Source organism: Equus caballus, chromosome 31 (assembly GCF_041296265.1).
Source record: "Equus caballus isolate H_3958 breed thoroughbred chromosome 31, TB-T2T, whole genome shotgun sequence".
Classification (NCBI taxonomy): domain Eukaryota; kingdom Metazoa; phylum Chordata; class Mammalia; order Perissodactyla; family Equidae; genus Equus; species Equus caballus.
The window spans coordinates 19,053,529-20,030,000 of record NC_091714.1 but is presented as its reverse complement, the minus strand read 5'-3'; the positions used below and the strand labels follow the sequence as shown (position 1 = coordinate 20,030,000).

The 976,472-nt window shown below is 38.5% G+C and overlaps 4 protein-coding genes, 2 long non-coding RNA genes and 3 pseudogenes across 41 annotated transcripts in view; 7 read left to right on the top strand and 2 right to left on the bottom strand.

Annotated features, from left to right (window-relative positions):
* Positions 1 to 51,255, top strand: part of GRM1 (glutamate metabotropic receptor 1) — a 374,689-nt gene extending 323,434 nt beyond the window's left edge. For 4 of the 14 annotated variants that reach the window (XM_070256560.1, XM_070256561.1, XM_023633061.2 and 1 more), the window contains exons 7-10: positions 2,928 to 3,054; positions 14,311 to 15,241; positions 40,588 to 40,672; positions 47,546 to 51,255. In XM_070256560.1, the coding sequence (XP_070112661.1) occupies positions 2,928 to 3,054; positions 14,311 to 15,241; positions 40,588 to 40,648 (1,119 nt within the window). In that variant the 3' untranslated portion in view covers positions 40,649 to 40,672; positions 47,546 to 51,255. The remainder of the gene's footprint in view (positions 1 to 2,927; positions 3,055 to 14,310; positions 15,242 to 40,587; positions 40,673 to 47,545) is intronic. The other 10 variants (XM_070256554.1, XM_014738217.3, XM_023633060.2 and 7 more) reach the window with 3 other exon arrangements.
* Positions 51,256 to 90,160: 38,905 nt separating this feature from the next.
* On the top strand, positions 90,161 to 91,544 carry LOC100066009 (elongation factor 1-alpha 1 pseudogene; annotated as a pseudogene).
* A 42,777-nt stretch (positions 91,545 to 134,321) lies between these two features.
* RAB32 (RAB32, member RAS oncogene family) lies at positions 134,322 to 156,661 on the top strand. The gene is made up of 3 exons (XM_023632882.2): positions 134,322 to 134,710; positions 150,922 to 151,199; positions 155,028 to 156,661. Exons 1-3 carry the CDS (start codon positions 134,467 to 134,469, stop codon positions 155,175 to 155,177), a joined length of 672 nt encoding a protein of 223 aa, XP_023488650.1. The 5' UTR covers positions 134,322 to 134,466; the 3' UTR covers positions 155,178 to 156,661.
* On the bottom strand, positions 154,741 to 236,237 carry LOC138921693 (uncharacterized). Of its 3 annotated transcripts, XR_011434492.1 has the most exons (6): positions 219,023 to 219,208; positions 185,251 to 185,367; positions 171,079 to 171,354; positions 169,357 to 169,463; positions 168,884 to 168,962; positions 167,884 to 168,577 (listed from the first exon to the last, which is right to left on the bottom strand). It is a non-coding gene; the product is annotated as an uncharacterized lncRNA (long non-coding RNA). The 3 variants fall into 3 exon arrangements; XR_011434493.1 differs by lacking the exons at positions 167,884 to 168,577; positions 219,023 to 219,208 and adding an exon at positions 154,741 to 154,845 and having other exon boundaries at positions 185,251 to 185,369; XR_011434491.1 differs by lacking the exons at positions 167,884 to 168,577; positions 168,884 to 168,962; positions 169,357 to 169,463; positions 219,023 to 219,208 and adding an exon at positions 236,123 to 236,237 and having other exon boundaries at positions 169,575 to 171,354.
* Positions 194,184 to 366,840, top strand: ADGB (androglobin). Of its 12 annotated transcripts, none has more exons than XM_023633002.2 (36): positions 194,304 to 194,478; positions 222,585 to 222,747; positions 227,913 to 228,005; positions 231,812 to 231,883; positions 233,680 to 233,889; positions 244,675 to 244,814; positions 247,524 to 247,610; positions 259,173 to 259,384; positions 263,421 to 263,561; positions 265,709 to 265,803; positions 270,825 to 270,999; positions 274,022 to 274,112; positions 278,587 to 278,716; positions 283,067 to 283,100; positions 283,973 to 284,156; positions 284,567 to 284,630; positions 288,056 to 288,158; positions 290,227 to 290,368; positions 291,671 to 291,785; positions 295,183 to 295,350; positions 298,041 to 298,176; positions 298,801 to 298,938; positions 300,757 to 300,850; positions 301,985 to 302,119; positions 302,909 to 303,062; positions 305,059 to 305,246; positions 309,871 to 310,055; positions 319,576 to 319,775; positions 321,756 to 321,867; positions 341,680 to 341,852; positions 348,451 to 348,627; positions 349,385 to 349,487; positions 352,433 to 352,645; positions 359,396 to 359,486; positions 360,187 to 360,370; positions 365,785 to 366,840. In XM_023633002.2, the coding sequence occupies exons 1-36, from the start codon at positions 194,405 to 194,407 to the stop codon at positions 365,968 to 365,970; spliced, it is 4,962 nt and encodes a 1,653-aa protein (XP_023488770.2). In that variant the 5' UTR covers positions 194,304 to 194,404; the 3' UTR covers positions 365,971 to 366,840. The 12 variants fall into 12 exon arrangements, with proteins under 12 accessions (XP_070112633.1, XP_070112631.1, XP_070112632.1 ...); XM_070256527.1 differs by having other exon boundaries at positions 349,385 to 349,568; XM_070256528.1 differs by having other exon boundaries at positions 348,448 to 348,627.
* LOC138921636 (calcium-independent phospholipase A2-gamma-like) lies at positions 343,894 to 345,027 on the top strand (annotated as a pseudogene).
* Positions 345,034 to 346,546, top strand: LOC111771423 (calcium-independent phospholipase A2-gamma pseudogene; annotated as a pseudogene).
* Positions 366,841 to 378,940: 12,100 nt separating the features above from the next.
* Positions 378,941 to 659,635, bottom strand: LOC111771392 (uncharacterized). 6 transcript variants are annotated; one of them, XR_011434324.1, is made up of 6 exons: positions 659,505 to 659,614; positions 520,731 to 520,833; positions 392,758 to 392,942; positions 391,491 to 391,595; positions 390,568 to 390,690; positions 381,499 to 382,188 (listed from the first exon to the last, which is right to left on the bottom strand). It is a non-coding gene; the product is annotated as an uncharacterized lncRNA (long non-coding RNA). The 6 variants fall into 6 exon arrangements; XR_011434327.1 differs by lacking the exon at positions 520,731 to 520,833 and adding an exon at positions 427,095 to 427,188 and having other exon boundaries at positions 659,505 to 659,604; XR_011434328.1 differs by lacking the exon at positions 520,731 to 520,833 and adding an exon at positions 427,095 to 427,556 and having other exon boundaries at positions 659,505 to 659,593.
* Positions 659,636 to 730,832: 71,197 nt separating this feature from the next.
* Positions 730,833 to 897,549, top strand: STXBP5 (syntaxin binding protein 5). 5 transcript variants are annotated; one of them, XM_023632926.2, is made up of 28 exons: positions 730,833 to 731,451; positions 732,720 to 732,817; positions 759,364 to 759,445; positions 762,466 to 762,566; positions 782,883 to 783,017; positions 784,522 to 784,585; positions 791,580 to 791,663; positions 800,639 to 800,762; positions 812,425 to 812,503; positions 830,212 to 830,366; positions 831,577 to 831,649; positions 834,212 to 834,359; positions 834,572 to 834,639; positions 834,907 to 834,947; positions 835,815 to 836,035; positions 836,545 to 836,723; positions 840,763 to 840,888; positions 842,804 to 842,955; positions 850,389 to 850,454; positions 853,570 to 853,629; positions 853,732 to 853,779; positions 866,931 to 866,981; positions 872,795 to 873,034; positions 875,890 to 876,259; positions 876,563 to 876,728; positions 882,311 to 882,422; positions 889,819 to 890,039; positions 891,807 to 897,549. In XM_023632926.2, exons 1-28 carry the CDS (start codon positions 731,302 to 731,304, stop codon positions 891,846 to 891,848), a joined length of 3,456 nt encoding a protein of 1,151 aa, XP_023488694.2. In that variant the 5' UTR covers positions 730,833 to 731,301; the 3' UTR covers positions 891,849 to 897,549. The 5 variants fall into 5 exon arrangements, 3 of the variants coding, with proteins under 3 accessions (XP_023488694.2, XP_023488698.2, XP_023488695.2); XR_002805193.2 differs by having other exon boundaries at positions 730,954 to 731,451; positions 876,682 to 876,728; positions 891,807 to 893,808; XM_023632927.2 differs by lacking the exon at positions 853,732 to 853,779 and having other exon boundaries at positions 730,954 to 731,451.
* The last annotated feature ends 78,923 nt before the right edge of the window (positions 897,550 to 976,472 follow it).

The following is a 976,472-nucleotide window of genomic DNA, read 5'->3' as shown; positions in this document are numbered from 1 at the left end:
GTAAAGGATTTAGAAGAAAACATGAATGTCATAAGATAAATAGAAATACAAAAAAATAACAAAATGGAACTTATACAATGAAAAATAAAATATTTAAGAAATAATATGTTAGTGGATGGGATTAACAGGATATTAGACATTATAGAAGTAAAGATCAGTGAACTTGAAAACATAGCAATAAAAAATAGCCAAATGAGGCACAGAGAGGGAAAAACAAACTTAAAGAAATGAACAGACTCTCAGGGACTTGCAGCATGCTATCAGGAAGTAGACCACAAGTGCAGTTAGAGACACAAAAGGACGGGAGAGAGAGACAGGCCAGGAAAAAAAAACATTTTAAGAAATAATGACTGAAAATTTTTCAGGTTTAATTAAAATGTAAACCCAAATCCATGAAGCCCAACAAATCCCAAAGAAGATGAATGTAAAGAAGACATTATGTTGTCACAAATGGCCAGATTTCATCATTTTTTATGGCTGAGTAGTATTCCATTGTGTATATACACCACATCTTCTTTATCCATTCGTCCCTTGATGGGCACCTAGGTTGCTTCCAAATCTTGGCTATTGTGAATAATGCTGCAGTGAACATAGGGGTGCATGTATCTTTACGCCTTTGCATTTTCAAGTTCTTTGGATAAATACCCAGCAGTGGGATACCTGGACGGACCTTGAAGGTATTATGCTAAGCGAAATAGGTCAGAGGGAGAAAGTCAAATACCATATGACCTCACTCATAAGTAGAAGATAAAAACAACGACAAACAAACACATAGCAATGGAGATTGGATTGGTGATTACCACAGGGGGAAGGGGAGAGGGGGAGGGAAAAAGGGGTGATTAGGCTCACGTGTGAGGGGATGGACTATAATTAGTTTTTGGGTGGTGAACATGATGTAATCTACACAGAATTTGAAATGTATTACGATGTACATCTGAAAGCTATGTAATGTTATAATCCAATGTTAGTACAATAAAATAAATTTAAAAAAGAAAGAAAACATTACAGTGGCTAGCCTGGTGGCATAGTGGTTAAGTTCACATGCTCTACCTTTGTGGCCCAGGATTTGCAGGTTCAGATCCTGGGCATGGACCTACAAACTGCCCATCAAGCCATGCTGTGGTGGCATCCCACATACAAAATAGAGGAAGATGGGTACAGATGTTAGCTCAGGGCCGATCTTCCTCACCAAAACAAAAGAAGAAGACATTATAATTAAATTGCTAAAACCAATGATAAAAAGAAAAATCTTGCTATCAGCCACAGTAAAAAGGTCTGTTACATACAGGGGAACAAAGTGAAAATTAGAGCAGACTTCTCATCAGAAACTACATGTGAGGCAAGAAAGGAATGACATCTTTAAAGTATTGAAAGAAAAATCAATTTCGACCTAGAATTCTATTCCCAAGGACAGTGGAATGGCATGAAGTGCTGAGTGTAAGAAAAAAAACTGTCAACTTAAACTTCCATACCAAGTGAAAATATCTTTTCAAAAATTCAGTCAAAATAAAGACTTTTCAAACAAATAAAAGCTGAAAGAAGTCATAATTCTCAGATCAGCACTACGGTAAATGTTAAAGAAAGTTCTTCAGGCAGAAGAAAATTATACCACATAGAAATTTGGGTCTATACAAAGAAAATAAAAGCACCAGAAAATATAAATATGTGGCTAAACATAAAATATAATATGATTTTCTTATTTCAAAAATTTATTTTAAAGATTATTTAAAGCAAAAATAATAATTCATTGTGGGGGGGGTCATAAAATATGTGTAAGTAAAATGTGTTCAGACAATAACCCAAAGGATGGGAGGAGGAGATGAAAGAATATTGCTTTAGGAGTCTTACATTATGCATGACGTTGTGTAACATTATTTGAATGTAGACTCTGGTAAGCTAATGGCACACATTGTCAACTCTACAGCAATTGCTAAAGCAAAACAAAGAAGTTTATTTAGCTAGTATGCCACTACTGGGGATAAAATGGAATTCTAAAAAGTTCACATTAATTCAAAAGAAGGCAGAATAACAGGAAAAAGGAAACAAAAAACAGATGGGACAGATAGAAAAAAAGAAAGAGATGATTGACTCATATCCAACCACACCAATAATTATAATAAATGTAAATGTACCAAACACTTCAAGAAAAGGCAAAAATTGTCAGACTGGAGATGAAAGCAAGATCTAATTATGTGCTGTTTACAAGAAACTCACTTTAAAGGCAGTGTGTTTTGATGTTTACTTTTGTATTGTGTAAGTGAAATAGTGCTTGCCAAACAAATTGAAAATGGGAGAAAGTTTAAACTGCTCAGATAATAAGCAATTCTTCAGTAATTTTGGACTAGTAATTTTTCTTCCAACAATTTGTGTGATTTCTGGAATTCACAAGAGCAAGTCACAAGGCCAAAAACAGGATTATTTCTTAGCCCTCATTCTGTTTTCAGATACATAAAGTTGCTCAGACTTTCACAACTACAACAAAAATTTCACAATTCTTCAGTTTTTATGAATTATAAGGTTTTGTTACATAGGAACTTTTGTGATTAAACATTACTTGCTCTTTCAGAAAAGAAAAACGTATTTTTACTTTTCTGAGAATAATTAATACATATTAATATAAATAAGGATAAAATTCAACTGTTTCGTTTTTTAACTCTACAAAAAATAATGTAGCCAATTCCCTTTATAAAAGAAATTATTATTGAAAAGCCTCCAGATCCAGCATGGAATGAATTGAAATTCACATCTGAACTTTAAGGTCATCAGGTATATTCCAATCCATGTACTTAAGGTTCCTTGCCATATAGAGTTTTTTGAAAAGTTACCCTTTTTCTTTTTATCGTAATATGAAATCACATCCTCATCTGAAATAGAAGACTTTCTGGAGACATCATCTTTAAGGCATATGAAACATCCCTGTGTTACAGGTCATACGGAAAGGAGAAGTGAGTTGCTGCTGGATTTGTACGGGCTGCAAAGAGAATGAATACGTGCAAGATGAGTTCACCTGCAAAGCCTGTGACTTGGGGTGGTGGCCCAACGCAGATCTAACAGGTAGGAGCTCCCTCACTTGTAAACACTGTCGCCAACTATTGACCTTTCCAGTGTGCCCAGTGTGTAGGATGTGAGCAATTAGCTCATGTCTTTTTCAATATTTACTTACGGTGTGAATTTTTTAATGCTCATGTCAAAGAGTACACAGAAACTCCTTATAAGCTTTCCATGATCTATATTGAAAGGAAAGTTCATTTAAATCTAAATGAAAGTGTATCAAAAGAGTATTCTAGTATACCAGTTGTCTTCTGTTTTTCAGTTTTAAAATTTTATTTGAACATATTTCTAGTCACTTTAATTTATGAGGTGACATACATTTATTATAATTTATTATAATATATATTTATTATATATATTATATAATATATATATTATAATATATATTACATTATTTATTCATTTCTTGAACATCTATGTATGAGCCACTATTGCAGGCCCCAAAGGTACAAAGATAAATGGAACACAGCCTCCAATTTTATTGTGCTGAAAATCTACCAGGGAAGAAACATGGAAAAAATACATAACATAAAATAGTTATTAATATAATAGAAACCTTTATAAAATGTTGTAAAATTTGTTAGGAAGACAAGGAGATGAAAAAAATTCCAGACAGAGTAGAGAACGTAAGAAATGTGAAAGCATATAAAGCATATAGTACATTTAGGGAAAATCGTGGAACAACTATATGATGTTGGTTGGCAAACACTAGGGCCTAGTAGAGAAGTGCTCAGAAATGAGTCTGGATGAGTACACTGGAAGTGGATGGTAAAAAGCATCTGCACGACCTTTTCCTAAGAGTTTGTATTTTGACTTTCAGCAGAGGAGAACCATTGAAGGATTTAAAGTGGTGAATAACCATCATGATGTCTGTGTCTCAGAAAGATGCCCCTGGCAGCAATATGGATGAGGGTAGTGAGACTAGACTATAGAAAGATGCTGGGGAGCCATTGCACTGGTCCAAATGAGTAATTTCGTAGAGTGTGGATTAGGGCAGCTGCAGCAGAAATGGAGAGGAATAAATGATTGCAAGAATGATTTACTAGTAAAATCAATGGGACTCATATGGATGGATTACATGAGTTTGTAAGTTTCCTAAAAGGCACCTTTCAGATATATGAGTTTTGTTTTCCACAGACCGTGGTTCAAGCTAACACAAGAGAGGTGTTTCACAAACACTTTTCAGAAATTTTAATAGTAATAGAGCCATAGAGACTTTGTCATCTGAGTAACCTAATTCCTCCTTTGGGAAAGAGGAAGCTGACACCTAGAGAGGCAGACTTGTGTGCCTAAGGTCATGAAATTATTTAGAAACAGAACCTCACTCACTGACTCCTGATCCTACACCTCCCTGGTGTTGTTGAAAATCATTAGAGAGGGTAATGTTCTTGATGGTTATTTACTTTTTGACTTACACCCAAATTACAGTATAAAACAAAGACATTGTGTATCTTATTCAAAGCACACCAAAAGTGACTGGGTGAGTAGAACCAGGTCACATAATTAAAATTATACTTATTAAGTGAGAGTACCTTGTAAAATGGTTAATCCTGTTAGAAAAAAATTAGTCTGAGTATCAGAAAGTTTTTAGAAATCACCTAGTACAAAGGCATTTTGTAAAGAAAATGGAATTAGATCAGAATAGTTTTGAGGGTACAAAGTGTATCTCACTCATCTTTTTATTCTTTAGCTGAAAATTGGTTTTCAACTTTAATCTGCCTAAAAGTTACCCAGGAATTACCCACCTATGGAGATTCCCACAGCCTAGTTCTGAGACTCATCCTTCGAGAAACATTGCTCTCTGGCTCATAGCCTGGTGCCTTGAACATACTAGCAACCTAATAAATGTTGTTCTATCAAGAGAATTAGAAAGAAGAAGGGACCGACTGAAGTTCCTCCAGGTCAATGCAGCTGGTTAATAGAGAAGCTACTACGAGAATCCAGGGGTTCTGTAGCTGGGTCTAATGCTCTCTCACTATGCCATTTATCTCATGGTTGCATGCAATGGACTGGCATGGAGAAGCTTTTCCAACCTCTTTTTTGGACACAAGCCTCCTTTTGCACTCATGTGTGTCTCTCTTCACATCTTTATCCTCCTTCATAGTGTGTGTTTCCTGCTGGGCTTTTTATCTTGAGTGAGAAGGTCCCCTTTGATCACCCACTGTGTTTGGGGACTGGAGTGGACTTACTCCTCAGTCCTCTCTGCTATTTGACTGAGATCAGAGCTGACTAGGAAGAGGTTCTCTCTCAGGTTCATCTGAGAAATCAGAAGTCCTGGCTTTGAGTTACAAGAGTTCTTCTCTTGTCTACGTTTTTTTTGAGGCTTCCCCAAACTTTTCTTACTGCTCCATTTTCACCTTAATTTGAGCTTATCTCATACATGAAAAAGAACTTCCATTCTATCTTAAAACATTAAAATACAAAAACTTTCTTAAAAGATCTAGTGTGTTATAGTAATGGAATTCAAAGTCATATATTTTATTCCCCAGAGATCTTCCATTGTGGGTAGGTTGTCTGCCCACTGCCAAATGATCACCTCCATTGATTAGGGCTCTTTGACTTAGTAAAGAATAAAAAATATCCTCCTTGACTGTAAGTAGATCAATGGTAATGCAATTATCTTTCTAAAGAATTTAGTCTACTATCACCCATCATATATGTAAAAGTCACTTTGACATTCAAATGAGTTGAGCCAAGCAACAACTCAAACTGCCTTTATCCAATAACAACAGATAAGTGGCTTCTTTTGGATCATATATCCAAGTTATTTTGAGAATCTTACGTTTAGGGTCTTGCAGAATATACCTCTCTCATACTAATTTCTACTTGGTTTTAATGACGCCTATTGTTTCTCCCTCCCTTTGAGTCTTATACATGAAGAGAAAATGAGATTTCATTTGCCACTTACTTGGTGCCGTGTCAGGCTCAGAGCGAGGGCGCAGTACACGGCAATGCGCTGTTGGTTGTTACCATGGTAGCAGTAGTTGTGAAAAGAGAAAACCCACAGGCTCAGAGTACCAAAAATCAGCAGAAATGCTCAGAGGTGTAAATGCATTGCCTTTAAGTAGGTGTTTTGTTTTCATGGGTGGATTTTTTTTTGCACTGAATTTTTAGTTAAAATAAGAAATTATTCTTTGGGAAATTATTCTTTGGTGTTTATTACTGAAGGTAGAGTTTGTTACAGTATGCTTAAAATCATTTTATGAAATAGCTACTTTCCATATATGCTCCAAAGACTCTAATATTAATGAATAAAAACATGTTTATAAGTGAGTTTTTATTTTCATTAGAATATGTTGGGTTTTAGCTATGAAGAAAAATTGGTATATTTCTTAGAGGAAGTGCTTTATGAAGCTGTTGATAACTTTCTTATATTTTCTTTTTGGAAAAATGCATATTTTAATTCAGCATTAAAATTCACACTTTATTTCTTATGATGCCTAAAGAGGGATCTCTTCTGCTGTGATACACAAGTTGACAGTAGTTTAACAATTCATGGACCAATTATATGAAATCCAGTGCTACTTACTGCTTTTAAAAAGTCAATTAGTATAAAAGGATTCCTCAGAAAGCCAGTCAATTTTATCATTAAAAAATACGAAGAGGGGCCAGCCCGGTGGCACAGCGGTTACATTTACACGTTCTACTTCGGTGGCCCAGGGTTCATTGGTTTGGATCCCGGGTGTGGACCTATGCACCTCTTATCAAGCCATGCTGCAGCAGGCATCTCACATATAAAATAGAGGAAGATGGGCACAGATCTTAGCTCAGGGCCAATCTTCCTCAGCGAAAAAGAGGAGGATTGGCAGCAGATGTTAGCTCAGGGCTAATCTTCCTCAAAAAAAAAGTAAGAAAAAGAAAAAAATAGGAAATGCTGAGTTATAGAAATTAACTAATTTAACTATTTTTCTCCATCCTTACAGTTGCTGTGACCTCTCATATTATGTACTCATTTATCTAATTTTATATTAAATACTACCACCTGCTTTGTGCCAGGCATCTTTTTGAGAAACTGGGGAGATGTGGGTGAATGAAACAAGGTTTATATCCTGGGGGAAGTGCTTCATACGAAACTAGACATGTAAACAGTCAATTATAATATAAGTCATATAGCAGGAGTATGTGCAAAATATTGTATGAACACAGAGAAAAAAGCAATTATTTTTCCCTGGGAAGAGAAAAGCCTTCACAAAGGAAGGAATATTTGAGCTGAACATTGAATAATATATAGAATTTCACCACGTAGTTAATTAATATTAATGTAATAACATTAAAGAAAGCATTTTTGATGAAGTCTTATATAATCATAAAATATTATTGTAAATGTTATTAACTGTCCCAGGACACTTTGGGTAGAATAATTGTGGCCCTTGATTTCTTGATCATATTAAATTTTCTTAATAAAAAAGAAGTTCTATATTAACCCTATCCGCCTCCAATGCATTTGGATCTTACACGTGAGTCAATATTTGGTTCAAAAATTAGGAGTAACCCCTGGTCCTCAGATCAGAGTTATTACCACTTCTCTTGGATTTTGCTCAGTAATTTGTAATCCACTTGAAGGAAACTGACTTGTCTGGTGGTTCTGGGTTCTCTGGGGTAGCTCTAACCGGGGACACCGCCAGGTCCTTAAGTTCTCAGGGCTTTAGATAAGGTACGCACAACTCCCAGAAAGCCTTCTCCTTCTGGCTGCTGGGGGTCAGGTAGGTTCCAGACACTCTTCACCACTGGTTCAAGGTAGCCCCCTCTCTTCCAGTCTTGGGGTACCAATCACATCTGGTGGTTGGACAACTCTTCTCCCTAAACCTCAAAACAGGACAAAAAATGCATTACATTACATATATGAACAATATAGATATTATAGCTATTTCTTCAAGATATTAAATCTAGTGCTTCTCAAATTTAGGATGTTGAAAAAAACGAAAGAAGAAAGGAAAGGAAAGAAGAAAAAGGAAAATAAAAAAAAACCTTTTATGAAGCTTATTCAAAACGTAAATGAGCAGTCCCAATCCCCAGGGCATTCTGTTCTGGGTGGTCCTGGGTGGGCGTTGAAAAGCCTGGTTTCCACACAGGGAAACGAATCTAGGATCTTCACAAGAGATAAGCGATCATAGTGAAGTTGTAGGTGTCTTGTTTCAGGATGTTGTTATGACAAACTGCTACTGTTACAACACAAGAATACTCATATCCCCCTCTAGCATGAGGATGTTTTTCTTCATTTGTGTGTAGTACACCATGTAGGATGGACTTAATTTACAGCTAGTCTTGGAAGACTCTATGATTATCTATGGAGATGGCCGAGTATCTGTCTTTGACTCTTGGCTACATTAAGGGGATTGAAATTTATGATGTGCAGTTTGAAGTTTGAAACTTCACTGGTGAAAACCAAAGCCGGTTTGTTTACTGATGGATTTCACCTGGCATATTTTATTAGACAGACTGATTTGGCTATACGGCTTGAGGTTGATAAAAAAATCTTCACTAGGAACTTCTGCCTTGAGCTGTCTTAAAGCCAATGTTCATGGTGCAGATTTTGGTAGCTCAATCCACAGGTGAGGTATGCCCTTGTGGGAATAAGGATCCTAGAGAGCTTGCACCTGGATATCTCTTGGTCCCTTGGTGCTTACGTTTCTACTACATGTTTTGCCTTTAAGTAAAAGCATTATATGAGTACATTCTGTGAGCCTTCTGAATCCTTTCATATATCCGAACTCGTGCAATCTTTGCATATTCGAAGAGTACCATTACTGGAAAAGTTAGTGTAACATACCTAATGATAGCTTGATATACATGAATTATCGAGTTGGAGTAATTTGTCTCTAGTAAAACCTAGGCTTAGGCAAGTACTTATTATTAGTAAGGAGTAAGGAGAACATTAAAGACAAACTCAGATTTGTATAGCTTTAAATCAGTAAAGAAGAAAGTATGAATAAGCAAGAGTATACAAAGGAGAGTATGATATATACAAGAATCTTCTTAAGACCATCCTGTACAGAAGACCATTGTGTAGTCATCAGTCTGCTCCAAGGGTCTTGGGTTAACAGTCAACTTCCATGGATCTTCAGCTTCTGCAGGCTCTCTGCAGAACCTCAGTTTAAAATGACTAAGGGGTGCAATCTTCAGCAATATTAAGGTTCCTTTTTGCTTATCCAGAGAGTTGGGAAGAAGATAGCCTTGGGTAATTTAAATTCATGAATAAATATTCAAGTGAAAATGTCCCAATATCACTAGATTGGTAAGTTGGAACATGCTAGCTAAGACCACAAAATCTAGTCTATTTTAACCATTGTAAGTATTGTGGCTTTTCAACAGGGGAAAGCTTCAATCCTCCAGAAAATAAACACACTATTTAAAGTGGTACATATTCATAAACCACAGAGGCAGACAACAGTATACAATCCATTTGCCATTATTCAAAGTGTCCTTTTGCAATTATATCAGTCAGTGGCCCTATCTTTACAATTTTTCCAGATTAATTTAATTACAAATGAAGCAGGAACTTGCCATATCTGCTATCTTGGAAATATTTTCCCATTAGTGTTTAATTTTTGGGCTAATTTGTCCCTACTCGGATGAGTTCTTTCCTTTTTTTTCCATCAGGATTTTATCCAACATCTATTGGATATTTTATCTGGTGCTACCAGATAGCCATTCTGGTTTTATCAGATATTATCCTCATGGATCTTGCAACACAATCACTCTGGCATTTTTTTTAAGAATCTATTTTCCGGCCAGATTTTTTGTATCTATAATTGAATCCTTGAACTTCTCCATGGATTTGTTATTACTAATAAATTATTTGCTGCCAGCTGACTGCTGACTCGTCAGTTTAGCGTGATAATCTCTATAATATTTCTTTTATATTTCTGAGGTGTTTTTATAGTGTCTATAGCTTTTACAGCATCTTTCTTATTGTGAGTCTCAACCTTTATGGCAGCAATTATTTTATATAACATCAATATATCAAGAAATTAATATTATTTTTCTAAGAGTGCCTGAAGATCTTTTTAAAAAGTTATTTCTATATGATGTTAAATAAGTGAATTATTCTGAAAGCATACCAGCTATTAGTTTATGTATCTGCTCTTTTCTTTTGACGATTTGTTAAGCCACAAGAAGACCATGATTCACTTATTAGAAAACTTTAGATTGTGGTCAAGTATTGCATTTTATAATACTGACTAGACTACTTACTGTGTATTAAACCTAGTAGTTTCCCTTTTTATCTTCACTATAAGTAAAACAATATTAAGTCAAGATTTAGTACTGGGGTGTTAATCATTACCTCCTGGGTAGGGACACTGCTTGAATGACATCAACTCGATTCTGAGATTCTCCACCATTGATTAATGTTTCTAGAGCTGCTGCATTATGAGCATCACATCAGTGGGTAGTAATATGGAAGGGGAAGTAACAACAATTCATAATTAGCTAATTAACTAGTAGAGTGTTGGATGTTTCTGTTAATAGTAGGGATTTATTATGTATGGTAACGTTAGACTTAAACACCTTGTACAAAACCTAAAGATATTTTGAACAATTTAGTTTATGCCGGCAATTATCCTTAGGAGAGAAGACTAAGCATTGCCTATTGAATTAAGAGGTCGGCTCTATTGAGTGAATTAGTTATCTATTGCTGTGTAAAAAATTACTTCAAAATTCAGTAGCTTAAAACGGCACACGTTTATTATCTCTCTGTGAGTCAGGAATATTGGCACAGTTTAACTGGGTCTTCCACTTCATCATCTTTCACGAGACTAAAATCGAGGCGTCAGCTAGGGATGGGGTCTATTCTGAAGGCTTGATTGTGGAAGGGTCCACTTTCAAACTCACCTATGTGATGGTTGGCAGGAGGTAATCCTCAAAGATTGTTAGACTGAAGGCTTCAGTTCTTTGCTGGTTGTTGGGTGGGGACTGCTCTCAATTCCTCGCCTTGTGAATCAGCAACACGGCAGGTCATTTCATCAGAGCCAGCAAGAATCTGCTACCAAGATGAAAGTCATTATCTTATGTAACCTAGTTTTGGGACCAACACCCCATCAACTCTGCTGTACTCTATAGAAAAGAAACAAGTCATAGGCCTTGTTCATACTCAAGGGGAGAGGATAACACATGGACACGAATCCCAGGAGGGGCATCATTGGGGACCATCTTAGAAGCTGTCTACCATAATGAGCAATGGTTCTTTGATATGTGCTATGCTGTTGAGTTAATACGTCTAGATCATGGTGTAGCATTTTCATATATATATACAAAAAAGGAAAGATTTATGATAATCTAGGTGCCTAGGACAAACTGTGTGCTTATGTGCTCTGTTCCAATCCATCTTCCTATTTCTGTGGAGTTTCATCCACAGGGATTCTGAGACAAAAGCTATTTTTTGGATAATTTCCTAAATTATACATAGTGTAGATATTTTCATGACTAGAGCAGCTATAATTTGATCATGTGTAGGAACTGTAATATATCTTGTCTGGAAGTAAACCTACTGATTAAATTTATGGGTTTTGTGCCACAGAGAATAATGTATTCTTCCAATAATAATCTCAAAATACCAGTTATAGGTTGGGGCATAAGATTGTTAAAGATTTTCACTAATTGAGTGGTTTTATTAAACCAAAGTATCTGATGTTCTATGAATAGTGAGATTATTGGTAGACATAAAGTCACCTATATCAATAAGAAAGAGGTCATGCTTCCCTTCCTAGTTCGGAAGAAAGACAGGGAGTTCTTGGGTGCCAGTGTCTCCCATGGAGTTGTCATTGGACGGATTTTAGGTAGTTGTCCCTTTTAATTTGAGCTAATGTGGGACATTGGCTTTTTAAATGGTACTTCTGTTTGTGTCTATAGTTCTTTTAACAACGGGCTCCCAAATCATAGAATAGAGGTCTTTTTAGTTGTTTTACCCAAAGATATATAATTATATTGTTTCCTAGCTTATTTAATCTCTAAATCTATCTGGAAATGTATCGGATATTTTCTAAGTTGATAATTTTACATTTTAACTCTTTTTTTCTGTTTGATTCCCCTAATTCAGGTCTGGGTCTATTTACAGAAAAAGAAGATATAGTCCTTATGTCAGCTGTTGAGTCTGCCTTAGAATTGTTTGAAGGTTTTCTAAAGTCTTTCATCTTTCTTTAGTTTATAATTTTGAATAATATAAATACAATTTCAAATCTTTCAAATTTCAAATATAAATTTGAATCTTGACTAAAGAAAAGCTTCTGAAATTTCCTTATGTAATGTATTTTTTATTTTTACTTTTTAAAATTTTATACCACTGGGTTATTTAAATTTTATCTGTGGCATTTAAACATTTTCCTCCAGGAGGCTAACAATTAACTGAATTAATTGGTACATGTCTATAGTGCAGGACAGCGAATATCTAATAAAAATCCTAAATTCTGCAGATAATATTTTGCCTGTATCCCTGAAATTTCAGAAAATTATTAATTATAGCTCTTAATTTAGTTCCAGACCAGGGTTTTCATTCAACTTCCATATTTCTGACTTATATTCTAGAAATTCAAACTACGGTACTCTTTTCTAATGAGAAGTCTGAGAACAGAATATCTCATTTACAAAACCAGGTAAACTTGCATAGAAAAAGAGAAATACAAAGAGGGTAGCTTTCAGAAGTTTACAAGGGCCTTGACAAAGCCTACATTGGAATTGGAATTTTATTTAGCAAGCTCCGTATCCCAGTTAAAGGAGCTGAATATTGACTATTTAGTAGTTTAGTCCCTAGTTTGTCCACAGCATCTCTTAAATATTTTAATTTCTTGATTGTGTCATATCAAAAGTCCCTTCTAAGGGTCATTGTTATACTAAATATCTATCTATCTACCATCTATCTAATCATCTTTCTAAACTTTATCGAGGAAATGAGAAGATTTAGGATTAAAATCTGACTTTCCATAGGAGGCCGAAGTTCTTGCAGGAAGAGGTTGAGACTTTGACAGAGACAAACCCAAGAGACACAAGGGAGCGAGGCCACTTTGATCAGGCAGGAGTGAGTGCCTGGGAATGGCCGGTGCTCATTTTTATGAGGGAGTCTGTTTCGGATTGGCTGATTATCAGAAGCAAGGGCTGACAGCGACTGGGTGGCATGGGGGGAGCTGCTGTTGACTAAACAGGTTTAAAACAGGTTCTGATGGTTCCTTATTCCCATGGCTGCAAAACGATGAAACTCTTCCTAAATTTATGGAAATATTTTTACTCTCACAATTTGGGAAATATTGGCCCAGACCAAACACAAAATCCTGCGAAGGGATTGTCTCCAGGACCGGACCAAACTCTCTCTGTCTCTGAAATACAAAACAGGCTTTGTTCTCCAACTCTAGGGAAGGATAAGCAAGCTTTTAAGAACATAGCATCTCCTCTCCTTTCAAGAGATGGTGAGGGGAGCTTTCATCCTTTCTCGGTATGTCTATTAGAAGCTGATAACTCAGACCCTCATATGACACATACAGATCATACTTGACTGAAGGGGGGATATTTAAGGTGAGTAATATAATATGTGCTAAATATGAAAGTGCAGCTTCTTCTAAAGAATTCGAATGAAATTTATGTTTACAATACTCTGCTGGCCAAAAAATACTTGTCTTTGGTCTGGACTTGCCTCTAGACAATAGCCACATAAAAATAAAAATTCTGTCAGTTCGTTTCTTACTAACTTATTCCATTACATTATCACCATTTAACCTTCACTGGAAACACAGTTTTAACTTCCTTCTTTTTCTTTCTTTTTCTGAAAGTGTGGAATCAAATTCCACCCACAGAGTGGCATCCATTTATAATGCTGGTGTTGAAAGGAAAGATTATTTTTATAGGTTCAAGTATGTCACATTAGGTTTGTGATGAGATTAGGTTGGGAACATGATTATCCAGGGAAGACAGTGATGCGTCTTTATTTGTGTAATAGTGATTTCTTATTTATTTTTTTGGTGAGGAAGATTCGCTCTGAGCTAACATCTATGCCAATCTTCCTCTATTTTGTATGTGGGATGCCTCCACAGCATGGCTGATGAGTAGAGTAGGTCCATGTTGGGGATCTGAACCCGTGAAACCAGCTGCCAAAGCTGAGCGCTAACCACTTGTCAATGGGGCTGGCCCTAGTGAAGCATTTTTTAAAAGCATTAAGATAACGTAAATCATGGAAGATGCAAATATAGCTACGTCTCTGCTAACTAGTAAGCGTTGTTGTTATTGATCAGTAGAAATCTTGCAGTCATTCTAAAACTATTTTTCTCATCACAGGCTGTGAACCCATTCCTGTCCGCTATCTTGAGTGGAGCAATATAGAATCCATCATCGCCATCGCCTTTTCCTGTCTGGGCATCCTTGTCACCTTGTTTGTCACCCTCATCTTTGTGCTGTACCGGGACACACCAGTGGTCAAATCCTCCAGTCGGGAGCTCTGCTACATTATCCTCGCTGGCATCTTCCTTGGTTATGTGTGCCCTTTCACTCTCATTGCCAAACCTACCACCACGTCCTGCTACCTCCAGCGCCTCCTGGTTGGCCTCTCCTCTGCCATGTGCTACTCTGCTTTAGTGACCAAAACCAACCGCATCGCACGCATCCTAGCTGGCAGCAAGAAGAAGATCTGCACCCGGAAGCCAAGGTTCATGAGCGCCTGGGCCCAGGTGATCATTGCTTCAATCTTGATTAGTGTGCAGCTAACCCTGGTGATAACTCTGATCATCATGGAGCCCCCCATGCCCATTCTGTCCTACCCAAGTATCAAGGAAGTCTACCTTATCTGCAATACCAGCAACCTGGGTGTGGTGGCCCCTCTGGGCTACAATGGACTCCTCATCATGAGCTGTACCTACTATGCCTTCAAGACCCGCAATGTGCCCGCCAACTTCAATGAGGCCAAATACATTGCATTCACCATGTACACCACTTGCATCATCTGGCTGGCTTTTGTGCCCATTTACTTTGGGAGCAACTACAAGATCATCACTACCTGCTTTGCAGTGAGCCTCAGTGTAACGGTGGCCCTGGGGTGCATGTTCACTCCCAAGATGTACATCATTATTGCCAAGCCCGAGAGGAACGTCCGCAGTGCCTTCACCACATCTGATGTAGTCCGCATGCACGTTGGCGATGGCAAGCTGCCCTGCCGCTCCAACACTTTCCTCAACATTTTCCGAAGGAAGAAATCGGGGTCAGGGAATGCCAAGTGAGTTATCTGACCTGGGTTCACCTCCTGCTCTCTCTCTCTCTCCCTCTCTCTCTCTCTCATTCTCTCCATCCTTTCTATTTTCTTCTATTTGTCTAAATCATTTTCTTCCATTCCTCCAATGTTTTTCACTTTCTAATCTTTTCTCTTTTTTCAAATCTCACATTCTGTTGCAGTAGGAATGTAATTTTAAAAGTCTTTTTTGTTTTCATTCTTTTGGAAGAGCAAGGAGATGAAGCAACAGCCAGCTAAGCATATTCTTATCCTTACCTAGAAGCTGCAGTTTCTATTCTGTCAATAATTTTTTCCTTTCACATGAGTCCTCCCTCAATGGAGCACCAACACATCTCTGGGGTCTGGGTGAGAGATGTAAACTCTAGTTCTAATTTCTTGTTCAGACCATTATTCTAGAGCCACATCTCTACTATTCTGGGGTGCAGAGGAAGAAAATTAAGCCCCTGGGGAAATTTGATCATTTCAAAATTTGACTGCCACTGAGCACCAAGTATGTCCTAAAGCGAGTTCCCTTAAGCAACTGTCTTACCATGACCCTCTTATTTATTAAACTTTAATGTATGTTTTAATAAAGACAGTCCACAATGCTACACATGAATTGAGCTCTCTCTACTGCAAGGCCACGATTAGAATGGTTTCCTAGCCATAAAACACCCAAGGAAACAAGGAATCAGATAAAGCTGATGAGCCCCGAACTCGAGAGTCAGTAAACATGAAGGTCCAGATTATTTCTATTCTGGTAATTCTTCTGAGTAGTTTGTGTAATAAACATTTTCCTGTCTTCTTCCTGACTCTGTTTTGCAAGGCAGCATATGTTAAAATTTGCATGTGTCATCTCTTTCTAAGACGCATGAAAACAAATTTCATGTAACATCTACAATTTTAAAAACGGTAAGGATGCTTGGGGTTCTAAAGGTAATTCTATTATCCAAAACTTAAGCAATTTTATTCATTAGTAGCATTAATTCTACTTTTTGAAACAATCCTTTGAGTGAAGAATTTTAATAGTAATAATTAAAAATATACATTGTTTTACAACTATTCCACCCACCTGAATGAGTCAGCAGGGTAAGGGGGATGGGTGTTATCCTCCACCATTTTGTAGGTGAGGAAACTAAGCCACTGTGCATTTGTGTGACTCATAAGTGTAATTCCACTTAGCCATTCTTTGCTTAGGTCTTAACTGGTACAAAATTTCTCATCTAACATATGTCAAAAATTCTACATTCCTTAAACTTCTGGGTTTTGTATTTTTACTTGCCAAGCAGCACCCTAGGCATTTTTTTACAGAATCATATAATTGGTTTGAAGAACAGGTGAAGGAATCTATGGGAAAATATATTTTTAAAATCTGTAGAGTTATTATTTCAAATAAAGACCCCTAAATTTTTGCAGTATTAAGGATGAAGCTAATAATTTATGCCTACTTTTTAAAGCTATATCAGTTTCAAGTTCTTCATAAGATGCTGATCATAAAAGTTGCTTTGTCATCTTTTTTTCCTTGCCATGGCTTTTCATGCTAGCCAACATCCACTTAGTAGCAGCCTCCTGGCAGGGAGTTATCAGCAAGCAAAAAAGCAAAACAACAGGAGAAAAAAAACAAAACAGAGCACAGTCACAGAGTCCAGATGTAGAATGGTATCATAGCAATTTTCATTAAGAGGGAAGGAATGAGCGGAGACAAAATGAAAAGAAAGGAGAAAACACACTTCAAGCTGGAATGTTTGCAGAGGCTAAGAGATTTCCCTTATCACATCCCATATGGCTTTATGAAGGCTCCGTTCCATCATCCACCATCATCCAGCTCCACGTTTCTAACTTTTCTCCTTTTATTATGTTTCTTCAGAAAGTTTCATATGATTTTTAGTCATGGGTCAATTCTGAAAGATTTCTCCTAACCATTTAATGAAAAGAGGGGACCTATGTGATAAGTATAACTTGTGTTGGTACCTTGGAATATGCATTTTTGAAAGCTCTCTCAGGGATTCTACAGACAGACAGACATGGGCACCTGTCCAAGAGAGCAGCGACTAGTGAACAGTATACAGCGCTTGCTGCTGGAGTCAGCTGACGTCACGGTAACAGTGCTCAGCCCTTCCATAGCAGCCGGGCATTACTGTACCTTCTGATCAGCTTCTTACACCTTCCACTGCTTTCCTCGTAGGCTGAGAATGTTCCCTTCACTGTTATGAATTTAAAAATTAATTTCATTTGGGTTCCTGCTTTTAAGAGAAAAACCATCTTCTTCTAAACTGAATTTACTGTCTAGGAAGTGCTGGTTTTACCAGTAAACTGCTTATCTATTAGCTGTAATTTATCAAGCACCACCATATTTTTACAGTAATCATACACTTCTAATTAATAATTATAACATGTAGCTTTCTTAATATGATCAGTATCTTCTCCAAGTGTACCAAACAGCTGAGCTGAACTACAGAGGGCATTTGAAGCTAAACTTCTGTGGAAAACAACCATTTATTTACTCATTTTTCTCATTTATTCTGCTGCGGCTTCTCTTCTAACTCTCTACGAAACTGTAATTTTAAAATGTAACAATAATCGGAGTGCCTATGTTTTTACCTTTTTTATTGACCTTTTCTGTTTTCCTGGTTTGTCTCCAATGTTACAGAGACCACAAACAATCTAATATTTTCTATAGCAACAAAAATCTAGAAGAGTTTTGCCAAATGAAGCAAGGGCTGAGGACTCTGGAGAACACATTACCAATGAGTTTATTACCACTCTGGATTTGTGATTCCTGCATTTACGGGCACTGAGGGCACTCAGCAGCCTCATATGCAGCTATAAACACAGAGCAGATGCTGTAATGAAGAGCTTCCAACTGCTCTATCTGTTTGAGTATGATTCTGAGGAGTTGCAAGGCCAACTACCTTCTCATAACAGGCTGTTTTGGAGATACACAGGAGGGTAAAAGTTGTGTGTCTGTTTTTCCATAGTTTACTTCACTTTGTTATTTTACTTTTGCAAGCCAAATATCTGACACAACCAAAGGTTTGGGCATTTGCTTTATATTTTCTGAAATGTAATTTAGGAGGAGTTTAATCAATAAATTGGATGTTGGATTTCTTGAGTTACTTATAGTTACAAGTCCTGTTAAGCATAAGCCTACCCTGGAAGAACAATAGAATAGTATAATTGCCTTTGACATCTCTAATTTCTTTAACTGTTAATGTATTTGAATGGGAAAATATTCAGGCTTAACGTAATATAAAGATGTTGGTAAAATTCTCCTTCTTGGCAATAGAAAAAACAAGCAATCCATGGAAATTCATAATTAAATAAATTATTTAGATCCAAATTATTTATCACTTCCTTTTAAAGCAAAAGGAGTTAACATTATGCAACTGAAAAAATAAAATATTATGCAAATGACATGCTGCCGTAAAAAAAACCAGGTTATATCAATGATTAAATGTCAAACTAACATTTCTAGTTATTTTCTGGATAAATAACCCCAATGAGTGCCAAACAATTTGGTGGTACATGGAGCTGAAATGTGACAATGTGCTCCTATGACCTTTTGCATTATAACTGTATGCAAAACTAAAAACAGTTACAATCACTGAAAAAGTCATTGGCTTGATGCAAGGAAGTAGTTTTAAAACATAGGTTCCTACGTAAATAGACTATTAGGATATTCCTGTGATTGTTTCTTACGCATTCGAAAATATGTTTTTATTGAGTGCAAAAGCTAAGTGAAACATTAATTGAAAGATGTTCAATGGAAATTTTCTTCTTGGTCTACTAGACACATTTTTTGTACACCAGTCAAGCCTGCATCATTAGTGATTAGGCCCTGGGTAAGCATTTTAATTTGTCTTTCCTCCTTTGATTTTGAAAGGAAATATGATAGTGAGCCAATAGATAATCACAATCAAACAGACAGAACATATTCTCTTTCACAGAAGGAACTCATTCACTATTCTACCTTGTAAATGAGAAAATCTGTCATTTTGAAATTATTTTTCCCTTAGTCATACAATAAATGGTCTTAAAAGTTACTGTAATTCTTCCTTTGACTTTATAATAAATATCAGAAGATTTTATTGAAGTACTTGTCAGAGAATTTTACTACTTGATAGTAACATTTATGGAGGATCGAGCTTTCATTCATTCATTTATTCACTCAATCCTTGTTTCAACAATAAGCTTAAAGGCACTTAAATACTTGATATGATGCTAGATAATATTCAGGATAGAAAAGATAGAAGAGGCAGGCACTGACTGCACCAGTCTTGCAATATAGTAAGGGAGATGCTCAGGAATATAACTATCTAGTGGGTTAGATGCCATAATAGGGGACCAGGAGAACATTTTGAGCGTCCAGGAAAGAAAGACATTATGCCCAGCCAATGGAAAAGCATCTGTGGAAGAATAGGGAAAGATTTCTTAACAAAAGTGGCATTTGAACTTGACCTTAAAGAATGTTTTCAACAGGCGAAATCATGCTATGATGAGACTTTTTCACATACAGAAAATAATGTAAGTGAAGATTCAGAAATATTAATGCACTTTCATGCCATGACATGAAATCTGGTATGAATGAAGTAGGTGGAGAGGTATAGTGGTGGGTAAATTTGTAACTGCAGAAAGAGGACAGATTATAGATGAGGATCAATGTTCTAAGAAGAAATCTGGATACTTTTTATATAAACCACAAGTGCATTAAAGATTTTTCTGAAGTTTTATGATCATGTGTAAGCTTTGTGGGAAGAGATTGTCTATAGAAAGACTAGTTGATAGAGTGCTACAATAGTCCAAATAACAGGTTAAAAATAAGATCTTTAAACTAGAGCAGTGGAATGAAAGTCAAACCCATGTATGCATATGAAACAGTTTTCTGAGCTCGATTCATTAGAACTGGAAAGGTTTGGGGAAAGGTAGGAAGGAATAAAAAATAGAATACAACTCTGATGATTTTAACCTGGGTGATTGGAAAAACGCAGCTACCATAAAAACAGATAGTGACTACAGGAGTAGGACTGGGGAGATGTTGAAGGGCTGGGTTTCCACCTTCTCGAGTGAAAATGCTGCAAAGCATCCACATAGAAGCATCCACAAGGTATCTAGAAACTTGTCAGGAGCTCAAGAGAAAGGTCTGAGCCAAAGCTCTAGATTTGAAGGCTCAGTTGTCAGAACGTTTAAAGTGGCCCAAAGAGTGGTTATGACATGAGACAAGAAGAAAGCAGGAGGAAGAACATTAGAGAACACTTGTGCTTAAGAGATAAGGTAAATTAGGAAAATCTGAAGGCAATTAACAAAATATAATCAGAAGGAATGGGGAATCAGGAGGATTGAGTATCATGAAAACCAAAGCTGTGTCCTCGTCAGCTTGAGTTGCCGTAGTAAAATCCTGCAGACCAGGTGGCCTAAACGACATTTGTTTTCTCACAGTTCTGGAGGCTGGAAGTCCAAGATCAGGGCGCCAGCAGGGTTGATTTCCGGAGAGACCTCATCCTTGGGTTGCAGGCAGCACCCTTCTAGATGAGTGCTCACATATTGTCTTCTCTGTGCAAGCGTGAGGGGAGAGAGAAAGAGGGAAGACGAGGGAGAGAGCTGTCTGGTGTCCCTTCTTATGAGAATACTAATCCCATATGAGGTCCCCACTCTCATGACCTCATCTAACCCTAATTACCCCCCACAGGCTCCACCTCCTGTACCAGCACACTGGAGGTTAGGACTGCGACATCTGAATTTGAGGGGGACACAAACATTTGGTCCATAATAGACTGTTTCAAGAAGACAAAACTTGGGATCTTTGGGATCCCCAAGGCTGGAGACTCTACGGTTAACCTTGACTGTTCTCAGTGGTGTGATGTGGGTAGAATTTCTGTTGCAATAAGTTGAGCCATATGGCATTAAAGGAATAAAAAGTTTAGACAGCATTTAAGGAGGCTGGGGAAGAGGGAGGCAACGTGTAATTGGAGAAATTTAAGCTTGCTTGTAATATCTGAGAAAGGAGGCAACACAGAAAGAAAAACTGAAAATATAAAAGAGAAATCATCTAGTTCATGCTCAGTAGCCTGACCCAGAACTGTGCATTACAGTAGGGCAATCTGACACTGACAATTGTGACAGTGGAGCGCCGCCTCTAAGAACACGCTGGTTTTAGTTAATGCTTGTTCTCACTTAGCTACACGTGTGTTGTTTGACATTAAAAACAGAATGAAAACATCAGGCAGGGAACTTATAGGAATTTTAATTAAAACATGAAAATACAACTCTTACTTTTGATTTTATCAGACCTCTGGACTTACAAACATTGATTGTAAGATTTGAGAAGGGATAAATGAGGGAAAGTCTGAAAGTACTGTGTACTTTCCTGGAATTTTTGCTGGAGCTAGAGGATTTGCAGCTCAGAAGTAGAGGTTGCTTGTAGCAGAAAGAAGGGCATTGTGTATCCAGAGCCAGACGTGGTGGGGATGAAGCAGGTACCTGCTAGAATGGGCTAGAATTCCTTGGATCTTTCCCTGACAGCCAGTTGCAGTGCCTGAGCCTGACAGCATGAGGATTTTGTTTGAGGTAAAGCCTTATGTCCCTTGATAAACCAAGCCAAAATGCCTTCATTCCGTGAAAGATGTAACACTTTATCACCTAAAAGTGCATTAGCTATAACTACAATGAAAACAGATAAGTAAGTTGTACCTGAAGGAGTCGCTGATGTGAGAAGCCGCCCAGAGAGGCCACGGGACTAAGTGCAGGGAAAGGGTGAATGACATTAGGTCAAGAGAGGATGGACACCACTTGCCCCCCATCAGGTGAGGCAAATTTGCCATCACCATTCTTTCCTGGTTTCTTCCTCTTGTAAATAGTATACTCATTCTGCAAATAACACAGAAATGGCCACTTTTGTTACTTATATTTTACATTTTCAACTTCTATACTGAGACCATGGGTCACAGATTATGCTACAGCTGCAAAAAGAACGAAATTCCTTTTGAATATAGGTCATCCTTTGTATTTCTTTCAAATTCAAATAAACTTGCATGACTGATACGTATTCAAGTTCTCAAACAATATTTTATCCTCATATGTTAATAATATGTAGTTTCTAAACTGAACGCAGACATATTCTATATAAATATCCATCACGGTCCAGGGAGGTACATATTACAGCATTGTGCAAATAAAGAAACTAAGGCTTGAAAAGTTCGAGGCTGTTTTTTTTTTTTTTATTCTGCTGAGGTCATATTGGCCTATAACATTGTGTAATTTCAGGTGTAAATCACTATATTTCAGTTTCTGTATAGACTGAATCGTGTTCACTACCAATAGTCTATTTTTTATCCATCACCATACATGTGTGCACTCTTATCGCTTTCACTCTCTCTCCACCCCCTTCCCCTCTGGTAACCACTAATCTGTTCTCTTTGTCCATGTGTTTGTTTATCTTCCACAAACGAGTGAAATCGTATGGTGTTTATCTTTCTCTGTCTGACTTATTTCACTTAGCATAATACCCTCAAAGTCCATCCATGTAGTCACAAATGGCACAATTTTGTCTTTTTTTATTGTTGAGTAGCATTCCATTGCATATATACATAGACCACATCCACATCTTCTTTATCCATTTATCCATTGATGGGCATTTGGGTTGCTTCCACATCTTGGCTATTGTGAATAACGCTGCGATGAACACAGGGATGCATAAATCTCTTTGAATTGTTGATTTAATTTTCTTTGTATAAATACCTAGTAGTGAGATGGCTGCATCATATGTTACTTCTGTTTTTAATGTTTTGAAAAATCTCCTTACTGTTTTCCATAGTGCCCACATCAGTTTGCATTCCCACCAGCAGTGTATGAGGATGCCCTTTTCTCTGTATCCTCTCCAACACTTGTTATTTCTTGTCTTGTTAATTATAGCTATTCTGACAGGTGTGAGGTGATCTTTCATCATACTTTTTATTTGCATTTCCCTAGTAATTAGTGATGTTGAACATCTTTTCATGTGCCTGTTGGCCATCTGTATATCTTCTTTGGAAAAATGTCTGTTCATATCATCTGCCCATTTTTCGTTTGGATTCGCTTTTTTTGTTGTTGAGTTGTATGAATTCTTTACATATTTTGAAAATTAACTCCTTGTTGGATACATAATTTGCAAATATTTTCTCCCAATTGATGATTGTATTTTCATTTTGTTGATGGTTTCCTTTACTGTGTAGAAAATTTGGGGCTGATATAGTTCCATTTGTTTGTTTTTTCTTTTGTTTCCTTTGCCTGAGTAGGCATGGTATTTGAAAAGATACTGCTAAAGCAGATGTCAAAGAGTGTACTGTCAAGGTCATTTTTATAAAAGAAAGAAGTGGAACTAAAATCATTGTTTTCTGGATAAAGTCATTTCTTTTTATGGCTCTAATAGCTGTTTATATTTGTTTACCTCAGTAATGTATTTTTCATTCATGTGTCCAATAAAACCAAAAAGGCCTGGTGTCTGCCATCAAGAACATCATAGTTTATTGTTATAACACACCATCACAATAAAATCAGGTGAGTGAAATGATAGGAGATGGTATATAATGTGGTGATCCAGGTGGATGGGTAAATTTAGAGTCGGAACTTTGAGTGTAGGTGTGTTTTTTTTTTTTTTGCAAGGTCCCACTCTATATAATGGATGTTATTTCCTGGTCACCTGTTAAATGAGTGTAGCCCAGCGCCTAGCACATAGTAAAATCTCAATAACTGTTAGCTAGTGACATTCAAATTACAAAAATAGGGGAGGGTATATGGAAGTTCACATGCTAATATAAAGCTGTGCATTGTACCTTCATGTAAAGAGACTTCTGGAAACTGGGTATATGCATCATCATTATTATCAGCTCATAACAGCCCTGCGATGAAGGCTCGAGGAGCTGTTGAAGGTGGAAGCATGCAAGTGTTACTCTGTGTGACATGTGCGTGAGGAAGGACACCCTGTTTGACAAGGCTTGGCAACCTGTCTGTGCTTGGCCACAGCTAAAGAAAGATGAGGTCATTTGCATTCCATCTGTTAGCCTCAGTGCCCAACGTTACCTACTCAAAAGGGACGCAGGCCAGGTGAGCACTGTGTTTGTAAAGCTAGTTCAAGAGCACAAATATTAACAGCTTGCAGAAGGAAGAAAATAACAAAAAAGTACCAGTGGATTTGGAACCTTCAGATCATGAGAACAGAACCTATATGGTTATGAACTAGACCTCTCTGGCTGCAAATTACAGAAGCCAAGTTAAGCTAGCCTATGCAAAAGAAATATATAAGAATATAGAAATATATAAGGAATAATTCCAGGTATCTCGTGGTAACAAGGTTCGGAATGCTTCTAGGCTTCATGGGGTACTGGGCTCCCGAGGAGAAAGGCTCCAGGCCTCCATGCCATCTCCTGTCTCCCTGCATACCTCCTTCATGTTCTCCTGATAGATCTGCTTTCTCCATTTCTTGGGCCCTCATGGTCCGTCCAAGGACAGCCATCCCAGCGCTCCTGAGTTTACATGTTGTTACAGGTCCAGCTGCCCAGAGAGACTGCTTCAACCCCCTCCACCAACGTGGTTCTACATAACACAGAGAGAACCTGATTGGCTCAGCCTGGCTCAGGTGGCTATCCCAAGTCAAGTGGTGATGGACAAGGGTGGAGTCACAAAGTATAAAAGTGTCTTCCAGAGACCCATCACTCCTGTCGCCCGTGGGTCGGATCAGGCAGGCAGTTCACAGAGAAGTGGCTGCAACTGTGACATGAGCGGAAGCCCTGCATGTGTCCATACCCAATAATCCCAACTCCATTCCAAACCCAATCCTTTCTTCCTTGGCTTCTGAATAAGTCACTTCTAAGTACCAGCATTTTTTATTTAGAAGAGTTGACATAGAGAAATTACAAACTTACAAGTGGCTAGAATGACTATTATAAATCCCAGTAGATATGCCAGGAAGAAAACGCTTTAGCTTTGATATAGCATTTATTATGAAGGTATGAGGCATACACTTAAACAGATTTAAAAACTGGAAATTGTCTTTGCTAATTTTTTTTTCTTTTTGTGAAGAAGATTGGCCCTGAACTCTCATCTGTTTCCAATCTTCCTCTTTTTGCTTGAGGAAGATGTTTGCTGAGCTAACATCTGTGCCAATCTTCCTCTAATTTATGTGGGATCCCACCACAGCATGGCTTGACGGGAGTTCTAGGTCCACGCCCAGGATCCGAACCCGCAAACTCTGGGCTGCCAAAGTGGAGTACGCTAACTTAACCACTACCCCACCGGGTTGACTCCTTGTCTTTGCTACTGTTATAGAGATTCCTAGGTATGCAGTGCTTCTCAGTTGCCTCAAGATGAACAAACGGGGGGGGGAAGGTTTTCTTTTGCTTTTTAAAGGAAAATAGATCATTAGGACACTGTCTTCTGAATGAATTAAAATACATCATAAATTATAAGCCAGCAGAAATATATTATTTATTGTTAACATTGGCTAATAGAATAGGAAAAGAAAATCAAAAAATTTTTAATCAAATTAACCCAAAAATGTGTCTATAATTTGATTTCATTTCAAAGAGGGAAGGGAAACCTCCTATACTTGAAGGCAACCTGACGACCGCTCTGTGCAGATTACCTTCAGGATAAACGAGGAGTGTGCTGCTGACGGAATTAGGCTGAGCCCCTGGAGATGCTGCTGCACGTGTTGAAAAACAACTGCTTCAAGTAAATCAATAGCAATAAGAAATACTTTCTTTTCCCTGATTTTCCAATTAAAAAAGATACACTGTTATCTTACTCCTCGTAAACGCTCTCAAACACTGTGGGAATTAACCTCATTGTCTGCTTGATCGAACTCTGCACTGCTGATGCTATTTGGTTTAGATGCTTGTAGGATGGTGGTGGGGGGAGGAAAAGTGTTAACAACAATAACGAAAATGAAGACCCGCATCATGAAAGTAGAATAAAAGAAACACGACCGTGGGGCAGCGGTAGGGGCGAGGGAGCAGAAAGCATGGCTGTAGATCTGTCACCAGGCAGCCCTGCGACTTTAGCCATTGATTCTGACAGCGTCTTACTGCAAGCGGTAGTATTTCGAGGGATTCTAGCAAGGTTTCATAATTTAGTCCTTTGTTCACGAAAGAATACGGAGGGCTTACTATTTCACAAACTGTGGACAATTTCTGGTGAAGAAATATTGCGTGGTCTGGGACCTCACAGAACTTTGAGTGAAGTGGAGGACACCAGCAAGAAACCTGACAGTGACAATGTGACAGGTGAAGTCCTGTGACGAGGATGGAAAGCATGTTCAGGGGCATATAGCAAGGGTCTCCAGTACAGAGTCAGGGAGCTGTAAACAATGGTTCCCATCAGCTGGAAGCCAGACCAACAGTGGGGGAAGGTACAGACAGGGTATTCTAGGCAGAGGACCACTATGTGAGGAGATGGGGAGGCAAGAGAGACCACAGCATATTAGGAAAATGGAAAAGAAAAGATTCCCTTAGGGCTGACGGTAATTTCCAATAAGAAATAGTTGTTTAGCTCCGAATGTTTAAAGCTAAAAGTTATTCCAGGGCTAATCCTACTGTAAAATCACTTCTGTTCTGGTAGTTGGAACAGTTTCAAGGACTGGTGCACACCTTTTAAGATTGGGAAGAGAAGCAGGAATAAACAAATGATTTTCAGCCCCTAATGTGTGCCATGCGTTGGGACAAGTGCGGCAAACACTGCGGTGAACAAAACAGATCGGGCCTCTGTGGAAATTGAAATCTAGCCAGAAGACCAGACACTGAACAAGTAATTACAAGTGCAGTGAGTGTTTTTGAGGATAAATACAAGGTGTTACAGGAGTGTCACTAGAAGGATCTAACCAGTCCCAGTGCGTGGAGACTGGAAACGTTCCCAGGAAGAAGCATTATTTAAGCCAAGACTTCTGAAGGAGGAGAAGGCATAGCTAGGAAGGGAAAGGGGCTACTGGGGTAGAGCAGTTGAGGAATCAGCGGTAAAGGCTTTGAGCAGGAAAAACCCTGATGGCTGGGGGAAACGAAGTCGATCCAGGATGGCTGGAGGTGAGAAGGAGGGGAAGTGCGGTGAGAAGAGACTGGGAGGGTCAGCTAAGACCGGGTTACACAGGACCTAGTTAGAGGTCTTAGGAGCTTGGATCTTGTCTTCCGAATAATGGAAAGCCACTAAAGTCAGAAAGCAAGGGTGCACTGTGATCAGTGAATTGCACATTTTAGAACTAGTACCCCACCCTCAGTGTGGAGGATTCATAGGAGAGCAAGAAGGGAGGCTGAGGCTCTGGGATAAGGCTGCTGCAGGGTCCAGGTGGGAGATTCTAGTGGCCTGACCTAGGGCTTTGACAGTTGGGGGTGAAGAGAGTGAACAAAGAAAAATACTTATGAGGTAAAAATAAAAGTAACAGTAAGATTGCTCAAAAAATTCAATTTTAAGATCCACCTAGAGTCAGCAGAGATATGCAATCATCTCAAGCTTGTTTGGCTCCAAAGCCTATAATATTTGAACAGTTACCAGATTACACGTATTAACGCATCTACTACTTTGTGTGTAGTTCCAAATATTTTTAAATTTCAGGAAAATTTACTTAAACTAAAGTCTTCAGTATTTGTTTCCCAGCTTTAGCTTTTTGTCCATTTCAAGGATTCCTAATATCTATATATTGAATTTTCTCTTGCTAACTTCAATATTTAGACTAATCCTTTCTCTCTAATCCTTTTTATTCTTTCATTTTGTACCCTTTTTATTGAAGCCTAATTACATAATTATAGCAATATCCATAGATATTAATGGCAGTTTGATACAATTTATATAGTTATGTAATATACCCATGTAACCAACATACAATCAAGATATAGAGCATTGCCATTTCCCTAAAAAGTTTGCCCATGTCCCTTTCTGATCTGTTCCATTCTCCATCTAGAAGCAACCACTCTTCTGATTTTTATATCCCCATAGATTAATTTTACCTTTTCCTGAGCTTAATAAAAATGAAATTGTACGTTAGATATTATTTTATGTCCCCGATCTTTCACACAGATTGAGATTTATCCATGTTCTTGTATTGATCAGTGTTTATTCTCTTAATTGCTGAGTAGTGTTACATTGTATGAATATACTAAATTTTATTTAATCTATTCTGTTGCATTTAGGTTGTTGGGCATTTGGGTTGTTTCCAACTCTCACTATTAAAAATAAAGCTCAATCAACACACAGAAACTAATTTTTGTGGACATATATTTTCATTTTTTATAGATACATGCCTAGCAGTGGAACTTCTGGATAAGGCAGGTGTATGCTTAACTTAAAAGAAACTGCCAAACAGATTGCCACAGTGATTTTTCCATTTTATGCTCCTACCAAAAATATATGAGACCCATTTTGTCTTTATACCATTTTATATTTCAGCCATTCTAATGAGTGTGTAGTAGTATTTAATTACAATTATAATTTGCATTTTTATGATGACTAATGATCTTGAGAGTCTTTTTATGTACTTATTGCCCATTTATATACCTTTTTTTTAGAAAAGTCCATCTAAATTCTTGCCTATTTTTGATGGGTCATTTGTAATTTATTATTGGTTTGTAGGGCTTTTTGTAATCCTGATATGAGTTCTTCGTCACATGTCTGCATTACAAATATTTTTTCTCAGTCTGTGACTTGACTTTTCGTTTTCTTGGTGGTGTCTTTTGATGAGCGGAAGATGGTAATTTTGATAAGGTCCAATTTGCTATTTTTTCTTTCATGGTTAGTGCTTCTTGTGTTCTGGTCCAGGAAATCTTTGCCTACGCCTAAGTCTCAAAAAATATTCTCGTATGTTTTCTCCTAGGAGCTTTATAGTTTTGACTTTTACATTTAGTACTGTGGTATATCTTGAGCTAATTTTTATGTACGTTGTAAGGAAGGGATGAGGGTTCATATTTTTTTTAAATGGAAATCCAGATTTCCCAGCTCGAAATTTTGAAAAGACTTTCTTCCCTCATTGCATGACGCTGCTGCTCATATAAAAATTAAACTGACCACACATGCATAACCCCAAGTATGGACCCTCTATTCTGTTCCATTGATATCTTTATCTATCTTTATGCAAATACCATACCGTCTTGATTACTGAATCTTTATATAAAGTCTTAAAATCAGGTAGGTTAAGCCTTCTGACTTCATTCTTTTTCTCATTATTGTTTTGGCCAATCTAGGTCATTGCCATTATTCAAACTTTCATCATTATGCATGATATTATCTCCAGGTTTTTCACAGACGCCCTTTATCAGGTTGAGGATATACCTTTACACTCCCAGGTTGCTGAGAAACTTGTTATGAGTAGGCACTGGATTTTGTCAAATTCTTTTTCTGGATCAATTGAAGTATCGTGGTTTTTCTCTTACTCTGTGAACATGGGGAAATATGGTGAATTATTATCAAATACTAATCCAATCTTGAATTTCTGATATAGATTCTCCTTTGTCCTCCTCTAATAGTCCACAGGAAATAGAATCTACTTTGTCTGATATTGATGTAGCTAACAGCTTGATTTTGAGTTAGCGCTTGCATGTTATATCTTTTCCCATCCTTTGATTTTCACTTGTGTCCTTACGTTTAGGGAATGTCTCTCATAAACTGCACATAGATTTAGATTTTGTTTTTTAGTAAGTCTGATTTTGTTGACTTTTAATTAAAATATTTAGTTCATTCACATTTGACATAATTGCTGACATAATCATGTTTATATCTATTATTTAACTATTTTCTACTTGTGTCACTGGAATGACTACTTCCACTTGTGTCCTATTTTCTCTCCTTTCTTACTTTCTTTGGATTCATCTATTATTTTAATATCTAATTTTCCCATCCATCAAGTTGTGACATTTATATTTTTTATTATTCTTTTTATAGTTGCCCTAGAGATTACAATAAGTAGTCCCTAAACTTTTGCAATCTCAGATAAATTAGTATAGTAGTTTTATCACTTTTGAAATAAGGCAAGGATCTTAAAACACCTTAATTGCATTTACTTGGTCTCAACTTTTGTGCTGTTTTTGTCATGCACTTTAATTCCAAACATATTTTGCATACTGTTTTACATTACCATTATTGTTTTGCACAATCAGTACTGATATATTCCCATATGTTTTTCCTTTATGTTGTATTCCAATTATGAACTGAGCCGATTTGAGTGTGTATTTTAGTTTCGTAAAGCTTGTTCTGCTTCACCTGGTGCATCCTGCTCCGATGGTACAGCTATCCAGGGGTCCTGACTAAGAACTGGGTTCCAACTGTTTACGGGGTCCTTCATTCTTTAAATGTCTAACTCCTTTTTGATTCTTAGTGCTATGAGACTTCCAAAAACTTTGCTGACTTTCAGCAGCATTCTGCTTAGCTTTGTATCCTTTGCTTTGTGCAGCCTAAAATTTGCAAAATTCTCTAGAGGAAACCCACCAAGTGTTGGTCTCACTTTTCATTACCTCCCTCTTTCCAGGCTCTTGACTCCTCAAGTCCTGGCTGCCTTGGAAGACTTGGACTCAAATCTTTGTGTCTATAGTCCTGTGAATTTATCAAGTTTTTCTCGCTTGTTTACCTCTTAGTTAAGACCTTCTGCTTGGATTCTCAGTCTGTTCCCCTGTTGAGACCGAGAATCATCAAATGTCCCAAGGGAAAAAGTAGCCTGAAGATTATCTGCTTACCTCTCTAAAGTTCTCTTCATGCTGACATTGGTCTCTTGGATTCTGCTTGCAATGACAGCTTCCCAATATCTTTAAATGATTTTTAAAGATATTTTATCTCTTTTTTCTAGAGATATTTGGTTTACCCAAAGGTGTTACATCTTAGCTGGAAGCAGAAGTCCTCTTACACCAATTTTATTATCTCTCCTTCCCCTTTCTCGATAGGCTGTGATATGACCAAGATTTCTTTCATGGCTACGGTGACCATACTTCTAATACTGTGGAAGACAGTGTATGGTAACCGCCTGTTCATTTCTTCTTCACGTTTGATGGGTGGTGACATGAGGATATTAGTGCCTGTGTTTAAAGAGAAATGATAGTATAAAGTAAACTTCAGTAGAAACATATATCTAACATTGGTATTAGAGCTAGAGCCAGGAATATCAGAAGCCTCACAAAATTCTAGATTTAAGTGATCTGAGTCCTTTCTGTTTCCATTACACATTTAATTCTAAGCTTTTACCAAAGTAATAATTTAGTTTTTCAAAACATCCTGAGGTGAATGTTTTAGCTGTTGGCAAGTTGTTTTGATCATCTTTTTCTCTCCACCTTTGTGATAATTCAGAGTAAAAGAATAAAAAGATTCATTTTAGTAGTTGGTACCTAAAGTCTATCTGGAAACACAGCAGGATATTTTTCTCTTTTATGTAACTTGTGATTTTTTCTAAGGTTGACCTTTTACTTTCTCATTAGTAAAGATGCCTATGTGTTAGAAGAAATATTTAAAATATACGTACAATAAAGCAATCTAGTTACAGCCTAGAGGCTAAATGTACTCAGTTATAGAATTCGGAAATAAGAAAGACTTCAGTACTAGTTTGCATACAAAATATTAGTACGAATTTCCCAATTCTATAATTTCTATTTGATGTATCTCCTTAGTAGCTCCTCATCTATTTTAATATATATTTTTAGAATTTTTACTTTAAATCTTTTTTTCAGCAAAATAAAATATATTCACAGTTCCCATGTAATACTTTAGTTTTCTGGGGTAAAGCTAAGAGGAGAGAGAATTTTACTCCTGAATTACACATTGCGCTAAATTTCTTTTTGTAATAGCAGTTGCTCCTTATTTTTAATATTGAAAAAGTGATAAATATTCATTGTGGGCAATTTGGAAAATATAGGAAAGCACAAAACAGCTAATAAAAATTACGTACAATTCTACAAATATACAGAGAAAAACATCATTAACATTTTTACATGTATGTTAGTTTTTGCACACACAAATACATACATACATAATTTTTACCAATTTTTTACAATTGAAATTTCGCTGGAGATTTTATGACATGCAATTAGAATTAATTTAGGAATTAGTATTAAAAATAATAAGTGCTTTGGGGGCTGGCCCCGTGGCCGAGTGGTTAAGTTCGCGCGCTCCGCTGCAGGCGGCCCAGTGTTTCGTTGGTTCGAATCCTGGGCGCGGACATGGCACTGCTCATCAAACCACGCTGAGGCAGCGTGCCACATGCCACAACTAGAAGGACTCACAATGAAGAATATACAACTATGTACCGGAGGGCTTTGGGGAGAAAAAGGAAAAAAAAAATCTTTAAAAAAAAAAAATAATAACCGCTTTGATATCCCTGCAATTACCAAAGTGATGAAGCAGCTGAGGAATATTTCTGGCTTATTTTCATATTAGGAATATTTCTCCATTGTGTTTTGTTTATCTGATCATTCATTCAACTTTTACTATAAATAGGTGACCATGAGTCTTTGTGTACCCAGGAAAGTCTCAGTTTATTCTTTTTGTCATGGCATAATTTTTAAGAGCACTTCCTTTATTCTTAAAAATAATTGGTTTATATGAGAAATTATATGGTTTACTTTTATTTCCAAAAATTGGGAGAGGTAAAAGGGGGATAAGGTGACACATAAGGGCAAGTCACAGGGATCTCACCCTCTGATCCGTGGCCTACTTACTGTAGGAGATGACAATTAATGTCACTAACATATAAGAAGAAATGAAAAGTATCTCAGGAGAGATGCAAAGACATGATATACACTGCAACGGGGTCAAGAGCTTGATAAACATCTTAGAATTCTGAAGGAAATATGTGCCAAATTTTGTGAACTTTAGATTCAGGGAAAAAGATACTATTTTACAACCACTAGTTTGGTAAAAATTAAGAAATCTGGGAAGAAGACTTTTGCTTCTTGGTAGAATGGCATAGACGGTAGCAGAAGAGCTCCCACAAGAATAATTGGAAAAGCAGTATGAAAGATAAAAACTATTTCTTACAGTATCAGGGAGCTGCTGAAGTGATGAGGATTAGTGAGACTAAGATATTAGAGAGAGGAGAGCTGAGAAGCGAGCAGATGATTTTCCCTGGGGGCTTCTGCCAATTCTGGGCACTGGCCAGAGGCTGACAATCCAGGCGTGGCAGCCAGAGTCGATGGAGGGAGGCAAGCAGAAGAGATCTTGTGGCCACATGAGGCTGAAGAGATAAAGCTAAAGCCATGAGAGGTTTCAATGCATGTCCAGCTTCTCACTTAAAATATTTGCTGAGGTCTGCAGTTGGTGGGTCAGAAAGGTTAAAAGATAAGCCAGACAGCTCTGACATATCGAATCTATTTTCATGGAGTTTTTCAATGCTGAGGAGGCAGACCTGCCTGTGGAGAGAACTAGAAAACACTTTTAGCAATTACATAAGACTGGACTGACAAAATTGAAGACTCAAAGTTGTTCAAACACATGGTCAAAGTTCCCATTAAGACATTTGCCTAATTCTGAAGTTGTGTGTGGTAGGAGGCCAAACTCTAAACTGAAAATCCCTGAAAAGCTGGCCAGAATCTCAGGGTCTCTTAGTGCTGAGAAGACAGAGGGCCATCAGATGAGACGGACTAGTGTGCAGCCAGATGATCTGATGGAAGTCCTGAAAGGACATGGCCTACAGTAGATGGCCTCCCATACAAAGTGCAAACTAACTTCAACTCAGCTCCATTCCTGACAGGATTCAGTGGATCTGTCCCCTCTACTCAGCAGAGAAAGTGATGAAGCAACTCTAGCAGAGATAACACCATCTAAAGCCTCTGCAGAATCTTATTCCATATTCATACGATGTCCTATCTGATATAAAATACGTTTAGGCATGGAAGAATCAAGACCACGTAACCAAAGAACCAAGGGGAACAATTAGATTAGACAATAGAAACAGACCTACAGATGATACACTGATCAGTGTTGGAGGATGTTAGAAAACCAAATCGTTATTCTGAACATCGATAAAGAAAAGAGAAGAATCATCCATTTGAACTTTACCTCAGTGGAACCAAGTAGCTGATGAGGGGAAGTTCTTCTTTAGTAAAGAATCTAGTTGACAAATGCAGAAGGAATGATAGAATTATATCACTGTTTTGTAATTTTGTAATGAAATAATTGAACTACATAAGGATCATCAATGACTGCTAAAACCGTTAGCTAAAGGACTAATGGGAGTTTTAAAAAGTGTGCATCAGGCTGTAACACCTGAACCCACTGATCAGCCTTAATGTGATCAATACCCAACCCAGTTTATGTGCTTCCTGGTCTGTGATAAAAGGAAGTAAACACCACTCCTGAAAACTATTCTCCCGATACGATCCGTTATGAATCTGACCAAGCTTTCAGATCTAACGGTCAACTCAGAGGAAATATAGGTTCCAGAGAAATATGTTAAATGACACTACAGGGACTCAATCAGTAAAAATCCATAATCTGGGAAATATAATCAATATTTCTTCAACAAATAGCAAGCAAAAAGGAGAAGGCTACAATATAGATTTCAAAGACTTAAGAGACTTGTCAACAAAATGCAATGTGCAGATCTTGTTTGCATGCTGATTTGAAAATCACAAGTAAAATAAAAATGTGTGAGACAGTCAGGAAAACTCACATAGTGACTAATATCAAAAAATTTAATATCAAATATTAAGGAATTACTATTAATGTATTTTAGGTGTGATATTATTTTTTCCTTTTACTATAAAAATGTGTACTGATATTGTAGGCATATATACTGAATTATTCATGGATTGAAAGCCATAATGTTTTAGATTTAGTTTAAAATAAATAAATGGCAAGTATAATTAAAACAAGATTCACATATGTATATTATTACTAAAGCTGGGTAATAGGGATTTGGGAATTCATTTTAGCATTTACTTTATGTTTATATATTTTTGACAATTTTCATAATATAAAGTCAATTTCAAAGATGTCCGAAAAACAGACAGAATTGGAAAGAATAATATGAATTCTCACATACTAGTGTAAATTGTGCAAAGCACTTTGCAGAGCAATTTGACAATACATAAGAAAGACGAATGCGTATTCACACAATCCACCAATTGTACTTCTAGGTCCATACCGGAGAAAAACTCTCCCATATGTATGCAAGGAGACACAATCAAGAATGTTTATTGCAGTACTGCTTAAAATAGCAAAATGTAGGAAACAATCTAAATGGCCATCAGTAGAAGAATTGATTATATTTTTGTAGTTTGGTATTTATTCAACTTAGTTTAAGTAAACTAGAGTTATATCTGTTAACATAGTACTTTGAAAAAGGCCAAATTCCTGAATTGAAATACAGTACGATGCTATGTACATAAAATCTAATAACATGCTAAACTCTACCATATATTATTTATTAACACATATGAATATGCATGTTGTAAAAGTATTAAAATATGCCAAGTGATCCTACACATCAAATTTTCTCTTGAAAAGAAGAGGATTAGTATTAAGAATATTATGCAGGGGGCTTCAAATTTAAACATAATGTTTTCAAAAGAAAGAGTACTTTAATAAGGCAAAATGTTAGTATTTGACAAAGCTATGATGCCAATTAAACTGAATTTTATGAAATCATTCTCTATAGTCTCTTATTAGCTTAGAAATCTTTAGAATTCAGAATTTTAAAATAGAGCAATATTTTACATTTATATGGAAAAATTGCATTGTGTGTTTATATAAAGAGCCTTACTGTACTATGTTAGCTGTGCATGTGCTAAAAGGAAGAGTGGAAGGAATTACCGTTTACAGAGGGCCTACATGTACCGTCAGAGCTCCATTCTCTAATCTGAGGAACCAACGTCAAGAAATAAATATTTAAATTCAAATAATAGAAAAAACTACATTTGGCTTTGGAAAGCAATCAGGGGCGCAAATTATCCTATTTATCTGTAGCAACGACAAAAAAAGATAGACCATACTCTGCTAAAGTGGTCTTGAGTGGTGCTGTCAATCTTTATGATTACTTTGAACAGCTGCCATATTATTTCCATGGTGAACTGCCCACCTGGAATTGTATTGACCATTTCATCTTTGCTAAAAGTAGGCTTACCTCCAAACCTATCACAGACATGCAACTTCAGGCACAGCAGCTAATCTGACTCTGTACTCAGCTTTTACCTGCTCTTGACATATCCATTCAATGTCACTAACTTTGCCCGCAAAAAAAAAAAAAAAAAATCCAGAGAGAAAGCAGTTTATTTTCTACCAGAAGTTGTTGAAATTCTTGAATAAGGAGAGTAGCTAAACTCCATGAGTAAAATAAAGTGAAGTTTGAGATATTATGAATTATCTAATCTAAATACTCACTGAGATTTAAAATATTTGTGTCTTGTCTCTGCCTCTCTTCCTCCATCCTTCAGAGGAAGGGCACTTGTGGATGCCTTAAGCTGGGATAGCATTTTGCTGGTTGGAAGCATTTTGACATGTACTAGTTCAATAATCCTTCTTTATGGATGAAAAAACCGAGTCTGAAAGAGGCAAATGCAGAGTTGGAGAGAGCCCGGTCTCCTGAGTCCTTGTCCAGGGATCTTATCGCTCCTCTATAATGAGTAGAACTTGTCTGTAACAACTTCTCAAGTTCGTGTAAAGAATAAGTCCCAGCATAGAAACTGATGGGTGACCTGCTGTAAAGAAGATAAGACATTAATATAAAGTCATATGGAACCAAGTACACCCAAAGAGAGAATCTCTTGTTTAAAGGAAAATTATTTGGTGAATGGCAATAGATGGGAGAAGCTATGGACAATCCGTGAGTTTATAACAAGCAGTGACTCTTTACAAAAAGAAGGGAAGAAGGAAGGAAGGAAGAAAGGAAGGAAGGAAGGAAGGAAGGAAGGAAGGAAGGAAGGAAGGAAAGAAACTTTGCGCTTTCAGAAGAAATTAAAGAGGCATCTTTCTAAGGAAACTTCTCAGGTTTCTTTAAATCCACAGTTTCTGCCAAAAGATTCAAGCACAGATTTGGGACTTATATTTGACAAGCCCCCATATGCTCCATTTTCCCTCCAATCTTTTACTCTGGCTTGCCGAATCTGTGGCTGGTTGAAGATGTGGTTTTGCAGTTGCTAAAAATACTCTTAAGTCAAGCTCCTTCTCTCAGTTTTTATTCAGTTGGCCACTCTGGCATCAGACTTTTCAAGGTGTGGTCTGTAACCTTTAATAAACCACTCCTTTCAGAAAAGTAAGGTTTGTATGCGTAGGTCATTTACATTTCATTTCAACCCAAAGGGAAAATCAGAGACTAAAGAAATGACACCCTGAAGGAGAAGCTGTCATTTTTTTTCAACTATTTCAATCAGTAGTTAATTAAGGTGGCTTCGGGATTGCTGAGAGTGACTCTGTGAAGTTCGACTGTCAACATGGCTGAAACCCCCAAAGGAACCACAACTGTCCACTAACTGCAGGAGTAATTCCAAGTCAGCAACAGAGGCCACGGACCTCCCTGATCATTCCAGGCATGTCACACTCTGTGCACCTCTGCTAACATCAGCATGTCGGGTCTCTAAGCTGTCAATATGTTCCCGTGGTCTTTATCATCATACATGTATTCCAGCAGACAGGACCAGCTATATCATTTGCATGGCCCAGTGGAAAATGAAAACATGGGGCTCCTGGTTGAAGATGCAGAGGGAAAAATGTTAAAGGTACTAAAATATAAAGCCTTTTCCTTTCTTTTGCTGTCTCTCTCTTGACCTGTCATGGTATTTTTTTATTTGCCGTTTAATGTTGTGCTCCCTTGCTGGAGGTACTCGCCCAGCAAGTGTAGACCTTGCCAGGCGTGGTAGCCCCAACTCGGAGACTCTGAGCACGGGACGCCCTCAGGCTGCCAGGTTTGCCTCCAGCCAGTCACTGGGCAGATACCATGGGGAAACTGAACCAGGCATCTCCCTTCCCACACGCCTGCTGCTCCATCTATGGTAGACCGGTGACCCCCAAGGGTATTGCAACATCTCAGGGCCCCACAAGGTACCTGCATGGAAGATGGGTGAGAGTCTTGCTCCTTCAGTATTGCCAGCCAGATGCACAGTGGCCCTGCCGGTTCAAGGAGGAGACAGCCACGACCATTCCCTCCTTCCAGATGCTGCGGGACACATACTCCTGACCCTGACCCTGGTCCAATCTTCCCGCATCCATGACCAGAGGCCCCTGCCAGAGGCAGAGGGTGGCCTTGCTCCTTGGAAAGGGGTGGGTAGTGGAAGCCTGCGTGTGATCAGGTCCCAGGGGCCGGGGAGCACAAAGCAGAACATCCAGATGTCCAGGGAAGTTGGGGAGACAGGACCATATGTTAGCTGAGGCTACAAGCCCCCAGTGCATCCTCTTTTTTCCCACGAACATCACTTACAAAACCCAAATTAAGTGATAAAATGATTAGGAATTTCAAAAGGATGACCATGGAGCACTAAACCCCAAGTGCAGGGCCGTTCTGATGAGGGACCCAGCCTGGTCTGTCTTGGTCACAGGGCTGTGAAGCAGACCTGCCAGGGTCCTGGTCCCCCAGCACCATTGAACAGGTCACATCTGGACATTATCTATAGGTTGAATTAATTAGAGGATTCAGGGGGATGCCATCAGTTTAGCAAGGCAAAGCCAAACACTTTGAGTGAATTTTCTGTCTTCTTTCATGAGAAATGAAGTTGTTTTAACATCATTTGACAGGTTAAATGTTCTTTCCTACTGATAACTTCATTTATATATTCAAACCTCATCCTTTTATTCCTGGCCATCTACTTGCTAATGTTTTCATGATCTTTGTGGACGTCTTGAATGTCAAGGATCTATTACTCTGGCAAGTTCAAGAGCAAACATTATCTCTTTGTTTAATTTTCTTAAGTAGACGGATTATTGCAGTAGTAATGAAGTTACACCCAGGCGTTTCAGGTATTTATCTCTGGATGAGGACTCCAAATTGTCCTGGGTAGATCGTGTACTTTCAAATGTTGATTGAATGGCCAAACTTGGTAGAAATACACATATGGATCAATTTTATTTTTTTCTCTCTTACCTTCAACTGTGCCGTGGAAAATCTTTTGTCTCACCTTCTACATTCAGATCAGATTCCTTGTTTTCAGGTATTAAAAAGTTATTCCCGTGTATTCTTGTTTCAAGCTTCAAACTCACATCTCTCCTTCCCAGTATGTGTGAGGCCTCAGCCTGAAACACTTGGGATGGGAAGAGGCGTGGTCTGCTCCTGCGATTCCTTTGCCTTCTCCCTATTCTGAGTTTCCCCTCCTCTGTCTGCTTTGATGGGAAAAAGAGATAGGAGAGATGGCAAAGGCCTTTGATTTCCCCGGAGCTCTTATGGTCCTCTTCTGATTAACACTGGATAATTGTCACCAGAATCTTAGAGTAGGTGGCCCAACGCTGATTCATAGGGAACATTTGTGAGTTTTTAGGGAGCCCTAGAGGTGACTTCACCACTGCAGGGTTCCCTAATATGGGAGATTTCTCCCAATTCAACCAACGTCATTCACGCCACCTATAGCACCTGCTGATGGTTCACCTTTAGCATCTTGTTCCTGAAATTCTTTTCTGTGACTGGCAGCCCTCCTGTGTGGAACGTCAGCAAGATGGCTTTATCCACCACCTTCTGAAGTGCCACTTAACTCATGGGAAACCCACTTATCCTCACTCCAACAGATGAAGGAAAGGCCAACTGCCCGCGGCTGCCTCATTAGCCTTGTCAGTTCTAGTCAGTGCTCTTCTCGCCTTAACCAGATCACCCTCTGTGCTAGATAAGGAGACCTCCAACCAGGGAATCCAATGACACTCTCCTCCTGTGGCAGATTCCTCCAGTCTCTTGCCACTCCCCTTCTCTCCACCATTAGATGCATTCCATCTTGTGAAGGCCAAGTGATAAATGTGACTTTCTATGAAGTGATAGCAATTCTTTTATGGTAACCGAATATGGGGGAAATTAGCAATGCAATTAAAAGACACAGTGTAAGACTTAAATCCATGAACGTCCTTTAAGAGGGGTGGGAAGATTCAGAGTACATCAGTGTGAGTGGTGGTGGAGCCCACTGCCACCAGGAAGAAAGGGAGATGTCAAGAGTGGAGGGAAAGAGCCAATTTGGGACAGACACACACACAGCAGAAAAAGCATCTGCCACTTGGAAAGTGATAGTCTCACAAGGGAAAAGAAAGAATGCACTCCACTGTTGTGGCTTTCAGAAATGAGCCTGGCAGTACAAGGAAGATATAGGACGTGGAGGTGGAGATGACGTGCAGAAAGGCTCAGAAGTCAGACCAGGCCCCGCTCCAGGCCCAGGCACCACCTGAGTGGTGTAATCGCCATATCTGTGCACATGTATAACCACTCACTCACTGGGTGTCTTTTTCTTTTCAATCTTCAGGAAGAGGCAGCCAGAATTCTCGCCCACCAGCCAATGTCCGTCGGCACATGTGCAGCTTTGAAAACCCCCACACTGCAGTGAATGTGTAAGAGAAGCTGCATGGAGAATATAGTGGTTTGCCCCTTGCTTTCTCTCTCCTGGGTTTTTCCACTTTCTAACACGGAAACAGATGTGGTGCATGCCTTCAAGAAGGAGGAACCATTTACGTGCCATGGTTTGCACGACTGCCTTAATTTGATTGTCCATCATTCTTAAAAGGACACTGTCAAGTTGTTAGTCTTTTTGCTTTCTTATGCTTCGATGCAAGATGCAACACCTTTGCTGATTCTGGAGATTCGCTTTTGTTTGTGACTCCCACTCACAGCTCGAAAGTGAATTTTCCCCCTTCACAAATTTGTCAGCTTCTCTTTGGCAAACACAGCTCTTTCTTTTCTTTTCTTTTCTTTTTTTGCCTTTTTTGCTGTTGCACAAATGTTTGAAATGATCCGGTCTGCATTAAAGGCAAGGCCATAACTTGAACTTAGGGAAGGGTTCCATAATGTCCATTTGAGGGGGTGGGCACCAGCCCGAGCCTCTGCTGGGTGCCCCCTACACCCCGGGGAGCGCAAAACAAAAGTTTTGTGAGTCCCACAAAAAGTGAGCTTTACAAAAAAGAAAAGTAGTTATTTTCACAGAATTCTGAGTGCTTTTATCAGATTTTCCCCATCTGATAAAAACGGTGCATGTTTGGTCCAATTTTTGACCTTTAGATCTTGACAGTGTCTCTTTAAGTGAACAAAAGAACATAGACCATGTTCGATTCATTGTGCACGGAGTCTGTGGTCATTTTCAGCTGTTCCTTTACAGCCCTTCAAACTCCTGGGAGAGTCAAAGGTACACATTCCTGCAGCAGGAGGGAGCCCACTGATGAGGTGTCTGTGGCTTGAATAGCTCTTCAGATGAGAAGAGCCCAATTTGTTCAAATGTTTGATACTGAACCTGGTCATGGGGGCCAGTGACTGGGGCCACAGTGTCTCTTCGCTTCACTCAGTGGAGTGCACTGGGAAGTCTGTGTCCTGACACTCCCTTAAAGAGCCCAGATAGAAAGCATGTGGTCTCAATCAAATCATGCTGACTCTTAGAAGGAAAAATAGGGCAGCCATGCCAGTATGTTTCAGGTGGTGGTTGGGAGGCCTCTGTACATCTAGATCAGAACCACTCTAGTCTGTAATTCTTCCAAGTCAAAAGGCATTGAGTGTTTCTTGCACCATGGATTGAGTGTGACCAAGGACACGGCAAGGAGACCCTGATTATGACAGCTGCTGGCTGCCTGTCAGAAGGGATTGATGGAAATAGTAGATGTGCTTGTCTTGTCATGACAGCATGACCAGAGAGAGAAGAGAGTCACCTAACATTTCATTCTTAAAGGTGAGTGCCTAAAAGCAAAAGCAAAGAGTGAAAGAGGGTACATCCTTGAGAGGTGACAAGAATAATGCAACAATTAACAAAGCTAACAGGTTGATTGTCAAGAACTTTCTAAATAGGATCCATTCAAGCTTTCTTTCTGGAGATGACAAAAGATCAGGAAGAGATTGGTAGCTTAAAAACTGTGCACCATAGCCCAAGACTGGCTATTTTTAGCCTTGGTTGTTCCTGGGGGAAAAAAATGATATGCTCTTTCTGTGACCTTCAGTTCCCACAGCTTTTGTGAACAAGCCCGGCAAAGGGACTAGGGATGGAAATAAAGTTGCCTACTGGACCATTATGGTCTGCCTGGATCTATCCTGCCTCTGAGGCATAATCCCAGCAGAGCAAGGCAACTGCCCTGTGTTTCCAGGGCGAACTGGGGAGGACTCCGGGTAGAGCTGAAGAGCATCAGATGACTTGCTATGGAAATTATAGGTCTGGCAGCATGGAGCATAGAAGGAAAAAAAGGACTGTATATTTAGACTTTGTATTATTGTAAATTTCAACAAGCCAACTGGTTCTCTGAGTAGCTTATGATGAGGTCAGAATCAAACAGAAGAGGGGTAAAATTCACAATGATATTCAAGATTTAGTATCAGCAGAAACGACCAAGTTCTCATGTAATCAAAAAGATTGGTCTTCAATAACACATTCAGAGATTCTCTACCTTACAACTGGTGGCGAGTCAAAAAGGTGAGAAATTTTATGAAGCTTAGATAGGCTGCCAGAGAATATATACTGAATATGCAGATTTTTCCAGGAAAGCTTTCAAGAAGTGGAACTGGAGTCAGTGGGAGTCCTTTGTGTTGAAAACTAACCTGGGGTTGCCTAGAAAAACAGGAGTGGGACTCAGATGGTTTCAAATAGTCCTCATGCCTGACATTCTACATGAATCACTACTCTCTGCATCCTGTACCAGCTCGCTGAAGCAGGCAGATGGGAGAGAGTTGGAAGGCACATCTGTGGCCTTCCTTTTGGATTGTCTCCGTTGGGTTGGGGCAGCCCCACTCCTTCCTTGCAAGGTCTTATATCCCAGCTGTAGCTGTAAGGCCGCAGGAAATGCCAGCAAGCCCATGGCTTTGGTTTGTTTTCTTAACTTGGTGAGCCATTCTCTCCAGGCTGTGACTCAACAGCATTTCCTGTTGCCATTTGCATTTTCAGAGAAAACAAAGGCTAACCTCCTCAGTTCCAAGGCATGAGTCTTCCCTCCATTCATGAAGGTCTTGCCTTGTCTGTGGGCTCTCTGGATGCCACCCTTATGTCTGTTGTGAGGCTATTAAGCCTAGTGGCAAAGAATTGAATTGGACATAAGGGAGACAGGTGTTGTGTAAGCTTTTCCCCTTAGGCAGCTTGTGCAGGATGCTTCCCTCCTGATCTCAGACACCCACCCACTGTTATTCCCATTTGAGACCTCTCTGGAGCAGACAGCAGTGTACTCTGCAGATGTAACTAGTACTTATTGAAACAAATGAAACAGACAGGACCACTTGGAATGCCAAAGATATACTAATCTGTTTACACCACCCACTTCCAACTATTCTTTCAAGCGCTGTAAATACTGGGTTTTCTGTTTGGGAGGATTGTGATGCTTATTTAATGAAAGAAAAATCAAAGCAAGATGCAAGCTGTCGTGGCTGGAACGGCCGCCCCAGGCCTGCTGAGCTCTGCACACTATCAATGTACATCATCCTCTGTGTATCTAGTTCCTCTCGGGCCTAGCAGCGATTTCCTCCAACGTCAATATCAAAAAATATATTCAGCCACCCGAGGTATTTACACCAAATGCTACTGAATTTGATCTTCAAATATGAGATTGTTGTAGGCGTGACGTCTGTCTTTTGAAATTAGAGCAAGAAGCATGGGGTGCAGTGTGACAATTATGTGTTGTTTCCAGACCAGGTTGCTTTTCCTAAGGTTAGGAAACCGAGTAAAATTAAATAATAGAAGAAAGAAGTGGTGGCTGGTGGCTGAGACATAAGGTATTCCATTATCCAGGATTAAATAAAAGTCTTATTTTATAGTAATATTGCATTTTCATAATGCATTTATTCCTTTTTGCTGCCCCATATTTTATACATTTTTTTCTTCTGACTATTACAGCAATAGGTTCCCAACATTTTCACACTAAAATAGTTATTAAACCTTCACTGGAATCTATGATAGTAATTGGACTTTTATTAGTGGCCACTGTAACACAAAACAGGCCTCTTAGAATTTAGTTACACTTGTATCAGCACACTTTATCATAACAGCATTTACATGGGTTTAAAAATAGTAGCACATAATCTACAAAGACATGTTGGTTCAGTCTAAAAACAATGCGTAAAGCATGTATAGATTCATGGACCAGTCAAGCTGTCTATGAACCACGGGTTAGAAATAACAATCCAGAAGGACCAAAGTTTATACTCTGCTGCAGTTTCTATGAAGTGATGCATTTCTTCCACTATCTCTCGTTTTTAGGAAACAGTTTATTTTGTCCTTGGGAAAAAAACAAGGTTAATCTAATGTTCTTAATATGATAAGTGCCTTGGGGCATTAGAACTGCTTCCTAATTAAACAGTACTTTACAGCGAATCTGGAGCAAGACTCTGAGGGGAGGAAAGCTGATAATTTTGGCAGTCAGGGTGAAAATCTCTTATCACATGAATAAAGACTATATTGTATTAAAACACAGCTAAATTGTGATTATATCTGTCTGTAAGGTCACTAATAATACCTTTAACATATGGAAGTGCATGAATTAAAAAGAGGCCCAGGGGCCGGCCCAGTGGCACAGCAATTAAGTGCACACATTCCACTTCTCCGTGGCCCGGGGTTCACTGGTTCAGATCCCAGGTGCGGACATGGCACCGCTTGGCATGCCACGCTGTGGTAGGCATCCCACATATAAAGTAGAGGAAGATGGGCACAGATGTTAGTTCAGGGCCAGGCTTCCTCAGCAGAAAGAGGAGGAGTGGCAGTGGTTAGTTCAGGGCTAATCTTCCTCAAAAACAAACAAACGAAAACCAAAAAATAAGTAAATAAAAACAGGCCGATATACAACCCCTGGACAATGAGGAAAGTAACCCAAGTGAGGGAGAGAGTGAGTGAAGTCAGTCCCAGGAATATGAGGTTGCCGTTTTGCTAGCATATGAAATGTTTTGTTGGGCTGTCTGCGTCTGCTGGTTGACTTTGATGACTAGCTGTCAAGGGACTTGTTTTTTAAACACACACACACACACACATACAAATAACCAAATAAAGATACAAGACAGCCTTTTAGTTTAATATTTTTTAATGAGCATTGAGGGGCAGGCATTTGGGAAAAAAAGGAAAAAGTATTTCCCTTACACTTGAAAGGACTGCAAATCTTTGAGGTTGAATGATATGGTAAAGCACATTTAAGCAATGCAAGAGGCAAACAGGAGATTTTTACTTTCTGGAAGAGGCATACGGAATGTATAAAGAGAGAAACAGGGTAAGGAGAGTGGGGGATGGAGGAAATTGAGAAAGACGAAAGTGGGAGGTAAGTGTACTTAGAATTTCAAACTCAGAAGGGGATCTATGGATTCTGGTCTTGCTTTGGCTGGCTGGTTGACACCCAGGAATACCACCGTCCCATGCTTCACTTTGATCAACTCAGAAGAGAGTCAGCTACCCTAACAAGATAGTGTGGAAGCTGATAAGTCAGTAATTTATCATTTATAAGCACTTATACATTCTCAGGGAATATATTAAGCATATACTAAGAGAAATATTATTTTTATATAGTAATTTGGAGATGATATTTTTCTTAGACGATTAAAAATACAGCATAGATTATCAGTTCTATGGAGGAGCTACTTAATTTCCCAAATGATGAGATTAAAATTTTAGCCGTTATATTTATTTTAGAACCTTTATATCCTGAATTTTCTACAATATATATCAGAATTCTTACAAGAATCTGTACTTATTTGGCTCACTTCAGTTTCAAGATTATAAAATATAAAATAAAACACATTACCCTCATCGTAAATGTAACACTCACATACAATTTCTGAAATATCCATTCTTATATGTGCAAAATTATTAAATTAACCACTATGTTTTAACTATTGATCATTTTCTATATTTTTCTAAATAAAAGACTATGCTATGGAACAGTCTATTTCACAAGTTCCCAGGAAAAAAAATGTTCATTTTCCCTATCCCTTTTAATGTCACAAATGTGTTATTATTGTGTTGCTTTCTCGTTGTTTTCATGGATACAGAGGGAAAAAAACTCCTAAAAAAAGAAGAAGAAAATTATTTCCTGATTTAAGTATTAACAGTGTTGTTATTAATAGTCTGCTATGGCAAGGTACCACCATCTGCTAAACATTATACAGAAAATGAGCCGAGTCCAAAAGTAAGACCAAAGTTGGTACAACACACAGAATAGAATCTGTAGTATACGCACCCAGTACATCTCATTTTCTTTCTTCTTCTTCAGAGAGATCTTCATTCTCTTTGCCTGGTTTTATGAGGGTCCCACGAAGAGGAAAGTTGATAAGGCTGGAGGATTGCTGGGGTGCTGAGGTTTTTCTTCATCGAGGCTCAATGAGGAAAAGATCAGGGAGGGTCTTTGTCTCAGCAACTTCAGCTTCGCCTGGGTCTTAATTTTGTCTCATCTGCCTCAAACTATGCCCGGACTAAAGCAGGATATCATCTGTATTTTGTGGGGCGTCTGGTTCATTCTCCTTTCAGACACACCTAGTTAAACATTCCCAGTGTGAAAATCCCACGCCAGCTGGTATGAATCAGGGCCTTTATGTGAATTGTGATCCATTCTATGTGTCAGGAATAATGCTTTGAAATAAAAAGAAAATCTAGAGTTATGAAACATTTAAATGGAGCATGGGTCTGGGATTTTCTGTCATCTGCTTTTTTTTCTCTTCCGTACAGGTGCCATGTGCATGACCATGCAGCTCTGGTAATAGGAAATACCTGCGTATCAGAATGGGCAACTGAGAGGGTGTATTTAGTAACCCACAGGACAATGAAACTAGCTTTATATGTGGGTCTTAATTTGTCCCAGGGGCTAAGAAGAATGGGAGGCAAGAGCTATAGTCATGTTCTGTTGTCCATGTGTAACTAAGATTTTAATTTTAATTTGTTTCCTTCATCAATTTTGGAATCTTTTAAAGCCTTGCAGCAAGCAATAACGTTGTCGTTGCCTTAGTGTGTATGTGTCTGATAACTTTGTGAAATCTTAGACCTAAATGAAAACAGCTACTTCTCCAACAGTCTGGTTTTACTCCCATACAACTTTTCTCAGGGTCAAAGTTTCCCGCCTTGGCTTAGGTGGATGGAATCACGGGCTGCAGCTTCAAAGGGAACCTGTGGTCGCTGCAGCTTTGGGCATTTGATATGTAATAAGGAGAGGTTGGGGGGTGTGGAGGACAGGCATATGGTTGACGGGGGAGTCAAACTGCATTGTGATTTCTGTGTATTTTATCCTGTGTGCATGATATATCTGTAAATAAATCCATCTCTATTTTATTCATAGTTCTAATGGCAAGTCTGTGTCATGGTCTGAACCAGGTGGAAGACAGGTGCCCAAGGGACAGCATATGTGGCACCGCCTCTCTATGCACGTGAAGACCAGTGAGACGGCCTGCAACCAAACAGCCGTCATCAAGCCCCTCACTAAAAGTTACCAAGGCTCCGGCAAGAGCCTTACCTTTTCAGATACCAGCACCAAGACCCTTTACAACGTGGAGGAGGAGGACGCCCGGCCGATTGGCTTCAGCCCTCCCAGCAGTCCCTCTATGGTGGTGCACCGACGCGTGCCCACCGCGGGCAGCACCCCGCCTTTGCCGCCCCACCTGACCACAGAGGAGACCCCCCTCTTCCTGGCCGACCCAGCCATCCCCAAGGGCTTACCCCCTCCCCTCCAGCAGCCGCCGCCGCCGCCACCGCAGCCGCAGCAGCAACCGCCACCTCAGAAATCCCTGATGGATCAGCTACAGGGAGTGGTCAACAATTTCAGCACCGCGATCCCGGATTTCAACGCGGTGCTCTCAGTCCCCGGGGGTCCAGGGAACGGGATGCGCTCGCTGTACCCGCCCCCTGCGCCCCCGCAGCACCTGCAAATGCTCCCACTGCAGCTGAGCACCTTCGGGGAGGAGCCCGCCTCCCCCACAGCAGAGGATGAGGACGAGGACGACAGCGAGAGGTTTAAGCTCCTCCAGGAGTACTTGTATGAGCGGGAAGGGAACACGGAGGAAGATGAACTGGAAGAGGAAGAGGAGGACCTGCAGGTGGCCAGCAAACCGACCCCAGAGGATTCTCCCGCCCTGACGCCTCCGTCGCCTTTCCGCGACTCGGTGGCCTCTGGGAGCTCGGTGCCCAGCTCCCCCGTGTCCGAGTCGGTGCTCTGCACCCCTCCCAACGTGACCTACGCCTCTGTCATCCTGAGGGACTATAAACAAAGCTCTTCCACCCTGTAGGGAGGAGGCGTCCACATGGAAAAGCAAGAGAAGCCCGGAGCACCAGCAGCTCCGGAGATGAGCTGAAAGCTGGGAGGATAGGCTGGGGGTGGAGGGCGAGTCAGGAGGGAGGAACAGAACGTTGCTGCTGCCTTAAGTACGGCCGGAGGGAAAGATGCTGTACTCTGCAAGCAAGAAGTGATCCAGGGGAAGATTCCGATTCTTGAATTACTCATAGCCTTCTCTGGGAAGAAAGGGAATTCTGACAAAGCACAATCCCATATAGTATGTAACATTTATTGCAAAAATAAATAAATAAAATAAACAAAAGTAATCTCTTTTGGACAGTTGTGCATAGATAGACATGCCCACACACACTTGGCCAGTTTGGGAACGGATAGCACATGAGGATGATCCAGGGGAACCCTTAGTTCACCTCATGGTATCCATGGTCTTCCTCATGAGCGTGGTGGAGCCAGAGCAGGTGGGTGAAAGGAGGGCAGGGATGGAACCACCCAGAGAACAGACGATGGGACCGCAGCTCATTTCTCCCAAGCCCTTCTCTCTACTGGGCCCACAGACTCCTGGTCTTCAGGAGACACGGGAACTGGTCAAAATAGGGGCCTTTCTTCACCCACTGCACCCGATCCAGTGCCAGCCTTGCTGTCACACTTGAAGAAAGGTGCACGGACACCCTGCTGCTCTGTGGTTTCCCTCTACTGAGGAAACAGGAATACGAGAAAAATATCACCAAGAAGTGCTTCATCAGGAGTGCTAAGGGAAGATGGAAGGAGGGCAAGACAATGCATAAGCAGGATGCTTTGAACAAAACCGGTCAGCACAATCAGCTTCCCAAATTTGATACTCGCTTATTGGTGATTTTGGAAAAATGGCCAGAACAAGAGATTGCTTTGAGTGGCAGAGGACCTTTTGTGGATTAACTTGTGTTTGTGCCAAGGGGGCTCTCCTTTGCCCTTCAGTTCAAGAGAACAAACCAAGTGGCAAAATCGTTACCTTCCATTTACTGTAGCAAATAATACTTACCAGTTGAACTTCCAAGATGCAGTATGTGTATTTGGTGCCATTGTTTCTCCTATGTACTACAAACAAATCCATCTTCGAACTTAATGGTGTACGCATAGCAAAAGTATTGGTTTAAATGACAAATAGTTGTTTCTTTTTGTCGCCGAAGTCCCTTTAGCTAGCGAGTGAATGTGTCCTGTGTCCTTGTATACACGTGGATAATAAAATTTGTGCAATGTAATGTCAATCTAACTGCAACTAGAAGATTGTCTTTCCAATATAGTATAGATATTTTTATGTTTCAATAATGTTTTATATACCATTGCCACCAATATCTCCATGAGCTCTTTGAAGATTTGAGTACTGTGGGCCAATGCTTTCCATATGCTGCTCGATGGTCCTTCCTCTTTTAAGAGGGAACTTATTTTTCAGGTATTTTATGATGTTAATGATGGAAATACATTATTAATGAAGTGGTTTGAAAATTTGTTATATTAAAAGTCCCCAAAAACTGTGGGTAACCATAAAAAGATACATTTTATAAACTTGCATACATCATTATTAAAACATTAGATTGAAATGACAGTATTCAGATTATCTTGCATTACTTTAATTTTTTTTAAATGATTTTCCAAAGCTACTTAAGCTCCATGTGCTTAAAGCATATACTAACCTCTAAGTTTGGTAATAATTTCTCAAATTATTTATTCATCACCTTTTGCTTTCTTTTAATTTCTATTTACATATACTTTTATTTCTATATTTTCACTGTCATAACTTTTCCTTATATTTTTATTTGCTGTGTGTCATATCCATGTCTATGTAATATAGTTGTTTCATTTTTGCTCTCTCTTTTTACGCCCAATAAAAGAGATTTTTCTTGCTGTTTTGATTTCTTCTGTTATTGATGGAATGAATCTTACCCCCTTAAATATCTTGTTTATGTCTTATGTTACAGTCATATCTTAATATGCTTCCTTCATGTTGAAATGTTGATTTCTCAGCTAAAAACCACCTTAGAATCTTTAAATACCTGGTATATCATTTATTCAGATTTTGACATCAACTCCAATGTTTGAGACTCATGTTTTTTATGTCTTCCCATATTCTACTGTCAAGTTTAGTCAGTTCCATATCAAGAATGGACTGCCTTTCCTTTACAAAATTATTTTATAACACCTTTGGTAGAAAGACCTCATGACTGAAACGTGGATTTCACTTCCATATTTTCATTGTGATAAAGTAGAATGAGGAAAATGAATGGTTCCAATGCTTCATAGATGGTCTACCAATCGGCAAACTAGCAAGGCAAAGCATATACCTGTTATTAGTGGATCATGTTTTTATCTTAATGCCACAAACATGTCCTTGCTATCACAGGACTTGTGCATTCAGATTTTTTTAAAGTAAGAATAGGTGAAGAAAACTGCTTCTACTATTCAAATAATATAAGATGTGAGTTTGTTTTGAGGTTTTCGTCTGAAACATTTGGCAAACACATTCAATGTTGATCACATTATTACTCTGAATGCCTACTCTTATGATTCAAAGTTTTCCTGAATATAATAGAGTATTAGCTCTTATATCAAAATTGGAAATGTACACTTATGTACCCTCTACCAGAAGGGCAGAAACTCTTCACCTTAACGTATGTGCTTATCCAAGTTGTTTAGCTTCTTGTAAAAGTGTTTTCCTTTGACTCATTACTGCCTTTTGTCAAATAATCTTGATAATGCTGTATAATAAATATTTTCTATTTATTAAATGTGTACGTCCCTTCTTTGCACTTTGTAAGAGTTACAAAAATAGAAATAGATTGGTATAAGAAATGATGGCAATGGTTTGATTTTGCTCAGAACATGTCGTCGGTGAAAGCTGGAGAGTACCACACAGAATCTACAGACCAGGTAAGTGACAAGGTAGAGAACAGTTTGATTATGAGGAAGGTAGTAACTCAAGCTTGAACAGCTTGAAATGAAATATAAAATTTACATTTTCAATGCCATGGCAGACATTGTCATTCACCTTTTTGATAGAATGTGTAAGGCTTGACAAATTCCTGCATGTCCAGCAGAGCTCTAGACAGAAGCATCTGGAAGCCCCCATCTTCCTTTCTTTGTTCCCTACAAGGCTTTTCTGTCCTTGGCTCACACTGCAGGGGAACTGGTTTCTTACCGTGCTGATATCCTCCTGCTCACCCCAAGTTCTACTCCCCTGCACTTCAATGATCCTCAAAACAAGGCAGCTTCTTTCAGTCACATCTTCTGGCATCAGATGCCTGCAAAGTAAGGCATCCACCAAGGGTCATTCAAAGAGAGAACATGGTGGTACAAGGGCCACATCCACGAACCCCATGTTCTTAGATGGTAGGAGCAAGCTCCATAAAGGAAGACTGATGTTGAAGAAATTACCAGAATCAGGGCTGACACAGTGTTTCTTCCTTGTGCTCAGAAAATGGAATGAGAAATCATGAAATGGGAGCTTGGTGTCTCAGGAGGAAAAGTCATAAGAGAAAGAATGAGAAACTATAAAGCAATAATAAAAAAAGGAAAGGATAATGTTTCAGGTGTGTGGTCCAAAGATGCACCTATATGTTATGGTAAGTCATAAGGGCTTCCACTTAGAAAGTCCAGAAGCTTCACCATAAGGAAGACATTTGGAGAGGTTGAGCTTGGGATCCAGATACCACAAATGATGTATAAGTAACTTCCCCAATTATTTCTACAGAGATTAATCTTGAGGGAATCAAAGAGAGGGGAAGCAACGTTTTTATTAACCTACTCTGTGCCAAACATTTTGCTAGGTTCTTTGCATTCATTCTCATTTAATCTTCCCAGTACTACTGCCATATGGATTTTTTTCCTTTTTTTTGGTGAGAGAGATTGGCCCTGACCTAACATCTGTTGCCAATCCTCGTCTTTTTGCTTGAGGAAGATTGCCACCAAGTTAACATCTGTGCCAATCTTCCTCTATTTTGTACATGGGATGCCACCACAGCGTGGCTTGATGAACAGTGTGTAGGTCCACATCTGGGATCCGAACCCGTGAACCCAAGGCCACCAAAATGGAGCGTGCAAACTTAAGCATCACGCCACCAGTAGGCCCCCATATGGATATTTTAAGGAACTGAAATAACTTACCCAAAGTGTCTCTCAGCTCATAAACGGTCCGGCAGAGATTCAACCTCCATCCTAAGCCCGTACAAAGCCTGGGAATTCATGTTCCAGAGCCCAGGAGAGTGTGTGGGAGTTGGTATCTGTTATGACTACTCCTCCTTTTGTATTTTCATAGCATGCTATTCGTATCCCCTACTGCATTACACTTTACACGTCTCTTTCCCTCAACAGATTGTAAGTTCCTTTTTGCTTGAGATCCATTTTTCTTTCTAATTTCTGAGCCTTCAGGGTAGAAATGCTCAATAAATGTTTGTTGAGAAAGTAAATGATTATTGTTAACACCGTATAGTTTTCCCAGTTCAATTCTCTGAAGATTTATTCCCAGATCCCTATGGGGTCCAGAGTTCTGCATTTCTACCTACTGATCTTGACTCTGCCAACTGGAACAACACATGTTTTCATTGTGAAAAACAAGCTCTCCTTTTGGCATCAGAAAGAACTGTCCCACTGGGCAGCAGGTCTGCCTCTCCTGCAGAAAGGGCGGGAATACTCAGTGTCGGTTGAGCGCGGCCGAGGTCCCGCAAGGCAGTGCTCGATGAGGGAAACAGCGCCCTCTGCAGGAGAATGGCGGGTAAGACCTAGACTGCGGAAACGGGACAGTTTAAGTGAGGGCAGAGTCATCCAATGGGAAAGCACGGACAGGGGGTTCCTTCCTTGCAGAAGTACATATCTTTAGACAAAGCAGAAGCCAAAACCAGTCACCAAGGCTTGGGAACCTGAAGGAAACGGAGAGCCTAGTTAGGGAGTTGAAGCAATGACACTATTAAACGGGAAACTGGCTTGATTTCCTCAGGACAGCTTGGGAAGCAAGGCTTATAAATTAATAAACAAGAGAAATGAAACTTAAGAATGAGGATAACAAAACTTAAAAGGAAAATGATCATAAAATCATAGAGTTGGAAGTAAATTTAGAAGTCACTTAAGCTCTCACTCCATTTAGGATTCTATTCCCGTGTGTCCTGTTCCTCTACCTGTGTCAGGTGGGGCCAGGTGAGAAGCCACCACCAACTGCGTAGGACATGGAGAAGGGCTGGGGGTACAATGCCTATTGCCTGCCATTGTGCACAGAGAGAGGCGCTAGCCCCGGATACTGGGAAAGAAAGTTCAAAACTACATGGTTAATCCACGAAGCTGGCCAGAGAATAGAACTAAGGCAAAAATCCAGAATGAAGGTATCTGAGGAACCAGGAAAATAACAGGTAGGACCAGCAAGGCATGCAACAGGATGGTCGATGGTTGGAATTCCACAGGCAAAATGCTGCGGCTGAACTGAGCTTTTGGTAAGACCCACAGACGCTCACACGTGTGGCCTGTTTTATTTTAAGGAATGGGATGGATTTAGGTGATTTTGGCCCTTTGCGTGTATATTTCCAGAGAGTAAGATCTTGTATTTGATAAGGGAAAGCTTTAATTGTTAGAAAAGTCTTCATTTACCGAACTAAAATTTGCCTTTCTCTAACTTTTGCTCTATCAGAGTTCTGCCCTTAGGAAAAAGTTCAAACAAATTTGGTCCACTGTGCTCACGACTTCCCCTCAACAACTTGAATACAGCGATTAGACCATTCGTTGGTGGTTTATTCTTCAAGACAGCTCCACTTCCTTTAACTGTTATCTTTGTTATTAGATTCCTAAAATCCTAATCAGGCCATGGTCAAAATTCCAATTTTTTAATATCCTTTAAAACATATTGCATCCAGAAGTAGACATAAGACCACACAAATACTTTGACTTTCTTTAACCATTATTCTAGCGTTGCTGCCTAAGATTGTGTTAATTTTGTTAGCAGTCTTGCCACATGTTGAGCTCATGCTTAGCTCAGAGCCAACTATAACCCTTAAGCCATTTGCATATGGACTGCAGGAAATGGATATGAATGTGAATATTTTATTAGGTTGGGTTTTCCCAGAAAGATTCTTAGAGGAGAGTGTGAATACAAATTGTGTATTGGGGAAGAGATCCTCGGAAGCACCTATAAGACAGTAGGGAAAGGAGGCAGTGAAACATAAGCAGCCAATATGGGTGCTTACCATGCAGGTGATCACTGTGGAACTCAGTCCTGCTGGAGACTCTGGGAGACAGTGGAGAATGTGCGTCATGATTGTCCCCACTTCCCAACGGGCAAGGGAGTTGGGAGCATTTAATCACCAATTCCTGTCTCAGTTGAGGGCTGCTGGGGAGGGAGGTGCATGTTAATTCCAGTTACTTCCAGTGTGTCTCATATCTCCAGTGAGGCTCCGATCTCTAGAGAAAGCCCTCAGGCAGATGCCAGCAGTTGGAAACCCAAGAGCTGGCCTGTATGAGGAAGGTGAGTGTTGAGAGTGGCAGGGCACCAATAGTATCTGCTATGGTGTGTGCCATGGAGCTAGAGAGAGAGATAGGTGGATAGATAGATAATAACTTACATACAGACAGATACACACACCAGTGCAGATAAAGATACGAAGACAAAGAGCTGTGGAAGGCAAGGCACAGGTGTATTGGAGGGCTTGAAGTGAGAACGGTTCTTCTAGAATCAACCAAGAGACCACTGTTTCTTTATAGCAAGAGAAATCACAAAAGAAAAAGTGCAACCAACTGTCCTTTAAATAAATTTGTTATTAGCCTCTAGATTCTTTCTTTGCAATGATTTCTTAAATGGTGTCATTTTATTTTAAAGATTGGCACCTGAGCTAACACCTGTTGCCAATCTTTTATTTTTATTTTTATTTTTCTTCTTCTCCCCAAAGCCCTCCTAGTACATAGTTGTATATTCTAGTGTGAGCACCTCTGGTTGTGCTATGTGGGACGCCACTTCAGAATGGCTTGATGAGCAGTGCCATGTCCGCACCCAGGATCTGAACCAGTAAAACCCTGGGCCACTGGAGCCGAGCATGCGAACTTAACCACTTGGCCACGGAGCTGACCCCTGTGTCTCTTTTACATAAAAAAGTAATAAAATGCATGGTAGAAATTTAGAGAATTAAAGAAAAAAATCTATAGTCCCATCCTCCAAATATTAACATTACAGATTTTTTTTTATAATTTTTTTTTTTGAGGAAGATTAGCCCTGAGCTAACATTTGTCTCCAATCCTCCTCTTTTTGCTGAGGAAGACTGGCCCTGAGCTAACATCTGTGCCCATCTTCCTCTACTTTATATGTAGGATGCCTACCACAGCATGGCTTGCCAAGTGGTGCCACGTCTGCACCCGGGATCCAAACCCACGAACCCCGGGCCGCTGAAGCGGAACCTGCGCACTTAACCGCTGAGCCACCGGGCTGGCCCCCAAGAGATATTTTGATTTGTCCTTCTAATGATTCTCATGCAAGTAAGTTTGGTTTTAACAGAATTAGGATCATCTTTCATTTATAATTTTTTTCCTGCTGTTGTCATTTAGCATTATGACCTAAGCAAGGATTTCTACTTGATTAGAGCTGAGCAATCACCTGCTGATGGTGTTAGGCAAAGTTTCCTATCCCCATGGAATCTGAATCCAGGCACCCTTTTGGGGAATAATTTATGCCTGGTTCTCAAATGAGGTTCAATTATATAGGCGCAGAGCTGATAGATGGGAGGGTCCAGTGGCAGCCAGGTGATGGGGAGGGGAAATAGGTGACTTGAAAGGGAAAACAAATGAAGTCATGAGAAAAGAGAATGAAACCTGGGAAAGAATCAGGCGTTGGGTGGAGAGGGCCAGTGTGGCTCAATGGCAAGAATGGATCTCTAGGGACTTAACAAGTCTTCCGGTCCTCACCCTCTACCCTCCTAGATAAAATTTAGAATAAGCCACAAGAAAGGGCAGGGATCGCCTTGTAGGCCAACAAGATAAGCCCTGTAGATCATGAGGGTCAGAATGCCTGTTTGGGACAGCTAAACAGAAGGCCGGCCTATAGCAGTGTGCTGAAATGGTACAGGGGACGCCAATAGCAGAGATCAGAGCAGGTGGTACTGAGCTCTTAGCAACAGCAAGGGAGAGGGCCTCAAAGGATGTTAGCGGTCAAGCGTGGGTCAGTGCCACCACATGGGCAGTCCCAGCCAGGAGCAGAACTGGAAAGACGGCTGTGGAGAGACGTAGGGATCCTCCATAGGAACGAGTGAAGGAACTGCAGGCAACAACCACAGGCAAAGCATCAGGCGACATGGAGGACGGCAGAGGTGCAGGCTGCGTGCAAATTATGTGAACGGCAGCGCTCTCCCTTCAGACTGCACAGAATTGGGAAATGCTAGAGTATTTGCCTTCTGGCGTGTTGGGCTTAGGGTAAATCATTAAAGTGAGTTAATTAGTATTCACAAGCTAAAAGTATTAAAAGCACTTCTTACTGACATTAACAGAAATACTCATGAAGTTCATTATATGGAAATCTTGTAATTTATTGAACAATTCCCCTATTGTTAGACACTTAGATTATTTATAATTTTTGAATCTTATAATAGTGTGAGAAATTACTTCACACCAAAGGCTCGTGCTACATATATTTCTTTAGGTTGGTTTCCAAGATTATGTTATCAGTTATTTAATAATAATTGTTATTTATCCCCTGACAAACAATATATATTTTGCATTATATTTCACTCTGTAACATCCTTTAAGATAGGACTTTTACTTGCAGTAAAAAATATTTAGAGTAATTATTACATTCTATGTTCTGCAATTTAATAAATAGTATGCCATTCTAAAGTAAAATGTTTACTGGGAATTTCTAAAAGGGTCACTCTTTTTTTTTTTAAGTAGGTAATTATTATTTCCAAAATTTTTACTAAAAGAATTTAGAATGAAAAAAAAGTTAGAGAGGGAATGACCTTTCTCCTCAAAAATGTGAAAAATTTCATGAGTAGATACAAAGATAGTTAGCAAAATTCCTAATGGTTGCCACCTACAATTATAAGATTAAGATCAAAATTGTTCAAATGTCACTAAAACTTCAACATATTAGCTACCTTCTTTAAATAAATTCGGCTCAACAGACTCAATGTATCTAAATGTTTCTTTCAATGAAGTGGCACCTCTGGTTTAGGGGGAAGATGGCAACATATTTGAAAGAAACCTACACTGGAAATTTTTAGCTGTACCCAAAATCAGCTATTTGGTTGTGAGTAAGTCACTTAATTTCTTTAAGCCTCAGTATTTTTAATGTCTAAAATAACGAATTTAAATTATACAAAATAATAGTAAATGTATTAAAGACTTATTATGTGCCCCTACACCCCAGCATTGTATCCTTGATATTGTTTAATTTATACAGCTGTGTGAAGGAGTTGTGAAGTCTGTATTAATCGGGGTATACTAGATTGTGCTACAGTATCAAGAAAAGGCAGGAGGGAGGGAGGAATAGGAGGAGGTAGAGAGAAAGGGAAGAAGAAGGGGAGAATGGGGGGCAAGATGGAAATCTCAGTGTCTTCATAAAGCAACATTTATTTCACGTGCACATAAAATCACGTGCAGGTTGGGCCACTGTCCTTCATCACGGTAGCAACCCTAGCTAGGCCATGCGGTCTCAAAGTCACAGCAGCAACGGAAACGCGTGAGCTGGAGGTCTCTACAAGATGTGTGTAAGAGCCAGACTGGAAGTGGATGGCTTCACATCCACCCACGGTTCCTTGGATCTAGAGCCAGTCACTTGTCCCCCGAAATCTAACTGCAAGAGAGGCTGGGGAATGTAGTCATCTCAATGCCTAAGGACAGAAATGGTGACCACATTTCATGGCAGAAATATTTAGCACAGATTTTTGTGACCAATCCTTTCCACTTATCAAACCCACTGTGGTGGGAAAGAGTGCCATCAGGCCTTCAGGGAGGGCTCTGCCACCCCAAGAAACTAGAAGTGACTTAAAATAACCTTAATCCTTCCATCATGGGGTGTTTAATTTACCATAAGTAGTTGTGATGGAGGGAAGCACTTTTAAATGACTGAAAACATCATTAAAGTTCCTAAATTTCTTATAATTTTTAACTAAATACAAATTAACTTTTCTTCCAACAGCCCAATTTGTTCAATAACTAGTTAAAACATTATGAGATGGGGGTGTGTGTGAAATTCATCCATCCACAGGATTATTACAGAGCCCGAGACAGCATGAAATCCTTTTCTGTGAGACAAGACTCGTAATTAGCGAGCAGTTTCTGCTCATTCAACTGGTAATATCTGACTTGATAAAATACAATCTATTTCTCCTGTAGAAATAGGTATTATTTATTACTTGATTAGATACATTTCATTTCTCCCATAAAAAGCATACTCTGTAATGGAGAAAGTGGCTACAGCTTCCCCAGCAAAAGTGAACCTCAGAGGTGCCGGGCCAGAGACCCAGACAGAGGGAAGTTACGAAGTGGCTCCGACCACTGACTCACGTTTGCAACACCAGTGACTCCTGTGGGTCAACACGACTGTTCCCAAGACACAAGGAGGATGTGATTTACGGCATTATTTAATTCGCTTCTCTGATTAGCTTCTCCGCTGCACAGATATTCAAAAGAATTCCTACCCATTCTCAGAGGTAGTAAAATCTGGTCAAATGTTTTATTATTTCAGCCTGTTCTACCTTCAGAAAGACTGTTGATCCTTTTATGGCTTCTTTTTCCCCCCCAGGTTTGAATCTCTAGATCTGAGGTCTGAAACCCCAGATATTATCCACTTTCCATTTCCTATCCGACTGTTCTAAATTTCCCTAAATATAAAGGCTAAGCTACAGAAAAATATGTGCTCATGAAAGATTTAGTTTGCCCTGATTATCATCTTGCTGTTTACCATTTCTGTTGGCATAGGCAGGTAAAACTGAATGACAAATTTCATTTTTCTCTGGCTCTTGTGTATGTTAAAATAACGATACTGCAGAGCGTTATGTATAATGTATAAAGCGGTTTCACTTCAGATCAAAAGTATGTGTATTCCTCCTCCTTACAACCAACATAAATACGAGACGTTTTAATTTTACCTCCAAAAATGTTTATCAAAAGCTTAAGAAACACCATTTCTGTATATTTAAAATTTAAAAAATATTTTCGAGCTGATTCTGCTTCAGTCACAGTCTAGAAAGAGTCCTGAACCGCTGCTGAATGTTAAAATAAACTTCACCCCCATTGCCAACGTAGAAGGGAGGAGAGGAAATCACAGGATCACTCAGATATTGGAAATAAAGTCTGAAGGATCAGTGAATTTAATTCCTTAGCAAATACCATTGTTCTTTATATTAAAAAGTAAAGTTAGAAAAGGGTATTTATGCACACACCACTGCCCAATTTGACCACATAACTGCTCAGAAAGTTGTAGCAGTTTCTTCTAGAGATGTGAGATAAAATTTCAACAGCTACTTTGTTGTGTCATTTAAGGTTCTCAAATCCTGGGGGGTTTTTTGAGGAAGATTAGCTCTGAGCTAACATCTGCCGCCAATCTTCCTCTTTTTTGCTGAGGAAGACTGGCCCTGAGCTAACATCCGTGCCCACCTTCCTCTACTTTATATGTGGGGCGCCTGCCACAGCACGGCTTGAGCAGCAGTGTGTAGGTCCACACCCCAGATCTCAACCAGTGAACCCAGGGCCACCGAAGCAGAATGTATGAACTTAACCCCTGCGCCACCAGGCCAGCCCCTGAGATTAAGGTTCTTTTCTTTCCGGAGAGCTTTATGTTACAAATGGGCATCATAATATTTACACATTTAGTGGTTTGTTACTAAGAATCAGGGGACTGGATAGGAGCTTCACAATCTAATGATTTTCAACTGTGCTTCTTCCAGGAGAAGAAAACTCACTGTTGGAAAGAGACAACCGGTGTCATGGAGGTCTTTCAAGCCCTCAGGTTTAGATAAAATCAGTTGTCAACAATGAATGTAAAACATAGCGGAGTCCCTCCAAGGCAGGGGTTTTTAACCCAGGCTGTACTTTACAAGCGCCCAGAGAGATTAAAAGCAAATAAAACATACCTGGGCCTAGTGTCTCAGTGCTTCTACTATGAAGCCAAGTTTGAGAATCACCATCTTAAGAGTCTGTGCCTAGACACTGGATTAAAAAAAAAGAGGAAGAAGCAATTCTCAAGAATTGTAGAAAAGTCTATTTAAAAAAAATTCCTGTTCCTACCTATAATCCTGGCTCACATTTTGTATATCAAACTGATAGCTCACCCATCATGGCCTAGGAAGCCCCATAGAACGGAGGAAGAAAAGCTCCATTAAACATTAAACAGGAACTCTAAGGAAATGAAGAATTTTCTTCCCTCATTTTTATTCCTCTTCACCTGCCAACCGGAACTAATATCCTCCAACAAGAGCTGGGTTTAGACTGAATACCGAATAAGGCAGTGTTGGAAGATGAACTTTACGTAGCCTCGACAGCAACAAAATCACTGGTTTTATTCTTTCTATTTCCCTCCCCATAAAGAGATGCATACATTTTTCTCTTAATCTATGTTCCACACATGGTTCTTGTATTATCTATGAAGAATCCCATACTTGATTCATTAAGGAGCCGGTTATAAAGAGCTGACAGAGAGCCAGGCATTGCACTCTGCTTTAAGAGTTCACAGGCAATTCCAAATCTAGACACGTTTACAAAATGTCCAGGAACACAAAAGTGGGAGTGGCCAGTTTTGGTGCAGTTCAGCGCCTTTCCCCTGCTCAGCAGGCATGACCACCACTGCCTGCGTCTGCCGCATTGTTAGCCCAGCTGGCTGTCCGGACGACAGAACCGTGCAGCAAGAGGCACTGCAGTGGGTCCATAATTAGACCAGGGCTTATCAATATTTTCACCTCCCAGAGGACCTTGCACATATTAATTGCCCAGTAAATGCCCAATCAATTAAAAAAAAACAAATGTTGAATTTCAAAGGGAGATTGTCTTCAACAGTTTCTTCTTATTCTATAACCATTAATAATAGAGGAAATGCAGAGATTGTCAATTTAGGTGGCATTTATTGCTTCTGACACCCACTTTGGAATTGTGGAATTTTCTTACTCTTTTGAAAGAAGAAATATAATTGGGATCGTGGGTCATGGCTGGTTTGGTTTGTGTGTGTGTGTGTGTGTGTGTGCATGTGTGTGTTATACAAGACCTGTCCCAGGTACTCTTGAGACTATAAATATGAAAAAAAAGAAGCCACAGCATCAGGAACTATAATAGACATGTACATAAATGATGTCATTTACTTTATTTTTATTATATTTATTATTTATTATCTCATTTGATTTAATCTTTCACAACGACCTTATGAGTTTTGATATTACTTTTTCTTAGATTTGTAGCTAGATCTTACTCCATAAACTCATTCTCTTTTCTATAGTAGAATTTTCTCCTCCCAAAATTTGTGTGTAAAAACAGAATATCAAGAGTATTTTAATGTTCAAACAGTTTTGGAAACCCTCAGTTAAGCAAAGTTAAAAACACTTCCTTACTACAGAACATCTATGGCTTTTAAATGCAATATTCATTGCAACTCTCTGAGAGTGATACGTACACAATGTTCACTGGGTTGACCATGGAAACTCTTGTTAAGATGACTTCTCTTGGGGACACTGTCTAAGGAGCAACGTTATGTGAAGTATTGCTCTATACTATACTGCCCTCAAAAGAGAGTTGAATAAATGCACAAATAGCCATCTTAAAAGCAGAATGTGGTCAGTGGTCTCAGAGAGGTAGAAAGAAGCCAGGACAGTTCAGAGCAAATAAAATACCTCCAGCTACTAGAGTAGGCTGCCCAGGAAATGTGACATTTAGACCCTGTCATCAGTGGAGTCAATTTCCTCCCAGGACCCCACACTCCAAACCCACTGATTAGCAACCTTGGCTTCAATTTCGATGCCCAGGAAGCTCTAACAAATGCTAATATCTGGGCCCTCCTCCCACAGAGCCTGATTTATCTGTTGTGAAGTATGATCTATACATCAGGATTTTTAAATTTGCCTAAACCTTTGAGCAGTCAAGGTAGAGATGATAGCTGTGAACCTCGGCAAAATGTGTCCCTTGCCTTACCCACAATAAAGAACTGATGCTTTGTCTGCAACAATTCTCATGCCACTCCTCTCAGCTGTTCCCGTAGCCAAAAGCCATGAACCAGGGGTAGGTTGTAACCTTATTTATATCTGCACCAGTGTTGCAGATGCGAGCAGGGTCTCCTCCTCCTTTCAGATTTTCTCTCCTGAGCTATGCCTCACATTTAAAATTAAGGCTACTGAATCATTTCAGAATCAGGATAATAGAGTCGTTAACAGCACAAGCTTAGTGTCAGATTGCCAGAATTCAAAGATATTTACTAGGTTTCTAAACTTAGGTAAGATACCCAACTTTTCAAGCCTCAGTTCCCTCATTTGTGAAGCAGGGTTAATAACAATACCAATCCTTATGGAGTTGCTCCCAGGATTTTTACAAGTTAATCCTGGAAGCACCCAGAGCAGTGCCTGGCACATATTTGTCACTCATTAAATGTTAGCTGTCATTGACATCATCAGCATCATCATCATTTTATCATTTTTTCAATTACCTCACATACCTTTCCAGAAATCAGAGACAGCTTGTTGGGAGCGTGTGAAGACCTGGGGGCTCCTTAGGGATGCAGGATATCAGGCTCCACTCCAGGCCTGCGTTTCTCAAGGTGAATTGCACACACATTCAAGTTAGAGAGGCACTGCTCCGGGTCAGGGGTTCTTAGCTTTGCTGCAGATTAGGATCACCTGGAGATCTTTTTAAACACCACCTCAGACCAACTAAATCATAATTTCTGGGGATGGGACCCAGACATCAGTATTTTTAGTGTCATCGGTGATTCCAGAGTGCAGCTAACATTGAGAAACTGTGATTTAAGTCTATAGATTATCGATAGCCTCTAAAATCCTCATTTTAGGCCAGCCTCTCCCTCCCTTTCTCTCCCTTTCTTTCTCCCTCCCTCTCTTCTCTCCTACTGATGCCAGATTCTATTTTCCTTTCCCCATTCCTCTGCTTATTCTTCCCTCAAACTTGCAGATTCTGAGCTCTAACTTCATAGGTGATAACTCCTTTGTTATTCCAAACTCATTGGCCCTTTGCGACTTCCTAGACGAGTGCCCACACCTGGGATTACCTTAATTCAGCCTGTAGCCTCATCAGCATCACCTGCATTTGCATCCGTTCCCACTCAAATCTGCTAAAGGGAAGGGTCTATTTCTATTTTAACTCCTAGTAGGTGAACATTTCTAGACATAAAAACAAACGAAACCTTTATTTGAAAAAGAAAGTTTGTCCAAAACATAACAAGCAGATGGATTGTGACACCCAATTTTTACAGCTTTCAGACTTCTTTTTCTTTCATGATCACATGAGATTCTCACAACAGCCCTTTAAAGTATTCTCAGCCGCATTTTGCACTCAAGTAAAGTGAGGTTCAGAGGAGCAAAATGACTTGCCCGTGTCCTCAGAGCTAGGAAGTGGCTAAGCCAGGTCTTAAACACTTGCCTTCTGGTATATTTAAGGCTGTTTCTTTCACACCGTGCTCCAAGTCAGAAGGTCCAAAATGCGATTGCTAAGTCAGCGTCAGGTAGCGCCAACTAATGAGAATAAAGTGGGAGCTGGGCTTGCCTCTGTCTTTGCCTAATTATGTCAGATGCCTAGCAAGACCCGCTTCTGTGGATTAGAAGTTCTACACTAGACAAAAAATAGAGATCCAGGACTTTGAGTGTCTATTTTTCTTCAGTACCCTTCACTCTCTGCATTCAAAAACTTACCAGTCCGTGGTCAGGCTTCTGTAAAAAAACCACTGCAATATTTGCCCAGATAATGGGTTTCTGGCAATGCCCTTGACGTGAAGTGTACCTGTTTCCCACAGGCTCACCCAGCTTGCCACCACTCACTGAATGCGGTTCAGGAATAGAGGGGAGAGGAGGGGGGGATAACTGCATATAACAGAAAAACAAAACAGGCACATAATAAAATAAATAAATAAGTAAACAGCATCACTTATCTCTCAAGAGCATTGAATTAAGTGATAAAGCGCCACTGAAAAAGAAGCAAACCATTCCCGCTCCAAAAACATGCTCATTGCATTTTTCATTTCATTCATCATATTCTTCAGCTCCAGAATTTCTGTTTAGTTCTATTTATTGTATACTTGAAATTTGCTGAGAAGGTAGATGCTAATATTCTCACCACAAATGAAAAGTAATTATGTCAGGTGATAGATATTTTAATTACATGGATGGGTGTGTTAATTACATTGATTGTGGCAATCATTCATTTCACAATGTATATCAAGTTGTATCAGGTGTATCAAGTTGTACACCTTAAGTACACACAATTTTTATTTGGCAAAAAAATTAAATGCAGAACAGTATGTCTATAATTTATTTTCAGTAAAACTAAAAGTTTATGGTCATTTACCCATAGATACATACTATTTGCATAAAATAATGGTTGCCCTGGAGAATAGAAATAGGGAGTTATTTATTTTTATCTTTCCTCTTTAAATAAAAATTGTATATCAAGTTGGGGGTGGGGGCACAGACCAGAGGTTTACTCACCAGTCTGTCATGCTTCAAATAAAAACTACTCTTAGTACTTTAAAAAAATGCTAGCTTCATGATGAATGCCATTTTGAACACAGGCCACATCCAACTTTTTACAACATATGCACAAAACACTTATCAACACAATGCTAGGTACTTCTAGCATTTTATCGAAGCCAAATGAGGGTTTTAATGAAATGAAAGGCTGGGAGAATTTAGTTAGACATAGTCTCAGTCACCCCTTTATAGCAATAGAAACAATGTCATCTGTTTCTCTGTTCTAGCATAGCTTGTTCTGGAACAACGTGGGTACATCTGCACCAACCACTAGACTGAGAGAGACATCAGGAGGGCAGGGGCCATGTCTAACACATCTTCGTGTCACAGCAAAGCCATGTTCAGTGTTTTGCGCATTGTATACACACATATTAAATGCTGAGTACTTTTAACTGAATTGAAAAACATTGACATGATTGTAGAGATTTGTTGTCTCCGTCCCAATGCCTAGAATAGCACTTGGCACCAAGTGAGCCCAGCATTATTAATGAATAAATAAACATCTGACTCAGTGAATGAATACATGAATTTTTAAAAAAGTGAGTGTGCTTTCCAAAAAAGCTAATTTATTTAGCAAGCTCTAGGGGATGGGAGGAACTAAGACTCGTAAAGTGAAAGAGCAGCCATCCTATAAATAAGTGAATAAGTTTTAGCCTAGTTATTTCTGATATTTTCTAGACATTTGATTGCTACATCTCAAATATTCAAGTTTGATATGTTTGGGACAAGGGTATTTCAGACCTTCAAAGTCCCCCTCTGACAATGATCAGGAATGAATGCTTTTTAGCTAGTACTGCCAGAATTTTCCAAATGCTTATATTCCTTCATGAGCAGGATCCTGAAGGAGAAGGAAGCATCATGGAGCATTTTGCAAATGCTAGGCATTTGAGTATGCATCTAGCAAAGCCAGGATCAGAGCTGGACCTTTAATAAATCCATAAAGTATTTTTGTTGAAATACTATTCTTAAAATACTACTTAGTTTTTGCATAAGCAACTAACATACTTGAATCTAATTGAGCCTCAGCCAGTTTTCAGGAATTATGGGGGATAGAGGAACAAATTAAATGACACTATCAAGAAGCAAGCAGATAAATCCAGATTGTGAGACATTCTACAGGAAACTGACTTAGTTTCTTCAACAAGTTAAGGGCATGAAAAATAAAAAGGTACAGGATACTGTTCTAGGTTAATATGTCTTACTGCTAATGATGACCTAATGCTACTTAGGTCATCACGATTTAAAGAAATGGGTAAGTCTTTTAAAAGACTTTTTTTCTGGATAATTGAAGACATTTGAAAATGGGCTGGAATATTGCATGATATCAAAAGTTATTGTCGACTTCTTGTTTCTGGCTCTGTATACAAGGAGCTTGGAAGTCCCCCGCCCCACCCTGACAACAAGTAAAACGAGTAAAAAGTTGAAAAAATTTAAAACCACTTGTGAAAGTCACAGTCCAGAGGCAGAGGCTCACTAAAGGACAGAGACCTAATCACAGGACTGCAGAAGGCTTCCCCTCCCCCACAGCCCAGCACCACATCACTAAAGTCTTAGGTACAGCAGCTCCTCTTACCCCACGCAGCATGTCTGGCTATCAAGAAAAAATTACAAGGCATATAAAAAGGCAAGAGACACAATTTTCAGAGACAGAGCAAGCATCGCAACCAGACAGGGCAGAAATGTTGGAATTATCAGAGCGGGAATTTAAGACAACTATGATTACTATGCTCTACAGTACTATGATTACTAAGAGCTCTAACAGATAAACAGCATGTAAGAACAGACAGGCAATGCAAGCAGAGAGATGGAAATCCTAAGAACCGAAAGGAAATGCTAGAGATCAAAAACACTGTGATAGAAATAAAGAATGCTTTTGAAAGGTTTAATAGCAGACCGGACACAGCTGAGGAAAGACTCCCTGAGCCTGAGATTATCTCAGGAGAAACTTCCAAAACTGAAAAGCAAAGAGAACAAAACAGAACAGAACACCCAAGGGCCGTGGGATGACTACAGAAGGTGCAACATATATGTAATGGACGTAGAAGAAGGAGAGGAACAGAAGAAACAGTTGAAAGAATAATGACTGACAATTTCCCCAAATGATTGTCAAGACACAAAACCACAGATCCGGGAAGCTCATAGAACACCAAGCAGGATATATACCCAAAAAAAGACACCTAGGCATATCATTTTCAAGCTACAGAGAATCAAAGATTAAAAAAAAATCCTGAAAGAAGACAGAGGGAATAAACATCTCACCTAGGAAGGAATAAAGATAAGGATTGGATCCAACTTCTTTTGAGAAAAGTGCAAGCAAGAAGAGAGTGGAGTAAAATAAAATGCTGAGAAAAAACCCCACTGACCTAGAATTCTGTATTCTGTAAAATAATCCTTCAAAAGTGAAGAAAACATGAAGACATTCTCAGACAAACAAAAATTGAGGAAATTTGTTGCTGGTAGACCTTGTCTCACAAGAAATGTTAAGAGAAGTTTTCAGAGAGAAAGAAAATAATACAGGTCGTAAACTCAGATCTACATGAAGAAAGAAACAGCATCAAAGAAAGATTAACTGAAAGTAAAACAAAAACGTGTATTTTTCATATTCTTAATTAAGCTAACAGATTGTTCAAAATAATAATAGCAATAATGTATTCTATCATATAGCCGTATATATCCATATATACGCTTATATATAAATGAAATGGATGATGGCAATGATACTAGGGACGACAGGGAGAAATTAGTGTTATTTGATTATTATAAGATACACATCTGTGAAGCGGTGTGGTGTTAATTGAAAGTGGACTTGGATTAGTTGTAAAAGCATATTGCAAACTCTAGGGCAACCACTAAAAAAAAAGCTTGAAAAAGAAGTATAACTGATATGCTAAGAAAGGAGAGAAAAAAGAATCATATAAAATGCTCAACTAAAAGACAAAAGGCAGAAAAAGTGAACAACAAAATAGGAACAAAAAACAAGGATAACAGAAAGAAAACAGTAACAAATATGGTAGACATTAACCCAACTATATCAATTATCACTTTGAATGCCAATTGTCTAAACGTACAAATTAAAAGACAGAGATTGTCAGAATGGATCAAGAAACATGACCCAACTATATGTTGTCTGTAAGAAACCCACTTTAAATATGAAGATACATAGATTAAAAGCAAATGGATACAGAAAAAAATATACCATGCTAACACTAATCAAAGGAAAGCAGGAGTAGCTATATTAATTATGACAGAGCAGACCTCAAAGCGAGGAGAGTTATGAGGGATAAAAGGGCAATACATAATATTAAAGTGTCAATTCTCCAAGAAGACATAACAATCTTTAATGTGTATGCACCTAACAACAGATCATCGAACTACATGAAGTGAAAATTAGTAGAACTTCAAGGAGAAATAGATGAATTCACTATCGTGATTGGAGACTTCAATACCCCTTTCTCAGAAATGGACAGACCTAATAGGCAGAAAACCACTAAGAACTTAGCTGAACTCACCAACACCGTCAGTCAATTGGATATAATTGACATCTATTGACTACTTCATCCAACAACAGCAGAATACACATTCTTTGCAAGCTCACACAGAGCATTCACCAAGATAGACCACATTCTGAGCCACAAAACATACCTTAAAAAATTTAAAAAGAATAGAAATCATATAATGCCTGCTCTTAGACCATAATGGAATTAAACTAGAAATGAATAATGGAAAGATAACTGGAAAATCCTAAAACATGTGGAAGTTAAACAACACACTTCTAAATAACACACAGGTCCAAGGAGAAATCTCAAAGGAAATTTAAAATATTTTGAACTAAATGAAAATGAAAGTACAAATTATCAAAATTTGGGGATGAAGTGAAAACAGATCTTAAGGGAAATTTATAGCATTGAATGCATATATTAGAAAAGAAGAAAGATCGAAGTATCCCATCTTAAGAAGATAGAAAAGGAAAAGCAAAGAATACCCAAAGTAAGCAGAAGAAAAGAAATAATAAGAATTAGATCAGAAATCAATGAAATTGAAAACAGGAAATCAATAGGGAAAAATGCCAAAACCAAAAGATGGTTCTTTGAAAAGATCAATAAAGTTGATGGCCTCTAGCCAGGATAACTAAGAAAAAAGAGAGAGGATACAAATTACTAACATCATAAATTTAAGAGGGGACATCATTATAGATCCCATGGAAATTTTAAAAAAAATAAAAGAATACTATAATATGCTCCACATCACATGTCATCAGGAAAATGCAAATTGAAACAACAATAAGAAACCACTACACACCTATTAGAATGGTCAAAATCTGGAATACCAACAACAGCCAATGGTGGTGAGGATGTGGGGCAACAGGAGCTGTCACTCATTGCTGGTGGGAGTGAGAAATGGCACAGCCACTTTGGAAGACAGTTTGGCAGTTCCTTTTGAAACTAAACACACTCTTCCCATAAGATCCAGTAATCACACTCCTTGGTATTTACCCCAAGGAGTTGAAAACTTACGTCAACACAAAAACCTGCACATGGATGTTTATAGCAGCTTTATTCATAATTGTCAAAACTTGGAAACGACCAAGATGCCCTTCAGTAGGTGAATGGGTAAATAAACTATGGTACATTCAGACAATGGAATATTAGTCAGCATTAAAAAGAAATGCGCTATTAAGCCATAAAAAGACATGGAGGAATGCATATTTTAAGTGAAAGAATACAATCTGAAAAAGCTACATACTATATGATTTCAATTATTTGACATTCTAAAAAAGGCAAAACTACTGAGACAGTAAAAAGATCAGGGGTTCCTGGCTTGGGGCAGAGGGATGAACAGGCAGAACCCAGGATTTTTAGGGTAGTGTAAATACTCTATATGATATTATAATGATGGATACATGTTATTATACAACTTTCCCAACGAGTAGAGTACACAGCATCAAGAGTGAACCCTAGGGTAAACTATGGGCTGTAGTGCATCGTGATGTGTTAATGTAGGTTGTAACAAATGTACGATGTCAATTGTAACAAACATCCCACTCTGGTGCGGGATGTTGTTAATGGGGGAGGCTATGCATGAGTCGGGGCAGAGCGTATATGTGAGATCTCTGTACTTTCCTCTCAATTTCGCTGTGAACCTAAAACTGCTCTAAAAAATAACATCTTAAGAAAAAGTTGTATTAGGAGAGAGAATGGTATTGTGGACATGCAAGTAAAAAATATCTCTATTTTTAGTGAGGTGCATTGAAGTACATACTGATGAGGCGACATATTTAGAACATACGTTAAAAATAATTCAAAAATAAAATAGAAAAAAGAAACAAAGTAAGAAGCAAGTGTGGAAAATTCTGATAACTACTGAATGTGAATGATGATAATAGGGGATAATATTCTTTATATTTTCATGTAACATTTTATTTAATGTTACATTTTAACAACAAGAAAACAGTTCACGGTAAAAACTGAGCCCAGAGGTATAGCTCTCCCTGAAGGTGATCAACTTTATCCAGATCTTGTTACCCTTTAAGAGTTAGTCTACATATCACTGATTAGTTTGCTGTATTCTATTTATGAGACCATGCCATCTACCCTGCTTTGTGCTTCGCTTTTTCACTTGTCTGAGGGACTTCATAACATTATATGTAGAACTGTATCGTGCTTCTTAATGTCTGCATGTGATTCTATTTCACAGACAGTATTAATGAATGTTGCTTTGTCTGTTCGCATGTATGATAGTGAAATGACTTCTGGGTTAAAAAAAAAGTCAATGGAAATGTTTTGTCCCACTCTCCAATGATGCATGCCTGACCAAGGGAGCCGGAAAGAGGCCTTTTAGCCCCAAGCCCATCACTAATGGGAAAACTGACACGTTTTCATTCATTCTGTCCCAGTCTTTCCCGACCCATAGAGACTGAATGCCACGTGTACATGGGTATGCCTGGGTATCTGATAAAATATTTTTTCTTTTCAAAATGAATGAGATAACGTTACCCAGTGATAACAAGGGAAAATATTGTCAGAGGAGAAAATATATATTTTCCCAAGCTGAAAAGGATATAACTCTAAATGAAAGATCAACTTAAAAGAAAGAATTTGTGTTATCCAGAAAATTGTTGATACAAAATAACTTTGAAAGTGAAATACAGATTTTTCCGAGGTTTGTAGCCAAAATAAGAAAGATAAAGCTATGATTCTAGTTTGACTTTCTCTTTCTTTTTATGTTCTTCTAAGGTAACAGTAATCATTGTTAAAATATTTTAAAGTATTAAATTATTAAGTAATAAAAATGATAATTAGGGGCTGGCCCTGTGGTGTGGTGGTTAAGTTCACACACTCCACTTTGGCAGCCCAAGGCTAGCTGGTTTGGATCCTGGACGTGGACCTGCACACTGCTCATCAAGCCATGCTGTGGCAGCATCCCCCATACAAAATAGAGGAAGATTGGCACAGATGTTAGCTCAGGGCCAATCTTTCTCACACAGACACACACAAAAAGATAATTGTTGGGCCAGCACTGGTGGCCTAGTGGTTAAGTTTGGAACGCTCCACTTCAGCAGCCCAGGTTCCGTTCCCCAGCGCAGATCTACCACCACTCATCTGTCAGTGGCCATGCTGTGGTGGCAGCTCACATACAAAAAGAGGAATATTGGGAACAAATGTTAGCACAGGGAAAATCTTCCTCAGCAAAAAAGAAAAAAGAGGAAGAAGAAGAAGAAGAAAAAAATGATAACTGTTAAGGTTCTTTTTCAAGAAAGAAGATTAAGCAGTTAACTGTAAAGGCAATTTACACTTTACAGTTTCAATATATTTACATTCAATCAGGAAAATGATTAAATGACATGTAGGAATTCAAGCAGAAATAATAAATTATGAAAAAGTTTGTTTTCCTATCTCCTGGTACACTGCTATATGGAATGATACAATTGATCCACACTATAAAGCAAAGAAAAGGAAAGGAAGTAATGTCAGCATGAGGGCCAGATGGACTAAAACCAGCACCCAGAGTCCAAGTGCATTTATTTTCAGAGCATTGGTAAGGGATGGGATGGAGGAAAGGTGAGGCCTCCCTTTGGTCTCTCAGGTCTATTTTGGCTCACCAGCTCTATAAAAGCTACTTAGCAACTCTAGGTACTTAAGAGGAGCTGAACAATCTCTCTACATCATGTCTATGACTCTGAAAAGTGAATCTGGGAAATCAAAGTCATAAATCTCTTTCTAACTGCCTTCCAAAGGAAATGATTTCTCAAATGACTTTTATTGGAATCGTAAGTCCAACAAATAAATCCAGAGATACCATTAAGCTTCTCAAGTTGGAAATAGAAAAATGGGTTAAAATATTAGAGCAGAGAAAACAGAACTATCTGCTCCACTTTTTCAAAGTCCTAGTTAATGTTCCTGAAGCCAAGAGGATGCCCTCCAGTGTACACAAAGCATCTTTAAATACATTATCCCATTTGAACCTCACAGTCACACAAGAGATAAACAGGGAAGGTAATTTAAGACCAAAGAACTCATCAAGTATTTTGCCTGAGATCAAAACAATAAGTGAATAGAAAAAAATCAACTTTTACAGCATATCCTATTTGTAGGCATCTGAAGCAACATTCAGAAGGATAAAGGTAAATTACATTCAGGTTGATTAATGTCCTATCCATCAAAAAGGCTTGATTTATTGCACTGTTCTATCAACAATATTTTTGTTGTTCAATACAACTTTAAATTGTATTCTTCATAATTTAAGGACAGTAATTAAGTACAAGAAGCCAAAAGCAGGAATAGAAGAAGCAGGTTTCCTAAATATTGATCACTCTTTATAATATTCCAACATAAAGAGCTGGAGCCAGCACTTTAGATCCACAAGTGGTCTAGTTTGGTAGTCTCTTAGGGGACTGGGAGAGAGAAATCCTCCCAGTCATTCTTCCTTCTTGGTATTTGTTCAGCCAGAAGAATCCAGCTTTTGCATATAGACGAGAGTCCATATGGGTCAGAGTCTGGTGGGGAGACAGAAACCACATCAACTGTGATGGACTTTGTCTGTGTGAGCTTGGCTGGGCCACAGTCCCAGTTATTCAATCAAACACTAACTTAGGTCTTGCTGTGAAGGTATTTTGTAAATGTGATTAAAGTCCATAATGGGTCAACATTAAGGAAGGGAGGTTAAATCTGAGTGGACCTGATTTAATCCATTGAAAGGCCTTAAGAGCAGACCTGACGTTTCTCTGGTGAAGAAGAAATCCCACCTATGGACAGTGAGTTCGGCCCATGCCCAAGGGTTCCCACCTGCTGTTCCTGACAACTTGCCCCACAGATTTCAGTCTCGCCTCATCAGTCCCCACATTCATGTAAGCCAATTCCTTGGAAATTTTCTATATATATATATATATATACTGGTTCTACTTCTTTGGTTGCTCCTTGTCTCATATACCACTTATTTGAACAGTGAGAATTTAATACAAATAATTGTTAACTAGGGAAAAAAATTAACTGAGCAACTGAAAGGGTAAAAAGAGAAAGCTGAGGTATTACAGGGGTAGCAACTGCAGGAAGCAGCTACCACCTCTAGTGCTCAGGGCACAAAGGAAAGAAAGAGAGAGGTTGGAATTATTAAAATTTAGAAACTTAGAAGATCGAGCCTGCGGCCTGGGACAGCCCTCTGAGGAGGTGACAGGTGCTGGTGTCTCTGAGTAGGCGTTGCAAGGCTGGTTTGGAGAACAGAGAAAAACTGAGAATTGGTTTCAGCTGCTGCTGCAGGAAGGCCCTGCTACTGCCGGAGTGAAGACGTCAGGATGAGCGATGCTCACCCGGAACCATCAGCGACGGGCAGGGAGCAAACAGGAAGGGGCGTGTCTGCTCTTTCCCCTGCAGCCTTCCAGTCCCCTTATGGTGCTTACTAACGAGGAAACTAACAAGGGTCCAGTTGGAAAAGCAAACATATGGTTTGCATGTGATGCAAACACTCAGAAAGATAAAGGTAAATTAGACTCAGGCTGATTAATTTCCTATCAATCAAGAAGACTTGATTGAATGCATTGTTCCATCCTGGCAGGTAGATTTGGCCTTGAGAGAAAAATAGCTTAATAAGTGGAACAGGGTGTACATATTGCTCAGAATGTAGATATGAAAAAGTTATGTTTTCCCAAAGAAGAGCCAAAAAAGCATATGATTGGACATATCTGTGGCACACTACTTCTTAAGTCTTTCACTTTACAAATATAGCTCAATCGAAATCACCTACTGCCACGTTTCATTCTTTTAAAAAGCAGCCACTCAAATCCTCTTCTGCTTAAAAGCTCGCTTCATATTCAAGACCTTGCAAGCTCATTTTCACCTCTATCAGTCCACTGGAAAGTCAGCAATAATCACATTAATTGCCAAAACACTTTTAAAAAATACTCGAGCAAATTAGTCTTTGAATTGGGTCTGAAGTGGGGACAGAGTAGGAGTAAATTCTCTCTACTTAGGGGTTATGCAGTATTCCAACTGCGAGTAAAAAGTGCTAGTAGGAATAGAAAGTAGCATGAAAAAGTGGTAGATATTGTAACGCAAGAAAAGATGAAAGACGGAGACCAACTCAACACAGAGAATGAGGAAAGGAGGGGAATCTGGATCCCCCTGAAGTTGTTTTGTTTTTAGCAAAACTAGCCTAAGGCAATAAAAAAACAAAAACAAAAATAGGTCATTCATTGTAGATCATAGGTGTTTATTGCACAAACACTCCTGCATGCCTTCTGCTCTCACCTTAGAAATCAACCTGAAGTTTCTTGAAAATGCCATGTTTGTTTCATGTACTTATAACTTTTGACAAGTTCTGCCTTCTGCCTGAAATGCCTTTCTTTCCTCATCTTTTGATAAACAACTTATTTAAACTGCCGGTCACGATTCATAATTCACATGTGTTTTACGTAAATATTGTCTCTTGGAGTCACGCAGCTTGACAGCCTTCCTCCAGGCAAAGGACGTGCTACTTTCTTTCTTCCTTCCTTTCCTTTCTTCTTTCTTTCATCTATTATCTATCTATCTATCTATCTATCTATCTATCTATCTATCTATCTGCCATTATTAGTCAGCTAAGGCTGCTATAACAAAATGCCACAGACTGGTTGGCTTAAACAGCCGAAATTTATTTGCTCACAATTCTGGAGGCTAGAAGACCAAGATCAAAGTGCTGTCAGGATTGGCTTCTGGTGAGGCCTCTCTTCCTGGTTTCTAGACGGCTGCCTTCCTCCTCTGTCCTCACATGACCTCTTCTCTGTGCACACACTGAGAAAGACAGATCTCTGATGTCTCATCCTCTTCTTATAAGGATACAGGCCTTATCAGACAGAGCCCTACCTTTATGACGTCATTCAACCTTAACTACCTTCCTAAAGGCCCTATCTACAAATATAGTCATGTGGGGGCTTAGGACTTGAACGTATACATTTTGGGGAAAACAACTCATTCCAAAACTGTGTCTATATTGAAGCCCTTGCTATTTCATGTCTGCTTACCCCTTGAGCTTGATTTCCTTATGGTGAAAGACTATATCTTATATATCTTTGTTGCATGTTAAAGATGGCTGCAAACACTTTGACATTTCTACTGATAGCTGGGATTTATTTTTCCTCCCCTTTAATGTGGGCAGGCTCTGTTACTATTTTGACCAATACGTTAGAGTAGAAATAACATTGTTTCAGGTTCCACTATAAGCCTAAGAAACTAGCAGCTTCCACTTCCTGTGTTTTGTAACAGTTGCTCTTGGATCCAAACCCCCAGAATATAAGGAAGCCCAAGTAGTACCAGGAAAGAAACCACATGGAGAGAAATAAAGGCCCCCAGCTGACAGCTCTGACTATGCTCTCAGCAGACAGCCAGCACCAACTTGCCAGCCAGCAAGTGCACCATCTTGGAAGCGATTCCTTGAGCCCAATTGATACCAGGTAGGGATGAATTGCTGGCAAATCTTGATCAAATTACACATTTTTAGCAAAATAAATGACCGTTCTTTTAAGCTACTAAGTTTTGGGGTGGCTAGCTACCAATAGATAACCTTCCTCCCACTATGCGCATGTTCTCTGTGCTTAGCACAGTGTCCGAAGCATTTTGAAGTTAACATTTCATGTATAAAGGATTAATGGATATGCAAGGTCCCATGCAAGATGAAATGGATGTTACAGACATGCTTGATATATAGTTTTGCAAGCTCTGAACTACTGGTCTAATAGGAAATATGACATATATACTATTACAATATAGATTAGAATAAGTGACCTAAAAATTAAACCAACAAAATGTTATGGTGCACTGTAAAAGAAAAACACAAAACAGAAGTGCATACTTTACGAATCTTTAGGTTGCAAGCAATAGGAAACCTGACTCAAACAACTCAAATGATATAGGAAATTTACTGAATAACATAAATCTAAAATCCTGAAAAAGGGTAGGCTTCTGGTCAGTCATGGTCCAGCAGCTCAGCAATGTCACTCAAGACCTAATTTCTCTTGCCTTCTCCTGCAGTGTCTGCTTAAGCCTGAATTTGTATTCCTTGTACATAACAAGATGGAAGGAGCAGCTATGGAGGGATTATATGCTTCCTTTCTAATTTCCAAGAGAAAAAGAATATCTCCATCAAAGAATAATGAAGCTACTTTCTCAGAAGCCCCCATCAAATCTCCTAACATCTCAGTCGTGTGCTTATTCATCAGCCAACCTCTATGGCCAAAGAGACTGAGTGTTCTTGTTGATTTAAGTCAATCAGAAACTAGTCTTGGAGGAGGCCTATGGACTACGTGAGGGAGGGGTGAGTGTTTTAACCAAAATAAGAATACTAATACTAGCATAAGGGAAAATGGATGCTAGATAGTCAAAATCCTCAACTAACATATATTTAGAGAAGATGTGATATTTTAGATAGGCTTTGAAGAATAAGTGTATATGGGGAGGGGACTGCTAGTGAGGGGGACAGCATAACCAGAGCTCGGTGTGAGGAAAATACAATGAATATGAAAGAAACATCAAATGGCGTAGTTTGACAGGAAGAACAGAGGGATGCTTAACCTGGAAAACACAACTCATGAGAGATTTATTTGTGGGTTTTTAGGTATTCTTGAACCCTCTAAAATGATGTAAAGAATGTCAGGTTTATGAACAAATGGGCATCATCCTGGGGGAAAAGTCCATAGATTATTAAGCGTGTGAGTAACAAAGAACAAACAAAACAAAACAAAAAGTAACAATGACTAGAACACAGCAACACATTAGAAAATTCCACTAGTGACCTAGGGCCACACTGAGTGCTAATGTGGAAGCTCTTAAAGGCCAGGGTAAAAGGTTTGCACTTAATTGAAAGACTGGCAAGGCTCCTTTAAAAAGCAGATTGGGAGAATTAGCTGATTTGGGTGGATAATAAATTCAACATTGTCTACCGATTTTAAGTGCTGGTAGAACAGTGTCTAAACAGGAAATTGGAATGGGGAACTGAGGTCCTGGGTAACAAGTGAGGTTGAAGATACACTGGTGGAAGTTTAGAAACAGAAGTTAACATGATTATTGGCATGTAGATACAATCAAAACAACAGATTCCACCACATTCTTTTATTGTAGCTCATGTTACTGTTACAGCGTTCAGTTCTTGAGTTCTCACCCAAACTTAAGTTCTTTCGTCTAATGAGGGCAGTGTGTAGGGAAAGGAAATTGGCTCAATGGAATTCATTTTCCATTAGAAGTATTTTTCTTCATAAAAATTCAAGTTTAATTCCCTACTGCTTTTCAAAATGATACAGGGGCAGTGAGTCAGCATGCTTTTCTCATGGGATTCTTAGCTCCCCAACAGGGCAAATGTCTCATGATAATGCCTATTAATTTCATGAGGTCGTATGGTTTATTAAATGACTTTTTAAACCTATTAGGGAAAAGTAGATCTTATTGTGGGGAAAAACTTCAGATTTGATATTCCAGGTTTTCTTTCCAACTAATGGTTAAGATTTGAATTCGATTCAATCATTCCTAAATAGTTTTGTACAGTAATAAATCCTTCAACTGGGTAGGCAGCAATGCAGATAAACCACTGGCAAGTTAGAGTTGGAGGGAAAAGGAATAGTATTATATACTATTCAGTGACATTCGGTTACAATCATTCATGTGAAACTGGTTATAATTGCTAGGTAATAAATGGATTTGTTCTACATTAGGCATTTAGGATTTGCCTTTAAATAGTAATTAGCATAAGTAAGTAATTTCAGAGTGTTTATTAGTGAATAGTTGTGTATTATTGAGTGTTTGCAGAATGACATATGATTTGTAAGGAAAATGGAGAGCAGCAGTGCGTTGAATAAATAACAGAATTTTAAAAGTTCTTTTTTTTAAGCACTATTTGATTATTACCCCAATACCTGAATTTCATCAGCTTCATTCTTCACTTTTACGTATTCTTACAATATTATATCTTATCCTTACAATAAGAAAAAAGACTTTAAAACCTGTGGTGCATACAAGATGTTAAAATTTTCACACACGGTCTTCTAGGAAATTCTGTGAATCCCCAGTTTACTCTTGGGAGAGTCCAGATTAGCTCCTTGGTTATTGATATGCTATATTACAGTATTTAAGGTTCATTTTTCTCTTTACTAGCATCTACTTTATAATGGAAATCTTTTTATAGGAGGTTTTTCAATAGTTTTGTAAAACTATTATTTCTCAGTTCTTTCTCTCTCTTGTTTTGTTTTTCATTTTTACAGTCATAGAAAGACAGTAGCGCTTTGAAACATAATTCACAATACATATCATTTGTATAGCAATCTTATAACAAGAAGACTAGCAAAGAAAGCGGCATCAAGAACATTAATCAAATTGTGATATTATTCACTTGGGCTTAATGAGACAGCTATCCAACTCGGTAAACTGGCAATTTTAGGATGCTGTATGAGGCTGTGGCTAGCCTTGTGAGAACTGACTGCATCTTACACAATAGATTCTTTATCTCTGAGAAAGTCACATCATTAAAAAACACATTTGGTTTTAGTCAGTTTTATTTACTGGCATCTCTGGACACAGCCACAAATGCAGAAGCTAGCTTAAGCTGCATTTCTAGTGCTTTAGAAGACAAATCTTCCACTATTGGCCACAAATGGCATGAACCAAGATCAGATAATAACAGAGGAAAGAGTTTTTATACAAGATAGATAAAAAAAAAACTTTTAAAATGCATTTATAACCAAGCCTAACAGCTAACGACAGGGATTTCCATCAGTACAGTAGCTTTTGATTGTAAGGCATAGGTTCCTTAGAATGATGGTTTCTACATGCCCACCCACAGACCCATTGGGTTTCACAGAGTTTCTGTTAGTCTGCAGTAAAATAAATCAAATATGGGCAGCACAATAAATTTATCATACTATTAAATTTATTTCGTTCAAAGGAAAGTTTTTCCACTCCAAATGTATGTCTTTCAAAAGTTTTTGGTGTTAAAACAGTTTATATTATAAAATGACAATAAAGATGATATGGTTTTTTGGTTTTGATTGCGTTTTTTTAATTAAAAAAATTGGCACCCCTATACTTATCCTCCTCTATTTTTTTTGAAACTTTGCTTATCTACAGAATCTTAAAGTTTGGAAACTGCTGAGCACCGAGATCCCTAACAAGCCCTCTGAGATCAGCTATGTCCCGCTGCGCTCCACTCTCGGGCAGCCCATTTTCAGTGCACGTTTACACAGAAACACCACGTGATCTTACAGAATATCCTAAACCATGGGAGAGACATGCCCTGGGCAACAAGTTGCTTCCCTCTGGCATTCCAACTGCACTTCTAACATTAGCACGGCCGTCAGAGGGGTGGCTTGTCATCTAGGCTGGCAGATCGGTGTGGGAGATGACCTGGATTAGAGACAGGGGAGAGAGAAGGAATCTACGTCTGTCTCCATGCAAGGACAAAACTGTCTTAATTCTGATTACTTCACTTAAATTCTTGCCTTTCATTTACAGAAAAACATAACAGGATGCAGAAAGCCTTTGTGGTTTGTTTATGGTCTCACAGCTAGTGGCAGACCCAGAGTTCACAGATGAAAACTCTCTGACTTTTCTGAGTCTCAAGTGACTTCAGCCTTTAAGAAAAGGATCTGTCTTGGGACGATTTGGGGATTATCTGCTGAGGCAGACAGATTGCAAACAATTCAAGAAAATTTTGTGGGGATTGTGAACAAGGCACCTGACATCACATTATTTGTGAAATGTGATCCTAATATATTATTTCATAAAATAATCCTTGATCTACCCACCCCATGAAATGTTTTGCATTAATTTGTAATTTGCTATTCTGTTGGAGATAACACATTCTAGTCTCTCTGCTTGGTTCCACATGGTTAAACGACTCCTTCAGTTCACAGCTATTTTTTAATTAAAGGAAATGCATGCTTCCCTCTGGCCATGCTTCTCAACTCTGAGAAAAGTCATCTAACTGAATCAAGGCAAGATTAGCACATTTTTCTAAGGAAATTGTGTTTGGCATGTCTGTGGCTAACTGACTTATTCTGACTTTTCCAAGACAGAGGATGCAGACAGTTTGGAAAATTTTCTGAAGAAGAAACCAGTCAGGGAACACAGGAAAATAGATGGAACATCTTAAAGCCATCTCCTCACCCTGCCCAATAATATTGGTGCTGGGCAATGGAGTAGTGTTTGAGCCATCCTGTCGAGGGTTAAACCTGAAACCTGCTTTAGAATAAGATTTGGATTTATTCATTTTATTTCCCATTGCTTTCCTCAATACCTTTAGTTTTCTTTTCTCCCACAAAATATTCCAGACATTATTAATTTGTGTTTTTAAAGTCTTTAGATTGTTATTACACTGTTGGCCATTGCACTTTAAATCCAAACAGGCCTTTATAGACGTCATTGCTATTCTCAACAAAAGTTGTCTGTCTAGATTTTACCTTGGTTGCAAATATCTTTAAAAATCAGCCTTAAGAATAAGTCCTTTTATTTAGATTTATACTTTTGCCTTGAGCATTTCTTTTATTTCACTTGCCCTGAGGGAACTTTTAACGAGCAACCAGTACAATATACTTGCTACTGAACCCCTGTGAGTTCACGCTCCAGGAGATTGTAAGTTTGACATTTTATTTGACTTTGAATCTGAAAGCCAGGAAGAAGGGAATCTTGCGAATGTTGTGGGAAATAGAGTGTGGGATGTGGCTGCCGTGGAGGCCAATGCTGATCTCGGGATTAGTCAGCTTATTTCAATAGGCCAACCTATCAAATAAGAGGAATATGTTTGAATATTTGGAGAAATAAGAACTTTGAATGAAGAACTCTAAATACTGCCTGTCTGTGTTAACTATTCTTTCTGGGGGAAAAGGGAAATGAGACATTCAAAAGAGAGTTGCTGACTGTGCTGTATAACTCAAAATAACCAAAATACTCTATAGTTTCATTGCTGCATCCCTGGAGGGTCCCAAGAACAAGACAGTAACAGAAGGAACAAGAGGAAAAAGTACTCTGTACTTGAGGAAAATTGGGGGCCCCAGCTGCCCTCTCTTGGGAAGTGAATACTGTGATAAGATGACTATAAGCCATTTTGTGAATCAGGCTCAGCTACCCCAGTTCCTGTCTTCCCCAGGTCCTTGCAGCTAGATCTAGGTTCAGCCTCAGGACTCATTCCTGAGCCAGTCCTAGATGACGGAGGGCATGCAGCAGGAAATCCCATGGTCCCTGTCCAATGGGATGTGCAATTGAGTCAGAGGCTTCCCTGTTGAGTTCTGTAGGTTCCAACACAATTGTTGGGCTCCCACATCTTCCTCAGTGTCCATGGCTGCCTCCCCATCAAAGCAAAGATCTGGGCTCCTGAGAAGAGTCCAGTGATCCTGACCTCCCATTTGGTGCAGGGTCTGAGTCTAAGCTACTGCCTCGAAGTCCGCTCTGGACTCTGCCCAGCTGCCCTGCCTGGTGCTCTAGCCCCTTTGGAAAAGGAGAGTCCTCTGTCTCCTTCCTCTTTGACTTGTGCCTTTGTGTCCTGCCCTTCCTCTGTTACCAGGGTAGAGGAGCCAAGAGAAGAGTTTGTCTCTCTACCTCCTGCCAGCTAGTGAGGAGTCCACCGAACATGAACAACAAATCTGTCACCAGCACCACCTTTCAAGAGCCTGACCTCACCTAGACCTATGGGACGCAGCATCCCAAAGTGGCTAATAGTATAAGCCACAGCAGCAGACTGCCTGGGTCCAAACCTCTGATCCATCATTTGCTAGAACTATGACTTAGGACAAGTTATTCAACCTAGCTGAACCTCAGTTTTCTCATCAGGAAAATGAGGCTAATAACATACTTAACTCTTTGAGTTGGTATGAGAATACGGTAAATGCTCAGGAAGGATAAGCTATTATTATGTTGCTTATCTAGTCCCATACTCAGTACGTCTGATCAAATACCTCCTTTCAAATTTTTGTGATTATTTAGAGCAACTTTTAACAAAGGAGTATGGCAAGAATTGTGTTACCATATTGCCTAGCAGCCTCTTGAGGCACACAAGGAGATGACTAGAGATAACTGCAGTTTGGGGGAGTAATGCTTTAATTTTTACTTTGTAAATTGACTTTTTTTAAGAAGTTTGAAATAATATCAGACATACAAAAAGTAGCAAGATTACTACAAAGAAATACCAATATACCCATTATCCAGAGATCCTTCCAAATTTTGCCAATTGTCTCAGTCATGTCTTTAAAACAAAAGCACCACTCCAGGATCTCATATTGCACCCACATGTCATGGCTCTCTAGTCTGCTTCAGTCTGGGGCAATTGCTCAGTATCTCCTTGACCTTCATGACCTAGACATTTCTGGAGCTGCATGGCATTCCTTTTGTAGAGTGTCTCTCAACATAGGTTTGTCTAATGTTTCCCCTTGAAGTGAACCAGATTGTGCATTTTTGGCAAGAATATCTCAGAAGTGAGGTGATGTTCTCATTGCTTCCTATCAGGTGGCACCTGATGCCAATTTGTCCCATTACCAATGGCAGTAATTTGATTTCTTGATAAATATAGTGTCTGCCAGTATTCTCCTCTGTAACATTACTCTACAATTAACAAGCATTTTGTATGCAGATATTTTGGGGCCTTGCAAATAATCTTATTTTTCAGCCAACTTTCATCTATTAGATTTAGCATTTACTGAATTAATTATTACTATAGTGGATATAAGTGACAATTTTCTATATTTTTATTATTTGATATTAAATTGTAAAAAAAATAGTTTCTCTTAACTCTACTTATTTATGTATACTAGTTCAATGGTTTATAAGCCATCAATATGGATATTTATTTTCATGCTCAAATTTTCCCAGATTTGGACAGTGGAAGCCCCTTCAGGCTAGAAAATGTGTCCTTTTAATCTGTTTTCTTCATTCATTCTTCACTTCCTTCCTTTTTGGTGCAAGAAGATGTTCCAAGTTCATTTTCTACTTTCCTTACCCCAGATTTGAATAAGCCATTTCTCCGAGAAGGCTTGGTTCTTTTAATGGAAAGGAGTATGTAGGAATCAAAGTCTGGATGTAAGGTAAGTTCATTGATACTGGGGATTTCACGTTTGACTTGTGCCTTTTATTTATATTTTCTATTAAATCTCTTATTCCATTCTACACCACAGAGTCTATGGTTCATTTAAATCTTTCTCTGTTCCATAGTTGTATTTATTTGTCCATAGGTGGGAAACCTAGCTCCATCATCCTCAATATATTTATTTGCTCAATCCCCTATGTAGGTGTGGGGGAGCAAAATTTGCCACCCCAAAAAGTGTCTCTTTGGCTTGATTATTTTTAAGAACAAAAGACAAGAAGAAATTTTGACCTTCTCCCTAACTGCCTAAGAGAATTTAAGATAGAACGTCTGTTTCAGGAAGCTCTCCCCATAGATAACTGTAGCATAAAATGAACTAGGTGTGGTAGACTGGTAGGAACCTAGCACGGCCCATTTGAACAACGTACTCTCCATGTTCCATTGTCTTTGCAAGGCATAGTAAACATTTGTTTACCAAACATTTGCTTTTCCATCTCCATGTGAATTTCCTTTTTCCCCTTTGGAGTCCCAAACCACTACCCCCAACATCCTCTTTTGTCTTTACCTGAAGATGATATTTAAGGTGGTGGCTTTGGCCATTTAGGCAAGTTCTTCAGTTTTTCTGGGTTTCTTCCATGTATACATGTTATTAAACTTGTGTTCTTTTCTCTAGTTATTCTGTCTCACATCAGTTTAATTCTTAGACCAGTCAGAAGAACCTAGAAGAGTAGAGGAAAATGTCTTCCTCCCCTACATATGCAATGTCCCAGCTTACCAGGTTCCCCTCATCTCCCAACTCTGATACATCATCCTTGTACAGATACACAGACACCATTACTGGCCCTGCCTAACATCAAGGAAAGAAGAAAGGAAGAGAGACAGGGAGAAAAGAAGAAAGAAAGGGAAAAAGAACATTAACAGAATGGTCTTAACTTGGTCATGGTTTCAATTGCTACTTATATTATTTAAGATATTCCTAAAATTACTGTTAGATTATACTTTTGTTGATGATTCTGCTCCTATGAAATTTCTGTGGTTTCAGCTTTTGATTATTATTTTGTTTCTCTCACATTCTTTGTCATGACTGAGTTCTAGCCCACTGAAACTAATAATGGGAGGGACAGGCAATCAATATGGTCATGGGCCTACATCTTGGACCCTGTACTATGATTGATAGCTCTAACAAAATCTTGTAGTGTGTGTGTGTTTGGGGGAGTGGGTTGGTGAGAGAGAGGCCAGGAGCAGTTTCCCAAAGGAATAGTGAGGTCTATTTCCAAAAGACGGAGGAAAGATGTGTGTCCCCTCTTATCAATCCACATCTCTCTCTTGATTAATTGTGATTGTCTCCCAACTGGTCTTTCTACCTTTGACTTTCTCTGAACTTAGCTCTTTTTTACTGGAGACCGTGCATTGTCCTCCATTTCTCCTCCACAACTCTTAGTCCAACTTTGCCTGGTAGACATCTCCATTATATCACTAATGGTGCTAATTTGAATTGTCTCCTTACCAAGAAACACTGAGGTTTTCTAGAGCAAGAACCATTTGATTCATCTTCAAATTCCAAGCCTAAAAATACCAAGTATTTAGTCAGTGCTTAGCAAACATTTGCTGAATAATTATATTAATAAATTTGTGAGACCAATCTAAGGAAGATAGTGTTAGATATTGTCATCTCTTCTCTTTTTTTCCTGCTTTATCTCCCCAAATCCCCCCAGTACATAGCTGTACATCCTAATTGCAGGTCCTTCTAGTTGTGGCATGTGGGACTCTGCCTCAATGTGGCCTGATGAGTAGTGCCATGTCCATGCCCAGGATCCGAACTGGTGAAACCCTGGGCCGCCGCAGCAGAGCGCGCGAACTTAACCACTCGGCCACGGGGCCAGCGCCTGTCATCTCTTCTTTTATAAGTTATTTTCTATAGTTGATTATTTTGGGGAAAGATTCAAGAATCTGCACTTTTAACAAGAGCCCCAAGTGATTCTATTCAGGTCACGCTTTAAGAAAAACTGAAATATGTTTCCATGTCCTTGATTTCAAGTTTAAAGAGAGCACTTCATTCTCCAGTGCACTATTAGAGTACTTTTGCGAGCATTACAGGCACTAAATGAATTATGTATTTTAAAAGGAGCTGAAATGCAACCTTAATTACCTATTGGCCTTCCTGGGATGCAAATTCACAGAGCATTATTTTTCTTCTACTCTGTCATGTATGCCCCTTAGACACTTCTTTACGTTCTCCCAAAGAACTGTTTATTACCTATGCACTTCACAGCTGAATATAAAATGAAATTTCCTGTCTCTAAGAAACATGGATATACTGTTACTCTTGATTTATAAGAAGTAACAAGGAACCTTTTAGGATTGCAGGATTGTAAAAGCAAGACAACAAATCCAACCGGCTCTCAAAGTATTGGTACCTAGAGAACATTTACAGATAATGTAATCTTGTATGCTATGCACAGGACTAGAAAAATGGAAAACATGTTTTTGTTTCATGGCATATTTCTCTTTTCCAAGTACTCAGGGTCATATTAATATGTTATATGCTTTCCTGCACAGCTGGATTGCTTTATATCCTTTCTAACTGAATAATCCCATGAGGAAAACAAAGAATCTTTCCCACTTCTCATACCATTTGTTTAATAAAAAACTGAGAGTTGTGAAAGTTACATATGAATTTCATATTCTCTTTGTTCAAGATGATCTACAGTGGTTGTGTTTGAAGAAAAATAAGAAGGAAAAACTTCCCTGTTTATGTCTGTGATCTCTACAAGTGTGAGCATGTCAACTGGTGACAGAAGAATTTGTACTTCTTCCCTAGGGGAGCATCCACTCTGGATAGAGAGTGGGGGTCTTCAGTGGCAGGGTCTCACCCCAGGCCAGATCAACCAGGCACTCCACTTGTTGCCACACTGCTTAAGTGGCTGAAGTTGGTGAGGTCAAGGGTTTGGCCTGCTACTTCAAAATCCCATTTCTCTCCTTCAGACACAGCCGGCCTCACTGCATCAGTCACATCTCATTTCCACACCTCATCCCAGCAACTGTCTGCTCCACTTCACCTGTTGGCCTTTATCTGTTGTCATTATGTTGTATATTCTCTAGTCTTGTCTCAAGTCTCCTCTTCCCTCACATCATGGCCTTTGCACACTGCACTTTACAAGAGAACCCCAGGGCCCTGAGTAAGTGGGCCAGACTTTCAAAGTATGATGCTCATTTGTCAAGAGGACTCTGAGCCACACTTCTCCTACCCTGAATTACAGAAATAAAAGGACATCATCACAGATGAAATTTGTGAATCTCTCTTTTTCTCTCTCTCCCTCCTACTTTGAGGGAAAAAAAGGGGAAAAAAAGTTAGACCAATATAGTGAAAGGAAGAATTTTTCTTAAGTACGTCACAATAGAAAAAGTAGAAAAAAACCACGTATACACGAGTAACAGCTACTCTAAAAGTGATTCATATGGTGTATCGACATTTCCCAAATAATAACAAAAATTGACTACATGCACAACATTGATAGGATTTTTAATGTCAAGCAACACCAATGCGAAGTGAAATGGAGAGATGAGCAGCTCTGAATCAACAGATTACTCTCTGGATAGTCCATTCTTCCAAGGGCTTCTCTGCATTAGTAGCTATGGTTTCAGACTCCAATTATTCCTGAAATTCTCTGCCTGTGCAAATATATATTTATCCTCAGTCATCAATTTATTCAGTAAAATGCTGTATACACATGGTTACTGAGTGAGTATGTTTAATCAGTGCTCACAAAAGTAGCAGAATGTGGCTTCAAGCAGCAGTAATGTTCTCAAGAAAGGAATGTGCAATTAAGAAAGTTCATGAAGAACAACACCGACAAAGTACACTTTCATAGTTGAGCACACCTATTCAACCACGGCAAACCAGCTAAGCTGGTATTCAACAAACAAAAGAGAAAGAGTCTGGGCTACATTAGTCTTAACCCTGCTGACTTGTTTTTCAGAGACCAGGCTATGCCACTGACATGCCTCAGGGGAATTAGCAATGTAACTGCCCCTTAGTTACAGTGCTCTGTCATAGATCAATTTTCACTTCAGAGAATTACGCTGGCAAATGCGCCCTGGAAGTCTTATTTCTCTCTACACTTCTGGAGAGTTTCCCTTTGCTATTCTAAAATAAACATTTCATCAGAAAGACAGACCAATGCTGTTTGACTATATCAGAAAAGCCAGAGCTGTCTAGGCTCTCTTCAATTTGATGTCTGTAGAAGTGGGGACATTCACAGAGCGACAGGGCTGGAAGAAATTTAAAGGAAGCTGCTCACCATGAAAGAGGAGGAGAGGAAATTCTCAAAGCTCAGGTTCAGTGAACAAGGAAAGAAAGACAGACGTGTTTTCTTGGGGTGAGAGAGGAAAGGAGTGAGTTCCTTGTCTCTTTCCAACTCGGATCTCAGATCATATTGTTGCCCAGAACGCCTCTAAATCAATTAAAAGACAACCTCTCATAGTAGATTTGGGCAAGATTTCCTTAATGAAAGGAAGTGGAGTTAAAGCCAGCTTCACCACTTGCTCTGTAACCTTAGGCAAATTTCTTAACATCCTTGTACATCAGTTTTCTCATCTGTACAATGCAAATAATATTAATATACAGTTACAACATAAAAGTTTGTTGTAAGGATTAAAGGAAAGAATGTGCCTAAAGCTTCTATTCTTACTCAGACTTTTACTTTTTTGATTGATTGTTTTTCAGTAGAAATAAACATAAATTATTTTTTTAACTGAAATTCATTTGACATATAATGTGTAAATTTAAGCTGTATGACATATTGATGTGATACATTTACATATTGTAATATGATCGCCTTTGTAGCAATACCGACACCTATATCACATTGCATAATTATCACTTCTTGTTTTAATGACTTTTTTAATGTTTAGGCTTAGGATTATAACTATCAGTTATATTACTAAATTATAATACTGTCATTCTTTTGCTTCTCTTCAACAGTAATTTCTGCTAACAGTTTGACTTTTTCTATCAGTTCTTTCTCTACTAATTTGTTTAAGAAACCAGAATTGTAAAAAAATTAAGAATTGATAAATTTGATTTTAACTTGACAATTTGTCTTACAGAGGAAAACCATGTTTTTGGTGCATGCAGGGAAGGACAGATAGGGAAATTAATATTTATTGAATGCCCTCAACCTTCACTATATTTCTCCCTGGTAGGTTTTAAAATTTCCATTCATAGTGAAAAAAAGCATCAGGGATGTAAAATAACATTTTTAATATATCAACAAATTTTAAACTTTTCAATTATAAGAACCTTTTAAAATATATAAAATATTACAGACTACCCCATAATAATAGTCATAAGTATATTTGTTGACTGAGAAAATACACAGCAATAATAATTGAGTATAAATGTATAGCGTATAAATCACAATTGGAGCAAAATAAAAATGAAAGAAGTGGGTTGATTATTCTTATTAGCCTATAAATTGTGATGTATACATTAGTCCACATCTTGGCTCCTTGCAATAACTCTATGGACCTCTAGGGTGTCTTAATCAACAGTTGGAGGAACCACATACTGTATAATCCTTTCTCATTGATTGTGTAACACGTTTCACAGCAGTCTTTAAGCATTTTCAGGTATTTGGTTTTTTCACTGTTTCACTTAGATTAAGTTTACTAAAAATATTATATTTATATAAATAGGATTTAATAAATATAAATTTAATGGACATTTTCACTGTCATTAAAATAAGCACTTGCTCACTTATCTAGAGTATGTGTGTTTTAGGGAAAAGTTTTTGTGAGACCCCACATTAATAATGAGAACTTACTTTTATAAGGCATTGAGTAATAATTGCAGAACGAGTATCAGTCAGAAGGTTATTTTTAAGAAAGACTCCTTCCTATTCTAGTCATGATAATATTAGGAAATAAGTAGGTATCACCGCATTGACTCCAAAGTCATAGTCCTCTGCTCATGAGTTTCCTTTGTTTGAAGGGTCTTACAGGTCTGAGAAGAACTGGAAATCTCATCCCCTCTGCCTCTATCTTAGAGCCCTGCTCTTAACACAACACTCGAGGGGGCCGCCTCTGTCTTTATTGCATAGAATGATTGATGGTGATGACTTTCAAACACCACTTCCCCTTTTTTGGTTTGGAGCTAGTCAGGCAAAAACAAATTCTAGTAAAATACATAAAGACTGTAAAACTTCTTTTACTTTTGTTCCTTCCATTTTTATAATTTATATTAATAGAATATAAAAAACAGAATGTAATAAGATTTCTTGTACCATGTTTTCCTAAAAGCAGTTTACAAAATGCATACTTTCAGAGAACAAGGCTGTAGTGTCTTATGGAAAATGACAATATCGTTCTGACACACACAGAGTAGACTACCTAACCATGGTACAATTTACTAAGTTGGAAACCGTTTGTTTTTGTGATGAGTTTTCCACCAGAACACAGATGTCATAAAAAAAAATCAATGAATTTAAGCCAAAATGGGAAAGAAAAAGATTCATATCATATTGCCATCTTTGAACATGTAGATTCAGGGAAGTCTATTGCTACTGGCAATCTGATCTACAAATGTGATGGGATCAACAAAATAACCATCAAAAAATTTGAGGATGAGGCTTCTGAGATGGGAAAGGCAACTTGAAATATGCCTGGGTCTTGGAAAAACTTAAAACTGAGTGTGAATATGACATCACCATTGACATCTCCCTGTGGAAACTTGGGACCAGCAAGTATGTGACCATCAATGATGCCCCAGGACACAGAGACTTTATCAAAAACTTGACCACGGGCAACATCTCAGGCTGACAGTGCTGTTCTGATTGTTGCTGCTGGTATTTGTGAAATTGAAGCTAGTATCTTCAAGAATAGATAGACCCATCAGTGTGCCCTACTGGCTTACATGCTAGTTTTGAACCAACTAATTGTTAATGTTAACACAACGGATTCTAATGAGCCACTCTACAGCTAGAACAGACATGAGGAAGTCAGCCCCTACATTAAGAAAAGTAAAGGTGTAACCTCAACACAGTAGCATTTGTGCCAATTTCTGGTTGGAATGGTGGCAACATGCTGGAGCCAAAATACCTTGGTTCAAGGATGGAAATTCACTGTAAGGATGGCAATGCCAGTGGAACTACACTGCTTGAAGCTCTGGATTGCATCCTGCCACCAACTTATCCAACTGATAAATCCTTTTGTCTGTTCCTCCATGTTGTTTACAAAATTGGTGGTATTAGTATAGTCCCTATGTGCTGAGTGGAGACTCGTGTTCAAGATCAGGCATGGTGACTATCTTTGCCCCAGTCAACATGACAAGTAAAGTCTGTTGAAATGCATTTTGAAACTTTAAGTGAAGCTTTGCCTGGGAAAAATATGGGTTTCAATGTCAGGAAAATTGTCTGTTAAAAATCTGTCGTGACAATGTGGCTGGTGACTTACCAATGGAAGCAGCTGGCTTCACTGCTCTAGTGATTATCCTGAACCATCCAGGCCAAAACAGTACAGGCTATGCACCTGACCTGGATTGTCACAATGCTCACATTGCTTGTAAGTTTGCCAAGCTGAGGAAGAAGATTGCTGATCCCATAAGAAGCTGGAAGATGACCCAAATTCTTGAAATCTAGTGATGCTGCCATCATTGAGCTGGTTCTTGACAAAATTACGTGTGTTGAAAGCTTCTCTGTCTATCTCCTTTGAGTCATTTTGCTGCTCATGATATACGGGAGACAGTTGCTATGGGTGTCCTCATGGCAGCAGACGAGAAGGCTGCTGGAGCTGGCAAGATCATCAAGGCTGCTCAGAAAACTCCTAAATTAATATTTTCTAGAACACTTCACAGTCATGATTAGTTATGGAAGTATGGCTCAGAACTGTTTCATTTGGCCATTTAAGTTTCATAGTAAAAGACCAGTTAATGATATAAATGCATTGCCAAGCATTCAGAAGGAAAGAAATGTTTTGTCCACCATTTTATTGTGTAGCAGTTTTAAGTTGTTACATTTTAAAATCAGTACTTTTTAAATAGGAAGAGCTTGACCAACATCTGTCATAGAATTTTGAGACTCATTAAAATGAAGTTTAATGATAAACCTGTGTCTTCTTTTGGTCAACACCAAAACTTCCCATAGAATTTCTCAGGTAAAAGACTTAAGGGAAAAAGCTACCAGTGGTCTATTCCTGGTGCTCCATTTGCAGAAACTTGATGGATTTGATATTTCAAAGTCAATCATCTTCAGGTCAGAGACTGAAGTGGTATTTTCTTGTCCACCTATATCTAGTAGAAAGGATTATCTCTTAAGCTGATTTAAATACTCAGTGAAAACTTATGGGAGCCATATGTTATTTGCAATACTTCACCTTGCTTGGGATAAAAAAGCAAAGAGTAACTTGTAATGCTTTGTAAGTTACCTTATAAGAAGGTCAAAGTTCTGCAATATCAAAAGCTATGTGTTATACAGAGAATATAATTTTATGTTGTTCTATCAATATTGAGTAAACTTGGTGCAATCTCTTAAACTTATTTTCCCAGTTCTTGAATGCATTCTCACATTTACAAATAGTGCAGTAGAGTTTGTTAAAACACAAGAGTCTGAACAATAAGGGTTAAAGGTTTGAGGAGCGGCCTGCTTCTAAGAATTAGTTGTGTCCAGTTTCTAAGAAAATAAAGATACTGAAAATTGAAAAATAAGAACTATTTTAGAGCTGCTTTTCTTATAAATGTTACAATAAGTTGTTGAGGATCAAGGCCTCTACCATAAATAAATAGAAAAGCTGAAAAAATTTGTTTGATACCATTGAAGAGATACCAAGGCAGCCAAGACTTCAAGAATTAGGATCCTGGGGCTGGCCCGGTGGTGTAGTGGTTAAGTTCGTGCGCTCCACTTCAGCGGCCCAGGGTTTGCAGGTTTGGATCCTGTGTGTGGACCTATACACTGCTCATCAAGTCATGCCGTGGAGGCATCCAATGACAAAAATGGAGGAAGACTGGCACAGATGTTAGCTCAGGGACAATCTTCCTCGCGAAAAATAAATAAATAAATAAAGACTGTAAAAAAAAATTAGGATCCTGGTAATCATTTAGCAATATATACACAAATATCGAATCATTATGTTGTGCACATGAAACTAACATAATGTTGCATGTCAATTATACCTCAATAATCATCATCATCATCATCATCATCATCAGGTCAGCTCAGGGACACTAAGACCCTCATTCTAATAGCAGGATAGAGTTTCTAAGCTAACTAACTTCATTCAGCAAAAGTTTTACCAATTTTTCAGAAGTGCATTAGTAAAACATGTATACAGTTAACAGGATCCTGGAGTAACATACATAATGCATTTTTAAGCACTTTAAGGTAGAGAGGTTAAGAGGACAAGCAGACATGGTGACTAAGATGTTAGCAAGCTGAGTAGACACTGCAGCAATCTTGTGGGATCATAAAAACAAAAATTACGGTTCAGGGCCAATCAAGGACATTCTGACCTCCATTTCAGAGCCTGAAAGGTATATACTCTAAGGATAAGATCCAATCAGAAATAGATTAATCCTCACCAAGTGAACTCCAGCTCTGAATCTTATATGTCCTGCTCCTTCTCTAATAGCTTCCTGAAAGCAAACTACACCCTCTGTGAAAAAAGACACTGTCAACAAGAGCCTCAAATTATTTGCAATTTTATATACCCATTATCTAGCATTCAATCAAAAATGATCAAGCATGTCTAAGGAATAATGGACCAAAAAACCAAGAGGAAAAACAGACGTTAAAAACAGATCCACAATTGATATAGGTATTGGAGTTATCAGTTATAAACATTAATATAATTGGTTAATATGTTCAAGAAAATAAGAGGACAAGATGGAGAAATTCAATAGAAAATTGAAATGTATGAAAATACTCTAATGAAAAATACAAAATTTGAAAATACAGCAAATGACATAAACTTTTTAAAGGGGCAAAAGTTTAATAGTAAATTAGATGCAGCAGAATTGAGAATTCTGAACCAACAATTGTCACTAGAAAATATACACATTAAAGCATGACCAAAAAAAGAAGAAAATATCTTACGTGACCTATAGGAGAGAGTGAGAAAGCCTAATAAATGTGCAATTGGAATCTTAGACAGAAGGAAGAGTATGAAAAGGCAGATACAATAATTGATAAGATCATAGCCGAGAATTTTTTCAAAACTTAAGAACAATGAGAATCCACAGATTAGAGAAGCTCTGTGAACCCCAAGAAGTATAAATCAAAGAAAAAACTGTACCTGGGCATATTATATTAAAATTGACAAAAACCAAAGGTAGAGAGAAAAATCTTTAAAAGCAGGCAGAGGATAGCAAAAACCACATTACCTTTAAAAACAGAACATTAGGTCTGATGCCTGACTTTTCCACAGAAACTATGGAGGCCTAAGACAATAAATCGTTAATTTGAAATGCAGAGAGGAATTAGCTGTCAACTTTGTGAAAACATTCTTCAAAATAAAGGCACATCAAAGATACTTTTAAGCAAGAAAAATTGGGGAGAATCATTACCAACAGCCTCATACTTAAAAAAAAACTTCAGGGAGTTCTTGATGGAGAAGAAAAATCATTACATTTGGAAGAGCAGAAATAGATGACAGAGTGATGAGAAATATACAGAATAGATGTAAATAAATATTAGAAATATAAAAATAATAAAGGCTTGTAGGATTTAAAATATATAAAAAGTTAAGAAGCATTCAAATAACACCAAGTTGGGAAGGAAAATATGGAGTTAATTGATGTAAGATTCTTGTATTGCCTGGGAATTAGTATTTACATTTTTTAAACATTCTACTCTAAGAAGTCAAGAAAGTATGTTATAATGTCTAGGACAACAACTCCAAAAGGTAAACCAGTTAATCAATAAGTCAAATGAAACAAAAATAGAATGAAAAGAATGATACAAAGAAACCAAGAGAAATACATCCACAATGGAGAAGCCGGTATTGACTGAACCTGTACAGTCAACAATTATAAAAGTTGGGTAAATTATATTAAAATTATTGGTGGTTTCTGGATAGCAGTTAGTAAAAGGCTGTGATGCTTGATAGAAAGAAACCCTACGAAGAGAGCCTCATGTTCATCCTGGCTTTAACTCGAGGGCATTTCCAAACTGCAACTTAGGTATGTAAAACCCAATAGAAAGCAATTGTCTAAGTGAGCAGAAGGAAAGAGAAACTGAATCTTGGCAATGACAAGGAACTTGGGACTGTGGGCCACAATATCGCATGAGTCAAAACAGCACAGAAAGAGCAGGAAGAAAATCTAAATTAAAATTCCTCTCAGGGGGCAGGCCGAGTGGCACAGCAGTTAAGTTCTTATGTTCCACTTTGGTGGACCGGGGTTCGCTGGTTCGGATCCAGGCTGCAGACCTATGCACTACTTGGCAAGCCATGCTATGGCCAGCATTCCGCATATAAAGTAGAGGATGATGGGCACGGTTATTAGCTCAGGGCCAGTCTTCCTCAAAAAAAAAAAAAAAGGGAAAAAGAGAAAAACTCTTATTAGGCCCTCAGATAATTTCTAAGCTGAGAACGTACAGGGTAAAACTCTGGGAGGTGTGGCAGAGAAAAGTCACTGGGAAACTAGAGAGTCGAGCAAAGACGAGATCTCATTAGGTGTGGACAAGACGTTGGTATTTGGCCTAACAAGAGTGGAGAGAGCATGAGGAACACAATCGGGTTGAAATGAGACTCCAGAAAGTGCATGTATGTAGAGTAAAATTCAGATCTTAGAAGTAGAGGCACAATTAAAATAGGCATGCCCTACAAAGCCTAAAATCTAGCATCAATGATGGCATACAAAGGTGACATACCAGTAGTCAAGCTGCCTGAGAAATAAAACTTAACACTCTTCAGAAGAGTACAACTTAATCCATAAGCTCTATACTAGATTGTCCACAATCTCCAGCATCCAATAATTATTAGTTATTGAAGTTTCAGGAAAAATAACTGATAGTTAAAAAAATACAAGTCAGCAGAAGCAGACTCAGAAATGAGCATAGTACTGGAGTTAACAGAGAAGGGCTTCAAAATAACTGATTAATGTGTTAAGAAAATAGAGAAATAGATGAAGAATTTCAACACAAAATTCGAAGCAATAGAAAAATCAGTGGATATTCTGGAAGTGAAAATATTATATCTGCAGTTTAGAATTAATTGGATAGTTTTAAACTCAAAAAGGACACAACAGAAAGCAAGATTAGTAAACTGAAAAACACTAATAGAAAATATGCAAACTGAAGCAAACAGAGTAAAAGGAAAAAAATAAACAGAAAAGAACAAAAAACCATATGTGTAACCAGAATCATATAAAGAGAGGAGAGAACAAGACAGAAGCAATATTTGAGAAAGCAAAGGCAAAACATTTTCCAAATTTGATGAATGACTTGGATCCCTCAATCCAAGAAAATCAGTATTCCCCAAGTAGGATAAAAACAAAGGAAAATACAGCCAGGCATATCATAGCGGAATTGTTAAAAGGAAAAAATAAGAGATGGAACACAGTAAACAAATAGTAAGAAAGTAGACTTAATCTCAACTATATCAGTATTTAAATTACAAGTAAATTGTCTAAATATTATAATTAAAGGACAAAGATTTTCAGAATGGATAAAAGACACAATATAAATACAAGGACATATGAAGCTTAAAAATAAAAAACAATAAAATATGACACGCAAACACTAACCAAATTAAAGCTAGCTAATATTATCAGACAAAGTATTTTTAAGGTAATATATATAACTAAAGAAGCACTTTTGTCTGGCATACATAAACAACTGCAAAAAAGCAGGCAACTGCGTGGGAAAAAAAATGGGAAAAGGTTTGAAGAAGCTTTTCACTTCGGTTGACCACTTGGCCACTAAACACAGGAGAAAGTATTCGACATCATTGGTCATCGCGGAAAAGCAAATTAAAACCACAAATCACTATCACCACACACCTACCAGAACGTCTGTAACGAAAATGTCTCATGATACCAGTTAGGGCAAGGATGTTGAGAAATCGGAACTCTCGTAAACTAGTTAGACGATGAAAGAAGAAAAACTGAAAATGAGCTGGAGGGCAGGTTTACTTTAGCCACAGCTGGCTGAGCCTCCCAGATGTTCTAAATCAATACTAGCATTATACTGGAGGATTTCTTTTTTTAAGGATCTGATGTTAGATTTAAGAAAACATATATATATATACATTCATTAATACACATATTTGAATATATTCAAATATATAATCCAAATATATATTCAGATGTATATTCAAATATATGTTATTCATGTATGGAAATACAGATATATTTAAGATAAATATTTAGTGATCTTTATTTAGTGTTTGTCATACCGTGGATATGTTCATTGTCCAACAATGATTTCCTTGTTATCATGAATCCCAGAGTAAATAATCCCCTGAAGATTGCTAAATATACTTCCTAGAGATTTAGAAATTGGGATGCCCCAAATATGTGGGCCACAAAGCCTGATATCCTATAGTGTGTGTTTGAACAAGACCTGTTCCTCTCTAGAAGTGTGAGTATTTTGGAAATGCCAGCCTTGAAAACATGGAAACGGTCTCTTCTCTTTGAAGTGGAGAGAAAAATTGCAGTTTGCAAAGCATGATATTTTGCCATCAAAAAAAAAGGAATTTAATATGTTATTTTCTTATTTCAAAGCTAAAGTTGTTTAAACTTTGTATGTTTAAAATCTCCTCAAATTTTCCAACATTCTGGGGTCATCTTCCTTTAATACCCAATAAAATGACTTGATACTTCATCTCAACTTTTGTGAAAACTCTAGCGTGCTTCTTAAAATTTCCAAAGGCTTTCAGGAAATCTTTACATTCTCTCAGACATGTCACACTTTTATTACTGTTCTCGCTGAATTTTTGGTCAGCCCCTTCAGCATTTCACTTTCTCTCTCCTGCTCTGTTGGCATAGCTGTACTCCAAACCAATCATCTAGTCCTTTCCTCTTTTCCCAGGGCACTGCCAACATAAGTTTTACTCAAGACTGGGTAGTAGCATTGCACAGAAAAATATTTTAAAGTAAGTATTAGACGTCCCTGTTCAGAAAGGTGGCATGGGCTCTCTAGTCATTCTCCTTAGACCTGATTTCCTGCTGTGCTGTTGGTTGCCTTCTTTCTCCCAAGGCCCCTCTATAATCTTCCAAACCTTTTCTCTCCAACAGCCGAGAAAACAATCCCCAAATACTTACTACTCGATTACAGAGAAACACGAATCTCTTGTGTCTTCTTATTTTTAACTCATCACAACCAGTCCTGGCCAAGAGGAGCCTCCAAACACATGGACCTCTGCAAAACACACACACACTCACACCCACATGTACATTCAAACACTCACATGCACACCCCCCACATACACACACACATATCTAGCATAGCAGTTTATCCACAGGCTAATAAATCAGGGCTTCTCCTTTCCAGGATCTCACAGGCCTTGAGAGAGATGTGTAAAAAAGGAATTACATTTCTTTGCAGGAGGAGAGAATAGGGAGATAGAGGTTCCCCAGAACTAAATCTTAAAGGAGAGGTAAAGTAGATGACCTACAAGTAAGTGTGATTCTAGCAAGGGAATTCAGAGAAAGACAGTGACCTGAGAAAGTCACCTTGGTATCAAAGACCATGACTTGTGCTGGACATAACTAGTAACCTGAAGTTACCGGAGAACAGTGTGTGTGTGTGTGTGTGTGTGTGCGCGCGTGTGTGACATTTGCAATGAGACAGCCAAGTACAGATATCCAGCAGGCATCCCGAAATAAAGGTTGGAGCTCAGAAGAAAGATGCAGACTGGAGATCATCTTCTGAAAATCAGGCTTTTCTACGTACAAAATCAGTCACCTCCTAAGTCCTGGAGCAGTGTACCATTTAAATGCCTTATCTATATAATTCCTTATATAATATAATGTAAGAACACAAATAGACTGATCTTGAAAGCACAAATTTGCCGGTAGTAGAGTTCATCCAGTTAGGCTGATTCTGCAAACAGGTGAAAATCATTTCTGTCATTAGCAATAATGTTAAGGCAATGAGCCTTGAAAATATAAAACTAAAGCCCTAAGGAGGACCTAGAGGATTACTTCAACCACTTTTTTTTTTTTAAAAGATTTTATTTTTTCCTTTTTCTCCCCAAAGCCCCCCAGTACATAGTTGTAGCTTCTTTGTTGTGGGTCCTTCTAGTTGTGGCATGTGGGACACTGCCTCAGCGTGGTTTGATGAGCAGTGCCATGTCCGAGCCCAGGATTCGAACCAACGAAACGCTGGGCTGCCTGCAGCTGAGTGCACGAACTTAACCACTCGCCACGGGGCCAGCCCCTATCCACTTCCTTTTTTTTTTTTAAGATTTTATTTTTTCCTTTTTCTCCCCAAAGCCCCCTGGTACATAGTTGTTGTGGGTCCTGCTAGTTGTGGCATGTGGGACGCTGCCTCAGCGTGGTTTGATGAGCAGTGTCATGTGCGCGCCCAGGATTCGAACCAACGAAACACTGGGCCACCTGCAGCAGAGCGCGCGAACTTAACCGCTCTGCCACGGGGCCAGCCCCCCACTTCCTTTTTAATAAGAGAACTTGAATATTGTCTTATATAAAATATAGCTTTATTTCAGGAAATCATCAACTGATTCATTATAACATAAATATGTACAACAAAATTGCAAGCATTTATAAAACTTTCCAATAGCATGTGCATTATTTAATTCTCCAAAGTATTAGAATCTTGTTTCAGATATAATTTTTTATAATAAAATAGTATTTCCTTTTCAAGGTTTGATACAGAAAACATTTTGTAATTTCTTTCCAATGTATTTTTCCTTTCGGTAGCAGAGTACTTTTTTTTTTTTCCCATTCGCAGTGCCTTAAACATCAAGGTTAAACTATGGAACTCAAAATTTTCATAGAGGAGTGATGTGAGCACAGTCTAAAACCGAGTGGCTGTTGTTTAGTCTACTTCATTTGAGTTGTTATTATGACGATAGTCTTTAAAACCAGAGTTTGTTAAGAGAGAAAAGGATTTTGTAAATTTTAATAGTTTTCCTTACACATAGGAAGAAATAATTTCATTCTCAACAGACAATTTTACTATAATTCATAGGTAGAAAGAAAAGCAAAATGAAGTGTGTAAGAATTCACACTCATCTAGGAAGGAAGTAGAGAACTGAGAATTTTGTTGGGAAAGAGGGGAATTTGGGAGGGGTGAGACCAAGGTTTGGATGCTCACAGAGTGAGTTTCTTCCCACCTGCCCTGTACTCTATCTCAGCAGGGCTGGTGGCAGAGCAAATGGGATCAATGTAAATTTTTTGAAACAGAAAGCAAGCAATATAGACTAAGGAAAAAGACAAAACAGAGGAAGAGAACTAATGTCTACAGTTTGATGCCCTGGGAGCACTGAGTGGCTGCTGGGGTGGCCAGGACAGAGCAGAACTGATTGTATGGTGTGTTTAGGATGAAATGGTGTGTTACGTACGTTTAAAAACAATTCGGTCTTCACTCAGGGACCTCCAGCTACAGGAAGAGAACAGAAAGAGAACAAGAGAGAAAACCAAATTACTCCGGCTTCCCTGGAGGTTCTGGAGACCAGAGAGACAGCAGCATAAAGATCAGCCCCTCTTAGGACACTGTAAGATAATATAACTTGTTTTTCCTGGCCCCTCGGTGGGTTTTGGGGAAGAAAGGGAGGGGTTGAGGGTAGGAAATTTGAGTTTTTATTGACTGATTTATTTTTCATTAAAAAGTCTTATTTTTTAAAAATAAACTTCATTTTTAGAAGTTTTAGATCTGCAGAAAAATTGCTAAGATAGTACACAATGTTCTCATGTACCTCACATCCAATTTCCCCTATTATTAACACCTTCTTTAGTGTGGTACCCTTGGCACAATTAATGCACCAATATTGGTAGATAATTATCAACTAAAGCTCATACTTTATTCAGATTTTCTTAGTTTTTACCTAATGTCCTTTTTCTTTTCCAGGTCACTATGTCTCTACTTAACTTTTTGAATACGTAGAATATATTGGTAGTAATTTTTTTAATGTCCTTGTCTGCTAATTTTATCACATGTTTCAGCTCTGGGTAGATTTTTATTAATTTATTTAATCCTTACAATAACCTTATGAAACAGCTTACTATTATTATTATTCCTATTTCACACATAAAGAAACAGAGGCATAGAGAGACACTTGTCCAAAGGCACCTAAGTGATGGGGCCAGGCCATGAGCCCAGGTAGTCTGGCTTCATAGAAGTGAATGCAGACAAAAAATTTTCTAGTTCAAATTATCTTAAATATCTTACATTTCAGGTTCTCATTGTTCCAAGTTTCAGAATTCCTGGATCTCAACAAAGAAATGGAGAAAAATGTGCCTCTGGCAGTGGTTTCTGACATAGAGAGCAATCAGAGCTAGTTTGAGCCTGACATTCCGCTGGGTAATTACTGCCTCCAGCCTTATCTGTGAAGTGAAGGCAATGGACCAGCGTGTCAATAAGGTCCCATCCAGCTACAGCCTTTGGAAAGTCAATGATAGGATGAAATGCAAGTCTTTGTTTTGGACACTCTCAGGCAAGATCAACTCAGGTTACGGCAACTCAGAAACTTGTGTTGGTCTTTGTCTCTAAAGAATTTTGGAGAAATTATTTAATTTCTCTGGGCTCCATTTGTTTGTGTATAAAATGAACCTACCTTGTGTGGTCATTGTAAGGATGAAAACAAATATGTATAGAATATTTAACATGCTAGTTTCCTTTGTCCATCATCATTATACATGGAGTAGTCAGAAGACAGAAAAGACTCCTTGTAATCCTCCTCAGCCTGTGACTTTGTTAAAACAAAATCCAAAAACGATAGAGATTTCTCTAAAAAATTTCTAGTGATAAAATCATAGTAAGTGCAGTGCTGTGATCTCCAGGAAATGCTGGTCTACCATTGGCTCACTAGTCTATATGCCAAGGACCTTCAACAGCATCTGGAGTCAAAAGAAAGCACTAGCAGAAATATCCCACTTAGAAACATTACCTTCCGTGTCCCTCGTTCTGGTTATTGGAAACGCCTTTAGATGGTCAGACTAGCTGCCATGACACGGATGGTCTGTGGATTGACGGTGAAAATGTGATTCCTTTCAGGCCTAGCCCTGAAAATTCCTTTAATTTATAGGAACTCCTCTTCTATGATGCAAACAATCCTAGCCTAGGTTAAATCTTTTGATTAGTTATATGTTAGCATAACTGTGTTAATATAGTACTGCCCATCCTAGGAAGTGGTTTTGACAGATGCGGGAAGTGGGGGAGAGAATTTAGGGCATCTGAGGACAGGAAGAGCCATGCACCAACAGAGCCCAGGCTCCCCAGTCTCTAGTGACCCTTGACATCACATCCCACATGTCCTTGCCATATCTTTGTTATAAGTGTTGGAGGATTCACTGGCTTTGGAAACTTCTAGAAACTCTTGCCCATAAATTCTGAATGTTACTGGCTTTAATACATCTGCTTCCTGGGGAAAACATGGATTCTGTTATAACTTAAGTTTTCCAGTATTCATCACTTGAAATAAAACTACTGTTTTTGTTTTAATATCTGGGTGATACAGGTGGGATTTTCTTCAAAGGCTAGTAACAAAAGAATAGATCTTTCTGACTCCACCTCGACGCTGAGATGACAGTCCTACCCATTTGAAAACAAACAAATGAGTTGGCTGAGCACTATAGGAATATAGGTCATACCTGATACATTTCCTTTCCTCTGGGATGTCAGAAGGAAGGAATTTCAAAAGATGACTCAAGTCATAAACAAAACTACTCCCCAAGAATTTGAGAGAAGAAAAATCTTGCTTTTTACTATCAAAGAATGCTGATGTTAAGAATAAATGTAATTTTACTATATAAAGTTTAGTGACTGTAATTTCACACCATAGATTGTTTAATTCTGCTCGGTAATCAGGATTAGAAGAGAGGAAGAAGTCTGTCTAATGGGGTTGGAGGAAGTCTATACAATGTTGATAGGTACTTACTTCCATTCAGAATCAGAACTGTTAAAATTATTTTGCTGTTTCTTGATCCTACATGAAGCAGCAATAGAGAAGCCCAACTGCTTGAAAGAAGCAGGCTCTGCATTTATTAATCCATACAGATTTCAAATAGCTATCAGATTTATTGAAATTCTAATCATGCTCCAGAAGACACTGTGTAACATTTGAAGAAGATCTACTCGTTTAAATGACAAGCAATGTATGGAAGGGAAAGGATCAATCTAAGGCTGGAATTTTGTACCTAGTTCATCAGAAGTAATCTTTTCACAAGACAGGCTAATGAAAACTGCAGCAGAGGAAATGGGTAGCATGAAACATTATCATTTTAAAGTCTTCTCATAGTTATGCATAGAAAAAGAAAAAGGAAAAAGATTCTTGGGCAGAGCAGATGGCTTGACGCACACTACGAGTGATTTGTGTACACACAGTTTAAAATGACAATCTTTATTGTTCCCTGAACATGGCTTCTGATGACAAAAGCAAAGTCAACAGGCTTATAAATATGCAGAGGTGTTAAAAGAATTTTATAAATGGAGATTGCACTTCATCTATTAAAAAAACTCAAGGTCATTCCTCACCATATGTCATAGAGATACTGGCTTTGTTGATAGATGAAAAGTACAATCTGGAGAGAGATATGAGACAGCAGCCTCCAACTTCCAAAATAGTCATAAAAGAGGAAATACTGAGGGACATTGATCTTTAAAAAAATATTCTGGTTACCATTAGAATGAATCAGCCCCAGCAAACTCATTTCTATTTCGAAAGACAAAACCAAAAATATAAAATAAAATACAATTCTGGGGGCTAGTCGGGTGGTATAGTGGTTAGGTTCGCGCCCTCTGCTTCGGCAGCCTGGGGTTTGCCGGTTTGGATCCTGGGCGTGGACCTACACACCACCAATTAGGCCACACTGTGGCCTCATCCCACATACAAAATAGAGGAAGATTGGCACAGATGTTAGCACAGGAACAATCTTTCTCACCAAAGAAAATAAAATTTTAAAAATTAGAAAATGAAAACGAAGAAACATCCAGCACAAGAATGTTGCAGAGTAAGTGTCTGATGGTTTTTAAAGATGGTTTTTAAAGAGAGCGTTCAATGGGAAATTTTGAGGATATTTAGAGGAAAAACCAGGTATAAGACTGAAGGAAGAATTTTTTTTTTAATTAATAAGAACTAAACTATTGGGAAAAAGTAGTTAATCCAAGTCTGCCCATAAAGTGGAAGCACTCTTTTTTGGGGGAAAGGAAAGGAGAAAGTGAAGGGTATAAAAGTGTGGCTATTTTAAATTCCAAATAGGGAAGATAAAATGTATTCAGTAAAGATAGCAGAAAACCAAAATTGCATTTCTCATCCATCTTGTGTTCAGTTAAAGGAAATAACCAGAGAATTCTAGAATAAAAGGGAAAAGGATAAAAGAAAGCTAGAGAGAGAAAGAAACACTGGGAGGAGAAAAGCCAATAGCGGTCTGCTACTGGACACCAAAGGGGCCAAAGTCACATCACAGACGGTGCTAGAAGATCAAAAGGTGGTATGTCCTTTGCCTTGTTACCACATGGGGAAGTTGGAAAATAAAAGGCAGAAGCTTTTCACACTTTGCCTATTCTTACCCAATGTATGTCCACAGAAAACAAGGGTATCTACTTCTGTCTTAAATGTAGGAACTCCTGGTGCTGTGCTACAGCCTGCAAAGCTGGCATGGATTTAGGCTTGGGGCCCCAGAATCCAAGTGATGATAACGCATGCGTGATCTGGATGTCTCTTTCCTTCAGAGACGCTGCAGAGATGGAGTTGTGGTCTAGGTTTCGGGGACCCATGAGCCCCTTGACATTGCATGCAAATTTTTGTTTTGCATTCTTCCTATGCATTTTTCCGGAAAGAGAGAGCACACTCGCATCAGTTTCAGAAGGGATCAACCAAAACAAAACCTTAACAACCACCGAGGTGTAAAATAAACCGAACTTTGTACGTAAAGCAGGGGAGAAGGTAAGACAATGGCTACGCACAGACTATTATGCTAAATTTATTGACTACCTAGCTATCTCAGGCGTTGTGCTACAATCCTATATTGTATTCCTCAACTTATAAATGATAAAACTGAGGCCTGGGACAGATAAAAAACATGTCAAATGTCACACAACTGATTAACTATTGAGACTCTCAACTTAGTCTCCTTCATAATTATTGATGTCTCCTGGGCTTTGTCCTACTGCCTGTCTCATTTTGCCAACTTTGGGCATTCTCTTCCTCTGACTTTAGCTGTTATCTATGTGTTGATAATGACCAAACCTGTATTTTGAGGGCCAACTTCCTCCCAGGCTCCCGGCCAGTAAAAACAACTGCATTGGAGATTTCTTCTCTTTTCAGAAGACCTCAAATTGTTTGCTTTTCATTCAAAATGACACCATTTTCCTCTAATCTTCCCTTTAGAAGCCTCTGGAATCATCACTAACAACTATCTGTTGCACAGAAAGAAAAATTTAAGAAAAGAACTGAAGAAACTATTAAAAATCTTTGTTGCTTATCTGAAATTCAGATTTAACTGGATGACCTGTGTTTTGATTTGCTAAATATGGCTACCATATTAACTTCGGCATTTTCATGGTCCTTTGTCAGGGACTTTGTGGGTCTTTTAATTTCATACTAAAAAGGCATCTCCCACAGGCTTCACTGGGAGCCATGTTTGCCAACAACCTTCATCACTCATGGCCTGAAGTGCTCAGGTCCTTCCTCTGAATCACCTCTAGCTTCACTGCTGACTCAGCTTCTGGGTTTCCCCTTACCTAGCTCCAGTGCCCACTTGTTTTCCCCCTACTGACCATGGCCTGATGTCCGCACTCAGGTGTTCTTCCACTCACTCATATCTTGCATTAAACGGCTTCTAAGTCCATTGCCCCAGACTCTTCTGCTACTCCATACCAACCTACAGCATCCCAGCGAAACCTAGTGATGACTGCTCACAAGACTGTTAGAATTGTGGCTGGTTCTAATTGTTAGGGATCTGTCTTTGTGTTGGACTTAAAATGTTTTCCCTGAAGCTCTGACCTCTTTGAGTTTCCATAGACAGTTTGCTCTGGAGAGTAGAGAAATGTCTCATGCACTTTGGTATCTCCAGTACCTATGACAGTGACTGGCACATGGAAAGTTCTCATAAATGTCTGCTGAATAAAAACAAATACTCTTGCCTCCAGAGCTACACTGTGTAAAGCGAATCTCTTATCCATGCTCAGTTTTTCATGTGAACAATGTTATAGAGGTTTGCATCAATCTTATCCGTTAGAGGCAGGGCATTCCCAGTTCCTTAAATTATGTGTCATCTGAGAAGGAGTGTACCGGGGGCAGAAGAAGCACTTGACAAATGTTTGCCTATTGAGAATTTATCCATATTTAATTTAAAATGGCAAATGTTGAAATGAAAACTTAATGCTAGATATAGCTTTAAAAGATACACACATTACTAGTGGGCATAGGTTACAAAAAATTAATGGTCAAATGATCATCGTATCCCCTAAAAATATATACCAAGCTAAACCTTCAGTGAAAAGGAGACTTCACAGAATATGTATTGCCTAGATCTTCTGAAAATGCATGTGTGTGGGTGCCAGCCCTGAGGCGTAGTGGTTAAGTTTGGGGTGCTCTGCTTTGGTGGCCCAGGTTCATGGGTTTGGATCCTGGGCATGGACCTACACCACTCATCAGCCATGCTGTGGCAGTGACCCACATATAAAGTAGAGGAAGATTGGCACAGATGTTAGCTCAGGGCTAATCTCCCTCAGGAGAAAAAAAAAGTGTGTGTGGGTACAAATACACAAATATGTCCACAATTTGAGATACCTTAATTTTGAAATACAATACTCCAATTTTTGTGCTATATTTTTGAAAAACACCTTCAACAATTCTCAATCTTATTGCTTGTGAACTCCTGTGCCCACATGAATTATCTAGATATAATTAGCCTCAACATTTAACGTTACAGGAGAAAGTAATCCAGTATCCTTTTTTTATGAAACACATTTTTCCATTTTCTATTGAAATAATTAGCCAGAGAAATGATTGTACCATCTATTGTTGCTTTGCAATGAGATCTATAGAGAAAGAAATAAAGGAGGAGGAGAAACCAATGATTCAAACTAATAATTGGAAGAAAAATTATGCTAGAAAATGATAGAGGCACATCCAAGTGCTAGATACACTTTAATTAGGTTATTAAAAGGGGAAGCAACTGTCAACATATCTTCAAAATTGCATACTTTCCTTAAGCTCACCTACTAAACTGAACAGTTATATTTCATCATTTATAGCAAGTAGAAAAACAGCTTTTTTTTTTTAATTATTTACACTATTCTTTTTCTACATTTGAGTAGAATGAGCAACTTAACACTTTTCTGCCTTTTATTTAGAATGCACACTAGTTTCTAAGATGCCATATTGCTTCTATATCCTCTATTCCAATCTGACTTGGGATTCTATAAGAGTCTGTCATTTCTATGGTCTGAGCAATATGAGTGGGGGAAGAGGAGAAAGACGCAGACTCTACATTAACATTTGCACATGGCTATACTACAAAAACATGGCTAGATTGGTGGCTACAGAAAGTTCTGACATAATTAAAAGGGGATTCCTCTCAGCAAGATTCCCGGAGGAGGTCTGTCTTAAACACATAAACAGGGAAAAACGCTGAAGAAATTTGGTTGCATCTTGCCCTTAATCAAGGGCTTCACCATTAAAGACAAGAGTTTCTGAATAGAGAGTCCTGTTTTAGAAAGTGTAAATACATATATCTGTGTTTGGTGCGTGTGTATATTTATACAAAGAGGGAGAGTTTATGCACCGCCATGTTGGTATCAAACCATACAACAGCTCTGGGAGTAACAGAGAGATTCTGCGGTACATGAAATTCTTTATGTCCAAACCTTTCAGGCTGCTACAACAAGTGCCATAGGCTGGGTGGCTTATAAACAAAAGACACATTTCTCACAGTTCTGGAGGCTGGGAAGTCCAAGATCAAGGTGCGGGCTGATTCAGTGTCTGGTGAGAGCTCTCCCCCCGGTTCACAGCCCGCCATCTTCTCACTGTGTCCTCACGTAGTGGAAATGGGAGAGAGCTCTCAGGGTCTCTGTTATAAGGGCACTAAGCCCATTCGTGAGGGCTCTGCCCTCATAGCCTAATCACCTCCCAAACGCCGCACTTCATAATACATCACATTGGGCGCTAGGATTTCAACATATGAATTGTGGGGAGACACAAACATTCAGCTCCTAACAGTCTTCTTCCCAACAAACACAATAGCCACTGTGTGTCAGAATGATGGCGTCTCTACGTTCTAGCTGCAGACCGCGTGTTTATTTTCCCTGAAGAACTAAACGGCAGTCCCCTTGCTCCTCCCCTCGCCAGCACCTCTGTTCCACTTGCTATCCATTTTCTTCAATAGAAGATTTGAGGGGAATCGCTGGAGTAGGTTATAATATGTTGCCAGAGAAAAGGCTTCTATTTTAAAAGAAAAGGGAGATTCTGCTGGCTGTACGATACTCCAGACAAGCTGCTGTTTAGAAGGCAAATCTATTGCTCCTGCCGCCTCTAAACATATCTGGAAGACAGCTGTGGGAGAAAACCTCCTGTACTGAAGATTTTTCTCTTCCTGAGATAGATTGTGTGAAGAATGGCCAACCTCCCGCAAGGAAAAGGCAATGACGAACCCGTGCCAGAACCCTCCTATGGGGAAAAGCATTCAGGATCCAGTAAAATGGAAGATACGATGCCCTCCCGGGCCATCATAGATGATGGTGAGATTTGGATTGCCTTCCTTCTCATCTGCCTCTCTGCTGCAGTGTCAGAAGCCAGAAAGCCCAAGATCCGTAGGATTTTCTTTGTTTGAATTGTAGCATTTGTTCAAACTGTATCTCTAAGCCCCTGATGGAGCTACTAAAAATAATATGACTCCTGAGACAAACCATGAGCAATACTGTGAACAGAGCTACGGGAGATGGAGGAGAGAGTTTGCAGCTGAGACTTGAAAGAGAAGAATCAGTGAGGGAGACAGACCAGAACGGAGGGGAAGAGCTGATAGAAGAAGCCCTCCTCTCTCGCCCAGTTGTCTCCCATTTTGTCTTTTCCACAGAAAAAAGGAACAAGTTTCAGAAACATTCACAGATATGTAAGAGATTCTCTGAGAGCTGTCCTTGGATAGTTTAAAATGAAGAAAGAACAATGTGAAATAATTCTTAAAGTAGAAAAATAATATCCAGGGGACTTGGACAAGACCATATTTATGAAACCACAATTTATTCTTATAAATGGGAAAAACATATTAATTGCAAAAGGTTTAGTTCTGATTGAAACAGTTGATGATGTCAACAACCAAAACGTTTGTCCTGGGACTTAGTTTCACAACTTCTGAGAAGTAGAAATAGTCTAAATAAATTATATTTATTTAACTTACTTATTTAACCCCAGCCTGGGTTCTCCTTAGCACAGAGCAGTGAAACGGAGCCCTCAGCTTTTCATCACATTGGGGCGGTTGAGAACTGTAGTGTGTCCCTCATGTTCTTTGCGGGTAATTATCAATGAAGCTCTAAATAAAGAACACTAACCATCATTAATCAAGCATAACCCAAACCACTTAAAATAGATGGAATTACTTTGGCAATTGGCACAGAGACATTAGAGGCTCAAGCTGGAGGTGCCTGGGTATCACTTCCTGAACTCTTCTCGGGGGAACTAATTCAGAGGATATTAATTCAAATGGTTGTTGGAGTTAATGTAATTTGGATGATTTTGCAGGTTAAAATAATCTTCATTAAGGTGATTTAATATTGATAGTTCAGAAAAGTGCAGAAAAAGGCAGCCTTTTGCATCCAAGTGAACAGCATTGACTTTGAAGGCAGTTTTCCTAGGATTTTAAAACAGAAAAATAAGTGCCCTCACCCCAATAAATCAATTGCAATCTGTGCCTTAAAATATTTTAACCAGGGGCCAGCTCTGTGGCATAGTGTCACTCTCCACTTCAGCGGCCCGGGGTTCGCAGGTTCAGATCCCGGGCATGGACCTACACACTGCTCATCACGCCATGCTGTGGCAGCATTCCACATACAAAGTAGAGGAAGATTGGCACAGATGTTAGTGCAGGGCTATCTTCCTTAGCAAAACAAAAATGTTTTAACCAAAAATCTACTCTGACTATTGTGGCAGCTATCCCAGAATCTCCTGCAAGGATTTAATATTCATTTTTATATTGTGTTGAGGTTTAATTTGATATAATTGTAGGAATGCTTCTGTCTTCCACTTCAAATGCTGCTCCATGAATCACCTGTCCAACATTAATAATAATAACTATTATTATTACTATATATAGAAAAGGAGTGACCCACATTTCCCCAGACACTGAAGATTGATTTGTAAGTCAGTGATCTGCTGGTAAGGGATGAATGGCATGCTCTGCTCTCAAAGCATCAAGTGAGAGTTTCGGAGATCATCACAGAGCAATAAATCACTGACAGAATTGGACAGCCTCATCTGAATCTGGTCACCTCTCCATCCTCATTTCAAGAGTAGAATTAGCGGTACATTGGTTCAGGAAGCACTATGTTAAGTGTTAAGTTTTGGAGAAGTGACTGTTTTCTACACAGCTCAAGATGACCTCACAAATTCTGGTAAGTGAGAAAGGGGCTACCTCTGGCCCAATCTGGAGTGCTTGTCCAAAGCAATGATATCAAATTCTGCTTACTGGTGAATCCAGTGAGAAACTTTTCCATTTGCAAATAATCTAGATATCTCTGGACTTATGGCCCATGAGATAAGTTGTTTTATTTCATCTAATCTCCAAACAACGCTAAGGTCTGGAGTCTGCCTTCAAACACACTTATACCTGCTGTGGAAGACAAGGACAAAATTAAAAGGTCAAAAGTTTATCAAAATGTATCCAGATATTCTGGCAAGAAAATGTGGATCTCCAGGGGAGGGTAGAAGGCCTGAGACACGCCATTGGCTTCTTGGGGAACTGAATCTGTAGGGAAAGGAATGGGTGATTTTTTGCTTAGGTTGAAACACAAATCACAATAAAGTCAGAATGTATAAGCCATCGTGCATGCTAAAAAAACAAATTAGACAGAGAAAATGTACATTCCAGTCATTAATTTCAGCAGCTTTTTAGAAGAGGCTAACCAGAATTTTTTTTTTTTAAAGATTTTATTTTTTCCTTTTTATCCCCAAAGCCCCCCGGTACATAGTTATATATTCTTCATTGTGGGTCCTTCTAGTTGTGGCATGTGGGACTCTGCCTCAGCATGGTTTTTGAACAGTGCCATGTCTGCGCCCAGGATTCCAACCAACGAAACCCTGGGCCGCCTGCAGCGGAGCGCGAGAACTCAACCACTCGGCCACGGGGCCAGCCCCCGAGGCTAACCAGAATTTTATTTAACAAACATCTTTAAGCACCTGAGCCATCTACTGTGGTGAGCTCAGTTCGGTGGTAAGCTGAGAAGCAGAGGGAGCAAGAGCATAAAAAGATTAATAACTGAATTCTATCAATATTTATCAAGTGCCGTATTAGAGAGATGCTGTGGAAATCCGCTACATGGAACCTGAGTCCTGTGACGACTCACAGGAACACCGGAGGTTAACAGGTACTGTCCATGTACCCCTGCCGGGAGCTGGGCTGCCTATCTGCAGCGAGGGAAGAAAAAGGAATGTTTGCAAAGCTGTGTAAAGATCTTTTGTTGAGAAATCATGCATGCTTGTGTTTTATGTTTCTATAAATATTAGGGAAAAGCTTGTCCCTTTGTAGCTCAAATAAGGTAATAGGAAATTATAATTGGATGCTACCATGGACTCCCAGATTCTTTCCAGAGGAAGGTAAATAGAAGTGACGAGAACACCCTCTCCCTGCTGGAATTACTAGCGAGCTTCTCTGTGGGTTTTGGCTGCAGACTGAGGATTAAAACTCTGCCTTTTCCAAGGCAGCTGCACCCACCTTGAGGTGCAGAATCTCACCTGCAGCAGAGGCTGAAAACATTGCGGGGACTGGCTGTGGGTATTTAGCATCATGGGTAATGGTGAATAAAGGGAGAATATAGGTCTTTGGTCTTTCTTCTAATGTCCTGCAATTTCTATCTCATCAAGATCCAAAAGAATCCAAGGATGGTCTTGCCCACGGGTGGCACTTAACGAGAGTGATGTGCCTTCTAGGATTAGAGGTTTACAAAAATGAATAACAGTCCTTGTCCTTAAAGCACTTTCTTCTAGGGACAGAGTCAATAAGCATCTAACAATAAGGCCAGATAGAGACGTAGAGTGGAAAATCTAGCAATAACGGTAATAACACAAAGCAGAATTTGGTCATGGTGAAAAAAAGGAAAAAAGAAAAACATCATTCTGTTAGGAAAAAAGGAAGAGATTACTTCTCAGACATTCGAAAAACAATCAATGAGCAATTACAGTGCATTGAAATTAAGAGTTTTTTCAATACTTAGATATTACCAAGAGAGGTACAGAAACTAGAAAAGAAGTTCTAAAGGGGAAATAAAAGAAAAATAAAATAGGTTATTTTCTAGCTATACTGCAGTGAATAACTGAGTAAGCCATTCTGCCAGTCAGTGCGTTCCTTCTCCCATCCGTAAACCCAATATAAGAGGGAAAACAAGCTGGAAATAACCATTTCCTTCCTATTCAATGGAGAGTCTTATGAGGAGGACTGAGCTGTTTGCAACATGATGTTTTGGGCTCTTCAGCAGAAACATAGATGAAAAGGCATTATATTATTTTAAGCAAGGTGCTGAAAGAGGCACTAACACACGCAAAAAATGTTGTTACACTGGTCTGTGTATCTGAGATAGGAAAAGAGATTACTCTGCTGTATCCTGTTTCTTATGAACCACTTGGCATTAGCCAACATTCCAGGATCTTTGGAAGTTGAAAATACACTTTATAGAAGTCATAATACTCAAGGCTATTTTCTTAATTTCAACAAAGTTGTCCGAAACATTTCAAGTTAGGAGAAAGTTATTTCACTATAAGAAGGCAGTAGGTTAGTCGGTGGAGGTATAATGAAAATATTTCTTATCCTCAAGAGGCCAACAGAGATGCAGCAAAGTCGCAAGCAAGTTAATGTAGTGAGATTCTGTAGTAGACACAGGTACAAATGGATGTCACAACAGAGGAGAAAAAGCAAATAAATCTATCAAAGGATTCAGAAAAGAGTTTACCAAGGAGGTGATATCAGAACTGGATTTATAGGCAGAATTTGTAGTGTATAGGTTACAGGGCAAGGGCAGACCGAGCATAAGAAATAGATATAAAAGTTCAGAGCTATCAAAGAAGACAGAGTGGTGAAACAGTCAACGTGGCAGGGGCTTAGATGGGGATGAGCAGGGGGATGGAAGCTAGATAAAGGACCAGTGATCTTACTGCAAGGATCTCCTGTCCTTTATTTACATTATTCCTTTCAGGGTCCTCAGGCTCTTTGTTTTTTGTTTTTTCTGAGAATAACTGCATAAGGACTCTTTTTGGCTAAGATTTCTCAACTGCTCTAGCCTTCATGATAGACTGAAATGATGTCCTCCATATCTAAGCATCAAAGAGCATGTATTTATTTCCCTTATACACAGCTCCCCTGACTTCATAGTTTGTCCACATGCCTAATTTCGAGGTGATTAATCTGACACAGAGAGCCATAAACCACTGAATGCTAATTGCTCATACCACCTCCCAGGGGCTTCGTCACTGCATATTTACAGCCGGCTCTCTGTTTAACAGTTTAGCACATATGGAAAACTAGTCACAACAGAGAGATGGGATACTTAATTTTTAGACTTGAAAGTTTACACTGAATTTGGGTAGAACAGAATGTTAAGAGGTCACAGAGAAGCTGAGTTTTCCTGCTCTTGAGCTGTAAATGGCACACTATCTAGTGTTAGCTGGCTCATAAATGCAGACCCTTGATCAAAAGGGACTTTATGTCAACACACTTGTAAATTACCCTATTATAGAATGCCAGGGCTGGAGATAATTCAATAAATTTTTATTGAGTGCGTAATATGGTCCAGGCTCTACTCTAGGAGATGAAGATGGAGATACAGCAGCGAGCAAAAAAATATCCCAGCTCTGAAAGGCTTACATTCTAAATGGAAGAGACTGCCAAGATGTGCACACAGACATACTTAAGTACATACAACAGGGAAAGGGGAATAGAGAATGATGAAGGTATGAATGCTCTTTTATATTAAAGATCAGGAAAGACCTCCTCAGTAAAGCAACATTTGAGGGACGACCTAATGTGTGGGAATACGCCAAGTAGCAAGAACTAAGATAGTGTGTTGTGGGCTGTTTGAAGTGTTGGAAAAGAGCAAGGAGGCTGATGTGACCGGAGCAAAGTCAGAGAAGGGGAGGGTGCTGGAGGGGAAATGGGAGCAATAGCAGCATCCGGATCACATAGAGCATTGTAGGTTTTGTTAAGGACTTGGATTTTGCTCTGAGTGAGAAGTGGAGCCATTGAATGGTCATGAGCAGAGAAAAGGCGTGGTCTAATTTATGTTTCAAAATGGACTCTGATTCGTATGGTGAGAAGAGATGATGGGGGACAAGAGTGGAAGCATGAAGCTATCGCAATAACTCAGGGAGACTTAGGTGGTTTCATCTAGGGTGGTGGAGGCGATGTATAGGAGATGAAAGATGGCTTGATTGTGAATCCATTTTGGAGTCATTTAAAGAGCTTGAGGGCAGGGCTTTTGTCTGCTTTATTCTCTCCCGCATCTGCAGCTTCCAGATCAGTACCAGACACATAGGAAGCACTTAGTAAATATTTTTAAAATACTAAATGAAGCAATGACTAGTGGATTTGATGTGGGGAGTGGGAGGAAGAATGGAGTCAAGGATGGCTCCAAGATTTTTGGCCTGAACAACAGAAGAGTAGAGATGACAGGATGAAATGGTGAAAACTTTAGAAAAATAAGCTGTGTGGTGGGAATTGAGAGTTTGATTTTGGTCATGGTGAGGAGGTGGGTGGATATGAAAGTCTGGAGTCAGAGCACAGGTCAGATGTAAAATGTGAGAGTCAACAAAGGACAGACGATATATAAAACCATAAGACTGGATGATTTCACTGAGGAAATAATGTAGATTAAGAAAAGAACAAGGATCCCTGAGGAACACCACCATATTGTGGTATCAAGGATGATGGAAAATAACAAAATGAGTCTGAGAAAAAATAAGCACAGGAAGAAAAGCACCAGAGAGTGATGGCCCAGCAGGAAGAGAATGGAATGTGTCAATAAGGAGGCTCCTCAGCTGTGCAAATGCAGTGAGCGTTCTGGTGAGGTAAGAACTGAGTTGACCAGTGGACCAATCACGGGAAGATTACTGCTATCCTTACAACAGAGAATGGGAGAATAAAAGTGGGAGAATTATCGACAGCTTTTGTAAATTATCTTTCTATAAATGATAAAAAAGAAATGAAACAAGGTTGGAGCTGGAGGAGAGTGTGGGGTCAAGAGAATGCTCCAGCAGTGAGGAAAAACCTGACGACCTAACAGAGAGCACGATGGAATTCAAGGTCAGCTGACAATACAGTATTTCATGAGTAATACAAAATAAACATTGAAATAATAATCCTTTGAATCTCATAATCCATTTCTACTGACTTATGTTCTTACTGAAACAAAACTGACTTAGGCATTTGAGGATTAGTTCCCTCCATCCCCCTAATTCTAAGACGTGGTCTTGCCGGCGCAACACCCAAAACAAACAGCGTTATCACGCCCCGCTCCTCCTCTTTCTCAATCTTCTTCCCCCTATTTCCTCTTCATTAATATATGTCAGAACTGAATGGTCCAGCTGAGTTCAAGTGATGAGGACATTGGTCACCAGTCTTTCGCTCATTCCTATTTTAGCAGTTTTGCATCTCTGCACCAGCTGCCTCCTTTGCTGGGGAGATGACCTCTCCTCCAGACTCTGCCTCTAGGTCCTTTCACTCAGAGACAGAGCAGGCTTTCCTTAGTTACTACTCTTTGACAGAGAGAAACCTCATATTTATCAGCCAGAACCAAAAGCCTGAGTGGTGGCTAAATTTTTACGTAGTTTTACAGACTCTAGTATGAAGGATGAACTATATAAAGCCAAGTAAATTGCTATGAAAATTTAAAAATTCATGCCATTATTATTTCTGAAACACTGTCAGCGGAGACACCTAAGCATATTAATTGGAATGGCTCTAGAAAATAAACTTATCATGCAAAAAAGGCAATAAACTTTAGGATATTTGGGAAATTAAAATCTAATGAGAAAGCATCTTCAATTTAATTCACTTCACTGAAGCTTACCTGGTGCAAGATGCTATGAGGGGCTGTGTGAAATATATAATTGAAAGAAACTGTTCCCATCATTCAAAAAGAAAAAAACAAAAACAAGAATCAAGTACATGATTATTTACAGTAACCCACAACACACACACACACACGCACCCCAAATTAGTTATTTTCCAAATACTGGAAGCATTTTCACATCCAGCATTTTTGCACAGCTATTCCAATTTCTTGAGGTACCGTTCCTCCAATTTTCTGCCTTTGAAATGCTGTTAGTCCTACAAGGTTCAGCTTCCTGGGGATTTGTGGGTCTCTATAATAGGAATTAACTCCTTCTTCCCCCCATTTTGCAACTGGACCATTTTCCTGTTTATAAGTACATCTCTGCTCACCCCATCAGACAGTGAATACTTTGAAAACAGGCATTATGTTTTATTATTCTGTGAATCTTGGATAGCAGTGTCTATCCAAGTGCCTGGCCCATAATAAGAACACGATATATTTTTGTGCAACTAAATTGTTTCATAGATCATCTTCCTGAGAAAGCTCACTCAAGGACAAAAAGCCTACATAATTGCTGGCGTCCTAATAACATCAGCTAGAATTTATTGGACTTATTCTATACAAGCAACTATGCTCAGCGTTACATATACAGTATGTCAAATCTTTACTTTAATCCTTACAAGACCCCTTTGAGATATGTGCTATTAAGGCTCTTTTAAAGATGAGAAAGCTGAGGGTCATAAATGTTACCTAGCGTGATTGGGGTCCCACATTTTCAAGGGGCAGGTCTGAATCTAGTCTAGGTCTGAATCAAACTAGACGTGAATCTAGTTTTGTATGACTCAAAGTCTGTTCTTTGATCAGCTATTCAAGCTGTCCTAGTTCCCATCCCCCCTGAAAGCCATCTACCCCCCACCCCCACCCCGCCACACTGCAAGAGGCAGGAGGAACTCCTCATTTGTTGAGTGCTTACCCTGTGCGGGCATTGTGCAACTGCTCAACCTGTTTTATTTCATTAGATGCTTCCAAAACTTCTATGGGATAGACTTAAAGATGCTTAAAAAGTGTCAGCAACTGTTCAAAATAGTCTAGCTAGAAATGGCAGAGCTCAGATCTCCTCCCCGGGCTGTGCTCCTAACCGGGACACCATAATAAACCTTTAAACAGGAAGGCCTGGTTGAGGCCTTTCCCCCTCCCTTCTCATAGCTCGAGGCATGCCTTCCCTGGATGCAGGAGAAACAAGGGTCTGGTCACCAATTACAATGTGTTTTGGGGAGTTTTGCCCTCACCACCAAGCAATTCTCTGACACCAGCTGGGTGTCCTACAATTTAACTCAATCCTGACACCTTCTACCCAGAGATAGTGTCAAATCCTGCATGTTAAGGGCTCAGTGCCACAAAACTGCCCTCCCCACTTCAGATGCCAATTGTAAGCCAAGGCTGTCACCTGTGCTTCTGACCTACTGACTATACCTTTTTCGTTTGAGGAAGACTGGCCCTGAGCTAACATCCATGCCTATCTTCCTCTGTTTTATATGTGGGATGCCTGCCACAGCATGGCTAGACAAGCAGTGCATAGGTCTGCACCCAGGATCCAAACCGGTGAACCCTGGGCCAGTGAAGCGGAATGTGCAAACTTAACCGCTGCACCGCTGGGCCAGCCCCTGATCTACTGACTATGAATTGGAGGTTCTAACAACCTCCTCTTTGGGTTCAATTAATTTGCTAGAGTGACTCACAGAACTCAGAGAAACATTTTACCTATTAGATTACTGGCTTCTTATAACTCAGGAACAGCCAGATGGAAGAGAAAGATAAGGCAAGGTATGGGGAGAGCTCAGAGCTTCTGTGCCCTCTCCAGTTGCGCCACTCTCCCCTAATGTCCACACATTCACCAACCAACTGGGAAGCTCTCCTAACCCTCTCCTGTTGGGTGTTTAATGGCGCCTTCATTACTTAGGCATGGTTGATTAAATCATTGGCCATTGGTGACTGAACTCAATCTCCAGCATCTCTCCCCTCCCAGGAGGTCAGGAGCAGAATTGAAAGTCCTAAACCTCTCATCACCTGGTTGGCTCCCCTGGCAACCAGCCCCATCCCTAGGTGTTTTCCAAAAGTCACCTTAATAACATTACAAATGACACCTTTACTGCCCTTATCACTTAAGAAATTCCAAGGGTTTAGGAGCTCTGGGCCAGAAACTGGGACAAGACCAAATAAATATTTCTTATCATAAATCATAGTATCACATGAAGCCTGTCTCCTGGGGACTTCCCAGGCACCCATGGGGGAACCTCTGGGAGATTCAACCCAGAGGAGGGTGTCCCTCTTTGCTACTGAACCAAAGTGAGTTTGCCTCCTGGTGAGCTAAAATCAGACTCTCCACCAGAAGGAGTTGTCACACAAAGTAGGGTTTATTTGCAGCAAATAGGAGACCATGTGGAATCATTTCCAAAGTCATGGTTCTCCCTGTGCACAGCAAAGCAGGGGCCTTTTATTTCAAATGGGGAATGAATATTCAACAGAGGGAGGTGGGTGTTTGCTGGTGCGGTCTCAGTTGTTGCCTTTCAGCTCATCAGTGTGGGCCCTGCTCTTGCGGTGGGCTGTTCTGGTTCAGGGTGGTTAGGGATTGCATCTCTTAACATAAAAATGAAACAAAAAAAAACAATTTGGAGAAACAATTAAATGCTTCCGAAACCTCCCTTGAGTTCCTTGGGGTAATTAGGAGGCGACATCTTGAGTTACACACCTCGACCTCCTCCCCACTGCAAGTCACAAAGAAACTGGAACTTTCTCCCCTCAGTTCTTTCCCCAAATTCTCCACCTCTCTTTACACTGCTCCACCTGCCCATAGATTTTCCCTCTATGCTGGTTTTTCAAATTTTACTCTTGCTTGATATGTCAAATCAAACATGCAGACACTGCCCCTCCCACTGTATGTTTTACTTGGCAGGGAGCAAGTGGGAAGTTAGGATGGGGGTGAGTTAGAGCGAGGAATTACTGCCCTCAACCAACACAGAGAATGCTCTAATTGTCAATAGTGACCCATGCCTAACGAGCAGAATGCAGAAAGTTGGGACTAATTTTGAAAAGTTGGATGGAGGAGTAAGGGTTTGAACAGGACAATAAAAAAGAAGTAGGATTTCAAACTAGGTGATAGGCAGGACACACCTGGAGGGCAGAGTGAGCCTGAGATGGTGAGATAATACAGGGACAGGAAAAGAGATGAGTCACTGTTTGCTAGTTGTGAAGACTGATGACAGAAGGAACAGCATGATATGAGTAAAGGCTCAGAGAGCAGTGAACTGATTCACATGGAGAGGAAAGAGCACTGAGGGCCTGGATGCTCCTGTTGGAAAAAATAATCTTTGCACCCTCTCTGGTTTCCAAACAAGCAATTTAAAACATGTTTTACTCAATAACAATCCCCCTTATCACGGAAGTTTTAAAGAGAAAAGGCTATCTAGCACCCTTTATATAGCTTCTCGTCATTTAATAGGTCAAATTATTAAATCATTTACTGACAGAGACTCACACTTATGCTAATGAATCTCCACATTTTTTAAATCTTTCCTAAACTGAAAAATGTTTGAGATATTTAAATATTAAGACATGGTCAAATCTTGGGGGCCGGCCCTGTGGCCGAGTGGTTGGGTTCACGCGCTCCACTTCAGCGGCCCAGGGTTTCGCCGTTTCGGGTCCTGGGTGCGGACGTGGCACTGCTCATCGGGCCATGCTGCGTGGCGTCCCACATGCCACAACAAGAAGGACCCACAACTAAGAATATACAACTATGTACTGGAGGGCTTTGGGGAGAAAAAGGAAACATTAAAATCTTTAAAAAATAAAAAGACATAGTCAAATCAAAAGGCAAAATAAATTTATTCCAAGTGATCACAGTTCAAAGCTTGGACAAAAGAACTGTCCTGCAAGTTGCCAGCAGGCCACATTTTCAGAAATTATATTGCTTGTCATTTATATGAAAGATGCCCTTTAAAACTATTCTTACTCATTCACTTTTCTTTTACTTCAGAGATGTACAGTTTGGCTTTTTAAAACACGTTTTAATAATGTTCTGGAGTAGGATTTCTCCTTTGAGCTCGATGGGATTCATTTGAATCAACATTCTAGAACACTATGAAGTGAGGGGGTTTCTGCTTCTTGCAACTATTCAGACAACACCTGCCTGCATGTTTAGGGCTTAGCAACATCTTTCACTCTTTTCCCTTCTCACAGCTCAGGGTCGCATTCTTTTCTCTCCTCTTGATCTGCTCTGTAGTTTTCTGTATTTCAGTTCACTTTTTCTCTCGTGACTTAGAAATAAAATTCAACATTCTCTGTGTTCCACTGCTTCCGATCGTTTCTTCCTTTCTGTTGTAGCGTTTCTATTGCTTTTCTCATAGTTCTGTGGTGAAGTACCTCCTATAAGCCCTTCCATTAGAGCACCTAGTTAAATTACCTCCCATGTAAGTATTGAGCTAACATCTCTGCCAATCCTCCTCTTTTTTGCTGAGGAAGATTGGCCTTGAGCTAACATCCATGCCCATCTTCCTCTATTTTATGTGGGACGCCTACCACAGCATGGCTTAACAAGTGGTGCATAGGTCCACACCCGGGATCTGAACTGGTGAACCCTGGGCCACCAAAGCGGAACGTGTGAACTTAACCACTGTGCCACTGGGCCAGCCTCCCTCCCATGCAATTTCATGTTAATTTGTCTTTTATCCACTAGACTGTGAGTCTCCTGAGAGCAGGAACCAGACCTTTTATCTTTGAATCCTCTCTACCTGGAACAGTTCCTGTCACCTAGGAGGGACTCAAAAAACACTTATAAATATTTATGAATCTGGAGCGAGAGGACTTAGATTTCCTTGTCTCCCTGCCATTTACTCACTTTGTGATATGGACAAAGCATTTCACCTTTTTGACTTTCCTCATATTCTCTTATTATTTTATCAATTGAGATGGAGCCATGTAAAGTGCTTGATATATTGTAAGGTATATATGCAAGCATATTTACTGCGTTAACTCTAAGGTTTGGTGTTGAAAATGACATGGGGGGGATACTTCAAACCAGTGGTTTCAAACCAACGGGTTCTCCATCTAGGACAATTTTGGCCTGGTGGGAACATTTGGCAATGTCTGGAGGCATATTTGGTTGTCACATCTGGGTGGGTGTTGGCTACCGGCATCAAGTGGGTGGGGACCAGGGATGCTGCTAAACATCATATGATATACAGAAAAGCCCCTACAACAAAGAATTATCATCTGGCTCAAATTGTCAATAGTGCCAAGGTTCAAACTTAAAACCTTGTTTCAAACTTAAAAACGTGATAGGTAAAACACTTTCTTTAATTATTTACCAATAGACAATTGTCTGAGTTTTAGCTTTTTTATACATAATTGGGGAGTACCACATTAATGTATTTATAACTGTTGGAATAATTCCCTCTCTCTCATAATATAAATGTGTTTGCCTACTCTCTGTTTAGTCTTCTAGAAACAGTAATCTACATATGGGAGAAACTTCTGGTTTCCTGTCCTTTTAGGCACACAATGGGCTTATGCTTTCCTCTCTCCTCTATACGTAGACAGGCCTTCTTGACTAGTTCTAACCAACGCCTTGTGAATACAAGTCACAGGTGTTACTTCAGGGCCAAAGCGTTTAACAGACAGTGCAAGACTGTCCAGTCCTCTCTAACCCTGGTTCCGTGATTGTAGAAGCAGGGGTTGTGATGGCAACACCACAAGATGGAAGCAGCCTGGATTCCAGGGCATCACACGGCAGACAGCTGCCTAGAGACCCTCCCAGATCCACACCAGGTTTTACATGAGCAAAAACAAACTTTTTGTAGGTGGAGTGACTGCAGTCTGAGGGTTGTTTATTAATGAAGTTTAATTAGATTTACCTGGCCACTACACTAATGAAAGTGAGAATAATGGTTGCATTGAGTACTTTATACCAACTTGAACAATTCCTGGACTAGAACAAGCCCTCAATAAATATTTTAATGTCTAATTGGTGGAAGAAAGGAAAGGGAAATTATTGACCCAGTATCCTGCTTTTCAAAGTATCTCTGTCTAATTATGACAAATATACTAGTTCTGGTCTCACGGTTTTCTTTTCAAAGATCAGAGTCTGGAAATTGTGACTAAGGCATTTTGTAACATATAATCCTTCCACCCCTAACATGCATGTAAATACTGTGTCCTAAATCTTGAAACCCCCTTGATCTTCCCACTGACTTGAAATGCCATAACCACATACACTGAACTCCCCACTACTGAGACGTCATGGTCTTTTGCTAAAGGAAACTTCTAGGTAAATTAGTTATGAGTTCCAGGACATCTTCAGTCACTGTTCAGCAGGAGTGAATTTGCAAAGCTTGCCCTCTTGCGGCCAAACAGTTCCAATCCACAAATGGTTACACCTGGATAATCAAGAGAATGGTCTACTTGTTCCCTTTAAGCTACCGACTGATGGGGCTGGAATCCACAGCACTGCGGAGAGAAGAGACTGAACTTTTCAAAATATATTTAAATAGATAGCAGTTTAAAAATATGACAATAACACAGGCTGAAATGTGCCTTCCAAGCCATTTCATTCTATGTAAAAGTCTCCATCAGACCGTGAAGATATTCCCATTAAGACATGGGAATCCAAGACGTGTAATATTCACATCTTCTCAAAGGATGTTCCTGAATGGTTCAGAGAAAAGAGGCATTTGTTAGATATTCTTTCTCCTATCTTTTCTATTTCCTTTAAAAATGTCAAGGCTATTGAATAAACACTGCAATGACTAGTTTAGACATGAAAATCATATTGCAGATAAACTGATTCAAAAATGCCCTTTGGTGGCTTCAAAGAGGATATTCAATTCAATATAGGAATCAGTCATAAAATTGTTTACTCTGCATTTTCTGGATGATCATGTCAACCAGCTCTGTGAAGAAATAATTAAAAAGTGCATCGTGCCCCCACACAGCGTAGGGCCTCCACAGAGCCTGAAATATATAATACAATCTCCTATGGAGGGAGAAGAGTATTTGAGATTATAATTGTATTTGGCTCTATGATCTCATGAATATTAGATTATCCTGCACAATGAGGAAACAGAAGGCATTAACGAGAATCATTCAAACTGGCTGGAATTTCATTTATATTTTGCCAAGCTGTTCTCCATTAACTGATGAAATTTATATGAAATTAACATAGAATTACATTCAAAATGGTTAAATAAGAACACATAACCTATGGAAAAATATTATAAAATTTAATTCTCTGACACATTTAAAATATTTAATACATTTATAACTACTTAAAATTATGCTAATAGGGGCACTTTGTTCTTTTGCTCTTAATCATGTTACATTACTATCGACACTTTAAAAAGCGAGAGGCTGATCATTTAAACAGATGGGCACACAGAAAACACACATACACAGCAAAGAACTTGGCAGAGAACACAGTACTAGGTATTTAATAGATTCTTAAAGTAAGGTTGAGTTTTAGCATATTTTATGCATTTGTAAAATGTACTAAATATTACCTATATATCACTTTGTGCAGAAAGCAGATCATATATTTTAATTCCATTTAAAGCTGAGAAAATGGAGATTGGAGAGGTTGGGATCTCCTGGAATCAAACAAGAAATGGTAGAGCCAGAAATTGGGCTCACCACTTCCTCCAAATTCTATGCTCTTTTTCTATTCAAAGACCACAAAGTCGGCCCATGGATGAAGCCAGGATGTGAATCCAGTTCGTGGAATAGTCTAGTGCTCATTCAATATTCATTCATCAAATTTTTAATGAATACCTGCTATATAGCAACTGAGCGTTGATGTCCTTATAGTGAAGAAGACTAAGTCCCTGCCCAGCTTTGTAATGTAAAGGGGGACACAGAGTACCAAATTCACACCATAATGCAGTGCTAAAGTGACCAGCAGTGCACAGGATGCCATTGGAGAGGGAAAAAAGGGCATCCTTCCTAAGCTTGGGGGAAGAGGAAAGAGCAGGTGATGTTTAAGCTGAGAGCTGAAGGCTATTAGGAGCTACTCAAAGGAAGGGAGAGGAAAGGGAGAATTCAGAGCAAATGCCCCAAGATAAAAGAGAACATGGTATCCTAGAAAAACAGGACAAATTTCAGTAATGAGGGGGATAGAGAGAGTACTAGTGGAGTTGTTGAGAGACAAGCGCCATCTTACAAAGTGTAGACTTCAAACTGAATTTTGTATGTAGTTACTGACTATTTTAAAACAGAGTTGAGCTATGATTTGATTTGAATTTTAGAATATCCTTCTCCATTCTGGGTAAACACGGCAGATTGAACACATGTGTTTATCTCCACTTGCTACTATAACTCCAGTAACATGACAACAGCTGAATCTGAAAAGTTAAAATATCCAAAAGATCAAATAGACTGAGAAAGGAGATAACAGGAAATGAGAAATTGCTACAAATATTTTGAATATGGAAACCACACAAAGAGTGGTAACTGACATAACACAAATGAGAATGCAGAAATCTAGGCACTTTTAGGGGAGGCGCCTACAAGAAATAATGTAATTCATAGCGCAAACCTGGAAAAACTCAGGAACAAGAGATAAAGATTCCCTTGAAGACAATGGTAGAGTTCTAAGGTAGACTATAAACAGTTTAAAGTTAGTTTAACGTGACTTTAAAATTGAATTACTTAGTGAGATCCTCTCTGCAATCCTGTACAGCAGGTTACTAACCAACCACATGCCTATGAAATATATCAGGTCTATTATCAGGAGAAATTACACCAGAGAAGACACTAAGCATGGTGAATGAAGGGCAAAGTGCCATCCTAAAAAGAGGGGGAGTGGGTGAAAGTCTGTGTGCTGAACATTGAGACTCCCACATTCTCTGACTACTAACCAGGCTTCTATCTCTCAGACAGGAGGCTGGAAAATAATTTCTGGAAACTTGAGCAGCCAAAAAAAAGCTCTACAGATCTCCCATGCAGTTATCTTACAGTGAAATCCACCAGTCAATAATCCCTGCCCACACCCATAGAATTTCAATTAATGATAGTGTCTCACTCTTGAAACAATGAAGTATCGTTAGGTGTTTATAGCCTCCAATATGTAAGACACAGACATAATAAAGAAAAAAAAAAGCTCCAAGAGAAATGTAGAAAACAAAATGAAAAATTTAGAAAGAGAGGGAGAGGGAGAGAGAAAAATCAATCAATTGTTCAGATGGATATGAGAAAATATTTCTTTGTTTAAAAAGAAAATGATGTTTTTAGGAAAAAGACAAAAGAACAAAGAAGAGTTCTCAGAAATCAAAAATATATGGTTGCAAAAAATTCAACAGGAAATCATTTAGAAAGAACCAAAAAAAAGAGAGAGAGAAATATAACATAAAAGTGATAAATTGGATTATCTTTCAGAAAATATTTGCTCCTTTTCCCTACAGAGTAGACGATATTTTTCCACTCCACTGATCGTAAGCCAGGGCTACAAGGCCAAAAGAATGTGTGTAGATGTGACAGTGCGTTGTTCCAAACCAAAGTCTTACTAGGCACTTGAGTTTCTATTTGCTTTCTTGAGCATCTGCCATTTGAGAAGCTGCTGGTCCAAGGAAAATGAGAAATACACGGAGCAGATGACCCCGATCAGCCAAGTCTAGCCGACTCCAGCCAAGCTATGAAGAACACCGGCCAACTGCAGACTGGTGAGCAGGAAAATAAATGCTTGTGTTTGTGTGACACTGAGTGCTTCAGAGGTTTGTTGTACAACTTTATTGTAGCAATAACCGACAAATATAAGACAAAAATATAAAAATCAAAACAAACAAACAAACGAGACAATCCAGAAGTTTAAATAACCAGCCAATAGTAGTTTCAGAAACAGAGAAACAAGAAAATTAAGGGGCAGAATTTAGAAAAGAAATAATACAGGAAAAATTTCCAGACTCAAGTGACATAAATTTCCATATTAAAAGAGCCCCATGAATACAAAAGTTCCATGCCAAGTTTTCAAAAATTTCAGAATTTTATGAATATCAAGAATATCCTTGGATAAAGAGGATATCAAGAATAACGAGGACACAAACTTCCAGACAAAATCAACAGTTTACATATGAAAACTTGTCAGTCAGAATGGCATTGGACTTAATCAAGCAATGCTGAAAGCAAAAATTCAATAAATAAGTGCTTTTGAAATTAAAATTGAGAGGGTTAAAATTCGAATCCAGAATTATATAACTATTCAAACATTAAACAAAATGTGAGGGTAGAATAACAGTATTTTCAGGCATGTAAGGACTCAAAAATGTTTACTTCCAAAGCATCTTTTCTCAGAAAGCTATCAAAGGATATGCTCCAGTAAGATGAGATAGACTTGGGATCCAAGAAGTCAGAGCTCCAACATACAAAAGAAGTGAAGAAAAAAATCCAGAGTGATGGCAAAGGAAAGTTCCAGAACAACAGCTGTGCAGTCAGCCTAAGAGCTTTCAGTCCAAATTAGAGAAAAACCATGAAAAGCTCCAGGAGGAAAATCTTCATGGAAAATAATGGAGGTAACAATTTACCTGATATATATACCTGACACCTTGTGAGAGATTTTATAGATCTTTTCGAGAGTTTGGGGAAGATTTCAGAATAAGGACCTAGATCATAAAGCAAAATGTGAAAAGAGACATTATTACTTACAGGAAAAATCAAGATCCTTTTGAAGTACTGTATTTTCTATCAACTACATTTGCACACATATATTTTTTAGCTCATAGTTGAATTGTGCATGTCACATGTCTTAGTTTGAATTCCTTCAGAAGTTGATCTGAAGACAACATTTCAAGTGTAAGTGGTTTATTTGAGAAACAAAGGAAACACCTGCAGGCAAGAGGGGAGGTGAAAAGAAAAAAAAGGATCTCACAAAACAAGAGGAAAACCAAAAAGTAACTTCAAATTGTCTTCCAAACGCCATAAGGCTTCATACCACATAAATAATTTTAAAACCTACGTTTTTCACTCAACATTATATTTTTGAGATTGCCCCATGTATTCACATAGTATGTTATGTCCTGTATGTTATCTCACTATATAAATAAATCATAGTTTATTTGTTCATTCCTCTTGATTGAGGGATGATAAAGTTGTTTCTACTTTTTCCCTGTTACATTAATGATGCGATAAGTATTTTTGTATATGACTTCTTGTGACTATTCGTAAAAGGCTGTGTTTTGCTTTTGTTTTTGTTTTTAATGAGGATATTGGATTATCAGATGTGATGGTTAATGTTATGAGTCAGCTTGCCTAGGCCACTGTACCCAGATATTGGTCAAATACGTCTAGATGCTGCTGTGAAGGTATTTTTCATATGAGATTACCATTTAAATCAGTAAGTTTTGAATAAAGCAGATCTCCCGCCATAATTTAAATGGGCCTCATGGAAACAGTTGAAAGCATTAAGAAAAAGACTGACCTCCCCCAAGAAGGAGGGGATTCTGTTAGCAGACTGCCTTTAGACTTGAGTTGCAACATCAACTCTTTCCTGGGTCTCTATCCTGCCAGCAGATTATAGACTTGTCAACCTCTACAATCATGATGTGAGTCAACTCCTTAAAATCTCTGTCTCTTTCTCTCTCTCTCTCTCTCTACACACACACACACACACACACTTACATACATATACACATAAATACACATCCTATTGGCTCTGTTTCTCTGGAGAACCCTAACTAATACATTAGGCATGTGCACACATAACCTTACTAGATATTGGCAAAATGTTCTACAAAATATTCTAGGAGTTTTACATTCTCATCAGCAGTTATAAGAATGCTCATTTCTTCACATCATCAGCAGCACTTAATTTTGTCACACTATAATATTTTGGACCAATGTGATAGTTGTGAAATATTGTCTTGTTATTTTAATTTGCATTTTTTTTATATTGCTATTACTAGTTGATTTAGAAACTATTCATATATCCATTTGGTCACTCATATGTATGCTTCATAGTTTTCTAATTTTTTAAATAAACGTTTTTATTAGTGTTCATCTTACATAGAGAAAAGTGCACAAGTCGTAAGTGTACAATTTGATGAGTTATCACAAAATTAACATCTCCAATATCACCATCATCTAGGATCTAGAATCTAGATTTTAAAAATCTAACATTGCCAGAACCCTAGACTATGCAAGTGTGTCTTATCTTTTACTCTCTTAACGGTTGTTTTCGGGGAAACTTTTTAAAATTTTATGTAATTCAACTTAGCATATTTTCCTTTATAACTAAGAGTTTTCGTGACTGTTTCAAAAACTCTAACTTATCCTAAAATCATAAAGATATCTTCTTATGTCATGTTCTATAACAGCGCTGTCTGAAACAGAGCTCCCATATGATCCAGCAACCCCACTTCTGAGAATGTATCCAAAGGAAACGAACACAGGATATTGAAGGGAGGTCTGCACTCCCATGTTCATTGCAGCATCATTCACAATAGCCAAGATATAGAAACAACCTAAGTGTCCATCGTTGGATGAATGGATAAAGAAGAGGTAGTATACATATACACAATGGAACATTATCCAGCTGTGAGAAAGAAGGAAATCTTGCCATTTGCAACAACATGGATAGATCTTAAGGGCATTATTTTAAGTGAAGTTAGTCAGACAGAGAAAGACAAATATTGTATGATATCACTTATAGGTGGAATCTAAAAAAGCCGAACTCATAGAAACTGGGTAGAATGGTGGTTACCGGGGCGGTGGGTGGGGAAAATGAGATGTCAGTCAAAGGGTACAAACTCCTAGCAATAAAATGAATAAGTTCTGAGGATTTAAAGTATAGCACAGTGACTATAATTAACTATACTGTATTATATATTTGAAAGTTGCTAAGAGAGTAGATCCTAAATATTTTCATTACAAAAAAAATGGTAGGGGCCAGCTGGGTGGCACAGCGGTTAAGTGCGCATGTTCCCCTTTGGCGGCCTGGGGTTCGCCGGTTCAGATCCTGTGTGTGGACATGGCAGCGCATGGCAAGCCATGCTGTGGTAGGCGTCCCACATATAAAGTTGAGGAAGATGGGCATGGATGTACACTCAGGGCCAGTCTTCCTCAGTGAAAAGAGGAGGATTGGCAGATGTTAGCTCAGGGCTAATCTTCCTCAAAAAAACCCACAAAAGGTGATTATGTGATGTGATGGAGGTGTCAACTAGTGCTTTGGTGGTATCATTTTGCAATATATAAGAGTATCAAATCATATCATATATCTGAAACTTACACAATGTTATATGTCAATTTTATCTGAATAAGGCTGGGGGAAGAAAAGAAATTTTTGCAATAATAGAAATGTTCTTTATCTGTGTTAACCAACACGGTAGCCACTAGCCACATGTGGTATTGAGCACTTAAAATGTGGCTAGTGTGACTGAGGAAATACTTTAAAATTTTCATTTAATTTTAATTAATTTAAATTTAAATTGCTAACATTTGGCTAGTGGCTACCATATTGAACAGAAATCATTCAGCTATGTTCTCAGATATACTAGAGTTCAACCAGAAATCAGTAACAGAAAGAGGGCTGGGAAATTCAAAATATTTGAAAATTAACATACGTACAAACAATCCATGGGTCAAAGGAGAAGGATCAAGATAAATTTTAAAATATTTTGAACTAAATGAAGGAAAGCACAATTTATCAAATTTTGTGGGATGCAGTGAAAGCAGTGCATAGAGGTAAAAGTATAGCATTAAATTCATGTTTAAAAAGATATAAAACCTAATATTCTACCTTAAGAAACTAGATAAAGGAAAGTAAATTAAACCTAAAGCAAGCAGAAGGAAATAAACAATAAAAATTGGAGCAGAAATCATTAAAATGGAAAATAGGAAATCAATAGAGAAAAATCAGTAATGCCAAAAGCTGGCTCCTTGGAAAACAAATCTGTAAAACCACACATCTAGCCTCACTAACCAAGGGAAAAATAGACAAATGACCAACATCGTAAATTAAGAGGAATCATCACTACCCAGCTCAGGAAGAGAATAATAAAGAAATACTATGAACAAGCCTATGCCCACAAATTTGATAACATAAATGAAATGGGCCAGTTCCTTAAAAGACGCAAACTACCAAAACTCACACAAGGAGAAACAGATAACCTGAATATCAATACTAAATGGATACTAAAGAAATTGAATCATTTGTTAATAAAATTCCAAAAAATAAAGCACCAGGCCCATAGTTTCACTGGTGAATTCTACTAAATACTTAAGGAAGAAATAATACGTTGTCTCCTACAATCTCTTACAGAAAATAGAAGCAGAGGGAACAGTTCCTGTCTCATTCTATAAGTCCAGAATTATTCTAACATCAATTCCAGGTAAACCGATATAAATAAATGATTGAATAGATGAATAAACGGGAGAGAAGAGATAAATCTACTGTGTAGAAGAATTCGAAATAATTTATGTAGAGATTCTGACCTTAGTGGGGGTGGAGCATAACTCCCCACTCCTTAAGTGTTGGCCGACAGAAAAAGGGCATTAGGTCAAAACTAAGAACATCTAAATAAAGTACGGAATTCAGTTAGTTTTATCAATTATTGGTTCACTAATTGTGACAAATGCAGCATGCTAATGTAAATATTAGCTACAGGGGAAACTAAGTATAAGGTACATAGGAACTCTCTGTACTATCTTTGAACTTTTCTGTAAATATAAAACTATTTTAATATAATACTAATGAAAAGTTTATTAAAATAAAATAATAGGCATATGTTGAACATTTTCTCTCAAACACTGGGTTGCTTACTATCTCCATTTTTATTCAAAATTATATTGGAAGTCCTAGCCAGTGAAATAAAATATGAAAAAGGAATAAAATATATAAAGATTAAAAGTAAGAAAGAAAATACGTTTCTGTACACAGAAAATGTAATTCTATAAGTAAACTTTTAGATTTATCAGGGTCATTAAACCTAAATTCATTCTACACAAATTAACTTTATTTTTATATACCAACTACAAACAATTCAAGACCTCTTCATATTATTAAAGGATATTAAGACCTACATAAATGATAGACATACCATGTCAATATTTTTGAAAACTCACTGTTTTCAATTCTCTTCAAATTGATCTATGGATCCAAAGTAATTCCACCAAAACTCTTAGAAGGTGTGTTTATGAAAATTAAGATGCTGATTCTAACATCTATGTGGAAAAACAAATCAACAAGAATGGCTACAACAAACTTGAAAAAGAACTACAGAATGAGAGGATATGATTTGCCAGAAAAGAAGACTTATAATAAAGCGACAGTAATTAAGGCAGGTAAGAATTGGTGCAAGTACCGACACATAGACTAACGGAAGAGCAGAGAGAGAGCAGAAACAGACCTATTCTTACCTGAGCACTTGATTTAAGACTAAGGTGGTCCTGCAGAGGCATAGGAAAGGATGGTCTTTTCAATTGCTTATCCATGTGGGAAACAAGCGAAACTTGACACCTACTTTCAATATTCCCCTGAGAGTAGGCCTGCTACTTAGCGTAACTTTTATTCTTCGTTCAATGATTACTCACTAAATGGCATTTTCCAATTCTATTTTCTTCATGAAATCTATATCTAAAATTATCTCATTTATTTGGTCGTTAATTATCTATCTTGCTTCTACTACAGTATAAACTCTGTGAGAGCACAACTGTTATCTACACCGTTCATCATTGTACTTGGAGTATCTAGAACATTTCCTGGCACAATCGTAAGCTTTTGAATAAATAAATGAATGGATAAACCTGCCAGGGAAATTTGGAGTGAAAAGAGCAGGTAATCCCTGGATCCAGCCCTTGAATGATGAGGAGGAGTTTACTTGGGAGAGCCAGGGGTGGGGTGATGGTTTGCAATGTCTTCCAGATAGAAAGCGTAGCAAGTACAGAAGGCGTAATAAACGTGCGAGAGAGCGTCACAGCGTGGCTTTCCAAGCAGGCCATTCCTATACGTAGTAAATGGAAATGTTGGTTTAAAAGAGTCTTATTTTCACAGTCACAAGTCTCAGGTTACTCGTAATATTTTCTCTTCATTTTATCTATGAAAAAACTTGTTTCCTCACTAAAATAGCCCCGGATTCTAAGACTTGTCCATTCTCCCTACCCAACTCTCAACCTTTTCCACTCTAGCGCTGCACAAGCAGACATTGTTGGGTACTTACTTACACTCCTTGGTGTTATTTAAATCAGTGGTTCTGTAAGTCAAGTTTGCGCATAATGTTTGCCAGTTGTTTATTTTGTTTTGTTTTAAATACAGCTTCTTGGGCTCTCCTTTTAAAAGATTAAGACTGAAGGTCTGGGTAAGTTAGCTAGCTAGCCCCCCCGGGTGCCTTAGTCAGCTTGGGCTGATTTAATAAATTAGCATGGTTACACAGTGGCTTAAACAACAAACATTTCTTTCTCACAGTTCTGGAGTCGGAGAAGTCCAAGATCAAGGCAGTAGCTGACTGAGTGTCTGGTGAGACCCACTTACTGGTTCATAGGCCGCTGTCTTCTTGCTGTGTCCTCACATGGTGGAAGGCGTGAAGGACGTTTCTGAAATCTCTTGTCTAAGGGCACTAATCCCATTCACGAGAGCTCCACCTTCATGACAAGCACCTCTGGAAGGCCCACCTTCTAACAGCATCACACCGGGAGTTAGGATTTAAACGTACAAAGTTTGGGGGGACCCAAAATTCACTCCGGAACATCTGCTGAGTCAGATGCAAAGCAAATGTGGGAACTTCCGAATTCTAATCTTAACCCTTGCTAACCAAAGTGTGGTCCCCTCAGGGCATTCACATCACCTGGGAACTTATTTGAAATTCTGAAACTCAGGCCCCACCTCACATATACTTAATCAGAACGGCCACTTTTACAAGATCCTAGATGATTCATAAGGACTTTTAAGTTTGAGAAGCAAGCACTGGATCCAAACCACGGTGCTCTTAGACCCACAGCAACTTGTTTGAAATGCAAATTATCTGGCTTCACCCCAGATCTACGGAATTAGAACACCACTGGGTTTGGGCCTAGTAATCTGTTTTAACAAACCCGTAACTCTCAAGTTGGAGAACCGAAGGTCCCAAGCTGGGACGATTTCTAATTTTAAATCATTCTCATATGGTTTTTAGAACCACAATTTTATTTCTTATGTCAGTGGAAACCTGGGAGGGTTAGAGAAGGAACCCATAAAAACCCATGGTAATTACTATGTATGTATGGGACAATATCCCGCGCGATGGCAATCATCAGGATTGGCTCCTTCCCCAAGCTGGAGAGATACTGGAAGCTCTCTCTGGTTGAGTGAACATCAAAGCCATATGCTGGTTGGCCATAAAACTTCTTTAGAGATATATCTGTGATTTTCCAATTGCTATTCTAGAAAAGGTTTTACTCCCACCTTGACTTCTAAATTTTCAAACGCCTCCACCTCTGAAAAACATTTTTCAACGACTGTCAGAGTGAGGAGAACAGGGTAAGCAGCTGCTTCAGTTTAGGAAAGCTATCAGAGCCTACCAGCCCCAGGTGTTTCTAAATATTACGGGGGGGGGGGGGGGGGGGAGGGCAGCCCTCGATTTTATAAACACAGCCAGCAAGGTAAGGCTTCCTATCTTTCTTCTTTAAAATAGAAGCCTCAGTACCAACTACTACTTTTCAATTAGTTCCCAGGATTTATCTCAGAGCCTCGCCCGGATGAAGGTTTAAAAAGGCTTTTTGGTGTGTTTGTTAGGGAAGTACAATAAGATCGTTTTGGAGACCCTGCGTCTTCTTCCTAATACTTCTTCATTTAAATACTAAAGTGTTATCAGCCTTTGGTCAATTTCAGAGTCCTTCTGCCACTCCTTCCACGGCTTCCACAGTGGGCCGCCAGGGACGCATCAAAAGCCGTGATCTCTGAGTTAACTCTCTCCGGGCAGATCCAGGGGAGGAGGTTGAGGCCCAGGCCAGCGCCTTCCGGGCTGGGGCGGCCCCTGGACCAGCCCCTCCCGCCCCTCTGCGCTCCGACCCCGGGCTTCCACCAGCCGGCTCAGCGCCGTTTCAGGCTGACCTCCAACCGCCTGGGCTCCGGGCGGCTCCCCGGGGCCAGCAGGGGGCGGCCGGGCTCCGCGGCGCCGCCACCAGGAGGGCGGCCGGGATGGGAGGCGCCCGCGTGCCGGCCGGCCCTCCCGGAGGCAGGCGGGGCGGGGAGCGGCCTCGGCGCGGTCCTCCCCGGCCCTGTCCCCGCCCCGCGCGGGCGGCGGGCGGCGAGCGGCGGCCGGTTCCGGGTCCTGTGACCGGTCAGGCGGTGTCGCCGGCGCGGCGCGGGGGACGGCGGCCGCGGGGTCCGAGGGCGCGCTGGGCGGGGGCCCCGGCGCGGAGCCAGGGCTCGGCCGACAGCGGCGGCCGGCGCGAGGGGCCGGGGCGCATGGCGGGCGGCGGCGCCGGGGAGCCGGGCCGGGGGGCGGCCGCGGGGCCCGAGACCCGCGAGCACCTCTTCAAGGTGCTGGTCATCGGCGAGCTCGGCGTGGGCAAGACCAGCATCATCAAGCGCTATGTGCACCAGCTCTTCTCCCAGCACTACCGGGCCACCATCGGGGTGGACTTCGCCCTCAAGGTCCTCAACTGGGACAACAGGACGCTGGTGCGCCTGCAGCTGTGGGACATCGCGGGTAAGCGGGCGGCCGCCGGGAAGGGGGCGTCCCCGGGTGTCCCAGCCGTCGGGAGAGAGCCCGGGGCGGCTGGGCACCCCTCCGTCTCCTTTCCTTCCTTCCGTCTGCTCTGCCTGAACTCGCCTGCCTGTGTGCGTTTGGAAGAAAGAGACTGAACGAAATAGGGAGAGGGCAGGGGACGTGGTCGGGTGGACTCCAGTGGGATCCGGACAGTGGAACGGGCAGTGGGAGTGGAAGAACTTAAAAAGCAAGACAATCAAATGCATAAATAAATAACCCTGGTCAGATGCCTCTGCGAAGTCTCCAGAAAGCCCTCTTATTTTTAAGAGATGGAAAGGAGGCCCTCTTCCAGCGCTCTCTCGCCTGACAGGAGGTGAGAGAGGCAGGGGGGCTTTTCCAGAAGTTTTAACTCTGAATGCTAACAAGCTTATCATACACGAGGAAGAGTTAGAGGGAGGAGGCGCTCCTCTCCCTCACCTTTAACATTTCACAGATGAGAACTGAAGTGGAGTGTTTGAATAACTTACCTAAAGTTACACTCCTAGTCAGTGACACAACCAGGCCTGACAGAAAGCAGGTTCCTTTTCAGAATGTTTTTCGTCACCCACTTTGGATCTGAGACCCTTCTTTGTGGGGGAAACTCCATTCTTCAAATACTATGCTCTCATTCTAAATCAGGCCACCCAGGTAAAGATTTGGGAAAGCTTCTCTTGGAAACTTATTGCCCCTTCCTCTCTCTGTAAACCAACCCCTGGCCCCACTTTTGGTCCCTTCTTCCCGAAAGATACTGTTTCCCTGCCATTGGCTTTCGATTGTCAATTTGGAGCATAATATTCCTCTTTGAGGGGGTACGTATTCTTCTTGTTTTAATTTATGAAAACTTGAACTCTGGCTGATGCAGTGGGTGGGATGTGGGCATTTAAAAAGATGTTAACTTCTGGAAAGTTTAAATCTGGAAGTGGTACCAAAAGTTACCCTGTTCAGTTATTATCCGTGTTAAGAAGGTCGGTCTGCAATAGAGCATTTAGATGCGAGCATGTTCAGGGCTGGAGTGACAGACTATCCTTCATCCTACAGATGCATCAACCGAAGATATGGTCACCAGCTGGAAGCAGAGTGGGAGGGGACACAAGTCTGGCTGTTGGGTAGCGCTCTTTTCATCAACAGCTCATTACATGTGAAAGCACCTATTAAAAAATTATAACCTATATACTCATTTATTTAAGAGCAGACTTCTCGACCTCAGATATGAGAATAAATTTATGTACGTCAATCTCTCAGAGAAAGGGTATAATCAGCCTTGGGCTCAACTGTTTTTTTTTTTTTTTTTGCTTACGGAAAACAAAAGTTCGTTTGAAAAGTCATCTTTTGAAGCCAGAGGCTTCTTTCAAAACACTTCCTTCTGTTTCGCAGAACACTTAGAACAGTAGGGTTGCTTCTTGACAAAGTCCTGGGCTCTAAAGGTTGCTTTACCATGTGGTTGTCCTTCTCCAGGAAGCTTCAGTGTAGCCGTGGGTTTCCATGAAGATGATTTTAAACCCCTGCCTGGGGCGTTGTTGATTTTGCCTTATTCTTCGTATAAAATAATGTGGAATTTAGCTCTTACATTGTGATTGGGTCCCACTTCAGGCAGGTAAATGAGTAAGCATAACTAGATTTTTATGGCACAGTTGTGTCTTTAAGCTTCAAGGAAAAATGCTTCCATTTGGACACTTGGGAAAGCAAATCATGAATAAGAGTTTTCCTCCTGGGTATCACCTCTTCTCTTTTTATCGTTCAAAAGACCTGTGCAGCCAGGAAGGGGACATGTTGAGTCTTTACCATACTCTGGTGTATATCTGCTTGGATGGGATGTCCTTGCACTTTTGCCTAAATTCAAAGCTTGAACTTTGCAAGGAAGGAAAGCAGAACCTTAAGATCTCCCAAAGGGATCGTTAGATGGATGTTAGATGCCATTCAGCAAGTACACACCAGCAGTTAACAAGATTAGAGGTAAAGTTATGAGGTTACTGGAAATTATTAGGCTCATCTTATAAATAATGTTTTCGGAGACGGGGTCTCATTATGTAAAGAAATTGAGAGACCACTTGGCTTTAACTTAAAGTTTGGGACCTCCATCGTTAACTATGTTTGGTTTGAATATTTGAACTTCTAGTGAATCCTAGCTCATACCATTTGAATTAAGTAGGAATGATGTAATGAAGGCAAATTGAAGGCCACTCCAGAAAGTTCCCCCGCGGCTGAACATATTTGCCTTATGTAGTAACAAAGTTGCATCAAATTTAATTCTCAAAGGACAGAAATATTTCTTGATTGCAAAACAGTGGGTGGAGCCAGCCTCTTAATAGGACTAATGTAAGGTGTGGTGTTATTACTAGTTAATTTTTTTTGTTGTTACTTTAGAGATGGGAATGGTAAAGAAATTATGTGGACTCTGTATACTTGAAGACGTGTCATACTTTGGCGAGTGGGGCAGGCATGAGCTGTCCAAATGTTTTCTGTAAATGTCGCCAAGCAGTTTAAGCTAAACTCTTCAAGTTTAGAACCATAATGTCTCTTGGGTACAGGCCTTACGAGTCCTTTCTCATTCTATCAAATGAATGTAGCTTTAAAATACAGATGCTTTTACTGCAATTTTTGTGTTAAGTGATTGCTGTCTCTTAGTTCATACCTGCTTTGAGACTGCTTCTCAAAACATAACTTGAAGTCTGATAAAATTTTAAAGATAGTTTAATAAATGCATACTAAATTAAGATGTAGCGAGAGATGTCTATGACCTTCCTTTTAATGCATGTTATAGGTGAAGTAATATTTGGCTTATTTCCTGTTGTAAGCTTTTTAGCTGCTCTAGAATTTTCCAGGTAGGTTGAATGGCTGGTCTAAGCCAAATCTTAAAAAAAAAAAAGTTTGTCCATTTAGATATCATTTAATCTTGATGAATTCATTGAAGTGACTTGTTTTTGTAGGGAGGCAAAATTTTACCTCTACCCTCTTAGAGTTTTCAGCTGGGTCTGAGAATTAAATAGATGCAAGACAGATGAACAGGAGAAAAGCATACAAATTTATTTAATATAAGTTTTATGTGACAAGGGAGCCCTCATAAGGCAAATGAAGACCCAAAGAAGTGGCCATTTTTTTTGCAATTGAACAAAGAGAGGCAATTGTGGAAAAATAAGTAAACTATATGAGGAGGCTAAAGGAAGATGAGAGTTGTTTTAACGAGGTTTGTTTGTACAGAGTTCTCTTAGCTCTGACTCCCCATCTCTGCTGGGTGAGAATGTTTCCTTCCTCCCATGTACAGAGAACATCTTTCACGTGGAAGTTTTATCTATACTTTCTGGAAAAAAAGAGGGGAGAATGCCCTTCCTTCACCTCCTGCTTTCAAAGTGCCTTTAGTTCAAAGTAATCCTTAAAGTGACATTTTTAAGGGTGGCATATTCTGCTACCCTTCACTTTTTAGGATCAAAATTTCTTTATAAAAATCTGAGCAACAATCCTTTGGACCAGAGAAAAAATCGAGTGATCTGCTCTGAAGTTCATGTAAATGTTATTCACCAAAGCATAAAATCCATGCTTAGAAGACATTGTAAATGATATAAACTATACTTAGATTGACTTTTTATTTTTTTTATTCCCATCCTAAATTAGAATGTTACTGCTGATTTCCTTGTTCCATCTTGCACATTGTTAATTACCATACCTAGCAGTCTCTTCTTGTCTTTCAAAGCTCTCCTCTGACCCTTGATGAGCAAGAATCTGGAATATGACCTCTGATGCTTTTTTGACCTTCAAAGTATGTGTCAGTCAGGGATTATTATTATTCAAGTTTCTTCTAAAGATCAAGAAGCAGTGCTTGGAGGAATTAGTCTATGTAGTTATTTGTAGTCTGTCTTAAACACTGAATACTATGATAACTTTCTTAGTGCTTATTGGTGGCCAGTTACTTAACTCATTTAAAGGATTTTTTCAATCTTTATTACATATGACTCTTGTACAGTCTTGCCATCCTCGGTCTTATTCAGGCTCAACTACTGTGCTGAATTACAAGCAAAGCCTACTGTCCCATGTTACGTCTTTAAATCTTCCTCAGTTTGAGTCCTGAGACAGCTTTGGGTGCCTCAGTCTGGACTGTGCATTCACAATTGCCCGGGCAGGATGGCCAGCTTAACAGGGTTTTTATGTTACCACACATGGAAATTGCCCTGATAATGATATGCCCATTGCCTTTCCTTTTTTTGAATATGTTAACATTTTTAGTTGCCTCCATGAGCCCATGTAAGCTGAAAGATGCTGAGGTTAACCATATAGACAATGGTGCATTGATAAGAAATATTAAAACTTGACTTTCCTCCCAGCCGTTTGCCTGATCATTCTACCGTTTGAGTTGAATTACAGACATTTAGAGATCCCATAGTCTAAATATAGAGAGGTGTAGTAACTTAGCCAAGAAAACACAACCACTGGCACTGTCTCATGACTCTGGATATCAAAACAATAAGCTTTTAAGAGTATAGCAGAGTTTTGGTTCACTGATGTCAAAACAGTAGCATTAACTCTTGTCTAAATTTTCAAATATTCTGATCATCCCTATATTAGAGCTTATGATTCATATTTTATACCCATTGTAGTAATTGCCATCTCTTTATGTTATCAATCCAGAATCTCCCATTATTATGCTCCTCTTAATTATGAAGCATGGTACTTCCAAGATAGACACTTTTAGGTTGGCTCCATCATTTTTTTGTGTATTCTGAAAGACTTTTTCCAAACTGTGGAGTTTTCTGGAGATGAGACAGCCGTTTTATTGGTATCTGGTTGCAGAGCACACCCCAGAAAAGCAAGGTCATAATTACAGTTGTTTGCCTGGTCTACTCTGTGATCTCACTAATTAAGCCCGTCAGCCGTGCATTATTCCAGAGATGCAGTGTTGTTTTCAAATATATTTCAGGAGAAATTTTATACATCATGTATATGTTATCCTGACCTTCCAATTTTCTTAAGCTTTTGATATGGAAATTTCAGTGATTCTTATTCTATTTTAAAATGTGCCCAGGATTTTGCTTTCATGCGGGTATGAAGAGGCCAATCTGTCAGATGATTGCCATTGAAACGACAGTTACACTTCCCAGAAGGAGGGAGCCCATGCAGGGTCACATGGGGAAGCACTAGGGTGGGTCAGGAGGCAGAAGGAACAAGAGGAGAGCACAGGCTGGAGCCTTATTGTGTTTTTTGCACGAAGGAATGGGTGAGAAAGGAGAGGCAAGCTGAGCAAGCTTAGAATTGGATAGCTTGAAAGATGTCGGTGGGTCCTGGGCTACAGGCATGGTCCCTGGTTGTCCAGTACCAATGGGGTGTTTTAGATCACCCTACGTCAGGAGAATCACCCTAAATCAGGGCACCCTATGTTTAGGAGAATAGTGCCCTGGACTGCAGGAGCCTGGTTAAGGAGGCACGTGAAGGTTTGGACTGGGGATTGGTTGCTTTGCGTATCAAAGACGTGCTCTCAGCAAGTTGCTGTCTCTAGGAATTAGCTAACCCTGGGAGAGGCAGTCCCTCCCCTGGTCTGCAAGGCCTCAAGATGTCAAAGTATCCTAAAATAGAGAAAACAAAAAAACATGCTTAATACATTTCCTAGGCACTTAGTAAAATAGACTGAGAGATGAGAGAAAGTGTTCTGCCAAAGAGGAAAACTTTGAAGGCCTTACATTTGTAGCTCAGGAATGGCACATCCTTGAAATAGTGCGGATTTCACACTTAATCAACACTTAAGTAATAGAGAGTGGGCTAAGTGACAAGTTTAAGTTGTTTTACGGTTGTAGAGACCTTTTCCTGGACAGAAAAACGCAGACGTAGAAATGTGTGGAGATTTCTGGAGGGTAAGATAAAAGATCAGGAAAAGGGTGCTTTAGAATTCCATTCAGTTATATTTTCTGAAGAGCTTTTTGCACTTTTTACAGTTGAGGAGCTAGGAAAATATAATTTCTTCATTCTTTTGAGAGAGACGAACCACATAAAAATAAATAGAGAGCGGGCATTTAGTTTAAGGATCTCTGTTAGTCTTTCTAACTGACAGATGACCTTGCATTCTCTTCTTCCCTGTTCTTTTCTCTCACTTCTATCCAGATATTTCCCTTAAGCATCTTCTGCAGTAACTTTTTATTGCTTTTTGAAATGAGGCTAAATATGTTGGGGCTTTTTAGTCTGATTCTATGGAACCTCTTCCATCAGACTCGCCTGAGGTACTTAAAATGCGGATTCTTTGGCATCAACTGTATTAGTAGATTTGGCCTCATCTGATAAATGTCCCCATATGTCATGCTCTAACAAGAGACAAGTTAATTCTCTCACGTAGTGAGTCTGTGGTTGGGCAGGCCAAGGCTGGTGAGCAGAACCATGAGGTCTTCATGGACCAAAGCTGACGTTTCACCACTAAGCTGTTCCTTGCCCGTGTTGTTTGTCTTTGTGGTCCAATCCAATGGGCATGTCTTGCTGCAAGGGCAGCTAGCAAATCTAGAACTTTTGTTTTTAATTGGACACATTGCTTCGGCAAATAAAATTATGCAAAGGCATGTTGGAGTAGACAACCAGCAATCCCCCATTCTTATCAAAGCAGAATTCCTAGAGGTAGTACCTGGAAGTTTGCAATTTACCGAGCACTGTGGGTGATCTGATTGTAATAAAGTAGGGAGCGGCTGTTCTGTCCTTGGCTTTGCTGCACCTGCCAATAGACCCATCCTCTCACCGCACTCCAGGCGTCCCCACTTTCTGGGACAAACCTGCTCTCCCCAGGCTCCCTCACGCTCACCTTCCATGACTCTAAGTTCCCTTCTGGTTCCACATCACCTCCTCCCCGTCTGTGTGGCTATCCCAAGAGCCTCACTTGGAGGGAAGTATGTGGGGACATGAGCATTATGACTTTGGACACAAATCAAAAAGATTTGATTTTACTCCTTTGGTTAAAGTCAGCTGTTTTTTTTGACCGTCACCACAGGAGATGTAAATAGCTGTGTAGACAGACCTTACAGAGTGACCTAAGTACCACAAAAGCCTGGCTGTCTCAAGTTAGCAAAAAGAAAATTCCAGAGTCTGAATTGGCATGTGTCTGGGAATAGGTAATTTTGAGGACTGCTTAGTCGTATCACTGCTACCATCTCAGAGAAGTTTATTTTCCTTTAAGTTTAGGTATTTTTAAAATTTTTTCAGTGTTTAGTTTGTTACGTGTTTGCTTGACAAACAGATTTAATCTCAATCTTAAAAGGTGGTGGTATGAGTAAAAATGATGCTTTGTACGTGATTTAAATAACAACTGTGCCTGTCTTTCCCTATAATGCTTATTTTTCCAGGTGAAAATATATTTCCAAATGTAAGTATAGAATCCCAGAGTTGGAAGCTTTTGGTCACTGACCTTCTCATAATAATGGTTAACATTAATTAAAAGTTGTCTTCTAGTCACTGTCATTCACTTTGCTTTTATTCTCATTTATAATTACATTAATTTGGAGAAATGGGATTTATTCCCAAGTTACAGTTGAGTAAACTTACATTCGGAAAGGTTAAGGGATTGGCCCAGAGTTTATACATCTATAGCTTGTCGAGTTAGGGCATGGATCCAAATATTTCTGACTGCAGAGGTTTAACTGTTAATGCTATTGCCTCTCTCTCATGTATGATAAACAGGAAAACCAGATGATTGAATGGAATTGCGTAAAATCGTGTGACTCCTTTTGCTTTCTTAGCAGTACAGTATTAAACTATGAAACTGAATGCAAGTCAAATCCAAACTCAGGTGGTGCTAATTTGATGCGTTATCTTTTAAATCTACTTTATCTGAGGATAGTACGCCCACTCATTTTTTGGAAAATTGTACAAGCTGACGGGCAAAAACTTGGACAATTAGCAAGACAGTCTGTTTTAGTTACATTGCTTTATCGGTTAGTATTATGGTGGTTCTTTAATGTAAGAAATTGTTTTACTTCTAACAATGCCTATAATTTTAGCATGTTAAAGGGTAATGCTGGGGCAAGTTTATCATGGCTTGATAAAGTACGTATAATGAGTCTTTAAATTAATGCCCTAAAAATAGCAAAGTGTGTGTGGCTACCAATTGTAGCCTCTTGCATATAAAACCCAAGACCCATTATGACATCACATTATTACTGATATTGAGTTAAAAAATTTTTAATGGATAATTATCCTCTTAGAACCAATGACTCAACTTAAAATATATTTTGACTGGGTCTTGAACTATCAGCCACACAAGCTTGTTAGGAGTGCCTCAGCTGTGAAATGCACAGTGAGATTTAAGGATTTTGTTTTAAAGGACTTTCCGTACACTGGCTAAAATCTATACATCTTCACCAAATCACCGTGAGTAAGAATATGTAGCTCAGTGGTTCTCAGTGGGTGGAAGGGGTAAGTGTTTATACTTGGGAAACTAAGCACCAATTGTCATTGCTTTGATTTATTTTTCAGTGGGAAATTTTCATTTTGAGTTTCAAACAAAATTGAGACATTTAATGCCACAACTAGTAGGACCCACGACTAAAATATACAACTATTTACTGGGGGGATTTGGGGAGATAAAGCAGAAAAAAAAAGAGAGACATTTAGATGATTTATCAAATGGGGGCATGAACATAAAATATTGAGACAACCATTAAAAAGCTAACCAAAAGCAGTGATTAAAATCATAAGAGAAAGTGTCTCTGGCCTGTGTTTCTGATAACAGTACAGAATGCAGTACTTTCCATTTCAAATACGAGGGGAAATACTTTCCTTTTGAAAATCTGCATTAGTTATAAAGAGATAAGGCAAACTATTCTGTGGTTTTCTTTTCCTTAATTGGAATACATGTTCTTGGAAATACATTAATTATATTGTCTCAACTCCTTTTCGAAGTAATTAGTGTTGAATACTCCCAAATATTAGATAAGCATTTTAATCCTTCTGCCAACGTTATGTACCTTAATGTTCTTCCATTTGGGTATGTAAGAAGTCCTGCTGCTTTAAATATCTTTAGAGCCTAGATGACTAGAACTCGGGTCTTTTTCTCCTTTCTCATTGCCAAGATGCCAAGTTATAATAAAAGTTCCCTCTTCTAGAGAAGGAAATAACACATCTTCTTAGAGGATAAAACATTTTACAGTCATTTGGAATATGCTGGCGATATGTCCACAGCAATATGGATGAGAAAGTCTCGCTCTAGAATCTGGGTAAACTAATGCATTCAGCAGTGGGGCATCTTCCCTTGGCTGCCAGGTAGAGCACTGGCGGGGGTAGAGAAGGGGTTTACCTTTTTTAATAGGGCTGTGCTATCTGTAAGTCACTCCGAGGCTGATGATACTGCCCTGGATCTCTTTGAAAGCACAGGGACATATGGAGCAATGTGTACTCTGGAAGATACTCTGCTAACAGATCGGACAGCACGTTGGATGACAGGTCAACCTAGGAAATTGGAGTAATTACATCTCCCTGGGACTTTGTTTTCTTATCTATAAAATAAGAGAGGTTGGACTAGATGATCTTGGGTGTCTTCTTCTGGTTACAATATTGTCCATTTAAGTATTTTGTCAGGAAAGTCTGAAAATGGCCCCCGCCCCTGCGGTAAGAAATAGCCGTCACATTGATCAAAGAGGATGGTGTTGCTTGGAGTTCTTCCACCTGCCTGAATTTCTCCTTCTATGGACCCAGTAAGAGGAAGATTCCCCCAGGTTCTCCTGAATTTCCATTTTGCTGTTAGCCTAAACTCCACACGCACGTGCACTCACATACATATACACCCACATGTACCCACACCCACACCCCGAAACAAATGCAGCTGTCTTTGTATGTAATCACTGCGGACTTTCTCCTCTACCCAGTCCACTCCTTTCCTGGGACCCAATCCAGGGGCATTCAGCCTGGCAGGAATTTCCTACATTTTAGTGATGTGTTTGTGGAAAGTAGAATTCCAGAGTAATAAAGATTTCTTGGATTGAGATTGGCTGCCTCCCTCAGAGATTATACTTTATATTTCTTGTCTAAAATTTTAATAATATGTGTAAGATTCTGTAGAATTCAAATGCAATTCTAGCTTAAATGCGAAAGTGTTTCCCATTACTTTGATTCTTAGCCCTTTTTTAAACCTCAGAAGCGCTGACTCCTGATGTGCTGTGAAAGGGGAGGTCGTAGGATGCATAATTCTCACGGGGGTGACTCAGAACACGCCTGAGAAATTGCATCTAGAAGTTCCATGTGAAGCCGTTTAATCCACTCATGGGAGCGCAGCTCTGGCCAGGCTGACTGCCCATGGCCGTGTGCCTTGCTACGTCCACCCTGAAGGTCACAGTGTGGAAATAAAGGAATAAAGACAGTTTATGAAGATACTGCATTTTCAGGACTAGTTAGCATTTGAATGGCATCTTTTGGTAATGTCTTTCAGAAAGACTAAAAAGATTAGTTTGTATACCTCAGTAAATAGCTTCCCCTTGTTTGATACCATAATATGCTCTTCATATCTCTGATCGCACCTAACACGTTGTGGTATCAGTTTATATATTTCCTCAAACAGACTGTAAGCTCCTTAGGAGAGGGAATCATATTCTTGTTTCATTATTTGTACCCCTATCCAGCACCATGTACAGAACTTGGTCCGTGGAAGGAACCTAAAACCTATTTTTCTGGAGAGATCAGATCTGAATATGAGGTAAAACGAGATTTGGGAGTTGTATCAGTCAGGAAAGGCTAGGTTATGTTGTGGTTCCAGTGACATTAAAAGTCTCTGTGGTTTAAAATCATTATTCCCCAACTCTTTCTACGTGACCATAGTAGGAGGCAGAGGTGAGGTGGGGGTGGCGTGTGAGCGCAGTTTTTCCTTGGAGCCGCCTGAAGACCCGGGCTCACAGAGACTGTACCATCTTAGGATGCGGTCATCTCGGAATTCGGGTTCAGGCCTTGCTGCAGCAGGAGAACACTGGCAGCTAAGGGATTCTGCTTGGAAGCGACACTTCTGTTCACATTTCATGGGCCAAGAGTAGTTTCGTGGCCACTCCTAATTTAGCAAGAACAGAAAAATGTGATCCTCTATGCATTTCAAAGTGAAGGATAACGGACTATTCATGAGCATTAGTTTTGTTTTCCACTGGAGTTTTTTGTTTTGTACAATAATGAGGGAATAGCTAAAACTACCCAGGGAGAAAGCATAAAAAAGATACAGGATGCAACTCTTCTTCTAGTAGCAAAAGTAAATTAAGTTTAACAAGAGAAGAGCTTAACATTTGTACGTATTTAAACCTTCAGCCCAGTGGCATAGTGGTTAAGTTTGTACACTTTGCTTCAGCGGCCTGGGGTTTGCAGGTTCGGATCCTGGGCGCAGACCCAGCACCACTCATCAAGCCATGCTGTGGTGACATCCCACATAAAATAGAGGAAGAATGGCACAGCTATTAGCTCAGTGACAGTCTTCCTCACAACAAAAAGAAAAAAAAGGTAACCTTTGAAACCACTTAGTTAAATCTAGGTTTCACCTTATTTATGTGTTTGGAGAACAACTCTTCATTATGTGTCAAAATTATTATTTTAAATGAATCCATCTTGTCTTTCTCCACTTCCTAATTAAACTTAGTGTGTTTTAGAAATTTTTGTTTCTTACTTGTTTTTACCAGTTCAGGAGTATCTCTGAAGCACTAACAGGTCACTTCAGGATTTTTTTTTCCCCCAAAGATTTGCCTTGAGCTAACATCTTGTCAGTCTTCCTCTTTTCTTCCCCCTCCCTAAAGCCCCAGGGCATGATTGTATATCATAGTTGTAAGTCCTTCTACTTCTTCTATGAGAGCCACTGCCACAGCATGGCACCTGGCAGCTGGGTGGTGTGGTTCCATGACCGGGAAGCAAACCTGGGCTGCCAAAGTGGTGAAAGCGCCAAACTTTAACCACTAGGCCATCGGGGCTGGGTCCAGAATTTTTAAAAAAGAGATTACAACCTCAGTAAAATAGGAAGTATGTTTTACTATTCTTTTTGGACAATAAGCGATTTTCCTAAATGCATGGGCTTTGGCCTTTTCATGCTGGATTATTTACATTTGATCCCCATTGCTGTCTGGACTCGATGATTGCAGAATCTTTAGAAAATCATTTTGACATTAAGGTTATAACACATCTAATCGAACACAAACTTAAACTTCAAATTGAGAGCTGGAAGGGTCTTCGATACTCCCTAAAGATGTCAAAGACGGTTGGCTCGGTTAGGCAGAGAAAGCTCCTGGCCTGAGGTTCCTTGACTGTTGGGTGTTTGGTGTTTGCTTCTCTAGCACCGTTGTACTTTCCTCAAGTTCATTTTCTTCTGCAAACTTTTCACCACTACAAGTTTCAGCACATGACTAGCTGATAGTCTAAGGCCTTGCCATGTTTATTGGCACCATTTTGAAAAGGATTCTCAGGCTTTCATTATGCAATACATTTATGGAGCACTTACTAATACTCCTAGCTAACATTTATTCAGTGCTTGCTGTGGACCTGGAATTTTACACGTTTTGAATTTGAAGTACAACCTACATACACAGACCTTAAGTATATGCCTTCGTGCATGCCACTTCCATTTCAAGTTATGGACTATTTCTAACCCCCAGAACAGGAATTGTCAAACTTTCTGTTAAGATCCTGATAGCAATTATTTTTAGGTTTTGTTGGCCATTTACTCTCTGTTGCAACTACTGAACTCTGCGGTTGTAGAATGAAAGCAGACAGAGATGACACATCAATGAATGAGAGGGACTGTTTGCCAATAAAACTTTATTTAGCTGGATTTGGCCATGAGCTGTAGTTTGCCAAACTCTGCCCTAAAAGGCTCCCAGATAGGAATTTTACATATAACCCTCCCAGTGATCATCTGAGGTAGATACTATTTTTTTATAGCTTTATTGCAGTATAGTTGACATACAATAAAATGTACAATCTAGTAAGTTTTGACATATGTATACACTTGTGAAACATCGCTATAATCAAGAGTGCAAACATTTCCATCACCTCAAAGATATTTCCTTTCGCCCCTTTGTAATCCATCTGCCTGCCATGCCCAAGGCAGTCATTGATCTGCTTTCTCTTACTAGATCGCTATAGTTTTCATTTTTTAGAATTTGACATAAATGAACTCATAGAGTCTTGCTCATTCGCCCTCTGGTCTGGCTACTTTCACTCAGCATAGTTATTTTGAGATTCATCTATGTTGTTACTTTTATCCATAGGTTGTTTCTTCCTCCTACTGTTAAGTTGTGTTCTATTGTGTGGATATACCATAGTTTGTTCTTTGCTATGTGGATAGACATTTGGGTTGCTTCCAGGTTTTGACATTTAAAAGCAAATCAGCCATAAGCATTTGTGAACATGACTTTGTATGAATATGCGCTTTCATTTTGTTTGGGCAAATACCTAGGAGTGGAATGCATTGGTCGTATAGTAGATGTATGTTTAAGTTTTTAAGAAACTACCAAATTGTTTCCCAAAGTGGTTGTACTATTTTAAATTCTTATTCTCACCAGCAGTGTATGAGAGCTCCAGTTGCTCCACATTCTCACCGATACTTGGTATAGTCAAACTTTTTAATTTTAGTCATTCTTGTGGGCATGAAGGGGCAGCTCATTGTGGTTTAAATTTGTATTTCCTTAATAATTAATGATGTTGAGCATCTTTTCTTCTTCTCATTTGTCATTGTATGTTCTTTGATAAAGTGTCTGTTCCAATCTTTTTGCTTGCTTTTTTATTTGGATTTTTTATCTTTTTACTTTGAAGTTTTGAGAGTTCTTTATATGTGCTGGGTAAAAGTCCTTTCTCAGATATGGGATTTGCATTTTTTCTCCCAGTTTGTACCTTTTCTTTTCATTTGCTTAACAGTGTAATTGACGCTATGATGAGTTGCCATATTGTGTGGTTGTTAGAAAGCACACTCTGATGTTGAGACTGTAAGGGAGTTTTCAATCCTAGCTTTGGAACCTAAAGAAAATTAATTGATATTTCTAAACCACAAGGTCCTTCTCAAAAATTCCTTGTCATACACATTTCTGGTTTTCGTATGCTTTGCTAGGAAGTTTATATGAGTCTAAATTTGAATATGATTTAGTATAATTGGTAGAAATATTTTTAGGGATTTATAAATGATTCAGTAAACAAAGCAACAGTCACGGAAGCTTGAGAGCGCTTTCTAACTTGTGGATTTCTGTACTTTTACTGACTTGGGACCCTATCCTCTCTTCTAAGTCACAGGGATAGTCCAAAGGAATGCTTTCTTATAACTATGCAATAATCTTGTAATCTGGACTATCTGAATGAAGCTAATTTCCCTTGTTGCCGTAGTCATTTCATATTTAATAATTAAAATTCATAAAAATGGAAGTCGTTGGTAGTGTGTGCTCTCTAGTTAAAATTGGAGTTGGAACCACTTGATTGCATCTACCTAGTCTTTTTGCAGAATAGTGATACTGATTTTGAACAGTTGGCATATCCTCTGTGATTATTAAATGTATGTTTATGGAAAATTGTATGATGTTAACTTTTTACAAATGTCGGCACTGTGACCAAATAAACTGTATACTTGGCTGATCAGATTCACATTACCAATAAAATATGAGTATGATAGTGGGGTTTCATATGTGACCATTTGTTATAATAAAATTCAGACCCCTGGGGGCCAACCCGCTGGTGTAGTAGTTAACTTCGTGTGCTACACTTTGGTGACCAGGGGTTCACGGCTTTGGATCCTGGGGGCAGACCTACACACCACTCATCAAACCACACTGTGGTAGCATCCCCCATAAAATAGAGGAAGATTGGCACAGATGTTAGCTCGGCGACAATCCTCCTCAAGCAAAAAGTGGAAGATGGCCAACAGATGTTAGCTCAGGGACAAGCTTCCTCACCAAAAGAAAAAAATTCAGACCTCTGGACTATCATAATATAGCTTCAGATAAGCCTACATGAGGAGTTGTCACAGAACAAATGAACTTTAAGTTTATCCACTTAAGCTTGACTGTTGTATTCTTCCATTATTCCATTAAGCAACATCTAAAATTGTATGATGGCATAGTAGAATTTGGAAAAGAAAGCATATTAATTTGGGGGTAGCTCTTCATTTGTGACTATTAATAAAATGTAGACAAAGCATGTGTTTCATCATGTGTTTTAGTAGGAAAGTGCCCTAATGTTTTTATCACTGGTCAGAGAGTTATAAATCTTAGATTTGTCTTGATTGCCAGTCATCTTTCCTTAGCACTCTAGTGGGCAACTTGACAGACTGAAGATGCAAGATTTAGAAGTCAAGGCAACTGCAAGATAGCTCAGAATGGCTGGCATCATATTTCTGTAGCACGTGGGAGTCAGAAGACTCAGGTTCAAGTCCACTCTTCCTTAGTTGGTGCTGTGTGCTCCTGGCAAAGCAGCTCTGTGTTTTCCTGTCTGTCAGATGAAGATAAGGGTCCTTCCTGTGTCAAAGAGTAGTATGATGTCAGATAGTGAGAGAATGCTTTGCAAAGTCCTATGCGGTGTGTTAAGCAGTAGGTTTTTTCCCAAAGTATATAAAATGTTGAATTATTTTAAAACTACAGTGATATTTGAAGAATTCTGTAATTGATCCTTCTTTTCATAACACAACCAGTTGTGCCACTTTTTGTTCTAAAATAGTAGGTTTGCATATGTCTGCCTCAGATGAGAGGAGTCTTCGTATTGAGTGGAGAGCGAGTATAGGCTAGAGATGGGAAGGAAAAAAAACATGAGCTCTTTATGTCGTGTCTAGTCCTAATCTTTTTGACTAGCGTTTTACCCACTATGCTTATCTGCTTCCTGCAAGTTTCATTTTCTTCTATTCTTGTCTCTTCTTCCCTCCACTCCCAGTTTCCTTTTTTCTGTTAATACTTCTTTTCTCTTAGACCAAGGCGGGTGGAGGAGGAAAATGGTAGCTTTTAAGAACTGTAGCTTTAAGTACTGTCATCTTGATGTTTATGGAGAATGTGTTGTACATGCACAGAACATAGAACTAGTTAAATATGTACTCAGACCATGTGATCAGCCCCTTCTGCAGTGTGGGTTGTAGTTCTGTGCATATGTCCTTAATACTACCAGTATCTGTTGTTATGGAATGAGAGATATGTGTTTATAACATTATTCTTGGGTTCAGAGGGGTTATATCGAAGTATAGACTCTGTCTGAATTATGGGTTTTTCATCTCTTATTATATTTATTTCTAGGGCAGGAGCGTTTTGGCAACATGACCCGAGTATACTACAAAGAAGCTGTCGGGGCTTTCGTAGTCTTTGATATATCAAGAGGTTCCACGTTTGAGGCAGTCTTAAAATGGAAGAGCGATCTGGATAGCAAAGTCCATCTTCCAAATGGCAGCCCTATTCCTGCTGTCCTCTTAGCTAACAAATGTGACCAGAAAAAGGAAGGTGGCCAGAACCCTCCCCAGATGGACCAGTTCTGCAAAGAACATGGCTTCACTGGATGGTTTGAAACCTCTGCAAAGGTGAGAACGGCTCTGCTGTTGACTTGTTAATCTGAGCTGTAACTATTCGGTGTTTAGATGGGTCTGTGTGCCTGGTCCTTGGAAGCCTAGTGTGGGTGTGTTTTAGCTTCTTTCAGTCAGCAGCAGGAAGGCTTCCAAAACTGGTTAGTGGAGAGGTGAATAGAAGGGTAGATTTTACATTAAAATAAAAATGAGCTATGATTTAGAGCAAAGGACAGTGACATTTTCTGTGAATTTGAGTCTTTAAATGAAGCATTTCTCATGCAACTGGAGTTTATGGGGAACGAAGTGTGTTGACAGGCACAAGCATTTTTGGTTTTTACAAAAGGCTTACCGAGCTATAGACACATAGATGCGCCTTGTGAAGATACCGGGCGTGTGCAGGACTAACAAAGGTGTTGTAAAGGTCAGAGAGAAGTTGTAGTCAGATGATGTTTGAGGAGTTTCATCTTAACTGTGTGTGACGGAATTTGAACAAGAGGAAGAGGTGTCAACATTTGTGACATGCTTCTTCATGAATAGTAGAGTGGGAAATTTTTCTCTCATTCATTTTAGGAAGCTGGGTAAAATGTTTTTTGCAGAAAAAGAAAAATTTAAGTTGACTGTTGAAGAATCCTAACAGTTTAGATATACAAGAAGAAAAAAGTGAAAATTACAAGCACAGAATTTTGAGGGCGAAGGGTACTTCTTTATGTGCATTGAAAGTTTCACCTTAGAGATCAGATGACAATCAGACTTATGTAAGAATGACGAAAGGTTTGAGAACTTCTGTGGTGACAAACGCGAAACTATAATTTTTTTTTCCTCTAAAGTTTGCCACCTGGGCTAACAACTGTTGCCAATCTTTTTTCTTCTTTTTCTCCCCAAATCCCCCAGTACATAGTTGTATATTTTAATTGTGAATGCTTCTAGTTGTGGCACGTGGGACGCCACTTCAACATGGCCTAACGAGCAGTGCCACGTCTGTGCCCAGGATCCGAACCAGTGAAACCCTGGGCCGCCGGAGCAGAGCGTGCAAACTTAACCACTCGGCCATGGGGCCAGCCCCTCGAAACTATAAATTTGGTGTAATCTTAACACAGGTCCAGCTTTTAGGATGCCTTCTGTGAATTTCTTGTATATATTTTAAGAAAGTATTGTTCTTCCAAATCACCCACTTACTACTTTTAGCTTACCAGAAACCCACCCAAAAAGTGGAAGGTTATTTGGTGCCACTGATGATCAGGATAATGAAAGCAAAGCTATGAGAGACCGCACAAAAGAACTACTTGGGAAATACTGAGTGATGATGGAATGATTGGAAAAAATAGTGTCTGCTGGAGGCAGAAGTGTTTACTCCTAAGCTAAAGGCAATTTGTTTGAATAAACATATTCCACCATCTTCAAATTTAGTTTTATAAATGAAAGTAGAGGTGGAAAAGAGATGAAGCCCAGAGGTGCTGCACCAGCACTTAGACAAGAGGGGAGAGATCACAGAGGAAAGGGTTCTTATAGGAACTTATTGTGGAAGCCATGCCGTCTGCTATGTGTGTGTCAGGTGATTTACGTTACTTCCTGTCTTTGCTGGAAAAAAATTAGTAGGTATGTGTAGATGTTCATTAGAGCATGAAATCTGGTGGAAGAGATGTATGTATTACAGATAAAATTTCCTCTTTAGGTTTTATTTGAGTTAATCATTTAGGTAAGAAATCCAAATTTGTCCCCAGAATCGAGAGGAAAGAGTCGTAAACGATAGTATCATGTGACCTGTAGCTTGAGACTGCGTAAGTCTCCAGTTTTGTTAAATTTATGAACGGGGTTACATGTAGAAGTAAGGAGGAAACATTGGCTAAGAGTAAAAGTTTCAGGTATGCTGTGCTTTCCTGTAAATGTATTAGAAGCACCATCTGCAGAATTTCCTTAGTAATAAACCAAGATGTTCCAAGAGAATAACAGTAATATAAAATTCAGGTTAGACATTTTAGTCAAGGCTTAAAGTACTGCCTAAGTGTCACCAAAACCTATACTTCTGAGCTGGCCAGCAGCTTCTTTCAAATCTGATTTTTGCTTGAATTCCAGCGATCTGAATTCCAATAGGAATGTAGCTGAAACACAGTTTTGATTGCATGAATTTTATCTTTTTACTCTTATAGCAAATAATAGATTTCTAATAGGAAAAAGTGTGACTAATTACACTATAATATGGAAATTTCTGTCCCTAATCGATTGCTACTAAATGCGTTTAGAGAACATTATAATTATTTATATAATGGGGATGGTGGGGGCTGAATGATATTTGGACATTCAAAGATCAATACTGTAATTAAAGTGAACACTTACCTTGAGAGTAGAGGCAAAAAGCTTGTGCTGATGCGGGAAAAAATGCCTGAATAAATAGCACAGGGCTCACTCACAAAGTGATGGAGACATGTCACAAAGCCACAGGAGCCTACTTACAGTAGCTCCAAAATCTAAGACCATTTGAGCAACAAAGTAAATAATATTGTAATGGATTTAATTCATAGGATAAAATAATAGCTCATGATATGAATAAACAAATGAATAAATAAATGGGAGAGAGGTGAAGGCCCTTCCTAACAGTAGAATTCCAACCAATAAAAGTAGAAGGAATGATGGAAGTAGAAAGTCACCATTGAATACCACAGTAATAATGGTTTTAGGGAGAATTAATTGAAGCTAAAATGCTAAAATGAGTGGGGAAAAAATATGGTGAAAAACAGGATATTTACATATTTGTACTTGCCAAATGCAAAGCGAAAAACAGTAACTTTTTGGGAGAGAAGCCTCACAGACCTGACTTTAAGCAAATGTGCCTCCTCGTACACTGAGGGCAAATCACTTAATGTCGTATTCCTGCCAAAAATGCATAATTTGAATTTAATGATAAGGAAACATCAAACAGACCCAAACTGAGGGATGGTCTCTGGCCAGTACTCGCCAGGAGTGTCAAAGTCATGAAAGACAAGGAGACTGAGGAACTGTCCCAAATTAAGGGAGACTGCAGAGATGGGACCACGAAATCCAGCTGCTCACCTGCATCAGCAACGGGACCTTGAGACGGTTGGTGAAATGTGAATAGACTGGAGAGATTAATGCTGGTGCAGTGACGTTATCTAATTTCCTGGTTTTGATAATTGTGCTCTAGTTAATCTCAGATGTTGACGATTGAGGAATATGGGTGAAGATAGGAAGAATTTTTTACTATTTTTGCAATGTTTTTGTACATGTGAAATTATTGAAAAATGAAATGTTAAATACTCATTGTGTATTTAATGACAACTTATAAATCAGTCACACACATGTAATAGCTGCTGATTCCTTAGGCTATCCTTAGTGGACATCATGCCAACAATGTTGTTCCAGACTAATTTATACATGACAACTAAAAGTCATAATTACTCAGAGATGGGGGAGCAACATGTTGTATTTATCATATTTGATGTGGCCTGAGCCCTTTGCCGTTTCTCTTCACAATGTATCCTGGATACTTGAATTAGATGTTCAAGGGCAGAAATTTTTTCCTTTTAGTGCTTTCATTCAAGTGCGTGGCAACCCAGAGCCGGGTGAAGATTCGTTTTCAACCACAGAGATAGTTCTTTGAACCTGAGTGGCAAAGTTTAAAACCGGAACAGCAGAAAGGATGGATCTGTGTAAAAAGAAGAGGGGTCCTTAGCCGCATTACTCGATAGCATTGAACTCAGGGAGCAAGCACTTCAGATGGAGCTGATCAATGCCCCCTCTGATGAAGTTCCCCAGTTCCCGTTAATGCTCTTAATGTTTTCTCCTAAGAATTAATCCTAAGACTTGGTCCTGTTTCTCATATTACAGGATAACATAAACATTGATGAAGCAGCCCGGTTCCTAGTGGAGAATATTCTTGAGAACTACCAAAGCTTTCCTAATGAAGAAAACGATGGAAGCAAAATTAAACTGGACCAGGAGACCCCGCCAGCAGCGAGCAAATCCCAGTGTTGCTGACATGACTCCTGCTTCCCTGGTGCGGAATGCAGCCTGACTCGATGCCTCAGTTTGGAGCCAATTCCTGAGAATGGATTAAAGGTGGCGGTTGTGCTGCTCTGTGAATCTTCCCAGGGCTGCGCTTTAAAATGAATATTCTGGTTATTTTTCAGATCATATAAATCTTTCGCCTTTTAAAAAATAACAGTGATGGCTCCCTTGGGAGCCCAGCTGAAACAGGGCATTTGGTGAAGTGGTCCTGCTGGTGGCTCCATACCTTAATGCAGGAACAAACACTGAGGCCTCCATTCTTGTTGCCATTGTATTCATGAGAATGTTTACATCCTTTTAAACATCTTTTTAAATGAGGGTTCCTCAGGATTTGGTACAACTTCTAGGTTGTAGCCTTTAGTGAAAACACAGAGGTGTTAATAAAACTCACCTGCAGTCTTACAGTAATTTTATGAGTCTATTTTTGTCTCCATATTCCATCGTCACTTTCGAGAAAGGCTTTTAGACTCTGTTAGCTGCAGAAGGCTCGAAGTTCCTGTTTAGCAATTTTTTTTCTATTCCAAACTTTAGCACTTCACGTAAAATTGTTATCCTTAGATATTATAATTTAACTAGTCCTAGCTAGTGTGGCATGTGGTTATTCCACTCAAGCACATTCAAATTACCCTTCCTAATTACTCAAGGAGCACTGACACCACGCTAGTGTTCTGGATCTGGTTGCTACCAGTTGGAAATCATATAAATGAGCATTTGTTCTCTCTCTAGTCCTTTCTCTCTTCTTCCTGTGTGTTCACGGCTGTAACTGAGGTCCTTGTTGATATTACTGTGCAGCTCTAACTGGAGCTGGTCTTTTCAAATCTGAGAGAGTTTATTTCAAAGCACATACAATTAAATCTGAGTTGCTACAGTATGCATCGTGAAAGAAAGTCATGTGTGGTTTTATATAAAGTTTTGGACACAAAGTGTAACACATGAGAAATTTAAGGCAGGCTCACAATCTTCGTATCACGGTTTCACCCAATTAAGGAAAAGAATAAATGTTTTGACTGAAACTTTTAGTTTGAATTAATATAGTTCTAGAACGTTAATATGGGGTAGACTTTTCTGCCTCAGGAAACTTTGTTCACTTTTTCCTCTTATTTTTAAGAGACTTAATGATATCGTGTGAAAGGTTCAACGTATCTTTTTCAAAGGAATTTTAAAGGTGTTTGTCACGTGATCCAAAGCTAATGTGAAATGAGGCATTGGCTAATTTTGTCTTATATGTTAAGTATGAACTTGGATAGGAAAAATCCGTGCATTTTTTGAGAACAGGACAAAAACTAGCAAGGAATTGCATTTGCTGTGACAGATGAGTTCTGGGAATAAATAGTAGTTGTCATGGGTCATAAAACCTAGCTGGTTCTTCTCCTTAAACCTAAGCCTTGGCTAGGAATCACAAATGTGTTTATATGTTATATACTGAAGTAAATAAACTCTTAAACTTCTCTGGACATGTGTTCTCTGTAGACTCAGGCTTTCTGAGTTTAAGGGGTAGAAAGAAGACCCTTACTTAGGTAATACTTATCATTTAATGTAACCCCTTTTAACTTGGTGACGACAATAATCCATAACCAATCTATAAATGAAAATCTGGGGTGAGTTTATTCTGAGGCAAATGTGAGGACCATATAGCCCGGGGGCCTTTTTTCCCCAAGGAAAGAAGGGCACCAAAGAAGTAGGGTGTTCAGAGTGGTTATATATCCTCAAAGAGCGTGTATCACATATGATTGAAATGTCCCTTTTACAGTAGTCACAAGACTGCTCTGTCAGCACAGCAATTGATGGACACAGCAGGAGACACGTCTGTTGTCTGGAGCTGGGCGGTCACAGGGTGGGCACAGCAATCAGTTCCTAGCCTGGGGAGAGATGCTCATCCTTAAGGAAATGCCAATGTGGGGGAAGTTGCACTTTTAAAGCCATTTTTTCTTGTTTTGGGGACATAGCAAATGCTTAAATCAGACATACAAGGCATGCTGAATGGCCACGTCAGGCCCTTTTGGAAAAACAAGGTCAGGCCGAATTAGGTTTACACCAAATGACTTCCTCCTATACTCCAGTATAACCTATTGCTTGCCATTTATCTGTCAACTTTTTAAAAATATTGCATTAAATCTCGCTTTCTAAGAAGCATGTGTCATACTCTAAAATTTTCCCTAGACAAGGTACAAAGTACAACTTCTTAACCTTTTTTTAATTCCGAAGTCCAGTAGTGTAAATATTATGAAATGTTGGTGCCAAAACCAAAATGTTGTAAAGCTTATTTTAGGTAGTCACTGAAAGAGACTGAAGTTTGCTTGGAATCTTCTTTTTTTATATATTGACTTTCATTTTTATGGGAAATTCATTCTGTTTAAGTTGATTTAGCAGTGGATTCAAAATCAGGAAGGTTGTACTTTCTTTGCCCATCTTTACCATATTTGTTATCTTCTCTGAGGATCAGCACATGGTACCATAAATACTTGTTTCTCAGTAAACACTCAGGGTTCTGTGTGTCCGTGTGACAGAGCTCATACTATGTATCATTTCGTACACATTTCCTATAGTTTTGCTTTCCTCCTAAATTCTCAGTACAATTTGTTTTTGTAACTTGAATGTAAAATTTGAATTTAGGATAAGCTATGTAAATGGTTAAAGAAAGAAGTGAATACTTTGGCTTCCTTATTCATTAATTGCTTAATGAAAATTCCTGAGCCTCACTTCAGACTTCCTAAATTCACTTTCTGGGGATGGGGCTCAGAAATCCGCTTTCAAAACTATCCAGTAATGTTCATTTGGAAAACCCCCTATAGAAAATAGCAATAGTTAAAGTGTTTAGTTTGAAATCTATGGTATTAGACAAAACATGAACGTTCTTAAAATATAGCACTTTTCTTTCCACTTATAAGTCACTGTTATTAAAAAGTCTGAACACCTTAAACAGTGGACAAGCAGTATAAATTTGCTTTTATCCACTGACGAAAATAGAAGCTTAAGGTTTCTGACAGGCTGGACGAACCTACAAGTATTGTTGATAAAACTGGCCAGCCATTTGGAAAAAGGAAGTTGTATCTGTATCGCACTTATCTGAGTTCCCCAAAATGATACAATCTGGAAATTAATAACTTAGATTTAAAAACAAGAAATAAAACTGCCAAAACTTAAGCATGTATGGAAAAAATTTTGACATTAGGCTAAAAAAAATCCTTTTTTAATCCCCAAATGCTTCAAGCCAAAGAGGGAAAAAATAGATATGTTTGGTTGCATCAGTATATCTTGTATAGCAAGACAATATAAGTAAAATTATAGCAAGCAACAGAGAAAAAATATTTGCAATCCATTTAGCTGGGTGAGGATTAATAAGGAGGATGAAAAGCTCTATAAGACAATGAGTAAAAATGGGCAAAGAATGTAAAACCAGCATTTTGCAGAAGAGGCAATTTGTGCATCAACTCTTAATAGCCAGGAAACCTAAAAAAAGTGTCATCAGATTCACAAAAAAAATATGAGTTTGATTGTATCCCTGATTTTGGTGACCATATAAGAAAACAGATATTCATAGTCTGTTGTTAACTAGATTTGCTTTGATAGATACTTCTAAGCTGCTCTCCCGCGTGACTGTGCTCTTTACGCTCCTGGTCCATGTCTTGCCAAGAAGGGGAGCTGCAGTTGTTGGGGAAATATAACTGAAAACGAAATCTCCTCCCAGCCCAGAAAACCTCTCTACAAAAGGAGAAGAGAAAGAAAGCAGTTTTATTATTGAATAAGCACGAAGCCAGAATGTGGTCATCGCAACAATGGTAATTGGTCACTGGGGTGACCATCTGTGTTAGCCTGTTGGCTTTATCCAAAGGAAAAGCAAACTTAAATCTTGATGGCAGGAGGTCGTTTTGTAAGTTGGTGTGAGGCTCCCCCCAAAGTCTGGCTCCTCCCCTTCCACAGAAACTAGGAGATAGGGGCTCTATGTCCCTTTATAATGACGTTTCAAAGAGATGGTCCCTGAGAAAGCTGGTGAGAGGCTCATTTAGCTTTAAAAAAGATTTACATACATATCAAAGAGTCATAGAAAGAACTTGCAAGTTTCCAAATATAAATACTCTCAGAAAAGGGGCAGGAGAGGGTCGGGACAGGGAGAGTCACTTCCCTTATTTTCAACAGGGAGAATTAAGTCTTGTTTTTCATTTGTATTTGTCCTTTCTGTCAACGCTGGGTAAACATTTGCCTACGCATCCAAGGGAGAATATAGAGAAGCCTGTTCTCGGGAGCATGGCTTGGGGATACATGTGAAAAAAAAAGAATTGGCAATCTAAATGCTCATCTGTAGGGGCAAAATAAAATGGACAATTGCATACTCATACAAGGAGATACAGCAGTACAGTAACATTTCCATAAAAATACGTATTAAGAATTTAAAGGCTGTGTGAACCATTCAGAAAGATTAATGCCAAACTCCTGATTACAATTGCCTCAGGTAGGGGCTAGAATTGTGGATGCTGGTCACGGCCGACTTGAGCTTTTAAGATAATGTTTACATTTTTATGATACAGTTCGTTTTACACCAGTCAGTATGTTTCCTACGCTATCCCTGAAATGAACAGGAGCATTCCCATTTGCAACATAATACTTTAAAGAATAAAAGCGGCTTTGAATTAGCTTTACTTTTTTACGACATTTAATAACATCACCTATGATTTTTCCCTTCTTGGATCTTTCATATATTAGTTTACTTGCTAAATCAGTTAACCTTCCTAAGAACAATAGCTGGAATTAGTCAACTCAGAGTTAAAAATGGACATCTGCATTTGCGTGGGGTGAATTTTTGTTGCTGCCCACTCTAGCCAGTGTTGAAGAATAGACAATCGTGTAATTTAAAGAAGAGGCTTTATATGCATGTGAAACCATATGAACTACCCATATCTTTCATACAGCACTTTGCTTTGAAAGATGAATACATGAAGCCGCCATTCTCCTTGTTTCTGATTCTCCAAGTAGTGTGAGCATGGTGGGAGGAGGAGGTGATATAAGCTAGAGTTACATATAAAATGCTGCTAGAACAATGTACATATCAGGAATTCAATCTACTGCCACCGAAAAGTCACCTGAATACCATCTGGTGTGGTCCTACCAGGCCATTAGCATCTCCCAAATCAAACCCAGTGTCTTTCACTATTCTTCCTACTGTCAAACCTGCTCTAGAGGTTTAAGAATGTATATACTATAAGGTAAATAGGTTATGTATATGTTCACTCTAACATGTAGTGCTGTCTTATAGTAGTATGGTTATTTTGCTGATTTTTTTTGAACCACATTAAATTTATAGCTGCCATTTGCCTCCCTTTATGAAAACTTTGCTGTGGAGTCTAGTATGGCTTTAGTCATGCTGTGAAGTTGTGATCTGAGAGCGTACAGAACTTTAAAGAATACAGTGATTGCTTTAAGTGAAGTTTCATAATAACATTGATTGAACTTGGCTTCAATTTCAATTCAACATACAGCTTCACTGTCTATCTGTAATCTAAAGAGGAAATTCTATGGATTTGTTTTCTTTTATTGATTACAAACTGATACTTGTTAGTGCCAAGTTGATTCTGACTTCTAGCAACCCTGTGGACAGCAGAGCGGAACCCTGCCTGGTCTTTCTGCACCATCCGCTCCCCTTCCAGGGCTCTATCGGACAATGCTCTGCTGCTGTTCACAGGGTTTTCATGGCCATTTTTTTCAGAGGTGGCTGGCTGGGTGCTTCTTCCTAGTCTGTCTTAGTCTGGAAGCTCCTCTGAAACCTGTCCACCATGGGTGACCCTGCCGGTATTTGAAATCCCGGGGGCATAGCTTTCAGCATCACAGCAACACGCAGCTGCCACAGTGTGACAACTGACAGACACAAACTGAAATAATTTAGTGCTGTAAAGTACTGTAGTACTTTCATACTGGTTTGATTTAGAATGATTTTAACAGCTGGGAGCAGAATCTAATTTTTCATAGCATAACATCTTTAACAATTGAATATATAATTTCGACTTTTTGTACTACTTGAGCCTATTTCTATCCAATCCTATTTAACAAGGTGATGATTTAATGATAAATTCACGGTGTGTTGCTAATGGTGTGTAATATGTGTAATAGTAGACTCTGTACAGAAATGAATTATGGTTAAAATAGGAACCGATAACAGGATAGATACATAAGCCATTCCTCAGGTATATATAACGCTAAGCATATCATGTTCTGAAACAATAGTCACTGCTAACCAGAAATCAATTTATGTTTAAGCATTTAAAGACCTATTGCAGTATAAGATGAAGACGGATTGCTAAATCAATGTTAAGTTTAAAATATTGTGTTCTGATATTTTAAATTTATCTATTAAAATATTTCAGTGTTTTCTCACCATACATTTTTATGTAACTATAAAAGGAACATGAAATAAAAACTTCACTCTGTAGCAGACTTTTAAGGCATTTCACAACTCAGTGAAGGGCCCCAAAGAGGAATTGACTGCCTGTGAATTGTAAGATAGCTCTAGGATGAATCAAGCTAAGCTGAATGGAGAGAATATGAAATCCACTCCTGTACCCAACTCTTTTAACTCGTTTAAGACCCTCCTGAATTGGGGTGCCAGAGTCTGATGTGATAACTAACCCTTTACTCAATGTGGTGGTCATGCATGGGCGTGAACTACCATCGAAATGTCAGCACCAAAATCCTGTACTGACAATTCAAGGGAGACGACTAAAGGTGTTCTCCTCTCCTTTAATTCCCCATGTAATATATTAAATCAGCAGATGAAGAAGGGGAGTTGATATTTTATTTTCTCCTTAACGAGTGGGACAAGCTTCCAAATGCCTACTTTTAGTAGTGATATTTTTGGAACTGCACATTATAAAAGAGTTAGTCTGTCTTTAACCTTTACTAAATGACATATTTGTAAGTACATTTTTAAAGCCTTCTTGTTCTTTTCAAACCAAGGTTAATAGTGGACTTGAAAGAGAAAATGAAACAGGTCTGTCAAATGAAATTACCCATGAGCTTCTCCACCCACTCAGTCAGCTTTATTAGGGAAGAGATTTTAGCCAACTCTCACTAGGTCCTTAAGTGTAATTTTTTTTCTGTTCCCAGCCTCCCAGTTTTAAATAAAATATCCAATATGTCATGGCTGGTTAACACTGTTCTAACATTTGTTTTAGAAGTCACTTTAAAATTTTGGAGTTTATTATTTCTAAGACAGCATTAGTATAAACCCTAAATATTGGAAAATTAATATCTCTTTAAAAAAATGAAGTAAAGATGAGGTATTATAATTGAATTTAAAATCATTGTCCTATTTCATAAACATGATCATTGGCTTCTTAAAAAGCATTTTGGTTTATAACAAGACCACTTGAATTTTTAAGAGAAATGACATTGTTAGCTATGTCTCAACTTTATAACCAGATCAGAATTTATACAAAGATATCAGAAAAAACAAGTGGAACGAGAGCCAAAAGTGATGAACACTTAACTAGAAAAATTTTCCCAAGGAGCAGCTATATAACTCACCATATTTCCAAGAATTTTTTAAATGGAGCAATTGTTAAAATACAAGGGATAGATCAGAATCAAGAACTTGGGGCAGGTACAGTCTGTTACGAGTTGAATTGTGTCCCCCCAAAAGACCTATTGAAGTCTTAACCTCGGGCACCTCAGAGTGAGACCTTCTTTAGAAGCAGGGTGGTTGTAGGGTAATTAGTTAAGATGAGGTCACGGTGGAGTAGGGTGGGATCCCAATAATATGACTGATGTCTTTATAAGAAGACGGTCAGGTGAAGACACAGATGGGGAGAATGCCTTGTGAAGACAGGGCTGGAGCGAAGCATCTACAAGTCAAGGAACACTGAAGATTTCCAGTGAACCACCAGAAACTAGAAAGAGTCAAGGAAGAATTCTTCTACAGGTTTTGAAGGGAACATGGCCCTGCTGACACTTTGATTTCAGACTTCTAGCCTCCAGAACTGAGACAATAAATTTCTGCTGTTTTAAGCCACTCAGTTTGGGGTACTTTGTTACATCAGCCCTAGGAAATGAATACACACCCTAACATCAGCTCTTCTTTGATAGGTCAGAGAAAGGAGTAGATGTGTTGGAAAAAAATCAGAAAAATGAAGGTCAAATTTGAAGCAGAATAAGAATAGACTGCTAAAAACATGATAATTGATACAGAACGCAAGACTGCAGAAAGAAATGGAAATAAAATTTTAAAACTATCAGAGAAAACAAGAGGGAGAATTGGCAATGGAGATTTGAAATTGGTATGCTCAGAATAGGCTAAAACAAAGTGAATCATAATTTGAAAATAACAGGCTGGGCAGAGACATACCAGGGCAAGGCAAACAAACCAAAAAAGGGCCCAAGTGTCAAACCAGGTGAATACAGGGCAAATAGCACTGAATGAGACACAGGAGAACACGTTATTACAGCGGAATCCACGATGAGAATGTAACAATTTTAAACGTTACACAAATGGGCTTCATAAAACAAATTCTAGGAAGTAGTAGGGGAAAAAATTGTAGTATGAGACTTCGATTGAACTTTCCTCAGTCAAATGTGAAATAAGATAAGATAGATCCTCTGCAAACACGCATACTACCTCTGCCAAAGGATATATCTTATTTTCCAGTAATCATCGAGAAAACTACAACAAAAGTCACTGTGGACTAGCCATAAAGAAACCTCAAATTCCCAAAGAAATAGTGTTTACAACATTCATCACAAAACAATAAGGTCAAAAACCAGCAGAATGCACACAATCAAACCAACCAAAGAAAAACTAACCCAGACATATATCTCAGGCCAAGAAGAAAACTGAACCCAAAATTGCAGAATATCTAGAAAACAACTATGACAAAGATAGCATATATAGAAACCACTGAGCTGCAGATAACAATGCCAAAATCAAAATGCTTACTCCTAAAGGATTGGAGAATAAAAGTGAATGGAATAAACCTTCAATACAAGAATTTAGAAGACCAGTGAAGGAGACATTAATGCAAACAGCAGAAGTTTATTTACTAGAAAACATAATAATTATTGTAAAAGTTTTTTGGAGGTAGAGGATAAAATAGGTAAAACTGAAAATCGCAGTAAAAAGAAAATAATCACATTTACATGAGGAAGTAAAAGAATCCTAACTGAAAATTTTGCTCAACACTGTGAAAATAAATTCAAAGGAAAACATAAATTTCCTTAACTGCCCCAGGGAGAAAAATAATCTTAACTTTTATATTTGAGAAATAAGTAGTCAAAAATCTCATCTTTACCTAGCCCAGCCCTCCTTGTAACTACAATCCCTAAAAAGTATACCAGCTCTAGAATATATCCCATGGAACTCAATGAAACATTTGAGGAATTCATCTTCCCAATGCCATTTAAACCGTTCCAAAGTATAGAGCAAAGGAAACTTCATTTTAAAGGAAGTTGGGTTTGAAGTGTAACAAATAACTTGTTGCTTGACTAAAGTTGAGCAGCTGATGACAGTGACTTACCAGCCAATTCATGAATAGCCTTTGTCATACTGTAACCAGAGCAAGACTAGTTACTAGTGATTAAGGGATCTGAGAAGTCCTGCAAGGTAAGTAATTTTGACAACGCAAAGAGAGTCCCAAGGGCTGTAAGGAACACTGATCTCCTGAACACCCAAATTTACATTATCACTGTGTTGGAGTCAGAGGAAGGGAGTGGACCTTTCGTAAGTGGAGGGAGGAAGCAGGAAGCAGTCTCTATGAACTCCATGACATCAATCTTCCTAGTGCATTATTATCATCCCAAACTTACTATTAAGAAAGAAGCAACACACTGTTGTGAGTTCATCTGTCCATAAATACATATTGATGCTCTCAATCATCAAAGAAATGTTATTTGCTAGGAAGAAAGCCCTTTATAATAAAAATGAGCAGAACATGAAGTTTACCCAGGATTAAAAAGTATATATACATGAAGCTAGCGTAATATTTATACTGAAATCTGACAGAGTGCACAAAAATAGCAAACTAGCTGCCAACCTTAGAGCAGTGCAAAAACCCTGTATAAATAATGAGCAAATGAAACCTACGGCCCAATAAAGATCAGTCTAAGATACCCCCGCTGGTCTATACAGTTGTTTACTATGAAGATTATTAGGAAAGGTATTAATGAAATTTGCTTATTTAGTAAAAGCAAATCAAAAGAGGACAACATGATTTTTCCATAAATGCTAAAAAATAATTATATAAAAATTAATACAACTTTCGAAAAATAGGAATAAGTGGATATTTCCTGAATATGATTTTTTTTAAATTTAGCTATTGTCCTCAACAGTTAACATCCAGGGAAAATACCAACAATGGTGATGAACCAATATATCTGAGATGCAGGGAAGAATTAAGATAATTTTATTTTGAAAAAATAGTATTTTCCCTGGAGTTGAAAAATTAAATGACTTCTATAGCAAATATCCTGTAGGAAATGTATGCACTCTCAAGCACGTTAATTGGTTACTTCTTCAGCAGGTTCCAGCAAACTAATTACATTCTCTGCAAGCAACCATTAATTACTGACAACACTAGGTTTCTTAATATGAATTTTTTGTGATTTTTGTTCAGCTTCTCTTTTTAGTATGTACCAACGTCTATTCTATCATGTTTAAATATCTCATAACTAATGATTATGAAAATAATTTTACATATTAAAACAATTATTAATAAATATCCTTTAAAGACAGAAATAGATTGAGAGTTAATACCAATATTAGGAGAGTATATTTAGGAAAAAAGATTGTGTCCTTTTTAAAGCTATAAGTGTTTATAAAAACGTACTATGATGCAGAATAACTATTAATGTAATGTTTATAAAAATTTAATATGAGACTGAGTAGGTTATTGGCAAGGAAAGAGATAACTCTTGGTTCGGTAGCCTTTTTTCCAGCCTCGGTGACACCTGATGATTTTACCCTTGGTCAAATCCTCCTTGAAGCACTAACTCAGGAATTGTGAGGAGTGTGCCTACAATGAATCCAAGATAAATAGGAATCCAACTGAGGACCGTGTAGGTGACTGAGCAACTGGACTTCACCATCAATATTCTACATGAGTAAACGATAAGCAGTGCTGAAGAAGCAGCCATGTGGAGGCATAGGGTCTAGTAACGCAACTCGGAAGGGGAGCGCATGAGTAGGTAGGAAGCTAGGAAGCGAGGCTGAAGGGTTTCTGAGAGGAGGTGGAGCGCACTCGCTCAGCCGCCTCCCTTAGGATCCTGTGATCCTAAGGCTGGGATGTTGAAAACTCCCTGGGGGTTACAAGCCCACGGTCATGCCTTTGTAAGCATTCTGTGTTGTTTATCCTATATCCTTTCTTACAGCTACGTAAACTTGAGGCTGAATAAAGCATATTTTTGTCTCACGATTTCTCTATTTGAACCCAAGAACATTGCTGTTCGTAGCAAAAGGTTTCTCAACCGCAGACTTCTGATCATTGCAGAGTTGTTCAATTTTCTACTTAGTATTCCTAACATTAGCCAACTATCCTTTAAGAGCTGCATTTACGTTTTAGTTTTTTGATTCCATTTAGGACAAGAGTCCTTCAAGAAAAGTTTCCTCTTGGGAAATCTTCAAATCGTTTCAAGATAAATTAAAAAGAGAATGTTAACCTTGCTCCTTGTGGAAATGAGGGGACAAAACCCCCAAAATCAAGTACAATGACATCTGTAATAGATGATCTTGAAGCAAGACATAATAAAGAATCTAAATAATAAGAAAAAACAAGTCAGGATAATACCAAGTATTCAAAACATATTTTTTCCATTAATCAAATTTGTTGGGTTTTTTTGTTTTATTTTTTGAGGAAGATTAGCCCTCAGCTAACTACTGCCAGTCCTCCTCTTTTTGCTGAGGAAGACTGGCTCTGAGCTAACATCCGTGCCCATCTTCCTCTAGTTTATACGTGGGACGCCTACCACAGCATGGCTGCCAAGCAGTGCCATGTCCATGTCCGCACCCTGGATCCGAACCAGCAAACCCCAGGCCGCCGAGAAGCGGAACGTGCGAACTTAACCGCTGCGCCACCGGGCCGGCCCCAGCCATTAATCAAATTTGAAAACAGAACGCTAGAATGTTCTAACCAGACAATTTTCTAGTTTTGAGTCTATGGAAACTAAGAATTTAAAGGACAAGGTCATTGAAAAGGTTGGTATAGGCTTCCAATGATTTTCAATAGTTGAAGAGGAGAATTTGTTTAGACTTTCCAAAGTTATGAATTGTAGTAAAAATTCTTTCTAGAAGACGTTACTGAAGAAAGATTTTTTTTTTTTCTGAATTGCATTTTTCCGTGCAAAATAATTTTTTAACTGTTAGTGATATTGTGTACTCCTCTGAGTCTTTCAGGCATTTGGACATGCAGGAATATTAAATTTGAAAGCATGGCACATTAATAAATTCAATAATGCTTCTGTTTTACATACTAGCAGAGAGATTTATAGGTCTCACACAGAATCAACACAGTGAAAGTGTCTGAAGATATGTTTACGGAACAGAAAATCGCAAAGAAAAGTGACGTGAAATTGTCACTGACAATAGAACAAGTATACTGGAAACTAAGAGAGGTTTAAAATTTTGTTAACATTCTTATGATCAGGAAGTAATTATAGTGTTGAGTAAAGTAATATTTACTGACCACAAGTAGAAAAACTGTGAGCCATTTTTATAATTTCTTTTTATTCAAAGACAAACCATATGACAAACAAGATGTTGGAACTGCCTGTTCTGAACATATATGAGATGTTTAGAAAGATAGAATAGACGCTATTACATGTGAAAAATGAATATGAATAAAAACTACAAAAAAAAATTCCTTGTTATTAAGTAGCATAAAGGAAGCTTTGCTTGCAGAGAATGTGATGAGTTTGCTGGGACCTGCTGATGAAGCAGCTGAGGTAATATGCCCGGGAGTGCATATATCTCTAACGTGATATTTGCTACAACATCATTTATCATTCCACTCCAGAGAAAATACTGACATTGATGAGGAACCAATATACCTGAGATGCAGATGAAAATTGAGGCAATTTTGTTATTTTGAAAAATACTGCTCCTTGTTGCATTTCAAGGTCCATGGGTTAAGGAAAAAGTTTTCTCCAGGAATAATGTGATATGGAAATGCAAGAAAATGTTAGAAGTGAGCATTAAGGGTAACAATCTACATCTATTTCTAAAACTATTCTGAAAGCATCTAAGTTCATGATACAGCATCGATGAAATAGCATCACCACCATAAGCCAAGTCTTCAAGTCCAGAAATTGTAGGGGAAATATATGCATACTTTAATTATTATTTGAAAGAAAAAAGGATCAATGTCGTCATCATGGGTATCCTATACTGGACAGGCTAACTGAAAAAAAAAAAGAAAAAAAACATATATATATATATATATATAAAGAGAGAGAGAGGAGGACCATTCCACTAACCCCAGTTGAAATGAACCTCAGTTTAGCATCACACATTGTACTAGACAGGAACAACCCAGCTGCTCGTGGTATTTGTCCTTAATCTATGGACTTTGAAATGGAACAATGAACAATACTTTTCAAGATAATGAAATAGTTTCTTTGCACTACAAAACTTCTAAAATTTGACTAATAAAATAAAATTATGACCATTGAATTTTTGAAAAGATTTTATATTTACTTATATATACCAAAAGTTCCTTCTGTGATGATGATAAAGGCTTAGGTCATTCCATGTTCTGCTGAAATGAGTATTCTATACACCTCTAACTGTAAGAAAAATAAAAATAAAGTTGATATTAGCATAAGAATAGTCAGACAGATCAAAGGGTTAGAAAGTCCAAAAATTAATCTAAAAGCATGTGAAAATGTATTATATGAAGAGATGCTATGTCAGAACAGCAAAGAAAATTTGATTATTTAATAAAATGTGTTGGGATAACAGAGGAGTCACCCTGGGAAAACATTGGATCCCTGACTCTCATCACTTATCCAAATTAATTTCAGATAGATTAATAATTTAAATTTAAAAATTACTAAGATAAAACATGCAACTTTTAAAAAATCTTGCAATTGGGAAAACTTTTCTAAGTATGACACAAAGATCATAAAATCTGATACATTCAATGACACAAAAATAAAGAAATACATTGCCAAAACTCACCATAAATAAACTTGAAAGATAATCCAAGAAAAGTATTCCATATTATAGTTAAACTGCTACTGTCTTTGACTTTTAAAGAACTCCTACAAGTCAAAAAGAGCAGCAACCTAATAGAAAAATAAGCAAAAAGAACAAGCAGGCCCAGTTAACCGAGGAGGAAATACAGATGACTATTGAACAGATGAAAAGATGTTCAAACGCACTCACAAAAAGGCAAATTCAAAGCTACACTAAAATATCATGTTTTGACTATTAGACTGGCCAAAAACTACAACAGTGTGGCAAAACAGGGTCTCATAATGCAGAAGAGAAAGCAAATTCACAAAATTTATATGAAGAACAAATGGACAATAACTATCAAAATTACAAATGCCATTTACATTGCATGTCCACAGTGCCATTTATCCTACAGAAATGCTTGAACATAGGTAAATTTATTTCATGTTGCAAGGATATTCGTTGGAACAATGTTTATAAGAGCAAAACAATTGGAAATAATGGATTAGAAGTAGAATGGTACCGGGGTATTACTTTCATAATCCGATAAAATCATGGATGTAGAAAACATACAAATCCTTTATATAGGAACATAATTTTGTAACTTACTGAAAAGTGCTTTGAAAATTAAGTGCTAAATCAACTACAGCCTATTTGGAATGGTAGAAATAAAAGCTTATGCAATGTACGTCCTTGATTCAGCAATGAGAGATCACTTATTATTGTGGTGGTTGTTTTTATTACGTGCCAAGAACTGTGCTGAGTACTTTAAAAGATGATTTCACCTGCTTTTAATAATGTGTGCCCCTAAAAAGACTTTCTAATGCCAGTGACGCTACATGTCTTTTTCAAGAAATCCTTTAAGACACACAGACACTCTAATAACTGCTTTCTAGATTATGATCCTTACTGTTACTGAAATTCTAATTTACCTTCTGCTCTATAAAATAAAAATATCACCTCTGCTCCAAAAAGAGTGGCTGGCCCTTTCTTTGTCAGTCCTCACGCAGGTGAGACAAGCAACTCTGAGCCCAGCCCTAATTTTGGGAAAGCAACAGACAAGTAAAGACAGTCGAGTAGTCCCATCCTCCAGTCATGACTACCCAAACCACACCAGAAAGGTAAAAAAACAGATTCCTGCTTCTGAAGAACTTAAAAGACAGAAAATTTCAAGTGACTAAAAAACAAAGTATCCTCCCTTTGTATTTGTATAATACAGTGCTTAATAATTTAGAAATCCTCTCTGATGTCAGCTAAGTCTGAATTCATTTTAAAACTGGATAGATTGATCTATAAGTCAGTAATTCACCGCTGGTTAATAAACTGGCGAAGCCCACTCAGGCTTGATTACAAGGCAAAGGCTTACTCCGTGGTCAGAAAGAGGGAAATAAACACAGTCAGCAATTACTATGTGGCAGGCACTATTATTTTAAAAGTGTGTGTGTGTGTTTAATCCTTACTCATTAAGAAGATACATAACATCAACATCCTTATAGTGAGAACGCAGAGGCTCAAACAGATTTGTCAAAGACAATTCAGTATGTGGCAGAGTCAGTTATGATTAACTCATTCATTTACAAATTCACTGAAAGATTACAGCTATTGCAATTGTGAAACAAACGCAGCTATTATAGCATTGCGTCAAATCTGAGATATTGTGGAACACATCACTATTTTGATCTTCCTGTGAAAAAATATAACTTCTCAAATCATAACACAACATACCATAACATAATGTAGCATATTATCCTCTATCAAGTTGCCTGTGAACGAAAGTTTAGAATAGCAGAACGGTCCTGACAATTTGATGTTTTATGTCTTAATGACAATCCTTCAAAAATTGATCACACCAGCTTCTTTTTGTCTTGGAATTTCTTTCTTCTATTCTGAGGGCTGCAGTTATATAAGCAGTCTCTTTTTATGTATTTCAGTAGCAAGATGTAACAGTTTCAGCTCCGTGTAAGTGTCTTCTTCTCTTAGGTACAATAAAGAACTGGATGGCTGGTTATTTAGCAAAAAAAAAAACAAAAAAAGAAAGAAATTGTGGTTATTCCTCCTGTGACAAATATTTGCTTCATTAATATCAACCTGATGCTTGTTGCTATTGCAAAGCATGTTTTTAGACACACAGTAACTTATTTCAAAGAAAATTATGCTATAACCTTTTTGAATACCTATTAAATAGCAGTCAAATTCCACACACTTAATAACAACAATCCATAAAACTCGGATATGAATGAGGAAATCACCTATGCCTGTGACCAAGTACTGTTATGCTCACGCAATGACAATCATGTCGTGTTTCCTGCCTGCCTGACAGCAACTGTAAACTTCTTCAATTGTAAGATACATCCAAATTTCAAGGATTTTAAAATGTTAAAAAAATATGTCTTGAAACATATGAAAAATATGTGTCAAACACTATGCTAGGAACTGGGACTACCAAGAAGTAATAGAATCTTGTCCCTCATGCCGCTCACTGTCTAGTGTGGGCAGAGAAGTAAGCCAACAATTATATTCAGTGTGATGATAAAAATAATAACATACATTTATATAATTCTTTAATACATACTTTATATGTGCTAATTTATTTAATCCTTACAATAATCCCATGAGGCATGTATGTGTTAGAGGTACGAGCCTGTCTGGACACCCAGGAAAGGTACCCAAACTGTCCTGTGTGTGTAGAAAGCCTTTTGCATGAGGTGCTACACAGATGTGAGCAGTGGAGGAGAAGGGAAGAAATAGAATTCCAGGCAGCAGCACTCCGTAAGCAGAGTCAGGGTCAGAGAGAGTGGACACGTGAGGAATACCCAGGGTGGAATAGTAAAAGTATTGTGGCTCATGGGACGAGTCAGGAGCAAGGTTTTTTGTGCCGTAACAAAGAGTTTAGACTTTATCCTACAAATTGAGGACTGCTATCACTGGATTAGAGGGAGCTGTGATTGGGATCAGAGACGCCAGCCAAGAAAACTATTTCAAAAAATCCACATAAAAATAAGGACTTAGATTCGGTGAGCAGCAATTTGTGAAATATTAAATACTAATATTACAGAGGTGAGGTCAGCAAAAACAGTTGAGCAAGGAAGTCCAAAGTTCTGGCCGTCCACAAAAGGAACAGAAAACTGGTAAAATTTTGAGAATTTACTTTTCTGAAGCCCTGGAATTTGTTCAAAGGCTTATAGCAACCCAGGGAGTGCTTACTTAAGAACAATGGCTGAATCTCAGTATAAACAGCAAGCTTTGTTGCATTGTCATTTATCCTAGTCTCACTCCTTATTCCCAGCTCAGAGGCAGCCTTGAAAATAACAGCCTGTATTCTCAGTACTAAAAGATGCAGACACGACTATTTGTTTTGACTTATCTGATGGTTCCCTGGAAGACCATCTCAAAAGGCTAGTCATTATTTTACCTGACTCCAAACTGGCTTAGTACTAAAACTGCTATTTGGGGACTTTTGTCTAAAACATTAACAGGCAAACATTTTAGACCCTGCTGCCTGAAGCAATACATAACAGTGGGGCAAATGATAGACTATCCAAAAAGCTTGGGAGGGAAGCCTGAGGAATGAGGCATCTATAAAAATTTTGCAAAGCTCTGACAAATTCCTAGAAATCTAGAAACCCACAGATTCCCAAGACAGTGTGTGTCTGTTCAAGAGAGAACTGTAAAGCCCATAAGCTCTCACCTCTAGCTCTTAAGGTTCTGTGGAAGCAGAAGGTAAAGGCTAATATAGAGTTGTAAACTGCTGTGGTTTAGTATTGAAGGCATACCTCTTGGCAAAGACTGGGAGATTTTGTGGTTCCAGGCATTTAATGAAATCTCTACTCAATTATTAGCTGATCACTAGCCTAAGAACAGATATTTCAGGGGCCACATGTGACAAAGGATACATGGTTTCCAGAGTTAGTTCAGAAAATTCATTAAATAAGCAAACGACAACTACAATAACCAGCAACTTCAACAAGCCTAGGTGGGGGCTGGGAGAAAGAGAAATTGATTTCCAGAGTTTCCCCATTGTAATAGTCATAGTGTCCAGTTTTCAACAAAAAACCCACAATGTATGCAAAGAAACAAAAAAAGTATTCCTGAGGAAATTTAGACATTACACTGTTGGACTGTCTAGACAGACTTTAAATTAGCTGTTTTAAATGCATTCAAAGAGCTAAAGGAAACCATGCATAATGAACAAAAAGAAAGGATGAGATGGATGGCTCGTGAAATATAGAGTAGAAATAAAGAGTAGAAGTTATTTTTTAAAAAAATAAAAAATCTGGAATTGAAAAGCATAAAAAGGATATGAAAAATTCATTAGAAAGACTCAACAGCAGATTTGAGCAGGAAGAGGAAAGAATCAGTAAACTCGATAATTGAAATTACTGAGCCCAAGAAACAGAAAGAAAACAAAAAGAAGAAGAATGACCAGAACCTCAGAGACCTGTGGGACACCATTAATCATACCAACATAGGCATAATGAGAGTCTCAGAAGGAGACAAGAGACAGAAAAGGGCAGAAGGAATACGTGAAAAAATCATAGTCCAAACTTCCCAAATTTGATGAAAAACATTAATCTACACATCCAAGAAGTTCAATGAACTCCAAGTAGAATAAACTCAAAGAGACCCATACCTAGACATATCATCATCAAACTGTCCAAAGAGAAAGACAGAGAATCTTGAAAGCAGCAAGAGAGAAGTGACATCACACACGAGGGATCCTTGATAGGATTAAGTGTTTTCTTACTAGAAACCATGGAGACCAGAGGCAATGAGTTGACGTATCAAAGTATTGAAAGAAAAAACTTTTAACCAAGAATTCTATATCTGACACAATTATCCTTCAAAAATTAAGAAGAAAAACACATTCCCACATAAAAACTGTGAGAGTTTATCACTAGCAGACCTGTCCCATAATAAATACTAAAGTCATTTGTTTGCTAGAGTCATTCAGGCTGAAATAAAAAGACATTACACAGTCAGGCAAATTCACGTGAAAAAATAAAGAACACTGATAAAGATAACTAACTGCCTAGGTACATGTAAAAGACAGTATAAATGTATTTTTTTTGTTTGTGATTCATTTTTCTCTATTTGATTTTAGAGACAACTACATAAATCAATAGTTAAAAATCTGTGTTAATGGGCACACAATGAATAAAGATGTAATTTCTGACAATAACAGTAGGAAGACTGGGGGAGCGGAGATACATAGGAGCAAAGTTTCTATGTGTTATTGAAATTAGGTTGGCATTAATCTGAACTAAAGGAGAAATACAAAATCTGAGTGAACATATAACAAGTAGAGAGATTGAGTTAGCAATCAAACAACTTCCAAAACAGAGGAGTATAAGATCAGATGGCTTCAGTGGTGAATTCTATCAAACATTTAAAGAAGAATTAATGCCAATCTTTCACTAATTCTTCCAAAAAAGCAAAGGAAGCGGGAACACTTCCTAACTCATTCTATGAAACCAGTATTACCCCAATGCCAACGGTAGAAAAAGGCATCACAAGAAATGAAAACTAGAGACCAGTAGCCCTCATGAATAAAGATGCAAAAATCCTCAAAAAAATACTAGCAAATCCAATCCAGCAGCGTACAAAAATAATTATACACCATGACAAGAGGGATTTTTCCTAGGAATGTAAGATCGGTTCAACCAACAAAAAAAAATCAGTGTAATGCACCATATTAATAGAATAAAGGAACAAAAACACATGACCATCTAAATATATGCAGAAAAAGCATTTAACAAAATCCAACACTATTTCTTAATAAAAACACTCAACAAACTAGGAATCGAAGGGAGCTTCCTCAATCTGATAAAAGCCGTCTATTGAAAACCCACAGCAAACATCATGCTTTTTTTTTTTGTACAGCATGTTACTTTGATACATTTATATATTGTAATATGATTGCCATTGTGATGATATTTATCACATTACATACTTATAGTACAATATTATTGTCTATTTTCAATATACTGTATATTAGATCTCTATGGCTTATTTAGTACTCATTACAAGCTTGTACCCTTAAACATCATCAATCTTACTCCCTACCCCCATCCTCTGGTAACTGCCATTTTTGTTTTGTTCCCTTTTTTTATTTTTTTACAGGTTTGACTCTTTTACATTCCACATGTAAGTGATATCATAACAGTACTTGTCTTTCTCTGTCTGACTTATCTCTCTTAGCATAATGTGCTCAAGGTCCATCCATGTTGTTGCAAATGGCAGGATATTCTCCTTTCTCATGGCTGAATAATATTCCATTGTTCACATATATTACATCTTTTTTATCCATTCGTCCATTGGTGGGCATTTGGATTCTTTGCATATCTTAGCTATTGTGAATAATGCTGCAATAAACATGAAAGTGCAAATATCTCACGGAACTGCTGTTTTCATTTCCTTTGGGTATGTACCCAAAATTGGAATTACTGGATGTACGGTAGATCTATTTGTAGTTTTTTGAGGAAACTGCATATTGTTTTCCATAGAGGTTGGAGCAAACTTCATGCTTGAAGGTGAAAAACTAAAAATTTCCAGAACAAAAGAAGTATGTCCACTCTTGCCACTTCTGCTCAACATTGTTCTGGATGTTTTAGCCAGGGCATTTGTCAGGAAAAAGAATTAAAAGGCATCCAGATTGGAAAGGAAGAAGTAAAATTATCTTTATTTGTAGAAAACATTATCTTATGTATAGAAAACCCTAAAGAATTCAATAAAAAACTAGTAGCTTTGGTTTCTAATAAACTAGCTCAGCAAGGTGGCAGTATACAAGATCAATGTACAACATACAAAAATTAGGTGTATTTCTATACAGCAGCAAGCAATATGAGCATGAAATTAACAAAGCAATTTCATTTAAAATACCATCAAAAATGAAGTACTTAGGAATAAATTTAAACAAGGAAGTGTAAGATTTGTACACTGAAAACTGCAAAACATTATCAAAAGAAATGAAAGAAGATCTAAGTAGATAGAAAAACATCCTGTGTTCATGGATTGGAAGATCTAATATTGTTAAATTGACAATAGTTCCCAAAATGATCTCCAGATTAAATGAATCCCTATCAAAGCCCAATTGCCTTTTTTGCAGAAAAGGATAAACTGATCCTAAAATTCATATGGAAATGCAGTAGACACCAAACAGCCAAAACAATCTCGAAGAAGAACAAAGTAGACGGGCGTACACTTCCTGATTTTACCACTTACTACATAGCTATAGTGATCAGGACAGTTGTAGAGTCTTAGCACAGAGTCATAGAGTAGGTTCTGTGAAATATAATCAGTAAATTCCTCTATGCTAAACACAATAATACATTTGATGAGATATTTAAAAAACGAATTTTCCAGTAAGTGGTAAATGCTAATGAAAAAGAAAACGTTAAATCTCAAATTTAGTTTGTAATTTAAAACTTTGTATATTGAGTCTGCTGATATAGGAGCATACCTGCTCTGATATTTGAACTGTTTACCTTTATGAAAAAGAAAAATATATCTGTGCAATTTGCAGAGTTCAGCATTAAACTGCAAGTATGACATTGTGGCATCTTTCTGTTGCTATGGGCAAGTTACTTGAATGATTTCAACAGATTCTTGAACTGAACAGAAATTGCTTCTCACTCAGTTATAATTTTACTGTGCAGAGGCTAGAAATTGGAAATAAATAATGAAAGAGGTCACCCAGGTGCACACATTTAATGCTCCGTGTGGGATGCAGCTGATGATTGGAGGGCGAAATATGACGTAGTGATGGAGAGATCTCGCTCTATGATCTGAAAGACATTCTGACAGCTCTGACTTTAATTTCACATAAGTAAATGGGGAAAAAGCCTGTCATGAAGGAACAGATATGCTTGTTAAAGTTGTGCCTTTAAAGTTGCACTCTACAGAAAGAAGTAAACAATCCCCAACAAAGAAAAGCATAGAATGCGGACTACAATCTGAATATGAATGTGGCATTATTTGCCACATAACTAGCGTATCATTGAGATAAATATTGAAGAAATGACATATAAAATGTTTTTCCCCAAAAAATCTTTTATGTAATCCCTAGTTTTATTGTTAAGAAGAGATTAAGTGGCTTAAAGATGGTCACGATTTCTTTGTAGCTCTCTCCTTGGAGTGTGGTGTTTCTTTTGCCTCCATCTGAATCCAGTTTGGCCCCATGACTGCTTAAGCAGTAGCTTATGGCAGAAGTGACACCACACCAGTTCCAGGCTTAGCCCTTTAGACGACTGACTGGCAGCCTTTGCTTCTGCCCTCTGGGAACGCTCGCTGCTAAAACCCTGCCTCTCAGAACCTAGCTGCCATCCTATGAAAAGCCCAAGCCACACGACGGGCCATGTGAGGTGCTGTGGTCAATATGCCCAGCTGAGCTCCCAACCTTCAGCTTGCATCAACTGGCAGCCATGTGAGTGAGCCATCTTGGATGCTTCAACCCAGTAGAGCCACCCAGTAACTGTCGTCCCAGCTGGCATCCAGGACTAGAACTACCCACGTTTCCCAATCAACATACAGAACTTTGAGGAGTAAGAAAATGATTGTTTTAAACTCTTGGATTTGTTTGAAACTCTTGGATTTGGGCTGGATTGTTATGCAGCAATAGATAAAACAATCATCTTGCATAAAGATGTATTTTAAGTTGTGTTAAAAGTTAGATGTCACAGATGGCAGAGTGAATAGAAGTACTAGTTTTAGTAAACTTGACCCACATCAACAGTTGGGCCTGTAATCTAATGGTCTCCCCAGAACTTCCTCAGGGAAGTTTTAGCGATTCAAAAGACTGCCTTCAGACCCGATCTCTTCTCTAAAACCAAATTTACATTCCACTGGGTCCTACACAAAAAGTGTGTGAAAGATCTCTCAGTACGTCCAAATTAGCACATTGAAAATGCTCTCCCTTCTCTAAACTTCACGCAGAGACAAGACTTTTACTTAGGATTTATTTTTAATAAGACGAGAACAGAAGAATATTAAGAATTTAAAGAGTTTTTCCATTGAACTTTTATGTTGTCATTGATACGTTTTTAAAATAGATTAAAACAAAACAAAAGCAAGCCACCCCCAAAGACCTAGTTACCCTAAAGAAAGCTTTAGATTCCATGAACGAGGAATAGAAATCTCTGAGTTAATTTTTGAATTTGGTTTCTGAGTCTTTTGTCAATATTTGTCAGAATGAATTAGTGGCATAAAATTGAGTTAGCTTGTCTCTTTCAGGTTGTTAAATTTTATCTCATATCCCAGAGTTGAGTTAAATGTCAACACACATTTGTGTGGATTGACAAAACACATTTTCCAATCTAGTCCGCCAAGAAACACAGTGCACTTGGAGTTAAAACTGTCTTCTGGACATGGCTTTGAGGAAACACTACTAGCTGTATAATTTTGAGCAAGTTGCCAACACACTTTCCCCTTATTATCTGAATCAGTAAGAACAGAACGATAACCACCCTTGCCCTGTTTACCTGGAAGGGCTCTTCTTCAGAATCAAGTGATCATGTATAGATGAGCATATTTAGGGAGTGGGAAGCTGTTTTTAAACTAAAATTGTCGTATTGTTATTCTTGATAATTGTGCTTCTAGTAATAGTATACTTTTTTCTGTCAATTCTGGAAACTATTTTATTACGCTTTTCTGGGGTCCAAAGCTGACCATTTTTTTAGATTGTGGTATCTTTGCTTGCTTTGCTCATAAAGGCCTATGAAGTTAACTAATATTTAGCTGGGACATAAACCATAGCAGGAATATTGGGGAGAGAAGAGAAAAAAAAATCATAGAGACACAAAATAAAAACCAAGCTGACAATGTCAAGCGTTTAAACCTCTAACAAAAAACCTCCTTTTTTTTCTATCTCATTTCAACCCATCCAGGACCTATGCTTTCTAGATCCTACCTCCAATTTACTGTTCATCAGCTCCTAATGTCCTCAGTTTCTCTCCACACCCAGCTTAATTCCATGGTTTGTCATTATAATCATATCTTTGCATATGCCATCATTCCCTTTTCTCTCTTTCTTTATATATTTCTCCCGGAACCTCATATACATGGAATTGCATAGTAAACACTATTGTATCTTGCTTCATTCACTAAGCCTAACGTTTTTGTGATTTATCCATGTAAATACCTGTAATTCATTCCTTTTATTCCTGAATGGTATTACTGAATATATAGCATTTTGTTTATTCTGTTGATGGACATTTAGGTTATTTCCATTTTTTGCTATCATGAGTAAATCTGCTGTAAACTTTCTTGTACCAATCTTTGTGTGAACATGTGTTTTCATTTCTGTTAGGTAAATACCTAAAACTGGAATTGCTGGATACTAAGATAGGCATGTGTTTATAAGAAACTGCCAAATAGTTTTCCAGTCATTTCCTATCATCAATGACTTAGAGTTGTGGTTGTTTGGCATCCTCTCAACATTTGACATTTGTATTGGTTAGTTTCTGCTTCATAACAAATGTCTATGTAACTTAGAGACATAAAATAACCCCGATCTGAGCCAGCTCATTGGAAGTGGATGGTGTAGGATAGCCTCATTTGTATATTTGGTAGTTACCTCATTGTCACTGGGATGACAGGTGTGACTTGGCCTTGTGTGTTTCACAAGCTAGTAAGGACTCATCCACATGGCAGCTAGGTTACAAAATCAGCAAGAGAAGGCAAGTGCCAATACACTTTCACTTTTCAATGCTCTGCTTGGTTCATGTTTGCTAATCTCTCAGTAGCCAAGAAAAGTCAGGCAGCTCAGACCATATTTAAGGGGTGGGGAAACGGACTTCACCTTTAAGGGGATGAACTGAAAGGCACATTGGAAAGGAGTATTGCTACAGGGAATAGCAAGTATTTGAGGCCTTTTTGCAAGCTACTGCAAGCTCGCCTTTGACCATAAATCATGTATCTTCTCGTCACATGAAAAATATAATCATTCTCATCCCAGAACTCCCCAAAATTTCATTTCAATAATGGCATCGGACTCAGAGTTGAGGATCTAGTTATCTAAATCAGATCCAAATGCAGATGAGTTGGCAAGAAGTGTGGTAATCAAGGGTTAGTCAGGGAAGCAGAGCTAGGATGAGTGTGGCTGAATAAGGCATTTCTTACAGGATTTAGACCTTACACAAAAGTGAGAGGAGATGGAGTAAATGAAAGGGTCGTTGGAGGATCAGGAAAAGAGTCGCTGATGAGTCTACCTAAAGTGCTGGTGCAGGACGACAGGTTAGAGCTTGCAGAGAAACTTGGGAAACAAGCACATCCAGCCACTGCAGTAGGACCAAGAAGAGGAAGCTCATGGCAGGCTCTATGGGAAGTCGCCACCTTTGCGTAGCCACCATCTTTTCGTGTCCACAGCCAAGCATCTGATGAAAGAAGTGGGGCTGCTGTTGATTAGCCTGTAAGATGAGTTTGACGATTGGGCAAAATGAGGTCGTCTTGTGACCCAGTGGATACATGAGCACCTGTGTGGCACTAAATCTGACACTGACAAGCTTTTGAGAGTAACGGCCGCTGTTTCCTGTATATGCTTTAAATCATATACAAGTTCCTCTTTTGGCCAAATCTGAAACAGAAAAGGAAATTCTGGGAAACGTAGTCCTCAGTTTGACCAGGTTGACATAAAATAATCCAATATATTATAATTAGTTTTATTTTTTAACTTCAGAATTGTAGTAGAACTGTATCTACTCACTGTATCTCATTGGGTTGTAATTTACACTGCCTTAATAACTGTGCTTATTGACCATTCATACACCTTACCTTGTAAATGTCTAAGTTTTGTGTCAATTTTTATTGTTTGTTGTTTTTTATTATTGAATTTTAGAAATTATATAGTCTAAATACAAATCCTTTGTTGGGTAAATATATTGCAATGCTTTTACCCCACTGAGACTTGCCTTTTAATTTTCTTAATAATGACTATTTTTGAACAGAAGTTTTTAATTTTAATGAAGTTCAGTTTATCAAACTTGTTACTATGGTTAGTGATTTCTGTGTTCTGGGAAGACCTGGAATACTCTAAGCTTGCAAAGATATTCTCTAATATTTTCATTAAGGGGTCTTTTAGATTGATTTTTTCTGTTTAGATCTACATTCAGTCTTGAGTTAATTTTTGTATAAGGAGTGAGGGGTGGGTCAAGTCACATTTTTTTCCATGTAGATATCCAGTTATTCTGGTACAATATGTCGAAAAACACATATAATCTTCTCTGTCCACATTAAATTTCATTGGCATCTTTGCAAAAATAAAATTACCAAATTTCATTGTATATGTACCTATTTCTAGACTTCCTCTTTTGATTAATTGATCTATTTTTCTATTCTATATAAATAATTAATTTAGCTTTATAATAATTCTTAAAATTATGCAAATCTTTCAAATTTGCTCCATTAAAAATTTTTTAAAAATCATTCTAGGGCATTGGCATTTCTACATAACTATCGGTACCAGATTGTTAATTTATACCAAAAAATAAACTGCTTGAGTCTTGACTGGAAATACACCCAACCTAGGAATTTTTGGGAAATTGACATTTTTATAATATTGAATCTTCTAACCTACGAATTTGATGTATCTCTCCATATACTTGTCTTCTTTAATTTTAACAATAAAATTTTCAAGTAGACTCCTTGTACAGCTTTTGTTAAATTTATTACTACATATTTTTTTTGCTGTCATTGTAAATGGTATTGTTTTTAATCCCCAATCCCCACCTCAATCTATTGTCAGTAGGGCAGTCAGACTATTATTATTAAAATGAAAATTAGATATTGCCACTTCTTGTTTCATAACCAACAAATGGCTTCTTCTATCAAGCATAATAAACACTGAAATAATTTTAATAGCCTAAAAATTCCTGCATCATTCTGCCTCATCGCCTACCATTCTTCCTCTTGGTTGCTCTCTAGCACCACATGGACCTCCTTGCTGTTTCTCCAGATTCCTCCTTCCTCAGAGACATTTCATTGTTATTTCCTTTGCCTGCAACAGTCTACTTCAAATATATGCGTGTGTCCTTCCTTGATAGTCTTCAGGTCTCTCCTCAGATGTCACTATGTCACCATACTCCTGACCACTTTATGTGAAATAAAGCTGACTCATTCCCTCAGTATCCCTGATCCAATTTATTTGGATGACCTTACATTTTCATTTATCTGGACTGGACATGCGAGCTTATGCCTGTTGACCTGACATCCCATCTAGTTTTCAGCTCCTTTTATTTAAAAAAGTGTCCCAATTTGGACAATAAGTTATTTAGCACCCTACCCTTATCCTGATTCTTTTTTCTTCATGGCACTTATCAATCATGTGTCATATTGTACATCTGCCTGTTTGTTTGTTTTTTTCCTAAAGATTGGCAACTGAGCTAACAATTGTTGCCAATCTTTTCTATTTTTCTACTTTTTCTCCCCGAATCCCCCCAGTACCTAGTTACATATTTTAGTTGTGAGTCCTTCTCATTGTGGCATGTGGGACGCCACCTCAGCATGTCCTGATGAGTGGTGCCATGTCCACGCCCAGGATCTGAACTGGTGAAACCCTGGGCCGCCGCAGCAGAGAGTGCGAACTTAACCACTGGGCCACGGGGCCGGCCCCAGCCTATTTGTTTTGTTTTATAGCTCCCCTAAAGGGACTGTAAATTCCATGTGACAGAGTCTTTATTTTTATTATTGATTGATTGATTTCCAAACCTTAGAACATCACCCAGCACCTAGTACTCAGTAAATATTTGTTGCATTAAGTAAATAATTAATAAGTGTCCTAGCTGAATGACTTTGGAAAGCCACTTCTGCCTTTTGAACTTCTGTTTTTTCATTTCTCTGTAAGATGAAGCCCTAGATTAAAGGAGTCATTACGCCATTCTAGCTCTACAATCAATGATTGCTTGTGAAACCTCACTCCTTTCCGATACAAATTTCATTGAAGTTGACAGCTGCTCTGTGTAGAGGGAGAACACCAGAGCAATGATTTTCATAAGCTAGAGTAATCATCTAAAGCAATAAAAGACATTGTTCTAAAGTGGGATTTCATCTAAGCAGCACAGATTGATTTAAAAATAATAAACAAGGGGATCTTACTTGCAGGGAGACTCAAGCATAAATCTTTATTAATCATTTTCTGACTTAATTGAGTTTTTCCGTACATTCTTTTAATGTTAAAAAATATTTATATGGGATGGTTAAAGTTATTTAGGGAATTCATCTTATGATGATGACCCCCAAATTTCTATCTCTAGCCCAGACCTGTGCCCTGAACTCCAGACTCGTATCTCCAATTGCCTCTGTGAACTCTCTGCTTGTGTTTCTAGGTGGCATCTCAAACCAAACGTGTTCAAACCTAAACTTCAAATTTCCTCCCCAAACCCCTGCTTCCAAAGTCTTTCTGATTTCAATGATGGCAGTTCCATTCTTTTAGTTACTCAGGCCAAAATCTTTGCCATCATCCTTGATTCCCCTTTTATCTCATACCCTAATCTATCAGCATATCTTTTTAGCTATACCTTCAAATACACCAGACAGACCAGTTCTCACCTTCCTACAGTTTTACCCTAGTGTAGGCAATGTTGCATTTCTCTGAATTACCACAATAGCATTTTAATTTGTCTTCCCATCTCCTGCCCCCCTCATCCTTCAACAGCCACCCACATATATTTCAACAAAGCATCCAGAAAGGTCATTTTAAAGCCTAAATCAGATCACGCCACTTCTCTGCCCCAACTCCTCTAATTGCTGCCATCTGACTCAGAATAAACGCCAGGTTCCTGGAAGGAGCGTATAGGATCCGCTCTCTGTTGTCTCTTTGACTTCATCTTTTACTACTTTTCTCCCTGTTCTGTTTGTTCTCCTCAAGGTGGCAAAGAATAAAAAACATACCCTCTTACCTCAAGAAATTACTTGCTATTGACCTTGCCTAGAACACTCTTTCCTCAGAGCTTGCGTGGCTGGATCTCTTACACACTTCAGGGCTCTCTTCAAGTAACGTTATCAGAGTGGCCATTCCTGTGCCCTTGACATAAAATAGCATGCTTCCTCCCTAGTTCCCACATTTCCTACTTCCTATGTCCTACTTCCTTTTTCCTGCTTGGTAGGCATCCCCATCTGACAGCCCGTAACAACATGATATATTTTTTGTATCTTTATTGTCTCCTAGACGTGCAAGTTCATGAGGACTAGGGCTTTGTCTGTTTTGTACCCTCTCTACATCTCTCTATGCCTGGAACTGGGACCGAAACATAGTATCTGTTCAATAAATACTTGTTAAATGAAAAAATGTGTATCTATTTATTAGATAGAACTTTTATTATCCAATACTTTTCTTCCTCTTCCAGTCTTTAACTTTAGCTCCATTGAAAAAAAAAAATGACTCCTGATAAAGCAAACTTTTTTAAATGAGTTATCTTTAAACCAATGTGCATTTTTAAACTGTGTTTTTTAAAAACTTGCTTATGAAACTGAAAATATGCACAAATACAAAAGGTGTCAAATGTCCAATCACACTTGTAAACATCATCCTCCAGTTGACCAACGCATGTTTGGAGTGTAGAGGGATGGCAAGTTTGCACGTCAATCCTTCTGAGCTCTCAGGAGAGGAAGGGGCTGGCAGAATCAGAGGTATTCTGATGCTTTCTCACTTTTCCCGGTGCCACGGTTCACTTCTTACTGTTTTAGTTCTGCAAACAACCCACAAAGTGCAGGCCCTGATGTTACCTTCTAGCTGTTCAGAGTTCTCCACTGCAGCGCCCTAGTCAAGACTTTCCCGGCCAAAATGCTCTTTAATCCTGGAGGTGCTGGGAGTGATGCTAGCACTAAAGAGGATCTGGAACTTCATCTAGTTCAGCCCGAAATTTTCTAAGTGAGGAAACTGGAACTCAGAGAGGTGAAGTGACTTACCCGAAACCACTCGGAGCTGGTCCTTGAGTCAGGCCTCCTGTTCCCCATTGCTGCTCGTCTCCACTGCCCTGGATTTCATCAGTCTGTTATTCACATTAATTAAATAAAGGAACGAACCTAAAAGTCCAACAAGAGGACAAGGGTTAAGCATAATCCTATGATGGCTTACTACACAGCTACTAAAAATCATGATGTAGAAAACTGTTAAATGACATGGGTAAATATTGGCAACATAGCTAAGTGAAAAAAGTCAAATAGCGTAATCTCAATTTTATAAAATATTGTATGTATGATGAGAAGGCTCTATACATCAAAACATTATCAGTGGTTATTTATGGAAGATGGGATTAGCGGTTTTTTTACTTATCTTTATACTTTTATAATTCCAAAATTAAGGCTTTTATAATAAAAGAATATTTTAAACTTTTCATCTGCACAACATTTCTGATTAGATTTAACATCTGCATTTTTAAACAGTAGGATATATTTATAACTATTAACTTTTCTTGTATAAATAGCATGCATAAGATATATATGAAATATGAACGTGTGGAAAATTGAACGAGCTTCATAGATGTAAAGAATTACTAGAAATTAACTCTGAAGAGAGAATGACTTGTAACTATCTGAATCAGATATATAAGGTGAAGGATTTGGGGGGAAATACATACCTTATTATAATCATGAAGATTTGCCTTTTTCTTTTTGATTCTAATGCTTTAAAATTATGCTTCAAATTAGTTTTTTTAATCTCCTTAAAAGTCTTGAAACTCTTTGAAGCCCTCATAGATCATCATGATGCAACATTCTGCTGGGTTTTTCTTTGCAAGTTCAGTTTTTGCCAAGTTATTTTAGGACTTTTATATAGATATATAGGGGTGCTTCATAGGAGAACACTAAATTTTGTTTTGCTTTGTTATTGTTTAATACATGCATCTCAATCAATCTTCACAATAATCCACTTATAACCATTTTTTAGATGAGTAAACTGAGGTTCAAGGAGTCTGAATAGCTTGCCTAACATCATCCTTCTAGTACGATGGAGCTAGGTTGAAACCCAAATCTACGTGTCAATAAATTCATGTGATGCTGTCTGTACAGAATCTTTTTGTTTGTTTGTTTGTTTTTTGCTGAGGAAGATTGTCCTTGAGCCAATATCTGTGCCAATCTTCCTCTATTTTATGTGTGGGACACCACCACAGTGTGGCTTGATGAGTGGTGTGTAAGTCCACGCCCAGGATCTGAACCGGCGAACCCCAGCAGCCAAAATGGAGCGTGCGAACTTAACCACTACACCACAGGGCCAGCCTCTGTACAGAATCCTTTAAATTAATTTGGTGGCATTTCTTTGTACAGGTGAGAAAACAGGGAAGTTAACCCTAATGTTCTTTCATCTCCTCTTTCGCTCTTCCTTGGCCTCTCAAAACACATCTCTCATGCTCCAGAACTTCGTGCTGCAGAAGTTGCCCAGGTCTGCTCCATGGTCCACATCTGAATTACCTGTGTCCCTGCCTACGTGTCCTTGACCTCAGCTAGATACTTATTTCCAGTCAAGCACACTGAGGACATCCCCTTGGATATTCCAGTGTTTACTTCACATCCTTCCTATAGCGTTCATTGCATCGTCTTGTGAGTATCAGTTCTAGTTTCTGTTTGCCTCACAAAATTATGAGTTCTTCAGGGGCAGAAACCAAATCTTATTTGTCTATTTAGAAATTCCCAATGCAGGAGAAGCCCTGGTGGCTGAGTGGTTAAGCTCACGAGCTCCCCTTTGGCCGCCCAGGGTTTTGCCAGTTTGGATTCTAGGCGCAGACCTCGCACTGCTCATCAAGCCATGCTGAGATGGCGTCCCACTTAGCACAACTAGAAGGACTTACAACTAGAATATACAACTATGTACTAGGGGGCTTTGGGGAGAAGAAAAGAAAAAAAAAAGATTGGCAACAGATGTTAGCCCAGGGCCAATATTTAAAAAAAAAAGAAAAGAAATACACAATGCAACAAATTAAATCTCCAGATAAACTAAACCTCCAGATAAGCACAATTAAGTGAAAGTTACAAAAGAAACCAATCATTCTTATTCATTGTATATGATGTCAGCACCAAACAAGGCAAAATTCACAATGTCTTGTGGCTAATTAAAAATGTAGCAAACGAGGAAGAAAATACATCCCACCAGGAGAAAAAATAAATCAACAGAAACTGACCTAGAAATGACATAGGTAATAAATTTAATAAAGTCGTTAAAACAATTATTATAACTATATTTCATATTTTTGAGATGGCGACAGCCATCCAGTTTCTTAGTCCTGATAATTACTATCTCCCTGAGCCTCTGCTAGACCTGAGATAGACCTGTCAGTGCATTCTCTTCCACTAATGTCCTGTCCTGGTTTCCCACAGGTCAAAGTTGAATAGTTGCACTGCAATTCCATGTCAGGGCTGTCAATGCTCCATCTATCACCAGTGATGGCTCCTCATTACCTGTTGATCAGTCCCAAGCCCCATTTTAAGATTTGCCTTTTAACTATGACTTAAATCAATTTGATTATGATGCCCCTGAGTATGGATGTTTTCACGTTTATTGGGCTGAGGGTGTATTCAGTTTCTGGGACTTATAGTTTTTATAAAATTTGGAAAAATTTCAATTATTATTTTTCCATATAATTTTTTCCCTATTCTCTTCTTCCAACCTCCACCCCCATCCTCCCTGCTCATTCAGGGACTCCAGCTACACATGTATTATCCATTTGAAGCTTTTCCACAACTCTCTGATGCTCTATTCTTCTTCTATTTTTTCTTTTAGTCTTTTGTCTGTATATTTCATTTTGGATTGTTTCTGTTGCCATGTCTTCAAATTCACTAATCTGTTCTTCTGCAAGGTCTAATCTACCATTAATCCCATCCAGTGTATTTTTTCAACATAGACATTGCATTTGCAGTTTTAGATGTCCTTAAGATGAACTTAGTATTCCATCTTTCTTCCAGCTTCTTGAAAACATGGCATGCAGATATAATAACTATATTAATGTCCTGTCTGCTAATTCTATCATCCATGTTTTTGCTGAGTCATTTTCAATTTGTTGATTTTTTTTCTCCTTTTTTAAGGGGACATATTTTTTTGCTTCTTTCTATGCCTGGTCATTTTTATTGGATATCAGTCATTTTGAATTTTACTTGTTGGGTGCTGGATATTTTATAGTCCTATAAATTTTCTTAAGATTTGTTTAGAGAAGCTGTTACTGACTTGGAAATAATTTGATCATTTCAGGTCCTGCTTATAAGATTTGCTAGATGGGGCCAGTGAAGCATTAGTGTAATGTGAATTTTTCACTGCTACTGAGGGGACAAAAATTCCCATTCCCTGTGAATTATGAGGTTTATCCAGTCACGTGGGTGGGAACAGGCACTATTTTCCTGATGGGAACAGGTCCAGTGTCAGCTCTGAGAAGGTTGCTCTTTCTAATACTTTCACGTGGTTCTTTCCATGGCCTCAGGGCATTTCCTCACTTTTATCTGCATGTGCAGATCAGCACGGACATTCAAGGCCTATTCTCTGAGGGTCTGCTCTCTGTGCCACTCTCTTCCACATACTCTGCTCTGGGAACTTCAGCTGCCTAGCCCACCTAGACTCCAGCTTCATCCCCAAATCAGGGATGCTTCAGGCTGTGCCTGGGTTCCCCCACCCTGTGCCAGGGCTTTATAGTAAGCTGGGACAATTATGAAGCTCACCTTTTTCGTATTCTATCTCTTGGGGATTCCTGCCTTTCATTGCCTTATAGCCAATGTCTTCACATATTTCATTCAGTTTATTAGTTATTGCACGTGAGAAGGTAAATTCACTTCCTGTGACTTCATCTTGTTTGAAGCAGATGTCTTCCCAAATCTCATTTTAGAGTCAGCTTCCTAGAGTCATACCTAATATCCACTGTTCTGGGCCAGGAAACAGACGCTCACGCTCTAAGATGTGCACGCACGATGTTTACCAGTGTGTTCTCAGTAACATCTCTGAGTGTAAGGCAAGCAGGATTGGGTGGAAGAAATTAAACTGCAATGCTGTTTAACAGAGGTCTCCACCAATAATAAGGGAGCTCTAGAGAGAGATGGACCTTTCAGAGTTGTCCCAATTATACCTCTGCCCTCGCACACACTAGTGAGATGCAGGAAGCTCTCAGGGAGAAAGCAGAACCTTGGTCTGCGTGAGGGAGCTTCCTCTAGAGGAGTGAGCGCCTCTGTCCAGAAGGGAGATCTGGATTATTACCACTGCATTCACTGCACAGGAGAGAATAATGCAGGTTACTTTGCATCCTGATGGAGTGTTCTATTACAATCAGGAAATCTATTGCTTCCTATTGAAACAGCGTATCAAAATGGAAATTATTTTTTGGCTAGTATCATGAAAATACCTTATTTCCTTATTTTCCCAATTTTTAGGAATCTCTACTTCAATTTTCCTTCCAAAGACAATTAAAACTATAAGTCAAGGTTTTCTACCCAGAATAATGAGGATTATTCCAGCAGGGACAATTGGTTTCGTATCTGTAGGATCCAAATCCTCCGTGATCAGTGGACTCTGAAGAGACTGAACATGAGGGGACAAAACTGAATCTAAGTTTCAGTTAATAATGATATTTTCAATGCCACATGGTAAACATTTATCTGGACTCCCTCTGTTTGTAGGAGGCAATGTAGCAGACTTAAGAGTGTGCACAGGTATAAAGTTCTAGTTGTGCAAGTTGAATAAATTCTCGAGATCTGCCATACAACATTGTGCCTACAATTCAGAAAACTGTATTGTACACTTAGAAATTTGTTGAGAGGTGGCCTTGGGTTTGCAGGTTCAGATGCCGGGTGGGGACCTACACACCACTCGTCAAGCCATGCTGTGGCGGTGTCCCACATGCAAAATAGAGGATGATTGGAACAGATGGCAGCTCAGTGACAATCTTCCTCATCGAAAAAAAGAAAAATTTGTTGAGAGGGTAGATGTCATGTTAAGTGTTCCTCCCACAATAAAAATAAAATAAAATAGCTCACATTTACATCCTGGCTCCACTCCCTCTGGACTTTGGATTTGGGGCATGTCGTTATGCCTTTCTAAGGCTCACTTTCCCTCTCTATAAAATGGGCTGATTGTAACATCTCACAGGGTTGTCATCATTGAGAGAGTCAGAGAGAACACGAATACTGCAGAATAATGTGGTTATAAAGAGCGTGGATCTGGTGCCAGACTGCCTGAACTTTAATCCTGCCTGCTTAATTTAATTTAACTTCTCTGCCTGTTTCCTTATTTACAAAAGAGAGATTGTAACAATAACACAAGCCTAGGGTGTTTATAAGGATTAAGTGAGCTAATACGGAAAAAGAGTTTAGCAGCATGCCAAGCGTTCAGCAGGTGCTCAATAAATGTGAGCTCTGATTATTAGAGGTTGAAGGGCTTGCAGAATTTGAACTGAATTAGTGAGGAATAGAACAGGTCCTGCCCGAAGTCACCTATAGTCTAGTGATTGAGAATACTGAAAATAAAGCCAAATAATATAAGAACCTAAAAAGATGAAAAAATAAAGCTCTGTGGAAAATAAAGAAAGATATTAATTTCTAAAGAAAAGAGACAAAAGACAGACCCTGAAAGGAAGTTAATCTGAATCATAAGCAGAGCCTGCCGAAGGTACGTTTTCTCATTTGACTGGTTAAATTCTAGGCAACTTTGTAACTTGCCTAATTGCAGATGTGGCTGAGTGGCATCGTCTGTATAATTTCCTGTGGCTGTGGGACCAAGTGTCTGAAGCTGCCCAGAGCTGTGGATTAAGAAACAGAAGTCCAGCCCCTCTCCCTGCCCTACCCTGCCCAGCTCCAGTTGTCTGGGACTCCCACTGCTGGGTGGAGAGATGGTTACCAAGCTCACTTCCCCATTTCAGCAGATCCCACAGCAGCCCAAAGAGAGAGCCCCTGCCTGTTCCATTTCTGCTGACATGGAGAAGTGAGTATTTCTGACCACTTCCCCATGGAGCAGGGGTTACTGCTGCCTCAAGCCAAATAACTCTTCCTCAAAAAATTAAGTATGGGTCCCACCTGGTGGTGCAGCCGTTAAGTTTGCGGACTCCACTTCAGTGGCCTGGGGTTCGCAGGCCCGGATCTGGGGTGCTGACTAGCACCGCTTGGCAAGCTATGCTGTGGCAGGCATCCCACATATAAAGTAGAGGAAGACAGGCACAGATGTTAGCTCAGGGCCAGCCTTCCTCAGCAAAAAGAGGATTGGTGGCCGATGTTAACTTAGGGCTAATCTTCCTTAAAAAAAAAATTTAAGTATAGGTTGGAGAGAGGCTCCATTCTGAGTAGCTCTAATAAAATATAAGCCCTGTTTCTCAGCCTTTGAAAGTCTTTAAATAGCAAGAGAACCTGGAAGTCGCTAAGCTGAGTCACAGAGCAATCATTTGCTGTGCTCAGGGTCAGCTCTGAAAGATGACAGCAAGGGTAGTCAGCCTGGAGATTTGCAGAAAGGAAGGGTTGTGGAGCCAGGCTAACCTCACTCTGCCACCTGCCTCATGTCAGGAAAGTCCCCTGCCCTCCCTGCACTTCCACTTCTCTACCTGTAAATAATGATAACATTAGCTATTGTTATTTCAGCACTTACGTTGTTCCAAGCACAGTATTTGAGGTAAGTATGATTCTCCCCTTTTCACAAATAAAGAAAATGGAATTCAGACAGTTTGCATAACTTACCCAGGGTGAGGAAACTAAGAAGGGTCGGTATTCAGATTCAGGTCTGTCTCTAAACCCTATGCTCTAAGGAGCTGGCAGCCCTCCCTAAGCCTGGCATATAGCAGGAACTCAAGAAATCACAGCTATTGTTAACATTTCCAAATGACATTGACCATGATCACCATCCATACCTTAGGAGATGGGGTGAAAAACGAGATAGATGTAGGGCCACTTGTCCTCTTCGCACTGGCACATACAAATACCATCTTACAGTTTACAGAGGAATATATTTGCCTCTTAGAAGCATGGCCTGACCAGAGTTTAGGTCCAGAAAGAAGAGAGAGTCCATGTATGTGTGATGCATGCATAACATAATAAAGGAAAAAAACACTGGACTAGGAATTAATCAGCACTTGATAATTTTTTTAAAAATGCTTTATTATCTCGTTCAATTCTGACGTCAACTTTCTTATTTTTATTCTAATGTAATAGATGAGAAAGCAGTCTCTGGATGGGGTAATAACATGTTGGACCTAAACTGGTGCTCCGCCCGTCAATGAGTGTAGTCTGAATTCCACCAGGAAGCAGCCACGCAACTTTTGACACGACATTTCTCTTCTCTTGATCTGGGGTTCTTCGTCTATAAAATATAGGTGGGTGTAGATCATTTGATTTTCTTCTCTAATGCTCTTGGCATCTTGCAACCATTAACAAGGGCTTCAGGGGTGGCCCTGGCTCAAGACGAAACTCACCTGTCCGTAGTTTAGTTGCTTAAAATTGTTCTATTTTTACCCAATAGTCTTTCTATATGCGTATGGCTATGTATTTGATTATTCTGGTAAGATTTGGTATTAAATGGTATTTTCTTGAAGGTTGGCCCTCTGCTTTCATTTAGGAGACTTCTGTGGAAATTTCAATCCTGGAATAAATGAGGCAGAGCCCTCAAGATGTCTTCATTGTCTTCACATATATAGGAGATGGTTGTAGGGCATTTCTTCAGTCACAACATTAACACTGACTTGGAGGTTATTTATCTTGCATATAGAAATACAATGAAGTTGCTGTCTGACTGTCATCTTTGCAACACCAGTAATAATTAGATTGGGATAGGCTGACAAAGCAAAGGCTGGGTTGAGTGGAGAGGGCTGGGCCTTCATTTGTCAGAGCAGCTGAACAACTTGCTTTGCAGAAGGCTGCTCCTCCCTGTACACTTAGGCCTCTGAGCAGTGCCCAGCCCCAAGAGCAGAGGGGATTTCTTTATTTAAAGATTGTTAATTATTTCTAGGCTCAGGGGAGAAACCAACTAATGATAGGAGTCCTAAAGCTCAGGCCTGTGCATGGTCAAATCTCTCTGAAGTGAGGTTGTATTGGACCAGCATATTTTGTTTTGTTTTAATGAGTTTTAAAGTTTTTCCAGTCTAAGCATTTCTCATCTTCATTCATTCATGTTAATCTGCCTGTTCCCTGAAGGCATTTGAGCTGTCGTCTCTGAAACAGGGGCCCCTATCTGCTGTGCTTTCGTTGTGTGCTAAACATTGTACATATATCTTATTTATTCTCAAAACAGAACTGTGAGCTAGGTATTAGCATGTCCTGTTTACAAATGAGTAAACTGAGGCTCAGAAGGACGAACTTACTGAAGGCAACATAGCTAATAAACAGCACCGTGGATTGGCTGAGCATCAGGCTGGAGCCTTAACAGGTCTCGATTTGCTTGGAAACCTGTAAGGTGGCTCCAGTGCCTTTTGAAGAGAGTGTATCAAGAGCCACTCGCTTCCACGACTTGAATTTATCCTTTCAGATGAACAACAGAGACAACCGACTTGATGAATCACAGACATCACCGTCTTCGATCCTTAAAGGACCAAGAGTGCTACGATCCGGCCTCCCCTGCACGGATCCCCTTGAACTCACTGTGGGTATTTCTGGATCCGCGCCCTCCAAGCCAGTGGCAAATTGAGCGTGTCCATAATGTGTCCTTAGTGATTACTGAAGGAACTTTTCGGCGGAGAGAACACCGGGGAGAGGGCACCTCGCAGAGTATCCATCTTCAAATAGCTGAGAATCCAAGACAGAGTCGATGTACGTCTATGCTTCCGATGGGCAAAGCCAGGCAGAGTAGGCCTGGTAGACGGGCTCCAGTTTATCAGAGCTGCCCATCCATCCTCCTGCCAAGAACATGCCCCGGGCGCCAGATGCCTCCCCTGACGCCAAGCCCTAGGATTCCACCGGATGTGGAGACCTGGGCTCCCTCGGCCTCGGCCCCCCCAGTGGGAGCCCCGACCCCGCCCCCTCCCCGCCCCCTCCCCGCTCCCTCTCCGTCCCCTCCCCGCCCCCTCCCCGCCCCCCCGGACCAGAGGCCGCCGTCGCCTGGCAACCGCAGACGCGCAGCCGGGGCCGGCGAGCTGCTTTGTGGCTCCGCGCTCAGCCCCTGCCTGGGTCCGCCTCGGCCATGACCTCCAAACAAACCAAAAAGAAAGAGGTGCATCGTATCAATTCGGCGCACGGATCGGATAAATACAGAGAGTAAGGACCCTCCGCCTGCCCGTCCCGCCCCTGGCCTCACCCCTTGGCCTTCCCACTCGTCCCGGGCGCTTCCTTGTAGCAAACTCTGCCAGGGCAGGAGTGTCCCGGCCTCCCCGCAGATTCTTGCCCCATTCGTGCCCTATGCCCGCCTCGACGCTCCTCCTTCCCAGAGCCCCTGGTGTCCCCGCCTCGGCCGCTTGGCCGCGCTTCTCCGGGATGGGATGAGATTCTGCCATCCGTGAAGCTCCCGCCCTGCCCCCTCCTTCGTGGTCCCCCCAGGCACGCAGAAGGCTTCCAGCTTCCTTACAAAGGAGGCGGGGCTCGGAGATGTCCAGTTAGGGACCCGTCTGCCTGGCCCCGAAAATAACAGAGTGAAACTTCCACGTCAGTGGTGTTTCCCCGGTTTATATCTGTCCCGGCCCAGCAGCTAAAGACCTTTAATCAATCATAGCAGACATCAAATGGTTTTAAGAAGTTAAGCCTATATAAATATACGGTCCATGTCACTCATGTTCACGCCAAGAAAGCGTACAGACGCTGGCTCGTGGGGTCTGGTTTGTCTTGTCTGTGTATGTACCTCATTACTGTTCTTCTTTGGTTTTGTTTTTCTATAGAAATACCCACTTATTATAGTGATTTATTATTATTATGTTATCGTGTATATTGCACAGACTTTGGGCTATTATTTGAAGTTAGAAAATTTCTACAATTTATTCCACTATGAGAAAGTTCCAGCTGCCAAACCCACCTCAGCGGGATGGTTCATGCTCTTCTCCCTTGTACCTTGGGGTGGGGCGGGGGGGGCCACAGTAAATTCTTTCTGATTGGATTCTGACATTTTGTGAGTGCGTCTTCATCTCCCTCCTTGACAGAAGTATACCACACTGGACTTCTGTCTACTGATCCCTAGTATTTAAACTCTTTCCCGGTGAACTCCTCTCCCACACGCATTCTTCTATGTGGGAGTCTCTTGTTCCTAGTCCTGTCCTCACTTATAAGCAGGCTTCCAGCTACCTGGCAGATAATCCATTCATTTTATTCACTTAAATTTCAGATACTGTATTACATACATAAGTGATTTTAACAGGATCTCTCTCCTGCTGCATACCAGTGTATGCCAATTTCAACATTTTCTGATAGCTTCCATTCTTACAGGTCCAAGTCCTACAAGGCTACAGGATCAGGCCTTGCTACTTTTCAGACTTTATCTTCCCCTAGTTTGCATGCTAGCCTCCTCTCCGCTCCCGGGAACTCCTCAGGCTTGTTCCTACCTCAGGGCTTTTGCACCTGCTGTTTCCTCTGCTGGAAAGCTCTTACTCCCTGATATCCATGTGTTTTCCTCCCTCCTTCTTTAGGTGTTTACCTAAATGCTATTTTCTCATGTCAGCATCTTTGGCCAACTGGTTTAAAATCACAACCCTCACTTTCCTGCCCAAACCAAAAAACTCCCTGTTTTCCTTTGGTCTGCTTTATTTTTCTTCATTAATTTTTTTGCTCATTTAACATACTATATATTTCACTTTTGAAAAATTATGATTATTTGTATGTCTCTCTAATAGACTGTAAGTTCCATGAAGGGAGGGATTTTTCCTTTTTTATACACTATTGAATTCTTAATACCTAGAGTGATCCCTGGGTCATACATAATAGACACTCAAAAATGCTTATTTAATGAATGACAGTGATTAAATAAGAGATTATAACAGGGTTGCAAAAAAATTTTTGAATAACCACAAAAAAAAAAAGCCTTAGTCCATCCTGGTGGCGTAACAGTTAAGTGCACACGTTCTACTTCGGTGGCCCAGGGTTCACTGGTTCAGATCCTGGGTGCACACATGGCACTGTTTGGCAAGTCAGACTGTGGTAGGCGTCCCACATATAAAGTAGAGGAAGATGGGCACGGATGTGAGCTCAGGGCCAGTCTTCCTCAGCAAAAAGAGGAGGATTGGCAGCAGATGTTGGCTCAGGGCTAATCTTCCTCAAAAAAAAAAAAAAAAACCCTTAATCAAAGATGGTTATAATTAACGCACATTCAAGGCTCACAACTCTTAAGGAGTTGGGGAAAATCTTTGACTTTGAAGAGTTTATATCCTGAAAGAGATGAAACTGTTAATTCCTGTAAAGAAACTGATCAAACCAGATACCATAAAACACAGTGGGCGGCCTGGTCCTGTGGTGGTTGTGTCACACGGTAGAGATAAGGTCCCTGCTGGTAAGATGCTAACTCTTCCTTGCCAGTATTTCCTATTTCTTTTTGAGATGATAATGTTATTTCTAACATGTTTATTTTTTCTAGAAAATATCTGAGTTGAATTATATCAATAAAAATGTATGTGTATATTTATGAAAATAGAAAAGGCAAATAGTTATATAAAATCTAGGCTTTGCTAGAAACTATCTATTGAGCATTAAACATCATCCTTAGATTTTGCTGTAGTGTTATATGACAGATGAGAAGTTCATTATAAATCAAGTCTGTCTTCTAAATTTTATTGAAGAACTAATCATAAATACCAGGCAAAGTCATAGATTGAAAGATAAATAAGGTGTCACCCAGCATGGGACCTAGAGATCAAAGTCTAACAAGGCTCCAGCATAATTGTCATTCAAAGTACACTGGGGACACTTAGAGTCAGTTTTTATGGTCATTTTACCACACCTTGTGGTTACACATCCAGTAAATGCAACCAGCTCTAACATGGTCCTGGACATGGAAATGGGAGAAAAAGTCTTCAGAGCCTTGAAAATGGACCCCCTACAGAATCTTATTCTCCTAGAGCTGCCAGTTGTAGCCTATCTCTTTTATTTCCTAAAATTATGTGTCAGCTTGGGGATAAGGACCATGTCTGCCTTTTGCCTGGCGTGGTGGCTGGCACATTATGAACACTCACCTTTTGCTTATTAAGTGAGTTCATGGTTTAGTCACCTAGCTTGGTTTTCCTTCCTTCTGAATTTGATTGATGCCCAGTTCTCTCTCCCTTTCTGATCTGATCTGCTGTCGGCAAAGTTCAAAACCTGAGCTGTTACACCTGAGAAAGCAGAATCATCTACATCCAGCTGTGACCAAATTCATAAGTAAATATGATAAATTACGCCAAGAAAATTACACCAGGTAAATGGAGCTGTCAGTTTTTACATTAGCATAACCCATTTCTATTTTATCAATTCTATATTTCTTTCTATCAAGAAGGATGAAGTCTCTGATATAGGGCCCACTCTGGCACCAAGTTTTTGTGACATTAGACATATCAGTTTTCTATTCTGACGTACAATTTTCTCTTCTTTAAATGAAGGGCCATCTAATTAAAATTGCTCCCAATCCGACATGCCCTATCTTTGCTTCTCTGATTTATTTTTTCCTCCAGCTCCAAACTTCCATGACTTTATCAGATATTTTTGGGTCCATAATAAGTGATAGAATTTTGTTATAGTTAAATGGTTAAAACTTTGATTTATTTTTCTAGTTGAAGTTATCTTTTTAAAATTTTATCTTTGAGAACAATACTTTTTATTGTCATAACAACTGTCACAAAGTATGACTCATTATCAATAACTAATGAGAATTCATAAATCATAAACCAGGGGGGTGCCCAGTGGCTCAGCAGTTAAGTGCACACATTCTACTTTGGCGGCCCAGGGTTCGCTGGTTTGGATCCCGGGTGCAGACATGGCTCTGCTTGGCAAGCCATGCTGTGGTAGGCATCCCACATATAAAGTAGAGGAAGATGGGCACAGATGTGAGCTCAGGGCCAGTCTTCCTCAGCAAAAAGAGGAGGATTGGCAGCAGATGTTAGCTCAGGGCTAATCTTCCTCAAAAAAAAACAAGAAAGAAAGAAATTATAAACCAATCTAAATTAATCAATCTGAAAATGAATAGGCACTCCGAAGATACTTCCACTAGTTAGATGCCACTGGCAGGATTTATAGTGATACCAAGACAAAAATTTGATCTTCTTAGAAGTACTAAATATAAGTTGTTGTGTAGATCATGGATAACTCAAAAGAGGTAAAAGAAGGCAAGTAACTTAAATATTAATAGTTATTAGAAGTGTCAATGCTTACACTTTAAATGCTAAAATATGTGGAACTTTAATGGGCAGTTTGGGATGAGGAGTTTCTAGTCACAAAATTTAGTTCCACTTCCAATAGTACATTCAACCAAGATCAAGCAAACAGATAATTTGTTAAACTAACAAGAATTATGCAACCTTCCAGATTCTTAATGGTGATGAAATATCATCTTTCCAAAACAGCATGAAATATATTTCATAATGCTCTAGTTAATTAATCTTTACTTACTGAAAAGCACATCTAAATTTCATAGAATTCTCAAAACAAGGTCAACATATTTGTCTATACAAAAATTTGAAAACAGGAGTATTACAAAAGTTGAAGCATGAACAATGCTAGGAAAGCAACAGAAAGTAGAAGAGTGACTGTCTTACTGGGGATTAAATCAAGTGGGTTTCTGGTTATCTGAGGACCAAGACACGGTTGCTTCAATAACATGCAACAGTGGTTGGCGGATAATATGTCCTCTTTCTCCAGAGATAAGAAGAAAAAAAAAAAAAGAGAGCAAGACACAGTAGGGAGATGTCTTATAGCTCAGGGTCCTGTCCTAACAGCTCCACATAGAAAGACAGAGGTAAGAGGAGCAGCAGGAAGGGAAGCATCCCAGGGTTTGCACGGGACTTTGTGATTTCCCCAGGTGACCTGTGTGGCCTTCAACAACTAAGGTCATCAGCATTCACAGTTTAAAAGATGAGCTCTGGTGACAGAAACTTCTCTAGAGGAAAGCCTCTTCTTTCTGTTCATTTCCTAACTATTTAATGAGCACTTCCCGTGCCCAAGTTCCGGATAGGCCTGGGAGGGAAAAGAATAGTGAAACATGGTACCTTCTGTCCAGGGATTTGCAATCTGGGGGGAATAGAAACAAGATTCAAACAGAAGTAACTAGGAAATATACGGTAATGCCAAATTTGTCAGGGGGAACTTGTTGGGTAATAATAGAAGGAACCACACATTGGCCGGGGGTTAGATTAGAGAAATCGTGATATTTCTAAAATGAGGGGGGCCAGTCCCATGTCTGAGTGGTTAAGTTCACATGCTCCACTTAGGTGGCCCAGGGTTTGCTGGTTTGGATCCTGGGCTCGGACCTACTCAACACCCATCAAGCCATGCTGTGGCATCATCCCACATAGAACTGGAATGACTTACAACTATGTACTGGGGCTTTGGGGAGAAAAAAAAAAAGAGAAAGATTGGCAACAGATGTTAGCTCAGGGCCAATCTTCCTCAAAATAAATAAATAAATAAAAGGAATGAACCAGAGCTGCATGTATGAAAATAAATAAGTAAGTAAGTAAATAAATAAATTAAATAAAACGAGGGCAGTATGAGTTAGAGGAGAGGAAGATCATTTCCGACTGGATCCTGGTCTTTCATCACCTCCCTCTAAAAGCCACTCTACAATTTCAAAGGGCACAGTTTAGCCAGATGGTTAGTGTAGGCAATGGGAATGTCTGGGGCACAGGAAGCCATCCAGGTTGGCTGGTCAGAGGGCCTGTGTGGAATGGACTGGCACGTAAAGCATCGAAGGCAAGTATGCAGCAGAACGGGGGAGCAGATGAAAGGACTTGACCTGTGTGTGGTGGGGAGCACAGATGGCTTTAAATATGAAAATGACTTCTGAGGTATAATTCAACAATTGTCTGCATGGAGTTCATTCTGGGTTGAGGATCTGGATAGAAAGAAATGGTGGCAGTCTGAGATAACGGGGAAATGCCTGATTCTGAGAACTCTCGATGACAGTGGGGAACAACTTTAAAGGGGCCGTGAGTGGGCGCAGAGCCCATCTGGAAGGTGATTGTGGTCAAAAGACAAGTTTATGACCTTCCATCACAGTGGCAATGTGTGCCGATGGTGCCCAGATGGCGATGCTGCTATGTCTAAAAAGAGAAGGAAAAAACATGTAAATAACATTCAGTGACAAGTTTCTGAGTGCCCTGCCTTATTTATTTTTACATTCTCTCTTCAGGGCCTGGCACAATGTGTGTTTACTAAATGTGTGTGTGATTTAATTGAGTTGGACTGGAAACCTGGTGTGGGAGCTCAGCCATAAAACCCTCTGACTCAGAACCAAAGGGAGACACTGTGGGAGCCGAGAGGGAAGTGGCCCTGCCAGTGGTCCCGGGACGCAGGGCCACACCTGGCACAGATTGGGGGGTTATAGAAATGTCTGTTGCATATTTTGAAATATAAATATCTCAGCCCCGAAGCCCTGCTTAATGAGAAGTATTCCTTTAGTTTTAGGGGGATCTGCCATCAATTCTCCCTTTAAGATAATCTTAATCTGAGCATTTAATAATTCATTAAAATTTGACATGGTTTAAGAATCATCTCTGACCATGAAAACTTTTTTTTGAACCAACCAATTTTTAGTTAGTTTAGTTTTGGAGGAGAAATGCTTCCCTCTAAAGTTACTGTGTAGCGTTGTGAGCGGAAGAGACATTAGATTGAAAAGATTTAAATTTACAAACTTGTGGAATTCATACTTCATTGTTACCTAAAAACAAAATCAAATTTATACTTTGAAACTAATAGCATCCTTGCTAATGCTTCTAGATGAGCAAACTCATGTTATCTCAATCAGAAGTGATTATTTAAAAATATTTTAATTGACTTTAATATCACTTTTGACATTTCCAGGTCACAGATTATTTAAATTAAGGGATTAAATAATCTATAAACTGATTATGCTACTTAATGTAAAATAGAATGACTAAAAACTGTATCCAAGACAGATTAAAAATATGCCTTTGATATGATTTCTGTAATTTGATATATCGTCTGTATAATGTGAAAGCTTGGATAGAAATATTACTAATCTTTCTCACTTTCACCCTTGACAAAGAAGATGTGTATATGTAGTCACAAGAAGTATCCCATTAGGTGCTTTGAAATTTTATCAACATTCCTTCCGGGGTAGCTCCAGGCTAGTTAATTCCGTGTTCTGAGGCTATAGCCATGCTAAATTGTATGGCTGAATTAACATATGTTCATTTTTAAAGTAAACAGATACTCGTATTTTCTATGGTTGTGTGTGTGCGCGCGCAGCACATTGGCTCTGAGCTAACATCTGTGCCCACTTCCTCTATTTTGTAGTGGGATGCCTCTAGAGAATGGCTTGATGAGCCCTGCTAGGTCTGCGCCCGGGATCCGAACCTGTGAACCCTGGCAGCCTAAGCGGAGACGGCGAACTTAACCACTATGCCACCGAGCCAGCCCCTGTTTTTGTTTTTTTGCTGGTGTAAAAATGAATACCGTAGTCCAAATATTTTGTAATTATTTTTATCCCCTCCTTCTGACCTGATAAATATCATAATTACACATGTTACTTCAGTTAAAGTTCTCAAAATACCAATGTGCTCTTTCTTCCCCTATTTCTTCACCTCTCAATCTTCAGTCCGGGTTCGTGGCTTCCATCCACAGCGTCTGCAGAGACTCTCTGAGGCCGGGATAAACTCAGAGCTTCTCAGTTCTCGTCGTCCTCGGCCTCTCTGCAGCATTTGTTTCTGAGTGGTACTGCTTAGGGGCGTATTCAGGAGTTATCCATTGAATCCGAGGGAAGGAAATATATCTAGGTTTGTTATAAATTAACGAAAAAGGTTATAGGTCATCAAGCCTTGTAGATACACAGGCCAGAGGAGAGGAAGCAGGAAGAACTGTGGACTCTTTTGCTTGCTTTTGCCCCAGGTATGAGCCAGAAACACAGTGAGAGTTGAATCAGGTAAGGTCAAGGTCAAAGGTGAAGGCTGTGCTGCGCCCGCTGCCAACAGGGCCCTTTCCGCCTACTAGTCTAAGGAATGAACTAGAAATTAGAGACCAGCCACAGGTTTCCTCCTCCTTGGGTCAGAGTCAAGGAGGAATTTAGGACTGGTTTGTACCATAGACAAAGAATGAGGTTATGATGAAAATAGTTGGAGTTGTGTTAAAAAGAAAAAATGGTATATTGGAACCTGTGCACATACTAGCCTGTGGGTCCTGCAGACCTGTTCTTTCTTTCAGGGATTTTGGTTAAAGTCATTAGCATACTTTCTCATGTATTTGCATACCACGCTTTGTGCTCTTTATAAATATCAGCTTTGTTGCTAGAAGGTGTCAGGCCCTGGGAAATGGCAGAAGCTTAAGTTCCTAGTGGCCTGTGTGCCTTGGCTTGGGGCCCCGAGCAGCAGAAGCAGCTGCCTCCTATTCTGCTCTCCTGTTCCTCCTGTCTCTCAAGAGCATTCAGCTGCCTACAGGGGACCGTGTGCCGCTCCAGCCAAACCTCACCCCTCTTGTCCTTTCCTGGAGTTCTCTTTCCTCTCTGACCTGCCCCTGCCATGTTCTTTTCTCCTACCCCCTAGATTAACTCATTCTCCACTGCTCTTCCTTTCCTCTCCTTCTTCTTGCGTCTCTTCTCAACCTTTTGATCATCTTGATGTGGGCTTGGCGAGCCAAAGTGTCGAAAGAAAGATTTCTTGGACTCTCGAGGTCTGGCAATAGTGCTCTTTTATTCAGAGAATAGTGTGGAATAGCATGGGGACAGGACCCACGCGCAGGAAGAGCTGCTGTGTGTTGAGGGTTAGAGATAAATTTATAAGGCATAGCTATGTGAGTTATCTCTTTACAAGACAGAGGAAAGAATATATAAAAAAAGTCATTAAAATGGTGCAGGTGGGGTCTGGTTATTGGGCAGTCCTATAACTTTAGATAAGAATCAGATCGAATTAAGTCAGGACATCCTATGCTTCCCCTTTAAGAGTTTCTAGAGATAAGGTCATCCCCTCCTGTTCCTGGTGCAGAGAGGGAGACACCCCCACAGATGGAGACCTCCCTTACAAATGCAAATGTCTCTCATCAAAGGGCAAGCAAATTCCACTTTTCAGAGTTTCTTTCCTGTCTGTAGTTTTCAAAAGTAACCAGCCCAAAATAATCCCCATCAATTTGAAACAATCATTGCTGATTAAAGATGACTAACGTAGCATCTGTGGTCCTTATCATGTAACGGAACTCAAGTTCAAGTGCACAAACCCAGTTGAATGTGCTCTCCTGCTCCAAGTTAAATATGTCCAAAATGGAAGTCATCCTTCCCTCTCCCATATATTTATATTTCCTGTGTTGTTGATTTTAGAGTCTTCTTACCATCTTCTCTGACACTTGACTCCAAAGTTCAGTCATCTTTGACCTTTCCCTCCCCTTTGCCGTCACATCCACTTGGTTTCCATGTCCTTTAGATTATTCCCTTCAAATGGTTTCTTCCCTGCCATTCTCTAGTCTGGGCCTATATTAACTGCAGGTAGAACCACTGAGAAAACACTCTAATGTCCTTGCCTTCAGTCAAAGGTTTTTCTTGTCCACTTTGCTTTATATGTATAATTTGCTTTATACTGTTAGTAAATTTTTAGCAGAGCATTCCACTGGTGGGATGTTCCTGCTTTGAAGAAAAAAAGGAAAGAAGGAAGGGAGGGAGGGAGGAAGAGAGACAGAAATTGAGAGAAAGAGGGAGCTAACTAGCTCTCAGGGCCACACCACGTTCAGCTCCCTCCTAGTCTGTATCGACCAAATACTAACATACTGTTTACATTCTTCCACTGTCCTGCTTCTGTGCTTCTTCTCATGCCCTTTTCTCTGTTTGTAGTTCCTTTCACCCTACCACCAATTCCATCCATATCTCAAGACCTGCTTTTCCACGAAGCCACCATTGATTTGGAAGTTGGAAGCCATTTCCCCCTTTTCTGTGCTGATAAAGCGCTTTGTTCTAGTCCTTTCCCTTTTGCCTTTGCATTTTTGTTACTGTGTATATTTATTCTCATTAATTTTAAGTTATTTGAAAATAGAAACTGAGTCTTACTGGTCTTTGTATTCCCCCAAGCACAATGTATTTTAAAAAGTAGATAAATGTTGAACTTTTAAAATTCAGTGCCCAATTAAATAATTTTAATGAAACCAAGAGAATCCAAGGTCAACATAACAACCAGGCTTTAACTATTTTCAGTTAAGAATTTTTTTTAAGATTACAATGTAGGGGTTGACCTGGTGGCATTGTGGTTAAGTTCACATCCTCCACGTCAGCGGCCCAGGGTTTTCCAGTTTGGGTCCTACACACCGTTCATCAAGCCATGCTGTGGCAGCATCTCACATAGAAGAAGTGGAAGGACTTATGACTAGGATATGCGACTATGTACTGGTGCTTTGGGGAGAGGAAAAAAAAAGAGGAAGACTGGCAACAGATGTTAGCTCAGGGCCAATCTCCTTAAAAAAAAATTGCAATTTCCTTACATATTTGATGTTTCTGAAGAGTATGGCTCAGAATGCCCTGATCCAAATTAAGTCAATTGTGTAATTCTGTTCCTATTCTGATTCCTTCAGGGTTTTAGCGGACACTGATATGCCCAAGAAGGCATGCTGATTGCACAATGCATAAATAGATTGCCTCCCACTGTGAGCAAAATCATGTCCTCACACTGAGCAGCATGCTTGAAGACAACAATGGCAAAACTCCAGACCCTCCGTTTGTTGAAGTGTTAATACTTACAGTGAAAATAATCTAATTAAAGCACACATAGGAGTGTGCATGTGTGTGTAAATCCCATTCTGTGTTTTTTTTGCTAAAGTCTTTAATGACTTTGTACCAGCTAAAGTTTTCTTTGAAAGTTTTCAATTCTTGTACATTTTTTATTTTATTGTATAATCTTAATTCAAGAATTTAAAAAAAATCACTTTGTCATCTTTGCAAAGTGTGTGATTAGTGTTTCTAAGTTTTAAAAAGTTGTTTTATTACTGTTTCATTAATACTTGGATTATAAAATATATTTTAATACAATTGTGGACTACTTTCATTATATATAAAGATAATTTTGACTTTTTTCCAATTCCAAATTATGCAGGGTATTTAATTTACCAGGAATAGGTATACAAGAAAGACAAAATACATAGATAAAATATATTTTATTGCATATGACTTAGTAATCAAATATATCATAGAATGTAGATTTAATTTAACTATGTGTGTATATATGAACAGACACTATTGCTTTCACAAAGTGAAGTTTTGGATTTCTTTCATTTGCCTTTTAAAATCCCCAGGCTTGTTTTCTTTTTTCTTTCTTTTTTAAAAGCAGGTTTATGGACGTGAATTTGTCATACAGTAAATTGTGCATATTTAAAGGATGCATTTTGATAAGTTTTGATGTACATCTGCACACATGAAGACATCAACACGCTCAAGATACTGATCAGATCTGCCATTCAGGGAAGTTTCCTTGGTCCTTGGTGATCCCTTCCTTTTGTCCCTCCCTGACCCAAGGCCCCAAGCAGCCGCTGTCCTGTTTGCTGTCACTATAGGTTAGTTTGCATTGTCTAGAGTTTTCTGTCAGTGCAGTCATAACCTGTGTGCACCCTTTGTATGGCTCCCTTCACCCATGATAACTATTTTGATATTCATTCATGTTGTTGCCAGCAGATAGTGTACAATTAGTATTATTTTTTCCTTAAACATTTAGGAGACTTCAACAGTAAGCCATTTGGGTCTGGAGTTTTCTTTGTGGGAAGGTTTTTAATGATAAATTCACTTTCTTTAATATATACAAGGATATTCAATATCTCTAATCCAATTTCTCTCTTCTTTAGTAAGTTTTCTTAGTTTGTGTCCTTCAAAGAATTGATCCATTTAATCTAAGTTATCAAACATGCGGACATATAGTTGTCTGTAATATTTTCTTATTATGCTTTTAATGTCTGTAGGACCAGTAGTGATGTCCTCTCTTTCATTTCTGATATTGGTAGTTTGTGTCTTCTCTCTTATATTCCTGCTCAGTCAAACTAGAGTTTAATCAATTTTGATTATCTTCTCAAAGAAGTGGATTTTGGGTTCATTGATTTTTTTTCTTTATCATTTTTCTGTTTTCTATTTCTATTTATCTGTTCTAATCTTTATTATTTTCTTACTTTATTTACTTTAGATTTAACTTACTTTTTTCCTATATTGTTGAGGTAGAAACTGACTACATTGTTTTGAGACTTTGACTCTTTTCTAATACAGGAATTTTGTGCTATTAATTTTCCTGTATGTATTGCCATAGTGGCATCCTGTAAATTTCATTATGTTGTGCTTTCATTTTTATCCAATTCAAATACTTTCTAACTTTTTTTTTTGGTGAGTAAAATTGGCCCTGAGCTAACATCTGTTGCCAATCTTCCTCTTTTTTTTTTTCTCCTCCCCAAAGCCTAAGTACATAGTTGTATATCCTAGTTGTAGGTCATTCTAGTTCTTATATGTGGGATGCCACCACAGTATGGCCTGATGTGCACTGTGTATGTCCATGCCCAGGATCCAAACTGGCAAACCCCAGGCCACTGAAGTGGAGTATGCAAACTTAACCAATTGGGCATAGGGGCAGCTCACTCTAACTTCTTTTTTGATTTCTTCTTTAACACATTGGTTAATCATATGTGTTTTATTTATATTCCAAATATCTTGGAATTTTCAAGGTTTTTTTGTTAGTGATTTCTAGTGTAATTCTATTGGTCAGAGAATATACTTTGTATGACTTTAATTCCTTTAAACATATTGAGACATTCTATGTCTTAGGTTATGGTCTATCTTGATAAGTATAATGTGTGTTCTTGAAAAGAATGTACATTCTGGTGTTGTGGAGTGTTCTATAAATGTGAAGTCAATTTTGATGGATAATATTCTGTATTCTGTTTCTTCTATAGTCTTACTGATTTTTGGTCAGCTTGTTGTATCAGTTACTGAGAGTAGTACTGCTATCTTCTACTATGTTTATGAATTTGCTTATTGATTCTTGTAGTTCTATCTCTTATTGCTTCGTGCTTTAATGAAAGTCTAGGATTGTTACATTACATCTCAATGAATTTTCTTTTGTATCATTACAAAATCACAGTTTTTTAATCTCTGGTAATATTCTTTTTTTCTGAAATCTACATTTTAAAAAATATTTCTTCTGATTAATGTTAGCATGGTACATAATTTTTCCATCCTTCTATTGTTTCTGTCTTTAGATATAAAATGGATTTCTCATAGATGGCACATACTTAGATCTTGCTTTTTATCCAGCCTGTCAATCTGTCCCTTTTAATTGGAGTGTTTAGACCATTTACATTTAATGTGATTACTAATATCGTTAGGTTTAAATCTATTATCTTGCTGTTTGTTTTGTTGTTGTTGTTCTTTTCTGTGTTCCTATTCTTTCTTCTGCCATATTTTGGATAAATTTTGGTTTTTAAAAAGTTTCTGTTTATGTCCTTTGTTGGCTTTTAGCTATATCTCATTGTTTTGTTCTTTTGGTGGTCACTTTACAGCTTATACTATACACCTTTAACTTATCACACTGTTTCTTTTGACATTATACCAGTTCACATTTAATATAAAAACATTATAATAGTATATATGTCTACCTCCCACCTTTATGCTATTGTTTTCATACAATTGACTTTTACATATGTTATAAACCCTATACTACATTATTTGTTTAAGTAGTTAATTATATTACTAAGATATTTAAATAATAAAATAACTTGTATATTTAGCCATGTAGTTACTACTTCTTTATTTCTTTGTATAGACCCATATTTCCCTCTGGTATCATTTTTTCGTCTGCCTAAAGGCCCTCCTTTATTTTTTTTTTATTGCAGTGAAAATTTTCTGCTGATGAATGCTTTCAGATTTTTATGTCAGAAAAAAAGTGTTTATATCACTTTTATTTTTTAAAGGATATGTTCATTAGATGTAGAATTCTAGCCTGACAGATTTTTTAATTTTAGTCCTTTATAGATGTTGCCCATTCATTTGCATTACTTTTTTTTTTTTTTAAAGTTTTTTTTATTGTTTCCTTTTTCTCCCCAAAGGCCCCCGGTACATAGTTGTATATTCTTCGTTGTGGGTCCTTCTAGTTGTGGCATGTGGGACGCCGCCCCAGCGTGGTCCGATGAGCAGTGTCATGTCCGCGCCCAGGATTCGAACCAACGAAACACCGGGCCGCCTGCAGCAGAGTGCGCGAACTTAACCACTCGGCCACGGGGCCAGCCCTCATTTGCATTACTTTTAAGGAGAAATTTGCAGTTTTCCTTTTTAGTCCCTCTGCATGTAATGTGTCTTTTTTGTCTGGTTTTTAAGATTTTCTTTTTACCACTACTTTTGAGCCATTTGCTTATGTTGTACCTTGACATGATTTTCTTTATGTTTCTTGAGTTTGGGGTTCATTGAAATTGTTGACTCTGTAAGTTTGTAGCTTGCATTGAAATTTTAAAAGTTTTGAGCATAATTTCTTCAAATTGTTTTTTTCCATCTCCAATCCCTCCTTTGATGACACCAACAACACTTAGATTGTTTGAAGGCGTTCCAGAGTTCACTGATGCTGTTCATTTTTAATTTTTTTGGTTTTATTTTGGATCATTTTTATTGCTACCTCTTCACCTTCACTAATCTTCACCAGTATCTAATCTACCATTAATACACTGCTTGTGTACTTTTTCTCAAACATTTTAGTTTTCATTTCAAATATTTCAGTCATCTCTTTTGTTTTTGTAAATCTCACGTGCATGAGAAACTACACAATGCAGGAGAACAAAGTACCCAAAAGGATCGAAGGACTCACACAGGGCCAGGACTAGTCCTATTGTCACCAGCCACAAAATATGAAGCTAGCAGAAGGAAAGAAATAGTAAAGTTTAGAGCAGAAATAAATGAAATGGAGAATAAAAAAATAATAGAGAAAAATCAATGAAATGAAAAGTTGGTTCTTTGACAAGATCAACAAAATTGGCAAACGTTTAGCCAGACAGACTAAGGAAAATAGAAAACTCAAATTACTAAAATCAGAAATGAAAGTGGAGACACTACTACCAATTCTACACAAATAAAATGGATTATAAGAGTATCATGTACAATGGTACAGCAACAAATTAGAAAACCTAGATGAAGTGGACAAATTCCTAGAAACACAAAACCTACCAGACTATATCATGAAGAAATAGAAAATCTGAATAGACCTGTAACTATTAAGGAAATTGAATCAGTAACTAAATATCTCTCAACAAAAGAGAACTCTGGACTTGATGGCTGCACTGGTGGATTCTACCAAACATTTTAAAAAAGAACTAACACCAGGGGCCGGCCCGGTGGCGCAGCGGTTAAGTTCACACGTTCCGCTTCTCGGTGGCCCGGGGTTCGCTGGTTCGGATCCCGGGTGCGGACATGGCACTGCTTGGCAGCCATGCTGTGGTAGGCGACCCACGTATAAACTAGAGGAAGATGGGCACGGATGTTAGCTCAGAGCCAGGCTTCCTCAGCAAAAAGAGGAGGACTGGCAGTAGTTAGCTGAGGGCTAATCTTCCTCCAAAAAAAAAAAAAAACTAACACCAATCTTTCTCAAACTTTTACCGAAAAAAGGAAGAGGAGGGAACACTTCCTAGCTCATTCTGTGAAGCCAGCATTACCCTGATACCAAAGCCAGATAAAGATATTACTTGAAAACTACAGACTAATATCTCTTATGAACACTGATGCAAAAATTATCAACAAAATACTAGCAAACAGAATTCAGCAACATTGTAAAGGAATTATACACCATGGCCAAGTGGGACTTATTCATGAAATGCAAGAATGGTTCAACATATAGAAATCAATCAATGTAATACACCACATCAACAGGATGAAGGAAAATGCCACATAATTATTTCACTTGATACACAAATAGCATTTGACAAAAGCCAACACTCTTTCCTGATAAAAACACTCTGAAAACTAGGAATAGAGGCAAACTGCCTCAACATAAACAGCCATATATGAAAAACCCACAGCAAACATCATACTCAGTGGTGAAAGACTGAAAGCATTTCCTCTAAGATCAGGAGCAAGGCAAAGATGCTCGCTTTCATCATTTCTGTTCAACACAGTGCTGAAAGTTCCAGCCAGAGATATTAGGCAAGAAAAAGAAAGAAAATACATCCAAATTGTAAAGGAAGAAGTGAAATTATCCATTTGCAGATAATGTGATCTTATAATTAGAAAACCCTAAAGATTCCACAAAGAAACTGTTCAAATTAACAAATGAGTTCTCCAAAGTAACAGGATACAAAGTTAACACACAAAAATCAGTTGCATTTCTATACACAAACCATGAATGATCTGGAAAAGAAATTGCAAAAAGAATTCCGTTTACAATAGCATCAAGAAGAATAAAATACCTAGGAATTAACTTAGCCAAGAAGGTGAAAGACTTGTATGGTAAAAATTACTAAACTTCTGAATGAAATTAAAGATGTAAATAAATGGAAACATATCCCATGTTCATGGATTGGAAGACTTGAAGATATCTTAATGTCACAACCACTGAAAACAGTCTACAGTTTCAATGCAATTCCTATTAAAATCTCGATGATTTGTGTTCTTTTGCAGAAATAGAAGAATCCATCCTAAACTTTATATGGAACGTGTGATCCTCTGAAGATCTCAGGAGTTCCCCTCTTGTACTCTGCCCTGCAAACTCCTTCCTTGTTCTCCCCCAGGCTCTCGTTTCCTTCTCCTCTACTCGAGGAATCAACTAGGACAGCCCTAGGCTACCCTCCCTGCAGTGTGGCCTCTGCACTGGAAACTCTCTTAGAACCATAAGCTGAGGCAATTGTAGGGCTCGCTTCATTCATTACCTCTCTCTCAGGAACCACTGTCCTTCATCACTTAATGACTGTATCTTGAACACCTGTTTCCTGTGTTTTGCACAGGTTTTTGTTTGTCTCAGGTGGCAGAGGGTAAATCCAATTCCCATTACTCCACCTGAGATGGATGTGATATCACTCAGGTTTATTACTTAAATTTTTCATTTTGTTTCTAAATATTAAGATGAGAGATTTTATTTATTTATTTATTTTGAGGAAGATTAGCCCTGAGCTAACTGCTGCCAATCCTCCTCTTTTTGCTGAGGAAGGCTGGCCCTGAGCTCACATCTGTGCCCATCTTCCTCTACTTTATATGTGGGACGCCTACCACAGCATGGCGTGCCAAGCAGTGCCATGTCCGCACCCGGGATCTGAACTGGTGAACCCCGGGCCACCAAAGCAGAACATGTGCACTTAATCGCTGCGCCACTGGGCCGGCCCCTAGAGAGAGATTTTAAAGCAGTATTCACAAGGATGTATCCACAAATAATATATTGCAAGTGTGGATAGAATTTTTTCCCTAAAAACAAAGTCCCAGGGGCTGGCCCCATGGCCAAGTGGTTAAGTTTGCACGCTCCACTTCGGCAGCCCAGGATTTGCCCTTTGGATCCTGGGCGTGGACCTACACACCACTCATCAGGCCACGCTGTGGTGGCATACCACAGAGAACTAGAATGACCTACAACTGGGATATACTACTGTGTACTGGGGCTTGGAGAGAAAAAAAGGGGAAGACTGGCAACAGATATTAGCTCTCAGGGCCAATCTTCCTCACCAAAAAAATAAGCCCCAAATTGAATATAATTACCAGTATTTGTAGTATCTTTTTAAAAATTGTTTTTTGATGTTATAGAGACATCTTGATGTAAGACTTTTAATTAAAAGAATACAACTTCCAGATCCAATGAAGATTATATTAAATCACATTTTCATAATTATCATTGTGCTCATTTTTAAGTTTTATTTCAACCTCAGTGTTCTTCAGTCTTCCTATTTTAAACCAATGGTCCATTATGGATAAATGTTAAATAACGTACATCTAAGAATAAAGTATTTGTCTCCGTGTAATGGACAAAGTCAACATTGATTAGAAAATAAGATTCAAGCTCCTCAACAAGGTCCTCATTGGGGAGCTGCCTGTCTACCTTGTGTTTCTCTCCAGCCTCATTTCCCCCCACCTTGTACTGTTCGCTCCTGCAGAACTGAAGAGTTCACAGTTCTTCACTTCCACCCTGCTCTTTCTTGACCGTGTGCTGTCTCTAACGCTGCTCTCTTTTCCTGCTGATGCCCATTCTCCTTTTTCAACCTGGAAAATTTCTGGTTATCCTCCAAGACAGCTCAGACAATATTTGTTGCAGGAAGTTTCTCCTAATTTTCTCTCTTTGGGCACAATACCCCCTCTTCACCACCTGTGAATACTTTCATCTCTGCACATACCGCAGTATACTGAAATTATCTGTTTACCAATTTGCATCCCAAAATAAATTCAAAAGCCGAGATACATAGTAACTCCATCATCTAGCACGGTGCTTGTCACAGCAGGAGCACCACAGCAGGTGTTCAATAAATGTTAGTTAAAAATAAGTGAACTGTTGGTTGAGTGAGATTTCTTTCTCACTCTGAAATTTGCTTCTCTAAAATGTTTTAGTCTCCAGACATACTGGTTGATTTGATCCTAATTAAAAGAATTCTGCATTCCCAATTTCCCTTCTATTTAAGACATATTTTACAGTGAGTTTTCCTCTAATGTCAGGTCCATTTTTTCTGTTCTCCTTCAGTTTGGAAGTTTTATATTTTATTTCTTAGAACATCCTTGCAGTGGACTGAATGTCTGTGTCCCCCATAAATTCGTATGTTGAAATCCTAATCCCAATTTGATGGCATTTGGAGGTGGAGCTCTGGGGAGGTAGTGAGGTCGTAAGTGTGAAGCCTTCATGAATGGAATTGGTGCCCTTATAAGAAGAGAGCAGAGAGCTAGTCAGCTCTCTTCCCATATGAAGACACACTGAGAAGTTGGCCATCACCCAGAGAGGGCCCTCACCAGAACCTGACCACGCTGGCGCCCCACTGCAGGACTTCTGGCCTCCGGAACTGTGAGAAATAAATTTCCATTGTTTATAAACCACCTAGTCTATAGTACTTTGTTATAGCCCAAAGTGACTAAGACAATCCTTAATTTTTAAAAATATGTACTTATCTTTAAATACTTTTCTACAAAGTGTACAATTACTCAGTCTTATTCCTAAAGAAAATACAGGCACACTAGTGTCCTTCAGAATCCCCTTCTGAAGGAAAGGAAAAAATAAATCTCTTCTATTTTTGATAACTTCTAAAAGCACAAAGTTATTATCATTATTGGTTCACGGGAAATATTTTTATAATTTTACTCATTTGTTGACCATCTCTGCTTGTAGCCTACGGTTTCATTCTGGTTCATTTCCAGTCTTTCTGAGAGAAATCCTTCAGTAATTTTTTTTTCTTTTTCAAGGGAATCTGTTACAGTAAACTCACAGTGTTAAAATGTTTTCATTTAATTTAGGATAAATGTTTCTATTTCACTTTGAATAAGAGTTTAATTGGGTCTTGATTTCAAGATTGACGTTTATTTTACCTGAGCTGTGAAGATGCCACTTCATTGCTTTCTGGTGTCTACAACTGCTGTCAATTTGAGTGACAATTTTTTATTTCCAGATAATTTCTCATTTCTTTTCATAGATAGATTTTTATCTTCATAATTAATCTACAATTACATCTGATATATCTAGATGCAGGTTTCTTTCCCCTGGCCTCCCATTTATCCTTTGTATGGCTTCATGAGCTTTTTCCAATCTGAAGACATGTCTTTCATCATTTCTGAACATTTTCAGCAGTCCTATCTTCAAATAATTCTCCCCAAACCCCACTCCTCCCATTTTGACAATTTTATCCTTCTCAGACTTCTATTAGGCATAGTTCTGGGTTTTTCAATCTATCCACTTGTCTATTTCACATTTTCCATCTCTTTGTCTATCTGTGAAAACACTTGATTTTAAAATGCTACCTTCTGGGGGCCGGCCCAGTGGCGCAGCGGTTATGTGCGCACATTCCAACAACAACAGGGATTCACCTGTTCAGATCCTGGGTGTGGACGTGGCACTGCTTGGCAAGCCATGCTGTGGTAGGCGTCCCACACGTAAAGTAGAGGAAGATGGGCACGGATGTGAGCTCAGGGCCAGCCTTCCTCAGCAAAAAGAGGAGGATTGGCAGCAGTTAGCTCAGGGCTAATCTTCCTCCATAAAATAAAATAAAATAAAATGCTACCTTCTAAATCACTAGTCCTCTTCTCCTTTCAGCTTTATTTAATCTACTTTTTCAACATCTGAATTTTTCATTACCAGAATTTTCCAATGTCACTTTATTCATTTGGTCTTATTTTTTGTTTGTTTAATATCTTCCTGTTCTAATTGCAAAACAGAACTTTTCCCTCCTTTATCTTTTTGGTAATTCTAAACATACTCATTTCCCTTTTAAGTTTGTTACCTTATTTCTCTTTCCTTGGATGTGATTTCTTTCTTTTTGTATACTTACTGACTGTCCTCCATAGTTTGAAGTTTTTTCTTTTGCTTTATAATGTTAGTTTTTTATTTCATCTTTTGTAAACATTTTAAACTCATGCATATTGTTCTCTGCCATGTGGTTTGGATGGCTTTCCAGGATGATTCCGCCCTACCGTTTGCTGATCCAATTGGGATGCACTATTGTAAAGGACAGGATAGTTGTTATGATATTGAACTATTTCCTTATCGGTTTGTAAATAGCTGTTTTTTTGAGCTCCCTAAAGAATGTTTCTCTCTCCTTGAACTCTGGTGTCTCTCTGAGAACCCCAGGACCTATCCACAATTGAGATACTAAATGGTCAACGGACCAGCAGGGGGCCTCTAGCCCTCTGTTCCAATACAAGAGCAGAGTCCTGTCTAATTAGTGGGCATGTTTGCCATAAGAATTTTGAAATATTTTATATTACCCTTGCCCCCACCCACGTCTCAGCGTTGGAGGTTGGAAGCTTTCCTCCCATGTGGGAAGTGCTTTTCCTGATACCGCCTGCATGGTGATAGAGGCCCCCCAGTCCTCATCTTTTCTCTTTTGGCCAGACTGTCTGCGTCCTCAGGGAACCGCAGGAAAGTGACACATCGCCTGTTATACCATAAACTGTAGGGGGAGTTATATCAGCCTTGATTCAAAGCCAGGAGCTCATGAGTAACTCTAGCCACTTGCTCATTCAGAAAGCCTATTTCTAGCCTCCTGAAATACACAGGGTAAATTCAACTTCTTTTACAAATAGACTTATAGACTGTTAAGCTTGGACTGCCACTGCTCAAATCCAATTTCCAATACCTACTTGTGGAAGACACTGTTTCAGCCTCTGATTCACCGTACAGCTTCATTCTGTAATGAGTCCACTGACTTTTTTATTTTTACTGAAATATAATTGATATATTATTAGTTTCAGGTGTGAAGCAATGATTTGCTATTTGTATATATTGTGAAATGATCACAATAAGTCCAGTTAACATCCATCACCATACATAGTTACAAATTTTTTTTCTTGTGATGAGAACATTTAAGATCTATTCTCTTAACACTTTTCGAATCCAATACAGTATTATTAACTATAGCCACGTGCTGTATGTTACATCCCTAGGACTTATTTATTTTAGAACTGGAAGTCTGCAACTTTGGATACCTTCACTCACTTTGTCCACCCCCCACCCCACCTCTGGCCGCCACCCATTCACATTTTTCAGTGGCTTTCGATCATGATCAATTTACTTCAATCGTGAATACACATACATTATATATATATTATATGTATAATATACATATAATAATTATCAACACATTTGTGTCTGTTGCTTACTTAATAGAGCCTTCTCATGTGCGACTACTCTGTCTGACTTGGCCTGCTGTTATAAATTTACTTGCTTTGTGCTTCCTCTCTTTTCCCCAGGAGCACCTTCCTATTTTACATTTCTGCTCTGGAAATCAGCCTCATGCCCGGCTATCTGAAATTTTTCCACCCTCCAAACATTAGTTTCCTTCGAAATATCACTTGGCATTGGAATATACAGGTTTTATATTATAAACATTCCCCACTGACTTTATTAACTTTTTAAAAAATCATAAATTTCCACAAATATGTTTTGTATACAGATTTCTAGCCTTTCCTAAAAGGGACAGTGACACTCCTCCTATCTCAATGGAATGTTTAGACTCACTTTGTGGGAAGAGAGCATTTAGCCATATTCTTAGAGAACGTATTTATCTTTGAAATCTTTTACACCATTTCCAATTTTAATTAGTTAAATCATTTACTACTACTTGGATATATTGCTATGTGAATAATATACCTCTGTGTATACCCCTAATTTTTCAGTGTGATAGGTTTGATTTCTTTGCATGTTTGAATTTTCTAAATTTTGGCAACATTATTTCCCAGTATTACTGGTTCCTAAGTCTTCAAAAGTCCTGAGTTTCTTTTGTGTTATAGATTACATTGTTCTCAGAACTGATAAGACCAGGAATAATGTGCTTTGAATATTAAAAAGGTCCCAACTATGCCAGAGCAGTAGATACATTCTGGCAGTGAACTTCAAAGGCGTTCTGTGATGAGAGTTTCAGAAGCAACATTTGTATATGATCATTTGAAATCTGCAGGATATGCGACATTGGCGTATTTAAGCATTGTTTACATTGTGTGTGTAGCGCTGTAGGTGAGCTATTGGGCTGGTATACCATACCTCTAATGAGCCTTTTTAAGTGATCTTCAATAGAGATGAAAACAAACTTGACATGTCATAAGGAAAGTAGGCCAATTAGTGATAAAGCTTAACAGCTTAAGGCAGGGAGCCAGAACATTTACTTCCACTTGACAGAAGGCAGAGGAAAGCAAAACAGAATCTCAGTAGAGCTCTTATTTTTTTAAAGAAATTAGATCTTCCTTTTACAAAAATAGCCTTTAAGATTTTGAGCTTCTGAATGAGGTAATTTTATCATGATTTGGAAGGATACAAAATCACTAATTTCTTTTTTATATGTAGGGTTGTACCAACACTCAATAAAACAGAATACTATAACGTTCTATTTTATGCCTTGATTTTTCTATTAATGTTATGAAAAAGTTCCCTTTTTCCCTGAAAACTATTCTAGTCTTCCTTCTCTCTTATATTTTCTCATATGATGCTTAGGAACACTCCTTTACAATGTGTATATTCTCAGGATTTCTTTTTCAGCAAGATGGTGGATTAATATTTAAAAAGTAATAATAATACCCAGAAATGCCTACATAAAGAACTGAAAATCGTCAGGATCCAGAAATGAAGAGGGAACTGATGGTCAGAGTGTCGTGGCTCTAAGCTGAAGCTGCTGCTTCTCTAGGGAAGGCTTTCCAGTCTCATGAATTTGGAATCCTTTCTTTTATCATATAGAGGACAGTCTTGAGCCCAAATGAGGAAAGGCGGTCCTCCAACCTTAGATAAAGACATGGCTTTCCAAGAGTTTAATTCTTTTAAAAATGGTGAATGAGAAAATCCACCCAAGCACAGAGAGGTCAAAAGAAAGCTACATTTTCTCTGCCTGGTATCTGGCTGAAAAAAAAATCTCACTTGAGAAATGGAAACTGTTCAACTGAGACGTACATAAGTTTGAGATCTGATTTTAAAAAATCTATGGGTTCCTGGATAGCTTATTCTTTTGGGGTCTCTGAAAGAAGAAAGCAATATTACAATGAAAGCACATTCTTTCAACACAGGATTGCCTTAGGGGAAGGGGATTGGAGGGAAAGAAAACCCTGAAAAGGATGAGCTCATAGTAAAAGCATCCTAAAACATAATAAGCAAAAGATAGGCAGAGGTCACAACAAACAAGAGAATGAAGTGTCACAGATTTAAGATAATAGAAAAATAGTCTGTAAGTAATTTACCATGTATATAACTATTAAAGATATAAAAGAAGAAATCCAAATCCTGAGAAAAGAATTATACCCTTCGTATCAGTCAATGCTAATAATCAACACTAGCTACAGTAACAAAGTAGCAAGTGGGAAATCATTGATGCTGGCTACAATATCCCACAACCCCCAAATCTCAGTGACTTACAGCAAAGGATGGTCCCCATTCAAACCAGAGTCTGATCCGGAGTTTAGTGGTGGCTTTCCATGTGCTACCTTCCCCAGCTCCTTCCATCTTGTACTATTACCACTTTCAAAGTTCTCCTCATAGGACTGAGCCATGCATCAAGGAGGAAGAGAGTGAGAAGTGTCTCACGGAATGTTCCATGAGCCTAAAGGTGGGCTACAACACATCTCCTCACATGCTATTGTCCAAAACACCATCACAAATTACCAGCCAAACTGCAAAGGAGTATGGGAAATGTGGGAAATGGAAAACAAGATTGCTGAGCATCTGGTCAATCTCTACCCCAATATAAAAATTTGAAACAGTTCTAATTAGGAATGATAAAAATATAAAATAAAGACATTCATTCTTTTATTTCATGGAAATAGATGACAGAAGGACAGAGAGATTGCCTGCATTGTCCAGGCACTGTTCTAATTGCTGGAGATGGAGGGTATGAACAAAAACCGGATATTCCCACCACTGTGAAACTTACAAGCCCTACCTGTGGAAACACACAGTAAGCGCATGAGTATAGGGTTAGTGAGAGAATGTCAAGTGCTATAAGAATGAAACAATCTAAAGGATGAAGAGAGTTGCTAATGAGATAGGCTGTTCAGGGAAGTCACTCCCACGTCTGCCCCCAGAAGGCGGAAATTTTCGAGAGAACTTACCCTTCTTGTTGCTAAGTTCAGCCTTTATTTGTTTATGCTTCCTCTTATTTGATCTATCGGAAGCGCTTGGATCTGTTGCTCATTCTCTCATTTTTGAAAAAATTGCTTTATTTGGCTTCCAAGGCGTCAGCCTTTGCTGTGTCTTTCCTACCTCACTGCTTCTTATTGCTGCTGTAACAAAATGTCACAAATTTGTGGCTTAAAACAGTGCAAATTTATTATTTTGTAATTCTGGAGGTCAGAAGTCCAAAATGAGTCTCACTGAGCTAACATCAAAGTGTTGGCCGGGCTGCCTTCCTTTAGGAGGCTGGAGCAGAGAAGCCATTTTACGGCCTTTTCCAGCTTCTAGAAGCTGCCCACATTCCTTGGCCTTCTTCCTCCGTATTCAAAAGGCCCCTCTGACTTCTTCTGTCTCCTGCTAATTTTGAGGACCCTTGGGATTACATTGGGCCCAGCCAGATAGTCCAGGATAATCTCTCTATCTCAAGATACCTAAAGATATCTAAGAACTCTCTTTTGCCATAGAAGGTAACCTACCCACTGGTCTTGGGGATTAGGATGTGGATATATTTGAGGGACCGTTATTCTGTCTACCACAATCACTGACTGCTTTTCTTAGTTTTCTTTCTTCTCTCTCTCTGATATGAAAGAGAGTACCAGAGCAAATATACAGCCGTATTGATTATTATAATATTGAAATATTTTTATATTGATTGGTGAATAGCCTTAACAATCACGTTATCAATAAGATATTTCTGCTTCCTGTCCTGGATCCCTGACCCACCCTGAGGACCTTACATCCCTGACCCCACTACTTAAAGTAAAGAATAAATGTCTGGCAGAGCTGGTGGCCTTGAAGACACTGACCCAGCGTTGAAGCCAGCATCTCCTTAGATTGGTCAATGCTCATTCCTTACCGGTTGCTAGGCGTTTTGAATAACATTCCTGAGAATGCCTCTTCCTTAAGATAGTCATTTTCTTTGAGATTTCATCCAGTTTTTAGACTTTAAATATCATCTAAATTTTCTTTGAGATTTCATCTAGTTTTTATACTTTATATATCATCTAAATGCTGGTGACTCTCAATTTTCACTTTTAGTCTGATTCTTTCTCCCAGATTTCAGAATCCTACATCTACCTACCTATCAGTATTTCCATGGATATGTGATAAACATCTAAAACACAACTCATCCAAAAGTGAAATGCTGCTTTATTCCCTGCCTCAATTTTGCCCCATCCCCCAGTCTCCTGTCTATCAGGAAATAACCACTCAGTCTACTTCCTCTACCTTCAACATATACGAGGGGATCATTTCTTGCCCCCTCTGTTGTTACCAAACCACCATCAGCTCTTACTTGTTATTCCAAAGTCTTCTAAATGGTCTCTCTTGCTTCCTTAGTCTTTTCTCAACATAGCAGCAAGAGCGGTTATAAAATGTTAGTCGTGCCACGTTACACCTCTGCTCGAACCCTCCTTTGGCTTCCCGTCTCATTCAGACTAGAAACCAATGTCCTCCTCTTGGTTTAGATGACTCTCTTTGCGTCTCCTGTTACCTCTGAAATCGGCTCCTTTTACCTCCCTCTTCACTCACTCAGCTTCAGCCACACTGACCTGCTCATTCTTCAAATAGGCCAGGATGCTCTTCACATCTGGAATACTCTTCCTTGCTGTTTGTCCTTGCTGTTTCCGTCATCTGGAACATTCCTTCCACAGATTTCCACATAGGTTAATCCTTTATTTTCTTTCACTATTTACTTCAGTATTATTCTATTATAGGCACTAATGTATGAAAAATTGTAAACCTTAACTCCTCAGTTCCCCTTCCCTGGTTTGTATTTCCCCTTAGCATTTGCACTTTCTAGTATATATTTTATTTAATTTATGCTGCTGTTTTCTGTCCCTGCCTGCTATAGTATGAACGCTATAAGGGTAGAGATTTTAGTCTGGTTGGTTCACTGCTTCTCCCAGGGTCTAGAGCAGGGTTCTAGCCTCACACGTAGTATACTAATGATGAGCTCACTTAAGAAGTCTACCTTTTCTCTAGAAAATTAGTCAAAATATATCACAAACTTTAAATATGCATGTATTTTGGTACAGTAAATCTCCTTAATAAAATCTATCCTAGGGAAATAATTAATAGTATCTGCAAAAGTTTGCAACGTGGATAGCCATCACAGTCTTTTTTATAATAGTGAAAAATTTTTAAAATCAAAACTCTCAAATTTCCAAATATAGAACCTTAGTTAAACAAAAGGCAGTATATTCATACAATAGAATATTATGCAATCATTAAATTCTTATTTAGATGAATACTTATTTGCCGGGGTCCAGCCCCAGCATGAACAGGGTCTCCTGAGGGATGGATGGCGTTGGCGAAGGAGGAGGCAGTGAGACAAGGAGCTTGGTGTCCAAGTCCAAGGCTAGCTTTATTTTGTGTACGTATGATTTATATAGGGCTCAGGATATGCAAGGATGATTTCATGAAACAGTCCCAGTACATATTTTTGGCTCACATAAGTGGGTTTTTGCAAGGTGAACAATAGTCAATTGTATCTGGATTGTGTGTAGCCCTGGGAGAAGTCAACCTTCTGCAATCCTTTACTTCGAGGAGGCCACCCCCAGCGGCCTCCTGACTCAATGGGCCACGGCCCATTTCTCTTTACCAGGGACGAATCAGAACGTTCTTTCCCTAGAAGATGTTGTTCCCTAGAACTTTCCCTAAAATATTGCATTGTATCATTCTCATTCCCAGGGCTGGGCTGACTTCCCCTGAAATAACCCCAGGTGCAGAACAGAGTGAGCAGAAGCAGAAAAGTCAGAAGTACCAGGGAGACTCGTTGCAGGGGCAGCCTGGTAGATTCCCTTGAGGGTCGCCGTGCGTCCCCTCATCTCTCTCCCGGACCGTGTCACAAGGCAGAGGCTTAACTTATAGGCTGACGGCTCCTGGCACTTATTGACATGGGAACTATTAACAATATACTGATAAGTGGAAAAAAGAGTCTATAAAAGAAAATCTGCCGAATGATGTCATTTTTGAAGAAAAGATGTATATCCTTGTATATTAGTCTGAGAGGATGGATAGTTGTTAACAAAGTGGCTTCTAGAATGAAGTGGATTTGCCTTTCTTATTCATCTGATTTGTACATTTAAATTCGCTTTTAAAATAATGATCACAGAGCACTTTTATACTGGGAAAAATCAAAATTATATTTCTACTGATCTTCAAAATGCTTTTACTATTAAACGTGGAAAGGATTTTTAAGTGTGAATTGTATGTAAGTATTCCCCTTTATGGCATCTTATACGTTTATGACGGATGTCCTGCATTAGTAAGTAGACACTAATTCTCAAAATTTGTTAACGGGATAGTCTTTTTGGGGTATTTCAGTCTTTAGAACCCTAACACGTGGAAGCTGTCTGGCCACAGGTATTACTGTATTGAAAAATGTATTTAACGTAACTGCTGACAAGCTAATTAAACCTTGGATTAATTGGTATTAATGCAATATTTTTGCTCAGAGATTTGAATTAATGCTAACCCACCTTCCCCCTCTGTCTCTAGTCAGTACACTTTGGGCAGCAATGCGCAGTCTAGTTCCGTCGAACAGAAGAAGGGGAAATTCCCAATCTGGCCAGAATGGAGTGAAGCTGACATAAACGCAGAGAAGTGGGACGCGGGCAAAGGTGGAAAAGAAAAGGACAAAATGGGGAAAAGCCCCATATTTGTAAGTCGACTTGAATGTGACTGGATTTCGTTTTGGTTCTTAGTTTTATAATGGAATAAGATTTGTTACATGTGAACGCACTAATTCTTCTCCACAATCTCCATCCAAGACAGAAATATCATCTTTCTGGCCTCGCACATCATCCCGTGTCTTTCCAAGCCTTAGCCCTGAGATTTGGTGAATCACATTTGAGTAAACGGGAGGCGAGAGATGACGAAAGAGTCATAACTAAATAAATGGCACATTGATAGGACAGGTTAGCTAGTGGTTTGGGGCAGAGTTGGGAACCAAGCATTTAGAGACGGTGGTGATTATAGGAAAGATGATTTTTTAAAAGAGATGTTACTGTGAGATAAATATTGAATCCCTCCTAATTCCCCTCCCAAGACGCTTAGGTAAAGATCTCAGTTACCCTTCATTTACCTGCAGCCATTTAAACATGATGTGGCCTTGAGATTGAAGCTGAGAATGGGGTACCTACATTTTCCAGTTATATTATTTTAGGTTCTTTTGCCTATTTAAAAATGGTTACTCTATTTCTAAAGAGTTCTTTGTTGAGGATATGAGTCTGGGTTGCATTTAAAATATGACCTACTTACTGGTGCAGCAATTCATTAAACAAAAATATTTATAGAACACAATACAATTTTATTTTTATTCATTTATTTACTTATTTTTTTTTGAATATTAGCCCTGAGCTAACGTCCACTGCCAATTCTCCTCTTTTTACTGAGGAAAACTGGCCCTGAGCTCACATCCGTGCACGTCTTCCTGCACTTTATATGTGGGACACTTACCACAGCATGGCTTGACAAGCTGTGAATAGGTCTGCACCCGGGATCCAAACTGGTGAACCCTGGGCCGCTGAAGCAGAAGATGCGAACTTTGCTGTGCCAGTGGGCTGGCCCCCAGAACACAATACAATTTTAAAACACAAACAAAATTTCCAGGATGGTTAGGTTGCTCTCTTGTGTCTTTAATTGAAAAAGCACTCTGAAATGGTACTTCTTAAATTTGTACTTGTTCACAAAATACGGAATCACAAGCTGCATGATCCATGCCAGTAATTAGTTTATAAGAGATATTCAATAAATTTAACTAATTGCTTCTCTGTTAGTACTTGAACAATTTCAGATGAGCAGTGTGCGAGGGAAGGCATTCTCTGTACTGTGCCTAGAGTTATTGTGGAACTTTTTTATGCAAAAGGATTTTGAGCTCTCTGGGTTCAAGTGCAAATGGTCATATTCTACATATTTTAACAGCAATTCAGAACTTATGGGGATTGTGTGTGAATTTACGTTAGGAAGACAGATTGTGCAAACCCTCTATTGAGGAGTTGGCCTCTGGAAAGGGTGTAGAGATGAGTCACTCCAAAGTGTGAAGAAACAACAGAGAAGAGCAGAAGTGCCTGAAAACTTTGAAATAGGAAATAGGGTATACAACATAACGTTTTAGGAGCCCTAGAGTGCAAATGTGCCTTTATTGGATGACTATGAAAACTTCTTGCAGCGGGACGGCTCCGTGGCACAGTGGTTAAGTTTGCACATTCTGCTTCGGCAGCCCGGTGTTTGCTGGTTTGGATCCCGGGTGCAGACGTGGCACCGCTTGGCAAGCTATGCTGCAGCAGGCGTCCCACATATAAAGTAGAGGAAGATGGGCACAGATGTGAGCTCAGGGCCAGTCTTCCTCAGCAAAAAGAGAAGGATTGGCAGCAGATGTTAGCTCAGGGCTAATCTTCCTTAAAAGAATAAAAATAAAGAAACACTTCTTGCAGATCTCCAGAAAGGTGGGTATCAAATCCTGGGACTTATCAGTGTTTGTTGATTTGCAAACTCAGGAATTCCTGGGGTGAAATTCAAAACTGGCCCCCATAGATAGAGGGCAACGTAAGACGGAAGCAAGAGGCAGACCACTCCAGATTGGTAGGTGGCAGGTTTAATAAGCAAGGGAATTTCCGCATGAGGCTTGTCTTGGGCGGCCGCAAGACGAAATCTCTGCGCCTCCCCTCGAGAATCTTATGAGTTTACGTAGAGGCCTTAATGGGGTTCAGTCACATACACAGTCCAGATGGTCTCAGTAAGACGTTACTCTCTCAAGGTTGCATACTTGAAGTGGCTCCTAGTGCAAGAACAGTGGGCAGAACGTACATTCCAAGGACAGGGGAGGGGTGAGAAGCCTCTGATTGCCTGTGTCCAGTTCGAGGGTCAACTGGTGGTCATGTCCTCTCAATGACCTCCTCTAACAGTGTTATGAAAACAAGGGGAAGTCTGTTGGAAGAACATTTACAGTAGGAAAACCATTGAGACAGGAGCAGAAACAAATGTGCTGGTCACCTGATGCCCATTTCATTTGGGGGCAACATATAGGAATATTGCTGGCTAAACATCAGACCTCAAAATAGATACTGCAGCCCTTGGACTAAGGAACTGTATCAAACTTCATGATTAAGAAAGCAACAGCCCCACTCCTGAGGTGAATAGGAGCTGTTCCAAGAGAATGTGACGCTGCAGAACCTTAGCCAACGCCCCATTCTGCCATCACAGCTTTCACGGGGCAGGAGAGCACAAGCTCAGACCCTGGTTATTACAACAGTGCAAAGTGATACCGTCTGGGATGGAATCTTGCTCCCCTCCCCCAGTTCTGTTCCACAACGTCAGCATTCTTGGCTCGGGAAGCCACAGGCCCTCTGCTCCAAGCCTTGTGATTACATTTCTGTGATATGGTGGCACAGGAGCTCTTAGCTGTGATTTGCAACATCCATATTTTACCAGGATTAGTTGCCTTAAGCATCGAACTACGCCAGGTTTCCTTGGAATTAGAGAAGGCTGCTTCTTTAAATGCGAGGCCAGTGATCAGGAAATCAGCCTCAGATGAGCTAACCCTTCCCCCTAAGTCCAGAGGCAGGTCTCACTTCTTCAGTTAAGTGGCAACAATGAAAGTATATGATGGGTGAACAAACTGAGAGTATATGATGAAGCACTGTTAGGTGGATATAAGAAATGTACCTAAAGCAAAATGACATGGAAAGATTACCATTAACTTAATGTGAGGGTCTCAAATCCTGGAGAAAAGGGAATTACACCAGGATGAACCCCACACCCACCTTGTTTATTTATTTTTTCTCAGGGAAATTTATTAACTCAAGGCGTGGAAATTAGAGGGCAAGAAGAAAGTAGTGGCCTGGGGCTTGTGTCAGTTTCTCTGGGCTGAGGGAGAGAGGATGCTGTCTGGTGCTGCCAAAGTAGTCAGAGCTTGAACCAAAATACACAGAAGTGATCTGAAAATTTTGCGTATCATTTTATTTCAAGACCCCCAACTCCTAAGCTGTGTGTATAAAGCTTTTGCTGCCAGCAAATGAGTAAAAAGCAGCAGCGTGGAGGCTAAATATCTGAGAAAAGATGTCATGATGCTGTGGTGAGAGAGTGGAATTCAGGGTACACTAGGGTGAAGGGACCCTGATAAACACTGCAGCCTCTCAGTTAGTTCCCCAACATGGCCATAGCATTCTGCATTGAGTAAGGGCAAACCAAAATTATACCAGCCCTGTCAAAGCCTGAGACCCAGTGTTGACTGGGTCGAGTTCGTCTTGTGCTCTGCCTGCAGCAAGGGAGTGAAGTGCTCCTGTCTGGCGGGGGGGACGTCATTATTTAGAGCCTTATAAATTTATGTATCCAGTGTAGATCATACAATCAAAATTTAACAGACATGAAGAGAAGCAGAACCATGCAACTGAAAGCCAAGGGGAAAAATCAGATAGCAGAAACAGATCCACAGGTGACTCTGATTTTGGTATGGTCAGATAGGGGACTTTAAAATAACTAAGTTAATATTTGCAAGGAAAACAATGTGAGGGAACCCCAGAAGTCTAGTACAGCTCCTGGAGAGCTCAGTCTATTTTTCAAGAACCATTCTTTGGGCATTTTGACTAGATGTTGGGGTTGCCTTTGTTTTCACTCAAATTATTCCAGTATCTTAAATGAGACAAAAAGACAGATTCTCCAGATACTCATAGACACTGACTATTTTTAAAGCTGTGACTGCCCTCAAATATACCCATTTCTCAGGCCATGCTAGCATTAGCGTAAAAATACGATTACCATGAAAATCACAAAGCAGTATTTATTTGCCCCATCCCCATTATATCAGGTGAAATTTAGTTACCCTTTTTTTCCATACAGATAGTTTACATTCTTTGAGCATTTTTGGTATTCCTAGGACTTTTCCTGTTATTTCTTGTAAGAATCCACCACTGCCCCACGTGTGCATGCACATGCTCACACACCCACACACACCCCTTATGAGCTATGAGAACTTCTACATAGTAGCTACCTGAGGTCTCTCAAACTTCCTAGATTGCTGGCATTTGAGAGTAGACATTTGAGCATAATTCTTTCTCCAGATCTGACCCACACTAGGGGCTCAAAAATTAATGAACTAATTGCATTCTTGGACATTTATCTCAGAGAAATGGAAACAGGTTGACACAAAAACCTGTCATCTGTACACAAATGTTCATTTCAGCTTTATTAGTAATAGACTCAAACTGAAAGCAGCCCAGGTGTCCTTCAATAGACAAATGGTAAACAAACAAGTATGCATATCATGAAATATTACTCAGCAATAAACAAGAGCAAACTATTGGAGCATGCAACAACCTGAATGAATTGAATCTCCAGGGAATTAGGCAGAGAGGGGGAAAAAAGCCAATCCAAAAGGTTACATACTATATGATTCTATCTATACAATGGCATGTGAATCTATAATTATCTCAAAAGAACAGGTTTAATTGAAACAATTAATAAAAGAAAGTCAGAACAAAGGTAAAAATTTCATTTACGTATAATCCTTTTTGTGATTCTAACAGCTGAAAATCAAGTAAATACTTTTGAATCTTCTGTATTCAGGTAAAAAACCCCAATATTTTCAGTGGAAAATATGGCCATATCTGGCCCATCCAAAATTGTTTTCCCACAATACCTAATTCATGTAATAACTTCAGTATTCTCCAAGAACTCCATGAATTAACTCTGAAAACAAACATGCAAATTGCTCTATAAATGCTTATTTGTTGATCAATTCTATGCACTTATTAATTTTTATTAGGATTCAGTTATTTTTATTTTAATAAAACCATATGGATAAAAAATTCAATTTTTTTTATATAGCATTTTTTTGAAGATCCTGAAGGAAAGATTGAATTACCACCATCACTGAAAATTTATTCCTGGAAACGTCCACAGGATTTTTTAATTAATCGGGTAAGAAATAGTTTTACTATTAAACAAAATGCATATTAGCTATGGGATATAATATCCTAGTTATTAAATCTTTCATTATTAAAACAATTTAGGGTAATTTTTTTTCCTGTGGTATTTGGTAAGAAAAAGTAATTGCTTTTTGGCATTTAGTGTAGAAATAAATGTATGTCAGTACAGTTGAATATTTCTTGTACTGGTTTTCAACAGAGTATTTTGCGTAGAGCCTCCAGTTTTCTTCTTCTCTCTGTGATGTCACATTACAGCCTAAAATGTTTTGAGAAGTTATTCCTTGATTGCTGACACTGTCTCTTTTCTGCTTCTTAGCAGGAACTTATGTGGCATGAAGATTTGTTTGTGTGGTGTATATTAGCAGTAATTTTCCAGCCCAAGAGACTTGCACTTGGATGTCTCTATTCCAGGAATTCTTGAAGCATTTTCCAAGGGCCGCTTTCATTTCTGGACCCCCATGCACAGACACTTGAATCATGTTGACTGGGACACCGCCCAAGAAACTTTCATTTTAGATAACACTTAGCGTACATAACAACTTTAGACCCACTGGTCTATCTTTCTAATAGCTATGTTAGTTTGAATATATTTGGTGTTTCCAAGGATTTCATTATCACTAATGCTTTTTTTCCCTTTTTGAATCTCCTGTTATTTTCATTTAATGCATAGAAAACCAGTAAGCTAAATTAGTTACTCAGTGCTCGTCAAATGGTTGTAATGAAGCTGATTCTTCCATACGTTATGGAATTCATTGAATGTCTGTCACCACACAAAGTGATTTTTGCTCCTAAAAGCTTTAGCCTTTATCAGCACTGCTACTAATGCAGGAAAACACAATTTATTCACCGTATTTTCCAATTACTGTTACTAGTTGGGAAAGTCAGATAATCCTAAATTCAAAAATATTTACTAAAATGAGAAAATAAGCGGATACATCTGGGGCCGGCCCAGTGGCGCAGCGGTTAAGTTTGCACGTTCCACTTCTCGGCGGCCCAGACTTCACCACTTTGGATCCTGGGTGCGGACATGGCACCGCTTGGCACGCCATGCTGTGGTAGGCGTCCCACATATAAACCTAGAGGAAGATGGGCACGATGTTAGCTCAGGGCCAGGCTTCCTCAGCAAAAAGAGGAGGATTGACAGTAGTTAGCTCAGGGCTAATCTTCCTCAAAACAAAAACAAAAAGAAGAAGATACATCTCTGTCCATCAGAGAATTTATTGAGTGCCTACTTGTAAGACATTTTAAATAAAAGAAATCAAGTATATAGGACCCAAGTTTTTAAATTACTTATAATGGTAGGTAACATTGACATGAAGAATATAAATTCTGTGATGTTAGTATAATGCCCTTAATATTAATGTAGCCAGCCCTGGTGCTCTAGTGGTTAAGATTCGGCAGTGTCACTGCCATGGCCTGGGTTGCTTTCCCATCAGGGGCCCACACTACCTGTCTGTTGCTTTTCATACTGTGGTGTCTGCATGTTGCTGTGATGCTGAAAGCTGTGCCAGTGGTATTACAAATCCCAGCAGGGTCACCCATGGTGGACAGGTTTCAGTGAAGCTTCTAGACTAAGACAGACTAGGAAGAAGGACCTGGCCACCCACTTCCAAAAGTGGCCATGAAAACTCTGTGAATAGCAGTGGAGCATTGTCTGAGAGAGCATTGGAAGGGAAGAGGATGATGCAAAAAGACTGTGCAGGGTTCCACAAGGATGCTAGGATTCGGAATTGACTCAAGGGAACTAACGAAAAATATTAATGTGTCATTAATAATTTTCAGGCACTGCTCAATATAAGTGCAGAGTTTGTGTTCCATGCACATAAAAGATATAAATTCCACGAAGTGGGAGTGTTGTAAATTTGATAAGTAGAAAAGTTTTATAAATCATTTCTTTTTGTTTTTTTAGCATACCTTAATTCTGAGAGATACACTTGTGCTAAAAAATAAATTCATTCATTGTTGTTGATGATCCTTCCACTTACATTTGTCATAAGGCTGCCATCCATCTACCTCCACTCTCCCTCTGCACTGACTCCTTCTCTTGATCCATCATTCTGGAATATGGACCAGAATTGCCAGAACTGAAAGACTAGCTAAGTAGAAAAGTCATAGAATAGTGGTTTTCAAGTTTTAATGTTTAGGTCCACAGTGATAAAAACATTTTTTATTGAGACTCATTAAATATGGACATATATAAAGTCTAGACAAAAGTTTTGGAAAAAAAAATGACCTTTCTATGTGAGATTTACTCTGTTCTATTATATTCCATATACATAGTCCTGACCCACTAAAATGATTTCATGAATCATTACATAATTGCAAACCACAATTAAAAAGCACAATCCAGCCTAGAAGCATGCCCTAGACCGCTCCAAGCAAAAGATGACATCAAAGGACTTGATTTAAGTCTGAGAGAAGCTAAGTTATTAAAAGACTTAAAAGCATGGATATAAGACATCAGAGTCAACGTGGGCCGGCCAACCAAGTAGTTAACAAGCCCTGATCACAGAATGAGCGTTCAGATCTGCTTATTTCTGAGAACCAGCTATTGGTGGCCCAGGTGCTTGAGAGTTAATTATGTTGAGCAGATGTAAAATGTCTGAAGATTCGTCTTGCCCCAGGTGTAGACACAGGGGACAGAGATGCTAAAATACCCTTGTAGAGACCTCTGCCTTAATATTTGTTGTTTTTTACAAACTGTCAGTTCCTCCTCTTCATTTATCAGCATGTGCCTATTAACTTCAAACTTTAGGTATCCAATACCTATTTTATCTATAATTAATCATAACTCGTTGATCATTTGTTAACAATTATAATTAATATATAATTAATAAATTTTAACGCACGTTGGTACTTGCTGAAAGGTATGAGCATTTTAGAAGTGTTGCATCCTAATCAGTCAAACCAGAATATATAGATAAAACTTACTATGTTTATAAATTATGAACATAAGAGTCAATTCAGGCCTTCCAGGTAGCTTTAGGTAAATTTTTCTCAGACGTAAAAATTGTATTCAGTTTTCAAGGTGTTAGTTGTACAGATGATTGAGACTAATACATGGCATTAGTTTCTATAAAAAATCTATTTCACTAATCAAAACCATTTTTACGTTATGCTTAAATATATAAACTTGATGTGAATTGTAACTATTTTTTTCAAACTATTATAAGTCATATTTTCCCCTCTTATGTTTATTCCTTACTGGTCTAAATATTTAAAGCAACTTCAGATATATACCAATTCAGTGATGACCATCAAATTAATTTTTAAACAAAATGACAGGACTTAAAGTTGGGCAAAATTTTAAAAGCTGTCACAGCTAATATTTTTCATCCAAGATGAAGATATTTTTCCAGCTACCAGATGTTAACTAAGCTTCAGGTTTACTTGAGTTGTTCATTTAAATTTCAAATCACTTTGAAATGTGTGTGTATGCATGCTAAGTTTATCTGCATGTATTATATCTTAAAGTGTTTTATTTGTATATTCAAATGCTATATTTTATAGGCATTAAATTATTAAATTAATGTCCCCTACACCTCCCACAGGATTGCCTTATGGAATAACTTGCTTATTTTTTTGTTTGTTTAATTCCATTTTTGTTTTTATTTTTATTTTATTTATTTATTTAGTTATTTATTTATTTATTTTTATTTTTTTTAATTCCTCTGGTTTCGAGAAATGAAATGAGGTTTGGCCTATTTACAGCACATGAAACTTGATTACATTAAGCTACATTTCTTTTGCTTTTCCTAAGGAGTAATATCTATTTTGATTTTTTAAATTTTATTTCAGGTTCCCGTAGTTGTGAAAAATGAAATCCTGTTTGACTTGTTTTCAGCAAATGAGCATTTACTCTGCAGTGAGGTATGTAAAGAAGAAGGAACCAAAGCTCGGCGCAGGGTGCCCTGCAGCCCTGCCTTGACGATTCTCTCTCAGGTTCAGTCCTCCCTTGCTGTCCTTTAAGTTTCGGTATAACGGAGCATTTTACATGCCAGACATTCAAAGGGGGGAGAGAAGTCCCTTTAATTGAATTTAGCTTGCAAATCGTGCAAAATGTTAGTGCTGCCCTTATTTTCCAGCCCAGGTAACTGGGTTCTCACAGTCTAGGCATTTCTCCTCCAGACCCATGTGCCTGGCAATTGACATAAAGTTGCTGCCCGTCTTGCCCTACATGGTGGCCAAGAGCTACAGGTTGGGATGTTGTTCGGTTTGCTAATGTGGGGAAAATCCTGGGGTGTAGTTTGATTGCAACATCTCATCTAAACAAGCCAGATTTCAGCACAGCAGTCCTGCTTTGCGGGGGCACAACTTCTTCACCTCTCCGCATGGGTTTTATCCATCGGAAACAGACCTGTTCCACTCCTCTAAGGTAGTTACAGCAGAAACAGGGGCCTTTTGAGTATTTTCTCCTGAGACCTAGTCAGAGGAATGGGGCATAGTCGTTACTGATCAAAATGCTTTGTCTTTCTTATCTTTAATATCTTGACCAATATTAAAATTGAAATATTTATTTCTTCAGCCAGGTTCCACTGATTAGCATAAAATTATCTCCAAAGTATCTCATATGATATATTTTTAGTTTAAAATATGCTTATTTTATAAATACTAAACATATACAGACATTAGCTTTCTATTTTTCACGGGAAGAAGAGTAGAAAATATTCTATAGTAAAATGTCCAGATATACAGGAGGATATCTGATTTGCCGTTTTCAACTTAACCAAACTTTAAGAAATTTCCTAGATAACGCAACTTGAGAAAAACGTAAATCTTATGAGGTCAGTCTCAAGTATTTAATCTCCTTACAAGCCAGGCAGTAAAACATGAGATGAATATTTGAGAGAATCCGGTACTCCTGAGGCTAATAATGGCTTTACTTAACAGCACTGTGACCTAGAGATTTCTTACACATCACTTCTATTCCTCACAAAAATGCTGAAAAATAGCTAGTATAACCTACATTTAACAGGTGAAAAACTGCGACTTAGAGAGGCTAAAGTGACTTGCCCAAGAGCAGAAGGATCTGAACAAAGATTGAAATCCTGGTCTTTTTCTACTCAGAGTCTCAGCCCTCTGCAGTGCCTCACCCACCTGTTAAAAACACTGCAAGTGGGCCTTTTCCGTGGAGCATTTCTGCACCTACAGATGAACACAGGAAATACGAGACAGAGTATATTTAAGTGTGTGTGGAATTTTAATTTTTTCACGTCTCGTTTCTTGTCTAATTTCCTATAAAATCAAAGAGATCATTTCCTTCTCAAACTTCTCAACATTTGTAGAAGAGCAGCTCGCTCAGTTATAGAGAGTTAATTTCAAAATAAAATCGTCATTGCTCTCAGGAGCACTCAGTGTCCCTCTTACCCTCCCACATGCTCACACAGAGCTCAAACGGAGGTCCGCTCGCTGACAGTGGGCTCTGGGAGGCAGCTCTTAGCTAAGAGTCTGTTTAATATTAGACCTTTTAGCTTGTGTTCTGACTGTATGTCCTGAAAACAAAAGCAAGACCTGTGATTTTATTCTATAAGTCAGAAATCAAAGTGTGGAATACATTACATGTAGAAGTTAATATTACTGTTGGAAGTAGATTTTTGACTGGTTTTCCCCCTACAGTGCCGACACCTGAAGAATGACTGGTTAACACTGACGGTTTTTGTCTCTAGCTGATGCGATGGATTATCAGTGAAATCTATGCTGTGTGGAAGATCTTCAACGCTGGCGTGTTGAGCAATTATTTTAAAGGGACTGTAGGGGAGCCCCCCCTTCTCATCTGGAAGCCCTGGGAACACATATATTCTCTGTGCAAGGCTGTAAAGGGCCACATGCCTCTGTTCAATAGTTATGGAAAGTATGTTGTGAAACTTTACTGGATGGTAAGCAAGTTCCTGTGCGTGTGCATTAAAACTCGTGCTTTTCATATTGAAATATATATTGTCTTACATGCTGTTAACTAGGCTGATACAAGATGGTGCAGTTTACGCAGGTTATCAGTCATGTGGCTACTGGGGGAAATGTCCTGCACATGTAATTTGGGATTAAAAAGAAACACATTTATTTCTTCTGTGACACCAGTCCCGTGGGCTTTCTAAACTGGTGCTGCCAGGACCATGGAGGGGCGGCCCTCTGCGGCCTCTGCCCTTTCGGGCAGGTGGGATGGGTGGGCAGGTGGATACACAAGGCTTTCTTCCCAGCTTTCCTCTGTGATGTGGCATCAGGGTCGTGGCAGGAAGGAGTACATGAGCATAGTCCGGTGTTTGCTGTTACTGAGGGCCCTGATCCCATTTGTTTTTTGTCCTAAACTTGAGATTTGTTTTCATGTTAACAAATCTTACTATGACACAGAAAGTTTTTACCAGTGCCTGAAAGGTTGCAAATGGAAAACCAGGAAATACAAATAGAGAATTAAAAATCTCTTAGTTAATATGGCAAAGAAGACTCACGCCACTTTTAGTAGTGCTAGATTATACTAAACACCTTTGGGTTTTTAATGATGGAATGCTCTTTCTAAAGACCCAGAGTCACAGGCAGGACCAGCTACATGATTTGCAGAGCACTTTGTTCCAAAATTATTAAGAATTTCAAGACAATGATAGCAGCACTTTAAACCAAGCATGGGGGCCTTCTGAGTGTGGGGTCCCAGGTGACTGCCCAGGTCACATACCTGGGATGCTGGTCCTGTTCACTGAGAAAGAATGTTCTTGAACATTTGAAGGAGTGGCGAAAGTATGAAAAGTCAATTATTCCATTCTATATTTCTAAGAGCATGACTTTTTCTTTAACGCACCCAAGCCATCTGTCTTCCAAGGATAGGGAATGTCAAAAGGCCAATGCTCAGGAATTAATAGGATCATTATAGCAGGAAGGTAAAGGTAAAGAAGGTAACCTTAGCCTCTGATATTCGAAATAGAATTTTTGTTCTTTTGATACAGCAAGAAGGTAGACCTTGAAAGTCAAAACCATTGTTCAGAGAGAAAATAACTTCCTCAATTCCTTTATCTTCTTTATTTACTAATCAGGAGGCAGACCTAGCGGACTAGGCTTGAAAGATTGAAATATGCACAGAAGAGTGAGGGGGAGTATATGGCATTAAGAAAGTGGATAAGAGTTGAGGGATTATAGAAAGACAGTAAACAGGGGAAGAGTGAGGGGATCAGATGCCTGGATATTTGGTCCCCACTTTTTCACATTTGCCTAAACTTGAGGTGGAGATTCAAAATTATTAAGAATTTCCAAACAGCATCAGCAGAACATTAAACCAACGCTGTTAGCTTCTCTCTGTCTCTTTCTCCTCTCCCTGCTTCCTGACACCTTTCCTTCTTTTTAAATTTCCTTCTGGATAGAGGCCAACGTTTATTAAGACTACATTTCATTTTACAAAGAAAATGTGATTTATTTCTCTTTAACTGTACTGGTTCTTCACAACCCCAAAGCCATTTGGATTCAGAAATTTAAAAAAAAAAAAAATGTGTTTAGTCCAGTTTGGAAATCTCAGTCTCATTGGATTATTTAACCTTCTACTTTAGAGAAGGTAGCATTTGAGGGAAGACGGCTAGGAGTGTGGCAGTGAGAAAGACTGAACCTCATGTCCAGTGGCTTCTTCTGCTTCCTCATTGATCTCACCTGAGGAACGGCTTGTGGGGGATGCTGCTAGACTGTTGAGCACTGAGATGCAACTGGGTCCATGTGAATCATTTTGGTAGGCAGCTTGCTGGCACTCATTGCTCAAGTGCATGCTATTGTCTTGCTCACTGAGGCTGAGAGAAGGTTTTACCAGCCCTCAGCATTTCTAGATCCATTGTTGGGCTACAAGGGCCCTTCAGAGTCGCTTGCACACAAAGGCAAAGGAGCACATCCCTCAAGATAATAGACATGTAACATGTCTTGACAAGTACAGGTGAAGATAAAATGTGGTAATTATGTAAAAGAACGTAGAAAAGGTCCTGACACATAGCATCTCAAGATCATTAATTTCCTTCCTTCTTTAGTTTATTCTTTGATCCCTTCTCTCTTTCCCATTGCCACCTCCTACTATGGAAGCCAAAGAGTTGATTCATTCCTCTTCTTGCCCCTTGGGAGAGCTGAGGGAAAAGCATATGATCAGCTTACCAGGTGCTCACTTGCCCAACAAGGGTTCTTGAGTGAGGATGAGAAGATGGAGAGGACACATGGTGATGGCTGCCCGTGCTCTGACTGCTCCTGCATGTGGCCTTGCTGTGTTTCCTTTGCCCAAACTTGGGTAGTTCCTGCCCATGTTGATGCTCTGTCCTCTAGCATCCCGTCAGATCTGTACATCCCTTCTCTACTTCTTGAATTGCCTACTTATAAAACAGGTTATTTCAGGTTGTGTTCTGGAATTGTAAGCGTTCTTTTGTATGTTGCAGATACTCATGCACGTGGGTGTCGAGGAAGTGCTGTTGTAATTCATGTTTTAGCTTTGCATCTTCTGCCCAACTGAGACTTGTAATTTTGATGTAGTCAATTATATCATTGTTTTTCTTTACAGAATCTAGGACCGTTTTGTCATTTAAAGTAGGATATCACTATCTCAAGAATATAAGAAATACTCTCCCTTAGTTTTATCTAGTATTTTTTAGACTTTTTTTTTTTTTTTTTATTGTTTGGGTCTTTAATTTGTTTTATCTACTGTGAGAAATAAAGACTTGGCTTATTTTTATTTTTTATTTTTTTAAAGATTGGCACCTGAACTCACATCTGTTGCCAATCTTCTTTTTTCTTTTCTTTCCTCTTCTCCCCAAAGCCCCCCAGCACATAGTTGTATATAGTTGTATATTCTAGTTGTAGGTTCTTCTGGTTGTGTGACCTGGTTTACTTTTTATTCCAAAATCTCAGCCAGTTGACCAGCATTATATATTGAATGTTTTACCTTTCACCCACTGATTTTAAAAACCACTTTCATCAGACACTAAATTCCAATGTGGACTTGTGCTTGTTTCTCACTCTATTTTCTTTTACTCTTTTCCTTGTCCTATTCGAATACCACATTGCTTTAATTGTTATGAATTACAGTTTGTTTTGACTTTCTAGGACAAAATCCACTTAATACTCTTTTGTTTCATCATTTTCTTGGCATATGTGATTTTGAATACACATTTTTGCTGCCGTTTATCTTTAAACACATATTTATAATAATTTATCCTTTAATCTGTGTATAAAAGGATTTAGTCCTCCTCATTGTTTTTTTTCCTACTACAGCTTCCCTTTCTTGATATTTTATTTTGATTCATCTTTCAGTCAGATGGAGTATGCAGTCTAGAATTTTATTCACTTAGAATATATATGTGGTATATTTTGGGAAACTGAATATTACAATCTTTCTATTTTCCTTTCTACATGATTGTTAGGTGAATGATAATTTGGTTACATATGGAATACCTGGATAATTAACTTTTTGTTTTAGAACACACTAGCCAATGCCTGAGTACCTTGTGGTTTTAGTATTAAAGACACACATTCTGAGGCCTTTACTCTCCACCCTCCTGAGACCCCAGGCACCCCCTTTCTCCTGCCCGCCTTCATTTTTCTCCACAGCACCAAAGATGGAGCATCCAGAGCGCCAGCCACTTAGTGTATTCATGAGTATATGTAAAGATATGTAAGAAGCTGTTACTCTCTAGATGCTTTATTTTTTGAGGGCTTTTGCTTAAATATGTATTTCTTATATTCATATATTGGCCCAATCTGCAGTTCTTTTCATAAGGTGAATACACAAGCCAGATCACAATGCTCTTCTGCTGGTCCTCCTATGCTTTGGTCCTTCCTTTAAAACTGGAATTGCAGTGCTCCAAAGGACACAGAAGGATAATGACAACAGTGATAATAAATAGATGGATGCAATTCTTAAAGGGCAGAAAACAAGCACTGTGCCGTCTCAGGGCTGTAGCCATGTGACAAGTGGCTGCCTGGTTTTCTGGTTGGTAGAAATCTGTTCCCTCTGGGCTAGGGGTCAAAATTTCTACCTCTTTCTACCTAATTCCCAGGTGGTAGGGCTGAGGCAACACCTGTGTGTGTATGAGGGTTAGTATAGAATTAGAGTAAATTCTTTCTGACAAGATAAATTACGTTATTTTTGTCTTGTCCATTTCCAGACATACGCAGTTTAATTAGTTCTTTTCTCTTCCAAGTCTGGATCAGTATTTACATGAGTATCCTTTGCTTTTCTCTGCAAACATTTAAGGAACATGTTCGTAAAAATATGCTTTGTTACCTTCTACTGCTTGACTCAGTGTAACTTACCAGAGACACATCTCCTGCCCTATCTTTATTTTCCTTGCTCTGTGGCATCTCGTACCTTCAGTCTCCTCCCCACTGTTTTTCTTCTTCAATTTCTGGATGTTTTCTTAGTTTTTTCTTGTTCATTCTCCTCTCTGCCTTATTGCAGTCCTCCGTGAACATTGCAGGGAGTTGGTTCCAGGACCTCCGGGAGATACCAGAATCCGAGATGCTCAAGTCCCTCATAGAAAATGGCATGATATTTGCATGAAACCTATGTGGGGGACTGGAATTGGCCACCCCAAGATGTGTCTCTTTGGCATGAGGATTATTTTGGTCTGGTTACTTTTAAAAACTGCAGACACGAGAGAAACTCTGAAAAGCAGAAGTTACCCTTTGTAAGAGACATTTGCATTTGTAAAGGAAATCTCCATCTGTAAAGGTGTCTTCCTCTCTGCACCAGGAAGAAGGGGGATGACCTTATCTCTGGAAACTCTTATCAGTGCAGAAGACAAGGACTTAAATCTGCATAATAATCTTACTTTTGTTTATTGTGCATTTCTGGTAATCTCCCATAACTGACTCCCCCCACCCCCAACATCCTCCTTTGTCTTTAGCTGGGGATGGTATTTAAGGTGAGAGCTTCTGCCATTTTGGCAAGTTACTCAGTTTTTCTGGGTCTCTCCCATGTATACAAGTTATAAAGCTTTGTTTAATTTTCTCCTATTATTTTGTCTCATGTGAATTTAATTCATTGTTTAGCCAGGAGGACCCAGAGAGGGTAGAGGAAATGCCTTCCTCCCCTTCACCTACATACATCCTCCTGTATACTTTGAAATCATCTCTAGATTACTTATAATACCTAAGGCAATGTACTTGCTGTGTCAGTAGTTGTTATACTGTATTGTTTAGGGGAAAATGACAAGAAAAAAAACTCTATACGTGTTCAGTAGAGACACAAGCAACCATTGTAAGCCTTTTGATCTACTGTTAGTTGAATCCAGGATGCAGAACCCGTGGAAATGTACATATATTCTTCTCCCTCTTTCTTGTTGTCCTTTGAAGTATTTACCTTAATCACTTCTTTGAAGTAAACCAAGCTCTCAGCCTCTCTGCATGATGTTTAAAGTTCAGATCTTCACACCAGCATATCATTTTCCCCGTAAAAGTACTCCTACTATTTCCAGTTTGGATTCTAAGTAAATAGCCTCAAGATTCTTTGACATCAGCCAGGTAAAAATTCACTGAGCAGCATAAAGGACATTGTTATAAAACAGAGACGTTTCCTCTTCCTGCACCTGGCAGTATTAATGCTGCTCCTGGGCCACATACAGTCTTGCCAGGCAGGTGCTTTCCAAGTTCAGCATTCCTTTGGCTCCCCTGAAAGAAGCAATTTAGTTCTCTCTCTCCACTTGAAGTCTGTATTAATCTTGGCAGCCTTTCTTTGAGTGTCCCAATGCTGTCATTTGTCTCTGAATAACCAGAGAAAACACACACGTTGGGACCAACAATTTTCCCACGTTGCTATCAATCTATTGGTATGAAAAATGTGTTAGCTTTTGTTTTTGTTCTGTTTTTTGGTGAGGAAGATTGGCCCTGAGCCAACATCTCTGCCAATCTTCCTCTATTTTGTATGTAGGATATCTCTGAAAGCATAACTTGATGAGTGGCATATAGGTCTGAACCCAGAATCTGAATTTGTGAACTCTGAGCTGCTGAAGTGGAGCTCGCAAACTTAACCACTATGCCACCCAGCTGACCCCAGCATTTGTTTTTGATTGACCTTTATACTTTTTAAGCACAATATTATTATAGAATTCAGTTTCTTAAACTATGGAGTGCAGAAAACCACCAGCATCAACATCTCCTATGGTGCTTCCCATGCCCCAGCACAGACCCCGAGTCAGAGTCCCTGGGCAGAGACCACATCTCGACGTTTCAAACAAACTCTCTCCCACCCAGTGACATTTTTGATCTTTGAACTCGAGGAACACTGTTTGCAAGATATATACCCTGATAAATTATTTTTCTGTCATTCAATTATTTTTTTCCAAAATGGAACTATTTTTACTCTTATTTCATTATTATTAACATTATATATGCTCTTAATAAACCAAATTCAAACACTATTAAAATTTTCAAAGTGGAATATGAAAGTTCCCCATGATTCCACCTATACAGACAACATAGTGACTGATTTCTGTATATCCTCCTAAACTTTGTTCTTATATGTAAACCTACTGTATAGAATTTATAGCAACAATAGGATCATACGGTACCCATTGTTCTGTATTTTTTCCCTAACTGTGGACATTTCTTATGCTAATAGATATTGATGTACCTTCTACTCCATTGTTTGAGTGTAACAATAACTATACATATTTTGCTAATTTCATATCAACAGACATATAGGTTATGACCAGTGTTTTACCAGTAGAAACAGTGGGGTAAAATAGCTTCTTTGTATATAAATTTTTGTCCATTTGCGTGACTGTATTTTCCTAGGATTTCTACATGTGCAATTTTTCTGTCAAAACATAAGCACTTTCTTAATTTTGATAAGTATATTCAAATTGCTCTTGTATTTTGATTTGTGTGCAATTATATTTGGTATAATTGGGACTTGTCTGCTATTTTATTATTTGTCTACCCTTTTACTTCTGTTACTTTTCGTATCTGTCTCTTCTTCCATCCTCGTATGTGTTTCTTGAATGTTCTTTAGGATTCTATTTTGTTTATCTCTAGTGTTTTTGAGTATATCTCTTTATATGATTTTTTGCTAGTGGTTGCTCTAGGGATGAAATTATACATACATAGCTTATCATAGTCCACTAATATCAATATTTTACCACTTAAATTAGAATATAATTTAACCACTATTTAGGTCCCTTTATATCCCTCCTTTATAGTATAGTCGTATTAAATATTTTCTCTATGCATATTAAGACCCTCATCAAAAAGTCAAATTTTAAAAAATTTTAAAGTTTTTAAATTAAATTAAAAAAAATTTTAAATATCAAATATAATTTTAAAAGCTCAATAGGAGAAGAATGTGCTGTCATTTACTCATAAGCTTACTCTTTCCTTTGCTCTTTCTTCATTCCTAATGTTCCATTTTCTTTCTTTTTTTTCTTTTGTTTTACCTCTGAAGAATTCCCTTTTGCCATTCTTTTTGAACTGATCTCCTGGTGACACATTATCTTATCTTTCCTTTATCTGAAAATGTTTTTATTTCGCCCTTATTCTTAGAGGATATTTTCTCTCAGTACAGAATTCTGGGTTGACAGTCCTTTTCTTTCAGCATTTGAAAAACAGTGTGCTTCTTCCTTCTGGCCTGTGTGGTTTTTGAAGAGCAGCCTGCTGTTCTCCTACAGGTAACATGTCTTTTCTCACGGGCTGCTTTCAGGGTTTTTTCCTTTGTCTTGAGTTTTCAGAAGTTTGAATTTGACATGTCTTGGTGTAGATTTCTTTGGAATTATCCTGTTTGGGGTATTCTGAGCTCCTTGAATCTGTAGTGTTATGTTTTATGACAAATTTGGGAAGTTTTCAGCCATTATTTCTTCAAACATATTTTCAGCCCCACATTCTTTTTTCCTCTTTTTTTGAGACGCCAAAGATATTAAAGGTTATATCTTTTTGCATTGTCTCACAGGTCCCTGAGGCTCATATCCTTTCTTTAAATCTGTTTTTTCTTTGCTGTTTATAGTTTCTATTGATCTAACTTCACTAATTTCTCTGCCATCTGTATTCAACTATTGATCTAGTGACAAGTTTGTTTGTTTGTTCAATTTTAAGTTCAAAATTTTCATGTTTTCCTCTTTTACATCTTCTATTTCTTTGCTGAGAATTTCTATTTGTTTCAAGAGTATTCGTAACTGCTTGTTGAAGCATTTCTATGACAAGACTTTACATTTCTTACCTAAAAATTCTAACCTCCCTATCAATTTGGTGCTGTGGTCCACAGATTGTATTTTCTCATTGAAATTGAGATGTTCCTGGGCTTTGATATGATGGATAATATTGGACAGTTTCCTGGACATTGTTAGTGTGATGTTTTATGACTCTGGTTCCTAATTAAAATTTCCATTTTAGCAGGTAGTCGACCTGTTTAGATTGAGAATGTGCATCCTGGCTCACTTTTGTGGGCTTTGTTTCAAAGGTGGTTTAGTTTATAAAGCCTGTGCAGTCCTATGCTGTCTGCCACTCTTGTTCATTACCCAGATGATAAGACTCCACCCGATAATCTCCTTAGCACAACTTGAGGAGGGGAAAGTGTGCCACTTCATTCCTCCAAGAGGCTCTCCCAGGGCAGGGCACCTCCTCTTTACTGCAGTGGGAGGATGGAAGTCATGGTTCTGTCCATTGACTCCACTGGGGAAAGAAACCATCTAAAGGATCTTAGTAATTTATATTTATATTAACAAAGGAGGCATCTTCCTTCATAAACATTCTATACTTAAACATTTTGATGGTCTTTTAAAATTATATGGTGCTAACACAGTAAACTCAGTGAAAAATGTCCAATATACATAATTTATATGCTATAACAAAAAAATACTAAATGCAAAAACAATTCAATGTTCTATAATGAGGTCTCAGATAAATTATTTATACATATATACATGTAATATTTTATTTTTTAAGGATGCAACCAACCAATGTGTTAATATCAATGAATCAAAAAACTTTCCAAGAAAATTGTTATAATACCAGTCAAATGATGGTTTAGATTTTTAATACTGAGCATTCATTCCTGTGCATTTTTTTTGGTAATAGCTTTATTGAGCTACAATTCACATCCCATATAGTTCACGTATTTAAAGTGTGAAGTTCAATAGTGCTTAGTAATCAATGCATTCTTCATTGAAATATGTTATCATCGATCCTCTGGAAGCAGGTGATATTTGTTGAACTGGTCTAACAAGTTCTGATGGCTGCTTAAAACTTTTCCTTCATAAAAATCCAGCTGTCCCCTTTAAAGATTTTTTTGAAAATCAAAATGTAGGAAGGGGATTCCTTTTACTATTTTTTTATTGTGGTCAAATACACATAGCATAACATTTGGCATTTTAGCCATTATAAATGTACAATTCAGAGGCATTGTGTCTTTCTACAGTGCTGTGCAACCGTCACCACTATTTATTTCCTCAACTGTTTCATTATCCTGAACAGAACCTCCATACCCATCAAACAACGACTTCTCCTTCCCCTCTTCTCCCAGCCTCTGGTAACCTCTATGGTATTTTTTGTTTCTATAAATTTGCTTTTTCCAGGCATCTCATGTAAATGGAAATGATTCCACTTAGAATTTCACAATATTTGTCCTTTCGTATCTGGCTCATTTCACTGTGTATTCTTTTGGGTCATTTCATTTGAATCAGAACAGGAGGTGGCTAAGCACCTGTGCCTTTGACCCTGTCTTGTCCTACATCATCTCTTAGGGAAGAAAGAAAAAGACGTATAACTGCGAAATAAGGCAATGTGAGTTCAGAGTTACAAGTGTCATAGAAAGACAATATTTTTTCACCCTACTGCTCCTATCTACCTGGGAAAAATATATTGTCCTTTGTATCTTTAGTACAAATGTCACCTTCTTATGAAGACTTCCCCCATGCAAAATTAGTCACACTTTCCTTTCTGGTCCTAAAGCACTTCGAACATATTATATTTTGTATTGTTTGCGTATATACCTTCCGTCACTGGACTATAAGCAATTCAATGGTTTAGGCCATGTGTTATGCAGAGCTTTGGGTTCACAATGCTTGCATCACTGCCGAAAATATATCTTATGCAAAGGAATAAATCACCAGAAAATTTCACATGTAAAACCAAAGTTTAAAAAAATCTTCGAGTTCACGATCATTAATGTTATCATTTGGCTCAAGCGTTTAATTATCAAGTAATATGTATACAGGGAAATATAATGATTTTATTAAAGTATTAACTTCATGTCAAAAAATTTGATCATTAATTAATAATAGGGGTAATACGATAATTGGAGGTATAAGATCACTGAGCCTATTAGGATAAACAATAATTACTAAAGCTATATTTGGGGAATTTGCATTATGACTATATTAAGTTATTTAATTATGCCCAAACTCATCCATGGTTGTATAATTTTTGTTTATGCCATTTGAAACATTTTAATTTACTGCATTACATAGCATGGGGCACCCAAGAATGTGCTTACAGGATCTCATAAATAATGACGCTGTTGACATAGATGTGGATGTGCTGTAATTATATTAATTAAAATAATAAGCTAAAATGGTCAGCCAGAGCAGTGTTGAAAACCAATATGCCAGTCCTTAGATGTAAGAAGCTAACATAAAATGTAAAACAGTAAACAGTAATATCAGCAGTGTGTAATAACATGTGAGAGAAAATAAGTCACTGATGGCATACTCCTCTCCTCTCATTTGTAGGGTTGCTGGAGAAAGATAACTGTTGATGACTTTCTGCCTTTTGATGAAGATAACAATCTGTTGCTTCCAGCTACAACCTGTGAATTTGAACTCTGGCCAATGCTTCTGTCTAAAGCTATCATTAAACTGGCAAATGTTGAGTACGTAGAAGGAGAAATTATCGCTTACTTGCATAAAAACAAAAAGGCAAACAACAATTATGAATCTATATTGCATAGCTTTAATTTTTAAAAGTTAATTTAAAAGCTTTCTTTCCAAACAATGTGTACTTTCTAATATAAAAATGAATATGTCAAAGCCACTGATTTGAAGTATTGGATTAGCCAGAAATAAGAAAAAATTCCCCCTAGAAAAAGCACTGAAACTTTGTTCTGTATCCAGTGCTCTCTTACTGTGAACGGAAAGTCAATCAGAGCAAATAATGTGTCAGCTTAATAGGAGAAGTTGTTTTGTACGGGAAAATATTGGTTCATCTAAATCCTGAATAATGTATACTGGAATCCAGTTAAAGTTTTAAGTTCTGTCTATGCAGCAAGAATTTACTAAGTTTGAAAAACCTGAACTGTTCTGAAGGGTGTCAGCGTACTTCTGATGCTTTTGTTAACGTTGGTCCCTTTTTTTTTTTTAAAGATTTTATTTTTTTCCTTTTTCTCCCCAAAGCCCCCCAGTACATAGTTGTATATTCTTCGTTGTGGGTCCTTCTAGTTGTGGCATGTGGGACGCTGCCTCAGCCTGGCTTGATGAGCAGTGCCATGTCCGCACCTAGGATTTGAACCAACGAAACACTGGGCCGCCTGCAGCGGAGCGCGCGAACTTAACCACTCGGCCACGGGGCCAGCCCCAACATTGGTCCCTTTTAATACATTCATGACAAAACTATTCACATTTCTTGAATGTTCGTGTGAAATCTGCTTGTGTCTTGTATTCCTGCATGGCTTATGCACCAATGCCTATGACACTTGTCTGCTACGGTTATTCTTTTAGCTTCCACTTGGAGAGATCTGTGGTCATTCCATTCTGGCCCTAGCAATGCAAAAAGCTTAGACGCTTGAGCTGTGAACGCATGGCCACTTTGTATCACATGCAGTGGGAGAATTCTCACATACTCTGGGCCAGCTTGAATTTGATCCCCTTCTCCCTCCTGCAGTGTGTCACAGCATCTGGTTTTCAACAGAACACACCCACGTGCTTTTTAACAGACCACTTCAGCTGTTTGCTCAAAGCTCAGCTTCCTCCCCTTCTGTGAACGTAGCACTATCAGTCAGAGGCCCGGTTTGCTTTTCCTGGGTTTTCTTTTGGCTGGGCTTCCTTTTTGTCTCCCAGGGCTACACAACAAAAACAGCCACTCCCACCCGTCCTCTTCATCTCTCTGTTCTCTCAGCAACCCTCAATTTTCTATTGGGAATTTGCTTCCCTCAGCTTGCAAACCCTTAATTTCAAGGTTTTCTGAAAAACTCAGTCGAGATCTTTTTAGAGTATTACAAAGTATTCACAGTGGTGACAACTATGTTTGTTGATTTGGAAAGAAAATAAGATTCCTAATATTCCTAATTCTCAGACCTAACTAGAAGTTCTGGGAATTAGGGCTGCAAGTCCAGTGAAGCATTAAATGCATGAGCTGGATAATTGGAGAGGCGTTTCATCTTTCTTAAAGCAATAGGTCAGTGGAATTTTATAGCAACTTGAGTAATAGAATTATTGTTTTTTTTTAAATAAATAAATCCAGCTTGGAAATAAAGGATGAGACTAAATGTAAGACATTTCTCAGGCTTTCTAGTGGAAACCAGCACCATGTGGCACAATTTATAATTGTCAGTAAATTTTTCTCAGATTTTATAGTTTATAGTGATTATTTTCATACTTTATAGTATATAGTAGTTACTTTCTACATTAAAAAATTAATATATAGTAGTTATTTCATATCACTGTGAGATATACAAATGAGAAAGCATTAGCTCTGTGAGGTTTGCACGATCACTTCCTAAGTGAGATTATCCAAAGGGGAGTTTAGACTAGACCGTGCGCTATCCCAATAGATTCTTGTTGTCCCTGAGATGTGTGGGCACATCAAATTCATAATCTGTAGACACCAAACCGATGCAAATTTATAAATGATGGAACGTGTGACTAAGATAGCAAGGCTTCTTTCTGAAGAAAAGGGTGTATACGTCAGTCAATACCATCAATCACCACCATTGGCATATGGTTGACTAACCCTGTGACTCCTGCTCAGAATAGGGAGATGACATTTATGTGTGTTAATGTAAATAGACTAATCACTTCAGAAAAAAGTAAAAAATAAAAGGACTGAAATGAGAAGAATGATATTTGGTCAATTACAACCTCTGAAATTATCTAAGGATTTAATTAAGAATGTCTGATGCCCATGTTGACCTCCCATGTATGAGACCGACTTAATACACAGCCTCATAGGCATCTTAGAATACTTACTGAAATCAGAAAGATGAAAGACACTGTTCTATTTTTAAAGGAACAACAGGATAGTATATTGAATATATAAAATATATATCTATATTTACATATTTTATAATATATGTACGAATATGTTTATGTATGTGACATTAATATTAATCTACATATTTTAAAAATAAAGCTTACAGGTATGTTTTGTAAATAGGCATGGAATTTGATCATTGGATCTATTTAAGTGCTTTAAGAAAATGAGTCGTCTGGCTGTTGGAACAGTGTTTTCTTGTACTATGATGTAAAACCAGTATGACCCCTACGTTTACTATTATATCACTGTTTATTAGAGATTCCTATTCCTTATATGGCTCTCTCTGTTTTCAAGTTTTATTAACTATGCCACTGTGCGTTTGCTCTTTCAGCATCCATGCAGCCGAGAGGCGAGAACTGGGCGAGTTCACGGTTATTCATGCTCTCACAGGGTGGCTACCAGAAGTCATTTCTCTCCAGTAGGTTTGACCATTAAGTTATTTATATTTTTTTATTTCTTGCACACTAAATTTTCTTTAAAATATTCTTACTCTTTAAGAAAATTTCAAGAAAAGTCAAATTTACAAAATGTTTGGGGGAATAATATTTTATAGTATTATATAAAATTCCTTCAGAATTTCAGGATAAATTCTGTTTCCTTGCATTATTGTCAATTTAATTCTTAAATATCTGAATTATAAATATTAAAACAATGTTAATTATTTATTATGGTAAAATGCTTACAGCCATCCCTGTACACTTATGCAGCTACTACACTTATTCAATACACAAACACAAAGGCAAGTTTTAATTGGCCACACATACTAGGAAATAATTAATAATAAAACACCTATTAGGCATTAGACACTTTGATATATTATTTCTCATTAAAAACCACAGTGCTGAGAAGATTATCTTGTTTAATCATCCATATGACCCCATCAGCTAGGTATATGTCATTACAAATGAGGACACTGAGGCTTGGAGTGGTTCAGTTCCCCAGAGCTGGGCGTATTATACCTGGAGGAGATAAGATTTAAATCTAAGTCTTGCTGGGTCCAAAGCTCACAGTCTTTCTCTCCTATATTCTAGATATATAGAGATTGCTGATCCGTGTCCAAAAAAGAGAGACCATTTAATGTAATGCTTACTTAAAAATTCACAAATACTTTTATTTCATACATAAAGCTTACAGACATACAATTCGATCATATTGCCGTTGCCACTGGAAATTAATCTGGTTAAGGTGTGTAGAAAAGAATTACATCAATAGATCTGAACATATTATCAATTCAGATGCTGATTTTCACAAGAAGATCAAATCCATGGTAGAGTTATCAATTTGGATCATCCCTGATCTTGGATTGAGGTTGGAAAGCTACCATTCCCCAAGGTCCCGGTTAGAGGAGATTGAAGACAGGCCCTAGTAACATGGATTCTACCATTTAAAGCATCTTTCAGCAGGCTAAGCCAGCTGTTGCTTGATCCAAATAAAAATATTTGCAGGAAAAAAAATGGGAGGGTAGATGTCATCTTTGAAGGACCACTTTCCTGAAGGAGAGCTTATCTTGTGTATTCATGTTAAGGAAAGGTCCAGATGGCACCCTGTTAGATCTTCTCATGGAAGATCCTTTTCAGATATCTAAGAAAAGAGAATATTTCTGAAATAATATGGGCAATGTTATTGGAGAGAGGTAGAGAGAGAATGGGATTCAAAAGTATGGACTTTTCTAAAATTTATCTTCAATGTTGATGGAATACTTACAATTTTGCCTTAATTTTCCCTGCCCAGTAGTCAACCAAGACACCAGAGACATGAAATCATCAGGAGTCTAACAGAGAGTGGTAAAGAAACAGGAGATCAGAATTATTCACAACTAGAAAATTAGTAAATTAAGAATTGTGAATTTTCTCTTTCTAGAATCATACAGTGAAATCATACATGAAAACTGAAAAGTGTTCATATACTTTCATAATTATGAGACTACATTAGTAATTAATAATAAACTTGAAAGATTTTAGATGTTCAGTTTGCATGAATTTATGGTTGCTTATGAAAATGATATCAGGGGAAAAAGCTGGAGCTTTGGATTCAGGACTATATAGCTAGACTTACATCCTTACACTTTGAATTTCAAGTTATGTGAATTTCGCAAGTAACGTAATTTCTCTGGGCCCCAGTTTCTTCATATGTAAAACGGATAAAATGACCTACGATCTATAGTTCTAAAGATTAAGTGAATGGGCGAGTGTGTCAGAAAAAGTAGCTACTGTAAGGTAGAGACATAATTAGTGAAAGTTTCTTTCCCTTCCCTGACGACTTTCATTAGATTGTTTAATGTAATCTAGAAATATGTGTGGTAGTTAATAAGCAAACTCTGGAAACAGGAAAATGTCTAAAGAAGAATAAATGAGACTAAATCAGACATTCACACTTATCAGTTTTCTTCTAAATACAACTAAAAAGTAAGAGATAGATATTTTCTTTGATCTAGGTCATAATTTGTAGGATTTTTTTCTTATGAACATTCTGCCACATTCCTCATATAATTTTAAATTACAATTATACTATAAAATTCCAAAGTTAATTTGTGTGTGTGTGTATATATATATATGTAATTTTAAATGAAAAGAGCGTCATGAAACAGTATATAAGTGATGGTCAAGAAAAGTTTAAGTTGAAATATGGGCGCAATCAACTATCTGCCAAAGGTGCAGGCAGGGGTCAGATACGGCTTCCCGGAGAAAGTGCTGACTTAATGTGAGCCTCCTCGTCTGTTGGTTTGAAGGAAAGGAAGGAGGAGGGGTTGAAGGCAGGAGCCCAGTCACCAAAGCCATGGTATGTTGAGGGGCGGGATGTTTCTGTTCCTAGGAAGGATTAGAGTGTGCAGAGAAAGCCCCTGAGGGACCTGGCCTGTTGTAGTCATGGTTTTATAGGGGTCAAGGAGAATTAAAGTTTCAAACTTGTGTTGACTACCGATTTTTTTCCCCATGTGAAAATCAGTTAGGGTGAGAAGACTTTTGTGGCGTCTCCAGCAAACTCTTTCCCTTCCAGTCTCCCCCAGGAGTACCAAAGGGAAACACTGCTCCATTTGCAACTGTGGGCCTTGCCTCTTATGCTCTACAATTAGTACAATTTTACCATTTGGAAAAAAAAAAAAAGACCTTCTAACTTGCCGTATTATACTAGAAACACAATCGGTAACATGTCTGCGTGGATATTAGAAGTCTGACAGTTTCAAATGAAGAGATGACTCTTTTCTTGGCAAACGTCTCTGCTCTTGGTGTAGTTGATTGGTGAATAAAGCACCCCACCACTCCATATTTAAGCCTAACTGTCTAAGAATTTATATAGTCTCATCCTATCATATTTGAATATTTCTCTTTCATAGCGTAACATTTTTTATATTGTAGAGGGGGAAAAAATGGGCTTTGAATTCAGAAAGATCTGTTTGAATCTTGATTCTATCATTTGCTAGTTGTGTGACTGCATAAATTTTACAACCTCTTAAACCTCAACTAGGTTTGTAATGTCTATGTTGCAGAACTGTTGTGGGATTAAATGCAAAAATAAAATATATTGGGTGCCCACTATCTGCCAGGCACTGGAGATCCAATGATAACTAGCAGGCATTTCAGGCATCGGAGCAAATCACAGATGCAGAAGGAAACTGATTATTATTCTCAAGTCACCAGTTCATCTTGCTTTTTTTCTTCAGAGAAAGTCTTAATGAGTGAGTGGTCTATACATACTGTATCTCTTCACCTCCCAGTAGCTTCCTGCCTGATTCTTTGTGCTTCCTTCTCTACCACACTATTGAAACCACTCTTCTTAAGGTCCACAAAGACCTTAACATTGTCAAATCCAGGGGTCACCTCTCTTGACCCATTTACTTGGCAACCTAGCATTTAACCAAGAGCAACTCTTTCCTCTTGCAAATCCACCTGGCTTCCACAACAACATACTCTCTAGATTTCTCTCCTGTCCGATTTGCTGCTCTGTCTCAGCCTTCTTGGATGGTTCCTCAACCCCTGCTCAACCACTGAATGGTGGGATACAGCACAGCTCCCTCCTGTCCTGTGACCTTAAATAGCACTCTAGCTAACAGTGACTTACCAGTTCGCATTGTCATGCCTCATCACCTTTTCCTGCATTCTAGTCTGTACTTATACACCACTACTTAAATCATGTAGCTATGTGGACATCAAAAATTTATCTCAAACTTAAAATATCCAGAAAGAAACTAATTCTCAACCTCCCAAACCTGTACCTTTCCTAGAAGGCCTCATCTTAGTACATTACACCATTGTTCACCCAGTTACTTGAGCAAAAAAAAATTAGGTGGAATTTTTGTTCACTCATTTTCCTTACCTCTCACATACAACTCCTTACTGATCTTTGTCAACAGCATCTCCTCCACTCATTCTGAATTATTCATTTTTCTGCATCTCTCTTATTATCATCCTAGATCGACTCACCGTCATGGCTCACATGCACAATGCAACAGCTTCACAACTGGTCCTCCTGTGTCTAACTTACCCTTCTCTGGTTAATTCTCTACATGGCAATCAGAATAATTTTTTTTCATAAGGAAGATTGGCCCTGAGCTAATATCTGTTGCCAATCTTCCTCTTTTTGCTGAGGAAGATTAGCCCTGAGCTAACATCTGTGCCAATCTTCCTCTATTTTGTATGTGAGTTGCTGCCACAGTGTGGCTGTGGCCACTGACGAGTGGTGTAGGTCTGCACCCAGGACTGAATCCGTGTGGCCAAAGCAAAGCACACTGAACTTGACCACGAGGCCACAGGGTTAACCCCGGAATAATTTTTAATACATAAATCAGATCATATCACTTGCCTTGCTTAAAGCCTTTCAGTAGTTAACCAATACACTCAAATGAAATTTTAAAATCTTTATGCTGTGCCTTAGGGATCTGTACCGTCTGACTCTTGCACAATCTCCAACCTCATCCCTGACTTCATCTCTGTCTTGGCAACCACTAGCTAGCCGACTACATTTTCATTCCGTTTCTCAAATATACTAAACTCATTGTCTTTTATGGTCTTTACACAAGCTGTTCTTTGTTTTTGCCTGGAACGATCTTCCATCAGATATTCATTTGGCTTGGTATATCATAATATTTAGGTCTCTCCAAGCTTAAATATCAACTCCTCAGACAGGCCTCCTGACCATGAAGTCTAAATTATTCCTTTCCCAAGTTATGTCATATACCATTGTCCATTATTCATTTTCATCATGGAAATTATCAATGCCTGTTATCCTTTCTTTCTCTCGTATCCATCCACTGGGATGGTAAAGTGCATGAGAGTAGGGACCCTTTTTGTCTTGCTCAGTGTTGTGCCATCTGTGCCTTAGAATGACAATACTGAATGACTAGTACCCAGTATGTTCTCAAGAGATGTTGGTCAATTGAGTAGTTTAAAAAGTATTTTAAAAGGCTGTACTAGAAGTATAAAAGTGTACAAGATTCATTGGGAACTCAGAGCAGGAATGTATAGTTTACTTCCCCCAGAAAGTACGCTTGAACTGATCTCAAAGGATTGGTTGAAATCAGTGCAGCTGATTGAGGTAGAGAAGCCAGCTCAGAGAATAAAGAATAACATGGAAGCGCAAGAGAGAAGGGTGTACTCCCAGAAGCACACATGGTTCTACGTGACTAGATTATGTGCGGCTGGATTCTAGAGGAGGGGTGAGTTTGGGCGTGGAGGGGAGCAAAGTAGACAAAGGCCTTTTATGCCATGGTAAGGCATTTTCACAGCTTTCTGACAGTGATGGAATGTCATTGAGGGATTTTAGACAGGAGGATGATCCTCTCATAACAGTCTTGCGATCACCCGGAGCAGTAGAAGCAGTGGTGGGACTGAAACAGGGGGGCTGGCTTGTGCGGAATTCCAGAGGAGTTTGGTGGGGTCTTCTAGAGAGGAGGTGGTGACAAGGCTGGAGAAAAGGTCGTGTACTGCAGTAAGAGGAGACAGGATCAAAGGGACATAGTGTTTTATTTGATGCGTGTCTCAAGGAGAGAGACTTGGTCATCCTCAGTTTTCTAACTTGACCGATAAGTAGAAGGTAGTGGCAGGATGTTCTTGCTTATTAATTGGTTGATTGTTTTTGGACAAGCATCTATTAGGCGATTGTATACATAGGCCTGGCTGTCTGGAGAGTGGTTGGAGCTGGACCTAATAATTCAAGGATTATGGTTCATTGTCAAGACCAATGTCAAAGAGCTTACTGCCTATGTTTTCTCTAGGAGTTTTATGGTTTCAGGTCTTACGTTCAAGCCTTTAATCCATTTTGAGTTGATTTTTGTGTACGATGTAAGATGATGGTGTACTATCATTCTTTTGCAAGTGGCTGTCCAGTTTTCCCAGCACCATTTATTGAAGAGACTGTCTATTCCATATTGTATATTCTTGGCTCCTTTGTAATAAATTAATTTACCATATGTATATAGGTTTCTTGCTGGGCTCTATATTCCATTCCATTGATCTATTGTCTGGTTTTATGACAATATCATACTGCCTTGATTACTCTAGCTTTTTGTTATAGTTTGAATAGGAGCATGATGCCTCCAGCTTTGTTCTTCTTTCTCAAGATCGCTATGGCTACTTGGGGTCTTTTGTAGTTCCATACAAATTTTAAGATTCTTTGTTCTGTTTCTGTGAAAAATGCCATTGGAATTTTGGTAAAGATTGCATTGAATATGTAGATGACTTTACATAGTATGGAGATTTTAACTATTAATTCTTCCAATCCATGAGCATGGAATATCTGTCCATTTATTTATGTCTTCAATTTGTTTTATCAACATCTTATTGTTTTAAATGTGCAAATCTTTTACCTCCTTGGTTACATTTATTCCTAGGCATTTTATTCTTTTTGATGTAATTGTAAATGGGGTTCTTTTCTTAATTTCTCTTTCTAGTAGCTCATTATTAGTGTATACAAATGCAACTGATTCTTGTATATTGATTTTGTATCCTGCAATTTTGCTAACCTGTTTATTAGTTCTAACAGTTTTCTGGTGGTGACTAGGGTTTCTTATATATAATATCACAGCATCTGAAAATAGTGAGCATTATTTCTTCCTTTCCAATTTGGATGCCCTTTATTTCTTTTTCTTGCCTAATTGCTCTGGCTGGGACTTCCAGTATTATGTTTAATGAAACTGGTGAGAGTGGGCATCCTTGTCTTGCTCCTGATCTTAGAGGAGAGTTGTTAGCTTTCCAATGTAGAGTATGACATTGGCTGTGGGATTGTCATATATGGCCTTTATTATGTTGAGATACACTCCTCTATATCCACTTTGTTGAGAGTTTTTAACATAAATGGATGTTGAATTTTGTTAAATGCCTTTTCTACATCTATTGAGATCATGTGATTTTTTATCCTTCATTTTGTTAATGTGGTGTATCACATCAAGTGATTTGTGGATGTCGAACCATCCTCACATCTCTGGAATAAATCCCAGTGATCATGGTGTATGATCCTTTTAATGTGTTGTTGAATTCAGATTGCTTACACACACACACACACACACACACACACACACACACACACACACATATATATATATTTTTTTTTGGTGAGGAGGATTGGCCCTGAGCTAACACCTGTTCCAATCTTCCTCTTTCTGCTTGAGGAAGAGTGGCCCTGAGCTAACATCTGTGCCCATCTTCCTCTATTTTCTATGTGGGTTGCTACCACAGCCTGGCTTATTGAGTGGTATAGGTCCACACCTGGGATTCAAACCCACGATCCCAGGCCACCAAAGCAGAATGTGCCTAACTTAACCACTACACCACTAGGCCAGCCTCCAGGTTGCTAATATTTTGTTGAAGATTTTTACATCTATGTTCATCAGGGATTTGGGCCAATAATTTTCTTTTCTTGTGGTGTCCTTGTCTGGTTTTTGTATCAGGGTAATACTGACCTCCTAAAATGAGTTAGGAACTGTTCCCTCCTCTTCCCTTTTTTGGAATGGTTGGAGAAGGATTGGTATTAATTCTTTGAATGTTTGGTAGAATTCACCAGTGAAGCCATCTCTTCCTGGACTTCTGTTTGTTGGGAGTGTTTTGATTACTGGTTCAATCTTTTTACTAGTAGTCGGCCTGTTCAGAATTTCTTTTTCTTCATGATTCAGTCTTTGTAGGTTGTATGTTTCTAGGAATTTATCCATTTCTTCTAGGTTGTTTAATTTGTTGTTGTATAATTGTTCATAGATTGTCTTATGATTCTTTGTATTTATGTGGTACCAGTTTTAACATCTCCTCTTTCATTTCTGATTTTATTTGAATCCTCTCTCTTTTTTCCTTGGTGAGTCTAGCTAAAGATTTGCTAGTTTTGTTTATCTTTTCAAAAAACCAGTTCTAAATTTCACTGATCTTTTCTATTGTCTTGTTAGTCTCTATTTCATTTATTTTTGCTCTTATCTTTGCTATTTCCTTCTCTCTGCTAATTTTGAGTTTTGTTTGTTCTAGTTTTCTAGTCCTTGAGACCTAAACTTAGATTCTTTATTCGAGATCTTTCTTGTTTCTTGTTGTAGGCGTTTCTCATTATGAACTTGCCTTCTGGAACTGTTTTTGATGCATCTCATTAATTTTGGTATATTATATTACCAATCTCATTTTTCAAGGTATTTTGTATTTTTCTTTTGATTTCTTTGTTTGCCTATTGCTTGTTCAGTAGCATGTTTTTTAATCTCCACAGATGTATATTCTGTTGCTTTTGAATGGAATGTTCTATATATGTCTGTTAAGTCAATCTGGTCTAACATGTCATTCAAGGCCATTGTTTCCTTATTGATTTTCTGTCTGGATAATCTATCCATTGGTGAAAGTGAGGTATTAGAGTCCCCTACTATTATTGTGTTGCTGTTTATTTCTGCCTTCAGTTCTGTTAATATTTGCTTTATATATTGAAGTGCTCCTATGTTGGGTGCATAAATATTTATATTTACAAATATATTCCCTTGTTGGATTGACCTTTTTATCATTATATAATAAGCTTCTTTTCTCTTATTACAGTCTTTGTCTTAAAGTTTCTTTTGTCTGATATGAGTATAACTACTCCAGCTTTCTTTTGGTTTCCAATACATGAAATATTTTTTCCTATTCCTTCACTTTCAGTCAGTACTTACGTCTGAACTGAGTCTCTTTTAGGCAGCATACATATTGGTCTTGGTTTTTTTTCAGTCTTTTCAGCTGCTCTATGGCTTTTGATTAGAGAATTTAGTCCATTACATTTAAGGTAATTATTCATAGGTGTGTACTTATTGCCATTTTGTTCCTTGTTTTCTGTTTGGTATTTCTTTTGTTCCTTTCTTCTTCTCCTGCTCTCTTCCTTTGTGACTTGATAATTTTTCTATAGTGGTATGCTGATATTCCTGTCTCTTTATCTTTTGTGTATCTACTATAGGTTTTTGCTTTGTGGTTACCTTGAGGCTTATATTAAACAGCCTATATTTATAACAATATATTTTAAGTTGATTATAAGGTAAATTTGAATGCATTCTAAAGCTCTATAATTTTACTCCCCCCTCCAAGTATTTTGTTTTTGATTTTGCAATTTATTTATTTTTATCTTGTATATCCATTAACAAGTATGACAAAGTTATTTTTACTACTTTTGTCCTTTTACTTTCATACTAGTTTTATAAATGATTAACTCGCCACTTTTACAGCATTAAATTATTCTGAATTTTCCTGTATATTTACCTTTACCAGGGAGATTGATACTTTTGTATGTTTTCCTACTACTAATTAACATCGTTTTGTTCCAGCTTAAACAAGTTCCTTTAACATTTTTTATAAAGTCAATCTAATGGTGATGAACTCCTTTAGCTTTTGCTTTTCTGGAAAATTCTTTATTTCTTCTTCAATTCTGAAGGACAGCTTTGTCTGGTAGAGTATTCTTGGTTGGCAGTTTTTTCTTTCAGCACTTTGAGTATACCATATCACTCCCTTCTGGCTTGTAAAGTTGCTGCTGACAAATCTGCTGTTGTCTTATGAGGGTTCCCTCATACTTAACAAGTTATTTTTCTCTTTTTGATTTTAAGATTCTCTTTTTGCCTTATCTTTTGACATTTTAATCCTTCAATGTCTTGATGTGAATCTCTTTGGGTGCATCTTATTTGGAAATCTCTGCGGTTCCTGGATCTGATGTCTATTTTCTTCCCCAGATTAGGGAAATTTTAAGCCATTATTTCTTTAGTTAACTTTTCTGCCCTTTTTCCTCTCTTCCCCTTCTGGGGTCCCTATAATGTGTTCTTTTGTTTGGAATATATTCCTTTGTTTCTTCATTTTCCTTGACTCTCTGTACTGATTTCTAGGCATTAGATAAAGCAGATACCTCTCCTGCTCTTGAAGAAGTGGGCTCATGTCAGAGAGTAACCTTTTTGTTCAACTCTGCCCTAGCTCTTGGTTGTCTCTTAAATCTATGTGATGGTCCACACAGCCTACTTTATTTTTAGAGCCTCCCAGTAGTTGACAGTTTGCCAAGACCTGTCAGTGTCCCAAAGGGGAGGATCTCAGTCAGCAACTAGATTCAGCCTGATTGGAAGCCAGCCCTGAGCTAACAAATTTTAAAGTATGCAAATAGACTGAAACAAGTCAGAGGAAGAGTGGGAGATGGGCATTTCTGTCTGCTCTAACACCTCAGATGATAGCCAATTAAGAACTGTCTTTCTTTGCTACCAGCCCATTGAACCAGTTAACTCAAACCCCACTGGCCACCAGAGCCATGCTAGCAAGGGATGTGTTCTCTGGGTCATAAACACAAAACCTGAGGCACCAGATGTTTGTACAAGCTCCTTTCTTGGAGACACCAAGGGAGAGCACAAAAATGGCTCCTACCAGAGAGGATTGTAGTTGGCTCCTAGATGTGAGTTTAATTAGAAGTCTGCCCCTCAGGCTATGGCTATGAAGATAAGCTAATAGGCCTCTCTCACAGAAAGTCTAGGAATGCCTTTCAGTCTGCCATCTCTGCCTGTTGTGGGGGCAGGTAGCTGGTTAAGAGCTGTTTAACTGTCCTGCAGGACCCATGAATGAAAGCTCCACTGACCACCGGAGCCACTTGATCAAGAGGCATCTCCTGGACAGCAGCTGCAAAAATCAGGGCGCCAGATGTAAAACTTAGGGCACCAGATGTGTATATCTACTCCCCTCCAGGAAATACCGGCACTCCAGACAACGGCAGAGGGAGAGCATGAAGATAGTGCCCACCCTCCAAGATCTCTAAAGAGGATTACTGTTGGCCCATAGATGTGTGTTTAATTAGCAACCAGCCCCTCAGGCCAATGTTCTAAGATAAGCAAATAAGCCTCTTTCAGGAAGTTTGGATCCTTTTCAGTCGGCTGCCTCTGCACTGGGCCCTGGGGTGTGTGAGTTGTGCGAGGCTTATGAGAACTCTTTCTGAGTTTGCTATAGCTCCTGGGTCTTGTGGATGCAAGCTCCAGGGGCTTCCAAAGCTAGACATTTTGGAGGCTCATCTGTCAAATGCCGTTCTTAAAAGTTGAGGCGCCAGATGTGAGGTCAAACCTTTTGCTCTTCAGAGAGAAGCTCAGAGTTGTGAGTTTCCTCCAACTGTGTGTCACCGTGCTGGGAGCAGCGTTTACGGCAACATTGTGTCTTAGCCTCTCTTACCTGCATTGATGTGGGTTTGTTTCTCTTTCATCAAGTGTGTAGAAGTTGCTCAGCCCAGTTTTGCTTTTTTTCAGAGGAAATTGTATGTAGCTGTAGATTTGGTGTGTCCACAGGAATTAATGAGTTCAGGATCCTCCTATGTCACCATCTTGAACTAGAACTCCATGTTTAGTCTCCGCATAGCAAAGCCCAGCACACAGTAGGCACTCAGTCAAAGCTTGTTGAATGAATGAATGCATAAGGGTGTTTTTTAACTAAAAGTTGAAGTAACTATTAAAATTAGTCTTGTGAAATAGCAAGTTGATTTTTTCTGTCGGTAATTTCTTGACGTGAACTAAAGACCTTAATTTGGAAATTAATGTTGATGTGTTTTATCTAAGCCCAGGATATAAGGACAAAGTTTGGGAGCTCTTGAAAGAAATATTGCCTGAATTTAAGCTGTCAGATGAGTCCAGCTCTGAAAGCAAAATAACAGTGGTAGATACCAAATTAAAAGAACCAGCGAAGGAAGTGAAAGATGGCAAAGAATTCAAACCTGAAAGCTCAGTGACAACACTAAAGACACCTGAAAAAAGTGACAAAATTCCAAAGGGTAAGACATTTTATATCACAATGTTATTCAATACGGATATTGTATATAAACACTTTACAATCATTTCTGAATTTAATGATTCTTTATTTTCATTATCATTTATTAGGTGTTGTGAAAATGGTTTAGATCCTTCCTTTCTAAGATTTTAGAATTCATAATAGTGTTTACTATATGTTAATTATATTCCATATTTTACTGCCTTTAAAAATCAAAGGCAATTATATATTTTGATGATACTAAATTTATATAGTATTAACATAGAAAGAGACATTAAGTTTTCAATTTCCATCAATCACATCTTTCTTATATGTAGAGTGGAATGGACCAAAATAGCAGAGGAGAAAGGTTATACCATTTTTTTCAAGAAATGTGAAATGGACACAGATTAGATTATGATTTGCTAGCCATTTATTGTAAGGTAGAAGTACAAATTTGAAAAATACAATTTCAAATTATTTTACTGAGTGTAAGATTATTTCTCTTTTTAAAATGGGAAATATATTGAGTAATTATTTAATTTATATTTTCTAAAGTATTTCATGTAGCTGTGCATGTGAACAATAATGCTGGTACAGTAAATAGAATTAAATATACTAGAAAATACCAAGACTTTTTGTATACTTTGATAACATCTATAACGATCTTTCGAACATTTGTTTTATAAAAAATTGATATTCTGTCTGAATTATTCTTTATCAAGGTCTTGTCTACCAGCATTGCCCATAGTATATTGTACATAAATTATTACTGTAAATATTCCTCAAAAATACACCAAGATCAAGTGTGTGAGTGATATGTGCCTATTATAGGCCCTTTTTGAAATGACCTAACATGAATTAATTTATGAAAGAAAGCAAATAAAAAGAAGCCTAATCAATTTTTTTATCCAGTATATCTGAATTAATTTGAACCTAGAAGCCTTTTCTCATGTATCAGAAGTTAACATCCATCTATCCATCAATCCATCCATCCATTCAAATATACTACTTGCTTAGTAGAATACCTTAGTAAATGTTCCAGGAATTAGTGATAATTTGGTAAACAAAATCAGATGTGGAACTCAATTCCTAGAGCTTATTGTCTAGTGAGAGAGTCTAACATTAATTTAAAAAACATAATCATATACTAAGACATGAGCCTTGAAGGGAAATATATGAAACTATGGGAGTTCATATGGGGGATCTAGTCTGGGACATCAGGGAAGAATTCCCTAAGGAATTTTGAGCTGTGTTTGCAAAGAAGAGAGGGCTGTCTAGAGGAAGATGAGGGAGCGTGGAAGGAAGAGCATTCCAAGTAGAGGGAACAGCAGATATAAAGGTCATGGGCAGTAGGAGGAATGACCAATGGTAGAAGATGTGTTTAACTGGAGAAGAGGATGTGAGGAATACAGTAGTTTGAGAAGAACGTGGAGAAGTAGGTAGGAGAGTGATCATATCAACTCTTCTAGGTCATGTTAAGATTGTTGATCTTTATCATAAGAGCAATTGACAGCTAATGAAGAGTTTAGAGTAGAGTCATGATCTGATTCACATTTTCAAAGAATATTCTGGTTTTCTGAGAAGACAAGACTTTGGGGTGGGGGTGGCGACAGGGACCTTTCAGGGCTCAGTTACGTGAGTGGATATGGAAAAAGCAGTTTGGAGACTGTCGCATCAGCTCACGTCAGAGACGATGGTAGCTTGGAGCAGGGAAGTAAGGTAGTCAGAGTGGAGAAGCAGATAAGGTGAACGATTTGAAAAATATTTGAAAAGTAAAAAATGTGATACCTTTAACTGAGATGAGAAAGACTAAAAGAGGAATGACTTTATGAGGAGAGACTACAAAATGATTTTGAGCACATTGAATTTGAGGTGCCTTTTAAGAAAATCAGGTGGACTTTTCATGTCAGAAGTTCTAGGCCGGTGATATACCTTTGGGAATCATCGAGAAATACATGCTAAATTCAACTAAGGATGATATCCCCAAGAAGACAGCATAGAGTGAGAAAATTAGGAAGCTTCCGACTGAGCCTGAAAGCTAAACATCTGAGAGCTAGGTACAAAATGATGAGCTGGCAGAGGAGGCTGAGGGATGGCCAGAGAAGCAGGAAGAAAACCAGCAGAGCACGTTGCTGTTGAAGTCAAAGGAAAAGAATGTTTCAAGAAGCAGAGAGATAGTCTGTGTCAAATAGTAAGAGTTGAAATATGATGAGAACTCAAAATTCTCTGTTGGATTTTGTGATGTTGAGGTCCTTGGGCAATGGTGGAAGGTGGGAGTGGAAGACGTATTGGAGAGGGGTAAGAAGTAAGTGGAGCGCAAAATAATGTACAAACAACCCTGTTAGAAGTTTGTGAAGAACAGGAGACTACAAAGTGGAAGCTGAGACGGACTATGTGGACTCATACAGGATATTAATATTTTTCATGTATTGGGGGGGAACTGAGTATTTTTAAGAGAAGATTGAGAGAATTCGGTTGAGATGACAGCAATAGTGTAAGCTTCCTGAGAAGGCAGGAAGAGCAGCATTAAGAGAGCCCAGAGGGAGGGACTGGACCAACCCAGGGGAGCCACAGTCTCTTCATTCACCCTGGTGGGCCCCGGGCATGGAGGGGGACAGACGCAAATGCCAGTGGGCGAACAGGTTTGTTAGGGAGAAGCTGAGGGGTTCTGACAAAAGGCTTCTATTTTTCTCTCTTCATCGGCAGCCTATCTTGGAACTGAGAGTGAGGTGGAGGTGGAAGACGAAGGTTCTCATGGTGATATAAAATACATATGGCAGAGGTTTGCCGAACTAAGGGGAGGCTGTCTGCTGTAGGACTCAGCTGCTAACTTTATTCAGAGTGGGGTTTGCTAGATGGGTGGGATGAAATGACAGAGGAGGGACACATTTATTTAGGGCATTGGCGAAAACACATTTTTGTAAACGTTGTTGCATACTATCCAAATTTCTATGTGAAATAGTGTATTTTTTCTATTTATAATTTTTACTATGTATTATTTTATTTCTAAATTCTGAATTCTGAATAGGAGGTTGAAGGATTTTATAGTCTTATTTTAAAATCATACATGAAATCATATATTGTGAGCCAAAATTAATTTTATTGAGTTGTCAAATATGTGTGGAAAACCTACAAAATGAAATTCTGATAACCTATTTTCTAAATCTTAGTTTCCCAGTTAAATGTCTCATCTTATGATTTAAGTGACAGTTATCTTCACTTTTGTATCTAACCTTGATGTTAAATCTACTGTAAAAGCTAAGATATAGACAGGTTTACTTTAGAAGCTAAGGAACATTACCAGGTGTTAATGTCATAGTATTTATTTATACAAGTTTTTAAAAGACGAACAACCTGACCAATGGCAATTACAAATTTAGCAGAAGATGAGAGAACGAAATGGCAGCAATCTGAAATTTCTGTTTCAGAATTGGAAGGACCTTGTTAGGGAATAAAAAATCTTGGAGGATTTTTTTTTTTTTTGAGTTGAAGGCGACATGTTTCATAGAAATGTAAATATGAATAGAAATTCAAATGGTGCAGAATTTTACTACACAAGTCATGTTGGCAAGAAGATGTTGGTTTGTGGATGTTGGTTGGCATCTAGGCTGCACCGGAAGACCTCCTGGAGACAGAAAGTTGTACTTCCTTGAGATGGAGGCTCCAAATAAGGACCATCTGAGAGGGCTTCACATTTAGGACTTGACTTTAAGTACGTGCTTTGCTTTTTCTTTTTAAGATGAGAAAATTAGCCTGACACTATAATTTTAGGTAAATAAATTATATTTAAATGATCATCTCCATTTACCATAAAAATATGTGTAATCAATAATAAATAATGCTGCCTGTCTTTCACAACACATGTCAATTTTCAAAGTTTTCTCTTGCTTTATTTTAACGTTTCTAACTGGAGATGAGTAGTGTTTTGGGAAATTTGTGTCAATTGTTTTACATTTAAATAACATTATTGTTTTGACCTTTTCTTCAACACAGCAACTGAATAAGAAATATAGTTTGAGGTTTTGTAGCTAAAAGATTACATTTTTTTAATGTGTTAGAGAAAGCAGATGCGAAAGACCTTGGGAAGAAGCGGAGTAAAGATGGAGAAAAGGAAAAGGAAAAGGACAAATTCAAATGGTCGCTGCACGGCTCCCGGCCCTCGTCAGACGTCCAGCACTCTCTGCTGTCTCTGTCAGACTGTAAGCTCTCAGCCTCCTCCAACAGTAGCTCTCTAGCTCTTGCCTAAAATGTTGGAAAACTCTGGAGCATAGAAATGTGTTTTCTGTTTAGACATATCTAAATAAGCTCGTCCAAGGTTGCCCACAATTGTGAGGCCCTCAGATGGGTCTGCCTATTGGGGCAAGAGCCCACATGTGAGACAGAAGCCAAGGTTGGCCAACTTCTTATGGTACAACCGTCACAGGAGAAGTGTTTACAGGAAGGAGGGCATATACTAATGAATATGTATGTTAGATATTAGTAAGCTATATATAAGATATACCATATAGAATGTATTATAATATATAAAATATGTATTTCATAAAATGCATTTTATGCTATATGTTATATATAATATACATAAATATTAATATAGATTACATGAATATATAAATGTAATTATATATTAGTATAAATATATATTAGTATGTCCCCCTCTATATGAGTAAATTATATATTTACATAACATATATATATATACACATATATAAAATCCTTTTCGAAGACTTTATATTCCTCATATCAGGTCATCTATCTTGGTGCTTCCAGAGTGTAGGTATCATTCTCAGCTCATCCTTCATTACATGGTTGAAAGTACATCCATTTACCTCCAGCACTATGCTCTATCTAGTTGGGGTTTTTTTATTTTGTCTTCTTTCTTAATACATTATTATGTTTTTGTGAGGACATTTTAAGAATTATGTCTTTTTATTTTTATGGAAACATGTCTGGTGGGTTGGTAGAGAAAGGAGTTACTAGTCGTATTTTTACTTCTATATTAAAACTTGTTTTCTTGTGTTGATGCCTTAAGCGATCTTTTTTGATAGTGGATGACATAACATTCCCAAAATTCCTCATATTTAATCTTCTTTGTGAAACTAAACCTTTCTCTTGAGTTCCTTTCTTTGTAAAAACAAAAAAAGGTAACAGTGCCTTTTTTTCTACCAAACTCAGTTATGGTTAACTTCAAGATACAGAATGTGGTTTAGAGTTTGGGCTGTGGAGTAAAACTGCCTGGGTTCAGATCGCTGCTCCAAGAAAAATATACAAAGTTTAAGTTTTAAATGTAAAAATATATTTTTATAAGTTTGGCATATTTCACATCTTATTCCATTCTAGAGAGATCCCAGGCTCATATCAAATTTATATTTTGCAGCTCTAAAGGTATTATTCTGCAATAAATATATTATCTAATAGAGGTAAATATAAGTGCTTGAATTTGTAAAGGAATAAAACAAAAATTTAATTAATAATAAAGACAATAAAGGAAAATAAATTCTTTTATTTTGGCCAGAATCTTTAAAGAGCGAAAGCATGCTGAATCAAATATCATAATGTCAGGGAGTTAAGGAACACGTAAATAAATAAGGGATGCTCAGAAGCAAATTCTACAAACATTAAACATTCCAAAGTTACTATCTTTCCCTTCTTCATGGAAGGACTCATTTATTTATGTTTTCTTTCTCTTTGAAATAATATAGAAACTCCTGGATTTATTTAAATTCAAAATAAAGATTATACCTATGAAAGCTAAAGAATGTCTCAGTTTGTTTTGTTTTTGTTTTTTAAGATTTTATTTTTTTCCTTTTTCTCCCCAAAGCCCCCCGGTACATAGTTGTACATTCTTCGCTGTGGGTCCTTCTAGTTGTGGCATGTGGGACGCTGCCTCAGCGTGGTTTGATGAGCAGTGCCATGTCCACGCCCAGGATTCGAACCAACGAAACACTGGGCTGCCTGCAGCGGAGCGCGCGAACTTAACCACTCGGCCACGGGGCCAGCCCCCAGAATGTCTCAGTTTTAAAATTATTCCTTTTAACGCAGTCATTTATAGACCATTCTAAGTTACATTGACTGATAGCTAGTGAGTTTATGTGGTAACATTTTTACAGTGAAGTAAAATGATTTCTTAAGCAATTAATGGCACGATTATGAATATCGTATAGTGAGACATTCTATGAAATAGGTGCACATTTGAGATTTAACATTTATTAAATACATTTAGAGTCATTTACCTGAGTTTCGGCAGCAACGATAAATTCATGAAGGACTTTGAACCGTCTGGGATGACGCACCGACAGAGCCATCTTGGCTAGAATTCCCATGACACAACGTATGTTTGTTTTTACAGGTTCTTCAGGAATGCAGGCCCCTCACATGGTTGTGTATGCTACCTTTACACCTCTCTATTTGTTTGAAAAGAAGATCTTCTCCTTAGAGAAGATGGTGAGCACTCAAGCCCGGGCAACCCTATCATTGACAGTGTGTGTGTGTGATTGTTTGTTGTGATAGAAGGTACACCAGAATTTAATGAAAATTTTACTCCTGGATTTCAGTCTTGTTATCTTTAAAATTAGGCAGTGGAACACAGGGACTTAGAACATCCAAAATTATTTTAGATGATTGCAATAGTTCCATCTAAAAAAAAAAAGGATGTAGTCTCATATATTTTTATCAATTCCTTCCATTACAAGCAAAATAAAAGATACATAAATTATATATTTCAGTAAAAATCATTTCTAAATAAGAATAAATCACCTTTCCATAAACAGATTGTACATATTTTCTTACATAAGATGATTTAAATGAACTCACATCCAGAGCTGGTAAACCATGGCTATAACTTCCTTGTATCTTAAAATAATACACCCAAAAAAATGTTAATTCATTTTTTCCGATAAGTCTAAAAGTGTACAGAAAATTTATAAAATACAGATAAAGGAAATGAAATTAAAATATTCATAGTATAATTACCTAGACATAGGTACTGTTAACATTTTGGCATATATCCTTTGGGTCTTTTATTCTCTAGATATAATCTGTGTGTCTGTGTGTGTGTGTGTACATAAATACACACTTTTTTACACTTTGGAATTCAATTTCATGTTCTATTTGGAAACAAGTTTTTTCACTTGACACTGTATCAGTGACATTCGTCTATGATGTTAAATATTTGGCAACATAATATTTAGTAGTTGCATGTGATGCATGAGTTTCCCATCCTTTTTAAAGTTATCTTTTGTTCTTGGACATAAAAATAATTTTTTTCCTTCTCTTATAAAGGGCAAAGGCCATTTTTGAAATTTTTCCACTTCTCTTATAAAGGGCAAAGCCCATGTTTGAAATTGAAAGATTACTCTTCAATCTACTTAGACAAATGCCCTATTGCATTTGGAACTTATTGAATCCTAACCCTTTGGGGGACTTTTAGACATCTAGCACTTTTTTATAGAATTCCATATGTTATGCAATCACTACATTAAATTATAAGAAGATTGGATGGTTCAATGATATATTTATATATACAAATGTTCATTTGGTTAGTTAGAAACAGTTGAGTTCAATGGAAATTTGGTTGAGATGTAAATACCCCAACGGAATGATTATTGCGCTTTACTATGTACGTTACATTTGTCATCGAGATGATTTAACCAAGGGGCATAATGTTGTCATTCCATCTTCCTTCTCCCTCTCGCCCTCTTCTTTCTCCTTCTCTTCCTCCTTCTTCCTTTTTAGATAGAAAGCATTCTTTCCTGCAGACGTCTGGCATATAACAGGGGTAATACTGTTAAGACATTATGAATGTAGAGATAGTGGCAATTTCTCTGTTTTAATTTGAAGTTAATTATTTTTAGTCATGATTGAATATAAGTGTGCTTCTGAGGCCTCCATGTCCAACTTGAGTCTCTCGTGAAGATTCAAGCTGCCCATCTCAGCCTTGGTTTTCGTTGTTGTTGTTTCTTAAACTCTTTACATGGCAGTGGCCTAGGTGCTGTCTTAAATCTTCCAGAGAGACTGAATGCTCCCACACTGTGGACTGTAAAATGACACGAGCCATGCTTCGTGGAGTGCCATGGTCTCATGTAGGGGAAGTACTGACACACTTTTTAAAACTACAAAATATAAGGATGGGATGAATGCATTACAGAAAAAAGAGTGCAAGATAATCTATTTGATCTTTTGACTGCCCTACTTAAAAACTAACGTTTAAACGCAAAATTAATTTTGAATTTAAAAGATGAAAAAACTCACATGCTTATTTATTAATTCAACAGATGTTGATTGATTGATTACCTATTATGTGCTAAACAATGAGTTCTGCTCTGAGGATACCATGATGAGTAAGATTAACATGGTCCTACCCCACAAAGTTCAAGTCCATTGAGGAAGGTAGACAAGCAACAGTAATAAAGTTAGAAAATTGCTATAACAGAGGGCATGCAAGGTGCCTGGAACATGGTAGATGTAGCATTCAAATACTGTGTGTTTGATGAGTGAACAAATGAATGAATGAGTGGAAAAATGAATATGGGACACACATAGCAGAAACACATCTTTCTGTCCAATGGTTGACTAGGGAAGTCTTCCCAAAGGAGGAACTGTGTAAGCTATGGCTTTAAGAAGTTAGCCTAGTAAATGGGAAAAATTGTGCTCGAAAGCAGAGGGAAGCTTACGTTGGAAAAGTCTGGAGGTGGAGAACTCTCTGGGTTCAGGGAACTGCTGGAGGCTGAGTAGATTGCAAGGGGAGAAGTCTTAGAGGCAGCTTGAGATATGGGAGGGAGTCAGGTCATAAAGAGTATTATAAATCCTCCCTGTGGGGGTTGAAAATGGCTTAAGGGGCCCAGGAATTAGCGAGTGTCTGTAACAGTAATTAAATGAACCTCAAGGCTGTAATGAACTGACTATAGTCTCACGGTTTCCCTAACTTGCCTGTTGATTCTTTTACATTAGCTGTTAGGATGTTCCAGTTCTCCTGGTAAAAATTGCAATATAATGGAGATATAATGTTTTAAATATAAATCAATAGAAAAAAATTCTGTTCTAATGGGATTTTGTTAAATAGAGAACATTTCTAAAAATTATAGCCCCAAAGACAATGAGACCAACATATAAAGTAAAGCCAATACTTAGCATTAAAGAGTTGGTAAAGACTACAAGAAAAGCAACAATACTTGGGAAGAAATAAGGTGTCATGAATTACCCCACGTTATCCCCCATCCTCTTGCTATTGGACATTCTAAATGGTTTTAGATTCATTTCATGGGTGATCTGGGAGTTCTAAGAAAGCCCTCTCACTTGCTCAAAGCCCCACTTCTAGAATATTTAAGGTGGGATGGGATAAAGAAGTAAAAGAATCTTGTGTAAGGAAACTTCTAATTTATGTCTGACACATGAATTATTCAAACATTTTTCTTGAGTGCCGGCTAGTATTTCACCAGAATGTTTTCCTATTCTCAAACTCTCTCTGCCTCTAACTCTAATCTAGGGAAATCTGAGATCCTTTAACAAAGTTCTCAGTATCAAACTATAACTGTTATGAATAGCATTACTTCACAGCATTCAGAAGTATTATGTAGTATGTTGGAAATAAAATGTATGAGAAGTTGGCGTATATACCTTAAATCAAATTAGTACTTTTGCAGATTATCTAAACAATACAGTAAGTGCTAATACCATACTTAATTATTTGAGCCAATGCCTTACAATTTCAAAATGCTTTAGGTTGTTTTGTTTTCCAATGCGCTACAGCTTAAAAAAGAAAGGGAATAGACTACAACTTTGGTTGCATGGTAAGAAGGAGTTGAGATATGTAGACCAAATTTCAGGTGTAGTAAACTAGCTGGAAATGATTCAATTTATAAATATTACTCTGGACATGATTTCTATTTCGGATATTTTTTAAGTGACAATTTGACAGTAATGTACTCTCTTTATTACGAGACTGAGACATTGTCTGATTGAATAATATCAGTAAATTCTCCCATAAATTCCCATTGAAAGATTACTTTCAAATGTTGGGAAACTTCTAGAATTCGACAGAGTGCAAGTTGTGGGAAAAGGGTTAGATTTTAAAATACCTATAAAAAAAGGCATAATTCCAGAGGTTTCTGAATTTTTTCAGTAAATTGCTAACATTCACAAAAGGGATAAAAAAAGTATGTGACAATTTTCTCTGCTTTTTAATTAGACCTCTTTGAAAGAAACATTGAATCACTTTTCTCTTTATTTTTCCTATGTATAACACTTTTAAATGGCTCTTCTGGACTCAGTGGTGCACTGATTAACTCCTTCTTCTAGTTATTAATGAATTGTTGCAATCATTAATTAATCCCCGGATTCAGGAAGAACTGTCGCATCTCACGGATGCCTCCCCTCTTTTCTGCCTCCCAGAAGCACAGCGTGAGCAATGGAGGAATGGTCACAAGAGCAAGGCGTGTTCTAGCTGAGCAATAATTTGGAAGAGGCTGATAAGTGGATTCCCAGTCCTAATTTAAATAATGGCTTTATACATTTACATTTTCAAGCGTTGCTATTCGAATAGAAATCAATGATGCAAAATCACTAGGAAGAAAAATAGTTGTTGGCAAAACTGACTTTCGTGTAGTTAATGTTTTATTTTACTTTAAACGTTTCAACATTTAGACTATGAACATCAAAATTTGACTGCAGTATATATTACTTTAACTTTCATATGCTTTTTGGTTTCTCCTGGCACATTTCAGCCATCAATCAGTAACTGAAGTTCTGCTTAGATACTATTCTGAGTTGTTCCAAAGCCAAGTGGCTTCAGGAGATCTGAACAGTGCAACATGGGAAGCATCTGCCTGGGAAACGACTTGGTTTGGCAGGACACAGGGCAGCCTCTGTCCTCTGTCCTCTGTGAATGCCCCCATTGTCAGGAGCGATCAGATCATGGGGATTTCCTGTGGGGAGCGGCTGGTTGGAAGGGAGGGCAGAAACTGTACTCAAGGCAGCCACTTACCTCCTCCTTGACCTGACATACAGAGTGCAGTGGATTTTTCTGAACACTGTGTAGCAATTGCTAGTGATTCAAAAAAGAAAAAGAAAAGGAAAGGAAAAAAAACAACTTTACATGTTAAGCTCCTGTATCAAAGCTTTAACCTATAAAAATAAAGGTCGATTAACTTTGGACCAAAACTGATACACTAATATTTTTGCAATCTCATAGAATCTTAAACATTTAGACCTAAAAAGTGCCTTCTCTTTCTAGGTTCTCATTTTGTAAATAGGCAAATGAAAAAATTAAAAGAAAAATGAAAAGATGGAAAGAAATGCAATGTTAATAGTGCTTATGTTAAGGAAGGTGGGAATATGGGTTGTTATTTATTTTTTAGTACTCCTATATGTCTACAGTGGTGATAGGATTTTTATAATGACAAAAAGTATTATTTTAAATGCATGAAGCAATTGCAAGAATCCTTTTAAATGTATCTTGCACCTTTTAGGCCGATTCTGCGGAGAAGCTGAGAGAGTACGGGCTTTCCCACATCTGTAGCCACCCTGTGCTGGTGACCAGAACCAGGTCTTGCCCGCTAATAGCACCACCAAAGTCACCTCTTGTCCCTCCCTGGAAACTCTTCCGTCAGAAAAAAGAAAGGGTCATAACAGATGAGCCTCAAGGTAACTGCTCTCGTGTCATCTGAGAAGCTTTCTAATTAACATTTCTCCCTACAAAGGGCTGATAGCTCCGTTTGTAAAGAAAGATAAGGCTCAAGGCAAAACACTCAACGTCACACCTACAGCCCGCATTTCAGTTTATGTCCGAATTTTATGTCTTTCGAGATTAATTCTCCACATCTCAGAAGTTTGATTCACATCTAAGCTGACCTGGACGTATCGAGGACATTCTTTGGGTGATGGTTTTTTATTGTTATTGTGACAAAAAGGTGGTTTGTAGCAAATACTATAGAAACTTGAATAGCACACGTTGAGCCACTGGAGTGAATTTCTACTGTGGTAATCACTCTAGGGTACCCCGCAGGACATGATCTTTGAATTCACTGATTTCTACTTAGAACTCCTTTGGGAGTTGAACTTCTGCCCTGGATTGGCTCCTGTGTTAATATTGTCACATAGCCACAAGGAGTGGCAGTTGTCCTCAGAAATAAACAGGCTCCCGCTGGCTGAGAGTGGGGCTGTGGGACTGTTCAGGCCTTATTTTTATTCTCACAGTTCATTTCTAAATTCCTCACCGTCCGTGTCTAATTCTTCACTCCTTCGATCTTTTTCTCTACAAGTCTTCATTCTTACTCCTTTTCCCATGAGCAAAAGTTTGGGTGGAAGACAGACCAAGATGGCAAGAGAAGAGATGAGTGAGACAATACATGAAAAGTCAATCTTAAAGCAGAATCGCGAACATGAGAAGAGAGGATTAAAAAAAACACTAATAATTAAAAAATTTCAGCCTAGCAGAACAACTCATAATTTATGTTTATTCAACATATGTATATCCTTTCCATAGCTAATTTGGTACTTGCAGTTTTTAATGAAGGATAATAGAGAATTGGTGTGCTATGGATTATATATACGTATGTAGGTGTCTGCATATGTATATAATATAAATATATATATATCTCATTCTAAAAAGCTTAAATTATGTTTAATAATAACAAAAGCTATTTTGTAATTTTTTTGTGTTCATTTCATTGCTTTTGCATTTTTACCTCTGTCTTTGCTAATATCTCATTATTTTCTAATTGTATTCATCCAGAAACAGTACATTGCATTCTAGAGGTTATTGCATTGGGGCTGTGCTCACAGCCTGTCACTTGAATGAACAATGAAGGCAAAGCCACAGTGAGCATCCCTCATGCTAGTTTCCTGCAGGCAGTCACTCTGAAGCTTATAAATATGCTTAAGTATTTGGTCCCATGCACCATGGCTTGTGCCCCTATTTGTGGTGCTTGCTGCTGTCCCTACTACCAATTTAAGTATTGTTGATCCTTCATTGCAGGTGACAAGAGCACCATATCTCAGTTACAGGGTAATACATAAGTCCCAGTGGTCCTTAGGATCCTAAACAGAGATAACCACATCGATCGGAATACATACCTGTTCCTTGCCTCCTACTTCCAGCCACAATTTCCACATTTTAAAAATATAAATAACAACTGTTAACCGTGTCATTTTTCTCACATTTTCTTTCTGCCTACACTGGTGCAGCCAGTACAGCTGGCAGCAAAGACTTCTCTAGCACAACATGCTTTCTCCTTGCCAGAAAAGAACAAAGATGAAAGAAATGTCTGCTTTGGATGGAGAGGAGAAATGATCAATTCATTTTTTGTTGAGACCTCTCTGACCTTCTCCTTCCTGCCCCATTATTTTAGTCATTTATTTACATCCCTTGAGTTTCTGCAGTGGGCTGTTGGTGCCAAGAGAGTGTGATATGATGCTGAAAGGAAATAAAATCTTTTACAGTCCTGTGCCCCATAATGATGTTTTGGTCAATGATGGACCGCATATACGACAGTGGTCCCATAAGATTAGTTTCATATAGCCTAGGTGTGTAGTAAGCTACACCATCTAGGTTTGTGTAGGTACCCTCTATGGTGTTCACACAATGACAAAGTTGCCTAACAATGCGTTTCTCAAAATGTATCCCCACCATGAAGCAATGCATGACCGTACTTTTAAACACTACATTTTAGTTAAATGCATAGAGCTACGCTTAAAACACTTGTTCATTCAGAGCACCAAGGAGGGGCTGAATGAAAGAAAACGTATTGAACATACAGCTATTTCCTGATTTGGCTGCTGATTGGCGTGTAATTATATGTAAGTGACTGCTTTCGTCAGCTGGGGAAGAAAACCTAAGGATTGGCGGGATTCCCTGATTTCAGTGCCCCACCTCGAGGCTCACCCCATAGTTGTCTTTCTTCTCTCTATTGGGTTTAGTAAAGTGAAAATTAATAGAAGATCAATTTAGAGATTGCCACGGAACAAGCACAGAAAAGTCACATGCACTGTGTCAGAGCCTCACTTTTTTTCCTCCAATGGGCATCCTTTCCGCCGTCGCAGGAGTTTTTGCTGAAATGATCATCCCTAATGTTTAATTTCAGTGTTCGCCATGTTAGTGCATGGGTTGTGTCCCACATCCACTGAGAATTTCTCACTGCTAGGTCAGCTTCAGACTCCTTCAGGAGTGCCCACAGATCCTTTCTTGACCTGCTTTCTTTTCTACTCATGAGCTTGACTTTGTTGCCTGTTCTGTTCTCCCACTGCCATCTCATGCCTTTGTCCACATTTCCTCTTCATGTCCTGAGCAATGTGGGGTAGAGGTTAACTAAGAGAACACATGTCTTAGTAAAAGACTTGTATAGAAATTCAATCCTGTACTTGAAACAGCAGCAAATGCCGAGCAGTAACTCCTGAAGACATTGCTGACTTTCTTCATCGAGACTTCATTGTTTCATGTTGTCAATGTGGAAAGCAGCTGAGGAGATTAAAGAAATCTAACAGTGGCCGAATCTATCAAGCTTTTTCAATTAAAAAAACCATATGTATCCTAGTACGTTCCTATTTAACTCTATTGAAATTTGCTGGGTAAATAGTAATCTAATGAGAACTGCATTAAATGTTAAGTTCGGCGTGTAATCTTGGAAGATTTTTGTAAAAGTACATCACACTGCCTGTTTCTTTTCAGAATTGGTAATAAAGAAGCCTGAGCAGTTTCTTGAGATTTCAAGTCCGTTTTTGAATTATAGAATGACTCCGTTTCCAATTCCAACAGAAACGTAAGTACATAGCGTTCTTTCCCACAAATGCATCTTGCTCTCAAAAGAAGTATTTTGTGACTTGCGTGGTTAAAAAGAACAGACTAATGGGGGCATTTTGAAGAATTTTCATTTAAGAAAAAGGCCAAATATATGTATAAAACATACTACAGGATATTTCCTTGATCTGGTACAGGTTATGATTTCACCAATCCACTTATTCAACAAACCTTTTCTAGCCACCTTTTGTATGTGATTGTTATGGGCTGAATGTGTCCCCTTAAAATTCATCTGTGAAGCCTTAACACCAGTGTGGCTGTATCTGGAGATGGGGCCTCTAAGGAAGTGAGTGCGGTTGAATGAGGTCGTAAGCTTAGTGTCCTCAGAAGAGGAGACCAGAGTGCTCTCTCTCTCCATGTACTGAGGAAAGGCCACGTGAGGACACAGTGAGACAGCAGCTGTCTGCAAGCCAGGAACAGTCCTCATGGACACTGACCACGCTGGCACTGTGATCTCGGACTTCCAGCTTCCAGAACGGTGAGGGAAAAAGTGCTGATGCTTACGCCACCCAGCCCATGGCATCTTGTTGGGGCAGCCCCAGAGGACTAACACAACAGGGCAGTCTATTTCACTCGAAGGTAGAAAGATAACACACTTGTCTTGCCCCACATCGATATCAGCTTCTGGGGGAAGCTGGATATCTAAGTAAATAATTACAATAAAATGTAATCGTTGGCATTACAAAGGTATGTCCCAAATTCCATGGTTGTAAAACCCTCAAAGAACCTATTCTGCAGAAATGATTAGAGCCCTGAATACGGGAGTCCTGATGTCAGCGATGTGCGGGAGGCGGGAGAGCTTGCCGGCAGCTGTGATGCAGGTCACTCTCCTGTTGGATGTCATGGCTCTTCCTCTTCCTGGGGGAAGGGTTTGAGGTCCTACCCTGCCCCTCTTCCTCCATCACCCACGCGTCATCTCCCAATTTAAAGCTGCACTTCAGCCCTCAATGGAAGCTTTACCTGAGGACAAACTTTGCAACCAGCTGCTGTGAAGGGGACCGGATAGTTACAGCCTAGTAAAACCAGAGATAAATGTAATGTAATAAGATAGTGATATAAAGTGAAAGAAATCCTGCTGCCAAAATAACATGGATGACTCTCACACAAGAAAATAGACCAAAGAAATCTGGTTTAAAAAGTACGTGGTTTGGGGGCCGGCCCAGTGGTGCAGTGGCTAAGTGCACACATTCCGCTTCCATGGCCTGGGGTTTGCTGGTTGGGATCCCGGGTGTGGACATGGCACGGCTTGGCATGCCATGCTGTGGTAAGCATCTCACATATAAAGTAGAGGAAGATGGGCACGGATGTTAGCTCAGGGCCAGTCTTCCTCAGCAAAAAGAGGAGGATTGGCAGCAGATGTTAGCTTAGGGCTAATCTTCCTAAAAGAAAAAAGACAGTACATGGTTTGTTTTTAATTATTCTATTAATATACACTAAGAAAACAAAAACAGAAGGCAAAATATGGTGTGGGAAGTCACGACAGTAGTTATCTGTGGTGAGGAGTATGGGCCATGATGGGGGGGGGTGCATCTGGCAGGGCTTGCTGGGTGCTGGTCATATTACTATCCTTTGATCTGAATAATGGTAATATGGCCATGTTTATTTGGTGATTTTTCATCATTTTACATTTATGATTTGTGTCCTTTTTGAATGTATTTTAAATTTCAATAAAACTTTATTAAAATTTTCGGATGGCCTATGTCATAGGTCACACATACAACAGCCGTTAGGTATGGTTTAGTCTTCTCTTAGATATATCAAAATCTATGAGAGGAATATAAGCATATAAGCTGATGAAGAAAAGCGGTCAAAATTTCGATCAGAAGTCTGCCCATTGGACTGTGCCACTTTTAAAGCCTCTTGACATCACAGCCGGTTAATTTACATTTAATGGCCTCTGTCGAAGTAGAAGACATTAGGGAGAGTCTTCAAATCTTCTCCCTTTAAGGCTCTTGTCATTTCTCTGCATCGATTGGACACTGAAAAGTGTTGGAGGAGACACCGTAGGCAGCGCCGGGAGACGGACGGTGGCCGTTAGAAGTGTCCAGCCGTGAGGGACAGCTTCATAAACAGAAAAGACAATTTACTGCTACTTTGGCTTGAAAAGTTTGTTACTGTTATAAAATTGTAAATCCAGTTTTCCTCAAACTTTCATTTTAACTTATAAGAAATCTTATCTTATACATAAATCTATCAACTTCCATGAAAGTTTTAAATAAATTTAGTTAGCAAAATGTAAGTACTTTAAAAGCCAAAAATCACAGCAAATAAAATCTTTCCAAGTATTTAAATCATCATAAAAGTTCAAATAATCAAAATCATTTATTTTGAGAACCTTAATTTTTCCTATAATACTATCAGTTGTTACAAACCAAAATTTTCTTATCCCTTTTAATTTAACAATAAAGCTAGAATTAAATATTAAGATATATATTTGAAAGCCTAATTTGTTGGATTATGTAACATGCTAAATTCTTTCATATATTAAAAATGCAAAGTACCACATATACACAGAATTTTCCTAAACCTCACATAAAAATGTTAACGCCTCATAATTTTTCTAATTAATTTTGTACTTAATGCTACCCACTAAGATGATGATTTTACCATTCTGATTAATTTTTGATTATCTGTCAACTGATGGAGATTGCGTGCGAATCAGAGACTTTGTGGGTCATAAGAACCGGAGCTGCGGGCCGCCGGGACAAACTTTCTTGTGGCTCAGAATGCCACACTCAGACTTCCAGAATCTCTACACCAACAGGGACCACAAATGGTTTGGTCTCATGACCTGAACTCTCGGGGTTACTCTCTTTCTTGATTGCCTTATGCCCCTTTCAGCTTTATTCCTTGATTAAAGTGGATGGAATTCTGTAACCCAGATCCAGGTGACTCCAATATTTGATTGGATCCAACTAGTCTCTTCACTGGTTGGCTCTGTTGTGAATTCCCGAGGATACTCATTCTATCTGGCACAGCCCAAAGCAAAGATAGGTGAATGGCATTTCACCCTGTCCGTGTGAAAGACACATCCCTTGTCGCCCTTTGCTGTACAGTCAGAGTTCTCCGGTCAGCATAAGCGCGAGCCCTTTTCCTGGCGAGCCCTTGAAAGTGACTGCTATCGCAGCTGCCTTTCTTCAGAGCGCTGCCACTGTCCCTACAGGCCGCATTTGCCCGGTCTCCGCTCCCGGTCTGGTTTGGGAGAATCAGAGCGTCACAAATGTGTTTGTGCTGCCCTCTAGTGGCAGTTTCAGGTAAATCAGAGAGGTTTAGCTTGAGGTGAATTAAGTTGTGTGAACTCCAGCAAGGAAAAATCTGAAAGTTTAGGAAATCTGTATACATGAAATTTAATTTTATCTTTGAAACACACTTACCAAAAAGATATATACTATAACAAATGCCTTTTTATTGCCCCTATAAATGTCTAGCTAAGGGAATGGCGATTTGGGTCACATCAGCAATTACTTGGAAGGAAATACTGTATGCTTGGGTAGCTAGTAGGAATGTCTCAGTTATAAACTTAAGCACTCAAGGCTCATAATTAAATTTTTGACTTGGAGTCCTATTTCACTGATACATTTCTCTGATATTTAGCTAAATCAATTCTAAATGTTGTCAAATTCCCAATATCCGAAGATGATGACCATAGCTTTAAAGTAAACAGTGTCCAGGAATTTTCTACACCAATGCACTGACTGACAGAGAATATTTCTTCAGTAAAATGGAAAGCAATTCAACGTTTTTAACAAGAAGCAAAAAATCATTGCGGATTGTAAAAAATGAGAATGATAAAATGAACTAAATCAGAACTTCCTATTGTTGACAATACTGCAGCTACTTAATATACAGTGGAATATTATTCAGCCATGAAAAGGAAGGAAATCTTGCCATCTGAGTGAACATGGATGGACCTGAGGGCATTATGCTAAGTGAAATAGATCAGACAGAGAAAAACAAATACCATATGATCTCACATATATGTGGAATCTAAAACAAAACAAAACTCAGATATAGAGAACAGATTGATGGTTGCAAGAGGCAGGGGATGGGTAGGTGGACAAAATGGATGAAGGAGATCAAAATGTACAAACTTGCAGTTATAAGATAAGTCAGTCCTGGGAGTGTAATGTACAGCATGGTGACTATAGATAATAACACTGTATTGCATATTTGAAAGTCGTTAAGAGAGTAGTTCTTAAAAGTTCTCATCACAAGGAAAAAAGTTGTAGCGATGTGTGGTGATGAACGCTAACATGTTGACTAGACTTGTCGTGATCATTTTGTAATATATGCAAATGTTGAATCATGTTGTGCACCTGAAACTAGTATAATATTATATGTCAATTATATCTCAATAAAAATATAGCAGTTGTTTATCGGTAACTTCAAACAAGAGATTAAGGTAACAGAAGTTTTGTTTTGTTTTTTTCCATTAGTCAGTTTGTAAAATCTTTTATTAAGAAAGGGGTGGCTCCAAGATCTAGTCTATTTTCCCTTACTGAAAATGAAGAAACTGCCACCCTCAGCCAGACAGACTTAAGTCAATTGACGGCAACTGCGTCTCAGGTAACTGTGTTACTATTATCATTCATGTTTATAATTCTTAATTATAAAAGATTTTTTCTTAAACTGTGGAATATACTGTACATAAAAAGAATGTATAAGGTGCATCTGAACAGAATAAAGAATACTGTTAAAATAAGCTTCTTACGTATCCATCACCTAGATCAGAAAATGGAATAGTCATCTCGTATGGAAGTCCCCTGCATGTCTCTTCTGGGTTGTATTTTCTATCTGCCATTCAGAGTTTGGTATTAGTCAACTCTATACTCTTTTCTTTTCTTTTCTTTTTTCGGTTAGGAAGATTGGCCCTGAGATAACATCTGTTGCCAATCTTCCTCTTTTTGCTTGAGGAAGATTATCCCTGAGCCAGCATCTGTGCCAAACTTCCTCTATTTTGTATGTAAGATGCTGCCACAGCATGGCTTCATGATCAGTGTGCAGCTCTGCACCCAGGATCTGACCCAGCGAACCCCACGCTGCCAAAGCAGAGCGTACAAACTCAACTGCTGTGCCACCAGGCCAGCCCCAACTCCATACTCTTCCATACTCTTTTAATTTCGCCAATTATGTATATATTTATTAAAAATATTAGGTTAGTTTAATTGTTAAATAATTTTATTTAAATGGGTTTTTGTATGAATTCTTCTGGGACTTCTTTCACTTAACATGGTTGACGAGATTCGTCTCTTTTGTTGCCTGTCACAGTTCATTCATTTCACTGGTTGAAGGTATTTATCATCTGACTAGCCTGCCATTTTTGTTTCATCTTTCACAATGTTATTGACTACATTTGCTGCTTCTTGTTTCTTACTGTTGCAAGCGATGGCACCATGACCATTGTTGAATGACCCTGTATACACGTGCACCTAGCTACGTAAAGATTATTACCACTGAGGTAATTGCCATGACATATACAACTTTTCTTATACAACTTTTTGTAGAAGCTAATTCCTACCTTTTTTCATTTGATTGCTCTTCTAGGACACCTTGGTAGGCCGTCCCAAACACCAAAAAAATAAAATCCCTCTAAACACCGTTTGCCACACAGTCAAACACATCAGATATTCTATAAATGCCAATTGTTTTCCTGGAGACGTCACCCCTGGAATCCTTTGCCCTCTTGCTCCAGTTCAAACTAATGGAAGCTTGCACCTCTTTCCTCTGACAGATTTCCTCTTTTCTGGAAAGTATATTCTCCGAGTTTATACTCTAACTTTGATGGGGCACACCTTGCAATACTTCCTGAGAAAAGACGTAGGAGCAGTGAAAATTATGAGAACTTGTATGCCTGCAGATGTCTCTATCCCACCTTCCCACCTGATGTATATTTTGGTGGGATATAGAATTCTAGTTTGCAAGTCGTTTCTTTCAGAATTTTTGAAGCTCTGCCTCGATCCCTTGTCTTCTACTTTCAAGCATTTCTCTTTTTATTTAAACTTATTGAACATCACTCCCCCCCGACCAAAGAAGAGTGAACTATGTTCATCACGTGAGGTGATGGATGTGTTAATTTTCTGGACCCTGGATTCTATGGTGTATGTGTACAGCACAGCACTGCTCTGGAGAGTACAGACGACACTGTGATTCTTGATCCTTTGCATGTGACTCTCAGTCCTCTCGGAAAGTTTTTGGACCTTCTTTTCATCCTTAGAATAATAGAATTTCACAATCACTGGCCTTGGTATGAGTTTTTTATGTGAACTGCACTGGGTTCTCCATGAGCCCGTTCAACCTGGAATTTGTGTTTTTCAGTTGTAGGGAATTTTCTTATACAGTTCCTTGGGAATTTCCTCTTCTCAGTACAATAATATTAAGTACATTCACATTACTGTACAGGCAATATCCAGAACTCATTTCATCTTACAAAGCTAGAACCCTATACCCACTAAACAACAATTCCCCATTCCTCCTCTCCTCAGCCCCTTAAAATCACCATTCGACTTTTTGTCTCTATGAATTTGACTACTCTCGGTAACTTATGTAAGTGGAATCATACGGCATTTGTATTTTTGTGACTGGCTTATTTGACTTAGTATGGCGTCTTCACAGTTCATCCAGATTGTAGCATGTGTCAGAATTTCTGTCCTTTTTAAGGCTGAATAATATTCCATTGTATGTAAATACCACATTTTGTTTATCCGTTCGTCCATCGATGAACACACTGTGAGTGAATAATGCTGCTATGAAGATGAGTGTACGACTATCTCTTAGAGATGCTGCTGTCGATTCTTTTGGGTATATACCCACCTGTGGAGTTGTTGGTCATATGGTAATTCCATTTTTAATTTTTTCAGGAATTTCCATACTGTTTTCCATAGCGACTGTATCATTTTATATTCCCACCAGGAGTGCACAAGGATTCCAATTTCTTCATGTCTTCACTAACTCTTATTTCCTGTTGTCGTTTTTTAATAGTAACCATCCTAATGGGTGTGAGGTGATATCTCTTTGTAGTTTTTATCCGCGTTTCCTTAATGATTAGTGATGTTGAGTATCTTTTCATGTGCTTGTTTACCATTTCTATATCTTCTTTGGATAAAGATTTATTCAAGTCTTTTGCCTATTTTTCAGTCAAGTTTTGTTGTTGCTCTTTGTAGAAGTTCTTTCTATATTCTTGATGTTAACCCTTTATCAGATATGTGATTTGCAAATATTTTTCCCATTCTGTAGGTTACATTTTCACTCTATTGATTGTGTTCTTTGATGCACAGAAGTTTTTAATTTTGATGTATTCTAATTAATCTATGTTTACTTTTGTTGTCGGTGCTTTTGGTCTCATCTCCAAGAAATCATTGCCAAATACAATTTCATGAAGCTTTTGACCTATTGTTTTCTTCTAAAAGTTTTCTATTTTAGTCTCTTAGCCTTTTGTATCAACTTACTGTCCAAGCTTTCTGTTGAATTTGTTTCACTTTTCCTACTTTACTTTCTCAGAGCTCTCTCTTGTTCTTGATTATATTTTTGTAGAATCTTATTTGATAGATGAATATCCTCTCATCTTTCTGATGTTGCTAATTTTAAAAATTGCTGTCCATATTATTGTTTTTGTTTTCTGTGAACTTCCCCACCCACATCCATTATTTTCTTTCTTTCATGTAAGAATCTTTCCTTGATTGTCGGGTGACACTTTGCTGTACACAAGTATTTAAGGAATTTCTGACATTAAAGAGCTGCTGCTGGGAGCAGCTTTATAACATGGATACAGCTTGTCGAGTGGAGACTGTAATTTAGGTAATTGGGAATGAATGAGCTTCATTTGGGGGTGAGATTAGCTCTGAATGTCAGATTCCCTGGGAGTTTCCCTGTCTGTGATCAGCTTCTCCAGTTAAGGGTCCTCTAATCTCCCTGGTGGGGTTGAATGGGGTCACGGGGTTGATGTACACTTGTCCACTGAAGCCCAGCAGCACAGAGGAGCTGGGAGTTCCGAGGTTCAGCGTGCGGTCTTTCGCTTAATTCCTCTCCTCTCTGTACATAGCCTCTTCTGCTTCCCATGGTATCTGTGAACTCACGTCCGGAGATTTCTCAATTACTTTCTCCACTTGAAGCAACTTTTAGTGTCCTGGTTAGGCAGAAGAGGGCTCAGTGCTAAACCGGAAGGAATGAGGGAGAAGAAGAGGGGATTTGTCTGTTCCTGATATAGACATACATCCCAATCTTGTGTTGTCAGCCCAAATCTCGTTCTCTCCTTCTCAGATGCCTACTGATTGTTTCTGGGGTCCTAAGGCATGGCTGGGCTTGCTTCTCACTAGTCTTTAGTATCCAGTTATCTCTCCTCTCCTGTCTGCTCCATCCGCTTTACTTGAGCCAAAATATTGTTGACATCACCCATTATTGGTCTCTATGAGTTTGTGCCATTTTATCTTTTACACAGAGAAAACTCAGTTGTACATGTAAATTCAACTTAATTTCCCTGTTAAAATTTTGAGGAACAACTTTTATAATTTGAAACCAGTCTTTCTAGGCTCTGTAGATTAATTGTGAATTATAATCTCATTATACTCAATCTGTATTAATGACAAGTGCCTCATAATGAGTAATATATCTGCTTAGAGATACTGTTTTAATTTGACTTTTATTATAAGATTCAATCATATGATAAATTCACATATTCTTTGTTTAAATGTCATAAGCTTAAACCCTCAGCCAATTATTTAATTAAATTCACATCTTTTGAATTTTAAGGTTAAAAATAAATTCTCTGTTTTACTGTATTTTTTAGTAATTATTTGCAGAAATCTATTTCTTCAATGTTTAAAGATTATTAATTCTTTTAAAAACTTTGATGCTTTAGAAAGCTGTAGTATTTTGTTAAATTTATAAGTGGTTTCTTAATGCATTCCTTTCAATTCACAGGGTAATCTTGCTTCACAAGTTACATCTGGAAAAGGTAAATTAGTAATCTCATGATTTTTTTCACAGACATCAAAGCACAAAGGGCTCTCTGCTTCTTGAGATCTTTTCGTTCTCCCTTCTCCTGGCTCTCAGCCTCTCTCCAGTGACTCCTCTGATGTGCTGAGTCTAATTTGCTCTGGGCTGAAAAAATCAGATAATCTCTCTTGTTAAACTCAAGCTTAAAGTCAAAATAAAAGATGATCTGATTAAGGCCCATGAGTAAAGTTCATGTGTTTTAATGCATGCGTGCTGTGATCAAAGTGCTGAAACTACTACGAATTCCTCAGTTCCTAACTAAGAACTTGGCCAAGCTTCAAATCCAAAAAAGTATGTGGCATGTGTATATATAAAATTGGGGTTCACAAAGTGTATGAGAACTTTATGCATTCCTTGATAAACATAAAATAAGATCACAGAATCACTAACAATAGGGAGTGATTAAGTGGCTTACAGAAATGCATTTATTGCAATAAAACTTTCAAATTTTTCTTTCTTCTTCTGCTGTCAGAGCCATCCCCTCTTATATGACTGTCTGTCTATAGCATATTTTAAGTACGAAAGCTAGCTAACTTCTGTTATATCTATAATCTCTAAAGAATGTGTGCACAAACTTATGAAAATGATTTCAAAACTTCTGAACACTCTATTATGAGGATAAGTGATGATTGAATTCTCCCCAGTGTATGAAAATGTGTCTCTGTATGGACCGCCACAAACTTGAGGCCTGCATGTAAATGATTGTATCAGTAAATGTTTTTCAAAATAGACTTTGATCTATGAGCTTCCCACTACAATTTTCCGTATCTTAATAACTTCATATTTAACAACATAGATGTGTTTGACATATTTACCTTCTACTCTGCACAGATGAACTAACAGACCTTGGAATGAATGACGCAGCTCATCAAGCTGAGGGAGTCGGTTTAGAAAGAGATTTGGTCAGCCAGGTGACAGAGTCACAGGAAAAGTCACAGGAGGACCTTATAGCAATAAATAATGGTGTTTCTAAAGAAATATGGTTAGATTTTGAAGACTTTTGTGTATGCTTTCAGTAAGTATAAATTTTTTGTGTGTATTGAATATAGTGGATATAGAAGCTACTAATTTTTAGTTATCACTTAAGAGAGTTAAGCCAATATTAGTCTAGTGTTGATATAATCTCTCAGAAAATTTCAATTCTGCGGTACACTGTCATCACCTGTAGTCACCATGTTACACAATGGAACCTCAGGCCTTCTCCATCTTATAACTGAGAGTTTGCACCCTTTACCAACCTCTCTCTATTTCCCTCACCCACTAGCCCTGGAAACCAATTTTCTCTCTCTGAATTGTTCTTATTTTTTAACTTTCATGTGTCTTTAACTTGTTCTGCCTGTAATTATTTGATTCTAAGAAACTTAACGTGTAGTACTAGTCTGTTGTATATAATGGCAATAATCCTTTTTAAATAATGTTTTTCAGGAATATATGTATTTTCCACAGGCCAAGTTCATATTGCTTGACCTTTCAAAAAACAGAATTCAAGGTAAAAATATTATGATCTCTTCTCTTTCTCTTCTTATATTTAAAGTTTTAGTAGAATCATGCTAGTGAAAAACATCTTCAAATTTATCAAGCATTTCTAAACTTGTAACATTATCATATCTAAAAAAATAATTATTAGGATCTTCTACTAATCTATTCTCCGGGAAATGAGCAAGACTTCGCCACCTCATACCCTTACATGTGATCCATCTGGTTGTCATAGTAGTTCAATTCTGAGCTGCGTTATTGTATAAATTCACATTAAGAAAATTTTGATTTATGAATTAATGAAAGAGAAGCACAAGTAAATTTATTATATTTGATTTCAATTAGTGTTCACCAAATTGCGTGCAATTCCTACAACATGAGCACGTTTTCACTACCATTTCTGTTATTTTTGCCCGTGTTCCTCCCTCTGGCCAGAGTTCATTCCCCTTCATGCTTATTGTTTCCACCTGGCTAATGCCTAGAAGCCCTTCAGAGCAGCATGGCTGTCCTTGACCCTCTGAGACCTCCTTCCCTGTCCATAGGGTCTGGGTGAGGCACGTATGTACCAAGTATGACTCATCCTCACCCAGATCTTACCTCCCTCCATCCTGTCTAGTTACTTCTCTGTGCCCCTCCACCTCCCTGCCCACTTGATGTCAAAATCTGTAGAAGGACTCTGTCTTTTTGTTCAATTGCAATACTGGTCCTGGCATGAGGCAGGAACTCAATAAAAAGTTGTTGAATGAATGAATTAACAAATCTCACATTGAGTGGAATTTGGGGGGAAAATATAACACGTATTCTGGAAAACTAAATTGTACTGAAACTTGCATGTTGCTTGTATGGGGCCATCCAAGCCCAGTGATAATCCCACACCTCCACCAGCAGTATGCAGAGCTGGGGGAAGCAAGGAGTCTTGGAGATGACTTTTCCCATCGCACTTGTACTAGATGAAAATGCAGGCAGAGAAACCTTTTGAGCATCCTCAAAGGTGCTCTCTGTATCTGGTGGCCTGATCGGAAAGTAAGGATCAGGTCTGTGGTAGTGGCTGCACCCCGGGAGAGGGGGCCAGAAACGGTCCAACCAGTGCTGAAATCTATCTGTAAAACACCCAGAGGAATGCTTTGACTTACAAAGATAACAAAACTGTTCATTTAGAGTAACTGAGCCCAGAGTACGGTATGAGAGTAGTATATGGTTTATAGTTAACTTGGGCATATTTATATATTCGAACAATTGGCAATAATAAAATGACAGTCATTTATAGGAGCTTACTCTGTTGCCAGCCTCGGTTCTTTGTTACATGAACTCCTCATAGCATGCCCTATGAAAGGATTATTATTATCATCATTTTTCAGGTAAGGAAACTGAGGCAGATCAAGGCGGAGTAAATAGCCCAGGATCACAAAACTAGGCAGTGGCGCAAACATCAGGAGAACTGGCTGTCTGACGTGGCGCCCGTGCTCTTCTCCTGAGCACACCTTTGGGAGAAGCAGAGGAGGATCTTGGGGCCGGCTGCCTGGTTTTGAATCCAGGCTCCACTTGGGGTGGGACTTTGAGCAAGTTATTTAAGTTCTCTTTGCCTCAGTTTTGTTATCTGTAAAATGGCAATAATAAAAGACCTATGTCATTACAGTTTAAAAGTAAGTGAGATAATGTATGTAAAATGCTTGGAGGAATGCCTATCACTTGGCGAAAATAAATGTTGGCTGTCTTTATTATTACTAAAGGCAGTTTGCATATCACCATCCTAATATCTATGTGTCTGTGTTTGGAAAATGGCCAACTGTTCTTTATTCTAATCTTATTTTTTTTAAAGTGATGGTAAATATAGGGGTTTTTTTTCCTTTTAAAGTCCCAACTTGGCAAAATAAAATGATGACATCCCTATATGAGTCTCTTCACTCTTTTGAAATTTTTTTAGCATCAATGTTGTGAGCAAACAATAACTTTTTCTTAAAGGTTTTGGAACCCAAACTTAACAGCCTTTAGTATGGCTGAAAGGAAGGATGGGTTGTGGACTGAAGCCAGGTATTCCTGATTTTAGTGGCCACAGGCGCTGTCAGCTGAACTGGGGGCAAGGAGACTGAGACCTCTCCTCTCCCCACTCCTTAGAGGATCCATTGGTGCTCAGTGTGGGACCTGGGCTGGGCGCTCTCAAAAGTGCCTTGTGCTGGCACCAGGGCAGAGTGCCCTTATGTGGTCTCCAGGGCCACTCTACCCCCAAATTCTCAGACTCTTAAAAATGACAGCAAATGAGCTCTGTGCAGAAACTCCTCCTCAGGCGAGCACGCTGGGCTGGCAAATTCAGGGGCCTGTATAGTCTTAGATAGTGAATATTTGAAACAACTGTCTCTATCACCCACATGTTGCAGCTAAAAGGAAACAAATGAAATAAAGTGCCAAATGCTAACTATAGGAAAATATTGGGGAAAGCAATCACTTAAAACATCATTACATTGTATCAGGCATTGCTAGCAATCTTGTCATAATGAAATAATATTTCCTTCTTCACAGTACTACTAGAGATTTTTCTTTCATATTTTAACTGGCTATTTAAATATTCTTGTAAAATAATATGGAAAGCTTTTAAAGTATAACTACAATTAAATTCATGTAACACGTTTACCACATACCATCAGTCAAATCACGTTGAAGCACTGAGAATTGGAAAGGCAATGATAGCATAATAGTCGAGAATACCAGCCTTGGGGTCAGGTAGATAGTTTTGAATCTCTACTTTTGAATCTCAGCTTTGCTACTTGCATGCTCTGTGACCTTTGGCAAGTTATTCACCCTCTCTGTGTTTCAGTTCCTTCATCTATAATTATAGATACCAATAGTACCCACATAGGATGGATTGAGATCATGTTCACGTAATTCTTATGTGGTTTTCCTTTAGGGGAACTTCTGGTTTTACTCAGGGCTCTTTTGCATCTCCAGAACAAAAATCCAGTCTGGTGATTAGCATACAATGGATATACTTCTGAAGATCTCGTAGAAAGAAGGAACAGAAGGTTCATATCACATGCCACTCTGCAAAATCCCTTTTAACACGCTCTTTAGACACTTCTGTTCTCTACCAAAGCTACCCTGCGGCCTGTCTACTTGTCAGGGACCCGTTCTCTGAGCACTGCTCGGCCCCGGCCCAGTCTCCTCCTCTATGTGTGATTTCTGGAACAGGCGTATCCTTTTTCTTTACTCATGGAGAAGAGCTGTGACTCTCTCTGACACAGCAGCCAGTTTCACACAGGCCCTGCGGACCCAGCTTCCATAGCCTGTTGCCAACATTCACCTGGTATGATCTTCTTCATATCATTGAACCTGTACAGTACTTATTGTGGTGTCTAATGCTAGGTATTGCATTATTATTAGAAGTGAGAAATATAGCATTAATAGACTGATATTAAGTACAATGGCTGGTCTGATTTCTTGCAGTTCTCGGATGAACGTGTGTCCTACTATCTGTTTGTGGATAGTCTAAAACCTATTGAACTACTGGTTTGTTTTTCTGCATTGGTCCGCTGGGGAGAATCTGGAGGTAAGAGGGCTCTAGAAAATTACAGTCTTAAAGCCTGGCTCACTTTCAGCCCAGGGGAAATGCAGAGGAAGATTTTTAGACTCTGGATGAAGGAACATATTCCCTCTCCAGACCCTGTGAGGGAGTCACGCTTACACCACATCCGATGAGCGTCTTACTTCTCCAACATCAAGGGTTATGCTCTCTTGGCACCTACACCCCTACTTGCTGTAGTCGTGTACTCACCTCTTTGGCATGCCTACTCATTGTTTTTCTTTCCACCTATATGTGCTATTCTTGATTCTTTCAAAATCTATTAAAAAACATGAATACTTTCTTCTTTGATTTGACAATTCTGAAGATCTTTTCCTCTATCCCACCTTGGGCCCCTACTTTCGTGAATATACTTTAGAATTTACTGTACCATTTGCTATATCATCCCAATTTCAAGCTCTCTGACCACCATCCCCTGACTCTCCAGTTCACTCTCCCTAGAACTCCCGCTCCTACAATTCTTTGACTCCTCTGGGACCACCACTGGCTCTGCCACTTTTTCTCTCTCCATCCCTCTCCTCACATTCTTATTTCTCTCATTCCCAACATGGGTTCCGTGATCCACCATTGTAATTGTACCCACAACGCAATTGCTCTTCTTACCCTCTCATCTTACCTTCCTGGCAAAATCCTAATATTGGTTGAACCCAACAATTGAACTCTACACCTAACTGCGGTTGCATCAGAGCAGCTGAATGTGACTAGAGGGGGAAAAAAACCAGTCATATCAGCTAGCCCCAGTTTAAATGGGGGACCAAAGATCTCAGAAAAGCCTCTGAGCTTGCCACCATTTCCCTAGTTCCTTCATGTTTCCCAGTCTCACTCTCAAGGATAACTATTTCGAACTTTGAAGTCACTCTCCTCTCTCTCTCGCAGTCTCTGACACCCACTCTTGTCCTCACTCATTGTCAGTTGATGACCTTGCTGCTGTTTCCACAGAAGAGACAGAAGACAGCAGAAATGGTCTGCTTCATCTTTCCATCAGCAACTCTCCCAAGCTCTGGTCAGCCTACCCTCCCATCCGAATGGATGGACTGTCCTGCTCCTTTCTATGGCCAACCCTTTGCACACACATGCACATATGCACAAAGCATCATTCCTTAATTCTTTGGCCGGTTTTGTTAAAGTATTTACCTCTAACTCTAACAGTACCTGGCACTGTAGAGGCTCGCTAAATATTTGCTGAATGCTTCATATTGAATGTTCCCAACTTTGAGAACGAGGACTATGATTTTTCACCAAAATATCCTCAATGTTTTGAATGGTGTCTGGTGTATAGCAGGTGGGTGATAAATGCTTGCTGAATAAACTTTCCAAACTTTAGTGGTGTAAGCATAGTATGTCTACCTACCCAATACCTCCTAAGCCACACCATGTCCTAGAACATTCTATTTGCGTAGAGGTGTTTCAAGTCATGCTGTGGCCTTATGTCCTCAGCTTGAGTGTTATGTGGACATAGGGTAAGGAATATATTGCCCTCAGCTACTAATGAAGCATGGTCCATATTCTTTATTCTTTTTAAGAGAAAAACTTGATATTAAAATTAAATTTTTATTTGCTATTTCTACACATGGCCAAAGCTAAGAATCAAAGATCAAAACTTAAGTAAACAATAGGGTATTTTGACCTAGCTTTGCAAATATCTTAGGAAAATCTCTTATTTTCCTAGATGTGGTGTTTTTCCTCCTTTAAAATTGCAACTAGAGGGATAGTGTCATTACAGCTGTAGATAATAAAAGCGATGGCATACTACCCCGAGATGCTCCTGTCTGTCCTCCTCTTCCTAACTTTCCCATTCCTGGTTTCCTCACCCAAGGGGATGATTATGAGGAGGAAAATAAGACAAAGGAGGAAGGTCTGGGTTCCACCTGAGTATCACTTCCAATAGTGATTTATCAAGAGTAATGAACATTTTTAGAATATCTCTAATTCCTGATTTTATTATTACTGTTAATGTTGTTACTGGAAAGCAATACCAGTGAAGGCCAACTATACTCTCACAATCAAATTTTAATATTTTTCACTTTTCCTAAAGCTTTAACAAAAGACAGCCCTCCCGTAGAGCCTGGACTACTTATAGCTGAGACAGTTTCTTGGAAATCTCTGAAGCCAGGCAATCTGGTTCTGAAGATTCATACCTATGCCACCAAGGCTACCATTGTTCGCCTGCCTGTCGGGTATGGAATGGCTTCCTTTTTCCCATACTAAGAATTTTTTGAAGACTTGGAAACTATTAACTACTAAATAATTAAACAATACGGAATCTGGGATGTTGTTTCTTGAAGTGATTTCATAAGGCACAGATCTATCATTGTGATTCTTGAGAAAAATAATTCCATGAACAGGTAAACTGAAGAAACGCTGTACATTGAATCTCCTCCTAGAAGATTCATAGTTGCCAAGGAGTCTGGTAATTTCTTTAGTGAAGAATACGGTTTAACTTATTTAACCTTGCATTTCCATAAATTAATTTATTATGAATTCTTTTTGTTTATTTATTTATTTAAAATTTTTTTTGGTGAGGAAGGTGGGACCTGAGCTAATATCTGTTTCCAATCCTCCTCTTTTTGCTTGAGGAAGATTGGCCTTGAGCTAACATCTGTTGCCAATCCTCCTCCTTTTGCTTGAGGAAGATTGTTGCTGAGCTAACATCTGTGTCAATCTTCCTCTGTTTTACATGGGATGCCACCACAGTGTGGCTTGACAAGTGGTACTATGTCTGCACCCAGGATCCAAGCCTGCGAACCCCAGGCCACTGAAGCGTAGTGCACAAACTTAACCACTATGCCACCAGGCTGGCCCCAAAAATCCTTTTTGTTTTCCTGGAAATCTTACTATCTTCTTTAGCAAGAACTGTGATTTTATTTAAAAATAGATTGGGAAACATAGCATTTTCCTCTACCAACCAATCTATAGTTTTACCTGTAGTTTGTTTTACTAGATTTTATTTTTAATTAAGGTAAAGTTTGCTAAACAATCACATTTTCCACTTTAAAGAAAATATACATAATCAAAAAGTTTTCTTGATTTTGGTAAATAAAAATCAAAATATTACCTCATATTTCAGATGAAAGAAATATTTTTGCTGGATTCCCCAAGATCAATCATGCTAATTCTATGTGATAGAAAATGACTATGAAGTCTACAAAGCCCTATACCACCATGAATTATTGCTGTTGTCAGGGAAAATTCAAGATGAGTGTTTTGCAATGTGACTTCAGTGTATGGGGATATCTCCAGCGTGTGCAAGTTTGTCATTTAGTGTCACTAGTTTTGTCTGACGTAATTAGTGAAATGTACATTCCATGGTCTCTGAGGGTTCTTTTGGAGTGGGAATTCCAAGGTCTTTATTATATCTATGTTAAAGAATGCAACTCTTACTAACATTTGACTTCGAGCGCAAAATGTCATCAAGAAACTAACAGAGGCAAGGACTACAGTGAAGGAACAGGTCCTCATATGTCCGCCATCCTCTTTAGGAGGCACATGCTGCTCTTCACTGCCTACTCCCCGGTGGGGCATTCCATAAACATCTGCAGCATGATGACTTTCGTCGTTGGGGATGAAGATGTCGTGCTACCTAACTTCGAGCCGGTAAATATTTTAGCAACTGTGAATTCTTTTGTGCCTTATTTTCAAAGAATTTGAGCTAAACCATATTCCTATTTTTGATTCAACTTACCCATTTTTCCCTTTTAAAACTATTAAGTATATTCTTCAAGAAATTCACACATACGACAGGTACAATAAACTCTGTAGGGATGCAAATAAAATCATTTTAGTTTTTCTCCAACAACTACCTTCACCTCTGCTCCATTGAATCCCCTTTCACATCTGTTAACATCCCATGTAGATCCTATAGTATTTTTGGTCTTTTGGGGGGTATAAAGCATCAGTACAGTCCATTTCAATGTAGTTTAAAATTTTGGTATCGTAGGCTCCATTTAACCCTTCCTTGGCCTCAGGAATTCGGAGTGGTTGTCTCTGGGATACAGGAGCAGAGGATCCAGAGAAGGTTCTGTTGCTTCTTCATCTCCTTTTTCTCCTCTTGGTCTCTCCTTAATTTCTCTTGCTCCTCTGCTCTGACAGGATCTGAAAGAAGAGACAAGGGGCCGGCATCTCCCCTGAGGTCCTGTCCTGGTTTTAGTTGTCCTCAAAAGGACATCCTCTTTAGAGATGTAGGCAGGTGCATTTTTGGGGCAGGTGCATTTGGAGGGTCTTGCCCCGCATGATTGAGCTTTACTCCCCTCCCTCAACCCATCTCCACGTAGCACGTCCTCATATTAATGAGATGGGATCCTCTCAGCCAGCCAGTAAACTTCTTGGCCAGGATAGCAACAAGATGGCTCCAGGCCAGCTCCCTTAAGCTGTGTTTCTGTGGCTCGGACATGCTCCAGTCCTGCATTCCTGCCTTTCGAGGCAGTGTTTGTGCAGGATTCCCCATGGCTGCCTCTTCTCTTTGCTGCACCACCTCTCATCTGTCTTCTCCCTCTCCCTCAATGGACGCAGAAGGAAGCCCACCTTATAAGTAGATTTCCCTTATTCCCTTAGTTATGTTTACCCTACGTATTTTAAATTTTTGTTTTGTTTTTTCTTTAAAAAAAATCTACTTTAGATAGCATAGATTATCTAGTTTGTTTCTTTCTTTAGGTGATTTAACTGTCTAGATGTTTAGTTATTTTGGTCTGTGAACTCATATTTCCCTGGGGTTATCAACTCTTCCATCTTATAAAAATTATTAGGGCTCAAGGCCAAGCCCCAGTAGTCTTCAATTCTAATGAAGAAGCAAAAGGGGATGGGCTGGTTCAAGAGCAGACAGACTCAAGCTCCTCAGAGCGGTACTTGATCACTCCCAATGCCAAAGCCGCCAAGAGACCAGACAACTTTTCTGGTTATGGTTTCACCTCAGGGAGAAACACCGCAGAGAATAGTCTTTCCCTAGGCTTTGGGGAGTTAGGGAGGAGGTAATGGAGAAGCCAGCCCTGGTAGTCTGATGGTTAAGATTCGGCCACCATGGCCCAAGTTCGTTTCCTGGTCAGGGAACCACACCACCCGTCTGTTGGTCCGTGTCATACTGTGGCAGCTGCGTGTTGCTGTGATGCTGAAAGCTATGCCACCAGTATTTCAAATACCAGCAGGGTCACCATGGTGGACATGTTTTAGCGGAGCTTCCAGACTAAGACAGACTAGGAAGAGAGACCTGGCAACCCACTTCCAAAAAGATTGGCCATGAAAACCCAATGAAAAGCAGCAGAGCACTGTCTGATAGAGCCCTGGAAGGGGAGAGTGATGGCACAAAAAGACCAGGCAGAGTTCCGCTCTGCTGTGCACAGGGTCACTGGGAGTCGGAATGGACTTGACGGTACTAACAATGGAGATGCCTTAAGGTGGCACGTCAATTATATCTGTTTTCGACAGCTTCTCATTCCATCAGGAAGTCTGGGCTGTCTAGGCATAATAGCTGCTGGGCCATCCCTCGAAATTTCTGCAGAGAACTGTGGAGCAATGATTGCTCCTGATTGCACCATGACGCCCACTAGAAAAGGGGGAAAAAAAGGCTTTACAAAGTTTTCCTCCAACTTCACCCTCTTCATGGCACCTCCAAGCGCTGTCTGCTTTGGGCACCTCCTCCACCAGCAACTAACTACCCCCACCACACACACCAATCAAGATAATCTGCAAACTCCTCAGGGTTTTCTTCTTCTTCTTCTTCTTTTTTTTTTAACTACAGATTTATTGAAATTTCTTTTCCCCCTCCAGCTTTGTTGAAGTATAATTGACAAATAAAATCGTAAGAGATTTAAAGTGTACATCATGATGGTTTGATATACATACACACTGTGAAAGGATACCTACCACCCAGTTAATTAACACATCTATCACCTCATATATTTAGCTTTTTTTTTGGTGAAAACATTTAAGTTGTACTCTCTTAGCAAGTTTCAATTATACAACGCAATGTTATCAAATATAGTCACTTTGTTATACATTAGATCCTCAGACCTTATTCATCTAGTAACTGAAAGTTTGTACCCTTTGACCAGCCTGTTCCTATTTCCCCCACCACTCAGTCCCTGGCAACCACTTTTCTATTCTCTGTTTCCATGAGTTGGACTGTTTTTTTTTTTTTAGATTCCACATGTAAGTGATAGAATGCGGTATTTGTCTTTCACTTGGCACAGTGCCCTCAAGGTCTATCCATATTGTCACATTTGGCAGGATTTCCTTCTTTCTTGTGGCTAAATAACATTCCTCTATCTATATCACATCTTCTCTACCCATTCATCCACTGATGGATGCTCAGTTGTTTCCGCATCTTAGCTGTTGTGAATGATGCTACAATGAACAAGGGAGTGCAGATATTTCTTCAATATCCTGTTTTCATTTCCTTTGAATATATGCTCAGAAGTGGGATAGCTGGATCATATGGTAGCCCATTTTTAACTTTTTGAGGAACCTCCATACTTTTTTCCATATCCTTATCTTGCTTTTATTGTTTCCTCCCAGTTGATAGCAAGAGGGAGCCAGAGCCCATGCTAGTTCAAACTCTTGTCTTTTGATCTTTATTGCTCTCTCTCTGAACTCCTCTCTGCCCCTCGGTCATTGACCCCTGCACAGTTTTTGTCAGACTAGTTCTTGCACAGAAGAATTCTTGTCTAATTCTTGACTAATTCTTGTCAGAAGAATTCCTGGACATTCTTCACAACTAACTCTGGATATTAATCCAGTGGAGAAGTTTCCCCTGGCCCCCAATATTGGGTAGTTGTTCTTCCTATGTGTTCCCACTACAGCAGGAATTGGGTTCCTTGTTTTAAATCTCTGAGGCCACAGCACCCAGCAAGATGCTTTGATCTCATAAGTCCACCAGAAATAACTATCGAATCAACCATAGAGTAGAGGTTTACTATAACCACAGAAATTAAATTTCTGTAAACTGATTTACACTTGAATAAATGAGAGTGACACTGGCTGCTATGCTCTGTCTTCACAGGAGAGCTACCGATTCGCAGAGCAGTCGCTAACCATTTTGAAAGCTGTCGGAAATGTGATCGCTCATTTCAAAGATAAGCGCAAACTTCCCAGAGCTCTGAGGGATCTGCAAACAGCTCACTACCCTTTGCCCCTCCGTGACAAGGAGCTAACTGCCCAGCACTTCAGGGTAAGCCTGCTCGGGACGTGATGTTCCCAGGAGGATACTTTCTATTCAAAATGATATATCTTATATTAGGTGACCCCCCCCCCAAATCAGAGCCTGAGAAAGTATTTTGGTCAGAGACTATTTGGGAAGTGACTTCCAGAAGCAGAAATGAGGGAGTGGGAAGAATGAGATGAGAAAGAGAAAATTATTCATTAAATGATGTGATATCTACTGCTGTGGGCTGCTGGGGCTCAATCATCCAGGGGGGTCCTGGTAAACTTTATAGGACATCACTCAGAAGGTCCCGCTAAAGGATGGGGGATTGTGACGCTTATCCATCAGCTCTTTTCCCACTGATAGATAGTTGTCCTCAGAGGCATTAACTTCATGACAGTTAAAACTTGTACCTTTGCTGGGGCTGAGTAGCATCCTGGCTTCACAGAAAGCCTGGAGGAATTGAAACAAAGAGACTTTGTGGTACCCTCTAGGTCCATGTTTTTGAACCTGAACACTATTGACATTTTGGGCCAGATGACTTTTGTTGTGGGGCTCACCCATGCACTGTAGAATGTGTAGCAGCATGGCTGGCCACACCTTCTAGTTGCAGGTAGCACATTGTTGTGACAACTAAAAATGACTTCAGACATGGTCAGTTGCCTCTTGGAGAGTAACATTGCCAGGTTTAACAAGTGAAAACAGAGGACACCTGGTCAGATTTATTTTTTATTAAATACTGTATTCATATAACTATAACATATATTATATAATATATGTAAAATATTATATATATTCATTATAATATATAATATAAAATATTTTATTAAATATTTTATTTTTTAATATTTTCTTATTTTTATTTTCTTGGTTCACAGCAAAATTGAGAAGAAGGTACAGATTTCCCATATACCCCCTTCCCCACACAGGCACAGCAGCTCCCACTATCAACATCCGCCACCACTTGGGACGTTTGTTAGAATTGACCAACCTACATTGACACATCATCACCTCCCAGAGTCCATAACTTACATTAGGGATCATTCTTGGTGTTGTATTCTTTATGGGTTTTGACAAAGGTATAATGACATGTATCCATCACTATGATATCATGAAGAATATTTTCACTGCCCTAAAAAATCTCTGTACCAAACCTGTTCGTCCTTCCCTGACCCCAACTCTTGACAACCAGTGGTCTTTTTATTGTCTCCATAGTTTTGCCTTTTCCAGAGTGTCATATAATTTGATGTAGCCATATACGGTATGTAGCCTTTCCATATTGGCTTCTTTAACTCAGTAACATACATTTAAGATTCCTCCTTAGTATTTACTCAAGGGAATTGAAAACTTATGTCCATAAAAACATCTATTCACGTATATTTATAGATGCTTTAAAATTACCAAAACTTCAAAGCAACCAAGATGTCTTTCAGTAGGTGAATCGATAAATAAACTGTGGCACACCCAGACAATGGAATATTATTCCGTACTAAAAAGAAATAAGCTATCAACACATGGTTGCTATTCTCAGTGGCATGACTGGATAAATGGAATCCTCAGCATTTCAGGATAAAAACCATGAAAAAATTTGGAAGAAGGAACACGTGTTCTTGTTGTCTAAAAACCTTCTGTCAGTTCTCTTTGGTAAGATCAAGAATGAGTCAGCATCAACACTTATTGAATGGGGGTCAGTACCTTGGGAAAAACCCCGGGAACAAAACTCAAACGCTCTTTAGGCAATGATGCGTCTTCAAAGCTTTTGACAACATGAAGGACAAAATTGCATAGGAAGACACAGATGTTAAGCATTTTCTAAAAGTGATTTACAAGAATAGGAGTTTGAATGTGAATAGTTTTGAAATACTTAACCAACTTATGCGGCTTATTTTTTCATGTATGTTTCAGTGTGATATATGATGAAAAAGCTACATTCAAATAAATCTAAAAGAGCTTTTCAATAGGAAGTACATACTTAAGATAGTGATTAAAAGCTCTAAGTACCATATTTTCTTTCTTGTAGCACATGAAATAATAGTGTGTCTTATAATGGACGGCATCTTAAAATCAATGAAATATTGTATTTAACATGCTTAAGCACAAGGACCATATTTTCTATCTTATGATATGTCTCCTAAACCAGTTTATTTTTATATTTTGATTGAGGGTACATTATAAACATTGTTGTAGTGATTAAATTTTATTAAATTAGAAAGAGTCAAAGGATAAATAATTTTGCCTTATTACTGAGTGAGTGGGACTTTGAAGAGTATCTGTTAGATTGTGTATATATCTGAGAAATATATATTTTTTTATTTTTAGAGTATTCAAAGTTATTTTAGAGTTTCTCTTACCTCTAGGTCAGAACCTAGGTAACAGTATTAACCAAGGTAATGGTATTTTCTCGGTTTAAAAAATATACTAGGGGCCGACCCCGTGGTCGAGTGGTTAAGTTCACGTGTCCTGCTTCGGTGGCCTGGGGTTCACCGGTTTGGATCCTGGCATGGACCTAGCACCACTCGTCAACCCATGCTGAGGTGGCGTCCCGCACAGAAGAACCAGAAGGACCTACAACTATCATATACAACCACGTACTGGGGAGCTTTGTTGAGAAGGAAAAGAAAAGAGGAAGATTGGCAACAGATGTTAGTTCAGGGCCAATCTTAAAAAAAATTGTATGTATATAATATATACACACTAATGTATTTTGTCTTTTCCAGGTTTTTCATATTTCTTTATGGCGTTTACTGAAAAAAACTCAAATAACAAAACCTCTTGCAAACTTCAAATTTGCATTCCGTGCCATGGTTCTGGACTTGGACTTACTTGATTCCTCCTTGGAAGATGTTTCTTTAGGTACTGATTAATGTTAGGTACTTAGACGTGGGGTTTCCCAGCCTTATGTAAGATACGTACTCTGAGACAAGTGCACTCAGAGCTTTCGTGGAGCAGGCTGAACAGATCTGCATCAGCATCGTGGCGTTCAAGCCGTGCCCTGGGATGCTCACGGGGTTCCAAACTTCCGCCATGTGTCGCCGAGCCCCCATACTTCCGGAGGAGCCCAGAATTCCCCTGGTTCATTTGTTTCGGACCTTAAAAAATAGGAAAGTCGCCAGTCCGTACAGTACGATTTGAGGAATTCTGGGAAGATTCTCCGATCCAAGGAACCTTCTCTTCCTCTTGTCTCGATGCTCTATTCCTACCATTGTAAAATTTTCTTTCAGTTTTGAAAGAAATCTCTTGAGACTTTCTCAGAAGAATCAATAGTAGTTTGCTAAGGTGTCAATTTAGTGTGTTTTCCTTCTCCAGAATGTTTACATTCTGAAAAAGGACCCCCTACAGAGGGCCGTCTTAAATATAATGAGACATCTGTCGTTGTGGCGCATTGTTCCGTCAGAGGCTTTAGCAGTGAAAGGCATTGAAAATTGGGAAATGGAATAAATATAACTTTCAGTCCAAAGTTTGTTTTTCCCTTTCCAGCGGAATGGGTAGACGTTAAATATTCTGTGCCAGCGAGTGATAAAGAGTATTCTCCTGAGGAAGTAGCAGCAGCAATTAAAATTCAAGCCATGTGGAGAGGGTCTTACGTCAGATTGCTTATGAAAGCTAGGACACCAGGTATAATTTTTCAATCATTTATAAAATAGACTTGTGTGTATGAAAATGAATATTCGTTTGTGTGTTATTTTAGAGTCATCCTGCTTTATGACTTGGCTAATTATTTTTAATTCTTATAAGTACTGAAATTCCTTGAGGTCAGGATGCACGACAGCACACACACTCTCTTGTTCCCAGAATTTGTGCAGTGCCTGGCACAGAGTAAGCTCACAAGAAATACTTGCTGAATGAATAAATGAGTGAGTGATTGATCAGCTATTTTTTCCCAAACTCTTGTGAGGTTCCTTAAAAATAGGGAACTGGTCTTTTCCTCTATACAGCTCCAGCACACAGCCGAATGCAGCAGGAGTCAGCTCCAGCTAGATCATAGATATTTTTACATTTCTAGACCATTTTTCAAAGAGATGCGAGAATGAATGAGCAAACGAATGAATGAACTGAATGAAGAAACTCCCACATATGTCCACAGTGACATACATTTAGAAGGCATAAAATGCATTTCAAATGTGTTATTATATTTATTAAATCAATATTATTGATTTAAATCAATAATATGAAAATAATCAATATTATTATCAAATCAATATTATTGAATTAATAAATATATTATATTTATATATTTCATAAATAATATATGAAATAAAGTATTTTGTGAAAAGATCTATTTTGTCAGCTTAAAATAAAACACTGCAGAGGCAAAAATTTTATTCAATTATTTTCATTCTGCAGTTTTGGTCGACATTTTCTTAGGAAAAGCTTTACCTCCAATAGAATTCTTTGAGCATATTGAAACTTTTTGTTGTAAAAATGTCTATTCGAAACATTTAGCGAGAACCATCAAAATGTTCATCTAAGCAGTAAAAATTATAGATACTCAAATGTAAAACAAACAAATTGCATTGCATAGTTTTGTGACAGAAAAATATTACTGACTGGTTTTTATATTTTTTATTAGAAAAAATAATTATTAATTCATCAAATTAAATATATGGTAAAATATACTTTTGGTTGTCCATATATGCTGTAAAAATTATGTTCATAAAATGATTTTCCTTCTCTTTATAAAGACAAAAACTCGAACAAAATAATGTTTTAATAGTGTTTGCAATTCTTTCACTAGCACATATTTACTGAATAAGGCTTGTGTGAACAGCACTCTTCTAGATTCTGGCATCATAGAAATAAGGAAAACTGGAAGGGTTTCTGCTCTAATGAGTCCTGTGTTAGAGTGGTGGTAGACATACAGTAGAGAAGTAAATATGTTAAGATACCAATTTCAGATTCTGGTAAGTACTATGAGGAAATTGTTAGGATAATTAGAAAAAAAAGTCAGTTTCTGACATGTTAAATTTGTTACTTACTATGGATTTGCGTTTTTCTTGGCAAATCATCTGCTCTTAAGCCATTGTGGATTATGCTTTAGATTGAGCTTTAGTGGGATCCTATTAGCCATTGCTTTTTAGAAAAATTGGGTGGATTACTTCTTCTGATATAAGAGCTTTCATAAGGAATTTTTAGTGTGATAAAAGATCTTTTGATGTAAACTCTTTGATGAGTATCTTCAATTGGATCAAAGAACATTTTATGATTTTTCAACTAAAGATGAAGGGAAACAGCTTAACATGGTGAACGGAGCTCTCAACTAGAGGTTATAGGTCTATATTTTGAACATGAGTTTGCTGCTAATAAAGCCTGTGACTCTGGATACCTCCTTATCACAAGTCTCAACTTCTTCATCTGTAAAAGGAGGCTTTCAACAAGATGATCTTTCAGGCACCTTCAGGCTTTTATATTGCTATTTTTTGTTGTTATTTTTAGACACAAAAGAAAATACCAGTGTTGCAGACACTCTTCAGAAAGTTTGGGCTGTCCTGGAACTGAATGCAGAACAGTATGCAATTTCTCTCTTAAGGTAAAACAGAATAACGATATTTCTTATTGCAGTATCTTGGTATACTTCAAGCTCCAGTTCAGATGCTACCATGTTCATTGAGTTTTCCCTAAGCACTGCAGCTAGAAACACACCATTGCTTCTGAACTCCCACAATATTTTATCTGAAACGTCTCTACGGTTCTTACTACTTTTTGTTTGTCTTAGTTGCTCTTATCTAAAATGCTAAGCAGAAAACCTCTGAGAAGCGAAACAGAGTTTCTTGAAGTCTCATGGTGTAGAGAAGACGAAAGTTAGAGTTTAGGACCACTGACAGGATGATTAAACCATCTGCCTTCTGGAAACCAAGAACATATCCAGCTCTGTCTAGACCTCTGATAGAGAACCGTTTTCTGTGGCCATAATGGCTCCCATTCCAGCCAATACTGGAGATATTATATAAAAGACTCTAGATTACTGGTGCTACTGAGTCTAGACCCAGTTCCTGGTACAGTTGGAGGGATAGGACCCAGAGGATCCCTCACATCACTTCCTTCATGTTCTGGAATATTCCACAGCCTCCCAGGGGGCAAACATAGAGAAACCTCAGCCCATAATTCTTTTAACCAGTCGCATGCACCACTCCCTTATGAACTAGAAATCCCTAGAAGGAAAACTGGCAGTCTCCCTTTGTTCATGATCTTAGTTTTGTTTTTTTTAATTAATTTTTCCAAATCCATTCCTTACTTTAAACTCCATTCCAGTATCAATTCTCTATGTCAAGTCCAGACCTTCATTGGTTCCCACCTCTGAATTTTTATTGCTAGTTTGCCTGCTTCTAGTTTTCCCACCCTTATTGCTTGAACTTTGGTGATTTCCCACCTATGCACTTCAATTACTCCATCAACTGTGAATTAGGTTCTCCCTAGACTAAGAACTTCAGAGAACTTTGGGTACCTTTGAGAGACATCTTTTGTGGTTGAACTGGAATGGGCTCTCCTACTTTGATGCCATGCACCATGAGCCCCACAGCCCCTCCTTTGATCAGAGATTCAATCCAGCCAACAATGGACTATGATATTTTATGCTATTTTTTGCCTATTTCTTTTTAGTAAATAAAATTTATTTTAAAAGTTCCTTTTGCCTTTGGTACTTAAATTATTTTTACATTTCTAGACTAATGTTTAAAAGCAAATGCAAGTCTATGGAATCTTATCCATGCTATCAAGATGAAGAAACAAAGATTGCTTTTGCTGACTATACCGTGACATATCCTGACCAGCCACCAAATAGTTGGTTTATAGTATTCAGGTGAGGCTATCATATATTGGCAAGAGATGCCATCTTTAAATGGCATGCAATATATGTATATTCTTTTTTTGAGGAAGATTGACCCTGAGCTAACATCTGTTGCCAAACTTCCTCTGGTTTTTTTTTTCTTCCCAAAAGCCCCCCAGTACATAGTTGTATATTCTAGTTATGGGTCCTTCTAGTTTGCTGTGTGGGACACCACCTAAGCATGGCCTGATGAGCGGTGCCAGGTCTGTACCCAGGATCCAAACCAGTCAACTCCAGGCCGCCAATGTGGAGCATGCGAACTTAACCACGCTCCTATGGGGCCGGCCCCTTTAAATGGCATGCAATATTTTTATGTGTAGAGTTTTATTTATGATATTAGTAAAAGTATGAACTTTTAGGTTTCTTTCACAACTTAAAGTTACTTACACATCTGCTATGCATAAATGAGATATTACAGAAATTTTTCCATGTTTCTTTAAATAAAATATGAAGAATGTGAAGTTAATTATTAGAATCTTTTTTGAGTATGATAAACATAATAAAATGATGTCCTTTCGGTATAGAAAGAAATAATTTAATTTCCAAGTAATTGCATATTAAAGTCATAAATTACTTATAAAATGGGATTTCTTAAAGAGTTTGCATTTACATGACAAAGTAGTATATTAATAATAATGATTTTAAAAAACAGTTTATTTGGAACTTTAAATTCTTCTTTTAAAATTTCTTAGGACCGAAGCTAATTTCAAATTTTCTTTACAATTTGTGTCAATGGAAAAATCCATGCTTTTGTAATTACAGAGAAACATTTTTGTTTCCTCAAGATATGATTTTGGTTCCCAAAGTATATACTACACTTCCAGTTTGCATGCTCCACGTTGTTAATAATGACACAATGGAACAAGTGCCAAAGGTATTCCAAAAAGTGGTGCCATATCTTTATACCAAAAACAAGGTACGTGTAAATTTTATTCTAGAACATTCATCTCTCAGCTCTCTTCTTTCTTCTCTCCAAAGAAAGTATGACAAAAAGAAAGCATTGGAAATTCTCATTTTTAAAAATCATAAAATCATCCAAACTCTTAAAATGGAAAAGGTTCTAAGGAGCTCATTTAGTCCTATTCCTAAACCAAACCAGCTTGTTTTCTTAGTTTCCCACTAGGCTTTTATTCTATCCCTAGATATTTCAGAAGATTGTGATTACACAGCCACTCTCCACCCCACCCCCCCACCCCCCCAGTCCTTTATATGGCTATGCAGATTCCTTCCAAGGTTAAAAAACATAATAGCTCTTTTGAGTCATTTTAGGGATTTTTTTTGAAATAAGACTTTATTTTTTAGAGCAGTTTTAGACTCACAGCAAAATTGAGAGGAAAGTACAGAGATTTCCTATACACTCCCTGCCCCACACATGCACAGCGTCCTCCATTATCAACATCCCCCACCAGAGGGGACATTTGTTAAAATTTGTCAACCTACACTGACACATCGTTATCACCCGAAGTCCATGGTTTACATTATGGTTCACTGTTGGTGTTGTACGTTCTGTGGTTTTGGATAAATGTAAAATGATATGTATATGTTATTATGGTATCACAAAGAGTGTTTTCATCCCCCTCAAATTCTTCTGTGCCCCACCTATTCATCACCCATCCTCCAGCACCTGGCAATCACTCATCTTTTACTGTCTCCGTAGTTTTGCCTTTTCCAGAATGACATATAGTTGGAATAATATAGTATATATAACTTTTTACTTGGCTTTTTTTTCACTTAAAACCATGCATTTAAAGTTTCTCCATGTCTCTTCATGGCTTAATAGCTCATTCCTTTTTAGCATTGCATAATATTCCGTTCTCTGGACGTACCAGAGTTTATTTGTCTATTCACCTATGGAAGGACATCTTCGTTGCTTCTAAGTTCTGGCAATTATGAATAAAGCAGCTATAAACATACATGTATAGGTGTTTGTGTGGACATAAATTTTCCTCTCCTTTGGGTAAATACTGAGCAGCGCAATGGCTGGATTGTGTAGTAAGAATGTGTTTAGTTTTGCAAGAAACCACCAAACCATCCTCCAAAGTCTCTGTACCATTCTTCATTACCACCATCAATGAATGAGAATTCCTGTTGCTCTACATCCTTGTCAGCATTTAGTATTGTCAGTGTTCTGGAATTTGGCCATTCTGGTAGATATGTAATGGTATCTCATTTCTTTAAATTTTTCTGATGACATATGATGTGGAGCATCTTTTCATATGCTTATTTGCCATCTGTATATCTTCTTTGGTAGGATGTCTGTTAAAATCTTTTGCCCATTTTTTAATCAAGTAGTTTATTTTGATTATTTTACCTGATTATTTACCTGATTATTTTAATCAGGTAGTTTTATTTTTAGTTTATTTTTATTATCTTATTGTTGAGTTTCAAGTGTTTTTGTGTATTTTGGATAACAATCCTCTATCATATGTGTCCTTTTCAAATATTTTCTCCCACTCTATGGCTTGTCTTCTCATTCTCTTGACATTTTCTCTCACAGAGCTGAAGTTTTTAATTTTGATGAAGTGTAGCTTATGAATTCTTTCTGTCATGGATTGTGCTTTTGGTGTTGTATCTAAAAAGTCATTGCTATACCCAAGGTCATCTAGGTTATCTTCTAAGCGTTTGATAGTTTTGCATTTTACATTTCAGTCTGTAATCTATTTTGAGTTAATCTTTGTGAAGGATGTAAGGTGTGTGTCTAAAGTTATTGATTTTTTTCTGAAAACATATAAGATAGTTTCTAAAAGGGATTTCAAAACATGATGCTAATGACTGTATATTTTTCAAGAGATCTTGGAATCTTTATGTATATCAAGATAATAAAGCATTTTACTACTGTGAATCCATATATTGTACATTTGAGAGACTAGGAACAGTGTAAATTCCTCCTGTGTAATTCTTCTTCCCTATAGAAAGGATACACATTCGTGGGTGAAGCATATACTGGAGACTCGTATGTATCATCCTCACGATGGAAACTGCGCCTCATTGGTCCTTATAATCCACTCCCGTGCCTCTCTCGAGACTCTCCATGCAACACCTTTACCATAAAGGAAATCAGAGATTACTACATACCCAACGATAAGAAAATTTTATTCAGGTAAGTAAATGACAGAAGGGGAAATGCATTCCTTTTTATAGTATTAATATTTTTATTTTATTAAATATCTTATTTTAAATACTAATATTATTAAAAATAATAAATTCTGAGTAAAATCCTGTCAACTTTGAATATCAATTCCTACATGCTTTTGGAAACAATTAATTTAGAGAGAAATGTGATTATATAGGTGTTATATAGGCTCAAGCTTATGTTGTTGCAAGTAATGATAATGATATTTTCTTAGTCCTCATCCTATTTGACTTTTGTCAAATATTCTTCATTATATTCTTTCCTCTTATTACTTTCTCCTTGTTCTGCTTCATCACTGCTCTCTTGTGTGGGTTTTTCCTTATCTGGTAACTTAACCCTCTTGTCATCCTTGAAATATACACTCCATGAATTGCTTCATCATGGGCTCCACTCTCTTTCATTAATCAGTCCTTTTGATCTAATTCTCACATAACTCTCATCTTTATGCCCTCCTTTCTATTCTCACTGTCCCACCCCTACTGTAGGGCCTCATGATATTTTGTTTAGAGAAATGCTGTGTTTCTGGAATCCATGATTCCATTATATTCCCTTTTTTTACTCTCTCTCTTTCTCACTCTCTCTCCTTATTCATTTACATATCCACTTTTACTGTCAGAGTAGTTACCTTTCTAACACAAACATTTAAATATGTGATTTCCCTTCTTTAAAATCTTGGACAGCTGTCTGTTTCCTCTAAATAAAATCCGAACCACATTGCATGATATTCAACACTCTTGCCCAGCCACCAGATACACCGTGCACTGTTATGATGGAATCAGGCACCATCTCCTGACATATATGCCATGTGATTTTATTTTGTTCATGTCTTTCTTCTTGTCTTGTGATATCCTATCTCCGTTCCTCCACCTAGCAAAGTCTATCACTTTTAATGATGATTTTCAACCACCTAATCCTTTGTGCTTAAACCTCTGAATGTACTTAGTTTGTCCTGGACGTATTTATATAGTTCTTTTTTCTTTTTGAGAATGTGACATATTAAATTTTAGCTGGTTAATTTCACATCAACGTCTAACAGAATTAACATTTATTGAAGGCAGGAACCATGTCTTATCAATATAGGACCCAGCATAGTACCTGGTGCATAATTGGCCTTCATTAAATATTTATTGCTATTAAATGAGTTAAAATACTTATCATCTTTTTTTAATATATATTGTTCTCACAGAAAATTGGTAAAATGTATAAATATATTATCAGGGAAGTGAAAGTCACGCATAATCAAAAAACCTAGAAGCAATCATTATTAGTATTCTATTGTATTTTCTTATAGTGTTTTTCCTAGTTACAGCTTAACATTATTAAAATTATAATTAAAGTTTTGTAACCTGTCCTTTTTACTTAACACTATAGTTTAAGCATTTCCCAATGACATTAAGACATTTTATGAACTCTTTTCATGATTTCCTAGTAATGATTCATACAGATATATAACAATTTACTTGGTTATTGGTTATTCCCTATTGATACAAATTTCCATTTCTACTTTTTCTATAGAATTAATATATATGTTATGGGTATATTTGACTGTAAACAGTAAAGTAAATTCCTGATTATTGTCTAAAGATTTATTCTATTAAAGAAATCGTATGTTTTAAAGATTCCGAACGTATTGGTAAATTGAATTTTAAAAGGAAAATCTAAGTTTTTTTGACAATGTATAAACAAATAATAATTTATTGTATTCTGGCTGATTTTTCCCTGTGAATCTTATTTATTCATACTTTTAAACATTTTTCCCTTTAAAAAACATATGTATGTTTTTGTAATGAAAAATAATCCGCAATAAAATTAAATTACAGAACAATATATACAGTATATCCCAAGTATATTTTCTTACATTTATATTTGTTTATATATTTTATATGTAGGTAAAAATTTAGAGAAAATACTGCAAGAAAACACATACACTGAGGGCCATAGAAGGGGTGAAGGATTCCCTTTTTAATCTGCCTGCTTCTTTTAATATATTTGCTTATTGCCTATTAGGAAGAAAGCAAGAAAGAAGGAAGGAAACATATCAGTAACCAAAAATAACAATTGTGATGAAATATTTTAATTGCTATGGTAGGAAACCATTATACCACCTAGCAGGGAAACTAATAGACTAAGAAGCGACATTTAGCCTAACACCTAAATTAGTCCTAGAAGCTAAAGCTGTCAGGCTGAGACGGGGGCAGGTGAGGAGGAGGTGCTTGACTAGCCTATGTGAACACTCAGAAATTAAAGAGGATGTGGCATTTCCAGGAAACTAAAGACATTTGTTTTGTTTGCAAGGTGGGGTTGTAGGGTGCTCTGGCAGGGGGTAAGGCCAGAGAGGTCCGCAGAGCCCTCTCCTGAGGGCCTCATAAGACAGGCCACTTAGACTTTACCTTAGAGGCAGCGAGATGCTTTGAAGGATTTTTTAAAAAATGGCGTTAATAGACTTGTGTCAAAACATTATGTTTCTAAACCGTAAACTGAAAGAAATATTTTAAATATAATTTCTAAGAACAGAAAAAATGTTGGAACCGTATTATTGTGAAATTATATTAAATCGTAAAAGCTATGGAATATGAAAAAACGAAAAAGCTCATTCAGAAGACTGCAGTGTGTTGAATGGATGGAGGAGAGTGTAACTGGAGACGGGAAGCTTTGAAACAGTGCAGGGGTGTGATAGTGGCCACCTGAAGTCAGTCAGCGTGTTGGATCGCCAGGGGTCCCATAGCAAAGTCCCACGAACTGGGACAGTAGGTGGCTTAAACCACGGACACTGATTGTCTCACAGGTCTGGATGCTGGAAGTCGGAGGTCAAGGTGTCAGCAGGGTCAGTTCCTACTGAGGGCTGTGAGGGAGAATGTGTTCCAGGCCCTTCTCCTATCTCTGGTGGGTTGCTGGTCATCTTGGGCATTCTTTATATCCTGATCTCCGCCTTCATCTTCACATGGCATCTTCTCTGCGTCTGTTTCCAAATTTCCCCTTCTTATAGGGCACCAGTTAGATTGGATTAGAGCCCACCGTAATGACCTCATTTTAACTTGATTCCCTTTGAAAGACCTCGTATCCAAAAAAGTGACATTGCAAGGACCCGGGGATTCAGGACTCTAACATAGCTTTCTGAGGAGGACGCAATTTAACCCATAACCACGGTGGCAGTGGATCTAGAGAGAAGAGAAAGGACTTTAAGACGTGGGGGAAGTAAACTTGACAGCCTGGCTTGATTGGGGCTCCTGGGGTTTGACTTTGGAAGTCTTGGACTGTAAGTATCCTTTACCAGGTTAGAGGTCACAGAGACGATCCCGTTGGTAGGTTGGGCAATAGGAAGACAATTCATTTTTAGACATTCAATATGGTAGGCCAGTGAAATGTCCAAGTGACACTGCAAATGGAGTTGGGCTGGAGACACAGATTTGAGGATCATTGTTGTTTCTGCCTGTGGAAGTGCCCAGGAAAGTTTGTGCAGTGAGACTCAGATCCCGGACAGAATGTTAAGATGCTCTGACATTTATGGGAATGTCAATGGGAGAGAAGTCTAAAAGAAAAAACGCAAAATAGGAGGTACAAAAGTTGCTAAGCTCATAGGGGAAGAGTTTTTAAAGAATTAGGAAATGAAGGTTGATCCAACCCTGTGAAATTCTCCTGACGAGTCAAGGAAGATGAGAACTGAAGTTTCTGTAGGGTGGTGACAAACTGCTTGAAACCTTGGCAAGAGTAAGTTTAGCATCTTGGGTGGGGGTAGAGTGGAGCGCTGTGAGCCAGTGGAAGGTGATGAGATGAAGATAGTGGGAGTCGACAACTCTCCTTAGATGGGGAGCTGGGGAGGCGTGAAATAGAGCCGAGTCTGGACTACAAAGTTGATTCAAGATTTTTTGTTTTTTTTTGTTTTGATCTGTTTTTAAGATGAGTGAGACCTGCATTTGTACAAAAACCAATGACAAGGAGGAATGGAGAGGAAGATTTAAGATACAGGAGAGAGGATACTCAGAAAAGCAAATCTCTAGAGAAGTTGAAAGTCGATAGGATCCTGAGCATTTGCAAGGATTCACCTAAAATAGGAAAAAAAAACTCCAACACCACCTCTTTGAATGCATTAAGGGAGGAGATGGGATGGAGTTAGACCGCATGATTCCAGTCTTTTGGCAAGAGTTTCCCAACTTGTATGGTAAAGGGTGAAAGCACAGGGAAAGGTACTACCTTTGATTTCTCTGTGTTTTTGTAAATCAAAGAAAGTATTGTTAGCAGTGAGGCTTAGAAAGGTCCTGCCTCTGCCAGTCATGCCTTGTCCAACTGTAGAGGAAGGGGCAATGGAAAAGTTTGGTGTGAGAGTAGTTTGCAGATGTATCAAGTTTCATAAGTGAGGGCTTATATCGAAACAAAAAGTTGTGTTTCCTGTTTGGGAGTTGATGGTAATAAACGTACTTTACTTATTTCACTCTACCATAGCATATTGGGATCTTTGGCTAAAGTCTATAACAGCACAGATATTTCCAGGATTTTAGTTGACTTCATAAAGTGGTTTTACTTATAAATTATATCAGCAAATTACACAGTTTCCTTTACGTTCCTTATAAAGCTGAATGGTTTTTTTTTATAGGTATTCGGTTAAAGTTGCTTTACCACATCCTGTTACAGTACACGTACGTACCTCCAAACCAGATGCATTCATCAAGCTACAGATTCTAGAAAATGAAGAAACTATAGTGAGCTCCACCGGGAAAGGCCAAGCCTTAATCCCAGCAATTAACATCTTGGGAAATGAAAAAACTGTGAGCTCCCAGTGTAAGTCTATCTTTTTAAATGGGTTATATACATTCATAAATAGGTATTTATGTTTATGTAACTGATTTTAGAAACGTTTTCCTTAAAATAAAACAGCAAGTAACATTTAAATCTTTAAAACTTGATAGTATAGTAAAATATTTTAAAAACTATTGCATTTGTGTGTCAAATCAGTCTGAAATTCAATAGATTTATTATAATCGTACTTTAAAGACTTTGTCGTTACATGAACCTTCTCAGATTTCTGAATGAGATAGCATTTTTATTAATTTGAAAGAATTTTTTACTTTTCTTTTATTCCCCATCCATTATGTTTAGAAAACATTCTACTTAGCAAATTAACAGGAACTTTAAAGTTATTATTTTCAATGTTAACAGTCACAAGTCGCTAATTAATAAAATAAAAATATTTCCAAAATAATGGATAACAGTGATACTGTGAGATATACTTTCAATTTCTTTAGTAACTTGTTTCTGAGTATAAAAATAACTCTTGTGGGGCCAGCCCAGTGGTGTCACGTGCTCTGCTTTGGTGGGACCGGGTTCACAGGCTGGGATCCTAGGCATGAACCTAGCACTACTCGTCAAGCCATGCTGTGGGGGCATCCCACATAAAACAGAGGAAGACTGGTGCAGATGTTAGCTGAGGGCCAATCTTCCTCACAATAAAAAAAATAACACTTGGCCAAGGTAGGAAGTTTGAAAACATAAAAAATTATAAACAAGAGAGCAAGAAATCCCTTGTAATCATGCTACCCAGAAAAAAATAGTTAATTTTAGCTTTTGTGCCTCCATTTCCATTTTTGGAATTACATTTTACACAAAACTGGGATTTCATCTACTTGACAATTGGTATTTCTTCTTAAAACTATAACTTTTGTCTTATTTGTGGCACTGGTTGGGACCTCCAAACCCACATTAAATAAGAGAGATGATGATACATTTCCTTTTCTTCAATAGTAAAGATTACGCATTTACCAGGAAGTATCGTGTTTATTGTTGACTTCTAATAATTGCCCTTTATAAAACTTAAGGATGTTCTTTCTACTGAAAGCTAAGAATTTTCATATTAAATGGGTTGGAACTTTATTATCTTTTTGTTGTTTATAGAAATCATCAAATTTTACCCCCTTTGAATTTCATAAATTAAATTTTAATTTTGTACCATTCTTGGAATAAAACCTCTCTGTCTATGATGTTTTAATACACCCCTATGTTTAGAATATACTGTTTTATGTAGTTTGCTGGATCATATTAATAACTGTACATCTCTATGTGTTTTTTTCCATGCACTACACTTACCAGGTTCTCAAGTTAGAATTATGACAAATTCTTGAAATTACTTTGGAAACTTTCTGATTTGGGAAGCCATTTAAATACTACAAGAGTAATTTGTTTTTTTGTAAAGTTTATCAGATTGGACCTCAAAACTATCTAATTCTGATGTTTTCAGGGGATAAATTTTTCCCTGTTTTTAATTCCTTTTTAATAATTTCCAAACTTTCTATCTTTCATTTTTACAATATGTATTTTTATTTAAAAGTAACAGTTCATCTAGTATTTCAAAGGTATCTGCATGCATTTGTCTATAAGATTCTTTTATAGTTTTGAAATCTCTTCTGAACATGTTTCTATAATCATTTTTTAAATATTACTATTTATTTGTGTTTTAAAACATGTATTCCTGATTAGACTTTTCAGAGGTCTCCTTGTTTTTTTCTTAGAATGAACTGTTGGATTCATTAATCAAGTGCAACGGCTTTTTATTTTTGTAATCTAATTTATCGATATTCATGTTTTTCATTTAAAATTTACCCTCTACTTTTTAAATTTAGTCTAATTTTTTTTTTTTTTTTTTTTTGCCAGCTCCACCAGTTGAAAGTTTAGTTGGTGTTTTAAGTCTTGGGTTTAAGTCAACAAATTAAACGATGTACATTTTCCTAAGTATAGCTATATGTATTATGTTATATTTTATAGCAAGCTACAAAATTTTATATGTAATGTTGTTGTAGTTGGCATGGTCTATAATTTAATTTTGGTTTTCTCTTTAGGTTTAAATGTTTATAATATTTTTACAATTTCCAAATAATAAAATTGTTTTGGTTAATCTTTTGTTATCAATATCTGATTAAATTTTGTGGAGTTAGAGAGAGTGGCTTATATATTTTCTATTTTGAGGATTTGATTGATGTTTCTCCTGTGGCCTGCTTCAAATCAGTTTTGATGAGTGTTACACTGAGGTTTATGAAGTTATGCTCTGTTTTGGAGGTAAATAGTTTGATGTCTAAATATACGCCCACTCTTTCTACTAAAAGGAAAACTTGCTACTTGCAATGTTTAAAAATTTCAAGGGGCCACCCAGGTGGTGTAGTGGTTAACTTTTCGCACACTGCTTCAGCAGCCGGGGGTTTGCCGGTTTGGATCCCAGGTGCAGACCTACACACTGCCTATCAAGCCATGCTGTGGCAGGTGTCCCACATATAAAACAGAGGAAGATGGGCACGGATGTTACCTCAGGGCCAATCTTCCTCAGCAAAAAGAGGAGGATTGGCAGCAGATGTTAACTCAGGGCTAATCTTCCTCAAAAGAAAAGAAAGCATATAAAAAAGAAAAATTTCAAGATTTGTCATTTATGTTTTATCTTATTGATATGTAAGTTTCTGAGAAACATATGTTATCGCCTACTTTCATTGTAAAGTGTGTAAATATTTATCTCTAATATTTTTAGTTTTACGTATTCCTATGCTACTTGCTCGTTGCATGAAGTTCCACATTTGCTTCATAATTTTTGATGTGTTGTATTTTTTAAATGAATATAAAGCAGTCTTTCTTCAACTTTTGTAGGTTGTCTGATGTTAACACTGATTCTTCTGTTATCGCTTGCCTGTAGATTTTGTTGATCCATTTAATTTTTCAATCTTTCTCTTACAAATGGGTATTTTTTTCTACTTAATCCAAGATTCTAGTTTGTAAAATGGAGTAACGTAATACATTTACATTTATTTTGATAAACATGCTTTCTGTGAATTCTGCCATCGTGGTTCATTTTTGTAATTGATTATATCTTCTGGTTGACCTTTGTATAACTTTAGCACCCGTCTGAACTCTCGTTATTCCCAATGCTGTTTATGTTGATTATCTTAAGTGTATAAGCAAATTACTAAAAAGAAGTCTTTTTACCTATGTTCTATTCATATGTTTCTTTTTTATCCTCTCCTACTAACCCTGGAAACAATGTGTGAGTTGTCATTGTAGCTCAGGGATAGACTCTTCCAATATGAATAAGAATCTGGAGGAGCAGAGAATTGAGTAGACACCACACTGTGAAGGCACAATTAGGGCGCAAATGTAGTGTGTTAGACACAGGGAGGTGGGAATGCATTATATGATACCAGAAAGGCTGAGCTTGGGCAAAATTGCTAATTAAGCAGTTCTTTTGATCATGTCTCTTTTCTCCCATCATTTGCCTTTCACCCCTGAATACCCCCTGGGTCATTTTCAGTACTCAGTTCACATTACTACTTTGTGGTCTTTCATTCAAATTTACCTGCAAGCCACTTAGAGAGTTTTCTTCAGCTATGTTAAGACCATGAGAGTACTAAGCTTTGCTAGTCTGATGATCACTCTTTCTCTTCAAGATGGACTTGTTTTCTTTTCTCTGTTCCATTCTATATGGGTTTCATAGTTTCTTTAGTGCAGGAATATCTTAATTCTAAACCCTAGCAGGCACCAAATGCAACTCTCCTGTGCTATTTACGACCTCATGTTTTTCCCTAAATAGCTAGTTCCACCCACATTTCTCTCCAAATCTGTTCATTTAAATTTGTAGAAATATACACTCTTTCTAGTTTGTCATACAGTTCATTATTTCACTTCAAAATTACCATTTACAAGAGAATTATGCATAAACATTTAAAAGCATTTTATGAGTTTCATATCTATATTTCTAGATAAACTTTAATACAATTTTTTCAAATTCCCCTCAAACCGTGCAAAACTCTGTCATTGTTTTCCTTCTGATTACCTCGAATGTATAGATCAATTAATTTAAAGAGAACCGACACATTTACAGTATTGAATTTACATACAAGTAAAGGCTATTTCTTTCCATTTATTCATGACTGTATGTTTCATAGAAAAGATGTAAAAATTTCTCCATAGAGATTGATAGAGCTGTTATTGTGCATTGGATATTTTCTTTATTTAGGTTTAAGACAGGATATCATATTTAAAGGGATGCTATTAATTTGTGTTTATGAATTATATAAGCAGACATTGAAATTCCTTTTTCTTTCTAAACACTTTCCGGTTGCTTCTCTTGGAAACATATCTATTTATGAATTCTCTACTATGTGTATTTCTGGAGTATCCCTACCAAAAGTACATGCAAAAAGAAATATGTGGATGTGTGTGTGTGCTTGTGTGTGTCTTATATTTGTAATGGAACAGGATATGGGAGACTATCGTATGTATTCTGTAGGCAAACATTCTATGACACCAGAGGGGAAATAAACTCCATTGCAAAGATGTGGAAGGCTCTGAAGCGAACCAGCAAAAAAATCGTAAAATGGAAGCTTTTTCAGGTTTTGTATTATCTCACAGTAGTTTTAAAGAATGCCTGTATATCTCATGTAATTTTCAGAAATAAAATTTTATACCAGTACTCATGCTGTAGATTTAACATAAAATCTGCAATTTTCACAAAATTTATGATCTAAGCAGTTGGGTGTTTGAGGAACTAGTATGGACTAAGAATGGTAAAACATTTTATTTCATATGGCTGTACATGGCTCAATTTTGTTAATAATGTAGCATAATTAGTGTAACTAGTCTCCCACTGATAGTGATTTGTGATAATTCTATTTTGTTTATACAAACAGTGCTGTATTTTTCCTTAAAAAATTTGTTTTTCTGAACTTGTATGTGCATATATATTGGGTAAATGCTTAGAAGTGGAGCTACTGGGTCATAGGTACATGCAATTTTAATTTTGGTGTGTACTGCCAAATTGCCCTTCATTGAGTTTGTGCAAATTTGTCCATACTCCCCTGAATGACAGTTGAGTTATCATATTTCTTGACTTTTGTCAATCTGAATGCTAAAACTCTTACTTGTATTTCACTTATTGTTAGTGAGGTTTAAGCATGTTTTCATACATTTTATATATCTTCCTTTTATATTTCCTGCTTTGTAAATGTTTTTGTGTGGTTTGCTCATTTTTCTATCGGAATTAGCTATTTTTTTCTAATTGTTTTGTAGACTCTCTTATATTAAGGAAAATTTTCCTTTTTTTGTGTATGTTTCACACATTTTTGGTAAAGAAGGGGTTGTGAATGAATGACTGAAGGAGGTACTTCACAAGGATAGGGACACTGTGTCATTATCTTTAAATTTTTTATTGGAGTATAATTTATAAACAACGAAAAGCACAAATCTAAGTTGATGAGTTTGGGTAAGTGCATACACTAGTGTGAGCCACACCCCTAACAAAATATAGAACATTTCAATTACCCAGAAAGATCCCTAAGGCCATTTCCATTCAATTCCCCACCTGCTGAAGGGACAACCACTGTTCACATTGCTGTCAAAAGAGAGTAGTTTTGGGGCCGCCTGGTGGCAGAGTGGTGAAGTTCACGCGCTCCGGTTGAGTGGCCCAGGGTTGCAGGTCCAGATCCCAGACACAGGCCTGGGCACTGCTGGCAGGTGTCCCACATATAAAAAAAAAAATAGAGGAAGATAGACACAGATGTTAGCTCAGGGCTAATCTTCCTCAAAAAAAAGAAAAGAGTAGTTTTGCTTGTAATAGAACTTTGTGGAACTGGAAGCATGTTAATACTCCTGGCACTGGTATTTTTTGTTCAGCATAATGTTTTTAAGATACATCCATGTTGTTGCTACTCCATTCCTTTGGACTTTGTTTATCCATTCTTCTTTTGGACATATGAGTTTATTCCAGTTTTAGGATATGGTAACTAATGCTGCCAAGGACATAGTTGTGTAAGTCTTTGTTTTGAAACTTAATGTTTCATTTCTCTTGCATAAATACTCAGGAGTTGAATTAATGTGACATGGTTTGACATAGGTATATATATATTTTTTTAATTGCCAAAAAGTTTATCAAAGGGACTGTATCATTTTAGACTCCCACCAGCAAAGTATGAGATTTCTGGTTTCTCCATATTTTTGCCAACATGTATTGTTGTCAATGTTTTTGATTTTAGTCATTCTGGTGAGTAGATAGTTATATTTCTTTGTGGTTTAAATTGGCTAACCAGTGATGCTGAGCTCTTTATGTGTGCTTCTTGGCCATCTGTATAACTTATTGGATGAAGTGTCCATTTGCACATTACAGCCATGTCTTTGATGGGTTGTCTTTGTTCTTTATATATTCTGAGTACAAGTCCTTTATCAAATATATAATTTTCACATATGATGTCGTAGTCTAAGACTTGCCTTTTCACTTCCTTAACAACTTTTGAAGAGTAGAAACTTTTAATTTTGAAGAAGTCAAAGTTGTCATTAAAAATAAATTACTAGTACAGTTTATGTACTTATGTACTTATCTAAGAAATCTTTTCCTAATCTAAGGTCATAGATATTTCATCTCATGCTTTATTCTAAAAGTTTTATAATCTTAGCATCTATGTTTAGTTTATGACCCATCTTGCATTAATTCTTGTGTATGATGTAATGTAGGAGGTCAAGTTTCTTCTTCTTCCCATATGGATGTCCAGTTGTTCTGGCACTATAAATTCAAAAGCTGATATTTTCTACACTGAATTACCTTAGAACTTTTGTCAAAAATCAATTGACTATGTGTGTATGAGTCTATTTTGGAAGTGCATTTTGATCAATTGATCTAAATATCTAATCCTAGTCCAACGCCACATTTTCTTGAAAATTTTAGCTTTAGATTTTGGTTGGGATTGTGTTGAATTTGGGGAGCATTGGCATCTTAACAAAATTGAGTTTCCTGGTCTGTGAACACAGTGTATCTTTCAATTTATTTTAAACTTCAATTTCTCTCAGCAATGTTTTATACTTTCAATGGACAGATTTTACACATACTTTATTAAATTTATACCAAAGTATTTTATTTTTATAGGAGCTCCATCTAGGACTAAGAATACACATATATCAGATGACTTGATATCTGTATTAATTTCCTAGGGCTGCTGTAACAAATTACCACAAACTGTGTAGCTTAAAAGAACAAAACTTTATTCTCTCATGGTTCTGGAAAGCAGAAGTCCAAAATCAAGGTGTTGTCAGGGCCACACTCCCATTGAAGTCTCTGCAAGAGAGTCGTTCCTTGTCTCTTCTAGCTTTTGGTGGCTCCTGGCATTCCTTGGCGTGTGACAGCATAACTCTGCCAATCTCAGCCTCTGTCTTCACATGGCGTCTTCTTTCTGTGCATCTCTGTGTCTTCTCCTTTTCTGTCTCTTGTAGGGACACCTATCATTGGATTTAGAGCCAATGCTAATCTAGATTGATCTCATCTTGGGATCCTTTTGTTATAGCTGCAAACATCCTTATGTCAAATAAGGTCACATTCTGAGGTTCTGGGTGGACATATCTCTTTTAGGGGGTCACTATTTCACCCACTACAATATTATACCGTGGGGCACTCAGCTGCTGTTCAATATTTTTTCTTCACTCTCTGCTTCTGTGTAGGTAATTTCTATTGCTTATCTTCAAGTTTATTAATCTTTTCCTCTGAATTTGACAATGTGCTTTCTAAGTCCATCCAGGAATGTCTTGTTTCAGATATATTCATATTTAGAATTTTGTTTTGATTCTTTATATATTTAATTTTTCTGTTGATATTCACCATTTTTTCTTTCATTATGTTGACCTTTTCCCTTACATCCTTAAACACATTTTTATTGGTTATTTTAAGGTCCTTATTTGCTAAGTCCAACATTATGTCAGCTATGTGGTTATTTCTATTGACTTTTTTTTCTCAACTCATGGTCATGTTCCCTGCTTCTTCTTATATCAAGCTGACTGTGTGCTGTACATTGCACATGATACATTGCTAAGACTATACTCTGTTCATTGAAAGAATGTTGATTTCATTCTGGCAAGAAGTTTATTGACAGCTTAGCTTAATCATATCAAGACTTGGTTCTAACTCCTAAGTCTAGAGTTTCCATTACTCCAGGGTTAAGGTAGATTTACTCTTAAAGAATAGCCTTTCTTGAGTCTCAACTGAATGCCCTGTATGTTCATTAAATTTCCTTCATTTGACAGAGCTCCAATGTCTGTCAACATTGAGCAACCTTCAGAATCTCCATTACGCTCATGATCTCAGAGTAGTTGTTGTCTGCCAGAAATTGTTAGGTGTTTGTACAAATGAAGTTTAGAATTCAGCTAAAGACGAAAGTGGACCCTTATGCATATTTTGATGCCTCTTCTCTCGTACCCTGCTTTACAAATTTTAGTTGTCTCAGGAGCCCCAAATGCCAATCTTTAGCTTCCTGAACCTGGAAAAACTGCTATCACTGTTTGGACTCCCTGTGCCACAGTTGAGAAGGTGCTCACAGGCAGAAATCTGGGGAAGTGGAGAGATCATCTTGTATGTTTTTCTTCTATCAAGGATAACAGTCCTGGGCTGTCTATTGTCCAACGGCTTAAAACAGTTACTTTATACATTTTGCAATTATCATTTTTTATGGTGTGAGAATAAGTCCAATGCCCATTATTCTGTCATGTCTAGCATTGGAATTTCTCTGTGCCGTTCACTTGAATTCCCTCAATACATGTTTGATTAATTAATAATATTCAGGACATTTCTATTTTTTTTCTTTTCTTTTTTTTGGTGAGAAAGATTGGCCCTGAGCTAACATCCATTGCCAATCTTCCTCTTTTTGCTTGAGGAAGATTGTCACTGGACTAACATCTGTGCCAGTCTTCCTCTATTTTGTATGTGGACCACCACTACAGCATGGCTTGATGAACAGTGTGTAGGTACACACCCAGGATCTGAATCTGCAAACCTTGGGCTGCCGAGGCAGAGTACGTGAACTTCACCACTATACCACCAGGCCAGCCCCAGTTCAGCACATTTCTATTTTTATCCCTCCCAATGGTACTTATATTATCCATTAATTACAAAATAATGAATGTAGAAATTAAAATGAAAGTCTTTTATGAGTGTCACAACTTACAAATACATAGTATTAAACACTGAAGAAATCAGAGTGTATGGTATTAGTTTAGTGTCATTCAGTTGACATAGAATGAATGAGAAATTCTGGAAGTATTATATATTTTTTTAGCAATCAGTGTTTGTTCAGAATTTACATTGCTCTATGCAAGTCACATACTATCATAGTAAGTTTCTTTAAGACCAGAACATTTCCAAGAAACCAATGATGTTGGTTTTTATCTCATTAAAATGAAACAAATTGACCTGTTCCTTTGAGCATTTTATAAAAGGATATAACTAAATAACACAATTAGTAATAACTACACCTTTCATATATTTTAACTTAAATGTAATATTTCTCCTATTCAGCTAGCAAGCAAGTTCTTTTAACCCATGCTTCACCCAAGAAAGAGCAAGAATTGTTAGCTAAGAAGAAATCTGCCCCAGGAAGTCAGAAGTCCTATAAGGGCAAACCTGGAAGTGCAGTGGTGGACAGTGGCCAGCCTATTTTGGACGAGGAATCTGTCAGTTTGCCCACTGTGGAAGAAAATGCTAGTACGCCACAGCAGGTATATTTATACTTCAAAGAATTATTCAATGGTACTGCTCCTAAAAATCTAACATAAATTACATTTCTCTTCGTAAAAATTGTCACTGTATAATACTTTCTATATACAATGCCCCAGTGTATAACCAGAATTGAAGGATTAGACATTATCGAACATTCCTCTATGCCAAGGTTTTAAATATGTGGCAATTTTATCTATACACTAACCCTATAATGTATATGTAATTATCTTATGTTACATGAATTATAAGAGGCTGTATAACTTTGGAAAATGTCTCATTAATAAAAACTAATTTGTCTGTGCCTTAACTTAAAGAAATAAAAGACAACGCATAAAATTCAAAGCAGCAGAAGAAAATATGACCTATCCATTGGAAACCAAAAAGAATAAATACATAAATAAAAAGAAATGAAAATAAAATGCCAGAAATGAGTCCTAAATGACAGTAATTACAATAAATACAAATGGATTATTAATCAGTTAAAAGGATAAAGTTTTAAAGTTAGATAAAAAATAAAATACAACTATAAGTAGCCTAAAATAAAACAAGGACATATGATCTTAACTAACATAGAGGAACCGAATTTCCCAGACTTAATAAGTAAAAAGCAAAAACTATCAGAACTACAGAGAAAAAGAAATGTTAACAACAAATACTTGAAGATTTTAGCACATACCTCTCAGAAACTGATAGATCAAGCTGAAAAACAAAATATGTGTGCTCACTAGAATTTGAAAAACTTAGGTATAAGCTTAATCCTTTAAATATACATATAGAACATTTCACCTAATAAACAGAGAATACACTTTTTCATAGCACACACAGGAAGCCTCAATAAAAACCAAACTATATTGTATAGACGTTATGTGAAAATAATGCAATCATATAAAAATTAATAACTAACAGACTAAAATCTCATAAATGTGCAAACAAAGCAAAACATACCAAATAATCCTTTAAAGAGAACATCAAAAGAGAAACTATGAAATACAAAGTACTCAATAACCATAAAACCTACAAGTCAACATTTGTAGGCCACATCTAAAGTAGCATTCAGTGGAATGTTGACTTTTAAATTAATTTATCAGAAAGCACGGATGAGTAGAAACGAATGAGCTAAACTACTGAAACAAAAAGTTAGAAAAAAAGCAAAATAATCACTCAAAGAAAAAAGAACAAAAACTTTTAATGAAATGAAGGTGGAAATTAATGAAATGGGGAACAAAACTTGGGAAGATCAATACTCTCAGCTCTTTCAAGATTAATAAAGTAGACATGCTTCTTTTCAGATCAATCAAGAAATAAAAGAGAAAGAAAATATAAATAAGTCAAACACAGAACAAAAAATTAGGTGGAAGGTATAACTCCAAATAACAGGTTTTTAAAAACTAAACTTAAAGTATTATACACAACTCTATGCTAGCAAATGTCGAACTCAGAAAAAAGACATGCTAAGTTCTTGCGGTAAGGGGAGGAAAAGCTGCTTCACTAGAAAATAGAAAATATGAAATAATAAAGAATAAGAAAACTTAAATGATCACCAAAGTCTTACCTTTCCAAAAAGCCATAGGCCCAGCTGGTTCTACGGGATAGATCTAACAGACTGTCAAGAAACACATTGTTCTGAAAAACAGGAAAACAATACAAACTTCCCAATCCTTTTGAAGAGATTAATGTAATTCTGATTTCAAACTGAAGAGTAACAAAAGTTAAATAAATAAATTTAATTTATAAACATGGATGCAAAAATTGTAATTACTGGGCTATATAGTGGCAGGTGTTGGTGGGGATGTGAGGATAAACTTTTATAGATGGTTATGTTACAGAATTTTGGAGACCATCTGGCAGTTTTAAATTAAATTATGATTGTATGATCCACATAAATATGCACTTATTACGTGCCTAAAGTAATAAATTATTAGGTGCATACTATGGTTATTCTTATTGTTTGTGCTTAAACATTGCTTTTTATTTCCCAGGTTTACAAGTACATCATACAGTGTTTGGTGTTATATAACAGCTGGCCTCTCACTGAAAGTCAACTGACGTTTGTTCAAGCACTGAAAGAGTTAGAGAAAAGTGATAGCAAAGGTATGTCACCCTAATATTATTCATGCGTTTTATATTATAGATAAATATTTAATAGTAAGTGTCATGTACTTATTAAAACATTATTGCCTATGATTTGTATTTTATAGCCAGTGGCATTTCCTGTTGTGTTAGTTGATTACATATTTCATAATCTTTAGTGCTTAGTTTATAAGAACCAAGAATACATGCTTGTTTAGACCTAGTTTAAGCACATTTTGTCTAGTTAGTAAAAATTACTTAGTGATTACCTAAGAAATGTGCAGAAAACTTTTCTAGTTATAGAATTATATTTGTCCAAGTTGTTGAGAGTGTATAACCCCAAAGCCAGTCCTTAAAATATTTAAAAGAAGGAGAATCGCCTAGTGAGTGAAGATTCAGGTTTATTTTTTTAAAATATAAACTACCCTCAATATTCCCGAATAGAACATGACAGCTTGATGCTTTAGAAAAACAGAAATCTCAAACGGCCTCTACCCCTAAGCTTTATAACATATTATGCAAAAAAATAATTGAATCTGAAGGAATGGGTATTTTCAATTCATGTTCTTTAAAATTTTAAACCATGTTGCCTAAACTTAAAAACAACATATGTACATTATTTTTAAAAGAAAATAAAGCCACACCATACGAAAGGGCACAACAAAACACCAAAATCTGGCAAGGACGTGGAGCAATAGGAACACTCATGCTCTGATGGTGGGAATGAAGAATGGCACAGCCAATTTGGAAGACAGTTTGTGCTTTCTTACAAAACTAAAAATATACTTACAACATAATCCAGTAGTTGTGCTCCTTAATATTTACCCAAAAGAGTTGAGAATTGACAGTTCTTGTACAAGATGGTGATATAGGATGCTCCTTAACTCACCTCCTCCCACAGACACAAAAACACAAGGAGCAGGGCTGGCCCTGTGGTGCAATGGTTAAGTTGAGCATGACCTGCTTTGGCAGCCTGGGTTCACAAAAACAGATCCCTGATGCCGACCTACACTACTCGCTAGCCATGCTGTGGTGGTGACCCACATAGAAAATAGAGGAAGATTGGCACAGGTGTTAGCTCAGGGCTAGTCTTCCTTGGCACAAAACAAAGCAATTTCCTCTTAAGGAAACCCAGAAACTAGCTGATCAACTCCTATGCGCTGGGCAAACAAACAAACAAACAAACAAAAACTACATCAAAACATGTAGGAGAGATCGAGATATACTCTCACCATAAACCCCACCCCCAGCACAGTGACATCCAATTGAAAGGGAGCTCACAACTCTCAAAGTGAAGGTTTGGACCCAACATCTAGTGCCCCAACTTCTAACAGTTCCACCTGAGGCACTGACGCTCAAAACACCTAGCTCTGAAAGCCAAGGAAGCCTGTGTCCATGAACCCTTTGGACTACAGTGAACAAAGAGATAGGTCTTAACAGGCTCACAAGGATGCTTTGGCTATCCATCCAGAGCTCGGCATAGGAACAGCAGACAGAAATGCCCATCTCCTAGTACTTCCCTAAAAAGGGACTGTTTGCATAGTTTAAAAGCTGCTTCCTGAGTATCAGGCTTCTAACTTAGCTCACATCTAGGGGCTGACTGCCACCCTCCCTAGAGACAAGAGAGGATGGCAGACACTGTCCACATTTTCCCTTGGGCCTGCTCTATGTTGGTGGTGTCTCCTTGGAAGGAGATTGTGCACATGTCCGGTGCCCTGGCTTTTGCAGCTGCCACTCAGAGGATGCATCACTTGATCCCTTGGCTCTGGTGGCCAGCAAGGATTGTGTTTGTGAGTCTCACAGGACGGTAACAAACAAAGAAAAGGTTCTTAAGTTGCTATCCCCTCAGGGCTCAGCACAGAGGGAGCAGACAGAAGTGCCCATCTCCTGCTCTTTCCCTGGAAGAGATCTATTTGCATACTCTGAAAGCTACAGTCTGGGGGTTTGGCTTCCAATCAGCCTGCATCTTTGTGCTGATTGAGATCCTCCCCTTTAGTACACTGATGGGTCTCAGTACATGCTCAATAATAGGAGTCACTAAGAACAAAGTAGGCAGAGTAGAGAATCACAAAGGTTGAAGAGACAACCAAGAAGTCAGGCTGGGCTGAATGATAAGGCTCATCTCCTACAAAAGACCACTCCATCAATACTGGGAGAGGTGGCTGTTTTATCTAATGCAGGAAACTAACACAGAGAGTCAAGGAAAATGAAGAAAGAGAGGAATATGTTCCAAACAAAAGAACAAGATAAATCTCCAGAAACAGACCTTATTGAAATAGAGATAAGTAATTTACCTGATAAGGGGTTCAAAATAATGGTCATAAACATGCTCACCAAGGTCAGGAGAAGAATGCATGAACAAAGTGAGAATTTTAAAAAAGGGATAGAAAATACAAGAAAGTACCAAACAGAAATCATAGAGCTGAAGAATATAATAACTGCACTGAAAAATTCAACAGAAGGGTTCAACAGCAGGCAAAAGAAAGGATCAGCAAACTCAAAGACCAGACAGTGGAATTCATCCAAACAAAGGAGTAAAAAGAAAAAAAACAAAAAAGAGTGAAGATAGCTTAAGGGACTTATAGGACAACATCAAGCAGACTAATATTCACATTATGTGATCTCACTATAAGAAGAGAGAGAAGGAAAGGGGCAGAAAACTTATTTGAAGAAGTAATGGCTGAAAACTTCCCTAACCTGGGGAAGAAAACAGACATCCAGATCCAGGAAGCCCAGAGGGTTTCAAATAAGACGTATCCAAAGAAATCCTCACTGACACATTATAATTAAATTGTCAAAAGTTAAAGACAAGGAGAGAATCTTAAAATTAGCAAGAGAAAAATAATTTGTTAACAAGGGAACCCCCATAAAACTACTAACAGATTCTTTCAGCAGAAACTTTGCAGGCTAGAAGGGAGTGGCATGATATACATACAGTGCTTAAAGGAAAAAACTGCCAATGAAGAATGCTCTACCCAGAAAAACTGTTCTTCAAAATTGAAGGAGAGATACAAAGTTTTCCAGACAAGTAAAAGCTATAGGAATTCATTACCACTAGACTGGCCTTACAAGAAATTTTAAAGGGAGCTCTTCAAGCTGAAACAAAAGGATACTAATTAGTAACAGAAAGACGTTTGTAGATAAAATCTCTCTGGTAAAAGTAAACATATACAGTCTTGTGCCACATGGTGACATTTTGGTCAACAGTGGACCACATATACAATAATGGTCCTATAAGATTAGTACCATATAGCCCAGGTGTGTAGTAGATTACATCATCTAGGTTTGTGTAAGCACACTCTATGATGTTTGTACAACAATGAAATCACCTAACAATGCATTTATCAGAAGGTATCACCATCATTAAGTGAGACACGACTGTAGTTAAATTCAGAGTACTAAAATATTGTAATGGTGGTGAGAAAATCACTTATAAATCTGGTATGAAGGTTAAAAGACAAAAGTATTGAAAAATAAATTTAAATAAAGTAATTTGTTAGTGATTTCACAAGTTAAAACTATGTAAGTTGTGAAATCAAAAACATGAAATGAGAGGAAGGGAGAGTAAAAATGTACAGTTGTAGTATGCATTCAATTTTAAATTGTTATCAACTTAAAATAGATTGTTATAAATATGTTTTATGTAACTTTCATAGTAACCACAAAGCAAAAACGTATACTAGATACACAAAAGAAAAAGAAAAAGGAATCTACACATATCACTATAGGAAAACATCAAGTCACAAAGAAAGAGAGTAAGAAAAGAAGAAAGGAACAAAGGAAACAAAAAACAGGCACAAAACAATGAACAAAATGACAAGAATTGCATATATATCAATAATTGCTTTAAGTGTAAATGGAATAAATTCTCCAATCAAAGGACAGAGAGTGGCTAAAAGATAAAAGAAAAAACAGACCCAACTATACACTGACTACAAGAGACTCATTTCAGTTTTAAGGACACACAGAAACTAAAAGTGAAGGGATAGAAAAAGATTCCATGCAAATTAAAACCAAAAGAGAACAAGGTAGCTATACTCATATCAGACAAAATAGACTGTAAGGCAAATACTGTAAGAAGAGACAAAGAAAGTCACACATAATGATAAAGAGGTCAATACAACAAGAAGATATAGCATTTGTATATATTTATGCATCCAACATAGGAACACCTAAATGTATTAAGCAAAAATAAACAAAACTGAAGGAAGAAATAGACAGCAATACAATAATAATAGGAGACTTCAATACTCCACTTTCAACAATGGAGATAGACCATTCAGACTGAAAATCAATAAGGAAACATCAATCTTAAACGACATGTTAGATCCAATGGATTTAAGAGATATTTACAGAAAATTCCATCCATCAGCAGAAGAATACACATTCTTCTCAAATTCACGTGGAACATACTCCAGGATAGATCATACAGTAGGCTACAAATAAGTCTTAGTAAATTTAAGAAGATTGAAAACATATCAAGCATCTTTTCCAATCAAAATGGTATGAAACTAGAAATTAGTTATGACGAAAACTAGAAAATTCACAAATATGTGTAGATTAAAAAAATGCTATTGAACAACCAATGGGTCCAAGAAGGAATTAAAAAATATCTAAAGACAAATGAAAATATAAATGCAACATACCAAAATGTATGGGATGCAGTAAAAACAGTCTTAAGAGAGAAGTTTATAGTAATAAATGCCTACATTAAGAAAAAAGATCACAAATGTGCAATTTACCTTTACACCTCAAGAAACTATAAAATGAAGAACAAACTAAGCCCAAAGTTAATAGGTGGAAGGAAGTAACAAAGATCAGAAAACAAATATAAAATAGAAACAACAAGAAAATACAAAAGTTAAATAAAGTAAAGCTGGCTTTTTGGAAATATAAACAAAATAGACAAACTTTTTTCTAAACCTACCAAAAAAAGAGAGAAGACACAAATAAAATTAGAAATGAAAGAGGAGACATTACAACTGATACCACAGAAATACCAAAGGATCATAAGAGACTACTATGAACAATTATATGCTGACAAATTGGACAACCTAGAAGAAATGGATAAATATCTAGAAACATATAAGCTACTAAGACTGAATCATAAAAAAATAGAAAATCTGAAGAGACCAATTATTAGTAAGGAGATTGAGTCAGTAATCAAAATTTCCAACAAAGAAATGTCCATTACCAGAAGATTTCACTGGTGAATTCTACCAAACATTTAAAGAAGAATAAATACCAATCCTTTCCAAATTCTTCCAAAAAATAGAAGAGGAGGGGGCTGGCCGAGTGGTGCAGCAGTTAAGCTCACAGGTTCCACTTCAGTGGCCCGGGGTTTCCTGGTTCGGATCCTGGATGCAAACCTATGCATCGCTTGTCAAGCCTTGCTGTAGCAAGCATCCCACATATAAAGTAGAGGAAGATGGGCATGGATGTTAGCTCAGGGCCAGTCTTCCTCAACAAAAAGAGGAGGATTGGTGGCAGATGTTAGCTCAGGGCTAATCTTCCTCAAAAAAAAAAAAGAAAAGAAAAAAATAGAAGATAAAACTTCGAAATTCATTTTACTAGGCCAGGATTACTCTAATACCAAAACTAGATAAGGACACCACAAGAAAAGAAAATTAAAAGCCAATATCCTTGATGAACATAGATGCAAAATTCCTCAACAAAATACAAGCAAACTGAATTCAGTAATTAAAAGGGTCAAACATCATATGGGCTGACCTGGTAGCATAGTGATTAAGTTTGTGCACTGTGCTTTGGTGGTCTGGGGTTCACAGTTTCGGATCCTAGATGCAGACCTAGCACCACTCATTAAGCCACACTGTGATAGTATCCCACATAAAATAGAGGAAGATTGGCACAGATATTAGCTGAGCGACAATCTTCCTCAAGCAAAAAGAGGACTGGCAACAGATGTTAGCTCAGGACTATTTTCCTCCACTCCCCCCAAAAACATGCATCATACACCATAAACAAGTGGGATTTATTTCAGGGATGCAAGCATGGTGCAACATCTGCAAATCAATCAATGTGATACCCAGTGTTAACAAAATGAAGGATAAAAATCATATGGTCCTCTTGATAAACATAGAAAAAGCATTTGAGAAAATTCAACATCTATTCATTGATAAAAACTCTCAACAAATGGATATAGAGTGAACTTACCTTAATATAAAAAGTCCATATATGACAAGCCCACAGCTAACATCATACTCAAAGATCAGGAACAAGACAAGGATGGCCAATCTTGCCACTTGCGTACAACAATGTACTAGAAATCCTACCCAGGGCAATTAGGCAAGAAAAAGAAATAAAAGGCATACAATCTGAAAGGAGGAATTAAAACTGTCTATTTGCAGATGATATGATATTATTTGTATAAAACCCTAAAAACTCCACCAAAACACTGTTAGAACTAATAAATGAATTAAATAAAGTTGCAGGATACAAAGTCAACATACAAAAATCAATTGCATTGGAAACACTTATAATGAACTATCAAAACAAGGATTAAGAAAACTATGCCATTTTCAATTGCATCAAAAAGAATAAAATACCTAGGTATAAATTTAGCAAAGTAAGTGAAAGGTCTGTGTACTGAAAACTGTAAGACATCAATGAAAGAAATTGAAAACAAATAAAGGAAAGATATTCCATGTTCATCGATTGGGAGAATTAATATTTTTAAAATTCCCATACTAACCAAAGCCATAAATAGATTCAATTCAGTACCTATCAAAATTCCAATGGCATTTTCCACAGAAATAGAAAAAAAAAAAATCTTAAAAGTTGTATGGAACTACAAAAGACCCTGAATAGCCAAAGCAATCTTGAGAAAGAAGAACAAAGCTGGAGGAATTACACTCTCTGATTTCAAACTATATTATAGTGCTATTGTTATCAAAATAGTATGGTATTGGCATAAAAATAGGCACATAGACCAATGGAACAGAATCAAAAGCCCAGAAATAAATCCATGCGTATATGGTCAATTAATTTATGACAAAATAATCAAGAATATACAATGACAAAAGGAAAGTCTCTTCAATGAATGGTACTGGGAAAATTGGACAGCCACATGCAAAAGAATGAAACTAGTCTCCTATCTTATACCATACTCAAAAATAAATTCAAAATGGATTGAAGACTTGAACATAAGACCTGAAACCATAAAATCCCTAAAAGAAAACATAGGGGGTAAGCTGCTTGACATCAGTCTTGGCAATGATTTTTTGTGTTTGACACCAAAACAAAAAGCAAAAATAAATTGGCAGGACTACATCAAACTAAAAATGTTCTGCACAGCAAAGGAAATCATGAACAACATGAAAAGGCAACCTATGGAATGGGAGAAAATAATTGCAAATAAAATATCTGATAAAGGGTTAATATCCAACATATATAAAGAACATATACAACTGAATAGTAAAAAAATCTAATCTGATTAAAAAATGAGTGGAAGAGGGGCCAGCCCCTGTGGCCTAGTGGTCAAGTTTGGCATCAGCAGCCCAGGTTCACTTCCTGGGTGCTGAACTATACCACTCATCTGTCAGTGGCCATGCTGTGGTGGTGGCTCACATACAAAAAGAGGAAGATTGGCAGCAGATGTTAGCTCAGGGCAAATCTTCCTCATTAAAAAAAAAAAATGGATAGAGAATTGAATAGACATTTTTCCAAAGAAGACATACAACTGACCAACAGGTACATGAAAAGATGCTCACAAGCACTAATTTTCAGGGAAATGCAAGTCAAAATCACAATGAGATATCACCTCACACCTGTTAGAATGAGTATTATTAAAAAGACAAGAGATAGCAAGTATTGACTAGGATGTGGAGAAATGGAAATCCTTGGGCACGGTTGGTGGGGTTGTAAATTGGTGCAGCCACTATGGAATGCAATATGGAGGTTCCTCAAAAAATTAAAAATAGAACTACCATATGATCCAGCAATTCCACTTCTGGGCATGTATCTGGAAGAAATGAAATCACTATCTCAAGGAGATAACTGGGCCCCCATGTTCACTGCAGCATCATTTACAACAGCCAGGACATGGAAGCAACCTGAGTGTCCATAAAGGATAAATGGATAAAGGAATTGCGTATATATACATATGGAATATTATTCAGCCATATAAATAAAGAAAACCTGTCTTTGGCAGCAACACGAATGGACCTTGAGGGCATTATGCTAAGTGAAATAAGTCGTACAGGAAAGACAAATGTTGCATGATCTAATTTATATGTGGATTCTAAAAAAAATTGAACTCAGAAACATAGAATCAGTTGGTGGTTTCCAGAGAGGGGACTGGAGTGGAGAAAATGGATGAAAGTGGTGAGAAGGTACAAGCTTCCAGGTATAAAATAATTAAGTTCTGTGGATGTAAAGTACAGCATGGTGACAACAGTTAACAACACTGTATTCTATATTTGCAAGTTGCTAAGGGAGCAGATCTTAAAAGTTTTCATCACAAGAAAAATATTTGTAACTCTGTGAGGTGAAGGATGTTAGCTAAACTTATTGTGGTAATCATTTCACAATATATACATATATCATATCATTATATTGTACGCTTTAAACTTATGTTATATGTCAATTATATCTGAATGAAATTTGAAAAAAGAGAGTTGAAAATTTATATCCACACACAAACCTGCACATGGATGTTTATAGCGGCCTTATTCATATTTGCCAAAACTTGGAAGTGACTAAAATGTCCTTCCGTAGGAGAATGGATAAATACACCGTGGTATATACATGGCTATCAAGCCTTGAAAAGATATGGAAGAACCTAAAATGCATATTACTAAGTGAAAGAAGCCAATCTGAAAAGGCTACATACTGTGTGATTCCAACTGTATGACCTTCTGGAAAAGGCAAAACTATGGAGACAGTAAAAAGATCACTGGGGGCTGGCCCCGTGGCCGAGTGGTTGAGTTCATGTGCTCTGCTTCAGCAGCCCAGGGTTTCGCCAGTTCGGATCCTGGGCGTGGGCAAGGCACTGCTCATCAAGCCATGCTGAGGCAGCATTGCACGTGCCACAACTAGAAGGACCCACAAGTGAAAATACACAGTTATGTGCCGGGGGGCTTTGGGGAGAAAAAGGAAAAATAAAATCTTTAAAAAAAGAAAAGATCACTGGCTACCTGGAGTTGAAGTGGGGGAGGGATGCGTAAGTGGAGCACAGAGGAGTTTTAGGGAGGTGAAAATACTCCGTATGATACTATAATGATGGATATGTCATTACACATTTTTCCAAACCCATAGAACGTACAACACCAAAAGTGAGCCTTAAGGTAAACTATGGACTTTAGATGATTATGAATTGTCAATGTAGGGTTATCAATTGTAACAAATCATCCACTCTGGTGGGGATGTTGCTGATGGGGAAGCTGTACATGTTAGGGGTAGGGAGTGTAGGGGAAGAAATCTCTGTACCTTCCTCTCAATTTTGCTGCGATCCTGAAACTTCTCCAAAAAAATAAAGTCTTAAAACAAGGGGCATAACGTAAAAAGTAAAAGCCTCCATTCTTTCTTGGATTCCATAATCCCAGTTCAGATACCCATGGGAACCACCGTCAAAGCTTGCTTTGTTATTTTCCAGAATTTTTAATGCCTGCACATCCTACCTCTGATCAAGATACAAATTCTTAGGTCATCCTCTAACAGGCAGTTTCCTTCACTCATTTATTGTCTACTAAAATGCAAGCTCCTTAGGCCAAGAAGTTTTGTCGATTCTTGCCTGTTTGATCTCCTGCGTTCCCTGTAGTGCAGTCTATGCACACTGTAATCACGCCATAATGTATGTTGAGTGAGTGAATGAAAGGACACTTTTATTACTGTTGCCCGTATTCACTAATTGTCGAAAACTGTGTTCACGTGTTTGCTTGCTTGTACTATCTGCATGGACCTGACCATTTGAGGAGTTAATAGAGGTTTGTTTATTACAGAAGTTAGGAGAAAATTATTATTATTGAGCTGAACCTTTATTAGAAGGAACAGATTCTAGTGTAGGACATAGAATTCAAAGAAAATTTATAAAAGTAAATGACACTGAGAGTCCCCACTTTAGATGAATCGAGTGTGTGACCCTAGAGCAGATGGCACTCTGCGGGAGTCCTTCACCCATCTGCCTCCCCCGCTGGACCCCTCTCTCTGGCACAGGGATTCTGTCTGCCTCAGCCTCATGGTTGTATCTCCTGAACCAGAGAGAAGCTGTTACTAAAAGTTTAGGAGACAAATGCATGAACGTGCTATGCCAGGGACAGCAGGAGAGTTTAAATTGTAATGGTGACCCGGCTGCTGTCTTGAAAAGATTCTGGGGCCATGTCAGGGTCAGCAAGAAAGTGTGTGATCCTTATCATCGTCTAACACGGACACCCACAGAGAAAGGGGTAGCACCAGAGCCAATATTGGCCCCCTGTTTGCTGTTCCTATCTGTTGTATGCATAACCTGCAGGGCAGGAGCTCAGGTGCCCCCGGGGCCAAAATTTGCTCTTTGAACCAGTGGCTGTGCTGCTGCTTTCCGGCGATACACACGTAAAGCCGGGCAGACACCCTCTCGCGCATGCCCTAGGTAAACTCACGGAGTATGAATTTTGCTGAGGTGTCTCTTCATTCTGCCTCAACCTCCCCTCCAGCAGGCAACACCCCCATTGCCCAGCACCACTGAAAGTATCTGAAATATGGAGCAGGCAAGACTTCAATCTAGAATTCTTGTCTACACGAAGAGAACACAATTAATGTATGAATAAACGTCATGTGGACACTGAAAACTCCTTGCAGGCCACCTCTCGACCTGAACACGTCCTTTGAGCTGCCCCTCGGGGATGCAAGGCCGTTGGCTTCTGCTCTCACTGCCCTTGTGGCAGGCTCCCTGAGCTCGTGCTTCAAGTCAGTGCTCTTCTCTGGGTCCTCAGCCAGGAAGCCTGCCTGACCCCACCTAATTAATTCTCTCTAGTTCTGCCTTACGGATTACCTACAGCTATGAATTTGAGTTCTTTAAATATTTTGGAATCGACCATCCACACCTACAACGTTCTAATGGAAAATAAAGGGGGAAAAGCCATTACTTTTTATTTATTTATTTTCCCCTTTGCACCTTCCCATGCTCTCTCTCACTATATATTCTTTTCCTGCCAGCTGTCACTTTAGGTCTCCTTGAGGTTAGTCATTATCTTCACCTCCTGTAGTCCAAAGGAACACCTCTTACGGTGCCAGAAAAGTGCAGGTCTCTTTGTCTATATGAACCAATGGAAATCTAATTGAAATAATGGATGGTGCAAATTATCAGGTGGCTTTGTGTCCCCCTCCCGTAAAGAAGTAGACAGTATGTGCTTGATGCCTATTGGATTAAATATTTTATGCTAAAGATCCATGTGCAAATAAAATATTGACAATTACAGAAATACATCAAAATAATAGAGAAACTGCAGAGTTTTGTGTGTACGCATGTGTGTATTATATGTGTTCGGCTAAGCTATTCTGATTTCTTTTTTTACTTTTCAAGGAAAATTCGTAGTATCAGTAGATTTTACATTACATTTCTGAGTACCAAGGATTTTAGTAGATCAGAATGAGCATCAAACCCCATTTTTTTCCATATGTGGGCTCTTCCATGAGTTGCCTGTGGTTCTTTATACTTCTGACTTCTATATTACAATATTCTGTTATGCCTGTCTCGATAAGCTAAAAATAGTCACGCTACTGCTGTTTATAGCAATTATAAATGTGAACTCAGATCCCACAAGATAGGCAATAAATAATCTTAGCATAAGTCATGAAAAGAAAACGATGGAAACAATCTCTATTAAATTCAGCTGAGGATCTTGTTCACAGGATTTCTGAATAATGTCCTATTTCTGAATAACGTTCAAAGAGATACAAGAACATGCAGTGATAAAGGAGGGAATGTTTGTAGTGACATTTGAGGTTTTCGGGGAAAGATCGCACCATGTAGTACAACGCTGTTAGAAGAGTGAATGAGTTGCTTTCTTTTCATCTCTCCAAAGTAAACTTCTAATGTCTAAAAAGGTGCAAAAAATCTTAAAATACCTTAAGTCCAGTCAAATGTATATTTTTAAAATTTCGTGTATATTTTCTTCAGTAATTAGAAATTTGTTTCCAATGTATGTAAGCTGTGTGAATTATGTGAAATTATGTAAATTGGGGTATTTAGGAAAAGAAGAAATGACCCTTTGAAATAGAGGGGTCAGGGGGAATACTTTGTACCATGAAGTCTTGAAGAATACCAAGCAAGGGAAATGAACTGTTGCCTTGGAAGTGGGAGTGGTGAGGAGAATGTGTCTCAGAAGAGACCCAGGAGCCCGTTTTAGACACACCTGACCCACAGGACCACCCACCAGGCATCAGGTGTGGCCAAAGAGAGGCTGATTCTTGTCAGATGAGCATGACAAACAAAGGAACAAGGAAAACCCTGTGCACATGTCTGGATATGCAAGGCCATTCCCCTCTCCTTCTAGGTCAGAAATGGCGGAGAAGAAAGATTCAGAAATGTCTGCCTAAGCTTAGCTCACACAAATGCATTATTGTTAATATGAGGATTTTGTCTACTGTTAGACATTGGCAACCCTAAATTGCCACCACTCTTCAAAAATACATGAGTGGATGGGAGAGGGAAAGGGGTGTGCACGGAAAAAGAAACGAAGAGTATTTACCAAAAATGTTCAAGTGATTATTTCTGGGCGGTAGAAGTATTAGTAATCTTACTTTCTCATTTACATTTTCCAGGATCTAAAAACAAAATTAAATTTAAAATTAAAAAGGTAAAAGCCAGAAGTTCTAAATGAGCACATGCTATTTTAATCAAAAAATTAAAAGAATATACATTTATTATGTAAACAAAAAGAAAACTCTAGAAAGACCTAGAAGTTCAATGAATACAATTATGGTTTCTTTTACTACGATCATGTGCCTCTTACTCTACTAAGTATTTTCCTGTATTACAATTCTCATAAAAACTCTGGGAGGTAGGTATTACCACCCCGATTTCACAGATGAAGAAATGAGGCTTCAGTTTTGTAAATAATTTGCCTAAGTTTACACAGCTAGAAGGGGCAAAGTGAAGATTTTAACCTAAATCTGATTTGCCAGAGCCCAGCACCTTTCCAGTACCCTGTCGGCTCTGGAGAAACGTCCCAGCCAGCAGTGTGGCCACAGTCGTGACGGCGGTGCTGGGAGTAGCTGCTAACATTTCTGCCAGATGCTTTCTAAGGGCTTTCCATATACTGATCCAATTAATCCTCACGATCAACCTACGAGGCAGATGCTGTTACCATTATCATTTTACAGATGAGAAAACTGAGGCACGGACCATTTATGTGACTTGCCCATGGTTACACAGCTAGTGACTGCCAGAACTAGGATCTTGAATCAGAATTGATGATCCAGCAAGGGCTTTTGAAAAGGAAAAAATATATATATATGGTAGTGTCAATTTCAGATCTTTATTGCGTCCTTGATACATGTATTTATTTAGGGAGCTGTCTATATTTCTTCAGTGAACATAAAAGTTTGTGTAAAGGGTTTTGTTATATTTTTCCTTAAGAGCTTTTGTTTCTCAAGTTCAAGTTGTCCAACACAGATGGATTTCCAGTAAACAAACCACTATAACAAGCTATCATATTTAATACATTTAAGTATATTAATCAATACGTGTTAAAATCTTAAAGGAAAACAAAAGAAAAATATTAATATGTGAGAGGAACACAGTATTATAATGAGTGAAATAGAATACTGTAAAAACATAGAATTGAGTAATGGTACAAAATTAATAATATGAATTAAGTTTTTAAAAGAAAGTCAATATTAAATGGAGAAGTACAGCATAGCAGATAAAGTACCCTAGGTTTAGTTGCCTGAACACAGGTTATTTATCACCCATAAAATTAGAATAATAACTCTTATCTTTCAAGGCTGTTGGGAAGGTTCAAGATAATATATATAAGGTTCCCAGAACCTAGTAGCACTCAGAAAATGGTATTATCATTATCATGTATTCCAACTAGAAAATAAGTCTTCAGGAATAATTATATGTCTTCTTTTTTGACATTACATTTGACAATTTTATGTGTGAATGAGCTTCTGCTAAAATTAAATTACACCTGCATTGCATAATACATTAATTGCTAAAAGCAGCAAGCAATGAAATTCAGAATTAAGTTTTATTTAAAATGACCCAGGAAGATTTTCTATTTGAAAGAATATATTGGCCAATCTTTTTCAAAGTTAAGCAACTTTTGAATTTGAAATAGTCTCTAATATCATGTCTCTGATATCATGTTTATAAATGTGGATTTTTAGGTAGCCACTTTGTTCAAACTAAAACATATCAATATATCAACTTCTATGAGCCAATTATATTTACAACACAGAACCTAAAAACTTTGATTTTTAGGGTATGATATATTTTAGAAAAATTAAGTTACTAATGTCTTCACATTATAACAGCTTAGTTTCAATTATAAGTACTATATCAAGAAGAAATTGGTCAAGTATTTTTTTTCATTACCACATTGGTGACCTAATTTTAAAATTTCTTTTTCTCTTTTCTTGCTGAGGAAGATTAGCCCTGAACTAGTATCTGTTGCCAGTCTTCCTCCACTTTATATATGGGTCACCACCAAAACGTGGCTGATGAGTGGTGTAGGTCCTCACCCAGGATCTGAACCCATGAACCTGGGCTGCTGAACTTAACCACTATGCCACGGGGCCAGCCTTGTAATTTAAAATTTTACGTGCATCCTGAAGTCCGTGGAAATGTTGCCCCATTTATTCATTTAAACTCAACATTTAATTTCTATGAAAAATAAAATATGTAATTTATTGTTTTTTTCAAAAATTCTCACCTGTATAACCCATAATAAAAAGTAAGGCCTGAAATCTAGCTATGTACAATTTAAGATATTTGTGTCAAAAATTTTTACAAAGCTTGGTTTCTGGTTACATGAGGCAACAGTGCCACCTTTAGTTACATTTCAATATCTAAGTTTCAGTAAAACTTGCTTACGAAGACAGCTGACTTTCACTTAAGGAAATAGAAATTGGAGGACCTTGAGCCAGTAGTACTTAGTGATATCCTTGAAATTAGCAATGTCGTTATTTTAAAGTCCTTTTGCTAATATATTACATTTTAGTGTTACTGGACTGCAACTTTGAGGATCTAATCTCTTTGCAAAAACACATATAAACTTTGTTTATCATTCTCAATTCAAGGTCTTTGATGAAACAAAACATTATTAAATACCATATATGTATATATATTCCTGTTTATATTTACCCAGTGTGATTATGTTAGGCAAACGTACACTTTGTCCTAAACAAGTATTCTAGTTTAGAAATTGTGTTAATGTTCAAATCCCAACCAGTTTTTAATTCTTGTATTTATAAATCTAAGCACTGAATTTTAATCATAAATTCAAAATTACATTTCTGTAATTTTTATAAGTTGCATTATCCACTGAAGATTTCTGTCTAGTGTATTCTGGGTACATGTAAGATGACGTAAGAGGAAACCGAAAGGCATAATGCTGAAGATTTTTATGAATTCATTTTATCAAAAGATACTCCCTGAGCATTTCCTCTCTGCAAGAGATATGTTAGTTTATTCCAATAGTTGTTTCCTCTACAGTTCTGCCAGCTACATGAATGTACAGTGTGGGGGCCGCATTTTTCATAATTTTTGAATTAGTAGTTTTTAAAGCTGTAGATTCCTCACCCCCATATCAGATTAAGGATTTGGAATCTCTGGGGTCTGGGCTTTGAGATCTACATTTTACAGGCTCCCTGGGTGATTTATACATTCATCAAGACTGAATCTGTGTGTTACAGTAAGCACAGCATTACTGGTACCAGAGTTGTCTGGCAGCCCAAGCTGAAAAGAATGAGTTCTTCTACTCCAGTTTTTTATTTTATTTTATTTTTTATTTTATTTTTTGGGGGGAAGGTCAGCCCTGAGCTAACATCGGCCAATCCTCCTCTTTTTGCTGAGGAAGACTGGCCCTGAGCTAACATCCATGCTCATCTTCCTCTATTTTATATGTGGGACGCTTACCACAGCATGGCTTGCCAAGTGGTGCCATGTCTGCACCCGGGATCTGAAACAGTGAACCTTCGGCTGCCGAATCGGATGTGCGAACTTAACCATTGCACCACCGGGCCGGCCCCCTACTCCAGTTTTTATGAGGTTCTTTTTCTCCTAGTACTGGCCACAAGTGAGACTCTAAAATGCACTTAACTACTGACTCTGCTGGCATTGAGATCTCTGGGACTTGGATTTTATTGGAGCAAGAAGCTGAGATGGCGCCTGCGGCCACTGAGACTGGTTGAAGCCCAGTTACCTCACACTGGGCTTAACATGAGGGTGTGGTACCGTACCATCTGTGTGAAGCAGGGCAGCATGAGGAGGCTCTGAGAGGAAGCTTCACTGCCGTGCAAGTAATGTTTCTTCAACTTCAAAGTTTTTGGCTGACCAATGATACCAAAAAACCAAGGAGAAAATGTGTCCTCTGCAGCCTTTCTTACTGTTTATCCTGGGTTTTTGATAAAAGATGATTTTACTGTGTGGCTTCCTATAAAAATCTTTGTTTTCAACTCTTCTTTCTTCTTCTCTTGATCCAGTTTCTATAACTCATCATCTCTACCCTTACGTCCTGTCCTTCCTCTTATTTAAATAACCTTCTTCTCTTTCTGTGGTCTCATTTTTCTCACTTTTCTGCTCACAAGTTAAATCAGTCCATTTTTGACTTGTCATACTCATTGCACTCAAGAGCTGAGCTTCTTAGAATGGAATCTCACCTTCCTCCACAGAGCTTTTTGTAATTCCATGCTCTTATGGCAAGTTCTCCAGGAACCGTGAGCGACCTGGCCTCTGTGAATTCTTTGTTCTCTCAGCACTCTGCCCCAGACAAACAACAGGCAGAGGTAATACACGAGGTTCAGATAATCAAACGAATCCAGGGGGACATCAGTGAAAATGGCAGAGTGAGGACTATGAAAATTAGCTTCTCCATAAAAACAATGAAAAAGCTGGCAGAAATGATCAGAATCAACTTTTTTGGAACTCTGGAAATTAGCAAAGGCTGTATTCAAGAAAAATATCCAAATCTCTTTAAAAACAGTGAGGTACATGTCATGTTAACTTGCCCTAGTCGCATCCACTGGTCTCCAGCTCGGTAGTAACCTTGAAAAATAATATCCTCTATTTCTGATGCTGGTTGGCAGCCATCAGAAAGAGTAAAATTAAACTGGGTCTGTTTTAAAGTCTCATTCCCAAAGACTTATTATTATTTGACTTGTCTGGTGGTATCCTGGAAGGCCTCAATTACAAGGCTGACTCAAAACCACCTCAGTTACAAGCCTTCTTCCCAGGAAGGAAGATAATCAATTGAGATTACCCAGTCTGAGGAACATTTTAAAAAATGAAGGAATGAAGAAAAGGGAACAGGAACAAATCCTCAGAGACTTGTGGAACACAATCATGCATACCAACATATGCATAATGGGAATCTTAGAAGGAGAGGAGAGAAAGTTGTAGAATGGCTATTTGAAGAGATAATGGCTGAAAATGTCCAAAATTTGATGAAAAACATCAATTGGAAATTCAGCTACCTAAACACACTCCAAATAGGATGAACTCAAAAAAATCCATAGGTAGACACAGTATAATCAAACTATCTAAAGACAAAGATAAAGAATCCAGAAAGCTGCAATAGAGAAATGATTTGTCGTATGTAAGTGATCCTCAGTAAGACTAGCAGCAGATTTTTTGTCAAAAACTGTAGAGACCAGAAACCATTGGATAAGATTTTCAGAGCTGAAAAAAAATTTTAAAAAGAATTCTATATCCAGAAAAACTATCCTTCAAAAATAAAGGAAAAATTAAGGCATTCTCAGAAAAACAAAAACTGAGAAAATTTGCCACTGACAAACATGCCCTACAAGAAATCTTCAGGCTAAAACAAAAGGACACTAGGCAGTAGCTTGAATCCATATCAAGAAATTAAGTGCACCAGTAAAGGTAACTACAGAGATAAATAGAAAACTCAATATGTATGCATTTCTTGTGTGTAAATCTGATTTTTCTCCTATCCATATCAAAAGACAATAGCATAAAGGGATAATTATAAATCTGTGTTAATGGACACAAATGCAAAAGATGAAATTTGTGATAAAAACAGCATAAAGGGGGGACAGAACTATAGAAAAGCAAAGATTTTGTATGCTACAGAAATTAAATTGGTTTTAATCCAAACTAGATAGTTATAAATTAAGGCATTAATTGTAATCACCAGGGAAACCACAAAGAAAATAACTCAAAAACGTATAGCAAACAAACACAACACAATGGAATTAAAATAGTACAGTGGTAAATATTTATTTAACACAAAAGAGGGCAGTAATAGAAGAATAGAAGAAAATAAAAGATATGACACATAGGAAAAGAAATAATAAAAAAGCAGACATAACTGCTACTGTGCTGGTAATGACATTAAATGTGAATTGAATAAACCCCCTGGTTAACGGACAGAGACTGGCTGAATGGGGAACAAAAATGTGATCTAACTATGTGTTGTCTACAAGAGACACACTTCAGTTTCAAAGATATAGATGGTTTGAAAACCAAAAGTTGGAAAAAAAACAATACCACACAAACAGTAGCCAAAATAAACCTGGAGTTACCATATTAATACCAGAAAAAATAGACTTTAATACAGAAAACATTTGCCAGAGACAAAGAAGAATATTTTACAAGAGTAAAAGAGTCAATCCAATTATAAACATATATTAACCTAAAAACAGAGCTCCAAATACATGAAACAAAAACTGACAGAACTTCAGGTAGAAATAGACGATTAAACATTAATATTTGGAAATTTAATACTGCACTTGTAATAATAAATAGAATAACTAGCCAGAAAATCAAAAGGAAATGGAAAACTTGAATAACACTATAAGCCAACTTGACCTAACAGATATCTATAGAACACTTTATTCAACAATAGCAGAAAACACATTCTTCTCAAGTACATTTGGAACATTATGTAGGATAGACTATATGTAAAGCAATAAAACAAGTCCAAATAAGTGTGAAAGGATGGAACTCATACAAAGTATTTTTTCTGATTAGAATGGAAGGAAATAAGGAATCCTTAACAAATAAATTTGGGAAATACACAAACATATCCAACACACTCTTAACTTATGGGTCAAAGAACAAATCATAAGGGAAATTAAGAAATATTTAGAGATGAATGAAACAGAAAATGCAGCATACCAAAACTTATGGGATGCAGTGAAAGCAGTGCTGAGGGAAATTAATAGCTATAAATGCTTACATTTAAAAAGAAGGAAGATCTCAGTAACTTAATGTTCCACCTTAGAAAATTAGAAAAAGAAGAGCCTACTAAGACCAAAGCACATAGAAGGAAGGGAATAATAAATATTAAAGCAGAGATAAATGAATCCAGTATCGTACTGGAGATACAAGCCAAGGCAATTAAGCAAGAAAATTAACTGAAATCATCCAGATTGGAAATGAATTAGTGGTGATATTTGCATAACTTTATGAATATACCAAAACACAATAATTTGCACACTTCAATGGTGAGTTTATGGTATGCGAATTATTTCTCAATTTTATAAAAGGAAGTCACACAAATCTTTATGAAAGGAATGTTTAAAAAAAGAAAAGAAATCCAAACCCCTTTGACTAACACTTTTTCTGACTCGCTTCCTCTGTTCCTACCGGACATGATATTATTGTTATATTATGACTCACTGGTTTCCATTTTCATCTCTCTCTAGCTCATGGAGAAAAACATGAGGAATTAATTACCTTGGGAAGCCCAGATTCCCATGCTATCAGTGAGGGGCAAAAATCTTCAGGAACTTCCAAAACAACAAGAAAAGGCAAAGAAAAGTCATCTGAGAAAGAAAAGACAGCCAAAGAAAAACAAGCACCTCGCTTTGAGCCTCAGGTGAGTGTGGTACTTTTTCTTATTGAAGTCACTTAATACATATAGGTCCATTGGGTCCCTACTTGCCCATCTCTCCTGAGGACAAAACTGAAAAATTCTATCTCCCTCATTCCAGCAACCATCTAGATAAGGACATTTCTTGTATACTGTCTGCAGGCTGCCTTCCCTAGTTTAGTATCAAAAAGCAATAGTTGAACTTTTAGTATGTAATCTAATGGAAGAGACTGAAGGTTAACAGAGAGTTTTAATGTTGGATACTGTATGTGCAGTATTAGAAAGAACTGGTACCGGGGTTGGTCAAGCGGCATAGTGGTTACGTTCACACACTCCACTTCAGCAGCCTGGGGTTTGTGCGTTTGGATCCTGGGCATGGACCTACACACCACTCATCAAGCCATGCTGTGGTGGCATCCCACATTACAAAATAGAGGAAGATTGGCACAGATGTTAGTTCAGCGACAATCTTCCTCAAGAAAAAAAGAGGAAGAATGGCAACAGATACTAGCTCAAGGCCAACCTTCCTCACCAAAAAAGGAAAAGAGAAAGAATAGGTACCTATTCCAGCCTCTTCCTAGAGGAGTCAAATCCTGAACCGAGTCAATCAGCAAACATATCATAAGGCAAAAACCAACACAATCTGGTTTTTTTTTTGAAGCTCTAAAGTATGAGAGATGAGGCTGGAGAAGTAAGTGAAAGTGAGATGGAGGAGGGCCTTTAAGCCTCATTAGAAGGCTTGGATTCTATGTACAGCCCAGAGGTCATGATTCCAAATTCCTTCATGGTCACTTAGGTAATTACAATGATTAGAGGTAAGGAAGAGGATGTAGGTGGCAAATTTGAGGAATGTAAGCACAGGCTTAAAGATACTCAAATTCAAGTTATTTAAAAACACTAAACTGAGCGGCCAGCCTGGTGGCATAGTGGTTAAGTTCATGCACTCTGCTTCTGCAGCCCAGGGTTTGCAGGTTCAGATCCCAGAGCTGGACCTACACACCACTCATCAAGCCATGCTGTGGTGATGTCCCACGTACAAAATAGAAGGAGATTGGCACAGATGTTAGCTCAGCGACAGTCTTCTTCAAGCAAAAAGAGGAAGATTGGCAAGAGATGTTAGCTCAGGGCCAATCTTCCTCACCAAAAAATAAAAAATAACGCTAAACTTGTGCCAGCCCTGATGGCTTAGTGGTTAAAGTTTGGCACTCACTGCTTCAGTGCCCTGGGTTCACTTCCCAGTCACAGAACCACACCACCCATCTGTCAGTAGCCATGCTTTGGTGGGCTCACAAAGAAAAACTAGAATGACTTACAACTAGGATATATAACTATGTAGTGGGACTTTGGGGAGGTAAAAAAAAAAAGAAGAGGAAGATTGGCAACAGACTTTAGCTCAGGGTGAATCTTCCCCTCCAAAAAAAAAAACAAAACAGAGAACGTTTAAGGAAATAAAACCACTAAACTCAAAACAAAATGCCTATGAGGACAACTTGTTCCCACCATTTGTGATCACCTCTTAGGCTAAGCAGGGCTGGGATGTGGGGGGTTTAAGAAGTGTATTGACGTGATTAGATTTACATTTCAGATACCCCGATGGCTTTTAAGGGTATGAATTTAATGGGGAAAAGACTAGAAATGGGGAAAACACTCAAGAACTTGCAGCAGAAGTCCAGGCGAAAGAGCATGTGCTTACTAGGTATAACTCAAAAGAAAGGAAGAAGAGACAAATAAAGAACTGTCTAGGAAACAAACGAGGTAGGTGGTTATCAGTCTCGAGTGGGTGGTAAGGAACAAGAAGGAACAAAGGATATCTTTCAGGCTTGCAGCTGGATTAACTGAATAGGATGTTGGTACCACTACTAAAGGACAATAAAGGAAAATTAACAAATTAGGAGAAGAGATGATGATCAATGATCCCAGACTTGGGTAAAGGAAAAACCTGTCCACTTGCATTTCCAGGATTTAATTTTGTAGTTGGGGTCTACCCGTGAAAACACTGTGAAGTAAATAAGCTTCACCTGACTTGCTGGGGTTGGGATGGACCTGATGGGGTGGCCCCCGGGCTGCTGCTCTTCTTTTAGTGTTGGGAGCTCAGCCAACGCAGGCCAACCCCAGTCAATGTCCACGGTGGGGAAAGGGCAAGTTGCCACTGCTGCAGAAGCGGTTGCATCCTGCATCTCATCATGCAAGAAGCCTTTGTGCGAAGCAGAAGAGCAAGCAAATGCGTTTCCTGTGTTCACCGAAACATTATGGGAGGATACGTGACATCAGTCTACCACAGGTTTTCATACGAGCAAAATAAGATGTAAATGGACCCAAAGGGAAGCAGAGTTTTACAGCCAGCACTGTTACTCTCCAAACAACCATAGTTTACATACTGGAATTTTGAAACTTAGCGTTTCTGCTCCCAAGAGTCTTATAAGAGTGAGCATTCATATGTCCCATTTTAAAAGTACTTTGAACTTTATTTCAAAGGCTGTTTTAGGCAATCAGAATGAAATGGTTTCACATTTAGTTCAACTTAAATCAAGCTCTTGAAAATTAAGAAACATATCAGTTAGTGGCTGGTTAAAACAGAAAAACATCAAACAAACCATCAAATTTCTGAAAAAACATAGTGTGAAATCAACACAAAAGAATTTTCCAGAAAGGAAAAGTCACAGTATGGATAAAGATGAAGATAGAAGTAGGCAAAGTCTTTTCATAACATGAACGGTATGACCACCAAACTAGGAGAATCGTTCTACTTTTTATCAAGCCATATTAATTCCTGCTTCAAATGTAAGGGCAAAATGTCTCAGAAAAGGAGAATAAACATTTCCAGGACAATTCAGAAATTGAAGGTAAGAACTTTGAAGAAGTAAAAACAAGTTCTCCATGTCCCGGCGTCCCGACTGGTAAGAAGCTGCGCTCAGAATCTTCTCTATGTGCTGTGGACAAGCCTGCAAGTCCCTCAGGGTCTCCCGGTTTCTACTAAACGAAGCACTGCTGACTTTCCTCCTTGTCCCACTGAAGGCGTACAAGCTTTAGTAGGGGGTTACGTGGGTGGACTTGTCTCCAAATTAAAATGGGATTCAGTCAAAAGGATCAATCTGAAGAACAGGAAGAGGCGATTAACCCTGAGCAGTCTGTTAGCAAAAACAAAAAAGCAGAGGAGAAATAGCATCTGTCTCTTCAGTGAGAAAAGATTGCAAGGGGCAGTACAGTAGTCCCCCAATATCTGTGGAGAATATGTTCCAAGCCCGCAGTGGATGACCACGGGTCACTGAAACCACAGAAAGAGACATCGAGGATAAGCGGGGACTACTGTCTTGATGACCAAACTTGGGCGTTAGGTCAAGCACTGAGGACACCTGATTCAAAGCTCTGCATTAACAGGGTTGAAGAACTTGACTTTTCATCTTCCAGAACTTCCTGAAGGAAAAGGAGTGGCTTCCAAGGAAAGAATTACTCCATATTTATTATGACTGAGACAAATTAAGGATGGCACTCTTCAGGCTGCAGTGACAGAAATTTTGGCCTTAATTGGCTATGCAAATCCAGCGAAAGGAAGAGGTATCTGAATTCTCACAATTGATGACGGAGGAGCGAGGGATGCAGTTGCTCTTCAGATATGGTGAAAGTCAGTTCAACGCACTCGAAAGCCAGCTGTCAGCTCTTTGATTGCATTTCTGGTGTAAGCACAGGTGCCATATTAGCTTTCATGTTGGGATTGTTTCATATGCCCCTGGACAAACATGAGGCAGTTATTATAAATTAGGATCACATGTGTTTTCACAAAATATTGCTGTTGGAATGGTCAAAATGAGCTGGAGCCATGCATTTTATGACCGTCAAATGTGGGGAATTTTCTTAAGGATAGAATGGGATATGCACTCATGATTGAAACAGCAAGAAGTCCATATGTCCAAAGGTAGCAGCATCAAGTCCCATGGTATAAAGTGGGGTAATGCCAAAAGTTTGCAGGTTCAGAAACTATGCTCACCCTCCTGAAGTCAACTCTCACTGTTTGGGAGGCTGTCAGTATAAACTGTGGCAGGCCACTAGAGCTCCACCTGCTGCTTCAGGCTACTGTGCAGAGTGTGCTTTTGGGAAACGATCCCCATCAAGATGGAGGTTTTCTTCTGAATAACCTTTCAGCATTAGCAATGCATGAGTGTAAGTGTTGGCCAGACGTCCCATTAGAGTGCATAGCATCCCTGGGCATTGGATGTTATGAGTATATGAGAAGCACCATGATATACATGAGCTTGAAAACCACACAGCCTAATGTCATCAACAGTGCTACAGATATAGAAGTCCATGTAATACTCGATAACCTATTACCTCCTGACACTTATTTCAGATTCAGTCCTGTATTGTGTGAAAACATATCTCTAGATGAAAGTCTAAATGAAAAACTTTATCAGATGCAGTTGGAACGGTTGAAGTACATAGAAAGCAATGAAGAAAAGTGAAAAATATTGCAAAGAATGTTGAAAAAATACTGAATCAAGAAAAAAACAATTCTACAGAAAATTAATCATTGGACAAACCTAAAAACTGACCTTCCATTCTTTTCAAAATTGTGATGAATGTATGCATATATTCTCAAAAATGAAACTTGTTCAGGAGACCCACCAAATTTAATAAAGAATTGAGGGTCAGCATGAGTTAACTTTGAAATACTCATGAATTCTGAGGATTCCTGACAAATACAGTGCTTGGACCATTTTGCACAGCACAGAAGGTATTTTTGGTGACAGAATTCATATGGGAATTAGGTTTTTATGACATTAGCAATTAACTAAGCTTTAAGAATCTTAATATTGTGCTAGTTGGTTCTAGCAGATATTGGTATTATATTGTTTAATGTTTGAAAATTTATTAATATATGTGCCAAACAAGAAACTGAAAACCATCATATTATACTTTATATTCTCACTTTAGTCACCATAATCATGTTGAATTTATTTAATCATTGATTTGATTTCACTTGGAAAAGCTAATTTCTTCTTAAATTTACATTACTTACATTTTCACTCACTACATTCTGCAATCCAAATGCTGCCTTTTATTGTAATATCATCTACACGGATGAAGAAAAATGGAATTTTCTTTATCAAAGGACTATTACATTTGAAATATAAAAGAACCAGATATAATTTTCTACTCAAAATTTGCTTGTTTCAATATTGTTTAATTAAAAAACATAGGTGAAATTCCAATCAACCACTTTTTTCCCTTGAAACTTCAAGATAATCCTCTGTGTTAATTTTGCTAAATGTAGCTTCAATTTCTCTTTCACTGGCATAAAATCAGTTATTTGAATTCACTTAAAAATATTCTTATCATTAGCAAAATTAAACTATTAAAATTTAAAACAACTAAGCTTAACTCAATCCATTAATTCTTATAAGACATATGGCCCACCCTTGGGTCTGCACAGTGTTCCCTCCTCTGATCAAAACTTGATCGCAAAGAAGTTTCTGATAAACTCACTTATCAAGCAATATGAAAGATGGTAAAAGCTTATGTACTGTGTTTTAAAAGGAAGAAATAGAAGAATTTCCAGTTGTGAGATTTAAGTTCTCATCAGAATATTAGGGGAATATTGTAGAAATCTGGAAGCTCTTTTTGGTAACATTAAAATAAAACTGTATGGGAAAACTTTATTCGGTGCCCTCACCAATCCCTGCTTCCTCACCTGTATTATTTCAGATGGATAATTAACATTGCCCAGCTTACGTAGACTGCTAGTAACCACATCTGAGTCAAGCCTTTCCCACTACCAGATTGGCACCAATGGGCCTCACTTATCTAGACATTTTCAAGTCCTGTGGCAATCTGCTCCCAGCCTGTGGTCCATGAAAGTGATCCTATGAAATCTCAAAATGTCGTTCACTTTCATAATGAATATATCTCAAGTGTATCCAGACTCAGAAATAATCAACTATTCCTGCCCTCATTTTTATGAAGAGATGCTATGAGTTAGCCTAAGTGTCATTTAGAATTTTTTTTGTTTACAGCTTTTAGGTAAAATTTGCACAGAGTGAAATGCAACAATCTTAACTGTACAATTCAATGACTTTTGACAAGTGCATTTACCATGTAACCCATGTCTCTGTCAAGGTATAGATTATAGACCATTTCCTTAAGCTTAGAAATTCCCTCAAACCTCTGTGGGGTGGATTCTGTCATCCCGTACCTCACCTTCAGGCAACAGTTTTGCCTGTTCTGGGATTTTATGCAGATGAATCATACAAGAAGTATTCTTTTGTGCTCAGCTTCTTTATCTCAGTATAATATCTCCCTGTGAGATTCAACCTCGCTGTGGTATACTTCAATAATTTATTACTTTTTAATGGTAAGTAGGATTCAATCATATGAACATATTACAATTTGTTTATCCATTCATCAGTTAATAGATATTTATATCATTTCCTTTTTTTGGCTATTATGAATAAGGCTGTAATGAATGTTCTTGTTCAGGTCTTTTTGTGAATATATATTTTCATTTCTTTTGAGTGAACACTTAGTGAAATTATGGATCATAGGGTAAAATATAGACCCATTGGAAAGGAGAAAAGCATCTGACTCAAAGGTTTTTATGTTATTTTAGCAGATGTCCACTGCCCACTCTCAACAAGAAGACCCAAATAAACCCTACTGGATTCTGCGGTTGGTCACTGAACACGGTGAAGCAGATTCTTTTGAAGTGAAAAAAGATACCGAACGAGCAGATGAAATCCGAGCCATGAAGCAAGCCTGGGAGTCGGCTGAGCCAGGAAGAGCAATCAAGGTCACCTGAGTTTGAAAAGCTGGTCTTTTACTTTCCATTCCTAGGCATGGTCCGAAGGAAGAGCCATGTTGGTGAAACCACACAGTCTCTCCTTTAGCACTGGTGTCTGGAACTGTGTCAGACGTTGACTAACTAAACGTTAAGACCACACTTGGACACATTGCGAAATGTCGCCCTCCTCAGACCCAGATGACTTTCAGAGCAAAACACGTAACGGTGCCACTAATCAGCCCGAAGTGTGGGCTACCTCATTCCTCCACATAGTGTGGGCCATGTCCATGCCTGTGTAAGAGTCTCTTACGTTCCCAGTAAGAGAGCACAAGAATGTATAATAGGTGCCTTCACATGCTTCAAAAAGGCTTAGATGAAAAGCATATGCTTCCTCTTGTGGAACATACATACCTCGTCTCCCTGCCCCTATATTTTATATAAGGATCATTGCCTTGGTAAAACATTATTGCTTACAGGTGTATCATATCCCAACCCAGGGTTATCGAGGCAGATGAAAAACGTTCAGGAGCAGCTGGATCTAAGATATCAGGCCCAGTGTATTAGTCTTAGGACTGCTTCTTCACTAATTCTCAAAATAACTGTCAAAATAATGGATGGTTCAGAATCTGAGTTTATCTGACGATTAATAAGAGCTAGGCTCGTTCATACTGCCCTATTCACTCACATTTTCCTGTTTGGGTTTGTTTTTTGAGTCCTGTTAAGATGTTGTTGCCTCTACTGTTTCTTGATAGTATTTGTTCTTCAGGCTTCTCAGGCTCGTCTGCATTACCTCAGCCGGATATTTAAGAAAATTCCTGATTTTGAGAGCATGCCTGTGTGTGAAAGTCAAACCAGAGCAGGGGAAGAAGGTCAGTGGAGTCTGCCCAGCTGCCTTGGAGCACAGAACTGTTCCGTGCACCTCTTAGAAGATAGTCAACAAGTCATGCTTGGTAAAAAGAACACATTTCAGAATCTACTTTTTTGCAGGATTATAAAAAGTCACATACAGGGGCCAGCCCCGTGGGCAAGTGGTTAATTTCACATGCTCCACTTCAGGCGGCCCAGTGTTTCGTTGGTTCGAATCCTGGGCGCGGACATGGCACCACTCATCCAGCCACGTTGAGGCCGCGTCCCACATGCCACAACTAGAAGGACCCACAACTAAGAATATACAACTATGCACTGGGGGGCTTTGGGGAGAAAAAGGAAAAAAATAAAATCTTTAAAAAAAAAAAGTCGCATACAATCCTGTAAGACAATAGATTCTGAAACGTGTTCTTCTTATCAGGCAGATGTTTACTTTTTCCCCAAGTAGATAAGATTTTCCTCACTTAAGAAAAAAATGAAACCAGAAATAAGAATGCGTCCTACTTAGGACTTGTGAACTTGAAGGCAGGCCTACTACTGGGAATCTGGTGCCTTTCTAATAACAATAACAATAAATAATAGCGATAAGAATCATAGTAATAAAGCTAACTACTTTTATTGAGTGATTGCCGTGGGCCTGGAATTGTGAAATACCAATTATTTCATTCAATACTCCCATCACCCCACTGATATATACTATTATTTCCAGCTTACCAGTAAGGACACAGGCACATAGTAGTTTCCTCAGTAATTTGCTAAACTCCAAAGATGCCCAGACAGAGCTAGCATGCCATCAAAGGTCTCCACCACCCCGGTGTCTTCTCACAATTGTGTGGCTGCCTCCATCTCTCGCCATGCTGGGCTATCCTGGGAGGCTGAAGACATTCACATCCCAAATCATGCTTCTCTACTTTGACATCTTCAGGAGTGTAACTCAGTAATTGTTATAAAAATCTTGTCCCTTAACTTTTTATATGAAGAGTACAAACAACAATTGTCGCCCTAATCCTGTGATCCTGGGATGGGCACTGTTCAAAGTGCGTTATGTTTGTTCTCTCACTTTAACCCACAGCAATTATAAGGTAGACGTTACTATTCGCATTTTACAGATAAGGGGAGCAAAGCTCAGAGAATCACCTTACTCTTCCTAAGTCATACATTTAAATAGTGACAAAGTTGGGATCTGAAATACTCCCAACTCCTAAAATCCTAAAGCCCTCACTCCTCTAACAGAAAGAGTCTAATGTAATGTTAGGAAGACAAAGGCAAATAGAAGATAGTTCTTGTCCTTTAGGATTAAGATTCTATGACTGTTTTTAGAAACGTTATATTAAGTTGTATTTAAAAGAGAAACTATTGCGTAGACACTTGTTAAGAAGGGCAAGAAGACTTTATTCCAGATTTTAGCAATAGGAGTCAAGATGGTTGCAATAAGGAGATTGAACTCACCTCTGAATACACAGGGACCAGTGGGGGGTGATAGCCAATAGGCAGGGAGAGGGAGGGGCTAGGAAATCACTCAGAGGAACGTGGTTAGGCTTCGAGGCTCAGGGAAGAGGAGCTTGACTGGATATCAAGAGTGGGGGAGTTTTCTGTAAACTGGTTTAGCAGGGTTCTTTGCTAAAACCCAGATTCTTTGCAAGCCAAGGATGAGGCCTGATGGAGAAGAGGGCTCAGAGGAGCCTGAACTTGTCCTACAACATACATGCAATAAAGGCACAAATCTCAATTCCACAGCGTGAGGAGTTTTGACATACGTGTACACTCAGGAGCCACTATTCAGATCAAGATATAAAACAGTTAACACATCCCGAAAGTCCACCTCCTTCCCCTTCTCAGCCATTTCCTTCCTCGGCATGACTTCTAGCCTGACCTCTATCACCATGAATTAATTTTGCCTTTCTTGAATAAGTTGTGTTTTACAAGAAATTTGTCTATTTTACATAAGTTAAACTTCCTGGAATACATTTTGTTTTAACCTCTTTTTTTCTCGATCAGTCCTTCTCTAGGGGTGCATTAATTTTAATTATATATTTAGATTTGTGTGTGTGTGTGTGTGTGTGTGTGTGTGAGGAAGATCCGTGGCAATCTTCTGTGGCAATCTTCCTCTAGTGTATTTGGGATGCTGCCTCAGCGTGGCTTGACAAGTGGTGGTAGGTCCAGACCCGCGAACCCCAGGCCACCAAACCAGAGCACGCGAACTTAACCACTATGCTGCCAGCGGGCTGCCCCCAATTTTAATAATATTTTTAAAGAACCAGCTTTCAACTTCTGAATGTCTGTCTTTCATTTCAAGATTTCCCTATGCCCTTAAGTGTTAACCTATCAGTACCTTTCATTCAAAGCAGAATATTGCACCAATTAAATCATCTGCAATTGATAAATAGGGGAAAGTGTCTGTATAATGTGGAAGCTGTGGTCAGTTTTGTGCAGTTTCTTGTAGGCATAAGGATCTGGAACATTGGGAATAGAATTATAATGTTAAGAAAATATCTTGCAGCTTTGCAATTTTATAAGCATGAGCCCTTTGCAGGTCTATTTTAAGACAATTTTAGACAAGTGCCTACACACAGGGCTCCCTTCCCAGAGAGCAGAACCCCATCCACGCATAGTTCTCACATGGGGAAGGTTGCCCTTCCTCCAGGGGTCCCCTAACAGCAGCCCAATGGTTCAGAGATGCCATTTCCATTTGTAACGTCTCCCCTCCAAAAAGCCTGTATTTTTATGTGATGTTTTCATAACCTGAGGCAGCTTCCAGACACAGTGGATGCCTGGGCCAGCCATGTCATCTTCTGAGGTACCAATGATGGTTTTTGCTTTGGTTAGAAGTTGCAAAGCTTTTGAGTCTTCTGCTCCAAATCTGTGCTCCCATAAGCTTTGTTATTTTTTGCATTTGATTTCACCAAATGCAAATTTTTTCCGTAACGCACATGTCATGTCGTGGTAGAAACATCTGCAGGTGCCACAAAAGAGCCAGAGGCAAAGTATTCCTTGAATTCGGAGGCAAAAGAGAGCACAGCATTAGGGAGTATGCTATGGAAGAAGTGGCAACTAACCACGGGCTTGAAGGATCTGGCAAAATCGATGAACACTGCAAGTGGAGGAGGGTTTCCAGGAGGGAAGGAGGAGCGAGAGCAGAGCCAGCGGAAGGAAAACATGGGTAAGTATTGCTCTTGTTGGTAAGATCAATGCATATTTTGAAATAAAAATCCTAGAAGATACTAACTTAGACATACGTGATGGCTAGGGTTCTAACATAGAAAAATACGTGTTTTCTATTCATGCGTCTTGATTTTCCTCATCAGAGTTGATAATCAGCTCAAGGATCTAATTATTAAATACTGATAAAAGTATTCATAAGAGTGGGCCAAAAAAAGTATCAGGTATATTTTTGTATACTTTTCTGAGTCTGCAAATGCTGAAAATAAAATTGCAGTGATCACATATACAGAGATTCAGAGTAAATGTGTATACGTTTATTCACACACAGTATATGTATTTCACTATTCATGCATATTCACTAAACATAGACCGGTTTTGTTATGTCTATAGTATGCTGCCTGATAGATTTTCTTTTTCCTTTTTATAACAAATTTTAAATATTTGGTTTCTAAAATGTTGGAAGAAAGCAATTTTCAGTGGTGTACAAGCCTCATTGACTTGGTTCATTTCTGTATAGTAATAGATTCATATTTACTCGCTGAAATGAACCTAAATCCTCAACGGAAGGTGTTACAGAGAAATGTCTTTCGTTATTCCCGGCCTTCATGAGGAAGGATTTTCCCTAAGAAACTCTTGGACTTTCTGTCCCCAAGGGGGCTAAGTGGCTTATCTGATTGATGCATTTGGAAAGAATAAATCGGGCTGCCCGTGGGTCGCCTGACTCCACTGCTGGTCTCTGAGTTGGAAGCGCTCCCTATGGCTGAGGGAGGCGGAAGGGGTCGGCCAGTTCTGGGGTTCTGTGATCTTGATTCATTTGCCTCTCACTTCAAGCTACATCCTCCGGTTATACCTATGTCGGTAATAAAATCTTACTCTTTCTTTCTCTACTTGTTCAGAACCCAGGCAGGAAAGAAAGCTATCTTGGAAAGAAGCATCCTCAGAAACGCCAACAATGGTTCTTCTCTCAAAGTTGCTAAACCAGTCTGAGAACTTTCCAATTAACAACTGTTTATGGGGACGTGCCAGGTGGTGTAGTGGTTAAGTTTGCATGCTCCACTTCAGTGGCCCAGGGTTCCCAGGTTTGGATCCCGGGTGCAGACCTACACACTGCTCATTATCCCATGCTGGGGTGGCATCTCATATACAAAGTAGAGGAAGATTGGCACAGATGTTTGCTCAGGGGCAATCTTACTCAAGCAAAAAGAGGAAAATTGGCAACAGATGTTAGCTGAGGACGAATCTTCCTCACTAAAAAAAAAACAAAACCTATTTAGGGCTCAAATATGTCTTCACATGTCTTTAAGTGAGTTCCATAGTGAAGAGGAAAATCCCAAAATTCAAAGGGCTCTCTTACTCTACTAACAAGAGATTCTGATATTTTTGAACCAATATTTTGAAAGTAAGCACTCATTTCATAATAATGCACATGACAGTAGCACTAAAACGTATTAGAATAATACTTATAATTTTGTATTAATATTTTACTGGTAGAGTGCTTTGGCATATATTATCTCACTTGAACCTCTATGAACTAGAAAAAGCATATACTGCTCTCTCTGCCTCAAAAACGAAGGAATTGATAAATGACCCACCTAATGGCAGGAAGCTGAAACATTTTGGATAGAATCAAGACAAATTTCACTTCTTTTGACTCCACACATTGGAATTTCTTATCAAACACAAACTTTCTCCCACGCTTAGTTAAAGATCTGTAAATGAAAATATAATTAAATTGTGCTATGAAATTGTTTATTTATTTGCTAACAAGGTCACCTTTATGTTGAGAAAGTTGAAAGTAATCACAATTCTTCACACCAGCCTCGGATAGCACGTCACCGCCATCATGGTGTAGCCGTCATTTTTTCCCAGAGCCCCAGACCAGTGTTGTGAGGGTCTGAGGCCTGTGCTTCCGCGTCAGCTCTCCTGTTCCTCATTTCTTCACACCTTTGGCCATCCGAGTCTTCAGACATCTGCAGTGGAGTTCACATAACTGTAAAAGAGTGTGCTTTTGGGTGGGAAGGAGAGGGCAGGAAGCAGGGAGGAAAGGGAAGAGCGAGCGGGAATGGAGTACCTAGGCCAACTTCAAAACATTCTTAAATGTGTTTTATTGTAACTTTAATTTAATATAAAATGATAAGTTGAATTATGCACCATCAAGAAAAATTGACTCCCCCTCTTTCCAAGAAGGGGTGTGCTGTTGCGTGGTTCCAGGACATCCTATAGCACTGAAACCCTGCCATGTGCCCCAGGATTACAGTCATAGGAGGAGTCCTGCTTGAGAACCATGAGTCCAGTTGTCTAGTTGTGCTCTGCAATTCCATGTGTTGCTCCCACCTCTGCTGTTGGTCCACCACAAATTGGTCCTCATTCCTGGAGAAGCATCTCCCATAGGAGATTATAGACCCTGTGAGAGCTTTACGTGGTCTGATCTCCACGTTGTCATAGATGTTTGTGACTCCTCCAAAGCTACCTTATTCTTGCTACTTCCCATTTTCATATAGTAGGTAACTTACAACAACTTTCCTCATAATGCCAGAGGACATATAAATAACACCATTATGGATTTTACTCCTAAACATTCTTCCTCAACATCAAGCCATCATCAAGGTCAAGGGTCCAAACATTACTTTCAACTTCCCCGTTTTTTTTGGAGGCCTCTAGAAAGTGTCTCTTCCAGAGGTTACAGGTGATCTTTGTTTTTGTTTCCAATTTCTTTTCCCCAGGCTTCATAGTCAGTTAAACTATTCTTCACTATGTTTTTTAAACAGCAGTTCTCACACTATCCGCAAGGAAGGAAGTTTTCTTCTCTAGTCTGTTGCAAACTGAAATTTTTGTAAATATAGTAAAATGACCCAGTGCGTGACCAACTGCTATAAGAATATTTCTAAATGCATCCTCTCACTTTCATAGCTTATCCCACAGAGGACAAGTCTGCTGTTGGAGGATGGTCCACACACACACACACACACACACACACACACATATGCTTTGAGCTGCACCGTTCCAGAAATCCGAGACCTTCATGCTACACTCACACTGTATTCTGATACAACAAGGTTTTGTAGATAAACATGAAGATTAACTTTCTCTACCTCTTTCCCACCCTCTGTTTAAATATATATTATTTGGCAAGATATAAGAAAACACAAACATCTAATTAATCATAAAACATTTTCTTTCCAGTTAGAGTCAGCAGAATTGGTGTCTTATAGAAACAATTCAAGTTTGAAATGCCAGAAATATACCCAACAAAAGTAGATATGTTTGTGAGAAAAGCAAATTAACTTTAGAAATTTGAGATCCCATGGTAACCATGATGAAAAAAGAAAAGTTATTGGCCACTTGTTTCTAGAAGAGTCATATTATAAAATGTCAGTACTTCAGGAATGTTTTATTGAATGTGATAAAATGAAAAACAATAGAATTCATTTTTTTTTTTGAGGAAGATTAGCCCTGAGCTAACTACTGCCAATCTTCCTTTTTTGTTGAGGAAGACTGGCCCTCAGCTAACATCCATGCCCATCTTCCTCTACTTTATATGTGGGATGCCTACCACAGCATGGTGTGCCAAGTGGTGTCATGTCCGCACCCGGGATCTGAACTGGCAAACCCTGGGCCACCGAGAAGCAGAACGCGTGAACTTAACCGCTGTGCCAATGGGCCGCCCCTAGAATTCATGTTTTAATGATGGAGCAGAGTTGGAATTTGTATTACTATATTCTGTTTATTCACGTATATCATGACTTCATGTATTTTTGAAAAAACGAAAAATTAATTTGGATGTTATTGCTTTCTATGTTTTTTTAAAGGCCTACATCAGATTATATTTCTGAATGAATGATCACCTTTAGCAAGTTGCTGTAAACTAAGCACTTTACAACATTGCCGAGGCTGTTAGAACCACCTGTGCAAAGCAGGAGTGAATACTAGTCAGGGTGGGATGGGGCATCTTGCATGGCAGAGTGATAACCTGGCATTTCCTCTCCCGAAAAAGCAATGATAAACTGGAAAAAAAATGAGTAAGAAAATTTCAAAGCTCTGAAAGGATACAATTAAATGAAAAATATTTGTCAAAAATAAGAACAACAAAAACAAATGAACTCAATTGTATCAGCTTCCTGTTGCTGCTCTAACAAATAAGCACACACTTAGTCACTTAAAACAGCACACATTTCTTACAATTCTGGAGGGCAGAAATTCTCAAATTAAGGTGTTGGCAGGGCTGCGCTCCTCTCAAGGCCACGGCAGAGCATCTTCAAATCTTTCTGTCTCTTAGTCTCTCTTTCGCTCCCTCCATCTCTCTTTCCTCTGCGCCCATCACCTCATCTCCTTCCTGGATCCTTTCTTTTCTACCTGCCTTTTTTTCCCTTATGTGTTCTTGTGATTACATTGAGCCCAGCTGAATAATCCACAATCACCTTCTCATCTCAAGATCCTTAACTTGATTGCATCTGCAAAGTCCTTGTAAGGATGGACTGTGGACGTATTTACAAGGATGGACATATTTATAGGTTTCAGAGCTTAGGATGTAAGACATCTTTAGAGGTCCATTAGGCAGTCTACAACAGCTGGTAAGGACAGCAAGGATCTAAGTGTTTAACATGAGGTTCTCTCATCAACCCGAGGTCTGTAGCATACTAGCCATGAGGAAGAGCAGCCTTGGCGCCAATGCTGGGAGAGGTTTACCTGATTTGAGGCTCCATGGAAAAGTTCCATGCCCTCGGGCATTGTCGCAAATAATAGTGACCTTGGTTGCAAACAATGGAATGGCTAACGTCACAGCTGCCTGAGACTGGGATACTAGTCAGAGCAAGCAACAAATCAGTCAAAAATTGAACAGGGCGATCTTGGTAGCAAAACAGCCTAAGATCAAGAACAAGGCAAGATGTCCACTTTAACCACTTATATTCAACATTTTAATGGAGGTTCTGGCTAGTCAATCAAAAGATAAAAAAGAAAGAAAGAAAACACATCTATATCAGAAAGGAAGCAGTAAAACTCTGTTGTCAGACAAATTGATTCTATATACCGAAAATCCTAAGGAGTCAGGGGTAAAGAACCAAGAATATCATCTGGAACTAAGTGAGCTCAGTGAGATTACATGATACAAGATTAATATATAAAAATTACTCCTATTTCTACATATTATCAATGAGCAAGCAAAACATGAAAATAAGAAGACAACTTCATTCCCAAAAGCATCAATAATAAATGTATGGAAATAAAGTCAACAAAAGTGCAAGACTTGTATACTGGAAACTACAAACAGGACTGAAGGAAATTTTAAAATATCTAAATAAAGAGAGAGGCAGTCCATGCTTTTGACTAGAAGACTAAGTGTAGCGAGAGAGTAATTCTCCCAAAATTGATTTATAAATTCAGTGTAATCCCCATCAGAATTCTAGTAGACATTTTACAGAATTTGACAAGCTGACCTCAAAACTTATATGGAAATGCAAAAGACCAAGAATGAACAAAATAATTTTGATAAAGAACCAAGGGAGAAGATTTTTACTTTGTGATTTCAGAACTTATCATGAAGCTAACAACAATCAAAACACGATGATTTGGCAATTTCCTAGATGGTTAAATGTAATTTTACCGTTCCTGCTTACATGAAATGTCCAGGAAAGGCAAATCTATAGAGACATAAAATAGATTAATGGTGGCCTGGGGCTTGTGGTGGGAATGGAGAGTGACTAAAAGCACACAAGAGATTTGATGTAGATAGCGGAAATGTTTTGCAACTGGATTTTTGGTGCTGGTTGCACAACGCTGTAAATTTAAGCAGTGAATTAGACTTTTAAAATGGGTGAATTTCACGCTATTCTAATTATACTTAAAGAATTTCTTTTTTAAAAAAAGAGATTAAATGGTCTAGAAAGGCTGAGTGGTTAATATCTTAGACTCTAAGTCTCTTTCTTAAATCTGTTCTTGTGGGTTCATATGGGGCTACGGAGTAAAAAGCTCCCGCTAATTTGATTTTCAGTGCTTGCTTATCATATATAGCCCACTCCACTGGACTAAAAGTTTCTTGAAGGTAGGATACTGTGTCTTAAACACTTTTTCATTCCACCCCCATAGCCCCTAGTATATCTTTTCACTCTAGAATAAGCACTCTGAATACTGGCTCATTTAACCTACTTACAATGAAATTTTGTAACCTCAAGTACGACTTTTTCCATCTCTGTCTTCATTTAACTATAATTAGAGTAATATTTTGTTACTCATCTTATGGGGTTGATTCATTTTGTCTGTATTCATTTTGTCATCTCCTTCATTCTTCTCTAAGTACAGTAACACCAGCTAGAGGATAAATATGAAATATAATTATATTTTATTAAAGTCATATTAAAATCATATCAAATAAGGTAAGTCCAATCAACGGTTGTTGATTTTTTGAGGAAGGTTAGCCCTGAGCTAACATCTGCCCCCAATCCTCCTCTTTTTGCTGAGGAAGATTAGCCCTGAGCTGACATCTGTGCCCATCTTCCTCTGCTTTATATGCAGGAGACCTGCCACAGCATGGCTCGACAAGCTGTGTGTAGGTCTGTGCCCAGGATCCAAACTGGCAAACCCCAGGCCGCTGAAACAGAGTATGCCAACTTAACCACTACACCCCCGGGCTGGCCCCTCAATGGTTGTTTTTTAACAGAAAATATTTTTTTCAATTAAACTGAGATGTAACAGTCATTTCGTTAGTCATCGTTGATTCATTTTTGAAAGCCTAGGACTTATTTTTTAACAGGGCCTCATTCACGATCCCCAACTCTTTTGGAAATATCTCCTCAACTTATTCGAAAAGAGCTAGAATGTGTGGACTTAACTCAATATGTTCGGTAAGTTTTAATAAACATGATTAACACAGACATCTGTGTTCATGGAATTTTGGATACATTGCCAATATGCAGTTGCTAAACAACTAAAATTTGAAATTAAATGCTTAATCTATTTTCAGTGTATCTACATTTTTAGAAGTGCATGATTTTACATCTCAAATTTAGCAAATGTTTTGTTAAATCAATCATAAAAGCATTTAAACGTTTTTTGCAAAGATTTAATTTGTAGCCTCATTAAGGTGAGTTGAATCATAGAAAATTCCCATCATACCTGCTGCTATTATTTATTGAGAGTCAGTTTTCTTAAGAACTAGACAATAAGATTAATAGAGAGAGATAGTTACTCAAGCATATTTGTAAGTTTGGAAACATTTTCAAAACTATTTACCTTCATCAATTAAAAAGGAAAACTTGCAAAATATTCTCATAGCTTCAAACACCGGTTCCACAAACACCACATCAGATGGCACATCTAATTTTACTGATATTTCCATAAAATAATTTCCTAAAATATCAATGATCCAATAAATGGAGCATAGCCCATCTAAAATTAATAGTTTATTCTTCCTATTCCTAATGTTTGGTTGGATTCAGTCCACCACACCGTTGGTATGATTTTAAATTATTTGAGTTCTAAAGTAAAGTTCATTTCAGAGTTCCCAAATGACTTATGTATCTCTCTGGATGTTTTCATATCAAGGAAAACAAATACTGAGCCTATGCTGCAAACAGAGGAACTAAACCAACAGGAAGCGATGCAAAAAGCAGAGGAGGTCCATCAGTTTCGAGAGTACAGGGCGAGAATCCTCAGCATTCGAGACATTGACCAGGAAGAACGAGTGAAGTCGAAGGATAAAGTCCTGGAGATGTATGGCGAGATGAGGGTGAGTCTAAAGTGCACGCCTGGACCACAGTTGACAAATTCTTTTTATAAAGATATCATAGAATCACACAGTAACCAAGTCAAAAGAAGTCTTGAAAACATTTAGTTCCCAACTTCTCAGAAAAGGTGGTAAATTGATTATACACATCTAATTTTACATACTCTCTGAAATCCCTCTAAAATGCAGTAGTGGGAATCTATCCACAAAATGGGAAGAAAGAGAGAGAAGACAACGACGAAATATTTGTGGAGCTGGAAAATAGCTGGATGAAGATTGCATTAACGGCCTTGAGGCAGCCAAATCCTGAGCTGGCAGTAGAAAAATTCTTAGGAATCAACCAAGTTTGCTCCACAGAATCCCCAAAAGGCTCCGAAATTGGTGGCACCACACATGTTAGGAAGTGAAGGTGAAGTGGGAAGAAGATAAAATCATTGGGTTGGTTTGGTTTGAAACTATTTAAGAAGCCGTTAGAATTGTGGATTGCCACCTCAACTTTTTGTAGCCAGGTGACTGTCACTCCTCCACCCCAGCAGAACATTAAAGGTGTTTTATTTAGACACAGCTCCCCCCCCCCCCAAAAAAAAAGATTTCTGTAGTATGAAAGATCAAACAATTAAAATTGGACGTATTATACTAGAAATGGGGAAATTCAACGAATGTATAGGAATGACTTCCACTATAGAGAATGAAGATTTATTGTTTTTCCTCCCTGCCCCCTACAGCACCCACACACACATACACACACACTCCCAAAGACACTGAAGGCTAGAGGACTTTGCAAACATTTCAGCCACAGTGAGATTGGGTTCTCCACGTCCTTCCTAGGATTGGCTGATCTGTGGAATACGCCTATCTGACATCCTTTCTTGTTTGTCCAATAGGGACCTCAAACTGAAGCTATCCAAATCTGTATTCTATAAGTCTTGCCCGCCCTCTCATTTCAGCGCAAACATAACACTCCACCACTATTCTCCATCCTAGTAAATGACAATTGCATTTTCTCAGTTGCTCGAAGAGCAACTTCGGAGACATCCTTGACTTCCCTCACTCCTCACGTCTCATCTATTAATAAAACTTGTCAGCACTACCTTGAAAATAGATCCCAAATTCAAACCCTTTTCATTCTCTCTCTCCCTACCATCCTAGTCCAAACTGTCATTCTTTTCCATTCAGAGTGTTGCTACAGCCTCCTGACTTGTCTCACGGCTTCCCTCTCTCCTTTCTACAGAGCAGTCTCTGCTCAGCAGCCAAAATGATTGTGTCAGTCAGGAAAGACAGTTTTATCCTATTATCCAAATAGCCCCAATGTCTCAGTGGCCTAAGACAGCGGATGGCAAACTTGTTTTCTGTAAAGGGCCAGATAGTAAATAGTTGTGCCTTTGCAGGCCATATGGTCTCTTTGCAGGCCATATGGTACTTTGCGACCATATGTTGCATCTACCCAACTCATTAACTCATGGATAACTCATTGTCATTGTGTCATTGTTAACACAAAATCAGTCAAAGATAATACCTAAATGTGTTCCAATAAAACTTTATTTAGAAAAATAGGCAATGAGCCAGATTTGTTCCACAGACGTTAGTTTACCAACCCTTGGATTAAAACAAGAAGAGAGTATTTCCCCTCCTGGCTACATGTCCAGTGAGTTCAGTAGAGGGTCCTTCATTTGCATTGCATATTCACAGTTCATTGGCCAAAGCAAGTCACATGGTCACATACAGCTTCAGTGAGGGAATCAAGCTTGCTAACACCTGGATTTCAAACTTCTAGCATCAATAACTCTGAGATAATAAATTTCTGTTATTTAAGCACTCAGTTTGTGGCACTTCATTACGGCAGCCCAAGCAGGCCAATACAGAGTGCAATGCTACCATGTGGCTGGAGGAGAACTGGAAGTATTCTAGGATTTGCACTAATGGTTATCAAAGTACATCCTTAAAATGGAGGGTGGTGTCATTTCACTCCTCTGGTGGCTTCACATTTCACTAAGAAAAAAGCCAAAGTCTGTACTAGGACTCTACGTACCCTAGTGCCCACTTTCTTCTCCTTTCTTTTTCTCTACCATTCTACCCTCTTTTCTCCTTTTGTTTTTTCCAGACTGACTTTGCTCTTCCACCAACAGCCAGGCATGTTCCCACCTGTGGGTCTTGAACCTTGCTCTTCCTGCAACATCCTTCCTTTAGAGAGCCAAATGGTTTACAGCTTCACTTTATAATGTCTCTCATCTGTTGTCTCTCCATTAGAGAGATCATCTGTAGCTAGCCTTTGAAAATTAGCACCCTTCAAAATAATGAAAGCACTTATCCTGTATGTATATTCATTTATTGTTCTAACATGGAAATGTATATATATTAAATATACATACACTTTTAATCTATCTCCACCAGAATATAGACCATATGTGAACAGAACTTTGTTTCAATTCACAGTTGTATCCCCGGAACCTGGAAGGGATGTCTATTTCACAGAAATTTCTTTCATAAGAGATATAAACAAATATTAAAATTATATAGATTCATGGGTCTGGCCCTGTGGTGTAGTGGATAAGTTCCCCATACTCCACATGAGTGGCCCAGGGTTCACAGGTTTGGATCCCAAGAACAGACCTACACCACTCATCAGCCGTGCTGTGGTGGCAACCCACATACAAAATAGAGGAAGATTGATACAGCTGTTAGCTCAGGGTTACTCTTCCTTAGCAAAAGAAAAAAAAAAAGAATTACATAGACTCAATTCATCATGGAGAAAATAGTTTAAATTAAAATATTATAAGATAAAAGGGAATTTCAGGATTGCCAGTTATGTTTTCTGTGTTTAATAGACAAGCAAATGCAGTAGATGGGGAGGAGATAAGGAAGAAATATTAACTTGAATAGTTTTGAATTCAGATCCCATTCTTTAAGTGTGAGGGACAGAGAAGCACCCTAATTTTGACTGAAGCTACCTCAAGACAAACATGATTAGTCTTATGTTTCTTATCAACTAGAAGAAAACATAGCAATCCTCAAGGGATTGCTGACATGTGTTACACTTACTTTATGCTAAACCATTAAGATCTCTCTCTCTCTCTCTTTTTGCTTTTTAAATATGTTCCTGCTATCATCTTGCACTTGTGCAACTGGTTTAGTGAAACCGCTTTTATTGTGGTAGATACAGTATTCTTCTTCTGTCAAAAGCTTTGGTAAGTCTGATTCTGACATTCAGCTCTTCCACCATCTCAACTGAAGTCATGCAAATTGCAAAACCCTGGAAAATTTCATCAAGAATTCAGTGATGAAGACAAAACTGTCATGTCCAGAAGCTTCTCTTCCAGCATGGATTCATTAATTCTTATTTTTCATTATATCATTTTTGAAACAGAAGCAGTCAACAAATTAAACCATAATTGTGGCCATAGTGTCAGAAATGCACTGAAATTAGGAAGCCATGGCCTCTTAGTAAACGTGCGTGAGCACTTGGTAATCACTGCCTTATCTGTAAACATTTTTAGAGAAGCCATTTCATCATCCCTTTCTAGAGTGTTGCCTGGAACTGAAATTGTGTTCTTGCCTATAGTTTTGAAAATTATTCCTCTTTTTGAAAATGTGAACTCTATTTACCTGTGTACAATCTTCTGACACTTCCTATTTCCACAATTTATTCACTCAACATATATTTCTGGGCAGTTTCTACCAGACACTCTCCTAAAGCGTGAACAAAAGAGATAAACCCTTGCCTTTGGGAAGCTTACATTCTAGTAAGGAAATAGGTGCTAAAATACAAACGTGATACATAAATTCATTGTATAATATGAGAGAGAGGGGTAAGTGTTGAGAAAAAAGAAAAGTAGAACAGAATCAGAACACAGTGACTCAGAGGAGATACCAGCTGGAGCAAAGGCCCTAAAGGCCGGAGCAGGCTTCACGTATCCCAGGAAGGACAGCAAGGAGGCATGCGCCATGGAGCAGAGTGAGCGAGGGGTAGAAGAGTGGGAGGAGGTCAGAGGGGAATTAAGGGAGGGGGATGAAGACGGTAAACATTAGGACTGTGAAGGCCACTGAGAGGACTTTAGCTTTATGCTGCGGGAAACATGGAACGATGACAGGGTTTTAAAGAGCAGAGGATTAACACGATCTGACATCTTTTAAAAGCATTGCTCTGGGTATCGTGTGCAGAAAAGATAAATGTAGGAGGCACATAGAAGAGAGTTCTGTGAGGGGACTATTGCATTGAGCACGGGAGAGCTCACCGTGGATTCACGCCAGGCTGGTAGAGCAGAGGTGGTGAGAAGCAACTGAATTCTGGATATATTTTCAAAGTAGAGTCAACAGGATATCCTGATGGATTGTTGATGTATTATAAGAGACAGAGAAGGCTCAAGAAATGCTTTAAGTTTTTTGCCTAAATAACTGAAATGACTGAGTTGCCATCAAACCTGATGGTTTGGGAGGAAAGATAAAGATTTCAGTTTTTGACATTTTTTGATATGACGTGTCAAAATGGACATCTTTACATACCTATTAGACAGATGTGGAGATGTTAACTAGAACTTAGACATGTGATTCTGAGATTTGGGAGAGAGATCTTGGCTAGAGGTAAACAATTGGGGCACTCATCAGTGTGTAAATGAGATTTAAAGCCATAGGGTTAGATGAGATCACCAAGGAAGGAGGCCTAGGATCTGAGACGTGGCCACTTCCACCCTAAGAGATGGAGGAGAAAAGGAAAAGTCAGCAAAGGCTACTGATAAGAAGCAGATAGTGAAGTAGAAGAAAAATTGAGAGGGTGTGATGTCCAGCAAACCAAGTGAAGTCCGTCGATCTGGGAGGAGAGAGTATGCTTACATAAGAATTGGACCAAGAAGTGATCTTAGATTTAGCTCCATATAGGGTCATTGGTGTCCTTGATGAATGCAGTTTTTTTCAAGTGATGAGAGCAAAAGTCAAACTGACAACAAAGATATCCAATAGATTAGGTGATATTATTTAGAAGTTCTTGACGTGTAACTCAGATATATTTTGTCAGGGCTAGAATATGTGTGGGGAACTAGTAATTTATCGAGCACAGTCACTGAGAGAGACACACTGGGCTGCATATTTCATATAGATTATATTTAAACTCATTTAAAGCAGATTGTTAGTTTGCCCAAATCTCTGCCTATTTCTTTCTTCCCCTTTGTTTTCCTCTTCCTGATGCTTTTATTTGCCATTCTGTTAAAATCTCATTTACTCTTTGTTGCTTTCTCATGTCTTATGCATTGATAAACATTTGAGACCACAACCCGATTTTCATCTTTCTTCAATAATTTCCCGCATGAATCTATCGGCATAAGCAAAGGATAAAGGGATTGCTCTCTCCACCCACCCGCCCCCCGCCCTGAGACGTAAGTCTTTACTAGTGGGCCTTATTTGCTTGGGGTTTTGTTTTGGAATAGGACTCCTTAGACGAAGCCCGACATAAAATCTTCACCATCCGGGACGAGTATAGAAATAAGCTGCTGGAAGCTGAGCGCCTGAGGTTGGAGGCGCTGGCTGCGGAGGAAGCAGCGATGAAGGTGGAGCCGGAAAAGAAGATCCCAGCCCCTGACGCACAGAAAAAAAAGAAAGGAAAGAAAAAGTAGCCAGGAGTTGCTGAATACTACCTTTCTTCTTCCGAAGAAGACCCTACTTTTAATGATCAATAACTTCGCTCGTTGATAAGCTATTAGGCTAATTGAAAATAGAAGTTTTCCTACCCTAAAAATAATTTCTGCATTTTAATGTTAATTTGTTATTTTTTCTCAGAAAAGTATTATTTGAAGCCGAGTATAAATTTTTCTAATTTCAATAAAAATTGCCTCCAAATACTTAGATGTAATAAAATTTATATGACTTGCTTTGAATTGCTGCGTTTGTAATTAGTACTAAAACAAAATCATAATGGAGCCAACAGGATTGACTTTGAAAAAGTTAATAATGAGGAAAATAGCTATTGTTATTGGAGAAAATTTTGTCTCGAAAGACTTTAAAATATTAAAATATATGCTTCAGACCTGTGCCTTTTTTTTTTCTTTTAAGCTGAACTTCAGTAAACGTTCCTCATTGGGTAAGGACTGTTGTGGGTTAAGCCCACCCAAGGCGTTAGAACTCTGAATCCTAACAAAGGGTCACAGTAACCCGGACATAAAGCGTGTGATCGCAAACACAGCCCTTCTCAAGTGTACCTGTGTCGTATTTTTTGTAAGAGAGAGAACATGTTCTTGTATGCCAGTTTTCAAAAACTGCAATGAGTGGATTAACTGAGGCACAGAGTAGGAAATTGACTTTTCCCAAAAGCACACTTCCAATTCAAAACTTTCTCAGGTGAAAACTCCCATAGTATGTTTCAACCAGTCAAAGCTGTTTCACTTTGATAGGTGATGTTCCTTTTTTTTCATTTATTTAAATCTCTATTATTAAAAAATTTGATTTTTTATGTATATGTAATTTTACTTATTAAATATGTAAACACATGCATTTTTTCCTTTATTACTCTTTGCCTGTACTTTCCTTCAAGATCCTGTGACCTCCCAGTAATACATGGTAACAACCTACTATGAATGTTTCCATATTTTTCACTGATCCTGTATAATCATACATCAATATTTTATATTACGTAATAGCTTGTTTTACAAAATTACATTTTATTACACATACTTTGCTGTATCTTGATTTTTCTCACCAAACAATACAAAATCTCTTCAAGTCACAAGCAATTCATTCTTTTTCATTGCTGCATAATATTCCATGGTGCAAATATATCCTAATTTATTTAGCTAATTCTCTATTGATGAATATTTACTTTGTTTCTAAACTTTGCCATATGAGCTATCCACTTGAAAATACATGGGTGTGTATCAGAATATTCAAATAGTAACATTGGTATTCTTTATTCTCTTCAAGTTAAATAAAATTCAGTTGCATATATCTTGTCCTTATAATTAAATCATAAATCTTTAATCATCAATCACTTCTGTCAAATCTTTCTTATTGCTGTCATTATTTGCTTGATTTTTTTCATTTTCTTTCCTCTTTTCTTCTTTTCTTGCTATACTGTTTCACTTCTCTGAGCTTTTCAGTTTTGACTTTCCCAAAGCTCTGATCATTTTGGTAATTTTTGGTGGCTTGTTTTGAATCATTATACTACATTTTTCTTCTGGTTAATGAACACTTCCCTGCTACATTCTCATTTTCTATCTGAATGTGATTTCTTCGTTGTCATCTCGTTATCTTTAGTAACTTGTATGGAGTTAGATTTTTCTCAATATTTAAAAAAGATTTGTTTTCATGAACTATGAGGAGGACAGATAGTATGAATAACTTTCCCAGGTTTATGGATGGAGGACTGCTTCTGTTGTAATCATCACACATTCTGTGTAACCACTTCTTTGTCTTTCAGAGTTAAGCCTGGTTTATGAAGCTTTTTGTTTTGTTTTGGTTTGGTTTTTGTCTCTATGCTTCTGATTCCTAGACTTCTATAAACCTTGGTTTCCAAGGCAGAAGTCTCATCTTTAGATATGGTACTTTGTTGCTACAGTACTCCAGAGCCCTCTCTTGTGCACTGCTGGCGGGAAAGTAAATTGGCTCGGTCACTGTGGAAAACAGTATGGAGGTTCCTCCAGAAATTAAAAATGGAGCTGCCATACAATCCAACAATACCACTTCTGAGTATATGTCCAAAGGAAATGAAATCTCTATCTTGAAGAGATATCTGCACCTCCATGTTCATTACAGCGTTATTCACAATAGCCAACATATGGAAACAATCTAAGTGTCCATCAACAGATGGGCGCGTAAAGAAAATGTGAGAGAGAGATATATATACGAATAATACTCCATTGGAATACTATTCAGCTACAAAAAGAAGGAAATCCTTTCATTTGTAAAAAACATGAACCTAGAGGTCATTATGCTTTGTGAAAAAAGCCAGACACAGTAAGATCAATACTGCGTGATCTTACTTATATGTGGAATCTAAAATAATCAAACTCATAGAATCAGAGAGTATAACTGTGGTTATCAGACACGGGGCAGTGGGAGGGGGGTAGCGTGGGGAAAGGGGAGATGTTCATCAAAGAATACAAACTTTCAGTTGTAAGATGAATATGTTCTGGGGAATGTAATGTGCAGCATGATGACTAGAGTTAGTAATATCGTACTGTGTACTGGAAATTTGCTAAGAAAGTAAATCTTAAGTGTTTTCACCACACACCAAAAACAGCATGGTAACTATGTGAGGTGATGGATGCATTAATTAATTTGATTGTGGTCATCATTTCACAATGTATACCTATATTAAATCATCACGATATACATCCTATATGTATATAATTTTTTTCTATTATACCTTACTAAAGCTGCTAAAATACTAGTTGCAATGATAACTAAAAAAAAAAAAAAAAGGTTACAGTGCATTCTGGACTTTATAATCTACAGAGAAGTAAAGTGTAGACAACAATCACCCAAAGGACAGGAAGTAGAGATGAAGATATACCAATGTAGCTTCTTAAATAATACATAAATTCCTAGAATATTATTTGAATGAAGGCTGTGAGAACTTCACGAAATATATTGTTAGTCTTAAACTTTTAGTAAAAAATGAAACAAAGATAATAAGTCATTAGTGAAATGAAACACTAAAAATAATTAATCCAAAAGTAGTTTAGAGAAAAGGGGAAAACAGCAAAGAAAACTGGTAAGAACAAAAAAGAGATAGCAAGATGGTAGAACTAACAAAGTATTTTCTAATAAAAAATAAATGTAGTGCCCAAACGTTAAAATAAGGGAAAAATAAAATCAAAGTATTTTGTAATGAGATACTTTGAATATCGGTCTATAAATGCTTGGAGTGACTGCCCTAGAAATGAAATACTTGGTACATAGAACACCAGGTACAATGCAGCAGAGAGAAGTGCAGCCTGATTTACAGGTGGTTTGTAATTGTGACTCAGATATTTGGAATGGGGTTGCCATGGGTGATACATTTTCCAAAATGGTGAACAACCCTTTTGGTAAATTTCCAAAGATAACAATGTTTAGTCTGCCCTTATTGTACATAATGGTTGCATTCCTGAAATATTCAGTGAACTTTAAAACTGTACAACAAATACTTTGGTTTGATATATCTTACCGAGTTAGGTTCTTGGATCATTAACTTGTTTTTAGACTACATGAACGATGGGCCATTCAAATCATAGAGGAGATAGATAGTTCTTTGTTGCATGTGACTCTTTCAAAACTTGGGGGGCATCTATCATCTTTGCCTTCAACCCATAAATAGCAATAGTTCTCTCCCATTTAGGAAGACCAAAATGCCACCAGGTATTTCCTAAATATTCTCTAGAGATGGCACTGTCCCCGCTGAGGTCATCATCTAGAAGAATAGTAATGATGGCTGAGAAGCTGAAGGTAGTACTGTCTGTGGACCACACTTATAAATACCTCTATTGGAATACATATCCATATAAATAGGCTCCCTCGTGTTGATTGAGTTAACCGGGGTATAGCTACAAAGCACATCACAGTTCCTACAATCCCCAGACCACTGTCTTTGGCAAAGTGCGTGGCCCACCATTCAGTTTCTTTCTCCTTAGTCTCCTACCATTACCTCTTTACATCCCCCTAAGTACTTCAAGGTCAATCCCTCCTTCTCAGGCCTCTTGCAAAAGCAGAGCAAACAGTTTTCCTCTTCTGCAGTCACAGGCCTGCCTCTGAGTCAATAACAATCCCCAGGGTGCAACTCGGGTGATAATGAAACATCATTATAAAGGCAATTTAATCCTCAGTGCCTCCAGCGCCTCCACTGGAGAACAGGGTTGTGGGTTTCCCTTTTGCAAAATCTAAGTATTCGCTAAAGTGTTTTTTGAAATGTAACAAAGGGCAGTCTTCATTAAATGAATCAAAAATTTGCTGACAACTTTGAGAAACTTTTAACCGGCTTTTAGAAATCAAGTTTTCAAAAACAAAAAACATCGATTTCTAGTCTCAGAGCCCCTCTGCTATATATAGATTATTTGCACACATAAAAAATGTTACATAATATTCTGATATGTTAACAGATACTTACTTTGTGTCTCTGTCTCATTCAAAAGAAACCTTAGCATCCACTGCCTCTTGGAAAAAGGGAAAATAGAGGGAGAAGAGGCAAGAAGAGTCATGTAGTAATGGAAGTTGCCTCAGAAGAGAAAGTATGTGCTCTACCACCCATAAACCCCGGCTTGGGCCATATCTCCAGTGGAACTGTTTACACTAGATTAAGGAAAATTTTTGGTGCCCTTCACAGAACATTTCTTTTTTTTTTTCTTTTAAAGATTGGCATCTGGGCTAACAACTGTTGCCAATCTTTTTTTTTTTTTTTCTGCTTTATCTCCCCAAACCCCCCCCCGCCCCCCCGTACACAGTTGTATATCTTAATTGCAGGTCCTTCTAGTTGTGGGATGTGGGACACCGCCTCAACGTGGCCTGACGAGCGGTGCCATGTCCACGCCCAGGTTCTGAACCCTGGGCAGCCACATCGGAGCACGCAAACTTAACCACTCAGCCATGGAGCCGGCCCCCATAGAACATTTCTGAAATTAACATTATGAAGGAACTTCATTTCAAGCTGTTGTTAGAACATTTCTTTGTCCAATCAATTACAAAACAGATTTTATTCATCTTAACTTAAATAAAACAGTTTCCAAACATGGGTGGAATAGCTTTGTTACGTATTGTGCTCAGAACTTTAGGCTAAACATCCTTGTTTTTGGTGTGGGCCCAAAGGGCAGTGGGACCACACAGTACGATTTATTTTTTCAGCGAACGTATACAGAAAATCACTCTATCGTGTATGTATCAATTCAATCCATAACTTTAAACAAATCTAACTTTATTCGAATAAACCAAACACATTTAATACATTTTGTTAATTATAAAAATTCAATCATCTAATCTGTAAATCCCTTTCCCATCTGGTATATAATATCATGACACTTTATTTTCAGTGTCTATCAAACTGTTGATTTCAGAATCACCAATTCAGACAGCATATGGATGTCTCTTTAATTCCACTGTAGGTGGGTGATATATTTAGACAAATACAAAGAAAACTCAGAAAAAATGATTTTTGCCTTTGTGGAAAAGATTCCAACCTCACCAATGACCATTCATCCCATTGATTAATAGTATCATACGAAATTGTTCTTATGTAATTTCTTCTCAAGGAACTTCAAAATTTTCATGTATTTCTCCATGAACTTAGCAATTTTTAACTCAGTTACTTCTGGTGTAGCATGTGTCCAAAGTCTGCATATTTTACAATACAATGTGTGGAATACAATCTTTGGCAAATAATAAAGTTTTTCTAGGGACCATCGTTTTCACACCAAAACATCTGCAATCATTAAACTATTAACATAAGACTCCATGAAAATAGCTTTTAGAATAGTCAACTTGAATTCAAAACCCACTTTCCAATTTATCATTCATACAGACTACTCCCTTTTTCATTCAGCATTCATCAGCATTTGTCATCTCAGCCTCCATAAAGACAAAGAGGAAGAAAGCAGGGGAAAATCCAGAGAGTTTCATTTGTGGTTTGTAGACATGAAAAAATTTCCTGAAGGGAAGTTAAAATTCCTCATGAGATGCTCACCTATCATGTGAAGATTTCAATAACCATTGGCCTTCAGTATCCCAGATGCTTCAAATTTGGCTGCTAAATTTTATTTCTTCAATTGTGTCATCAATGTTTAACTGGTTTGTCACATTAAGACCATTTATAACACTTTTCCCTATCACATCATGGCTTAAATTCTCCTTGAGTGGAAGGACTATATCATAATTGTCATATATTATGCATTTTAATCACCCACAGACCACAGCACAAATCCTCACAGAGCAGTCTGTCAGTAGATTATAGCTGAATAAAATACACTACTTGCATTATTTGGGTTATTAGGTTGATGTTAAAATGGGTCTATATCAATGCTTATGATCATTTTTAAAAATGGATTAGATTGACCTTCAACTGAAAATATTGAAAAATATGGTTTACAGAGCTTAAAAAAAATTCACACCCTTAAAAGAGTGTGATAAGAGCAGATGTTGGGTTGTCAACAATGGTATTTTGCAATGTTCACAGAAGACATACATCATAGTCTAATCGAGAAGCTTCATTTGCCAAATAGGATCTTAATTTGTGCATCACTAAAGTTACCAGGGAGCTCATATTCATACAATTAAAATGAGAATGTTCCAAACTTATGACAGTGTATCTTTTTACTGATGTCTTCAGCCAGGGGGCATCCCTTTGTTTGTTTTTTGCCCATTCTCTCCCCATAAATCCAACATATAATTGTGGATCCGGGGACAAACAATAAACACTCTCATTCAGAAAAGGGAAGAATGGGGGACGCACCCACTGCTGCCTCACAGCAATTCTGAAATTCCTCAGGGTAGACATTGCAAAGGCTCCCACAGAGAAGTGGGGAGGATCCTTGTCCAGGTCTGATTTTCTACTCTAGGAAGACCTCTCTGTTCAATCCGTCGCCATGGCCCCTGTTTCCATCTTCTGAGAATTTCCTCTTGTCTGTTGTACTCTTTGGCCACATCTGAAATGGCTATTTTGGAGGCTGATCAGTGTTTCTATCCTGATTCCTCAAACTTCATATAGATATGTTGTATGTAGACATAAATTAATAAGAAAGAGAAAATTGTGACCGTAATAAGAATATTAAAGGCAGTTAAAATAAGGGATAGCATTAGTTTCCATTCTTACATTCCCAGATATCTGTGGATACTGTAATGCACATTGCTTGTTTCTGCCTGCCCTGAATCCCCTCTACTATTTTTTGTTTTGGGTTTTTTTTGAGGAAGATTAGCCCTGAGCTAACATTCACTGCCAATTCTCCTCTTTTTGCTGAGGAAGACTGGCCCTGAGCTAACATCAGTGCCCATCTTCCTCTACTTTATATGTGGGATACCTACCACAGCATGGCTCACCAAGCAGTGCCATATCCACACCCGGGACCCAAACTGGTGCACTCCGGGCCACGGAAGCAGAACGTGTGAACTTAAGCGCTGCGCCACTGGGCCAGCCCCCCATCTACTGTGTTTTGGTGGCAGCAACAGAAGAGCTGAAGCTGAGTCATTATGAGCATCTCACAGAGACTGTCCATTACATTGGTATCTGCTGCCTCGCTTGCTGTCCCTTCTGATTTGTGTTTTTCTTCAAGTCTATGAGTCACTCAAATATATCTCCAATGACTTTTCTTTTCTCAAGCTAACTAGAATTTGTTTCTGTTATACATAACCAAAGAATCATAATCGATACATTCAAACCTCATTTTGGATTCTACTCCCCGAATTTGTTCCTATGTGAGGGATTCTGAAATTTAGAAGAGACACTTTAGAAGTTCTCACAGAAGATTACCTACACTCCAGGGCAAGGGTTCTTAACCTGGGGGCTCTGGATGGGCTTTAGGTGACCCCTAAGTCTTCTGCAATTATATATATCTTATTTTGATGAAATCTGTAACTTTCATCAATTATTAAAGGAGTCCATAACCCATAAAATTCTACTGCTCTAGAAAGTTATTTTTAGTTTCAATTAATAAAGGATAGTAAGATATTTTCTTCTAGTTCAAATTGCTTTTTGCTTTGAAGAATGGATTAATACCTAATCAACTTGGAGAAATTTACCTGGAAACAAAGTCACTCAACATTAGAATGTATCTGCCAAGGATATCAATGGAATTTATGTCTCCAGAGGTTCTTAAATATAATGTAGATTGTTTGGTTTAAATTTGTCCTCCTTAAAAAGATTGAGTTGAACATCTTGTGAGTTTTGGACCCTTTCCAATGTTATGTTTTTAAGAGTCTTTTGAAAAAAGATAGAATTGCATCTAGATACAAAATACTGTATGGTGTCAGAGCTCTGGGCCAGAAGTTATTAATAAGGCGGAAATAAGAGCAAAGAGATTTGCCTGGAAGGTGTTCAACTGAGAAGTGAAGGTGGACAGCGTCTTCAGTAGAACTACCAGGAGAAGGTAAGGACCGAAGCGCCTTCAGACCAATTGGCAGGAGCCAGGACTCTCATCCAAATGCTGCACTTGCAAATGTCACGTGATTTTTATTTCAGCAAACACATCTGTTTATTTTCATAGAAGTATTAAGCAGATTCAAAAACAATGGCAAGGAAAATAAGGGGGTTTTAATCAGGGAGAAAAACAGAGTGCTGATTCACATACACAGCTTTGCGGGCTTTGGTGTTATAAATCTGAAAGCTGCTTCACCTCCAGGCAGCTCTCAGTAGAACCCAGCAATCTACCCCAGTGTGCACAGCGTCCTGTTCCACTGCTTAACGACAGAAAGTGGAGAAAATTGCATGTGTGGACACTGCCAAGGGAACTTGGAAGATCAGTATACTTATTCAAATTGGAATTTAGCCCAGACTCTATTTTTGTCAAAAGGAAGAAGAAAAGTTCAAGCATTTTAATAAAGCCTAAGAACTTTGGTTAATTGGGGATTTGGTACACATTTTCCAGGCTCTGAAATTTTGTTCAATTCTGCTAAATGGCCAAGTGCTGCTCTTGACATAGTAGTGTCTTTTTTATTTAAATAAGCAGCTGCTTATCTGTTTTTAAAAATACCTATTTGATAGATCTTGACTTCTAGTCGTGTCCTTGCTCCTCCCCACTAAGCACAACTAAAAACTCTGGAAATGATGCCACTGGTAACGAAAGTAGGACTCTGGAAAGTGGTAAGAAGGAGAGCTGGCTTTGGACCCCAGGACTGGAGGAACAGCGGCAGGGCATCTTTCTTCCCCCTACACAACAGAGGAAGACCACCCAGACCCATTGTTTTCTGATCATCAAATTAACACAAGGAGGCAGCCAAGGTAGGTTCATTGCTCTGGCTTAGAATGAGAGTCCTTCTGACAACATCAGATGAGCTGACACCACTGGCAAGAACAATTAATTGTGAGCTCTACCACTAATAAGTAGCTTTGGAAGCATTATCCTTCCCTGCTGGGCCTGTGACTCCCATTTTTCACTGAGATACTGAGGCAGGTCTGTGGAGCTGGCAGAAGGGACCCAGCTACAGCTGGTACTTGGTCAAGGAAGCCGCTTCGTCCCCTTGGGTCCAAGATTCTCTAGGACATGAGCACCAAAGTAGCTAAAACAATATTGACAAAGGAGGAATTACTCTACCCAATATCAAGGCTAAATATCAAGCTATCATAATCAAAACAATGTTGATATTGGCAGTATGATAGACAGTAGATCAATGGAACAGAGTAGAGGACTCAGAAATAAATCTACACAAATACTGTATGCCCAACTGATTATTGACCAAGATGCAAAATCACCTTAATGGAAGAAAGATCACCTTGCAACAAATGGTGCCAGGGCAACTTGACTTCCATAGGTAAAAAAAGATAAAAGAACCCTTACCTAAACCTCTTACCTCAGACAACATTTAACTCAAAATGGATCGTAGATTTAAAGTGGAAACATAAAACTATAAAACATTTAGAAAAAGCAGGGGATAAAATCTCTGAGATCTTTGGCAAATAATTCTTGGACTTGACATCAAAATCACAATCTATAAAAGGAAAAAAATTGATAAATTGAGTCTTATCAAAAGTGTAGTTAAAATTTTAATTAAAGATTAAAATCAAACATCATATGAAGAGAATAAAAAGTCAAGCTACACACTGGGAGAAAGTATCTGCAAACCACACACCTGACAAAGAACTAGTATCTAAAAAATGTATAAATAACTCTCAAAACTCAACAGTAAACACAATACCATCAGGAAATGGGCAAATGACAGGAAGAGACATCACCAAAGAGGATAGAGAGATGACAAATAAGCACAACAAAAGATGCTCAAAATCATTAGCCATCAGGGAAATGCAAATTAAAACCACAATGAGATATCGCTACATACCTATCAGAATGGTTAAAATAAAAAATATTGACAACACTAAACGCAGGTGAGGATAAGAAGAAACTAGACCACTCTTGTATTGTTGCTGGTAATATAAAATGGTACAGCCACTATGGCAAACAATTGGGAAATTCCTCAAAAAAATTAAACGTGCAACTACCACGTGACCCAGCAATTGAACTCTTGGGCATTTCTCTCAGGAAATGAAGACTCAGGTTCACCCTAAAACCTTTTACATGAATGTTCATGGGAGCTTTATTCACAAAAGCCAAAAATTGAATTCAGCCCAAACATACGTCAAGAGCTGAATGATTAAACAAACAGTGGTAGACATACATGATGGAATACTACACAGCTGTAAAAAGGAATGAACTATTGATATGCACAATGACTTGGATAAATCTCCAGGGAATTATATTCAGTGAAAAAAGCTAATGCCAAAAGATTACATATCATATGATTCCATTTATATAACATTGTTGAAATGACAAAATTTTAGAAATGGAGGACAATTTGTGATTGTCAGAGTTTGGAGAAGGGAGCCTGGTTTTGTTATAAAAGGGCAACACAAAGTACCTTCGTGGTGGAGGTGCTCAGCATCTTGACTGCGGTAGTGGATACACAGCCTACACAGGTGATAAAACTCTACAGAACTAAACACACACATGCAGATGAGTATAATTAAAACTACAGAGTTCTGAATAAGATCAGTGGATTGTCTCAATGTCGATATCCTGGATGTGACATCATGCTATAGCAGAAGGTTAACTATGCCCTTGGGGGATTTGGGGTTTGTTTAGAGTTGTCCTGACTGGCTGTATTTTTCTTGCTTTATTCCTGTGTGGGAAGGGGGTTGACAAGCACCAGGTTGATACCAGTAGTGTCAGCTGCTCTCGCCAGCAGTGAGCAGTGCCATGCCCACACAAGAACTCAGTACCTGGGTGGTGGTGATGGCACATGATGAGCACAAAAAGAACCACCCGAAATGGGGAGCTTTCCCTACAGGCTCAAAAGAAGCACTAACTGTTGCTTAGATTTTCAGTCCACGTGCCTATGTTCCAAACCCCAAGGATTGGAAACACATCCTCGGTTATCCGAAATCAATCTATTAACCCTAGCTTGCAAAGAGAAAGGAAAACTACTTCATTAGTGTTCCTTTTCGAGTGAATTTCCCCATCTGTTGTACTTTAATTTGGTTGGAATCTTATGTGTTAAAACACAGAGTGGAGACAAGTCAATTATGAGATAACTTAATGCTGAATTTAAAGATCTTTTGAAGTGTGAAATGATTCCCGGCACTCAGATACAGGGCTGAGCAACCGAGCACCCAGAATAACTCCCAATCTCTGAGGATGGAGAACCATGGAAGGCCAAGGAGAAGAAAGTCTGATGCTGCAAATCGATTTACTTCAATTCCCAGCAAAACGGAAGTTCTTTATGTACATTTTTTCATGAACAAAGTGGGAAATAAAAGCTACATCTTTCTTTTTCAATTATTTTATTAGGTTATAATTATTCATAACATTGTGTAATTTCAGGTGTACATTATTATTTATCAGTTTCTGTACAGACTGCATTGTGCTCACCACCAAGAGTCTAATTTTTTATCCATCACCATATGTATGTGACCCTTTACCCCTTTCACTAGTCCCCTTCCCCTCTGGTAACCACTAATCTGTTCTCTTTATCCAAGTGTTTATCTTCCAAGACAGAAAATAAGAAACCTTGGGGAGGAGGTGGAGAAAAGGGAACCTTCAGACACTGCTGGTGGGAACGCAAACTGGTGCAGCCACTATGGAAAGTAGTATGGAGGTTTCCCAAAAAATTAAAAATAGAAATACCGTATGACCCAACTATCCCACTACGGGGTATTTATCCAAAGAACATGAAATCAAGAATCCAAAGAGACTTACACACCCCTATGTTCGAGGCAGCACCATTCACAATAGCCAAGACGTAAAAGCCACATCTTTATAAACCTGCAATGATTCAATGACCTCCCCTCAGCTCTCCCACGTTCTTCCTCGTAATTTTCACCTTCCATCCATCCTCCTCTCACAATTGCTGGAGGACACGCATTTGTTTATATTTTAAGGAAAAGAAGGCCTGTTTGCCCCACGCTTGCTGAGCACTTCATGTGTAGACAATACTCCACCAGAGTGTTGTCACTGGGTAGATAATCTAAGTCTAGCTTAGTGTTTTGCTTGCCCTTAACCTCATGAATTTACCTCTAAGGGCCCCGTGTCTCTGGTGTGGTGGTGGACAGAGGGTTTCTGTCACATTTCCAGAAGCTCCCGGCTTCCTTACCCAGCACCATTTATCAGCCTCGCTGGCAAACAGGTGAGTGGAAACCACGAACTCAGGGTTTCCACATTAAGGTGTTCTCATCGCCAAGTCTCTTCTCCCCTCAAAACATGAAAACAAAAAGCCACATGAGACAGAAGCAAGAATTAATAAATGGTATTGATCGGTATGTATTTATACATTATGTGAAGAAAACTCGTATTTCATTTGTCATTTAAAATTATGGTACTCAAAATGAAAAGACCTTACCTGGGAGTCAAGAACTAGAGAAGCATCTCCATCAGGCTGTAGCAGGAGTGTGGAAACAGCGCAAACACTAGACCCAGGAATCGACGGTAGGTTCAGATAAGCATTTATTCAAATTTATCCAAATTTACACATTTATTCAAATTCTTGAGGAAAGAGGAGTCATTTGGGATATAGGAAAACCTATTCTAAAAGCACAGCCCAGGGGCCAGCCCGGGGGCGCAGCAGTTCAGTTTGCACGTTCCGCTTCTCCTCAGCCCGGGGTTCACTGGTTCGGATCCTGGGTGTGGACATGGCACCGCTTGGCACGCCATGCTGTTGTAGGTGTCCCACATATAAAGTGGAGGATGATGGGCACGATGTTAGCTCAGGGCCAGGCTTCCTCAGCAAAAAGAGGAGGACTGGCAGTAGTTAGCTCAGGGCTAATCTTCCTCAAAATAAATAAATAAATAAAAGCTCAACACAACTTATAGATCTATTTTAATCTTTTTACAAAGTTAAGACGTGTTCATTTTAAAATAAACGAACAATACAGATGTACATAAAATAATAACAATGGCTACAATGTGTAGCCCACCTACTGTGTCTGGCAGTTGATTACCTCGTTGAATCATCACAACCACCCTGTGAGGTAGAATAATTATGATCTGTGATATTCAGGTTACAAAAAAGTGAAGCTTTTGAGAAGAGCTATGTTGGCCAAAGTTTTACAGTGAACAAGTTATAGAGCTGGGATCCTTAGCACTGTGTCTCAGATCTCTCATAACTAATAACTAGCATTCTAGAAGCCCAGGCATAATCACTATTAATAATGTCATTCCAGATCATTTTTACAAAAATGAGTTCATAACATATAATATTCAGCAACTTTCTTTTTCCACTTACCAATCACAGATAACCTTGCACAGCCTTATGCACAAATTTCTTTAATATGCTCATGACCTGCTTAACAAATTTAATTCACAACTCAAACTATGCCATTAGCTATAAAGTCGTTTAAATTGAAAAGCAATATTTATATCAATTTTAATGGGAAAAATTATGATTCTTTTCAAGGATTTCCTTTCTTGCCTATGTTTTCCTTCCTGCCAACCTAAGACGCCAAAACAATTTTCACGAAGAAAAACCAATTGATTGACAATAAAACCAAGTTTACATAAGCAATAAGAAACAATTTGAGGGAAAACAAAATCAGCTTTTTATGAAGGAAGTCAATGCAATAACATCATGAAAGTTTAGTGTACTCACTAAGGCGGGGCAGACAGTGAATGGGCAGGTGGAGCAGAGGTGCGAGGGAGGCGTTCTAAGGAGGACTGGGGGAGATCAGGTAACTGACCTTCAGCCAGGCATTCAAGATCGCGTATTAAGCAGAGTGAACTATCCTAAAAGACTGCAGAATCTTTACTTCTGTCTCCTGCTTCCAACCTCTTTTATTTCACTCATCCTTTGCTCCATGATTAAAATTTTCCTAACTTTTCTTTCTACAACAACACTTACTTATCAGTTTTTGAGCTATTTGGGGGCTCACAGTTAACTTTAATTCAAAGTACACTTGAAAATAAAGACTAAACACAAGAGTGGGTCAAAACATTTACAAATAGGAGTACATGTGCATAAAAGACCAGAGTCATAGAAGTTGCTGCTTCTTTATCCCTCGTGTTCTGTGTGCCCATACAAAGGAAGACAAATCTGACAGCAATTGAAATCTGTCCCACATATCGTCTCTGCATAGAAATTTTTGTATTGAGTAAATTTTGAGTGTGCCCTTGTCTAAAATAATAAAGTCAAAATATAGTTTTTTAGGTCATATTTATTTCGTAGGTTTTTATTTTTATTTTATTTATTTATTTTTTCTCTTTTTTAAAGATTGGCACCTGAGCTAACAACTGTTGCCAATCTTCTTCTTTTTTTTTTCCTCTGCTTTTTCTCCCCCAATTCCCCCAGTACATAGTTGTATATTTTTAGTTGTGGCTCCTAGTTGCGGCATGTGGGACACCGCATCAACGTGGCCTGATGACTGGTGCCATGGTCACGCACAGGATCCGAACAAGCAAAACCCTGGGCCGCCAAAGGCAGAGCGCAAGAACTTAACCCCTCGGTCACGGGGCCAGCCCCCTATTTTGTAGGTTTTTAGGTGAAAGCACTGCTACTAAAAAAATAAAATGAAAGTCACCGAAAAGTGGTATAAATTTTCAAATGGCATTATGGCAAAAAGATAGTAACTGAACAATCATTTTGGGGAGTAAGTCTATAGTGTTGGAGGCATATAGAATTGCATGCAATGGATAAACTATGAATTGTTTAACCAGTCCCTTATTAATGGGTATTTAGGTTGGCACTTATTTTGTACTATTACAGACAATATTGAAATGAGCATTCTTGAACTTACATGCTTCAGGCTCTATACAAGTACTTTTTTGTGTAGATTCCCTGACATGGAATTGCTGAGTTATAGGACTGACATATATAAAATTTGAATATATCACTTCAAATTACTTTCCACAAGATTAGTGTAATTTACATTCCCTCCAATAGTGTGTGAAACTAACATCTATTTCCCCATAACTTCATTGGAACTGTAAATTATCAATCTGAACAATTCTGTAGCTCTGATGGGTAAAATGTTTCACTAATTACTAGTCAGTATAAGCATCATTATCAGTTTAATTACCACTTCTGTAAATATTATGCACGTGCCTTTTTTCCATTGTTCTGGGTTTTTTCCATTCCATTTATTGGAGCTTATTTGTACATTAGGGAGATTAACATTTTGTTACTTACATTTTGATTTGCTTAGATTTGACTTTGTTTATGGTTTTCCTTAATCAACAAACATTTTAACATTTTGTAATTAAAGTTGTCTCTTTTTTTCTTATGTTAGATAAATTCTTTATCTTACTTAAATAGATTTCATCCACCGTTAATTTATGACAAACATTAGCCAATATTTTTTCTATCATGGTTACAACATATAATTTATAGTAGATATCCCTAAAAATTATTTTTATTAAAGTATGTGTGATAGATCTCATTAGTGCCCGCCAGTAGCTGATTCTCCTCTCCTGTCTACACATACAGAAGATGATACTTCCCAGCCTTCAGGCAGGTAAAAAGGGCTTTATGGCAGGTTGTGACAAATGAATGTGAGTCGATGTGATGCGTGTGTTACTTCCATGCTGGAGGATTAAACGCTCCCTTTGTGATTTCACATCCCTTGCTTTCTTGTTGGCAGTAAATGTGGAGACCAGGTATTGAAATGTCACAGCCATACGATCCAAGCAGCTTGGGTCTCCCAGTCATACGAGGAAGACGATAGCCATGGAGAGTCCCCCGACCTGCTGTGGATTTTGCAAGGGCAAGAAATAAACACTTTGTGTTAATCCACAGAGACTTTACACGTGTTTTACTATCTTTATGTTACTAATGTAAGCTTAACAGACCCTGACTGATACAATATAACATAATATGACCTCAAAATGAACAGATGACAGGCAGCTGATAGATACATAGAATTTTATCTTCCAAATGAATAGTTGAACCCAAACCAACGACATGAATAAATATCACAAATGTAATGTTGAACAAAAGGATAAAGATATAACAGAATGCATATTAAATGATTTCGTTAATATAAAGTTTGAAAACAAAACTAAACTATAGTGTTAGAATTGGGATAATGGTTACCTTTAGGAAGGGGAGAGTTTGTCAAGAGACAAGAGAAGAGATGGTGAGATGATGGTGTTAATCCGTTTTTGACTTAAGTGATGGTTACATGGGTCTTACCCATGTTCAACACAATTTTAATGTTGAATTACATGGTGTCATTATTATTTATCCTGCAAAATGACTTTTTTGCTCAGATATATACTGTATATATGCTGATACATGTAGATTTAGTTCACCCCAAATTTTTGTTCTTCAAAATTTTAAAATATTTCACGGCTTTTTGCTGACTTAAGTATTATAAACCAAGGCAAGTAAAATTCGCTTTCCAAGTTTTTTCCGTCACTATGGTCTTTCATATTCAGGGGAAAAAATGGCACTACTTTAGGACAAAACTACTCTCTTTTTCCTTAAAAACCAGAAGCACAAACATACTTCTATTTCTCTGTCACTATTGCTTCTAACGTCATCTCACCCAGCCACATTAACTGTAACTTTTAGTCGAAGTGATGGACTTCCTTTTCTCGGAGACATGTCAGGGTCTATAACTGAAGACTGTCATACGTCAGCATCTTCACAGACTAGCGAAACTCATGAATATGCACAGCTCCACTTTTCCTAAACAATTTTTCCCTGCTCACTGCGTTGTCTGAATTCTACTTATTTCCTCTGGGCTGACTTTTTTCTTGTAATAATAAATACCTCCTTCAATAATTATTTCAATGAGAGACCACAGTGGCAAACTTTCTTAACCCATTTATCACCCCTGAAAGAGAGTTTAACCGCAAAGTGAACTCAGGGTAGACAGTTGAAGTCCTGGAGCGTTTTGAAGATGTTACTTTGTGGACTTCTGGCCTCCATTTTTGCTGCTAACAAGTCTGACGTCAGTCTTAGTGTGATTCTTTTGTATGCAATGCAATATTTTTCTCTCTGGTTGCTTTTTTTTCCCCCTAAAGATTGGCACCTGAGCTAACAACTGTTTCCAATCATTTTTTTTTTTTTATTCTCCCCAAAGTCCCCCAGCACATAGTTGTGCATTCTAGTTGTGAGTGCCTCTGGTTGTGCTGTGTGGGACGCCACCTCAGCATGCCCTGTTGAGCAGTGCCATGTCCATGCCCAGGATCCAAACTTGCAAAACCCTTGGCCGCCAAAGTGGAGTGAGTGAATTTAACCACTCAGCCACGGGGCCGGCCCCTCTCTGGTTGATTTTAAGATATTATGTTATGTCTGTTCTGCAGTTTCACTCGAATATGCATAGGTGTCTGTTTCTTTCTATTCTGATCAGCATTCAGTATGAGCTTTAAATCTAAGGAATTGTATCTTTGTTTGGTTCTGGAAAACTCTCAGCTGGTATGTCTTCAGATACAATGTTCAGAATAGTGTTTCTGAGGGATGCCTCAAGCCTCTGTTTTTGGGCTTCCTATGAGGTACATGCTGGAACTCCTCTTTCTACTCACCATGATTGTTAACATTTGTGTCAGGAAATTGATCTTTTTTATCTGGCCGTGCCAAGTTCGAGGTAAATTTCTCAGCACTACTTCACCAAGTTGTCCTTCAACTCTCTCTAGTTGAACGCTTGCTTCTGTTCCTGAAGCCGACATAGCTGCAAATTCAGCTCTAGTTTCTACTGTGTGGTTCTGTTCTGTTTTTCTTTCAAAAAGAATTTAAATTTTGAGTGGGCCACATCCTTTTTATTAAAAAAAAATGGTCTGTCATTTCTAATTATTTGTTTCTAGGGAGGAAATGGTAGCGGGGATGTGTGGGGGTGTATGGAACCTAGCTTAATGCAGCTAAGAAGTAAATGCTAAACACCATCTTGACTTGAAAATTCCCGGAAGTTTATGACTAAGGGCTTCCCACTGTGCCAGAAACAAATCCAAATAAGCAAAGAGATATTCCATTTTGTAAAGCTAAAATCCCAACATCATTCCAGAACCGCATACCAGAGTTCTCCTAACAGTGTGTGATGCAAACGTGCGCGGTTTATAAGCGGGCTTTGCTGCCATATTATTTTCCCCTTTCACTCTTCTGTAGCGCTTGATGACCTGAGAGGGACCGTTAACATGGTATTTTACTAAAGATTATTGAGTTTTCTTTTTATAAACAAAAAACCGCTACTTGGCATAATGTTCTACAATTAATTTTGTAGGCTATTTGCAAATGCTCATAAATTACTCATTCTACCCCCTATATTGTGCATGTTGTTGACATTTTAGGGTGCAAATAAAAAACATTCTTCTTTACCCTTCTGGAGTACTAAAACAATTTGAGAAAAGAGACAGGAATCAGACAAATGGGGCCCATGACAGCAGTTAATTAGAGAAGGACTGAGTTAGAAGGCACAGATTGATCTATATCCATAATCAGATCACCTAAGACATCTAATCCCCATTGAGCTTGCCAACCCTAAATTTCAGGTGCTCCCCTGCAAAGGCAGAATATACCCTGGTAATCATGACATTGGATGCACAGAGACTGTAAGCATCTTGCAGACAGGACACACACTGATGTACACTTATCTCTGACGAGAGAGCCCAGCATGGCTGAGTCCTCCACTCTCCATTCCTTCTCTCAAACTCACTAAGCAGCTCCATCCATCTCCCCCAAGGGAAGAGCGTGCAAGGGGCAGAGGGGAGGTGATCTAGTTGGGTTTCCTGAGAAGCACACCCTGAGACAGAATTTGGGTACACCAGAATATGTGGGGCAAGATTCAAGGAAGCACTGGCAGTGGAGTGGGAAAGTAGGACCTAGAAGGGAAGGAAGTCACCATAGGGCATCAGTGGACAAGCTGGTACTGTGCACAAGTGGGGCTCCATCCTGCTGGGGACCCCTGAGTTACTGCATAGAGTGTGTCCTTCAGTCGTCTCATCCACTAGGAGAGGCAGCTGAGGCACTTATCCACCAACCCTTCCCACCATTGGAGGAGAGCTGCTCCCGGAGGGAGTGACTCCCCAGCAGTTCTGGCGCAGCCCATTCAGGAGAGCAGCTCCTGGGCCAGGGGAAGCCCTCACATGGAGACTCCGATGCTTGCAGAAAGAAGCAGTAGTGCTGAGGGGAAAGGTAAAAAAACAAGATCCAACAAGATCTTAAATGTGACTTTTCCTGTATCTCACAATTTCTGTGGTTCACCAATTTGGGAGCCACTTAGCCGGGTAATTCCAGCTCAGGGCTTCTCATGAGGTTCCAGTCAAGACGTCGGCAGGGGCTGCATCATCTGAAGGCTTAACTATGCGTGGGGGGTCCACTACAAGGTGGCTCGCTAGGACGGCTGCTGGCAGGACGCCTTAGTCCCTTGTCACATGGACCTCTCCAGAGGGTGTGTGAGTGTCCGCACAATGTGGCAGTTGGCTTTCCCCAGAACAAGAGATTCAAGAGAGAAAAAGAGAGCAAGCAGGAGGCCACAATGCCTTTTATGGCCTAATCTCGGAGGTCTCATATTGCCACTTCCTTTTATTCTATTTGCTAGAAGCCAGTCACTAAATCCATCCCACAGCCAAGGGTAAGAGAATAGGCTCCACTTTTCAAAGGGAAGAGTATAAAAGAGTTTATAGATATAGCTTAAAATTGGAGCAGGTGTCAAGCTCCCGTATATTCTAAAGTGAGGTGTTAGACCTCCCCTCGTAACTTTCATAAATTAAGATGGAACAGTCCAGAGACCATATCTGGACTTGTCATTGTGTTCCCCACATCCTCCCATCATGGAGAAAAGGATGGGTGCCACCCCCCACCTAAAGCCCAAGTGAGAGGGGCTTTAAGGAGACTCTTAGGAGAATTTTCCCGGTGTGTCCTGGAATGTGGGCAACATTTGGACTAAATTCTGAGACATGCTTGAAAAGTAAGAGGCCTGTATGTAAGCCTGAGGTAGCAGAAGGAAGGGGGCCAAGCTCACTTAAAGCTAGCTCCCCCTCACTTAAGCTGGGCAAAGCGTTGAGATTTCCGGAAAACAAGAGTGAAGACATGGGGGGAGTTGACTTGAGGTAATCTAGAAATGATTACCCATGGGGAATGCCTGGAGCCACAGTGTGACCCCAAGGGAGGGTGGAGCACTGTGAGTCCAGGGGCTGAGCTGGGAGTCACAGCTGACTGCCAGACGACAGGCGACAGGCATTTCCCATTTCTAGGGAGCTGCAGGTCAAGGTGTCCAGAAAGAAGACCTTGAAAGACTCACAAACATCCCACAAGAGAGTTTCAAGCATCTACCGTGGCCAGAAGTCACCAGCTCTAGAGGACAACTGTATCAGCCTCTAACCCTTCCCCCGGCTCCCCATTCACCTATTCCCCTACCCTTCATGCATGCATTTTAACCATTTGGGATCCCACTGAATTTTCATGCCATCCTTCATTTTTCTGTACTTCTCCTGTTTCTTGAACTCACTTGAGAAGCCAGTCCACTCCCACATGTGAAGGGAATTGGAAACTTTCCAGAAAGAGTCGGAGAAAGATACTGTTCCTGGCCTCAAGGAGTTCGCCTTTGTTTGGGCGGGAGACTGGACTCGCCTGGATGCGCCAAATGTCTATTTGTGTTCCTGAGTCTCTTTGATGAGCTTGTGGCCTGCCTCCCCTAAACACACAGCACCTTAGCCCTCTGCTTCAACCACCCCGGGGCACCCCAAGTTCCACACGCTCTGTGTGTTCAGCAAGGGCTTTGGCCAGACTCACTCACCGGTAGCACCACCATCCTCTGTTCCTAATCAGTTATGAGACTTCAAATCCCTCTCCTCTCCCCGACTCCTTCCTGTCCTGCTGTCCTCCTCCCCTACTCTCCAAGGAGGAAGCGAGGACTTTACTAGACCAGTACCAACAATAAACACAGGCTGCTCTGGGGCCTTTTCCCATCAGCGTTGGTCATCTGACCCACCCTCTTAAGACTACCCTAGAAGTTTCCACGCCTAGTTTTGGGACTGTCTTTATTGTCTGGTCTAGTTTTAGTTATTCATTAACTCACTAATCACAATATTTTAGCATATTTGTCATAAAGGAGTATACGTTTGTTTTTACCCTTCCCAGACCTTACTCACTCATTCATTCATCAAACAGTGCTGACTTCCTATTTTGTATAAGGTCATGTCCTAGAGCTGAGAAGATAAAGACTAGGGGAGTGGTTCTAAGCCTTGGCTCATTCTTATAGATATCTGAGAATCTTTAAAAAAATGCAGATGCCCTGGCTCCACTCCCCAGAGATTCTGATTTAATTATTCTGGGGCAGAGCCTGAGCATAGGTGATTTTTAAAAGCTCCCTGGGTGATTCTAAAGTGCAGCTAGGATTGAGAACCATGAGAAAACGAGAACGTAAATAACTTGGACCAAAATTAAAAAGCAAGATGCCCCCTAAGATTCAGAGAGCATACTCTGGGGACCCACGTCCTGCACCTGCAAGACCCTGCCAGCCCCTCAGGCTCTGCTCAGCCCCTCCACCCGTTAGCCACAGCTCAGGTGGGTGATGTGTCACCTCTCTCACAAGCTGAGCAAAGAGAAGGTGACAGTGCCATTAACTTTTCTCAGCTGATACCACCCTCCTCAGTGAAAGTGCACAGTGACATGGGAATTTGTGCGGCCACAGGCCACCCACGCCCAAGGGTCATCAAACTTTCAAGGAGACAATTTAGAGGCAAGAGTGAATCCCTCTGATATTCTTAGGGCTAGGTGAGGGCTGCGGCTACACTTTCAGGGAGATCCCTGCAATTCTCCAGAAGTGAAAGGCAGTTCGTCGGGATTGCAGGAAGACACAGACATCCCTGTGGTCTAAGGGTCTTTCTGCTTCTATCATGCGATGCGGAGTTAAAGGAAAGAGAAGGCTGCAAACTCGGCGCCTTAGCGTTCCCCGAGGCACTGAGAAATCCTTCCCGGCCCTGTCTCTGCTGTCAGACGGAGGCCTGGCCTCTCCAGTATACAGGCTGAAGGCAAGAATTGGAGCCATGTGGGGAAACTGCTGAGAAAGAGCCCTTCCTCCCACGGAAACTGTCTACTGACTGACGCTCCAGTGGATGCTCTGTGCTGCAGGGCTAAGGTCCCTTGCTTCTCTTTCTCTGCAGAAAATTCCCTTCCGGTGGTGGCACAGGGAGAAAATACTGTGCTAAAAGTAGAGAAAGCCCAGGGCAAGAAGCAGATGTCCTCGAAAGCTCCATTTTCCTGTTTCTCCAGCAGGGGGAGCCGACGACAAGCGCGCGGGCGAGAGGCAGCCCGGATGATTATGCAACGCCGAGTGCGCATGCTCCACCCGGGGCCGCCCGCCGGCCGATGCTGACTCAGGGCAGAGGTGGACGCGGGGGGGCGCCCCTGGGCCCAGGTGGCCCGCTTGCCCAGCGCGGAGGACGGGCTTTCAGGACTGTTCGACCTTCCCGTGAAGCCCTGGAAATTGCTCACTAGTTCTGCTTGACTTGTCCGCTGCCTGTGACCCGACTGACACTAGCTCAATGCTCCTGTTTTCCAAAAGGGGCTTTGTTTTTGGGGTTTTTTTTTTTTAGACTAAATAATAGTTATTATAGACACCCTTTCCCAGCAGCTCCTAGATGCCTTCACTGAGCTAGGTACTTAATGGCACTGGGTATCTTTTTCTGCTCCGCATTTCTTTCTTCCCCCATCCTGCAGCAAGGGGTCCCGCCGGCGCCTTTCGTCAGACCTTGCTGCTGCCTGAAGTGCAGCTTGTTTCTAAAAGGGAGGGAGGAAGGTAGCGAGGAAATCAGGCCCTTCCCAAATTCATTGGACCTATCAGACACAGAGGTCGAGTTTAGAGAATGAACAGGAAATTGAATATTGTTTGATTTTCTTCTTTTGAAATCAGTGGCGTCTTGCTACTATTTTACCGTTTAAGGGGTGTGTGTGTTTTGTTTTTCAATTTCCCTCAAATGTGTCGGCGATGTTTTTTGATACCGTGTTCTAAAGAAGGGTGCTGGTTACAAGGGAGAGAAAAGGTAGGGAGTTCTTTCCGGTAGGGTGATAGGGCTGCTTTTTTGATCCCTTTCCTTTCTTAATGATGTCATGAGGAAAACCGTGAAATTATTTTTGAAAGAAAACTAAGAGGTCAAAACCAAGCTTACTTCACTGAAGGCATGTTAACTGTAGAAAATTTGGACCATACAGAACTGGAAAAAAAGAAGATACAGTTTATCATAATCCTTAACTTAAAGATAATTGTTGTTAACTTAATGTATGAACTGATGACTTTTTTCCTAACCTTATATATGCTATGCTTCAAAGTATTATAATATTATACATATTGGTTAAAAATCTATTATTTTTGTCATTTAACATACTGGATTATTTTTAATACCTGCATAGTATTCTTTATCATATGTCTCATAAATGTAGCATAATATATTCAGTTAACCCCATAAGGATGGATATTAAAGCTATTTCCTTTTTTTTTTTTACAATGGTGAACATCACCGGGATAATAATCTTTATATACGTTTGTATTTTCTTAGGAAAAATCCTAGGGGAGAAATTGAAGATCAACAGATATTTTAAGATAGTCAGTATGTGTCTGCAAATGCCCTTCCAGAAACCGGGTACCAATTTGTATTTTCACCAACAATTATGAGGAACACCAGTAGAGTTCCTTTTTGTGTGCTTTGCCAGTTTTACAGGTTACAAATAGTATTTCATTGTTCCATTTTGTATTCCTCTGCCATTTTCTTCTGAATTTCTCAGATTTCCTTCAGAACCTTCCAATGAGCTTAGATCCTGATGAAAGCAACAAAGGATAAGAGTGTGTAGCAGCCAAAGTAAAAAGAACATGTAGTGGGAGGCACTGGCCTTTAGACCTTGGAGACTTGATCAAACAATATCCCTTGGGTAGACTGATGCTTTTGTAAAGACTCAGGAAGGACCCTTAGTGGGAAAGATTCCCAGCCAAGAAAATTAGAACAGGACTGTGCATGGGGATTCAGGTTGGAATAGTTCTTAAACTGACTCAACTTTCATAACTAAAAGACCTACCATGGTCAGAAAGACTAAACACACGAATTCTGGTGATTTTTGCACCCAAGGTAGGCACGGGGGAAGAGATGACCTTAGGGAAGTTGTTTCTTCAACACGCAATTCAAACTCCATACCTGGTCTGTGCACACCGATGTGCACATGTCATCTTGTGGTGCATATGCACATCATTGGGTGTGTGCATCTTCACAGGTGCCATCCCTCCTTATTTTAACTGAATGTGAAAGAGACTGGAGCCTCTGCTAGGAAAGAGAGAGACAATTAGGAGATAGCTCTGCTTTGAAGAAGCAAGGCAATTTACTACACCAACAATTTACTGAAAAACGATGTGCCAAATGCCCAATTTGCCAAATTTGGGAGATGTTTAAAAGATTTTAGTTTTATCCTTGCCCTGTGCTTTCCTCTGCCCCATCTCAGAGGTTTGTCCAGACTGTTTCGTTAGAGAGACAGGGCCAAGTTCAGAGGCAGGGGCAGGAAGAGGCAGAGGTGGAGGCAGGAGCTAAACTAGAACTTGAAGCCAAATCCTTCAATGAGTCAGGAGATTGGTTATTCGTGAAGTTAATTTCAGTAAGTTGGCTCTCACCGAGCGGGCCCAGAGCCCTGCTTTGGCACCTTCTCGTGGAAACATTTCCTTTTCCTTATCCAGTCCTTCCTCACCTGAAGTTGCGCGTCACCTAGAGCTTGAGATTGTGCTATTCACAAATAGAACGCCAACACTCCCCACGTGCTTCAGGACGCACAGATTTAACTGTTAGCTGGCTAAATACTTATGTGGCATCTTCAAGGACATTTAATAATGTCTAATAATATACTCCAAGTTCACAAGATGATGATGATTTGGAAATAACTTCTCTCACCTCTTCCAACCTGCCCTCCAGCTCCACCTGTGGTCACAGGGCCTTAGTGAGCCCCATTATTGCCCACAGAGCACCCCATTCCTCGCCATGCATACCCTTTCCCGCAACCCCTTTATAGCCCTTCTGATCACTTGCCAATCAAAAATAATACATAAATAGTAGTCATTGTGGCCTCCACTTGCCTCTGCTCCCAGGATGCATTACTAGGTGTTTGATCCACCGCTGGACAGAGACCTTTGAAAGCTTGGAGATTGGCAAGGTGGGCGGGGTCCTTGTAGTGTTCTGGCCTGTAGAGGCGAGACAAAGGGATAAGCAGACATTCTGCAGTGAGATCAGCTTCCTGCCAGTTTTTCAAGAATTTTTCTAAAATAAAAGTACCTCTCCTTCTCAGTCTGACTGCATTTTAAAAGCCCTCTCCTACTATCGTAACTTTGATAGATGCCAGACTCTAAGGAGGATTAAAGGCAGTGGGGATGGTGAGAAGGGGGAATCCAGATAAAAGCTGTCCCCCTGCACACTGGATCACAGCCAACGTTGGCTAAGCTTGCATTATTTGCAGAGCACCATTACCGTTTCTGTATGAGAACGGAAAAGTTTGGTATGCGCACAATGTACAGGGGAAAAAAGATATTTATAAAACCTTCAGTATGAATGTTATGTGCTAAATGGTAAGCTGCCAGAATGATCATAAACTTGACTGGGACACCAAGGATGTTGACAGAGGTGGCTTAAGCAAAATTGTGAGCCAGGTGCTGAAATGATGAAGGGAGATGGACGAGTGAGATGGAAGGTGGCCTGAAATGTAAAGGACGAGATATAATTGAGTAATGGATGCAAAACACTTTCATCTGTCATGTTGGAAATCTAGCAGGTGCCCATTTAAAGTCAAACCTACAGAACTCTAGAGCTGGGGATGATATTTCCCCAGGGACAAACCAGATGTGCTCTAAACCAAGCATGAAAACATGTTAACTATGTAGCTTTTTAAAGAATCTGATTGGGGCCGGCCCGGTAGTGCAGCAGTTAAGTTCACACATTTGGCTTCGGCAGCCCAGGGTTCGCCGGTTCGGATCCCGGGTGCAGACATGGCACCGCTTGGCACGCCATGCTGTGGTAGGCGTCCCACGTATAAAGTAGAGGAATATGGGCATGGATGTTAGCTCAGGGCCAGTCTTCCTCAGCAAAAAGAGGATTGGCAGCAGATGTTGGCTCAGGGCTAATCTTCCTCAAAAAGAAAAAAAAAAGAATTTTAATGGCTATATTTATAGATAGAGACGTAAATATTTGTGAATTGAGGGAGATCATAACACAGTAAATAGGTAGCAAACTATTCGTGTTCTTTTTATTTTTTTTATCCTCATTCTGCCCAACAGAAGGAAGAATTTCACGCTTTACAAAAGGCAGCGTCACCTCTGACCTATGTACCATTTTATTTCAAACACAACTTACTGTTACAATTTTGTCTGCTGCTTGGTGGGGAAAAGGCCTTTCCATATCTCACTCGCAGTCGAGCAATCCAATTTTCCTGTAATGTCCTTCTGGTGTGTATGTTCCTCTCTTGAAATGTAGGGGCTGTGAGAATTAGCTCAGAAATACTCCATGTAGAATGGAGCCGAGATTCATGTCACCGACAACTAGAGAGAGAGAAAGAAAAGCTAACAGCATCACAGGAACACAACGCACTCCCTCACGGATCTTTGGAAGGCTAGCTCCATATCCTTCTTGATCCATTCCTTGCCAGGCTAACTCAGTTCCTGGGTGATGGTCTCCTTTGGCCTGAGGTAGCAGGGCCCCTGACTTACTCTAGTATAGACCACGTGGTTAGTTTCTCTCTGGAATCACCAGCATAGCTAGACTGGTTATACTGTGTCATTTCTGAACACCCGCCTCAACTTTTGCCCGATTTATTTGTTGACACTAGGAATTCTTTTTTTTAAGAGGAATGAATCTTTTTACTCTGGTTAGAAATAAAGCTTAAAGAAAAATGGTTGGGTATGATGACATGTTGCTTTAAGCTCCCACGTGGCTGTACAAGGTGGGTATCAGAACCTTGTCTAGGAGCAGGTTTCCATGCAGGAAAAAAAGCTCAAGGGCAGTGTGCCATGGGCAGCTCACGGGAGTGGGGAGGAGAGGCTGGAGGTACCAAACCCATCCTGGCACTTGGCATCTGGACCAGGGCCTGGCCTCCTCGACTCTCCACAGTCTGTCCAAGCACTTCACTTTCTAGGAATTCAATACATGTTTAAAGTCCAAACTACTAAAACTGTAATTATTTAGCATCAGTAATTTAACTCTTTAAGTTTTCAGCTTGTGAAGGACTGTATCAGTCTGTCTCTGAAAATCAGGTGTTTTTCTTTCAAGTCAGGTACTAATGTTGCCCGTGGTGCATGGCAGCCCGCCAGCAAGAGTTATGAGTTATGTGTCGAAACAAGAAGGATCATGTCCTTATAGAATGATGGTGTCATCAAGTGGGAAGGGAGTTTCCAGGCCACCTAGTGCAGGCTTCTAGCTGACACGGGAATTTTCTTTACAGCATCCCTCTTGGGGGGCCCTCAGGTCTCTACCTGTGTGTTCATCCAGACCTGAGCTGTCCAAAACCTAGAGAAAATCCTATTGAGCTACTCAATAGACTCAATTGTAGGAAGATTTTGTTATTTTGAGTCAAAATATACCTTTGTAGGGGCCACCCAGTGGCACAGTGGTTAAGTTCTCATGTTCCGCTTCTCACCAGCCTGGGATTCGCCAGTTCGGATCCCAGGTATGGACATGGCACCGCTTGGCACACCATGCTGTGGTAGGCATCCCACATATAAAGTAGAGGAAGATGGGCACAGATGTTAACTCAGGGCCAGGCTTCCTCAGCAAAAAAGAGGAGGACTGGCAGTAGTTAGCTCAGGGCTAATCTTCCCCAAAAACAAAAAACAAAAAACAAAAACAAAACAAAAAAATATATATACCTTTTTATAACTTTGGTTGATTGGTTCCCCTTTAGCCGCCCAAAAAACAGCGCACGCTCTTTGACATCAGTGCCCTTTGACTGAAAGTCAGCCATAAAGCAGAAGGAGCTCTGAAGTTAAGTTTAGGTTTGCCGAGTCCCGAATTTGCTCCTTAGCTCTACTGCAAACCAAATGTGGGGCCAGTGCTTAAATTCAATTAGCCTTTCCTAAAGATTTCAGTTTTTTTTCTTCTTAGTGAGTGCCTTTTTCAAAGATCTGCATCTGTACATTTCAAGTTGAAAATTTTTTAGCAAATTAAAATAGTTTATGTTAAATTGAGAGAGTCGTTTTTTACTTTTTATTATGGAAAATTTCAAACATATGCAAGAGTCGAGGTAATAAAATAATGAATGCCCCTGGCGGCCACACCCTGCTGTAAATATATCAACTTAAGGTCAGTCTGGTTTCGTTTCGTCTTTATCCACTTTCCCTCCTCCCTGGATTTGTTTTGAAGCAAATTTCAGATACTGTACAAAGTCATCCATAATGATTCACGGTTTCTCTAAAATATGAGGACTCTGCCTTTGTTACAACCACAATACTGTTACTTTTCTCCTCCAAATTAAAAATAATTCCTAAATATCTTAAACTATGCAAATAATGCTCACGTTTCTCCAACACGCACGTGCACTCTTTCTCTCTCTCTCTCTGAGTTTGCTTGTTTGAATCAGGACACAAATAAGGGCCTACTATTATAATTAGTAATATACAGCTTAAGTGTCCTTTAGCCTGTAGATGCCCCTGTCCATCTCATTTGTATTTTTTCCTTACAATTTTATTTGTTAAAGAAACCAAGTTATACGCAATTACTGTTCAGTGGATGGCTTTGTGAATTTGTGCTCATTTGTTTTGTAGCTTTTTTCATTTTCACCAGTCTATCTGTGCAAGAACGTCCTGGAAGTGGACTTTCTGGATCAAAGGGTAGATACATATATAATTTCTTACAATATTGTCAAATATTGCACTATTGCAAAATATTGTCTCTATAGGTTGTGTACCACTTTGCATTCCCGCCATCCCTGAGGGACATTAAACTGATGATGTTGGAAGCTGTTAAAGGTCTAAAATTATAACCTAAGCCTTTGATGAGACCTCCCGTGTTTCCATGAGTCTTCTCTTTTCCAGGCTAAACTTACTTGGGTTCTTGCATGTTTGACAAATATATCTTCTGTATCCACAGTCGTTAACAAAATTCTTAAAAAGGAGTGGATTGAGTAAGAAACCTTGACAAGGACCATGAGACTTCCTTCCAGGTTGACATTGGTTGTGCATCTTGAATTTATCTAAATGCACATCTCATTTTTCTCTACCCTGCTGTTATGAAATTGCATTCAATGGCACTAAAATTTAAAGTATACTCATTGTCTGTGTCTTTCCCCTAAAAGACAGTGTAGTATACTAGTTAAGACGGTGACCTCTGAATGCACACTCTTTCAGCTTGTGTCTTGTCTCCATCACTTAATAACTGTGTTCCATCAAACCAGTTGTTTAAACCTCAGTGCCTCCCTTTCGCCATTTTCAATAAGATTTTAATAGTACCTGTTGTGATGATTATAAAAGATAATAAGTGTCAAGTACTTAAAACAGCACCTGCCAAGTAGTAAATCTTCTAAAAATATTTCCTATTAAATAAAAGCTACTAATCTCATAACAAAGTCCAAAAAATCAAAGTAACTTAGCAATAATTATTTTTTCTGAATGTGCCTTATCTCCTGTAAATCACCGCTTCCTTCCCTAAGGACCTTCAAGCTGGCTTAGAATTCATTTTTAAGGATTTTTTTTTTCCTGGGAGTTACACACACTTGTCTCTAGTCCCTGAAATACATCTATAGTCTCTGGGAATTTTATCAGTTAAGATTAGGTTCACCTGCCTAGCAGGTACTCCAAAATAACATAATCTTAATCAAACACGTAGAAGTGGTTTTTTTTCTCTGAAATATAAGAAATCTAGAGGTAGACAGTTCAGAGGTGGGTGTGATGGCCCCCAGGAACCCTCAAGAGTCCAGGTTTCAATCTCTCTCCTTCACTATTTTCAGCATATGACTTCCCTCCTTTAGACAATGACATGGTTTAAGGACTGTAGTCAGAATAGCAGAGACGAAAGGGCCACTCTTTCCAGCTGAGTGATCTCAGGCCAACCAGAGCACCTGCTCTTATATTTCATGTTAACACATTAATATCTGCTCTTTTTTTTAAAGATTGGCACCCGAGCTAACATCTGTTGCCAATCTTCTTTTGTTCTTATCCCCAAAGGCCCCTGGTACATAGTTGTATATTCTAGTTGTAGGTCCTTTTGGTTGTGCTGTGTGGGATGCCACCTCAACATGGCCTGATGAGCGGTGTCGTGTCCGTGCCCAGGACCCGAAGCGGTGAAACCCTGGGCCGCTGAGGCAGAGCATGCGAAGTTAACCACTTGGCCACGGGGCCGACCTCAACACCTGCTCTTATATTTCATTGGCCAGAATATAGTCACAGAGCCATATCAAGCTGTAAAAGAGGTTGGAAAATGTACGTTTTGTTAGATGCATTGCTTCCACCCACTGAAATCAGAATTCCGTTACTAAAGAAGAAAAAGAGCTTAGCTATTGAGGTGGTCAGGTAGGTGTCTCCGCCACAACATTTTTGCACCTTTTGACACCCCTGGCACTCTCTGTGTTTCATCACATTGTTAGCCACAGTGATGCTGGGATCACATCAGCAACACATTGTAAGGACCTGGGATAAAATTTCTTCAAGCTGCAGGATCAATGAAAGAAACGTGGTGTCTCCAACATTATAGTAGGTGCTGGAGTTATGAAGATGAGTAAAATAGGGCCACGCTTGAATCTTATGGGTCTGTAAAAATTGATTCTTCTCTACGTACTGATCCTTCCTTTTTTCTGGTCAAAATCCTTCTAAAAGTAGACACTGAGCCCTTTCCTGATACACTAGTTTCTTAAACTGTCTTTTACTCAAAGTCTTTTAAGACGGTATCATCAATTCCTTTTAAGCTGTCTTTACTTTTTAAAGCTTCGAGCCATGAAATTTTACCTATTTTTTTCTCTAATAAGTTAAAAATCTCTGTGTTATGTTATTCTCTGAATTTTCCTCCTAGTTTATTATGAACTCTAAGATGACACGGTTAATTTCTCCAACGTTCTTTACCATTTCACTGCACCTCACATTTCTTCCCAGTTTCTCAAGTCTTCAGTTGACAATAGTAATTCTTTTCTTTTTTTCTACCTTCTGAAAGGTGAACCTATAAGAATTGCTCAGAAGACCTGCATTCATCAGAAAGAATCTTTCTGCCAATACTCAGATGAACAAATTTTAAAATTCAGCATTGACCATGATTCAGTGACACTGCCCACCAAAAAAAAAAAAATCGGGGGAAAAACTACCACCGTGTGCACGGGGTAAAGAAATCAGATCAAGTGATCATTGTGTGATAATGTATTAACAATAGATGGCATAATGAACCAAAAATGAGCTTGGCAAAACTCCCAGGTACTTTTCATAAAATAATTTCCATGATCTGCTTTGCCTGTGAAGAATAAAATACATTATTGCACGTCTACTTGGGGTGGAGAGGCTGGCACAGGTCCAAGGACCAGAACAGTGGCTCTGTGCTTGGCTCTACACCTGTCCAAGGTCCTTGGCCTCTCCCCCGTTAGAGTGTGTGTGTCTGTGGGAAGGAGCCTGAGAGCCTGATTGTGCTCTTGCACATGCATGGATGTGCCCCCTGACAGGTGCAGAAGTTCAGCTTCTGGAAAGATCAGAGGAGTTTCTGTTTTCCATTGCAATAGTGTAACATGATGCACAAAGCAAGCTCCAGGAGAACTCGTGGTGTATTTCTTGGCCAAATTATCCAGTGATGCAGTCCTGAGGTTGACCGGGGATGAGGCTGACCTTCAGAGGTCCAAGGCTGACACAAGGCACAGTCAATACATGGGATGGAGGTCACAGAGTTACAAAAGGGGAACCTGGGACACACTTCTTACTCCAAATTATGCACTCTACCACATAGCAGGGTTTGGTACCTACTTAGGTTATACCATTGTCAGGCCCTCTAAGGAGTTGTAACATAAGTCTCTAAATCTGCTGAATATGAATTTATGTGTTAAACTAACTGACATAGCACAGGTCATGGAGAGCACAGAAGAACTGTGGCTGGAGTTTCACGAGTATTCTGGTCTGGACATCAGAAACATGAAACCACCAGCAACACCCCCAAGGAAGGATCATTAAGGCATTCACATTAAGTGGCATTGCTGACATGTGCCAGAAATGCTGCTAACAGCCCTTGGCATGAGAAGGGCAGTGGAAATGGCACAGATCTATTCAATAAGAAACTCAAAACCTTAATTGGTTTGCAGAGTCTTTTCATCTAGCCACATGCATTATAAATTCCATATTTCATATCTATTTCCATGAGTGGGATGTCATTCACCTCCACCCAGTCATTTAACTCATTGAGTGGTTCTAAGTTACAGATAAATATAGTCACCAAAAAACTAATCATGTGAGGAAAAACAGAGTAAGCTAGGAGGAACTTCTCAATTATCTGACTTACGCAGCACCTGTAAGAGGTGCTGAGCAGAGGCTAGGTATGGCCGTGGAGAAAACCAACTTGTCCATCTATCTCGAAGTCACACAACTCGTAGTACGTATTATGAGTTTCTGCATTGGAAAAGCCAACTAGAGAGTTAGTAGGTAAGGTCAGAGGAGGTGTATATTCTCCAGGCCCATAAACTAGCTAAGGAAGAAACCAGCTACCCCCTAAATCATCTTCATGGGGACTAATCTGTGGAGTCTAAGAAGCACATGCGTGCTTAGGCATAACATTTTTGCCAAAATAATCAGGCTTTTATTATATTTCCGCTGTGACTTTATCTTGTATGCATTTCTCTTCCCACTAGCCAACATGGTATTTTTAGAAGTATATTACTCACACACAGTTTTCTGTGAACACTCAAACTGGACTGCTCAAAGGGAGTGTCTTCTGCGAAGACCAGAGAGCACTGTCATAAATGTGCCTCTTATCTCCAGAGTCACAAGGAGACCCGTTTCCCCTGCAGAACTGCTCATGTTACAAAGGGGTCCCTTCTGTCGTTTCTGCTTGAGAAAAGTCTCCTCCACCGTAACATATGGGAAGGGAGTTAGCAGAGATCTTCTCTAGAAGCTGCTCCAAGGAGACTCACAAAGTTTCTTCTTTTACTTGTTCTAAGGCATTCTGCCCAGGCCTGTCTATTTCAGCACAACATCCACCAATACATTTAAAGTCCATGCGCACCTTAAAAGATTGAATTAGGGAAACTCAGAACAGAAAATATCTAAGATTAGTTAAGCTCCTGAAACTCATGGGTAGCCAGGATGAGTCACTTTTTCAGCTGGTGATTAAAGAAGATCACATCACTTTGTATTTTTTGCTCCCCCTCAATTAATCTTTGAGTCCCCACAATTTTGTATTAGAAAAATATCCAGCATCACTTTGTTCAGTTTCCCTCTTACCAACTTATCCAAGAACACAATAGGCTTACTCGTTCCAACGTGTTCGCCCTACACAAGAATGTCAGGTGGTAGGTTGCAGAGAGGGAAAACTAGCAGATCTGGTCAATGCACTAGCAATGCTGACACCAGGTTCTACTGCCCAGACTGGATCTGAGTAATCTAAACCATCCGCCCCGCCAACACTGGAAGGCTTTTGGTTGTACCGAAGCAACCACCGCCATTTACCCCAGCCCCTCTCATGAATTTCTCTTTAGGGAACTTGGTGTCCACCCTTGCCAACACACTTTGAAGTCATCCAGATATAAGTTATTGAACTTCAGATTTCAAAGCTCAATCCTCAGTCCTTACTTTCCCTGAAGCCTCAGGAATTCTTACGTAAACCAATACACCTTCTCTGGAGGGTTCAGTGACAACAGCCTTCATCAAGTGGCTACAGGTCCCTGTCTGTTCTTCCCCAGGACAGTAAGTGTCTCTCTAACCTACATAGGCAGAACCAAGAGCGGCTCCAGGCCACCCTGTGCAGAACCAAGAATATCTGCCCCAAGTACCTCAACATGGAAGACCGTGTGCTTATAAAAAGATGCTGCTGCCATCAACACCTAGTAACACCTGGCATGCCTTTGTTTTCCACAGATTCTAAGCATGACGGGTGGAGACATCCCCAGGTCGTGCCTTTCCTCTGGCCTCTGTTGTTTTTTATGACCTTGGGTAAATCACAGAGTTTCTCTGTAAGAACAGACTAGGAAGTTTCATGTTTCTCTGTTTAATAGATCAGAAGTTTTAAAAGTTTTCTTAAGTCTCAGGATCTTTTGTTTGTTTGTTTTTTCACCCAAAGTCTTACAAATGTGAACTTTTACCATGATATTCTCAGGTGTTGCTGAACCATTAATTTATTTTCAAAGACTAAATTTTAGTGTATGACCCTGAACTCCTCACTTGTCTTATGTAGAAAGTTTAATCCAACCAATTCCACTTAGATCTAATAAGATTGGGTGACTTCTCAGTAACTCTGGGTTGAAAATTCAGACGTATTCAAGATCACTTGCTTTTGTTACTTCCTCGTCTGGAGAGGAACATGGTAAAATTCAACATGGTAAAATTGAAGGCAGTGTTTCAGAGTGGAAGCGGGACACTTTAGAGTTTCACGTTGGTTTCCAGCTCCGGCAAGTGTTCCAGGATTTGTTCATAGAGCCAACCTCCCCTCTGGGAACAAAAGGCTGTGCTCAGCCACCCTGTCCTGTTCCTTGCTCATTCATTCTTTTCCCAACTCATCTGTTGCCACTTTGAATGCTTTTTCTTAGAGAACCAAGCACCTAGGTCTCATTCCCCATCAGAAGTGGTGTGATGGTTGATTTTATGTGCCGACTTGACTGGCCCCAGGCTGCCCAGAGTAAGTATTATTTCTGGGTTGTCTCCGAGGGTTTCTGGATGAGATGAGCATTTGAATTGGTGGACTCACTAAATTAGATGGCCCTCCCCAGCGTGAGTGGGTCTCATCCAACCTGTTGAGGGCCTGAATAGAGCAAAAGGCCAAGGAAGGGGAAATTTGCCCTTTTTCCCCTCTCTCATTGTTTAAGCTGGGACATCTCATCCCATCTACTCCAGCCTTTGGAATGGGATTTGTACCATCAGCAACCTGCTTCTCAGGGCTTTGCACTAGACTCAGGTTGAATCAAACCACGAGCTTTCAAAGGTCTCCAGCTTGCAGAGGGCAGCACGAGGGACTTCTCAGCCTCCATAACTGTGTGAGCCAATTCCTCATAATAAATCTCTCTCTCGTACATATATACATATTGTATATATTGATTTTATATATAAATATCCACATACATGAGATTTATATATGGAGATTTACATGTACACATATAAATGATTTATATGTTTATAAATATATATACATATATATGATTTATATATTTATTTTTATATATATACGTCCTATTGGTTCTATTTCTCTGGAGAACCCTGACTAATAAAGTAGATTAAGAGTAAATAGCCCTCGCCCGCTCACTCTCCATCTGCCCTTGGCAATTCACCTGATCTCTCAGAGCCTTAGTTTCCTCACTGGGAAAATAAAGAAGTTAGGTGATCTCAAAGCTTTTCCCACTTCTGACATTCTATGACCTATGCATTCTGAAGACTCAGGTTCTTGGACTTCCAAGTCCCTTAGAGCCATCGCCATAACTCCTTGCACATAAATATTAGCACAACCATGGCTGCTAGCATTTCTGCAATTTGCATGCCGTTCAAGCAGCCCAAGCACACTGGGCTTGCTGCCACCCACTGTAACTATTACAGTCCTCTCAGACATTAGGGTTTTGCCTCCCCTCTCAAATCAACATGAGGTGTTTCAGAGCCACGGGGTCACAACCTGGATTTCAAATGGAGGCGCATTGGCACGCAGTCCCGAGAGATTCAGGTAATAGTTCTAGCTTGGAAATCTGCAGGTGCCCTAAGTTTAGTCACTTAAATCAGTGCCTCATTCTTACCACCTGCAAAGTGGACATAACAGTACCTTCACTCCCTACCTTATAGGGTTATTGTGAGGTGCTGGATCCCAGAAGCTGACCCCCAGAACAGACCTACATTCACTTCGTCACCTGCTGCCAGGCGCCATGACCATAAGGTCACCCCAAAGCAGAGAACCCTATTCCTGTTAGGGAGGTCTGACATCACCTAAGGGTTAGAAATCCTATTCTTATCCCAGTTTCCTTTGCAGCTTAATCGCTTGCCTACGTTCAGACACACTTGCTAGCATACATTATATGTGTGTGTACATATATCACCTAGCACATAGTAGAAAATGTAAATTAGTTGTTTTTCATTATTACTGTAATCATTTTTAGCATCTTAACACCTTGTTTATGCCATTTCCTCCTCTTTGAGTGCCTTTTTCTTCAATGCATAATTATCCAGCAAAAGCCAAACTTTTTTTTCGAAAGAAGTGAATGTTCTGAGCTCCCACGTTTTCATAACTCTGATAGTAGTTTCCACACCTACTCTTATCATGGTTATTTCTGCATATATAATAGTTTTCTTGCTATACATATGCTCCTGGGGGTCACCAGACTGTCTTATACATTTTTACATAGTCCCAAAGCACTGAGCCTACAACACTTCACATATAGAACTCAATAAATACGCAATACATTATTGATAAAGAATTAATGAAAACAGATCCAAGAGCCCAGAAAGCATTTCTTGGCTGTGCAGCTTGCTTGATTTTGGCTTGCCATTTGGCTTGGCAGGGCAGAGAGTATTTTCAGACTTGCCTAAAGTGGGAGTCGTATGTACCTGATGTCATTAAACCCACAGCCCCATCTGCCCCAGAGTCCCTTCCATTTCTGAGCAAGTCTGTTGGGCTGAAAGCAAAAGTCTTCATAATAGGACTCGACATTTTAATAGCCCCTGGAGAAATAAAACCACTTCTTGAAGGTTATTTTTTTTCTTCTGAATAAAAGTGGCCTATGCATAGAACAGCTAGAAAATGCATAGTAATTAGAAAAACATTATTCTGTTCTGCTGAAATTATGATACTGATAAGTGACATTTATTGAATTTTAATCAGATGCCACATCATCAGATGGATTATCTCATTTAAGCTTCACAGTGACTACGTTGTAGGAATCATTATTACCTCCATTTTACAGTGAGGAAACCAAGAAAGAGCTGGCAAGGAAGTTGCTGAAGGTGACACAACCAGCAACTGATGGAAGACATACCTTGGCCATGGCCAGAGCTTTCTCCCTGGACGTAAACATTTGAGGATTTCAAAACAAGGTGGTTTTTCTATTCTGCACTCTCAACCTGTGATCTCCAAGATGTCTCTGAACATGAAAATGGATAGGAGTTTTCACGGTCACTGTGCAACCTCTGTTCAGTTAGCCTTGAACTTAAATTTCTTTTCTCTCTCTTTTTCTCGATTTTATTAAAAAAGAAAAGAAACTTGCTTTTCACCAGTGGTCATCAGTGGTTGCTAGAGGGGGTTTCTCAGTGCTCAGGGAAAACAGGTCCCTCTGACCTTCTGCCAGGGATGCTCCGTGCCTGACTCAGGCGTCAGCAGCAGTCAAGGCCCCAGCAGCAAGGGTGCCTGTTGTCAGCAGCGCTGCCCCAGCACTGCAGGGGCTCTCGGCTTTCCGGTTGTATTGCTCTGCCAAACGCTTGAAGTACAAGGTCCTTTATGCCACTTTCACTCACCAGGATAGGTGCCAGAAGGCCCATTAGTAAGCACTCTTGCCCAACAAGGGAGGCTGAGAGGCAGCTGCTAGTGAAGCCAGGGGCTGGAGAGCAGAGAGGGAGTGGGCTGCGGTGGAGGAGGGGCGTGTGCGGCTCAACATGCAGGGAGCAAGCCTTTTCTTCCCAATCCTGGTGCATCTTTTTATTAAAAGGCAATACAGCTGGGAATTCCTTCAATGAAAGGGCTGCCCACATGGCACAGAAAACATAACTAGAAGTTGAATCTTCCACAAAGGACCTAAGTGTGACTGAGTGATCTTTAAAACATCACACTATGAGAAACTGCTCCCGTCATTCCATCACCTAACCCAGCCCTAACAAGCTGAAAGTTGAATGCAGTGTGTCTATTCTCCAAACAGCTCTGGAGGGTCAATTATATTACAATTTATCTTTTTCTTTTTCCTATTATCTGATAGCTCCATCTGTTACTTATCCATAAGAGATGCAGATTTTTGCATGTTTCATAGACATTGGCAGCACTGGGTATTTTCCTGTTTATGATGCTCTCTAGCACTATTTTTCTCACTCCAGTTCCTAGGCAGAAATCTCTTTCTCCTAATAACACAGGCAAGGCACACAATATTGATCTGATTGCGGCATGGAACCCTCCTGAAGTACGGAAAGCCGAGGACCTCAGACTGCACCGTCCAGCGAAATTTAGGATAGCCTTCGCAGGAGTCAGTCAAGTGTTTCACAAGAGAAGAAACTATAAAAGGAGTGTTTTTCAGATTCTTCTCTTGCTATAATCCAGTCGGGTCATATTTTATTGGTGCTCATTACCAAGATAGAGAGTGATAAGTGTAGAAACCATGGAAACATATCACGGCCAAATTGATGTTGCCTCGAAACCCTCATGCAGTGGAACACTCCACGTTCTCCGTTAAGCTGCCTCTTGGACTTTTGTCAGGAAGGCTCATTCTAGGTTCAAGTTCAGCCACGAGCTTACTGGGAGGGTGAGTGTCCTATCTGAAGTAAAAGGCGTTACAAGTCACTAAGCTTTTCCCAGAACAAAAAATACCACAAATTGCATATTGCCCTTGATCAATGTTATGCAACTTATTAAGTTGAATTATAAGGAATACCTTATACTTTGAGTTATAAGGAATATCTAAATATTTTACTTCTCTTTCTCCTTTAAATCCAATTATTTTCTTCCACTTTTCAAAACTTTAAATAAGAATATGCATTGTCAATATAATTATATCCATGAAAATGTTAGATTTCAATTTTCTACATCTGATAAAAATAAATAAATCTCAGTAGGTCATTATTCTGTGAGTTCCCCAAATCTATGAACACGTGAAGTCACATCCCACTTCAAAGACACTGCCAAAAAGGCTAGATCAAGGATTTCCCCCTTATATATAGTCCTGAAAGTTAATCTATTTCTTAACTAATCTATGAGATCAGAATATAGTATTAAATAAACATAAACTTTCAGGTAGTTTACATATAAATGATGGTTTTAAAATTTTGATGACAATTTTTGTCAGAATCAACTATGCAAGGTTTCTGCAGTGTAAGTGAATAAGAGTAGGAGTTTTCAAAATAAACCATGAAATATTTATTGGCTGTGTACAAGCTACTTCTTATTCAGGTGATGCCACTCCAGTGGGATGTACGACAAAGCTAGAATTGAAGAGTCTTGGCTAGCACACAGGTCCCACTGAATATCCCCATATTGTCTCAGCATCCCCTCTTGTAAGATGTGCCAATCTGCCCTGATTACAGCAACCCGATAATCAGAAGACGGATTCTTCTGATGATGGTTGTCCCAATATGAGGCTGAGATTTGAATCATCACTTAAGTCTTGCTTGTATAAATACAGTTGAGACGGAGTTTCATCTTTGTATTTTAATAACATCTGTCTTTGAAAAATAGTTACAAAAGGAATGCATGATCAGTACAGATAACTTCAAAAACAGAAAAATCACAGAGAAGCTGCAAAAGTTACCTACCATTGGCACTGATATATAATCATTTACATTTTGCTGTTTGCTAGTTTTTTATTTGTTTACACATTGCTTTAGAAAAATAGTATCATATTCTTACATCCTGCATTTTACTACTTGGCTCCGTATTGTGAATAGTTTCTTTTATCAGTAAGTATTTTCTGTAACACTTTCAATGACTAAATAGAAATCTACAGCAAATATGTAACAGAATTTATATAATTCCCTACTTAAAGAACTTTTAGATTTCCTTAAATTGTACCTTTTATAAATTATGCTGATTGAATATATTTAACTTTCACTCCATCTTTAATTATTTACTTAGGATAGATCCCTAAAACTGGTAGGTTGAAATGTGTGGACATTTTAAAGGCCTAAGAAATCTATTTTCAAATTGCCCTTTAAAAGTTTATTTCAATTCACTTACTCCTCAGAAATGCATGAAAGTGCTCAATGCCTGACACCCTAGCCAGTCCTAGGAGTTATGAATCCTTTTATCTTTAGGAATCTTCCTGATGTTTCAGTTTGCATTTCTTTATTATTGATGATCTTCAACATTTTTTCATAGTGTGGTGTTTTTAAAAATCACTTGCGTGAATTGCCTGTCATACCTTTTCCTTTATAAAATATGTAGATATTGATCTTTTCCTTATAGATCTGTAGGAGTCGTCCATTCGTTCAACACTGACACATGTTCCCCAGCATGACATTTCCCCTTTAATTCTGTTAATCTTTTACTGTCGAGGTACAGAAATCTTCATTTTAGCTCATCAAATATCATTTTTCCTTTATTATTTCTATCTTCTGTTTTATTCTTCTAAAGATCCTCCTAAACCCAAGATACTTGTTCATATTTCTGGAAGTTCTTTTACGTTTTCATTTGCATTTAGTTTTTAAATCCATTTTAAATTCGTTTTGGCATATAGGAAAAGACAGTGTTGTCTACCATATTTTGCATCATCGTGTGCATAGAAAATGATTATTTTCATGGCACTCTGGGGTCAACAGATGAGGCTGCTCAAGGCCAGAATTTATCAGCCACCCTAGTCCCTGAGGGGTCACATCTCAGCCTGCGGCCCACTCTGGGCATATGGGCATACCGTTGGCACTTCTGGTATAAGGGAAGAAAATACATGACCTTTTAATGAATAATTAACCAATCATCCAAGTTTTGAATACTTCATTCTTTTCTCCACTCATTTGAAATCCCATCTTCATTATATACTAAAAACTCCTTTACGTGGGTCTTTTTCTGGTGTTTCTACTCTGCTTCATTCATCTGAGTGCCGGTCTTGACACTGATACCACACCATTTCACATTTTTTTTTAGCTTTGTAATATGTTCAAATCTTTGGCAATGCAAGTCCCATGTTACAATTATCTTTCAAAAATGGCAATTCTCACCTGTTTATCCTTCCAGATGAACTTTAGAAAATTTTTTTAAAATTCAAGTGTTTAAAGGGGATTGCATTAAATGTAAGCATCATTTTGGAGAAAATTAATATTTTGCTTTTTCATTTGGAAGACATTTATTCAAATTATCCATGTGATTCTTACTGAAGTTTTGTCATTCTCTCCATTTGTGTAGACACTTCTTTTAAGGTCTTTCCTGTGGATTTATTTTTGTTTGCTATTTTTAATGGTATCTTTCCCCGTTATCTTGTCTAGATGATTGTTATTGGCATAAAGAAAAACTATACACATTTAATTTGTATACAGGCACCAGACCATTAAATCTGGTCCATCTGCTTTGCCATATTCCATCTGTAGGGACATTAATATGGAGGAAAATATCATCCTCTGCTAATAGTCTTGGGAATATGCAACATAAACTCAGAGTAGAATTCCACATTATTTGAGTGGCTCCTTATTTTTTAAAAACATATTTGTATAAAAGGCATTCCATTGAAAGACAGAATTGGAATATTCTCTTCATTTTCTCAAATTGATTTTAGCTTTTAGATCTAAAAATGTTACTAAGATACATTCTTAAAAAAACAGGTTTAAAGACTGAAATATTCAGCATAGTCACTTTAGAATTTACAGGCATTTAGATTTTTTATAAATCTCCCTGCTTGTTAAATTTCCCCTAATTATTTCCGCACTAAAAAGTAATTTCATGAATGATGTTTGTGATGGCAATAGAGATAATAATGAGAGGCAAATAGGTGGCTCTGTGAGCCAGTCTCCTTTTCCTACAGTGATATCAAAAGTTACAAATCAAAGATTTTAATGAAACCTTTCAAAAGACAAAATCAATTCCTCAAATCAGGAAGCAAATGACTAAGTGACTTCTTCCAAATAACTAAGTTACTTCTTCCAAAATTGTGCCTAAAGAAAGAGGTTGAGAAGGTTGTGAGAAGCCGCCTCTGCAGATGGTGAATATTTCCCAGGTTTGCAGACAGCATGTCTTAGAGAAGGGAAGAGAAATCAGCAGATCCTGACTTTGCTCGAGACTAGACTAAACGGGTTTTTAAACCAGTAACACTCAGCTACCTCAGGTGCATGAAAACTGTTCTCAGGCTTTACTGAATTGCTGGTTAATAACCAGGAACTAAATTAGGTCTATAATTTCAGATGCTGTTTTGTAACGACTCATTTTTCTGTCAATAAAATGGACAGCAGAGACCAGCACAGCTCCTTTGCCTGCCTCTGATCCGCCTTGTTGAGTCACATGACACAGTGGAGTGTTGCCAGATATAGGCTGTCACTCTCCACTGGCGTTTTCACGGAAATGAGATTAGAGAAATGCAGCCTGCACAAACCCAGGCAGGTTTTCAGCAGACATGAGGGATGGCATCAATCATTCACCAGAAGGTCTCACATAGGACATTTTCATTGATAGTGCAGACTTTATTTATGCGTTAAAAGATGAAGTAAGCCCCTTTTCTGGTAAAGATACACTCCTCCACTTTAAGAAGAGGAAAATGAAGAGGCCCAGAGAAAACTACGAGAAGTTAAGTGCGTAGATGACAATTTGTATCACTAAGATGTAAATTTTGAATACATTTGGTGTTGTTAAAAATTTAAAAAATTAATTAATAATTAAATTAAAATATAGGAGTTAAGAATAGTTTTTTAAAATGATACTGACTGTAGAAGAAAAGAGATAGAAGTAACTTTTAAATAAAAGATATGATGCTCATTCCCATTTAAAAAGGAAAAATGAAAAACAAAATATTGTGATAACATTAGCATGGGCTAAATTGCCAATGATTTTTTAAGTTAAATAACATGCTTGTTGACCAGAATGTGGGAAAACTGGCCCTCTCCTTCTTTGTTGTTATGAATATAAATTGGGAGAAGTATTATAGAGAACAATTTGGCTGTATTCATCAAAATTATAGATACACCCTAACGTTTTACCCAGTGAGTTCCAATTTTAGGAAATGATTCTACTTATATACTCCCACTCATGCAAAATGTCTTTGAACAAGGACAGTAATTGAAGCACTGCTGGCAATACCAAACTATGGGGAACAGCTTAAATATGCATCAGTACAGAGCTGTTAAATATATGTCTTTAACTTACAAATATGTGCAGTGAAATGTTATATCGTATCTAAGAAGGATAAGGCAGGCGACTATGCAAAAGTTCATATGTACAAGTGTAATTACAAAACTAAAATGCAGAATAAGGGGCAAAATATAATTCTACTGTACGTATATGCTTATCAGTGTGTAGATTAGCTCTAGAGGGATATATAAGAAACCCACAAAAGTGGCTACATATGGGAATAAACACTGGGAAACCTTTAAATTTCTATCATGCACAGATGTTACATAGAGCAGAAATGAACAAATAATTAATAAAATAACTCACGAGAGAAAACAATAAAGAACATAAAAATAATTCTCTGTGTACAATCAATTTAACATGATGAGCAAAGAGATTACTATGTGAAAGGTAATGGGCCTTTACCGGTAATTTTTCTCTCCATTTTTATAGGATTTTAGAGTTTGAAAGCATTTTCCCAGAGTTGGTGCCAAGAGATCTGTATTCTAAAACTTGGACCCATGCTGACTCATCGCCTAACTGTGAGGAAATCGTTTTATCTTTTTATACTTTCATATCTTACTCTTTGTACAATGATTATGAGACTCATATCCTGTTATCCAATCAAATGTAATGTTGAAAAATAAACCACAGAATTAAATGATGTGTTTTTTTAGCATCCTCCATAGTTCTAAAAATTGTTTCCTCGGGATCCTTAGAGAAAGTAGAATGGTTTAATGCTAATCCCTTTAATTTGAAGAATGAGTTTCTTAAACTCTTTTCTTTCTCTTATGATTTCTCTGATTTGAGTTCATATATTTAAGCTACTTCTGTTATCATTTGAGTTTTTGTTGACAGCCTTCAAAACAGCATTTATTTAGCTCCTGCGGCCAACGCAGTGAGTTATTTAACCTTTGAACCGTTGCCAGTAGAATCCATGTGACTACAGTGTGCCCGCCTAGTCACTCCGTGGGGTGCCCTCGGCACTCTGTCTCCTTGTAGTTCCACCATGTTTTCCTTTCGGATTCCCACCAGGCCAGATTCTCGCTCAGACTGCTGTTAGTTCTGCTGAGGCTAGGGGCTGCTGTCAGCTCTGATTAGATCCTGTTTCTCACTACAAGCCTATCATGGAGTGTGCTTTCCTAATAAAATTTAGCCTGAAATAGACTGTGTGCTAAAGGTCAAACTAAGATAGCCTGTGGCTTCCTCCTAGATTCTAAATTGATGTTGTAGTTCATGAATCTCCTCTTTTATATTTGTTTGCAGGGTGGCATAAGCTTGGTGGAAAAGAATTCTGATAAGCCACCCTTCTAGCTCCATTGTCTTTTGGTGGGTTTACTTGGAATGGGCTGGATTCTGGGAGTCCGAAATCATTGCTGCTCTAAAATTAGGTAATCAAGGTCAGTGTACCGCTTTGTCAGAGTCTCCTCTGATGCCTCTTCCCTTAATTGTATATGCTGTCCCCCTCCCCTTGGTTAATTTATAAAGTTCTACTCTTGGGTTAGTCCTTGATACTCTTCTATAGCACTAGTACCACAGAGGAGTGGGGCAGCTCTCCAGGGTATTCAACGACAAGAGATAACCAAGACCCCAGTGAGTTCCCAGGGATTATAGTAGAAGTGACTCTCAATTAACAGGCCTTTATTAAGTACCTATTATGAAGCCTCAAATAGCATATAATGTAGTTGGAGAGATGAGACAGGGACTCATGAGTAGGCTATGGAATGCAGTAAATGATGATTACTAAATAAATGGTACATAAATTAAAATATCGCAGGAGTACATAATTGGGTAGCAATCACCTCCAGCTGGCATAAGCTTAGAAGACTTCTTTGACAATTTCAATTGAGTGTTCAAGGATAGGAAGGATTTAGGCCATTAAGTGAGGGAAGAGAGACTACCAATGGAGGAAATGGCATACACTAAAGAATAAAGGCAGTAACAAAGTATAAAATAGGTTTGGTGTGCAGTGAGTATACACATTGGCCGGAATGGATGCATTTTGGATATGTAGGTCATATCCAGAGACCCCAGAGATCCCTTCTTTTGGAAACTGCTCAGCCCATAGCCTTCTGCTCAAGGGAAGAAGCCCCAGCAGCCCACCACCTTTGTTCAATTGTGCGGTCAAATTGGAGTTGGGCAGGTGACTCAAAAGCAACCCAGTCAATTATCATTATGGTGTCCTGGCACGACAACCTCTGCCCAGAAGAGGTGAGAGGGCTTAGTTAAATTATTTATACCAGCTAACTTTGGAATTTGAAGACTGGTCATGTGACAGCAATGGAAGCAAAGACAACGTGACAGGGAGAACATACAGGATGATGACCCCTCATCCAGACCCTTCAGATCTTGAGTCTCTCTTCTTTGCATCCACAAGAGGCCAAGGATCCCGGGGGTTCCTATGAGGTGAGGAGGCTAAGGGTTTTGGAGCATGGCCATTTCTATTTTGTAAAAATATCCATAATGCCTCAGCTCCCCCTCATCCATGGCCAGAGAAAATGTGAAAGTGGGCTAACACGGGAAGATGGAGACAGCAGAAAGGGCTTGCTGTCTTTCAATATAAGAAGCTTCTTTCCAAGTTTACAAATTGCAGGATTTAATCTGCTTATAAATAGTGTGACCTGGAGGTACGCGTATCTCCATCTTCACTTAGAAAGACAGTCTAGCATAGGGGTTAAGAACCCAGAAATCTGGCATCTGAGAATTTGGAATTGACTCCCAGCTTCCCCACTTAGCAGCTCTATAACCTAGAGCAAGTTACCTGGTTTCTCTGTGCCTCAGTTTCCACATCTGAAAATCAAAAGGAGGATCATAATAGTTATATCAACCTCATAGGGCTGTTAAAAGAATTAAATAAAGCACTTAGAACAGGGCATGGCGCATAGCAAGAACTATATAAGCATTGCTAAATAAATACAGCATCTTTCTATTTACAAAGAGTCTATATAATTACAGTGGGTGTTGTATGTTGTCCAGATTTGTCCTCCAGTCCGGGCCTTTGGACTGATGTAAAACACTAAATGACTTTCATGATGAATTTATGATATGATGGTATAAGGAGTCCTGTTTAGGTAACCTGCCAGCAGAATATACTAAAAAGATAAATTTTTTAAAAGGACTCTAAAATTTCTTTCTTCCCACAACATTGTGCAGCCAGGAGAGAAAACTATGGGAAGCTGTGTTGAGAATGGGAGCCCCACAGAGGGACGGCAGTTCCAGATAGTTACAGCATCCCACGCATCCTCCCTGTGTACAAATGCACATGGCTGTGCCACACAGCACATATGAGTTGAGACAGAACCTTGCAGGGGACTCAATTCTTTCTTTGCAAGGAGAGGGCAAGAGCCAGTAATACAGAGGTTACATCAATGAGGCATTTTTAAAATCACTTGTTATTTGAAGTGCTCTGAAACTAAACAACAGTAGGACCTAAAACGCATGCCTCAGCCACCTGACAGTCCCTGCCCTGACACTGCCTTTGTCCCCACACCAAAAAGGGAGCCTGCAAGCAGGTCACTGGGGGCCCTGCAGCTCTGATGGACAGAAGGTTCTTTCAGAGCAACTTGGGAGAACGAGAACTAGAGAGCAGAAGCCAGTGATCAGCAGTTTTCCGATGATGACTGGGAGTGACAAAATCCTAAAAGCATCGGTTTTTAATGTTAATCTGGTTTCCAGTCTCATCCAACATATATGAGTCTCACATAGTTCTGTCTTTCTTTCCAGGCTCTCAGAGTCTTTTCTGACTTTAGATCCAAAGCCTTCTTTTAGCTTTCTTTTGTTCCCACACACATAATGTCTAACAAAGCTTTACTTCTTGAGCATATGCCCAGCTGTGCTCTCAAGACATCCATTGTCTCAGTCTTAGCATTGCTGATCAAAGCAAGATCTTTATTTCCCTGAATCTGCTCTATCTTAAAAACCTCCTTCCTCTTCTGTTTTTGATTGTCCACAATCTATTGAAAATCTTGAGAAGACTTTATCTTCCCAAGCATCACTTTGTCATGATATTTCTTTTCTTAGAATCCTAGTTGCTCTTTACGGCTTCCTGAATTCCATTAAAATCTAAGACTATGGGCTTTATTGTCTTCCAGCTACTGGACCTCCCATCCTCCCACATTTTCTTCCCACCCTGACTGCCAAATTCCTATTACTGTCCCATTCTGCTGCCATCAGAGAGTTTCAGGTGCCATCCTCCCTCTCACACCCCATCACTCCTACTGCATCTTCCATTTGAATACACCAGCCTGGCTCCCTGCCCAACTATGTCTTTAAAAACCTTCAGTATGTCAGCTTTCACTCAAAACTTGCTTATAATTAGTTTTTCCAAACAGTAAATCATTTTTCTTCTTCCTTCACAATTCCCGAGAACTCCACCATTATAACATAGACGACAATGAAAATGATGATGATGATGATAATGATAACTTTGATGAATAAAATAATAGTAACTTGCATTTGGGCAGAAGTTTGCAGTTTGCATAGCAATTTCACATACATACGCTATCTTATATTGCTGTTGTTGTTAATACTATTATTTAGTTACCAGAAACTATGTCCTAAACTCTTTCCTTCCTCACATCTTCCTATGTTTCACATAATCCTTCATATACATGGGGTAAAAGAAAGCCAGATGAGTTTCTATTGCATGGTTTAGAAAATAATTTCCCCATAAGTCCCCCTGTTTTCTCACCTCACAAGTTGGTTTGATAAATAATTTGCTTTTCCCTTCTCTCCACCAGGAGAGCTTTGAGGATTAATAGAATTAAGAAAAGGATTCATTTACAAAGTCACCAACAGAAGTGGAATTCAAGAGAATCATGACCCAAAGGGGACCGAGACTGAGTATATTCCTCTTGTCTCTTTCCTATATCCATTCCAGCTTTAAGGATATGAAGTAGGCACAGCAAAAGAAAAAAATATCCTGGAATTCTGGAGTCTTCATCCTAAAAATCAAGACACACACTGGCCACTAGTTAAGTTGAGCAGCTGGTTTGGCAGAAATATCTTTAATGGTGTATAATTAACTGTGCACACAATTCAGACCCCTCAGGCAACTTCCAAATAAATGTTCATCATTTCCACAGGTGCTAAAACCTATTACCTTGGGGAGAAAAGCGCTAAGAAAAAATAATCTTGATTTTGCGTTACTAAATCAGCACTCAGATAAAACATTTGCTCTATTTTGGTATTGATTGAGAAAGGTTAATATTCTGGATATTGTTTTTTTTTTTCAAACTACTGATTTCTTCCTCTTAATTCTGTAAAATATTTAACATGCAACACCATGGGATGTCCCTTTTGGAGAACAGAACAACCTTGTGGAGCAGCCAATTACTGCCACTCCTGGCATTTTTACCACACTCTGCCCTTTTTGTGCTTTATGTCTTTTCAGAAACTACTTTTTTCTTAGGGCAATGTAACTAGACCCAAGGTATATTTAAATAACCATAATGAGGGCCTATCATGATTGAGGAAAAGTGAACAAGCCTAGTAGAGGAAAAGGTCATCAACACAAAACGAGCATAGATGTGGCAGCTGCCACGGTGCTGGGTATAGTACTTTGAATTATTTACACAGTAAACATTTTATTTTGAAAAATCTGGAAGAGTAGTAGCATAAAAACTCATATACTCTTCACTTATATTCACTGATTGCTAATATTTTGCCCCATTTGTACACTCTCTATAAATATCTTTATCTATATAACATGTATAATAGATTTATATAGAAAGAGAGATAGGGAAAGATATCTAGAGAGAGAAAAAGTGAGAAAGAGAGACATATATATGTGTGTGTATATCACACATATACATATATATGTCTCTCATGCATTTATGAGACTGCACATAGAGAGATACACACACATATATGCACATTATGTAACATGTATGTGTATGTATATATATATATATACATATGGCATATATATGGTGAATTTTAAAGTAAGGTGTAGACATCATGACACTTTACCTCTAAATATTTCAGCATGGATCTCCCCAAACCAAGGATGGTCTTCCATAAAACCTTTGTACCATTATCACTCTTATTATTGGTGACATTCAGTTTGATCTCTCGTATATGTCTCAGTTACACGATCACTTGCCATTTCTCAATTGGAAAGACACATTTTCCCTTATAATTCAAAAGTAATATGCGGGGTGCTACTTTTAGAATTTCTGTTTCTTCAACAATGCTTCACCTAACTACTTTAGCATCCATTGGTAACCCCGAATCAATTATTACAAAAATATTATTCCCGCTTTACTGATGAAGAAGCCAAGTTGTACCTTCTTCATATTAACTAGCTAGAATATGGCTGAGGCAGGCTTCAAATCCAGTCAGGGCCTTGGACTCACCATCAGCTGCCCTCTGGGGTCATGCTGCCCCATTGAGATTATTATAAGATTGATCTCAGTCTCTAAACAACAACCCAGAGAAAATCCATTGCCTTTCTTAAGATTCTTGTGACTTCCTCTGGAACTTTGGTTCTCATGGATTCTTCAGGTTCCAGCTTCTTGGCCTTGATGAATCAGTGTTTCCTGTTCCACACTAACTCACACACTGACCTCAGGTCTTTCCCTTGATTTCTAGACATAAAAGAGCCCCTGTGTGGGTCGCAGACTTTACTAAAGTTTTGTAGAGATGTGAAAGGAAAGGAAAAGATTTGCTTTGCATCTTCACCAAAAATCTAGAATTGAATACTAGACATTTCTATTCTTAAAAGTCATTTGTCTTGCCCTCAAGTTCCCAGCCTCGCCCACCTCAGCTTCTCTGTATTCTTTCTTTTATGAACAAAAACATTAACTTCCTCATATATTTTTATGGAGAACATTCATCACTTCCCAACCCTTATGTTGAGCCCAAGGTCCCGGGCTCTGCCAGTGCTGCCCTGAAAGAGGACACTTTGAGATGCCTCCACTTAGCTTCCTGAGGCCCGTCGATACCCCCGCCCGCTCCTCTCTCCTCCCACTGCTCACAACTCTATTTTTTCCAACCACCAACTGCTTCCCAGCTTTGAAAAAGTTTTCTGTCCTGTGGACGGGACTGTGCCAGAGTTAATAAAAGTTTCGCAACCGCTGTGCCTCTCTGTTGACACCATCTCAAGAGAAATAATTCAGACCAGAATTGTTCCTAAGAAGAAAAGCCAAAGAAAATTAAGCTAAATACAGGGCACTCATCTTTTGAAGACCTTCTCTCCTCTGCCAGGATCCAGATGAACTATTTCTCCCCTCGGTGCCCTCTCCACCACAATCGTTGTTATAATCTCTTGTGGACAGACCTGCTCCATTTTTATCTTCACCCAGCTTCCAGAAATTATGTGGATTGTAAGGAAATGGCAGAAAGGGCATGGTGACAAAGTCCAGGGTCAGCCACGGGGATGGCTTGAAAGATTGGAGGGACAATATAAGGAAGTGTCAGTGGTTTTTGAAGGGGAATTTCAGAAAAGGAAATAAGAATAAGCAGACGTAGCATAAAGCTAGTTTGCTTTTGGTCACAAAATTCAAATGGTTCTAGGAAATCTTAGGCAAGCCAGTTGTTTGTACTTAAGGAAGGTTATATTTTCTTTCTAGGAGTAGCAAATAAAACAAATTATGAACATTTTCCAAAAAATTCAAAGGAATCTGTTATCCTGATAAAAAGATCCAATTTCTTTTTATACATTTCCTTTATGCATTTATACATTCTTATCAAATTATGATTGCTATGAAATGATAGATAGTAGTCACAATTTTTTAATGCTTGATATCAGGTAGACATTATTAAGTACTTCACTTGGATTACTTCTATTTTATAGATGATGAAACTAAAATTTAAAGAAACAAAACGATTTGCCCAAGTTTCCAAATTTATATAATTAGTAAGTGCCGGAACCGTACAAACCTCCACAGCCTACTCAAGACTCTTTACTCTGAAGCTGAATTAGCCAACACAGGAAAACTCCAAAAGAAAGATTTGGGCCCTTGCGGGATCAAGAGTTCCGCAATCTTAATAGGCTATCTGTGGCGCTACCAGATCCTCTAAGATTAACTTCTGGTTAATTTCATCTGTATCACTTTTAGGCAAACCAAATAAAAATGTGCAAAAAACGATCACGAAGAAAAGGCAGTGACGTGTTGCTGCTTCTAGGAAGCTAGGAAGCTGGCCAGCTCTTCTTCCATAGTCATGAATGCATTTGAGCAAAAAAGATTCACATGCGGGGTCACAGGGACAAGCGACTAAAGATTGTTTGCTGGAGAGAGAGAGAATTGCAAACCGGCCTGATGGTGAAAATGCTCACTTTGAGGAGGTCCCCTTATGATCTGGGTAGAAGGAGAAGAGCGAGCTCTAAGAAAAGCAAAGTTGGCTTTGTCTCCCTGGAGGGAAGGATATGGGGAGCTCCCTGGTGCTATCCACAGGTGGCGGAGAGTCTGGCGTTGTAGCTGGAGCAGTAAAGTGGAAATGCATGTGGGGCTCTTCGTTGTTTCCAGATCCCTGCTTCGTTTAAGGCTTCTGGGTAAGTAAACACCAGCAACACTTTCCAATCAAACTGGCAAACGTTTTGCCTTTCTGTTGGCTCACTGTCAACAGTTTGTCTTTGATATTTCAGCGGGATCAGTGGTCAGAAATAGAACCTTGGAGAATCAAGGCCTTTCACCTTGCATTAATTCCTCTGTCTGCCCAACAACAGAAACAACACTGCACTGCTCAGGAGCCCTACCGCGGATAAATTAGCTAACGTCTATAGAGGATGATGACGACGAAAACAGTGCGTGTACAATTGTCGTGAATAATGAACCCATTAGCTGTTCATCGCTACTCCAAACATATGTATTACAGCTTATCGACTATGAAATCTGTGACATTTTTCTAGACAATGGTTCAATTGAAAAGGAGGCCCTCGTGAAAAATGATCTATTAGCATTAAATGAGATTTTAAAATAATATTCGTATTTCAAACAATTAACTGTATTTTACATAGTCACTCATTATCTGCCAGGTCATTCTGAGCATTTCACAAAAGGATTTCAAATAGGACCAGATTTTTTTTTTCAACCTAACTAGCAATCGCCCTTTCTTCTTGAATTTTTTTTCCCCAGAAAATTGAGAAGCATAGTGAGCAAAAATTAATTGACATGATTTGTAGAGTTCTACTCACTCCTGGGACCTCCTGCGGCCTCCGGCTGCTGCCATCTACACTATCCACTAGCGTGATCCCCATGATGTGCTTCTCCCAGCAAAGCCCCAGAGTCCGCTTGCCCCTCCATTTAACTGCTTAACCCGCTCCAGTTCAAATATCTGGACCCATGATAAATCATTTTAATTTTGCTTGGCAGTTTATGTGGCCAATCAACCAACCTATGCTAACGGATTCTAGAGTAACTTGACCTAAGTAACATCTTCACTTTTTTACCTGGGACCTGCTAGCAGCATGATGTCTGTCCTCCAACGTCTGTATACATAGAGATTGTCCGCGCTGTAACTGCCTTCTCAGCGTCTGCGGACTCTGTGGCCCCCTCATTCTCACCACTCCAGGGCATCCTCTGCGCTCACCTCAAACCCTCCCTTGGGGCTTCTTCAGCTCTCTATTTATTGTGCAAACTGTAAATCTGTTGTGACATGTCCCTTGGCGCTTTCACTCCATGAGCTTCTTTACTAGAACAAATTTTGAACTAATCTGCTCTCTGTGGCTGCTAGTTGGGAATTTTATTATTCTGGGAGAGCCACAAAGGAGAAAGTGAGCGAGAAAGAGAAGCTCAAGTGACTCATTTCTGAACAAAATCCTAAAATAAGCAAGCTTCCCAAATGTGCATAAAATTTCTACTGCATCTGTAGGTCCAGCACACAGCAGGGAGTGGTGTGTTCTGCTTATCTTGGGTACAACAAGGCATATTAAAACTGCCTCCAGACCTTGCCCCACTCTGCAGTAGTACCGACAGTGCCGGTGCAGTGTGGCAGGGCTGGGGTCCTGGTGGAGAAGGAGGTAGAATGTCTGTGGAGGGCAATCTGGAGCATCTGCCTCATCGACCTGGCTGCCGGCCACTTGCAAATGCAGGGGTGAGTTTGGGGCATTGGAGGCGAAGGTGAGGAAAACAGGGTGGCAATTATCTATGTGGGACTCATGGAGGAGCAAAAAAGTTTCCTAAAGAAAGTCTTTAGCTGAAAAGGATAATTTGGGAAGGATGTCTCATCATCCCTGGTGTTAAAGGGAGGCTTCTGAAAGCAGAAATTCTTACTTGGGCTCCAATGGACACCTGAGGTTTCAAGGGAAAATTCTGCCACTGGATACAGAATCATGGGACATGTGTGTATGTGTGTGTATATCGGGTAAGGATAATATTTCAAGAATAGGATTCTTAAATCTTAGAGTCTTAAAGGATAGTTCATGACCTCAAAATATTTATAAAATTGAATTAAAAAAATAAACTTAAAGAGACTTAAAGACAGATATTCTAGATTACTGTGTGAAGATATTATACCTAGGTGTTGTTTTATAAGGTAAGGTAAATGATGACCAAGGTAAATGAAAGACTATTTACTTTGTTTTCTTCTTCTTCTTCTGATTATGATATTTATCCTTCCCTTTGTCATGCACAAACCCAGTGAAAGCGGGATGTCTCATGGAAGACAGAATGTAGGCAACAGACGGAACAGCACTCTGGGATCCCAGGGGGTCACGTAAATCTAGGCTTCTTTTCTCAACTCTAATTAAAGATTAGATCTGATGATATTTCAAGTGAGCTTTCAACTCTAAACTCCTATAGCAAAGCCTTTTTCCAGACTGTGATTTAAATGTTTATCTCAAATATACATTCAATACAAAATGAAATTTTAAAATAATAGCAAAAACATAAAAAACCCAAGCTTTTGCATTCTTCTAAAATCTTAACAAAAATTAAGACACTTCAATGTCAAAAGGCACCTGGGAATATCTACAAAATTTTGCTCTAAGCACTACTTGTCTATGAATTGGTGATAGTCATTGAAAAAAGAATTGAAGTCTGGGGGATTGCCTAATTTAGTGATGACTAAACACTAGCAGTGGTTCTTAAACTTTAGCCTGACTCCTAATCACCTGGGGTCTTGTACAATACAGATTTCTGGAACTACACCCAACATGGTTGAGTATGTTGTCCCAGAAGAGCTGAAGAACTTGCATTTCAAACATTTTCCTAGATGACTCAGATGCACCTGGTCCAGGGACAAAAGTCTATGCTACGCTTCCTCCATTTTGCACTGCCTCCTTCCTGCACTACCTCCATCTTGCACTGCCTCCTCCCTACACTGCCTACACCCTACACTGCCTCCTCCCTGCACTGCCTCCCCCCTGCACTGCCTCCACCCTACACTGCCTCCTCCCTACACTGCCTCCACCCTACACTGCCTCCTCCCTGCACTGCCTCCCCTCTGCACTGCCTCCTCCCTGCACTGCCTCCACCCTCGCACTCTACCCTGTACTGCCTCCTCCTTGCACTGCCTCCTCCCTACACTGCCTTCTCCCTGCACTGCCTCCACTCTCACACTCTACCCTGTACTGCCTCCTCCTTGCACTGCCTCCACCCTGCACTGCCTCCTCCCTGCACTTCCTCCTCCCTGCACTGTTTCTTCCCTGCACTGCCTCCCCGTTGCACTGCCTCCACCCTGCACTGCCTCCTCCCTGCACTGCCTCCACCCTGCACTGCCTCCTCCCTGCACTTCCTCCTCCCTGCACTGTTTCTTCCCTGCACTGCCTCCCCGTTGCACTGCCTCCACCCTACACTGCCTCCTCCCTGCACTGCCTCCACCCTTGCTCTGCGCCCTGAACTGCCTCCTCCTTGGACTGCCTCTACCCGACACTGCCTCTTCCCTGCACTGCCTCCACCCTGCACTGCCTCTTCCCCACACTGCCTCCACCCTGCACTGCCTCCTTCCCACACTACCTCTACTCTAGAAGGCTGCCTGGCCCAGGAGTAGCCCATTTGACTGTCACAGCGGAGGCTATAGATGTATTTCGTTTTTATCTCTGAGAGCAGACACAACAGGTTTAGAAATTCATCATTCTCTCCTAAAACCTTACTTTGGACGTCCTGGTGTGGATTAATTCTCTGCTAATTCATCAGTTTCATTGACTCGTTCTGACCTCTGGATGGCAGCAGCTGTAATGTTTCCCATTTCCTCCAGGAGAAAACACAAAAGTTGCTGCCACTGAGACTTAGGTCTGGGCGGATCACAGGCAGAGGGCCAGCTTTTGATGTCACGGCTTAGGAAGCATGAAATGAGAGGCGTTCAGGGACTCCCGCAGGACAGACAGCGCTTGCATGGTGTCATGTATTTGCCACCTAGTCATTACGACTCACTTAAAATAAATTGAGACGTTTTGGTTGTTGTCTTGGGCTTGAACTTAGTATTTTCTTAGTTCCTGATATTTAGTTCCACAGAAGATGCTACTGCTTCTGAGGAGGAGTCGGAAGAGTCGCGGATGAGCATTGAGACTAAAGGCAGACAGAGCTCCAGTTGGTTCTGCCACGTCCTTGCGATGTGACCTTCCTGCCCTCCCATTTCCCTGGGTTCCGTGGGAACTACAGAAATTGTCTCGAGTCTTTGAGGAAAACTTTTAGTTTCCTTTCCTTTCAGTTCACTATGGATAGATCTTCATTCACCGTGCGCTCTGTCACCCACTTGCAAGGGTCCTAGTACATATCAGAACTGCGTGGAAGACACATACATGTAAATTTATCAGCCTTTAGAGATTATATAAACTCCACGCGCCTGCATATTCTTAAATGAAAACCATTACATTTATATTCTTGGACACTTAGACCTGTAAATGTCTTAATAAAACACTTTCTAAAGTTTCAATCAGTAAGTGTGGCCACATCACTTACCCAATTGTCCAGTAAGCATCTGTCGAGCCTACTATGTGTAAAGCATTATGCCAGTCCTTATAAGCACAGGGGTTTCCCTACCAGCCGCAGCAGCAACTAGAAACTTATTAGAAATGTAAATTCTTGGGTCTTACCCCAGACCTGCTAAATCAAATCTCTGGAGTGGGGCCCAGCAATCTATGTTTTAACTAGCCCTCCAGGTAATTCTGGTGCTTGCTGAAGTTCAAGAACCACTGCCATAGAAGGTTCAAGAAAGTGTCAAGCACACTGATCATAGTACAGCTCATTGGAGATCACAGAAGAGTTCAAACAGCGATCACACAAGGTGGTGCGCAGCAGCTGCAGGAGTGTGACGGAGCTCGGGAGGTCCTTGGAGGAACAGCGCACTTCAGTTGGAGTATTAAGAGAGGATTCATGGAGCGGGTGTAGTAGAGGGAGGATCAGAGGTTCTTAAGATACAGAGCAATGGGAAGGACAAAGCCAGCTGCGGGAAGAGCCGGAGCAAAGCTTTGGAGGGAGGTAAACGATGAATCCAGAGAAGCTCTGGGTGAAGCGCCAGGGGAGGCAGAAAGGTGTGACATTATGGAGAGTTTGGAACGCTGTGCTAGAAGTGGACTCCCCAGGCAGTGGGAAGCCGTTGCAGGTTTTCAAGGAGGAAAGTTACTGAAACTGACCTATGTTTTAGAAAAATAACTCTAGCAGCAAGGTAAGGGATTCGAGACACAGGAGTTTAGAAGCAGATCGTGATGCATTGCAGTCCTTCCATGAGGGACTCTGAGGTCTAATTAAGATCCCCAACGTTGTTGAAAAACTGCAGCATTAAAATAAAGAGTGTTTTGTTTCAAGGAGAAATGCTGCGTCTGCTTGCATTCTGTTGCATACCATGCATTGTTACATAACTCTAAGTCATTTGATTAAGTGAATACATGTTTATTTGAATGGTTTTTTTGTGCTTCAAAACAAATAACATTAAATAGGATGGTGTGTCTTTTCCAAATTTCCTTGTTAAGCAATAATATACTTTCAAGTCAGGGTCTTGTGCTTATGCATCATCCTAACTTCCTCTTTTCTGGTGAGATGACCTAAGCTTCCATGCCTATCAGTCCATCCGGCATGTTTGTCAGTTCCTGTCACCCTTCATGAGATGGGTCCCCCTCAGAATTTTCCTACTGTTCACAGCACATGTGCCTCTCCGGGCAGTTCATTCCACACACCACGGGCAGATCAACCATGACCTCACCTCTTCTTTGCTAACTGACCCAACCCAACCCCTAAAGGTCATCTTCAGCTGGGAAATATCTGCATGACCTGGTAGAGTTGGTCAATTCAGTGGGACCTGAAGGATGGACTGTGCTTGGTAGGCATAAAGGAGGGAACGTAGGTGTTCGAAACGTGTTGGAAATTGTGTTTGGGTATTTTTAACCTGACTTCTCATAAGCAGTAATGTTTAGCCTCAGCCAAACTACTTATTGTGTGATCTCTTGGTTTCTCATTTTCTCTCGGTTTATGCATACTCAAAATGGGGGTGATCATTGAAGCTGGAGCAACATATGATGGTTGGCACAGGACCTATTATTATTATTTTTGAATTGTTGCAAGCAAATTGAAGTTTGAGAAAAAGTATCAATCCTGATCACTAAATTAGTTAATAACGGAGAAGATGCACATTAGCTATAATTCAGTGATGTGTATTTTAATCTAGATATTTAAAAAGAGAATGTGGGTATTTTGTTCAGTAAATAGAAGGGAGAAGAACTAACTCTCTAGTTATGGAATTAAGTACAAGAATTCTTCCTAAACAGCAATAGACATTAACCTTAATTTTTATGTCTAAGCTTCAAATATAGAGAATATAATACACCAAATTATGCAAAAAGTAAATTTTAGGATTTATTCCTATAGAATGAATGAGAGGCATAATTTTGCTCTAAAAATAAAATTGAAAAATTGCTTTCCAGTTAAATTTTACCCTAGAGTCAGAGTACTTTAACCAACATTTTGAGCTGCAGTGACAACTATTTCATTTCACCCTGAAGACATTAGAGCATCAAAAAGAGAAGTGAGTTGCTGAAATTCACATATCACATGATGGAATCTCGTACAAGAATTAGCACTGAGTCTTGGGGTTGGAGGACAGACGATAGGCAGAACACAGAGGATTTTTAGGGCAGTGAAAATACTCTGTACGGTATCGTAATGATGGATATATCCCATTATACACTTGTCCAAACCCATAGAATGTACAACACCGAGAGTGAACCCTAGGTAAACTACGGACTTTGGGTGATTATGATGTGTCAATGTAGGTTCATCCTTGTAAAAAAATATGTACTATTTTGGTGAATGATGTGAATAATGGGGGAGGCTACGCATGTGTAGGGGCAGGAGATGTAGGAAAAATCTCTGTACCTTCCTCTCAATTTTATTATAAACCTAAAACTGGTCTAAAAAATAAAACCTTAAAAAAAAACCTCTCTTTTTCCTTGGGATGGAGCTAGGGCTGACTGGACCATAGAGATGCATGAGGATCGAGTGGCAACTTTGAGGAAATTCAAATCAGTGAATGGAAAAGAGCAGAGAATTCTGCAGGAAGTCAAAGCCTATTGAAGTGACCAAGATGGGATTTTAGAGTTATTCACTGGTATGTAAGAATATGAATGTCAATACTAATTAGTAAGTTCCAACACAGCATACTCCCAACACATGGTGGAATAGGTAGTGATGAGAACCACAGAGAAGTACTCATTGTGAACTCGAAAATGAGAAATACATAATCACCCTTTATTGTATAAAACCACAAATCTATTGCATAAAACCACCCTCCATTGTATAAAACATAATAAACCATAGCAGATGTATCAAAGTCATCTGAAAGATCTAGAGTGTCTCCAGGTCCTCGAGACTACACAGCAACCTGACATGAACTCATATCAGACCCAAAAAGCGGCTCGTTAGGAGCATGGGTGACTTATCATGGAATCAGAGGAAAAGGGGTCAGCATTTAGAGCAAATACTGAAAAGACAAGAGTAGGGTTGGAGATCATAAAATTTGAGTGACATGAATACATTTGGCTATATAATATTTACCAGAATCATCAGTAGTGAGAGGTAAGAAGTGAGAAGACCCACAGGAAGATTGATCTAAGGTTAGGATTTAGCTGGGCAGGTGAAATGGGAGGACAGGCAGGTAAGAACATTAAAAGAAAATGACTGAAGTGATGTCCAGTGGGGTCTTAGTTGGATGAGAAAGCAGTGAAGGTGAGAGGAGGTTGATGGACAGAAAGATAGAAGAATAATGGAGGTACTGAATCTCTTGATGAGGCTGAAGAACAGAAGTGGTGGACCTCATGGGTTAAGAAGGCTGAAAGTGTAGGACACTGTGATCAGAGAAGGGTCTTGGTGAGTGTGGGATCGTGAGAATGAGGAGCTGAAGTGGGGAGAGGTGAAAGTTATTGGATGTGGCAGAAGATCAAAAATTCTAGTGGCCACGATGTTGCATGGCTGATCCATGTGAACAGGAAAGCAACCCATGATGGAGTTGAGGCTTGGGGAGGAGAGTAAGGCTGTAAGCCTGATGCGTCCAAAGAATAAGGGAGAGACCTCAGAAATTGGTAAAGGAGTAAGATGAGGAGAGATGAGGATTTAGTTGGATGTCCAAGGCTCTAAAGAGCAAGGATTTTTACATAAAAGAGGACTCACGGCCTGGAAGTAGCTTTGAAGATGAGGAGGACGCTACCCAAGTTCCTGGAGTTGGGGAGTTAGTGACCTCTACCTGAGGGAGACAATGTCCTGAGGTGAGTCAAGCATCAGCTAAGGCAAGGACGTAAAGGGAATGCTCAGTGAAGGAGCTGAGGGCATAGGAGAGGTAGGTACAGGATAAGAAAGGGCACGGAAGAAAAGTTGGGGATGGAGAGGAAAAGAGAAAAGTTGGGTATTAAGAGGAAAAGCATAGACATGTTTGGGAATGAAATGATGGGCGAGACAGAGGGAGAGGAGCTTACTTTTTGGACAGCCACTGAAGTAACAGGGGCAGGAGGCGTTTGTTCCATCAGTTCCCAGTGGATAGGGAGGCGATATTGTCAGGGAGGGGTGGATAAAGCTTCCAGGGAAGGAATTAATCATGGCCTGTGTTGATGGTACTTTCTAGGGAATTGGGGAGGTTGGGCTAAATTTGTCCCCAGAAAAGAGAAATAAAAGGGAGGGGAGAAGTTGAATTGGGGCAAGATACTTTTATCTTTACTGTCTCGCCTGGAATAACCCTGAACCCAAAGGCATGCTAACTGAATGCCTCCATGAAAGAAAGCTTAACCCCTCTCCATTCCCTCCTGGGTTTCGCTCAGCTCAGAACATCTCCTCATATGAATGTTGTGAGCCACTTGGGTGTAAAGCAATGCAGATCACAGAGTAGTGCAAGCAGGGAGAAAAGGTAAGAATCTTACAAGACATCCATAAAGCTGTACATATTTTAAAGTTTAGCTCCCAGGGGATTAGTGTTTTGAATCCACTGGAAAAAAATATAGTATGTTTTTGTAGCATCCCATAAAATTGCAAAGCAGCACCCCTCCATATATTCTGCTTTAGCATTCTTTCGAAAAGGTGGTTCTCCTTGTACATGAGGCTGTTCCTGTCCTCTCACTGCTTAAAACAATATCTCACAAACAGCCGACTCTCCAAGAAGAGATAAGGGGATTGGGATTGTCCCACTGCAGCCTGCGCAGACTCAGCTCTTATCTGTTCAGATTCCCTCACCTTCATTAACTATTAAATACTAACCTTTCCTATTTAACAAGAGGAGGGTCTTATTTTCCACAGCCTGATCAGAGAGACCTGGAGTCAGCCAGGGCCGTGTGTTTCACCTGTTTGCCTTCTGAAAGATACGAGAAAAAACAGCTCATTAAACATTTCTAACCGTTGTCTTAACTATATCTGCCCTTCTCTTAACCTGGAGCTGGTTAGCCAACTGATGTTCTCTGTATCAGCAGTAATTGTGTCTACAGTGCTCGTGGAAAATACTGGAAACAGTCCTTGTAGTTATTTTGGCCACACTGGGTTGGTCAAGTCCCGCTAGGCATAGTCTTGCTTTACTCTGGGGGTGCCCAGTGCCGTCCCTGAGCTGTGCCTCCGTCCATTTTCCTTGGCTTTTCACTTCTTTTTAGTTGAACATTTTCTCCTCTGAAGTCTTTGAAGATTGAATGGTTAAGACAATCTGAGTCTGATCATAGACGGTTACAATTCCTGAAGCAAAATTAAATGAAATCACACTGAGAGTTAGATCTTTAGGAAAGCGTTGGTGAAGTGTTCCTTTACTTTCCAATAATCTGATTATAATTTTAACTTTTGCAAATTAAGTCCTAAAACCCGGGCCTGACCTAGTAATTTGTTGCCCCTTCTAACTGATGGTTTAAAAATATTTGTTTAACATGCATTAAGGAGAGAGGCTCAATGATCTGTGGGTTGTAGCCAAGAGGGAAGGATGCTCCTAGCTGGGCTGAGCTGTTCTGCATAATTCAGTCCTGATCTCAGACCTTCCTAACACTCACTCTGTAAACAGATGCCTTGCCCTTACCTGACCCACCATCCTCAGAATCAGGTTAGAGATTTCTTACTGTAAACTGAGCATGAGTCTTAGAAGTCTCCACTCTCATCCCCAGAGTCTTATCAAAGTAATTCACCACCTTTTCCCTAGAGGAATTCTGGTAAATAAGATTTCTTCTTCTTATGTTTCCACTGATGTCTTTGCATCCAGTGACATTTAGCTCTCCTCATAGGTGGATGCCCTGGGCTGTCTACTCTTTGACTCAACTTGGTTAGTAACTAAGGCCCCAAAATATACATAAATGTACAATTTTGATGCTATGACAGTGGTAAAATTACAAGGGACTACTGTTCTATGTAAGAAAGTTATGGCCAAGATTGGAAACCAAACTAACAGAGATTTGGATAAATTTTAAAATTTCTTTTTCATTTATTTTTTTACTACTTAATTCCAATTTCTGGGGAATTCTGAAATTTATAAGACAATTAACCAAGAGGAATGTCGTCGACAAAATATATTTAGATTTCAGCAAAACACTGAGCAAATTTTCTGCTGTAGTGTTAGATGAGATAGTTAAGACTAATAAAAGCAGGAAGATAATGCGTGGTGTTTTTTGGGGGCTTTTTTACATTCTATTTTGGAAAATTTCAAGCATATGCAAAAATAGGATGGTAGAATGAGCCCCTATGTACCTTTCATTTAAATTCAACCATTTTCATCACATGGCTAATTTTGTTTTATCAGTACCAGCACCTTCCCCATGGCCACCAAGATTCAAAACCATCTCAAAGGCTTAGAAGATATATTGACACTAACAAGATGAAATTTCATGAGCATGAATAGAAAGTTCTCCTTTTGAGGATTTTTAAAGGTATGCTTTTTAAATTTAATTTAATTGATTTTAATTTTAATGGTGGAAGAGAATTGGTTTTAAAGGAATTTGTGAGGAAAACATCTTTGCTGGTTTAGCTCAATATACACCGATTTGGTGAGAGAATTGCTAAACAAGAGGACACCATGTAAGGCAGCATAAAAAGTGGTTTCCAGATAAATGCAATCATCACAAACTCCTGTGCTGTGGGCCCCTGGCTGAGATACCATCTTTAACTCTGAACACTACATTTTAAGATGAATAATGTACAAGTAAATTATACTCTGGGAGAACCACAGAAAAGGTGAAAATTCTAAAAATCATACAGGGAGCAGATGAAGAAACTGATCTTGTCTCATTTGGATTAAAATCGATTAAAAAGTTGAGAAACAAGAAAAATGCCCTCAGTAACTGAATCAGTCAGTGTCCACGGAAAACGGACTAGTTTTGCCAAATTAAAGGTTTTGGGTTTTTTGTGACTCTTTGCAGGCTTCTAGCGGTTTAATTTGGTGATAAATTTTACACTCTGTAACATCCTTTATTTCAGCATAAGCCAAATACCAAGCATACTAAAAACTATCTTTCAGATGCTACAGTTAATTCTAAAGGATGAACAGATCAGATTTAGATTTGAAAAATGCAGTCAAAATTGAATATGGAAATAAAAATTTAAATCCCCCTGGTAACTGATATCATAGGATTCTGCTAAGGTGAGATAAGAATTACTTTTAATAAAAAAGAAGAACAAGGGCTTGAAAACATTGCTCCACAGCTTGAACGTTCCAGAAAAGAAGGCGTAGGCTGTTAAGGGAGAGAGAAGGAAGTGTGGTTTATAGCAATCACATTATCATTTCCAGAGGCCAGCGCAGGGCTTGACAGATGTACGTGCTCCCTAAGCGCTGGTTGAACTGACATGAACGAGGGCAAAACCCTGCCTCCAGGATGGACGCTGAGAAGATCCCTAAAATCTAGAGCTGTTTCCTCTCCAGGGTCTGGCAGTCTGACTTCAGAATTTATTCCTTTTGAATGTGTTCATGATTAAAATGCCAATGGTTCGAGGACAGGCTGTAACTCAGGCATAGACTACTCTATACACAGTATGGAAGAAAGACAGGCTTCAGAGGCTGCCCGATTGGGGTCTAATTTCCAGCTCTGCCATTTCATAGTTGTGTAAATTGGACAGATCTCTTAGTCTCTGGATTTCTTTCCTTCTGAGCTAAATGCAGGATTTTTACAAGGATTAACAATGAGAAGGGTTTAAATGTCACACATGCTCAAGTAATGGTAGCTGTCATTAGTACTATTTCCTATTTGCAAATCTGGAGAGAGGAACCAGAAAAAGAACCTGAAGGTAGCAGGACCCAGGGAGTGGGACAGGAAGGCGTTCCATCCAGAAGGGGCGGCAAAGGAAACTACTTCAGTTTGGGGCAGGGCCAACAATAGCCTTTTTGGAGCTCCCATCTCTGAGGAGGCTCACTTCCCCGCCTCTCCCTTGTTACCCTATCATTTTCCTGTACACCGTGGTTCCCCTCTGAATCACCATCTCGCCATCCAAACCGGTGGGCTGTAGCTGTGCTTATGGCAGAACCCTCCATGCTAAAATTATGGACAGGCTTTTCCATGAGCACCGATTCTTTAAATAATGAGGATTCTTCTACAAGAGACAGAAGGACGCCAATGAGATAAAAACCAAAAAATAAAAAGAAAACAGAAAGAGAAAGAACAGGATATGTCTAACATCTATCACTTTTTAAAACAGAGAGCACAAAATGGGGTTTCTAGACCTCACTGTGAGGTGAAACCAGATTCTTTAGGACAATTTAATGGTTTTCAAGCAGACAATGAATTAACCTTAGAAATTGTAACTATTCTCTCAAAAATAGGGGAAAAAAGAAACTTTAAAGAACAGCAAGAGGAATATAAATTAGGTTCCAGAAACATTTCTATTGCTGTTGTTAGATATTGAAATAGGATATCAAAAAGAGGATTAAATCTTCTCTGAAAGGCTTCAGCCTAGAACTGACTCTCCCTGTGACATTTTGGTTGTGACTTTGTCAGTGGCGAGTTTCCAGGTACCCTTGATGACCAGCCTGGTGACTCTGAGGGAATGAGAACACTATTGCACGACAGCAAGACCAGTGATTGTAAAGCGCCTTCTAAAGAACAATGGGAAATATAACGTGAGAAAATGACCTCATCACGTTTAAGCATGGGACGCGTTGGTCCCACTCACCGTGGGAAAGGTGAAGTCAGCCCTACCCGGCCTGGAACGAGAGTCATGTAACATGCAGAGTCATTAGGACGCAGCACCAACACCAGGTCAACAGTCCCCTTCAACCACTACCCTACTCAGATTGTTCCCAGGCTTGGGCAAAAGAAATCCCTCCTGGGAGACAGGACAGGCTGCAGGCAGCGCTTGCCGGTGGCTGTGCTGCCTGCCCCCAGTGGCAAATGACTGGTAATGTGAGCTGTGTGTGGGGCTGTGTCTATGGTGTGGGCGAATAGAACGTGCTCCTCCGTACATCTCTGCTCTGAGCATGTGCTACTGGTATTTGTTTCTTCTCAACGCTGAGCGTAAATCTAATACCCAAACCACCTGAAATAGTGGAACAAGGCTGGATTGCTCTGTGGTATGGTGGGCACACAGTTTCTTTATTTTCCCCATTTCTCCCCTTCAAGAGTGCTGAACGATCCCAGCTGGAGCATCATCGGGTTGGTAATTGAAGCTATGGGTCTATATGCTGTTACAATATTCGATTCTATTTATAAGGTGTGATTTAAGTACAAAAATGTGGAAAATCAGATGTGATTACACACTGAAATTCTATACGTGGACTTAAGAAAAGAACATAGTCTGTAGAGAAAGTACCAATTGTTTTCTACAAAATTAAAAAAAAAATCCTTAGGTGTTTCCGGGCTTTGACCTAACACTTCCCTTCTGAGCCCACCGCAACTCCTCCAGCCCAACCTCCAGGAGAGACCCGTTTGATCAGCTACGGTGCTTAGCGTATAGAAACATTAGGCTCAGGCCGGGCACCAACCTAAGTCCACCAATCACCAGCTTTGGTGCCTTGGACAGCCTCCTGCTGTGCTGGCTTTCTCATCTGTAAAATGGGATTTCTGGGGCTGGCCCGGTGGTATCGTGGTTAAGTTCGTGTGCTCCACTTCAGCGGCCTGGGCAGCCTGGGGTTCACGTGTTTGGATCCCAGGCATGGGCTCAGCACTGCCTCTCAAGCCATGCTGTGGCAGCATCCCACATATAAAATAGAGGAAGATTGGCACGGATGTTAGCTCAGGGATAATCTTCTCAAGCATAAAGAGGAAGATTGGCAACAAATGTTAGCTCAGGGCCAATCTTCCTCACATAAATAAATAAATAAATAAATAAAATGGGATTTAGATTACATTCTACCTTACAGTCTTGTGGAGAGGGCATAATGAGATAAAATGTGAAAAAGAGCCTAATCTAGCATCTGGTACCTGGAAATCTGTTTCTTGACATCAGGCATAGTCCTGCCTCACGGTCTTTGCCCCAACATCCTTCTGCCCGACGTCTCTCAAACTTCAGCTCAAATATCACGTTCTCCACGTCTTCCTTTGCTACCTGATGTAAAATTGTGACATTCTCCCCCTCAATGTTCCCCCTTCCCCTTTCCTGCTTTATTTTTCTCCTTAGCTCTAATTATCCTTTAACAAACAGTATATTTTACTTAATTATTGTCTGTATTTCCCCTAGAACGCAAGCACCTTGAAGTCAGGGCATTCTGTCGATTCTTGCCTGTTTGATCTCTTGCATTCCCCATAGTGCAGGCTATGCACACTGTAATCACGCCATAATGTTTGTTGAGTGAATGAAAGGATACACATAAACTTCTCTCACTAATGGTGCCCTTTTCTCACTCATTGTCACTAACTCTGGTGTGGCTACTCTTCTCCATTCCTTATTCGTGTAATAGCTGCAAAAACACCTCCCTCCACTGTGATGAGTGACGAGCTCCTATTAGTTCATGGTGTTCACATAACATTTAGCAGAAACCCTGTTTCACTATAGACTCACCCATCAGAAGGAGAACCTGTATCTCTGGCCATGTTTGCACCAGGAAAAGGTAAGTTCACCTTCTTATGCATATCTAGACACAACAGAGGATGAGCAGGCGTTTGCCGTGTACGTGTCTAAGGCAGCTATCCAGTAGAGCATTACTACTGCTTATAGGACCAGACATGTAGATGGGCTACCAGATTGTGAGGCCAGTTTACCGAGAGAAAGTAGAAGTGTTTGCCTTAGGATTGATTGACTGAGCTTTTGTGCATGGACAGTGTGTGAACAGTGTGAGGGGATTACGTTGCGGGGACTAGTGGCTGCAGCAACATCAGTGGGGCACAAGGCAATGTGACCAATAAAACGCCCTGAGTCCTAGAGTCTCTTATCATAATTTTCTTTAATTTCAAAACTTTTGAGACTTTTGCCTGACTTCGGGCCAGTAGTGAATGTGTTTTCTACTGAGTCACCACAACACCCATTTCCATGAACACAGTTCCTCTTCTAAGGTGTATCCTGGCACATGGGGCCATGACGTTTTTTATGTAGTGGCTACCTTACGATTTGGATCAACAACTTGGAAAGGTAGGAAGAAAGTTTTTTACTCCAAGGAGTATTGCTTTGGGCTTACAAAAAGTGTGAAGTAGAGACAATTTAGAAAATGTAGTGGTAGGTCTCTCCACGAGATGGCACCCATTGTCTTCCTTACCTTTTATTTAAAGTTCCTAACGTATTCATAGCTACAGAGTATGTATGTACATACGTTATATGCATATGCATACATACATATGCATATATACATATGCATTTATCTTAGGTTTTATAATTTACGTAGATCATTCATATTCTTTTAACAGTTCAATCTCATTTTTGACAAAATTGTCATTTATTCGGGCCCCTCTGGGCCAATGGGCCAGGTAGTAAGCAGGATGCTGTGCTAGTGAATGTGGAGAGGGAATCATTACCTTCATCCTCTTCCTTCCCTCCCGATGCTCTGCTTATGCCAAAGGACAAAAGTACAAAGCTGCCTTTGATCCTAGGAATCTATGCACAGTAGGCGAGGATGAAGCACAAAACCACAGAGACAGAATAAACAGGAGTGTAACGAGATGAGCTATTTATAGAAAGACTACTATCTAGGTCGTTAGGAGACTGAGCAGGCCAGTAGCTTGAAAAGGTGGTAACTTTTTAGAAAAAGCATTGCAGCTCACTACCCCCAGGAAGAATCTTGCTCATGTGAGCATCTGAGGCTGAGAGCAACTCTCTCTTCCTCCATTAGCAAGGTCTAGCGTGGATTAACACAAGCGCTCCTTTCCTTGAGTTCTCCCACTACCCTTTGCAGTGCTGTGCTCTGGTTAGAACGCTCACCAGTGACAGGCTTCATACGGATTTCGAGGTCAGAGACTCGCAGTTACAGTCAGCTGGAGAAGCAGCTAGGGCTTTGGATCATGATGAAATAATTGCGTTTGTGTTACATTAAGACTTAAAGGGGGAAAAGATGAGGGATTCAGGCTCTATAGAAAAGCATATCAAACAATCTACAGCGGAAATACAAGTTTCTCAGCAACAATGGCATCAGCACAGAGCAGACTGGATGGTCAACTCACGTTGACCTTGTGGGCACTGGAACCAAGTGGGCACCTAGCAGATGGCGATGGACAAGGCGCTCACGGCACTCTCTCATGCCACACACCTGGGCACCCAGGCCCTCCTGCCTCGTCAGGAGCCTCTTCCTCACGTGGCCTCTGCCTCACTCAGAGAAAGCTCCACGCTTTCTCCTGGCAGGCATTAGTTTTCCTCTGTGTAAATTCCTAACATCATGGCTTATATTTGTAAAGCACTGTGTTAATTTCAAAATGCTTTCCCATGTAAGAAGCTTCTTTGTTCTTCTTGACTACAACAGTAGGGAGGTTGATATGTTCATCCTCATTATACAGTTAAGAATCCTGAATAGGGGAAGTGACTTGCCTGAGGTCACAAACTGGACAGAATCAAGGCCTGAATGAAGAGAACCTGATCCCCAAACCCGTATCCCACACTGTCTTTTGCCTGACGATGTAAGAAGCCCGGTATTGATATATCACGGGGAACGAAAGGCCCCATTTTCTTCCCTATCATACGCAGGAGTAATATAGTTAAAGCTTTCTTCCCAGTGGATATTTTCCTTGAGGAGCTTTCCAACTCTAAAAATTATTTGCTATAACCTTCTTGAGGATAGAGTCATGACCTCAGAGAAAGGACACAGTATATTAAGTTTCTCCTAGTCCCCAAACTTGATTTTCATTAAGGCCACTGCCTTTCTTTTTTAGTACTGCCCCAGGGCATGTGGGAAAGAGCTTATTTTCATGGCTAACAAGGGCATCATTCAAAAGACAATTTGAATGTGGCCATCTATATATTTTTTTCCAAAGCTACTGTTTAGATAACCTGCAGGGAAATCTTTCAAACACCCTGAAGATGAATGTCATTTCCTAGCTGGTAGACACACATATATAGAACAGTGGATAATTCTGGGCGCGTGTGTGTGTATGAGTGTGTGCGTGTTTGAAAGAAGAGGAGATGTGTTGGAAATAGTTGGTCCAGAAACTCTTATTAATTCACAAGCCAACAAGTCAATCCTCTATTTTCCAGCCCTTTCACACTAGATTTAAGGAGTCTGGGGACACAGAGGCAAACCAAGAAAAATAAAAGTCTCAAACATCTGAGGTATAAATGCCATCGAAGAAACACTCAAATTTGTCTTCTTTAAAGATTTTGTTCTGAGCTACCCAAGATAGCCTGAGACATGTCAGACCCTCAAGACATGGCTAGCTCCACTCTCCCAAGTTGCTTTCTGCTTGCTGCTCAGGCAACCAAAATGTCATTGTGCACACGTGCATGTGTGTACAGAAATACAGATGCATCTCTCATATTCTCATTCTTTGCATGCTTTCTGTGTGTGTGTGTGTCACGTGTGTGTCATATGTATGTTTAAGGCCATTTTTCTATTTGAATTTTTGCTGCTTCTTATTTTTGAAAGACCAGTGGAAAACGGTTTAAAGATAGCAGATTGCATAAAAAATCTGTTTCACCAAATTGGCTTCAGATTCTGGGTACATTGACTTACGTGTGTGCACACACACAAACACACACAAAACACACACACACAAATCTCTTTCACCCCCTCTGCAGTGATTTAAATAATTAATAGCTGCTTTCTCTTAGGCCCTGTGAAAGAAGCATCCTTAGGCTTTAGAATCTCCATCAATCCTCTGCCAAAATGCAGCAGATTCCTCTTCAAAGCAGTGACCCTGTTGATTTTGCTCACTGCCAAATTTCACATCGTGAAAAAAATAGCTTGATATTGGAGTGATTAAATTTCAGAGAGAGCTGACAGAATGGTGTTCTTCAAAACCTAAACTCTGCCAATTTTGATGTCTCTAATTTATTCCAACAACCATTTAAGTCTAAATGCCTCCATTTTAATCACATTAACAGTATATTACAAAGGGACTGAACACCGAAAGAACTCCAGTTGCAAAGTGAATTTGGCTCTTGCCCCTCCTCTTTATGTTTGGAATGATCAAATATCTGTGAGCAGAAACCATTAGCTGGAGCCAGTTTTTTGGTAATTTCCCTTCGAATCCCTCTGTTTCCTCTGCCAGAGGCCCGGACCTTGGCTCTTTCCCAGAGAGCACTGGGGAAATAAACACACCCACTACCCAAGGAAGAGCAAAGGGACTGAGTTCCCAGTGCTGGCATTTAGCTCACCTGGAGAGCTCACATTTTCCTTGCATCTGACTGGTGCTACAGAGCATTAGCCGTGTGATGCTAACCCAGATCAGTTCACACCAGCCCAGAGCCCAGGTCTGACTGACATCGTGCTCTAACTAGGGAGGCAAGAGCAACAGCTCCTGAGAGACTGTGTGCTCCTGCCCCGCTTCTGGATCCCACCAGTTGATAATGTATCAGGCCTTCAATAGGGCCGATGTAGAGATCCACCCGTGCCAAGCCCCAGCCTTTGCCAGCCTGCCCATCCCTCTGGTAGTGTACTCCCATAAAGCTGCAGGAAAGCTGAATATTTAATGCAGATACGTTATTTGAAACCAAGTGCTTCTGTTCTCCAGGGTCTACTTTCTGTCACCAGCCTACAGCCCAGGAAAGAGAATAAACATTTTTCTGCCCTGCACAAGCCAAGCTATTTTCATATTTCATTTCCCAGCAGCCATCAAACTGCATGGGACCAGACTCTAAAAACTCAAATATCTCCCTACTATTTTGGTAATATTGAACAGTGGGTACAAGCTTGGGCTTTCCCACTGGCCAGCTTGTGCTAACCTCCCAGCTCACTATGTAACTTTCAGCAAGTTACATATGCTTTCTTTCTCAACTATGACTATGGGAAAAAGAATTGTATCTCGTTCACACAGTGCTGCTGTGAGAAACAAGGGAGATAATGCACAAAAGGTTCTTTCCAGAGTCTGGCTTATAGTAAGTGCTTAACCAGCGTTATTGTTAATATGATCATTATTCATATTCTTCACTTATAAACTGCTTGAATTCAGGATTTATCATGAGTCGATAACAACACAGAAAAAAGAGGTGAGGAAGCTATAAGTTACAAGAATTTCTACAGAGTATGGGCTTTAGGGTAGCCATGTGCTTGCAAGAGGAGAGAGGGGTTATCTTGAAGTTGCGTTTGCACAGTAAGCCCACACATTTTCCTCAGATTGTGGGATTCTTTAAGGCAGCTCAGTGAAAAGAGGCACTGATGGAGACTCAAGGACGCCCTCCTTTGGTGTCTTCACATTGCACCCTGACTCTTCTACCCCTGGGTGCTCCAAGGCATACTTCTGCCATCTTATCTCCCATGGGCAAGAACAAAGATTTTTTAAAAATTATTTTACAAAATCCCTATTTCCACTTAGAAATCTTTGAAAGGTATACTCCATGAAAATAGAATTAAATCCCTAAGCACAGGTCATTTTCCTTCTTTCCGTTAAGCCAGGGAAGCATCTTCTAAAGCCAGGCTCTGTTGATAAGCTCAGGAGATTTCACAACAACTGTTATGGATGGAATCCCATGTTGAAAGATGAACCGAATGAGTGAAACATGAGGTGATCGTCCTCAATCGGACAATAAAGGTGATGAGAAAACAAGATTTTTTTCTTAAGTCTACCTTTCATTCAGTCAACATATACTTTGGAGTATAAACAGGAGGGCTTTGGGATTGTGAAAAGTGAAATAGAAGTTTTTGGTACCTCAAAGTAGATGGAGTATTCAGATTTCTATTCAAGCTACAGACCTATTTTCCCGGTAGAAATCAGTAAAGTTTCCTTATATATTGGTTTGATTATGGACTAACGATCTGGTTCGATAAAGAGAGCAGGAACAGGCTCTATTTTCTCTCTAGACAATTGGCCCTTCACACAGAGACTCAGACTCAAAAGGAATGGATAAAGCACAAGTAAGTATTAATGCCACCTCTGACAGAGAAGATTTCCTCACCAAAGAGAAGAGTAAAGTATTAAAATTTCTCACCTCTCCCAGGAACACTCTGATGTTTACATTTGAGAAAGGAGAGTGAAATTTTGGGGGCACTCACGGGTCCTCAAGAAAGCAGAGTCCACTCTTATCCGGCTGGAGAACCAACCTCACATCTGTTGGTGGAACTTAGTAGTGCTAACAGGACTAAGCCATTGAGCGTGTGCCCTTTTGTCATAGGCAGTCTTGGAATTAGGACATTAGGTTCTCTTTCTTTTGGGGCCAGTGAGGTGTATCCTGAGTCTATTAGGGGTAACCAGGCAATCAGAGATTGACCATCCCAATCATTTGGGGGATCACCAATGCGTATCTGGGTCAGGTTGATGAAATACATCAATAGTGGTGGGGTACTCACTGCTGAGGCTCCCTAGGGAAAATGTTACTCAATGGTTGTGTTTAAACTACAGGTAAAAACCAATCACACTTATATTATAAATATAGCATTGACTATGTAATATAATAAATAAATAAATAAATAACTTCAGCCAGCCATATGTCTAGGGTCTATAGGGAATAATCTGCTGATTAAAAAAAAAGTTTTTAAAAATTTAGTATTTTCTTAGAGGGTCCTAGTTCCCAGGGACTGAAAACCCTTTCAATATACAAGAGTAAATAAAATGTCTCACATGAAAAAGATAAAACTGCAAACCTCTTTATCAAATTTGAGATTCTGAGCATTAAATTCATTATGTTTTTACAGCAATTTCTTTTAGGAAGCTGAAGACATGTGGAAGATACTGTTCTTGTAGAGAAGTTTGATTAAGTACGAACAACTTCAGTCTATGCGCAAGAGGACATGAGCATTAACTGGTTACCATTTGACGTTAAGATACACGGTTTAACTCCTTCAGGACGATCTCCAAAAATGTAGTAAAACCAATAACAAGTGTAGAAAAATGACTTTTCTCATACACCCTTTACCACACCATTTCCGCCAAGATGGCTTCCTCTTGGATATGTGCCCTCTGAATTTTCAGTGTTTATTTCCTTATTAATGTTCTTCTAAATCCAGTCCTGGCTATAGATTGTTCTCAGTTTTTACTTCCACCCTCTTGGCATCAACTCTGTGAGATATTGACTGATCTCTCTTTGTCCTGTCATTCTCTCTGGCTTACAGAGCCTGAGTCATTTATGTGCATTTAGAGCTATCTTTGGATGCAGACCCGCTAAAGCACAAGACAGTCTGATGATGAAGCACCGTACCCATTTACACTTGTAGAGAAGAATACCATCCACTTATCTGCAGCAAACTTCTCAAGTAAAGCAAGTTGGCAATTTGTTCCTCTGTTGGCCCTTGTGTGCAATTTCACTTTTAACTCTTGATCATTCTGGCAGCAAGTACATTTGACATTAAGTGCACCACACACTGTGTCTTTGAACGTGGTGTTGCCAAGGATTTGGAAAAATCTTAGGGTCAATGTTAGAAAAGTAAATGTTTTAATCAAGGTGGGAGAAACCCAAAAGTCAGTTACTTACAGAAAACTATGACTAATTATAATATAATCTGTGCATTATGTACCATAAATATTTTAGAAACAAAGCAATGCTTGTCTGTCGGGAGAGGTGAATGCTGAAATTGAATAGTTATCGCGGTCTGAGGAGCAAATATAAATAAATGTACTGACTCTTAAGACCTTGGCACAGAGAGTACAATAACGAGTTGTTTTGATAAGTCCAAGAAATGTTTCTGTCTCTCCATTTTCCTATGATTTGGCACCTCCTTTACCTCATATTGATTTGTTCTTTGTTTCCTTTGCAACAAACTTTACCTTCTTATAAACATATCATATGATATCTTTCCACAAAGACTATTTCTGGCACCTCTACATTCTTCCTAAATGATTTACTACTTTTTCTTTCCTACCCTTTATTATTCTTCCCCTTACTGAAAAATCAAAAGCAAAAAACAAAAACAAAAATGTGACCGACACAGAATAAAATATTGTATTCTCCCAATTATCTAGGGAATGAAGACAAAGTTGGGTGTGGAGTTCTGGGTGGACAGGTGCTTTGGCTGTACAAGATGGATACTACCACAGCTGCTTTCAGCTTTAAGTCTTTGTCTCCAAGTCTTTCTCTCCCAGTCTGTCTTATAACTGGATTGTTAATAACTGCTCTTCCTACATCTCTCTGTCACTCCGGGTTCCCACTGCTTCCCACCTCTGATTCTTCCCTCGTCCTCAGCCACAGCTGAGAGGCAGGAGACAAGATGTACTTCCAAGGAGAGATGGTGAATTCAGCCAACAGGATTGTGAGAAACAAGGCCAATATCATCACTGATACTTCATCACACTTTCCTTTTCGACGCTTAAATTCTATCCAATGTTTCCCGACTGGGAGCTCCATTCCTTTTCAAGTGCTAAGTTGGCTGTCAAAGGTAAACTCTAGATCACCTTGTCCTCATCGTCTTCACAAGGCGAAGTGTTCCTCAGATGGGCAAAGTGCTATTTGAATAAAACATTTGTCTCTTCAGGCAAAGTGTGTGTCCTCCCTGTGGACTGCGTAACAGGGTGCTATGTCCCTCTTCTGCTTTTTCCTCTCCTCTGGAGGGATCATATTCCTTATTTGGAACCCATGATTTTCGAGAAATTAAAGCTGATTGAACTCTTTTCTCTTGATTATTATCAGGCCCTAAACTATATTAAATGAGCAATTTTTGGAGATTTATAAGGTCAACCTGTCACATTTCTTTTTGTTTCATGGTTTAAGAACCTGTAATGTGCCCCAATCCAAATCTTACGTTTTATAGATAAGAAAAACAGGGCCTAGAAAGGTTAAGTGACTTACTCAAGATTACACAGCTAATTTGTGGAGGAAAGTGGACACTATCCCAGATTTTCTGATTTTTTCATTTGCCATTACATAAATGGAAGAATTTTGCTTTTGTCTACTGATATATATGTGAAGATCGCACACACCGATTGAATACGTTTAAGTCAATCTTCATGTTGAGAATTCTTTCTTGTTTGGACCAATATGGTACTTCCATCAGAGCAGAGTGGCCCACCAGGCCATGACGACCTCTTCATCCTCTAGTTAGCAAAGATAGCTGACATTTGCCTGGAGTCTACATTTATAAAGGGGTTTTCACACACATGCTGGCATTCTACCAGCACTCTAATCCTAAGAGGTTGATATTATTAATAGTTCTACTTTATAGATGAGGACACCAAACATTCTCAAGTAGAAACCTTTCTATTGCTCAAGTCACATGACTCCACACTCAGGTAGATCTTTCTCTAACTGGGGATTCCTTTGGAGCCCATTCAAAACTAGTGGACGTGTCCATACTTTCTTAGCTGGCGTGCCCTGATGGAGAAAAGCTCTTACAGGTGAGATGCAGCAACAGCACCACCTCACTTCAGATTTTGCCCCATCCAGCACACCTGGCCAAGCACACACATGCGCTTACAAGTAAGTTTTAATGAAACAGTTCTATAATGATTGGTCCCCAAGTCCCTAATATTTACGATGATGAATCCTACATTATGGTACCTCAGTTTTCAATTTTAAATTGGATTTGAGTAAAAGCAGTTACAGCTCCCAGTACATTATTTTTGATAAAAATATCTTATAAACAAACAAGCATCTAAAAAAATATTTTTGTTTTCATTTCTACTTTATGAATCACTTAAGAAATGTACGCAAATCATGACGATGTTTTTTTCCTCTGGATGAATTTTCTTTATACTTTTTTGTTTTAAGAAAATTTTCAATAATTTATAATCACATTTTACAAAGTGGCTTTGCTCCTAGAGCCAAGATAAAGGTACATGTGTTTTAGCTTTATGATATTTTATTTCTCTCGTCACCCAATAAGAAATCTGGTTTCCCAAGACGGCTGTGCTACCATGAGGGGATATTCTAATAATTCTAGAAGCATACAAAAAATATTAGTATCTTTTCTAAAATGAAAAAGAAATGCAATGAAGGCAGTTCTCAATATACAGGTTGATAGTGGTGCACATTAGTGGTTTCAGCTCATCTTGAAAAGAGGCCCAAAATATGGCCACTTGATTTGAAAATAAATAAAAACTCCTAATGGGCCCCAATGCAGAAAAAAGCTTATGCCCAATACAGTCAGAAAATCAGGATTCTACCATTAATAGGAACATTCTGACTTTGTAGAGAGCCATCAAAATAATCTCATTAGCATGGAGTTGTGAGCATTACAGAATCAAATGGGAGAGCCACAGAAAGATGACACCCCACACAGACCAGGGAGAGGACAGCCCTGGCAGAACTGCGAAGACAGTAGGGTCTGGCTTAAGCATTGTCTTTCTCCCTCCCTTGCTGTTCCTCTGGTGAACACTCAGGGGTCCTGCATCCGCATGACTCCCACGCCCAGCTCTGAACACCATCCTATGTCTGCTCTAGCCCTCCCCATTTCCTTCAGTGTTACTCCTGGAGGCAACTGCTTGCAACTTTCTGACTCCTTAGAAAACAGTCTAATGCAATGAAGCTCTCTTAGGGGTTCACAACTGATGATGGGATCAATCGATCATGTGTCCCTAGTCACAGACTCTCCAGGAAATGCAATGCTTTAGTCCGAAGCCACAGCCCCAGGTGCAGACAGGCAGTACAGAGTTTTGACCGACAGCCTTGTTAATTGTGGCGGAGTGAGAAAGCCCTGAAAAACCAGCTCTGGGTTCAAGGCCCAGCTTACCATCAAATGACCCCCTCTCTGGATAAGTCACTTGACTTGCTTGTGCCTTAGTTTCCCTCTGTGAATGAATTAAAAAGGTGTTTTGTAATGGAACAAAACAGACTGCCAATTACCTGTATTACTGCCAGCATTGAGGAGATTTAAAAGTATTTCGAATCTCAAACATTTATGATGCGTGACATAAATCACCCACACCACTGACTTTGCTTTCAAATACCAAGGGTATAAAATATCCAAAGCAAATCAGAGTAAGTGAATTTTCACCTTTTTTTGGCCTTAATTTCTGTTTCTTTCAGGTGCAAGGGTTCATACATAACTACTGTCAAATGTGTTCTTTGCCACTACAGTTGGCAATAATTGGTGAAGGAGTCAGGAAAATACGGCTGTGCGAGACGAGGAGCTTCTGCGCCCTGGGTGTCCCCACCCCCTCCGCTAGCCAGAGGCGGATGCAACGCACCACGGATGTGGCGAAGCCGGCGCCCAGGCAGGAGTGAGTTTTCCCGCACGCTTGGCTGGCTCCCGGGCCTGTTTCTTCCCCAGCTGTGCAGTTCAAAACTGCTGATTCATGCTCCTGATACAAGCCTAATGACCATGAACACCCTCGGATTTTTTCCTTCAGGCACATTTTCTTGGTAATCAGGCGGATGATATGCTAATGCAAATTGGCAGACTTGAACTGCAACTATAAAAATATGATCTGCCATGTGGAAGAACCAAGAACAAAAAAGACTTCCAGGCTGCCCTTGGCCTTGGGTTTCCATTTCTGTCGCAACGGTACGCAGTAAGTGCTCAACAAAGAGATCTGGCATTCAGGGGAGACCCGTGGTGACTATTAGGATTTTAAATCACCATGAGCAGTAATTCTTTCTATTTCAAATAAATTTCCTTTGAGCCCTTTTAGTAACCCTTGCTTTAAGAGACATTCTGCTAGTTTCTCTCCTTGTGTCGAATAGCTCTGGGTCAGCAGTGTATACTGAACCCAGTGAGGCAGAAAAGTTAAAATCTGGCATTTTCAGAATCCATCTTGTCCCCAACCTGGCAGCATCTTGCTTCAGAGTCACATTGCAAAGGTTCATTGCAGGTTGCCCTGGTTCCGTGGACTAATTTGGAGTTTTAATGTATTGCTGTTGAAATAATGTTTAATCTCTCCTCGTCAGCTGGTTGGATGATACAATATTACCCTCTGTGGCCGCACAGTGATTAAAGTACAACAGCACAGCAGGTCCTGCTTCGAGAGCTGTCTCACAGGAAAGCACCGAAGATTCCACCGGAAGAATGAGCCTTCTGCAACATACAGATATTCCCAGAAAGACAATTCCGAAACCAGTTTATGAGTGCCTGCGTTTTCATTGCACTGATGAGCAGAATGCCAGGGCTGGTGGCTCCTTTTATGAAGGCTCTCTTCTATCTGACTGAGACTCACATATTTTCTGACCACGGACTTGGAATTTACTGTAAAGTGAGTGATCTGATAGGAACCAATCAAAAGGCTCCAAGCAAATTCAGCTCAGATTTGAAATTGTTATTTCTATTCTGAAATAAGCTTTTTCTTTAGCATCTGGGAACTTGTCAGTTAGGTGGGCCTGGGTGAGTCTGTTTTAAGATGCTAAAATTAATAAGTAAATCACCTTGGGTAATTTCATGCCAAAAGCCACAACCTCCTGTTGCTAAAAAGGAAGATGTTTGATTTCAGTTGGAAAGGTCATGGTCGCTCTGCTAAGCTGATTTTGAAAGCGGTATGGTGATAAGCATAGAAAAAGGTGAAGAAATTTCTTACCAAGCAGAGTAAAGATGAGGATTTTTTTTCAGGACAGGGGAGTAAGATTCAAATCAAAGTCCTGTGAAAGAGGTCATTTTGAGATAACAGAAAATTAAAGATTGGCTATAATAAGTTTAAGTTTTTATAACTGGTTGTTTCCTTAATCAGTTAGGCACCTAGAAAAATTTTGCGATGGTTATTACCACTTTATAATGAAAATACTAGAAGTGAGAGTTTCTGTCCTATACTCTGGAATGTCAAATCTTAATATCAACCAAAAAGCTAAATTTCTACTTAATCTCTTGAAGTGATCCGGAGCCATCAATCTAGCATAGACCCTTAATGTTTATAATCATGGTCATCAGATTTGCCCTGGAGCTCCCACTGGATGATGAACCAGGAGAAAGCAGCCACCACAGTCCCTTCAGGTCCCCTGGGCTGTCACTAAATGGCACTGCAGGCAGTGTCTGAAGGCCAATCACCTTGAACCTGGAGCATTCCAGACATCACCCGAGAGGAACATCCAGAGCCACACAGCCTCAGACAGAATGGCCCTTGCATTTAGACCATCGTGAAAGTTGTCCAGGCTGGAAGTTTAAAAGGAGGAAATTATATTAAAACTCCTATCCCCATTATGCAAACAAGGAAAATGAGGCATAGAGCAAGTCTGTACCCCTCCACATCCCAACAAGGCATGAACTAGAATCAAGTTTTTCTGCCCTTGTACCTTAAGTCGGACATCCATTAGAACATGCTAGTTCTTTTTGGGAAGGAAAAAGAAGAAACAGAAAATTGGATAAACAAGCACAAAAGCTGGATTCATAGGTTAAAGGGAAATCTAAGTTGACACAATAGGAGCAATTCTCCAATGACCTGTTGTTTGAAGACTGAGGAGTAGACATGAGTTCTAGGGAAGAATCAAGAAACAAATTTCATTTAAAAAGTAATATTTGGCTCAGAGCAAGGATATGGACCAAAATTCTGAAAAGTTGATCCTTACTTTTACATTCCCTTCTAATAGATGGCTGGGTTAGCAAAGGAATTGAATTCTCTATTCTTCCCACTAGAGGAAGGGCTAGTTCAATTCTTTAAGAGAATGTACTCATATCCCAAGTGGCCAAGTAGCAACCAATGATTAACATGGAAATGGTCCAAACAGCATGTCTCTCATATGCAAAAAATGACTGACAGAAGAAAAATGTCTTGGATTGACAGCCTGCTTGTTTTCAGACAGAATATGTGAGAAGAGAAAGGATAATAAAAGTGAAGATTAGGAAAATATGCAAAAGATGGCCATAAGAAGGGACAGGGCAGATCTAGCCTTGACCTGGGAGCATGGACCTCTCTGATCTTGCCCCCGACAGTCACCACCTTGCAACGTGCTCTGTCCCCAGCTCCAGTGAATGCATTGTTCCCTGGAAGGTTCTTGTTCCATTAGAATATTGGAGCTGTGGAACCCCCAGCCCCAGTCTAGGTCTTTTTTTAATTATTGTTTTTTTTTTTTTTTTTTTTTTTGGTGAGGAAGATTCACTCTGAGCTAACATCTGTTTTCTATCTTCCTCTTTTTTTTTTTTTTTTTGGCCTGGGGAAGATTAGCCCTGAACTAACATCTGTGCCAATCTTCCTCCATTTTGTATATGGGTCACTGCCACAGCATGGCTTGATGAGTGGTGTAGATTTGCACCTGGGATCTGAATCCGCAAATCTGGGCCACCAAAGTAGCACACCAGACTTAACTACTATGCCACAGGGCTGACCCTCTTCCAGTTTTAAAAGGAAAATAAACAGCAGAAACTGAAACTGCCCACTCAATCAGTGTTACTAAAATTTAATTGTGAGCAACTGACTGAGATGAGGGAAAGAGCAAGTACTTTAATTGAGCATTTTATTGAGCAAGTACTATATGTCAGTTATCATACCAGAAACTCTACCTGCTTTTTCAATGAATGTACTTAAGAACTATATGAGATATGGAACTTTCCCCATTTTACTAGAAACTGAGAATCAAGGAGGTTCAGTTACCGCCTCAGGATCATGCAGTTAGAAGGCAAAAAAACTGGGATTCATTTCAGATGGGTTTTAATTTCCAGCTAATAAAGATACAAGTGGAACTTCTGCACATATAGTGTGTATGCATAACACGTATGCAAACATTTCAAAATGCGTGGTGATTAACTAATATCTTTGTTATAAAATTATAACATCATAGCCAAGAACTTAATAAGGAAAAGTTTTCCATTAGTACATCTATAATTTTGAATACAGTGAAATATAGACAAGTAATTCTCAGTAAGAGGAGCGCACAGAATCACTCGCACCACCTGTTCAAGCACTCCTCCATTCCTATCCCCTCCCCAGCCCACTTGGCTTCTGTTGGTCAATGTTATTGGTGGACTGTGTCTCATTCCTTGGAAGTACTGGGTCAGAAAAAACACAATGTCGTGACACCACTTTGTAAATTCCCAAACAAGTGATTGTTTCTGTGCTCCTTCATTATCCTATTTACTTCAAGTGAAGACGTTTCTAGATAACCTGTCCTCCAGTTATTTAGGTTGTCTTAAGTTTTGGTAGCTCATTTATCTCACACACAAGTTTACATGTAACCAGTATTGCCACAATAATATGAATGATTCACATCTTCCATTTGCTTCGCTGACATAATCTGCACACACACATACATAGTTTCATTAATGTACTGACTTCTGATTAGATTAAAAATAGAGTAAATTACTTCATTAGAAAATAGCAAAGCTCTTAAGGATCGTCTAACAAGCGATTTCAATGAATGTGTCAACTTTATCATCTGTTCATTAATTTATTCAACATATATTTACTACCCAGTGTCTACAACATGCCAAGTAGTTGGCTTTTACCAACTAAAGTAGAATTTACCCCCTCTTTGAGATAGTCATTTGTTAATGTTGGGGAAAGCTCTTTCAGCCTAAGGATGGACTGAATGATATTAAAGACATTCAGAATATCACAGTAACTGCTGGTTTGCTCCTCCTGAGTGACTCTATGTTTATTGGAAATATATCATCCATGCTTTTCAGCTGACACTTTCCAGATGTCACCAATTAGTAGTAATTATTAGTAATAATTGAAGTCACTACCACTTATCTTATTGTGTAGGCAGAAATTTGGGCTTTGAAGAATATTGAGTTGGCTAAACATGACCTAATGAAAACATGACCCAAACGTACTGAAATGGGCCCTTTAGATTCTAAATACCTTAGAAGTGCTCTTTTAGGGAAGTCATAGTAAAACTCTCATCTGTAAATGAATCTTTACCAGTAGCCAGCACTGTACTACCCTTGACACCAGAAGAATGGGAAGACCCCTGGGACAGGGAATCTTGAGGCCCACATCCTAATCTCAGTTTGCAAGTTTGGGAACCACAGATAAATCACGTAACCTCTCTGAGTTCCAGTTTCTTAACCTGTGGGGTAGAGAAAATGGCGGCTTTGCCCACATCACTGAGATATTATAAAGATCCAATGATCTAAGGTTTTTGGAAAATGTTTTAGAAACTATAAAATGATATATTAATATAAAATATTAGTTTCGTTATTAGACCTCAAAATTTTATCTTTGATTTTATAGTCATATTTAGGTTTATTTAATATAATAGCCTTGCTCATTATAAACAATCCGTCAGACTCAGAGAGGAGGCAAGGAGTGTAAATGCAAGAACGCAAGGCTGGAATCAGCTGAGCTTGAATCCCAGTTACACGATGGGTAGGCCAAGATGCTCGGCTAGCTTGCTTCTCTGAACCTGTTACTTCATCTGTAAAGCATCCATAACAACAACTACCTATATTAAAGGATATAATGTATGCAAAGCATGTAGTTCAGTGGCTTAGCCCATAGACTCAATCAATGAGAATGACTTCTATTATTACAAAGCTATAAAGTCTTTTTTCTCCCCACTAACCATAGTTACAAATGTTCATAGGACTCAAGGATTGTATCATATTCTGCTAGTTTTGTAGACTCCCCTTTATTTTTCTTTTCTTGCTGCCTTCCAAAAGCGAAGGATTTGCAACTGCCATAATTACCATGAAAATTTATTGGATGTACAACTGAAAAGTTAGTGTTACGGTTATTCTTACTGCTAAAGGTTATATCCCACTGAGATATCTGCACAGTGAGTCTGGTTTGAAAGACAAAGCAGAGAGTCATGCGTGGTTGGATATGTGTTCTTGTCAAGGTTATAGCCTCACTTTCGTATTTTTGCATTTTCTTTTTCTTGAAGTGAGTGTTTTGAAAATATTATCCCACCTGGAGGAATCTGGTAATTGGTAAAATGAAGGCCTGTCTGAGAAACAAAACATTGCTGCAAAGAATCTGATTTAGTATCATGACTTTTATTCATTTTTAATATAGAATTTCATGGCTCATGAAAGGGCAAGCCAGTCTATCATAAAATGTTGCCTTTTTGTTGATTTTAGAGGTTTCCCTGCTGTTATTGTCTGTGTGCTTTTGAAAAATCAACACAGTTTAAAAGGAAGGAGACTGGCACTCTGTCCTGGTCCCCTCCTGCTTTCCAGATTCATGGTATTTGCCCTAAAAGTCTCTCTTACTGTTTTGCCAATCCCTTCTGGCAGCTCGTATTAATGAGTGTCATAGCTTAGCAACAATCATCATTTCCTATTAAATGTATAGTTCAACTAATGTGATGGAATGACCCTCATGCCAGAATCTCTTCATTTCTTTTTTTTTTCCCTTACACAATTGCATACTGGAAGCAAATGCTCAGTCAAATGTCTTTCTTGTATAACTAATGAGCGGTGAGGGTTTTCCTTTTTCTCTTTCTCTCTCACCCTTATTCTCTGTCTCCCTTTGTATTTATAGAATGAGCTTTAATTATAATTTATCAGTGTGCTGAGGGCACATCAGTGATTCTCCAGATGGCTCAAACTAACCCGTGAGAGTACATTTCTTTTCACAGTTGATCTTAGAATAGCCAATATGTTCCCAGCAAGAACTGACTAAGCTGTTGACCTGTCTATTTGCAGTTAGTTTCCATTCACATGCTTTCTGATAATGAATATGAATATTCCTTGATATTATTGGTCCCCTATGCATCTCTCTCGATTTTCTCCTGTTAGATTTTCCTTTATGCTTAATCTGTGGATCAGGGGAGGGAAGCCTTTAATTAAAAAGAAAATTATTTGATTATTTAAACCAGCTTTTCCTTCCAGCGTGGGTTACAGCTTCTGAAATAAAGGTCTTAAACTGCATGTCAAGAAGTGCCAGATATTTATTCTAAAAGCATTTCTGAGTAAGTGAAAAGTATAGCCATAAATAAATGAAGAGAAAAGAAAGATGAGGAAGAGAAAGGCATTGTGTTTACATGTTCTTCCATTTCCTCTGATCAAATTGTCTGCCAAATTGTTTAAAGTAAAGTTATATAATACCAGTTTGATTACTGTCATCAAGTATGCATGCCATCAGTGCAGAGTCTGCATTTCTTTAATTCCAAGATAATGGAAAGCAAATGCTCCAGAATGATCATAAGAAGTATAAATAAACCAGGGATGGCAAAGTGTTCATTAGAAAAGGTAATGCATATATATACATATATATATATATATGTATATATATGTATATATATAAAGGATTCTCACCCCATTGCCTTCTCTGGTCTAAAACCAACTAAATGTAACAGAATATTTTTATAGTAGGTGAAAATATTCTTTCAAAGTTTATTTGAATGTCAAAATGTTTTTATTGGGCCAAATTGGAACTAGGGAAGTAGAACTACAATTAAAATTCTAACAGAGTTTAAGAATGTTAGGATGTTTACGTTCATATATAAATAAAAATAAAGTTTTAGTTTCCAATGCCTATTATATTCATGGTAATTCTACTATATGATTTATTCAGTTATTCATTCACCTCACATACCTACCCATGTGCCAGTACTGTAAATATGTATTGGGGCCAGGAATAGGGAAAGAAGGAGAAAATGAAAGAAATGTTGAGGCTATTTCAGGTAGAGTGCAGCAAATGAATGGAGAGATGAAGCAACCTGCCATTTATGTCAATTGTCTTGGTTTCTCCGCAGCATAGGAAGAGGGTCAGAGTTGACACAGATGGGAGACAGAATGTAGATGGCTTTATGTGCCATACTCTGGAATTTGGATTTTGTCCCTTTTCCATAGTAAGGGGGAAAACTGATACATTTTGAGCAGGTGAGTATCACATATTATTGAATTTCCTTAGAAATTCACAATGGCAGCAGTGTGAAGGGTGTGATGAAAGGGTGTGAAACTGCAGACAAATACATGTTAGGAGACCATTGTCACAGCCAGGGGGAGAGATGACAAAGCCTGAATCAAGGCTAGAGAAGTGAGCATTTAAGAAGATATAATTTACAGGATTTAGTGATGATGAGACATCAGAGTTGAAAGAAAGACACAAATCTAGGATGACTCTTGGGTTTTGGCTGGAACAGCTTGGTGAATGTTTAAAATGAAGAATGCGAAGGGGAGGTAGGTTTGTGGAAGGTGATGAGGTCAGTTTCGGACTTGTGAAGTCTATGAAACACATCTCAGAGGTAGAGCGTTAAGACACATAAATCTCAAGCTCAGGAGGGAGAGGCCTGAGATAGATAAAAGCATTTGTTTGTCAGATTTGGGAGTCATCAGCATAGGTGATGGTTCAAACCCAGAGAGTAATGAGCTTGCCCAGAGGGAGCCTAGTTGGGGGAAAAGTCCAAAGAGTGGAGCCCTAGAGAATACAAACACTTAAGCCATCATTAGAAGAAGAAAAATTAGCAAAGGGGAATTTTTAAATAGGAAGGAGGATTACCAGGAGAGAGTCATGATTCAGAAGGGAAGGGAAAAAGCAATTTCAAAATTAAATAAGATGAGGACTGAATGATAACATTGTCTTTGCCCATAATTATGTCATTGGTAAACTTTGCCAGAGCAAATTAGTATGGTAGATTGCAGAGGCCATGGCCAGTAAAATTTAATATGCACCAATTCTATCAATGGATCCAGTCATCAATTCTAAAAATTATACAGAAATAACTTATTCAAAAGGTTATTTAAAAATGAAAAGTGTTTGCATATGCTACATAAAAAATTGATTTAGAAATTACATTTTCTAGAAGAAAATTCCTTCAAGTTAAAAAAAATTCTGATTAAAATAATTGTGTTTTGGGAATATGAAGCCCCACTTTTGGCCATCATGGAGCAACTTATACTGGACTACCTCTCCTGCTGTACCCAACTAGAAAGCTAAACAAAGCATAGAAAATAACATGTTCAGACACCGGACAACAGGCAGCGCAAGGCAGTATCTCTAAGGGAAGGGAAGCAAGAAAGAGGGGAGCCCCGTAATAACTCAGGCTTTCTGGCAGAGGCAGAAGCGGGAGGGGGAATCCACGCAAAGCAGAGATCCCAAAAAGCAGAGTTCAGAGAGGTTGAGCTGTTTGAAATAGTAGGACAGAAAATGGAGAGAAGGAACTGCACAGAACAAGAGTTCTAGAAACCTGCTCAGGGCTATCTGTGAGACTTTGGTATAACGCAAAGTTGTCCATCCCTAGGGACACTTCACGAGGTTGAGATAACTACCAGAGGACTATAAATTCAACAACTTTTGGAGCTTGCACAGAGGTGGACTGCATTCAACTCCAACCAATCGGAGTGAAGAGACCTCGATGCACACTCTGAATATTCAGTACAGATCAGAGAAAGGCCATGACTTAGGATAAGTCCTAACCCATCTGGACAGTAAAAAGACGCTCTAGACTAGCCCAAACCGAACTTAAAAACCAACATTGAAAAGATCAAACTGATTCTCAAGTAAGTAGATTTCTTACCAAAACAAACTCAATACTCTTTAATGGAAGACAGTAAAATCCAGAGTGTCAACAGTTAAACTTTCAAAAGGTCCACCATCCAATAAAAAGTTATTAGACATGCAAAGAAGCAGGGAAATATGACCCATAACTACAGGAAAAGTCAATCAGTAGAAATAGGCCCAGAAATTACTGAGGTGATGGAATGAGTCAACAAAGTCTTTAACAGCTATTATAAATATATTCAAGGATTTAAAGGAAATCGTGTAAAAATAAGAAGAGAAATTGAACCTATTAAAAAAGCAAGTAGAATTTCTAGAGTTGAAATATGTAATACCTGAAATTAAAAATTTACTGGATGAGCTGAGAAGCAGACTAGAGGGTACAGAAGAAAAGATCAGTGAGCTCAAAAGCAAAACAGCAGACAGACGCAAATAGAAACACGCCGAGAAAACAGATTTATAAATAAATTTGAAACTTTAGACGAAATGGAGAAATTCCTTGGAAAACATAAATTGCCAAAACTGACACAAAATAGGAAATCCAAATAGCCTTATATCTATTAAAGAGACTGCATTTTTAATTTAAAATCTCGCAAAAACAAAAACAAAAACTCTGGGTCCTGACGGCTTCACAAAATTTTATCAAATGTTTAAAGAAAAAATGATCTTAGTCATACATCCATTCTTTAGGAAAATAGAGGAATATGGAACTCTTCTCAAAGATTACATTGCAAGACAGCGAGAATCATTTCAACAAGGACTAAAGTGAGTTCCTAGGAAACAGAGATCTCTTCTGGATGTGATGGTTAGGAATAGAGCTGCAGAGAACCTGAGAGCTGAACTTGTGTTTACCGGGTTTCAGCAGGAGGGGAAAAGGGTCCTTCTAATTTGGAGGAATGGCGTCAAATGATACGAAGTAAGGCAGCGTATCTGCCTGGAACAGTGAGTACAATTGGACAGTATCATCAGGTCCATTTCAGAGACATTCAGGGCGGGGCTTAAAACACAGATGTTATAACCATGGAGCACTTTCAGTTCCAAGTGAGGGAGTTGGATGTTATTCCGTAAGCAGTTGTAAAGTTAATGAAGGCTGTCGAGAGTGGGAGTGGCACATCCAAGTAGAGATTTCAGAATCTTGATTCCATAAAGTTCTCTGGACTGGAGGAAAGAAGGTTTAGTGACAGAAGACAGGAAAAGCCTTGCAATGGCCTGACGTGGTTCTTTGGCAATGGAAAGAAAGACACAGCTCACAGAGGAAGCATTAGAGTGATACAAAGGATGGCAGCACAAACCTAATATCTCTCTCTCTCTCTCTTTTTTTTTTTTTTTGGTGAGGAAGATTCACCCTGAGCTAAAGTCTGTTGCCAATCGTCCTCTTTTTTTTTTTTTTTTTTGCTTGAGGAAGATTAGCCATGAGCTAACATCTGTACCAATCTTCTTCTCTTTTGTATTTGGGTTGCCACCTCAGCATGGCTGAAGAGTGGTGTAGGTTTGTGCCCAGGATCTGAACCCACGAACCCGGGCTGCCAAAGCAAAGCACACTGAACTTAACCACTGCACCATAGGGCTGGCCCCCCAATCACGTTTTTTAAGTATTAAAATTCAAAATATATAAGCTAGTGCAGACTGTTCTAAGCTCAGAAAGAACCTCATATGGAGTGGAATTTTACTAGTGAGACCTTACCTGTATGAGAAGATAAATATTATTTCAATTTATGCCATATTCTTGGGCTGAAATGACATTTTTAAACTGAGTCCCAAATATCTGTGCACGAAAATTATTTTAGAGCCGTGAAACTCTCTCTGCCGCAATTTTTAAACATGAAGCTGCTTTCAGGTAAATTTATAGTGGGAAGCAATTGATTTATATACATTGTACATTTACTGGATTTTCAATTGATTTTAGGAAGATGGATTTATCTGCTGAATTTGAACATGATCGATGCCGATTAGGTCAGATATATTTGATGTCATCCATACTTTTATTCTTTTGCTCTCAACACGAAATTTGACTAATGCATCTTTCTCTCCGCAATTAACCAACGTTCATCTACACATACCTCTGACGTAGCATCTAATATTCTGTGTTTCTCTATGAACGCTGTCATGGGAGTAAGGCAGACAAGAATTTGATATGTTGTGATTTTGCAACAGTAAGCAAACCACAGCAGAGAAAGCAGCAATTAACATTGCGAATTTGTGTGTAAAAGAATTTTCATGACAACCAGTCTAAAGAAAGACTTGCTGTTTCCATGATAGTCTCCTTTAAACAAAAATCAAACAAACAAACAAAAAATCCTTAAGAAATGAATAGTTAAGGGATGCAAGATTATTTTGAATATTCTGAGTTTATTCCTTTGGCTGAATGTAGAAAATTCTCCCTCAGCCATTCATTCATTTATTCTGCAGGCTCACGCTCAGCGTTGCTCTCTCTTCGAAGCTGCAAAAGTTTGAAGTGAGAGAGATCTGGAACCTACCACAAGGGGAAGTAAGACGTATACTCACGTGACTTCAGAAAATTACTGTAGGTGATATTGTAAGCAAAAGTTCCCCTTAAAACACTTCCCCATGCTTGAAAACCATTCTTTTGAAACATCATGGAAACAAAAGAATGCGTAAAATCCTAAAGTTTCTGTTTTACTATTCACAGCGAGTTTTGTAAATGTTAAATATTTTCCTGGCCTGGTGCAAACATCCTCTCCTTAAGAATTTGCATACAGGCTGGCCCGGTGGCACAGCAGTTAAGTATGCATGTTCTGCTTCAGCCGCCCAGGGTTCACTGGTTCGGATCCTGGGTGCAGACGTGGCACTGCTTGTCAAGCCATGCTGTGGTGGGCATCCCACATATAAAGTGAAGGACGGTGGGCACCGATGTTAGCTCAGGGTCAGTCTTCCTCAGCGAAAAAAGGAGGATTGGCAGCAGTTAGCTCAGGGCTAATCTTCCTCAAAAAAAAAAAAAAAAAGGGAATTTATATTGTACAGAGCTGGTGAGCATTTAATGTCTGACAGACTCCGTGAAAGGAGTTGCCTTCCCTGGAAAAGCTTGCATCTAATGCTAGGACGCCTCCCACGTGCAGTGCACTTCGCAATTTACTAAGGGATATTTTTAAAACCATTTGGTCTCCATAACATCCTGTGAGTTGGGCAGACAGGCAGTTCCATTTTTCTAGAGATAAACTGTATCTCTAAGACTTTGTGTTTGTACTGCTAATAAGTGGTGGAATCAAGACATGTACAGGGATCATCTGACTGTTAATTCAGTGTTCTTTCAAACACAACACCCAGGATGTATGTATGTATGTATGTATGTATGTATGTATGTATGTATGTATGTGTGTGTGTGTGTGTGTCATAGAAAAAGGGATTAATGTGAATACATTCTCTTTCAAGTTCTCTGTCCCACATAATTCATGGTTATGGAGTGGTGGGTTTAAGAAACTATTTTCTTAAGTGAGGTCTCTCACGATATCAAATCACAGCCCTAAAGTCAGTGGCCTTGGGTACAAGGAGTAGCACAGGCTTTATAGTTATATGGGGCCTGTTACATGCCAGGTACCTTTCTTACCACATTGTGTGTATTAAATCAGTTAAACACAGGGCGACCCTAGAAAGTAATTTCTCTTATTATCCCCATTTTGTACATGAGGAAACTCCCTTTATCGATGCAGCACAGAGAAGTTAAATAACTTGCTCAAGGTGACACAGCTAAAAAGTGACAGAGGTTTAATCTGAGGCAGTTTGGCACCAGAGCTAGCCCGATAACATGTAGTGATATTTACGAGGGAAAGAGTCTCCTTAGCCAGATGCATTGGCTGGTGTAGACTCCAGGAGTTATGTAATGTGCATTTCACACCATTGCCTGATGATGTTTCAGCATAAATTGTTTAATTGGATTACTTGGTTGCATACAACTAGTTGGTTGGTTGTTACATAGCTTGGCTATTAGGATTGGGTCACAGGGCAGAAACATTTTAAGGGAGATGGATGCAGAATGATCAAAAGCGTAGAGAAACTTCTAGAAGGTTACAGCTGTATGGGGCCTGTTGTAGAGGAGGCCTTGGAAGCCAAGGGGGTGCTATGAGAGAACTAAAAGCTTAGTCTGAGGCAGATGAGAGCATAATAAGCCCAAGAGGAAGAATCACTGGTCAATGGACATCCTACAAGGCCTTGGGAAGGAAGATAGACATGTCACACACGATTATATACTGCAAGGCACGCATTCTAATAGAGATGTGTGCATGATTCAAAGAAGGCTCAGAGGAGCGCTGTGATTTACCAGGGGTAGGGAGAGAGGTCTGAGAAAAGATGCGTCTGAGCAGACAGCTCCTAGAGAATGAGTGCAGCACCAAGCAGAAAGCGGATTGTAGTATGTGGGTACTGCAGTGTTTGATTTCCAAAGCATTTAAAAGTACCTCAAGGGGGTCAAACGCTTGAAGCATTTTAAATAAGGAATAACATGTTTTATTTTACTGTTAAAGGTAATGTATTTCAGGAAATTATCAAAATAACTGATAACAGATTCTTTGCTGCCACAAATTTGAATTGATAACAAACCAACAGCAAGGCACCAAGTGTCATGAGAGATGGGGGGAGAGTAGCATTGAATGAGCTCCTATTATGTGGTAGGTGTTTTTTTGCTTATATCCTTTCACTAAGTTTTCAAAACAAACCTGTCAGGTATTGTGCCCATTTGGAGATGAGAAAACAGAGGTCTAGAGAAGCATTTGCCACCAGTAAGTGGTAAATCTAAAATCTGAACTCAAGTGGGTCTGTCAGATTCCAAAGTTCATGCTCGTTATAGGGTTTCATTTGCTCCATTCACCCTGGCCTTTGCACTCTAACCTCCTCAGGAAATTCAGATATGAAAGTTCTATCAAGGACCTTGAAGAGCCTCCTGCAGCAGTGCTCAGCAAACCCTTGCTCAGCGTTGGCCAGTGGAATTTTCGGAGGAAAGAATCAGGAGATTAGCAATCCTCCCTTCCTCACCTGCATCCTCTTAGCCTTGGTAGGATTTGGAGCAAGGTGTTCCTTTTGTCGCTACACGTCTTCAGGTCTGGAGACCTGATAGAGATCAGAGGACCAGGGCCGACAAACAAAAGAGGGTTACCCAGGACTTGGCTATGCATAAGGCTTTCAGGGCAAGGGGAAAAGATCTTGAGGTTTCTACATGGCCCAACTGAGTTCTCCAGGGCAGAACAGCAGAGAAGGTTTCAAAGCAAAAGCCCCTGGTAGGAAAGAGTCTGAATTTATTTGTATTAGCACCTAAGCACAATTGTAGGTGGCTCGATAAATCACAAGTCTTGTAGATGCAAGGGTTCCCTTGTGTACATCATTCAGGGAGGGGCAGTTGCAACGGCAAAGATGCATCTAGCTACTGTTCCCAATTCTTCTTAGCATCATAAAGGGATATAGAGTAGCGGAAAGTTCAGGTCTTTGGAAAGGAGACCTACCCAGCTGGAACATCAGAGGGTTTTGGAAGGGTGTGTGTAGGAGCCAGGATTGAGTAGAGGCCCAAGGAAGTGGTAAATGTCAAGGAGGTTCATGAGAAGGACGCCAATCTGCAGGTCAAGCGTGGGTCGTTTTCACCACCTCTTCTCTGGACTCTTTCTCACTGTCCCGTCTTCAGCATTCTCCTCTCTCTCCTCTCACCAGGACCGTGATTCTGCTCTGAAATCTTCAACAGTTTCTTTTCACTCACAGAATGGTCTATGCTTAGGCAGGCTTCAGTATGCTCTGTAAGGTGGCACAACTTCATTGCAACCTGGTCTCCCACTCTCACTACAGGAACTCTTCCCACATTAAATTGGTGTATTCCCCATCCCTGCATACTTTTTTCTTTTCCCACCTTCATGCTTTTGCTCTCTGTATTACCTCTGCTCAAATGCTCCTCACCCTTATTTCCCACTCTCTTGCTCTCTATGAACCTTGTACACAGTGTGGAGTGCATGAAAGTTGCCCCATGGAGCCTGCATTGGGATTACATCTCGAAGTCTTATATCCTTTATATTTCATAAACTCTTGAAGGCCAATAAAATACACAGATAGCCCATTATTCCTAGCTATAATCCCTTGTGCATAATAGGCAGTCAATATATAACTGATAAATGAAGATATTAAAAAGAAATAATGACTGTACTAACTAAGGAGATCTGGAAGGATCATTTGCCAACATCTAGTCCAATGTCTTCATTTTAGAGATGAGGAAACTGAACCCCAAGGAAGTTAATGATCTTGATCTGCATAATAACTATTTGAGCCAGAGCCAGGACTAAGAGTAATAGCTAACATCATTTGACTACATACCATGTACCAGGCACAGCTATAAGACTTTACTTATTTCAACTTTTTTAACCTTTTAACAATCCTCTGAGGTACTTAATAGCTCATTTGATGGAAAAAGAAAGTCACACAGAAAGACTGAGTAATTCATACCATGTCACATAGTCTTGTAAATAGCAGAATCAATACTTGACAACACTCAGACTGATTCCAGAGTTCCCGTGCTTAACCATGACTCCATTCAAATGGGCCTTCTATTCATCCAGTCCTCATTCTACTATGCCATCTTATCTCCATTTACTAGCTCAATAGGGCATACAAATATTGACCGGCCCAGGTTCTTGCTAAAAACTGAAAGGCTTGGAAAATCACGCACTGATAACACTAATAAAGGTAATAAGGAAAGTGAAGCTAGTTCAAGCCAACAGTGATACGATTCTAGTTGAGAAATGAAGCGTAGACCCAACTTAGCAAATTTAGTCTTTTGGTCTCTGCTATTTAGTCTTCATCACAGCAGGTAATAAACAGACCCATCCTTTGCCAAGACATTGCCTTGGCTATTCTGAATCAACCATCCCTTCGATTTATACTGTCATCTACTTGAAAAGAAAAAAATATTATACCATATTGGTAGTGTTCATGGAGGTGTTGGGGTATATGTTCCTGTTGTTGATGACAGTAATGGTAACAATATCTCAATTCCAAGTTTTTCTATGTATGAGTAAGCTTGTTTTCTAGAGCTTCAGAAACTAAAGCCTGTTTTCAGCAAGCCAATTTTGAATCGTTTTATGCTTAGTTTTCCCTGCTCATTAGATTCCAGTTTATAATTTATTACAGTGTTCCTTTTTCTCATTCATTGTGTTTTTTGTGTGAGCTATCTCTGGATTAGAATTTTGAAATTTTCTCAAGGAAATACAAACCTGGCCTTTCTGTTAATTATAAGAGCAACTGTGACCACAAGATAATTCTGGAAAAGCAATTAAGCAGCTTCGATTTTCTCGAAAGTTGTACACTTATAGTTAAAACCCACAAGGCTTGGGATTACCCCACTCATTGGGAGCACCCTCTTCAAAATATCCTCTTTGGATGGCAGCCTCTGCTTTCCCAGTGCAGCCCAAGAGATTCTCCAGAAATACAAACTTCTGTTTCTCTACTGCTTACAGGCCTTTGTGTCTTCTCATCGCTCACCCTCCTTACCACTCCTGACCGTGGCTTACCTCTTCATGCCTTGGACCTTTTCTACCCTCCAGCCTCAGGTCCTACCCATCAACTCACCACCATGTTGCAATTTTTGCAATTGAAACTCTAGAGAACAAATCTAATATTTCTTCATGACCATCTCTCCAATATTTAAGTGCAGCTACTGCATATTACCAAAGTTCTCTATTTTCCAGGTTAATTTCTCTGATTCTGGCCATTCTTCGATAATTATGCCCTGGTGTGTTCATGTCTTGGCAAAATCTGACAAAACTGAATCCAATATTTTGATATGGCCTACTGCTTTCAGAGAAAGTGAGCTTTTACTTTCCTCGTTCTGGGCACTAGACTTTCATTTATGCAAAACAAAATCTAAGTCTTTTCATCATCCACATCTATTTAATTTGCACTGGCTGACTAAAATCTTACATTAATTTTCATTACATTAAACTTCCCAAAATCTATACTTTGCATCTATGCTTTTAGACATGGATATGGTAATTTATATTCGTTTCTGCTACATTGCATCTCATTAATTTTTAACTCATCATTTTACCCCATTGAGAATGTTCATCTTTCAGAATCCTATATTTTATCATTCAAAGATTAGATGGAGCTGGCCCAGTGGCATAATGGTTGGGTTCGTGCACTCTGCTTCTGCAGCCTAGGCTTCCTGGGTTCAGATCCTGGGCGCAGACCTGCTCCCTGCTCATCAAGCCATGCTGTGGCAGCATCTCACATACAAAATAGAGGAAGACTGACATGGATGTTAGCACAGGGCTAATCTTCCTCAAGCAGAAAAAAAAAAAAATAAGGGATAAATTGGCTGTCTTTGTCTTCATTCAATTTATGGATAAAAAAGTTGAAAAGCACAGGGCCAAATACTCAGTTTGAGGGCAGCAGCTATATTGCTATGATTAAAGTCATATTTCACCATCTCGTTCATAAAAAAATTTAGAGACTTTAACAAATGTACTCTAGAGCATCGAATTGCATTACATATTCTTGGTGAATCCATGTTAGCTCTTTGTGATCCAAAAAACATCCTGCCAATCCTTTTTGAAAGTGTATTAAGCATTGAAATCACATATATAACCCCAGATTAGACCTTTTTCCTCTTAGAAAACTTAAAAAGGAAAAAGAAAGAAAGAAAAAAGTCTGAGGAATCTCCTCTACTTTCCATAATTTTTTGAAGATAATTTATAATGGCTCCACAACCGTATCAGCAGCTTCTTCATTATGAGAGAAATATTCTGTGATCATCTCCTCACCTGTATTCTTATTTGATATTTTTCTTAACCACAGAGACTCTACTCTTACTAATGTGAAAGTTATTCCTCTTGCTAGAGAAGCTAGAAATAAAGCAGGAGTTAGATTTCTAAAATCCGGATTGTAGACTCATGTAAATTTATGTAATTTTATTTTATATAATTTTTATAAATTTTGTAATTTTTATTTCATATAATTTTATTCTAATGCAATTTTACACATATCTTCCCTAATCACACTAAACGAGAGCCGAAGAATGTTCAAAATTAGCGTCCAAGAAAACATTATTTTTCTAACTGAGTCCCCTGCAGCAGAATTCCAGAATTCCATACCCTGTCTTTCATCAGCCCCACATTCCCCCAAACTCATTAAGGAAGGTACTATGGCCTTTGCCCATGTGCTTCTGAAAGTTTGGATGGATGAATTCCTTGATTTTGAGGGGACAATTGTGCTCCTTTGTCAAGGGCATTGCTGCTTCCATGCCCTTCATCTCCTCTGTCACTCCTGTCCATGGTGTCACAGTCCCAGCTTGCCACCCCAGAGCCTTCTGCTACCCTGCCATGGGCTGCAGCACACTGCTCAAGTCGCCACGCTTTCTCCTGCTCCTGATACTGACTACTGCAACGTCATTTGCTGCTTCCCTGCCTTGTCTCCTGGACACCAAAAAGGCCCCCTGCTGAAGTGGAGGAATGCTTTTCACTCGCAACAAGCTGTGCGAGAGTGTGCTGTTAACTTCCTTTTCTTTCTGAGGCTCCAACACAAATCCTGGTAGACGACAGTGATGATAATCTGAGTGGTACACACCCAGGCATGCTCCAAACTCTCTCTTCCTTTGGACAGAAGCGCATTATATTTCAGCACCTCCTGGGCCTAAACTCTCTAGTACATTGGGCCCAGGAAAATCCAAGATAATCTCCCCACCTCAGGGTCAACTGGTTACCAACCTTAATTCTATCTGCAATTTTAATTCCCTTGCCATGTAACTTAACATATTTATAGGTACCAAAGGTTAGGACATCTTTAAGAGGCCGTATCTTGCATTCTACACCCACTATTCAGTAGGCCACATCTGTCCATGGGAAATGCTCACACTTTACTTGCTTGGCAAATAGAGTGCTGGCTGATACCAATATAGAGTGGTGGCTGATACCAATATAGAGTGGTGGCTGATACCAACGTAACCACTTTGTTGTACTACCACAGGGCACTTGAGCTTTCCTGGGCATGACCAGGCACCAAGTTCTCTGCAACATTCAACTTCAAGGAACACCTTTCCGAGTGCTCCTCTCCATGGCACCCAACTTGGAGAGCTATTATATCTCTCTGTCTCCTTCTTAGAAATAATGCCCTTATAGGTACATTCTCCAATCTCTGACTCTTCTTTATAATCCTTGACCTGACCTGACGGGTTCAAGAGTCCCAAAGCCATTTCCATAACATTTTCCTTGTACATCCTCCGTAAGGAGATCTATCTTAGGACTATCTTAGTATTTGAAGTTCACTTTACTGGCACCTTAGAAGAAATGTCATTTTCTTGTTCCATGGCATCTTCAATTGTTTGGTATTATAAATGATTCTGGAGTGAATGTTCTTATACATACAGCATTTCGTAACTGTTCAAGATGATGTCAGATAATTCCAAGATGAGGAATTGATGTCTAAAGGGTCATCATTTTGAATTTTGATGTATATTACTAAATTGATGTTTATACAGGTTTATACCCCTACAGACAGGTATACACTAGTTTACACTCCTAGAAGCAAACGACTGAGGGAGACTCTTTTCCTTCAGCACCACTAACAAGACTCGACGTCTACTTTTTGAACTTTCCCTATTAAATTGATGATAAAACATATTTTATGGCATTTCTTTCTCTCTGATTAGAAATGGACATGTTATGGTTGTGAGCTCCTTGCAGTCATAAGTGTTGCCTACATGTTTTTATATGTTTTAGAATGTAGAGTATTCTGGTAGTTTGTAACTGACTTCTTAGAATTCTAGAAGCATGAAGCCAAAGTGTGGCTAGAACTAATTTTGAGAATCTTCCCAAGGAAAAAAATCAGGAAAAGGGAACATGAGGCAACAGAGTCAATGACCAGAGCCAGGAAGCCCCAACTCTGCTGAAATTTTCTGATTCTTCTAAACTTTGCTTTGAAGCATTTCAGCCTGAAGAGTGATAATCATGAAAATCTTTTTATGACTCTAGTACCAACTCTTTCTCTCTTAAGGGAGGATACAGAAACAGAGTTCCATTCCACAAAATGTAGAGGAAGTCTTTCTTTGATTGAGGCTCAATTTGATAAGGGCAGAATTAATATTACTGAATTAATAAATTAATTAGTAGTTAATAATACTTATTAATAAATTAATAAATCCTGAATTAAGAAGGAATTTTTTTTCTGAAGAACATTAGCCCTGAGCTAACATCTGTGCCGATAAGAAGGAATATTCTTAAGAATGCTGGTATATAAGAAATCTTTAAAACCTGCAGAAATTTCTAATCACAAGTTTATTCTATTTAAATGTTAGGAATGGATGGGAAAGAGATGACCAAACTATTTAGGCTTATTTTCACTCTAAAGACATTAGGAGTCTAAAAATATCAAAATAATATTGATGCCTACTTACAAAACCTTAAATTTTGTGTTCTTTCTCAAGTTGGATAAAATGACTATAATGCTCGCTGTGTTATTTCAGATGGACATTGACATTCAGTGCCCTTTAGTGTGAGATCTCTCACAATTCAAGTTCTATATTGAGCATATAATTTATGTCCAATGACACGCTCTCTTGAACTGCTAAAGGAAGAAGAAAAGACTCTTTTTACTCCTGCCCTGTGGAAAATATAGGGCCAGGAAATGAGAATTCAGCCTTCAGGTATTTTGACCTATTTAGAGAATCCTTGGTTCTGAATAATCCAAATAAATGAAGTTTTGTGACACTATTTAATGGCAATTAAATGTTGGATCAAAAAACATCCCAAGGATAGAATAATTTACCATCTTTGAATAAAACCTCTATTGTTTTCAAGACTCTTGCCCAACTAGCATAATCATTTTGCTCAGATGATCTTTCCAATCCATTTTATTAGATTAGCTCTGCCTCCAAAAAAGGACAGGTTGCCCTCACTTCGCACAGAGGTGCAGGACCATGGAAATGACCGTGCAAACTGAGACCATACAAAAGGATCTTAAAGATTAATGAGGAAAGTTACAATTGTTCCATGACCTTTAAAAATGTTTGTCAAAACTTTAAAAATGCTTTTCACCTATTTATAAATGTATAGGGAAATGTAAAAAGGAGTAAAAAATTATTTATTTAGCATGTTGTAATTTAAAATATTAGAACCATTGAGAATTAAAATTATTTCTTTGTACTTTCATCAAGAGTGATTTTAACAGTGCTTGCCTTCTCCTTGTCATTGTGTAACTTAAGATACAAAAGGAGCATCTTTCCCACTTTGGGGAATTGTCAGAGTTCTCTCTAAGTTTTGATCAGCTTCAAACGTTTTAGCCTTTGTTCTTTCAATATTGCGAAATATTTCTGAGAGTTCTTTTAATGTGAAGAAGTCACTTTCTCTAGGACAGCTTTCTCGTTTTTGTCACAAACCTTTCCTCGTTTATGTTGGTAAGTTCACCTTCGCTAAGTTCTCACTCAGTTCCTCTGACTGCACACCCACAGTCTCTCAAATGGGCCCGTGTCAACAAGCCCTCAGCCAGCTGTTTCGCCCGTATCTCCACGTATGTACATTCAATTCACTACCACTCGTTTCTTCATTGAACTGTCATCTTTGTCTGGCCAATTTGCTTGGTTGATTATCCATTTGTGTAAAATATCGTGTAGGTCTGTTAGTGGGAGACAAGGAAGCAACACAGCTACGAGCTTTGCTGTCTGTATGGGAACTGAATAAAAGTATGTGGTGACCAATTGTTGCGACACTTTGATGGAAGTGACATGAATGGTCACCGATCATCATGGGCATCTGTTATTGACTAGTGATTGTGAACTGAAGAGTTAGCAGGAAGTTTGCAATATACACACTTATTCAGTAAAATATGCCGTGGGAACTGAAATTTGAACTGTTGGAGAACTGGTGTTAATGAAACTATGGTAACTGAAATCCATGTATATGGAAACTTGCAAAGCAAAGGCTGACATGCTATCAATAGGAATGATGTGTTTAATTCTTAATTCGTAAGGCCTGCCTTTTGGAAACAATTAAATAACTCCTTTTTCTGGGTGCAGTTTAAGAAAATGGGAGAAAAAGTAGACAAAATACTATAACTAAAGAGAGAGCACTCCCATATTCATTTCTGCATTTTGTGCTATCAAATAATTACGTAATATTTACAATGCCAGGCATTTTTCTAAAAGCTTTACAAACATCACCCCTTTTAATCATCTGAACAATGAGAGGGGAAGTTACTGTTATTTTCTCCCTCCTAAAGATGAGAAAAGAGGAACAAAGAAGATAAATGGCTTGCCTAAGATTACATGGCTTGTAAATAGCAGAGCAAGATTCAAACCCAAGCATTCTTGCTTTGGAGGCTGTGCTTTCAGCTTCTGCACAATGCTGCCTGTGTCATCACCCTGTGTTGCTAATTCTGCGAAGTAACACATTATCAGGTCATTGCTCTTCCTGGTAGAGTTAGGTCTATCTCATTTACTGCTGTAGTTTATGACCGTGGATACAAAATGTAGTACACAAAGCTGACATTATTTATGACAGAGATTACTAAGGCTCCACAAAGCTTAGGGGAGAGGTTGCGTCTTTCTCTCAGAGGAGCCATGAATGCAAAGGGAATAATTGGGAGGAAAGAGGATGCAGCTGGTGACATCTCAGAGTCTGAATCGACTAGTTCAGAGGATCAGAAGGTTGAAGGTCTGAGCATGAAGCTCTATATGAAAATAGAAAAAACCAGCAGGGATCATGGAATGAATAAATTATTTACTCCTTTTCTACCCAGATTACAAGGGTCTCTTCAGGGAAATATTCAAGCCAACACTACTGAAATTTAAACAACATAAATGTTGCTTTGCTTTGCAAACAACTGACTACTCATCCAATCACTAAACCTGAAAATTATAAAAGCAAATTTTAGTGAACCTGACAGACACATTAGGAGGAAAAACAACTATATTAGGTAGACACAACTGATGTTGTCCTGCAAGTTCAAAAATAGTATCCCATTTCTCTTGTTAAATGTCTGTTTGGAGAATACTAGTAATCAGATAACTTAATCGACTTCATTGAAATTGTGGTTAAAGATTAAAATGGTTGTTTATTTTTAAATCTTCTTGTGTTTCATTGCCACTTCCTGAATGTCTGCTTGGTGCCTAGCAACTGCCAACCACCCAATTTTCAGTGCCATCCTTTTCTCCCTTTGCCAAATCAAAAGAAAAAATCAAAAGGTTATGCAAGTTTTTTACCAGAAACAACTTATTTATAAAACAATACAAATGGCCTAGAATAAGACATCTGTAAACATAAAGGCACAAAGAAGAGCACAGTAGAGAGTCTATTTCTCATGGAACCTTTCTAATTTCCAAGTCCAGCTCCACTAGTTGTGAGAATTTCTTTATTATCTGTACCATAGATCTTGGTCCCTGAGTGATTTCACTTCAAAGGAGGGAGAAAGGAGAGGATCAATACTGAAGAAAAATTAGTAAAATTGTGTGCAGGTGGTAAGTAGCACAGTGAAAAGCACAGAGACAAGAGACAGATGTGTCCCAGGCAAGTGAATTAACCAATGTAGGTATGAATTTCCATTAAGAAGAGAGAATCAAGTTGTACGATCTCTAAATTCCCTTCAGTTCAAAATTCGAATAATACTGCGAAAGCATTTTAATTATTTCAAGGTCATCCAATAATCTGTAACACTCATTAGCTCACGCCACTCAATGCTGAAACGCCTTCATTGGCGTCCCATTTCTCTTAGAACACAATCCACATTCTTTATCGTGGCCTAGAAAGCCCTGAGTGATCTGTCACTCCACAGCCTTCCCTCCGTTCGCACCACTCTGCTCACATGCCTGGTTCAGTTATTCACACTTGCTGAGCTAGTGTCTGTCTCAAGGCTTTTGCTCTTCCTTTTCCTTAAGCATCCTATCTTCCACATCCAAGCTTGTCAAGGCTGCCACCTTCTTGTCCTTCAGGTCTCAGCTCAAAAGTCGCCTCCTCCTCCTCAGAGAGACTTTCCATGTCCAGCTGATCTAGGGAGCTTTTCCCCAGTTAATTTCTATCACCTACTCTGTTTTAATTTTCTCTATAGCACTTACAACTTGCAATGACCTTATTGATTTACTTGCTCTTTATCTGCTTTCTTCCACACAAGAGTAAGCTATGTGAGGACGGGGATCTCATCCATCTTATTCTCCTGTGTATCTTCTGGAACAGTGCCTGGCGAATAGTGGGGACTAAATAAGTATTTTGAGAATAAATGAATGGTCATACATCATTCACTGATGCACCAACAATGCCGAAGCATAGTGCTTGAGACGTAGTGGGCATTCAGTAAATAGTTTCTTAATGTAACTGAATGAGTGAACTTGATCACTTTCTTATAGAAGTGTCAGTACGAATTACTTATGTGTTCTATGTTAGTTTCCTATCAATGCTGTAACAGATTACCACAGACTTGATGGCTTAAACAATACACTTATTATTTCATAGTTCTGGAGGTCAGAAGTCTAAGGCAAGTCTCAAGGCGCTAAAATCAAGATATTGGCCAGGCTGCATTCATTCTGGAGATTCTAAGAAAGAATCTATTACCTTCCCTTTCCAGCTCGTAGAGGCCGCCTGCATTCCTTGGCTCATGGCCCCCTTCTTTCTTGAAAGCCAGCAGTGCCCAGTTGAGTCTTTACCATGCTATGTCACCCAGACACTGATCCCCCTTCCTCTTTCACTTATCCGGGTCTACTTGGAAAATCCAAAATAATCTCCTCATCTAAAAATTCTTAATTTAATCACACCTGCAAAGTCCCTTTTGCCCATGTAATGTCATATATTTACAGGTCCCAGAGATTAGGATGTGGACATCTTTGTGGGGCCCTTATTCTGCCTGCCACATTGTCATTGGTATGATTCTGGGCACAAATCACCGTTGTCTTGGGTAATCCCATAGAAACCTCTTCTCTTATCTTTCAAACATATGCTACATGGCCACATTCTGGACCCAAGAAGTAATCTTTCATTTTCCCATCTCAGGGCTGTAGCCTGAGAGAGTGTGAATAATACTACTTTGCATAAATTAAGCAAAGGGTTTAGACCACTCCCTCCTATGCATATAAGTAGCCTAAAAATAAACAATGTTGACACCTCTGGACAAGCTAAAATTCCATTTCTGTTGCTGGTAGAAGATGATTACAACAAGAGAAAACACATTCCATTCCCATCACCAAAATAAGAAGAACATCGCCACTGTATATTGTAAGAAGATAAGATTCAGTGAGAGTCAAGCAAATTGCACCATTATTCAAAGGATCTATCTTAAACCTGGGAGATGGCAGAGTGGGGGCAGAATGATGGACTCCAAAACCTGCCTTGAGCTAAGGCAATTCTCTTCACTTGCCTGGGATAAGCCAGCCTGTACAATTAAGCAAACCCAGAGGCCTAAGACTTTAATATATTGCCACCAATATATTCTATCTGCCTTGGCACAGCTACTGTTTCTGGCATTATTTATGAAGGCAGTCTTGCTATATTTGCACAGCATGCAGCATTGTTCATAGCAGGCTCCAGATTATTGTCAATGAATAATACCCGAGAAGCTCCTAACCCTTTGTGCTTCTACCTAATAACTAAATCAGCAATAGCTGCTTCTCTGTGTTCTGCTAAAGATTATAGCACAGCCATAAATAAACTACCGGTGGCAGGGTCCATTTGGCATCAGTGACTTCCACTGCAAAGTTAGAAGCTCATATCGTTCCCTGTTACACTGTAAACAAGGTTCATTACTAAGATCTTTTTCAAGGTGTTAAACCCTAAATACGGACATCAGAATTTTCTGAAATCTCACATAGCTTGAATTGTTAATAAAGCCAAAGCCTACACCAGGTCTGGTTTGGGAATTTACCTGCGAGAAATGGAAAGAATGACCACAGAGCAGTGGAAATTCCTATGTAGTTATTCTTCTCTCTAAATTATTAAAAATTGCATGGAATTATCTTCTAACATTCAGTGGAGGCTTAAGCTCAACTGGCATGCCTTGTCAGCCAGCTTCAGAAGAGGCCAGTGGATCTCAAAATTCCCATTTCACAGCCAAGTTTGGTAAAGACAAAAGTCCCTTAGAGATTTCCTTTTTGTCTCTTCCCAAAGGCCATGTAAAAACGCTTTACCAAAATTAATAGGAAAACTGATCTCCTTTTGCTAAAACACCATGAGGACCATCCTTGTACCTGGTGCCTAGTTTAAATATGTCTGATGAATACCTTTCAAATTCATGCGAGAAGTAAGCATTCAGAAAGATGTGTTAGCCTCTTTGATGAGATCACTAAAGGCACCACTCAATTTAAGACTCATGACTTAGGAAGACAATACAAGCAAAGTGCCACGAACACTAGAGAAGGAGGCAGAGCAAGAGTCCTGGGGACAGCACTGTCCTGGTTGTCAACTGTAGTGATGAAGGACTCCACCACTAAAGGGCTCAGGAGTCCCCCCTCCTCTCCTGGGCTTTACTTGGCCTCGTCATCTCACAGAGCGTATCAGTTTCCTGAGCCTGCCCAAGCAAATTACGACAACATAGGTGACCTTAAACATCAGAAATTTGTTCTCTCACAGTTCTGGAGGCCAGAAGTCCAAAGTCAAAGTGATGGCAGGGCCCTGCTCTCTCTGGAAGCTCTGGGGGAGATTCCTTCCTTGCCTCTTCCAGCTTCTGATGGCTCCCAGTGTTCCTTGGCTTGTGGCTGGATAACTCTGGTCTCTTCCTCCACCTTCACACAGCCTGCTTCCCTGTGTGCCTCAGTATCCAAAACTCCCTCTCCTGTCTGTTATAAAGATACAGTCTGATGATTCCATCATTGAGATTCTTATCTAATTGCATCTGCAAAAACCTTTCTTCCAAGTAAGGCCGCATTCTGAGGTTCCAGGTGGACATGAATTTTTTGTATGGTGGACACTATTCGATCCCCTTCATAGGGTCTGGCTCCTCTGCCTGGGCTAGGCTGCTCTGAGAAGAATTTGTATTCCCAGGGCTCCCAAGTCTCCCTTATCCTGCAGCTACCCTGTTCCCCTGGTCCTTACAAGAGATGTAGGGAGCCTGGGGCTGGATTGATGCAGAGCAGAGCAGAGCACCCCCATCCTGTGGACTGTTTTTCCTGCCCTGCTGCCCTGATCCACAGCAACCAGGCTTTCTCCCAGCAGACTACACAGGCGAGCTGCTTCCCTCCATCTCCCACCTTCTCTGGGGAGACAGGCTTATGTCTCTGAGATTCCCTTCTTCTCCCTGGAGGACTCTGCAATCTTCTACTCAGCACTCAGCAACCAGGAGGAATGCAACTTTTCGTTTAAAATACACTCTTTTTCTCTATAAAAATGATGCAACTTCATTACAAAATGAGTTTTAAAAAACACATCAGAGTATTAAAAAGATAAAAATCATCATTGATCCCACCCCACAGATATAACCACTGTAACTGTTTTGATGAATTCCCTAAAAATCTTTCTCTATAAAATACACAATAAACCTTTGGAAAAGAGTTATGGCAAGATTGCACGTGTTGTTTGTCTATCCCTTTGGATCTCAGATGCACAGAATTGAATTAACTCATGAATTTAATTTTATGATATAATAAACACCCATGAAAACCACACTCAAGAATTAGAATTTTTTTTAACTTACTCTTTTCGCATTATCTGTCTTAATCATTTCCTCGCATCACTAAGTAATAGCTGAAACATAGTTTTAATGGCTGCATATTATTTCCTGTAACACATGCATTGCAATTAATTTAAATAATCCTACAATATGGACAAGTAGATCAAGCCCAATATTAGTAAAATAATGATAAAGCAATGGATAACTTCATTCATTCATTCATATTCAAATCTTGAATGTCTCTGATGTTACATTAAAATACATTTCTTAATTAAAAGATAAAGATGTTTTAAATTTTTTCATACATATAACTAAAGTTCTAGCTTAAAAGAATTTATAATTTCACCATCTGGTTCATTATTCTCTTCAATCACTATTTACTGTGTCAACTTTGACTAACTTAAAAGACAGACAATGTTATGGCGTTTTAATTTGCATTTCTTTGATCACTAATGAGGCTGGAGAGTCTCATCATATATTTATGAATCGTTATACTTCTTTTGTAATGCTGTCTTCCAATTCGTCATCTATTTTTTCTGTTGGGATATTTATCTTTTCAATGATTCATTTTTTCACTGAACAAGTTTTTACTAAGTGTTAGCAACGTGCCAGAGAGTGGACTGGATTGAGGCAAACAAATGCTGAGGAGTAAGGGGGAGATGGTGTGTTGGTTTCTGCCTTTATGGAAAATTATGTTCATTTGCTCATAAATTTATAAAATCTCTTTATGTCTTAAGGCTACTAATGCTTTCTCAGATGTCACTAAGATTTTTGTTAATTTGTCATTTTTTAACTTTCGTATGTGGTATTGTTTAGTGCAACTTTGTGGGGAGGTCATTTGTATTTTTCTTTATTTGGGGGGGTCAAGGAAAGGGTTTATTCTTTGAGAGAAATTCCTCACCAAAAATACACAGCTATTGTTGTCATTTGCTTGTATTTTCACTCTTTTCATATAATTTTTCCATTTGGATTTTATTTTGACATATCAAATGAGGTTTTAGAACCTTATTATTTTCCAAATGGTAATTAATTATCCCAGTACCATGTATTAATGATCTGCCATTTTCTCATTGTTTAGAAGCTCATATTTATTATGCTCTAACATTTTGTAAACATCAGAGCTGGTTTCTAAACTTTCTATTTCATTCCATTGTTCTGTCTATTCTTAGAACAATGTCACCGTATTCATCATTAAAGCTTTGTAATATGTTTTCATACATAAAAGTGAAAATTCTAGCATTTATTTCTTTTTAATTTCTTGGTTATTTTCACCCTCTTGTTTTTCCTGATCCAGGATAACTTTATTATAAACACCAAACATACAAACGAAAACCTCCCATGGAGACTTTGGTTGGAATTACCATAATTTCCCTTTAGACTGTAAACCCATTGCATAATTTTCACTCACCTCTATTCCTAGCTGCTGAGCAATTCTTCCGAATTATCTTTTACTCCATAACCCTTAGTGTACCTGACCCTACTGCCCCACCTCACAGGACCACACTAAACAGATCTGTCAATTCAGGTCATGAGCTTCAAACTCAGCCTCATAAACCAGGAGAGTTGGAGGACAAGAGGAAAGTTGCTTAGAAGTTCAAAAAAAAATACTGAGTTTCAAATTGAAATTTTGTTAGCAATATAAGTTTATAAGTCAAGATAAATAAAAATCCACTTAACCTTTCTTTTTTATTGATTAAAAGTTCAAGAATTTTGATATATTGTATTGCAAATGCAAGGTATTTCAGATATTTTAGGATTATGAAAAGATTTATTGGCTAGCCTGGTCCGATATAGCATTGCTCTAGAGAACAGAACAAAATAGAAGCTCTCTAACATTCATATTTATAATAAACTATAAGAGATTCATTGGGCTCCAATGACCATCTCCTGGAGCTTTTCACTATGAGCACCTATGTGAGCATGAGTTCCTTCTGACTCTTCCACTTGTCTCACATTGTTCTTGTCCCTAGCCATCTGGCCTGCAGAATTTGCCTCTTGCTTCAGTCATCTTCTCTGCAAACATGCTTACGAAAGTCCAAGTTCAAGTGCAGGCTCACAAGCAAATGAGTGTGTGGTTTCATGAACCTTGGAAAAGAAATTAAACAATGAACTCATCTAAATTTTCCAGAGAGTATCAGTAGATAGGGAACCATCTTTATTTTCTATAAACCTTGATAAAACCAAAGAATTAGGTTGGTACATTTATCCAGCTATAAGCAATAACAGCTTGCTTCAAATTTTTTCCAGTCCATTCCAAATAGTGCAACTCACACACAAAAAAAATGTGAAATTCATTAAGTATTCATCATTTTCTCTCTTGGCACCTAAAAATAGGTCAAATGTCTTACTCAAGGGCCCAAAGAAACTTTCCTTATATATGTTAGGGGTTTTTTATTGTTGCTGTTGTTTTCTTTTCAAAAACTGGGTTGAAGCAAATCAAGTTTCTCTAAGGTAAAGCATTCGAACTAATTTCAATGGGAAATATAGGGCTGAATAATCCTGCTGTGAGGCACAGGATAAAGGACCAGCCATGAAAACAGGCAAACAGCCAATGAGCCCTTCTATGAGATGTGTTTGTTTTCATATGTATTGATCTTAACCTTACTCCTTTAAAAATTGGTTAGTTTCTCAATCCCACAACTCTGTCTCTTTGGTAGTTAGCATGAGAGTCGGCATTTGAAGGGTTTTCTGCAAGTGATAAAGGGCTATTCCATTTCTCTATATATTTCCCCAGGAGCTCTTACAGTAGCACCAGGAATCTTCATCCCTCCTCAGAAGCATCATCACTAGGGATTTCCCCAGGGACCTCAGGACTTAAACACACCCCTCACATGATGCTGAGGGGTCCTTTGCAAACACTGTTGCTGAAATTATCTGTGTAAGAACTGAAGTTCTTACTCATCCACAAACCACAACGGGCCAAGGGCAGAAAACCTGCCTCACTCACGCAGGCATCAGACTGAGGCTGTAAATGCGGTCGGTCAGCAGTGGTCATTGGACCTTTAATTCCAAGTAGGTCTTCTTCAAAATTCTCTTTTCCAAAGCCTTTGAGATGTCTTATTTTGTCCCAATTTCAAGTGGCAATCACTCTATAACTGGATTTATAACATTTATATGTAAATGAAATTATATTTTCATTTTCTTTTTTGTTTTAATTGAAGCTGAAAAAAGTCACTATGTCTGGTTTGTCAAAAACTAAAAGATGGAGTAGAATGAGTCTTCATACACAGACCAAAGAAGGAATTCTAAATTATATTTATACTTTTAAACTTAATGATATGATTATATTGAATTGGACTTGTGACATTACCTAAAATGTCTAGAGTTTTCTTACTCAGCAAACTTTCAGTCCACTTTCCTTATTAAAAGCTCATGAACTTATTGTCTCACATTTTCTTCTTTCTGATCCCACATTGATATCATAGCACAGATTTTCTTGGCAATTTCCAGAGATAACTGCTCCTTTTAAGACAGGCTCGTTGAACGTAAACTTTACCTGGGCTTCGCGGAGTCACTTACCTCTTACGATTGCATTATTTATGTTTAAAATAATGTTAAAAGTTCTTACTTTTCCATGGATCTTTGTCATGGAACATTCTCATTCCTCTGGCATGATATTACGGTAGAAGTTGACAAGACTTGAAAGGCACAGAGACCCCAATGTTTTTAAGTATAGGGTCATGCAACTAAAATATGTATAACATTGCTTAATTAAACAAATAAATGCTCAGGAACATATAATTAAGTATCCCTTTTATGCTCTGAATTAATTCAAAATAGGTGACTTGAGTTTAATGTTACATAGAAGCAGTCTAAGGTGAATTTTTAAAATAAAAATAAACCCAGAAATTTATATGGGTCTTATCCACAATAATAACTAATATTTATACAGTTCTTTTGATGTGCCAAACACTTCATATATATTGGTCCATTTAATCTTTACAACAATTTTAAGTTAGACGCTATTGTTCCCATTTCACAGATGGAGAAACTAAGGAAGGTTAGGTAGCTTGACCAAAGTCACATCACTAGCAGTGGGAGAGTCTGGATTCAAACTCATGCCGCCTGACTGCAAATTCATGTTCTTAACCAGCCTGCAATACTCCCTCTAAAGTTTACTCTCATTTAATTTCCTATCCAAGTATTTCACAAGAGCCTGACCTTGCTAAATATCTACCGTCAGATGAGTTATGACCAAGTCACATAGCTTTGCGGGATAAAACCCACAGTCCTACAATAACACCCAAAGCTTCTTCTTGGCCTGAAAGTAACCAACAGACAGAAGATCCTGATTTAGAGGTGCCAGATTTAGCAAACAAAAACATAAGATGCCCAGGTAAATTTGGATTTGGGGTAAACACAACTTTTTGTATTATAAGGGTGTCCAGGCTTGTGACGTGGTTAGGCCCTGCACCCCAGCTCCTTCCCAGCCAACCAGCTCCCCTGTGGTAGCCGTTTCTCAGGCCCAGTGCCTAGCGCCTAAGCAGTGGGACTTAGTGGACTGAATTACAGGAAAGCCCACCGTCCAAAAGTCTAATCCATCTCTTCGTATTTCACTTGAAGCCTGAGTCACAGAGAGTAGGGTATTTGAATGCCAAAGCATCAGAAAAATTTGTTACAAACTCCTCATCGTAGTCCTGGTCCCCGGTCCTCAGTGCAGTGAAACATACAGCACTTCATATTGAGAAGAATGTCTTTCTCATTCTTTTGCTTTCTGGGCATTCAGTTTCCACCATAGGATATAAAGACCAGATGGACATGGTCTTTAAACATCTGAGGACAGAATTTGATCCTGGATGCTTTGTAACTGACAGTCTTAAAGCCTACACTGAGGATCAGGCCAGAAGGCATGATTCCATGTAAAGTTAATTACCGGGTGAGCTTCCCGTTAGTGAGTTCACAGTGGCCTTGAAAAATATTGTCCTCCGAGGTATGCCAAGTCAAAATCATGCAAAGTGCTATTTAATTGATGCATTGAGCTCAAAGGCAGCCAGTTCTATCATATTAGCCCTGTGTTGGTCACATCAGCAACTGCTCAGTAAATAACTTGACTGATTGACTGAAAGGATATTGAAAATGTACTGGGCGATTCTCTTTGCTATATGACCAGATGTCCTTTGCAAGGGTGAACTCAGTGGGGCAACGAAAGCAGTTGTGGGAGCTGCTGAAATTATTCATGAGAGCAAAAAAGAAGAGAAACACATCATCTGCATTCTAAGCTGGATGTATAAGCGTTGGAAATGGAGTTGTCACAGCAGTGAGAAGAGAGAAAATAGCACAGGATTGGGAGTTTGGTCCTGGGCCAATAACCCTGTGGGAGGCCATGAGAAAGTTCATTTATGTTCTCTCTGGAAGTTTGGCTAAGCGTTTTCTAAGGTGACTTCTATTCTTTAATTTTAGGATCTTTCTTCTGACTCAGGTTTATATCATTACAGCATCAAGAAATTTTAGCTTTCTGCCTGTTCTCAAGTATTGATTTTCTGCTTTTATTCCTCAACTTTCTAAGCAGATTCCATACTTGAAAAGTGCGTTATCAATTTCTTATGAATATCCCTACTTCTAAGGCAGTTCTGCTAGTTAGGGTAATCAGTGTAGCCCTGGAGCTCTCATACAATCAGTCCTTCTGATGGTCACGCATTCTTTTATTCAGTGGATGCTGAAATGTTAGTAAATATTCAATATTTGTTAGGAGCCTACTATATGTTATGCACTGAACCAGGTGCTGGTGAGAAGGTCCCTATTCTTAAAGAACTTATAGTCTAGGTAAAGAAACAGGATGTACACAGAATTTCAACAAACTGTGGTTAGTTCTATAACAGAAGTGTTTACAAAGAGCCATGGTAGTCTAGAGGGAAAGGGACCATCTCCTGTCTGAATCAATCAGAGAAGACTTGCACAGAGAAGGAACCATTGGAGCTGAACCTTGAAAGATGAGATTGTCAGAAGAGCTACAAGAGGCATTCCGGGCAGAACACACAAGATTATTCTGCAATAATATGCACTACTGATATGAGCTGGAGGGAAAAGGGAAGCTGGGAGACTAAGGAGGCCAGGTTTGATAGCTTAAAAGTCCCAGAATGAAGAGAGAAATGAGGAATCGAAGTAGAAAAAAATCATAAAAGTATATTAAAATAAGTATGTATGTGGGACAAAGGTTGAGGAGAGATTAAGAACATGACCCCCTGCCCTAGAGAAAATCTTGCTGACAGCACAGAGAACACCTTGATCTTCCATAGCCAGTCTTTGGAGCATGGGATTTTGTTGGAGCATCAAACAATGATTCCGCATTGAGTTTCTCATTCTCCTTAATACCAGGTCTTCACAAGACTTACTTCTCCTTGACCCTAAACTAAAGTTGCCTTTCTTTCCCTGTCATGTAACCTCATTGATTACAACTTGCAGGTGCCTTGTTTATTCACCTGTTTATTTGCTTTGAACTTGGAAAAAATATAGCTCCTTCCACAGATGATATCTTTTGAGCCGTTTCCATCCTTGAGTAAAGAATTAATTTCTTGTGTGCTCCAAACCTGTCAGCCCCTAGCACTGTGTTTGGCATATCAAAGCCAAAAGTCTCATATGAACACCTAGGAGCAGAAATCATATTTTCTCCTTTTATTGTACAACCTTCACAACATCTCATATTTCCAGGGTCCTTGTGACCCTTGAATAAATAGTGGTAGAATTTGTTATTTCATATTTGTATTACATTTTATATTTTTAAAAGTCCTGAAATTAGATCCTAAGTCCTAAAGAAACCTGTTTCTCTCTCTACCAGAATGAGTTAAGGGACTGGAATAGAAACAGATGGAAAAAAGAGATATAATTAGGAATCTGCAAAAACTGTGGTTTTCCTATTTGTATTGCATGGTTCCTTTCATTGAGTATAATGTATGAGCTTCAGTATAATATGTAATATGGTCATCAATTTTAATCTTGCCAGCCTTTCCTTTGACTGCTGCTGCTACTCCCATCTGAATCTTCAAAGGGCACTGCCAGGATGGCTATCACAGCCACCAGACCTTTCTCCCATAATATCATTGAGTCTGAACAATCTATTTTCTTTGCAACTTGGGATCACAGGTGGAGAGCTGTCCCACTCTGGGAATTATCTATCTCCCAAAGCACTGATTTTTAGAAGGGTAGCAATCACAATTGCATATTCTGTATATAACTCCTTTAATATAATAATTAATAATACTAATATAACTCCTTTCAGACAAATATTCGATTCAATCCCATATTTAAATGGTTGTAGCACATTGGACTGCATACCTCTGCCTCCACTCAGTTAAAGCAGGGTTTCATCCTCAATTAAGGACAAGAGAAAAGAAAGCTTTCGCAAAACTGGCCATTTCACTAAAAGATCTCTCTGATATTTAAATGTTTCACCTTAAAATAAGTGTCCCATATTCATACAAAAGCCAGGAGGCCCTTTCTTTCCTCTAATGTTGTGCTTTGCACATCTTTACTCACACAAGCCAAGTTTATGCAGTAGTTAGCGCGAACACTCATGAATGAATGTGATTACAGTCAGTGTTTTAGTTCAAGAGAGATGCTTTTAACAAAAATCTATATGGGCAGATTTGCTGAATTACCAACTTCAGTGGATGTTTATAGTCTCAGAGTTCACTTGAGATTCCCCAAGAAGAAAAAGTCAAGACATCTTTTTGCTAGACTAGTGATTATTTCCTTTTCTCTAGAATTTGAAGAAATTCACTTAGTGTCTGATTATAGCTTTACCATCTGATAAATATCTTTCCCAGGGATAGTAAAATATACAAGTGACTTCCCCAGTTATTCCAATGAAATTATGAAGGAAAATGATGTGAACTGTGAGTTCTTGGTTTCTTAGAATAAATTCAAAGCTAAACAGAGAAAATTACTATTTTGGCATTCTTGCTGACTGAAATCCACTTCACTCATTATTTACGGGGGATCGTTTTTCTCACCTAATTGCACTACTCATATAATTATTAAACTCATAAAATGAATAGACATGTTGCATCTTCTGTGCTTCTGAGATGAATTTATTACTGGAATTTATTAGCATTTAATGACAGTAGAAAACCCTCACTTAAATTCATAGTCTTGTGAATATAGCTGATAATCTTTGCCACACCGTTTAAACACTCTTTCCACACACACACAACACGCATGCACCATGAAATTCTAAATAATGGCATTCTCCATGGTAGGCAATTACTTTCTGAATAATCAGTGTCCATTAATATTCTCACAGGTTATTGTGTTTCCAAATAGATGAAGACTAGCTTAATTGCAATACTCCAAAAAATAAGTTAATGGTGTGAGTCCACAACTGACATGTAAAGTCTGTGAGTGAGAAATGCTTATTCTTGTTCACCACTGTATCCCCAATGCCTAGAACAATGTCTGAATTATAGTAGGTTTTAAAAAAAATTGTTTAAAAAAATGGATAGATAAATTATCTAGAAATATGAAGTGGAAAATAATTTCTTTCTTTTTAAATTCCTTTGTAGTAAAGCAACATAGAAAAGGATACATTTTGGATCAAAAGAAAACATAAAGTTGACTTGCAAACATTTGATTCAGAAAGAGTGGCCAGATAGGCAGGATTTTAAGGTGAATATTTTCCCTTTTCAGGAGAATCTATGATTACGTAAATGTTGAAAAATCACAGTGATTTACAGTTGCTGGAAAATCTAGACATGCAGCAAGTTGCAGTGACCAAGAAGCTCAGTGTGTACGGGCTGACACAAAGGGCAGAAGTGAGTCCGGGTAAGCACACTGAACTCAGACTATCTGTGGGACGTGTGTCTGAGGATGATGCCCTTACCTGCTTAGATCTGATGATGACAGTCATCTCTCTGGTTGGAGATATTTGGCCTAACGCACCCAGCTTGTGGAGAAAAGCATGCAACGTGCCTGGTCCATGGGAAAATACAGTCCTCCACAAGATGTTAACACCTGCCCAGCCATGCACTGGATCTGTGGTTATGACAGCATCCCATTTTCTCTCTCGTACTGCAAATGCCTGAGTTCTACAGCTTTCCCTTTTGTGTGTGATCAGTATAAAAGCAGGATGATTGACACATGTGACACGTTCTAACAAGACAACTTCCCAGCCAAGTAATTCATGACACAAAACAAAGAACTTGATTTTCCTGATTATCCTCCTCACCCTTAGGTTGGTCTACGTCCAAAAGTGTAAGTGAGGTGGACTTTACTGATTAATGCTAACTCCGTAATCCACAGCTCCTATCCTTTTATCAGACTTGCTCCAAGTGTCTTGTGAGGGTTTCGTTATGCTAATAAGAAGTTCTGGACCAATAGGGTCCACATTTCAGCTTTTTCAACAGATCAGAAGATGTCTGCTTGCGGACTTAACAAATTATGTTCCATAACTGCCAAAGAATCCCATTATATCTTGGAACATGCAGATAAGTATACGGGAAAGAAAGAAAAATAATAATAAAAAGGGAAACTAAAGTGAAAAAAAAAAAGCCAGAGACTTCACACCTTTGGGGTTTTTGCATCGTCCCAGCTATTCTTCTTGCTAACTCTGCCATCCATTCATGGATGTCGGGCAGCTCTCTGCCTGAGTGATTTACACAGTGCTAGTCGCACTGTCAGTTTCAGCACCCCTTTCCCTTCCAAGTACAGCCAGAAAGGTGTCACTGGGAAAGCTGAAATACTGTACGTGAAAGACGAAAGGAAAGTTCTAACTGGGACATCTAGCCGAGGGCAGGGAAGGCTAAAGAGAAGGCACGTGATGGTATTCTGACACGTGCAAGGTTCCTTCAGGGACTGCTCACTTTGCCTTCAGTTGAGACTGAACTAAACAGAAACTTGAAGATTTTACTGATGGAAAGGACTTTAGAATTTATCTGGTCCAGCATCCTCACTTTGTAGCAAACACAATTATGCTCGAGATAGAACTCTTAGAGGCTAAGAAACTTGACAATCCACAGCTATCCTGCAAAGGAGATTGATGCACTGAGGGCATGGCCAAACTAACACTTTATAGATCTGTTTTCCATTATGCAAGGTGATTTCAGGTGGTACAAAGAGAGGCATATATTTTAGTAGTTACGCATTGATTTCCACATACATTTAAAAAAATAAAATCAGCACATCAATTTAGTAATATACAATTTCTTCTAAGTGCAAATAGATCCCATGATGTGCTGGAGAGAAATTGCTGTCTTGGAAATGTGGCTTAGCATACGCCCTTCATCTTCATTGCACCATCTCAGCCACCTTCTTAGAGGTGGAATGGGGCTGGAGTGGAGACAACTGGAGGATCTCTGAGAGGCCAATAATGAGGAAGATTCTCCTAACATCAAGAGTCTTTATTTTTAAGGGAAATTAGATAACTCACTGACATTAGGAGAATTCCTCTGGACATATCTCTGGAAAAAATTAAATCCAGTCTTCCTTGAAACTGTGAGAAATTAGGTGAACTCTTCATATATTTCTACTCATCAGTGTCTGTGATTATTGAGAAAGTGTGAAAAGTGATTATGCTGTCAAAACAATAACAATATAGTTAATATCTAAGATGTATCATATGACAGACAAATCAGATATAAATTAAAAGCTCATATTAGTTAATCTCAATCTCTTATCACAACTTTTGGGTTGAGTAGCAGTAAAACAGGAAATGAATAAATAAACTTTGAGAAAAATCTAGGTTGGGTTTTATTTGGGTGGGGTTATCATTATTATTTTTATTAACTATGTGGACTCACATTCCCCCTAAATCAACAAGAGTGTTAAATGACAGTATTTCAACAGTGAGCCCCAGCCTCTCTGTGGTTAACATGAGTGAAGAACAGGTGCACCAAAATTAGATCTGGTTTCTTTTGCCAAAGCTAAGCTCGATCTAGATAGAGACTGTTGTGCACGTTTGTAGAAACAAATGTCCTATAAGAAAGTCAGCTGGACTGACTGCTCCCTACCACTGAGCTTGGGAAGAAACCTGGTAAGTAACTTTGGAGCACTCCAATGGAGACCAGCTGTAGTGTCTGAACCACATTCTCAAATGGATCTTTTTCCAACGAAGATAAGCAACGGTGACATTGTGCCTAAGATTGCTGCCCATAAATTCTTTCCTCAGCCGAGTTTAATGAAGAGATATTGTAAGAACAACAGTGTTTGGTGAGTGCTTTTCATAAATGATTACAGGACTCTTATTTTTGCAGGTCTGGGAGATTTGTGAGGGACTCAAGAGATCCCTAGCTACTCTCAGAAGAAGACAATCAGAATCCAAAAGTTCCTACTTAGTCACTTCTCAAGAACAGCAGTTGCCTTCTAAGATATATTCCAAGTCTCCTGGTGGAGAATATACTGCTTTTATTATTATTTTTTTTTTAGAATTAGTTTTTAGGCAACTCAGTATAATTTACATTAAATCATTAGGGTCAATTACTCCTAGAAAAGTTTCATGTTACCAAGACAATATGGCAACTGCCTTCTGGAATAAAAACACAACTGACCTGTCAAAACACACTCTTTATGAGCAGAAAATATGTTAGAAGTTATTAATAGTTTAGATTCAATTGACTTTCTCATTACTAGCTGCCTTCCTCTTCATCAGTATGAGGTAAAGGTCAACTTAGGACCCTATGCAGTTAATAAAGGGCTTTGATTTTTTTGAAGAGGTAAGTCAGGGGCTTCTTCTAAGATCAACACTTCCGGTAGAGTTACCATAACAGATTCTTGGGTGTGGGGTGGAAGAAATATGAGTGAAACCAAAAGAGTCAAGGATTAACCCATAATCGCAGGTTATATTCATGTGAGCTTATTTTAGGCAAAAGCCCTCAACAAAATTTTGTGAACAAGCAAATTATAAAGACAAAGCCAGAAACACAGTTAAGTACATACTTTCCTCGTTTTTCTTTATAATCTCTAGTTTGCAGCAACAGCAGTAAGTCAGGCTTACCCATTTTCTTACTGAAATAATAAGCATTGACTGAACTTAACAAGTTTCTAATTATGACTCACTGTGCCAAATTTAAGCATTTTTAAAAAAAGCATCCTGCTTTTTGCAAAGTCATCATTTGGTCCAGATGTGAAGTGGATTCTCTAGGTTAGATCGTCTAGCCATGTAACCAAAAATTATTTCACTTTACAATTCAACTCATCCTATTTCTTTTCTACTGTCTTTGGTTTCTTTGATTTGATGTCAGTTGACATAATTATGAACATTGACTTCAGCTGTGTATATCAATGTGTCTGTTAGGATCTCATCTCCACAACTTCTAAATACTGGAATGCTCCAGTATTTAATTCTTTGGTGATCTCCTTTAGTGCCACGGCTCTAAATACCTACTCTGTGCTGTCAACTTGCACATTTAAATGGCCAGCTCAGCCCTCTTGAAACACACACCTATTTGCATTTGCCTACTTCTCATCTCCACCTAGATATATATTAGATGTCGCAAACTTCACATGGCCAAAACAAATGGCTGAACTTCACCATCAAAACCTGCTTTTCCTGACATCTTCTCCATCTCAGTTAATAGCAACTCCATCCTTCCAAATTTTTTGCCCCAAATCAGTGGTTTTGCCTTTGAGTTCTTTCTCTCACATCCCACATTCAATCCATCAGCAAATCCTATTCTTTCTACCTTCAAAATATTTCCGGAACCTGAGAACTTTTCTCTACATCTATTGCTGCCAATCTAGTTCAAGCTTCTATCATTCCTTGCCTGAATTATTGCGATAGCCTTCTAAATGGGGTCTTTCTTTTAATCCTCATGTCTTATGGTTTGGTCTTACTGTATAGTAGTGAGCCCGATCCTTTTAAAAGATAAATCATACTGTTCTTTTCTCTGCTTCAAACTCTGTAATGGTTTTCCATGTCCTTCAAAGTCATGACCAAAATCCCAACATGGCCTACAAGATTCTACATGATCTGTCCCCATCTTCTGCCCCCAACAGTTCTCTGACTTATGTCCTACTACTCTCACACTTGCTGGGGTGCAGATATCTGGGTTGTGAGAAAGAAGAGAAGAGAAGAATGGACCGGAATCACAGATAAAGTGTTTAGATTCTGTGGGGTTGATTTTTCCCCAAAAAGTATTTTCATAGCTCATTTATAATGACAGAGGGAAGCTTAGTTGTGTACAAAACAACACAGCTTCTGGTCATAGCAACTGTGCACTGATTGCCTCCTCCCAGAACAATTTTTTGCATTGTTGAATGCTAATGCAGCACCTAACATATAGGAACAAAATAAAAATGTTCAATAAGTGCTAAATTGCTGTAGAACACGTAGTTCTTTCAATGATTTTGGGAAAAAGTCTTTTTGAAAAATGTCACGAAAGTTATCTTTATCAGTTAACGGTATACCGCACCCAATATCCATACACTCGTGCTGTTTATGGATGTGTTCACCAACACCGCAACATCTCTCCTGTTAGCCAAGCAGTTCTTAAGCTTCCCTGTTAATGAGCAGGACATCTAATGCCAAATTATGTGAGTAGTTGAAAGGTCTCATTTCTAGACAGCATTTTAAGGGTCTCTGAATGGGGAATTTTCAGAGAACTTATTTGTACATAACCCCCACTCTACGTCTTTGAATTTACAGGGAGTTTCTTGGTAAAACTTTCTAAGCCTGAGTATCTATATCTTATCAGAGAAATTACCCAGAACTGATATTTCCTATACTCTACTGACCCAGCAGAGAACTCTTTTTCTACAAATTAGAAACGTCCTTTGTACGAATGGCCGTTCCTTTAATTTCTGTAACATGAAATTATGCAGGCTTACTGACTAGAAACTTCTGAGGCATTTCAGATGTCAGATTGAGACTCACATTCAGGAGTTTCAGCATGAAATTTCATACCCAATTTGACCCAGCATCAAGTCGTCTAAGAAATAATAATAACGGAATAGTATTTGCAAAGATGGTGCAGTTGTGAAAGGGCATGAGATTCTATCCTTTTATCAGAATATAAAAATCTCTTTCTCAATTCTAACCTCCAATCGTGACTGAACGGTAATAGTCAAGAACATGGCTGCAATATTGCAACAGTTTCAGAAAGTGTCTCAGTCATAGCTCGTGTGGCCTGAACGTACCGATTTTATGATGACACATATTTAGGCCCTACAGACTAAAGGAACATATGTTTTGCTTTGCTTTATGTTTTTATTCTTCATGTGCTACTAGTTTATTTTCTTCCAGGTAAAATGAACACCAGGAAGCAAAATGACTAATCAAACTTTTCAAAAAGCCCTCAAAACAGCCATTTTTTGACGCTTCCATCCATAGCATCCATTGCATCCATTATGCTTTCTGTTTCTAACACTATTCCACCTTGTTCAGAGAATTCTTTATTCTTCAAAGATTGGTTCAGGTGTCGATCGCTGTCTTACCTCCTCTGAGGAATCTCACCCCTGCCCCACTCTCCCACCGCAACCTTCACTAGGGAAGCGCTTTCTCTTTCCCTCTGACCTTACAGACCTCTGGTATTATTGGGTAACACCTGTCCATAGCTTTCCCACTAGACTGTGACCATCCAGATGCCAGAGACCATATCTCGTTTACCTCTAAATTCTCAGTGCAACGCAAATAAGGTGTGAAACAACGTTTGGGATTGGAAGAAGTAAAAGCCACTAACATTGTCACATCTTCAGATCAGTTCCTCAAACAAAGCTTGCTTTTTATAGAATCTATGCTCTGCAATCCTGAATCTCAAGCAAAATATCATTATGACCTGAGTGACAGTCAGAATGATTCAGCTGGTAAGCTGGTCAGCGTGCATTTTTCCGGCATCTGGTCTAATCTCATTGGCCAGAATTCTGTACATGTGGATTGTAGGCAGCATTTATAGGAGAAGCTGCCTTATCAGCTTCAGTAACAAAATACATTGATCTTTCTTAAAAGCGGAATCACACTACCTATTCTCACCCAGAGTTCGTCTGGTGGAATCCCATTCTCACTGAGACATGTTGGACAGTAGAGAACAGAAAGGAATCATCAACAGCCCTTTCTCATCCACTTTTTGATGATACAACTCCCTTGAACCAACAGTACTGAAATCACCTCTGTCGTCACACCAAAGCAAATCTCAAGATGAATGAGCAAGCCTGGACCCGACAGAAACTCTAGAGTGTTTCTTTACATAAGCTTTGACCACAAATGGACAAAGCACTAAGAGAATGGCACTGACTTCGAAAGGGGAGAAAATGAGCTTAATAGGTACAGAGACTAACTTCACTACTCTCAAGAGCATTATTAGTTTCAACAAGTAAACTTGCGCAGCAATATGCTTTCTTGATTTGGTGTTCCTGCTCCAGCTGAAGCACAATTGAGAAGGCAGCTAAAACAAATATTTTGGCACTGAAAGGGGACAGTGGCAGTGGCTTTAAAACTCCCAGAGCAGGAGGCAGAAAGGGTATCTCTGAGTCAAGCTCCAAAATACAGATTCATGTTGTTGTTTTATGCTGTAATTTTATTAGAGAGACAGAGAAGGGGAACACTGGAGTTTTCTGGGGTCTTCACATACTAGTAATCATTCACCACTGACACTTGAGCAATTTAACACCTTGGAAAATAAGTCTATGTCTCAAATCCTCTACACTATGGAACTAAGTGTTCCCAGCTTGTTCTATTTTTGCCTTTGGACCATTTCATTTTGAAGATACACTTGGGGAAGATGACAGCATTAATTTAGCTAACAATATTCATTTTGTTTTCATTAGTTGTTTTCGTAGTTTCATATTTTGATGCTTGATCTGATAAATGCATGATACCCAGAGGGTGCTACTGTTTGTATTAATAACAGCATCTCATTCACACTTCATCAATGATAGAACAGCTCAGCTTCACTGTCAAAGGAGTATGAATCAGAAATGTGCATGAGAGGAAGGATATTTATACTGCAGATGGAAACTACAAGGAGAGCCGGGGTGGGGTGAGCAAGGAGGATGATTGTATTCCGAGGTACAAGGCAGTATATGCAATGGGCAGACCTGGGTTCTGAGAGACTTGGGCAAGTCACGTAAGCCATCTAAATCTCAGCATTTTTATCTTCACAATGGGTGTGGTCAATTTCCCTATAAAAAATTCATGATTCTGTAATTGTATTCGGGTGTATATTGGGTTTATAATTTTATAAACTCTATTTAGTAGGCAATGATGATCCTTGTGCTCCCCTAAGAGGAAATTTTAGAAGGAAGAAATGTATGGTGCAAATAAATTTTTGGAGTCAATAAATAATAATAACCATTTATTGAATGCTTAGATGACAGGCATTCTGCTGTTTTACGCATACTGTATTATTTGATCACCGCTACCATGCTGTTATATGGGTATTTCATCCCTATTTTAAAAATTGAAAGGGCTGGGGCTGGCCCCGTGGCCGAGTGGTTAAGCTCGCGCACTCCGCTGCAGGCGGCCCAGTGTTTCGTTAGTTCGAATCCTGGGCGCGGACATGGCACTGCTTGTCAGACCACGCTGAGGCAGCGTCCCACATGCCACAACTAGAAGAACCCACAACGAAGAACACACAACTGTGTACCGGGGGGGCTTTGGGGAGAAAAAGGAAAAAATAAAATCTTTAAAAAAAAAAAAAAATTGAAAGGCCTACCTTCAAAGGCAGGTTCATATAAACTGCACAGTGTCATAGCTAGTAAATGACAGAACCAAAATTCAAACCCACGACTCTTAGACTTTCAAGGCTGAGCATTTGGCTACATCACCTCTGAGCTAAATTCCAAAGTAGCCGTGTTGCACGGTTTCATCTTTCAAGTGTATGTTGCAATCAAGAGTGTCCATCTTTATGCCATACAAATGACACACCATTCTGTCGTCAGAGTGAATGTCTCTAATATAGAAATTCGTCCTACTACACCACACTACACAACTGGGAGAGCAGGTAAAAAAAATGTAGTCTTAGAAATAAAGGCTTTGGGAAACATTCTAGGGAAAAAACAACAAGTATTTGAGTTTATTTTATCAACTGTTTGTGAATATTGGCTCAGAATGCCTACTTTCAGGAAAATGTATTTATACTTCTGTTATTATCCTTAACACATTAGATGAAATCATCTCTACACGTCTGTTACCCTTGTTAGACTTGATATTTCTGAAAATAAGGGCTAAGCCTTATTTATCTTTAAATTCTCAGCACATAAACTAATGCTATGTATAGAACAAACAATAAACATTGGCTATACATAAATTAATGCATAAGCATCTCCCTATAAATTGGTTTTGGCCTTGGTATTGAAATTTTGCCTTGGCATCTCTTTCTTTGTGAATCTCTGAAGGAAAAAAAGGAAAAAAGCAAATGTTGAATTCTATTAAAGTGGAAAGACAAAAGCTGAAGCAGAAAAAGAAACTGAATATTTAAAATAAGATTAAGTATCCATGCAAAGGAGGAAATAATGCTTTCAGCATGAAACTAAACCCTACCAATAAGATAGACAGCCTGAAAACCACTTGCAAAATTATGTACATTGTGAGGCCAGCCCAGTGGCATCATGGTTAATTTCACGTGCACCGCTTTGGAAGCCTATGGTTCACAGTTTGATCCCTGGCACGGACCTACACACTGCTCATCAAGCCATGCTGTGGCAGCATCCCACACACAAAACAGAGGAAGATCAGCACAGACCTTAGCTCAGGGACAATCCTCCCCTCTAAAAAAAAAAAAAAAGGTACATTGCTTATCTGATATAATTTGTAGGAAAAAATTTTAACAGCGTTTTCTATGCAATGACTTATATTGTCTTCAAGTACTTCATCTAACTCTACTAAAAGGGAGTTTACTAAGATCCACATGACCCCAGAGGAACTGAGCCCAGCAGCAGCTGAAAGAGCATGGCATTAGCAGATACCAACCAAGAAATTTGGTCTTAAATTATGGCATGAAAACTTGAAGGTGTGAAAAGACATCAGAACTAAGAGTTCTGTTGCCATGGTAGAATCTCTCTCCTTGGCCATCTTCAGGGGCAGGTAGACTTGCTCTCATTCTCCACCTCCTCCTTACTCATTGGAATCCTAGAGTAAATAATATCCCAGCATAGCCATGTGAATGGAAAATGAATATATTGTTATCCCAGCTTAGACTCCTCATATATTTAGAGAATGTGTCCATGTAAGTGGCCATGAGTCATACCAAATATATGACCATCACTCCTTAATCATGCTCTTAAAATTATGTACAAAAATAGCTACTTTACTTAAATCCCCAGTGAGTCCTTCCGTTGTCTTTGAATGCTGATTCAGAAGGATTATTTAGTGTTTAAAATCTTTAATGCCTTCTTTTCTAGTCTTTCACTTACTGTTTTGAATGGCAGAATAAAAAAAATCTAAGTCATATTGCCAGGGACTCATATTAGCATAAACACCTCTCTTCTATATGCAATTTAAATTTTCTTCTTATGATTAAAAAAAGGAGAATGAAATCAGTATCTCTTTTGTACAGTGGGAATAATACTGTGTAATCAATAACAATTTTGCATATAAGTGTTTATTCTAATTTTAAGTGAGAGTGATAACATCAAGTGGTAACTATTTTGGGATCTCTCCTGCAATAGCTCTTTTAGCTGTGTCACTAAACAGACAGGAGTATCTTGATAGGTATCTGAGCTTGTGAAAATCAATGAACAAAACTCCTTGTGTGTTTTCTTACCAGTTTCTTCCTGCCCCAGATCCTCTCTCCACTCTTTGATGCCTTTCTCTGTGCTGCAGGAGACTGATCCATACCGCTGCACCAGCCAAGCTCCAGTCCAGCTGCTCCCCATCAGTCCAGCCAATAGGAGGCCCTCCTCACAGGAGACTGGAGTGGGTGGGGGAGTGAGTGCTTGGGAAAATTTCTGCTTTGGGATGGTGCCCCTCCGCAACTACTGGTCTTGGCTGGCAGCCCTCTTCCTCACTGCTCAAGCTCCTTCTGACTCCAGGAACACCATTTTCTCCCTGTTTCCCTTTAGACCCGGGGGCACTACTGGCTTCTGTTGCTTGTCTCTCGGTGTCTAGCACCTTTCCTGTTCTCTGACCTAGGAAGTCATTCCTTCATTAAACTTTCTTCATTGGGGTGGGTTCTGTTTCCTATGGGTCTTGACTGATATAATCGTGAACTTGAAAGTAGACCAACTTAAACATTTTCCATCCAATCCCTTAACTCTGTTGAAATATCTATGAAAAATGGTGTCCCTTCTCTTTGTGTAATTGAGGCTGGGATGGAACAGTTCAACAATAATGTCTGGGTTTCTGTGGCCGGAAGGGATTTTTAATCTTGGTAATCAGGAAGCAGTGTGTTGTTCATGAATTTTGTTCACTGGAGAACTGCTTCTCCCGGGCCTCATTCTGGAGTCAACCTTCCTGTCAAAAGGAACGGGACATCATCCTCCTCCTATTGCAGTGAAAACAGAGAAGAGCAGAGCAGTACTCAGACACTAATTAGAGAGGAGGCCTGACGGAGCCATATTGGGATAACACTGATCACATCTTGATTTAAATTTTTATATTTTGTTCATCAGAGGGTTTTTTTTTGCATTAATTTTAATTGTTAATATCTTGCATTTTAAAACTATTTATCTTGATTACTGAGTTTTTAGACACTCCCTTACATTTTACACCCAAGATGAGTGCTTCATTCTCCTCTCCCCAGTCCAGGCCCTGTTAGAAAGAGTCAGAAAATGGAAAGTTCTCTCAAATTGAAAGACAGCCAAGGTTGTGTTATGGTACTGTTATTAAAGATGGAAGCTTGGAATATAGACAGACGTATGTTTGAATTTTCACCCCATCACTTACTAGTTGTGACCTTGGACAAGTTCCTCAAACTCTATAAGCCTCAATTGCAAGAGGAAGACAGAAATATAGGTCAACAAACCCTAATCTGCATTGCAACATCCAAAATGTTCTTAGGATCAAATGACTTTTCATACATTTGGCACAAAGTAATTTGCATCAATTTCTGACTGAACTGTGGCAAGCCAATTCATATTCTTTATATGGATAAAGTGATTATTTATGGGGTGGTGCCTCAGGTCCCACTGGGGATGGTACAAATTAAATATATGGTATATGCACCATATAGCCTGTCTGAAATCTGAAATTTCTGAATTCAAAAACTTATATGAGCCCAAAGGTTTTGGATAATGACTGTGAACCTGCAATAGCTCTGGGGGATTCGAAGAGATAGTGCATGAAAGAGCATCACAGAGTGGGCGTACCTGGTGAGCACTCACTGGAAAATGAGCTGTCCCCAAACCCTGGAAACTCAGAACCATAGATCCCATTCTGGAGCATCCAGGCTCTGACACTGCTTGCTCCTCGGGGAAAGATGAGATCTTGTAGACACTGAGTTGGTTCAAGAGGCAAATAGGTTGTTATATAAGTGCTTCCAGAAAATGATGTAAACCCTGAATATTAAAGGACAGTGGCATGGCATAAAGGACCATTTGTCCTTTTTGTGTGGACAGTGACTCAGGCAGCTGTGGGCTCCTGTTAGATTTTGAGGGAGCAAAGAAAGCTACGCTGAGATATGCTGCCTCTGCTCCTATCCTGTGTGGCTACCTCCTTTCTGATTAGGTTTGCATCCTTGGCTAATTAAATCAGGAACTTGGTCTAACCTTGCAGTACGTGTGTTGGGAGTGGGTCCCTTCCTGTCCGTCTGTAATCTGGATAAAGCGCTGCAGTACTCTATAAACACTGCCTATTCATGTCATCTTAATCATGATTATTTCCTAACTGGCAACAGGCATTTTTTCAGAATTGAGGCTTTCTTAGAAATCAGTTGATTTACAGTACAATCTTTGAGCAATTGCAGATGCAGAGACTAAAATTTCACTCTAATTATGACTAAAAGCTTGATTGAAGAAAGTGAAAATGTCATGCCAGTCTGGGGTTGGATATGAATTATATGAGCAGAATGTGAATGATAAAGAGACATCGAGACTGGACCATAGGAGAGACAATTCCCTTAATGGTACATGACTAAGGATTTTACCAATTTCCAATAAGAAACAGAAGTTAATTTCAAAGCCTGCTTTACATTCGTCCAAGTTCCTTGTTTTTAATTACGCTGAGATTAACTTGCAGGAACAGTATAGAGTTTTTATTCCACAGGATGGATTGAATCATTCTCATTTTTTTTCTATTGTCTATACTTTGTCTTCATAGTTTTAGATGATTGATCCAATTGGTGACTCCATCTGTAACTTACAGCCAGACTCTGGTGGCTCAGAATAGACAAGGCAGATCGGAGCCACTCTGGGCTATAGCCTTGTAGCTGGGGAAATTATCTGTGAAGGTGACCCAACGACTGGATGCAAACACCCCTCGGGCTTGCTGATATTAGTGAGGAGTTTGTATATTCACCAGAATCATCTGACGAGATGGGCAATGAAGCAAAGGGCTTGACTCACTGCCTCAGTTTCCTCACTTACAGAATTAAGAAGTTGCACTAGCATATTTTTTTTCTTTTTGCAGACTCTTTCCTTATATCATTTTTTTTTAAGTAGGAAGCCCAAAATATGACAGATAAAAATAGAGGCATTCTGTTTGAAGTAGGAGTTGAGGTACAGAGACCCCTTTACCCCTGAGTTTCCTGTCCCTCACCCCCCAGTCCCTTTACAAAGCTCTTAAGACTCCAAAGGGTCTTATGAGGATCACTGGGCCAGATGGTTCCTAAGAAGGAATCTTTTCTGCTCTAGCATTCTCCAAGTCCACAAGTCGATGAGATTCTAATAGGTGCACCATTTAGTAAGTGTCTGATGTGTACAAAGCCTGGAGTAAGCACTTTATACACAGTGTCTTATTTAAGCTTTAAAAAGATCTTACAAGGTAAGGATCGTCTGTCGCCTTATACAGATGAAGGGTTTAAATAACTTTCCCGAGGTCACACAGCTAGTAAGTGTGTCTCAATTCAAACTCAGTTTGGCTGACCCAAGTCCACATGCTAACGAGCATCCTAACGGGGAACCTCAAGGAGGAAACCTAGCCTGGTGAAGAAATTGCTGGAAGTAGTCTGGCCTGAAACTCAGTTTAAAACAACCTGAGCTTCACACTGGTTTCTTTTCCATTCTGTACAATAGCTTTCTCTCCTTCTCCTCTCCTGTCCTCTCCTCCCCTCTTCTCTCTCCAAACCACCTCCCTAGGTCTCTAGAAATTTATGGCAGGACATGTGGCCACTGACAGCTGCCCAGCTTCATCACTTATACCCTAGGAATTCAGACAGCAAATGCCCAAGGCTTTTGTTAGGGGCAGTCACCCAACAGTCTCTGGACTGTTCAACTGTGGACCCATTCAAGGGAGTAGGATAAGGGCTTAATATGGCTGTTCCTAATGCAGCCGGATAGCAGTCCTCAGAGAAGAGAGATGGGGGAACAAAATGTTAGACTGTGGGTCCATTTCACAGAAAGATGGTCCTGCCTGGGTTTGAAAAAGATGGCCCTTATTTTTATTTTCTCGTTAACATAACTAATCTTTAAGTACCTGCTTTGATCACGCTGTATGAGTATGCAAAAGTCTGGAAGTCCAAGAATGTGGCTTTTTCTAGAGTTTCCCATTCACTACCTGTATAAATTACTACTTGACAAATGACCTCTCTCTTACTTGAGTTCTTTTGTTTGTTTGTTCTTGGGTTGGTCATGTTTTTGGTTTTTGAGGTATTAAATGAAAAGATGATCTCTAAAGAGTTCTCGGTCACTAACATTGGCACATCTGTCCAGAAAATATTTGTAAAGTGACATATAAACTCAAGCATTGGGGAGACCAAAACATAAATACTAACAGTTTTCACATGTAGTTGCTTCAGGTTTTACAGCTGGCTCTCTCTATCTACAGTTCTGTAAGATGGTGGTCCAGATGTCATCATGTGATTACTCTTCTGTGCAAGGAAGAAACACAAGAGGAGAAGTAACTTTTCCTGATCACATAAGTGACACCATGACTTGAATTCAGATCTCCTGATTTACAGTCAATATGCCCTGGTCAACTGGAATAATTTTCCCTAGCCATCAGAAAGCCTCATTTTTAGTCATTGTCATTTCTCTATCTGTTATTAGTTCCTACTTCTAACTAGATGAATACATGCTCTAGAAGTCTGACTGCCACCTTCCTTAAAGCAGGTCACCTGGTGGTAGGATCAGTGTTGTCACCTGTAGAAATGCAGCCTACCTTATTCTGGAGCATAATCTACAGCTACAGAACTTCTGGGTCTGTTCCGTTTGACAGTCCATAAAAGGAAACTGTGAACACCTAACCCTATTAAGCTTATTGTGTTTTATAGATGTGGAGGGAGTGAGGGGAAAGAAAAAGAAAAAAACTCAAAGTAGGTAATGCATCTTATTTGTAATTTGCTGTTTTCTTTACTCCAAGTTCACCTCTTGTATCTGAACCATCAATCTCCTTCTAATCAGGGTTACTTAGTCAGCATACCCAGGGACATTGTGCCTTGTGTAGTAAATTCTCTGCTCAAAATGGTTATAATAATGCAATCTTTTCAGCTTTGAGGGGAAAAAATTAGCCTTAGTTAGAAAAGGCATTTCTATAACTTATTTTAAATCATCTCAATGTCGGTAACCACATATGCACGTAAATCAATTTTGGATCAGACCTTAAGTTGGATATCAAGTAAAATATCAGGATGATGAAATAATAGAGTAAATATAACCACAGTCCACATGGGTGTAACCCTTTTACTTCTCCCTTCTTGACTCTTTGAATCCAGCTTTTGTCTCTATCACTAAAATATGAAAATAGTATAATCAGAAGAGAATATTGCCCTCCTAATCATCCAAATCAATGGCCCTTTTCTCAGTTCTCATTACCTTTGACATTCTATAGCATCTGACTCCAGTAATCAGCCCCTTCTTGAAATGTTCTCCTTTTACTTTGGGGATATAAAGTTATTACAATTCTTTTACTTTTCTGAAAGTCCTGAGTACCTTTTCACTTGCTCCCAATGTTAATTTTACCTTCCTTTTCTATTTACCTCCTATGCCAGATGTCACATCATTATAGAGGAGACCTCCAAATACAGTTGGCCATCTGTATTTGTAGGTTCGGCATCCATGGATTCACCCAACTGCAGATTGAAAGGTCTAAGATGGTTACATCTGTGCTGAGCATGTACAGACTTTTTTTCTTGTCATGAATCCCTAAACAATACAGTATATCAACTATTTACATAGCACTTACATTGCATTAGGTATTATAAATAATCTAGAGATGACAAAGCATACGGGAGGATGTATATGGGTTATATGCAAATCTATGCCATTTTATGTAAGAGACTTGAGCATCTGCTGGTTTTGGTATGAGTGGGTTCCTGGAATCAGTCCCCCAAGTATACCAAGGGTCGACCGTGCAGGTAATTGTAAACTCTTTAGCAGAAAAAAAGGAAGAAGGGGAAGAAGAAACACGGACACTGACTAATCCCCACACAGCTAGTCACCCCCTGGAGAGAGAATCCATGTGTTTCCTGGAAAAGGGACAGACTGGATTTACAATGTATGAACTGCTCAAATTTTCATTCTTGTTTATACAGCTAATAGAGATTCCCTTTTGCTTTTGGAGTTTGGGGAAATTTCTTTAATACTCTTTACATAAATGTTGCCTCTTTGTTTCTCCTTTCCAATATCATAGGGACTTGTACTATCTGGATTTGACATCTGCATTTATTGATACGAGAGTCATTAGATTTTGAATATTAACTCACTCCTTTCATGTCATGCTACATAGAAATAGGTCGCACAAAGCAAAAATCTAGCAAGAAAAGCTTCTAAAAACCTAAATGTGAACCTACATGAAAAATATTTAAATGAAATTGTCTATGGCAGTTTTGTGTATATCCTGCCCAAACCCTGCAAACTGTTTCCATGAGGGTTCTTCTTTTTATCTAAGTTGAAACTTCCATGATTACTCTAAATGAGAGAGAACTGAAAGGAAGATGGGTTTTTGAGTCAAGTCATAGGTTCATATAAGGGCTCCATGACTTTCTAGTTCAACCTCAATTTCTTTATTTCTGAAAGAGATTATAAATGCCTGTTAAAGTTCTTGAGAGGATTAAATGTCATGACCTAAAATGCCTATGAACATAGTAAGTTCTTATTAAATAGTATTTGCTCTTATACTGTAGCATCTCCATAGCAGAGGAGGACCAGGAAGTGAAAGGAAATCCAAAGGGAATAAAGGAAATCAGACTGTGATACAATCAAAATCAAGAAGCCAAGTTCAAGACAGATCAAGATATCCTGCATTCTACTTCCATTCAGTATTTGCAACAAGTATAATTATGATTACTAGTTAAGTTTTCTTATTTGTGTAATAAGGGAAGGAACTAAGCAATATAGCAAAATCCAAGACAGTTGAGAGCTTTTGTGTATGTGGCAGGAAAAGTCAAGAAATGTAAGGGCTGCCTGGGTGGTTTGCTGCTCTACACAAGGGCGTCAACAGGTGTTTGTTTACCTGCTTACTTGCATTATTGGATTATTTGGTCTTAGCTTTATGGAGTATGCCATTAGCCTATGGGAGATTGAAAAGAATTTAAAGGCTGGATGTGAGCACAGCATAGTCAAGAGAACCTCACCAATGAACTTTATCGGGTTTAGGGGTTAGATACTCTGTGTCCGCCATCCCTGGCAGTCTGTGGGTGTTAGACTGCATTTGCATAGCTGTATGGGTAGGTTTTAAACTTTTTCCCAAGTCTCTCTGAAACAAGCTTTGGGATAAATGCTTTGTGTCCCCACAAGCCTTAGTAGATTCAAATCTTCATGCAGTAAAAGGATGTTTCCGCTGCTTCAAAAATCAATCACTGCAAACAGCAGAGGGAACTTGAACTGCCTCATACTGGTGTCAAGTTTAAAGAAAAGAGAAAAAAAATGAATTTACTGCGTGGGGATGAACAGCAAAATCCCAGCAACTGACCTTTAGCTGAGTAGTTATAGGTAAATGCTCTGTTTGCTTGCCTGAGCCAATTGACTCATGGTGCTCTTGCACCCTAGAAAAATATCAACTTCAGTTAGGAAATAAAAGGAAAAACTGAACAGAGTATTTGATCAATTAACAGCTTCATCTTAATCATATCTTTAGCAGGCACCTAAAAGAGTAGGCCTAGAGAAAAAGCTACAAAACAACTATCCTACCTTAAATTATTCCTCGAAAGTCTTGGGTACATCTCCTAGAAAATGAACAAAGAAATCACGATACTATTTAATCAATGTGCAATTATCCAGGCGTTGATTATTGCATTTGTGGACGGTTCATATCCCTGTTCTTCTGCTCTCTCTGGCTGAGTGCCTTTTAGCTATTATGGTGTCCATATGCACTTCCACGAGAGAATGCGCAGGGAGCGATATCAGCAAGTGTACAAATTGAGAGACCCATAAAAGTGAGGGAGTAGGAAGCACTTTGGCTAAATGAGGCTTATGTATTACCTGTAGATCTAAAAATTCTGTGCTATCCCTGAAATTGTATTACGATGTCCTGTCAGCTCAGGGCTTTCTATCATCAGCAGTCAATAAATATTATTAGAAAGAAAGCTTTACAAAGTGGTAAAAACCCAAGCTATAGAGTTGGACTGCCTGTGTTCACATGCCATCTCTAAATTTAAAAACATCTGTTAAAGAGGCAGAGCCTGGAGATAAGGATGGACCATGGGAAAGAGACTAAATGAATTTCTGCCATTTTCACAGCTCCCAACCAAGAGCAATAATGGCAGATATCTATGCTGGAGAAAACATTACAGCTTCCCAAACACAAAGTCCACAGACCATGGGACATTCCTCTCAAGCACCCTCTCACTAATGAGATTGGTTCACCACGAAGAAGGTGAATTCATGACTGATGTCTATGCCCCTTGGCAGGAAAGGATAGTCTCTGCCTTTCCCAAATGGATCCTGGCGCCGTTATTCAAACATTGAGAAAACGTCACAGAATTTTATGAAATTACCCAGCTGTGACTGACAAGGGGCTCAACTTTCCTTCTACCATTCTCTGGCTGCTGAATCCCTGAAATGTGGACTATCTGATGTCTGATAAAGCTACCTTATCCAACTTATATTTTAAGAGAAGGATCTGAATAATTCCTGGGAAATAGATAGTGAACCCGAGAATAAAACCACACTATGTGGGGACAAGGGGCATCAAATGTACATCAATTTGTGTTATTCCAATAAAGTAGGGAGTGTGGAAAAACTATGCAAGGAGAGTATTTAAAAATGAGGAAATAAGTACTATAGATTACCAAAGCTAGAGTGAAAAAATTGATTCTAGATTTTTTTGAGAGTAAATGCTTTACGCTCTCAAGAAAATTAAAGGAAACATAGACTTTATAAAGCAATAGATAACAGACGAGACAAGGTCATTGACTGAATAGAATAAGTAGTAGAATTAAGGAAAAATTTTAAAGAAGAACTTCTGAGAAAAGATGGGCAAATGATCTCTCTTTGAAACCACCAAAACAGCAAAATAATGTAAACTGCGAACACTTCATCCCAATGAAAGAGGAAATAGCTACAGCACAAGCAATTAATTTTTAACAAAACTGACAAAGGGGACAGAGTTCAATACATCATAATACCTCTAACTCTGTGAAACACCCTGAAGATCAGAAAGGGGGAGGAGAAAAAGATGTAGTCACTTTTGCTGCTGCTAAACAAAGCTAACTGAGCTGCATAAGTCAACACCAAATGTCCAAGAAAGGATCTGAATGCCCAGGGGTTCCCCCTGAGTCAGCCTAGTCCCCCACTCAGCAGGGGGCAGGCTCACCCGCAGTAGGCTCTGGATTTTAGACTCACTCAGCCAGGATCTCTAGGAAGGGGGCCTAGAAATCTGCTCTCACAGCATCATGGGACCTTCTTCAGACAAAGGGAATTCAAGGATAATGCTAAGTAACATAATAATTCTGATAGATATATATGAATATAGTTACCTATATATAATGCTAATATATGTTTATATCTATTTTATGGCAAAACACAATAAGATAGATATAAAAGTATATGTGAACATATATATATATATATTTATGGTATCATATACTTTGCATATTGCCATAAAAATAGAGAATTCACCATAAAGTATCTGTAGATCATTTGTAAAAGTTGACCATAGGGTCCGGCCCAGTGGCACAGCGGTTAAGTGCGCATGTTCCCTTTCAGCGGCCCGGGCTTCGCCGGTTCGGATGCCAGATGTGGACACAGCACCACTTGGCAAGCCATGCTGTGGTAGTCGTCCCACATATAAAGTGGAAGGAGATGGGCACGGATGTTAGCTCAGGGCCAGTCTTCCTCAGCAAAAAGAGGAGGATTGGCAGATGTTAGCTCAGGGCTAAGCTTCCTCAAAAAAAAAAAAGCTGACCATGTACTAAGCCTCAAGGAAAACATTGATGGATACCAAAAATTCAAATAATTCATATCACTTTTCTTGACCTAAAATTCAATAGCCTAGCAAATAATAACATAAACAGAATTGAAATGTAAAGCAAACAAATCAACCTTTTAAAAATGTAAAAACTCCCTCCCAGAAAATTTACTATTGAAAGAGCAAATAAAAGTTCACATTACAGAATAATTATCATATACTAAAAATGAAAACATTTTCACAACTAAGACATGTAGTCAAAGCTGTACACAAAGGAAAATTACACATAATCAAAGCTGTACATACAGGAAAATTTATAGCCTTAAACACACTACAAAATAATAATGTATTAATTAAATACAGCATTCAGTTCAAGAACTTAGAAAAAATACCGCAACAAGAAAACCCCAAAAGGAGGCAAAATGAAGGAAGGAATAAAGATGAAACAGAAATTAATGAATTAGAAAACAGAAAACAAAAGTTGGAACCGTAAATGTATATGAAAATAAATTGCAGGAGAGTGGAAAAATTATTTTAAAAGACATACCACTAGGTAACCATCAAGAGGAAAACAGGGGAAAAAAAGCACAAATGCTCGTTAGGATATAAAAGAGCAAATAATAAAATATACAAAAAAATTTTAAATCTGTAAAAGATGATTTTATACAACTCTGAAAATAAATATTTAACCATAAATGAAACTGATAGTTTTCTAGGAAAATATGGTATAAAAAATCCAAAAAATATAGAAAACCTATACAGACCAAAACCAGTAAGTAAAATAAAGTTATTCCCCCACATTGCCAGTTTTCATAGAAAATCTTTGCAAATCTTTAGAGAAATCATTTTTATACTATTTAAATGTTTTTGGATCATGGAAAGAAAGATGAAATCGTCCCATTACTTTTTCAAAGCTAAAATAAGTTCGTATTATAACCTGACAAAGACAACATGCACATACACACAAATCAAAGATCGATTTTACTAATAGTCATTTAATTGCAAGAAAATTAAATTGTATTTCTATCCACACTATACACATGTAAAAATGCCAAATGAATTAAAAACTTAGATATATTTAAAAACCACAAAGGTAGTGGGAATAAATATGGAAAATATTTTCATGGTGTTAAGAAAGGGACTGATAGGTATGAACAAAACCTAGAAATCTTATCAAAAGCTGGAAGATTTTTTCTAAAAAACAAAAATGAACTTCTTTATGGCAAAGATACGTTAACAAAGAAAAAGGCAAATAAACTGGGAGAATATGCGTACATTGTATAAAACAAAAAAAGATCAGGAATTGTGTTGTATAGACAGAAAGTAAAAGAATAGTAAGAAAAAAATAAGCAAACCAGTACAAACACGCATAAAAGATACAAACAGGGAATGTATAAGAGAAATATAAATGACAAATAAATGAGTGAAAAGGAGTCAATCTTAATAAATTCGAACACTACCAATGAAAAGAAATATGAAATATATATATTTTTCTACTAGAATGGCCAAATTTTTAAAGATTGCCAATACTCAATTTTGGAGCACTTGTGGAAAAATGAAAGTAATCATAAAGTGTTGATAGGAGGGTAAGTTTTGCCAATTTTCCTGCAAGATCATTGCACCATATGTTTAAAAATGTAAAGTGAATATGTTCGTTCTCCCCAAAATCTCTCTTGCAGGAGTGTATGCTACAAGACACTTGAAAAGGCGGTCAGAGATGTATGTGCGAGAATGACCGCTGACACATTATTTGCAATAGTGAAAATCTGGGAAATAAATGTCTCTCAAGAGGAGATTGATCAAATAAGTTTCAGTATAGTCATATGCTAAAAGCCATTTTGGAAAATGAGCTAGGTTATATGTACTAATAAGAAATTACATCAATATATTATTGACTAAAAATAGTTGGCAATATGTAACAGAAAACTTACTTTATTATGTAGAGAAGCAGGTAAGGACTTATTTGTCTCCTACAACAGTTTTATTCTACAACTACTCGTGAGGCTCAAAAATGCCGTCAGGAATGTAGGATCTTTCAATCTTCTGTTCCACCATAATTAACAGATAGATAGGTCTTTGTCCTTATATTTGTCAGCTCATAGTCCCAAGATGGTGACAACACTACCAAACCTCACATCTCTATTCCAGGCACAAGAAATACTTTCTCTTTTTACTGGGAAAGGACGCCCTGTCCATGGACTTCTGTCTCTATCTATCTGGTAAATCAGTTGCATTTCTCAACTCAATTTTTCACATCTTCCACATCCATTCCCTTTGGTTGTGACTCTGAGTTTAGCCATATAACTTGATTTGATCATCAGGACAGTAAGTAGTAAACGTGACACAAGAAGAGACTTGAAAAAGCTCTTGCGTATTTCTGCTTTCTCTCTTGCACGGCTCATGCCGCCATGGGAACAAGGCCAGCTAGGCAGCTGTAGGGACATGAAAGACACACAGAGAAGAGCTGAGTAGTCCCGTTGGAGGCCTTCCTGGCCTGGCTAACCCCCAGCCAACCCCCCAGTTGACCATAGACACAGGAATGAGCCCAGCCTTGATCAGCTAAAACAGACCCAGATTACCAGAAATGTCTCGACATTTTAAATAGTTGTTATTTAAGCTGCTAAATTTGTATGTTCTATAGAAATCAGTAATCCATGAACCCTCATTGTTCAAACCTATATCCCAACATCACTCTTAATTGAAGAGAGTCTAGAATATTAATTATTTTTACCTGGGACATTGATTCCCTCAAACAGTCAAGGTTCTAAAAACAAGAAAGAAGGGAGAGAATTGGCATTACAGGGGCCACTAACGATAGTTACCATAGACAATAAAAAGAGAGAGAGACTGATCAATATTGTGACATCAAAGATGAATAAATTTGAGATAGAGAGACCAAAATGTTATTGATTTTCCCTGAGTCAAAAATCATCAAAATTTTTTTCCTCTTTATTTTTTTATGGAGGTAACATTGGTTTATAACATTACGTAAAACTCAGGTGTGATCCTCATATTTCAACTTCTGTATAGCCTACATCGTCCACCACCAAAAGTCCAGTTTCCATCCATCACCATTCAAATATCCCCTTTTACTCTCCCCGCTTCCCCTCTGGTACCCACCAATCTAATCTCTGTGTCTATGCATTTGTTTGTTGTTTTTGTTTTATCTTCCATATATGAATGAAATCATATGGTATTTGGCTTTCTTTGTCTGATATTTTGCTTAGCATAATACCCTCAAGGTCCATCCATGTTGTTGCAAATGGCAAGATTTCATCTTTTTTTATCGCTGAGTAGCATTCTATTTGTATATATATACGGTATGTGGTATATGTATACATATACCACATCTCCTTTATCCATTCATCAGCCATTAGGCACTTAGGTTGTTTCCAAGTCTTGCTATTGTCAATAATGCTGCAAAGAACATAGGAGTGCATATATCTTTTTGAATTAGTGTTTTCATGTTATTTAGATAAATACCCAGAAGTGGAACAGCTGGATCACATGGTATTTCTATTTCTAATTTTTTGAGGAGTCTCTATACTCTTTCCCATAGTGGCTGCATCTGTTTCTCTAATCCCACTAGTAGTGTACGAGGGTTCCCTTTTCTCCACATCCTCTCCAACACTAGTTATTTCTTGTATTTCTAGTAATAGCCATTCTGATGGGCGTGAGGTGATATCTCATTGTGGTTTTGATTTGCATTTCCCTAATAATTAGTGATGTTGAACATATTTTCATGTGCCTGTTGGCCATCTGTATATTTTTTTTTGAAAATGTCTTTTAAGAGCCTCGGCCCACTTTCTGATTGGGTTTTTTTTTTCCTTTTTGCTGTTGAATGGTATGGATTCTTCATATATTTTGGATATTAACCCCTTATCAGATGTATGATTTGCAAATATCTTCTCCCAACTGGTAGGTTGCCTTTCATTTTGTTGTTGGTTTCTTTGGCTATGCAGAAGCTTTTTAGTTTGATGCAGCTCAATTTTGTTTGTTTTTCTTTTGGTTCCCTTGCCTAAGGAGACATATTCAAAAAGATATTGCTAAGACCAATGTCAAAGAGTCAACCAACTTTTTCTGTAAAGGGCTAGACAGTAAAACATTTGAGCTTTGCAAGCAGTTTGGTCTCTGTCACAGGTCCTTAACTCTGCTACTGTAGTGCAAAAGCAGCCATAGACAACATGTAAACAAACGGACATGACGATGTTTCAATAAAACTTTTTTTTTTTTGGTGAAGAAGACTGGCCCTGAGTTAACTTCTGTGCCAACCTTCCTCTATTTTGTATGTGGGACACCATCACAGAATGGCTTGATGAGCAGTGTGTAGGTCCGTACCCAGGATCCGACACAGTGAACCCGGGCTTCCAGAGTAGAGCACATAAACTTAACCACTACACCGCTGGGCCAGCCCCAAGGCTGTTTTTACAAAAATATCTGTTGAGCTGGATCTGGCCTGTGGGGTGTAGCTTGCAGACCTCTGCTCTATCACTAAGACCATGAATGACTCTTACTTTCTTGTCCTTATCTTTCTGTTTTGAATGAATTTTATAATCAGAAAAAGATACATAAAGTTATTCTTAATTTTCAAAGAAAGGCTGGTGAGACATATCAAATCTATATTCAGACAAATTCAAAACCTTGTACATTTTCAATATTTTCAAAAAACATAAAATAAATGAACGTTCAACTCAAGTAGTTGGAAAAATAATAATTAAAATATAAAGAAATCAGCATGAAGGAATTAATCAAAAATAAAGAATAAAATAATGAATTAGAAATAGAAGAACCATAGATTTAATAGGTAAATGCAAGAACTGTGAATGTGAAGGTAATAACATGAATCACCATATCCTGAGGTTCTCTTGAAAACACACTGAATTTTTCCTCTTCAAATCTCCAAGTTTTTCTTTCTTCCATTTTTACAAGATAGAAAATTTTGTTTAGAAATAACACAATATGCTCCTAAAATGTATTCTTATTCCTAAAATGGGTAAAGCTCTGTCTCTTAAAATTCAGCTCAGCCACACTAACATGTCACCAGACACATTCTAGAGAAAGAGGACTGGCTTCATCTCCTCTTAGAAGGTTGTAGGGTTGAAGGGAAGACAGGCTGTAGGGAAGACAAACCTATACAGAGAAATGCATTTTTAGGGTAGTAAGCACGTAGTAATGAAGTTAAGGGAAGAATAGTAATAATTCTCTTTTTTTCCTCTTGAAGGAAGACAATTTATTCTGCTCAAGACAACATAACGTACAACAAGCTTTAGCAGGGAAAAATAAAAATTAAAGTGCTGTGATTTGAGTTATGGTTGTGCATTAATATTGTAAAACCTTTTAGACAAATCACTTAAATTTGTTGGGCTTCAGTTCCCTTATCTCAGAAACTAGGGTGATGATTTTACCTACAGTACTGAGCTCACAGGATATGAGGCTCCAATGAGATAATGTTCCTGAAAACCCTTTTAAATGTGTTATAAGCAAGAGTTATTTTCATCAACACCATTAGCATCACAGCGTAAATGATTGTGAATTTCACAAGTATATTTGAATTTCACACTTCTTCCATTTGCTCTAGAAAACCACCTTCAGTCACCACTTCAAGTCATCACTTTTTTAAATGAATGGTGTACAAAGGACCTTGATTCACAAATATAATGGCTGCTCTCCTTCATCTTAAAGCCATAGTCACACCCTAAGTTAGTTAAGATCGGTATGCTTGGGTTTAATGTAATAAAGATAAATCAGAACTTTCATCAATGGACTCAAAGAACAGGCCTGAACGCTATCTCAAAAGACTGATGATTGGATGCACACTTCATGCCTTAAAAGTTAAAATTTTTAAGGTATATGGGAATAATTTTTATGATTCTCTACTTTCCCTTTTTTAAATAAACTGACCAATTATGCATTATTAAAATATTAGTTTGCAAGCTGGAATTATTTCAAATTGAGAACGTATAAGAACACTTATGACAGATCTATTAAACAAATAAATACAGATTGATCCCCAACTCAATCTCAGGTATAGCAATAGACACCGTGGGGAATAGAAAGATGAATAAAGCTAAGTAGCTACTTTCAAGGCCCTGAAAACTCACAGATTTCTCACGGACGTGAAAGCTCCCCTTGTACCCCTGTGTACCTCCTGAAGTTGTGCAGATCACAACTTGCATAACCTTTTAAAGGGCCTAACAGTTGTAAGGTGGTCAAAATGAAATGCATCCTCGGTTTTGGTGAACCAATCAGACACAGGCACTAAAAATACAACCTGATATTTTCAAGTCTGTGTTGTATGTCAGCCACATTAATCATTTTTATTGTTGGGAGTTGTCACTACATTCCTACAACTATATTAGAAAGAGGCATCGCAAAGGAAAAACAGAAGAAAACTCAGGCTAAATATTCAGCAATATTTTTATACCTTGTATGTATGTACTTATCATTCATTCATTCCTTTAATTTTTTTCAGCAGATATTGAGTTCCTACAATGTGCCAGATCTGTAAGTGATGGAGTAGGTGGAAAACACGATGATTAACAAGATCTCTAAATTATTTTCAAAGAGTAGCAGAAGGTCTTTGAAGGGTTTTAAGGTTAATGACATGATCCAATTTACATTTTAAAATTTCTCAGATAGCAAGAAGATGAAAGGGTGGAGTGGGGAGGAAAAAGGAATCAAAGAAACTGGAAATTAAGTTAATACGCTCTGTCAATGTTTCTGGCAGGTTTCCGACATCATTGTATCACGATTAAAGTGTGTGTGAGCATGTTTCGACTCCTTTATCCTAGACTCTAAGCTCCTTGTTATCAGGAATCACATATCGCACTGCTTGATAACTTATGTCCAGAATTTTCTAGACTTATCTTGATTTAAAAGTTTGTCCTGGGGCTGGCCTGGCACTGTAGCTGTTGGGTTCACATACTCTGCTTCAGTGGCCCAGGGTTTGAGGCTTCAGATCCCAAGCGTGGACCTAGCACTGCTCCTCAAGCCATGCCGTGGCAGGTGTCCCACATATAAAATAGAGGAAGATGGACACAGATGTTAGCTCAGGGCTAATCTTCCTCAGGAAAAAAAATTTGTCCTGAAATTCCCGTATACAATAAAGAACATGCAGGAAATTCTAATAACTTATCCTCCAAATGACATCTCTCCATCTCCTGCACCCAGAAGCAACATAAAGCCTTCCTCATTTGGGTTCAGAATATATGGCCACTGCACTCAGGTACCTAACACATGGTAAGTTTAACTCCCACATATTTTTTTAAAATTACTTTCAGGCAACTTTTGAAAATGTGAGAAGACTAAAAAATAATATCAACTTCTTTGTGATTTTCAGCCACTTTCCTGGAACTAGATGCATTTGCTATTTATCATTTTTTCTTTATTTTGGACTCATCAGCTAACTTTCAAGGCAATTTGAGTTCACTTTTTGTGAACGAGTCTTCACTCGTTCAGAGTGAATTTCAGAGAAAATATTCTGTCAAGGGCTTTGGGACAATCAAGATAAATGGCATCCCTACATTTCTCTCATGCTAATCACCCCTTTATGAATCTGTCTGAAAGAATGTATTCCTCTGTGCCAGGCTGCTCTTGACACAGCCCTGACGCTGCTGCCCTGAGTGCTGTGTCTGCTCCATGCCCCATCGCTTCATTCTCTGTCTTGTCCCCTATGGAGATTCTTCTCCACCTGAGGTTCTGTTCTCAGAGCAATCCTGCTTGGGAGTTTGGATATTAGGGGTTGACATTTTGGAAGAATGAAATAACTGATCTCTTATGTAATCTTCACCCTCAGACATTTATATTTTTCTATTTCTCTGCTTAAAATTTAGATCATCTGTAAAAAATATATACATAATGAATTTGGGGAAATTTGAGTTTACCCTTTAGATTACCTTCTAATTGTTGCCGATGTTTTGCAAAACTCACACATATAATGTGAAAGAAAAGAAATATTAGACAGCAATCATTGCATAGCAAAACTATCAAAGAGCGGATTTTGATCCTTTTCTAAACTAAGCTGGACTAGGAAGGAATCATAAATAAGATTCAAATTTGACTGATAACTTCATGTGAATGATGTGGTGGAAAGAGATAGAGCGTTGGTTTTTCCACTTTTTTGTATTTGCTAGAACTTCAGATAATGAGGGTTTGTTGTAAAAACATATATGGAAAAAAGAACTAAGGGAATCTTTGCTAACCCCAGAAGCAGGCATATTCTGGACCTCAGAGGAAAGGAATAGATGTTGGGAATTAAAAGGATCCACAGGCATTTTACTATCAACATTAACTTGCCACTCTCTAGTTAGACAATCTCTTGCCGGTATCATGACTCAGCTCCTCTCTCTGTCTCTACAGCTGGGTATCTTTTAGCTTCTGCTTCGTCATGATATCTGTGATTTGAACTTGAATGAATTCACAATCCCTACATACTCATCGTCTCTCATGACTACTGCCATTTTATCGTCTCTGATGTCTGACATTTGCATCTTTTTCAGCATCAGCCTTCGTTACCAACTGGAACACTCTCTTTGTATTTTGCATTCAAATCCTCCAAGCAAGGGAATCTGATGAGTGTTATTTAATCACCATCATTTTGGTTGGGCAAAATTCTCATGCCAGCTATCTCACAGGCTGCTACTAGCCAATAATTCTGGAGTCAATTTCCCAGCCCTGGCCTAATCAGCTGCTGCAGGTGGGACACAATCGTGTGGTAATTGTCCTTGATGGGTTATTGTTCAAGAAGCTGTCTATAACTACCCAGTGCTGTGGGCAGGGGCCCAGACTTCCTTTCCAGTAAACTTGGCTTCTTCAAGGCCCCATTTCCACATCTGTAACAGGAAAAGTTGAATCACACGTCCATCACAATTCCTCTCAAACTCTAAGGTATTATGAGTCTGTCTTTTTTATTTGTTCACTTTTTTCTTTTCTTTCTTCTTGTTACTAGTGTGCTGGGTAATTTTCTAGATGTTGAGAAAACAGCAGTGCCTGAGACCGACCAAATGTATGACAAGATTCTGGCAGGAATAAAAATTTACCCCAGCTGGTCCAAATTAGATGGTTTTAATCAAAGAGCTAATTATGTATTTTGGGAAATGTTTAGGGTGTAAACAAGGGAAGTTGAGGCACCCCAAGACCAGCAAGAGTGAGAAGCCACTGCCACATCTAATGTCGAATGAGCATGGGGGACATAATGTTACAGACACCAATGAGACTTGAAGACAATGGAGGAAGAGCTTCCTGGAAGAAGATGTGGTCACGAGGGATTCTGCCCAAGGACAAGGAAATTGAGGGAAGAAGTTCCCCCATCTCTCTCTCCTCCCACAGTCTAGTTTCCTACCAGGGATTCCCATTGGCTAAACTCAACTGGAAATATGAGAGCAAGCGAGTCAAGGTGATGTAGGCTTCAGCCTCTGAGAGCATAGTGCAGAGCCGACAAGAACAGAAGATGGTAGAAGGGAGTCAAATGGAAAATAATTGGCACATGGATCTTACCATCAAGAAAGATCAAACAGATTAAAAAATTTAAGTAAAATAATATAATGTAAAACAAAATTTGATAAAAAATAAATACAGTAAAGAAAAAAGGGGTAAAGAGGATAGAAAATGATTTTCATGGAAAGAGGGCTTATTTAGAATGTGTGGAAAAATAGCACATGTTGACCAATTTGTGTCATTTTAATACAGAGATAAAGGGTTTTTGCCTTGGACTTTTTTATTTTGGAATATTTGATATGTGAAAGGAATGTATGTGATATATGCAACTTATGCACTTAAAAAGTAAAGCAAACACCCATGAACCACCACCAATTAAAAAAGAAAATATTATTAACACCATTTCTTTGTTCTTCATCATCCTTTTCTGCTTTCTCACTCTACACCAATAGAACTCACTAGCCTGAGTTTTAATTTTTTTTTTTTTTTGAGGAAGATTAGCCCTAAGCTAACATCTGCCACCAATCCTCCTCTTTTTGCTGAGGAAGACCGGCCCTGAACTAACATCTGTGCCCATCTTCCTCTACTTTATACGTGGGACACCTACCACAGCATGGCTTGACATGCAGTGCATTGGGCCAAACCAGGAATCCAAAGCAGAGAACCCCGGACCACAGAAGTGGAATATGCCAACTTAACCTCTGCACCACTAGGTTGGCCCCTGAGTTTTAATTTTTCACCACACCCTTTTCTTTTAATATATTTTAGTTTTGTTTATTTTTTGGAATTTATAAACCTGACATCTTATGTTCATTCTTTTGAGTCTTGCTTTCTTAACTCAATATTACTTTTTAATATTCACCCACATAGTGATGCACATCATTGTAGTTCAACTTCACTACTGAATAGGTGTTTCATCATATGAATACTGTATAATTTGTCCATCCATTTTCCTAAGGGCATTGTGTTCTTGCCAATTTGTTGCTGTTATGATGCTGATGCAGATAGTCCTCTTTTGGATACATGAGCAAGTATTTCTTTATGATATACGGTGTAGGCAGGAATAGAATTGTTGAGTTATGGAGACTGCGCATGTTCAATTTTACAAAATCACGCCAACTTGTCTTTCATAATGGTTGTATCTGTGTACACTCTCACTAGCAACATTTAAGAGTTTCCCTTGATTCAAGTACTCTCTATCATTACATACTATGGGTTGAATGTTTGTATCCGCCCAAAATTAATATGTTGAAATCTTACCCCCCAAGCTGATGGTATTAGGAGGTAGGGCCTTTGCGAGGTGACTGGGTCATGAATGGGATTATTGCCCTTATAAAAGTGTTCCCAGAGAGCTCCCTCACCCCTTCTGCCATATGAGGTCACAGTGAGAAGGTGACCATCTATGAGGAAGTGGGTCCTCACCGGACACCAAATCTGCTGGTGCCTTGATCTTGAACTTCCCACCAGAACTAGGAAAAATAAATTTCTGCTATTTACAAACTGTTTGAGCTGTTTGTTATAACAGCCCAAATGGACTAACACACTAGGTATGGTCAGATTTTGTATATTTGTTAATAGAGCAAGCATGTAATGGTAATTCATTGTGCTTTTAAATTGCGCTAACCTTAATAAATTTATTGCTGTTTTCTATAATTAATGCCCACTGTGTTTACCCTTCTGTGAAATACTCTGTTCATATCTTTTACCTATTTTTCTAGTGGGTCATTTTTTTAATTTTCTCTTTAATTCCTACGACTTCTTTATATATTCTGAATACTAACTCTTAATCTGTTTCTGTGTTCCAAGTCTCTCTTCCCATTTTGGGGCATTGTCTTTTCTCTTTCTTTATGAAATCTTTTGATAAACAGAAATTCTTTTTAATACTGTTGATTATTCAATATTTTCTCTCACCTGTGCACTTTTCTTCCTTTAAGAGTCCTTCTTGGAGAGACATGCAAGACGGTGTAACAGTTCTCTACCCTCAGACCCCCCACAGAACTTCAAGTTTGGCAGTCACCCACTGATGAGAGTACCTTGTGGGAGTCAGGAGTCCAGCAGAGACATTCCAGCCCATCATTGGAGAAAAAAGAAAATCCAAGAATAGACACACTGACAAAGATGAGAGGCACAGTTTCCTTTTGCCTGTGTAGCCCCTCCCCCTAGGCCGCAGAGCTCGGTGCCAGGAGAGACCCCCTCGCCCTCACCCACGACTTTCTCCCACGGAGGGAGGTGAGTATGTATGAGTGAACTCCGGCTTCCCAACTGTGCAGGACACTGCCCAAGAGGCCCACTTCTTTCTCACCTTAAACAGATTACTGAGGTGATTTGCAGGGCTGAGGGGTTGGGAAAAGCAGGAAGCACAGAAGCCAGGGTTTGGAATAATCTCAGGGACAGTACTAACAGCTTCACAGTTCTTCCTACTTGCAGACTAATGGACTCCATCATGAAACCCACCCACGAACTGCTGGGGATGCCTTGGCTGGGGACCCCCGAACTGGCCCATGGGCACCCCCAATGCTCTATGTGCCCCACTCATACCCTCTCCTCCTCCCAGTGGCCAGCCTCCAGGTGTGCTCCCGCAGACAGCAGGAGCCAATCTGGAGACGGTGAGCAAGCGCAGAAAGTTAGCCTGGCTCTGAGGGGTTGGGAGAAGGCTAACAAACTTGAGCATTTCCGGGCACTTCCCTGGGGAAAACAAACAGGAAGCTCACAGCATCGGGCTTTGTGGGAGCAAGAGAAGGGATACAATCTTAAGAATTCTCCCCCAAGAGGGAACCAGAAGTGTGGAGCCATGTATCCAGAGAAAAGGTTTAGAAAGCCTTGGAATCCTAAACCTGACTGACGGTGAAGATGTCCTCCCAAACCCAGTCAGTCAAGACAGAGGAAGTGCTTCTTCTTCAAATGCAAAGACAGCAACACAAGACTTCAAGAAACATGGAAAATCAAGGAAACGTGACACCACTAAAGGAACACAACTTTCCACTCACTGACCCTAAAGAAAGAAATTTCTAGAAACACACTACTTACCAGGACCAAGTCATGAATAGAAAATCTGAACAGATGGATTATTAGTGAGGAGGGAAAACTGTTGGTGGGGATATAAGTTGGTACAGCCATTATGGAAAGCAGTACGGAGGCACCTCAAAAATTTAAAAAGAGAGCTATCATATAATCCAGCAATTTCACTTTTAAGTATAAAGCTGAAGGAAATGAAATCAGTATCTCAAAGAGATATCTGTACACCCATGTTCATTACAACAGTATTTACAGCAGCCCAGATGTGGAAATAACCTAAGTATCTGTTGACGAATGAATGGATTAAGAAAATATGATATATTTGTACAATGAAATATTATTTGGCCATAAAAAAGAAGGGAATCTTGCCATTTTTGACAACATGGATAACCTGGAAGGCATTATGCTAAGCGAAATATGCCAGACAGAGAGAGACAAATGCTGTATGGTATCACTTATATGTGGAATAAAAAAAAAAAGTTGAACTCATAGAAACAGAGAGTAGAATGGTGGTTTACAGGGGCTGGCGGCTGGGGCAAATGGGGAGATGGTGGTCAGAGAGTATTGTTCTGAGGATCTAACGTACAGCATGGTGACTATAGCTAATAATACTGTATTGTATACTTGAAATTTACCGAGGGTAGATTTTACGCATCCTCACCACACACACACAAAAAGCTAACTAGGTGAGGTGATGGATGCGTTAATTAACTTGATTGTGGCAGGTAATCATTCACAATGTATATGTATGTGAAATCATCACGTTGCACATTTTGAATATATACAATTTTATTTGCCAAGTATACCTTAATAACACTGCAGGGAGAGTCTTTCTCTATCCTGAGATTACAGATAGTCTCTTGTATTGTCTTCTAAAAGAGGAAATCAGAAAGCTACAGCCTGCAGGAAACTGCCTGTGTTTGTAAATAAAGCTTCGTGCGACACAGCCACACCTATTTTTTTTGTATAATGTCTATGCTGCTTTGCAATACAATGACAGAGTCGAGAGTTGTGACAGAGACCTTATGATCCACAAAGCCTAAAATATTTACTATGTTCCTTTAGGAGAAAGTGTGCTGACCTGGTAAGAAAATACTATTGTTCCTTTCTCATTCACTTCAATTTGTTTGGAGATTGTGATACAATTTTTCTTTCTTCAGATGGATTCCAAATGATCATAGCACCATTTATTAAATAGTCCACTCTTTCCTTGTGGGTCTAAAGTGTCACCGCTGTCATTTATCAAGATTCCGTGTATACGTGGGTCTATTTACGGGCACTCTCCCATTGGTGTGTCGGTCCATCCCTGTATCGTTTCAACACTGTCTGAATCTTGACATCCGGAAAGCTGTATTCTACTGAATACACGCTGTATTCTACTGCAAGAGTATCTTCTCTTTACCTGGACATTCAATCTTCTATAAAATTTTAGCTTTAGTTCAGAAAGTTTCATGAGAAATACATCAGGTATTTTGAGTAATCTGTAGGTCAGATTTATCTTTAGATCAGAATTGTCATCTTTATTCTTTTGAGTATCATTAATTGTGAAGCTGTTCTGTTACGTGTTTATTTTCATACACACAGCACACACATTATCTTCTTTAACGTCTTTCAGTAGTATAAAAAATTTTTTCAGTAAAGGTTTGCACATGATTTATTTGATTTATTCCTATATGTTGTTTTTTATAATGCTAAATCATCTTTTTAATTAATTTTTAAACTCTATTGTTATTTTTAGATAATAATCTTACATTCAAGAACCTTGCTAAGTTAGCATATTTCTAATAATTTGACGGTATGTCATTTTGGGTTTACTGTGCAAAAAACTAATGATAGTTTTGTTTCTTCCCTTCCAATCATTTTATATTTTATTTTATTTTTCTCTGATGCACAACTTAGAATGTCAAGAACAATAACCAACAGAAATAGTGATAGTGGTCAACTGTCTCATTCCTGATTTCAAAAGAAATGCCTAAAATATTTCATTATTAAGTACAATGTTCACTGTAGATTTTTGATATGTGCATTTATCAGGTTAAGAAATGTGCCTTCTATTCCCAATTTTCAACAGTTTTTATTTATGAATTATTTACTTGATTGATTTAATTTTATTTATGAATTTTATCAAGTATTTCACTGCAATGATTGATAAGAACATTTCCCCCCTAATCTGTTAATGTACTATATTATCTGATGCTAAACCACTTTTGTATGCATGGGATATATAAAAATTAGTAGTGATACCTTATCTTTCTTAATACACTGTTGGATTTCACCTGTTAATATTCATTTATGATTCTATATGTATCTGAGTTCTCAGAACTTGCCAGCGATAACTCTTTGTCTTTGTTTGGATTTAGTGTTATCATTAGCCTTATAGAATGTGTTGAAAGTATGCTGCTTTTTTTTTTTCATGGTTTGGGAGAATTTCCATAAGCTTGAAGATATTTAGTCCTTGAATTTTCATAGCTTTCCCTTATAAACTATCTTGACCTTGTATTTTCCTTGTGGGGAGATTTTTTTTTTAACATTTTATTTTTCCTTTTTCTCCCCAAAGCCCCCCGGTGCATAGTTGTATATTCTTCGTTGTGAGCTAACTTTGTTCACAGAAATTCTTAATTTGATGCAATTAAATCCATTAATGATGCTTTTGGAATTTTGTTTCAGAAATTCTTCCCTAACCCTGGGGGACATTGTCTTCTGCCTTTATGATTTCCTTTGGTTTCTTTCTTTTTTTAAAAAAAAAGAAGATTTTTTTTATTTTTTTCCTTTTTCTCCCCAAAGCCCCCCGGTACATAGTTGTATATTTTAGTTGTGAGTCCTTCTAGTTGTGGAATGTGGGACGCTGCCTCAGTGTAATTTGATGAGCAGTGCCATGTGCGCGCCCAGGATTCGAACCAACGAAACACTGGGCCGCCTGCAGCAGAGTGTGCGAACTTAACCACTTGGCCACGGGGCCAGCCCCGGGAAGATTTTTAATTATTGATTCAATTTCTTTTACAGTTATAGATCTATTCAAGTTTTCTATTTCTTCTTGAAGGAATTTTGTGTTATATTTTTTCCTTATACTTGTCTATTTTGTCTAAATTTTTAATTTTTTGGTAAAAAGCTTTCCAGAGTTTTTTACTTATTATCTTTTATCTCTGTTTTGTCTCTAATGATAGCTCTTTTGGGATTTCTCATGTTGTTTATCTGGGTTTTCTATCTTTTCTACTTGTACATCAGTTATGTCAGAGTTTGATGATATTTTTTTCCTTTCCAAAGAAGTAATTTTGGCTTATTGATTCTCTCCAACATGTTTGTTTTCTATTTTACTGATTTATACTCTTATCTTTGTTATATGCTTGCCTCTATTTTATTTGAGTTTGTTTTCTTGTTCCTTTTCTAACTTCTGACGATGATGCTTAGCTATTGATTTGGGACCTTTATTATTTTCTCATAAGTGGATTGAAGTCTATATGTTTGTCTCTAAACACTGCTTGCCCTGCATCCTTACAAGGTTGAGAAGTAGTTTTAAAATTATAATTTTATTAATTCTAAATATGCTCTAATTCTTTTCTAATATTACTTTTCATCTGAGTTATTCAAACACATGTTTTTAAATTTCTAAATGTATGGGATTTAAAAAAATTATTCTTTAGTTATTGATTTCTTGATTAATTGCACTGCTGTCAGATACGTGGTCTGCATAATATTGGTTCATTGAAATTTGTTGAGGTTTGCTTGCTTTATGGTCAACAAACTTTTTATCTCTATGATGCAGGTCCCTTGGTATTTATTAAGGCTTGATTCATAGTCTTAAATATGATTGATTTCAAAAATGCTCTTTGTGGTCTAGAAAATTAAGTCCATTCCCCGATAGAGAAATAGATTGTCTTCTAGATGTTGCTTCTTAACTGTGTTATTCAACCGTTTCACATAGCCATTGGCCCAGTTATCAATAACTAAGAGAGATGTGTTGAAATATCCCACTGCAATTCCGGATATTTCTGTTCCTTCTTGTAATTCTGTCAGTTTTTTGCTTTATATATTTTTAATCTTTGCTGTTGTATTCTTAAGAGGTATTTCATTCTCCTAGTGGATTCAAACCTGTAATAATATATAATGATATTTTTTATCTCATATGATGTTTTCTGTCTTAAGGTCTATGTTTCTGATACTGTTATATTAGTTAGAACCATGGAAAATTGCTGGTTTTGTAGCTCAAAATTGGCAACTTCAGAGGTTTCAATCTAATAGCTTTGTCAGTTTGGTTGTTCTCTGTGTGCTTATGTGTTGGGTATGTCTCTTCTAAACAGAATGTAGCATGTAGCTTGAATTTTTAAAAGCATGTAGTCTGACAATCTATGTCAGTTTCCAGTGTTTCCTCATATACTTAGATTTCTTTCTATCACCCTATTTTGTACGTTCTATTTGTCCCAAACTTTGTGATTTTTTCCTCTTTTCATGTCTTCTTTCAGATTGATTTTTTTCCATTTTGCTTTCCATTTTTTCCTGTTACAACTTTGGGATATAAACATTCAATCTTTCTTTTTCAGTGATTATCTTGAAATTTTAATGTACATACTTAGAAAAGTCTGACAGTGATCAGTACCTTTATCCTCTGCCCAAGAATACGATGACCTTCAAACATAACTCCAGTCCCTTCCTCTCAGTTCCTAGCTATTGTTGCCCAAACATTTAGCTCTTTGTTGCTTTGTTTTCACTCCACAAATTGGACATTACTATTATTATTATTATCATGAATTTATATAGACAAAATTATATAGATTTTGTTCTTCATGAATTCTGACTATGTAGATGTTGGCCCTATTATTCAATTTCCATGCTTATCAACCTCTCATATTTTCCATCTATTTGTCTATCTTCTGTGTTTTATAAGATGTTTGGAGATCTATATTACACTTTACTAATTTTCTATTTATTTGTTTCTGTTACCCTATATAACACTTTCATTGAGCTTTAAATTCATTTATTATGTTTTTGAATTCTGGAATTTCTATAAACTAGTGCTTTTTTAATCATGTGGCTTAAAAGCCATGTAGCCCAAAGTCCGAGTTCCTATCCCAGAATCTAATGTTGATTCCAACTCAGTTTGTGTTCTCTGCCCCAGAATGCAAAAGGCCCAACACCTCCTAAGACTTATACGGTCGTGGGCAGCATAACAACATTTTAGTCAATGACGGACCACGTAATATACTGATGGTGGTCCCATAGGATTAGTACCATATAGTCTAGGTGTGTAGTAGGCTAGATCACCTAGGTTTGTGTAAGTACACTCTATGATGTTCGCATAATGACGAAATCGCCTAATGATGCACTTCTCAGAACATGTCCCTATCATTAAGTGACACATGACTGTACCTCCATTGGTTTAGCCTCCAAAAAAGTGGTGTGTGGTCTGACAGTCTATATTTATTTACTTACAAGCAACCCTAAATTATGTTTCTAGACAATATTGCCATGATAAGCAAATGAGATGAACACTTGGCCTAACAACTACTAAGACTCACTGAAAGGTCATAATGTTTAAAACAGTATGATATTAATGCAAAAAGCCCAAATTGACCTACAGATCAGGATTGCGATGACATAGACTCATATCTCAAATTTACTACATAATAAAGACAGCGCCGCAAATCAGACTGTTTAGTAAATGATGATAGGGAAGTTGTTTATTATGGAGAAAAATCCATACCTATTACCACATACAAAGATGGGATCCAATATACTAAAGAAATAAACCAAATGGGGGGCTGGCCCCATGGCCGAGTGGTTAAGTTCGCGTGCTCTGCTGCAGGCGGCCCAGTGTTTCATTGGTTCGAATCCTGGGCGCGGACATGGCACTGCTCATCAAATCACACTGAGGCAGCGTCCCACATGCCACAACTAGAAGGACTCACAACTAAAATATACAACTATGTACCGGGGTCTTTGGGGAGAAAAAGGAAAAAAATAAAAAAATCTTTAAAAAAAAAAGAAAAGAAAGAAACCAAAGGAAATCATAAAGGCAGAAGACAATGTCCCCCAGGGTTAGGGAAGAACTTCTGAAACAAAATTCCAAAAGCATCATTAATGGATTTAATTGCATCAAATTAAGAATTTCTGTGAACAAAGTTAGCACAAAGATGTTGCAGAGACATGATATTTATCGTGTCTAAAATCACAAAGAAATTATTATCTAGACTATACCAGGAACTCATGCATAAGCATAGAAATCCCAAATTTTAAAAATGGGTAAAGGATATTTGAGTCACTTCATAGTCAAAGAAACCCAAAGTTTTAACAAAATATATGATTCATGCCCAATATCATTAGTAATCATAGGAATGCAAATTAAAACAAAAAAGAGATATCTCTTTAGACCCACCAGATGCTAAATGCAGAGTGTTGAGTGAAAAAAATAAGAAACACAAGACAATGCATGTAAATTAAAACTACAAAAAATAATGCATGGTTTGCACTAAAGCTTTAAAGTAAATGAATATAAACCAAATATATATTAAGAAATTAGAAAAGAGGACCAAAGGTCTTGCAAAGACCAATGACCACCAGATGACCAGAAACGCAGAGGATTACTAAGGAACTCTTGGCTCATTAAAAGAAAGCAAAACCGTAGTATGCAGGTGAAATTACACTATGTCATCTTGGACTGCCAATTCCACCGTGGGAGTCCTGGCACAGCCCCCCAGCTCAGGAGCCCGCCGTCATCTAAGCTCTTCGCTTCCCTGTGAATCTCCTGGCTCCCCACAGTCTTAACCATCCTTCTGTAGGCTGAGGATAAGATGGCTCTTCATCTAGATTTCCAAATATTTCTATTCCTACAGAATTGTAGCATTGGAATAAGCAAGCGATGCTGTTTCTTTATATAAATTGAAATTTTGACCAAAACTTTTTTCTCTTATTTTCTTGTATCCTCTTTTCTACCCATTCCCTCAGCAGAATTTATTGCCTCCAGGAAGGGATAATACAGCAGAGAAGCAGAGAAAATCTTTTTGGTGTTAAAAGTATAACTATGAAGCACATAACTTCTAGGCCATAAAATATTATATTTGGAAAACCAGATAAAGAGCCAGGTGAGCTTGTCCTCAGACTACGTAAAGATGGTCAGGACCATGGGGCACGAGAGCTGCCACAGCGTAAGCAGACCTTAGATGACAGTGGGCCCTGAACTCTGTGTCCTGCAGGAAGTCCTCCCCATGGGAACTGAGAATCCAAGATCAGACGGAACAGGGCCCCTAGCCCCAGGGGAGAGTCTGGAGTCAGCAGGATGCTTGCATTCCTGGTCCATCAGCTTGGCTCCCTAGCATGGCACCGGGACAGACCTGAGGCCACCTCACAGAGCATCCTGCAATAACGCAGGAACAGCCCTTGTGCCCGACAGCAGAGTGAGACAGCCGCTGTGAGAGCCCTTCGTCAGATCATGGTGGATGCACCAGGGGCCCAAAGTCACAATGGGAATAGGGACCCCTCAGATAAGTCTATGCAAATGAAGAATGATTTCAAGGAAAGGCCTTCTCCACCCTCCTTAAATCTTGCCCTAGAACTTAGACATAACTCCACAGAAAGGAACAGTTGTTCTCAGTGTGGGGCTATTTTGCCCCCCAGCAGATATTTGGCAATGTCTAGAGACAAGTTTTGGTGTTACAACAGGAAGTGCTACTGGCATCTGGTAGGCAGAGGTCAAGGATGCTGCTGAACGCCCTGCAGTGCACAGAACAGCTCCCAAAACACAGAATGGCCCAGCCCAAAATATCAGTGATCTCAAGGTTGAGAAACACTTCCCTAAACTGAAATCAGGTTTTGCCTACTTGGCATAATAAGAGATTTATAATAGAAATTGTTCATTTATTTAAAAATAAGGAAAATTATGCCTAATTCATGGATTGAAATGTGCAACCACTTGTTTATGCTAAGGAATATATTCCCTCTCTGATATAAAAAAAGTCAACAATCATCAGTTTTGCATTTACTGAAAAGTTTTGAGGGTGGAAGAAAAGCTGAAGTAGCTTTAAAGGAAGATAAAGTAACCCCCACACAAGAAGGAAAGAGAAATGGAGGCAAGAAGACAGATGCTAGAAGCTCAGAACAATATCCGAAGCAAGTGAGAGGAGGAAAGCAAGGGAGAAGAAAATGATGTTCAGCTAAGTCATCCATGGAGCACCATTCAGCAGAGAATAAGCCGTTCCTGACCAAGGACAATGGGGACCATGAGCATTTCTCAGAGAGGTGAGGTTAGTTTTCTTCCAGGCTCTGAAGTTTACCAAGAAGAGGGCACGAAAACCCCAAGACTACCAACTTGCCAGGAAGATTATCTGCAGAAGGAAAAACTGGAAGCACTTTCAAAAATAGTACAATTGAAAACAAAAGCCAGAAACAATGAAGACACGGAAAAAGGAGAAAAGGAGAAGGGAAGGAGGGAGGGAGAGAAGGAGAGAGGAATGGAGGAGAGGACAGGAGAGAGAGAGCTCTAGAAATAATTGCAATGAGTAATAAGTAAATTACTCTTATGTTAATGACATGCCAAAGTGTTCCGTTTTTATGTGAAAGCAAATAACTATGAAGTATCTTCAACATAAACACTGATTAAAGGAGATTAAATGTCTTGGGAAGAAATGTCATAACATTACACAGTGTCAGTTTGCGGTGTTCTCAAAATGTTAATGACCTCCAGCTTCAGCTGCTTCCATTACCATGGATCTCAGGGGAGAGAAACCTCAGCTGCAGGGCTCCCGGAGGAGCGCAGAGCATCCTCCCTTCTCCTCGCTGTTAATAGATAAAATTTCACTGAAAATGATTCCGTGACATTTGGCCATAATTCAGAAGGGGCTACACTTTTGAAAAAAGAATTTTCCTTTTACCAGAGAGTACCTGAGTTTATCTTACCATTTCAATAATGTTCCAGACCTGATTCAGTCAGTCTTCAATACTCTTTGGAATAATAGTTTTCTATTCTCTAACAGTGACATTTCCCCGGCAACGGTAGCATCTGTGGAAAATTTAGGAAGTGAGAGTTCATCATTTTACAAACGAATTCTGGAAAAAAACGTGGGTCATGACAAATTTATAACTACGCATTTTACCAGGACTGATTGCAGAATTCTTCATGAAGTGTTAATTGAGAGTGTACGCTGAGTGGCCACGCCCCCTCATTTACTTTAATGAAAATCATTAGTATTTCCCATCTCCACCATTATTTTTGCCTCCAAGCCAGATAAGATAGGCTAACCCTCTGTGGTCACTTTATGGATTAGTCATTCTCTCCCACCTCTTCTACTGACCCAGTTTCTCGCCCACAGTCAGGACATGTGCCTTCCCATCTAACTGGCAACACTTTCGAAAAGAGGAAGCTAACGTGCATCTGTCTGTTGCCTCACAATATATACGTCTTTGTGCTTCCGCAGTGCATACAGACGTTTGTGGTTGGTGCAATTTTGTCTGCATTTATTCAACAAATGCTTATTAAGCACAAACCCTCTAATCAGTCGCTTCTTTCAAGAAATTTCTAACATCTGGAGTGGGGCAGGGGTGACAGAAAGAACAATATGGGACAATATAAATAGGCCACTGCTAGGGTCCAATTAGAGTGCTCGGTAATTAACAGGAAGAAGTGAAGTTTCTCAGCTGGAGAAATCAGAGAAAACGTCAGGACAGGAGGGTTACACAAAATTAACCCTGCACATTTTGACAGAATGTTGACAGAGATGGATTGGATAAAGCATTTTATCTGCCCTATCCAAGCAGCCACTAGCCACATGTGGCTATTTATTTATTTATTTATTTTTCTGCTTTATCTCCCCAAATCTCCCCAGTACATAGTTGTGTATCTTAGTTGCGGGTCCTTCAAGTTGTGGCATGGCTATTTAAATTTAAATTAAGTACACTGAAATAAAGTTAAAAATTCAGTCACACTGGCCACATTTCAAGTGTTCAATAGTCACTGTGGCTAGTGGCTACCACAGTGGACAGAGTAGAAGAACATTTCCATCACTTCAGAAAATTCTACTGGGCAGCTCTGTTCGAAGCTCAAGAAATGGGATGACCATACATGGGGAACTGCAGGTGTTTTAGAGATGTTTGGGGACCGATGGACACCCTACAATTTGCTGGAACATAAAGTGGAAATAAAATAGTAGTGGAAGATAAGACTGGAAAGAGAGTTTGGAATTCAATTTTAGTGACTCTTGGATACATTCATCTGGAGTCAGGGCTTTATTTGGAACAGAGGACTGAGATTTAGAAGGATTAATCTTTGGCACCTTGTAAAATGATGACCTGGAAAAGCAATTAACAAGGAGTCCTCAACCATGGCTGCACATTAGAATCACCCAGGAGAATTTTTAAAACCCCAATGTCCAGGCCACATCCCAGATAAATTAAATCAGAATCATGGGGGGGTGAGACTCATACATCAGTATTTTTTAGATCTCCCCAAGTGATTTCAATGTGCAAAGGTATTTAGGGACAGCTGCTGTTTTTATGTGCTCAGCATCGTGTCTCCCAATTCTGTCTACAATAACCTCTTTCCTCTGATGAACTTCCCCTTATACTTTCTACCCATTCCTGGCAGAGTTGCCAATCATAATAAGCTGATTCCCTGGTCACAAGAAGTGGCCTTGGAACCAAATCGTAACAAATCACAGTACCCCAGTAATGCTGGCTGTGGTGGCTGGCCTGGATTTAGACTACAATCCAAGTCAGGCAAGCGAGAGCCTGTCCTGGGATTTTCCATACATATTCCTGGTTATAAAGGCTCTATGTTTCATCTAGGAAGTCACTAAACTGGGATGGTGTTAGCCTGAAAATCTCTGTGAATGTCTTCCTCCCGTCACCACCATCACTCCAGTGCAAGGTAGAAAGCCATCCACACAAGAAAACTACAAAATTCACAGGTACAAGCACAGCTAAAAGATTCGAGAGTAGGGGTGCCAGTGAAGAGAGACACGGAAGACATGATGACACAGTCTGGGTTCTTGGTGAAGTCCTTGAGGCCAGCTCCCCCTCTGGATTTCCCAGTTATATAAGTCAAGAAATTACCAACTACTCTTCCCCCCGCCTTTTGCTTAAATCTGTTTAAGATCAGTTTTGATCACTTTTAAGAGTAAAAAATATATATACGTGTAGAACATAGCTTTGTAGAAGACATTTGATGGCAGAACCCTCTTTCTTAGAACACCTATTAACAACTTATGGAACACTAATCATCTTTCAACAGTGCTATAAAGGATTACTGAAATGTGAGGGCCCTCTCTGAGAATGGTAACCATGGTAAAACTCACTCGTAAACCAAGAGCAAAAGACAACAAATTGACTTAAGTTAATAGAACCAAAGAGCAAGAAGGAGAATGTGTGAGAGCACTGAGCTACCTAAAAGGTGAACAGGAAAGGGAAGTGAGCCCTGAGGAGGAAGCGAGGGACGGGCAGGAAAAGGAGTTCTGCTGTTCCCTTTATCTGACCATACTGTCTTGAGTTTGATATGAATACAAACTTGACCTGTCTTGGCTGTGTGGTTCTCCCTCTAGGGGTACTCAAGTAGTCTCAGTCTTGCTCCATTCTGAAGGAGTGCTGTCTTGGGTCAAGGCTAAGAGCCACTTAGGCTACTGTACTAAAGGGTGGAGGATGAGAGTAAAGAACAAAAAATGTCAAAGCCCACGTGTCCATGTAGTATATTCTTCTTAGCTTTTGTCTCAGACAAGTATCCCACTTTGGATTGCTTCTTTCTTGGTAACCCCATGAAGCATATTAATTAAGATGAGCCCACGGTCACCACCAATTCAAAGGAGCCATCTCCCCAGCTGATGGGCCTCATACAGCCTTGGCTAGAGGACTTTAGCCTGTGACCAAACCAATGTGTATATCTAAGGTAAGGGACTGAAATGACCAACTTTTAGTCCAAGACTGGGAGGACAGACAAAAATTTCCTACAGCCCATGCACACCCCAGCCCCGTTCACTACCCCAAAAGCCCCTGTCACATAGCTCCCTTTTGAATCAGTTTAAAGGACTGATCAGGACTGAGGATCACAGCCAGTTCTTGATCTCTTTCCATCTGGAAAGCACAACCAACGACCTACTCAGCTCTTTGGCCCAGCCATCCCCGGATACAAATTAATAAGGGCTTGTTGTGTTCTGTGTTAATGATTCATGACTGGAGGCCAGTGAAGCAGAGAAAGTATCAGAAGCAGTAAACATAATTGATTGAATGAGAAAAGTGAATGGGGATTAGATCTATTCACAGGAAGAGAAAATAAGGCCTTTGATGAAAGAAGACAATACCTGGTAGGGCAGGCATCCTTTCCACCCCTGCAATCCTTCCACTGCTGATATTTCCTGTCATTTTTACTTGGGGACTCAACCTTTACCTTACACCACCTCAGGCATTTTATGTAACTTAACTCAGGCAATTTTCAGATGCCAGTCTCTATAAGATGTGCTCTGTATTTTAAAGAAATTTTACAATATATTTCCATTTACAACGCTTTAAAATGTTGGCTTCTATGACACATGATTAAAAAAAATCTCTTCCCTGGTGGGACCTTGTTCAAGATGCCTTTTATAAGACCTCTTCCAGTTCTAACAGCGATTGGCCATATTTAAAAGGTGTGCATTTGTGTGAATGTGGAACAAAAGACTGAAAGGTAAGATCCTGAAGGTCAAAGTAGAAAACAGAGAGAATGTAAGGAATTTTGTTCTGTTGTTTTCATAAGCAGAAAAAAAAGTTTCATGCAAATCCCTTTGGCTTTGCAAAGTAAACATATTTGTGGAGAGGAAATTCAGGAGAGTGTCGGCGTTTGAGAAACTCGGCTGTCTCAATATTCACTGTGTCAATCACTCAATGACGCCTGGTTTCCACTGAGCCTCACAGGGTCCAGATCACCTGGCAAAGATAAAGAGAAGGCATGTGTTGTAAACAGTAACTGGCTACTTGACCACGAGGATTCCATACATTATCCCAAATCAGGATGGTTTTGTCAAAGCCACAGGGATTTAGATGCCCTCCTAGTGAGAAATATCTTACTATCAATCATTCATGAAAAAAAAGTATCCTACCCTAAACCCATGAACTTCAAACCTTCTTTTTAAAGTAGACAGATGTCCTATATGGAAATTAGATAAAAGATCCTGCAAATGGTAGGGAGAAATAGGGTCCTTCGTGTACTCTCTCTATTCCCTCCATAATCCTAGAGATTCCAGTGAGCAGGGTCTGAAATCCACTGTACCAAATTAGTTCCTGCATTAACTGCCTAGCAGGGCACCCCCTGGAGTTGTGCAGTATAGCAGCCCTGCCTGAATGGCCTGAAACAGCAAATAATTAATCAGAACCAGAAAGTTATTCTATCTTCCAGAGTTGCCTATAAAAATGCAAATGTTCCTGGGAGGAGAAACATCTTAAGTCATCATGGGGGATTATTCTATCGATTCAACTTGCATCTTGGAAGCCTAGCTGGCAGCAAAGCCCTGTAGGACTGGGCACAGATAATGGAGGTAAAGGAACCGAAACAGACATAACCAAGGAAAATTCTTTAGTTCCTGAGGTTGCATGGGACCCATCTCACAGGCTATCAATAGTTTTTAAAAAAGATAATTACAAAATGGCTAACATTTGAATGTATCCTGAGTGCTAGGTACTCCTCCAAGTATGACTTTATGTGTCAGTTCATTTTATGTATTTCTTTATGTATTAACTCATATATGTATTCCTTACAACAACTACATGATTTTTATACCCATATTACTGATAGGGAAACTGATGCATAGAGGAATTAAGACCATACAGCTAGTAAGGGGGAGAGGCAAGATCCAAATTTGTACAGTTTGGCTTTAGGACCTGTGATAACCTCACACATTGGTTCATCATGCAGAGAGATGGACAATTATTTCACTTCTCCCCCAGCACATCCAAAGAGTGGCTCCTCTTGACCTTTAACTCTCTAACCTCAGTGACCATCTTGAGTTTGTCTCATTAACCTAGAGGAAACAAGAACGATGGCTTATTGAGAGGAGACACGTCCTCCTATTTTCCACCTAAGTCCTAATCAGTTGAATAAGGATTCTGTTTAATTGAAGCCCAGTGTTTTCAGGTCTGCAGTGCACTTCAGCGAGGGTTGTGCTGTACAACTCCAGAAAATGGCACACACAGATATTGATTGAATATCATTTTCTGGTGCTGAATTGTGAAAACTGGTGACCCTGGGAGTTTGGCTTTTGCCCATATCATTAAAGCAAAGGACTTTATTCTGTGCCCCGCCCTGTATTTTCTACAGGGATGCTCCACATCAGCCACGACATAACCTGTCCTCTCTGACTCTCAAGGATGTGTCCGAGAGCCCTGTAATCTCCATGCCCTAAGACTGGAGGCTCTGCATCAGCATAGCTAGAGAGCTACGTGGAGGTGATCTGGAAAGTATCACATCACAATACTTCCTCACATAAAGGAGACTGTTGAAGATGAGAGAAGGGAATTACCCAAGATCACAGAGCTATTGGTAGAGAAACCAGAATTCGAATCCAAGCACACTGACACTGTGGTAAGGTTGTTTATTTATTTATTTATTTATTTATGGCTGTGAATTGATACTCTTAAAGACTGAATGTCATAAAATCATAATTAGTAACTTCTACACCTGGTCATATTGGGATAACAAGGATCAGACTTACCTACCCAAATTAAACAACTAAGAAATTGGATGAAATATATAAAACAAGTGTTCTGCATATTAGACAATAGGCAGCACAGGGTTATGAAGTAAATACTACCACAGCTCCAGCTTACAGCCTCAAAAGAGTTTCCAAGCCATGAAGGCGAGGGACATCCAAAAATAACCCAGCAGTCTTGTAGAATTGAGAGGATAAAGTTTAGAGTTAAGGGAAGCCAGAGCAGCTAGCAATTGTGGAGCAAAATACTGAAAAGCAAGAAAAGAGAGTTCCAGAGATATACAGAAGGGGTCCCTCCAAATTTTAGCTAAGCACTCATCAGCCCGCTCATGTGAGGAAACAAATGAGAAAAAGAACCCACTAGGATGGAGTAGGAAGAACAATAAGCATATCTCACGCAGGCCTAGGAATAATGTGAATTCCCACCAGACAGAACGGGAAGATCTCCTAATACATGGGGCACTGAGTACATTTCTCAGATGGACAGTGCCTCAGCACTGAGGACAAGTCAACCCTAGCCTTAAAGTTGCTCTGAACTGATCCTAGCAAACCTCATATGTAAGCTTGAAATGATCTAACTGATTCCAAGTAAAACTAACTGAAAAGAGATACAACAAAATTAAGCACCAAATAATAGAAAATTCACAATGTCTGGTATCGAATAAAAAATTGTCAGACATGCAAAAAAGCAGAAAAATAGCACCCACAACCAAGAGAAAAATCAATCAATAAAGAGACCCAGAAATAAATAGAATTAGCAGATAAAAATACTAAAGAAACTATTAATCCACATGTTAAAGAAGTAGAAGAAATTATACATATGAGGAAAGAAATGGAAGAGATTAGTTTTAAAAGACTCAAATCAAACTTCTAAAGATGAAAAAGACAAATTCTGAAATAAAAATATACCCTGAATGAAATGAGCAACAGATTAGAGACTGCTGAAAAAAAGAGAAGTGAACTTGAAGATATAGTAAGAGAAATTAACATAGAGATTAAAAACACATGAAAGAAAAATTAACATAGCTCTAGTGGCATATGGGACAAATATCTAATAATCTAATATATGTGTGCTGAGATTTCCAGAAAGAAAGTAGAAACGGGTGGGAGGAGAAAAATATTTGAGAGCTATTGACCAAACTTGATGAAAAAATTAAACACACAGATCCAAAAAGCTCAACGAAGCCCAAGCAAAAGAACAAAAGAAACACGAAGAAAACCATGTAAAGGTACATCATAACCAATTTTTTTTTAAAGACTGAAAATAGTTAAGAGCAGCCAAAAGGAGAAAGGGTACATTATATACAGAGAAACAGAGAGAAGAATACAGCAAACTTCTCATCAAAAACTATACGTCAGAAGAAAACAGAGTGACTCGTTTACCATAATGAAAGAAAAACTGCTCACATATAATAGTCAGAAAAATATGTTTCGAAAGTGAAGTTTAAATAGAGACCTTTTCAAACAAAAGCAGAGAGAATTTATCTTCACTGGAACACCACTTTAAGAATGTTAAAGGAAATTCTTCAAACAAAAAGATATGATACAAGATGGTAATTTGAATCTACTCAAAAACATAAATATAAGGAAAATAGTAAATAAAAAACATATTTTTCCTCATTTTCTTCAATCCCTTTAAAGAGCATTTGCTGATTTTAAGCAAAAATAATTATTTTTGCGGGCTTTGTTACAAATGTCTAGGTAAAACATAGGACAACAATAGCAAAAAGGACTGGAGGAATAAAACGGAGGTGTACCGTTTTATGTTTCTTACACAATACATGAAATGATATAATATCATTTGAAAGTAGATGTTGATAAGTTACACTGTAAATTCTATAGCGATAGCTAGAAAAAATACATGGCTGATAAGCTAACAACAGAGTAAAAAGGAAACATTTTTTAAAACTCAATAAATCCACAAAAAGGCAAGGAAAGAGAAAGGGAAGAAATTAAGAACACATGTATCAAATAGAAAACAAATAGTAATGTGGTAGATGTAATGAAAAATCTTATAAATAATCACATTAACTCTAAACTGTCTAAACATTCCAATTAAAAAGCAGAGACTTTCAGATTGAATAAAAAAGCAAAATCTAGCTATATGCCCTCTAAAAGAAACTCACTTTAAATACAAAGACAAAAAGTAAAAGAATGGAAAAAGATGCATCATGCAAGATGCATCATACATCATGCAAATATTAGTAAAAAAATAAAGGAAATAACAGAGAAGTATATTGCAGAGGAAGGAATATTATCAGGGTCAGGACGGATACTCTATTCTAAAAAAGAATTCGATTCATCAAAATGACATAAAATTTCTATGAGTATGCACCTAATAACAGAGCTTTGCAATACAGGAGGCAAAAACTGAGAGAACTGAGAGGAGAAATTGCAAATGCACAACTATAGTTAACCATTTCAACATCCCTACTTCAATAACTGATAGAACAAGACACAGGAAACCAGTAACAATTTTGAAGACATGAACAAGACATCAAACCATATGATCAAAATGATATCTATAGAGCAGTTCAACAAATAACAGCAGAATAAATATTCATTTCAAATACATGTGAAACGTATACTGAAATATACCATAGTATGTAGCATGATACAATTCTAAATAAATTTTAAAAGATTGAAACTATGTAAAGTGTGGTTTCTAACCACAATAGAATTAAATTAGAAAATGACAGAAAGATATCTGAAAAAAATCCCCCAAATATTTGGAAGTTAAACAATACATTTATAAACACCTGTGAGTCAAAGAAGAAATAACAAGGGAAATCAGAAAATATTTTGAAATAAATAAAAGTTAAAACAGAATATTAAAATGTATGACATGCAGCTAAAGCAGGGCTTAGAGGAAATATTATAGCATTAAACACTAATGTAAGAAAAGCAGGTCTCAAATAACGATCAAAGTTTTCACATTAAGAAAAGAAAGCAAATGAGAACCAAAATAAGCTGAAGAAAGGAAAAACTGAAGACTAACATCCTTTATGAACATAGATGCAAAAATCCTTAGTAAATTATAAGCAAATGAATCCAATAATATACAAAAAGGGTAATATAATATGACCAAGTGGAATTTATTCTAGAAATACAAGGCTATTTCAATATTCACAAATAAACGTAATACACTACATCAAAAGTGTAAAAAAGAAATATGCCATCTCAATGGATGCCGAAAAAGAATTTGATAAGATTTAAAACATATCTTGATAAAAACTCTTATCAAACTGGAAATAGAAGAGAAATTCCTCGGTCTTGTAAAGGACATCTGTAAAAACCTGCAACTAAAGTCGTACTTATGAAAAACTAAATATTTCTCATAATAATTAGGAACAATATAAGGAAGTCTACTCACACCACTCTCCTTAAACTAACCCTGCTCATTTCATGCTAGAAATCCTAGCCATTGCAAGAAGGTAAGGAAAAGATACAAAAGGCATACAGATTCAAAAGGAAGAAAGAAAAATGTCTATACTCCAGACAACGTGATTCTTTTTATTTTTTAATTAAAAAAAATTTTTTTTCCTTCTTCTTCTCTCCAAAGCCCCCCAGTACACAGTTATATATTCTAGTTGTGAGTGCTTTTGGTTGTGTGATGTGGGATGCCGCCTCAGCATGGCCTGACGAACTGTGCCAGGAACTGAACAGGCAAAATCCTGGGCCGCCAAAGCAGAGCATGCCAACTTAACCACTCAGCCATAGGCTGGCCCCCACTGTGACTCTTTATGTATACAATCACAAGGAACCTACAAAAATATTACCAGAGCTAATAAGATTCAAGGTTAAGTCACAAATACCAATTGTATGTCTATAAACTAGGAACAATTGGAAACTACATTTTTTAAGTATATATTATTTATAAGCACACCTAGTATATAGATTTTGTTCCTAATATTGTTCTTCAGTAAAAGGAACTAAGGCTCATTATTCTAGGGCTTATTCTAGAAACCGGGATGAGAAATATACAAGACAAGCCTGGAACATCTCATGGTGCCTGAAAGTGAGGAAATGCTCGAAACAAAACAAAACAAAAAAATGCAATGACAGAAACAGGCAAAGGATCATAGGAGCCAAATGAAAGAGCTCCCACTGGGCAAAGCTGAAACAATTTGAGCAACAAAACAAATAGAATAGTATTGGATTTTAATCCAAAGTATAAGATAAATATCCATTTGTCCATATTGATATAAATAAATGGTTGAATAAATAGTCAAATCGGAGAGACGATACAAATCTCCTGTGCAGGAGAATTCCAAATAATTTTTGTAGATAACTCCACCCTCAGTGAAGTGAACTATAACTCCCCACTCCTTAAGTATGGATCGTGTAGAGTGACTCCTTTCTAAAAGGTGCAGTACAGAAAAAGGACAGAAGGAGAACTTCACAGTGAAGAAAACTGACAAACTCTACTAGAGTCAGGTGATTGAGATCATCATCGACAGTATTGTCGTGTCCATATATGTATCTTTGATATGATGTGATGAAAATGAACTTTACCTCTGTGATCTTCCTCCCAAACACCCATAACTCCAGGCTAATCATGAGAAAAATATCAGACAAATCTCAATTGGGGGATAGTCCACAAACTACATGACCTCTACCCCTCCAAACTGTCCAGGTCATCAAAAACAAGGGAAGTCTGAGAAACTGTCACAGCTAAAAGGAGCCTAAGGAGACATCACAACTAAATATAATGTGGCTTCCTGGATGGGATTCTGGAACAGAGAAAGAACATTAGGTTACAACTTAGGAAATCTGAATAAAGTATGGGCTTTAGTTAATAACAATGTAATAATATTGGTTTATTAACTATAACAAATAAACCATATTAATGTAATATTAATAATAGACATTGGGCCAGCCCTGGTTGCCTAGTGGTTAAGTTCAGCACACTCTACTTGAGTGGCCAGAGTTTGGTTCCCAGGCACGGACATAGACCACTCGTCAGTGGTCACGCTTGGCAGCAGCTCATATAGAAAATAGAGGAAGACTGGCCACAGATGTTAGCTCAAGGTGAATCTTCTTCAGCAAAAAAAGAGGAAGATTGGCATCAGATGTTAACTCGGGAAGAATCTTCCTCAGCAAAAAAATAAAAAATAAAAAAGTAATAATAGAGGAAAATGGGTGCTGAATATATGGGAACTCTCTGTACTATCTTCAATTATTCTTTAAATCAAAAACTGTTCTAAAAATAAAGTTTACTTTAAAATACCACTTGCAATAGCATCAAAAATATGAAATTTAACAAAATATGCATAAAAGTGATACACTATTGTTGAAAACATTGCTGAAAGCAATTAAAGCATACCCTAATAAACACAGAGATATAGTATGTGGATCAGAAGACTCAATATTTTTTCCAGCTTTACTGAGGTATAACTAACAAATAAAATTGTAAGATATTTAAAGTGTACAATGTGATGATTTGAGATACATACACATTGTGAACGGATTCCCTCCATCAAGTTAATTAGCATACCCATCACCTCACGTATTTACCTCTTTTCATGTGTGTGAGAACATTTAAGTTCTACTCTCTTAGCGAATTTCAATTAAACAATAGTGCTATCAACTGTAGTCACCATGTTATACTTTAGATCCTCAGACCTTATTTATCTTATAACTGAAAGCTTGTACCCTTCTACCAAGGGTACATTGTCTATTCATATCTTTTGCTAATTTTTTAATTGTTACTTGTTTTTCTACTATTGAATCATATGAATTCCTCATATATTTTGGATACTAATCTCTTATCAGATATGTAGTTTGCAAATATTTTCTCCTATTCCATAGATTGCCTTTTCATTTTCTTGAGTTTTCTTTGCTGTGCAGAAGTGCTTTAGTTTCATGCAGTCCCATTTGTTTATTGTTGCTTTTGTTGTCTTTGTTTTTGGTGTCAAACTCAAAAACTCATTGCCAAGACCCATGTCAAGCAGCTTACCCCCTATGCTTTCTTCCAGGAGTTTTATGGTTTCGGGTTTACTCAAGTATTTAATCCATGTTGAGTCGACTTTTGTCAGTGATGCAACATGTGGCTGTCCAGTTTTCCCAGCACCTTACTGAAGAGACTATCCTTTCCCCATTGCATATTCTTGGCTCCTTTGTCAAAAATTAATTGACCATATTTGCATGGGTTTATTTCTGGGCTCTCTATTCTGTTCCGTCAATCTGTCTGTTTTTATACCAATACCATACTGTTTTGATTACCATAGCTTTGTAATAGAGTTTTGAATCAGGAAGTGTGGCGCCTCCAGCTTCATTCCTCCCTCTCAAGATTGCTTTGGAACTCCGAAGTCTTTTGTGGTTCCATACACATTTTAGAATTGTTTTTTCTATTTCAGTGATACATGCCATTGGAACTTTGATAGGAATAGCATTGAATCTGTAGATTACTTTGGGTAGTAGGGACGTTTTAACAGTATTAATTCTTCTAATCCATGAACACAGAATATCTTTCTATTTATCTGTGTTCTCTTCAATTTCTTTCATAAATGTCTTTTTTTTTTCAGTGTACAGATCTTTTGCCTCCTTGGTTAAATTTATTCATAAGTATTTTATTCTTTTCGATGCTATTTTAACTGGAATTGTCTTCTTAATTTCTCTTTCTCATACTTTGCTCTTGGTGTATAGAAGTGCAATTGATTTTTGTATATTAATTTTGTATCCTGAAACTTTCCTGAAATCATTTATTGGTTCTAACATTTTTTGGTGGAAAGAAGACTCAATATTTTAAAGATAATTTCCCCCAACTAATATAGATTCAATGCAATCCCAATAAACTCTTATCAACCTTTTTTTGAGGGGGAAATTGACAATCTGATTATAAAATTTCTATAGACTAGCCAAAACTATTTGGGAAAAGAATAACAAAGTTGGAGGACATAGTCCATTGATTCCAAGATTTGCTTCACTACCTTTGCATTCAAAACAGCATGGTATGGTGTAAAAATAGACATGCTGGTGGATGGAACCAAACAGAGAATTTAGAGATAAACTCACATGTATATGGTCTATTGATTTTCAACAATGGTGACAAGGTAATTCAGTAGGGAAACGACAATCTTTTCAACAAATGGTGCTTGAACTATTGGACATCCAAGGTCAAAACAGCATAAATGTACTCCACCTTTATCTCACACCACATATAAAATATAACAAAAAATGCATTAAAGACCTACAAATTTAGAACTAATCCTACAAAACTTCTAGGAGGAAACAGAAGAAAATCTTTGTGACCTTGAATTAGGCCAAATTTCTTTATTCAGCACAAAAAACTGATAAATTGAACTTCATAGAAATAAAAACATTTATTTTTTAAAAGATATTTTTAAGAAAATTAAAAGACAATTCACAGGGGCTAGCCAGGTGGCATAGTGGTTACGTTCATGCATTCTGCTTTGGCAGCCTGGAGTTTGCAGTTCAGATCCTGGGCACAGACCTACACACTGCTCATCAAGCCATGCTGTGGCAGCATCCCATATACAAAGTAGAGGAAACTGACACGAATGTTGGTTCAGGGACCACCTTCCTCAAGCAAAAAAAAAGGCAATTCACAGAGTAGGAGAAAATATTTGCAAAATATAAATCTATTAAGTGACTGGTATCCAGAATATATAAAGAACTCTTACAACTTAATAACAAGAAAATAACCCACTTTTACAGTGAGTAAAAGATTTGAATAGAAAGCTCAGCAGAGAAGATATATACATGGCAATAAGCACAAGAAAAGACGTTCAATATGATTAACCATTAGCAAACGCGTGTTAAAACCACAATGAGACACTAACTACACACCCCCTACAATTGCTGAAATCACCAAGTATTTGAAAGAATGTGAGGCAATTCAAACCCTCATACACTGCACATGGGAACACTTTAGAAAACAGTTCGTCCACCTCTTATAAAGATAAATATGCTCTTACTCCATGACCCAGCAGTTCCTCTTTTGTATATTTACCCAGAGAACAGAAAGCACAGATCCATACAAAGATTTGTATGCAAATGTTCACAGCAGCTTCCTTCATAGTAGCCCAAATGGAAAGAATCCAAATATGCATCAGCTGAGTCGCAGATAAACAACACGCGATTACTCTTCTGCTCAACTATTAAAAAAACACAAGGTACAGATGTATGCAACAATATGGATGATTCTCAAAAGTATTACGTCAAGTAATGCAAAGACTATGCACTCTATGACTTCATTTTTTATTAAATTCCAGAAAAAGCAAAACTGTTATGATACTAAGCAAATCAGTGGTTGACTGGGGCCAGAAGGTTAGGAAATGGAATTGACTGCAAAAGGACAATTGGAAATTATGGTGTGATAGAAATGTCCTGTATAACGATCTCGGTGGTTTGTGCTACTATATAAATTGTCAAAATCCATCACATTGGACACAAAATTGGTGAATTTTATTGTATATAAATCAATAAAGCTTACCAAAAAATAAAAGGAAAAATGAATAAAAGGAAAAATATTTCTTTATCAAGGAGTTATACCCTTTCCAGAAATAGAAAACAAGAAATGAAGGAAAATTAAATATTTTAATGAGAAAATGAGATGATTATAAAAAATATTTTATGGTTTGTATAATGGTATGTGTATTAGTCAGGGTCCAGAGAAGCAGAACCAACAAGATGTGTGTGTGTGTGTGTGTGTGTGTGTGTGTGTATACATATGGAGAGAGATTTATTTTAGGAATTGGCTTATGGGATTTTGGAGGCTAGCAAGTCCAAAATCTGCAGAGTGGGCCAGCAGGCTGGAGACTCAGAGAAGAGCTGCAGTTCAAATCTGAAGGCAGTCTACTGGCAGAATACCCTCTTCTTCCAGAAAAGTCAATCTTTTCTCTTAAGGCCTTCAACTGATTGGATGAGGCCCACCCACATAACGGAGGGTAATATACTTTACTCAAAGTCTAGTGATTTAAATGTTAATCTCATCTTAAAAAATACCTTCACAGAAACATCTAGAATAATGTTTGACCAAATATCTGGGTACCATGGGCTAGCCAGGTTGACACATAACATTAACCATCACTGTATGTGGTCTACAAAGTTCTACTATACATATTATCTCACTTGTTCCTCATAATGAGCCAATGAGGTAGAAGTTACAACTTCTACCATATTTTGGGCAAGAAATCGAAGTTTCTAGAAATTAAATGACTCCCAATTTCTCATAGCTGGGAAGGGGCAGCTCTGGAATTCAGGGCAATTATGTTATTTCCAAGCTGCCTGCTCCTTCGACCACAGTACACTAGAGAGAGACAGTAAAAACAGGGGTTAAACATAGCCTTTGTTCCTTCTGAATTTTTCCCTGGCATTTCTCCAAGCCCAAGATATTTAAGGCTTATATAATTTTTCATATTGACTTTGAGAGTTAGGTAAAATCAATAATATATTTTATAAAGACTTACTTCACGTTCATCCCATGACAAGACGAAGTTAACAAACCAGCAGACCACTGATTAAATAGAGACAGAAAGAAATTAGCATCTGAAAAGGGAATTCCTACTTGCTTTCTCTTGCTCTTTATTTCAAAAACAGTATTATTAAAAGGGTGGGAGAAAGTCATGGGCTCCATAAAACCTGCTAACAGATGTAGGAAAGGGAAATGTAAGAAAAGAAAAAAATTTTACAAAAGGATAAACTATGGGTCATTCAAACTAATTTATTTAACTGGCATTTTCCCTCACCAACTGACGAATAACACATAAAACATAACTCGATAATTTTCTAAATTTTCAATTTAAAGGGACAGAAATTTCCCCCATTTCAGTGTAAATGGAAAGCTTATTCATTTCTATGTAATTTTAAATTCCTTTTGGAGTGACATAGAGTCATTTATTTAAGTACCATTAACATTTGTCCTTATATGGAAGATGGAAGAAATTCCTTAGGTATCACCTTTTCCCTCCCACTAGCTGGTTGGCTGACGTTGGAGACAGCAAGCTCAGCACCTTGGGTCTCCATCTGTAAGATTAATATAATATCGACTTCACAGAAGTGTTGGGGGAAAAGATGCATCAGTAAGCATGTGAGCATCGGAGCTCTGGCACCAAAGCACTGGTACCCGTGCCTTTGTGCTGTGTGCTCTCACCTCCTCACAAGGCCCACTCACGGCTACAGCCTCATTGCCCTCCATCCCAGCTCCAGCCTGATTCCTTTTTACCTGCCAAGGAAGTCAGTCTTTGCACTCCCACGTCAACAAGGCCTCCCAGACACACAACAGACGAAAGGAACCAGGCATCTTCCGCTCCTTCAACACCGCCTCTTAAAGGTGGATGGCATTTAAGAAATCTCAGAAAGCAACAGCACGATTGTTCATAGGTAGACAAGGATTTCTGTTTCCTGATGGGTCTACACAAGAATCTGTTATAAAGCAGAATGTTGACAGCCGGCTGGAAATGAGCATAGAGCCAAATGTTATCAACAATACCAACGCCAATAACCAGTGACCTGTTCTGGTGAGTGCTTGTTCAAGGCCAGGAGTGATGTCATTCAATCCTTACAGCCACTCAGCAAGGTAGCTATTACCATTCCTACTTTACAGAGAAGAAATTTGGTGGAGCTCAAAGAGGTTAAAGAACTTGTTTACAGCTGATAAAGCCAGGATTTGACCCCACGCGGAAGAGGAAGACCCTGAAAGTTTACTCATCAATTAGTACCTTGTGCACAAAATGAAAGGACTAATACAAGCTTCTCAAAAAGGATAATTGGAACAAGTTGTGCTGGAAGAGGATGTGATGAGTAGGGGAGCCTGACTCTAGCTTTCTCCTCCTGAGGCCCTGAGGCCCTGTCAAGGCGATAATTGGAGAGGTCTGAAGTGAAGTTAAGGCAGAGAGGGTACATGCTCTGAGATATAAGGATGTTTAGTTTCCCATCTTGGCACACTCCCCTCCCAAGAGACTCACATTTGACAAACAGCTTTCATTCCCTGCCATAGCTTTCCATCATATACAATCCTTATTATTAATAGGCATGTCCTTTATGCAAAGCTTTCTTTTAGAAATTGATTGGAGGTAGGTAGGTGAATGAGGCAGCAAGGACAAAACTCAGAAGAAAAGGTGGTAAGTGGGAGGATGGAGGCCAGGGAGAAAAAAAGAAATCAGAAATATATTCATAGTTGTTTGGAAAAAATGACTAAGTAAAATACGTGTGATCATTTGAGGCAGTCAGTCACTTTGACCTTCATGAGAAGAGCAGGATGATTCCACTTTTCTCCCACTCCAAGTCATTTTAAAGTGATCCATAAGGGTTCATGCCTACCAGAGGGTAGTGGGAGGCTGTAGTGGGAGCTATAATCTAAAAAGAGTTTCGGAGAGGTCAGCACACACTTTCTTTAAAGGATAGAGGTGGTGGACTCCAAGGAAAATGGGGTGGTTATTGTTTGACTCATTACGGTTATAGCATAAACAGATACGCTGGGGAAAATATCTTAAGGGAAAACTTAACAGGAACAAAATAATAACCTGCTGCATCTTTTTAAATCATCTCAGCGTTCTATTTTCTACTGAACTCCAGGGCTGGGGGGGTAGAGAGATGTTACAGTGGGGTAGACAGGGTACAGCAGCCCAAAGCAAGTCTTCTGCAGTGATCCAGACCATGTGAAGAAAGGATGGGCTATCTCATTTATTCACGGAATAAGAATATTCTCTCCTGCAGGATAAGCAAGGATGACCAGTTACGAGAGAAAAAACGACAAAAATGGAAGCTGATACTCATTGTAAAAGGTTTTCAAGTCAGAGAACAGGATTTTGTGATCTTCACCGTGTGCAAGGGCTTAAGAGCCTTCAATGCTCTTTAATGTAGAAAAAGAAGGCTCTCTTTGCCAAAAGGAACCTGTGCTAGTGTCCTGGGACTGCTGTCACTCAGTGCTGCAGACTGGGGGGCTTAGAATGACAGAAATTCATTACCTCACACTTCTGGAGGCCAGGCGCCTGGATCAAAGTGTTGGCAGGGCCACGCTCCCTCTGAAGCTGTAGGGAAGAATCCTGCCTTGTTTCTTCCTAGATCCTGGAAGAAGCCGTCAATCCTTAGCATCTCCTACCTTGCAGCGGCATCATTCCAGCCCCCGCCTCTGTCATCACAAGACGTTCTCCCTGTGTGTCTCTGGCTTCACAGGGCACTTTCCTCTTCTTATAAGGACAACAGTCATATTGCAGTAGGGGCCACCCTAAGGACCTCATCTTAAGTTGATTACATCTACAAAGAACTGATTTCACGCTAAGTTCTCATCCACAGATGCTGAGGGTTAAGACTTCAGCCTAGCTTATTGCGGAACCCCAGCTGCTGATGTTAATGCCTTCCACTCATTTGATCCTTCTCCAACGAGAAAACACCTGTGCTATGGCGCTGCCTCCCAGAGGAGCAGCCTTACATAGCGGGTGCGTGTGCAGTAGGAGGCGGGTAGGTGTTTAGGAAGGAAAGGCTGGACAAACGTCCAATAAGAGGAGACAGCGAGAGTCGGGTAGGCGAGAAACAGCAGGATGAAACCAAGAAATATTACCAATGTGGTGTTACTGAGTACAATACGCTCCCTTATCTGGGGTGAGGGGTATGCTCCAAGACCCCAGTGGATGCCTAAAACCACGGATAGTACCAAACCCTATGTATAATATGTTTTTTCCTATGCATACATATTTGAGGTGCAATAGCAAAACCAGCATGAATTTCTTCTTCCTTCCCCACAATTTCACAGATAGAAGATTCATTCTTACCAAAGATCTTAGCAACCACACCATACGATTTTTTTTCTTTCCTTATTAAGTTGAGAACTTTCACCTTTTCACTTAAAGGAAGCACTTTACGGCTTGTCTTTGGCATATCCAAATTACCAGCATCACTGCTCTAGTGCTTTGGGGCCATTATATAGTGAAGTAAGGGTTGCTTAAACACAAGCACTGTTGTACCTCAACGGTACCTGATAACCAAGATGACTGCTAAGTGACTAACCAGTAGGTGGTGTATACAGTGTGGATACACTGGACAAAGGGATGATTCATGTCCCAAGTAGGGTGGAGGAAGATTTCATCGTGCTAACAGGATGGCATGCAATTTAAAACTTACGAATTGTCTTTTTCTGGAATTTTCCATTTAATATTTTTGGGCCACAGTTGACTGAAGGTAATTGCAGATAGGGGTGGGGTGAGGGGGCTACCACACAAAAAAGAAAAGGGAGTGGGTAGCAGTGTCAAATTCCCAGTAAGGTCCAATGAGACAAGGTCTGAAAAACAACAGAAGAATAAGTACATTACTTTCTCTCAGATTTGGTGCTAAAGTGTGTAGTTTTAATGCAAATTTTACAGCATATTCTACCAAGGTTGAAATTTTTCCATTAAAATAAAGCCATGTGTATACTCCTGAAACCCACTCCAAAAGTTTTAAACTACATTATATTTCAGAAAAAATGGGCAGGAAATAATAAATTACCTAGACAAAGGCACTAAACTGTAAAGTATTTCAAAATAGATCTATTTTTTCAAAGATACGTATTAATTAAAATTAGCCTTACACATATTATCTCTTTTGAGAATATGACTGCTTCAATTGTTACAGATACTACTTCCACTCCAAATATATAGAGAAACACTTGGTAAATATTTCTAAAATACAAAACTAACCTTAAAGGAAATACGAGGCTCATAAGTGAAAGAGTAAATATAAGAGATGCCTCTGCCCGTGGGAAGAAAAGAACCCATCAGAGTCCAATAGAGATCTTCACCGAAAAAGGTTATCCCACAACATGAGACACGGAAATAAAACATTTAAAGAAAGCCAGGACCCTCAAATAGCTGTTTTCCATGATAAGGAGCCTAGAAGTGGCAAGGAAGCTGTAGTCTGTTCAAAACATTGGATAGGGAAAAGTTAAATTTCCCAAGAGAAATTAAAATTGTCTGTCTAATTAGGTGTGAAATCTAAATGTGTACTACCCAATTGGCCCAGGACACTCAATTTGGGAAGTGAATTTAAAAAAACATACTAATCCTAGATCAATGGAAACTAGTATTTCTCACAGAAGTAAACAGATAAACAACCAAAGATAATACTTGGTAAAGAACCCAGATCACGTACGACTCCCGCAGATAAATAATTGTGAAGGTGACCTAACTTTAAGAAATTATAAACCATACAAGTCACTATGAGAAAGCTGGCAAATTCAAGAGGATAATTAGCATGCTAATTAATGGTACATTGAAATAATACAAAAAGACTCCAAAATAAATGTATTTAAGTAACTAAAAACATAAGAATTTCAGGGGCCGGCCCTATGGCCGAGTGGTTAAGTTCACGTGCTCCGCTTCGGTGGCCCAGGGTTTCGCAGGTTTGGATCCTGGGCACGGACATGGCACCGCTCATCAGACCACGCTGAGGTGGCATCTGACATAGCACAAGCAGAGGCACTCACAACTAGAATCTACGACTATGTTCTGGGGGGCTTTGGGGAAAAGAATCAAAGAAAAACAAGGAAAAGAAGATTGGCAATGGTTGCTAGCTCAGGTGCCAATCTTTAAACAAAAATAAAATGAAATAAGAGTTTGAAATAAAGCACTAACAAAATTAATGATGCTATTTTAAAAGGCTGATTAGAAAAAGATTTAAAAGATTCAAACATATTTCTAAAAATGAAAAAAACATTGTCACTAATATCTAAAATGCAAGAAATGGGTAAAACAGTGCATAAACATAGCCAAAAAGAAGACAAGTGAATTGGAAAATAGTTTGGAAAAATTACCCGGAGCAACAAAAAATAGAAAATACGAATGCAAAGTTAGAACATGGAGAGCAAATTGAGAAAGTCCAACATACTTCCAATAGGAGTGTCAGAAAGAAGAATAGATACTGGCAACGTAGAAATTTAAAGATAATAGTGGAGAACTTTTCAGAACAGAAGAGCAGTCCACAATTTAAGCAAATATAGTAAATCCTAAGCAGGATAAAAAAGTAAATTGCACCAAGGCATGTCAGAGTTAAATTTCAGAATACAAAACCAAAGAGAAAATCTTAAAAGTAACTTGGAGAAACAGAGATCACCTAAAAAGGCATGACAATTAGTGGGATTACAGATTTTACAGGAGCAAAACTAGAAACCACAAGACAATGGGAAAATATGTGTCAGTCTACATTTTTATAAAAGCTAAGTAATCATTCAAAAATAAGTTTTCAAACAAAAACAGAGAAGCAAAAAGAACAACAAAAGGGGCTGGCCCCATGGCCAAGTGGTTAAAGTTCTGCACGCTCTGCTTTGACAGTGGGGGTTCACAGGTTCGGATCCCGGGCACAGACGTACGCCACTTGTCAGCCATGCTGTGGCAGCAACCCATGTACAAAAGAGAGGAAGATTGGTACAGATGTTAGCTCAGGGCAAATCTTCCTCAGCAAAACAACAACAAAAACCCATGGTAAATAGAAGAGATAAACTAAGGTAGTCAAAATGAATCCAAATCAGTGATTGCAAGAAAGATAAATGAATGAATCTCAACCATTAAAAAACCGAGACTCTAAGATAGAATTAAAAAAAAAAACAGTTATTTGTTGTTTACACAAAACATACTTACTACACGACTACGCAGATTACATTTAATAAATAGGAAAAGATAAACAATACTAAAGGAACAAAAGTTACTGTTGCAATATTAATATCAGGCAGTAGAGATTTTAGGCAAAGCCGTATTAGAGATAAAGAAAGCAATCGTCACTTTTAATAGCATAGGGAGGCAGTTTCCCAGGAAGATGATCTTAAATGCACCTTATAACATTGCCTTTAAATATATAGAACAAAAATGAACAGAAATTCAAAAAGAAATATCCCCAATAATAGAGAATAAAATATTCTCTCAAATATAATTTTTATATAAATTAAACTTTTATTGATGTAAAACCCAGTTAGGGTTTCAAGATAGAAGTGATCTCCACTGTCATCTTATTTACACCACATTGGCCCATGAAACCACAGTTTAAAAAATCTCTCCCTATCACAAATTATAAATTTTTAAATAATAAAATTTAAATATAAATAAATAAGCTTTTTACTTTAAACTGCTTTTTTTTAAATAAAAATCTCCTTTTGTATAGTGCCATTCTGTATATAAAACACTGTCACAAATATTTCCGCTGAGAGAAAGTGGGTCACAAATTCACACTGAATGTCTGATAGCTAAGACTAAGCCTAGGGTTCATAACTGTAAAAATCAGTGTTCTTTCCATGGCTACTTGAAGGACTTGTTATAAAATAAAATCATTGATTTATTTATTTCATCCAGACTTATTATGTGTGTGTACTACTTAAAAAGTGCCTATGATGATGAATCAGACATACACAGACTATGTCCACCACCTTAAACATCGATTTCCTTGTCTTCCATTTGTGGGTTTCCTCCATTTTTCTCGCTGCTCCTTCTTGGTCTCCATTGCAGGATACTCCTTCCCTGCCCAAACCTTACCTCATCTCCAAGACTCCACTCTGTCCTGTTGCATTCTTGGTTTCACACTCTGGCTGGGCCATCTCATTCACTGCATTTACTTCAAGTATCAAGTACTGGTCAAGCTGATGACTCTCAACTCCATGACTCCAGTCCAGAACTCAGCTTTGAATCCAAGAACAGCTATCCATGCATATTGGGCACCTCTGTGTTCGTAAACTCACTGACTGCTCTCTCAACTTCCTCCGCCGCTAGGTATTACTACCGTAGATTTTGTGTCTCTGCCTCTTGGATCTCTACAAATTTATTCTCACCTATAAGTTTATTTCCTGTTCTTTCCCCAGTATTGCCTAGTCTAAACTTCATCAACACCACTAAAGGCACTGACTTTACAAATGGAATTTTCATGGCCAGAGTGAAAGGATGACCTTAGCTACTACTTCACTGAGAACACATAAATTACTGCATATAAACTTCTTTGACTTCCCTCTTGTCCTCTCCCCGTTTCTCACTGTTGCACCCATTCCCTTTCCTTTCCTTCTGACTCCTGTTTCAGAAGTAAATGAGTCTCTTTCACTTACAGAGATATTCTAGTAAGGCAGATGGGGGTGTCAGCAAGATGCTCCTCATAACTTCTAGTTTGCATGCTGAGAATGAAATTGGGAGAAGTGTAATTAACGAGATTAGTCATCTGTACAAGGAAGGTCCCTCTGTAATGAGTGGCTCAAGTGTTTCAGGAACATCCAGGCTCAGCGCCCCCAGCATCCTCTCAGAAAATCATTAGCCTATGTAGGCTTGTAGTTCATCAACTGGATCATAAAGCCATGAGATTTGGAGACAGACAGATTTTAAATTCAAGCTAAACTACTTCTTATGTAATTTTGCTCCATTTATCTAACTTTTCTATGCCTCGGTTTTCTCATCTGTAAAATAAGGTTATTGGTACATACTTGACATCATTGTGAAGATTGGGTGAGCGAATTTATATACAGCCTGTACACAGTAAGTATCAGTAGGAAGAAATGGAGGCAGGAATTTTAGCTCTAAAAATTCTGTTAATGGTTGTAGCGATGGTTTGTCCTTGTTCATTTTAATAAGTAAATAAGAGCAAGTAGCATGAGGCATAGCAACCTGACATCAAGGGACAGTGTGACCCTGTGCTGTAAAGCTGTCCCTGACCGACAAATCCAAATTAGCCGATTCTCTGGACAGGTAAATTCCTATGTAGTACTTTGTGCCACCCTAGCTTGATAGCCATTAAAACCATCCAATTTACTGTTGTTCTGATTCTGTGCGCATCCACCAACCTGCTGTTTATAATTGACTTCCTAGGAAACTTTCTTATAGAGAGAGAATATGCTGATCAGCCCACAGAAACATTCCAGTCATTGCAGCGTGTATATTACCCATTGTAAAACGTTGGTATTCTGGCTTACACACCAACTTCTTGTGAGTTGAACTGGTAGAGTTCACCCCTGTGAGACAGGTTATCTGTGTGCTTATTGACATTGTGACATAATAAGAAACACATGTTTTGTCTCTGTCCCCATTTCCTGGCACACAGTTCGTAAAACCCTTGGAATCTCTGAAGTGATGTGTCTTTTTGTATGCTAATGAGATAACTGGGAGCTCCTGGATAGCCCCTATAGATGGGGCTTGAGAGATGGTTCCCAGGGGAACCAACCATATGATTAGAGGGCTGGAACTTTCAACCCCACCCCCTTACCTCTGGGGAGCGGGGAGAGGCTGGAAATTGAATTTGGTCAAAAAAGGCCAATGATTTAATCAACACACCTACGTAATAAAGCCTCCATAAAAATCCCAGCTGAAGGGGTTTGGAGAACTTCTGGGTTGGTGAACACATGGAGGTGCTGGGAGGATGGTGCTCTCCCAGAGGGCATGGAAGCTCTGCACCCCTTCCCCATACTTTACCCTATGCATCTCTTCCATCTGGCTGTTCCTGAGTTGTGCCCTTTTATAATAAACTGGTGATCTGCTCCATAAACTGTTTTCCTGAGTTTTGTGAGCCATTCTAGCAAATTATCAAACTGGAAGAGGGGTCATGGGAATCTCTGTCTTATAGCCAGTTGGTCAGAAGCACAGGTTACAACCTAAACTTGCAGTTGGTGTCTGAAGTGGTTGTGCTGAGAGGGTCTTGTGGGACTGAGCCCTTAACTTGTGGGATCTGACACTAACTCCAGGTAGATAGTGTCAGAATTGAGTTGAATTTTAGGCTAATGCGGGGAAAAAAAACAATACAGACATAATCACAGTTCTGCCTCTAAAGAATTGATCATCTGACCATGGCTTAGCGTAACCTCACTGAATGATGTCTGAAGTGTCTGCCCAGCTTCACTTGTGCCAAATCTATGTCCTCATCTTTTGAGTTCAACAAAAGGCTCCCTTAGACTTGTGATATCATCCCCTTCAGTCTCTTCTATGATTCTCTCTCTCTCTTATCTTTTGTGAAATTATTCTCTCTGGTTCCCCCATTATTTCTTTCCACAAATGCATTTAAGTCTCCTGTCTTCTGGAAATTCTTTTATTTACTAGTTTTCCTCTCAAATGATTGGTTTGTTTGGTTGTGTTGTTTATTTGAGGAAGATTAGCCCTGAGCTAACTGCTGCCAATCCTCCTCTTTCTGCTGAGCAGGACTGGCCCTGAGCTAACATCCGTGCCCATCTTTCCCTACTTTATATGTGGGACACCTATCACAGCATGGCTTGCCAAGTGGTGCCATGTCCGCACTCGGGATTCGAACCAGTGAACCCTGGGCCACCGAAGCAGAACATGCAGCCTTAACTGCTCCACCACTGGGCCAGCCCCTGGTGTTTTTTTTTTTTTTTTTTTTTTTTGGCTGAGGAAGAGTCACCCTGAGCTAACATCTCCTGCCAATCTTCCTCTTTTTGTATGTGAGCTGCCACCACAGCATGGCCACTGATGGATGAGTGGTGTAGGTCATTGCTGGGGAACCAAACCACGGTGCTGAAGTGGAGTGTGCCGAACTTAACCACTAGGACACTGGGGCTGGCCCTGATGGTTCTTTTATTGTACATTTTTTCATCGCAAATCTTCTTTAGGGAGTAATTTAAGATAAATACGGCCAATCATACACGTAGTGACACAATATACTCTCTTCTCAAAATATACAAAATCATAGAGATAATTTTTAAAAATAAAAAGTATCTAATTGACTCCAAAGCCAAAAAGAGAAAATGTGAGGTGCAATAAACAAAAGAATGTTCCACAGAGGTAAGCAAAAGTTGAAACAAAAAGACTCATGAAAGCTGGGACCATGCATGGGGTGTGAGGTTTGGGGCACTGACAAAAACAGAAGGCCTGAAAACAAAATCATGCACCCCACAAATGGTAGGAGGCTGAAACCTACATGAATATCAAGCCTCAGGGAGCAAAACTGTGCAATAATTAGAAAATATAAAAGGCATTCCATTGCTGTAAATGACAATTGACAGACATATGAGTAAGAAAGTCTATATTTGAGAAAATAGATATAAAAATATTTTGAAAGAGATATGTTTAAAATTTTCAAAGGGAGTTTAGCGCCTGTGAAATAAAATCAGACAATTGTGAAACAAAAGCAGACAGTAATAAAATATAGAAATTATAGAAATAAAATGTTGTCATTTAAAATGAAAATCCCAACAGATGAGCTAAATGGTGGACTTGATATAGGTTAACATAAATTTAATTGAATTGAAAGATAAAATTAAGAATCTCTCCCATAACATTGCAAAAACAAATAAATGAAAAATGTAGAAAAGAAATTAAATAATAAAGAGGATAAATAAAAAGCACAGATGTTTTTCTAATAGGCACTTCTGGAGTAAAGAGTAGAGCACATGCAGGAGAGATAACACTAAAATACACAATAGCTGAGAATGTTACAGAACTGATAAAAAGACTTGATTTCTCAGATTTAAAAATCCAGTGAATGCTGAGGTTGGATGAATTTTTTTAAAAAAGTGTACAGCAATAGAGACAGTGGTGAAACTACAGATCATCAAAGAGGAAGAGAAATTCAAAAAGGCTACAAAGGGGAAAGCAAACCTATAAAATAATAACCCTAACACTGAGGGCAGACTCGAATGAGCAACAGTGGATACCGGAAGAAACAATGGCATATCTTAAAGGTGCTGAGGGAAAATAACTATCAGTCTAGAATTTTATACCCAGTTCAACTATAAATCAAGAATTACCTAAAAAAATAAAGCATCTAGAAAGTCTATTAGCCACAGTCTTCCACAGATAACACCACTAAAGATATAATTTAACAAGAACAAAAAGTACAACAGGAAGGAACAAAATGCCAGAAGCAGATGTGAGGAAATAAGTTGATAAAATATGACAAATCCACTATTTTGACATTAACTATATCCATATTTTTATGTGTTTAAAAATAGCAAATAAGATTATACAAATAAAGATGGTTCTGGGAGATGATTCTCTATGGGTTTCTTACATTTCTGCATGTCTTGCAAGCAGAGGCACTAACTGATAGATACACAGAGCATCTCCCTCTGGAGCAAAGGGCAGTTTTCCTTACAGCCTTGGAAAATAGACAGTGTCTTCTTCCAGGGCAAAGGGTGTTCAAGCTTACTACCCATTATAAAAGGTTTGTACTCTCTAAGTTCAGAGTGTCTCTCCTGTAATGCAACCCACTCTGTGTACAGATGTCATCTGGTCCTCTTGGTGTCATTCTTTGGGAACTGGAGCTCCAGGAACTGGAAAAGGAATTGCTGATGCTCTGGCTATTGCTATTATTGTGAATAACAAAGTCCTTCATCTCTGACACAGGTTGTGTCTTCTGCTAACATCCAGGAAGCTGTGGCAAGTTCACTTGCCACAAAAAGATTACAAAAAGAGTAAAATTCTAGGCCTTTCATAGTTCTTGACAGATGGGAATAGAAAAGGGAATTGAGACAAAAGTAAAAATCTGTCTAGTTTGGGAAGAAGGAAAAGATGTTTATTGACTTTAGAATATCTCAGAAAAGTGCAAATTTAGGTATGCTTGTTAAAATATAGAAGTCAAATTTGGAACTTTGAAACTGGTAGAGGAAATTGAGTAATTTTTAAAATTAAAAAAAGGGATCATTTCCACAAAAAGCAAGGGAAAGGAAAAAAAGTTATAATAAAGAAAGAAAAGTATAAAATAGGTTGGCAAAAATAAGTCCAAACACATCACAAATAAGTAAATCAATATGTCTAAAATAATTGAAGGAATGGGCTTGACTCAGTCCATGAGGAATTTCACTACACTTGGACATTGCCCATAAGATGATGTCGGTGTGTATATCTAGCTACTGGAAGTTTCTAAAAAGAAATAAAGTAGAGAAAAATCACACTCCAGAAGCTCTTGGGTATCTTGAATGGGATGTTTAAAGGAGGAGGTTAAAAGTCATGGATTAAAAGATACATATTCTTAGACAGTATTTTAAATATCTGGTTACATTTTATTTACGGGAGTAATGACTGAAATAAAGTAACACAGATGTTTAAAATTAAAGAGTGGGAAAAAAGATGTACTAGGCAATTAGTAACCAAAGAAAGCCAGGGATACCAATATTTATGTCAATAAATATAAATTACCAAAATTGGCTCAAAAAGATATAGCAAATCTGTATACCCATAACCAAATAAATAAATTGAAACAGTGACCAAAATTTCCCCTTTCTCCCAGCATCCCATAGTCTATTTCCACATCAAGGAATCTGGTTCAAAAAAACTTAATGGACAAAAATTCAAGGAGCAGCAAACCCCAAATTTATACTAGCCGTTCCAGAGAAATAGAAAATAATAAAAACCACTCAGTTTATTTTATTAGGCCAATAAATCCCTGATATTGAAACCGTCGGAACACAAGAAAATAAACTCATTGCCTAATTTTACTTATGAAATATGCCTAAGTAGCCAAATAAAACATTTGCAGATCTTATAGCCACTGTGGAAAACTGTTCAAGGGTTCCTCAAAAAATTAAAAATAGAACTACCATACGATCCAGTAATTCCACTTCTGGGTATCTATCCAAAGGAAAAAAATACTAATTCAAAAAGATATGTACAGCCCTTTGTTCATTGCAGCATTATTTAGAGTAACCAAGATACAGAAGCAACCTAAGTGTCCATCAGTAGATGAATGGATAAACATGTGAGAGATATATATATATCACATTATATGTTTATAATAATATATAATGGAATATTACTCTGCCATAAAAAGGACTGAAATCCTGCCGTTTATGACAACATGGATGGACCTTGAGGGTATTATACTAAGTGAAATGTCAGATAGAGAAAAATAAATACTATGTGATTTCACTTATATGTGGAATCTAAAAAACAAAACAAATGAACAACAAAACAAAATAGAAATAGACTCATAGATACAGAGAACAAACTGGAGGTTGCTAGACGAGAGGGGAGTGGGAGGTTGGGTAAAATAGGTGAAGGAGATAAAAGGTACAAACTCTCAGTTGTAAAATAAGTACGTTTTGGGGCTGTAATATACCCCATAGGAAATATAGTTAACATTGTAGTGACTTTCTTGGTGACAGCTGGTTACTAGACTTATAGTGGTGACCATTTTGTAAAGCATGTAAATGTCAGATCACTATGATGTACACTTGAAACCAACATAACATTGTATGTCAACTTTACTTCAATTAAAAAAAAATTGCAGATCAAATCCAATAGGTCATATTAAAACTATGATTACAAACATGTAATTTTTTATCCTTTCTCGGAAGACAAGAGTGACTAAGCAATAAGAAAAATCTGTCAATAAAATTCACCATATCAACAGGTTAAGGGAGAAAAGTCATCTTATCACCTGAATATATTTTTGAAGCCCAAAAGCAGGTAATAAAATTCAATATTCATCCCTGGTTTTAAAAAGCTGTTAAATTATAATTAGAATGAAACTGTCTTAACCTGAGAAAATGTATTTACAAACGTCTTTATAGTGAGCATCACGCTTAAAAATGGAACTTTGAAAATCTTTCCTCTAAGGTCAGCTATAACAACAACAAAAAAAAACTGCACTATTACTTTTCTATGCAGTGTTGTATTGGCCAAGGCAATAATAAAATAAAAAATAAATAAAAATAGAAAGACTGAGGAGACAAGTACAAATTCCCTTTTCTTTTTTCCTTTCAGGTTGCATGATTACCTAGAGAAAACCTCAGTAAATAGATGATTAGACTTTACAGAATATGTAAGATCATTCAACAAGGTTTCTGCATGTATAAAACATACACAAAAGCTAGAACACCGCTTGGGTCATGATTACAAATGGACGAGGTCACTCCGAGGGAAAAGGGCATCGCCAATGTCCAGCCCAGGAACTCGTCTGCTTCCTATTTCCTCCACATGCTGAGACTGAGGATCTGGCTCATCTCCCTTGCTCACCTGTGTGCCTAAGTATGCCAGCGTCACTTCAGCTCACTTTACAGAACAGCTGGCCTGAGTATGGAAATGTCCTCGAATTTACATTTGTGAAGAGAAAATAGAAGGATTATCATTAGCCTTCACTATAAGCTGCATGTTCCAAATTAGCCTCATCAGAAGTCAACACAAGCATTGGCAGTAACCCAAGTAATCAATGACATCTTGCTTCCCATAGGTCCCTTTGGGAATTTCAAGGGAAGAAGGATAACTAGTTGAGACAGAATTGGGGCATTCCATTTGTTTGAGGGGAGAGTGTGTTTTATTTTGGGTTTTTAAAATTTTTTTGCATAATACAGCTCAATAGCATCAAGCCATCACCTAAAATGCTTACACACACAAACTTCCTCATGTGCACTCTCACATTCCGATGATTTTGCTCACGCTGTTTCCTCAATTAGGAATGATCGCTCCCTTCCCTAACCAAAAATTTATTCCTTCTAAAAATTCTTCTCAAATGCATTCTCTATGAAGCTTGCAGATACTTCCTAGTTAGAAGCACCTCTGTGTTCATACGTGTCTATGTTTACTTGTTTGTCTTGTTCACATGGATTGTGTGCTCCCTGGGGGCAAGAACAGGATCTGTTTCTGCATCACTGTGGGACATCAAGCATCGTATACGGGAGTGTCCTAACTATATCTGGACCAGTTTAAAGATGATTCCAGTGCTATCCAACAGCCTTTTCTCCAATAAATGGAAATGTTATAGATCAGCATTCTCTCAAACTGTAGCCGCTATCTATATGTGGCTAACAAGCACTTTAAATGTGGCCAATGTGACTGAAGAAATGAGTTTTTAATTTTATTTCATTTCAATAAATTTAAATGTAAATTGTGCAGTTGGAAAGCTTTCTTGTGACAGAAAATGAAAATTCCGTAAACTAATAGGACATGATATTTGCTGAGCTGACAAGGTAACTAAAATCAAATCCAAATTCATTTCCAACTTTAGTTATGATCTTAGGTGTGCAGTAGCATATACTTGCTGCTTTTTCTAGATGGTCTCTGAGGTTGGAGTAGCCTTCATTAAGAAGAGAAAATTTAGCACTGGTTTTGAAGAAAGAGTTACCCTTCAACAATGAGTGTTAGAAATATTCCAGGCATAGGAAATGGGGACCATAGAAGCACAGAGGTGAAACTGCACTTTGTAAAAACAAAACAAAACTAATTTACTTGAGGACAGATTGTGGAGGATAATAGGCAAAGACTTGTACTTTCTCTTGAACATTATATTCCAACTCACCTACCTTTAATATCCTATTCAATATCCAGTGTTTTGTTCGTTTCTCTCTAATATCATCAATTATTCCCTCTTTGTTTATTGATTGATTCCCAATACAAAATAATAAAGCTGTTATTTCTTCGAACATAAAAGGGAAAAAAAGCACTTCTTTTGGCTCCTCTTCCCCGGTAGCATCCATCTCATTTCTCAGTGGTCAAGCATTTGATTGATGTTTCATCAACCATTTGGCAGCATTCGACACAATTTATATAGAGCAGACATTAATATCTTTAGGAAAGTCAGGATTGAGGATTCAACAATTCTCAAGGAGACAGCCTACAAGGGCTTCTGGGACATCATCCTACCTCACTTTTCCTCCTACCCATCTGACAAGCTCCTTCTCAGTCTCCATTATATGCATCAGTCAACTCACCCAGAGAGGTAAACAACTTGTCAAAAGACCACAGGTAATAACTGACAGGGCTGAAAAACAAGCTCCATTGTCTCTGACTTCCAAGCCACTGTCTATTACAATAATGTTAAATACTTGTATAGGATATTGGATAGGGAAGGTCCTAGAAAGAGCTAGTTCCTACTTGGCTGTGCCCTGGGGAAGGCAAAACAGAGATTCAACAAAGATTGCCTCCTAGACACAGTTGTCTCATCCAAAGACACTCATTTGACGTACTCACGCATGGTGTGAGATTTCCCAGATCACCAAATTAATAATAGTATGTGGTCCATCCTGGGACACAAAAACTTTACAATTGGGGTAACTAGCAAGTGATGTAGTCCACTGCTTCAGAAAGAATGGGAGAGGGGGATTATTTTAATCTGTAAAATTAATTTAATCAGGCAAATGCATGCTCATACTATGGGACAATTACATTCTCATGGTTGTTTCTTCCAAGACATAAACAGAGACGCAACTACCATATGAATTACCTGCATAAGGATACAATTGTAATACCTTGTATTTGTTTAGTGCTGCTTGCCTTGCGAAATCTATTATTTCATTTAATGTAAGTGACAATGGACTAAGTTGATAAGATGTACAATATTTGCAGCTTGTTTGAAAATCACTTAGAAAATTTTTAATTAGCGTAGTGTATTGGCTTCACACCTGTGCCTTGCAGCCTGCCAAATGATTTCCCTCCACGTACACTTGAAGGTCTTGATCATTAACCTGCGTAGTCTAAGAAACCTCAAGTCTGCTGATCTGCGGATGCTTTTCTTCTCGTAGACTGATGAAAATTTCTAGAATTGGATGTAGCAGGTAATAAAACAGTGTTTCTTCTTTGAAGGTGGTAGTACTCTGAAAATGTTTTCTCTTCTGGTCCAAAGCACACAAATGAGCTGGCAGTCTAGGGCATTAGGCAAAGTCCATCTGTTTAGTCAGGCGTTTGTCCAAAAGCAAACAAAGATTTTATTTTCTCTTGCATGGATTTTTTTTTTTTAATTTAAGTACTCCTAGTAAAGGAGTCTGAAACTGAGCCATGTGCCTACACTTGAATGCACTGAAGAATAATGCCTTCTCTCAGTATTTTATTCCTAAATCTTCCCATATGCCATAGTCATCGATGGCTTTCTCAAATAGCTGAGCCTATTTCTGAATGTTTCATGTGGGACAATACACTGGGTGGCAAGCTACTCTAAACACTGGTGAGGCAGAAGGGTTGGCCAGGCTATACCAGCCATAAGTCTATGATTCTCACTTAGATGCCTAAGCTTGATCTCTTTCTAATTGTAAATTAGGTGTATTTAAAAGGTCTTTTAAGGATTATGTTGCAGTTGTCAAGTTCATGTAGGATTTCACTAAATAACAGGCAATCAAGAGAGGCACCAGATATGGGAAGTAGGGGTAGAGATGAGACTAGGGAACAAGTCTTTACAAAACTATTTTCCAATAGCTCATTCTATTGTTTGTTTATTTTTCTTTTTTTCATATTTTTATGTTTTGCTGTTGTTCATGATGTGGTTGTCCATATAAGAAGAAGAGATTAATTCTTACAACAAATTAAAGGTACTTACAGGAGAACATTGCATTTCAATCTAAAAATAATTTACATTTCAAAATTTTCATGATTAAAATAGTGTACATGTAACCAAATATTTATATTTGCTGCTAGATATCAAAATTAAAATGTCCACATTATTTCTGTCTTAAGATTTCACAGTGAGGGGACAAGCTTTCTGTTAGATCCTCCATCTCTGTGCTCACAAGACATCCTGTGTTCATAGTTACCTGCTTAATGAACGTCTTCCTGTTGCACTATACGCTGCAGGAGTGCCAGCGCTGATCTATCCCCAACTGTACCCCAGCATCCAGAATGGTACTTGACACATAACAATTCCTTTTTCTACATGAGTTTGCTCATTACTCAATACCGAATGTTCAGTTAAGTCAATCCTTCTGTTGAAAACATTCTAACTTTGTAGATAAATATTCACAAAATGCCACAACTCAGCCACTTCAGATTTCCAATGCTGATTTTCTGACTGAAATAAAGACTGGGTGCAACGCAGCATATCACAATCCCAAACCTCATAACTTGAGAAGAATCTCAACGCAAAATGTATTGTGTGATCTGACCGTGATGGAAAACGAGGATGCATTCCTCTGAACTGGAAAGCAGTATTTACCTGTGACAACTAGCAGGGCATGGGCAGTGTTTTTTGGAAGTAGAGTTGTTATAGATTTGAAACAATAATGGTGGATGTTATCACCAAATGCCAACAAAAGTCAGAGGGCATAAGATCTCTAATACAGCAATGCTGTGAATGTGACCAAGGTAGATAAACTTCGACTTGTCCCAAAGTCTCACCCTTACTCCCACACAGGGAAACCAAGTTAATACAGAAAGGAAGGGGCGGGGAGATGAAGGGAAGGAAGGAAGAAAAGAGGAAAGGAGGAAAGTAGAGAAAGAGGAAGGAAGAGAAGAAGGGAGGAAGGAGAAAACTATCGCGAAGACCACTTAAATTTACCTTAAATTCTTCTTGCATTTACTAGAACATAATGACTAATGTATTTCACACAAGGATGCACTTTTTGCTAACACATATAGGGCACAGGAATGCTTAGCTGACAATAGCATATAGAATTAGCTCAGACCTAACTTATGAAGACATTAAGACTCGCCTATATCCAAAGGGTAAATCTGGAAAATTCTGGAACTCCTGTCCAGAGGTTAATTTGCATAAGAGATCTAAGTGTCTCTTGGAAAGGAACTTACCCTCAGGCTGAAGAAGAGGACCAATCTCAAGTACAATATCCAACTGATATTCAGATATGTCCTCAGCCCCAGAGCCCATAAACTTGGCCCAAGTCTAGGATAAATGATTGCGACTAAACTGAAGTGTCCGCGAGCCATCAGGAACACAAGTGGCTCTGATTTGGGACTGGGGAGTACGTATCTCAGGTAGAAAAAGAAGACTCTCCATTTAATAGGACACATGGCACAATGTAAGGGCGTCAGATGCTCAGCTTTGAAAGACTGGAACAGCTTCTGACTTCTTGGAGCTGTGGCTTTGGCATCCACAATTACTGGAAGCTGCAGTTTTGTCAAAGGCAAGAGGCACATTCGCAGAAGTTTTCCAGCACCATCCTCATCATCATGGCACCAAAACTAGAAAGAGAGACTGCTCTTGAGTATCCTTAGACACCACCTAGAGACTCCTGTAAAGGGAAATTGAAGGCTCCACAAGAGTAGGGAGAGGTGAAGTCAGAGAAACACTAATTCTATAATTGTACCCCTCTTAACGCTCAACCAGTGTGTTCCGGTGAAAACAAAATGCACACACTCCTGAAATGACTAAACAATTTTAAAGCTTCCAAAAGGCCAACCCAAAGTATTCTTTCATTTGTATGTTAAATGTTTCTGTTTTTCATCTTCTGAATCAGTGCCAAGAGCAAATCATGCACACATCACATAGAACTATGAAATGAACCGCAAATAGCTTCAAACTTGTCAGACAGCGACTGGTTCAACTAAGGATGAGCTTCACACATTACAGCTTCAACATACACAGCAGCTGTACCACAAAGAGCACATTCTGACTGAAATCTTAAATAAGGGAAAAATGACAAAATTACTGCTAGGATTGCCTCAATAATTTAAGTGCCACAATCTCGGTCTTTAATATACTCAAAAAATACTGGTAAATTCTTTATATTATGAAATGCCCAAGACTCTCACATAAGTTTTTGAATGGACTTATTACTCCAGATTGGAAAAGTGAAGATTAAGATAAGCTCCAGCATATTGCACATTTGGTTCACGTGCATATAAATATCTCGAAAACTCAAACCTAAATGCCTGATGAAGGGGCGATGGAGTTGAAAAGCTGACGTCACTGTGTTAGATCTCTGAACTGCTCAAATGCACTCTCCAGCTGTGCATAGACCATACATCAGTACCTTCAGAAAACTCACGATTCAACTAATTTCATGCAGCCATGGCATAGAAGAAGACCCCAACAAATGGATGTAAAAGTTTATAGTTTTTAAAAAAGGCTTTTTCTATTGATTTCACTAAGTTAAGTCATATTATAGGAGTCTGGCTTTGAAATTAGACAGATTTGAGTTTGGTTTCCATATCTACCAATTACTAACTGTAGTCCTTTGACAAGTTATCAGCCTCTCTGAGCAAGTTTACTGATCTTATAATGGTGACTAACAATACCCCACAGAGTTCTATAAAGATAAGTGAAATAATGTATGCATCACACCAGCACAGTGCCTGGTACACAATACACACATATATGGTGGACTTTACTGTTACTTCTACTGATGCTGCTACCATTTTTATTGTAGTATTACTGTTCTGCTTTTTCTACCTTTCCAGTTACTATTACTTACTCCTTCTACCACTGCTACCGAGTGACTAAGGATCGACATTGAAAACTCTGGATATGTGAGCAATTAGTAGAGTTTATTTGTTTTCAAGTATAGAAATGTAAGAATAAAAGCGATGACTATAAAATTCCCGGATACTGAATCATCCCTGCCAATTGTTTCTCTACAGAGAGGATTACAGAATTAACACTAGCTTGGCATGTTTGCAGAATAAGTTAGTAAAACACAGAAGGAATCCTTTCTCTTCCGCCATTTTATACTTTGGGAAGTCCACCCAAAATATCCTAAAATACAAGGACTACAAAACACCAGCAAATAACAATTGGTATCTTTTTAGGATTTTAAATATCGAGTGATTGGCAATTAGAAATGACAAAATGAATGTACCAAGAGTATTTTTTAAAGCACAGCACATATTTATTAAGCCCATAGAATGTAAACAAGTAGGCTCATGCTGGGGAGATCCCCAAGGACATGTGAGGTAAGACTCCAATCTCAAGGAATTTACAACACATTATTACAGGTAAAACAAGAGTAAACCATCTAAAACAGCACAGCTTCCAGAGGTTGCAGATGTGATCAGTGAAGAGTGGAATCGTCACGTAAAATTTCATCAAAGTGGTAAGAGATGCTTGACCTGAGCCCCGACAGGTGGCAGAGAGCAAAAGTAAGAGTTTCCAGGCAAGAGCTTTATCATAAACCAAGTCATAGAAAAGGTATGGAGCTTCACATATTTGCAGGAACAAAGCATCCACTGGTTTGAAAAGCACTTTGGCAAACAGTGGGACCTAAAATCATATATAAGTCAGCAAGCTGGTAACTTGAGAAAATCTGTTCAGGGAAAAGTATTCTACATCAAAATGCCGGATGATTTGTGAATGGTGAAGACAGGAAAAACTTGCAGGAGGCTGTAATAACCTATAAAGGCTGTAATAATGAGGCAAAAAGGATTTGGGCAAGGGTGACTACAGAGGAATGAAAAAGAAACAGTAATGAGAAAGAATCTGAAGGAAGATGAGCAGGACATATTAACTGACTGGATATAAGGAAAGATGTCTAATGAGTAAACACATGAATCCAAGGGTAAGCCTGGATGCTTGAAAATAACCTTGGGGCTCAGTAGAAATGGAGTTCAGAACTATAAAGAATGGGCCAAGAAGAGGGGAGCCAGAGGAATATTACACTAGACAGGTTGTAATATGGGCATGCCTGTGGGCAACATTTAGGGATGGAACTGTAGGTGTGGGCGCCACAGCCCTGATGTGTGTGGAAGCCATCAGAGCAGAAGGCATCTAGAGAGTTGGAGGATGAGGACTTGATCTTGGAGATGCTCATAACCTGAAGATAATAAGTCACAGGTGCCAATGGTGGGGGGGGGGGGCTTTAGGAAGGAGGGGAAATGTCTTTAAAATTAAGAATTCCTCTGAATACCTCTCTATAAAACAAGCTCTGTTTTCTGAACTACATATCTGAGGAAAATGGTAAGTTATGATTTATGCAATACATTTTTGTGATTTGTCCCTGTGTGCCAGACACAGTCTGGGGAATGGGGACAGAGAGAAAGTCAACGAATTGGAAATGAGGACCTCAGCTTCTGCCTCCTACCCATTCAGAGTCCCTGATGCTTGACCAGGACAGCCCAGCCTCACCTAGTTCCAGGGACAATCTAGACCAATGCAGTTAGTATAGGAAGGCAGGCTCCAGCATCAGTCCTGCTGCAGCAAAGCTAGTACTTGATGCGGTGAAGTTGACACCTGGATACGCCCACTGTCAAAGCTTCCCCTCATCTTCCAAGCTTATCTTCGCTCTATAATTTGATCATAACCAAAAATGTTCAGTTTCCCTAGAGCAGAGTTAACACTACTAAATTAGACTATCTTTTTCTAGATCCCTAACTTTCCTACATAAAAGCACTCAGAGGAATCTTTTATGGATTCTAATTTAAGGGGGATCTGAGAGCAGTAAATTTACGCAAAAATTTCCCCGATTTCACATATATGTCAAGAAACATATCACTAACAACCTCAAATTAATCTTCACTTTTTCAATGAAAAGGATAGCCTCAGCTTTAACTTTCTAATTGATAACTGAGGAACACAGCACTCTCCATCTCTAGGGAGGTCCCCAGACATCGGAGTCAGTGAGTGCCCGTCCAGATAGCCCTAATAGAATTACATCTGTCCTCCAGCAGTGGCTCATTCCTGTGTTTACCAGGGCTTACCATCTTCAGCTCCTTAGTAACAATTGCTCTTTTTTTGTTTCATTCACACTTTTTCAAAACTGAAATTGGAACCGAACGGCATAAGAAGAGATCCCAAAAGGCAAAAACTTAGTCCCAGAGCTCAAAAACCAAATAAGAAAAGTTCTCTGCCTGGATTTAGTAGGATTTTGCCTTGCATTAAGCACCAAGCTATTCTCTCAAGCTGCAAATCAGATTGCAAAATTCAAATTCCATTTACTTAATTAGTTGCTTATAATATTACAATGGCAGTGAATCTAGTTTCAGAAGACTAAGAAAGTAAAATATAAGGGCAATGACTTATAGTTACAGTTTTATCTACAAAATATTGACTTATTCACTAAGTGGATTTGTTTCTTCTGATTTTTAGACTTAGTCTAGATTCAAAAGAGATTCAGTTCAATAAATATTTTGGCATTACTAGACACACGAAGAGGAATAAGGCTCCATAGCCCTAATCTTTAGGAGTTCTAATTATTGGTCAGTTCAAAATCTTAACAAATCAGGGACCAAGGCTGGCAGGTATAGTGACTGAAGAGGCAGAGAGGAACGTTGGGGTGAAGGAATTGAACTTTATTCTGTGTGGTTGGAGGAAGGGGTAAACATTGAACTATTTTAAGCTGGAGCATAACACAATCCAATTTGCATTTTAGACAGATCACTATGGTGATGATGGGTTGGAAGGAGGCTGTTTGGGAGGCAGAGAGAATGAGAGGGACCATAACTGCTGCCACAGCAGTGACAAATCAAAAAGAGGCTGCTTGGAGAGACGCACGATGAGTAGAATCCAACTGAGCCTGAGTCGAAAGGAAAGAGAGGAATCTATGTTCTGTCCCTGTCTCTGTATATATGCTCCCCACAGCATTCCTGACACTGAGGGTCCTGCCTGCACGAGGGAAGCAAGCACCTCTCGGCCCAAGCCCCCTCCTCTCTGCCCCTCACCTATCAAGCCATCTTTACACTCTAAGTCCTAAGGGCAGCAAGTGTTCTTCAAAGTGACTGGGATGATCCAACCTGATCTTCACATTTGTTATTATTGAATTTATTCTCACTTTGTCTTCACTGAGCCTGAGGCAGTGGAAATGACACAAAACTAAATCAGGTGGTCTTGGGATTTTAATACCGGCTTTTTTGGTAATAAGAGATGTGACCTTGGGCAAATCACTTACCCTTCTCAAGTCTCATTTTTGTCTATAAAATGGGGATTACTCAAGCTATAAATAAAATCCCTTCTAGATATGTCTGTTATTCATTCCAAATAATTCTTTTCTAGTCTATCAACAAGCTGTAAGTATACAAAGAAAATACTGAGTAAACCCCAAAGCAGTTCAGATAGGTTATATAGTCAATGGCTTCTTGAAAAGGAAAGTCCCTGAAGCACCATGGACAAAGCAAAATAGACTTCTCTAAGTTAAAACAAAGACATAAAGAAAGCAAAACAATTCAGTGAGATTTGATTGCTGAAAACGTGCTGATCTTGAATCAGATATCTAAGTCTGTTAAGAAAATCACCCAGTGAGTTTAACTATCTGGGACTGAAAACTAAGAAGAGTGTGTGCCACTCCTGGACCAGAGCTCTATTCCCTAGGTGCTGAGTTACCTTCTAATTCCCGCCGGCTATCTTGCAAATGGATTCTTTTAGTAAACACGTGTTGTTTGTGTTTCTTAATTGTTTTGTTTTGTTTTTGTCTAGGAGCCTTCTCTTCCTCTGAGAACAGCATCCCACATTCTTTTGGGGAACTGCCCCTTCACCTACTCTAGATTCATGGTCTGAGGGCCACCATCTTACTCTGTTGCCTTGACTCCCTGGTCCTAGCAATTGGACCGTGGTTGGACTTCTGACCTAACCTGACCACTGTTCTTTAGGATTTTTCCATGTGGAACTAAGTAGAATCTTTTCCTTTCTGATGCTAAAGCTGGAAAGATACAGCATTAAAGCTGTCTGTGGAAGAAGGTGTTCTGCTGAGAAAAAGAAAAAAAAAGATGAGAGATGGAAAGAAAAGGAGCGCTATGGGGTTCAAAGTCAATCCTTAAGACTCCTGGAACTGCTCCTTGCCTTGTAAAAATTGCTCTCTCTCTTCTTTTGATGCTGAAGCCTAGATTTTCTGCCAAAACTAGTTCAAGTTGGATCTCTGTATTTTGCAACCAAAAAGATCTTGACTGATAACAGTAATTCTCACCATAAGGACAAAGAGCAGAAAGGGTTGGTTTAGCTCATTTCATCATCACTACTGGAAAAATAATTTCAGTGCCCAATACTAGTGGCATGTCAATGATGTCATCTTTAGGTATGTTGGGCAACGATATACATCCTCTGAGCTACAGTACTGGCTGAGCCAAACACACACAAAGTGGTCCTTGCCAATAAACAGCTATATTTAACAGGTTTTGGTTTTGTTGTTGTTGTTGTCTTCAAAAGACAACAAGGTTTGAGTCATTTGCAAGAACTTTATGAATTTCCTTTTTCAATGCTGTTGGTCTTCAGCAAAACATGTAAGAAAGAAAACTCCTTGTGGTATACAAAGCTGGATGCCTACATAGATTATATGCTCACAGGATATCGTTAGAGAAGAGGGAGACATGGAAGATGGGCATGTATCTACCCATCATTGAAGGCCATCTGGACCATGTTAAAGGAACACAATAGGGCTAAATTGAAATGGCCATTCTGTCCACCTTTCAACTTGGCTTTGAGAACAAAAGAAATTAAAATTATTTTCCACCTACAGGAAAAAATAGGCTCTAACAGCTGGAAGGAAAAGATAGGGGAAATAAAAACGAAAATAACTACAAATCACTTTTCATGAGAGTCACTTACTAATTTTGAACAGCTGGGCCTTGAAAGGCTTGGGACATATTCAACAAGCAAGTGTTAAATTCATTATGTTCTCACTTCTGCTCTGTGGTAAACCAGTTTGACAAAGATTATCTTCACAAATTGTTTCATTATCAGATCAAGTGTGTAAATGGAAAGAAAGTGAGTTCCTAAAAGATAGGAAAGAGAAAGGAAAAACTCTCTTAAGAAACATGGAAGAACAGATTCAAATGTTCGTAATCTTTTTGTTCCATCCCTTTGGCAATTTTGTGAATCCCGCAGACCCCCCTAATAAAGAATGTCACCATTTCCCCAATTTTCCAAGTCAAATATTCAGAATCTTTTATTTCCCTTAACCGCAAACTCAAATATAAGTTGTTAACAAATTCTGCTAGCTCTGTCTCCCTCCCCAATGCTTTCACCCTAATCAAACCTACCTGATGTAAGTTATGACAAAGTCCTACTGACTATGCTGCATGAACTCTTCCCCTCCCCCATTCTCTGCAGCAGAAAAAAAAAAACTTTAAAATTTCAAATCATATTAGTTGACTCCCTGCATTAAAAACCCCAATGACTCTACAATTTAATTTGAACAAAATCAAAATATCTTGTATGGTCTACGAGACCCTGCATGATCTGAACTCTGAACCAATGACATAATAATAATAGCATAATAAGCTAACATTTATTTAGCACATACATATTCCAGGCCTTGTTCTAATTGTTGTTTATGTTTTGTTTTTCATCCTTCAATAATTCCATGAGTAGTGGGTTATTATTTATACCCACTTTAAAGACACAGAAACTGCAACACAGATAGGTTAGCTAATGTGTGCAAAGCCAAATAAATAATAAATGGCAGTTCTGTTATTTGAACCTAAAGCACTAGAGGCGAGGTTCCAAAAGAAAAGGAGTCTTGAACCTAGATTCTTAAACACTGTACATTTCCCTTCTCACCTCCTTCCATGCCCCTCTCTCTTGTAGCGCTGTGCTTCAACTCCATGTCTTTCTGTTTTTTGAACGTACTGACCTAGTTCCTACTCTCAAGGACTTCCACCTGCTGCTCCTTTCTCTGGAATACTCTTTCCCCTAGCCCTTCACATAGTTGACTCCTCATTCCTCAGGACTCAGCTTAGTATAGGCATTAGTGGTTTTCTATCCAAATCTATTCCCTCTTTTCTCCCTAATTTTTTGGTTGTTTCACCTTCTCTGGTCGTTCTTGTACTTAAGAAACGTGACCAAAACCCAAGCTCCAGGTGCCGAATCTGAATTATACTAAGTCTTAGACTGTAGGCCAGTCATGGTCATTTCATTTCCCATGCAGGTGACAAAATTTTGGACAATAAAATGTTATGCGAAGTCTCCGGGAACAGAGTTTCTTGCTGATAAAAAAGAGATCTATGGGAAGAAACTGTCTCTTTTTACCTACGGACTTTGCTTAAGGTGTGCAAGGATGGGATGCGTAGAAGTAAGGCAACCATCTTGCAAGCAAGGAGGTAGCTAGTCCACATGCTGAGATGGGCATGTAAGAACTGATGTTCTCTTACAACCATTAGCCTTTGCTTAAATAATCCTAGGGGCCGGCTCTGCGGCCAAGTGGTTAAGTTCGCGTGCTCCGCTGCGGTGGCCCAGGGCTTGGATCCTGGGTTCGGACATCGCACCGCTCGTCAGGCCACGTTGAGGCGGCGTCCCACATCCCACAACTAGAAGGAACTGCAACTAAGATATACAGCTATGTACGGGGGGGGGGGGGGGGGGGTGCGGGTTGGGGAGATAAAGCAGGAAAAAAAAAGGAAAGATTGGCAACAGTTGATAGTCCAGGTGCCAATCCTTAAAAAAAAAAAAAAGAAAAACAAGAAATGAGTAAAAAAAAAAAAAATGACAATCCTAGAGTCCTTCTACCTTAAGTCATCTTTTTATGTAAGATAACAAATTCCTCCATTGCTTAAAGTATTTTGTGTTCAGTTTTTTTTTTCTACTCGCAGCTGAAAGTCACAAAGCCACCTCTCCAGAGAGACCTTCCATGACCATCTCATGAAAGTTGTTATCCTTCTCCAGTCGCTCTCCATCAAATTCCAATGTTTATTTTTCTTCATAGTACCTATTACCTGAGAGTATCTTGTTTATTTATTTACCATTTGCATTCCTTCCTGGAATGTAAATTCCCTAAGAAAAGGCATGTTCTCCATTTTGTCCATTACTGAATCATCAGTACCCAGAATACTGCCACACTCCTCCTCTTAAAATCTATGTGACATTGGAAATTTTTCTTAATATCTCTGTGTCTCAGCTGGATTCTAAAGATGACATTCATTAACTTGTGTAAAGTGCTTTAAAAAGTGACTGAGTTCACGTTCAATAGCTTAGTTATTGTTATTGCTATTATTATATAGGTACTAAATAAATATTAGTTGAATGAATGAATATATTAAAAACGAATCTCTAAAATGTGATGAAATTACCCTCTAAATTAGAACATGATGATAGAAAGACTTGTCTTTCTCAAAAGAAACAGATTTTGAAGAGGAGAAATGAGTAGTGCTAAAAGTCAAGAAGATTAATATCTGCATGGAAATCTCCATTTCCTGAAAACGGAAGTGCCCTGGAGAGCACTGAGTACGTAATAATAAAAATGATGGTCCTTATGGAGCACCCGCCATGGTGCAGGAATTAGGGGTGAACAAGAGAGGGGAGATTCCTGTCCTTATCAGCAGTCCAAGAATAGACTAAACATTTTATTTGGCTAAAAGCCAACCATGTAACAGGTGCTTGAATATCATTAATGATAATTTAATCGCTAAAGAAACAAGGAAACAACTGGAGGAAGTGACCACTTGGGACCTAGTTCTGACAAGAAGAAGAATTACTTGGTAAAGTCAAAGTAATATGGACTTTAAAAGAAACTGACTGTGTTATCTTGAATTTTATTTTTCCAAGGGAAAGAAGACCAGGGAGCATGAATCGTACACTCTAGACTATGTGAGTGTCTTCAAAATGTTTAGAGAAAAGATATGCATTATTCATGGCATGAGACTCCTAAAGAGATTATGACTCAAAAGTGTTATGATGTTCTCAAAAATGCAATTTTGAGAGCAACTGCAAATGATAAAATGAGGAGGAAAGTGGAAAGAAAACCAAAAAAAACTGTAGCTACAGATATTTTAAAAAGAAAAAAATACAACTGAGAAATATCCGTATCTATTTTGTTCATCATTTTGGTAATGCAGTGCCAAGAACACGGCAATAGTCAAGAAGCATTGTCAAATGAGTGAATGAATGAACAAATGAACATTGAATATGAGAATGGTAGGGCCAGTAAGACTCATGTCAGGGAGATGAAGGTCCCAAGTGAGCTGAGATTTGAGAAAAAAATTAAAATACCAAAGTAACTTATAGTTTTATTTGGAGCAAGAGAAGCCACGAATTTGAGGCTAAATACTATTAGGAAGAAATTGAAGCCCAATAAGGGTAAAGACTTTATTGGTCAGCACTTAAATGAATTCATATCTGCTGATAATGAGGAATTAAAAACCATATTACAAAAATAATTTGCAATTGAGATTCTGGGTACTAAAAACAGTATTAGAAGACTAGAAATAGATGAAAGAACAAAAACGGCAAACTCAAAAATCTACAGAGAGGTGTGGTTGTTTCCTGGCAGCATTCTGAGTGGCTGACCAAAAAGTAAATACAACCACATTTCCTCTTTTGATAGCATTATTGATATGATAAATCATTATTAATCTGGTAGGTCATCTGGCCTTACACAAGAGGGTTCACGTTGTTCATGATTTGATCAGAATGTTTTTGAGACAAGCTGAAATAATCAGGTTTGGATGCTAGTTTAATTTCGGGAGTCAGCCATTGGCTACATTGAATGACATTAATGGTTTATGCCAAACTGGAGGAAATAGCTGAGATGGATGCAACAATGCTTTGCGATGTTCAACATTTTTATTAATCATTAAAGATTTGGGGGTTATAGTCATTGTATTTTCCAATGATAAATGACTTGGTAGTATTGAAAAACACTACTCAGCAGAATTGGGACCAAAAAGGATTTTGGTGGCTTGGAAAAATGGACTGAACTTAACAAGACTGAGTTAAGAATGCAAGTCCAAAATATTAATGGCACAAAAACGGGATAATAACAAGAAGTCTGACTCTATTTTTTGATGCTTGACTACTGACATATTTTAATCTTCACCCCTCTCTCTTCCCGTTTCTCCCCACATCTGGGCAAGCTTTTAAGAAATTCTGGGTGCTCCTTTCTTTAGCTTGGACAAGAGATTCAAACCACACAAGCCCCTGCCTGGGCATGGGAATCCTCACAGCCCCAACCTCTAACCAAAATAAAAACCAGGAGCCAGTCTCCTTTCCTTGCTTTCTCAAGCCATTTCAGACCTGCTTGAGAGGCCTGCCCTAATCTCCTAAGAGACTTTAATTATGTAAGTAATAAACGTTTTTTGTATCCTCTTGACGTGTGTGTGTGTGTGTGTGTGTGTGTGTGTAGTATCATCAGTCTTAGCATTCAAATCAAATTTTGGTGGGAGTCCATGTGCTTATGCAAGATCAGGGTGGCAGGGAGAAGAGGATGCAATTTAGCAGTAGCACACATAAGAAAAACTCAGAAGATGGAATGGGAAAAGTCAGAAATAGAAAGCACAGTACAAGTTCACAGTATGGGGGAGCTTCCCTAACGACTAAAGTGATCTTAGGGGGCTTTAGAACAAGAGGATATATAAGAAGATAAGAGGCTTTCTCTCTGATTCTGTGTGGGTCATCCACCCAGGGGTCTCAGGGCTGTCTTTTGACCTCTTCTGTAACATCACTGTCTCTGTTGGTGATATCATCCAACCTCCTCTATTTAAATCCCATCTATGTGCTGATAATTCTCAGATGTCTATCTCCAACCCCAACCTCCACTTGGATGGCATTGGGCATCTCAAACTTGACAAATTTAAAGCTGAACTGATTGTCATCCACTAACCACCTCCTCACCCAGACATTCTTATCTCAGTAAATGGAAACTCAGACTAAAAACCTTAAAGTTATCCTTGACACCACTTCATCTTTCACAACCCACATCTGATCCATTAGCAAATCTTGTCAACTTTGGCTTCAAACAGTATCCAGAATTCAACTGTTTCTCACCAATTCCAGTGCCACCTCATGGTCCACACCCCACCATTGTGTCCTGCCTAGATTGCTACAATAGCCCCCTAACTGGTCCTCATGCTGCTTTGCTTTCTGTCTAAACACCACCAGCAACCAGAATGTTTTTGCTAAAAATAACATCAGGTCACTGTTCTGCTCCAATTGTTCTGATGGTTCCTCATTGCTCTCAAGGTAATAGCTGAAGTCCTTAATAATCTGATCGCATTGTGACTTCATCTTCTTCACCTCCAGCTTATCCTTTTCCAGCCACACTGATCTCCTAGCTGTTCTTTGAATATACCAGCCTTGCCTCTGCCTCAGGGCCTTTTAACTTTCTGTTTTCTCTGTCTGGAATTCTTTTCCTCCAGATACTCACATAATTCATTTCTTCACTTTCTTAAGTCTCTATTCAAATCTTAGTGTGATGGTTAATTTTATGTGTCAACTTGACTGGGCCACAGGGTGGCCGGATATTTGGTAAAACATTATTCTGGGTATGTCTGTGAGGGTATTTCTACATGAGATTAATATTTGAATAGGTGGATCAAGTAAATCAGATGACCCTCCCCAATGGGGGTGGGCCTTATCCTAGCCATTGGAGGCCTGAATAGAAGAAAAAGGCTGAGTGAGGGAGAATTCACTCTCTCTGCCTGATTGTCCTTGAGCTCCTCCTGCCTTTGGAACTGGACTTGGACCTGGAGTCAGACTGGAGTTTACACCATCGGCTCTTCTGGGTCTCCAACTTGCCAACTACAGGTCATGGTACTTCTCAGCCTCCATAGCCACGTGAGTCAATTCCTTTTATAAATCTCTTGATAGATAGATAGAAGGGGAAACATATCCTTATATCCTATTGATTCTGTTTCTCTGGAGACCCAGACTAACATACTTACCTTCTCAGTGAGGACTTTCTTGGTCATCTTAGCCAACGACTATAATACCATTCACCCACCTACATCTTATATCTCCATCCAGCTGTATTTTTCTCTCCAAACACTTATCACTGAGTTACTTTATATTATTTATCTCAAATATTTTCTGTCTTCCCACTTAAATGTACGTTCCATGAAGATAAGTATTTTAATCTATTGTGTTCACTGCTTTATCCCCAGTATCGAGCACAGTGCCCTGACTTATGGGATACTCAGTAAATATTTTCTTGAATGAATGAATGACCTTTGAAATATTGTGTCTTAATTATGACAATGAAGAAGGGTAAAGGCACACTGAATTTGTTTTAATCGATGACAGAACCTTCAAATCATATCGTATGAAGAATGGAAGAAGAAAATGGGCACTTTTAGCTGAGGGAAGAGGATACACAGGGAATGAGAAGAGAAGGATGGGAGTTGGTTAAACATGATAAAAGCTTCAAATATTTCAGGGCTCTATTATGAAATGGGATTATCCTATTCTGTTTGTATTTCTAAATAATCAACTTGTATAAATAAACAGAAGTTACAGGCAGATAGATTTCAACTCAATTTAGAACCTTTTACATAGTCCAAGCTTTCCAATGATGTCCTAGGCTGCCTCTGAGGGAGCAAGTTTCTCCTTCTTGAAGGTTTAGAATGAATGAAAAATTTGTGGGGATGATGGTCAGACTAGACAATCTCAATCTTGTGCCAGTCTATGATAGTTTTGTTCTGCAAATGAAATCGTACAGCTGCCTTGTACTGAATGTATCATTTGGGCAAATGGTCATGGAGAATATATTTACCAATGAAGCATAGGAATAAAACTCAATAGCTTGCAAATCCGAATCTGATTTAGTAATTTTTCCAGCTTTCTAAATCAGTTGAAAAAGTTTTAAGACATTTTTTCAGATTTAAGTTAAAAACAGAAGCTAAAGTGTGCTGCTGGAACATCTTCTCTTGATATAGAAAAAATTGCAGATTTGGAAAAGAGTAGTATAAAGAGTGTAAGTTTCTTTAGTAGTATAAGAATTGTTAAGTAGTATAAGAGTAGCACAAGTAGTCTAAGGTCCTTTCAGAAGCTGAGATTCATAATATCCTCTCTCACAATAGAAAATGACCCCATGTGTCTGAAGCAAACTCTGTGTCTCAATGTCAGAGACCACAATGTTCCTTTAACACCAAGCATAATGCCCCAATTTAGGTAACTGGTATTCAATAAATGTCGACTATCAAATACAAAGTTTCCTGAAAACCTGGCAGAAAGTGCTCTAAAAGAATTTGTCTCTGTCCCAGCTTCCTCATTTTTGAGGATTCCATGGAGCTTTACAAAGGGACATAAAAGATAATTTAAATAAACCAATCCATTAGTAATTATGCTATGAATGGATCTCATAGGACTAGAACCGTCCCACTTCATTTAGATTGCTTTTAATAGATTTGACTTTCCTTTCTAATTTTCTTGATTACAGTTCCATATGTAATGCATTCATCAGCTATGGTCATCTTTTTCCTTTCAAATCTAGGTAAGATTGGACTAATTTCCATTCCACGTTGTATTGAAAGTCTAACGCAAGCCTTAAGTAGGAGGTAAGATGGGAACGTGTGTTTGGGTGGGGAGGGTAGGTTCCCTTGTTATGACCTACCTCCAAACTCTTATTTCTGCTAGATTAGCTCAGTGTATGGTTCATCTCACAGTCTTCATAAACTGTTAAGTTCTACACAATATCTACCATATGAGTAATTCACCATTTACACCAAAAACAAAAAGGAAACAAAGAAACAAAAAGAAGCCTTCAGAAATCCTTTTATGTATAGCAGATTTCACATAAGTTTTTGGAATAACAGAAGGAGTTTATATCATAGCAATGCACATGTCCATGCACACCACCACCCTCCCCCCCCCCCCGCAAAAAAACCTGAATATTAGATATCTTTCTTCTTCAAACGTCCTTTTCCATTAAGTGGGTCCCAGCTCCCAAAATGTTCTACAGGTCTCCCCTCTTTGTTTTCCTTCATTCACAAATTCCTTCTTATTTCTTAAACAGAATAATATGGCAATGTTAACATTTATTAGAAATCCAGTAAAAAATTTAAAATAAATGATAAAAAATATCATCTTTGATGTTTTCTTTTCTTGTATCTCCTATAACTAAATTGTCCCAAAGTCTAATTTTGTCCTTCAAACATCATTCAGAAGGAATTCCTTTTCTTTCCTTTTCCTATTCTCTAGTCCAAGTCCACAAATCGACCACAGTTTCTCTCTCTGTCCCCTGCATACACTGCTTGGCCAAACCCATGAAAACCTATATGCTCAGGTTCCTTCCCTGCTTTAAACTCACCCACAATTCCTAACTTCCCTTCCAAAGGTTTGAAAGGTCTCTTATACCTAGACCAGCTCTGTATCTTTCAAGTTAATTTCCCAGTGCAGGCCTCATACTCACACAAACCCTCCCCACTGCCTGTACCATCTTGCCTTTGTTCTTGACATATTCACAGTCTAGGGTTCCTCTGTGTCTCCTTTGTTTATTCAGATCCTACCCATGTTTGAAGACCTCCCCAATCCCATCCCCATCTTGGAGATTTCAAGCCTAAACTTCTTTCTCCTTTTACCAAACTATTGTTTAGATAGCAACACATAGTTAGAACTAAATTGCTTCATGTATTTTTGTGTAGTTTGTATGTTTGTTTCCCAAATTTGACCTTAACTCATAGAAATAGGGAAGAATCTATCTTATGTGTGATGGTGTCCTCTCACAGTGCCACAGCCAAATCTGAGCATAGGAGGCTATCTTAATTTATTGACTGGGATGACAGCTAAGAATTTAGGCTGGGGATGGCCACCACTTATTAGCCTTGAGATCTCAAGGCAAACTTCTTAAGCGTCTCTAGGCTTTTGTTTGTAAATGTAAGTGATAGGGGTCATCATGAAGATTAAGTGGTAAAATGCATATAAAGCACTTAGCATATCTTTGGCATTTTCACCTGGAGATTTTTAAGGATCAAATAGAAAGAGCATTTCAGGTCATCTTCTCTAACACCTTCACTTCACAAATAAGACTAAGTCCCAGAAAGATGAATTGAACTGAAAGATTAAAGCCTTCTTCTAGGAGAAGCAGTTGGTGTCTTTCTCAAGGTATTTACTGGCTTGGGGCTGTCCAAACACTAGGACCCAACCTCTCAACTCTCAGCCAGTTGCTCTTTCTGCAACATTCTGATGGCACCAGAATTAACTTAACTTCAAGTGATTGACAAAGCTCTAAATCAGTGGTTGTACTTGGAGTATAATGGAAGATTCTAGAGGATAGCTTTTAAGATGCCTTTAGATTGTTCTGATAACAAATTAATTTAAAAGTCAATAAAGAATTAAAAGATGTTATCTGTGATTCTAAACAATAAGAGGACACAGATGAAACTTTCTTCTTCCTTAGAAGAAAACAAAATTAATATTTACCCTCTCAATGCTCTTATACCTCCAAATCCCCATCATAGGTTTAAAAAAGTATATATGTATGTGTGTGCATGTTTGAACAAGCTCACATAAGTGTGCGCACATAAGTATATGCATTTATTTGTTGAGTGGGGAAGAGAAATATGTTACCTGCTGGATTGGTTACTACATTGACATCCTGACTTTTTGATAATCCCAGAGTTGAAGAGACCCCACAAAGCAGACTGGGCAAATCCAGATAGAATGCCAATTAGAGAAGCCCTTTGTAGCTTATCCTATACCTGGAAGAATTTCAGAGACAGTGGGTGACTTCAAGAGACCATCAGGGAACCATCACTCCTGTGGAACAGTCTGCGACGGTTAAGCCTCACCAGTCAGTGCCCAGTGTTTGCAGTCTACATCCAGTGGTATTTCTCATGTGGTCTTAGACCAGACTTTTTCTTCCCACCTACACACATGCCCCCTCATACACACACATACATGCACATACTTAGAAACCTTAGAGATGTCAATTCTGCCTGTAGAAACTGCATAATGTTTGCAAAAGCAGAGTCCCACTGGGAGACTGACTCACTTCCTGGGAATTCCAAACGAGTAGAAACAAAAAAAGACCTGTATCTTCTATACTCAGACCAACAAGGAAATCTTAGAAACTAACTACCATTTACCAAATACTTTCCATGCTCCATCTACTCTTCAAGGGATCTAACATGGACAGTACTGTTTATTTCTGTCATATCTACAGCTCTATGACCAGCTCCCAGCATAGGACCCAGCAGATACTCAAAATATATTTAACAAATGATTTCCAAATGAACTTGCCCAAGGTCACACAGTAAGTGACAAAACCAGAAATCAAGCTAAGATGTGACTGAATCCAGACTATACTCTTTAACCACTAAGCTATATCACCTGCAATCCTACACTATGCATCCCCTGAGAATCTCTAATTTTCTTGTTATGGACTAAATGTTTGCATCCTGCCCCCCCCCCAACCCCAAAGTCATATTTTGAAGTGTGGCCGTATTTGGAGATGGGCCCTCTAAGGAAGTAAGTATGGTTAAATAAGTTCCGAAAGATGGGGCACTGATGTAACAGGAGTAGTGTCCTTAATGAAGAGACACCAGAGAGATCCCTCTTTTTCCCCACAGGCCACGTGAGGCCATAGTGAGAAGGCAGTCATCAGAAAGCTAGAAAGAGAATCCTCATCGGAAAGTGAATAGCTAGAACCTTGATCTTGGACTTCTAGGTTCCAGAACCGTGAGAAAATAAGTTTCTGTTGTTTAAGCTACTCAGCCTGTGGCAGCCTGAGTAGAGACGAAAACACCCAGACACCTGAAGGTCCCTAGCTTTAAGCCTTATATGACTCTTGTGTCCTGGGTTATTCCTGTGCACAACACAGTATATGCCACAGGGAAAACAAACGTCTGTCCTATGAAAAGTACAGGAAGCAAAAGACCGTCACCCATTTTAATAGAGAATTATATGCAGAACTCCAACATACTCAAAGAGAAAAAACAAAGGTTTTCTGAAAAACTCTACCCACACCACCCTCTCAAGCTGAAACTTTAAATGGAACGGAAAAGTGGGTAGATCATGACATAATATTCAGTGTTCTTGTATATTCAAAACAGTTATTAAATATATATTGATGGAGGAATGATTCATAATTTGGATAAGAATAAGTTCAATATCAAAGCAGCGGTCTCTTTTTACTTCAAGTATTTTTCTCGATTTCTACATTTTTATGTAGTAGATAACAGGATCTACAAAGAAATATTTATAGCCACACCGCATAGAGTGGAGTTGAACCAGAGCCCAGAGCCAGATGACACTGCTTCAGTTTCCCCCTCTGGAACTTCGGAAGCTTGGACAGGTGCAGAACCTGCCCAGCGCTCTCCCAGTGCTCTGATGGCCAGAGTAGGGAGACAAGATGAGGTAAGACCCTTCTGAGGGCCTTTCAGAATGGCCTCCACCTCAGTAAAAATATTTGAAGGGCGTATATAATAATTTGGCACTCTGTGGAAAGATTGCCTGCGGTTGGCTGGTGTGGGCCATTGCACCGCCTCTTCCATGAACATTAGGCTCAAAATTATTCACCACAATGTCCTCAATGCCTGATTTACAGTAGAAACCCAGCAAATCATATTTTCCTGCATCAAAAACACAATATGAATTAGATACGAAATCTGCACTTGCCCAGAAAACTCTTCTCAACATTAAAGAACGTGACAGTCTGAAATTAGGATCTCACTGAAATGTTTCATCAGGCAGACCTAGTTTTGCTATAAAGAAGCTACCTCCCACATATTTCTGAAACTTGTTTATTCCTCCCCCAAATTGCTGGCTGGCCATGGTATAGTCATCACTGTAATGCAGAATGGATCTTACTCAGAGGCACCCTCCTGAAGCATATACACTAAATGGCCACAAGATTTTAGAAATGTTAGAGATGAGGAGTGACAGATAATCATTCAGTTCAACTGTTTTATTTTAGAGATGAGATATCTCAAGTCCGGAGAGTTCAAATAACTTACCGAAGCTTACACAGGTGAGTGAGTGCATCCCATTTCCCAGATAATTCCCTCTTTTCATACAAACTTCATCTCTGCCTGCCCCCTCCCTCTTCTCTGGCCCTCATACTTGTTTCACTATAGCCCCAGTTTGTAGACTACAAAGGAGGTGACATAATCCAGGCAACTATCTTCCTGCAAGCAGATTCTCACCGGAAAACTGGCGCTCGGTGCCTTGGCAGAGACTGTGCTCAGGCAGGAGCAGAGAAGTGGCCACCATCTGGACAGCATGATGCTTCCTGCCAGATGGGCCCCAGCCATGGGGAAGGGGGAGAAAGACAGGGTGTTACCCGACTGCGCACATTTATTTTCACTTCGAGGAGATTTGTTAGTAACCCTGCTATTTGAGTGGAAGCCGTTGTAGGTGGTTCTGATGGCTGACAACTGTGTAGACAAGGATGAAACAAGGTGAGTGGTGGCCAGGCAATTTGCAAATGATTTGTGAGCCAGGCACAGTCAGTGGTATCTGATTACTCCGTATGAACGAAAAGATGCATTTTTGAAGGATAAAATGGTGTGCATGCTTTCCCTCACTTACTCTCCTCTCTCTTTTTAGAAGAGTAGCAAGCACAAGGATTTCCCTGACAGTACCTAGAAAAAAATCTTACACTTAACGCTACCCACTGGCATTTCTCTCTTCTTGCTCAATTTTAATCATATTAACATTTTTCTATGCTACCACCCTGCGTGCCACCTATGAAGACCATAGCTAAGTGTGTAATGGTTCCAGTGGCCAATTAGCAGCATCAAAGTTGCCCCAGAGGTTTTCCTCTTAGTGATCCCAGTTTCCTATGTACCTAGTGTTTTTGGCAATAATTTTCAAGTAATGTGTTTCTTGGTTATTACTCTCCATGTTGGTTATGAAGTTAACGCAAGTGAACTATACCACGTTGGGAGCATGGGTGTTTTAACGCATCTTGCCCACTTTATGAATCATGCTGAATTTTCAATAATGGATTCATAATACATCATCTCCATTATTTGGCATTTTAGAGTTGGGAAAGCACAGTCACATACCTGGCCATTTTAATTTTGACAGTCGTAATCCGATGATGGCAGTTATTCCTACTTCGTGGAGCTACTAAAAGCCTTACCCAACAGAACTCCGGCCCTGAGAAGCTCTGTGGCTGCTGGAAGGAGCACCCAGAGTAGTAGAGTAAGCTTCCCAACCAACTCCAGGCCTCATGCTTTTCTATTACACATGATGCCTGCCCTTTCCTCTTTTTTTGTCCTCTTATGACCAGTGAGATGCATTCTGAGATATCTGTATGAGATTAGGAGAATAAAACCTTTGGCCATGGAACACAGCCATGAGAAATAACAGATATAAGGGAAAAAATATTACGCTCCAAAATTGAGCTAATCAACATTATTATTAATGGGATAAAATTGGGATTATATATCAACTTTTAATGTATTAAAGCTTTGATCTCCAAAACTTAATATGTTCACTTTCTTTTCACTTATTTTAAAAAAGAGGTTTTAGTCCTACATCATAAGTAACCAGAAGTTTAGTATTTCCTCTTTCTGTTTGGCAGTGTTTAAATTCATATTTAAATCACAGTAAAAAGTAGGTTACTCATAATCAAAATGCTGAAGTCTAATGAACTTCTTCTTCTGAAATGATTTTTATTTTATTTGTCACTGCAGTAATACAAAAATCTAATGACCAAGCAAAAAAAAAAAAATGCATCTGGTCCAGCTGATCCATTCAAAGCCTGTTCAAGCTAGAATGGCCTCAAGGTAAAATCTTCAGTACTTGGAATATCTTTCGGTTCATCAGGATTCAACCTCTGTGAAATAACATTTTCTGCCTCTAATAGTTAATTCTTCAGTCAAGGAGAAGTCACTGCATCCCTGCTAATAGGAATCCATTTGTTATCTTCTGCCTTTCTTTGAATACGACCACGGCTGGATGACCACATAATTTCGTTACTCGTCGGCAGAGCATAAGCACGACTCACAAACTGTAGGCAGAAAGGCTTCCTCCTCGTGACAGGAGGGCTGCTTCTGCCCACGCTGCAGGCTTCCTTCCACAGGGAGGGCAGCCAACTCATGTAACTCTCCTAGCCTCTCTGCTCCCCTTCACTCCTTCCTTTCAAGGCAGTAGGAGTAACTCAGTCCTATTAGTTTTGAAGGAAAAATTTGGAAAGCATATCCAGCCTTGTCCTTCCCATTTTCTCTTCGAGAAATAACTGATCCCAGTAGCCTGCCATTGGCCAACCCAAGACACGAGGGCCGTGGGAAATTGTTCCATAAGTCCAAAAAGCATATGATGCATCTAGATAGAATAGGCAAAAGGTGGCATTCAACCACGTGATTGCAACTTTTTAACCAAAGTTTACAATGAACTTTATAGCTACAATGGAGCTGGTATCTAATTTTTGAAGGGAAAAAAGTACTCAATGTTTAACATATCTTCTTATATATTCATTTCATTGAATAAAGCCTCCGACTCCAACTCCAAAATATAAAATCCTGACAGGAAAGAAGCCACTAATTAAACTACATTTAATTTTTAAAGCATAGTCACAATTTAATCTAGCTGCCCATATAAAATCTAATTATATATTATATAATAATTTACATTATTTATATATAAATATATAATAAATTTAATAATCTAAATAATATAAATTATTATAATATATAATTAGATTTGATATTTTATATATATATATGGAAACAGAGATATGAAAATTTGGCTGTTGGGTTTGAATTCCCACAAATCATGAAGTGGGATTGTTTTTCAAGCTCTAACTGCCCAGGTGATATTAAGAAGAGGAGGAGAGAATTAAAAATCAACCATAAGACATATGGTTCATCAGTCATCATTTAGAAGTTTTTGAATATATATATTAGGATAAATTTCCAAACAAATATTTGCAAATCGAAAGAATTGAGTCATTTTAGATACCATTTCATCATTCTCAAGCCTAGTAACATCCCAGAGTTCCCAGGCATATGGGTATTATGAAGTATGTTACTTCTTATAAGCCCAGCGTATCAGGCAATGGAAGAATAGGCCAGAAACGTTCCTGTGTGTTCAGGCACCAGCTATTTTTCCCGGACAGCAGGTGAATATCGCCCTAGCCGTGGAAAGTCATCCCAAATCCAGGTCATCCCGGAAGCCACAGCAGAACTGCCTCAACCTCAAAGGACACTAGGCTCCGTCCAGTCGGCTCTGCTCCAGACCAAGAATGTTCTGTGCTCATTTAACTTTCCTCACAGTCTCACTTTCCCTAACCTTTCATGAACTTTTAGGCAGTTTAGAAAGTTCATTTCATACGTACATTTCATTTCAAACATACCTTTCCCCAACCTCTCTTCAGAATTCCAATTCAGAGTTCCATTTAGTTTGACAGGCTGTTCCTCCATTTATGCCAAAAATGTGCAGCTTCACATTAGCCAACAAAAAGGAAAAACAATGTGTCTCCTGTACTGGGGTGATATGAACGCTTACAAGTTCTATCACATGAGTAAAGAACACAATAAAGGGCTGATTAGTGTGTATCTGAGCACCATGCAAAGAAATTGATTCAGGAAAATGCCATTAATTCAGACCTCACTTCATCAGAAATTTTGAAGGGTTTATATCCTAACATAAATTTACCTTTATGCTCTCTGTTTACGTATACAATTTAAAGTATATTGATAGGTTCAGTAGGAATATTCATATCCAAGCAATTGAGAAAAGCAAGTGCTTTAACTTCATTAAGACACTACAAAGTTTTGTCAACTTTTATTTAGTGCCCGTTTTAAGCTATTATGTTGCACATGTTATATAATGCCTACTATAAGGTCTTCCTAAATATATTTGTATAGGTAGATTATGTTTTCCAGGAATCTTATTTCAGAATAAAAAAGCAGTCTTTACAAAATATTTGCTATATAATGGAGCATGAAGATTGATCACGTTGAGAGCACTGCCCTATGGCGCTGGACCCCATAACCTCCCTGCCCTCATCTCCCACCAGTCTTCCCCTGCTCACCCTAGACCCTCTGCTCTCCTTGCTGCTCCTCAGACACACCACGCCTACTTCTGCCTCAGGACATTGGATCTTATTGTTCCAATCCCTAGAACACTTTTCCTGAGTTGTCCAGCTGGTTGACCCCCTTCATTTGACTCTCTGCACAAAGGGTACCTCATTGGAAAGGCCATCAATGATGATCTTCATACAACAGTTCTCCACCAACACACACAGCATTGACTATCCTCACACCGTATCTCTTTAGTCTACCTGTCATAGACTGCATGCATGAGTCCCCCAAATTTGTCTGTGTAAGCCCTAACACCAGTGTGGCTGTATTTGGAGATGGGGCCGCGAAGGAAGTAAGTACTGTTAAATAAGTTCATCAGGGTTGAACCATGATCCAATAGGATTAGTGTCCTTACAAGCAGAGACATCAGAGAGCCCTCTCGCTCTCTGGACACGCACAGAAGAAAGGCCATGGAAGCACACAGCAATATGGTGGATGCCTATGAGCCAAGAGAAGAGACCTCACAATGAAAGCTGCAGGGCTGGCCCAGTGGTGCAGCAGTTAAGTGCAAACTTTCCACTTCAGGGGGCCCGGGGTTCGCTGGTTTGGATCCTGGGTGTGGACATGGCACCGCTTGACAAGCCATGCTGTGGCAGGCGTTCCAAATATAAAGTAGAGGAAGATGGGCACAGATGTGAGCTCAGGGCCAGTCTTCCTCAGCAAAAAGAGGAGGATTGACAGCAGATGTTAGCTCAGGGCTAAAAATCTTCCTCAAAAAAAAAAAAAAAAAAAAAGAAAGCTGCCCTGCTAGCACCTTGATCTTGAACTTAGCCTTCAGAGCTGTGAGAAATAAATTTTTGTTGTTTAAGCCCCCCAATCTGTGGCATTTCATTATGGCAGCCCGAGCAGACTAAGACACTACCCTACCTTCATACAAACAATGAAGAAAAATATGTTTAAAATATACTTTCAGGACACATATAGTGACCTTGGATGTGCCTCTCAGCTAGAAAGAAAGAAAGCCGAGAACAAGGTCTTTGTGTTGTTCGTCATTGAATCCACAGCAGCATAGAAATTTGTTGAACAAACGAATGTTAAATAAATGAATTTTAAAGCAGTACTAGTCTATTTTCTGTTATTTGGTTATCCTTTCCTCCAGTTTGTCTGAAATGGCAAGATTTTTCCAAGACCGAAATCAGAAAAAATAGATTTTCTGTGTTTTCTGGTTTGTAGCCATGGGACACAGCGAGAATATGGAATCTGCTTCTCTAGTGTCCAAAACAGAACATATCATCTCCACCCATCTTCCTTGAGGAAGAAACAAGGAAATAAAAAGCACAAAGAAAGGATGAATATTTCATGAGCAAACAGGGAAGTTATTCCAGTCTAAAATTATTTTGATAATATATAATATATTGGATAGCATGAGAAACAAGAAGACAAAAATACACCATTTCTTGCTATTTTGGAGGCAAGAGCAGTTACACTTGCTCTAAGGGTTGTCAACTGTGTTCTTCTCATGTTCCATGGAGCCATTGCAGCCAGCTAGAAACCGTGGGCTGACAGTTCTATTGACAGACTTGAGCAACACACTGCAGTCTGTCACATTGCACAATTTACATCTTAGACTCTAATCTGTTTTTCTTTCCTTCATGAAATCAATTCTGTAGCAGTTAAATAACCAGCCTACAAGGCATTTTCATATCCCAAGCATTTATCTATATATAGCCCAGAAAGGGAAAAGTAATTAGAGGTGACCTAGCATAGCCAGGACAGGAGACGTGTTAGGCAAATCAGCGCTTCGTCTCTACTGTAAGGAGGTACCATGAAATCCGCTTCATTCTTGAGTCAATCCTTCTCGGTGACATGCTGCGGAGCCCTTTGATTTGATTCCTGGAGTCCATAGACTCTAAAACGGTTGTCATTATCTGGGATTTTGTTTCATTTTCTGTGAATTCAAGGCATCACTGAAATAGACTCTGTTTTGGGCTGTGGGATGATATCGTCACACGCCCATAGCCTTGGATGAAGTAGTCTTTCAAAGATATGAAAAGGCTCGAGGAAAATGACTTTCCAGATCCTCATCCATTTGAGCGTTTTGAGCTGAGCCCTGAAGGTTGAGAATTTCTTGTCTAAGTGATTTAAGAAAAAGTAACAAGGAACTGCCACAGAATCCAGGCAAATTTTATTGGACTTTGTCTTTGAAAATTTAAGTTTACGATTTCAGATTTGTAGCTTACATATATGAAGCAGTTATGGCAGGGTCTAAAAAGTGTGGCATTTAGGTTGGAAAGACTCAAGCCTAATTCCTGGCACCCTGCTTCTTACTAGCTACTATTAATCATTAAAATTCCTGAGCCTAGATTTCCTCATTTATATAACGGTAATAAAAATACCATTCTTTGATTATAAGATGCACATTTTGTTCGATGTTAGCAACTGAAATTGAGATGCATCTCAATTTGCATTTTGTATGGTTGCAATTTGTATGGTTGCTTTCAATATTCCACATTAGTGTTTGGGACCAACCTACTGCTGAAAGCCACCCCACCCTGGACTGCAGGAGTCATAGAGCTAAGCAACTGCTAAGGTGAGTACTTGCTCATGACTCTGTCACCACCTTCCCAACCTATCTGCTTGGCTATATTCACATAGTCCCTTTGCTCTAACACCTCTCTCTCTCTGCTGAATCCGTGTTTGCAAGCCTCTGGACTGAAACTCAGGGAGTCATGTGGGGCAAGCATAACACAGACCAAGGTAGATTTCCTTGATCTATTACTTAGTTCTATTACCTGTCTGCTGTGATAACACACCTATTGCAGATACTTCAAGTTATAAGTCACGTAGAGAATAATTAGTGAACTCATCTAGGGCTAAGAGAAAGACTCAAAGTACAGTTACAATACGCATAAAATAAAATTTCTAGGTGATTAAAAACATTTTGTCATGGCTAAATAGAATCATGCTTTGCTTTCACAGTGGTAATTTTTTTTATGCTTTTTTTTTTCTGAGAAAGATTGGTCCTGAGCTAACATCTATTGCTAATCTTCCTCTTTTTTTTTTTTCTCTCCAAAGCCACAGTACATAATTGTGTAGCCTAGTTGCAAGTCATTCTAGTTCCTCTATATGGGATGCTGCCACAGGGTGGCTTGATGAACAGTGTGGAGGTCCTTGACCAGGATCCAAACCAGGGAACCCCAGGCCACCAAAGCAGAGCATGCAAACTTAACCACTTGGCCATGGGGCCGGCCCCCATAGTGGTACATTCTCTAAAGCGCATTTGTAATCTACAGTATGTTAGATTCAATGAAACATAGTATATGCAGCAGCATCAGATGAGATAATGTAGGTAGAAGTGCTTTGTAAATGATAAAAGTCAACAGAAATGAAAAAGTTTATACTAACACTCTGTCAGGAATCAGTTGAAGATAAGAAAAACTACTGTAGGTATTTTAAGCAGAAAGGTATTTTTCAAGGTTCTTACAAAATCATTGGAAGCACAGAGAAGCAGGCTCTAAATAGCCTTTAAGAATGACTCTCGGGGCCAGCCCAGTGGCGCAGTGGTTAAGTTCGCACATTCTGCTTCAGCAGTCCCTGGTTTGCTCGTTCGGATCCCAGGTGCGGGCCTACGCACCACTTGTCAAGCCATGCTGTGGCAGGCATCCCACAAATAAAATAGAGGAAGATGAGCACGGATGTTAGCTCAGGGCCAGTCTCCCTCAGCAAAAAGAGGGAGGATTGGTGGCAGATGTTAGCTCAGGGCTAATCTTCCTCAAAAAAAAACAGCAAAGGAAAACTAATGACTCTCAGAACACCACTGTAACACTGGATGATCAAGACATTTGCCACCTCTGCAGCTGTTGAGAAGCCAGAGGATCAGGAAGTCACTTCTGCAGCTTTAACTCTGAAAGATACTATCTTAACTACAGTCCGTGGATCAGGAAACTACCACAGAATTGATCAATTCAGAGCCAGTCACATAACAGATAAATAGATGGCTCATATCCTGTCATCAGCTTCTCCACAACCACAAAACTAACGATGAGTCACATGGACCTGTGCTAACCATCGCAGAAGTACCCACTGCCCCCACGACCATGTTTGACAGCAAGAAAAAGGAGAAGTAACAGAAAGACAAACTCTGAATCACTCTGTCCCTTTGTATCTCATGGGAGTGCATCTAACCAGCCAAACCTAAATCACACCTAGAAACTTGGCTACAAAGAAGTCTTAACTGTAGTTTGCAGTTTTCCAGTATCTGCAATATACAGAGGCACACTAGGATGAAGGAGAGATGTGAAGGGACAATTGAGAGGATTTAGAAAGTAGCATGAGACTGTGTCTCCCTCCCACCCTTAGAATGAGAAAAGCCAGACAATAATATCATCTTTAAAGAACTAACAAAGCCCAAAATCAGTAGAAGGAAGGAAATAATAAAAATCAGACTAGAAATAAATGAAATATAGACTAAAAAATAATAGAAAAAAATCAATGAAACCAAGAGCTGGTTTGAAAAGATGAACAAAATTGACAAACATTTAGCTAGACTCACCAAGAAAAAAAGAGAGAAGGCTCAAATAAATAAAATCAGAAATTAAAGAGGAGAACTTACAGCAGACACCTCAGAAATACAAGAGGTTATGAAAGAACACTATGAAAACTATATGCCAACAAACTGGATAATCTACAAGAAATGGATGAATTCTTAGAATCATACAACCTTCCAAAACTGAATTGAGAAGTAATAGAGAATTTGAATAGACCAATCACCACTAAGGAGATCGAAACAGTAATAAAAACCTCCCAAAAAATGAAAGTCCGGGACCAGATGGCTTCCCTGGTGAATTCTCCCAACATTCAAAGAAGACTTAAGACCTATCCTTCTCAAACTCTTCCAGAAAGTTGAAGAGGAGGAGAAGCTTCCTGACTCATTCTATGAAACCAACATTACCCTGATACCAAAACCAGACAGGGACAATACAAAAAAAGAAATTACAGACCAGTATCACTGACATTGATGCAAAAATCCTCAACAAAATACTAGCAAATCAAATAGAACAATACATTAAAATGATCATAAATCATGCTCAAGTGGGGTTTATTACAGGGATGCAGGGATGGTTTAACATCCACAAATCAATCAACGTGATACACCACATAAATAAAATGAAGAATAAAAATCACATGATCATCTCAACAGGTGCCGAGAAAGCATTTGACGAGATACAGCATCCATTTATGATAAAAACTCTGAATAAAATGGGTATAGAAGGAAAGCACCTCAACACAATAAAGGCCATATATGACAATCCCACAGCTAATATCAGAACAGAATCAAGAGCCCAGAAATAAGCCCACACATCTATGGACTGCTAATTTTTGACAAGGGAGCCAAGAACATACAATGGAGAAAGGAAGGTCTCTTCAATAAACAGTGCTGGGAAAACTGGACAGCCACATGCAAAAGAATGAAAGTAGACCATTATCTTATATCATATACAAAAATCAACTCAAAATGGATTACAGACTTGAATGTAAGACCTGAAACCATTAAACTTCTAAAAGAAAACATAGGCAGTACGCTCTTCAACATCAGTCTTAGAATCATATTTTCAGGTACCATATCTGACCAGGCAAGGGAAACAGAAAAAATAAACAAATGGGACTACATCAAACTAAAAAGCTCCTGCACAAAGAAACCATCAATAAAACAAAGAGACAACCTAACAATTGGGAGACAATATTTGCAAACCATGTATCTGATTAGGGGTTAATATCCAAAATATACAAAGAACTCATACATCTCAACAACAAAAAAACTAACAACCCAATTTAAAAATGGGCAGGGGCCAGCCCAGTGGCATACTGGTTAAGTTCGTGCTCTCCACTTCAGCAGCCCAGGATTTGCAAGTTTGGATCCTGGGTGCAGACCTAGCACCACTTGTCAAGCCACGCTGTGGTGGCATCCCACGTAAAATAGAGGAAGTTTGGCATAGATGTTAGCTCAGCAACAATCTTCCTCAAGCAGAAAAGAGGAAGGCTGACAATCTTCCTCACCACCCAAGAAAAATTGGGCAAAAGATCTGAACAGATATTTCTCCAAAGAAGATATACAAATGGCCAACAGATACATGAAAAGATGTCAACACCATTAACTAGGAGGGAAATGAAAATCAAAACTACAATAAGATATCACCTCACTCACATCAGAATGGCTATAATTGACAAGACAGGAAAGAACAAGTGTTGGAGAGGATGTGGAGCACAGTGAACTCTTATACACTGCTGGCAGGAGTGCCAACTGGTGCAGCCACCATGGAAAACAGTATGGAAATTCCTCAAAAAACTAAGAATAGAACTACCATATGATCCAGCTATTCCATGGCTGGGTATTTATCCAAACAACATGAAAACACAAGTGCATAAAGATACAAGCACCCCTATGTTCCTCACAGCATTACTCACAATAGCCAAGACTTGGAAGCCACGTAGGTGCCCATCAAGGGATAAATGGATAAGGAAAATGTGGTATATATACACAAAGGAATACTACTCAGCCATAAGAAATGATGAAATCTAGCCATTTGTGACAACCTGGATGGACCTTGAGGGTATTATGCTAAGTAAATAAGTCTGAGGGAGAAAGCCACATACTGTATGATCTCACTCATAAGAAGAAGATAAAAACAACGACAAACAAATACATAGAAACAGAGATTGGATTAGTGGTCACCAGAGGGGAAGAGGGGAGGGAGGGGAGCGAAAGGGGTGATTAGGCACGTGTGTGTGGTGATGGATAGTAATTAGTCTTTGGGTGGTGAACTTGATGCAATCTACACAGAAGTCAAAATATAATGAAATATAATGATGTGCACCTGAAATTTATATAATGTTATAAACAAATGTTACCACAACAAAAATTTTTTAAAAATAGTCTTCCTTAAATCCATCCAAGAGCTGAGATGTAAAGAATCTAAATGACTTAAATTTCAAAATGTGACAAGCCCTTCTCAGGAGAGAAGAGATAATGGTGGTTTTAGTTCTGGCACACCAGTGAGATGAGAAATTCACAACAAATGGGATAAGAAGAAACCTGCCAAATTGTAACACTCTATTAACAGCCACATGTGAGTTAACAAGATGGACTAGAATCCTGAGGAACTTCAAGCACAGAGAAAATTTGCATTCACTTTCCAGCACTTTCCGAGGAGCCTTCACTAATGCATGTGGTGGCATGTCAAAGACTGGGGATGAGAAGAGAGTAGGGAGAAATCCCTCTGAGGTACTCTAGGCCTGCCTACACCTGGTTCAGGCAGAAGCCCACTGAAAGCTGGAAGAGAGTCAGGAGCACTACAGGTAACATCTCTAAAGCACTCCAGGTGTTTATCGAGTGTGTTCCAATGGCCCTCCAAAGTTTGAGGGCAGGGCATCAGGGTCAAGAGAGATCTCCCAAGCTGAGTAAAGTCAGAAGTGGACCTATAAAGCAAAGAGGATTCGCTAGCGAGTCCCAAGTGACAGCTGACCTCTAAAGCAGAGAGAAACTCCTGTGGCTGGGAAAGCAGACTGTTGAGCTTTGAAGCATAAAAAGATATATAAAGCGTCACTGGAGCTCAAGTCGCAAGCTCTACTGAAGTCAAAGTCTTGATCGTTCCTTCAAAACATATTAAACCAGTAGCAAATTGGTGAATATTCAGTTCAACTGCAATTAGGTTGACAAAGCCTGAAAAGGAAGGCTGTGCCATTCTCTAAGTGTAAATATAATTTACTTCAATATCCACTTTTATATACAATGCCTAGCATACAACAAAAAGTTACAGGTTATGAAAATAAAGCAAGAAAATGCAACTCATGTTCAAGAGAAGAAAAAGACAATAAAATAAAAGCAGACCCAGAGACAGCCCAAAAGTTGCAATTATCAGAGGTTTTTAAACAACTACAATAGATATGTTAGAGGATCAAGTTGAAAAAGTAGGCAATATCAACAGCTGGAGAAGCTCAGTGGAGAGAAACAAACAAGAAAATAGAAATGCTAATCATAAAAAATGCAATATAAGAAATAAAGAATTTTTTATAGACTTAGGAGCAGATTTGACACAGAAAAAGGAAGGATCGATGAACTTGAAGGCAGATAAATAGAAATGACCTAACATAAAAAAACAAAGAGAAAACAGTGCAAAATAATGAAACAGAACATCCAATCTCTGCAGACAACATCAAACATTTTAACTTGTGTGCCCTAACTGGAAAACCTAGAGGAAAGGAAAGAGAGGATGAAACAGAAGGAATATTTGAACAGCTGATGACTAAAGGTCTTTCAAGGTTAATGAAAGATATCAATGTACAGAAATAAGAAGCTCAGTGAACCCTAAGCAGGATAAAGAGAAAAATAAACATATTTAGGCTCACTATGATCAAAACTGCTAAAATCAAAAGAAAAAGAGAAAAAATTTAAAGCATTCAGAGTGGAAAAAGGCTCATTACATGCAAGGAAACATTGATAAGAATCAAGACTGACTTCTCATCAGAAACAACCCAGGGAAGAAGAAAACAAAATATTTTTGCAGTGCTAAAAGAAAAAAATCATGCTGGAATTTTAGGTCCAGTGAGAATATCTATCAAAAATGAAGGCAAAATACAGATACTTTGCGATAAACTAAAACAGGATAAAACCAAAAATGTTAAAATAATTTCTCAGGTGAAAGAGATATTATACCAAATGGAAGCCTGGATCTTTAGGAAGGAAAGAGAGCACTAGAAAAGATATATCAACAAGTAGATATGAAAGTTTGTATAATATGTTTATTTTTACATCTGTAATTTTAAATTTCTTTGAATGACTTTTGACTGTTTAAAACAAAAGTAATATTGTATTGTGGAGATTTTAGAATATGTAGAAGTAAAATAAATGAAAACAGGAGCAAAATGTATATGAAAAGGGACAAATGGAGTTCTATTGTTAAATATTCTTAAGCTTTTTATAAAGCATTATAATATTATTTGAAAATAGATTGTGGTAAGTTAAATCTGTGTATTGTAGTCTCTAGCTATCAATAAAAGAAAGACACAAAGATACATAATAAGAAGTCAATAGAGGAGATAAACTGAAATATGAAAAATACTCAATTCATTCCAAAGGAGGCAATAAAAGTGGAACAGAGGAACAAATGACATGACAATAAAAGAGAAAATTAATGCAAAGAGGATAGACTGAACTCTGAGCACATGAATAATTACATTACATGTAAGTGAATGAAAAACTTCCAGATTTACAGAATAGAAAATTTTTTTAAAAGCCCTTATCTCAATAGATGCAGAAAAGGCATGAGACAAATTTGAAAACTTATTTAGGAAAAAAAACTATCGGCAAACTAGAAACCCAAACTAGGAATTTTCTCAGGTTGATAACAGACATAAAAAAAAACTTTGCTAATATATGTGGTAAACATTGAACACTTTTAAGATTAGAAAAAAGACAGGATGTCTGTTCTTACAACCTCTATTCAACGTTCTACTTAAGGGCATAGTTAGTACAGTGAGAAAAGAGAAAGAAAGAGAAGGCATAAAGATTGTCAAGGAAGAAGGAAAACTGTCATTATTCACAGAAGACATGCCTTAGAACAGAGAAAACTTTGTGGAATACACAAACACACACAAGACTACTAAAATCAGTAAGCGAGTTTAGCAGGACGGGAGGGTACAAGATCAGTGCACCAAAAACTCCTGTATTTCTATATACCAGCAATGAAATAGAAAATGAAATTTACGAAACAGTACCATTGTTTCCAGCTTTGTTGAGGAGCAGTTGAGAAAAACTGTATATATTTAAGATGCATAACATGATGATTTGATATACGTATACATTATGAAATGATTACCACAAACTAATGAACATATCTGTCACCTCGCACAGTTAACTTTTGTGTGCACGTGGTGAGAATACTTAAGATGTACCTGCTTAGCAGACTTCAAGTATATACTACAGTATTATTAACTATAGTCATCATGATATGCATGAAATCCCCAGAACTTAGTCATCTTATAACTGAAAGTTTGTATCCTTTGACCAGCATCTCCCTATTCCCCCACCCATAACCCCTAACAACCACCATTCTAATCTCTGCCTCTATGAGTTCACAAAACTGTACCATTTTTATTAGCATTTAACCACCATATATCTAGAAACATATCTAATGAAAGATATGCAAGACCACTACACCAAAAACTACAAAACATTTTAAAGATATATAGGAGACCTAAGTAACTGGAAAAGTATATTATGTCCAAGGATTTGAAGACTCAATATTGTGAAAACTTCCCTTCTACCAAGATTTATCTATAACGTCAACATAATCCTAATAAAAACTCTCTCAGATATTTTTGGAGCAATTGAGAGACCATTCAAAAATTTACAAGGAAACGTAAACCTTTCAGAAGCCATAACAATTTGAAAAATAAAATTGTAAGACATGTATTATCTAATTTCAAGATTGCTGTAACATAACAGTAATCAAGACAGTGATTCAGTATAAGATTAATAAAATCTGAGAATTTAATGTATAACACACAGATTACAGTTGATAACACTGTATTGTATAATTTAAATTTGCTAAGAGAGTAGAACTTGAAGGTTCTCACCAAAAAAAAAGTAAGTATGTGAGGTGGTAGATTGCTTAATTAACTAGATGGATGGAGTTCCTTTCACAATGTATATGTATATGAAATCATTACCTTATACACTTTAAATATCTTACAATTTTTTGTCAATTATACCTAAGTAAAGCGTGAAAAAAAAACACCAGGATAGTGTATGGAAAGACTCAATACTGTAAAAATGTTTAATTTTCCCAAATTAAAATAGCCCAAGTAGAATTCCAAAAAGAGAGTAATGAAATTATTCTAAATTTACATATTAGAAAAGACAAAAATATCTAGGAAATTTTGCAAAAGAAAACTAATAATGAGAGAGTTTTCCATGCTAGATATTAAAACATTTATAAAGTGACGATAAATAGTACGGTGGTACTAGGCCCAAAAATTAATGAATAGATCTTCAGAAGGGATTGCTTTGAGAAGCCATTAAAACATATATAACTAAAAAAAAAATCAAGACAGTGAGGGGCAGGTCTGGTGGCACAGCAGCTAAGTTCGCACGTTCTGCTTCTTGGGGCCCCGGGGTTCACTGGTTTGGATCCCAGGTGTGGACATGGCACCACTTGGCAAAAGCCATGCTGTGGTAGGCATCCCACATATAAAGTAGAGGAAGATGAGCACAGATGTTAGCTCAGGGCCAGTCTTCCTTGGCAAAAAGAGGAGGATTGGCAGCAGTTAGCTCAGGGCTAATCTTCCTCAAAAAAGAAAAAATCAAGACAGTGAGTTATTGGAAGGATAGACTTGTGGATTAATGGAAAAGAATAAAAAGTCCAGAAAAAGATGCACATATACAAAGAAAATTATTTTCTAACAAAGCACAAGTCATGTCAATAAGAAAGGGGAATCCTTTGTAAAAATGATTCCAGCAATAGGAAAAATAAGTACTTCTATGCCCTACTTCATTCGAAACACAAAATTAGTTCAAGGTGGGTCATAGAACTAAATGTAAATGTTAGAACCACAAGCTTCTAGAAGATTTTATGGGAGAATATCTTCATAATTTTTGAGTAGGCAAAGACTTTCTAGAAGGAACATTAAAAGCACTAAGCATTGAAAATTTGTATATTGGACTTCAACAAAATAACAACTTTTGCCCTATTTAAGTAAAAAAGTAGACAAGCCAAAGAGTGTGGAAAGAAATAGTCATGATACATATATCTGACAAAGAGTTTATATCCAGAATATATAAAGATTCCTACAAATCAATTATTAAAAGATAAACAATCCAATTAAAAATGGCCAAAAGGTTTGACACTCCACAAAAGAAGATATGCATATGGGCAATCAACAGATGAAAGGGTGCTCTGCATCATTAATCATGAAGGAAATATAAATTAAAACCGCAATGAGACATTATTTTACAACCATTAGAATGTCTAACACAAAAAGAATGACAATGCCAAACGCTGTGAGAATGTAGTGAAACTGCAGCTCGCTGGTGAGAGAGTAAAATGGTACAACCACTTTGAAGAGTTGTCTGGTGGTTTCTGTTAAAGTTAAATACATAGCTTGTGATCTATGGCCCAGCAATTCTACTCCTAATACCTATTAACTAGAAATTCCATATCAAGGTTTTTACCCAAAATAAATTAAAATATACATCTACAACTTAGAGATTTATTCACAATATCCCAAAACTAGAAACAACCCATATCTTTATAAAAAAGAAAATGGCTAAACAAATTGTGATACATTCATAGTTTCAAATATTCGAGAACAATAAGAAGTTCTGAACTACTGATATACCCAGCAAGATGGGTCAATTTCAAAAGCATTATATTGAGCAAAAGATGGCAGACATAAGAGAGAATGTATTATATGATTCCATTAATATGACATCCAAGAACAGCAAAAATTACTATGTTAATAGAGTTCAGAAAGTGCCTACCTCTTTGAGTGGAAGAGATTTACTGCAAAAGAACAAGGAGCCACCTTCTGGAGTGATGGAAAGGTTTTGTATATTGCTTTGGGTGGTGATTACATGGGTCTTTACAATTGTGAAAACTCATACATCTGAACATTTGAGACATGTATTTTATTATTTGTAAATTATATCTTAATAAAAAATAATAGAGGTAATCCAATATATTCATAACACCCAAAAACAGAACTTAACCTTTGCATCTCCTAAAGGAATACTTGGAAAATTTAGAGAAATTCTCAGTCTAGAGTTTAAAGTTCATCCGTCTATGAGAGTACGTAAATGAGAGTGATAGTTGATGTTTTAAAACTTCTATATATAATATATGCATATTAGAAAAATTCACCATGGTAACCATCAAAAGTAGTAGAAATCTACATTGGATATGGGTTTGGTAAACATTTTTTCCAGGAGGCCTATTTGGTACAGGAGTTTCACAAGAGATTTCAAACTCACTTTAGGATCAACGTAGAGAAAAATAAATCCATACAGCCCAGCAAGAACCTCCCAAGGCATTCTGAACAGCGGGCTCCACCACCAACATCCACTCTAGTATTTGAACATGTTATTTACTCAACAATCGTCTATTCAGACTCTACAAAGCAGAGGGTGAGAAATTTCAGAAACATCCTGCAAACAGGAACAGGGTATTTTTTGTTCTAGCTCAAAGAAATTACTTTGCCTTTTAGTATACTAATAAGGAGAGTTCCACACTCTAGGAAAAGGCAAGGGCTTTCCAATGAAGTGTATAATGGTATCTAGGAAAGATTCCTCAATGATCTTTTCTCTCGGTGCCAAGAGGAAAATATCTCAATGTGATGCATTCTATTGGATGTGTCCTTAGGTGTTTAAAGTGTGTAAAAATAAAGCAGCCGTAAGTAATGTCTTGATCATTAGCACCTCTGGACCTTTGCAACTACCATTTCTACTACTTTTGCTATAAGTGGTTAGCTCTTGTTCTCTGAAGTTTCTACTAAAAGACTCATTGCCACTGGGAAGCAATCCATGAAATTCCTGGAGTTAAGGGTTTTTCTCTATACAGGAGTCCCCTCTTATCCCTGGGGCATATGTTCCAAGACCCCGGGTGGATGCCTGAGACTGTAGATAGCACTAAGCCCTACGTATACCATATTTCCTATACATACATATTTGAAGTGTAACAGCAAAACGAACACAAATTTGTTTTTCCTTCTTCACAATTTCAAGGAGAGAAGATTTGTTCTTACCATAGATCTCAGCAACCACAGCATACAGTTTTTTTTCTTTCCAGGTTAAGTCAAGAACGTTCACATTTTCACTTAAAGGAAGCTCTTTATGGCTTCTCTTTGGTGTCTCCAAATTGCCAGCATCGCTACCCTTGTGCTTTGGGGTCATTATTAAGCAAAATAAGGGTTACTGGAACACAAGCACTGTGAAACCATGACAGTCATTCTGATAACCCAGATGGCTACTAAGTGACTAATGAGCAGGTAGTGTATACAGTATGGATCGGCTAGACAAAGGGATGAGTACTTTTGGGTACTTGAAGTTACCCAAAAACGTTTCTAGGTGTATTAATACACCTACAGCTTTCCGCATGCTGTTTCTTTTGCCTACCATGACATAATCAGGTGCTTATTTTAGAAAATTACCTCTGGTGACTGTTTCTAGGATGAGTTTTTAAGAGGTTGTAGGGGTAGGGTGGGATCAGGACAAGATTCTTGAAGAAGGCCACTGGTTCAAGAGAATGATAACAAAAGTCTGAAGAAAGTAGAGTGGGTGTACTGGAGAAAATGGGAAGAATGTTGTCCTAGTCAGTGCAGGCTGAGGACTTAAACAATGAATATTTATCTTTCACCGTTCTGGGAGCTGGAAGTCCAAAATCAGGGTGTCAGCATGATTAGGTTCCTGGTGAGGGCCCTCCTCTTGGTTCACAGACAGTTGCCTTCTCACTGTTTCCTCACATGGAAGAAAGAGAAAGCTCTGGTCCCTTCATGACTTGTAAGGGTACTAATCTCATTCTGGGGGCTCCACCCTCTTGACCTCATCTAATCCCAATTACCTCCCAAGGCTTCACCTCCTAATACCATCCCTTTGGGGATTAAGGCTTTAACATGTTAATTAAGGGAGACACAAACATTCAGCCCTTAGCAGATATGGAGCATATTTATTAGTTGTGGGGACCAAGAAGGTGTCTAGGAAGTCAACCGAGCTTGGGGATGTAAAAAGAGCATGAATGATGCCATTTACATTCCCAAAAACAGCAGTCCTGGGAAGAAGTTCAACTTTCTAGCTGTTGCATTTTTAGTTTCTGTGTGAAACACCCATGTGTAAATATCGTGTAGGCACATAGATACAATATTTTGAAATTCAGGTGAGAAGTCTACATTGGAGATAGAGTTGTGAATGATGAGTTGGCAGTGTGAGCATACATGAGATCCTTGGCATCAAGGTTGGAACCTGAGGAACACATGTTCACAGGGTAGGAGAAGTAAAGTTGCCAATGAAGGAGACTGAGAAGGAGTGATGAGAATAAGAAGCAGAACATTGGGGCCAGCCCCGTGAATGAGCAGTTAGGTTTACGCACTCTGCTTTGGTGGCCCAGGGTTTCACTGGTTCAGATCCTGGGCGCAGACCTAGTGCCACCTGTCAAGCCATGCTGAGGCGGCGTCCCACATAGCAGAACTAGAAGGACCCGCAACTAGAACATACAGCTATACACTGGGGGACTTTGGGGAGAAGAAAAAAGAACAAGAAGATTGGCAACAGATGTTAGCTCAGGGCCAATCTTTTAAAAAAAAAAAAAAATGACAGAAAGAAAGACAGAAATACCCAGAACAAAATGGTGTCATAGAAACCATGAGAAAAGAATGTTTCATGGTGCCAAGTACTGCAGAATAATCAAGACCAATAAAGACCGAGAAGTGTCACTGCATTGGCTACCAGACGGTATGAACAGAATGTCATCACTCTCCTCCCAGGGTCTGGAAAGTAGGCAAGTACAGAGAGGAACACTATAACTGTTAAAAGGCTATAGATCCAGACAATTCTGGGTTGAAATCCTGGCTCAGCCCCTTAGTTTCTGTGTGACTTAATTACTTGACTTTTCTAGATGGCAGTTTCCCCATCTGTAAAAGGGAAATGACACTAATTACATGTGACTATTATGAGACGGTCATAAAATATTTGATAATCAATATAAATTATTATTAATAGTAGTATCTAAATTATGGCTTTATAAGAAGACAGGATTATAGCTACAGGAGGGCACAAGATCAAGAGAAAAACGTTTTAATTTTGAAAAGTGAGTATGATTATAGACTATAGCTTCAATGTTTGTAGAAATAGAGCTTGTAATTGATCAAGTACAGTCCTGGAGGATATAAAAGGATGAAATCAAGAGCATACATGACAAATTAGAGTTGATTTTTAAAGAACTAAGTTTATAAGTGTGTATGTATAAAAGAGATATGAGGTGGGAGTAGATTCGAAAAGAGGAAGGAAATGACGGAAGGTGAGGGAGTTCCCATGTGATTAGTAAAATTACCGAGAAGAGCTTAAAGCTTCCCAAGAGCTCAATCTATATGAGGCATTAAAATGTCACTGGAGAAAATTCTTTTACCTAAACTTCTCTCAAAGAGAGACCACAGTATTATATATGACGGGGAGGCAAATTTGATTGCTTCTTAAGGAGGGAAAAGCGAGACATCTTTCCCTCAGCCAGCCAGGCTCATGCTCAAGTAATAACACGAGAAGTTGGCTAAACTGCTTTCTAAGATAGGAAGCCAAGGACCTGCAGAGCTGCTGCTCTGCCAAGTGGGGTGTGCAGGTCTGGGGACACGGTGGAACTGTGTGGAATAACAGAAGACAGGCTGAGCTTGGCTCCAGCCCCTCCTTCCTCTTTAACCATTACATAAACAACACTGGTTTGAAAGGCTCCAAGCCACCAGCCTGCATGGGGTGCTCAGATCTTGGCCTCCATTAGAAATGGAAACGATCTGGTGAGGAGCCAGATGATGGTGAGTGGGCTGGGGTATTTGAAGACAGCGGTGGGAATGATGACAGATTCCGTGAGAAATGTGAAACCAATAGGTAGGGAAGACAGCAAATGTACAAGGGGCTGATAGAATGAGAGAAGAGGGTAATCTCAAGTGACTAGAATTCTCTCTGAGGTCATCTACACATCTTTGCTTTATTGTCCTCCATTTTGCCAATTCTTTCTGCTGACTTCCTTTGAAATTCTGCCTTTCTCCCTTCCCTCTCTCCCTCCTCTTCCGCACTCTGCCTGATCTTTGGTCTTTATCTCAGCTCAGCATCGCCCTGGCAGCACTGCTTTGCTGAGTTCTGCAGGTGAACACTGGCTTATTTGATCTTAATGGCAGGATATTATTTTTCCCATTGGAGTGGGGGAAAAAAGGGATGATATGTAAATTCCAATTCCTGTGACAAAGAAATGAAGTCTAAATATTCAAATATGCTTCCCTTTCCACACATACATAATTTTGCTCTCATATTTTGCTCTAGGGAACTACAATCAGTTTCTCTCATAGACTTTCCCTTGTCATAGCATCTCCAGCCCATCCAGCACAAGAAGAATCAAGCCGCTCACTTTAAATACGCACATACAAGCCAGAGTATTAACTTCAGAATAAGACATTTCCCAGAAATAATGACTGTTGTAGTTAATGACCCATAGCACGGTTTGGTCCATCAACTCCGTCCAGCTGGTTAATACTCCCTTAGGAAATGCCCAGTGTCTTAATCATTATTGACTAATTATTCCAGCTTCCCTAGATGCTTCTGTGTTTTTGTGACATCACACCTCCAACAGCTGTGTTTGGTTATCCACTAACCAAATGCTGTTGTCTAATTTCAGATCCTTCCAGACTAATATTGAGTGATGCTGTAGTTTATTTTCATATAATTACAAAGAAAAATGGAATGAGAATATATCTTAAAGTGCAACTTCTCACATAATGCAGGCTTTCTTTCTAAGATAACTATCCACTAGCTATGGGAGACTCAGCAAGCTAATTAACCCCTTTGGAGCTTCATCCCCTCATCTCTGAAATGAGAATAATAATAGCAGCTGCTGTCAGGAATCTTGTAAGAATTCAGACAACGCAGAGAAAGTATATAGGACAGCGTATGAGGGATAATAATCTGTAAGTGGTAACTGTTACTTACTATTTTCTTTGCTACAAAAGCAGAAGGCACATAGCATGGGTATAGAAAATTTTGTGCCATTTACACGCTCACCTCAATCCCTATATTTTGGGTTCTTTTTCCTAAACCAAATCTGAAAGAGGTTTACACAGCACTCACGGCTTCTTGGTTCCCAGTGGAAATATAGGAAAGAAGGGAGGAGAATCAGGATGACTTCTTTTCTCATACAATCATTTTTTGAAAGTAAAAGTGCTTAGCCAGCTGTGCGTTTTATGGCCTCTATGACAATAATGATACTAAAAATGATGACATTCCATTTGATTATAGCCTTTAGAAACTTGCTTTTATGTATTATCGCATGTTATTTTCCAAAACACATCGGACAATAGGTAGATAAGATATTATTTCTCCTTTAACAGAAAAGGGAAAAAGAAACCCTAAGTTCAGATTGCAGCGATTATGACTTTGTACTCATTTTAGTTCCATGGTGGTCCACAAGCCAACCAGACTTTCTCAAACAAGCATGCCCGTAGGAACTCCCTGAACCCCAGCTCCATTTGCATACTAAAATGCATTGAAAGTGAAGGAGAAAAGAAAATCAAGTGAGGATGTATGAAATTGTATATCTCCACCAAACTATTGGACTTCTTCGTCAATAGCCATCAAACGTGGCCACTGAAAGTGGTGAGTGACCCAAATGAGAAATCATGAGATCAAGGTTCTGATATGCTTTCAGACACCAATTTGTGTGCTCAAACCAAAGAATTAAAATTGCATGGTGATGAGTTTGAGGCTGTGGGCCCAGTGGGAAAAGTGGTAGTGTACAAGTCAGCTTGGAAGCTGGATGGGTGGCACTGAAGCAGTCGTGTCTCCGTGGGAAATGTAGCCTTGGGAATGATCGTGCCCTTCGGAGTTGGAGAGCTCTCATCTCTACAGACCCTCCCCGTGTCCACCTCCTGTTAATTTCTCACGCCATCACGCTCCGCCTCTCTAAAATCTAGTACAAGATATAATAGCCTAGAACTGAAAACGAGGATTCAAACATGCCTCATTGAATGTGATCTGTTATGTGAACCATTATAAGTCAATGGCCTGAGCATTTTTTTTTTCAGTTTTCAAAATCTTATTACACTCTTTAATTGGGTTCTTTTGTGGATAAAAAGGATTCTGTGCTTTGAAGTATAAGATCCTTGCTGCTTATAAATGCTAGCTAGAATCACACAAATGTGACAAGTTACAAATGTGAAAATGTGAAAGTTATAGTCATCTGATGGAACCACTGAGCTGTATATATTTTTGTGAATCATAGCCACAAAAAGATACAGCTCCCAGTTGTTATAAATAAAATCACAATAATTTGCCCTTGGGGTATCATTTCAACATTTTAAGCCAATGTATTAAAGAAAACATATTATGAAATTTTACGTGTTAATAACTTAAAATAGTGGCATTATTAGTTTCACTGAAATGTTTGAATATAGCCTTTCATTTAGAATTTGCTCCATATCTAAACATCAGGTAGGGTCACAAAAGAATTATTTAATAGCAAGAGTCTTGATTCCTATTTCAATTTCTATATGGAACTCCTGATGACTTGAATGAAAGTGCAGTTGAAATGGGAAAATGAGATTTGGTCCCAATAACGGCAGGAGAATCGTGCAGCATGAAATTTCAAAAAGTGAAAAGCATACAATTTACTACTGTAAATATTTGGAGAATCAGGATCTAACTTACCTGCTTTAGAAAGAAAGGAGACTTTGGGAAAATGTGCTGTCATGAAGATTTTTGTGTCACTTATCAAAGTGATTTCTTAGCTAGCCTCACCATGCTAAACATGCCCTTCACTGAGAAATACCAGCCCAGGAACAAACTCATTTCCGATAAAGCTGATGCAGCTGTTTGATGCAGAGAAGAGCTCATAAGGATTCCAGAAGCAGGAGTAGTGTTTATTCAGTACACTGGCAGAAAAGAACCTTTCATTTAGATGCTCAGATCACATAATGAGATTTACCAAAAAGCAATGGTGGCACCAGAAACTGTCAAGATAAAAACAAAGGGATGCAGATTTCATTTTACATCAAGGCAGGCCATCACCTCACTGCAACAGGCCCATGAAAGCAAATCAGGTATACATAGGGACATAGGAATCTCCATGATGGGTCAGTCTTGTGGCCCTTTGAACTCAACCTTTTTCATCTAATAATATGTCAATAGATAATCTGTGTGAGAAAACAGTTTGTTTCTCTGTCAGTAAGAGGAAAAGATTTTGTATTCATTTCTCCAACAGTGGCTTTATTCAACTGGCAAAGCCTCCCCGCCCCCACTTTTTTTTAAATCAAAGCATAGCCTGAGGAACAACACTAGAGGAAGATGCGGTCTGGTCCACACAAGGCAGTCATGAAAATAAGCCGTGACTGTTCGGAATTTTGACCCTATCTAATTAACTGACCATCTTCCTCGGATGACTACACTAACTATCTTTCTGGGGCATGAAATTTAGTACCTTTACCCTGATTTTTTCCAAAAAAAAATCACTGGGCTCCAGTTTCCTGGATAATGCTGTGTGTTGTGCAGAACTCATATTCAGGGTTCAGATGAAGAAACAAGTATCTCTCCTACACAGCAAATCTTTTCTCTTTATGGCAATACGGCACAAACCAAAAGGAGGTCAGAAGAATTGCCTTTCTTGGCCTGTACGCAGAACTGTAAGGAGCAGATGCCAACTTTTGGGCCAACCTTTGTGGACCCAGCCCTGCCTGTTCCTAATCCGTGCCAGGAGGCCTCTGAAACAAAGGGTTGGAAGCTTTCGAAATGGAAGACTGTGTCCCGACTGGCAGAAAGCATGCTGGCGGAGTCACAGTGCGGAAGCTGCCTCTTATCTGCTCTCCAATGAGTGGCTTATCATTTATGAGAGACACCGATTAACTCCCTACCTAGCAACGTAAGAAGTGAACCAGAACTGCAAAAATGTATAAGGAGACACAAAGCACATTGTTTTGAGGACATCTGAAGACATTAACCTTTAAAAAAGTAAAAAAAAGAGGGAAGAAAAGCTTCTTTCACTTTAAAGGCCTGGAAAATTGTTAAAGAAATTTACTCTGGAAAATCAGTCACCTTGAAAAGAAGGTCTTTTCTCAAATCAGCCTAAATACCACCTCTCTGGGGCCAATTTACCCTTCATCTTTACCATGACGGATTCCATGACTTTGATTCTGGCTGTGAAAATTTTGCTTAAAATCTAATGCAGAGGGGGCTGGCCCCGTGGCCGAGTGGTTAAGTTCCCGCGCTGTGCTGCAGGCGACCCAGTGTTTCATTGGTTCGAATCCGGGGCACGGACATGGCACTGCTCATCAAACCACGCTGAGGCAGCATCCCACATGCCACAACTAGAAGGATCCACAATGAAGAATATACAACTATGTACCAGGGGGCTTTGGGGAGAAAAAGGAGAATATATAAATAAAAAAATTATTTAAAATCTAACGCAGAGGATGTGAATGAGGACAACAGAACAGGATTTATACCAAGGTTTAAAGACTTGAACAGAAACCCTTGGCCCACACAGGGGAGAACGCCCTAATTGGCCAATTATTTGAGGACTACTTCAAAGTAATAAGAAGGAAGGACAGGAAGAAAGGGAGAGAGAGCAACTCAAGAGAACAATATCCCAAAATCTAGAAGAAATGCTAGAAGAAATAAGAACAAAATCAAAAGTAAAAGTAATTTTAATTCAAAAACTTTACACCCAAGAGTCACATTCGACAGTCGCCTTTGTCCATCTTACTCATCCTCAGCCTTTCTCACCTGGAACTACTCCAAGACTTAAGCCCTAATACCTTAGGCATCCTAGGGTGTGTAACGAGTGGATTAACTTCTCCTCAGCATCTAGAATACTAGTTATACACCATCATTGGGAGAACCAAGAAAATAGTGACTCAAATAATTTTCTGTTTCTGTGGTTCACACTGAGAACTTAAATTAAATAAATAATTCCCTATAATAGTCCTCCCAAAACACACAAACTCTCTGTCACTCTCTCCCCACTATTACAGTGAACCTAAACCTAAATAAGCCAGGCTTTCTCTCAATTCCATGACAGAATCCTCTCTATCCCTCTCTCTCTTCCCCTTTAAGGTTTCATCTTCCCAGAAACCTTTGCTGACCTCTCCCAGGTGTATTTAGGTGTGTTCTTCCATCTCCCCTGCTACCTGCTGCTTACTTCTATTTTTAGCACTCATCATGGCATTGTAATCAATTGTGGATTCTCCCTTTTTTCCCTTCCTTGAGTTCAGGAAAAGTATCTTAGTCTTTTAAATTCCCAATGACTAATTTAGGTGCCCTATATGTGTCTACTGTTTGACTTAAAAAAATTTTATCTATAATACCAGTCTAAAAATATGTTAATGGAAGCAGAAGCCATAATCTTGTTTGATATTCCAAACATTGAATTATCTTTATTATTTGTCAAAATCACTGTCAAACTCTATTCCACAGAACCTCAGGATTCCTTGAAAAAATTTATGGCCATCTTCTACACATATTTGCTCAGTAAATATTGAATGAATGAATAAAATCTATAGAAGGAGATGTAAAAATAGTATACTAGATCGTAGACATTTCAAATCTTTTTTAGAAAAAATTTGAGAGTATAAACAAATAAAACATCTTTGCTTCATATTTTTTGTAGTTTAATGGTTTCGGGTGGGGTTTTTTTCTATTTTTTATTTTTGCTGAGGAAGATTAGCCCTGAACTAACATCTGTTGCTAATCTTCTTCTTTTTTTTGCTTGCAGAAGATTAGCCCTGAGCTAACATCTGTGCCAGTCTTCCTCCACTATATGTGGGTCACCACCACAGCATGGCTGACTTGTGGTGTTGGTCCACACCCAGTATCCAAACCTGCCAACCTGGACCACCAAAGCAGAGCAAGCCAAACTCAAGCACTATGCCTCAGGGCCAGCCCCTAATTGTTTTGTAATTTTTAATTACAAACTTGTAATTTATAATTTTCTATAAACATTTCTGTCTAATAAGATTTTAAGCTCCTTTATAGCTTGGACCATGTCATAGATTATTTAGAATCCCCAGAATTCTAAGCACAATAATCGTCGTAGAACAGGCACATGATAAATTCATTAATAGCGGCATTAAATTAAAATGAATATAAATTCTCTTTTAGAAATGATACATTGAATAGCTTCATATATAAACAGTATTTTGCATCAAAAATATCCTCAAATAATACTTGCTATTTTGATCATCACAACTCACCACATCTAGAAAATATAAGTTAATTATGATATGGAATTTTTAAATTACGTTTCCAATGTATTACACTTTTTAAAATTCTCCAGGTGCTTTTATAAATAGAAGAGGCAAAATTGACAGAAAAAGTAAAGGAATAATAATAAGGAAGACAAAATGGTTTTTAGTGGGTAGTTCTTCAAGTACCAGGTTAAGGAATTGTGTCTTAATCTAAGGAAGTGGGGGAGCTTTTTTAAAAGGCTTTTCAACAAAGTTTTGCATAAAATACGTGCTTACATTCAAGAGAACCAGAAAAGTTCATATGATACCAATATTTCACCTAAAATCCACAAGAACATCAGTTAGCTCTACAGAAACTCTGGCACAGCTTGGCGGCTGGGAACGCAGATCTGGAATCAGGCCATCTGAGTCCAGGTCCCAGCCAACCCACTTACTAGCAGATAACCTTGGGAAGTCAATTAATGTCTCAGTCCTCCTCCCTGTAGCTTCCCCATCTCTAAGATGGAGAGAATAATAAAACCTGCCTCCTAGGATTATTGTGGGGATGTCAAACACTTAGCAGTGACTAGCACATAATAATTGCACGTAAATGTTAGTAATTAATATCATTGTAGGGACAGGATATCTGAAAACTATTTTTATATCAAATAGAGGATTAAATTCAGAGGAAGTGAAGATTTTTATCGTAGGAGGTTCACTGTTACTTTTCCCCCAAATGTTCATTTCTCACTTCCTGTCCCCTGAAAGGTTGTCCCTTCTATGAGCCAGGAAAACTGGAGAGAATAAAAATTGGAATGGAAAGTTTTACTTAATGAAATTGTAAACAAAAATTATTTACGAGCATTCAGAAAAAGAAAAATGATGAGAAAGCACAAACAAAACAAAACTCAAAGCGGAAGAGCTGCCCGAGGAACAGGAAGAGTCTGCACACAAAGAAACCCATCCAAGTCCACCTCCCTTCCCGTGAGCCCCCACGCGCGCGCAGAGCATCCAGCTGGAAGGGTGTTCTTCACAACCTGGCGCTGAGACCAGATGGCACAGCCTGGAGACTTCATCTCTGGGTGCAAATGATTTTGGAAATCAGAAGCTGAAACCTTCCGAATAAGCACAGCTTCCTAACAGGATTACCCAAACCCACGGCTCTGACCCACAGATCAAAGAGTCTCCGAGAAGCTGCTGCCTCCCCGCACCCACTGCACGTGTGGTCTCATTCACCCTAGAGAAGCGTTAGAGGTGGTAGTTCTGTATTAAGGAAGAGAAAGTAGCCAGGAAATGGGGGGCACATAAGGAAGTGATGACAACGCAGTGTCTGAGCCCACACTGCAGTGCCCTGGATGGAGGCATTCTTTCATTAAGAAATGTTTACTGAGAGTTCATGTGAACCTAGGCACGCAGGTTGTCCTAGGAGCATGCGGAGGTGAACTGACAACCTCTGCCTTTGCGGCACCTACATTCTAGATAAGGGCAGAAATAATCCCAAAGCAAATAAGCACACAGTTAATATAATATCCCACGGGGAGTTGCCAGAAGATTACAGGGAAATGCAAAATAGTACAGCCACTTTGGACGACAGCCTGTGGTTTCTTACAAAACTAAACACACTCTTATCCTACAATCCAGCAATCATGCTCGTTGATGTTTACCCAAAGGAGATGAAAACATGTCTACAAATCATCCTGCACATGCATGTTTATAGTGGCTTTATTCATAATTGCCAAAATTTGGATGTCCTTTAGGAGGGGAATGGAGAAAGTGTGGCACATATAGACAATGAAAGATTATTCAGCAGTAAAAAGAAATAAGCTATCGAGCTATGAAAAGTAATAAATGCATATTGCTAAGTGAAAGATGACAATTTGAAAAGGCTACATACTGTACGATTCTAACTATATGACATTTTAAGAAAGGCAAGACTATGGAAACAGTAAAAAAATATCATGGGTGCCGGGGATTGAAGGAGGAGGAGGAATGAATAAGTGGAACACAGGTGATTTTTAGGGCAGTGAAAATACTCTGTATGCTACTATAATGATGGACATGTGTCATTGTACGTTTGTCCAAACCCATAGAATATACAACACCAAGAGTGAGCCCTAATGTAAACTATAGATTTTGAGTGATTATGATCTGTCAATGGAGGTTCATCAATTGTCACAAATGTACCACTCTGGTGAGGATGTTGATAATGGAGGAAGTGATGCATGTGTGGGGGCAGGGAGTCTATGAGAAGTCTCTGTACCTTCCTCTTAATTTTGCTGTGAACGTAAAACTGCTCTAGAAAAATTGTCTTTAAAAAAAAATCAAGACAAGATGTAAATGTGGGAATCATCAGTGCATCTTAAGTAGCTTGTGTTTAAAGCTGAAAACCACCTGGTGTGTTAATAAAGATACAGCAAAGAAATGGTTCCAGTGAGGAAGGAGGAAAATCAGGAGAGTATGTGTCTCAAAGATGAGCAAGAAGTCTCCAAAGAAAGAGGGATCCTGTATTCTTCACGTCTGAGCCAGGTACACCACAGCCCTCAGTCCACACTTACTGGATGAATTAACTTGTTAATTTCATAAACACAATCCAAATCATAAGCTCCCTCAAGATCCCCTTTGCCCACCAAACACTTAAAAGCTTTGAATACAGTCTTAATTGATAGTGACTGGAACACCTTTGGGCATCCCAAATCTATAGCCCAGAAAAAGGGCAAAAGTTTAGACTTCTAAGAGTTCAGACATCCGGATCAGGACACCTGCTCTCTACTTCAGTGGGATGTTCACTGTGTTCTGTGTCTTGGGTTTTCTTAAATAATAATAATAATCAAGCTAATTGAGTATTTACTGCATACCGTGCACTCTGATATGCACTTTATAAGGACTTTTTCATTTCTTCTCTCCCCCCAAAACACAAGTTTGATATTACTTTTATCCACATTTTGCAGATAAGAAGGTTGAAATAGAGAGAAAGGAATTAATTTATACAAGATCAACAAGCCAGTAAGAAATGGAACTGTGATTCCAAACCCAGGGAGTCAGGTTCCAGAAATACTATTCAAAACACTACTTAAAACAACCTTATTCAAGTAGGCGTGGTAAAGAGGCCATCTGCGGGGACCCAGTGTCTAAAGAATAAATGAAAGCGCAGTCCTGATGAATCAATCGACTCCTCCAAAAGCTTTGCCCCTGGATGTAATGGCTGCGTGGCAGTGAGTAAGATAAGGTGGGTGTCTTGAATAATTAGCTATAAATCCTCTCTACACCTTCAACTAAATGATAATGTGTAGACGTTAGCAATGTGCTCAGCTAAGAAGAAAAATGTCCTAATTTATAAAGCTGTTAAAAAAATATTAAAGTTAAAGGGGACAGCAGCAGATTCAAAGACAACATTATTGCTTGAGCTGCCGCTGGCAGGCGGGTAAACACTGGCACAGAAGCCAAGTCAAAGCAGGTCAAGTGCTTGTAAGCCTGGCCTCCTGCTCCCGTTATTGGAGCCATCAATATGCCCAGCACACACCTGACAGAGGGACACTGTGTGGCTAACAGGCAGGTACAAATCCACGAAGAGAGAATCAGGGCGTATATATAACTACATAAACTCCAGTTGCCCCGAATCTTCTAAAGAGAATGCCTGTAAACAGGAACGGAGCAAGTGTATTCAGGAAACCAGATCAATGGGAGATAAACTGTAAAGTCTCTTTCTGTCTCTTGACCAGCTGTGACAGGAGAAACCAGTATGGGCGATGTTTTCTTAACAACAGAACCAGCCCACCCCAGAGAGACTTCTCAGGGAAATGTTCCATTTGAACCAGTATGTTCTGTCCTATTTATAAGATGTTTCCAGCAAATCCCTTTACGTTACTTCTCATGTAAATAATAAAGCCGAGGGAAGTGCCTGGCTTCCTCTTTTCAAGCAAAGGCTGCGTGTAAGCTAAGCCTGCCTCCTTTTAGCTGTTAAATATAATAAATTTAATCTGGCACTTTATAATGTACAAAGCACTTGGCATACATTAAGATGTTAATCCTCCCAATAACTCCATGAATTATGTCTTTCTAGTCCCACTTTATAGATAAAGAAACTGAGGTCCAACATCATCTAACTTGGACTAGAACTCAGATCAAAGCTTCTTCTTGTCAAACATAACCCTCTACCTCATAGAGGTCACGTCGAGTAAAAATTATCTCAATTAAAAAATTCGGACTGGTTTTTTGTCGTTATAGGAAAATCAGCTGATTAAATACTTTTCCTCTCTGCAAGTTAAGCAAGGCTATATGGAGCCTCAGAGAAGCCAGTCATGAAGGAGAGAGAAGAGGAAGATTAGAGAGAAAACGTGACAAACCTACAAAGAACCAGGACAGAAAAAGGGACAAATTGGGAGCTTAGAAAAACTGGAACAAACCTTCTCAAGATGAATTTGATTTGGCATGAGGCCTCTGACCCTTTCAGATTCAATCTCTTAAGGTTCGTTTTGTATTTTTCCATTTTACTCCCTCCTTCCCCATCCGAATGAGTCCCTGATGCTTGATTTTAGTGATTTGCCTAAAACTGGCAATATGTGTTTATTGCCAGGTGTTTATGTGTCATGTCGTGTAGAATGTAAGAAACAGTCAATTATTAGAATTACTGGAGAAGAGAGTCCTGATTGCTGGAGCAGTGAGGTGAGGCGTCCCTATGGAGAGCTGCCATTTGCAACCACGCAAGCCAATGGAGCACAGTTTGAGGAGGGGAAATGGAATTGCCACGGACCTCTTGAGAAAAATAACACTTGCTTTGAGTTGTCAGTGAAAAACCAGGAGTGATTTTACCACAACAAAACAACTCAAAATTGGAATAAACGTGCACAGATTCAAGGTTGCACCCGTGAAATAGAATCAGATCATATTGCATTTACTTTCCCAGAGAGAGTTAATGAATACACCGCTGGACTTTCACAGTTTGAAATTCCATCAGTACTTTGAAAATGGTAGCAAAACACCTGCTGAATCTCAGAGGAACATCTGGGTGGGGGCTGCCATGATTAATTCTTTAGTAAGTGTGGAATTTCACCTGAGGCCATGCTGAGTTTTAAACAATGAATTTACGTTAATAGGGAAATGTGGCAAAAGTTAGTAATAAGTAAATGAAGTTGGATATGTATATCTCAATATATCATGAATTAGAGGCTAAATGCTAATATCAATAAGATTTGAAAATCACAATGCAATACTTAAGTCAAGAGCTGACATTTCCATTTGAAAAAAAAAAATTATCTAATTTGAAAACAAACTGTGGCAACAAAAATAACAAATACTCATAGAAACGTAACAGTCATAGTTCTTCCCTTAAAATGCAAGTTTCCTGCAAAGCAAAGGAAACATCAACAAACTGGAAAGACAGCCTACAGAATGGGAGAAAATATTTGCAGACCATCTATCTGATAAGGGGTTACTATTCAAGATATATAAAGAATTCATACAACTCAATAGCAAAAAACCCAGACAATCCACTTAAAAAACAGGCAGAAGATCTGAATAGACATTTTTGCCAAGAAGACACACCAATGGCCAACAGGTACATGAAAAGATGCTCAACATCACTAAGCATCAGGGAAGTGCAAATCAAAACCACAATGAGCTATTGCCTCACACCTGTTAGAATGGCTATTATCAAAAAGACAAGAAATAACAAGTATTGGACAGGATGTGGAGAAAAGGGAACCCTTATACACTATTGGTGGGAATGTAAATTGATGTAGTAACTATGGAAAACAGTATGGATGTTCTTCAAAAGTTAAAAATAGAAATACCGTATGATCTAGCAATTCCACTTCCGGGTATTATTCCGACAGAAACAAAACCACTAACCGGAAAAGATCTATGCACCCCCCATGTTCAATGCAGCATTATTTACAATAGCCAAGATATGGGAACAAACTAAGTGTCCATTGATGGATAAATGGATAAAGAAACTGTGGTGTGTGTGTGTGTATATACATATATATATATACACACACACACACATATTTGGTGGTATATATATAGATATATGTCTATATATACAGTGGAATATTATTCAGCCTTAAAAAAAGAATGAAGTCTTGCCATTGTGACAACATGGATGGAACTTGAGGACATTATGCTAAGTGAAATAAGAGAAAGACAATACTGTATGATCTCACTTATATGTAAAATCTTACAAAAAGCAAGCTTATAGTTACAGAGAACAGATTGGTGGTTGCCAGAGGCAAAGGTGTTCATGGGAGCAGGGAAATGGATGAAGAAGGTCAAAAGGGACAAACTTCCAGTTATGAAATAAACATCATGGGGCTGTAGCGTACAGCATGGTGACTATGGTTGATAATACTGTGCTGCATATTTGAAAGTTGCTAAGAGAATAGATCTTAAAAGTCTTCATTACAAGAAAAAAAAATGTTGTCAACAATTTACGGTGATGGATGTTAATGAGACTTACGGTGGTGATCATTTCCCATTATATACAAATAAAGAATCATTATGTTGTACACCTGAAACTAACATAATGTTATATGTCAATTATACCTCAATATTGCTGCCTGCCCTGAATGACCTCCTATAACCCCCATCTTGGCACCCATCTAGTTGTTTGAATTAACTTTCTTTTATAATGTATATGCCCTGCCTTGCTTAGGGCACACCCAGTCTTTAAAGGCAGGAGTCATATTTTCCAAAGTGCTTTGCAAAATAATGTATATGTGGTTTGGTGTTTGGAAAATGTATTGACTAGGTCAAATTATCTTTTATTTATTTATTTTTTAACCACAAGAAAAGGAAATTAAGATTATAAAAGAACTAGCTTTTAGATTTAGGTCAAAACATCCCTAAGTCAAGATGATATTTTTTATTCAAAATCTGCATGTCAGAATGACATTCTGATCTATGATGAATAATTAGAGATGTTTGGAGAAACCAAATTATGTTATGATTCCTTTTGCCATTCATTTCTCCAGCAAATATGTTAAACTAGTTTTCTAATTTATCATGACAATTATTGAGACCAACACAATTTTTTAAGGTTTCAAAGCTCCAAGTATGTTAGGCCCACACTTCATTTACTTTTCAAGGACTTATTGAACCCCTGTTCCCTATGTGGAAGGCCAGACAGAATAACTACCATTTGCACAGCGGTTTAGAGTGTATGAAACCCTTCTCCACACATTCTGTTTTTTGACTCTCACAGCAACCCTGAAAGGTAGGTAGAGAGTATCATCAGTGACATTTTACAGAGTAGGAAAATAAAAAAAGATTCAATGACTTCTCCAACATCACAGAGCCTTACCAACAGAATGAGGATCCAAATCGAAGTCATCAGTGCATTTCCCGCTTTGTCTCTGGAAGTTTCAGTTTTTGAATAAATCCTTAGGCTTCCAAGGGATTGAGTTCTAAGATTTCTAGGAATTTACGATTTTGGTGTTTTCACATCCAAAATGTTTTGATTTGCTATTTTACAGCAATGTTATCACTTATTGACGACAGCTCACTTAGGACTTCTTAGGCCTTTTGTAGCTGTTTGACAGCACTGTTTCATCACTTCCCTGAGCTGTCAAACATCCTGCAAACCTGTTTCTTGCTGTGTCCATGCATGAATGGTTGAATAGATTCTGTTTACAAAAGCAGCTAAATAATGAAATGTGACATACAAAGAAGGTCAAAGATAACCAAACCAAATTATACCACATTGTTTGCAGACTGTTGACTCTGTTCATTTCAATAGTTTCCCAACATAAATGTACGATGTAAAGGTCATTATGAGCAGGAGTCACAATCAGCAATCTCAGCTCACTCTACTAACTGGTTTGCTTGCATTCCTCAAAAATGACAGCTACGTGAAAGTTGTCAGTCTGGGGTGGAGCTAGCCTCCAAAAGAAACAAGGAGGAGAATGACACAAACATACACGTGAGGGTGGAGTGGATATTAACTCCCCAAGTTCTGGTTTTCCTCCTAGTGTCCTGGAGCTAAAAGATCATGGTTGTTGGTTCACTCTTAGGTACACGGTATGCAATTTCTTTTCTGTATGATCCTCTTAAAGTCTCAAGAAATGAAGAATTCCTTCCATGGAGTTTGGCTATCAATTTCTGAGTCCAGGAATAAGTTGTTATATGTTTAAGAACTATTTTTTTAATATTATGTAAGACTCCTGTTAAAAATTATAATTAATCATCCTGTTTTACTTGCTAGGGATTGCTGTTGAATGTTAATCATTTCTATATACTGGGGGAAACATTTTTATGTTAAGGGATCTACCAAGTATTTGACAATTCTCTGATTTTCGCTTGCCATCTTCCAATTAGCAGAGTTTGACTGTATCAGATATATAATATTTCCAAAAGAGTCAACTCTTAGCTCCACTGAAAATAAAGTTAGCATGACACTTTACTAAGACAATGAATCATTAAAATACTCTGCCATGAAGACAAACTCAAGAGTGCTTGTATTAAATAAACAGCCAATTTATATAAAATACCTGTAATACCTAAAAACATGTCGAGTTCAGTTTTCTCCACCAAAGCCCAGAAGATGAGTGCTGATGCTCTCTGGCTACTCAGGCAGCTGAGCAGACAGCCCTTTTCGCAGATGGCTGACCAGAATAGGAGTTGCCCCATAACCACGCACACATGGGCTTGAGGGAGCAAAGCCAGTGAGCAAACTGGGAGAACTGGCCAGCCTCTGAGTGTATTTGAGATCGTCCTCCCTCCCTCTGAACTCTTGTAATCATTCACCTGCACTCTCTGATGGTACTTGGCTTTCCACCTCCTACTAGAGTGATTAGTAAATACATTCTAGGTCTCCTACTAGATTGAAAGAGCTTTGAAGGCAGAACCCATAACTGATTCATGTCTGTGTCCCCACCACCAAGCCCCATGTCTTGCCCCCAGTTTGTGATCCGTAAATTTTGTTGGTCACCTGAAGCCTCAATTCAAGGGCTTGGATCTCCTCTTCCAGGGCACGTAGCAAAGAACGTGTTGATTAAACATGTTACTTACAAAATGCACTAAGCTCATGGTTAATTCAGTGAATGGAAGTGACAGCCTTTCTGTAATGCTTGTACTGCTCACCTTCACCAGTGGGAAGTGGGAAGAATGGCGAGTGCCTGTAGTGTTACATCATTTCTTAGAACTCTTGTTAATGAAAGATGCGATACCCTGAGATAAAGGCAAGCTGTGTCTATGTTTGTCCATTCTTGACTCCCCCCTTACCCTTATGAAGAGATGGTGAGGATAAGAAGCTCTCTTCTCCTTGAGATCTGAATTACTCTCTGACATTGAGGCAGCCAAGAGCACTGAGTGAACAAAGGATGATGCTTATACGTTTCCCAGAGGACCCAAATGATCCGCAGATGGTGACTTAGGCGATATTAACTGTAGAGCTCATTTCATTTCTATTATGACTCTCCTAAAAATAGAGTTTCATATTTTATCCATGTTGTTGCCTCATAATCCGAGACGCAAAGAGCCAAATTCTGGTCTTTAATGCACGCTCACAGTTGCTATTAAATTAATCAGGAGCTATGTTCATGCATTTAAAAACTGGATTTGCCACCACGGAATATTTTTGACTTGATGCTACATTTATACATGTCTTAAGTATTACTCAAGGAGTACAAATGGTTCCAATATACAAAGTATGAAGAAAGGGAAACTAACAACCTAAATCCATGGTCAAGTATTTTAAAAACGAATTTAAAACTCAGTCACAGATGAAGCTGAATTTGTCTTTTGTTTTGCGTTCTCCTTAGATGCTAGGCAATGTTTCTTAAATAATCCTAAGAACACAGGACTTGCTGAGTCTTCTGGAAAAACTCACTTTAAGTTAGGGACAGCAAACCCTTCTTCCAGCACACATATATTTGACAAATATTGCTAATCAGTCTGTTCTGCTGGACCTTAGAATCCTCATCACAGTACTCCAGGAAACCACTATTTGAAAGTTCATCTTGGTGCTTAAGATGCTATCTATTTGCCACCTTTGCTCTAGACCAGTTCTCAGGCTTTTTTGAATCAGATACACTTGTAAAGATTCAAGAACACTATGACCACTCTACCTAGAAAAATTCACAAATGCAAAAAACTACTTTCATACTGTTTCAGGTAGTTTTGGGCACTCCCAAAGTTTATCTATTAATCTTCTTAAGATGTATTGACTCAAGGGAATAACCTCTGCTCCAGACCAATATTTTCTAAGAAAATTCAAGAAATAATGGAAAGTCTGCATCATGACAACCATTACTTGATTTCTTGCTTTTGTCCTCAAATTCTCCCCTCCCCTTCCCTTGCCCTCCCCGACCAAGATAGATGTACATATATATATATATATATATATATTTTTTTTTTTTTAATAAACTTCTAAGACTTATAGCAGTTTCTTTCTCTCTACGTGGTGACCAGCCAAAGAATGAGTCAAATTCTCCAAAAGTAAGTAGACGCATCTTTGCATCGGTATTCTCTGAGACACCTCCCGCAGAGTCTCATCAGGGGTGGAGAAAAGGATAAGGGTGGACAAGACAGCACGTTTGTAATGTTAGAATGACAATTGTACATGACCAGGTAAATATCTTTCGTGCATATCGAAGATCTTACTTTTCATTATTCTTGCTTCCAATGCTATTTAACCTTATTTAACCTAAAAATGCAAAGCAAGTGTTACCCTGAATTCAGATTTGTCGTTTAAAAGTATCACAGGTGCCCTGAGAAAATTCAGCGGTTTGCATCTTGAGACTTTCATAAGACCTCAGACCATGTTCTTGATACAGAGGTGCTAATTAATCCATTGACAATTTATAGGCTAACAAGCAAGCTGAGGCTCCCTAGAGAAGCAGATGGATAGTGTTCTACTATTAGAATGTCAACTCTGCCCAAGTGGTTCAGTCAAATGTGGGTGTTGTTCCTCATTACTAGTTTCTTGACCATGATGCCCTGTTAAGTTTCATCTCTATTAAATTTCATATGACATGCAATGCCATGCTTTTAGATTCATACTAAAAACTTTGACACTGTTTACAAGTGTATCCGAGAAAATATTTAGTCATCAGTTGTATATTGGATTTTACTTTCTTCTTTCACTATTTTTCTTTGTTCCTCCTCATTCCTATTCTTTTTTGTAAACTCTCAGTCTGTTCTAAAGAGATTGTTTCTTTTTATGCATACGTTCTTTCACCAAAGAAATGCAAGTGACTGTGGCAGGACAAAATTCACTATAATTACTGAGATTTCCCCTGTCCCCCAGTAAGTTTCTGGTGGCCCCTTCCACCCCTTTGAAATTGGCTCCATTGCTCTACAGTCCATTCTTTTGCCACAGGAAGAAACAACACAAAAGTATTCAGATATTCTCCAGTCCAGAGATGTTTTAAAAATTCTTAGATTCTAGATAGATTTTAAAACAATCCTAGTGGAGAACATAGTCTTGAAAGACAAGAGGAATGTAATTTGAAAGAGCCACATTTTTTTTCTTTTTTCAAAAGGGAAAGAGAGAGAGAGAACAACATTATTGCATTATAGATGTTTGGCTTTGAAAATCCAGGGACAAAAATTGAAGTTACCAGGCAAAAGTCTATACATAAAAGATAGAGTTGAAAATAAAGCAGAAAGATTTAAGAGCAATTCCCCTGTTCAAAATGACGCAAAATTGAGAGGATGTGGTATAAGGATAGACATAGAGACCAACGGAATGGAATGGAGGATCCAGAAATAAACTCATACATCCATGGTCAATTGAATTAACTCAAACTGGATCAAGAATAAATACAAGAGCTAAAATCGTAAAATTCTTAGAAGAAAACATAGGAGTAAATCTTATGACCTTGGATTTGGCAAAGTATTCTTAGATATAACACCAAAAGCACAAGCAACAACAAAAAATAGGTAAATTGAACGTCATCAAAATTCAAAAACTTGTTTGCATCTAAGGACATCATCAAGAAAATAAAAAGACAACCTACAGAATGGGAAAAAATATTTTCAAATCATGTATCTGATAAGGACTTAATATCCAAAATATATTTTTTTAAACCACTAAAACACAAGCAAAAAAAAAAAAAACTAAATAAAAAGTGTGCAAAGGGGGCTGGCCCCATGGCCTAGTGGTTAAGTCCAGCACACTCCTCTTTGGCAGCCTGGGTTCAGTTCCCAGGCATGGACCTACACCACTCATTAGCTGCCATGCTGTGGCGGTGACCTACGTACAAAATAGAGGAAGATTGGCATAGATGTTAGGTCAGGGTAAATCTTCCTCAGCAAAAAAGAAAAAGAAAAGTGGGCAAAAGATTTAAATCAACATTTCTCAAAAAAAAATACAAATGGCCAATAAGCACATGAAAAGATGTTCAACATCCTTAGTGACTAGGGAAAAACAAATCAAAACCACAGAGATACCACTTCACGTCTACTGGGATGGTGATAATAAAAATAAATAACAAGTGTCAGCTAGGATACAGAGATATTGAAACTTTCACTTTCCCAGTGGTGGGAATGTAAAATGGTGCAGCTGCTGTGGAAAATTATTTGGAAGTTCCTCAAAAAGTGACACATAGTGTTATCATAAGACCCAAGAACTCCACTCCTAGGTATAAAACTCCCCAAAATTGAAAACAGGGACTCAAACAGATACTTATACCAAGCATTTTCTTTTCAGCATTTATCTGATTGTCCTTCAAGGACTTGGCACTTGTTTCCTCAGTGGAAAGATAGATAGAGCTGAGAACATAAGAGTCAATTGAGTTTATAAATAGATTTTGGAACTCAGAGCAAAAACAACAGTTTTGAAAACCAAGGTGTTTTTGATTTGCAAGCATCAAGCTTTTTTAAAGAATAAAGTGTTTAAGTACCAAAAGCTTGGCTTTAAACACAGAGCAGAAATCCTGAAGGACCGAAAAAAAGAGGGTTAAAAGATAGTTGCCTCTACAGGTTTTTCCAATCTCCCCAAGGGAAAAGATTCTGGGGTAGCGAGGAGAATGTCCAGAAATGGAGAGGAAAGAAATGAAGTTAGCTAACTCTTGTAAGTTTCTCTGAGAGAGCGGGCCCTGTACCGTGGCCCTCAAAAAGAGCTCAGCCTAGCGTGTGGAAACAATATAAAAGCCAGATAAGTTTGTTGGTATCCCTGAACAGACAAGATGCCCACCTCCCTTCCCAAAGTGTAGCCTAGAGAGGCTTCAGACTTCCTTAAGGAGGCTCCATCCAACATGGCGCCAGAGCAGTAAAACGGCCGCTGTTGACTAAGCCAGCTAGAGCCTACAGGCAGGCTGACAAAGCCGTGGGCACCCTAGAGTGTTTTAATGAAGACAATTCGCAACCCCTCAAAGAGGAAGTAGGTAAGGTTGGGAGTGGGGCTTGCAGTTTGAGAGAGGAAACTTCAGAGTCTTGGACCTGGAATCCAGGAACTGTGGACATCAGGAGCAGATGCCAAAACCCAACAGTGTGAGCCGTATGACGTTGACCAAGGTAGACAGAGAATGTTCAAGGAGTAGAGCCTCACTCTTCACTAATGCCGAGGTCCTGCTGGAAACCTCCTGGAACTTAAACACAACCCTATAATGGGAAGCAAGAGAAACCCTGACTTGACCAAGTATATGACCAGAATAGTCATTACTTTGCCCAAGTTTACCTGGATGTGGACAAATTTAGGTATTTGGTATCTAAGGAAAATGGCATCTCATGAAAAAAACCAACAAACCCAGATTGTATTTAAAAATTTAGTTCCAAATTGGAACTTGAATTTTTTTAATTAATTAATTAATTTTTTTAAAGATTTTATTTTTTTTCCTTTTTCTCCCCAAGGCCCCCCGGTACATAGTTGTGTATTCTTAGTTGTGGGTCCTTCTAGTCGTGGTGTGTGGGACGCTGCCTCAGCGTGGCACTGTGAGAGGTGCCATGTCTGTGCCCAGGATTCGAACCAACGAAACCCTGGGCTGCCTGCAGCAGAGTGTGCAAACTTAACCACTCAGCCACAGTGCCGGCCCCTGAACTTGAATTTTATAAGTTCAAGTTTTTCCCTATGAAATTTCTACCGATTACAGGTGATTCCTGACTCTAATTCTATTTCAGGCCTGGGCTTCCTCTCAGGTGATTTTGTTCAGCATTTTGTGTGTTACCACACTTGTAACCATGCTTACAATCTCTTGGCTTACTTTCTCAAATATTGCCCTAGGTGTATCCATTGTGTGGTGGTTTCATTCATTAAATTTTATGATATTGCTCCAAACTGAAAGAGTTATCCAGTGCTTTGCAATTCGAGTTTAGAATTTTTTGAGTAAAGATGCTAGAAGATATCTGAACAAATATGCTTTGTGGGTAAGCAAAACGAGAAAGGCAGGGGCCAACTAGTCTAGTCTTCCCCTGGCAAACTCAACGAGAGGAGCAACCATGGGTTTTTTTGGTTGCTGTTTTTTAAACCTTGCCATAGTGCTTAGCACAATAAAATTGCACATTATAAATGCTCAGTTAATAGTTATGTGTGGAACTGGATAGAGAGAAACAGACTTTAAGTAAATTGGTACAAATATGGCTTGTTTTCACTATTTTTTTGTACTTTGTCAAACAGTACTTGCAAATAATTTACCTTCCCCAAGCTCATTAAATGAGTTAATGGATAAGTGGCTAAGTCCAGATATATGGGAGTTAAATAAATATCCATCATAACTGCAGTGTTTGGGGGCTTTGCTTAACTCATAACGATGTGTAAATGGCTTCTGTATTCTAACTGTAGGACTGGTTCCATAAAGTTCTTTCGGTCTTCGATCCCTCAAATCTTGCTGGGTCTCCTGAGATGTAATTAACGCTCAGACATGGCTGTTGGTGGTGGGTGAAAAGAACACCGCCTTCAAGTCCCTAATAGTATGACCTCCAGAAAGTTACTCAATCTCCTTAAGCTTTGGATTCTTATTCTATGAAGCAGGAATAATATTACAACCTCATTAGGTTGCTGTAGATATTAAATTAAATAAAAAATTTTCAAAGCTTAGCACTTTCATCTGTAAAGTGCACGGCAGGGCAGACATTCAATAGCTGGTAGCTCTTGATGATATCATTATGTAAAACTACAATGATCTGGTGCTATTCTTTAAATGTCATAGAGATGAAGGTTTAACTTCTCTGCCCCTTCCTGAATATTTGATGTAAAACAAAGGCATCTTTTTCCTCAGTTATCATGTATCATAGTATATTACATGTATCTACACATAGGAATCAGAAATGGTTACTCATCATATTGTCAGCAAGCAGAGTCGTTCATCCAGCACGCCTCTGTCCGCCTCTGTGAGCCAGGCTGTGCATCAAGAGGGAACAGATGGGCTCCCTGTCCTCCAGTGGCTTCCAGTGTAGACTTCCCACACTGTACTATTGCACACAGAAACCACTAAACAAACACTGAGTGAATAAACAAATTTAGAAACTAAATAGTTTCTAAATAAGTAGAAAGCGTGTTAGCAACATGTAAGGGAAGATGTCTTCTAAATAGTTCAGCCTGTAGGAAATAAAATATCCTGGCATTCTCCCTGGTTTAGAAAATATAAAAGGAACAAACGTGTGTGATTAGAATCTACTGAAGTCCCTTTAATCCTTACATTTCAGTTCCGAATACGTTACGAACATTCAAGAAACACATAAAGAAACATTAGAAAGTCACACTTAGTGCCGTATCACTAATCATTTAGGAATGCATATTGGGTTTTGCATCTTTTTCCTCAGAAAGTGTTGAAAACTATGTAAAGAACTATAGCAATAGGAAGCATTATTATTTTTATTATTTCATGAAATTCAGCCATATATATGCACACGCCAGGGGCTAAGAATGTTTTTACCATCCAGAAACAGCCACAGAGGCTATTACTGCCTGCTTCCTTGCATACATATCTCTGAAGTTGGCCTCATTTCTTAAATGTGGCAAAGACATAAAGGCAAAGAAACTATATAAAAAGTGAGACTCAGTCAGTCTTCCAGATGTTGTTACATGACCCCGAACAATGGAGTGATTGATTGCTTAACTGAACCTTCCCTTTGTATTTGAATTTTTGGCATGTGTATCACAGATTTCAGTTTAATCTGACAGCTGTAACATCAGCATTTCCGTGAATGTGTCTGTACATACTGAAATAGCGGTATGTGGGGCTGCCACCATTTGGTTAAATGTTTCTTGAGAGCATAAAGATCACAATCTATTGAAAAGCTGCATTTTTCTTATTTTCTGAGTAAATCAGTATGTCTCTTTTGGTTAATAGCTTCACCATTTATCAGGCAATCCAAACAAGAAACTGATTCATCTTCCTCACCTCTTTCTCCCACACTTCCTGTGGTGGTTTGGGTTCCATCCTCATTTTACCATCCTGTACACGTTGCCCTACGTTAGCATCTCATGATCGCCACCTTGAAGTTTGCCTTTGTTTTGTAGTTTTAAAAGGCAGTTCATTGTATCATTTAAAAGTATAAACTCTGCAGTCAGACCAATGAATTCAGACCTGATTCTACCACTTATTTGCTATGGAACCTGTATGGCTTTCTCATCTGTAAAATGCAGTTAATAACAGGACCTACATCTTTGCACGGTCTTGAGTAGTTACAGGCGTCAAACACTTAGAATGTACCTAGCGCAGCGTAAGTACCAACTAAAGAGCAAGCGTTAGCCATCAAATTCTCCTTGTTTGTTGCCATCCTCCTCCCAAATTCAATTATCTTCCCAAAATAAATTTGCTCGTGCTTTCCAGCTCAGAAACCTGTGAAGGCTCCTTCTGTCTATAAATAATGCCATTCGAGCCTCTCACCTCCTTGCCCCAAGGTGACATTCCAGCCTTCTCCCGACACACTCCCTGTGCTCCGGCCAAGCCGACTTCGCTGTATTTTACATACCCATGTGCTTCAGGTCTTCCAGCATGGCTCACGTTAGTCCCTTTGATTAAAACGCCCTTGCTCATTCTCTAACTAGTTATAGCCTATGCCTCCTTCAAGGCCCAGTTCAAAAGGCAAGTTCCTAATGCAATTTCCCTGAACCAACGCAAGCAGAAAGAACCATGGCCGTGTGTGTTCTCCCACAGGATCCTCTTCATGCACCAATGTAGGCTCATCACATTATAACATATCATCGTCACTTGCTGAGTAAACTGTTCTCACCTTTCGGTATGTCTTCCTTGAAGACAAGAATCATGTCTAAAGGATCTTTATATCTGACAGCCCAGCGTAGTGCCTGACAAATTCTAGGAGCCAAATAAATGAGTGGCATGTGTTGAATGAATTAATAATCCCTTATCAGGAATTCACTTCTCTCTTTCACAAGATTCAAACTGAATTCTAATTCTTTCAAAAAGAAAAAAAAAACCTTCGGGGCCGGCGCCATGGCCAAGTGGTTAAGTTTGCGGGCTCTGCTTTGGTGGCCCAGCGTTTCACCGGTTTGGATCCTGGGCACAGACACGGCACCCCTTGTCAGGCCATGCTGAGGTGGCATCCCACATGCCACAACTAGAAGGACCCACAACTAAAAATATACAACTATATACTGGGGGGATTTGGGGAGAAAAAGCAGGGGAAAAAAAAAGATTGGCAACCGTTGTTAGCTCACGTGCCAATCTCTAAAAAAAGAACAAGAAAAAACCTTTCTATCTGCCTCCGCTCAAACGACTGCCCCCACTTTGAACTTCTCTACTATCTATTCCGTCATTCATCTGACATTTATAAAACACTGCGTTGTAATTTTGCTTTCTTGTTTTCATGTATCTGTAACTCAGACGTTAGCTAGAGCCTCTCTATCCATTAAGACCTCTCTAAGTGTATCTCAAACCCCACTCCTGCCTGTCTTTAACACACCACAAGATTCTGGTAAATTCCTGGGGCGCATCTATGCTCATAGTCATCTCTGACTCTGAACCCATTCTTCTGTGCAATTAACTCAGAGTGTGGGTCATCTTCCTCTATTATAAAGGCTGTTCCTATTCTGCCTCCGGTCAATCCAGAAGTGGAACTCAGCCCCTTTCCCTGATGTCAACAAAACAAAATCAACCAATGATAAGCAAATAAACAGCACTCATATAAGATTTTACATAAATGATAGACTCAACCCAAAGTTTGGAAAATAGAAGAAACATTTATCACAGTTACAGAAATGCCTAGTCATTTACTGTTTTGTACCATATTCATTCAGAAATGTGTGTGAGTATATATATATAACATGAATATATAATATAATATATATATATTATGTGTCTGTGTGTGTGTGTATACATAGGCAAGTGGCACAGAGATATCTATGCAGCCAAGGTATGTATATTCTACAAGGAATGTGGCTACCTTGTAGTCACGGATCCACATTCAACAGTCATTACTGACTAACTGGGGCCACAGAGCAGGGGTCTACATCACAACAATCCAAAAAAGGCGACACAATCAATATTAAAATCTGGGGATTCATATTGGGGGTTTCACTGGCCATTTCACCCCATGTAGCACCCCAGCTTCACTTCACCTCCTTGATTTCTCTCTTTCTTCTCTCACTCACCCGCTTCTGTCATTCTCAGTTCCTCCCCACTCCCTTCTGGAACACCTTCTAAAAACTTTAACTTTTTTCATTCTGTTTGGTAGCACAGTTCAATTCGCTGCAGTCCTTACTCTCCAAATCTGCATCAGACCTACATTTGCATACGCAAATCCATCAAGGTGCTCAGCCAAATAAAATGATCTCTCATTCAACAGAATTTGCTCTTCTTTAAAACTTCTGTATTTTAACCCAAGATTTGTTTTCCCCCTTACATATGTGTGCTTTATTCTACTAATTAGATTTTAAATCCCTTAAGGACTGAGATGGTCGTATACTACTTTGATCCCTTGAAATAGAGCCTCTTTAAAACCAGTCCTTCATCCATTCAGTAAATATTTACTGAGCAGTTGCTGTGTACGAGGTGTTACAAAACAAGCAATCGCCACTCTCACCCTCAAGACGCTCCTAGGAGGAGGGCGCACATATAGGAACAGAGAATACCAATGCCCTGTCGAATCTGCCAGAGACTGCAGTGCAGACTGGATCCTGCAGGACCACAGAAGAGGAAACACCCTCGGAGTTCTCAACTTAGTCTCCACTCCAACAATTCTGAGGGCCATTGTAGACTCCAGCCAAGAACACTAATTCCCCACAGCGGAGATTCTTACTCTCCATGGAAGCGAGAGGTGGGGAACTCCCATTCTGCTTCAAAGGATATAGCAGCAGAGGAGTGGGGTGGTTATATGGGACTTTTCAAAAAGACCTGTCAACATCAGAGATTCTGATAAATCTGCTCAGGGTGTGTGCCCTTTGAGAATCACTAATGTAAAACTTCCAACATGTAATTAAATTAGAACACAATTTTTCAAAAAAGTATTAATTCCATAGAGTGGGGTACACCGGGCTTATCTATATCTGGCAACTCATAGACATATCTGCATAGCAATCTCGGTGCCGTTTGCTTGACTCCCTAGCAGACAGGCGTAAACCGCGTGCTGCGGGTCTCTTTGTAATGGCAGTTTAATGAGGTCTCCAGGGTCCTGAGCAGAAAATGACTTGAGATTTCTCTTTGAGAGTATGCTTTAGTTGCTGTGAATTGGTTCTGCTTTACGCAATGCTCAGAATAAGAAGCAAAAATCATTTCATGGCGATTTTTTTTTTCCAAATAGGAGTACATCTCTCAGCTATTTTTAGATCATTGTTCTAGATCCCAAATACTGTTTTGTTATGTCTTTTTCAAATAGAACGGGGCATATGTTGAAAGTTATTTGTTAAATCCTTTCTCAAAATAACACCAGCAATAAGCATCTATTCTCCAGAGAACAATTTACTTTCAGATTGAAATCACCTGATAAAACCATCCAGCTCATTGAAGCAGAAGTTCGTTTCCTTTCAGATCACATTCCTCTGCTTTATGAAGTAGAGATCAATGCAGAGACTAGAGAGGAAGTCGCAATTAAACCCAGACCACTATTTGACTCTTCAAAGAGGGAACCAGACAGAAACGGAAATGAAGAAGGAAGTTTCCTGGAAAGAATCCGGGAGATCTTCTGTAACTCTTGGCTGCTCCTCTCTGATGACCACTCAGGCCTTCTGCTTGGGTTTCTAGCCAATCACATACACGTGCTAACTGAAAGAACAAGCACTAGGTTAAATTTATTACAACATATATTTATTGACAGTTACTAATTTATGCATACTCGTTCTTGTATAGCCAAAAGGAATACTTAAATTCGACTACAAATGTTAATAATTGCTCTAAAGTATGCAGCCCCTTCAGGCGGTACGTGGATCTGGAAGTGAAGAATTGAAACAATTTTCGGAGCAGCCCAGTCAGTAAAGACTTTTATCTGTTCTATCCAGCAGAAAGGAGGAGGGAAAAATGTTATCTTTCTGGTCCCTCTGCTTGGAATGTTCCTTCCCCCAGGAATATGCATGACTTGCTTCTTCCTATCCTTCAAATCTTTTCTCAAATGGCAACTGCTCAGGAGATCTTCCCGAAATAGGGGCAACTGCACTGCTCCCCCTGCCTCTAGGTCTGCGAGGCTCCCTGGATTAATTTTTCTCCATCACTCTTACAGCTTCTAACAAGCTACACAATGTACTTATTTTTTCTATTGTCTGTTTCTCTCTGATAGAATGTAAGCGCCATGAACACGGGAATTTCCATCTGTTTCATTTTTTCTGCTCTATCTGCAGGCCCCCAGCTCATTGTAGGTGCTCAAGAAATATGTGTAGAATAAACGAACGTATGGAGTGTATGCTTTAAAGTATGCAGCCTCTTCAGGCTATACTATACATGAGTACTGAAGTGAAGAATTGAAACACAATTTTCTGAGCATGCCAGTCATTAAAAGACTTTTAGAGGCCGGCCCGGTGGTGTAGTGGTTAAGTTCACGTGCTTGGCTTCTGCAGCCCAGGGTTCTCTGGTGTGGATCTTGGGCATGGACATACACACCACTCATCAAGCCATGCTGTGGTGGCATCCCACAGGCAAAATAGAGGAAGATTGGCACAGATGTTGGGTCAAGGATAGTCTTCCTCAAGCAAAAAGAGGAAGATTGGTAACAGACATTAGCTCAGGGTCAATATTCCTCACCAAAAAAAAAAAAAAAAGACTTTATCTGCTATATCCAACAGAAAGGAAGAGAAAAAACTGGAATGTATGGAATTGGTGCACCTTAATTAATGGCAGTATCTCATGGTGGTACATAGTTGGGCTTAATTCTAGGGGCTTTTTCTGACTCCCTCTGCATGCAAAAATTTAACTGCCTTATGTCTAGTTACTCTTATCCATTAATACCTATGAACTGTGCTATAGGGCAACATATCTTTATGCTGTAAAAGATAATGTAGTAGATGAGATTTTCAGAGTAAGTTGGCAGAGTGAAACTATCACAGATTCTCTATCACCACACTAAAGAAATTTACAAATTTTAAGGAAAACAAGACGCAAAAAAATAAACTAGTAGCAATCAAACATAAGAAGAAACACAGCTTTATGCCTACTCTGTGAAAAGCATAGCTGAAGAGAGAAGCACGGAGAGAGAGAGAGACAGATTTTTCCAGAAATTGGTATAGATACTAATAGAAAAAGAAAAAAAAAAAAAGAAGACAAAATCATATACACATAAAACATACTTCTGAAGTAGGAAAAAGACGAAAGGTATAGAACGTCCAAAGAGGAGAAACATAGAAATCTACGTGTGTCTCCCCAGTGTCAGAAAGAATCTCCAGAGCTCACTGTCTATTTTGTGCCTTGTTTTTTTCCAGCTGAGAACAAAGCTATAAAGAGAAGGCAGTCTATTCGTGATGACCTAGGGCTAATTATATCCAAAAATCTATACGTATCTAACAAACAAAGCAAACCCAAAGCCAAGAAAACATGAACAGAAGAGACCGAAACAAGCTCCTTTGAAGGAGCCAGAGGCCCAGGGTGAAGAAGCCACAAGGCACCTTGGGGAGTACCACTTCTTCCCAGCAGGTGATGAGGCTGTGGGTCCAGCCCACGAATGTCATCCTAATTTTTGGTAACGTGACCAGCAGTCGGGGAGAAGCAGGTGAAGAAGGTGCAGCTTGTCTCTGTGTAAAGAACAGGTTCCAGGATCCGCTCTAAAGTGCGTCTCCCCAGGCCTCTGAGGGGACCTCGCACAGGTGCGGTAAACTCTGGGCAGGACTTCAAACCAAACTGGAGTAGTGAAAGCAGAAACCAGGCTCACAGAGCACAGCTTCCCACAAGGCTAATGAGCCCCCTCCTTTCCCTGTGCCTCCCACAACAGAAAACAAGCACCACACACCTTACCAGCCCCCAGGATAAGCTCTAAAAGATACAAACTGGTCTCCAACGTGATAAGAAAGGAGTTAAAGAGATCTCACTCCCACAATGTTAGAGCAAACAGACGGTCTTCTAATAGGAATGACAGCTGGCATTTATTGTTTACTGTGTGGTAGACACTAAGCGCTTTATGTATACCAATTCATTGAACCCACGCAACCCAATAAGGTAGGTCCTCTTACTGGGGCGCACTTCCATATTCAAAAACCCTGGAGCCAAACATGTCTTGAAATTCAGACTTTTTTTCAGATTTCAGACAAGGAATAAGATACATGTGCCATATAAGACACAAAATCCACAGGTCATGGAGAAGCATCCTATATTCAAACATGTTAAATTTTTCAATTAAATCTATGAATATTCACACGAATTGGAAAAATTAATTCTATAAATAGCTCATATAAATTCAAATCAGGTCAAGTTTTGCCCGCAGATGAGTTTGTGCCAAAGATACAAAAACTTAGGGTTTTCAGAGCATTTCGCACTTTTTGGGATTTGCGGATAAGACACTTGGACCTGTGGTAGCGAGGAAACTAAAGCAGAGAAATGTTCAGGTCACAAGTTCTCCAAGGTCAAAGAGGTAGGAATTAATGGAACCTAGATACAAACCCAGACTCCAGAGGCTAATAGTTTAACTCCCAGTTGGGAGAGCCACCAGTGCACATTCATTCACTCAGCAAATAGTTTCTTCAGCAACTACTAAACTACAGGAATCAGGGATACAGCAATGAACAAGATGGTCCCATCCTCATGGTCCTTACAGTTTAGTGGAACACTAAATAAATATGTAGTGGGCCAGGTGGTGTTAAGTGCGAGAGCTGCCCCAGTGCCTCCCTAGCCCGCCCAGGCCCTCCGTAAAAGGAACACAATTTCCCTTTGGTAACAAGGATTAGGCATCACAGCCTATTGCTTCAGGGCCTCAGAGAATTTAAGATGGCCAGGGGGCATTCTCTCGAATTTAGTGCCACACAAGTGTATCACCTAATGGAAGCACCCCTCCCCGAGGCGATAAGACTCCCAACTCAGCAAGACCAAGGTTGTAGAAATGGAAAGAGTCACTCATAACTCGATTCCTTGGTTCCCAGGTTATATAGTCTGGCTAGGGGGCACAAATGTTACTGACGTGAAGTATAGATTACTCCCTGTAGGACATCACTACAACATCACAGAGCACTCTCTTGGAGCTGACACTGTAACTCAGCCTACACAGTTTTCTATTGGTTCTGTTCCGCTAGTCTACCTGCTCTTAGCTCATGAGTAAGTGGGCGGACCAGTGAATTCCAGGGGCCTGAGCTCGTTGCCATACACCTTTCACTATGAAATGAGTTTGTTGGTTGGGGATGATGTTGTAAGGAACACCATGGCATTGTGTGAGTCCCTCAATAGTAGACAGTAGTGCTAACAGAAAAAATGTGGGAAGGGAAGGCAAATAATCTGTAACCAGAATATGAATCCTGTAAAGATAGCTTCCCCCCTCCACAATGGCAGAAAATCAACATATTCAACTTACCATTGGGTGGCTGACTGGTTCTCCTAGAGAATGGTGCCATATTGCAGACAAAGCTTTGGCCTGTGCTGTAGATAGGTTGGACACTCAGCAATAGCAGTAGTCAGACTAGCCTTTGTAAGGGCGAGTCTATGCTGTTAAGCCCATGCATATCTTCCATCCCTGATGCTGTGCCCACTTCATAAATGAATCTTTCAAGCAAGCACCGTGGTGGCTGGTATAGGCGGCTGACATCTGTAGCACAGGTCACTCGCCGGCTCATTGCTGAGAGTCTGCTTTGAATGGGCATTCACTCTTTCCCAGAGCTTCTTGTCACCAACCTTCCAATCATTTCTTTCTAAGACCCTGATCAGTCAGCCAACCTATTGGTAAAAGACCTCAACGCAATGCAGATCCATACTTTAAGCTGCGTTTCTTTCTATAGGGAGTAGACCACCAGAGGTCCTAATAAAGTTCTGCCCACTGGGAAGCTCTCCTTCCCCATTGACCATAGAGATGCTCTTAAGTCTGTAAAAATATTTTCACTCTCCACTACCAGCTGGTGCCAGTATACTATACACACGCACATGTAAACCAGGCTTTCAACTTTTCTTCTTCTGTTAATTGGTCATAGGAAATTCCCCACAAGGCTGTTAAGTGTGAGTTAAAGGAAGGTGATGAAGGAGAAAATGATGATACCTGAGAGTCTGAGCCACCTTTTCCTCAGATTTACTTGGCGCTCTGGACCCGCTCAGACCCAGACCCAGTTTTAGTTATTGATGGATTGCTGCCATGTAATTTATGATATGGCAGATCAGAAAACACCGGACCATGAGGAGTTTCTCAGGTTTCATAGTCACTTGGTGTCTCATGATCAGCTATTCCATCTCTTTGAGGATCCCATAGCAAAATTGGAACTGCTTCTCACACAGAGAATAGCAACAGCAGAAAAAGTCAGAGCTTTGCTCTAAAATCCTAGGGCATGAGGGCCAGCCCGGTGGCACAGCAGTTGGGTCCACACGTTCCACTTCAGCGGCCCGGGGTTTGCCGGTTTGGATCCCGGGTGCAGACATGGCACCACTTTGCAAGCCATGCTGTGATAGGCATCCCACATATAAAATAGAGGAAGATGGGCACAGACGTTAGTACAGGGCCAGTCTTCCTCAGCAAAAAGAGGAAGATTGGCAGCTGATGTTAGCTCAGGGCTAATCTTCCACACAAAAAAATAAATAAATAAAATCCTAGGGCATGAGAGCTGATATACAGTGATCCTCTTATTGAGGCTTACTGAAGGCTGTATACACAGCAAGAATCATTAGGTCCAAGTGGTAAGGCAGCTTACACCTCAGCTTGAATCCTCTATGGAGCTCTCATTAGGTCTCCACTCAAAAATAGCAGCCTTATGAGCAAGTCAGTAAACACACCAGAGTAAAATACACAAAGATGGTCATAGTGCCCCCAAAATCCACTGAGGCTCGCCAAGAGTTATTTGTGGTGTGCAGTTCAAGGTATAACTTGTTTTTCACTTTAGAAGGAGTATCCAGATAGACCCCAGACCATTAGAATTCTAGCAACTCACCAACATGGCAGATCCTTGAATTTTCATGGGGTTTATCCCCCACCCACAGATGCACAAAAGTCTTACTAAGGGGTGTAAGTCATTCACTATTTTCCACTCACCAGATCCGATTACCAAAACATCATCAATATAATGCATCAGTATAACGTTCTGTGGGACATCAAGATGGTCAATGTGCCTCTAGCAGAAAGCAGAAGAGTCGACGTAGTCCATTAAGAACATAGTATAGGGTCCCATCCTGTGACCTGTGATTAAGTTCGGTGCACCCTGCTTTGGCAGCCTGGGTTCACAGGTTTGGATCCCAGGCGTGGACCTATACCACTTGTCAGCAGTGCTGTGGTGGCAACCCACATACAAAATAGAAGTTAGCTCAGGGCTAATCTTCCTCAAGCAAAAAAAGAGGAGGATTGGCAGTGGATGTCAGCTCAAGGCAAATCTTCCTCAGCCAAAAAAAAAAAAAAAAAAAATATATATATATATATATAGTATATGCCTTGCTATAAAAATGAAAATTGCTTCTGACTTTACTATTGGATATATGAATTTTTTTTTTCTTAAAGATTGGCACCTGGGCTAACAACTGTTGCCAATCTTTTTTTTTTTTCTGCTTTATCTCGCCAACCCCCACCCCATACACAGTTGTATTTCTTAGTTGCAGGTCCTTCTAGTTGTGGGATGTGGGACGCCACCTCAACGTGGCCTGACAAGCAGTGCCATGTCCACACCCAGGATCCGAACCCTGGGCCGCCACAGCAGAGCGCGCGAACCTAACCACTCGGCCAAGGTGCCAGCCCCATATGAATTTTTTTGATAGGTCAGTAGCTGCAAACCAGGAGCAGGGAGAGTGTTGATTTGTTCCACGAAAGATGCCATATGTAAATAGCAGCAACAATGATGTCACTATTTAAGTTTATGATAACCACCATTGTCGTTCCCCAAGATCCATCTAAGTTTTGGACCAACCACACAAGTACGTTAAGCAGAAATGTGGCCCCAATCTCCACAATTTCCCCCAGGGAGGTTGCACTCCTCTTGGTTTACAATTTTGGCCTGATGAGGATAGTTGGAGGGGGAAGAGAAACTAATTACATGATCTGATGAAAACGCAATCAGCCAAATTTGGAATAAGGGAAATTCTAAGGAAATTCTACAGGTCTAATGACTCAATTTCTTCACCATATGTCATGAAAAGTAGGGAGGGGGAGCTGTTATAGATGAAAGAGGATTAAGATATTTCAACTAAGTACAATGTATGGAATTTATTTAGGTACAGATTCAACCAAATCACCTGAAAAAGCCATTTTTTAATACATTTGGGGAAATTGAAACATGGACTGTGTAATAGATAATATGAAGGAATTTTTGTTAATTTTTTAGGTGTGATAATGATATTGTAGTTACATTAAAAAGTCCTTATCAGAGGTACATGACGAAAGATTTATGGATGATGATTTTTCAGAGATCTCCCAGGGGTGGGGTTAAGTGTTAGTGTGGTTAGATAAAACAACATAGGAAAATATTGATAAGTGTTGAAGCTAGAGGTTGAGTACATAGGGTTCACTATAACCAGTCTTTATTCTTCTCTATGTGTTTGAAATTATTTCATAATAATAACTTGTGAAAAAAATTCCATCTATCTAACCTCCATGAGCCCCCATGTTGATTGGTGGGTCACAATGGTATATTGGGTACTTCGTGATCACCCTCAACCCAGGGTCAGTATCTTACAATATATGGAAGGTCTGGAAAATTCCCTTTCACCAATGCACAGTCACCCTATCAATGGCCTGTGGAAATGCTTAGAGAAAGATTTACAGTATACATTTGTGGCTATGTTACTCCCCACAGGGGTCCAGCTTCCCCTCAGTCACCTCTCCAGGTCTGACCCGGCTTGGTTGAGTTGATGGTAGCCTGTGAATTCCCTCTATGGAGAGTCTAATCACGTTTCTGCCTATAAGATCATATAGCTCAATCAGTATCTTAGTAGACTACATCCATTTCATTCCTACAGACCCATGGTCAATGCACCACCACCACCGAATCCAGTGGGTCAAAACAGTTGGCCCCTCTGACCCTGCCTAGTGTGGCAATTGTGCCCACTTTGTCTCTCTGATGGTAATCATCGCCACCTGGCCTCCGCCTAGCCAGAATCTCATTATGCCCATTAAAACTGGGATCCCGCTTCAATGGCAGCACCTCCAACTATCATTTCCATGCTATGGAGCAGGACTCAGCAAACTCTTTCTATCAAGGGACAGGTCATACACAGTTCCAGCTGTGAGAGCCAGCCTCTGCCATGACTACCCCTTGCAGCACAAAAGCGCCCGCAGACCAATGGGCATGACTGTGTGCTAATAAAGCTTTATTAATGGACATCAAAATTTGAATTTCATATGATTTTCACGTGACATAAAATACTCGTTTTTCCAACCATTTAGAAATGCAAAAATCGTTCTTAGGTTGCATGCCATCCACAAACAGGTGGTGGGCCATGGGCCCACAAGCCAAAATTTGCCAATCCCTGGTCTAATGCTTAGAATCCATTCTCTTAGGTCCTCCCCAGGTTTCGGCCCATCTCAAAGAAGTGAAAAGTACCCACAGGTTTTTTGGCTCATTTACTTTCTCCCCCTGGAAGGGAATGTACAGTTCTTCCCTGTGCCAGGCTGTGATTGAACTCTCGCTAGGGGCCTAAAGGCCCTGTGGGTGGATCTAGACAAACAGGCATGCCCTGGCAGAGCAACTGCCTCAGGGAGTATCATTGAAAGGTGTCAGTGAAAGAACAGGGAGACATCCTGAGACAGGGAGGGGAGACTCTTTGCAACAGCAAAGGAGGTTCAGGGTGATTCGGAGATTCATATCGTGTCTGCACAAAGGTCCCTATCTGAAGGCTCAGAGTCTCCTTCCTTCTCAACCAGTCATCTAAATTTAGCACAAGAGACTTTCAAAGGTTGCATGCTTAACTAGAGTTGTAATTCTGCAGCTGAGCAGTTCGATTTTAGGCCTGATCTTTATTCATGTCTGCTCTCCAGCTCAAGGCAAGAAGCGATTCTCTTAATGCCTCCGTAGAACATGTCTGGTTCTCCACTTTGTCTTGAATCGAAAGTAAAGCAATATATTTATTTTTACACAAGCTCTCTGGCACAGTCAGAAGCAAGTCACATCCCCTGCAGCATTTGTCATCATCATTGTCATAATGTCAGGGAGTAGTACATCAGCCTGGCGATCTTGCAATGCCTTGACCTGGCTGGCTCTCCATCTCCTACCATTATGAGTGTAATTGGAGAGATCAGGATGCTCCAGCAGGCCACCTACTGCCCAGGTCCTGTGTTCCCATGAATCTACTACCATATTAGCAACCCAGTCTGAGAATTCCATCTCCAGGGTCATTCCTGGTCCTATGGACTGTATCAGTCAAGATTCTGGCAGGCAACACAGTTCACCCCAGATATTTCAAGTGAAGAGACTTTAACAAAGGAACTGCTTAGAAAGGTAGGCAAGCTTAGAGGAACAACAAGGTCCATCGAGATACCTGGAGAACGTAGCAGTGGAATACCATTACCCTTCTCGGGACTAGGGAACAAAAGAAGAAAGCAGTGTTCTGGAAGTCCAGTGAGAGCTGCAGCTGAGGAAGAGTGGCCAGCTTCAGGGACAGTCCTTACAAGGGTTGCAGTGGGGAGAAAGCAAGGAAATAATACCCACTCTTTCTCCCCTCCCCCGCCATTTGATTTCCTGTCAGCCCTTCCCATTGGCCCAATCCGGCTGGAAGCTAGTGGGCCAGGAAGCCCAGCTGGTGCAGAGAGCAGTGGTTTTCCTTCTGGGGTACAGAATGAGGCAGAGCAGTGCCCGAGTGGAGCTGGGGTGGGTTGTAGAGGGGCCAACAAACACAATGAACAGCACTTATAGGGGTCCCTCTTTTAAGAATAAGGAAACGAGAGCACAGTTACTTGCTCAAGGTCACACAGTGAGTGGCAAAGCTAGAATTCAAACCTAAGATGTCTGCCCCGCAGCCTAAACTCTCGGCGTCTGCACTACCCAGGTTTGGGCAGGCGCTTTCAAATGCTGGAAAACTCAGGGGAGAGAGAGCCCACAAGAGCTTCTCGAAAAAAGGAAACTACTTGAGAGCCAAATAAGAGATGACTAGAGAACCCACCATGAAGGGATTAGTGGTGAGCAGTAAATAAACATGTGGGAAAATGGTTATGGAAATACTATGAATATTATCAATTTAACAATATAATATAATACAAACAAACAAAGTGTGGAGTTAGTGGTAGAAGGTAGTTTAAGTGCACTAACTTCTTTATCTTTCTTCAACAGTGACAAAATTGATGAGAAAGAAGTAAAACTAGGAGCTGGCCCAGTGGCATAGTGGTTAAGTTCATGCGCTCCACTTTGGTGGCCCAAGGTTGGATCCTGGGCACGAACCTATACACTACTCATCAAGCCATGCTGTGGTGGTGTCCCACATGCAAAGTAGAGGGAGACTGGCATAGGTGTTAGCTCAGGGCCAAACTTCCTCACCAAAAAATGAACTAAAGGGAGGAAGGAAGGAAGAAAGAAAGAGAAAGAAAGGAAGAAAGATAATTATATATATTTTTTTAAGTACAAATATAATCATATTTTTCAAATGTTATACACTTTGTTTTATTTTTGTCTCCCTAGTTTGTTGTGGGCCCAAAAAAGTAAGTTAATGTTATCATCATTGTGTTTCTCTCCATTTCTGTACACATTTGTCCATTTCTGTCCAAATGTGTTTCTGTTACATTTCCTGCTTTTTATGATTGATATACCTTGATGTTGCAGTAAAGGAAAATTCAAAGAAAAGTTGAAGCATTTAGAAAGTGTTTTTATCTGCAAGGTTGATAGAGGAGTCCAGCCTTCAGAACTGTTTCTTGGGTAAAGGATGTAGCTACTATTTAAAGAATTAAAACGCACAAAGTTACAGCTGATCTGTTTGTTATTCCCATTGGTGGTAAAGGGCCATTTTCCTTCACATCCTTTCTGCCAGAATTGCTGCGATCTTCAGATGTCAGAGATAACATCGCTCTCTCACGGAGTCAGCAACTTCTACAGGAAAGGGCCTCGAGGCTTCATTTCTGGAGGGGACTCAAAGTGTTTTTTGTTTTTTTGTGGTTTATCGCAGAGGGAAGGTTTTCCTCTCCGATGGTGGGGTAGGATGTACACACCTCACAAGGGTGGCCGGGCTGAGTATCAGTTTTGGTTTCTCATTTGGGTATTTGCTGCCTGAAATTTACAACAGCCACAACCATTTGTGGGTCTTTTACCCTTTATTATTCTGAAAGTCCACTTCCTGGTCTCATGTAGCACTTCTGCCTTGATAGACTGAGGTTAATATCATAATTCCATCTTGTTTTGCTTAGCATTCACCTCTTATTTCCTTCTCTGCCTTTTTAACCTTTCTGAATTTCTTGGTTTTGAATATACCCTTTGTATAAAGCCCTCAGTTTGATTTTTCATCCAACCTGACAACGAATTTATGACAGGTAAGTTTATACTATTTATGTGTATTGATTTAACATGCAAATTTGGTCTTAATTTTGTCATCTTATTTTTTATTTTCTAATTAGCATGCTTCCTTTGGTTATCGATTGGCTGGGGGAGGTGCTTAATGGTGAAAGAAGTGGGAGCATTCTCCCTAAAATCAGGAGCAAATGAAGCATGCTACCAATACCACTCCTTCTAATCTTCACTTAACATTATTTTCTGGAGGTAACTAGTCAATGCAGTGAGGGAAGAGTAAGAAATAAGGACCAAATATATAAGATAGGAGAGGGAAATTCTTTCAGTATTTTCAGATAGCTTTATTATAATTCTGAAAAATTCAAAAGAACCAACTGAAAAAGATTAGAAACAACCAGAGAATTCAATAATGTACCTAGTTACAAAATTAACGTATAGTAGATCCATTGTTTGTCTAAATGCAAACAAAAAAAGAATATGTAATAAGAGAAAGGATGCCAGCAATAACAGCAACCAAAAAGAGAAAATACCTAGGAATCAGTTTGTTAACTGATCAGTTTGTTAGAACTACAGAAGATCTACATAAGAAAAACATTAAAATGCCACTAGGGAACACAAAAAAAGACATAAATTTATCAAAATACAGCTCTTGTTCTTAGATGGGCTACATAGTATTGCACAAAATATCAGTTATTCCTAAATTGATCAAAAATTCTGTGCAAATTCAAAATTCAATTAAAATTTTTTGGAAGCTTTGCAAAATAATATTAAAGTTAATCAGGAAAAATATACATTCCAGAAAATTCTGACCAAGAATAATAAGGTGAAATTAGCCCATTAAAATTTATCATAGAACTTTAATGCTAAATTAATTTGGTACTGTTTTACTGGTAGAGTATTAACAAAGAGTTCAATAAAAGACCCAAGTACATGTGGGAATCATGCATATAAAAAGGTTGCATTTATAATCAGCAAATGGTATTGGTACAATTTGAAAAACAGTCATTTTTAAAACAATTAAAAGCTGGACCCCAATCTTTTTTGCTCTATAACTTCCAAATAGGTCAAAGCTTTTAAAAATTTAAACGCAAAAAGCCAAAAAAGAAAAAAGACTATAAAATGTAGCATTTCTGCTACATATAGGAAATGCAGCAGTTCATTTCTAAATATTTTATAATTTTTATTGTAATTTCCTTTCTAATCTCTGTGTAATTTAAAAGTGAATTTTGGAGGCTGGCCCCATGGCGAAGTGGTTAAGTTAGCGCGCTCCGCTGCAGGCGGCCCAGTGTTTCGTTAGTTCCAATCCTGGGCGCAGACATAGCACTGCTCATCAAAACATGCTGAGGCAGCATCCCACATGCCACAACTAGAAGGACCCACAACGAAGAATATACAGCTATGTACCAGGGGGCTTTGGGGAGAAAAAGGAATAAAATAAAAAATCTTTAAAAGTGAATTTTGTAAGTTTCCAAATAAATTTTTTAAGCTATCTTCTCTTGTTTCTAATCTAATTACAATGTTTGCGATTCTAGTCTCTGTGATATCAGTTATAGAGAATCCTTTGCACTGTGACTTAATTCAGGGTCAGTTTTTGTAAATGTTCAATGCAAACTTGAAAAGAATGTATATTCTTTAATGTTGGGCGCAAGATTTTATGATCATATGTGTATACTCATCTAAATGACAACCTTGTCAATTGTGTTGTTCAGGTTTCCTAATTCTCATTAGTTTTTGGCATGCTTAGTCTGCTTCTAATTGAGGTATATATAAGTAATCCAGTAAGATTGTAGATTAGTCAATATCCCCTTTTATTAATTCATTTTTTGTATGAATTTGTATGAATTATTTTTTTTTGTATGTTCACAGCAGCTTTATTTATAATAGCCCAAGTCTGGAAATCTAAATGTTCATCAACAGGAAAATACTTAAGCTATGGTGTAGCCATCAATGGTACACCAATCGGCAACAAACAATAAGAACCTATCGATATAAAAAGCAACTTGAATGGTTCTCAAAAACATGTTGAACCTAAAAAGCCATGAACAAAAGAATAAATACTGCATAATTCCATTTATATAAATTTCAAGATTAGGAAAAACAAACTAATCTCTGGTGATAGAAATCAAAACAGTAGTTGCCTATGGGGTGGGGAGAGTGGGAATTGACTGGAAGGGAGCACCGAGGAACTCTGGGCAACGATGGACGCACTCTATAGCTTGATCTGGGTGTTGATTATGAGTCACTATACTGGTCCAAAATCGATAACTCCTTTTAAATCAATTTGCATTTTGTGTTGCCCAAGGCTACGTTGTTAGAAGTATACAAGTTCCTAATTCTACCTTCTTGGTGGAATGTTCATTTTATCATCATTTCAAGTCATCCTGTCTATTAAAGGACTTGCTTTAAATTCTGCTTTCCTCTGATATTATTATGGCTATACCAGCTTTCTTTAGGTTGGTGTTTTTATAATATACCTCTTTTTATATAGTTTTCTTTTAGGTATATCTCATAAATATCATATAGCTGAACTTTAAAAAAATCCATTCCAGTAAATTCTATGTTTTAACAGAAGACTTTGGTCTACTTACGTCTATTATAAATACTAACCGACTTGAACTTACACCTACTGTTTTATTTTGTGTCTTCTCTTTATCCTCTTTTTTCCTTGTTTTTTTTTTTATTTCTTTCCTGCCTTCCATTGCATATATAATATTTTTATTTTCCTCATTTTTCTTCTCGTAGTAGGGAAGCTATAGATTGTCTCTATTTTAATGGCTAACCATTAAATTTTATCAAGCAAACTCATCTATATTTTTTCAACAAAATCAACAATTGTTCAGTGTTTCCATTCTCCTCGTGACTGCTTCTTAGCTAATTAAAGAAAATCAAAGCAGTCCCCATCATCTTGTCTTTAAAGGTTTTAGTTTTATTCTTTTTAAAAATTGTTATTTTTATATTAAATAGTTAAGTCAACCAACATATTTTTATCATTTTCTGTGCTCATTGTTTTCTGTAGCCCATGTCTGACTTCTGGGTTCACTTTTCTTTAACATATAACTTTTGCTCATTTTTTGCTGAGTCATTGGCAGAATAAATGCTCTTAGTCTTTGCATGCCTGAAATATTTGTAATTTGTTCCTCCCTCCCTCTCTGGAGCAGTGAGCCTGGTTGTGGTTCTCCCCACTGAACTGAGTGCATTTGGCCTCCTGCACTCCACAGGACCATTAATCCCCGCTGGGAACCGGGACCCCAGTCTGCCTTCCAGCCTGCCCAACTTTACATTTGTGCCAAATCTGCGCGATGGCGATGTCCATCTTTTTATAAGTCCAGCTATGTCTCTGCTTTTTTCTTCTTATGTTTTATTTGCATTGCAGTACATTTGGTGAAGAGGGGGGCATTTGAAACAGATTCACTCTTTCCCCCATTTCAAACTCTTGTTTTTCAAAAATTGTTATTTATTCTGAAGTTTTTATTCATTTGTTACATAACTTTCGAATAGCATGAGAAAATCAAAAGTTTCTCTTTTCTTCTGACGTTGGCACAAATTTTTTCCTCAGTAAACTGCCATTATGTTAAAGTACCTATTGTGTAAATCAAGCACGTTTATTATTAAAGTCAAGTTCAGTCAAGGTTGATGGAAGTTTAGACTACTGAGTTATTAATTCTGACTAGGATTAGAGAAAGATTCAAAGGTTAAGGGACATTTGATCTGTGCCCTAACAAATGAGTAGGAGTTTGCCACGAATAAATGATGAGAGGGTCAAAGCAAAAAAACAAAGGTCACAAACTAGCCCACAGATATAATTTGTCTTACAAAGTGGTTTCAAACTATGAGCCAATATTTTAAAACCAAGAGACTTCAGTAAAAATCAGGATTCCTCGCTTCTGATAGCAAGCAAAAAAAAAAAGTAAAAGTTTTAGCAAGAGTGGGCCCAGCCCTCCAACACTCCCCCCAAGCTGGAGCTGAGTGTTCCACCTCTTCAGATAGGGTATGGGGTCTTCATAGTCTCCCACCTGGTGCCCGTCTCTTGTTTGTATCACCTGCTTGTCCTCTGTAAGCTTGTGTGTGGCCCCTGCAGAAAGTCTTGGAGACTTCCAAGGTGCACAATGCCTTTAGAAAAGGTTTTAAAACAGGAGAGTGACATGATCCAATCTTTGTTTCCGTGACACAACTCTGACGGGGAAGGGGGATGGGTGGGAGGGTGGAGGGGACAATTTGAAAGCAGAGAAACCAGTTAGGAGGCTATTGCAATAGTCTGGGACAAAGATGACAAAGCGCACAACTAATCATTAACAGCAGGACTGAAGGAGAGGGTAAGGCATCAAAGAATTTTTAGAAGTAGAATCTAAAAGGCTTGGCAATGGATTGAATGCCAGTTGGGAGGGAAAATGTGTCAAAGACGATTCAAATGTTTCTGGATTTAGGCTCTGCGTGTTGCCATCAAGTGAGACACGGAACTTAGAAGAAAGTCAAAGTTTTGGTTAAAAAAAATTGTGGGTTTTTTTGGTGACCTCTTTGGATCAGAGGCTGGATCTTAGTCATCTTTGTGTCCCCAACTTCTAACACATCTCCTGAAACGGGTTCAATAAATAAATGTTGAATTGAACTCAATTAAGCATATTGATTTTTAGTTGTTTGTGGGAAGGTCATCCAGGTGGAAATGTCCAGAAGTCAATTTGCCATTTTAGAGCTCCAGAGAAAGGTTGGAGCTGGAAATAAATTTGAGTGTTGTCAGCGTATTTACTTTCTTGACTGATTTCCACGAGTTGTATTTTATTAAGGCACACTTATTGATAGTATATCTTGATTAAAAAGTTAATGATTTTTGTTTACCTTTATGATTGCCATATGTGCTTAATATATTGCAATAATTCACCATCGTCCTCCTGTGCCTTTAGCAGTAAGTATAACTCATAAGGAACTTTTCTTCACCAAAAGATATTCCTGCTAGGCTCTAAAATGACAACAAATCTAACTTATGGAGTCATCAGACAATGTGAAAGGAACACAAGTGATTTACGTACAAACACATCAACTCCAACTTGACTGAAGTTTCCAGTAGCAATTAATTTCAGAAAATAAAAAGAGCATTCAAAATGATATAAGCAATGTTCTATACAAACATTGATTGTTCACTCAAAGGTAGTGTCAACCTAATATATTTTTTTTTAAAAAGTCAAGTAGTCATTGTTTCTATTGTTGAGTTAATTTTTAGCTTAAATTGGCTATGCTCAGGGAAAAAAGAAATATGGTCTCCATTTTTAAGTATGTGACGCACATCCTCTCCTGGGTTTATCTTTCCTTGGGAAAGCATATAAGCAGATTGAAAAAAAAAGTGGAAAAAGGTACACAGCTTTCTTCACAACTTCCTATGGTCTTCATCTTCTTTCACAGTTTCCTATAGTACTTGGTAATTCAACACTTAAAAGACCTCGGAGGATCCTGACTTCATAACTCTACCTTGTTCCCTGCCTGAAGACACAACAGAGTTGTTACCTTGGTGACCACTGTGGAGGAAGTGAGCATTACCCAGAGCAGAGCACAAAAACACTTACGATGACATGAAAGAGAAGCGGGAATTCACCCAGGAGTGTTCTTTTCTATTTCCTAATTGTTTTTTGTCCTCCTTTTACTCTTCATTGACAAAAGTAGAGAACACTAAAAAAAGTCAAATACAATTTTCCCGCGCACCTGTTACCCAGCTCCAAAACCCTTCGACTCAGGGCTCTGCTTGTTTCATCTATTCCACCATCTGCTTCATCCCTTCCCCACAACAATGGGAATATTTGAGGGCAAATCCTCATTATTAGCTTATTTCACTCATAAATATTTCAGTATGCATCTCAAAAAGAGAAGAACTCCTTTTTAAACATAGTCAAAATATCATTATTCTCTTGCCCCCCAAAAGAGAGTAATGTTCTTTAATGTCACCAAATATCAAGCCTATATTTGAATTTCTCCTATTGTATAACACATGAATGTTGCTTGTTTGTTTTTACCATTAGATTGGTTTGGTTATGGATCCAAACAAGAGCCACACATTGCACTTGTCTGATAGGTCCTTTATGTCTTTTAATTGAAAGATCCCTCCTCGCTCATTTTTCTTCTGGCAATACATTTGCTAAAGAAATCAGGTAATTTATTTCTGCAGAGTTCTTCATACTCTAAGATTTTGCTGACTGCCTTTCTATCACCTCATTTAACATGTTCCTATAAATTATAGTTAGATCTAGAAGCATGATTTAATTCAGCTTCAAATTTGGGGGAAAATGTTTGTAGAGGTACATAATACTCAGTTGTCTCTCTTTTAGTGATGTTTATGGCCATAACTGATCATTGCTTAGGTCTATTATTTCATGAGGGGTTTAAAATATGGTGATATTTTTATCATTCCTCTGTCTTCTGTTGGCTGACAGACTTCTGTGGACAGAAATCTTTCTTCATCAACTCTATGGTTATCCTGAAGACAACTCACACAGGAAATACAAATACATGCTTGATTCTTTCCTCTTATTTACTAATTTTCAGAATAATGAACTGGTTCCCTAGCATCCAATAAAATTTAAAAGTGAGTTTTTCAATATCTTTTGTACTCATGGATTTTAACATAATGTGTTCCTGTCTATTTTGATAATTTCCTATTAATTCTCAGACTGTCCCATCTTTGGTTAGTAGGAGCCTGTTAAAGTTAGCTCCTAGGTTTTTTTGACACTACTCCAGTAGTCCATTGATTTCCTTACTCTTCAGTATACCAGTTTAGATATCTAGTGTATTTCCTACTCCAAAGCAAAAGTTAGACATTTCTCCAAAGTACCTTGTCTTCATCTAGCAGTACGTTATATGTAAGGACCAGAGTTTGGGCTTATTTTGATTTTTAATGCTATAAAATGTGAGAAGTACAAGTACAGCAGGTGTATTTTGGTTCCTTGAATGTGCTCCTTCCCACCATAGGTCCCTTACACTTGCTCTTCCCTCTGTCTGGAACACTCTTCCTTCCCCTCTTCACCTACTTATCGCCACCCATCTTGCATATTTCAACTCAAACCTCACTATCGAGAAAGGCTTTTCCAACATGTTGACATGATCAATTTTCCTGCTATATGCTCTCAAAGGGCACTTGTCCTTTAACATACTTAGCACTCTTGATGTTTACCTAATTTCCATGATGGACTATAATATCTATGAGGGCAGACGCCATATTGGTTTTTGCTCATGGTTGTGTCGTGAGTGCCAAACTAATGCCTGATATAGACTAACAGTCTGTAGTGGGTTGATTGGTATCCCCCCAAAATTCATGTCCACAGGGAGCCCCAGATTGTGACCTTCTTTGGAAATAAACATCAAGTCATAGGGGATTAGAGTGGGTGCTAAATCCAATGACTGGTGTCCCCATAGAAGAGGCGAGGACACACAGACTCAGGTAATAAGGCCATGTGAAGATGTGAAGACCGGGACAGAGATTGCAGCCGTGTTGCTACAGGCCAAGGAAGGCTGAGGATTGCTGGGAACCACCAGAATCTGGAAGAGACAAGGAAGGATTTTTCCCCAGAAGCTTCAGGGAGCCACACGGACCTGCTGACACCTTGATTTCAGACTACTAGCCTCCAGTACTGTGAGAGAACACGTTTCTGTTGTCTTAAGTCACCCAATTTCTGGTACGTTGTTATGGCAGACCTAGGAAACTAATACAATGGACATTACATTTCAAAATTGCGTTAGGAAATGTGATTGCCTTAAAAAATATGTGTCATGGAATGTAATTAATCTGATTGATCAAATCACCACAAATCTGGTATCCCAGATACACAGAGAGTACCTCCTATCTTCCTTTCCCATAGAGAGAGTCCCCCACTCACTGAGCTTCACCTGCTCCTTGTGTCTGAGAGCTCTCCAGGCTCAGCAATGGCTGGAGGTGAAGCTCCTTACTAGAGTAGACAGTATACTACAGAGCTCCTGCTTGGCAAAAGATCGGGGTGAATGGGGGGCCTCTTTTTGAAGCTGCTAGGGACATGGTAGTGAATAGTTCCAGACAAAGGAGACAAGTGTAGAGAAACGTGGAAATTTAAAGCAGAATTATGCAAACCTTGGTGACTTGGAGTTGCTATCAGTCTTCCAGTTTGAGAATTAGTGTCATCTTAATGAGACCCACCCAAGATATCTTAGGTCACCAGTCTGTTCCTGATATATTTGTCCTCTCTCTCTACAGCTATACTCACCTCGTTCCTTAGTCTAGAAAATTACTTCTTTAAATCCTTTCTCCCTTTAAACACACCAGCACTTCTCAATTACTATGTCATTACACTAGAACATTCCTGCTCCTCACCCATCATTCAAAATACCCTAAACAGATAAACTTTAATGATGAATAAATCACTTTAATCAATGAAGGGCTTAGTTTGTGAGTTCTATCAAGCAAATAAAACCAAAATAACCTCTTGTAAAATGCTACAAAATATAGGCTAGATATCATTTAACCTAGAAACTATGCATGACAACTATAAAGTTTCATTATGATTTTAAATTAATGCCTTACTCAATAAGTACAAAACAGTGAATTAGATACTTCTCTTTGTTTTAAAGAGAGTCAAACTAAGGGTTTTCTGGGTGACTTGTCACCAAATAGCCCACCTCTAGAATTCTCCCTACGTTATATCGTATTTGGCTTGATTGAGGATTAGCTGTGTGTGGTAGAAACACTACTCACTTTGAAATCATAAAACCTGGATATGAGCCCCTGCTTTGCTACTTCTAAGCTGTACAGAATTGGACAGGCCACTTAAGGGGGAAGATACATAAGTATCTAAGGGCAGTGCCTGGTATGCAGTTGGCACTCAATAAAGATGGGCATGGTGTATCATTAGATCTAGATTGTAATAATTAGGAGCAAGGAGCTGTGGAGTGAAACAGAACCAGGGTCCAGTTCTCATTCTGCCACTCACCAGCTTCGGATGTTGAATCAATCTGGGGGGCTCTCTCAGCCTCAGCTTCCTCCTCTGTAAAGAGGAGTCACTTCCTACTGCATAGGATTCTTGCAAACATTAAAACACAATCCATAAAAAGAACTTATTTCACTGGTTAGGATCCTGGGCGCAGACACGGCACTGCTCGTCAGGCCATGTTGGGGTGGCGTCCCACGTGCCACAGCTAGAAGGACCTACAACTAAGATATACAACTATGTCCCAGGGGGGATTTGGGGAGATAAACCATAAAAAAAAAAAGAACTTAACACAGTGCCTGGCACATTGTAAGTGCTCAATAAATATTTTGTTGTCATTATCTATATCATTTACTGTTTCAGAGAGATGCTAAGATTCTAAGTTTTTGAATGTTTTAAATACTAAGATATTGAAATAAAATATTATTTGAGCTACCTTGTTTTTAATTAAATTCAAATTAATTCTAAATCCTCACAGGTTAAAATGTGAACTTTAAAATTATGATAATGATATTGGCAAAAATAAAATGTAACAAAAAGAGAACACAAAAGTATTTTCTACCAGAATGTAATACATAGAGAATCCATCCAACCTGCATTCTCTCTCTAACAGGACCAGCAAAACATGTTTTATGGAAAAATTCAAAAAGCATAAAGGTGCACTCTAATATATATTCATTTTATGATTTCTGACACATGGGAAATGATCTCCCAAATTGTCTCTTACTTCCTGATGTTCAATATTCATCCATTAGAGATTTAACCCTTTGACTTAAAAACATATTCCCTGGGAGGAAGATAACATGCCATCAGATATGAACATCTAAGTATAAACGAGGTTATCAGAGGCGTTCCAAAAAGAGTGCATGGACCCATAAATATTCTAGAGCCAGAAAGGGCAAGTATCCAAAGGGCAAAGAAGGCAAGCAGACACTGTGAAGATAAACTTCATTTTCCTCCCAGCTAAAGCTGTCTCCCACATGGGCAGGGGGAAACCAGGCGCTTTTATAGGTAAGAATTGTTTTTATTTAAAAACAAAATCACATGCGTTCTTGCATTTGTGTGACTGTGAAAAACAGATCTGATTAAAAGATTCCAAAGGCTTTAGGCCATTTCTTTTTTCTTTCAAATTCTGTCAATGATCCAGACACTTGTGATATTTGCATACAAAGACGTGATATTGCTATAGAACGTTGTCCTGTGAAAAATGTCTTTATAATAGCCATTGTGGAGCTATCATTTTACTAAGGATGGCACAGTGAGATGAAAAACTTTTAAAAATCACCTATTTTTAGTCTTTGCTTACACACAAAATTATGTAAAAATATACATTAGATTGGCAGGTCTGTCTTGGCAGCCGAAAGCACAGCATTAAAAAAGTATAATTATAAAATCACTTAAAAACTATTGTGTCACATAGTGTGGCAGGTAAATAATGATTGCTTTAACATGAGAATTATTTTAGTACCTGGTTATACAAATGTAGACATTTGTTCAAGTGAAGGTTAAGCCTCTGAGAGGTAATGGCTAATATCCCCTGGGAGCATTCTTCATCCTCAACAAAGAGGATGTAAGTTTTTCTTCAAGTACTCTAGAACTATGTACTTCCTTATTTAAAAAGCATTTATAAGATTTCAAAAGAAATATGAACTTTTTTTGATTCCAATATGCCAAAGTATAAATTACCATAAGCATATCCTGCATTTTCTCCTCTCCCTTGATTCTGGTCTTCGTGAATCCTTTGCAAGTGTGTGTATGTGTGCACATGTTTATGTACATGGAGACAGCGATGGAGAGAAAGAAACACTCTTCAAACTTTATTGCCAAAGTTCTCAGATCCTGATGTGGAAGATTTTATAGCAGCTAAAGATGGATCTTTGTAGAGGTGGGAGTCTTCTGACTTAGGATGCTCTCACTCTCATCTCACATAGGGTCTAACTGAACCAACTGTCTTATGATGAAATCTTTAAGCTATTCAAATAGGAATCATGGATATTTATAGCCCAGTGTCATCCAATTCAGCATTCCACAGTTCTAGCTGCTAAAACTGAAAAAAGACATCAACAGGCAAACTTGAAATTTTTTTGAAGTTTAGTTGAAATATTTACTTCAAATTTTAGATGTTTCCAAAGGTTGCCCAGTTTCTAAGAGTCTGCCCATCTAATAAACAGCAAGAAGCCTGATGAGCCTTTTGACCTCTTCATTGGTAAGATGAAGAGCTGTCCCCCTCTGCGGAGAGGGAGCACCCTGAGAAGGGACGCTCACGCGATTTTAGTACATTGTTTTCAGTCCTAATTGAAACTAGGAAATGCTGGGAAGTGTGATAAGAAAAATAACAGGATCAGGGGAGTGTGGAAATTAGCTGACTTTTCTCCCCATAAAATTCGTGAAAATAGACTAGCTCGAGTTTGGGGTGTGATTTCTGGCTTATATGTGAAAAGAGAGGTCTTACAGCTGAAACCACAAAACCAGCAAGGGAATATCCTTCGCTGCCCTGTGACAAAAGGCACAATTCAAAATGCTGCTTGAGAAGAAGTCCAACAAGACTGACCCAAAAGCAAGAAGGTAGGAGTGGGGTTGGGGGTGGTGATCCATTCAGATGAGACCCAGCTCATCCAGTGGTGAGCATTCCATGAGTCTACGTATGAGTGTCTAGCACAATGCCTATGTTATGGGAGCACTCAATAGACAGTCACTGGTGCAGCTGTTGTTGTCAATGCTTTGCTTTAACTCCGAGTGAAGGGCATCATTGTGCCACTTCCATCATGGAGAGCAGTGCTTCTTGTTAATGGCTGCACAAATCACTGACACTTGGCGAGATCTTTTCCCTGCCCTCAGAAACGTTAAACACAACCTCTAAAGCTGGAAAGCAGATAGACTTGTATCCACGTGCTCTAGACTGTAAACCCCTTGAGGAATTCTTCTCTCTCCAGTCTCAGTGCCTAGCATAATAGACGGCATATTGGCATGACCTCAGTAAGTGTTGTCATGTAGCGTAGTGGTTAAGAGCACAAACTCTGGAGCTGGGCTATTTGGATAGGTATTCTGGTTCTCCCACTTATTAGCTGTGTAATCATGGGCAAATTACTTAACCTGTCTGTGCTTCAGTATCCTCCCCTGTAAGGTGGAGATGATAACAGTCTCTACTTCCCAGGGTTACCATGAGGATTAAATGAATTATTACAAGTGAATTTCTCAGAATAATGCCTACCACCTTGGGATGAAATATATTTATTATTATTACAATGATGATGGTGATGATAACACACCGCCCCCCGCCCCACCCAGCACTAACTTTAGAAAAACCTTACAGCAAGAGAACATGCTCTCTGCCCCATCTCCTGGTGTCCACTGACCCTCTAAGAAACTTATATGGTTGCCCTTTTTATATCTAATGTAGATTGTGATGACAGCTACTAAGTGGAACAGATTCGTCCTGATTGTAGTTTGTTCAAGAAAAACTGACAGGAAAGAAGCTGCCAAGCACCTGTACTATAGTTTTCACCAGGCAAAGTCAAATCATTTCTTGCTGTTTTGTCAGCATCCTCTGAAAATGATTAGAACTGGGACATGTGTACTATATTTAAGAAAATAACATTCTCTAAATTATTGGGTAAATTATATTTACTAAAGGGGCTGTCTAACCCTAATAGGTTTTTTTGGTATCAAATTAGCCTATTCAGGAATGAATACATCATAATAAACCTATTCTCTCTAAAAATCAATAAGTAATGCTTTTAATTCATTTGATTACTGGATTTGGCAGGAGAATAATCATGTCATGAAACTGACATTACAAAAAAAAATCATTATGCTGATAAAAACAAGTACAATAAGCCAACAACTGAGCTGCAGAAAGAAAAAATATGCCAGGAAGTAGTTCCTGCCACAAAATGAGAAGCCAAGACTCTGCCTTTGGCCTCAGCATGAACAGGAGCGATTCTCTCTTGCAAATTGCCCCTCATTGCAGTTGAATGATATTATCTCCACCTGTGTAGCAATTCTTTCCACCAGCAGTTTCCATCAGCAGTGTGAAAACTGCATCTAACATCTCCTTAGTAAACTGTGCTAGTGGATGAGATGACAGTTACACCAAACAGAGTGTGTACTAGATTCATTTATCATGAGAACATGATCATCCAATGTTTGGATGGGACCCAGCCTAATGTTGTCATTCTACAATCTCTCCTCCAAGAGGTGATAATTGTGGCTAATTTCAGTGAACAAATATCAGATAAAGCATCCCTTTTCTTCCCCTGTGTTTCTGGGAATCTATAATGAGAGTTTGGAAGGAAAGCGTTATAGGCCATCAAGAGAAGACCAGGAAGACGTCCCTGCCCGGACAGAGCAGGTGGAGGGTGGACTGTGGACCATGAGACCAGCTCAGACTGTGGGCTTTGCTTTCCACACATCGCGTCACCACAAGCAAATCCACTTCCCCTCCCCAGCCTCCATTTCCTCAAGAGCAAAAGGGAATAATAAAATCTATCTTGGGGTTGTTACAAGAATTTAGCAAAATATGTCAGCACCTAGCACACAGTATAAACACAATGAATAGTAGTTACTATTATTAATGTTATCTTGCAAAATAACTCTTTCTCTTGGCCTTTGATACGTAGCAGAGACCTCATTAGTTTTTTGTGTAAGAGGATTGAAGTCAAGCTAAAGCAGCCCTTGGAAGGTGATGAAATCGTCTGGAGTCTGGAGATGACCAGGCACACCAGGACCCTTCCAGGGAGGAATGACCCCTAGACTGCAGAGTGTCTTGATTGGGATCAAGACCGTCATGTGGAACGCAGTCAGGAGGGTCCAGAAGTCTCTCCTTACGCTCTCCCGTCTTCATTACAATCCTCTCTCAGCCCTATTACCCAAAGCACTGTAAGAGGAAGAAAGTATTACACTAACGCTGTGGCTGTGCCCTCTTCCGGGGGGGCTTACACACGAGCTCTTCTTATTGCAAACTTCCTGACAGCTATCAAACCATCGTCCTTGTGCTTGCAAACCCTTTTTAAGATTCTTTGAAACATACAAAATGTTAGGAGCCTGAGCAAGCCTGTGCCTCCACTGTGATCACCTGGGGCTCATTCATCTACCTGGATCGGAAGGAGAAGGACTTTCCTTATTATTTGCTGCACTGATTGTTGTTGTTACAGTATCCATGCCTGCCCACCCTCTGAGACTGAGGCATAGAATTAATAATTCACGAACAGTATGGGGGAAACACTTTATCTCACATGTATCCTAAGTCCAAAAACTAAAAGAGAAATGTGAGGGTATGCGGTTAGAAGCAAAAATCTCTGAAACAGGAATCAGATGTGCAATACCTTCTTCAGAGGAAGGTGGACAATGTGGGCTCAGTTCTCGGCCCATCCCCACCACCCCATAATCCCCAGGAGGACAGAGTTTAGTACCGCCTCGGGCAGAGATGAAAAGGCAAAAGAAAGGATTCTTTTTCCCTCCTTTACTTTCTCTCTCAGTTAAGCTCCAAGGGAAAGGAGCTTGCAGTGGCAGGTAGTGAATGAGACTGCAGAGACATGCTATTCCAGCTCTTTAAATTAGGCTGAATAAAACTTCTACCAGACATCGTCCTGGCAGGGTATCCACAGCTACGAGATTGGCAGATCTATTTCCATTCCCAGCCAGGCACCCATCCCCTTTCCCCATCTCTCCCCTCCCCTAAGGAATGCCCAGGAAATACATGGGAAAAGTCAGGGAGATGCCACACAGTTGACTCAGCATTATTCTTTTCAATAAAATTTTATGCAAAAACAGACTTATCAAGGAATACGCACTACACACATCTACAACGTGCTAGGTATCATGGCTTCTTTCACAAATTCCCCAACAACACAGACCTGCATCTTTGTTTCATCATCAGGAGGTATGGACGGTACCAAATAATTTAGCATGCTGCAATCTTGGTTAAATGCTTCAGTGTAGTCATTAAGAACACAGGGTCTGATCACAGGCAACAAAGACAAAATACATAAATTGCACTTCATCAAAATTAAAAACTTTTGTGCATCAAAGGACACTATTAACGTAGTGAAAGACAACCCACAGAATGGGAGAAAATATTTGCAAACCATTAGCTGATGAGAGATTAATATCCATAATATATAAAGAACTTCTACAACTCAATAACAATAAAACAACCCTATTTATATATGGACAGAGGACTTGAATAGACATTTCTCCAAAGAGGGTTACAAGTGGCCAATACACACACGAAGAGATTTTCAGCATCATTTATCATTAGGATAATGCAAATCGAAACCACAATGAGATACAATTAAGATGGCTAGTAGAGAAAAATGGCAAGGATTTGGAGAAATTGCAGCCTTGCACATTGCTGGTGGAAATGTAAAATTGTGCAGCCACAATGGAAAACAGTACAGTGGTTCCTCAAAAAATTAAATATAGAATTACCATAGGTTATAGCAATTTCTGGTGTATACCCAAAAGAACTGAAAGCAGGAACTCAAACAGATATTTGAACACCCATGTTCATAGCAGCACTATTCACAATAGCCAAAAGGTAGAAGCAATCCAAGGACCCATTGATGGATGAATGGGTAAATGAAATGTGGTATATACATACAATGGAATATCATTCAGCCTTAAAAAGGAAGGAAATTCTCATACATGATACAACACAGATGAAACCTGAAGATATTTTGTTAAGTGAAATAAGCCAGACACAAAAGGATGAATACCATATGATTCCACTTATTTGTGGCACCTAGAATAGCCAAATTCATAGAGACAGAAAAGAAAAAGGTGATTGCCAGGGGCTGGGGGGAAGAAAATATAGAGACATTGTTTAACGGGCATAGAGTTTCAGTTTGGGAACATGAAAAAAGTGCTGGAGACGGATCATAATGATAGCTGCACAACAACGTGAATGGGCTTAATGCCAACCAACTGTACATTTAAAAATTGGTTAAAATGTAAGCTTTATGATACACACATTTTACCACAATAAGAATTCAAAAAAAAGAGCATAACGTCTGGAGTCAAAGTGGCACAATTGGTGCCCTGGCTATCCCCCACACTTGCTGTGGGGCAAGAAATTTAGTCTTTCGGTGACTCCATTTTCTCATCTGTAAAATGGGATAATCAGAGTGCCTAAGGCATAGAGTCATTGTGAAGTCTACAGTAGATGACAAAAGGAAAATCTGCACACAATGAGTGCAAAAATCGTTAGCTATTATTATTGTTTCTTTGGTATAGATGCTAAAACCTCAATGCCATGGACAAACATTTCTTCCTTTTCTGCATCCCCCTTAGAGTGTGTTCTATATATTACTAAATACTTATTGACTGATTTATATATTCATGGACAGAGACGGACCTATTGACTCACCACCAGTGGTTGTTTCTCCAACACAGAATATAAATTAATATCGATCCCTTCATATTCTTGAATAAGCCTCTTTGAACCAAAGATATGCATTTATAGACAGCTGGGCAATGCTGAGGTATCATCTCAGCATAATTCAAACTGACATAATTCACAATGCTATGTTCCAAAGCCAAGGGAATCGTGAGGTCTTTCCCTTGCAGTTATGTTATTCTAACCAACCTACAGAACCAGCCACAGAGTACAAAACCGAGTACTTGGGACACCGCCATCTAAAGAAAGATTCACAGGAGATTAAAGATAGTAGAATCCCTGAGCCCCAGAAGCTCATGTCTTCTTAGATCTTTCCACATCACCGACAAGGGATTGAGGTGTGAAGAACATAGACCTGGCCCAGAGGAAGTTGGAAACCCCTGTAAAATTTAAAGGTAAGTGTATCTGAGGATACTGTTGGTTTTGAGTTGACAGTGTGAGATACAGGGCACTTGCTAATTCTTTCCATTTTAAGCAAAACTATTTTAAAATAAAAGCCTCTACTCAAAAAAATGCTATCATAAAATATTAACATCCCTTCTCAGAAATAACAGGTGATTTCTGAAATGCACAGCATTTTCACTAGCTTTCCCTAAGATGAGTTGTTTAAAACTTTGGCTGATGCTGGCTTCTAAAAACATCTTCTTTCGGAGTGAGAGCAAATTCATTTAATGGTTTATTTCTCCAACAGTTTGAGTAACTATTTCCCCTAGATATCTTTTTCAGAGCCCACACCCTAAAGCTTCATAATTCCATTAAATCCATGCACAGCTGGGCAATTCTTCCTTTGCTCACTTTATAGTGGTCCCCAGGGAATCTATGCAAATCTATGGAAATTCATTTTAAAGTCTGTACTCTGGAAGGGAGACTGCGTCCTCATTAAGTAAACGATTATATCTACAAACAAGCTAAAAGCAACATACTGGAGAGCTAAATTAAACTTTCCATCAGGAAAACTAAACCGTTCACTTTCACATATAGGCTTTACCTAAATGCTACCAAAATTATAAGACAAAAGATTTTGATGAAGTCCAAACAAATATCAAGGAAAATGTAACTGAGCCACTATTGGGGGCACAGGCTCCTTGCTGGTACCATCACCTAATTCCACTTTAGGCAATGCCGTGGGAAGGGGTTCAGCCCTATAATTCATGGGCTCTCAGAAAGACTCCCCACATAAGGGTGAAAGCAAATGAACTCCCCTAGTCCTTCAAAGGGCGCCTAAGTCAACCTTAAGAAACCCTAATAAGACAGAGGGTCTGAAACGTAAGAGATAGGATGTGTGTAGGCTGAAATGAGGACAGGCTTTACACTTAGACTTAACTGCATCCCAATCCTACCTCCTTCACTTATGAGTTGAGTAAATCACCTAGACTTCAGAGCCTCGGTTTCTTCAACTGTAAATTGGGGATAAGAATAATTCTTGACAGTGTTACGAATTTTTAACGAGGTAAACTATGTAAAGCGCTTGACTCAATGCCTAGAACATGGTTAACACTCAAACGCCTTCACCTGGACCAAAAGATGAAGTCTGAGCAATGTCTAAGCTATAGAAATGAGAAGCTAACTGTAAGGGAAAAGAAGGAGTTTCTCCCCTAGAAGTTTTGGATCCTCAAACAACTATGGTGCTTTTCCATCTTAGGAGATCTGCTCGCCTTTCCTGCTGCCGGAAAAGAAAGGCTAAGGCGATCCATGGGAACGTTGACTCAATATTGCCACATCCCTTTCTTCTTAAGCCATTCCAACATTTACTCTTCTGGGCATAGACCTTCCTATATCTGAAAACTCTGTACAAGTTATCTCTTGGTTCTAAAGTCAGAAGTAAAAGTGCAAATCTCATCCGGTCAAATTTACCCTTGAAAATCCCTCAGGAAGGAATCACATGGGTACAGGCTCTCAGCAAGTCCAGCGTAGGCCATTTTCCCTCCATTATTGGGACAAGTTGCTTCTTCCTTAGCTGAGTCTGGGTAAACAAGCTGGCTTGAGTTTGAGATCTATATTATCTCAAAAGAAAATCACATATACATATTCTGATACTAGATTCATATTCCAATTAGCAAGATGCTCGTAATTTGAAAAAAGTAAATGAAGTGAGACCACTTGAGGAGAGGGAAGATTTCCCTCTCCATGGACACTTTGAGTGGAATAACTGGTGGAATAGCCTGCACTATTTATTAATTTTTTAACATATTTTTTATTTTGCAAAGCAATATGATTGTATTTACATGTGTTAAATATATTTTAATTAAATGCAAACAGGGCACTACGCCACATTTTGCTTTTGTGTTACTAAAATGAGGCTGCAGTCAATGGTGAGCCCCACCAGCCAGGTCTCTACCCCTCAGAGACACATTCACATTTTAAGAAATTAAGACAAAGCTTTGGTCGGGGGGCACAATCAAGTCACTGTGACGTTTAGTCTAGCCCAGGAGTCATATCTAGCCCTGTCTTTGTTCATCAAGCTTTCTGTCTCTCAGAGTCTGGGTCCTGTCGGTCCCATTTACAGCATCTTTTCAACCTTGTTTTATTTCTTCCAGAAAAGGAATTCAGACCAGGAAAGCATTCCTTGACCGTGGCATCAGATTTTGATCCACCAACATTAACACCTGATCTTTCTAATCTCTCTCAAGATCTATATTTTATTTTCCTGCTACCCTCATTCTTTCCATTCGACTCTTCACCTATTCTCTCCTTTACTCTTTACATGGAGGGAGGAAGAAAATCTTTAAATCAATGACAATAAACATGTACAGGTCACACACAACTTTTAATATTAACTCCATTCTAAGAAAGTTTGTAAAGAAATCTGGCATATCATGTCTAAAATCAACCCAGATGCACTGTGCTGTAACATGAAAAAAAAATACTATTCATTTTCCAAAAAAGGAAAAATAAGTTGTTTCTAAATTTTAAATTTTTAATTTCTATTTTAAATATGAACTATCTAAAATATAAAAAGGTCATTTTGATAAAATAAAGATGCAGACATAAAGTTGTTCTGAAGGCTTGTTGCAGATATTTTATAAAGAAATAGCCCTGACATTATTATTAAACTTTTAACTTTAATCGTGAAAGCCACATTTAATTTTCCACAAAGAACCTCCTGCTCCTCCCGCACAGCTCACCATCTCCTCCATGTTTCTGTTGCACGTGTTTGTGTGTAGGTGATGACATTAACACATGATATCTTGTATCACAAATTTATACTCATCTATTTCCCCCATTTGTTGGTAAAGCTTCTCGCTTAGCTTTATATCCCCAATGGGGATATAAGTTCAGTTCCCTGCAGATAGTAGAGGTTCAAAAAGTATCTGTTGGGCTTCCTTTGAATTATTCTGTTTGAAGCTTTGGGACTGATGAGATCCCCTTGCTTCCTCCACCTCTGGCCAGTCCCTCATGCCCTTGACTAGTTTGCCCATCATCGCCTTCTGTACCCAACGCTTCCTATCACCAGTTCACCATCTCTCAGCCTCATGTGTCTTTTGTTTCAATGGCTACTGCAGTGACCAGTCCTGTGTGGGTTTGGAATGATTTCCTTCAGGCAGAACTTGACAATGCCTTGCTTTAAGGCCATACCACGCATCTCTCAGCAGCCCAGGACTTCTCATTCACACTGAGGGGTGAGTGGTCTTGCTTGGTGCCCACCAATGCAGTCTGGAATTTCAGGGGAGTTAAATGCCAGTAGAGCTAACCTTTAACCAGTGGCAGACAAGAAAAATGGATACTTCCTCTCTCTTCTCAACTATCCATGGTCCTGAGAGCAGCTGATGTGGCTTTTCATGGGACAGTCCTACAGCATGAAGCGGTATAATGTAGTGCTAACTAGTTCAGCATCACACCTTTCAATGAGCTCTCCCTCCTTCGCCTAACTCAGTTCTTTTTAGACTCTCTCCTGCCTCCCTTAACACAAAAAGTAGCACAAATTCTTACAACAGACCCTGCTTTCTGGGGTTGTCAGCTAAAACACTTGCCCACATCACAGGCCCTGCAGAGCGGACATGGCCATGTCCAGAGCAAATAACCCTCCCTACTTTTCAAGGGAGGATTGAACAGAGATGGACATCTAACACAAAGGCTGCAGATGCACTGACTGAGCCAATAAGCAAGACTCTGGACCTGGTTTGAAGAGACAAGCAGAAGAAATTGAATTCCTCTCTGGGGAGATGGGGAAATAGAAAAGTAGGAGATGAAGCTGATTAACAGTAGATTATGATATAAAGAGAGAAGGTGGCAGGGCAGCCACCATGCTCTAATGGCTCAATTCAGTCGGGGAGGGAGGAGAAACTGTGTTCATTCATTTGTCAATATAACTAAGCACTCGGTATAGTGCCTACCACATAGAAGGAGCTTAATAAATTTTTTGCTAAATGAAAAATGACGCTTTTCTCCCACTTAACTTCTTGATTTTAACTCCTCTGCGCTCAATCTTTCCTCTACGATCATAGACAAGAATCCTCTAGCACTTCCTCAACCACGTCAACACTAGAATCTTCTACTCCACTCCATTTAGTTAATAATAAACCACACCTTAAACCTCACCATCTCTCTTAACTGCTTCCCCTTCAGAAGCTCTGAAATGCCTCTCCTTGGCCATTACGCTTCCTATTGTCTATCACCTCTGTCACCTCTATCTCTACCTCTCCCTTCTGGGCATGCTCTTCTCTCTCATCAGCCCTCCTCTGTCACAGTCCTCATTCCCTTTCCGACCTTCTTTGCTACATGCTTCTCTACCCAGCCAGCCGCCTGTTGTTAATTATAATAAACGCTTCTATTTCCATATTTAATACACATACGTGCATAAGTATTCCAGTTCCAACATTAACAGACCACACTGTTTCCCTCATTCATGTTCCTGATCTAACAAGCACAGCTGGAAAATATCGCATCTAGCTTCAATCGGACCTTCCACAGAAATAGAATTACAACTTTTTCTCTTGCATCCCATGATCTCATTCATACCATTTTAACAATTTCTCCTTCTGTAGCCCATACTCGGTAAGCAGAAGACTTTAAGTCTTTTTCCCCTTTCTCATGATTCTCTAGGAGTTTGCAAATGGAGAGTTGTTTCACACATGGTTCTTTCCCTTGCCTGTGATTCTATTCTCAGTTCATGGCCGTTGTGCATTACCACTTGACTAGTCTACTTTTTTCTTGCCCTGCTTCCCTCACAAGTCCATACACGCCTGTGCATGTATAGACCTAATTGTGGAAGACTCAAGTTCTTTCCCAATGGACTCATGGACACCATGCAAATCAGGGGATGTGGCTGAATGTTGGGCATTCGCCTAATTCCACGGACTAGCATATCTAAGCCTCAACTCTGACCCAGCCAAGACTCCCGGTCAAACAATCCACTGACCTTCCCTATCCACTATGTTACAAACTTTTCATATATTTTTAACCTTAAAAATAACTCCAGAAGGTTCACATTATCACCTGCATGTTACATATGAGGAAACTGAGTTCCAAAGAAGGTTGAGTAAATTTCTGTAGGTCACACAGTTAATAAGTAGCAGAGTTAGCATGAAAACCCAAGCTTTCTTATCCCAAATGATACTCTTTCAAGAATACTATAAAGATGCTTTGCAATTTGTGTTTATTCTCAACGGCATCAAAATAATATTAAACCTTTAGGATTACATCTTTGGGTTGCCAATAGTAGTAACATAATCAGTCTTATTATTACTGGCATATTGCTTCCTTCTCTCTCCTTCATCTCCTCGGTGGATGCTACCAAACTTATTAAGTCTCTCAGCCAATGCCTTTCTTTTCTAGTCCCTAAGCATTATCTTAATTTAGCCCTTAGCCATCATATTTTATTAACTGAAAAAGGGCTTTTAATCTGGCTTCCCTGATCTCAGTCTCTTCCTAACTCAATTCGTATTATTCCTAATTGCCATCCTTCTCCAATAGACTTCACTATATCATTTTCTCTTCTATGGGGAAAGTTTGATAACTTCTACTTTTTTGCTAAATGTAACATTAAGTCTTTCCTGTCTTCATCAATCCATCAATATTAAATTCAGCTTCATCTTTTATGCTATTTTTCACTAGAATTTCACCTTCAAGCCTTGTTCTTAAAACAATTTATGGATTTCCAGTTTGAAGAACACTAACTTTATCCCATGTGTTCAACAGTCCTGTATTCAAAAAACCATTGAAATGACTAAAGAAAAAAATTTAAAGGTAAAATATGTATTTATCTTAGAAAAAATATTTAAGGTTTTCCTTAAAAGATGAAAAATTTGATAATTTCTACAATATGTAGTACATGACAGATCAGATTTTTAAAAAACATGGACCACAATTCAAATCAACCAACAGAAGGTTGGAGAATTTAGCATGTCCAGATAGTTTGGATGTCAAGATACTAAGGCTGAAATTATCTAGTTATTGGATAAACTACAGCTCACAATCATGAAAATATTTTTCTGGATCCACAATAAAGTAAAGAAACACTTCAGCGATGCACTACCAGAGAACATTGAAACTGGAGAGATGAGGAATAAACAAAAAAGGCAAAACCTGGGCTTACTTTGATGGCAAGGTTGGTACTGAGGTACTCAGCCTTGGCTGTGCCTCAAGGTTAGGTGAATAGAATCTGAAGCTCCAACGTTAAGAAGAGGCCCTTGATGGTGAGCAAAATGGACCTAGGTTAGTAGCAACAACAGAACCCAGGACAACCAAACTCAATCCTCTCTAGAGAAAAGTGTTTTCAATCACAACACCAAGGATTCCCATAGATTATGAAATCATCATAAAAATTGACTAAATGCACAAGAAGAAGTCCACCATGAGTATGAATCAGCAGGGGAAAAAAGCAACCTATTTAGATCCCCAATAACCTCAAGTTGTAGAATTATCAGATATAAAATACAAAATAACTCTAAATAAAATATTGAAAGAAGTAAACGATAAATTTAAAAAAGCAAGCATTTAAGAAGAAATTACTTTTTTAAAAAAGATTGGGCAACTTTTAAAAATAAAGTTTTCAGAATGAAAACAATCATTGAAACTAGAAAGTTTCTCAATGAGTAAACAGCTTAGATAGAGCTGAAGTGAGAATTAGGAAATTGGAAGATTGCCCTAAAGAAATTACACAGAGTCAAGCAGATAGAGGAAAAGCAATGCAATACATGAAAAAGAGATAAATAGACACAAAGAATAGAATAAGATCTCATAAAGTAATAATACAAAGAATGGAGGAAAGGAAACATTCAAAGACAAAATGTTTAGAAATTTCCCAGAACTGATGACAGACTTTTGGAAAGATACATGAAATATATCCATACCTACATATATTGTAGTAAAAGAACAAAAAAGTAATCAGATAGAAATCATTTGCAAAGTAATGATAATTAGTCTAAAAGTGGACTTCTCAATAGCAGCAATGGAAGCCAGGAGCAGTAGAATAATTTCTTCAAGAAATATAAAAGTAATTTCCTCAAGAAATTATTTCAAGAAAATAACCATCAACCCATTATTTTATGCCTAGCAAAATTTCTTCAAGATTGAGAGTGAATTAGATACATTGCAAGCATTTTAAGATAAACAAAATCTAAGAGAGAAACAATATACTTTCACAAGAAATTTCTAAAAGATATACTTCTGGAAGAAAAAAAATTACTCCAGAAGGAAAGTCTAAGAAGAAAAGTGAGCAGAAATTGATAAACATGTAGGTAAATCTAAATAAACTTTGACTTATAAAGTAATAGTTAAAATGTCTAATTTGGGAAATTAACTAAAATGATAGATCTTAAAGAGTAATAGCATGGAAGTCAGAAGGGGTGATCGGAAGCATATTGTTCTGTTACTCTTGTATTTTCAGAAGGGGGAGGGTGTAAATGGTTGATTAAATTTAGGCATTTTAAGTTAATGGACACCCAATAAAATATCAAGAATTAAATGTCATTGATCACGATATTTATGTATACGGATCAAACTTGCCAGTTAAAAAACAGAAATTTTAAGGCTAGACAAACAGAAAACTTCAACTACATGCTTTATATAAAAGACACTGTAAAATATAAAGACAGAAAATTATTGAAAGATATATCTGTCAAATAGCCCAAAGAGAAATGGAGGAGCTGTTAATATTATGAAAGATCTTTAAGATAAAAATTATTAGGAGGAAGTGATACTATCTTAAGGTTAGAGTTTCAAATCACCAATAAGATTTAACAATTAGATATATAATATGAACCTATCTTGAAAGACATAATGCAAAACAATCATAGTACAGAAAGAAACTGACAAATCCCCCTAATAATATGAGAATAAAACACATCTTTCTCAATTAATGATAGTTCAAGAAGAAAGAAATGTGTTAAAATATGGATATTTTTAACTATCAAATTTGTTTTAATGGATATTCATGTATCTCTATATAAAATAGAGAGAGAGAGGGAGTGAGAAAAAGAAAGAGATGTTCCATATTCTTCTCAAGAACACATGGTACATCTATCAAAATTGAATATATTAATCTATAAAGCAAAACTCATTTTATATATACAGCCATGCATCACTTAAGGACGGGGATATGTTCTGAGAAATGCATTGGTAGGCAATTTTGTCATTTGGTGAACAACATAGAATGTACTTACACAAACCTAGATGGTATAGCCTACCACACACCTAGGCTATATGGTACCAATCTTTTGGGACTACCATCACATGTGCAGTCTGTCATTGACCGAAACGTTATGCAGTGCATGACTGTATTTATCCTACATTCTCTGGCCACAATGCAATTAAATCAGAAACCATTATTTAAAGAGATAAATTTTTAACATCTTCTTACGAAAAATTTCTAACACATACAAGAGTAAATAAAATAGACATAGAATGCTCATGTGCCCTTCAGCTAGCTTCAACAGTTTTTCAACTCAGAGCCAATCGTTTCTTATCCATACACCCACTCCCATCTAAATTTTTCTAAAGCAAATTCACCCATAAATATTTCTCTGTAACTCTATAAAAGAAGGACTCTTTTTTTAACACAACCATAATACCATTATATATCTTTAAAAATAAATAAAATTTCCTCAAATATCCAGTCGATGTTCAAATTTCCCCAATTATCTCATGTTTTCTTAAGTTTCTTCAAGTCAGAATCCAAATAAGGATCATACATTGTATTTGATGGATACGCCTTTTAAATCCCGAGTAGATACGTTATTAAGACCCCATATGATTGAAATTTTAAAACCACACTTCCAAATAACTCACAGGTCATAGAAGAAATAATAATGGAATATTATAAATACTTGCAACTGAACAAAGAGTAAAACACCAACATAGCTAAACTTTGAAAGGCAATAATTTAGGAAAATTTTACACTTTGATGTTATCAGGCAAAGAAATGGTGAAAATTAATGATTTAAATATCCAACTTAAGAATTTGAGGGGTAGGTAATGATAGAATATATATAAAGAAAACAGAAGGATGAAATAAAGAATATATTACTGAAATCGAAAACTAAAATATAACACAGGATCAATGTGATGGGAAAAAGGTAGCCCCAATTCTTTGACACTCATCTCATTGATAGGACTCATCTCTATTTCCCCTCCCCTTGAATCTTTGCTCTGACTGCTCTGATCAAGAATATGACAGAAGTGATGCTTTCCAGTTGCAGGTCTAGACTTTAAGAGGACTTGCAATTTCTACTTCTTGTCTCTTGCAACATTCTGAGAGCCCCAAGCTAGAATGTAAGAAGTCTTAATACTCTGTTGGAGAGGCCATGTGGAAAGGCCCTGTGCTCATGGATAGAGGGAGAGCCCCAGCTGAGCTCAGCCCTCCAGTTTTCCTTGTCAAGGCCTGTAAGTCAAACTATCTTTGACTCTCCAGACCAGACCAGCTAATCGCCAGTGATATTTGCCAAGGGAAAAGAAAACAACACAAAACACTAAGAAAAAAAGGACTCAGCTATTAGACTTATTGTGGTGATCATTTTGTAATATATACAAATATCGAATCATTATGTTGTACACCTGATACTAACATAATGTTATATGTCAATTATACCCCAATTAAAGAAAGAGAAAAAAGGACGATACATCAGACTATATACAAGGGAGGTGACTGGATTAAAGCCACAAAGCAGGATTAGGGCCATCTGATGAGGTAGAACAAGTACTTGATTGCGGTATGCCTTCTCCCACCAGTTAACTTTAGGAAAGTTATTTAAATCTACCAGATTTTAGTTGGATTAAAAAAAAAAACCTGAAATTTTTTCTATACCTATGATTCCATGATGTGATTTTTAGAGGGCTTATACTTAGGAAATGGTGGAATTTAGGGCAAGGAACAGAGTAGAGTTCAGAAGGACACCAACCATGACTGGTTGTTCTCTTTGCTTAAGATGAAAAAAGAAAAAAGTGGAGACTAACTTGCCCTTTCTTTCACAAAACTTTACTATGTATGTTCAGAACCTTTTCATTTCAATAAAGTTAATCTGTTGAATGAAATTCACACACACAAAAAGTTTTTCTCCCCATATAAAAGAAATACCACATTAGCTATTTGATAGACATAATGCCTACAATGAAAGAACTAATTTTCATTCTTATATATTCTATAAAATACTGTATACTAAATCCTTGTTTTCGAATGATTTTGCAAGATTTTGCGACTCCTACAAATGGCTTGTGCTGCAATATGAGGTGGAGCTCAAATGCAATTAAGCGCTTATCAAAAACATAGCCACAACTTCCACCTTGCTCTACATTTTTCAATGGTAACTTAAAACTTTCCTAAGACTTGACAAATTATTTGTGCCTTTCTGTGGGGTTTTGAACATTGAATTTAGTTAATGAAGTTTTTTAGCTTGTTAAATTTTTGCTGATATTTTGGAATGATTTGGAAGCATATGGATAGAGGGGGTGGAAAGAACCATAGTTCTATCAAAATGTTCTAGCTTGTTATCTTAGATAAAGTAAAAAGCTATATCATATTTTCCCCTTAGTTTCTGGTGAGAAAGTTTATTAGTTTAAATGCCTTGTCAAATTCCAAAATATTTCTATCTCAATTTTGAAATTTAATGTATAATGAAAAACCTAGACCATTTGACATAGTGAACAGGTAATAGGTTCCAATGCAAAGATTAGGCCATTCTAAAAGAGGATATCATTAGGATTTTTTTAAAATTTCGTTTTAAATTAGCAAAGCCATTTCACATATTCAGTTGCTTTCTAATGAGAATGAACATTTGCATGGAAAAATTAAGAAACATTCATGATTTGATGTACACAGTATAAACATGAGAAGCATCATGCCCATTAATAGATACAGATTAATCTTTCACTTCTCTGCTCTGAACATACAAAACCATCTTTAACTAGATATAGCTATATAACATGACATATTTATATGAGTTGTCTACATTCTTACTAAAATTAAAATTAGAGCATCAATCTTGTCCTTTACCCATTGCTATTTCAAAAAATAAAAAAAAAAAACTAGCTAGATTCTTTTTTATTTCAAAGTGTCCTCTTTATCTTTGTGAGCTAGCTAGATACCTACTACTAGACATTAGTAATTCCTTTCTTTCCAAGTTATTTTTAGGGTGCTTTAGCTTTGTTAAGATGTCCACCAAATGCTAAGACATTAAATATTGAGTTTCCTCTTCTATGTCTATACCATAGATAGGAGATTTCTTGCTTCAAACCTCAGTGCACACATGTAAACACAATTGCTGAAAACAAGGCAACAAGTGAGAAGCAGGGTTAAAATAAGAACTCAGACAATCTGACTCACAATCCAGCATTCAACCCCCTAGAACTTGCTGTTTTTCTTTGTCCTCTTTGCTGTGAACCAAGACACTTGTTCTTTAGCAGGGTGTTTCTGCTGCAAATCCAGTTGCTACTGCATTATGCAATGAAGTCAGAAGCCTGAGCTTGTGACATCAATGTAGGTTGCTATGGTAACTCTTTCCATAAGTATTACAGGTTCATTGTAGGCTCAAAAAAGAGGACTTCAGCAGAGTGGCAATATAGCTGGCATTATTCAGACCAAATTACAACAATAAGTGGTGCAAAAAAGTGGTTTTACTAGTTATAATAAAGACAGATTTTTGTATTTATGTTTTATGTCAATACTGAAAGTCATTTTAAAAATATATTTCTTTTTTTCAAAAAGGAAAATTTTCCAATAGAAATAGCATTGCCCCTGACCTTCTGATATAACAGTTCCACATGACCCAGGCATGAGAGAGTCTTCCTCTAAAACAGCTAATCATTCCACGCACGTGTCACTCCGGAGGTCAAGTGGTGCTCTGCATTATCTGCTGTGAGTAAACTCGTAATAGCATGATTTCAGTTCAGTTTTCCCACAGGAATTATAAAAAGGCCTCACAGAGTTGCACATACGAAAGTGCTTTTAGATGACATTTTCCCAATGAAAGTGTCTACTTTTAACAAAGCGATAGTAAATATCACCATTTTGTTGCATATATTATCCTTATCTCCCTAGGATATTTTTGCCAATGCCTCAGTTTAAATGGTTAAATCCACCTCCATGTGTAGGAGATATTTAGAAAGATTCTTTCTCCATCATGTATTTTTAACCCGAATTTGAAGCACATGGCTGAATAATTACAAAGCCTGAATTCCTTTCTTCAATGGCCTCTCTCTTTTTTATCATCTACCGTGGTCAATATGAGGATCTTAGTTTGGTGCTGCAATCATGCTTGGGCTAGGCATTGGGGTTACAATTAGATATAAGATACATAAGATAGTCTCTTCCATGAAGAACTCACACAGGTACAATAGCAAATAGTATGTACTGAGTACCCGCCATGTGCCAGACACCATGCTAAGCACTTTCCATCCATTATCTCATTTAATTCTCACAATAGAGTGAGGGAGAGAATTATTATGCCTATTTTACAGATCAGAGAACTGAACCTCAGAGGGATAAAGTCACTTGCCTGTCGTCACACAGGTAGTTAGGAACACAGCTGGCATTTGAAGTTTGGTTTCTACCACATATCCAGTCTGATGAACAAATAGAATGACCTGCATTTGGTACTTCAGTATCACCTATGGTTATAATATCCACATTCTTACATTTTCTTTAATTTTTTAAAGTTATTTCATTTATTTATTTATTTATTTATTTTTGAGGAAGATCAGCCCTGAGCTAACATCTGCTGCTAATCCTCCTTCCTTTGCTGAGGGAGAGTGGCCCTGAGCTAACATCGGTGCCCATCTTCCTCTTCTTTATATGTGGGACTCCTCCCACAGCACGGTTTGCCAAGCAGTGCGTATGTCCACACCCAGGATCCGAACCAGCGATCTCCAGGCGGCGGAAGCGGAACTTAACCACTGCACCACCGGTCCAGCCCTTCTTTAATTTTTATATGTAAAATATCTGTCGTTTCTCATGGACATCTTTACGTGTTCCACGAGCTTTTTTATTTCTTATTTTTTTCTAGCTTTATTGACTCCAAATATTTACGACATTTTAACAGAAATTAAGGATAATTTCTTGTTAGTTACTGTGGTAAAAATTGAAAATTGCATCCTGATCTGAGCAAGGATCCCTGGACATAGAATTCACTGAAACAGAAGGCAGATGATAGTCTCCAGGTTGCCTCATAAACACTTTTGATGACTGACTCTTCTGTTTTTGTAACACTCAGCAGTTCAGAAAGTGTTTGCCTGAAGACATTTTTATTCCCTTAGGTTGTAAATAAAAATAGCTCTCAAAAATAATGGTTCTATAACTTTTCTCAGACAGTTGCATTGATATTCTAATATGCTCCAAGCTACTATACTATCTTCAGCTCAGATAAATATATCAATAATTTAATGTGTGTAGGGTGTTGCAGTTTATACATCACACTAAAGATTCATCCATTCAGCATATATTTATTGAGCCACTATTAAGACTCAGGCACTGTGCTAAATGTTGGATATGAAATTACAGCAAAAAATGGAACTGGTCCCCCAAATTAAAGGAGCATATAGTCTATAATGGGAGAAAGTCATTAATCAAATAACAGCATAAATAAATGTAAAATTAAAACAATGTCCAGAGAGTAGAAAATAAGAAAGGCTGAAAATAGATCATCTAAGCATGCAATCCTAAATGATATAAAAAGAACAGAAAAAACACACAGAAGCAGAAGGAAGAAAAGAGTAAAAGGAAAAGCAAAACCCTGGGAAATGTGATGCAACTTATAGCGCGAATATCAACAAAGCCAAACTGGTTCTTTGAAAAGATAAATAAAATTGACAAACCTCTGGCAAGATTGACCAAGAAAACAGAAGCAAGGCAAAAGTAAACATTTGAAATGAACACAAAGGGAACACAATTAGAGCTACAAGAGGGATTTACAAGGAAATCAGATATAATGAACTTTATGTCAATACATTTGGAAGCATAGATAAAAGGGACAAATAAAATCAATCAACAAGAAACAGAAACTTGGAGAGACTCAGAAGTACCAAAGAAACTGAATTAGAAATAGAAAATCTTCCCAGATAGCAAGCATGAGGCCTTGATGGTGTTACAGGTAAATCTACCAAAATTCAAGGATGGATAATTCCAATCTTACAAACTCTTCTAATTGAAAAAAAGAGAGAACTATCCAAATAAATTATATTAGGAGTCTAGTATAATTTGATTAAAACAAAAAAAAACTAAAGAGCAATATGAGAAAAGGAAAATACAGAATATCTCTATATTAATGAATATTAATATAAAAGTCTTAAATAATGCATAAAATCCAGCAATGTAATAAAATGCTGTGTCCCTCCTCTTCTTCCAAGTTCAATGATTAGTCAGTATTTTTGAGTCCATCATTCTCTACTTCATACTTTAAACAAACCGTGGTGTTCTTCTGGACACACCTTCCATTTCACACCTCCATGCCTTTCCTGATAATGCTCTGACTACCCAGGCCCCCATTCCTCATTTCTTTAACCAGATAACTCTTATCTTTTAAAAATCACCTCGTCCCTCTCTCCTTCTGGCCAGATGTTCTTAGGATTTACCATATACTAAAAAGTATCTTACTGGGTGTCTTTCCCTCAAAGAACCCTATGGTCACGGATGATGACTTTTTTCGTCTTTTAACCCTCAGCTATTAATGATATGTCCTGGCATACAGTAAGTGCTTGGAATGGAGCAAAATCTTCTAAATCAACTTCATTCGTGAAGTTTGGTTCCTACCACATAGCCAGTCTGGTGAACAATAGAATGACCTTTGTTCAATTCTTCTATATCGCTTAGAGTTGTAACATCCACATTCTTACATTTTCTTTAATTTTTATATGTAACATATCTGTCATTTCTTGTGGGCATATTTATGTGTTCCATCAGCTTTCTTTTTTATTTTTTAATTTTTTTCCAGCTTTACTGAGACATAACATTGTGTAAGTTTAAGCTGTACAAAGTGATGACTTGATACATGTATATTGTGAAATGATTATCGCAACAAGGTGAGTTAACACATCCATCACCTCACATACTTAGCTTTTTTTAATAGTGAGAACATCAAAGAACTACTCTGTTACAACACTCTGGTATATATACACAATATAGTATTGTTAACTATAGTCATGCTGTACATTGGATCTGCACAACTTATTCGTCTTATAACTAAAAGTTTGAACTCTTTGGCCAACATCTTCCCATCTCCTGATAACCACCAATCTACTCTCTGTATCTCTGAGTTAGGGTTTTTCAGATTCCATATGTAAGTGAGATTTCACAAGTATACGTCTTTCTCTTCTGACTTATTCCACTTATCATAATGCCCTCAAATATCATCCATGTTGTCTCAATGGCAGACTTTCCTTCTTTTTATGCCTGAATAATATTCCACTGCATATTTGTACAACACATGTTCTTTATCCATTAATCCATCAATAGACGCTTAGGCTGCTTCCACATCTTGGCTATTGTGGATAATGCTGCAGTAAAGATAGGGGTGCAGACACGTTTTCACGATAGTGATTTCATTTCCTTAATATACCTGGAGGTAAAATTGCTGAATCATAAAGTAGTTCTATTTTTAATGTTTTGAGAACCCTCTACACCATTTGCCGTTGTGGCTGCATCAATTTACATTCCCACCAGCATCGGTGTTCCCTTTTCTCCAAGTCCTCACCAACACTTGTGTTTTCTTGTCTGTTTGATAACAGCCATTCTAACAAGTGTGAGGTGCTAGCTCATTGTGGTTTTGATTTGCATTTCCCTGATGCTTAGTGATGTTGAGCATCTTTTCATGTACCTGTTGGCCATTGATGTGTCTTCTTTGGAACAACGTCTATTCAGATCCTGTGCCCATTTTCTAATTCGATTGTTTTATTGCTATAGAGTTGTATGAGTTCTTTACATATTTTGGATATTAATCCCTTATCAAATATATGATTTGAAAATATTTTCTTCCATTCAGTAGATTGCCTTTTCACTTTGTTGATGATTTCCTTGGCTGTGCAAAAGCTTTTTATTTTTGTTTTTGTTGCCTTTGCTTTTGCTGTCAGACTCCAAAATTCATTGCCAAGATCAATGTCAATATGTTTACTGCCTATGTTTTCTTCTAGAAGTTTTACGGTTTCAAGTCTGATATTTGAATCTTTAATCCATTTTGAGTGGATTTTTGTGTAAGTAGGGGTCCGGTTTCACTGTTTTGCATGTGGCTGTCCAGTTTTCCCAACAATGTTTATTGAAGAGACTGTCCTTTCCTCATTGTATATCCTTGACTCTTTCGTCAAAAATTAACTGACCATATAAGCATGGGTTTGTTTCTTGGCTCTCTATTCTGTTCCATTGATCTATATATGCATGGGTTTATTTCTGGGCTCTCTATTCTGTTCCATCAATCTATGTGTCTGTTATTAGGTCAATACAATACTGTTTTGATTACTATAGCTTAGTAATTAAGTTTGAAATCAAGGAAAATGATGCTTCCAGCTCTTTTCTTCATTCCAAGATTGCTTTCACTATTCAGGCTCTTTTGTGGTTCCATACAAATTTTAGGATTTTTTGTTCTATTTCTATGAAGAATACCATTGGAATTTTGACAGGGATTGCATTCAATCTGTAGGTTGCTTTGAGTAGTACAGACATTTTAACAATATTAGTTCTTCTAATCTATGAGCATGGAATATCTTTCCATTTATCTGTGTCTTCTTCAATTTCCTTCATTAAAGTCTTATAGTTTTCAGTGTACAGATCTTTCACGTCCTTAAACTTATTCCTAGGTATTTTATTCTTTTTTATGCAATTATAAATGGAGTTGTTTTCCTAATTTCTCTTTCTGATAGCTATTAGTGTACAGAAATGCAACTGATTTTTGTATATTGATTTTGTATCCTGCAACTTTACCAAATTTGTTGAGTAGTTATACCAGTTTTTTGGTTGAGTCTTTAGGGTTGTCTATATATAATGTCATGTCATCTGCAAATAGTGACAGCTTTACTGCTTTGTTTCCAATTTGGATGTCTTTTATTTCTTTTTCTTGCCTAATTGTTGTGGCTAAGACTTCCAAGACTATGTTGAATAAAAGTGGCAAGAGTAGCCAATCTTTTCTTGTTCTCGATCTTAGAGGAAAACCTTTCAGTTTTTCACCACTGAGTATGATGTTAGCTGTGGGCTTGTCATTGATGGCCTTTGTTATGTTGAGATACATTCCCTCTATACCCACTTTGTTGAGAGTTCTTATCATAAATGGATGTTGAATTTTGTAAAATGCTTTTTCTACGCCTAATGAGATGTTCATGTGATTTTTATCCTTCATTTTGTTAATGTGGTGTATCACATTGATTGCTTTGTGGGTGCTGAACCATCCTTGCATTCCTGAAATAAATTCCCACTGATCATGATGTATGATCCTTTTACTGTATTGTTGAATTCAGTTTGGTAATATTTTGTTGAGACCAAGAGTTATCCCTTAATCAATGTATCATAGCTAACATTCTCAGGGGTTACATCTTCTCATGTGAGTCAAGGAACAGATTCAATATAAATTTCCCAGAAATTTGTGTTCTTTGAGTTTTTAGTTAGCCTCACATGATCCCAGCTTCTTGCTCAATGTAAATCCCAACCTCATTCTCTTCTCAGATTCATCCAGCAGGCTGAAGTCATCCAGAAATTCTGCTGTTGACAGGAGAGAGAATGGGAAAGATGGGAGAAAGGAACATGGTTTTAGCATGGTAGAGGTTTTTGCCTTTGTATTAGCAAAATAGACCTCAGTAGTACTGTTATGGGTTGAATTGTGTTACCTAAAATAGATATGTTGATGTTCTCACCTCCAATACCTCAGAATGCAGCCTTATTCAGAAATAAGGTCTTTACAGAGGTAATCAAGTTGAAATAATGTCATTAAGATGGGCCCTAATCCAATACAACTGGTGTCCTTATACCAAGTGGAAATTTAGACACAGAGACAGACATGCCCAGAGAGAAGACTGCATGAAGATGTGCAAAGGAGAATGCCATATAAAGATGAAGTCAGAGATTGGGGTGATACATCCACAAGGCAAGGGATGTCAAAGATCTCCAGAAAATCACCAGAACCTGGGAGAGACCTGGAACTGATTTTCCCTGACAGCCCGCAAAAGGAACCAACCCTACTGACATATTGATCTTGAACATCTACCCTCCAAAACTGTAAAGCAATAAATTCCTGTCGGTTAAGTCACCCAACTTGTGGTACTTTTTTACAGCAGCCCTGGGAACTAATGTAAGCATCTTCAAGAAATCTTAGAACAAATCTAAGCCTCTTGCTCATGAATAAAGCAATTCCCAACACTTTCATGGGGCACCATGTCAGTAAAGCCAGTTCACAGCGAAATAGCTAGATTGAACTTTCACCTGTGATTTCATAGCCACACGAGGAACACCTGCAAATAATTTTACAAAGATATTACATCTATGTTTCCTGATACGTTGCCATCACTTGCTAAAAAAGGTTAATATTTTTTTCTGGAGAGAATGTTTCCCTTTCTACCAGAAAACTGATGCCTGATTCGTAAGTGATCATTTAAATATTTTTATTCTGGGCTTTTAAGACACATCTAGATACTCAGAATGCATTGTTTGTCCATCAGTCCATGGTTAAATTCACATTAAAACATTCTCAGATATCAGGACAGTGTTTTATTTTCACAACAATCAATAACTGATCTAATGGCTAATTTTAAGGAGTCTGATGGGAAGCATGGTGGAAGATTCTTATTTGAGGTTTTGTGAAGAAGACAAAAATGTGGCATGAATCATAGTTGGGATCTATATTAATAGCCACATTACCAAAGAATATACAGAACTAAAATTTAAACATTTGCTGTGTTCTTGAGTAAATTGAGACTGTGAATAAAATGCATTAATGTCGAACAGCACAGTCTCTTTTGAGGAAAGAGTCATAAACAAATGTGCTCCTCTGGACTTACCCTTTCCAGACTGGTGGAACTTGAGGGAGTTCTGAGCCCACAGAATGGTCACTCCAGCTCACCCTCAGGGGGAAAGACATGGCTTTTAAGGAAATCTAACAGAGTTACTGATCCTTTTCCTGATATGATTTCCTTTCTCCTTTCCTCCCTTTCTTCTTCTTATCTTCCTTCTTTTTAGTATATACATGTTTTTCTATCAAAGTAATGCTTGTTTGGAGTTGTAAAGGAGTCCCATTATTTTGTGTACAAAACTATCAAAGTGAAGGAGCATTCTGAAACAGGTATCCTGTTTCTAATTTTCTCAATTGTGAGTATGAATTTAGTAGCATAACATATTGGTTGACCTCTGGTTTCAGAGCCAAATAGTCCTTGTTTTAAACTGACCTCTTACTAGCTATATTCAACTTTAGGAGGAGTTCTTAGTAAATCTATGTTTCCTTGCCTGTAAATTAAGGATAATAATTGTACTTCCATCTTCTTGTACTTTTCAAAAAAAAAATGGTACCTGAAAAGCACACAGCATAGGGATAACCACCTGGTGAATACTTAATAAATGTAAGCTAATAATTATGCTTACAAAGAATAATAATTATATGATATTCTGAAAACATCAAAACTATGGCAAAGGTGAAAAATTACTGGTTTCCAGGGGCTCAGGGTGGGGACGTTAGGTGAGGGTTGACTATATGAGGCACCTTTTTTAAGGTGGTAAAACTATTCTGTATGATACTGTAATAGTGGATATATGACACTATGCATGTCAAAACCCATAGAACTTTCTAGCATAAAAAGTGAAATGAAATGAAAATTAAAGAAAAATACATTTTGGAGGTCAGAGTATTCCAAGATAGAATTCAGAGTGTGATAAAACTAACTGTATTATAAATGTATGAAATAAATCTAACTGTATTACAAATGTATGTAATAACCTCATGGAAGGGGGAGTGGGGAATGTGACCTAAGTGACTTTGGAAATGAATGGAGTCTGTAAGATAAACTGTACAAGCAAGATAAACTGTACATCAGCACTGTGTTCTACTTGATAACGTTGTTTCTCATGGGGATATAAGGAATTTCGATACTGCTATATTCACATATTGGAATTGAACAATTAAGTAATTGGGTGCTGGATGTTGGCAATCAGGTTTCTCCATGTTGGGGTGGAAGATTACAGAAAGCAAGGGAGGAGGCTAGAATGAGCCACGTGGTAATGGATTGGATTAGAGTCAAAGACATCAGTATGAACTCATGTTTAGGTTAGTATAGACACACACTATTACACATAGAAATAATTATAGATATGTGTATATGAGTGGGTTAGTATACACACATAAAACTCCTTGCTCTGTCTGCGGAGAGGGCCTAGAAGCAATGACAACTCAGTTGCAACAAGCACACCTACCACATGGATCTTGTTCTCTAACACCATTTTCCAATAAAAGGAATCAGGGCTCCTTGGAGAAAGAAATTATTCTAGGACTGGGGAAGAAAATGTATAGAATGAGGCTAGAGCATCTTGTAGTGCCAGAAAGTAAGGAAATGCTTTAAAAAAATGATTAAGTATGCAAAGGGACATAGCAGACAACTGAAAGAGCTCTCAATGGTCAAGCTGGAAAATCTGAGCAACACAACAAGTAAAGTGGTATCGGTTTCTAACCCAAACTAAAAAATGAAGCTATGAGTCCATACTGATACATATAAATAATTGGACAAATAAATGCATAAGGAAGAGTAGACAAATCTGCCACACAGAAGAATTCCAAATAATTAGTGCAGATATTCTGCCTTCAAAAAGATGGAGCATAAATCCCCACACATTAAGTGTGGGCTGCACAACGTGACTTCCTTCCAAAGAGTACAGTATAAAAAAAACGGGAAAAACAGTAACTTGACAGTGAAGAAACCTGACAAACGCTAGCTCAGCCAGTTGATCAAGGTCAACATCAACACTTGTTCACAGCATGTACCTTTGTTGTGATGTGATGAAAATGGGACTTCACTTGTTTAGTCTTCCTCCCCGAAACTCATCGCCCCAATCTGATCATGAGAAAAACATCAGACAAATCCCAGTTGAGGAACTTTGTACAAAATGGTTGACCAGTACTCCTCAAAACCGCCGAGGCTGTCAAAAACAAAGAAAGTTTGATAAATTATCATAGCCAAGAGGAGCCTAAGGACACATGAGAACTAAATCTAATGTGGTATCCTAGATGGGATCCTCAGACAGGAAAAGGACATTAGGCAACAAACTAGGGAAATCGGAATAACTTATAGACTTTAGTTAAAATAACATATCACTATGGATTCAATAATTGCAACAAATGTCCCATGCAAGTGTACAAATATAAGATGTTAATAATAAGGAAAAATGGGTATGGGATATGTGGGAACTCTGTCTTAAACTGTCCTAAAATTAAAACTGTCTTTTAAAAAAGAAAAAATTTAAAGACAGAACTATTATTATATTAAACCTAAAATCCAAGACATTAACCAGCATTGCTAAGAATTTTTTTTTATTTGGTAGGCAATTAATACAAGAAATATGTAGCAACTACCAGGATTTTATTAAAACTTCAATGTTTTTAATCATTGCTCCAACTAACCCTGGTCTAATTCTTATACTTGATTCAACTCATCTTGATTCTCTTCCCTCCTTGAACTTGATCTGATATGTTCAACAGCTTTACCACCCACTTTAATTTGCCTGCAAGGAAATCTGGTGGCTGTCAATGGCTTTTATACTCAATAGACAGTTCCTAACACTCTAAATACGCCATTATTCAGCACTCTGATTTATAGATCAAAGGATAAGTTGCCCTTTATAGTCAATGAAAACCTACCAAAAAAATAAGAGGTCAGTCACAAATTACGTTGACTTACTAGTAGCACAAATCCACCCATGACTATTTTCCTAATAAAAATGAGATTTCACATCACTTACGTCTTCTGTGTTTCATTCTTTGCCTTCTGAAGTCAGAATTTACACATTTAGTTTCTTTCAAGTAAATCCTCTTCTAACAAACTTCACGGTGCATAGTAGATTTTATGTGATACTGTTTTCTTTTTCAAATGTGAAGGTAAAAATCCAAGTTATAATAGGGACAACTAAAGGACATATTTAAACAATATGAGTTTTCAAACAGCCATCTAATAGTTTTCTATATAAGCCCAGGAAGTTGGTCCTTCCCTCCCGACTGTGACATAGACATGTACCTCTGTGAACTGAAGTCTTTCGTCAAGCCTATGCTTTTAGGGGCTTGGAGGTGAATATGAAGCAGAGATGAGAAGGAACAGTAGAGACAGGCAGTTGAGGTCCCCCTACCACAGAGTGTTTGAAGAAGCTGTTTGCATACAATCGTTCATCCCATTCATCTCTTCTCTGCACACTCTCTGTCACGTGCCACAAATCTCCCTCTCAGGGTTCTCAGGCCTTGCGTATCTAGAATCTGATATGAGTATAATATAAGCATACCTTAGAGCTTTATGGTTCTTCACAAAATCCTAAAATACCTAGTGACAACAGCCCTGGACTTAGAAGGGGCAGGTGGAAATACAGGTGAAAGAAGACTGAGATTTTACCAGTTCTCAAGCACTCAAAGCCATTAAGTTCAAAGCCAGCTCATCTATCCCCAAGCTCCTGGGCCTTCCCCCATACCAAATGTCTCCATGTGCATACTACCCTGAGCCAACTTTAACCCACATTTGGAAGATATGGGCCATTATTTTACTCAGTGTGAGCATTCCCTTTTCTCTTCTTGGTAAGGTACAAAGGGATGTGGTAACTTGGTGATCAGCTCAGTGCTCCTGCCTTGTTCACTGATAAGAACAGGCTTCCTCTGGTGACTGGTGAAAGGAACTAGCCTTGTGTCCAGATTGAAACCTGAAAATTCCTCTCAACCAAAATTCACCCTGCCAAAATTCCTACAGAGTGTGTTCTGATTGAAAGGGAAAAGGCAAGGGCAGTCAATTTATAGACCTTATAATTCTTTAATATATTTGGTAATTCACAAGTCTTACAAAACTTTATGCAACTGAAAGTTTGGGGTCTATGGTTGATGGGTGTGTGTGTGTGTGTTGGGTTGGGTTGGGTTGCCTTCCTATGCATCTAAAAGTCAGTTACAGAAAGAAGTTAAGCAATTTTGTGGTACCTGAACTCTTTCAAACATAGTACTTGTGACAACTGCTATCGTATATTGTATCAAATGACATATGGACTTAAATTAAGATAACATATTTTTAAGCTGATGGGTCTTTTTGAAATTAAATGTAAAATCAAGGTTACACATATTGGATATGCTGGATTCCCATGGAACCACGAGACAACATAGCAGAGAAGATAACACAGCTATTTATACCTTGCCTCACTTCCAATTCTGGAAGCTGGCTTGATTCTATAACCAATCCAGCGTCTGGATTGGGTCTGATCTCAGGTGTCTTGGTCTACTCCACAGGGACCCTATAAATCTGAGTTTGTCCCTGGTCGTCTTCAATCTCTATAAAGGTGAGGTTATTTTACAGTCAAACTTCATAAATGTGTCGTCCCTGAGGCAAACCAAGAAATCTTTGAGTTAACAGCCTAACTTTCCTGACCATACCAGACCTAACTTAAAATTAACCTTCACATACAATGTGATCCAAATCTGGTGTCTGAATACAGGCCCTTTAAAAGACTCACCCAAGACAAGTTCCTAAGACTGAACTACCCTGGTGTACCCACAATCCTTCTTTCCTCTACTCGCACCATCCCTGCTCCAGATCCCACTACTGTGCTGGTTCCAGTCTGGCTTGCTGAGTGCAGGATTCAAGATAGAGGCTCAGAAATATTCTCAAAAATTTTTTTTGCAACTTTAGGTCAAAGTTGTAATTATGGTATTTTGTCCAGTTCTCAACCAGGGTAATTTTACTCCATTTACCAATGTATGCCTTTGCAATTTTAATTGAACTCCTTTTTTTTCATTATTAAATACAATAGTCAAAATACTGTATTTTCTGCTAGTGTTCACCCCACAAGTAGCTGCATTTTTGGGTAGGTAGAGTGATCCTTTGGTTATTCCCTCTCCATGCCACGCGTCTGATTCTTGTACTAACCCCTTTGACTCTTGGGGACATGCAAAATTGTCAGTGTCTTTCAGTTTAAATCCTTAAACTTTCAAAAATATTCTTCTCCCGACACGCTGTTTTTTATATCATGCTATTATTCCGTAAAGTGGTATTAGGAATGAACAAGCCATTATGGAAATGAGCAAACCTCTCCAAAAAGGACGAAATAAAAAATAAAGGTGATGTTGAGGGATAGGGTGTCTTTTTTTAAGCCCCAAGCTAAGGCAGACTGAAATCTACTCATCCCATGGTAGAGAAGTGCTAAGTAAACTGTAGTTTCCTTTTTCTTTTTTAAGTTATATCACGGGCATTAAGTTTATAGAGAAACAGCCTGTTTATACAGCATCTGAGAGTCCTCGGTTTACCCCCGGAGGAAGTCTGTTGACTGTCAGGCTCCGGACAGCTGAGTTCAGTCACTATGTAGAAGGTACTGTGACAATGCTGGGCCAGCCATGTCAGGCTAGGGGGAGTAGTTGCAATGAGTTACTCCTTCTCGTATCTACTAGTGAATAATATTCTACTAAGTGTTTCCCCAAAATGACCCCTTGACACTTCCCATTCACCTCCTGTTCCCCTATATAAATCCTAGTTACTGTGATTTTACTTATTGTAAATACGCACAGGAGAAGGCCTAGTTTTTAGGGAATCAATCATCTCTACTCCTTGGTGTCTTTATAAAATTTTAGGCTAGGAAACATTCAGTAAACTACTTAGTGATAGAGTTCAATCTACTACGAATGGCTGTTCCTGAGCGGAAGCAAGGACCTTGCCTTGAGATTCAGTGGAAGGAATTGAACATCCGGCAGTTCTTAGCCTCCGAAGAGATTCTAAAAGGGAGTGAATCCTGAAAGTCTCTCTAAGAAGGAGAAATTTTCCAAGTATCATACATACATACATGTTTTTGTATTATTCCCAAATTTAAGGTATATAGTCTTAAACTCATGAGAAAAGTAAACAGATGTTCTCTTGGCCAATAGTCATGAAGTGTGTATTGAGCACCTGCTATATGCCAGGAACTTTTGTAGGCCCTGGGGATGCAGTGGAATCAAGGAAACATCCCTAACTCATAGAGAAGAGAAACAGGAGATAAACATGTAAATAGATGAATAAGACTACTTCTCGAAATAATAAGCACTATGAAGAAGGTCAAATAACTGTAATGGGGCGGTGGGGGGGGAGGGGCTACTGCTTTAGTTAGGTGGTCTGGAAACGTCTCTGACGAGATGGCGTTTAAACCAAGACCTGCTGAAGTTGTGTACATATGTGACCGTGACTTTTTAAAAGTAGTTCTGAAATTGGCTTTCCCTCAGTGTAAATTTGAAGTGGATATTTCCAGATATGGGCCTTACCTCCATACCTCTCTCCAGGTACTATTCTTTTTTTCCAGTTTTATTGAGATATAATTGACATATAGCACTGTGTACATTTAAGGTGTACAGCATAATGATTTGACTCATATATTGTGAAATGGTTACCACAATAAGCATAGGTAAACTCTTTCTTCCCTGTGTCTCCCAACCCAACCTTCCTTTCTTTCTACCTCTCTGTTTATGGGTCACTCTCCTTTTTCTTTCTCCTCTTCCTCTTTTCCCTTATGTCTTCCATTTTGCTCTCTTTCTACCTGTGTCCCTCAGGCCTGTTGCTTCCTCTCTGCAGTGTTTTCCTTGACTTCTTAAAACATGTGTCTGCCTGGCCCACTGGAGTCTCTGCTCTGACACTTTCCCTCATTCTCTCCCCACCTGAAAAGCAAACTAAAGGAAAACTCTGCATTGTTTGTGGAATTAAGCAAATATAAGCTTATATTTTCTTCTCTAAGTAGTTATGTCATTCCTCACTTACTTTGGTCTTTAAGTTCTCTTTCTGTAGCCCTTACCAGGGAAAAAAAATGGGAAGATATGAAGTGAATACTAGGTAAATAATATGTAAATATTTGACATTTTTTGATTATTTTAATTCTTCTGAATACATGTGAACTTTAAAACACAATTTTATATTTGGAGGAACATGTGCTCCAAATAGAAATGAATCTTGGGGGCCAGCCCCATGGCCGAGTGGTTGAGTTTGCACGCTCCGCTTCCACGGCCCAGGGTTTCGCCAGTTCGGATCCTGGGTGCAGACATGGCACCGCTCATCAGGCCACTCTGAGGTGGCATCCCACATAGCACAACCAGAGGCACTCACAACTAGAACACAACAGCTATGTACTGGGGGGCTTTGGGGAGAAGAAGAAAAGGAGAAGAAAAAGAAGATTGGCAATAGATTGGCTCAGGGCCAATCTTTACAAAAAAAAAAAGAATGAATCACACATTTAAAAAAAAGAAAGAAATGAATTTTGACTGATCTTTTCAGAAGCTGCATTTCAGAATTTATATGTAACAGAAATGAACTTTCTCTATTTTATGCTTTTAACCGCCGTCTCATTGAGGTGTTTCAATGATTCTTTCTACAATAATAGTATGCAATTATCCACACTTATTATTAAAGTCATCTTAATAGAACTTTTATTAAAACCAGGAAGGCTTAGTATATGCATAATAAGACACACTGAAAATGTTTATTTTCAGCTACAGCCCAATAAAGAATGTACTTTTCCTTAGAAAAGACCTCTGAACAGAATTATTTTGCATTAATTTCATTCTAATAAAATTGACGTACATTTTACAAATTAATACATGAAGTAATACATTCTAGAGGGTTATTTCTAAATTAAGTTACGATTTTTTCAATGAAACTCTAAGTTTGAAACTATCCACAATTTCAAGAAATGACTTGAATAAGACTGAGTAAGAATGAGAAAAGCCAATATTCTTTTTCTAATGACATAAACATTTGAACGATGTCAAATGGAACTCACCGTAAAGGTATTTCACCCCATTATAGTCTCATTTCAGAAATACGCTAAATACTTGCCTGTTTAGCTAGTAAAATGTAGGGAAATAAGACATATCCTCAACTGATGAAACTCTCCAACGTTTGGAAGATTCTACTTCTGCTGACATCATTCTCGGTCCAATAACCCTTCCTTTTCATACTCACAAACAGTGTCCCATTTTGCTGACAGCTTCGGCCTAGGGAAATTATAGTTTGGCCTCACAACCTGAATGGGGATTGCTTTCTCAAAAAGGAATGCACCTTTGCCTTCTGAATTTAAGGATAGGCAGACCCATTTTCCAGAGAACAAAATATTGCAAAGAGGAAGTTCTAGGTATGAGGGGGACGATAGTTGGGACAAGAGCCCCCATTGAGTCCTCAAGATGAGACAGAAATCTGGGGTGTCATTTCCTGGGTGTCCATTTCACTCCACACCAGAGCTTCAAGGGGTCATTTCAGGACAGATTGACGTATTAAACAGCAAAGACTATTTTCACCATGTTCTCAAGAAAGAACCTACTAAGTCTTTTCCTCTCCACTGTTTTGAAACAACTTCTCTGTGCTTCCATTTCCTCATCTTTAAAATGGGAATAATAGGACCAATCTCAAAGGGTTGATGTGGGGATTGAATTAGTTAATTCAGTTAAAGCACTTAGAATCATGCCTGAAACATATTGATCATTCAATTAATGATACTATTGTCCTTGCTTCTGCTGCTGCTGTTTGTTACAGTAATTAATGGTACCAAATACAGGTGTGGTACTGCTTGTGTCACTGTAGGACTTAATAGAATCTGTAATTCTGAAACATGTAAGCAACCCAGATGCTAGAAACACGCAAGGTTACCATCTTTTTCCTCAGACCGCTATCAGCACCTTTCCTAATTAAACACATACTCCTCCATTTCTGATTACCCAGAAAAAAAGGCTTATAAGTCTAGTTTTATTTAATATATTTTAGGCAACTGTGCTTGAAAATATTTTAAGGAATAGAGAAGATGAACTCAAGTTATGCTCCTAGTTTCCAGGGAAATAACCAACATGAGAACTATTATCATCCGTGGGAGAGTCACTCACGAACTGTGGGATTTACCATGTGGAACAGATTAAGGAGAATTTTGCCCATTTTGGCAAATTGTTTGCAAAATGGCTGACTGAATACCCCTCTCTGCACATAGGGAGGCCCCTCCTGTGATGACTCTGCTCTGACCATGTGACTTGTTTTGGCCAATGGAATAATAGCAAGTGTGATGACAGGAGCAGGGTTTTCACTTGTACTGGTCAGGGTTCTCCAGAAAAACAGAACCAGTAGGTTTTACATTATGTAAAATTATATTAATATATAATTTTAATATTTTTGTTATACTAAACTACATTATCAATGCTATAATATTAATATATAATATTATTTATAGGTATACATTTATAATTTAATATATTTACTATTATATTATTATATATTGTAATATATTATTGTATTATTATATAATATATACGCATATAAAGTCTATATCTATATTATTTATACATGTAAAACCTACTAGTTCTGTTTCTCTGGAGAAGCCTAACTAGTAAAAGCATCTTTCACTCTGCTGTTTCCATCACATTTGCTTCTTTTTCTCTCTCTCTTTCTCTTTCTCTTTCTCTTTCCCTTTTTAGAGAGAGAGAGAAATTTATTGATTATAAGGAATTGGCTGGTGTGATTATGGAGACTGAGAAATTTCAAGATAATGCCTCTTGCAAGCTGGACTCCCAGGAGAGCTGGTGGGGTAAGTTCCAGTCTGCGTGCAGACCGATGTCCTAGCTCAGAAACAGGCAGAGAGAGCAAATTTTCTCTTATTCCGCTTTGTTCTAGTCAGGCCTCCAACAGAGTGGATGAGGCCCACCCACATCGGGGAGGGTAATCTGCTTTATTCAGTCTAAGGATTCAAATGTCAGTCGCATCCAGAACCCTCACAGAAACACCCAGAAAATGTTTAACCAAATATCTGGCACCCGTGGCCCCATTAAGTTGCCACATAAAGCTAACCATCACAGTGTTCATACAGTGGGCTTCCTCTCTTTTGCTGTTGGACTCTTCCTCCATCATGTGAACAAGCCCAGGCCAGCCTGCTGGAGGCTGAGAGACCACGTGCAGAAAGAGACACCGTGGTGAGCTGTCTCAGCTGAGGTCTCAGATACGTGAATGAGTTCCACCCCAGCCCAGCCAGACCAGACTGGAAGAACCATTCAGCCAACCCACAGAAACATGAGAATCAGTAATTATTTGACGTTTAGACCATTAAGTTTTGGGATAGTTTTCTGGTATAGCAAAAGTTAACTGATTTGCAAATTGAACACAGTTTTAAAAGCTGATGCCACACTTAAAACCAAGGACATATTATAATCTGCCTTTAATAAATTTCACTCTAAGACGGAGAATTCTACTCTATTCCTATTGGTTAGAAACAGAAAAATTTAAATATGTAAAACAATTTTGATTTTTTGTTACTAACATCAAGAGATTTATACAGGGGGCTGGCCCTATGGCCAAGTGGTTAAGTTCCCACGCTCCACTTCGGTGGCCCAAGGTTTCGCCGGTTCAAATCCTAGGCAGACAAGGCATCGTTCATCAGGCCACACTGAGGCAGCATCCCATATGCCACATCTAGAAGGACCCACAACTATGTACTGGAGGGATTTGGGGAGAAGAAGCAAAAACAAACAAAGAAGGTTGGCAATAGTTGTTGGCTCAGGTGCCAATCTTTAAAAAAAAAAAAAAGATTTATACAAACAGATTTTTAAAATAACAGATCAAAATATTTACAAACATAGTTGAGTAGATACACATATAAAATGAATCTCAAGATTAAGTTTAAAAGAATGGCAAAAAGCAAATTAAATATTATGTGAGTATTGAAAATACTGGAGATACCATTTCACTTCTAAAATAGTGACATAAGCATTAATTTCAAGCACCTCCGATATCAAATAGTAAAATTTTTTGCAATATAATTCACATATCATAAAATCCACTATTTTAAAGTGTACAAGTCGACGGATTCTAGAGTATTCAGAGTTGTGTAACCATCACTACCATCACATACCAGAATATTTTCATCACCCCAAAAAGAAACCTGTACCTGTTAATAGTCATGCCCCATTCTCCATCTCCCTCCTTCCCTGGCAGTCACTAATCTACTTTTTGTCTCTATAGATTGGCATGTTTTGGATATTTTATATAAGTGGAATTACACCATATGTGGCCTTTGTGTCTGGCTTCTTTCACTCAGCCTAGTGTTTAAGTTCATTCATGCTGTAGCATTTAGCAGCACTTCATTTTTTAATTGCCAAATAATATTCCACTGTATGGACATACCAAATTTTGCTTATCCATTCATCAGTTGATGAGCATTTAGGTTGTTTCCATTTTTTGACTATAATGAATAACACTGCTATTAATATTTGAGTACAATTTTTCGTACGAACCTATGTTTTCAGTTCTCTTGGATATACAGCTAAAAGTGAAAATGCTGGGTCATATGGTAACTCTATGTTCAACATTTTCAGGAACTCCAAACTGTTTTCCACAGTGGCTGCACTATTTTACACTCCAGTCAGGAATGTATGAAGGTTCCTATTTCTCCTCATCCTCAACGACACTTGTTATTTTCCCTTTTTTTTTTTAATTATTATTATAGCCATCCTAGTTGATGTGAAGTGAAATCTCATTTTGGTTTTTATTTGCATTCCCCTGATAACTAATGGAGTTTAACATCTTTTTATATGCTAATTTTCCATCTGCGTATCTTCATTGAAGAAATATCTATTCAAATCCTTTGCCCATATTTTAATCAGGATAGTTGTCTCTTAATTGTTGAGTTACAAGAGTTCTTTACATATTCTAGATACAAGATCCTTATCAGATCTATGATGTACAAATGTCTTGTCCCATTCTCTGGGTCATTTTTTCACTTTCTTGATAATGTGTTTTGAAGCATGAAAAACTTTTTTTTTTATTTTTCCTTTTTCTGCCAAAGCCCCCCAGTACATAGTTGTGTATTTTTAGTTGTGGGTCCTTCTAGTTGTGGCATGTGGGATGCTGCCTCAGCATGGCCTGACGAGCAGTGCCATGTCTGTGCCCAGGGTCTGAACTGGCAAAACCCTGGGCCACCCAGGGGAGTACAGGAACGTAACCACTCGGCCGCAGAGCCAGGCCCCGAAGCATGAAAATTTTTAATTTTGAACTCCAATTTATCTATTTTTTCTTGTGCTGCTCATGCTTTTTGTGTCATATTTTTTAAACTATTTCTTAAACTAGGACCACATATACTTTCCCCTACATTTTCTTCTAAGAGTTCTATCACTTTAACTCTTACATATAGTTTTGATCCATTTTGAGTTAATATCTGTAGATGGTGTGAGGCAGGGTCCAACCCCATTCTTTTGTATATGAATATGCAGATATCCCAGCATCATTTGTTGAAACACTGTTCTTTCTCCATTGAATTGTCTTGGCATCCTTGTCAAAGGTCATTTGACCAAAGATGGTATGGGTTTATTTCTGGACTCTCAGGTTAAATATTTTGTAATCTATATGTCTATCTTTATTCCAGTAACATACTGTTTTGATGACTATAGCTTTGTGGTAAGTTTGGAAATCAGGAAGTATGAGACCTCCATACTTTGTTTTACTTTTTCAAGATTGTTTTGGCTATTCTGGGTCACTTGCATTTCCATGTGAATTTTAGAATTAACTTGTGCATTACTGCAGAAAAGGGAGTTGGACTTTTGGTAAGGATTGCTTTAAATCTGTAGATCAGTTTGGGGAGTATTGTGACCATAAGTATGGGGTGTCATTCCACATATTTAGGTCTTCTTTAATTTCTTTCAACAATGTTTGGTGATTTTCAGTGTACAAGTCTTGCACTTCTTTGGACAAATTTATTCATAAGTATTTTGTTCTTGATGATTGTAAATGGAATTATTTTCTTAATTTCATTTTAGGATTTTTCATTTCTGGTATACAAAACTATTGACAAATAAAAATGGCAAGCAATAGGATATATTGGAGAATATGAGGAAGCCATTTGGTATAAACCTAATTCGGCCTGACCTTGTCTTTCCAAAAGGGCCTGACCATGGCTGTTGAGCATGCATTGTATATCTGCTTTAGATATTCCCTTCAAGGTCAGCCAGAGGTGAGAGCTTAGGGCCTTCTCAGGTTCTGCTTGAGTATGCACACAGCACTACACGTGTGCATGAACTTCTAAATTCCCAGGAATACGTAAACACTTTCCAAAACCCCTATAAACACCTCGTTCCTCAGCCTTTCTTTTCCAGCTTTTTAATCTGTTGTTTGCAGCAACTATTAACCATCATCTCAGGCATCGCGATTTTAAAACACTTGCCCGTAAATATGTTCCACAAATGACCCTTGGGGAGAGGCTTTTAGCATTGGACAAACTTGAGTCAGATCAGATAAAGGCAAAGCTTCTCACAGGTCTTTCTGGGAAACATCTAACAGATCAAACACTAGCAATTCTTTGGGAACGCAGCTTTGAAAGAACTCTAGCTCTGTTCTGCTCCTTCAAGTACCCGGGAAGGTGGGCTCTTTTGCCTCAAGGCTAAGGGTGAGCTGGGGAGTGGGAGAGTTGAGTGCTGTTCTTACCAACATTCAGCAGCTTTTCTTGAATAAATGTTTCCTGGTTTGCTACAAGTCTTTGGTTAATTTCCAGAGTCTTGAAAGAAATTGATTCTGACTATTTAGCCAGTTTTTTGTTGTTGTTGCTTTTATGGAAGAATACGTTTTTGGATGCCATTTTTACTATGCATCACTGTTAATAGTAAATTAACCTTACCATAATTGAACTAATATAATGTAGTTAGTTCACCAGTATTGACCGGTAAGTTTATGACAAGTCAATCTTGCATACTAATAAAGGTAAAAATATACTAAAATAAATAAACATACACTAGAACAAATCCGGTATTTCAACATTTCAACTATGAAACATGAGTACAAGCAATGACACAGGAATATCTTTTGCAAATATGAAGAACAATTAAGTGCAAGAATACAAGGACGTGGGTGACTACTTAAAAGAAACCTATTCGATGGCAGCTGTAGCATCTAAAAGAATGAATCACAATTTTAAAAATTAGAACAAATTATAAAATGTAGCTAATAAATTAAGAGTAAATTCAACTTGTAAAGTTAACTCCAAAATGAAAGCAAAGGCTCTTTGTTAGAAACAGTCTGCATAAGAATGTTAAACTCACTTTGTACTAAACTCTCATCAAGGATGATTGATGATAGAAGAAACTAAGAAGAAACATACTTTTGCGACTGTACTTTTATTTGCTGACACTACAGAAAACCAAATCTCTACTACACAAAGGATGAGTTCATAATGGAAAAACACCAAAGCCTCTAAATTTGGCTGTACACTGTAGTGAGACAAAAACAAACTCAGACAATGCTTTATGTGAAAACAAAGTTGATTTACTAATTATTGCATTGGTAACTTTGCGTTTTCTTTCATCTATAGTCTTGTTTTTAAATTCAATCTTCTCTAGCTGAAATAAGGTTTTTTAAAACCGTATTTTTCCTATTTGTCCTCACAGCAATCGATGAAGCAGATGAGATAAATAGAACTATTCTGGGAGACACAGAATTCTACATTAAATGATAAAATATGTCTTAAAATGACATGGACTAAGTGCTTTTTCAGTTGGATCATTCAGTACTTAAAAAGCCACTTTAATTTGATACCTTTTGGGGTACAGACAACAAAGATAGTTAATGATTATGCATCTTTATGGAAGGCACTTTAGAAGTGTATACAGAGCCAAACCCTTTGTACAAAGTTGTCACAAACACCAGGTTATATTTAGAAGACACCATCATCCTTGAAATTGCACCACATGGATTTAAAACGCTAACGTCCCCTCTAAAAGTTTGATTTTCTCTCATGGTAGTGGGTAATCCTTGATCTCCCACTTACCTGCCTTCTTACTGCACTTACACTCATTTCCATGCAAATCAACATTTTATGGTCCATTATTAGTTTAATGTGTTTTAACCTTGTCTTTGCATTTAAATAATATGCCCCTGGAGTTCTTAAATTTCTGTATCATCCCCTACGCTCCTCTTCTCTCTTCTTTTACTCATGGGATCCTCCTCTACTTATTCCATTTCATCTCGCCTCTTTGCTGGGCAACAAGTGCCTCAGCTCGTCTCTCTACTACAGCAATTCATCTAGTTTTGAAACCATAAAACTTTCCCTAATTAACTGGAAGAAATGTTTCAACTTTACACCGGTTCTGTCTTGTCTAAATATAATTTTGAGATTCCCTTTTTTTTTCCTTTAAGATTGGCACCTAAGCTAACATCTGTTGCCAATCTTCTTCTTTTCTTTTTTTTTCCTGCTTCTGCTTCTCCCCAAAGCCCCCCAGTACATAGTTGTATATTCTAGTTGTACGTCCTTCTAGTTGTGCTATGTGGGACGCCACCTCAGTATGGCTTGAGTGGTACCATGTCTGCCCCCAGGATTCAAACTGGCAAAACCCTGAGCCACCAAAGCCAAGCTCGCAAACTTAACCACTCAGCCACAGGGCCAGCCCCTTGAGACTTCCTCTTATTTCTCATTTTTAAACACTCATTGTCCAGTCTTGTGTCTTTAGTGGGCTGTCTGTTTTACTGTCTCAATTTTTCATCTTAAAAAGGAAACCATAGGCACAAAATGGCATCACTCTTGCTAAAGCCCATGACACGAAACCTAGATGTCATACCTGATCTAATTGCAGTTTCCATCTCTCCCAGAAATGTAATCTTAGTCTAGACTCAATCTACACTGGTCACAGTCTAGAATTTTCTGGTCAAGCACCAATAATGTAATCTGTCACTGGGCCCACTCAGTCCCCTAGAAGAAGAAGCAATCTGTATGATTAAGATCCCTGCTTCCCTTCCACCAAGAGGAGATGGACTAGCCTAAAAATAATCCTTTCTTTTCTTTTGCTAATAACTCCCTTGTCCCACTCTTCTTCTTATAAAAACTTTTCATTCTATACCATCCCTCTGAGCGCCCTTCTAGTCACTAGATGCAATGCTGCCCGATTCATGAATTGTTTAAAAAAGCCAATTCAACCTTCCAATTTACTCAATTGAATTTTGTTTTTTAACGTTCATTATCTAGTCATTGAAATATGGATTCTATGCCAAACAATTCATACTTTATAGACTTTAGCTTACTGGAAATTTCTGTAGCACTTGGAATTGACCACTCTTGCCTTATGAAACACTCTTTCTTTGACTTTCGCAATACTGCCCCCTCTTAGTTTTCCTTCTGTTTCTCTGGGTCATGCTTCTCCGCCTCCGCCTCAGATCCACCTCATATTCCTCCTCCTCAAATGCCTGCTTTCCCCGCAGATCTCCTAGTGGCTGTCCTCCTTTCACCGTACGCACTCTCCACGGGTGATTTTGTCACTGGTGTGCGCTCTGAGCAGCTCGAAGGAAGTTTAAAGCTGCTTAACACCTTTAGTTCACATTGACGGCAGTTCACAATGCCATTGGGGGAGTGTTCAACAATGCAAATATTGTCATTTCTCATTTGCTTAAAACTTCACAGGGGCCTTGCACTTGCCTACTCCAGCCTTCCAGAACATCTTCTAGTTCCTGGAGATCACTCTGCTCTCGGCTCCTCCATACCTTCTCACACGCTCTTCTATTCTCTCGCACCCAAGGTCCTTCTCCTTTGCTTAGATTGTGCCTATTTATCTCGAATGAAAGTTTCTCTTTAGATATTGCTTCCTCAAAGAATTCTTCCCTGGCCTCCCAAGTGTGGGCATGAGATACCGCATGCACACTCTCAGAACACTCTTCTTCCCTACAACAGCACTTCTTTTACTGCGTTGTAATTCTTTTTCCTTGTCTGTACGTTTTGGCAGATCAGAGACCACATCTACTTCATCCACCTCATGAATCCCTCACATAAGGCTTAGGACCGCTTTGTCATTATCATCATCACCACCTTCATCATGTCATCCTGCTCCTCCCCATCTAGCAAACAGACACTGAGCTAACAGCCTACATATTTAATGTTATAACTACTATATTTTGCCCATGAGGAAAATGAGGTTCAGAGATATCAAGTAATTCACCCAAGGGGTCAACTAGTAATGAGAAAGCAGGATCTGAACCCAGGAAATCTAACTCTAGAGGTCATTCTCCATTCATCCTTCTTTTGATAACAGTGTAAGCACATCTGATTTTCCTCTAGAAAAGCCAACCCCTCTCCAAACATTCCCCACCTTCCCTTTCCTGAGACTTCACTTCTTATGTTACGCACCCGCCCAACACATCTGTGGCCACACATTCCGTGTGGCCTGTGGGAACAGGCTTCATTGTACTTTGCCAGAGAGGTGCAAAGCCTGTTGCTGAGGCCGCTTGCAGTTCACCCAGGCATCTCTTCACCGTTCTCTTGGAAATGACCGTCCAGCAATCCTTTCTACCACACAGGTAAGAATGGGCATAACTTAGAGAGAGAAAAAGTGTCCTTTATAAGTATTTAAATAGGTGTGCCCCAATCCAAATTCAGAAAACACTAAGTTCTAAGAGTAAATGTAAACATACTTCTTAAGTTTGATAAATTAATAAAGCTAATAGAGAAGCAAACAAAAAGATTCTGAAACATAAAAATGAGAAATACAGTTGTTCATAAACTATAAAGCCAGTCTCCAGAACACTGCTCACACTTTCATGCTCTCCTATTGCTGTACTAGTTACTGTCCTGTCTGTCTCCTTGGCAGATGACAAGTTCTGTGAACTCTTGAGCACATTGCCCTTGTGTTTCATCCCTGGATGCCTGGCATTGAGAACAGTTCCTGACATAACAGGGGTGTTCAAAAGAAAAAAGAATGAGAGCAGTCATACCTATAATCCAATGAAGAAAACATATGTTTCTATCAAAGGTTTTTTCCCTCTTAGCAAGATAGTTTAAAAAACTTTTGGTTGAATAATTTTGAAATTGAACTTTAATCTGTCTGACCAGATGCTATTGTTAGTGTTTCAGAACTAAAATGGAAAGTTAAATTGTCCTCTACTCTGCCCTCTCTAATTCTCTGGGGCAGAGAGATTTACACGAACTGTCACCGCTCCCCATATTTCATCCACGTTCCACTTTCCTGCCATGCATGGCCCCCTTACCCTGCAGTAGCACTCTCTTATGGTTCAATCAACTTTCTTCACTCTAGGCCAGCCTGTTTTCAGCCTCTCAGTTTATACTCAGGCAGGTGTCTTAACACCATTCAATACTTTCTCGAGGCTTCAAGCCCCCTCCTATGATGGAGCAGAGGGAGGGGGCAAGGTGAAGGACAGACCCAGGGCCTGCCAGCCATCACCTGTTCTCACTCCTTCTCCAGACAACGTCTGCCTTGGAGAATCAATGCGCAGATGCCTGGCAGCCTACTGGAGCAATTTATTCTTAAGACTCATGGATTTTTTCTGGTCAGCACTGCACTACTCTAATGAGTTGACTCAGAGCCTCAAAATTAACACTTCCTGAGAAAAGAACATCCTGAAGATTGTTTGAACTGTATTACTGAAATTCTTTTCAATACATGCTGACTCAACCCTGTTTGTTCATTGCAAACATAAACAGGGCTGATTTTTAAGGGCGTGCCTGGTTAAACATATTGTATACACCCTCTATATTAAGACTAACACCTGGTTAGAAGCTGCAATTTATTTTGTGTGGAGTGTTCAGGTTTTACATGGAATAGAAATGGAGAAAGAGATAGTTAAATAAGGTTGACAGAAGTCATTATCATGAGTGTCCTTCTATATCCTGCGTTTTTCCTATAAAGGACATTATTGGGGCAACTAGCAAAACTTGAATGGGGTCTGAAGATTAAAGGGCAGTAATGCATCATTGTTGATGTCCTGATTTTGATGATTGTATTCTGGTTACATTGGGCACCAAGCATATGCAAACAACTGTGAAGTATAGAAAAAAGTACAAGAATTATCCCAGGTTGCACACCGTGTAAAATGAAAGATGACAGGAGCATGTAAAAGATGATGAAAAATACAAAGCATAATTCCATAAGGGCCAAACACCAGATAAGAATCTATAGTTCTCAATATTTTCTCCGCCAATGACATTGACCCTAACACTCACACTTGAAGATTTCTGGAGGTTCAGACCCTAGTCACTGTGACCTGTGTGTAATTCCATTCCTTCCCCCTCTAGTGAATAAACATTGGAAGGAGCAGCAGAAATGTTATTCTAATACTAGTTTTCAATTTTTTCCAATTTAATTTTAAAAGACAAATGATTCACCATCTTAGGGACATCATTTCTACCTAATTCACCTCAAAACAGTTCATCATATCTCTCAGTGTAACTCACATTAGTAAATTTTAAGTAGGGCTAATTTTTAAATGGGGCAACACGTGCTATCACCACCTATCCCATGTTCCCCCATGAAGAATTATCTCCTACCCATTTGATCTCAAAAAGGTAACAACCACAAACTTTACCTGGTCCAGCAATTTGGGAATCCTAATGCCTGCCACTTTCTCAGTAGCTCTTTCCATATGTGCCAATAACACTGTGATAATAGATTCATGGACAGTTCTCAAGTTCAACATTTGTTCTTCCACAATTATAGAGTGTACTAGATGGCAAGAGGAATACAGTTCCTTGGGATGCTTCCGGTTTAGTGGAAGGAGATAATAAACATGGGTAAACTCTGAAATACATACATACAAAACATATACAAATCCCCTTCCCCTCCCTCCCACTCCAGATTCAGAATTTCCCATCTCACCTTCTCTCTCCAGTGGCTTGTACCAGAATCCCATTCTCCTCCAGCAACTCCACTCCACAAGCATGAGAAATTCCATTTCCCATGAATGGGAAAATCAACTTATCAAGGGTCAGGGAGATGCACTTTGTGGGGATGGTGGTTTTCCTTACTTCCATTTCCTCATACATAAATCTGGGACAAGCAAACCTACCACGTCGGTTGGAGACTGGATTAAATGTGGTCAAGCACATGAAAACACCTACACTTGAAATATTCCTCTTGGCTCTCTTCTCTGCTTCTCTAAGGGTGGGTCAGTCTAGGTCTAGGAATGGAGTGGACAAATAGAGATCAATGAAGACAGGAAAGGGAAGAGGAAGCGAACGCTAAAGACCTCTCTCTTCCACCACGGCTTTTGGCACTTCTAACCCCAGCTGATCTCTTTATCTTTCGCTCTTTGGGAGCAGAGAAAAACCTCTCTGCTTCCTAGTCTGTCTGGTCTCCCAGCATCAGAAGTAGAGAGGCATCAAGCTACCTGTTCAGGTGCTTTTGATCTCCTTGAGTGCCAGGGAGAGCAGGCTCACTCAAGTTGGGCTGATATTGATCTTCTTCCTGAGGACCTACGGATCTCTGAATTGGCATCTTTTCAGAATCCTCTATATTTCTTACACCAGCACCCTGCAGTGCTGGACTCCAAGCTGTGGTCCTGTGCAAAGAGGAGACTCCTCTGCACTTCCCGGCAAGCCACCCAAAGAGTCTGGGAGACCCCTGACAACCAGCCACCTGTCTGCCCCAGCCCCAGCTGTAGCTCCACTCAGGACAGGTGGATGGGCTGGATGTTGGGACTAGGTAAGAACAAGATGGTACAACCATGCCGCATCTTTCCAAACTCATCTGCAAAGTCTCAGTAATTCTTAATTCTTGAATCTTCTTTTCCTCTTTTGTCCACTTTCACCATATGCAAGAGCCATCCCTGTGACTTTCCCAAACTGCTGAATCTCCTGAGCCCTTCTCACCCTTCTTCTCACATCGCAAAAACTAAATGAACCCTCCTTAGATAAATGAGTAAAAGAAAAGGAGAGAGACAGAGACAGAGGAAGACAGGAAGAGAGAGGAAGTTGGGAACACTCATGTGACGTCAAATTTTGGTTGGTCACAGATATAACTCTTCCTCTGCCACGGGTTCTACCAGCATCATCCCCAGATCCCCACATAAGCACATACTGGTGTCCCAGTGTAATGTCCTGCTCCCAGTGGAGTAAAAGTAGGAAGTAGTGCATAAATATTCTGGAGGCATTTTCAATGAAACAGGTTGAGAAGGAAGTGATCAAGGACCTATCTTAGACTTCTTCAGAAGTTTCTGGATATCACCACAGATACTCCTGAGAGAAGCTTTTATGTAGTTTTTGAGCCAGGAGATTTCTGTAATCCAGCAGAATCTCTCTTCAGCTAGTTTTAAACCTTGACTTTGATATTTTGTTCTATTTTAAGGTACCAATAGAGTTTCGTTTATTAGGTTGGGAAAGAAAATCTTACGTACTACTGCGTATTAGGGGTACATTCCACAAAGTTTATCAATTCTTCCTTTATTTATCTTGTTCCTCTAGAAGAAATGTATGGAATTAAAATAAAGGACCAGCCTGTATAACACTATTTCAGGAACCTCAAACCTGCAGCCCAGGTACACGAGCTCCAATCTTTACTCTGTCAATAAACTACTAGCCATGCAAATTTTGGGGAACATTGACCTGTCTCCCTCATGAGATTGTCATAAGGAATATATTAGATGATACGTAGAAGTAGGTTGACAAAATATAATATGCAATGTAAAAGTAAGGTGTTATATCTAAAGAAGTTACTAAAATAAGAAAAACACAAAGCCTTTGAAAAAGAACTCACGAGACTGCTTTTTGCTTAGAATTACTTATTTTCTCTAAATACTTTAAAAGACCTTTGGAACAGAGAAGAGTCTCTGAATTTTAAATGCTTCTTTTAAAAGTATAAAAGCTTCCTCTGGCGCCACGTGATGTTTGGATTATATGTATAAGTAAATCTACCCACTAGGTCTTAGATGGCATTTTTGATTAGTTGGCATAAATGTCCAAACCACAATTAGAGTTCAAGCTATTCTCTAGATGATTTGATCAATGATTTCTGAAAACTGTTTAGAAGAAAGATATGATATAGCCAAAACATCAACTGACTGGCTGGCTAACAGGCGAGCCTCATCAATGGAGGGAGCCTAATTGGATAACTTGGGCTCAAAGTGAACATGAGGAGGCAGACTCTTATTTATTTTTCTGTGCTTAGAGGTTAGTTCATACATCTCAGTCTTTCACATCACTGGAGTAACTCACAAGGGAATAAGGTTCTTACCCAGGGACAGAGGACTTGGTTCATGCAGCACACCAGAACCATTTAAGTCTTACAGTTAATTCATTGTCTCCTTCTATTTCATACGGTAATCTTTAACTCTATTATCAGAAATCCACCATCAGAAAAAGCACCCTTTATTCTGCATTGTTGTGTTCTTATATTCTCACTACTACCGAGTGTACCATATTTTCAAAAATTAAAAAAAAATTTAACTTTTTTTTTGGTCTAAATATTGGAGACCAATTCATTCAGGTCGTATAGGGTGTATGAGTTTTCTAAAAGAAGATTTATTTTCTTCGAATGCTTTTTGCAGGCTGGCCAAGAAAATGTATACATAATCTACCAAGTCATATTACAAATCATTTGATTACTGGTGGCTGGCCCGTGGAGCAATGAAAATGCAGCTTAAAAAAATTAAATGCTGAGCTGGTAGCACCACGACACCAGGCAAATACATATAAACATGGATCTTCTGATTTTACCACAAAGAGACTTCTTTATTTATTTATCTTATTTATTTCCAGCTTCTAACACCGTATCTGATCATAGTAGCCATTCAATAAATATTTGTTTAACATATTTTGGTAAAATAAAAAAAAAATCCAGAGAAAATAGCTAGACCTGAGTGTGGATTGAAGTAAATTTTCTTTTTTGCTATGTTTTTCTTTTCTTTCTAGAAGCCAGGACTGGTTTCCATAGGCTAGCTCACACCAACACTTCCCTTACAACAAACTTCCAAGCAACTGTAAGTCTCCTTAAAATGTTGCAAAGAGAAACTGACTGCTCACAGCAGTTAGAAAGCGTTTTGATAAGACAGACCACAGCTTTTCGAGAAGGATATGAAGTAACTTGAGCCATGCACGATAGGCTCTTGCCCTCAACCACGCTGCACAGAACTGCTCCTTACAACACTATTTTCAGGCATGAACAAGCACCAAGGAGGAACAAATTAAACACACGACCATTTGCTAAGTGAGTTATTTTTATATTCTGATAGTGTTTGTATAATAGACGCTTTATAATATCCTCTAACTTCACCATAAGCACTGGAAAATACATCCTTAAGTGTTTCTTTCTCTAGACAAAATGTCAAATTGAGCCTAAGAATCCATACTGATCGTGGGATTAATTCATCTGACTCTATAAATTCCTTAATTTTCTTCCCATCTCCCCACAAAGTCCTATAAACCAAGAATAAATTTGAACTTGAAGATCATTATAAATTTAGAGGACGTGGTAGAGACAAATGAAAAATTTGAATTGAAATTAAAACACAGACACAAGCTCTGGAAAGCGTTGTTTCTGTTTTTGATTTAAGTAGATGAGTGGTACGTTATGAGGCCAGGAAGGGAACTGGGTAAGCACAGTCATCCTGATCCAGGTTACAAGCAGAACCTGGAGAGGTCAGAAGCCTTTGGCCAGACAGGTGTGGACAGGAACCATCCAGAGGAAGGATCTTCCAAGCTTTGAAAATGCTGGTGCAAGTAGAAAAGAGTTCAAAAAACAACTGAGACGGAAAGATCAAAGATGATGGGTCTGAGAGAGATATGAGGAGGATGTGAAAGAGAATGAGATAGCTCCCCTTGGAGAAAATAGATGAGAAAAGTAGAGGAAAATCAAAGATAAATGTGTCCACTCCAAAGAGAAATTCCTGGGACCAAAGACAATGATCTTACCTGCCACAGAGCCAGTAGTGGCCTAAAATCCTCCTACCATATCTTTGAATTCCCAAGGGTTTACTTTCTCATGACTCTTTGACACTAGCTCCTGCATCTATTCATGTCGTGTTTATCTCCCCCATGTCAACCTAAACCAGAACCTTCAGTATCAAATATCATCATCAATTTTCATAAAAATAACACACACCCAAACATTTCTGAGTTTAGTAGAAATCTGCTGATGATATTAACCATCAGGGATGACTAATAGACGAACGAATGAAGAGCTAGAGATGCACATGACATTACATTCTGCCATTTAACTGGCTTCCACCTATGTTCCTATCTTCTCTTTCTATTCAGCAGCGAAACACAAGGTCCATACTCCTGTCTCACTCGGAGCAACTTACCAATGCCTCTGAAACCTTTGTACCAACAAGGATTAAGCCTCTGGGTGTTGGAGGAAGGGGGAGAAAGTTGTAAAGGCCTACTTTCTACCAATAATCATCAATGCTTTCTTCCATAAAAAGTAGAATGGCACGAACAACATTTTCACTTCATTGCACATATCAAACAATTTTTAGAGATATTATGCAGTCACTAAGATCTTATTTTCAGAGGATATTTATGAATATAAAATGCTTACTATATGATAAGTGGGACATAAGGTTATATATATATCTAGCATATAGCATAAATATTTTTATAAAAGTCATATATTTATCTTCTTAAAAATGACTTCGGAAAAATGTACTAAAATATTCAAGTATCTCTGAATAGTGGGATTATGAGTGATTATAACTTTCTCCTTTATAGTCTTCTATAAATATTTTATCATAAAGAGGAATTACTTTTTAAGTCAGAAAAGAAACCATAACTCTTATTTTTAAAGATGTCTTAGGGTCATACTCAGTAAAATCCCTTTTTCAAAGTGATATCTGGTGAGTTCAAGTTACAGAAAATAGGTGAGGACATTGTGAGTCTCCTTGTAAGTGAGAAATACATACTTCACTTGTCCTTGAAACCCAAGCAATTTGATTCTTTGAGACACTACGAATTTGATTTATTCTTGGGGAACTCAATCCTTTTCAGAATTTAAGTCACACTCTTATGAAATTAATACATTAGGTTAAAGGAAAGAGAGAAAGAGAAATTATAAAAATAGTATATGAACTAGAGATACAGTAGCTTATATTTTTTAAAGTATTTCTTTCAATAAAAAAATTTCGTTATGAAGGATTTAACCATATTATTTAGTTTGCAGACTTGGCAATGATCTTCTGAAGTTAGGCATCTGAGGGTGGCCTTTCTAAAAAGTTGCTTTTTAAATACATGCTGTATTGTGATGGTCTTATGTTTATGCTTCTTAGTCTCTTGAAATGATTTCACAAGTATTGATGACACAAGGCATCAACCACAACTTCTCTTCCTCTCTCTGAAATGGAGATCCAACATACTCTGCTAAATCCCTTGCTAAGATGTAAGTGACTAACTGGCAATCTTGAGTTTTTAAAATAAACATATTTAGGATATAATACTGCCATTGATTCATTTATTCACATATTCAACAAATATACACGAATCTAATATATGCCAGGCACTGTGTTAGGCTCTGACAATAATGAGATGAATACGATAAGTCCCTACCCTTAAGCACTTCATATTCTATGGGAGACACTCAAGACACTGGTAGGAAACCTAAGATACACAGTCGCTTGTTTGCCTTGAGCCCTATAATTACAATTAATGCTTACTTTTCTCCTCTGAAAAAATAGTTACCACTTTGAAGGAATTGTGTCCAATTTCTTTGTTTCTTTCTGTTTGTCTGTCCTTCCTTTCTCCCTTCGGATAAACTCTACCTGCACTGTGCCATATGGTAGCCGCTAGCCACATGTGGTTATTGAGCCCATGAAATGTGGCTAAGCCTAATTGAGATGTATGGTAAGTGTAAAATACACACTTCATTTCAAAGATTTGGTATAAAAAAGAAGAATGTAAAATATCTCATTGATAATTTTTTATACTCATTACACATTGAAATGATAGTAATTTGTATATAGCAGGTTGAGGAAATGTTATTAATTTCACCTGTTTTTTTGTTACTTATTTTAATGATGCTAGTTAAAAATTTTATATTATATGTGTGGCTTACATTATACTCTAGCACATGTGCATTGCACTAAATGCACCCAGTTTGTTACTCCAGGGAGAAAAATAGAGAAGCCTACCGCTTCTCGAAGCATATTTGCACAAAACATCATGACATATGCTGTAGTTTTAGTAGTCAGTTATGAGGGTCAGCCCACACAAAGACGCACGCACAGTTCAGCAAAAAAAAAGAATTGTGTGTGAGCACTAATTGTTTTTGTGTATATTGTAATGATCACAAAATGCAGCAGAAAGCGGTAACTTACCTCTATCTTCTATCTTGGGGGGGTAGGGTAGGAAGGAAGCTGTTCTTTTCTACCTTGATAACTTGTTTCATATTATTGAAAACAAGGATTCTATTTATAAAACAAGTTTGTGTAAATACTACATAAACAGATCCATTGTTGTGGATCTATAATTTATACTTCTTAACAAGATTATTATATATTTCAAGTACAAATCCTACATATGTCTAGACATGTCCTTATACCAGGGAAGAGCTTCTTGTTATAAACCCAATGACCGTGAAAACAGTAAGATTGAAATAGTACTCCTATTTTCCCCCTAAGAGTTGAATAAATCAAATTCCCTTCCTATTTGCTGTGTTTCAGAGTTAGTATTTGGAGTTTCTAAGTTAAATGTATGGAGCTCAATGGAATGTCACTAGAACTTTTTAAAGACTCATAGAACATTTAAAAAGACATTTTTAGTAAGACAATTATTTGAATAACATATTCTTATTAAATGTATTCTTTAATTTTTGTAGAAGGAACAGCCAAAATTTTAAATTCAAGTTTAGTTTAAAAAAACATTGTATAGGACTTATATTGCATTTTTCTCAACTTATGGTGTCTATTTACAATGCATCACATTATAAAATATCCCACATAACTTTTACAATGATCATTTTACAGTGATATGTCTGTAATATACAAAGGTGCTTCTCAAATAATTTTAAATATAATAAGAAACTTTGAGCAAACACTCCTAAGTATATTTTACCAGAATCCACTCATTATAAGTCTCACCTAAAATTACTTTGAAATAAACCATAATAGCATGCAATATAATACATAGCCATATCTAGAATGTATAAAAGATACATTTAAAAGAAAAAATACATGCGTACTTTTTTGTCTGATGGAATCATTGCTCTTAATACTAAATCACAATAAATAAATTGGTCTTTGTTTTTATAACAGATCCTCTTATCTTTCTCTCTTGAGAAGTCCACAACTTCTAAAATTCTCATTTCTGTGATTTGGCCATTGAAAGTTTGAGTAAAATATTACTTTCATTTGTATAAACACTCAACAGAATAACAACACTGTATTCATTTTTTCATGCATTAAATTTTTGCTAAGCATCTACTATGTGCCAGACACTCTGATAAGTGAAAAATTAAGATCCTTGTCCTCACAAAACTCAGAGAGGGGAATTAGACGTTTCAGAAATAATCTCACCAATAAAATCGTAGCTACACTCTATGAGGAGTGCAATGAAAGAGAAGCATGGGTTTTCTGAGAAAATTTACTGGGGTTCACTTAGGTTAGGGAAGTTAAGAAAGGGCTCTCCGAGGTAGTAACCAGTTTTGACAGGAAGAAGAGTAGGACTTAGCAGGTGAAGTGCTGGAGGAGGAGTGTTCTAGGCAGAAGGAACAGTTATGGGCAAAGGCAAATGGTGCAAAAGAACTCCATGCATCTGAGGTATGGAAACACAGCAGGGTAGCAGAAGCTTCCTGAGCCAGGGCCCTGATGGGAGATGAGGCCTGTGAGATTGACAGAGGTCAGAAGACGCCTTGCCTTGTGGGCCCTTTACAGAGAAATTGAATGACACCCCGCCCCCCACCCCAGCCACAATCTGAATGGAGCCTGAAGATTAGAGAGTAGCGATGTTAATTTCCTGGTTTTGATGTTTGCATTCTGGTTGCGTGAAAGAATGTCCTTGTTTGTGAGAAATACACACTGAAGTATTCAGGGTTGAGGAGGCATCGTATGGACAGCCTACACTAATAGTTCAGGGAAGAAGAAAGTTCTTTGTGTAGTATTTGCAAATATTCAGTAAGCTTACAATTGTTTCCAATAAGGAAAAAAGAAACAAAACCAAATAGTGAAAGTTCCTTTCTCCTAATCCTCTCCTAGTTTTCCATTCCATTTTTGTTTCTTTAAAACAAAAAGACATATCTGAATGGAACAATTTTAAAGTATTCGAGGAAATATAATTTGTGGGACAATTTGTTGTCCTTCTTAGATACAGATTCTTGGAGTTTGTTTCTCATTTGGCCAGAAATGAGGTCTTAGGAAGCAGCTGTTTTTAATGTAGCCCTCTACGTGGCCACAGATAGACTGTACTATGTGGGCTGGGGTTTTGGGACGGAGAAAGGCAGAAATAGGTTCTGCGTGGATGCTGGACGCACGGCACCCAGCTTCGGCCCTGACGTTCAGTCCTCCCCCTGCTCTAGGACCGTCGAGGCATTATCAGGCCTGCCACTAATAATTGAGGAATAAATGGAGGCCCCCACACCAAATGTTGGAATATTTAAAAATTATGCACCAAGCTAATAAACTATTAAAATATATTTTATGCTCCAATCTACAATATACCTTAATAGCCATCTAGAACATGAATTTAAAAATTTATAAATAAAAATTCTGAATTCCAAAGTCTTAGAATTCCTCCCTGGACTGTGTAGTTCAAGCGAGAGCGACCCACTCCCCTTCTCCTCCCACATCACGTTCCTGCCCACATGCAATACTGTCCCTTACACAGATGTGGACATCTCCACAAAGAGTTGCTCCCTCTGCCCCGCACTGTGGGTCTGGGATTAAACTATAGGTTTTCCCTCAGTATCTCAGTGATTCTCTTGGGCTTTCCAGCATGTGATTTTTTTGGTATAACATTCCAGGACTTTTGCTAAACATAAACATTCACATCTAATACTTGCTAAACATTATATGTTTGCCAAACACCTACCATATTGTTTACATAGGTTTTTATTTCCTTTTCTTTTTACGTAATGTAAATAATAACGTATGTACCTATCTTCAGTTTGTTTTGTTGCCTTAGAGTAAGTCTTGGAGATCTATCCAACTTTATCTATGATTTTGCCTTAAAAACTCATAGCTATCATTGTGTATGTGAGATTGACTGTAGAGACAGTGGCCAGATCGTACATAAAAAGGACCTCTGACCCACAGTCTACAGTAACCAGCTCAGAAAAGCAACCCATTAGCTACAGTAACCAGCCAGGAAGCCAGCCTGCTGTCTATAAGTCAGACTTGTAGGAACTCAGACCACTATCTCCATCAACTGGCCCAGAAAGCCAAACAATAATCCCTATAGCAATCAGCCCCAAATGGCCAGGACTGATTAATAACTGAGAGCTCCCTAACTTTCGTCCTGGCTTCCAACTTTGGACCAACCAGAGAAAGCCAAATATGCGTCCCAACCAATCAGACAGGATGCCGGTTTCTATTAGCCCTCCTACAGCTTCCCCACACCAACAGCCTCCAGTCAGGGCACACCTGAAGCCTTTCTTTTATTCAGTATAAAGCTTTCCAGCTCCTCTGCAAACACAAGTAATCGTGGCTGACGCCTTTGCTCTAACAAGCTGTGAATAAATAACCTTTGCTTGTTCTCATTTGGCTAGACTTTATTTCCACATGCAGCAGGCAATGATAATTTTCATGCTTCAAATCATTTATTGTAATGAAGCCATTGGCAAATTTAACTGTAACATATGTTTGGTCAATATGTATTGCTTTCTAATTTACTAAGTCTCATTACTGTATAAATGACATCTCTTCTTTTTTTTTTTTTTACCGAAAACAGAATTCCTCATTTTTGTTACTCATCTCCCTTTTGAGACTTAGCTTCTTTGGGCATTTTTTTGGTTTTTGTTTTCTTTTGAGAAAGATTAGCCCGGAGCTAACATTTGTGCTCATCTTCCTCTACTTGACATGTGGGACAAGTAAATGATTTAATAAATAATTATTATTTTATCATTAAAAGTTCCATTGGACTTGTTTCCTTTACAGAACTAGCAGTGGCTCTAGTAAAAAATATTCACAAGGTTTTATTCTTAAGGAAAATATTCACAAGGTTTTATTCATTTCCAGAGTTAGCAGTAAAAGCAAACTTTTCCATAGTAATTTGTACAGTAAATGATAGGTTCTTTGAGTTTGGCACGTAAGGATGAGTCATCACCAAAGGGTGTTCTTTATAGTGAAAAACAATGATCTTATCTGTAAAGACTTTTTACATAATTTGCTTAACAAAAGGATGTTAAATCTGAAAATGTATTGATTTTCTTACTGCAAAGCATTCAGTAAGGGACAGAAAAAAGGCATGATACTTAGAGCCGTAGAATTCTAAATCAACATAGGTTGAAAAGTGATAGGAGTCCCCAGATACATTCAGTCCTTATAGGAAGCTGTTTTTGAGGTCTGTGACCTGAAGACATTTTTAAATTCAAGCCATGAATCATAAGAAGTCATTTTGAAGACAGATAAAGTAACTGGTAAATTCCAATTCCAGTGTTTTCTGTTTTCTGCAGATAGTGGCAAAGCCGTTTCCAAATTGCTGACATGTATCTCTCTCTCCTTCCTTGAGTACACATCTTCCTCCAGCCTTCCAAATCGCTCCCAAATTAGCTTCTTCAGCCTCTTTCTTTTCCCATTATACCAGGAATTTCTCAAAGTGTAGATGTGGGCTAGCTCCATCAGAATCATAAAAGGGTGCCTGTAAAAATGCAGATCCCTGAACCCCATCCCAGACCTTCTGAACTGAAACCTCAAGGAGTGGAGCCACAAGAATGTGTGTTTTCAGAAGCACTCCAGATGATTCGTGTGCACATCTGAAGTTGAGAATTGCTATTTAAAGCAATTCTCTACTTCTGAAATCTCATCAAATCTCTTGGATTCACAGATGGCCTAACATGCTAATGACAATACAATCTATATTTTTAACTTTAGCTTCTCTTTTGAATTCAACTGATTTCTCTAACTTCTGATAAGAAATATTTGTTAGATGACTCACTGTCAATCCACAGCTCAGGAAAAATAAAACCAAATTTGTCACATTTGCCCCAAAAGAAGCTCCTCCCCTTTCTTCTATCAGAGGTAACATCAGTCTCCTAGCTACCAACTATTTAAAAATACAAAGGTATCATTTTTGACCTTTGCCTCCACAGTGACATCCAATTGGTCACTAATCAATCGTGTGGCTTCTTCCTTCATTAAGAATCTGGCTGAAGCCAAATCCATCTTTAAGTCAGAAACTACTGCCTGAGAACCTTCCACGTGCAGGAAATACTGATTTGAAGATTAATCAGACCTGATTTTTACTTTGAGATACTTACCGTCTAACTAGCATGCAAGTCCAATACATAAATAATCCTCTGTGCTAAGTGCTATGATATAAACCTGTCAGAAGTGCTGAGAATACACAGATAATGAACCAATTAATGATTCCTGTGGGGTCTGTGAAAGGCACAGGCAGCAGGCAACAGAGAGCTGGTATTTTCTGAAGGGTAAGTAGTTCACCAGGCAGAGAGTGAGGAAAGGACACTAAAGAGAGAAAGCAACAGGGGCAAGAACACGCGGATGTAAAAGTGGGTTGGATAGAATAGGTCTTTGCCTGGTGCGTGCTGGCGAGTGATTGTGGTGAAGCCAAAACGGTGGGCTATGCCCAAGTTATTGAATGTCTTACGTGACATGCCAAATGGTTTGGACTTGTTCTATAAGCATTGAGAGTCACCAAAGGGTTTGGTTTTCTTTTTTCTTTTTAATTAAATTACTATATTTATGAAAACTATGTATGTAGGATTTTAAAATTCAATTATTACAAGCCTTAAAAAAAATCAGTATGTTCTCTGTTCCATCTCTCCCCAACCTCAAGTCCTGCTCCCGTCAGGCATCCACTTTCCATATTTAAAGCTGTTATTTTTATTTCAAAATAATATGGAGCATTGAAGAAATTTCATTGTGAAATTAACAAATATCAGTATCATTAAGTCTTTTCTTCCAGCCGATCCCTTCTGCAAAGAGGAATTCTCTGGTTTCCTGCCCAAGGGCACACGGCTGGTGGTCAAGTGGAGGAAGTGGACCCAGGCTCCACTCTTAGTTATACAGATTGTGATCCATTAACCTACGTTCTAAGCACTCTGCTTTTCCCTGGACAGCAGTCTTTGATGCTTAATATGTCCAGGAGACTTCCTTTGATCTGAAGTTACATCAATTATTTACTATCAAATAAATCATTACATTAATTTAAGCCTTCTACTTTGAAGAGCTCAAGAACCTAATGTCTAGATAGCAACGGCACCTGGTTTCTGATAGAAACTATCAGACAGATGAGGAAACGGAACAGAGCTGAAGATCGGGTAGAAGTTGGTAAATGCTGAAGTCTTCTAATGCAGAAGTCAGTAATCTACAGTCTGTGACCCAAATCCAGTCTACCACTCATTTTTGTACAGCACACAAGCTGAGTGGTTTATACTTTTTAGCGGTTTAAAAAAATCCAAAGATGAATACTATTTCACCATGCATGAAAATTATATAAAATTATAATTTTAGTGTCCATAAATATAGCTTTGTTGGAATCTTATCAGGCTCAGTTTTTACATATTGTCTACAGCTGCTTTCGTGCTATAAGTGTGTAATTGAGTAATTGTGACAAAAACTGCGTGGCTTACAAAGCCTAAGATACTTACTCTGACTCTCCTTACAGAAAAAGTTCACTGACGCTTGTTCTAAAGCAATTAGCTGGGGCAATGCAAAGAGCATCAGGCAAGAGGATTAAGTCCAGGTAGTCTGGCCAAAGGAAATTGTCAGATCCCTAGTAGAGGAATTGGGAGGAAAGAAATTAATGTTTTCTGACCCCAGGACTTTCTTCAAAATCCTTTCTAAGAGTCGTCATTCTTCTGGTTAACATCAGGCCATAGAGCATTAATCCTCAGAAGGCTTAAATATTAATACTTCCCTATGGAACTTTCCATTTCACCTTCCTATTTCACCCTCTCCTACATCATTATTACATGTACCACTTACCAATATATCTTTAATTATCTGCACATGTACATGTACGTGATCTCTTCCTCAAATAAATTGTAAGCTCCTGATGGTTTAAGAAGAGAGAGAGAGAGAATGCCTTACGCTCCCTTGTATTCTTGTATTTCCAAGACCTAGAACAATATCCTTATCCCAGGTGCTCACGAACGCTGAAGATGATGATAATCCACAGGGCATTATCTGCACTTTGCTTTCTCAGAGAAATGAAAATAAATCCCTACAAAAATATATTTCCATATTCTAAGAATTCCAAGATAGACTTTGATGAAGTTGAGCCTAATAGATAGATAGTACAGTCTGGGAGTTTGGAAAGTACCCAATAAGGCACATGCTCTTTGGTTGAACGGTTAACAAAAATGGAACTTTAGAACTCTCTTGATTTCCTTCTCCCCAGGGTTCCACCCCCACCCTGAATACACACACACACACACACACACATGCATACGCACAGACACACACACCTCAGTCATTCCCTCCTGGTATATTCAGAATCAGAAGAGAAACTTTTTTACTGAAATATAACTGACATATTAGTTTCAGGTGTAGAACATAATGATTCGATATTTGTATATATTGAGAAATGATCGCCACAATTAGTCTCATCAATCACCATATAAAGTTACAAAAATTTTTTCACTTGTGAAGAAAACTTTCAAGATCTCTTTAGCGACTTTCAAAGATGTAGTACAGTATTACTGACTATAGTCATCCTGCTGTACATTATATCCTCGTGACTTATTTATTTTATAGCTGGAAGTTTGTACCAGAGGAGAAACTTTTTGATAGCGAAATAAAAGTAGAGAAGAGCTTTCAGATGAGCATGTGCTAAGCCACACATTGAAAAGAAAACAAAATCCAAAAATACTTCTAGCCAATGTAGCTTGTATCTCTAAATATCACCCAGGATTCTGGGGAAAGAGTAAACTGTAGTTTTTCGTTTAATTCAATAAGACACTCATTTGGCCAGAGTTAACCTTTTCCCTCTTGTGTCTTCATTGTGACTTAGTTGATACAAATTGCTTTCATTAGGGCATTAACGGGCTTCTGGCTGGTAGCGTCAAATGGAACCTGTTGCAGTACCTCAGCATACAAGTGGCTGAGAGGCAAACTGTGGTTTAACATTAGGAAATAAAGGTGGCAGGCTTATAAATAATGACGTAAAAAAAAATTTGTCTGAATGGAAATTCTAGAACCTTAAGAGATCTAAACAGAATCATAGATTACACACCTTTTTATTCTAAGATGAAAGAATTGAAGATATTCTCCACTCTTACTCACTGACATCATCTATGTATTGTTTGAAGGAAGTCCTGGTAGATTTGACTTTAAAACATTTCTCTAACATGACTGAGTAAGGGTAAAGTTGGAAGAAAAATAAAAGAAGCATGCAGCATGCGCTGAAGGGTTTGCCAAGTAGAACGCAACAGAACGCCAGTGGCTCTTGCAGCAGACTTTGAGGAATGAGAAGAGGGGGAAAACAAGCTGGCAATTTTTCACAAAGAATAATACTGAGTACTTTAGAGTCTCATCCTCCCTTCCCCTACAGCGCCAGGCCGCTGACGATGCTGAGATGTTCCATTACTAGGGAACAGTTCCCCCAGCTTGGGTCACAAACCACTCAGAAGACAATATACATCTAAGATGTTTGCTACTTTGCTAGTAATTTTGGAACTCAAATGTGAGGAAGTATTTCCTCAGTAACATCACTAACCCCATTCAAACCACAAAATATAACAATGAGCACATTGAGCATCCTCTGTCTCCATGAATATCCTTTATTCCAACCATGTCCCAGGTTGCAAATTACATTAATGAAGCTGAGAACCTATCTGGCATGTCGTAGGCACTAGGTAAATATCTTCCAAAAGAATGGATGAATGAACCAATAACTAACTAACCAGCGGTTTGGGTGTATGGCTGCACGGATCCTGACAGCGCAGATAAAACAAAAGCAGAAAGGAGTTTGTATGTATCAAGGATAAAGACAAACCTTTTACAGACATGGTCTAAAGCGGATTTGGTACGTGAGAGTTCTCGGTGAACACATTTCTAAACATGATAAAAATAGCAGCACATTAGAGAAACACATTTGTTCATTTCTTATCTAGCAGACATTACCAAATTAGTGTCTGTTCTTGTGGTTACTCTGATAGAGCCTGGAGAATCAATGATTTAATCCTTGGAAAGAAGGGGTTTGCAATATTGCTGTGGAATCTTTCTTCTGTTCATTCTGCTAACATTTTGATTTTCTCTAGAATAGCGCACATTGACCACGGCATGGAACTATTTCTTTTTGTCACTTCATAGTGCGAATACTACCTAGAATTTGGAAAATATGCCATTCTACATGAAAGTTGAGGAACTTGTTTCAGGGCACAGAGAAAATTAGGGAAGGGTCGGAATTACGTGTCCCAAGGTTTTCATCTCTCTTAGTTTTTTTCTCCAAATAATGCTCTGCATTCATCCTTTAATTCCTCATAGATAAGCTCCAGGAATAAACATCCTTCTAACCTAAAAGCCACCTTCCTGAGGTTCCCTTTTTCAAGCTTCAATAATTATTTTGTTTCTAAACTCCTTGACAAACAATGTTTTCGTTTCAAGTGTCACAAAATCAAATGTCTACAAGAGCTAGGCAAGTAAAATACACCAATGAAGTGGTCTGGGTACCAACGGGAAGTGAGCAGGAGCCCCAGTTTCTGGGGTACACAGATGATGAGGATTGCGGGAAACTGAAGATACGAGCTCAATGCAGAGAGTCCAATTTTCTGAGGGAGAGCAGAAATTCAGATTTGTACATAAGGTTTTTATATTTCATTGTTTTTATTTCGGTAACTAATTAAAATGTAAAACGCTGATCAGGCCAAAACCACAGACCAAACCAAGCATGTTTGTGGGCTGCGTCTAGCCAGAGGGACGGCTCACTTCCTTTTTATACTGCCAGACCAAGCTGCTGGGGGGATTTCTCTCTGTTTGGATTGGCTTCTAATGTATCAGTAATCAGGCGTATCAAAGAAAGTCCAGGAATGTTTCCAGCAATGCCAACATAGATGGAGCTGTACAGCCTCCCAGGACAGCTACTCAACAGGACAATGAATTTGAAGTTGAGACGTAGTCTTGTATACTAGTTAAGAGCATGAGCTCTGGAACTTGTTCGCCTGGGTTTGAATTCTGGCTCTTTTGCTTACCAGCTATGCAACCTTGGCCAAGGGGTATAATTTCTTCATGGCTCAGTTTCACCTCTGTAAAATGGAGATCATGACAGTTACATGAATATATGTACACACACACACATACAGTACTTAAAATCTAAGTTTGTGCTATATAATTATTTGCTATTATTATTCACAAATCATAGCATTGGTTGAAAAGTAACAAACTTTTATACGTCTATCTCACAGTAGACAGCTACAGACACCATAAGTGGCCTAAAAAAACTTTCTTTTTCAGACAGAACAGGAGGGAGAATCAGGCTCCTTGTGGTAAATTCCCACTATTTTGTCCTTAGCACCAGATGCCGTCACTTCTTAGAAATGTCATAATTGCATATTTCAATGAGAGGAGTATATACAGCAAGTTTTTGAAATACTGAAAATACTAGCAGTTAATAGTATGTCAAGCTCTGTTTTCATTTTTCCCTTTTTGGGAGGTCATCCATTTTAAAGTCAGGGACATTCTGTTCCAGAGTTGGAAGGTAGAAAAATCAAAGGACCTTTATTTCCCTCTTTTATGGGTTAGTGAAGCATGAAACTTACTGACAGATGCTTGAGCTAGATATAAGCTGCCATGCCATTTCTTTCAAGTTTGTTCTCACTGTAAATGATTCTGGAGATCTTTGTGTTTTTGAAAGTTACCCCCAATGTTTTTGGAATGTCTAGAAACAGAGAAAACAGAAGGTCACATGACATTTTATCTGTTTTACTGATATAATCATATGCTCATGAATAGTAAATGATGACGCAAAATTCATTTGCTGTGGCACAAGCATATCTGCACACCAATGAAATTCAAAATACAATCTGCCCTTTAAAGATTCCATAACTTTCTTTTTTTTTTTTTCTATATTCCTACAAATAAATAAAATTGTCAGGCCCACCATGCTTTCATTCTACCAAATTCTCCCTTCTCAAGGTAGGAGAAGACAATCATGAACTCTCAAAAATAATGCTGATTGAATTTATTAAGATTGAGAAGAACATCTACTTCCACTCCGATCTTATCCAGTGCTGCTAGGCAGCTGCCTTATGCTCGTCTGAAACCCAACCCAGGAGCCAAGAGGAGCAGAAGTGCAGAGGCACAGAGCCACATAGGCTGGGAAGGCACATTCAAAATAATGGGTCCACATACCGCCCTCCATTTAACAATGAAGACCAAAGCTCAAAGAGAGAAGTAAACATGTAACTGGATACAGAGGGGTACCCGGTACACAGGGGCTGAAGCCAAACCTAGTAATGTCTATTGATTAAAATATTTTTTTCTGTGTGTCACCCCAGACCTACTGGATGGGGAGGGAATTTAGAACTTGGGTATGTGTAGTTTTAACACACAACTCAGGGGATTGTTATAAACAAGAACCCTGATGTCTAGGATCTATTATGTACATTAATACAAGTGAAACTATCGGAATAGGGAAAACCATCCTGCTTAATTTATTCAAAAATTGATATACTCTAAAATCTCAGACTTGCGTGGTTAATCTGCTATAAATTGCTTGATAAATTCTAACTGTGCTGTCACATACGTGCATTTGGTGATTTTTCATAGTCACTTTCTCATCTGGCTTTGGATCCTGAGAAGTGACCCAAGAACGAATCTTATCAAAAGTCAGTGAAAGCACTCAGCTGGTATTAGATCTAAGGAGCTGCGTTTTGCTGCATTTAGAAGTACAGCTGGCATTTACTCCTGTCGTGTTTCTGAAGAGATTGTCCGTAAAGGCTAGGGCATTTCAAATCCAAAGAATGACATAGCAGCTATCATCTGAAGATGAGTTATTTGTATCACACCACTTTTCCTTTTATTTATTCTTTAATCTAAAGAGAAAAATCATATTTCAAATGAAACATTAATATAGGCTAGATTTTAAATTGTATATCAAATTTAGAAACATGACTACTTCTAAAACGCATTCAGCCAGGAAATGGCATTTCGAATATAGGATAAACTTCTAGAATTCTAATTTGCTTGGCTCTCTTCCTTGTCCTGCAGACACTATTCCCCATCAGCATTGTTCAGTACAAACCTGGCACTCTGTGCTACGTGGGTAAATTCCAGCTTTTTTTGAGATTCTGTTTTAAGACAAAAAAAAGAAAACCCGTTTTAATTTAAAGCAGTAATGATTGGTAAATCCCCAAGGATTCATGCCCAATGTTTCATTACGAAGGAGCTATTTCTCCTTGTTTTCCGAAAGTGAATACAATATTACATTGTCGCGGGATTATTATTATGGTGAAGTATCTCTGCGTATTACATTTCTAGTATGTATAGTTTGTTACTATTGTTACATTAAACTGGAATTGTTTTCTTAATGATAGCTACTCCTTTTAGTCAACTAGTTACCCTTCATTTTACTATGCAGGACATTTACATCTTATAGGAAATTATGAATGTATTCAGAACAATAGTAAAAATTAAGTTAACGATAATTTAGAACGACGAAGAAAGTTAAAATTATCCTTTGAACTCTTGTCACCAGTCCATTTAAGATAATGAATATCTAAAGGAGTTTTCATTATACACAAAGTTTTCATTACTTTTTCCATACATTTCAAGTACACCGTTAGATAAAGCTATAACCATGTAATATTATCATGCATACTATTCACCATTATATTAGAACATTGGTTGGGTTTTAATGATAATTTTCTGCAAATATTTGTGAAAAGACATTAAATAAACTAGGAAAGTCTGGTTAAATGTTTCCTAGCTTTGTACTAGATTGGTTCTACAATGGTTCATCAAAACATTGGTTAAAAACATTTGTATCTAAAATTTTGGCGGGAAAGGAGGGGTGGAGAAATGTTATCTGATTGGTTGACATTTAACATGAATTAATGACCAATAACAATCCATCTCGCAGGAGACAAATGCAAGGAGCCAGATCCTTCTATATCTCGAGTGTTACAGGAACGTAAAGAGATGACTTGCTGCGAAACTCTACACCTGGGACCACATTTCTACACCTGGTCAGCTTCACACTTGTTATCAGTAATCTCTTTCTCCCATGTCTATTCTGGGTCAAAGATCAGAGCTAAATTTTACTTCTACACTTAACATTCTTCGGGCACTTATTTTGTGCCAGGAGATGTGCTAAATTCTATATAATCCCATTATATATATAATTATCCCATTTACAGTTGAGAAAACTAAGAACCTGTGCTCTTGATAACTGTAGCACATAATTGGAAGCATCTTTCATTCTTTTTTTTTTTTGTAAATATTTTGATTTATTATCCTTTTACATTGAGTTGCAATTCTTTTTCTTTTGCTAACAATATTACCTAGGTGCATAAACATGGATGTATGCTGCCATATTGTAGATAAATAATTTAATATGTCTCTCTTAGGTTCCAAATATAGATATTTGTGTCTTTCTTGGAATGGGAAGCATTCTTTCTTATGTAGATAAAACTGGTGACTAGTAGCGTAATATCTTTGGACCGAGAAATCAACTCCAGTCAATCCTAGCCAATATTCTACTGCAGAATATTATGAGGCCTTGTGATATATACGCCCTTAACATTTTCAAAGTGAACATTTGATCATCACACCTCCAAGGTAAGCAAGAAAGAGATTATGATCCTTACTTTAGAGATGAGTTCACTGAACGGAGGGGAATTCCAGTCAACTGACTTAGCCAAGATTACATAGTCAAATAATGGCAGAGCTTTGTCTAGAAATTTGGCCTTCTGATGACTCATTGAATATTTTTCTAGTAGAATGCCCCTCAAATAACACTTAACTTTCTGGTCATTCAGTTTTTATATCTCTCAACTTTTATGAATTTGTTCATTTTTCTGGAAATAAACAACTCTATATGGAATGCAAAATGGAGCTGAAAGAAAAAAGAGATGGAGGTAAAAAGCAAAGATGTAATAAGTTCCAAATCACATCATAAAAAATTCATAAAAAAATATTTCCTGGAATCTTAGGCTCGAGTCCTCAAAAAATTTCTAAGGCTGACCTTCAGCAGATTAATTCTTGAATTTATAATTTGTCTAATAACAACATTTGAAACACAGAACACTTTTGCAGCCACTTGCTTTTGTTATTCTATGCTGGCTGTAGAAAGAATCAATTTGTGTGTGACCACTAGTTTTTGGTTGTGATTCTGGACCAAATAACTATAAGAAAATCTTGGTCTCAGTCAAAAATAACATAAATTTCAGCTATATTTGAATTTCTCAAGATGGATGTGTATAAATGTAAGACCAGTAACACAGTTCTTATGGAGTTACCTTATTAATCAGTGCCATTTGGGTCTTTATTACTTATTATAAAGTCGTATAGTTAAAAAGCAAGTCAAAGTATTATTGGAATATGGTTCTTTTCTCTGTCATTTACAAAGATTTTTTGTAAATGTAGTTTACAGAGATTTTTGAACGAATGAATCCAAGCTCAAATTCATGAGACAGCTGCTCTCTTGCTCAGAGGGATGAATGGTCTCTGTTCCATTTCTCTCCAACCATCAATTCAATTCTCTCTGAAGACCCACTTTCTCTGCTTATTCATTATCCCCGTTTTTCCATCTTCTGTCTGTGGTTTTGTATCTGTAGGCTTTTCTTCCCTTTTTCCTTTCTAAGGCTTGGACTCTGGTCCTAAATTTTCATGTTTTACAAATCCAGCACCATTTTAACCAGTCATAATTTTATCTTCATTCAAATTTTCAGTAGATGTAGCAAATTGACTCAGCCTAGTCTTTGGGCATGTTTCAATCAGATACGATAAACAACGTGAAGGCTCCTATATAAATAATGCCACTAAAGCCCACCAAGTGAGGATGGAAAGCCCACCAAGAAAGGAGTAGGGGCAAGGCAAACGCACAAAACATGTCTACTGTTGACAAACATTTATAGAACATTCTCTTAGTTGCCACAATAAAGGAAAACACGGGGTGTTGTGGACGCACAAAGAACACGCACTTGAATGAGACCAGAAAGCATCATGCAGAGGTAATATAGGAGCTGAGACTTGAAGGATGAATGAATAATAAGCTAGAGAGAGACAATGAAGTGGAGTGTTTAAAGCAACGGAATCAACATGTACAAAGATAAGAGATATAAAAGAGTTTGGCATCTTGAGGGAACTGTAGGATCTCACTATAAATAAAGTACAGAGTTTGAAGGTTAGAACAACAAGAGATAAATCTGGAAAGTTCCATAGGGACCAGATTACAGAGTGTTAGCCAAGCTCACTAAGGGATGTGATTTTTATCCTAGAGGCAATATTAATCCTTTAAGGAATTTTAAGAAGAGTTATGATATGAAAATGCTAATAATAGTATTAAAAGTAGCTAACTTTTTTGAGTAAGGCTATATTTCAGGAACCATGCTAAATGCTTGGCATGCATGATCTCGACTAATTCTCACAAAAAGTCGTGAGGTAGCATCCCTCACTTTTCAGATGGTCGTTGAGCTACTAAGCAATAGAACCAGCGCCAAGAATGAATTTGAGGAGAGCAAAATTAGAAACAGAAAAACCGGCTACCAAGTAGTGCACTAATTCCTGCCTGAGATTATTGGGATTGAATCTAAAGCAGTAGACAGAGGGTGGAGAAAACGGGTTGCATAGATGAGCAATAAAGGTGTCAGAACCCAGAAGTTGCTGTTCAGATTGGATATGGGCAAAAGGGAGAGGAAGTAGTCAATAATACTAACTCCAAGGGTTCTGCATTGGTCATCTGGAAAGACAATAATGTCTGAAAGGAGAAGTAAGGTTCAAGAGGAATATGTTGGATTTGAGGCATCTGTGAGATACAAAAGTAGAAGCACCTAGTGGGCAGTTGAATATATGAGTAAGGTGCTCAGGAGAGACACACAAAAAATGTAATCGCTCAAACCATTGGAAAGTATTTCTCACTCACATGAAATTCCAGGACAGGTATCTCGGGTTGGTGGGGGGCTCTCCCTCATGCGGTTATTCAGGAACCCAGGTTGATAGCAGCTTTTCCATGTTCAACATGTGGTTTCTCTAGTCTCTCTGCTGGGAAGAAAGAATGGAAGTATGAAGACAGAGATTTCCTCTTAATTGAGTGAGGAGGAACTTGCATATATCACTTCTAATCATGTTCCCTGTGCTAGAACAACCACGTGCCCATCCCTACTGTAATGGGCCTAGGAAATGCAATTCCTAGTTTAGTTGACACAAAACAGCTAAGTTCTATAATTATGGAAGAAACAGCAGCTACAGGGTATAGTTGGAGGGTTAGAGCCATGAATGTGGATTAGATTACCTAGGAAGAATGCTTAAAGTGAGAAGAAAAGAAGGCCAAGGAGGGAAGTGACGTCCTAAGAGTCCTTTTCTGGCTATGTGACAGCCATCAGGGCGATCTCCTTGTCTTTTTGCAGATCTTGAGTCACATTTCTTATCTTGCCCCCCTCAACTTTCCTTTTAGCGTTTGATAACCTGACTCTTGATGGCCTCCTTCATAACATAAAATACTGTGGTAAGAAATGACCCCATTTCCAGCTACAATTCTGGGGTTATCGCCCCCCCAGCAACAGCATGCTGTAGTCTTGACCCTCTGCTTTCTCTGTGGAGGAGACCCTCCCAGTCTCATAGAAGGCATATTACAAAACCTTTGTACAACACATACTTTGTGGGGACAATTAATATATTAGCTAAACCAGGGTTAAAAGGGTTTGAAGAGAATAAACAATGGTCTAATACTAACCAGATAAAATTTCACAGGAATACAAGCATATAGTTTCCAACAATTGAATTCATAAGAAAAGTGGTAGGACACCTTGCTTGACAACAGTTAATATAAAAAGACCTCAAGTTTCATCTGCCCTCAAGATCCATATGCAGGAACATTGTGAAACAGCTGCTAAAAGAGGAACACAACCGAAGCCTTTCTTGGCAGGTTTGGCACACACAACTAAAAATGTCGGCACAAGAAACATGTTACACTGAGCCCTTGGAAATGCCGTACCAGCATTTACAATTTTTGGTCACCCATGAATTCCTCCTCTCCCTTCCCCCCACACCCAATTAATATCAAGTCCCGTCTATTCTGCCTTTTAAATATTTTGTGACCCTTGTGGTATTGAATTGGAAATGAATCAGTATGAACTCATTATATTTAAATGTATACATTTATAAAAATATACATTTAAATATATAATTTATATGTGTATTTATATATGTATATATGTATACATATATATGTGTATGTATATAATCTGTATATGCATTATATACATATATGTTATATTTTTACATATAAAAATTATATGTTATATAATACATACATGAATTTACAGAAAGAGGTATAAATACATGTATCTGTGTGTGTATATTTCTTAGGTGTGTCAGATAAATAGGCCTAGAAGTAAAGCACCACGAGAGCCACAAGCATATCTGACACCCAGAGCTTTGTGTCTAAGTACTATTTTTCACTAAAAGGAACCAGGGATCCTTAGAGAAATGGTGGAGTCCAGGGTTGGGGCAAGGAAACTAAAACGAGCCTGGAACTTTTTGTTGTGCTAGAAAGTATGAAAGTGCTAAGATAGGGACACGTCAAAACAAGATGAGGATCCAGCTTAATGAAAGCAAGAAATAGTGGATGAAAGTTTGATGAGCAAGAAAATGTTTACATAGTTTCAGATTAATCACCACAAATTCCTTATTAATTATGAGAAGAAATAGTGACTTTATAGTAGATTAATTTAACAAACACAAATTTACTTGAGCTATCAAGATTAACGTCACTAATAACGAGACAAATTGACGTTATGTGCCTCCAGATATGATATCCTGAGAGGGACACAGCATCACTTCGCTGTTATTACGATAAAAATACACAACCTGAGGTAATTGTGAAGACACATCAGAGAAATTCAAACAGAAAGATATTCTGCAAAGTTACCGGCTTTACTCTTCAAAAATGTTAAGATCGTGAAAGAAAAAGAAAGGCTGAGGAACTGTTTTAGACTAAAAGAAACTAAAGAAACACAACACTGAAGCCCGCCTGTGATCCTGGATTGTACCCCGGACAAGACAAAAAGGCATATAATGGTGATGATAAAAACTAAACTATTGGTGGTGAGCACGATGCAGTCTATACAGAAATTGACAAATGACAATGCACGCCTGAAATTATGCAGTGTTATAAACCATTATGACCTCAATAAAATAATTGAAGGGGGAAAAAAGCTATATGAGGTATTATTGGAAGAATTTGTGAAATTTGAAAAAGAGTTATGAATTAGATAATAATATTGTACCAATGCTATATTGCCTGATTTTGATGGAAGTACTTTGGTTATGTAAGAGCGAGTCCTTAGGAAATACGTGTTGAAGCACCTATGCATAAAAAGGAGACAGAGAGCAAGAGAAAGAGCAAATGCTGAAGTAAACGGGGCAAAATGTTAAGAATTGTTGAATCTGAGTAGAGGACATTATAGAGTGCTTTGTAACACTTTTTGTGACTTTTATTTATTTATAATTATATCAAAATTAGAAGCTAAAAAGAAAGAATTTTGAATCTGATCCAAGTAGTTAGCAATAGATGATTTTCTGAATCTGGTAAATACTTCAATGCAAGAGGATGCCTCCTTAATCCACTAATCCGGGAGCTTCCATCTGCTATGCACAAAGAAGAAAATGCAGAAGCTTATAAAGTCTTTTGTTTACATTAACCCTGTGCTGTTGTTTGATAAGACATGTTTTAACCGGGTACCAGAGAGATCGTATCATTACCTAGCTATAATTAACCATTATCATCTGATAGTCAGCTTTCAATATTGGAATTCCAAAGAGTAAGAAAAGTATAAAACTAGATCTAAAAGACTGTGCTTTAGGATACTAAGTGTGATCTCAAATAAGCTAAAAATATGCCATGGGCGTCACAGCATCTTGGCCAGTTTCATCCTTAGGACATGTCTGCCATAGCTAGCATCGAATGCTAAAAATAGAATGCTCAGCAGAATGCTCCAGCCTTAGAGCTATAATTCAACTCCACTAGCCACTAGACAAGTTTGAAAAGATACCACCTATATATTCAGTATATTTATATTCCTAACAAGAACGCTACAAGTGGAATACTAATATCCTAATATTAGAAGTAAGGAAACTAGAGCAGAGAGATGTTGAGTAACTTTCCCAAGGTTACACAGCCTGTAAGAACTTAAGCTGGAACTCGAACTCTGGAGCATCACCAAAGATAGTGCCTTTTCTCCTTTCTACTGCTATATAAATGACATAAAGACCCGAAAGACCACAAATATTCCAAGAGTCTTTGCTCAGGCACCATAGGTAGAAGTAATACCATACAGAGTCAGTGTGGCCATCCTCTCACTCAGGAGTGCTTGTCTAGAAATCTACCCTTAAGAAATAATCAACATTGCAAAATTAATATCCAAAAATGTTATTCATCCTGGCAAATATATATATAAAACAACTTTAAATGTCCAGTAATAGAAATTCATTAAATAAATCATGGTAGATACAATGGAATAACTTATTTTCAGAGAATTATAACAATCATAAGAAATTGACTACTATACAATGTTCATTAAAAAAAGTAGAATACAAAATTATTTAGACAGTATGCTTCAAATAATTACGCCTATTCAGTTAGTATATATGTATATGTATATGCACATACATAGGAAAAAGACTAGAAGGAAATACGTCAAAATGCTAACATGTTTATCATTGTGTATTGCAGGTTACTTAGGTTTATATGTGTATATCTTATCTTTATTTTCAAAACTTTCTAACACTAGTCTCAGCTATTTTTATAATTAAAAAGAGCCAATAAGCAGCATTAAAAAGAAGATTCAGTATAGTTTTTGAAACAACAAGAAGGAAAATAACAGACAAATCAGCCTGAGAAAGAAAGCTGGGAGACCAGGTGTCTCCTTTTGCCTAAGTTCATCAAATAAACTAGGAAGTAAAGAGACGGTCTCAACCAGTTGTAGGCTCTGTGAGGAAGGGATTTGGTGAGTCGCTGATCCAAAGAGAGTAAAAAATGTGGGCAAACTGTCCATTTCACAATCACACTCACATAGGTTTCCAATGGTACCACTGGGGCCATCTTCTAGTAAGGAACAGCAAAAAAAGTCAGGAAAAGTGTAATGTATCCACTATTTATAAAAAACATTCAGGGGAAAAAAAATAAAAAGTAATGTCTGAATTCAGAAATTAAAAAGAAATGAAAACAGGGCACTGAAACTATTTTGTACAATACTATAATGGTGGATGCAGATCATTATGCATTTGTCAAAACCCATAGGATGTACAACACCAAGAGTGAACTCTTAATGTAAACTATGGACTCTGGGGCATAATGATGTGTCAGTGTGGGTTCATTGATTGTAACAAATGTACCACTCTAACGTTGACAAAGGGGGAAGTTGTGTGTGTATGGAGACAAGTGGTATATGAGAACTCTCTGTACTTCCCACTCAGTTTTGCTGTGAACCAAAAATTGTTCTAAAAACCAAAGTTTATTAAGTACAAAATAAAATGAAAATGGAATTTTCCTATAAAATCTAAATTCTTTAATCATTCCAACTGTAAGCTATGAAAACACTGAAGGAGATTTAATTGGATTAATTTAATTTGTATTGATTTAATCCAATTGGATTTAATTGAATTTAAATTTTAATATTATGGGTCTCTATATTTTATGCCTGCGTACCCTAGGAGGTAGGAGAAGTATTTTTCAGGGGAGTGTGTGCATGTGTGTGGATACATAGAAGATTGATAGACAGATAGATGTGTGTAGAGATATATATATATCCAATGTGCATTTACAAAACACCTGACCAGGTATTGGTACTAGCTACTGGAGATAAAAACAGTTAAAGGCAGACAGGCAAATAGTCAGGGCCACTCTCTACTGACATATGTGCTGTTTACTGCATTAGCACCAGGAAGGCCATCCACATAGTAGACTAAGAAATGAATGATATGACATGGAGTTTCTTGACAGTCCTATAAAAAGTTACAAAAACAGAAAGAAGGGTGGGCCATTGGGGCATAAGTAACTAGGCCCCCGGTTTTTTTGTGGGAGTGACGGAGGCTTCACAGGTGAGATGACACCGTACTTGAGACCGGCAGGATGAAAGGGAAGATACGTTCCAAGCGTGAGCAAAAGCAGGACTGGGGAAGAGAAGACAGTGTTCCATGGTTCTGGAAAGTAAAATGCAAGCTGAGTAGTGACAAAAGATAAACTGGAGAATTAGGCAGGAACCAGATGGTGAGGATAGAGACAGTAACATTTTTATACTGGAGACAGGGAACCAAGAGACATGAAGATCTTTGAGTAAGGACATGACATGATTAGATTTTTATTTTAGGAAAATAATCCTTGGGTAGCAAGGACAGTTTCCATACTAAAGACAAGAAGCCCGTGAACTCAACATTGCAATAATCTAAGTGAAAATAATGAGGGCCCACACTAGGGTGAGTGGTGTGATGGGGAGGGGAGGAGGAAACAGACCAAGAGCTATTGAGAAGGAGGAATCCTGGGACTCTCGAATGGCTACCCAGGCCACCTGCTTGGTCACTGGATGGATAATGGTGGTCTCTTCTGTGAGAAAGAACATAAGAAAAGGATCACGTTCCAGGCAAGAGATGAGCAGCTTTGTTTTAGGCATGTTGAATTAGCTGTGCCTGTGTGGCATCCACGTGGAAAAGTTCTGATGAAAACTGGATATTTTGATCATTTCTTTTCCACTGACATAGAGTTGGTGCTTCAGGATCTAAGTTCCCCTGTATTTGTTATGTAGACACACATCAAGGACCATGCAACCTGCAGAGGGAAGTGGGCTTGGCAACTCAGAGTTGAGCTTCACCCAGAGAGCAGGGAAAGACCTCTGCTGGCTCTGAACCAAGGTGAACAGAATTTCCTGTCTTCTAAGGCGTCATCCCTTCGCTGTCAGCTGCTTTTCTGGAGAATGCTGCCAGGATAGAACATGTGTCTTCTTTCTGATCAGAAGGATGCTTGGCTAGCACATTCGTTCATGCAAAGGACACAAATGAGGCTGAATATGCACACATCCAATTAAGAAAAACAAATAAACCACTAGCTATCTTGCTATACTAGCATCAAAAAACCATTAATAATATGACTGGATGAAGCCCTCTGCTAGGCATTCCAGAAAAATCATAAAACTCTATGCGTCACCCAAGAGATTTTAGAGAATTTCAAATATCAAATGGCAAACAGACATAAACAACCCCCTTCAGGTTAAAGTGATTTAACATGAACAAATATGTAAATATCAAAATATGTAGTTTGAAGAATAAAGAGCTCAGAGAGTTGCACATGGAGGCAATATAAAATATGGAGAAACAGTCACCTCCCTTTCAAGCCATCAAGAAGAGCTTCATTGAGGACACAAAATTTTAGCTAAGTATAGAATGATGAGTTTGGATTTCTGGGAATAGGAGAAATTTCCACATAGAAGTAACAGCCTGGAAGGAGGACGTGAGTAGGAAGGAGGAATTGTAGGAAGGAGGGGGATAATCAGTTGAAAGGAGAACTGTGGAGAGATAAAATGTTGGATCTTAGAAGTAGAGGGAGGGGATCACAGCTGAAACTTTCAATGGGAAGCCGTTTTGATTACTACTCCCGATATAATGTCTGCACGCAATAATGGTAACTGCTCTACTGAACTATATGAGTTGTGAGTACATGTAAAACCACCCCATATTGAGACTTATTAGATAGACGTAAATGTTTAATTACTTCATAGTCTATTATGCATTCTTCCCAGGATTAATGTGAGTGTGGTTACTTATATTGTTTCAAGTCTTCAAGTATAATGACAATGTGCTTAAACACACATATTTTAGTAATTAAAAATACATTTCTATTTCAGGTGAGAGAAATAAGCTCCATGAGAAGCGAGCCTGAACAACAAGGAAATTATTTTCATCCAAGTATCCTTAGTGATTAAAAAATAAAATGAGACTGAAAAGAATCCAGAACACTTTCAATACTATAGTATTTCTGCCACAAAATGTTGGTACAATGAGCATGTTTATACCAGCAACCAACCTTCGCCACTGGTGACAATAGGGGTAGAACACGTTTTGCAAACTATAGCTTGTAAACAGAAATTTACCAGGCTAGAATCCTTTTCTTACTTGTAAAAATTAATAAAAATGTTTACTTTAAAAGAATACCCAAACAAAGGCAGTGATTTAAATTTTTTAATATACAAGTCAGAAGGACAACATATAATTGTCATGTAGAATTGAGTATTTCTAAATCTTCCTCAGTCTGACCTGAGAGGGATTCGTTTTCCATACTTCACTGTATACCAAATAATAGTAAAAATGATAGCAATAACAAAACAATTTTTGCTGAGTACATACTATGCACAAGGCATTGTTCTAAGTGTTTTCATGTGCTGAGTAATCTAAACCCCCCAGATCCGCATGAGGTGGTACCTTACACGATGGAAGAAGTCAGCACTATCTACAGATTTAGGCCCTGAAACTTTTCTCATAAAGATTATTTAATGTGTTTCGAGTATTAACATGGAACAGGACACTGTATAAAAAATTTAATTCCTGAATTCAAATATTCAAAAAAAATTTAAGAGTGTACTATGGGACAGTCATATTAATTGGGCTTTAAAGAAGATTTTTAATGAGGAGAAGAAAATTTGGTGGATGGAGAATGAGGAATTTTTAGAGCTGAGTTAGATTTGGCTTAGAAAAATTCACAGGAAAAAGGATATTGAGGGGAATGGGGAAAATCTCATAGAAGATGGGGACTAATCTTTAAAATAAAGCCAAAACGAAACATGTTCCCCATAATCGTGTGTTTTGTCATTTTGTAACAGGCTGTTCACAAAGGCAGTGTGGTGTAGAAGAAAGGATTCTGGGCAGAGGGTCCAAGGAGCTGGGTTTTCCCCTTTGCTCTGCCATTTATTGGCTGTGTGACTTTACAAATCCCTCTTCTTCCCTGAGCTTTATTTCCTCAATCCTAAAATAGGGGCAATGGTATGTAGGTATTGTTGTGAATATTAAATAGATAATATGCTTTTGAAAGTGTAAAATGCTATACAAATGAAAGATATTGGCTGCGTTATTTTCAGATTCAGTCCCTGAACATTATCCTTCCTTTTCTTGATCTTTTTTCTTGTTGAGATAACAAAGTATCTTGGCATCAGCTTAGAATGCAGTTATGCTAAGCTTTTGAAATTCTTAAGTAGAAAGGCAGTTAGATGACAGAGAGAGAAAGCCTTTCTTAGCCTGAGGCAGAACTAAATTCCTGAGCCCGCATTTCAACAACCCATAGACTGGGGTCACCGAGTCCTACGCCAATAGAATTTTCAACCAACCCAGCCCATCACCCGTCATGGAATCTATTTTTTGTATGTGACTCCAGGCAAGGGATAAGCCTGAACTTGGAATGAGATGCAACCTAACAACAGATAGTGCAAGTGACCAGCTTAATAAATGTATATTCTGGTAAGTTGTTGTTTACTTTCTGATCTCAGGATATAAATCTCGGAGAAGTTTAGGTTAACTGAAGGTTACTATATATGTCATAGGTCTAATCCTCTTCCTCACCACCATGGCATGGTGAACTCAGCTGTGACAGTGTCCGAAGGTTTGATATGGCACAATGTCAGGTAGGGGAAGCAGAGGTGGCCAGTCTGTGCCTCTTAGTTCTAGAGGTGGTGGCTGAAGTCAGTGGGAAAGTATCATATGCTGTGCCCAAGGGGATGCAAAGCCAGAGCCACGGGTCATGGCAGAGAATCACACAACATATCCATTAGGGCCAGAACAAAAGCCCGAGCTAAGGTCCAGAGTAAAAGAGGACAGAGGAACTGAGCCAGTGAGGGTGGGATATGACGGCCGGTGGGAAAGCAGCCTAAAAGAAGTTTTGGTTTTCTGTGCGGGTACCTAGAGTAGATTCATCAAAAGAGGGTACAGTAAAAGAAGGAATAACTCGAGTGAGTATTATACATATTTTTTAATTTTTTGGTTTTTTTCTAACATTTTGAATAAATGTCTCTATTCATAAACATTTTGAGAAATAATTAATTACAGATTATTGATAATGGAAACATCAACATTAGGCACCAACACAGTAACATCGCTACGGCCACCAGTTATGATGCTGAACTTTCAGATTGTTATGGTCAGTTAAGTTTTCTAGTTGTCTGGATTGTGAGCAATCAAGAGTGTATGCAACATTTTCAAAACTACTGATTTAGAAAAGTCATTAATCAAAAAAACAAATAAAAAGTCAGTGCCAAAAAAGGGAAATCACAAAGGCAGAGATAATTGATATTAGGAGGAATTATATTTATTCCAGTACTTGGGTAGAAAACCAACTAAAAACTTTGACAAGTGAATTGAAGTGAAATACAATGAAAATCTAGTAAAAGAACACTGTCCCCTGGAAAATGGTTAATTAAACCTAGGAGGAAAGACAAAGTCAAGGTGAATTAACAGAATATTTGCTATTGATGCTGCTTATAACTTTGATTCAGAATCTTGAAATTTTCACTGAGTAGGTATATTGCTAAATTCTAGTCATCTCCACAAGGTTATAAACTAATATAAAAAATCTAACAAAATGTTTTAATACAATACTTCAAGAGATAGTTTTTAAAAATGGAACGGGACATGGAAATTGAAAAGTGGAGAAAAAGAAATAATGCTCGTTTGTCACAAATTCTGAGATTTATTCCTATATCCCTCTTTCCTAAGTAAAATGAGAGGGGAGTAATAAAGACCTTGATAGATGGGCAGCTTAAACTTCTTCAGAGGAACACAGGTTCAGACATGCCACTGTCAATGGAGGGGGTGTCTTTAATTATATGTCAGAGGAATGTTATGTGGTGTAATGTTATGAATGTTATGAATGTAATGTTATGTTAACAAAAAGAAGAGGGATGTTATGTTGCCGACAGTGTGCCTTACCTTGAATCCATGACTTTGGATAACCTGGATGTCAACATTTTTTTCCCCTAAGGGGAGAGAAAGAACAGGGTGACACTTTTCAAAGAATGGAGGAGAGAACCAAGCTGAATGTGGATAACGAACTCTTAGCATTTTTGTGATAATATTTTAAAATAAAATTGGTGACTTCTTTCTAGAGATTATATAAAAACATATGCCAAAATAATAATAATTATATTGTACGAGGATGTTGAATATAATGTAATATGGTCGGATAAGAAAACTGAGATATTAATCAGCACGATTTTCCTCTTACTCATTGTCTGTCCTTCCAGCTACCTTCGTCTCTTTAGGCTCAGAGAGGTGGGTCCCTATTTGGCCCACTGGGAGGCTGAAAACTTTGCTGGCAATCAAATGAGACCATATCTTACTTTTTAAGTTTAAATTTTAAATAGAAAGACTTAAGAGGCAGACAAAAGTGATCAGAAAAAAAGCAAAGAATTTTGCCTGCTCTTTCTGTCCCCCCATTCAGATATGAGAAGGGAAAGAAGGAAGAGAAAGATTGAAGAGTTAGGTGTAAATGTGGGGAGCCTTATACCTTGCACTTCCTTCCGCAGGTGGAGTGGAGAGCTAAGGAAGGGCACCCCACAAACACATCATCTCTTCAAGGATCTTCCTTCTCCCTTCGCTCCCTTTATGTCTGATGACCACAAGTAGAAAACCAGTGCCTTCTGCTCTAGGTGAGCTTCAGGGAAACTGCAAACTTCCCAGAAAAGGAAGCACCCACCCCCATTCAGTTGGTGCAGCTGGTAAAGTACAAACATAGAACGACAGTAGCCATGAGGGGGCTGGAGAAAGAGCCCCTGCCCCTGGTTTGGGTCTTACCACTGAACAAAGGGATGTCATATTAGACAGAAATGCTATGGGCATTCCTCACTCTAAATCTGTTGAGTCCATGGCTACAGTTCAGCAGACTGTACAGTTCTGCAGGGACTCAAGTTGCCTTCCCAAGACCATATCTTTGACATTTGAAGGATTGTGATTCATTTCCTGTGCTGAAGACCTGGCCAGTCAAACCAAGGCTGAGAAGTCAAGATTTCTCCCTTTCCCCACCACGGCAGCATTCTGAGAGGCGGACAGAAAGCAAACACCTTGAAATGACTGAATTTAAAACCTGAAATGGTTAAAAAAAAAAACCTTAGTTCACCTGATGTGACAAGACAAATTTTCCACAGTAAGTTAAAAAAAAAAGGGAGAGTGGGCTTCAAATCAGAAAACAATTTTAGTATTTGAAGATGAAGAAAGTTTCACGTCTTGCACACCGTGAACTTTGTGCCAGCTGCTATAATAATCATGTTTCAAGTATGCTCTTTTGGGGATCTCTGCCCTTCTCCCAAATATGCTCCTGGATAATTGGCTGCCACTAAAGCAGCAATCTTGAGTTGAATGGCAGCCAAGAAAATGTCAGATCCCATGTTTGCTAATTGGACGTAACAATTCATGCTCGGGGCACGAAGGAAAAATGGGCTTTATTCTGCTGGAATTGTTTAGGCTTCTACTTTTTGATTAGCCCCTCATTCCAAGTACTCTGACCCCGAAAGCTACTTTCCTGGGGATTAGCACCCCAATTCTCCACCCAGGTATAACAAACACTCATTCCACTCTATCCGGAGAGGCCAGGGCTTTCTGTGGGAGAAGATGAGGGTTTGCAGTTGGATAGAGTTTGTGCTTCTCTGAAACTTGATCACTTTAGAATTAATAAGAGCAAATAGAATTAATTCACAAGGAACTAGAAGTCACAAACATTGGACAATAATATTCTGCCATATGATCTTTGCATTTTAAAGATCCTATAAATATAAATCATAGCTTGCAAATCAAATTACTGAAACAGGTGGATCAATGATATAACTCTAGGTTTAATTAATTAAAATTTAATAACTTTTAGTTCTTAGGTTATAAAATGGAGTTCCAAATGATAGCCTCTGCCTGATCTCTGTGGTAGATCCTCAGGTTATTAAGGAATCAATTAGATTGACTCTTCAAGTGATTCCTGAAGATTTCCACTTTTTTCCTTTATATATAAAGTTTGAAGCAGAGAAAATGACCATAAAGAAGAAATTACTTTGGTCGTTTAGAACTTTGAATTGGTCAACATTCTTTAATTTGAAGAGTATTTATATTTTCCCTGAAAGAAATTAGAGTGCAACAATTAACAAACAAAACTTACATTTCTATTACTTTTCATAGATTTTTGAGGTTCTTTTCTTTGCATTTACTATTCCATTTGATCTTCACAGCATGTCCTATTTTCCCCTTTTTACAGAGGGACATTAGGACCCTCAGGGGTTAAATGACATGCTAATGGGTTATATTGGCTCATACTAGAATCCTGAAGGTTCTCCTGCTTTCTGACCCAGAGCCCGCTGATTCATTCTATCTCAATCAACAATTCTATGCCTCAGGGACACAGCGGAGAAGAAAACAAAGTCCCTTACAAAAAAAAAAGTGTAGTGTGTCAGTGCTATGGAGAAAAATAAGGCAGAGTAAGAGGATAGGTATAGATGAGCAGTGCTGTGTGGGAAACAGTCAAAGAAGCCTGCACTGATAAAGTGATATTTGGGCAGGGACACGAAAGAAATGTGGGACTGGATCACACAAATATCTAAGGAAAGAGAAGTATTGGCCAGAGGTTGGCCAAATCCCGCCCACTACCTGTTCTCGTAAATAAAGTTTTATTGGAACACTGCCATGCTCAGTCCTTAACTATTTTCTATGGCTGCTTTTGTGTTATATTGAAAGTGTTGAGTCCATGTGACTGAGGCTGTGTGTGGCCCATAGAACTGAAAATATTTACCGCCTGGCCCATTAAAGAAAAAGTTTGCTGATTCCTGGTTTTTGTGGAAGGAACAACAAATGCAAAACCCTAAGGCACGAGTGTGTTTATTGTGTACAAGTGAGAGCAAGTGTGGCTATGGTGGAGTGAGCAAGGAGAGTGAGAGGAGATAAGGCAGAGAGTGAAAGTGCGGACCAGATCCTGCAGGGCCTTCATAGGCCATTGTAAAGAACTTTGGCCTTTACTTAGAGTGAGATAAGAAACCACTGGAGGAGGTTAGGTACAGAACAGACGTGATCTGACTTACATTTTAAATTGCTCACTCTTTTTAGAATAGATGAGAGGGGGTTAGTTTCGTATACACTGCAATAATCCAGATGAAAAATGATTCTGGCATGGACTAAAGCATGAAGGTGGAAGTTGTGAGAATCTGTCAATTCTGAATGTACTGTAAAGACAGTGCTGATGGGATCTGCTGATGAACTTGAAATAGAGATGTGTGTGTGTGTTGTGTGTCTGCTGGGGGAGAGAGTGGGAATGTGTGTGGTCCAAATTTACTTGTGTGGGCCTGAGCATCTGAAGGGCTCGCCATTAACAGACAAAAGGAAGATTGTGGGAGGTGTAAAGTATAATGTGTTGTTGGAAGTGAAGAATTTAGTTTGAACACTAAACTTTAGATGCCCTTTGGATATCCAAGCGGACACGTCAAAGAGGAATACATGAATCAAACCTGGAGTGCAGGGGAAAGGTTTGAGATGGCCATACGAATTTGGGTGTCATCAAAGTTCAGATAATGTTTAAGTCACAAAAACAGGATAGCATCACCTTGAAGGTGGCTAAAGACATCACAGAGAATGCTTGGAATATTGCCATTTAATTTCAATATATGTGACAAGTTTTGAGCTAGGAGCTTTATACTTTTTATTTCTAATCTTACAACACTCTGCTTAGGTAGGTGTTTGTACACCTATTTTACATAAGAGGAAATGGAAACTTAAGGGTTAAAAGACTTCTCTGATGCTTCTTAGCTGGTGACAGAAGCCAGGTGTGCCTGCCTCAGTGGTCCAAGCCTTCTCTGTTCTGCCACGACATAAGAAATAGAAATACAGAAGAGGGAACATCAGCTCTGCAATCTGAACAGTGCAAGGGGCAGTAGAATTACCCAAGCAGGCTGCACATGAGCACGAACGTTATGACCAGACGGGCACTCTGCTCTAAGTTTCAATTGCAGGGAGACATTTCTTTAAGGAAACCGCTAGGCTGGTGAACCACGATAATACTCTCATGAAACTTCCTCCTCAATTTCCTGAATTTAACTCTCTCATCGTGAATAAGCAGAACATTTCTGTTTAAGAGCAGATGAAGAGGCAGCCGCTGCGCAGGAATTTATGCATCAATGTCTGTATTGCATTTTAGGAATCTGCAAGTCACTAAGGTTAGAGGCTCTTACAGGACACTGGACAAATCTTTTATGAAATCAAAGGAAACAAACCTCATGACTGAAAACTGGATATGAATCACTTGAAACAGCAGAGACAGAGACTATCACTCATCTGTAGATGTGACCCGCAATGTCACTAAAATCCTTATGGTGTTGCATTTACCCTTCCAAAGTATTGGCCCTAAGTAAAACGTGTTTGGCTGACTCATAGTCTCAAACTACTTGGATTCCACTGGCTTCTCTAAAGTGCAGTCATATCCATCTGCTGAAAAATAATATGGAGCAAACAAAAGCCTCGTATCCTTCTTCATTTCCTTCCTACAGGCCTGGGCTAAAAGGAATCATGACTTATTTTATTACCACAAAAATCAAGAGAGGCCCATCACTCCACACTGAATGGTGGATAGGAACTAACCTGTACGGGAAAGTGAGAACCTCCACCAGCCCCAGTTATGAAGCCACGCCTTGAAGTTACACCCTCATCACGGTTATGAGGAAACCAAGCAACGGAAGTTGTATTTAGGGCCTGTTCAACAAGATTAAGTCTTGGCGGAAATATTTGGGTGATGCTGGTCTGGACAAAACCTAGTGGGAGTAGATGAAGGTTTTGTATGAATAATAGGGAATTGAGTGATTCTAGTGTCTTTCCTCCTCCACTCTCCATGTTTCTCAACCCCAGGTGTTGCTTGCAAGGGAAGCCCATCCTCTGGGACAAGGTACCTTGACAATGAGCACAAATTCAATGGGAGAGTGCTGCTAAGGAGAGTTTGAAATGATATATGGTAATAATCCTCAGGAGACTAAAAAATGCATTCAGCATTGGTTTTTGTCATTTCTTTTAGGGATTTTCCTTCCTTATCACTATATGGCTGTCTCATGGAGTGCCACACCCAAGTCATATCATGTTTGTATTCTCCATAACATCTGGCAAAGTACCTGTCACAAAGGTTTGTGGAATGAAACACTAATGATCATGCTGGTGGCAGGTAAACGTAAGCATCAGGATCCAGATTCTTGATCCTCTATTTTGGACAGGGCACTAATGCTGCGCTCTTCTTCTCTTTCTCCTTTGCTTTAAGACCTTAGTCATTCTATGTCCCTAGCATCACGATTATTATCTCTCTGGACGTATTTATGGGCCAGGAACAAATTGGAACTCAATGACTAAAGTGTACATAGTCACACTCCTTGTTCCTCCCTTGTGAAGAATAGTCTTTGTTCAAAGGAACTTAGTTTGTCCATTGGTCATAGAACCAGGAAGAGTGCAGTGGCCACTGGAGGTAGAATTGAGACTAAGGGTGTGTGAAATACAATAGTAGAGTAACGCAAAAAGAGCAGATGACCATGAGGCAGAGGTTCCTTGAAAGCTGAAGATGTTTGACCTGGAGCTGGCGGAAGCAGATACTACAATTACAGGTTTGTAGGCATGTTGTTGTTGGACTAAGTGTACAGTGCTTGCTAAAAATGCGGTCAAGGAATCCATTCTGAGTTTAAAGCTAGATACCTGGTCCTCTTTGGAAGAACTCCATCCCTGTGCATACCCACTTTCTACATAAAACCTCGAGAGTTAATTAGCATCCCCTGCATGTTTTCATGGTTAGGACAATTCTCTTGGCTCAGATGAGTCCTTGGGGAGAGGAGTGCTGCTACTCTCCTTACGTTAAGGCTTTTGTTTTAATCCTTTGATTTCTCAGGTGGTAGTCTTTAGGGTTGATGAGAAAGAAGGGAGAGTTGGATCTGAAAGCTCTACAGCCAGATGACTAAGAGATGTGACCCAGCATGTGTCCAGCCTCAGAGCCTGAGACGGAAGGCCCTGTCGCCTCAGTCAGCTGCAACTGACACTATCTCACAGGGCTGCCACGTCAAGTGACTCTCTCTGAGGGGAAAAGTGTTCAGTTTTCCGTCAGCATGCTGGCACTTAGTTATTGACCTGTGTGCTGTGTAGTGTTTAATTAAAAAAACCAGTGTGGCCTGGAAATTCCCTCAGAATCACACTTCTGCTTGACCTGCCCTAAGAAAATACTTTTTAGAAGTATTAAGATATACAATTTATTCTTTCTTTTTTTGTGTGTGTGCTGTGGAGAGTGGCGGTGGGGGTAGCTATTGGAGGCGGGGGATAGGTAGGGTGGAGCAGAAGGAAGCAGTAGGTGTGGTGGGTGGAACAAAATATTAAATTTAACTGCTTTTCAAAGCTTATTCAGTTACCACGGTATATTAACTGTGAGTAAGTACATAAAGTACAAACTTTGTCTCCAGCTCTTTAGTCATCAAATCAATTATAAGGAGTTATTTGAAAAGAAAAGAAAAGTTGAAATTTTGGCAAAAGTTTAGCAAAATTCTCAAAATATTTACAACAATATTTAAACCCTAAAATAAGATGCTGAAATTAAAATACTGGGAGCATTATTCCTTACCTCACATATTGTTCTCATTGTAGAAACATTGTTCCCATTGTAGAAGTGGTATTTGAAATACAGGAGAATTTATTGAGGAATTCCTGATTGCCCAGTTTCTAAATTTTAAGAATTTGACAATATTTTTCATTCATATTACATTAATGCCTCATATTTTACATTTAAGGGTTCATTTGGTTCCATTAGTTTTGTTTTGCACTTCTGGAATTTTCTCTTCACTTGAACTTACTGACCTTTGTCCAGACATTTTTGTATATTGTTTAATGATACTCTTATAAATAATATTAAGTAGTGACAGAAGTAATCTATGGAATCATGAAGACTCATTAATATCTTTCTAATCTGTTTTTCTAGAAAGGCCAGAGCTTGACAAAGATCACAACATAGTGGATCCTGCTTGTTCCCAACCTTGTTTACTTAGCAGATGATATTTGTCAAGTCCATTCAGGTACAAATGGTAACTGGAAATTATCCAGGAGTCATAAATGTGGAAATTAAATTGCAACAGCGCTTTTTGAAGCGCTCAGGTCAAAAACTGAGGCATCATCCTTGCCTCTTTTATTTCTCTAATACCCCCCACACTATCAGCAAATCCTCTTGGCTCTACCATTAAAATACAATCCAGAATCTGACCCTTTTTCACCACAACCACAACTTTTAATCATTCCAGTTTAAGCCACCAACTCCTTGCTGGATTATCGCAATAGCCTCCTAACTGTAGGGAGAATTGCGAGCAAGGGAAAAAATGGCAGCGAAAGATGGCTACAACATCTCTACATTCCTTTCCATGCTGGGGCAGATTGTTTCTAAATTTTTGTCGGAATATTTGAGTACAAGAAACAGAAACCTATTCAAACTCGTTTAAACAAAGAAGGGAAGAAAGGGCAGCCAGATTTCATGAGGAATAAGGACTGGAAACTGGAAAGTCAGGGAGAGAAATGGTTCTCCAACTGTCCAGAGTCAGCTGTCTCTAGTTTTTGTGTCTGCTCCGTTCTCCCGTGTTCCATCGAAGTATGGGCACTTCTAGCTTCAGTCCCAGCTCTACAAGACTTTCTAGTTCAGAGTATTTAGCATCTTTATAATTCAATTCCAGATTCCCAGATGATCTCTTGGCTTGGCTTACTTCAGCTGGCTGCCTCTGATCCAGTCAGTGTGGACTAGGACTCTTGGTCACCTGATCAAAACACGGTTGCCCAGCCCCAGCATTTCAGCAGGACCTAAGGGACCCATTCAGAAAAGGGCACATGAACTAGGCAAACTAATTAACATCTTGCTGCAATTTACGAATAATTTAAATTCAATATTCTGTTAAGCGGTGTAGTGAATCAATTATTGTCACACATACATCCTTTGGGACTCAATAAACTGAAATCAAGTCAATATAAACAAATGCTAGAAGGTGAGGTAGATTTGGTCTGTCTTCCAGAAAATTTTTACCGATAACATAATTTCTCATTAAAATATGTACTTTCAGTTTCTACTTTGTTCTTCTCAATAAAAGGAATGTTTATTTTTTCTTTTATTATTTATTTATTTTATTTATTCCAGCTGCCCCTATGAGACCAATAACAGAGCCTTTGTTCCTCTGGTAGCCTTTCAACAAGACAATGAGGAATGGCATATTCAGGAATGTTATGAATTCTCGATCTTTAGCCTTCCATGCCGAATAATTTAATGAGCTGCTTTCGTTTTTGTATGTTGACTCTCTTTTTTCTTTTTGCCTTTTTATTTTCATTTTATTAACTGAATATTGTTTGGAGCTGTCTTGACTCAGCTAAACGTAATATAGCTATCTATAACTTGTCAGCGGAATGCACTGTCACATCATCATCTCTTGATCCATTCTTCAGTAAGCAGGTAAGAAAGATTTCCATTTGGGAGAATGTCACTTGCCCAAAGGCAGGAAACTATTGAATTGCTTGGAATCAACACACTAATTCATTTATTAAAACAAAACAAAAAAATAAATAAAACTGTTGAGAGATTATTATGGGTAAAACTCTGCTCTGTGCTTAATTTTAAAATGAATAATATAAATTATTAAAAATTTTAACATTTTACTCTAAACTTAAAATGGCTAATTTTAATTTAAAATCTTAAAATATCTATCAATCTTAATTTAAAAAATCAAATGCTCAATTGAAACCGAATTACATGAAATATCATGAGTTTGAGGATCCATTATTTTGCCTATCACAAAGGTAGATATTTTGGGGCAGTGTTGATTTTTACCTACAGAATTCTGAATATGTCATGGCCTCCTGGAGCATGGAGAGGATAGACTACAAATTCATGAGGCTAACCTACATTAGCAGAGATGCTCCACCTTCAGAATTCCACATGTCCTCTATGAACCAAAGTTTTGGGAATGCCAGGATGGGTTCATAATCTGATGAGAGGGATGAGGTACGAAAATCAAAACAGAAATTCTAAAGTCAAAAATGATGGAGACTGGCTTAAATTGGTGATCTCTTGAAGTCTCTTTCACTTCAAAGACCCTGGAAGTAGAATGGAAAAACTGACATTTTTGAGTATCTACAGAGTGCTAACCAATGTAGTACAAATTTCCCTTTTTTTTTTTTTTTTCCAGTTTTCTTCACAGAACCCCAGGAAGAAAGTAGTATTAATCTCATTTTACACAGGGGGAATCCGCCTGTTAAGAAAAGTAAGGAATTTGCCCAAGTTTGCACATACTCCCAAGGCCTGGAATGAAATTCATGTCTGGGAGACAACAGAGCCTAGGATTTTTCCACTACCCCACAAGGCCTCTCAGCAAGAAGCTGTTCCTTCTCCAAAGAGGTTTATAATCCAATGACGACAAATTATCCAAAGATTTATTTTCAACCTAGATGAAAAGATGGATCATAAAATTCCATGGGGAAGTGATCTCTTTTGCAATTTCCCCCTATGCAGGCATTTGTATTTTTAAAAAACTCTCCAGGTAATTCCTCCCCACCAGCCTTCCAGCGCTCCTGTCTCGCCTCTTCATCTGATCAATTCCTATTCATCGGGACTCAACTGTGGTATCACCATTTCCAGCCCTTCTTTGGCAGGTTAAAGTACCCTCTACCAGTCCTCCTCGTGCATGAGTCCATCAGTGAACTCATCACATTGTTTTACAATTTCTTATTTATGTGAGGTTTGCCCTCTTTACACTGTGGTGAGCTTGTTGAAAGCAAGAATTGTCTTCAGTACCCAGGACGTCTCACATTCAGTAAAATGTGTTTCAGGGAACTAAATTAATAAACAAAAATTTCAGAGCCACTTGGAAATAGCTTAAGAAAATCTTCAAATCTGTTTTGTTGTTCGCTGCACCCAGTGAGCGTACTAAGTCAATAAATATTAAACAATAAAATAATTTTATAAGTTCCAAGCGTAAGACCGCCTCTGGATGCGGAAGCGCCACAGAGAACTACATTTCCCGAAATGCCTGAGCCCCAGTCATAGTTGGTTTGCGGACTGTTCTTGAATGACTGTCACATCAACCAATACTGTGACGAGAATTTCCAGGCACGGGCAGGAGGTGGCCAATCACAAAGGGGAGGGCGGGCACTCCCGATTTCGGTTCAGAAAAAACCCGTCGTAGGTCTTCTGTGGCTCATCGCAGCCCCGACAGGGGCGGGAAGTCATTAACCCCGGAGGGTTTCGTCCCTTCTCACCCCGACTCCACGAATTAGAAGTAGTCTTTATGCGCTTCCATCCTTCCTTTCGTTTTTCCTAGTTATCACATCCTTCCTAATCAGGTGCCTCTGCTGCCCGTCCACCTTTCCCTGTTGAACGCACTCTCCGGCAGGATAGCCGTAGCGGGAATCTCTCTCGACCTTTTTCAAACTTGAGCCAGACATTTGTCTCTCAGCCTACAAACGAGTTTGTGTCAGTGCAGCAGCGGAATGGTCTCAGCAAAAACTTCCCCCTTCCCTCCTTTCCCCTTGCAAGAGTGGATGGAGCTACTGAGGATTACTTAGTGGATAGTCAGCATTACAGGGCGGATTGAAGGTTCTGAAAAATGAGTGGCAGCGCGGTGTTTACTTCCACCCTCGCTCCCGCCCCATCACCACCCACCCTAGCGTGCGGACTGAATCCAGGGGTGGTGTGTCACTGGTCGGGGCAGACACCCAGCCCTGGAGCGGTTCCCCTTTGGCAGCCTCTTCTATCCTAGCAGCTACCTGCCACGGCCACGCTTTAAGCCCACCGACACGAACAGCTTCAGGAAAGAATTCATTTTTCCCCCTGTGGGTTTCTCTCCTTTCCTAGTACCTTGAAGTCTGTCATCCTCTTGCCACCAACATAATCGTTGTCTAGACGCGCTTTTTCCAAAACCAAATCCAAAACAAAGCCCAATGCACAAAGCAGCAAAGATCATATTGCAGCTAGCGGCCGGGAGTGGGCACCTCGTTAAAGGGCGCGAGCAGAAACCCACGCTTTAATGACCGAATCTGAAATAAAGGTTTCCTGCTGCGTGTTAGCCGGCCACATTTTCCCCTCCCGGCTGCAGGAGCAGCAGCTGCAGCCGCTGGCGGGGCGAGTGGGGTGGGAGAAATTTAGCCCCGATCTGGGATTTTCGCAGGGGATAATTTAAGCCCCAGCTCCGCTCCCGCGAAGGGGCGGGGGGCGGGGGAGCGGGGAGTGCGGCGCGCATGCGCAGGCTCGGCAGCCCGGCTCCGCGGAGGCCCAGCTGCCGCCAGCGCCGCGGCCGACGCTGTAGCCGCGGCTGCCCGGGCGGGCGTTGGGGCCGGGCCGAGCGGCGGGGAGCGGCGGGCTCGGGAGCCGCGAGGCGAGGCGGGCCGGGCGAGGCGGGGCGAGGCGGCGGGCGCGGGGACCCACCCGCGCGATGCCGGGCGGGCAGCGGCGCTGAGCGGCGGCGAGGCCGAGCGGCGGCGGACCGAGGGCCGGCGACCCCGCGCGGAGGAGGAGCCGGAGCGGGAGCGAGCGCCCGGGGACTGCGGGCGGCGGGCGGGCGGCGGGCCATGGACGCGGCGGGGGCGAGCCGGGGCGGCGGCGCGGCGCAGCGGCAGCCCGCGGCCAGGTGAGGCTGGGCGGAGCGGGCTCGGGCGCCGCCGCCTCCGCTGGGCTCCCGGGCCGCGGAGCGAGACGGCGGCGGCCGGAGCGGCGCCACAGCAGCCGCGGTGAGCCGCGGCGGCCTCGGAGCAAGAGGGGTCGCCGCTGTCGTCGGCGCAGCGTTTCCTGTCGGGATTGTCCCGTGCTTCTCCCCAGCCGCCCCCTTCCTCTCCGGCTCCCGCGCTCTCCCGCTCCTCCGCGCGTGGCCCGGGTCGGCGCTGCCCTCGGCCCGGGCGCGGGCCCCCGCCCGGGGTCGCCCCTTTCCTCCCCTCCCGGGCCGCGGGGGCGCCCCGTCGAGACCATGAGGAAATTCAACATCAGGAAGGTGCTGGACGGCCTGACCGCCGGCTCGTCGTCGGCCTCGCAGCAGCAGCCGCAGCAGCACCCGCCTGGGACCCGGGAGCCCGAGATCCAGGAAACGCTCCAGTCCGAGCACTTCCAGCTCTGCAAGGTGAGCGCGGCACGCAGCCCGCGGAGACGGGGTCGTTTTAGGGAGCACCCCGGGCTGGACGGGGGAGCGCGAGGGCAGAGAGCGCCGGTCATCGCCGCGGCTCGCGTGCACGGCTCGCTTCTCCTCCCGCCGGCATCTGCTTGCTGGGTTATTTTGGAGATTGACATCATCTTACTCCTTTTCGTTGATTTTTTTTTTCCTCTCCCCTTTTCCTAGGCAGCAATCCTTTCCAGCTCGCCTGTAACGTCTTACGCTGACCTTTAATTCGTCTTCTTATTTATCTTGTAGGTTTTTGTATTTGAGCATTTGGATGTAATTCACCAACTTGGAAGTTTCCTTTGGTAGCAGTGTCTAATGAATTTTGTTTATCAGAAAGCCAAACCTGTTCAACCAGATCTTTGCTCATCACTTTCACCTTAAAATGTGCTAGGAAGCTTAAAATATGAAATCACAGGGTCCTTTTATCACTGTGTTTGGTTAAAAAGTTAGTACGGAGATTTTTACCTGTTAATGGCACGACAGTTGCCTTAGCGGTCTGTAATTCAGAAAGAATGATGCAGCGAATTAATTCACCAGCTGCTCAACGAGAAACACAAACTTGTCTTGTTGTTAATACCGCCCTTTCTCATAATTACCATGCGTTCATATGTCAGAATTTATTAAAAGTGTGTACATACACGCTTTTGTCCTAATGCCCTAAAAATATTGAGGATTTAAAAGCAAAATACAAAGATATATGTCGTACTCGTTTTCATTGTGTGAAACTGCAAAATGTTGGGGTACATGTTTGATAATAGCTTTTCTGAATCCTTGCCTAAAGTCATTATATGACAGCTTTTCCTTAGAATTATTTGCATTTAGCCTCCAACTAAAGTAATGATAAAGTTGTCACACCTGAAATAGAGCATGAATTGCATTTTTAAATGAATTTGCAGAATTTTTGACCATTGCAAAGTTTAATAATTTGGTCTCAGACGTAACAGTATAGAATATTAATAAGAAATTTTCTTCTGTAGGATACCGGTATTACAGAAGAGCAGAAATTGAAGTGTAACCCTGGGATCGGTTATTTTTGTTGTTTCAGGTTCTATGTGAATAAGTTTTTTTTGTTAATGTAGATTTCGTTGTTTGTTTTCAAAGCGGTAAGTGGTTGTATATGTGTTTTGCATCAGTTGTAGTTGCTTCTAGATTCTAATGCTTCTGTTGACTTCTGTTTGTAAATTTCGCCTGCTGCCCCGGCTGCTGTGATGTCACCTGCCCATCCCTAGACTGTTCGCCATGGATTTCCCTATCAACCCTCGGCCCTGGCCTTTGATCCTGTCCAGAAGATCCTGGCAGTGGGCACTCAGACTGGTGCTTTAAGGCTGTATCCTTTCATTTTATTATTTCAACTTCTACTGTATTCTCCCCGGTTCTTCTGTGTTGCTGATGAGTTCCTTCTCCTCTTTAATTCCAAAGAAATGGTGTCATCGGGTATATGTCATGTGAAATCATGTGGTGTTGGCTTTCCCCTCGATTATTATACATATAGTCAGGTTATATGTTGGTGTGTTTCTCAGCTTTCAGTTCATTGCTAAACATGTATCTACGTAGAAAGTTTTGCTGTAGTAACTACTGTCTTTGCAAGGAGCTAGAAGTTTCTAAGGGGAAATATATCAGCTTATACCGATGGTCTGTTGAATACGTTAAGAATGAGGTTTAAAGACAATAGCACAGGGCACATTTTAATTCCTTTTTAAAAATACTGTGCATGGTAGGTGTTGAACTTATGACCTATTTATTATTCTAATAAATTAGAGGTTGAATTGGTTGTTTCTGACTTGTCTATCTGGAAAGATTAGACAAATGTTGCCAATGAATTTTATATGAATAGTTGCTATTTCTAGAAGTTTTAGAGCCTCATAACACAAATGGATAAGTGTACTCTCTTGATGTGTTTTCCCTTTTGTCGTCTCCATTTGTTCTGTGGATGTGAAAGCTGTTAGGTCAGCAATAGTCTGAAGTATTAGTATAGAGAGAATTATTTTTCCTGGTTATGCATGAACTATAATAGTTTTGTCATGGTTTTTCCAAATACCTACTCATTCTTCAAGATCATTTTTTTATTCTAAACAATGGAGAATACTTCTCACTTCGTTTGTAAAACTATTTAACTTGAAATAAAATTATGTTTGCATTTACTATGACATTTAACCATGCTTAACCAAAATATCCTTGTTTTTAAACTTAAACATAAGATTTTTAAAAGAGCATGCTTTTAAAAATGCTTTTTGTTCCTATCTCTGTAGAATATCTGCTTCCTCCGTGTTGTTTAAGTAATGTATTGGTAGCAAATAGAAAAAAAAGTCAGTAGATGATCTCAGTAGACATTGCTGTTGTCAGAAAACCAAAAACAAAAACGGAGGATGAGGGAGCTTTACCCCTCGCGATTTAGATTTATGTGGCTCCTGAGAAGGGAGAGGGGAACCTGCATTTGAGTTCAACACGTGCCTTGCATTTTTCTTACGAGCTTTTAAAATCTTCATTTTGAAGAAGCACTATACGTGGTATCAGGATACACAGCAAGTTTCATTTGTGATGAGAGTGCTGCCTTCAAAATGCTTACCCACGTTTTCAGATGGGCCCTGAACTGTGTTCCTAAGCGCAGTCTACCGTTCACAGGATATACCAGTAGTGCGCTCGAACCTGTTAAAATGGTAAAATCAGCCAGGATAGATCTGAATCTGTGAATTTCTAAGTCGGTGTGTCTGAATGGCCCCTGCCCAAATGTCTAGATAGTTGAGACTAGAATGTTTTGACTTCGATTGTTTGGATACTTTTATTCCTGTATCCAGTGATCAATACCTTCTAGTTTAGGGCTCCTATTTTAGCCTTGTGAAGATGGAAATAAAGTTCATTTTGTCAGTGTGGGTACTAAGTGTGTAGCACACTCTGCAGTGACAGGACTGGTGCATTGTTGGATCTAGATAGACTGTTTGGAACTGAAAGCAGACTTTTTTGTTCCCAGCAAAAGAATATTACCACTGGACCAAAAGGAAAAAACATAGAGTTGAATTAAATCAGTTATTTTTAGATTATTTGGTTTTGCTTTTAAATGGGTTCAATTGTTACTGTTGTCCCAATGTAGTCTCAATTTTCTTATCCTACATAACTTTTGTTCCTTTTAACAGCCAATCTGCCCCTTTTATAACTTAATCTAATTATAAGTGAGTACCACCAACAAGGCTGATTGTATAAAACCAAATATTTTTCTTAGACAAGCCTTTTTCCCCAAATGCATTTGAGTAATTAGCAAGTTGACACAAATGGAGGAGTTAAAATGTTAGGCCTAATGCTAATTGCCAAATAAAAGCTAGGATTGGGTGTCTAAAATCATCACTTGTTTGTGATTTTTGCTTATCCATATTTTTTGTGGTTAAATACTGTAGGAATGAAAGTGAACCTGTAATTATAGTTTACGGTTATACTCTAAATTTGTTTTTAAAACCTCTTACTATATTTAGAATGAAGCCAGGAAAACTACCAAATGTATTTCTACTTTCCCTTTTTATGAGATTTATACGAATGTTCTAGAGTGATAAATTGGTTTGCCTGCCAGTAATACCACCTAGTCATGCCTTGTGTTAGGTTAAAGGAGCAGATAAGCTTATGAACTTTATTTATTAAGACTTTGATTTATAGAAAATGACTAAGGCCTTTTTATTTTTATCTAATTTCCACATGTGATTTAAGATATATGTTAGTGTCTCTATTCTTTGTTATTCTCAAAGCTAGACAACTAAAATTTATAGTTTCTAATTTCAAAGCTCCATATGGGTTTAAGATGCAGATTTACTACAAGTCTGTTTTATTGCCCTTGTTCTTTTATGTTTTTTTTATTGCAACTAGTTTCTTTTAGTCTTTTTAAAAATTTTCTTCTCCTATTAGACTACTGTAGCCTGTAATACATTTTTCCTAAAAGATTTCTTTAGCGTGGAAATGTACTTCTAGATGAAGTCTTTGCCTTCATTTAACTGTGGAGCAGAAAGTAGGTTTTCAGAGGTAGGACTGGGCTATTAGAATTCGAAATGCATATGTAATTTGACTAATAGAATGTCTTCCTAAGTGTTGGAGACTATACTAAGTTAATCTATCTACTTTGAGGTTAAAAAAAACCCTAGATCAGAAAGTTATATCTTAATATCTAAAGTTATAGACAAGAGTTAGTGAAAATCTAAATCCTGAAATGACATCTAACCAATAATGAGGTAAGATAAATTTAATGTATTTGCTGCATTAATGTATAGCAGATGACTGATGATATCATTATAAACATGCTTTGTGTTCAACTTTCTTGGCTTCTGGAGAGAATGTGAGGTTGGAATGTACTTCTGATGGGGAGCAGGAGAGCATAATTTTATATACCAAGTCATAGAGTAGTGACGTGATTTAATTATCTTAATTCTCCTCTTTTTGCCATGTAGAAATAGGTAAAATTTGATTCTCATGAGCAATCTAGGGATCAGAACTCTTGGGATCAAATGATCTGATTATCTCTTCCCATATGAATAAGTAAAAGGGGAAAAAAAAGGTTCTAACTGAGAAATGAAGGCATTTCTAGTAATGCTGCTGTTGTCCTAATTTAGCCTCCTGGGTTACCAGCATAATTTCAAATTGCTTCATACTCTCTTATAACCATGGGCTACTCTGATCTTATTTTTAAGACATTTTTGTTTAATCACAATGGGGTCATTTTATGTGTGAATATTTCAAGGACTAAGCAGAAAAATGGAATTTCACTTTTACTGAATTTTTGTAAAAATTTGAGTTTTTACTCATTTATTGTCTTTTTGACTTGGGGAAAATACAGGATAAGGGCAGTCTCTGCTTTGGTAAGACACAGACTGTCTTTTAAATTACAGTGTAATGTTGCTGAATACAGGTTTACAGAACAGTTTTTGTACCTTGCAGTTCATTTTTTAGCAAGCACTTACTAAATGTTAATTACATTATAAATTGTGGCCTGAATTCTGGTTTTTGTCTTGCCATTAAAGAATTATGTATTCTTGAATTTGTTTTTTTCTTACTTTTAAAATGAAGGTGCGGTTAGATAATTTCTTCAAGAAACAATTCTGCGATCCCAGGTAGCTATATGTTGTTCCAGGTGAGTATTCAGAAGAAATGGAAACTTGATTCTTACCTTCAGAAAGTTTGCAGTCCTTACTGCAGGACTAGCGCTAGATAGATGCAGCTGAAATTAGAGATTTATTTAGGGGTCAACTGACATGTCGCCAAGTCAGATTATAGGTAAATTCATTGTATTGGATGACATTTCTACACGTTAGCAGATAAGGATTCAGAATGGCAGGCATTCAGATTATTCTAGGCAAGCACTGTGGGCAGAAGTAGAGAAAAGGGTGTTATCGCAGTAGTTTAGAGGAATGCTAAAGAGACTGGTTGGAATAGTGGTCCTGGTTGGGTTGAGGGGAGAAATAAGGACCCAGTTGGAGAACTCTGAATGTAAACCTGAGTTGTCTGGGCGTTATTCAGTGGGGAATCATTGTAGTTAGGTAAGGAGATGCTGACGGGAAAACAGTGTGGTTTTCAGGATGGTTAATGGGACAGTGGTGTCATGGATGAAAAGAATAGAGCAAGTGAAACTTCACGTGTAACTCTTTATCCATGTGGTAGTAAAGGTAGTAAAGTGGATCTAAAACATAGGTTGTACAATGGGAGCTGGAAAAAGCCTTGAGGACCGCTTTGTGAAATCTTAGCGGCAGTAACTAAAGATGAGAATAAAATTTTGCAAATATTGCACTGGGGCGATTATGGGACAGCAATAGAAAACTTGGTAAAGAGGGTGGCAGAGTAACGTGGAGTTTGGAATTCTGTCATCTTTTACTTTTGTCCTACTGCCGTTTTGAGAAGGTAGCTTTGACTTCTTATTTTCGCATTAGAATTTGATACGCTTTTCTATTTGCTTTTCTTTTGGGTTCATCCTTGTTGATTTCCTGGATTTGAGTTGAGCGAAAGTCACTGTTAGCTGTTTGGCTTTGTCCATTTATCCCTGGTCAGCGTCTCAGTGGTGGCAGCATTTTGAGCTGTGCGTTTGTCCCGCACATCACAGGCTCTTTAATATCCCCGGCTCGCACCTGCCGAATGCCAGGATTGCCTCTGCTGTCGGTGTGGCATCCCAGACTCCCCCACACACTTCCAGTAGCTCCTGGTTGAGACCACTGCACTTGGCCCAAGTTCTCCACGAGTTCAACAGGAATAATGACCCTTCCTAGCTCACAAAGTTAGCATCAGGGTTACATGCGATAATGTGTATGTGTAGCTTTTAAGACCATGCAGGGACTGTTTTGGTGAATATTCAACATCTGATATTATCATTAATGAGAGAATTTTTTTGTGGTTTTAATTTTCAGGTCCTTCAGTTCATTTATTTTAGCAGTTACTTGCTGAGAGGCAGGTGGGTGCCAGGCACTGTAGGAAGGCCTTAATTTCATTTATTTTTGGAGCTGATGCAGTATTTGAAGAAAAGTTCTTGTAAAGTACTGTTTTTCTTTTCAAGTCTTTAAGATGGTTGTGTTCTCAAGCACAAGTTTGCAAAATTGCTATTTAGATGTAATTAGATAATATATGTTGAAGTTTGTTAAACATAGTAGGTGATAAACGATTGTTTAATGACTTTGTCCTTGTAAGATAGCAATAGGGTGGTTAGCTTGCTTAAAATTAATGAGTTAATTTTATTTTACAAAACATAATGACATTATTGGGGAAAAGATCTGGAAGGAGGATTTTTGTTCGAAGTAGTTAAAAGTGATACAGTTTAGCTAGAATTTAGCCCGATTTTTATCTGTTCTTCTCCCCCGCCGTCCTTTTTGTTCATAGAAGAATTCTGGTCATTTGGAATTCTGCCTGTAGAGGAGAGACAAGGACTCTCAAATACTTTTACTTCTCGACTCTTAGCTCTTCATCAAAGAGGACTTTGTATAAAAGGAAGAAAGAGTACTGTGTCAGCTGTAGGTTGTGACCCTCAGCATGGACTCTGCAGTGGGAGGAATACACACATTTACTTAGAAACAGCCAGAAAGGGTGTCTGCCTGGAAGCACTTATTTTGCAGTGAATTTCTTGTAGAGGGAAACAAAGTGTAATAGGATCTGAAGGGAATTGGAAAGGGGTATGTTAATTACTGGGGAATCAATTCTTACTTGGAAAGCCTTTCTGCTTTAAGATGGGTTTTTATTTCTGTTTGGTGCTCTCTTTGTTTTCCTTTTGTTTTTTTAGTATAATTTGCTTTTAAAATTATAACCTGACTTTGCCATCCTGAAGGAAAAAGGTAAAGGGATTTTGGAAGAATTACCTTATCATTAGAAGATTTGCGTTCTAGTCTTCAGACCAATTTTGGATAAGCCAACTAGAATCTCTGGGCTTCAGTTTCCTTTCCTGTAAAATGAGGAAAGCGGGATGAGTCCTTCCAGCTCTAAGATCTTGCAACTTCTTTTCCTGTGGAGGGTTTTGGAATGCTCTGGACATCTCAGGCTAGAGTGGTCTTCTGCTACGTTGTTCTGAGTCCTTGTGAAAGAGGGTGAATTGTTAGACTCCATCGGGGTGTGGGCCCTTTACTTTGTATCCCTTCACTGCATTCATTATCCAAGTCGGTAGATGCATAGGGGTAAACCTTTGTTTACAAAAAGGAGTGAGAAAAAGCATGTGAAAAACAGACTTTTCTGTTGTTGAAACAGCAGCTCACGCTGAATACTAAGATGGCGGGTTGTTGCATTTTCTTCGTACAACAGATGAGTCTTGTTATGACATAGGAAACTTGGGGCATTTTTAATACTGTTAACAAAGTTTACTTTCTTTTCTTAAATATTAATGGTCTGGATGTAAAATTAACATGAAATTACTTAAAAATAATACTAGGTTCCTAATCACATGATTTTATTAATTTTTAAAATATTTTTTATATAAGAGATTTAGTATAGAGACTGTCTTCCTTGAATTGCTGGGGTGTAATTTGAGTGCTAAATTTGGTAATTGTGTGGTAACTTGGAATGGTAATAGCTGGCAATGGACAGTAAATAATTGGACAATACAGATGAGTGTCACTACGTAAAAGATAAGCTCTGGTTGTCTTTATTTAGCTTTAACTTCATGTATTGGAAGTGGCACATTATTTACAAGAAGAAAATTGATAATCGGTGTCATTATTGATTTGTAATATTTAAATGAGAATTTCCTTTCCTGATTTGCATATTATCATCATCAGAAGTTATACTCAGCATCTTGGGATTTCAGATTAATGAAATGTTTTAGGTTGGACCTAAAGAGATGTGCATCTGTTTAAGAATATAAAAGAATGATGTAGAGAAAAGGGCATTTTTCTGTGTGTGTGTGTGTGTGTGTGTGTGTGTATACTACCTTGAAGGCCTTTTATTAAGGTAGGTTTTAAATATAATCTCATTCTGCAAAACTTCTTGGGAAGCAAAACAAAGTGGTTGATACATCTCTCTTCCCTTAGTCACGTGATGTGAATCGTTCTAAGGGGAAGAAGTGGTACTTTCCGATTTAGTTACTCAGATGTCTCCCTATAAAGACGTTCGGGCTTCTATATCATATAATTATCCTCTACTTTAGTTTGAACCCACTCCTGATTTTTCTTGGCAACAATAAAGAAGAAAGACAAGTTAGTTATCTTCTGTATATCAGTATAATTTATAGTGAATTTAAATACCTAGCAGTCATCCACTTTCAGATTTAGCAACACCAAATTGCCTTAATCTCTCATTCCCTTGTTCTGCGTTTTAGAGAAATTTTGGAGACTAGCTCTGTTTACTGTGTGACATTTTAAAAAAGTTTGGGGGCTAGGAGTGGAAGGTAGACTGAGGGAGGAGGTGGGGGAAAGAGTTGACACCGTTTACTCCTTACTCCGCAGTGTTCCACGGTGGGCTGTGCGTTCAGAGATTCCTTAAGTCTAGAATACTTTCTCCCTGTTAAAATAATTCTTATCTTCACAGCCCAGTGCCTTGATCTTTGTGATGTATTTTTGGTTTAATTCCATCCCCACTTCCATCCATGTGGCCATCTTTTTCTTAGTTTAACATTTAAAAGCTAAATTTCTACATTACCATTCTTTATAAGTAATACCATGTAGACATTAAGTGTCTAAAATTAGGCCTTTTGGAAATTATAGCTATAATATTGAGTGGTTTTTTCTTTTTAAAATAAACCGTCAGAATCGTTACAGCGTATGAGAAGTCCAAAGCAATGCAGGTCAGAATCAGCCAGTGTCCTCTGCCTTATCAAGAATCCAGAAACTGGGCAGTAGTCAGTATACAATTATAACATCACAGCAGAAGGAGCATACAGATGCTTAAATGATCAACTTAATATGTTCTCTGCTAAAGACCATAGAGAAGGCGGGTGTGTGTGCGCGCCTTTAACGTAATGAAGATCTCTGTTTTTAGTTCAGGAGTCAGCAAACCTTTTCTGTGAAGGGCTAGATGTAAATATTTTGGCTTTGTCCTCTCTGACACCGCTTCTCACCGCTGCAGTGAGGGACGTAGGCAGCCATAGACAGTCTGTGGAGGAGGGAGTGTAGACGTGTTTCAATAAAACTTGGTAGAATCAGACAGTGGGCTAGATTTGGCCCACAAGCCACAGTGTGCCAATCCTGCTTTAGTTTATCAGGCTGCCTTGTTTTTAAATTGTGTGTGGAAAGGAATGCATGGGAAGGAATTCCTACTGACTTTTTTTTTTTTTTGCCTGAGGAAGATTGTCCCTGAGCTAACATCTGCACTGGTCTTCCTCTATTTTGCATGTGGGACACCTCACCATGGCTTGATGAACGATGTGTAGGTCCACACCTGGGATCTGAACCCACAAAGTCCTGGCTGCCAAAGCTGAGCATGTGAACTTAACTACTACCTAACCCACTGGGCTGGCCCCTTTACTGACATTTTTATAGTTAAGTCATAAATTACACTTGCAGATCAGTTTAGATTTAACCTTTTAGTTATAAATAGAAAAATATTATAAGAAAGAATCTTTAATTTTTGTGTGTGTGTGTTAAGAAGATCTGCCCTGAGCTTACATCTGTTGCCCATCCTCCTCTTTTTTTGCTTGAGGAAGATTAGCCCTGAGCTAACATCTGTGCCAATCTTCCTCTGTTTTGTATGTGGGACACCTCCACAGCATGGCTTGATGAGTGATGTGTAGGTCTGTGCCTGGGATCTGAACCTGCGAACCCAGGCCACCGAAGCAGAGTGTGCGGAACTGTAATCACTCAGCCACGGGGCTGGCCCCAGGAAAGATTCAGCATTTCTTAATGATACGTAATATTGCTATATACCGAGTTCACTTATTTTCGTAAGTATTTTTTGATTCTGTGAAAGAGACATTGTTTTTATAGTGAGTTATAATTAGTATGATAATGAAGGTACTTAATTAGGTGTCCTTTGGGGGCAGTTCAGTCAGTTCTGTTATTGAAATATTCAGCTTGTTTGGGACCTCCAATTTCTAATTTTAATTAAAAATATATTTCCCTTCATAGCTTTTTCTTAGTATTTTCATTAATATTATATAGAGATATGTAGATACATTTTTAAAGATAAAAGTGAATGTAAGCACTTTACTAAAATACTGTGATTTCTTAAATGTCTGCAAATTTTGATTAAAAATACTCATTTTCATTTGTGGAAGAAAACCTGAAAATAATAAAAATAGTGTTTTTTTTTTTAAAAAAAAACACCTAGTGAAGCTGCTACAAGCAAATTCAGGTGCATAGTTACTTTCTTTAGCATCAGATAGATTGCATGCCCCTTCTTGGAAAGAATGGACATGGTACTTTAATTGGAAACTGTAATTATATTCACTTTTTGGAAAATTTTCATAGTTGCTCACTGCATCATTTTCCAGTAGGAGTCAATATAGATATAATTTTATTCGGTAAATAAGGCTAATTTCTACCTGATTCCATTTTTCCAGTTGGTGTTAATACTTTTGGAAGTTGTTATATAAGGCAAATAAATGAAATGATGAGCGCATTTTTACTGGTGCTGTGATTTGAAAAGGAGCATTGATCTAGAATAGCTTAGATTCCCTTGAAATGGGGGAGAATGTAAAGGTTTTTAACTTAAAACAACTGATATTTTTCATTTTATAACAATCATTTGAAAATTAAGGTTTGCTTAACAACGTGTTATTTGCAAACTGTATAGTCTTAGAAATTATATGACAGTTATTGTTAAATAATAAAATTTTATTTTTTAAATTGAGGATGTTTTTATAAGAGTTTTTGTTTGTGTTTTCCTTTCAGTAAGTGCTGTCTAGAACTTTTGAAGCTTTGCCTGGTGAGGTTGTCTGGTGAAGAGTGATTACTTCTACCCTTTCTTGAAAGTACATAATCTTTTCTTGTAATAGCACTTCCTCTGCTTTTTCACAGCAGTCCTCTGACAAAGGTGCCTATAAATCTAGTGGCATCAGCTATTGCGGTACTTTCTGCTAAATTGCTTTCCTTTTGTGTATTTTGTCCTTTTTGTCTTTTGAAAAGGAGAAAAAGTGTTAAGACAGATTTTACCGTCAATTCCATCTTTGTACTATATTTTTCATAATGTGTTGCATTTTTCTTTTAAAATTCACTTTGCCATACTTGAGAAAAGAACTTTGCCATTAAGCCTCTGAGAATGGATGCTGGAAGAAAAGATTGTTTTGACTTGATATGTGAGAATGTACGTTCCTTCGTGTTTCTGTAACCCAAGACCTCTATTATTTATGACTATAGTTCATAGTAGATTGAACAAGTGGTTCATTTAAAAGTGTACTTATATATCAAAAGCCATTCTGAAGAATTGCCTGTGATAATACATATAATTCATTTTGACCCCTTTAGAGGTAATACTGACTCCCAAACAGTAAATAGTGATGATGAATATTTTTTCAAGCACTCTAATTTGTCTATAAATAATAAAAAAATTCTTATTCAAAATAATAGTGGAAGAAGTAACTAGAGGCCTATTTCAACCCGGTTAATACTATAATTACATGTTAGTCTAGATGCTGCCATTACTTTTTTGTTTTGATGTTTGTTTCATTCACATGAAAAGGAAGCAGTTGACTGCCATAATTTTTCTGATATTGTTGAACGTTTGTTGTAAAATGTTACAATTGTGTTTTGTTAAGGAAGTTTTCAATGTTGACCCTATGCATCTTTCACGCTTAATTTTAGCATTTTGTTAAAATTTACTGCAGGAATAGCACATGTTATAGTTCTGCTTAAGTAGCAGACTGTTAGAATTGTGGGTCAGCAATGAAAATTAAGTATGTCGACCCTTATAATCATGAGGATGTGGCTAGCTTTGTTTCTTAATATATTAATTTTTTTAATAAACTTCATTTTTGGAGCAGTTTTAGGTTCACAGCAAAATTGAGCAGAAGGTAGAGATTTCCTTTTTACCCCTGACCCCACTCGGCATAGCCTCTCTCATTATCAACATCCCCACCAGAGTGGATAATTTGTTGCAATTGATGAACCTACATTGACCCATCGTAATCATCCAAAGGCCATCGTTTACATTAGGGTTCATCCACTCCTGGTGTCGCTCATACTGTAGGTTTGGGCAAATGTATAATGACATGTACCCACTGTAGTAGTGTCATACAGAATAGTTTCACTGTGTATAGCTAGTCCTGATGTTATCAGAAGAGCTGATAGGGCTCCTGTAAGTGGTCAGGAGCCCTGTCTCTGTGCTCCATGTGTTCATCTCTCCCTCTCCCCAACTCCTGGTCTTTTTACTGTCTCCATAGTTTTGTCTGTTCTAGAACGTCGTATAGTTGGAGTTGTAGAGTATGTAGCCTTTTCAGATTGGCTTCTTTCACTTAGTAATATGCATTTAAGTTTCCTCTGTGTCTTTTCATAGCTTGATAGCTCATTTCTTTTTAGTGCACTCATTTCTTTTCTCGTTTAGTGCTCATTTCTTTTTAGTGGATAATAGAATTCCATTGTCTGGATGCACCACAGTTTATTTGTCCGTTCGCTTATTGAAGGACATCTTGGTTGCTTCCAAGTTTTGGCAATTCTGAAAAAAAGCAGCCATAAACATCCTCGGGCAGGTTTTTCTGTGGATATGTGTTCAGCTCCACTGGGTAAATATTAAGGAGCGTGATTATGAGATCATATGGTGAGAGTATGTTTAGTTTTGTGAGAAACTGCCAAACTGTCTTTCAGATTAGCTGTACCATTTTGCATTCCTGTCAGCGATATGAACAAGCGTTCCTGTTGCTCCACAGAACTGTCAGCATTTGGTATTGTCACTTCTGGATTTTGCTATTCTAATGGATTTGTAGTGGTATTTCCTTGTTGTTTTAATATGCGTTTCCCTGATGACAGATGATGTGGAGCATCCTTTCATATACTTATTTGCTATCTGTATATCTTTTTTGGTGAGGTGTCTGTTAAGGTCTTGGGCCCATTTTTTAATTGGATTGTTCATTTTCTTATTGTTGAGTTTTAGGAGTTCTTTGTATATTTTGGATAATAGTCCTTTATCAGATGTGTCTTTTGCCAATGTTTTCTCCAAGTCTGTGGCTTATCTTCTCATTCTCTTGACATTGTGTTTTGCAGAGCAGAAGTTTTTAATTTTAATGAAGTCATCAGTTATTTCTTTCATGGATGATGCCTTTGGTTTTGTTTCTGGAAAGTCATCACTGTACACAAGGTCATCTCAGTTTCCTTCTCTGTTATCTTCTAGGAGCTTGATAGTTTTTTTTTTACAGTTAGTTCTGTGATCCTTTTGAAGTTAATTTTTGTGAAGAGTGCAAGGTCTGTGTCTAGATTCATTTTTGTTGGTAAGGCGTGGGGGGATGGGAAGTATTCGATAGTCCTGTGATTAGGTCTTAGTCTTTAGTGAGCCTGTGCTTCTGGACTTGGGACCTTCACAAGTGCTTCTCTGTCCTCCCACTTCCCGCCTCCCCCAGTGAGTTAGAATGGTGACGGTGAGTTACAGTTGGGTATTTCCCTTCCCTTAGGACCCTTAGGCTCTGATGAACCCCCAGCGGTTTGGGTTCTAGTTTGTTTCTCCTGAGGGCAGACCTTGTTAAGAACAGAATGCTCCAGTGTATTTAAAAATGGTTGCTTTTCCCCTCCCCCTACCGGAAGCAACAGGGGATTCTTCTCAGATATTCACGTGGGAACCTGGTGGAGCTCACGGAGGCAAAACATACTAACGTGTGGGGACCCCTCCTATGACTGGGTCCCCTGGAGTTTCTAACTCTCAGACTTGACTGCTTTAAGCCTCTAGCGATTCGTCAATTACAGTCAGGTTTTCCAACCCCACACTGATTCCTGCAAAGGTGTCTGCCAGTTGGTTGGTCTTGGTGAGCTGTGTTGTCCTGTCTGTCTCGGCAGTTTTGGGGGCAGCGATTTGCCCTGTGACCTCACTTGTCTTATGGATCTAAGAAGAGTCATTGATTTTTAGTCTGTTCAGCTTTTTGCTTGTTGTTAGGGTGGAATGACAACTTCCAAACTGCTTATGTGCTGGACCAGAAACCAGAAGTCTGTTAGTTTTTGTAGGTGAAAAAATACATGATCTTCAGAAAGAGGTTTTAAAATTGGTATTTGTCAAGTAGGTGAAACTATAGAATAGGGGCACTCGACTATAAATGTGTAAATAATTATTTGACAAGGCTTTGTATTGCAAACACATTCGTAGGTCATAAAATATGAAATGTTCTTCTCAAACTTTGGTAAAGACTTTTTAAAGTTTTGTTTTGGACATAGTCCTATCAAGTTGGTTAGAAGCTAGTTCAGATAGAAGTAGCGAATTATTAGAAGTTTGGAAAATAAGACCTATGAAGAGAAATTAAGCGAATTCATGATTCTGTTTGAAGAAGGGAAGTCTAAGGAATTATTTAATGAATCATTTGTATGTATATAAATTAATTTTATGGGAGATAATGCTTAATTATACATATACCCACAAGGTTTTCCAGTTGTTCTTAATCATGGCTACAGATGAGAATAATTTGTGGAGCTGAAAAAAACCAGAACACATAAGCAAGGCCTAAACATATGCTTGGATTTCTTTAGACATTCTGATTCAGTGAGTCTGGCGTGGGGCTGGACATCTGTAATGTTTTAATCTTAAATCTCCGTGGATTGTTTATAATGAGAGCCGGAATTAAGAAACACCGGTTAGGGGCTGGCCCCGTGGCCGAGTGGTTAAGTTCGCGCGCTCCGCTGCAGGCGGCCCAGTGTTTCGTTGGTTCGAATCCTGGGTGCGGACATGGCACTGCTCGTCAGACCACGCTGAGGCAGCGTCCCACATGCCACAACCAGAAGGACCCACAACGAAGAATAGACAACTATGTACTGGGGGGCTTTGGGGAGAAAAAGGAAAAAAATAAAAATCTTAAAAAAAAAAAAAAAAAAGAAACACCGGTTAAATGTTTGACAGGCAGGCTAGCAGTCTTCTTAGTGAGGCAGGAGGCAGATAAGAAGCATATTCAATGCATGTCATTTTAAACAATCGAGCATCTTGAGATGTGTGGTGGAACCACGAGGAAATAAGCTGACCCTTTGCTCTGCCGTTGCCTTTGGAGACAGGGCTGTGGAACTGTGATGCACGAAATGTTTACGATGGAAAGGCACTGTAGTTCCAGGTTTGGGTTGGATGTTTGCCCTTCCTAGCAGTGTATCAGTGGACACGAGAACCCACAGCAGAAAGAGACCTTGTAGTCTGATGATGAGGTTGCAAAGTCTAGTCTTAAACTTCAGATGATCCTCTCACTGATCAGGTGAAGGAGGCAGGCGACACACCTCACAGGTGACAAACCTACAGCACACATAGGTTGTCTAATCACAGATCATTTTACATGTTTCCGGTTTTTTCCTGGTAATCGGCTACCTTAGAAATTTTGTTTTTTTTATCAGGTTGTATTATCTTGAGTAGGATAAATGGATGATGTTCTGCTCCTTTTATTTGTTGACTCTCATCTATTCCTCATAACAGTGTGGGATAACAAGTAGAGGAATGAATGCTAAGTGGTTGGTTATGTTCGCGCAAAGTAAATGGTAGAGTTGGTCTGATGCTAACGCTCGTGCTCTTTTCATTTTAAGAATGCTTCCATCATATTCTTTGACCACGGTATGGTGGTATTAGATTTTTAACTTTGTTATTGAAAAATAATCACATTATTTTTGGTTAAATCTTTTCTAACTTAGCCATTAAAAATAAAAATCATCCATTGACCTTTTATTCAGAGTAGTAACACCTTGAAGGCTTGCTAGAATACTTAAAGAGGTGTGAATTACCTTGTTGGCTGAAAATATGAGAATGTACTAAAGGAAATGGTAACAGAGCTAGTGGAAATCTTCAGGGTTTCTGATGGATTAAAATTATGCTCTTGAGTTTACCCTTTTTTACTGCAACAGGAAGGAGCACTCTATCCTTAAAAGTCTTTCTGGGTTTATTAGCAGAATATCTGCTCAAAGAAAGTTACTTTCACAGAATATTATATAAGTAAATGTATGATACTGTACGATAATCATTTATGAGTTCATGAAAAATATGGTTATCCATATTCTCATCTTTAAACTTTGCAGGATATATAACTGTATTTTTAGAAACTGTACAGGATATCGAAGGTCTCCAGTTGCTTTCCATTTTATACGTACTCCAATCTTCCATTCCTAGATTGGAAAACTGAATATGTCACTTCTGTAGAGGTTGGAATAATGCCTGTCCTTTCTTTGCCTTTTCCTCATGGACACAGATTGATGAACAGATTCTCTGAGGAGCTACATAAGCTTTTAAAAATCTTAATAATTTACTAAGTATATACCAATCTTGGATATTATCACATTCTTCATGGAAGTAGAGTTTGTCAAAATATGTGTATAATACACAGTGTCGTGACAGGAATGAAAACTTGCCTAGGAGCTGTTCTTTCAGAACTTATCACTGGCTGGGTTCCCATTGCCTGCTTCTTTTACTATTTTTTTATTCTACTTTGCTGACAGTGCAGTAGAAATCCCGGAAGGAAGCATAAGCATTAAGAGGAACTATGCTGTGACTGCAATACCAACCTAACAGATGATTGGAAGGTAAAACGAATAGGCTGGATTTGTAGATTCTTGGGATATTAAGAGCTATAATGGACCCTGGAAACGATCTAGTCCAATCCCCTGATAGAGGCAGAACTAGAACATCTTTCTACTACCCTACACTTTTTGTTGGCTTTCTGAAAAGTGAGCTAATTTTACCTGAAAAGATATGACTGGACATAAACATTTTTCTTAGATTTAGAAAAAGTTTATTCATTCATTCATTCATTCATATTTATCGAGTGCCTACTATGTGCCAAGCACTTCGCCAGGCTCTTGGGCTGATGAGAGAAGATCACCATGTTCCTATTACCTGAGACTTAATAGTCTAGATAGCCTATGTGGAAGGCTTTTAAAAATAATCTTATAATTCAGTCACAGATGATCCCTTTGAAGGAAACAAGGAAATATGTACAGAATCCAGTATGGCTATATAATAAGCAAGGAGGAAAACAAAAGAACAGCGAGGACATAGAATAGTGTAAGAAAGACAGGCTAACCCCTAAATGAACTGACGATGGTGAAAATAATTGGAAAATATTTTTTCTTTTCAAGCTAAATTCTCATCCTACAAAATGAACACTATTTGGGAGTATCTGTGCACCTAACTGCTATATTGCTTTTATACTTCTCTTAGTAGACTTTAAGACTTCTGAGAACAGGGACTATGACTTATATCCCCAATACCTACTAAAGTCCGCAATGAAGAAAAATTAAAGGAACTGGTTCAGCAAACAGGGTTAAGGAATATCATTTGATTGCTTGCCACCTTTACCTTTTAGCAGCTACAAGATAGGAAAACATGGAGACAAAGAAGGATCTTTAGTACAAGAAGCTTTGCTTTTTCCCCCCTTAATTTGCCCATTATTGTTGCCACCCAAATCTGTAAAATAAGAATGCAAGAAGGTAGAGTTGGAAAGAAACTGGTTATGGAGAAGAGAGTTAGAGCAGGCAAGTGGTCTATTGTTCCAGAATATAAGATGGCATGAAGACAAGGTTCTCCTTGGTGTGGATCTAGAGGGGCTTTCAATTCACTTTTTCTGGTGTTGCTGAGGTGTCATTTAGATGAGTATAGTGACATAATGAAGTAAACCCAAATGAGTTTCCTAATGGTACGTGGGTTTTCTCCACTTTAAAAACACATTAAAAGAAACTAAATTTGTAAAGATACTTAGATGGTTTAAAGAGTAAGTAGTACAGAGGGGGTTATGATGAAAGTAGCAGTGTGTGCCCTGGTGTGCCCAGGCCTGCCACTGCTCCTCAGAGGGACTGTTTCTAGTCCTGTTGCTGGTGGTATAAATAACATGCTTTGCCACTGTTTCTCAGTTCATCAACTTTAGAAATTATCTGTTGATTTCCTGCCTTGAAAAATGAGTATTTGATTCATATCTCCCCTCCCCTCCCAATATAGTCATGCCGCTATTTTTACTTTCTCTCTTGGTTACCTTTGTAACTTTCCATAACTGTATTATAGTTGTTTATTTCTTGCTCCATCAACTATCCATATTAGTTCTTGGCTCCCTACTTTGTACAGTGAAAATATTAGCCCATCACTCTTTCCATATTTATTTCCTTCTCCTTCCTCATTTCCTTTCCCAGTAGCTGTCATGTATGTTAATATAAACTTTTTGTTTGATTCTAAAAGTTGAAAGTGTATTATGACTTATTTTTCCTATTATGACAATTTTTTATTCTACAGCTAAGTAGTATCCTCTGAGTGCATTTTCTTTCCTGTACAGTTGTCTTCTTTCCTCCTCCCCACGTTGGCTGCTTTCATCACCTGCTTAAATTCCTCCAGCTTCTCAAGGATGGGGTCCCATCTGTGGATTCCTCTTGCTCTCATATATCTGTCATTCCTCCATCCCCCACTGCCCCTCTCCCGTCTGGACCAGTGCTGTTTATGTCAGTTGCGTGGCTGTCTTCCTGGACTTTTCCTTCATCTTTCTCTGGATTGAATTCAATCCAGAGAAGTTGTTTCTTAGATCCCATATCATTGCTTTTTTTTTCTTTTGGTTTCCTTCTTCTGTTTATTGTAGCACAATCTTAAATGGCTTTCCAAGAAAGGGATAAGATGTCTGAGGCCTTGCCTATCTAAAAGTCTTTCTTTTCTCATTAAACTTTTTCAGTGGTTTGAGTGAATGGAGAGTTCTAAATTGAAATGCTTTACCTCATAACTCTCGAGGGCGTTGCTTCACTGTTTTCTAGCAACTGGTGTTATTTAGGAGAAGTTTGTCAATTAGATCGTCATTCCTTTGCAGGTGACCTCTTTGGTTTTTTTTTTTCCTAGCAGCCTATGTTGTTGTTAGTGCCGTTGAGTCAGTTCTGACTCCTAGTGACCCAGTGGACAGCAGAGCGGAACCCTGCCCAGTTTGCACCATCCTCTCCCCTTGCAGTGCTGTACCAGACTGTGCTCCACGGCTATTCATATGGTTCGGAAGTGGGTGTCCAGGTCTTTCCTCCTAGTCTGTCTTAGGCTCTGAAACCCGTCCACCATGGGTGACCCTGCTGGTATTTGAAATTCTGGTGGCAGAGCTTTCAGCATCACAGCAACATGCAGCCACCACAGTATGACAGCCAACAGCTGGGTGGTGTGGTTTCCTGATCAGGAACCGAACCCCGGAAATCCAGGCCACAGTGTTGAGAGCACCGGCTCTTAACTACAGCGCCGCCAGGTCTGGCTTGGTAAACTATAGGGTCCTCTTTTGAAGTGTTCCTTCTATAAGATTTGAGAGTGGGGTATTCAGGTGTGGGTCTTACTTCATTTATCATTCTGCGTACTTCCATCTGAAGACCCATGTTATTTAGAACCTAAGGAAAATATATTTTCTTCTGTTACTTCTTTGATAACTTTTCTTACTTCTTTTTTTCTCTTGTCAAACATTACATCTTCTAAAACAATCCTTTATATTGCATATTTTTTCCCTTATATTTTTCAAGTTCTTTATCTTCACTGTACTTTTTTAATAGGTTCTTGGGACAGAGTGACAGCAAACATATTTGTTCAGCTTACTATCTTGAACTAAAGCCTCTTTTCCCTACTTTTTAATTATTATAATTTTGAACTGGAATTTCCTGAATAATTTTCATCAGTATATTTTAGGGGTTATTTCGAGGGGATTCTGGTTTATATGTATTTCCAAAACCATACTATTTCATTGTATGATCAAAGTTCTCATTTAAGAGAACACTGCGTTTTCGTCGTTGTTTCTCATCTGTTAAATACTTCCTGCATTTAAACCTTGAATGAAATAAAACTTTTAAAAAATTAAGTGTAGGATACAAGGAAATAAGAAGCTTAATTGTAAAAATGATAAACTGTAGTCTTATTCTCTCCTCTTACAATACTGCATTTCATTTAGGTTGCTAAATAGTTAAATTCATTCATTGCTTATGAAAGATATTTTTAAATCCCAGATAAAAGGGATTTTTAAATTGTATTTAAGAATCTAATATGTTTTAACTTGTTTCCTTAATAATTGCTATCATTTTTGCCTTAAATTCATATGATAGTTTTTTATTTTTGCCTATTTATGTTATCATTATAAAAGCTGATTCTTTTTCTTTAAATAACAGGTTTTTGAGATATTTTTACATACCATAAAATTCACCTTTTTAAAGTGTACAACTCAGTGCTTTTCATTATTTTCAGAACTATGCTATCGTTAACACTTTTCAATTTGAGAACATTTTCATCACCCCATTACGAAACCCCATACCCGTTAGCAGTCCTCCCCGTTACCCTCTCCCCTCAGTCCTTCACAACCACTTAGCGATTTTCTGTTTCTGTGGATTTGTCTATTCTGGACATTTCATATAAATGGAATCATGTAATATGTGGTCTTTTATGACAGCATAGTGTTTTCAAGGCTATCCATATTGTAGCGTGCCTTAGTAACTTCTTTTTATGGCTGAATAGTCCATTGTGTAAATACACTGCCTATTATGCAGTCATCAGTTGATGGACATTTGGATTTTTCTTTTTTTGCCTTTTATGAATAATGCTGCTGTGAACATTTGTGTGGAAGTTTTGTGTATATGTATATTTTCCTTTCTCTTGTTTATATTCCTAGGAGTGGCATCGCTGAGTCATATGGTACCTCTGTGTTTAACATAGAGGAATTGCCAATCTATCTTCCAGAGTGGCTGCACCATTTTACTGTCCTACCAACGATAAGTGAGGGTTCTGATTTCTCCACCTCCTCACCACCCCTTGTTATGGTCTGTCTTTTTTATTATAGTCACACAGGAGGATGTGAAGTGCTGTTTCATTGTGGTTTTGATTTGCATTTCCCTGATGACTAATGGTGTGGAGCAGCTTCTCATGTGTTTTTTGGCTATTTGCATATCTTTTTTTTTTTGAGAAATGTCTGTTCATATCCTTTTCCCATTTTTAAATTGGGTTATCTTTTTGTTGTTAAGTTGTAAAAGCCCTTTATATTCTGGATATTAAATCCTTATGAGATATGTGATTCACAAATATTTTCTCCCATTCTATGGATTGTCTTTTCACTTTCTTGATGGTGTCCTTTGAAGCACAAATTTTTAAAATTTTGATGAAGTCTAGTTTATCTACTTTTTTCTTTTGTGGCTCATGCTTTTGGTGTTATATCTGAGAAACCGTGGTCTTAGCTGAGGTCACGAAGATTTACTCTTATGTTTCTTCTAGGAGTTTTATAGTTTTAGCTCTTACATTTAGGTCTCTGTTCCATTTTGAGTTAATATTTGTATATACAAATGAGATAGGGGTCCAGATTCATTCTTTCTCGTGTAGATATTTAGTTGTCCCAGCACCATTTGTTGAAAAGACTGTTCTTTCTCCATTGAATTGTCTTGACATCCTTGTCAAAGTCAGTTGATCATAAATGTTTATTTCGGGACTCTCGGTTCATTCCATTTATCAATATATCTAGCCTTATGCTAATACCACGCTATCTTGAGTACTATGATGTTGTAGTGAGTTTTGAAATTGGGAAATAGTGAGTTCTCCAGCTTTGTTCTTCTTAGTCAAGATTATTTTGGCTTTTCTAGGTCCCTAGCATTTCTGGATGAATTCTAGGATCAGCTTCTCAGTTTCTGCAAACAGCTGGGATTCTGATAGACACTGTGTTAGTTTTGTAGAGCGGTTTGGTGAATATTGCCATCTTCACAATATTGTCTTCTGTTTCCTGAATATAAGATGTCTCTCCATTTACTTAAATCTTGTCTCAACAATGTGTTTTAGTTTTCAGTATACAAGTCTTGCATTTCTTTGGATAAATTTATTGCTAAGTATTTTATTCTTAGTGATGTTATTGTAAGTGGAATAGTTTCTTAATTTCGCTTTTCAGATTGTTTATTGCCGGTGTACAGAAGTACAGTTTATTTTCATATATTGATCTTATGTTGTGCAACCTTGGTGAACTCATTTATTCGTTCTAATAGTTTTTTAGTGGATTCTTTGGAATCTTCCACAGACAAGGTCATGTCATCTATGAATAGAGGAAGTTTTACTTCTTCTCTTCCAATTTGGACACTTTATTTCTTTTCCTTGCCTGTTTTCCCTGGCCAGCACATCCTGGATAATGTTGAATAGACATGGTGAGAGTGGACATCCTGTCTTTTTCCTGAGCTTAGCAGGAAAGCCGTTATTCTTTCAGCATTAAGTATGATGCCAGCTGTGGGTTTTTCATAGATCTCTTTGTCACGCTGAGGAAATTCCCTTCTCCTTGAGTGTTTTATCGTGAAAAGGTGTTGGATTCTGTCCAAAGCTTTTCCTGTGTCCATTGAGATGATCATGTAGTTTTTGTCCTTTATTCTACTACTATAGTGTTTGATTCCGTGAGTTTTTTGAAGATAGGGTTGTTTACTTGTTTTAGTATCTTATTTAACTTTGCTAAGAACTGTTCTTCTCACAGAGGTGAAGTCTCAAAAAAGTTTGTCAGCTCATCATTTTACACATGAAGGCATTTGTAAAGAGGCCGTCTCAGAATTTCAGCTAGAATTAGAACCCAGAGCTCCGGCTTTGTGCTTGTTCTGCTGGGCCATAGCGCTTCATTATCATAATTAACAGGTATTTAGTACCATGAACTAACAAGAAAAATGAGTCTAAAAAAAAATTTTTTTGGTTGACATATTTTTGCCTAATTGGTTTTATGGTGTTTACTTGCTACTAAAAGTTACATTTAATCCAGTTCTATAGTTTTAGGCCAGTCTGACTTTATTATGTACTCATATGCCAAGGAGTGATTATATTTCCTCTATGTTCATTCTCCAGTTTTAAAATGACCTAAAATAAGTCAGGAAGTGACATTTACATGTGAAAATCTGCTCTCTTTTGTGCAGTAAGGCTTGGTGATTTTTATATATATACACACACACACACATATAAATGTGTGTGTGTGTATATATGTATGTTAGCCTATATATATGTAAGTTAGACTGTCTGGGTTCAAACCCCAGCTTCCCTACTAACTGGCTGTATGGCCTTGGGCAAGTTGTTTGACCTTGTTGTACCTGAGATTCCTCTTTTGTAAGAACAGAGCTTGTAATAGAGAACTCTTATGAGGTAACACATATAGAGTGCTTGACACACATTAAGTGTTCAGTAAACCTTAAACTGCCACGATGGTGACGACGCAAGGAGGCCTGCTGCTTCCTCCTTTCTCCCTCCCTTCCCAGACAACAAAAAACCCAAAAACCATTTAAGGCAATTGAATGAATATTTATTTTGTATTTGAATTTGATGGTAAGTTTTGTAAAATAAAAGGTTTTACTGGCCCTGGTCTTTGTTTCTGCTTATCTAGCCTGCGTACATCTTCCTGATTACTCTTCATTAATTTCTAACTTCATCATGTTATTTTTTTTCCTGAAGCACTTTTCCCCCTGTTGCTTACTTAGAGGATCATGTCTAAATTGAAAGACTTGCGTTCAAAGACTTTGCTCCCTGCTCCCGCCTTCTGCAGCTCCTCTTCAGGAGTTGTGGAGTTCAGGAGCTGCTTGTCTGGACAAAAGGCATGAGTCTAGCTGTGCAGGAAGTATCTGGCATGTGTCACAGGTCAGATAAATTAATTGGTTTACTCCAGAGAGAAAGATGACTAGTAGGATTAGGTAGATATCATAGCTCTTCATAAGCAAGCAGTAGAAAAGTTGAGAGTAAAGATATGCAAGATAGGAAGATCTCACCATTTTTAAAAGGATGCATTGGGGTTCAGAATTAGAAGACTAGATATGTTGACACCAAGAAATATTCAGTGTAGCCTTACAGTTTGGCTTTGCCTTATAGCTGCCTCGCGCGTATGTAAAAGGGCAGACAGAATAATAAATGAGTATTTCTCCATTTAACGAATATCTTTGTAGACTTGTTCAATATGTAATTTCTTTCCTTTTGGGTTTTCTTCATTTTAATTTCAGACGCTTTGATTCATCATTTAATTGAACACAGCCACAATAAGTGGGGATAATTGACCAAGGAGAACTTTGTTAGTTTGATCCTTTTCTAAATAAACTGTTAACTCTCAGTGCTGACAATTTTAGGATGAACCGTATATGCAAGAAGCAGTACTCACTGTAGGTATGAAGGATATGAATATTTGTGTCTGTGACATGCTGTTTTGTGATCTAATATATTCAAAGTTGATATTTCCCTGTGCTATAATGTTATGTCCACAGTAAGGTAACATTAGTTCTTGTTAAAGTAATGAATACATTCCATTAAATGATGATAATGGCCACCATTTGGTGAGTACACTCTGTATAATTTTAGTTGTCACCACGGTTCCACAAGCTAAAGGAGATGGGTCTCTGCCCTTTACAGAGAAGGATGTTGAGAGGTGTAGTGGCTGTCCTCAGATCCTGGCAAGTGATGGCGGCGGCGGCGGTGTGTGAACTGGCTTGGAAGGAGAGGCCTCAGAAGTTCCTGGGGCACCTCAGTAACAACAACAACAAGACAAAAAAGATGCCCCTCCAGGCCTCTTGGGCGCCCGAGCTACAGCGAGCCTGCAGCAGGGCCGGGTGTGACACCCGCGGGAGGGGGAACGGCTCGCTCTGAAATCTGTGTTCTTGCCACACTGCTGTCTCTTGATTATATAGAAGCATATCTGTCCTTTAAAATTTAATTTTAAACTTTTCGTTGTTATGAAGGAATGATTTACTATGAGTTTTTTCCCCACTCCATAGGGCGTTTTTAGTGTTAGGGTCCATCAGGGCAGGCTGCAGCTGCGTCATAGGACAACCTTGTCCAGAGGGAAAGGGAAGAAATCAGTAGTAACGTTGAGAAAAATCACTCCTCTGAGCCTCAGAATTATCGTCTGTAAAATATGGATAATAACTACCTTTCAGAATCAGCTGTGAGGATTGAGTACATTTATGTATTTAAGACAGTGCCTGAAACTTAGTAGAGAGTAAGCGGTTCTTATTATTACATTAAGTAAATATAGTTATCATTTTAGCTGGACATAAGGTGAATATATTAATATTAATGTCATAAAAAAGAACACTTTTGTCTGGAACGCAGTGCCATACATACTGTAAGAATAAAACCTTTCTTGGCCTCCCTGTAACTGACTTTCTGGATTTACAGATAGTTTTCATTCTCTGTGAATAAAGCGTTGATGGCCACAGCATACTGAAGTTTCAAGACCAGTACATTATTTCCCAGGAGGCCCAAATTAGTAGAGAGAGCTGTTTACTTATTATTTACTAACTAAGAATCAGTTTTGTGTATTCCCAAATCTGTTTATGCCTGTTATATTTGATATCATAATCAAATAATTCATTTTAATAATATATAAACTGCTGAAATATGAATGCAAGTCGAGAGGTATAATAATCTGAGATGAGTGCTTTGGAAAGACTTCATGAAGGTCAGTCGCTTAAAATTTCCCCTCTGATGCTGTGTGGGTGAGATAACAGTAGACAACTGGAAAAATCCCACTGTGAATTCTGCACCTAGATTGCATTGGCAGTATCTTTAAAGTTCTGTTAAAAAAATTAAACTGGAAATCTTATACGTAGGTAGTTATGGTTATGTTTTATGCAAGAAAAACAGCTCTGAACTCTATTTAATAGATCCATACTTAAAATGTCTTTGGCTAATATCAAGAGATTAACAAAATTGTATATGTTTTGTGATAAAATAATATGTAAGGTAAATACAATTTTTATGATTCTCCACAATATCTTGTATTTTTTTATTAACATAGTTATCAGTTCTGTTCTGATCAGATAGGAGAAGTTTTACTCCATTCACATAAAATGGGAATTACGGACTGTGCTAATTGGTGCCAGAAAGAATACTTTAACTGCAATGATTAGAATTAAACTCCCTTTACTGCGTAGCAGGTGTCTGACGTAGGACGTGGATGAACAGAGGCCTGGGCATTTCTTTCTTTGGCCTGAAGGGGTGTAATTTGGCTCTACCGAGCGCTGGTCCTAGCATTGTGGGATCTTGCTTCCTGTAGTTGCATTTGAGCAATTGATGGAGCAAAAAATACTACCGCTGCTGCTGCTAATAATAGTAATTGCAGGTGTTTAAAAAGTAGGATACTATCAGTGAAACATGCTCAATTAGTCTATTAGTTTATAAAATAATAGAGTTAATTGCTAGTAATAAATGAAAAAAATCCATTGGAAATAAATATCACCTGGAAAGAGTTCTAGAAATCCAAAGGAAAAAATGCGTAGAAAATAGGAATTTAACCTATGGTGCAATTATTTTTAGTTAAGAAGAACCCTAAGACAGGTACTAATAGAATACAGAGTCACACACCTGAATGTGGGTTTGTTTAAAAAGGACTGTAATTTTATTAAATCCTGTTGAATTTTATTTCTAGATTTAGCCTTCTATTTTCTATTAATATTTAACTAATGAAAAGCAGATTAGTACAGCACCATGTTAAAACACCTAACTCCTAATTTCAAGTTTGTGAAGGTAAAAAGCATCTAACAGCCCGTAGTGAGTTCTATAAGTATTCAGGTGCGTTTTGTTTTGTTCTTTACTAGCATACTTTATTAATTAAGAGTATAGGCTCTTGAGCCAGAATGCTTATTCAAATTCCGTCTCTGCTGCTTTCTAGCTGGGTGACTTGGGGCAAGTTACTTAATTTCTCTGTGCTTCAGTTCCCTTATGTGTTCATATAGCGGGAATAATGTATTCTTCATGGGTTATGAGGATTAAATAACTTAATATGTATAACATGTTTAATATAATGCCTAATACATAGAAAATGCTGTGTTTGCTTATTATATGTAGATTTGTAGAAATTTGCTTATTCATCTGTAATCAAGTCTCTTGATATATTCATTGGTGATAAGACATCAAGCCACACTTAGAAACATAGTTATGTGTTTCTTCATTACATTTTTAGCCTACACTATTTAAAAATGACTCTACAGGAATGAAAAATGCCAGTAAAAAGGTTATCGTTTCGAAAAGCAGTATTCCACAATGACGCTTGTCTACTTTTCAGATTTGCTGACTTGGGCAGAATCAGATGCTGGACAGATCAACTACCTCTTCTCCTCTTTTTATTTTAAGTGAAAGAAAAAAAATTGGGCCAGAGTAAAGTGTATTAACTGTATATTACCTTGGTTTTGAATGTTGCTGTTTTTAATACTTCATTTTTCTTTTTCTAGAAGGAACAGTTGTCTCATTTCTTTTAGACCTGTGGTGTCTGAGCTTTGTGATTATCAGCAGAAACTAGCTGGTTAGATTGACGTGTAATAAACCTACCTCTAAATGTCAACATCAGTAAATAGCCTGTGTTGAAATATTTGTGTAATATATAACTTATCAATTTGCATAAAAAGCCCACACATACCGTAAACTCCTTAATGGAATTAATGACAGCTTTGGTCGTCCAGGAGTAGAGTGTTATTGTCAGCATGAGAGTGGAGCTGCGGTAATCCAGCTCCAGTTCCTGATTAATGAGGTTAGTGAATTGCTTTAATCTCTCCTACTTATGTGTGGAGTAGGGCCACATCTTGTCTTTGAGAAATCTTGCGTGCATTCATGTTTAAATATTTGAACAAAAATGAATCTCAGGCCAGAGATAGTAATTTAGGGCATCGTCATGGACAGTTGCATAAATAATGGAAGATGTTTCTCAGAAACAGTGTTGCACATAGAATGGTGTAGGGTAAATCTTTTTTTGGTACAAGGTGCTGCATTTACATTTTATTTCAGGGATATTGAAAGTTAAGTAACATATAAAAATCTAAATTAAAATTTTTTTTAAACATTGAGTTTATTATAAGTAACAAAATATACTTCTCTAATGAGTCGTTTTGAAATATAAACAGGAAACTAAAATCCATTAGAAAGTGGTTAGTGTCCAAAGAGTTCTGTGTCCTTTACTGGTTGAAGTAATTGATGATGCCTTCCTTTGTTGATAAAGTATAAAGTATGGAAGGAGCTAGAGGAAACACCATTTTATCAGCAGAGGAAACAATGTGTTTGCAGGTTTCGTAAAAGCCTTAGGAGCTCTGAGAACAGATGTTCACTGCAAGTGGCAACAGGCAGGAAAAGCTGGTCATGGAAGGAGGAAGGACGTCCCTCCAGAAAAGGCTCTGCTCTTCTTAGATGGGAGGATAGTTTGTGGACATTCTTTTTGCCCCTAAGTCGTGGGGATTCATGGAATTAATTCTTAATATATATGAGAGAAAAAATACTTGATACCTCTGGCTTTTCATAGTTTTCTTCATATCAGAGGATTTAAGAGGAATCGTGGGTGTAAAGAGCTGAAGATGATAATGTAAAAAATTCAGTAAAATTATGATCCAAATAATATATAATTGTATAGATTTTTCAGGATCAGAGGAAGTATTTTTAAAAAAAACTTCTGTGTAGAACTGTGGCCTTTGTGTATAACCGTATATTAAGCATTGTAAAGTGTTAAAGTACAAAAAAAATCACAATATAGAAAGTTGTTGAACCTGTGTGTAAAGACTCATTGTTTTTCCTGTTTTTACAAATTTTTTATTATGAAGTAGACTCACAGTAAGTTTCAAGATAGAGAGGTCCTGTGTACCCTTCTTCCGATGATAGCATTTTGTATGACAGTAGTACAATGTCAGACCTGGAGAATGACGTCAGCACAATACTCTGTTAACTAGACTGCAGACCTTATTTAGATTTACCAGTTTCTACAAGCACTCATTTTGTGTGTGTGTGTGTGTGTGTGTGTGTGTGTGTATGCAGTGTCCTGCAGTTTCATCACATCTATAGATTCGCCACAAACAAGACACATATCAGCTCCATCACTGTAAATGAATTTCCTCAGGCTGACCCTTTATAATTACACCCCCTCCTGCTCTCAGCCCCTAATCCCCGGCAACCACTGAGCTGCTCTCCATCTCGATACTGGTGTTAAGATTATCTTTTTACAGCAGTACGTGAGCCTATGTAAATAACATTGCAAATTGATAACTGATACCCCTAAATTTTAAAAATCTTAAATAATTTATGCTGCTGTTACTCATGTTATAGAAATTCTTTTCTCTTCAGTAGGATTCATCATAGAGTTCTTTGATGTGACTATTTTGTCTTACATGCTTAAGTGTTACATTTTAAATACTTTAAAACGGTGTTGCTATTTTAAAAAATGCATAGCAAAACATGAGTATTTAAATGGGGGTGGCTGTGGAAATCTGACAGTTGGGAGTAGCTGTGTCCCTTCAGTTCAGGGAAATCACATGTAGGTAAAGAAGCCACCATGGGAGGGGTCACCTATTGTTGCCATTTTGGCTCTACGTCTCCTCTTACTTGAGATTTTAAGATGGGGCAAACATCTTGAGAAAGAAGACGGCGTGGTCTGAAACACTTGTGGAAAGAAGAATGAAGAGTACAAACCTTTAATGCTCTGAGTCTTTTGAGTTTCTCTGGTTTAGAGTGATACAGATAAGAGGATGCTTTCTAGTGAAAGGGAGGGTGTGGACTTTATGTAGGAGCTACACAATAGAGTTTCGAAGGTGGAAAGGACTTCCAGAGAACGTTTAATGTAAATTTTGTCTTCAAAGCTATTGGAATCCTCTTGGATAAATGAGAAACTCTTATTTTAAAAGGATATTTTAAGATTTCTCATAGTAACTGAAAGGATTGGAATGGCAAATCCATTTTGAAATTAACATAAATTCTTCATGTTGCATCTTTTGTCTTATTCTCTCAGTGTAGATGAAGGATATCTGACTGCTTTGAGGAAAAACGTTCATATATCCTAATAAATCAACCTTAGTCTAGAGATTCTTAATCCTGTCATACATCAGAATCACCTCTGGATATTAAAAAAAGTACTCCTGCACAAGTCCTTCCTCTGAAAATTCTGATTCTCTGGGGTGAGGCTGAGCCCCTGCGTGGTTCTCACATGTTCCCAGAGATGTTCTTCTCCATACTTGATAGTATTTAATAGTATCAGATGTTTTAACTTTCTAAACTAGTCATATTTTTCAACCCTTTGGACATTGAAGTTACAGAGTGCTGAATGCTATCTTTATTTTCCGTATTATTCTAGTGGTAGAATTAGGTTTGGGGCCTAGTACGTTCGTAAGGATTTGTGTTAAGCCAAATAAAATGGGAAGGTTTCTTCACAGCATATCTTGCTCTTTTAGTCAAGGAAGTGTGTACAGTAGTGACCAAGAAACATACAGTCCGACCTCTAATTTTACATAGCTAGTTATCAGCTATAATATCCAACTAGATCCTAGTATAGTTGTAGTTTATAAGATACTAAATTAGACTTTAAATTATTGAAGAAGTTAAAACCTTTTTTACACACAGACACACAAGACACTCTTTTACATCTCTTTAGACTTTGGGTGAGGCAAATGTTTCTCAAAACTAAATTTATTGGCATAAAGTTCTGAAATTTGGGGTGGAGTTTTTTGGCAGCTGTTTAGTAGCTTTAATGTTTATAAAATGTGTTCTGTATAAAATATCTTACACTCTGTTTTTAAGGGAGCTCTTGTCAGTGCCTTGGCTGACGACACCTTACATTTGTGGAATTTACGTCAAAAGAGACCTGCCATACTACATTCACTTAAATTTTGCAGAGAAAGGTAAGAACTCATTCAGTTATCCTATATATAGGATATTTGCTATTCTGTTTTGAAACATTTTCTTTGAACTTTATTCTTTGATTTTATTTTTTGTGATGGACTTTATGAATAATCTAAAAAGTAATTCAAAACTTCAAAAGTTACGCAGTAAAAAGCAAGTTTCCTGCATTTCCGTACCCATCTTCCTCTCCAGAGGCAACCACATAAGCTTCTTTTGTGTCCTCATGGAAATAATTGCAGTCTGTATATATAAGCAAAAATCTCTATAAAGCTCCCTTTTTTTCATAAAAGGGAATGCATTGTGTATTATTTCTGTAACTTGTGTTCATTTAACCCTATATCTGATAGATTGTTTCATATTGGCACGTTTAAATCTTCCTTAGTAATTTTCATAACTGCGTGATATTCCATTGCCTGGGAGGGCTATAATTTATTCACTCAGTCTTCAGCAGTGCACATTTATATCGTCTTAAGTCTGCTCCTCATTCTGCTCTGTTGTGATATTATCTTACGTATGTCTTTGTCCGCTTACACAAATCTGCGAGAGAAATTTGTAGAAGAGGAACAGCTTGGTCACAGAAATCTGTTATATGACTTAGGAGTTTTGTGCTTTGATTGGAGAGGCCTTTTTCACCCCAATTTTATTAAATATTCTCTTTTTTTATAATATTCTCAAAGTTGCTTTTTTAATGCTTAATCTTTGATTCACGTGGAAGTTATTTTGGTATGAAATATGAGTAAAGAATATAGTCCCTACTCCCCCGCATTGCTTGTGGGATATATTTTTTATTTGTATATGTAAATATGTATGTGTATGTGTGTGTGTATAGATGTATGTGAGTATATGAGTGTGTACATATATATGTGTGTGTGTGTGTGTGTGTCAAGGTTAAGGAATCTGGGTCTAGATAGTATCTAAATGCAGTGGAGTTAGTGTCTTCAGGCCATGACCATGTGCAAGGCTCAGGCTGTGTTCCTGCTTTGATAAGTGTCAATCTGTTCAGGTTATATAAACAGGTCAGTCTGTGAGTCTGGGCTTCTGCCCACAATGGCCCTCTGAGTATGCAAGCTAAAGAGGTTGCTGGGAACATAGCAGTTCAGACTTCTCTAGCCAACACCAGGGCATGCCTGCATTGTATGGGGGACAGAGACCAGAGCTGGCAGGGGTCAGTAGCAAAGTTTGCTATTGGGCTGTATCTTGTATGGGAAAAATAAAGTCATCTAAGTGGCTTTAGTTGAATCACGGTTCTCCTAGGAGAAGGGCAGAGGTGAAGGAGGAGTTAATGGAAGAAGGGAGGGGTGAGATCAGGGAAGAAGAGCAAGCAAAAAGTCAGGGTTTAGTTCTTTTCTACCTGTTGGGACGAGGGCCAGCCCCTTGACTTGCTGGGCAGAGTTCCTCAGTCAGCTTGCCAGTGGGATCTCAGGAGGAGCCCTCTGTCAGCCTCATTGCCATAGAGCAGGTGGAGATAGTGATGGGCGTCTGGGTTCCAGTACATGTCCTCTTGGTGTCAGCCTCACACCACCTGCTGGAAGTGGAAATGTGGATCTGGCTGAGTAGTTGTCAACCTGGTGTGATTTTATCCCCTAGGAAGTGTTTGACAGTGTCTGGAGACATTTTTTTGTTGTCATAATTAGAGGAGGAGGGTGAGCAGTGCTCCTGGCATCTAGTGGATACAGGCCGAGGATGCTGCCAAGTGTTATGCGACGCACAAGACAGTCCCCCATAACGAAAAATTAGCTGGTCCAAAATATCGGTAGTGTCAGAGTTAAGAAACCCTGGACTCTAGCACATTAAATGATTTTATTTGGTCAGAGTAGCGCTGTAGAAGTTCTCTTAAACCACCACCCACTGCAGGGGTCCTGCCAGGATGTAGAATTCCAGGAGAAGGATACCTCGGACACCTTATTTTCCTGTGGTATCTTCGTATTCCTCACCGGAACACAGTAATTTGGCAGTGTGTGGTCCAAGTTCACATATACTGCAGGTTATCATGGTAAATCTTCATGGAGAAAGGATCAAACCTCGAGGAATCCCAGAGGCAGGAGTTGATGATGGTCAGATATGGAGTGAGTCTCCTCTGTAGTACTTCTGACGATAGTCTCCCAGAAGTTCTGGTAAAGGTGGGTGAGGAACAGTAAGCTAGTCTATAAGGTGCCTTTGTGTGAAGTACAAGTAAAGTCGCCCTTCTTGGTGGCTGCAGCCTCACAGAGTCCACCACCCCCTCCTTGGTTGGGTGCTGTTAGGTAGGGCACAACCTGCACGATTGTCCGCAGTGGGTCCTAAAAGTTACAAGTGAAATGAACTGATGAAGTTCCTAGTTTTGAGTTCTGTCCTATCCCCATTTAGTTGATAGAAAATCACAGACAGCTGATTATGTGCCAGCTGAGTGCTGGCTGCTGAGCATGCATTTGTAAACAAGACCCGGCTGACCACCAGAAACTCCCGGGGTCCGTTCAAAGCTCAGCTGCCCTTGGGCCTTCATTAGGCGACAGTAACTGAACTGTAGCGTGAGCACCTGGTCCTTCAGTGTCTCCTTTGGATGAAGTCCTCTGGGATGGCTACAAACTTGGATGGCAGCTGGTGGAATGCCCAGAAATGGGCGTGGGGCCTCATGGATGACCCTTGTTATATTCTCTCCAGACTAAAGTTCAGACTTCTTCAAATGGCAGCAGGGAGAGGGGTGGCATTTGGGAGGAGCTTAGTTTTCCTCAGCACCTGGCTGCAGGTTCAGAGGGAAAGTGGAGTGAGGCTTTCCCCCAGCTCTGGGACCCTGCCCACGGCAGCAAGGCTGGTTCTGCCTCTCACCCTGAGCTCTGTGTCGTTCAGGAGTTCCCATGTGCCCTGTACTCTGTACCCTGATGGAAGCTTTCTGTTGGCATGGCTGCCCAGGCAGGCAGAGGGACAAAATCCTGTCCTTCTCATTTGTAGGAATCCATCCTTTTCTTTCTACAACTGCTTTCCATTCAGTGATTATATCTGTAGCAGTCAGGATAGCCTGAGTTATGCTGTGGTAACAAACACTCTCAAAATCTTAATGACTTAGTCTAGCAACAGTTTATTTTTGCTAATGCTATATGTCCTCTGTGGGTTTGCTGGAACTCTTCCTTTTCATTATCGTCTTTATTCCAGAATCCTGGCTAAGGAACAGCCAGTCTTTACAATATTGCCGGTCACCATAGTAGAGAATCACTGCTCTGCGTATTCTCTACATAGTAGAGAATGTGGCGGCGCACATGTTGGCCCTTCAAGTTTCTGCCTGGAAGTGATACATCTTTCTCTGCTCTCGTTTCCCGGGCCAGAGCAAGCCACATGGCCAGCCCTAGTTTCAGTCGTATAACCAGGAAGAGGGAAAGCTGGACTGTTTGTGAATATTTAATACTGACGCCCCGACTGCTGCTTATTTTTGCTGTCGCCATTGCGGTACAGTAAGCAGTAGCCTGGTCAGTGTTGCCCTCCGTCCTCAGGCGGTTGGCACTAACTTAATAGTTGAGTTACTGTTTCACTTTTATGCTATTTGCACTTATATTTCTGAAAGTAGGAAAGGTAAGAAAAATATAAAAAGTTTATACAGGGTAATTCATTACATTCCGAACCATTGTTAAATAATTTAAACTTAGGTTTTATTCCCTCATTTTCATAAGTGGTCAAATTTTCTTATTTTAGTGGAAATTTATATAAATGTAATTATCTGTAGTGATTTAAATTGTATTTTTTCATAATGTGGATTTTTTCTAGTTTTAATTTTTTTAATTGTGCTAAAATAAAAATAAAATTTACTATTTTAACCATTTTTAAGTGTACATATAGTTCAGTTATGTTAGGTACATTCACATTGTGTGCAACCACATAATGTGGGTATTTTGATATGATTTCACTTTATGCTGTTTAAGAAAAAATAGATAAATTGGAGTCTCAAGTCTTGGTTTCGCTATGAACTTGGGTGTATTACTTTACTGCCTTGTGTGTGGGTTTCCTAATTTGTCATGTTGGCTGCTGAGCTTGCATTTGGAAACAAGACAGACTGGGACCTTGCCGTTAGGATCTTAGTCAAAGTTAAGACAAGCTTAGCTTCCCAGATGCCCAATAAAATGACATTTGTTTGTGTTAAATAAATATGTATCTCAGTTTCCATAGAATGATTCTGAGTTGGGGGATAACATAAACTTGTGAATGCCCTCGTGGTTAGCAGCCACTTTCTACTCATTGTCAAGTTTAGTCCTTCCCAGTGTTGGTTACTTACCTTCAGATATGATTTTCTCTATCACCTGGGGAGCAGTACACCATAGTGGTTCTGAGTGCAGACCCTGGAACCAAACTGCCTGAGCTGGGTCTTAGTTCATAGCCCTGTCACTTATTAACTGTGTCAGTTTGTTATCTGTAAAATGGATCATTATTAAAAAACCCTAAGATTCATATTTTAAAGTTAATATGTATAAAATAAGTAGTATGTATAAAGCACTTAAAACAGTATTTAGTACATAGAAATCACCTATATAGCTGTTTTTTTTTTAATATATTGGATTTACTTAAGGTAATAATTTTGTAACTGGAAATATCTGCATTAACTAAACCAGAGATTTGTCTTAGGCGGTTCTTTATAGAAACAACTAATTGAAAAAGGAAAATCATTAGAGCCGATGACGTTAACTATATCAAATCTATTTAAATTGTAGACAGTTCTGAGCTTGAAGTTAACAGTAGCTACCCCTCTTCCACTTCCAACATACAGTTCTACTTTTTGAGACATGATAAGTGCAGGCCATTTTTAGGGAGTAAGACAGTGCATCTTGAAGAGTGTTTATATTCATAGGTAGGGGAATGTATTGGCTTGCTAGAGTTGCCATAAGAAGTACCACAGACCAGGTGGCTTAGACAACAGAAGCTGATTTTCTCACAGTTCTGGAGGCTAGACGTCCGAGATCAAGGTGCCGGCTGGGTTGGTTTCTTCTGCTGTCTGTTCTTGGCTTATAGACGAGCATCCTATCCCTCCCTCTCTCTTCACGTGGTCTTCCCTCTGTGTGTGTCTGTGTCCCCATTTCCTCCTCTTACGAGCGCATCAGTCATATTGGATTAGGGCCCACCCGTGTGACCTTACTTTATCTAAATTACTTCTTTAAAGATCCCATCTCCAAAAAGAGTTACATTCTGAGGCATTGGGGTTAGGACTTCAACGTATGAATTTGAGGTGGGGGGACGACGACACAGTTCAGTCCCTAACAGAGAAGTAGGTTAAAACCAACCAGGATACAAGATAGAAATTTTTTTAAAAATCACCAAACAGAAGAAAAAGTAAACATAATTTGAAAGTTGAAGAAACAAGGTTTTAAATATCTTCCTTGGCTGGCATGCAGTTCACTGTGCCGGTTGCCAGGTCCCTCTTCAGTTAGGGATTCGTCTGTCATACAGTTTTACCGTAAGAATGAATTTGCCAGTGGTAGTAGCTACAGCGTCTGAATCCCCTGCTACATGAAGGGAGTTGGTAGTAGCAGTGTGTCATAGTGGAGAACCTCAGAGGTGGTGTGGCTTTTAATGCCCCATCCCCTGTTATGGATTGCATTGTATTCCCCAAAAAGATACTTTGAAGTGCTAACACCCGGTACCTGTGAAGGTAACCTTATTTGGAAGTAGGATCTTTGCAGATGTGAGCAAGTCAATATGAGGCTAAGGTGGGCCTTAATCCCATATGACCACGGTCCTTATAAGAAGAGGAGAAGAGGCCCAGACACACAGGATAACACCATGTGATGGTGGAGGGAGAGACTGGAGTGACGCATCTGCAAGTCAGGGAATGCTGAGGAGAGCTGGCGATCCCAGAAGCTGGGAGGGAGGCATGGAACACGCTCTCCCCTGGAGCCTTGAGAGAGAAACGGCCCTGCTGACGCCTTGATGTCTGGTGGCCTCTCGAACTGCGAGAGAGTACCTTTCTGTTGTTTTAAGCTGCCCAGTTTGTGGTAACTTGTTCTGGCAGCCCCAGAGTCTAATGTGTATCTCCTTTGTTCTTCTTGCTTGATGTTGGTGAGCCTTGTTCTTACGCCCTTGGGTTTATCCTTGTAAAGCAGGGCTTTGGCTTTGATAGGAGCTGAGAATTTGAAAGTGAAATTCTGATAAGGTAGGTGCCTTATCAGAGTATGTCTCATTTAGCTTCTACTTTGTCTTTTCCTTTAAAAGAAGTTTACTTGGGAGGAAGTCACGGGTCTATAAGCAACTACAACTATCTGCTAGTCCTTTTTTATCACCTTGAGTTAGTGTGACCAGTGTTCTCAACCATGTTAAATTTTTGCATAATAGTTTTTAAATAACAGCATTAAATACGAAGCATTTAAGACTGAAGACTAAGTTATATTTGTGGGCTTTCCTATTTAGGACTTAATATTTTCTAATAATTATATCCCTTAATTGTATAACTGTATGTTTATAAAATGCTTCCACATAAATGTTATGTATTCTCAGGGGTCAAGAAAAATTTCCCCTAAGTGAAAGTTCAGAGAATAGATTTTTTTCCCCATAAATATGTTAGACACCTGAATAGCTGAGTCTTTATGTTGAAATTAATATATTTCTTTTAAAGATATGCTTTTCCTTTATTCTAACACACTGATTTACAGCTTTTTCATTGCATGATAGATGTGTCTATTTAAAGAATAAAATAAGCATGCCTGCATTCTAAAGTAATGATTAGGAAAATACGATATTATATGGAATGCACTAATAAAATTGTAACTTAACAATTATCACTGTCCAAAGTCCTCTTAAGAAAGAAACCTACTTGACAAATGGAGTGATCCGTTCAGAACCAGCACCGCACTGGGAAGTTGGTGCCCATTGGTTACTTTAGAGACTGACTGCTGCCCTAGCGTCAGATTTTCTTAGTAGCATAAATTAATATAGAAACAAAAACTAATTTATCTCATTATACTCTTATTATAATATTACCTAAATGTTGTACTTTGCATATTTATGAGGTTTATAATTTCTCAGTATGAACAGGGCATAGCTGCAAAAGAGTCTTTGGCTAGATACCAAGCCTCAAAATATCTCTACAGGTCTTCCAAAGATTTTGAATTAATTCACTGCACATATTTAACAAGAAAAAAGTTAATCATAATATTGGAACAAATTAGAGACCTAGAATTACAGTTTTTGTGGTAATTGCATCATATCGACAAAATATTTTTCTTTGAAAGCAGCTTTATGAAAACTGTACAAGCATTAGAAATGAGAGCAGTTTGGTGGAATGAAATTCAGGACTTGAACACAGGAGTGAAAATGTTAGCAAGGCAGAGAGAGGAATCTGCCCTGGACCTAATTCTAATCCACAAAGAGAATTGCTTGCTGATATGGGTATGAAGAATCACCTTGGGTATTCTGAGTATGGAGAACCATGCACTGAGACAAACTTTAATAAGAAAAGAGAAAAATAAGTTCTCCGTGTTCAGAGGAAAGACAGTTATGATTTGATGACCTTGAGACTGTAAAAGGAAAGATGGTCAGTAAGTGTTGGGTAACTTCCTAGAATAAAATTATCCGTAATAACTAAGAAATTCTGACAAGGACATTGGGACAGACATTCAAAGAGACTAGTCTAGTTGCACAAGGACTTTACAATGTACTCAGGTGTAAAAAGATTATATGGAAGGAGGGGGTACGTAATCAAAGGTGATATAAGAGTCATTTAGCTCTGCTAATGAGCTAAGCCTTGTGAAAAATACTAGAGAAAAATAATGAATGAAAACACTGTATTTTAATGTTTAGGGCAAGAAAGCTAAGGATTAATGGTAGACAGAGTTAGGACATATGTAATTCCTCTAACTGTACCAGTGCAGTACTGGCTCAGACAGATAGTGTCTTCGGCTGCTGAAAGGACTGACTCCTGTACCGTTATTGGCTGGCTTAGGAGGAATATAGAGGGGGAGTCGTGCTTCAAATTTGGAAATGAAAAAATTGCATTTTAGAAGGTAAGTTCACTAAACTGAAATGCGGAATTGGGTGCCTTCCGCGTGCCAGGGATTGTGCTACCTATTGGGGTAAGAAAGATGAATAAAATGCATGAATAGCTTATATTAAAGCAGAGACCCAGACATATAATAACCATAATACAATACGGATGAATGCCATTTGAAAAGTTTGTGTTAAACACACGTGATAGCATAATTAATCCAATCTTTTTCAACTTTTTTTTTTTTAACATACTGCTTTTAAAAGAAGACAAAGGCAGTCATCAAGAAAATACAAAGTAAAACCGTAACCAGATACCACTACACTTTCATCAGAGTGGCTAAAATGTTGACACTGACGTGACACATTTGGAACCTCTTATAACCTCCTGGTGGGAGTTTTAAGTGTTACAATCACTTTGGAAAATATTTTGGTTGTCTTCACATACTCCATGACCCAACGCTTCCACTCCTAGACATATATGTGTGGTAGGCAGAATTCTAAAATGGGTTCCTTGATTTCTGCTCCCTGGTATACACACCCTCTCCTCATTATTCCAGCAAACACTCATTTAGATGAAGGCGCTTTGTAGCTGTAATTGAGGTCCCAGTTAGTTGACTTTAAGATAGGGAGGTTAAACTCAATAAGCCTGACTTAATCAAGTGAGCCTTTAAAAGGGAATGGACTATTCCTGACAAAGGTTCAAAGCGTTAGAGGGATTCACTGCAAGGGAGAGTCAGTCCTACAACCACAAGAAGCTGAGTTCGACTAGCAGCGCCTGAATGAGCTTGAGAGCTGATTCCTCCCCAGAGCCTCCAGAAAGGGACGCCTGGCTGGTACCTGAACTTCAGCCTTGTGACACCTTGAGCAGAGAACCCAGTCATGCACTGCCTGCACTTCTGACCTGCAGAAACTGAGAGAATAAGTGGGTATTGTCTTAAGCCATTAATTTTGTGTTAATTTGCTACACAGCAATAAAAAACTAATGCAGATTTTGGTACGTAGAAGTGGGACCTGCTGTGACAAATACCTAAAAATGTGGAAATTGCTTTGGAATTGGGCAGTGGGTAGAGGCCATGTTACTGAGCAATGGGCTTGTTCTGCTTTCTGCAAGACTTGGCCAAAAAGCCAGGAGGCAAGTCAGTGAAATAAAGGGTGTATTGGTTTTGCCAGCGAAGGTGGAAGATGGCAGCCTAGTGTCCTTAAAGCCCATCTTACAGAACCAAGCCTACAGGCCAGTCACAGTAGGCTGGTCCCCGGGTGGGACAGACTTCTCATCTTAGTTCCTGATAATCTTTTGTTTTACTGGATATGCATCAGAGACCGGAGCAACACCCTGCACCCTGATTTAGTTTATAGATAATGAGAACAAAATCTTGAATACATATAGAAAGATTAGTGTTTATGTGACTGGCACAACAGTTATAAGAATCTTGAGGAGCATGGTAGAACAGCCTGCATTGCTTTGAACACGCTGTTTGTGGGACTCTGGTCTTGGAGACTGCTGCCACGGAGAGCTCAGAAGGGACAGAGGAACGTGCTTTTGGAAACTGGAGGAAGCAGTTCCTTGTTATGTAGTGGCAGGAAGCTTAACAGAAGTGTCTCCTCCACACTGTGTAAGTGGTTACCTTTCATAGTTAGCTGAGGAGATTTCCAAGGAAAGGGTTGAAGGTGACTTTCTCTTGAAGCTTTAAATGCAAGAGGAGAGAAGTAAATTGAGGGAAGAATTATTAAAGGAACCAGGACTTAATGATTTGGGAAATTCTTACCGTGATCCAGCTGGCAAAAGAGACTGCTTCTGAAAGTGTGGCACAGAGAAAAACAGAAGGGTGTGGCTGTACACCTTTTTCCTAAAAATCTGAAGACCAAAAGGTCGGAGTGCTCAGTCACACAAGGCCTCTTTTAAGAGATTAAGGGTGTGCCCCACAGATCTTCTCAGCCACACCAGAGAGCCTCTGTGAAGCTGGAGAGTGTCACCCCTCTGGCCTCTCAGCAGGAGCCAAGACAGAGAAAGGATTATCCCAAAAAGATGTGTGGGTGTGACTTTTGTCTAATGGAGTAAAACCCAGTGAAATTTATTTAAGACCCACAAATTTCTTGCGAAAATTGTATAGCAGAAGCATTACCAGCTTGGACTGAAAGAGGCGGTATAAAATGGAAGGAGGCTGCAGCCAAAAGTAGGATGATAAAAGTACTCAGCTGCAAACAGATGTCCTTTTATGAAAAAGGAAGAATGGTGAAGAGGCAGAGCTGAGAGCCACACAGGCAGTTATTCCTGGGCCTTGAAACCTAGGGTTAGGGTACCAAACCCAACATTTGCCCAACTGGATTTTAAAACCGTTATGGACCAGTGACTCCTATTTACCATCCACTTTCTCCACTTTGGGAATTTCTGTAAATGTGATGTTATGCCTGTCCCATCACTGAATGCTGGGAGTGCGGGAGGCAGATAATTCGTCTCTTGAGTTTCATAGGTCACAGATGGAGGGGAATTGTGCCCAGGAGCTGTACTTAATGGTTATACTCAGGACCCTCATCTGCAACGAATTTAGATGAGATCTGGGATTTTTGAGCCGATGAGATTTTGGACTTGAATTGATGCTGTAATTGGTTGAGACTTTGGGGATGTTGGGATGAGTGAATGTGTTTTGCATTTGGGTGCAATGTGAATCTTGGGAGGCTGAAGGGCTAGCAATTAAAGGCAGAATTCTAAGAAGGTCCCCAAGATTTCCGCCCCCTGGTGTACACACACCTTCTCCTAATTATTCAGTCAATTCTAATCAAGGCGCTGCTGTGAAGGGATTTTGCAGATGTAATTGAGATCCCAAATCGGTTGACCTTCGTGTAGGGAGTTTATCTGATTGCTTTTAGTCTTTTATTACCTAACTTAAAATGGCACAAGTGAGTGGAATTACCTGCGTGGTTTGGCTCATCTCTGGAGCTCGGTTTGGTTCAAGTGTATCCATAGTATATGGGTAAGTTGAGGAAGGTATGGACACTAATGAACAACTGAATCATGTTAGGAAGAAACGGACTGAGGAATGGATGGTGGGTAGATGAACAACCAGTGTCCACCGTACTTCTCAGTCTTCAGAATGAAGTTGAAACTCTTAAATATATAGCGCTCTGTGAAAGGTCTCGCAAGATCTGTGACTCTGCTTCTTAGCACGGTAATTTCATTTCGCTATCCTTCTCCCTCTCTTTGTGTGTTATAATCCAGCTGCCCTGACCTGTCAGTGTTTTAGTGAACTGTCTTGTCTCCTGCCCGTTTATATGTGCTGATCTCCCTGCTCAGAACACACTTAGGATTCTGTTTTCATGGCTAACCCTGTTCATCTTTAAAGTCTCGTCATTTCTTTTACAGGTTTTTCTGTAAAGTTCCCAAGTCTGGGTGTTGTGCCTGTTTGTGTTACCCCACAGTGTGATGCTCTCTCCCTGAAAGAGCACATCCCATGCTTAGTGTACTTGCCCTGGTTGCTTGTCTTCTCCGGTAAAGTGTAAACCGCGTCTGTTTTCTTTATCGTTTTCTTCCTAGCACCACTCTCAACGCCTGACATCTAGTAAATGCTTGAAAAAAAGTTTGTTGACATTTTGGTACCTCATTGCCTTTGCTGAAACAGGGGAATCTCTTTTCTCTAGGAGGCGTGGCCCTCCGCAGACTCTTGTTACCTGGGAGATAGGTTCTAAGAGGGAGAGTCTCAAACAATAAAAAGAGAGTATTTGCTCAGGGCTAATTCTGTGTATAATCCTTATTCCTCCCACTGATCTATCCAGAACTAGTGGTTATGTGATTATCCTTGGAGTGCTGTTTGCTTCTTGGCCCATAGCAAAGCTTTTAAAATTTTTCGTTTTTTTTGTAAAAAGAGTGAGATGGGAGAATAAAAAGCTTTGGGCAGTGGATTTCTTTCTACTAAACCAGCACGCCTGGGAGGTACTGCAGACCTCTTGTCTGTAAGTATCTGGCAGTGATTTTCAGGCTGAAGATGGTTTTGTTTTTCCTTTTCCTGACTTGCTGTATTAGGAAGAGTTTCCAGAACAGTGCTTGATGATATTGTTGATAGCAAGTATCTTTTTCTTAGTAATATTTTTAATAATATTGCTTCTAGGGTTTTACTCTTAAGCAGAATGTAGGGTGTTGGTTTAAGAGAGTTTTTTCCCCCTAAAAGTTGGTTGTCACTGGTGGGAGTTAAATTTTAATTGAAGGCCTTTTTAACATCTTTTGAAGATTATCGTGTGATTTTTTTCACCTCCCTCTTTTCTATTGATTTGATCTGTGACATTAATAGATTTCCTAATACTAAGCATTCTTGTAGGCCTGTGAATTTTTAATACAGCTGACAATTTTTTATTATACTGTTAAATGTTAGTATATTCTTGAGGATTTTTACTTCTGTTTTTAAGTGAGATTGGAATATAGTTTTTTTTTTCTCTGTTACTGTCAATTTTGGTATCAGGGTGCACTTCCTTCATATAATGAGTTGAGTGAGATTCCTGTATATATATATATATATATATATATATATATATATATAGAGGGGGTGGGGGAGAGAGAGACCTCTTTAATAATAAAAAAAAGACATAAACCATAGACTGGGACGTATTTAGAGTACACCTTCTCTGTATAATAAAAGACAATCTAATATCAATGGAAAAAAAGTGTACCTAACAATTGCTGGTGAGTACCAGTTTGCTTTTGTTCATCCCAGCATTTGTTGTATAAAGACCTCTGCCGTCTTCATTCTCCATCATCATTTAGATCATGTAAGATCATTAAAAACAGCACTATAAGAAATCCCCCGTAGAACAGGGAGCAGTTTTTTCAGATGTTATTATTCATTCGTTCTGTAGTTGATATGCTATTTTCCTATTTGATATTCACTGTTTTACTTATATTCAGCTTTTTTGATAGTCGTCAACAGAGTTATAGTAAGGTCTCATTTCACAAGAGAGGTTAATATGATTTATTTGGACATATTTCTAAAAGTTCTTAAATGCTTTATGAAAATTGAGATGTAATTAATAAAGAATCTAGTAAATCAATACAAATGTAAAATGACCTTCAAAGATCTCTGAAGCTTATTTTTCAAAACATTTATTACATTGTACTGCTGGGTTATAGATATGATGACGATTTTCTAAAGTAGCTGTGACAGTTTATCAGAAAAGACAAATGGAACTACTAATAGAAAGGAAATCCTTTGAACAGATTTATAAATTACTTTCAGCTGATTCTGCTCTTATTTTTAACACATTTCCATGTTCATTAATGCGAGTAAATTTTCATCTAATAACAGGACAATGTAAAGTACAGTTAATTTAACAAAAGAATCAAAATAATATCAGCTTTTTGAAAACTTTCTTATGCATTAATTCATTTGATAAACATTGAGATTCTGGTCCATGCAAATACTGTAATAAATTCCAAAGAGACATGGGAGTTATAATTGTCTGAGAAAATGTGGCAAATCACGATGCAATGGAAAACTTGATGCAATATGAATGTAATGAAAATTTTAAAGATTAACCAGAAACAAGATGCATCATCATGTTTTGGGAATTTTAGGTAAAGCGTTATAAAACAGGCTGTATGAACAGATGTGTAGGATTAGTAGGAATTTCCTACACTGACAGTGGGCGAAGGGACTTTCCGTTATGTGCAGACGCACAGTCGTGAAGCAGTCTCACGTGTGTAGGCAGAGTATCTGGTTAGCCATTGCTAGGGGTGTTGTCCAGAGAGGATGATTTTGGAAAGGTGGAAAAGATCTACTTCATGAAAGGCCTTTTATACAATTATAAGAAAGTTATATTCTCAACCTTTTTCCAACTTTAAATCATGAAATGAATAACATTTTCTGAGCAAGACACATTACAAGTAGGTATTTTTTTGTCACTATAGACTATCATATAGTAGGTAAGTTGCAGATTAGCTGCATGTTATTGCTGTATAGGTCGGGGTTCAATGCAGGAACAGAAACTCTAGATATTTTCAGCATAAAGGGGTTTAATTCAGGGACGTAGCTGTTTACAAAATGTCTGAAAGGCTGCCAGAACAAGCGTTTTAGAATGTACTGTTACTGCCATCAAACTGCCTCTCGACACATGGATCTCAGGGAGATTTTGAATGCTGTGTCGGGTTCCCACTGCTGCACTAAGTGCATCTTACACTCAGGTCTCCAAGAAGGTCCTCGTCAGCAGAAACAGCAACAGAAAGGTGGTCTCTGCGCCACTTCTGCCAACAAATCTCAAGCATAGTCAATTAGTAGAAACTTAATCTCATCCAGAACTCTAATGGTAGGAGAGTCTGGGAAATGTAAGTTTTAGCTTTCTGGCGTCTGCAGCACGGGAAGGCGTATAGGAGGATGTGAAAGAGGGTGCTTTGACCAAATCCTGCACACTTCATATCGCTACCCCCTTTTCCTAGACATGGACCACAAAGTGTCACTAAACATTGCTGAAGAAGCGTTATGGTGGAAGCTAAGCCGTTAGAGTCTTTCAAGTAAGATAACAGGTGATCTCTCTTGGCTTCGGACAGATAACTCTTGGGGCAGCTTGGAACTGTCAAATCAATCAGTGATAATGGTTTAAATTAGGTCTAGGCCATGAGGATGGAGAGGGAGTGAGTCAGGAATATCTGATTGTTTTGTTAATTAACATAATAAATCCTCACACTTTGTATAGTTCATTTCACAGATATTTATTGAGTACTTATTAGGTGCAATGTTGTGTGATATTTGCTGAGAATATAAAAATGATGACTATTTCCTGTCATGTTGGGCTGATTTTATGGGGATGTAGTCATACAGATGAGCGTATTGGTTCATATTTCTTTCTGTGGATTAAATTGTAATCATCTGTGTATTATACGCTTGTTTATGGGTGATTAACTTCAACATTACTTAGGAGGCTGTACATGTTCTTTTGTTAAAGAAAATTGGTAATAATAAAATCTTCCAAATTTGGTGCTTGTTGACTACATAATATTTGGCAGACTGCTACTGAGGCTAAATAGTGAGTAGGGTGTATGTCTCATTCCCTAACACTTAATATGTTACACATTTTTTCAAAAATTCCTTAAGCAAGTACAGAACTTATGTTCTCGTAACACCCTATGTATGGTAAGTATATCTATGTTTAAGTCCAATATAAGGATTTAGAATGCAGCTCTCTTTAGAGACACACTGAGGAAAGTCAGTTTCATTATCTGTGTATTTCTAAGACATTTGTTTCAGTCAGTCTTTTTTTTTTGGCTCAACTTATCCATTTTAAGGTACCTTTTCAGGCTCAATTTAATATGCCATTCCTATAATATTTAACTTTATTCATGTTTACTGAGTTTTAGTGTGACTCAATATATTATTATAAATTATTTTTGGTATAACTTGATGCTCTACTAATACGTCAGCAAATAAACTTAAATTGGTCTCCTGGTATCAGTAAAAACTGAAGTCATTGTCATTTATTATGATCTATACCACCTTAAAATAAAATTAATCTTTGTAATAAAGTATATGAAAAACAGTACTTGTGAATTTGATTTTAATCCAAGGTACTGTTTTAGCTTCATGAGACATGCACTGCTTGCATTCCTAAAAAGTTTTCCTGGGTTTTTTTTGTTTTTTTTTTAACATAATTGTAGAAGTATAAGGATTTTTTTTCCATATGTTTTTATAGTTTTTCTTCGTTTTCAACTGAGAAGATGTTAGTTGAATAGAATTATATTATGTAAAAGATCAAGTATCTATTGTTGCATATCACATCATCCCAAAACTTAAGAGGCTAAAATTAAAACCATTTTGTTTGCTCACGGTTCTGTGTGTCAGCAGCCTGGGTTGGGCTCAGCAGGAGTGGTCTTCCACTATAGTCACTTATGAAACGGTGTTGGATGGTCTAGCTTCCTTACTCACATGTCTGGTGGTTGGGGCTGGCTATGGACTGGGCCAGTGTCTCCAACACTGGAGTCTGGGCTTCATCACCTGGCACCTGGGTTCCAAAAGCATAAGAGAGCAAGCCCAGAAGTACAAGCACTTTTCAACTCTGCTTATGGCACAATTGCTAATATTCCATTGGCTGAGGCAAGTCACGTGATCAATCCCAGAATCCATGTCGGGGGAAGACTATACCTGGGGAGGATACAGGGAGGGAGATGAAATCTCTTGGAGGCAATTACTGTGGTAATTTTCAGTATTTTTTGCATCTATTGATCTGAACTCCTTAAGTTTGAAATCTGTTTGTCCCAAGGCTATTCAGTGCCATTTGTTTCATGACGACTTTTAGAAAAATACTAGCTTTCTATCATGGATCACTTTCTTATAGTCATTAAATGACAACAGCAAATCTCTCTTCTCTGTCTCTACATATATACTCGCACTTACACATATACACGTGTTATGTATATACGGTTTTAAGTGCTCCAATACACATGACGCCTTTTACATAATCAATCGATATAATTTTTCATCAATTTAGTTATTACACGAAAGCTTGCATATTCTTTATTCTTTAAACTTGCAACAAAGAAGGCTAAGATTCTTTGTAAACAAGGAAATAAGGTTGTGTTTCTATAACAAATTGAAAGAACACTGTTAAGTATTGTAAATCAAGTCCAGTTTGTCTCGACTCCCAGTTTCACATCTTGGTAACTGACTGGTCAGATTGCCCACAATCTGGAATCATGCCGTTCTGCGTGGGGCGTGCTGGCTGAGTAGCTTTTCTAGTAGTATGTTTTGGGGAACCACTTTTTCTTAGTGGCCTTTCCCTAAGTCACTGTATGACATGATTTCATTTGATGGCAACATGGAATTTTAGTTTTTTCACTATTCCTATTCCCACATGTTCAGAGCCGTTAAAATTTACTAGTTGAGAAGTTCTCAAGCTAATTGTGATAAAAACCTTTTCACCTTCCCCCTTCTCAATTGACTTAAATAGTGAGGGTAGTTATGGAGCAGAGTAATTTTTAAATTTGGTGATATATTGTACAGATACAGTCCTGTGTTTTGTATTTTTTAAAAAGTGTACAAAACTCATTCTAGGGACCATATTAAAGTCTTGGTGCCAGATAATTAAGTGAGCATTTTAAGTTCCTTCTAAAAATGTTTAATGCTAAATGGTTCTCACTTCTGAAAAACGTAAAGATGCTTAAAATTTCCCATTGCTACAAGTTGGTTTTACAGTTGACTGAGAAAAAAAATCTTATGGTGGTAGCTAATATTGAAAAAGCGAGTCTAGGAAAAGTTCTAGATTTTTTCCTCAGCAGTGAATTTATTCTTACTTCATTTTTAAAATTATTTAAGAAACAATACAGAAAAAATAGCAGTATGCAGCTGCTATGCTAGCAACAGAAGATATTGTATAATATATCCAAAATCTCTGCCCTTAAGGAGTTAAGTTTAAATTTTTTAAGCATACGTAAATAACTTTGTTAGTGTTAAAATCAGAGATGGGTCATGTAATTGTATTAAACAAATCAGCTACTGCTTTTGTAGAGTGAAAAATAATGGAGAATTGCAAAATAGAACAGATCAGGATGTTGGCTATTTCTGCTTTGGGGGTTTTTTTTTTTGGTCAACCTGTCATTATTTTGGCTTATTTATTTTGAAATTATTTTTGCACTTTCAAAATGTTTAGCTATATTCGTGTTTTAGTTTAAGGCACATTTCAAATGAAATAGTTGTTTTTGTGATGTTTGCATTGCATTGTTCACTCTATATCTGGCATGCTATTGCCACTTTTCTTACTTCATGTAGTTAAAACTCATCTATGGCTTCTGTCTGGCGGAATATCACTTCGTTTCAGAAATCGCTGTCGTTAATGGAACACTTACTGTCAGGCCCCATTTTAGCATCTGCCTCGCTCTGTCTTATTTGATCCTCAGGTGAGCACGGTGAGGCAGATGTTCTTCATTGCTTAGAAACTGAGGCTCTGCGAGATTGGCTGGTTTACCTAAGGTCACACACGTGCTAGTGAGTGACAGAGTTGGAAACTAAATCCAGGCGGCCTCCCTCCAGAGCTCGTCGTGCCTGTGTATTAATCAGAATCACAGTCTGTTTTCATAATTCCTAATCCACAGAGCTCTGAAAACAAAGAGTTTTAAAATATCTTTATTTAGGTGTAATTGACATGCAATAAATTGCACATATTTAAAGTGTGCCATCTAAGTTTTGACACATGCATACACCCGTGAAACTGTCACCACAATCAAGATAACAAATCTGCCCATCACCCCAAAATCTTTCCTTGTGGTCATCCCACCCCTCTTCTGTCACTAGCCTCCACGCCCACAATCTTCAGGCAGCCACTGATGCTGCGTTCTGTTACAACAGACTGGTTGCCATTTTCTGTTGCCTATAAATTGTATATAAATGGAATCATACAACACATCTTTTGTTGTCTAGCTTCTTTCATTCATCATAAAGATTCTGAGATTCATCAATGTTGTTGCATGTATCAGTAGTTTATTCCTTTTTACTACTGAATAGTATTGTGTTATAATCTCTATCCATTTACCTCTTGATGGACGTTTGGATTGTTTCCAGTTTGGGGCTGTTACAAAGCTGCTATGAAGATTTGTGTACAAGTCTTATATAGACATATGCTTTCCTTTGTCTTGGGTAAATACCTAGGAATGGAATGGGTTGAGCATATGGCAAGTGTATGTTTAACTTTTTAAGAAACTGCCAGTGACTATAGTTAATAATACTGTCTTATATATTTGAAAGTGGCTAAGAGAGTAGATTTAAAAGTTATGACAAGAAAAAACAGATTTCTAACTATGTGTGGTGATGGATGTTAACTAGAATTATTGTGATTATTTTGCAGTTTATACTTATGTTGAATCATTATGTTGTACACCTGAAACTAATATAATGTTATGTGACAATTATATCTCAGTTAAAAAAACTGCCAAAAATTATACCTCAGAAAACGTTCAGTGTGTTTACTAGATACTACCCCTATGTTGGGTAGTATACAAAGTATGTGTTACATACCTTTCTAAAATCTAGAAAATTCTGAATTCTGAAACCTGTATGGCCCTAAAGTCTTTAGAAAGGTACTGTGGACTTTCTGCCTTGTGAAACAATAAGGTACTATAAAATGTTTTGACATTTCTGTCATCATTTAGACATTCCCGTGCTTTGTTAAATTTACATAAATCTTTTAAAAAGACATGTTATAGAAAACACTCAACAAAAAAGACAGATGATAGCCCTTAAATAAGTGTCTAAATGAACATTTCCTCTAGGAAATAGGGAGGTCGTGAGTTACTTGCATGTCCATTTATTTGAGAAGTATTTTCATCTTGAAAAATTCGGTAATGAAGTTGTGCTAATGGGGTTAGTGGATTTTCTGTATACCACATCCTGCCTAGTGCCTGCTGTCGGTACTGACTGTCTAGCAGTGATAATTATCACTGTGTGTTATTTGAAGTCTGTATTATTTCTATTGAAAATTTGAGTAGTATATTTTGAGAGACACAATAGGTAATCTGAGACAGAGCGTTATATGGTTTCATAACATACTGCCTTTTCGTTTTTCTAAAAATAAGAGCTACAAAAAGGTTAAGATAAGAGAGTTTCCATTGTTTACCTTGAAATCAAAAGAACTAGTACAGAAAATGTTTGAAATTGTTGGAATGATAATAAAGTTTAAGATATGCATGTAAATCATTATAATTTGTTATTCAGGGCCTCCCATATCATCAGGACATGGAGGAGAGAGTTCGGGCATGTTTCAGTAACCGTGTGTAGGGCTGAGGACAGAGGATCTCTGCCCTGCGAGCTGGTGAGGAAGGGAGACCCCGGCTCTCTCACGAGGCCGGCCTGTTAGAGATGCACAGTATTGGGACAGCAGTTTGAATGCAGGTGATCTTTGAACTGAATCTTGAATAGAAGAAAAATATGAGCTGGAGGAACATTTTGCCTGGAAGGAATAGTAAGCATAGGTCCTAAGATGGATTAGTGTGTTTAATAACTCCGGAGAAAGACAGTAGTACCCAGGTGTGGTGTGGATATTAGACTCCTAGCTTGTGGCTTAAAGGTTGAATTTGTGATATCCCTGAAGTAGCGCAATTAGTCGGGGACATAGCCAGATTTGCAACACTTACTAACTTCAAAATTCATCTTCTTTCTGTCAAGCCATGCTGTCTATTTATTGTATGGCCTTATGTTTGACATATAAGTTGAATTAGCATAATTAAATATTAACCACAATGAGTAGATAAATCTGATGGTTGTATATCATGTTTGCTTTACCTAAATTATATATATATATATATATATATATATATATATATATATATATATCATGATTAATCCTCTAAAACAGTTAATAAAATTTACCAGACGTTTTGCTGATTTCCTTTTTGGATGTATTTTCTCTTGCAGGGTAACATTTTGCCATCTGCCTTTCCAGAGTAAGTGGCTCTATGTGGGCACCGAGCGAGGTAATATCCATATTGTCAATGTGGAGTCCTTCACACTCTCAGGCTACGTCATTATGTGGAATAAAGCCATTGAACTGTGAGTCTGAGCAAATATTCCATATCTGAAAGTATCAGTACCATGTATGATAAAATTGTATAATAGCTAATCAGTAAATCCATGTGTAATTAAATGTGTCAGACATTCTTGATGTTAAATACAGATTTATTAGCTTTTTGCATTTTCCTGTTTGCAGTTTGTAAATTTAAAAGCTTTATATATATATATATATAGATATATACACATATTATATATGCGTATGTTCACATATATGTAAACTTGTAGCACAAGTTTAATGAAACAATTATTCTTATTAGGTAAAAAAAACTCCAATTTTTTTCTGTTCTTTTATCTTCTAATTATGTTTCTTTAAAATGCTCATCATACCCCACTAAAATGATTTCATGACCCACTAATGGGTTGCCACCAATGTTTGGAAAACGCTGATCTAAACCACTACTTTATATTTTAATGATCAGCAAATATAATGGAAATGTTTGCAATGTAACATTGCAGAATTAATTTGACAGTTAATTTTTCTTAATTTTGATATAATGATGGCTGTTTTCATTTAACAACAACAACAAAGACTGCGTTGAGCTGTAGGGCCCTAGGGATCTTTAACACTAACTCTTCACTCTGTCTTAGAATCTTATCTTTGTGTCTTCTTTCTTTCTCTAAGTTTTTCTTTTATTATTTAGACATAAAAATCAAAATTTAAGGATATTGGCAAGATTCACTTTCACTGTTTTTGTTTCTAAACAAATAGTTCTGTATCGTTGCATTCCACAGAATTTGACATAAGGATAAATTTGTGGCATATCTCTTAAGTAATGAGTTGGTGCAGCTGTGATATATATTTAAGCCTGGTTTTCCTTCCTGTGTCAGCTCAGTCCCTTGGTACAGGGGTGGGTTTCCGTGGTCTGTTTTTTGAGTTGATCGCAGCGTCTAGTCGGTGGGCCTGGTGCGGGTGTCTGTGGTTTCGCAGATGGTGGCTCTCATGAAGTGGACCGATCTGCACCCACAGACTTTATGCATAGGGAGGTGCTTATTCCCACTGTAGAGACATCAGTTTTGCTGCATTCTTGCCTGTATTTCTTTTTCTCTGTGCAAGTAAAGGTGGCATTACTTTTGATATTTTTTTAAACAATAGAATTTTTCTTGTTTTTGGTGTGAACTTGTTTTTGGATGAGAGGCCCCAGTTAGAGGCTAGAATTGAGTACAATAAGATAGCAACATTCTAGATGCTGCTTTAGTTAAAGATAGTAACTCTGAGAATTCTATCATGAGAATAGATTTTCTGTGCTAAATAGTGAATTGAAGATTCTTTCCTGTACAGAAAGTATGCTTTATTGTAAATTTTGTTGACTTGTATCAACACAAGCGTCACTATTTTTCCTCTATACATCTCTCATTGATCCTTTACTGAAATGTTTTCATTTATAAATATATCTTTATTTTCAATTTATTATTCTTATTGTAATGAATATATAGTTGTATTGAATTTTTAATTGAGAAAAAAAATCTTATTTTTCTCTTTTAGCTCATCTAAATCTCACCCAGGACCTGTCGTCCATATAAGTGATAATCCGATGGATGAAGGAAAGGTAGAATTTTTTTCTAAAAGTTTATTACTTAAATGCATGAATTTTGGTATTTTTAAAAAATATGCAAACTATTCTAGAGCCACAATTCCCTTGCAGAGTTGAGATTGCTAACGAAGGTTGTATATCGTATGCACTTAATGGCTTAGTTATACATCATGTAGAACAAGTGAAAGAGTTAGACTCATTTACAGTTTTACCCTAAAACACTTAAAATTTAATAAATACAATCAAAGGTTATTAGTTTATTTTTGGCTTCTTTAGAATATTTCCCCTGATCTCTGATAATCCTGACAAAAACTGGTTTTTTTGGTTTTGGATTCTTTTTAACACTTTGGTTGTACGGTCTTTGTAGCACTTACCTCATAATGCCTTCCATCAAAGTTGTCTCTGTCTCTCATCTTCATAAAGAGCTCAGGTTAATAATGTAGAGATTTTTTAAACTATTCCTTTATTTTTTTATACTCTGAAATGTTTCATACAGCCATTATCTAGCTATTGTTAATTTAGGTTCATTAATACATTTAAAAATGATAAAATTTCCTTTCCCGTGAATCTCTGTTTTCTAATTCAAACCAATTTTTCAGGTAGTTCTCTTTAGTGATACTTTTCTGCTTATTGAATTTTATGGTATTAGCCTACATAAATACCAGGAAGTTTATCACTATCAGAAATCGGTGAAATGAAACCTCTGGATTTCGTGAAGACATTTACCCAGATTTTTCCTTCCTCAGTTGTGGGAGTGGTGAAGCCTGTATGTTGGGTAACACTGTTCTCTTATTTGCCACTGGGAAAACCAAAGGATAATGGTCCTGTTTGGAGTTAGCTTATAATCATATAATTGTGTGTTTCGAGAGAAGCTTTACCTGAAGCAAATTACAGTAACCTGTATCTTCACTTTATTTTCTTTGGTACAAGATACCCACTTAATAGCCAAGCCTTTGAGTGGAAAGCATGGCGGCAGCAGAACTGAAAACTTCCCCTCCTGCCTCGAATCAGTCACTAAGCGTTTCAGTCCTTCCGTTTGCAGTGTCTCTCTTCTATTCAGGCTCACTGTGACCATGAAGTTCAAGGTGTTGTAACTCGTTCTTGAATCGTTTCCAGATCAGTCTTCCCGGAGTGCCATTTTAATCTTACACTCTCCTGCTCGAAAGCGTTCAGTGGTTCTGCAGTGTCTAACAGATAAAATAAAGTTTCCTTAAAGCGTAGCCCCAGGTTTCATGATCTTTCAGAACATCTTTCCCTGAATGCTGGGCTGAAGCAAATAGCTGTTGTTTCCCCAGTGTGAGCTCCTCTTTGCTGCCTCCGTGCCCTGTTCCTGTGAGTCCCTCTGCTTGGAGTTCTTTCTCATGTTCTCTGCTGAATTCCTACCCCTATGTTGAGACTCAGATAGATATATATCTTTCATGATATCTTTCCTGGTGATCCTCACAGAAAGTGCTTTCTCTCACTTCAAAATTCATTAGCACCTTAGTTGTACAAGTTTTATGGTATTTACCACATGTTGGCTTGTATGAGAAATGCGTGCATGTCTCAGCTCCCCTGATCTCAAAAGACTCCTCGAGCACAGAGATAAGATTTACGAGCTTTACATTTCCCATAGCACCCAACATACAATATAAATAGTAACTCCTGTAATTAATTTATTGTATAAATTATATATAATTGTTGATAGCATCCTCATTTTTGGAGACCTGGTGGATTATTCTCCTTAGTTCCCAGAGTCAATCTCATTCACACATTTTTGAAATATTAGGGTGCTAGAATAGACTATATTGTCTAACCTTTGACTTCTAATAGAAAAATCCAGGTTAACTACATCGATGACTCTTCCCTGTTTCCATAGGTCTCTGTGACGTTGCGTCACTAAAGGAAAGCAGAAGTGATAGGGCAGCTTCCCCCGGCTGCCACCACGCGAGGCGAAGGTCCTAGGCACCTGTGTAACGTTGCTTACCATAGTAACAGTAATGACTTCCATTTACTGAATTCTACTTTGTGTGAGGCACTGTGCTTTCCACTGTATATATACACTATTTGGTTTGATCCTCCCAACAAATTTTGTTGGATTTCCTCCCTGGTTTGCAAATGACGAGGCAGAGACTTGTTGTGAGTATGTGTTCCAGAGGCACAAAGCTAGATATTGGTGAGGCTGGGATTTTAAACACTGATGTCTCTGGTTTAACCCCAGAGTACTGTCCATCATGCTGTATTTCCTCTGGAAGATGTGATCAGTTATTGATGTTGTTGAGAGCCGTATCCATACTCAGTGTACCCACTAATGCTTTCTATGAGAGAAAAATTAAAAGGAAACCAGTCAACAGTACATAAATTAACTCAGTCTGAGTTATAAAAGATTCTAGTAGGAGTAAACATTGAAAGAATTTTCTAAGTTTAAGTAACATTTTTAGGAGATTATGGGAATTAAAGTCTAACCTATTGGCCCAGATTTCTAACAGTTTTAGGACGTTAGATCTGATAAGAGAGGTAAAACTTTAACCTTCTTATGTTACTAAGATCTAGATGAGAAAAATTATTTCCTTAAAGTTACATGACTACCAAGTGGCAGATCTAAGACTGGAGCTTACTTTACCTGTGTCCAGAGTATAGTCTGGTGCTGTTTACACTGTACATCAGTTCCTTTTTTTTGTTTTAAAGATTGGCACCTGAGCTAACAACTGTTGCCAATCTTCTTTTTTTTTCTGCTTTTTCTCCCCAAATCCCCCCAGTACATAGTTGTATATTTTAGTTGTGGGCCTTCTACTTGTGGCATGTGAGAGGTGCCTCAGCATGGCCTGATGAGCAGTGCCATGTCCATGCTCAGGATCCGAACCTGTGAAACCCTGGGCCACCAAGCAGAGCTCGCGAACCCAACCGCTTGGCCACGGGGCCTGCCCCTGTCCATCAGTTCTTAAATTGTATCCTTTTCCGTCTCTTTCCTCATTGCTGAAGTTCCTCTCCTACTTCCCCATCAGAAAATGCAATGTCTCATGTCTAAGATACTGAGAAGGACTGGGAAAGGTAAAGGAAACAAATACCAGTTTTTCCCAGAAGTATATGTCTGATTGCCTAGGAAAGAAGAGTTTATGTTAGGAAAATTTAACTATACCCTCTGCCAAGGTGGGAAAATGTGTTTTGTTAACTTCAGTGATTGGCCCCTCTAAATGCCCACTACCTGTAGTCTGAAATCAACTAAATTTCTAGTTCATTAAAATTACTGGCTCTGCCCCAAACTTTGTTTATATCCCCAGGTTACATGAGCAAGTATTGGCTACCTTCTAATGCTTTGTGAACTCATTAAGCAAATATTTATTGAGTGTCTGCTGTGTATTAGGCAATATATTCAGTATTAGAGACATGAAGATGAAAATGCAGGTAGTAGCATAGGAGAAGGAGCATCTTAGTCTGTCTGGAGGAATTGGGGAGGCTGACCCAAGGAAGCAACGCTAAATTGAGACTTAAAAATGAATAGAAGATTGCTCAGTGAATGATAATAGAGGGGAGGAGGTTTCAAGCAATGGGAATGCTGAGATTTGGAAAATGCTGGAGCAGGGGGTGGTGGGCAGCAGAGGCTGGATAGACAGTGGACAGTTTGTGAGGCAAGAACATGCATTCCATTCTGGAAGTTATTTATTCACAAAAAAGTGTAGTAAGTACGTACAACATCTCAGGCCCTGTATCTTTTTTTTTTTAAACTTTTTATTAAGATTGTGATAGTTTACAACCTTGTGAAATTTCAGTTATATATTATTGTTAGTCATGTTGTAGGTCCACCACTTCACCCTTTGTGCCCTCCCCCCACCCCCCCTTTCCCCTGGTAACCACCAATCAATTCTCTTTGTCTGTATGTTTAACTTCCACCTATGAGTGGAGTCATACAGAGTTCGTCTTTCTCTATCTGGCTTATTTCACTTAACGTAATACTCATCAAGGTCCATCCATGTTGTTGTGAATAGGATGATTTTATCCTTTTTTATGGCTGAGTAGTATTCCATTGTATATATATACCATATCTTCTTTATCCAATCATCAGTTGAAGAGCACTTAGGTTGCTTCCATGTCTTGGCTATTGTAAATAATGCTGTGATGAACCTAGGGGTGCATGGGACTTTTGGAATTGCTGATTTCAAGTTCTTTGGTTAGATACCCAGTAGAGGGATCGATGGGTCATAAGTTATTTCTATTTTTAATTTTTTGAGAAATCTCCATACTGTTTTCCATAGTGGCTGCACCAGTTTGCATTCCCACCAACAGTGTATGAGGTTTCCCTTTTCTCCACAACCTTTCCAACATTTGTCACTTTTTGTTTTGGATATTTTTGCCATTCTAACAGGTGTAAGGTGATATCTTAGTGTAGTTTTGGTTTGCACTTCCCTGATGATTAGTGATGATGAGCATCCTTTCATGTGTCTATTGGCCATCCATATATCTTCTTTGGAGAAATGTCTGTTCATGTCCCCTGCCCAGTTTTTGATCGGGTTGTTTGATTTTTTTGTTGTTGAGCTGTGTGAGTTCTTTATATGTTATGGAGATTAACTCTTTGTCGGATGTATAACTTGTAAATATTTTTTCCCAACTAGTGGGTTGTTTTTTTGTTTCAATCCTGTTTTCCCTTACCTTGAAGAAGCTCTTTAGTCTGATGAAGTCCCGTTTGTTTATTCTTTCTATTGTTTCCCTCGTCTGAGGAGTTATGGTGTCCGAAAAGATTCTTTTGAAACTGATGTCAAAGAGTGTACTGCCTATATTCTCTTCTAGAAGACTTATTGTTTCAGGTATAATCTTTAGGTCTTTGATCCATTTTGGGTTTATTTTTGTGAATGGTGAAAAAGAATGGTCAATTTTCATTCTTTTACATGTGGCTGTCCAGTTTTCCCAGCACCATTTGTTGAAAAGACTTTCTTTTCTCCATTGTATGCCCTCAGCTCCTTTGTCGAAGGTTAGCTGTCCATAGGTGTGTGGTTTTATTTCTGGGCTTTCAATTCTGTTCCATTGATCTGTGCACCTGTTTTTGTACCAGTACCATGCTGTTTTGGTTACTGTAGCTTTGTAGTATGCTTTGAAGTCAGGGATTGTGATACCTCCGGCTTTGTTCTTCTTTCTCATCATTGCTTTAGCAATTTGGGGTCTTTTTTGCCCCATATGAATTTTAGGATTCTTTGTTCAATTTCTGTAAAGCATGTTGTTGGGATTTGATTGGGATAGCGTTGAATCTGTAGATTGCTTTAGGTAGAATGGACATTTTAACTATGTTTATTCTTCCAATCCATGTGCATGGAATGTCTTTCCATCTCTTTATGTTGTCATCAGTTTCTTTCAGGAAAGTCTTGTAGTTTTCTTTGTATGGGTCTTTCACTTCCTTGGTTAAATTACCCCAAGGTATTTTACTCTTTTTGTTGTGATTGTGAATGGGATTGAGTTCCTGAGTTCTTTTTCTGTTAGTTCGTTGTTAGAGTATAGAAATGCTACTGATTTAAGTATGTTAATTTTATACCCTGCAACTTTGCTGTAGTTGTTGATTGTTTCTAATAGTTTTTCTATGGATTCTTTGGGGTTTTCTATATATAAGATCATGTCATCTGCAAACATTGAGTTTCACTTCTTCATTGCCTATTTGGATTCCTTTTATTTCTTCTTCTTGCTCAGGCCCTGTATCTTATGTTAGAACTACAGTGCTGAACAAGATAACACCAGTCCTTGCCTAAATTGACCAGTGTTATAGTCTGCAGGAGAATTCAGATAAGGAAAAGGCCGTTATTATATGTGTAGTGACCCTTCAGATTACAAAACGGTACAGAGTGCTGTTGGAGCACATACGAAGGGCATTGACTTACATTTAGTAGGTCAAGGAAGGCTTCCTGGAGGAAGTGATGGCTAAAATGACATCTGAAGGATTAGTAGGATTAGTCAGTCAAAGAGGATGACATTCGAATAGAGTGGCCCAGGTAGGAATACAGCATGTGCAAAGGCTCAGAGGTAAGAGAGAGCGTGAACTGAAAGATGTATTGGAGTGTATTGGGTAAGAAGGATGTGGTAAAGGATGGAGCTGAAGAGGTAAGCAGAGGTCAGACCATGACAAATCTTGTAGGTCATATTATTCAGTTCAGCCTTTATCCTAAAACTAATGGTAAAACGTTAAAAAGTTTTCTATAAAAGCATACATTACATGAGCAGCTTTGCATTTTAGAACTATTACTCTAGCTACACTGTGGAGTGGGTTAAAAAAAGGAAGAAGACTGGAATCAGGGAGACCAGAGACCAGAAGAGACATCTTTGTGTCTTGAACCAGGAGAGAAGTGTTGGAGATGGAGGAAAGGAAATCAGATATTACAATGTAGTTTTAAAATTACTTGATGACCTTACCTGATGGGTAAGAGACTAGAGTTAAGGACGACCCCCAGCTTTTTGCCTGAGTGACTTAATGAATGTTGAGATGAGGAATTCTGAGAGAAAGAGACCGCAGCAGAGAATACCAGAAAATAGTGAACCGCTTTGGACACGTTTCCTGTGAGGTTCTTATGGAGTAAATAAGTGGAGATGTGGCCACTGGAATTAGGAGTCTGAATCTCATGAGAGAGGTCTAGGCTGGATATAATTTGGAACTAATCGGTATATAGATGAGTAAATGAGATTGACTGAAATGTGTTGAATTAGGAAAGTTTGTAAACTCTGAAGCACACACAAATGTTAATTTTTATTAGTAATTTATTATATCAGTTAATGAAAGTGCATACTCAGGACTTCAGAATGGTACTGTTTTCTTTTTGAGTAATCAGTTGTATGATACTTGTTGAGTCCCTAATCGTCAAAGGTATATAAATATGCAATCAGTGTTCTCATTTGTCATCCATGTGATTAGTAATTAGCAATGCAGGTGTTGAATTATATTATAATTTTATACTTGAAGTGTATGAATGGTAATAGTTATCCTTACTGTCAGAAAATACATGTTTCATATAATTAATATCATTCCTGGATAATGTGGCATTTTCTTTTATTACAGCTTTTGATTGGCTTTGAATCTGGAACAGTAGTGTTATGGGACCTCAAATCAAAGAAAGCCGACTACAGATACACGTACGATGAGGTAATAACATTATTTTTGCTAATCAAAAGCTGTTGTCGTTTCTGTAGTTCAGAGCAGCTCCTCTAAGAACTTAATAGGTGATTTTAGTTTAGGCAACCTTTGTAATTGCAATAACAGAAATTTCTTTAATATATAGCAGATAATCACATAGCTCCAAAGATAGAAAAACCTCTTCCCCACACTGTCACTTGGCCTTCCAGTTCCCTTACGCCAGGCACCAGTGTTAACCAGTTTCTCGTGTTCTTCCAGAGGCTTTCTGTGCATTTATAAACAAATTAATAAAGGTATTCTATTTTTTATTTTATACAAATGATGGTATAATGTAGACATTATAGTTTGCTTGCTTTAAGATCCAAATAAAGATTGATTGTGATTGATTTTGGTAAGTGTTTTAAGTCTCTTTTAAACTGTTTACTCTCCTCTTACTCTTTCCTGCCTTTCTTTACCTCATTCCTTCTTTTTTGCCTTTTATTTGATGAAGCTAGAGTCTTCCCAAAGACTAGCATTTTCTGGCTGTATCCCTCTTGTGTTTAACATCTCTTTTTACCCTTAGATTTCCTATAAATGGGATTGTTTACTGAGGCTTCATCAAATTCAGGTTCATTTTTGATTTTTAGGAAGACTGCTTCACAGATGATGCTCTCCTGTTAGGTGGAATGTTAATGTCTGTTTTGATATTAGCAGCCAGTGATGTCCAAGGCCTGGATCTGTTAGTGCATAGCAGTTGCAAAATGGGGATGTTCTAATTCTATAATTCCTTCTGTATTAGCTAGTATACTTTAGTAAAAAGAAACTTCCTCTCATGTACTAATTGGTTATACGGTAGTACAGTTCATATAGGAAAGGCAGGATAAATGCTTGATTCTTTGCTTTCGTTTCAGTATTTACTCTAAAGGGGTTGTTCTCTAGTAATCTCGGTAGTGACCAATTTTTTCTTGTTTTTAGTTTCACTATGTGCTCAAAGGTTTAAACACATTTGATGCGCTTCGGTACATTAACTTTATAATCCGTATTGATTTTCACATTGTCCCGCCTTTGTTCCCCTAGTTGGTTCCTGAGTCCTTTGGTGGTAATAGTCTTGGATAACTTCCTTGCTATTTGTTATAACAAAGGATACCTATTAATCTTGTATATTTCTGTCCCAAACTTAGAATAAGATCTTTGTCCATAAAACTGTGGCTTCTTTCGGTGTGAAATGCCACTAAATCATAATATTGGTACTAGGAGTGTTCACAATTTCCAATTCAGTCAATAGAGCTAGGAAATGTGTTAGTGGTTTTGCTTATTTTTAAGATAGACTATATCACGTCTTCACGTTGATGTTTTCAGTTAGTCGAATGGCAGACTAAATTGAGTAACTATAGCAATACTTGGAATACTTTGTCAATGTCTGCATGTTATCTTGGTAAGCATAACTGAAAGAGAATTGTTTTCATGGCTGTCTACTTTTTGTTTTTAAAGCTTTTCAGTTAGCATTGTGTGGCTCGCTAATCAAGATCTTGAAATATAAAAAAAGAGTATTTTTAATATTTTAAGTAAAAAACAAAAATCTGCCATTTCTAGGGAAGTTTTGGCCTGAAGATCTACTTTCTACATTAAAATGAAAGAAGATTTACAAGATTGACTTTTTTGGTTTACTTTTTGTAAATTTAAGTAGTGATATTGGCTTAGACATTATGGAGTGATAGGGGCTGCATTTACCATCTCACCTTAAGCAAATACGCTGGAAAAACATAGGAAACAACAGTTCTTAGAAATTAGACAGCAGGTAGTGTAGAACCAGAGATTCCTTCGAGAGGGGCACAAACAAGGTGAGTGCTTCAATTGCCTTAGCTTGTGGCCTGGAGACACTTTCCAGGTCTCAGCCCATGATGGGGCAACCTAAGCAGAAGCCCAGCAGCCTCCCTGAGTTGAGGAGACAGAGTTGGGGATTGTGGGACCAGGGCATCTGAAGCTGACTCGGCAAGGTTCCAGAGAGGAGAGAACTGCCGAGAGAGAGAGTTTTAAAAGTCTGCGGGGAGCCTCTGCCCTGAGTCCTCAGTTGAACACTGACTAGTGCAGGGGGGTGGGGGTTGGGAAATCCACTGGGAAGGAGTAGGGGGAGCAGTTCTCTCAGCACACACAGGTCTGAGAAGAGTTCACATTTCCAAGAGAGTGGAGAAACCTCTCAGTGTGCAGGGCATCAGCAAGAGTCCTCAGAGAGGTATTGCCAGACTAGCCTTGCACTAAAGACCAGCCCGACCGATCTTGAAAGCAGGCCTTGAGAAGTCCAAACTGTTTCCAAGTAGTATAACTGCATCCCAGAAAAAAGACTCAAAAATGCATGAAAGAATATAATAATAACCCACCATAAATGTCACCGTGGCTAGCATCCAAATAAAAATTTATGAGTATGCAAGGAAGCCAGAAAATAGCATGCAAAATGAGGAGAAAATGCAGTCAATAGAAAAAGACTCAGAACTGACTGAACATTGACTGAAACGTCATCATCAGCACATGAGTGTGTTTGTAATAGGATCTCAGGAGGGGGGCTTAGACGGAAGATGTATTTGAAGAAATAATGGCCCCAAGATTTCCACATTTAATGAAAACTATAACCCTGCAAACTTCTAGGATATCTAAGTATCTAATATATAGATGTCCCAGAAGTTCGATGAGCTCAAAGCAGGGGAAACAAACTACACAAAAGCTCATCATATTTCAGTTGCTTAAAACTAAATCTAGTGATAGAGAAAAATCTTAAAAACAACCACTTTAAATCGGAGGAGCAAAGATAAAAATGATAGCAGGTGGTTTCCTTGGAACCCACGCAAGCCAGAACATGGTAGAGCAGCACCTTTACAGCAGTGAAAGACAAAATTGTCAGCGTAGAATTTTATATCCAGCAAAAATATCTTTTCAAAAACAAAGGCAAAATAAACACTCTGTGCACATAAAAAACTCAAAAGACTTCATCACTTGCAGACTTTCACTACAAGACATATTAAAAGAAGTCCTTCAGGGGCCAGCCCTGTGGCCTGGTGGCTGAGTTCGGCGTGCTCTGCCTCGGCAGCCTGGGTTCACAGGTTCGGGTCCCGGGCACAGACCTACACCACTTGTCAGCCATGCAGTGGCTGCAACCCACATACAAAATAGAGGAAGATTGGCAACAGGTGTTAGCTCAGGGTGAGTATTCCTCAGCAAAAAAACAAGAAGTCCTTCATATAGAAGGCAAATGATATGAGATGGAAATTTGGATCTACTCAAAGGAATGAAAGACACTGGAAATGGTAAATATGTAGGTTATATAAAAGCCCTTTTATTTTTTAATTCTGTTTAAGAGATATTAAATGTAAATGGCTTAAATACCCCCAGTTAAAAGGCACAGATTGTCAAATTGGATTAAAAAGCCATATACTGTCTATAAGTTCCAACTATATACTGTCTATAAGATCGGAGTATATACTGTCTATAAGATCCGACTATATACTGTCTATAAGAAACCTGCTTTCAGTATAACAACACAGATGTGTTAGAAAAAAACAGATGGAAGAGGTAATGTTAGCACTAATTAAAGACAGCCAAAGTGGCTTTATTAACATCAGCAAAGCAGATATCAGAGCATTCCACTCAACAGAATACATATTCTTTTTAAGTACACATGGAACATTCACCAAGACAGACCGTATTTTGTGCCATAAAATGAATCTCAATAAATTCTAAGAAATGTTTTTTTAATTATAAAAGCATTAAATTAGAAATCAATGTTAAAAGATGAAAAATCTGTGAATATTTGAAAGTGAAACAACATACTTTGACCCATGGGTCAAAGAAGAAATAAAGGGGAAATGAGGAAGTATTTTGAACTGAGAAAAATATAAAAAACATCAAATACTGAAGTCCATGAAATGCTGCTAAAGCCTTCACTATAGCATTAAATGCTTCTATTAGAAAACAATAAAAGTCTCAAATCAATGGCTTCAGCTTCCACTACAAGAAACAAAAAATTAAATCTGGAGTAAGCTGAAGAACTGAAATAGTAAAGAGCAGAAATCAATGAAATAGATAACAGGAAGACAATAGAGAAAATGGATAAAATTAAAAGCTTCATTTTGTGAAGATCGATGAAATTGATAAACAGATAAAGTGATGAGAAAAAAAAAAGACATAAATTACCCATACCAGGCATGAGAAAGGGGGTATCACTTCAATTTCTACAGAAATACAAGGAGACTGATAAGGAAATATGTACAATTTAATGCCAGTAAATTCAACAACTTAGATGAAATGGACAAATTCCTTGAAAGACATCAAATTAATCGAAGGTGCTAAAGCTAACTGTAGACGAAATCGTTAACCTGAGTAGCTCTCTATTTATTAGAGAAATTGAATTTTTAATGACAATGTTTCCCACAAAGAAAACTCCAGACTCAGTGGGCTTACTGGTGAATTTTACCAAATAGTGCCCACTGTACCCGAACTCCTCCCAAAAGGAGAGGAAGGCACACTTCCCAACTCATCCTATGAGGCCAGCGGTATCTTCATACCAAAACCCGAAAAGGAAATTGTGGGAAAACTTCAGACTGATGCACAGAGATGCAACAGAGATACAAAGTCAAAAAACTTGTTCTGAATAAGTATTAACATACATAATGACTAACTCTTACGGTTAAATGATAGTGCTATGGATGTAAGTTTTAACTTCTGAATTGTTCTAAAGTAAACTGAGTGAAGATTTCTATTTCCATGAGTTCATGCTATTTTATCAGGCTCTTTGTTCATGTAAAAATGATACTTAATGCAGGTTTTACCAAGTTTACAATTTTAGGCAGTCAAGAAATTATTATAGATTTAATTCTCATTAGTGAGGGTTAAAAATTTAACGCCGTTGCAAAATACTACCTCTGTCTTCTGTCCACCCCGATGTTTACATTGTATTCAATAGTGTGTTACTCCGCTCAGTTTCATTTTCATTACCCTAGCACAGGATGTATTCACTGGCATTATGATATCAATTCAGAACATTTCTAATATAATGAAACTTCAATGTGGTACAGCTTTCACTTTTCATTTGGTCTCTTGGGGTGGTTGGATGGAGAGTAATGGGAACAGAAATCCATCTTTGCCCTTAAGCTTTTGTTGTTTCATATCCATAGTTAGTACCTCTTTAATTGACAGACTCTTTTCTCACCTCGTTATGACTAAATGATAGATTTTGAGTATACTTGGGTAGTATTCCTAACTCTACAGATATTTTCTGAGTATTTCAATCTGTGTAAAATTATATTTCTACAGGGGACATTTTATTCCTTTTAGGCTATAACCAGTGTTAAAATATCAGTATTCTTTTTGTAGTAACCAAAATGTTGGCAGAAATGAAATACAGCATTATTGATGTTTTAAGACAATTATTTAATACTTATGAACCTCTTTATTTTAATAGTTATTCTTTGTCATATCTCGAGAGTCATTTGTCAGTGACTTTTGTATTTTGGTTTCATGTTAGTTTTTCCTAGTAGACTGAGAAGCGACTGATAGAAATATAGGTAATTAAACACAAAGAAATAATAGTTTGTACCTTGCTGGCATGTGAGTACCATTTGTATCTCAAGACTGTCAGAAGTCTTTTTTCAAAGAATATCAAAATAGGATATATTTGTAACTCATAGCGCTGAAATCAATAACAGCTTTAAAGAAATTATTTTTCATACTACCAATATTAATTGAAGTATTTATTCCTCTAAGGTCCTTTTCTTCAGTGTTTAGACAGGTTCTTTTTAAGATAGCTTATTTCCTGTTGATTGATCACACACACACTCCAAAGATGAAACAATACTTAAAAGAATGAATAATTTGTTCACATTTTCAAAATATTTAAGAAAATTCCTCTTGGGTTTTATTTTTAATGGAAATGGCAGTTTTTTCAATTTATGCCTGTGAAAATCTTAACTAGAGAGAGAAGCTATAAATCATTTAATGTCCAATATGTAATAATTTTATCATCTATCTTATAAAATGTATTATTCACTCATTATCTTGTTCAGTTATAGTGTCACTGTCACTTCCCTTCTATAGTAGAAATAATGTTGAAATGTTCACAAGTTGAAGTACTAGGGCGAACGCTGCACAATTTAATGTATTATTTATATGTGCAAGAAATAATTCATTCAGTGCTCTAAGCGTTCGCTTTCTTATTTGGTTACATGAGAATAATAAAACAAAATGAGTATTTTTACTATTTACTCTCCATGTATTTGCAAGCATTATAAAGTCAAAATCATTTCGTTGACATTTTTCTAAGGGTTTTGGCAAATTCCCAATTGCTGGGAATTTTGCTGATTCCCAGTATAACTACTAGTTATCAATATTGCTTTTGAATATCAGGTAAATCTTATTTTGTAGGAGAAAAACTGCTTTTGGTGTGAGTCTGCTAGAAACGTTAATCAGTATATGTGTAATATAAGAGCAGCTGGGCTACGGTTTATACACAGCTTTACTGCGAAGTGATTCTAATAATACTGATTAGTTTGCAAAATCAATAGGTAGGGAGTTTATTCAATTTTCCCACTATTCTGAGTTAGTGATTGTAAAATTTCATAGATAAATAGCCTGTTCTCTTTCCAGAAAATTGTGCTTCAAGATGCCCTCTTATTTGATAAGAAAGCACAAAGCATCTTATCTACTACTTTTGCCAAAGCCTAATAACTAGATATTACTCTTTTTTAAAAAGTGTATTCAAGTATACAGTACTTAAGCTTTTTGTTTGTTTGTTTTATCAAAGATGAAAATACTAATGTCAGATCCTTAATCCATTAACTCTCTCATGAGCTTTATAATAGTTATTATTTCTTGCAGACAATTGCATCTTGAAAAAGAACTTTTAGAATTGTGTATACTGTTGCTTTGTGGCTTATGCCAGTAGCTATATCCTCTCCCTTCCTTCTCTTTCCACGTTTTCTCTCTACCCTGAATTCATTGTTGTTCCTCCACAACTTTTGTATATTTCTTGTTTATTTTGTTCTTCTGATTTCCATTCATTCTGCCCTTGATCTCTCTTCCTACCTATTTCTCTTACTCATCTGTATCTATAGTTTTCCACTTTTTAAAAATTTGGTAACTTAAAAGTCGTCTGGAAATTTTACATCTTGGAAAAATAAACAAGCCAACCAACATACAAAGTTCTTCAACCCCCATTTATGCTACCTACTTTATATCACTTATCTTCTCCTGTAAATTATTCAGGTGTGCTCCTAACCTACTTTCTGATCCTAAGCATGTGACAGATTTGGTTAGTGAGATTTGCTGTTCCCACTTTGTTTACATAAATTTCTACTTCATATATGTAGTATTACATGTAATGGTATTAGAGACTGTGAGAAAAAAATGAGATCTTGTGGCAAGTTGGATTTGTATTCAGAAAATTGCAGAACTAAGAAAAAATTGTGCATGTTTATTGCATGTAAAAGTTTATATTTGATTGTTTCTTTTATGGAGTTTTTGTGTTATTGGTTTCGCTTTGTTATTCAGAATAGTGGTGAACAACTGGTCCCTATAATTAATATTTTATTTTTGGAAGGCTTAACAGTTTAATAGTATCTTAGGAGTAAAAGATGCTTTTAAACAAAGATGTATTTTTTAAGCAAAGTAGAAATATTAGTTCTCTATGATATATATTTATGTATATGATATACACTTTTACATATGATAAGATCAGAATGTTTTTATTTATAGATTCCAGACAACACTGTAGATTTCTCTTGTCCTTCCTTTATCACTTTTGAAAAATATAAATAGCTTTGTGTATAGCTACTTAACACTACTCGTATTTTGCAGGAATAATTTCGTCTGTTAAGGTTACTAAAGGATTGCTTATTTTAAGATTGAGTTTGTAGAATGTCATATGTATATTTTGGATTAAGGTTATTACTGTTTTAAGATTTTATTTAGAATTTTATTAGAGATACTTTGAACCTAAAACATTGTGTAGTCTTGGCATTGAGAAATGCAGCTGATGGTCTTTATCCATCGTAATTTAAATTTTAAAATATGATCCATAATATTGTTTTATTTAACTTAAACTTATAAGCATATGAGGAACCCAAATGAATGGCCATTGAACGAGGTGATAGTAAATGTTGACTGCGTACTTGAACTTGCAAGTTTCAGTTGCGTGGTTTTGTGCTGCGCTCTGCATCCTGACGCTCCCATAGGGCAGCTTTTACAGTCAGCTGACCGTTAAGAACTAGAAGTGTATCAGCTTAAGTTGAAAAGACGTAATTTAAAGAGGACCTAGGAGAGTGATTTTTTAAAAAAATTTTTACGAACAGAAAATATTAGAACAAAAAAATTGGAGGGTAATGTACTTTGGTCATATAAAAATATTCTCAGATAGCTTTTAAGAGGTGCAGCGGTATAAAGTAAATTTCTAGTCAAAAGAGAGTCCCTTCAGATTTTAAAAATCACCTGAATAATTACTTGAGAAATTGATAGCATGTTTTGAAAGCTCAATCTGAGATATTTGTAATTTATCTTAATTTTTAATTTAATTGATCTTAAATCTACATTTTTATCTTCTTATAATTTTATTTAATGTTTAAAATTTGTTCTGATCTGTCAAAGCAACTATTTTTTTTGAGGGGATATTGGTTGTAATTACTTAGTAATTTATGTTTAGGTATGGTTTATTCTAAGAAACTATAAGAATACATTTTGTTTTCCTGAACTTGTCAATAATGCATATATGGCTATTGTATCATCCTTATGTTGGCTTAAGGAGTAAGTTAAAAGAATTAAAATAGTGTCAATACCAAATTAAATCTCATTTGTATTGCAAGAGGGCTAAATTATTGTGGGAATGCCAAGTTAAAATATTGACTTCAGCTTGGGAAATATGAAAAAGTTTAAAGTGAAAATTAATTACAACACCAATTATGGATAGCTTTGTGTTTAAGTTGCTTTTTGTTTTTAAAAATGGGACTCTTCCCCATCTTCTCTAGGCCATCCACTCTGCTGCCTGGCATCACGAAGGGAAACAGTTCATCTGCAGTCATTCGGATGGCACCTTGACCATATGGAACGTGAGGTCGTCCGCTAAGCCGCTACAGACAATCGCTCCACATGGTAAGAATGCATCCCTTTTAAATACCATCCGAATTGTGAGGGACAGTAAACTGTCAGGAGTTTGCATTTGGATTTGTTTGTTTTTGAGGATAAAGATGAGTTTTCTTTCATTTTGAGGGAATTAAAAATAATTACACATATAGAAATAGTATGCGATAACCAGGTAATAAAATCTCAAATTAACTATATTTGTAGTTGAAATTGCAAATTTGAACTTTGAGAAAACGACTGTTACAGTATCTTTTTGAGTATTGTTTCTCCAGTAGTCAAAAAGGTAAATAATTTTATGAGCGATATAGGACTTTAGGCTTTTGTCATCTTAAAGTTATCAATTGCAAGTTGCTAATGTATATATGACCGTGTATTGAAACACTCAGAACTCTATAGAAAGTAATTTTATGCATTAAAATGTAGTGTCAAGGGTCCCTAAGATCACCCCAAGTTTGATGATTCACTAGGAGGATTCACAGAACTGAGCAAAAGGATGCAAAGCAAAATCAGCAAAGGGAAAAGGCACATGGGGTGAAGTCTGGAGGAAGCCAGGCACAAGCTGCCAAGAGTCCTCTGCCCGGGGAGTCTGCCAGCACGTGCTTACTTCCTCCAGCAATGAGTTATTGCCAGCATGTGTGACATGGTGTCCACCAGGGAAGCTCACCTGAGCCCAGGAGCCCAGAGATTTTATTGGCATAAGTCCGTAGACACCCTCTGCTTTAGCACGTTCCAAAATTTCAGATGCCCAGAGGAAAAGCAGGGATTCATCATAAACTGTACTGTTTGTACAAACAGCTTAGGCACAGTGTGCCATCCTTATCAGTCTGGGAATTGTGGAAGGGTCTCGAAAGCCAATTTACCAGATGCCAACCAAGAACTGACCTTGGAGGCCGACCTTTCTAGGGAAAACAGGCTCAAGCCTGCTATGTTAACTCTTTTCTGCACAAGTATGTTTACAAAACCTACAAAGAAGGTTTTAGTAGGGTGTTTATGAACAGATTATAAAGGACTTCTTTGTGTCTTGGATGAAGCCAAATTCATTTGGAAAAATGAATGTACTTTTTTTTTTTTTATTAATCTGCATTCTCCAGCTCTACCGTAAGAGATTCTTAACCAGCAAATTTAGGGAAATTAAAGGAACTGTTCTTTAAATTGGTAACATATTGAAGAGTATCCTTGTACTATTGTGAATGTTTCATTGTTTGCTTTAAAATATGCTTGCCTGCTTTTTTAAAAAGTCGGTACATTCTGAATTATTGCAATGTAGAAATTAAGGAAACAGTAAAATTAAAAATTTATCTGTCTCGGGCAGTATGGGTTTTCAGACTTGTTTGTTTCTGGTAAAAGTAACCATTCTTGAAGCCACATATTTTGGTATATTTTACCACTGCTTTGTGGTAGCGGTCATCTTCTGGAAAAGCACTTATTTTAAATTTGCTACAGATCTAATTATGCGTGCATCCAGAGGATAGCCCTTAGGATACTAGGTTCCAGTCTTTTTCTTAATATATTTTCGATCTTCCTTCTGTTAGTGGCTAGATCCCTAATCTTAGTGGTACGCCTGAGAATTTTCATAAATTTTAGGATCTCCCAACCCCACTGGAACCGAGGAATCCAGAACACTAAAAAAGTAGATGATTCGTTTAAAAACCTTTCATTTCAAATCCAGAAGAAATGAAACTAGTATTGAAGACGGTAGAAATATATGCTATTGGTTTTGTGGTTTTAAGTTCACCTGAAGTTTTATCTTTTTTCCTAAGAATAGTACAAAGAGTTTTTTCTTTTGAACCATTTGAGAGTAAGTTGTTGACATACCATCCAGTCACCCCAAAATGTTCCAGTATCTGTTTCTTATTAACAAGGGCATTCTCCTGTGTCACCAGGTTTTGCCTTTTCTCTGAAGGTCTGTATGGAGATTAGATGTGGTTGTCAGGTTTCTTCAGTCTCTTTCAAACTGGGATGGTTCTTGGGCCTTTTCTTGACTTTTATAACTGACAATTTTGAAGATTGTAGGTCAGTTATGTTTAAAATGTGCCTCCGTATGGTTTTATCTGATGTTTTTTCATGATTAGATTCAGGTTGCACATTTTCTTCAGGAATATCCCCAAAGGATTGATGAGTTCCTTTTGCCTCCTCTCAGGTGGAGCCTGTGTTTGATTTGTCCTATATGGGTGATGTCTCATGCCTTAATTCCTTGATTAAGCTGCTGTCTGCTGGGTCTCTCCATTATAACTTTACTCTTTTCCCTTTGAAATTAATAAGTATTTTTGATTTGTATCTGTAATCACCAAATATTTTGATCTGAAGGAAGTACTTTGAGACTATAAATCAAACTGTTCCCTATCCAGCTTTGACCCTCTGGTTTTAGCATCTTTTGATGTTTGTTGGCTGGATTAATTATTGCTGTGATGGTTGCCAAATGGTGATTTTCTGTTTAATCTTGATCTTTTTTTATGTTGAAAACCTAGATCCTTGAGAGCAGACTTTTATAAGTGGCAGAAATAAGTTTCTACAGAGTTTGTGGTATCTTAGCAAAAGAGGATCACTAGCTACAATTATTTTTAAAGAAACAAGATGAAGAATATTTGATTTAACGTTTTTTTCCCAAAATTAGAATCCAAACAAAATGTAAATAAATTTTTTCTGTGGCAGATGTTAAAAAGTAAGATGGTATTTGTTGCACAATAGAGCAGTCTAAAACTGTAGATGATCAGAAGTAGTCGTTATTTATAAAATATGCATTATTTTCACCAGTAGTAATGTTTACTGCTTACTGCTAGTGGCAGGTGATCTACCAAAGTTGAATTTATGTTGGTAGCTGAGCTCAGTGGCAAACTAAATGCATTTTTATACATTAAAGTACAAAAAAAGTGTTTTCCATACCATAACAAGTTATCATATATTCCATATGTACCATATTCATGGTATATAATTTTCAGGATACTAAATGTCTGCTTTGATGTGTTGAAATTTAGGGTTTTTTCTTATTACTGTCTTCTGTTATGGTCTCTTGCTCTTACTTTTTAGCAGTTACAGCAAATTACTTTAAATGTACTAGACTTTTAAAATTTTGCCCATTTTGGATTTTTTCATATTTAAACCCATCTAATGGTTGTTTAAGTATCTTATTCTTAAAAAAACGTTTATAAGTATTACCTCAATAGGCATCTAATGGTTGTTTAAGTATCTTATTCTTAAAAAAACGTTTATAAGTATTACCTCAATAGGCAGGAACTGATTTTACTTTAAGACTCCTACCGGCACTTTATTTTAATGTTTACTCCTAAGAATAGCTTAAGACGTCCTTGAAGAATCTGTTCAGAAGACGTTAATACTCCATCAGACTAACGGGATTTTGAAGCCAGACTTGTAGTCAAGCCCTGGGTCCATTGTTTCTGGCTCTGTGACCTTTAAGAAGTTGGTTAACATTTCTGAACCTCAGCGTTCTCCTCTGTAGAGATGATAATTAAATTTAGTCTTCTCACATGGTTGTTGTGGGGACTATTTTTGTTTATTCATTCAACAAATAGTGGGTCTACCATGTGATGGGCACTGTTCTGTGGCCTGCATCAAATGAGCAAAGTGGAAGTGGAAGTACCTGGACATTGTGATGTGCTGTACATATGCAATTATAGTAAATGTAAATCTGGGTACGTTATTTACCTGGTAGGATAGGACCAAAAGATTTTTAGATTAGAGTAGTGTTCCCCAAAATACATTTCACAATACTAGTTTTTCTTAATGAGTTGTTTGGTGAAAAATTGTTAGGGTCAAAGTTTTGGAAATGCTGACTTAAAGTTGAACATTGTCTTCACTGCAAGACTTCTTAACCTTTAATATATACCATGAATCTCTAAGAAGGAGGATATATATGCATATATGTATTGTTATTTATATTGGTTTATATATTCATTTATTTAATGTGGCTTTCCCAAACTTATTTGCCTTTAGCATTGTTTGTTCTCAGAACATCTTGTGGTTCCCCAGTGTTCCATGGAATGTGCTCTGAGAGGTGATGGCCTGGCGCTTGGACTGTAATTGAATTAGGAGGCAGTTCTCCAGATTTGTTGTCTATGCTCAGTCTTCCCTCGGATGGCCTCTTTCCTGCTCACGGTGTTTGATGGTAGACTCTTACCCTGAGGGGCATAGTAGTTATCTAGATAGTGATGATAAGATGGCCAGCAAAGGAGAATAATTTTGTGATATAATACTGAATAATTTACTATGCATATCAAGATGGTTTATAATTATATTTTTTCAGAAAGTCTTCATTTGTGTGTCTGAAATTACTCAAGAGGTAATTTCTGACTAAAACAAACAAAATTGATAGCTCCCTTTAATCTAGTTTTTATGAATTTCCCTGGCAATCCGACAACCCGGAATGTAATTCTAGCTTTGCTGTATGTGAAATACTTTGTGGAGATAATTACTCTTCTCTGGGACTTAGTTTTATCGTATGTAAAATGGCAGGATTGAACAAAGTGATTTTTAAGGTATAGAGTTTTGGGAACATAGGGAAATTAAGCAGGGTTTGTTCCATCTGTTGACTGTGCAAAGTCGTTTCATCTTGATGGACCGCACATTCTGTATTTCTGTATGGTAAGCCTGGGGAGTGAGCTCTGCTTCTCTCTCTGTTTTGGCCTCTTTCTCTCCTATGGCAGGTAGAGTTTCCTTATTTAGGAAGGAAGAACTTTGATAGTCCTGGCATGGATCACATACTTACCCTTAAGCAATCCTCATGGTTAAGTGATTTGCTGGCCCAGGGCCCTGCAGGGTCTCCCCTGTAACCCTACATGTGTGTGTGTGTGTGTGTGTGTGTGAGAGAGAGAGAGAGAGAGAGAGAGAGATTGTTATCTTCACCAGAATCAGATTATTCTCAAAGGAAATGGAGATGATAGACGGTCAAAATCAATAGGTGTTCATTATAGGAAATGACATTTTAAAATTTAGTTTCTGGAGCTTACTTATAAGTACAATCAATCCACTTATCAAGGAATAAACCAAGATTAGGGAACTTTTATTCTATTAAGGGTCACTGAAGGAAAAATAAAATCAAAGTTCACATAAGTAAAAGTCAGCTTAATGTAATATTTTAAGGATGTGACATACAAAAAACTTGATTAATCTACTTTTAAGATTCAGCTGAAGCATGAAACATTCAATAAATAGTAAAACCATACTGCAGTTGTTTAAATAGTTCATTATGAGGTTTTCCCCAGTTTATGTATTTGAAAGGACTTACTGGACTCCACAGAACATACTCAGATAAGGCTTTTATTTAAAGGCAAAGGATGTGGTGCAGCGGGAGAAAGAGAATGCGGGTCAGCATTCTGAGCGACATCCCATATGCGGGCTCCCGCAGGTGCTGAAGTGCACGCAAGGATTGTGCTGAGTCTCCAGCTCCACCCACCGAGATCTGGCTTCTGAGGAACTCAGAAACTCTCAGGGAGGCCCTTGAAATGATCAAGCCAGTCTTGCCAAACCAGTTAGGCCACTTGCCAACCATCAGTAAAACTGCTACCCTGGGAGTCACTAGGGGAGTTTTGGACCTTGAACAAGCACATCATAAATCCCATTGCCCTTGGCCAAGAGTCAAAAAGCAGATGTCCAGCTGTCTTCAGTTCAGCTGTGAATTAACTATCTCCATACTCATTAAGGAAAGAACCCTCTCCCCATTTCAGACGAGTGTTGTTAACAATGCGATTTGCCAGTTTGAATCACTTTAATTTCTAGAGCATCGCTGTTCAATAGAAATATAATGTGAGCTACATGTGTAGTTTTAAATTTACTAGTAACTATACTAAGGACAGTGAAAAAAGTAAAATTAATTTTAAAATGTTATTTAACCCAAAATATGCAAAATATCAACATACAAAATTAAGATATTTCACATTCTTTCTTTGTACTCTTTGAACTCTGTTGTGTATTTTATATTATAACAAATCTAAACTTGGTCTAGCCCCATTTCAGCACCCAATGGCCATGTGGGAGTGATGGCTGCCATGCTAGATGGCCAGCTCTAGGCTGAGAACATCACTGCTGTGTGACAACTGTATCAGTTAGAATATACGTTCTCCATTCTAAATGGCAAAATTAAAAACTAAGGAAGCACTTGTTTTTGTCAATGATCCTCACTCATTTTTTTAATGTATCTTCATTCATTCATTCAACAGACATTTATTGAGCGCCTCCTGTACACCAGAGATGAAATACTGGAAATATGATGCACTTGGAGAACTCATAGTCCAGTGAATGAAAACGATCTATAAACTGATAACTAGAATGCGTATGATGAGTGCTGATAAAGGCATGCATAGGATGATGTGGAAACAGAAGTAGTGGGTATGTTTTTGGATGAAGGGTGTAGGAAGATTTCACAAATTTAGGTTATATGAGCTTGGTCTTAAAGGATGAATGGGATGTTATGAGATAGGAAAGAGCAGAGCAAGGTTATTTTAGTCAGAAGATACAAAGACATAATCCAAAGCAGGTAATCTTGGAAAACTGTTAATATGACCAGCATTTAAAATTCCTTTGGGCAGGTAGCAGGAAGTGAAGACACAACCGTGTATGGAAGCAAGAGTACTTATACATCATACTATGCTAACGAGTCTGGACTTCATGATGGAGATGTAGTAAATGATTTACATAAGAAACAACATTTATATTCTGGAAATACTACTCTGATGGTATTGCGTCAGTGGAGCTAGGCACAGAAGAGGAGGGCCAGTTAGAAAGCCGTTGTAAACAATAAATAGTGAAGATTTCACTTGTGACGGCAAATGGGAAGAAATGGACGTACATACATAAAATTCTGGAATTAGATTCACCAAGACTTAACCAAGTTCATTGTGGCCAAGTGGCTTATAGGGAGCAAGTCATAATAAGAGACAGAAGAAATCGGATGTGACATGGGGGTTTACCTGATTTATTAAGTCAAGTTTTATAATTAACCAGATCTTTTCAACGACATATCAAGGCAGTTCACAGGTAGTTGAAAAAACTAGCACAGGTTTTTGCTACTCAGGTGGCATAGCGAGTAAGGAGAAAAGTGACACCTAGTGGTGAAATCCAGCGATCCTTTAAGCATCCTTTGACTTACGTGTGCTGTATGGAATCTTAGCTAGCGCCTTATTGCTTGATTCAGTTTAGAAAATGGTTAGTCTAGGATTACACTTGAATAAATTAACCTTTCTGGAACCCAAGCAATAGTTGGTGACGTAATTTTAAAAACCTGAGTTGAAAAATGATCAGAGTACGCAGATCAAAAGGACTCAGTAATTTCCAAGCAAGGTTAAGGAGGAAAGATCACTATAAAAACTGCAGCGTTTGTGATTTACAGAGATAATGAAACTACTCTGTTAGCATCCTTGCATGCGGTGGAAAAAAAGTTTACTTATAAAGAAATAAAAATCAGATCGGCTTTAAACTTTATTCTAAGTTTAAGTGCTAGATACAGTAGAGCAATATCAAGACTATTGAGCAAAGCAAAAGTTAAGAACTTTGTACCTAGCCAGGTTTTATACAAGATATAGAAGCTCCGACTTGGAAAGGTTCAGTAAATACATCACCCGATGCTCTTAAAATGGTTCCAGCCACTGAAAGATTGGTGGTGAATATCGAAATAAGTCAAATGAAGTTATATCTGAAAAATTGTTTTACTTCATAAAACAAAATGCATACAACAAAATAATTTTTGAGAATAAATGTAAAATTTGCATCTATAAGCCCAAATTACATCAGTCTGACGCTCTCAATCAGAGCCTTGGGTGTAGAAGATGGATCCAGGGCTGATGCTGGCCTTCTTCAAAGCAGATATGGAAATTCCTCGCTAAAAGATCGTGTTTCTCTGAACAGGTTGAAATTCTTACTTTGTTCCTCGCACTGCTCGAGGGTCTACTTTTCAGATTTAAGCCTCCTTTTTTCTATACCTTCCTTTTTCCCTCAATTCCCTCTCCCACCTCAACAAACCAGTCTCCTCCCCCGGGCAGTCCTTTGCGGTCTCTTGGCCTGCTGTTCTGCTTCCCTCTCTTACCCGGCACTTCTTGGGTCTTGTAAATTGGGAGGCTGGAGGTTCAGGATTCTGCTGTCTGCATACAGAGAGGAAGAGGCGATCCCCCAGGACTTTAAGGCAGGATTAGTTACTGTCATACCACTTGACAGGTGTGTATTTATAAAAATTTAATGTAATAAAGGTGACTTCATATCAGTGGGGGAAGTTATGATGGTTCCATAAATAGCGCTGGCAGGTGCATTCCTATATCACAATTCGTCAGGCTGTACACGTTAAGTATGTGTGTGCACTTTATTGTCTGGCAGTTATCGCTCAGTAAAACTATTAAAATAGTGCTGAAATTATTAGAAGAAAAATACCTTCTTTGTACCAAAATAGATTTCAGAAAATAATTAAATGTAATAAATGATACTATAGTGCAATTGCAAGAAATTGCAAAAAAAAAAAATCTTTTGAAATGATTTTGCTGTGGAGAAGAACTTCCTAACCATGGAACCAAAGAGGAGAATGACAAAAAAGACTGCTGGCTTTTTATACATATCCATACACATGTGTGTGTCATCATACATAAATGGGATCAGTCCCTTCTCCCTCAGCCTTCCCCCACGTCAGCAGCCCAGTCCCCTTTTGTGCCCCACCAGGTAAGCTATGTCAAAAATCGTACAGGTGTTCTTCCAAAATATATATATATATATTTCTAAAACCATATATATCCCTACACACATAGATAAACTTAGGAGATTTTTTTGGTCATTGTTTTACATAAAATAGAATTCTGTTAGTCTTTGTTGTTGTTGTTTTTCGAGGAAGATTAGCCCTGAGCTTACATCTGCTGCCAATGCTCCTCTTTTTTGCTGAGGAAGATTGGCCCTGAGCTAACATCCATTCCCATCTTCCTCTACTTTATATGTGGGACACCTACCACAGCATGGCTTGATGAGCGGTGTGTAGGTCCACACCTGGGATCTGAACTGGCGAACCCCCGGCCACCAAACTCAACCACTATACTGCTGGGCCAGCCCCATTTCTATTAGTCTTTTTTTTGCATCTTGCTTTTCCACTGTGCTTAATCCCCTGTGCTTTAGGAAGATCTCTCTGTGTCACCTGGCATGGCTCTAATTCCTTCATTTTAATGGTAAGGTAATAGATTGTTTCACAATTTATTCAGCCTTTTCAAATTAATGGACATTCACTTTATTTTCCGTTCTTGATCACTACAAATTATGTTGCTGTTACCTTCCTGTACCTATTCAATAGGAATTGGTCCTTTTGCTTCTATATACAAATGCTCAAGAGTAAAATTGTTTCTCCTCAAAGGGTTTTAGGTATTTCTGTTTGTAGTAAATGCTGTTACACTGCTTTCCAAAAAGACTGTATCCTTCGCAGTTCTAGCAGCCACGGATCAGTGGCTCTTTCCCGACATTCCTGGCAGCAGTAGATATTATAGCTCATTTTACTTTCCACCATTTTACTTTTTTTTTTTTTTTTTACTTCCTGTGTGCTCAGGGTCTCAAAGTCAGCCAGAGATGAGTGGCTGGGCCCTTTCCTTTCCCAGCAGGTCCTCCCTGGGCATGCACGCAGCCTTGCACAGCTGTGCAGACTCTTAGATCCCAGGAGTATGTCTAGTTCTTCAGAATTTTCTTCTCATTCCTGCCCTGGCTCTTATCCGCCTCAGCTGAAACCACAGCCTTAGGCAGCTGCCTGGTGCCCGCAGATGGCTGCTGTTTTTGCGATGCCCTGGAGGGAGGGCCTTTTCCCTCCTGAGCTGGGGTCTCTCTCGGATGAAATGGCCACACCACCTTGGGAATAGAGTTTCCAGGGAGCTGCGAGTTGGGACAGACAGCTCTTTTGCTCTCGGGAAGCTGGTTTTAATGGAACTGCAAAAATACTCAGTCCTTTCTGATGGCTAACATTATTGCCTTTTCGAGGCCACTGGCCACTAAGCTGGGAAGTGAGGGGGCCGGGAACAGCCCTCCATGGAAGCATCCCAGTCTACCATCTTACCGAGGTCTCGTCGTTTCTGTGGGGAGACTGTACGATCCGCTTGTTTTGTGGCTTCAGTTAATTTCCAGAGGTCTGGAGTGGTTAACTTGAGTTGCTTTACTAGTGTTTCAATTTTTGTGGGAGAGCGAGTTCACGGAGGTTCTCACTGTCATTCTGGAAGTCAGTCTCCTTCCCTCGTTTCTTAGCCATTCCAAGAAACGCTGTTGGAATTCTAACTATATTGCATTTGTAAATTGATTTTGGAAGGATTGGCATTTTAGATTTTAAGCTTTTTTAACTGGAAACATGATTAAGACTCATAGACTTGATTATTTAAATGTATACATCTGTGCAGGTTTTAAAAATTTCTGAGTATTCAATCACAAATGACACTGGGGAAAATATTTGCAACATATAACGGACATAATATTAATGACCTCTGAATATTAAATTTACTTTTAAATATAAAGAAGATAACATACAAACATGGGTAAAGGACACAAGCTGTTTTTTAAAAGAAGAAATACAGATGACCCAAAAGCCTAAGAATGTTCAGAGTTATGGATTAAAACAGTACAAATTAAAATGAGATACCTTTTCCACTTATCAAATCAGAAAAAAAAATAGCATTGTTGGGGAAGAATGTAGCAAAATACTCTCCTACACTGTTGGTGGAAATACAAATTGGTGCGAGCTTTCTGAAATACAGTTCTACCCAGATATTCTTTTTCTAGAATTAATCCTAAGGAAAAATCATTAATTTATTCACTCATTAAATAGTTAGTGAGTGCCCACTCTGTGCCAAACAGTGTCTCCAGGAATACAGCAACAGAAAACACATACACACTTAAAAACATTTGCTTTCATGGAATTTGCTTGCTTGTTGGTGAGGCAAACAAGAAACAAAATAAAATACAGGGTCCTAGAATGAGCGAGGTCCTGTGGGGGAGAAAGCTGGGAAAGAGGACGAGAAGGGCTGGGGCGTGCGTGTGGGTTTGCAGTCCCCAGGAACAGTACCATGTTGAGAATGACTGATCTCTAAGAAGTGGAAATGCATGTTTTATTTTCTTTATATTTTTCTGAGTTGTTTCTACAATGAACATGTAGAAATAGGTAACAAATCAAAAAACATTTTTTTTAAATAATCAAAATTCTTTGACAGTATGAGTTTCTGACACCTTTTGTAGAGGTTGGTTTATTTCAGCAGTCTTTTGGACGTTACAAGGGATGGGTTTTACTTTAGGGGAATAAATATAAATGGGTTTATTAGCATAGGGTTTAATTATGCAGCCTGTCACACTTGTGTGAAAATATGATTTAGGTTTATTTTTCTTGAATCAAGCTATTTTAAAACTTGAATTAATTTAGCTAATTGAACTTTTGTTTTGCTTACCTGCAGTTAAGAACATTGAGAAGACTATCAACTTCTTACTAGAATTTTATCACATACATGTTACTAAGTTATTGATTTTAGTTACCTTTTAGCATGGAATGTCAATTAACTTACTTGATTATTTTAAATATCTTACTTTGTATTAAGTACTTCTTTCAGAATCACTTTAAAATGTTTCGTGGTGGATTTCATTATATTTCACTTTCATTTTATAAACTATCAATGTAAGAATTTAGATTAACTTAGAATTTTAGAATTTAATGCAGGAAAATATATTTTAGGAAAACAGTTAAAGGATGGGAAGAAGCCAGAACCGTGCAAACCTATCCTCAAGGTGGAATTCAAAACGACTAGATCTGGGTAAGATTTTAACTTCGTTGCCAATGTTGATTGTCTGTAATTACTCAAATAGCACTGAAGGCTGTGTGATCATTGCTTTGAAATCCCACGTTAGAATGGTGTAGCCCGGTCTGTAGTGCTCTCTTAATTTAACAAAATAACTAAAATTGGTAAATTTGGGGTGAAACATTTCTTTGTGTTCTGTCTTTAGTAGTTTTACAATATATCTTGGAAAGTTTGAGTTATTTTTTTGTCAAACTTCATATGTTCAGTTAGATTAGTCTTCAGTAACAATAGTGTTTATTCACTAGTGAAAACTGTGGAATAAGCAATGAAGAAAAAAGGCAAAATTTAACCTATTTATACTATATATGTTAATTATGAATGTTATGTATTCAGAAGTTAAATTTCATAAGCCTGTTTGACAATTAGAAAAATAAATAGTTTAATATTAAAGGAAGTTTGTCAGTTGTGTTTGAAGACATTGATTGCCACTGTATGAATTAGGTATGAGAATTATATGGCTTTTACAATTTATATATTTTACACATATTTTTGTATGTACCAAATGTTATATTTAAAAATATAATAAATGAAAAAATTTTTAAATGTTTCTTTGAAAATTCCCCATCTCTTTAACCTCTGAAGGAGCCCTTTAATTTCTGTTGTAGTTCCCCGGGAAAAGCGTGTGGTTTTATTCACTATAGCGTTGTAAGAGAGTGAATTTATGTGGTATGTATAGTGCAGGCTTCTCAAATTGTGGTCCCTGGACCAGCAACATCCGCTGAGAACTTGTTAGAAATGCGAATTCTCAGACTCCGCCCCAGACATACTGAATCAGAAACTGTCTGTGGGTGGAGCCCAGTGTTGTAACTAGACCCACAGGAGATTCTGATGCACACTAAAGTTTAGAACGATTGGTGTATTTTTTTGTATACCAGTTTATAACCACTGGTTGTTATGGCTGGGGTACTTCCCTTTTTAATCTGTTCTCCCCATCTAATTCAACTCAGCCCTGTTCTCATTTGAGAAATGACAGTGGGCTGAAGAATCATAAGATGGCTGTTATTTTCCCTTATCCTCTTTAGGCTTCCTCTGGGATCCAGAAGATATACTGTGTTCAGACAGTAGGTTGAATGAACTCCAAGAGGAATAGCATCTGTTGAACTGACTGTGGCATCCCTCACTGTGTGTGTGACCTTTGGCACAGAGTTAGTGGACTTCTTTGTGCTTCAGCTTCCTCATTTATGACATAAATGTGACAGTAGGTCAAAGATGGTTGTGATGCGTTAAATGAGATAATCATGTATTCAAAACATTTCACAACACTGCCTAGTACATAATAAACTTTCTATAAATACTTGCCCCTATTTTTTGTTAGGAGAGCTCCTACCACCAATTGATTTTTATTTGCCATATTTGTCCTATGGCAAAGGAATGTAAATAGGAAAAGCATTGTAGCAAAAAAAAAAAAAAAAAAGGCAGGGAACCAGAAAGAAACCTGTGTTTGTAAAAAACTTCAAATGAATTGTTAAACGTTTAAATTATCAGTACTAATTGTCATCTGAATTCTGTATTCATTTTAACAAATCTCGTTTGGCAGCAAAGGCTCAGGGAGGATTTTTTTTTCTCTCTGTACTCTACCTGTTCCCTTTTTCACTCCTATATAATGGTCATATTTATGATTCCCGGTTCCTTCAGGATGGCAGCAATACTTTTCCTTTCATAAGATGAGAAGTGGAAAAAAAAAAAAAAAAAAAGCCTGACTCTTTCATATGCATTTGTAGATACCATTAAAAAGATCAGTAGGCTCGCCCTCTCGTAACAGTCTTCTCCAGCTTCCCAATTTCTTTTTCTCTTGGGGTAGGACATTCAGGAAATTAAAGTTTTTCTTTTTTCTCACTCCTTGGCCTCTTTCCTTCACGTGGCCTCTCAGAATTCCAGTGTGTAGCCAACTCTGAGAACTGCTGCACCACCCTCCCATCTAGAGCCGGATCAGCCCCATCGTGTAGTAAGCTCGGCAGCTCTCACCCGTTCCTGTTCTTGGCAGTGTCTTGGGCAGGGCTTCTGCCAGTTCCCGGTGGCGAGTAACCAGATTTTGTTAGAAGAGCATCCTTTCCTCCTCGGGATCTTCTGCATTGTCTTCCCTTTACCTAGAAATCGTTCTAGGCAGGAGGATTCCCTCTCATCTCTCATAGCTCAGCGTGAACGTCACTCCTTTAGGATGTCTTGGCCATGTTGACTAGATTGGGTCCTCAAGTAATAAACTCTCAAAGCATGCTGTGTTTTTCCTTTCTAGAACTTAACACCTGTCATTAATAATGAAATTACTTGTTTAATGCATGCCTCCCCTGTTAAATATTCTAGCTCCATGAAACCACGGACCTCTCTGTCTCACTTCTAATTGTCCTAGCATAGTGCTGCTGAATGTAAGGACAAAGAAGAAAGGGTGGCGTATGGAAGAGCATAGCCACGAAGAGTTAGCTGTTATATGTTAATGATAAATGCGTAATTTAATTCTCAGGCAAAGGTAAACTGACAAAAAATGGGATCAAGGTGTTCTGTAACTTTTATTTTCTAAAAAAATAAAGCCTCTATTACACCAGGAGAGACCAGATTTTCCCTTACATAGAGAACAGTGACAGTATAATTAATATAGCGTTTTAATAGCACTTTTAGTAAACATGTGGAACTATTCTTTACATGGCCAGTTCTTAATAGAAAGTCAAAGTTAAATGCTAAGTCAATTCTGTCGAAGTTGTTTCTGTGAAAAACTGCTGTGACCTGGGTGTGAGGTCCTGCAGCGACTGGAACATGAGTAAAGTGATGAAGCGTGGACTCTGGAGCCAGTCCCCTGCGTCTGAATCCTGCCTCGGCTGCTCACTCGTGCGACCCTGGGCAGGTCAGCTAAGCTTTCCGTGCTTGTTTCTCCATCTGTAAGATGAGAATAATAATAGTATCCACCTCATAGAGTTATATAAAGATGAAACAAACATACATAAAGCACTGGGAACATGCTCTTTAAACCAGTTGTCTCACATATCACTTGTCTCAAAACAGCATTTGATAACCTCTGACAGACTTGTAAAGTGCCGTTATTCTGATTTCGCTTTTACAAAGCGATGTGCAAGTAGCAAGTGTGATCAGATTTCATAGTAACTAAAGAACCTCACTCATGTTCTTCTGCAGATTGAGAATCATTGGAAAATACTTTTTTTGGTTGTAACCATCAATTTTTAACTTATAGAGTAGAATAGGAATTGGAGCACACTGCACGTTTTAAGGCTAAGCATTGGTTCAGGAAACTTTTGTTCAATTGTGTGCGTTTACATATCTGTGTGCTGTATCATGAGGTGAAATGCACTTCTTACTATGAGTCATGCTCATAACATTTGAAAGCCTCTGATTTAGCGGAAATAGCTGAGGCTTTGCACTCTCAGACTTAGGTGCCAATCCCAGTTCTGCGACTTACTGGCTATGTTATCTTTGGCAAATTGCTTAGCCTCACTGAACCCGTCCCTACTTCAGTGAAACGGGGACAGTAATTCCCACTTCATGGAATTGTTGTGAAGACCTGAAAGAAATAATGCCATGTGTTTGCACGTGGGAGGTGTTTAATGAGTTCTAGTTCCTTTTCTCTTCTACACTTTTCATTTTATAGGAGGTTGTAGGCAGGGCCGAATTTTCAGCAGGATGCAGCTCTGGATGGGTTCAGGTTTTCCAAGAGGTGGTCAGCTGAACTCCGTAGAGTATTGCTCTGTGGAGCATTAGAAGTCAGTTTCTCTTAAGAAACACCACCATTCAAAGAATCACTGGATTTGGGGGAAGCCTTTCTGGTAGGGAACTAAAAGTGAGTATTACCAGAGTTAAATATGGCAGTTTAGTCACATTTGGAGAATCACATCTAAAGGTTAATTTATTCCCTTTCATCATAACATATGCTATGGCGAACCTTTGGTGTATAAGGCCAGAGAGTAAATATTTTAGGCTTTGCAAGCCTTACAGGTCTCTGCTGCAACTGCTCAGCTCTGCCGTTGTAACCCCAAAGCAGCCAGAGACAGTTCAGAAACGAATGCGTGCAGCTGTGTTCCGATAAAAGTTTATTTATGGACACTGAAATTTGAATTTCATATAATTTTCATGTGTCAGGAGATAGTCTTTTGTGTATTTTTTCCAGCTCTTTAAAAATGTAAACACCATTCTTGGTTTGCAGGCCATACAAGAATAAGCAGTGGGCTGTAGTTCGATGACACCTGCTGTGCACACATATCCACGCACGTGATGTATTTAAGTTTGTCTTTAATGAAAGATAAACTTGTTGGGCTTTTGTGCTTGCTTATTCCACCCCCCCACCATGGTGCCAGAGTTTGTTTTCAAGTAGTTTAGTGAGTAAGATGATTTCTTAAATTTTATATGTGGACTGAAAGCTGTGGGTGGATTACCTATATAAGAATATGAAAAAACACAGACTACAATAAAAACTCAGGGTACATTTGTGATACTCTGATTCTGAAAATATCTAAAGGCCTATTTCAGTAATGCTCACAAACTTGTTGCTGCTGTTTCCCCCGCTGCTTCCAGGGCCGCGTTTCCAATGAGAGGGTCCTAACTCTCCGCAGCCCCTAACAGCTCCCTCGTGCCGAGAGCTCGCGGCTGCCCCAGAACACAGGCTCACTCTCTGTGGCTCTTTCCTTCCTAACTGTCGGTTGTTCTTAAATGACTATATCTGTTAACCTTATGCTGCGGAACTGTGTGCCAGATACTTGGTGCTTTACACATTTTAATTTATTTAATTTTAGCAACACCCCTACGAGTCACATATTACTATCTTTGTCTTACAGACGAAACTGAAGCCGATAGGTTGAGTAACTTGCCCAAAGTCACACAGCTCATAAGCAGAAGAGCCCAGGTTTAATTAAGTCTGTACACTTAACCACGCTGTCCTTGCTTTTTAAGGACACCTACTCTCTGTTGAGATTACCCACCAATCCCCAAGATTGTTCTCCCACCTGCAGCTCTCCCAGCGGCAGCTGCTGTGCTACACTACCTGCTGAAGCTGCAGGTGAAGACACTCGCCCCCAGTCCATTCACAGATCTGTTGACCATTGAGAACAGTGTTTTGGAATCCTAGGTTTGGTTATAGTCTGTACATCAATACATGTCTATTGTCTCCTTTTATTGTACATGGAGCCTCTGCTTTTCTCAGTTCTCTTGCCACCACTGTATTAGAATCAGCAAGTGTTCCATGTTCATTCTCCCTCCTTCATCCCAATTCTTGCTACGCCATAGCAACACGAAGAGAAGCTCATTTGGATAGCCTGCCCACTTTGAGAAACCAAAGGAATTCCTTTTTGCATTGTCTTAGCAGTTCTCACATCCTTACTTGAGACAAAAATAGTATCTTCTATCTTGGACTCAAGACCCTTACTTAAATAGCTTGGCTTCCAAGCATCAAGAGGAAAAAAATTAGTAGATAAAGTTAACATCCATTTTTTGCTTACTATGTGTTGTGTATTCTGCTTTGCAATTTGAATGTATTATCTTTCATCATTCTCATAACAGCACTATGAAATGGGTCTTTTGGTTTTGTTTTTTTGTTTTCTTGTTTTCTAAGCTATGTCCTTTATTGTGGGTTTTACGATTTTTTTTAATTTTTGAGATTTATTTTCCACTAAATTCTTTTTTTATCCTCTTTTTTTAATTGCAGTAACATTGGATTATAACATTATATAGCTTTCGGGTGTACATTGTAGTATATTTTGAATGCTGTGTAGATTACATCATGTTCACCACCCAAAAACTAACTGTCGTCCATCCCCTCACATGTGAGCCTCATCACCCCTTTTGCCCTCCCCCCTCCTTCCCCTGTGGTAACCACCAATCCAGTCTCCATCGCTGTGTATTTGTCTGTCGTTGTGGTTTATCTTCTACTTATGAGTGAGATCATACGGTATTTGACTTTCTCCCTCTGACTAATTTCACTTAGCATAATACCCTCAAGATCCATTGATGTTGTCACAAATGGCCAGATTTCATCATTTGTTATGGCTGAGTAGTATTCCGTTGTGTATATATACCACATCTTCTTTGTCCATTTGTCCCTTGATGGGCACGTAGGTTTTTTTTTTTTTGAGAAAGATTAGCCCTGAGCTAACATCTGCCACCAAGCCTCCTCTTTTTTTTTTTTTTTTTTTTTTGCTGAGGAAAACTAGCGCTAAGCTAACATCCATGCCCATCTTCCTCTACCTTTATACGTGGGATGCCTACCACAGCATGGCTTGACAAGTGGTGCATAGGTACACACCCAGAATCCAAACCAGCGAACCCTGGGCTGCTGAAGTGGAACGTGCAAACTTAACCACTGCGCTACCAGGCTGGCCCCGAAATGGGTCCTTTGATCATCTTCCCTTAGGGATATAGACAGTAAGTCATAGAGCGCTTCAGCTAACTTGCCCCCCGAGGTAGTAGAGCTGGCATGCGAGCTCATCTTGCCTCCGGAGCTCGAATGTTTTCACAGGTAGCGTGGGCTAGGATAGAATCTCCTGACTATTCGCAGGGCACTCAGTTTGCCAAGAACTGGATTCTCTTTTAAGTTTGCTGGTTTATCAGATCATCATCTTAAATTTAACATGAAATCGTACTCAGCACACGTAATCACACTACCGTGAACTGAGAGATGTGTCTGTGCCTCTCATGGGCTGGATAACTTCCTGCAAGTAACCCCAGCTGCTCAGAGGACTGGAGAGCTTCCTGGGTCATTCGAGGCTACAGGCTTACTTCTAACTTGATGAGGTCCAGGTGTAGATTTTATGGTCTCCCTTTGTGGTCGTGGTGCTTGGTCTTACACAGTTTAGGAAAAACCCTCAGGCAGATTTATATTTAATTGCACCTCATGGGAGAAGACCTCTTTGTGTCCGTGGACTCTTAAAATTCCAAGTGCCTCGTCAGGTAGCCTTCCCTGTTTCCGTGTTACTTTTACCATGTTGGTCAGAAAGTGTCAGTCTTAAATTGGCTGATTCTCATTTTATCACTGTCTTCAGAGACGTTCTTATAACCCACCACAGATTTATCTGTATTATCTTCATTGTCTCAAAATTAGCACATTTTCTCCCAGTCTTATACTCCAAATCTCATCCCTCACTAGGCTAAGTTGCTGTTCATTTTCTTGATTTTGAGATAACTTTTGACTTACAGCGCCTTAACTCTGTTATGGTAAAATCCCACATAGCCAGCAGACTAAGACTACTCCATCCATAGCTCTGTCTTGTGACATTAGAATCCTCATTTAGTAGCTGTGTAAGTACACGCGCGAGATTGGGTTTTGTCTGTGGCTTCTTTCAGTTTAAAGTGCTAAGATCCCTCTGCTTTTAAGCTCTTCCCTGTATCAGTTTTAACTTAATGCTGCTGAATTGAAACTGATATCACATATTTAATTGTCTACTGATACACAAATCAGTTTTTATATCATTTTCAGGCTTTACTTGTTAACTTTGTTTGCAAGTCAACATGTATGAAGCCCTTGAAGTACTTTTAACCAGTGGTGGTTGCTAAAGTGGAGGTGATGTTGCTTGAGTATATGAGAAAAGGAGCACATAGAATGGTCCCCTGACAGCTCAGATCCCTACAGAGCCAGGGCTCCTAGCACTGGTATTTTATCTTAAGACACCAAAATAACAAAGTATGAAGGAGGACTAGCAGATTCTGAACAGAAAAACAGGAAACCCAGGATAGCATGTCCTTGAAATGTTTGTAGGAGAGAGTAAGTAGGCATTGTTTGCTGCAATCAAAGATTGATTAGAATGATAACAGAAGAAAGAGTTGGAGATAGATATTGTAGGAAGCCTTAATTTATAAGAGTACTAATTGTATTAGCATCATTTCAAACATGAGCCAGGATGTAAGGACATTAAAAGAAAGAAAAAGAAATGGGTGGATTCACAATAGAAAATACTGGGTTTAGAGCATGCATTCAGTGAATTCAGCAGTAGATGCAGGTAGCAATTGTGTCATCAGGAAGAGTAAGACACAGACTTTTGTTTTTACTGTAAGGGAAGACCTCCATATGACTAATGGCAGAAAAGAAAGAGCTACTGGAATAGGAGACACTGAAAATGAAAAGGGAATAATTTTGGAAGAAAGTTTGAGAGTGAATTTCTCATGATGACTCCAAAGTACAGATACAGAAGATACCTTTCCTTCTTAAATACTGAAAGCATTGTCATATGATTAAATGATCCAGATACATTCTTCTAGAAAAATTTTTGGCCACAGAGCCAAAAGTCTCAGGATTAAGATATGTTTTGGGCCCTGAAGTGGAACATTGAAGTAGATGACAAAAAGTGGAGGAGAGGGGAGTGTGCTGGCTAAAGGATGGCGTGAAGTGAGAGCGATGAAGTGATGGAAAAGGAGACTTCTTGGCCCCTGCTGCAGGGGCCAGCACGCGTGAAGCACTTAGTAAATGATGTGGAAGGATTGAATCACAGTAATAGTCTAACTTCATTTGTATAGTTGTTCTTGAGTGGCCTAGGAAGCAGGAAATTCTCCGGCATAAGCTACATTTTAGCAGTACTTTAATACAAAGAGTAGTGACAAATATGGAAATGACATTAAAAATTGGCAAACTGTTTTCATAGGAAAAATGCACTGTAAAAAAGAGTATGATTAGTCGCAATTGTTATATTGATTTCATCTTTAGCCACTGTTATTAACTTATTCTCTGAAGTGTTTTTGGAAGTATCTAGGTTTTTAAAAAAATTATAACCTTAAGTAAAATCTTCACAGAGAAGCATTTTACCTCTAACTCCACCACTCTAAAACTATTCTTTTTTATTTGTGTTTCCCTGGGTCTTTCTTCAGGTACATCTCCATTTTCACTTAATTATATTTTTAGAGCATTTTCAGTTTGGTGTTTTTTTCCTACTTAGCGTGTCTAAAGTATTACTAGTTTTTATCAGTTTTTTTTTTTAAATACTTTTAAAAGCTGTGTAGTTTTCTCAGACATTCCTCTTTTGCTAACATTTAGCTTTAGATACTCAGGTTTTTAATATTTTAAATAAAAATATACTAGTGAACATATTCTCTTTTTTGATATAGATAATAAAACAATATTTTTACTGTTACACTATTTTTTAACAGTAAATTTCCAGTGGTGAAATTTTGAAGATAAAAGATTTTTATGAATCTCGACAAACTGACATGTTGCTTTTTGAAAGTATCTGTGTATACTTTAAAGAACTGAGTATAAAATATAATAGCTTCATCAGTGTCATCAATGTGGGGTGATTTTTGTTTTATTAATTCACTGCCTCAGAAGTCAGCGTTTGTGCTGTAGAATTATCTTAAATGCTGTAACCTTGATATGAACCCCTAAATGACTGCCGCTGCTGGAAAGGCAGCCTGCCAGGATCAGAGGCAGTGAAGTTGAGTTTGTATCTGCATGCAAAGCAGCAGTGATTCTTAGAAACTTTCCAGTTTAATTTCTTGCAAGCAATCGTCCAGCTAAGCTTTTGTGTTTTGGCGGAGACCAGAAATTACTCATATGCTAGCCTGTGCCCCTGTGTCTAGAAGCTCTCTGATGAATTTAACAAAATTAGTATGTTAGTGGTTAATATTCATTTGGTAACAGTTATTCCATTTCTGAAATCCTAAAATAGAATTTAAAACCTTGTAGTTGTTGAATATGTGTTATTTATGAAAAGGCACAGTTTCGTTTCAAACTTAATTGTTTTCAGAGTTGTGCTTATTTGTTAAGGCTCCTCAGATACCCCTTCTTACACTGCCTCCAGGCAGTTCGTCCTGCTTTTCCTCCTACTGAAGTTCATTCTGAGCTTGCCTACAGTTTTTTGTTTTAGAGCCGCGCCTTATTCATCAGCTAAATTGGTTTCCTGGTGTATCCTTAAAGCTTTATGGGTTGTTCGAGCTCGTCTAAGGGTAGATTGCCATCATTGTTCATCCTAATCTACATTTTTTCCCATCCCTAAGATGCTTTCACATGATCTGTATGTACACGGACTGTCTTATCTGGGTGGTGGCTCGCTGATTGTTCTAGTCCTTTTACTTGTCTGCTTGTAATATATATTGATATCAGCTTGTAGATTTAGATTATGTTTATCTAGAGGACAGGCATCAAATCCGTGTAGGACCTTGTCTACAGTAACTAATTTTGAAAACTATGCAATGTTCTTTCCTACAGAAGCTTTGACTGTGAACCTGACATACAGTGCCTTTAATCACAAGTTAATTCCACATGGCAAAGACTACATGGAAGATTTTAGATTTCTTTTAGAAAAAATGCCTAGTTGTTACATAAATTCTGTTATTTATATTGATACTAGAAAGAAATCAAAATAATGAACTGCTATGAATTGCTCTTATGTTCTTATAAATCTCATGCATCCTAACAGACCTGCATATTAAAATTATCATACATCACAATCCCAAAGCATAATTTTTGTAGAATTGATATGGTTAGGATAGGTCTACCAACTCTGAATCTGCCTTCTCAGGTTGACGCTTAATGTTTGTTTCGCTTTCTAGTTTAACTTGAGCACTGCAATTGATGCTCTGTCCTGCCCAGCACAGGTAGAGAAAAGTCGTGTTGCCATAGACATGGCAGCTTCATCGTGGTAACTTTTATTGTGACTATCAGCCTTTATTGGCCACAAGAGAGTACTATAATTCTTTTAAAGTTATTAAGGTTTGTGAAATTTTCAGCTTATAGGGCACTTAAGCAAGTTTCTTTCTATCCTCCAAGATAGGGGAGGTGTTCTGAGATCTTTTTTTGCTTTCATAATTAAATGAGGACTTCAGAATTCATGGATTCTTCTTCTGCTCTTATCTCCAAACTGTGGCTTGTCAGCTAGTCATTTAAATGAGGATTTCAGATGTTAGAGGACTGATGCTAAATAGCTCTTAAATTTTTAAATGATTAGGGAAGACACTAAAATTTGGCTAGTATGAAGAGAAATTATACAGACTTCAAAAAATCTTTATCACTGTATTAGTGGTCAAAAGATCATAATTTAGAGAAGAATGCCATTTTATTTCTTTGCATGAAACTGAGAGAATCCCTTCTAATAAACTTAAGCCCACTATTGTAACTTTTGTTAGTTATAATACTGTTTTTTATAATTATATAACCTCTTAATTATAATAACCAATTAATTGTTATAACCTTTACTAAAATGAAAACTTGTCATTATTGCAGATTTTCTTCTGTGTGGGCTTAATTTTTAGGAGTATGCTAACAGTCACAAGTTGGTCTTATTGTTAAGAACCCCAAAGAACTTTTGTTTATGTGGATTTTAGTCTTTTTTTAAGACATTTATTAATTCATTTAAAAATAAAAACTCTTTGCATGTTAACATATAAAAATACTTTTAAATAACTTATTTCTGAAAAGCAATAGTGGACTCGTTTTATTTTAGAAATCTCTTTAAAGTCTAATACGATAGACTAGAGCTGGAGTCTCAGAGCTCCCTCTACATTCAGTCTGTTGAGACATCTTCTTTTAACTGAAATGTATGAAGAAAATCCAGCTTTTACACAAATATGTGATTAGACTTTTAAAGTAGTGGTAAATATTTTTGATACTACACCAAAACTTGCCAAGTGGTAGCTTCTTAAAGATTAGCTGTAGTGTGGAACCTGAGTCCAGATCAGTAAAGTTGTGTTCTCTGTTTCATTAAAATCCATTGATCTATCTGCACTTTGAGTGACTCTGTTCCCATGCATGCTTGTGTAGCATCATGGCACAGGTCATCGGGAGAGTATTGACTCAGCGAGTCATTCATATCTCCCAGTGTTGACACATTTCATTATATATAGTATATTTTTAAATTGTTAATATCACCACTGCTCTCATGAGGAAAGTCTTTAAGTGCAAACTTAACCACTGCGCCACCAGGCCAGCCCTGAGAGTCCACAGTTTTTATACCTAAAAGGATATGTATTAAGTCCAATTACTATAACAGTTTAATTTAGTATAACAAAAAATATATTAATAAAACATTTAATGTAAAATTATGTTAAAATCTTAACATATTTTATGCAAATACTATAATATACAATCCTCTCTACCAAAGCTGTATTATCATTGTTAAATTGGTCATTAAATGAACAGGAACTTGTCTAAATATGTTTCTTTTTTCCCCCCAAACTTATGTCTTTTCATATGTATTAGCAAAGGAATATTAAAGTTAGTCCCTAGTGAAAGGTGGTGTGCAGATGGCTCCCCTACTTCCAGAGGGTGCTCTTAAAATTGCAAAGGTAGAGGTCTGAACGAGAAAGACACCGGAATATCATCATCATCACACTCGTAGAAGGGGAGTCACTTTCTGAGAATGTGCTGTGTACTGGGCACTGTGATAAGCAATTTATATATGATGTCGTTTAATCTTGACAGTAACTCTGTGAGGTATTGCTACAAACTGAGGCTCAGATTGTTCAAATTAGAGTTGTTCAGTCCTTATAGGTACAAAGTGCCAGAGCTGGCATTTGAACACACATGTCCGCTTCCAGAGCCTGGGCCGTGGTCCCTTGTGCTTTTTTTTATTCTCCATACTCACTTCATTATCCTAATAATTTATTCTTATGGTACCCTGTTATTTCCTGTTCACTCAAAGAGGACCCTGATGAAGACTTGTCATAACTAAGCCGTAGTTCTCTTGGGATCGGCCCTCTACCCAGACAGGCCCACCTGATGAGTTCTATGGTTCCTGGTTGAACTCCACAGAGTGCGAGGTGTGGGGCCTTGAGTGAGCACCTCAGTGACACCCTCATGTTTCCCCCCATGAGCGGGTCGGACAAGTACTGTCGTTGGAAGGTTCGGCAGCCTGGGTTCAGGACTACTGCTGCTCGGAGCGCAACGCGTGGTGCTATCTGCTGACTGGGCTGAGACAAAATAAGTACAGGAGTGCAGGACTCAAGAGGAAGAGTGCAGAAGCTGTAATATCATTTGACGTCGCCACATCTCCACACACATACACATCTGACAAAAGCAGAGATTTTCAACGAACTGAAAATTTTTAAAAATAGTTCTTGGCCACAGATAATTTGAGAAGTGTTGTTCGAGACTGGCAGGTTATATGATGAGAAGAGTTCCTTTAATTCATCTCCCGATATTTTCAATTTTATTTTCTTTTTTGCTTCTCGGCCCTTAAATTAAACATTCGATTTTTAAAACCCTTCTTTTTGATTATTCCATTTTGATTTTGCAGCTTTAAAAACTTAGAGGAATTCATTATTACTTTTTGAAGTGTGCTTCAGAGTTTGTTTTCCACTCTAGCTGTGTATGCAGATGAAGCTATTATAATAATTGACATGTAATCAACACAATCTAAACTTTAACTTTTATGTGAAAAATAGACACATTGACACTAAATATGAGGTCAGAGTTGCATAGACTTCGATTAGACTATCCGAATTAGATAATCATAATTTACATTTGAAATTTGAACTGAGAGTGTTAGAAATTTGATATAGGGTCTCATAAAAATCAATCATTATTTATTAATTCCTTCAATAAATCTGTATGTCTTTGGACTTCCTGCTGAGCACTGGGATTAGAGTGGTAAAGAAAAGGTATTTGTTACCAGGTAGCTTTCAAGAGCTAAGGTACAGTCCTGCTCACCAGATACACACGTGTTCCCTCTAAATAGAATGGCATATTTCTGTGTGAAAAAAGTTGGGGGATTTAATCGGATTAGTAATGTAAATCAGTGGTATATGAGATTGACTACTGAGAGCTTAAATTCCAATTTAAAAAATATATAGATGCAGTAATAACATAGGTAGGAGTCTACTTATGCGGAAGGAGCTTCAGAACAGCACAACAGTTAAATTTCATGCTTCTTTAGACAGCTTTTCCCGCATCCGGCCCTGTGCTGGAGTCACCTGAGTTGCTGGGCCCTCCCGCAGCGCTTCTGACTCAGGAAGTCCAGCACCAGTGACCGGCAGGGCAGTAGGGTAGTGGTATTTAAAATGGGTGTTTGACACCCTTTTGGGGATAGCTAGCTAGGGCCTGGTCCTGCAGGTAAAATCCATATTCTGGGTCCTGAAGGAGCTCAGAGTAGGAAGGAAAGTAGATAACCGATGGCAATTCAGTGTGGTGAACGCTGAGAAGAGGCATGCGGAGAGCGCCTAGGAACCCGGGCAGGGCACCCGGCTCAGTCAGGGCCCATGGGTCAGTGGGGGTTTCCTGAGGAGATCACTGGACTGACTGACGTTTAAAGGAGGAGTAGGAATTAGCCAAACGAAAATGAGGGGAAGTGCATCTCGGTCAGTGAGCAACTTGTGCAAATGTTATTGTTCTAAGGTAAGCTGCAGGTTATTGGGGCCAGAACTAAAGTAATTGTGGGGATGAAATGGAAACGGGTTCCCGAGATCCTAACAGAGTGAAGAAGATGTGTTTATGAGATTTAGGGTCATGTCATCCAGCACCATGGGTTGCTTTACTCATCTTTGCAGCCACATGGCCCTTCAGTTCCTCGGATACCCCAAGCTCATTCCTGACTCGGGGTCTTTGAGGTGGTTATTCCTGCTGCCTAGAATGTGCGTCCTTCTCCCCCAACCCCGAGACCTTTGAGGGGCTGGCTCCCCTTCGTTCTCGTCCCAGCTCTTCTGTCTTTACCGCAGGAACCTTTCCTGGCCTCTCTGTCTTACAGTAACCCCTCTAGCCGCTCCTCACAGTCAGCCCACCACTCTGCCTTGTTCTGTTTTCTTCACAACACATCACACTGTGTTTATTGTCTGCCTAGACTAGACATGAGAGCTCTGTTTTCTTCTCAGGAACACAGGTGCTGAAAAAATACTCGAGTGAATGAATGGGCAGTGTTATGGGACTGAGTTGAGCACATTGCTTATACAAATGGCTTTTGGGGTAGAAGTGCCTCCTTTAAGTAAAGAATGCTTCCTATGGAAACACAGCTTCAGCCAAACTTATTGTCAAGGCCACCTTGAGGGGGGTTAATCAGAAAAAGGAAGCATGTATACTTCCCTGAAGTGTCTAGCCTCTTAAAAATCCCAATCAAAATGATAAAATGTCCAAATAAACACCTTCCTAACTTGGATGTCTTCAAAATATGTGGGTTTTGGGTAACACCCAACATTAATGAAAGGATTTCTACTTAAATTTTACTTAAAGTAATCGAATAAAAATTATACTACTTCTCGACCTTTTTATAACATCACAAAGGCTAATCTTTTATTTAAAAAAAAGACCATTCTCTACTTCCATAATTCACATATTACCCAGAAATAATCTAGATTCCCTAGAACTTTTACTGTAATTCCAAATGCCAACAAAAGCTTTGAATTTTTATAATTTTCATTGTCTAGCTTTAAAATATTTAACTTTATCATTGTTTTTATGACTGATTTATGTATTAGTTGCCCTTTGAGGGTAAATCTACCTGATGGCCAGGGTTTTATAATACCATGCTAACGGTTTAATCATGTAATAACCTGGTCACCTACCTGGTATCTGCATGGAAATTTTATTCTGTAACATAGCTGAGCATCTCTCTCTTCATGGTTCTTATATTAATAGTACATTTTTTTTAAGTTGGCTTTATGTAGAAACATACTTATCAGCCTATCTTTGAAATATTACATATAAAATACCAGGCTCCCCACTCTGTAAAAGTTCAAGTTGTCGGACTCTTCGCCCTTTTTCCTAGTGTTTTACATCCAGTTGTATGCTGTATTTCAAAGTACAGAAGAGAGGAGCTATATCCCATTTATTCATTATGTGTGATACAGAGTGGAAGAAAATTAAATACGCTTTTCTGACGAGTCATAATAATCATGGTATGCTCAGACATTGGAACAATGGATGTATAGGTGTAGTTCTGTTCAGGACAAAATTTTAAGCTCTTGCTACTGTCACTTAGCTGGAAAAATAAAATGACCCAAGTCAGTTTAGTGGTGAACAATTGGAGTGATAGTAAGCTAGTCATGGTTAATGTAATGGATCCGTTCATTTACCCACGAGGCGCTGTTTCGGATATAGCAGTGACCAAAACAAACAAAACCACTTGCCCTTCTGAAGCCTGCATTTTCCTGAGAAAAGCAATACGCAAAATAAATAAATTAGTTTTAGCGATAAATGCTTTGATAAAAATAAGGAAAACAGGGATACATGAGGGTGCAGTATTAAATAGGGAAATACTGTACATACACACATATCTACACATATGTTATTTTATGTATTTCAAATAGGTAAAATGTTTAAGTATTAAAAAACTGTGTTATTTGACCTAATATTGATACTTACTTATAAATTACACACCTGTACCACTACTACCCTAAGTAAATTTTTGTGGGGGTTATTTATTCTTGTTTTAGATAAAAATAAATATAATTTAGAAGTTTCAATGTTTCTTTCCACATATCACAAGAAGAGAAACGTTTGTAATAGATTATAGTGATTTGATGATAATGACAATAATAATAAGTAAATCTTACTAAGGTTGTACTGTGTGCCAGGCATTGACCCCAGTGCTTTGCATGTGTTAATCAACTCAATTTAATTGTTGGGGGTAGTTACTTATTACTCTGCTCCATTTTATAGATGCAGAAGCTAGGCACAGAGAGGTTAAGCACCTTGTCCAGGATCACACAGAAATTAAAGGCAGAGCTGAGATTTAAATGCAGACAGTTTAGTTCCAGAATTAACACTTTTAACCATTACGTATGGTTAGATACTGCTTGTACTAGCTGTGAAGAGGGGGGAGATAGATACACTGGCCTTAGAGTAAGCAGGAAGAAACTACCTGAAAAATCATAAATGAAGACATTTAAGGAAGTCGTATACAGAACATTTTAAATCATCTGTGTAATGCACCAGAAGCAACTTCGTCACCAACAAGTAAGAAGATGCAGATGGCAGATGAAGAGCCAATTTCCTTAGACGGCAAAGAACTCTGACAAACCAGTTAGAAAAAGATTACTAATCCAATGAAAATATGGACAAAAAACATAACTAGGCAAATAAAGATAAAGAAATACACTCAGACCAAAACATACGAAAAGGTATTTCATGGGGTTTTTTTTTTGCATATTTAGAGATGCAGTTTTATGAAGTGGGTCTAGATAAATCATTAAAATTAATAATGACTGATCGGGAGACAGGTTGTGGAGCTCATCAAAAGTGGCAAGTTGGCAGCTGACAGATGCGCGGGAGCTGTATTCTGAAGCACACCAGCCAAGGTTCCGGGAGGGAATTAAGCTACAGAAAATGATTTGAGCGACTATTCTCAAGGGTAATTTGTAGCTTGTGCATTCTTGATGCATCGGTGAGAAGTTAATTCATTACATACAATGGCTGCCTTCGGGCATTCACGTCCTCTCTTGGAACTTCTGTTGCGGCCTGGTTATTAGGATTGGAAATAAAGGCAGTAATTGAGGAGACTTACCAGCAGAAAGCCAGAGAGATTTTTTTGACAATGGTTTAAAGAGGATAAAGGAAAAAATCTTAGGGACCAAAGGGAGGACTCTCAGAGAGAGTGAGATGTGGTCAATATTCATTCCTACTGTAGGTTAATTTTCAGGAGTCACTTGGGTTTTACCTAATGCAATTAAAAAATCACATGCAAGTATTCAATTAAATGATGCATAAAAATGTTAGAATTTAAGATTTTATTTCACTAAATAAAAAATTTATGATACAGCAAAAAATACTTCGTCTCCACTATGCTAATTATAATCTTAACTATGTATTTTATTTCCAGGGAACCTTTTATTATTTTATCAGGAGGTCTGTCATATGATACTGTAGGAAGAAGACCTTGCTTAACAGTTATGCATGGGAAAAGTACTGCAGTGCTAGAAATGGACTATTCAATTGTTGATTTTCTAACCCTATGTGAAACACCATACCCAAATGGTAAGCTTTGCATCTTTAAAACTCATTCTCTGTTATTCAGAACAAAGACCTGTATATGTATGCTATCTAAGTAGTTTCCTTATCCTATTGCACTAATTCTTCTGGGGGAGAGAACTTTCATAACTTTGCAGATTTTATTTCAGAAGTTAATTTTGTTTAATAACCTTTATCTATTTAGTATTATGTATCAGTAGTAAGTGCCTTTGAAGGATAAACAAAACTATCCCCATTAAGAAATATTTAAAAATTCCATAAAATACTAGTTTAATAGTCAGGGTTCCCCAGAGAAACAGTACCAAAAGGAAATACGAGAGAGAGAATTTATTTTAAGAAATTGGTTCATGCAATTGTGGAGGCTGATAAGTCTAAAATTGACAGAGCAGGCTGGCAGGCCGAACATTCAGGAGTTGATGTTGCAGTCTTGAGTCCGAATTCTGCAGGCTGGAAACTCAGCCAGGTTTCTGTGTTGCCATCCCGAGGCTGATCTGCTGCTTTTTCAGAAAACCTCAGTCTTTGCTCTTCAGATCTACAGCTAATTGGATGAGGTCCACACACGTATCGAGGATAATCTACTTCACTCTGAGTCTACTGATTTAAATGTTTATCACATCTGAAAAATACCTTCACAGCAACATCTAGGCAGGTGTTTGACCAAACAGCCGGACACCAGAGCAAAGACAAGTTGACACACAAAATTAACCATCACAACTAGCATATATTATTTCAAAAGGAATTTAAATCTGGATCTTTTTTACTTCCTTTGAAGGTAATTGAGATGTGGAGATGTAATGCATTTTATAGTTAAGACACACGTGAAATATCCAAGACAGAGATGATACCATTATAGTAATACTCTGTTGGTTTCCTTTGAGATCCAAAAGTGACGGTTGTTCTCATGGGTATTCAGATTTAAATTTTGAGTTTGTTTTCCATGTCCTCCCTTGGACTATGCAATAGCATAGAGGTTACCTGAGCTTCTTATCTTATTCATCTTTACAAAACTGAAATAATTTTGTTTGGGTTATTATATAGATTTATCTCATTTAAAACATACTAGCCTTAAATTATATGAAGTATAAGATCAGAATCTTAAACACTTGAGAGAATGGAACAAAATAAAATAAAGACCAAACAGGAAATGTTTATTATCTAATTTGCTGTCCTCTTGCATATTTAAAACTGTTGTTCGTGCATTGTTTTCCTATTCCAGATTTTCAAGAACCATATGCTGTGGTTGTTCTTCTAGAAAAGGATTTAGTACTTATAGACCTTGCACAAAATGGGTAAGAAAGAAAATTTGATGAGCAATTATTTTAGTGTGTGGTGAAAAAAGATTCTTTTTAGCATAGGATTGGCTGTTTCATCTTTGAAAAATGCTACGTTTATATCCATAACCTTGACCTCTTTAGAGCTCCAGATGCACATTTCTAATCACCTGCAAATTTCTCTAGTGTGTTGATCATATAGAATTTACATTTTTTAAGTCAAAATTGGTTGAATTTCTGCCATTTCCTATGATTCAACCTAATGTTTGGATGCCTTGGGGCACACGGAATCAGCATGTCCAAAATTGATCCCATCACAGTTTGCTCCAGACAAGCTCTTGTGGTCTCTCCATCCGTATTCCCTCTCTGCTGTGGTGTGTCCCCAATGCCACTGTCAGGTTAATTTTACCTGCAGCACCAGTCTTGTCACTCTCTTCTCTAAACCACTATGGTTCTCTGCTGGTTTTTGATTTGAAAACACCTTCCCAGCCTACTGCTCTACACAGTAGGAATTCAAGGTACCTTTCCCACCTGGTTTCTCACTGTCTTCCTACAGGAGCCTTATTCCCTGGAAAAACTGAACTGTCTCTTAAGCAAAACATCATACTGCCATGTCTTTTCTTAGATGTTGGTTCCCAACAGCTGAAACACTCCACCTGCTTTAGAGCCATCAAAAATCCACGTTAAAAAAAGCTCATCCGCCTTTTCCTCTTTTAGCTTTTCCTATTCTCTCTTAACCAGATATCTTATATCTGATTTATAAATTCCCACCATAGCTCCTTTGCAACTTTTTGCAGTATTTGTCATATTCTGTGTTTTCTAACATAGATGATAGTATGTTTACTTACAAATTCTTGGATTGGAAAAGCACTGTATTTATTTGTATCTTCTGAGAGAGCATCATTAAATATGGTTTCAGTTGAGTTTACCCATTCGGTATTTCAGTGTTTCTCAGCTGGGGGCAGTTTTGCCCTCCAGGCGGTGTTGGTAATGTCTGTGTACACATCTTTTATTGCAGGGGGGAGGGGGGGTGCCGCTGCTGGCATCTAATGGTAGAGGACTAGGATGCTCCTCAATGTCCACAAGGCGCAGAACAGCAGCCCCCCCCCCCCCAATACAGACTTATCTGATCCCAGTGCGAATGGTACTGAGATTGGAAAATCTGGAAGTAAAAAGTGAGCAATACGTTTACCTTATTTTAAGGCATTCCCAAATTCACATCAACTTAGTATGTGCTACCTGTAATAATCTATTGTGTTTTTTTGTGTGTTTTCTTTTTTTTAAATAACAAGACTATTGTGGAACAAAGGAATTTAAAAACATTATTTCTAAATGACAGTCCTAAAATAACTTATTCTTAGTATGATTTTTTTTCCTTAAGTTTCCAAATAGACTTCACACATGGTCTGTCCTGAGATACATTTAAGTTAAAGAAAATACTGTGCAAGTCACCTGTGAATAGGCATTTTATTTAGCAAATTTATCAGTTAAATGTATAGTAATAGTAGAATCATTAAACTAAAGATTTTAAAGTGTGTTTATAAAGAGAAAAACGTTGCCTGCCATTTTTTAGATGCATGTTTTGTTTGAGTTTTGTCTTTGTGTATGGTTGAGGACGGAGTGATGACAGTCGGGTTCATTTTGAAGTATAGAAAAGACTTTTCTGAAATTTTTCTCCTTTAATTTTTAAAATTGTTGTCAGTAGTACACTGATCAGTGCATCTAATTTTTGCAGATTTAGCTGGTTTCTGATTTTCCAGATATTTTTAAGTAACCATTCTCAATTTTAAGGACTTTAAAACCAGAAAAGAAATATCATTGTGTAATTAGTTAGGAGTCTACTTTAATTTTGATTTTTGAAAGCATTTTTTTACTTTATTTAATAAGATAACTTCATAAGTAGAAAACATTTTAGGTACAATTTTATTTAGATTATCACTGAAACAAGAGAGCATTTCTAGATTAAATATTACACTAGCCATTACATTGATGGAGGAAAAAAGGAGAATTGACAGTTTGTGTTAGCTCTACTGATAGAAGGATGTGGTTTCTGTTCACTGAGGACTGTATAGCTTAATGGTTAAGAATGCAGTTCAAATTCTGCTTCTCCTTGCTAGCTGGCGTGCCTTGGGCACGTCATTCTCCCTAAGCCTTTCTTCTTCAGTAAAATGCCTACATCATAAGCTGGTGCAAGAAGTAAATAAGATAAGTCCAGTGTATGGCACATGGTATGTAGGTCCAGCTGCAGCTTTTCTGTTTATTATTCTAATTGAGCACCTTTCATTATAAACATCATTTCTTTTTACGTATTTGCATAAGTTAAATCTATTAAATATCTGTGATGGAATGTATGTAATTTCTAAAACTATAGAGAAGAACACACTATCTGAAAAGTTAAAATATAAGTTCAGATAATATATTATGTGGACCTTCAAAGGATGTTAATTTTAAATTAATCAAACTTAAAAAAGTTTTTCCATTCTAAAGCTGTAAATATTTCTTAAAAGTTTTCATTGTTGTATTAATCATGGGTAATGATTCATTAAATTAATAAATATTTTTCTTTTCCTATTGTTAAAGGTATCCTATATTTGAAAACCCCTACCCTTTGAGTATACATGAATCCCCTGTGACGTGTTGCGAATATTTTGCTGATTGCCCCGTGGACCTTATTCCTGCACTTTATTCTGTTGGAGCTAGACAGAAACGTCAAGGTTACAGCAAAAAGGTATTGAACATGAGTTCTAGTATTTAGTGTTACATTTCAGTATTTTATATTCATCATCTTGGAGTGTTTGATAATGTTGATAGCTTTTCTAGAGAAAATGTATAGGAAACCCTTTTTGAAAGTAAAGTATATCATTTACTGTTGTTGTACATATATATATGAAGATGTATTTATGCTTGGAAGTTGCTTTATACAATAATCTTTTCTTATAGGAATGGCCCATCAATGGAGGTAATTGGGGCTTGGGTACTCAAAGCTACCCAGAAATAATTATTACAGGGTAAGTAAAAGACTGTTTTCACCAAATAAATCAATAATAACTAAATATAATCAAGAACACATGAATGTTAATTAATTGGGCAGCTAGTGCTTTCCTTTATGCTATACCATAATAAAAAATAATTTATTGTCTAGAACCTGCCAATTTACCCTAAATTTTACCTTTTTCCTCGTTTTGGTGACTGTCTTGTTTGTATACTTGACCTCAGAGAAAGAGAAAATGTCATTTTTTTTCTTCATCACATTCTTAACTCATTTGGTTTCATAGGCACGCTGATGGGTCGGTGAAGTTCTGGGATGCTTCTGCAGGTAAATCTGTGGAATGTTATTTGTTGTATGTTGCACAGTCATTGCTTTTATACTACCTGTTTTAGAATGACTGTATAAGCTGCGTTTAATTTGAAATTTGGAGGCTGTAAATGTAATACCTGATTTACCACTGATATCAGCTTAGAATTTTTAATGGATTAAAGATATTCTTAAGGATATTATTAGCAAATCAAGAATAATTCTCAACAGAAGTACTCAAATTCTTCAAAATTTCTTCAGATCTTCTCCTCTTAACTCAGAGGTAGAAGTGGGAATATGTTTCAAATCAACAGAATTTTATAGAATAAATATAATGCCTGATTCTGAACTTAGGTCACAAAAGTTTGTATCATCTTGGTGAAATATATATGGTGGTTACATAATAGCAGAAACAGGACGAATACTTTGAGTGGCTAATGTTTGCAAAACATACATCGCAAGCACTAAGAATTCAGTTAACTCAGGATGTATTATGTTTCCTCATGTAGAAGTGTTAGATAATATTGGTACCTTTTGTAGAGACAATATGTAGAAAATCATTTTAGAAAGCAAAATCTGTTCCTTATTATTTGTTATATTTCTACATTTTTTTACAAAATCTTCTTGTTACTCATTTTTTTCAGGTTATCTAAATTCATCATGATGGTGAATCTTTTTTTAATGAGTATAATGGGTACAACTTTTTTTGGTCAATGAGTACAGTGAATGCATCATCTAAAAGTATAATAGAGAAATGTAGACCTAGGAGTGAAAATATGGTTCAAATAAATATAGGCTATTTTCCTTACATGGTATGACAAATTAAATGTTACCTTATATTTGTTTTTTTTGTATTAAAGTATCTAATATGTATTATCTTCTCCCTAGTAACTCTGCAAGTACTATATAAACTGAAGACATCTAAAGTATTTGAAAAGTCAAGAAATAAAGATGACAGACCAAACACAGACATTGTAGATGAAGATCCGTATGCCATTCAGATCATCTCCTGGTGTCCAGAAAGTAGAATGCTGTGCATAGCCGGAGTTTCGGCTCACGTCATCATTTATAGATTCAGCAAACAGGAGGTGATCACAGAAGTCATTCCGGTAATAATCTCTTAATTACTTTCGATGTCAGATGTCTGACATTTTAAAATTTTTGAATTATTTAGAAGACTATTTGCAGTCAGTTTTGTCTAGAATTTTTTTAAAGGCACCTCAGTATTCACATTGCCATCCATCTGTTGTGAAAAATAGCCAATTTTTATGCATATGTTCTTACTGAACATTTAAGTCCTTAAGGACAGTGCATGTCTCATTTGAGGAAAGTTAATATGAGTGTGAGCACACTCTAATTAGGTACTTACAGGAGTGCCAGGAATTCTAAAATCATAATGCTTGTGTGTACACTCACAGACACACATACACACAATCTTTTTTAAAAAGCTGAGTCAGAATCAACATTTTTTCGTTGCTAAATCCTTACATTTAGAAATCTTGCAAATTTTTACCTTTAAATGTGTTCTTTTCACTGAAGTATACGTCTGTGTATATAAGCTGTAATAAAATGAGCAATAATTATTAGGAGTGGGTAAACTGTTTCACTTTTCCGACAGATGCTTGAAGTCCGATTGCTGTATGAGATGGATGATGTGGAGTCCCCGGAGGGTGAGCAGGCAGCCCCTGTGCCGACCCCAGTGGTCGGGGCCAGTCCTCAGCCCGGCCCGCCTCAGGCTCACCCTTCCAGCAGTGGTAGTTCATCTGACGGGCTTCGTGACAATGTCCCTTGTTTAAAGTAAGTTATACAAAATAGATGTTTCGAAAATAGTCTTTTCATTTAGATGGTAAGCATTAGTTAAGTTACAGTAACATTTTTCTGTGATAGAGTAAAATGCCATAAGAGCACCTTTTTTCGTTTTGCTGTGGTTAACCCAACTCATTTTTTTGTGACATCAAGAGCAATATGGTTGTGTTTCATGATTTTGTCCTTAACGTGCTAAGATTTGATCTCTAAACACACTGGTAGGTCAGTATGGATCTTTCCTGTATATAGCTCAGTCTTCTAAATCCAGTGATTTTTGATTTATATGTGGATCAAATGTATGTTTAGACTGCTTTCTACCACTCTGAAAATTCTGTTTTTTTCAGTTTTTAGAGATTTAGGCATTTTGTAATCATTTTCCTAACTTTTCCTGAATCTGCTCAAGCACCACAGTGGTGGTGTTTAAATACCTTTATTGTAGCATTCCAGATTTGAATACATTTTGCTTTTATACAGGAACAAATTGAATAAAGTTTTATTTTCCTTTTTCCTGTCCAATTTATATTATTGAGTGGTTAAGGTTTTTGAAAGACATGAGCCTTAAATATGGCAGAGAAATAAAACAATGAAGAAAGAGTTAAAATTATTGCAGAATTTCAAGAAGACTGTGATTAAAAGTGTATTACATTTACAGAGAACTCATTTAGGATGATGACTGCGAAGTGGTTGTGGAAAATGTCAGCGATTCAGTATAAGAGTTGGGGGGCAAAAGCCAGACCGTGGTAGATTCGAGGGAGGGAGGGTGGTAAGAGAGACGATTGACATTTGTTAGAAAGAACCAGGCTTTGTTCTGTTTTCCTTCAACTTGCTAGACTCTCTTTTATTGGTGAATAGTTCAACAGTTACTGTGGAGAGTGTGTGATCAAAAATGCATTAGATAAGGCAGATTCTTTGTATTATAATCATTTAAAAGGTATAGCTTTTTTAAAAAAATCTTCTTTATATATGTTTACATAAATTCGAGCTTGTGTTTTCTATGCCAGTGGTTCTCGAACGGGTGATTTTGCTCCTCAGGAAGCATTTGGCCATGTCTGGAGGCATTAGTTGTCACAACAGAAGAATGAGAATGGATAATCATTTTGAAACTGCAAAGTCTCCAAACATTATTTTGGCATTTAAAATATATTTGTACAAATTATGGAGCTTTTTATAAAGATTCAACCCCTTAACGTTAAAAAGTAAACAAATTAGGGGCTGGCCCCGTGGCCGAGTGGTTAAGTTCGCGCGCTCCGCTGCAGGCGGCCCAGTATTTCGTTGGTTCCAATCCTGGGCGCGGACATGGCACTGCTGATCAAACCACGCTGAGGCAGCGTCCCACATGCCACAACTAGAAGGACCCACAACGAAGAATATACAACTATGTACCAGGGGGCTTTGGGGAGAAAAAGGAAAAAAATAAAATCTTAAAAAAAAAAAGGGAACAAATTAATTTACATATATTAAAATGATAACCACTGTAGGTATAAAAACATAACATCTACCACCCCCATTTTGTATTTTTAAAATCTAACATATTCTGTCATTCCTTGATCTGGTTTCTAATTTTTTTCCTAATTGGGAATTTTGCAGCAGATTTGGCTGGCTTATTTTTGCTTAAGAAGTTTTTTGTTTCTTTATACTAAGTGGAATAAGAATTGCATGAGTTCTGTGTGTCTTCATCATTTCAGTCTTAAATGTGTCCGTGTATGCACTTCTAAAATTATCCCGAATGCTTATTCCTGCTCTTGAGAATCTAATCTAATGTGCACAATAACTATCCCAGAGGGAAGGTGGGCACTACCTTGAGCCTTACCCAATTCATACAACGAGAAAATAGCACACTCACACCCTTCGGCCTGTGCTTATATCAACAGAGGCTTTCTGTGATGGAGATGAAATGCTACTCAGTCTGTCGCTCTCTCTTGAGATGGACACTTGCAGCTGATTAGTGGGTGTTTCCCTGAGAAGAATCAGAACTTCTGCCCCAACCAGTGTTCGGTTCTGAGTATATTGCCTTGCAGACTTTGCACAGGCAGAAGTGACTATAACTCAGTTCGTATTAGGGGTGCCCCCAGTGATTCATGTTTACCCTGAAATTGGCAACATACTGACCCTTTTCTTACTTAGAGTGAGTCTAGCAAATATCGCAGCCAAAGGTCAGGTGTCATGGTCTTCTTCACTGGAAGTACCAAATAAATGATTCAAAAGGGTTCTTACCTCTGAGTTTGGTGTCAGGAGATTCAACATTTGAATAGTCTTCCTGATGTCCTTCCATACACTGTCACTCCAAGGCAGGTGCCTCAAGAGTTGTTGAAGTAAGCAGGCTTTGCATGTGTTTTACAAGAGCAATAACTGGAGAAAGTCTGTGCAATCAATATGTTCTCACAAAGTCAAAGCAGATTTTTTTTTTTATAGTGTAAGTAGTCACAGAAAAAATAAATTGCTCATGTTTTAAAAAAAATTTTATCTTCCAATCTGTTTGAAGTTTACTGATCAAGTATTAGAGGTGTTGTGTCTAAGTAGCTTTATTCCTTAGAAAGTCTCACACCCTTATAAACCCCTTGGACACTCCCCCTCACGTGCTTGTCATGAGTTTAACCAGTGTAAGTTTTGTACGAACTTACTCAGTGTGCGTGAGGTTGGGGAACACATTTGACCGTTTGCTGATAGCTCACTTGAAGACCCGACCATCACCTCAGACTTAACATATATTCCTGTAAAGCCAGCTCTTCATCCTGACATCTTTTTGGCGGGCTTGGGGACGGGCCATGTAGAATCGCTCCATCTTCTTTTTCTCCCCTCCTCTGCCTCTGTCAGCCTCCAGCTCATTCATTCAGCCACTCAATACTGAGTACCCTCTCTGTGCTCAAGTGTTAAAAGTGCTGCAGGGTTTCTGCCTTTGTGGATGTTACAAGCCTTTTTGATTCCTGCTTCATGACGTGTCTCCAGTCCAGCTTTTTCTGACTGTTTCACGTCAGGAGAATCCCAGGAACTTCCTAACTGGACTCGCTGTTCTGCTTCACCTTGCTCACCTGCACCCAATTCATCTTCCCAAATAGTTCTTCCAAACCTTCGTTGGCTTTAATTCTTTAATAATGAAAATGTGTTGCTTCTGTGCAATTTGACCATTGGCAAGGCTCTTTCCTAGGCGCTGACAATGTCCTCATATCATGGTTAGGTGGTAATATTTCCAATTTTAGACAAGAAGGTGGCGGGTAAGTGGCAGAGCCGGGACTCTCACTCCAGCTTTTCGAAAGCCCGAGTTCTTTCTGCCAACATCAGACCTTTGCAGCCAGGCCTTGAAGGCCCTCCAGGGTCCAGCCCTGGCCTATCTTGCTATGCTGATGACCGCACACCCCTCCACTGTAACCACACTTACATACTTGTTAATCTTTGACTATGGGTCTTTTACTTTATCTTGTTTGCTTATGTTTTGCAAAAGCAGTATTTTTTTGAGCACTATTCAGCAGTTATTTTGGAAAGAGTCTGTGTGTTCAAAAATTCTATCAGCTCAAAGTCAAAGTCAATTTTTTTTTTATAATAGAAGTGGTCACACACACACAAGTTACTTTCCCACTTTTTTTTTTTACTTGTTCTTTAACTCATTATGTTTTTAGCCCGTTTTCGTTGAGTTAGACCATATTTCTAAGTTTTAAGTCTACTTTTCTAACTTCCACTTTTCTTCTAACTTTTTTTCCTCTTCTTAATTCCTGGGCCGCTGCTTCTCTTTGTTCTTCTCCCCTCCCCTCCTGCTCTCCCCCCTCCCCGCTTCTCCCTGTCTCACTCTGTCCCCCACTTAACAGTGGAACTTACGTATGATCTCTTATGTTTCTTATTTATGTACATGTTTCATCTTCAACTAGATTAAGTGCTTCTAGAGGACAAGATTCCAATTTTTACATTTTTTAATATCTAGCATTATTTTGTGTATAAAGTTATTTTTATATATTATTTATGCATGGCTTTATAATTACATAGCCTAATAAGATAATTGAAGATGAGTTAAAAGGTAATATGTTTTCCTTTATTACAGAGTTAAAAATTCACCACTTAAACAGTCTCCAGGTTATCAGACTGAACTAGTTATTCAGTTGGTGTGGGTGGGTGGAGAACCACCACAACAAATAACCAGCCTGGCAGTCAATTCTTCCTATGGCTTGTGAGTATCATTTATGTGTTCCTCAGACTCTTTATAGTATTTTTTTATTTTTAAAACTAAAAAAGAATGGTCTTTATTATAGCATCACTTAAAAATTTGTTGTTTAGGGGCCGGCCCCGTGGCCGAGTGGTTAAGTTTGCGCACTCTACCTTTGGCGGCCCAGGGTTTCGCTGGTTTGGATCCTGGGCACGGACATGGCACTGTTCATCAGGCCACGCTGAGGCGACATCCCACATGCCAAAACTAGAAGGACCCGCAACTAAAATATACAACTATGTACTGGGGGGATTTGGGGAGAAAAAGCAGGAAAAAAAAAAGGAAGATTGACAACAGTTGTTAGCTCAGGTGCCAATCTTTAGGAAAAAAAAACATTGTTGTTTAACTTTAATTTTAGACCAAATTCATGTTTATTTGGAACATAATTCTGCACTGAATAATTTACTCTGGGTGTGCTTATACTCCTTCCTGATGAAAAGTTAAATATCTCAGGGACCAATGAATTATTTGAGATAAACGTTTAAAGTCAATATATCTTCTCCTATATATACTCTCAGAAATAATTCTCATAGTAGTACTCAGGCTAATGAAAGTCTAACAAAGTTAACTTGAGTAAATTGTAAAGACGTAGTAATAGTTTAGTAAAATATTCATCTATGCTACAGGTATATTTATTTATCAGCTCCTGCCTTCAAGTGTATAGTGTTAATTGTACATACTTTTTATTATAATATGCTAGACTTAGAAAGTATTTATTTTGGTTTGTTTTAAAAATCAACATTGTAGTATAAGAGAGACCACATGCTAACTGTTCAGCCCCAGGGCTGCTGATCATGTGTGGGTCACTGTCTCCTTCCATGATGCCAGCCTGAGGGACTCTGTCATCAGTCTTCCTCCTCCTTGTAGCCACTGCTACCAACTCTGTCTCCTGCAGTTGTGCGCCCAGCTAAGACCGGCTCGGTCTGAGATAGTCTTCGCTCATGTCCTTTATTTGCTACCCCGCAATGTAAGAACACAGCCTTCTGTTTAATATTTTACTGCCCACATTCATGAAGGAAACAAACAGGATATAAGAAAAAGGACCAGTAGGAAGTTGCAAATCAGTTGATCTCAAGCCTTGTTGGGCTCACAGTTGTATCTCGTTTAGCTCTTCTTGTGTATTTTTAAAATTTGAACTAGTTGCCAAGATTATTTAATGTGAAAATCCGTATGTAGAGCTTCCGCTGAAGGGGTGCTCTGACGGAGTCTCCCTTCCTGCAGGCAGCAGTCAGCGGGAGCCCAGCCGAGCTTTTCCTCCTCGCACGGGTCGTGCACTCTCCAGCTCGCCCAGCTCTTATTTGGCCTGTTTTACTCACTTATGTAGCCCCTCTTACATTTCAGTTTTTGACTCGTGGCTTAAGAGATTTAAAAAGAGTAAAATTCCTTTCTTCATAGTTGCTTGGTTTGTGGTTCCTGATTCATAATTGAGAAGGTATTGGGCATACTCCAGAGGGAGGCCTCCAAGATTTGTGCTTTCCCCTCTTTACTCTTGACTGTAGGGATTACCAAGCTTTCCCAAAGGTGTAGTCCTCTCTTCCCCAGTGGAAGGGAATGTCTTGGGTTGAGGAGCTCAGAATGCCCCCAAGTCAGAAAAATAGTTGTATTGCCCAGCATGGGGATTTGTGTCCCTCATCAAATTTCAACTCCTGTGCCAAGTTTTTTTATAATGATATTGATTTGTAATCATAATACCTGCAGAAGATCTGCAGAGTTCCATGAGAAGGCATATGTAACCTGTATTTCCATGTCTGTGCTCATCTTCTGTTTCAAAGAGAAATTTTCTGAAAGACCCATCATGCTGCTTTTTCAGCCGTAGAGAGTACAGTACATTTTCTTGTAATTATTTATGCTAAAATATTTGTTCTTTTCCTATTTCTAGGGTGGTTTTTGGCAATTGTAATGGCATTGCAATGGTTGACTACCTCCAGAAAGCAGTGCTCCTCAACCTGGGCACTATTGAATTATATGGCTCCAATGATCCTTATCGGAGAGAACCCCGGTCTCCTCGTAAATCTCGACAACCCTCAGGAGGTAAAAAGAAAAAATCCTGAGTTTTAGGATTTTTGAAAATGCTGAGGTTACTTCTGTGAATATAAGTACTTAGGTTAGGTAAATAGCTTGTCTAATTTAGTCTATATGTATAAACTATCAGAAATAGTAAAAGATTTGAGTCTGTTTTGTATTGTTATTAGATTTTTGCTTTTGTTTTTAACGTGTTAGGATTATATTTAACATTGGGAAACAACCACAGTGTCTGACGTCTTTAGCTGGATTATAATGACAGGAAAATTCTTCCCGTTATTACAGAACAAAAATTAGTTTCAAAGTTTTGCCCCTTTTATTGTTTGGTATTGTGAGACCAACAATTCATTGTTTCAGTTATTTAACTCAAAGGAATCATTTCCCATGTGGAAAAAAAGGAGATTCAAAAGTGAATTTGAATTCTGTGAAATATAGTCTTCTCAGATAGCCTTGATTCAGTGCGTACCCAGATCCACTAAGAATTCTCTTTATAGCATTCTTTTGTGTTTTCTAGGTAATTTGTGTCAATTTTAAATGTTTCAGTACTGTATAGTTGGCTGTCTATACCAGTACTCCTCGCCTTTGTTTGTTTGTTTACCTCACGGCATACACAGAAAAGGGCACTGGATCTCTGGCACATGTGGTATGTTCATGAGGTGCCAGCACAACTGGCCTGCAGGCTCCAGTCTCCCCAGGACCTGCCCAGCTGGCCCAGGGGTTGGTGGGAACCGCGTGGGCCGACTCTGCATTTGCAGAATGTCGGGGTGCTGTGCAACACTGGGAAGCTCTGTCTGCAGCTCCTGACTCAGTCCCTCTGTACGAGAATTCTGTGGGATTCATTTCTCCAGTGCTCTCGGACATTATCAGCTAATACTGCCTGGGTCACAGTTCATGGGAGAAGGAACAAAAGGGGACGGGATCTGGACCTTACTGTGGCTTTGGCTTGAGGGTTGAACTTTTTATTTTCCATTTTTGTTTGTGTGTGTGATCATTTTGTCTTGTCTTATCTTCAGCAGAAATTACTGTCCCAGCCACACCGTCCTAGTACCTTTGTCTCCTTTTTTTCTTCCCCTTTTCATTGCTGCACTAAGGGGTGCTGCTTGTGGCTTCTTGCATGTGCGGCCTTTCTAGCTTATATTCTGAATCTGTGAACAAACTCCGTTCCTCTTTTTTAAGTAAGTTATTTATTCCATGTCAGTAAAGTCACGACGTGTTTGTTTGTTGTCTGTAAAATCATTATTTTTTCTCAATTGTTTTTAAAAGAGCTTATTAGAACATTCTGTATCGAAAATAATATACTCATTACTTAAGTTCATTTCATGATATGTATATGAACACAGCTATTGAAGTGTTTGTGTTCCAGTCCAGTTTCTTTATAAAGCAAAGAAACTAATGTTTAGTGTTGGTAAGTTGGAGCATTGTCATGATAGAGAAGAAGTTTTTGGGGGGAAAGAAATACTTGTAACAATTTTACAACAAACTTGTGGTAAATTTTATTGCTCCTAAAATTAACTTCTTTTCTCCTTGAGATCTCATTATAGTTTACATAAAATTGCTAGAAATGAAATACCTAAATTTATCCAAGGATAGAGACCAATTTTACCATGTGATTTAAAAAATGTCTTTTTCTTAAATTTCACTGCCTCCTGCTTTATTCTGTAGTAAACCCCAAAGTATTATTCATATTATTATTTGTTTCATTTTATGTTGAGGAGTTAGATGTTTAGGCACACGAGAACTATTTGAGTTTTTCTTTATCAAGTTAAGATATTTACTTATGGTTATTGTGCTCACTTTAACAATATCTAGGATTATGTTTTAAATAAAAATTAAAAGAAAATTATTTTAAAATATGCTTTAACATCTTAAGAATATTTGGGCCTTAATTATAAAATATGGTTATTTATATTTAGAATAAAATTAGAGAATAATTGGTACTAAAATTCTTTAATTACATTCATATAAAAAATTATATTCTTGCTAAAGTGTATATTTTATAATATGTTCTTGAAACGTAGACCAAATGCCATCAAATTGTTCTTCTGTCTTTTTTATAGATCAGTTTGAATGGAGAAATTTTTTGCTACTAATAGATGCTGATATATCTTCGTAAAGAATAAGATGTCACTCCTGAAATTATTTTATAAGATAAAGCATTGTTTTTTAAGTTTAAAAGTTTTCTGGCTGTATTAAAATACAGTTGACCTATTGACTGAAATATATACGGTGTTGTCGTGATAAAAATTATGAAACTGTCACAGAGACAAGGAGTGCTCAAGTATTTCAGCTCCCTGTGTATCTGCTGAAAGTCTTAAATGCACTGAAAGTGAAACCTGATAATTTATGTCTTGTTTTGCTGGCCACTTTTTCACTCAATAAAGGACACAAAAGGGAAATTTCTATTCTGAATATAATTCTAAACCCCAAATAAGATCTAATTAGTCCTGTGGAAGCGATAGACGCTTGAGAAACAGTGCTTGCTTAGTCTTGGAAGTTGATAATTATAAAGAGAGAAATTTAGAGACAGAAAGCTGTATCTAGACTTTAAGAAAGATATTTTCAAAAGTTAAGGAGAGGAGGATCTAAAAATGAAGTTTTTGACTGTACAATGGCAATTACTTTCAAGTCTTCAGTATCTTCAATAAGACACAAAAGAGAAATAGCTATGGAGCCCAGTAGTGCTAGTTGAAATTTCTCTGTGTGTTTGTGTATTATAAGAAACGAAAGATACTATATAAGAAATAAGGGATACAATCAAGAATGGATAAAAATGTTGCAGAGATCACTAAGTACTGTGTTGAATTAAGGCTGATTTCTAAAAAATTGGAAATATAGCAAAATGTTTGGTTACAATGAAAATATAGTTAAAGAAGGATTAGGACCCCGCTTTAGAGATGGTTTGAAATGATAGTTGAAAAACAGAATGTAGGATTAAATAGCTTTGTTTCTCAGCTCTCCATTAGGAAGAATGACATTTCTCTCTGGAAAATATGAAAAATAATAAAGAGAAATTAAAGTCTAAGCTACATTGTGTAAATAAAGCAGACCAAGCAATAATAAAAAGATTTCAAGAGAATTTGTAAATGGTACCCCCAGTTGATGAAAGTCAGATATTCTACAAATCAATAAATTTGATGTACAAATCAGTCAAACTTCTGGAATGATTTGTTAAGTAGCTGATGCCTTGTATGGGTATTGAAAATAGAGATATGGGTAAAAGACAGCAGGAATTCACAAAAAGTAAGTTGTGCCGAAATCAGCATTACTTTTTAATCTGGTAACTGCATTAATGGCTCATGGCAGCCTGTTGGCATAGTGTTCCTGAAGTTAACCAGGTATTTGATAAGAATTCCATGATGCTTTTGTGAACCAGACAGGTGGAAGTGACTTACATACCTAGTTCAGTTTGATGATTGCAAGAACGATTAAGCCAGGAGTCGAAAAACCCTGTCTGTGGGCCAGATGTGGCCCCATGCCTGTTTTGCAAGTACAGATTCGTTAAAACAGCGCCACCTTTATTTGCTTATGTGTGTTATCTATGGCTGCTTTTGTGCTCCAATGTTAGAGCTGAGTAGTTGCGACAGATTGATGCCAAAAACCAATCTGAACCTTCACAGAAAACGTTTGCCAACCCCTGGATTAAACTGCAGAACCTAGTGGGTCAGTTTGTGGCCTGACAGTAGCTTTGACCTAGTGTTCCTCAGCTACTGGGTATATTATGTTGAATAACGTATGATTATGTTTTGTTGAACATTTTAAATAGTAAAGTAAGCTTCCTGTTTAAACATTTGAAAGAGAAGACGTTCTTACTGTCCTTATTTAAAGGGTAACTACTACATTTGATGGCAAAGACCCATAAAGATAGTTGTAGGTAGAAATCATAAATTAAACCAAGGAAATGAAGTTTATCAGCAGTAAATGTTAAATCCTGTGTTTAGGTTATAAAGATTTATTACATACACACTGAATAGAAAATTGGCTCAAGACTAGTTCATGTGAACACGCTTGGAGGTTTGATGTTAGTTTAGGCAGATCTGAGTTAAATCTCAGCCCTCCTTTTATGTGTGTGATATTAGAGAAGATACTCCTCTGAGGCTCAGAGTCCTTATCTGTAAAGTGGGGTGGATCACCCCTCATAAAGTTACTATTGTAATCAACAAGTGGGACGGCAGCATATGTAACGTACCACATCTTGTGAGTGGAGCGTTGTTGGCACTCAAGTGGTTGTTCTGTTACTAGTGACCACAACTCAATGTGTGCCAGTAATGTGACATAACTGCTGAATATACTTATTTGAGAAGTGTAGAAGATTTTCAATTACCCATTGTGTTTCCTCCTCATTTTGAAAGCAGGTTATAGAGAAAACAAATTTTTACCCAACTGTGCACAACTTTCGACTGTTAAAATCTCTCTGATGATGACAAAGACATTGACTGTCTGTACAAGTAATTAGGTGTTTGCCACTGAATAAGATCCCTAAAACACTCAGTGCCTCAGTTTCTTCTTCTGTAAAAAGAGGATAATCTGTCCACCTCCTTGGCTCCAGTGAGGGTTAAATGGCTCAAGCACGTAGAACAGAATCTGGCACATAATGAGCACTTAGTAAATGTTGGTTATTACCAGCCAGCTAATTGGATTGGGATGCATTTGGGCAAAGCGTAGATCACTGTATTGCTGGAATATTTGTTGAAGGGAATCTGGCAGTAACAGAGAAGAAGGATTAGAATATATGCTGTGAAATTCTTTTGTATATATTCATTCAGTTATTCCACACATATTAACTGAGCACGTACCATGTGCTATGCACTGTTACGAGTAATAAAACAGACAAAAATCTCTCTGCCCTCGTGAAACTCACACTCTACTGGACAAGATGGACAATTAAAAAAGATAAGTAATATATAGTAAGTTGCATAATGGTGCTAAAGGGAAAAATAATTAAATGAGGGGGGATTTGAGATATCAGTGACACTGGTGGTAAATTTTAGATAGAGTATCCAGGTGACTGTTGAGTAAAGATTTACAGGAAGTGGGAGAGCTCTTATCCATGAGGAGGTCCTTGGAAAGAACACTTCAAACTGAAGAGAGTAAGTACAGTGGCTCTGAAGCAGTATACACGGGGAGTCCAAGGCACAGTGAGGAGTAAGCATGGCCGGGGTAGAGAGAGGGATGGGGGCGCACACAGGTGCAAGGAGAGGAGGTCAAGTCAGAGAGAACAGTGAGCTACACCACAGCCATGTACCAGAGGATCATATCCATCAGCCAGTCATGGAGGGTTGGACATCGGCTCTTACCCTGAGTCAGATGGAAGGCAGTGAAGTGGTTCTTGGCTCATTCAGTAATTTAATATCTAAATTAAATCATCTCTGTCATGTTCTTTAATTTAGCTTCCTAAATGTTTCTTCCTAGACTATTTTAAGAATGGAAATTATATCACATAGTACATTTTTATAGTGTTTAGTAGCAGTTGACAAAATACTGAAGGCTTAAAATTTCAAAATTGGTTATTTTTATTCAGTACTAGGCTCATTGTAATACTGGAGTTTATTATCACTACCATGTATTTATTTTTTTATGGAGGTATAATTGATTTTTATCATTATGTTAGTTTCAGGTCTACCGTACAATGATTCGACATTTGTATACATTGCAAAATGGTCACCAGAGGAAGTCTGGTTAACATCCCTTATCTTACATAGTTACAAAAATATTTTTTTCTTGTGATGAGAACTCTTAAGATCCACTCGCTTGGCAACTTTCAAATGTGCAATATAGTAGTATTAAGTATAGTCAACCTGCTATATGTTATATCCCCCATGACTGACTTATTTTATGACTGGAAGTTTGTAACTTTTGATCCACTTTATTTGTTTCTCCCACCCCCCACCCCTCACCTCTGGCAGCCACCAATCTGTCTCTATGCATAAGCTTGGGTTTTTGGTTTTTTGCTTTTTGTTTTTAGATTTCACAAAAAGTGAGATCATATGGTGACATCATATGGTATTTGTCATTCTCTGTCTGACTTATTTCCTTAGCCTAATGCCCTCGATATCCATCCAGGTTGTTGAAAATGGCAAAATTTCATTCTTTTTTATGGCTGAATAATATTCCATTATATGTACATATACCACATTTTCTTTGTGCATCCATAGATGGACACTTAGGTTGTTTTCATGTACCAATACTATTTAAAGACCTGCTATCTTAGTGTCCTATCAAGAAAAAGTTCATTTATATAAATAAATATTTTGTCAAAGATCAAATGCATACCTATAATTACATCTATCATCTTAAAACTATAAAAACTAGGGTTTTCTCCCCAAAACTATTAGTTTGATGAAAGTTAAGAAGAAGAAAAAACTAGTTGTCATTCAAAAACTTCATACCCAATGAAGATAAATAATATTTTTAAATAGAAAACAGTTCTCATAAGCTAATTCAGTGCTCGATGTTCTCTGAAAATGTTACTGTAAAAGCTTTCTTAGCAACTGTAGAGGTTGTGACATTGTGTCTTTTACCAGAAGAATGGAAAAACAGATTCTGGTCGTATGTGCACATATGTTGACGTGATACTTAACTTCTCTGAGGCGTAGGCATGTGGCCCCTGTCTGTGACCCAGCTTTCCGAAACTCTTGATGTGTGTTTATTTATAATTTTTGAAGAATTTGCAAGAATTCATTTCAGTCACCAAGCAAATTAATATCCATGCTAATTGTTTACTTTGCATTTTGCCATGTCTTTTAGTTCTTGTCTGCAGCATTAAATATGTTGCTATGGTTTCTCCTAAGAATTTAGGCCATCCTTTAAGATAGGTTGGTTTCATATAATTCATATATATCTGTGAAAAGAAAGTATTTCTTTAGAGCTCTTTAAAAAATGTGATGGTATAGTTTTTAAGATGTATAACCCTACAAGATAAGTAATGTGCAATATGTAAAATATTCCAGACTTAGAGGTATAAAGTATTTTCTTAATTATTATTCAAAAATATTTAAGGAAGGTATTTGAGACATACTTAGCGGGAGCCCACTTTGAGGTTTGAGTTCAGGGTCTGGTCCCTATGATGTAAAAATTACCCAATTTATTACCAGGTATTTATTCTCCCTCAAGAGAAACCCAATAAGAAGTATATCATATTCCTTCTTACTGCTTTTAAACAAAGTCCTGCATTATGTTTAATGTCCTTGAAGAATAGCAAACTCTCTCTTTTGGAAGTTGTGTCTAATTTGTTTAACTGATGGCTGCTGTGTTAGCTGGAGTTGATTTAATATCACGATGCTACTCCGTTCCTGTCTCAGCACTGAGGAGCGCAGTGCCAGCGCAGTCTGTCGGTCTGCTGGGTTGTTGGAACGGACAATCATTAAGTATGGACTGTACATGGGAGGTGAAGCTGCACTCACATGAACTTGTGGTGTGATTTGGTTTTTGGTTTTGTTTTTCAGCAGGTCTGTGCGATATCAGTGAAGGGACGGCAGTCCCAGAGGATCGCTGCAAATCTCCGACTTCTGGTAATTTGGTTTTTATTTCATTAATAATTATAATGCTACACAAGCCAATATCGCATATCAATATTCCTTTTTATAGATAAGCATTTAAAATACACCTACAAGGAACTTTTGTGTCCTATATTGATTCTTAAAATGATAACTATATTCTTTGCATTCTCATTAAATGAAAAGAAATCCACAGCTATTACCTGTTGAGTCATGTAACTGTTTACTTAGCTTTCTAATATTTACAGTTTTTAAGGGAAAATATATTTTACTTCTTACCGTTGGATCAAATGGTTTAGTTATCTGCCAGAGGCATGCCTGACATCATCTGGTAGAACAGTGCTCTTATCCATGAATAGCGTCCATTTGAATCTTAGGAAAGATTTTAACACTTATAACCTAATAGTAACTGTAGACAGAATAATTGTAGTCTAGTTATATCTGTTTTTGTTTTTGATCAAAGTAATATCTGATACAATTGTAGAGCTATATTAAAGCAGTTGTCCTTTCTTGTCCGTGTATAGTCCTTATGTGACCTGTGTGTATATTAATTTTTCAGAGGAGCATTACTTTTAGTATCTTTTGAGCCCCCTTAAAGGTTAAGAGGATCCTGAATTTATTTATTTTTTTGGTGGATTGAAATTTTGTTAATCTTTTTAATAAGGTCGACTTTATAATTTTAAGTACTGTATTTATTAGATAATTCTTGCTGGGAATTGTCATCAGCTTTCTCCTGGAAAGATTGATCTTTGCATAAAGTAGCACTGTTTTAGACAGACTTTGATCCTGCATATAATACGGTTCTGATCGTCTCTCTTTCCATAAAGGCCTTGTGAATGCAGTTGTCAACATGTTAAGGCTATAAGCCAAACTGGATAATTTGGACGTGTAATACCTTATCTTTTAACATATTCAGTGACCATCAAAAGTGTTACAGCAAGATTCAGCCCAAATAAATTAACACTCCTTTTTATTCTAAGCCAAACTTTCAATAGGTGTATATATCTAACAATTTTGAAATAACCTTAAAAGAGGTAATTGTAGATAAGTATAAAAGTATATTTAAATCTAAGTATATAAATATAAAAAGTGCATAAAGGTAAAAACCCTCCAAATTCTTTCTTCTTCATACCTGAGAAGCTCCAATATCGTTCACCATTTTCAAGTATGTTGTTATCTTTGGTCCCTGTGAAAACAGTGTAGTTTTAATATGCAGTTGGAGGAAGCTATTTTAAAATATAATTTTTTAATCTTTTAAAAAATTAAAATAATTTTTAATTATTTTAATTAAATCAATTATTTAATAAAGATACTATACCACTTTCTATAAAAGGGTAATAATTAAAAGATATTATAATTCTAAATTCAGAATAACTCTAGTCTTGTGAGATGTGAAATACAGTTACTTGCTCCATATTGAATATTCATTCCAACTTTATTCTACCAAGATTCAGACTTAATATTAGGTGCTAATTATGAGAGAGATTCCTATGGCTCCATATGTTTTATTAGTTTAATGAGTGAACTTAAATATGAAATTTAAAGATTAAAAAACCAGAAGGTGGATATATTTTAAGAAAAGAAATGATTAACTTGTGCATTATCAGGAAAATGTAATTTTAAAAAATCACAAAAGCTTTTGCAGTCCTAGATCTAATAAAATGCTAAACTGAAATATGAGGGACTAAAGTAAAATGGACTTCTCAATATTCCTCATTCTTAAAATTATTTCTGACGTAGTAAGTATGCCTATTTTTATTTCTTCAAACATTACTGAGCTCAGTGTTACTTTTGTGATATTTTTGGATATAGGATTTATGAGGATCTATAAATGCTATTTAGCAAAAAGTATTTGGTTTTTAAAGAGTAATCTTTTAAGACTATTACAGAAGTGGCTGGATCCTGCCAATGTTGGCAGACTTTACTTAGTCTGATAAGAAACTACAACGATATTGGCCACCTGGCCAAAGAGAAAAGGTACAATTTTGTAGGGGATGGGTAGGTCAGATTTTGACCTTGTTTATTTATTAAGGTTCAGCACTTTCACTGAGATAAAAAGGAAAAAAGTACAGAAAAACCTTTTTATTTACTTCCAGTTGTGTTCTAGGTATTTGCTTCTAGCAGGAAAGCTTTATTCATTCAGCTTTTCAGAAGTTCAGTCCAGTGGCAAAGGTCAGATGTGTCTATACTTAAAATATAAGGTATTAGTGATTAACATCATAAGAGAAGTATACAGATAGATATTATGGGAGTTCAAAGGAGGGGAAGTGACTTATACCTGGGGAGACTGCAAAAAATTTAATTGGTGAGATATCATTTGGGATGTGTTATAAAGAATAGTTTGATTCTAATGAAAGTCGTCAACTAGAATGCTACTTAGAATTGCATTCATAATAAAAGTTTTATGTTAGAAATTAAAGAAATACTATGAAAAATTAGAAACACCATTTTTTAAGGAAAAAGGACAAATAAAATCTTAATTATAAAAATGTTAGATAAACTTATTGGAACTTACAGCCAAAATAAAATTAAATATTTCTTACCTCATTAAATTTAAGTAAATATGTATTTGAACCTATCTAAAATTTTAAGTATTATCCTCAGTATTTTAAAGATCTCTATGGTAATAGTAGAATTTATATATGATTTTAAAGTTTGTATCTAGAAAGCTAACTCTCTAGAATAAATTTTTTAAATATAGTACTTGTACAGGATTCTTAGTTCTACGAGATAAATCTTATTCAGTTAAATAATATCAAGAATTTTTACCTTTCCTTTCAGAAACAGTTAATTAACTGCTACCTATATTTTTCTTTTATCTGTTCTCTAACATACCAAGATTTTGCCAAATGGTTGTGACTTATGCAAAAATTATTACAGATTAGAGTTAATGTTTATATAAACTAGGAATTGGTTTACTGTGAAAGATAATGCACTACTGATTACTATTCTTACTGTAATATTATGAGGATTGTTATTAACTTGGGTGGGGGGACATTTCCTTGTGGCCAGTAGTGTGGAAACTTGTTTTAGAGGTCACCACATTGTTTTGCTTGTGCTTTTCCCTGTGACCACTCAGTGTTTGTGACTGACCATGTGCCTGTTCCTTCCATTGTCTTCATTTGTGTAGGTTCTTCATCACCACACAATTCAGATGATGAACAAAAAATGAATAATTTTATAGAAAAGGGTATAGTATCTTTATTTTAAAGTATTTTCTTTTAATTATGTTTAATTAATTTAGTTTACTTTGAATAGATTTTGACATTTTATATCAAAATATTATTTTCAGTGAAGACCAAAAGCAGAAAGTTTTCCAAGATGGTAGCCAGTGATATAGGTAGGAAATAGAAATTTCTATTTTGTTTCTCATCCTTGCTATATGCAATGCTAACTCAACACCAGAAAATTATCTCGTGCATTGCATTTTGTATATATTAATTTGTTATTCCTGTGCTAAACAATAATCTCTTGGGCTGTGTTTCTTCTAAACTCATTGGGGCAATAATTATTAAAATCAGTTAAATTGGGGTTGCCGTTCTTCCTCTGACTTACAGTGTGAATTGTTCTATTAATTTTTATTTTTGCTTTATTTTAAAATAAAGCAGGGTTCAATTTATGTCATCAATAGTACAGTTTTTATACTTCTAAGTTTTGAAATATTTTTTCTTTTTAGTGTTTTTTGTATTTTTTCTACCTTTATTCCATTTTCTTCACATTTTCAATACCCCAAATTTCAAGGTAATGGTTCTGTAAAAGATTGACTCTTTTAGTCTGTAATCTGTGCTTCCCCTGGGTTAAATGAGAATTTTCTATGACCTCCCCCCACCCAAGTAAAAATGACTGATAAAGAGTATTTTATAATAATCCTTTTGATTATTTTTATGAATATACTTTGAAATGAGTTATTCAGTCCAAGGTTTTCAAAGTTTAAAATTGAGGGTCTAAATATGTAATGAAATTTTGAGAACTTAATCAAGCTAGGGTTTTTTGGTCATAGAAATTTGCATATTCTATGAAGGCTTGAGAAACACTGTTTTACAAAAAGCATAAATGTAATCTTTGATTTGGATCCAGAATTTTGACTATACTGTTATGATATTACTTATTTCCCCCAAAACTCCCACCACATATTCCTTGAATTGTATTAAATTAGATGAATTTCTAGGCAGCTGGACTAGTTTTACTTTTTCTTAACTGATAAAGTTTAATATACAGTAAAATGCAAAAATGTTTAGAAGTAGCATCTGTATTGTCTGCATGTTGTAAATTGAACCCTGTTTAGTCATTTTAACGCTGGCTGACTGTTAGCATCTCTGGTCATTTTTTAAATAAGGTGGTTTATTCTTGGGCAAAGGGCTCTTCATTTATGGAAAATCGATTATTTACCTCTTTATATTTGTGGGTTTTTAGTGAATTAATTGGCAGTAGTTAAATCACTTTAATTATGTACTAGCACTATAGCAAAATATTTTTTCAACCAGTTCCCTTTATGATATGTTCTATCTTAAGAGTCCATTAGAGGTTCTTTTACTGTCATATAATGTAAAAAGTTAAAGGGACTTTCCCACACGTAGTTTACCAAAGAACTTCTAGAATTTAACTACCTAGGAATTTTACCTTGCATGAAAGGGACTTTGTACATAATTAAATTTTTTTGAATAATTTCTCTGTCTGATTTTTGGTTATGGGACTGCATTTGCTTTGTTAAATGTATTGACTCACTTTCTTTTTTCCCCTGTGTTTTGAATAGAATATGAAATATGAAATGTCTGAGCTTGAATATTTGAAAGCCTTCAATTAATAAATTTCTTAGGACTGAGGACTCCATTGGAAGGATAGTGCTTTGATAACATTCTTGCTTTCTTACTATGTTATTGGCAAGTTTTTCTTCTGTCATGCCAGTTTCTGTAGTTAATATGTTTTGGGAAATGTCAACTTTATTCAACTTCTCAAACTTATGTTAGTTACACAGTTATACATAATTATTTTTCATCTTCAGAAACCACTTTTATATCTCTTCTATATAATTTTGTTTGTTTTTGGTTGGAACTTTTCAGTGAGTTTTTTAATCCCAAGAGTATCCCGAAGTACATAGAAGGAAAGCTTGCTTCTTAATTTTTTCTTCATTCAAATGGAGACTGCCCCATTTTAGACTGTAAGAGTTTCTGCAGTTTAAAAAATGACTGTTTAAAAAGTCTCCCTACATTAGTGTCTAGTGTTGTAATAAGACTGACCATAAAATATGTCATTGAAAAACACATAAAATGTCAATGAAACGTAGGAATAAACTTCATGGCACCTCCTGAAGCCCTCTCTGTAAGGCGTGTTTTCCGTGTGGGGCTTGTGGTCTCACAGTAGTGCTAGGACTCCGTGAGCACTCTGAATTCACCGTGTTCCCCATCGTCGGGTCCCGCACTTTCTCTGAAGTAGCCCGAAACTCAGAAAATGGTCACCGCCCTCTCTCGATCCACAGACATTTGTAGTGTCAGCTTCAGGCAGTTTTGCAGGGGCCAAGGTGTGCGCTGGTGGAAGGACCGCCTTGCGTGGAAGGCCAGCTGAGTGTCTTGGCTCTGAAACTTTGTCTCTGAGTGTCGCCTGTTCTTTTAAAGTACCTGCTGCTGGTGTCGTCGGAGAGGGCAGGGGGCGCGGGAGGGGGTGCAGGATGCCCTTCGCACTCTAACAGTCTAGCCCAAGCATGGAAAATGAACGCTTTTATTCTTTACTGCCCAACAGTACATCTGAGATAGCTGAGATAATGACCATAATTTTTTTTAAAGGGTACTTAACAATCACAATTTTCCTGGCGCTGTGCCAGCCCTTTATGCATAATTTTTCTTATTTAATCCGCTCAGTAACGTCATTGAGCTACTTACTGTTATTTCCCTATTTTACAAATGAGGAAACTGAGAGTTAGAGTGTAAGTGATGTACCTGTTGGTGACCCAGCTATGGAGTGACACAGCCAGGATGTTCACCCGGGGAGAGCGACTCCACTGTGTGTCCTCTTCAACACTGTTCTCTCTTACCTCTTAAGACAATTTACTGACGGCTGTAAGGATTCAGAAACAAGTCCGTTGTGTGATTTGTAACTAGATAATCTGGTTATAGCCCTGTTCTGTCTACATGGTAACCTGAAAAACAAGATGGTTTATAAGAAGTTCTGTTCCAGCACCAGATCATGGATGTTATCTTGGTCCCCATCACCCAACCATGTCCAGTGCCTGGAGGTCTCCCTTCCTCAAAGACGAGACTCAAGGGAAGCTTACTGGAGTGAACAGTAGAGCCCCAACCCGTCCGCCCCGCTTCCGCCTAGCTTCTGCTTCCTGACCGGCGGCTAACTCAGTGGGACGATACTGACGGTGACTTCGTTGTTCGTGTGTAAGAACAGCAGCCTGAAAAGACAAAACTTTAGTCTTATGAGTTTAACGGCAAAAATATAGTAGAATATAATGCAATTGCGGCATCCCTAAAGAAGGATCTGTGCATGTCATACACATAGAGTGATTTGCTTTGCCTGTTCTTGATTAATTTTTATTAGTAAAATCTTAGTGACCAGCACTTCCAAAATCAATAACTTTCCTGTAGTATTAGCAATTTCCATAAATCATTTAGAAAATAAGATTGGTTATCAATTTTTTATTTGCTCATTATTTATACTTTATAAAACTTTGAAAGTATAAAATTGTGCAAAGATTTTTGTTATTTTAAGTTTGTATAGAAATAATCCTAAAAGCTATCTCTTTGTTAAGAATATCATGAAAAATTTGATTAATACTTCATTAGTACGATATAGTCCAGATACTAACGTTGTTCGGTGGATTTTGAAACTACATGATTTGTTTTCCAAAGATCATTAGTTCTGTTTGCTTATGATTCCATTTCATTCTGACGGTAGATTTCTAACTGGAGCCTATAGTCTACAGCCTTGCCCATGTCCCATTTTATTACTAATTTTCATGTAGAAGGCATGATTATCAAACTGGTTAGGTGAAGCTGTGAGGGGGAAACAGTACTACAGACTAAAGAGTAAAGATTCGAAGGTGTAGTGACTTCACTGTGTGTCGAAGCCAGTGGCAGTGACAGCTCTGTGGAGCACACACCTCCTGAGTTCTAGGCTCTGTGCTAGATTGTTTCCGTGTGGTATTTGTTAGTACAGAGAGGATTATACTCCGAGGCCCTTTTTATCTCTCAGATTCTGAGTTAGAAGTTACCTGGGTAATGATTAATTTTCTTTCTTAGCAAAAACTGAAGTAGTTTTTGAAGTCAGTTTAAATGAAGATAATGTTCATTAGTCCAAGTGCTGTTTTCCTGAGTTCTCTTGTACGTGAGTCCCAGTGATTCCTTTTTTAAAGTCTTCTAACACAAATTTATTCTTAGTCATTATATTCTAAATCACTAACTCATTAAATTCTACAATTTTAAAGCAGCTCAAACCCCTTTATTTTTCAAGAAAATAAATTGAGTCTCAAAGAAGTTAAAGTCACATACAAAGTGATTTTCCAAGGTGATGATCCGGTCAGGACCAGGATCCAGGTCTCTCAGCTCTGTTTTCCTGTGGCGTGTACCTGCTCTCATGTTGTGTGGTCTCTTTTTCTTGTACTGTCTTCCGACTTTTTTTATAATTTCAAGTTGAAAAATAAATTCTCAAAAGTCCATTTAGAGTTTGCCTATGAATGAAAAGGTATGTATCAAATTAAGTAGTATGTTGTTATATATAGTTATATATATATAATTATATAATATATAAAATTATCCTAATTCATCATAAAACTCAAATTAGTAGTGATATTTCTACTTTATATTCCCCAATATTCAATGCAAAATGTGGCTGTTAAATCTATAGAAGTTCGTTTTTATATTTAGTCCACGATATGGCCGTTGAAAGTATAGAAGCTCATCTTGAAAGAGAAGATGAGTCAAGTGTGCAGTAATACCAGTTTTACAGGTAACTTTAATATTTTCTGCTTTGAAAGAAGATTATTACTTGCCCTTAATTGGTCAAGAAGTAAATTTCATAGGCAGGTACTTTGAAACCATTATACAAGTCTGAGTTCCTCTAATGATTTCTTTTTCAGGATGACTAAAATTTGAACTGTATGGCATAATATGTATTCAGATTTTAATTCTATTTCCAAATGTATTCTCTGTCAAGTTTCGTAATAAAATCTGCTGAGCAAAGTCTGTGTTTTATATCTTATTTCTTACTGTAAGCGTCTATCTCTATAGAAGCGTCTTTGTCTTGTTAGGAGGATGTACATGATCTTACTGGAAATAACTTGCCATTAGCTTCCTAACAGAAAGAAAACCAGTCCAAGTTAAAGCTACATTACTGAAATCATTTCTTTGCTGTCTATTATTTGAGCAGAACTATTAATGTGGCGATTTTTGTTCTGCCATTGCTTATCGTAGTAGTCTGCTGAGGCTGCCGTGACAAAATGCCGTAGACTGAGTGGCTTAAACTACAGAAATTTACTTTCTCTAGACTAGTTCTGGAGGCTAGAAGACTAAGATCAAGGTGTGGGCAGTCTGGTTTCTCCCGAGGCCTCTCTCGTCGGCTTGCAGATGGCCGCCTTCTCGCTGTGTCCTCACGTGGTCTTTCCTCCATGCGTGTGCACCCCTGGTGCGTTTGGGTGTCTGAATTTCCTCCCCTTATAAGAGCCAGTCAGACTGGATTAGGGTCCACCCTTAATGACCTCATTTCAACATAATCACCTGTTTAAAGGCCCTGTCTCTAAATAAGGTCACATGCTGGGGTACTGGGGATTGGGGGCTTCAGCGTAGGAAGTTGGGGGGAATAAGTCAGGCTATAATGCTTACTATGTTAAGTTTACGCGATACCTTTTATTCTGTAGAAAATGCTCTCTGAGATTGATTATGCTGATATCCTAGACACTAAGTTTTATGAATTTATGGAAAATATTGAAGACAAAAGCTCTAGGAGTTCAAGACTTAAAAGAACTTGTTAAAGCCAAATCTTTAGCAGACAAGTATTAGTATCTGTTTACAGATTCCCTTCCATTTCAGGTGATGAATATGTGCTCTGGATTTCCAAAAGTCATCCTTTTGATTAATACGCCGATATTTAATTTGTCTTCTTATTCTATTTCATTGTGTTTGTGAAGAAATTCAGCTTCTTTTTACAGAAGTAAAATTCCAGGGACAGTTTTTGTTTGTTCATTTCCTTGTTCATTCATCACCATCTTTATTGAACACACATTAAGTGCTAGACACAGACGTAGACGCAGTATTTTGCAAGATAAATTCTGTTCCTAAACTCATGGAATTTATAGTCTAGCATGGGAAATAGATGCTGATTTTGTTAGTTCTAATGGCTATTAAAACAATGTGTGATAAGTGATAAAAACTTGGTTCTTATCTTCTTGGTTCCACTCTCCCCCTTGGATTCCTTGCCATATCCTACAAGCTAACTTTTAGTCTTATTTACTCTTCTGATTATTTTATTTAACATGCATACATTTCAACATTATCCTTGAAGAGAGTGGCATTGAATCTTTGCAGGTGGCAGGAAAAGTGATATTGTCACTATTCTAATTATGGAAGCTTTCCATGTAAACCAAGATCAGTGTCCTTTTTTCACGTCTTTTTCATACTGTCCTGATAATATGTCGTTTTCCCTTTTATTCTTGGTACGCCGTTTACTATAAAAGTCACATCGTAAAAAGCAGAAGTTATGCTTCGGTTTCCTTTCTTTTAAGAAACTTTCCTTAGAAATATAAGATGTGGAACACTGTGGGTAGAAAAACTAAAGGAAAATTATAAAACATCTGTTTAATTTCAAAGAAGCAATATGAATCTCTATAAATGAGAAACTTTATAAGATTTCTACAGTTGCAAAGAACTAAAAAGCATCAGCCATAATGAAGCTTTGTCAGTGGTATCACGGTCCAGGCAGTCCTCTGGCCTTGAGGGTTGCTTCTCCTGAGCATCTTCTTTCTTTGGTATTGAAACTACCACCGTAGACATGGCTGGTGTGATCAGGTCTAACCTCATGATTCCTGCCAAGCAGATGCAGCTCTTCCCTGCTTACTCAGCCAGCCGGCTTGATGTTCTCAGGCGGGTTTACAGGAAGACAGAACAAAGACTCAGGTTAACAGCCTGCTGAGAACATATCTCTGACGGCAGTTGTCCTCAGATTGAAGAAACTTCTGTACTGCCGTTCCCATTGTTTCTGCTGTGGACAGAGGCATAGAAAAAGAGAACTAGTTTATATTGCAGTGACAAAGGATTTCAAAGCAAGGAAGATGCTGAGTGACGGGGCAAGAGTTGAAGAATACACAGTTGAAGGAGAGAGAGACCGTTTGTCTTCCAAGAACTCATTCAAGTCATGTCCTCAGTTTGAAGTCCTCAGGGGAAGTTGAGTAACTTCAAAGCATGAGCAGAAGTTCCTTTATGAGTGCGCCGAAATCAGCTGGCAAGGTAACTGGGTTGGCAAGTGCTTCTGAGACTCCTGAGAAGTAAAAATGTGGGCATCAGAAAATTGCTGGATAAAGGCTGCTTCATCACAAACTATGGCAGAGTAGAGGGGATCAGCCAGGACAACTGACCAGCGGTTCTCAGAGGTGCGTCTCCCTCTTGTGGACCTGCCACCAAGCAGGTTGACTAAACAGACCTGAAAACAAGTATGTTCTCCGGAAGTCATCACAAAAATTGAAAGATTCAAACATTTATCCTAAACTTCAGTTTTAGACCTTAGGTTTGGGACTAGCCTTCGTTCCAGGCATTGACCAACAGGCATTCCAGGACCGTCCTCCTCGAGAGAAAGGAGAAGCACGAGGTGAGCCCCATGATCTCCCCCGCTTTCTGCTGCAGAACCCAAGTGGAGTTGCAATCTCATGGAGGGAAGGAGGCCGAGGTTGGAGTTCTGGGTGCTAAAGTGCCTGGAATTGAAGAAGGAGCTCCTCAGAAGGGGATTCCTGGAAGTCTGTGCAGGAATTCAGCCCAGCTCCTTGGCTCAGGGCTGTGCAGCAAGTGGGCAAGACTCCACCAGCCCTTGTAGCAGCCACCCGCTGTGGGGCTGCGAGCTGACCAGTGATCCCCGTGGTCATGCAATGTTAGGAGTTGTTGCACTTAGACTTTGCCAAGCACCTTGGTCATTCTGTTGATATCCCAAAAAGGCCACTCCTTAAGAGTAAGGTTCACGTCTTAGCTTAAAAACCATACCCTAGAACTAAGTTCAAACAAGTAAAACCAAACCTGATAAAACCAAAAGGATCCACCAGTAATTTAACTGCATAGCAGAACAAAACTCAACACCTATTAAGGTTGACAGTATAATCCAGACTCCCTTCTGCGTATTATCCACTATGCCCAGCATTCAATCAAAAGGTCCCAAGTATGTGAAGTAAAGATTCAAAATCAAAAATAGGAAACTGTGACCCATAATCAAGAATAAAAAAAATCAATCAGTAGAAACAGACCTCAAGGTGACCTAGATGTTGAAATTAGTGGTGAAGGATTTTAAAGCGCCTGCCATATATGTTCAAGTACTGAAAGGAAAAATGGTCGTGGTGAGTGAACAGGTGGAGAATAGCAGCAGAGAAAATAGAAACTTTATGATGAATAAAATGAAAATTCTAGTACTAAAAAGTTCAGTATCTGAAATGATAGATTTGCTTGCTGGGTTTAGTGTCCCTGGATGGAGACTGCAGAGGGAAGGGTGGTGGAACCTGAAGACAGATAAATACAAATCATACAGTATGAAACGCCAAGGATTTAAATTCCCCCCGTCTCTCCCTCCCCGTAAGCATCCATGAGAAATAGACAAGATGCGTTCACAGGTAGGCAATGATCAATCTAGCTTCAGATGTCTCAGGTACACTCAATACAATTAAAAAATGGGACAACTTGGGGCCAGCCCGGTGGCACACTGATTAAGTTCACACGTTCTACTTCGGCGGCCCAGCATTTGCTGATATGGATCCCAGGTGCAGACCTACGCACCGCTCGTTAAGCCATGCTGTGGCAGGCGTCCCACATATAAAGTAGAGGAAGATGGGCATGGGCATTAGCTCAGGGCCAGTCTTCCTCAGCAAAAAGAGGAGGATTGGCAGCAGATGTTAGCTCAGAGCTGATCTTCCTCAAAAAAGGAAAAAGAAAAAAACTGACAGCTCGAGTTTTAAAGAGTCACAGTTGTGAGCCAGAACTTTTGCATATTGCCAAATTTTCTCTGATGTATGTTTTTCTTTGTTTCCATCCAAACAAAGTTTGTAAGATATTATGCTTATGTGCCTGTCGTTTCAACTCAAGGAAAAAAAATACTACTTAAAGACATACTGTAGAATGTTGAGGGAGTTGTACAGACAATGATTGTCCCCTGTGGAACTCTGTCCTAAGGAAATAATCCAAAAATATGTAAATATGTACATTTTTTATTGCCGTATATATATTGGAAAATAGGTGTTCATATAAATAGCTATGCAGCCATTAAAATATACTAACAGTTGATATAAGAAAATGCTTGTTTTAATAGTAGAAAAGAGCAGGGTACAGATTTGAATATGATAGTTCGTCTCAACTATATAAATAAAAACAGATTTTAAAAAGTGACTGGCAGGAAATATGCAAAAATGTTGCCTCTTGATTATAGGCATTCATGATGGCCTTATTTTCTCATATTTCCCAAGTTTTCTGTAAAGAATACATAATTCAAAAAAGCTTAAAGATAAAATGCATATGTGTAGAGGAACAGTAAGAAAATGTTAATCTGATATTGCCTGTGAATCTATTAATTGAGACTTTGTATTTTTTCATCTAAGAATTCTCATATCGTGCATTGAAAAAAGAATGTAAGCTTTAAAATATTTTGGGAAGAAGATAAGAAACATTATCCTGAGTAAAAGATGCCTTACACAAGAGTTTGTATCATGCTTTTATGTATATGAAGTTCGAGAATAGGCACAACTAATCGATGGTAGAAAAAGCATCAGAGCGGTGGTTGTTTGTGGGGATGGAATTGATCAGAAAGGAGCATGATTGACCATTTTGGAGTGATGATAACGTTCTATATCTTGCTAAGGGTTTGAGTTACACAGGTATATAGGTTGTCAAAATTCAGTGAATATATATTTAAGATTCATACATTTGTATATAAATTTTACATCAAAAGAAATATACTATCAACAAAAAAATATTTGAGGACCATATTGTTTTGTGAAAATGTGCAAAGTCTAAACTATTCCTTGGGGCTTTGTCTTGATATCCCATAGTCTTAGATAAGTATTCTAAACTGAGATGGATATAAATCCAATGTACTCTAGTTAGTACCTTGTGCTCGCCTCTGGGTTAAGTAGTACTTGCGACATTGCATTGCAGTTATTTGCTTCCTCCTATGGACTGTGAGCTCCTGGAGGGCAGGAAATCCCTGCCCTCTGGCACATTGGTAGCATGTGCCCAATAAATATTTAATAGATGAATAAGTAGGTAGCCCCATCCCACTACCACATGTAACAAAAATGTTTCTCTACTCATCAAAACTCTTAGTTCTGTAACTTTTTAAAATAATATTGATAGCTAGAATTAACACAAAATAGCAAAGGTTAATCTTTTAACATTTGTCAAGTTCCATATTCAAGAAGATTGCTTAAAACTGTGTCCAGATGTATCGCAGTGAGGCTTAAGTGTCTGTCTTTTGATTGAACACTGTGATGGAGTTGGTGGTCGGGTTATGGGTCTTCAATTGCAGTCTTTCTGGAGGAAATAACAGACTCATAATTAAGTCATGTGACATTTACGGTAAAGTTGCTATATTCAGAAAATCTACCTTGTCATTTTTGTGTGTGATTTTAACCTCTCAATGAAATGTCAAAATTAGACCAACTGAAGAATTATTTGAAAGCTGGTTAGTTATATGAAGTTTTTTTTACATGATAAATTAAGTAGTGCTAGACAAAAAATTTTATCTCATGGGAAGAACTAACTTAAACTTGTAAAATATTTGAGAAGTTATATAAAACAATTTCTAGTGGAAATCTTAAGGGAGATTAAAAGCATACGCTTATGAAATTCAGAAGGGAATTTTATCCTAGTGAAATTTTTTTGACAAATATATGTATGGTTAATAATGAAAGCTTCAACAGATACATTTCTGATTGATAAAGTATTTACTTCATAATTTTAATTTGCTAATTTAATGAGGGGTGGACTTAATGAGTAATGTGATTAGGCTTGCAAATTGTTCGGGTTATTTCTCTTCGTTTAGCTATATATTGAGTTTAGTTTTTGGAATGAACTGAAAAGCAGTTGAGCTTATAGTGGTGCATGCCATTCTGTGTTTGTCCTAAAGTTTTTTTTTTTTTCAATTTTCTTGCTTTAGTTGCTTGGAATACCACCATAGAATAAGATAAAGGAACACCAGTTGTTTACAAGTGTATTAGTAGCTCATCTATGTAGCATTTTACAGTTTATGAAAAAAATACTATTTATTATTCATAAATAACATTTGTCAAACCCATACTGTGTCAGGTGTTGTGACAGTGCTTTGCCCACATCATCTTATCTAATGACAACTGTGAAATTGGCATTATTGTCTGTCCTCCTTTTACAAATGAGGACATTTGAGATTTAGAGAGAGGGACAGTGAGTGGCCCAAGGTCACTTATCTAGTAGTTGGTTGAAGTGGATTTGAACTCAGGTTTGATCTGATTCCAAATCCAGCCTTAACTACAATACTTTACACTTTCACATCTTACAAACTAGATATCCAGGCTCGTTCAAGAATTGTTTGTTGTAGACTTACTGGATATTATACATACTGAGTTTGATGAATTAATCTTGGTTCCTATCCTGAAGTTGCTTTTAGTCTAGGGACCTTGCTGCTTAAAGTGTGGTCCACAGGCAGCATTGTCGTTTATCTCCGGGGAGCTTGTCAGAAGGGCAGAATCTCAGGCGCTAGTCCAGGAGAACAGAATCAGAATCTCATTCAACAATATCCCCAGAGGACTGGTGTGCACATTCTAGTTTAATAAGCGCCAGTCTCAAAGGCTTAGAAAACTAGATCGAATCACAGTAGCGGGGTCTGGAGAAGCATCCACATCATGTGATTCTGAGAGTTTCTTTAGGCCATACCAGACTGATGTTTCTACTACAGATAGATATACATTGTATAGATATTATCAGTCTGTGTACGTTGTACCTATAATACTTGGTGAAAACCTCTGTGAGTTCTTTTAAAAGTGTTTAATGTTGCATTTTAGAAGATGGTTTTAGGGGCATATCATCTTCTGATTTTAAGGGACTTGGATATTAAATACAATAGCAACCATTTACATGAGGTCAACTAGCCGTAGATTTCATTTGACTCTTTTAGTCTTGTATTACATTTCATCTGTTAACCGAGATTGATGAAGTCTGGGTGAAAATGGGATAAGACTGATTCATATATTTGATCCATTGTTGTGTTTTAAAGATGCTAATTAGATTAATGAAGCCTAGAAGTAAAAAATTGATTTTCCCCCATCCCTTCCCAGTTTGCCTAATGCCTCTTTCCTAACGCTGAATTTGTCATTTTTTTAGATGTGGAAGTTATGTACTATGACTGGATTTCTCTTTGTTTACATGGCGCCCTTATGGACTAGCAGGGTCTGTGCTTTAAATATCTCCTAACAGTCCAAAATTTAACCCAAAATATGCATTCATGTATTAACAAACATGCTTTCTCAGAGTGTCACATAGGCAACAGTATTGTGTTACGCATGCACTGCCACTAACCATGTAGATACAGTTAAACCGCTTCTAACTTCCAGTCACTTCATAGATTAAGGCAATAACTGATTTTGAGGATGGAAAGTGAATTCCAGAAAGTTTATACATAGGCTTTTTTATTGTTCTACTACGAAATAGAAATATCTGTAGTTTACATTTTTATTAATACTGTAATTTTAGATTGTGTGACTTTGTTGTTTCGTTTATCACTGAAATGTAAATAGAGGTGTTAACTTATATCAAGGAATGGTTGAGCCAGATATTTTTATGATGTAATCAAATACTTTAATTTGATTGTAGATATAGGTTTGTCCTATATTCTGGAGATTAACTTAAAAATAGTGAGCCCAAATAGCTATGAAAATGAAGAGCTGGAAAGATTTTATTCTGTCACCTACCCAAACGCAGTCTTATGCCTCTGTTGTCCTTACCTGCAACACCTTCCTTCTGAGAAATGACTTGGCTTCTCTTAGAAAAGCCTAACCCTTCCCATGAGCCTAAGAAATAATTAACAGTTAGAATTTAAAAGGCTTCCTTGAAGTACGAGCTTCAAGCCCACAAAGATGTATTACATCAAGTAAGTACAAACTTTTTAAAAAGTTGAAAATAAGATTTACTTTCCACCCATAATATTATTAATCATATTTTAATTACCCTAGCGTCTAGACTTAGTAATAAAAAAATTCACTTCTATGTTGACGAGAAGTTGGTATTAAGAAATATGAATCAAATATTTTTCCGAACTTTAAAAATGCATTTTGTTTTTCAGCAAAGATGTCAAGGAAGTTAAGCTTGCCTACTGACCTAAAGCCTGACTTAGGTAAGTAAAATAAGTCAATAAAAATCCACAGCAAACTCCCTTTAATGGGAAGACAAGGAAATCAGAAGATTTAAAATTACCGTAGACTAGATTTTCACCAGAAGTCAAGTTTAAAATGACTGAGATGTTTAAGGATTAAGAGCCTTTAGAATGCCATCTGTAAATTATGGAAGATAATGATAATATAAATTCAAGCAACCAAATAATATATCTCCTCAGCTCTCTCATCCTTTATATCTAAGCAAAATTTAGTGTAAGATTAAAATGTGTGCTGTTTCAGACTAATTTTTATTAAAAGTTGTGTCTCATTTAACCATCTGAAAACTTATTTTGAACTCTACAATTTATAAACTTATAAGAATTTAATATTTTCAAAATAAATTACTAGTTTTCTGTGTTACAGTGAATCATATCAAGAATCTTTTGTTACTTTTTGGTGATAAGTTGGAAAATACTTCTTTTTCTACAGCATGTTCTATGCAACTAATCCATTAGGAAAGCAGAATGAATATATTCACACATTCCTTTTGCTTTATGCCCAGCTCAAAAACAGCCCCCTGATATTCCAGGATAAGCACCAATAACATTTCAATAAAGATAAAAATAAGATTTCATGTAATCTATGGGGGCTGCCCCGTGGCCGAGTGGTTAAGTTTGAGCGCTCCACTTCGGCGGCGCAGGGTTTTGCCTGTTCGGATCCTGGGCGCGGACGTAGCACCACTCATCAGGCCATGCTGGGGCAGCGTCCCACATGCCCAGCTAGAGGGACCCACAACTAAAAAAAATACACAACTGTGTACCAGGGGGCTTTGCGAGAAAAAGGAAAAATAAAATCTTTGGGGGAAAAAAAAAGATTTCATGTAATCTAAAGCAGGGTTTCTTTTTAAAATCATTTTTTTTTTAACTTCAGGAATTTCTGTTACCTTTAGTTGAAGGAGAAATATAACTGCATAAGGATGGTTTTACCCATCTTTGTCTTAGAAGTCACTAGATTTTCTCCCTTGCTTTGCTCACGCACCTCATCTTCTCACTATTTATCCTCTAGGTTCCTTAACTAACCTTTTTGTGCATAATACAAACTTAGGCGTTGGTCCATTTCACCATATTAATTGTGGCATTTTCAGATCGTGGTCTTAGCTCAGTTATACTGATGGGAAGCATGTGATTATGAGTGAGTGGGCAGAGCATCTTTCACTGCCATCAGTAAAAGGTTCCATTCCTGAAGGGAGGAAAAACAGTTTAGTAGAACCCTATGTACCCCTGGTGTTAAGGGAAGAAGAGTTAACCCAGAATGTAGGATAAAAATACTTTGAGAAGGGCATCGTTTCCTTCACTGTGAAAGTGAAAGACATAATTTGAACCCAAGTGCATTGAAGGCTTACATTATACAGTTTTTCCCAACAAGAGGACCCAGAGTTTTCATCAGACTCTCAAAGAGGCCCATGATTTCAGTAACATTAAATACTACGAGTTAGAATGGTTTTGTACCTTTCGTATCTTAAAAATCTGAGAAAACACATGTAGAAGGACTTTTAAAGTTAGTAAAAATATCATTATTTTTTGAATACTCACACTTATAAACTGTGTAAGTAATTTAATCAAAGTATGTACTCCGTGCTTTTCTAGATCTTTATTTAGTTTATGTTCTAGCTTGCGTGCCCATGTATTTCAATGCCCTAAGCCAATGGTAACTTTGATTGATAGACACTTTGAAATAGTCTCCGTGTTGCCTAAGTAATTTCCCTTCAAGTCACTGTGCTGCTGAACTGTTTTTTGATGGAGATTCTTAGCTGATAATTGTCCGACACTGGCTAGGGAGTCATTGGGGAAAAACAACTATGTCAATAGGCTCCAACTGCCGGGTGTTGCTAAAGCAGCTGAGGCTGTTGGACTGTCCTCCAGCTCTGGAAGCTTCTGTGAATAGAATTCACTTTTGCTTATGGGGAAATTGTGCAGCATTGCGTTTTCAGTGTAACTTCACCATCCCAGATTCCATGGCCCACAGCTCAGGAACCGTGGGTGATGTTGCTAGACTTCTGATGTCGCTTTTCAAGTGTCGGTCACAGGAGGCAAAACAGTAAACTGTTGTATACCTCACTGTGAATGAGTTTTTGTCCTAATTTTTACCCTGACCAAACTCACCTCTTGGCATTGTGCTTTGATTGGAAAATGTAGAATTTTGTTGCGTAAGGCTCTACGTGGAGAGGAGAGAGTGATACATACAAGTAGACTGTTCCCAGGCATCCAGAGAGTGTCATGAAAGCGATTATTTTAGGATGTGCTTGAATCACATAGAGCTGGATGGAGGCTTTAATGACAAATTTTATCTGAGTTTAGATCTGCCAGAAAGACCACGTGATCAAGTCAAGTGGGGTTTTTTTGTTTGTATCTAAAGACGAACTTTAATACTCGATATTAACCAAAACCCTCCGCTCGTATGATATTGGTGACGTGACTGACCCCATGTCTATGTGGTGTTGCCTAACAGAATGATTTAGGCTTGGACCTGGGCACAGATCCTAACTCTTGCATTAACCAGCTTTGTCATCCCGGACAAGGCATTTAACCAGTCTGAGCCTCTTATTTGTTATAGTGTGATGATAATACTTTTCGGAGTTTTTAGGTGGATTCAATAAAATGATGAATGTAAAGAGTTATGATAGTTTGTAGCACATAGCAATCCTTGCTTAGTAGTAGCTGTTTTCATTTCTGTTTTTATTAGTAGAATTAAAATTAAAATTTCTCTTCCATTTGTTTAGCTTGCCCAATTTCCAAAGTTCAAGCCACAGAGACCCACAACATCTAATTTAATAGCGGTCAGTGGAAGTTGTAATTCATGAACTGCTAAAAACTGTCACTTCTTTTCAGATAGTTCTAGGCAGATAAAATAAGCAGCCCAACTCCATGAGTTCAACGTTGATTCTGACTCAGTTCGTTCTTTTCCCATGTTGATCTAGCTGGTAAACTAATTTTTGTAGAGAAGTCATATAATAAAAATATAATTGTAGTTTATAAATATCATATAGTTGAATTAGTCCATTAAGTTAAAACACTGTTTATTTGGCCTATGAGTTAACATTTGAAGTATAGATTGTTGTGAATCAGCTATTGTAATTTTAATAGATATCCTTAAGGGTTTTTACACTGGTTAATTTACCTTGAAATTTATATTATCAAATATTCTTATATTGTTGATTTCCATTTTTGTCGCTAGATCACAACTGAAGATATGTTTGTTCACCTTGTATGTGTATTTTTTATTAAAGTAACAAGTATTTTTATCATTGGAAAATTTAAAACTTCTGTTATTTTACTAAAATAACTTGGGAGACTATAGAGAGTTAACATTTGGAATCCGTATCGTATTGCAGACTCGTCCATTAATGAAAGTTGTTTCATTTACAGTAAGTAGTTCTTTGCTCTGTGTCATAATCTGTAACAGGAAGTACAATCTCAGGCAAAACAAAGACATTTTTAGAAACTGTGGTTAGGAATGACCCACGCTGTTGTCAGAACTAGTAGCTTTGTTGTTTTCAGAGGCTAGTTATAATCAAAATTATGTTGTATATAAAATTACTTGGGAGAACATTTTCAATCTGTGAATCTAAATTTGATTACAAAAAGCTTTTCGGGGGTATAAGTAGGATTCAGTTATCCTTTTTTAATAAAATACCACTTAGAAGACTTTAACGTGTTTGTTATTTTTCACATTATGAAGTCATTTCTTTCACGACAGCATTGAAAGCATGTGATTTGAGGAATGATTTATTAGCTGTGAACAGTAGAAGCTACTGGAAATTGTCATGGAGCCCAGTGGTAAGGCAGGAACATTGGTTTAGATACTTTCAACTAGTGATCTGTCTTCAGCAAGTATTTATTGAATACTTTTGTATGCAGGGCAGTTTGCTAAATTCTGCAGGGCATCAAAATGACATAGCCCTTGTGCTCAACAAACTTGGCAGTCACTTTAGAGCAAGGCCTAAGACAAGTCAGAAATAACTACAAGACGAATGTACTGTTAGTGGCATGGGAGAGAAAAACAGCTATCGAGATTCAAAAAAGAGAAAAAGTATATATGGTTTTAGGAATCAGGGTAAACTTCGCAAGTATGACAGTGCCTGAGCTGAAGAGTAAGCACAACCTTGGCAGGTAGAGAAAAGGATGAGGCAGGGGCCCCAATCAGAAAGAAAATCGCAGGCAGAGGTCTAACAGCAGGTCCATGCAGGGTGTGCTTGGAGAACTTGAGTGGCTCGGTGTGTTTCCCTCCGTGAACCGAAGCGGGGAAGCACTGGGAGACAGGGCCGGGGGGAGGTTGCAGGTATTTTGTGGGGAGTCGTAAGCTTTTGAGTAAGATCATAAGCGTGATCAAATAAAGAGGAACCACTGAGAGTTTTTTCAGTAGAGGTGATAGAATTATAACTCTACCTTAGAAAATGGGGGTCGTGAGAGAGTGGAGGTGGGGAGATCACTTGGGATCGTGTGGTCGTCTAGATGAATGCGACGAAGGCCTGACGTAGGGTGATGGGAGCTGATTGGTGATGGAAAGAAGGAAACAGAACATCGGAAGAAAATAACATGGGATTTGGCATCCCGTTAGATGCTCAGATGGGAAAGGGAAGGACTGCAGTGCAGCTCGTTTTAGGTGTGGCTGCCTGTGTTCTTCCCAGGGCTGCGAGTAATATAAACAGTGCCGTCGGGGGAATGGACAGCCTTGGCGAAATGATGTGTGTTGATTTTGTGTAGTGAGACATGACAGGAAAAAATCCCCATAAGCGTTTGAAATGCAGGTCCAAAAGCAAAGAGGCCAGAGCTTGAGACAGACTTGAGGATGACCACAGGGAAGAAGGTAGCTGAAGACGAGAGAGGGTTTGTCAGTGAGATTCCTGAGAATCTGTCATTTCAGACAGAGCAGGTGAGGGGACGTACCTGCATCAAGGTAAGCAGGAGCCAGGTACCAGTTATGCATTTTGATGAAAAATGCTGTAGCTGAATGTTGATTACAGTTAAAATGTCGTTCAAGAAAAATGAAAGCTAAATTTTTATGGATTAAAGGTTTTCATATGGACAGATTTGGAAAAAAAAAAAGTCCGTCTTACAATAAATTGGAATCTAGGGTCAGAGTACTTCTAAATGCTTTTTTTAAATGTAGAAAATTGAAAAGACCCACGCTTCTCTAGTTCTGCCTATTCATGAAGTTGTGTTACCAAAGGAAGAAACAGCACCATGCGAAGAGAAGGTGGTGAGGGCTGAGATGAGAAAAGCAGCCAGGATGCCAACAGAGCTGCACCAAAACCGTAAAGATCACGCAGCCAAAAATGCACGGGGGTGCACCCAGCTCAGTTCTGAGAAGTGGGGATTTGTGCATTTAGATTTTACATTTAAGCAAAGGAAAAAATTATTAGCAAAGAAGTAAATTGTTTTTCTTGCCAATTGAAATTATGTGCTATGGGGGCCTACCTGGTGGCCCAGCGGTTAAGTTCACATGTTCCACTTCGGCGACCCAGGGTTCGCTGGTTCGGATCCCAGGTGCGGACATGGCACTGCTTGGCAAGCCATGCTGTGGCAGGCGTCCCACATATAAAGCAGAGGAAGATGGGCACGGATGTTATCTCAGGGCCAGTCTTCCTCAGCAAGAAAAGGATGATTGGTGGCAGATGTTAGCTCAGGGCTAATCTTCCTCAAAAAAGAAAAAAATTAAATATGCTATAGATTTTATCTTTTTGCAGATTAATTATTTGACCAAATTTATACCGAACAAAAAAGCATGATATTTTGTAGGTTGAACAATCTCACAACATTTTAAATCATTTCAGATATAAAAGATAATTCCTTCAGCCGATCACGGAGTTCGAGTGTAACCAGCATTGATAAAGAGTCCCGAGAAGCGATCTCTGCTCTTCATTTCTGTGAAACTTTTACTCGAAAGGCAGATTCGTCTCCTTCCCCGTGTTTATGGGTTGGTACCACGTTGGGAACAGTGCTTGTCATTGCACTGAACCTGCCCCCCGGAGGAGAGCAGAGACTTCTGCAGCCGGTAATCGTGTCTCCCAGTGGTATGTATGCTCTGGGGCTGTACTTATGTTGAAGGTTGATTTACTGTGATTTAATAGAAGCCTTTGCTTTTCATTTTGAATCAATCTAAGAATTCTAAAATGTAAACTAAATGGGGATAGTTACAGTCTTATGTTTCTAATGAAGGAATACATGGAATAAGATTCCAGAATATTGTTTACTTACACAGCCATTCAGGTTTTGCATTTTTCTTTGACTCTAGGATTTTGTTTAAAACGATTACCTCATAAGAAAATGAAGGAAAAAAACTGTTGTTCTAATGCATTCCAGGGTACCTCAAAATATTTGGTTCTATAAACAAAAGAATGGTTCATATTTAGAAGAAAATCAGAAAAGTATATTTTTAAACATTATACACCTGGCTATTTTGAATTTCTATGAGTGAAGTTTTAAAATAGATTATTTTTCTTCTTTCATGTATTAGGAAAAGGTGACAATAGCAAATTTTAAGAAGAAAAACTTTACAGTCTCCATAATTGAAAATGAGATTGACTTTTCTCAAGTGTGTGGAGTCTGATAGGTCTGGAAATAACAGAATTCTGGTTTCCATTACTAATTTATGCTGATCTAGACAGAAAAAAGTCCACACTTTTGCTTGTTAGTGTATCTCTTATTTATGTAGACTTTAACAATACTTGGAATTGAGAATTAAAATGTAGTTTTGATTTTCATGTTCATTTCTGAACTATCTTTACATTAAAGAAAGTTTGACTTATTCAGCTCACTAAATATTTGAGTGTATACTGCATACGTGGTTGTTAGAAAAGGTTACACAATGATATTCTTACTAACCTCGTCTGTTATTAGTAAGCATCACATGCGTAGGAAAAAAACTAGAAAGATGAAAATCAAAATGTTAGTGGTAATTGTCCCTGAAGAATGGGATTGTGAGTAATTGTTATTTTCTTCTTTTTACTGATTCGTAGTTTCTAAATTTTCTACAACAAGCATGTATCAGTTTGTAATAAGAAAATAAATGTTTCCAATAAATAAAAATGAGAGAGGGGATTAAGTATAGATAATTTACTGTTAACTACATAAAAAAATGTTTAAGATGTTTTCCAACCTGCAATAAAATCAAACTAGTTATAAAGTTACTTCTATATAAAAATAATTTTCATATGTAAGAAAGAACCTTTGGTTTTCTTCTCAGTGGTGGAATCTTTGAGGTTTATTTTTTTTCCTAAGATGCCTGTTTTAAAATATAACAATGGTGTTCATATCGTGTTGTCGGTATTGGAACTGTGAGAAGAGGGATATTTTTCAAGCAGATGGGTTCCTGTGCTTAAGAACCTGGAATGGTCTACTTTGTCCCCAATTGTTTTTTTTCCCTTCAAGAGGAGAACCCAGCAGTTATCACTACTCTGCTGGAAAACATAGTAAAACCTTGCCGACTACAGGACAAGCATGTATTTAACTATTATCTTGGGACATTTTTAAAAAAATCCACATACGGGAATTACTGTATCTCATACATGTTCCTATGTACTATGAACAATTCCCAAATTATAGTGAATCATCTAAAATAATGCAATTGTCTGCTTGCCAAACCTGGACTATAGACTAAAGTTACCAGGTTCAGCAAATAAAATACAGGGTGCCCAGTTAAATTTGAATTTCAGATATACTTTTTAATATAAATATGTCCCATGCAGTATTTGGAAAGATAATGCTGTATTTGGGACATACTTATACTAAAAAAGTATTCATTATGTATCTGAAATTCAAATTTAACTGGGCGTCCTTTGCTTTATCAGGCTACTCTGCTGTAGATAAAAATATGCGAATATAAAGAAGAAAGGAAATATGATTTTGCCTTCTAAGAAAAATTTTGAGAAAACATTGGGAACTCTTCCTCTTATATGGAAAATTCTTGCAAACTGTAAAATCGAAGTATAAAGTAATAAGATATGAAAATTCTTTTAAAATAAGAACTGAACTAAATCAGTTCTATGCCATCCCTTCTGTTGGTTTCCAAATCCTTAATGTTAATATTATCGTTTCGTTTGCTTAGAAAGGAGCATTAATTAGGCATATTTACATTTTGAGGGATGTAAGGGAAGAGGAATCTCATTAACTAAGCAAGTCAAGAAATATAACCCCTAAATTAAGACTCTAAGTTGACCCAAACAATGTCTTTAATATATTTGACATTTACCAGCAAATAGTTTAAAAGGAAGTTATGATTAGAATTATGTGGACTTTTTGTCCTCATTGGCCCTGTAGATCGGTACTGTTAAAAATGCAATGTGAGCCACATATGGAATTTTGAGTTTGCTAGTAGCTATATTAAAAAAGTGAAAAACAGGTGAAATTAATTTTAATAACATTTTATTTAGCCCAGTGTATGCAAAACACTATCATTTCAGCATGTAATCAGTATTTTTAAATTATTGAGATATTTTAAATTTTTTTGTACTGTCTTCAAATCCAGCGTGTATTCTACTCTCTCAGCACGCCACAATTTGGACAAACCACATTTTAAGTGTTTTCTAGCCACAGATGCCTAGCGGCTGCCATGTTAGGCAGCAACTCTAGGTGCCATCTACTTGTTCTCATACTCGGTGGCACATTTGCCAGGTGTGAGAGAAGACATGATTCCAGACATCCTAGCATTTATCTGTTTGGTGGCACTTATCTGTTTGGGGCCTGTAATATTATATCTTTTTCCAGATTCAGATATCATGCTTGAAGTTCAAATCCTGAGTTATCAATAAGCTAGTGTACAATTTCAGTTTAGTATACGTTCTGCATATTTTTGAGTGTCAAAGTTGGAATAAACATATTTACTGTGTGGATTAAAATATTTGTTGTCTACTAAACTTACGCATTTTAGGTACTATATTGAGGTTAAAAGGGGCGATCCTGAGAATGGCATTCCTGGATGCCACAGGCTGCCTAGTGCCACCTGCATATGAATCCTGGAGAGAACACAACGTTCCTGAAGAAAAAGACGAAAAGGAGAAATTGAAAAAACGACGGCCTGTCTCTGTATCCCCCTCCTCTTCTCAGGAAATTAGTGAAAACCAGTACGCAGTGATATGTTCTGAAAAGCAAGCAAAGGTGATTTCACTGCCCACTCAGAACTGCGCCTATAAGCAGAACATCACAGAGACCTCGTTCGTGCTCCGGGGGGATGTCGTGGCGATGAGTAACAGCATCTGCCTCGCCTGTTTCTGTGCCAACGGACACATCATGACCTTTAGGTAAGAGTTAGATATTTTTCTAAACACAAATACAGCATTTCATCCCTCAAACCATAGTATTACAGAATTATATTCAGTTTAAAAGAAATGCTCTTACTGTTTCGTCTTGTGCACTGAGAATTTCTTTTCATTCAGTCAGTAGTGAAAAGTCTGTGAGGAACACTGTTGAGTGTTACCTCCTCCTCAAGTACACTGAGTCATGAGGTTTATGAGGTCCCTGCCGTTTTTACCTTCTGTGATGCTTTGTTCAAGACTCAAACCTACCTTGTTTATTATTAACAAGTTTTTAATTTCTCTCTCAAGTTTGCCAAGTTTAAGGCCTCTATTGGATGTGTATTACTTGCCCCTTACCAATATGCGGATAGCCAGAACGTTCTGCTTCACCAACAATGGACAAGCATTGTATCTTGTTTCACCTACAGAAATCCAGAGACTCACTTACAGTCAGGAGACCTGTGAAAATCTCCAGGTAAGCAGCAGGATATTGCCGTGATTTCCTCAGAGGCGAAGCATTCTCTAAGACCCTGACACTGTCCATCCCTCACACTCTCAGGAGTGTGCAGATGAGCCTAGCTCTGAAAATCCAGAGCCTTTATTGAACTTTCAGAGCACGTGCTTTGAGACTTGTGATAAAGTGTCTTCATCTGACTCCTGTTATAAGAGTCATCTCATTGATCCATATCTTTTCTCTCCAGTGATGGTGAAGAAATATGAAATGTTACATTTTATGCCAACTTTCCACATAAAATAAATATCTATTATACAGTGCACCAAAAATTCCTTTTTAAAGAAATATGTTAATGTGAAAATAATTGTGTCTGTTTTAGGGCAAACTGTGTCATCCCTTCTCATAAACTCTGTATTCACACAGATGTATACACCTATTAAAAAAAAAAAAGGTTTGGGGGCCAGCCCAGTGGCGCAGCAGTTAAATTCGCATGTTTCGCTTCAGTGGCCCGGGGTTTGCTGGTTCAGATCCTGGGTGCAGACCTAAGCACTGTTTGTCAAGCCAAGCTGTGGCAGGCGTCCCACATGTAAAGTAGAGGCAGATGGGCACAGATGTCAGCTCAGGGACAGTCTTCCTCAGCAAAAAAGAAGAGGATTGGCACAGATGTTAGCTCAGCCCTAATCTTCCGCAAAAAAAATTAAAAAATAAGGTTTGATAGTTTTCCTCTGAATATTTTTGTTGGTCTGTTTGTGAGAGACTTCAAACAAATTCTTTAAATACAAAACTGTCTTTCTTAAATATCTGAGTCCCTTATGTGATTGCATATATATTAGAAATGATCAGTTTAGCTCCACTTTTTCAAATAAAAGTACTGCTAAAGTATTAATTGATATTTGCTATTTAGAGGAAGCAGTTATCTAAGAGAACTTTATAGTGCTTGTTTTTGCAATTAGCTCTGTTTTACCTGTCTGTAAATTTGAATTTGTGGCTTATTTTTAGAACACTAGCTTTAGAGTCAAGAAGACTGAATTTAAGTCCAGGCCTTGCTAATTACACAATTGCAATTACAATTATTTTCTCTGAGCTTCACCATCTTTAAAATTAGGATAAAAATAATATCTGTGCCATAGAGTTAGGTGTGGATGGAAGGAGACGGTGCACATGAAGTGCTCAGCATGTGCTCAGTACAGAAGATGTGCTCAGAGCCAGGTGTCCGTGGCAGTGCCAGTAAGCCACGCTGCGCTGGAAGCACACTCCTGATGAAGCTGTTACAGACCTTGAGCGTGAACAGAATTACACTGTCTGATACTTGAGACTTAGATTCCCGTTTACATTTGGGTGGAAGTGGTTTTTCACAGATTCCTAAGTTTCCAAATTAAACTTTTGCTCTTTATGGGAAAGATAAAATTTTTGTTTAGTGTTTCCTTTTGCTAGTAAAGTGTTACTTTATTAAGAAATAATTTGGACACTTGAATATATTCTTAATTCATTTTAATGTGAAGTGTAGTCTTAATTCAACTATTCAAAATTCTGAACTTCATTATTTTTCTGGGATCAGTGTATTCTACCCTTTGATCAGTGTTTTCTCTGATTATTTTAGTAAAAATCAATGGCAGCTGCAGTACACTTTACCTTTATGTTTAAATGAAATGGTCATTTAGTAATACACTCTATTTGTTTTAATAACTGTCTGCTATGTGCCTTCATGGCATGAAGATAAGTGAAAAACGGACTCTGTTCAAGGAGTTGTGATAGAATGTTCTCTTTGAGCAGTACTGACATTTTATTTCCCTCTACATTTTCAGTGCCTAAAAAGAATGCCTGGGTAAAAATCTGTTGAATGAAGAATACTATGAACTTTATAAACACTATTCTTTGGTTTCCAGAGTGCTCTATTCCATTGTGCATTCATTTAACTTTAATCAAAAAAAAATAAAATGCCTACAAACATTAATAGAGTTTCCAGTCAAGATGGAATTATAGGAACCAAGTCAACCCTCCCGCCTAAAGCAACTCAAAAAAAGCAGACAAAAACCTGAAACCACAGTTTTCAAGATCCTGGACATCAGGCAGTGAAGGGAAGTAATCCCTGAGAGGCAGGAAGCAAAGGAAGTGCCCATCTGCAATGCTTGATGGTTTCCAGAACACGGCACAGAGAGAAGGCACGGAAGCAGTCTGACCAGCTTCCCAAGTGGAGCAGACGGAACCAAGAGTCTGGGAAGACCAAGCAAGTTCGAGTTCTTAGAACCGAGTAGCAGAGAGAGAGAGAGCAGGACAGACAGAGGAGCCTGGAGAGCTGTGGAGGGTCCCCCAGGAGTGTTCACAGAGTACTGTGCAGCACCGGCACGTGGATAAACCCTCTGAGCAGGGAAAGAGCCATCTGGAAGGGAGGGGAGGATTCACAGGAAACACGCTTGGGCCCGGGACAGTGCCTGTTCCAACAGCCAGACTGAAACAACTTATAGTTCGTGAGTGTATTGATTTCCTGCGGCTGCTGTAGCAAATCACCACAACTGGTGGCCAAAAACAACCTGAGTTCATTCTCTCATGCTTCTGGAAACCGGAAGTGTGAAATAAGTCTCACTGAGCCAGATCACGGTGTTGGCCGGGCCGTGCTCCCTCCAGAGGCTCGAGAGGAGAAGCTGATCCTTGCCTCCTCGGTCTTCCTGTAGCTGCCAGCATTCCTTGACTGTGGCTGTGTTTCTCTTATCTCTCCCTCCTGGTTCCATTGCCGCCTCCTGTTCTGCAGGTGTCAAATCTCCCTCTGCGCCTCTCTCTTTAAAGGACCCTTGTAATTGGATTTAGGGTTCATCCAGATATTCCAGCATAATTTCTCCATGGCAAAATGCTTAAATTAATCACAAGCGCACAGACCATTTTTTCCTCACAAGGTAACATCTGCAGGTCCCAGGGATTGGGACCTGATCCCTTTAGATGGCCCTTACTCAGTGTACCCCAGTGGGGAATTGAGTAGAGTACTCGGAAAGGTCTTGGCTCATTAGTGAGGAATAATTAGCCTTAAACTGAACTCTACTCTAGACCTGCCTAACAAATCATGAAAGCAAGGCCCAAAAGGATCAGAATGTTCCCTGGTATCCCAGAATGAAGCTTAAGAGGATTTAGAGAAAATAAAAAATATCCACACCCAACAAGGTAAAGATCAAAATGTCTGGCATTGAGTCAGATTACCAGGCATGCACAGAGATAGGAAAACATGACTGATAATGAGAATAATAATCAATCAATAGACACCAAACCAGAACTGACACACATGTCAGGATTAGCATGGAAGGACATTAAAACAGTTATTATAACTGTATTCCATATGTTCAAAAAGTTAAGTGGTGATGTGGAAGATAGAAAAGACTGAAAATGAACTTCTAGAGATGAAAAACTACAGTGTTTGAGATGAAAAATGTACTGGATGGGATTAACAACAGATTAGACATTGCAGAAGAAAAGATTAGGTAACTCGAAAGCATAGCAATAGAAAAAACAGTTGAGGGTTTAAGCTTGGCAAATTTATAGCACTGAAACACCTATGTTAGACAAGAGGTTCTCATCAAATCAGGACCTCAGCTTCCACCTTAAGAAACTGAAAAAGAAGAGCAAATTAAACCCAAAGTAAGCAGAAGAAAGAAAATAATCAATATCCAAGTAGAAATTAATGAGATTGAAAATAGGGAAACAATAGAAAAACGTCAGTGAACCAAAAACTTGATCTCCAGAATCAATAAAATTGATCTCAAGCCAAACTGATGATGAAGAGAGAATATCAATAGCAAGAATGAGAGGTGCTGGCCCTGTGGCCAAGTGGTTAAGTTTGCACACTGTGCTTTGGTGGCCCAAGGTTTGCAGGTTCGGATCCTGGGCATGGACCTACACAGTGCTCATCAAGCCATGTTGAGTCAGCATCCCACATAGAAGAACTAGAATGACATACAAGTGGGATATACAGCTATGTCCTGGAGCTTTGGGGAGAAAAAGAAAAAGAGGATGATTGGCAACAGATGTTAGCTCAGGGCCAAACTTCCTCTTCAAAAAAAGTGATATAATTAAAAAGAAAAGAATGAGAGAGGTGGCATTACTATAGATTCCGCAAATATTAAAATGGATAATAAGGAAATATTATAGACAACTTTATTCCAGTCAATTCAAAAGCTTAGATGAAATGGATAAATTCTGTGAGAGACACAAATTACCAAAGCTCACCCCAGAAAAGCAGATAACCTGAAGAGCATTGTGTCTATTGGAGAAACTGAAGTTGAGGCTAGAAACCTTGGACAAAGAAAATTCCAGGCCCAGATGGCTTCCCTAGTGACTTTTATCAACATTTCAGGAAGAAATAATACCCGTTCTACACAAAACTCTTCCAAAAATTGGAGCAGGAAAACGCTTCCCAATTTATTATGTGATGCTACCATTAACTTGATACCGAAACCAGACAAAGACATTACAAGAAAAGACCATTACAGATAGACTGTCAGACTTAATAAATGTAGACGTAAAAATTCTAAACAAAATTTTAGCAAATTGAATCCAACAATTTATCAGAAAGAAAATTCAGGTCATGGTAATTCATCATGACCAAGTGGGATTTATCCCAGGAACGCAGGGTTGATGTAACATTTGTAAATCAATAATGTAATTCACCATATTGATAAACTAAAAAAATAGAAAGCAAGTGACAAAATGCAGCATCCATTCTTGATTTTAAAAAAATCAGCAAAAAAGAATGAAAGAGAACTTAAAGGATATCAGACAAGCACACAAGTACACTGTGTCCTTTGTGTCATGGCTCCCTCTCTTCCATGGGCAGAAATGCAGTCCCAGAGCCTCACTATACTTGTGTTTTGCTTCTCAAGCTTCCCAAAGCTGTCTCGTCAACCAGGACGTTACCATTCTTCTCTTATGGAGCCCTCTCTTCCCTCTGTATGTGTTCTCTAAAACTCAGTTACCTGTTGGCAACCTTTCTTGCCTCCCGACTGACTTTTACCATTTCTGTGCTCTGAAGAATATTGACAGTAATTTCGGAAAAATTTGACAATACAGCAAGAAGCTTTGCCATCTCCCTGCCAGCTTTCTGAAATTCCCGGTGTATGTGGGCATCATTATCTTCCTGGCATATGTCTATGAAAAAGGAAGTCAGTGTGTCTTTCTAAATTACTAATTTTCTGACTCAACTGAACTGTATATCGTTATTATCGCACTAGACTTTTTTACTTCCTAGTAACCTCTCTTCTTTCTGATGTAGGAAGACGTAATTATTAATCTAATCACCAGTTCTTGAAAATAAGAGTTATGTGAAAATTTTGTCATAAAGATTGGAATCTCCTTATATCTTTGCTTGAAATGTGAGGAAAGTGATCTAACCAAAGTAGCAAGCAGCAAGTTAGTCTTAGTCAATTTAGTCTTAATAACTGACTGTTTGACTACGTTTGTATGTCCTGGATCTGGTCATTTGAAGTGTGCACATTAATTGTTTGTGAATCTCAACAGGTCATGTTATAAGCTTGAGTTAAAGAGTTTACAGTGATGGTTTTGTGAGTTATAGTGCAGTCTGCCTGACACTTTAACAATTACACTTTGTTTTGATTTTGAAGGAGATGTTGGGCGAGCTCTTCACTCCTGTGGAGACCCCCGAAGCACCAAACAGGGGCTTCTTCAAAGGCTTGTTTGGGGGCGGCGCACAGTCTCTCGATCGAGAAGAACTCTGTAAGTCAGTTGATTTAATTTGGGTAATATATCTATAAAACAGAAATGTTCAAGCCATATAAATTTTTCTTACATGTATAAATTATGTTCACGTTTTTTCTCTGTCACAACAATCAATATATCCGTGTTTTAGCAAAATACTTAAAATTATTTTTTGTCTCCCTAACCCAAATCAGGGGAATATTTTACTCAGGAAACCAAAATCATAACAGCTTTAGGTGGTTAAAAAGGAAGATTCACAACTTTAATGAATAATTTAGAAGTATTTTTTTAATTTTCATTAAATGTGATCTTCATTATTGTTTTAATTCTGTAATTAAGATAATTATAGAATTATATAATTAAGGGCATCTTTAACCAATGCCCTTAACTTTGAAAAAGTTTTTTTTTAAGGTTTTATTTTTCCTTTTTCTCCCAAAGCCCCCCAGTACATAGTTGCATGTTTTTTAGTTGTGGGTCCTTCTAGTTGTGGCATGTGGGATGCCACCTCAGCATGGCCTCATAGGCGGTGCCATGTCCGCCCCCAGGATCCAAACTGGTGAAACCCTGGGCCACTGAAGCCGAGTGTGCAAACTTAACCACTTGGCCACAGGGCTGGCCCCCTTTGAAAAAGTTTTTACTTAAATATTTATGTTATCTTAGAAAACCTCCAGAACTATTCTAATTGCACTAGAAAGATATATAAAATAGCAAAATCTGGTTTATTTACTTATCTTTCACATAATTGGCACAAATTAGAAATTGGTCCTTGAATGAACTAATGAATCAAGGAATGTGTGACCTTTCTTCCAAATAGGAGCTATTATCGGTCCTTGAATTTTTTTCTTTTATTATCTTTGTTTTTTGTTAAATTATTTTAGAATTTTCTTTTTGTATTTGTTTGACTAATTAGAAAAACTGTAAGACTGAATATCAGCAAGCAGCAGTGCAGTGCAATTTCACTGTACAGAGTTACCCAGGTGATCGGTCAGTCCTCTCAGTAATGCGCATTTGTCAGTTTAAATTCATTTAAAAAAATGAAGACTGTTCTTCCAGTCATAGGGGACTGATAATTTGGAATAACACTCTTGCCAAGGATAACTGATAAAGTTATACAGAATTAAAAAAATATATTAAAAAAATATATATTTTTTTAATTCTTAAAAACATCAAAGAGCTAACAATATAGTAAGGGCAATCTCCATGGGGAAGGATGGGAACTCCGAGGGGTGAGCCTGGCAACCTGAGGCCACTTCTGCCCTGGAGGACTTTGCTATTCCAAGTGGGAGGCTGAGATACTGAACTGTTTTAGGACTAGCAAAGTGGGCTCACAGAACTGGCAAGGGTGTGGGCCCCGATAAACAGGAACTCCTCTTTGCAAGGACCCTGAAGGGCCACAGCTTAAGAGTAAAGGTGAGTGGAAGTAGATCAGCCCTCACCCACACTCAGACTTTCAGCTCTGCTTCACATTCTCTGAGTGGCCCAGAAAACTTTCAACCTCAATTAAGATTTTTGCAGACTGCTGAAGTCCCCAGCACCTGGCAGAAGCAAATGAGAATGTTCTCTAAAGGAAGATAACATATTCCAAGTTCTCATATTATTTCTAGAAAGGATTTTTCAAAGATGTAGCATAGATAATCAGGAACACTAGGAATCAACACTATGAAAAATAAAACAGAAAAAGCAGAACAGAATCACAGATACTTAAAATATTGGAATTATCAGTCACTGACTTTAAAATAATTATGCATATTATATTCAAGAGGATAAGTACCACACCTGAATGTTTTATCAGGCAACTGAAAACTATAAAAATCAATACAGGAAGGGGCTGGCCCCGTGGCCGAGTGGTTAAGTTCGCGTGCTCCGCTGCAGGCGGCCCAGTGTTTCGTTGGTTCGAATCCTGGGCGCGGACATGGCACTGCTCGTCAGACCACGCTGAGGCAGCGTCCCACATGCCACAACTAGAAGGACTCACAACGAAGAATACACAACTATGTACTTGGGGGGCTTTGGGGAGAAAAAGGAAAAAATAAAATCTTTAAAAAAAAAAAAATTAGTAACTTTAAAAAAAAAAAATCAATACAGGAAATGTGTAAAAAACAAAATGAAATTCTAGAGCTGAAAGGTTCAAAAACCAAAATTAAAAACTCAGTGGATGAATTTAGATGCAAATTAGACACAACTGAAGAGAGAATTATGTAACTTAAAATTAGGTCAAAATAAACTATCCAGAATGTAGCACAGAGAAACAAAAAAATATAAAGTATAGAGGGGAAGATAAAAGAAATAGAAGTTGCGTTTAGAAGATCTAACGTATGTTTAGACTGTCTCAAGAGGAAAAAGGAAAGACTGTGAAGAAGAATCTACAGAGAGAGGGCTGGAAATTTTTGAGAATTGATAAAAGATACCAGTTCACACATTCAAGAAGCCTAATGAATTCCAAGAAGGACATTTTTTCAAACTTCACAGCTAGATATGTCATGTGAAAATATAGTATATCAAAGACAAAGAGAAAATCTTTAAGGTGGCTAGAGAAAAATGATAGGTACCTTTTAACAAACTATAGATTGACCTCTCAACAGCCAAAGATAGTAGGATGATCTTCTAGGTATTGACAGAAGGTAGTACTTAATGTAGAATTCTCTACTCAAAGAACATGTCTTTCAAGAATGAGACACTTTTAGACAAATGAACAAATACATAAAATAAGCCTTGCCGCCGCACTAAAGGGAGCTCCAGGAGGCACTTCCGATGGAGGGAAGTAATCCTCGACGGAATGTCAGAGATGTAGGGAACAACACTTTGGAAAGAAAACAATAAATAGAATTAATCTTTATAAACTGTAAAGCAAAGATTTGTGGTATGTGTGTACACATGTACACACACAAATAAACAATATAATCCCAAAAAGTCACATAAAATCAAGGGAGTTAGAAAGGATAAATGGATTTAAGGTGATCTGTGATCCTTACATTTTTCAAGAGACTTGTAAAAAGTATCGGTTAGCATTAATAGGTTAAAGATGCATGTTATAATTTGTAGGATGATCTCTATAACCTATAAAAGCAGTACCTAACTTTCAGCTGAAGAGCAGGAAAATCACTTTCCTTCCAAAAGGAGGGGGATGGAACACAAAAAAGATGAGATAAATAGAAAGCACATAAAGGAAGGTAGATGTAAATTAAATATAAATAGCCAGAGTAAATATAGGTAGAATGAATGTTCCAATTAAAAGACAAAGATTATCAGACTCAATTTTAAAAGAAAGAAATGTGCACTGTTTACAGAAGACATGTTTAAAACATAAAGGCACAGAAAGATTGAAATTTTAGAAGAAAACCATGAACACAAATGAAGAATGAGCTGGTATAACTGCATTAGTATCAGAAAGAGTAAACATTGATGTTGTTGAATGCACCTGATGTTTTGACTTCAAAATATATAAAAAACAAATATTGATGTAAGTACCAGAAGAGGCAGTTTCCCAATCATAATGGGAACTCGTAATATGCCTATTGATTGAGAGAGAAAAGCAGCCCAAAAATAAGTTTAAGGATGTAGATGACATGAACAACACAATTAATGAACTTAAACCAAAGAACAGATATAGAACATTGTAGAATACACATTCATTTCAAACACACACAGAATGTTCATAAAATGTATTCTATTTGTAGGGAAATTACAGATGCATACTGAATTATTGTGGAGTAAAATACTATTTGCATTAGTTTTCTATTGCAGCTGTAACAAATCACCACAAACTTAGTGATTTGAAATAACACAAATCTATTATCTTACTGTTGTGTGTGTTAGAGATCAACACGCCTCTCACTGATGTTGCCAGAGCTGCGTTCCTGGTTGGAGGCTTTAGGGGGGAATGGTTTCATTGCCTTTTTCGGCTTCGAGAGGCCATCCCCATTCCTTGGCTGGTGGTCCCTTCCTCAGTCTTCCAAGCCAGCAACTTTATTGCTTCTCTCTGTGTCTGCCCAGGGCTGGGAAAAGCTCTCGATAATCCCTCTATCTTTGGGTCCTTAATTACATCTGCAAAGTCTCTTTTCCTTTATAAGGTAACATATTCACAAGTTCATCTTTGGGGGGTCATTATTCTACCCACCACGGTAGTATCAAAAAGAAAAAATCAAATATCTAGAAATAAATCTTAAGATGTTTAGGACTTCCTGGGGAAAATAGAAAATTATAAAACTTTTTTGAGAGAAGTTAAAGACCCGAATAAATGGAGAGGTATGCCATGTTTGTGCTGTAGAAGGCATTAGTTCTCCCAAAACTGAGGTATGTATATACATACACATGTACACTTAAGTCCTCATCAAAATCCCTCCCAGAAATTTTGCAACTGATTCTAAATTTTATACAGAAATTCGGAAGGTCTCACCACTTTTATTTAAAATTGTACCGGAGGCTTTAAGCAGGGCAGGAAGGCAAGAAAATGAAATAAAAGGCAAGCAGATTGGAATGGAAGAAGTAAAACTATTTCTGTTCACAGGTGACATAATGTTGCATCGAGAAAATCTTAAGGAATCCACACAAAGAATACCCATTATAGTTAATAAACAAGTCCAGCAAGATTGCAAGATACAAGATCAATGTAAATAATCATTGCATTTCTATACACTAGCAATGAAGAAACCAAATATTACATTAAGAAAACTTCCATTTATAATAGCATCAATAAGATAAAATACTTAGGAATAATTTAACCAATGAAGTGTCAAACATACATGAAAAACTTCAAAATATCATTTAAAGAAATTAAGAGATAAATAAATGGATTGACATCTTATGTTCGTGGATTGGAAGATTTACTATTGCTAAGGTGGCAGTACTCCCCAAGTTTATACATTCAACACCATCCCTCTCAAAATCCCAGCTAGTTTTTTGAAGAAAGAAACAAGCTGTTCCTAAGATTCATATGGAAATGAAAAGGATCCAAAATAGCCACACACACAAAAAAAAATCTTGAGAAAGAAGAAAAAGTGTGAGGACTCACACATTTCAATTTCTAAAGTTACCACAAAGCTGTAATCATCAAGATAGTTTGGTACTGGTGTGAGGATAGATATATAGAGACCAGTGGAGTAGAATTGAGGGTCCAGAAATAAGCCCATACATGTATGGTGAATTGATTTTCTACAAGCATGCCAGGAAAATTCAGTAATGAAAGAGTGGTCTTTTCAATAGATGGTGTTGGAACAACTGCAACATGCAAAAGAATGATGTTGGACCCCAGCCTCACACCATACACAAAAATTAATTCAAAATGGATCAAAGACCTCAATGTAAGAGATAAAACTTAGAAGAAAACATAGGTATAAATCTTTGTGACCTTAGATTAAGTGATGATTTCTCAGATATACCTAAATCACAAGCAGCCAAAGAAAAAAATAGATAAATTGGATTTCATCTAAATTAAAAATCAAAGAACACTGTCAAGAAAGTGAAAATGGGCCAGCCTGCTGGTGCAGCAGTTAAGTTCACACATTCCGCTTTGGCAGTGTGGGTTTCATCGGTTTGGATCCCAGGTGCGGACCTATACACCACCTGCCAAGCCATGCTGTGGCAGGCGTCCCACATATAAAGTAGAGGAACATGGGCATGGATGTTAGCTCAGGGCCAGTCTTCCTCAGCAAAAAGAGGAGGACTGGTGGCAGATGTTAGCTCAGGATCAATCTTCCTCAAAGGAAAAGAGAATGTGAAAACACAACCCCCAGAATGCGATAAAATATTTGCAAATCATCTATCTGATAAGAATCTAGTATCCAGAATATGTGAAGAACTCTTATAGCTCAACAATAAAAAGACAAATAGTCCAATTTTTGAATGAGCAAAGGGTTTGAGTAGACATTTTTCCCAAGAAAATATACAAATAGGCAATAAATACATGAAAAGTTGTTCAACGTCATTTGTCGTTAGGGAGATGCAAATCAAAACCACAGTGAAATACCACTTCATACCTACTAGGATGGCTGTAATCAGAAAGACGTACAGTGTTGGGAGTGTTTGTTAACATTCCCAAGAAAGTGGAGAAATTGAAACCCTCGTACGTTGCTAGTGGGAATGTGAAATGGTGTAACTTCTTTGGAAAACTTCGGCAGTTCGTCAAAATGTTAAGCATAAAGTTATATGACCCAACAGTTCCACTCCTAGGTGTATATCCAAGAGAATAGAAAACACATGTTCACACAAACACTTGTACAAATGTCCATAGCAGCAATATTCATAATAACTAAAAAGTGGAAACAGCTCAGATGTCCATCAGCTGATGAGTGGAGAAACAAAATGTCGTATGTCCATACAGTGGAATGATATTCAGTCGTTAAAAAGGATGAAGTACTGGTGCATGCTACAACATAGTTGACTCTTGACAACATAATTTTAAGTGAAAGAAGCCAGACACAAAAGGCCACATAGTGTATGAGTCCATTTATATCAAATGTTCAGAGCAAGAAAATTTAGAGAGACAGAGTAGGTTATTGATTGCCCAGGGCTGAGAAGACCAGGGAGTGGAAAGTGACTGCTGATCAGCCTGGGGTTTTCGGAGTGGTGAAGTGCTCAGGAATTCCATAGTGATGACAGCTGCACAACCTTCTAAATAAACTAAAAGTTACTGAATTGTTCAGGGGCAGAATTCATGGTGTGTGAATTATATTTCTCAAGAAGGAAATATATATTAAGAGGAGAGAGAATATGGCATCAGTCTGGGACAGAAATTACGACTTTTGCAGTAATCTAGGTGTTAGGGCAATCAGGGTCTGGATTACAAAGGGAGGGGAAGCAAAAGATTCCTGAGATCTTTTGAAGGAAAAATTTTATCTATTCGGGTAAGTGACAAGATAAATGGAGAGAAAGCAAGCTTATCTACAGCTTCTGGAGGCAAACAGAATATTGAATAAATTCTTCATTTTGCTTTACTTCTTAGCCTAAGCATAGTATTTTAAGTAAGAGAAAGCATGGACTAAGTAAACTGAATCAAATCTGTATATTTAAATATGAATCTATATATTTGAATTTAAATATCTCTAAGTCAATTTATGTTTAATTTTTTGCACACTAAAGAGCAGTTTTTTACTGTAACATAAAGTGGTATCAGTATATGCATTATTCATTTCACCAAATAATTACCAGTTGCTTTTTTACACAAGTCCTGTTATATGAATTAGTATAGAATAGAATATTTATTAATGTACATTGTTTTTGCATGTTTGAAAAAGTATCTTAAAATTAAAACCATCATAATAAAAGAAAAACGTATTATAAAGTGAAATATATAAATATTTCAATTATGTTGTCACTCAGTCTAAACATTCTGTTTTAATGCTGTCATGTAATGGGGTTTCATATTAATAAAATTCTCATTTTTTTGAGTTACTCTTTCATTTATCAAACCGCTCAGTTGGAGAATCATCCTCTGGAAAGGCTTCAAGGAGTCTTGCACAGCATATCCCTGGCCCTGGTGGCATCGAAGGTGTGAAGGGCGCAGCGTCTGGAGTCGTCGGTGAATTAGCACGGGCCAGGTTGGCTCTGGATGAGAGAGGACAGAAACTCGGCGACCTGGAAGAAAGGACTGCAGCCATGCTGTCCAGTGCGGACGCGTTTTCCAAACATGCTCATGAGGTATGTCTACCAAACAAACATTTAAACCAAAACTCTGAGGCAAAGCGAGTATGAAAATTACTGCATTTTCATAGCTATTGTATTTCCACACATGTTTTCGTGTAACCTCTATACAATTGCACATTCCCGATTTTTGCCACCAGAGGGAGCCATTACAAGGCAATGTCTCAGTAGCCTTTGGTCTCTTACTGAAGTTGATAAATTTTGAAGGAACTGCTCACCTTCAGGCTTTCTGTCCACAAAGCCAGCAGCTTTGCAGCTGTTTCTGAGGGAATGCAATAACAAAGCTCATTTTCCTTTTATGCCTCAGATTCTACCACCAACTTCTCCTGGAGAAGGAAATAATTGACTTCTCTTGATTCTCTAGGTAGACCTAAGTAACTAAAATTGGCAAACGTTTTTGTTCAAATAAGAAATACTGAATCTCTCTGCAGAGCAGTTCACACAGAGGGGCAGTGAGATGCAGTGTTGCAGTGACTCCATCTGCACGAACCAGGAAGTCATGGAGGAGCCAGCAACGGGTTCCATGAAGTGGGGATCCCTGACGGGCCATCTTACAAATACACACTTAAAAACTGAATTTAAAGGCCTGTGGGTGGAATACACGTTCTTTATTTTGACACACTTGTCTGCCACTCCTTGATGCTTTTTACACTGGGCTTCTTCACACCTTTAGCTCCTAGCCTAGCCCTTGAGAACGTTCTGAGTTTGTTATCCAAAGAAACCATTTTAAGGTTATTTTTATAGTTAAGTACCCAGTCTATTAGCAGTAGCTCTTCTTTAAATTTTTCAGTCAGAAGTCATCTCTTCCTTACTTAAGGATGCTGACGCCTAGAATGCAGGAAAGAGGTAGTTGATCTGGGAGAGATTTGTCCTGAGCTTCAAAGAGATTCAGAGATCCTCTGTGGGTCCTTGTACTAGGCCGACACAAACCTCAGATGCAGGCTACTGGCCTTCAGTCTAGCTTAAAAATTTTGTTGGCATACGCCTGCGCCTGACTGGGGTCTCTAAGGCATGGAACACTTCAGTCAAGTTCAGAATATCTCCACACTAAATATTTAACAAAGAGCTCAGTCTCGAACTGAAAGCTTTCCCCCTCTACCAAATGTTGTTCTCCAGCCACATTTATGAATCTGAGGAAGACAATACGTTGAGGTGGTTAAGATCATGGATTCTTGAATCAGACTACGTGGGCTCAGATCTCAGCTTCACCAGTGTATTACCCTGCGTAACCCCTACAAGCCTCAGTTTCTTTATACCATGGGGAGAATAATGATGCCTAACCTGTAGAGTTGTCGTGAGGCCACAATGAAATCGTGTAGGGAAAGCACATCCTACAGAGCCTGGCTCAGAGTTAGTGCCCAGTAAATTTTAGATGGCAGTAGTAGTAGTGTTTTCAACCTTTCTTTCCCCACATTCTTTAAACATTATTTTTAGTTCAAATTAGAAAACTGAAAATTACCTTATTTGTAAGTTATTAGCTTAGGTCACCAAAGAATGCACTGAGCCAAAATTTAATTATGTCACGTCTCTAAGAAATGTGAGGACCTTCTAGGCTAGTTCATAATAGTTATGGTGTTTTCCTAAATGAAACAGTTACTACTTATTGCTTTCAATATAAATTGATTTGAGGTAAGCAAGATAGTGACACTACAGAACTTTTCAGAATGAGATTTTGTTTTGGAATAATATAAAAGACAGTTATAACTTATAAATATTGTTGTTCTGGCATTTTTAAAACGTGTTTTTGTGTTTTCTCCCCTTTAGATGATGTTGAAATACAAAGATAAGAAGTGGTACCAGTTCTGACAACCAGAAATCCAATAAGTCTAACTTCAGCCAGAAGGAAAAAGAATTTTCCTTTTTTATTTTACTGATTTTGCTTTAGGAAAGTTGACGTTAAGGGATGTTCCTCAGTGGATGCTGGTCTTTCCCAGCACAATCAGGCGCTGTTGCACCTCGGTCACGCAGCTTTCCCTGAGGGGTGTTCGCACACTCCACGTGGAGCACACGGCGTGTGCCAGCTCTGAGCTGACAGTTTGGGAACTGAGCGGGTCACAAGTTACAGACGAAGAAGCACAGGGGGACGTTGCGGAGACGTGGCAGAGACCACCCCTGCACCACTCCTGTGTTAAACGTTCATATGCCAAAAGATTCCGTGCTGTTGCGTCTGCCATCAGTGTTGGACCTCTTTGAGGGAGAGGCAATAAGTCAGGAGTCCTGGAGCCGAAACAGTTACGTTTGTGTCGTTGACTGAATTATAAACAGCTGTCTTGGACTTTCCCTTCCTGAAACTGACTGGTCATCAGTATCATTAGTGAAAAAGAAACAAACTGTTTGTTACCATATCTTTAGACAGATAAGCTGAATGGTGGGCTTTAAATAATAAAAACATACACATAGTTGACGTGTGTATGGGCTACTCTTGGATTCTTGTTATTGTACACTTGTGTTTAGTCCATATTTTGTCAAAAGCAAAACAAAGCGATACATCACTTTTCATTGAAAAGAAAAGTGTAGAGCATGACTGAACTGCTCATCATTCTGGAAGTTTCCATGTAGTGGCTATGCAGTGTGGAAAGTGAGAAAAACCTCCATTGTGGTGAGGAGAATACTTCAATGTCCCTTGTCTTTGTTCTCATTAATTCAGCTCAAGGTGGATTTGACCAAAATAGTTACTGGTTAAATTTGTAGAACTGTTAAAATTGGCTAAGTTTTTAATTTTGCTTGAATTTTTATAAAATGTTTAACCAAATGTACCTTTGCATTATTTAATTAAAATTGCTTAAAAAAATGTTTCATTATTTCAGTAAAATGCTCAGCTCCCTTTTTAAAGTGCCCTTTATTTGCTAACAGCTCCAGTACACTCAGGTGATGAGCCAGTTAAATCTTAGTGCACATGCTGTCGCATGGAAAACTACAAGCATCTGTTGTTAATAATTATCTATATAAGAGTCTAGTCTGATGACCTACAAAATATTTTCTGTAGAAATATACTATAAATCTGTACATGTCCTTTCAAGGTTTTACAAAGCCAAAAGGAAAGGAAAATATGTGCATTTTGGTAACTAAATTATTTCTTTATTGGAGTATAATGCAAATGAGACCACCAGTCGACAATCACGGATTGGTTCTTGAACAGCACTGCAGACAGGAAAGAGCCAACCTGGTAGACAGACCTGGAAGGAAGGAAGCTCACAATGCAGGCTCATCTGAGGTTATTGCTGATTGTTCTTAAAGCAACAAACGAAGAGCAAAATAGAAGCATTACACTTAATATTAGTGAAATTGAAATATTTTCTTGTAGAAAAAGTTGTTTAAAACAATTTTTTTTTCATTAAGAGATAATCAGAGCACAAATGGAAAGCAGACATGATGGTTCTTTTTCTGTTCCATGTGGTCATTCAAGGTCTGTGTGGGACTCCTTAATTTCAGTCTGTTACGCGTCTTCTCCTCTTTACTCTTTCCATTAATAAAGCTTTTCTGTTTACATTTTATAGCGTGCACTACAGGAGACAAAAGTTTACATGAAAATTTACTTTAAATATCATTAGGAAGGGACTAAATATATATGATAGAGATAATTGATCAAGCCAAAAGGGATGTTTTAAAAATACAGTCATTTTCAAAAGTTTTTCAATTTGTAGAAAGTACCTATGAATAACCTATTTCTGTTTAGTTCGTGTCAGCTGTCTGATGAACATCCAGCAATTTACAAATTGCTTGTTTTGTATCATATACTATCTAATAAACCCATTGTTCCATGATATATCACGGGAAGTATTAAGCCCTTTTTTAAAGGTATAGTTTTGTGAATGTCATCAGTAAAAGCAACAGTTACGGATTTGAAGCTGAGAAGCACTAAGTAAAGTAATATACTGGTCGATTCCGTCTTCATGTGGAAGGGCATTTTAGTTCCAGTTATTTAATTTGCTGTGTTATTTTGTGTTAATTGTATATAGCTTCATTTTTACTGTCATTTTACCTATTGTATATAAAATGAACCAATCTTGTAATTATTTTCAAATAGAGAAAGATACATTTACCTGAGATGGATTTTATAAGAAAATCTGAAATCAATATTTTGAGTTATTTTGTTTCATTTTACAAATTATGCACAGCAAACTAGAAGCTCACTTAGGATTAGAAAGCTTGAAGTATTTTTGAGAATAAGAAGTCAGCGTCTCAGAGTTATACTTGAGTCAGTCTGTAGATGAGAAACAGTCTGCAGGAGTAACTAACCCAGGGAATTTACTGTAATTTGTGAGATAACATCTCTGTTTTTTTCTTTTTAAATGCAAAAAGTAATAGTCACCAGCAAGCCAAGATTTCAGGAAAACAAACCAAAAAAAAAGTCAAAATAGAAAATATTAGAAAAATGAGAGATACTCATGCGCTTCCTCTGTCTCCTCCAGCATTCCTCTTTGTTGCGTGTGTGCAATGCTCCACAGTCGAAGTATTCATCGATTAGCAGTTTGTGAATAGGAAGTGGTTTCCCTATATCTACCATATTTCTACTTCATTTCACTCTTCAAGCTAAAATCCATATGTATTTTCTTAGAAAGTTATTTGAATTCTGATAGCCTGACAAATTCTGTGTATTACATCCATTTGCAGTTTTCCATCAGCTTAATGCCCTTGGTTTGCATTTCAGTTGTACAGTGTTTCCAAAAATGCTTATAGATATAACTGAGCTATTACTAACTTCTTAATTTGATTTTTTATGGATGTGAAAAATGCTGCTATTTGTCTGTGTTATCCTGTGTGGTATATTACAGTTTAATTAAGTACAATACTTTCAAGAAAGAAGCCTTTCTTTTGCTTAGAACTTTTTAATTGTAGGTTCCTCTGAAGTTATTTCATGTAGATATGTTAGTGTTTTAAACAAGTCTGAAAGTGTTACATGCTTTTAGGTGGTGGGGAGACAGCTAAGGAAAGGAAAAATACGTGGAAGACACCACGGAGTTCCAAGTTTTACCCTGAGTTCCATATGCCATATATGTTTTGCTTAAGGCATTTTCTCATGTGACATTAGAAAAGCTATATCCAAAGGTACACTTTTTGTGGCAAAGATTTATTTTACATTTTAACTTTTGAGATTTTGTTTATTTGTTTTTGCAAAATAAAGAGCACTGAACTTTAAACTTGAATTTTTTCTGCACTTTTTTAGGTAACGAAAACTTTTTATTATCATTTAATCCACATTTCTCAGTTCAAATCAAGTGATGCATATGTATAAAACATACCAAAATCATGAATATGCTGCTAGCTGCACCTTAAACAAACCGATCATAGTTTTAAAACCTATTTTAAAAAAAATAGGGTTTTATATAGTTTTCAAGGATAAAAATCAGATTATTTGCTGTTTGTTTCAGTGTTCTAGGTCTTAAATTACTGCAACACTTTCAGATTTGTTTTAAGATCATACAGTAACATGTTATATTTATACATACTGCTAGAGAATATACTTTTAGTTTTAAAATGAGATTTTTATAAATGTACTCTTTAATTTTAAAAATGGTGAACTTGTTAAGTTTAAGTCAAAGTACTTAAAAAGTATGTATATTATCCATACAAACAGTTATGTTTTACGCTTATAATAAGAAATATTGGTATCTCATATCGAGATACAATTAATTTTAAAGAATCATATATCATTCGAAAGTCTTCACACATGACAGGAAAGAGATCATTACTATGGTTCAAAAAACCCTCGATTGAGCATTTTCAAATATTAATTTCATTTTGGGGAAAATGCCCACAACAATAATTGCGAGATCTTTCTCAGTAGCTGCAGCTTGCTGTTGGACGCCTACCTTAACTATTGTTTGAAGATATATATATATTTAAAATAGTTTTCCAGGTATTTTCTTCTACCTTTTTTAAAAATAAATTTCCAAAAATAAAAACAGAGTTTATGTATTTTTGTCAATGAAGGTTTTTATTTTGTAGTTTATAGAATTTGTTCCTTCTCATTTGATACTTGATCGATATTCCTAGACTTTTTAATCTGTGTTTACTTTGAAAAAGAGCACTCTTCTCTCGTAAGTGTGTCCTCCTTTTTTTCTTTTCCTTTTTAGGGTGTTTGTTGTCTTGGATTGAAATTTATGCCCACAAATTATTTTTTCTCATTTGAAAATGAATGTGAAAATACCGTTGACAGCTTTTGTTAATTACACTTTTCATCACTCTGATCAATTTCTTGTAACGCGCTATATGGGGATTCTTTTTCCTGTGAATATTAATGATCTTACAGCTGCCACAGAAGCTTTAAAGGTTCTGTGGACAGAAAATAGTTATACCAACAACAACAACAACAAAAATTAAAGGGAACACTTCAGCCTACCTTTCTCAGCTGAATTAGATGGTTTTCATAACTTCGCAATTATCAGGGTTATAACATTGCTTTCTGCAGTTACTAATACAGTCTAAAATTCTTGGGCTCAGTTCATTTACAAATGGAGTCCAGTAGTCCAGGGCTACCGTGTGATTGCTCTTTTTATTGCAGTCTTTACATCAGAAAAATCATGGATGTCAGTTTTGCCAGTATTTCCCAATGAGGCTCATAGTTTAAATTAAAATTTTATAGTGTGTGAGATGTAAATAAATTGGTATTAATTTAATGTAGGTTGTTTGGCTCAGGCATTTAAAATGGATATAGGCTAATGGCAATGGAATACTATTTGGGAGTTTCACTTTTTCTTTTTAATACTTTTGCTATGTGTTTTGTGTTGTTTAAACTTTGCTTCAACTGAAGACAGTGTAAGAAGTTGAAAACAGACCCAACACATCAATAGAAAGCAATGCAAAGAGGGTATATCGTGTTTTAAATTTTTTTAATTTATTATTTTTTTTTTTTGGTAAATAAACAGTACCGTGATATTTTAGGTGTGACCTCTGCTTGACGTGGTAGTTAGAACCGGAAAAACATTTTGTTTTCTAGTTACACTATTGGTTCATTGTAAATGCATCACCAAAAACAATATTCAAAAGAGCAAGATTCAGTTTTTCTAACCGTGTCCACAGAGGGGCTCGCATGCGTGTTATGGAGCTCTGGCTTGTGTATATCTGAACCTGTACGTGCAGGTCGTTTTCAGTTGCTACACTTTATTTCTTTTATTTAAATCTTGCTCAGTCCAGTAACTATCTCAAAGGTAATTGCTGGAATATGCATTTTTAAATACGGTAAAAAAAAAAAAACCCATCTCTGTGTAATTTCCTTGCAAACAAAAACAAAACAAAAAACTCTACTGCAAACACTAAAAATGTGTTACCTTTGTAGTTATTTTGCATTCCTGTACTTTACAAACTGTCATCACAGCAAAAGGTTTAAAATTAGGTAATGAAATATTTTTGTAAATAAATACCGTTAAGCTGGTATTTTAAAAAAATGTATTATAAATTAATGTTTCTGGAAAATGTTCATATATATGTATACGAATGTCTCTTTATGCTGAAGGGCTCTGATTGGGCAAAATAAAATACTCTAATCTCTCCTGAAACTAAACAAGCCCTTTCTTCTGGAAAATTTGTTTTAATTTTTTCTCTGGATTGTGGAATTTACCCATTAGTTTAACCTAAATAAATAATAGATAAGGTAGATCTCTGCATTTGCAAAGGGAAAGCCAAGTTAATCAGGTAATTCAAGTAAAAAACCTATATATTTTTGTCAACTATCTGGACTTTTTGGTAAAAGTCACGTGCCCCTGCGTTGGGTGGGGGGTGAGAGTCAAGGAGGTAGGCGCTAGCTGTAGGTGAATAATGCTTCTCAGCCTGGATGTATACAGAAATTCCCTGGGCATCTTGTTAAAATGCAGATTCGGATTCAGGGCATCTGAGGTGGGGTCTGACTCTGCATCTTTAATAAGGTCCCAGGTGATGCAGATGCTGCTGGTCCGTGGAACACACCCTGAGAAGTAAGGCTGTAAGTAATTTCCGTAATTGGCATTTTGCTAGTTGATACTGTCAGTATCAGCGTCCAACTACTTGTACCAAAGACGAGCATCACATTCATGGATCCAGAATAATGTAACTCAAAGACGACCAAACAGTACTTACTGATCAATGTCTCCATTGCATTTCAGAATAATATGGTAATTCTGTTATTAAATTGCAGGTTTATTTGATTTTGAAGTCTATATTCTCTTCCTGACCACACGGTGGCAGTCATGTCTCACCTTATTGTCTGAGCCTTTAAGAAGACTAGTTTACAGCCCCTTGTAACCACGGAAACTGCAGACTTTGCAAAGGTTAATTTTCAGGATAGATACTTCTTCTCTAGAATTATTAAGGTCCTAGATATGAAACAGACAAAATATCTTCCTAAGTTATTTGTTATAAAGTGATATAGATCGTTTGGTAGAGTGATCTGGTTTATTTTCAAAAGACATATTAGTATTTTTCCAGAAAATATAGGCATAAAGTGATAAATTTTAAAAACGAAAGATTGTTGTCGTGTCTTTGTTCATGGCTTTTTAAAGATCCTCAATTAGGATTCCTGTGTAAATGGTACAGTTTTAGATAGACTTGTCATTATAACTCTCCATAGGAGTTTATAGGAAGATTCTGATTTTCTTCCATTTAAAGATAATATGATTGCTATGTCATTATAGTTTTTTTAGTTTTTGTAGAAACGCGATCTTTTAAAGAAGAAAAGTCTTCTCTAAGTCATTTTATTTTTTCAAATTTTATTCATCTGTTTAACATCAATAATCTAGTATATCCTATTCACTCAAAACTTATGGAAACATTCCCACCTTTAGTTTGGGTCACATTATGTAATTTTATACTATTTTTAAAAAGAAAACCCCATAGCCTTTCATAACTGCTTTTAAAAACGACATTAAGATACACAATAAAATTTCAGATAATACAGAATATGTTGTTACTAGCAAAGTAAAGAAGTCTGAGGGCTTCATGTAAATATCAAACTCAAGTTCTTAATTTCCTTGTCTGTTGCAAATTTCTGTCACCCATAGAAGACCTGAAGTCCCAACAGGTACTCTAGAGACAGTTAACAGCCTTATTGTTTCCAATGGGGGTGTGTGAGTGTGTGTGCGTGTCTCCTCCCAGACAGAAGACCCCTTGTGCATCTCTCCGTGACTGAGTTTCTCTCTGAATCTTTCTTCCCCACTTTTCTCCCTCTCTCTCTCCTCCCTCCATTTCAGTTCTGTTCCTCTCCCCAAGGCCTCTTGCCCCAAATCTCTTTACTCTGTAGTAATGTTTATTTTAACCAAGCACATTTCATTGCTGACTTAGGGGGGAAATACTGTAATTCTTTGTGTTTCTCCGGGTCCTCCCATAAATATTGGGTGGGTTTGTAAATAATTTTTATAAACAATAATGCCACCCCTACTCCTTGTTGTAACTTCCCAGGGAATGCTGATGCTGTGGGTCCACAGACCACACTGTGAGAACCCTGATCTAGAGCAATGCCCTAGAGCCAGTTTCCCCTTTGCATCACTGCTGTTATGGATGTTTCCTTTACTGTCCTCTAGTGAAACGCATAGATAATATATTTGCCTATACTTGTAATTTTTTAAAATCGATATAATGTCCTAATACACCAGAGATATGAAATAAACATATGATTTATAATTTTAAACAAGGATTTCAATGTGTAAATCCTGAGGTTATACACCAGAAGAATTACAACAAGAAAAGCCCACAGATTTCCAAATCACTCCCATTAGGGTGATCCCTCGTCTGACCTCCCGCCCATTCGAGCACTCACACCCACCCTCTGCGTGTGGGCCCCTGGCCCAGAGAATAAGACCAGTCACAGGACTCATCCTTCTTGTATCTGTTCACCTCTAGAGAGGCTGTCAAAAAGACATTCCTAAATGCTGTGCCATGATGTACGTAAGAAAGTGTAGAAAGAAGCCTAGACTACTTAAACGCTAGTTTGGATTTTCAGTGTATTTGTATTAATTCCTCTTATAAATTCACATTCTCTTCTTCATTTAATTCATGCTTTTGAACTACTCAGAGTGGATGGGAGCCAGGACTTATCTTTGTAAATTTGTGCCTGAAGCTCACAAATCCTAACGCCCCGGGGTAGGGGGGGTGGGGGGGGGGGGTGGTTCTCCTAACAAAAACTCCTCTTGATAAGATAGACAAGAATTCATTTGTAAGATTCTATTACATAACCTTACTAATGTTTAGTCTATTGGAAACTTGATTGACTCCTTCTGATAACCAAAACTCAATGAGTGATTATTGGTTAATTGTTGGGGAAGTGGATTTGCCTTGTATTTCATTCTAAGTTCATTAGAGGTGGGCATTAAAATCTAGCTCCTTTTGGGGCCAGCCCTGTGGCACAGTGGTTAAGTGTGCAGGTTCCACTTGGGCAGCCCAGGGTTCGGACATAGCACTGCTTGGCAAGCCATGCTGTGGTAGGCGTCCCACATATCAGGTAGAGGAAGATGGGCACGGATGTTAGCTCAGGGCCAGTCTTCCTCAGCAAAAAGAGGATTGGCAGATGTTGGCTCAGGGCTAATCTTCCTCAAAAAAAAAATCTAGCTCCTTTCAAATGCCAAGCACATTGGCGTTAGTATGAAGGCCAGTATCGTCCTTCAGTTTAATGCCAGCTACGCCAGTGACCTTTACTCAACGGCTATTTGCTTGTTTCCTTATATGCAAAACAAAGACCTAAATATTAGATCCAAATATGAAATGTTATAAATATATAAATATTATATCTAAATATTAGGATCTAAATATTACCTACCTCATAGGGTACTTGTAAAGATTTAAGAAAAAAATCTCTGCAAGTCATTAGAAAACAAAATCAGCACACAAACCCAAGGCTTTATGATGTTAAAAATGTTAGTCCCTTAGAAGCTCTGTGAGTCAGAAATATGTTTGGATAGGAAAGAACAAGCAGCAAATCTTGTATGAGCATCAGCAAATCAGGCAGTATTGAAATTGCTATCATCAGGATAAAACCATTGATACGTTGTCTTTAATAAAGTAATTAATGGAGATCAATGAATTAACACATGTTTGAATTTAATAAGCACCTTTAGTTTCAACTGAATCTCATCTTTGTAGTGTGCTACTCCAGGGAGCTATTTCAGGATGCATTTATTGCCAACTATCATCAAAATATAAGATCTTATTGAAATTAATATGTAGTTGCCTTTCCAAACAGAACCACCAGAATCCCAGTGCCTGGCAATCTTCTTTTTATAAATACGCTCAAATTTATAAATCTGAATTTTTTCTGCAAAGTATTTTAGAGAGTAAATACTTTTTGGTGTTTAGTCATAGCATAGTTAACATATATTTTTCACAGATCACTTATGAAATATCTCTATAAATATAAAAATTGTCTGAAGTTAGGATGTTGCTTTCCTGTTATTTCACAGAGCAGAGGACCTTTCAAAGACTTTCTTTCTACAGAGCCTGTGAAAGAGACTGGATCAGGCCAACGGTGCAAGTCCTTTTTTGCTATTAACCAACAGTGTGACCTTAAGTTACTTAACCTTTTTTAAACACTTAGTTCCCTAGAATATTAAATAAGAATAAAAGCAGTACTAATTGTATAGCATTGCTTTAAGGACTCCCTGTAATAATGTGAGAAACACAGCAGAGGGGCCTCGCTGTTGGGCGCCCTCTGCCCTCCAGCCTGAGAGACAGCACAGCGTCCAAACTCGAGCATGGGCCCCAAAGAGACAGACTTTCATCTCTGCTCCAGGACATGCACAGCCTCAGCAGGTTGTTAAACTTAGCCGTGCCTCAATCTCTCTGTCTGTAAAATGGTAGTAACTGTTAAACTAACATCTGTGAAATGCTCGGGATAGTATCTGATGAATGTAGCATCCCATTAAAGTAAGATGCCACTGATAATAAGATACACCTTTATTGGTCTATGAACAAAAATGCTGATAATTATATTTATAAGATATATCCTGATTTTCAAGATGTAAACCATGTGAAAATGGGTCTAGGAATTGATGAAATATACTAATGAGGACTCAAATGTTTCCCATTTTTAGGAGAACTGGGAAATGAGACTCCCTCTTACTCATAAGCACATGCAATCCCAGATGAACTACGTTGGGGTGCAGGAAAGACCTTCTAAAAATTCCTCTCCTCAGTATTTTCCTGGGCACGGGTCCTGTTAATGTGACGCCACTAAACCAGGACTCACACGGCTCCCTCTTAGGTAAGGTGGTGGTTCAGGAAGCAGAATATAAGATGAAAATTAATTTTAAAAGAATCCCACTCTTTATTCAACTCTCGCAGAAGATGCTAAACCCCCCAAGACCTTTCTCTTAGCACTTTTCCTTTTGAATCTTTAATCACTGCCTACTCTCTGAGGCCTTTCAGATGCCAGAACCTTCAACATGCTCTCCCTCTCATCCCTGAGACTCTCACTCCCAGATGTGCCTTTAGAAGAATGACCTCAGCTCTCTCTTCCCCTCCTGAGTCTCAGGTAAGACGCTCTTCTGTGTTGCTCTGGGTTGCCAGACATTTGGAGTGCTGTTTCAGGCCCTCTGCCGAGCCACGCCATCCGCACATCTCTGAGATCACAGCATCTTGGTGTGGGGAAGGCCTCTGAATTCCAAAGGGAAGTAGAGCCTTGGTCCTCCCTACTCTGAGACCCTCAAGATTTTCAGCGAGCTCCATCATTCCTCTACTCTCCTTTGAGCTAACCCCTGAAGGGTGTCAAGCTCAGAGTCCTGTCGTCTTTCTCCACCCAGCCTGTAAGATGGTCATCTAGATGGACGGACAGGAGGGGCTGGCCCTGTGGCACAGTGGTTAAGTTCACACATTCTGCTTCATTAGCCCAGGGTTCCCCGGCCTGGATCCCGGGTGGGGACCTATGCATTGCTTGTCAAGCCATGCTGTGGCAGGTGTCCCATATAAAGTAGAGGAAGACGGGCATGGATGTTAGCTCAGAGCCAATCTTCCTCAGCAAAAAGAGGAAGATTGGCAGCAGATGTTAGCTCAGGGCTAATCTTCCTCAAAAAAGATAAAAAATGTAGATAGACAGACAGGAGAAAATCATTCTATATGCTTCCTGTTTAGGCCAGAACCCCAGTTCTTGATGTTTAAACCTAAGCCACCATTTACTCAAAAATTCTTTTTTGCCTCAAACCTATTGTCTATACCACAAGCTCCAAAATTCCATCTTAAAATTCAAATACGGGGTTTAAAAAAAATCCAACAGATAACTGGACACCAGAAAACGTCAGATTCTGTTCTAAATATTGGAAATAGAGAACAAAACCAAGACCCTACCCTGGAATTTACCCTGGGACAGTGGCACTTTTCTTTCCATCTGTTTCTTCAGTAATAACACTAACTTGAGGACAAGGAGGGCGCAGTGCCTTTGCTGCCCAGCAAGGGAAAACAAGGAATTGCGTATGTGGAGTGAGGAGATACATCACTGAAAACATCGCAACATCCCTTCATAAATACTTATTAAACACCCATTCTGGGGCTGGCCCAGTGGCACAGCGGTTAAGCTCGCACCTTCCGCTTCGGTGACCCAGGGTTCTCAGGTTCGGATCCCGGGTGCAGACATGGCACCGCTTGGCAAGCCATGCTGTGGCAGGCGTCCCACATATAAAGTAGAGGAAGATGGGCACGGATGTTAGCTCAGGGCCAGTCTTCCTCAGCAAAAAGAGGAGGATTCACAGCAGTTAGCTCAGGGCTAATCTTGCTCAAAAAAATAAATAAATAAAACACCCATTCTTCTCTCTTCCTCAACACCCACATTCAATCTGCCACCAATACGGCCTTTTTACCTCACAAATGATCCTCAAATTTATCCTCTGTGTCTTTTTTTCCTGCCCAGTGAGTGCCTCCGCTTATGCATCTTATTGATTGTATCCTAACCAGTGTACCTTTTTCAGCCTCCTCGCTCTCCAGTATATTCTGTCCCAGCTCCCATTAAGCTGTTCTCTTTTCAAAGGCTGCTCCGATGACCTCTAGTGAAGTTCAACGCTATAATTTGGCAACACGGTTCCTTAACACTCTACCTTCTCCATCCCATTACTCTGGTTCCACGCACCATTCCAAACTCATTTCCTGCAATTACCTCCTGCCCTAACAACACGTGCTGTCAATTCTCCATGCTCTTGTTCATGCTTAGAACACCCTTCATTTCTTTCTCAGCCTGGAAAATTTCCACTAATCCTTTAGGGCCAAGCTGCAATACCATTTTCTCTTGGAAGCCTTCCATGCCCCCAAGAATGATTAATTACTCTCTCCTCTCTGATACAATAACCACTTCCCCACACCACTAGCTGGGTCCTTATCACAATGTGGTCCAGCGAGTTGTTCATGCATCCATCTCCTCTCTGGCTTATGAGCTCCTTGAGAAAAGAGACTGTCTTATCCATCTTTGTAACTCCAGTATCTGGCATAATACCTGTCAAGTAGGAGGTGTTAATTAATATTTGTTACTAAATTGACAAAATTCAAGAGTATGCATTATATATATGTATAATTTACATGTATACATAAGCTTTCATATATATCCTCATGCCCATATATTTTTATATATTTCATATTTCATCTAAATGATAATATGTATATTGCTGCCACAAATGTTCAGTAGCTACTGTTTCTTCTGAAATGTCCCCATAGATATAAAATTGTCCTTTATTCTAAATGGACTAATATCCCATTTGAAGGTTTTTATAGTTCTGACAGTTTTCACTGAAAACCTGACTGATTTCTGAAAGCTTATTATTAATTTTATCACACTTTGTATTCTGCACTGTGTGTCTATATTTAACACTCTATTTGATTTAAATAAGATTGCCTACATGGTTAATATGACACAAGTCAAATGGCTGAGTCAGAGGCGAGATTCCAGGCAATGCCAAGTCAAGCAATGTGATGGCTTGAAGCGAGGAATCGCAGCCTCATTCTGTTTCATGATCACTATTTAATTTCTCAGAGAAGACCATTTCAATTCAGCCTTTTTGATGAGAAACTAGAATAGCACAATTTGCAGCAAAATTACTTTAGTCTTATTTCTTTTATTGTCTTTTTTTCTCATTAGCCTGTAATAATTTCCCATGGAAAGACTTGAGACCCTCGTTTGAAACTGGAGTCTAAAGTCAGGTAGAACTGAATGGGGGAAACGAATGAGAAATGGGTATCATGGGCTGTATTGAAGATCTAAACAGCTCTGTCTTGTCTTTAACAAACCATAACTTCCCAAGTGACTAAACTCAGCTGTGTTGGGTTGGGGTGAGGGTGAGGGGGTTATGATGTAAGATAACTCTGGTTGACTAGAAGAATTTCCCATAATCCTACATGACCAAAAATCTAGGCAGTAACACGGTTCCCTAGGAAAGTCCTACTTTGTCTCCATATGTAGGATTGACTTGTTATTTATGATTATAATTGATATGCTAAACTAAATTTTTTAAACTATAGTTTAGATGTCATTACAACGGATGCAAGGGGAACAGAAATCACTCTGCAGCCTTGTAGACATAGGACTCCAAGCCTCAAACTTGGAAAGGTCTGATGTCAAAAGAATTCAGAGTAATATGTCCAGAGTCGCAGGGCTAGTCAGTGGCAAAGCGGACATTAGAATTTCTTAGAGTGAAATCCAAAATATCCCTGGTCTACAGAGCTCTACACATCCGCCTCTTCTTGTCTGAACCCCCGCTTTATTCTTCACCCCCACTCAACTTGTTTCCACTTCAGCACTTTTGTACTTGCTGTTCCTTCTGCCAAGAACACTCTTCCTTGTCTGTTCACATGGCTGGCTCTTTCTCATCTTTCGAGTCTCAGTTTAGATGTCACCTCCTTTCCCAACCTCTGTGTCTGAACTTGAGATTCTAAAGTAACCTCACCCTGCCCCCTACCCCACCCACCATATCAGGTCACCTCTATTAGGGAACCCTGTTCAATGTCTTCAAACACTTATCACAATCAAAGTTATCTTGTTTATTCATTTTTTAGTTTACCAGCCCCATCTAATAGAACATAAGTCCCATGAGAGCAGGGGTTTGGGTTCTGTTGTTCCCTGATGTTTTTCTAAGGCCAGAATGGGGTCAGGCACGAGGCAATCTTGCTTATTGAATGAACTGAGATCTCCTAGGACTTGGTCCAGTTGAACTGGGATAAGGAAAGAGCATCAGTCTTAGAGTTAGAAGAAGGAGCTTTGAGTTTCGGGCCAACCACAAATGGTATGATCCTCAATATCCTCGTTTTTGGAACGGGGACGACAATGCCTCCTTATGAGGCTATTGAGAGAAGGAAGCACATAATATTTGTAAAAGTTCCTTAAAATAGAAGCATAGCACTATACAAGTAAGTGACCTCTCCGATACAATAACCACTTCCTTACACCACTAGTTGGGTCCTTATCACAAGTGGCCCAGCTAGTATGGGTTTCCTTATCTATAAGACTAAGAAGTTGAATTAATATACAGCTCTAATTGATCTTCTAGTCATAAAATTTTTAATTCTCTCATTTGATGGAAAACGCTGAAAAACTCCCCTTGGTTTATGCGTCACTTAAATAGAAGCAGGGCTTTGATTGCATGTTGACATCTCCCTTTCTCATTTTCTTAGCTAATTGGCACTTCTGGTTAACCGCTATATTGAATGAGAAATTGCGCAGGCATAAATGAGGTGAGAATGCATTCAATACACAGGAAAAAGACTTGAGCGTATCTTCAGCAGTATCCAAAGTATTTCCAACTGGTAGGGTAGGGTCGTCTTCGTATCAGGACAAGCACCGGCGCAATCAGATCAGAAGCTGGTCATCGGCATAGCGAAGAGGTGCACCAGTGTGCACCGGAGTAAGCAGCGTGCCCTACTTCGTCAATATAGGGTGCAAATACAGTCACGTTTTCTTCAATGTTCAATGACAGTAGCCCTAAGTTGTCCATCTGCCCCAATTAGAAGGAATCCAGTCTTTTCTAGCGCTTATCTTGCCAAAGATACCCGAGGGTCTCCCAAAGTTGCTTCTGTGTCCGAGGGTCAGCCCCATCTTTGCCCGCTGCCAGCGGGCCGCCCGTGCCCCGGGGGCGCCCCCAGGGGCTGAGCAGGGGAGCGCAGCTCCCGCCGCCCCCGCCGCCCTCTTGGCCGCCTCCGGAGCCTGCGCGTTTGGCTGCCAGCTCACAGGACCAAGGGAAAAGTTCTGCTACTGCTGCCCCGCTAGCCCCTGGGCAGGTCCCCGCCAACTGGGCCAGGCCTCGGTGGCCATTCCAGGAATGACAGGGTCACTTCTCCCATGCCAGACTTACTTACACGTTAAACCTGCTGGGCTCCAAGCGCCCCTGTCCTCAGCGATCCTTTTACATCTCACACACCTACCATCTCCGCTGAGGCTGGATCCGAGCACCCAGGTGGATGGGTCCGGGGAGCTTCCAGCATCAAACTCACTCTCGCCTGGACCCTACTGTCCTCCTCAGCTGCAGTGTCAATGCTTGCTTTGTGTCTAAAGATGATTATTACTGGACTTCTCTCGTCGCTGCTCGAGGAAGCTTAGTGCTACCACTTACTTCTACTATTTCTGTCTGTTCAGGGACGCCCATCCACGGCAGGAAACGGCTCCCTCGCCAAGCGGAGGCACAGAGACACAGTCAAGACTCCCTCTCTGTCCCCTGTCTCCCCCATCCCCTCATTTTCTGCCTTTAGATTAATTAATTCCCAGAATAGTTGAAACGGGAACATCTTTTCCTTCAGAGAAAAATTCAGCTCCTGTCCTCAGGGTGCACTCTTGCCCCCAGCATTTCAACGATCCCCGGATGCCCCCTCTTTTTAAAAATTTCTTGAGCGCTGCTCTATGAGATCTTATCCCCAGTGACATAATCACGTAAATTAGAGTAACTTACTATAGAACTTAATACCCAGAGATCTGAGGAAACAAAGGAAAAGAAATGCTAATTGGAATTCAAAATGCCTTTCCAAAATATATCCACAATAACCACCTTTTTTTTTTTTTTTTAAGATTTTATTATTTCCTTTTTCTCCCCAAAGCCCCCCGGTACATAGTTGTATATTCTTCGTTGTGGCTTCTTCTAGTTGTGGCATGTGGGACGCTGCGTCAGCGTGGTCTGATGAGCAGTGCCATGTCCGCGCCCAGGATTCGAACCAACGAAACACTGGGCCGCCTGCAGCAGAGCACGCGAACTTAACCACTCGGCCACGGGGCCAGCCCCTAACCACCATTTTTTTTTAAGTGTAGAATTTGAACCAGGGTCAGTTTTGAATATCGTTTGGAAGGGTGACGAGAACGTGTGAACAGCGTGAAAAAGGCAACTCTGGTGAAAGAGATGAAGTTGTAGAAACACTAACAAAAGGAGGCGAAAGGAGCAGACCGATGTGGCTCAAATGAAAGGTCTGTTTAGGGTCTGGGAAAACTGACAGTGAGTGGCAGCCACCGGCTGGGAGACATCGACGGCGGTGCTGAAGGGTTCAGGGTATCTACACGCGGTAACATCCCGGACCCCTCCCACCCTTGTGTCTGTCCTGCTTCGCTTTCTGTTTTCATTTTCACTTCTTCCTCTAGTGCTTCGAATCCCGTTTCTCTTACCACTTAAAGTACTCTGGATTGCGTTTGGGGTTTGTTCCGTTTTTAGCTACTTTTTCCTATTTAAAGACTCACACATTTTCAGGCCAGAATCTGAAGGTATCTGAAGGAAAGATGCTATATAAATCTGAAGATAAAGTGTAGAAAATGTCTCATGGTTGTAAAACATGTGGTACAGCAGAGCTCAGTACATTCCCCAAAGAGCTGAGTTTAAACAAAGTCTGCGCTCTGAATATTTTCTGTATGTGTGCAGCTTAGATTCATGCAATTATGAATTCATTCACTTATTCATTCAACAAATACCTGAGCATATAATATATGCCAAGCAATACGTTCACCCATGAACATATGAAGATGGTTAATTAGACAGAGCTCCTGATCTCGTGGAGATCTCAGTCCCTTGGCAGAAGTATAGAGGTGAACAAAACACAGTCAGTGTGTTCAGTGCATCAATAAGGGCAAGATCAAGCACTGAGGAGAGGTACCCACTTGGCCTTGGGAAGTGAGGTAGTGCATCCCCAAAGGGAGCCGTATGAAGAAAATCCACAGGATGAATACAAAAACTGGAGCGTCGTAATGTCAGTCTAAACATTCAGGGTCAGTTTGCAAACTGCAAGTAGTTCAGAGAGACTGGAATGCACGAAAGGAGAGAAATGCCAAAAATTAAGCCTATGAGGGACAGCTCATGAATTTGGATTTAGCCTGAAAAGGATGGGAAGACACCGAAAAGTTTTAGCTGGAAAGTAAAGAGATTAGACAGGTGGGTTAGAAAGACTGCCCTGGTACCAGAACGGATTCAGCCATTCAGTGGATTCAATACAGGAGGAAATAAAATCTACTCTGGCTTCAACATGAAAGTCCAGCCTATTTTGTATAAAATGTGCTGTGTGGCTTTTGCTTAAGGTGTAGAAAACTAGAAAGTGTATGTCCCCCCTTCTAACAATGAAAAAAAGCCAGATAATCTATAAAATCGTAATTTTTCTTAAACTCATCAGAGAGCTAAGGTCCAAGGCAAACAACTAGTCTGAAATCTGAGTAAAGACAGGTGCCTCGCAGGATGGACAGGAGGCAAGCACCAGCTTTCCTGGGCACAGAGTGAAGAAAGATAGGGCTGGCATACAGTGGGCAAGAATACTTTAGCTAAACTCTTAAGGAATTGCTAAAGGCCAAGGACAGCTAACCATGAGAGTACAGAAGCCCTGGAAGCCACAGAAACAAAGCGAGTCCACATCTGCTCACAGTTGCTTCTCCACAGACCCCGTCTTCTGCTCACAAGAATGGTTCAGGGTAGGGGGAGGCCTGGTGGCGTAGTGGTTATATTCATTTGCTCCACTTTGGTAGCCCAGGGTTCGTGGGTTTAGAGCCCTGGCGTGGACCTACACACCACTCATCAAGCCATGCTACAGTGGCATCCCACATACAAAGTAGAGGAAGACGGGCACAGATGTTAGTTCAGGGCCAATCTTCCTCACCAAAAAAAAACAATAAATAAAAAATTAAAAAATCTTTTTTTAAAAAGAATGGTTCAGGGTAGAGATGAGTGACAGGAAAATGGTTCCCTTCTGGGGCAGGTCTTGGGGAGAAGAGAAGTCACCACCATGAGAAGACACAAAGCTTCACCTGGATCCTTATTCTCTATGGCACAAAAGTCTCAAGCAAGTGTGGAAAAATCATCAAATCCTGACCTGGGTGTAGATGAAGCTGGGAGAAAGAGAACAGAAAACACTGTCTCTGGGAGGCGATAGAAACCATATTGGGCCCAGGCTATTTGATATTCCCTGCAGCTGGAGGAGAAGCAGGATCAGTGGGACAGCTCTCCCCCCAGAGACCAAGAGACACAGAGCCTGCCAAATACGGAGGTTGAACCAGTACAAGAGAGAATACAAACCACTCCTGCAACACCAGGCCAGCAACCATCGAGTGAAAAATAACAGTCTACTGGGGAGAGAAGCAAGAACAGGGAAAGAAAGATTTATCTGATGCAGACCGAAAGAAGCTGTTCTGCAAATGCCCCAACAAACACTCATGAACAATTGTAAAATTAGTAGAAAGTTAAAAAAAATTTCAATAAAAAATGTAAACAAAAACTGACAAAGAACAAAATAATATGATAGCAGAAAACTCAGTGAATGAAATGAAATGATAGGATAGGAGAATTGTAACAACGAGGGAAAGAATCAGTGAAGCTGAATGCAGACCAACAGAAATAATCCAATCTGAACAACAGAGAGGAAAAACGTTGGAAAAAATGATCAGAGCCTTGGTGACCTGAAGGGGAATAAAAAGTTTTATATTTGAATCATCAGAGTCTTAGGAGAGGAGAAAGTATGTGGTGTGAAAAAACATTTGAAGACACATTAGCTGGAAACTTTACAAGTTTGGCAAAAGACATAAACCTACATATTCAAGGATAGTGAACCCCCAAAAGAATAGACCCGAAGAAATCCTTGCCCAGATACATCAAAATAAAATTGCTGAAAACTAAACACAAAGAAAATATATGAAAAGCGGCCAGAGGAAAACTATGCATTACTTACAGAGAGACAATAATTTGAATGACTACAGATTTCTCATCAGAAACCACGGAGATAAGAAGAAAGTGGCATATTTTAGAAATATTGAAGGAAAAGAGCTATTAGCCTAGAATTCAATATCTAGCAAAAATACCCTTCAGGATTCAAAGTGAAATAAAAAAACATTTTCAAATGAAAGAACTCTAATAGAATTTGTCACCAGAAGGCATTTTCTCAAAGACTTGCTAAAAATAGAAGGGAAATGCTACCAGAAGAAAATCTGGAGCATCAGGAATGAAGGAAAAGCAACAGAAATGTAAACATTTGGGTAAATATAATAGACTATTCTGCTCTTCCCGTGTTCTTTAAAATATGTCTAATGATTAAAAATAGAAATTATAACATTTTCTAAGGGTTATGTAAATGTATTTAGATGCAATACATGACAACTATAACAAACAGAGAGAAAAAAAGGTGTATATAGTAAGACTTCTACATTACACTTGATATAGTAGAATATTAATTCTGGAATATAAGAAAAGTTAAGTATGTGCATTATAATCCCCAGAGCTATGACTAAAAGAATGATACAAAGAAATATAATGAAAATCACAGTAGATAAATCCAAATGGAATACTAAAGTTTGTTCAAATTACCCAGAAAAAGGCACAAAAGACAAACAAGGAAGGAAAAACTTGGAGAACAAATGAAAATAAATAATAAAACAACAGTCTCACATCCAAACATGTCAATAATTACATTAAATGTAAATGGTCTAACCACCATTTAGAGAGAATATGTCAGAATGGATTAAAAAAACATAACTATATGCTGTTCACAAGTCACTCACTTCAAATTAATGATGTAGGTAGATTTAAAAGTAAAACATGAGTGGAAAATAAGACTGGATGGCTATGTTAACATCAAACAAAATAGACTCCAGAGTAAAGGAAATCACTAAGGATCAAGAGGGACATTCCATCACTGCAAAAGGGTTAGTTGTTCAAGAAGATATCATAATCCCAACCGGACATGCACCTAACAACAGAGCTTCAAAATACATAAAGAAAACTGACCAGACTGAAAGGAGAAATAGATAAATCTACAATTATCAGTGGACATTTCAACACTCTTGCGTCAGTAATAGAATAGAAAATCAGGAACAATTTAGAAGAACTAAATGACACCATCAATGACCTGGATTTAACTGACATTGACAGAACACTCTTTCCAGTAACAGCAAAATACATATTGTTCTCAAGAGCACATGAAGCATTCACCAAGACAGACCATATCCACCACTTTAAAGTAATTCTTAATGAATTTAGAAGGATTGCACTGACATTAATATAATTAAAGAAGCAGAAATCAATAACAGCAAGAGAACAGAAACTCATCTCTCATGATAACAGACACACAAGTTAGGAGGGTATGAAGAACAATCAAGCTGGTGTCCCCAACACTTCCTGAAGGACCAGGAACCCATCAAAGGAGAGGTCATTTCCGTGGGCGCTCTGCTGTTTCTGTTTATGGAAGGAAGAGAATTGAACTAGATCCCCATGCTTTTATACCCACTATCTCCTTTTATCTCACTTAGTCAAGGGAATTTCCAAAAGTACCACAGAACCCCAAACCAGAAAATATGGACACTGAGGAGACTATTTCTGAGAACTGCAGGCTTATTCAATATGGATCCTTCTACCTGAGGACATCACCAATTTGGGAAGCGATAAGTGAGCCTACCTGTATCCTTGATCACCTGCCTGGACAACCCATTCCATTTCTGGGTAGTTTTAATCAAGGACAGTTGTGAAGGCTTTAGAATTATGCCATAATAGTGAATATTTATTCAGTACTATTATGTGCTAAGCACTTTAAATGCACAATTTGACTGAATTGTTCACAATACCCCTACAGAGTGAGTCATAGTACTATTCCCATTTTACAGATAAAGAAACTGAGGCTCAGAATATTTAAGTAGGAAAAGCTTTTGACTCCAGAGCCTCTAGTAGCTTAACTCTCAGAGCCACTAATGCTATTTGTCACCCACCTCATACCGCCCAAAAGAACTAAATTGTACCCTTTACAATTTGCTTTAATGAGGTGACATTCTGATTGTCCTTATACATCTTAGTTAACATAAGATCATCATATTTCTTTCCTTTACGATCATCTATAGCGTTTGAGTCAAAGAATGAAACTGAACTTTTTTCGTGGCTCTTCTTTCAGAAGTGTGGGCATCTCTGTCCATTGGGAACAAGGAAATCACTATGTACTTTGCTTAGGGACTAAAGTTTTCAGTGAGAATTTTGATCAGTAAATAAACGGTTCATGTATTGTGATGTCATCGTTGCAGGCCACATAACCCAAGGTTCTAAAGGAAAATATAGCTTAAAAGCAAATTGGAACAAACAAATTTTAAAAAAGCAAAACTAAATAAGCTTCTCACTGAACCTTGCCTGTAACCACTATTTCGGGACATCCAGGCCCCTGTGAAATCCACTCTTCCTCTCCCCAGTTATTTTTCCACCTGCCCACTAGCATCTCAAAAGCAAGTTATGTGACCTCCTTACAGCACCTGCCATTTTCTTTCCTTCCAACTTGTGTCAGGTTGATAACACATGGAACTACCCAAAAACTGCCCAGCAGGCCTCGTCCTGAGGCCGGAGCTGTGCAATGATCTCTGCCACCTACCAAAGCCTAGCGCCACCCTCCGGTCCGTATGTTGGGGGGTGGGGGTGGTGCGCCAAGAGGCGCTGCTTCTTTTGCTGCCTCTGTTTGTACTAGATGCTGAAATGGGGGCCAAATGCTGCTTGTGCCCCAAAGTCACAGAATTTGAGGAGCAATGGCTCCTTTCCTTTCCATGTGCAGCCCTGGAGCGCAGCGGCTGGCACATCCTTAGGGCTTGGTTGAAGGTCATTCTTTGAATTAGACTTCTCATCGGCCTCCCTCGCATTCTCCTGTCAGCACACGTCCCCTTCTTCCACTGTAACCTTCCTCTTTTTCTTCCCCCTTATCCACCTCCTCCAGGGTTTCATAATCAACCTTTTGACTTGGGGCTTGTGCTTCACTTTGAACCTATCACCACATAAATGCCAAAGTTCTGATGCTTTTCTTGGGATCTGAAACCCAGCATGGAGAGGGGAACGTCCTGGCTGCCTCGTCTGGGAAATGCTGTGTTATTTAGATGTTTAGTTTTCTTTTCCTTAAAGTGGTCCTTCTATTAAAAGTACATGATTACAGCGCATATCTTCCCAACGAGAATTCCCTAGTGGGATTTACCAGGCAGACCCCTAGGTTTCTCCAGGGCACTGGGGCCTGGTCCCTTCTAGCTCACGTTCCTAGTGCCAGTAGTTATTTCCCAATAGGTGATGGAAACCTGTCTCCCTCCCGGTGGCTCCTGCGGGGTGGCATGTCCTTGTGCATCCCTTGGGGTGCAGAGCGTGGGGTCACGGTGCTTCGTAGATCTGCTCTGCTTCACGCTTCACAACTGTGCATGGGAGGGCAGCCTCCACACGGTTTGTACTTCTCTTTTGACCTCCCAAACTATGACAATGGCCTAAACATCATGCAGTTCTGACTGGGAAAAATCCCAGAGCAGCAGTAATCAAGTTTGATCTGTCATTTTTTGAACATAAACTAGAAATCATGCTCCAGTCCTAATATTCAGATCAATCACTAATATGTTTCCTTATGCTCAGACAGCATCACAGATTCGTTCATTGCAGCAATTCCGTCAGAATCATCTAAAGCTCCTTGTCTTTCTCTGGTCTGACAGTGGAGCCATGTATTTTCAAACACATCTGGGAGTTCTGCTCTCAGCCCCCTTCCTAATTACCCCGCCTTGAGGGGTCACTCTGACTTTGAACTTGAGTGTGTATGCTGATCAGACCTCCCGTTCTCGCATGGGCCACTCCAGCCTTAATCTCTTGCATGGCCCTGCTTCAATTTCCCTTTCCCGAATGAATTGCTCTGGTTTGAAATATAGGTGTATGCTTAGCTTCCTCTGCACAATTACCTCTCCAGTGCCTCTTCCTTCATGCTTCCCTGGGCTTATTACTCATCCTCCTCCCTCTGTCCTACCAGCCGCCCCGATTGCTCCGCTTCCTCCCCCTCCAAGCTCATTTCAGAATATTCCAACAGCTTTTTTTTAAAAAAAAGAAGTTTTCCGTGTTGTCTGACCTGTTGTCTATTTCTTTGCTGTTTTTGCAAATGTCTCTTGAGACTTCCAAGTTCAGGACAGAGAAGAAAAGCCAACTCATCATTTTTGTGGGCCAGGTGCTCGCCAAGGTCCTCGTTTAACACTCTTAACTATTTCACACGCGAGAAATTACTGAATGGATGAGGAGGCTTGAGGTTGAAGGAAAGATTTAGCATCTTGTCCAGGCTTGCATTGCTGGTAAGGGACAGAATTTAGATTTAAATGCAGAATCTATATGATTCCAAAACTCCTGTGAGCTTCCCGTCATACAGCACTGCCTCCATAACACTTTTTTATACTAACAAAACTGAATTTCAAGTAAAAGTATCCAAAGACATCGATATGCTCGAGTAATATTGACAGTCCTCTAAAACACACGGTGCAGTTTCAAACTGCACATAGGTGATCCCTTAGCAAGCACTTTCTTAGAATCCAGAATTCCGGAAACGGAAAGGACCTGAGAGAGCATTCAATATCATTATATTTGAGGAACCCAGAGACCCCGGGAGGCTGCACGGCTTGCGCTGTGAGCTCCGAGAGGCCAGGCACCCCAAGAAGCGTATCGTGGCTCTGTGACCCCCGGGGAGGCAGCCTCTCCAGTGGCAGAATTTCCACTCCACCGGGAGTGGAGCTGAGCCACCCGTCTGTCTTCTGGAGACACTCGCAGGCCTACGCCGTCGCTCCAGCCTTCCCCTTTTACCTCTGTCACCCCGTGAGCACAGGGCCAGACCTCCATGACCACCAGGATTCTCTTCCCATGCTTCGTCCCCCACTCCTTCCATAGGCACCCCCGCTCCGTGCACACGCACCTTCCCAATCCCTTCCCTGTGTCCCCTAAAACTCACAATCATTAGCAAATGTCCCGACAATTCAAAGGGTTCATGTCCTTCACTTTTTGACCTGTGTCCTGATGACACTTCTCACTGCAGCCCTCTAAGTAGAAGCTACTTTTTTCCTCATCTTCCAAGTTCCTAAGGGCCTAGAAATGGATAGGCATCCTGCCTGCTCTCCTTACTTCCTTGAAAATAAGAAACAATTAGATGACAACTCCCTCGTCATCCCACCACAAAATGTACCAGCCTACCTGCATCTCACTCATCTTGCTGGCTGTTCCTTCTGTCGCAAGAGGAAGATTGGCCCTGAGCTAACAGCTGTGCCAATCTTCCTCTGTGTTGTATGCGGGTCACCAACACAGCTTGGCTTGATGAGCCATGTGTAGGTCTGTGCCTGGGATCCAAACCCACAAATCCCAGGCTGCTGAAGCTGAGCACAAGCTTAACCATGATGTCACTGGGCCAGCCCCTCGACATATGAATTTTGAGGAGACACAAACATTCAGACCATAGCAGTAAACTGGTGAAGCAGGGACCTTATCTGTCTTACTTAGCCCCGTATCTCCAGTAACTACAAAGTCCCAGACACACAGTAGGTGCTAAACAAATAAGTGATAAATAAATGAATAAGGTCCTCACTTCTTTCTGGCTGGTTTTCTTAACAGTAGCTTCACAGTCTCGCGGCACTACAAAATACCAAAGCTATGCACTCTTCTTCAGACTAAAACAAAACATCACAGACGTCTGTAATTTCCAGATAGATATGAATTAAATCTGAAATAATAAACAAACAGACAGACGTAAATAAATATATTCAAAGAAACTTTTAAACGTGTACAATTGTGGGGTGATTCATATTTTCCTAAACAGCAAAGGAAATTAAGGCCTTTAAAGAACAGACATATTTATCTCTGCACACACGCAAAGCTGTATTATACAGCAGAAGACACCATAAAACAAAGTCAAAATTTTAAAAATATATAGGAAAAAATATTTGCAACACATATGACAAGACAAAAAGTGATATTTCTAATATGTAAGCAATTTCTACTAATTATCAAGAAAATGACAACTCAAAACAAACAAATATATGACTAGGCATTTCATAGAAGTGATCCAGGTGGCCAACAGGCATGCAGGAAGATGTTCATCTCACCTGTACTCATGGAAATATAAAAGTAACAATGAATTGCCAGTTTTCACCTGTCCAATTGACAAAACTCTTAAAAAATGGGAAGATTCAACTGGAGAAGATTCAGGAACAAGTACTGTGTTCACTGCCAACGAGATTTGTGGTCCCTGTGCTCCTTCCCTACTTCAGTCTGGGCTGGCCTCCAGGGACTTGCCCAACAAATAGAACATGGAGGAAGGGGCTGAAAGAGGCTGCAAATGCTAGCTTATAGAAGCCTGGCAGCTTCCACCCTGAGACCGCCATGTTGGAGAGACCTCTATTTTGGAGATGACATGGAGAGGCTCGGAGATTACATGGAAAGAGAGAGAGATTGGGCAGCCCTCCTGCTATGTAGACCCCAGCCATGCGAGTCACCCCAGCTGTGAGCCCAGACACACGTGGAACAGAAAACCAAATCATCTCCCACTGAATTCTGCTCCAGTTGCAGATTCATGAGTAAGGTAAATGATCGGTGGTGTTTTGGGCCGCTAAGATTTGAGGTGGTTTCTTATGTAGGAATGAATAATCAGAACAGAAGTGAATTGCTACTACCATTATGAAAAGGAACCTGGTAACACTACTAAAATGAAAATATAACACCCTTCAAACCAGATATACCACTCCTTGGAATTGATCCCAAGGAAATGACAACACCAGTATGTGGGATATACGAACACGAATGTTTATGATAGCATTTTTGTTGCAGAATTAAAAAAAAAAAATTGGGAAAAGACAGAGGCCCATCACCAAAGAAATAGCAAATATATCATATGATGTTTTGAAAGGATTAGCATTTTATCACTTTTCTTAGAGGGATTTCCACAAAGTAAAAGAGAGAGAAAAATGTAGAAAAGTATGTAAAATGTTTTTTGTAAAGCAAAGAATGAGGGAAAAGGCTCCCAAATAGATACATGCATACCAAATTTCATTAAATCTAAGAGTGTAAGATGAAATTTCAGAAATGTTAAAAATGTGAAAAAATGGCTCATCTCAGATCTGATGGGATACAAGGTGTGTACATGGTACACGGACTGAATAAAAGTAGAAGGAGACAGGCCAGTTTGTTAACACAGCTTGGAGGCATTGTGTTTGGAGTAAAGGATGAGAAAAGGAGTAGAGAGACAAGCAAAAGAGAAAAAAAGGCTGAACTTAGGGGAAAAAAGCACACTTGATAGTATTCCACATATAAAATTTGTGTGTTTACAAAGAAATAACTTGTGGAAATGCCCAAGAAAAATTGTCAAATTTAAAAAAAGACACAAATTATAGAGTAATGAACACAGTCCAATTCTGTTCTGGCAAAAACAAACACACAACTGCACATGCTCACCTGTCCGTGAGCACGGAGAAGGCTGTGGGTATTCCGGATTGGGTGTTATTCTTCTTTATCTTCTCCCACTTGTGACAAGCATTATTACTTTGTGATTTTAAAAAACCAAGTAAAATTAAAATGGACATAAATTGAGGGGGAAAAAGTAGATCATGTTGCCATATACCTAAAAATAAATTTGGTACTTCCATGTACATTTCAAGCATCCTTGTCAATAACCATTATCATCATCTCTCATCCATAAGAAAGAGCAGGTGATCTGCTGATTCCTCCGTGATCAATCACAGAATTTAGCCAGGCAGCCCACATGGTTTGAGTATCCTAGTCTATTGTCAACATTCTCCTCACCATAATTACTTACTTCCACATCTAAAAAAACTACCATTGATCAAGCAAAAGTTAAAGGCTTTATTTATTTTTTAACGCTGAAAAAAATTAGTACCATGTTACCATTAAGAAAAGATAAGGTAAAACCAAGTCTGTCCCCAAGTGCAACTTAATTTCTTTTTCAGTCTTGGGAGGTAATGAAAGACCACTTAGAACTAGAGGCAAGTCAGGGCTGGCTCTGTGGCAGAGTGGTTAAGTTCGCGTGCTCCGCTGCGGCGGCCCAGGGTTTTGCTGGTTCAGATCCTGGGCGCGGACATGGCACCGCTCGTTCAGCCACGGTGAGGTGGCGTCCCACATCCCACAACTAGAAGGACATGCAACTAAGATATACAACTGTGTATGGGGGGGTTTGGGGAGATAAAGCAGAAAAAAAAAAAAGATTGGCAACAGTTGTTAGCCGAGGTGCCAATCTTTGGGGAAAAAAAAGAACTAGAGGCAAGATAATTGACTGAATCTTAGTTGAATGTCTTTCCAGCTCTGTGTGCCCACGAGCAAATCATTTTTCTCTCTACGTCAGTTTGCTCATTTATAAAAGGAAATTGAAAATCTTAACCACACCCATTTCAAGGATTGTCATGAAGGCTAAACAAGAAAATGTGTGTAAAAACATATAATTGTGTCAGCCACGTGAGAGTAACTGCTAAATTCCAAGTATCTTATTAAAGACACATTAGAAACAGAAAAGGAGAATCACAAACCATAGGTTTTTTCTCAGTCACTGTCTAGCTGGGTGACTATAGCCATTTCAGGTCACCACTCACGGACTATCAAATAAGCTGATAATAAGTCGGATGACCTTTTCTACCACTTCATTTATAGGAAAAAAACTTACAAAAAATATTTATAGAAACAAGTCCAATTCTCAAATTTATAAATTTAGAAAATTTTTACAAATTTATAAATTTATATTTTGGAGGGGAAGAGAAGAATTCTTAAATTCTTAACTAGCCCCATAAAGCTGAAGACCGCTTTAACTGAATGCACTGCTTGCACATTAAGGCACCAAGACTATCTTTAGTACTGAATGATAGCAGAAAGTATTTCACAAGGTCCAGATAATGAATGAAGACAAATGTTTCCATAATCCTCTCTCCATAAGAGTACACGGTCTTCATTTATCTTCGGGGCTGACATCTGTTCCTTTAAAAATATTTCCTTTATTAGATGCATTTTAGAGTCTGGCTGTGCCTCTTCACGATTTTACATCTATTGTAAACTGTCGCGCCCTCAAATCTCTCAGCTGAGACCCGGTTCTGCTGACTTCCTGCATTCCTCCTGTTGATGGATGGGCTTCTTTCTAATGGAGCTGCCGAAAGAGCAAAACGCACAAATTATGCTTTGCCCCTATTATGACTATGGTGCAATAGAATTCTTGTCAAATACTGTATTTCACTTCCTCCTCCGCTTACTGACATGCATGATTTATTTTATAATTAATAGTGTGTTTCTAAAGGAATATAAAGTCTAAGTGATTCAAGCTAACTTTTGAGTTTTCTGTTTTTATTTATTTATTTTTTAAAGATTGGCACTTAGGCTAACAACTGCTGCCAATCTTTTTTTTTTTTCTTTCTGCTTTATTTCCCAAACCCCCCTGCCCCCCTCCCCGGTACATAGTTGTATATCTTAGTTGCAGGTCCTTCTAATTGTGGGATGTGGGACTCCGCCTCAACGTGGCCTGATGAGCGGTGCCATGTCGGTGCCCAGGATCCGAACCCTGGGCCGCCACAGCAGAGCGCACAAACTTAACCACTCAGCCATGGAGCCGGCCCCTCTGTTTTGTTTTTAAATGATTCACCACCTTTCTTGACACAGGTTTCTATATATCACCATTTATACGCCAAAAATATCTAATGGCTCGGACTAGATATCTCCGTGATGATTAATTTTGTGTGTCAACTTGACTGGGCCATGGGGGGCCCAGACATTTGGTCAAACATTATTCTGAGCGTATCTGTGATGGAGTTTCCACACGATATTAACATTTGAATTGGTAGACTGAGTAAAGCAGATGGCCCTGCCCAAGGTGGATGGGCCTCCTCCAATCCATTGAAGACCTGAACAGAACAAAAGACTGGGTGAGAGGGGACTTCAGCTGCCTGACTGTCTGAGCTGGGCCATTGGTCTTCTGCCCTCAGACTGGAATCTAAACCATCAGCTCTCCTGGTTCTCAGGCTTTCAGACTTGGACTAGAACTTACACCATTGACTCTCCTGGGTATCACCTCTCCTGGGTCTCCAGCTTGCCAACTTCAGATCTTAGAACTTCTCAGCCTCCATACTCATGTGAGCCAATTCCTTAGAATAAATCTCTTTACATATGTACATATATATATTTATATAAAAATATATCCTATTGGCTCTGTTTTTCTGGAGAACCCTGACTAATACAATCTCCATCTAGCTTTCCAGGTCTCCCTTAATTTGACCCCACCCTAACAGCCAGTCTCATTTCAAAAGAATAACATTACTATAATAACAGCTAAATTACAGCATGCCAACCACTGTGCTAAGTAGCTTTATAAGAATTATCTTTATAACAATGTCTTTAGGTAGGCCTATTTTTATTTCCAATTTACCAGTAAGGACACTTATGTTCAGAGTAATTCTGGGAATTTGTCACAAGTCTGTCTTCTTAGTATTCTTAGTATTCTCCATATTCTTAGTCTGGGTCCATGCTATTTCCACAACTTGCTAAATGAGCTCCTCTATAATCAGGCCAAAGCTTTGCAATTCATTTTGGCCTCAATGTCTTGGAAAGATGATCATTTCTAAGCTTTGATGCATAAGAGAATCACCTGGGGAGTTTTCTAAAAATCTAAGTTACTCAGCTCTGACCCTCAGAACTACAGTCGCTCTGTGGCGTGGTTCAGGAATCCGCCTTTTAAAGCTCCCAGGTGATTCTAGTAGGTCAAACCACACGCCTATATTTGGGAATAAAGGCCTTAGGTTATGCCAGTGGTTGGCAAACATGAGCGTATGTCAGAACCACCTGGAGGGCACATTAAAACACAGGCTCTGGGCCCCACCCCCAGAGTTTCTAATTCAGTAGATTTGTTCCAATAATCTGGATTTTTAGCAAGCATCACCAGGTGATGCTTCTGCCACTGGTCCAGGGACCACACTTGGAGAACCACTGGGTTGTGAGGCTGTTCTTGCTTTGAACACTCTCATTTGTACTTTCCTCTGATCCAAATTGCTACTTATTCTTCAAAGCCGCCTTCTTCGTAACTCCCGCCTGCGTCAGCACTTAACCTCCTTACTCTTCCGTTTCCTGTGGCAGCCAAGCTTAGCAGGTCCCGGCAGCTCAGGTGAACACCGGGGTAAGAAAAAAGCATTCTTTGTCTGTTTCTGTCTTCTCCTGAAATCGTAGGACTTTCAACTTCCCTTTTAAAAAGCAATAGATATGTTGAGGTGTCACCTGGGATGTCCACGTTCAGCATATGCCCTCAGCCACCGGCCACACCGCTCCAGGGTCCTCCCTGCTTCCTGGGCCTCCTCCTATTCATCTGCTCCACTTATCCTTTGATGATGTTCACTGCGAGGCTATCCACGGATGGCTGCAGAAGCTGTTGTGAAGTGATCAGCGGCCACAGGACTGTCAGAGTTCCCACAGCTGCCTGTGCCAGGCCTCCCTTCGGCTGGCCGCACCTTGTAATCAGCACTTCTCAGACGTTTTGATAAGACAGCCCTCATTGTCGTTCTCAGCTGCTCATTCCCAGACTCTGGGCCAGGCCCCTAGGCCCGGGACACAGATGCGAATCCTGTAACACTCTGTGCGACAGAAGATTGTGTACTCTGACCCCCGGCCCCGAGTTTTTCGGCTGTGACTGATTCTTCATTCAGATTGAGTTCATTCTCACAAGGCACCTCAGTCCGTCTTGCTACACAACCCCTGACACAGACACCCCACTCACCTTCCAAACATGCCTACCCGCGTTTGACGCTGAGGATGAGCAGCAGTTTAAGCTACAATCGGATTGAAACCACACATTTAATACTTAATAGTGAGTGTTGTAAAAGAAAGAAAAACTTCTTGAAGTCAAGGATTGTTCCTTAGTGTGGAAACTTTCTGCTACCTATATTTGGCCCACAATGCCTAGAATAGTGTTAAAATACATGCAGTCACCTCATAACACACTCCCAACTTATCCCCCCAGCAACTGCGCCAACATCTTTCCTCCTCCCTCCTCCCCTCCCACAGCGCACTGCGCACTTTCCCACTCCTCTTCCAAGGCCAGCTCAAAAGCTGTTCCTTGAGAACCTGTCTCCCCCATTCCCACCCCAACCCCAATGGATTCCCTTGCTCCTTGGTAATAAGCTCCTCTTTCTTTCCATCACGAACTACCACAGGGGAATTTGGGAACCTCTTCAAATCCCTGGGGCTCACCCACCCAAATCCCCCAAGCCTGCCTGCCCCTGCCCCCTCCCCCCTCTCCCACCACGACCCAGGAGCAGTCTAGTCCGCGCCTGCGCAGTTTCCCCCTCCTGCCTGGGCGCCCCATGGTGGAGGGAGGGAGGAGGGGGGACGGGGGAGGGGGAGGGGAAGGGGGGAGGGGAGGACAGCCCTGCCAGCCCCGCCCCCTCCTTTCTGGGCCTCAGGAATCCAGACTCCTGGGTGCAGTCGATGGAAGCTGGGACCCACTCCGCTCTCCCGCTTTACTGTGGCCTCTGAAAATCTCTTGGGCTCGCTTGGCGCATTGCCAGCCTCAGAGGCCGAGCCCTCCCTCTGGATCAGAGCAATGTTTTGCTGTCCACTCGCGCTCAGATCCTTCTTTGGTCCCATGACTACTGGGACTTTAATTTCTTTTCAATCAGGGCAGCAAAACCCCAAACCGAGGGTCAGCTCGGTCAGCTCTGCCAGCTCTGTGCTGCTGGCCACCGACTTTAAAGGCACTTTTCTAACTTTAATTTTGTTTCATAGTTTAAAAAACTTGAAATAGTTTCGCACTAATCTTAACCAATGCAGTTCAATCCAGATTGTGTGTGAGTGTACATTCAGTGTATATGTAGATGTGTATCCGTCAGCCAGGAGTCGAGTGCGTGGGTTATTCATATTAGCAGCACATGGAATAGGATCCTTCTATTTTCCAAAGTGAATTGGATTTGCTTCACTTGCAAGCTTGCTTCCGTTACGTCATCCTTCTTGGCGCAACTATTGCCATTTTGTTCCTGGCCTAGTAATTGTATTCTGTCATTAGACTTAAGTTGGGTACTTTTCTGCTTTATTATCAAGCTTTGGGGTCTCTTCAAATTTTAGACTTCTGTTTGTTCCATAATTCTTACTTTTTTTTTTTTTTTTTGAGGAAGATCAGCCCTGAGCTAACATCTGCCACCAATCCTCCTCTTTTTGCTGAGGAAGATTGGCTCTGAGCTAACATTCGTGCCCATCTTCCTTGATTTTATTTGTGGGATACCTGCCACAGCATGGCTTGCTAAGCAGTGCGTAAGTCCACACCCGGGATCCAAACCGGCGAACCCCGGGCCACTGAAGCAGAATGTTTGAACTTAACCGGTGTGCCACCGGGCTGGCCCCAATTTGTTCTGTAATTATTTTTAATTCATAGTTTCATTATTTGCAATAATGAAATTTAAAAAGCACTCATCATGCTTGGGACTCTGACTTGTAACTAAAACCTACCAACGAAGATTCAGAACACAAACATCCAAGAAGTTCTTTGTTTTTCTTTACCCTCATTCCACTTGACTGTCTCAGAGAGGACATGAAGAAGAACAGTAGCTCTCACTCATAGAGCGGGCTAGAAATGCGGAGACTGTGAGTTCTGGCTGTGGCTTTGACGTTCGCATATTTATAACCCCAGGGAAATTATTTAAGTTTTTTCTCTGGTCCATGACACCCTTGTCACATCATGTAGGATTTACGATAAATGTCATGTGTGAGCTATGATAGATGCTGAAAACTAAGCTTGGGTTTATCTCTTTAGCAAGATAGAATAATTAACAAATTTCATTGATCACAATAGTAGTTTCCAAACCCTAAGATAAACAGAATCACCTTTTCGACTTTAAAAAATTCAGATATCTGAGTCCCATCCCAGACCTGCTGCATCTGATTTTAAAAGCAGGTCTCCTGATGCATAGCCAGTCTGGAGGACCTCTGGATTGCAATACAAGCTTGAGAACTGCTTCTGCAATGGGCACTTACCATCCATCTTTTGGAGAAATTAGTTAAAAATTTTGTCCTCCTGCCTAATTTATCAGTAACTAATGAAAGATGACCATGTTTGAATAATTGCAGACATGCCGAGTTTTGAACCCATGCTGTTCACAGCAAGATCCAGGCTGTCAGTATGCTCATGTGCATTTTCAAGGAACGAGACATGGGAATTTCACTTAAACCAATTAATAGTCTTTATTTAAAATAAAACTATAAATAAATGGAAAGAAGAGGATGGATTTGGTATTTTCTCTTGTATGAGTTTCTGTTGTATATTTCAAGAGCTCAAAAATTTTGGGTCAATTGAAATTTTGCAAAGTTATTATGCCACATAAAAGGAGCCTCCTTAAACGAGAATCTCAGATGTGGAAGTGTGCCTTGGGGTATGAGGACAAAATGAGGCTCCTTAGCAAATTCACCACCTCTTAGACAACTTTCTGCCAGAAAAAAAAATCACTCCCAAAAGCAATTTTTTCTGAAAAAGATGTGTTCTTAAATTTTTTCTCCAGAAGGTATGGCCCACCTTCTTGTCTTTTTGTATACTCTGTTTTCTGCCGCTTCAAAATAATACTCTGTTAGTGGCTTAAAGGTCACCAGGACTTTAATCTCTTCTAATGCAATAGAATCGTGGCTTGTAGAGTATTTGTAATAGGCAAGTTTAGCGGGGTCAAATTTCTCAGTCCTTCTAATACCCATTCTCAAAACAAGGGTTTATCTTGCAGAAACTGAGTTCCTCTAATAACTATGTCAGTTAAGACTGGAACTTCAATCTCTCTCTTGGCTAATGGGCAGAGCAGTTTCTTAGAGTCACAGGAATCTTAATGGCAGTGTTTCTTTGGGTTCTGTTTTACAGGTTACTTCCTAAACATCTCTAGAATTTACGCCTTCATCTCTTTTCCCCAAGTGCCTGCTTTCTTCTGACACCCCTACCTGGGTTATTACAACAGCTTTCTGTTATCCCCGCTTTTATCTCTTGGCCATCCTGTATATAACAGCCAAAGTGATCTAGTACCTTCTATGGAAATCCAGCTGAGCTAGTCTTTCCTTAAATCATCTCAAAAAATAACTCCCCAACTCCACAGCAAAGATTTTCATCTGTTTTATGTCCCAACACACCCGAGGAAAATCATGTACCCTTGTTAGTAATGGTGACAGATTTTCTTGGTGGTACTATCAGAACGATGTGCCCCAAGTCCCCACCTACCCAAGGCAGAGCAAGGAGGGTTTGATAAGGTCCACGTCCTCTGGAGAATTCAGAACAGCAGGATCCCTGTTACTCCATCTAGTACTGATTATCCTCTACTCTCCCTGTAGCCCCACCCCCTCAACAAGGATAAATAGGCAGCACTTACAAGGAATTCTCTAGCAAAAGGCCGGTCCTTCCACACCTCCGTGCTTCAATTCTTGAAGGGCGTTCTGTTCGTGGAACATCCTGCAGGGCTCCGTGGTCAACAGTGTCCAGCGCAGTCTGGTGCTGTCCCTGGACCGGGGCTCATTCTTGCAGCTCTCATGTCCAGCCCTCTGCGGCACTGACTTAGCCACTGAGTCCTAACAGATTTCAGGGTCTAGGGTTGGGGCCGGGGCTTGCTGCTCCACTGGGGCTTTGCAGGAACAGTGGCTCAGGTTTGAGGCTGGGAATCTTTCCCATAAAGACTACTTTGAGGTCAACAGAATAATTCACGACAGGGTTGGAAGATTTATTTTGGGATCTGGAAAGGGTGTGGGTGGAGCTGAGGGGGAAGCAGGAAGAAAGACATATAGACTCTATGTGGGGATTGTTCCTTTTACATCAACTTGCCATTGAAATAAAGGATTTAAAAATAAGATAAAATACTAAAATGAAAAATGAAAGTGAGACAAATATGGTAAAGGATAAAGAAGATGAAATAGTCTATACATAAAATAAAAGTTTATATATGTCTATATATAAGAGATAATGTCAGGCTATATCCTTAAGCTGATTTAAATAGCTTAAACTTACTGATAACTGCTCTGAGGAAGAGAGGTTACCAAGGAGGGTGCGTATTTTCAGGGGAGAGGTTGTTTAGTCTGAAAGGGATGTGCTTTTGCTGCTTTTGGTTTCTTATTTCGTGTCCCTGCGTGTCCCTGTGAGGCATCTGCATTTGAATAATAGCACAGGTAGCTGGACCTGGATCCTTCTGTGTCGGAGCTAAAACAAATCTGTGCTGCAATTAACCCAGACTCCCCCTCTTTCAGCTCACTCAGGCGCAACATCTGGAAATGAGGACCCAACGCTTTTGAAAAGAGTGGAAAGCAGATCAGCGGCCCACAATATAGAGCCATTTTGATTTATTGAATTCAATGAGAGTAATTGAATCCAAAATTTAACCTAAAACTGTGAGCTATGGGGCATGTTGACGTCAATCATCTCTATTCTTTGCATCTGTAAACTGAGAGCCTTTCCTTCTATATTGAAGCAAAAAGCATAGAACGTAGAATCCTAAATAGATACGAGCTATGATCTTGATGGGGGCATCCCATTTTACTGTTAAAAACAAGACAACAGGCCCAAAATGGAGTCACTTATGCTAAGCCCCACATCACCAAACTTAATTACAATTTGGGCTCTCCCAGAAATGGAATCTTAGACCAGTCAATCAGGAATCCCCGATCAGCATTAGTTTGGTAATCTGCCTCATAGACCTCTGCCATCCCCTAAAGGAAAGGAACTTTGCAATAACCAACCCGCTATTTTCCCTGGTACAACTTCCTTGTTCCCACTCCCTCAGCCTATAAAAGTCTTTCATCTTTGTACAACTCTTCTGTGCCCCTTTCTATCTGGTAGTTTGGATGCTGCCCGATTCATGAATTGTTGAATAAAGCCAATAAGATCTTGAAAATTTACTCAGTTGGATTTTGTTTTTTAACATTAGATATTCTCCTCTAGTATTAAGCACTTAATGGAATTATTTCACAGCAATACTGCCGCTCTTTGTTATCAGATTACAATCTCTCAAATAGAAAAGCATGTCAAGGGCATCTCTGCTTCCATCTCCAAACCTGCGCCAGTCATTTGAACACTAGGGGACTCTCTAATTGGTAGATATATTGTACTATCATCTTGCTTGTGGAGCCCAAGACAACACACCCCAGGGACACATCTCCCACCAGAACCAAATTTATCAATTTAATAAGTCAAGAAGTGACCCCACCCATTGAGACTTCCTTCTTAAAAAATCTTAAAAACCATAGCCACATTTTGGGAATAAATTCTTCTCCACAATCCTCGTGGTGAAAGCCTTCATCATGAGACAGCAGAATCAAAAAAGGTGCATTGATGGGCTCTTGAGAAGAATTCCCCATCACATTTGAAATGTAAGCATAGGTTAGCTTTTAGCATAACTTATTTAAGGGACTTGTGGTTGTTAAAGAAAAAATTTTCATGACACTTGTTAAAGGAAGACTTTGTTCAAGAAGGGACCCCTGCAATGGGGGGTTCAACTCCAAACAGAACAAGGATGTGTGGGAATTTACAGCCGAGGAACAGGGTGGGGTCAGGGGATGGAAAATTTCTAAGAGGAAACATCAAGGGGAGGGGATTCTTGTTAGACAGACTCAACAGGATTCTTGCTGATGGCAGGCCAGCGTGAGAAGACGTGGAAAGTTGGGGATAGCAAATTTGATCAGATATCCAGAGTGAGGGATTTTCACTAAACTGGCCCAGGAAGATTCTTGCTAAAACTGGACTAAGCAGGCCAAGGACAGAGTGCCAAGTCAGGGCCTAGTTGAGAAGAGGGTTCAGAAGAGCCCGACTCAATTATGGTCAAGAAGAGAGTCTCTGTTGAGGTTTACTAGTTACTTGTATGTAGCACAGTTCCTGATGTGGGGCTGCTCCCAATGAGAACAGACAGATGCTAGCTAGTCTCATAAAAGTGAGGGCCCTATGGCTGTCCCCTTCCACCCCTCCCCAGGGCATCCTGAGGGAGAAGAACGAGCTACTGGGAGCCAGTGAAGGGCTTGCTGGGCCTTCCTAGACCAGACAAAGAGAAGGCAGGGCTCCTATGTCCCCACTGTGGGTCTGTGCCATACAGGCGTGAGTAGTGGGAAATGAAGGCTTTACCCGCCTCCATGGCACCAGACCTAGGGAGGATGGGAGGCAGCCTTCAAGGTCGTTTTGCACATGCTCTGTGAGTCAACCTTCTCACTGTAAAGGCCCATTATTTATAATTTAAAAGAAAAGTCTGTGCTTATTTCCACTTTGGAAACTAGAAAATTAATCTTTCATCAGACTAAAAATAAAGGTGTAAGCTCTGATGTGACAGAGGTTTACTAATAGCAATCATAAGGAGGCCACATTTTCACATGGAATTGGATGAACTAGACCAAAAGTTAAAAAAAAAAAAGTGAATCCTATGGGATTTGACAACATCCCTCAAGGCCTGAGTGCCTTGAATGCTCTGTATTTTTATAATGACTTTCTTTTTGTTCCTCTGTCCCCAACTAATTACTTTAGAATAGCTCTTTTATTCTGCCCTTTGTAATTTCCTGTAAGCTTGAGAGAACCCAGTCTTTTGATATGTAAAATGGGATCTGAAAAGATGCTACATAGAAAGTGAGGGCTTACCTGGCATGTGGAGCATGGGAGGACCAGGGTCTGGAGGAAAAGACTAGGTAAATACCAGGAGTTTTCCTTTCAGATCTTTCTGTTAACATTACAAGGGAAAGAGTTTTCTCTATGTAAATGTTCTGATCCTGGTTAAATTTTCACCTACCATTTTAACATCCACTGATGCTCTTTACCCCAATCTATTTGACAATGGGAGGTGTTCAAAGTGAGCCTCAAATTTCTCCACAGCATTCACTGGAAAATTTAAAGTTCTAAGAGAAAGAAAAGGGTGCTCCAAGAATACTACGCACAGTCATCTTGTCATTAAAGCAAAAAGACAATAGATGGTCTTAAACATGAAAGAGGTCTGGAAATATGGTATCTATGGGTACTTGATGAAAACAAAATAAAACAAGCTCAGACAGAAAAAACTACCTAATAAAATCTAGCCAAATATGAAATAAAGTTAAAAAAGAATGGAGAGAAGTAAAATACAAAAGAAGTAGCGTGAACTTTCAATCCATTTACATATAGAAATAAGATTAAACAACTAGAAATTATCCTTATTCTTCAGAATGTAAATGCTGAAAACTCTGTTGTTGGGAGACAATTCTCCACGGATCTCTCATGTTTCTTGTAAGCAGTGGCATTGACCACCTCGTCCTGGACTATATTTTCAAGGATGTTGGGAGAGCAAATAGCCTCAGAAATAGAAATAATGTCTTCCTGTGCAATAAGGGGCAACCATGCTTAATGCCCATTGGAAACAATTAGAGATTCCTAAGTTCATGGTTCCTCCCCTGTAATGCAACTTGTTGCAGTTACAGGCATTTATCTAGGCACATCTGAATTGCCCCCATGGGACTTGAGGGCAAGTGGAATTGATGCAAATATGCTGACTCATGCTGCTTGCTGCATGAGTAATAGTCTTTTGTTTCTGGTCAGGAGTCTCCTGTCTTCTGTCAGTGATGGCAGCCCAACTTAGTTTGCAAGTAGTAAAGCCTCAGAACATTCACAGTTCTTGATGCTACTGAACCAGGTTCGTTTTTGCCCACTGCCCAGAAAGCCAAACACCAAGACGACAAGATTACAGTAGAGAGAGGATTTAATCACAAGGCAGCCATGAGAGGAAGCAAGAGCATGAGCCTCAAATTTGCTTCCCAGAAAACAGGGACTCAGGGATATTTATGGGATGGGGGCAAGGTAGCCTGAAACATGGAGAGAGGTGATTGGAGGTGAGGAGAGATGAGGTAATTGATGGTCTGCGCAAGCGTTGTCAGACTCCATGCCTCTTCACCGGGCACGTGTTCACAAAATGGTGGTATGAGCATGATCTGAGGGTGGAGGTTTAGTCTCTTGACGTCAAAAAGTCATCTATCAGACATCTGCGCAGCCCAGTTGATGAGCTGGTGGTCTCAACAGGCCTGAAGTGGACAAGGGGTTCTAATTCCTGAAAAACAGCTCACACACCCATTACCATGGTGACCCAGGCTCCAGGGAGATGTTATCTATAGGAGCCCAGTGGGAGTCAGAGAGCATATTGCCTAAACAGCCAGTTAACAGTGGGTGAGTTAAACAGCTAAAAGCTATAATCAGTAATTGCAAAAAGGAAGAAAAAACTTTAGTTCCTAGCTACTTAATCATCAATGGCTAACTCTGCCCATTTCATTGACACCCATCAAAATGAAAATAATACAGTAAGTAATAAAAACTAGGAGAGTGGGTAAGAGAGGTGGGTGGAACTATGAGTGCTAATCTTATTTTTCTCGGCAGAGTGGCAATGAATACTATCTGAAGTTGAAATGCATAGTTCAGAAAGGGAATAACTGCATTTTATTGATGCTTTTACAAGCTTTTCCCTTACTCTTTTAGAAAGGAATATCTCTTGTAGTGAGAATACAAATAATTAAAGTTCAGAAATACTTTTCATTTTACTTCAGTTTCTTGTTCTAAGTTCAAGCAAAATTTAATTTGGTACTTTCTAATTACAAATAACCTGCATTATATAATTCCATTTTTATAAAATTATTTTTGACTGTATCTACCCATCTTTCTATCTGTGTAAATGCAGCGAGAAATGTCTAGAATAATGTTTATCAAATGTCAACCCTGATTATTTCTGAGTGATGGAATTTGGGTTATTTGTTGCTTTCCTCTTGGTAATTTCCAGTGTCATTAATTTGTTACAGTAAACACCATAATTTCGACAAGTAGTAGAATGTCATTATTCTTTATAAAAGTTAGAAAAATATTTTTAAAAATACATGTATCTTAGTTAACAAAAGTTGATCCGAAAAGCCTAGCTTTGAGCTTTACAGATTATTCTGGGGTTAAGGAAAAAGCTTAAAAGTATGAAATGGAGAGCTACGATATTTTAGCGGCAAGAGTGGATAAGATTTTCTAAGAGAAAAGCCTTCATAATAGCATTGGGCCCAGAAACAGGTCCCTCTAGCCTCAAATCATGGGAGTACATCAAATCCCTTTGCATTATAATCACCCAGAACATTTAAGTCAGAAGAGAGTGGTGAGTGATGCTTGATATGTAGCAAGCCTGACAATACCAGAATGATCACACAGTCATTGTCAGGAGGGCTAATGAAGCTTTGAGTGGCAGCAAAAAAGAGGTAATGCAACCAGCAAGGCCAAGACCCTGGCCAGCCAGCCAGTCAAGGTTATCTTTGAGAAAGAGCTCCTGGTTCTCAACCTTTGGCAGCTGTGAGAAGGGAGCACAAGAAAAACCAAACCTAACTGAACCTATATTTCACAATATATACAGTGAAAAATTGCTCATAGGGAAAAATAAGAAACACAAAGAAATTATCCTTGAAGCTTCAGATCTGTTGACTACTTACCGCTTTGCCAAAAGAAAACATTTGTAGTTAAAATAGAAAAGCCATAGAAGTAAAATGATTAGATAGTGAATACATGCATGTAAGCCCTGGTCATACATGCATGATGTTATATGCACATGGCATCATACAAATACACTCATATGTTCATACTCCTATGCACAAAAATACCTATTGCAATTAATGTCTACAGTTCTTTGAGTTGCCCACAAACTATTAAAATATCTATGGTCAAAGTCAGGGCCAGCATATAGTTTTCAGTATAGACTAAAGTCCATGCCACTTCCTCTACTGATAAGAATTTTAAAAACAGCAACTCAAGACTACTTGCCAAGTCTGTCTTCTTTCTGGAGAAACTGATCCAGAAAACTCATCTTCCAGAACGACGCAGCTCATGATGAGAATGTGCGGACCCGGCTCTGTAAGTGGAGTGAGCAGCAGAGCCCAGGCCCCTCTGTGGTCATGTTTTACATACTGGCCTCTGAGAAAACATAAGACTCCAACAGGAGATTTCCCGAGGTAGAAGGCAGTGAGAATCATGCCTTCTTCCTCCAGACTTTGGCAAAGTCTCTTCCCAAGCACATCCCCGTAGGAGGCCTCATAGTGGCGTCCTCAGGAGAGATGGCAGCTGCGGCAGGTTCTGTAGGAGGCAACAGCCGAGACATAGCATCACACAGTTTTAGGAGGAGTCTCTTAGCAGCATGAGCATTAAACGAATCAACAATTCTCTTCATTTTAAAGATGTGGATTCAAAAGTACCACTTTTGTATGGGAAGACCACTGGTGACCAGGGAACACTTGTCCCCTCTATCCACGGAATCTGTGGATCTGGAGAAAGCCAAATGGCCTGTGAGAAAATCTGCACACACACCACTCCCTCCCACCAAGTGACTTGTATGTCCCTTCCCGGTGCGGATCCACATCCACATCCACACCTGGACGAATGTCATAAGGGATCTGAGGCAATGGACTCCGAAATGGGGTGCCTGCTCCCCAGGAAATGTGCATGACAGAACAATGAGGGGCAAGAAGAAAATATTAGGTGAACTGTGTATTTGTTTTTAAAGTTTCTGTTTTTGTGATATTTATACATTTATAAACAAAAAGATACTTCCACATAGGATTGGGTGCTCAAAAACTCTCTATTAATAAAGATGAGTGATAAAAAGGATTAGAACTAGAGACTCTAAAGACATTCGAATAATGAGATGCATTTGCAGCTTCAAAAACCTGACCACATTCAACTTATTTATGTTGGCAGGCTCCCCCCGCTTTGGGGGTTCCTGGGGCTGTCTGTGCCCTTGTCGTGAACCCCCAACACACCCCACAGACGCACAGCAGATGAGGCCCCGAGGAGCAGAGCAGCTCTAAAGCACTGACACAGCCCGTGGTTTCAGAATCACTGAGAAATCATTGTCCAGGAGGGACTGCTGGGGTAAATTAGACTGACATCGATAGACCTATAATTAGTAGAAATGAAATTGTTAATTAAAATTGTGTCCTATTTATTTCCCCCTGGTGTGATCACTATTTGCCACTTGGTTTTAATAAAAATCAAACCATTTGATAGAATTTGTCAACCCCAAACAAACATTAAAAACGTAGGAAAAAAAGTAAAAGCCTCACTTTCTAAGGCTGATAAACTACCTCACTCAGAGCTCATGTTTAAATTAGACTGTAGAGTGGTGATTCTTTAAAAATTTATTAAAACCTTTTTCTTGCCAATTGTCATGGGCTGCTTTGTGTCCACTCAAAATCCACATGTTGAGGTCCTAACCCCTAATACCGCAGAAGGTGACTGTATTTGGAGATACGGTCTGTAAAGAGGTAATTAAGTCATTAGGGTGGGCCTTATTCTACTGTGACTGGTGTCCTTATAAGAGGAGATTAGGGCGTAGAGAAACACAGAGAGAAGACCATGTGAAGACACAGGGAGACGATGGCCATCTGTAAGCCAAGGAGAGAGGCCTCAGAAGAAATCAACCCTGCTGACACTTTGATCTCAGACTTCCTGCCTCCAGAACTGTCAGAAAATAAATTTCTGTTAGTTAAGCCACCCAGTCAATTTAGGGACACTCGGTAAATTTTAGAGACACTGAGTTCACTTCTTACTGAATTAACTTTCAGAATTAGCAGAATTCAATGGCCCAAAGATTAATTATTCCTGTAAAAAGTTCCTCTCTATCAGTATTTAATGTATGACTTAAGATAGACTATTGAACATGTTAATAAACATGAAATAATATGTTATTTGTTGAAAATTTTTATTCATCGAATTATCCTCCATTGTTCCAATAGTGTATGTATTAACAAACTCTTTTTGCTACAGTGAAAACATTCAACGTGAATTACTTCATTGAAAGGAAATTACTCATTATATATGGTGTATTCTCCAAAGTGCAGAGCTCTTCTAGGGATTTGAGGGCTTTCCCATATATGTGCAGCACTTTAGATGTAAGTTCACTGACAAAATTAACTTTAAATAGTTCTTTACAAATCCAAATATAATTATTGTTCTAGAAAGTTATTAATTGCCCTCCACCACCTCTTGGAATTTTAGAAGTTTTCCACAAATAGGTATAGATCACAATGAATTAGTGATGATGTCCACCACGAATACCCTGAAAACGATGTGTTTGTAAGTGGGAAATACGCAGCATTGATGTGCTGTACATGATCTGGAATCACACCAGCTGTCTCCTATTATGTGCTGCATACTGATGGCTCCGCCTGCGTATGTATCATTGTAGCTCATGCTGTCACAGCCAACAGAAGAACAAGCACAAGAGCTTCTGTTACAGGCCTAGGGAATGACAAGCCCATTGTTCATAAGTCATATTCTAAAACGACTGAGGACTGACACTTGCTGTCTTGATGAAGAAGGAAGTTCATTGGCTCACATAATTAGACTTCCTGGGCTGGGGCATACTACAGAGATTGACTTAGCCCACTGGTTGCAGCTCCATGGCTCCAAGATTTCTTTGTCTTTCTTCAACTCCATATATTGCTTTCATTCTGGAGCTGGGAGCTGAATGACTGCAGCATTTCCCAGGCTCAGCTCCATTTACAACCACCCTGAGAGGCTTCAGTTGGCTCTCTCCAGAAGAGTGAGGAAGAATTTTCTTGGTCTTAGCAAATACCTCATCACATCTCATTGGGTCATGTCCATCCCTGAACTAAACATTACTGTAAGGGGTGGATTGTTCTTAGGTTAATTAGGTCCATCCCAGAGGATAGAGTCATCCTTCTCTGTGGAAACTAAAGTATGAGATATAGTGAACAGTCCAAGAGAATTGAAGCTCTGTTAGGAAGGAGGAAATAGAGAAGTGTTAAAGGATTGGCAAACCACCCCCGTAGGGGAGGAAAAACTATTCCTCTGTCCTTTAAGTTCTTCTGCTGGTCTAAGAATTAAATTGACATGAGACAGAAGAACAGGACAAAATCAAACAAACTTAATAATATGTATACCCAGAAGAAACCCAGGAAAACTGACTGACTTGCCAAAATGACTGAAGCCACCACCTTAAATAACATCTTCACCTAAAGACAAAGTAGATGTTGGGGGTAGTGGTTTGGGACTTCAAAGGGGAGGGAGGCAATTCACATGAAGACAGAAAAACAAATGTTTGGTAAACAAATGTTTATGTTTATAAACAAATGAGAGGACTTTGATCAAATGGGCGTTGCTAAGTTCCTCTCTGTCTGCCACACCTGGTTCATATCATACAATAGTTATCTTATGGTATTAGCTCCTTCCTGGGACAGGCCTTCTATCTTAAATTCTTTTAGGCAGTTAGGTGGAAGTTCAGTTTCTCTCTGAGTCTTTTGTTCTTAAAAGTAATCAAGCCAAAGAGACACTTTCTGGGGTGGCAAATTCTGATCCCCACTCCTCTTACACTACACTAGATCTTATCTCCATAGAAGCAGGACACTGTGGTGGTTAAGGGCTCCACCTCTGGAGCTTTGGAGCTATACTGGCTAGATTCAAATCTCAGTTCCTCTACTTACTAGCTATGTGACCTTTGGTAAGTTACTTAACTGTGTATAGCTCAGTTTCTCCTTTGTTAAAAAAGTAAGAATAATAATACTGCCTACATCATGGGATCGTTGAAGGACTGAATTAGTTAATATACATGAAGTATTTAGAACAGAACTTAGCACATAATAAGCAACTGGTTTCTAGGATATAAAGTTCAACTATAACATGTTCTATCAAAAAACTGAACACATGAAAACCCTTGTGTCATCCGGGGACCACCCAAAGAGTTACTATTCAACTAATGTTTTTCAAAGAAATACCTAAATCCAAGTAAACTCATTTCACCATCCAGTCATTTTCATGAGTTGTTATGATTAGAAAGGGACAATCACAAGAGCAGGGCCCTGAAGGTATCATTACAAAAATAATTCAATTACCAGGGACCCTGCTATGCCAGTCTCCCAAACAGAGATATATTGCAAAAATGACCTTAGTGTTATTCATTTATGCCTTCTTGGGGACTGTCCCTGATTTTGTCCGTCTGAAATTCCTACTAAACTAGGTAATAAGAGGGATAGGAGTTGTCAGAAGGATACAAAGAGTCTCCACTCCACCTAACAAAATCATCCTTAGACTGGGCAGTGGCAATTTTTTTTAAGCAGGGGGACCCTTTGCTTCCAATATAAGACCCTACATAAGGTGCCCAACGCATGAAACAAATGGGAATGTGGTTTCTCTGATAAAATGAGGAATGGAAGATTACAGCATACTTCTAATCCTTCATAACTCTGCACAGGACTGGAGAAGTGACTCTAAAGTATTTAGGTAAATACAAACAAACAAATAAACCCAATGGCATCCTAATCCAGATGACAGGTTCTTTTAATTAAGGTTTGGAGATGTGTCTTGTGTGTGGTAGAGAGAATGCTGGTATAATTTTACTACATTGGTCTTCCGATTTCCTGGGGTGTGCTTGGAATGTGAATGCTACTAAAAGTTAGGTGTGAGTCCTTATGCAGGTCTAAACTGTTAATCAAGATGCTTTGGGGCAGTGTTGAAGGCTGATGTCACAGGAGCTGGAGACCCCCTCAAAAGAGTCATAAGGGGCCAGAGACTAGGGGTGAAAGGACCTCAGTTAACATATGGAAAATTCAATAATTGCATTTGTCACAGTAGGCAGAGTAAACTCACAATTCCAATTTGACCTGTCACTAAAGTGACTTGCAATTTATTGCAAAATTGAGGATTCTTCCAAGATTGAAAGGGGTTCACTTACTAATTACTCCAGGAAACAGGTGTAACTTGTGGATACCCTGTCCGTCACCACCCCCAGCCCCAAGCACACCCTCATACCTACCCACATCTTCTGTTCCTGACTCCCTGGATCTCTTCATTTGATCTGAAAACCTTCGCATCCTCTACGTCAATTCTGAAATTGGGCTTTGTACCACTAGAATGCTTGTTTTTTTTTTTTTTTTTTTTGTATTTAATACTCTGGTGAATTGTCAAGAGTTGTCTGAATGAATCATAGACCAAAAGCCTTTTTCTCAATAATAAAAATGCTGGTCAGAAAATATATTCAATGATAGCTATAAAAAGCTTCATAAAATGAAGACATTCTGACTTCAAATAGAAATTGTGTTCTCTTGAATAAGCACTTGGAAACCTCTGCACTGAGATTTAGGCTTTCTGGGAGAGGTGGCTGGGATGTTGGACCATCTATTCAACTCATCAGATTATACCCAAGCCTCTGGCTCAGTGGACTCAATGTAAGGCTTCGTTTGATTGATTTTCAGAAACTCTTGGCACTTATTTAGTTATTATTAACTGTGATTTTTTTGGATGCCTTTGATATTGCTTCCAAGAGAAATTATCAATTCTTTTTCCCAGAAAACAACAAAAGCCCTTTTCTTGAGAGTTCTAATTTTACCAGCTCTATTGTTTGCTGCCTAAAATCTCAGGTTTATGTGGAGCAAAACCCCCACAGTTTCCAGAACTTCTGATTTCAAGCTTCCATGTTCTTTTCACTGTACTTATAAGGAAATATAATCTAAGTATTTTATCTGGAGCAAACTGCCAATTACTTCATAAAAATAATGATTCTCTAGGGGCCGGCCCTGTGGCTGAGTGGTTCAGTTCACAAACTCCACTTCAGTGCCCCAGGGTTTCGCCGGTTCAGATCCTGGGTGCAGACATGGCACCACTCACTGAGGCAGTGTCCCACATAACAGAGCCAGAAGGACCCACAACTAGAATACACAACTATGTACTGGGGGACTTTGGGGAGAAGAAGAAGGAAAAAAAGAAGAAGAAAAGATTGGCAACAGACATTAGCTCAGGTGCCAATCTTTAAAAAAAGAAAAACAAAAGCACTGATTCTCTAATTTTGATAAGACTTAAATTACTTAAATTTTACAATGGATTTTGGCATGTGTTTTCTCACTTAATTTTTACAGCAAATCCACAATATGGTTTGCTTTTGTGCCATTTTTCAGCTGGAAAAAAACAAGTTGAGACATTTTGAGCAGCTTGCCCTAGATGACATAGTCTGCAAAAGTCAGAGCTGGACTTACACCCAATGGATTTGTCTCCATTCCTCTTCTCACAACATCACCATTGCCTCCCAACACTTCACCTCAAGATAAGTGACAATGCCTCAAATCTGAATGAGCAGATCCACTTTGACTCACACCATGGGAATCCTCTCTAATCTTTTAGAGATTAGGTTCAAAGTACAACTCATTTTCTTCTCCCTAGTTCCTTCCATCTCCTCTTTCCTTTGAATCATATCATTTTCATGACTATTCCTGCTTTTCATCTCGTCTCCACAGCAATATGAAGAAGTTACATCTGGATCTCATTAAATAGAGCAGTGGGCTTAATTTAGAGAATTTCAGCCTAGGATACACATCTTCTAGTTCAGGGAAGCCCTCACAGAAAATTAAACGAATTCAGAAAAATCTATTTAGAGAGAAAACCTTTTGCTCTATCCAACCCCTTCCTCTGAAACTCCTTTTCTAAAGGAACTTAAAAGGCTCAAAGTTCCTTGCAGAAAAGTTCATTTTGATTGTTTGTTTTTTCCCAAAGGAAGGGACACAGTGCCCTGCCATGGTGGCTCTTCAGCAATACATGAACACTGCAGTTAATCTGTGGTATTACTGACCTCGATAGTTTCGTGTATTTCAAACAGATCATCTGCATCTGAATGACCTGGAAAATTTGCTTAAAATGCAATTCTTGGGCTCACTTCAAGACTTACAAAATCAAAATATCTGGCAGAGGAGCTGTGGAATCTGCATTTTAAACACAGACTTGAGTGATTCTCAGGTGGAAGTCCAAGAACTGCTAGCTAAGAACCCAAGGTCACCCAGCTACCTGGGGCAGCCACCACTGAGTTCTCGGGAGCTTGGAAATCACGGCACTGAGATTCCGCGCTGAGAAAGGGAACCGGGATGTTGGACCATCCATTAAACTCATTACGCTGAGGGATCTCAGTGGGATTATAGTTCAAATCCAATAGGCATTTGCTGAACCGGAACTGAAGCCCAAGTAGGCACATAATTGAGGAAACGTGCTTTTGAAAATCATTCACAGTATCAAACAAAACAATGGTTCAACTGTTTCCACTGTTTTTTAATCTCTATGGACCCTAGGCACTGCCCCAAGGAGTGTCCCCCACATCTCATCTTATATATTACTTTATCTTTAGAAGTGTTGATTTTAGATGCAGATGATTAATTGACATAATTTTATATTCTACAGACACTTACCCAAATGTTTGTTGACATTTATTAATTTGATTCAGCAGTTTCCCTTCAAAATATGAAATCTCTCTTTTTAAAATCACAAACATTTCACGGTACCCTGAAAATTTCATAAGCCCCAGGCGCTGTGCCTACGGCATCCACTGCATTAAAGCCCCCTGCCATCAAATGCGACCCTGTGGACCAATGGTTCAGTGTAGTACAACCAGCTGTCGGGCTGTGTCTTACAGACCAGTTCTCAAATTTTCAGTTTCAGAAATGGCTTAATCGGTTCACCCAAAGTGATCAGGCAAACGGTACTGACAAGAGATGGAGTGGCAAACTGGAAACATGTTGGGATGATTTACAATGAGGAACACAATAATCAATAATTCCCAAGGTCCACGTCATCAGAGTAGCATATAGTCATCCCTGGAGGGAAAATGATTTAGCTAAATTAATCTGGCCGGTTAGCCTGTAAGTCCTCCCTATACATCTGAGACGGAAGCCAATTTGTCTCTTTGGTTCCCTCTCTTTACTAGGGAGCATCTGGCTGTTTGATTGGATATTTGTATTGGTCGTCTATTGCTTTCCAACATTTCACCCGGCATCGCTGGTTGTATAATAAGTGTATGTTTAATTGTGTAAAAACCTACCAAACTGTTTTCCCAAGTGGCTGTAAAATTTTGCATTACTCTCAGCAATGTATGAGAGTTGTTCCAGTTGTTCCACAGCCTTATCAGCACTGGTATTGTCAGCTTTCTTAAATTATAGCGTTCTAGTAGGTGTGTGATGGTATCTCATTTTTATTTTAGTTTGCATGTCCCTAATCACTAATGAGGTTGAATATCTTTTTACGTGCTTATTTCCCACTTGCATCTCTTCTATGGTCAAGTCAAATCCTTTGCTAGAATTTGCTCAGTGTTTTGTGGTGTTCAGCAAACAGATTCTGTGTAAGTTTTCCCAGATCTATACCTAAATTTTTCTTTTTTGATTTTTGGAGCTATTGTAAATGGTACTTTAAAAAAAGTTTTCAGTACATTGCTACCATATAGAAATATGATCCAATTGTGTGTATCGACCTTGTGGTCTATCCTGTGACTTGCTAATCTCCCATATTAGTATTAGAAGTGTTTTTGTACATTCCTTGGGATTTTTATTGTAGACAATCATGCCTTCTGCAAATAGGGACAGTTTTATTGCTTACTTTCCAATCAGTATGCTACCTAAGCATCCTACTTTTCTTACGTATGTATGATCTTGTTCTTGATCTTGATTATTTTATTTTTCAGTTTAAAAATTTCAACTTGGTTCTTCTTTATATCTTCTATTTCTTTGCTGAGGCTTTCTATTTTTTCATTTGTTTCCAGAATATTCATAACTGCTGCTTGGAATAGTTCTACAGTAGCTGCTTTTTCTTTTTTTTTCCTTTTCCCCCCAAAGTCCCCCCGGTACATAGTTGTATATTCTTCGTTGTGGGTTCTTCTAGTTGTGGCATGTGGGACGCTGCCTCAGCGTGGTTCGATGAGCAGCGCCATGTCCGCGCCCAGGATTCGAACCAACGAAACACTGGGCCGCCTGCAGCGGAGCGTGCGAACTTAACCACTCAGCCACGGGGCCAGCCCCTACAGTAGCTGCTTTTAAGTTTTTGTCAGATCCTTCCAAGATCCGTGTCATCTCAGCCGTGGCATCTGTTGATTTTCCCTCCCTGTGAAAGTTCCCCTGGTTCTTCATATACTGAGCAATTTTGGGTTGTATCCTGGACATTTTTAATATCGTGTTATGCGACTCTGCATCTCGTTTAAATCCTACAGAGAATGTTGACATTTTTGTTTCAGTAGACAATTGACCCAGTTAGGCCCAGGTGACAAGGTTCAACTCGTCTTCTGTGGCTGGGTTCCGATGTCAGTCCCATTTTCAAAGCCTTTGCAGCTCTACTCCTATCAATCCCATAGGTAAGCCCCCTGGCTGTCAGTTCGGGACGTGAGTGTGACTGAACAAAGTGAAGAAAAAGAAGCGGATATTTCTGCACTCTTCCTGCTCCTTGAGGCAGAAGTAGAAGGGTGCTCCTAAAGCTCCTCTGTCTGCTCCTCGGGTCCCAGTTCCGGGTTTCACGCTGCAGTGTATTCAGGCTGGAAGTTACCAGAGGAAACAAATGGTAAACTAACTGCCAGTTTGGTGGTACCTTGAATTCCGTTCTTCTCCAATCTGCCCAGTACTGTTTATTTTTCAGAGACCTCAAATAGATTTTCCACGCATTTTTCCAGTTTGTATAGTTGCATATGGTAGGGGAGAGAGAGTGGCATGTGCTTACCCCATCTTGCCTGGAACTGGATCCTTCTTTGTCTTTCCACATCTATTGACTTTTTTTTTTTTTTAAAGATTTATTTATTTTATTTTTTTTATTTTTTCCTTTTTCTCCCCAAAGCCCCCCCCCCCGGTATATAGTTGTGTATTCTTCGTTGTGGGTTCCTCTAGTTGTGGCATGTGGGACGCTGCCTCAGCGTGGTCTGACGAGCAGTGCCATGTCCGCGCCCAGGATTCGAACCGACGAAACACTGGGCCGCCTGCAGCGGAGCGCGCGAACTTAACCACTCGGCCACGGGGCCAGCCCCCACATCTATTGACTTTTTAAACAGCTTTATTGTTATATAAGTTGCATACCATAAAGTTCACCCATTTAAAGTGTACAATTCAATGGCTTTTTGTATAATCACAGAGTTGGTCAACCAACATTACAATCACTTTAAAATATTTTCATCATCCCCAAAAGAAATTTCTTACCCTTTAGCAGTTATTTCCCATTTCCTCCAATCTTTCCATGCCTAGTCCTAGGCAACTACTAGTCTACTTTCTATTTCTGTAAATTTTCCTGTTCTGCAAATTACCTATAAATGGAATCATACAATGTGATCTTTTGTTATTGGCTTTTTTCAATTATCATAATGTTTTCAAGAGTCATCCACATTGTAGCCCGTATCAGTACCCCTTTCATTACTGAGTATTTTCCATTGCATGGATACAACCCTTTCTACTTATCCATTTATCACTTGGCAGACATTTGGATTGTTTCTACTTATTGGCCATTATGAATAATGCTGCTATGAACATTTCTGTACAATATTTTGTGTGAACATATATTTTCATTTCTCTTGGGTATGTACCTAGAAGTGGAATTTCTAGGTCACATGGTAACTCCGTGTTAACATTTTGAGGAACTTCCAAACTCATTTCCAAAGCAAGTGCATTATTTTCCAATCTCATCAGCACTGTACAAGTGTTCCAGTTTCTCCACATCCTCACCTTGTCATTATCTACTTTTTAAGAAATTATAGCCACCATATTGGGTATGAAGTTATACATCATTGCCATTTTGATTTCCATTTCCCTGGCGGCTAACATGTTTTGTTGAGCATCTTTTTATATGTTTATTGGCCATCAGATAACTTCTTTGAAGAAATGCGTATTCAAGTCTTTTGCCCATTGTCATTTATCTTTTCATTGTTGAGTTGTGAGTGTTCTTTATAGAATTTAGATATGAGTCTCTTATCAGATCAGTGATTAGCAAATATTTCTCCCATTCTATAGATTGTCTTTCCATTTTTGTGATGGTGTTCTTTGAAGAACAAAAAATTTAATTTTGATGAGCTACCTATTTTTTTCTAACTTATCCAATTTATTTTTGTCTTTGGTTTCTTGTACTTTTGGCTTCGTACCTAAGAAACCATTATCTAAATCAAGGTCATGAAGCATTTATACCTATGTTTTATTCCAAAACATTTTGCAGCTTTAGCTCTTACATTGAGGACTTTGAACCATTCTGACTTAATTTCTGTATGTGATATAAAGTAGGGGTCCAATTTCATTCCTTTACACTGGATATCCAGTTGTTCCAGCACTATTTGTTGAAAAGACCATTCTTTCCCCCACTGAATGGCCTTTGCGTCCTTGCCAAAGATCCATTGACTGTAAATTGAGTGTTTATTTCTGGACTCTCAATTCTATTACATTGATCTCTATGTCAACCCTTATGCCAATAATTACTATAGCTTTGTAGTAAGATTTGAAATCAGGAAATGAGAGGGCTCCAACGTTGTTCTTCTTCTTAATTTTTTTTTTTTTTTTGGTCTATTCTGGGTTCCTTGAATTTGTATACAAATTTTGGATCAGCTTGTAAATTTCTGCAAAGAAGCCAGCCATAATTTTGGTTGTGCTGAATATGTAGATGAATTTGGGAGATATTTCCATCTTAACAATATTAAGTCTTCTGAACCAAGAATATGCAATGTCTTTGCACTTATTTAGATCTTCTTTAATTTCTTTAAGCAATGTTTTTCAGTTTTCAGAGTGTAAGTTTTGCCCTTCTTTTATTAAATTTATTTGGATTTTATTCTCTTTATGCTATTGTAAATGAGATTTTTTTCTTCATTTCATTGTTGTATTGTTCACCACATCCATGGAATTTTAACTTCGAGCACTGTATTTTGATTTATTTACTTATTTTTATTGAGGCAATATTGGTTTATAACATTATATAAATTTCAAGTGTACATCGTTATATTTCTATGTCTGTGTAGACTACATCAGGGTCACAACCCAAAGGCTAATTACCATCCATCACCGTACACATGTGCCCTACCACCCCTTTTGCCCTTCTCCCTCCCCCATTCCCCTCTGGTAACCACCAATCTAATCTCAGTATCTATGTATTTGTTTGTTGTTTTTATCTTCTACTTATGAGTGAGACCAAACGGTATTTGACTTTCTCCGTCTGACTTATTTCACTTCACATAATACCCTCCAAGTACATCCATGTTGCTGCAAATGGCAAGATTTCATCTTTTTTATGGCTGAGTAGTATTCCCTTGTATATATATAGCACATCTTCTTTATCCAGTCACCCATTGATGGGCACTTAGGTTGTTTCCAAGTCTTGGCTATTGTGGATGATGCTACAGTGAACATAGGGGAAAGCACTATATTTGTAATTCCTGGAAGTCCTGTTTGTATCTTTTTTCATATTGGACTAGTCATTCATGCTTTAATATCTCTTTTTTTCTAACATAAAAAATGATCAGCTCTAGAACCATCAAATATGGAACTTATTCTGTATCTGAATATGTCAATATCTGAAGTCTCCACGGGTATGTTTCTCTCGCTTGTTCTCTTCTATGATTCTCTCATGGAGATTTATTTCCTCCTTTTAGCTCCTCGGAACTTTAATTGCAGGAATGATGTAAGGTTTGGTTGCAGATGTTCAGAGAGCACATGGGTTTGCTTCTCCCATATCTTTGGGGACACTGCCACCCACGATCACTTGGACCTGAATTTTCAGGTGGAGTTTTACCACATAGGAAGCATGCATTCCTGTTCCAAACCTACCTGAATGTTAGGAATCTTCTGGAGAAGCCTGTGTTTCCTCTCCACTTAGAGCCAAATTTGAGATGTTTGCTACCTCTCTTCCTCCATGTGGTAATAGTTTTCTACTTCTCTCTATTACTGAAGTACTCATCCTATGTAGGTTCCACATTTATGTGAGGGTCAACTGTCCCAATACCCACTCGCTTAAGCTCCAGATTTTCTATGTGGCTCGTTAAATCCCAGGATCTTGACCCCCAGGGATTGACAAATATTATGGACAAACCACACTCCAGCACTTACATGCCACTCTAAATTCGGACTTTATCATTTTTGCTCTTCTTATTATTGGTATTTTTCTGCCAGCTTAACCATGCATTATGAAATACTTACAACAAAATGATACAGCGATTTCCCTTTCCTCTGAAAATTTAGTCTGCAATGTTGCCTGCCATGAAGCCTAATTAATGTCTCTTTAATTTCACTCCAGCTGAAGTCAGAAGGCACAGATTTGATTCTGGTCCTAGCAGTGCGACCTTCGGTGAGTCTTTCGTTCTCTCTGTGCCTTACTAACTCCCTCTGTGAAAAACGAGGAGACCAGACTAAATTATTTTTATGGACCTTTCGAGCTGTAAATGTCCATGACCCTTCGATGCAATAATTCCTAATTGAACAGGAACTTTAATAGTTATTAGTCACATTCAGAGAGTTATTTTACATCAGTGGGGACGAGATAGTTTTACTCAAAAGTATAGTTTTTCTCTGACCTGAGTAGCTCATTCATTTTCTCTCTTATAGTGGGAGTTCTTCTTATGTTGGGGCCTGTAGATCTGATTGATGACTATTGCAATTCCATTTCAAAATATTATGAGTAAAATAAAATATTCTAAAGTTTCTACTTTTGTGTGGGTTTTTTTTCTTTCCATGGATTTTAATAGTACCTAGAAGAGGTAAAATAGTGTTGTAGCTACTACTAACGCCTTTTTTGTTGTTGTTTTTAAGACACGGTTTGTATTTCCTTAAAAGAGTTGTTGGGGGATGAGCCGGTGGCATAGTGGTTAAGTTTGCGCACTCCGCTTTTGTGACCTGGGGTTCGCAGGTTTGGATCCCGGGCACAGACTTATGCACCGCTCATGAAGCCACGCTGTGGCAGCATCGCACATAAAATAGAGGAAGATTGGCACAGATGTTAGCTCAGGGACAATCTTCCCTCTCACACACACACACAAAAGTTGTTGGTCATAGAAATTCTCCTAAAATTTTTGATAACTTCCAGAAGTAACTATATTTTCAGCAGACTCAACACTTTCAAAGCCCTTCAAAAACCAAACAATAAATCGGCAGCAGGCATTGAAAAGAAAAAATCCTCTTGAAGCAAACACTCTGTTTATTGCTGAGAACCCATGAATCATAAAGAACAATATAACCCAAAGTGTGGTTTTCTTCTGCCATTTGAAGTTGCAGGAGAAAATCTGGCTCTGAAGTAATGAAATGCACTGAGACAGTACAAAAATATATTATTCAGTTGCTTGCTACATAATATGATTTAAATTGTTTTTCCTTCCATTATCCTTGGCTCTTGGGGACTTAAGTTGAGGCAGATTTATGAGTATTCCGTAATTAACAAGCATTCCTCTCTGACAAAGAAAGTGGCCCAATTTGGGAGGAGAGAGGGGAGTCTACTCTCGGTCCCTCATGAGCTTCTCCTTCAACACTTCCCTTCCCACCAGTCTGACTCCATCACCTTTAAAAGCCAATTGGAATCTAGCCTCTTTCACTGTTCTCACTTCACTCCAATCAAAAGGCACTTAATTGGTTAGCTTCTAGGACCCACTCGTGCAGTCACAGCATCTAACACAAACAGTATATCATGCTGATCTAAGACTATGCAGGTCGGTAAAAGATTTTGAACCCGCACTATGGTCGTTGCCTAAAGGACATCCTGAGCAAAGTCTGTGACTCTATCCTACATGTGTAGGATTGTCACCCACAAATACAGCCTTAAAAGATCCATTTTGCCACGTTTGATGCAGTAGCGAGCCCCTCGAGAAAAGTCAAAGTTTGAACGTTCTGTTCTCCAGGTGGTTTTAGCAGAGACTGTTCTGAGGGGCTCTGGAAGAAGAACGATTTATCTGCTTCTTGTATCCTGCCTCCAACATGCCCTCGCCTGGTGTCCCAGGTCCAGAGGACTCCTTGTTGCTGTTGGTAGGACCATGCCCTGGGTCACCAAGCTCCTCAAGAGCTGGCACAATCTACAAAACGTGAGAATGAGACACGCGAGCCTTCTGACTCTCCTTGCCTCCACGTGCTCGGTTCCCACACCACGTGATCACTTGCGGAGAAAGTCCATGGGCATTTTTTAAACTCCATCCCTCTTTGCCCAGATTTAGAAAGCAGGATATCTTTCCTGCTGTGTGTTTCCCAGGACGGTTTAGTGATACAGAAACCAAGAAAAGAAAGTATTTTCGGAGAAAGTAGTGGTTAACTGCACTGAATGCTGCCGAGAGAACAGGCAAGAGCCCTTGGGATTTGACAACGTGAAAATCATCGGCGACCTTTCAAGAGAGTACAGAGGAAGGACGGTTGCCTGGGAGGAGCTAAGGAGAAACGAGGAAGTGGAAATCACGCATAAAGATAACTCTGATTATTTGGCAGTAAAGAATAACAGGAAAGAGTGATGTACCTAGAGAGGGTCATGAGGGTCAAGGAAGTGTTCTTAAGAAGGGAAATATGAGAGAAGTCTGTGTGCAGATGAGACTAACGCAGTGGAAATGGAGAACCTGATACAGGGGGGAGAAGGGGAAGTTGCAGGAGTGACGTCATGGAGAAAGCACTGATGTGGGGGAGGGGAGGGGTGGGTGGAGTGGCAGGCATGGACTATTTCTCCACTGAAATAGAAGGGCAGGCAGGTCGGTGGGTAAATTTTGTTGTATGTAGGTTCTCAGCGAGTTGTATCTATTTTCACAAGGAATTAAGGGGAGCAAGGAGGACGCCACTCTTATTTTCAAGATTTAGTACTTGAGGCTTGTAAGAGAAAGCAACTCCTACTTAAGAAGGGTGTAGTGAGACAATGTCAACTGGAAGGATTAAAAATCTTTAAGTAATATGGTTACCTTAAATGAAGAGAACTCCTTTTCTATATGCAAATGATTGGGGAAACCACAAAATAAATGAATTCGAGATAAAAAGAGTAAGACAAATTGAATCATGTTTGGGGTTTGAGATTTTAGGGACATCCATTTTGCTGACAACAGAGAAAGCCTGCAAGAAGGTAAGAGCAACTCATTTGAGAAGTTTGAGGGAGCCATGGGAAGGAAAATACACATGTTACTGAAAGTGACTAAAAGAAAAAGCAAGATAGACTTACGCTATCCCTCACTTAGAAGACTGATTTAAGGCACTCATATTCAGAAATCTTATTTTTTTAAAGGAACTTAATAAAATGATTGTAAAATACATTAAGAAGAATATATAGGCTTGGTTAAAGTTTTTTATTTGAAAAAGGAGGGCAGACATTAAACATCTTAAAAGCTTATGAAAATTAAATTTGGGGTGGGCCCTGTGGCGTAGTGGTTAATTTTGGTGCACTCCACTTCAGCAGCCCAGGTTCACAGGTTCAGATCCCTGACGAGGACCTACACCACTCATTAGCCATGCTGTCGCAGTGACCCACATAAAAAATAGAGGAAGATTGGCACAGATGTTAGCTCAGGGCTAATCTCCCTCAAGGAAAGAAATGAGGAAGATTGGCAACAAGTGTTAGCTGAGGGCTAATCTTCCTCAGCAAAAAAAACAAAAAAACAAAAAACCTATGAAAATTAAATTACCATGGTGTTGGCATAAGAACAGATAAACTGGTGAATGAAACAGAAAAGGGAGAAACAGACCCCCAAATTTGAAAATGTTGACATCACAAACTATTGGAGAAAGAAGAATCATTCAATACGTGAACCAAGAAATTGGCTAGTTATTTTTTAAAACTTCATATTCTCACTTAACAATATGCTATAAGTAAATTAAGATGAATTAAAGAGTCAAATATAAAAAAATCAAACCATATAAAAACTAGGAGAGACTCTTGACCTAATTAGCTCACCTCTGATTAGGAAAAGACTTCCTAATCTTAAAGTAAAGAAAGAAAACAAAAGAGCTGACTACAGAAAACGCTAAATTTCTGTAAATGTTATGTAATGTAAATGTTAAATTTTCTGTTTCCAAAAAAATTTCAAACAAAATTAAAAGAGAAACTGAGGGATGCTATCATAAATAAGTAAAGCATTCGTTAAAATCAATAAGAAAATATTAGCCCTGGTAGGTTAAAAGACCAAGTATATGAACAGATAGTTTACCAAGAAAAAATACAAATTATTACTAAATATTTGAAAAAATGTAATTTTTCTAGTAATCAAAGAGATGAATATGTTAATCATATTGATATGTTAATTTCAGCTGCCAAAATAGAAAAAAAATTCTTTCTATTGCTTAGAACTTGGTAAGACATATATCTTTGATGGAGGGGAAATTTGTATAATCTTTATGGAAAGTAATTCTTGCAGTATGGATTAGCCACTTTAATGATGCATTTCCTCTTTTAGGAACTTAAACTAGGAAACTAATCAGAAATGTGAATGAAGAGGAATATACAAAACTGTTTATTGCATGTCTATTCATACTAGTTAACAAGACAATTTATCAGTACAGTATGTATAAAAGTGGGATGTGCTAAAATGTTGACAGAGGTTCTCCATGGTTAATGAGATTATGAATAGGTGCTATTTCCTTCTTCATGGTCTATTTTCTAAATTTTTAATGTGAGCATATATTTCTCTTAAAATATGTTTAAGAAAGCTAGTTTTTTAAACATGTGAAAGTGTCAAAAGCCGCATCAAATAAGCGCAGATATTATCCCTCATGAGAATCATCTCCTAAATATAGTTGGATTAAGAAAAAAATTCTCATTTGTCGATGAAAGCACAGTATAGCCAGAAAAGACGTATGTCTATAAGAATTTCCGTTTTTTATATTCACCATTTTAAGAGAAGAATATTTATTCTCACACCTAGTATATCATTTTAAAGATTGAAAAATAAAATTTGCAGACCATATTTATTTTAAAAAAGGAACTGCTTACCTCACTACTAGACCTACAAGCATCACATATGAATAACAAGTCAATCAAGTGAGGTTACGAACATTTACAAAAGTTGCGTTAAATATATGAATTATGATCAAATGAAATGCTTTGTGGTAAGTTACGTGTATAAACCAAATGTTTGAGAAATACTTCTGTTAATATCTTAAGTGTAATAATTCTGCCATATGTAGGTTGTCCAGCTTAAAACTCATAATTAGTATCTAGTCAAGCAGATGAGAAAAACAGATGCCTAGAATACAAATGTGTAAGTTATCCTCGTATATTTAATTTATGATATACTCTGCTTTGAAAATTTTGAAATAAGCCTATATATCTCTCAAAAACTCATTTCTATTATAAATGGTTTCACAAACAACACAATGATTTTATATTTAATTTAATTTTCATTATTATCTTCTAGAACAACTGGTTTTTCCTCTGAAATATTAAAGAAGAAAAATGTTATATTGGGTATAGAACTTTCTACAACAGCAGGATCTGCTACTTTATTTTTTATAAAATATTTATTTTCTTGTATTTTTAAAAATTCACAAGACATTCAATTCATGAATGAAATATTTTTCACATCTTCAAGGTGCTGGCTTTATTTTTTAAATGCTAGTTATGTCCAAATTTATTACATGTGTCCCTTATTTTTCTGAGCATTGATTTTGAGTATGATAGCCATAAAACCAAGCAAATATCTTTATAATGTAAAAAAGAAAATCTGAAATATTTCAAAAGACTGCTGTAAAGAAATACAATAAATTGTGACATTATTAAGACTGCTTAACAACTCACCACATGGAGAGTCTCATTGAATTTTCAGTTCCTTCTTTGCCTTTAATAATAATCACAATCATTTTTGGAGTGTTCACTAGGTTCCTTAGCTCAGTCATACCCTCTGTTTACACTGGCTCCACAGAAACGCTGACAGGACACAGAGGGGCCATTTGTCTCCACTATTTCTATCTTTGTTTCTCTCTGTGAGGTCTCTCGTTTGTACTGTAGGGACCTGAAATTGACCACCCCAAGATATGTCTCTTTGGCATCAGGATTATTTGAGGCTGATTGCTTTTGATAAACTGGGACAGGGAAGGAGGCTCTGAGGAATGGAACTTGCCCTTTGTTAGGACACATTTACATTTGCAAGGTAAATCTCTATCTGTAAAGGTGCCTCCCTCTCTGTACCAGGAAGAAGAAAGGCGATGACCTTCTCTCTAAAAACTCTTAATCAATACGAAAGGCAAGGACTTAAATCTGCATTTTATTGTGCTTGTCTGGTAACCTCCTATAACTGACTTCCCTCCCCCTCCCAACTTTGGCATCTCCTTGGGGATTGGGCATCTTTCTTTAGGCTGGGAACCAATTGCAGCACTCATCTGTGACCCCCCAGCCCAAGGTAACACACCTGCCACCCCGCAGCGTTCACTGAGACAGCAGACCTGTATCTGCCGTTTCCATCAAGAGCTGTGCTGACAGAGCAGCTTCGTGACTATTGTAAAAGGGACATTTCAATCACATGTGAAACACCCTGTTTGGGGGTATATAACCACTCTGTGTACCCCACTTCTTCGGTGCCCTTTCTTCCTTCGAGAAGAAAGGCCCCGGGCCATGGTTCCTCATAAAGCTTTGTTTAATTTTCTCTTGCTATTCTGTCTCATGTGAATTTAATTCGTTCTCCGGCCAGACGAACCCACATTTGGGAAGAGGCCCCTCTGTGTCCTGTCAGCGTTTCTGTGGAGCCAGTGTAAACAGAGGGTATGACTGAGCTAAGGAACCTAGTGAACACTCCAAAAATGATTGTGATTATTATTAAAGGCAAAGAAGGAACTGAAAATTCAATGAGACATTGTCTTCCTCCCCTAAAGTAGTTTATTTTGACATTACTTTTGATTTTGACACTGACCATTGGTTTACCTTCTGCATCTCGACCTCTTTCTTTAATTCAAATAATTATGGAAGGCCTACTCTTGGCAAGGTTTTACACCATTTCTTTCACACAGATGCCTCTGGAATGTTTTTAAAAATCAGTTTATTTCAGGTGCTTTGATAATTTTGATCAAGGATCAATTAGTATGTTAACCTACTGCAGTGAAAAGAACACGTAATTTAGAGCTGGGAGACGCTGATAAACTTTTGTCTGTCACTTAATAGTTATGTGACTACAAATGACCCATAGCCTCTCTGAGCCCTGGTTTCCACTCCTTTAAAGTGATAAAAATACTTATTTCAAGGCTGATAGCGAACCAGTTGCACAAAAGATAAAGTTCTCAAAGGCGCTTTGTACAGTGAAATACTGACACAATTATTATCTTAAGACTGTAATGTTTCTGACTTTGTCTTCCCTTCCTCCTGGTGTCTCTGAGGCTTTCCACATCTATAATTGAATCTGCTATTTTCTCTTTGTTAATATTCTAAGTTTATGCTAAAACCCAAATGCAACTATGCTCTGGAGCCCACACATTAGCACCTTATTCTTTCCCAGTTTATCTATAGGGTACAGGCACGGTTCTAGGCAGAAGAGCGTGCAGTGTAGGCTGCTACCCTTGAAACAATGGAATGACAGAGATAAATTAGAAAAGTATTAGGAAGAGCTAGAAAGAATGAGACCAATTTCCATTTTATTGCAAAGTTCTTTGAGGCTGCTATAATCATTCTGCTATAAATTGTAAACACAGTAGACAGTGAATCTTTCAAAATAAAATAAGCCAGAGGAATAGGCCAAGAGAGCCAGATAACTTCAATAGAAGCCTTTAAAAATCCTAATAAGTACATGTCTTTGAATTCTACTATGTATGTCTTTGCAATTATTTGGAAATGTATATTACATATAAATGTATAAATGTAATGTATATTACTCTAATTATGCATGTAGTGAAAACGTTTTCGTTACCAAGAATTTGCAGGAAGTATGCAAACTCTTTAACACAAGCTTGCCAGGTCTAGAAGTGCCTTGTGGATATTTCTGCCAAGCATGTCTTTACTGATCTTTTTAAGAACATCTACCACTGTTTATCATTTCTTCATTCATTCCAAAAATATTCATGAAACACTCACCATGTGCCAAGCAGTGTTCTAAATAATGAGAATGAATGGTACACAAAACAGCCACTACACCCTACCCCCAAAATCTTTGCTGTCATTGAATCTACTTTGAATATTATGCCAGATAATAGTAAGTTCTAGGGTGAGAATGGAGCACACTGAGCAGGGGAGTGACGTGGCCTGACTTCTGAACAAGGTCACTCTGGCTGCTGGATGGACACAGATGGTAGAAGAGCAGGGGCAGAAGCAAGGAGACCAGTTAGGAGGCCACTGCCATCATCCTGGCAAGAGATGATGGAAAGTTGGAACACAGTGGTGATTCTGAGGTCACCTGAAAGTGTAAAAACTATGCTTAAGGTATTAGCAGCATGACCATCCAAATAGGTGGGGGGAGAGGTTGGCAGACGTGCAAATCAGAAATGCCTGTATTTGTAAGGCAGGAGGAGGAAGAGGAATCTGCAAAGAAAACCAAACGTAGTTTCAGAATTCTAGGAGATCTGGAACCTCCAAGAAGTTGCTATATCCTCATGAGGCAGCAAAGCCAGGATATCTGCTCTCATCACTTATGTTCGACAGGGTACAGGATGCCCTACCCAGAGTAATAACACTGGGAACAGAAACAAAAGATGTATAATTTGGACGAGAAAAAGAAAACCTTTGTTTATTCTCAGATAACATGATCATTTATGTAAAAATCCTAGCGAACCCACAAAAAACCCTACTAAAACTAGTAAGTGAGTTTAGCAAGATTACAGGATACAAGGTCAGTGTAAAAAAAGAAAATATAATCATATTTCTTTATAATGTCAATGAATGATAGAAATTGAAATTTTAAAAAGCAGTGTTTACAATAGCAACACAAATATGGAATGATTAGGGACAAATTTTTACAAAAATTTGTGAGAGCTTGACACTGAAAACTGCAAAGACATTGCTAATGAAGATTAAAGAAAATCTAAATAAGTGGAGAGATATATCCTGCTTGTGGATTGAAAGACTCAAAATTGTTAAAATGTCAGTTTTCCCCCATTTAATCTATAGATTCAATGCAATCCAGCAGGCTTTATTATTATTATTATCTTTTAGAAACTAACAAGCTTATTCTAACATTTAAGTGGAATTGAAAAGGATCTAGAGTAGCCATAACAACTTTGAAAAAGAAGAAGAAAATGGGGGAGATTTACACTATCTGATTTCAAGACCTGCCATAATGCAATAGTAATCAAGACAGTTTGGAACTGGCCTGCTTATAGACATATAAGTCAATGGAGTAGAATAGAGAGTTCACAAGTAGACCCACGTATACAGGTCAATTGATTTCCAACAAAGATACCATGACAATTCAATGGGGAAAAGATAATCTTGTCAATAAATGATACTGGAAAAGTTGGATATTCATATGTTAAAAAATGAATTTTGACCTTTACCTCATACCATGTACAATAGCTAATTTGAAATGAATCATGGACCCAAGCGTAAAAGAAAAAAACTACAAAACTTCTAGAAGAAAACTGCTGAAAGCTTAGAGACCTTGAGTTCTGCAAAAATTTCCTAAATGAGACACAAAAAGAATGAACCCTAAAAGAACAAATTGATAAACTGGACAAAATTTTAAATTTTGTCCTTCAAAAGACAGTGTGAAGAAAATGAAAAGGCAAGCCATATACTGGAGAAATTATTTACAAAGCATATAACTGGCAAAGAACATGCACCCAGATTTTATAAAGAACTCTCAGTAGTCAATATTAAAGCAACGTGATAAAATAAAACAGGCAAAAATTTGACACTTCATGAAAATATAAGTACAAGATACATATAAGTACGAGAAAAGATGGTCAATGTCATTGGCTATTAGAGAAATGCAAATTAAAACTACAGTGAGCTACCACCACATACGAAATTGAATGGCTAAAATGAGAGGGACTGACAATGACAAGTGTTGTGGAGGATGTTCAGCAAATCAAATTCTCCCAGATTACTGGTGGGATGCAGTCACACAGTGACTTTGGAAAACAGTTTGGCAATTCCTTATACAGTTCTTCTTACTCATTATATGACCTAACAATTCCACTCTTAGGTGAAATTAAACCATAGCATTAATCCACACAGAGATTTGTGCTCAAATAATCATAGCAGTGGTATTCATACAAAACCAAGAACTGGAAAACATTTGATAGGGATTGCATTGAAACTGTAGATTGCTTTAGGTGATATGGACATTTTAACTGTGTTAATTCTTCCAATCTATGAGCATGGATTATCTTTTTATTTCTTTATGTCTTCTTCAATTTCTTTCAACAATAGACAGCTAATTTTCCACAAAGGAGCCAAGAATATACAATGGAGAAAGGAAAGTCTCTTCAATAAATGGTGTTGGGAAAACTGTACAGCCACATGCAAAAGGATGAAAGTAGACCATTATCCTACAGCATGCACAAACATTAATTCAAAATGGATTAAAGATTTGAATGCAAGACTTGAAGCTAGAAAACTCTTGGAAGAAAACATAGGCGGTATGCTCTTTGACATCTTTCTTATTAGTATATTTTTTGAATATGTCTCCTCAGGCAAGGGAAACAAAAGAAAAAATAAACAAAACATCACACTGAAAAGCTTCTGCAAAGCAAAAGAAACCATAAACAAAATGAAAAGACAACTCACCAACTGGGAGAAAATATTTGCAAATCCTATATCCAACAAAGAGTTAATTTCCAAAATATGTAAAGAATTCATACAACTCAATAACAAAAAAAAAAAAACCCAATCAAAAAATGGGCAGAGGATATGAACAGACATTTTTCCAAAGAAGATATACAGATGGCCAACAGGAACATGAAAAGATGTTCAACATCACTAATTATTAAGGAAATGCAAACCAAGATTACAATGAGATATCACCTCATGCCCATTAGAATGGATATTATTAAAAGGACAAGAAATAACAAGTGTTGGAGAGGAGGTAGAGAAAAGGGAACACTCATACACTGCTGGTAGGAATGTAAATTGGTGCAGCCACTATGGAGAGTCCTCAAAAAATTAAAAAGAGAAAGACCATATGATCCAGCTATTCCACTTCCAGGTATTTATCCAAAAGAACACAAAAACACTAATTTGAAAAGATATATGCATCCGTATGTTCATTGCGGCATTATTCACAATAGCAAGACTTGGAGCAATCAAAGTACCCATCGACAGATCAACAGATAAAGAAGATGTGGCATAAATATACAATGGAAAACTACTCAGTCATAAAAATGATGAAATCGTGCCCTTTGCGATAACATGGATGGACCTTGAGGGTATTATGCTAAGCAAAATAAGTCAGATGGAGAACGACAATAAAAAACTCCCAAGAACTGGGAAGAACCCAAATGTCCATCATCCTGTAAATGGACAAATGATGGTATATTCTTACAATAGATTACTACTCAATCATAAAAAGGTACTAATTACAGATTCACACCACGTGAATGAATCTTAACTCATTTTGCTAAGTGAAAGAAGTCAGACACAAAAAATCACGTTTTGTGATTCTATTTGCATGAAATTCTACAAAAGGCAGAATCATGATAGAAAGCACAGCCGTGGCCTACGGCTGGGGCAGGAGTCGGAATTGACTAAGGGGAAGGAGGAACTTCTTGGAATGAGAGAAATGTTCTCTATCTTAATTGTGGTGCTGGTTTCAGGATGTATATGTATGACAAAATGCAAGGAACTGTACAATTCAAATGAGTGGATGTCATTGGATGTAAATGACACTAAATCAAGCTAATTTTAAAAACTTAGAAAGGAAACCCTACAAATATATAAAACAAGATGGCAAAAGTTGAACTAAAAGATACAGCTTATCACAATAAACGTTCCTTTCTTCCCCCTCTACTATGCAAATAGTAAAAGCAGAATCTTAGCGTGGGTTAAGAAATTTAAGTAATTAATTTTTCCTTTACTCATAAAACAATTATTTGCAACAAGGTTTATTGAAAATTAATTGCTAACAAGAAGGCAGGCCAGGACTTTGAGTTTGGGGCTTTCTTGCCCAAAGAGGAGGTTATGGCAAAGATAACACAGGAAGAGGTGCGACGGGGAGTATGTTTGCCTGGTGGCCCGTTCTACCAGTGGTAAAGACTCGTGACCTTTCGGAATGCCATGAAGAGGTGGAGACCCCATTTGCAGATTTTGTGTTTAGCTGGGGCCTGAGCACACTGGGGCTGAGCTGAAAGCTTGAGCTTTTCTCTAATTTCTTGGCATGCTTTTGGAAGGCTCTGGGTTCTTGCACAGTGACCAGAGAGAAAAAGCAACCTTGAAAAAGAAGTTATCTTTCCTGCCTCTTCTGGCTCATGGGAGTAACTTGATATGATTTCAAAAAGCAAAGAAACGGGTGTTTCACGCTCTTGGAAACTGGGGAACAATTCCGAACTGTTGCATCTTTACAAATACCTACTACATTCCTGGGACTGCTGGATAAAGAAGAAAAATGAATAAGAGCCCCTGTTCTCAAGTAGCTCCTAGTTAGTGGGGAATACAGACATTTAAATACATCACGAACAGTGCAGGGCAGGGCTAGAGATTAGTGCAAGGTATGATGGGAATACAGAACAGAGGGGTTCCCTGTTGTGGCTACGCTGAAAAAGCAGGAGAGACCCCCACCCAAATTTTGGTTCAGATGTCAAGACAGATAACACCACACACATCCCCAGAGAGTATGAAAAAGTTCTTATTTATGTAATTGAGGTCTCTGGGGAGAGCAAGGTAGGACCCCCAAACAGATAGGAAATTGCGGCTTTTCATTGCGGTTGAGGGGTGGGGCCGCTGAGAATCCTCGCAGGTGGCCAGGGGTTTGCGTGGTTTGAATCTCCCACCGGATCCAAGGCAGGGAGCGCCTGCTCTTTCATCAGCTTGCCCGGATGCTGCACACAGGGAAGGAGGGGTGAGGCTTGAAGCTGTGGGCGTCCCACATCAAAGATGGAGTCCAGCCCTTTGTTCCAGTCTCTAAGCCGGTTACAGAGCAGAGTCCTCTAAGGGTTAGGAAGCTTGCCTGGAGAAGGTAATGCCCGAGATAATATGAATATTAAGAAAGGAATTGTTTATAAATACATTATAATTGCCCCAAATTTGAAAGAATACAGAAAAGTACAAAACAAATTAAAATTCCCTCATAACCCCACTATCCTAAGATAATTATAATTCACACTTTTGTGCAGCGTCTTCCTGTCTGGATTAGTTTAGTAATTAGAAAAAAAATAAATTAGCAAAAAAAACCATGAATTTTTTTCTGGTGTACTTTTCAGTACGTTTGCCTTTTTTCTCAGTGAAATCTTGGCATAATTGTTATTTTCAAACTTTTTATATGGGAAAGTTAAGATTTCTCTTCAGTTTTGCTTCCTGTCCCTGGTGATGCTTTCAGCCTATTATCTTGTTGTTTTAAACAAGGCAGAATTGAACCTACTGTATTTTTTTAAAGTTTGCAAATCTGTGTTAGGAAGTGTTATTTTTACCACATCTACTTTCATTTTGCTGTCAAGAAACTGCTGGAATTCAAACTTGACCTTTCCCCTTCAACGCCCCTGGTAGAGCTACGAATCGCCAAAGGACCAAATCATTCTACACCGCTCCACAAAGAGCACGATGTACGCTTGGAAATCCGCACTCTCTTACCGCTTTCATCTTTCAGGTGCTTAAAGAACTTGTCAAATTCAAAGGGACAGCCACCACCTTTCATGTTGAAAAAATTTCAGGGAGGTTTGGTGATGCTCCTTCTAAAGGCTGATGGAGTGGGTTCTATTTATCCCTATAACTCTCACCTTTTCAAACTCCTGACTGACATGCCGCAAATTATTTTTCATTGCTACGACTCAGGGGCAAATAGGAAAAAGAATTCTCTGTCATGTCTTGCCTGTCACCTATTCTTCTGTCATGTCTATTTCCCTATGTTCTATTTAGTGACAATCAATCCACATAGTTCAACTATAAAATGAAAGAAGTTAGCTCTGTCATAAGGAAGGACGGTCATGGCCTTGGGCTTTGCAAAGAAAGACCTCAAATGTGCAAGGACCTTGAAAGACCTTGGTTCTCCAGGTGGTCCCCATAAATCCCCTATGACTTGTCAAAAGGCTGACTTTGGATCATGGAAACATATGAACATGTTTCCATTTCATTTACATCAGAGACATTTATGTGAAGTGTGGATACAATATAAATGTATGCAGATTGCTCGTTTTTTTTTAAAGGGGGAAAGCATTTTGGACTCTTTGTGGAATCGTTGAGCAGAGTGTTCTCTGATATTTATGCGGAACACAAAGCCTGAAACATTTACTATGGGCCCTTGACAGAAAATGTGTACTGATCGCTGCAGTCGTCCACGTTCACATGGAGAGAACTGCTTATTTACACCAAAATTTGCTAAAAATTGGTAGCTAATATGGCATTATAAGTAACATAGATTAAGAAATAAATTAGTAGTAGTTACTGACTCATAAAGTAATGAAATTATTTCTATTGCAAAAATGTCTAGGATTGGGGAATATCATTTGGGGCAGGACACTGGAGTCATGTGATACAAAAACCTAAGCAAGGGGCTTTGCAAGAAGGCATGTGGCCTGTTAACTTATTCTTAAAGCCTCATTAGTTCCTGCACCTAAACCATTCTGTGAGAAAAATAAGCATTAAAATCTATATACTGTCAGGGTAATACACAAATAAGTTTTAACTTCATCAACAGATATTAAGTGAACTTGGCTTAGTGATATGTATGCAAAGCCATAAAAGTCTAGTTTGTCTCTCAAGAAGCTTAATAATAATAATAATAATTAATAATAATAATCATCAACATTTCTGGAGCTCTTACTATGGACCAAACACCTATCTTAGCACTTCATTCGATTTATCTAGTTTAATTCTCCCAGCAGCCCTATGAAGTAGATACTATAAGCATCATCTCATTTTAAAGAGGAAATTCCATGGCCTGGAGAGGTTCAATAATTTGCCCAAGGTCCTGCAACTGTAGAGATCAAGAGTCAGGACACTAAATGAGGCAGTGTAACTGAAAGCTCAGATACCTAACCATTCTATATACCACCTCTCTAAAGATTCCAGTCCTTTGTGGCTGGTGCTCTGATGAGGGATCCATAATAAAACACCATGGAGAGGGTGGGATTACTGGAGAGTTCTTCCCAGAGAGCTGAGTCTGGAAGGATAAACAAGATTTGTTGGTGGTAGCGGAGGGATACATTTCAACCGTTCCAAGTAGTTCTCAGCTGCAGATAGTAAAGATCTTTGGCCCCTGGCTTCTCGCTACCTAGTTTCTGAACAAATACTCATCAAGTTGGAGAGTAAATTAGGAGCGTAGCAGCTTCCATCTCTCCACGCCTTCTGTCCTGAGCCCGTGTTAGAGATGCCAAGACAAAGTTTCCCCTCCCTCCCCTCAGTTCTCCCGTGTGCCTTCCTTTCTGAATGAGAGAGCTGCAAACCCAGCTCCTTGTTTTGTCTCTCCATTAGACATTCTAACTGGGGATGCTACTCCATGCTGGGCACCCACCATGTTTTTACCCCTCTACCCTTTCAATGATGAACATCACCTCCAAGGCCCTATCATCACAAATAACATTGCCATGAACATCCTTATGGACCTTTGTGAGAATTTGCGGGGGATATATATCCTGGAGTGGAATTGCTGAATCTTGAACCAGTCTGTAACCTGCCCGCAGCAAGGCATGAAGTCTTTTATTCAGTCACGTGCCACTTAACAACGGGATACATTCTGAGAAATGCATCCTTAGGCAATTTCATTGTTGTGGGAACATCACAGAGTCTACTCACACAAACCTAAGTGGTATAGCCTACTACACACCTAGGCTGTATGTACTAATCTTAGGGGACCACTGTCGTATATGCAGTTCGTCGTTGACTGAAATATTATGTGGCGCATGACTGTGTAAATCAATATATACACCTAGTACCAACATATAGTATAGGAATTATACTTGGCATCTTATTATACTGGGCATTTGCCAGCTTATTCTTCACATTGGTATCAGCGTATCCGGTCTAAAACCAGAAGTCAGATAGCTCATCACTACCTACAGGCTGCAGGCCCAGCTGCTCAGCATGGACCGAGATGGCTAGGCAGTTACAGCTCTTCATTCTTACAACCAGCTCGGCACTTATTTCTTGTGTTACCCTCAGTGTTTGGGTCTCTGTGCTTTCTGTCGTGCGGCAGCGCCTCCCAGGCGGCAAGTGAGTGTCTTTTATGTGCGAGGGACTTTAACAATGCCTGGCATAGGGGCACTCAGTATAGATTGTTGACTCGAATAAACAGAGAACAGAAGACAAAGAACCAATGTGCGAGCAAAGATGGATCCTATTTGGGGCAGATGGAATTAAATGATTAGGTTAATTCGTAGTGAGACATTCATGTACATTTGTGCTTCAGGAAATCTAGAATTTTGGATTTAAAGCAGAAGAGAGAGTTTGGGGACTGAGTTGCACCTGTAGCGTTTGAGTCATGATGACTAAATTGGTGAGTTGCCTGGAGAAGTATATTGAGAGGACTATGGAGAACAGGTTTATGTAGCAATCAGTGAAGGGTGGTCGTCTGCCAAATCGGGGCCAGAGGAAGAGGTTCAGTAAGAAAGGTTTAGCAGCAGGAAGGAAGTCAGCGTGGTGTTACCAAGGCCACAGTAGTGGATGACAGGAGGGACCAGTGGCCCATACTGCAAGGCAGTAGGGTCAGAAGGAGACTAGGCAGGGGCTTCTGGGCCTGAAAATTTATATTTCACTTGTGTCTTTGATAAAGCCCATTAATTTGTATTGATATTATGACATGTACAACTTTTTTTCTACTTATCTACAGAGAATATTTTGAACTTGTTACAGCACAAAATTGGGGTTCACTTGCCCAGTGCTCATAAACCAATTAATTACGGCATCAGCCTTTGGGAAAAGAGATCAGCTTTATTCTGTGAGATGGATCTTCAGGGACAACAGGGGCACGTGCCCTCAGATCTGTCTCCCCAATTCAGGATTTGGGGCAAAATTTAAGAGGTTGGGGAGAAGAGGGTGGAACTCAGAAACACTGGCGGGACAGCTTTGATTGGTGGGCTTCAAGCATTGATGGTAAGGTTTTAAACATTTATGACAGGGTTCTAAACATTTATGATGAGTTTCTAAACCTTTATGATGGGGTTCTAAACATTTTTGATGAGATGGGGAAGGAATTTTAACACCAGATCTTCCTGAATGAGGGACCCCTCACTTCTGATAAGAGTCCGACTTTCACGTTCCGGTCATGTCCCGGTCCTTGGGTTCCGTGGGAAGGAGGATCTTTGGTTCCACGGTCATTTCAGGTCACGGTTTCTTCTTTTGGGCATGCCCTGGCTATGTGACTTTGCAGACTTCCTGAAAGGCAATTCTTAATCACTCTGTTGATAAGAGATGGGGTCAGTTGAACTGGTCCTGGAGGGCCCATGGTTACAAACGTACTTTTGTCTTCACTTAACTGTAGGACACTTGAAATATCTATGTGAAAGGGAAATTCAGAATGCAATACTATTACAAGAAAAATGGAATTTTACTAAAAGAAGTCACGTTAAAATATTTTGCTGTAGATTATTCTGTACTATGTAATAGTTTGGTTTTTTTAACCATTAGCTAATTACCGTGGCTTATCATATCCTGTAAGAGTTCTTTTTTTTTTTCCTGCTTTATTTCCCCAGACCCCCCCTGTACACAGTTGTATATCTTAGTTGCAGGTCCTTCTAGTTGTGGGATATGGGACGCCACCTCAACGTGGCCTGATGAGCGGTGCCATGTCCCCGCCCAAGATCCGAACCCTGGGCCGCCACAGCAGACCGCAAGAACTTAACCACTCTGCCATGGAGCCGGCCCCCTGTAAGAGTTCTTTTGAAAGTGTAGGAGCTCTCTGTATTTTAAATAAAGGCACAGCCCTATATCTTTCCACTACTACACACTAACATTGACACCATTTGCTTCAAAGAAATTTGTCCTTACCTAGAAATTCTATAAGGAGCCAGAAGATAGATGGACATAACTTCCTGTAAGGTGACATAATTTATCGTTGTAGTCTTATTTATCATCTAGTATTTTCCTCATAGAATTTCCATCTTAATGGACACCCTAAGATTTTTCTCAAAAAAAAAATTTAAGCACTTTCTCCATGAATCTCATAGAACTTCTTGGAGAACATAGTTTTTTCAAAGATCTTAAATTTGGACCTCTTCAGAAAAAGTCTACTTTATAGCTTTTATATTTTATGTATCTTTCATGGTGATTTTTGTAAGTCATTCCCATCTTCCTTCTACCAATCCAAAGCATCATCTTTCAGAATTTTCTGGAAAGATAAAAATTGCCTTAAGTCATTTTCCATTATTTCTAGGTATAGAATTAAATTAATGCAATAAAATTTAAAGGAGAAACTCTTCCTTTCATGTAGCTTTTGTGCTCATTTCTTTTATTTCCTTTGTACCTGAAATTTATGTCTCTCTGTGCCCACAGGGACTTGTAAATTGGCTTTTCCCATCTGCTGCGCTGATCTCAAGCCCTTGGAAAAAAGTTCTGAGTCCTGTGATTTCCTTTCCTGCAGCATTTTCAGGGTAGTAGTTATATTAAGGCAATCTCAGTGAGAATGTAAGTTGGGTTATCTGAAATTCTGTCTAGCATAGTCATCCTTTCCTCATCTCTCTAATATTAAGACTAGTATTTTGTTCACTAGCAAAGCAATTGATGCTCATAATTATAACCCCAGGGTACCACATTGTCTTCTGAATCAAGACAGTATTTTATTTATACAAATCCTTTAAAAATTTATAATCCTATGTAACAACGTTTTTTGTTAGTCAGATTATTGATTACCTAGATCAGTTCTTTCTTTGCTTTATGCTGGATAACAGAAACCTCTAAGTTTGTTTGCTTGATTGTTTTGGTTTCTCATTTCTTATATGTAAATCCTGCCTTGCATTTTGCTCTGTTTTTTTCTAAGTCAAGGTTTGGTTAAAATGAACCTTCCACCAGCTCTGCACCTGCACCTGGGCATCTCCCTGTGACTGAAGGAGAACACACAATCGTGCTGACTGGTCTCGTTAAATTTACGACCATAAGACTCAAATATGACCCCAGGATTATTGACAACTCTGCTATATTTCCCTAGTTAATTCACTCCCCCGCTCTCTAGGATGACTGTTTCTACACGATCTCAGATTTCCCTTACCCTCCTCCTCTTTCTCAGCAGATGACCTTGCCTTCCGTCATCAATCAGAATAGGACTTCCACATCCTCCCATTGCCAAATCTACTAATCCACCCACATCTGTCCTCACAGTCTTCATTTTCCCACCTGTTACAAATGAAATGAACCAGCTGGACTCCTGCCTAAGGCCAGAACCCCCACCCCTGCCCTGGATTCCATCCCCTCCCAGCCACCAGAGGGCTCTGTTCCTGCGGCACCCGTTCCCCCCTTCCTGGATCACTCCCTTCTGCAGACCCACATGCAGTAATGTCTCGCTGAAAAGACTCTTCCTTTACCACATATCCTTCTCTAGCCCTTGCCCCATTTTTCTTATCCCTCCTAGTTACACTCCTTGAAGCAATTGCTTATATTGTCACCTCTGTTTTCTCCCCTCAATCTCTCTTGAGCCCACTCTGGCTGAGATGCTTGGGGCAAGGCCAGAAACTGACCTCTCTGTTGCCAAACCCAAAGTCAATGTCAGTCCTCACATCTCCGCACCCTTGGCAGCCATGGACACAGTTGCTTATTCCCTTCTTGAAATGGCTTTATTCACAGTTCCCAGGAATCTACCTCACTAGCTGCTCCTTCTCCTTCTCTCCTGTGGCTCCTCAGAGTGCCTTCCAGATTCTCCACGTTGGGATCCCATGAATTTTAACCCTTGGCCTTCTTCAGTCTGATCTCATTTTGTCCCGTGACTTTACATACCAACTGCAGGCTGAAATGGCCCAGGTTTATATTTCCACCCTACTGCTCTCCTTCAGCTACAGAGTCACCTTGACAAGTCCCCTTAGATATCTGTTAGGCAATTGAAACTTGATGTGTCCAGATGAAGACTCTTGCTTCCTGTCCACCCCCTGTCCCTAAGTCACTCCTCTTCTGTCCTCTCCATTTTAGAATGTGGCTGTGCATTCATTCAATCGCTCATGCCAAAAATGTAGGGGTCAACCTCGGTTCCTCTCTTTTTCACAGTCCACATCTAGCAAGTACTACTAGCATATCATGGATTCTGAACGCTTCTCACGGTGTTCACTACTCTAGTGGCCAAATCCAAGACCTTGCTACACCTCGGGATGTAGCTTCCTCAGTGGTCTCTCTGCTTCTACTCTTGATCCCTGTGGTCTCTATTCCATGGGTAGAGGAGGCCTGTTAAATTGCAAATCATCACACGGTCCCCTGCTCAGAACACTCCAGTGGCTTTCCATCCCATTTGCAACAAGCTCCGATGCCCTCACAGCGATTTGGCCCTGCCTCCCTCTCTAATTCCAATTGCTACCACTCTCCCCACTCTCACTTTGCTCCAGCACACAGGCCTTCTTGCTTCTGCCCAAATACACCACGCTTGGTGCTGCCTCAGTACCTTTGCATCTGCTGTTCCCTGTACTCCAAACACTCCTTCTCCAGATATTTCATGATATTTTTCATTCCTTTCTATACTTTATTTTTCTTTTCTTTTTTTTTTTTTTTTTTGAGGAAGATTAGCCCTGAGCTATCTACTGCCAGTCCTCCTCTTTTTGTTGAGGAAGCCTGGCCCTGAGCTAACATCCATGCCCATCTTCCTCTTCTTTATGTGTGGGACGCCTACCACAGCATGGCGTGCCAAGCAGTGCCATGTCCGCACCCGGGATCTGAACTGGCGAACCCCAGGCCGCCAAGAAGCAGAACGTGCGAACTTAACCACTGCACCACCGGGCCGGCCCCTTTCTTCATATTTTTTATCTTCATCTGAAGTGATAATAGTTATTTATTTAAGCTCCATGAGGACAGAAACTTGTCTCTCTTGGGCACCTCTGTATCTCCAAGCCTAGAACAGTGCTTGTATCAGGAGAGACACTCAGTAAATATTAAATGACAAAAGAATTAATCAACAACATAAAGTATTTTCCCACTTTTCAATTCTAGTTCCACCTTACTGGCACACTGAACATTGGTCACAAACCTTGATATACTGCTCCTTTCACAGTTCCAGCTCTAGCCCTCTGCCTCTCTGATCTGTCAGTGTCACTCCCCCTCCCTGAGGGATGTAAGTGTTCTGTTTTAATTACAATAGGCCATCCTACGCCCATCTACAGGATTGCTAGTTATCCCACAGAACAATATGGAGTTTGTACCACATATATATTTGTTTAACTTGTTACTATGGAAATTTGAAAACAGGTAAAATAGTAAAGAACATAATATAATGAACCCAATTTGATATCACCCAGCTTCAACAATTAACTTATGGCTACTCTTGTTTCCTGTATTACCACCTCTTAACCTCTCCAGATCATTCTGAAGCAATTCCCAGGCATTATTTCATTTCATCTGTAAAAACTTCATCTCTATAGAATCTCTACATTAAAAAAAAGGAAAATACACGTAACTATAATACCATTATCACACCTCAAAATTATCAATAATTTTATAATATCAACAAACTTTTAGTCAGTATTCACATTTTCTTATAACAATATTTAACAAGATTTGTTTGAATTAGGTTCCAGAAAAAGTCCATATTTTAAAACTGGTTGATCTGCCTTTTCTCTCTGTTGTAGAAATGTCTCTCTGTCTCTCTTTCTCTCAGATCCTCTCGCCACACCACCCCCACGCCACCAATTTTGTTCTAGAAGACTGGTCTTTTTTTTTTTTTATTGAGTTATTGATAGGTTACAATCTTGTGAAATTTCAATTGTACATTAATGTTTGTCACTCAGGTTGTAGGTGCACCACTTCACCCTTTGTGCCCACCCCCCACCCCACCTTTCCCCTGGTATCCACTAAACTGTTCTTGGTCCATAGTTTTAAATTCCTCATATGAGTGGAGTCATACACAGATTATCTTTCTCTCGCTGGCTTATTTCACTTAACATAATTCTCTCAAGGTCCATCCATGTTATTGCAAATGGAATGATTTTGTTCTGTTTTGCAGCTGAGTAGTATTCCATTGCATATATGTACCACATCTTCTTTATCCATTCGTCTGTTGATGGGCACTTAGGTTGCTTCCACGTCTTGGCTATTGTAAACAGTGCTGCAATAAACATTGGGGTGCACAGGACTTTTGGGATTGCTGACTTCAGGCTCTTTGGATAAATACCCAGTAGTGGGATGGCTGGATGATATGGTAGTTCTATTTTTAGTTTTTTGAGGAATCTCCATACTGTTTTCCATAGTGGCTGCACCAGTTTGCATTCCCACCAGCAGGGTATGAGGGTTCCTTTTTCTCCGCAACCTCTCCAACATTTGTTGCTATTAGTTTTAGATATTTTTGTCATTCTAACGGGTGTAAGGTGATATCTTAGTGTAGTTTTGATTTGCATTTCCCTGATGATCAGCGATGATGAGCATCTTTTCATGTGCCTATTGGCCATCAGTATATCTTCTTTGGAGAAATGTCTGTTCATGTCTCCAGCCCATTTTTTGATTGGGTTGTTTGATGTTTTGTGGTTGAGTTGCGAGAGTTCTTTATATATTAAGGATATTAAGCCTTTGTCAGATATATGACTTGCAAATATTTTTTCCCAGTTAGTGGGTTGTTTTTTTGTTTCAATCCTGTTTTCATTTGCCTTGAAGAAGCTCTTTAATCTGGTGAAGTCCCATTTGTTTATTCTTTCTATTGTTTCCCTTCTCTGAGAAGGCATGGTGTCCGAAAAGATCCTTTTAATACTGATAAGACTGGTCATTTTTCTCTGCAGAGTCTCCCTCAGCCTGGATTCTGCTGACTGCGTCTCCCGCATGTTCATCTGTTGTGTTTCCTATAAATTGGTAGTTATAGGATGGAGATGCAGAGCTGGGATCAGAATTAGGCTCAAAATAACTTTCGGTGAGACTGCTTTACAAGTAACGTCTACTTCCAGCAGGCAGTCATGCTAATGTCTGAATGTCTCTCTTTTAATGAGGTGTCAGCCCTTGATATTACTTAGATCAGGTAGTTATTAAACGTTTTGTCTTACGAGTACATTACACTCTTAAAAATTATTGAGGATCCCCCAGAGCTTTTGTTTATGTAGCTTTTAGCTTCTGATATTTATTATATTAGAAATTAAAACTGAGAAGACTTTAAAATATTTATTTGTTTAAAATAACAGTAATAAACCCTTACATGTTAACATAAATAACATATTTTTATGGGAAATAAATTTCTTTTTTTATTGAGGAAACATTGGTTTATAACATTATATAACTTTCAGGTGTACATTGTTATGTTTCGATTTCTGTGCAGAGTACATCACATTCACCACCCAAAGACTAATTACCACCCATCACGACACACATGTGTCCAGTCACCGCTTTCTCCCTCCTCCCTCCCCCCTTTCCCTCTGGTAACCAACAATCCAATCTCTGTCTCTATGTGTTTGCTTGTCATTGTTTTTATCTTCTATTTATGAGTGAGATCATATGGTATTTGACATTCTCTCTCTGAGTTATTTCACTTAGCATCATACCCTCAATGTCCATCCATGTTGTTGCAAATGGCGAGATTTCATCTTTTATTATAGCTGAGTAGTATTCCATTGTGTATATATACCACATCTTCTTTACCCATTTGTCCCTTGATGCATTTATGTTGTTTCCAAGTCTTAGCTATGGTGAATAATGCTGTGGTGAACATAGGGGTGCAAGTATCTTTACACATTCATGTTTTCATGTTCTTTGGATAAATACCCAGCAGTGGAATAGCTGGTGCTTAAGGTATTTCTATTGTTAATATTTTGAGGAATCTCCATACTGCTTTCCATAGTAGCTGCACCACTTTGCATTCCCACCAACAGTGTATGAGAGTTCCCTTCTCTCCACATCCTCTACAACGCTTGTTATTTTTTGTTTGTTAACTATAGACATTTGAATGGTCATGAGGTGATATCTCATTGTGGTTTTGATTTCCTTTGTCCTAATAATTAGTGATGTCGAACATCTTTTTATGTGCCTATTGGTCATCTGTATATCTTCTTTGGAAAAATGTCTGTTCAAATCTTTTGCCCAGTTTGTAATTGGGTTGTTTTCTTGCTGTTGTTGAGATTTATGAGTTCTTTATGTTTAATATTTTGAACTCTTTATGTCTTAATATTTTGAATATTAACCCCTTATCAGATATATGGTTTGCAAATATCTTCTCCCAATTGTTAGTTTGTCATTTCATTTTGTTGATGGTTTCCTTTCCTTTGCTGTGCAGAAGCTTTTTAGTTTGATATAGTCCCATTTGTTTATTTTTTCTATTGTTTCCCTTGTCTTGTCAGACATGGTATTTGAAAATATGCTGCTAAGACTGATATCAAAGGGCACACTACCTATGTTTTCTTCTAGAAGTTTTATGGTTTCAGGTCTTACATTCAAGTCTTTAATCTATTTTGAGTTAATTTTTGTGCATGGTGTAAGGGAGTGGTCTACTTTCATTCTTTTGCATGTAGCTGTCCAGTTTTTCCAACGCATTTATTGAAGAGACTTTCCTTTCTCCATTGTATGTTCTTGGCTCCCTTGTCAAAAATTAGCTTTCCATAGATGTGTGGGTTTATTTCTGAGCTCTCAATCTGCTCCCTTGATCTGTGTGTCTGTTTTTGTGCCAGTACCATGCCATTTTGATTACTGTAGCTTTGTAGTATATTTTGAAGGCAGGGAAGTGTGATACCTCCAACTTTGTTCTTTTTTCTCAGGATTCCTTTGGCTATTTGAGGTCTTTTGTTGTTAAATATTAGGATTCTTTGTTCTATTTCTGTGAAAAATGGCATTGGAACTTTGATAGGGATTGCACTGAATCTATAAATTACTTTAGGAAGTATGGACATTTTAACTGTTAATTCTCCCAATCCAAGAGCATGGCATATCTTTCCATTTCTTTGTGTCTTCTTAAACTTCTTTCAACAATGTTTTATAGTTTTAAGTGTACAGATCTTTACCTCTGGTTAAATTTGTTCTTAGGCATTTTATTCTTTTTGTTGCAGTTGTAAATGGGATTGTATTCTTAATTTCTCTTTCTGCTGCTTCGTTGTTAGTGTATAGAAACACAACTGATTTTTGTATGTTGATTTTGTATCCTGCAACTTTACTGTATTCATTTATTATTTCTCAAGGTTTTTCATGGATTCTTTGGGGTTTTCTATATATAAAATCATGTTGTTTGCAAATAGTAACAGTTTCACTTCTTCCTTTCCAGTTTGGATCCCTTTTATTTCTTTTCCTTGCCTGATTGCTCTGTCCAGGCCTTCCAATACTGTGTTAAATAAGAGTGGTGAGGGGCCGGCCCCGTGGCCCAGTGGTTAATCTCCCATGCTCTGCTCTGGTGGCCCAGGGTTTCACTGGTTTGGATCCTGGGCGCAGACATGGCACCACTTGTGGGACCGTGCTGAGGCAAGTGTCCCACATGCCGCAACTAGAAGGACCCACAACTAAAATATACAACTATATACTGGGGGGATTTGGGGAGAAAAAGCAGGAAAAAAAAGATTGGCAACAGTTGTTAGCTCAGGTGCCAATGTTAAAAAAAAATAAGAGTGGTGAAAGTGGGCATCCTTGTCTGGTTCCTGTTCTTAGAGGGATAACTTAAAGTTTTCTTCACTGAGTATGATAGTAGCTGTGGGTTTATCATACATGGCCTTTATTATGTTGAGGTACTTTCCTTCTATACCCATTTTATTCAGTTTTTATCACAGAAGGAAGCTGTATCTTGTCAAATACTTCCTCTGCATCTATTGAGATGATCATGTGATTTTTATTTTTCATTGTGTTAATGTGGTGTATCACGTTGATTGATTTGTGGATGTTGAACCATCCCTGCATCCCTGGAACAAATTCTACTCACTCATGGTGTATGACCTTTTTAATGTATTGTTGTATTTGATTTGCTAGTATTCTGTTGAGTATTTTTGCATTGATGTTCATCAGTGATATTGGCCTGTGATTTTCTTTTTTTGTGTTGTCCTTGTCTGGTTTTGGAATCAGGGTGATTTTGGCCTCATAGAGTGAGTTAGGAAGCTTCCCCTCCTCTTCAATTTTTTAGAAGAGTTTGAGAAGGATAGGTAGTAAGTCTTCTTTGAATGTTTTGTTGAGTTCACCAAGGAAGCCATCTGGTCCTGGACTTTTATTTTTCGGGAGATTTTTGATTACTATTTTGATCTCCTTACTGGTGATTGGCCTATTCAAATTCTCTATTACTTTTTGATTCAGTTTTGGAAGGTTGTATGATTCTAAGAATTCATCCATTTTTTTCTAGATTATCCAATTTGTTGGCATATAGCTTTTTGTAGTTTTCTCTTATAATCTTTTGCATTTCTGAGGTATCCACTGTAATTTCTCTTCTTTCATTTCTGATTTTATTTATTCGAGCCTTCTCTCTTTTTTTCTTGGTGAATTTAGCTAAAAGTTTGTCAATTTTGTTTATCTTTTCAAAGAACCAGCTCTTGGTTTCATTAATTTTTCTATTTTTCTTTTTAGTCTCTATTTTATTTATTTCTGCTCTGATTTTTATTATTTCCTTCCTTCTACTGACTTTGGGCTTTGCTCTTCTTGTTCCACTTCCTTTAGGTGCACTGTTAGATTGTTTATTTAGGATTTTTCTTGTTTGTTGAGGTAGACCTGTATTGCTATAAGCTTCCATCTCAGAATGACTTTGGCTGTATCCCATAAATTTTGGCATGTCATATTTTCATTTTCATGTGTTTCTAGGTATTTTTTGTTTTCTCCTTTGATTTCTTCATTGACCCAATCGTTGTTCAGTAGCACATTTTGTTTAATTCTCACATATTTGTGGCTTTTCCAATTTTCTTCCTGTAGTTTATTTCTAGTTTCTTACTGTTGTGGTCAGAAAAGATGCTTGGTATTATTTCAATCTTCTTAAATTTGTTGAAACTTGTTTTGTGGCCTAATATGTGATCAATCCTGGAGAATATTCCATGTGCATTTGAAAAGAATGTGTATTCTGCAGTTTTTGGATGGAATGTTCTGTATATACCTACCAAGTCTGTCAGGTCTATTGTGTCACTTAAGGCCAATGTTTCCTTATTGATCTTCTGTTTGGATGGTCTGTCCATTGATGTAAGTGGAGTGCCAACGTCTTCTACTACTTGGTGTTACTGTCTATTTCTATTGTTATTTATGTTAATAATTGCTTTATATATTTAGGTGCTCCTATGTTGGCTGCATAGTTTTTCACAATTGTTATATCCTCTTGTTGGGTTCTTCCCTTTATCATGATGTAGTGCTCTTCTTTGTCTCTTGTTACGGTTTTTGCTTTAAAGTCTATTTTATCTGATATAAGTATTACTACCCCGGCTGTCCTTTCATTGCTGCTTGCATGGAGTATCTTTTTCCTTCTCTTCACTTTCAGTTTGTGAGTATCTTTAGATCTGAAGTGTGTCTCTTGTATGCCGCATATATATGGGTCTTGGTTTTTTGTCCAGTCAGCCACTGAGAGGACTTTAAAATATTTATTTGTTTAAAATAATAATAATAAACCCTCACATGTTAAAATAAGTAATATATTTTTATGGGAGATAACTATGTTTTCCAAAATAAAAATTTCATAAGAAGAGGAGCATTGTTTTACATTTTTACAAATCTCTTTAATGTCTAGTTTAATAGAATAGAAGACAGCTGGCTTCTTCTTTCTGCTTCTTTATTCAATCTATTGCAGTCTGTTGCTTTAGTTGAAGTACATACAGAAATCCAACAGCACAAAGGTGTGTTGTTGGAAATAGAAGTGTTATTTTAATACCCTTTTCAGATAATTGTAGATATTCTTCTTGAATACCATTCCACAACTTGACAAATGGTAGTTTCCTAAAGGTTAGTTGAAGTATAAAATCTGAAACCATGTCAAGGACGGTTCATAGTCTGTTACATTAAAATCCATTGCTTCTTTTAATGGATCTCTTACCCATGCATGACTTTGTGACAGTATTTCAGAAGTATTGAGTCATTGATATATATAGATCTTCCAGATGTGGGACATATTTCATTGTTCAACATCAGGAAAACATTAATAGCTTTTAAAGGCTTATAAGTGTTGGGAAGCTGTCCAGTTCATGGTGGCAAATTCAGATTTTCCACAATTCAAATTTTTATTGGAAAACTTGAATCTTACCACTGGCAACAGACGTTGTCAGTTGTTTACTTGAAGTGCCAGGTTCACTTCATTCATTTTGAAGAAAATATCTGCCAAATACTCAAATCTGAATAACCATAATTTTTCTGTCAATCATTACTTAACATGAAAATTGTGTTCCATGATAAAGGCACCTAGTTCAGCTGGCAACTCAAACAATCACACCAGTGGTTTCCAAGGAGATACCCATTAGAGGTCAGTATTCAGCATTAATGCTTTTATTATATGGGATTTTTTTTTTAAAGTACTCAAAGGTCAAGATTTAATACAATTAATCATTTTTACCACTTCATTAGGAAATTTTTAGGTGAAACTAGCTTTAAAATATTAAAATAATGAAGTAGTTCTCTCATATTCTCTAAAGGTTATCAATTATGGTTTTATTAAAATATCATAGAAACTTATGAGTTTGAACATGTTTGATCGGTTTCAATTCATTACACTTATGATCCTTATTGATAATGCTCAAATTATTCCACCTTTGTCTGGTGGGAGCTTGTTCACACTGGCTCCTGAATCCTTTTGGTACATTTAGCAGTCTTTAATACATGCCATGCCTTCTAGTATGACAAAAATTTCCAGACTAATCTTGTTCATTTCCTTCCCAAATCTGGAATTGGGAATTTATTTAAGGAACCCTAGTGCCTTTTGGCAGGAAATGGTATTAGAGAACACAATTTGGGTGCTAGAAGTCTCATTACTATTGGGTCAATCATTTTCTCTAAACCTTTTTGTAGACTGTGCTTAGAAAAAATTTTTATTTTGAAACACAATACATTGACACTTCAAATTAAAATTTAGGGCTACAAAGGTTTTTGGGTTTTTTTTAGCTCATTGATCTTACAACTCTATCTCCTTTCAATTGTGCCAAAAATCTTGGATCTCAACAACACCAACAATTGCTCATTTGATCTGCACCACGTTATACATGTAACAGTCTCTGCATAATAATTCAAATACTACCTACAACAGTATCATTACTGAAAAGAGTTTACTATTTGTTGCCGCTGTTCTTTTTCCCTTAGGGTAATCCCATCAGGCACATGTGGTCAAATTACTATTTTAAAAAATCTCTTGGATTACTCTTCTCTGTGTGGTTATACCACTACAAGACACACAAGTTCACTTGTTTTATTTGTAATTTGGGGAGGTTGCTTTTTATAATTTAATTATTTTTATGATTATATAAAACATTTGCATGGCTTCACAGTCAAATCTATGAAACAAAATATATTCAAAGAAGTTTAGGTCCTATCTCCAACCCTTCCACCATGTTGCACTTTTCTCTTTTGGGGTAACCATTTCTCAAATTGTAGGGCATAACCTTCCATTGTTTTATTTTAATATTAGCAAATATATATACATATTTATCTATACTAGTCATACCTCCTCCTCCTTAAATGAAGAGTGGCACACCATAAGTATTTTTCTCTGTCTTGCTTTTTTCCCCCAAATAGTGAAGTATGCTGGAGACCACTCCTTGCTAGTGTATAGAGATAGTCTTCATTCCCTTTAACAGTTGTCAAGTACTTCATTGTGTTGATGATCCATCGTTCCCTTATCGGTGGACATTTGAATGGCTCCAATATTTAGCTATTACAAAGGGTGCTGTGATGAATAATCTTACGCATATTTAAGAACATTTTCTTTTGGTATTTGCTAGTATATCTTTGGGATAGATTCCTACAAGTGGGATTGCTAAATTGAAGGGTAAATGAATATGAGATTTTCTGGATATTATCAGATCCCCTCCAGAGGGGTTGTGCTGGTTCGTCAGTTTTTGTCTCTCCTCTTTCCACCCACCATTTTATCCTGCACTTTGAGATGCTGGCACTGAGACATGGCAACAGCCACATTTCTGTTTTACCAGCTGGTTCCCTGTCAAGTTTTGCAAAAAGCATGGTAGAGGTAGATTGCAAGGCAGGAAACAGAATGAGGGACTTGCAGTTTTTTGCTTTGTTTCCTCTTCCTGTCAGGTCACCCCTGCAATAGTTTTTCATCCAGGAAGGGGAGGTGACAGTTTCCAACGTTCTATACTCTTAGAACCCTCTCTGAGGTATCAGCCGTAGCCAGTCAGCAAACCCTCCCTAGAAACCTCTGCTCTGTGGGGCCTCCTTGGACCGGAAGTAGCTGTACCAGCCAATGGTGCTCCTTCCTTGGAGGTCTGGTCCTTGTCCCCTGGGGTCCTTTCTCCTAACCAACCAGGCAGCACACCTTCCTGAGAATTCTGGGTCCCAGCTCAGCAGGGCTTCTCCTCCGGGTTTCTTTTCCTTCAATTTTTAAGGCTAATAGCTACTTTCTGGTGTTACTATGTC

Excerpts from the sequence above, each read along its gene's own strand:
- RAB32 (XM_023632882.2), top strand. The coding sequence starts at position 134,467 with ATGGCGGGCGGCGGCGCCGGGGAGCCGGGCCGGGGGGCGGCCGCGGGG. Across the intron at positions 134,711-150,921 it reads GCAGCTGTGGGACATCGCGG|GGCAGGAGCGTTTTGGCAAC; the intron begins GTAAGCGGGCGG and ends ATTTATTTCTAG. Across the intron at positions 151,200-155,027 it reads GGTTTGAAACCTCTGCAAAG|GATAACATAAACATTGATGA; the intron begins GTGAGAACGGCT and ends CTCATATTACAG.
- STXBP5 (XM_023632926.2), top strand. The coding sequence starts at position 731,302 with ATGAGGAAATTCAACATCAGGAAGGTGCTGGACGGCCTGACCGCCGGC. Across the intron at positions 762,567-782,882 it reads CTTAAATTTTGCAGAGAAAG|GGTAACATTTTGCCATCTGC; the intron begins GTAAGAACTCAT and ends TTTCTCTTGCAG. Across the intron at positions 853,780-866,930 it reads GATGGTAGCCAGTGATATAG|CAAAGATGTCAAGGAAGTTA; the intron begins GTAGGAAATAGA and ends TTTGTTTTTCAG.
- ADGB (XM_023633000.2), top strand. The coding sequence starts at position 194,405 with ATGACCTCCAAACAAACCAAAAAGAAAGAGGTGCATCGTATCAATTCG. Across the intron at positions 305,247-309,870 it reads GATAAGAAAATTTTATTCAG|GTATTCGGTTAAAGTTGCTT; the intron begins GTAAGTAAATGA and ends TTTTTTTTATAG. Across the intron at positions 310,056-319,575 it reads AAAAACTGTGAGCTCCCAGT|CTAGCAAGCAAGTTCTTTTA; the intron begins GTAAGTCTATCT and ends TCTCCTATTCAG.